This window comes from Peromyscus eremicus, chromosome 6, assembly GCF_949786415.1.
Source record: "Peromyscus eremicus chromosome 6, PerEre_H2_v1, whole genome shotgun sequence".
In the NCBI taxonomy this organism is placed as follows: Eukaryota; Metazoa; Chordata; class Mammalia; order Rodentia; family Cricetidae; genus Peromyscus; species Peromyscus eremicus.
Genome location: NC_081421.1, coordinates 123,546,523 through 124,588,131, shown reverse-complemented (window position 1 = coordinate 124,588,131; position 1,041,609 = coordinate 123,546,523). Strand labels below are relative to the sequence as shown.

Sequence of the window (1,041,609 nt, the reverse complement as noted above, 5' to 3'; positions counted from 1 at the left end):
AGCAGGGCTCCCTGCCAGGAAGTAACAAAAGACCAGCCTCTGTTGCCAGGGCAGCCAGGACTTAAGTAGCTCTGCAGGTTTTATAGATCTTTCAGTCTGGAGCAAGGGGGTAGGAGCACTTGCTGTTCTCCCAGAGGACCCAGCTTCAGTTCTCAGCATCCACAGCAGGTGGCTCAAAACAACCTGTAACTCCAGCTCCAAGGGACCAAAGACCCATCACATCTGTGCATACCCTCTGTGGTAGTTTGAATGTAATTGGCTTCCACAATCCCACAGGAAGTGTCACTATTAGGAAGTGTGGCTTTGTTGGAGTGGTTATGGCCTTTTGGGGGGAAGTGTGTCACTGTTGGGGTGGGCTTTGAGGTTTTTGCCCAGTGTCTCAGTCAACTTCCTGTTGCTTGCAAGATGTAGGACTCTCAGCTACTATTCCGGTACCACATCTGCCTGCATGCTGCCATGCTTCCCATCATGATGATGATGAACTGAACCTCCAAAACTGTAATCAAGCGACCCCAATTAAATGTTTCCTTTATAAGAGTTGCTGTGGTCATGGTGTCTTTTCACAGCAATAAAAACCCTGAGACACCCTCTTACATATACAGATAAATAAAAATAAATATTTTTAAACATAAAAACAATATCTCAAGATACATGACAAAGTGACTTTTTCCAAACTGAATGTTTTACTTTCCTGTTTATGACTTGAGGAACTCCAGGAAATGTTAGACTTCAGCTACCTTAGAATTAAATTTGCAAAGAACTGAAGACAAGTTGGTCAGCTTTGTCCCTCCCTCGTGGTGCCTACTCACATTTGTAACAGGGTTTCTGAACTTAACTGAAACTCAATTTTTGATTTTTTAAAATTTTTTTATTTTTATTTTGCAATACAATTCAGTTCTGCATATCAGCCACGAATTCCCTTGTTCTCCCCCCTCCCGCCCCCCTCACCTTCCCCCCCCAGCCCACCCCCCCATTCCCACCTCCTCCAGGGCAAAACCTCCCCCGCGGACTGAGATCAACCTGGTAGACTCAGTCCAGGTAGGTCCCGTCCCCTCCTCCCAGGCCGAGCCAAGGGACCCTGCATAGGCCCCAGGTTTCAAACAGCCAACTCATGCAATGAGCACAGGACCCAGTCCCACTGCCTGGATGCCTCCCAAACAGATCAAGCCAATCAACTGTCTCACGCATTCAGAGGGCCTGATCCAGTTGGTGACCCCTCAGCCATTGGTTCATAGTTCATGTGTTTCCATTCGTTTGGCTATTTGTCCCTGTGCTTTATCCAACCTTGGTCTCAACAATTCTCGCTCATATAAGCCCTCCTCATTCTCGCTAGTTGGACTCCCAGAGATCCACCTGGGGCCTAGCCATGGATCACTGCATCCAGATCCCTCAGTAGTTGGATGGGGTTTCTAGCATGACAATTAGGGTGTTTGGCCATCCCATTACCAGAGGAGGTCAGTTCGGGCTGTATCTTGACCATTGCCAGCAGTCTGTGGGGGTAAACAGAGAATTCTCAACAGAGGAAACTCAAATGGCTGAAAGACATTTAAGGAATTGCTCAACATCCCTAATCATCAGAGAAATGCAAATCAAAACAACTCTGAGATACCACCTTACGCCTGTCAGAGTGGCTAAGATCAAAAACACTGAAGACACCTTATGCTGGAGAGGATGTGGAGCTAGGGGAACTCTCCTCCACTGCTGGTGGGAATGCAAGCTTGTACAACCACTTTGGAAATCAATATGGCTCTTTCTTAGAAAATTGGGAATCCATCTCCCCCAAGATCCAGCTATACCACTCTTGGGCATATACCCAAGGAATGCTCAACCACACCACAAGAGCACTTGTTCAGTTATGTTCATATCAGCATTGTTTGTAATAGCCAGAACATGGAAACAACCTAGATGCCCTTCAACTGAAGAATGGATAAACAAAATGTGGTACATATACACAATGGAATACTACTCAGCAGAGAAAAACAATGACATCATGAGGTTTGCAGACAAATGGATGGATCTAGAAAAAATCATCCTGAGTGAGGTAACCCAGACTCAGAAAGACAAACATGGTATGTACTCACTCATAGGAGGATACTAGATGTGGAACAAGGATGACTGGACTGCTACTCACATCACCAGGGAGGCTACCTGGAAAACAGGACCCCAAGAAAGACATGGGGATCGCCCAATGACAGAGAAATGGAAGAGATCTATATGAACAGCCTGGACATGAGTGGGGGTAGTGAAGGGTGAGGGTCGAGGGAAAGAGAGCTTGGGGGAGTGGGAGATCCCAGCTGGATCAACAGCAGAGAGGGAGAACAAGGAACAGGAGACCATGGTAAATGAAGACCACATGAGAATAGGAAGAAGCAAAGTGCTAGAGAGGCCCACAGAAATCCACAAAGATACCCCCACAAGAGACTGAAACTAAATTTTTAAAAAACGATTTATTTTATGTTTTGCCTGTATGTGCCTGGTGCCCTCAGAGACTAGAAGAGGGTTTGGATCCCCTGGGATTGGAGTTAAACAATTGTGAATCACCATGTTGTGCTGGGAACCAAAACCAGGTCTTGGAAGAGCAACCAGTATTCTTAAGCACTGAGCCATCTTTCCAGCCCTTGCCTCAAAATTTTATATGTGAATTTTCCTTGGTCTCATATCTAACCCCAAGGCCTGTCATTTCTGGCAGGGAAGGCAGAGCATAGAATATATAGCATATCATTACACTTAAAAAATAAACACAGATGATTAGATTATAAGAATTTTAGACATATTTACAATTACTTCGATAATATAAGGACATGGATGAAGTTTTTTAATTTATTTTTTAAAAAGTTTCATTTTACATACCAATCCTAGTTCCCCCTCCTTCCCCTTCTCCTGCCACCCCCTTCCCTCATCCTATCCTCTATCCACTCCTCAGAGAGGGTAAGGCCTCCCTTGGGTAGTCAAACAAAGCCTGACATACTAAGTTGAGGCAGAACCAAGCCCCTTTCCCCTGTATGGTATGAATGTGTTCCAAAAAACCATTTCATGCACCTTAGATAAGTCTTGGTCCCACTGCCAGGGGCTCCCCAAAAAGATCTAGTTACATAACTTTCACCCACATTCAAAAGGCCTAATTCTGTCCCATGCATGTTCCCCAGCTAACAGGCCAGAGTCCATGAGCTCCCGCCACCTTGGGTCAGCTGTCTCTGTGGTTTTCCCCATCATGACCTTGACCTCACTTGCTCCTGTAATCCATCCTCCCTCTCTTCCACTGAAGCCTAGGAGCTCAGTCCAGTGCTTGGTTGTGGATTACTGCATCTGCTTCCATCAATTACTGGATGTAGGTTCTATGATGACAATTAGGGTAGTCACCAATCTGATTATAGGGAAAGGTAAGTTCAGGCACCCTCTCCATTATTGCTAGGAGTCTTAGCTGGTGTCATCCTTGTGGATTTCTGGGGATTTCCCTAGCACCAGGTTTCTCCCTAACCCCCAATGGTTCCCTCTATCAAGATGTCTCTTTCATTGCTCTCCTTCTCTGTCCCTCCCTCCACTGGGCCATCTCAGTCCCTCCTGTTCCCATCCCCCATCCCTTCTACCCCCTCTTCCCAGTTTACCCAGGAAATCTTAACTATTTTCCCTTCCTGGGGCCCTCCATGTGTGTCCCTCTTAGGGTCCTCCTTTTTACCTAGCTTCTCTGGGGTTGTGGATAGTAGCCTGGTTAATGGATGAAATTTTAGCCCTTTAAAAAGCAAAATCACCAGGTGGTGGTGGCACTCGCCTTTAATCCCAGGACTTGGGAGGCAGAGCCAGGGGCATCTCTGTGAATATGAGGCCAGCCTGGTCTACAAAGTGAGATCCAGGACAGACACCAAAACTACACAGAGAAACCCTGTCTCAAAAACAAAAAACAAAAAACAAAACAAAACAAAATCTAGGCTGGACATGTAGTTTCAAAGGAAAACATTGATTTCTGTATTTTAGAGAACAGAATTGGTCTATTGTTAATCTGGTGTCTTTATGGGAGAATGAAGACTTGGGGCTTCCTGTTTTGTTACTTTGCTGACATCATACCTCATTTCTATATCTTAGGTGAAGCCTATAACACAATAAATTAACAACTCACTGAGCTTTCTCAGTGAGTGAGGGTGAGTGCTGCCAAGTCTGGCAGCCTGAGTTTGATCCCCCAGAACCCATATGGTGGAAGGAGAGAATTGATTTCTGCAAATTATCCTCTGACCACACACACACACACACACACACACACACACACACACACACGCACGCACATGCACACACGACAAAGTAAAAACATACATACATCCAAAAATAAAATACAAATCAGCATCTCAGGGGACAAAAAGATGAGGTTATTGGAAATTACCACTTAAAGGTCTTAGTATGACACTGACTTCTGAGAGGAAAATCCATGGGGTGGATTCATTGGTACTTCTTTAGTTTGGTTTATTTCTGCAAAGCTTCCTAATATTTTGTTAAACCACGGTCATGTGGCTCCTTTTATTGTTACTTTTATGCCATGATGAAATGCTTCACATTCATCAGTAACCATACTTGATGTATAAACATCTTTTAAAAGATGTTTAAGATGGGCATTCATTTATTTTTAATTAAGAATTTTTTTATTCATTTTACCTACCAATCACAGATGCCCCTCTTCCCTCTTCCTGCCCCTCCAGCCTTCCCCAACCCACTCCCCATTCCCTCCTCCAACAAGGTATGGCTTCCCAAGGGGAGCCAGCAGAGCCTGGTAGATTCAGTAGAGGCAGGTCCAAGCCCCTCCCCCTGCCTCCAAGCTGTGCATGGTGTCCCACCGTAGGTACTGGGCTCCAAAAAGCCAGCTCATGCACCAGGGATGGATCCTGATCCTACTGCCAGGGGCCTCTTAAGCAGATCAAGCTACACAACTGTCTCATTTAGGACATTCATTTATTTAAGCCTCTCTTTTAGATCAGCCAATTAGGACTTCTTTCTTTTTCTAAAGAGATTTATTTTCTTATTTATCTGTGTGTACATACATGCAAAGTCCAGAAGAAGGCATCCAGTGTCCTCGTCTATCACACTGAGCTGATTCCTTTGAGGCACAGTCTTCTCCTGAGCCCCAGTGATCCTCCTGTCTCTGGGATCTGGGCTCCAGTCCTCATGATTGTGTAGCCAATACTCTCACCTGTTGAACCATCTCTCCAGCCCCAAGTTTTCATTGTTATCCTCATTGACAGCTTTGATGCAAATCTCAATGCCTTTGTTTGTGTCTGTGTATTTTATATTGACTGTTTATATTTGACCTTTATGCATTTCTCAATACGTTTAAGTGTTTTATATTGTTTGTATTTGGAATAGAACTTTACCAATATATTTTATATCTAATTATTTATTTTTGAAATGTTAGAAAATCCTTGAATTCTTCATATGGATTTTATTACCAGAAGTCTTATATCTTACTAGACTTTCTTGATAGCCGTGTTATTTTCTAGTTTCTTCTTTATCATTTTCTCCAGAAATAGTGTCATCTGAAAATAAAAATAATTTGGCATTTTGAGTACAGTGAAGCTTTAGATCCAGTTTTGTTTCCTGCTTTGCTTTCTGGGTAGAAATTTCAAGTCAGTGTTAACCAGCTGTTGCTAGACATTCCTTGCTTTTCCCTTGGCTTTCAAAAGAAATGCCAGTGTGTTGTGGAATATTACTTTAGCTGTGGAAAGGTGTAGTACATTTGTTTATGTTGCATTTGTTTAACTATATAAGGATGTGTATTTAATTATGTAAAGATGTGTTACATTTGTTTATGATGCATTTGTTTAATTATGTAAAGATGTGTTGCATTGGTTTCATCTTACTTGCCTAAGGCACCTGATTGGTCTAATAAAATCTGAACAGCCAATAGCTAGGCAGGAGAGGGATAGGCAAGGCTGTTGAGCAGAGAGAATAAATAGGAGGAGAAATCTAGCCTCAAAAGAATGAGAAGAGAAGAAGAGAGAGGAGCAAGAGAGAAATAGAGAGATGTGCCTGGGGCCAGGAGCCAGGCAGCCGCCAGGCTCACATGAGAAGCTGTGAAAGTGAGATGTACAGAAGGAAAAAAGGTAAAAAGCCCTGAGGCCAAACGTAGATGAAGAGAAACAGGTTAAGTTAAAAGAGCTAGTGGGACAAGCATAAGATAAGGCTGAGCATTCAAAACTAATATTAAGTCTCTATGTCATGATGTGGGAGCTGGTTGGTGGTCCCCCCCTCCCCCCGCCCCAAAAAAGCCTAGTATACCAGTGGCCATTTCCTTCTGAAGTCATCTTCCTCTCCTGTGGCACATGTTGGTCTTGGCACCATCTCCTGCTGACCTGGAAGAAGTTTAAGTCCTTCACTTGGTGCTGCAGGTAGCCATGGCCTGTCAGTGGGGAGAGGCAAGGATGGGAGGCCCTGTATGCTGACCTCTGCTAACGCTCTATTTCCTTATTGAGTGAGATCGTGGCTAGATCTACTTAATGAAGGATTTGCATCAGGAATGTGTACTAACTTCAATCAATCAATCTAATATTTATATATTGATTATGATTTATTTATAAATGTATAATATGTATATATTTAAATATAAATTTAATCTATTGATTACATTCAGTGAGTTTTTACCCAGTGGCCCGCTGATGTGATATGATGGTCCTATTGCAGGATATTTGTTCATACCATGAACCACGAGATTGAGTTATTTACTGGAAAAACCTGTTTCTAGTTGTGGTGTGGCTCAGCCCTAGCACACACCTTTAATCCAAGAGCTTTCTCCTTGAATATTGTAAACAGGATTAAATAAATTCAACCATAGGTTAAGAGGTGGAGCAAGCAACTGGTTGACAGGAAGTGAACAAGAAAAGAGAGAGAGAGAGAGAGTAAGAGGGAGTCAGGAGGATGGAGAGAGACACACACAGAAGAAGTAGAAGGGAGGGACAACTGGTTGGAGTTTTGGTTGAGATGGTGTAGGAGAACGTTCTTTTTCTGAGATGATGGTGAGGGAGGAAGTAGCTGGGTGCTTTCTCTGCCTCTCTGATCAGCAGGTTTCCACCCAGCATCTGGCTCCGAGTCTTTATTGCTAACATGGACCGATAGAGACTTAGTTAAAAACCTCCTGTGTGTGCTGTATGTATGTGTCCGTGTGTGCACCCACCTGTCTGTGCATGTGTGTCCAGCCAAAGGTTGGCATCAGCATCTTCCTCTACCACTTCCCACCTTAGTTTTCAAGGCAGGTTCTCTGTTGCTGAACCTGGAACTCACCTGCCTCCAGATGGCATGTCCTCAGCCCTGGTAATGTTACAAAGAATGTGTAACAAGAAGGTATGATTCACCTAGCCAGAGAATTTTAGCTGGACCCACACGAAGTGGGAGAGAACTCTTTCACTTTTTAACTTTTTATTGATTTGGGGATTTCACATCATGCATCTGAACCCACTTATCTCCCTATCTTCTCACCTCCACCCTCTGCCCCTGTGATTCCCCCCCCAAAAAAACCCAACAAAACTTAAAAGTATAGCCAAAAAACAAACAAAACAAAACCAAAACCCCCAAAACTAAACAAACTAAAATCTCAGTGTGAAAGCTGTGGTATGGCCCAGTGTGTCACACAGTACACTCCTAGTCCATACATCTTTACTTGCAAGTGTTCTTTGCAATGGATCATTGGTCTGGCTCGAGGCCCCTGGTTTCTGCTACACTATTGATACTGGGCCCTCACTGGGACTTCTCTTGGGTATCCTGTTGTCTTGTGTCATGGGGATCCTGTAGCTTTGGATCTATAGATCCAGCCCCTTCACATGCTCCAGCAGTTCTTAGATGAGGTGGATGCTGTGGTGGAGTATCTCACAGTCCTGTTTCTGGGCCTGGGTGGTAGCTGGGTTGTTAGCTCACCAGCTTTCCCTCATTGTTAGCACCAGGGTGAGCGCTCCAGCACTGCCTCACTAGCTCACCCAGTGCAGCAGGCAGCAAGGGGCAAGGCCAGTGCTTCTGCTCTTGTGCCCCCGGTGCTCCTGCTCTCGTGCCCTCAGGTGCAGCTCTCCCATACTCAAGCCACCAGGACCAGCTCTACTGCTTTGTCCATTCTCCCAGTTGCTACAGTTGGTGAAGGACAGGGCCAGTTGTTCCGTTCTCATGCCCCCAAGACCTGCTCTCCCAACTGCCACAGTTGGCAAGGGGGGCATATTTCCCCCACCCATGCCACCACATGGCGTACAAAGGAGGGAGTAGGTGCCATTCTCCTCCTCTCGTGTACAACAGGACGAGCTTCTGCGCCCCTGCCAACAAGATCAGCTCTAGTGTGCTCCCCAGGTGAAATGCAGGATCTGTTCTCCCATGCGCTACAGCCTGTGAAGGGCAGGACCAGCCCTCCTGCCTGCCAAGGGGCAAGGGAGGAAGGGCATCTGTTGTTCGAATCTTAGATGGTCTTAATAAAAAAAAAACCCAGAGGCAAATATCAGGATGAAAGCTGAAAGATCAGAGAAGTAAACCAGCCACTAGTTCTTACCTCTATGAAATTCTCAGCCTAAAGAAAGTGAGTTCCTGTTTCTTCATGCCTTATATACCTTTCTCTGCCCTGCCATATTACTTCCTGGGATTAAAGGCGTGTGTGCTTCCCAAGCAAAGGCATGAGATCTCAAGTGCTAGGATTAAAGGTGTGTGCCACCACTGCCTGGCTCTGTGTCTAATCTAGTGGCTGGCTCTGTCCTGTGATCCTCAGGCAAGTTTAATTGGGTACACAGTATATCACCACAGGCATCTTTCCCTCACCTATGCCACTACAAGACTGTCGGGGGGGGGGCATCAGCTCTCTGGCTCTCACACCTTCCAGGCCTGCTCACCTGTGCCTCTGCTGAGAGGGTCAGCTCTACTGTGCTGCCCAGGCAAGGTGCTGTGCCCATTCTCCCACTCTTATGACCCCAGGGCCAACTCTTTCACCACCATAGGTAGTGAGTGTTGGGGGAAGGGGAGGCCTTCTCTCCTTTGCCCACCCCACCATATGGCAGATGAGGAGTGGGCCCAGATCTCCCATGAACTTTCATGGGGTCAGATCACCTGCACCCCCAGTCAACAGGGTCAGCTCTACTGTGTTGCCTGTGCGGGGTACAGGGCCACTCTTCCAAGTGCTGCAGCCAGTGAGGGGCAGGGTCAGCTCTCCTACTCTTGTGACCCAAGGACCAGCTTTTTCTCCTTGCCATAGGTGGCAAAGGACGATGGGCGAGGGATGAGGGGGATGTCCCTCCCTCATCCCTGCCACCACATGACAGACAGTAGGCCTGGCATTCCCACTCTCATGACTTCAGGGCCAGCTCACCTGCATCCACACCAACAGAGAGGTGCAGAGCCTGCTCTCCTGAGTGCTGCAGCCGGTGAGGGGCAGGACCACTTCTCCTTAGTGCTACAGCCAGTGAGGGGCAGGTCTAACTTTGTGCAGACTTATCCTAACTGTTTTTGGTGGCAACAGGAGCCATGGACCTTACCACAGACCTCTGTTGTGGCACGGCCATGGACCCAGACATGATCCCTGGCAGCAGCCCAGGCCAGGCAACACCATGGCCCCAGGTGGTAGTGCAGCCCACTCAGATCTATATGGCCCAGAAGATGCTCAGCTCTTGGGCACTAAGATGGCCCTAGGTGGTGACCCAGACCCCTGATGTCCACATGGCCCTTGGTGGCAATACAGGCCATGAATATCCACATAGACCCTGCAAGAATTCTTTGAAAATGATTTTTTTGGATGTCTTTCTTGTTAGCACACTTGATACTTTCCAGCACAAAAGCTTTTATATTATTTCTTTTAGATAATTATTAACTAAAAATCATCATTGCCAACCACAATAACTAGATATTTTAAAATTCTTATTCTTATCACATTAACTTATTCTTATATAAAAAGTATACCATATTGTATTAGTCATCGGAAAACTTTAGGTTTTTAATTCTCCAGGGGAAAGCTGTTACGTAAAGGTAAAAGGAGTAGACTGTTAATTTCTCCAGGGTTTGCAGAGCTGAAGCTCTTCTCCCTTTGTAGTGTGGATGGGGTGACTTCTGTGACTTTTCCATTATAATTCAGTGTGAAGCTATCTTTAAATACAACTTGATGTGATGTGCCTGCCCCAGGCAAATGACATTTCAAATTGTGATTCTTTTCACCCTCTAAGCAAGAAGGTCTGCTCTTTCTTGTCGTTAAGAGTTATTTAAAGGAAGTTAATTTACCAGGTCAGAATCTGAGTTGTGACTTCTCAGACTCTTTCATTTCCATTACAAATTAGGTGAGGCAGAGGCGCCTCAGACTAAAAGACTCTGAAGAAAGACTGGAGTAAACATTATTAATTTGAACTCTCTTGTTTTTGAATTGCTGGTCATGTAGGCAAAGGACTTAATTCTTCTGGGCAAAATAATCTGCAGTGGAAATCAATGAATGTCCATGAGGGAGGCACTAGAATGGCCTTTCCCACCAGTGTGTCACCCCAGAGAGTCCAGGCCACCACAGCTTGACAGGCAGCTTTCTGTTTTCCACACAGGGATGGAAAAGTGGAGCCAACACGTGCTGATCATTGCCCGCCCCCAGCCCTTCAGAGTGTTTCCCCTGCTTTCCAATGAACTCTGCCTCTCTGTGTGTCTCTCCTGAATTTAGAGATTACAAGGGCTCTAGAAACAGTGAAGGCCAGAGCAGCATCCCAATGACATAGCTCTCATTATTTATTTATTTATTTATTTATTTATTTATTTATTTATTTATTTATTTATTTTTTGGTTTTTCGAGACAGGGTTTCTCTGTGTAGCTTTGCGCCTTTCCTGGATCTCGCTCTGTAGACCAGGCTGGCCTCGAACTCACAAAGATCCGCCTGCCTCTGCCTCCCGAGTGCTGGGATTAAAGGCGTGCGCCACCACCGCCCGGCATTATTTATTTTTAAACTGATACATAGAAACATATTTATTTGTAAGATGCTATGTGATATTTCCATATATTTGTGCATTGCATAAGTTTAAATCAGATTAAGTACCCGAGGGCTGTAGCAGGCCCAAGCACGGCAAACATGGCTCTGGCAGGCCCTGCCCTTCCCCCATTCCCTCTGCTTTGCCAAAATCCATTAGATTACACTCCTAAAGCCAGCCACCAAGGCCTAATCCCTTATTTGGAAACTTCCTCCTCCTGAGGCTGACAACCAAGGTCCAGCTGTCAAAGTATTGAAGTCCAGCAATCAAAAGCCCCTTTTTGGATAACCTAATTAACATGCCTAATTTAAACAAACCAACTCATCCTAACCCAGGATTATTATAAACTGCTATTCACCTATGGCTCACTCTGTCTCCTCTCTGTACAGAGGCAGTCCTTCATCCCTCTGGGGTAAATATCACCCCTTCCCCCCCCCCCCCCCCCCCCCGTTCCTTTCCCCTTCTCTCTCATCCTCTGTCTCCCGTCTTTGTCTCTTATTCCCTGCCCTTTGTTCCTCTGGGGCAAACAAATCTCCTTTGTGTTGAGAACATGGTCTTGATGATGTCCTCTGCTGCTCTGGTCCTTTCAGTGTCTCTCTCTTGAAGTATTTATCTTTTTGTTGTTCCCAAGATGTCTTAAATACATTGAAACCAGATCCAAATCTCTGGTCTACCTGATGTGTATCTAGATATCAAATTAGCAGCATAATTGTGAAATCAGATGTTTCAAAAAGTGAATGTGTCTTATTTTTCTGTTGATGAGTTGGCAACTGTGGTGTCTGAATAGGAATGGTTCCCATAGACTCATGTGGTTGAATGCTTGGCCATAGGCACTGCTAGGATATGTGGCCTTGTTGAGTAAGTGTGTCACCGTGGGGGAGGGCTTTGAGGTCTCCTCTGCTCAAGCTATGCTCAGTATGGCACAGTCTCCTTCTGCTGATCCAGATGCAGAACTCTCAGCTACCTCTCCAGCACCATGTCTGTCTACATGTTGACATGCTTCTGACCATGGTGATAATGGACTGAACCTCTGAACTGTAAGCCAGGCCTAATTAAATGTTTTCCTTTCTAAGAGTTGCCGTGGTCATGTTGTCTCCTCACAGCAATAGAACCATAACTTAGACAGCAGCTAATGGGCTTGGGTAGGAGAGCATCACCTCTTGGAGCTCCACAGTTTCACATTCAGATTTTCCTGTGTTTCAGAGTGCTCAGCAATCTTGGAAGGCATTTCATGCTTCATAAATTAGGGTATCTATCTAGAACTAATACATCTTACTCTTACCACTCTATAGACTTCTTTTAACCTTGAGCTAATTTCATGTCTTTCACATAACACCCCAAAATCTGTGTATCCAAGCCCACATTTCTCTCTGAAGCTCAGTCTCCACAAACGTCCACTACCCGTGGCTCCTCCGTTCTCCTCACCCCCATAGTGAGTTTCCTATACAATATACTCCTTAATGTTTTCCAAATCAGTCCCCTTTTCTCCAGCATCTCAGGGACTGATTTGAATAAGGCCCCTGTATCTTCTTCCTGGATTCTTCAGTTACACCTTTTCTGATGCATTTTTTCTTTTGCAATTAAGGCAAAACCAGATTAGTTTGCTTTTGAAATCGTCATTAATTTTCTGGTTACTCTGTAGTATATAATCAGAATTGTTTGAAGTGTTTCACAGTGGTGTCTGGGCCAGAGTGGATGAAGAGAAGTCAGGAAAGCACCAAACAGGCAAAGATGATGTTGTTTCCCCCAAAGACGACTAGATGAAGCAGATGCAAAGATCCAGGAGAACTTCCACAGTAGTGGGCCGGGGTCAGACATGAAAGTGGGATGGGCTACTACAGAAAGGAAGGGGACCAGAGGTGTGTCGAGGAGGAGCGGAGTATGAGGACCAGCAAGCACCACATATGTCTGAAACTGTCATGGTGGAGGCTATCGCTTTGTGTAGAGATCACTCCCCGGAACTGGTCAAGTTCTTCTGAAGACAAGGCACGTGACACACGCTAGCGTAAAGATGGCGGCAATGAAAGAACGCATGTGTTTTTCAGTTGACTCCTCGTGGGCTGTACATGTTGGTGTTGGTACAGAGTGCAGAGGTTTTGGCAGATAGAGTGTGAATAAATCCCCAAGATCTTTATCAGTGTGTGTGGGGTTTAGGAGGACCAGCTATGACAGTATGAGGAGGGCTAGAAGACATTGTAGTGGGATAGCTGAAGTTTTAGATGACTGAATTGTCTATTCATATACATACACATTTAAAGTAATTGATTTAGCACTATATTTTCATATAAAATTGTATTTATTAAATCTCATTTTAGTTATCCATCTTGTTTGTGTGTCGACTTATAACATAAAGTATAGAAATAAATTAACTCTGACAAATTCTTAGAGAAAATAAGGGTGATTTTTTTTTTTAAAAAAAAGCTAAACCAACCTATTAGAAGTACTGCAAAATATCTTTATTTTTATTTTTAAATTTTTAAATTATATCAGAGAATAATTTACTTTATTTGACTGTTTCTTGATCTCTGGATCAATACATATTTTAACAGTTTTAACAAAGAAATATAGATGACATATTAAAAGGTAAGTCTTAGGAGAAGCACATGGCAGTAATATATATGGCTGGAAGTCCCCAGGGTTTTGGTGAATCTGGGTAACATGAGCAGTGAGGGCTTGTGTAAGGCCCGGCTTCCCACCAAGGTCATCAGCCTGTGCTTCCTACACACAATTCCATGCTTACTCAGTCTTCAGTAATCAGTCCTGTTACAAGGCTCACTTTGAAAAGCTGGGCTTGTCTCAGCATCATTGATATAATAGGAGACAGTTTGAGCAACAGGATTGTGACTTTCAGCTTTACCCCTGTGTGATTTCTTCCGTATGACACCCAGCCACTGTCTAGATACCTTCCTGTCAGAACCACATTCCTCTTCAGCTGTAGCACTCACTCATCCCCTCCCTAAGGGGCACCCTCCTGCCCACCATATCCTGAATCCGGTCCAGATGATCTGCACCTTGTGGGAGGCTCCTTGGGAATGCACTGTTTCCCTCTCCCTAAAGACCCATGAACTGTATTCATCTCCCTTCAGCAGAAGATGAATACACAGCACACAATGGCAGGGCAAACGTAGGAGACTCCCATAGAGAAAAAGCAGGCAGAGTTCTGAAATCCAGTCAGTCACGTGTTGCCTTGATGAGGACTCTGACTTCCTGAAGCTGTCCTCTACGATTCTTGGCTCTGTCCCTGGATTCATGGTTCCATTCTTCATGCTGTTTGTAATTGAGGGAACCCAGAAGGCACCTGACTTTAGTGCATGCACACCACACACACACACACACACACACACACACACACACACACACACACGCACGCACGCACGCGCGCACACACACACTATACAATTAGTTCAATGCTCAGTTCGAGTTTTTTTAGTGTTTTTATTTTGATTCTTTTATTTGAATTTTCCTTTTAATTCCTTGAGTAAACTCTCAAGTATTTTAGGAAGTCAGCTTCAAGTTTATGTACTGAATCTTAACATCACAGAGACCATCTTTCTGTTTGTACAGTCACCTGACTGGATATCCCATAATCTCCCCCCTTGCAGTTTGCTCAAGACTGAACCATTTGTTTATTTTCTTCCCCCTCTCTTTCCCTTCCTCCCTCCCTCCCTCCTTCCCTCTATTTTCCTTCTCTTTTTTTAGAATTCTTGCAATATGAGCCCAGTGTTGTAGAATATTATTTTAAGGTGTGTTACTTTTGTTTATGTTGCATTTGTTTAACTCTGTGAAGCTGTGTTACTGTGCCTGTCTAAAACATCTGATGGTCTAGTAAAGAGCTGAATGGCCAATAGTGAGGCAGGAGAGAGAAATAGGCAGGTATGGAAGGCAGAGAAGATAAATAAGAGAAATGTGAGAATAGGGAATTGAAAAGGAGGAGCCAGAGGAGGAGGACTCCAGGGGCCAGCCACCCAGCTATACAACCAGCAAGCCACAGAGTAAGAGCAAGATTTACAGAAGTAAGAGAACAGGAAAAGCCCAGAGGCAAATGGTAGATGGGATAAGTTAAGTTAAGCAAAGCTGGCAAGAAACTAAGTCAAGCTAAGGCCGGGCATTCATAATTAAGAATAAGCCTCTGTGTGTTATTTATTTGGGAGCTGGGTGGTGGGCTCCCCAAAAGAGCAAGAACAAATAACAGCTCAGTTAAACATTGTTGGCTTGCATTTAATGGTTTGTCTCTTCAGGCTTTTGAACAGTTCTGGACTCCGCTGTGCTGACATCACATCTGAAACGTTTCTGTCATCACCAAGTTGTTTCCTCTTACCCATACTTAAGTCCTTCTTCTTCTTGGGCTTTCTTAAGCTTGCTCCTTTGGATCAGGGTAAGTGTCCTTATGAGCTTTCTTCCGGTTGGCATTAGAGTACGTTTCACATCAAACCAGAAATCTGCTTCTGACCAGCCAACTCAAGTGATGTAATGTGCTCCCCCACCATTCCATCCCTTTCTTGTCCTGATTTCTTATTTTATTTTAATGCTATTCTCTTCTACCTTTACATTAGCACACAAAGTAGTGTATGTCACTATGGCTTGATACTGTACTGTTTGGTTTCCAAAATGTACGTCCATCTTATTGAAAGATGCAGTTAGTTTTCTAGTCATTTTGATCATGTACCTGGAGCAGGACCCATGATGATGATCATTTTCTAAGGTCCTTGACCTATTGTGATCACTCCAAATAGTTAATATTTTATCTTCCATAGAAAGGCCTTTCCTGTCCCAACTGCCTGGCATGCTGGTTTCCCATCCACCCCCTCTTAAAAATACTCTGCACCCTCCCTCTAGGTTTTCTCTCACAATCACCTGATTTTATCATCTTTGTGACTTGGCCCATGCTTCTAAAATCATCCTTTATTTGTTGTTAGTAGTATAATGTCCAGCTTATGGCATATACTTCTGTAATTTTCAATACAGTGTTTCTTTTGACTTCAACTAACAGTTTTTCAATATGGGAATTTATTGATTCAAAGTTGTCATCTGTTGGGGGCACAAAGGTCACTGTGCCCAGGAGCACTAGGGAACCAGGAATGTTAAACATGCAGGAGCCTCTTCTCAATAGGGGAGATAAAATTCCTGTTTTCCAGTCTGGAAGGCTGGAAGTTGATATTGTTAATGACCTTGTGACCTTTTTGTTATCTGTAGACTTCACCCACCTTTTGCTGTAGAGGCAGACTCACTCAAGTCCCCAGAATGTTTATCCCAGACACTCCTTCCCTAGACCTTTATCTTTAGCTATAGAACCCACCCTCATGGTCACATATACTCCGTAAAGGAGTTTCTGATCAGTCACACCTTAAACATTATTGTGTTACTGGAATTAAAATGACTGTTGCCTGGAAACTTCCCCCCAGATTGTACTGTGTTTTAAATATGCTGACAATGAACTACCTGGTAACAGACTCCTAGAAATCTGATCCAGGTTGACAAAGTCCATCTGAACTGAATTTTTGTTCTCATCTCTCAACAGGTATGCTTCCCTGCCTGAACACCTGCAGAGTCCCCTCAGTCATCATAAAAAAAAGTTGAAATAAGCTTGAGACATGTGATGAAATTACCATAGGGTCCGTCTTTTGATGTGCATGGTGCTTGTCTGTCAGGTGAGGTGACCACATGGTTATGATCCGTGTGTAGGGCTTTGCAAGTCAGGAAGCTCCTCTGCAAAGCTTGACTGCCGCTCAGTGGGGTTGTACAAGAGTTTCCCTTCCAAATCTCAGGTTAGGTGTGATTTTTATTTGCCTATATTTCTGGAATTAGGCAGTTTGTTCCAGACGGAGCTTTTATGGCCAGAGTATGGTGGGAAATCTTGCTGTGCCTGCAGGTCAGTCAGTGACTTTCCCATGCACTTAACTAAGCTTGTCGTGTGACAGAGACTCTGGGCTTGGAGTCAGCAGCCCTGGGTTTAAGAATGGGCTCTGCCACTTACCTGTAGAGTGACCTTGAGCAAATCCTTTTAGTCTAACCTTACCCTATTTGACAAAGAATCCAGAGCTGGGTGGTGGTGCAGGCTTAGAACCTCAATCTTGCCACTAGAGAGATGAAGGTGTGATTGTCTGGAGGTGAAGGCCATCAAGGGATTCAAAACACAGGCTTGTCCCAGATGACTAGTTCATAGTGTTGTTGTAAGATGAACTGAGATAATGTGGAAACTTTCCTATGGCTTCTAAAACACTATTTAAATTAAGCATTCCCCCTTGAGGCCAGCCTGAGCTTTAGACTGAGTTTTAGGCCAATCAGAGCTACAGTGTGGGACCTTGTCTCAGTAAAACCAAATAGGTTTTCAGGAGCTGAAGAATTGCTCAGAAGGTAAAGGTCCTTGTCACACAAGCCTTTTGACTTGAGTTTGATCCTCAGAACCCAATGGAAAGAGTACCAATGCCACCAAGTCCTCTGAATTCCACATTTGTTACAGCACACCTATGCTGCCTCACATATCTTATGCACAAACATACTACAAATAAATGAAAACCAAAGAGACTCTAGGGCCCAGCTTCAGATAAGTAAAATCTGTTTGTTTTGTTTTTTTTTTCTTCAAGACAGGGTTTCTCCGTGTAGTTTTGGTGCCTTTCCTGGAACTTGCTCTGTAGACCAGGTTGGCCTCAAACTCAGAGATCTGCCTGCCTCTGCCTCCCGAGTGCTGGGATTAAAGGTGTGCGCCACCACCGCCCAGCCTATTAACCTTTTCTAATTTCTAAGGAAATTTATAGCCACTTTTTTTTTTTTTGTAAAAATTTCTACTTCAAAAGCACAGGAAATTTTAAATAAAATATATTTAGTTGACCACTTTTTTCTTTTTATAGATCAATAAGGTTGGAAGCAAAGGAAAGACATTTTTGTTATTTGTTCCTTTTCGTCATATATTTAATTGGCTTTCCGTCTGACCTTCAGGCTTTCTCCATCGTGGCTTTGGAAAGGTTTAATAACATCTTGATTGTTTGTTTGTTTATTTATTTATTTATTTATTTGTTTATTTATTTTGGTTTTTCGAGACAGGGTTTCTCTGTGTAGCTTTGCGCCTTTCCTGGAACTCACTTGGTAGCCCAGGCTGGCCTCGAACTCATAGAGATCCACCTGGCTCTGCCTCTCGAGTGCTGGGATTAAAGGCGTGTGCCACCACTGCCCGGCGATTGTTTATTTTTTACAGTGATCTAATCTCAGATTTCAGTACTAGCTTTACTCACTCCTGACCGCCCTGTCCTGATGTCTTTTCTCTCACTGTGCTGCTGTAGTCATCCAGCCAGTTAAAACACAAGACTTGTGGGAAACCTGCTCTGTAGAAGTAATCCTTGCCAATGCAAAAACCAAAGTTTTGTTTTGTTTTAACTCTTTGGGGGCCACCACCAAGCTCCCAAATAAATACTCAGAGACTTATTCTTACTTATGAATGCCCGGCCTTAGCTTGGCTTGTTTCTAGCCAGCTTTTTTAACTTAAATTATCTCATTTCTCTTTAACTACTTTTTGCCTCTGGTCTTTTCAACCTTTCTTTATTCTATGTATCTTTCTTTCCTTCTTATTCTGCGCCTGGCTGTGTGAATGGGTGACTGGCCCCTGGTGTCCTCCTCTCTCTTCTCTCAAGACTAGATTTCTCCTATTTATTCTCTTTACCTTGCAGCCCCTGTTAGTCCTCTCCTGCCTAACTATTGGCCGTTCAGCTCTTTATTAGACCATCAGGTGTTTTTGACAGGCAAAGTAACACAGCTTAACAGAGTTAAACAAGTGCAACATAAAAGAATGCAACACATCTTTTTTTTTTTTTTTTTTTTTTTTAATGGATACTGTATTTCTTTCTTTCTTTTTTTTTTTTTTTTTTTTTTTTGGTTTTTCGAGACAGGGTTTCTCTGTGTAGCTTTGCGCCTCTCCTGGAACTCACTTGGTAGCCCAGGCTGGCCTCGAACTCACAGAGATCCGCCTGGCTCTGCCTCCCGAGTGCTGGAATTACAGGCGTGCGCCACCACCGCCCGGCTGCAACACATCTTTGTATCATTAATATTCCACAGCATAAACACATCTTAAACTAATATTCCACATTTCCCCCTTTTTGTCTAAGAGAAAAAATTTTAACTTAAACACAGTAAGACTATATACAACAAAAATAGTTATCAAGTAAGAGTTACATTTACAGTATTCAATCCATTTGTATTTGGCAAATTCAGAGAAAATACTCCATTATCTATCTTATCTTAGTGATTCTGAAGTTTTATATCTAATATACTTTCTATCATAACTAAGGAAAACTATAACTCTGTTTAGTCTTTAACTCCATCAAAGACCCAGAAAGATATATTACCTATCAACAGAGACATCTGGTTGCCTAGACAGTCACCCAAAGTTCCTCTGCAGTGTTGGGGCATCCATCTTCAGCCTACAGGCCTAGAATACCTGACAGACTTTTCTATGAAGCAGGACTTTTGAAAGACTGTCCTGCCTTGTCTTGGCAAAGTTTAACAGTCCTTTTCCTGTGTCTCGCTTGTCCAGTCTGTACAGCATACTGTCAGCAGGCAAGGCAAGGCATTTTCTTGCCCAAATGGCTAGCCTTGCCACATTGAAAGCAAACTCCTTATGGAGTTTCTTTGATGCCCATCATCCTTTTATGAAGTAAATTGGTGCTGCCAGAAACAGATGTGTCTCACTGTCAAGAAAAAAAACTTAGGTTATTAAACATCTTAAATGCCATTCTGTAGGTCTTTGAAGTGTTTGAAAATCATCTATCTATCTAAAACATACCTGTTTAACCTTGAAAACATATCTAATGTGACAAGTTTGATTATTGTAGATTAACTACTAGCCTCATTTCTTGATTTTACATTGCATTTTTAAACGAGCTGAATAAGCACAATACCCCAAACAAGAGTAGAAACATGCATTCAGTATAACAAAAATAACTTTAAATTTGTATCAATATGCTAAAATACATGCCAATGCAAAATATCTGAGATTAATAGTTGTCTTTTTACCCTATATTCCTGTATCCCCCTAAATGATAACAAACATTCATAACCCACTAAATAATCAACAACTACCCACCCCATCTCTTGGGAATGTGGACAGAGTCTTCTCTAGACTGCTTCCTGTTGTCTGTGGGTAAAGGCATCTTTAGCAGTCTCTGAGAAAATTGAGATAATGGACAAGTCCTAGCAAGACCAGCAGTAACCTTTGGTGATATATATCACCTGTCAAAATTCATGAGGTCTCCCCAAATCAAACCTAATCCATATCAACTCTGAAGGAATCCACAGCCTCTCATTTCCTGTGGGAACAAAAGCATAACCTCTTCCCCAAAGCAATGCATTTTTGAGTTCCATTTTAAAGTTAAGGCATTCTTAAAATATCTAGGCTAGTTTATTTTATCAGTCCCTCTTTCAACCCCATGTCTCTTAGCAGCTATTGTTTGCTTATTAACAATCAAAAACTTCAAAGATAACACAATACCATACAGGATTAGACTCCCTGCATATTTTTCATCTTTATGTGGCTTCTATTTATATTACTTTACTTCTCTCTTTAAAGACTTTATTATCTTTAAAAATATTTTTTTCTATAACTGTCTATATCCTTTCTCTTTTCTTTCCTAAGCCTTTGCATATTTTTAAACACATTGGAAACTGTTTAGAGCTTTTTTTCCCCATCTGGACCTTTTTTTTTTTACTGTATATCTCTAGTCTTTTTTCTTTTTTTTCCCACCACACAAGCCTTTAAACTGCCAAGTGGTATGGCTAGGGCTTCTGCTGTGGCTTTGGTGACTGGCTCCACCTGTTTCTCAGATCTTTGAGAGTCAAGCCAAGCCAAGGCCAGTCAGATGTAGGTGACTGAGAACCACATCCAACCCCCAGCTCTAGAATGCCAGTGCCCTGCACTGTGGTAGGCGGTTTTTGTTTTTTTGTTGTTTTGTTTTTTTTTGTTTCTACTTAGCAAAAAAAGTTGTTTAAGTGCTCTGCTGTACAACAGAGTTTTTTTAGAGGAGCCATATCTTTCTTTCTTTCTTTCTTTTTAATTTATTTTTTAGCTTTCTCAGGCTCTATGTGGAAATTCAGGCCTCATATTGGAGCTTACTCTTTGGGGGTCCAGCATCCAACCCCCGAATAAATACATAAAGACTTATTCATACTTATGAATGCCTGGCCTTGCTTGGCTTCTTTCTAGCCAGCTTTTTTTTTTTCCAGACAAGGTTTCTCTGTGTAGTTTTGGTGCCTGTCCTGGATTGCTCTGTAGACCAGGCTGGCCTTGAACTCACAGAAATCCACCTGGCTCTGCCTCCACAGTGCTGGGATTAAAGGCATGCGCCACCACCACCTGGCTCTAGCCAGCTATTTTAACTTAAATTATCCTGTTTCTCTTTAACTACATTTTACCTCTGGTTTTATTTTCTTTCCTTCTTATTCCATAGCTGGCTGTGTGGATAGGTGGCTGGCCCCTGTGTCCTCCTTTTCTTCTCCTTTCTCGTTCCTCTTTTTTCTCTTGAGCCTAGATTTCTCTTCCTACTTACTCTCTCTGCCTGGCAGCCCTGCCTATCCCTCTTCTGCCTCACTATTGGCTGTTCAGTTCTTTATTAGACCATCAGGTGTTTCAGACAGGCAAAGTAACACAGCTTTACAGAGTTAAACAAATGCAACATAAAAGAATGTAACACATCTTTACCCAGTTAAAATAATATTCCCCAACAAAAGGCATGATACATGCTGTGGTTTACTGGGCAATGAGCCATCCCAATCACTACTTCCCATGAGCATATAAGATGGCTGTTATTCCAGGAAGTCTTGGTGCTGCTCTGGGAGAGACACAGAAAAGACTGTCATGATGCAACTGGATATGAAGAGGAGAAATGAAGAGTTCAGAGAAATGGGTTCATTCAGGAGCAACTTCCAGGGAAGGGAAAGACTTCATTGTAGATGAATTACTAAAAGATCTTATTAATAAAAACACTCGGGAGCCAGGTTTGGGGTGAACGCTGAAAGATCAGAGAAACAGAACAAGCCACATCCAACCTCACCTTGCCAACTTCTCAGTTCATCTTGTTTCCTAAAACTGGAAGCATTTGAGTCCTCATCTGAGTGGATCTCAGCTGAACTGCTGCTAAAAGCCTCAAAGCTTAGAAAGCTAAAGTTCCTGGTCCTCACGCATTATATACCTTTCTGCTTCCTGCCATCACTTCCTGGGATTAAAGGCATGTGTCTTTCCCAAGCAAAACATGAGATCTCAAGTTCTGGGATTAAAGGTGTGTGCCACCATGCCTGGCTTCTATGTCTGTCTAGTGGCTGTTCTGCTCTCTAACCCCAGATAAGTTTATTAGGGTGCACGATATATTGGGGAACACAATATCACCACAATTTATTGTAAAATGCAGTGCTTTCCCTACTAGTGAGTTTTATTTAACCAGTGTTTAGAAGGGGGGCAGGATTAATGACCTGCTGTGGAGTAATCACCCTAACTTGAAGTAAATGTTGGACTCTTTGTTTCACAGTATTCTATTGATAGAAACCACTTACAAAGGGAGGGGACTAGACTCTAAAGTGCAAGGACTATTACAGAATGTCCGTCTTGTTTTAAAATTATCACACTGCCCTCTAGACTGAGTGTGAAACTGGGATACCTTCCCCAACCTTCTTGTTCTCTGCTACATCTCACTCTCTTTATGGAAGTATTAAAGGAAGAATTGCTATCAAATAATCTCTGCTGGAAGATTACAGTGTATCAGAGCATATGGAGGAGAGATTACAGTGTAACAAGGTATATGGAGGAGAGATCACAATGTAACAAGGTACGTGGAGGAGAGATTACAATGTAACCAAGTATATGGCAGAGCGGCTAGCACAACAGAGTAAGGAGCTTTAAAACATTTTTTATTCTTAGCAAGAAGACATAGCTGAAATCCATCACACTGTCATGCTGGATTAATGCTATGCTGGTTTTAACTGTCAACTTGACACAAAGTAGAATCACCTGAGAAGAGGGTCTTAAAAAGGTATCATCTAGATCAGGCTGGCTTGTAGGCTTGTCTGTGAGAATTGCCTTGTGAACTTTGACCTAAGTGTGTGCAGCACCTCTGGTAGTGGGCCAAGTAAAAGACACAGAGGAAAGCGTTGCTTTTGTGCTCATCTGAACTTGACTCTTCCTGGTGAGTTCACCTGCCCTGCCGCTGCCGCTGCTGCCATCGGTGCTGTTGGAATCGGCTTCTTCTGGTTTCCAACATGGACTGAAGACCAGGGGCTCTCCAGGAATCCTGCAGGACTTATAGTGCCAGATTGGGGTGCTTAAGCACCCAGCCTCATGGGCTGAGCAACAGGGTCCATTGCCTTTCTGATATGAGACAACCATTGTTGGACTACTCTGACCTAGCCATACCATATAAGCCAATCCAATAACCCCCCTTTGAATACATATTCATTGTTTCAGTTCTGTACCCCTAGAGAGCCCTGATGAATACAGACACAAATGGTTTGTATTAGCCACCTACATCTCTGTGCATGATGACACTGGACACCTTTGACATCTGAGCATACCTCTCTTGTTCTGTGCCTTGCCTATGCTCTGCCTGCTAGGGAAAAGCACTGTCCATCTTGACACAATCACGCTGTGCTCTGGAACCTTCTGCTGCCCTGCTCCTCAGCCTTCCTTCTCCCTGTCTGATTGAGTTATCTGCTACATACTGTCTTCTGGGATGAACTGTCCCCCTTTTCTCCATTCCTTCATTAAACCCTGGACTCTACACTGAGTGGAATGTAGAATGTGGTCTCAAGGGCAGAGAAAGTGTTTCATTCACTTTTACATACTTGGCACCAACCACAGTGCCTGATACAAAATAGCTTTCCGATACCACTGGGCTGAGTCATGGATCAGAGAGCCACGTACAGTAACCCCATTCTTTACCTCTCCTGTAGGCACCCCTACACCTGCTTTCTTGGTTCTGCTTGGAACACTCATTTTGTGAACAGGTCCTTTAAGGCGTTTGCACCATACTCTGCCTGCTTGTTCTCACTGTGTACTTTTCACAAGAACGTTGTGTAGAGAGTGACCCTCCCCTTCCTACGATGCAGGCCGGTGTGGCCACATTGACTGGATAGCTTATTTACTGAGCTGCTATTTTTCTCACAGATGCTTTCTTCTAGAAAATAGTTTTTAAAAATGAATGACCTAAAATATCTGTAAGAAAAGAGAAATATGCAGTTGACCTCCAAATTCCTGACACTGTAATAAGGCAACTTGAGTACCATTGCTGTAATAACTAACAACCCAAGATAGATCTGAAGTTCATCCATTCTGTAGTTTCATCAAAACAAATAACCCAGACAACAAAGGCACATGAAATGAATGACAAGCAGGTTAGATCAATACTGTGATATTTATTCTGTGTCTTAAACCCAAGAGAACAATGTTGTCATATTTTTATTTCAAAGTGGCTAAAATGATTTATGTATTATGACTATCACAAGAAAGACAATGTGTAGTGTTTGTATTAGTGTGGGCCAGGCATTGCACTCAATAAATATTTAATTGCCTCATTTAAAGTTGTTATTTTAATTATGTGTATGTCTGTGTGTCTGTACATGGGAATGGTCACCTGAGTGCAGAACACAGACATCAGACACCCCTGGAACTGGAGTTAGACAGTTATGAGTGCCCTGAGATGGGTACTGGGAACCAAACTTGGGTCCTCTGCAGATCAGTTTACGCTCTTAACCACTGAGCCCTGTCACTAATCCCCTTTGCCTCATTTAGAACTTAGTACTGTGTTGTATTAGTCGGGGTTCTTCAGAGACTAGAGCTAACATATATGCATAACACATGCACACATGCACACATGCCTACATAAATGCATGCATTACAGAGGCTAATAACCTCGTGCTGTAGGGTCAAGACCATCCCTGCTTTCTAGATGGGGAAAAAGAGATTTCAGAGCTTTCGTGGTAAACACCTCTTATAAATGGCAGGTGACTACCCCCAAACTTAGTCTACCAAATCACTTTGTTTTGAATTCACAATCCTGACTTTTTGTTTGGTTGGTGATGAGAATGAAATTTCAAACACAAACATCAAAGTATGTGTAGAATATAGACTCATTGTGTCTAACATTTTTAGTGGAATTAATATTAAAAGTATTGTTAGGGATCAGGAAATGGCTCAGTCATTAAAGTGCTTGCCACACAAACATGGGGAGCTGAGTCAGGATCCTATGCTTGTGTAACATCTGGGTTAGTGATGTATGTCTGCAATCCAGTGCTGGAAATAGAGACAGGGCGAGTCCCAAGGCTCGCTTATCACAGAACTCCACGCCATGGTCAGCGAAAGAACCTACCTCAAAGAATAAGCTGGAGAGTGATTGAGAAACACACCTGATTGTGACGTCCGGCCTCCACACATGTGTGCACACATATGCACATGCACCTTCACACACACGTACACCTACACACAAATACATGCACATGCAAAGTAGGACAAGATGAAATAAAATTATTAGTTTATTAGCATGAATCTTTGTCTTAGTATACTTGTTGGTGAAGATGCCAAGGTGTTCTTTCAATGAGACTATATTTGACCAACATTAATCTACACTCTTCCCCTTTGCTTTTCAGTGCGATGATAAAGTCGCCAGACAAGTAATCTCTCCAATATGTCCTCTTGCAAAGATAATATTACCTTTGGCACAGACATGCCTTATTTTTGCTGATGTTGTTAGAAAATGACAAGGTCAGCCAAAATGAGAAATTGACAGGGTCTCTGTCTCACCAGTTTTTAGTAAGTATTGTCAAAAGAAATAATAGTCAGATTTGAGCTTGTTTGTCCTTCAAGCACCCTTAAAATGCTTCCTAGCAAATCTAAGGGAGACCCAAGGCAGACAGGAAAAGGCAGACAATCCGAGTGCATTTCCTTACTGTAGTCTAGGTGGTCAAACTAAAATGCTTTGCTGTGGATCAGACACAGTGAGTTTTTTCCTGGGGTGATGGAAATGGTAGTACACATGTTCTAACAGGGAAACAAAACACAGCCCTTCGGGGGAGGAAGTGTCCTTTAAAGGCTTTATTCCAGACTCCCCCAGACTCAGGCAAGACTTCAGGCAAAATCGTGAACTGTTTGTGCATATGGAATTCTGGTCCTGCTGTTGAGTGTTGTGGTTTGGACAAGTGTCCCCAGAATGTCATATGCTAAAAGACTTGGTGTAGTGGTATTTATTCCACCCATGACCTTGGGCTAAACTGCCCGACAGAGGCAGTGCTTCTTGCCTGCTGATGTGACCCCTTAAAAGGAAAATTAGAGCCGGGCGGTGGTGGCACACGCCTTTAATCCCAGCACTCGGGAGGCAGAGCCAGGTGGATCTCTGTGAGTTCGAGGCCAGCCTGGGCTACCAAGTGAGTCCCAGGAAAGGTGCAAAGCTACACAGAGAAACCTTGTCTCGAAAAACCAAAAAAAAAAAAAAGGAAAGTTAGAGGGGTCACGGTCTCTTCTTGACGTGATGGGAGACGATGGCCAGGTGCATTAGCTCCCAGACGGAACAGAGGAAGATTTCAGCTGTTTACTTAATTTTGTATTTCGTGGGAAACATGGGAAAATAAATTCCCTGATACCCCTTAAGCAGACTCCTGTGGATTTCTCACATAAGCTTGGTTCCCAGCTTTCAGTGACATCAGGGCGAGGTGACCTTTGGGGGATAGGACTAGTGAGAACAGTCATTGTGTGAGCATTCCTTGTTCTTTTCTCTTCACAGCTGCCTTGGAGTGAGCATCTTTCTCTTTCATGACATGAAGTATAACCATCATCAGGCCCTAAAGGCAACAGGACCAAGTAACCATAGACTGAAGCCGTGAACCAAAATAATCCTTTCCACTTTGTAAGTTGATCCATCTCAGGTGTTTACAGTGGTGCAGAACTGACTAACACTGCTCTTCTGTCTTCCATCCTTCTTGCACTTCCAAACCCTCCTGTCCTTTCATCTCTACAGTTCCCACTCTTAGCCAAGGGTGTGATACACCAGGCCCTGCCGATGGAGTGATGTATAAGGATTACTGTGTCTTTTCCACCAGCCCTTTTGTAAGGTAGCACACAGGACAGCTCAAAGAGCTCTACTTTTAGGCACCAATGACATGGAGGATGATATGCTGCAATCAGTGAGACCTTCCTTGGGTTGCTGGAATCACACCACTTTGAAAATAGGCTCATCCTCTCCACTCCCTGACATCCAAGTCAGGCTTGCTTATGTCTCATTTCTTCTCCTAGAGGCTCTTAATTTTAACTGTGCCACTGACAACACAAATCTGCTTCCCTTCATACAGACTAGTGCTTTGCAGACATAGTTTATCGTCGGGACCACCAGTCAGCTTTGTCCTGCCAGCTGCTCCCAAATAACCACACAGAGACTCAATATTAATTATAAACACTTGGCTGATAGCTTAGGCTTGTTACTAACTAGCTCTTACAACTTAAATTAACCCATATTTCTTATCTAAGTTCTATCATGTGGCTCATGGCTTGTTACCTCATTTTCTACACATCCTGTTTGCTCTGAGTCACTGTACAATACTCCAATGCTAATGTCGCTATTGAGAATGCTTTCTACTATCTTCACGGGTGATGCATGTAAATGCATGTGAAGGGCTCTCTAACAGGCCCAAGCATGGCAAACGTGCCAGCAAGGCTTGTCCTCTCTACTCCCCTCTCCCTTGCTAAACTGTTAGATTTCAATCTTAAAGCTAGCCACAAGGTCTATTCCGTTATTTGGCCACTTCCTTATGCCTGACTGAAACTCCAAAGTCCAGCTATCCAAATTCATTGTTTGGGTACATTTACTAACAGGTACAATCAAGACTTACTACAACTCATCCTAACACAGACGTCCTCCTTTTCTCCTTAAAAACCACTCCTGCAGACACCTGCTGCTCTTTTGCCTGATCCAGAGGCAGCCGCTCCTCCCCTGCTTGTCCCTCCAGGTTACCAAATCTCCTTTGTGCTGGGAATTTGGTGTCTGGCTGTGTCCTGTGCTGACTCCAGGTCCCTTTCACTATGCCCTTCACCTCACCTGAGCCTCGCTTAATCAATGTCCTCCTTTTCCAAGGTGTGTAGCTTAATCAGACATAGGAGGTGTCTTCCTAGGAAACACTTCAGGACCCTGTAAGATAATACACGGCCAATGGCCCTTGGTGCAGTTTGGGGAAGTTGCTGGAGGATATGAGGCCCTGGGATGGGCCTCGAGGGTCCTGGTCGGCCCCACTGTATTTCCTCTCTGCTTTCTAACTGCAAATAGAATGAGAGCGTATGCCTGCCACTCCTGCCACCGTGCTTCCTGCTGTGATGGGCTGTGCTCCTCCAGATGTGAGGTCAAGAAATCCTTGGTCAGGTAGTCACTCACAGTAATGAAAAAGGAAACAAACATGGAACAATAGAAATTCCCAAGTACGGGGAGAACAGAAGATGCACAAGAAGAGAAAGACCAGACGACCTGGAAAATCCACACCACGTTCTAGGAATAGCAAGGAGAAGAGGGTTGTTATCTAGGCTTGTCCTGGTAAAATGTCCAGCTCCGGATAAAGTGAAAACCTCGCCCCTCCCTCAGGCCTCTGTGAGCACTGCACTGTTGATGCCTGGTGAAAGCTGCTTTGCTCAGGAGGGAACAAGAGGAGCTGCGTCATGTCATCTCTACCCAAGCCAGTCATGAGAAAGGAGGGAGCCTCAGCTGAGAAAAGGCCTTCATAAGATCCGGCTGTCGACAGGCCTGTAGGACATTTTCTTAAGTAGTGATTGACGAGGAGGGCCCAGTCCATTGTAGGTGGGACCATCCCTGGGCTGGTGGTCCTGGGGTCTATAAGAATGAAGCCTGAGCAAGCCATGGGGAGCCAGCCAGTAAGTAGCACCCCTTCATGGCCCCCTGCATCAGCTCCTGACTCCAGTTCCTGCTGTGCGTGAGTTCCTGTCCTCACTGCTTTGTTGTTGTTGTTTGAAACAGGGTTCCTCTGCCTTGGCTGTGCTCGAACTCACTCTGTAGACCAGGCTGGCCTCCCATTCACACCTGCCTCCCAAATGCTGGGATTAAAGGTGTGCGCCACTACCACCCAGCAACGCCCACTGCTTTTGACAATGGACTGTCATACGAGCTGTGAGTGAAATAAATCTCCTCCACAAGTTGTCTTTGTTCCTGTGTTTCTTCCCAGCAATAGTCACCCTAACTAAGACAGTAGCCAAGAAGGGTCCTCACATGCCCAAACCCTGGAGCTGGCAGACAAGAACACGCCCAACCTTTCATGAAGGCCAGGAAGTCTCCAAGTCTTGAGGCTGCAAGAGGGAAACCTGCCTGGAGACACTTCTACTGGTACCTGACCAAGATGGGTGTCCAACATCTGCATATTGCGTCTACCTGCCTTCCCAGATGTGCTTGCTGCCCCATGCTTCAGCTGCCCATCCCGCAGGCCTTGCGTCAAAGGTCTGGACTTGGTGACCTCTGAGATTCATAGGCCCAGAAGCTGAGAGAAGGAGCACTTCGGCTCTTGGTGCTGGCCCAAAATCCAAGGCTGGGGCTGGACTAGAGACTGGATTTGGTCAGCCTGTGTTGTTTTGAAGAAATCTGTAGCTCCAAGGGTAAAACAGGAGGAGAAAAAAAGAAAACACACACATACACACACAGTCCCAGGCAAGAGGAAAAGGGATTCCAAACAACAAGTAGGCTGGCTTTGAACTTTAGCAGTCTTCAAATGGCAGAAAAAACCTCGTAGATGAACTAAAGAAAAGGATGGAGGGGCTGGAGAGATCTTCCAGAGGACCAGGGTTCAATTCCCAGCACCCACTTGGCGGCACACAACTGTCTGTAATTTCTGTTCCAGGAGATCTGACACCCCCCCATACAGACATATATGTAGGCAAACATCAATGTACCTAAAATACAAATAAATTATTTTAAAAAAAAAAGAAAAGAAAAGGACAGAAATGTAAGGATGCAACAGAGAACAAGAAAACTCATGTTCCTGATCAAAGGAGAGGAATCTTGGGCTGTCCTCCACCTTAAAAAAATCATCAAGAAGCAGAGGAGCTGGGACAGGACATCAGCACATGAAGACAGGAGGAGTCACAGAACGGACGAAGGAGGCTCCAGTAGGACAAAAGAAACGGAACTCAACAGAGACCATTAGGTGTGGACATCTGGGGAAACAGAGGTTTTCCCAGTAAAACACCAGTGACCAAGGCTAGCATAGGAAGAGGTACAAAACCTGATAATCCGAATACTTTGTCCAGCATTGGAAACAAAACAAAGATCAGCTGTTTGATAGGGACAGTAGGTGTCAGGAAGTTTCTCGGCTAAGTTTGGTGTAACTTTTAGGGAAGAAGTAGTTCTCATCATTAGGCTAGTGTTTGAAGACTCTAGTCTGGGGCTGAGATGATAACTCCACAAGGGTGAGAGCTGAGTTTGGTTTTCCAGAACCCATGTGTGAAGCTGGGAAGACATGGCAGCCTGCCTGCAATCCTAGTGTGAGAGGCAGAAAGGGGAGATGTCTGGAATCAGCTAGACAGACTAGCTGAATTGGCAAGCTCCAGGTTCACGTAGGAGATCTATCTTCACCTACAAGGTGGATAACGATCGAGAAAGACACCCAGTGTTAATGTCTGGCCTCCACATACACATATACATGTACATTACGGGCACGCACACCTGTGTCCACACACATGCACAGCACTACACAAGCATATACATGCACAAAAAACCCGAGTTGTATGGGCACAGGAAAGGATGGAAGCGGAACCTACTCTGGCTTCAAGCTTGCTATATAGTTGAGGATGACCTTGAACTTCCGATCCTCCTGCCCGTACCTACTGATTACAGGCATGCAACACAACACCCCATTTTATACAGTGCTGTAGATCAAATCTGGGGTTTGTGTATGTTAGACAATCACTCTACTAACCGAGCTATATCATCAGCCCCGAAAGTGGGTCCTTTTTTTTTTCTATTTGATACCTTCCAAAGTAAAATAGCAATTTTATTTCATCAGACAAATCAAGATAGTGTAAGTGTACACAAAACAAATCTAGTCACCTCCTTACCCACAATCCTCAGATAGCATGAAAGACAGAACAGAGCTTTGAAAAAGGCACATATAACGTGCATTAGTAGCCTGGGCTGTCTTTCCTTCACCCCTTTCCTTGAACATACAAACTATTACAATATAGATAAGCAGATAAATGGATTTTATTTATGTTTTATGAAAATAATAAAATGCTCACTTCTGGGCTTTGTTGTCTTTTATTGTTTTTATTTTTAATATGAATTGCATCACGTTTTAAGGATTCCTCTTTAAAATCCCTCAGTGACTTCCCATGGCATTTTTTTATATATATAATTTTTTATTAAATTTTTTTTATTTCCTTTTACATACCAACCCCTGTTCCCCCTCCCATGGCATTTAGTAAGTGTTTTTTAAAAAGAGTATAGAAAGAACATATATTCAATTTGACAAGTAAAGGATATGAGATACTTTTACCATATTGTGTGTCTGCATGTCAGTTCATTGTTTTAAGGAATATGTGTCCAGTTCTTACTCAGAGCTATTCATTGACCCAGTCACCATTCACACCCGGAGTTATCCGCTAAGGTTTACTCCATCATGCTCTTTGTTTCACAGAGAAGGAAACTGAGTTTCTCAAGTGAACCGTGGCTTGTACGGGTGTACAGACCGTGTGTGTTGACAGAAGCCAGGTCCTTTTAGACCAGCATCGCAGAGTGACTGCAGTGCTTGCCTTCACCAGATCAGAAGTTCCTTCGAGGAAGGAGTGTTCCCCCACGGTCCTTTGAACGCACCCAAGGACTGAACGTTTGTTGTGGACTGGATGGCACTTTGCTTTTTGTTTTAAGGAAGCAGAAGCTTGGACACATTTTCAAGTAATTAAGTTCGTGTTGATGTAGGTATCACAGATGCTACAGAGAAGGACATCATGGTTTCTAAGTTAATTGACCAGTAAGTCTACTGTCTCTTTCCTGCCCAGTACATAAAGGGACAAAGTAGAAAGAAAGCTCTTAGAAGGATGACTCCTAAGAAAGACAGCTCCCCGGAGACCGTGGGAGCAAAAGGCATACAGAGACAAAGCAGATATGCAGAGAACAAACATTGCCGAAGGAGCCCTGGACCTCCTGGCCTGACAGACAGCAGCTGCACTGGCCCTGGCTTTTCCCGTGAACTCCGTTAGATGCCCCTTCATGGGGACCCTGAACGTTCACCTCCGTCTCAGTCCTGCAGCAATGCTTGATGTCCTGGCACACCTCCATCTGTCTCCCATTTCAGGATCTGCAGGGGGGTGATGTTTTGTTTGTGATCTAACAACTAAAGCTTGCCTGAAGATCAGAGTGCAGAGCTGAGCCACAGTCAGCCATAGAGGCCAGGCAGTGGTGGTGCACATCTTTAATCCCAGCACTCAGGAGGCAGATGGATCTCTGTGAGTTCAAGGCCAACCTTGTGTACAAGATTGATCTGATCTATAAGAGAAACAGAGCCAGACAGTGGTGGCACACACCTTTGATCCCAGCCTTTGGGATCTCATGCCTTTAATCTCATCACTAGGGAGGTGGAGAGAGGAAATGGTATGGCTGGGCAGAAGAGGAATATAAGGTGGGAGGAGACAGGAACTCAGACTCCTTTTGGCTGAGGAGTTGGTGAGGTGAGAGGTGACTGTGGCTTGTTCCTTTGTCTCTCTGATCTTTCAGCCCTTACCCCGATATCTGGCTCTGGGTTTTTATTAAGATCAATTAGGATTCGTGCTACATTGCAGACATTAGCAAGTACCCCCTGCTCAATGTAGAAAAATTTAAGTGTGTGCCAGTGCAATAAAAAGTAAAATCTAGATATCAGTGTAAGGCTTAAGTGTTCTTCAAAGAGGAAACTACCAGTTTAAAAAAAAAAGTGTTATCCTAATGTCTTTATTTTCCAAACAGGCCAGTGGACTAGAACAGGAGGACCCACACAAATGCAGTGTTCCTTCCTGTGACAGTCTCCTGGAGGGAGAATTAAGGGAGAGAAACAGTACGGTTCTGGAATAAACTCCCCTCCCTACTCTCACTGACGCTCCCTCCATGATGCTATGCCCCCAGCTTCATTAGATACACAGCCTGACAGGTTTGTTTGATTGAGTTATAGTTACGTGAGAATTACACAGATACTGATTCATGTCATGCGCCACGTCTGGGTCCTCATCTAATCAAACACCATCAAATCACCATCTTCTAAACGTGAAATTACCCCTGAATAAATCATAACGTGAGGCTCTCAGGCAAGCCGTGTTTCGCAAATGAGATATAAGCAGGGGTAATTACAGAAGGGAGAGGAGAAGCAATCCCTGCTCTGAAGATGATCCCTGGCATGGCTCTGAGTCTGTAACCACCAGCCTGGCAGAAGTGGCGATATTCTCCCTCTGTCCCTGCAAAAATGACGAAATTGACGCGATGTTAATCTTTGCCAGCACCTTGGTGGGATTTAGAACCGTCAGGAAACACGTCTCTGGATGTGCCTGTGAGGGTGTTCAAATGAAGAAGGAGGACCCACCCTGGATGGTGGCACCCTCCCATGGACCGGGGCCATCTCTCTGTGCCCACTGACAGGATGACATGGGACCAGATGCCTCATGCCTCCGGCATTTGAGTCCACAGCGAGAGGCACTCTCTGCACCTTGCCTCCCACCATAATGAATTGTGCCCTCAAACTGTGAGCTAAAACAAAACAAAACAACCCCATCCTTTCTTTAGGAGATTTTGTTGGGCATTTTCTTACAAAAAAAGTAATTAGTAGAAAAGAGAACCCAAGGTCTTCATGAATCACCATGAACTAAAAACTCACCTACCCTTCCCTCTCTCAGCTGAGCAAAAGATAACAGCAATAACGGACTCACCCTGAGAGGAGCCACTCTGGGGTCATTCTGAGAACTCACGGGAAAGTGACAGCTTCCGTCACAGAGCTGGAGATTCGACCTGGTTGAACTCTCCCTGGTGGAACCAGCCCGCCTGTGTGGACCTCTGGGGCCTTCTCCAGCACCCTTGGACAGACACCTGAAGTGGGTTTTGATAAAGCCACCATCTCAATGCCGCTTTAGGTCTCAGTGTTGCAGGAGAAGTCGAGGCAAACGTTAGTGCAATGAAGTGCATGATGTCATTCATTGGCCAAAGCAGTACTTCAAAGAACAGTCAGTCATGCGAGCCTCTTGGGACAGAAAAGGCTGAGTACTCAGGTGAGGGCTGGCATTGTTCCAGCACTTAGCTTTTGGGGATCCATTTATTCAAAGCCGGGCTCCAGAAGACAATGCATGACTAAGTCTGACTTTGATGTTTCCTCTCCCTGTGATCTTAGCTAAATGGTGGGGGCTGTTTTGTAAGCACATCCTGATCTAAAGGCATTGCTGGTAAGAGTGCCTTCTGGGAGGTTCCAGGGAAGAGCGCTTATCAAGAACCTATCGAAACTCCCAGCCATGTTTGCTGCCTTCCTGCCTGGGACTTTCTCTACCAGAGCATCCTGTATATTTATTCTTTCCCTGAATAGACATTCTCTTGTCATGTGATATGGTGACCTTGTCACCGGATGCTTGCTGGTTGTGGTAGGGTGATGGGAAAGGCATTAAAGGCCCTTTGTTGGATAGGGCTTCTTCCAAGAGCCCCCATGGATGGAGAACCACAGCGTGTGCTGGACGCATCATCACAAGGCTTCTTGGCACAGGAATCGAGGACTTTCTCTGCTACCGTCACGGATTCCCTGTGAGCATCTATTTCATTTCTTGACTCACTGTTCTCAGAGTCGGTGAACTTGTGCACACCCCAGGGTGATGCTAAAATTCTTTGGGTCTCTAACACTGTAAGAGCAAGAGTTCTTTGAGGTGGTGCTCTGTGAGCCTTTCAGATCCTGCACCATCTCCTTCTTCACCTTCCAGAAACAACAGGTCCAAAAAACACAATGCTACCAGATTCCTAGGGCCATACAAGAGAATCCAACTGACTCCAGCAAGCGTTGTGGAAACTTAGGATATGTCAGGCTTATCACTGGGGACACAGAAATGTCAGATACAGTCCTACTCCAACTAGGGTAGAGCTGGGTAAATGAAATGAAAATTCTACACAACCCTATAGAAGAACAAACAAAATGAATTCTTTTTTTTTCTTTCTTTTTTTTTTTTTTTTTTTTTTTTTTTTTGATACAGGGTTTCTCTATGTAGCTCTGGCTGTCTGGAACTCACTTTGTAGACCAGGCTGGCCTTGACTCAGAGATCCACCTGCCTCTGTCTCCTGAGTGCTGAGATCAAAGATATACACCACCACCCCAAAACTAACTGCATTCTTAAGGAGAGGAGCAACTTGGTCATCCTTCCATCGTGCCATGAATGACAGGTTCAAGGCACAGGTGTAAAAGTATTTAACAGACCAGACTGATATAAAAGCATTAATGAGGAATATTCACTGCAGGGGCTGGGGAGACAGTTCAGCTGTTCCACACTTCCTGTGCTAACAGGAGAACATGCATTTGATACCCAAGCACCTGCTTGTAATCCCAGCTCTAGGGAAGTTGGAGACAAAGGATCCATGGGGCTCTATGGCCCACTCACCTAATAGTGAGCCTCAGCTCCTAGAGAGAGGAGATGCCATGAGTTCAGCCTGAGTTTTCCCATCTGGCAGCATCTGATGGCTTTGGGTGCTCTGTGATTCAGGGAGGGTGTGACAGTAGGAAGGTTTGTTTATTTCTAAGTTTTATGTGTTTACTTTATGTGTCTGGGTGTTTTTTCCTGCACATTCATCTGTCTGTGCACCACAGATGTGCCTGGTGCCCGCAGAGGGCAGAAGAGGACATCGGTTCTCCTGCACCTGGAGCTTCAGATGTTGTGAGCCCCCAGGTGGGTGCTGAGAATCCAGCTGTGGGTCCTCTGGAAGAGTAGCAGTGCTCTTGACCACTGAGATACCATCTCCAGTTGGAGATTATATTTCTTGAGGAATCCCTTCTTTTCCCCACCACATAAAACTTATTCTCTAGACCTCCCTGAAGAAGTCCAGTAGAGCAAAAGGAAGATGAACCTCATGGTACCACGAGAAACTAGAACAGGAAGGAGTTGAGACCTTGATAACCCCCGTGGGAAATGAACAGTGAAGTGCAAGTCCCCTGAGGTGGCAAGGCCATGCCAATTAGGTTTCTTCACTCTTCCAGCGGGCTGCTGTGGATATCCTTCCATATAAATAAAACACTGATTGGCCAGTGGCTAGGCAGGAAGTATAGGCAGGACAAGGAGAGAGGAGAATTCTGGGAAGTGGAAGGCTGAGTGGGAGAGACACTGCCAGCTGCTGCCATGACAAGCAGCATGTGAAGATGCCGGTAAGCCACAAACCACACGGCAAGGTATAGATTTATAGAAATGGATTAATTTAAGATATAAGAACAGTTAGCAGGAAGCCTGCCACGGCCATACAGTTTGTAACCAATATAAGTCTCTGTGTTTACTTGGTTGGGTCTGAGCGGCTGTGGGACTGGCGGTTGAGAGAGATTTGTTCTGACTGTGGGCCAGGCAGGAAAACTCTAGCTACAGAGGGCTTGTCACAGGCTCTGAGAAGGAGATCGCCAGCAGGGACATTGCGGCATGAGCTCCTAGAGTCAACATCTACAGGGAGCAAAGGGAGGGCAATGGCTGACAGGGAAGCAAACCGGCAGGCCCCCCAGCGTGAGTCTCCGCTGAACAGAAGGAGCTCTGGGCTGGGGGCCCCTAGGCCCCTCGCTCCACTAGCATCGGAAAGAAGGTGCCAAGCCTCCGCCCTCACTGGCATCAATCAATGCTGAATCATGACTGGGCGTTTCAAGGAGAGTGACCTTGAATGAGGTAGTTCTCTTTAGAGCGGTGGTTCTCAACCTTCCTAATGCGGTGACCCTATAATACAGTTCCTTGTGTTGTGGTGACCCCCAAGCATAAAATTATTTTAGTTGCTGTTCCATAACTGTAATTTTGCTACAGTTATGAATCATAATGTAAATATCTGATATGCAGGCTATCTGCTATGAGACCCCTGTGAAATGATCGTTTATCTCCAAAGGGCTCACGACCCACATGTTGAGAACCATTGCTCTAGAAAAACTTGATGAAACTGCTACCACATTAGAACATGGTATTTGGGGTAACTTGAATCTGTGTTCCTGGACCAGGGTTGCTTATACTTGGCTCCAGAATAAATTATCCCTTATTCTCTTTAAGATGTGAGTTATGTTTTTCCTTTGATACTGTTATAGGCCAGCTGTAGGCGGGACAATGGTCAGATCTGCTCATCTCAGTATATGTCAGGTTTGATATTGTTATAGACCAGCTGTGGGCAGGACAATGGGTCAGATCTGCTCATCTCAGTCTATGTCAGGTACCATCATGGATTCAGCAAAAGATCACTTTCTTTTCCCTTCCACAGCCCCATGCCACACCAGGGGCTTCTAGTCCTGCAGTGAAATCTGCAAAGCTCATGCTGTGGGATATCTGCCTTCTACAGAGGGCTATGAACACCTTGGAAATGATCATCTATGAAGTGGGCTCACCAGGCTGTTTGCAACAGTAGTCACTGTGGGCAGTCCTGCCTTTCAGATTAGGTTTCCAAGTGCCCTTTCACAATAGTGGTTTCCTATAGCTTTCTCCCCTCCCCTCTTGCTGGCTCTCCCTGCCTCTTCCTGCCTGTTCATCTTTACTGCCTGTGAGGGTTAACATCATCAACTTGACAGGGTCTAGAATCACCTAGGAAAACAACCTTTAGGTGTGCCTGTGAGGGGTGGTCTAGATTAGGTTAGTGTCTGGGCGTGTCTGTGAGGGGTGATCTAGATTAGGTGAGTGTCTAGGCGTATCTGTGAGGGGTGGTCTAGGTTAGGTTAGTGTCTGGGCATGCCTGGGAGGGGTGGTCTAGATTAGGTTAGTGTCTAGGCGTATCTGTGAGGGGTGGTCTAGGTTAGGTTAGTGTCTGGGCATGTTTGTGAGGGGTGATCTAGATTAGGTTAGTGTCTAGGCATATCTGTGAGGGGTGGTCTAGGTTAGGTTATCTAAAGCAGGAAGCCACCACAAGTGGACTTCACTATCCCATGTACTAGCTGAAAAGGAGGAAGTTGAGCTCCTGTCATCTCCCTCTGCCTCTGACTGTGGCCAGCAGCCCTCACCTCCTCAGCCCTCCCACATGAGGGACTATGTCCCGGAACTTCGAGCCAAAATAAACCCCTTCTCCCTTAGGATGCTTTTGTCACAGCACAAAGAGAAAAAACTGAGACACTTCCCTTTCACTTTCTTGTTGCTCTAGGTGCTTCCTGTCCCCCTTGCCAGCTTATATCTGCCTGCTGGCATCAGACACTGTCTCACACTGTGGCTCCCTTTCTTTGTTTTTATTCCCCTTAAGCCTGAGGACCTACAGAGACCCACAGTCTCCCCTGAGTCGAGGTCAGCTTGTCCATAGACTTCACCACTCCTTGGGTAATGGAGAACTCCCTCCCTTCTTGCTTTAATGGCAGGATATTTGGGACATCAGTCTATGGCTACCAAATTTGTTACATTTTGAGCCAATTTGGCTCATCATCATTAGGGAGTCTGTGGACCAGCCTCAGTCTCCTGCCAATAGGTGCAGCAAGGAAGTCTGTAAGGGGCCAGGGCTGGGCATCAAAGGTTGGCTCCACCCAGACGCCGAGAGGTGTCTACTTTGTACAAGAACGAACAAGAGAAGTAAAGGGGGCTTCCTGAAGAACTGTGAAATCAAGAACAACAAGAACAAAGACATTTTGCTTTGAGGATATTTTGTGTCCTTCTCAGCCCAAGGAGCTCCCATGCCCCTTCCATTTGAAAGCTTCAGGTAGCCTTGATAGAAGAGCACCTTCTCATCGGAACTGATCAAAGAAAGCTGTAATGCTCTGAGTGCAAAAGGGAGCTCAGCTGCGTGGGTGTTTGAACGGCACTGTATTACTACCGCTTCCCTGATCCTCCTGGCATCTCATCTGCCTGCAGCCGGCAGCCTGCAGCCGGCACGGTCTTCCCCCACTGTCTGCCAAATACATGCTGGATTTTCTAAGTCTCATGGAGGTCCAGGACCACAGATTAGCTTCCAGCTGCCGTCTAGAAGCTGAGCTTGGTGTTGGCAAAGTGGCAGATGCAGGTCTTCTGTCCTGGCCTCCTTCAGGAAGAAGTTCCTGCCCTCTACTCTGTGTGTGTGTGTGTGTGTGTGTGTGTGTGTGTGTGTGTGTGTGTGCTCATAAAGCAGCTTTGCTCAGATCCAAGAACATCGGAGAGCTAAGTGAACATACTTCTTCAATTCATGCACCAGAAACTGTGCACATAGGGAGTGAGCCAGCCAGGCGGAGGCCATACTTCTCAGGAATGCTCCTCTATTGTTTAGTGCTGGGTTAAACCAAACTCTTGGCATTGGGGAAACTCCTCTATGTAGCCCCATGTACTTGTGAGCATTTCCCCCTCAGGAGGGTTTTAAGCATCTTTTTCATAGAAACCTTTGAACCTATACATACTCAGTGGGTTAAAAAGACTTGAAGGGACCCAGTATACCCAGGGCTTGTTTCAGGCTCTGCCTCGAGCACAGGGCGAGCAACCCTTGTGCTCCACAGCCTCACAGAATGACTTGAGGCCCTCAGAGCATTCACCCCCAAATGCCCAGTCTCCTTGCCTTTGCCTCATTATCTGCTTTTACTTACATACCCAAGTCCCAGGAAAAGATATTTATTCCCATTTTCATCTCCTGAACTTTTTTAACTGGTAGGAAGGGAGAAGTGTGTTTTGACTATTAAATCCTTATTAGAATGATGGATCGCCAACATTTTCTTTCCATCGGTGGGCTGCGTCCTTATACTGTTGATAGTGTTGTTTTTGGTTCAAAAGCTTTTTATTTTATTATAGCCTCATTTTCTGCTTTTGAGAGGAAGGCAGAGCCACAGGATCTTAACTGGTTTCTCTGGATTTTGAGATCTGTGTGGAAACCAACTACCTTTTGATGACATTTTTTTGTCATCTGAAGTTCAAAATTTACAAGTGAACATAAACCTTTGATAAAATCAAAACAATTTCTTTTCTTTTTTACTTCCTTGTAAATTAAGCTTGTCTCTATTTGTGGGCTGTAGTGTAGCACTAAGATTAATGAATACAATGTGCAATAATTAAATCAGAGTAATTAGCACATTCTCTGCCTCAAATGCTTATGATTTTTAGAGTGAGAATCTGAGAAATTAACTCTGAGCGATTTTGAAATGTACAGAATTGTTGGCTCTATTCATCCTTTGTGTGACAGGCACCACAGAGTGCAACTTAGTCCTCCTGACTCTGACCTTTGACCTTCATCAGGTGACTTCATCACCTGAGTCCTTTGAACAAACAGCCACCATCTCCATGAGATCCACTGTGCCTGCATAATGTCAATCACTACCAATGGGTCTGGGGACTGTTGACATTCCCTCATAGAAGGAGCAGGTGGGAAGGGCCACTGGGCCTCACCTGAGACTCCAGCTGCTCTCCAGTCATTTGTGCACAATTCTGCCCTAATTACACGTGGGGGGGGGGGGATGGGAGCAGCTAGAGTATAAGCTGAGGACGACTAAGGCAAGGGCTCCATCTGTGTGACTACGGGGAAATCATCATTCGCACTGGGGGAAGACTTTCCAGTGTGGCTGCTTTAGGGTCACCCACATTCCTGCAGCAGTCCCTCATCCAAGTGCTCTAAGTAAGCCCACTAAACTCCTTGGCTCCCCAGGGTGAACCTGGGTGAAATCTTACTTTGCTTTATCCCTGAGACCTTATAAGGAAGGATAGGTGTTGTTTGTGTGTCCCCAGAGGAGGAATTCTCCCAACACTTGGCTCTTGTGACTGCAGTCAGCGTGGTGCACACACAACTACACACAACTCTTCATGAAACGGATTCCAAACTGGCTGGGTTTGTCCTCACACGGTAATTCTGTTTTCCTTTGTGCTTTTCAGTAATGGCTCTGCTAATTCCTATCCCCACAGTCCATGTCACACATCTTTTCTTACACCCTCTTTATCATGGGCTTTGCCTGAGAAATATCTGTCCAGATTCATGCTTGTGTTTCCTCTCTCTTCCCGAAGCTGAGGGTTGAACCCAGGGCCTCACACACCAGGCAGGCGAGCTCTCACTGAGCCCCAGCTGTAGCCCCTCCGCTCCGTAGTAAAACTGGATGCTTTGTTTCCTTCGGTCTAACGCTCTCCCAGCGGAGCTGTTTCCGCCCATTTGCTTTTGTTTTCTTGATCCTGAGTTATTTAGGTTCCTTGTGTGTTTTGACTATTAAATCCTTATTAGAATGATGGATTGCAAATATTTTCTTTCCATCGGTGGGCTGCGTCCTTATACTATTATAGTTTTGTTTTGGGTTCAAAAGCTTTTTGTCTTATAGCCTCATTTTCTGCTTTTGAGATCTGCCCTTTTGGTATATAAAAAAAATCATTCCCTTGATGTGGGGACCTGCCCCACCGGGAACTTAGGTCACCTGTGAAGATGTGGCCTGGAACCTTGGAAAGGTAAGACACAGCTGGGAGTCAAGTCAAGCAAGAACTCATTTAGTGATAGGTAGCAAGCCTCTTTTATACCAGAAAACCTCAGACCCCTAGGAGGGGGTGAAGGAAGCAACCAATCATTTTAAAGGTCACCCTATTTACAAGTTGTTTATGCCCTGACATCATCTCCTGTTTTTAGTATCTTATCTTAGCATAAATAACTTGAGCTAACTTTTTTTTCACTATTCGTCTTTAATCTCCATACAGACAACCCAACCTAACTTCCTCTCAGGCATCCTTTGTATCCATTCTCTGCACTAACAGTTTAAACTAACTTCCTCTGGTACCATTTGTATCCACTCTCTGCTTAAACAGCTTAAAGCTTAAGCTCTATTTGTCTAAATTTCTCTGAGCACCCTCATTGCAGCCCATGTATGCCCCACACCTGGACGAACAATAGGGAATGCTTCACCTGTGGGGGTTTTTGTTGTTTGTTTGATTTTTTTTAACTTTATAGTTTCTGTCTATATGTTTAGGTTTTTAGTTTCAACTTTGTTCATTGTGTGTGCTGGTTAGGTTAGTTTTCCCTGGTTTGTTTGGTCAGCTTGAAACTAGAGTCATTTGGAAGAAGAACCTAACACTGCAGACTCCCCAAGCGGCTTTTATCAGGCTACGTTATCTTCCTTTGTGTCCAATTTATTGAGGAGTTTTTTTTAAATCATGAAAGAATGTTGAATTTTATCAGAAAATTTTATTTTCTGTAGTTAATGAGTAGACCACATCGTTTTTGTTTTTAGTTTTCTTAATGTTATATAGTATATTTATTGACTTTTTATGAAGATACAATATTCATACAACTTTATGGGGTGTATTATGCTAACTCAATCTGTGCACACAGTGTAGAACAATTTCACCAGTGCACTCTGCCGTCCCACCTCTCTAAACATTAGTAATTTTTAACACATCTATTGACGTCTGTAAGTTATTTCCCTTGTATCCCAGGGATCTGTTCCACGTGGTCACAGCAAATGGTCCATTTAATGTGTGTGTGTTTGGAATTTAGTCTATTTGTCTAGCGTTTGAATATCGTATACCTCTATTTATTGAGAATATCAGCCTGTAGCTTCCTTTTCTCACCCTGTGCTTGTCTGGATTTGCCATCTGCTAAGGCTGATCTCCTAACAACAGTTTGAAATTATTTCTTCCTCTTTGGGGGCGGGGGTAGAGAATTAGTGTTAGTTCTTCTGTGCATTGATTGGTAGAATTCAATAATGTACCCATCATGACCTGACACTCCCCACCCCACCCTACAGGGAGATGTTTTATTATGATTAAATTGATTTGTACATGGTTGGTGTGTTCAGATTCTGTTTCTTCATGATTAGATCTTGGAAAGATATCTGTGCATAGGGATTTATCCACTTCTGCTAGTTTCCTGATGTGTTGATGTGTAATTATTTAATCTCACGATTGTTGGTATTTCTGTGGACTCCAATGAGATACATACTCTTTTTTTATGATTTTATTTGGACCTTCTCTTAGTCGAGCTAAGTAAGAGTTTGCCATTGAGACAATCTGAGACCAGCTCTTAGTGCTGTTGGATTTCGTGTACCCTTAACTTCTGCTTTGCTTCACCCTTCTTGGTGCTCACCAGCTTAGTTCCTTCGCTGAGTCACTGAAGAGCTGACACTAAGTAGATTGAGTCCTTTTTTCTTTTTGATGTGAACACTCATTTGTATAAACTTCTAGAACTTCTGCTGTTCCACATAAGTTTTGGTGTGTTGAATTTCTGTTGTTGCTTGTCTCAAGATAATTTTTAATTTCCTTTTCGATCACTTCATGGCCCCATTGCTTATTCAGGAGCCTGTTGCTTATTTTCCATGAACAGTCCCTCAGCACTACCTCGGACTCTGCTTCTGGGAACTCCTGTGGGCACCGAAACCCGTGGCTGCTCAAGATCTGTATATAAAATGGTGTCGTGTTTGCATCTGGCCAGTACGCATCCTCCGTGTCTGTAAACAACCAGAGAAGTGATGCTATAGTACGTCAGAGAGTGAAGAGCAGGATCAAAGTCTGCACATGCTCAGGGCTGACGAATATGTTCAATTCGTGACTTGCTGAATCCAGTGCACGGGAACAGAGGACGTAACTACTCCTGTAAAGTTCTGAAATCCCTCCAGCACTTGGCTTTTAATTCTATACCACTGGGTTTGGGAAGAGATCTTTCATATGGCTTCATTTTCTTAATTTTCAGAGGCGTCTTTTGTGCCTTAAGATATGATCTTCCCTAAAGAATGCCCCATGTGCATTTGAGAAGAATATATATTCTGTTGCTGATGTATGAAATGTGCTGTAGATATCTGCCAGGTTCACTCAGTTTAAAACACTGCTCAAGCTCAGTATTCTCTCATTAAGTTTTTAATCTTGATGATTCATCTACTGTTGAAAGTGAGTTACAAAGTCTCTTATTATAACAATCTGTCTCTCCCTCCAGAAATGTTTATGTTTGTTCTTCATTTATGTATACATACATTTTATATTCTCTTGGGTATGCTTACAACTTTTACATTCTCTGAATTGACTCCTTCATCCTTGTATAATATCTGTCTGTATCTCTCCTTGACTTTTATTTTTTTTTTACTTTAAATCCGTTTTGCTGATCTAAATACACTTAGCTCTGTTCACTTTTGGTTTCTATTTATGTGGAGCGTCTTTTACTGGCCCTCACTTTTGTCTGTGTGCTCTTACACATGAAGTAATGTCTTGCAGGAAGCCTATAACTGAATCTTATATTTTTAATCCATTGAGTAGTTCCATATGTTTTTACTAGAGAAGTTAATCCATGTCCACTCAATAGGCAAGGGCTTGGTTGCTGTTTTGTTACCATTCTCTGCTAACCTCTAGATATTTTGCTTTCTCTTCCTCAATTGCTGTTAACACTGTGGTTTTGTGGTTTTTTGTTGTCCCGGGATTGGAATCTCTGCTACTCAAAAGAAACGTGTGTTTGTATGTGCTTACACTAATGATTTTTCCTTTGTGGTCACTGAAAGCCTCAAGCAGGGCTCTTTGTACTTAAAGAAGCCTGCTTCAAGCTATTTAATATCCAGATTAACATCCATCACAACACAATAACCATCTTATCAATACATATTTTATGTTCTTAACAATAATTATTTTTATGTGCATGGCTGTTCTGCCTGCATGCATATATATGTACCATGTGTGTGCATGGTGTCCTTAGAATCCAGAAGAGAGTGTTCACATACTATGGAAGTGGAGTTACAGATGGTCCTGAACCACCATGTAGGTGATGGGAATTGAACTTGGGTCCTCTCAAAGATCAACAAGTGGTCTTAACTATTGAGCCATCTCTCCAGCCCCCATATGTTATATTTTTAATGTCTGAACTCACATACTGTTTCAACATCATCCTTTGGCTATTTTAGCTATAGTTGTTATTAATAGGTTGAATTTTGACTCTTGTACTAGGGTGGAATTGCTTTGCAGAGCATCATTACAGTCCTGGGGGATTTTGAATATGCTTGTTTTGCTTATACCATTGAGCTCTGCTCTTGAGCACAACGTATCTTTCCACTTTGTTGTATCCTCTATAAATATTTTCATCAGTGTTTTATATTTTTTATAATTCTTTGCAAAGGTCTTTCACTTCCTTGGTAAAATTTATTCCTAAATATTTTTGTGGTTATTATGACTAGCATCACTTTGTTGTCTTTTTCTAGTAAATTCAGTATTAATGTATAAACAGGCTGATGTTTTTGCATGTGTGTGTTCTGCAACTTTCCTCAAGTTTTTTGTAAGTTATAAACTTTGTGTTTAATTTTCAATGCATAAATGTGTGTCATTTGCAAACATAAATAATTTAACTTCTTTCTTTCCTATTTGGACATCCTTTATTTTTTCTCTTGCCTGATTGCTACTGATTGGATTTCTAGTTCTATGTGAAATAAAATCACTGAAAGTTGACATCTCTAGTTTGGTTCCCTCGACATGAAACTGGTTGTGTGGTTTCAATGTGTAATTCTTGGTATTTTGAGTTATATTCATTTTATACTTAATTTGTTGAAAGTTTTTATTGTGAAGGGCTTTGAATCTTTATAGAATATTTTTCTGTCTCTATTAATATGATCATTTGTTTGTATCCCTGTTGTATTTTGTGTGTGTTGAACCATCCTTTTGTCTTAGGCATGACTCTCACATGACTGTGATGTGTTTTCTGATGTGCTGTGACTGTGGGTTGCTAGCATTTGGGGAAGATATATGGATGTGGAAGATATCTGTGTCCATCATGATGTGGAGGTATAGTTATGTTTTGTTTATATTTGCTGGGCTTTGGTATCCATGTAAGGCTAATGTGGGAGTTTTCCACTGTTTTGCCATAGCTTAGGTTGTGTGTGCTCTTCAGCATTTTGGTAATAGCTTTTCATAGTAGTTTATGCTCCTTTGCATTTCTGTGGTTGTCAGTAGTAATTTCTCCTTTTTCTTCTCTAGTTTTGTTTAGGGGTCCCATCTTTTCTCTTGGTTAGTCTTCTTAAATGTCAATCTTGCTTCTTTAAAACCAACTCTGTTTCATTGATATTTTGTATCTTTTTACACTATGATCTCATTTATTTGTTTTGGTCTTTATTATTTCTTTACTTATATAAATTTCAGTTTAATTTGTTTTTATTTCTCTCAGTTGTTGAAGGAGCATTCTTATGCTGTGTGAGGAGGTTTTTTTATTTTTGATGTGTTTATTGCTGTAGACTCACAATACTGCTTTTCTGTGTTCTACGGGTTTTGGTACGTTGCACTATCATTTTCATTTATTTTTATTTTTTTTTCAAAGATTCTTTCTTTATTTCTTTCTTCCTTTCTTTCTTTTGTTTGTGTGTGTGTATCTTTGTGCATGTGTGCACATTTGTACAGGTATCCATGCAACCCAGAAAGAGGATATTAGGTCCCCAGAGCTGGTGTTACAGCAGTTGTAAGCCAACTAATATGGGGAGGAACTGAACTTGGGTCTTCAGGAAGAGCAGCAAACACTCCTGGTTGTTGAGCCATCTCTCAAGCCCCTTTCTGAAACTTGTAATTAAGTCCTAGAGGGATTACTGAACAAGTATCCTCTTCACAGTACTTTAAGTTTCCTTGAGGTTCTTTTCAACTGGCTTCCCAGTATGTCTTCCTCACCTTTCTTTTTCTCCGGGTGTTTTTCTTCTTCCACATTTTACATACAGAGTTCTTTAAAGGTGAAATGCTGGAGAGTAACACAGAGAGTACCTGTGCACTGGCCCCAGCACAAAAAAGAAAAAAGCTGTTACATCATGGTGGAAGCCTCCTGTGTGTATCTTGATTCTTTTATTTCTCTGCTGAAGAAGTAACCAGTTTCCTGAGCGCTGGGACTATTATTCTCATGCTTGCCTTTACACTGTTAAGGTTGTTTGTTACTCTGCTTCCTTGTCTGAGCTTATGCTTGCACGAACCTGGGGAGGCTCTGTTCACAGAGACTGTCATCCAGAGACAACTCTAATATACCATGCACAGCCTGCAGGACAAGATGCAGACTCTTCATCGTTTGCCTGTTTGGGGATCTTTATGAGTGGCCTTGCACTGCAGCATGCATGCATGTATGAGACTTCTTTTCTCGAGTGAAAACTATTTCAAAATAAGGAAGTATGCATAAAATACTTCACAGATAAGCCCAGATCTTGGTTTCCATGGTGATTCTAAGTCCTAGCAAGTCGACAATGGTGATTAACCATCACGGAGTCTCTTTCAGTCATCACCTGGCTCCCGGAGTGATAACCGCTGCAATTACCGAGTGCCTACATGTTCTGGACACTACTTGGTGCCATTGATTTGATTCTCACAGTAAGCTACAAGACACGTGATGTTATCATCCTTATTTTAAAAATGTGAGAGGAGCTGTAGAGAGCTGAAGCCAGGGATTCATCGCCACTAAACGGCAGGCCTAGGCTTCTGATGCCGCCACAGAACTTGTAGAGGAAAGTGAGCATTGGAATAGTAAAGTAATTGTTGTGGAATATTATTTTAACTGGGCAAACATGTGTTACTTTTGTTTATGCTGCATTTGTTTAATGATGTAGGGATGTGTGTTTAATTATGTAAAGATGTGTTGTATTTGTTTCACCTTGCCTGCCTAAGGCACCTGATTGGTCTAATAAAAAGCTGAGTGACCAATAGCTAGGCAGGCGAGGGATAGGCAGGGCTGCCAGGCAGAGAGAATAACTAGGAGGAGAAATCTAGGCTCAGGAGGAGAAGAATGAGAGGAAGGAGGAGGAGGAGAGAACAAGGGAGATAGATGCCCAGGGCAAGAAGCCAGGAGGCTGCCAGGCAAACATAGAGATAGCAAAATGTAAGAATCACTAAAAACCCCCGGGGCAAAATGTAGATGAAGAGCAACAGGTGAAGTTAAAGAGCTAGCTAGTAAAGTGTCTAAGCTAAGGCTGAACATTCAAAACTAATATGTCTCTGTGTCATGGTTTGGGAGCTGGTTGGTGGACTAAAAGAAAAAGCAGTACAGAGTAACTTGTCCACTCCTGCCTGTTCCCATGATTCTCTTCTCTCTTTCCAGACATTCACTTCTGGGCATCCTGTGATGGTCAGCATAATCAAATCCTACACCAAACTACTCTAATATGCTCACAATTCTTGCCAGTTTCTGCAGAGTGCCCACAAACGTGATCTAACTCAGTCAAAGCTTTGTTGGGACCCCGCTTATTATGCATGCCCCTGCACTGGACCCCAACATGCCCCTGCATTGAACCCCAACATGCCCCTGTGCTGAGCCCCTACATGCCCCTGCACTGAGCCCCAACATGCCCCTGTGCTGAGCCCCTACATGCCCCTGCACTGAGCCCCAACATGCCCCTGCACTGAACCCCAACATGCCCCTGCACTGAGCCCCAACATGCCCCTGCACTGAGCCCCAACATGCCCCTGCACTGAGCCCCAACCCTCCCAGCAGTGCAGGTGGTAGGTGGAGAAACGCTCTTGGTGTTCTTAGAAGTCTGATGGAGAGCTAGACCCCAAACAGAGGTGTCACAGCCCACGTACTTGCCAGCTGGAAGTAACTGCAGACCTTCAGTTGCATTTTCATGAAGGCAGAGGTCTGTGATTCAGGAGGGGAGCTCCTGGAGAGGGGAGATAAACTATGCCACTTTGGGGGAGAATCTTATTTCCTCCATATGTTTTTCTTGTGTTTGTGATTCGTCTCTGGCTCCAGCAATGTGCGGTGCTTCCGGCTGGCTGACTGGGATGCTGCAGAATGGATACACTGTCTCTGCTCTGGTTAAATAAAGTTCTTGGCCTTCTGTAGAAGTAACCATCTTATTCAATAAGAAACACAGAACCAATGCAAAGAGGAAAGCCAAGAGGTCAGAGCTAAGAGCTAAAAACCTTACCCTTCCTCTCCCGGTGGTCCTACCTCTCCGAAAGAGACCTACTTCCTGTGTGTCTGTCTTTATAAAGACTTTCTGTTCTGCCTTCTCATTGGTTGTAAACCCAACCACATGACTGCCTCATCACTGCCTGTCTGTACAGACCTCCAGGTCTTCTATGGTTGGTATTGAGATTAAAGGCGTGTGTCTCCATGCTGGCAGTATCCCTGAACACACAGAGATCTACCTAGCTCTGCCTACCAAGTGCTGGGATTAAAGGCGTGTACCACCACCGCCCAGCTTTCCTATGGCTTGCTAATAGCTCTGACCCCCAGGCAACTTTATTTATTAACATACAAATAAAATCACATTTCAGTACAAATAAAATATCACCATAGCCTTCAAACAAGGATGGGAATTCAGTCAGCCAATGTGGGGGGGGGGGCAGGTGGACATAACTCTGTCACCCTGACTTTTACTGGGAAATCAATTGGCTTTAGATGAGGCCTGGAGGATCGCAGGCTCACAAAAGATGGCAACCGAGCTTTCCCAGTTGTTCAGAGCAGCCCTGGGTGTGCAGGAACAGCCCTGCTCCCAGGAGCAGGGACAGTAGCCCCCCATCCGGATGTCCTCGCCTTTCTGCTGTCTTGTCTCCTGCCCTCTCCTGCCTCTGTGTCTAAGAAGATGACACCTTCTGTGGGCTAGACATCCTAAAATCTGCCCCCACTGCCACTTGCAGACATGGCACGGGTGACAGGAGAGACAGCCATCCTAAGTCATGGTGTGAATTATCTCAGGGTATGGCGGCAGCGGCATCGTGTGTGCTGTGTGTGGTGATGTGTGGTGGCTGTCACCACACAGATACAATTTTCACTATTAAACAAATGCTGACCGACAGCCAAGTGAACGGCAAGCCCAAGAGGGACATTTTTACTCCAGCTCTGACACATATAAGCTGTGTAGACTCGGGGAACTTATCCACCCTCCCCGAGCTCATTCCTAGTGTAATCTTAATATCTCAATCACAACGTAAGCCCCGTTGCTCGCATGTGCCCCTCAGGAGTTCTAGTTAATGTATCTGTGTGGGGAATAGACACGTCTCTGCCATGGAGCAACTGCCGATGAACAGCAGAGCGAACGTTAGAATGCCAGACTTCCATCCCCACGCCCTGTACACAGGAACTTTGTTTTCTAAGATAGTCAGTTATAGGCTGGGATGACACCTCTGCCGGGAAAGTGCTTGCTTTGGAAACATGATGATCAGAGTTCCATCCCCCAGAATCCACTAAAAACAAATCTGTGGTGACGTGCTCCTCGTAATCCTGGTGCTGCAGAGGTAGAGACGGGCTGAGCCCCAGGGCTCACTGACAAGCCACCCTAGCCTACCTAGCAAGCTCTAGACTGAAGAGACACCCTGCCTTCCTGTCTTAAAAAGAGCAAGGTGGACAGCACTTAGGAGTGGCAAAGGTTGTCTTCTGGCCCCCATGTGCATACATGTGCACATGCACACAGACACCTTCATGTGTGGAGGTCAGTTGTGTTACACTATGATCACTCACGGCACCCACTTATCCTATGTGGTCATGAAGACATGTGGGTAGTAACAGTTCATCCTGCTTTCAACCTTCCTGGTCCTGTTTACAACATCCTGGTCTGGGCATATCCTTCAAGCTTCCTCTGCCTCATGAGCCTGTAGCTCCCTTGGATTTCCTGCAGGATGCCTGCTTGTGGTGCTTGCTTAGTGTGGACAGCAGGTGGCGCCTGGTGCCAGATTTGAAGAGGTGGTTGTCAAGGAAACCTGGCTCTGTGCCAGCTCAGGAGGCCTACTGGCATTCCTCTCCCAAGTATGCTAATCCAGATGGAGAGGCTGGGCGTCGGGTACACTAACCTTCAGGAGTCCTTTCCCTCTTGTTTGTGACACAAAAAGAATGTGTGTGTGTGTGTATGTGTGTGTGTGTAACACATGCACACAAGTGCAATGTGCTGCAGAATGCTTGTGGAGGTCAGGGCATCTTTTGGGAAGTCAGTTCTCACCTCCTACCTTGTTTGAGGCAGGGTCTTTCTTGTTTGATGCTGCATACCATGCTCCAGTCTAGCTGGCCTTCAAGACTCCAGGCATTCTCCTGTCTCTGCATTTTCTCTCATGGTAGAAGTACCAGGATCACAGACGTGCACCACTGAATCTTCCATTTTCACTTGAGTTCTGGGAGTTGAATTCAGATCTTTAGGTTTATGTGACAAGTGCTTTTATATGTCAAGCTATCTTGCCTGCCTGGGAATTTTGTTTAAAACACAGAATCTCTCTCTCTCTCTCTCTCTCTCTCTCTCTCTCTCTCTCTCTCTCTCTCTACATATATATATATATATATATATATATATATATATATATATGTAGATGTATCCATTTCCATCAGATGCAGACACCTAAGGAGATCCTACAGTTATTAAAGTCTTGAATGACTTTAGAACTACTTGTGAATCATGTTATCCACTAGCACGTGTTCAATATGTGCAGGTAATTTTTGACATCAGAAGGGGTAGAATAACTTATCCTGCATAGGGCTTTTAAGCTATGTTTTGTTTTGACCTCAAATGATATTTAACCAAGTTTAAGTGCCATATTTAAATTCAAATGACTTTTAATGGATTTTAAAAATAAAAACACACTCAAAAGTTCAGAGATGTATTTTAAGCTAAAGACATTGATATGTTGCAACCTTCAAAGAGAATTGTAAAGAAATTTCCAAAATCTCTGCAGGATTGGTGTGACTGCACAGCCTCCCTATGTGGCTGGCATAGGTGTGACTAGGTGTGACTGCACAGCCTCCCTGTGTGGCTGGCATAGGTGTGACTAGGTGTGACCACACAGCCTCCCTGTGTGTCTGGCATAGGTGTGACTAGGTGTGACCGCACAGCCTCCCTGTGTGGCTGGCATAGGTGTGACTGCACAGCCTCCCTGTGTGGCTGGCATAGGTGTGACTGCACAGCCTCCCTGTGTGGCTGGCATAGGTGTGACTAGGTGTGACTGCACAGCCTCCCTGTGTGGCTGGCATAGGTGTGACTAGGTGTGACTGCACAGCCTCCCTGTGTGGCTGGCATAGGTGTGACTGCACAGCCTCCCTATGTGGCTGGCATAGGTGTGACTAGGTGTGACTGCACAGCCTCCCTGTGTGGCTGGCATAGGTGTGACTAGGTGTGACTACACAGTTTCCTGTGTGGCTGGCACAGGTGTGACTAGGTGTGACTTCACAGCCTCCCTGTGTGGCTGGCATAGGTGTGACTAGGTGTGACCGCACAGCCTCCCTGTGTGGCTGACATAGGTGTGACTAGGTGTGACCGCACAGCCTCCCTGTGTGGCTGGCATAGGTGTGACTAGGTATGACCACACAGCCTCCCTGTGTGGCTGGCATAGGTGTGACTAGGTATGACCACACAGCCTCCCTGTGTGGCTGTCATAGGTGTGACTAGGTGTGACTGCACAGCCTCCCTGTGTGGCTGGCATAGGTGTGACTAGGTGTGACTTCACAGCCTCCCTGTGTGGCTGGCATAGGTGTGACTGCACAGCCTCCCTGTGTGGCTGGCATAGGTGTGACTGCACAGCCTCCCTGTGTGGCTGGCACAGGTGTGACTAGGTATGACCACACAGCCTCCCTGTGTGGCTGGCATAGGTGTGACTAGGTGTGACTGCACAGCCTCCCTGTGTGTCTGGCATAGGTGTGACTAGGTGTGACCACACAGCCTCCCTGTGTGGCTGGCACAGGTGTGACTAGGTGTGACCACACAGCCTCCCTGTGTGGCTGTCATAGGTGTGACCGCACAGCCTCAGAAACATCCCCTAGGAACTTCAGCATATGCAGGGCTGACATTTCTGCTGAAAAGTTCATCCTGCTATTTTGATCACACTTCTCACATTATTTTTCCACGCCAGGCTGTGGCTTGGCAAGTAGCCAATTCCCTCCTCTGTTGGAAGAAGGGCTGGATATAAAGGAAAGGGGGGCTAGGGAAACAAAACATTGGTACTGATAGAGGGTCTCCTAAATATTTTCCATTTGGAACATCTTACCATCTCAGAATGAGTGGTCACATATTTCAAGACTCACTTTGAAACCTAGATTATAGCTGGTTTCCCTGCGGAGAATGGAATCTGATAGAGGCTGCCCAGGAGTCATTGAGTGGGTTAATTCTTTTTAATTCGGACCGTGTTTCTGAAATAGAGATTGGGAATATGAGAGAGGTGGTGACACACAGTGAAAGACACAGACTGGAGGGACAGAGATGGACTGGCAGGCAGGTCTAGAGTGGACTAGATACACTTGGGAGTCAGGGATGCGGCTCCAAGTTCAGCAGAGAAAAGCAGGAGGTTGTTCTGTTTGTCCTGTTCATGTACCCATGGATGTGACGACAATTCTTTGTGTGAAGATTTTACATATATATCTATTTTTTTACGTACTATAATGACCCAACTGGCTTTATTCTTTTCAGTAATCCCCTGTTATTAATTTCTTTCAAATCTGTGTCTCTGATCAGAGCAAGGGGCAATGCATATTCTCATTCACTGATATCAGTCAGTCAGGACCTTTTTTGAGAGATTTTTTTTTTTATGGTTTCGATTCCATCACAGTTTTTATAATTTAATTTTATTTACTTCATGTGCGTGTATGGTTTGCCTGCATGTATGTCTGCGCACAACATGCATGTCAGGTGCCCACAAAGGCCAGAATGAAGAGAGCACTGGAGCCCCTGGAACTGGAGTTAAAGCTGCCATGTGGGCGCTGGGAGTCAAACCCAGGTCTCCAGCCCCTTTCAGCAACTCTGAGTTGGTGTGAAATCAGCTTATACAGTGGTGTTCCTTTTGGCTTATTATCTCTGGTTTGACACATGAAGCCAGGGGTTATCAAGATTTTTCTTGGGGTTATTTCCATGAGAAATATCAGTATTTTTTTTTATTTTATCAAAATTTAAGATGTATAACTTTCTCAGGTTCAAAAAATAGCACTTGGTTTTATGTGTCTTTGAGAGTGTTTGTCTCAATCTTTTTTAAAAAACTCGGGTTTGAATTAGGTCTTTCCCTGCAGAAGGTGGTGTTAGCAGAGGAGTGAGGTTCAGGGAAAGGTGAGCTTCTAGACACAGTGGTCTCCCAGCCCTCCTCATATCCCCAGGACAGCAAGGCAAGATGGGAGGGGGTCTAGTTTTGCAGAGTCCATGCTGTCTACTCCACCCACATGGAAAGACCACTTTGATTTTGCTGGTATAGACGGACCTACGTGAAATGATATTTATAATAAGAAATGCCACAAACTTTTTTTTTTGCAGGTTTCCCCTCCTAAGTATATTCATTGTAGAGTACAAAACCTAGACCAGACTTAATCTGCAACAGATTCTAGGTCACATCAGCACCAGAGAAAGTTTTCAGTTGGGAAATGATGTCACATGCTATGTGCTTGACTTGTATGTAGAGTCTCCTATACGAACCGTCAGCCATTGTCTTTTAATGTTGGTCCAGAAGAGTCAACCCTTCCTCAACAGATGAAAGACTTCATACACCTTATGCATTGTTAATATTTGGGGGCTGGGGAGATGGTTCATTGGGTAAAGTGTTTGCTGTGTGAGTATGGTGCCTTGAAGTTGGATCTCCAGTACCCGAGTGAAAATGGGGCACAGGCCCACTTTTACCCTTTGCTCTCTTGGCTGCAGCACCTGGTTCCCCTCTCTTTCCTCTCTCCCCCTCCCCTCACATGGCTCAGGGTCATATCCTCTCTGGATATCCCTGTCTCTGTCTCCTCTCTCTCTTTAATCTACAGTAAACTTTCTTTTCCATTATGAAAAGCAAAACAAAACAAAACAAAATGAGGCAGGGCAGTGCTTGTCTTTGTCCTCAGTGCTCAGGGTGGGAGTGAGGACAGGTGGTCCCAAGGGCCAGCCAGTCTATGCCAATCTGTGAGCTCCAGGTTCAGTGACAGGAGTCTCAAAAATGTGAGGTGGAGAGTGACAGAGGAAGGCACTCAAAGTTGACCTCCGGCCTCCACACGTACACACACAGGTGAGCACAGCCATCTACAAGTGGGCACACACATATACAGAGATACATATACATGTATTACATTTTAATTATTGCAAGTGAAGAGAGCTGGCATACTTTAAGCAGATCTGGGTGCCCATCACATTTATTTTAACCTGACCAAGCCTCTGTGTGGACACTGTATGATGCATTATGCACCACGTGGTGGTGCAGGTTGACGGCGGTGCTTGAAGTGGGTGTCAGTAGAGATAACTAGACTCCACCATGAAGCTGCCCTGTCTAATGTGCTGAGGGAATTATTGATCTAATGGATTTGACACTTTCTAGCTAAGCTAGCTGTTCTGAAGTCAGCACACAAAAACTTCAGGTGACACCTGCTAAAGCTAACAGCTGTAGGAATTATAGAATCCAAAGCACAATGGTGATCGCGATTGCCAACGTGTGTGAGAAGCATGTGCTTTATTCTTTAATAAAGCTCTTTCACTTAACCCTGGTGCCAGTGGCTAGAAAGACAGCTTCATAGTGTCAATAGGTTTCTTCCTTACTCTTCTATGGAACATCAAAATGGCCATGTCCAGACTCACAACTATTATTAAGGTTATATATGTGTATAATCATAATATATATATCAGATATTGTCCTAAGTATATCCATGCATCAATTGTTTTTTAAAGCTTACTTATCTGTATGAGTATTTTGCCTGCATATATGTATGTGCACCACACACATGCCTGACGCCTATGGCGATCAGAAGACAGTGAAACTAGAGTTACAGATGGTGTGAGCCACCATGTGGTACTTGGAACTGAACCTGGGTCCTCTGAAAGAGCAACACATGCTCCTAACCATTGAGCCATCTCTTCAGTTCCCTGTATCAGTTATGGTAACTCTCACAACATATCCTGTTCAAAGGGAAAGCTACTAACATCTAAGCCACATGGTGGCTACACTAATAATCACTGGTCTATTCTTGCCATTTTTATTGATTTAATTTCCAGTGGGGCCGCTGTGGGTAGGAGGCTCTGTACTGTGAGAGGCCAGTGGAGGAGACACAGCAGATGGTTCTCCTGGCATGCCTGAAATTCCATGCTCTCTCCTGTCATTTCGGCCATACGCTCTGGCACGGTTGTTATTTCTTGGAAGACTATACAGAATAATGAGCCACGGCTAAAGCTTGGATCCAAGCATAGCATTTTGGTTCTGAGTGTTTTTGTCATATCACCTTTATAGAAATAAGTTTGATCTTAGAAAGATTGCCTGCTTTTCCGACATATTTTATGACTGATTGGAAGGGAGGGTTTGTAGAAGTAGGAAGTGTTGCCTTCTGAGGGCATGAACTGCACATTGTATTTGCCGAGGGTCAGTGCTAATGTTCTGTCTTGGGAAGTTAGCTATTATTAGGATGTCATTTAAATTTTTCTAAAGGCTAAAATAGTCTTAATGGAGACCTCATCTGCAACCAGGCATAAAAGGAAAAAGAAATCTCAATTCTTTGAGTTCTATTCACATATTTGAAAATTACATAGGTCAGATGTAAAAATCAATTTAGAGTATGATTGTTTGAATAGGACATGTATTGGATTTTTCAAAGGAAACATACAATCTTTCTTCTCAAACTCTTATTGAATAAATACCCCAATCTGACCAAGAGAAGGTGTGTCAAGATCACACAACTGCCAATTTAACGAGCTGCAATGGAAATCTGTACTCAGAAACAATTTTCCCAAACAGATTTATACATATGCAAGCCAATAAAGTGGTTTGATTCAAGGAACACAGTTTTAAGCATGATTAACCCCTGTGGTTGTTGAAAGTTGAGAGTTTGTCCTTTAGGAGAAGCTACAGCCTTGAAAGGGAACTGAAGGGAAGCCCTGTGCATATGAACTGAGTCAAACACTTTTAAATCCACTTTCTGTTTGGACCTTTGGTGTGATTCTCCCCTCCGAAGTTCCCCTCTCCCCTCCTGCCACGGCCCTTGGACAGACAGACACTGTGCCCCTTTCTGTTTTCAATGAGCTCTTGCTTTCTACAACATAGTAACCACCTGTGAGCAAGGCAAAGAAAGTGAAAATGTGTGTCCCCCTCATCCTTATGGATGTCAGCACTGATGGAATTTAATCAACGCAGTGTTTGGCTCGTTATTAAGAAGCACCACACTGAAGGAGTGCAGGTTTGCAGGATCTCAGCATCCTGAGGGATCTGCAGTGCTTTGCTAGTGTCCTGAGGGGTGGGTGATCTTGGAGACAGCTACCAGATGTCTGCTTTGAGCTTTTTTAATACCTTACATTTCCTGCCATCTTCCTGCCAGCTCTTTTCTGCATTATTTTGCCTGGACAAAATGTGCCCTTCAGTCAAGAAACATTTAAGGTAATAGTTGTTGTCAGGGAATCTGCTTGTTTCCAGAAGGTTCTTAAAGAATTTCAATGTCTTTTGTATAAATTGATGGGAAATGAAGGGTTTTCCCCTCACAGTGTAGCCCCATGTCTCAAACGGACTTTATTGAAGTGGTGTGAACGGCTTTGTCAGCCATGGCTCATTAGCTTTACCCAACCCTTGCTTACTGCACGAGCTGACTGAAGAGCCTCGGGAAACACTGTGTGTTTGTTCACTTGACTATTGTTCTGTTGGCTTGTGGGGACAAGGACTGTGTCTTATTCCTCTTCAGACCCAGAGCTAGAACAGGGCTTGGTACCAGTGGACACCCAAACATGAAAATCAATGAATAAATGAAATTAGTAAGAGGCAACCCGAGGTCATTTTTCTAACTCTGAGGAACTCTCCAAAGCACCTTAGAGACATGGCTGTGGTATGCCTATGCTTAAAGACACTTTGGAGGACAACAGTGAAAAAGCTTCCATGGAACATGTGTCTTCGTCACTCAGTGCACCTCCCAGAACACTGACATTATCACACTGGTCCTGGATGAATGAAGGAATAAAAACTTGGTGCATAAAGAAATTGTGTTTGTGTTGGGGGGGGGGTTGTTTCTATGACTAGGGCTCACTTTAAGTTACAAAGCAAGTTAGGATTGAATCAAACCCCAAGTCTCCTGACCTGGTCAATGCATCATACTGTCTCTTAGCATGGCTTTGACCATGCACAATCATGGGGGAATGTCTTCCAGATATTTGTCTTCTCCATCACTCATCAGTTTAATTTGGGGGATGCTCACCGTGCCTTCATACAGAATTGAAAGAACATGATACAGCTGTAGAAAATGTTCACAGCCTTCACTTGGTAACCAGGATGAAGCCTGTTGCTTTCTCTCCTGCCCTGGAGTTGAGCCTCTCTGTCTCTTACCGTGCTGGAGTAGTTCCTGGTTTGGCCCATCATCCTGTTTTCTTCTCTCTATATATTCTCTCTTTCTTTTTATTAAGAAATTTTTTAATTCGTTTTACACACCAATCAAAGATCCCCCTCTTCCCTCCTCCAATGCCTCCAGCCTCCCCCTCCCAACCTACCCCCCATTTCCCCCCACAAGAAGGCAAGGCCTCCCATGGAGAGGCACATCCAGTAGAGTCAAGTCCCAGCCCTTCCCCCTGCCTCAAGACTGCACAAGGTATCTCATCATAGGTAGTGGGCTCCAAAAAGCCTGCTCATGCACCAGGGATGGATTCTGATCCTACCCCCAGCGCCCCCCCCTCCCCCCCCGCCAAGCAGATCCAGCTACACAACTGTCTTGCCATGTAGAGGGCCTAGTCCAGTCCCATGCAGGCTCCACAGCCATTGATTCAACTTTCATGAGTTTCCACTAGTTTGATTTAGTCATCTCTTCAGGTTTCCCCATCATAATCCTCATGCACTTGCTCATAAAATCCCTCTTCTCTCTCTTTGACTGGACTCCTGAAACTCTGCCTGGTGTTTGGCTGTGGATCCCTGCATCTGCTTTCATCAGTCACTGGAGAAAAGCTCTGTGATGACAGTTAGGATATTCACTGATCTGATCACTGGGGTAAGTCAGTTCAGTTCAGGCACCCACTCCACTATTTCTAGTAGTCCAAGCTGGGGTCAACCTTGGGGATTCCTGGCAACTTCCCTACCACCAGGTTTCTCTCTATCCCCATGATGTCTCCCTCTATCATGGTATCTCTTTCATTGCTTTCCCACTCCATCCCTGTTCCAGCTTGACCATCTCATTCCCTTATGTTCTCAACCCTTATCCACTACCCTCTATTTCCCACCTCTCATTCCCAGTTTGCTCATGGAGATCTTATCTATTTCCCCTTCTTAGGGCAATCCATGTCTCCCTCTTTGGTTCTTCCTTGTTAGCTAGCTTCTCTGGAGTTGTGGATTGTTGTCTGGTTATCCTTTGCTTTACACCTAGTATCCACTTATGAGTGAGAATATACCATGTTAGTCCTTCTGAGTCTGGGTTGCCTTACTCAGGATGATATTTTCTAGTTCATTCATTGGCCTGCAAATTTCATGATATCATTGTTTTTCTCTGCTGAGTAGTATTCCATTGTGTATATGTACCACATTTTCTTTATCCATTCTTCAGTTGAGGGGCATCTAGGTTGTTTCCAGGTTCTGGTTATTATGAATAATGCTGATATGAACATAGTTGTGCATACACATTCTCTCTTGTGATCACACCAGACTAATTGCTTTAGTACTATCCTTCTGTAATGACTAGAATTTCCATCTCTCACCCATCCTTTCTCCCAAGCTGCAGACTTGAACAGGAATCTTAGATATTTGTGGACATCTTAAACTCAGCATACCCCAAACTGAGCTCCTGGCCACATTCAGCAAAGTGGTAGCAACTGAAGGACTTCCCCTTTCAAGGGCACTTCATCCTTTTCAGCTGTTTTTCCTAAATGCTTGGAGATCATCTTCCTTTTCATCTATCTCTCAAACTTAGGGAGTCTATACATTGATGGTGCAAAACAGGACACAACAGAGTGAAAAGAAAGGCTATTAGCAACCATTCCTGAGCAATATGCTGACTGGAGTTATCTAGAGCAAAGAAGGTGTGTGTGTGTGTGTGTGTGTGTGTGTGTGTGTGTGTGTGTGTGTGTGTACCACCTGAAGTCTAGTCCCACCTTCAGACCCATTCAACATCCAGTCTCTGATTCAAGCCACCTGAGTTGCCTCCCTCTGGATGACTTGAATAATTTCTTGATTCCACTTCTCCGTTGTCCAATGCAGGCTGAAACCCAGCAGTTGCCCAGCCTCTGTAGGCTCTGTGTGCACCTTGTAGGCCAATGGTTTTGCTGTCCTTTCTCAGTGGCTTGTGGGAGAAGTGCCAGGCAGGGGAATCCAGGCTAGGATCTTGTGTCCCTGAGGGAGCAGGTTAGCCCACAGAGCCTCAGCACCCAGTCCAGTACTCTCGAATCCTGTTTGCTGTCATCTTCCTTGTGGCAGATCTGGGGCACAGCCTGCTGAAAGCATAAACTCCCTTGTGTCTGGGATCCTGGAGACCTTTCCTGAAATTTCAGTTCATGTCTTAACTGTAAGGCAGCCGTTCCCTTCTCCCCACACTCTGGCAGGCAGCTCTACTCTCTGAAGAGGCTGCCACTTTCTTGGACTTGGTAACAGTTGCCTTCCTATCACAGCTCACTCTTAGGGTGGAACCCACACACCTCCTCATTCTTTACCCATGGGGGAAGACTCCTCTTACCTTAACTATGGACTTTTGAGCATGAGTTTTCCAGAGCCACCTTTGGAAAATTCCTTTGTATATTGTGCATATCAATATCCCTGATTTATAGCAATTTTTTAGTTTCTGGTAGCAAATTTATTTCTTTTTTAAAAATGTATTTTAAATGAAGATTGGCAAAACATAACCATGTGGAATACAATTACTTTGAGTACCCACAGACTCTCAGAGGCTGAGGCCCTAGAAAGAGCTGTGGGAGTGACTTCACTCTCAGAAGCTTACTTCCTCCGGGTGTACTTTGGCCTGATTCTGACAAGGCTACACCGGTGACTTTGAAGAAGCAGGAAACAATGTAAAGAGGAGGAATCTCCACTGCCTTCAACCACAATGACATCACAAATACTCATGAAACGACTACATCACTCTGACTTTGGTTTGTTGGGCACACGGGCCACCTCCCTCTCTAGAGGATGTTGTATAGAAAAAGAGTTTGCATTCTTTATTTAATTTACATTTTTGCAGTGTAGGGCATCAAACTCAAGGTCTTGCACATGTTACGTGAGCCTGTTATGACTAAGCTCTGTCTCCAGCCTTTGAACTTGAGCTGTAGGTCAACTCTACCACAGAAAGCTCTGCGACTTTCAGCATGTAACTCAACCATCCTCAGTTTAATTTTCCCTCTAAGATAAAGATAAGCCCACTCTTCTTAGGAGATTGCTGGGTGCGAGGGTGGGGGGAGGGGGAGTCTATCAAAGAAATATATGGGAAGTGCTTTGTAAGGCTTGATCAAATATTAGTTGCTTATATTGAAATTTTATTATTTTGTTCATGAGAGAACTATCACTATCATAATTATTGCCAATGATAAATGCCTATTGAGTACCTATTACAATAACCTATGGGGTTAATAAAATTATTTTAATGACTCTGCTCTGTGCTAAAAAGATTTGAAAAGAAAATGTCAGCTCATTCTTCAGTAGGATAGATCTGGGTTTTAAAAATGTCTCTACTTCCTCTTACTCCGTTAGTGATTTGTGGCATTAGTGTATAAAATCTGTACCAGATTCCTTATGCAATTTTCTGTGTTTTCTACAGTAGAAACCATTTATAGTCACTCTGTAATATTTATTTATTGTATATTTTGTAGAATTTTAGTCATATCTTCATTTGTCAGGTGATTTTTTTACTATACATCTTATTTACTTTATTATGTATAACATCTTGCTTATAAACCTTAAACACATACACATTATACATGGTGGAAAACATGTTTCATGCATACATGTAAATTGTTGAATAAAATTGTATGTGTTAATATTAAACAACAAGCGTTGTTCCTAAGCACATGTGTGAAGCAATTTGCCCTTCTGTGATGGATAGTGGTGTTCCTGTTTCACAGATGAGAAAACAGGCGTGGAGAGGTTACATGGACAGATACTCCAAGCCCATGGGAGGAGGCCAGCTTTGGAGCTGCCTGTGCCTCTGTGTCCCTGTCCAGCGGCTTCATGGCCCAGGGACAGGGATGTGACAGGGCAGCAGGGTTTCTCTGCACTCAAGCTGAAAGCAAGCACGCCTTGTTTTCTTCGCCTGTCTCTGGAATGGAGGACATGGTTGCTCTTCTTTCAGGTAGGTGTCTTCTTTGGCACATGCCACCAGCTCAAAAAACAGAGGTTAGGCCTTTGTGAACAAACCAGGGTAAAAGCTAGTTTGGGCGATACATGTTATCATTTTTCCTTCTACAAACCAGAACACAGGAGTTGATCTGACTGGCATCCTGAGGACAGTCCCTTCTGGTGCCGAGAGGGTGGTTAAGTGGGAGGTTGACTCCAGTAGCAAGCTTTGAGAAAAACTGAGTCTCCAAATCTTTCTTATGGAGGCATGCTCCCAACTGACAGACAGTGACAGAAGGGGCGGGGTGCTGGCACACATAAGAGATGTTCACTTTTCAGATCATTCTCTAAATCTGTTTGTAAAGCGTTGGCTTGTCCACTTTTAAGGCAGCTTGGATATCTGTCACAAACTGTCAATGCTGTGCTGTGTGAACATGCTGAGGGGGGTGTCTCACTCTGGTGTGACCATCCTGGGGGCCTTTTCTTACTCTGGTGTGACCAATGGGGGTGTCTCACTCTGGTGTGATCATGCTGAGGGGGTGTCCTCACTCTGGTGTGACCATCCTGGGGAGTTTTCCTCACTCTGGTGTGATCATGCTGAGGGGGTGTCCTCACTCTGGTGTGATTATGCTGAGGGGGTGTCTCACTCTGGTGTGACCATGGGGGGTGTCTCACTCTGGTGTGACCATCCTGGGGGATTTTCCTCACTCTGGTGTGACCATGCTGAGGGGGTGTCTCACTCTGGTGTGATCATGCTGAGGGGGTTTTCCTCACTCTGGTGTGATCATGCTGAGGGGGTGTCTCACTCTGGTGTGATCATGCTGAGGGGGTGTCTCACTCTGGTGTGATCATGCTGAGGGGGTGTCTCACTCTGGTGTGACCATGCTGAGGGGGTGTCTCACTCTGGTGTGACCATGCTGAGGGGGTGTCTCACTCTGGTGTGACCATGGGGGGTGTCTCACTCTGGTGTGACCATCCTGGGGGGTTTTCCTCACTCTGGTGTGACCATGCTGAGGGGGTGTCCTCACTCTTGGATTTACTGTTTCTTCTGTGACAATATCCTTGTTCTCATGCTGTCTTCGAATTCCCTCTTGGCAGTTTTACAGGATGCCGTGCAGAGCTTTGATGGTCTCATGTCTGTCAGTAGAAACATTCTCAAACATCTGCCATGATCTGGGGTCATCTTTTAAAGAAAGTTCTCTGAAGCCTCCAAGTGGTTCCTGAGGAAGCCTTTATTCTGATTTAATTAATGATTTTTTTCAGCTATAAAGAGGCAAGTGGCTGTATCCTGTGGAATTTGGCCTGTTAACTCTTATTAGTAGAGATCTGCGTGACGAACCAGGACCTTGCTCCGCCTGTGGCTGTGTATTGCACAGCTGTCACTCAGAACCTCCCCCAGGCCTGCATCACAGCTCACCCAGAGCCCTTCACTTTCTTTTTTTTTTCTCCTAAAACCCATTTTAATCAAATAATTAACATCAGAGACGTTTAGAGGAACCTTTTTTCATTTTCAAAAATACAACTAAGCATTTTTAAAATTTATGTTACAAATAACTTTTAACTTTCATAGATATTATAGAAATCCAAAATTATTGATGAGATATTTGAAATAAATGATGCATAACCCAATACTATGATTATTTGTTATTTCAAGATATCAGTTTTTTTTTTCAGAGTTAAAAGCCCAAGAGGTCAGAGCAGTAGCTAAGAGCTGATACTAAAAACCTTTCTTACATTTTGCTGCCGCTGTTGTCCTTCCCCTCAGAAAGAGACCTACTTCCTGTATATCTGTCTTTTTATTGACTTTCTGTTCTGCTTTCTCATTGGTTGTAAACCCAACCACATGACCTCCTCGTCACTGCCTGTCTATACAGACCTCCAGGTCTTCTATGGTTGGTATTGAGATTAAAGGCGTGTGTCGCCATGGAGAACATAAGTAGAGAAAACAACTCACTAAACAGAATGGGCAAAATCATCAGAGAGTCCTGGAAGGCTGATGTCCTGTCCCACACTGCTCCTGCTGCCTGGGTCAGTTTACAGCATCCAAGCCCACAAGGGAGCAATGACACCAGGCCTATGTGCCCCTCAGCTTAAGGTAGCCCCATGGCCACGCCCTAGGAGCTAGCACTTCAAGGCCATAAGTGAACAACAGGATCTGTACCCACTACAGATCCTGAGTGACATTCACCTGGAGGAGTGGAGTATCTGTCCAGGAAAACATTAAGAACCTACTATGGTGATATTTTATTTGTACTGAAATGTGATTTTATTTGTATGTTAATAAATAAAGTTGCCTGGGGGTCAGAGCTAGTAGCAAGCCATAGCAGAAGCCAGGCGGTGGTGGCACACACCTTTAATCCCGATCACATGACAGGCAGATCTCAGTGTGTTCAAGGATACAGCCAGCATGGAGCCCTTCACTTTTAAATTGCTAGTTGTGAGTTTGCACAGAGCTGTTCCCAGTGCTGACACACAGGAGGTTTAATGACATGGTCCTGTATTCAGTCCCATGACATATTTACTTGAATCTGAAACAAATATTTAAACAAAGAACTCCAGTCCTCTGTGACTTATATTGTTATGACCACAGAGGAAAAAAAAATCTAGAAGGAAGAACTTTTTGTATGATAGATGGGCCAGAGTGTAGGTCCATGAAAGGGTGAGCATCAGGGATGAGAATGAACCATTATCCTTTCCCAAGAGCACAGAGCAACATAGGTCCAAGTGGAACATTCCAGAAGGCATTCAGGAAGTCTGAAGGAGGCTAGAAGTTCACCGAGTCCCCTGCTGGATTGTGTATTTCCCTTTGAGGCATCAGTGTACATGATGCCCAGGTATGTCTGGAGTGCACCCTAATCAGCTCATTAGACGTCATCACCCTGGAGGCTTCTAGACCACCTCAAGCCTTCCAGATGATGATAGTGTGTCAGTTCTCCCTTAGCATCCCCTAAAAGGCACAGCAAACACACTCGAAGCACACATTTGTACAAGTAGGGTGGTGCCAATTTGTTGCAAACTGTTGTTTTAAAAGTTTCTGTGATAGAATAAAATTACCCCAGTGTCAGTATCAAAGTGACAAAATGCACAGGTCAGCTTTGCTCATCTAGAACGAGTGACGTGTCCCAAGGCACCACCCACAGGAAAGCACAGACATCCCTATGTCTGAAGACACACTAGGGTGCCAAAATGCCAGCACTTCACTTCTCTAGGAAACCGACTTTAACACCATCCCTGTCATAGGAGCATTGTGGGTAAATGTGGCCAACCACAAAATAACCTTCACCTCAGGTGCTTGGACCTGGAATGCTGAAATACGATTCGGCAAAAGCAGGAGAGGAGAGAAGATGAAACTCTCCTCCACTCTGTGAGCATACTAATGCCAGCTCTTCCTCCAGAAAATGTAACACCGCTTAAATGATACTCAAAAACTACATCAGTGCTGGGCTTTTGCTGAAAGATATCATGAGAATTATGACATCATTCCGTGGCCTTCAATTTCAAGGTGTTAGGAGAGACACCAAGGCAGGTGGGCTGAGCTCAGGCTGGCAGGGTGCTTCTGAGACCTCAGCCTGGCGGAACACTAGCCAACAGTTGCCAGGAGCACAAGGCTCGCATCCTCTCCTGGGTAGACAGAAGATAAGATTGTTATGTTCTTATGCTGGTCCAAAGTCTCCATGACCTGCTTGCTTCCCTCGCTGCCAAGGAGATTGGTACTCTGCCATGAACCTGATGTCATACTGAGAAGGATTATTTAAGCCCATTTGGGCTGGTGGCAAAAAATCTAAATGCCTTCCACTTGAAGCTAAAACATATGTACTCCTTTGAATTGTCATGGGATATAAAGAAGTAGTTTGTTATTTTTAACCAGACACATTCTCATTCTCTCCCTCCCCCTCCACCCACCCTCACTCTCTCACTCTCTCTTGTAGCCCAGACAAGCCTCAAACTTTATCCTTTTAGCTGCAACATCCCCATTGCAGGGGTCTGTACCACCCGAGGCATGCATGGTCCTGTGGATTAAATCCAGAGCTCCATGCATGTTAGGCAAGCGCCTGTCACTTGAGCCACAGCCCAGCCCCCTCTTCCCCTTTTAAAACTATAAATGGGAATGGCATTGCTGAGTAGTACTTTTGAAGGGAGAGACCACTTTTTAGACAGTGGGGCAGGCTTGGGGCAGACAAGAGGGGTTGAGAGTCATACATCCCCAGAACAAAGAAGGCTTAAGAAGCCTTGACTCATTTAAAGTGGCTTGTGCTATTTCAGTTCTAAAAGGTTTTAATGGAGAACAATGCAGAGATACTATTCTAGTTTGGAAAATATGCATGTCAGATTCTTGTAATAGTTAGCACTTCTTTTTGACTTGTGGTTCCAGGTTAGCACAAAATAAAACTTAAGCCATCTTTGTGCAAAGATTTTATGTCAGTGTGGTGATCAGATAAAATTCCATTCCACAGTGGAAGAGGCCGGCAGACAGCATTAGTCATTGCTAACATTGATAGACCTTGTTAGTCGCTGGCAACATTGCTTTGAGCCTTCTAGGTTTCTCTAACGGCACTGGAAACACCGATAGGTAAAGCCTATCTGCAGGTGCATTTGTATAGAAGGAAGAGATTCCATTGTATATTCCCTCCATCTTTGCAATCAGAGAGCTCTGTGACTGGATTCCATTGATTTGCTGCTGGTTTGACAAATATGAAATCCTTACTATGTGCTGGGCTCTGTTCTAACCATTAGGATGCTACTGTGGGGAAAGGATTTACTTCTGTGAGGGTTTCCCACTGGGACATGGAGACCAGGGAGCACAGACAGCAATGCCTCCTTGGAGCAACAGGGTAGGCTCTTGTCTCCAGCCTTTTGGGGAACTCTTAGGGCCAGCCTGGAGGACTCTGAATTTTGGGGAAGAGGTCATCCCACCCTCTGGCCATATATGAACTGCTCTTGCTGTTGAATGTGAAAGTGACTTTGGTGATTCCTTGTGTCCATTCAGCCCTCAATCACCTGGGAGACCAGTCCCCGTGGTAAAGTTATGTTACATGCTTTGAATAAGCAAGAGGCTAGAGAGGTGACTGACAGGTTAAGAGCATGTGCTGCTCTTGCAGAGGACCTGAGTTGGGTTCCCAATACTCATGTTGGGCAGTTCACAACCACTTGTAACTCTAGCCCCAGTGTCATCCAACACCCCTGGCCTCCACAGACACATACTTCCCACGTACAAATATACATAATTTAAAATAATAAAAATTAATCTTAAGAAAAAGAGCAAGTGAATACTTTCAGCTGCATATTTTACAAGAGTTCAAAGGAGAAAATAATCTGTTTACTTTGAACAAATTGCCATTTTATTCTTCTGAAGTGAAGCATGTGAAGGATAGTGCTTTAAGATTTATCTTTTTATGTGTCTATGTGTGTGTGTTATGTGTGTGCGAGTGCACTCCATGTGTATGTGCGTGCCCGAGGGGGCTGAACAAAGGTGTAGGATCTCCTGTAGCTAGAGTTACAGGCAGTTGTGCGCTGTCCCACCTAAGTGTTGGGACCTGAACTCAGGCCATCTGGAAGAGCAGGAAGTGCTCCTAATAGCTGAGCCATCTCCAGCTCCAAGGGAAGTTTTAAACAAATATTTATTTAGAACCAGAGACGCAATAATCACATGACTTTTTATTTAAAAAAATAGAATATTTTAAATTCAGATTTTTTATTTTTATGGGAATACTACATCTTCTTACTGCAATTTTACCTCTTTTCTACAAACAAATCCATCTTCTGCCATGTACCTATATAACAAGCAGGATTGAACACACTAATCACAGTGATGACTGGGTTAACATCTACTTCTGAGTCCTGTCTTTATTGCGTATCATCACTGTTAGTTTATGAAGATAGGATAAACATCCCCTAAGATGTAGACCTACAGGGTCATGTACTGGACTTAAAACCAACTTCATTCAGATAGGCTCAAGCGCTCTCTCTCTCTCTCTCTCTCTCTCTCTCTCTCTCTCTCTCTCTCTCTCTCTCTGTCTCTCATGTTTTGATAGATTAATAATTAACACTTGACAATTTCAACTATAAAGTGAAGATCATCTATCTCTGAATATCAAGTGTCTGCCTCACCTCCATACCATACCCTTTGAATATATCCTGACAGACGCAAGTTTGGAAAAAATGATAAAGTCTTTGTTTCACAGGGAAAAAGGATAAGAAAAACAAGTTCCAGTTTTACCTAACTTTAGAGGGGCATGCACAACACCAGAGTGAATTTAGTAACTAATAGTCATTTGATAGATCTCTGTGAAACGTTTGTGGCTCACCATAGTTCCCTGGAACTAAAATGACTCATTCTAATAACTTGATAATTCACCCTTTGCAGTTTGAGCTATTGAAAAGGATCTTTTGAAGGGCCATAAGCAAGATCACAGAAATGTAATTACTGATGAGAGGTTACTGTGTGATTTGGAGTAACTAGCTCTGGACATCAAGACTAGAAAAACTTTAACAACTGCACTTCATCCATTTCTGCTGAGTGATTCTCCAGCGCTTATGTGCATTAAAAGATAATTAGGATTGAGCTGATATGAATCCTCTTTCATTTCAGCATTGAATAATTTTTATCAAACTTATGTGAACTAAGAAAAAAATCCGCCGGGCGGTGGTGGCGCACGCCTTTAATCCCAGCACTCGGGAGGCAGAGCCAGGCGGATCTCTGTGAGTTCGAGGCCAGCCTGGGCTACCAAGTGAGTTCCAGGAAAGGCGCAAAACTACACAGAGAAACCCTGCCTCGAAAAACCGGAAAAAAAAAAAAAAAAGAAAGAAAAAAATCCACTGGATTAGTGTGTGGGGTCTCAGTCACATTTTACTTGTTGTGACCAATACATATATTTCAAATTTTGAGATATTATATTTCTTTAATAAAACAAGCTTTCACTAAAAGTCATTAAGAATAATACAGCAGGGTTGGAGAGATAGCTCAGCAGTGAAGAGCACTGGCTGTTCTTGCAGAGGACCAGAGGCTGATTCCCAGCACACACACGGTGGCTCACAACCATCAGTAACTCCAGCTCTAGAGGATCCAGCAACCCCTTTTGGCTCTGCAGGTCCCAGACATACACATGGTAAACAGACATATATGGAAATGCTCATATGCATGAAATGTAATATTAATAATAGTAATAAATAACAGAAAATAACAGTACTTAGAGCTCCATACTTGCAGAAGAAATAAATACTTATACGTTTCAGCTTCAAAATACATTTGTAGTAAAGAAGATAGGATGATCAATAAAACATTTTCAAAGCAGGAGCTTATATGACATTAGAGTAAAATTATGTGGTGGGAAATGGGATGGAAAAACCTCATAGAGGCAAAGCATTGTTAAAATGCTCTGTCATCAAAGAGCATGTTCATATATCTTTTAAACAGGTAACAGAGGGCATCGAGATCTGTGGAACTGACTCCATTATTTTACTTAGAAGCACAGCGCGACACTGATCTAGGGAGAAGTTTCAGTTGGTGAAATGGTCGCATGGCAGGCACCTCAGGGGACCTGAGTTCAATCCCAGAACTCACCTTGAAAAAGTCAGGCAGGGCAGCTTGCACTTGCTACTTCATTGCTGAGAAAGATAAGGTAGGTGGATCCTTGGGGCTCCTTGGCCAGACTCCCCAGCTGAATTGGCAAGCCTCGGTTCTGAGTGAGGTGAATGGCTCTTGAGGACCAAACCCAAAATTGACCTCTGACCCCTACATCACATATACACATGCATCTGTACAGCTGTGTACCCCTCATAAACATGAACACATGTATACACACAGCATGCCATGAAATGCTTGGCTTCTGTAAGAGTTAATATTCAAATATGACAAAAATTATGTCCTTGGGCCTCTTTGAGCTTGCATGGAGGCAATAGTCTAAAATAACATAGATGGGTATCTGGTTTCCTACTTAAGGAACATGTGAACAAGAAGGTGTAAAGACCACTGGCAGACCAGGAAGAAGTCGTTTGAGAATCACTCAATTATTTATTTTATGGTGAATGATGTCTGTGCATCCACAGGTGACATTGAATTCTACAGTGCACAGGGAGGGTCTTTCATCAGGCTCCCTGGTACTCTGGAGTACAAAACAAAATTTATTTTCCTACCATTCCTTCCTCCCTTCTCCTCTCTCCCCTCCTTTCTTTTCTCCCTCTCCCCCACCCTCTCTTTTCTTTCAATAGGGCCTTATTCTGTAGCTCAGGCTGGTCTGGAACTTGCTATGTGGCCCTGGCCGGGCTCCTGCCTCACTCTCCAGAATATTGTGATTACAGTCATTCGTTACCACACTTAATTTTCAGGATACCATTCCTTTATAAGGTTTATTTTTATTATTCTTAATTATATGTAGGTGTGTGCATGCGTGTGTGTGTGTGTGTGTGTGTGTGTGTGTGTGTGTGTGTTCGTGTTGCCTATAGAGGCCAGAGGTGTCAGATCCCTATGAGCTGGAGTTACAGATAGTTCTGAGCTACTGGACATGGGTGCTGAGACTGAACTCAGGTCCTCTGGTAGAGCAGCAAGTGCTCTTAATTGCTGAGCCATCTCTCCAGCCCCAGGACACCATTTCTTAAAGGTGGATTATCACACAGTAATAATATCAATAAACACAACACTTAATGTTTTCCTTAAATACACTAAAATGATTTTAATAGCTAAAATGATACTTATTTTAACAGTCTATTAATATTCCTTTCTCATCTTCTGCTAGTGTCCGATGGCCGTCACCTTGGCATGTTATTTTAGACTAATAGACAATCTTATACTTTGCTAGGCATGCAGAAAATTGGTGATAAATGTTGAGTTTAATTAATACAAAGTCCAATCAGCTTTTTATGTTTTAACAAGGTAGGCTTTCAACCTCAGGACATAAATTTAACTCTAAAGAGATATGGAAAGCTGGTGTTTCATTTCCTAATTGTCAAAGCCTAGCGACTATCTCCAGTCCAGCTAGGTTTGGGACTAAGGGAGACACACTCACTACCTGTAACATTCTGTTCTGTGTGGGGGATAGAGGAGCCACAGATGCTTAACTCTGAAGGGGCCTTTTTCTGTCTCCTGGGTTTATTAGGAACTTTTCTGTTGCTGTGACAAAGCACCCAGCAGAAGCCACCTGCAGAAGGAAGAGTTCGCTTCATAGTTTGAGGGTGTGGTCTGTCATGGTGGGGAAGTTCTGCTGGCAGGAAGTTGAAGCAGCTGGTCACATGGCTTCAACAGCCAGGAAGAGCAGAAAGATGGATGCTGGCATCGGCATGTCCTTTTTATTCAGTCCAGGCCCCCAGTCCATGGAATAGTACTGCCCTCATTTATGTTGAATCTTTCTACCTTCATTAACCTAATCTAGATAATCCCTCACAGACATACCCGGAGATTTATTTTCCTGGCAATTCTAAGTCCCTTCAAGTCACAATGAAGATTAACCATTATTCCACAGTTGTGCATTGCCGAGTCCTACAAACCCTGAACCCTGTAAATTAACGTCTGAATCCATGCATTAGACACAGCCATGGGTTGTAAACATCATAATTTTTCTGTGCATTCTATGTGCAATGTACCTAACAATGGGAAAAAAAATCAAAAATAATTTTGCAGTGTTGTTAAATGTAATTGTTAACCTCAATTGGGTACGGATACTCACAAGTTTTTTGTTTTGTTTTGTTTTGTTTTTAATTCGAAAAGCAAGACCTCAGCTCTAAAAAGTAACAGAAGAAATGAAAACAGCTTCAGATCTTTGTTTCCAAATCAGTTCATCATAGGTCTGGCCAGTCCCTCACAGAACCCAACTGGCATTACTTCCTGCTAATGTTATCTGTGTTCTTGTATTTTCCACCAAGAAGTGACTGTTCTCGAAAAAGTTATTCCACAGGATTTTCTCCATTTCCTGCCTCCAGCTTTATACACTTTTTTTTTTTTTTTTTTTTTTTTTTTTTTTTTTTTTTTGGTTTTTGAGACAGGGTTTCTCTGGGTAGCTTTTCACCTTTCCTGGATCTCGCTATGTAAACCAGGCTGACCTCGAACTCACAAAGATCTGCCTGCCCCTGCCTCCCAAGTGTTGTGATTAAAGGGGTACGCCACCACTGCCCGGCTTGCATTATACACTTTTACTCTAAAATTGATTCCAAAGCATAGTCAGCAAACACTCCCATGGGAAGTGTGTCACATGCCAAGACAGCCTTTCTAAAATTCACGCTTCAAGTCTGTGTGGCCACACTGTGTGTGAGAGCAGAGCCAGCCTTTCTAACATGAGCACTGGGGTCCCTGTGGCCACACTATGTGTGTGAGCAGAGCCAGCCTTTCTGACATGAGCACTGTGGTCCCTGTGGCCACACTGTGTGTGTGAGCAGAGCCAGCCTTTCTGACATGAGCACTGGGGTCCCTGTGGCCATACTGTGTGTGAGCAGAGCCAGCCTTTCTGACATGAGCACTGTGGTCCCTGTGGCCACACTGTGTGTGTGAGCAGAGCCAGCCTTTCTGACATGAGCACTGTGGTCCCTGTGGCCACACTGTGTGTGTGAGCAGAGCCAGCCTTTCTGACATGAGCACTGTGGTCCCTGTGGCCACACTGTGTGTGTGAGCAGAGCCAGCCTTTCTGACATGAGCACTGGGGTCCCTGTGGCCACACTGTGTGTAAGCAGAGCCAGCCTTTCTGACATGAGCACTGTGGTCCCTGTGGCCACACTGTGTGTGTGAGCAGAGCCAGCCTTTCTGACATGAGCACTGTGGTCCCTGTGGCCACACTGTGTGTGAGCAGAGCCAGCCTTTCTGACATGAGCACTGTGGTCCCTGTGGCCACACTGTGTGTGAGCAGAGCCAGCCTTTCTGACATGAGCACTGGGGTCCTTGTGGCCACACTGTGTGTGCGAGCAGAGCCAGCCTTTCTGACATGAGCACTGTGGTCCCTGTGGCCACACTGTGTGTGAGCAGAGCCAGCCTTTCTGACATGAGCACTGTGGTCCCTGTGGCCATACTGTGTGTGAGCAGAGCCAGCCTTTCTGACATGAGCACTGTGGTCCCTGTGGCCACACTGTGTGTGGCCTGCAGCCAGCAGCACTTCCCTTTCAGCCACACTCTCACAGTCATTCATTAGTGCATTCATTGGTGCCTGAAAGCAAGGCAAAGTGCCCTTAGCTGGGTATTTGATGGGTTTTTCACTCTCTGTGGTTGAGAGGGAATCTGAGCAGAGCCTTGGATATTCACATAGGTCTGGAGTTGAAATTTGGGGTATGTCTCATGCTCGTGTGCACTTTCTGGAGAGAATCTTCCTGCGGCACTGCCTTGGTTGGGTTGCTGTGCTCTCAGCCCTGTCAAGAACTTGCACATTTGAGTGCTGCATTTCAGGAGCCCAAGTGTGAGGAGACCATATAATGGCAGAATTTCCAATCCTATGAGGATATAAATCTGTGGCATTGTTTACAGATGTATGTCTTTGAATTCACACATATCCAAAGATAAAATTCCTCACGTAACTTATGTAGACTCTTGCTGTCTTCTGCAGGTTTCTCTCCCTCTAAATATTTATCTCCCTCTGAGCCACAACATTGCACAGGTCCTCAATAAGAATGGATTTTAAAGTCAGATATGCAGAGCTATTAGTGAGTCAGTCCTCAGTGTCACCACGTGAAGGGAATCCTAGAAACCCAGAGCTGCTTTGTTCAGCGAGGGGAGGCCAGATATGCTGAGCAGCCCCAGCTGTGGAACACTGTTGGATAGCAGTAAGATGTGGCCCCAGGGTTGTGTAACAGTCACACCTGGGCCTGTCAGAGGAATCAGGCTGCAGACCCTTGGCTCGCACTGTTATAAACACGTCAAGGCTCAAGAGTCCTTTAAATTGCTTATCCCCTTTGATGAGTTTCAAGGTGCTTGAAATGTCTCAGGAGAAGGCATTTCCTGGGTATTGATCAGCACATGACTTCAGAGGTCAGAACAGTTAATAGTGTGCTCTGTGGAGAGGGGCAGGGATAAGAAATTAGAGAGTACTTCATATTGGTATCACTGGAGGTAGAATGGGAATCACTGGCTTCAGGGTGAGGGACGATCTTGTGTCGCTGCTAACAAATGCCCTCAGTTCTTAAGCCCTCCACGTACTGCGGCCCTCCTTAGGTCTTGGCTGAACCTTGGCTTCAACCCTAACATACAATTGTCCCTTTAGACTCGTCCGTTGGGGTATTAGTTCCAATCATATGCACACTGCAGGTAGGATGCTGGGGGACAGTGGGTATAGGGGGTAGTGCTCCTAGACACCTGCTGCCATGTCTCTTAGCCATGTCCCAGCGGCTAAGAATCTCATATTGGGAGGCTGATACCCATGCACCATGCTGCAGGATGCTTGTATGCTGTTGCTTAGGGATCTCTGAAATCTCTTCTGGTCCACGAGAGTCTATGGCGTCCATCTTCGTCCTACTTCGACTCTGGCGATCACAGAGTACTTCAGTCTAACCTTATTAGAGCCTTGCCGGTTCCTTCAGCGTTTTAAACTTACTCTATCTCAACGCCCCCTGTTGAGGTCCATTGGACTCCATCAGTCGCTACAAAATCACCCCTGTGACCCTTCTGTCCTCACACCCACGGCCTGATATGGTCTCTCACAGCGATCCAACCCCTGCTCTGCCTAGCCCAGGGCGATTTTGTTCAAATACATTTGTGTCAGTTCTTTAATACTGGAATTGTGTTTCTACATCTTTCCTACCGGGTGGTTTTTGAGACCTTGACTGTTGTATAGTGCTGAGTCTCTATGAACTGGTTCCTGCTCATCTCTCCAGAAAATCTTTCCTTTTTACTATGGTCTGTCTTAGACTTCATGGGCAGCAGTGATAAAGATCTTGTATTCATCATGCATGAAGCCTGCATGCACCATTCTATCCTGTTTCTACCAATCTGTTTGCCTGGATTGCCCTCCTTCCTCACTTATCCTCTGTGACCTCCATGTGATAATCCCTGGGACATCTCCTACCACCTTCAAGTCAGATATTCTTCCTCCAGGTCCCACTACCACACTGCCTGTCCATCACTGCCCCAGTGCCTGTCCATCACTGCCCCAGTACCTGTCCATCACTGCCCCAGTACCTGTCCATCACTACCCCAGTGCCTGTCCATCACTGCCCCAGTACCTCTCCATCACTGCCCCAGTGCCTGTCCATCACTGTCCCAGTGCCTGTCCATCACTGCCCCAGTACCTGTCCATCATTACCCCAGTGCCTGTCCATCACTGCCCCAGTGCCTGTCCATCATTACCCCAGTACCTGTCCATCACTGCCCCAGTGCCTGTCCATCATTACCCCAGTACCTGTCCATCACTGTCTCAGTGCCTGTCCATCATTACCCCAGTACCTGTCCATCACTGTCCCAGTGCCTGTCCATCACTGCCCCAGTACCTGTCCATCATTACCCCAGTGCCTGTCCATCACTGCCCCAGTGCCTGTCCATCATTACCCCAGTACCTGTCCATCACTGCCCCAGTGCCTGTCCATCATTACCCCAGTACCTGTCCATCACTGTCTCAGTGCCTGTCCATCATTACCCCAGTACCTGTCCATCACTGCCCCAGTGCCTGTCCATCATTACCCCAGTGCCTGTCCATCACTGCCCCAGTGCCTGTCCATCATTACCCCAGTGCCTGTCCATCACTGCCCCAGTGCCTGTCCATCATTACCCCAGTGCCTGTCCATCACTGCCCCAGTACCTCTCCATCACTGCCCCAGTGCCTGTCCATCACTGCCCCAGTGCCTGTCCATCATACCCCAGTGCCTCTCCATCACTGCCCCAGTGCCTGTCCATCACTGCCCCCACTCCTTGCCATGTGTCCCATTGGTATTGTCTACTTGTTTTTCCTTCTCTCCACGTAGACTTGGACAATCCGTGCTAGCTCTGCATTCTTATCTAAATTCCTACTTTAATGCTGTGCACAGCGGGGGCTCTGACCGAGAGGTGATGATGGTAGCAGCAGTTACCAGGAGCACCCTAAGCAGGACGTGAGGCGTTTACACACCTTCCCCTTAGCCCTCACCTAGTCACAAGGCAGTGACTGTCATGGCCATTTTGTAACCACGAAACTCTCAAATTCAGAGTTGGGGGGACTGCTTGGATTTCCACACCTCACTGGCCACAGTCCATGGACTCTTGGAGCTATTCATTGGCTGGCTTACTCCAAAGGATGACTTGATTTCCTTCCTACAGAGATGGTGGAGCAAACAGGGCAACACATTCAGATCTGGACCATGTATGGAACATGAGATCACAGGGGAAGGTGCATCTGTGGACTCCTTGTCAGTTATTTTTCCCTGCAATTTGTGGATTTACTAATATGAAGAATCCTTAATATAAAACTAAAGCTATCAGAGCAGTTAAATAGCTACCAGCTTTATTTTTAAAAATAGAGATGTATAGATTCAGAACTATTCTAGACAAAGGAGAAAATGTGGATGATATGTGTGTGCATATATGAGCACGTATCTGTGTAGGTGAGGTGTGTGTGTGTGTGTGTGTGTGTGTGTGTGTGTGTATAGGTCAGAGTTTGATGAGCAGTGACTTTCTTCATTGGTCTCCACCTCATTTTTTGAGACAGAGTCTCTCACTGAGCCCTGAGCTCACTGTTTGGCTGGAATGGCTGACCAGGTAGCCCTGGAAATCTTTTTTTTTTTTTTTTTTTTTTTTGTTTTTTGAGACAGGTTTCTCTGTGTAGCTTTGTGCCTTTCCTGGATCTCGCTCTGTAGACCAGGCTGGCCTCGAACTCACAAAGATCTGCCTGCCTCTGACTCCCGAGTGCTGGGATTAAAGGCATGAGCCACCACCACCGCCTGGCCAAGCCCTGGGAATCTTCCTGTCTCTGATTCTTCAATGTTGGGATTACAGGAGTGTGTCGTCATGCATGACTTTTATTCTTTTTCATGAGTTCTGGGGGATCAAATTCAGGTCCTCATGCTTGTGAGGTAAGTATTTCACTGGCTGAAACATCTCTCTAGCCTTGAACAATGTATCTTAACGACTGCCACAGTATGGTCACAGCATTACACTGAATTTATGCATATTTACAAAAAGAACTTCTGTGACCTAAATTCACATCTGTCATTGTGGCAGCTGCAAGCATTCCCAAAGCGGCTCATTTTGATGTGGGGTCTGTACCAGCCTGTTAGCATCAGGTTGAAATCCCGTCCATGAAGCTAGCAAATAGACCTCATTAAACTGAGGGTATTCAACAAATATTTATTGAACATCTGTTTTAAGACATGAGCTAGGCATTTCAGATAATGTAAAGATAGCCTGTCTCTCCATTATGTCTCTTTCCAAACAGTCACAGATTGATGGTTAATTCAGGACATGAGAGAAAGATACCATATCAGAAGTGAGTGGTGCAGGCCATGGATAGAGTGGACAAATGCCCCTTGGCTGTGTGTTCCTTGAGGAGCTAATTTATGTAGTGATACTATATAAACCTAAGTCTATAGGTATGTACATAGGTGCAAGCTTACATCCCTATAACTCTCTAGTTATAGTGATTACGTTTAGCCCTCCCATTTGTATTATGTGTTTAACAAGGAACCTTGTGAGTCTTGAGCAATAGTACATACCCAGCACTGACATCAGTCCTTGACATATGTTTAGTGAATGCATAAGTAAATATGAAGAAGAAAGAAATTATGCAAAGGTAATTGTTGATAGAGCAGGAGTGTGCTGGGGTGGTAATTAAGTTAGTAATGTGCTTAACTTGGGAGCATGAAGACCTGAATTCTCTCTCCTAGAATCCATGCACACCTCCACACAGGAGCACACACATACTCACACACAGCATGCACTCACATGCAGGCATACACACACAAAGGAGAAACAGAGTAGAGCGGAGGATGTCTCATGCTGTTCTTGGTAAGTGAAGACGGTTGGGTAACCAGGACGAAGGTGACAGAGGTGTTGTGCTGCGATGACCTAACCTAGCTGGTGGTGTTTTTCCTGTTGTGGATGGTTTAGCTATGGGGTCAGCTGGGCTGAGTCACCTGAGGAGTTTCCTCTGAAGCCAGTTTTCAGTTTCATGGCACTGTGCATGTTTAGTGTGTATGTCATCATGGGTTGCTGCAGCTACCTAGGCTGACAGTTATTGTGACCAGTCTTCTCTGTCCTGCCTGCCAGCTCTCAAGTAACCATGTAGAGACTTCTTACTAATTATGAACGCTCAGCCTTAGTTTAGGCTTGTTCCTAACTAGTTCTCACAACTTACATTAACCCATATCTTTCCATCTACATTGTTTTGCATGGCTCCGTTACCTTTACTCTGTATTGCCCATCCTGCTGACTCTGCACCTGGCTGGTGACTCTGCATTTCTTCTTCCTGAGACCTCTCTGTCCCCAGAAGTCCTGCCTAGCCTCTTCCTGCCTAGCTACTAGCCATTTAGCTCTTTATTAAGCCAATCACAGTGACACACCTTCACACAGTGTAAAGGAATATCCCCAGCAAGTTATTGTCATAGCAAGCTGCTAACAAGACCATTGTTGAGCAGTTGTGATGATAGAAATGTTACATGCCACCAAAAGGACACTTCCCCACAAGTACATTCAAAAAGGACACTTTCCACAAATATATTTTACATAAAAGTTCTTCAGAGTAATAATTCTGGCTTTCTTGGTGTGTTTGTTTTTTTGTTATTTTTCTTTGAGATAGGGTCTCATGTGGCCTAGGTTTTGCCTCAAACTTGCCATGTAGCCAAGGCTGGCCTTGAACTCCTGATCCTCTCACCTCTATCTCCAAATCCTATAATCACAAAATGCCCAATGTTTTAATTCTTACAATTCCCACTCCCTCACTCCAGGCTAGAAGAACTGGCTGTGTTGATCTTTCTCCACACAAGGATTGGTAATGAGCAACTCATAGTTCAAGCCCGGACTGTCCTTTTGATCAGTGCCCTCTGGATGGTCATCAGGAAGACTTAGCCCATGCCATGACGATTTTGTCACTGAGGTCACTGGGTAGATTAAGATTGTGTACCTCCAGGAGAAATACTAACTTTGGGTGATCCACATGTCCTACAGTCTTGTAGAAGCTACAGATTTATCAATGTGTTTACTTCTTAATGTCTTTGCTTAGGATTGAATGAAATATGATATTACATTCTAGCCCCCAAGCTTTAAAAACAAACATCAGGAAACAACTTTGCTTATAAAGATATTAAAATTTCCTCAATTGTGGAGAGTTTTTGCTTAATTTTAATAAATAGACTTTATTGTTTGAACACAATCCTCTAAGTATCTCCAGCATATAACAGATCATGAGAGGAATAAGTTCTGGTTATAGGAGGGAGTCAGAGCATCCCCTGTGAGTCTGGCACTCTCCCCCCCCAATCCCACCCCTGCTCACCCCATGGCATGTACTATTCTTTAATGGTTTCTGTTGTTGTTGGTGGTGGTGGTCTTCTCTTCAGTTGGTTGGTTGTCTTTTTTGAGATACAGTCTTAATATAACTCACACTGACCTCCAACTCCAGATCTTCCTGCCTCCATCTCCTGAATGCTATGATTACAGGTCTGTACCACCGGACCTTATGGCAGCCTCCATTCTTGAACTCCATTAAGCACACTTTGATAACCACCATATTAAAATGGTATAAAGGGATGTCTAGTCGTGTCACCGGAGTGCAGCCCATCCAGGTTACCCTCTGCGGTATTTTCACCGGCTGTGCCCTTCCTCCCTGCGGCTCACACCACCAAGTACGTGCTCTTTCTGCTGCAAACTCTAGCTGAGCACAATTGGGAACTTACAGTGGCAGAGCGTGCAGCATGGGCTAAGGAAATAGTGTCCCAGCAACAACCCAGATGACTCATGGATAAAAGAACCGCTCACAGAATTCTTTAGAACTTTCCTGGACACCATTTTGGCCATTTATCTGAGTAATGAGTCTGAGTGAGTGTAGATAGAGTTTTCTCCAGTCCTGCCCAGCCCCAGGGACCCCACAACAGCTTATAAAATAATCACTCAGAAGCTTATATTAATTAAACTGCTGGGCCATTAGCTCAGGCCTACCGCTGGCTAGCTCTTACACTTAAACTCAGCCCATTTCTGTTAATCTATATGTTGGCATGTGTTCTGTGGCTTTACCTGCTTCCTTTACATGCTGCTCCCTGAACGGCAGGCTGGCGTCTCCTCTTCTCCACCTTCCACCTCCCAGAATTCTCTTCTCTCTTTGTTCCACCTATACTTCCTGCCTGGCTACTGGCCAATCAGCGTTTTATTTATCAATCAATCATCCACAGCAAGTGAGGGAATGTTACAGCACTGTGATGGCCACGGGAGCTCTGTGACTGAGTTTGATTATCTTCGGGTACCCCTGTGCACGCTGGTGAGAAGCACCATTGCTCATGCACAGGTGATGCATTAGGCTACAGAGGATGCTGTGTGGAAATGGAGCTGACACAGGCATGGGGCAGGAATACAATCAGGTTTGGATTTTACCCTCTGATCCTCCATATTCCTGACAGGGACATTAATTATATTTGAAGTGATAATTCCTTCTATAAGAACAGTAGTTCTACATAAGTTAATGATAATTTGCCAATACATATTGTTACCTGAAATTTTGGGGAGCCCCACATCTGGGGTACCACATGTTATCTGAGAATTAAGGTCCCTCCTGGGGTTAGTAGTGATGAATTTAAGAAGGAGATTGAGGACACGTTTATTAGAGAAATAACCACAAGGAAGACAAACTCTAAAATCTCTGTGGCTACCTGGAGACAGATGATGGAGAAGAGAAGGAGAGAATGCCACGCCATTTGGTAGAAGACAGCTTCAGAGACAAAAATGTCAAAAGCCCAAAGCACTAGAGAAAGCTCTGGCCAGCATCTGAAAGAAACAAAATGATAAGAAATGAAAAAATTATACCATTCTGAGTTAGGTCTTCCAGTGTTTCTGAAATCTAATAGACCCTCACAGCAATTCCCTAGGGCCTACACACACAGGGCAGTTTCTGGGAGGAAATGTACATTATCTCATTAAAGGGTTATTATAGCTCCCAACTCTTCAGCAAGGTTTTGGGTGATTCAGCCTGACTGATTAACTATGTTTTAGGTAGCTTGAAGTGTTAGGCTCCACCTAGGACCAGGAGGAAATAGAATACCCTTAGTGGGTATCAACCGAGCCCTGGTCCTTACCACTGTAGTACTCCTCACTCTGCAGGTAACATAATCTAGGAGATGGAGTGAAGTTGGGGAAGAGATAAAACCCAGTTCCACTGAAAATCCAGAACATTCCAACTCTGCTCAGCAGAAGGAAGTCTGTCCTGACTGGGGTTCTGGTCCTCCTCTCATGTACCTCCAGGCAAGGTGCTCACTCAGGAGATAAGCAGCCAGACCTTCCTTCCAGGTTCCTGGTCTCCAGTAAGGACACACCTGACATTGCTGCCTACTGGTGTTCCTGCCCCAAACTGCCTCGCCAGTTCCCGACCTCCCGTCCTCATCAGGTAGACAGACAGCAGCGTGGCTGGGAGAGTTCAGACCCACGAAGCCCTACCCTTTCCGATGGGTCTCAGCAGAGGGGAGGTTTGTGCACTCATCTCTGATCCCTGGCAAGAAAGGAGGGAACTGCAGAGAAGGACTGGAATGGAGGACCTGAGGATGTGGGAGCAGAAAAGACACCATTACTTCTGTGCACCTGTTCTAAGGATGGGGGCATGCCACCATTGGCAGCCCTCTGATGTTCTGGAGCCTGGCAACCTGGGATCTGTAAACTGACTGGGGGAGAGAGGGTGGTACCTTCATCCTGGATGCTGGGCACCTGGAGTTAGGGAGAACAGACAGGCTGTGTGTAAGGGGTTTGCTATTTCTTTCCCACTAACTGCTTTAAGAAAGAGGCTGCTGCAGGTGGGGATGGCCTGAGCTGCAATCTGGTTTTGATCTAACACATATGAGGCTCCTCTGTGTGGTTCTCACTCCAAAAAAAATTCAGTTTGCCATTTTGTTGTTGAGTAGTTCCAATGAACACACATCCAAAGAGGGAGGAATACAGTGAGGGTGAAGACGGATGGTCTGAGAGCATGGGTCAGAACACACTTGACCACTGCTTCCTTTTGGACATGGCTTGTCCCCAAGGATCCATGTGTTAGAGGACTGACCCTCATATGGTGAGGGCATGGAAGCTGTATGTTTCTTCTGTGTGTGCATGTGCCTGTGCTGTGCACATGTACATATTTGTATGTGTGCATAGCATATATGTGTGGTATGCATGTGTGTATGCATGAGGTGCAGGTGCTTGTGTGTGCACATGCATGTAGAGGCAACAGGTTGATGTCAAGTGTCTTTATTCCTCATTTTACAACTTACGTTTTGAGACAGATGCTCAACTAAAACTGGAAGGGACCAATTGGCTGTACTCGCTGGCCAGTCAGCTCTGAGAAGGCACGTGTTCCCACTTTCTCTGCCTCCCTGCAAAGTAAAGGGTTATAGACATGTGCCATCATTCCCAGCTTTTTATGTGGACGTTGGGAGTCTGAACTCAAGTCCTCATGCTTCCATGACAAACCCTTTACTGACATCTCTGTCTTCTCAGTGCTGGTTGTGGATGGGAAGTCCTCAGGTTACGTAGAAGCATGCTTTCATAAAGGATGGTGGAACCAGTTTTTCTCTGCCAATGTATTCTCTCTTTCTCTGGCCTCATGCAGCCCAGGCTGCCTTGATCGTCCTGCCTCCATCTCTTTGGTATACCACTATAATGCTGTTCATCCACTGTTCACTGTGATATGATGAAACCAAGAGGGTCTTGTAGCTAGAGTTTTCCTGCCTGGCCCACAGTCAGGACAAATCTCTATCACCTGCCAGTCCCACAGCCTCTCAGACCCGACCAAGTAAACACAGAGACTTATATTGGTTACAAACTGTATGGCCGTGGCAGGCTTCTTGCTAACTGTTCTTACAGCTTAAATTAATCCATTTCCATTAATCTATACCTTGCCACAGGGCTCGTGGCTTACCGGTATCTTCACATGCTGTTTGTCATCATGGTGGCGGCTGGCAGTGTCTCTCTGACTCAGCCTTCCACTTCCCAGCTTTATTCTCCTCCTTGCCCCGCCTACACTTCCTGCCTAGCCAATGGCCAATCAGTGTTTTATTGATTAATCAGTAACACATTTGCCATACATCACACAGCAGGGTCTTCCTCACCTTTGTCCTCAGGCCTTCAAAACTGAACTGAATAAGTCCCTTTATAAAGTAGTCTGCCTCAGGTCTTCCACTATAGCAATAAAAACTAGTTGACAACACATGCTTGGCCCTTGTGACGATTTTGAACAGGTGCGAGTGTCTCTGAATATTCAGCCTTTTTCTTGTGTGGTAAAGAGCAAAGGATCCCGTTGTTGAAATGGACTATTTGTGTAGTGTTTATAGTAGGAGGGGCACAATAAGTCATTGCTAGTATAAAGCTGTAAAACCCACTGAAGCCGGGTGGTGGTGGCGCACGCCTTTAATCCCAGCACTTGGGCGGCAGAGCCAGGCGGATCTCTGTGAGTTCGAGGCCAGCCTGGGCTACCAAGTGAGTTCCAGGAAAGGTGCAAAGCTACACAGAGAAACCCTGTCTCAAAAAAAAAAAAAAAACAAAAAAAACAAAAAAAAACCACTGAAGTTTCCAACCCATTTGTCAGACTTTTGATCGTGTCCATAATCGGCTTACATTAAACATAAAGAATGTCTAGTTCCTTAGCCTAGTGATACAGATTTTCTCGTCCTTTTCAACTTTTGGATGAAAAAGGCTACAACCTGCATTTATTAATTTGTGCACCAAGGGAGGAGGTCACCTGATTCATGTCTTCACTGGGCTCTGCTCTGCTTGACCCAGCCTTATTAATGCATATCCACAGCTTGTGAAAACTTCATTAAGGAAGGAAAAGCCAGCTTACACTGTGTGGTTAAAATAATGGAAATTTACTTATTAGAAGTCTTCCGGTGAGAAAATGTCTTAATTACTTGCTTTTCATTAAAATGAACGCAAACAGAAGCAGTTCTGAAGTGACTGTTTTGCTGGGTGCAGAGCAGGAGTCTGACAAATTACAAAGCAATTTCCTGCACTCCTCATACACCTGTCTAAGTTCCAGACAGTCTGCAGTCAACATAGTAAATAGTGGGCTGGCCTAATATTATAAAAAGGTGATATGGAAGTACAGAGTTTTGGTGGTGGTGAAATCACATTAAATATTGTGGTGATAAATTTGCAACCTAAAAAATAAAGCTTGCCTGAAAAACAGAGGACAGAACCAGCCACAGAGTTAGCTACAGATATCAGGCAGTGGTGGCACACACCTTTTTTTTTTTCTTTTGGTTGTTGTTGTTTTTCGAGACAGGGTTTCTCTAACTAGTTCTGGTGCCTATCATGGATCTCACTCTGTAGACCAGGCTGGCCTCCAACTCACAGAGCTCTGCCTGGCTCTGCCTCCCGAGTGCTGAGATTAAAGGCATGTGGGTGGCACACCCCTTTAATACTAGCACTCGGGAGGCAGAGGCAGAGATCCGTGTGGACTTCTGTAAATTCAAGGCCATACTGGGCTACATAAGATTAATTCAGTCTAAAAGAGAAACAGCCAGGCAGTTGTGGCACACACCTTTAATCCCAGCACTAGGAAGGTTGAGACAGGAAGTGATATGGCTGAGCAGAGAAAGGAATATAAGATGGGAGGAGACAGAAATTCACTCTCTTGCAGAGGCTCTGTCAGGCTGAGTTGGTGAGGTGAGAGGTGGTGGCTGTGGCTTGCTCTGCTTCTCTGATCTTTCAGCTTTCACCCTGATATCTGGCTCTGGGTTTTTATTATAAGACCATTTAAGATTCATGCAACAGATATAAAGCAGTGGTTCTCAACCTGTGGGCCATGACCCTTTCACAGAAGGTGCCTAAGACCATCTGTATATCAGATATTTACATTACAGGTCATAACAGTAGCAAAATTCCAGTTACGAAGTAGCAACAAAATAATTTTACAGTTGTTGGTCACTACAACATGAGGAACTGAATTAAAGGGTCGTAGCATTAGGAAGGTTGAGAACCACTGGTCTAAAGCTTTCTAAGTGTTGCTAGGTCAGTGTGCCAACACACAGCTAGAGACACATCTCATTTTAGCAGAGCACTGCCGCATATCCCGGAACAACTTCTGAGTCAACACAGGGCCACAGAGTAAGTACTGCTCACGTCTCCTCGGTCCCCTCGTTACTGTGACAGTGTCTCAGGCTTTCCTGAATATTCCTCACCTTCATTTTTATTATAATTCAATCATATTTTAGTTGGCTAATTTACCGATTCATCAATTATTAAGTCATAATACCCAGAGGGCATGCTCTAACAGATGAGTGTTATCCTACGACGAGAAACTTCCTGGGCATGCTCAGATGATCTATCACTGCTATGTCTCTTCAACCATTTTATTCATGACTAAGAGAAGAAAGCTGCTGTCGGCAGTTCTGTTGACAGGTGACAGTGATCTCGGAGTGCAGCACACAGGTTGGGTAATCATCCAGAGCTGTGAGACGATAGCACAGAAATCTAAAATTTTGCGGAATGAGTGTCGCCCAACATAATGTAATGGAGGGCTGAGACCATGAGCAGGACTCTCGGCCTGCCCTGCCCCTTTTGTGCACAGGTAGAGTGCCCTGGGCCCTGGTAAGAGTTCACTCAGCAGTGCGGGTTCAGATTAGGGGCCATCCCTTCATTGATAGAACAAAAAGAAGGGTATTTCCATGGACACCCCAGTCCAAAGCCAAGCTGTCCAAAGTGGAATGTGGTTAGAATAATCACTTCTCTGGGGAGAGTTCTGAAGACAGAGAGCTGCTGTGTAGGGAAGGGGAAGATGTGTGGAAAGGTGAGGCTGGCGGAGCTCTTCTCCGCTTGAGATCAGGTAGCCCAGGGCACAGGCCCCAGGTTCCTGTATCCCAGGGCAGGGTGAGCTCTGAGGGTGAGGAGATGCTGTTAACTCACGGCACACGTGACTGGAAGTACAACGTGAGCCAGTGATGTGCTGGGCTATGCCTACGGTTTGCTCTGTGTCCATACACCCGTGGTATCTAGTTCACTTGTGTCTACAGAGCGTCTCACTTGAATCTACATGTATCAGGCAAATCTGAAGCACAGTGGTCAGTAATTCTACACACCAATCCCCTGATTATCATGTTTTGGATACAGGGTCTCATGTTGCCCAGGCCAGCCACAAGCCCACTATGTAGCCATGCATAACCTTAAACTTCTGATCCCCCTGCCTCTTCCTGAGCACTGTTTTACAAGTGTGCACCACCACACCTGATTTATGTGGTGTTGGTGATCAAACCCAGGTCTTCCTGAATGCCAGGCAAGCACTCTCCAAATGGAACTGTACCCCTAGCCCCAAACCCTGGTTGTTTTGAAGGGACAGGGGAAATGGCTAAGGAGTGCTATATGCAGAGCATGGGAGAAATGGAGTGGGGGAGTTGGTCTGGTGGTAGGAGGTGTGCAGGGGAAGGTTACTGTCTCTGAATACTGGGAGAGGGAGAAGCTTTAGGTCAGCATACAGAAGTGCTATTAGTTATGAGAGTTCCCCAGAAGTGGACCAGGCTACCTGAGACTGAAGTGCTCCAGCCAAAGCAGAATTAACACCTGGAAGAAACTTCCCAGAAGATCCATTTAAGTCTGCTATTCTCTGACACACATTTCTAAACACAGTTAAGGTCCTAGGTATCTGGTGTTAGTGTAGCACAGACACCAGGCCAGACCATGCAGGACTCTCCTAGCCAGCTGGTATCTTGCAGCATCAAGCTACCATGGTTGAATGTAGCATGCCTTTGCACCGCTAAGCACAGCAGGCTGTGCAGAGCGGTGTGGGTCCTTTGTCCATGCAGCCCAGATTCCTCTCAGTGCAGCTGGACCATAGATTATAGGTTAGGGAACACGTCTGAGTCTTCCTAACTTTTGTGACTTCTGAAGCTTGGTGACCTCTCTCATAGTCCCGTCCATCAAAACCACTTCAGCTTTCCTTCAAAGTTAAGTCTTAATGTGCTATAGACCTTTAACATCTTAACGCCGCACTAGTATTATGTTGTCACTGCTCTTGAGAATGCCTCTGTGACCCAGTTGCGTGTATGTGTGCAGTGAGATATTCCTGTGTGCACTTTGCTCCCAAACCCAGGAAGATTGAGGGTGACACAGAGGCCAAGTGAACTACAACGGGATTGTCTGTGTCAGATGTGAGGCTGAACTCAGAGGGATGGCTCCTCGTCTTGACTATCCTAACCACTGAGGGAAACTTAAACCCCCCAGGCCCATCTCAGGCATCCCAGGCACAGCACCAGCAGCCTTGTGCATTCAAAGCTTTTTAGCAGCAGCCTAGAACCAACTTGAAAGCTACAACTTTGAATGTGTAGACGTGGTTTCTGGACCCACAATTCTACGATGCCGTCTGCCCCTCCATCATCCATTAAAGACAGGACATGACATCCTTGCAATAGGAAGGTTGAAAACAAGCACTTTGAAACAGACATGACTAGTGAATTCTACCACCACTCCTCTCTCTCTCTCTCTCTCTCTCTCTCTCTCTCTCTCTCTCTCTCTCTCTCTCTCTCTCTCTAAGTTTAGGTCACCACAGGGTCTGTGGCTATGCCATGAGCATTTTGCAGGAGAATCATCTCTGGTGCAATGGCCTCTAAATCACTAAGGTCTCCTACCCTAAATTTTAGATCTCAAGAAAGTTGTGCAAGTTTAAAAGGCAAGTTTATTTTCTGCCAGACAGAAGTTTCAAATAGATGAGGAACATCCTGAGGTCGGAATGCAAACAGAAACCAGGATGCCAGGCTATGGCTGTTTCCATGGTGGTGCCCACTGCCTTGGCACACACATCACGCCAGTGCCAGAAATCTTTTCCCATGAAAGCCTCATGAGAGCAGTGAGGGAGAAAGACCAGCGTGCAGGTGTGTTGAGTCCTGCTGGTCTTGGCCTGGGGACTCAAGTCGATTTTAAAACCATTCATTTCAATGCCCTGCTTATAAAATTGACTTCGAAGGCCATTTGGATGACATTCCCCACTTCCATCTTGTCTTTCTCCCTCTGTAAATGTAATTACCGTGGTGACGGTTTTAAGCAGTCAAATCTTGAGCTTCTCGTTAAACTGGGATCTGGCTCCTTAGGAAGTCGTCTGAAACAGGGAAAGGTTCCAGGGCATGTGCTGGGCTGGACAGCTGCTGCTGCTGCTGCTGCTGCTGCTGCTGCTGCTGCTGCTGCTGAATCTGGACAAGAGAAATGCCAGGAGCTTTGTAGAAGAGAAATTCAACAGAAGGCTGCACACGCATACTTTCAGCAAATGATAGGATATTTAGAACTTCCCCCTGAAGCCTGTGTGTAACAGGTACTGTAGCAGAACTCAGACAACTCCTTTCCTCCATACTTCAACATCTAGCAAGCGAATCTATTACAGGAACTGTAGAGACCCATACAGGTTTCCCAGTGAGAACTTACTCAGGGACTGAGAATCTGAGAATCTGAGCTGGTAAGGGGATGATTTGACCACGGTGTGGTTACCAGGTGTTTGGAAGGGTCTACACCTGACTGTATGATGTGCTTTGATCTAGCAAGGGGGAGGTCTTTGCCCCACCCCTTGGCGTTGTTATAAAAAGTCCTTTTGAAGAGACGGAAGGGGCTGGTGGATTTTGATCCAGCTCCTCCCAAAGCTGTCCTGTGTTTCTGTCTGTCTCCTCTCCACTGTCTTTCTATCTAAAAGTCTCTTATTCCTCTCTCCTCCTCATAGGAACCCTTTAAAAGGTGGGAGCTGGCCTCCCACAAGGAACCCTATCTCACAAGTCAAAGATGAAAACACAGCCCCTTTAAGCATTTCCTTTTAAGTGACCAGCCCACTAAATAATTGCCCTCAACCTCAAAGAATGAAAACCTCATTAGGGTGGTGAGTTGTGTGTCCGCAGCCAGGACCACTGTTCTTTGTGGCTGCTGGTCCCCACAGCTGTCAGCGGCTATTTTGATTTCTTGGATTTCAAGTTGCCATAGAAATTTATGACCGTGAGTCAGACCAGAACTGGAGACCTTCGGTCCTTTTCTGGAGTGCTATGTGGACAGTCGGGTTCACGGGATTCTTTCTGAGTCATAGGGCTGAAGCGAATCCAGATCATTAGAAGCAATAATAATGTGGTAAGGTAAAAGGACAGAAAGCAAATCCAGTACAAACTGGAAACCTGGCTGCCTTCACCCTCAGCAAGAGAGCAAGGGACTGTAGAACACTTTCACTGGACACTCAATACTGTTCAATGATCAAGAGTGAACGGGAGCTTTCCACCAGCTTCCAAACTCTCTTCTCTCTTCCCTTCCCCTTGCCTCTTGCCCAGGTTAAACTTCTACTTGAATTTCTGGGCTCAAACAAGTCTTCTGCCTCAGCCCACCCTCCCCACCCCTGCCTCAGAGCTGTGACTACAAGTGAACTGTGTCTAGCCTTCTAGGGTACTTCTTGAATGAGGAATGCTAATCAGGAGCAATTAACTTAATAATTTCACAGAAAAGTCATTGACTGACAATATGATTGAAAGACAAAAGAATTATAAAGGTAAAAAAGAAAGGAATTGAAGCAGATGATGATGAGGAGAATGTTTGGCATATCATATACAGCAAATTCTCAGAAACTTCTTAGAAAATGATATTTTCCAGGAAATTAAGTTAACTATCTATTGCTATTTTTGTTACTCCACTGTGAATTCCCCTTACTGATTCATTATTGAGAGCATGGCTACAACCTAGCACATAGTAGGTACTCAATAAGCTGTGAGGCTGTGGGTAACATTTATTTTTGAATTTTGAACTATTTTTTCTTTATTGTTTGAGGATTTCATACATGCATGCATTTTGGTGGTTTGGCTGAGAGTAGCCCCTATATAGGCTCATATATTTTTATGCTTAATCTCCCGTTGCTCATCTGTTTGAGAAGGATTAGAAGGGATAGCCTTGTTGGAGTAGGTTTAGCCTCGCTTGAGGAAGTGTGTCACTGGGGGTGTGTTTTGAGGTTTCAAAAGCCCACGCCAGGCCTGTCTGTCTGTCTGTCTGTCTGTCTCTCTCTCTCTTAGCTCCTTCTCCAGCATCATGCCTGCCTGTGTGCTGCCATGCTCCCTCCATACTGACAACAGACTAACTCTCTGAAACTGTAAGCAAGCCTCCAATTAAATGCTTCTTTATACGAGTTGCCTTGGTCATGGTGTCTCTTCACAGCAATAGAACACTGACTAAAACATATGTATAATGTGTCTTAATCTAATTCATTCCCCATCCCCTCTCCTACAATTCCTTTAACCCCAAATTCATCTGCTCCATTTAAAAAGTTATTTACAAAAGATTTGATTTTAATTTTGTATGAGTATATGTATGTATCTGTACATGCATGTGAGTACAGGCGCCTGTGGAGGTTAAAAGTGTCAGATCCGCTGGAGCTAGAGTTATAGGTGGTTGTGAGATGCTGGTGTGTGTGTTGGGAACTGAACCTGGGTCCTCTGTAAGAGCAGCAAGTGCTCTTAACCACTGAGCCATCTCTGCAGCCCATGTTCTGCTTTTTCAAGCCCCCTGAGTCAGCATGAGCTTTGTTCACCATTTTGTGGAGCATGGCTGGCCTCTCCTGGCTCCCAGCAGCCATCTGTTGTCAGAACTCCTGAGGTTGGATAGGACGTCATGATCACCTCCCTAATCCATGCTGGCATTTAAGTATTATATCCATATGGATTAGGGACTGAATTGTGTCCCCCCAAATCTACATGGTGGAGACTTAATTCCCAGTGTGACTATAACTGGAGATGGGGGCTTAAAGAAGAAAATCAAGGTTACTTGAATGTTGCCTAGGCAGCCCAGGTCCACCACGACATCCTGGATCTAAGATTAAAACCCAGCTGTAGAGTCTGTCTCCCACTCTCACGTCTTTCTCACATGACTACATACTGCTCTTTCTAAAAAACGGTAGTTGGAGTCTTGTTGGACGATTTAGTATAGATGACTCTTCAGTTGATAATTTGATGACAGTCAACAAGCTTCAGTACAGTGGTATCCCCATGAACCACAAGACACATAGGGCTCTGAACCCTCATTTACTTATTAAAATGTTTTACGTTTGTAAACATCTGTATTTACTTGTTTATTGTGTGTGCACATGCACATGAGTGACATTTGCACACTTCTGTATTTACTTGTTTATTGTGTGTACACATGCACATGAGTGACATTTGCACACTTCTGTATTTACTTGTTTATTGTGTGTGCACATGCACATGAGTGACATTTGCACACTTCTGTATTTACTTGTTCATTATGTGTACACATGCACATGAGTGACATTTGCACACTTCTGTATTTACTTGTTCATTATGTGTGCACATGCACATGAGTGGCATTTGCACACTTCTGTATTTACTTGTTCATTATGTGTGCACATGCACATGAGTGACATTTGCACACTTCTGTATTTACTTGTTTATTGTGTGTGCTTGTGCACAGGTATGACACAGAGCACATGGGAAAGTCAGCTGCGGTACCCACTGATCTATCTTGCCAGAGCCCCTCATTTATTTTTACTCCCACACTGTGATGGTGTTCAGTTTTTGCATTTTAAAAAAGTTGCATTTTTTTCTAGCAGCTTATTATCCATTACTGAGCCAATTAACATGCTTCCTGTACAGGTCTAATTCAGTTTTCTTTACATCCTCATAAAATTCCATGTGTATATGACTACATTTTCTTTGTCTACACATCTGTCAATGAACCCATTGACAGATAATCCTGGTTATTGTGAGTAGTGTAGCTATCAATGCACATGTGCTACAAGTATCTCTGTGGTATACACATAGATTCCTTTAAGTGTGTACCCAAGTGACATAACTAGGTCAAATGATTGATCTATTTTTAGCTTTTTGGTAAAACTTCGCTGTGTTACACTATTTCTGGGGAGACATGGACAAATGTCTATTTATACCAGATGTTGGAACTGACCACAGACTAAAGCAATGATACCACTCAAGTCCACCTTGGTGAACCAATGGATTTATTTTGGTTATTTACAGGGGTGTAGGTGAGGGGTTACTTACAGGTGCAGGAATGATTCAACAACAGCCACATTATGAAAAAAAAATCCCAAACCAGCATGGGTGGTGACTCATGAAATCTAGAGCCCTGGAGCTCTCTACATGACTTCATAGGTAGCTTCTACAAGTTACATTCTCCTCAGCAGTCCTCACTGTTTACATAATTATCCAATTATCGTGGGAGTAGAGAAGCCTTGTGAATCTAATAAGTTTCAGGGACTTCCTGAGACTTGTGACTTAACTTCCTGAGTCTTTAAAAGCCTTTTAGAACTTCCTGAGTCTCTGTGAGCCTTTCTCCAGGATGGGCTGTTCTTGCTATAGGCAACCCCCATACTGATTTCCATAGTGGCTACACCATTTACACTTCCACCAGCCATGAATTAAGGGTTCTTCTTCCCTGCATCCTTAGCAGCATATATTTTTTATTAAGAAATTTTTTAATCATTTTACATACCAATCACAGATCCCCCTCTTTCCTCCTCCCACCTCTCCAACCTTCCCTCACCCCACCCCATTCCCTCTTACAAGAAGGCAAGGACTCCCATGGGGAGTCAGCAGAGCCTGGTCCATTCCGTAGAGGCTGGTCAAAGCCCCTACCCCCTGCCCCAAGGCTGTGCAAGGTGTCCCACCATAGGTAGTGGGCTCCAAAAAGCCAGCTCATTCAACAGCATATTTTGTCATTTGTTTTTCAGGAAGACAGCTATGCTGACTGGTGTGAGATAGAATTTCAGACTAGTCTTAGTTTGTGTTTTTCTGATGGCTAATGCATTGAATGCTTTCCCAAGGGTTTGCAGGCTATTTGTTTTTCTTCTTTTGAGAACAGTCTCTTTAGTTCACTAGTTCATTTGTTGACTGGATGATTGATTCAGGGCATTTAATTTTTGTAGTTCCTTATACATCTTACATATTAACCCCATGTCTGACATGTAGTTGGTGAAGATGCTCCTCCCACTTCTAGGCTGTCTCCTCACTGAGGTTGTTGTCCCTATGTGCAGAAGCTCCTTAACTTCATGCATCTGTCAGTCCTGGGGACTGTTTCTTGTGCTCTTTGAATCTCCCCTGAAAGGCGTTCCTTATGCCCGAGTCTTGAAGTATTTTACCTGTGTCTTCCTCTAGCAGTTCTCAAGTTTCAGGTCTTAGCCTAAGGTCTTTAATCTGTTTTGAATTGATTGTGTGAAGACGCCAGCCAGCAAACTCTCAGTTGAGATCTGTTCCTGGCACCAAGTGGGGGGACTGTTCCTGTTCATGCATTTCCCATCCTGGCCAGCCTCCTGCCCCCTTCAGCGTGACAATGTCCAGGCTTCATTGTCTCCACAGCTGCCTCTCTGGGATTTCCCTTCCTCACACAGGGGTTGCTGGAGGCCAACTTGTGGCTCTCTGACCTGTGGGTATTTCTTGATCTCATCATGTGCCTGAGGTAGCTCCGGTTTTTCATAAAAGCTTTTCTGTCAGCCGATGTCTGCCACTGCCCTCTGAGTCACAGAGCATGGTAAGTAGGATTCCTCTCCACTGCTGACCCTGACAGTCCTCCAGAGAACAATGCCAGTAGGCTTGAGGCTGCCGAGGGTGGAGCGCTGGTCCTGGGGGTGGGGGCTGCACTCTCCCTCTGCTTTACTTTTTAGGAACCATTTCTGTTTCCCTCCATCCGCCAGGGGACGAGAGGAACTGTGTAGCCAAGGCTGCTTCTCCATACCACTGTCTTTTTTTCTCTTCCTTTCCTGAATCCTTTTACTTTGTGGATTTCAAAGTTCCTCTGATTCTGTCTTTGGGATGAAGTCTGTTGTTTTAAATTTGCATGTATGGCTGTTTTGCCTGCATATATGTCTGTTCACTACTTACACATCCGGTGCTCCCAGAGGCTCCCAGAACTGGAATATACACAGCAGTAAGCTATTATATTGGTGTCAGAAATTAAACACGGATCCTCTGGAGGAAGAGTTGAGTTTTAACTGTTGAGCCACCTGCCCAGCACCTGAAATCTGTTCTTGAGTCTGAGTTTCTCATCACCAGCTCTCAGAGGCACCCTCTGGTCCACTATGTCGAAACTGGTGTGCTTCTCGACATCTGCTCTATGCAATGCCGATTGTCAACGCCAGTCTTGTATATGATAAGGATGCAGAGGCTCGGGTTTGAGCTCTGGGGAAGAGTGCTTGTCTAGCATGTGCAAGGCCCTGAGTTTGAGCACACTAGCCAGTAAGATCCAAGCAACAGACACGCTTTATTGTGGAAGGCGAGCACACAGGCTTTGATTTTCCTTTGCACTTTAGGGTATCTTCAGCCTTTGTTTTCTGAGTGCAGACTGTTCTGGGAGTTGGAGCTGGCAGAGATGTAACATCCAATTTGCATTTTGTGTTGATAATGAACTCCCTTCATCATTTTCCTGGTCTAAAATGTACTGGTTTTGCCAGGAGATGGTGTTGGCTCTACACTGTTTGTCTTTGAGTCTCAAGTGAAGGTGTGTTCATTTTCAACTTACAGACTCTGTGTTGACTCTCAGAGGAGTTGACAGCTGAGCAGAAATCCACTCGGAGCAAATGTTATCAATTAGGCTAGGAGTCCCCTTTCCCTCAGGTGAGTTTCTGTTAGAGGAACATGTGACAACCTCTGCCTAGCATCCTGGTGGACAGTGCTCAGGGTGGGGACTCAGTCCAGGGACTAGATGCTGAACTGCTGCCTGTTAAACACTGTCACCGATGGGAGGAGAAGAGAAAATTGCCTGCCCAGAAAGACAGAATGACCTATGACCTTCTGCTCCAAAGTTGTGGAGGGAGGGTCAAACCACCTTTAAACAGAAGTTTATTTTATTTTTTATGTGTATTTATTTGTGTATGTGTGTATGTACAGATGTGAATGTGTGTATATGTGTGTGTATGTATGTGTATGTGTGTGTACGTATGTATGTGTGTGTATGTGAATGTGTGTATATGTGTGTGTATGTGTGTGGGTGTGTGTATGTGTGTGTATGTGAATGTGTGTATATGTGTATGTATGTGTGTGTATGTATGTGTGTATGTATGTATGTGAATGTGTGTATATGTGTGTGTGTATGTATGTGTGTGTATATGTATGTGTGTGCATATGTGTGTGTACGTATGTATGTGTGTGTATGTGAATGTGTGTATATGTGTGTGTATGTGTGTGGGTGTGTGTATGTGTGTGTATGTGAATGTGTGTATATGTGTGTGTATATGTATGTGTATATATGTGTGTATGTGTGTGTATATGTATGTCTGTGTATGTATGTGTGTGTATATGTGCATGTATGTGTGTGTATGTGAATGTGTGTATATGTATGTGTGTGTATATGTATGTGTGTGTATGTGTGTGTGTATATGTATGCGTGTATGTGTGTGTATATATGTGTGTGCGTGCATGTAAGTACCCACAGATGTTTGAAGGAAGCATTAGATCCCCTGGAACTGGAGTTATAGGTGGTTGTGAGCTGCCTGACGTGGACAGTGGGAACTGAATTTAAGTCTTCTGGAAGAACAGGAAGCTCTGCTAACTGTTGAGGCATCATTGAAGCCCCCAGGATACCTTGTAAAAAGCTGTATATAGGTCAGGCACTGTGTGGTGACACATGCCTTTAACTCCAGCCCTCAGGAGGCAGAGGCAGGCAGATCTCTGTGAGTTCAAGGCTAGTATGATCTGCATAGAAAGTTACAGGCCAGTCAGAGCAACATACTGAGACCCAATCTAAAAAAAAAAAATGCTTATGGTAGACTATTTGACACTTGCAGTAAAATATATGGAACATTCAAAATCAATCTAGAAATTTCAAGTTTGCAAAAATTTTCTTACTATTTCAAGATGTGAATAAGTAAATTACATTCTTGGTGCTAGGTTAAGTTAGATTAAAGAACACTTAGAGTGTCTTGGTGCAATAATGTGTATTTGGGGTGATCTACAACCCCATCTCCATTGCTGTGGCCTTAGAGAGGAACACCCTGCCACCCTGGGCCATCCACCACTGAAATCACTCCAACTGGCTCATTTTTTTTTTAAGTTAGGTGACTTGTCTTCTCTGAAGCTCTAGGATGTTACGAAAACACCAGTCAGCTGGGCATGGTGTTACACACCTGGAGTCCCAGCTCTCAGGAGGTTGAGGCAGGAGGGTCATGGGTTCAAAACCAATCTGGGCTACATAATGAGAACTTGTCTGACAAAAAGATCATCACTGTGTTGGTGCCTATCTTCAGGGACGTGTGTACAGGGACAAAGAAGATTTCTTCAAGATTTTTATGAAGGTGGGGTGCTTTCAAAATTACCTGGGGCTCAAAACTCAACTTCAAATAGAGAGAGGGTTTCCCTTCTGTAAGAGGAAAATTCAAACATTCAATGAATGCCAGTTCTCAAAGAAAAACAGATCAAATTCCATTCTTATCATATATGTGAAGGAAACTGTAATTGGACATTTCTCTCCCATCCGCCAGTTCCCAAATAAACATTCAGAGGCTTAATATTACTTATAAATGCTCGGCTGGTAGCTCAGGCTTATTACTGACTAGCTCTTACACTTAAATTAACCCATAATTCTTATCTATGTTTAGCCACATGGCTTGGTGCCTTTTCTCAGTATAGCATTCTCATATTGCTTCCTCTGTATCTGGCTAGCCACTTCTACTCAACCCTTGCTCTTCCCAGAATTCTTTCTGTGTCAGGCTGTCTTGCCCAATCTCTTCCTGCCCAGCAATCAGCCAATCAGCTTTTTATTAATAATGAGAACAATGCACATTTACTGTGTACAAAGGCTGTTCCACAGAAGGAAAAACTTATTTTGGTACCCTGACACAGTAGGGTAAAGGCCAGACACAGAAGTAATGATACAATGTCTCAGTTGCCACACACAGGCCCTGAGAGCTTTATTTGGCTGGAGAGTATTGTCATGCTTGGAAGTCACTCACCAGAAGACCCTCTTTTCCCCCACACCCCAGATATTTTTATGTTTTGTTTTGTTTCATTTTCCACAGGGTGGTGCATGGAAGACCTGAGAGTCCAGGAGGAAGGTCTCTTCATGCGTGTCCCAGCTCCAGGGTAGTGTGGTTGTTTGATTTCCGTGTATTCAAGTCAGCATTTCTTTGTATGTTTGTTTAGTTTTGTTTTTTTCAACTTCATTTTTTTCCTTTGCTTCACACTGGCAAAGTTCCTGGGAGATGGAGTATTGTAAGCACTTGACTGTCTCTCTCCCCACTCCCCCTGTGCCTTTCCAAAGCAGGAAAGGAGCCTCACACTTCGATGACCCCCAGTCTCTTCATGCCATTTGATCTAAGAGATGCACACAAATTCAAGGCAGTCTCAGAATAGTTTTCATGCATATTTAGGAAGGAGCTGAGAGGGGCAGGGAGATATGTGACCCAAAATAATAGAAGTAGAAACCAAATGTTACCTCCAGCCTCGTCAGGCAGCCATGACTGAAAGGGAGGTTACATTTGCCATTTGTGAAGTTTTGTTTATGATCTATTGTGGAGATTTCTATTGGCCACAGTTTGAGATGTCCCAGGAGATCATTTATACTTCGTTTAAACACTCGGATGCTGCCTTTAAAGCTACTGTGAAGGGAAGAATTGTTCGTCAGATTTTATAAAATACAGTCATGAATTTAAAGAGCACAAGTTCACACACAACCAAGAAGTGCAGGAACCTTTCCCCACATAGACTGGGAATCTTTACCAGGGTGCTCGGTCTCACGGTGCTTCAGACTCATTTCTGAGTTCCCCAGTGACGTCACAGCACTTCTCTGACTTCTGTTTTGTTTTGAGACGGTGCCCCACTCTGGAGCTCAGGCTGATCTGGAACCCACTGTTTGGCCCAGGCTGGCCTTGAATTCACGGCAATCATCCTGCCTCAACCTCCCAAGTGCTGGGATGGCAGGTGAGGCACCTTTCTTGACTCCAACCTCTCTGATTATTGTCTATACAGAGAATTTAGCCCTGTATAATGTCTGGTTAATGTGTCCAGCTGATAACCCAAGACACTTGGAAAACAGACATTTCAGAGAAGGCTAACTACCTCTGAAGTGTCCTTTCTTCCTCTTTTATTCTCATGTAAGAAAATAATTTTCACATGCTGGGCAGTGGTGGTGCACATCTTTAATCCCAGCACTTGGGAGGCAGAGACAAGTGGATCTCTGTGAGTTCAAGGCCAGCCTGGGCTACAAAGCAAGTTCCAAGACAGCCAGGGCTACACAGAGAAACACTCTCAAAAAAAAGAAAAGAATTTTACAGTCACTCTATAAGGAGGTGACATACATTCTCTACTAGGATCTGTGTGTGTGCCAAGTTAATTCTGCTGACTGTCGTCTGGGTACTTCCTGCGTTCACTCAGCAAGGCTGTAATGCTGCCCATCTGACCGAGGAATGCACCTAGACCTCAGCTAGCTGGCTGTGCTCCACCAGGCTCGTGTGCACTTCTCAGTCCTGGCTTCCTCTAATCTGAGCAGCCGCTTTGCAGCATGCTACCTTAGCTACCTCGTCTGACAGGAGAGCAGCTTTCCATAGGAGGCGTCGGAACCACAGCCCTAGAGCGGTGACCCAAAATCGCTAAACTAATGTGTAGAAAACTTGGAGCCAGATGATTTGATTGGTTTCCAAAGTCTGTTTTCTCTGTAATGTTTTTATTAGTAAGTATTAATCACACATATAATGGGTTTTATTGTGGCATATTAAGTGCTTCCATAAAACAGTTCTTCAGTTTAGCTAAGACCCTGGCTTATTTACGTAAAACACTCTAAACTTGGTAAGTATGTAAGTTCCAAACATTTTCGTTAGTGATAAAAATAAAGACTCATCTTAAACCAGCTTCATAAGTAATGGGAAATTGTTTGTTCTGTTGTCCATAGGACAAGGCAGAGAAAGGGAGCAGCTAGGAGATGATCAGAAGACCAATGGCCTCATGTCCTGCCAGGCCTCTCCGTCCCTCCATCTCTTGCATTCTCTCTCTCTCTCTCTCTCTCTCTCTCTCTCTCTCTCTCTTTCTCTCCCCCCTCTCCCCCGCCGAGTTTCATCATTAATTTTTCCAGAGAAAGTTCTGCACCTGGTTGAAAACAAAACTTGCAGAGCTTCCTTGCCCGGTTTGCATGAATTGTGTCCCAGAGAACACAGTCCTGTCATGTGTGGCGTTCATCAGAATTTCCATTTCAGGGAGAGAAGCTCCCAAAAGAAAGGGGTCAGCACTTCTAGAGAGACAAAGGACTAACCTCTATCTGCCATGCTGAAAGATTAGAGTGAGCGACATTGAAGTACCGGCCATGCTGTCCCTGACTGAGTGATGCCTTCCATAAAGGAAGACACACACTTACTGCCCCTCCCTTAAAGGGAACGGCCACCCCTGCCATTCCCTAACCACATTTCCTATGTCACTGCATCCAGCTTGACCCCTGAGTACACAGACGCCAACCAACCCACTGACCCGACTAGTGTGACTGCCTCTCCCGGGCGTTCCCCTGCTTCAGTGCTCCCCACATTCCATCTGAAGTCCGGACCTTAGCTCTGGATCCGCCGAAGATGAGTACTTGACTCGAAAAGAGCACAGCGAAGGCGCCAGAGCACTGCTGTGTTCTTGGGGAGACTTTTCATACACACACAGCATGTCTATTATGGAAATGTTCATCCTGAGCAGTCACAAGCCTGGTCCTAACCCAGCACTTCAGGGAACAGGTCTGGAACGCCAAGGTTTCTCACAGCCCAGTAAGTGAAATAAATAAAAATAAGTCAAATCTTCATTGGACTAAAAAAAAAAAAAATTCAATTAGATCTAATTTACAGACCTCAGCTGGGCGTGGTGGTGTACATCTTTAATCCCAGCACTCAGGAGGTAGAGACACGTGGATCTCTGTGAATTTGAGGCCAACCTGGTCTACATAGTGAGTTCCAGGACAGCCAGGGCTGTTACACAGAGAAACCCTGTCTCGGAAAAAAAAACAAGGAAAAAGTAGTTATCTCTATATTTAGGTTTTTCTCTGCCGCTCATTTTATCCATAATTAAGCAATAAATATCTCCTTTGTGTCTGGCATGATTCTAGATATGATAGGATGTGGTGATATTTTATTTGTTCTCTAACAAATAAAACTTATCTGGGGATCAGAGGTCAGAGCCAGCCACTAGATTAGACATAGAGGCCAGACAGTGGTGGCATACACCCTTAATCCTACAACTCAGGAGGCAGAGATTCATCTGGATCTCTGTGAGTTCAAGGCCACACTGGGAACAGAGCCAAGCATGGAGGCATATACCTTTAATCCCAGTACTTGAGATCTCATGTCTTTGCTTGGAAAGACACACGCCTTTAATCCCAGGAAGTGATGGCAGGAAACGGAAAAGTATATAATGCATGAGGACCAGGAACTAGAGGCTTTTAGGCAGTTCAGCTAAGACTCTTTTGGGTGAGGACTCAGAGGCTTCCAGTCTGAAGAAACAGGATCAGCTGAGGAATTGGCGAGGTGAGGTGGCTGTGGCTTGTTCTGCCTCTCTGATCTTTCCGCTTTAACCACAGTGTCTGGCTCTGGGTTTTCTATTAATAAGACCTTTTAAGATTCGTGTTACAATAGGGTCCTGTTGAGATTGCACAATACACATCCTTTCACTGGACTTTCAACGTCGAGCTGACGCCCAATCAGGGTCTCCTGGCCCCACAGCTGCCTCCTCTTCAAGACAGCCCTTTATTCTTTCTATGTCTTTGGTTCCTTCTCATATGAACCATATTTATCTTTATGTGAAAATCTAGCAATTTGCTGGCAGCTAACTCCTCCTGGGCTGGTGTTTGCAGGAGGGGTAGGGAGGGAGAGAAGGGCGGGGTATTTGTTAGTGAGTGAGAAGTGTGCTGTGGAGGTGGCAGACAGCCGCCAGCCAGCTCGCCACTGGATACATTCATCTTGTCTTTACCTGAAGCACTTTCTCAAAAGGAGTGTGTGTGTGTGTGTGTGTGCGTGCGTGTCTGTGTCTGTGAGTGTGGGCACACATATGTGTATAGATGCATATGCCTGTGTACTTACACAAGCCAGAAGGGACACTGGATTCCTCAGAGCTTGGGTTTCAGGACCTTTTCTGGCCTGTTATGTGGGTGCTGGTCCCCATGATTGCGTAGCAATTGCTCCTAACTGCTGTGCCATCTCTCCATCCCTATGAAGGAGGGGCTTTCAAAGTATTTTTCTGTGTTTCAGAGTTTGAATATGGAAAGGGGCAGGGGGGTAAGAAGGCAGGAGAAATAAATATGACCTTCACTGAGTGAGAAGAGGCCAAATTCCAAGTGACCTCTCTTGGTCTCCTGCTTTCTCTCCTTTAACCACCACCTGTATGGTATTGGTAACTTTTCCGGTCACCGTGACAGGGCATCTGGAGAAGGGAAGGGCTCATTGGTCACAGTCTGAGGGGAACTGGTCCATCAGGGTGGGAGGGCAGGATGGCTGGAGCATGAACCAGCTGGTCACATGATATCTGCAGCCAGGAAGCAGTGATGGATGCTAGTGTTCGGCTCACTTTCTCCTGTTAGTCTGAGATCCCAGCCTGCTGAAGGGAGTCTTTCTGCCACAGTCAACCCCGTTCGGGAACTCCCATCAGATGTTCGTGTCCTAGGTGACTCCGCCACTTTGACAGCACTGGCCACGTGTTCCTTCTTCTGCTGTCTGCTGCTGAAGGTACAGAATGGTCGTCTTAGGAAGGTGTGAGGTAGGGAAACCTTTGGCGGAGTGCTGAGGGAGTCATAATTAACCAATGATCAGCCTGGAATCCCATCTCAGCTAGTGGAAATTTTCTCCTAATGGACTAACTTCATTTGGTTTTCCTTAGCCAGAACTCTTTTCTGTGCATAGTTCAGGGAGAAGAAGATGAACAACTTGCAAATAGCTGATTGCCAAGTGGAGTGGGAAGTTCTAAAGATTTCAGTTGAAGTCCAGGGGCATTTCTATGTACATCCAAGATACCTTGGATTTTTTTTTTTCAGTGCTGTGGGTTGAACCCTGTGTGTTTCATGCATTCTAGGCAAGTGTTCTGTCAGTGAGCTACTAGTACATCCTCAGCCTTGCTTTTAGACTTTTTAAAAGTTAATTAAATTGCCTTATTGAGACAGGGTCTCGCTGTGTAGCCCAAGCTGGTCTCAAACTCTCAATCTCCCGCCTCTGCCTCGTGAGCGCTGGGTGTATGCAGTCACAGCTGGCTCTGCTTTTGGATCCTTGAGTACACATTTATTGGAAAGAAATATATATTGAAATTATTTAAGGGTGGAAACAGAATGTCATAGTGTAGCTAGAGTTTTCCTGCCTGGCCCACAGTCAGGACAAATCTCTGTCACCCGCCAGTCCCACAGCCGCTCAGACCCAACCAAGTAAACACAGAGACTTATATTGCTTACAAACTGTATGGCCATGGCAGGCTTCTTGCTAACTGTTCTTACAGCTTAAATTAATCCATTTCCATTAATCTATACCTTGCCACATGGCTCGTGGCTTACCGGCATCTTCACATGCTGTTTGTCATGGTGGCGGCTGGCAGTGTCTCTCTGACTCAGCCTTCCACTTCCCAGCTTTATTCTCCTCCTTGTCCCACCTATACTTCCTGCCTGGCCACCGGCCAATCAGTGATTTATTTATTGACCAATCAGCAACACACTTGACATACAGACCATCCCACAGCATCATAGAGCTTATGGTAAAGCAGTGTGAGGCCACATGAATTTGCAAACAAGCTTTAAACTCTGTGCGTCTTGGGCTGTAGTTTTGTGAGCTATCTTGGATTTCTGTCTCAAGTGAACTGACACTTTCAGGTATACTGGCATCCTTTTAAAATCCATTTCTTTTTCATATCATTTGAATGTGAAAAGTAGTGTGCATGCAAACATTGGGATCAGGCAAACTTCCTGCAGGATGTCAGATGCCTCTATCGATAGCATTTGACAAACACCTACCGGCCACTTGGGGAAAATGGCTAATGTTCAAGCTAATCTAAATGACCCACTTGAAGGTGGAGTTACATTTTCTAAGCTGGCCTGGAAATGAAGTGTTTTATACTTGGAACCTGGGAAGGAAGGACACTGGTTTGGGAGACCTGCCCCCGTCCCCATAGCCTCCTGTGTTGGAACACCTGTCTCCCAGCTGGCAGGGCAGTTTGAGGAGGTTATGGAACCCTTAGAAGGTGGGATGTTGTAAGTTTGTAAGAAGTGGGTTCCTGGGGGTAGAGTCTGAGGTTTTATAAACTGGGTCCACTTCCTGTCCACACTCACTTACCTGATCTGTGAAGACATGAACAGGAGCCCCACACTCCTGCAGCCTCCCACAATGAGCTGTACCCCTAAACCCCAGCAAGAGGAAACCCTTCCTCCCCGGCAGGCATGTGGGCCCCGAGGAGAAGAAATGTGATTACTGCACAGGGGAAACATGAGGAAGTGGCTGCTGTTACCTAACCTCATACACTTTAAATTCTCATTGAACATTAGGGAATTCTTCCAGCAAATGTTGAAAAGCAGTCTGTCACTTAACCGTGGAGGGAATGTGCTGAAGTCCACAAACCAGACTATGACTAGACCGAGTATAAAGATGTCATTCTTAACAAGAGTCAGCTCCAATATCTTGGCCCAAATTTTTGTTTTAGGCCACAAGCCACCAAATATTGATGTTTTGCTGACTTATGAGTTCTGTGGATCAGAAGTCCACAGACATTGGGAGACTGAAGTAGAGTTGTTATTGATTGTTGGAGATTGTGACAGTTATTTCCATGAACAACTTGACTGGACTGAGAAATACCCAGGGCAGTTATACGGACAAACCGTGGGAAGAAATACCCAGGGCAGTTATACAAACCATAGGGAAGAAATACCCAGGGCAGTTATACAGACAAACCGTGGGAAGAAAAACCCAGGGCAGTTATATGGACAACCCGTGGATGGACTTTTGAGGTCTTTTAGAAAGGCCTACTGAGGGAAGGTGTCCCAACTGTCACACCAACTTAGCTTAGAGAAGCCATATTGCATCACACCTGCTCCCTAATGGCAGTTAGGGTTCCCTCTTTAGGAGGTGATGCTGAGAACAGGAGGTAGACACCAGACAGGCAGGGGTCCCCAAAGCAGACATTCCAGAAGCATCTTAGGTTCTCTGGCCAGAAACAGCAGGAGGGAGCCTTGTCCCCTAATAAGCTTCCTGCCTAAAGGCTGCTCATGAGGTGGGGGACTAGAACTCCAGCCCTAAACTACTAAACCCTTCAGGCAGATAGCTTGGGAACTGGATTTTCACGGTGGAAATGGGTTGCATCAACCCATCTCCTGATTAGGGTCACCTCTTCAGAGCGGGGATGGCACAGATGCAGTAAAGGCCTACTAAGGGGAAATCAGTTCCTTCCAGTCAAGAGGATGAAACCCTGGCCCGAGTAGAGATCTCGCATTGCAGTTGGGCTGACCAATGACCAGGCTAAGGGACCACCCTGAGGACAGTGGGCTCATCCTAAGTTCCGCTAATGTGATAGAGAGACAGAGGCCTAGGGCATCAGTGAGGCACACCCTTAGAGTCTGTGAAGGCTTTTCTAGAAAAGACTAACTGAGGAAGACCACACTAAAACAGGTGAGCTAGAGTTCCAGACTGAGTAAAGACAGAAAGAGGAGAAAGCCAGTTGAGATCCAGCATCGCTTCCTCTGCTTCCTGGTCTTCCTCCGTCACAAACGGGCACTGACCCACCTGCCATGCCTTCCGGCTCTGACGGACCCTTAAAGTAAACCAGAACAAACACGTCATTCCCTAACATGCTTCTTTTCAGTATTCAGTCACAGCAATGAGAAAAAACGATGTGGATCTGGAGCTTGCACACTCTCATATGGGCTGAGTCAGAGCAGGAATTCACTCCCTTCTCTTTGAACAACGCCCTTGTTGCAAGCCTGAGGTTTGAAGAGGACTGACCGGCACTCACACAGAACCCTGTCTACTTTTCCTTTTCTGTCAAAACCCTGTTTTATCTAGGTATCTCCTTCTCCCCCACATAAGCATGTGTCTCAGAGGGTAGCTGCTCCCATCCCAGGCCTGTGGATTGGCTTGATTGACAGAAACATACTAGCCCTCACTCATGCTTGGGTCAGTGATGGTCACATGATACAGCTCTGGCTGGTGATCTAGACACAGAGCAGGGTGCTAAGGCAGGAAGGAGTTTCCAGGGGGCATTTCTGAGGTAGAACTGTGAGGTTGGGTCCTCTTCTTGCTCTCAGGGCTTCTGTAATCTGGATGTAGAGCCTGGACCCACTGCACCCAAGGAGCGAGCTGGCAGAAGAGGAGGTACAGCGGTGTTCAGAAGATCCCAGGTCTCCATGACCACAGCGAGGCACGGAATCAGCTCGCTCCCGCTAGACTTCCTTTGCAAGATAATAAATTTCCCTATTGTTAACACCATTGGGGTTCCTCTACTGCCAGCCAAATGGACCATAACTGATCAAGCTGTCTCAAGGGATGTAGAGCCTTGGTCCACTCAGTTGCTGAAATAGCTTTTTAGTGCCAGAACTTACAATGATGTAGCCTTTAACTATTCTATCAAAGACAAAAGCTCCACAAGGCAGCTGAGTTAGGTTTATGCCTTTTGTGAGTGGGAATCAAAGCCAATCTATGTAATCAGACAGGAAAGATCCAAGCAACTTTGGTGACTCTTACTTGACCGGGGTTAAACGGACCTTGGTTTCTTAGACAGGCTTTCTGGATAAACTCATTTCTACAGTACTTTTAGAAGAAAGGTATGTCATGGATTTAAACAATGATATCCCTTTCTCACCCATCTTTCTATCCACAGAGGCTTCTGGCATTTCCTTTCACCTGAGACTACAGAGAAATCATGTTTGGATTCTATTGCAAGCTCACTGATAGCAAAGAGAAATATTTACAGATGTCATAAAGAAAACCATTGTGGAGCCTTGCCATTACACTCAGAACAAAGAACCACGTGTAAGCAACACTTGACGCTTACTCAGGGCCATTCTTAGAATGCCCCAGCTCAGCCTTTCTGCAACATTGTGCAAAAATCAACAGACTGTTTTTAAGGAACATTTTGAGGAAATACATTGTTTGTTTGTTTGCTTTTGTGGGAAGAAAACTTCAGATAGGAATGTGCTAAGTTTTAATGAATGAGAGATGTGGAAATAAAATGAAAAATTATGTAGCAGTGAACACTAACCAACTTGATCCTTGCATATATAACAGTGGACAGAACATACACTGGAGAAGAACACACCTGTTTGACTGTGTTAGTGCACAGCACAGTCATGTAAAACAGGAATTCTTCCGGACATTCTCACTTATAGAAGCCCAAGGACCAGGAGGAGCATGAGTGCTGTTCTCTAACTTACAGGAAAGGGCATGAGATCGAAGAGAGGCATGTGAGTGTTGTAACCTTAAAGAAGGATGGGTGCATTTCATTTCCCAAGCCAAGGATGAGCATATGAGTCTGCATTCTGTTATTTTCTGTGTTTGTGACACACACACACACACACACACACACACACACACACACACACACACACACGTATGTTTCTGCGTGTGTGTCTGTGTGTGTGTGTGTGTGTGTGTGTGTGTGTGTGTGTGTGTATAGAGGCCAGAGGTTGATGTGATCATGTGTCTTCCCCTCTGCCTCTCGTAATTTTTCTTGTTGTTATTGGGACAGGATAATAGTTTTGTCTACTTGAAACAGTCTAGAATGACTTGGGAAAGGAGTCTCAATGAGGAATTCTCATATTAAGTTGGTCTGTGGGCGTGTCTGCTAGGGATTTTCGTAATTGTGTTAACTGAGGTGGGAAGACCTGCCCTGAATGTGGATAGCACTGTTTCATGAGCAGGACCTGGACTGATGAGAAGGAGTGAGCTCGGCACTAGCACACTGCATGACGTCATTTGCAATCTGCTTTAGACTGTGGGTGTGCTGTGGCTGTTTGCTTCAAGTTCCTGCTGCCTTGATTTCCCCAGACAGACTGTAGCCTGGAACTCTGAGCCAAGCAAACACTTTCTCCTTCAAGTTGTTTTTGTCAGGGCGTTTATCACAGATGGGACAGGAGACAGAGGGGCTCACTGAACCTGAAACTCACTGATGGGCTAGGCTGCTGGCCAGTGAGCTCCAGCGACCCACCTGTCTCCTCCTTCCTGCTTGTTGCTGTGTCCCTGGTAAGCCCCCACTGATGGTTATAATTGATCCTGCAGCATTCTCCCTATACACGCAGAGGGAATGCTTTCCAATATATTCTCTCCCTAAGCCTTGCTTTTCTAGGAGCACGGACCTCCAAATCCCTCGCCTGTGTAAATGTGTAATTATCTGGGAAAGCACATTCTTCTCTTTCTGTTTTCTTTGTCTTGTTTTTATGAGTCAAGGAGCAGAACTTGGTCCCCACCACCAGAGGCTGATTAGCAGCCTTTGCAGCCTCATTTGGCTGTTTTCTTAGACATCAACGTCTGTTATGTAGAACAAATAAGAAATTCTGGGCCTGAAAACATCCCCTTGAACCATGGTGAAACAGCAGCAGCACCCACAGTGTTGTGATTAAACACTAATAGTGAGGTGGGCCTGGGAATTAATTATGAGCCGTGAAACTGTGTCTGATATGATGAAGGCAAAAGAAGAACCAGGACTCCTCAAAACAGACTATTCCGACACACCTCGGACACTCCCGCCACGAAAGAGCTGACTGGTTTAAGTGGCTTTTTCTTCTCTTTGTATTAACTCAAAGCACTAACTACTTGTTCTTGTTTTCTTCAATGATTAAAAGAAAAAAAAAAAAACTTCAAAGAGCATTCCACTATTTCTTTCTGAATAATTCCCTCTTCTCCCGAAGTTTGGGGACTGGAGGGTTAGAACAACAGCCATGGGACCAGAAGAGGCCAGGTTTTTTTTTTTTTTTTTTTTTTTTTTTCATTCTTTTTTTTTTTTTTTTTTTTTTTAAATTTTTATTTTGCAATACAATTCAGTTCTACATATCAGCCACAGATTCCCTTGTTCTCCCCCCTCCCGCCCCCCTCACCTTCCCCCCAGCCCGCCCCCCATTCCCATCTCCTCCAGGGCAAAGCCTTCCCCACAGACTGAGATCAACCTGGTGGACTCAGTCCAGGTAGGTCCAGTCCCCTCCTCCCATGCTGAGCCAAGGGACCCTGCATAGGCCCCAGGTTTCAAACAGCCAACTCATGCAATGAGCACAGGACCCGGTCCCACTGCCTGGATGCCTCCCAAACAGATCAGGCCAATCAACTGTCTCACCCATTCAGAGGGCCTGATCCAGTTGGTGACCCCTCAGCCATTGGTTCATATTTCATGTGTTTCCGTTTGTTTGGCTATTTGTCTCTGTGCTTTATCCGACCTTGGTCTCAACAATTCTCTCTCATATAAACCCTCCTCATTCTCGCTAATTGGACTCCCAGAGATCCACCTGGGGCCTAGTCATGGATCTCTGCCTCCAGGTCCATCAGTAGTTGGATGAGGTTTCTAGCACGACAATTAGGGTGTTTGGCCATCCCAACACCAGAGTAGGTCAGTTCGGATTGTCGCTCGACCATTGCCAGCAGTCTGTTGTGGGGGTATCTTTGTGGATTTCTGTGGGCCTCTCTAGCACTTTGTTTCTTCCTATTCTCATGTGGTCTTCATTTACCATGGTCTCCTATTCCTTGTTCTCCCTCTCTGTTTTTGATCCAGCTGGGATCTCCCACTCACCCAAGCTCTCTTTCCCTCGACCCTCGCCCTTCACTACCCCCACTCCTGTCCGGGCTGTTCATGTAGATCTCATTCCATTTCTCTGTCGTTGGGCGATCCCTGTGTCTTTCTTGGGGTCCTGTTTTCCAGGTAGCCTGATACATATTCTTTTTTTTTTTTTTTTTTTTTTAAGATTTATTTATTATGAATACAGCATGTATGACTGCAGACCAGAAGAGGGCACCAGATCTCATTACAGGTGGTTGTGAGCCACCATGTGGTTGCTGGGAATTGAACTCAGGACCTCTGGAAGAGCAGTCAGTGCTCTTAACCTCTGAGCCATCTCTCCAGCCCCAAGAGGCCAGGTATTACTGCTCCAGTTGCTTGTTTAATGTATTCTTTGTTCTGGTGTTGAAAACCAGGAGCTGACACAGAGATGTTGTGAAGTAACAATTTAATAACGGCTGGGCTATATTTTCAGTCCCCCATAGTAGGAGACTGAAAACGGCCCAGATTAAAGGCAGAGCAGTCTCCTTATACCAAGCGAGCAAGTGACTAAAAGTGGAATTTTGTTATTTTTGTCATTATGTGAAAGGTATATGTAGTGAGTTTATGGTCAGACAGTTAACATACAATGAAACATCTTATGGCGGGTCAATTCTCTGAACAATGGAAACAATTTATAATGTGTAATTCACAAGAATATTGAGGAAGAATCAGTCAAAACAGTTGACCTCCAGCTAAGGACATGATCAAAGTCTAACATGGTTTAATTAAAAGGAAGTCAGCTGTCCCTTAACTGCTTCTGTTAATTATTTCAATTTCATGAAGCGTGTTTCGAATTTTTGTGCTGCAGGAGTAGACGCTGGGGGGAAAGGAAAGTAATCTTTTTGCTCTGGGAAGTTTTCCCCCCATTTTTTGGGATTTGGTGTTTGGTGTTCTTCCACAGTGTTCTGGACGCCTAACCAGGTCTGGTGAGGGTAAGGTGACAGGCTGTAGAAAGTGCTAACTTTTACAAGTGGCTTTTTTGGGGGGCACTGTACCTTAAGATTTCAGTGCTCTATTTTATTTTTTAAAGATTTATTTACTTTTTTATTTATGTATGTGCCTTCATGTGTACCACATAAATGCAGGAGCCTTAGGAAGGCAGAAGAGACCTGGAACTGGAGTTACAGGGAGTTGTGAGCCACAAGGTGGTTGCTGGGAATCGAACCAGGGTCCTCAGGAAGAGCAGCCAGTGCTCTTAACCTTTAAGCCATTTCTCCAGCGCCCCATCCCCAGCCTCCTCTATTGTCCACTCATTCAGCTGTTGACACCACCTTCCCGCCTCCCCGCTGACTATTGCAGGTACGCACTGCTCCCATTTCTCTGGAGGAAGAGAAAATAGAGCCCTTAGCTTGTGCTGAATCCTAACAGTGGCCTGAGGTTGTTATCATTTCCATTGAGACATCGGTCTTGTTTGCTGACTTATCCAGTCAGTGATAAACCAGAACTCTGTTTTCTCTTGGCCTCCTTGGAGCAACCCCTATACAGCTTCACAGATAGTTCTGAATACAGACGTGCTGTGTCTCAGGACACAAAAGCGGGTACCCTAGTAGTATTCTGTAGTCATACATGCAGACAGGAAAACCACGAGGAAGACGCAGCATTATTTAAATAGATTCATCTGAAGTTGAGGTGAGTTCTTGGATGATACCCCTTTCAGGAAACTGGTATCGCTGATTGATTGCTTTGATATCAAGGCAGTACTTACCAGTGCTGGTTCCTGCCGTGATCTTGTGAGAGTTGTCCCTCCACGGAAGCTGTGGCGGAGCTTTGATGATCACGGGGCTAATGAGACAGAGGAGGGAGTGGAAGCCTTTGAATTAGGTGGTTTCCATCTTTGGGGGTGAAGCCATAGACAACAATTTGGTGCAGCAGAGAGAAGCCAGCCAAGTATTCTTTTGAGGTGGGGAGTTTGGGATGTCACTGAGTTCAGTGGGGGCCTTCTCTGCTGTCTGTGAGTTTAGCTCAGGGATCTGGGGTCCCAGAGAACTTAATGGCACCAGAGCGGCTCTAGCTTGTGGGATTTTGTCTTATGAGTTCAAAGAATGAAATTTTCAGATTACAAACTGTGAATCTTAGAGAGCTTTATTATAGACTCCTGGGGAGCCCAAGTCGGGGAGGGTAGTGTTCCTCTATAACAGGAAGGGCCCCCAGGAATGGGGTCCCCTTGGGCGGTTAGTCTGAGGCTTTTAAAAGGACTGTGGAAGAGGAAAGTGGTGTCTACAGATTGGAGCTGCAGTGCTGTGGAGGGACTGAGATGGTACAGGTCCAAAGGCTAGTTATTTTATCTCGGGCTACTTGTCACTTCTGAGTTGGAACTAACATTCTGCAACTAATAGATTAAAACCTTTGAGATCCATTAACTGAGCAGACCACTAGCTTTTACCAACCCCAAAGCTTAAGAACGTCATCGATAGCATCTTAAGCCTGTAGAAATGTGCCTTCCGTCTTGCCGTAACCACCTCTCTGGTATACCCACCAATGTATTTTAAATTTGCTTTGCGTTGTGGCTTTCTGTGTTCTGTAATCTACAAAACTTCATGAAACTGCTTCCACTTCATGGGTCGGGGTAACCTAAATCTGTGTTTCCATGGTCACTGAAAACGCCTCCGGAATAAACTATCTCTTATTCCTTTTAAGAGGAGAGCCGAGTTTTCTGCATCAACAGAACTTATGGCAGAAGCTGGGGTGATATGCAGAGAGGAAAATGGACTGGTCAGTTCATTTGACCCAATCATAGCATGTCCAGATGCCGCCGTTCCGTTCTAGTCACGTCCTCACATACAGCTTCCCGGCGAGGGTCAAACACTAGGAATTGGGGAGCAGAGCTCTTCAGGCCTTTGTACCTCTGACACGGACATTCTCAGCACAGCTGCTCCGAGGTCCCCGCCCTCCCTGAGCAGTTTCTACCTCCCATCCATCACTTTCATCGACTCTTACTGAAGGCTCCGCACATGCCAGGGGCTACCTACACCTGACCTGCAGTGATGGCGGGCTACCTACACCTGACCTGCAGTGATGGCGGGCTACCTACACCTGACCTGCAGTGATGGCGGGCTACCTACACCTGACCTGCAGTGATGGCGGGCTACCTACACCTGACCTGCAGTGATGGCGGGCTACCTACACCTGACCTGCAGTGATGGCGGGCTACCTACACCTGACCTGCAGTGATGCCAGGGGCTACCTACACCTGACCTGCAGTGATGCCAGGGGCTACCTACACCTGACCTGCAGTGATGGCGGGGGACATGTCTTCCCTCTGTTGTCTTCTGACTTTGAAGCTGAGACTGTTTTTGGCTTGCTGTCTGAGGATGCTTCTCACACATGTATCTGTTTTTATTGGAAAGGGTATAGAATAGGATCGTGTCTTGAAAATGCTAATTAGACCTGGGTTCTGTTTTGAGTAAGGACAAGTGATTTCTTCAGGGAAGAATGAAATAGAAATGTCCAGTGGGACACTTGGCTGCTCTCAATGTCGTCACTCATAGGAGGAGAGTCGGATTTGGGTCTGAAATGAGGAGTTTTAAGTGTTTAGAGTCGTCTTATTAAAAAAAAAAAAGCCAATATCCTTGAGGTTGCTATGGTTATATCTTATTCACAGAGGTAAAACGGCTGAGACAATGACCTGGGGAAATAGTAGAGACGGAAGCCAGTTTGCCAGGTGCCCACTGCACCCTAGGTGCCGTGTCTGCTGCTGACCTGTCCTTTAACGAGCACCTCTTAGCTGCCCTAGCAGCTAATCGTGTACTTCTCATCTTACAGAGAAAAGGACTGGAGCCCAGAACTCAAGGCAAGAGCTGAGCGGATGGACAGAAGGGAGATTCGAAGCTGGGTTGTTTATGATTCTGAGGGGTCTGCTGTGTTTTAACAACTGCCCATTGTCCCATTGCATACACAGCAGAGACCTCACTTCCCTCAGCCCGACAGACAGTTTTGTCTAAGCCTTCCAAAGTGTCATCATTACTCACTGTTGTCACAGAACAGTTAATGTCAACCACATGCCTGGCCTCACATGAAGCAGCTGACACACTGGGTCTGGCAAATGCTAAAATAATGTTTGTCTTTTGAGGTTTTATATCCAGGGCCTACGATAGTGTATCCCGTAATCTCCTGGAGATAGCTGCAAGGTGGCTGCCGAAAACCAATGAGTCGTTCATTTCTGCCCTTTTGTCTAAAACATAGTTCAGGTTATGGGAAGAGTGGATTCTATGATGTGAGTTTTGTTGAGGTAATACGCAAATGTGCTATTTAGATTTTTACAGGTTCTCAGGTTTAGCTTTTATAGCTTTTAAAAACCCAAACAAACTGGGCGGTGGTGGCACACACCTTTAATCCCAGCACTCGGGAAGCAGAGGCAGGCGGATCTCTGTGAGGCCAGCCTGGTCTACAGAGTGAGTTCCAGGATAGACACCAAAACTACACAGAGAAATGCTGTCTCAAATAAAGTAAAAAATTAAAAACAAACAAACAAACAAGGGCTACACACACACACACACACACACACACACACACACACACACACACACACTTTTCTTGCAAGATCATTTATAGGTAAGAGGAGAATCGAGAAGACAGCAAGAAGCATCCACGAGAATTTAGCTCATTGTCGTAGTGGGGTGAGGACCAGGTAGGGCAGAGGAAGACCCTTGGTCTCCGGCCTCCTTCTAGAGCTGGGGTCACATCGAGCCATCTCTGCTCAGGGTTCTCCTCCTGGCTTTGGTGTGCTGCCCTGCACCTCACTCTGCAGCTCTGATCTCCAATGTTTCATTGTCATATGTGGCCATGGACCCCTGATGCTTCTCCTGTCTGTCACAAGGCCAGCCTCAGGCAGACTGTTACTGTTTTTTCTTTTAAATCTTGTTTCTCTGCAGACAAGATGTTTTGCCTGAGAAATAAACCAGCTGAGTCTGTTCCACGGTGTGAATAAGAATGAATCCACGTGTGGTTTAGGAGGGACTGGGTCTCGGGAGTGCCCTACGGCTGTGGGAAGCCTGTGAAGCTAATGGCCAGATCTGTGATAGGGCCAACCTTATGATCTCATCCTGACAAGTACCGCAGCTAGAGCTAGAGTCGGGTTTAGATCCTGATGTTAGCTTACCTCTGCACTTCTTTTGAGCCTCGGTGTCCTCTTACTAACTAAAAAAGTAGATACGAAAAATCATGAGTGGAATGTGCTTACCCAGAGTGTTACTGAGTTCATGCTGAGTACTCAGTTCAGACCCTTTGTTATTTTTGTCGTTTTGGTTTTGTAGCATGAAAAAGGGAAAGGCAGCCTGCTTCTGTTTTAATATCTACCACTATCAACAAAACAGCTAACAGTGTTAGTGTCACACTGTGTTTCTCTCTGACAGTGTCTCCAGTGCTGCTAGCGATAGGGCTGCATCACCACGCAGGACTGCGAGAGGTCCCCATCCCACCCCGGGCTTTCTCCAAGCATCCTCTTGTTGCACACCTCTGTGTCCCTCTGCCCATCTTCTGTTCCATTCTCACACTCACATACATTACCTGTCGCTTCTCTGAGTACCCGTAAAACACCGTACTGTGAAGGTAGACTCATATTTGATTTACCATAACTTGCTTCTGATCGTTGTGTGTGGTCCCCTCAACCCCCAGAAGTACTTTCTGACTTAAATGTCCTTTCATGTGAAATTACTAGGCACACACTGGTTTTCATTTCTGTACAATGAATTGCTTCTCAGCCACAGAAAGGAATGAGCTGACATACATGTGGCATGGACAGACTTCAAAGCCAGGAAGCATGGTGAGAGAAAACAGGCAGAGATTACATGCAGTATAATTTCACCAAAAAACTCTAGAAAAGTAAATGTAATGCACAGTGACAGAGAACAGACCAGTGATTGCTTGAGGTCCTGGGTGGGGTGGGAACTGACTCAGAGGCACACAGGGAACCTCATGGTGATGGTGGTGGGGTTACATGTTGTATTTATTTGTCAAAACTCATCAAACCATATTACATGAAAGTCTTTGTGTACAAAACAAGTTTCAACAGAGCTGAGCAACAACAAACTACTTTTGATCTGCTTGTTTATTTTCCGTGTGTGTGATATGTTTGCATGTATGCAGGTGCATGTACATGTGCGGGTATGTGCGTGTGGAGGCCTGAGTTGTCTTCCTCCCTGGCTCTCCACTTTATAGATGAAGGTTGGAGCTTTCACCGACCCTCAGAGTTGCTGTCTCAGGGAGTCTTGCTGCTTGCTGGGGATTCTCTGCTTCTGTCACTCACAGTCTGTGATGATGGGAGGCCTTCACACCCAGCTGGCTTTTGCATGGGTTCTGGAGATGTGGGGTCTTGCTTGCACACACGCGCTTTCCCTGTGGCGCCATCTCACAGCGTTGCTTCCTGGCTTTTACAGCGCAAGTTCTTTTTGTCCTCTTGTAAATAACGATTGGGTATTGCCCACATTTTAGTTAGTGAATGTATTCTGTTATTTACTTGTTACCGCAGAGAAGTCAGGCCTGTTGTTTATGTGTCTTAAGAGTAATTTATGTTGAGTATATTATACATTTTCCCTAGGCTGTGCCTACTTGCCGATTTGATTTATCCTGCTTAATACAGGTATGACTCATTTATCTAGTGACCTTCTTCTGGAAGGTTCCCAGCTACTACCCTTTTGGTATGGCTCTTCACCCTTTCTTCTCCTGCTTTAGGGATTCTGTTAGAAGTGTGCTAGTCGGTCTTGGTTTGACCTTCACTTTGATCTGTTTACTACTTCATATTGTCAGTAACTATTCCTTTCACTGAAATTATTTCCTTAGGTCTTCCTTACATTTTCTTCTCTTTTGGCTATGTTACATGTCTCTTATGACATGTTTATGACAGTTAATATTATTTTTACCATTTCTTACTAAACGGACATGTTTCTTTCATGTTTGTTTGTGAGCAGATCTCCTGTGTCCCAGGCTGGCTTTAAACCCCCAACCCTCCCGCCTCCATCTCCTGAGTGTTGGAATTACAGGCATGGTCTATCAGTCAGTTTTTGTGGTGCTGGAGACTGAAGACAGCACTTCAGGCACACTAGGTGAGCACCCTACCAAGTGAGCAACACCCTCAGGGCCTCGGAATTTTATCCTGTACAGCTCTTGTATTGTGCCTTCTGCTTCCAATTTTAGCCCTTCACACGTTTTCTGCATGTTTGCTCCTAAGGCTCCTTCTCTGCTGTCGTTTCAGGTCACAGAGGCCTGTGTGACATGTTGTGCCTACATCCTGCTTTGCTCTGTGGTTTGTAATTTTTGATCCCAAGTCCATTCGCTACAGTCTTTGTTTACTCTGCGATTCCCATAGGCCTGGGCTTCGGAAGTGGTTTTTGGTTTTTCTCTGCCCGTCCCTAGATGTTCCACTGGCTGTAGCTTATGCTTTACGCTGAACTGCTGTGTTAGCTATGCATCTGGAGAAGACAACACAGTCCTTTGCTTCTAGAAGGCTCTTCAGCAGTGGGCCTTGCCCCTTCTCCATCAGGAGGTGGAGTTATTTTCCTGTTTCTCCGTTGGAGATGCCTTGGTCTGGCTGGGACCAGTGAGATGAGGCAGAAGTGGTGTGGTGTGTCTTCCATGCCTGACCTCACGAGTTTCCCCAACCTTCTCTCTCCCACTGGCCATGCTCCCTCTCTGGGGCCGGTCATCATGCTGAAGTCTGGGAACACCTGGCCATGAGGAAGCCGCCTGCCTACTTACGGAGAACCCATCCCTAAATGAACAGAAGCATCTAACCAATCTTGCCCAGAACTCCTGAATAGCAGATCATGAGCAAAAAAAAATGAGATCTACCGTACAGTCCCAGGAGTATGATGTTTACAGCTGGTGATTCTTTACCACCATGTAATCTGGTGGTAGGTTGTGTTTACTCCTCCTCAGTTCAGGGGTCCACCTTTTCCTCAGCTCGTCTACATTGGAACACTGCAGTCACCGGACAAGAATGCTCACTCATTATGATTCAGCGTTTTGGCCTTCATGGTGCTGCTTCCTGTGGTCATCGTATGGAAGAATAAATAATTATGCCTGTTCTCAGGTCGCCTTCTGCCCACAAAGCACGTAATCTTTTCTAATTTCTGTGAAATCCAGGTTTGATCAAAGATGCTTTGATGAAAGGAAGCCCCCCCCCCTTCCTGTTATTCTGACACATCAGCACCTCTCCTGAGTGGAACAACCTCTTCCTCTGCTTTTAGGCTCCACTAATAGACTTCCTCTCCCACAGACTTTTATACTTTTGGACAGGTCTCATATATCCCAGTCTGGCCTAGAATTTACTATGTAGCTGAGAATGACCTTGAATTTGATCCACCTGCATCTACTTCCCAAGTGCTGGAATTATAGGTGTGTACCACCGCATTTGGCATAAGCAGAGGTAGGGATTGAAGTCAAGGCTTTGTGCATTCTAGGTAACTGCTCTACCAACTCAGCTGTGTGTGTGTGTGTGTCTAAGTAAAAGAATACTTATAGAAGTTGTTTCTCTCCTTCTTCTACATGGGTCCTGAGGATTGAATTCAGAATTAAACTAAGCCAATGGCAGGTGCCTTTTACTATGGAGCTGATCCTATTAATACTTCTTTTCTCTTTGGAAAAGTTATAACTGTCTTTTGTCTCTTACCTTATGAAATGTATGGTGATTTCGAGCAGAAGTTTACTGGTAAGAGTCCACCAGACAGACCCAGCACATTGTCTTAATGAGGAATAAGGCCTGACTGGAAATCCAGTCATTAACACGTTTTCTGTGGTTGCTTTCCCATTACCGTGGTGGAGGTCATTGTTTATGACAGAGACCACATGGCCTGCAGAGCCTAAACTATTTACTGTCTGGCCCCTTTCAGAGAGAGTTTGCTGGCCCTTGGTTAGGCCACGAGGAGCAGACTTGCGTCATGCTTTAACACTTAACAGCTGTGTGATGAACAGCTTGCTGTGAAGGCTGAGTGACAGAACACAGATGGGATATTCCAGTGTTTGAGGGAGGATGGTCATGGCCGTTCCTTTTGCCCTAGTTTAACCTGGGATGTGTTGCCTCTGGTTGAACAAGCAGAATACACCAAAAAATGGAAAGAAATTAGAGAAGGTGTGGAAGGCTGCTAACTATTGTTGTGTGGTGTAGGTACACGTGACTATGAAATGATCTAGACACGAGGTTCATTACCAAATACCCAGGATGAACTTAGGGAAACAGAAAATGTCCTCTCTGTGAGCCCTGCAGGGGCACTGTGACCCCAACAGAATATGGTAGGTTCCTGTGCGCCACCCCACTTCTGCTGGCCTGTGTGAAATGTCCACCTGAAGTAGATTCAGAAGCGAAGACATTGGCGCTGCTGTGCCTACCGTGAAATGATCTCTCAGCTCTCATCGGAGCCCAGCCAGATTTTTGAAAATGGAATGTCAGAGATGGTTTACCAGTATGGACAAAATTAATGAGGGGCCACCTGTAAAAGATAGCGTGCTGGGGTGCAGAGGTGGTGGGTGAAGGGAGCCTTCTTCCCACCCCTTTCCCTCATAGGCGGCATTTAAAAGGAAGAAAGTCATGCGTCTTCAATCAGGAAATTTTTATCCCTTTTAGGATGTTATTAAATTTTCTTCTACCACAGAGACCAAAGCAAGCTAGACATGGTGTTTTCTCCTGTCTGTGCAGCGAGCACGACGTGGCGGCGAAAAGAGAGTGGGAAGAGGGTGTGTAAGGCGCCTGCTTTCTTCAGAGCAGGGCCACGTTAATTAGCAAGGACAATGCCCCTTTGTCAGGGCGGCACACTGTCCTGTTTGTTTTTACCCTTGGTGCCTCTGTACACAACCGGGGTTCGCTGATGCCTGGGAGTCTGGATAGGAGAGGCTTGCTTTGAAAAGCGTAAGAAATGATGACGCGGCCCCCGAAAGCCCAGAGAGGCGATGAGGGTGCTGGGGAGAGCTCCTTCTAGTGCTGAAATTTGCTGGGAAATGAGTTAGGCAGGCTTGAGGGGGTCGTCACACACACAGATACTCTGGGTATGAGAGCAGAATGGAAAATGTTCTCCTCTGACAGAAGTCAACTTTATGACAGTAGATTCCAAGTTGCTTTTCTTTTTCTTAGGCATTTTTTTTTCTTTTTTGCTAGGTATCTTCAGTTCTACACATACCTATCTATACAACAGTAAAATGATATAAAATTTGGAAATTCATGGACTTGAGCAAAGTGTTAAAAGCGGTTGCTGTCTCCCAATGGCCTCCTGATGGATGCCACACCATCTGAAGAATCCCTCCAGGGCCGGTGGTCTGCACAGCTGCTCAATCACACGCTGCTTTGCATTCACCTTTTTATCTGAGGCAGGGGTCACAATGTAGCCTGTCCTGGATCTGCACTTGTGACCCACCTGCCTCAGCATCTCGCGTGATCGTGACCATGAGCTTCCATGCTGAGCTAGACGACGCCTTAATAAAGCGTTCCCGTTCAAGAGCAGCAGCCCATGTGTCTAAATAGGACAACCGTGTCAGCATCACCACCCTCGCCAGGACCCAGTAAGGGGTTGAAAAACTGTAAAAATCAGAGGATGGAAAGGAATCTATGAAATGCTCGCTTTCAGCACCTACTGCTGAATTCAGGAGTTCACAGTAGCCAGGGTTACCCGCGTAAGACCAGCGAAAGGTCAGGCACGCACACACCCAGCACGGAGGAGGCGGGGCCTATGAAGCCCCCACCCCAAGCTGAGGTGCTGTTGGCAGGTGATGGAGCCTGGTGGAGAGGCGGTAATCTTTCTTTGAGAGTGTGGCAAACGGTAGGTTGCCCATGCTCTGTGGACGGTCCCACACCCACGCCCATGTAAGCAACCCTAATGAAACTCAGTAAGATCTGTATCTGTACCTGTATCATCTATGAAAGCAGAAGGGGGACAGGGGAAGAAGCAGCTTCCACAAGGCGTGAGAGGGGAAGGGTAGGAGTGATCAAAACTTATTACATGTACGTGAACTGTCTCAGAATAAACAACAAAAAGTATTAGACACATTCTTTCTTCCCCCTACCCCCTGGCCAAAACTAGTAGTTGAGTTGCATCCCTAGTGACTGTACACTTAAAATTAATGGCTTTTGTGTTTGTTTATTTTTGATTATTGAAATGATACATTAACCATTAGGAAAAATGTACTGTTCTAAAGCATTAACATAACAGGGACATGGAAAACAGAATAAATAGGGCAACTGAGATACTGATTTTGTGTGTGTTAATATGCAACAGTATTTCCTAGCTTAAGGCCTTCCTGAGTCCCATCAGATCTGAAGACACGTGGTGCATTACACTAGGCATTCCTGCTTCCTTCCCACAAAGAACCCATGACCTACATAAGCATGAGACTCTCATGGAACGCAATCGGGCATCTAACCAGTATATAATTTACTTTTGCTGTCCTGGTCTGATGTGCTATTTGGTTGACCATGTTACTAACTCTCATGTTGACACAGCACTTTGTGGAACTGCTCAGCACCCATGTGTTAGACGTGCAGTAATTTGCATGCACTGAGGGTGTGCTGGCAGAGACGCCCAGCACACCCGGGAGTGTGACCAGAGTCAGTCAAATGGATGTGATGGTGGTGAGGACCCAGGTAACCGAAACCTTAAAAGAGCTGGATGTCTGTTTGGTGATGGAGAAGGTGGTGTTAAGGCAGTAACCAAAGAGGGGCTAGAGAGGCATCGGGGGTTCACATTCTAGTTCTTCTGTATGTTCTCTGCCACACCCCTCCCATTGTAGATGAAGAGATAGATAGGTTATTGCCCTAGGCAGCTTTGGTTTTGGAGTGTCTTGAGCACAATGGGATCCGGGCACATCTTTCTGAAGGACAGAGCTGAAAGGAAGCTCTGTGAGGGTCCAGGGCATCTCACTGAACAGTATGCCATTGCGTTCATTCAAGACAAACCCTTCTCTGAGTCTCATTTCTTCCCTCTCAATTTCCAGTTCATAATGGCAGCACTTGAAGGAATACCAGCGTGCCTGTGATTTAGATGCTCCAGTGGGTGCATGAAGTCTGTGGCACTGAGTACCCTGTGGAAATGCCATCTCAGATGCATTTTCAGAGTGTCCCTGCTCAATGCCAACACTGACCTGTCTTTTGAATAGACCTGCTTCCTAGAAATTGCCCTTCAGCTGACCCCACAGCACATAATACATGACATGTTCAGTGAAATCACTCTGATCCCCAGCCGAGAAAAGGAGGAAGCTCACTCCCGAAGGGGATGGAGTGTGACTATTGTGTGACTCACATCAGCAGCTCAGTGCCAGACACACACATCCAGAGCCCAGTGCACTCAACACGTAGGTTTAATAGGGGCTGTGCCGAGAGAGGGTAGCAAAATCAAGTGGCTCGTGGGGCCGATGAGAGAGTGGAAAATGACTTATGTGTAACAGAAAGGCTTTAATTTGTGCAAGAGAAATTTCAGGCTAGTCATCAGGGCTATGCTAGCATGATCAGACACTCTGGAGCTGGGTTCTAAGGAAGCCACAACATTCCTCCTCCAATAAGAAGGGTTTCTTCATTCCAAGATGGACCTGGCCAGTCCCATCCTGTCTCAAACAGAAGAATCCAGGGGGCCAGTTAGGATGGGCTGAACATTCCTGTAGCAGCTAAGGGTATTAGCTTTGTGCCCTTTGAGAAGAGAACAAGCTGGAGGGTGAGGGCCAATTGCTTTTCACATTCTGTGGTCCCCTCCTGGGAAAGGTGATTGAGTTTTTTAATGTTCTGAAAATAAGAAGGATGCTTTTTTTTTTTTTTTTTTTTTAAGTGTAACTAAGAAGGAAAAAATGCTATTTGGGAAATATGAGCACCCATAATGTGAAAAAGAGAGTTGACTGTTTATCAGTCTTTCAATCACCATTGTCCATACAGCCACATGGTACTAATTTACGTAGTCTCTGAGCATGAGAATAGCAGTGCAGGTCGGAGAGGGCCACAGGAAAAAACGGAGAGAAAATAAGGGATACTTATGGTCAGTGGGTAAATATTTCATTTTAATGCACAGAGCATTTTAGTGGAGTATAATGCCTAGGGCTGAGGGAGAAATAATATCAAATTTGGAAATAGTTTAAAATTACTTATTATTTTAAAAGATTTGAGTTAATGAAAAATTGATGCAGCTTGTATTCATTCAGCATGTATTTGCAAATGTCTTTTATGTGATTTTCCACTTGACTAAGTTTATTAAGTGTGTGAACAAAACAGTACATTAGTCACAATTTCTAATGGTGTGTACAAGGAGTGTGGCTCAGTGAGAGACAGAACCAGGTCAGTTTCCAGTGTCTCCACATGTCTGTAGACAGAGGGACAGAATGCCTCTGTTCTGCATTTATGTTTTGAAGGATGTTTATACAGTTGCCAGCCTTGGGAGAGGGGCAGCTGCCTGTGAAGAAAGGTCTGGCTTCCCTAGTCAGTCTTTTCACATTACTTTGTGGTGACGGAGTCTCAGGAGAGAGGTGTGAGTGCTGACTGTGCCTATGAGGACCTGCTTTAGGATACGATTTCACACTCGTAAGTCTTGTCAATCACTTGAGTATTTGCATTTTGTTCAGACAAATATGTGAGCCACATGAGTACTTTCTCAAGGTAAAATATCCCCCATGGCTTTTATTTTTCTTGTTAAATTTAAAGTGGAATGGGGGAAAGATTGTTATAAAAAATGAAAGGGTAAATGAAGTGATAACACCAAAAATAGTGGGAAAGCAGGTGAGATATGTCACACCTTCTGCTTTGCGGAGACAAATGAGAGTTTTTCATAACTTAACGTTTTCATCCAGAGGCCATATTAATGAGCACATTTCCCTTGAAAATACAGACAAACTGGCTTGGAGGGTAAGAGGCGATTCACTGTCTGTCACCTGCTTCTATACAAGATTTTATTATGATTCACAAACAGAGTCAGATGTAAGTAGCTATTTTACTGTGTAAGCTTGTGAAAAAGAATAAAACAGACTTTGTCTAATGCTATTCAGATCCAACGCTTGCTCTAGATACTGCTGAACTCACCACTTGGAGGGCAAAGTAATCTGTTAGAACACGCCATTATTTAGTATGTGACTTCTCCCTATTTCTTAATTATAAAGGTGTCAGCAAAAGCTGCAAGTTCAGTAATTTAAATGTTTAATTCTTTTGAAAATCTGGGTCTCTTTGTCTATCAGACAAAATAGATTTATACACAAGATTCTCTTCATTTTACATTAATGAAGATAAAACATGGACAGTGAAAAATGGAGATCACAGCTTAAATCAGGAGGCATTTATTTTTAAGCTGGGATGAGGATCAGATAAACTCATTGCACTGTACTGATAAAACCTGCTGTGGGTGCTTTAAACAGTCATGATAGGGCTGGAGAGATGGCTCAGGCTAAGAGCAGTTACTGCTCTTCCAGAGGACCTGGGTTCCATTCCCAGCACCCATGCTGCATCACACATCCACAACCATCTGCATGTGCTGCATCACACATCCACAACCATCTGCATGCCCAGCAGTCTGCAGCACACACCCACAACCATCTGCATGTACAGCAGCAGTCTACAGCACACATCCACAAACATCTGCATGTGCAGCAGCACACACCCACAACCATCTGCATGTGCAGCAGCACACACCCACAACCATCTGCATGTACAGCAGCAGTCTACAGCACACATCCACAAACATCTGCATGTGCAGCAGCACACACCCACAACCATCTGCATGTACAGCAGCAGTCTGCAGCACACATCCACAACCATCTGCATGTACAGCAGCACACATCCACAACCATCTGCATGTGCAGCAGCACACACCCACAACCATCTGCATGCCCAGCAGTCTGCAGCACACACCCACAACCATCTGCATGTACAGCAGCACACATCCACAACCATCTGCATGTGCAGCAGTCTGCAGCACACACCCGCAACCATCTGCATGTGCAGCAGTCTGCAGCACACACCCGCAAACATCTGCATGTGCAGCAGTCTGCAGCACACATCCACAACCATCTGCATGCCCAGCAGCACACACCCACAACCATCTGCATGTGCAGCAGTCTGCAGCATACATCCACAACCATCTGCATGTGCAGCAGTCTGCAGCACACACCCGCAAACATCTGCATGTGCAGCAGTCTGCAGCACACATCCACAACCATCTGCATGCCCAGCAGCACACACCCACAACCATCTGCATGTGCAGCAGTCTGCAGCATACATCCACAACCATCTGCATGTGCAGCAGTCTGCAGTACACACTCGCAACCATCTGCATGTGCAGCAGCACACACCCACAACCACCTGCATGTGCAGCAGTCTGCAGCACACATCCACAACCATCTGCATGTGCAGCAGTCTGCAGCACACATCTACAACCATCTGCATGTGCAGCAGCACACATCCACAACCATCTGCATGTGCAGCAGTTTGCAGCAGACATCCACAACCATCTGCATGTGCAGCAGCACACACCCACAACCATCTGCATGTGCAGCAGTCTGCAGCAGACATTCACAACCATCTGCATGTGCAGCTGTCTGCAGCACACATCCACAACCATCTGCATGTACAGCAGTCTGCAGCAGACATCCACAACCATCTGCATGTGCAGCTGTCTGCAGCACACATCTACAACCATCTGCATGTATAGCAGTCTGCAGCAGACATCCACAACCATCTGCATGTGCAGCAGTAGGGGATCTTCAGCCTTACTGGTGCCTGCACACATGTGTTCATAAGTCCACACAGGCACACATGCAAACATCATGATAGAAATAAGCAGTGGCCACTCAGAAGAAAAGCCCTACTGATTTCTCAATCAAGTGCAGAGACCACAGGGGGAATTACAGCCTATGCCTGTCATAAATACAAGACTGCATACTCCATCTAATCCAACTCATCACCTTGCTGATTAAAAAATAAAAACTGAAGATGATCCAGCGTATAGCTTCCAGAGCTATTCCTAGATGACCTGATAGCACAGTGTGCAGGAGAAGAACTGGCCCCACCTGCAGACTCCTCCTTTGAAACCATCAGTGGCCTCCAGAATGGCGGGTGATCCACTTCTCAGTTTTAAGGTTTATGTATACTAACATCTTGTCGTTTGGCGTTCTTTGTGCTCTCCCCAGAGCTGAATGAATCAGCTCGACATTATGAACATATAAGGAACAATGTCTCCTCCCTGGGGACTCAGAGAGCTCAAGAATGCATAATAATAGTAATAGTAATAATAAAAACAGGAAGTTTGCAATCTGCTTGAGAAATTAAGGCCACAAACTCAAACTAAACTAAAGACATAGAAAATGGATCATTACCTAAAGAGATGCTAGCAGATAGGATGTGATTAGCTGAAGGAGGAGCGAGTGTCTGAGGAGGGAGGCTTAAGTAGACATCAGTAGCCAAATTGGAGAGGCTCTGCCCCCAAAGGATGGTGAGATAGACCTCAAACCAGATGTCAAAGACGATGAGCAGATACACAATGGTCCACAAGCTGAGTTAGGTCTGCAGATTGCACTCGAAGACTTAAGAATAGACTGAACATTTTTAAAGTGAAAAAAACTTAAAGAAGGAGAGTGTCATGGAATGCACACTGTAGTGTGCTTAAATTTAGTTTTGTTGGCACACAGCCTTCAGCCATTTGTTTATGTCTTTGACTGCTTTCCTGTAGCAATGGCAGAGCCAGGGAGTTGTGACAGAGACCAAATGGCTTGCAAAGTCTAATATTTACTGTCTGGCTCTTTCCTGGGAAAGCCTGCCAATCCTCAACGTAAGAGAATAATGGGCAAAAATGGGGGAAAGGAATGCGTCAGGCCTGCCAATATGCCATGCTTCGGCCGTGAAGGACGCACTGAAGGCTTTGGAGATAGGAACCAACTCAAGTAACCAAGTTCCTCCACGGGCTTCTCCAAGTGCCTCCCTGGCCCTTCCTTCTGTGGGCTGTGTGTTGCTCTTGTTCATACAGTAGCACAGACCCACACATAACCTGAGAGTTGAAGGTAATTCCCCAGACATGAAGAATTACCAAAACTCTTTGTCCTTTCCAGAGGGTTTGTGACACCAAGTCATTTCAGAAAGACAAAGAAAAAAATAATGGTTTCAGCAAGACACAGACTGCACGACTAGCCTAGCTGTGAGACCCTCTCCTGCAGATGGCTCCATCCGCCCCACCATGAACACATTTTCAATATCAAATTCCCCCCCTAATATTTTCAGGGAAGTATGTCAGAGGGGACTTCCTGAAGAGAAGTGTAGCTGAACACACTGGGGAGTACCTCGAAATAAAGGAGAATACTTTCGGGAAACATGGTGAGGACCACTAGACACGGTTAATAATGGAGCTTTGGAGAAATCCGATATAAACCACTTCAAATGGCAGGCCAGGGCTGCCAGCCACATTTACTTTAAATTGATTATATTTAAAAAAGAATTTTAGGGAGGAATTCTTCAAGAAAAACAAATCTGGCTAAAAGCTACATTCTTCTATGTAATGAAAATTAGGTAAAGAATATTCATTCTAGACTTTCATCTTTTAATGCAAAACAGATTTCTTTTTTTCCTCTTTAATTCATATGAAAACATATTTTTTGTTTTTGTTATTTGAGAAAAGATGAGAATGTCTATTAGGAAGAGTAGAGTATGGGCTGGAGAAATGGTTCAGAAGTTAAGGGCACTTGCTGCTCGTACAAAGGACTGGGGTTCAGTTCTCAGTGTCCACATGGTGGCTTACCACTGCCTGGAATTCCAGGATTAGGGCATCTGAGGCCCTCTTCTGGCCTCTGTGGGCACTGCACATGCATGGTGTGCATGCGCACATGCAGGCCCAACACCTCATACACATGAAATAAAAACAAATGCCAGTATTTTACCATAAACAGGTGGCTGAAAGACACAGCCACATGTCCTTGGACACAGGTCCACAAATGGACACATGTCAGGGTATAGACATATAGGAAGTACCCACTTTAGGATGGGAAAAGGTGAGGGCGTAATAGTTTCTAGAAAAAAAGTCGTTTCCTATGCTGACCTGGAATGTAAGAGAATGATTTTCCCATAACACTTTCTAATGGATCTTCCAGTCAGTCCTGATGGAAGTATGATTTATGTAGTGGATGACAAGGAAAATTTTTATTATAGCTGGAATTCATTTAGCATCTTTAGATGGGAAAGTTTGAAACCCAATTAAAACCTTAATAAATGACTCTGTTGAATATAAATATATTAAATTAATATGTGTGCAGGGTTAAATTGGAAAAGTTATGAGAGTCTGCATTTTAATTCTATCAGGGAACTGTATTTCATAACCCTGAGAATTACTTGGTAATGGAGCTGTTTATAATGAAACAAAAATGAATTTGAATAGCAGAATTTAGCTCATGACTTCTGATATCTCATGAGTCCTAGGTGTGCTGATATCTCACTGGTGACGGGCCAGGTTGAGAGGGAAGATGAAACAATGGAAGCCAAGAGGAGACTCCAGGATGCCAGTGTCTGGTGTCCTGAGAGTAGCCATCCCCAGGCTCTCATCAGGAGGGGAAGCAAGTATGGTAGGCCCCTTGGAGAAGTCAGATAAAGCAATGAGAGTCTTTGGTGGGAGGTAATTTTCATGGCTGCAGGTGGGAATGGCTTGGCTGTGGGGCGTGCTGGTTAGTTTTTGGTCAACCTGACACAGCTAGAGTAATCTGGGAAGAGGAGTGCTAATGGAGGAACTGGCTCCATTGTATGCTGGCCTGTAGCCAAGTGTGTAGGGCTCTTTTTTGACCAATGATTGATATGGGAGGACCTAGCCCTGTGTGGGTTGGTGCCACCTCGGTGCCTGTGGTCCTGGGTTGAGTAAGAAGGCAAGCTCCCTGAAGAGCAAGCCAGTAGGCAGCATGCTCCCGTTCCTCCCACTCATAGTCTTAGCTTTGAGTTCCTGTACTGACTTCTCTCAATGACAGGTTGTGATGGGGATGTGGAAGCCAAATAAACTCTTTCTTCCCTGAGTTGATTTTGGTCATGGTGTTGATCACAGCAAACTAAGGCATGATGTGGATCACACCTAGCTGGGACATGAAGCGCTATGATAATGTGTTTCCCAAGGGTTGGGGGTTGGAAAGCAAGATGATGCATCTGATGTGCACCTCAGTTGCTAGAATCCATTCACTCCCGTGCTCACCTAAGGCTTTGCTGCCTCATGTGGATCTTGTGGACCTGTTGTAGTTGCTTAGTTTCTGTGACAAAACATCTGTGGAAAAACATAGTTTAGGGAAGAAAGGGTTCAATTTGGCCCTTGGTTTAGGGTAGAGTCCATATGGTGTGGAAGCCAAGGCAGCAGTGGCATGAAGCAGCTGGTCACATGGTGTCCCTAGTCAAGAAGCAGAGATGCCTGCCAGTATCCAAACCTACCTTTTCATTGTCGTTCATTCTGGAACCTTCCCCACAGGATGATGCTGTCTAACTCATGGTGGCTCTTCCTTGCTAGCTTCAACCTGCCTGGAAATTCCCTCTAGACATACCCAGAAGTGCGTTTTCATGAAGATTCCAAATCCAGTCACGTTGACAACGAAGATTAACCATCCCAGCATTTTAGAAGATGTAGACACTAATCCAAGATTTTCTCATGATCAAACCCAAGATGATATTCTAAACCCAAAGAGTGCCAAACTCCTCACACTGGCCAACTGGCTGTGGTAGGTAAGATAGCTGACTTCTAAGGTCAACACCCTGTCTGTGGGTGTCTCAGGGTCGAATTAGGTAGAACATCTGACTGAAAGGGACTTTTGTTTTATTATTAACTTTGGAAACAGACAATCTTGGATTTAAGTTACATAACTTAAATAGTTAGAAAATCAGATTATACCTATAGACTAGCCCAAGCTATTCTTGATGTTTGGCCCAGTTTAAAACAAAAATAACCTGGCTACACTCTCCTACCCACCCGCCCCCTACAAATCTGGCAGCACCTCCATCCCCTGGTAGATTCAGAACCTTTTCTTATTTCTAACCAAAAGCTTTTCTAGGGTAGTTCCTCCCAAAGCAGCAGTTGTTAATCCTGTTTCATAAAATTCTAGTTTAGGTTTTTCCTAGCATTTCTTGCTTTTAGATTATAGTTAAGTGAACTCCTACTCCTTGCTGCACTTCTTGGTTATAACTTACGAATGTTGATAAAAACTTAACATTTGGAGGCTGGGGGAGGGATAGCAAGGTCAAATGCTTGCTATGCAAACACAAAGACATGAGTTTGGAACCCCAGAACCACCATAAAAATCCAGGCATGGTGGTGCCTGCCTGTACTCCCACTCTGGGAGCATAGAGACAGGATGTTGCTGACTGCCATCCTCACTGAATTGGTGAGCTCCACATTCAGTGAGAGATCTTGCCTCAAAATATAAGGCATGGAGTGAAGAAGACACTTTGCATCAACATGCATACATACATGGACATTACACAAATGTACATACACACAGAGAAAAGTAACACTTTGGCAAGCATGGATGTGGTGGTTGGGTGTTCAGTTGAAAAAGCCTTGTCAGGGTAGGTGGATGGAGTTAGGAAAAACCTCACCATGTGTGGTAGTTTGACTGTAATCTCATAGGGAGTGGCACTATTAGGAGGTATGCCTTTGCTGGATTGGGTATGGCCTTTTTGGGGGAAGTGTGTCACTGTAGAGGCAGGCTTTGAGGTTTCCTATGCTCAGGATACCACCCAGTGAGTCAGTCGACTTCCTGTTGCCTACAAGCCAAGATGTAGTCAGCACCATGTCTGCCTGCATGCTGCCATGCTCCCCACCATGATGATAATGGACTAAACCTCTGAAACTGTAAGCAGGCCCCAATTAAATGTTTTCTTTATAAGAGTTGCAGTGGTCCCATGAGCTCAGGTCAGCTGTCTCTGTGGGTTCTGCATGGGACCAACCTAGGCCCTCTGCATGTGTTTGACAGTTGTGTAGCATGGTCTGTTTGTAAGGCTCCTAGCAGTGAGATCAGGACCTGTCCCTGGCACTTAGCTGGCTTTTAGGAACCTGTTCCCATGCTGGATTACCTTGTCCAGCCTTGATGCAGGGGGAGGAGCTGGAACCTACCTCAACTTGATGTGCCATGCTTTGTTCAAGTCCATGGGAGGCCTGCCCCTTTCTGAATGGAGATGGAGGAGGAGTGGATGGGGAGGGGGGAGGGTAGATGGGAGTGGGGGGAGGAAATGAGAGGAGAGGAGGGAGGGTAAACTGTGGTTGGTATGTAAAATAAATGAAAAAAAATTAATGAAATAAAAAAGAGTTGCAGTGGTCATGGCGTCTCTTCACAGCAATAGAAACCCCGACTAAGACACCATGTCTTTGCCAATCATGTGAGCTAACTGCTCTATCAGCAGCACCCTTCTGAGACACCCAAGGACAACCAAAGCCATTCTCTGCTCCGACTGTGATCTATCTTCAGTGAATGTTTTCGCCTTTAAATAACTTGTAACCATTTAAAAGTGGCCATTGTGCCAGGAACTGAGGTGAATGAGCTCACGTTTGTTAGTTCATTTAACTCTGCCAAGGCTATGTGTACTATCATATAAAGTCTGAAGAGAAGAGGCTTGGTCGAAGTCACCAAGCAAGGGTCACCAGTCTGCTGACCCTTCCTGGATGTCCTGCGGATTTTCTGGAGGGGGAGGTGCTCAAATCATCTTTGCCTCTCTCTTTTTTTGGGGGGGTACTTTTTTATTTTTGAGATTATAATTACAAAATTTCTCCCTTCTCTTCCCTCACTCTAAACCATCCTATGTACCTCCCCCGGCTGTCCTTCAGATTCATGGCTTCTTTTTTAATTAATTGTTATTATATGAATATATGTATATATTATATATATTTTCCCCTAAATATAACCTGTTCAAATCCATATGCTGTTACTTGTGTTTCCCTGGACTGATGTCTTAGTTAGGGTTACTATTGCTGTCATGAAACACCATGACCAAAAACAACTGGGAAAGGGCAGGAACCTGGGGGCAGGAGCTGATGCAGAGGCCATGGAGGAGTTACTGCTTCCTGGATTGCTCATCATGGCTTGCTCAGCCTGTTTTCTTATAAAACCCAGGACCACCAGCTCAGGGATGGTCCCACATCAATCGCTAATTAAGAAAATGCCTTACAGGCTTGCCTACAGCCTGATCTTAGGGAGTTATTTTCCCAGTTGAGGCTTCCTCCTCTCCAGTGACTCCAGCTTATGTGAAGCCGATGTGACATTAGCCAGCACACCTGCTAAGACCATTTGTTAAAGCAGTAGCTTAAAGTATGTGATCTTCATCAAACTTCCTTATAAAGTACATGTGTCCTCCAAGGCAGAGGAAGGGGTGGAGTGGTAGCAGACAGAGTGTCTCCCTGGAGACAGACAGAGCTTGCCTGCAAGCAGGCAGTTTGAACAGGGCTCTGGCTTTCCAGCCTCTTTCCTGTGGTTCCTCCCAGGTACAACATGGCCAACTCCTGTGAACACTTGGTTCCTGTGTGATGGTGTGAGAGCCATCTCATGACCCCCAGTCACTTCTCAGCCCATGTGCTTTGCCTGACTCCACGTGGACCAGCTAGCGAGGGCATTCTTTACAGTACATGTTTCGGGTGGTAATTTCAAGACCCCTTTCACTACTGGGATGCAGAAATCTGTGCCCTCTGGGCATATCCTTGTAGAAATGAGTGTTCTGTTAGCAGTGTTGGTTTGGGAAGGCAGCCTTTCCTTGCTGTCTGTCACATACAGAGGGCCCACTTAGGACCCAGAGAGGACCAGAGACCTGTTTGCCTCTTGGGTAAATCTGCCACAGTGCCCTTTGTTTTAACATGTGACAGTTCCGGCTGGATGGTTGAAAAGGACCTTCTTAGATTTCAAAACCTAAGAGGAAAACTAATATATAACTTGGCTGTTGAAATTCTAACCAAGTTCTCCTAAATTCTAAGACTTTAGCAGTGAGTAGCAAAGTCCGGTGTATGTCTCACACTCTGTACATATGTAGGTAATCAGTGTACACTGTTTCTTTATGTATATAGACATTTTACTAACACCCTTGCAACAGGATACAACATTCACAACTGCATCATGTTTATGTGCGCGTATGGGACACATGCTGTGCACACGCCACACCGTGTGAGGACTGTGGCTTCTTTCCTGTAGACCAGAAGTGTCCAGTCTTTCAGCTTCTCTAGCTGTCCGCGCTTTCCGACGGACAGCCAATCAGTCATGGCAAGAGAAGCCCTCCACAGAATTCTGCAGTGCCAAAGGCTAGCCCGGGGCACTTCCAGCTGCTTTCGAAGAATCCTTTTAGGGGCCGCACGCCTCTAGCGGGACGTTGCCAAACGCAGCAGCCGCTAACTTTTTGGGAAGCGGCACATCTGCAGGTTCTCTGGTGGACTAGCGCAGCTGGAAGGGCCACCTTCTATCCTCGGGGTGCGAAGATCCGGGTCTGCTCCAGGCCGGGCTTTGCAAACCTTCATCTGCAGAAGGGGTTTAAAAAAAAAAAAAAAAAGCAAAAAAAAAAAAAAAAGCCAAGTAGTAGCAGCAGCAGCGGAGTAGCAGGCAGTTGCGGGCCTCACGGAGGGCACGTGACTCGGGGCGGGGCCTCGTGCGGCGCCAGCCAGTGGCGGGGCTCGGGGGTGGGGCCTGGGCGCGCAGCTCCCGCGGGCCCGGCTCGCTCTGCGGGAATGTGGGCTGGAGTGGTCCCGCTGCGGGGCCGAGGTGCAGCGAGCCACAGGGTCGATCCGTAGCGCCATGGCCTGCATCCTCAAGGTAACCGCTCGGCTGCGGGCCGCTTGCGAGCTCCGCCCGCCGGGTACGCAGAGGCGTGGAGCCTGCCGCGGTCCCGCCGCATCCTTAGCCCGCTCGTCTCTTCCTGGCGTCGGCTTCCTTTTTGTTCCTTTGGCCAAGGCGTCGGGGTGGGAGACTATGCAACGTGCATTGGGCACAGCCTCCTTGCCTACACTGCTGCTGGCGGGCGCCCGCCTGGAAGGAGCTGGGCAGGGAGCGCGCGGCGGTGTGCCGAATGATGGGGATGGCAGGCGGAGCAGGGTGCTCCGGAGCCTTGGGTCAGGGCAGCCCGCGGCCTGTGGGGGGCCACGGGCTGAAAAGGAGTGGCCTGGCATGGGTGAGGGGCACAGTGTTTGGGAAGAGGAGGAGGTGCGGAGAGCTCGCAGCCTTTGGTCCTGGAAACACAAAAACTTCTGGGTCCACAGGTAGCCCTCTAGGAATGAGTTTTTCTGGGGAGCTAGTTCTAGGTGGCAGTGACTACAGTTGGAAAAGTTCATTGGACCTCCTTATGCTCTCATGTGAACTCATACTTAGGCTCACGTGTGAACACGTACTCACAGTCCACCGCTGTTTTGGTGCGTTCTTTCACCAAGTCCTGGTTCATTAAGTGTTCTGAATACCTGCCTTAGTTAGCCACAGGGTTGAGGACTTTGGGTAGACCTACTTGGTGAGGACCTTCTGTGGGAAGACTGTTTCCAACCCACTGGGAAAGTTCACCTCCCACCCCTACCTTTTTCTGTTTTTTCCTTCTGCTGTTCTTCCACTGCCCAGCCTGATACATGGATCAAAATGTGAGCAGCGTGAAGGTTCCCCATCCCCGAGAGAACACAAAAGTGTGTGGTTTCCAGACAGGACAAAGTGCTGTGTGACCAAGGACAACATCCTAGCTCCCTCTCTCTCTCTCTCTCTCTCTCTCTCTCTCTCTCTCTCTCTCTCTCTCTCTCTCTCTCTCTCTGTGTGTGTGTGTGTGTGTGTGTGTGTGTGTGTGTGTTGTGCCACAACAGAACTTGATGTAACATCTTGGACCACCGCTCTGGTTAGCCCAAATCTCCCAGCATGCCTTCCCATCATGAAGCAAGACAATCAAACACTTCCCATGACTTTCCTGAGTTTGCTGTTTGTTTTGGAGCACTTTCCAGGACTTGGCCAAAGGTGGCAAAGTCAGGGGGACGTCATCTGCTGATACCACAGCATGAAACTCGAAGCTGTGGGCTCAGCACAGGGTCTGGAACTAGGTCACAGTGCCACCTCTATTTATTTGCTAAGGGAAATTGAGGAGCCTGACATACTGTTGGTCATCTCTCCCCTACAGGTTTCTCCCCTGCCTTGTATCATCTATCTTCCTTTGTATGTATGTGTGTTGGCGTGTGATTGAACCCAGGGCCTCACATATGCTAAGCACATGTCTGGTCACTGAGATATATCCCCAGACTCCTTGACACATCTTTAGTGCTCATCCAGGGTCACACACAGACCTGGTCCAGTTTTGTACTGGTCACTTCCTACACGGAGAGGTCCTACCTGAAGCGCCTCCTCATTGGTCTTCATCCCCTAACCAGAACGAAGAAGAGCAAAGACAGTCTTCTCCGTTCTGGCTCTGCCTCCTCACCTATGTAGCTTTGGACAACTACTTACACTTCCCTGAATACTGATTTCCTCAACATGAGATCAAAGTAATCACACACTTTGTCATGTTGCTGTGGAGATGACAGAGTAGGAATGAGAAGGACTTTGTACCAACAGGTGTGTGACGTCACTTTTTCCTGATGTTCAGTCATGGCGAATTAGTTAAGATGTTCTGAACTCTCAGTCTCTTCCACAGGATATGGCTTTTATTCTTTCATAAGTCCTGAAAGGCCAGTGTTCTTGTTTGCAACTCCACTTTCTAGGGAAAGAAACTGAGGGTCTTGAGTTAGGGGCAGAGACCTGCATTCAGACCCAGATCTGAAATAGTACTCACGGGTTAAAACTGTTCCCAGGGGGTGACACTGTAAGTGTTTCTTACACCCATCAGTCCTTGCCACCTTTCAGCAACAGAGTGCCTTTTTCTGTGTGTGTGATATTTTGACTCTGCGACATGGGCCACATTCATGGCTATTCTGGGTTGTTAGTAGTCTGCTGGGTGAGGCTGGACCTGCTTGGTCTTAGATGGTCTCTGAGGATCCTCTTACCTGTGCTGTGCTGTCTTTGAAAAGTGGGGAGTGCTGGTTCCGAACAGGGACTGTGCCAGCTTGGCCTTTTGCGTTTGATTTTGGACTCCCTTCTCCTAAAGCAAAGAAAAAAAAGGGTAGTGTTTATAATAAATTTTTAACAGTGTTGTAGTGAACAGAAAATTATTGTTGTGTTTAATGAAATATTTTCTGCAACATTCTGCACCTAAGTAGGTGTTGGAAACTGAGCCTGGGCCTGATGGTCAAGCAGGGCAGGTTAATAGGGGAACAGCATATGTATTTTATTAGATGTTCATATTCTTCTGTGTGTATATATGTACATCTTCTCCTGTGAACGTATGCATGTGTGTAAATATATAATTTATGCCTTCCCTGTGTATGTGTGTGTGTGTGTGTGTGTGTGTGTGTGTGTGTGAAATACATACTCAAAGAAGGGGTGCACTTGTTAGTTGGGTTTTTTTTTTCTCTTTCAACTTGACACAAGCCAGGGTCATCTGGGAAGAGGAATCGAGATTGAGAAAAAGCCTCCATCAGATTGACCTATAGGCAACTTTGTGAGTCATTTTCTCAGCTGGTGATTAAGGTGCCACCCTGGGCAGATGATCTGAGGTTGGACAAGGAAGCAGGCCAAGCGAGCCACAGGTGAGCAAGCCAGTGAGCAGCATTTCCAGTGACCCCTTCCTCAGTTCCTGGCTCCAGCTTCTTGCTTTAGTTCTTACTCTGACTTCTCTCAGGGATGAAATGAAATAAACCTTTTCCTCCTCCAGCTGCTTTTGGTCATGGTGTTTTATCACTGCAATAGAAAGAAAACACAGATAAGGGGATAGGTCTGAGGGTTAATGTCCCATCTTAACAAAGAGTGATATATTATGAAGACATGGGAAAGAAGAAGCAGCAGGGCTTGGGCTCTATGCTAGGGTGCCGGCAAACCACATGGGAAAACAGTGAAAATGTTTGTTTGGACATACTTATCTTGGTCTTGACCCTTGATGATAAGAATGTTCTATTCCTGGTGTAAGGAAGGTACATTTTTCAAGTGAGTGCTTTTCAGAAGAATATTTGAAAGAGTGAAATAGCCAGGGTTTCTGAAAAGCAAAATGAAACTTGGAGGGAGTCCGTAACAAGCCCTGTCAGAGCATAGCCAAGGCTGGCTTCCCACCGGCTGCTGGAGCCGGATAGGATCTATTGACCTGGAGCTTGTGTTTTAGAAACATTTCTTTTGTGGACAAAGCCTTTAAAATATTATCCAAGAAGATTGTGTCATCCTTTCTACCCATGAGAACCCAAAGGAGAGATGGGGGTTGTTCTCTCATGGTTACCATACAACAAGAACAGGAGTCTCCGAGAGGTAAAGCTGGTACGTGGCAGTTGACGTTGACCTGTAGGGACACTGGACTGTCCTGCGGAGGCACTGTGTGCTGAGGGCCCATCTGCCCCTGAGTAGGACCCACTCTCACAGAACTGGGATCCTGAGTCATTTACACTGTGGAATATGTGCCCATCCCTCACTGCAAAGACACTGACCACGTGGGGTTTAATCACGCCTCTACCTTTTACCGACTGAACCACAGAAAGTTGTTTTTTTTTTTAATTTTTAATTTACAGTACTGCCCCAGTTTCCAAAATGGGGGTGACCCTGCATCCCTCAAAGGGCCACTGTAGGGGAAGTGAGAATATCTATGTACTGGTTATTCTGCAGGAAATGACAACCTCCGTCCCACTGGGTTCATTTCCTGCTGGCCTTAGGCTGCTCTTCAGTGAGCCCTCAACTCAGCAGCCGCTGCTTTCCCACACAGTGAAGTCTGCAAGGGCTCCCTACGAATCCCCAGCCTCTAAAGAGAGCGCAGAGGGGATTCATGGGGTGTTTAAGAGTCTTTGGAATTTACTGGACAAGAAAACTAGTTATTTTGCAGTTAATTTGTACTTATCAGTGAAGCTAAACTTTACATTCATACTAGCCATTTATCTTCCTGCCTGAGCTATTTTTTCCTTCTGCAGTGATTTGTCCTTATAAATATATACAGTTGATAAACTGCATCACTGTGCTGCAAAGTTACCAACTTAGTATGTTCTGGTTTAGTCTTCTGTCTCCGCCCCAGACCGAATCCCGAGCCATGCTGCTTCAGTCTTAGTGCAGGAGAAGCTCTGAGTTCTGCCCGTCACTCTCATTCATTCCAAAGCTAGCATTTGGTCTGCCTTTGGGTGAGTCTCCTTTCCGTTTTCTTCTTCGTTCTACAGAGTGGAGCTAAGGTGTGGGCCCACCAAACCTTTGGGGCTTTGGATGCTTATCTTGGCTCTCTGAACCCTGGGGTGATAATTGGGCTTAGCATGACCTGCAGGTTCCTTTAGGATCTGGTTCCTGTCTCCATAGCTTGTTCCTCTACTGTCCATTCACTTCTGGTCTCCACACCTGTCTGCGTGAACCTCTCACTCTGGGCAGTGTGGGAGTTATTAGTGTATTGAGCTCTGGGGTCAGACAGTCTGTCCCTGCTGTGAGGACCGAAGCCTCAGTGTCCTTATCTCTGAAGTGGGTATGAAAAAAGTGGCCACAAAGACTGGAAAAGTGACTTTTTAATGAAACAGGAAGGTAGCATCTATAAGTCCTTGTGACCACAGCTGTTAGCTGTGGTTTTCATGTTTCTCTGTAGGAAATCCTTTGTCTGACCTTCCTATCTACAAGAGTTATGCTTCTCAGTCAGCATGCTCTCAGGGTCACATCTGGGAAAGGTATCCTCTAGATTCCTGTGGCTTTAGCGCCTGTCTGTTAGCTGCAGGGTTATTCTGTCCTGTCATCAGCTGACTGATCTCACGGGGCAGGGTGGGGCCTTCAGGGGGCCAGCAGCCAGCCAGGACTCACCCAGCATCTTTAGAGGACCATGACTTTCAGTCTACAGGATCACGTGCTGTCAGGGATGTAAATGGTTAAACTAGTAACCAAAGTGTGCAGCGTACTTTGTAAGGTAAACCTGGCGGGTGGCGTGTACAGCGGGTGGGTGGTGGGAGTTACTGAGAGGAGGCCTTGTCTTACTCAACTTGGCATGCCTGATAACTGACCTGGTTTTTGCTAAGTGATCTCTGAATGCCTGGTGGACACATAAAATGGTGTCACTGGATTTGTTTGAGACTCAGATTATAGACATGAGCATAATGTGCCAGAAGGCAGCTTGCTGTGACATGGACGTTGTGGCCTGGTGGACAGCAAACAGCAGTCTGTCACTCACTTGGCTTCTCAGATGTTGTCAGTGTCTTTCTTACTGTCCTGTGACTCTTTGTAGAAAATTCAGGGTGACTTGAAGTCTGGAGCTGAAGGGGAGAACAGGAGAGCAAGGAAGAGAGCCGAGGGTTCATAGGAGCTACCTAGCTTTGTCAGGATCATCATCATCAGAAACAAGCAAATAACAGACCAACCCTCCAAACCAAACACCGAGGCTAAGAGATAGTGTGGTTCTCAAGTGAGGTTTGGGGCCTCTGCAAAGTGTGAGGTTTCACTGAGCTTGGGATGTCACAGAGGCTACAAAGAACCAGGTATGAGGAGCCCTAGGAAACCCCACTATGTAAGCAAGAAAGGCACTTCGTCTAATCCATTTGTGATGGCACTTCTGACCACTGCCCAGGCAAAGCCCAGGTCCAGGGGCTGCCTGACTGGGGGGATGGTTTTGCTGTGTGTGTTGGTATGCTGTGGGGGATGAGTGTGCTCTAGGTGTGAGGGTGTTCTGAAGGCGAGCATGCTCTGGGGTATGTACGTGCTCTGGGTGTGAGTGTGCTCTGGGTGTGAGCATGTTCTGGTTGTGAGTGTGCCCTGGGCGTGAATGTATTCTGAAGGCGAACATGCTCTGGGGTATGTACGTGCTCTGGGTGTGAGCATGCCCTGGGTGTGAGTGTGCTCTGGGTGTGAGTGTATTCTGAAGGCGAACATGCTCTGGGGTATGTGAGTGTGCTCTGGGTGTGAGCGTGCTCTGGGTGTGAGTGTGCCCTGGGTGTGAGCGTGCTCTGGGTGTGAGCATGCTCTGGGGTATGTGAGTGCTCTGGGTGTGAGTGAGCGGCAGGTGTAGGCAGTACTCGTTGGATTGGTGATGACAATAGTGGTTGTCAGTTATTGAACAGCTGAGGTACTCGGCTGGTGCTTAAGCTAAGAACATTGTAACAAATAGTCACCACAGTCCAGGAAAGCCAAGTAACTTGTCCTGGGTCCCCAACGTGGCAGAGTGAAGTTGACCCCTGGCCTATGTGGCTGTCAGAAGTCCGTATGACCTTTATTGGCAATAAAGAGGATGGCCTTATTCGCCACCTTCTGTCCCGGGTCACTTGGTGTGATGACTTTGCACGTGTCTGTATTCGGGTCTTCCTCAACGTTTCCTTTGTGATTTTGGAGCCAGAGGAGGGGGAGGGGCAGAGACTGGGGAGGCAGAGGAGGCTGTAATTCTGTGTCTAAGAGTGAACAGCCTCTTGACTTACCCCAATTCAACCAAAGTTCAGCCGCATGTGCTAGCAATTTGAGGGGAAGGGGGGAGGGGCTTGTGGGAGACAGGAAGGGGGTGAGAGGGCGAGGGATGTAACTGAGGGAGGGAGCAGGGGTGAGAGAGAGGGGTGGTATAGAATTAGAGTAACTCAGGGCCCCTCCAGGGCTCTGAGAAGAGGCCCCAGAGTTTAATTTATATATTATGTTCGTGTTTAAAAGGCTCACAAACTGTGTGATCCTCAGGTTCTGTCACTCCATTCTGCCTGAGGTCATGCTGGAAAACCCACAGAGAATTGTGCATTCTCTGTGCAGCTCTCAGGGTGCTGTGGAAGTGGGGAGCAGAGCTGCCGACCCCACCCACTGCTACTAAATGCTGATATCATGTTTCCGGGGCCTGTGCTTTTTTTGGTGGGAGGGGTTTAGATCTGAGGGTAGCCAAAGCCACTGTTTGAAAGTTACTAAACTCCCCAGAAGGAAAATCTCTAGCTGTTGGTGAACATTTAAGACAGGCTGGACCTGAGGGTGGACATGCATCATTCTTTTGTGTTTCCTGCTTTAGGTAAAGTGCAGAGAGGCCTTTCGCTAAGTGGAAAGAGTAGATTTACAAATGCTATGCGCATCCCAGGAGGCCCATTATTCAGGTTGTGGATAACCCAGCTGTTAATCGCCGGCCATTCCGATGTACACCTTTTATGCGCATTACTGCCAATTAGTGCCTCAGTGAGCCAGGGGAGGAAGGAGGGCTGAGTCTCAAGGGTTAGTTATGCGCCTTGGTAGCAGCTCATCACAGGGCCAGTAGGAAGAGGGGATGTCAGGAGGGCCAGGGTGCCTTCACTGTTGCTGCCCGGCCCTTGAGTAAACAGGTCGTTGTGATTTTGAGCAGAGTGAAAGTGTCTAAGCTGGAAACCTTGGCCTAGGGCCACAAGAGACTTTAATAAACAGCAGCCTCCGGGTAGGTGACATTCTGTAAGATCTCCAGCCACCATTTCATTTCCGGCAAGATGTGGAGGGTAGGTTCTACAACATCTGGTCCTTGAGAAAGATGGGGGGAGGGAACCCCCAAAAAGAGTTACTGGAGAGAGGGCAGGAAAAGAGGCATCTTATTCCTGGAGCGTTTACAGTGCGATGTAAAAGCCATGTATGCACCTAGTAAATACAGTCTGCACTCACCCATTGTCTTGTGACAAGACTTTTCCTGGGGTGTGTGTGTGTGTGTGTGTGTGTGTGTGTGTGTGTGTGAAATCAACACACACACATCTACTCACTTCAGATAAGGACCCCATGACAGACCAAAGTATGGATGCCACTGAAGTCCGACTTGGTGACCCATGAGTTTTATTGGGGTTACTCACAGGAATATGGGTGAGGGGTCACTTACAGGAGTAGGAATGACTCAAGGACAGCCACATCACCAAGGTCCACCCTAGCACGGGTGACAGCTCGCACAGCTGGGGACCTGGAGCCCACTGCACAGCCTGCAGGCAGCTCAACAGGTTGGACACTGTCCTTCCCCGTGGCTCAGTTGATCAGACATCTTCCTGGCAGGCTGCTTGGCTGGTCTGAAGAGCCTCTCAGCAGTCATTATTGTTTACTCTTGGGAAGGAGGGGCCTAGTGATTCTGGTTCGTTTCAGGGACTTCCTGAAGCTATTTTGAGTTGCTTACTTCCTGTCTTAATACTTTATCTTAAGGAGGTTGCTTCCCTGGGATGGGATGTTTCGTTCCTGGAGGACACTACTTTATAATACCCTTTCTCCTGCTCAGATTTTAGTCTGCTCAGCTTGGAAACTGTTGCATTTCAAATCTTTTCTGGAATAGACTTACTTTAATTTTAAAGGCTGTTTTATGTCTTAGTGAAGATTGTCTTCTGTCCATTTCAAAAACTGTGTTTGAGCCCTGCTCTGAGAAGGTTAGGACCGCAGGGGAAATGGAAATGAAGTGTGAGCTGGGGATGAGGACCCGGGACTGAAATCTGGTCGGCCAGTCACTGTAGATTTAAGAACTGGAATACACAAATGGCCGTTTCGGAGGCTGCCCCTCTTTGGGGGACAGGCTGGGTTTGAGATTGTGCCAAGCAGGGCAGTGAGTGTCAGGCACTCAGGTGCCTCTGTGGAGTGTGGTGACAGGAGGAGTATGGGGTATAGTTGCGGCTCTCCTGCCTCTGAGCCCCGCTGCAGTGTGGTAGTTGTGAACAGCACCGTGCCCTTGCACAGCTCTCTCTGTTAGAAACCACGCAGCCAACAGGCCCTTTCCTTCTTCCTGTCCCTCTCTCCTTCCCTCCATCTCCCCTCACCTTTATCTCTTTCTCTTTTCTTCTGTCTCTCCACACACTCTTATTTTCTTTCACTGTGTAGCCTCAAGGCAGTGATCCTCCTGCCTCTGCCTCTGAATGCTGAGAGTACAAGCCATGCCATGTACATATTTCTGAAGAGACATATTAAAAATAAAAAGTGAAACATGTAGAAATTTATGTAATATATTTTATTTAACCCAAATTATCAGAAATGCCTTCAATATATGACCAGTATATAATAGTGAAATATTTATGTACCTTTGGCATATTCCAAATTCATTGTATATTTTTCAATAACAGTATGCCTCCATTCAGGTGCTAAATTTTTCTTCAATATTTTTTTGATCAATATTTAATGGTTTAAAGAAGCAGATTCATTTATTTTTCAATAACTAAATGGAGCACCTCATTTTTGATTATACATTGATTAAAATGAAATTGAATAAACAATGTAGTTTCTTAGCTGTACCTGCTAGGGTTCAATGCCCAAAAGCCATATGTGGTTACCAACTATTCCTTTTTCCAACACAGCCCCATCGGGAGGGGCTGCAGAGCTTAGACATTGAGCGTAGTGTAAGGGACTATGAAAAGATGCCCCTTGGATTGGAACCAGAGGCCACAGCTCATATGATGGCGACATTCTCAGAAAGGGAAGGAAGGCAGACTAGAGGCAGATCATGAATGCCTGACCCAGGGATACATGTGAACCTTTGTGCGGCCCTTGAAACCTCATCTGGGTTTCTCCATGTCCTGATCCAAATCTCTCCCAGATGTTGTGCAGCTGTGAATTCTCCCCAGGGCTGCTGCCCTGTGGGTTGTGCGAGCTAGCTGTTTGGTCTCAGTGTGGTGTGAGCTCCTGCGGGGTTTGAGGTCAGAGGCAGACGTTATGTACTTGGTTTCACTGCTGCACGAGGCTGATGCACATATGGGAACAATTTGGATATACAGAATAAACTGTGTCTTCTTTGGAAGTTCCTTTGTGTGTTTGTGTGCACACACATTCAGCTCCACTCAGAGACGGTGTGTAGAGCACATTTGTTCCTACGCGTGTGGCTGTTTCGTGTCCACCTTTGCAGAGTCTTCCTTCTCTCAGGTTACAGAATGAGAAGTTGTTCGTGAGTGAGCATGTAGTAAGGACAGTCCCTGCTGTTTGCTGAATCTCATCTGGTGCCAGTGCCAGGAGACCTTCTGGATCCTTCCAGATGCTTATCTTACAGCAGACCATCGGAGCGGCTGGCGTTTGCTCTCATCTGACAGATCAGGAGGCTGTAGCTCAGGCAGCTAGCTCACCTTCACTAACGTGAGCCTGCCAGGGCAGGGCCAGTAGGTCCTGAGATCCTGTAAGAATGACTTCTGCATTTTTAAGGGGTTTAAAAAATCAAAAGATTTTTTGACACCAGAATAAGATTTTATGACACCAGAAATAATGTGATATTCCCATCCAGTGTCCTGAACTCGTTTTATTAGAACATTATTAGAACATTGCTACATTTCTGTTTATTGGTGTCCCGTCCGCCGCATGTCAGTGGCCGAGTTGAGCCGCGTGGGGGTGGTATCACTCACAACACCAAGGACCCCCCGATCTGATTACAGATAAACTTTGCCAGCTCTGTTCTGAACTGTTTCCCCTTCTTTCAGCACTGTAGCCCAAGGCAAGGGCTTGTGGTTCTCCTCATTAGTTCAGCCCTTGCATGGTAAATGTTGGGGACATTCACTGAACAAGTGTTAGATCAGCCCTTACACCATAAATATTGGGGACATTTCACTGCACAAGAGCCAAGCATTCCAGAGGGAGGGGGACTGAAGCTTAGCAAGGAAGTAACTCTTCGGATTCGTGTATAGGGGCTGGATCTAATGACAAAGTAGTCTTCCTGAGATCTGTAGACTGCAGTGCATTCCTGTCAGGACCCATTAAAGGGTCCCCTAAAGGGCTCAGAACACAAATCGTGGTGAGGACCACCCCAGAATTTCTCGATCTGTCTGTCTGTGTGGTAGAGCCTGAAAACGTATATGTTCGGTGAGCCTAAGGTGTACTGATGTTGTCTATCCCTGGTGGGTTTCTGGGGATACTGATGTTCATTCCTGGTGAGCCACTGAGGTACTGATGTTCATCTGTGGTGAGCTCCTGGGGTACTGATGTTGTCCATCTCTGATGAGCTCCTGAGGTGTTGATGTTGTCCATCTCTGATGAGCTCCCTGGAGATTGATGTTGCCCACTGTACTTTGTGAAGCCTTGCCTTGCTACATCCAGCTCAAGCCAATAAGAGCTGCAAACCAGGGATTTGAATCCACAAATCCTTGAGAGGGAATTTATGAGATATTTACATCTGTTTAGCAATTTAAGTCCAACTTGTTCTAAATGTTTTAGACATTGCCTTGTTTGATTTTGCTCTGCCAAGGTCTCTCATGCTGTGGAGCTCTGGTCACATGCATGTTGAAACCCCGTGCTCTTGTGCCCAGCATGTGGAGCTGGGACAGAAATCCACCCTTCTCTGGTGCCGTTCCTCACTCACCCTTCTCAGGAAAACCAGTCTATGGTGACTATAAACCATGGGATTTCATTTCTGCTGTTTGTCGACTCCCTTCTTGTCTTGCCCCTCCACCCCATTCCTCTGTTTACCAGCTTCCGTAGTGAGATGTGCTGGCTCTGGTGATAAAAGTTAGTGTTCTGCCGGAGTTTGCTGTTGTAATTATGACCCAGTCAGTTTCATGTTTAAATATTCATTATCTAGGGATTAGGAATAGGGAGAGCGAAGACTGGGGAGAGGTGATAACTTTGAACTTTCCAAGTTGGCTATTCGCAGCCTCATTTGAGATTTTCAATAAGTAACAGAAAGCCTTGGGAACCACTGTGCTGGTCTCTCAGGCTTTTCTTGGTGTAGAGCAAGAAACAGCTCTCCAGACTTTTCCATCCACTGTCTCCTGACTCCTGGGCCTTCTGTTTCGTGGCTCATTTTTCTCCTGAGCCCCATTGCATCTCTGGCCTCCCTGCCCAGGTGTTGTAGGGGTCATTAGGTAAAGGTTGAAGGGAGCATCGTCTCTACCCTAGGGCAGAGAAGCTTGTAGAACTCCATTAACAGGGAGATAAAACAGTCTTGCAAAGTCCAAGGGTCTCATTTGAGGTTATCTGGGAAGTGTGAGTCATTCTCATGCCCCAAATGATTGGTCTTGTGTGTGTGACCACCAGATGTCACCTCTCAGAGCTGTTCCATGTAGGTGGCTGACCTTCTCAGGCCTGCAGCCTCCCTTGAGGTAGAGTCCTGAAGCGTCGTTGCTGTGTTACTTTTCCTTACAGTTCTCCCAGCTGTGGTGAGGAACATCCCTCCCTGGTCTGTGGTTTATGTGGCTTCATTGTGGTTCTTTGGCTGGTTTAATGCCAGTTTAGTTCTGCCAAGCTGTTTAGCCTCAGCGGCCTGGTCGCTGGCCTGATCTGAGCCAAGATTTCTGCATGTGATGTCTACATGTGATGTCTACATGTGATGTCTGCATGTGATGTCTGCATGTGATGTCTACATGTGATGTCTACATGTGATGTCTAACATGTGATGTCTACATGTGATGTCTACATGTGATGTCTGCGTGTGATGTCTACATGTGATGTCTGTATGTGATGTCTAACATGTGATGTCTACAAGTGATGTCTAACATGTGATGTCTACATGTGATGTCTAACATGTGATGTCTAACATTTTAATGATTTGAAGTTTGCTTTTTTTCTCTTCCATTTTTGACCAAGGGCATTAAAAGTTATTAAAAGAAAGAGCCTCCACTTTGTATGCTAAACTAAAAAGTTAATTTTAAAAAGAAATGGTATCCAAAGGCTACCACTTTAGGTTCCTCTATTAGAGTTGACAATTGAGATTCACTGTATGTCATTCCATTTTTGTGTGTGTGTACATATGCTTGTGCACACGTGGTGTTAAAAGGGTCTGTGTATGACTTTTTCCCCCCCACATAGTTTTAGCAAGTAGAGGTGTGTGACAAGAAAATGTACTTTTCATGAACTCAGTCTCCATGTACTGTGGATGGGAGGAGGAAGGTGGATGGTAGGGGATGAAGGAGCAGTAAAAAGCCTGATTCTGTTCTGAGGGAGCTTGGGGTCTTTGCTGATCATGCTAATGAAATACGGTCTTCCTGACACTCCCTATCACGCCTCCCCATCTAGGAATGCCCACAGCATTTGCTTTTACTTGTGTATTTCTCAGCCTGACCACAGGAAGGTCAAAGTTCATAGTGGTTTAGTTCATCGCTTAGCACCTGGTGAAATGGAGCCTGCCAACGTGGGAGTGATGCGAAGAGTGGATTTCAGGCAGAATAGAAGGTACGGTGGGTTGAAGGAACAGGACGTTTGGGGAGACAGTGGAGAGTGTGGTTGTCTGGTGCTGAGCTTGTTTGGAGAGCTGGAAGAGATGAAGCACTTGGTGCCAGTTTCTGCTCTCATGTTCTGTGGAGTGTAGACATGGGCACTCAGCAGTGGTGGAGAGATTACTAGATCCAGGCAGTCCTGAATGGGAGAATACTGTCTCACTGCCTTCTCTAGCTCTTGGTCTGTGGGACGAGCTGGGTTCTTCCCTCGGGGAGTGACTTATCCCAACTGTGATTTCACCACAGCAAGGACACAAGAGCACCACTTATGTTAAACTTCAAAACACCAAAACTAACCTAGGCCAAGCACAGAGGTGTGCTCGTGTGTGCAGAGCATGGAACTGTGTGTTACGGCCAATGAGCTGAGCCTGAGCACTTCCTGCAAGCGTGGCCCTACGTCTGCCTCACATTGTTGGATTTCCCATTCACTGCAGGGAGTCTTAGTGTTGGGCATTGTTGTCCAAGTCAGTGGGGTCAGTCTTTGTGGACTCTTAGCTGTTTGGTAGCTCTGACTCCGTTTGCTTTTAAGGAGGGTGCTGGGCAACTGTCTTCGAGCCCTGCTGGGAAGGATAATATTATTGTCCTCCAAGTAGCTAGTGCTTATTGTTCACCTTCTATGTGGATTCCTGGAGACATGCAGCATGGCTCCACTTTTCCCTGGACTCTTTCCATCCGGGCAGGTGCAGGAAGGTGCAGATGACTCTGCAGGAGGGTCTTCTCCCTTTAGCTATTCCTTCTGGGAAATAATCTTGCAAACTGCCCAGAGTCAAGTCTCTTAATTGATTCCCGATCCAATTAAGTTGACATTCTGGGCTAACCACTGCAGTAGGTGAACTGAGATGGAGGTGAAATGCCACAGCCTCAGTTTGAGGAAAATACACTTCCCTCTCTACAGTCAGAGGCCAGTGTTCAGGAAGCTCAGCCATTCTCTGCAGTGGGTAACAGAGATCGGTGACAGTCACTCAGTCTCATATCTCTGACTCAGAACACCCTGCTTTTAACCTTTTGTTCTTCACGTTGTTGTGAGGTGTCCACCAGAGAAGAGCACTTGGACACAGGCTCAAGCCAATAGAAAGTCTTTATTAGCCGTCTGGTGACTACACTGGTTGTGTGGTACCTGAGTGCAGTCTCAAGCCTTTCTAGGGTGGGCATTTAAACACACACACGAAACACATCCTGGGTTGACACCCTTCAGAAACCAGAACAGTTAGCCAGAAGTGGAACTACAGAAGTGGAAAAGCAAGTTAGTACATTTAGGGATTTTCCCAGAACTGTGGATTTCGATTGATTCGGTTTTTCTGGCAGCAGTCTCTGCCTGCATGCTGGGTTCCAGGGTCTGAATGACAGACACTTCTGCAGTGGTGGCAGCTGTTCTCAAGGCGGAGGGCCACTAAGGTCTGGAGGCCTGTTACAGTGTTTGTAGAGAGGAGAATGACATGGGGCTACTGAGATGGACTACATGTTGATAGACATTGAAAAAACTTGGGGAGATAATCTGGATCTGAGTAAACTGAGTGTTAAAAACATTGAGGAACTCTGATTTGGTGTGAGGAGCTTCCAGTCCGTGCTCCTTAAGAAGGTAGTTTATTTAAAATGCTTGGCTCAGCTCAGCCTCCTGATGGCTTAGCTTCTCACATGGCTCAGTTCGGCCTATGGGATGGCTTAGCTCGGCCTATGGATAGCTCAGCTCAGCCTATGGGGTGGCTCAGCTCAGCCTATGGATGGCTCAGCTCAGCCTATGGATGGCTCAGCTCGGCCTATGGATGGCTCAGCTCGGCCTATGGATGGCTCAGCTCGGCCTATGGATGGCTCAGCTCGGCCTATGGGGTGGCTCAGCTCGGCCTATGGATGGCTCAGCTCGGCCTATGGATGGCTCAGCTCGGCCTATGGATGGCTCAGCTCGGCCTATGGATGGCTCAGCTCGGCCTATGGGATGGCTCAGCTCCGCCTATGGGATGGCTCAGCTCCACCTATGGGGTGGCTCAGCTTGGTCAGTGGGGTGGCTCAGCCCTACCTATGGATGGCTCAGGCTGAGAACTTGAACAAGATCTTGGTGGACAGGCATGAGCATTCTCAGACCAACTCACTGGGATGAATGTGCCGGGGTTGCCAACCCCTTTCCCCATCACGCTTTCCTCTTCTTCCTCCACCACCCTGTGTCAGTTCTAACAGTTCTTAGCATAGGGCCAGGAGGAACTTTAAAAGATGCCAGTAGAAGTATCTCATTCCCACTCGTGACTGGTCAATGGCTCTCTCCTTGGGGTGAACGGTAGTCTTTTTTATCATAGCTTCGCTGCCCTATATGACCCCCATTTTTCTCTCCATGCTCTTAAAGGCACCCAGTTTCATAATCCCTTTGAGCCAGCTACTGTGGGAATCTTTCAAGTCATGGACCTAAAACGTCATTTTTGTAAAATAATAGGTAAGTCTAGAAGGCTGTTTAGTCTGGATTTTAGGGCTGGTGGGAGGGTGGGTGGATTAAATAGTTTGAACTTGACCTCATAGGTAATAGAACACCTTTGAGTCATCTTAAACACAAGACTGGCTTGTGTGTGAGCCTTTGCACTAGCGGATAGAATAACCCTGCTGTCTTACTGTCATTTACAGTGGGGAAGCATTTCCACCCACTCTGCTCCTTGGCACTCAGAAGTACTAAAGGACTATGGCAGCTTTAGTGATTGCCAGGCTGATTTCCACCAGAAGGGTGTGGGTGAGAACATGATACTGGCACCCTTGCCTTGGGTGTGCCGCATCCTGGCCGTACATACACATTTATATGTGTTTATATAATATGTATGGGTGTTTCCTGTATGTGTGTCTGTGTACCACTTGCATGCAGTGCCCCTTGGAGTCCAGAAGGGAACACTGAGTCCCCTGGCACTGGAGTTCTAGATTTTTGTTAGCCGCTGTGTGGGTGCTGGGAATCAAGCTCCCACTTATCTCTGCCAGTCAGTGCTCTTAAGCCCCAAGGCGTCTCTCTAGCCTGCAGCCCGACACATTTAAGGTACATGCTCTTTGAAATGAAGGAGCTAGGATGGGCTTTGTATTGTCTCCAGCCCTCATCCTGTGTAGCCCCACTTAAGTGGGAAGGTGCTGTCTCTGAAATAGTAATAAGCAACACACCCATCTGCTTGACACTGCTAATAAAAGCAAAATATTCTTAGCAACGAAAGCTATTAATGCACATGGTGAGAATTTCATTTAGTGAGGGCAAATCCAGATTTGGATGTTGTATTTTATATCATTGGATGCTTAGTGGCTCAGGTGAGTTCTTTTTGATGGCGTGGAGTAGTCAATGCTTGTAATCTGAAGGTGTGATTTCTGTGGAGTGAGGGCCTGCTGGCCCCATGTGTACTCACTGTCTACTCTTTGTTAACCAGCACTGAGCTGGAGTGTAGTTCCATATTGTTGCCCACAATGTAGCTATTTATTGAACAGTAAGATGGACAAGTGTCCATCTAAACACTGTTGTCACACACACACACACACACACACACACACACACACACACACGTCCCTCCAGTAAAAGTCATGAGAAGAACTCTGGATCTAACACCCCATCCCCATGACTTTGGACTGTTAATGAGGAAAATGTAGGCTTAGAGAGGGTAATTGTTTGGAAGTCAAAGAGTTGAGGCATCTAGAGCCAGAGATCCTCACTTAATTCTGACTACAAAACCCAGGTTCCAAATACAGCAGCACCCCCTCCCCCAGTCTAAGGCAGAGGACCCTCTCAAGCCAGCTAGAGTGACAGGTATCAGTGAGAGAGAGCCTTTCCTTTACAGACCTTAATTAAAATGCTCAGTCCATTCATTTGAAGTGCATCTTCCATTTATTGATTTATTATTAGAGATACAATCTATTTCACCCAATATATTTTTAGTGAGAAGCAGGACACTGATGTTTTATAAACACAGTCAGAATTAAGTAAGGAAATTTACTACCTAAAAGATAATGTAGCTGATCCCTTGGCAGAATGAAGAATGATTTTGTAATTGGATATTAATGCTTAGTTATTTGATTTCATGGCTTGACTTAAAAAAATAATAATGGCCATAGCTAACATACTTTGACATGGAGTGGATGCTTGGTTGTGTTTTCCTCCTTGAGTTGGGGAGCAAACCTAGGGTAGCATGCATGCTGGGAAGTGCTCCACTACCACACTGTGCCTGTCTCCTGTACTCTGATAAGCAGTTTGCTTGGCGAGACAATCTCTTCTCCTCACAGAAGTCCTGCCTGTAAATTCTTCATAATTTTGAGCAAGATGATTTCAATTTTTATTTCCTGCTGAAAGACATAAATAATGATGCTGGTCTTGCTTCTCTGTAAGCTCTCCCAAGTGGCCCAGCCTAACCTCGGGGTCTGCTTCCCACCTCTCTGTGCATCCAACCTTCAGGGCTGGATGGTTTGAACTTGAAAGTTTCTGGAAAAAAACAGAACCTTCCACTGATCTTCTGCAGGTGGATTAACTCGTTAGAACTAAAGTGATTGTGGAGAGGTTGGGGTGTACCTGGGGCCACGTGAGCCCACTTCCTAGCCATTTGTTGCCCCCCTGTGTGAGGAGGAGGATGTGAGATAACAACTTTTTGTTCATTAGGTCAATCTTTGGAGATGCACAGACAGCCAGTTCCCACCAACCAAAACGCTTGCCATCAGATAGCCCATAGCGGAGATCTACCCAGCGTTCCCACCAGCTAAAACGCTTGCCGTCAGATAGCCCATAGTGGAGATCTACCCAGCGTTCCCACCAGTGTACTTGAAACGTGTTTTGATTTGTGACCCTTTGTTCTGTCAGTAGAAAAGCTTCATTAAACTGTTACCATGTTGGAGCATGAAATTTGGGATAACCTAAATCTGTGGTCCCAGGCCACAGTCACTCATATTTGGCTCTAAAACCAGCTGTCTCTTCTCCGCTGTGAGATGAGAGTTGTGCTTTCGTCTTGACGGCTTTTGAATTTGAGCATCGTTGAGCCGGCACGTGGGATTCCCAGTCACGTTTGTAAGCACGCAAAAGTAAAGATCCGAGCGAGGGTCGGAGGCCATGGCTGTGGTAGATGACAACAGCCTGGGAATAGATGGGAATAAAGCACGATTGTAGGGGATTTGTTTTGTGCTTTGGTGGTGGGAGAGGAGGGAGAAAGTGAGCTCCAGTCGCTGTAAGGAGAAGGCAGCCCCCAAGCCAGTGCCACTGAGCTGCCGTGTGCTGAGGACGGTGCCACTTAACTACCACATGCAGCTTTATGGACAGTTTTATGAGAAACTGCTTTTTAGCTTTTCATGGTTTGCAGTAAAGTGAGATCCAGAAAGACAGGAGAGGGTTTTCATCGTGTAGGCAAGAGCCGTTCTTCCATGGTCTGTGGTGAGCGCCCGATGCTGCCCAGTTCTCAGCATCGACTGAGGACTGAAGACTTTATTTCCTTTTTCCTCCCCCCTGCTTTTTTTTTTCAAGGTCTCATGTATCCCAAAATGGCCTTGACTTTTCTGTATAGCCAAGGATGACCTTGAACATCGGATTCTTCTGCCTTCACCTCTGGAGAGCTGGGGTTACAAGCATAAACCACTGCATTTGGTGCATGTGGTGATGGGGCTTGAACCTAAGGCTTCATGCATGTTAGGCAACCCAGTTTCCTGAGAGCATTCTGTGGAGAGGCAGAGGCCAGCAAGACCTGAGAATTCCCAAGGTGGAAGGCAGAGCAAGGAAACAGGCATAATCTGAAGAAAACCATAACCATCACTCCAAAATGTACCTCTTTGGTATAAATATTATCTTTGAGCTGGAGATAAGTAGGAAGCAGCAGATGCAGAAATTGTCTGTGCCTGCTCCTCCTCTCCTCTGGCCAAAGTCAGTGTTTAACTCCTCACCTATAGGGGAAGAGTCTATAGTCTTAGTCCAGCCGCCCCAGTGGCAGCCGGAGGATTCCCGATTCCACCAGAGTCCACTGGTTTCCTCCACAGATTATCTTCCAAGGTCTCCCTCTTGGAGACTACAGCTGCAGTGCTTTGTGGTGACTCTTCTCGTGAGTTTATCAGTGTTTGTGGATGGTGCCGTGGAAGCTAGACCGAAACTTGCTTTGAGTTTCTTCCCTTGGAGGCTCCTCTTTGGGGTGGACTTTGTTTTTCTGGGATCCATCCCTACATGGAACTCATAGGAGTTGAGGGACAAAAATTATTTTTCTTCATGGCCCGTCTCCTTAGGGCCACAGAGAGTCTGAGGAAGGCAGATCGGGTCACAGAACACCAAGGACACAGCTCATAAGAAGGGTCTAGGGAGTGTCATGGACTTCCAAGGCAGAGAGATGGGAAAGCATGTTCTAGAAGGAGGGACCAGTGAGGAGAAAAGCCTGGAAGTGAGAGGTCATGGCCATGGTGAGTACTGCAAGTATTCATCCTAGGGGAAGTATTGGGATGGTAGTCCAGTGTTGGCAGAAACCAAATACTGTGTGTTAAGTCGCACATTCTGAATTAAATCCGAAGGTATCAGGGACCATAGTGAACTTGGGAGCTAACTATAGTAAAGTCTTCCCAGGTGCCAGGTGCTGTAGATAGAGCCTTGTAGCATGTCCATCCTCCACCCTCCCTCTGGACTTAGCAAAGAAGGTAATCAAGGCAGAGACCATTGCTTAGTTGCCCAAGATGACATGACTAGTATGTTTCAGAGCCAGGACTGTGAACCTGGGAAGTCTGGCTCTAAAGTCTGTATTCCTTTTGGCCATATTATAATTACTCCTTGGACCAAGGTATTTAATTAGGTAACAACTGTCCATCCTTGCTTTCTTCCATGTCTTATGTGGCCTAAGATCCAACTCTTCATGTAGCCAAAGATGACCTTGAACTTGTGGCTCCTTGTGCTTCCGCCTTCCAAGAGCTATGATTGCCAGCATGCACCACCACACTCAGTTTATAAAGAGCTGGGGATTGAACCCATATCCTCACACATGCTCTGTAGACGTTTTACTGCCAGGGCTTCACTCCCAGCCCCGTATTTCACACAGAAGTGGAGCCAGTTAGATCTGCCACCTCCCAAGGCTTCAAGAGTGGCATCCCTCCTCCCCTCCCTTGAGTGCTGTCCTGGGCAGATGCGGTAGCTTTCTCTTTTCTTCTGAACAGACTCCTGCAGTCTTCCCTCTCCTTACCCACCGGAACTCACCCCTGGCTACTGAAGATGTAGCTCACCAAACCAACCTCTTTGGATTCTAATCCTAAAATGATGCATGCCTGTGAGCTCCCTGATCACTCAGTCATCCACCGGGTAGTGTCATTATCAGTGGACGGGATGGTGAGAGACTGCAATCAGGCTGTGAGCCGCAGTCGTGGATGCTCAGCGTAGGCACCCTTAGGATCTGGAGTGGACAGCTCAGAGTCCTTCAAACCTCAGAGGTGGTTTGGGCATGGTAATCCGGTCTGCTCCACCGTGGCTGCCAGAGACAGTAGCAGTAAGATGATCTAGTTTGTGTAGTTGTGTATCACAATTCAGTTGTCTTCAGTGAAAAGATCCGGATTTCCCACAGCACTTAATTGGTTTCTTTATATGGCTCCTGCAGCTTGCCATATTGTATCACTTCAAGGCTGGGGAAGTCTAGGAAACTTGTGACTAATTAGATATTTTAGGAAAATTGCCAACTTGTTGCCAAGGTGGATACAGTGTGGGCTGGAGGAAAATGGGTTTGCTTGTGGCAGCCCACCTGAGACTCCTGAGCTTGGAGCTTGGGGCATGCCATCCACTTTCCCTCCTTCCTTCCTGTTTTTCCTTTGGACTTTTTGAGACAGTCTCTCTCCATAGTAGCCCCAGCTGGCCCGGGACTCACCGGGTAGCCCCAGCTGGCCCGGGACTCACTGGGTAGCCCCAGCTGGCTTCAGACTCTTGGCCGTCCTCCTGCCCTAGCTTGGCAATCCTGCCTAGTGGGACTTTGAGATGTGAGTCAGCGCTCTTGACTCAGTTAACATTCCTGAACCCGGTTCCTCCTGGGAAATGACGACAGAGCTGTCTATTTGCAAGGACAATTCTGATGAAGATTGAGATGCTTGAAATAAAGCACCTGTTATGTGGTAAATATGTAGTGACTGCTGTCACTCTTTATTCCAGACAGGAAGGAGTTGATCTTCCAGTGTTGAGTGGAAGAGGGGCCGGGGAGGGAGCTTAAGAGGCATGTACACGTTTTGTCTCTCTCAGTTTCTCCTCTCCATTTCCCCCACCTCCGATCTTTCATCCTCTTCCAGGCTGAATGAAATTGGATGTATGGTTAATGTGCCAGCCTTTGCCACATGCCCTGGCATGTGCCCTGGTGACACCCTGGCATAAAAAAACCACGAATGGCCTTGGTTGAGTTGTCTGACTTTTTCACTTGCTCTCATGGGGTAGTGATGAGCGCTCTGCCGGGTCAGTGAGCCAGATCAGAGTTGCTGGTACTGCTGATGGAGGGCTTGGTTCCTTAGGTAACCTTCACCTGGGCTGGTGACATCCGTCACCTCTGCCTGATGCATGCATGATGATGGAAAGCAGCAGTTTTCTCTGGAAGGGAAACAGATGCAGTCATTAATGTTTGTGGAGGGGCAACCCGTTTTCTGTTCTCTGGGAGGTGGGGTGAAGCTGACCCACAGTTTTCCAGCTGAAAAATAGTTTTTATGAACCTGGCAAGCCTCATAGGGGAGAGAAAATGCCTTGGCTTCAGGATTGTTAGTCTTCCTGTCTTCTCGGCTGCCTGTTGCATTTATCTCCCTGCTTTAGGGGATTAGAAAGCAGTCCCTGAAGGCTGTTCTGTGATGACTTAGAATATTAATGTGGAAACATACAGTGCATACTTAGCATTAGTGTCTGATTGGCCATTGGGCCCTTCACTCCCTGAAGCCTTTTGCTTACTTAATTTTATTTATTTATTTATTAAAAGTGCATGGACATTGATATAGCCAGTGACTTGCCACAAGTGACCCTGTCTGTGACCCACTGCCATCTCTCCAGGTGAGGGCGGGACATTACTGATGGCCCAGAAGGGCACCTCTTGTTCCTGTTGAAGTCTCCCCCTTTCTTACACCCCATTACCATATACACCCTAAACCCAGAGAAGCAAGATCTCTGTAACCAACAGTCCTGACCAGAATGGCACATCTGGGACATTTGATGGCACCACGTGTCCCGATCCCCTGCTCGTGGTTGCCTCTTGTTGCTCCACATTCTGTAGGGTGGTGACGTAACTCCCGCTACAGTTTCCTAGAGAGTAGCTGCCCAGCCCGAGCTTGTCTGCGCTCTGTCCCTTCACCCCCTTTTCTCTTAATCCCTGGAAAATCCACATTCCAGTTCCCCTTTCTCGCTCTCTTTTTGGGGTTTGTTGTTGTGACGGGTATTACTTTACTCTTTTGCTCTCCATGAGCTCAGGGATTTACTTTGTTATTATTTTGGTGCTTGTGGTAAGAGATGTGCACTTTGACTTAGGTCTTAGAATATAATAGCATTTTTCTCCCTTGGTTCACATGTCCAGTTACCTGTTTGATTTTGAATGCTTTCCAAGTGCCCCAGACAGCACATATTGCTGTTCTTAAGCATGATGCATTTTGATTTAGTGATACCCTCAGCCTTGTCTCTGTTCTTCATTCTATCCCGAAGGATGTCCTCTTCTGCTCACAGAGCATCCTTTGGCATCTGTCTTGGTGAAGGTCTGCTGGCTGTGAGTCTTTTTGGTTCTTGTTTGTCTGAACTGCTTTAACTCTCCATCATTCCTACATTTTCTCTGGGCATGGAGCTTGAGGCCGTTGATGAAATTTTTTCAACACTTTCAGGATTCTTTTCTTGCTTCTGGCTTCCTTGATTTCTGTTGGTAAGTCAGCTGAAATGCAATTTTTGATCCCCTTGGGCTGATTTCAGGAGTTTCTCTTTATTGTTTTAGCAGTTTTATTATAATGTGCTAGATGAAGTTTGCTTATTATAGATCCTGCTTAAGGATTTGGGACTCTGTGTCTCAATGCCTCGGTCCGAGGCTCAATGGCTTTCTTTGACTACGGGAAGTTCTGAGCTATTATCTTGTCAAGCTTTGCTTTGCCTGTTCACACCTCTCCTTTCCTGGGGCTGTAATTATGTGTGTCAAGCCTTCTCACTGTGGCTTTCCTAGTCCCCATCCTTTTGTATTCCTGTGTTTTTTTATTTCTTCCCAGTTTCCGATTCCTGTCTCTACTACGTCTGTTCTGTTACAGTTAAATGCGTTTATGAAGTTGCTCATTTTAGTTAGCATAGTTTAGTTCTAAAGCTTGCATTTGGCTGATTTTACGTTCCTCATCTATGTTGTTTTCATAGAAATGGTGGATAGCTTAACCAGCAGAAATGTATCTTCTCATAATTGTGGAGGCTGCATGTCAGAGCATTAGCCGCCATGCTCCTCTGGAGGCTTAAGGGAATGCCCCGTACTTTATCTTGACCAGCTTCTGCTGGTTACATGGCACAAAAATGGTGGTATGATGTGGATTAAGGCCCAGCAAGGCAAGATATCCTGTCTCCTCTCTGCCTTTTCCTCCACATCCATCTCAAACTCTGTCTCTCTCTTATTAGTCCTTTAGACTTTATTTTGCTTTTACTTATGTGCATGCCTGTGTACCTCATGTGCCTGTGTTTGCAGGTGCTTGTAGCATTGTATCCTCTGGAGCTGGAGTTACAGATGGTTGTGAACCACCCAGTATGGATGTTGGGAACCAAACTTGGGTCCTCTGCAAGAGTAGTAAGCATTCTTAATCGCTTACTTATATCTTACAGGATGCATGTAACTATATTCAGGGTTACCTTGATAACGCAAGATAAACTCCCCTTAGTGCATGATCTCTCTCTTTCTCTGTGTCTCTGTCTTTCTCTTTTTCTGTCTGTCTGTCTGTCTCTGTCTGTCTTTCTCTGTCTCTCTGTCTCTGTCTCTCTCTGTTTCTCTCTGTCACATACACACATACACACACACACACACACACACACACACACACACACACACACACACACGGCATTAGCCGTTAGCCATTATTTACTTCTTTGCTACATAAGGTATTGGTTGGTCATAGATCTCAAAACACTAGAATGTTAACAAACTTTTTTTTTTGTCAAAATTCTGCCCGCTAAACCATTCTGTGTTGATATTCTAACACTACCATTTTTGTCTTCCTCTGGATAGAAAGACTTTAAACAAAATGCCTGTTTCTGATGACTTCAGTGTCTGAGGCCTGTGAGCGTCTTTCCATCCCATTATCTCTGGCATTTGATACATCTTCTCACCTTTTCATGAGCTTGCTTATGCTCTAGTATAGTTCTCAACCTTCCTAATGCTGTGGCCCTTTAATACAGGTCCTTATTGTTGTGGTGACCCCCAAAATTATTTCATTAATTTTCATTATTCATTATTTCATTTCATAAAATTATTTCATTGCTACTTCATAATTGTAATTTTGCTACTGTTATGAATCATAATGTTAGTATTTGTGTTTTCTGATGATCTTAGGTGACCCCTGTGAAAGGGTCATTCGACCCTCAAAGGGGTCATGACCCACAGGTTGAGAAGCACTGCTCTATTGTGTGTGAGGTATAGCTGCATGGTGTTCACCAAATATAATCTGAGGTAAGATTTGAAGTTCTTTAGTTTCGGAGCTCTGTATTAGCTTCAAGTGCTACTTGGTTCGTGACAAAGTGGGACAGTGCCTCAGCTCCCACCCCGTGTCCTCCTGGAGCCCAGCATCACATATGGAGGCTGCTTCTGTATCCTCCGGTACCCCTGCTCCCGGGTTGTGTTTCTTGAACAGCTACAGAGTGAACGTGAATTCTCAGAAACAGCTTAGCCTCTTGGAGCTTGCAAGAAGAGTGTGACCCCAAGAGCTGAAGTGTGCCGTGGGTTGCGCTGGTATCTAGCAGGCCTGAGCAGAGTCCCAGCCCATGGCTCTCTACACCCCTCCGCCCTCCTCTTCACTTGGCTGATCAGCTTGCCTACCGTTCCCCTTCTCTTCTGACAGCACTCATTCCATTAGCAGAGTTCTGATATAATGTGGCATTAAGACGTGACAAGGCAAGCTTTATCGGCCATTAGTACTTGCCTTGAGTGAAAGGCACAGCCTTTGACCACTCCAGGCATGTATTAATGGGTCCATAAAGGACATCCTGGATTGCTGGTACCATTATCTCCTGCTATTACATTCCTAAAATTATTGTACAAATACCTCCTCAAATTACTTTCTTTTGTTCTTTTTTTTTCTTTCTCAAAAGATTAGCTCTCTTTTATGAGAGGCAATACTTCACATGATTTAGAAAATTTAGTCCTTAGGCCAGGAACTTAGAACCGGTGTGTGCTTTGGAGTCAGCCCCATCAGTGTGAAGAGTTCGATTTGCTGCTTGCTGGTACTTCTTGTGGTATCAGGCAAGTTTCTAAAGTCAGCTTCAGTCTTCTCCACAGTCAAATGACAGCCGTGATGTGTCCTTAGGAATTCACATCTACAGGGGGCTGGAGAGATGTCCCAGTGGCTAGGAGCACACACTTGGGGCTGGAGAGATGCCCCAGAGGTTAGGAGCACACACTCGGGGCTGGAGAGATGCCCCAGAGGTTAGGAGCACACACTCGGGGCTGGAGAGATGCCCCAGAGGTTAGGAGCACACACTCGGGGCTGGAGAGATGCCCCAGCAGCTAGGAGCACACACTCAGGGCTGGAGAGATGCCCCAGAGGTTAGGAGCACACACTCGGGGCTGGAGAGATGCCCCAGCAGTTAGGAGCACACACTCAGGGCTGGAGAGATGCCCCAGAGGTTAGGAGCACACACTCAGGGGGCTGGAGAGATGCCCTAGCGGCTAGGAGCACACACTTGGGGCTGGAGAGATGCCCCAGCAGTTCGGAGCACACACTCAGGGCTGGAGAGATGCTCCAGAGGTTAGGAGCACACACTTGGGGCTGGAGAGATGCTCCAGAGGTTAGGAGCACACACTTGGGGCTGGAGAGATGCCCCAGCGGTTAGGAGCACACACTCAGGGGGCTGGAGAGATGCTCCAGCGTCTAGGAGCACACACTCAGGGGGCTGGAGAGATGCCCCAGCGGTTAGGAGCACACACTCAGGGGGCTGGAGAGATGCCCCAGAGGTTAGGAGCACACACTCGGGGGGCTGGAGAGATGCTCCAGCGTCTAGGAGCACACACTCAGGGGGCTGGAGAGATGCCCCAGCGGTTAGGAGCACACACTCAGGGGGCTGGAGAGATGCCCCAGAGGTTAGGAGCACACACTCAGAGGGGCTGGAGAGATGCCCCAGCGGTTAGGAGCACACACTCAGGGGGCTGGAGAGATGCCCCAGAGGTTAGGAGCACACACTCAGGGCTGGAGAGATGCCCCAGCGGTTAGGAGCACACACTCAGGGGGCTGGAGAGATGCCCCAGAGGTTAGGAGCACACACTCAGAGGGGCTGGAGAGATGCCCCAGCGGTTAGGAGCACACACTCAGGGGGCTGGAGAGATGCCCCAGAGGTTAGGAACACACACTCAGGGCTGGAGAGATGCCCCAGAGGTTAGGAGCACACACTCAGGGGGCTGGAGAGATGCCCCAGAGGTTAGGAGCACACACTCAGGGGGCTGGAGAGATGCCCCAGAGGTTAGGAACACACACTCAGGGCTGGAGAGATGCCCCAGCGGTTAGGAGCACACACTCAGGGGGCTGGAGAGATGCCCCAGAGGTTAGGAACACACACTCAGGGGGCTGGAGAGATGCCCCAGAGGTTAGGAACACACACTCAGGGCTGGAGAGATGCCCCAGAGGTTAGGAGCACACACTCAGGGGGCTGGAGAGATGCCCCAGAGGTTAGGAGCACACACTCAGAGGGGCTGGAGAGATGCCCCAGAGGTTAGGAACACACACTCAGGGGGCTGGAGAGATGCCCCAGAGGTTAGGAACACACACTCAGGGCTGGAGAGATGCCCCAGAGGTTAGGAGCACACACTCAGGGGGCTGGAGAGATGCCCCAGCAGTTAGGAGCACACACTGCTTTTGCAGAGGACCTGGGTTTGGTTCCCAGCACTCATCCGGAACGGTTCACATCACATGCTTGTAACTGCAGCTCCAGGAGATTGACACCCTTTTCTGGACCCTTGGGCACCTGTACCCACATGCTTATTTCCACACACATTCCCCATGTATGCACACATGGTTAAAAAATAAAATTTTTTAATAAGAATTAATATACACAAAATAGTTCTGAACATAACAGGCAGTCAGTGAAATCACGGATACTTACTAGTTACTACAAGGAGATGAGAATGAAACCAAATTGGAATTTCGTTTTAACCAATCCATTTATTTGTAAGATGAAAATTATGTTGTTGTTATTAGCAGATCATTTTTTGTGAAGTTGGTTGTTGTCAGAGGGACGGACATCTGTGCTCTGAGAAGTCTGTGACGAGATCCAGGGAGGTCTTTGCTACCTCCCTTCCGTCTGTGCTTTGTAGACTCTGCTTTGAGTGTAGTGTGCCGCCTCCTGCCCAGGGTCTGTGCTTCCTCCCTGCAGCTCTGTTGACTTCAAGTGCGAAGCCAACTTCCTCAAGAGCTGAAGTAGTTATGTCACTGGGTGGCGTAGGGCAGAGAAACAGCCACTAAACACCTTCTTTTCTTCTCAAATTAAGCAAACAGAAAAACCCATAATGCAAGTGGGAGGAAGGTTAAGTTTTGCAGAGGGCACAGCTGTATTTCAACACCAGGCTGGGGACTGAGACAGTGATGTACGCAAATGAACTTGCTGAAGTGGATCAACAGGATGGTGGCACTTCCTACGTGTCTGTGTTCCTGGGGCTCACTGCTGTGAAGGGAAGTGTGTGTGGGGCATTCACTCTGCAGGGCAAGCAGACACGACCTTTCCTGCCCAAGACGTCCATCCTCAGAAGACTGAAGGGTTTCCTGCTGTGTCCCAAGAACTTAGCTTCTCTTTTCCCTTCTTGTGACAAATTGTCACATGCTGTCCAGTTATTAGTTTTTGGAAAGAAACCCTTCAGGGTCTTCTTGGATTGGGCTGGTTTAAGGTTATGAAGGGAATTTTCCTTGATGGTCTGTAACAGGAGGAGCCAGGTCTTAATTCTGAATCAGCCCAGTCACTTTCCTGACTAACTTCTTCCTTGACTAACCCACCCAGCACCAGGGTGATGGGAACACCCGGGCCACTGCCAACTGGTGCTGGTCAGGCACACTGTGGTGAGACCTGGCCTCACGTCTGCCGTGAAGTCGGTACTTCAGAGAGGTGTCCCGTGTCCACCCTCATCTCAGAGACATGGACCGTGGCTCTGAAATGTAGGAAACTCACCCACATTCGTAAGGTTAAGAGGCTCAGTGTGGACTGAATCCCAAACTTGCCTGCCCAGAGAGACCTGCCCAGTGTTCTTAACCACTGTCCGCTCTCTGGGGAGCCCTGCCTGGAGTTCTAATCGCCGTCTGTGCTATAGATACCACGATTGCCTTTTTTTCTTGTAAAATTCTTACTCTTGGTTATCTTTTTTGTTGTTGTTATTCTTTAATTTAAAAAATTAATTAGTTGTGTGTGAGGGTGTGTGTGGGTGTTGGTGCACTTGTGGGTATCGGAGAACAGCTTGTGGGAGTCAGCTCTCTCCTGCCACCCTGTCGGGCTCAGGGATCAAACTCAGTCATCAGGCTTGGTGGAAAGTACCTTGAGTCACCTCGCCAGACTTGTTGTTATTAAGATACAGCAGCTAACATAAGGCATAACTTACGAGACACAGCCTTATGGGGAACTTGTAAGGATTCACCGGCCCTGTGAAGCCCCGCTGAGGCCACCAGCTAGGATCCCAGCCCTGGCTGCTACAGCCGAATGAGCAGTGGGGCTCACAGACCCCGTGAAGCCCCATAAGGTCCACAGGCCATTTCTGCCCTGTGACCCCTTTCTGGGTTAATCACACGCTGAGTGTGTCAGGGTTTCCTGCTGTGACTGGCTTAACCGAACCTGTGCTCAGCTGGGCTCAGTGAGCTCTGCCTGCTCCTTGCAGATGAGACAGACAGCCGTGGAAGGAGCTACTCTGGGGCTGCTCAGGGTGAAAAACAGCCCGTCTTTGCACTGCTGTGTCCTGACACTCGGTGGGAAGGGAAGGGGGTCTAAAGTGCGTTATAGTAAATTTAAATCCCCCACTGAAACAAACCAGGGCAGAGGGAGAGGGAACCCTCAGTCATTGTTAAGCTTAGCCTTTGGATGTTTGCAGCAGTTCCTGTCATTGTGGAAAAGGCAGTACAAGCACAGTGCATTCTTAGAACTGCAGGGTGTGTGTGTACATATATGTGCATGTGTTTATGTGTATGGTATGTATGTGTGAGTGTGTGTGTGTGTATGTGCATGAGCACAGGTATATGTGCATAGTGTGTGTATGTGCATATATAGGTGTATGTATGTATGTATGTAGATGGTGTATATATATGTGTGTGTGTGTGGATGGTGAATGCATGTGTGTGTATATGTGTATGCTGTGTAAATACATGAGTGTGTGTGTACGTATGCATGTATACATATGTGTATATGGTGTGTATGTATGTATTGTGTGAGTTTGTGTGTGTGCATGTATGGATGGTGTATGTGTGCATGGATGTGTGTTTATCTGAAGACAATGAAAATTGTGCATCTGAAATTCAAGAGCATTCCCTGTGGAACACCTTGCTTGAAGCCGAGGGACAGCTAATCAGAAAGCTACTGCACTAGGCCCCTGTTCTCCTATCGTTCGGTTAGATGAGTTGCAGTTTCTCTGGCAGATCTGGTGCAGCCTTGTGTTCCTGGGAGAACAGTGTGGATAACTTGTGGTCACAGAGGACAGTGCTCCTCAGCCTCACACGCAGCTTTCTGGGTCCGACTTCTGTCAACATAAATGGGAGTTGCTGATTGCTAACGAGTGGGTCCTTCTCTGTTTTTCCGACTTGCCTTCTCGTCACACTGAGGACGAGGAGCCCACTGCTCCCTCCCTGTGGTCGAGGGTAACTGGAGACTCCTTGAAGTAGAAGGGCATCGTGTTTCCATCAAGAAAACCAAAGCCTGCAGTAAGCTGAGCTGAGGAGGCTAGATCTGACCGCTGGGTCTTAAGAGCTGGGATGTAAGGGTCTAAAGGGAGGCATTGCTTCCAGAGCTGTCCATAGCTACTCTAGAATGTTTTAGAACATTCCTGAATATAGAGAAGTAGCCACGTTCTGTCTTCCTAGGGTCGTGGATGTCTTCTGTTCATTTGGCTGTGTGTCCTTATGTGTTCCATCTTATCTTGAGGTGGTGCATTCAGAATTGGCCTCCCCTGACCTGGTGGGTCAGTTCTCAGGCCAGACAGAGAGAGACTGAAGCCAGCTTGACCTCCCTTGCTCCTGGCACCCTCTGCCTGCCTGGGCGCCTGCCTGCAGAGCTCAGGCTTTCAAGCACACGCAGGGGCATCTCGCCTGAGTCTGGTAGGAGCTGCTGGAGAGAGTGAAGGGCAGCTGCCTTGTACTCATAAGGGCTGGGAGTGGAGCGGACAGGGCAGGGCTGGGGATTTGATCTTTGCAGCATGGGTTTAGGAAGGGATCATGTTGATTGTTCTTCTACTGTTTCCTCTGCTAACTAATTATTAAGATAAATTTCCACTGGGGGAATGGTCAGTCACTGAGCATGTACCAGATTGCACATTCATTTTGAAAATTCTGAGGCCACATGTGGGAAGACCAGGCAGTGAGCCGAGAATTTTCATGCTAATTTAATTTGCTCCCTTGTCTGTTGGATGTCTGGATGGACTCTGCTGGGCTGACCACACCTAGCTCTTTGTTTGGTGTTTATCTTCCAGGAGTTTATTCTAATTCCTTTTCATTTTCTTCATTTTTTTTCATATGCTCCATGTCCCTCTATTCTCTGGAATTATGTCCCAAGGAAAGAAAGAGATGTTTGATCTGTCTTATGTGCCTTAGTATGAAGGACATTGTGAAACTTAGGTATTGATACTCCCTGGGGGCTTATTACTCACTGTTGAAATAGAAGACCTAGCCTCCTTTGCATGGAGGTGGAAACCAGTACCCGAATGTACTCCAAAGGCATCGCCCTGTTGCTTTGCCTGTTTTGGATCACTGTGAATCCGAGCACAGAACGGTGGGTATACAAACATCCTAAACACTGCTGTCCTGGGAGAGACGGGTCCTGCCCAATCCACCCTGCTACTTGCTCACACTCTGGCTTTGGGGAGCCAGCTCACTGGGTTTTTTAAAACGAGAAAGCTGTGTTAGATGATCCTTAGTTTCTGTGTAGACAGGAGAATCCAAGGATCAAGTTGAGCCCTACTGGAACAGGCTGTGTAAACAGGAAACAGATGCCCACCCGTGGGCCGCCTTAGAGCACCAAGGCTGTCTCCCAAAGGCCTTTGAGAGCCCAGCACACAAAGAAGGAAAGGGTTTTACATTGTATATACATTGTATATATGTTTTATATACATTTTACGTGGGTGCCAGACTTTCCCCTTGTTTGGGACTATACTGTGATGAGGAATGTGGGCTGAGCTTGTGTGGATGGACCCATGCCACAGAAGTAGGGGGATGATCTTTTTGTTTACAAGGAGTGAAGATGTCTTATTCAACTCTAGGCAGGTGTGGAAGAGAAGATGCCAGCTTCCTTAGGCCTGGCAAGCCAATTCTCAGGCCAGGCAGAGAAGATCTCCCTCAGAGAAAGACTGACAGAATCTCTGGCTCTGGGTTCTGAAAGGCCAGGGAGAAGCCCTACATCGGCGATTCTCAACCTGTGGGCTGTGACCCCTTCCACAGGGATTGCATATCAGATATCTTACACATCAGATATTTACATGACTACTCAGAACAATAGCAAAGTTGCAGTTATGAAGTAGCAAAGAAATAATCTTACGGTTGGGGGGTCACCAGGACATGAGGAACTGTACTAAAGGGTCGCAGCATCAGGAAGGTTGAGAACCATGGCCCTAGACACACTGGGAGCTGTGCTGCCTATGAGGGTTTGAGTTTAGTGGGAGCTGTGCCACCTGACTTTGTGACTTAGCATTTCTTGGTATAAATTTTATTCACTCTTAGTTTTTGAGTAGATTGTGTGTGTGTGTGTGTGTGTGTGTGTGTGTGTGTGTAAATGGGAAAGGATTGAGATTTTACACCTAGGTTAAAGAGGGTATAATGAGCAGAGACAGCAAACTTGGACAGTCTTACAGGAAGAGTTGGACATGGCCACCTCACCCACAGCACTGCTGAAGCCTCAGTGACTTCGGGGGATCTAGCTAGTCCTACTACATCCCCAGGGCCAGGCCAGGTAGAGACCCCATGTGACACTACTAGGGGTCTTATTTGCACACCAGAACTCTGTGGTAAAGCAACAGTGATGAGCTTTTCCCCCAAGGTTTGCAAGGTTCTTGGAGAAAATGAAGGATCTGGAATGTGACTTGGAACAATGCAGTGACCTCACTGAGTGCTCAGCAGCGACCCCTTCTGGCCAGTGTTAGTTTGATTGTTTCAGGGAGACCGCAAGTGCCTATCTCCCCCTCCCCCCTGCCCTGGGTTTCATCTGTGTCCATGTAACTCAGTGACAGCTCTCTTGCTCGCCATTGTTCTAGTGATTTCTGAGGGACAGTCCGAGACAAAGACCTCTCTTGTTTGTGGACATGGGCTTTGGAAATGACAAGCAAACTCTGTTGCAAAACAGTATAATACATTGTCTGACGTAATGTGGGAAGAAAATAAAAATACTGCTCTGAAAGAAGTAGGAAGTTAGAGTTGGAGGTCCTAGCGTGGCTTTCGGGGCATCTGGTCCTGTACTTTTATACTGCGGTAGTTACACAGATGAAAAATTATACTTGTGTGATCTGTCCCAGGATGGGGACAGCATGTCCTTCACCGTGCCCAGGGGTGTGTGTCTGGGAAGCATGTGACTCCTTCTGCCTTCTCTCTCATTTTAGGTTGTTCAGTGGGCGTATTTCCCACAAACACAGAGCAGACATTTTACTACAAGGAAGAGTGCATAATTAAGCACCTCATTGCTTTTATGGGAATATGTTTCTAGAGCTGAAGAGGAGGCCTTTAGGGAAAAACAGCAAACCAGGGACAGACTAGGGTTGCCTGTAAAGGTGGGTTTCTGCCTTTAGGTCTGCCTGGGATTAACAGAGGAGACCCAGTGGGTCCAGGCTGTGCTGAGTGAGATGGGGCCACACCTCTGGGAGCCCGCGATCGACAGGAAGCTCTGTCTTGTCCTTGTTGAAAATAATGACCCTGGTTGTCTTTTGCCCTCTGTCCTTTAAAATTAGATTTTGTTTTTGTCAGGAAAACAGTAAGTGTGACCACAGTGATAGGATTGCTTGTGAGGCACATTGCACATTAGGATGTGTTCCTGTCACTGGGGCAGGGGCGGGACTCCTGCAGCCTTGGCTTGGTCTAGTATCTTTGCTGCTGCTGCTTTTCTAAATTAATTAAACATTTCAGCAGGGTGTGTTGATGCACACCTTTAATCCCAGCATTCAGGAGTCAGAGGCAGGCAATGTATGAGTTCAAGGCCAGCCTGGTCTACAGATCAAGTTCCAAGATAGCCAGGGCTACACAGGGCTACCCTGTCTCAAAAACAACAACAACAAAAGTGTGTGTGTGTGTGTGTGTGTGTGTGTGTGTGTGTGTGTGTGTGTGTGTGTGTGAAGCATGTGTATACATGGGTACGCTTGCCTGTGTGTAGCTAGAGTTTTCTCTAGTCCTGCCTGGCCCACAGTCAGAACAAATCTCTCTCACCTGCCAGTCCCGCAGCCACTCAGACCCAACCAAGTAAACACACAGAAACTTATTTTGCTTACAAACTGTATGGCCGTGGCAGGCTTCTTGTTATCTAGTTCTTATATCTTAAATTAACCCATTTCTGTTCATCTGTACTTTGCCATGTGGCTCATGGCTTACCGGTACTTTACATCCTGCTCCTCATCTTGGTGGCTGGCAGCATCTCTCTGCCTCAGCCTTCCACTTCCCAGAATTCTCGCTGTAAGTTGCCACGTGGCTTGTGGCTTACCAGTAATTTTACATCTCGCTTCCTCTATGTCTGGCTCGAGACTCCTGAGTCAGCCTTTCTGTTCCCAGAATTCTGTTCTCTGTTTATCCCACCTATACTTCCTGCCTGGCTACTGGCCAATCAGCATTTTATTTATACAGAGTGATATCCACAGCACCTGTGTGGAGACCACAGGTCAACTTTGGACAGTCTTCTTCTATCATTCTCCACCTTTTTTTTTTTTTTTTTAAATTAAATTTACTCATCTATCTCTCTGTCTGTCTGTCTGTCTGTGCACATGTGTGAAGGTCAGAGGACAACTTGTGGCAGTTGGCTCTCTCCTACCAGGTGCGTTCTGGGATTGAACTCACGGGTGTCAGGCTCACAGCAGGTGCCCTCACCGACTGATCTTACTGGCTCTCTGTCTTATTTCCTGACATAGGGTTTCTCTTTGAACTTAGACCTTGCCATTTGTCTAGACGGGCTGTGCAGAGTGCCCTGGGGACCAGTGTGTCCCTGTCTCCCTCTGCTTGGGTGTGCAGGCATGCACCACCACACCTGGCTATTTATATGGACTCTGGGGGCCCTGGTGCTTGTACGGGGCAAACACTCTACCCATTGAGCCACCCCACCCATTCAGGTTCAGTATATTTTTACTTGTCAATATATTTTGGTATGTCCCTGTATAAAGTAGGACAATCCCCACCCCCACCGCTTTCCCATTTAGCATGTTTCATGAAATGAGATGGATATTATTATTGTTTTTTAATGTCACCTCAAGAGAAAGAATTTAAACTTGCCACATGCCATGTCCTGAAGCCACCCATACATTAATGCCCAGCAGTCATTGACATGTAGCAGGGGCAGTGGGCCTTGAGTAGTGACTGGTGAAATTGCTTTTGCTTTGGTGAAAACCTGGATGTTCTGGGAGCTCTGGTCTTCAGATGAGTGGCGAAGAGCCTATTTTAGAAAAACAGTTGTGGGAGGAACATGAACTTGGCTTCTTTGAGCCCATGAATTCTGCTGCTTGAGGGACCACAGTTAACTTTGTTTTTAGGTTGCCTTGGTGTAACAAAGTGTCCCTTATGCCTTTGGAGTGGCGATGCCAGCCATCACCTGCCAAGTGGTTCCTGTCTGGGTCAGTGTTCTGAGTTGGAAAATGAGGTATGAGAAGTGGTTTATTTGCCTCCCAGACATGCCTCCCTCAGTGTTCTGGGACACTGGAAAGTTAAGGACTTGGCCTAGTTCTCTTGTTTATTTATTTATTTTTCACTTGAAAATGCATATTAAATGGTTTTTAACTATTTCTTGTTGCTCGAGACTTTGCTGGGGAGGTTCTGTAGAGTTGAATGCACACTAGAAAGACAGACTCTGCCTCTGTTAAGCTTTCTGTGTGAGAGCAGAAGAACGCAAGTTGGCTCAGGCCCTCTCAGACCTCCAGTGGTCACGTGATCCTGGTCAGCCTGGAACAGTGGCTGGAGGGAGGCTCTGTGGAAGAGAGGCTAAGGGAGATGGTGAGATCTGGGGACACAGAGAATGGATGGCCCTGTGTGGGGGCCTTGGTGTGTCACCAAGGGAATGGAGAAGAGCTGTACCTGGAGCTGAGTGGCATGTAGAGGCAGGAAGGGGCAGCTCCTGAGGCTCCTGGGTCCCAGAGAAGACTTTGAGCTCATAAACAAATAATTTCCTCCCTATTTAGGAAGTGCCAACTTGGGAAAATGTATTGGGGACACACATTAGTACATTCTCTTTAATCCTGACCATTGCTCCTTCTTTCTGGAAATTCATGAAATTTCTCCTGTATTGTTTCATCTACATGGTTGGCGGGAAGCAGACATGGCAGGCACTTCAGGCTGTGTGGTTCCCATCCATAGCTGATTGATCCAGGGACTCTTCCTGTGTGGTTCCCATCCATAGCTGATTGATCCAGGGACTTTTCCTGTGTGGTTCCCATCCATAGCTGATTGATCCAGGGACTTTTCCTGTTCGGTTCCCATCCATAGCTGATTGATCCAGGGACTTTTCCTGTGTGGTTCCCATCCATAGCTGATTGAAACAGGGACTCTTCCTGTTCGGTTCCCATCCATAGCTGATTGATCCAGGGACTTTTCATACTCCATTCCTTGGAGTGTCAGAACTGGATTGAGAACAGAGCACAGCTTCTTGTCTGATAGTAGAAGCAGAGGGCGGTAGGGAAGAGCTCTTGGGGGCATGTCCTGTCAGTGTGAATAGCAGAGACAAGAGCACATGGGTTAGATCAGAGGTAGAGGGTATTTTCTGTGACCCCTAGGAGCTCCAGGCTCTTCTAGATCTCCCTGGAACCCGTGGAAGTCTTTGATTCTATAGCGTGGCAACATTCCTTTCACTTCCTGCTTACACCAGCACTGTTAGTGTCTACTGCCAGTAAAATGATTTCCCTGTGTGTGCAGATATTTCAGCCATTTATTATAATTCTACCTCAGGTCTGTCTTCTGATTTAGAGGTTCACGAAGCTTGTTAATTTCATAGCAAGTCCGTTGTTGTCTAGTTTAGATTGAAGATACCAGGGGTCAGGAAAAGTCAAGCTCATCTCATTTCCTGAGAATGGAAACATAATGGGAGGAACTTCGCTGTGTAAGCAGGAACACCCAGGCAACACAGACCCTGGCTTTGCATGTGAAAACAGAGTTAGATCCTGACCTCCGGTGCCCACTCGGCTCTGTGTCTTTATAGCCCACAAAAGTCTGAACCTTCCAGAAGGCGATGCAAGCCACAGTGGTGTTATCATCAACCTGAAGTGGTTACTTTTACGGCGTTGGGCTGTTTGCTTTTCCTAATGCTTCCAGCTCAGAGCCAGCAGCTTTCCATTGCCAGGTCCCCTCAGCCTCTAATTTGTATGGATGTTCTTTGAGTGATAGCTGAACTTTGAGACAGTCTGGCCTACAGATGGGCAAATTAAAGACCAGACCACACTACAGTATGGCTACCTAATAACGAGAGCCAGTTCTGTGGGTTCAGAACTATATTTAGACTTGATTTCAAGTGAGTTATCTGACCCTTCTGGTTTTGCTTGCTTGTTTATTTTGAAGCAGCAGCCCAGGCTGGCCCCAGACTCACTATGTAGCCTAGGATGTCCCTAACTGTATATCCTCCTCCTTCTATCTCCCCCGTGTTGTGTTTACAGGCACGCACCACAGTGCCTATGCAGTGCTGAGGACAGAACCCAGGGTTTTGGACATGAGGAAAGTACTCTGCCACCACCGCTGCCTCACGGGCATTGTCTGATCCTCCTGAGTCACAACTTCCCAGTGGTGGAAAGTGTTAAGAGTACACGTGAGCACGGCTCAGTGCGGCCTTAGTCACGTGGTGAGCTTCTAGGCCGTAGCACTTGTTATGGATATTATTATGTGTAGGAGTTATTACAGCACCTAGAATTTGGTAAAGGCTGTGCTACAGCTTTTTCAATGCCTTGCCTCCACAGTGTGTGTCCATATCTTGAGAACGTTGGTGGGGAAACATCTTCCCTGACTTACATCCCTAGACAGCAGGTTTTATAGACAGGATGCAAACCCACATGAAGGGCAGTTTGTCCAGGTCTGGACCTGTCTGGTGGAGCTGAGGTACAAGCCCACGCGCTGCCTTCTGCCTTGGTGGCGTATTGACTTCACTACCCTAGCCACGTGCAGAGGACCTGCAGCTCCCTGGGTTTGCATGCAGGGGACACATGGAATTTGCAGAAGGTACAGTTAGAGGTTATCACCAACCTTTATACTTGTGACTATAGGAGGATTGATAGGGCTCCATATTCTCCCCAAATCATTTTTTTTTTTAATTCACGCTTCCTGTCCAAATCTCCTTGTGACCAGAATGCAGTTTACTGTTTCCTCTTGCTCAGTGGTGAATTTCTGCAAGGAAGCTGAATTTGTAATCACCTTATGGACATTCTATTCCATCCAAAGGCAAGGGTGTGTGTGTGTGTGTGTGTGTGTGTGTGTGTGTGTGTGTGTGTGTGTGTAGTGGTCTCAGTTTTGTTACCAGAAAGACGCTGACTGGGCCCTGGAGATCACTGAGAATCATTTCAGACCCTGCTGTGCCAACTGTGTTTTAGGACAACAGTGGTCAAATGTAAGGATGTATAAGAACAAGTTCTGAGGGCTGAGGCGTGTGAGGGATGGTGTAATGGTTATTATTGGCAGTTTGACTGGATCTAGAGTCACTTAGGAGAAACCTCTGGGCATGTCTGTAAGATAATTTGTAGATTGGGTTAACTGAGGTAGGAAGACCCAGCGGGAATGTATGTGACCATTCAGTGAATGGGGTCCTAAACGTAATCTAAAGGAGAAAGGAGCTGAACACCAGGAGTCATCTCTCTCTGCTTCGGGACTTATGGATACAATGTGACCAGCTGCCTCAAGCTCCTGCCGGGCCTTCCTCACATGACTAGACCACCGTGGTAGCACTCTGGAACTGTGAGCAACCATGAACTCCTGCCCCCAGAAGCTGTGTCTGTCAGAGGCTTCCTCACAACAGTAGGAAAAGTAACGAATACTGATGGTGTGGTGGTCTGAACGAAAATGGCCCAGGAGGCCATAGGGAGCGGACTATTAGGAGGGGTGGCCTTGTTGGAGGAGGTGTGTCACTGGGGGTGGGCTTTGAGGTTTCAAATGGGCAAGCCAAGCCCAGTGTAGCTGAAGTTTTCCTGTGTCCGGCCTGGTCCCAAGTAAACACACAGAGGCTTATATTAATTACAAACTGTATGGCCTATGGCTCAGGGTCATTATTAACTAGCTATTATAACTTAATTCAACCCATTCCTTTTAATCTGTGTTTTGCCACGTGGCCTGTGGCCTTGCGGTTACCGGTCTGCTGACATCTTGTTGCTCCTTGGGCAGTGGGCTCTCATCTCTCCTATCCCGTCTTTCTCTTTCCTGTCTCTCTGCTTGGATTTCCCATCTGCCTGTAAGCTGCCTTGCCATAGGCCAAAGCAGCTTATTTATTAACCAATGGGAACAACATATATTTACAGTGTACGGAAAGCCATCCCACAGCACTAGCGTCTCTCTGCTGCCTGCTGACCCAGATGTAGACTCTCAGCTCCTCTCCAGCACTATGTCTGCCTGCATGCCACCATGCTTCCTGCCATGGCAGTGGACTAAACCTCTGAACTGTAATCGAGCCCCAGTTAAGTTTCCCTTTAGAAGAGTTGATGGTAAGATAACAGGATGCATCTGTCCTGGAAGAGAGAGGAAATGAAAGCTTTCTTTAGGATTTAAAAGCTATTGGGGAAAAAATGAGTTTTACTGACTTTTTCAAAGTGTAGACATGGAAGGTCATATTTTAGGCTGCTTATGTAAATCATTTGGGTGAAGAATAACTGATTATGGACATTAAGGTGGTCAGTTAGGGAGCCCTTGGTTAGCCCACAGGACCAGGCACTGAGCTAACTGTGTCTAGTGACTGAGCCTATGTTTTATAGATGACGAGCATGGGATTCAAACAAGTTTGGAATTGATGCATGGGCACTGCTTAAGCAGGTGACCAGGACTCTAGCCTTGAGGAGAAGATGTCACCATCCTTTGCAAATGAGAACATGAAGAGGAGTAGCTTCTGTGTACTCTGGCCGACTTTGTGTCCCAGTCTACCCAGTGTGCCCTGACAGGTGCTGCTAACACATGACGGGATACAGGGGGCCTACACCGGGCTTCTGCAGCTAGACATAATTCATGGGCCTCTCCCTTGGCTGTTGGTCACAGATAACGTCTAGGAAGGCTGGATGGAGGAGAACGGCAGCCTGAGCAGAGGGCCGGAGTCTCCGTGTGGTTCAATTAACTGGATGTGTCTGGAGTGATCTGATGTTTCCCTGAAAATAGTAGCTGTTTTTTGTCCTGAGTGCTGCTCTCTGCAACCCATGGAGCCTGGTGGGATATAATGAGTTTTGTGGCAACAGGGGTCTCGAAAGGATCTCTGTGAGAAATAGCTGCCATTGCCTTGGGTTAGAGGCTGAGTTACTGCAGTAACAAATGCCTTACATCAGCGGCTCACCGTGAACACTTGTGTGGAGTGTCAGTCTCCTTGGATCCTTGAGGAATACAAGATTTAACCTCATTGGCAGAAGATACTGAAGCTTGAGGAAACCGGAGGACATGCTCAAGGTCACGGGAAGTTCTGCTCTCCCTGTGAGTTCTAGGGCTGGATAGTGTTGGCTCTACCTGGGCCTCTCAGGTACAGCAGACCCTCAGCAGGTCTTCAGGGCTCTCTGGCTCAGTCAGGGACATCATAGACAAGTGGGTGTATTCCTCCTCCATGTAACAAATGGCCATCAGCTTCGAGCAGCAAGCTGTGTAGCTCCACAGGAGAGGAAGGGGACTGCAGGCCCAGGGCACTGGGTTCCTTTTGGAGACCGTGGGGACTTTGCCTTACTGTCCTAGACCTGCATCGCTCTGACCTCCGTATCATCATCACTTCTGTTTCTTTTATGATGAACCTGTGACTGCATTGCTGCCCCCTCTTATCCCAGTAACACCCCAGGTCAAGATCCTTATGGTCACCCCTCTGCAACTTGTGTTTAGCCATGGAGTGTAGCAACTTCCAGGCTTTGGGGACTAGGACTCGGGCATCTGTGGGGCCACTGTGTGCTACAGCAGGTTCTAGGTCTAAATCCAAGAGCAGTCTTTTGATTCTTCATCAGTCCACCAGCATCTTCCACTGGGATCTCCCCAGCACCGCCTGGCCCTCTGCTCCCTTTGAAAATGTGGCTAGGATCTCCCCTACTCAGCACCCAGGCTCTTCACGAATGTTTTGCCTTGCTCGGAGGAAAAAAACCAACCAAACAAACATAAACAACCCAGATTCCTTCTGCAGGCTCCAGGCCTCACCAAGCCCCACACCTCAGCTGGCAGTCTGGTCCCAGCTTGTCACAGTTCCGTCCTTCCCGCTGCTGCAGCCACACCAGCCCTCCTGCTCATTGTTGTGTGTCTGTGTGTGGGTCTCTCTGTGTGTGTTTGTATGTGTAGACATCAGAGGACCACCTCAGGTGTCAGTTCTCAGGGACCTTCTTCTACCTTTTGCTTGAGGTAGGTCTCGTTGGTCTGTCTAGCTGGCCAGTGAGCATCTAGGGATCTGCCTGCCTCTGCCTCTCTCCTCGGGTCACTGAGATTACAGGCATATTGGACCATACCACTTTTCACATGGATTCTGAACTCAGTTCCTCACTCGTGAGACCAGTGTTTTACCAACTGAGTTCTCTCCTCAGTCCTTCTTGTTGTTTTTCTCTGTGACTGGAACAGTCTTACTTGAGATACTGGCATGGCTCTGTCCTTTTTTCATGCCTCTGGTCAGACTTTACCCCTCATAGCCCCCTTCCCTGTCACTCTCTCTGCCCTGATACTGTCACTTTGCCCTACTTTCTTTTCATAGCCAAGCATGTCATGTGACACACAGTGTGCTACATACATACATATGCACTGTCCGTCTTCCTCTGGGAAAGGCTAGCTCACAGGGTCGGGGCAGCTGTGTCTTCCAGCCTGGGACAATGCTCTGCAAGGTAAGAGCTCAGGAAAGGGGTGAAGGAAGCCTTGTCTTTTAGGCTTTGAGTCTTGGCCTTTAGGTCTCCTCTCTGCTATATGTCCTCTTCATAGGCAGGTAAGAAAAGGTGTGATTTTGTAACATCAGCCAATTCTTTCTATTTTTGACTCCCTTATAAGTATTGGGGAGAATGGGGCAAATACAGCCTGGATCTTCTGGACAGGGAATAGGCAAATGGTTCCTTCCCTCCTTCGCTAGGAAAGGCCTTTCCACACCCAGCAAGGCCCCAATCTATTTACCAACCCTTTCCACCCTCCATGTCACCCTCTCACAAGAGGGAGTGACTGCATACAGTGTTTGCATAACTCAGAGAGGCTCCCCAACTAAGCACAGGTTTGAGATGCATTTAATGTGGAACTGATTATATTCCTTAACCCCAAAGCAGCTCTCAAGCTCTGGATGGGCTTGCCAGTCACCAAAGAGGAGCCGGAAGTCCAGGAGCAGAGTAGGAAGTATTGTCTCCATCAGCTCAGCTTGAATGTGCTGAGCAGCCTCTGTGTGCCAGAGACAGGTGACTGGAGGATGCAGAGTATGCACAGCTCTGGTCCCTGCCTTGGAGTAGCTGTGCGCTACATCAGTGCCCTGCAGAGTGTTCGTGGACCAGCGCAGTGGACCTCACCTGGAGACTTCTTAGACTTGCAGGATTCTAGGCTTAGATCTTGTGAATCCCATTCTGCATTTTGAATGGGTGCCTGGGAGATTGACATGCACGTTAATATTTAAGAAGCATTGCTGTAGGGAGAGTGACCAGTGCATGAACAGTTGATGTGTGTGGTTGGATGGGGTTGAGAGGGAAGGGACAGGAAGCCAGAGCTATCCAAGGAGCATTGGCAGCTCTTAGTGTATGAGTGCTGTGTTGGGGATAGGAGGTAGGGACTTGGCACGGGCATTGGTCAGGAAGAGCCAGAGCGGTGAGCTTGGGAGGAAGGCGTAACTATTTCATGCAACTGGGTACAGAATAATGGTGTAGTAAGTGATAGCAGCCATGTGTGTGGTTCTCGGCGTGCTCCAGGCCTGTTTCTACTAATTTCTATTTCTGATTTTGCTATATTAACTCGTTTTAAATCTCTGGGAAGTACTGACAGTTATTTTCCAAGTTCTTTTTTTTTTTTTAGGAAAGGAGACTCACACCCAGAGGTCAAGTAATTTGCTTGAGGTCACATGGCTAGCAAATGTTAATTTCTCATCAAAGTCTGGTCCATTAACCCCATAGCTATTATGTTCTCTCTCTCTCTCTCTCTCTCTCTCTCTCTCTCTCTCTCTCTCTCTCACGTTCTTTCTCTCTCTCTCTCTCTCTCTCTCTCTCTCTCTCTCTCTCTCTCTCTGTACATGTGTGTAGATGTGCACTCACATGCATGGGAGAGATCAAGCACCTATAGTCCATGAGTATTGCTAGAGTATAAAATAGGTGCGTAGAGTGGCCAGGGCCTGCTTCCAATCCACAGCTTCAGAGTCAAGGTTTTCTTTATTTGCTCTCATGCTCTCTCAGGGCAAAGTTTCTAGCAACTTTAGGTTTTCTCCAAAAAGCCAAAGAATATTTTTGGCATCTCCCAGAGCAGTGAGAGGCTCAGAAGCTGGAGCAAGGAGGAAGCCAACACTAACTGGACTTCTGCTGATAGCTGGAGGACAAGGTGACCCTCGGTGCGGCATTCCCCTCACCCCTCCTTCCTCCATGGGGAGCAGCTTTCTTGATGGGAAGTCTGGGAAGGCTAGGAAGCCATGTTAGCATCCTTGATGAAGTCATGCCCCATTCTGTCGAGGAGACTAAAAGGTTTTGAGCAGTTATGGACAGAGGTATTAGATGGCCTTGACCAGGCCAGGAGAGGCCTGTCTCCGTGGTCAGTTGCAGCCTTGCCCGCCTGATCTTGCATGGTGTAGCATGTCCCTTGATGCCCTGCGGTGTTCCACCTACCGACCCTGCAAAGCTGTACTGACCTTTCCTGACAGGGACCGTCTGATTTCCATTTCAAAGAAGCTGCCATTTGCTGTAGTGTTCAGCACGGAACATAGTCTGCCTACCTCAACTTCCCCATCCCTCTTTTGTGACTGTGTTTATAAAAGCACCTCCGTGAAGTCAGGAGGGGGTGGAGAAGTGGGAGTGCATCTGGGGGTGCATCCAGGAGGAGTTAACGGTGGGGAGTGAGTGTGGTAAAAATACATTGTAAGAAATTCTCAAAAAAATTAATTAAAAATGTAGCTTTTAAAAGCTCCTCAGTTGTCCTTGTTCTTCTTCATCTGGATTTGTAATTCTTCCTACTTTCTGTGCCTTGCAGAGATCCCTTGTTTACTGCAAAAAAGAACAAAGATAAAATATTCCGTTAATTGTTTTTGTGTTGATTACTTACTGAATATTTTATATGTATGGATTAAGTGAGATATGATATAAAGTTAATTTTACTTGTTTCTCTCTTACTTTTTGTTAAAGCTATTACTAGAAAATTACAAATTATGCATGTGGCTTGCAAGGTACTTCTGCGTGCACTTCACCAGGCACAGCCAACAAGCCTTGCGCCTCCTGGATTCTGTATTTACAGTGAGAGGGCTGACACATTGGTTTCCTGGCTCCTCTCCTCCAGGGCTGCCAATCAGGTTTCAGCTCCCCAGGTTTCAGCACGGTGTGGACTGCTCACCACTGGCATCTCCTTGGCTCTTTGCCTCTTTTCTCTGGGACTCCTTGGCCGGCTCCTCATGCTCCACCAGCTGGAAGTGACAGTGGTCCTCAGGGTGCTGACCCTTCACCCTGCCTAGCTTTGGGACTTGGTTCTTACTAAATCGTTTTTCAGTGGGCTGTGTGAGGTCCCGGGGCCCATCTGGAAAGAGTCACAAAACCCCCTTTGTCATCTTATTTTAGTACCTAGAATACATTGAGGAGATTGGAGCGGGTCTGTACAGCCGGCCATGTGTTTCCCATCCGTGGACAGCAGACCCTTTTGTTAATGGCTCAGAGCCTCTTCTGCTGGCCGCTGCTGGCATCTTCTCAACCTCGTGGATCTGGAGATGATGCCTCACTTCTCTGTCTCTTCTTTAATACCAAGACTGACATCTTCCTGACGATACCTGTCGGCATGTGCCATGGCTAGGTGTTCGCTGGCACTCAGCACACCAACCTCCCGCTTTCATCCCCAGCCTCGGAGTGAGTGAGTGGGGCCCTGTGGAAAGCTGTGTTCAGTTAGTGCAAACCTTCCTCCTGCTGGTGGAGACAGGAGCGCCCCAGGGTTTCTGTCTGGAACTGGATTTGCAAGACGTAAGTTAATATAGATCTGCCCCACCACACATGTACACACACACACACACACACACAGGGCCTCGGCGCTGTGCCTTGAGCTGTGTTTTTAGAAGTCTGTCTCAAGAGTCTTGCTGATAAGAAAGTTGAGGAAAAACTAAAGCAGGGAAGCCTGTTTTCTCAATGCCCCTCCTTCCTCCCCTTCCTCGTCTTCCTCTCCTTTCCCTGTGCACAGGCCCTTGGGCCCTGTTTCAGATGGAGCTAAGGACTAATGGCAGAAGTCTTTCTCTGTCCCTCCCCTCCCTCCCCAGTCAGGTGAGAAGCCTTCGGACACACGTACAAGGCCCCGTGGCTGTTGCCCCGAGGCACAACATCTAACGGGGGACAAGGTGTGGATCAGGCCCCGGTCTGAGTCTGTGTCAGTGACTGTCTCAATGATGTGGTCCAGTGCCTGACAACAGCACCTTGGAGGAGGGAAGGGTTTATTTTGCGTCACAGTTGGAGGACACAGTCCATCATGGAAGGAGCAGGAGGCAGCTGGTAACCCTACCCAGAGGGGAGTGCTGATACTCAGCTCTCTCCTCTCCCTCTTTTTAAATTCATTCCATAAGGATGATGCCACTCAAACTGAGTGAGTGAGTCTTTGCACCTCAGCTCCCTCTCACAGACATGCTCAGAGCTTTGTTTCTAGGTGATTCTAGGTCCTGTAAAATTGACAGTGTTAGCCATCACACAGTCCCAGCTCTCTGCTTATACTGGACAGATGACGCCATGCTCCATATTCATGGATCTGTCTGATGTACAGGGATGATGCCCTCTGCCCTGTTTGTGTGTGAGGAATGAAGGAAGAGTGGGCATTCTGAGGGTGCTTGTTCACAGCAGCGCCCACCTGGGAGATTGATAGATGCGGGTCCGCCTTGAGTCCAAGGAGCCCGACTCATTCACACCTTCAGTCACTCTGACTCGGCACTTCTAAAACCTCTCATGAGGACAGCAGCACACTCCAGGGTCCCCGCTTCCACAGAGGTGCTTTGCAAACACAAGTTTCAAGGTGAGGAGGGAGACTCCGGAATCATCTTTTATGTGTGTTTACTGCAATGCTTTGTGTGAACTGTGTGTCCTCTGGGATGTGGATGGCCCTCTGGGTGTGAGAATGCTATTAGGGGACCTAAGAGCCATGGGGTGGCCAACAGCTTGCTGTGGTAAAGATTGACTGCCCCTGGGACTCCCAGTCAATGTTAACATTTGGCCATTGGCAATATTTATTGGCAGGAGGGGACCTGTGTCTGCTTTGACTGAGCACCAGACTCGTGCTCTCTGTGGAGGTGCTCCGGGGCTTTGTGGTAACTCAAGGATACAGGAGCTCTGTTACTCAAAGTGTAGATTTTCTCAAATGGAAATAAAGTCAAGGCTTTGTCTTTAATTCCAGTAAGTCTTATGTGTTACATGGATGTGTCTGTCCTTAATGTCTTACCACATGTGAAATAACACACCCGTGCGTTTGTGTCATTCATTGTGTTTAATATTTTACAGGGAATATGTTATTTCTTCCTCATTTGTATTATTTTTGGTGGCATCCAAAGGCTGGAATAAATATACAAGCAGTCTGTGTAATGTATCACTGAAGGCTGTATTCTGAGGTGGCACACTGAGGAAGGGGCTCTTTGCTTGATATGGAGGCAGTCATGTCTTATGTAGGTCCAGGAACTATGTAATGTGTGCCCCAAACTTACCTTAGGTAACCTTACTCATGCCCTTCAGTGGTACTCATGGCCTTAGAGGGGCACCTATGGTTTCTGCTTACCTTTATGGCTGTACAGGACCCGAGTTCATCCTTTAAATCTCTCTCTGCCTTTCTCAAGCCTACTTCAGTTTTCCATATAACAGTTACAACTACCTGTCATATCATTGAAGCGTTTGTCTAATTATTCTTTATCAATAAAAACTCAGGAGTCAGATAGTGGGGTAAGAACCTGAATGATCAGAGAAGTGGCAGAGAAGCAACCAGTAACCTCCTCTCTCTTTCTCCTTCCTCGATCCAAAAGGGCAGAGAATCTTCCTAAGCCCCACCCTACTACTTCCTGTGTCTCTCTATATGTCCATGGTCCTCCAAAACCTCTATGGCTAATTTTGGTCAGCTAGTAGCTAGTGCTGCCCTCTGATTCAAAGGAAACTTTATTGGCAGTCTTGGGAGTATCAGCGTCTGGAGAGGGAAGGTCCAGCTACTGATCCTAGCTGAGGAGCCACAGTCCATGGAGGATACATGAGCAAGTATGCCATCTAGTCACTGTATCCCCTAGAGTGGCAGCCCCTGCCCCCCACCCCCGGGAGTCATAGATGCTCATGGGAATTGTGCCGTATTCAAGGGGAAAGAGCAAGAACAGCTCTGAGATGTGTTCACAGTCCTGTGTGGAGTGGGTCCCTTGGGATAGCTGTCACAGGATGCAGGACTGCCTAGCCTACCCTGACCCTGCCATGACGGGGGAGATAAACAAGATGGGTCGGTCAGTTACCATGATATACACACAAAAAGGGAAATGGCATATCCAAAATAAAGATTTCTCCTAATTAGGAAGAGAAACCTGGGGGCCAGGGGTAGCTCCAGATGAGGGAATGTCCTAGGTAACAATTGGGAGGACATGTTAGGCAACACTTGCTTCATTATAATACCAGGGGGGAAGAAATTAGGCAAAGAGAAGCAGAAATTCCATACCCAGCAGGACCAGTGGCCACTGAAGGGGCAGTGCTTCCATCTGTATGCTGAAGTCATGAGTGATGGACATGCTTCACGGTGTGTCCCTGCACAGTCATGGTAGCACTCGGGGAGGCCACTACTCGGGTCAGTGACAGAAGTCAAGGGATGAGGCCAGTAGTGATTGGATTTGCAGATGGCAGCCATCTTGAGCGTGCTTCCTCTTTCCTACACAGAGATGCTCACACACCAGGATCTTTCCTACACAGTAGATGATGCTCACACACCAGGATCTTTCCTACACAGTAGATGATGCTCACACACCAGGATCTTTCCTACACAGTAGATGATGCTCACACACCAGGATCTTTCCTACACAGTAGATGATGCTCACACACCAGGATCTTTCCTACACAGTAGATGATGCTCACACACCAGGATCTTTCCTACACAGTAGATGATGCTCACACACAGGATCTTTCCTACACAGTAGATGATGCTCACACACCAGGATCTTTCCGACACAGTAGATGATGCTCACACACCAGGATCTTTCCTACACAGTAGATGATGCTCACACACCAGGATCTTTCCGACACAGTAGATGATGCTCACACACCAGGAGGTGTTGGTAAAGACCCAGACTGTTCTGGCGGCAGGTGCTCAAGGAGGTGCTGGTTCTCCGTCAGCATGTTTGCCAGCAAGGGTAGTGAGCTCTGACAGTCCTGCTGGCCAGGGATACAGTGTTAGCTACTCACACCATGGCCACTGAGATGTTTTCTATCTTACCGTTTTATTCTAGTGTGTCTGTATGCTTGGATACCCAAATGCAACCAGCCATTCCTTTGGCCCCAGCAACAGAACAGCAGAATGGGATCCCTTTGTTCTTCTGTCCCATATGATCAGTGCTCCAAGCAAGACACCTCTCCAGGAGGAAGGCAGAATACTACCCATAGAGATCTACAAGAAGACATATACCCTGGGGGCCAAGGTGACCCCAGCAGGCTGTGATTGTTCTATTAATCAGCCCAGCTATGCTATCTCTGCCAGTTAACAGCCTGTGACTTGAGAAAAATTGCACATCCATCCCTGTCCAAAGTGCTGGTGTGAGTCAGGAAATAAACCGATGGAGCCCCTTCCCATCCATACTGTAGACAGCTTTATAGCTGGGCATGGCTGTACATGCCTGTAACCCTGGGTGTGGAGACAGGTGGACTGACAGGTGGCACTGGCCTGCCAGCCTGGCTGAAATAGCTGTATGTTCACGAGAGACCTTACCTCAGAAGGAAGGGGCGAGCGATAGAGAAAGACAAACCAGACGTCTTCCTCTGGCTTCCACGTGTGTGTGCATCTGCGTGCATACATACACTCACAAAACAAACCAACAAAGAAACAGCCCCAGGTGCCAGAGGGAAAGAGGAAAAAGTGTGGTTGAACACACTGAGACAGGAGATGCTTGGGTGTAGCCTAATGGGGCGAATGACTGATCTGTCCCCCGAAGCTCGTGTTTACCAGCGTACATCTGAGTGCTGCTGCCTCTGGCTGGCATGCCCAGCGACCACAGCGAGGTCGCAGCACCACCTTGCTGACCGCGCTTCTCGATGCCCATTGGTTATGGTTTACTCTTCCGTCCTGTCATGACTGTGGTGCCCCGTTGCCTTGTGATGTGCTGGGACGATGCCTGGTCTGACTGATGGGGTGGAGCACCCAAACTCACAGAAGAACTTTCTTCTGACAGCCAGGACAGTACTGGGGTTCCTCTCTGTGTGAGAGTAGGTATCATGTGCTGTGGCGTACCGGAGGACTGCAGCTGTGTGGTCCGTCTGCCACACCCAGGACTGCCGATACTCCTTGACAATACATTCTAATTCTTGTCATGTTTGGATTTGCCGGCAGGAGTCTCAGATTGTATCACATTCTTGGTTTCTGCGTTTTCAGTGACCGCTTCTTTGCGTGTGGCCCTGCCTGCATGGGCAGTGGGCACCCACGACGGGTTCCGATGCCCCTGCACAGTGTGGCCATTGCCACTTGTTTTGCTCAGGATATGCCACCTCAGGAACTCTGTCCGATGGCCTTTTGCCATGAGAACTGCATGAGTGACTGAGATTGTGTATTCCACACAACAAGCTGTCATCCTGTCCTGTCCCTCACACAAAATTCTGGTCATTTGTTGTCAGTTGCCTGTCTATTGGTATTCTATATATTGACATCACACCTAGATTTTAAAGTTTTTATTTATTTATTTTATGTGTATAGATGTTTTGCTTATATGAATGCCTATCACTTGAACATGGAGGCCAGAAGAAGGGGTCATGGCCTGTGGAACTGGAGTCACAGACAGTTGTGAGCTGCCATGTGGGATCTGGGAATTGAATCTGGGTCCTCTGCAAGATCAGTATTGGCTCTTAGCTACTGAGGTATCTGTTTAGCTCCAACCCAGCTTTTTTATTTTTTTTTCATGTGGGTACAAGGGTTCAAATTCAGGTTTCATGCTTCTGTGGCAAATGCTTGCTGACTAGGCCAATTCTCAGCATGTTCTTTTGGCTATGCATTTTAATTTCTATCAACTATTCCCATCTAATTAGGCCGTATTCTAAACTGAACATCCAGGGAGGGACTTGACTCAGCGGACTGTCACCCAAACAGAACTCCTCTTCCTGAGAGCTTCTGTCTAGCAAGTGCCAGCAGCACAGACACATAGCTGCGACATGGCAGCTGCTTTCTCTTGGGGCATCTGTTTCTACCCCTGGGCCTCTACTCTGGACCTTGGGATTGTGTAACTGGTTTCCAGTGTCACACGTGCCCCTCTATGGTGCAGAGTGCACAGAGGTGATCTTAGGAGGCGTGCTCTGTTCGAGTTGTGCCCTTGAGTCTGATTCAGCAGCAAAGCCCGGGCTTTTGGCATCGGCTCACTTAAGATCTGACCTTGCTGCTTGCTCCTGGGTGAGCTTGAGGAGTCGGCTGTGGCAGGCCTGGACAGTGGCACCGCCCCCCACTAACAGGCTTATGTAACTTTTACCTCGGCTCCTGTGCTGTGGAAGTCTATCCTGTTCCTTGCAAATAGCGGGTGAAGAGACAGCCGCAGGCCTTAATGAGCGTGCTTCTAGAGACCCACCTCCAGGGTGTCGTCCAGGGTGCGAGCCTCGTCAGGAGCTGTTTAAAATGTGTTTACTTCTGTCGAGAGACAAACTTTCTCCAGAATGGTTTCGTTGTCAGTGGATGCTTTGTTCATTGATGTACAGCTTACAAATAAAAGCATTTCCAGGGCTTGCTAACGTGTGAGGGTTTTGACAAACTCAATTTTAATCTTATTATGTGGTATTTTCTATGACTCAGTGGAGCGATCCCAAGCCAATTCTACTGTGATTCTTTTGGAGAGAAAATAAAAAAGCACCAATGGCAGTGTCAGCCGTTTGTGGGGTTTGTGTGCATCCGAAATCCCTTTCAGATGAGCAAACCCAAGAAAATCCTACCATAAGTAGCTTTCACAGTTGGCCAAATGGTGGAGCTTGGAAGGCCCCTGGTCCTGGGCTCTGCAGCACCTTTGGCCTGCTCTTGTTCTAGGAACCAGTTGCTGCTTAGAAACGGGTTAAAGATTCAGAAAGTGGCTTCTTTTCCACTCCCTTGGTTAGGAAGAATTTGAATTATAGTCTTTGTCTCTTAGTTCTTCCTAAGAATTTTTTATTCAAACTAACAAATCTGTAGGCCTCAGAAATGGCATTTTTCATTCAAATCACCAGAGTGACGCTGGTGTCTTTTTACAGGAGAGTGATCTTGTGTCATTCACGGGGGTCAGAGCCAATTCCAGTGCTTGGGAAGCAGTGTCTTCAATTTACAATGGATTGTAGTGTCAGTACTTTGCAAGAAAGGAAAACTCAGATTGTCTTGGTGACAGGTTCAGATTCTAGAGTTAGGAAATGGGAACTGGAAGCCAGATCTGCCAGAAGTCACCTTTACAGCCTCCTGCTCTACCTGTGTGTGGAGGAGAGCACCACTAGGCTAAATGACCACCTGGTGAAACCCACCGTGTTCTTGGTCCTATCTGTCTGTCTCTCCAGGATACCTGGATGTCCCCTTGTAGACTTCTCCCATTGTTCGCTGCTCATACACCTCAAGTCTGGGGAGTTCTGGGGATCTGGTGGCCAGTCGTATACCGATGAGTCTTGCTCTCAGCACCATGTTCCAAGGTCCATGTGTGTTGGTGGGTCCATGTTTCTGAGAGTTAGATGTCTGAGTGACTGTGATAGTGATGTGTATGACATAGGCAGAGGTGTGGAGGTCTAAGCAAATGCTAGGGAAGTGCAGGACAGAGTCCCTCCCCACACCCTTTCTCATCCCAGAGGAGGTTGGGATTCAGCAGTCCTTAGTCTATCTGTGGTGATCATTATTTGCATGAAAGCCAACTGCCTTCCTTCCCCATGAAGAGAACTGGCCTATGTGTGGGACATGGGCTCAAGATGGCGATTCTCTGTGGTAAAAGTCTTTTCAAGGGTTTTAACCCCCTTCTCAAAGCCAGGAGGCTTGTCAGTTCTAGAGGAAATGTTTATTTGAACTGGCTAATTTGCTTCCTCTCCCTGCCTGCTTCCTTCAATCACACTCTCTCTTACATAAACTTCTTTTGAGGTTGGCATGATCTGTGTATGAAACTCCTTTATAAACCCCCCCCCCACTGCAAAAAAAAAAAAAAAAGAGCCGGGGGAGACAGCACAGGGGATGAGGTGCTTACGGTGCGCATGTGAGGACCCAAGTTCCAATCCCAGAAACCTTGTAAGAATGGGTGTGTTAGCGTGGGTCTATATCCCAGTGCCCTGGTGGGGAAATGGAAGGTAGAGATGGAAGCTTCCAGGCCTGCCAGTGTGGTGTTCACAGTGCATCAGAAATGACAAGGTGCAAGTGGGGACGGACCCCCGAGGCTGTCCTTTGGCCTCCACAGGCATACCACAGCATGCACGCAAGTGCCCCCCCCCCCACGGTCATGTCATGCAAAATAAAACATAAGTACGGCAGCATGGAGGCAGGCTTGGTGGTATATGCCTGGGGCCGTGTCTTTTGGGAGGTAGATGCAGAAGGATCATGAATTCAGGGCCATTTTGGCTACAAAGTGAGTTCAGTGCCAACCTAGGCTACATGGGACCCAATCTCACAAAGCAGAAGGCTGGAGGGATGGCTTAGTGGTTAAGAACTCATGCTGCTCTTGCAGAGGACCAGAGTTCTGTTCCCAGCAGCTACATCACGAAGCACCTGAACACTAAGCTCCAGGGGATCTGACACCTCTTCTGACTCTGTGGCACCTGCCCTCATGTGCACATAACCTTTGTGAGACACGTTTGTATGCGTATGACTGAAAACAGCACATCTTTAAAACGTCAAGCACAGCAGAGGCAGCGTGAGCTTAAGGGATGCAGGATGCTGCGGCTCAGCTTCTCGCCTGGTCCTTCAGGCTTCCATTTGTTGCTTGTCAGTACAGTGGCCTCTGACCTCTCACTGCAGGGAGAAGGCCTGCCGTGGAGGAGACTCCTGTCAGCTGTACGGGCATCACTCTGTAAGGGCGGCAGAGAGTAGTCCATCTCCTTTCATTACCCCACCCTCATGAAGTTTTTAAACATCTATACTTACAGTCACACGAACATGAGTCCACTAATGCATTTGCACATATGTAAACATACACACCCATAGACCCCTCACACATCCACAGTCCCTAGACATTCATATATACACATGTATGCTCTTACAGATGTAGGCACATGCAGGCCCATGTAAACCCATACATTATCTCATGTATGCGTGTACCTTTTTCTGGGAAGAGCGGCCCATTCGAGTGGATTCCTATTGGTTAAAATTTTAAGGCAACTCCATGTAGTGAAAAGAGAGGTTTATTTTGTGGGGTAACTTACAAGTGAAGGGATAGGTTACAGGGTCCGGGAGAGGTGAAGCGCAGTCCAGCAGTGTTCTCTGGAGAACTCTGCTCGGTCTACCTCCAGTGTCCAGGATCCAGGAACCAAGAGAGCCAGCACATCCGGATCTCAGGTCTTTAGGGCTCCTGTCTCGGCCCGTCTAGTAGGCGTGACAGTTACTGGAAGCCTCAGTGGGGGTAGTACTTCCAAGTCAAACCTGGAACAGCTACCCTCTACAGATTCCTCCTTGGGCTTTCCTGCTGTAGGAAGGCAGCGAGAACCATTAAACCAGTCTATATTTCCCCTTGTAGAAACTCTACAGGCCCGGAAGAGCTACTCAAAGAAAAAGATCTAAGGAAATGAATGTGTTTTCCACATATGTCCTCGTCTAGTGGCCGGACCTGGCGTCTGGGGTGGATGAGAGGAACATGTGTCCATGGAGAATTCAGAGCCCGAGTTCTAGTTCTGGTTTGAACACAGACAAGCTGACAATCTGAACTCCAGACTCCTCACCTGTAAACGACACTGTCTGCAGCTGTGGCTCTGAAATCCTGTTCTTGTCTTTGCTGGTGGCTGAGGGAGTCAGAACAGAGCACAGTGAGAGGGATGGATGACTGATCTGAAGCCTCCCAGGTCTGGAGGGGTAAGGACAGAACAGAGCACAGTGAGAGGGATGAAGGTCAGAACAGACCACAGGGCTGCTTCTCTTCCTTCAGCCCTGCTAAGTGCTCCTGTTAGCTGTACCTGTCAATCATGGGGTGATGCACAGGGTGCTTCTTCCTGCAGTCCAGCCTCTGGAACAATATAATTGGCTTAATTTGGTTTTCTGATTCCAGAAGTGCGTGTGTCCCCTGCCTGTCTCTTGTTGATGGTGAGAGAGATTAATCTGGTGCTCCATGGAGGTAGACATCAAGATCTTTTGAGCAAGGATAAGTTGAGCCCTCAGCCTGCCTGGTGTTCATAGATATTTCTCATCAACAGTGTGGGTAACTCACGCCCCTTTGGCTCAGGACTGTCCTTGCAGTGCCTTGGAAGGAAGGCCAGCCTTTCTTTAGCCAGAGAAAACTACATGGAACCCGATGGGATTGGTGTGGTCCCTGCTACTCGGTCTACAGGAGGCCCCTGCTTATCTTTCACTGGTTTTAGCTGTGTCCATGGCTCCTTGGGCTTGCTTTAGCACATAAATACCAGGTTACGTTGGAATCACCTATGTATTTCTGTTTCTTACTTCACAATAAAACCCTGAAATATGGGGTTTAGTCTTGTTTCTTACTTGGTAACTTGAATATAGCAAGTATTCAAGACATTTTTCCTTAAGTAGTTAATGACTTGAGCTAATAGGGATGGAGGACATTTTGTGGGGTGAGCCTGAAAACATGGGTTGCAGGTGGACAGTGGGTACTTAATAGCATCCGTGGGGCATGTCCACAGCATGGTTGTTAGCTGGCACCTCGTATTTGATGCCACAGAATTGTCTAACCAGGGATTTCTTTGGTAGAGGAAGTTCCAAGGCCATTGCCACTACTGGATTGCAGAGATGTTCTCTTATCTGTGACCCATGGAAGAGATGAGCCTATCTGTGCCATGCTGAAGTGGCAGATGCCTCCCCAAACTGGCACACTGCACTTAGAGTCTAGTACAGTTCTTCAGACAGTGCCTCAAGCCGACTGTGTGTGCATCCCAGGTCCCACAGAGGGCCTAGTGCCTTGTGCTTTTAGTCATCCGGACTCGTAGAGGATCACAGTCAGAGGAGGGAAGTCAAGACGTAGCAAGAGATAGAATGCACTTTTTACAAAAAGAGAAAGGTTTTAAAGACTAAAGCTTGCTTTCTGTATGGATTGTTGGCATCAGGCTTAGTGGCAGACCACAAACAAACAAACAACAACAAAAACCACTTGGAGATTTCTTCCCACCTAAACATTTATTAGGCACAACAGCACAAGCTGATAATCCTGTTATGATCATCTCCTCCTGCATGAAGGAGGGCAAGGGAGAGGGGTGGGAGTTAAAGGCCATCCTGGGCTATGTACAGGACTTTGTCTAAGAAACACACAAACAGAAGCAAGCAAACAAAACCCCAAACAACAAGAAGAAATAAAATAAAACTCTCTTGGTTTTTGCTCAGATTTATCTTAAATAATTTACCTGGGTACCTGTAGTCATTGTAAAGACATGGCGGGGGTGATTTTGGGCTAGCCTCAGCTATGTGGTGCACAGCATGAGCAGAGCTTGCTGGCGAGGCCTCCTGTCCTGGCCAAGTGCCTCACTCCCTTTCTTTTCCCGGTTTACAGCAGCTTCAGGACCCGGTGGATTCGGGTCCCTTCACAGGGAGGATCAGGTCCGTGAACATCCATCGATCTGCCGTGGCCTCCTTCAGTCTGAAAGTGCTGGCCTGTAGTCAGTGTGGGAGAGGGACTACTTCCTTATCACAAGGAAGTCAGATGCCCACGCTAGTGATAAAGTGATTTCTTTGAAAACAGTTTTTAGGGAAATGGAACTCACCCTGGGACTCATGGCAGGCTTTGGGGCCCTGGGAAAGAACCTGTTTTTGCAGTTAATGGATCTTGGCAGGAAAGGGTTTTAAACCAGCTGTAGATTTCTTTAAAGAGTGATTCCCTGTCACCAGCTTGTCTCCTGTCCTGAAAGAGAAGAGGATTTTTATAGCGCTTGTGGAACATGCAATTTCTCTCCAGTTGATTCGCAGTCCCATTAGCAAACTTATTTTTCAAAGTCATACTAAGTGATAGCAATGGCATTTGTCTAGCAGAATCCAGTGCAGGCTTCCCACCAAGGTGGGTGTGTGTGCATGTGTGCACGTGCATGTGTGCGTGCATGTGTGCGTGCACACAGTCGCGCACAAATTTTCCTGCAGCATATTTGAAATGGGCCTTCAAGGGACACAGCATCATAGGCAAGCTCACTGCACCTGTTTTCCTTACAGGATTCCCTTAGGGATGTCCCAGCAGAATACTTTAAAACATTAAAAATGAAAAGCTATGGATCTGTTCTCTCAGAATATAATAGCAAGCACTGCCCTGTTTCTTGCTCTGTATTGTTCACAAACAATTTCAAACAGTTCAGTAAATTTCAGCCCAGTCCATGCTCTGATAAAAACTTTTGGGAAGAAAAATTGCTTCCTAGTATCAGTGTGTAGGTTTTGTCTGAAAGGAAGTAGTTCATCTTTCCTGCAAGTGAGTAACCTCAGCTTGTCAGGGCGTGGAACCTCTCATTCCTGAAGTGCCCACAGAGGTGGCCTGGGTGACTGGGGCAGCTCGTTGCCTGGGCAGCCTGGAGTAGTGCTGAGGAGATGAGCTGTGATACCAGGCTGGCTGGCTTCTCAGACTCCTTGGCCTCTTCCTGATAGCTGACTTTGGGGTCTGTGGTGGTTTGAGTGTAACTGGCCCCCATAAGCTCATAGGAAGTGGCACTGTTAGGAGGTGTGGCTTGGCAGGATGGTTATGGCCTTGTTGGAGGAAGTGTGTCACTGTGGAATTGGACTTTGAGGTTTCCTCTGCTCAGGATACCGTCCAGTGTCTCAGTCGACTTCCTGTTGCCTGCAAGATGTAGGACTCCAGCTACTTCTCCAGCACCATGTCTGTCTGTACATCGATGTCTCACCATGATGATAATGAACTGAACCTCTGAACTGTAAGTCAGCCACCCCAATTAAATAGTTTCCTTTATAAGAGTTGCTGTGGTCATGGTGTCTCTTCACACCCTAACTAAGACAGGGTCACTGTTTCTCTGAGGCTCTCTCTTGGAGGTGTCATGTTGAAACTCCACCTTGTGTCATTAGACTAGGGCTGCACCTCCGTGGTATTGTCTGACATGCATAGCATGCATGCATAGGGCCTGGACTCTCCATCCTCAGCACCCTCCTTGCCTCAGTACATTTAGTTGCTGTGAGAACTCAGTGGGTCTCTTTAAAGCACTCAGGGCAGTACACAACATCTTCAGTGCTCAACAAGTTTTCAACCCCCTGAACCCACATTTGTCATCTCTCACCCCCAACAAACTGCCCTAAGAGACACTGTGGAGCAGAGCGAGAGGCCAGGCCCAGAGTGGGCAGGTGGAGAGGGGGCTCCTTGCCCTCCGAGAGGGAGGAAAGTCAGAGCCGTGTCAGGATGGCTGCTCACAGGCCAGGGAAGGAGCATCTGCTTACTGCACACCGCATCAGCAAGGACCCGTGACTCCTTTTCCAGACTCGGCATTTAGAACCAGATGCTAGCCACTCGGGCATGGTATCATTTATTCCTTACGTCCACAGCCCCTCTTGGAGCTCCATAAAGTTTAGAAGGTTCTGCTCTGTTCCTTGCCCATTCATTCACTCACTCATTCAACAAATATTTTTTAAAATCGTTGGTGTGGGGTAGATACCCCTTAAGAGCTCATGAGCAGCAGAGAATGCTCTATCCCTGTTCTTTCTGGAAGAGGCGTCTGGCAGTGAGCCAGGATAGGTCCTGATGCTTGCCCCTGCTTTTAATAAATATACCTCCTATTCTCTTATGCAAACTAGTCTAAAGGTCTTGGTACCTTTCTTTCTTGAGAATTTGACCTTGCTGCGAATTGTGTCCCAGAACCCGGCAGGTTCTGTGAATTTCTCAAGTGCTGGTTAGCAGCACTGGCTTGCGAGTCACGTTGACAAGTTGTGACATTTAGAGGAAACAACTGGCTCTTTTCCTGGCATCAGAAGACTCCCAGCTCCGTGTCAAGGTGGGTGGACATGGCGTCTTTGTATTTCCAGTTCATTTACTGCAAAATAAGGTGAATGCTCATCCATCTCACAGTGGCTGGTTCATGACCTGTTAGGTGGAAAGAGCAGCCCAGCAGTGGTCAAATCCAAACCCTCAGCCCAGATCACTCAGGACTCCCTTTCTTAGTGCCCAGCAGTGCGGAGCAGAAACCGACCCCATGCTGCCAACACTTTCCTGTATTTCCTTTGAGTTCTCCTGGCCTGCAGGGGGTGATGGTGCATCCCCAGAGAGGCCACGGGGGACCCTGGTCAAACCAACTTACTTAGCTGTTGTCATCAGGCTCCACTTACTAACCATGGGACCCCGCACTAGGCCTTGGAAGGTGGCTCTTTGTCTTGCTTCCCCAAATTTGTGGCTTGTAGCAGCTACCAGCAGCAAGGCACCTCCAGGAACCTGTATACAAATGTGGGGCCCAGGCCAACCTGCAGGGTTCCAGGTCAGATCTGCTGGCTCAAAACTCATTGCTGGGCACTAAGAAGGTGAGTCCTGAGTGATCTGGGCTGAGGGTTAGGGTTTGGGTTTCACCACTGCCCGATTGGTCCTTCCTACCTAACAGGTCATGAACTAGCTGCTGGGAGATGAGCACTCATCCTGTTCTGCAGCCCTCACTCAGGACTGCATGGCTGTGGAAGCTGACATTCGTGCCTCCAGGCTGTGATGACATGAGAGAACTGGCTGAATCTGAGCTAGAGAGCAAATTCTGTATGTGTAGTGAAAACTAGATAAATGTGAAGTTCCATAAAAGTTCAACATAGACATCAAAGTTTTAACATGCTGAAGTTATCAACTTCTCCTTCGATGGATTTTCCTGAGTCGTGGGATCAGAAAAGATTTTTCTTTTGGCACTTAGGCTATTTAGAGTTCCTTTATCAATTAATTTATTTAGGAGAGACTGTCTCATGTAGGCCAGGCTTGTCTTGAATTGACTCTGTAGTCAAGGATGACGTTGAATGTCTGATCTTCCTGCCTCTACCCACCGAATGCTGGGATTTCCACCATGCACCACCCCACTTGGCTCTAAGGATTTTTCTTTCTCTTTTTTAACCTCTCCCTCCTCTCCTCATGTTCCCTCCCCCTACCTCCCATCTATCTCCAACCCATATACTCCTCCTCTGTCTCCATTCAGAAAGGGGCAAGCCTCTCATGGGAGTCAACACAGCAGCACTTCAGGTGGAGGCAGGACCAAGATCCTCCTCTTGCATTAAGGCTGGACAAGGCAACCCAGTTTGGGGATTGGGTTCCCAAAAGCCAGCTCAAGTGCCAGGGAGAGGTCCTGATCCCACTGCTAGGAGCCCCACAAACAGACCAAGCTTCACAACTATCACAGACATGCAGAGGACTCAGATCTGTCTCATCCAGGCTCCCTAACTGTTGGTCCAGAGTTGGTAAGCTCCCAGGAGCTCAGGTCAGCTGTCTCTGTGGTTCCTCTGCCATGATCTTGAGCCTCCTGGATTGTACAACCCTTCGTCTCTCTCTTCAATAGGACTACCGGAGCTCAGCTCAGTGCTTGGCTATGGATCTCTGCATCTGCTTCCATCCGTTACTGGATGAATGCTCTCTGATAACAATTAGGGTAGTTATCAATCTGATTATAGTAGATGGCCAGTTCAGGCACACTCTCCACTATTGCTAGGAGCCTTTCCATAGCACTAGGTTTCTCCTTAACCCCCATATGTGTCCCTCCCCCATCAAGATATCTTTTTCATTATTCTCCCAGTCTGTCCCATCCCCAACCTGCACAACCTGATCCCTCATGTTCCCATACCTGCACCCTCCCGGTTCCCAGTTTACCCAGAAGATTTCTTCTGTTTCCCCTTCCCAGGGATATCCATGAGTCTCTCTTTGGGCCTTCCTTGTTACCTAGCTTTTCTTGGGCTGTCAATTGTAGCCTGGTTTTCTGTTACAGCTAATATCCACATATGAGTGAGTACATACCACATTTGTCTTTCTGGGTCTAGGTTACCTCACTCAGTATGATTCTTTTTTCTAGTTCCATATATTTGCCTGCAAACTTCATGATGACATTGTTTTTCTCTGCTGAGTAATACTCCATTGTGTAAATGTACCACATTTTCTTTATTCATTCTTCAGTTGAGGGGCATCTAGGTTGTTTTTAGGTTCTGGCTATTATGAATAATGCTGCTGTGAAGATATTTGAGCAAGTGTCTTTGTGGTATGATTGAGCATCCTTTGGGTATATGCCCAAAATTGGTATAGCTGGGTCTTATTGGATCAGTGGAATTGAATTGAAGACCCTGACATAAATCCATACACCTATGAACACCTGATTTTTTTTTTTTTACAAAGAAGCCAAAATTATACAATGGAAAAAAGAAAGCCTCTTGAACAAATGGTGCTGGCATAACTGGATATTGGCATGTAGAAAAATGCAAATAGATCCATATCTGTCACCCTGTACAAAACTCAAGTCAAAGCGGATCAAAGACCTCAACATAAATCTAGTTATACTGAAGCTGATAGAAGAGAAAGTGGGATGTAGCCTTGAACACATTGGCACAGGAAACTACTTCCTGAATATAACACCAGTATTACAGACACTGAGAGCAACAATTAATAAATGGGACCTCCTAAAACTGAAAAGCTTCTCTAAGGCAGAGGACACTGTCAATAAGACAAAATGGCAGCCTACAGAATGGGAAAAGATCTTCACCAACCCCATATCTGATAGAGGGCTGATCTCCAAAATATATAAATAACTCAAGAAATTAGACCTCAGAATACCAAATAATCCAATTAAGAAATGGGGTACAAATTTAAACAGAGAATTCTCAACAGAAGAATCTCAAATGGCTGAGATACACTTAAAGAACTGTTCAACATTCTTGGCCATCAGGGAAATGCAAATCAAAATGACTCTGAGATACTATCTTACACCTGTCAGAATCTTTAAGATCAAAAACATTAATGTCAGCCCATGTTGGAGAGGATATGCAGTAAGGGGAACACTCCTCCACTGCTAGTGGAAGTGTAAACTTGTACAGCCACTATGGAAATCTGTATGGTGGTTTTTCAGAAAATAAGGTGGCTAGAAAATGAGACACATCTTCTCCTGGCAGCACTGATTTACTTCAAAGAGGAAGATGGGCATTGAAGACACTCCCTATGGAGTTTATCTTTTTCTTGGCAAAATTGGCCATTTGTGCAAGAAACTGCTCGCGCCTGGACTGCTTGACAGTATGTTATATAGACTGGACACACAAGACCCATGGAAAAATGACCACTAAATTTTGCCAAAACAAGATGAGATGGTCTTTCAGGTTCCTGCTTTGCAGAGGAGACTGCCAGATATTCTACAGGACACAATGAGAAGTGACTAAAAAACTCTAGGCCTGTAGGTTGAATATGGATGCCCCAACATTGCAGAGGAACTTTGGGTGACTGTCCAGGCAGCTAGCTGACTCTGTCATTCTAGATTTTTGGAAGTTGCTTACAATGCACTTCCTGTTTACTTAGGTAATATTACATTCTCCTGGGGTCTTTGATGTAGTTGAAGACTAAATAGTTATAATTATAGCTTTCCTTAGTCATGATAAAATATAAATTAGATATAAAACTTTAGACTCACAAAATAGGATATATGGTAGAATATTTTCTAATTTTGCCAAATATAAATAAACTAGATATTGTAACTAATTCTTGCTTGATAACTGATTTGTTATATATAATTTTACTATGTTGAAATTAAAACCTTCCTTTTTGATGAGACAGAAAAGGGGATGTGCTATGGGATATCTTTCTGTATGCTGTGAATATATGCTGTTCCCATTGGTTAGTAAATTAAGCTGTTTTGGTCTATGGCAAGAAAGTTTACAGATAGATAGGAAATCCAAGTGGAGGGACAGAGAGAAGGGTGGAGTCTGAGGAGACTCCAGCTGCCGCCCAAGGAGCAAGCAGCAAGATGCCAGCAGACCGATAATGCCGTGGCCACGTGGCAGCTTACAGGTTTATAGAAATGGGTTGTTATAAGAGCTAACTAGCAAGAAGCCTGCCATAGGCCATACAATTGGTAATTAATATAAGCCTCTGAATGATTATTTTATAAAGGGCTGCAGGACCGCAGGCCAGGCAGGATCAGAGAAACACGGAGTGTGGGGCCGGGTGGGACCAGAGACAATTCTGGCTACAATAAGGTGTTTCCTTTAAACTGTCTGCTTGCATAGTGATTAATTTGTGAGTCTGCTATCTGATTGGGAAATGGCACTGATAACCCTGGTCTGTACTTAACACAAGCTGGCAAATAAGTAAGATATGGTTTTCTAGTTCTTTGCTGTTTTTAAATGTATGGATATCTAAAAGCTGTCAAGGTGATTTAATAAATACAAAGTGCTAAGCAGTGGGGCAAAGAGATGCCTGAATTTTGTGTGTCTGTGTGCATGGGCACAGGTGCTTTTGGAGATCAATGATTGGAGATGTTTTTCCTGCTTCCAGCCTGATTAAACAAGGCTCAATCCCCCCACAGAAGTCATTCTCTTTGCTTCTGTGGAATTCACCTTCCTTCTCCATCCCGTCAGGATTGATTGCAGGGCTGATCTGGGATGGAGCCTGTCCAAAGTCTTAGCTTCTCTCTTTTTATCAAAGGAAGATTGGCCTCCTCTTAATGCCTGTGCTCATTGCTGTCAGGTGGGAGGCACTGAGAAGTGAGTTAGCATTCATTGTGCTTTCCCTGAAGGTGGCTCAACTTCTGATTGAGATGTTCTTGAGGAGTCTTAGTGGACTGATGGCTCCTTCGCTCCTGCCGCCCTCCTCCTGTCCTAGTGAAGTTCTTGCTGAGCCCCCAGTCCCTCCCCTCTACTCCCCCCTTCTCTTTCCCCATCCATCTTTTCTTCCAGGTTTATAAGATTTTTTTTTCTTTTCTCTTCAACAGCATTTCAGAATCCATCCTGGTGAGTTTTAGTATTCTGCCTCATCCCACCCCCCACCTCCCCAATGAATTAGTTGGTCAGAAAAGAGCCGAAAATGCAGGTCCAGGCAGAATTAAACATGGTTTTGTTTGTTTGTTTATCTACGGGACAAATCAGAAATGTGAAAATGTTTCCAGAGAGGGCTTGTGTGGTTGTCCCGTTCCTAAACTCATTTCCAGTGGAGCCCCTCAGGAAGTGCACATGCAGAGCAGGTTTCATCAAGATGCACACTCCGCCTCCTCCTCAGACTCCTCGCTATACCCCTTTCTGTCCCTTACAGGATCTCAGGATGCATCCTGAGATGAATCACCCCAGAGGCAGCTCACTCAATCGCCCACTTTTTCTGCCTTTGGCTCATTGATGTGACATCAAGGTCATCGTGTCCTTCAGCTCCCACTGAGGACCACGTGTGTCCCTGGAGCAGCCAGTTGGCCAGCATCTTTCCCAGTTCCCAGTTCTCAGTGTTAAACTGCCCCTACTTCTACGTCCTGGACCACAGGCCTGGCCTGCCGGTCTTGTCCACTGTCTCCCAAGCCTGCACCGAATGTTTAACTTGTCCTACTGTCCATGTATCTGTGGTGTTCAGGAGTGGTTCAGATGTAGGACGAATGAATGGATGGGCTCCTCTGCTGCCTCTGTTCCGTCTCATTCCTTCCTCTGCCCTGCCATGGCCCCTCATTCGTTCCCTCCTCACTGGGGACCTGCCACCATCCCTCCACCCATCAGAGTCCCACTCTCTAAGAAGCAACTCTCCCAGAAATGCTCTGATCAGGACCTTCCTTGCCTGTTCTTTGGACCCACTTTCTCAGTGAGTGCATTCTGTGGCTAGACTTCTTTTAAGCTGAGAGAGATAACGGAAGATTCCTGTTTGCCTCTTTGCTCACCATGGGAACCTGTTCAAAAAACTACAGCAAATAGAACAAACCCAGCATGGTCCTTTAGTGGCCGGCTAGTGTCTCAGTCTGACAGAGGACCATGGTGGGGCCTTTGCTTCGCTTCTTCGTGTAAGCCTTGCTATGGGGCCTCCTACCCTCCAGAGGGTGTTCCTGGGGTTTTTATTTCTCTGAAGTTCCCTTTTTTTTTCTAAGAACATTGCTTTAGTGACAAAGCTCCATTGCACCAGTAATGTGTTCTGGGATCGAACTCAGGTCCTTGTGCTTGCCAGGTAAGCACTTTACCAACTGAGCCATCACCCCAGGCTGGTTTCCATTGTCTCTGCTGTCCGTTTATATTCTGTGGCTACGTGCAGGATTTTCTGTCTTGGCTCTAGTGAATGGTGCTGGAGTAAGCAGGTAAGTGTCTCCCACATCTTATGTCCTTTTTTTTTTTTTTTCCCTGAATTATACTTTCAGAAGCGGGTGACTGGGTCATAGGGATCTCTTGGAATCGTCTGGTGTGCTGGGTGACATTTGCTGAGGGACACAGCAGGATTCTAAGGGAGAAGGGTCTCTCTGAAGGCTGCAGTTAGCCTGAGAGCCTGGCTTGTGAGAGGGGGATGTGTGGTGAGGAGGTCCTGACCCAGCCCTGCAGCTGCCTTGACAGGGCAGTGAGACACACTGCCTATGGACTCCATTATCTCTCAGATCCGATAGCTTCACTGAGCCAACACTTTCTCCCACAGTGTCCCTTTAAGAGCCTTTTTGTGGTTCCAGGAAGGACATTTCCATCTGTCACCTGCCTGGTGAGCTGCTTTTATGCCCAGTACCTAGTGTGATGGCCGTAATTCTTTCAAGTTAACTTCAACTTTCCTCTTTAACCCTGCCCCTTTGTCCTGCTCACATTACTCTTTAATGGTGTCAAGCAGGCCAACAACAGAAATTGGGCTCCCCGTTCTTACCCCAGAGCAGGGCTGGCCATGAGGACTCTTCGTCCTCAGGCTGGATTGGGTCTTCCATCCTAACTGCTGTTTCCTTCAGCCCATTCCCACCTGCCCCAGTATTCCCTGCACTTTGAACCTGCTCTCTCTTTACCACATCCTTGTCTTGGTGACTTTGGCTATGGTGGGGATTTCTCCTAGCTTCCTGCTGCTTGGTGGCTTTGCCCCCAGCTCAGCGTGTGCATTGGCAGGACACGCTGACATTGCCTTGTGTGTGGATCTGGATATCTGTGAACAGCATACCCTTGCACTTTGAGCTCCACCTCTGGATATCAGGACAATGACCATGTAAAGGGCCCCATCAGGTGCAGAGCTCCGCCGACGGCCTCTGTGACTTCTGAGTGCAGCAGCCTGGGAGCCAGTAGCTGTGTGGTTGTTTGAGAGGATCCTGGCTACACTTCAGCTTCTTCTACCGGAGATGATCAAGGTTGGTTGAGCCCAGCCCTTAGCACCTCTGTCAGGGAACACGGACATTTGAAGTCCCTGGACTGTGAAAAAGGCATGATCAAGGCCCACATCAGGCAAGGCCCACCCAGCCTGCTTTCCAACCTGGCATTCCCAGCCTTTGGGCCCTTTCTAAGAGTGAGGTGGTACTTGTGGTCACTAGCGCCCAGAGCGGAACGGTGACTCGCCTTTTCATCGGGGAGAGCAGGCATCAGGAGGAGCTTCCAGAGGCCGACGGACATGAAAACGAGGCTTTCTCTTTTCTAAGTTTGCTTTGGGGTCAGCCCTGGAAAAGTCAACCTCTGTCAAAGGGTGGAATGCTAGAAAGCCATGCTGTCCCTGGTTTAGTCTGGATGTCTTCCGAAAGATTCTGGTGCCAGAGGCTTCTGTGGAAGATGGTACCGGGAAACTGCACAGAGAGGAGTGGGGCTAGGGATGGAAGCCCAGAGAGAGTGTGTTCCAAACCAGCAGTCCCTGCAGCAGCAGACCCTGATGAGGGAGGTGGGAGGGGCCTCGGTGTCACCCTGCTTTGTGGGAGAGCCGCCGAGGCAGGCAGAGGCTGGCCGTGGCCATCAGGCCAGTGGTACCAACATAATGACCGTCAGGGAAGTGAGAGTGGGATACCTAGAGCTCTCTCGTGTTCATGAGGCCACGGGAGCTACCAAGAGTCCTGGACGGGAGCCCAGATATGGATGACCAGTGAGTCCAAACCGTAGAAAGGCAACCAGGGCCACACCACATAGCAGTTCTTGAGCTGAGGTGAGAACCCAGGCCTCCTGACTCCAGCTGCAGCATTCTGTCCAATCGTTACTCAAATAGAAATTTAAATCCCCCACGATTCATGAGACATACTGGATTTGATTCATGGAGCAGTGTTTTCCTTCCCACCATGGACGCCTTTGTCTTTCTGTGAGTGAAAAATTGTCAGAGGATTAAATCCTCTTTGAGAGCCACAGAAAGAGAAAAAAGTGATGGAGTGTGTAAATAATATCTCCTGGGAAGTTCTTATTCTTGAAGGTGTTTGCTATTCCTGTCTGTTTGGCATTGGTGTGTATTAAATGTTTACTTGGGCTTCTGGCATTTTCTTTTCCAAGGACACTGTTGATCCATGCCAGAGGAGCCTGGCAGCCACGGGCTTGAGCCACGGGCTTGAGCCACGGGCTCATTAAGGTCAAAGTTACTTAAGATGCTGGGGTCTGGGCAGGAGGTGCGCAAGCCATCAGAGACACGCCTCCTAAACACATCCTTCAGATGCAGGTCAAGGTTGTTTGTAGAGCATGGTGTGATGCGGAGAGGCCCACAGCCTTCACAGTGCTCAGGGTGGAGCCTCCTTATAACCCCCAAGGCTGAGCATGAGGCTTCTGTGGGGTTTGCATTAACGTGGACACACAGGAGGGTGTTGATCATGGAAGAAACAATGAGTCCTGTCTGCGATTGTTAATTCTGAACTTGTGAGACTGGGAACCTGGCAGGGTTTTCTGGTATACCATGTCTGCTGGAAGCTCTGGACAGTCCACTGATGCTGGTTTGATACTTTGATAGTTTCTGCATTTTCAATTCTATCTCCTTTCTCTTATGCATCTGGAGCCCAAAGGTGAAATTCTGTTGAGTCATCCTAAACTCCTGGGAAAGGGAAAAGGTTGTCTAAACGTTACTTTAGAGTTCTCAGGAGGAGTGGCTGGGTCTCGGGATACGCACATTCTGAAGACACTGGTGCTGCTTCTGTGCAGGAGTGGGAGAACTTCCAGACGTTCCTCAGAGCTGCTTCTGTGCAGGAGTGGGAGAGCGTCCAGACGTTCCTCAGCAGCTTCTGTGCCTCTTTCCTCAGACCTTCAGTAACCGATGTGCCGATGTCCAGTCTTTCCATTTTCTCCTTCTGATTGGTGGAAAGTGATACTGCATCCGTTCTTTCCAGAGAGAGAAAAAATTACCATTTATATTGTGTGTAGGGATACACATGCATGCTTGCTCTGGGAGTGTGTGAGGGTCAGAGGACAACTTTTGGGTATCGGTTTTCTCCTTCTTTCACGTGAGTTCCAGGGATGGAACTGGGGTCATCAAGCCACCTTGCTAGCACTGACACCCTTCCTTTAACCTGTGTTACTTTGGATGTCTTTGGGGTGTCTTTTCTACTCACTATTTGGCTGTCATCTGAAATGTCCACTCCTGACAGACACTGATAGTGTCTTCTAGAACAGCTTAAGTAAGTTGCATCTCCATACCTCTCCTTCTCCAGGGCTTAAAAACACACAGGCTTGCCAGAGAGCATCTGTGAGATGGCTGACTCCTGTAAGCTGTTTCTGGCTTCCATCTGTGGACGCCAGTTAGAATCACAGCATCCGAAGAGCGTGCTTGGGGAGGGATTGGGGGGAGTCACTCTCCATCCATTTAAATACAACCTGGAGTGGGGTTCACTTCCTAACCCCTTGTCATAGAGCTCTCTGGTTTTGCTGTTCTTACAGCTACTGTCATGTTGCTTGCTTGAGTAAATGGCTGTATTTTACACAAGAGAAACGTGGCTTTGTTTGGCTTTTAAAAAAATCTTGTCTTGTGGTGGCTTAGGGAGTCGTGTTCCATGTCTGGCCCTTTGCTCTTCGTTTTCCTGTTCTGATGTGGGAGGCTGGCTTTCAGGAATTTTTTTATTTTTGTCATCCAAATATGGAGTCCCCCAGAAATGGGCAACTTTTTCCATCTCGGTGTGGTCTGTGAGAACTTTCCTCCTGGTTTAGAGTGAGGTCTGGGTGGGTGTTGGTGGGGTGGCCGCTTGTGATCTTAAGGGAAGCAGAACCCGGTCCTGTACGCCTGAGGATGGATTTGTTCCCTTGCCACGGGGATTTCCTCTACTTAAGTGGGTGGGTTCTCTGTCAGACCACCGAGGAGAAAACTCAGACTAGGAACCAAGTGAGGGCCGAGCCTGTTGAGGGCCTTGCACTTCCCAGTCAGTACCACAAGAGGGCACTCTCGTCACTCTGAAAATAATACTTTTGGGAAAAACTTGGATTTTTCAGCCGAAGTTCCCAAAGTGGGATGCATTTTAAGATCCTACTCTGTGCCCTAGCTTCTGCTCTGAAGGAGTGCCATGGACATAAGGACACTCTCCAGCCCACCCACTCAGGCTGGGGGCGGTGATGCCCAGGACTGTTTAAAGTTATGCACATTTTTTTGTTTGAGCGTCCCCTATGAAAGGTGCGTGTATTCCTGGAGTTCTCCACTCTCAAAGCTCCCCCTTGGACAAGCTGTCCATCCAGCCTGCTCCCTTCCACTCCCTGTGTTCCTGGCTTATGCGTGGCAGAGAGAACTCACCCTGTGGTGTGACAGGAGGGAAGACATTTTCTTTCTTCTCTGGTTCATTTGGGAGCCTGAAGCATGGGGTTGGTGTGGGTCACCTGACAGAGTTTCCAGTAGTCAAGATTTAGGACTGAATGCATGAGGAGAGACAGTTTAATAAACCACCGCTTGACTTTGAGGGATTTGAGGTCACCTGCTGCTCTGTGGGGTCCAGCAGTTGGCCTTTGCTAAGCCGAAGTTCCTTCTGGTTTCACAGTCTCCTTAGTGAAACCTGCAGGTTTCCACCCCGCCCCCCGCGTCCCCTCCCTTTGCTCTGTCTGTGTTAGCCCACGAGGCTGTTGGCAATGCCATTGCCGTGCAGCGTTGGGCACTGGTTGCCGTGAGGCGACCTGCAGGTGGCCACTCCTCTCCTGCACCGGTGAACCCAGAGTCTCACAGAAGAACACAGTGGACTTGCTTGTGAACATCTGCAACCCCACTGCTTGGAGTCACAACTGTTACCCCCACCACTACTTGGTAATGATTTATAGACTTATGATGGTCACACGTTTCCCCTCCCACACAATTTATTTTTTTTTAATAAGTTTTATATTTTAGGTCCATTGTAGATTTACAGACGAATTGTAGAAATAATATGTCGTTTCCCAGTGACCTCCACTTCTAAAGTCCCATATTTGTACAGCACATTTATATATCGCTATAAATATAGCTATGCATTTACTGGTTCATTATTGACGTTATTTGCAGTACGTTGACTGCAATTTCCAGACTTCATTCAGATTTCCTTGGTTTCTGCCCCAGGACCACTCGGTGCCGTGCGTCATCAGCGCTCACGCCCCTCTGGGGTCCTCCTGCGGCGGTGGCGGCGGCGGCGGCGGCGGCGGCGGCGGGAGTTTCCTGAACGTGGCCTGCTTCAGGTGGCCCTGACAGTTCTGGGTAGCACTGTCAGGCTTGTTGAAGACTGTTTCTCTGTGGGAGTTTGTCTGAGATTTTTCCCACGCGTAGACTGGGGAAATGGATTTTGAGAGGAAGAATGTGTAGATAAAATGCCCTCTGACCACATCCTATCGGGGTCCTGTAATTTCTCACTGCGGAGTCACCCTTGTGACCTGGCCGAGGTGGCATGTGTCTGCCACCCCCCTGGAAAGCTCCTGCCTGCCACTTGGTGCCCTTTGGGCTGTTACCGGGGAGTGAGGAGCTGCCACGTTTCCAGGGCGCAGTGTCTGCACAGACGTTTGGCATTTCCCTTCATGGCGGATGTCTTCTCCCGCATCTCTTAGTTTACTGTTTGATTAGTGTGGATTCACAGAGATACTTGCTCTGGCCACTGGGAGGTGGGTCCCTGGGCTCTCATGCCCCTGTGGTTGTTGTTCCCGAGCGCCTGCTCTCTAGGGAACTGCTGGCTTGTGCAGTGTTTCCTGCCCTGGCCCTGGACTTGGCCATTTCTCCAGGGAGCCCTGGAGCCTTCTACTGGAGGCTAACACTGGGAAGCAAGAGCTGTCTGTACTTGATGCTTCCCTGCTGACAGAGCAAGGCACTGTATGTGTGTACCGATCTAAACACATGTGCACAGTAACCAGTAGACGTGTTTGCACAAATCTGTCGGCATTTGTAGGAAACACAATCTGGGCTCCTACTGACATCTCCCACTCCAGTCTAGCAGCACTCGGGTCCCCTGTCTGCTGTCCTCGCTTACCTGTGACCTCCCATTCTGGGAACTCCCCCTGGCCTTTGTCACACACTTTGGGGTTCCCTGTCCACTGTCCTCGCTTACCTGTGACCTCCTGTTCTGGGAACTCCCCCTGGCCTTTGTCACACACTTTAGGGTCACCGGTCTGCTGTCCTTGCTTACCTGTGACCTCCTGTTCTGGGAACTCCCCCTGGCCTCTGTCACACACTTCGGGGTCACGTGTTTAGCGGCATCCAGACCGAGAACATGCCCTCGTGGAGCAACTTCACCCCCTGGTACACGGTGTTCCCTGCAGCTCATGCTGCCTCTGGCGTGGCCGACTTCCGGTACATGTCCTTTGGGGAGCACGTTTTCCTGTTAGCCACTTCAGTGGAGCGCCCTCATCCACAGCAATACATTTGGATTATTTTGTTACATTCTACACTTGGTTCTTCAGTTCACTGGGCTGCTGAAATTCTTTTTTAAAATTTGACATTGTATTTTGAAACTTATATAGATTTCAAGCTCATTCTTTGTGATTATTATTATTATTATTGTTGTTGTTGTTGTTATTATTATTTTGACAAAACTCTACCTTTATAGCCTTGGTTGTCCTGGCACATGCTACGTAGCCCAGGCTGGCCTTCAACTCACTGCAATCCTCCTGCCTCAGTCTGTCTACGGCTGGGATTGCAGTGCTGGTATGACTGACTTGTGCTATAAGTATCAGTGGGTTTGACAAGTGGACAATGCCTTGCGTCTCCCTTTATTCCTGTAAAGCATGTGGAGAAGTTCCACCACTCAGCACGTTCCCTGTGCCTCACACTGTTGTGGCCTCCCCGTGCCTCAGCAGTCACGGTTGTTAACCATCTCCAGTTTTGCCTCTTCTAGAATGTTGTATTGTTGGGTTAGTGGCATCCATACCTTTTAGACTGACTTCTTTTCTGGACAATAGGCATCTAAGATTTACCTGTGTCTTTTCATGCCTCGATAGTTCATTTCCCTTTATTGCTGACAAGTGTCCCATTTCCTGTCTCCTGCAGTCTGTTTACCTAGTGGCCCACTTCGGGGCACCGGACCTTCTTCCGATTCCAGCACTTTAGAAGGCAGGTGCACCATCCGTCAGCTGCAGGCAGGCTCTCCAGTAGGCGGGCCAGACATCCAGAGGGGAGGTGGCCTTGGAAGAAGCTGCCCGCCGTCCTACCTGCTGGCTCACCCACCTTCCATCTGCACCAGCGGTGAACTTCACTTCCTGTTGCCCCCTTTCTGGAAGCCACGGTGTTTTCAGGCTTCCGGGTATCCGAGCACTCCAAAGCTGTGGAAGTAGAATCCCATTTGCTTTCATTTGGGGGCCTAATGACTGATGATTCCAAGCTCTTTCGGCACTTTGCCCACCATCTTCAGGACCACCTCTGCTTAGGTCTAGCCCGTTTTTTTTGTGACTTTTTAATGGCTGATCTTTACAAGCTGTTTGCACACAACCCTTCCTCCCATACTCACTGTAAATTTCCTCCCTGTCCCTGGCTGGTCTCCTTGTTCTTTTCTTTGGAGACGGACTCTCACTATGTAGCCCTGGCTAGAGCTTGCTGTGTAGACCAGGCCAACCTTGAGCTCAGAGATCTGCTGCCACTGCCTCCCCAGCACGCTGAGGGTCAGAGACCTGAGTCCACCTGGCTGGTCTTTTCATTCTTCTGATATTATCTCTCAGAACATGAAAGGCTTGAGCTGGGAAGTGTTGCCTGTGGAAGAACTGCATGGCACACTTACAGAAAGCTGACATTTTAAGAATGTCCAGCCCGACCGTCTTTCCCTTCATGGGTCACCCTGTTTATGACGACGTGACTGTTGTCTAGAAAAATTCATTTCCAAACAAGCCCACCCCTCCCCTCCCCCTTTTCTCCTAAAATTTGTCATTGTGTTATGCATTTGGGCTTACGATCCCATTTGAATTCATTTCTGTGACATGTAAGTTCTGTGTTTCATTCTCTTCACTCACTTTTTTTATTGTGTACAAATGTCCAATCATTGATGTACCTTTTGAAAAATGCTATTATTTCTTCACAAATCGCCATGAGTCCTCCACCAAAAGTCAGTTGACTGTGTGACTCTGTTCCCACAGGCTCTTTGGTTCCACTGGTCTGTGTATATTCTTTTCTCAGTACCATGCAGTTTTGAGAACTGTAGCTTCTTTGCAAGTTTTAAAATTGAGCATGGGGTGGTGGGGTGTGGTGGTGGGTATAAGTGGTGGGTGGTGGCGGGTGGTGGGGTAGTGGGTTTAATGGTGTGTAGTGGTGGGTGATGGTGGTGGTGGTGGTGTGGTGGTGGTGGTGGGGTGTGTGGTGGTGGTGAGGTGTGGTGGTGGTGATGAGGTGTGGTGGTGGTGGTGAGGTGTGTGGTGGTGATGTGGTGGTGTTGGTAGTGGTGGGTGGTGGTGATGAGGTGTGGTGGTGGTGGTGAGGTGTGGTGGTGGTGGTGAGATGTGGTGGTGTGAGATGTGGTGGTGGTGGTGAGGTGTGGTGGTGTGGTGAGATGTGGTGGTGTGATGAGGTGTGGTGGTGGTGGTGAGGTGTGGTGGTGGTGGTGAGGTGTGGTGGTGGTGGTGAGGTGTGGTGGGGGTGAGGTGTGGTGGTGGTGATGAGGTGTAGTGGTGGTGGGTGGTGGTGGTGAGGTGTGGTGGTGTGGTGAGGTGTGGTGGTGTGGTGAGGTGTGGTGGTGGTGGGTGGTGGTAGCGGGTGATGGTGATGTGGTGGTGGTGAGGTGTGGTGGTGGTGGGTGATGTGGTGGGTTCTTTTCTACTTTTACTTTGTTTCCCCTGAAGACTCTGTCGGCTCCTCTGGGTCTTTGCCACAGCCAGGGTTTTAAGTTCTTTAACTACATAGAAACAAGGGGGCCCCAGGCAGTTACAGACCTGCTGAAATCTCTGTCAGTGAGAGGAGGTGGCCCACAGCCAGCCCGCACATGGCCTCTGGCAGGAGTAAACAAGGGATGCTTGTCACTTTTTGACAACTTGGAGGAAATATCCACAGGGTGACTTTCACTGGACTGGTTCAGGTGTGTGGGAGTGGTGGGGTGGGGACGATGATATCAGAAACTCCCCGTGATCCCTGGCCTCTCTAGTCAGGACACACAGAACCTTGGGTTGAAGCTGGTGGTGGTTCTCCGGCCTCCATCTGCCAGTGGGAGTGTGACGGATGCTCTTCATGGCATCTTGGTGGCTTGCTGTCTGACCACTCCACTCTCATCTTCAGCTTCTCTAGTCCAGGAGTTTGAGACCCATAGACACAGCCTCCCTGACTTGACCTCTGTGTCTGCCGTGTGCAGGGCAGGCCCAAGGTTGCCTGCACCCTGTCCAGCTTGGACTGGATGATTAGGGATTGGGGATCTTAAAAATGCTCGCTTGCTCTCCTTGCTGGGTTTTGCTGCTCCTCCTGCTCTTCCTCTTTTCCTCTTCTTCCTCATCTCTTCCTCTTCCTCCCCCAAGCCCATCCCCTTCTCTTCTTTCTTAACTTGTCAGGTGGAACCATCTCTTGGATACAGTTCCCTTAATTACTGTGGAAGATGATTATAGCTACCTCGTTGGTCATGAGTATTGAAAAACACTTCCCACGGTGCTGGGCAGTGAGGAAGTACCTAGTGACCGATGTTCACTAACATCTGAAGGTCAGTCTTGCTGTACACTGAGTGCTGTGTGAGACACACTCTTTTATTGCTTAATCTCCTGATGGACTGGTAGGAAGCAGTCCTCACATTCTACAGAGGAGGGAGTGTTGATGTTCAGGGGTACTCCCAGAGGTGAAGCTGTCAGGGGCCGGATTCTTTGCCACTGTGGCGGCTGCTGTAGTGGTAACAGGGTCTAAGTGATGATGGAGGGGGAGGCAGCTCCCCGTTCCCACCTCGGGGAGCAGAGTGTAGGAGCAGGAACAGCACAGACGCTCTCCACAGATAGAGTATGGAATAGCCTGAGATGATGGTTCAGGCTTGTTAGCAACGGTAACAGAGGCTGAACTGCCTAGGAGCTACGGCAGTGCCGGGAGTGCATCTGCCCGACTTCGTTCGTCCAAATCCTTGTGCATCTGTTGTGCAAACACTCTGTTTACACCTTTCTGCATATCAGACAATACACTGGGCATAGAAGTGACCAGATTGCCAGGATTCACTGAAGGTCTGCTGTAGCTGGAGTTTTTCTGTGTCCACTTGGCTCCTGCAGCCGCTCAGACCCAAGTAAACACACAGAGACTTATATTACTTATAAACTGTATGGCCGTGGCAGGCTTCTTGCTATCTAGTTCTTATATCTTAAATCAACCCATTTCTATTCATCTATAAGTTGCCACATGGCTCGTGGCTTACCGGTACTTTACATCTTGCTTCTCATGGTGGCGGCTGGTAGCATCTCCTGACTCAGCCTTCCACTTCCCAGAATTCTCCTCTTTGCTTATCCTGCCTATACTTCCTGCCTGGCTACTGGTCAATCAGCGCTTTATTTATCAGTCAGAGCAGCACATTCACAGCATACAGAAAGGCATCCCCAGCAGTCTGCTTCCAGAAGTGCACATGAGATGGTAGTTGAGCACAGCACAGGCAGTGGCAGAACTCAAGCCCTCTGGGAGCCCCACACATGCTGAGTGCCGAGCATAGATGAACTAGTTTGGCCCTCACTTGAGCTCCCTGAAGGATGCACCATCATGCCTGGGTTTACACAGAGAGAAACTGGAGCATGGAGGTATTGGGGGAACCTGCCCAAGGCCAAACAGGTATGACTTCCAAGCCCAGTCCAAGCCCAGTCCATCCTGATTAAGGACAGTGCCTTGGAGAAGATCTGGAGGTGAAGTTCCTTCTGGAATGGCTGCCAGATTTTTGGAGCAGCCGTTGTGGGAACTGGTGTAAAGGATGCACTCTGTGGATGAAAGGGAGTATTTGGGTAAAGAGCAATATGAGTGGAGTGCAGGTGGGTGAAGGTATGGCCTGTGTTTAGGGGATGATTGACAGCCTCGGGCTGAATACCAGGAAACAGTTGGTGACTAAACTCAGAAGGTGACCTTGCAAACCCTGGAGGACACTCAGAATTTTACACAGGGGTGCGATTGTTTGGATTAGCTTTCAGAAGGAACCTATGGCAGCGTGGTGGAGGCTGGCTTGGGTGTGTGCAAGAATTGAGGCCAAGGAGACTGTAAGAAGTTTCTGCTGTAGTGTAGGTGGGTCAGCATATCAGTTTCTGAATATCACAGGGGACAGGCCTGTCCTGGGTGGTTCGAGGGTTCGGCATTTTCCCCACTGCAGAGAGACCCTTCCTGGGGTCGCCTGAATGCCACCACAGTGTATTCTGATGGAGGAACACTCTCACCTGCCAGAGCTCCACACAGTGGCTGGTGTGTAAACTGCTTGTTACTCTTTGGGCCTAGCTAGAGGCTTCACAGGGAGGTAAAGTGACACTCTCCTTCAAAGCTCCAGGGAGAACATCTCAAGTGTGTGTGCAGACAAGTGTAGACACATATACAGGCACACAGACACCGGACATGTACGTACATATATATACATACATATATATATATCCACATACACACACATATAAACATGCACAGGCACAGGACACATACATATACACACGTGCACGCACACACACAGGCACATACATGGACAGACAGTCACACAAGGACACACAGTCTCCTGAAATAGTATGCTCAGTGACAGTGTGGATTTAGGTCCTGTGTAAGCTGCTGCCCCCTTGTACCTGATAACAGTGAGTGTCCTTCACATCTTCAGCCACATTCCCAGGACTCCTTCCTGCACTTGACCCAGGCTACTTACCACACATGGGTCACACAAGACAACATAGTTCAAATCTTCTTCTCTATGTCTGAGTCTAGCATTTGGCAAACATCATTTTAGAGTGTCTGCATTTTAAGGGTTTTCTTTTCCCTCCACAGGCAACCCTCCCTCCCCATTTCTTTTTGGGATAGATCTCATGTAGCTCAGTTTGGCCTTGAGTCTTTATGTAGCCATGGATAACCTTGAATGTCTAGCCCTCCAGAGCCCTTGGCTTACAGGCACACACCCCTGTACCTGATTTCTGTAGTGCTGGTGATTAGCCCAGGACCCTGTGCATGTAAGGATGCAAGGCAGGACTCTAGAAGCTGAGCCATACCCCATCCCTAGGCACTTTTGTCTAGGGAATACCCTTTGATTTTTACCTGGAACCTTGGTGTAACTACTTAATCAGTAACTCTTTAACAGGTCTGTGATCTCTCTCCTCACTAATATTGTTGAGCGTGTCTGTCCTTCGGGCTCCAGGCTCTTCTGCCTCATCCCATGAGCCAGAAGGATCCCTTCTCCAGGCTTCTCCACAGTGCTAGTGCCCTGGACAGGTGGGAGTGCCCTCTCAAGGCATAAGTACCCAATTGCAGGAAAGTGTCTGGATCCACAGAGACCTTAGAGACCTTTGTGACCCCGAGACTCTCCAGTTTACCTGAGGTCCCAGGGCTAGGATGCCCAGGTGGAGTCAGCATCTAGGTTTCCTGACCTGCTGTCACTATGACTTCACAGCTGTGCCCCTCAGCCCTTCCTCGGCAGAGCACGAGGCGGATGCCTGTCTCCCTTAACCTTCCCGGGCCCTGGGCCCCCTCCGCTCTGCTCACCCTAGCCGCCTTTGCTGGAGTGTTGAGGTCTGAACTGGCGGTGCACATGGCTTTGCTGTTCCTCTCAAGTACATGCTGGAGTGAGGAGCTCATCTGTAATTTGGCTCTTAGAACTCCAGCTCACCCTAGCCGTGAGCCGCAGTCGCCTTGGGGGATCCCTTCATTTGGACGCACAGTGCTGAAGGCTGGTTCTGTGCATTTCTGTTGGTTTGCCTTTTCTCCATGTTATTCAATCCTAGCGTGTTCATCAGTGTCTCAGGTAAATAGTGCAAGGCTTTGGCTAAACTGACAAACCAATGACAAACTAGTTTGTGAAGACTGGAGGTGGCTTGGGAACGCCGTTGGAATTGACAGTTGTCCGTTGGCTGAGGACAGCCGGCTCTCTAAGTGCAGGAGATACTCTTCAGAGGACGAGCTCCGCTCTTCTGAATCTGTCCGTGGGGTTGCAGGTTCGCAGCTCACACGCTGGCTTTGCTATCTGCTTGCTGTGTGAGCGTTCTAGGCACTCTGGCTGTTTCTCCATCACAAGGAAGAAGCTAATAAACCTGATTCAGGGCTAGGAGATGGCTCAGTCAGTGTCTGAGTGTCTTCTCTGTTGCTGTGATAAAGCGCTTTGACTAAAGGCAGCTTGACAGGGAAAGGCTTTACTTGGCTTACACTGCCGGATCACAGTCCATCACTGAGGGGATCCAGGGCAGGAACTCATGACAAGGAACCTGAAGGCAGGAACCGTGGAGGAATGCTGCTTGCTGAGAGGCTGCACTCACTAAATCCCAACATCGTGGTTGTTTACACAAGACCGGGACAATGATAACATCTGTGGACATTCCAGTATGTGGGGGGAATTCTTGTAAGTCCCTACTATAGGTAATTAATGACCCCTCGTATGTTATCCAATCGCGCGCGCGCTAAATGGAATCAACAGATTGTGTTGTATTATTATTGCATTGTATTGCATGTAAACTGTGTGTGTGTGCGTGTGTGTGTGTGTGTGTGTGTGTGTGTAACAAAAATAAAGAGGTCATGAATTTGAGAAGGATTGGGGGACATGGGAAGAGGGAGTGGACATAGAATAGAAGTGATGTGATATAGTATTCATGTCTGAAATTCTCAAAAAATAAGTGTGAAAAATTAAGTAAATGCATATTAGTACATTGAAAAATGTAGACATTTGCATTGGAGAGAGATCTCAGTCAGTGAAGGATGACATAGGACCCACACACCAACACCAGGCATGGTGTTGTACCCTTGTAATCCAGTACTACGAGGTAGAGACTGGCAGATCTCTGGGGCTCACGCATACCTGCACATAGATGAACACATGTACATGCACACACAGAATGTGGATATCAGACGTCAATGCTTTGTTTAAAAAATGTATAAAAACCTTGGGGTTGTGCAAGTCCCGTTCATGGCTGGCTTTTTATTCTTTTCTCTGGCCTGGGAGAGGCAGGTTCCGAGAATGCGGTTTGCACTGCGCATGGGTTCACTTGTCCCATGCCAGACAAGCTAGTTTAATTTACAAATGGAGTTTTGATCCACTCAGGACCATGAATACGATGGAGGGGAAGTGGAGGGGGGAGGGGGAACCACAGTAGCTTATTTCCTCTTATTGATCCGAACACAAAGCAGGGTTGTTGCATCTCAGAAATTAAAACTCCCCAATTCACAGAACAGTCTGGTGCAGTCTGGAAAGATGTTGCTGTGGCCTCTCAGGAGTAAATAACATGAATTTTTAAACATTCCCCAGGAATAATTTACATGATTTCAAGTGTTCTGAAGCAACAGGATGTAGAGTGTTTCTTATAGCGCAGCACACAGCTGAATATTCTGGAAAATTGTAAAGCGGGGGAGCTGATAGCAGGAGGAGGGACTCCCGAGGACTACTTCCTTTGTTCCTTAGCATCATTATTACTGTGTTTGGTTTTGTTTTTGAGATAGGTTTTTACTGTAGTCAAGACTGGCTTGGAACTCACTGTGTAACTCAGGCTAGTGTTTAACCACGGTGATCCTCCTGCCTCACCTACTGCAGCACTACATCTGTCTCTTTTGTTTGTTCTTAACCAACATTTGTTAGTTAAGGGATGTGTGCCTGTGTGTGCGTGTGTATGTGTGCGCACACTTTGGGTGAGAGTTTTGTTAATGTTATACAGAGGGAAACTGTAGTCCGGACAGACACTACCCATGTTTGCGGGTAGCTGCTTCCATCCCTGACCTAATCTTAGAATTCCTATAATAGTACTGTTAATGTTTTCAGTAGTCTACATTCAACTTCAAACAGCTTCTGTGTGACTACAGCATGCTCTGGTTAAGTTAGTGGTTAGAAAAGCACTTGGGAAGTGGGTCAGTAAAGTGGTGGAGGACTTGAACTCAGGCCCCACATTGAACAGAAGCCGGTGTGGTGGCTCCCCTGTTATCCCGGTGCTAGGGAGGCAGAGACGAGCAGATGCCTGGTGGTTGATGGCATGCAGTCCATCTTACCTTTGTTCCATGCTGTGGAGAGATGCTGCCTCAAAAAACAAGATGGTAGCTTCTGAGGAACTGCACTGTCTTCCGGGATCCTCGTGTGCTCATACACGCACACATGCTTACTTGATACACAAATGTGCACATATACAAACTTGTACACACAAACAATCATAGATGAGCACAAAAGAAAAAAATATCAGAGATAAGCACTGTTTATATTTTTGTGACTTTTAAAAGCATTTATAAATCTGTAATATGATGGTGCAAGTCTTCCTTTCTTTCTAACAGCACAAACCACAAAGATTTTTCACATATCAATAAGTATTTTTCTATGATAAATCATTTAATATCTGTGTATTCCATTACATGGAAACTCTATTATATTGAACAGTCTCCCCTGGCTTGACAATTACATTCCTTGATTTTTCTTTGTGATTATAAAAACTGAAATCAAATATTGTTTTTACAAAAACTTAAATGACGTTACCTATTCATCTTTATGCATACCCTGGACGACTTCCTTTGTGTAGTTCTTAGAAGTCAGTGGGTCATTGTCATGCTTACAGAAATGTATTTGAAGACGTTGGGTGTACAAGGACCTGCTGGAGAGGTGGTAGCTGGCTGCTGCTGCTTCCAGGAGACTTTGGGGGAAAGGTACTGTTTCCAGCTCCCTCTCACACTGGCTAATCTTACTATTTGGGAACATTGGATAGTAATATATTTTAATGTTTTTTACTTAAAATTATTTTGAGTTTTTGAGACCTAATATTACAAAACCTTTTTTTTTTTTTTCTTTTTCAATATGGAGAATGTGAGAGGTCTTATTTCACCCATGTGCTGGCTTGACCCATTTACCTTGGTCCCAGTGTGATCAGCTTCCTGAAGATCAAGTCATTGGCTGTGAGTCTGGCCACACAGTCTGTTGGGAGAGGAGTGAATTAAGGCAATTTAGGCTTTCATGTCCTTAGGAGAGAAGATCCAAAATTCTAGGAAGAAAAACAAAATAGGATAAACAAATCCAAAGACTTAAAAAAAAAAAAAAAAAAGAAAAGAAAAGAAAATCCCCTAAGTGAGCGTGTTGCCCTGAGAAGGAAGAAGACACCGTCCCCTCCCCCTCGGTCACTTGGTCCAGAGCTCAGGAGAGGCTGTGTTCTACTTGTTGCTACATATGATCAAAATTTGTATGTCTTTTATAGAACAAATCATACAGTTTTTATATCACTGTCTTAGGAAAAAATATTTTTAAGGTTTCTGACTTTAGGAACTTAAGTTATTGATCATTTGAGAGAACTACATGCCCTTTTTTTTCTGAATTAAACATTAAGCAAAGCAGTCTGAGTTTTGCCCACCCCACCCCCTCTTTTGGGTAACTTGATTCTCCAATTATAAATAATGATTATTTAATGTCTGTTAATTCTCTCACAGTTAAGGGTGAATTCTAATTAGCTATCTCCCTGAGATATGTGGTTTGTGGCTTGAAAGGTTTTCCTAATTCCTTCCCTCCCTAGAACTAATGACTCAGAACCAAGAAAGACTGACACAGAGCTTCCTCTTGTGTGGGCTGCCCATGCTCCCTTGGGTGCCCACACCCTCTTGGTCCCTGGTGACAGGCATGCCTGCCACGCTGCTCTGGGTCTCGCTGCTGCACCTGTTAGCTTCTTATGCAAACAGAGCTTCAGTCTGCTCACAGTGTGCTCATTTCTGGGGCATTTCTTGATGGAATTCTGGGCAGTTGTTCTTTCTAAGGCTTTAAAGACATGAACGCGTGGTTTTGTGTGCACTCATCTTCCGGACCCTTGTGAAATCAGCTCCAGTCCTAACTGATGCTGCACACCGACTGCAGAGCTAGTCAAGACCTTTTGTCTGCAGCTCCTAATTTTTTTTTTAAAGATTTATTTCTTTATTATGTATACAATGTTCTGCCTGCATGTATCCCTGCACACCAGAAGAGGGCACCAGATCTCATTACAGATGTTTGGGAGCCACCATGTGGTTGCTGGGAATTGAACTCAGGACCTCTGGAAGAGCAGCCAGTGGCCAGCCAGCCCTCCTCCGTGGCGTCTGCTGCAGTTCCTGCCTTCAGCCAGGTTCCTGCTCTGGCTTCCTGTTAAGCACAATGAACCCTTTCTCTCCCATTGGCTTTGGTCAGTGTTTTATCACAGCGCTAAATGGACAGTAGGTTTAACCAGGGGCGAAACCATTGAGAAATGGGAGTTCCTGATTTTTAACTGCTGTAAGAAGCAAACCTCAGTCAAATGTGTGGACAGGATGTTTCCCGTTGGTGAACTTTTCTCCTGAGCAGGTGGAGAGGAGGAATGGCACCTTAGTGTGTAATGGAAACATCATTTCAGAATTGCAAGTTGAAAATAGTCTGAGATTAGATAGATGTCATGATGGTGTCCAGTGATGTGCATGCATTTGTACCACTGAGCCGTGCGCTTACAGAATGCTGAAGATAACGACTTTTGCATCATGCGTGTTCTACCCAAGTTTAGTTTGAAAAGGCTGAAGGAAAGCCTCTCTGGGAGAGCCGTCGGGTCTGGGCTCTGACTTGGGGAATGTAGATATTAAATGTCATTGTACATTGTGGATGTTTAAGGGTTGTTATTTTGGACTCCAGTGCTCATGTTAGGTGAAGATAAAATGTGTCTGAGACTCAGGACATGCTTGGCGAAGAGCTAGCAATAACTTTATGTTGTTCTACATTTCTATGAACCATTCCTCTTGGAAATATACGGGGGCAAAAGTAATTTGAGCCTCCATTAATTGGGTTCTAATTTTCTAGCTATCTAATTTAGGCTCCCCATTAAAGGACCAGCTACCTAATGTAGTATTTCACTTTAACCGATTCCACGTGCAGTCATGCAGGAGAAGCTGATCACAGGGGGCTCTCCTCTCATTTCTGCCTCCCCCACCACGGGCTTCGTGTTCTTGACACTCAGTAAATGTTTTTGAAGGTCAGCTATGGTGCAGAGGGGAATTAATATGAAAATGCATTTAATAAATAAGCTGTCAGATGGTTCCCTAAGATACCGTGAGTGGCACAAAGGCGTCTCGCCTTTTCTGTCCGCTGTGTGCCGAGGGAGGGATGGTTAATACAGGTCCTCCGAGGCACACGCTCACAGGCCTTCTGTAATCACTTCAGCCCCCGCCTTCTTCACTCACTTCGTCCCTCTTGAGTGACAGAGCCATTTTCTCCCAGAATCCAGTCCCTCCCCAGGAAAGGTGGAACAGAAATAGACACCCACTATTGGCAGGATAAAAAGAGAGTGGTGGGTTCTCACACAGGAGGCTTGTGCTGGATGACCCTTGTGCACCATGCGTTGGGGTGGAGGCTTTGGTTGGTCTTTTGAGTTGCGGTTATTTAATGTTAAACCTGGAGAGTTGTCTGAGGCTGTGATTGGGAACTCTGCCCTTCACAGGCTTTGCCTCCAGGCACAAACACAGGAAGATTAAACATTAATTAAAATATCTGCACGGGAGCATACACTGTGCAAAGAAGTAGAAAACTCTCTGGGCTCTCAGTGGGGAGTATTTTACAGAGCAAGGCCTTGTTTGGGGCTCTGGAGATGCTGGACTTTACTTCCTTAGACCTGGAGGCATTTCTCAGGGGAAGTATGTTGCCTGTGCTTCTCAGCAAAAGCACGGAGGCTCAGGGGGCTCTGGCTATGCTCAGGGGCCCCAGATGTTCCTACCCAAACTTAAGAGTCCTCAGTGCTCACTCCCAAGTCGTGGGGTCTGGAAGGAGGTTGGTTCCTGTCTTCTCAGATGCTTCTCTGTTTAGGCCTCAGATCTCTTTCTGCAAACCTCTTAGCAAGTATATCTAGCCCTCCATCTGCTGAGGTAAAAATCCTGAGTGTCCCTCATCTTCCTCTCTCCACCCTGAATTACAGAGCAAACCTTTGAAAATACTTCGGAAGGCCTCTGTTTTCAGGCCTCTGTTATTGACTTCTGAACCACAGACCTAGCTGCCTGCATTACAGTGTGGTGCTTTCCTTGCTTCTTAGTCTTTGCCCAGCAAGGTGCTCATGGTGGCCATTTTTCAACATACCTGGGTCCTTTGCTGGGGACACTGGTCTGAAAGAGTCTACAGGCTGTGTAGACACCTACCATGTTGCCCCTCATCCTGAGCACTGATATTGCATCTGTCCAATTTGTCCTTGAGCCTTTCTCTCTGGCTGAAATTTTCTGCTGCTTCTGCCTGGGCTAAATCCCCTTGTTCCTCCTTGGTAACTTCCCTGTTTCTTTGGTTTAGCATCTCTTTCTAAAACTACATATATATTCATGGCTCCTGCAATTTTCTTCAAGTACAACCAATTTGGCATTACTGGAGAATCAAGTCCAGGCTAGCTTAAATGAAATTGGTTTGACCTCTGTTAGCCCCTTACTTCCTGTTTCTCTTTCTGTTTTATTTTTCTTCGCAGTGATACATTTATTTCCTCTTTGGACTTTCTCTTCATTTGTTTCACTGGTTTGTTGTTTATAAAATGCTAAGTTCCTTTAGGGTAAGCTCTGGGAAGACAGGGTCACTGTCTTGTTCATGGTCTTGTCCAGAATAGCGCTGTGCACATGGTAGGTGTTCAGAAAGGATTTGTACAGTGAGTGAGTTATGGAACTGTCTAGATTTTAAATTCACTTTTAACATTTAATAACTCCGTGGCATTCAGCAAGTTGCTTCGTAGAGGTCAGATTTCCTCATCTACGTAACGCAGCAACCTCTGCTTCATGGAGTTGTTTTGCCGAGTAGAATCAGTCTCGTTCCCTCCTGACATCCTGCACTAAGTCTGATGTACAAATACAAAAGCTGTTGTCATCTTGTCATTGTTAGTGCTGATCTGGCTTCACTGAGTTAGGAGTGAGTTTATTCAGGCCTGAGTCTAGCTTCCCAGCAAGTGGAATTCAGGAGCTAGCTGTAATCCTGTGCAGCTGTTTGGGAAGGAAATCTTTGGTTGATTCTGTTTCATTGGTAGAAGCGTGGGGGCTGCCTGTTAGTGGAGTCAGGGTTCCTGACTGAATGGTTGTTGATTGGGTAAGGGCTTCGAGAATGTCAAATGTCTCATTCTTCCTAAGACATTGAAATGTAATAGAACCACAGAATGGAGGCCATTCTTGTCTTTTAATCACATAGACATCATTAAGTTATCCCTTGTTGTCTTATATTTAATCGACATGCAATGTTTTATGTGTTTCCATCTCTGTTGTGTGAGGAAGGTAACACCCACATCAGCTAACAAATTTTCACATTAGCCATAAAAAATATGGTTAATGCTCAGTTCTGTGAAGAAGGCACACAGGTAGTTTGCATCTTAAAATGCTGGTAACCGCTGTCTATTAATACTGTGAATTCAGTTCAAAGTTTTACATGTCTCCTCTTTCAAGACTGAGTGTTAAGATTAGAATTTAGAGTTGAGACAAGTCTGCACAAGTCATTTCTAACAGGAAAAAGATAATAAATGTGAGTCAGAGCACAGCTGGAGGCAGGCCTGCATGATTATTCCAAGGCTGGATGGACATGAACACTCGGAAATTCAAATTAGAATCCTTATTTGTCATGCCAGCTAGGGTCACCGCCTCTCTCTTCTGATGTGGCCAGTATCACCCCGTGTCATCAGTAGACTCTGATGATAATATGAGAGTCCAGTTTCGGATTTAGTCTACCAATCTTTTTCCTCCGCATCCCAGATTTGAAGACTGGGGAAGGTTTTCACTACTGAGCCATGATTACCTTCACATGACCAGTGGTCCTTAGAGATTATTCCATGCTGTTTCAAAAGATAAACCATGTCATCTGGTTTTCAACAATTATTTGTGCCATTAGAACTCAACTGTACTGGCCAGCCACTCTGAAGAGATAGATATTCAAAGAGTAGCAAACAGCCGGGGTGTGTGTGTGTGTGTGTGTGTGTGTGTGTGTGTGTGTGTGTGTGTTTTCATCACGTGGGCGTATGTGTGCCCACACAGGTGTATGTGTGTGCACATGTACTGGTGTATGTACAGAGAGGCTAGAGAGAAGTCAGCATCAGGCATTGTTCCTCAGACGCTGTCTGCTTATTTCTTTTAGACAGTCTCTCACTGGCTTGACCTCACCCTGTAGACTCCGCTGGTTTCTCAGGGAGCCTCAGGGTCCACCAGTTTCTGCCTTCTGCGAGCTGAGGTTACAAGAGCTTGCTGCTCTGTGCAGATTTTTGTCTTATGTTCTGGGGATCAAAATCAGACCCCCTTGCTCTCAAGGCAAGCACTTTCCCAGCAGCCGTCTCCTCAGCCCCACAACTGACCATTGACACATGATTTTAGATTAGTCCTTACTGTGGAATAAAAGAACTACTTGACTGAATCTTGTGTGATCATTTTTTCACGTATATGCTAAATTAGGGCTCTTCATAAAACTGCTTATGATGACTTTTCTTTTTAGAGATATGATTATGTGAGTTCAGTTTACCTGGTTGTACTCAAGTGTGTGTGTATTTGTGTGTGTGTGTGTGTGTGTGTGCGCGCGTGCGCGTGCACTCATGACTGTGTCTATATGACTTTGTGGTACGTTCCAATCTTTTGCAATTCTTTTAGTTACTCCAATGAATTGCTGATTAAAAATAAACTTTGTTTGCTTTACATTTAGTATCCACTTATAAGTGAATACACACCATGTTTGTCCTTCTGAGTCTGGGTTACCTCACTCAGGATGATATTTTCTAGTTCCATCCATTTGCCTGCAAACCTCATGATGTCATTGTTTTCTCTGCTAAGTAGTACTCCATTGTGTATATGTACCACATTTTCTTTATCCATTTTTCGGTTGAGGGACATCTAGGTTGTTTCCAGGTTCTGGCTATTATAAATAATGCTGCTATGAACATAGCTGAGCATGTGTCCTTGTGGTATGATTGAGCATTTCTTGGGTATATGCCTAAGAGTAGTATAGCTGGGTCTTGAGGAAGGTTGATTCTCAATTTTCTGAGAAACAACCATACTGATTTCCAGAGTGGCTGTACAAGTTTGCACTCCCACCAACAGTGGAGGAGTGTTCCTCTTGCTCCACATCCTCTCCAACATAAGCTGTCATCAGTGTTTTTGATCATAGCCATTCTAACAGGTGTAAGATGGTATCTTGGAGTCATTTTGATTTGCATTTCCCTGATGACTAAGGATGTTGACCAATTCCTTAAATGTCTTTTGGCCATTTGAGATTCTTCTGTTGAGAATTCTCTGTTTAGCTCTGTAGCCCATTTTTTAATGGTATTGTTTGGTATTTTGATGTCTGGTTTCTTGAATTCTTTATATAGTTTGGAGATCAGCCCTCTGTCAGATGTGGGGTTGGTGAAGATCTTTTCCATTCTGTAGGGGGTCATTTTGTCTTATTGACCGTGTCCTTTGCCCTACAAAAGCTTCTCAGTTTCAGAAGGTCCCATTTATTAATTGTTCTCAGTGTCTGTGCTACTGGTGTTATATTTAGGAAGTGGTATCCTGTGCCTACAACCTACAGCTCCAGAGAAGCTAACTAACAAGGAGAACCCTAAGAGGGACACATGGATTGCCCTGGGAAGGGGAAATAGATGAGATCTCCTGAGTAAACTGAGGGTGAGAAGGGGCAGTGGAGGGTAGAGGATGGGGGACGAGAACATAAGGGAACAAGATAGTCGAGCTGGAACAGGGATGGAGTGGGACAGCAATGAAAGAGATACCATAATAGAGAGAGACACCAAGAGAACAGAGAGAAACCTGGTGCTAGGGAAGTTCCCAGGAATCCACAAGGATTATCCCACCTTAGTCTACTGGCAATAGTGGAGAAGGTACCTGAACTGGCCTACTCTGGTAATCAGATTGGTGAATACCCTGTCATCATAGAGCCTTCATTCAGTAACTAATGGAAGCAGATGCAAAGATCCACAGCCAAGCACCAGGCTGAGCTCCAGGAGTCTGGTCAAAGAGAGAGAAGAGGGATTCTATGAGCAAGGGGCATCAAGACCATGATGGGAAAACATACAGAGACAACCAAACCGAACTAGTGGGAACTCATGAACTGTGGACCAATAGCTGTGGAGCCTCCATGGGACTGGATTAGGCCCTCTGCATAGGTGAGACAGTTGTGTAGCTTGACCTGCTTAAGAGGCTCCTGGCAGTAGGATAAGGATCCATCCCTGATACATGAGTGGGCTTTTTGGAGCCCACTACCTATGGTGGGACACCTTAACAGCCTTGGTTCAGGGGGAGGGGCTTGAACCTGCCTCAACTGAATGTACTGGGCTCTGCTGACTCTCCATGGGAGACCTTTCCTTGGAGGAGGTGGGAATGGGGGGTGGATTTGGGGGGAAGGCTGGGGGTGGGAGGAGGGAGAAGAGGGGCACCTGTGGTTGGTATGTAAAGTGAAAAGAAAATTTCTTCATAATAATAAAAAATAAAAATAAAAATAAACTTCGATAGTCATGAAAACTGGAGATGACTACGGTTTAAAGAATATGTAGGTAACTATTTCTGAAAATTAATGAAGTGGGTTTTTTATTTTATTTTTTGAACAGAGCATTTGATATATTGCTTGATGCTTCATTCTGGACTGGTACTTGAAGAATGTGAAGTTGTAGTATAGATTTTCATTTTAATGGGAGTGTTGTAATACCCTCATATTTTTTTCACTTCTCATTAGTTTTTATAACCTATGAATTACCTAAAACAACCTCAGTCATTTGAATCTTGACTTACACTTATTTTACTGTGTGCAGAGGTGTCATCTGAGAAATGGCGTCTGTATTTATGGTGCTGGTGTCTCCGGGTAGACGCTAGGACTGTTGCAGGACATGCAGACGCTGCCAGGAATGCTGTGCTTTTTGTGCTGTTGGGGTTCCGTGCAGCAGCGACGGGGGAAACCAGGAAAGACGATGCCGGTGCAGTGGTGGTCGCAGCTCATGGGAATGTAATGCGACTGTAGACTTTTCTCTGCATGGCTTTAGCACCATCTTCATAGACTGGTCTAGTGAGGATTTCGTGCAGTTTATTCTGAGCTTATTGCTTCAGTTCATTTGCTCACTGATAAATCATTACATTATTGCTTAAGAAAATGGTCTATCCCGAGGCTCCAGGCCTCAGTGCTCTCTTTTAGGTCATGGTTGATTTTTGCACTAAACTTTTTATAGTAGGTAGAGACAAGTAGCGGCTACCTTGTTAGTCCTCTATGTCTGTGTGTCCTGCTGTTGTGAATTCAGCCAGCTGTGGGTCAAAAATATTTTAAAAGATGATTTCTGAGGCTGGGATGATGGCTCCGTGGGTAAGAATGCTTGCTGTGCATGCTTGAGGACCTGGGTTTGATTCACAGTACCCATGTGTACCTGTCACCCCAGCTATGTAGGGGACAGAGACAAAAGAAGAAGGCTGAATTCGCTCCAGGATCGTGAGTAACCCTGTCTCAAGGGAGAGTGACAGAGCATGGCAAACAGGACATCCTTGAGGCATGACTACTCACAGTAAACATAGGACGGAGTGGATGGAGATAATCAGTGGCTGTATGTACATATGTTGCTGGGTAAGCTGTATCATGTTGTGGAAACCTTGGATTGTTGTAATATGCGCACCAGTACACAGCTCCATGGGCTCTTGCATATTCATGTGAAATGACGATTTGTGTGTCAGCCTCTTCATGTTTGATGTCTCTCCTCTCTCCACCCTGAGCCTGTTGACGTAATTCCCTTTAATAACTACGGGCTTGTTAAGTTCTTTTGTAACGTTCTTCCTTTAGCTTATCTCCAAACTGTGGTTTGGGTCCTTATGTAGGACACAGGTGTCTACATGCATATTGCTCTGAGAGAATCACCCCCCAAGCACTGAGTTAGGAGACACACAGGACTCGTAGCGGATTCTCACACTTTAGACTTTTCTTGGTGAGGATTTGATCTAGTTTTCTACTCATGTGTCCTCCCGCGTGTGGCTGTCTCTGTGTCTCTCTCTGATGAGGAACAGGAGTGAGAGTGACCATGAGCTGATGATTCCACTTACTGACCACAAGTGCTGCCTTTGTGCTCTGACATGGAAGGTGCTCCTCTTAACCCTAGACATGAACTCAAATTCGGTCTCCACTTCACAGATAAGGACACTGAGGCTCAGAGGGAAGTAACTTGGCCAAAGCCACCAGGCTGGTTGGTGTAAGATCTGAGACTCAGATCTAGAACTACAGTGATTCTCGTTCAAAGCCAGTGATGTTCTGTACCTGGTGGCTTTTTAGTTCAGTTCAAAATTCCTGATTGTGCCCTCTGTCCCCCACCAGGATCGACTCAAAAACCAGCAAGGGAGATAGATACACGTCCCTCATTTTAATGTAACTGAATGCCACTAGGTTGTAAGCTCCAGGTGGCATGTGTCTGGTTCTGAAGCACCTGTAGGGTTTCTCTTAGGTACCCAGTGAATGTCTTCAGAGCGGATGTACGAGCAGGACTCACAGGGGTCACTTTTCGCTCTTTCTGTGGTTTCTGTTTGTGTGTCTGTTCTGAGTCGTGCTTCTGCTTCCTTCCTAGGTGGCTTTGTTCACAGCTCCCTGCGTGCTCAGCTGTCACTGCCACAAGTACGTTCCAGAGCACACGCAACATTCCAGGAAGTGTTGGCACAGGACACATGGGTGGATCAGACCAGATCCAGCCAGTACTCTCCTAGAGAGATGCTTTCATACTCAGCTTTTTCTCAGGCCTGTCTGCCTGATTTAGTTTTCATGGCAGTGAATAGTGTGTGAGGGTGAAGACAGAATCCAGTCAAGAATGCCTATGCACCCAGTCCTTAGTTATTTGTATGTGTTCTTGTGAATGTGAGTGTGCATATGTGTGCACACATGTGGAGGCCAGAAGTTGAGTTGATAACATGTTCCTACCTCAACCAATCTGTTTAAAGATTTATTTTTATATATATTGTTAGTATTTGCCTCTGTGTGTGTGTGTGTGTGTGTGTGTGTGTGTGTGTGTGTGTGTGTATGTACCATGAGTATGCCTGGTGCCTGTGGAGGCCAGAAAAGGGTACTTGATCCCCCAGAACTGGAATTGTAGGCAGTCGTGAGCCACCATGTGGATGCTGTGAATGCGACCTGGGACCTCTGTAAGAGCAGCCAGTGCTCTTAACCTCTCAGCCATCTCTGCAGCTCCGCTTCACCATAAGTTTTGAGACAACATCTCTCACTGAATCCTGAGCTGGTCAATTTTGCACTCTGGCTGGCTGTTGAGCTCCTAGGATCCACCATTCCCCAGCTTCCCAGAGCTAGAATTATAGGTGCTCACTGCCATGCCATGCCTGTCTTTTCTCTTTTGTGTTGGGATCCAACTCAGGTCCTCATGCTTGTGTGAGAAGGGCATTATAAATTGGGCCATTTCTCCAGTTCCCAGGTTTCTGATCAAGTGTGAGCATGACAGGGAGGCACACCACACACTTGGATTCTGATCCCACCTGATATAGCAGCTGTGACTGTCTAAAAAGGATTTCAAGTTGACTTCTTTGATCTCATGCAATGTTCCATGATGTACAGAGGGAGATGGGTCAAGATCCATCCACTGGCCATGGGGAGGAAAGAGCATCCTCCACAAGAGCCTTCTTCTGTCACTCCTAAGTGTACAATGGGGCTCCCCCTTCTTCCTTCAGCTCTTGAAGTAGTTCTGCAAGGAAAGTGGGGTCATCCTTGTTCTTGTAGGTGAGGTTCAGTGAGGTGAGGAGAGATGCAGGGCGATCTCCCTGTAAACTCACTTATCTAGGACTGTGCTGTGTGCTCAGGGCTGTGAGAAGGGACCATGGGAGGGTGGGAGAGCCAGCACCTATTTATATCCGTGTCCTGGGAATTGTATGTATAACTCACTATGGTAGCCTGCTTGTTTCTGTGACCTCGTGGGGGCTTTGCTGTATTCCTTTGCAGATTTATGAGCATGCATATACCACCTCCGCTGGAGTTCCCTGTGGAATCTCAGAGATCACGATTATTTGGGTTCTAAATTATTCTTGTCCAGTTTTAAGCAGATGAATAGAATTTTCACCCTCTGAGCAGTGATTCATCAGGAGCATTACTTCAGTAATACCACATTTGGTTTCCAAGGAAACTGCATCGTCCATCCTTCCTTCCTCTTCCTCAAGCCTCGTTTTTTAAAATTAAATTTATCTATTTGCATATGTGTGTGTACATGCATCTGTGCATGCTGAGGCTCACATTAAAGGTCAAAGGTCAGCTTGTGGGAGTTCTGTCCTTCTGCCTTGTGGGTCCCAGGGACTGGACTCAGGCCTTCAAGCAGGTGAACTTGCTGGCCCCAGGTCTGAGTTCTTGAAAACTAAAATGAACTGTTGAACCTCTTGTTAAGGCTCTGGTTCTGCCAGCCGTGCTGGGAATTGAAGTTTTTCTCCTGGCCGTCCTAATACTGCAGATGGTATTCTGCAGAGCACCTGTGCATCCTGAGTGGCCGGAATCAATTACTGCCTTGATTATGACACGCAGTTGATGACTGCATCATGCTGCAGAGTCACAGTTCTTGATCCAAAGTCTCAAGTTGTTTTCCATCCTGCAGTCCTGTAATGACTAACTTGGGATTCATTGTGTCCCGTGAAAGTACAGGCTATGGGGTGTGTGCATATTTCACCTGAGCCATGTGTTTGCATTCTGGCTAACTGGATGGATCCAGTCAATTTGTCATTTCCAGATAAGTTCATTACTGCATCTAAGCATCACTTATGCAGATTGTACCACTGGTGACTAAAATATTCACGGATGTTGTCTAGACTACTTAACTCTGTTCAACTCTGTTCAACGCAACGAAGTATTTACTAACACCAAAGTACTCTGCAGTAGTTTATAGCCCTGCAGGCAGCCAGTGGGCAGTGTTGATGGAAGGCTCTTTCATCCTTCAGTATCGCCAATGCTGCACACATATACCTATAAACAAATGTGCACAGTCACGTGTACACATACATACATACACAGCATTGTTTATGTGCATTTGTTGAACTCTGTGAAGCTGTGTTACTGTGCCTGATGGTCTAATAAAGAACTGAATGACCAATAACAAGGCAGGAGAAAGGGTAGGCAGGGCTGGCAGGCAGACAGAATATATAGAAGGAGAAATCTGGGAGAAGAGAAGAAGGACCGAGAGAAGGGGAGGACACCAGGAGCCAGCCAGCCACGGGAAAGCCCAGAGGCAAAAGTTAGATGGGATAATTTAAGAAAAGCTGGCAAGAAACTAAGCCAAGCTAAGGCTGGGCATTCATAATTAAGAATAAACTTGTGTGTGTGTGTGTGTGTGTGTGTGTGTGTGTGTGAGAGAGAGAGAGAGAGAGAGAGAGAGAGAGAGAGAGAGATTGATTGATTGATTGATTTGGGAGCTGGGTGGTGGGCCCCCCAAAAGAGCAAAGAGCAAAAACAGCCAACACCAACACACACATATACATACAAACAAATGTACACACAGTCATGCATACAGACATATATACACAGACATACAGACTCCTACAAACACAGACACACAGTTACACAAACAAATATAGACAAAGATATACAAACATACACAGAGACTCATACAAGTACCCACACACACCCACACACACCCACACACACACACACACACACACACACACACACACCCCAAGTCTACCCTTTCAGACTAGCACCATCCTGCTGTTTTGAAGTGGTTAAATTTTTCTCCTTTGAGGAATTTAGCATAGCCTGGTTGCTGGCGGGATTTGGTTTACATTACAGTGAAAAACAGAACAAGACCAGCAAGGCAAAATAAAACACTAACAGCCAAACCCATAATCAGACACAAATAAAATGATTCAATGAGGTTGTTTCCCAGAAATTCTAGAATTTTCTGTAAAGTTACAGAAATGGCTCCTGCTGGTAGGAGGGCTTTAAGAGTTTAACCTCTCCTTGATGATCAGATTCGTAAAAAGATAATGGTTCTGTCATTTGTTGAAAATTCTTCACGTGTTTGTGTCATTTGTTTACACATAGCTTTTTCCTCTTGGTGACAGAATACCCGTGATGGGCCACCACCACCTTACAGACAGGAGACCAGGGAGGCTGTGCTGTATTTGTTTGCGTTTCATACTTCTTTCCCCAGAAACCTGCTTAGAAGGTTTTAGAAGCAGAAGCCAGGGAAGGAGCTGAGAGTTAGCATCCCCTGCAAGTGTGTGGTGCAGGCTGGTGGCAATGGTGTCTCCGGGGAGACTGTATGAAGTCCACAGTCAATGCTGCAGTCTGAAGGAGGCGGACCCTGTTCTTGACTGAGCTCCAGACTGTCTGTCTGCACACTGAGAAGCACAGTTGTGGACCGTCCTGTCAAGAAGACTGACTGCACAGAAAGTGGGCTGGTGTGAAGCTGTAGCCAGAGGTGGGGCGGGAAGGAGGAGACTTACCATGTCACACTCTTAGAGGACACCTAATGTGACAGGAGTCCTCTAAGACAGTTAAGAAAGGTTGGCTGAGGTCTCTGAGGAGGGAGAGGGCTGTGGATATGGGTGGGATTCAACCCAACTGGATGACGTACTTTCTCCAGCTAAGTCTTACATCCTGAAGTTGCAGATTCTTCCAAAATGGCCCCTCAGCTGTGGACCAACCACTCAACACAGGAAGGTTTTTGAAGGACATTTCTTTTCCAAACCATAAATGCAACCTCTTTACTGTCTTAAAAAAAAATCAAAGCATTGAGAAAAGCTTTTACTTGTGGGAGTTGTATCCACTGAAGTTTATAGTATCAGAAATTCAAGTTGGCAAGATTTAAACATGTTAATTCATTTAAAGCAATAAGAACAAACCCATTTCATGTTAGCATAAATTACATATATTTATAAGAAATAATTAGCACTAATCCCAAAATAATAGAAATGGTAGCATTTAAAACACATTTACACATCTCTTAGAAGAAGACAGCTGGACGCTCCTGTTGTCTCTGTCCAGTCTGCTGTGATATGATGTGTCGATTGAAGTAGATAAAGAAAAACATAACTTCAGGCAGATATGGCATTGGAAAAAGGTGTTTGGATGGCTGCTTTAGTTTACGGTAGATGTTCTGCCCTGCCACTGCAGAACCCCATTTGATAGTGTTTTTTAAATTTAAAGGTTAGATGCAATGTGGAGTCTGAAACCGAATCAATGAACTTTTCACATTCCATCTCTGTAAATCTCATTGCTTGAGAGTACACTTTAGATTTTTTACTCATGTATGACTTGGTAAGATTTTGTGTTGGTTATTTGAAAAGATTGGTTCGCTGAGTTGATGTCAATCTTTCAAATTTTGACACATTTTATTATGTGATAACTAAAGGAAGTCACATGACCTAATCACCATCCATGGATCACATTAAAAAGCATCAAAAAGACTAAGGGCTGAGAAGCTGCCAACAAGTTCTATAGAGATCCAGATTTTCACTTGAAAAGTTGTTTTTTTTATCATCACATCAAATACTCTTAGTTGTTATTCTTAAAGTGGTCGAATTGCTTCTTGCGTTTTCAAAACGACATCTGTCGACTGCCCAAGTCTCAAGAATTGACTGCTAGTTTTCCTTTCAAGTAAAAATTGGGTTCAGTCAGGAAGCCACCAACTGAATTCATGGCTCACAGTTTCCCAGGAGCATTCCCTTTATAACAACTGTCACATCCATGTCTGCAGGAGAAATGCTTTGTGTTTCTCCCATGCATCACACAGAACAGAAAACAGATCTACTCAAGGTCTAATGAAGTTAGTGATTCTTACAGCGCCATCAAGAGCATTCTAGTTAAAGCTAGTGTTCTGTTGAGAGCACATGGCCATGGCGGACACATGGATAGTCTTTCAGTCTAATTCATGCTAAGGTGCTGATTTAGCCATGCATACTTGGTGCAGATCTTAGCATAGTAAACAGGACTAACTATTGTTTAAAAACAGGCTTTGTTCTTGTTTTTTGCTTTGCAGTACTAAGACTTGAACCTAGGGCCTCCAGTGCTCTAAGCAAGCATTGTACAGCTGAGCTGTAGCCCTCATTATTATTATTATTATTATTATTTAATTTATTTATTTATTCTGTGTGTCTTTTACATCCTATATCTTGATACCATTCATTTTCCCATCCCTTTGCATCTGCCCCTTGGCCCTGCACACCCTCCAAATAAAACAAAATTTAATAGGAAAAAAATACAAAAAAAGAAAAACTTAAAAAATTCCATCATGTAAGCTGCAGTGTGACACAGTGATTCATACCGTGAACTCCTTTGTCTCTATATCTTTACTTGCAAGTGTACATTGCAAAGAGTCGTTAGTTTGGCTTGAGGCCTCTGATTCTACCCCATCCATGCTGGGCCCTTGCTAGGGCTCCTCGTGGATATCCTGTTGTTGTCCTGTGTTGTGGAGATCCTGCAGCTTTGGGTCTGTGGGTCAGGTCCCTTCACATGCTCCAGCAGATCACAGATGGGGTGGACGATGGGATGGGCCAAGTCAATCTCCTTGGGTCTCATCCTGGGCAGCCGTAGGGTTGGCCCACCAGATGTGAAATGGGAACAGGTCTCCCATGTTTACCACTTGTGGCCTGGCTCACCCACACCTGGACTAACAGAGTTGGTTCTCTCTGATGAGCTCTCCTACCTGCCCCAGATGTTGATGGACGGTGGAGGAGGGCAACTTTCCCCCACCCATGCCACTACAGGACAGATGGGTAATGAAGATGACTCTCTCATGCTCACAATTTTGGGCCTTGCTCACCCAGACCTGCACCAACATGGTTGGCTCTATTTTGCTGTCCTGGTGAGGTGCAGGGCCTGCTCTCCTGAGTATTTCAGCTAGTGGGGGCCCCGAAGTTGTGAGTGTGAAAGAGTTCTCCCCATGCCTCATCTGTCTTGTGGCGGCATGGTCTGTGGCAGGTGGGAGAGCTGCCCCTGTTGTCATAAGAGGAGAAGAACTATCCCTGACCCCCACCGGCCCTCCCACCATCAGTGCCTGAGGCAGGTGAGAGAGCTGGCCCTGTGGTCTTTAGGTTTCCTGGTGGCCTTGTTCTCTGTGTCTGGTGCATGCTGGGTGTGCACAGGTGAGGTAGGGAAGAAGACTGGGATGTTGTGAGTCTCTCGAAGCTCAGAAGGTAGACTCTCAGTAGACGGGTCTGTTGAAATGGAGTGCTCATTTTCCTCATTTGTAAGGTGGCATGTGACAACATTGCTGTGTGAATTACCACTCGGAGAAGGTTTGCGATTTGCTCCAAGTCAGATGAATTAGAGCAGGTGTGCTTGTACCTCATTTGGCAAGGAATGCTCAGGAAGACTGTGAAAACTTCAGTTGCTGACTCAGACAGTCCAGGCAGGGGAAGCTGTATTGTCCTGTGTGGTCTGAAGCTGCTTTTCTGGGTAGCAAAGTATGAGAAACTGAATAGGGAGCTTCATACCTTTTCCCATGAAGACATTCAGCAAGTTCATGTCAGTTCTTCATGTCCATGCTGGGAGCTGAGAGCCCTCGGTCTTCCCATCTAACTTGACTTCACTTAATTTTACCTGAGGATTGAAATACTCCCTAAGCTTTATTTATTTTTTTTACCTCTATGAACAATAAGTTGGACAGTCTCTGATTCACTACATGGTTTCTAACATTTTGATTTCCCTGTACCGAATTTCTATGAAAGCCAGATGACTGGGTTCCTAAAGACAAGGTGACCACCACCCATAGTTAGCTCACCGGCACCAAGCTCCTTCACAGGCCAGCTTTGCCGCTTCTGTGAAGTTTCCCAAGCTTATCTTCTTTTGGTACTTTGAATTGTGATTCATTTTCAGTACTGCTGCCAACAGTGTGCCAAATGACGTATTGGTAGTTTGAATAATTATCAACAATGTTAGCTTAGAATCATACAGTCATATAACAAACATTGCAAGTGTTACTTCTGCAGGGCTTCAGGCTGAGTGCTAGGAACCATGCGAGACAAGATGGCATGGCTGTTTGTTTCAGTCTGGGAGATGCGGATAAGTCAGCAAATAATTATAAACCAGTATGATGATGAAGGAAGGGCTAGAGAGGTTGGAGTATCTAATCCATGGGAGGCAGGTTCCCCAAGGCAGTGGGGTCTGAAAATTTGAGAGGGTAATTGAATTGTGTACCCAGAGGCCAGACTGAATGATGTGTGTATGGTGAGCCCTGAAGACAAAGTGTCTTTGAGAAGGATGATGGGGCAGACTCATTGAGTGTAGGTCAAGGTGGAGCTGTAGATGATAGGGAGTGATCATGTGGGAGAAGGTTTGAGTTGAAGTTTCTGTGATATTCGGGTTTTACAACCTCAGTGTTCTTCACACTGTGGGCTGGGTGCTTTTTCATGGAAGGTGGAGAGGGGCTGTACTGTGCACTGAGAAGTCTCCATGGTCTCTGTCTTAGATGTTGGCCCTACTTCCCAAGTTTTAATAACTCAAAATATCTTCAGAAATTGTGAGGTACCCCTTAGTGAAGTCAAACGTGCCCTTGGTTGAGAACCACTAGTACAGAGATGCTCATTTGCAAACAGTGAAGCATGATAATAGGATTCTACCCAGGAAGATAACACAACCTCTTTGGACAGTTACTATGATAGCAGCAGTGTGGAGAACAGGTTGGGAAGGGGCAGCATTTGAGGTTGGGAAATGTTAGGAGTCTATGGTTGCAACTAGGGTAGGAAACAATTCTAAAATGTGGCTACAAGAATGGAAATATCTCCTGGAGGCAGGGCAGATTTGGAAGAGAGCTTCAACAGGGCGTGATGACTATTTGGACTAAATGTAGTGAGGAAGAGAGGACTGAAGGACTCAAGGGTTCTGTCTTGGCTTCTGGGGAAGATAGTGACATGATTTGTGGATGAAGGAGGCACAGGAGAAAGAACAGATTTATTTGGGGACTAGGGGAAGATGCTCTGATTTTTGATGTGCTGACCTTGTTGTACCTAAGCGAGTCAAGCAGAGATGCATGCAGTGGGAAGAGTGGGGAACTTGGGGCAAGTCCTGCCTGGTCCAGATAGAGCACAGAGGAGGAGGAGAGGCTGACAGTGGGAGCTGGAGGTAGCTTTGCTGAGAGGTAAACTCTTAGTTCAGGCTCCTCCCTCTCTTCAAAGGATGGAGGTTTTTCTGTGGTCCTGGATGTTGACTGGTTATTCTGAAGTGATTGGATCTTTCTGGCTCTGGAGATTGCCCCATCTGTCCTCATGTAACCAAAGCAGAAGCTCTGAGTGGTAGCATCTAGAGTGGAAAGACAGATGCTCTCTTACCACAGGACCGATGCTGGTCCAGACTGCTGAATTATGTAGGGACTTTGTAATGGGAATGTATTCCCTGAGCCAAGATCGCTTGCTGAGCTTGAGGACAATTCCTTTGAGTTGGTATGTAGTAGAACTGCTTTGCTACATTAGAAAAGCCAGTCCTAGTGACTTCCAGACTGTGTAGCTGTTGCTAAGTGGGATGATGTCATACATCCAAGCCTTAGATAGCATCACTGCACATGTAGTATAATTTTTCTCTGAGTGGTATGAGCTCCAGATACCTGACCTTTGAAGGTTCTAATGTATTATTTACATGAAGCTAAGAGCCACTGCATTCTAAATGGCTGTGATTTATCATGACCATTTCAGAATTGAGTCCTGTGGCCATATGCTAATTTGACTCAAAGGAAATTCTGTGCTGTGTGCTAGAATTTCATGCTTAAAATTTTCAGCAGTGGTTTCTATGCTCTATTAATTAAAACAAGACGCTTCATAACTTTTCCACACAATAGAGGAGGCACTCAGCAGCATATACTTGAATTAAAACCCTTGGAAGCCTTACATTTTCTGGTCTGGCAACCTTAGATTTCTAATTTATGTGTCCCATCTGTCCTGAAGGAGAAGGCAAGTTGAAATTTATAGCCATCCCAACTGAGAGTGTTAAAGTTCTTCATTAAATGAGAGCTTATTTGTATATTCAAGTAGGAAAAAAATCTATGTGATTGTACAAAATGAAATTTGCACTGAATCTAAGGTAGGTTATCCCCTGAACTTCATGCATTCTGCTTTCCTGATAACCCTACCCAGTTAGTCATGGGATGGACATAGGGAGAAGCAATCTCATATGATACAACGTCTTTAACACTGACAGGTGCACCTGGGATTTTGTAATTGTATACCCCTCTGGGGGGACAGTAAGAAGCTGAGCGATGCATTCAGGAGAGGAAGCATGAACAGAGAGAAGCAGAGACAGGCAACGGTGACATGAGTGAGGGCTCCCAGGTGTTTAGAGCCTTTCAGTCCTCATTTTCAAGGAGATTCCCAAGGCCAGCTCTGCTCACCCTGCCTCTGAGGTGTGCAAGAGACTTCCAAAGCCATCTAATAATGTCCTGGGTTCTACAACCAGACCAAATGTTTTCTGGCACATCGGAGCCCCAACATGAGCCATAATTCTGTTTTTTGACAAGATGGATGGTAACTTCTGTGCTTCATGTGTAACTTTAAAATACAGTCTTTCCTGAGGTGAGTAATAATTGATGGCTTCTGGTGATGCTAGACGTTGGGTAGTTTCTAAAAGCACGACAGTAAATGCGGAGAATGTAAAGACTCGTGTAAATTTGAAATTAGTTCCTTAAAGGAAAGATGGCGTGTATGCGTGTGTTTCTTGGTTCCAGATTTGGCAAGTTCAGGCCTTTAAATGTTTGATGCAGGGACAGAGAGAAGAGACTGTAAGCTCTCAGGGGTAGGAAGCAGGTAGTGTTTTATCAACAATTAATAAATGGGACCTTCTGAAACTGAAAAGCTTCTGTAAGGCAAAGGACACAGTCAATAAGACAAAATGGCAGCCTACAGAATGGGAAAAGATCTTCACCAACCCCACATCTGACAGAGAGCTGATCTCCAAAATATATAAAGAATTTAAGACTAGACATCAAAATACTAAGTAATCCAATTGAAAAATTGGGTACAGATTTAAACAGAGAATTCTCAACAGAAGAATCTCAAATGGCTGAAAGACTTAAAGGAATTGTTTAGCATCCTTAGTCATCAGGGGAATGCAAATCAAAATGACTCTAAGATACCATCTTACACCTGTCAGAATGGCTAAGATCAAAAACACTGATGACAGCTTATCTTAGAGAGGATATGTAAGGAGAACACGCCTCCACTGTTAGTGGGAGTGCAAACTTGTACAGCCACTCTGGAAATCAGTATGACGGTTTCTCAGAAAATTGAGAATCAATCTTCCTCAAGACCCAGCTATACCAGTCTTGGATGCTCAATCATACCACAAGGACACTTGCTTAACTATGTTCATAGAAGTATTACTCATAATAGCCAGAACATGGAAACAACCTAGATGTCCCTCAACCGAAGAATGGATAAAGAAAATGTGGTACATTTACACAGTGGAGTATTACTCAGCTGTAAAAAACAATGACCTCATGAAATTTGTAGGCAAATGGATGGAACTAGAAAATATCATCCTGAGTGAGGTAACCCAGACTCAGAAGGACAAACGTGGTATGTACTCACTCATAAGTGGATATTAGATGTAAAGCAAAGGATAACCAGACTACAATCCACAGTCCTAGAGAAACTAGATAAGAAGGAGGACCCTAAGAGGGAGGCATGGATCGCCCTGGGAAGGGGAAATAGAGGAGATCTCCTGGGTAAACTGAGGGATGGGGGATAGTGGAGAGGGGATGGGGGATGTGAACACGAGGGATTGGGATGGCTGAGTTGGTAGAGGGATGGAGAGGGAGAGCAACAAAAGAGATCTCTTGATAGAGGGGGCCATTATGGGGTTAGGGAGAAACCTGGTGCCAGGGAAACTCCCAGGAATCCGTAAGGATGACCCGAGCTAAGACTCCTAGCAATAGTAAGAGAGGGTGCCTGAACTGGCCTCCTCCTGTAATCAGATTGATGACTACCCTAATTGTCATCATAGAATCTTCATCAATAACTGATGGAAGCAGATGCAGAGACCCACAGCCAAGCACTGGGTCGAGCTCTGGGAGTCCAGATGAAGAGAGGGAGAGGAATTACATAAGCAAGAGGGGTCAAGATCATGATGGGGAAACCCACAGAGACAGCTGACCTGAGCTTGTGGGAGCCCACGGACTCTAGACCGACAGCTGGGGAGCCTGCATGGGACCAACCTAGGCCCTCTGCATCTGGGGGACAGTTGTGTAGCTTGGTCTGTTTGTGGGGCCCCTGGCTGTGGGACCAAGATCTGTCCTTGGCACATGAGCTGGCATTTTGGAACCTATTCCCTATGGTGGGATGTCTCACTCAGCCTTGATGCAGGAGGGAGGAGCTTGGTCCTACCTCTACTTGATATGACATGCTTTGTTGTCTCCCATGGGAGGCCTTCCCCTTTATGAGGAGTGGATGGGGTGGGGTAGAAAGGAGGTGGAGGGAGGGAATGGGAGGAGAGGAGAGAGGGGGAAACTGTCCATGGTTTGTATGTAAAATAAATAAGTAAAATTTAATAATAAAAAGAATTCATTATTGAGTTAGAAATTGAATTGATAATTGGCCCCATGGCTGCTGGGCCCTAAGGGACAAATGTTTGTGCTTATTTGCTAAAGATGATGGTTTCTCACTTAGGAAGCCAGGCTGTGGGGATAGGGAAGAAACAGCTTTTCTAAAAGCAAAAGATCACAAAGAAAAGGATAAACTATCCTTATATACTACTAGTACTACTTAAAAACATAATAGAGGAGAGGAAGGGGAGAGGAAGAAGCTGGAGTGTCTGCAGAGGGGAGTTAGTGCACGGCTGTTGGATGGTGGAGGTCAGGATTCTATGAGGAAGTCAGGTAAGCAGGCAGAAGTAGCAAGTATGTCACAGTTGTTGAATGTTGCCCACTGAGCAAAACAGCCACCACCTGCATCAGATCAGTGGTGCCTGTGTGCAGGCGTCAATCACTGTTGGTGTTGGGTCATAGAGGGAAGGGTGGGGAGGGCCATTGGCCCTCATCTGAGTCTCCAGCCAGGCAGTTGTTCACACTTCTGCCCTAACTGCACGTGGCCTTGGGTTCTAGGGTGGTGTGCTAGAGTACATAGGCTGGGGCAGGTTAACAGAAGGGTGTTTCCATCTGTAAGGCTATGGAGAAGCCATTATCTGTGCTGGGTAAAGACTTCTCAGCATGAGTGCCTTGGAGTCACTCCTGCCCGTAACACTTCACTCATAAACATCATTGGTTTCCCAGAGTGAACTTGGGACCATAGGAGGAGGGGGTAGATGCTGTTTGTGTTTCCCCAGGGAAGGGATTCTTGCAGCACTAGCAACATCATTCACACAGTACTTGGCATGTACAAACACACTGGTGATTGCATTTGTAAAATCCAGCTCTCCTAAAGCCTTGGAGAGCATTGACTGGGTAAAACAATGGGATCTGCATTAAAGTCAGGGTATTGAACTGGCTGGGCAGTCCTGGGTAAAGGGATGTCAGATCCTTCTTATCACAGAGGCAAACTTTGGGCTTTAGTGCAAAGGCATTGGCCTTAAACAGCACAGAAAATCTCTGATGTTGCTGGGGGATCTAGGGAGAGTGTATGTGTCTGGCCTGTGTGTGTGTGTGTGTGCACATATGCATGCATGTATATGACTCGTTTTAAGGCATTAAAGATATTCAGTGCAGCTACCTTAAAGCACCTTTGGGCCCTTGGCATTAGATATGGAGGTCTGAGTGTTGTGCACTTAATATGTTTTGTGAACTTTTGTTGTGAAAAAACTCTACAAGGTCCTAAGAGGATACAACATGAATGAAGGCTTGCTTTGAAAAGCTGAGGGTCAGGTGAGAGTGAAGTTTGCCCTCCTGTCCTTTCCAGACCCTTCCAGTCCTGACTGGAAAGGACATGCTCAAGTCAGAAGTGATAAAGGAGCATGGTGAACTGTGAGAACAGGAAAGATAGACAGCATCAAATAAGGGGGGTGAAGGGTATGAGGTCAGACTCCACATTCTAGGTGGATCCTGTTCTACGCTAATAAAATTAAGTCTTGGATGTTGAGATGAATTTAGTTTTTCAGTGAAAAACTTGTCTGTCATCCAGAAACACAGGCAAGTCATCCATATGTGGCCTCTGAGCTTCGTGTTTCCAATATGCTGATTTATTATGTACACTGATGTGGCCTTTGGGCCCTTAGTGTTAAATATGGATGTCTGAGTGTTCTGTACTTCATCTTAATTGTGAAGAAATTACCTGTCAAGGAAGGGAGTCCTTCCTGAAGCAATCAGTCTGCAGCTTTATGGGGTCTGAGTACACTAACTTAACATTCAATTAAGCGTTATTGGTTCTGATTAATTTGTGGGAAGTTGCAGAATGGGAGTTTAGAATATTTAAAATGAAATTGTTTTACTAGTTATCAGAGGACACTTAATGAAATCCAGTTGTGTGCACGTGCTGGGGTGAGTCCTAGGGTGCATGTTTAGGAAATGTAAGGCTACTTTTACTGGCTGGTGAATGCCTAGAACATTTCAGAAGGATCTTGAGATGCAGGTTGACACTCAGGCCAATGGAGATGGCATGCAGGTCAATAAAGGCCACATTCAGGTCAATCTAAGTAGAGTCTCTGAGAGGGAAGCCATGTATCACTCTGTGGAAAACCCTTGCCCCCAAGGTGATCCCAACGTGCAAGCCGCCCTGACTGAGAGAACTAGATAAAAGCTCAGGGAAGCTTCATGAACCACCCAATGCCAATTTAAACGAAATTAATGGATCAAGATGGTTGGCACTTAGTGTAATTCAGATGAAATTTGTGCTTCTCACCCTCTGAGAACTGTTTGGAGGTTCTTGCAGGGGAGATCAGCCATTTGTGTGTTCTCGGCCGAACGCCAGCCCTCCTGTGTCCTCTTCCGCTGACTGTGCAGCTTCAGGAGGGACGTGCACACAGTGGTGAGTGAGGAGGGAGCACCTGCCTGGCCGTCCAGATCAGCCGAACCAACCTTGGCAATCAGTAGGGTGTCAGATGACGTCTTCCTTTTTGTGACGGAGCCTTGCTCTGCAGCCCAGGCTACTCCTGTCCCTGTGTCCTGATTGCTGTGGTTGCAGATGCAAGCCATTATACCTGGCAGATATGTCCTTAAGTTGTAGGGATTCTTAGAAATGTTTTTTTTTTTGGAGTATGCATTTTGCATGTTTTCCTTATTACAGATTTATTATTGATTCTTTTACCTATTAAAATTATTAGCCCTTCTAAAGTAGAGAAATTGAAAACGAGAGCTGGATCTTTAGTCTACTCTTAAGTCTGCAGAGGAAAGCTCCATGGGAGTACTGAGTGTTGTTCAAACCTTAGATGGTCTTTTAATAGAAAACCCAGAGGCAGATATCAGGGTGAAAGCTGAAAGATTGGAGAAGTAGAACAGCCAGCCACTAGTTCTTACCTCTATGAAATCCTCAGCCTAAAGAGAGTGAGTTCCTGTTTCTTCCAGCCTTATATACCCTTCTCTGCCCTGCCATATCACTTCCTAGAATTAAAGGCGTGTGTGCTTCCCAAACAAAGGCATGAGATCTCAAGTACTGGGATTAAAGGTGTGTGCCACCACTGCCTGGCTTTGTTTCTCTCCTAGACTGGATCAATCTCATGTAGCCCAGTGTGCCCTTGAATTCACAGAGATCCAGGCAGATCTCTGCCTCCTGAGTGATAGGATTAAAGGTGTGTGCCACCACTGCCTCACCTCTGTGTCTAATCTAGTCGCTGGCTCTGTCCTCTGATCCTCGAGCAAGTTGATTAGGGTACACAATATATCACCACAACTGAGGTGGTGGGAATCCTGTCTCTTCAGCCATGGTGATATAGAGGGATAACCCTGGGACAAACTGTCAGTCTGGGTGCCCAGGCAAGGTATTTCTTGGAGGCCACTAGTCTGAGCATTTCCTGCTGCAGGGATATAGTGTTAAACTGGGGAACCACCTATGGGCTCTTTCTAAGGGGTGTGTGGAGATCTGTAGGAACCTTGGAAGAACTTTCTCATCTTCTCATAGCCATTTGGTACCCACAACCAGTACATTTCTAAGGACAAGTGAGAGATGATGTGGGGGATTGCATTGGTACATCATCTGTGTCCAGATGGCCTGTGCAATGACAGTGCTTTGCATCATAGGGTTCCTCTGCAGATGCTGATTAACTGATTGTGTGGACCTGATGAGGACACTGCAGGGCACACAGTGAACATACAGCACTTGTGAGCAATTTGATAACGTCCCTCCTTTGCTACGCCTCTGCCATCATCGTTCCTGGACTGTGGGGTCCTCGAGGGCAGTCCAGACACTGTCTTTATCTTTACTTTTCCAGTTTCTTAACTCGGAGTGTGACCTGGAGTCAGCATGTCTCAGTGTGCTGAGTGAAGGGCTGGCAAGCTTAGATCTGATGTACTTCCAACACCCTGTGTTTTCAGGATATTATCTCTCAGTGTTTCAGTATTATTCTGCCTGAGTGAAGAGAGCGTGTCTTCCCAATGCTCTGCCTACAGACACTGTGGACAGTGACTGCTTTAGAAGGGCATCACTCAGGGGTCCACAGCTCCCCCTTTACTCTCTTGATACACACACGCCACCCCATCTCCCATCTAAATGCCAGCCTGCTCAGGGTTCCTCCAAAGCACAGGTCAACCCCTGATTCCTTGTGACCTGTAGAAGACACTGACCTCCAGGGCAGAAGGGTGGTGGCTGTGACAGAGGAGATGTGGAGAGGGAGAGAGCCTGGGGGCGTGCCAGCCACACACCTGAGCCCTCTTTTCAGAGCGTCTTGTGTCATCCCACTAGGCAGCCTGGGAATGAAAGTGTGTGTGCATTTATGAATGGGCCCCTTGCTGTTGCTTTTAGGCCATAAAGGAGGAGGGAATCTATAGTGGCATTGAGAAATAATAGAAGTGCATACTTTTTTTCCTCCCAAAGAAACCCAAAGCATTTGCACAGCTATATTATCTGAAGCTGCTGGGTTTATGCTTCAAAGAATCGAGAATGAATACCTGGCAGTCAGTACTAAATCTGCGTGTGCTGACTGACAGATTAAGCACCAGGGACGTTAAAGGAGATTAGACTGTGGATTCCCCCAACAGTGAATGTCAGTATTATTTTCCATCTTGGAATTGGATGAAATTGCCTTCATGTTTCTCACCATGCCCAGCACCATTATAGCCTCCCAAGGCGGGTCTTGCATTACGTCCCTCTTTAGAAATCCTTCATTTATTCTAACAGTATGTCTTGAGCTCTTTCATGTTATAGCTTGGTGCTAGCCACAGAGGCAGCCGTAAGAGAATGTAAGACATAAGAGAATGCAAGGCATGGTTCTTTGGAACCTAGAAGCTTGTATTGCAAGAAACTGAAAAAGGAGGTCATGAACGAATCCTGCAAGGCCTTCTGCGATGACATTCCATGACACCTCGGTGGCACCTGGGGAGCCCCACAGAAAATAGCACTACCATTAACATGAGTCATGTTTCCTCTGCTGTCAGCCAGAGAGCCGTGACTGGTGTCTTTCCGAGTCAGCGGGAGTGGTGGAGGCAGTCTGATGCATTGTGTCTGAGTTCAAGTCCGGCTGAGGTGGCTTGTATCTACAATCCTAGCACCTGAGAAGTTGAAGCAGGAGAACTGTTGTCAATCTGAGGCCAACCTGGGATACAGAGAAAGTTCCAGGCCAGCTTGGGCTGCAGAGTGTTGGCCCTGTTTCAAAACAAAATAAAACATCCAATCCTGCCCTGCTGTGTGATCTTGGTAGGGTATTTGTGCTGGTTGGTTTTTATCAACTTGACACACACACCTAGAATTATCTAGAAAGAGAGAGCATCGCCTGAGAAGATGATCCATCAGATTAGCCTGTGGTCTCGTCTGTGGACCATTTTCCTTGGTTAAGGATTGATGTGGGAGGGCCTAGTGTAGTGTGGGTGGTGCCTCTTCTGGGCAGGTGATACTGGATTGTATAAGAAAGCAAACCCAGCAGACCAGGGGAAGCCAGCCAGTAGGCGGCACTCACCATGGTCTGTGCTTCAGCTCCTGCCTCCGGCTTCCTGCCTGGAGTTCCTGTCCTGACTTCCTTAGTAATAGAGTGGGGCCCAAGAGGTGTAGGATGCAGGAAACCGTTTCCTCACCAAGTCGCTTGTGGTCATGATGTTTTGTCACAGCATAGTTTTTTAAGACAGCATTAGATGACTTCATATTTTGCAGAAACATTAAATCTGTACATTTCAAAATTTGGAAAGGGATCTCATTTAAAAGGCTCTCAGTAGGTGACAAGTATAATTAATAAAAACAAGACATATGTGTCAACGTGCCTGACATGGAACATGACCTTGGAACTTGCTTCATGAGGACACTATGCCATCCTTGGGACAGAGCAGGAACCAGGTACACTGTGCCATCCTTAGGACAGAGCAGGAGGAACCAGATGCACTGTACCATCCTTAGGACAGAGCAGGAGGAACCAGGTGCACTGTGCCATCCTTAGGACAGAGCAGGAACCAGGTGCACTGTGCCATCCTTAGGACAGAGCAGGAAGAGCCAGGTGCACTATGCCATCCTTAGGACAGAGCAGGAGGAACCAGGTGCACTGTGCCATCCTTAGGACAGAGCAGGAGGAACCAGGTGCACTGTGCCATCCTTAGGACAGAGCAGGAGGAACCAGGTGCACTGTGCCACCTTAGGACAGAGCAGGAGGAACCAGGTGCACTGTGCCATCCTTAGGACAGAGCAGGAGGAACCAGGTGCACTGTGCCACCTTAGGACAGAGCAGGAGGAACCAGGTGCACTGTGCCATCCTTAGGACAGAGCAGGAGGAACCAGGTGCACTGTGCCACCTTAGGACAGAGCAGGAGGAACCAGGTGTGATGCCTGTGACTGAGTGTTAGAGTCCTGCTCTGGCCCTCATAGCTGCTTCACTCATTTCTGGCCCTCCTCCTAGGGCGAAGGGAGCAGTGTACCAGACTCATTCCATCCCCCATGTCAACAAGAAGCAGAATCTCAGAACTCCCTAATTTACAGTCCTGAGCCCAGCTCTGTCTTCCTGAGGGCTATCTGACTTCCCTGAGCCTGAGGGATACAGGTGCCTGCCTGCCTTTGGGATGGTTCCACAGCTAGCAAGCTGTACTGATGAGCAGGGAGACAGGAGTTCTACAGGGGTGTTTTGCCAAGGCAGTCCTTCATGCACACTAGCCATGGTTTGGCCGCTCCCACTCTGTTTGGCATACATTGGGGAAGGGCTAGTGTTTATGATTGAGTAGAGTCTAGTTCACTAGAGGCAGGATAGAGACCGAGTCTTAACGTGAACTGGCTGCTTTGATGGAACCTGATGGCATTCAGTGTATCTTTCTGAAACCGATATTCAGTGGGCATTTTGGTGTCAAGCCATTGGTCCCACCTCAGCAGCTGAGAGCCCAGGCACCCCATGCACTGTGTATGTGACGGGAGCAGCAGGTGGAGTTCTGTGTCTTTTCTTAGTCTCCTGGGATCCGGGAGCCCAGGTTCCCAGAACAGTCTGTCTTTCTGTTAAAACATTGTTTTTTAACACTACCCCTACACCCCTTGAACCAGCCTCAGTGTGGCATCTTTACAGGGGCCCTTTGCCTAATGGCCACAATAGTGCCACGTGGTGAGCAGCTTTCCTGCCACAAGTAGCTCACTGTCCTTAGGGGGTAGGCAGAGGAAGAGGTGGTTGTTTCTTCTCTGGTCTAAGCATTGTTTCCTTACCCAGAATCCCAGAGATTTCCGAGATGAAGTCATGGGAGTGGGGAGAAAGAAAGCGAGTTTAAAAGTAGTTACACAAAGGTGGGGACATGGCTCGGTTGGTGACGTGCATACCAGGCAGTTGTGAGGGCCTGTGCTCAGATCCCATACCCCATGTAAAAGCTTGGCATGATGGTACATGTCTTTTTTTCCATTGGAGTTTGGAGGCAGAGGGATCCCTGGAGCTTGCTAGTCAGGAAATCTAGCAGAATTGGTGAGTTCAGAGCTCAGTGAGAGACTCTGTCTCAAAAAATAAGATGACTAGCAACTGAGGAGGCCACTGGTGGTTGATCTCTGGCCTCCACATGTACATATGAACATGTGTACACAAATACTACACACACGTGCAAACGTGTTTAAGGAGCCACGTGGCATTTTGCTTTGCTCCAAGGATTCCTCTAGCTGCACTTGACTTTTAGGGGACACGTGTTCAGAACTCCAGCTGTGAATCCAGCTCATGTGGCTCCTGCCTCTCCTTTACAGCATCCCTCTTTCCCCAGAGAATTACCCTAGGCCTTGTTTTGGCTTCCAACTTTTGAGTCAGACTTGCTGCCCCTCAAGTTAAACACAAACATATATAACTATGTCCCAGGAATATCTGACCAGCCAGCCTCTAGTTTCCAATTTGTATGGCAGGTCAGAGCAGGAACAATTGGAATAAGACTGAGTTTTTAGGAGGTCAATGACATCATGGCTTGACAGCCTCCTTTCCCACACTGTGGTATGTGTTAGATATGTGGTCTTCATTTTTTTAGTTAGAATGCCCTTCCTCTCACAAATAAGGCAAAGGAGGAGCACAGTCCCTCTGCAGCGTTTTCTGATGCCCTCTTTCCTTCAGAGGTCCCTGGCCTTCCCTACATTGAACTGAGTGTGTTGTTTGCCTGGACACCTTTACTAGCATTGTCTAAGCCTGTGTGTTCGTTCACTCTTCTTTGAACCTTGTAGGCATGTCATAACAAAAGTGGATTGGTGTAACTGGTTTCTTAAACTGTGGGTGGCAATGCTGTTTGGCATTGGTAAAATGTTTCTTAATGTAAAATGACCAATAAATAATGAAAAATCAAGTGTGCCATGGTTTCAGTGTGTTTTAGGCAGTTCTTGCCCATGTTGCATTGCTGGATTCCATTACAGCCTTGGTTCTGAGCACACAGTGTGCACATTTTGCCCCACACGGGTCGTTACACCAACGGACAGCGCCTGATACCTCGGCTTACGTTTAAGATTCCCCCGCAGCATGAACTGCAGTGTTTTTACTGTATGTGCAAACTTGTCTGCTTTTGGAGAAATGCATTGGTTTAATTATGGTTAAAAAAAAAAAAAGACTTTACATTTTCCTTCCATCATTTTTTAGTGTATCTTTGAGTTGTATTGTCTTAGAATGTTTATGCTAAAAAAAAAACAACTGTATTACTGACTTGATCTGAGTGCATTTTGGACTGGGATTAGGATTGAATTTCCAGCAGTGTTTGAACTGGCCCTAAACATACTTCTCCATTTTGTGCTGTATCTATGTGAAGCAGTGATCTCAACATTGGGGATTATAAATTCAAAGTCTCTGTGAACTCTGAAAACTGTTGAAATGCTTTGTATCCAAAGTGTTCAGTACTTAGCCAAACTTAACTCTTCATGTAAAAAAATAAACAAGTGCATCTTTATTGTTGTTTGTTTAAGCTCATTCGGGGGGTGCTACCCAGCTCCCTAATAAGTCACACACAGAGGCTTATTCTTAATTATAAATGCCCAGCATTAGCTTGGCTTCTTTCTTGCCAGCTTTCCTTAACTAAATTATCTCATCTACCTTTTGCCTCTGGGCTTTTTTCTTTTCTTACTTCTGTAAATCTTACTTTCCCTCTTACTCTGTGACTGGCTGACTGGCTGGGTGTCTGGGTGTCTGGGTGGCTGGCCCCTAGCATCCTCCTCTCCTTGTGTTCTCTTGCTCTTTCTCTTTTCCTCCCAGATTTCTCCTTCTATTTATTCTCTCTCCCTGCCAGCCCCACCTATCCCTCCTCCTGCCTTGCTATTGGCTGTTCAGCTCTTTATTAGACCATCAGGTGTTTTAGATAGGCACAGTTAGCACAGCTTCACAGACTTAAACAAATGCAACATAAAAGAATGCAACAATCTTTGCATCATTAAACAAATGTTCCACAGCCTAAACAAATGTAATACATCTTAACCTAATATTATACAACATATCTTAATGCTATGCAGATGCTTCCATCCTCAATAAATGTCAAAATTACACACACACATACATACCACATGCATACACACAGCACCCATACACACATACACACACACACCCATACACACACACACACACACACCCATACACACATCCACTTACACACACACACACATCCACATATCAACATGGACATGCACACATGTGCACCGACATGCACACCAGAATTACTATAAAATTTATTTGTTGTGATTTATTATCAAAGTTAGGTTCCTATACATACCTTATATGCATATATACCCAAGGTTAGTTATTTTTTTTTTTTATGAGATAGGGTTTCCTCTGTGTAAAAGTCCTGGCACTCACTTTGTAGACCAGGCTGACCTCAAACTCACTGAGATTCACCTGCCTCTGCTTCCTAAATGCTGGGATTAAAGGCATGCACTACTACTGCCTGGCCTACATAAAAATTTTAAGGCAAATAGGGCCATAAATGAAGAAGTTTAAGAAGCTCTATTCAAAGGGTGGACATTCCTTTCTCACGTGTCTGGAGACTAGAAGTTATAGAAAAGGTATGACCAAATGTTCCCTCTCTCTTCCTTTCTGTCTGTTCTTTGTGTGTCCTCCCATGGCCTCGCTCTGCCTGAGATGCCCTCACGTCTCCTCCTGTGAAGTCACTGATCCTTGTGGGTTGCGCCCACATTTATGAGTTCATTTAGTCTTAATTTACATCTTTCAAGGCCCAAGTTCCAAATGTAGTCACATTGGAAAGTAGTGTTTCAGCAGGGAGTTTGGAGCGGGTAGGGGTGGGCAGACAAGGTTTATGCCACCCTCCCTGGCTGGACTGTCACTCTTAAAGTTACCCAGTGAGGGTCAGGGAAACCTTCTCTTCATAGAGCTTATGCAGCATTATGAAAAACTCCCCTCCCACCCTCAGAGAAACACTCCATTTAGCAGTGATTATATTTTGGATCTTGCCCCTTAGACGGCCTCCTAATTGATATATCCAGAAGTCTCGGTCTCATTTTGGGAAACTGCTCCCCTATGTTAAATATAGTGAAATGCTTCCAGGCAATCCCATTTCGTGAAAATGAAATTGGTGTTTTCTGGACCGTGCTTCTGCCCTGCGCATTCTCAACAGGAGCAGAGGGCCAGTGTCCCAAGCCCTGCCCTGCTGTCCTCGGATCAAGTTTTAGTCAGACGCCTCCTTTTGGCAATCTCTCTCTCTCTCTCTCTCTCTCTCTCTCTCTCTCTCTCTCTCTCTCTCTCTCTCTCTCTCTCTGTCTCTCTCTTTTTCTGTCTCTGTCTCCCTCTCCCTCTCTCTGTCTCTCTCTGTCTCTCTGTCTCTCTCTGTCTCTCTGTCTCTCTGTCTCTCTCTGACACACACACACACACACACACACACACACACACACACACACACACCATTTGGAAAATGCTTCTTCAGGGGTTGGAGTTTGGATTCTGTGTGTTGGATGAGGAAGAGAAACTTGAGGTCTTAGTTTTTTAGGGAAGAAAGCACCTTATTTGTGCATACACTGAGTAGGCAATTCTGGCAGTGATGATGAGCATGTATAGGTTATAAAACCCAATCCTAAAAATTTAGGGAACATCAGAACTTATTTCTACTTATACCTTACAGCATTGAAGAAATTCAGCTTTACTTCGGTTGAGAGTACAGCAGGGTTTTCAGGCCATTTTGAAATGTAGGTGTGATCTACAACTGTGAGTCTTTGGGGATTAATCATTAAGTGTTGTAGCTAGAGTTTTCCTGCCTGGCCCACATTCAGGACAAATCTCTGTTACCCGCCAGTCCCACAGCCGCTCAGACCCAACCAAGTAAACACAGAGACTTATATTGCTTACAAACTGTATGGCCGTGGCAGGCTTCTTGCTAACTGTTCTTATATCTTAAATTAACCCATTTCTATAAATCTATACCTTGCCACGTGGCTCATGGCTTGCTGGTGTCTTCACATGCTGCTTGTCATGGCGGCAGCTGGCAGTGACTCCCTCTGCCTTCCTGTTCTCTCCTTTCTCCTCTCTGTTAGTCCTGCCTATACTTCCTGCCTGACCACTGGCCAGTCAGTGTTTTATTTATTGACCAATCAGAGCATTTGACATACAGACCATACCACAAAGTGTTCCAAGGAATTTGTCAGGAAGCTGCTCAGACACAAAGACTGACAGGGAAAGCAGACTGGCTTGTGGAGCACTATTCTAGTCTGTTCGATTGGGTAGAGATAGTGAGTATTTGTGGGCACTGGTGGATCTAAGACAAGGCAGAAGGAAGACAGTGGAGAGGCATGACAAAGAGATGTGTCCCGTGCTGGAGATGCTTGACAAGTAGGGAGATTCACTGCACATGCTCTCAAGGTATAGTGGAATGAGTACATGTATGACTTCAGGGATGAAGGTTGGCCTGGGTTCCATGGATTGTCAGTCTGTGACAGTGGCCAAGACAATGCACTTTGTTCTTTTCCTCTGGGCACACGGCTGGAATTGGGTAGAGTCGTGGATGCTGACTGTTGGGGTTTGAATGACATGCCACATATTAAAACTGAAAACTCGTACCACACTGTCCTCCACATGTTCTCCTCATCTTCTGACCAGTAACAGAGGGCATGGTGGGCATGCTAGGGGCTGTGAGAGCGCTCTCAGGACACAATGATTTCCCATGACACTGTATGGACATTCCTGTCCAAGTCCACACACACAGGACTGTGAGGAGATTTTAGTAAGATACAAACCTTTATTATGATTAAACCAATTTGATTTGGGTGCTGTTAGCTATGGTTTGTTTTTCCAGGATCATTGTTTAGTGAAGTATTTGACCCCAAAGCAACAAATGATACATCACATGGCCTGTGCCAGTTCCTGTCCCTTCGAAGCCATGCTTCTTCACTCTGTAGTGAGCCTGTTTTGTCAGACTTTCTTTGGGGACTGCCAGTTCCCCAATAACAACACTGAGACTTATTATTAGTCATGAAAGCATGGCCTTTAGCTTAGGCTTGTTTACAACTAGCTTTTATAATTTAAATTAACCAGTTTCTATTAATCCATGTTCTACCACATGGCTTTTTCCTCTCTTCCATTCTGTACGTCTGACTTCCTCAGTGTCTTGCTGGCATGTCCTCTCTTCCTTCCAGAGTTCCTGTCTCTGCCCAGAAGTCCCACCCATTCCCTCCTGCCTAGCTATTGGCTGTTCAGCTCTTTGTTAAACCAATCACAGTGACACATCTTCACACAGTGTACAAATGTCCGGCAACATCACCCCGCTTCTTTCTCCTGGAACCTCAAAGACGTGCTGAATTATAGGCTAGTGGATCACTGGTCACCTGTGCCGTCACACTAGCAACCACTGTAGAGAGCTGAGAAACTGCTGAAATCTGCTGGGAGCCTACCGCCTTCCCTGGCATGTCCCAGCTGATGACGTCATCTGCCTCCACCAGCCATCACCGTCTCCTGAGAAGATGGGCCCAGGTGTGCCTGGCTTCTGAAGCTCTTATGGAAGGGGGTGCTGCAGAAACAGAGTTCAAGGATCCCACCATGTGACCCTCTCCTAGAGCACTGTGAGTTCCGTGAGTGCCTACATCTGTGAATGTGTTAATGGACCATCTGCCTCTGGTGTGTCTGAAATCCTGTGCCAGTTCCTGTTTGAAAGAAATCCTACAGGGAACCGTGGCCAAAGGCCATCAGGGGTCGCTCTGTAAGCATTTGCTGTCCCCACTCTGAGTGACCGTTTTTGCCATGTTTTTTCGGGTGCACACACTTCTACGTCTCTGCACAATCGACTCTCATCTCCTTTCCAATTTTTACTCACATTGCCACAGCTCTCTCACATCTCTTACTTTCTTTTGTACTTTACTTGAGGATACACACACACATACATGTGTATATATGTTTGTCTATTTTTCTCTAATAACATTTAAGCCATGCACAGCCAGGATATTTGTCTGATATGATGACTAATATATCCCGAAGGATGCTGGGAGTTTGGAGGCCCTCACAGAGTATTTGGAGCATGTGGGTGAAAACATCTGGGCATATCTGAGGTCTTCCTTCCTGGAACCCCACCCCTGTAGATTCAATGACCTGCTCTAGTGTCTGTGAAGACCAGACTTCACTACCCAAGCAGGTTGGCATTGACCTGGGGCCATCATCCTGCCATAATCCATGGTGATGGGGTCACAGGAGTGTGCCACCGCTCCTGGCTTGGGTTTGCATCTGACAGATGAGTAATCTGTGGGCATGCCTGTCTCAGATCTTTTCTTTCTCCTTTGCTTCCCCCACATTCAGTAGGAACAGTTCCGCTTAAGGCAGGACTTTCCTCCCTGTTTCCTCCCAGTTTCCAGCGCTCCCTGAATGAAATTCAATGTGTTCGGAGATCTGCAGCTTGGCTGCAGTGTGATTCTTGTTCCTTCAGAGCCATTTCGTAGCTGGGAAAGGTCAGTGACACAACAGAAAGGTAGGTGTAATTTCTCTGATGTGTACAAATTAGCGCTCTGCCATCAGTCACATGTGGGAGGACAAGCCGGTGCCACTGCGGGTTGTCCCTGCTGCATAAATTAGGGATCTTGTTAGGCCAGAAATATTAGCATCATCCTTTGTTATTTTTAAAATGCCACCTCTGATGAACAGTCAGCCTTGGGCATATATTAAAATCCTTGAATTGTACTAAAATAAATTTAGCTTTTTAAGATAACACCTCATTTTAATTTCATGCACGGTTAAATCCATCAATTCAAAGGTCTTCTAGGATAGACGCTTTGAAATCTTCCTGGCACTTTCAGTACCTTGTGGGAAAAATTTGAACCGCTCTACCTCTTTAATAAGACTTCCTTATTGGCAGAAATTTAAAAGAAACCCTCAGTTACTTTGTTTTGTGTTCATGTGTGTTTTTCCCAGGGAAGAGAGGAAATTGAACTGGGATCTTGAGTCCCTTTTCCTTTCAGAAGTAGATTTTCCCTTTAGTTGTAGTCCAGAAAGGAGGTTGAAAGGCGTCATGAATCAAATATTTCATCTGTGTGGCACAATGTGGTGGTCTAAATTATTGTCTAATAAACATCAATGTCATCACTCCTATGTCGCGGGACTTCTGGATTTTTCAGCATTAATGTGAATAGTGTCTGCTTTCCTTGCCCCCGAGTGGGTTACCCCAGATCTCTGGGTACCAGAGGCCATACTTTGAGAATACATTTACAACTGGCTTCACGGTTGTAGCTGGGCGTGGTTTTGAGTGTTCGTCCTGAAGACCACCTTCAGGCAGAACAGCCCTTCCAGAAGTCTTGAGAGCATCTCTGCTGCGTGGCAAAGATCTTGCACACTTGAGTAGCTGTGCTCACCGAGCATCAGAACCTCCCGCTGAAACTCAGTCGATAGCTCTTTATATTGAGTACCTGCTGCACATCAGAGTCTGTGCTTGTGGCTGGAGCTACAGTGGTGTGGAAAACAGTATCCTCAATAAAGCTCTGACCCGAGGAACCCAGGAACACACGCCTTACCACTTGTAGATGGAGAGAGGCTTCTCAGCATTTTCTGCAAGGAAGTTCTTATGCAATGTAGCTTTTATGTGTTTATAGCCGCATATATCAGTATTTATCAAATATTTAACTTTTAATTTCCCTGCTTCATCTTTTTCTTCCATCCCTTCAGCCCCCCTCCTTTCTTCTTTCTTCCCTTCCCCGAACCCATCCCCTCCTACATCTCAATTCTGATTAGCTACAGAGTACATCACGAATGTCTGAGCTAGGAGTAAGGCCTTTAGAACAGACTTGCCTATGGTTGAATCTTAGCTTTGTCATTTTAAAATAATAATGTGGTGTTTGTTTTGAGCACAATCATCTCATTGCTGTTATTTTAATTATGACGAACATTTAACTTCTGTTATACGTGGTGTGTAGTGTCTCAGGCATGGAGGCATTTGCATGCACTCGGTGCTTAATCCTTACAGAAATCATAGGACACAGGTAATATCACTAGACTCCCTTTTGGTGAGGGAAACTGTGCCTTGAGTTTTAATGTGATATGTTGCCTAAAGCTGCATGGCTCTAAGTAAGGAAAGGCACAGAGACAAGCTCCGGGCTGCCATCGTTCTGCGAGTTGCTTCCTCCTCGGTGAAATGGAGATGCTGATTTCTGCCTCAGGACTTGTTTGGGCTGATTCAACGAGACACAGCATTTGGTTTTTGTGGTTTGGTTCCTGGCACATGACACACGTTCACACAGCGCAGGACAGATCTGGCTTTGCTTCAGCTGAATGCTCCACAGTGGAATAATCTTCCCATCTTCTCTTGCTCCTCACAGTTCTGAGGTTGTAGACAGCGAGGTGAAACAGGAAACACTGATGTGTGTAGTCTGTGTGTGCGTATGTATGTGTGTGTTTGTGTTCATGTGTGTGAGTTGTATGCAGGTGTGCACGTTCAGGTTGGAGGACAGCCTTGGGCATTAGTTTTCACCATTCACCTTGTGTGAGAGTGGATCTCTTGTTCCGTCCTGTGTATACCAGGCTAGCTGGCCCATGAGCCTCCAAGGATTCCCTGGTGTCTACCTCCTATCTCACCAAAGATACATGCTACCTCATCTAGCTTTACATGGTGCCTCAAGTGTTCTACCCACTGAGTCTTCTCTCCAACCTCCTGGGATGCTTTTCAGGTGATCACTGGGATGGTGCTCTGAATTCCAGGATGAGAAGTCCCTGCCTGCTCCTTTCTCCAGGCTGTCTCTACAGCACAGAAAATGCTAGATAAATTTCCTTCAGGAGACATTCCCCCATGCACAAAAACAAACTCACTCTCTGTCCACTGCTGGGTTTTTCTGGTGTAAGAGGTTCTGAAGAGGTGAAGTCTTACCATATGTTGCCAAGTGCATGCTGGTAAGTACCCTGGGGAAGCTGTGGGCTAGATACAGTGACGTTTCCCATGACACATGGAGTGTCATGATTTGATAGAATGTCATTTTCCGTCTCTAATGGACTCAGACCCTATGGTTGGAGGTGTCCTATCCATGTATGTCTAACATGGGTTCCTGAAGCCTCGGCATCCCGGGAGAAATGTGTGTGGCCCAGTATATTTGTATATGACAACGTCACATCACAATGTCAACAGGTGGGATGCCTCTGAGTTTGTACACAGGCTTGGTCTCTGCTAACCTGATTAAAATTCAGGCTGCGTTTAGAGAGTGGGACTCTAAACACAGGAGCGTGGCTCTGAATCTTGCTGTGACTTTCTGAGCTGCTGTTGTATCCTTTCCCAAAGATGCTCATGTAACTTGTCGTGGTTGACACGAGCTTTGATTGTGTTGACAGACTGACTGTTGTTCCTGGCCCCGTGACTGGTCGTGGTCATTGCTGGGGTTTCCTCCTGACCCAGTGTAAGTGGGGATTTTCCATTTCTATTCTGGCTGTCTTGTAAGTTCTCTCTCTTGAGTGTTCTGTGGGGCATTTATCCAACCACCCCCACAGTTCCCCAGAGTTTTCTTGAGTGCGAGCAGCAGGAAATATTAGATAGAAGGATTTATTGCGGAGAATATCGTGGAGATAAACAGATAGAAAATAAAGGATAGCCTTGAGAGGGCCTGGAACCTATTCCAACGGGCCCCGACTGCCTCTGCCCCAGGGTTTTTATAGAGACGCCAAGGGGTGGAGCAAAAGACCTCCTCCCCCAGCACAGCCAAGTGCAGACCATCTCAGACACCTGCACTCAGGCCCGTGGTCTAATCATCCTCTATGAGGACCTGCTGGGTAAAGCCACGAGGAACCCGAGAACGGGCTCCCACAGTGTTCATATGTGTCAGTATCATCCAGGCAGGGCCAGGGTGTGTATAAATTCACATGGCTACCCTGCCATTGTCCATCTAGTTAAGAATCTGTGCTTTGCTGGAAGATTATAACTTTCTGTCCACCAGTTCCTAACAACCAGTGCAACTTCCTTCTCTGGAGTATTTAGCAAATTCGTGTCTTTCTGAATTGACTAACTCATCCTTCCACTCCTGGTTATTAATAGTGATATCATTTTTCCCTTAGTAATTTGATCACACAGACTTTTCTGGACAATATCTCTTGCTTCACTCTTCTGTAGGGACATTTCCTAAACCTGGGTCCATACATTACTGTGAAGATATTGATAAACTTTTTAGGTTTGTATGTAGAATTTTATGAGAAGATGAGCCAGGGTTATGGTTAGTGTTGAAAGCATCCTTGATTCACTCTGAGTTATCTTAACTCGAGGCTGGAGAGATTGCTCAGCAGTTAAGAGTGCTCTCTGCTCTTGTGGAAGACAGAAGTTCAGTTCCCACCACTCACAGTTGGATGGCTCGCAACCATTTCTAATTCTAACTTCGAGATATCCAATGTCTTTTTCTGGACTTCATGGATAGCTGCATTCACATGCACATATCTCCCCAATATGTACACATAAGAAGAAAGAATTAAGATAAACTATTTTAAAAATCTTTAAAAACCTCAGCCCTACTAACCCAGCTTTCTCTTCTACCAGCAGTCATCATAGTTCACCCCACCCCACTTGATCCCGAAAGCCACTGTCCTCAGGAGTGGCTCACTCTCCTCATGACGTCCTTCCTCACCCTAGACTTTGCCTGTTGAGCTTTTGTTTGACCACAGAGATCTCACTCCAGGCCATCTCTAGAGAGATCGTACTTTCTGGGTCAGGAATGACTGCTGTGATCTCATCCTTGTGTTTGCCTCAAAGCACTCCTCAGTCTGTCCACTGCAGTGGAGAGCAGCAAGTAGGTTTTATTGAACATTATTCCTGGTCCAGGTGACCGTGCTGATCCAGAGTTAATGCTCATTAGTTGTTTGTTGAAGAACTTGGGGAAAGGCTGGAAACTACATCCTTTACATAGATGAGTTAAGGTAAATGTGCAGAGCCAGAGTGCCAGAATCAGCTTTGTCTTTTTGGGATGAGTTTTTTATGTAAGCTGGGCATCAAGTTGCCTGTCCCCTGGTTGAAATATTTCTGTCTCTTACATTAAATAATGGTGCATCGATTCTCTGCTCAACACAAACAGATTATAACAAATACCTCTACATTTTATGAAACAAAAGATTTCTGGTGCTGGAGATCGATTTTGGTTGTTAAAAGGGTCTTAGTAAATCTCTAAAGGGACAAAGGACTTATACGGGCAGAAAGATTTCCCCGAAATCAGCCCAATAAAAAGTTCTACTTGGCAGGGTAGCTCTAGCTTCCTGTTAAAACTAGCTAGACCTGCTTTCTCCATCTTTCTCTGGAAGACAGCAGATTCTGTACAACAGAGAGACCTCTGGCTGTAGTCCAGATGTGGTCCTCTAGAGATGTAGCTGATGGTAGCCTGGACATCAGATGAAGTTGAAGACTCAGGATGGTGGGCACAGCTTATGTCAGGCAGTGTGGATGCCAACCTGGTACTGTGGAATAGGGAGGCACCACCAGGACAGACAGTTGCTTGCTCATTTGTGGATTAGGACACAAGCCAAGGAGCAGCCACCTTAGTGACACTGTGTTCTTCTGTGGGCCTCTATTTTTGCTTTTTTAATTCACATTTTTGTCTTCTAATAGATAGTACACACCTGTTTATTCAAAACAAAGTCATCCTATTTCAAACTCCATCAACATTTGTCACAATGGGAGACAAAAAGGAGGCCAACTTCCTTGAAACCAGATTTAATCAGATACTTGAATCTTACACCCCCTTCCCAGGGAGCATGTATGTGGGTGAACACTACACATTTCCCAGTTAGAACCATGTGACTTCAGGTTCCATCTTGATCTCCTGTGAGGGGGTTGGGGGCTCGGCTATGTGTTTTGACTGACGATCTATGAGAGTCTACCAGGAATTTCTTTTCTGGAGTTAGCTATTGATAGGAGTAACCAATGAGCGGGAACAAACATGAAGAGGAAAACAAAACCATTAAGGAAGGGAAAGATCCCCGCTGTCGTCCACTACCCTTCGCAGTGACACTAGAGGCCACAGAAGGCGGCTCAGCTGTGTCGCTGTTGATTCTGCCCTCCGTGCCTCTAGGTTTAAAGAGCCTGGTTTATGTTTGCTCGTTTTGTGAGGGAATCGTATTACTTAGATAATAGCTTGCGGGAAAGTGGGGCAATTGTCTGCTAATAAGTTGCATGTGTCTAGGGAACGATGACAGATTGAACTAAGGGTGGAGAGGCTCCATGAAAAGAGGTTTACGATCTGATGGGGGCCGTTTCACTTTGAGCCGCTTTCTTCCTCATCCACTGTAGAGCCCTGGTAGAGCCCCGTATCCCTACCTGACTCTTCCCCCACCCACACACCAGCCACAGGGAATGCCACGGGTGTGTTTCTTTAGTGTTATTTGTGTTTAATGCTCACGACGGCTGATAAAGTCTCCCCTCTCACCGTGGTATGGAGGCATAACTAATGACTTTATTGGTGCACATATATTATGGACTCCCTGACATTTATGTTTTCAGCCCTGAGAGATGAATGCTCCCAATGAAAGTAAATCATTTGCACCCAGACTGTGGGAATAAAACACTGCAATTGGGGTTTTTCTTCTTGTCTAGCTGAGAGCAGAGGGTGTGGCATATTGAGACTTGTCTGAATGCTGTGTGTTTCTTCTGAAAAGGAGAATTCACTGTGTCTCTAAAGTGTGTCTGTGACTTATGTGTAGCCTTTTGTGGAAACTCAGAGACAAGATCACTGTCCTGTGGGGGTTGTGTTCTTTTTCAGGACCCCACCCCACCCCCCGTCTCCTGGTTGCAATTAATTATGTTTTCTTCAGAAGAGTGCTTTCAGTTAAAAATGAACACAGGCACAATCAATAGTTATCCTGGAAATGGAAAGTGGAATTTTATAGGATACCAATAATTCGGAAACATCAGTGACAAATTCCAGTTCTGGAGCTGAACTTAACTGATGCTTAAGATGAAGGAAAAGTATTTCTTGATCATGCCGAAAAAGTATTTGGTGTAAATGCTGCTGCTTTGTTTCAAAAGGAAAAGAAAGAAATGGTTTGTGTTTATGGCCAAAGTCAGATGCGATTATACATATCAAGTCATGGTTCGGACTGACAGGTAACTTTAGAACTGTCCCCTTACTTTCAAAAAAATTCTACCTCCTTGGAGTGCTCTGCCGCTTCTCCTGCTTTCTGCCTCTGCCTTCAGGAGTGGAAGGCCTGGAGCCACTGAGAGGGACACTGGCTGTAGATGTCCTGTGTGGTGGGGACACCATGGCTGAGTGTTCACTGTCCCTGTCCATTCCATGAGGAATCAGTCACTCTGACTCTGGGGATGCCCAGGAACTTGTAGCTCCATCTGCCTGTTCTGTTACAGCTGCCCGTGGGAGAGGCTTGTTTCTCTGTCCAGTGCAGCACCCGAGGACAGCGCTGCCTTTACCCCTCAGCACTGGGGCCACTCAGGAGACGTTTGGAGACTGTGTTTTGGAATTTAATCCTGAGGTGTGTGACTGTGTCACTGTGTCGTGCACAGACTTGCATTTAACACTCACCTGCTGCAAAGGGCTTTAGCAGCAGTGGAGCCGTTATCCTGACATTGATTGGGTGAGTGTCCAGCTTATGTGTTAGGAATCACTAGGGAAAAATCCCAAAACACCTTTGTCACTATTTAGTTTGTGTGTGTGTGCTCATGCATGTGTGCACCTGTGTATGTGTGTGGATGCATGTGTATATGAAAGGGACATGTGCGTGTCATGATATGTGTGGAGTTCTGAGGACAACTTGTAGGAACATGTTCTCTCTTGATACCAGGAATCAAACTCATGTCATCAGGCTTGGCTGCAAGCACCTTTACTCTCTGAGAAGTCTTGGCTGACCTCATCACTGCTTTTTAAAATGTTAAGTGGTGTTGATAATCAGCAACATCAACTAACTCACTAGTGTGTTTCCAGGAGTATTTGTTGTCATGATTCCATGTAATATTGTGTATACAAAGTATCTATCTATCTATCTATCTATCTATGTATCTATCTATGTATCTATCATCTGTCTGTCTATCTATCTATCTATCCATCCATCATCTATCTATCTACCTACCTACCCACCTACCTACCGTCTGTTTGCAGCTGGTTTACAGCTCTGACTATATGTAAAACTTGGGAAATACTGTGCTTAGCCCATTGCAAGGGGTGTGCTTTCTAGAATCTGTGTTGAGAAGTGGGAAATAATCTAAGCTTGCAGTGCTAATGCTCACGTGTGGGGCATTTAATTTCATGATCTTGTTAGCAAAGTGTGTATCTGAAGATAAACACCAGTCAGCTGCAATTATGCTCAGGCCCCATAGCACTGAGGTTAGTAGTCAAGGAAGAAAGATGTCTATTGTAGCAAAATGCATTTGCCCTAGCCTGGGATGGATTTTCTTTTGGGAATGCAGAAATAGACCATTTTATAGAACCTTGCTTACCTCTTAGGGATGTTAAAGAACATCATGCTTCAGAGGTGCCAGGTTTAAAGCAAAGCCTGTACCCTCGGTGACTATGAATCAAATCATGGTGCCTGTAAGAATAGCCCATCCCACTGCACAGACACCTTCTCCTCACATGCATTCTCACATCCCAGATCTTCTGTTAATCTGGCAAGCTCATGGCACAGTCCAAGTTTTTCTCAAATGTTTGTATCCATTGGACTAACCCATTGTTGTTCTAGTAACCCTGTAAAAGAAGGTCTGCAGGGGAAGCGGAACCACAACTGAGAAAATGCCTCCATCAGATTGGCCTGTAGGCAGGTCTGTGGGCTTGTTCTTGATTAATGGTTCCTGTAGGAGGGCCTCGCCCACTGTGGGCAGTTCCACTTGGGCTGGTAGTCCTGAGTTTTATAAGAAAGATGGGTGAGCAAGCCAGTAAGCAGACTTCCTCCATGGTCTCTGCTTTAGTTTTGCTGCCTCCAGGTTCCTGCCTTGAGTTCTCATGTGACATCCCTCAGTGATAGAGTGTGATTGAGATGTATCAGCCAAATTAACCTTTTCTTCCCAAACTTGACTTTGATCATGGGCGTTATCATAGAGTAGAATGCAAAGTAAGGGGTGCGTGTGTGTGTGTGTGTGTGTGTGTGTGTGTGTGTGTGTGTGTACACAAGTGCGTGAATGGGCGTGCATGCCTGTGGAGGCTGGAGGTTGTGATTCAGCACCTTCTTCAATTGCTTTTCACTGCAGTTTGTGAGACACAGTCTCATCAAACTCCATGCTCATCATTTCAGCAGGACTGGCTGGCGTGCAGGCCTCTGCCTTGACCTGGAGTTGCAGGTGCAAACCATTGTGACCGGCTTTTTGGTCAGCACTGGGAATCCTGTCCTCATGCTTGCACGACTAGGACTTTACAGAGTTATCTCTCAAGCCCCCAGATTTATTTTTGCTCTACTTTCTGTCTGACTTGATTTACTATTTTTTCCACTTCTGCTCTATTCTCTGGGTCAGTCCACAGCAGCACATTTTGAAACTCCATAGGATGTGGGTCTCAAGAGCTCTGGCTGAGCTGTATGCCATCTTACAAATGATTTTTAATTATCAATTCCACAGATATTCTACTGGTTCACATTTGGGAAAAGTGTTCTCTCTGTAAATATGAGGCGCTTTCTCTGGTCACAACACAAACAGGTGACTATCCTTGTTATTTTAGCTGACAGTAAGTTTTGATCCAGTATTTGCCAAGAATTGTGTGATGTTTTGTTTGTGTTCTGACAAATAAAGCTTGCCTGGAGATCAGAAGGCGGAGCCAGCCACTAGTTAACCATAGAGGCCAGGCAGTGGTGGCACACACCTTTAATCCCAGCACTTGGGAGGAGGAAGCAGGAAGATCAGGAGTTCAAGGCCACCCTGGGCTACAGGAGATTGAACCAGTCTAAAAGAGAAACAGGGGCAGGAGGTTGTGACCGCCACCTTTGATCTCAGTACTTGGGAACTCAGGCTTTTGATCCCAGGACATGGGAGGCTCACGACTTTAATCCCAGCACAATTGAGAGGTAGAGACAGGAATATAAGGCGGGTGGAGACAGGATCCACCTCATTCAGTCTGAGGATTCATAGAGACAGGATGTCCCATTCGGTCGAGGTTTTGTAGAGGTAAGAAGTTTCTAGTGGCTGTTGCTCTGCTTCTCTGATCTTTCAGCTTTCACCCTGATATCTGACTCCAGGCTTTTATTGTTAAGACTTATTAGGATCGAGCTATGAGGACTAGTTTGAAAGTTTGAAATGCAGCAGCGTTAAGTGATGATTTTGCCTGGAGGGGCTCTTGCCTGTCAGAGAAGAGTTTCTTAAACATTGATGATGATTGTGGTGTAATAAATGCTGATCAATCCCTGAACAGAGAAAGGGTGGGGTGGAAGGTGTTACCCCATGACCGCCAGACCCAGCAGGCTTGCATACTGCACGTAGGAGGTTTCCTAGAGGGTGGAATGGTTAAATAGAACAGCAAATAATGGTCATACCATGGATGAAAACAGAATCTTGCAGCATGCAATACATAGTTCAAGACCAGGCTGGAGGACATAGTGAGAGCTGACACAGCTGGCAGCTTCCTGCCCTGAATCAGCCCCTCCCCCGTGTCATGAGACCCCAGGAGCCCCTCCCCCGTGACATGATACCCCAGGAGCCCCTCCCCCGTGACATGATACCCCAGGGGCACCTCCCCCGTGACATGATACCCCAGGGGCACCTCCCCCGTGACATAATACCCCAGGAGCCCCTCCCCCGTGACATGATACCCCAGGAGCCCCTCCCCCGTGACATAATACCCCGGGAGCCCCTCCCCCGTGACATGAGACCCCAGGAGCCCCTCCCCCGTGACATGATACCCCAGGAGCACCTCCCCCGTGACATGATACCCCAGGAGCCCCTCCCCCGTGACATGATACCCCAGGAGCACCTCCCCCGTGACATGATACCCCAGGAGCAGTTGTGCATTAGGCTTAGAGGAATTCAGGTTGCTTTGCCTAGTAAGGATAGCCAAACAATAACTTGAATAATTGGCCCTGGATGGCCAGGTCTTGATTAACAAGTAGCAGCTCTCTTTAAAGAAAATCTGGCCAATCACAAAGTAGCTACAGTCTCCTTCACCAGCTTCCTCCTGCCATCAGCCTCCAGTCTGAGCACCTCTGAAGTTATTCTTATTTTAGGATAAAACTTTCCAGCTTCCATGCCAGCCAGTGAGTCTCTGTCAAAACAAGTGACCATGTGGCTGTCACCCTGGCTAGATGAAGTGCTCAGAAACCCTCCCTCATTCGCTGGTTGGTATGTCCTTCCGCAGAGCCTGGTTAAGGAGGAAGAGTGCTACCTTTAGTTTCACACTTGAGTTTTGCAATCTCTGTTGTGCACAGTCCCATGTGGCTGTTGTTTCTTGGTTGCAGGAGCGCTCCTTAGGTCTGGAGGGGCTACAGCCCTCACTTCCCTGCCTTGTATGGAAAGGTCAGGTGAGCTGTTAAATGTCAACCTACGCATTAGGCATTATCATGTGACTATGAACCCATTCTCAAGCACTGAGAAGAGAGGAGCCGAGGGGCCTCTGCAGCAGTGACCAGAGGCCAGAAGCTTTAAAAAAAAAAAAAAAAAAAAGGAGTAGAAAGAAAAATTCTTCCCAAGGTCACCCAGGGAAGGAGGAGAGCTGAGCTGAGCGGTCACCCAAGGGCTCAGTCTTGCTTATAGATGAGTGGGTTCAGAAGCCCCAGCCTCGAAGCTTCTGTTTGTTCTGATAATAGGACCCAGAAGACAGCAGTGAGGAACAAAGCCACTTGTTCCTTTATCTTTTTCTAATGAAAATTCAATGACATTTCAGCAATGAGTCCTCTGCAACCTTAAAGAGTAGGTCTAAATGTTAGGATGAGAAGTGGAAGCAATTGCCTACAAACCGTTTGCGATCATATCGTGCCTTATTTTAATATCACACTTCCTTCCTCCTACACTAAGTTTATTGTCTATGTTCACCCTGTTGTTGCTATATTCAAAACCACAATTATGGAGCTTGAATAGGATGAAGGCAAGAAGGATGCAAAAAATACCTAAACATTGTTCATGGGGAAAGATCTACATTATTTTTCAATTACCTTTTATTTTATTAGTTGAGCTTCTGGGATCCTCTGGCAATACACTGGAAGTCCAAGTACCTTTGCAAAATAGTTTAATTTTGTGTAGTTACGATTAGGTGACCCTCCTGAATTGAATCAGTTGATGGGAAAAGCATGAGGTTGGCATTATTAAATTTTGCAATTTGCACTTATTTATTTAGACTTTGGTTGTGAAATAGAGTGCTGATGACTTCTCTCTGATCAGAAGGGATGCATGGTGGGGGTGGGGTGAGAACTGTCTTGGTGTTGTCTTAGTCCATGTTCTGTTGCTGCAGAGAGACACCATGACCACGGCAACTATTATAAAGCCCCATTTAATTGGGGCTGGCTTACACTTTCAGAGATTCAGTCCATTATCGTCATGGCAGCATGCAGGCAGACGTGATACTGGAGAGGTAGCTGAGAGTTGTACATCTAGATCCCCCGGAAGAATGAAGAGAGGAACTCTGGGCTTGGGATGGGCTTTGTGAATCGTCAAAGCCCAACCCCAGTGACACACTTCCTCCAATGAAACCATACTTCCCAATCGTTTCAAATAATGCCACTCCCTGGTGACCAAGTAGTCAAAGCATATGGCAGGCACCCTTATTCAAACCACTAGAATGATAAAATCCTCACAAACGCACCTTTACTTCAAGGGACAGCCATCATGGCAGAGAAGTAAGGCAGAAGGAGCTTGATGTAGTTGTTCACGTCAGTCCCACAGCCACGCAGAGAGTGATGAATTCTAACGTTCAGTTTGCTTTTTATACCACAGTGAAGGTGAATCTCACCTATCCCTAGGTGAGTCTGTAGTCTGTCAAGTTAACTTACCACCACAGGAATCAACTCCAGTTTGTTAATTGGCAAACATTTTGGGATCCTACTGCACTTCCTTGTCAGACAGAGTCTAGGACCTTGTTCATGTTCGGCAGGTACTCTCCACCTCTGACGCATCCCAGTCTATGGAATCCTAAGGATGATAACAGCTACAAAACAGAACAGTGGCTGCATCAGTGCCCACCACATGCCAGACTCTTTAGTCCTGTTATTTACGTGGTCCTACATTGGTAAGAACCCTGGCGTGCCTCCCTGGTTTATGCATGCCCATTTGCAGAGTGAACTTGAAATCTGCCCCTCTCTCCATGAGACGAATCTCTCTGACTTTCTTCTCAAGTCTGGGCTGGACTTGTGACTTTTTTGACCAACAATGTGACATTTTGTCATTTGCAAGGGAAGGAAAAGGTCTCAAGGAACTTCGTTGCTTCATCTCCCCCATTTCTGGAATGAAAGGCTCTCTAGAAGGGGAGCCCTAGCCTTGAGCTACAGCCAAGCCACTGCTAGGCAACAGTGGCCATCTTGAATAGTTCAGGCTCAGCTGAGCTACCAGATGGCCATGGGCAAGGCGCTGTCCAAATTGCTGTTCCATGGGCTGATGAGCCAAGATAACGGTTGATTTTTAATTTAATTTTTTATTGTTATTTTATTTTTGATTGTGGTAAAACATACATAATGTAGAATTTACCATGTTAATCATTTTTAAGCATATAATTCAGTACTGCTACACATATTCACAGTGTAGTGCAGCCAATCCCAAAAGCTTTTTTTGTCTTGTAAAATGAAACTCTAAACCTGCCAATGACTCCCAGATTCTCCCATCGACACAGAAACACAGCTCTTACCTCAAAGGGGACAAGGAATAGTTTATACAGGAACCAGAAATGAGTGACCATGGCCCAGAAAACAGGTTCAGGTCCCCTATAGCATGAATCTTAAAAGGTCTTATTAATAAAAACAAACCCGTAGCCAGGTATTGGGGTGAACACTGAAAGATCAGAGAAACAGAACCAGCCACAGCCACCTCACCTTGCCATTTCCTCAGTTGATCCTGTTTCCTCAGACTGGAAGCCTTTGAGTCCTCATCCAAATGAATCTCAGCTGAACTGCTGTTAAAAGCCTAAAAGCTTAACCAGGATCTGGTTCCTGCTCCTCATGCCTTATATACCTTTCTGCCTCCTACTATCACTTCCTGGGATTAAAGGCGTGTGTCACCATGCCTGGCTGTTTCCAGTGTGGCTTTGAACTCACAGAGATCCAGATGGATTTCTGTCTCTGGAATGCTAGGATTAAAAGTGTGTGTGCCGAGCCGGGCGGTGGTGGCGCACGCCTTTAATCCCAGCACTCGGGAGGCAGAGCCAGGCGGATCTCTGTGAGTTCGAGGCCAGCCTGGGCTACCAAGTGAGTTCCAGGAGAGGCGCAAAGCTACACAGAGAAACCCTGTCTCGAAAAACCAAAAAAAAAAAAAAAAAAAAAAAAGTGTGTGTGCCACCATTTTCGGGCCTCTATATCTAGTGGCTGTTCTGTTCTCTGACTCCAGATAAGTTTATTACGGTGCACGATATATTGGTGAACACAAAATCACCACAGTCCCCAAATACCATGCTTCACTGTGGAAGTGGTTTCTTAAGATCTTATTAGTTTACAGAACAAAGAAGTAAAATATCGAAGTGTTTACCGAATATGTCTGTGAGCATCATAGGTAGACAATTGACAGCAAAGGTTGTGTGTGAGGATTTCAGATACCATTTGATGATGTCCTTAGCTTTCAGATTGGTGGAAGCTGTGGTCTGTTAAGAATATAGTTTAGAGATATTGGTAGTCACCAGGATGGTAAAGAGACAGTTTGAGCCCTGAATGGCTTTCAGTGGAACTCAAGACTTAAGTCTCCATAATCTCTGGGATCAGACATTTGGCCTTGTAGAATCTAACACAGATGTGGCTCCCACCTCCAAACCTCAGTTCCCGTCTGCTCCTGCAGCAGACATTGCACTTCCTGTTTTTGTGGATCTTACTACTCAGGCAAGAGAGCTTGTGCAGTCCCTGTCTCCTGGTGACAGGCTTATCTCACTCAGTGTCCCGTACCTCAGCATTCATCCAAGTTGCAGCATTGAACAACAAGTCCTTTGTGTTTAAGACTGAACCACACATTACTGTGTACTTCTGTACTGGGTCCATCGGTCCATCGGTTCATCTGCTGAAGGACATTTGGATTGTGTCCACCAGAAGGCTTGCTGGGACTAATGTGGCATGTGCATGAATGTGTAAATATCTCTGAGATGTTTACAGTTCTTTTAGATTTGTACCTAGAAACCAGACTGATAATTGAATTTTAATTTTCTGAAATGGTTGTTATTTTGAGCCATTAATAATTGAGGTGATTTGCTATATATGAGAAATACTTGAAACACTTAATTGTGCCTTGACATGGTTAGTAGTAGACCCCATTATTCCCATTCTACAAAGGGAGGTCTGACTTTTCCTAAGCCATGTGGTCTGTGCAGACCGGGACCAGACTTGGATAACGTGAAGTCTGATACCATACTCTAGTTCTGTCTCTCTCTGTGTGTATGCTGGAGGTTGATATCCTGTGTCTTCAGTTGCTTATCTTTTGAGACCTGGGGACTTGCACTGAACCTGGATCTCATCTGTAGTGGGTAGCCATTCCAGCTTTGATCTGGAAGTTCCAACCCCCACTGAGGCTTCGGTAACTGTCACACCTACAAGACGGGGCCAAGAGAGGACCCTGAAGACCCGAGATCCGGATGCGCCACCTCTCTTGGTTCCTGGACCCTGGATGGTGGAGGTAGAATGAGCAGAGTTCTACAGAGAACACCGCCGGACTGCGACACATCTTCCCCAGACCCTGCAAACTACCTATCCCTTCATTTATAAGTTACGCCACTAAATCAACCTCCATTTTAACTACGTGGAGTGGCCTTAATAATTTCACCAATACTCATCCTTCCACTCGACTGGCTGGCCAGTAAGCTGTGGGGATCCTCCTCACTAGCACTGGAGCTACAGGATTTTGCTCCCACAGCCGGGTTACACATGGGTGTTGGGGATCCCAGCTCGGGTCCTCCTGCCTGTGGTCCTCACTTTACCTCACTGAGCCGGCTCCCCAGCCTCCAACTCCAGTTTCTTTAGCACACTGTGTTACTTTATAAAAAAGGCCCTGTCAGCTCTATTTTAGACTGCAGTTCACAATGTAGGTTCGATGACTAGGAATCTGCGTGGAGGGGTTTCCAGCGACATCTGTTGGCACTTGGTGCATGGCTGCATGCACAGTACAAAGTGCAGGTGCTGTGCGCTCAGAACCAAAGCTGCAGTGACGTCACTGGATACAACACAGGCAGGTACCACCCCAGATGACTCAGGTTCAGTACATGCTTGGTTTTGACTTAATTTTTTACTGTTTTATGTTCAGAAACCCTTTCCTGTTGCCAGAATTTTCATGTCCCCATACAAATCACAGCCCAAAGATTAAGACGTTTTGAGAACTTATTGGGGGCAGTGTTTTCCCCAAGGGCAAGAACAGCTCCAGATAGCAAATGATCTTAACCTTTATATGCATAGGATGTGAGTAGACACAGCCAGCAGTACAGACTGAATGAGGGACGACTAAAAACATGTCTGAAAAGGCTCCTTAGGAGTTGTAACAGACGGAGATACACTGCCAGCCGGTATTTCTGTTTTGTTCAGGTAGATGGTAAGAGGTTAACTTGTTTGTCCAGGAACATAAATTCCTCCTTTTGGACCCTGTGATTCACGTGTGGCTGGCCTTGTCCACTGCACCTCCCTGCTTGCTGCACCTTTGGCCCCTACCTTCTGTGTTCCCCACAGGTGGGAGTCTGCCTCCCTTCCTTCCACATCTGTCTTCCCCCTCTCCTCGTGGCAGCCTGGGGCCTCTTCCTACACTGCCCTGCCTCCGAATTATGAGAAGAGACCCAGTCTTTTTACTCCGATATTTTCTGAGGAATGCTTAGCATGGATGAGGCCCTGGGTTAGACCTGTAGGGCTGAAAAGTACCCCAGACCAAAAACAACCAAACAACTGGTGGTGGGCACACCCAAGCACAGGATCACACCCAAGCACAGGAGCACACCCAAGCATAGGAACACACCCAAGCACAGGAGCACACCCAAGCACAGGAGCACACCCAAGCACAGGAGCACACCCAAGCATAGGAACACACCCAAGCACAGGAGCACACCCAAACACAGGAGCACACCCAAGCACAGGAACACACCCAAGCACAGGAGCACACCCAAGCACAGGAGCACACACCAGCACAGGAACACACTCAAGCACAGGAGCACACCCAAGCACAGGAGCACACCCAAGCACAGGAACACACACCAGCACAGGAGCACACCCAAGCACATGAACATACCCAAGCACTGGGCCACACCCAGGCATAGGAACACACCCAGGCACAGGGCTGCTCCTTCCCAGGGAGATTTCAGGGGTCTCCCGGGAGCAGAAAGCTATTCAGGATGCAGTGCTGTGCATAGCAGGATGTCAGAGGCCCATCTGCTGAGCCCTCTGCACTCTGCCTCTTCGCCTGACTTCCCAGAATCCCTGCTGTTAGTCTATAAACTGGCGCCACACCTGAGTTTCCCCGTGTAGCAATTCCAAGAAAATTCAATCTTCGAAGTACATTTTGTAGTAAACAGAGGCAGCCGTGAGAAACACTTCGTTGCTTTCAAAGATTGTTGTGAAGGAATTGAGTAGCCCATCTTGTTTTAAACTGGAGTGTCTGGGGCCAATTTATTAGGATTCTGGGTGCTGTTGCCATTATCTTCTTCCCAAAAGACCAGTGGAAGATGAAGTATGTAAACAATAGCAAGTCAATCAAATTTACATTGGAAAGCCTCCTTGTCTGAGTACTCTGCAGGGTGCCACCTGGACCATCAGATGCTAACACTACCTCATAATTAGGCTCAGCTTCTTATCTGGATGCTGGTGGGTAAATCTGTGTTCTCAGGGCCTGGGCCTGGACTTGTCCTAAAGGAGGTGCCAAGGTCACGCCGCTGATGGCTGCTCACCTTCAAGGGAAGGGCAAGCCTGTTTGCGTTATTGTTCTAGAGGGGAAAGGCTCACTCCTAGCTTCAATGCCCAGATGCACATTAGTGATTGTGATTGTCCAGTGAGTAAATACGCTCTCCCCAAGATGCCTGCAAAAGCTGGAGTTGAGTAGCTACCTGCTGATTGGTCAAAAAGGATAAATAAGTTCCTTGCTTCAGGTTCGCCATTAAAAAAAAAAAAAAAGATTTATTTATATCTGTTTTATGTGTATGGGTGTTTTCCTTGCATGTGTGTCTGTGCGACACATGTGTGTTTGTGTACTGCATGAGTATGTCCCTGGTGCTTGAGGAGGCTAGGAGAGGGCACCAAATCTCCTGGGATGGAAATTATAGATGCTTGTGAGCTGCCATGTGGGTGCTGAGAATCAGACCCTTGTCCACTGGGAAAGCAGCCAAGGCTCTTAACCCAGCCCAGGTTACCCATTTTAAAAATGGGGATCCTAAGAACACCTCCTGCTTTGTTTAGAGCTGTTTTAACAGTCTTGCAAATTGGTGAATTATGCCTGCATAGTCTCATGTGTTTCTCCATGTATGTGCAATATGTCTCAACTTTCCCCTTCTATGAGGACCCCAGATGTCCTGGATTAGAGGATTGTTCTACTTCAGAATTAAGTGATCCCACTGTCAAATGAGGCCATGTTCTGCAGTGCCCAGTTTCACTATATACATTTGGAGAGAGTACAACTCAATGCAGATCACCAGCTTCTAGGGGGAGATTTAGAATAACTTAGTACATCATGTGTGTTTGATGTTGTGATAGTTAGTTTAACTGTCAACATGACACAAGCTAGAATCACTTGGGAAGAGATGTTCAATGAGGGCTTATTTAGATCAGGTTAGCATGTCTATGGGGAATTGTCTTGATGACATTAATTGAGGTAGGAAGACCACACCCACTGTTGGTGGCACCATTCCCCAGGCAGGAAAACCTGAACATTTTAAGAGCAGAGTAATGGAGCCGAGCACTAGTGTGGCTGTGTTCATTCTCTGCTCCGTGCTCTGGACTGTGGGTACAATGTGACTTGTTCTCTCGCTCCTGCTGCTGGGACCTCTCTGCTGTGACTGGCAGCTGGAATTGTGAGCTAATGTGCACCCTTGCACTTGCCTTGTCCAGTGTGTTTCATCACAGCAAAAGGAATGGGGACTGTGAAAGAGGGTTCTCTGATCTCCCTTGGCGAGTCTTAGGGAAACAGAACGATTGCATCATCACTGTCTGAGCATGTTCAGGTAGTACGCTGTCTTACCAACCCTCTAATCCTCCAGATGCCTCCAGAGTTCTTTCTTTATTTTTAGTACCCAAAGTTTGCAAATCCATAAACCAAAGCATAAGGGTTGGAATGATTTTGGTCTGGCTGAGCCTTCAAAACTTGTTTATGAATGTAAACAAGGCTTTAATCTCAACCTGATTGTGGAACTCTTTGAATAATGAAAGAATCTTTAAAAATTCATAACTCTTTACTTTAGCCTCTGTATGTAAATGCGGTTTTCTGTATAAAGTATTAAGTTTGTGTAATCAAGTTTCTACCATAATTTTTTCAATAAGGAAGCTCGGTTGTTGCATAAGAATTGTTAATTAAACAGACACAAAACAGTCATTTTGATCCTGACAAAAACTCCTTTAAAATAGTGGCAGTTTCCAATTGAGTTACCATCTAGTGATTAGTCCATGATCCCTGTAGGGTCCCCAGACTAATGAAACCCAGCTGCTGCCTCAGAACCCACCCTTACATTTGGGCAGAGGATGGGGGCTGTAGTTTGAGAGGGTGGGGTCTGGGCCAGGAAAATGTCTAGGGTGGCCAGCAGGGTATTGCATTGACTGGGTGTGGTGGGGCTGGAGCCTGGAGGGAGAGTCGGTTAGTGTCCTCTGGGAGGCTGTGAGAGGTGCCCTTGTATCCTGAGGAAGCTCTTCCTTTTCATGCAGGAGGAAGACTAGGAAGCCATAGGCCTGTGTCCTCACCATTCAACAGAGCCACTGCTGTGCAGTGTGCCTGGTTTTCTAGAAATACTGTAGAACTTAGATGTGTATGATAGACTCAGAACTTGCAAGGTGATTGCTTTTCGTGGAAGAAAACCAGTGATTTCTAAGGCCAGAAAGTAGGGGGAGGAAGTCCACCAGGCCAGTACAAAAGCTGCCAGATTATCATAAAAGGAAAGCCAGTTGTCAAAGGAAGGCTGGGACTCTTGCCTGCGCTGGCAGAAGTGACCAGACCAGCCTGTGGCTCATCTTGTTAGGTGAGAGTGCACCTGTGGGTGGGGATTTAAGATGCTAATGAGATGCTGTGCCTCAAGTTTTATGAGAACCAAGTGTAACAGATCATGTTCAAGGAAGCCGGTCCCATGTAAACGACAAAGTAACAAAAAACAAATCAGAATGTGCACTCAGCATTCCTACCCTCTGTACAAGGGTCCTCCTGTACAAAGCCTTTTTTTCAGCTCAGGCCTTTTCCTCCCCTGGAATAATAACTTTTTCCAAAAAAAAAAAAAAAAAAAAAAAAAAAAAAAAATTCTCTGCTTCTCTTACTATCTTTGAGTCTCTAATTCCTTGATTCAGGACCCAAGAACCTGGAACCCCTCCAGAGGCTCCCAATGAACCCCGAATCCACCAATATCAGTTTCTTCTGAAACTCTCAGGGTAGTATTGAAGGAGATTTGGAGGATTGAATTCCCATTCACCTGCTAGGAATCAAGATGGAATGGATGTGTTTCATTCTGTGTGGGAATTCAGTTTGTAGTCTTTTGGGAAATCTATTCAGAACCTATCCCGTGCAAAAATGGAATGTGGACAAGTCTGTGCTTTAGAGGACACTATCGTGAGTAGAGGGGGGTTGACACAGTGAATGCTGCATCCCCATCCCTGGATGTTAGAGACTTTGAATGAATCACTTCCATACTAATTATGATAATGGAGGTATACTGTTTAGCTTCTCAGAGTGTTTTCCCTGGTGGTTTTCCTGTCAGGGGTCAGACAAGCCCAGGAGCCAGGAACTTACCTGTTGTCACAGGCTCCTGCAGCTGGACTTGGCTGCCTCTCTCTGAGGCAGTGACCTTCCATCTCTCTGAGGCAGTGACCTTCCATCTCTCTGAGGCAGTGACCTTCCATCTCTCTGAGGCAGTGACCTTCCATCTCTCTGAGGCAATGACCTTCCTTGCAGTTTTTTCCCCAGCATTCACTACAGACCCCTGGTCTCCATTCACTACAGACCCCTGGTGGTCTCCATTCACTACAGACCCCTGGTCTCCATTCACTGCAGACCCCTGGTCTCCATTCACTGCAGACCCCTGGTCTCCATTCACTACAGACCCCTGGTGGTCTCCATTCACTACAGACCCCTGGTCTCCATTCACTGCAGACCCCTGGTCTCCATTCACTGCAGACCCCTGGTCTCCATTCACTGCAGACCCCTGGTCTCCATTCACTGCAGACCCCTGGTCTCCATTCACTGCAGACCCCTGGTCTCCATTCACTGCAGACCCCTGGTCTCCATTCACTACAGACCCCTGGTCTCCATTCACTGCAGACCCCTGGTCTCCATTCACTGCAGACCCCTGGTCTCCATTCACTGCAGACCCCTGGTCTCCATTCACTGCAGACCCCTGGTCTCCATTCACTGCAGACCCCTGGTCTCCATTCACTGCAGACCCCTGGTCTCCATTCACTGCAGACCCCTGGTCTCCATTCACTGCAGACCCCTGGTCTCCATTCACTGCAGACCCCTGGTCTCCATTCACTGCAGACCCCTGGTCTCCATTCACTGCAGACCCCTGGTCTCCATTCACTGCAGACCCCTGGTCTCCATTCACTGCAGACCCCTGGTCTCCATTCACTGCAGACCCCTGGTCTCCATCACCTCTGAGTTTCCTTGGTTCTGTTCTTTCCTTGTGTTGCCTTGGAGTCTCTGCATATCCCACTTTGCTCTTTGGAGCAAAGCTATTACAGAAATCTAATAAATAATAAATTTCATTGCTCAGACAGATCAATAAAATGCATGATAAGAAGAAGCCATTATGGAGAATGAAGAATGTACGAGAGGATGCCCACGGCACAGCATGCGGCAGCCTTCAGCCAGGAGGCTCAGCCTCTTGAAATGGGCTGCGGGCCTCCAGCAACTAAGGAGGCCAACTGGGACTGCTCGGAAGCCTTCCTTTGCTGGCACTCTGCAGATTTTTGTGGAAGGTCTGTTCCATGCCAGGCCTGGGGCTGATGATCTGTGCCCAGGAGCTTGGCAAGTGAGCTCAGGAGATGGTGGGAGAGCAAGGCCAGCTGTAAGGCTGTGTCAAGTCATTGTATTTACAGATTGTAAACTGAGTTCAAGGGCTCAGAGGGGGAGGAGCCTACTATGGAGAATAACTCTGGACATCAGCTCTGAAGGAGCTGGAGTGTTTTCAGGTCAGAGAGTTGAAGCAGGGTGAGAGAGGAGATTTTCAAGTGCAGGAAATAGCCCTTGTAGATGTGCCTGACTGTATAGTAGCAACCATCACCCATGGGTTTGTTGGTCTGGACTCTGTATTTGGGTGTGAAGGTCTTTTGGTTGGCGGTGCTATAGATAATGAGCCTTACTTTGCCACTAAGTGTACTCCTGTATCACACATTGTCCCAGTTTAGAAAGTCATTAGCAAGAAGGTACATGAACAAGGGCACTCTGGGCCCCAGAGGGATGGGCGGGGCTGTCACAGCAGCCCCTACAGTATCCTGGGTCCTCACACCTGGAGCCCATTAGCAGTTCTTTATGCTTCCTAGGAGGAAGACTCTGAAAGACTAGCTGACCATGCAGGAGAGCAGATTGGAGAAGGGTCCTTCCCCTGGTACACCCTTTCCGAGGGGCTCTGGGACTAGACATGATAGAGACGCCTTGATTGTCCTCTAGGAAACATCCTCCAGACACAACAGTTTTATAAAATTAGATGCAGGGTGGGGATGGAGTTTAAGAGAAAGGTCTTCTATGGTCTCCCTCCTCTAATTTTTTTCTTCTGTATTTTCTTCCTTCCCTTAAGAATCATTTCTACTTCTTAGCCACAAGTTTTTGTATTCTGGCTCATTTCTGTGGAAAGCATTGGCACTTCGTATTCCCATGGGCGTTGAACTCCAGGAACTGTCTCTGCATGACATGACATTGGCAAGGTTACTTCAACCTTTTATGTCATAGGTTCCTTAAATGCAAACTGAGAACTAAGTTTGTGTGCATAGATTTGTTGGGAATATTAAATAAAATCACAGAGTACACATGACCTGCTGCAGTCCTGTCCATCAGTAAATGGTAGCTAGATTTTCCTCCCCATTTTCCTCCAATTTTTTTTTTTTAATTGAGAAAGTGGTACCCACTGCAGCCGTCTTAGGAGTAATTGTGAGAACACATGGAAAACGGATCGTGGTTTATAGTACCCCAAGTACTGACGGCGCGAGCACCTCTCCACCCTCTGGTCTGTGCAGTCTCTCACCAGTTTTACATCTTCGCCACTGGCTCCCTCTCAGCCTCTCCAGATCATCGTTAGTTCATCGCGAGAACAAACAGCTGGCTGTCCTCTCAGGTTCCTTCTCCCCTGTCTAGTCCGATTGTCTTCATTCCTCAGCGTCCCTTCTCACTCAGTCCGTTATGAAGAGGCATGATGCATGCCTCACCCAGGCCTGGTCTGTAGCTTCTCATGGCTTTCTGAGCCCTCAGCCTGCTCTTGGCAGCTGGATGGGGATGTGATAGGAATGGGGATGAGGAGCTCAATGGCTGAAATAGCTTTGGCTTCCAGTCAGCTGAAGCGTCCCACCTGCCTAAGTCTCTAAATGATCTGTGAGGCAAGTCCTCTTCCCTCCCAATAACATGAACTTGTTTTTGTATTTTTGTTTTTGTTTTGGGGTGGGGGCTGAAGAGGGAGGAGTGGAGGGAGGGATGAGGATGGCGTGATGCACACATATACTCAGAAATGAAAATGAGATATTTTTAAACAAACTCCTGTGAACCACGTCAGCCACAAAACCCTGGGTCTTTTTGTTCTGGTCTCTGCTCTTCCCCAACACTCTGACTTTCTCTCTTATCTCCAAGTCTGACTGTACCTAAGTACAAAGTGCTTTTGAGTTTAGAGGCACGACTGCATTTAAGAGTTTAAGATGATTTTGTACGTAATGGCTACATGATCTTTTTGATTATTCGCTCACCCTTCTCCTGATCAAAAAGGGAAACATGATATTCTGTGTGATTTTGTTTGACTCTTCAACTCAGTGGGTCAAGAACCCCACCAGCACTTGATGTCTAGGAAGAGCTGTGAAGGTTAGTTAGCAGAGTGGGCACTAGAATTTGAATTTGTGAGTCCTTCAGAATTCACTATCCACAGAGGTGCTTCTGTTGAGGACCTGAACTAGGGCTGGTCTGTGCCAACGTCCTCTGGGAGCAGACACTGTACAGACGCTACAGGCTCACTACATGTAGAGGAATTTCTAAGCAGTCTTATTAAATAAAGAACATGGAGCCAAATGTAGGGGTGAAAGCCTTAGAGATCAGGGAAATAGTGAGAGCCACCAACCACCTTACCTCACCAGCTCTGTAGCTTCCAAAATGTGAGCTACTTCCTGTTTACCCGTGCCTTTATATGCCTTGATGTTCTGCCCTCTCATTGGCTCTTACCCCAGCTACCTCACTTCCTTGTCACTGCTTGTCTGTACAGACTTCCAGGTCTCTATGGTTGGTACTGGGATTAAAGGCAATTGTCACCACGCTTGGCTCTGTTCCCTAGTATGACCTTGAATACACAGAGACCCTGCCTGCCAAGTGATTGGATTAAGGGCGTGTGCTACCACTGCCTAACTTTTGTGTTAGTGGCTTGCTATTTCCTCTGATCTCCAGGCAAACTTTATTTATTAACATACAAATAAAATATCACCACATTTCCCCTTTTTTGTCTAATAAAAATAAAAAATAATAAAGTTATAACTAATATAATAAAAACTATATACAATAAGTATAATAACTATATACAGTATATACAAGTAATAAATAAACATATCAACAATGTCTAGTCCATTTGCATTGACAAATTCAGAGAAAATATTCCATTACCTATTCTATTTTGATGAGTCCAAAATGTACCTAATTTACTTTCTATCCTAACTGGTATTACCAACAGAAAACTATCTTATGATGTTACTACAAATATCTAATCTTCAACTCCCTCAGAGACCCAAGAGGGAAATAATATTACCTAGTAAAACAATAAGTGCAAAGAAGTGACTTCCAAAAAACGTGAATTGACAGAAACAGCCAGCTGCCTGGGCAGTCACCTGAGGTTTCTCTGCACCATCTTCGGCCTACAGGCTTAGCGTGTCTGACAGACTCATTTGTGAAGTAGATGTACACAAGGCCTACAGCTTGTTGACTTCATGCCATAATGAAAATATTTTAGCTCTAGTCGGTGAAATAAAGTGTATTATTGAAATTCCTCCTTTTAACTTTTTAAACTTCAATGATTCCCATCTTCTGTATGCGTGGGTGCGGCACGCCATTGCACACAGGGCAGCTGAAAACAACTTGTAGACGGCCGTTCCTTTTCTCCGTCTTCTTCTACCACGTGGGGCCTGGGAACTGACCTCGTGGTGTCAGGTTTGCTGGCAAACAGCTCCTTCTACTGAGCCATTTCCCCAGCCCCTCCTTTTCATCTTTACACAGGACCTTGGAAAAATTAAAATTTATCTGTCTCACATTCCTGTGGGACACCCTCCCGTGAACATTAAAGTGTTAGTTTGTAGTGTACGCAGACGTCTTTTAGTTCTTGCGGATGTGGGTCAGCCTGGGTAGTAGGAATTGAGAGGCCAGATTTCTTGAAATAGAAATGTTTTTTACTGGGTTAAAGATCTGAGATGTAGTTGTTCAGCGAATAGCAGCCATTGCTCTTCACCCACCGTTCCCTTTCATCCGGAAGCAGCTTGCATAATCACTAGCCACACCGGCTTTGAATTTTCTCATTTAGAAATCAATTCTTTTGTTTCACCTTCAGGAAAAAGAATATCAGCCTTCTGAGGTGTACTTGCTCCGTGAAAGCTGAGGCTTTCCTTCTGCCTTCCAGCCTTCCTGATGCCTCCACCTCCCTGAGCAAGTGTGTATGACAAGCAGCCCCTGCCTGATGGCGGGTCCCTGGCTCAGCTCCTGGTGTTCGGGAGGTGCCTTCAAGCCCTGTAGCTGCTGTTTTCTTCTAACCAAGGCACTAGCCTGTGGGCCTGAAGGAGCTGAGGGCTCTACCCGTTGTTTGTGGCTGAAGCTTGGTTTTGACTGCTTGCAAGAAGCATGTTTCCCAGCTCTGTTCCCTCAGCTGCCTGGACCCCTTTCCTTCCCTCCCTCCCCCCCCATCCCGCACCTCCACTCCCCTCAGTGCCCTCTTCTCTCTCCCTCTCTTCCTGCCTGCCCCTGTTTGTTCATGAACACAAAGAGGGAAAGAGGAGGGCAGGTCCGGAAGATGAGAAGCTGCCTCCTGTGAGGCCACTTAGGAGCCGGAAGTTGCTGAGACACAGGGCTTTTATCTCTTCTTCTCAAGGGCTGGCTTCCCTCTCCATGTGGGTCTCAAGACTCTTTAGGAACCACTGTTCCCTCTCATGTTCTGGAAGGAGGCTGCTAAGTTCTCATGTGATCCTCGCTTTCTCTTAAAAGAAGACATTGAGATTCAACTCGCCCTGCCTTAAAATCTATCAGTTTAAACCATGTAGTTCACGACTAATTTCTATATTCCTTGATCATTTAAACACTAAAAACCTGTTATCTATCTTTCCCAGCCCCTGAGAACTTGTGCTGTCTGTGACCATAGAGCTGCTAGCTGGGGACAGTTCCACAGATGAAATCATGTGGCTTTTTGTGAATAGATTCTTGCAACATATCTGCTTAATGCATATTATAGCTTATATTGACGCCTCAGTCTTTGCTTTTTAAAACATTAGTGTTTATTGTGTGTTGATGTGTAGATGTGTGCGTGTGAGGGCCAGTTGCCCAGGGAAGCAGGAGAGACTTGTTTAATTATGTGTTGATGTGTAGATATGTGCGTGTGAGGGCCAGTTGCTGAAAGGTTTACAACATGCTCCCACGGTCGGGTGTGTTCGCATATGCCTGGCAGACACTTCCACCTAGCCAGGTCCAGGTCAGGATAGCCATTTCCGGGTCAGGGCATCTCGCGTGACCAAGATCCGTGACGTTCCATTGGTTACGTAGGCGCGCAACGTGGCCATGTGATCTACACACTTGCGTGTAGTAGTGACGTTGATCTGTCCACGCCCAGCTTTTAAAATCTGGCACCATGTTCCCGGTTTCTTCTTCTTCTCCACACACGTGCTTCCCGCAGGCCTGTTCACTCTCTGTCCCTTTACCTTTAATAAAACTCTTGTTAGTGGATTCTGTCATGTTTCATGACATTTCCTTGCAGGGTAAGAACACAACGCAGCCGAAAAAACTAACAGTTGCCCAGGGAGGCAGGAGAGGGGGTCAGATTCCCTGGAGTTGGAGTTCCAGGGGGTTGTGAGCTGCCCAGCATGGGTGTTGGGAACTGAACTTGGGTACTTTGCAAAAGAAGCATGTGCTTTTGACTGTCTCCAGTCCCTGCTTCATTGATTTATTGTCACTTATGGTCCATATATGACTTTATCATCTGTTATTCACTCACGTCTTGGCACCACGTAGTGATAATGTCCCTCTAACACTGGTGCAGGTTGTATGCGGATGTTTTCGGTTCTCTTGGGTGTATAGTTGGGATCAGAGCATGATATTGTGTGGCAACTCTTGTTGAACTACCAAAATGTTTTCAAAGTGGCAGCATCACTTGACAATCCTACACAGAGTATATGAGATATGCCAGTTCTTCACATTTGTGTCCAAACTCTTTACTGTCCATTCTTCTAAGCTTAGCCATGCTGTGGTATCCTGTGGGGTTTATTTACATTTCTCTGCTGATTAATAGTGTTAAACACCTTTTCATGTGTTTCCTAATCATCTTATATCTTTAAATAAATGTCTATTCAATTTTTTCATTTTCCAGAATGCTTGTTTATTTTCCTTTTTTCCATTTTAAAAACATCTATATATCTTCTGTATTCGCCCAGAAGACTTGCAGAAGTTTATTACTCTGCCCTGTGTCTCGTCTTTTTGCCTCCTTGGGGTGATGTGAACAAACTTTACTTGTGCGGAACTCCACTCTGCTTCCCTTGATGGTCCTGCTTTGGGGGCTGCCACCAGGGAAGCTCAGGCGAATGCAGAGCTGTTTCTCTCTGGGTTCCCATAATGGAAACACACAGAGCTGGTGCCTTGTCATTTTTCTCCACTCTTCTCAGGCCTCAGTGGCTTCAGACCAAGTTTTGGTGGTGCTCTCCATGAAGTAGTAAAATCATGTTTTTGTAGCTCGCTGGTGGTGTGAGGATGGCACAGCTGCTAGGCATTTGGATGCGGCAGCGATTGCTTTAATTGGACATCCTTTACCCCTCTAGTCTGACTTGTTAATGGATTTCTAAGTGAGACACACCAGCCAAGTGAATTAGACTACTTGGCAAGTCAATTCTCACTCACTTGGAAGCGTTAATCCATGGAAAATAAGCAGAGGCCTTCAGCCAGGAGAAAAACCCGAGAGCTCCCCCACAGCCCCAGGTTAAGAGAAAGAGCTGTTGTGTTTCCAGCAGCTTCTAAGTGACTTCCAAGGACATGGGGACAGCTCTCTGTCTGGCAAGGCTTTCTCTCAACCTTGCAGTTTTAGTGCAGCACCCGCTTGCCTGGTCGCACCTGCCACCTGGCCCTGAGGCTTAGTGTCGCATTCTTGTCCTGGGCAGCTTCAGCCCATTGAAAGGAATTGAAAACTCACCCACGGGAGAGCTAGAAACCACTCACTAGTAATGTGGGACACTTGCCCTTCATGCCTCGGCCTAGCATACCTTGGCGTCTGTCAACCGCCTTCTCAAATCTCTCTCCAAGAGTAATGGTGGCCACTGACACCCTACTGGTTGCAAATTCTTGGGATTTCCCATCAGCCCCGCCCTGCACTTCCACCTGCTTGTCACACATCTCTGACCTCCTCGTGGACACACAAGTTTCACACATCTGAAATAGAATTTCCTCCCTTAGTTCTCTCATCCTCTCCTTCTCCAGACCAGTTCTCCTCCTCGGGTGGAGTGTGTCCTCCCATGCGTCCTCATCACTGTTTCAGTCCCATGGTCTTCCCTCCTTTCACTCACACTGCCATTGTTCTGACTTCCTTCTTTCCTGCCACTTACCATGTAAGGTGCTTCCTGTGTTCAGTCTCCCCTCATCCTTTGTCCTGTTGCTGACAAAATGTTTTCAAAGCCAAAAACTGCGTCCTGCAGGTCCTTGCTCGGGTATCTTCTGTTACTCCTCAGGCCTGGGAAAGATGTGGATCTCAGTGTGGCTCTGTGACCCTGTGATCGCTGCCTCATCCTGCCTCCCTGCACCTTCTATCCCCTGCTTTATAATTTTTCCTACTCTTTCATTACACGGGAGGTCCTCCAGCATCGCTTTTCTCAGTTAGCTCTTTGCCCTGCCTGTCCCTTTGCTCTGCTCAGGAAATTCTCAAGTTCCTGGTCCCACAGTGTGCTGGGGAGTCATTCTGAGATTCTTGTGTAGACTTCTGCCATTTTTTTTAATTAAAAAAGTTTAACATGTCTGTGTGTGTGTGTGTGTGTGTGTGTGTGTGTGTGTGTGTGTGTGTGTTTGCATGTACGCAGTGTCAGTATCAGTCAGGAAAAGGCACCGATTCCCTGGAGCTGAAGTTGTAGGCAGTGATGAGTTGCCTGACATGGGTGCTAGGAACTCAGTTCTGGTCCTCTGCAGGAGCAGCATGTACAGTTTGCTGAGCCCTCTCTCCAGCCCCACAGTTCTTATCCTTTGTGAGTGTGTACAGGTATCCCCCTCCCCTACATTGCATTTCCCAGCTCTCTCAGTCTCTACCTAAAACCTCCCTCCTGCAGACCTCCACTCTTAAACGCATGAGGCAGGTCTCCTGTGACTGACTAGCGTGGTGCATTACCCAGAAGAGATGTTTCTTGAAAAGCCAATGGCCTGGACTCACTGAACCCAAGATAGTCAATACTTCTCAGCTACCTAGAAGCCAACACATCCCCATTTCCAGCTAGGGTAGGGTATGGCTTGAGTGTTCTTCATGAGATAATTTGTTACAGCTGCTCGAGGGTGGATGTTTAATGATGTTATTATAAAAGGAACAAAACTCAGAAGAGTTAAATATGAAGAATTTAGTGATGCTGAGTTGGGCCCAGAGGGGTTCATCTGGTCTTAAGCAATAGTGGTGCCCATCAGGATAGATGGCTTACAGTATGGTTGTTACATGGATGTTGGCTTTAGTCACAAGGGATTTAAATGTGAGTTTGGGGGTCCCAGCTGATGTCATCTGCTCAGCTTACCAAAACCATGGTATCTACCACTGTGACAGGAACAAAACCCACCCTGGAGGCCCTTGTAAGCATAAAAAAATAAGCCAAATAACACATGCTGTGTTTGGCTTCATCAGACAAGTGTCTGTCAAATGGGAGCTGTTTCTTGTTCATGCTTAGCGTACGGCAGGCACATATATGTACCTGTATTTTCACTTATGCTATACATATATTTAACAGGGTTAGAAAAAACACCAGTGATATTTCTAATATATCTGACTGGTTCTCCCAAGGATAATCTTTTTTCTTCACTTCTTGGGCTGGGGACCAACCCAGGCTTTCATTCCTGCACACTATTCATGCTGAGAAAAATGTGTTGTTCAAGAAGTGAATTGAAATTGTGCAAAGTGAAACTCTTCCTAGAATATCTCCTTAGGGGTACTTAACTAGCAATGTCCAAGGCTGTAAACACAGCTGAGAAATGCTGTTATTGCATTTAAGAATCTCTCTTCTGTAATATTGAGACATCTTGATTTGATTGGTAAGCTTCTCCGTGATAGTGTTCAATTGAAATGAGGTTTGTGAAGAGGAGGATGAGAAGACAAGCTCTCCTGGAGCTGAGATTGCTGAGGAAATCTGCCTTATTGCCGAGTGTCAGAAATTAAGTCCCTGTCCCTTGTCATGAACTGATCGATCAGAGTCTCTTTTTGATGGTTTCACACAAGTTGGAGGAATGTCAGAAGATGAGAGGCTGTAAAATAGAGTAAGCCATCCTGTCTCAGGCTGCTTGCTTCACGGTATTGGACATACTTGGGGCTCACTGTACTGGGATATCTATCTGTCAGTGTTTTTGTAGGAAACAGAAACGCAGCTGCCGATCTACACCCCGGACTAGCAGGATGTGAAGGACAGTAGGGGAGAGGATAGTCTTTGTCTTTTAGAAAGAAGTAGGATTCCTGCGATCCTGTCTAGAGTCAAAGACTTTCCTGTGTCATTCTTTCCTTTAGGAAGTAGGGAACAAAGTGTATACCAAATCTTTTTTTTTTTTCCTTTCCTAAAAAAGGGAGTGGAAATGTTTGCTGAGTTCCCTGAAGTCCCAGATAAGCTCTGGTCATCTTGCCCAAAGATGGAGCTCATTTACATACGGAGGGACTCATTTACATATGAAGCCTTTGCGATTACAGAGCCCCAGGAACTGATGCAGAATCAACGCTTTTGAGAGTGTGATAGAGTGATTGTGGCAGCATGCTAGATCTCAAAAAATGCTCCCTGACCCTGGTTGAATTCACCTTGTCTGTGTGTGCGCGGCGTATGTGCGTGCACACATGTATGTGAGGGTATATGTGTTTGATGAAGGCCAGAAGTCAATTTCAGTGTGTTTATCAGGCACTGTTCACCTTGATTTTTGAGACAGGGTTTCTCACTGGCCTGGTATTTACAGAATAGGCTAGGCTGCTTGGCCAGGGAGCCCCAGGGATTCACTTCTATTGGCTGTCCCAGTACTGGGATTACAAGAACACCTCACTTTTTACATGGTTGCTGGGGGTCCTCAAGTCATTGGTATAATTACATTAGTCCCAGCCATCATAGTGCCATACAGTTTAGCTCTACCCATGGCTACAAAGACTGTAAGGATAGAAGCTGAGCACACTCAACCAAGGCTCAGGCAATTTGATCTTGTTTTGCAGAGTCCTCTGACTTCATAGTTGATAGTGCTCTGGCATGGGCTGTTGATTCCAACCAGTTTCCTATGCACTGGCTCATGTCTTCAGTGGAATTCTGGAAGAATGGTGTGCAATGTGCAGATCTTAGGATCCTTTAAATAATTATCAAACCCCTCCATGACCAGTCAGTGGTTGAGGGAAATGACGGTGAATGAACTAGGAGCTCTCTGTGAATGAAGCATTGGTCTAGATGGAGCCCTTCCTCATGACCTTGGCAACTGCTTCTGCAGGTGGAAGGGATCCTGAGAGTGTCCCCAGGAGATCTGGCAGCCAGGAAGTGCTACTGAGATACTAGGGGCAGGATTTGGTATGTGTCTTTGCTGTGCTCTTAGGACAGTTGCTATTTCTAGACCTGAGTGGATCACGGAACAGTGCTGTGAGGCTCCCAGGAGAGGAATGTAAAGCTGGATAGTGCTGTGTTTAGCTGTAATTAAGGAACCATTGGGGGATTAGGACTAACCCTTCATCAGAAGGCCAGAACTGACCCCCACCCCCACCCCGTTCACTTTGCTAGAAGTCTCTTCTGTGAGAGGAGAAAATGACAATTATCTTTCTCTTGTGTTGTTTCCATTTTTGGTAAGCAGTGGGCAGAGTTTGCATTGGGTAGAATTTCAAAAGCTGTTTTGTGAGAAATCGCTCCCCCGACAATGGCGCAGCGTGGGAGGAGAGAGACAACAGCTAGCTTTTATTTTACCAGGTTCAGCTTTCTGCAAAAGCCAAATTCAAGGCTGTCCACAGACCTTGGGAAGCTGGTTATTGCTTCCATGTGCCTGTGAGATTTGGGGCCTTAGCATGCTCCTGTGTTTCTCATTCAGCTGCATTTGCCCTGTGATATATCAGAAAATAAAATTTCAACATATTGAGTTTAGAGATACGATTGGCTTTTATTAGCAATTCACAGATGAATCCAAAAACCTCCCACATATGAGACAGAGAGATGCTCCCCAGGGCATGGCAGGAGGGCCTGCTTTTGTGAGGTAATTGAGCCCAAACAAAGAGAGCAACAATGGAAGAAGCAGCAGCAACTTGGAGTTACTGGTAAAGGGGTGAGGGAGGTGAGGGGGGGGAGGGGGAGGGGTCGTCTTCCTTGCTATAGTAGCTCAGGGAAACCAGCCTGTTTGGACTGCTGTGAATCTGTATTTTTGAAAACTGCCCACTGGTGTAGGCTGCATGGCAGCTGACACTATGGGTGGGTCTGTTCCGTTGGAGTCTATTGCAGAAGTTTAGTCGGTCCAAAACCAGGGGCCCCTGTAAATGTGACGTAGCAGATGTCACCTGTGCCCCTGTACCTGTTACCCTGTCAGTTCCACCTGTTACTCCCCTCCCCCAACTTCAGGGTTGTTTGTGTCTTAGGAGAAACAGAAAGTATTTTCAGTGCAAGGTTAGTGTGAAAAAATGGTAGTGGAATGGCAAATTCATAGAGAAAGCGATGCACTCAGGCCATCTGCATGCAAATTTTGGATTATCTGCTCTTTTTACGTTATCTGTGCAGTAGAACTTTTCTATAAGCACAAATCAAAATGAATCAATTGGACGCATTATTTGGAAAAAGACATAAAATGCCGTTGGGAATAAAATGTTGCCGAGTTGCAAACCGGCCCTGCAAAGCTGAGTGTGCCCTTCTGTGCATTTGTTCCTGGGGTACAAATTTAAATGTAAATGCATTTAGGAGATTTTCAGATCAAATGTGCTGCAGTCTCCATTGCTCCTCAGTGTTACTGCCTTCTCAGGTCACTGCTTTGTTTCCTGCATGGCACTCTAGGACACTGAGCTTACCACACCTGGGTTAAGGTCCATGCCGGCTACACAACTGTGACTGTTCACACTAAGAACCTGCATGACTGCTACTGTTCTGCACCAGGACGCTAATTAGAAATGAAGACTGGGGCTGGAAGACAGCTTGCTTGGTAAAGTCTTGCCTCACCATCATGAGGACCAGAGTTCAATCCCCAGAACCCACATGAAACAAGCTGGGTATTGTAGCATGCTTGTATTCCAGAGCTGGGGAGAGAGAGATAAGGGGACCCCTTGGTCTAGCTATTGGTAGAGTTCCAGGCCAGTGAGAGATCTGAGAAAACCAAGGTGGATGATGTCTAAATGAGGAGTGACAAGTTGTCCTTTGGTCTGCACACACACTTGTGTGGACACACACACACACACACACACACACACACACACACACACCAGAGGGAGACAGAATAGTAGTAGGATGGAAAGAAGGACAAAAGTGAATGGCTGTAGAAGAACAGGAAATAAATAATATAAAGTGTCTTGGTCAGTGTTCTATTACTGTGAAGGGACACAATGACCATGACAGCTTGTAGCTGGAAGTTTCTGTCCTGCCCAGTCCCAAATAAACACACAGAGGCTTATATTAATTATAAACTGTTTGGCCTGTTGCTCAGGCTTATAACTAACTAGTTTTTATGCTTAAATTAACCCATAATTCTTGTCCATGTTTAGCCACGTGGCTTGGTCCCTTTTCTCAGTTCCTCATTCTCATCTCACTTCCTCTGCTTCTGGCTGGTGACTCCCTCTCTCCTTTCCTCTTCCTAGCTTTCTCCTAGTCTGGTCACCTGGCCAGCACTTCCTGCCTGGCTACTGGCCAATCAGCGTTTTATTAAACCTATAAGAGTAACAAATCTTTACAGTGTATGAGAGCATTATCCCACAGAAGCAACTCTTATAAAAGAAAGTATTTATTTGGGGCTTGCTTACAGTTTTGGAGGTTTAGTCCATTATTATTTTGGTGTGAGCATGGTGGCATGCAGGCAGACATGGTGCTGGAGAAGGAGCTGAGAGCTCTACATTTGTATCTGAAGGCAGCAGGAAGAGACTTTGAACTTGGAATGGACTTATTGAACCCTCAAAGCTCACCCCCAGTGACATACTTCCTCAAATGAGCCATACTTCCTAATCCTTTCATATAGTGCCACTCCTTGTAATTCAAATCCATGAGCCTATGGAGGTCATTCTCATTCAAATGACCACATTTCACTCCCTGGCCTCCATAGGCTTGTCCCCATATCATAATACAAAATGCATTCAGTCCAACTTCAAAAATCCTCATAGTCAGGTTGGAGAGCTGGCTCAGGGGGTAAGAGCACTGGCTGTTCTTTCAGAGGTCCTGAGATCGATTCCCAGCAACCACATAGTGGCTCACAACCATCTATAATGAGATCTGATGCCCTCTTCTGGCCTGCAGGGATATATGCAGGTAAAACCCTGTATACATAATAAATATTTTTTTAAAAAAATCCTCATCGTCTATCATAGCCTCAACGCTGCTTAAAAGTGCAAATTTCAAAGTCTCTTCTGAGATTCATACAATTTCTTAACTGTAATCCTCTGTAAAACCAAAATGAAAAAGCAGATCACATAATTTCAACATATCAAGGCACAGAATACACAGGATTACCATTCCAAAAGGAAGGAAAGGTAGCGTAAGTAAGGAAATCCTAGACCATCTGAGCAAACTCCAAACTCTGCGTCTCCATGTCTGATGTCAAAGCGCTCATCAGGTCTTGAACTCCTTTCATCTCTGTTGACTGCAGCACACTCTGTCTCTTGGGCGGGTTCCACATCCTGTTAGCAGCTCTCCTCAGTTTTCCCTCTCCCGCAACTCTGGCATCTCCTAAATCACAGGGTCTTCAGTGAAATCCAGGCTTCACTTTCACAGCTTCACACAACGGCCTCCTGGACCTCCACACAGGGACACCCTGGACACACATCTGGCCTCAGCAGCTTTCCTTAGCTGAAGAGAGGCTCCACAACCCCTTTCCCATTTCCTTGACTCTAAGCCAGAACCACATGGCTGGCTAAAGCTGCCAAGTTATGCTGCTTGCTGGGGTTGGAACGTGGCCCCCTCATTCAGTTCACATCTGCATCAGCTTTCTGGTTTGGATGGTTTCCTTTACTATATAAGCTTTTCTCTAATTACTTTTCACAAGTTGGAAGCTTAGCTGGATGAGGCCTTGCCTTGAGGTCACCACTCCCTTTATTCCATTTAGCATGAGGCTTTTCTTTAAACATTTTGTCCTTGAACACTGGACTTAACTTAATTACACTTCCTGGTGCTCCTTTTCTCCTCAATCTGTATTTTGTAGTTTTCCTTGCTCAGTTTGCTCCTTTTCACTATAGAGTAACCACTAATAACCACCCAACAGGGTCAATACTAGGATGTCTTGGAATCTCTTCTGTCAACACCATCAATCTAAAATTCTTCAATTTAGCCTTAGGAAGATTTTTGGACAAGGGCAGAAAGCAGCCACATTCTTCACCAAAATGTCACAAGAATAGTTTCTAACCCACTTACTGATATTCTTCCCCTCTGAAACCTCTTGAGCAGGGCCCCTACATTCCACATCACCCTCAGCACCACTGTCTTTCATGCTCCTGCTAAGATGGCCCATTAACCCCCGCTTAAAGCATCCAATTGCTTTTCTAGTCCAGAGTTCCACAGTCTTCCATATTCCTCCAAACAAAAGAATGGTCAGGTCTATCATACCCCACTGCTGGTACCAACTTCTGTCTTGGTCAGTGTTCTATTGCTGTGAAGAGACACCGTGACCATGGCATCTCTTATAAAAGAAAACATTTAACTAGAGTTTGTTTATTGTTTTAGAGGGCTATTCCATTATTATAATGACAGGGCTTGGTGGCAGGCTGGCAGACATGGTGCTGGAGAAGTTCTACATCCAGCTCTGCAGGCAGCAGTAAGAGAGAGACTCTGGGCTTGGAATGGGCCTTTTGAAACCTCGAAGCCCAACCCCAAGACACACTTCTTCCAACAAGGTCACATCTCATAATCCTTTCAAATAGTGCTACGCCCTGGTGACCAAATATTCCAATCTATGAGTTCTCATCCAAACTACCACATATGAGAAATACAATAAAGATCACATTTACTTTGAGGAAGAGAAAGTCTGTAAACAAATACAAGGTAACAACAAAGTTGTAATTTTTAAAAAAGACCAGCAATGGCAATAGATGCAGTTGGGAGAAGTTCCGAAGGAGTGCTGAGTCTCAATCAGCACAGCTGGAAGTAGGTAGTATTTCAACTGTAGAAATTAGTCATCTTCGAACATATTCCCCCACCTTGTGGATATCTGGACTGGTGACTTGTTGTGACAATTGATAAATTGCCCTTATAATTTGAAATAGGAAAGGGAAAAAGGTAATGGCCCTCTCTTCTGTTTCTTAGGAAGAGCCATGACCAAATAGATTGAAAATCTTGGCACTTTTCAAAATTGTAGTAATTTTAAGAGACAATCCTTATGCAAGAGAAGCCCAGGTATATGGAATATTTCTTGTTCATAAGAAAATGCTGCTGAAATTCAGAGCCAGCAAGAGGCTGCATTATGGGCACAAGGGTAGCAAGGGAAGTAAAAAGGAATTGCTGAACAAGTAGCTTCCCAGCAGGGTTGGTGTGTGTGAACGCAGTATCCTGAGTGGCTTCCAGTTGCTTCTATGAGTTTAAGTTGTATTAACCAAGTATGAAATAGAAACCAATGTGTGTGTGTACATACACACACATATACGACAGTTTGTAGAATGCATATGCTTAGAGTAGAATGGTTTTGAAATCCTTTAGTATTTTAGTATGGATTTATAGGAGGGTGGCCGGCAGGTATCTCCAAGGAAGTAGTGTGTGTTCAGAGTGCATACAGTCAGTACACACACAATTACTTGAGAATGTGTCTCCAGGAGTTTTGAAAACAAATGCACATGAGTTATAAACAGACACACCAAACGGTCTTCACAGATGTGGGTTCTGGTTGCAGATGTTGAGGTTGGTAACTCTAAGGCACCCACCAGTATTGAACTTCCGTCCATGTCCAGGTTCACTTCCTTGGGATCTTAGGCAACCTGATGTCTGCCTGGCGACTGGCTTTGTTGAATCTCTAAATCTAAGCAATGAGAACATTTGACAGTTGTCAGAAAGCAGCTATTTATTATGAGAAAGCCAGGGATTTTCTTATCTGTTGTGAATGGAGAACCATGCAGGGGAGTGGCTGCATGGCCGTGTCATGTTTATAAAGGTTTCAGAGAGTGTGGTTTAATCCTCAAGTTGAAAAAAAATGACACCTCATTTCCTTGGATGTCAGAGGTACTTTAATATGGTTATAGTGTATGTCTTGACATTTTTTCATTTAAAGAAATCCGTTTTACAAGAATTATATAACTGAGAATTCACACCATGACACCAAGGTGGCTGAGGATCATAGTTCTAAAACCTGGATGGGCATTGTGGGTCCCTTCCAATCTGGGGTGAAAACAAAAGAGCTATACTTTTAACCACACTGTGACTTGTTCTGGAGAATATCTAGGTTGGAAAAACTGTAGTGTGGGCAGAAATGGTTTAATTAAAAACACGTCAAGTGTCTGTGGCGTGCTTTTCAGGCTGGGTAGCCTCTGGCATTTCTGTTGTACCTCAGGCATCTCCCCACCATCATTCTTTCACTGCCAGGCTTTGGTTATTTTCTCCGTCCTCATCTCTTTGGTCGGTACTCACTATTTATTAAGGAAAGCCAGGAGCTTCTATGTGAACCCTGGTTTCCCAGGTGATACGTACTGAGCCAGGTGTGGAGGCCCACGCCTGCAGTCACAGCACTTGGGAGGCGGAGGCAGAAGGATTGCAAGTCAGAGGTAGCATGACAGGACCCTGTTTGAACAAAACCGCAAAGCAAAGCAGAACACCAACCTGGGGAAGAGTGGCAGACTTTCTGCTGAATTACCCGGGGACAGAGTGTGCTAGAGTCCGAGCACTGTTCCCTTGTTTTGTCTTTACACCCTCTGCTGCCTTCTTCTCACCAGGTGCCGTCCTGTGCAGACAGACAGGACACACATGTGCTCTGACCCACCTTCCCCTCAGGCTGGTCTATTTCACATGACCCAAAAGCTACTGTGACTTCCCACTCCCAGTATTGCATCTGTGGCCTAACGTGTGGACAAACATGCACATGTGTTGGGCCATGTGGAGGTTGATGTCAGAATCATCCTGCATTGCTCTTCCACCTTATCATTGAGGCACAGTCTCTCAGACAAACCCAGAGTGCATCAACTTGGACAGTCTGTCTAGCTGGCTTGCTCTGGGATCCCCGTCTCTGCCTTCTGATGCTGGAGTTGCAGGTGGGTTGCCATGCCTACTTGGCATTTAGGTTTCTGGGGATCCAAACTCCAGGATTTATGTTTGCAGTAAATGCCTTAACCACTGAGCCGTCTTCTCAGCCCAACTGGTGTGACTTTTAACTATGCTTCTGTATCCTGTGTGTATCAGGAGACTTGTCAGGACGAAGGGCAACAGGTGCTCTCCACTGGCTCTTCCTCTTAAAAGATTGCTCTCATCTGAAGTATTTTACACACACACACACACACACACACACACACACACACACACACACACAAACACACACTCCTATCTCCAGTTATTTCAATTGTAGTGTGTGTATGTGTGTGTGTGTGTGTGTGCGTGTGTGTGTGTGTGTGTGTGTGTGTATGTATGTGTGTGTGTGCGTGTGGTTGCCTACTGAGGTCAACACTGAGTACTAGATCCCTGGAGTAGTGGGGATCATGAGCTGCATGCTGGGAACTGAACCCTGGCCCTCTGAAAGAGCAGTAATTTCTCTGAATGGCTTAGCTGTCTTTCCAGCCCCACCTCCACCTCGTCTTTTTAGGGAATGCCCTTAAAATGAGGTAAGGTTTATTTCATTCTGGGGAAGGGGCCTTTGTTTGGCAGCTGTTCTCAGCATTCTAGGGACAACACCATTGTGCTTACACAACACACTCACCTTCCAATATCATCATCAAAATCCTGCTCCTTCAGGCCCTTGCGTCATTAGCTTATAAGGAGATGGGCACCTCAAACAGGGGTGCTTGTGTCCAGAAGACTATTCTAGAGGCATTCATCAGGGACTCTTTACCAGCTTGGCTGGGTAAAGAAATCAATTCTGTAGTGACATGAAGGCCCCTCTGGAGTGACAGAGCCAGGAAAAGAAGGTCCTGTACCCTAGAATGCCAGTGCTAGTGCAGTTCTGGAATTTGCCAGAACAAGAGATGATCTTTGACTTAATTGACCCGCATGACATGGGTAGGGTGTGGCGTGGAATGGGTAGGTAGTGTGGCGTGGAATGGGTAGGTAGTGTGGCGTGGAATGGGTAGGTAGTGTGGCGTGGGTAGGGTGTCACTGGGTCTTCAAGGTATTTGAACTTTGACTGGAAAAGAAGAATATGAAAACAGTGAGTGAGATCATATAGGAGATTCTAACATCCCGTATCCCACCAGATACGTGGTGGAACTGAAGAAATTGGAATAAACAGACTACATGGCAACTTTAAAAACCAGGAAAGTTTTTTTTTTTTTTTGTGTGTGTGTGTGTGTGTGTGTGTGTGTGTGTGTGTGTGTGTGAGAGAGAGAGAGAGAGAGAGAGAGAGAGAGAGAGAGAGAGAGAGAGAGAGAGAGCGCCTCAGACTTTACTTCCTCCAAAATTCTCTAGTGAATGAGGGTGTCAAAGAACTCTGAAGTCTTTAAAATGTTTTGAGAGCATTTTGTTTCCAGGGGAAGATTTATATTCTCCCGGCCTTTTCAATCCTGTTTTCCTATCTTATATGCTATAAACCAAGCCTCATTCAGGAAAATAAAAGATGAATGCATGCTCTGAAAGAATACGGAATTAGGACACTCAGCTGAGATGGCCGTAATTTCTTTTAGGAGATGAAAAAAATTAAACAGGTGGGTGAGAAGCATAAGAATGGGATTCTCTGGGTTGCCACAAGCTCTCAAACCGGCAGCGGCAGCTGCAGTAATGCTAACTCCTAGGGAAGAAGCCAGATGCTGTGGTCAGAGGCTGAGTACTTTAGAGGTCCACATGGACAGTGATGCATCGGTAAGAGGGAGGGCGGCTTCCCGAGTGTAAGTCCTGACTCCACAGCTGACCAGAAGTGGTTCCGTGATCCCTCTGTGTCTGTTCCTCCTGACCGTATCATCATTGGTGCTGATGAGTAAAGCACTTAGCAAAATTCCTGGTGACTGGACACTGCTCAGGAAGCACTCACTCTCATCAACCCCCACCGTTGTTATTCTCCGATGGAAATGCAGCTCTTCTGTCGTGAGTAAGCCCCTAAGTTAGTACCAGTGCTTGTTTAAAGCACTAGCACTTTATAGATTGCAATGAGGAAGACCACAAAGAGGAATGAGAAAGACAGGTAGATGTCCTACTGAAAACAGCACAAAGCTGCTGAATGTCAGTGCTGAGCACTGTGCAGTCTGCCATAGAACTGAATTGAATTTGAGGTGTGGCCCCTCACGGTTAATAAGCTTGTGTTCTTTGTTCTGCTTCACAGAGCAGCTGAGGCTATTTCAAAGTCCAAGAACCCCTTCCCAAATGTCAGACGATCTCCTTCCTTGCAGAGTTGGTCCTCCCTGGGGAGAGAGATTGCATGAAATAACTGGGCTGTGATCTTCATGCAGATGGCCTCACCTGCTTCAGGACCTTACAGCACAAAAACCCGTGCGTGAGCTGTGACGGTGACAAGTGAGAAGTTTTGGGGACCAGGCTTTCCTATTCAGAATAATCCCACTTTGAAAACGTGGGAGGGGAGCTGGGCCGATTGAGCACCATGTGTCTGCCTCATCAGAAAATGCTGAAATGGAAGGATGTTGGAAGAGAAAATCACTTGTCATTTATTCACCAGCCCACGCTTTCACAAGTACCTTCCTGGAAGCCTGTGCTGTGTTCTTTGTGGCGGTGGCCTTTTAAATGTCAGCCTGCAGAAGGGTTTCTGTTTCTAGTTAAGACTGATCTCTGAGGCGATCAGAAAATAGTTACAAGTCATAGCCACCACTGACTGAGCTTGCTGTGTGTTGGCGCTGGGCTATCTGTTCTCTTTCTGTTGGTTCTTCTCACTAGTACAAAGGCCCAGTCTGAAAGGATATAGTTACCAGCGAACGGAAGGACACAAGTCACCGGGAGTTGCAAAGAGGAAGTACGAATTTGAGTCCGTGTGATATAAGGGCTTATGCTCTGAACCACATTGTAGAACTCCATGTGTGTATCATGGGGCGCAATTTTTATTGAAAGGTCTTTTAGTTTGAAGATAAATCAGCCAGGCCTTTAATTATGTTCAGATTCAGATTAAATTTAATGTATCCATCCCTCTTATTCCCCTTGGCTTACTTTAAAAAAAAACAGGTTTTAAAAAGAATTTTTGTTTTTGGTTCTTTAATTTAGCAATATACCACGTACATGCATCCGTGTTGGTGTCTTGGAGGGGTAAGAAGTGGGAAGGCAAAAAGTATGGTGGTAGGGTGTACTCAACATGTATTCAACAGTGTGCACTGTGTGCAGATGTTTATATAATACAGTACCTGCAGGACTGGAATTGAGGGACGAATTTGAAGGGTTTTTCAATTGGCAGTAAAATTGTATGTGTTAATGGGTACAACCTATTGTTTTAGGTAATATCTTTGTCAACTTAATTGTCAACATGATTCAACCAAGAGTCACCTGGAAGGAGGACCTCGGCTGAGGAACTGACTCCATCAGATTCGTCTGTAGGCACATCTATGGGACGTTGTCTTGATTATTCATTGATGTAGAAGGGCCCAGTCCACTGAGGGCAGGACCATTCCCGAGGGCAGGACCATTCCTAGGTACAAAAAGCCAGCTAAAGATGAGGCTGTGAAAGACCGAGCCAGAGGTCAAGCCGGCAAAGCAACATTCCTGCATGGTTTATGATTCCTGTTCGTGTCCCGAGCCCTGCTGTGAGTTCCCTCAGTGATGGACTGTGACCAGAAGTGTGAATGAGTTAAACCTTTCCTCCCTGAGTTGTTTTTGGTCAGTGTTTCCTTACGGTAACGGGACGAAGCTGGGACAGGTAATGGGGCAGTTGATGGCACTCACACAGATGTCACTGCACTTACTGATTGTGGTTTGTAAGGAGAGCTCCAATTGCTTGGAAACCTCTGTGTCTGATGTATTATCCTCTTGACATCCCATGGATCTCTTCAACTATTCTGTGTCCTTTGTCCAGCACACCCCCCACCCCCATGTATCATGTTTCTGCCCTACCCCTGAGTTAGGAATCAAACCCAGAGCTTTGTGCATGATATGTGAACACTCTACTAGTGGACTTCATCCAGAGTCCTGCATATCATCAGCCTTTTAAAAATCTTGTGTGTGTATGATGTATGTATATGTTCCTATGTGTGAATACAGATATGCCTGTGTGCCATGGCTTGTGGCAGTTACAGAACAACCTGGAATTGATATAAGGATTTTTATTATTTGCTAATATATGTCAGATTAGCCAGGGATTCTCTTGCCTCTGCTTCCCATCTCCTTGTCAGATGCTGGGGTCACAGACATGTGCTTCCACACACTGATTTATGTGTGTTCTGGGAATACAGACTCTGGGTCTTACGTTCATGCAGTAAGCGGTTTACCCAACTGAGCCATCTGTCCAGCCCACCATGGGTCAGTCTTTGAATGGTTATACAATGTGGCTTGGTTATACCATAGTTTGCCCAGGCATTCTTACTTGAGTTTGGGTACTTGAATTAGTTGTGTTTTTAATTTTATTGTTACTATTTTACCAGTGGATATTGGTTCTTTTCCTAGTATAGTGTGTGACACTGACACTCTGGGAAGGGGACAAAATACCTGACCTCCAAAAATACCAGAGGCCTCTGTGCCCATGGAATCAGTTCAGCTCTGGCATTGTGTTCTTTTAGCAGTGCTGGTAAGTGTGTTTGCTCGCCCGAACACCACGTTTCCCTGTGTTTGGCCCTGGCAGTTGATGCTATTTCTGTTGATGAGTTAGAATCACCCAGCACTCATGATCTAAGTGAAGTCATTCTTCTGATGGACCTGGGCAGTATGTTTCTTCCACAACGTCCTTTATCTGTTGATATGGCCAGATGGGGTCTTGGAATGAGTCAGATGTGATATTACAGTAGGAAGAGCATTGAGCAAAAACAGCCACCGAGGGTCACTGGACTGACAGATCGGGTCAGTGTAGTGACTGCCACCAGGGAGCTGAAGCCTAGAGATAACAGTGGGCTGTATGGGTTGGATATGACACTCACAGTTGTTGTTTTGTTCAAACTACAAAGGCCACCATACACTCCTAAGGCTGGAGAGAGCCGTAGAGATTGGTGGCAGTTCCCTCATTTTACAGATGGGGAAACATCTTAGCAAGTCAGTAACATTCTGAAACCCGATTACTTAGAGCAAGCCAAGAAGGTGTCAGGAAGGAGATGGGGTTAGCTCTAGGCATAATAGTAGTGGTTTCAGTCTCTCTGGTACTGCTCTGGCTTCCTTTGTAGTAAGGAACCCATCTGTCTCTCTGTATTATAGCCATCACATTGTCTTCAGGATCCATATAGGTGTTGTGAGCTTAAAGCTGTAAGACCCATGGAAGCACTTCAGTTTGCCAGGCACGTCTGCTGTGTGCTTTTAAGATTCTTCACTGAATAGTAATTGTAGTAACTGCTTCCTTGCTCTTGTGATACCTATAAAGATAATAATTTGTGCTTCAAATGTCGCTTTCTGTGAGTTGCTCAAATACCTTGCAAGAATCACTTACTAACCCATCCTTTGAGATGGTAGATGGGATAGCTTCCAGTGGAGCGGCTTGGCAGGAGGTGGGGACACATGCCAGGAGCTCCATGTTCAAAACCTGCTCCATCTAGACTAGAGCCTTGTCCATCATGTTAGGGTAACCGCCTGTGCCCTTGCAGCTCCTTTTGTGTTTATTGATGTAATAGAAGTTCACTGAGCCCCTCTGATGCAGGAGCTGTAGAGATTGTGAAAGGTGATTAATGCAAGATGGGGAAGCCTTCTGTTGGCCTTAAAGCACTCATCTAATTGGGATAGGATCACACCCATGACTGTTGACCGCAACTCACTAGGTGATGCGTCCCCCACTAGGGGATATTACCTAGAGAACTGTCTTCCTTCATTTAGGGATGTGTTTAAGAAACAGCCTCCATCTCTCTAGTTTCTGAAATGCCTGAGAAAGCAATGAACTCTTTAAGGAACATCAAGACACCATTCACAGACGCAACAGTAAGACTCAGTGCCATCTTGCTCCAGAGTTACTTACACTGGAGATATTGACAGTGACGGCTGCCTTGGCGGGGTGGGAAGCCATGTCGACTAGAGTGACTGCAGCACAAACTGGCAGGACAGCTTTACCAGGTCATTTCCTGTGTGAGGTGGGGTGTGGCTTTGTGGCTTTGCCATATTTGGACCTTGGATTCCCTTTGGCAGTGGTCTTGTGGGATGCAGGAGGGCACTACTGGCCGGCTGTCATGGCTCAAGCATGTTATGCAGTCAGCACTGCTGACTATTCCAAAGTTAGTCTGCAGATCTCGGTTGTCATGCTTTCCTTCAGTGCCCAAACATGGTTGGCACTAACTCCATCCTGATTTCCCTACCCTCCTCATGTGATAGGATGCTGCCCTCCTCCTCCTCATGTGATAGGATGCTGCCCTACCCTCCTCATGCTGATAGGATGCTGCCCTGCCCTCTTCATGCTGATAGGATGCTGCCCTACCCTCCTCATGTGATAGGATGCTGCCCTCCTCCTCCTCATGTGATAGGATGCTGCCCTACCCTCCTCATGCTGATAGGATGCTACCCTACCCTCCTCATGCTGATAGGATGCTGCCCTGCCCTCCTCATGTGATAGGATGCTGCCCTGCCCTCCTCATGTGATAGGATGCTGCCCTCCTCCTCCTCATGCTGATAGGATGCTACCCTACCCTCCTCATGCTGATAGGATGCTGCCCTGCCCTCCTCATGCTGATAGGACAGCAATGACCACCGATTGGAAGCCGAGCCCCCCTGAGTTCCTCATCACAGCATACACTTCAATTAAAACTGAAGTAAAATAAGATTAACAATGAGATGTTTGTACTTTGTAGGGTTTTATAGGTAACATTTGCTGATGCATTCTAGTTTGAAAGTCTAGGGACTAGGGATTTAGGCCTATTGAAAAGGATCCTGGCTCTGCCTCTGCCAGGCTGTTTGGCCTTGGATATGTCATTTCTTTGCTTATAGAATAAGGAGGTTAGTTGCCTCATGGGTTATTTTATGGATTAAATGAGAGTGTCTACAAATGTCAGGCTCAGGGCTAAATGGAGTACTTTTTGATGTGTGTATTGGTGTCCTCGTTGTTCTGTGTGTGGATGTAACCGGCCCTGCTTGTGGGAACTGATTCTTACGCTCATCCCTCACTCTGTCCTGTGATTTGGGTGAAGTAGGTCTAGTTACCGCTGAGCAGTCTTCGGTGTGTCAGGTATTGGCTGAGGATTGCAGTTGGAAATCTTGTGCTTTGGGCCCTCAGATAATGGATTAGAGTTCTTCAGGCTCATACAGAGGTGGACATTTTGTAGGAGACATGTGGACTAGGTGTCCCTGTGTCCAGTACACATAGGTCGCAGTGGGGAATGGGTATTGCAGGAACCGTTTACTCATCCCTGAGTGTCTCTGGGCACCTTCTCTCTGGCCAGCTGTCTCCTAGCTGCAGGCAACATGGCGATGAACAGAGCAAGCAGGAAGGTAGAGAGCTAACATTGCTTCTGTGGGATCTCAGGCACACTGTCTCCTTCAGCAAAGCTTCCCTGCCTTGTCCACAGACACTGTTTCCTTGTGTTCATTCACACTTCTGGTTCTTATGCTTTTTCTGCCCCCTTTTCCAAAAAGACCCCTGAGTCATAGAAGGCGGAGGTGTGACATAGATGTCTCATTCTTGAAGGAAAGATTGGTCAGAGGCCGAAGATCCTGATTTTCATGGTCTTTACATTTGAACAAGTACTGTGTGTGTGTGTGTGTGTGTGTGTGTGTATGTGTGTGTGTGTGTATTTTTTCCTTCCTTCCTTCCTTCCTCTCTCCCTCCCTTCCTTCCTTCCCTTATAAATTGGGCACTGTGGCTCACACCTGAAATGACTGCTTTCTTAATTGTCACCCCTGTAAAATTGCTTGTGGTCAGAAGCTAAGAAATGGCTTTGCTGCCTGAGCAAGATGCAAATGAGATGATCTTGGCAGCCAAGACTCCAGACTTAAGATCAGCTCTTTGAAAATCAAAAGCCGCCAATACTGTGTAAGTCGTCCCCAGACAGGATTCCTCGAAAAAAGAAATACCAGCTGATGCTAATGGCCATGGCTGCTTTGATATGAAGATGAAGTCAATATCTCATGAAAAAAGATTCACTGTCTACCTTCTGCGGTACAGAGAAGATGGAGGATGAGATGTTCTCATGTCCACCGACTCGGCAACCAAAATGCTTTATAATTTTTTAATTGATTCGTCCGGAAAGAGTCTATTCCCCACAGAACTCACAGATCTCCATTTATGTAGGAGAGAAAATTGTAGTCCTGTCCCCAAGGCTGCTTGAAATTCCATTATTGATGTGAAGAGCCCTACGTTCCTCATTTTGATACACATAAGATATTGAGCTGAGCAAATGCACAAACTCTATCTTTTTTCCTCCCATAAACCTTGAAGTGGCAGCAGAGCCGTTCGTTAGTTCAAGATTTGTTTTGTTTTGCCAAATGGATTTGGCCGTTAATTTCGCTCAGGCCACATGAAACACCACAGCAGAGACATGTAGAAATGAAGGTGGGATGGTCTGAGTGCTGGCTAGAATTTGTCTTAATGACGCTTGATGCAGGTTTAGGAGAGAGCTATGGAAAGCCACCCCTGCACGGGGCTGGAACGTGCGGGGGGACAGATGTCACAATGAGAGGGACCCTTTCCTTTCTGAGCCTTGTCTAGTAGCCTACCTTTCCCTTACTACCTCAAGAAGCAGCTGGAGTCTGGAGCCATGTGTGAGTGATCTTGAAGAGAGAAAGAGAAATTGGATCCCAGAGTCTCAATGCCGCGGTCCCTGTGCACTGTGCTCTAGCCTTCCATTTTTAACGAACTTAGTGTTCCCATGGTATTTGGACAGCGACCAAAATAAATTGAATAATTTTGGAAGTGTGATGATTAATCTTCATTTTGAGTTGATCTGGAGACACACCTCTGGGAGTATCTGTGAAGGTTTTACAGAGTAGGAAGACCCACTCTAAATGTGGGCAGCATTTTCCCGTGGGCTGAAAAAGGAGAAAGGGAGATGGCAAGTTCTCTGTTCTGTTCCCCGGGTCCCAGCCTCACACGCACTCCTACCCCAAACTCTGCCACGCCTTCCCACCATAACGGATTCTTTCCCTCTAAACCACGAGCCTCCTCCTTTAAGTTGCTTCTGTCTCAGCAAAGAGAAAAGTAACTGAGCAGGAAGCAAACTAGATTGGCTAGAAGTTCTGGTGTCACCTGATGGAATAACATACTCCTGTCCCTTCCAGCTTCTGTTCTGACACCCTTGCATTGTCCTCCCCAGCCTGCCACCACACCCAGCTTAGAAAAAGGAAGCCTGGGTTCTGGGTTCAAACGCTCATGGTAGTGCTTGTAAGGCAAGCACTTTGCTAGCCTGACGTCTCTCCAGCTCCGCATTCTTCTTCCTCGGGGCCCCCACCCCCAGCCTGACACTGGCATCGTCCACAGACTCTGCTGCCATGACCTTCTGCTTTCAGGCTTTGTGTGGGAACCACCCACTTATCACAGAGTAGCCTGTTCTACATGGCTCTTTTTGGATAAAACCAGAAATACATTGTCACTTGCCAGGTGCCATTTATGATCAGCAAAAGCTGTGAAAGGATTCTGGAAGTTAAAAACCCCATGGCCCCTTTCTCTAAAGGTGCCCATAGGGGCCCAGCCACTGTGCAGGGGCACTCTAGAATCCCTGAGTGTGTCTAGAACACAATGTAGAAGGCCTTGCTGGTGAGTCTCCTTCCTTCCCAGCCTCTGGAGGAGGGATTGGGGTGCTCATGTGTCCGGCACTTCACGAGAGTGCTGTCCTTTTCTGTCCCTCTACACTCGAACCTGCACTCCCCAAGAAGTCTCACACCTAGACTGGATCCTTCTAGATGGGGACTTTGAAATCAACACCCCCTAAGGATTACTCCCGAGAAAATATCTCTGACATACAAAGAACCAAGAATTTTGTGAAATTAAAATGAATTTGTTGAGATTATGTGCCTGTATATTTTCCCCTGTGTGTTAAATCCTGCTGTTGGGTATATTTATTTAACAAAATGGAAAGTAGCCAATCTTATACTGGGCCCTCCTATCTCTTTCCATCCCTTTATTTTAAGAACTGAGCCACTCCTCAGTTGATACCTGGTTGGGAGTTGGGTATGTGGGGTAGGGAATGAGGATGGCCCAGGACTCAGGTGTAGCTGAGCAGGTCCACTCTTGAAAGGGACTCATTTAAAAGCTGTTGTGAGTAGTTCTGGGTTTGGGTACTTTGACCTTTTCTTCTCTTTGAGAGAAAATGTATTAATCTTGAGAAATGAAAGACCTTGTTGGTGGGTCTGGGATTAGCAAACAGGCCCAGGGATGGCCCATGGGGTGGAGGACTTAGAGAAGGTAGACTGAGTCATGACCTCTGACGTGGTTTATGAGAGTGTGGCCTTTGGGGCCTGGCTACTGCATATGTTTTAGAGATTGACCCTCTTGTGTCTTCCTGGATGGCCAGAGCAAGGGAGCCTCTAGCCATGGAAAGTGTGTCTGTAGGCTGCCTCTCTGCTTATCACATACATCTCCTCTACTCTTTTGGGGGTTTTGCAACGCTGGGAGGGTGTGGAGAGTATGCTGGGGTGAGATGCTTCTAGAAGAACGTCCCATGTCCATTTGAAATGTCACGTTTCAGTGATGTAAGTTCTGAGAACCAGGAAAGTTATTGTAGACAGAGATGCCAGCGATTCCTGAATTCATAGTTCCCTCTGGTTATTTACTGGGGGTTTGTCTACCAGGCTGATCTCCAAGCCATTGTAACCAAGGACGTTGACAGGAAGGCCCGTCCTGTGAGATCTTACTCTTTGCCCTCAAATCAGAACGCAACAAAATGAGGCAACAGAACGTGACCCCAAGTGTGTGAATGGGACAATTCTATTTGTAAGTGAAACTGTGTGTGTGTGTGTGTGTGTGTGTGTGTGTGTGTGTGTGTGTGAGAGAGAGAGAGAGAGAGAGAGAGAGAGAGAGAGAGAGAGAGAGAGAGAGAGAGAGATGGGAGTGTAGGGAAAGGTACTGCAGTTTAAAATGGGAGGTCAGAGCAGGTATCTCTGAAGTGACACCAAGTGACAGCTTTATGTGTGACTGTAGACCACCTTTCTGCTGCTTCTTCTAGGAAAGGCTGCAGAATGGCAGAGTGGAAGGGCAGTGATCACTAAAAAACCCATTGCAGGAGCCCCCCGGACATCAGGAGCAGGGTGGGAGCAGTGGAGTGCCCGTTTGGGGTGTATTTTGAAAATTGGGATAATGCAGTTCCTGTTAGATGTTAGATATAGCCATTAAGTTGAGAGGGACTTTAGAAGTCACTTGACTCCCTTGGAGGCCGTGAGACTCACTTAGGTGTGTGGTGATAATTTGTTGTACTCTAATAAAGCTTGCCTGAAGATCAGAGGACAGAACTAGCCACAGAATTAGACATAGAGGTCAGGCAGTGGTGGCACACACCTTTAATCCTAGCACTCGGGAGGCAGAGACCTGTGTGGATCTCTGTGAGTTCAAGGGCACACTGGGCTACATGAGATTGATCCAGTCTAGGAGAGAAAGAGAGCCAGGCAGTGGTGGCACACACCTTTAACCTTAGTATTTGGGAGGCGCACACACCTTTAATCCCAGCACTAGGAAGGTTGAGATAGGAAGTGAAATGGCTGGGCAGAGAAAGGTGTATAAGGCGCGAGGAGACAGGAACTAGAGCCCTTTCGGCTGAGGACTCAGAGGCATTCAGTCAGAGGATTTGTGGAGTTGGCGAGGTGAGGAGTGGCTGTGGCTTGTTCCTGTGTCTCTCTGATCCTTCAGCAGTTACCCCAATATCTGGCTCCAGGTTTTTATTATAAGACCACTTAGGATTTGTGCAACAAAGGTGGTCTGGTTACAGGAAGGGACAGTGTACACGGTCCTGTTACAGTGAAAGATCAAAATACAATTTAAGCCAAACTAACTATGTCTGCACAGTTGGCTTAGAACTTCCGAACTGTATCCTTGAACAGTCAGGCTCATTGATTTTAAAGATGGGTGGCTCAAGAGCGCGCTATGAAGTTCACTGACTTCTCCAAGGTCATTCACGGCAGAGCAGGATGAGAGCCCCAGGCTTCCTCCTTTGTGACTAGTGTTCTTTCACTGTCTGCACTTGAACCATGAGTAACTTTCCTACCTTAATGCCACCGAATACCAGCAAGTGGCAGGTTCTCCCCACACCAGCCCTAGGGCAGCATGGCGTCCATTCTGCTGCTTCGTCACTGTCATCAGACACCATCTTCTTAAATTCCTGAGCCTCAACTGACCCCGCCACACTACAGACCGCTCTTGAGATTGGCTGTCTCTGCCCGAGAGCTTGTGAGCAGTAAGGAGGGTGGGGGGAGTGTGGCCTCCTTGCTAGTTTGCCATGCTACCACAGTGAAAGGAAGAATAACAGAGAACACATAGAAGAAATGGGAACAGCCAGGGCTATGTTTTACTTTAAGCTCCTGGCTGGTTGGATTCGTCCCCACAGAGCATGACAAAGGTGTATGTGAGGGGAGGAGAGAGCACTTAGGATGCCCACAGCCTTCTCTTTATGGTCCATTCAGTGGTGAGACGTTCATTGTGTTTCTAAACTCGAAGATGGCATTTTCCTGTCCTCATAAAGAAATAGAACCTGGTCTATGGAATAATTTAATATATTAGATAACTAAGATATTGCCAGAAAAAAGAATGTTGAGAAAATTAGATATCTGGGGAAACATCAAGCTTTATTTCCATCTCATATCACTGACAAAAATAAAAGTCTACATGGATTAGAATTTAAATAGAAATAGTCATAAAAAAAGGCTCTGAGGAAATTTAGTGAATATTTATTTGATCTCAGAGCAGGGAAGAACTTTGAAAGTTTAAAGCAAAGAATAAACAGGGAAAAATTTCAGGGGACATTTATTACATGTAAAATTAACACATGAACCAGAACAGTGTTTCTAATAAATGTTGGACAAAAGCTTAGTAACCTTAATGACATGTATGCACATGTATGTAACACATATTGTATGCAACATATATGTATATAGAATACATGTATATGCAATAGACATGTAATATGTATAGGTATGTAATACATATGGAAGCCATCTCCCAAAGCATCAATAGAACATGGAATTGAGAGAAATAAAACCTGAAATCATAAATACAAATATAGTAATAACTTGCCAGGAAAGGTGAAACCATCTTTTTTTTTTTTTTTTTTTTTTGTGGTTTTTCGAGACAGGGTTTCTCTGTGTAGCTTTGCGCCTTTCCTGGAACTCGCTTTGGAGACCAGGCTGGCCTTGAACTCACAGAGATCCGCCTGGCTCTGCCTCCCGAGTGCTGGGATTAAAGGCGTGCGCCACCACCGCCCGGCGAAACCATCTTAGTAATAACAAAAATCAGATAAAATTGATGACTTTTTTTTTTTTATCAAATTAATGAAAGTTAATGGAATGGGAATGTAGTTCAGTGGTCGATCCCCAACGCCATAAGAAACAAAACAGAAAGGAAATGGTAAAGGTTAAATATATTTTTAGTACTTACAGCCAACAAGATCATCACATATTTTTACATGCTCCTGGGATAAACTTTAGATGACATATTGATGTGAAAGATGATATTGAAACGGGCTTAGGAGGCTGAGGATATTGATAGACATTAAGCGATTTATCAAATTTTGGGGCAATCTAAAACATGGAATGTTAAGATCTGAGCACAACTTGCATCGTGGAGAAGGATGGGAAAAGATTGACTATCCAGTCTCGATGCGTGTGGGTCGATTTTGCGGGACGCCCGTTGGGATGATGTGTCTGGTGGTCCCAGACATCTGCGTGTGCTCCCTGCCACCCATGTCCTGTGGACCTTCTGGAAGCCTGTTGCTAAGTCTCTGGCTCTTTCCTCTCTGATTTGTTCAGTGGCAGTCTGTGACACGGCCCAGAGGTGAGAGCCCAATTTATCACAGAAATCGTGGAGTGTGCATGAAAGTTAAAAGGAGGAAAAAGGCCAGCTATACATCCTAACACCCAAAGTAGACATAGCCCATATTTCACTATCTTCTGATTACTGGAAAATGAAGCCAACTCAAGGAGTATTGCTCAGCTGTTATCTCTGAATAATGAAAACTTTCAAACAAATAGATTATGCCCATATACGTGTCCAAGTATGATTTGTGTGTGCACATGTGTGTATATGTGTGTATGCTCATGTGTGTATGTGTGCACACATATATTAACAAGTTTTATATCATATATTAGTCTCTGAATTTATTCTAATTCATCTTAAAATTTTAAAATTAAAAAATTCCAATTTTCCTACTTACAAACACATTTCTGTGCCAAGGACTTGAGTGCCTGCCTGTGGTCTCTGTCAGTAAGGGGTGCAAGCAGCCTGAGCAGGCTTCCCTGGGTTACCCCCAAGCTTCCCCAGTCTCCGGTTGCTCAGTGGAGTTGGCCCTGCATCAGCATCCTCTCTGATGAGCCTTCTCTCCCACTTCTCATCATTCCCCATCAGGAATCCACAAGTCAGCAACTCACAGCCTTGAGTGGGCCATGAGAGAGCGCCATTCTGCAGCTCAGGCCTCTTCAATCAGTAGAAGAATGTCAGCCAGTCTCTAGTCTGAACTTATTTCCTTTTCCTATTATTTTGACATTATTGTTAAAAAGCCAGCCCCTGTCCTCTCCACCTAATTTCCAATCTTGGGAGGAAACAGTAAATGCAAACACAGGTGTTTTAAAGGGATGTCGGAGGGGGAGGCTCCTCTCCCAGGCACTTTGTGAGCAGTTTCTGACAAACTCTTGTGATTTGAGTTTCCAGGAAAGCAGTTCACCCACAGTTTGCTACTGTGATAACAGAAGCACTCAAATTCAGGGAATGTCAAACTTCATCTTGCAATGATGTAGACATGGCAGAAGGCTATCCCTTCACTGAAAACCTCTCTGAGGCCACAACGGTAGAGCCCATAGCTCTATAGCGTGAAGTAGGGAATGGGATGGTGGCATCTTTCAAGACTGTGTATGCTGCGTGGAGACTGCTTTTCCAAACCTGTTGAGGGCAGTTCTCACTTCTCAGCTTGTGACAGGTGTCCCTTTCTAGAATGTTCCTTGCTCAAAGGCACCCAGGGAAAGAGTCATGTAGCTTCAATATACTAAGATACATTTTGAATCAAAAGGACAGGCTGTAGCAAGCTGTATCTTAGCCTCCATGTTCATGAAAGTTTTCTTCATAGAGGTGGCCTAGTTTGGAAAGTTCTTTTGGAAAGTTCTTTGGTAGAGGCTTTTTCTGTGCAGCAGGTTGGAATCATGCATCTGCTTGTTCAGATTTGCAGGTACTCGAAGCTGCACTCTGTGTGTGTGTGTGTGTGTGTGTGTGTGTGTGTGTGTGTGTGTGTGTATACCTATGGAAGCAAGAGCTCAACAGGTGCCATTTCTTTCTCTGGCTGTCTTCCACCTCAGTTTTCTGTCTTCACTCTGCTCGATGAGTCATCAAGGCTGGCAGGTCCATGAACCCTAGGGACCTGCGGGTTTCCACCTCCCCAGCCCTGCCTGGTGCTGCAGCACATCCAACTTTTAAAAGTGGTCTCTAGGGATCTAACTCAAGTCTTCATGCAAGCACTTTATGTCTGAGCTTTCTCTCCAGCCTCAGGAAATAGCCTGTTTCATTGTTTTGAACTATTTATTCTTATTTTATTGCCACCAGGCTTCCCAAATGGTAGGAAATTCAACCCTAGTCTTTTGTGGCACACTGATCCCTTCTGTTAGCAATGCATAGACTTGTGGTCATTGCTTATTTATCCCTATGCCTGATCCATCGTGATGTCCTGCCTTAGGGTGCTTTATGGATAACACTTGCTTATTTTTCCTCATTCTTGATTTTTACCATAAAAATGTTTTTCTGCTTTTGTTTTGAATATAGCTGGCACTCAGTTTTACTGTTGTTTTCCTCTTTTTTTAAAAAAAGATTTATTATGTATACAGTGTTCTGCCTGCATATTATGCCTACATACCAGAAGGGGGCACCAGATCTCATTATAGATGGTTGTGAGCCACCATGTGGTTACTGGGAATTGAACTCAGGACCTTTGTAAGAGCTGCCAGTGATCTCAACCTCTGAGCCATCTCTCCAGCCCCTGAATTTTCCTCTTAATTAATTACTTTCTTTGTTTCTAAGCAACTTGCTTTCAGCACTTATGCATATGAGATAGTGAAGAGATTATCTGTGCGTGTGAGTGGTAGTGGGAGCTTGGCATTGGCTCCATTCAACAGTTACACAGTTTCCATCCTCCGTGTTTGTTGGCTGTCTCATGACACTGAAATCTCTTTCCCCGTGAAGGGCTGTGGCTGTGGCCGACATTTCCAGGCTTTAGATTCATATAGCACATCCTCCCGAAGAGACCAGCTCCAGCTGAACCACTTCTAATATTTATTTCCTTCATTGTTCAGCAAAGCCCATTAAAATTATCCTTAAGACTTACTTCTTATGAAAGAGAGTGCAAAGCTAATTGTTTTTTTAGTTCTAATTCTGTCGTGGATTTTTGTTTTGTGTTGTTTTGTGTTGTTTTGGGTGGTGGATAAGCGCATAGAATATATTTGATATTGAAAGTGTAAAACTGTGTGAAGCATCACAGCTTCCATTTCAAATGCCAATCTAACTGTTCATTACATTGGGTCTGGTTAATACCGGTCTATGATGTTTTTTTTTTTTTTTATTTACAAGTTTTTAAATAATGAAGCTTATTAATAAAAACTCTTTGAAAATTTTGACATATAAAAGAACATTTAGCCGGGCGGTGGTGGCGCACGCCTTTAATCCCAGCACTCGGGAGGCAGAGCCAGGCGGATCTCTGTGAGTTCGAGGCCAGCCTGGGCTACCAAGTGAGTTCCAGGAAAGGCGCAAAGCTACACAGGGAAACCCTGTCTCAAAAAACCAAAAAAAAAAAAAAAAAAGAACATTTATAACAAACAACTTATATGAAAAATGATATCCAAAACCCTTGGGGCTGCCACTAGCTGAAGAAAAAGTTTGGCTGTTTTTGGAAACGCCATCAGGCATCTAGCTATGCTTCCTCTGTTCTCTGCCAGGGATAGGGATTGTTTGTGTGTGTGTGCTTGTCTATGTCCTGCTTTTCTGTATAACTTCACCCTAATATCTATGAATTCTGTAACAGAATAATATTAGAGTTGTGCTATTTTTGTTTAAAATTCTTTTATGTTTTTGTTTGTGTTTTTATCCTCCCCCAGCTCTTCCCAGACCCTCCCCCCCATTTCCCTACCCACCTAACTTCATGTTCTTTCTCGCTCTGTCTCTCTGCTTATCTCTTTCTAAAAACAAAACACAAAAAAATGGAAGTCAAAACAGAGGCCCACAAACAAACATGGAGTCTGTTTTGTATCGGCCAATTACTCCTGGCTGTGGGGCCTGATCTGGAGTGTGGTTGATATACCCAGTGACACCCCACAAACAAATATGGAGTTTGTTTTGTGTTGGCCAACTCCTCCTGGCCATGGGGCCTGCTCTGGAGTGTGGTTTGATATACCAATGACACCTCAGTGGAGAAAACTGATTTTCCTTTTGCTAGCAGGTATCAATTGCAAATAACTTCTTGATTAGGGGTTGGAACCCGTGCCCACTCCCCTATCTCAGTGATGAGACCCCAAAGGGCTTTCACCTGTGGTCTTGTGTGTGCTGCCACAGTCTCTGTGAGTTCCTGTTTGCATTAGTCCTGTTGTGTCTGGAAGACACTGTTTCCTTGGAGTCACCTACCACCTCCGACTCTTAAACTATTTCTGCATTCTCTTTCCCATAGATGCTTGAATCCTGAGGGGAGGGCTTTGATGGAGACATCCCAGTTAGTACTGAGTGCTCCATAGTCTCTCAGTCTCTGCACACTGTCCATTTGTGGGTCTCTGTGTTAGTTCCTCTCTACTGCAAAAAGAAGCTTCTCTGGTGAAGGCTGAGCCGTGCACTGATCTGCAGGTATAGCAGTATGTCATTAAGAGTCCTTTTATTACTATATTCCTTTATCAGAATAACAGTAGTAGGTTCTCCCCCGATAACTGCACAGTCTTAAATTTTGTATTGATTTGCCATTTCTGTGCATCCATCTGCAACTGGTTTTCTTCATATTCCCTGGGTTGTGAGATGTGTACACACAGATAGATTAGTCTGTTTATTCATTTTTACTGTGATATAGTAGTCTGTGTATGAGTTAGCCAGAGTTGGTTTATCTGTTTACTATTGATAGATCTTTAGGTTAGTTCCAATGTGGATAAATATGAAAACTTCTGCCAAATAGCTCTTATAACTCTGGAGTCTGCATGGAAGAGGAGCCATAAAGTTCATGCATTTATTTTAATTTTTAAATTTTTTATTATGTGCATGGGTGTTTTGGCTGAATATATGACTGTACACCCTGTGCATGCAGAAGCCAGAAAAGGACATTGGATCCCCTGGAACTGGAGTTGCAGACATCTGTGAGCTGTTATGATTATGCCTGGAATTGAACTCAAGTCTTCAGGAAGAGCAGCCAGTAGTACTTTTAACTGCTGAGAATCTCTCCAGCCCCAAGTACATATATGTTTAAGAATTACATTTCTGTGGGATTATGCAAACTCTGTTTTTATTTTATTATTTTGTGTGTATGGGTTTTTTGTCTAAATGTACGTTTATGCACCATGTAAGTGCAGTCCCCAAGGGGGCCAATAGGGGGCATTGGATTTCTTTGGGGCTGGAGTTACAAACAGTTATGAGCTGCTATGTGGGTGCTGGCATAGAACCTGGATTCTCTGGAAAAGCAGCCAGTGCTTTTGACAACTGAGCAGTCTCTCTTGTCCATATACACAATTTTTCAATCTTTCCAGGTAAGAACAAAGTAAAGTGATGGGTGTGTGTGAATGAAAATTCCATAACGAAGCCTATGGATTTATGTTAGCTAAAAAAGCTAAAAGCACAGGAAAACAAAACAAAACAAAACAAAACAAAACAAAACCCAAAGCATTACCACACAATGCCAAATTATTTCCTAAAATAGAATAACATTATTAGTAGTGTAAATACAATGTGTGAGCCCCATTCCACACCTTCATGAACACTTGTTTTTTGGCTCTAAGAAGTCAACTAATGGGTGTATATGCAATTAAGCTCTATGCTTCAATTTGCATCCAAGGCAAATTAACTAGGCTAAGAAGGTTTTCATTGTGGGTTTTTTTTTTTTTTTTTTTTTTTGTTTTTTTTTTTTTTTTTTACCATTCTTTGTGAATTTCATCTTCTTGGCTTTTACTCATTGCTTATAGATGTTTTGATGTTTATTAGAAAATTATTTTCTTCTGCATGTGCTGACACATGACTATAATTCCAGCATTTAGGAGACTGAGATAGAAGGGTTGCTGTGAGTTTGAAGCCAGCCTGTGCTACATAGTGGCTTCCAAGTCAGAAGTCCGGGAGATAGATTGAGATTCTATCTCAAAGAAGAAGAACAGAGCTCATGATATGTATGTATGTTTGTGTGTGCAAATATGTATATTGGCAGTGTGGCACTGACAGACAGGGAGACCCAACAGAGGGCCCATGAATGAGCCTGGGCACATATAGAAACTTGGCAAATGACAGAGATGTCTTTGGATCACTGAGAAAACATCAACAATGCTTCGACAATTTATCATACTATTAAAAATATAGTAGGGCCCTCCCCTTATCATAGGTCACTTAAGATACACATGCATAGATGTTTATAAGCACATATGTCCACACATACGTATACATCATGCACATATGTACATATTTTTAGCTGATGTGCCATTAAGGAGGGCCCTATTCCATTTATTTATTTATTTATTTATTTATTTATTTATTTATTTATTTTAAATTTTTATTTTGCAATACAATTCAGTTCTACATACAGGCACAGATTCCCTTGTTCTCCCCCCTCCCGCCCCCCTCACCTTCCCCCCAGCCCGCCCCCCATTCCCATCTTCTCCAGGGCAAAGCCTTCCCCACAGACTGAGATCAACCTGGTGGACTCAGTCCAGGTAGGTCCAGTCCCCTCCTCCCAGGCCGAGCCAAGGGACCCTGCATAGGCCCCAGGTTTCAAACAGCCAACTCATGCAATGAGCACAGGACCCGGTGCCACTGCCTGGATGCCTCCCAAACAGATCAGGCCAATCAACTGTCTCACCCACTCAGAGGGCCTGATCCAGTTGGTGACCCCTCAGCCATTGGTTCATATTTCATGTGTTTCCGTTTGTTTGGCTATTTGTCTCTGTGCTTTATCCGACCTTGGTCTCAACAATTCTCGCTCATATAAACCCTCCTCATTCTCGCTAATTGGACTCCCAGAGATCCACCTGGGGCCTAGTCATGGATCTCTGCATCCAGATCCCTCAGTAGTTGGATGAGGTTTCTAGCACGACAATTAGGGTGTTTGGCCATCCCATCACCAGAGTAGGTCAGTTCGGACTGTCTCTCGACCATTGCCAGCAGTCTGTTGTGGGGGTATCTTTGTGGATTTCTGTGGGCCTCTGTCTCAGCATTGAATAATGGCATCTCCGTCACCTCCCAAGCACAGTCTCTCCCACATCACATTGGTCTCCGCCTTTGTGTCGGCATCACAAATCCCTTAGCTTCTTTGTTGTTCTTAAGAACGCATTGGCCATTTCTGGCTCTTGTTGGTTCTTATATATAACTTTGTAACTGGTTTGAAAAAGTCTAATATTTCGTGGAATTACATTAAATTTATAGGTTTGTGGAAGAACTGACATATTCATAACATGGGATTGAGGTTGTCTGTGTGCATCAACATCTACTCACATGGGCCTTTAATATTGTTATTATAGACGGAATACTTCAGCAACAGCTCAGCTCCTGTCTGGTATCTCCAGCATTCATTTAAAATGGACATTAGTGTTTACAGGATCAAGAACCTATGACTTTCTGAGGAGGTGGGAATCCTTGAGACAAAGAATAATAGAGTTATATACCCATTTGAAAGGGAAAGAGCAAAAGGCCAAAGCAATCTTAAATTGTTTAAATTTAGTTTAAGTGGTTTTAATAATATCCCTGCATGATGTTGATGAACAGCCTTTTGAGTTAGCTCTTAATTTTCCTGTGTTTTTATTTTGTTTTTTGAGATAGGGTTTCTCTGTGTAGCTCTGGCTGTCCTAGAACTTACTATGTAGGCCATGCTGGCCTTGGACTCAGATCCACCTGCCTCTGCCTCCTGAGTGCTGGGATAAAAGGTGCGCACCACCACCACCCGGCTTATTTTTCCTGTTCTAATGACAGGAAGCCAAGGGTTAGTAAAGCCTAAATATGTACTCAGAGTCACAAAGCTAATGTATATGGTGAACCAGGATTCAGGGCCAGCCATGTTTCCCTGCAGCAAGGGTCTGCCCCTCACGCTGACCTTGCCTCAGGTGAGAGGTGCTTGGCAGTTTTGATGGCTAAGATACAGGGATGGAGGACATTCTGTTCTGGGCCCCTGTACCTCTCTCTTCCAGCCTCTGCAGTTAGCAGAGGTTTGTTAACTACTTCATTCTTTCTTGTCACTGCTGCTGCCTGAGGAGGACATCTAGTCCCCAGGGAGGGGTTTTGCGTACCAGGGGCACAGGTAGTCCACATAACCACCATGCATCTCCTAGGCTGAATTTTGGTACACACAGCTCTTCAGGGAATGGAAATGTAAGGCAGCAGCCTGTGTGGCATCCATTTAATGTTTCCTTAAGCAGGCAGCGATGGAGAACTCTGATAATAACACAAGTTGAAGCTCATGGCTGTGCATGGTCTCCTCTGTGAGTTCAGCTGGGAAGGAGTCTGTGCTGGATGCAGCCTGGAAGCTTGAACCCAGTGTTGCTCCACGAGAGAATGACTGCGAGGCATTCGCCATCTGTGATCCTCAAGGGTGGAACCTGCTGGAATGCGCTTTCCAGCAGGCCTGTGGAGCCTGGGGGTGGCAGTGGATGGAGACTGTTTTAGAGGAAGCAGGAAAGAGGAACCTTTGGGGAAAGAGATGATTGGCATTCTTAAAGGCTTGTCGGAGCAGTGGCTGTGAGGAAGTGAGCCCAGCATGTGAGAGTCCGTGTCCAGAGCGCGTCTGCGGTGGCCATGGGCAGAGTTTGTTTGCTCCCCCCCTTCTCCGCTTTGTCCCTCCCCTCCCCTCCTCCATCTTCCCCATCGCTGTGTTTCACTTGAGGACCGGATAGGTTGGCAGCTGAAAACAGGTCGGTGAGCTGGCTCACTGTGTACAGGTTCTCACCCCTGATCATCTGAATTTAATCTCCATGACTCACGTGGTGGAAGAAGAGGACAGACTCATGAAGGCGACTTCTGTCCTCCACACACACCTTGTGACAAGAGCACACCTGTTTATTTACACTTGTAACCATGTGTGTATTTGCATGTACTAGCAGATCGGAAACAGTTTTAGACTCCTCTTTATACTTATTTCATTAGCCAAGAATCTATTGCTAATGAAGTAAAGGAATCCTGGAGACAGCTGCCCACATCTGTCTCCAGTTTCACCGTGGAGCCCCAGTTCGGAACAATGGGTTATGTTCCTTGCACAGTCATGTCAGATTTTCATTCTTAGGGTAAACAAACACCTACTGCAACGTTTAGAGAGCTGAATCTGTCCCTGTCATGGTCCAGGGTGAGGACCACGGCCTTTGGTTATGTCCTGTTGTGATATCCACAGATAGAACTTTGAGCAGGCTGCCCATGAGCGTGGCAGGGGCTGGTTGTAGCCATTTCTATGGTTACTAATGTTATGTGCATGGTGTGGTATGAACATTCAAGCTTTCCTCACAGCCCAGCTTTATCATTGGTCACTTAATTGTGCCCAAGCCTCATGTTTCTGTAACATGGGTTCGGTGACACCTCTGTGCATGTTGATGGCAGAGGTGGGTGAGGGTATCTGCTCACTGAGAACGCCTTGCTCCTCGACAGGGGACTCCATCACCAATGACGACGTGTCTGCATGTATTTACCAACTGCGCATTTATTTAATGCTGACTTATGATGACGTGTCTGCATGTATTTACCAACTGCGCATTTATTTAATGCTGACCTTGTGTCAGGGACTCATCTAAGCACTTCATAAATTTGATGCATTAGTACCACATAAACCTCTGAGAATTGACTGTCAGTATCCGACTCTGCAGAGACCTGGAGCAAAACTGGTTAAATATCATGTTTAAAGCCATGTGGGTCAGAAGTGGAACAGGTAGGTTCTTCAGAACGAGAGGCGTTTTCTTCATTTCATGGGCAACATCTTTACCCTCAGATACTGCCTAGATATCAATATAGATTTTTCCCTTGAGTCTGCAAATTTCTGGTCTTCGAAGTAGAGGTTGCAGGACCAAACAATCTTATACAAAAGCACACTTAATTATGAGTTCATTTTCTGCGTTAATGTGTAAAGTGGTGAGTAAATGACAGAGAGTTTATTCTCCTCTGGTTTCAGGATGCATTATGTATTGGGTTGTGGTTCTGGTTGCTTGTCAATAGTGAGGCTGGCCAGAGATGCCTGCAGCCTGCAGGGACAGGCCGTGGCCGGTACATCCAGCAGTCTGCCCGTGTTCCTCCTGGGTGCAGACCACACATGGTGTTCAGAAACACACAGATGGGAATCCAAGTGGGACCAAGAGCCCCAGCGAAAGAGTTGAAAAGTGAAACATGGGGACAGACAGTGCTGTTCTGTTTAATGGGAATGCTTGAGGCAGGTCCAGAGAGCGTGTCTACCAAGCTGGCTATGGCCATGGTTTAAGCCGTGTCTTGGCCTGGCTTTCAGATATTTGGTCCTTGGAAAGGTCCTCACCTTACTTTACTGCACAGTCTACTGCCTAGTTAGGAGTTTTCAAGGGAAAGCTGATGCGTATGGGCTGGATTTGTTGACTTTTTGGAACACTGTTAGGCATAACTGGCAGAAAAGAGAGGAAGGGACTGTGTAATGAGGTGACCCACACCACAGTGCCCCGTGGAGGTCGAAGGGCACCTCAGGAACCAGCTGTGCCTCTTTTCTGCCACCAGTCAGGCCCTGAAGGTTCAGCTCAAGTCGTCAGATGTGGTGGAAGCTCCCACTGAGTCCTTTTATTGGCCTTAGTCATTATTTTTGCTGCCACCTAAGACACTGTATTCAACATCTTGGCTGTTGTTATTTTCCAGTGTTTGGCTGTCTAGATGGTGTTGGGATGACAGAACAAACTTTGTTGGAATAGCACAAATTCCTGCTTCTCAAGAATCGCTTTATTGCAGTCTGGAAGACTACAGAAAGTAGAGAAGTTACCTGTATGTTTAACCTGACTAATCTGGCCTCATTCTTGTGGGGGTGTCTTATGGAGAAGCTAGTGTATAAAGTCCCTAGGATGGGCGCTTCACTCCTTGAGTCTCTCTTCTTTCCCTGGTGACTTTGAGTGCCCTCAGCACCTGAGAATTTCTAGAACACTCAGGTGAGAACTATTAAGCATTCTCTTACTATTTGCTGGTGATACCAAATAATAAAAATTTGATTTTTAAATAAACTACATTTCTTCCACCTAGTTTATATTGAGAGTCAATGTACTGCTAGTGAGATGGATCGTTAAGATCTCCTATCTGATGGTATAAGTATGATATCATTCAATGGTATATTAAAGCTAGCTCAGCCACACTCAGGCAGCTTGTGAGCAGACCCAGCTCGCCTCTCTAGGCCCTTCAGTTTAGGGAAAAAGTGCTGGGTCAGGACTGACCACATACTTATCTAGACTTAGGAATAAAGGGGAAATATGGCCTGTTGGGTGGAACTGTCCCTCTCTATGTACAATGTCTCACCCTATGCATTTTCCACATAAGTTTAGGGGTGAGAGATTATGACTCGTAATTATTTTAAGTGTCTGGATTCTTTCCCCTGGAACAAATCTCCACTTCCTCCAAGGTTTCTGTGTTTTCCTGGATTCCAGAGTGGAAAGAGGCGGGAAACAGAACAGCAACATCAGTGTTTGTGTGTGTGTGCAATAAATGGACACGTGGGTGTCTCCTCCTCAGATCCTGGGATATTCCGATGTCTGGAAATCGCATAGGTTGTACGCAGCTTACAGACTTTCATGACCTAGTGCAAGTCCTTCATGAATATCCTATTAGGCAGCTAATGTCTTTGTTGTCCATCCCTTCTGTGCCCTTGGTGGGTGGAAGATGGGAGTTTTATGCCTGGTTCAGACCAAGGGAAGGCAGGGGAACTGAGTTCCGTATGCAGGGATGCTGAAAGGATGTGGCAGCATTATTCAATCTATGGTTTTAGCTTTTCCTCTGGATTTGGATAAGGTGAGTTGTCCACAGATGTCTGAGACCAGAAAGACATGAGAAGACATTTGTCCATAGGTAACAGCACTGATCAGAGAAGGAAATCCATTAGCAAATAAGAGCAGGCAGGAAGAGTCTGTGGCTGCAAGAAAACCCGCAGAAGGAAGCGTGGCCAGACACTGTCAAATATCTTCCCAAACAAGAAGTCATTTTTCAAGGTCCCATTGCGAGTTTTTTTCTATTCTACTGGGACCAAAGGAAAGAGATAAAAAAGCTACAGAACAGGTGGAATTTACTTGTTTTTCAAAGTGTTAATAAGAAACAAATAACATTTTTGGTTCAATTAACAACATTAAGATAAATTTAATATACAGTCTTCCTGGGATTTGTATAGTTTACAAGCATTGCTGATAGAGAGGAAAATCAATTTTGTTTCATTCTCTTTCCTAGGGAGATAACAAAAGCTTTGGGACTTGGGGGGGAGAGAGCTTTTAATTAGGACTATTCTAGAAACAAGTTAAAGAACCAAGTTTCAAACCTAGAGTCATCTTTTGAGGTTACAGTCTGGATGATGGTTGGAGCCATTGTTAAAGATGCTCATGTGAGGTGTCTGAGTGCTTATAGTTACAGGTGATCATGTTTAATTGCTTCCGACTCATGCCGTTTGTTATCATTCTGACTGTCCTCCAAGCAGACACATCAGCTTTATCACCTATGCGACACCAGTGCCTCCCCAGAGAATTGATGGTGGTATACCTCATGTCCTGTTGGTCAGCTAGTGTACGTTTGTTGCTAGGCAGGTAGATGGCCATACAATTTTGCTACCTTTTCCAGGAAGTTTTCTAGGAATACAGAGAGAACACAGGGAAAGATCATGAGAGTCTGTTCTGGCTCTCCACCTGCATCCTGGATCAGTTGTCATATGGACCAGACCTGGTCACAGGGAGAATTCTTTTCACCTTATCCAGATTTAAAATACCCAGAGCACACACTTACCTTGTTTCTGTCATGACCACAAGCGGGTGGGTGGGGGAGAGGGAGAGGGAGAGAGAGAGGGGAGAGAGAAAGAGAGAGAGAGAGAGAGAGAGAGAGAGAGAGAGAGAGAGAGAGAGAGAGAGAGAGAAAACACAATAGGCCAGTGCCTTGGATTCATAACCATTTTAAGGTTCCACAAAAAATTTTTAATTTAAAATATTTTTAAGTGAAGAGAAATAAATGAACTAATTATCAGTATAATACTAAATATACAACAATGGAATTAGCCTGGGTTATTCTTGCCTTATACCAAACCTGAGTATGCTTTAACATTTTTAAATTCGGTAGTAGAAAGGGCCCATGAGGGCAGAAGTACCCAGGTCCCGTACAGTATTCATGTGCCTCTGCTTGGATGAATGGCAGCCAGAAGTGCACAGGCAAACTCAGAGAGACTCCATGCTGCGTTGAGAGAGCCATGACAGGAACGTGCCTGCAGAGTGAAAGGGAGAGCTGTCAGGTGACCAAGTCATGTGCACACCCTAGAGAACCAGGCCCATACCACCTCACAGGCATCCCTGAGCATATACCCGGACAGAGCAGAGTGGCAGAGACAGCCGAACAGAGGCCGGATGGACAGGTAGAACTAGACAGACAGAAGACTTCTTAGGGGCTTTTCTGCTGGAAGAGCAGCTACCCGCTTCCCCTAGATTCTGCCCCAGATCACTTGCATCTCAAAGCCTCTGTGTCTGTTCTCTGTGCCAGCCTTGGAGGGAAGTGTGAGGAGAGAGAGAGTGAGGCGTCCAAGCTTCCAGACGGTGGGAGTCTGAGAGGGAGGTGCCGTAACTGTAGCATTCTTCTCTGGTGAGTGAGATGCCGTGAGGTAACCTCTGCCATTGAACACCTCACCCACTGTTCTGAGCTCATGGCCATACTTTAAGTAGCTGGGGGTTATAAAGTCAAAGCTGCTTTTGGGGAAGGTAGATGTGGTGGCTCAGACCTGTTGCCCCAGCGTTCAGAAGCCTGAGGCGGGAGGATAACAATGAGTTTGAGACCATTTTAGAGTTATTTCCTGTCTCAAACCAACTTTCTAAAAGAATGGAGGAAATAACACTTTTGTGGAACCATAAAATGGTTCTGAGTCACTTGTTCTAGAGCAGCCTGGGTTACACAGTGAGACCCTGTCTCAACAAACAAGCTAACTAACTACTAACCAACTAACCCACCCATTCACCCAGACAAGAACAGCAAAAGGGTTACATAGTGAGACTCCGTCCTAACAGGCAAACAAACCCAACTGTGCTCTGTGGTCTCTCTGCTCTTGAGAGGACCAGGTTCAGTTCCCAGCACCCATATGGTGAGTCACAACCATCTGTAACTCCACCTCAGGGGATCCAATGTACTCTGTAAATACCAAGCATACTTGGGTGCGTAGACATATATACAGGCAAAACACTCACAAAATAAAAAGAAATCTTTTAAAAAGTTGGTTTGTTGAAGTTATAATTTTAATAGGAAAATAAATTAATCTTGGGTAAGTTTTCTATAGCAATATTGAGTTTAGGTGAATACTTTAATTAATTTTATAAAAGCCAGTTTGGGGACAGGAAGCGAATGAACGGGAACCCTAGGACAGGTATATTGAGTTTGGGTTCAGCAGCGTGCTGGGACCAGTGGATCCCAAACATTTTGTTAATTAAGTGGACGTCACCCAGTTCCTTTTCACCTTTATTGTCTCCAGAGAGTTGTGGATGGGGTAGAACAGGCATGGTTTGTAAGAGTCCTGGTAAGATACATTCTGTTCAAAATGCCCTACGAGAGACTCGGAGAAATGAAATAATTCACACTTGAAAGCATATGTACTTCAATATACTCTGAATTCTGCTCTTCAATTCTTGCCAGAGATGGTTGTAGGAAGAAATCAATAATAATTTTGAAAGCAGAAATCATTAACCTAGCGTTGGCTCGGCCTTGCTGGAGTTCAAGGCTGGAGAAAAAGCTGCAGATGGTGGGCTCTTGTGAACAGGCTGCCGGCCTCCGGGCCCCACTCTGCTCACACATCCTGTCCATGGCTGTGGGAAGTGTTTTTTAGGCAAAGTGAGTTTTCATGTTGCACAAGCCGTCACGGTGTGCAAGCCTGTGAAATCAGCCGTAGCTGCTGCCGCCGCCGGCATCGTTGTGGGGGTGCCCAGCGCAATTAGAACAGAAGAGCGGTTGAAGCTGTCGATAATTCTGCTCTACAGCCATTGCAAGGCGCAGTTCCTCGGCCGACGCCAGAGAAGTGTGGGCTGGTGTGTACTTCCTGTCATGACTAGAGCCGTGTTCCCTGTGAACTGGGGCTTTACCCATCACACTCCACACCAGCAATGATTTCGGAGTGGTTCTAGAAGGTTCAAGGCACTCATATGTTTGGAAGGTGCATAGCTCACTTAGCATTTTCTGGTAGCCACAGGGAGAGAGTGACTCCCCCATTGTTAGCCCAAGGTATAGATATTATCAGAGCATATCTCAATGACTCCTGTGCTCAGGGACTGCCATGTGGGAATAACCTGGCAATCGTTGTCTTCACTTGGTATATGACGGTGTGAGACTTAAAACCGATCTGAGTGCGGCATGTGGAACCAGCCTTCTCTCTTTAAAGTATGTCCCATGCTGTTGATAGCTAAGGAATTTAGGCATGATTGAAAGTCAGTCCTTTGGGTTGGAATGTTCTTCCATGCAGCACACACAGGAAAAGCGTCTGCTAACCCTTTCTTTCCCGACTTCATGTATTTCTGCAAAGCGCAGCATAGCCAACAGCTCTGTTCACTAAACCATATTCAATCATACAGTCTTTGTGGGAGAATACTTCTAGTAATCCCATTTTATAGATGGACAAATAGAGGCAGAAAACTAGGAAGCTGTCTAAGCTGAGACTTTTCTGGCCTTTTGCTGCCTCAGAGAGAAGCAGCCTGTTTGCCCTGGGATCAGTTACCATGATTTCCTGGTGAACTGATGGTGGACTCTCAATTATCAGTATTTTGATCTGCTGTGTTTGTAACTTAAGTTATCACTGTCTAGAACAGTGGTTCTCAACCTTCTTAATGCTGTGACCCTTCCCTCATTTTGTGGTAACCCCCAACCATAAAGTTATTTCATTACTACTTCATAACTATAATTTTGCTACTGTTATGAATTATGATGTAAATATCTGACATGCAGGATATCTGATATATGACCCCTGTGAAAGGGGGTCATGACCCACATGTTGAAAAATACCAGTCAAAAGATTGGAGGAGGTAAATCACAGTGTGAAGATTGTTGTGGAAATTTGGCACAGAAATATTGATGATTTTACTGATTCTGACATTATAGCTATGATGATCCTTTGTTTTGAAATCCAGTGAGCCAAATCATGTCTGTAAGGAGATCAAAATGGTGCCTATGCCCTCAGCATATGCATGTCCTAAACAGCAAACCACATTGGATACCATTCCCTCAATCATGGCATCAATATGGGGAGTCATTAAATGTTGGACTCTGAGAAAAGTACCTAGATTTAAACAGCTACTGATGGTCCCCTCCAAGGGACTTGTAGTTTACATATGGGAACAGTGTCTCTACATGGCATGGACATAGCATCATCTATACACAGGCATAACATCTCTATGTAGGAATGGCTTCTTGTGTGCTGCAAGGAGGTTCTGAAGAGAGGTGCTTGTAGTCAGTGTTGCAGAAGCTCAGAGGAGGGAGGAAGGTCTGGCTGGGAGCTTGGCTTCTCTAAGAGACAGGCAGGATATAGTCTTGCCTCAGGTTGAGGGTGAGATTCAATTTGAGAGGTCTCACTTGGGGGACAAGGGCATTCCATGTGGAGAAGTGAGCAAGCAAGATCCAGGGGATGTGAGGAAAGACGTCGAGAGTCAGGGAGGAGAGTAAAATTTTCAGAGTGCAGGCCGTGAGCTGGTAAAGGGAATAGGTGGCCCAGGCTTGCTGTAGGGATCAGAAAAGCAAACACACATTGGGCTCACGCGGATTATGACGGTGTGTGACTTAAAGCCAACCTGAGTGCGGCGTGGACCCAGCCTTCTCTCTAAAGTACGTCGCATGCTGTTGTATGTTTTCACCTTGTCTAAGAAGCTAAATTTTTCAGTGCCACAAACTCAAACAAAAGCAGGTTTGTTCTTTCTCCTGCTCATGTTCCTGAAATGTGTGTTTACAGGACCCATGCTGCTTGCACTCTGGTATGTTACGTCTACTCTCACCTGCCTTTGTTAGAAGCACTACCGAAAGCTGACACTTCCATTTGGTGTAGAGTCCATTGATCTCTCTCTGTGAGGCCAGATATTTCTCTCAAGCATTTTCGACACATTTTTTTCTGAGGGGCAGCAGAGCGCACTGGTCATGAACACAGGGGGAAGTCAGAGTTTTTGTTGGGCCCCCTGCTCTGACTTTACTCACTGAGCCACTGAGGCTCATCTCCTTTTGAAGTATAAATATGTTCATTCAAGTGGAACCCTTTAAACAGACCCTGGTTACGAGTTTTAAATGTTCTGGGGTGGGGCCATAACACCCCAAAGACCATAAGACTTTATCATACATACGGTATGACTAGGAAAAACATTAGCTAAAAAGGCTGTTTCTTTACTTATCACTGAGGAGAGGAAGACAAAGGAGTCTGGGAAATGATGGAACAGAACTAACTGTATTAAATGACAGTCAACGAAGCAATGATGGGCTCCCTACAGAGATATAGAGCTTGTATATTAAATCCCAATAATCGCCTGGGAACTTAATAGGTATTTACCAAAGGCATGCTGGGGGGCTGTCCTAGCTAGCTTTCATTATCACTTCATATAGACTCGGGTCACCTGAGAGGGCACACTCAATTGAGAGATTGCCCAGATCCCACTGGTCTCTGGGTATGTCTATGGAGGACTCTCTTGGTTACTAATTGATGAAGAGGAGCCTAATCACCTAATCACCTGAGCAGGTGGTCCTGGGCCATATACCAAGTCTGGATAAGCACCAGTCTTTAAGTGAAACAACAAGTCTCATTCCTCCATGGTTTCTGCTTCAAGTTCCTGTTCATTTGAGCTCCTGTGACCCGGAAGTGTAATCCAAAGGAACCTTTTCCGTCCCTAAGTTTCTTTTGGTCCAAGTTTTCCATCACAGCAGCAGTATGAAACGAAGATGGAGAGGTAGCGTGGAGCCCAGCACATCCAGTTCTTGTTCTTGTGAATAGTGGAGGAGGAGCAGGAGGAGGAGGAGGAGGAGGCGGAGGAGGAGGAGGAGGAGGAGGAGGAGGAGGAGGAGGAGGATGATGGACATCTTTTCTTGATGTCCATGGTGGTGGCTGAGTAGAGCTGAGGCAAGCATGAGTGACTTGGCCGTCTTGTCCAAAGGGATGTGTCATTTGAGGTATAGATGCCCATGTCTACCACATGATCTGTTGTTCAGGGTTCCCTCACACTGTGTTCATTGTCAAATCATGATAGTTAGGAAAGTTAGGGAGGACAGAGATCTAGGAAAGATACGTTAGTGGGATGAGTTATTGCAAACCTGCAATCCTGGGGGCCTGGTGGGTGAAGTGGGGGTACCAGGAGTGGCCAGCGTCAGCTATGAGTTCATGGTCAGCCTAGACTACACGAGACCCTGTTTCAAAGAAACAAAACTGAAAACTAAAATAAACAAAACCCCAAAGCTCACCAAATGGAGAAAATTCATTATTTACAAGGAAATTGTAATACGAATGATAAACATAAAATTTCTCTTTGAATAGCACTTCCAGGCATCATTCCTATTGTCCATTCTTCCTTAGGGTTAACCACAATTTATGTCCAAAACTCTTTCCTACTTATTTGTATACAGGTGAATCTGGAAAAAAGAAAAAAGTCAGACAAAAAATATCCAATATTATTTGGTAGATTTTTTTGATAACTAACAATAATGTACTGTGTATAACTTAGTACCACCGGGGCTCCCCTCCCTCCCTTTCTTCTTTTTCATCTAATATGATGTCTTAAAGATGGTTCTGTAATAACACATGGGCCTGCATTGTTCTAGTAGACTGCTTCAGCCATGTGGCGTGCATATCCTGCTATGTGTGTCTTTTTCTGGTAGAATTTTGTGTGTTTCCATTCTGTGTTCTTTTACTACCACAGTTGGCCTGCCTCTTCGGGGTGCAATGTTTCTACAGCTGCTGTGTCTGTGAACCACAGGTCTCGGAGCAAAGGAAACTGAGACCCAAAGGTGTGAAACTGGCTGTGGTGCCAGGGTCAGGGTCAGAACCCAGGTCATCTTGGCCCCATCGTGTTTGTGGACTTTTCCCCTCTCCTTCCACAGCCACCTTCCCACTTAGGGTTGGGTTGCTGGTGACTGACAATGTATTTCCCTCCTAGTCTTAACATCCCAGGGCAGCGAGGCATGGCGACTTCTTGATCACTTCCAGTGCTTTCATTAGTGAGTATGTATGTCCAGAAGGGAGGGAGGGAGGGGGAGGAGGAAGTGAAGGAAACAGGCATCTTTCATGAGGTAGAGAATTCTGAGTGGCAGTGATGTGGAGAGGATGGAGTCACAGGGCGTCTGACCCAACCTGTTTACCACCCAGCTGTGGCCTAGCAGCACTGTTTTCCTTCCATGGCTGCAATGCGGAAGGTCAGGCTGAGAGTATCAGCAGGACACTGCTTGAATTATTAAGAGAAGCCTAAGGGGAGTGGACTGATCACCTGGTTTGTCTGGAGCAGGGAAGGTAGAACATGGTCTAAGGGATCACCATCTTTGAAAATAAAAGCAGTTCCTGGAGCCTACCAAAACTTTAAACTTTCAAAGCTTTCATTTTTGATGAGCCTTCTTGAATATTTTACGATGGTGTATTGAAATAGTTTCTTAATTAAAACCCCCAGCTCATCAGAACTCTAGGTTGATTTGGGCTTGCAGTGCTCCAGCCAGAGGGCACACTGGGCCCTGCTGAGGGGATCTTGACAGAGCTGATGCTGGCCAGGGGATGAAGCCTAGCTAACTTTTGCTCTCAGTGCCCCAGCCCAGCCCGGGTGCTCCCCAGGAACCAATTAGCAGCTTGGAAATAGCGTCTGAGTGTGTTGCAAGCAGTGAGTTAAAGAGGACTGACAGACATGAAAGGACCAAGTGGGGAGAGTGGCTTGCATCCTGAAGGAGCAGGCTGCTCATCGGAGATCTAAGGATCTGAAGCAGAGTCAGTGGCTGCTCCTCACGCGCTTGCTACTGCTGCCGCCATGGCTGAGCTTTGCAAGAGCACAGAGCTGCGAAGGGAAAGCAGGAGGGTGTACTTGCTATTCCCATGTTCTCCTTTTCATTTAATACAGCGTTGTAAAAAGAACTTCATGAAAAGGAAGGGCATCATTAATTTTCAAGTCTGCAGGAAAATGAAAGACGATCTGCTGATTAGTGGAATGCAGTCTGTGCCTGGAACGCCTTCAGTAATGTGTGAATGTCACATAGTGTAGCACTGTAGTGATGAGACTGGAGGTGGAGTGAGAGAAGGTGGAGCTTGTGTTCTTCCCTGCCCTGGTGGACACCTCGTCTCATTAGTAATCTCGGGGGGGGGGGGGGGGGGGGAGAGGTGTTGCAGCCTTACAATGAACAATCTCTGTTGTTGGTTGATACTTGTCACCAAAAGAGTTAGCGTTTTCATGGAAGAAACCGCACAGTGCTATTTTGAGATCCCTGCACAGCAGTTCTTCACATTGTTATTCATTATAGCTAGTCATCAAGTATTGTCTGGTTCAGTCCTGAGCTGTCTCAGGAACTTGATATTCTGAAGGAAGCGTAACAAGTGGATATTGGGCCAGTGGGATGGCTCAGCGGGTGAAGATGATTGCTGCTAAGTCCCGAAAGCTTGGGCTTCACAGCCAGAGCCCGCACAGTGGAGAAGACAGACTCCTCTGATTTCACACATGTACTGTGGTGCGTACATGCATGTGCATGCACACATAAAATAAGCTGGGTGTGGTGGTGCACGGTTTCATCACACAGGTACTGTGGCACTTATATGCAAGTGCATGCACACCTTTAATCCCAGCACTTGGGAGGCAGAGGCGGTGGATCTCTGTGAGTTCAAGGCCAGCCTGGTCTACAGAATGGGTTCTAGGACAGCAGGGCTGCACAGAGAAACCCTGTCTCAAGAAACAAAACAGAAACGAGTCAATGTTTTAAGAAGTGGGTAGTGTTCATTTTCCACCTCACATGAAGTTCCAACGTTCTCAAATCTGTTTTAGATTATTTGTTAGCAATGCTGTCATGGTATAGCAAGAGTGATCAGTGACAGAAACGGTGCTTCCCACAGCACCAGGGCACACTTGCAGGCAGCAGGTCTGAAAAAGCTCTTGTCAGAGGTTAGCTGCATGAGTCAGGGAACTAGTAACCCCAGCTCTCCCTGCGACCGAATCCTGAAATCTGGCCCTACTAGTTAGTAGTGGGCTCCTTTAAGGAAGATTGGCTTCCTGTGCAGTTTTTAAAGGAAGTTCTCTGCCACACCTTGAGCTTACAGCATAGAATTAAAGTTCAAATGAGATGATCAACTCACCCCAAACAAATTAGACCATCAGTCCACATTCTGCAGTTTGTCCTAATACCCACAGATAAGTGTACTCCTCGCCTCATCATGGAAACTTCTCTTTGCAACAGACAGAGAGCACTACAGAAAACCACAACCAAGCAAGTGCAGCCTTGTGGAGCCCAGTCCCTAGTGATGCATCTACAACACACTCCTGCTTCTAAGGCTCAGGGATCACTGTGGAAGAGAAGGTGGAAGGATCGTAAGAGCCAGAGGGTAAGGGAGTTCACTGTGAGAGTGTCTCCTAGGAGTGTCAGAAGCCACACCCATAAGTAAAGTCTCACCAGCATGAATGCCCAAATGTTGGCTGAACAAGGATAACATCAATAGACAAGCCTAATGCTTTCTCAATGGACAGTGCACTTTCCACTGGGCTGTACCTTTTGCAACTTTGCTCAACAGTTGAGTAGCAGGAAAATGTGGATACTTTGGTAGATGCCATGAAGACATCTCCCATAGTAGGACAACAGTGATTTGTCATAGCATATAACCAGGAGGCTTAGGCAAATTCCCAGATGGGGCTGGAAGTGACTCCAAAAACCATCAGATACTTTTAACATCTCTACTGATTGTATACACATAGAAACTGAGTCCAAAAAGGCTATGGCCATACTGCTACTTATTGAAGATCCCAGACTAGATCCAAGGCCGAATGGCATGAGAGACAAAGTCTTTCCTCTTTGTCACCATGCTACTCTTCAGTCATTGGCCAGGCCAGTGAAGAATCTCGTAAACATTTTGTGGAAACTCCACTTTACCCTGCTAGGTTCTTTTTCTTACATTTTCGACACATATGCATCAGGTATAATGATAGGTTACAATTCTGCCAAGTGCGTCATGTACGTTGACAATACTTATGAAGGTTGTCATCTGAAGAGAAAGCAAGCACAGTAGCCTTGATTTTCTCTAACTTCTTCTAAGACCTTCAGTAAAATACCATTTGTGTCTAAACCGGAAGCTTTCACACACAGTAGGGCGCCATTTCTCAGGAGGTGCACAATGTGCTGGTGAGTCAGTGCCTATGTCTGAGCTGAGAGGGTGTTCACAAGAAAGGTAGCTAGACATTTACTTTATACCATCCGTGAGCAGTGGGAGGAACAGGATGCCTTCTTGGTCAGTGAACACTTCCTACAGGAAGGCAGATTGGCTCCTCATGCAAACTGGTCAGTGAACACTTCCTACAGGAAGGCAGATTGGCTCCTCATGCAAACTGGTCAGTGAACACTTCCTACAGGAAGGCAGATTGGTTCCTCATGCAAACTGGTCAGTGAACACTTCCTACAGGAAGGCAGATTGGCTCCTCATGCAAACTGGTCAGTGAACACTTCGTACAGGAAGGCAGATTGGCTCCTCATGCAAACTGGTCAGTGAACACTTCGTACAGGAAGGCAGATTGGTTCCTCATGTAAACTGGTCTGGAGGCTTGTGTGTAGTCTTGCTATGTGCTCACTAAAGCTCTGTTTTGATGAAGGACTGTAGGCTTGTTCAATGGAAAGAAAATAGTTCTTTTGCTAACCACCCTTCAGTCACAAAGTTCCTGTGTTCCCATTATTGAGTATTTAAGAACACATAAAGCCCCCTCTTTACTGCTTCTAACCAGTATTTTCAAAAAGTTCTTTTTTCTCAAATTTCTGAAACCCAGAGCCAGGGCTTTCTCTCCAGTGTTCATAATTATTTGTTGGGATAGAAACAGTCAGTTTGTTTTCGGAGTCAGACGGTACTGAGGGGATGTCTCCCTTGGCAACGTCTTCTACTTACCTTTAGTAAGAGTCTGTTCTTGTTGCTCCTTGTTTTTTTTTTATTATTATTTTTTAATCTTTAAAAGCTAATGTTTTATATGAATTGTTCGTAGGGAAAATGCAAACCTCAGTATCATTTCGTTTAACTGTGGTCCAACAGAGGACTATCATCTTGTACTTCTAATCAAAAAATAAATTGAACGTAGTAGTAGGCTTCCAGAGAAGGAGAGCATTAGATTTGATTAGATTGGCTCTAACCTGCCTGGAATAAAACTGCTGCCTCTCCTGTGATTTCAGTGTTTACAGCGGTTCTGTACATGCTTCCTTCCGCTATTGTTCTGGGCAGTAAAAGGCAGCCATGCAGAAAAAAAACCAAACACTCATAAATGTCAGAAAAGAGGACTTTTCTTTTCTGTATTTCAAGGGCTTTGAAGGTCAAGTTCAGCCCACTTAAGGGAAACTGTTTGGTGGCATGTGGGAGCAGGTTGGGGCCGGTGTACTTAGGCATCTAATTTATGTGAAGTTAATGTACCTGTCTGTCATTCTAGGAGGGCAAAATGTCCTGGGAAGGGAGTCCACTCACTTCATATCCTTTGTTCACTTTGTAGACGATAAAATAATCCAGATTTCTATAACTTGTGCTGAGCACCTTGAACTTGCCCAGAACTGATGCAGTTACAGCACTGTTCTCTCCTGGCTGCTCCTGCTGTGTTTGGGTCCCCTCTCTGTCAGTGACCCTAGTCCCAGCTACAAAAGAGTTTTGTTGAGTCTTCTGCAGTGAGAGCTTTCTCCCTCTTCTGGAGGTCTCTGTTGAGGTGTTTTTCTTTGTGATAGATTTTATTTCTTTCATGCCAGGGAGCATGAGCAATTATAGTTTAAGACTACCCAAAATAGGTGCATTCTCTGATATCAAGGAGCTTCTTGAAGATATTTCAAACCAGAGAGACTTGCGCTGCATTTCAGGGTGCTACAAGCATGGCCCTCTGTAGTTAGAAAGCTCTGGATATTCTTCTAAGTGCATTATTCTTTGTTTGGAGACACTGGCCTTCAGCGCTCCTACATTCAGGAAAAGGTAGGTAAAGGGCGGTGTTTGTGCCTCCCGCCCTCTGTGTTGCCCAACCTCAGCGCTGCTCAGCCAAGTCTTGGTGGAAATAAATTGTGTGCACCCAGATGAAGGGATAGCAGGCAGCGCTGAAAGGAATATTGTTAATTGAGTCCACCGTGTGCTAGATAATACAGACATGCACACTTACACACGCTCACATTCAAACACAAGAGCATGCATACACACACACACACATTTATCTCTACCTTTCTTCTGAGCTTTCTCCCCTACTGGGTCTGAGAATTAAATTATCATAAGATAGATCAACAGGGGAAAACATATAAATTGATTTAATTCAAGTTTTATGTGGCCCAAGAGCCTTCATGAGGCTGTGGCCTGGAGACAGAGTCTAGGCTTATGTACTAATTGGGCAGAGATCAGTAAATTGTGAGCGGGCAAACAATTCCAGAGGGAAGCCAGAAGATCTGAGCAACTTTAAAAAGATATGTGCAGAGTCCTCTCCGTCTCCACTTTTCATTCCTGATAAAAATGTTACTTTTTTTTTTAAGTTAAGGAAGGAATTCTTTATATGGCCCTTGTGTAAGAATTTCTTCTCCTGCTTCTTAAAAACTGTTAGAAGGTCATTTGATTTTCTGGTGGGCACTGGTCTTGGGTGCCTTCATCATCCTGTTATTCTGATGGTGAAGTAGCAAGTTTGGTGTTGCTCTCTTCCAGACCCTTCCTTGTGTGGTGTTTCACCCTTCTTTGCAGGAGTTGTGGGGTGCTGCTCTCACTCTCCACCCAGGAGCTTCAGAGGACAGTGTGTTTGCCCAGGGGATGAACCCTGCCCTCTCTAACACCTGTGGCAAGTTACCAGGGTCATCTTCAGACAGATAGGATTCAATAAAGAAGATAAAAGCCTGTAAAATCTTTGGGAAAGTGTTTGTGTGTGGCGGGGGCAGGAGTGGGGGAGTTCATGCAGTGACATGTTTTGAGACTGCTTTACTCCTACATGGCACAGTTGAGAATTCTTTTTCTTTCTAAGGACATTGCTAGCCGGTGAGGCCTGGCTCTGTAACGCTTTCCTGGATTTATATCTTCTAAATTGTCTCCTGTTGGTTTTGCCATTTGAAGTTTGGCTTTCAGGTGTAGACACTTTCATTCTACATTCATTCTTCCTGCCCTCTATTTCCACAGCGTGTCTTATCTCAAAAACCCAAAGTGTCCATGACAGCATTCTCAGGAATGACAGACTGTGACTGTGCAGTAAGTGCCTTGGGGGGTTCTGGGGACAGGGTTGTTCAACACAATGTCTGCTTGTGTGAGGCTCCAGTTTGGATTCTCCAGCATTCATATAAAAAGCCAGGCCAGGAGGTGCGTCCCAGTGCTTGGGAGGAAGAGACAGAAGGGTCCAACATGGTGCTGCTCATTGGCCAGCTAGCATTGCTGAATTTGTGAGCTCCAGACTCAGTGAGAGATTTCGTCTCAGGAAATAAGGTGGAGAGTGTTGAAGGAAACACCTGATGTTGACCGCTGGCCTTCACATTCGAGCCTGCACACAAATGTCTACACACATACAACTGAACATGTACGTACATACCACGCACATATACACACAGAGAGATGCCTGTAGAGTACTAGCAAGGCATGATGGGAGTTCAGACACATACAGCCACAGCCTGTGTAGAATCTTCCACTTCCATCAACTTCCTTATTTTGGAAAAATAAATTGAACTTAGACTCTCTGTCTTTTGTGGTGGGCATTCATGAAATGTGTGCATTGGTGGGGAATACCAGATCTCTTCATCCTCAAGTTTTGTTGTAAAATTGCAGTAATTGCATTATTTACTGTCCTTATCACTGTGAGCAGATATCTAACAGAGTCAACCTGAAGGAAAGGTTTACTGACTCCCAGTGTGTGGGGGAGTTCTTTGTGCTGGGAGGTCATGGTGACAGGACCACGAGGCAGGTGGTCACATGGGGAGATGGATACTGGAGCTCTGTCCCTTTGTATTCAGTGTGGGCCCCCAGCTGTGGGACACAGCTGCCTGTCCAGGGAGGAGCGTCCCTTCTCAGCTAAATCTTTCAGACACACCTGGAGATATGTTGTGACTCTAAATCCAGGCAAGTTGACATTAAAGATTGACTATCTAAGTGACATTTTGAGGCCAGTGGGCTCTGGGGGAAACCATTAGGTGTAGTGGGCTGTGGCCATCAGTTGGCATTTATATGGAAATTAAGAGTAGATAAGCTACAGACTTCTGAGAGGTTTTGTCACAGTCAGTGAGACAGGATGAGGGCTCTCCTTATCTCCAAGTTTATAGTTGAGAAGTGTGTAGATAGGAGCATGGGATTAGTCCAGTGTGAAGCTGGTATTAGAGTCCAATTTCTCTTCCGAATGTTCTTTTCTTCCAACTGTAGTGCCTCTTGAAAATGAGGAGACTGTAACATCCACTATGCAGTATGTCTCAATTTCTTCTCATAGTGACCACAAAGGGAAAATTATTATCTTCATTTGATCTATTGATTTACCCACAATTCTTCCAAACATAATAATATGTACCAAAAATGAATTTACTGGGACAGGGGTACAGGATACAGTCTCTTTCTTCAAAGCATTATTTAGACACGTTAGTTGATAGGGCTAGGCAGATTTGTGACCAAATATAGGGTAACTTGTCCTCGAACAATACTGTGAGGATGGCTCTTTAGCATCTGGTTGGACTCAGATGCCTCAGTGGTATAAGCAAAGGGCCTAGTCTCCCTGCAGAAACATGGTAAGTGTTCAGTGAATGCTGGCCAATGACATGGTACGAGACTAGAACCATTTTAAAGGAAGAAATGAAGTTTTAAGTCTAAAAAAAAATTTTTTAGCTTTCAAGAAGCCGAGGCAGGAAGATTGATATGTGTTTGAGGCCACTATGGGCTACATAGTGAGTTCCAGGCCAGCCTAGACCACAGAGTAAGATCCTGGCTCAAAATAAAAGTGAATGAATGAGTGAGTGAGCAAAAATAAACAAACAATGAACTCCTCTGAAACAGACCTTCTTTATAGAAAAAGAAAATGAAAACTACAAACTCTAAGGTGGTATATTTTTGATGTATACATTTTAAATGCAACTGCTCTAAAATGTAAACATTTTTCAGCAGCAGCATGATGCTTAAAATTCCAAATTTAAGGAGCATTTACAATTTCAGATTACCGGATTTGAATATTTGACTGAGAAAAACAGTCTATGTACATAAGAAAATTCCTCCAAAATCTGAAACCTTTCTGGGTCCGGCAGGTCCAATAAGGAGTACCCACACCGTGGCCAGGCCGTGGCACAGGCAGGGCCGCAGCAGGATTTCTGTGCCTGAAGAACTGTCCATTTGGGAAGACAGAGATGATGTTGGAGAAACTGTCAGAGGTCAGGCCGCACAGGGGGCTCTTGTGTTATGCTCAGACACTCCGCTGTGCCGTGTAGAGTCTCCTTTCATTTGAAGAGAAAGTGACAGGCTGAGAATTGAAGGGCTTGAGATACTATATCATGATTTGTCAAATTCCTTTTTACACAGAAAGATGGGCTTTATTAAAATCTTTTCACCCAGAATTCCAAGAAATGATATATATAAAACAAAAATTCTCAGAATTGGCGGAAGGCGTGATTTCTAGTGAAATATTCCATTAGGAGGTGTCCTAAGCTAAACCTCGAGAGGAGCATGAGAGAGTGGAACGGCCCAGGCCGCTAGACTGAGCCACGCTGGGTTAAATCTCTTTGACGACAGGGCTAGTCCCAAAGCCACAGGGAAAGAGTTCCTGAACCCCAGATGGAACACTAGAGGCTCTTCTTGAAAGTTGGCATAAATATTTGATGAGGTCTGCCTCCCTGTGGTGGGGCGCTCTCGGCAGGAAGCCGCGTCTGGGGACCCTGGGCAGAACTGTTTGCTTCTAGAGCTTTGCTTTATAGCCTGGAGGTATAGTCTAAATGCTCTTAAACTGTTTTGATTTTGAGTCCTCACAAAAGTCTTCTTTCTTTCACAGTAATTCAATGTAAAAGGCAATAAAAATGATATATTCAGAAGTATTCAGGACCGGCTCTCAGTGCCACACGGGAATAAACTATCTCGCTGCTTGCTCATCCCACGGGACGGAGCTGTGCTGCTCACATCTGGGAAATGCTGTGTATGTTTACCTCCAGTTTGCTGTGTTGTCTGCTGAAAGGCAGACTTCTTTTCTTTCTCCTTTTTCTTTTTTTTTCCAGATAAAAGCTGCCCCATCTTGCTGAACTGCTCATCTGTTTTACTCAGGGAGAAAAAGGCTTTGTCAAAACAGGAGCAAAACCTGATTTGCAGAATATCACCTAAAAATAAAATACACGAAAATGTCAAAATATGCTAAGAATATGGGCCAACTTAGTGCTTTGGGAAAATTACCTAACGAGTGTGGGGAAGGATGCTTCTAAGGAATCAAGAGATAGCTGTTGTCTAATGTCGATGTGGGAATTGGTGTTTAGGTGCTGAAGAAGCATGGAAGTGTGCAGTGGCACTTCTCTTCTGGTGCCAGAGGAAGACTGTGGGTAACGTAGACACACCCTGCATGCAGCTCACACTCAGATCTACAAACATGCTCCTGGACTTTCGGTGTTTTTGTCAGGCTGTGTACACAGAGCTCTGGCTGGGCTGCCTTCACCAATGGAGAGGCTCTGGTAGGCAAATCGTACTTTTTGACAGGTTCTACAGTAGTGAGGAGAGGTGGGCGTGAGTCCTGGGTGCCGGTGCCTAGTCACCCTCTTAGAAGTTGTCAAGGTTTAGTTACACAGAACACCCACCAAGGTTGGGGGTGAGCACAGGCACACACACACACACACACACACACACACACACACATAGGCATACATACACAGACACACACATGCATACACAGACACACACATGCATACACATACACACATACACAGATACACACACACACACACACATGCATACACATATACACACACAGGCATGCATACACAGATACACACATGCATACACAGACACACACATGCATACACAGACACACACATGCATACACAGATACACACATGCATACACAGACACACACATGCATACACAGACACACACATGCATACACAGACACACACATGCATACACAGACACACATACACAGATACACACACACACACACACACAGGCATGCATACACAGACACACACATGCATACACATACACACACACACACAAACACACACAGGCATACACATACACACACACAGGCATGCATACACAGACACACACATGCATACACAGACACACACATGCATACATAGACACACACATGCATACACAGACACACACATGCATACGCAGACACACACACATGCATACACACACACACACACACACACACACACACACACACACTGGCACACTCGTGGGTGGAGTGAAGATCCAGCACAGCTTTGCTTGTGCTTGGCTGAGTCCTCTTTCTAAATGAGGAGAAATGGTCATAGTTTCTTCAGAACTGTTTGTCACTTTTTTCCCTGGGAACCAACTCCATGTGTATGTTCATGATAATGTGTACTGAATAAATCTGAATATTTGGCTTATAAAATTGACAAAATAATCTCCAGAGAAATTTTCATCTTTATGCAGTCCTGTGTAAGATCTGAAAAGAGATTTTCCCCTTATTTTAAAAAATATGCATCCAGTGAACTTTCCCAGGCGCTCTCTCTTCTGCAGCATCTTTTCTTATCAAATCACACCTTTCTGACAAACTAGCTCCACAGACACTTCAAATCCCCACTGTGATGGCCAGGGCTTCGTGCAGATGCTTGGCAGTGTGTGTTGACCCATCCCCGTCTGTCTGCAGATGAGAGACAACCCAGTCTGCACCCTACAACCAGGTAGAAAACATATGGAAGTTTGTTCTCATTCAAGGGTTGAAAGGGCGAATTACCTCCTAGATCAAACTTTGTCTCAACAGGCGCAGATAGCTGTGTTCAGGTAGGCTCCGGGGAGTGGTGGCAACTCTCAGCCAAGGTGGAAGGTCACAAATTCTCACCCCATTTCTGGTTTAAGTATGTAGTCTCCAGCTTCAGTTGGTGAGTGTGTCTGTACAAAAGCCTAACTCTGTGGTAAGTCCCGGGCCTGGGCCCTGAGGGAAAGCCCTGTACGGTGGTGTACTCGGATCTGTCCTTGTTAGTAAGGTCAGCATTGGAGTCACTAATCTTGGGAAGCACCAGATTCTGCAAAAGTGAATATATAAATGAAGAAATCAAGGCCTAGAAAAGAACAGTGTGGCTTGTGGTCACGGTTGTGTAAGTTGTGTTAAGGTCTAGCCTCTGACCTTAAATTGTTCAACACTCAGTGGTAAACTGACTGCTGTCACTCCTGCCGACACTACTGTGTTGAAAGGGTTCTGAATCTGTATTCTGTTTGGGGGGAATGGTGCTGTGGTTGATTAATGATGTCTGTCTGAGAAGGAGAAGAGGAAAGCTATGGGGTAGCGTGTGCTGAATTTGGGGATGATGCTGGTGTGTTGGTAGTCATTGCTGTCAGATGTGAAACAGGCTTTAGCCATAACTGAGTGCTGTAGAGCCCTCTGGGGCAGGGGACACAGGCCACCTTCACTGAGCAGATGACATTGGGTTTATTCCTGAGGATAAGGAACAACTTTCCCAAGAGAGAGAAAGATAGGAAGAGAAAAAGCTGGCCCATGAGGACCAGCACTTGTGGGAACTGAGTATGGATTTAAGGTAGTACATTAGTGATGATGAACTGCCTGCCATGTGTGGTGTGTCAAGTCCAGCCTTCTCTGTGTTCCCTTGTCAGATTTGTGTAACAGCTCCTTGATTTTACAAATGAGGAACCAGATTCCCATTCAGATGCCCAGGCTCACGTAGCCATTCCATCGGGCTGAAGTTTTAACTCTTAGGTAGGGCTCACCACGAGCTACACAGAGGGATGATGTGGGCGAGGAGGGAGAATGGATAGGGTGGGAATTTGGACAGCTGAATTTGAGTTGACCTTAGACACCCAGCCTGAGATGACAAGAGAGCTTTGTAAATAGTACATGGTCTGACCAATGGTGATAACCATTACCGAGCACTGGCTGATTGCAGCCCTTGTGCAGGAAACTTACCAAGCAGTGGATATCTTTCTGCCTTCCTGCTGGAGCGTAGACGTGCCGTAAGTAATACACCAACATGTTTTCAGTTGCACAAGCAATTCAACTTAATGTCAGCACAGCATTATATCCGCAACTGATAACCAAACTGTCCTACTTAGAAATTTCAACTATTCTAGACCAATATGACTTACCATGGGACCCATGCTTGACTAAACTCTGCTTGTGTTTTGGTGAAAGACCATTTAATATGTATGTGTCAAAGGTAACTTTGACTTGCAAGAGGGTGGTGCATATTCTCCCAGGGAGGTGCCAACATTTACTTCTGTATACAGGGACATGTGGGACATATCTGCATGCCATGTTCAAAGGGGAGGGGACTTTCCAGATTTGTTTTTACATACTGTGTTTATGGCTTTTCTGTTTCTGTGATGAAATCCCTGAGCAAAGCAGGATCCTGAAGACAGGGTTTATTGTGGCTCACAGTTTGAGGGTACATCCATCATGGTGGGGAAGACATGCATGAGGCACATGGTCACCTTGCTTCTACAGTCAGGAAGTGCAGGTTAGTGAATGCTGTGCTCAGCTCCCCTGTAGCACGAATCTTAAACAGGTCTCATTAATAAAAATCAAACCTGAGGCCAGTTATTGGAGTGAATGCTGGAAGATCAGAGAGACAGAACAAGCCACAGCCACCTCACCTCGCCAATTCCTCAGCTGATCCTGTTTCCTCAGACTGGATGCCTCTCAGCTGAACTGTGTTGCTCAAAAGCCTAAAAGCTTAACCAGGCAGTTCCTGGTTTTCACGCCTTATATACCTTTCTGCTTCCTGCCGTCACTTCCTGGGATTAAAGGCGTGAGTCACCATGCCTGGCTGTTTCCAGTGTGGCCTTGAACTCACAGAGATCCAGGCAGATCTCTGCCTCTGGAATGCTAGGATTAAAGGCGTGTGCTATCACTGCCTTTAATAAACCTTTAATAAACTGCCATAAACCTTTATGTTTAATATTGTGGCTGTTCTGTTCTCTGACCCCAGATAAGTTTATTAGCGTGCACAATATTTTGGGGAATACAATACCACCACACTCACCTTCTACTTCTTATTTAGTCTGGGACCTGGTCCATGGGATAATGCAGTGCAATGTTGGGGTGAGTCTTCCCACCTCAGTTTGTCTATAAGCTCCTTCACAGACATGCCCAGTGATTTGTCTTCTGGGTGACTCTAGATCCTGTAAGTTGATGAGAACACCTAACATCTCATGGTGCAGTTTCAAAATGAAGAAATTCTCGAGCTACCAAAGGCTGGTTTACATCTGCAAATTCCAGAGTCCTGGGAAACTCCAGGAGTCCTGTCTTCCTTTCCTCATGAGGCTGTGGTGTGTCTCCTCTGGGTGTGGGATGAAGAATATTTAAAATAGCGCAGCTCCCGTCCCTGATCCTCTGTTCTTGTGGAGCAGCGTGGTGGTGGTGGTGGTGGTAGTGGGGGACTACAGCTCCCATGTGGTATTGCATAGTTCATTGATTTCTAAGATGATTCTCATTTTTGCATATCTGTGGTTTAATATTCAATACCGTGTTGCCGTGTTTCAGCTGGGAGCCAAGTTACAGTCTTTCAGAGTTGAAAGGGGTGATAGATGGGGTGACACTTGTTCACCTGGGGCCCTTTGAAAAGCCTTGGTCATTGAAATTATGCAAGAGTCTTCATGAGAATCTGCTGTGGTTCATCTTGACAGGAAGGCTGATTTTTCCTCCTTTTCTTTTTGGTCTTTCCAAAAGGCAGATTTACTTCTGGACTGTTTCAACTCTGAGGGAGAGACCGCCTAGTGTGCCAGCCCTTTGTGGAGGTCTCTCCTCAGACTTCATCATGGCTTCTCTTTCTTATTGTGCTCAGAGTAACCATGTCATAATAAAAGCCTACCTTTGATTAGCACTGTCTTGTTGCTAGGAAGCATTTGAAACACTCTTTGTATTTAGCCACTCATTCAAACTTTGAAGTAATCATTTTGGGTAGGTGCTGTTGTGGAATATTATTTTAACTAGGCAAAGATGTGTTACATTTGTTTATGCTGCAGAGCATTTTTTTAACTGTGTGAATGTTTGTTACATTTGTTTATGCTGTGGAATATTACTTTAACTGTGTAAAGGTGTGTTACTTTTGTTTATGCTGCATTTGTTTAATGCTGTAAGGATGTATGTTTAATTACGTAAACATGTATTGCATCTGTTTCACCTTGCCTGCCTGAGGCACATGATTGGTCTAATAAAGAGCTGCATGGCCAATAGCTAGGAAGAGAAAGGATAGGCAGGGCTGGCAGGCAGAGAGAATAAATAGGAGCAGAAATCTAGACTCAAGGAGAAGGAGAGAGAGAGAAGAAGGAGAGAATGGGAGACACCCAGGGAAAGAAGCCAGGCAGCCACGGCCACCAGCCAGCGGACATAGAGAAGCAGTGAAAGTAAGATACACAGAAGGAAGAAAGGTGATGAGCCCCGAGGCAAGAGGTAGGGAGAAACAGGTTAATTTAAGTTAAAAGAGCTAGCCAGAAATGAGCCTGAGCTAGGCCGGGCATTCATAACTAATAGCTCTCTGTATCATGATTTGGGAGCTGGTTGGTGGCCTAAAGAAAGAGCCTGGTACAAGGTCCTTTTATTTGCTGCAATTTCAGGTGGGAAAACAGGCACAAGGAGTCTAAGCAAGGTGACCAAGGTGACCAAGGCTCTATAATGTATCTCCACCATCCTGAGTATGTAACTAGGTTCCCTCTGAAAAACTGTCTTCGTCATGAAAAGCACTGGCTGTATTGCCTGATGCTCACTGGGCACAGGGCAAACTGCACCGTCCCCTCCCCCGAGAGAGTGGACAATTGTCCTTGTTTGTACAGTGTTCTGTGTAGCCGCCCGTCACGCCTCCTGTGGTAGAAGATTTTAGCTTCAAGTGCTTCCCCCAGAGCTGAGTTTTGAAAAAGCACAAATTCCTGTGAGCCTTTTAGTGTGCACCACATAGGGGATGTTGCTCTGAGCAGTCTGCTAGCAACAAGTCTCACTTAACACACCGACACTGTCTTGCTGTACTTTCTATTCACGGAAATGCACCAGTGTCCTCCTGCACCTGCACAGCAAGCTCCCGGTGAGGCGGAAACGGAAGGAACCGCCTGTGAGTTTTCCCTCTGCGGGAAATACACATTTCTCCTCATAATATAATCTGAATATTTTCAGATAATTTAGCTTTCTGTTGAGAAGACCGTAGAATTCCTCCCTCTCTCCTTCCTTCTGTCCTTCATTCTTCCGCTTGTTTTTTTAGATGCTTTCTGCTCAGTTGGGGGCACTGTGCTTGGTGCTGCCCTGTGAGAGCCATTCATTGTTCAGACTTCATGTACGTCCTACATGAATGCTCAAGGGCAGAGTTGAAGGGAAATCTTTCCTTAGGCCTCTTACCCACCCCACCCCACCCCGACTCATTCACATACCAGGAGCCCAGGGTGGAACAAGAGGGCTTTACAGTGGAAACATCTGAACCAAGTTATGTCTGAACTTGAGATGGGGATGGTGCTACAGGTGTGATCGAGGCAGCAAGACCGGAAACATGGTAGACAGGAAGAATTAGCACTGTCTTGTTGCTAGGAAGCATTCCAAACGCTCTTTGTATTTAGCTACTCAAACTTTTAAGTAATCATCTTGGGTAGGTGCTGTTGTGGAATATTATTTTAACTGTGTAAAGGTGTGTTACATTTGTTTATGCTGCAGAGTATTTTAACTGTGTAAAGGTGTGTTACATTTGTTTATGCTGCAGAGTATTTTTTTTAACTGTGTAAATGTGTGTTGTATTTGTTTATGTAGAATAGACAGTGTCCATCCTTCTTCTGGATGACAGAGAGTCATATGAAGTAATGTATGCTTGAGAAGATAAATTCTGCACAATGTGAGGTTGTGTGGATTCAGAAAAAGAGGAGGTCCGGTTGGTGATGACATCATTGTCAGATACTGTAGCATGAATCTTAAAAGTTCTTATTAATAAAGTCAAACCTGAGGCCAGTTATTGGGGTGATGCTGGATGGTCAGAGAGAGAGAACTAGCCACAGCTAACCTCACCTGGCCAACTTCTCAGCTGATCTTGTTTCCTCAGACTGGAAGCCTCTGTGTCCTCATCCCAATGGCTCTCAGCTGAACTGTGCTCGAAACCTAAAAGCTTAACCAGCCAAATGCCTAGCCAGCCAAATGCCTAACCAGCTAAATGCTTCTAGTTTCTGGTCCTCACGCCTTATAAACCTTTCTGTTTTCAACCACCACTCCCTGGGATTAAAGGCGTGAGTCACCATGCCTGGCTGTTTCCAATGCGTCCTTGAACTCAGAGATCCAGAGGGATTTCTGTCTCTGGAATGCTAGGATTAAAGGCATGTGCTAACATTTTCTAGCCTAAGTATCTTGTGGCTTTTCTGTTCTCTGACCCCAGATAAGTTTATTAAGGTACACAATATTTTGGGGAATACAATACCACAAGATACACACATTATTGGATCATTTTGATGGTTCTCAGCAGGACTTCTACCGTAATGATCCGTGAACCACCAGAATTTGGGTGGCTTCTCCACTGGTGTGCTCTGACCACCTAGAAAGTGTGAGTTGGATCCTAGTGACATCATCTCATGTGGTAAAAAAGATGAGCAGATGTCTCTAGAAGACAGATGCAGACAAATGTGAGGTGCTGAGAAGGAAGCAGAGGTCCTTCAATGGTTGCTCAATCACCTTCCTGGGCCCTGGTCTGGTAGCTCCTCTCCGCCCTCCGTCAGTGCCAGGGACACACAGAGGGCCTTAGTCAGGGCTGAAGAATGTTCTTCCTGTGTGTACAAGAGTTCAGTGTAAAGAAAGAACTCCATGGCCATCTGCCTCAGCTTCTGCTCTTCTGTTAGAACTAACCCCTCTGGTTGAATTTCTGTATCTCTCTGCCCAGCCACACTAGCCTTTGCTCTAGACAATCTTCTCACTCCCACTCAAAATGTGCACCATGCTAACACACACTAATAGGATCAAGCAGGAGGACCATGAGTTCAAGACCAACCTGGGCTGTTCTTTGCTTGGGATTTAGCTCAGTTGGTAGGGTGTTTGCCTAGTGAGCAGGAAGCCTTGAGTTTCAGTCCCCAGTACTTTATAAGACTAAGTATGGAAGTGTACGCCTGTCATCTCCTCACGCAGGAAGTAGGGGTGGAAGTGTCAACAGGAATTTAGGGCTGTCCTCAGCTATGGAGTGACAGATAATTGAAATAGTGTCTTGTGAACAGGACACTGTGGCAGCCTATACGAGATCGAGGCAGTAAGCATTCTGATTTGGATGATGGGGGCCTCACAGGGCCCTGCCCCTGGCTGAGAGCTGTTAAGAAGCTGAAGGTTTTCAGGGACAGACAATGGTTTTCTTTAGGGATGTGGCCTCGCGTGGTTTGTCCGTGCTCCAGTGGATGGGGCTGTATCCATGTGCATGTGCACAGCGTCAGCTGTATTCTGTGGGCTATAGAGAAAAAGAAGAGGCTATGAAGTTGGGCAGAGTTAGAGTGGAGTAGTGGATAGATATGATAAAAATACATTGTATATACACAAAATTGAAGAATTGTTAAAAAAAAAAAACAAACCCTAAAGATGTTTTCCTCCAAAGGGGAAGGAAATGAAAGAAAATGTGCTTGCATATTAATGCTGTGGGGATGTTTCATTGAGGCTTGACCAGGTAAGAAGGCTGTGCCCGCAGTGCCTTTAACTCCTCAGTTTGGTACATTCCAGCCATAAGACGCCTCCTTTGGAGTAAAACCACACAAAACCAGACTTCCCGGGAAAGCTGCAGCCATGTATGTTTGTCCTCTAGGGCTTGGTGTCTGCACAGAACAGTTAATGGCGGTGATGCCCTTGAACTCCCTGTATCCCTGGATTTTGCCTTCTGTATTTGGAGTTCCTGTTGACTGTGACAAGCATCCCAACTCCTTAAAGGGGTTTACTGGGTTGAATGAATGTGTTATTTCTTTTACCCCCATCCCCTTTTGTCTTAGTAGAGATGTGAAGTAACAGATTTTCACTGGACGCTCTCATGGAGACTCTTGGTTGATCATTTTCCATCTTCCTCCTCATCTTCCTGTTACCCCGTGTCTCCTCTGTCCCCATCACTTCCGGCTCCCGAATTCCTCTTTCCATTCTCCCATGGAGTATGCTTTCTCCCTCCTCACCTGCATTCCCTGGAGCCTCTTCCTCTGTCTCATGGACTGTTTCCAGTTCCCCAGCTTATACCCTCGCTCGCTGCACCCCCTCACCCACACAAATAACCTTTGGAAGCTGGGATCTGCATAGGAGAGAATATGCAACGTTTGTCTTTCAGAGCCTGGCTTATTCAGTGTGATGTAATATTTTCAGTTCCACTCATTTTCCTGCAAATTTCATAATTTTGTTTTCTTTATGGCTGAATAAAATTCCAGTCTGTATATGTACCACATTTTCATTATCCATTCATGTGCTCAAGTATATTTTATTTGTATGTAACCACCAAGCCATTTGCCTTCTAGCAGGGTCCTAAATAAGTAAAAGAGATATAGGATTGTGGAGCTGAGGCGAGGAGCCATACCCATCCCATCACATGGTGCCTACAGTAAGACAAAGGGAGCCCAGTATCTGGTAGAACAAGAGGATGACTTTATTTTCCCTTCCTGCTACCCAAGGCTCCCTTGTAGCTGTCTTTCTAATGCTGGGAATAAAGCCAGATTTAGGAAAATGAATTAAATTTGTCCACAATTACTGATTTCAAAGTAAGTATAATTACTACGCTTCATGTCAGTCTCTTAATTTTCCATATGAATTAGATATTTGGTTTGTTGATACTATGTTTCAAAACCTGCTTAGGGCTGGTACCAGTTCTTAATGTTTGAACCAGTTCTCTGAGAGCATTCCTGTTGGCATGAATTGTGTGGTGGTTTGAATAGGAATGGCCCCCAGAGGGTCATGTATTTGAATGCTTGGTCATTAGAGTGGCACCATTTGAGAGGGATTAGGAGGTGTGGCCTTGTTGGAGTGGGTGTGGCTTTTTTGGAGGAAGTATGTCACTGGGGATGGGCGTTGATTTTCAAAAGCCCACGTCAGGCCCAGTGGCTCTCTCTTCACAATGCCTTCAGATTCCAATGTAGACTGCTACCATGCCTACCTGCATGCCATCATGTTTCCTGCCATGTTGCTAATAGACTAACCCTCTGAAACTGTAAGCAAGCACCAATTAAATGCTTTCTTTTGTAAGAGTTGCCATGGTTGTAGTCTCTTCACAGCAATAAAACACTTAAGACAAATGGTAATTAAAGACTTGGTTAATCTACACACTGAACTTGGGATCTGACATTAGAATAGGATCTCAATTCCTGTGTTTGCCAACCTCTTCATCTGTGACTCTGGGTGGGCCACTCAGCCTCAGATCTTTGTTTTTTGTCTGGGAAACAGATTGCATAAGCAACCTATATCGATAACATTAAGAACATTAAGTGTCTGTCGTTAACATACTGTGAAGACTCAAGGAGTTGGGCGTCATGATGCACTCCTTTAATCCCAGCTCTCTGGAGGCAGAGGCAGGTGGATCCCTGTGAGTTCAAGGCCAGCTTAGTCCAGGACAGCCAGGGCTGTTACACAGAGAAACCCTGTCTCAAAAAACCAAAACCAAAATGAATTTAAAAAAAAACTGTGGGGCTCAGCCCTGCATTTGTCCTGGACTTAAGTGCCCCACTGGGTGCTCTGTGGGTGAAGAAAGGATGGTCACAGGAGTGACTGCTGCTGCTTTCCACTAGAAACTTAGTGTCCATTAGGGACACCTGATGAGGTAGCCCATTCTCCCTCTTGATTATCCTGTCTGCTTCCCATCCATCAGCTGCACTACCTATAGAGGGAGCAGCACTCTAGGACCAAGCCTGACCCTGCGGACTCCTTAGCATGCTGCATGAAACTCTTGCTCACGTCCTTTCTGACTCCAGCTCCTCTCCTTCCACAATCCTTCAAATTGTTCTCAAGAGCTATTTCTTTTTTCTTAAATTGCTTTCGTGGGAGCTGGAGAGATGGCTCAGTGGTTAAGAGCACTTACTGCCAATGCAGAAGACCCACATTTGATTCCCAGTACCCACATGGCTCACAACTGCCCATAACTTCAGTTCCAGAAAGTCTAACACCCTCTTCTGGCCTCTGTGAGTGGCTCCTGCACATATTTGGTCCACATAAACTTCATGCATGCACACACATATATAAATAAAAAATCAAATTTTTGTGTAGGTATGGTTGTGTGTGCATATTCACATAGGTGTAGGTCCATGTGTGTACCCAAACATGAATGTAAAGGCCAAAGATCAACTTTGGGTATCCTTCCTCTAGAGCTATTACCATATTGCTATCTGTGTGGGAGTGTACACATGTGTAGGTGGTGTGTGTGTGTGTGTTTGTGGTCCTGTGAGTATATGTACAGAGGTCAACATCTGATGTGTTCCTTTACAGCTTTTGTCTTATTTTTTGAGACAGAATCTTTCTCTGAGCCTGGGTCTCATCAATCAATGAGCTCCTGTGATATGGCTGTCTCTACCCTGCCCCCACCCCCACCTAAGCTGGGGATGGTCTGGTGCCACTAGGTCCAGCTTTTTCCGTGGGTTCTGGGGATCTGATCTCAGATCTCCATGCTTGTACAACATGCGCTTTACCAACTGAGATCTCTCTCCAACACCTTCCTCCCTTCCTTCTGAGACTAGTTCCATCACTGGGACCTCAGGTGATGATTTGGCTCTCTCTCAGTCTCAGTAGAGCTTGGATTACAGAGCAAATGTCCCTACATTCAACTTTTCACGCATGTGCAGGGGATCAAGCTCAGGCCCCCAAGCTTGCAAAGCAAACAGTGAACCTCTCTCAGGTCTTTACCATGTCAAGGATTTTACATCCGCCTCCTGCTTTCTCACTCTTCTAATTTCCCTGTGCTGATCTTGTTTGCCCTTCACGACTCTCTTATGGATAACGTCAGTGATTCCATCAGCAGCTCTGCAGCCTCGGGCTGCCCTTTGTGTGGTACTGCCTGTTCTATGATTTGAAGTTTGTTGAGCATCATGTCTCGCCAGGACATTCCACCCTTTTTATTACCACTTTCCTGACCGCTACCCAACAGAAACTGAGTGAGATTTTTCCCTCAGAGGTCATTGTCACTTAGTAAGTGGGATCCAAACAGACTGTTGACTCAACAGATAAAGTAAATGAAGGTTTTGTTCACACACTCTGAGCTTTGCTAGGTCATCTTCCTGCAAATGGCCTGAAGCTTTATTATATTCATCAAGAAGCCGATTTGGAGCTGGACAGTGGTGACAAACTGAACCACACTGATGACGTGCTTCAGCTGAGAGAAGAAATGGCATTCACTGTGATCACGGATAAGCAATAGCCAGGGATGTACAAGGCTGTGAAGTGACCAAACACTCACAAATAATCCAATTGGCATTTCATTTTAAATTTATGATTAGTTGAATTTCAGCATATGAAGAAAAAACGATGCTCCTCCTGAGATGTGGCCACTTTGAATCATCATGTAGTACTGTTTAAATAGAAAAACACACCTTCTCTCAGGTTGTCATTTATGAAGAAGTGGACCTGAAAAGGGAGCATCTGACTAGGTTAATAAAGTCTGTATTATACTGTGAATGATTAGTTCTATGAAGGAAGGATAAAAGCATCACTCAGTATGGCTTGTGAGTTGAGTAGGAGCACAGACCTCTGGGACTGTGTTCTTTCCCTCCGCATCATGAACTCTCTGTGGAGTCTGTTTTGAAATAGGCATTTCTGCTGTAAAGTCTGATAAATTATATGAGAGAGAGAGAGAGAGAGAGAGAGAGAGAGAGAGAGAGAGAGAGAGAGAGAGCGAGCGAGAGCGCGCAACTGCAATGTCACATTTTCTGATGTAGATTTTTGAAGTACACAGGGGATTAAATTCTAAATGTCTCAGCTGCTTTGGGCCCCTTCAGACTTCCCCCAAATGAGGAACAAAGAAGGAATGAACTTTCCCTAAAGCAATTCATCAGATCTACTTGGGCACAGTGGCATCCTCTTGAGCTTGTAAGGATAAGTTGCCCCAAGTAATTCAAGGGTTTGCAGCTGCTTGGAATATTGGAGAAAGCTTTCTCTAGTCTTTATCATGCATTTCACATGGCCTAATGAGTGCTTACCCACTAGCTAATTCATATCCATCGAGAGAATCCAGTAGGAGCTGGTAGATTCAGTCTGTTCGTAAAGTGCTTGCTTCAAGCATGGACACCTGACTTTGGTCCCCAGAAGCCATGTAAAAAGCAAAGTGGCTCAGCATGAACCTCTAACACCAGTACTGGGGAGAGTCTGCAGAGATGGGAGGACTCTGGGGCTTGTGGCTAGCAAGCTGAGCTGAATCAGTAAGCTCTGCATTCAGTGAGAGTGGAGAGTGATTAGGTAAGATGTCCTGTGTGACCTCTGGCTTCCTCCTTCCTCGTGCATGTGCACATACACAAACACTGTGTGACCTCTGGCTTCCTCATGCATGTGCACATACACAGTCACACTGTGACCTCTGGCTTCCTCCTTCCTCATGCATGTGCACATACACAAACACTGTGACCTCTGGCTTCCTCCTTCCTCATGCATGTGCACATACACAGTCACACTGTGACCTCTGGCTTCTTCCTTGTGTATGTGCACATACACAGTCACACTGTGTGATCTCTGGCTTCTGAGTGCATGTGCACACAATCACACTGTGTGACCTCTGGCTTCTGAGTGTATTACCATACACAATCATACTATATGACCTCTGGCTTCTGTGTGTATGTGCCTATGAGTGTGTGGGCACGCACACACACAATCACATTGTGTGACCTCTGGCTTCTGAGTGCATGCACACATACACAGTCACATACACACATAAAAGATTTTAACAACTGACAGTTACAACCTAATAAGACCTTTCACTTTTAAAGAGTTCATGTTGCCTGACTGTGCTCGAGTTCTCCACGCACTGTATCATTTAATGTCCGTGTACCCGGCCTTAGAGGAATGGTAGTTTTTGTTTGTTTTGTGCCTCATGAAACATCTGTTGAACCAAGCCTTTCACACCATTGACAAGTACTCACTTTTGTTTTCTCAGCTCTAATTGGCAGTTGTTTTATCTTAAGGTTGTTCTGGCGGCTTCTGCCGCACCTGTCTGTGAAACCGACCTTCTGAGTGTGGCTTGACTCAACATAGTGACCAGCACATGGCAATCGCAGAATAAATTGGTTTCTGATCTGTTTAGCATAATCTACTGATCATGGCATACATAGCAGTCTTCTTAGCAAATGTCCTGAAGATTTCTGATAAAACAAAGGCCTGTCCAATTGCCCTTCCTGTGACGGGAATGCCCTTAGTGTTGCCCACTCTCCCACAGCCATAGGGACCCTATTTGAATGTTGTCTGTCCCTCTTAAGAGCAGTAGATGTCCCTTCCTCTGGGCTCCCAGTCACCCATGCATCCTCCCTACACCTCATTTGACACGTTTCATTATCCCCTTTTCTTGCTGGCTCTTGTGACTGTTTGGAGCCTGTTCTGTCTGGTTGGTTTCCTTTTCTTTCTCAGAACCTTTCCTAGTCTACACTGGGTCTGAACTCCAAGGCGTGGCTACATTTATGTGCCTCGTGTGTATTGGTGCTCAGTCCACTTCTCCATAACCCTTGTATTTCCTGCAGATATACGTGTGTGCTCGCTGCACATAGCTGTGTGTGTGCCGGAGTGCCTAAGCCATGGTCTTCACTGGCCATGGTGTGACAGAGGTGACTGCTAGGGAACACACGTTTGTGTCAGGTCCTGTTGTCCTTGCTTGCAGAGCTTGAAGTTAGACCTTCTCTAGTGAAGTTTCAGGGTGCTTTGTGTCGACACTGTGAGTTACTTTCATGCCAAACAAGAATAGCATTCCATTAGACAGGGAAGAAGAATCTGGTCACCCACCGTAACGTGACAGAGTGGGGCTGGAGGTCTGAGCTATGAAAAGAATACCCCTGGCCCCTGTGAATACAGTTCCAGGAGCAGGACAGAGGGGAGGTGCCTGCTTCCCACCCAGTCGCCCCCCCCCCTTTGCTATTATAGCTTTCCTTTGATAATCCCAGGAGACAGACATGACTTCCAGGGGCACAGGCTTTTGCTGCTGTGACTTCCCTCTGTTTTGAAGTTTCTCTCAAAAGTGGTTGGTTTACTTTTGTCCCTGTGTGCATTAAGTATATGTTGCTAGTGGTGGGTTAGGAGGGGCCCTCTATGCCTTTGTCCCAAGACCCCCAGTGATGCAAGTTCAGCAGCTGGGAGGAGCAGAGAGCCTTGCTGGGTTCAGGAGTAGACAAGAGCACAGATCATATCTGGGGGGCCCTTCGGAGCAGCTGCTGGTTCTTCCCTCTTACTTATGGGTGCCTGGTCTCTGGTTTTATTTAGCTGTCTCTTCTGGTTCATGCCCCTTTAAACTTGTTAAGATCCATCACCTCATTTTCGCTGTTACCTTGACACATTGCAGGGTTGTGGACATAATGATTCCACAGAAGAGCAAATTAAAACGTTTCTTCATGATTAGAAGGTTAAATGAGGTAAGGCTGTGGTGGTTAGTGGGGAGATAAAGGGTTCTGAGGAGGCAGAGCTCAGGGGACTCTCGGGTGATTAGAAAATTAGGCTGGCTAGACAGAGGAATGTGGGTTTTACAAATTACAGGAGCTGAGCAGGAATTTGGAAGTGACGGCGGCTCTGGATGCTGGCTCTGCTGCCTGGCTTACTCTGGGACCCAGGACATAGCATGGCTGTTTTGAGGTTTCTTTTCTCCCTTTAGAAGTTCTGGAGGCAATTACACCAGGAAGTAACAGGCCCCACACCCATCAGTGAGGGCAGTGGAAGACCATTCATTCTCAGCAACTCAGAGGTCAAGCCCAGTCTGGGGTCAGCAGGGGCGCGTCACAGTAGCTGTTCCTAAGGTCTGTCCTCAGTTCTGTTCTCTGTTCCTGCTCTAGCTTTGACTTTCTTTCTGACCCCATGACTGCTGAACTTCTGGTCACTAGAAAGGAGCACCTAGAGAGCCAAGGTGCTTTACCATCTGGCTCCCTGGATAAATTATTGCGAGGGTGACTTCTACAGGATTCCCTGTAGCGCTGCTGCTGTCTAGGCCCAAGGTCAGCTCTGAGTTTTGTGTCTGCCACTAATGTCCTATCTAATAGGTTTCAGTCTCTTCCACCTAAACTGAGGAACTTAAGTCTCACTCACTACTTGTCCCCACTGCTCCAGTTTCCATCCTTGGTTTACAAGACCCGTACCAAAAGACCAGCCTCCTACCCATTTCTAACCACCTTACTCCTCCCTATTCCAAAGTACCATTCACTATGTTGGGTTATGACATAGCTTTCATCTTTAGAAAAATCCAACAATTGAACAACAACAAAAAGTCCACTTTGGCCTTCTGCCGTCTCCCAGACTCAGGGCACACATCTTAGCGTGGTACCCGGGGCAGCCCACTGTGGTTATCATGTGTGCTTGCGACTTTCCTTCTGCATTCTGCACACGCTAGGAGAGACTGATTGGTTCCTACAGATAACCCATGCTTTCTTGTTTCCTTGCCTGTTTCTTCCATGTAGAAAGATCTGCTCACACGTCCCTACCAGTCAAAACATGCATTTTATCAAGCTCCGTTTCTAGTATGCATCACTGCTTTCTCTCATCCCAACCCGATGCGGTGGCTCCGCTTTCTTCCCTCGCAGGACATTCGTGGGAATGTTCTTAGGCTGTTTGCTGTGCAACGGTCCCTCTTCTGGTGCTTAACATTTCAACTTCGCATTGTGTGCACAGGTGAAGTTTTCTGTTGATAGAAACTGCTGGATACAGACTCAGAAGTGTGAGGTGGGGATGAAGCAGGGTCAGTGAAAGAGTCGTGCATTCCCCTCAAGCATTTGCTGGATGGCCTGTGTGGTTTAAGCTACAGTTCTATGCAGTGGGCATGGACACAGAGAAAACCCTGTGACAAGCAGATCCAATGGCCTCAGGATCTGAGAAGCATGTTCTAGAAAAAGAAATTGCCATAATTGCACTGTGGGAAAAGTACAGTAAAGATGCCTTTAGGGCAACAGTTCTCAACCTGTGGGTCATGACCCCTTTGAGGGTCAACCGACCCCTCTGGGGGTCGCATATCAGATATTTACATTATGATTCAGAATAGTAGCAAAATTACAGTTATGAAGCAGTGATAAAAATAATGTTATGGTTGGAGGTCACCACAACATGAGGAACTGTACTAAAAGACTGCGGCATTAGGAAGGTTGAGAACCACTGCTTTAGTAAAAGGGGGCGGTGAGACTTCACCTTTGCTGGGGGGCTGCTCTTGGAAGGATGGTGGTGGGAGGGAGCTGAGGACTCAAGAAAGGTCTCCTGTGGTTGGAAATGTCGGGTTTGAGTTCTTCAAATAAAAGGAGTGGACAAAGATAACCGTAAGGAAGGGGAAAGCAGGCTAGGAGAGGGTAAGAAAGGTTTCTGCCACCTGCTTGCCAAGTGATGGCTTTTTCTCTGCTCCAACTGAAATATCCTAAAAGAGAATCCTTTGATTCCTCGGAGAGAGAAAGGGATACCCACCTCCACCCACCCTGCCCTCACCACCTCTATCCCACCTCCCTCCCCTTCCCACCCCTGTGACTGTTGCTGGTTGAAGGTCATTCATTATTCTTTTCCTTTCTTCTCCACTGTTTTGCAGAGGAAGTCTGTGCTTGTGGTGAGCTTCATAGCCCTGTGCCTCTTGCTGCTAGCCATGCGCCTTGTCAATGACATGAATTTCCCTTTGCTACTGAACTGCTTTGGACAACCTGAAACAAAATGGATCCCATTGTCCTACACATTCAGGCAGCCTCTTCGAACTCACTATGGATACATAAATGTGAGGACCCAAGAGGTAAGACCTGAGAGAGTTACCTGGGAGAGTATCCATGGCAACTGTTTTCCAGTAGGAGCAAGATGGCTTCCGAGTCATTCCATTTACCCGTTATGTCCCACTGAGATCTTTTGGGTCCCTGACAACATTTTCTGTTTTTCTATTCTTAGATACTTCTGACACATGTCTAAACTCTTTTACTCCCTCCCACATCAAACCATCAAATGGCTGGCTTCCTATGGAGTCGAAGAAGCAATTACCTGTTTTCCTGGTGGTTTGAAGCTTAACATACATATCTTTCCGTTCAGATGCTCTGATCAGTGGCCACCAGCTGGAGAAATGACCGGCTTTATTTCCTGTAGGTCATCTGGTTGGGGACAGCTCTTTATAGAACTTGAGAAAAGCATTTGTCTCTTTATAACTGTCATCCTTAGACCTAGAACTAAGAAAAAAAAAAAGGCCAAGTTGAATTTCAACATTTGTGGTGGCTGCAGAGATAATGGAGTTTAACATGCTTCCACATTTAAAGGGGTTAAAACTATTTAAATCCTGCAATCACTGAATTTTTAAATCTTTGTAGCCTGTTAGTGTCTCAGGTGAGGGTGGCTAAATATTGACAGCTAGGAAGAGTACACTAGGCTAGAAGGTGTGTGCGTGCATGTGTGTGTGTGTGTGTGTGTGTGTGTGTGTGTGTGTCTCTGTGTGTGTATGTGTATGTGTGTGTGTGTGTCTGTGTGTGTGTGTGTGTGTGTGTGTGTGTGTGTGTGTGTGTGTGTAAGCCAGGAGACAAACTTGGACAATTTTTCTTTGATTGTGAGATGAAGTCTCTCACTGATCTAGAGCTCACCATGTACAGTAGGCTGACTGACCAGGAGTCCCAGGATCCACTTATTTCTGCCTCTCCAGTGCTGGGATCACAAGCACATGCCACCAAACTGACTTATGTATTTGAGAATTTCCTACACGTATATGTTTTGACTGGATCCACTCTAACTTCATGTACTCCTTTTGAAGCCCCACTGAGCACCATGGCTTGATCATGTGCAGGCCACAGCTTCTGTGAATGCTCATGTACCACGGTCCTGTTGTGTTCATAAAACACCTTTCACAGCCGGGCAGCAGTGGCGCACGCCTTTAATCCCAGCACTCGGGAGGCAGAGCCAGGCGGATCTCTGTGAGTTCAAGGCCAGCCTGGTCTATAGACTGAGATCTAGGACAGGCACCAAAACTATACAGAGGAACCCTGCCTCAAAAAAAAAAAAAAAACCAAAACAAACAAACAAACAAAAGCACCTTTCACACAGTCCATCTGCCTTCAGACATGGAGATTCTCAGGACTCTAACTTAGGTGCTCATGTTCCCACGGAGACTGTGGTCTGATCCAAATCCCCAGAGTTATCTTCAGTTTTGCTTCCTGAGGTACAGAAGGGGGAAAGCCCCTCAATAAGGTGAAGCCGAGGTAGTGAAACTGTTTTCAGTCATTTCCATGGGATGGGGCAAGCGTGAGGCACATCAGTGTTGGTGCAGAGTCCACTCCTGTTTGAAGTTGTTGGTGACAGAGGTACAGTCCACCAGAGTGTCACATCACTGAGGAGCATTTGGGAACAAGACCTGTTGGAGAACTGTTTGTGACTGTCCTGGAGAGGGGCACCAGGCAGGTCCTCTGGGCCCGTGGCATGCCTGAGCTGCTGCTTCTGTACACTTCACTCTCTGAACATTGTTTTTGTAGCTCCTGGATTTATAGACTGTTTATTAGGCCTTTATAGTTGAGGGGAGGCACCATTAATAATAGATAAATTCCTCAGAGTCCTGCTTGATGTGTATCCTCTAATTGGTTTTAAATTAACTTTGGAAAGTCTCTTGCTGGAATTTGTCGAGTGTCCTGATAAATTGATTACCTGTATAAAAATGTGTCTTTTAGAGAAGAGCGCGTCTCACTCTCGTCTCTCGTTACTTTATGTCTGGCTGTCACTTAATATTCTATATCTCTGCAGTATGGGTTAATCATTTCACAAGTGCCTGTCACAGGCTGAAAATGGAACATATGGATAAAGTATCTTATAAATTGTGCTCATGAGGAATATACCAATGGATAGCAAAGCCCTTATATTTGTCTAAATATTTGTGAATTGGATTTTGGAGTAACCCCACCTCCCCTTCCTGTTGCTGTAAACTCTGCCCTGCCTCCACATGATGGACTGAACTCTCTCAAGCCAATAACCCTCCCTTAAGTTCCATACTTCCAGCTATTTGGTCACAGCTATGAGAACAGTAACTAAGACAGTCCTCCATGTAAAATTACAATTAAGTATATTTATTATGCTTTCCTTAGGTTAGTCTGTACATTGATGAGAGGAAGCTGCTTCCCTTTCTGCACCCTCAGGGGTCATGACTTGAGAGTCTCAGAGCATTGATTCAAGTACCTATCACTTAGTTCTATGACTTTGGTTCCTGAAGGCCTTCTCATCCAATCTCGTACTTAATGCACTCATCCCAGTGAAAGACCATGCAGAGGATATTATTTAGAAAGAACTGGTGCACAACCTTCTGGAGTTGAGAGGGGATCGCATAATGGGGTATGTACTGTGTTGGAGATCAAGTAAGTGTGGAGGCAGATGGGAAGCACATTTTGATGTCTTCCTATTTAGCCAAGAGCTTTGCTTCTTGCTCTCTGAAGAACTGATTGAAGGAGGTAACACAGCCCTCCCAGCATGGCTGTGAAAGATGGAAGAGAATGCAGCAGGTATCCTCTCACTTCCCCTTCCTCTCCAGACCAGTGCGAGCTCAAGTTCCTATTACTGAGTGAGAGGAAATCTTGAGACACGAAATCAATGCCACTAATTGGATGAGGGCTGAATTCTGATGTCTCTGCTGGTCACTGAACCTGGAGTCCTTACCAATAAATACTAGGATTGAGTTGGCTGCTATCACTCTGAGGTAGCGCCAAGCTGCAAGAGGAACTGAAGGACATGGACTTTGCAGCACCTGCTGTATCCCCTGTACCTCATAGCTGACCCATAACTTCTCAGGATCCCCTTACTATCTCATAATTATCCATAATGCAATTGCATTAAGAATGTTTTTAGTGACGGATGGGTTTATTTCAGCTTAAACTTTAAGATAATAGTCCATTATTGAGACAGGACAGGAACTCAAGCAAGAACTGAAGCAGAAACCATTGAGGAACACTGCCTACTGGCTTGCTTTCCAGCTTGCTCAGCCAGCCTTCTTTACAACTCAGCCAGGCTCTGCCCTCCCTAGGAAGGGTGCTGCCCATGCCCTTCCTATTAGTCATTAATCAGGCATCTTCTAAAGACATTGTCATAGGCCAATCTGATCTGAGCCATTCTCGAGTTAGGTTCCCTCTTCCCAGGGAGTAGTGTCAAGTTGACAATCAAAACTAATCAGCACAACCCACTTCTTGTTAACTTGACACACATATATATCACTGTTAAGTCATAACCTTTCCTTTTTTTTGTCCCTAAGATCTCATGGTAATATCATAATGTAAAATACAATAGAACTTTAAAAGCCCCACAGTATTTTAAAAATTCTAACATGTAAATATTTTTATCAAGAGTAACTGTAGAGAACCATTTCGTGGTATTAAGACAGGGTGACCATATTATCAACTCACATTGAACATGATTTTAAAAAGCATGTCATCCATGGGGGTTTAAAAAATGACATATGTATTTACATATTGGCATTATCCTGTAAATGCTGCTGTTTTCTAAGCATTTTAAATTATGAATTGTAGCAGATAGGGCAGGGACAAAGGATCTAGACACTTGCATGATTTGTTTCAAGGCGTCATTTTTCCTTCTATTGAGGTCATGACAAGTGAGGGGGAAAGAGAAATTCACTTTGGCTGGGTTCCAATCTTAGTTTGCTACCATAGGCTCAGTCACTGTGTTGGGCTTTTCTGTGATGTGACACGGTATGAGGACATTGCCTTCAGCAAGCCACCTATAGAGCATTTGCATTGGCTACTGGAGAATCAGTCACTGATGATCAAGGAGGCTGCAGCCAGAAGTGTCTGGTGACCAATTTCATGGCAGACATCTCCTCCAGATCTGATAAGAGAACCAGATGTGTTAGAACTGAGAGGAAGGCTGGTATTTGGAAAAGAGTACCCTTTCCCATGATGCTCAGGGAGAAGTCTGGGCATCCAGAACACAGCAATCAAAGACTGTATTTTCACTCTCTTAATTTAACTAGGCTGAAGTGCATCTCTTTAAAAACTGAGAATCCTAGAAAGCCTGGAGTAGACAAAATACGAATACTTTGCATCAGTTCCTATGATAGACAGGCCATGCTAGTCTAATTATAGATGCACATAACATATTGATGTTGCAATAGAATTTCCTAAATGGTGGTTATTGTAACAATTAAGGAACAAAGCTGACTTTCTTGGCAATAAAAGAACATGCTCACCACAGTCAAATAAATGTGCACTTGTAACTAATGCTGGCGTGAATGGGTTTTTTATGTTTGGGTGTATAGGCTTTAGATTTTACAGAAGTATATGGAGAGCAATTATATGCAGATGTATGCTCTCAAAATTTTAAACTGATCAACTTAATTGTTAATTAAATTTTGGATATTCCCATTTGTGTAATTATAAAGAAAAGAACATTTCAACTTTCAAGTTACTTTACAGAAAGAAACAATTAATGTATAATAAAGATTACGTATTTGACACATGCACATTGGATTTGTCATTTTAAACAACACTTATCATTTTTCTGAGGGCTTGAGGGCATCTATCTGTTGAGTGGAGGAGGGATGATTTTATTTCTCAGGCAGGCTGTGAGATAGCAATTCTCAGTCAAAAAGCACATCTCAAGACAGTAAAACTAAATGCAAAGGAGAGGGTTGACATCACCAAGGGCTGAGACAATTCCAGGGTGATTTTGTGGCATGTGAGACAGGTAACATGGTGCTTAGCTTTGATTGTCAACTTGACAAAATTTAGACTCACCTGTGAAGAGGGTCTTAATGAGGAACTGTCAAGACTATGTTGGTGGGTGGGCATGATTATTTTCCTGTTTGTGTTAGTTCAGATGGGAAGACCCAGCCGGTATGTGGACAGCACCATTTCACTGGCTGGGCCAGCTGAAGGGTGGTGAGGACGCCTTCCTCCTCTGCTCTGGACTGCGATGCAGTGCCTAATCATTTCAAGCTCTTGCAGCCTTGCCTTTTCTGCCATTATAAAGCCCTTTCTCCCAAGTTGCCTTTTGTCAGGGTGCTTTTATCACAGAAATGGAAAAGGATCTAGGGCAGGTACTCAGGAGAACGATGGAGCAGGTGGAGAGCATGGAGGATCCAGGAACAGAGCAAGCGTCAAAGAATCTGCATTGTCTGCCATCCTCCCACTCTGTACCCTGTGAGCAAGGTGCTACTCCCAGAACGCCAATGAACTCTGATGTCTGTATTGACAATCAAGTTGCCTTATATTCTATAGCCCTGGCTTGCTTCCATTGATCCACTCCCTTCCCTTCTAATATTGTCGCCATTGATTGGCTGCTGCTCTGGCTTGGAGTGCCTTCACCTTAACCCTGCAAACCACACAGGTTGTCACTTTTAATCATGCTCCATTTTGTTGCCTAAACATGGACACAGCACCCTATGTTGAGGGATTCAGAAGGCATGATTGATGCTCTGATATTCCAGAGATGGAAATTAAACACACATTGGGTAATTTCAGGGCTGATTTGGCTAGAGTCAAACATACTCTGTATAGTTGTAGAAATATAGACTATGTTATATGGTCATACAGACTACAGAAAATGAAAGATGCACACACTTGTTATGATGATCTAGGATGTGGACAAGATCCTTGGAAAGGAAAAGGCCACACTTGTACTTGTGAGCAGTGATACATACAGAGGAAAAACCCATAACAGAGGAAAAAAATATATTTGCATCCATACTCACAAAACTATATATTAATGTGCATTACATAAATGTATGCAATATATACATGAACCTGTCTTTACATAATGATTTCTACTTTCCTAAATACAAACATGCATTAGAGTGTGCCCATACATTTTATATTATCTAAGAAAATGGTTAATTCTTGTGTTAGCCTGTTGGGTATAGATAGTGCCTCATGAGCCTATCTACTCTCTACTTACCTTTTATTGTGGTCAACTCTCCCTTACTGACCATAGGGCTGACCACAAAGTCAGATTAGTATTAGATAATGAAGTGATTGGGCAAGATACAAGGCCCAAGAAGAGCCATTTTGAACCATTCCCAGATTTTCATTATATTTTTCTTGTAACACTGTTGACAAGAACTCCTTTTTCTTGGTGTGATAGAGTATTTGGTATATGATTCTCTGGGTGTCTTGTCATATCCCCAGAGAGAATGAGACCAAGACACTGAGAGAAGAAATGAGTTGTAGGGGAGACTTGAAGCCTGAGATGATATTCCAGGTCCAGAGCCCCAGCCATGTTGGAGTCAGCCTTCCAGATCTGTGATTTATGTATAGAAATCAGTAAACTCTATTTTCCACTTCGGCTGATTTTAACTTTTTTTGTCACTTGCAGCCAAGAGACATAGCAAATACATTGTTTTCTAGCCACCCCCAGAACCCTGTGGCTTATCTTTGAATAAGTTGTCCTCTGGAGGAGAACAGCAGCCATCTTTCAAAGTCTGAACTCTCAAACCTGTTGGGAGGCCAGACACCATAAGCCATCCATCAGTCAGCTGTGGTGCCATGAGGCTGTGCACTGAAGGCCTTTGTCAACATCTTTGTCAAAGACCATGTGCCCAGGAGCATGTTGCTTAGTAAACCCACTGATTCTTGGAGGGAGGAGAATGAAGTCCTCAAATGCAGACACTGTCTGGACAAACCTGACCACTTACTGAATCTCTGGCCATGCATACCCAGCTGATAAATCATGCAGTCATAATATAATTATCAGGTAAAATTGTCTGTATTGCTGAGGCATCAAAAACCCCAAGAGATTGATGCTCACTTTACATATCACATCTGTTATGGATGAAAGATCCATTAGTACCACAGTTTTTAATAAAGTAATTGTTTCTCCAGGAAGATAGAAGGGGATTTTATTCATTACTGATCCTTAGGTAGAAAAATTGTGCATTTGCCAACTGTCATGTTACCGTGCTTGAAAGGGGCCTATTAGAAATTCAAATATTGTATTATTTCATTTGTGACGAGCAAAGGAAAACAAAACAGTTCACCTTGATTAAAGGGTTGAAAAAGTGATAGAACTGGGGTCCTGGTGTTAAAAAATTTTTTTCATTTAGTTTTTCTTGAGCTGATAGGCTGGCAAAGTGACTAACCCAGACTGGATTGATCAATTGGCAGTTATCCTAACCACAAGTGCTAGTCAATCAACACATATTAATGAGTGCTCACTGTGTTCCAACCCCAAAGTGCCAAAGATGTTAAAGAAGTTTTGAAGGTGAAGTTCACCGAGGAAGAGACTCATGTTCTAGAGCAATAACATCTGGAGATGATTGTATTTGTAAAGGACGGCTGAGTCTCTCTTATATAACCGGATCTGGAAGATAATTTGTCACTAAGTAGATCACATTAAATTATGATTATTCATTTTTCAGAGTAAGCCATATGAAAGAAAACATCCAATTTTAAATATTTTGTTGCAAAAGTAACCACACAGTTCCCATGTCAAGACCTAGCTGACAAAGCTAGGGAAATGTCACATGCGATTAATTGAGCTCTTTGCCTAGTAGATAGTTCCTCCTGCCCCCCTCCCCCCCCCCCCCGTCCCCCGCAAGGACTGTAATTTGAGTGGTGTCCATCAAAGGCCCTCCTGCTAAAGGCTTATTCCCCAGGGTATCATATTGGACCTTTGGGAGGTGGAGCCTCATGACAAGTGTTTAGGTCACTGGGGTTCTGCACTTGATGGGAATTGTGAGCCAAGTGTCTTCCCTGTTCCTCCTCTTGGTGGGAGGTGAGCAGTTTGCTCTGTTGTGATGCATTGTTTGGGGCCTGAGATGTGGCAACACATCACAACAGAACCCACACATCTTAGATGGAAACCTCCAAAATTGTGAGCCAAAGTAAATGTTTCTTCCTGTAAGTTAGTTATTTCAGATGTTATAGTAATATGAAGCTAATACACCAAGTATTTAATACATATATTATTGACTTCAGAGGAAAATGAAATTAAGAATTCTGGTCTGGTCATACATAGGTGAAGATAACCTGACAGCCTCCTGCTATAAGCCAGAACATGATGAATTAAACAAGAACATATTAGCTAATGCCCAGCAGCCCTTCCCTGAGAGTAGGGGGTTCTTCAGACCCAGCAGCTGCGAGAGGGAAGAGAGAGGAGGGTGAACACAGGAGACATGGTTTCCTGGTGCTTTGTAGAATTGAGATACAGGACAGAAAGTGAGGCCCTAAGATCCACCCCCACCCCACACACTAACCTAATGCTGGGCATTTAGAGTCTGGAGTTGGTACTCTGCAGGGAGGGAGATAATGGAAAATAGCACAAGAACAGACAAATAAACATATGTCTATATTTGCTTTTTGGATAAGAAAGAATTATCTGTGGAGATTCGACATACTAGACCCTACCCGTCTCCAAGTTGGAACCTGACTACTTTCGTTTTTCTAGCATCCCAGAAAACTGAGAAATTGACCCAGACTTGGCCCCCAGCCAGAGAACACTGAAAAGTTCACTGGGGAGGTGCTCACATGACCTGGACACAAAGGACCCTCCAACGCATTCACCATCAAGACTCATGAGATGCATGAGAAATGGTGTGCTGATTGTGCTGTTTGCTGCAGAAGCTGCTGTTGTCTGATTCAGTGTTTCCTCGTCCTTGCTGTGGGCTTCCATAATTCACTAAGTTCCTGCTCTGGTGCCTTCTTCAGATCTGAGACATTCTGAATTCTACATGCCCCTGGTGCCAATGACAGAATGAAATGGTTATGGACTTACGCCCAAACTCGAGAGTGATGCATCGAAGCCTGGAAGCAGGAGTCCAGCAAAAAATTCCATAGCTGTGCAACATTTTTAAATACCTAGAAATTACATGAATGGACTTTTAAACAACCCCCGAGGTCACATCAGTGACCCCATCTGTGCCCACCAGTCCTTATCTAGGACTGGTTTAACTAAGTCTGCACCACTCAAAGTTACTACAGTGACACTGTGTGGGCAAAAGAAGAGACTGAGTTTACACTGGTCCACTTCTTGGGGGGAATCCTCAGTTCATGAAGTCCCTAAGTGCACAGTGTGGCTGGATGTGCTATGTGTAAGTCCTGGGTTTGTAAAGAATAAAATGCTTCCCGCCTAAAAGCCCATAGCAGTTTATGTAATGTTAACTGATAATAAGTGATTGAGTAACATATAATATGTAGAGAATTATTTCAACTTTTCAAATATATACCTAGATTTTGAAACAGTATCTCAGAATATTAACTGGCAATTTATGTCTGTGTTCTAAATCTGTGGTGATATTTTTCATAAACATTAAAAATTTTCCCACTGTAAAAATGTAACTCATTTATTACTAGGAAATATTTTAAAGCAATATCTATCCATGAAAACATTCTTGGAGGTATTTCTAACATAAAAAATGTTGAGTCTATCTGTCTAGACAAATATATTGTTTATAGTACCTTAAAGTGAGTATTCTCCAATTCATAATGACCTCATTCCAAAAATATATGGAAAGGGGGAAAAGTATAACTTCATAGTTTATACTACATCACCTGTGAGACTGAAGTTATCACCGTAGTGACAGATTTTGTTAGTAGGAATGTACCTCCAACAGATGTAATGAAATAGCACTTTACTCGGCCTTTTTCTCAATTCCTGCATCCCTGACAAATCATGGGGAAAACACCACAAGTAACAAATGAGGGACATTCTACTAAACATGTAACTGCGTCTTCCAGGTGCCTTAGAGTTATCAGGAACAAGGAGAGCCTGTGACCCTGTGGGGCCAGGAGGGTCCTAAAGAAAGCTACAAACAGAAACCATACTGGCTGAGTGGGCTCTGGGAACCACAGCAGTATGTCAGGACTAAGCACCCTGGAATCAGGCTTTACTTAAGGATAGATACTCAGTGCTGCATCATCATTGTGACAGATGTCTTAAAAAAATCACCCCTGAGAGGCTGAGTGTGGAGCTTATGTTAACTCTCTGTACTGTTCATTGTTAACCAAAAATTGCTAAAACAGGCTTAGGTAGTTTGTGTGTGTGTGTGTGTGTGTGTGTGTGTGTGTGCGCACATGCACGCATTTAATAACATGAACTAACAGTTAAATACTATGCTAAAAGACTTATATGTGGTGATATTGTGTTCCCCAAAATATTGTGTACCCTTATAAACTTACCTGGGGTCAGAGAACAGAAAAGCCACTAGATATAGAGGCCAGAAAATGGAGACACACACACCTTTAATCCTATCACTTGGGAGGCAGAGATCCATCCGGATCTCTGTGAGTTCAAAGCCACACTAGAAACAGACAGGCATGGTGACTCATGCCTTTAATCCCAGGAAGTGATGACAGGAAGCAGAAAGGTATATAAGGTGTGAAAACCAGGAACAAGAGCCTAGTTAAGCTTTTAGGCTTTTGAACAGCAGTTCAGCTGAGTGCCATTCAGATGAGGACACAGAGGCTTCCAGTCTGAGGAAACAAGATCAGCTGAGGAACTGGCGAGGTGAGGTAGCTGTGGCTTGTTCTGCTTCTCTGATCTTCCAGTGTTCACCCCAATACCTGGCTCCAGGTTTGTTTTTATTAATAAGACCTTCTAAGATTAGTGCTACACCTATGTATAATGGAGTTGACTTTAAGCTTTTAGTTAGCATACAGAATAATGGATTTCATTCTGATTGGACATTTTCATGTGTCACGTGTTTCATTTGTATTTGCCCTCTCTCCTTTTAGCCTTCCCGAGCTCTTCTTTCCTCTCCCACTGGACCCTTGCCTCCTCCAAAATAGTTCTCTTTTGCCTCTCTCTCTCTCTCTCTCTCTCTCTCTCTCTCTCTCTCTCTCTCTCTCTCACACACACACACACACACACACACACACTCTTACTTACACGTAAATCTATACTCTACAATTAAGAGAAAATATGAGGTTTTTATCTCCCTCTTATTGTCCTCTCTTACGACCACCTCCTTCTTCCACTGTCTTAGGACCACTTCCGTTTTCATATCTTCATTCTTTACTGATAAACAAAATTCCACTGTGTGTGTTTTCCTTATCTGTTCACATGCTGCTGGGCACGTCGGCTGGGTCCACATCTTGACTGTTACAGTGAGGCAGTGAATGGATGTGGAATCCCCTGTGGTAGGCTGACTTAGAACCCTTTGGGCACATACCCAGGAATGATTCAGAAGTTCTGTGTAGCATTTGAAGAACCTCCATAGCGATTTCCATGGTGGCTGTGCCGGGTTACACTCCAGCCAGCAGTCTGTAAGATTCCTTGTTTCTCACATCCTCATGTCTTATCATTTGTCTTCTTGATGCAGATTGGGATAAGATGGAATCTTACTGTAGTTTTAATTTGCATTTTTATGATGGCTAAGGATATTAAACACTCTATATTTATTGGCCATTTGTATTCTATTTTTATTTGTTGTGATTTAATACACATGTGTAGTGTTTTTAGATTATATGTATACCACATTGCTCCCTTCCAAATCTTCCTGGGCTCCCTTCATTTGCCTGTTTATTGGCATTTAATTTTTGGAGTCCTTCATAGAGTCTAGAATTCCTAACCTCACTGTCTCTTCACATGGCCATGCAGAAGCCTTCTGATGTTATACAGGGTGGATTGTCACTCTTGCTGTTAGGTCTTGAGCTGCCAGAGTCCTTTCCAGAAAGCCCTAGTCTATGACATCTTTCCTGTAGCCATTTCAGCTCTCAGTTTTTACACTTAGGTCTTTGATTGATTGTCCTGCAGCATGAAAGATAGGGACCTGCTTCTCTTCCTGAACACGTGGGGGTGCAGTGTTCCCAACACCATCTCTTCTCCAGTGCATGTGTTTGGCACCTGACTGAAAACCATGTGTTTACAGCTCTGGGAATGTACTTCTGGGTCCTCTATTCGATTCTGTTTGTGTGTGGATCTGTTCCTGAGCCAGCACCGTGCTGGTTTTGACCTCCATCATTGTCCTTTCTGTTCAGGATTGCTCGGACAATTTGGGGGTCTTTATGAGTTTTGGGAATGGTCTTTTAGTTCTGTGAGGAGTGTCATGGGATTTTGAGGGGGATTGCATTGAATCTGGAGATCACTTTTTGGTTCTATAGCCATCTTCACAGTATTAACTCTAATCTATGAGCATGGGAGGACTTTGGGTTTTTTAGTACCTTCTTCCATTTATTTCTTCAGTGTTTTTAAGTTTTCACTGCAGAGATCTTTTTTTTTTTTTTTTTAATAGTTTTGCTGTTGTGAATGGGATTTTTTTACCTGTACTTTTTCACTGTAAGACTCTTCTTGGCACACGGAAAAGCTACTGTTTCTGTTGTCACATGTTGATATTGTATTTTCAGTTTTTATGAAAATGTTTATTTTATCCAAGGTATTTCTGGTAGAACCTTCAGGGTCTTTTAAGCATAGGATTGTATTGTCAGCAAAGATAGATAATTCCATGTGTTTGCTTCCTGTTTGTATCAGTTCCGTTGCTCCTTCTCCCCTTATGAAAGCACTGTGCTGAATGAAAGTGGAGTGATGGGGCACCTTTGTCTCATTCCTGTTTTTATAGGAAATGATGTCACTTTTTCTTGTTTAGTATGGTGTTGGCTATTTGTATATGCTTTTATTATGTGAGGTATGTTTCCATGTTTCTTCTATTCTTAGTTTCTGCCTGGCTTTTATCATGAAGCCATGCTGAACTTTGCCAAGGGATTTTTGATCATGCGATGTCTGTCTCTGAATCTATGTATGTATGTGCTATGTTATATATATTGATTTGCATACATTAGATTATCTTTTTACCCTATAATGAAACAAATTCCTTCATGGTTATGATGTTTTTAAAAGTGTTGCTAAATTCTGTTTGCAGGTATTTTATTTAGAAATTTTGTATCTAAGTTGATGAGGAAAATTGGTCCATGATTTTCATGTGCGTGTGTGTTTGTGTTCTGGCTTTGGTATCAGGGTACTACTGTACTCATAGAATGAGGTGAGAGTATGCTAGATTCTTTCATCATAGCTTGTTGCTATGATAAAATATTCTGACAAAAGCCACTTAAGGAAGAATGGTTTTTTAGAACCCACAGTTGAAGGTCTAACACACCTCGGTGGGGAAGTCAAGGCAAGGGAGCTTGAAGCTGTTGGCTCCTCTGTGACCACAGTCCAGAGAAGAGAGAGCAGGGCATACAAGCACATTAGTGTTTAGCTCTCTTTCACCGTTTTATAGAGTTCAGGATCCCTTGCCCAGGGAATAGTCCTGCCCACAATTAAAATGGGTCTTCCTACATTAATTAACATAATCAAGATAATCCCTGACAAGCATACTCAGAGGCCCACATCTCAGGGGAGTCTATACCCCGCTAATAAAACAACTGCAGGCAGCATCCTTCCTTTTGGATTTTGTGGAATAATTTGCAGAGCCTTGGTGCATTTCTTTAAATATCTAGTAGAATCTGCAGGGAATCTATCATTGCTGGTCACATCTACTTTTATTCTACTATGAGCTGAGAAACTACAAGAAATTATTTTGATTCTCTTCTATACTTATTAAAATTTCCTTTATGCCCTAAAGCTTGGTCTGTTTTAAAGAGGCTTCCATGGACAGCTGAGAAAAAATTTTTCAAATGTAGTGTTTATCTGTTAGATCAATATTCTGTAGATATCTGTTAAGTCCACTTGATCTGTGATATAGTTTAATGTTGAAGTTTCTGTGTCAAAATTTTTCTGTATAATTTATTGATGAGAGTGGGCTATTGAAGTCATCCACTATTGCTGTATATAAACTTACTTGTCTCTTATATTCAATAATGTTATTTTATTAGGTGCTTCAACCTTTTTATACATGTCTTTTTAAACTGTTGTGTCTTGTTATAGATTTGCAACTTTGGATTGGTTAGGTATACATACAATCCTGGTTTTCAAAAGTGATCTTTTTCTTGTTCCTTTTCAACATTTGTTGCATTGATGACAGCTCCCTAAGCATCAGTAAACACCAACAGGAGGTTTTACAGAGAGTACTTCTCATGTTTGGTCACTCAGTAGAAAGCAGACTGACCTTGTTGTAGTTACTATTTTAAGCAACAATCTACATGTTTAAAGTTATTTTTCTATAGCTATATGCATTAATTAATTTTTATCAAATGTATTTGATTTTCCTCTCAACTTAATCAAGGTGTTACTCCTTATTTTTCTAATTAATTTATTTAGTTTTCACATATTGTATAGTATTCAGAATGCTCCAGAGAAACATGCCAACAAGATGTATGGTTGAATTATGTATGTATATCATATACAAGTGTGTAGGTATGTGTACTTGGAGAGAAAGAGATAATTCGAGATCATTTAGGGTTGATGGCCAGTTTCTGATGAGGTAGACCAGCAAGCTGGGGGCTTAGTAAACTTTCTGCTTTGAGTTCAAAGTCTGCTGAACTTCCTTCTTGCTAAAAGAGCTCAGTCTTAGCTCTCTCAGGTCTTCAACTCACTGGACATGGACGCCAACATAGTGTGGTCTAATTTACTCAAAGCCTGTCAACTTAAATATTCATTTTATCCCCAAACTGCATGAACAAAAGCTAAAAAACACCAGAGTAGCATTTGGCCAAAAACTTCACACCGTGCTTTACTTAAACTGACATGTGAGCTTAACTGCCACAGCCCACAGTTCTTAAATCGAGTCACTGAATTTGAAACTCCATCACACTTTCTTTTTGGGCTATATAAAATCATAATTTCATTTGTAGATGAGAAAATAGGCTACATTATAGAACTCCCAAGTCACACATGCTCAGAGAGCAGACCTGAGTTTTGAACCAGTCAGAGCTGGTTAGGAAGAGAGGCGAGGTGGGAGGATGGGAAAGAGGAAGAGCCAACACCTTACTCTGTTCTGGTTCCCCTCTGCTACGGATTCAGATGCCTGTCACTCTCCTGTAATGCAATCTCACTTGCTTATGTTGAATTCAGGAGCTTCATGAGTCCTGGACACAGGAGAGCATTTTGCTTTCTCATTAGGAGCTTGGGTTAAGTCTGTTGTCTTAATGGAGACCGTAGCTAGGGCCCCTATGCTGCTCTCCGGTTCCTTCACGTTCTTCTGCTGGTAGGACCCTACAACAACCTCATTCTTGCCATCCTGGTGGTGAATTGACCACCTGTATCTCTCCCTACATTTTTCAAAAGCAGTGGTGCTATTTGAGTTACTTAAGTTCTGTTTAAAAAGCAATGTGGTTGTTAATTGTGTTCCTTCCCAGGTTGTACCAAACCTTTAACCCTGAATTCCCTGAATCATTTGGCTTTCAGATGGGGCAGCATTTTATAGGGAAAATATCAGACTTACTAATTAAAGAGCTGGTAGGGTATGGCAATATGTGCTCCTGATTTTAAATTAGGTTGAAATTGCCATTCTGTGACAGAAATCTACTGAGGATCAAAATGAGGCAAATATTTAGGTGTTGAGCTCTGAGCCAAATGGCCATGCTGCTGATTTTTGAATGCCTGCTACCTCAGAGGGGCTGGTGTGTCTTTGATATTCCTGGGAGCCACACAATGTCAGCTGACTTGATTACCTTCAGCATCCCCCAACTTATTTTCTAGTGAAGCCTGTGGTCAATTGGCTGTCCAAACCAGAGTGAGCATTCTAACTCTCCTTTTCATTAAATAGCGACACTCAAACTATTGTTACCACCCCCACTTAGAGGCTGGCAATGAAGTCACCTTACAGTGAGTGTTAAGCACTGTGGTATTGACAGACAGGCAGGAATCATGGCAACAGAATAATACCCACCATCAGATCTGCCTTAGCATATTCCTGCCAGTGGGCAGCATTCTTTCCTTTCATTCTTCCTTTATTATTATTGTTATTATTTTTTTGCTTGTAGCATGGAAGAAAGCATCTTAAATTCTGTAGGCTACATAATTGTGCCCAAGAGGCTTCTCTTGAAATGCGTCCTGCCCCCATAACCATTTTTCTCTGTAAGTGAAGTTAACTATGCAGAAAGCCAATTAGAAGAATTCGCTTAGGATTCTTTCCCTAACCGTCTCTCACAGTGCATTTGGCATCATTGCCAGACAAAGATGTTCAAAAAATAGCAATATGGTCTGTATCAGCCATCCCACTTCCTACCTTCATGACTTAGTTGCAAATTACAGTTTTCTATGTGCTCCATCTTTACATTTAGGAAACAAATTCAGTTCTCAAAGACTAGTTCAAGGGTCATTTCTGCTGTGGTGTTTGTTTGTGCCTGTTGAGCAGTGGTAGAAACTGTTTGGGCACTTTTTATAATAACTGACGATTATATACACTCACTTGTTTAGCTTTAGTAGTTCTGTATAGCTGTACCACACTTAGTACATAACCCTGTGGTCTGTATCATGCCTCCATTTTCAATGAAGAATATTAAATAAATGAAGCACAAAGAGGACAACTGGCTTCTATGCCACATAGCTGCCTTCTGTTCTCAAGTCCACTCTCTCTGTCACCAGGCATTATCTGTTGTTCCCAAATGATCGTGATCTTAGCTCAGGCTGCCTGAGTGTCTCCTTGTGCCAAGTGCTTGAAGTGGAATCATAGTCATAGCCAACGTTTTCTTGCCAGTGGCTCAATCTTATTTACAAATGAGTAACCCCAGGGTCAAGAACATTTAGTAACTTCCTTCAAGGTTAGATACAGCAGGAGGCTTCCAGGAAGCGTGTCATTCTTTTCCATATCTTAAATCTGGTATCTAGTTAATGAAAATGTTGCAAAATCTTACTATTGCCCAAGGCCACCTTTCAGCCACCAGTGATATGGAAGATTGACTCCATCCCCTGCATTTCAGACCATGCTGGATTGCAGCCTGTTGGCAGCATCTCATCGACTGCCAAGATCCTAGTGCAAAGACAATCTGGGAAATGTGGCTCTCAGATTCCCAGCCCCTCCTATGCATGGTGGAGCAGAAGCTGATGGTGGAAATTCTTGTTAGCCAGTGATCTCTTGAATAGCTGTGGTAATCCTGTGAGAGAAGACTGGTGTTGTAAATGAGACCCTTGTGAATCTGACCATTGAACTCTGTCACTCAGGTATGCAGTGGTCTTACCTAACCACTAGGGGGAGACGAGCAACCATACAGGTTGACATCTTGAAGGCTTGCTTCCTGTGAAGAAGACTGGAAAGAAGTGGATGTTTTTTCTCTGGTGATGAGATGTTTCTGCTATGGAATATTAATGGGAAAGTCATCAGGCAAACAGATGCCCAGAGAGCCATTTCCAGATGTGTTCCCATTTACAGTCACTCTGTGGACATGCAGCCATCCCAGCACCTCCTTCATCGACACTCTAAGCAGTGAGCAGTGGAGTCTTTCCTGCTCTCCAGCTCCATCACTGAGTTCCCTTTTAACCACGACCATCATCTCCTAAGTTCTTTGCAGTGTACTCACTTAAATTCTGGCTAGATGGCCATTCACTTCTTCCTCTGCTCAGTTGTTCAGTTTGTCCATTGCCTGCAGGTTCCCCTCGTAGTAACAGTTCTAGCATGACAGTGTTTCATCTCCATGTTTTCCTTCCATCTTTGATGATTAGGGCAGAACTCATGCTTGTGAGCTATGGGCTATTGCTCGTAAAGGTGTCAGGACTTATGGGTAAGAGATAAATGGAAAGGTGGACATTTATTTATAGAAAAGGCTGGCTAGTGAAGCGATGTGCTAATAATCACCCCACTTGCCATTGTGACATGCCTTTTCTGATTTTTCCTCTGCTTTTATGGAGATGCTTGTTTAGAATACCACATGGAATTTTATCCCTTAGGTGCATGTTCATGAAGTTTCCTAAAAGAATGATTGGAACGCAAGGATTTCAGCTCGTGGCCTCCTGTTAATCGGCTTAGATTTGTTGCAGTCATTAATGCTATAAATTCCCTTGCACTCTTAGTTCCTCTCCTCGGGGTTAATTCAGTTGGGTGTGGGCAGAATGTCTTCCACCAAGTAAGTGTTTTTAATGGAGCTTACCCTGGTCCATGACGATGGGGACACCCAAAGGACAGGCACTTGGTTCAGAGCTCCTGTGGGAGACAAATCTGCTAGAGTGCTCTCCTGGGGGACTGTGCCGGCAACTGGAGTCAGCACTGAACTCATTTCTCTTCCCTGAAGTCCCAAGATGGGCTGCACCCTCTTCATACCATTCCTCTTTTCTCATGTTCTGATTCAGGAAAGGGACTCGGGAACGTTAGGAAAGTCGGGGCAAATGGTGAGGTTGGTGGCCCTGTGTGTAGCCCACCATGTTCAGACCTGAGGCACTTCACTACATGTACTCTGCAGTTATTTTTATGGAAGAGAGTCAGTAACACTTTCCTGGATAGAAGCAAGGCTGGCATGAGTCAGGCTTTCAGCTGGGGCAGGGTGAGCTGAGTGCTTCAGGCTGATGGCTCAGTTGGGCAAAGGATGAGAAGGTTTCAAGGTGAGAGTCTGTGTTGTGAATCGATACACACATAGTCCTTGAGACCAGTCAGTTATAGATGCTGTTGTCTGCCCACCTGTTCAGGCTTATCTATTCTTAAATCCGCTCCCTGTGTTCTTCAAGGCTTAAACCATGCTAAGTCACTCTGAGTTCAAAAACAGAATCCTCTAGCATGTCCTGTTCTTCCTCTTACTTAACGAGGCACACTGGCACTACTGGTCTCTCAGGCCCCTGGATGCCCCTTGTTCTGTGCTCATCAGCTGTGGTGTTGTTTCTACTTCTTGCCTACAGAACCGTCTCCCCATGTCAGATCCCCAAGCTTGTGACAGGTTGATCATTTGGGCACCCAAGTCCCTTCTCCCATTTCCTTCTGCCTTTCCTGTCAGTGAGTGGTGGTACCTGCACCCTGGGATGTGCATTTTGTCACTGTGTTTCCCTCTCTCCCCTGCTCTTTGTTCCTCTCTTATCCCTGGCCCTTCCTCAGGTCACCCCCATAGCTTGTCTCCAAATACTGCTGATGCTACTAAGCCTATCCCGTGAGAACCACAAATTTACAGGCCAACCTGGGTCTCAGGGGTGGGACACTTAGAAAGCTTGGCTTCATCCTAGTGTGTGGCCAGTAGTTATACAGAGTCATGAGATGACTCCAGGTCTGTCAGTATGCTTCGGTAGATGATATCCAGCTCTCTGCCAGCTTAATTAGTTTATCCAGGACATTCTACATGATTTTTACTATTTGATAAAATGCCTGTATTTACTTGCTTCAACTGATCATTAGAGTGTAGAACTCTTCCCCAAATCTCTCTCAATGAAGCCCAAAGAATCAGATGGTTAAGGGTTGTAACATTTTTTTCAATGGTGCTTTCAAGGAATCAGACACTGCCCAAAACACAGTAGATGCTCCAGAAATATTTATCAAGTGAACAAGTATCTCTTATAGTAATAAAAAAAATTCACAAGGCTGCACTGGTGTCCCCATGTCTCCAACCATGCTGCAAGGAGAATGATTTATTCTTAATCAAAAAATATTAATTTTATTGATCCAAAGGAGCCATATAAAATTGTTTTCCTCTTGCGTGCTATTTCCATTTTTTTCCAATTTGGGCCAGCCAGCCCAGAACAGATCCCATGGATTTTAATAAGGACTTGTGCTTCCAGGAAAGATAATAAGCAAGTATGGAGGGCAGGGTCACATTCCCAAAGCCTCTCTGACAGGAGGCCAAGATTAAAATGCGTGAGCCAGCCCAGAAGGCCAGAAGGAGGCTGCAGTTTCTCACTGTGGATTTCCTCAGAGTACCATTAGCTTACAGGAGGAGCACAGCACAGATTGCATTTACACGAGGAAAGCAAGGAAGAGCTGGTAACACTGAACTTTTCGCTGTTGTTTTGGTTATACATCGCAATGATAGAACCTTGATCCCAAGCATACCTCTTTGTATCATTTAGATTTGCAGGACAGAATATTTCCAGTGCTTGGGAACGCCCTCACATTTTCTCCATAGCTGAGCCCAAGGCAGCCTAGAAGCCTCTAATTCTAAACTGTATTTTTTGTTTTAGCCAAAGTACTTACTATTCCATTTGGTCCCTTGTCATTGATGGAATCTCAGCACATTGGGCAACTTATAATTTTCACATCCTTTGATCATTAGAATGTCCTGAAATAATCATTGAGTTGTTATGTCCATTACGTTGATAAGGAGAATGACTCATTAAAAGTTTAAGTAGTCCAAAATAAAAAGAGCAAATGCCGAAACACCTCCACCGCCTCCCTTGGTAAATACCTGTGTGAAGCAGCGTACCTACTATGAGGATGAACTCAGTTGTCAACAGTTGTTGACGGGAGCAATGTGAAGCAGGGGAAAATGAGCCCCTTGGCCCAGGTCCAAAAGGAAAGCAGCCAGAGAACTGACTTCAGGACCACACCTCCTGAAGCTGAGCGGCAGTCCAACCTTGCTTGTCCTACCCTGGGACTCCACGGCCACCTTCCACCTCTGCTGGGTGATTGAAGGAAGTGCCAGGGCTCCTGGCTGAGCTGGTGCTACCAGAGCACAGACCAGGAAGGCTCACTTCTCAGCACCACAGGGGCATCTGCTGTGGCCTCTCAGCCCCAGCAATTCACATCTGCTCACAGATGGAGGGCTGAAAGGTCCCCATGCAGAGCCTAGTTTCTAACCTCCAAACTCACCTGCTGGTCTCCTGGATCTATCCCTTCTTGTTGCTTAATCCAAGGTTAGGCTGAGCCAGCTTGAAGTGTTGCCCATCATCCTGCTGGGTCAGTAGCCAGATACTGGTCCAAGCAGCCGTGAAGGATCTAGAGTTAGAGCGTCCAGCCTGTCCCTGCTGACAGCTGTCAGCAGTTTCCTTCCACCAGTGGCCGCCTCTGCGGACCTCTGTGAACTGTCTTAAGGCTAAGGTGTTTAAAAGCAGGCTCTTATGCTTGATAACCTTTGAGCCATCATCACCTGGTACTGGTTAGAAATGTGACTTCCAGGCCTGTCTAATTAAAGCCTGCATTTTAACAAGAGTTCCCAGGAATGTGTACATTTGCAGAACCTTGCCCCAAGCAATGTTGATGAGTCTGCCAGAACCTCAGAGGCTTGAGAGACATTGGGGCTTTGACCCTTGTCTTTGTGTACTTGTGTGTGTAAGTTCCTTTGGATTCATGTGTGTTGGGGTGCACGGGCATATATGTGTGCATACATATAGACCACACAGGTAAATCTTGTGTATTCTTCCTCAGGTGCTGTCCATCTTGTGGTTGAGACAGGGTCTTTCACTGGCCTGGAGCTCACCAAGTAGTCTAGGCTGACTGGCAGTGACCTCCAGAGATCCTCCCATTTCTGTCTCCCCAGGACAGGAATTAGAAGCATGCATCTCCATTTCTCACTTTTTTGTGTGGGCTCTGGGAATTGAACTTGAGTCCTTACACTGTATGCAAACACTTTACCAACTCTGTGATTCCCCCAGCTCCCTTTTGTGTACTTTGCAATCTAAGTTAAATATAGGCAGTGGGGATATTAAATACGGGCAGTTCTTTCTTGAACTGGAGGTGGAGTGATACCCTTCTGTCATTTCCACAGGGCTTGCAAGGCGGTTCGTGTCTGGACCATTACAGCAGCACTGGAAGTCTTTCCTCCTAGAAAGGGCCAAGCCACATGTTCCTCAGTGGACCAGCTTCTGACTACACTGTGCCTAATAGTCAGCAAAACCAATAACTGCCCTGTGTAGGGCATTAACACAGGAGTCACCAGTGATGCTTTGGCCATTAACACGTTTATGGGTGGATTGCTATGCAAAGCTGAGGGAAAGTATTACTCTTCTAGGATTAATATATTTGACAAAATGTCTGCCAGGAGAGGAGGCTTTTGCTGATGAATAGAATGCTGCTGTTGATTTATCTAGTAATGGAGACTGGAAATTAGAGGAATCCGTGTGCATGTGAAAGCCATTGTCATCTGGTTAATTATGTTTTGCCAGCAGAATGGGGAAACACTTTATGCTCTGTGCAGCCAAATGCTTTCAGCCAGAGTCCTGTATTGTAAATGACAGGCACCTAAATGGGGATAAAGACAAGACTCCCAGAATGCCACATTCCTGGATAGTGATGCCTCTGAGACTTGACATCCTTGTCCCCTGCTGTGGGCCAAGTCTGTTTACTCTGTGACAGTGGGCTTTTTCAATGCCATGGTTTTTCCCCTCATGAGACATCTGTAAATATCTGGAGACAGTTGTTGTAATTGGTGAGAGAAGAGGAATAGTAAGGAGGGGCCAAGCATGACCTGCTGTCTCAGTCAGTGTTCTATCGCTGTGAAGAGACACCATGACCACAACAGTTCTTATGAAGGAAAACATTTAATTGTGTCTTGTTTACAGTTTCAGAGGTTTAGTTCATTTTCAGCATGGCAGGAAGCATGGCAGCATGCGGGACATGGTACTGGAGAAGGAGCTAAGACTTCTCTATCTGGATCCACAAGCAGCAGGAAGAGGAAGCCAGTGGGCCGGACATGGGCTTTTGAACCCTATAAGCCCACCACAGTGACACACTTCCTTCAAGAAGGCCACACCTACACCAATAAGGCCACACCTCCTAATCCTTTCAAATAGTGTCACTCCCTCATATTCAAACATATGTGCCTCTGAGGCACCAAACCACCACACGGGGATACTTGTGATTGCTCTTCTGTAACCAGGGACCTTCCTTTGTGTTTTGGTGGATCATTGAGGAGTTGGGGGACATATCTGTGATAGATCTCTCTAATCAGCTCTGTGTGCGTGCGCGTGCGCGTGCGTGTGTGTGTGTGTGTGTGTGTGTGTGTGTGTGTGTGTGTGTGTGTAGAATGGCACACAGAATTACCCTCTTCAAAGACTTTCAAGTTTGATCCCTGGAACCAGTGAACATGTTCCCTTTCATGGCAAATGGGGTCTTTCAGGACTGATGATACCAAGAGCATTGCCACAGGAAGGTTGTTCTCAATTTGCTGAGCAGGTCTGTGTAAGTGGAGATTAGAGCCAGGAGGGTCCAATAGGCACTGCTGCCAGTTTTGAGGATGGATGAATAGGTCTTTAGCTAATGAATTCTGGAAGTTTCTAGAAACTGGAAAAGGCAAACAAACAAACAAAAGTCCCCCTCCCCCCCCAATAAATCACACCAGTTCTTACCAGCAGTGTCCAGAAAGGCACAGTCGACAGTTCTGTGGATCAGTGTAACATCATCACCCACTTCGTGTCTCTGCCCTCCATAGCTCTGGGGTAAAGACTCGAACTGCTTCACACCATCATGTTTGCAGCAAATGGAAACTGTACATGGAGCAAAGCATTTTCCCTCCATGGTGTCCTGCTGTAAAGTAAGGCTTGATCCACTATGAAACCAGCTCAGTTACTCACTGGCAATCATTTATTATAAATAGGTGTCCTCTGAGTGTCTATTAGAGGCATTTGAGGTAGAGTGTGGACAACGGGGAATAAATTCCTCTTCTAACTCAGTGTCAAGAGATTGAAAAACTCCCAGGAGATTCATGATTGGTAAGAGATGAGCATGGAGCCGGCTGGAGCCACGATGTTCAGGGGTTCTGCACTAACATGCTTGTTAGCAGGTTCCTGAAAGAGGGAAGTGATGAATGCTAGCTGTGCAGATAGAGTGTTCTAGGTAGAGAAAACAACAAGGACTGAGATCTCCACGGGAACAAGGGCGGAGTCAACAGGCAGGGACTGTGCGGGTGTTGAGAAGCACTTTGCAGCTGGTCTGAGACTTTAAGACTGGGATGAACTTCAAAGCATGGAACAAACATTAGTCATCATGTCTGTGGTGATTCTGTGTGCATCTGTGGGCTGGCTATGTGATCGTACTTTAGTATACACTGAGTGAAGAAAAAATAGCTGTTGTCGGAAGATTCTGGAGTATAGAGGCCAAATGGGAGTATTTTCCCAGAAAGGATGGCTCTGTGTTTGACAGTGATGGGAGAGCATTGTCTCTGTAGTCCTTATACCTCTGTGGTCCAAGGGGGCGTCCCTACAATACCAATAGGGTGTATGTCCCCTTTCATGGTAAAGAGGACATTTAGGGGTGATAAAGTCAAGGGCACTCATGAAGGACACACGACTGTTCTAGGGAAGAACTCATCAATGATTCAAAGACCTTGGCCCCTGCCTGGCCAGGAGGACCATTGGTTCTGCATTTAGTTCTCTGGTGGACCATGCTCTGCCAAAGAAGCGGTGAGGATATTTGGAATCTCATCTCTGCAATGCTTTTCTAAGGTACAAAAGGAAATGGGCTAGTTTTTAATAAAGGATACTGAAATATTGACCCTGGCAAGGTCATGGATGAAGTGTCTCAACTGTCTTTGTGCCAAAGAGTTGTGATAGACTATTTTTTTCTCACTAATTAAGGTTATATTTCTAAGACACATACTACCTCAAAACGGTGGGACTAGGGCAGCTTTCTCTTTACAGCCTGAGTAACAAAAGGGAAATGGACATCTCCAGCCATGCCCCTCTCCCAGGGCAAGTGTCTGCCTGGCCTGCTTTGTACCTCCTGCCACTTCACGGCTGCCATCTCTCAGCATGGAGGGGCTGTGTAGGGAAAGTAAAGGATCACTAGCAGGAGGGGAAACTCCAGATGTAGAGAAATGAGAAGAAAAAGAGGGTCATGTTGGTGTGTGCTATGAGTTGCATGGAAGCGTGAATCCTAGACAACTCTGGAAAGTAGTCCAAGCCAGAAATAACCAGGCACACATCCAGGATGGAGAGCAAGAGGTGGTCTTTGGACCCTGCTGTGCATGCCACTCCTCTGTCCTCAAGGTCAGAAAAAATGTCTGTCCTGCTCCTTTCGGCTCCAGATCTACAGCAAAAGCCCACAGAGTACAAAGTGGAGATGTGGATGGACCACACGAGTGCTTCTGTCTCCAAGCACTTTGATAGCTTTGCCTTTTATTTTCATAAAACGCTAAAAGTGTGCTAATGCCTTGGAATGTAGGATTCCTGGTATTCTGCCATGAAGGTGATCATAAAAAGTGGGGTCTTTACACAGGATTTTAAGGCATCTTTGATAACTGGCTTCATGTGGTGCATCATCCATCCATCAGTCCATCCGTCCATCCGTCCGTCCATCCATCCATCCATCCATCCATCCATCCATCCATCCATCCATCCATCCGAGTTGTGATGCCAGACATTGAACTAAGCAATGGGCAGGAGCCAGGCATGGGATGAAACCTGCCCTGGGCCTCCTAGAACTCATAATGTTGATGCAAGAGAAGACAGTAAAAATGAGTGGATCACGAATGTTGAAGTGTTGTGAAGGAAGTGGGCATGTGCTGTGGTAGAGAAGCACTTACAAGTAGCAGTAAAGGATGAGGGAACCAATGAGACGGAGGAGCCAGGGGAGACCTTCCTGCATCTCACAGGTCAGACATGGAAAGTTTGCCCTCTGGCTGTTCTGGGAATGCATGAAAGCAAGTGTTGCCTAGAGAAGCCTTTCACATTACACTTCTGAATACAGCTCTCCTGTCTCCTTGTCTCCCTGCTTATATTCCACATCCTTTTGGCCTACATTACTCTATTCCCCCATTACTGACAGCCGACAGTTTTTGATTTACTTGTTCATCGGGTTTATTCTTCATCTACCTGCATTAGTCTATTTGTGTTTCTGTAATGAGATAATTGAGGATGGGTAGCAAACCATGAAGTTCATTTGCTTCCTTTTCTGATGACTGTGGGGTCCAAATAGTACAATGCAGACACCTGCAACAATACAGCAGATAGGCAGAAAGGGCATCTGCTGAGTGCAGATGGCCAACCTCATGGGGTATGGCTGCTTCCCATGACCTCACAACCTCACCTCCTTCTCTGCATTCCCTCCACTCCTTCCTAAAGCTCTCACTGTCTTAGGATGGTTGGTCATTCTTGAGCATTGTCTAACAAGCCCACTTAAAGATTACCTGACTCTGTCAGACAATGGGATTTAATTTGGCTTAATATTTGCCATTGATTATAGTCCAGAACCTGTGAAATGCAGATGTTAACATGCAGAAAACTAAGATGCAAATGACTGTTGTCCAATCAGAAGTAAAGGGCTTTTAACTGTACCAAGGAAACCACAGGCATGGGGTTGACTGTCTTCTGGACCATTAAGCCTTCTGGATATGTAACTTGAAAGATGTTTCCCGAAGTCTCTCCTGCCCCATTGATCTACCCTTTTCATTTGTCCATCTATCTATCTGCCCAGCTGTGGGAACCCATTCATCTACCCTTCCCATTTGTCTGTCTGTTCATCTGCTCACCTGTGGCAGCTTCTTCCATCATCTATTAAATTAACTTTATTGTCTTATTGATTCCTTTAAAATGGTTCTAATGTATCTTTGGCATATGTCCCTATACATTTGTTTAAGACTAATTTTAAGAATATGTATGGAGATGTATATATACTCCCTCATACCCTATGTATGGATAGTGAGGGAGGAAAAGAAAGAAAACAGAACAAGTTTAGCTTAGCCTTCCTTAAATGTGCTTAGACTACTCATAGTTGCCGAGAGTTGCTAAAAATAATCTAACTCAAAGCCTGTTTTATAATATATTATTGACTATCTCATAGAATTTGTAGAGTACTACACAAAAATGAAAAGGGCCAGGGAGATGGCTTTGTTGGTCAAGTGTTTGTCTATACAATCATGAGGAACTACATTTCTTTTTTTCCCAACATAATATTTTTATTGATTATTTGGAAATTTCACATCATCTACCCCAATTACACTCACTTGCCAGCCCTCCAAGGTCCACCCTTGAAACCCCCACCCCCTCCAAACAAAAGACGAAGAAGAAGAAGAGAAGGAAGAGGAAGAGGAAGAAGAGGAGGAGGAAGAAAGAAGAGGAGGAGGAAGGAGGAGAAGAAAAAAAGAAAAGAAGAGGAAGAAGAAAGAAGAGGAGGAAGAAGAGGAGGAGGAGGAGGAGAAGAAGAGGAAGAGGAAGAAGAAGAAGAAGAGGAGGAGGAGGAGGAGGAGGAGGAGGAGGAAGAAATTGGTCCAATTTGTGTTACTCATATACTCACTGTAGCATGGTCAAACTCTGGTGGCCAACCCCTTAAAGAAACCTGAGTCCTTCCCCACCTGCACCCTGCCTGAAGCCATCGGTTGTGGAGAGCTACACTTCAGCATTCTAACCATAATTTGTAAGAGTTCTCTTGGATAGCTGTCTAGGCAATTTCTATCCCCAGCACCCACTCAGAAAGCCAGGCATGGTGGCAACCGCCTGTAACCCTGGCACTGGGTAGTGCAGAGACAGGAGGATCCTGAGGGCTCCATGGCCGGATGTATGGATGACTCCATGTTCAGTGAGAGACCTTGTTTCAAAAAAGGAGAGGGGTGTTTGGGCAATCCATAGAGGACAACTCCCAACCTCAACCTCTGGTCTCCATGCATGCCCTAACACACATGTACACACACACACACACACACACACACACACACACACACACACACTGTGAAGGAGGATGGCTATATGGGTCTGCTTTCACACTGTTGTAACTTTCAGTGACCTTAAATCACATGATCTTGATTTGGAGGCTTTCTTTGAGGTGCTCAGCATGGTGCACATCCACAGTGCTTAGTGGATTGTAATTTTTGCTTGATTTTTGAGAAGCTTGAGCTTTGAGAAGCAAACTTAGAGATCTGTTAATACTGGATATGAATACACCCTGAAAACTCTGCCAGTAGCTGTACGATGGGAGGATTCTCTCTCCATGCTCAGAATCTATGTTGTAGAAACTCAGACAGCCAGAGTTACCACAAGGGAAATTTTGTTCCTAGAGCACCCCCACACATTAGAATATCCTATGCAGAATACACTCGGAAAATGGCCTCCATTATTTATTTTATAAGTTTCTACATTGGCAGAGATAACTTATTATTAGCCATGACTGGTCTAGTCTAGTTTTATTGCCTCATGCACTTGCTGACCCTATTGATTTATCCTGAAAGTCTAATTTAGTCTGCGAGACCACCTGTGATTTTCGTACATTTCAAATGCGGAAGCATCGTTCTCAGCAACTTGTTCACTCTGATTTCCTTTGCACATGAGAGTTGATGTAGAAAAGACAGCTGAGCAGAAGTCGGCAGCCTTCCACACGCACAATGCCAAGTCTCCATTTATTCCCTCTAATTTGAGGTTCTCTGTGCCAGGATGAGCCTCCCCTCTTCCAAATCACCGGAGACTGAGATCTCCCAAGACACAGCAAGGCTGCAGAAATTGAAATTACCTTTGTGTAATAGATTTTTCTATTCTTTTTTCTTTCCTGAAAACCAAGAATTTTGAAAATACTGGTGCCAGTTTTATGCAATGCAAGCAGAGTGAGCACATATGTGGAAGATGGCTGGCGGGGGAGATTCTGAAGTCTCTAGAAGCTTTGTGTGCAAAAACTTTCTGTCCACTCATGCTTCCATGGAATGTGCCTGTGTTGAGCCTTTGTGTGTTAACCCACTCATTAAACTGACCATGTGCCTTCCACTCGGTTATACAATAGGTCTTCTGAAGAGTGTGCTGTACCATATAGTTGTTGCGGCCGTCAGAATGGCTAGTTTGAAGCAGGAGTTTAGTAGTCAAAGGCATTAGTTCTAAGCTTCTCTTTAAATCCTTACAAAAGAAACCAACGTGTGTGGCAAAGAACCGGAGTGAAGAGGAAGCGAAGGAAAAGCATTTTCTCACTTACGCTGTTTTCTAATAGCGTTCTCCAGGCCTCTAACGTGCTTTTAAAGAAGAGAAGCCACTCCGTGGCAGCTGCTCATGTTTCATTCAGTAAGTCAAATGCCACCGGGGAACCTTTTACTGGAGACTCACAGGGAGACTCCACCCTGGTCTAACCTAATTTTGCCTTGGGGAAGGGTAGAATTCCCTCTCACTCTTTTCCATGTGGCATTCTCACAACATGACTGTTGAAGGCCAGACCCTTGTCAAAAGATGGGGTCCCACAGCAGAACACGACTCATTTGAGACTTCCTTCTACAGTGATGCGTGTGGGTTTTCTGTGGTGTCCCTTTGGGATGTCTTCACATCTGTTTTTGCTTGGTCCCTTTTGCCCTCTCTGAGACTGCTTTGAGATGCTTGAGGAAGAAAAGCCCCGCAGGGGAGGAGAGTGGTTGTCAGGGTACACATGGCATAGAAGACCTGCAGGGAGCTGCACAGAGAAGACCCGGATTAATGTCTGGAGAGGAGAGCCTCCAGTAAAGAGCAGTCTCCTCCTGTGCGTGGGGATACATGGCAAGATCCACAGGGAGGTCTGAAGCGGACGACAGCCTGAATGCCGATACACACTGTGGCTTTTCTGTATGTCGGGCACCATGGCCACGTAGACCCGAGTTCACCTGCCCTTCCGTGCTTGCTTCGCTGTGTCTCCCTCCATCTCTGCTCTTTTACTTTGGGACTACTGAACAGAGAGCCGAGGGAAACGTGAAGCCCAAGACCGGATCTTAGCTTCTTCAGCCGTTGCTATGACAGCAGCTTGGCAATGTTGCTAGAGGGAGGGTTTGCTCTGGACCACAGTTTGAGGCCATAGTTGTCATGACACAGGCATCGTGGTGGGGCCAGCAGCTCTAGCTGTGGTGGCAGGAGTATGAGGCAGCTGGGCACATTGCACGCAGACTCAGGAAGCAGAGAGATGAAGGGTGATGTCATGTTGGCTTCCTCTTTTCCTTTTGATTCAGTCCTAGACCCAGTCCATGGGATGATATAACCCACAGTTAGGGTGAGCCTTCCATGTTCTGCTAAACTTCTCTAGAAACACCTTCATAGATGCTCTCAGAGGTATGTCTCCTGGGTGATTCCAAATCTAGTCAGGTTGATAATGAAGATTAACTAACTATCATACACTACAATACCTTGAGAGTTGATCTGATCATGGAGACAGCTGCTGAGTGACTAGTAGAGAGGTAACGTATACAACATGGATAGATTGACAAGTTATGACCCAGATCCTGGGTGTGACAGAGCCAGGTAAAGCAAGATTTCTCTGTTGTTTAGATCTGCATAGCATTTAGAAAATGAGAATTGTTTATGGTATTTGTAATTTAATGATTTTCTACATGTTTGGCTGCACGTAACGGAAACCATGGAATGCTACAATAAGATATAGGAGGAAGTCTCTATTTCCTTGTTTTGCTATTCATTGGTTTATCAGTTTTCAGTGTTGTTGATGCCCCTCTGTAACAACAGGAAGACTCAGCGCATAGCCTGACCTTCCTTTTCCTTCTCAAAGCCACATAATTATACTATAGCTTTGGTTTTTCTGCTGTTTCTATTTATCAATTTTAGTGATAGACTTAGTTGTCTGTTTCTATCCATCACTTCTGAGCGGCTCTCCTGGTCCCACAGCTGAGGACATTTGCCTGCTTTCCTCTCCTTCACTGCTAATGTTCTGGCCTAAAATCATATTCAGTGTTTACAGGTTTTATATGTAGCTTGATTATATAAGCTGAAAAATGGTGAATTGGATTTATGTAGTTTTGATAAGCAGGATTTAAAAGTGCACTAAATATTATACAGTATTTTTAAAGAATTTTGTTTTATTTTTAATTATGTGTGTCTATATGTCTGTGTGGGGTGTATGTATGCATGTATGAGTGAAGGTGTCTGCAGGTACAGAAGAGATCATTAGATCCCCTGAAGCTGGAGTTACAGGTGGTGTGGATATCAGGAACTGAACCTGGGTCCTCAGGAAGAGTAACAATACTCTTAACTGCTGAGTTTTTCTCTAGCCCCATAAAAATACTGTTTTACTCTTAGTTTTCTCTGTTTATGATATATACTATGAAAGATCATGGATTCTGCAATGTGTATTGAAATACTTAGCAAATACACATATATAGAAATATTAAGAGATAAAGTAGCTATATAAAAATGTTAAGTTACATTATAATAGTGTAGGTATAAGGGATACATAATGTGTATCCTATCCATCTCATTTTGATAAAAATAAAAACTAACAATAAAAAAATCCATGCCTATAATTCCAGCTCTTGAGAGGAGGAGGCAGGAGGATCAGAAGTTTAGGATCATCTTAGGCTATATAATGAGTTCCAAATCAGCCTGGGTTCCACAGATCCTGTCTCAAAACAAAAGAGAAGTAAAGATTACAAAAAAAAAGCCTGAGAATAAAACCTAACTCATTTCAAAATTTAGATTTTTAAAACAAGGCTAAAATAGTGAATCATGCTTATAACTTATGTGCAAGATTTATTAAGTACTAGGTTCAAAAGATATGTTTAAGCCTTCATTGTTTTAAAGCTATAGCTAAAAATAGTGAAGATTATGAATACGGATGTGGGAGTGCTCCCTGAGTAACACATTTGAAAGCAGTCACCGGACAGAATTCTTTAGCTCTAGCACAGTAGCTTGTCCAGTAAGATAATCATCAACATTGGGTGTGGTGCCCCACTCTTGTGAGTAATCTCAACACTTGGGGGCAGAGGTAGAAGGATCAGAAGTTCCAGGATAGCCTGGGCTACAATGTGAGATGCCTGCTCAAAGGGGAATTATCCTAAGATGGGTAAACGTGAAGCCTGTCTTATATTTATAACAAGGAAGGCAGGAAATAAGCATGCTTTTGTTTCTTATTACCCATTGATTGATCAACTGTAGACATGCTCTTCAGTACCTCTATTGAAAATATATAGATGTTGCTTTATTGATGCCTCTTGATTAAAAGGGGATCTAGCTTAACTTTTCATTATTCCAACTCTAACATGGGTTAAAATTATGACCATGTATTAAATTTATTGTTTTATCTCATCTGAAACATGAAATCTAGTGTTTTCATGTTCTGTTGTATGGATGGATGGGGCCAACATCAAGCAGATACTCCTGAGTGTTATTGTTCTAATAAATGGGTCTGCTGTTTTCAACGCATCTTGGGTTTCTGACACATTTTTCACTTTCATAACCTGAAGAATTTGCAGCATCCTATTCTTCTCTGACTCTTGGCTCAGTGACTGAGGAAAGTACTAGACTAAGCAAAAAGTTGGGAGTACCACTGGCTGTGGAGTAGCAAGGCCATTTTTGTCCTGCATCTCACAACTCACCGTACAGCTTTATTGTGGTTGATGCTCAGGAGGTGCATGTTTGTATTCCTATGTGAACACGGGCTACAGATGTTGTGCATGGGCATCTTTTCAGGGGCAGCATCAGGCTTATGCTGGCTTGACACACTGAGGTGAATGTCTTTCTTTTGTTCATCTTGGAAACACCATGATATATAGCTATCTTTTTTATTGCTGCTGATGACAGAAAATATTATTTATTTTTTAAGTTTTTTTCATTTTACATACCAAACTCAGTTCCCCCTCCCCCATCTTCCGCCCCCCCTCCTCCCGCATCCCACCCTCCATCCCCCCCCATGCATTCCTCAGAGATGGTAAGGCCTCCCTTGGGAAGTCAACACATCCTTGACACTGGGGGAGGGGCTTGGCCCTGCCTCGACTTAGTATAACAGAAAATATTTTTGAAAGAACTGTGTTGATTTGATTTCCTTTGGAGATGTTTTGTTGATAACATCATCAGTTTCATGATTCTCCTGCTACTACTGTTTCCTTGTTATTGAGTATGTTTTCAAATCTACAAATACCCAGGAAATAACCTTCTAATGTAGATTTTCTTGGTATAGAGTATCTCATGTTCTATAAGGTGCACTTTAGATCCATTATTGATTATGTTTTTATATTAGCTTATAACTTTGATTTGTTTCTCTTTTGCTTCATATATTTATATATTTATGTATTCCTTTTTCCCACTTTTAACAATTTTTCTGCAAATCAGGTTTCAGATTTATTTGTCTAATAGAATCCTGTTTGGACAATTTTATGTTTAATATTGGCTGTTTCTTTTCAGACTTTGGGATGAGTAGAAAGACCGTAGATCTCAGTTTGCCTGGGATCTTCTGTTGTACTCCTAAAGAACATATCAGCTGTACAATAAATTAGATGGCTGCTGTAATGATGAGCGAGCCATACAGTTTTATCTAAATGCAGCAACGGCATATAATTATAATGCATGAGTTCCCAACCATGGGAATGTCCTATCCAGAGGGTGGGAAAATTGATTTTCAGGAGGCTGGAAATGGGGGGAGGCAAAAGATCTTAAGTGTTATGATTTGCAGTCATCCAAAAACAATAGTACATAAACAGAAATTAGCCAACTGTGGTTTGAACATATTTGACAAAAACAGAAAGTTGTGTCTAACCCATATAGTCTGACAGTGTTTACATAGAATTTCTGTTGAGCTTGGTACTATAGTGACTGTTGAAAGCCTGCAGCAGGGTCACATAGGTTATACACAAACATTATGTTATTTTAGTCAAGGGATTTGAGCATTTATAGCTTTTGACATCCATGAGACATCTTGGAACTGATCCTCTGTGGGTGTCAAAGCTCAGCTGAGCAATTTTATCTGTGGCATTAGGATTTCACAGGGGTGGAGGAACAACTAGGGGACCAGTCAGTGTAAACTGACTCTGAGAGGGTCACAGATAGAAAGGGCATGTGGAGAAACATGGATCTCACGGTGATTGAATAGTACCATTGGTGACCTTCCCCCACTTTCTTTCTTTCTTTCTTCTTGTTATTTAGGTGTTTTCCTATTTAATTTCTATTTCGTCAGTGGACTTGTTTCTTGGTGCTAAGGATTGAATCCATAGCCTGTGTGTGCAAGGCATTTGTCCTACCAATGAGCTTCACCCACAGCCCCACGTCACCAACGTAACACTGAAGAGTCCTTGTTTGCTTCATCGGCGACATTGGTGTTGCCAAGACCGTTGTCCCTCCTATGTCCTTGGATGACATTACCTTTCACCATCTGACCACACTGACTGTCTGGTCCTTTCAGAGGTGGATGTCACCTGCTTCACAGGATAAGATGAAGAAGGTGAACTGCTGCCCCTATCTGTGGTGTTCGCTCTCCTGACTGGCTTCTCCCGGGCCTGTTGGCTTGCTGCTTCACCTCTGCCCAATATCTAATTGCTGAACTGCTAAGGAGCTTGGGCCCCTTTTATATTTTATTCCTAGGTGACCTCATCCAATTCAATCATTTTAAATCCTTCTGTACAATTTTACACCTCGAGCCATGATGGAACCCAGGGAAAACCTGACTAAACCCTCCAGACTTAACCTACTTCACCTGCGCTCCGCTGCTGACGAGCTCTCTCGACCCACTTCACTTGTCTGCTCCAAGCTAATCTTCAGTCTCCTTGCGTCGCACTTCAGCCTGTGACTATCCTTAGGCTCTGAGCCTGGCAGAAGGTGGATCTAAGGCTTGCTCTCCCTTTTTCACAGGCTTGCTGGCCTTGTATTTATGTGTGTATAGGGGCGTGGCTTTTGAGAGGCTCATCTCTACCCGCCATGGTAGAACAGGCCCTGGCTGTGCTGGAGAGACCTACCCTGAGTTCTGATGCATGTCTCCCATTGCCTGCTGACATTCCTGTTTGGATGCGTAGTACTGACCTTAATTAGCTATATGCTCAAAATGGTTTTCTCTCCACTCTGTTGTTGTCCAGGCTTTTCTTTGCCTAGAAGCTCTACTGTCATCTTCACAAGCCAGAGAACTCATATGTTCCTAGAGATATCTCTGTAAGCCATCATCCATGTACCTTGGAGCATGCCAACCGATTCCACCTCTTCACCTTTCTGGATTCTTCCTGTCTCTCTGCAGTTCCCCACACCATTACTTTTCAGGCAGATTCCAGACTGATCTCCTGCTCATCCTTGTCTCTCAGCCCATGTCCTTGTTATCCCTACCATGTGCTCAAAGATCTTTTTAAAACATAAATCAGAACCCTTTATCCCTGCTGTAACATATGCCTTTGGCTTTCCACTGCAGCGAGAACTGTGATCAGTAAGGTGTAGTTGTAAGTTTCTCTGGTCCTGCCCAGCCCCGTGGTCCCGCAGCTGCTTATAAAATGATCACACAGAGGCTTAATATTAATTGCAAATTACATGGCCTATGGCTCAGGCTTCTTTCTAGCTAGCTCTTATCACTCAACCCATAACTATTAATCTATGTATCACCACGTGTTCTGTGGCTTTACCTGCGTCCCATTACATGTTGCTCCATGGATGGTGGTTGGCATCTCCCCTACTCTCCTTTCTCATTTCACTGTCTCTCTTGGATTTCCCGCCTGGCTCCACCCTGCCCTGCCATAGGCCAGTGCAGCTTTATTTATTAGCCAATGGAATAACACATACTCATAGCTTTCAGAAAGACATCCCACAACAATAAGGAGCCCTGTCCGCATCGCATCTTCACCCCAGTGTCACTGGCCTGTAGACCCAGAATATGGTGGCCGGTTCCTGTCACAGAGTTACTGGTGTTTCTCCCACCCAGACACTTCAGGTTCATCTTCATGTGTTTGGCTGTTCTTTCTGAGAAGCCTTAGCTCATTCCCTCACAGAGGCTCCACTCAGTACCACAAGTAAGAATGCTGCTCCCCTCTGGTGGCCACGTTACTTCTGTGTGCTCCAGTCATTTGTTCTGAGGCAGAATATTTATTGTAGAAATTTGTTTACAGTTCCAATCTCGAGGCCTTAGCTCAGTTTGGATTTGGGAGGGAGTCAAGATGGAGGGCATCTGGCTGTGGGCCTCGACAGTATTGTGAGGTGTGGCCCATATAGGAGCTTCACAGAGCTGTGGCCTCTGGGAACCCTTGAGAGCCATCGTCTCCAAAGAGTGTAAATATTGAGGACAACAAAACCTTGTCTTTCTCAAAGGCCACAGGTGGAGTTAGCCATAAGAAGAGATTTGCTGTATCACTTCTGGCAAGTCTCAAAGACGATGGTGCTCAGATTCCTTTGTCCTTCTGAGCCCCAGCCTGTATCACCAACCCAGCAGATGGGTCTTGAGTGTCGGTGGAGAATGCTCTGAGACTTCATTGCCTTGGTGTTGTCTTGTTGGTCTTACCTTCTTCTCAGCCTCCCTTCAGACGGCACCAGTACCAGAGTAGTTTCCCTCCCATGACTGATTATAAGGACCATGGATGCAGAGGTGATGTGAAATGGAGGGTCTCAGACACCTCTCCTCCTCTTTCCTCTTCTCCCTCAGTGTCCTGCTCCCACCAGGACCTGGGCTGACTCAGTGATTGTGTCTCATTGAGGGCCAAGCCACTTTCACATCCTGGGGCAGGAGTCTGTCTAGCTCTAGTCCCTCAAGGTGCTATGGATGCCCACCTTTCCTCCCTGGCTAGGTGCATCTTCCATTGTGAAGTCTACTTAGACACTTTAGCTGCTGGCATGGCTCCATCTCTTGTCTTTGTCTCCCATGGTGTTCTGTCAGTGCATGGACACAGGAGTCCGCTCCTTCCTTTACAGCGGACCTACTCTTAGTCCTTCAACCTGAGCCTGTCCAGTGCAGGCATCATAGTGTGTACTTTGCCTTGTGGACTGTGTTCTCATATAGATAATTGATGGCTGTGTAACCATTCAGTGCTGGTGAATTGCTGTAGGCAGAGGGCTTTGTTGATTGATAGGTTGGTTGGTTTTAAAATCATGTATTCATCAGTGAAATCTTTACATGTGTGAAATCTTGTGGAGCACAGAGGTGTGTTCCTGTGTGGAAGGTACCCATGCCTTGCTGATCCAAGAAGTTTAATTTTTATTTGCTATTTGGTGATTAGTTATTTTTTCACAGTATTACCCAGAACTCATAGGAATTTTGGTTTGGGGAATGTATCCAGTACAGACAATTCTTAATTTGGCTTCTCTCAGCTGCCTGGATGGCCATTGACTCCATGCCTGTCTGCTGTTTCTCTAGTTTGTTACCATCCTTGAAAACAAAGCAAGGAAGCACAGCTGCCATTATAGACACACATAAAGACAAGAAGGAGAATTTAAGATATTAAGAGATACCAGATAATTCCAAGTGATTCTTATATATGGAATTTGACTTTGTTGACTCGACTTTAAAATGTATCTACTGGGCTGGCGAGCGGGGATTGTCCCTCATAGTTGGATTGGGTATGAGGATGAAAATGGAAAGGGTAGATCTGGGAGAGGAGTTATGGGATGGATATGATCAAATTATGTTGTATGAAATTCTTAAAGAATTAATAAATGTAGAGGGAGAGTACTGAAGGAGAGTACTGGAAAGGGGGCATTCTGGGGTCAGGGTGCAAGGGAATCTCCCAGGAATCTACAAGGATGACCCTAGCTAAGACTCCTAGGAATAAGCAGATACAGAGCCTGAACTGGCCATCTCCTGTGACCAGATTGGTTCCTAGCCCAATTGTCATCAGAGAGGCATCATCCAGCAACTGATGGAAACAGATGCAGACCCACAGCCAATCATTAGGTGGAGTTCGGGTAGTCCTGTAGAAGAGAGAAAGAAAGGATTGTAGAAACTAGAGGGATCAAGACCACCACAAGAAAACTCACAGAATCAACTAACCTGGGCTCATAGGGGCTCACAGAGATTGAACTGACAACCAGGGAGCCTCCCTGGGACTGACCTATGCACTCTGCAAATATGTTACAGTTGTGTAGCTCGATCTTCTTGTGGGACTCCTAACAGTGGGGACAGGTACTATCTCTGACTCCTTTACTGATGTTTGGGACCCTACTCCTCATACTGGGTCACTCTGCCCAGCATAAAATACACGGGGAGGTGCTTAGTCTTAGTGCAACTTGGTATACCATGTTCTGTTGATACTTGCCCTTTGATACCTGCTCTTTCCTAGACAGAAATGGAGGAAGAGTGGGTTGGGGGATGGGGACAGAGGGGAGCGGGGCTGGGAGGGGAGGAGGAAGGGGAAACTGCAGCCAGGATATAAAATAAATAAGTTTATTTAAAAATAATTGAAGTTGATATGGCATCTTGTCTGGTCGATGATGATTGCCTGGACTTTAGCTGTTTCCAAAGTAATCATATTGAGTCGTTTTTTGCTTACATTCAAAATGATTTGGGATGAAATAAAAATACCCCCCATGGATGAATTTCTCTCAGTAAAGATGATGTACTGTTAAATTTTCTTAAAACAACCCACAAGCTTATCTCAAAGTAGCTTTGGACCAGTGAGCATTCTTTGAAAGAAAGCCTTTTTACTTTTTTCTAGTTGGAGAATAATACATATCAATTTTGGAGAAATTTGATAGAAATTATGTGTATTCCTATGAAAGATAATTTCCACTTAATGCCTTTCCTTTTAGCTACTCTATGATGTGCAGCGGCTTTCTCTTCCGCTGGGAGGTTTGCAGTGTGATTTCCCTGTGTGATAGAGTCTAAATCTGCTGGCTCAGATCTTTCATAGACTGCCACCTTCTCTACCAACCAAGAAACAGTGTATTTGGGAATTTGCTTGGTTTGAAACAATTTATGCTGGAAGAATTATAAAATGTAGAATCCATAATATGACTTTGGCTCACTCTGTATCAGAGAAAATATAACTCTCACCACAGCCAGAGAGGAAATTTCACATGTCAGCCACCCAGTCAATGCTTCTGATGCTTCTGATACATATTTCATGATCGCAGCTAAGGGCTTTCCAAACTCAGGGCTGTATCATTCATTCACTCTTAAACTATGAGATTATTCTTGGCTCTTCTTGTTGGCACGTAGGCCTTCCTGCTGCTGATCTGCATGAACCATTTATCAAGTCAAGGGTTTAATCTGTCAAAGTCAGCATTCCTTTGTTCTGCCTCACTCTCTCTTGCCTCTCCATATGGCGTTGTCTCTGGCATCTGCATGGTTGGCTTTCCAACAGTGACTTGGAGTGCCACAGTTTACCAAGCTTCTTCACTGTTTTTCAAAGTAACACATTATGGAGTGAAGTCATATTTCATGGGAAATGGTGATTATAAAGTTGACTGGTTTCTAGGCCATTGCTTTTATGATGTTCCAAGCCTGCTTCTTGATAGTGTCCCTGGCTGTTTCTGCCTGTAGCGCCCACCTTTCCAGCTCACTCATTCCGAAAACCAGACTCATCTATCCACCTTTGGCTTCTTTCTCTCCTCTCCTGGATATCAATTGGCTTATTACATCCTTTTGGGTTCTATACCCCAGATATTTCTCGGTTCTTCCCACTATCATTTTTATTTCCTAGACTCACACTCTTCTTCTGTCTTTATAGAAGCAAAAATGCTATGCTTCGGTGGTTTTTGGTGGGATCCAGATGTGGAAGCCAAAACCAATTAAGTAATTATTAACACTGCCTGCCAGGAGCCAACCATACCTAAGCGCTGGGGACATAGCAATGCACAGGAATAAAAGGGGAAAAAAATCTAAAAATGAACTTACAGTGTAGTGCTGGAGTGGAGAAGGGGGAAATCAAACAAAAATGCTGTTGGTCAGTCAAATATATTAGATGCAGAAGAGAGGATGTGAAGGACCGCAGGGAGAGCAAGGCTGGTAGTACAGCTGTGGTTCTAAAGAATGTCATGTGGAAAATGAAAGTTAGTGGGGCACCATGAGCAAAAATTCATCAAAAGGCACCCCAGTTCCACCACCCAATTTCCAGAACATTACAGCCTCCATGCCAAACCACAGTGATCATCTAAACCTGTGCAGAATGCAATAAGAGCCCAGATTCTCCTCCATCTCCAACACGATCACATCCAGTACACTTGTTGAAGATTTTAATCATCCTCATCAAAATACTAAATGTGGACTGCTTTCACAGCATCGTCAAGGTGAACACTGATGAGAACCACTGAATTGCAGGGGCTCAGGTGCTGTGGGATGTCTTTCTGTGTGCTGTGAATATATGTTGCTCTGATTGGTTGGTAAATAAAGCTGCATTGGCCTATGGCAAGGCAGCTTAGAGGCAGGTGGAAATCCAAGCAGATAGATAAGACAGGAAGAAGAAAGGCAGAGGCAGGGGAGACACCATCTCGCCATCCAGGGAGCAGCATGTAATGGCACACAGGTGACATATAGATTAATAGAAATGGGCTAAGTTTAGTTATAAGAGCTAGCTAGCAAGAAAGTTGAGCCATAGGCCATGGCCATGAGTTTGTAAATAATATTAAGCCTCTGAGTGATTATTCTATAAGCAGCTGCAGGACGTGGGTGGGAGATTCGTCCTGACTGCAATGCCCAGCAGGACCAGAGAAAACTTCCAGCTACATGCAGGAGCTGGCCTCCTTCAGAGCCGTGCCCTTCTGCTGACCAGTACTTTGGAGGTGGAGAGTCTCCAAAGGCACAGGCACTGCCACTTGGTTTCTAGCCTGTGCCGCTCTGGGGTGGGGGAACCTTTGGGAGGGAGGACGTGAGGTCACTGTAGGCATGCCCTCTGAGGGGATGATGGGACACTAGCCCCTCCCTGCTCCTTTCCTGGTTCCCTCTCGGCTTCTCCTGATCTTTCTCAGTCATTGCGATGGACGTTTCATTACTACTGTGATGACTAAGGGTCACCAAGCAGATGAGAGGCAGAGACTTGCTCCATTACTTCTCCCTCTTCTTACACATTCGAGGGAGGCACACATTCATTCTACCTAAGAATGAGTTTGGTCAACCAGAGGGACTCCATACCCATGATGTCAGACTCCAGTGATGGTTGCTTATGCCTCGTCTGTATTCCTTCAGCTCTTGGTCAATGAGTCTCCTTCTGTTTCCACTCTGATTCTGTGAAGGCCCAATGATCTTCTGCCCAGTAATTTTATTTTTCTATTTGTGTGTGTGTGTGTGTGTGTGTGTGTGTGTGTGTGTGTGTGTATGTGTGCACGTGTGCGTGTGCGCGTGCATATGGGTGCACATGTATGTAGAGGCCTGAAGTTGACATCAGGAATCCACCTTATCCAATGAAGCAGGTTGTCTCAGTCAAACCCAGAGCCCACTGATACCTGTAATCCTGTTACCTAGCTTACTCTGGGGATCCCATCTCTACGTTGTTCAAAGAGTAGCTCTGTGAGTTCTGGGGATCTGAACTTGGGTCCTTACACTTATGGGCAAGCTCTTTAACCACTGAGACATCCCCACAGCCCCCTTATGGTAACATTAACAATGGTTTGTCAGAGCCTGCCCCCCACCTGTCAGATGTGTACATTGTCACTTCCTGAGGTCTATAGTGTTGAAAATGAGCAAGTTCAGGCCTCAATTTCAAGTATCACCCACTTCAGCTATTTCATTCAATAATTTAGTCATATATATGCCTGTTTCCTTGCTTAATAATGGAAATACAAAGTGTTGAAATAACATATTTCTGCTAGCTAGTCAATATTCTGTTATCAATTATCCATGTGAGACTACATTATGCATTAACTTGATGGGTGCTCTGCAGTGGATGGTCTCTGTGTTGCACAGGACATAATTGCACACACTCATGCATAGTAAGCAGATGAGGGAATTTGTCTGCTGTGTGTATCTGAGTTATTAACACTGATCGTCATGTGAGCGTTTCAGGTTTAGAACCTCATTGGCCTTCTGGGAGTTAGCGTCTCAATTTTAAGGAAAATTTAAACCCTTCCTCTCCTGTACTCCTGTTCACTTAATCCTGTCAAAGTAGAAGATTTCACTTCTCCCCCAAAAAAGAGCCAGAGGCTGATTAGAGGAGGCAAGGTGAAGGTTCCATGGCACTCTGATTTCTTGCCAAATGAGTGACAAATTAAGTGTAAATGAACCAGAAATATGCTATACATCTGTTTTTAATGGTGGTTTTAAAAAAGCATAACAAAATCTGTCAAACTAACCATACTTTATGTATATCTCTGTAATGTTGAGTTTGTTCACATTGTTACTCCTGCAGAACTTCTCCTGTACGGCACACCCGCAGCTTCGCCCTTTAAATGACACCTCCCATTCCTCATCCCTCACCTGTGGCAACTGCCATTCTCTCTACTGCTGTGACTACTTGAGCAGCCTCACTGTGTGGAGGCTGCAGCATGTGGGAAGTGATGGGCTGGCTTTATTCACCCTCAGGCCCTCGCGGTTCACATTGTATCATGTGACAGGAACTCTCAATGCTTAGCAACAGTTCCTTGTGTTTGTATATCATCATTCACACACCTGCCTGTGGATACCTGAGTTTCTCACCCCTCTTGGTTATTGTGACTTTATTTTTATCTAGGTTCAATCTGAAAATATACAGTGCTTAGCTAAGATCTGTTTTCAGTTGTTCTTTTTATTTTCTGAAAATACTGAAACCTGAAACTAGTTATCATTTGTATTAGTTAGGGTTTCTATTGCTGAGCTAAAGCACCATGACCAAAAGCAACCCAGAGGGAGAAAAGACTTATTTCTTCTTACAACTTGCAGGTCACACTCTGTCTCTGTAGGAAGTCCGGACAGGAACTCAAGGCAGGAGCCTAGAAGTAGGAACTGAAATACAGGACATGGAGGAGTGATACTTACTGGCTTGTTCCATGGCTTGCTCAGTTTGTTTTCTTATAGAACCCAGGACCCCCGCACCCATGGATGGCTCTGTGCACAGTGGGCTGGGTCTTCCCAGGTCAATCATTAGTCAAGAAGATGCCCTACAGATGTGACCACAAGTCAACTTGATGGAGGCGTTTTCTCAATTTAGGTTCCTCCTTCCACATGACTTTAGCTTGCCAAGTTAACGTCATTTACAGCTCCTATTCTAGACTGTTATTTCCTGGGGGAAATGGTAGTGAAGATTTCTTTAGACTGAAAAAAGTAGTTAAAGGGTGTTGGAAAAACATTTACAATTCTAACAACAGATGCTGAATGTGTTTGGCAAGTGGGTTAAATAAACCATAGAAATAAATGACTCATAACTGTTAAAGTCTTAGGGAGAGTTAAGAAAGAATTGTTAAGACAACCTGTACCTTTAAGAACTCTGTGATTAGATTCCTTAGATTCCTTTCTGGACACATTGAGGGTAGAGTGCACATCTTTGCTTTTACAGCATAGTAAGGGCTGCTTTCTGTGATGCTTTATACTTGTATGAGCTAAATGGCATGGCTCAGAGGTCTCTCTCTCTCTCTCTCTCTCTCTCTCTCTCATTCTCACTCTCTTACACACACACACACACACACACACACACACACACACACACACACAAACAATCATACCTGCTCATAATTGTGATCTTTTCTAAGAATGCATGAAGGCTGTGGATGTGGATGTAAAAATGTACCCTAGAACTCTTTTATAGTAATGGCAATCATAGTCTTTCCATTTTTCTGCATTCTGAAAATTGATAAACAGAGCTATTTATTTTGCCTCCAGCTTTCTGAAGATTAGGTTCATTAATTTAATTCGTGATTATAGTTCTCGTGTCAACTATATTGATGTATGCATTGATAAATACAATCTAGTTTCTGTAGCTCCTTGTCCTTTATTCTCTCCACACAGCCTCTCTGTGTCCTCATCCTTGGCAGTGTGTATGTGGTCACGGACAGTGTATGTAGCGCGCATTAGTTGGCAGTGTGTATGTGGTCACGGACAGTGTATGTACTTACAACATGTTATTGCCCCACTGCTTCAAACCCAGTCCCTGGTTCTTCTTTTGATACCAAATGCCCATTTCATTGAAACCTAATTTATTGAATTACTTTTCCACAGAGTTCGGTTCAGAATTCCTTACCCCTTATGTCATTATTAAGTATTTGGTTTGTGAAATACTCTGTTTTCAACTGTGCTTAAGGACCAGAAGTTCGAGATCATTCTCCACTGCAGAGGGAGCTTGAGTCCAGCCTGGGGAACATCAGAGCTGGAAGGGGAAGAGCACAATAAACAGGCCACTCCATCCTCTGTAGGAAAGAAATCCAAGCAGCATCAGAAACGCGTGGCTTATCCTTCCTGCCCTGTTATGTCTGATAGTTGTAAACCGCATGCAGAATTCTGAGCCCAGCAGGGAGATGCACAATCCCAGCACCCGGGCAGCATCTAGATGATGCCTTTAAGGGCAGCTTGGGCTACATAACATGCTCAAGGCTGACAAGAGCTACGTCGTGAGACTCCTTTTAAAAGAACAACATAAAACATGAACAATAAAAAATACCAACAAGACAGCAAAAACCCAGTCATTATTCAATCATTTTTCCTTATATACACTATACACGTGAAGCCTGCAAACGTGTCAGGAAGGGACCTACAAGTTCGCAGTGGACAAAAGTCCCCCCAAGGATCATCTGGCTGTGGGGCCAGTGGTGGGAAAGAAGAGGGGCTGTGTTTTAAGTATAAGGCTCTTGGCAGCAGGGAAGAGATGGTTACCAACATCCTTGTGGGCAAAGCAAGTGAATGCCAACTATGAACAAAGGAGGACAGGATTCCAGGCAGGAAAAGAAGGTTCCAGAGAGAATCTTGTACTAAATTTTGAATGGCGCAAAAGCTCGGAAAGGTTTTGCTGTTATAAAGCAAAGCATACTTACACATTTCAGAGTGCTGTCTGAACAGAGTGAATGCCAACCATGCTTTCAGTCAAGAAGGGATGCTGCGGCCAGATGGAGCATGCCTTCTCTTTCAGCATTCAGCCTTAAGCGGTCTTGCCATGCAGCTTATCATGGAGTGTGTTTATTCTACATGCTGCAGGAAATGCAGAGTTACAGATGAAAACCACAGTCCTTGGTCTCTGTGGCAGACTGCATGAGTGCTCCCCAATACCACGGATATAAACCTGTCCTGTTAACAGGCGCCAGGAAGGTGACGCAGGCGACAAGGCGCACCTTCCTTTCATGCTGCCGCAGGGACAGTTGCCGCACACCTGACGTGTGAAGAGCTCAGTACAGCGACCCTGTCCACATGTTCTGTTTCACTTTCTGCGACTGTCAACCAGCACCTGAGTCCTGCATGTGGGGCCCACACGGAGGACCTTCACGTTGCGGCTGCACTCCGTGGTCTAGCTTAGGCTTGGCATTTTCCCCAGAAATGACCAGCAAGTAAGTATTGTCTGCATCTGTCACAACTACACAACTCTGCTGTGTAGAGATGGAATGCACACACGTGATTGCAGCTGTGTTTCCACAAAATTAAATTGGCAAAGTCAGCCAGATTCCCCTGGACTGTCCCTGCTCCCCACAGTCTTCTAAGGCTCTGTGTTAGGACGCTGACAGGTCAGTGTCCCTGGCTTGGAGGGTCCTCTTCCCTCTTCGTTATGCTGCCCCTCCCTGGCTGACGGAAGCAGCTAAGGGAGGGGTTGTTTGGGCTCACAGGTCGAGGGTACGGTGGGTGCGTCATGGCTGGAGGCAGTGGGAGCCGGAGGCAGCAGATCATGCGCAGTCACAGCCAAACAGCTCGGCGGATGCTTGTGCCCAGCCCCTTCTTCCCTCAGCGATCCATCTCTGCACTCTTTGCACTCTCTCTACGTGGCCTCCTCACAGTGCTGCTGTGATTGGAGGGTGTACAGAGTTGTTAGTGACTTCTCCTTCTGTGTTAGTGACTTCTCTCACTGCTGTGACATAATGTCAGGGAAAAGCAACTGAAAGAAATAATGATTTGTTTGGACTCCAAGTGTAAGAGGGTGTACAGCCAGCATAGCGGAGGGGCATCGCCGCAGAGTGTGGGCTGGTGGTCACACCGTGGCCACAGTTAGGGAGCAAAGCGGCGAATGCTGATACAGGATGTGGCGCCACCCACATCCGGGGGATCTTCCTCCTCAGTTAACCCGCCCCCCGGAAACCCTCACAGCCACTCCAGGATTGTGTCTGGATAATTCCAAATCAGACAGTTTGACAACGGAGACTGACCACACAGTAGTTCACCATCCCCCCTTTACGTATAGCTCACTGATTAGCCTGCATCAGAACCAAATGTAAGCAAGCTGATTTCCCTTCTACTGGGACCCAGTGATTTGTTGCTGGTTCAGATTGTAGGTTCATCCCTTGGGAAGACTACAGGCTTTGGATACACATTTTCTCCCCATTATCATCGTGCTGAAAGAAACATTGCTCTAAACTAGCCTGAGCAAGTCCAGGACTTGGCCATTCTCTTCTCTTTCCCCATCTTTCACTTCTGATTAGAACAACCACCAATAACAAATACATGTATGTGCCAGCTGTTTGCTACCAATGAGTTGTAGATAGTAAATCATTCGATACTTGTGGGAATTCTCTTGCAGTCTGTTTCAACAAAGACAACAGACACAAGGGACAGAGAGGCCAGTCACTCAGCCTAGGTTACAGAGCAAGTAGCTATGGAGCTGGGAACAGACCCTGAGTTGGTATGCACGCTATGGCACTCTGCTAGCATTGTGATTACTGACTTCTGCTCACCTCTGCCTCTCCGCACAAACAGCCTGTGGTCTACACCAGTCTCTACAAATCTCAGAAGACACAAACTAAGTGTGGCCATGGGTAGTGTACATTAGAGGCTGGGTCCTAAGTGGAAGTGTTGAGAGAGCACGCCAGATCATGTCATCAGGCAGTGTCATTGCTAACAGGCAGGGGGTTCCAGTTCTGGGATATTCCAGCTTTGGAAGTCACGAGGGAGAGGAGAATGGCCTGGAGTGCCTGTGCTGCTTTCTGTTTTCCGAGCACAAGCTCAGACATCTTAGCCACAATGTATTCTCTGTTGGAGCCATAAGCAAGTGGTTTCCCTAAAACTGAAGTTAATTTGTGAAGTAATATGGAATGAATGATGCTGACCTCCTTAGCAATGAGGCAGCCCTCCTCCCCCAGTACCCTAAAAAAGCCCACAACTAGCCACTCCCCTTGTGGCTGGAATGTACAGTCACAGGAAGTGATCTCCACTGGAACATGTTACAAACAAAATAGTAGTAAGAGGCATAGCACCCTGAGTTGTGTCGTGGGGTGGCTGCAGTGGGCCCACGACACTCCTTACCTGTTGTTTTATGAAACCCTCTCTCTTCCAAACCTGACCGGAAGGACACAGCTTATCCATCCTGTCTCCATCTTCCTTTCCCTTCCGTGCTTTGTCTTCTTTTTATAAATGCTCTTTTTAATATATCTCTTTTTATTTTATCGTTTTAACTTTTTATTGATTCTGCGTGGATTTCACATTATGCATCCCAATCCCATTCAACTCCCCATCTCTTTATATCTGCCCTCTGCCCTTGCAACCCTTTCATATAAAATAAAATAAAATTTAAAAGAAAGAAACATCTCTTTGTGGAAGCTGTAGTGTGTCACAGTGAGTTATACAGTGTGCCCTTTGGTCCATACATTTTTTACATTTTTTGCAAGTTCATTGTAAGGAGTCGTTGGTCTGGTTCGAGGCCTCTGGCTTCTGCTACACTATCAATCTTGGGCCCTCACTGGGACTCCTCTCAGATATCCTGTTGTTGCCCTGTGTCATGGAGATCCTACAGCTTTGGGTGACCTCTTCACATGTTCCAGCAGTTCATAGATGGGTGGATGTTGGGGTGGTGTTAGCTCTTGTTCTTGGCCTGGGTGGTAGTCAGCCCATCAGCTCTCCCTCATTCTCACCACCAGGGCGAGCTCTCCAGCACTGCCCTGGCTAGTTCATTTAATACAGCAGGCAGCAAGTGCAGGGTCAGCTCTCCCAAGTGCTGCAGCCAGTGAGGGGCAGGGCCACCTCTGTGTAGCCCTTGAATATCAACATGATCCCAGGAGGCAGTCTAGACTAGGGACATCTACAGGACCTTTGGTAGTGACATGGGCCATGAACATCAACACAGACCCCTGCTGCTGCATGGCCACATGGCCCAGACATTGCCCTTAGTGGTAGTACCGGCCAGGACTTCACCAATGGTCTCGGGTGGCTTCATAGGCTGCTCCCATCAGGCTGTTCTCTCCACCTTCATGGCTTCAGATCCACCTCTCTCCATAGTGCTCAAATCATCACTTCTTGTTCTCTCCCAGCTCTCCACCTTATACTTGCATATCGTGGTTGATAGAGTTGCAGGAAGGCCATGCATTGGATGGGGTCTAGGGGCCTTCCTGCCCATTCTGTGTGGCAGTGGGTAGGGCTTCTGGGTGTCTTCAATGTTCATCCAATCCAAAGCTTCCAAAGGGAATAAATCTCTAGCCAAAGTTAGACACAGCACAATAAAACTGTAATACAACCTAAAGTTGTCCAGTCTCATGGCTGAACTGCCACCACCACCACCAACTAGAGAGATTAGCAGATAGGTCAGTGATGAGGCGTAAACAAGGCAGGGCATGTCTAGTCAGTTTTGGGTCTCCATTCTGCAGGCAATGCTCTTCCTGGGCTAGGATGCAGCTCTAGAGTCACAACAACTCATACAGCAGTCGGGTTCTTAAAGGAAGAAGCCTAGGCTGACTAGCCCTTGTGTTTGTCACTGGCTCTATTGAAAGGCAGTGGGATTCACATTTTCCCAAGGAGCAAGACCAGCAACAGCCTTCACGTCTCCTGTCCCACCTTACTTCATAGCGCACAAACTGCCGTCATCCATTTCTCCACCATCTACTCACTTCCCACAGCGCCCAGGTGGGTGCTGGACCACGCGGTTGCCTTTGCCCTTACTGAAGTGCCCAGGCTGCGTGGCTGGCTTCCACCTGCCCAGGCGGGATCCATGCGGCATCCATGCACTGCCTTCTAATGTTTCCATCTTCGATGATTCAGTCTTACTTTTGGGGATCTCCAAGCTCTGGTCTCGCTCCTCCCGTTCCAAACCCTGCACCTGAGAAAGCCAAGCAGCAGCCTCTCCCCTAGAGCTGGTCTCCCATTCCAGCCCCCAGCCCTGGGAAAGCCCGCCAAAAGACAGCGCCTCCCTGGGGCTGCTCAAGACCACACCTACAGGCTATATAAGACCTGGTAGCCATATGTGCCATGTGATTCCTCTCCTGCCCTCCTGAGGGTTACCCAGGAGTTGCTTTGCTCTGTTCATTAAACCTGGATTTATTAATTTGGTTTGATTGGCTTACTACAACAGCAGCAGGGGCTATTCAATAACGAGGGATTCAGAATTTCTCACTTAGTCTCTCTGCAGGAGTATTTCCAAACTAAAACATGATCTCCCCACCCCAAGATAGTATTTGATCACAGACTCCCAAATACTAATCTATATGGGACCACCGGCCATGGCTTATTTAGTGACATTTAAAGTTGGTGTCTAACGAAAGGTACATATATTAGATGCTTTGTTCCTTGGTTTTCTAAGATTATTATCAATGGGATTATAGTGTTTACATGAGAAATGTCTCCCACAGGCACAGGTGTCTGACACTCAGTCCTTAGTTGGTGGCACTGTTTTCAGGGAAGTTACAGAACTTTTAGGAGGTTCAGCCTTGCTGGAGAAAATAAGTCACCGGTATGGCTTTGATAGGTTACAGCCTCCCCACCGCCCAGGCTCTTGAATAAGGTTGAGATGGGATCTCAGCTTCCTGCTCTGGCCACCTGATGCCATGCCTTATTGACATTATGGACTGCTCCACCCCCAACCATAGGCTATAAATAAAGGACTCCTTCTGTAAGTCACTTTTGGTCAGGACATTTTATGACACAAACAGAAAGGTAACCAATACAGTAACAAACATCACTTTTTTGGGTCCAAAAGCTGATTATGTTAAGAATACAGAGTGTTTTTGAAAGGTTTATTTTCCTACAAATCTAGCCAGTTCTAGTACAGTAGACCCTTTGGTGGCATTGAGATACACCAGAGTTGTTTGCGTTTGAGAAATGAAGTAGAATTTACACTTCTGTTTCTTTCTTCCTTTCTTCTTTATTTTTTAGACAGGGTTTCTCTATAGCCCTGGCTGTCCTGGAGCTCACAATGTAGACCAGGCTGGCCTTGAACTCACAGAGCTCTGCCTGCCTCTGCATCCCAAGTACTAGGATTAAAGGCGTGCACCACCATGTGCAGCCTTGATGCTTCTATTTTTACCTGAAAGACTTCTCTGAGGAAGCTGCATGAGACAGACATTGAATTGAGCTAGAGAAAAGGAAACAGCTTGTCCACAGCACCCAAAGAGCAGGTGTGGGGAATGCAGGGCTGTGGGAGGCCTGTATTAGTTGAGTTCACAGAAGCCTGGGTGTGCTAATAGTGCATCTGCTCGGAGAGAGGTGTTAGGTCAGGTTATGGCAGATCTGCTGTTACCAGTTGGCATTGCGGAATCCATGATTCCCTTTCTCTGCTACCTGAGCTCCTCTGCATCCCTAAATGACAACTTCTGAGTGACAGTATTTTCTGCTTCCCGTTTTGGTTTTCAAAGCAGCCACTTGGGCAGCCCAGTGTGCTGGAGCCTGGGAGGAATCTTGTCTGAAATGCAGATTTGGTTTTTGATCTGCATTTTGTAGGTCAACAGGCTCAGTTACTTGGCAGTAATTACAGGGCTCACAAGGCTGTTGCTCTTGAATAATTTATCTTATGTTAGCTGCAAACAAACTTTCCTAAGGAACAGCTCCCTCTCTGGCCACCATTTTTCCAGGGGAACTAGGCAGTTCACCCCTCCTTAGAGCTGTCTTGAGTACAGAGTCTCCCTTCACAGATGTGTAACCTCAAGCCCCATGTCGGTAGCAGATAGCATTTCTCTTCCTGGCCTCATCTAGGGAGGACCCCAAAGATGCACTTTTATAGTGGCATGTGAGACTGTGGAGTGTGTCCTTGTTCCGTGTGTGTCCTTTGGCAGCAGGAAGCAGAGGCAGCAGCTTCTGGTGACCGGCAAAGCAAGCTGATAAGGCCATGCATGGACAGACGGATCTAAAGCTGTTCCCAAGACCTTCCAAACCATTTCAATTTGGGTTTTAAATTATTTCTGTATTCCTTATTTGTTTGTTTGTTTGTCTGTTTGTTTTGAGACACTTGTGGTAAAGCCCAGGCTGACCTCAGACTTGCTGGGATCCTCTGTCTGAACTAAGGCACTAAGCAGGCCTCCCCCTTTCGTTTTTTAAAGAAAGTAGGTTCTAATACTAAATCCATGTCCACCTGTTTGCAAGATAAACACTTTATGAACCGCATCATCTCCTTAGCCCCTAAACCTTTTATTTTTAATTGTCAAGAAATTGTTGTTTGCGTGTTACCCCGAGGCACAGTGTGATTTTTTTTTTAATACGTGTATGCATTGTGTTGCAGTGCCACTCACATGGCCAAGACAGTTTGCACAGACAGAACTGTGGTGAGAGGCACGTAGAGGGCAGCTCCCTGTCTCTTCTGTTGCTGTCATGAAATCTCTGACAAAGCAACTCTTTGGAGAAAGGGTTTACTCTGGTTCACAGTGCAAGGGTATGGTCTGCCATGATGGGGGGGGGGCGTCAAGGAGGTATCTGGTCACATGGTGTTCCTATTAGAAATCAAAGAGTGGCCAATGTGCAGTGCTCTGCACAGCAATTTCCCCTCCCCCGTTATGCCATCTAGAACCCAACCCAGAAAATGGTGCCACCTATGATAAGCATGGATACATCTTCCCACCACAATTAATGTCATCAGGATAATGCCACACAGGCATGCTCAGAGACTTATCTTCCCTGGAGGAAGGGGATGTCTCCTCCAGGGCAGAGGCTGGATGCTGTTTATCTTAAAGAACAGGAGTGTGTGTATTAGTTACTGGTCTGTTGCTGTGATAAAAAGCCACGACCTAAAGTAGCTTATAGTAGGAAGAATTTATTTTGGCTGATGGTTCCAGAGGGAGAATGCATAGTGGTGTGTGAGTGTGTGTGTGTGTGTGTGTGTGTGTGTGTGTGTGTGTGTACGAGTGTGGGAGGGGTTGCATAGCAACAGGAGGCCAGAGCAGGATCTGAGAGATCACATCTTCAATCATAAGCACTGAACGGAGAGCAGACTGTAAGTGGGTCTGGCTATGAACACTTGCAGCATGCTTTCAGTGATGTACTTACTCCAGTAAGCCTGCAACTCCTCAGACCTCCCTAAACAGCACTGCCAAGTAGGGACCAAATATTCAAATTCCTGATCCTGTGGGAGAACCTGACTCATCCGGACCACCACAGTGTGTGAGGTAGTGCAACCACTGGCCTGTAGGTGCTTGCTTAGTGTCTGTCTTAATTTGTAGTAGGTTTTCCCTGGAAATAAAGAAAGGAAACACAACTATCTGGTGAATTTGGTTGAGGTGAATCATTTTTCATGTCTAGACTATGGTTATCTATGTCCAAGGAAACAATCTGTCTGTGATTCCTAGATATTTGCATGGTTTTCCAGATCCCACCTAAAGCAGCCAGTATGGCTTTGACATTCAGAAAGTCCTTGTGCAGAAAGGAGGATGCAGTGTTCTCATTTCCCTTTAAAGCATCCTAGAGCCCGAAACTGTGCTTCCTAATCACCTCCCAGCCTGGCTTTCTCTCCTTTGGTACAGATGATGATTACATCTGGGCTGGAAGGAACACCCCAGGATGCCCGATTGCCTGGTTCAGGGGCCAGAACTGAATCTCCCAGTTCTTTCTCTGTGATTTATGCAGCCTGTCCTCTGACTATTGCTGGTAAGAGAGGAAGCAGTCTCACACATTTCCGGGGAGCCAAGGTAAAAAGAGAGCTCTTTTGTCAGAGTAATAATAACACTTAGCACTTCTATAGGCCTTTTTATCTTCAAAGGGCTTTCCAAACATTAGCTAATTAAGAAGTCTGCTCAATATACAGCAGCTGTTGAAAAAATAAATGTGATGCTTGGGTGTATTAAAGAATGCGAGGAGAAACAGGAGAGCATCCTCTACCAGCATCTGTGGTGTTCCTGCTAGTGGGCTTGCTTCACCTAGCAGACCCAGCAGACATTAAATTAGTCCTGCCTGCAGAGTAAGGGTGGTTGGGGATAAGGTAGAGGTGGCATGTAATGGGAATCTGCAAAGACTATATCACATGATATGCAGAAGGGAAGCCGAAGAGAAGCTTCATAGCCTGATTTCTGCTCAAGTTCTGTAATCCCAGGCACACACAGTCCTAATGAAACAGGCACCAGGCACATCAACACTGAAATCCTTCCAAGAAGAGGTATTATTATTAGTTAACCCGGCTCACTATACACATTATACTCAACACTCACTAGACACCGAAGAAAGAAGTTAAAATGTTATGAGTGGGGCTGGGGTGATGGCTCAGTAGAGTATGGCTGCTCTCCTGAAGGACCTGGGTTTGATTCCCAGCGCCCACATGGCAGCTCACAACCAAGGGTAACACCAGTTACTGGGGATCAGATGCTTTCTTCTGGCGTCTAGAGGCACCAGGCTACACACATTGTGCACAGACACGCATGTAGGCAAAACACCCACACATAAAGTACATGGCTAAAAACTTATGAGGGCTAAGGACGCTGCGCGTTTGGTAAAGTATGAGCTTGAAAGCAAGAGAATGTGAGTTCTGGTTATTAGAACCATATTAAAAACATGGGTATGGTATCTCATGCTTTCAATCTTGGGCCTGGGAAGGTAAAGACAGGAGGATCCCTGCACCTATCTGCTCAACAAGCCTAATTGTTGAGCCCTAGGCCAATAGAGAGCCTGTTTCAAGATAAGATGGATGGAGTCCCTGAACAACAGCAAGGTGTCCATACATGTGCACATACATTTGCACCAACATACTGAAAATTACATAGAAGTCTTTTAGAAAATATTCTGGATCTCTCATGGTCCACGGAGTTACTTATTGTACTTTAATTGTAGTGTTGGCATACATGGGCATAGGCTTGTACACACACACACACACACACACACACACACACACACACACAGAGTTCAGCCAGATTTTTCTTATAATTTTGAGATTATAACATAATTATATCATTTCTCCCTTCCAGTTCCTCCCTCTAAACCCTCCCATATACCCCCTCCTCACCCTTTTTCAAATTCACGGCTTTGTTTGTCATTGTTGTTATATGCACATATATATTCCTAAATCTGAAATACCCAGTCTATAGAATATGACTCATATTTGTGTTTTCAGGCCTGGATATTTGGTATTAGATCACCAGTTGCTGTGCTCTTCCCTGACAAGACTATTTCTCCCACTCTCGGCCTTCCTGAGCTGCTTGTAGTTCTCTGTGTAGTGTTGAGGCATGGAGGGCTTTCTTGTTGATGCTTTTGTAGAAATGTGCCAAAATGTCAGTGTAAGAACTGAGGGGGCTTTGATAATGGAGACAACATAAACCACCCAGAGCTGGTCTGTTGTTTGTTCCTTGTTTTTGCATGGAGAAGTGGACAGCTTTCTCCTCCCCTCTTTCTTGTTTTTTATAGTGCTGTCCATTGATCTACACCCGATACTCTGTTTAAAGTGTAAATCTACAGGGTTGACCAGAAGTCATACATGAAGAGGAGGATCAGAGGATGCCTGTGCACTGTTAGGGTGCCCGGCGTGCCTTCCTTCCATTGGCTGAAGAAGACTCACTTCTGACTGAGTTGTCTGTCCTTCTGGGAGGACAGGAGTCAACAGGGAAGTGACTGGAGAACAGGAGGTAATCTAGGAACTGGGAGAGAATGCAGAGGCAAGTGTCGCTAGACTGGAGAGAAACTGAAGGAAGTTATAAATGGGCTCACTTTTGCTAAGGAGAGTTGCAGGCCTGAAAAATAGAACAAAGGAACAATGACAAGCCAGGTGATCTACAGCCCCAACCCAGAGTCATGAAAACAAATGATCGTCTACTCAGCGTCTCCTGCTGTCATGGCGGGCTGTGATGCCTGCAGCATCTGGAGCAGGCCGTCGAGAGCCCAGTGCCAGGACCTGGGGTATCTGTGAGACGCAGACAGGGTACACTGGGCCTGACAAGGTTAGAGAGAGAAAAAGAATTTTCTGTTCATTGGCTCCTTTGGAGCATCAGTTAAAATAGGAAATAATTGAGAGCAAACAAAACATGTGGTTTTCATCAGGTCATGGTTCTTGGTGGAGAAAGGATTGATTTTTAAGTAAAACAAGACCTGGCTGTATAATGGAATATTATGCAGCTAGTTGAAACAAGGAGCCTTACCTTCTCACCATGCACTGCTCGAGTGAATTGATCGAGCCCTGGAAGAGAAGTATGGAGGCATGTGTTAGTGGTATGTGTATGTAGTCACTGACGTGTAAGTGGTGTGAGTATGTCATCACTGACGTGTAAGTGGTGTGTGTACATAGTCACTGATGTGTAAGTGGTTTGTGTATGTCATCACTGACGTGTAAGTGGTATGTGTATGTAGTCACTGATGTGTAAGTGGTGTGTGTATGTCATCACTGACGTGTAAGTGGTATGTGTATGTAGTCACTGATGTGTAAGTGGTGTGTGTATGTCATCACTGACGTGTAAGTGGCATGTGTATGTAGTCACTGATGTGTAAGTGGTGTGTGTATGTCATCACTGACGTGTAAGTGGTATGTGTATGTCGTCACTGACATTCACGTGGGAAGAGATTGCCGACTCTGGAAGGATAATGGAGTTACTCTTTAAGAGGAGAATGAAAGAATTGGGAGACATAGGAGACACCCCTTTTCCTATATGTCCTCCTTTCCACATGTCCCCCTTTCCATATGTCCCCCTTTCCACATGTCCCCCTTTCCATATAATGTCCCTCCTTTTCCCTCCTCCATCCTCTAAGGACTCCCTTCTTATTTTTAGGTGGCTGTGGCTTCATGTGCAGCAGAGAGGACTGGGAGTGAGGCTCAGTAGAGGATAACATCCACAGTACACACAACATCCCATGTCCAGTCTCCAGAATGGGAGGCAGAGGGGGTGGGGTGGAGAACACATGAAGAGATCCCCTGTACCGTTCATCAAACTTCCAATGAAGGTCACATCTTGCAATGATATAGTTTAATATCACTGGTAGAAAGTTGACAGGGGCCACAGTTCATTTTGCCAGTGTTATGTACAGTGCACATGTGTGTTCAGGACCACACATCTTTATCACGTGCATACAGTTGTGTAAACAACTCCACAGTGAAGACACTACACCCGTACCCAAGTCTGTCTCATCTTCCAAGCCCCAGCCAGCTCTCTCCTCCCCAGCCTTAACTTTGACAAACACAAATCTATTCTGCATCATCGTAATTTTGTCATTTCAGAATTGCTATCTAAGTGGAATTATATAGTATGTAACCTTTGGAAATTGGCTTTTTAACGCTGTGTTATTACCTTGCAATTCATCTATGGTATTGGATATGTCAGTTCTCCTAGACAAAATACTGTTGGGATCATGTTACCGTTTCTACAAATATGACTTTTAACTTAAGGGTAGACGTCTGTCCATGGGCTGATGTGTTAGGGCATCTCCACCACTTCATTATTTATTTTCTCTTTGTTTCCATGTTGTGTAAGAGTTTCCTCCAAGACTGAAGCATTCCATCCTGCGGGAAGCTCTTCAGAGGAGGATAAAGAACTCAAAATAGCTGCAAGAAGTCCTGAGCAGGAAAGGGTTGTCACACAGCACACCTCCCTTCCTTGGCCACCCGCCCTTTCCCTAGTTACTGGAAGGTTACTTGAACATCTTTTAGAACTCTGCATTTATTTGTTTGTTTATTTGTAGTAACTTTGAGTTTATCAGTGAATGATTTCCTTGGTGGCTTCGTTATGTACAATATTCATATGTAAATCAGTGAAGTCTATCGGTAGTGTATTCCTTTCTTTCCTTTTGAATTATTTTAAAAAATATCTATAAGTTAAATTAAAAAAAATGAAGTAAACTGAATGAGATTGGGCTCATTCAGGACAGCTTCCTGTAGCTAGAGTTTTCCTGCCTGGCCCACACCACAGTCAGGGCAAATCTCTTTCACCTGCCAGTCCCACAGCCTCTCAGACCCGACCAAGTAAACACAGAGACTTATGTTGCTTTCAAACTGTATGGCCGTGGCAGGCTTCTTGCTAACTGTTCCTATAGCTTAAATTAATCCATTTCCATTAATCTATGCCTTGCCACATGGCTCGTGGCTTACCGGCATCTTCACAAGCTGTTCCTCATCGTGGTGGCTGGCAGTGTCTCTCTGACTCAGCCTTCCACTTCCCAGCTTTATTCTCTTCCTTGCCCCGCCTATACTTCCTGCCTAGCCAACGGCCAATCAGTGTTTTATTGATTAATTAGCAACACATTTGCCATACATCCCACAGCAGCTTCCCATGCTCAAGTAGATGGCACTCTACCACACATTGATGGCTCTGAGGACATTCAGTGGGTTAAAACAAATAAAAAGGACATGGAGAGTTGTGAGGGAATAGTGGTGGGGGGTGGGAGGTGGGGGTTGGGGGGGAGTGAATCAGAGGGGATGGGGGTGGACTTGATCAAATCACATTGTATGCTGCATGTATGAAAGTCTCGAACAACAGCAATAACAAACTAAAGTACTCCCAAATGCTTGCTCACTCTAAACAAATGAAAGAAACCAAATCTCGCCTGTACCCAGTCCTGCTATAGGCAGGAAAAGAAGTAAACATCGAAGAACTTCAGAAGGAAGAGCTCATATTGGCTAAGAAAGCATTCCTGCAGAAACTCCTATGACCAGCACTATTCATAACAGCCAGAACCTGGAAACAACCTAGATACCCCTCAACTGAAGAATGGATAAAGAAAATGTGGTACATTTACACAATGGAGTACTACTCAGCTGTAAAAAACAATGACCTCATGAAATTTTCAGGCAAATGGATGCAACTTGAAAAAAATCATACTGAGTGAGGTAACCCAGACTCAGAAAGACAAACATGGTATGTACTCACTCATAAGTGGATACTAGATGTATAGAAAGCAAAGGATAACCAGACTACAACCCACAACTCTAGAGAAACTAGGTAACAAGGAGGACCCTATGAGGAATGCATGGATCGCCTGGGGAGGGGAAATAGATGAGCTCTCCTGAGTAAACTGGGGGTCGGGAGGGGGGGCAACGGAGGGTGGGGATGGGGGATGAGAACATGAGGGAACAGGATGGTCGAGCTGGAACAGGGATGGAGTGGGAAAGCATGAAAGAGATATCTTGATAAAGGGAGACATCATGGGGATAGAGAGAAACCTGGTGCTAGGGAAGTTCCCAGGAATCCACAAGGATGACCCCAGCTTAGACTACTAGCAATAGTGGAGAGGGTGCCTGAGCTGACCTACCCTGGTAATCAGATTGGTGAATACCCTAACTGTCATCCTAGAGCCTTCATCCAGTAACTGATGGAAGCAGATGCAGAGATCCACAGCCAAGCACCAGGCTGAGCTCCAGAAGTCTAGTTGAAGAGAGAGAAGAGAGATTCTATAAGCTAGGGGCATCAAGATCATGATGGGGAAACCTGCAGAGACAACCAAACCAAACCAGTGGAAACTCAAGAACTTTAGACCAACAGCTATGGAGCCTCCATGGGACTGGACTAGGCCCTCTACATAAGTGAGACAGTCGTGTAGCTTGGTCTGTTTAAGGGCCCCTGGCAGTGGGATCAGGATCCATCCCTGGTGCATGAGTCGGCTTTTTGGAGCCCTTTACCTGTGGTCGGACGCCTTGCACAGCCTTGTTGCAGGGGAGGGCCTTGGACCTGCCTCAGCTGAATGCACCAGGCTTTGCTGACTCCCATGGGAGGCCCTACTTTACCAGAGAAGGGGATAGGGGGTGGGTCAAGCGAGAAGCCTTTGGGGGAGTGGGAGGAGGATGAGAGGGGGATCTGTGGTTGGTATGTAAAATGAATAAAAACTTCCTTAATAAAGAAAAAAAATTTCTTATGGCATGCCCCAGAAGCTGAAAATCCAGGACTGCCCAGGTATGGTGGTTTGAAAGAAAATGGCCCCCAAAGGGAGTGGTGCTATTAGGAGGTGTGGCCTTGTTGGAAGAAGTGTGGAGGCAGGCTTTGAGGTCTCATATTTGCTTAAGCCACACCCAGTTCCTGTTGCCTGTGAGTCAAGACGTAAGAGCTCTCAGCTCCTTCTCTACTATGCTGCCTTTCTTCCCGCCGTGACAATAATGGACTAAACCTCTGAACTGTAAGTGAGCCACCATAATTAAATGTTTTCCTTTATAAGAGTTGCTATGGTTATGGTGTCTTTTCACAGCAATAGAAACCCTAACTAAGAGAAAAGTTGGTGCCAGAGTCTCAGGTATTGCTGTGATAGGAATGACCATGTGTTTGCTTGGGACTGTGGATTAGAAAAGCAGTTGAATAAGTGCTGCTTAATAGGCCATACTTGTGGTGGTATTGTGTTCCCCAAAATATTGTGCACCCTAATAAACTTATCTGGGGTCAGAGACAGAACAGCCACTAGATACAAAGGCTAGAAAATGGTGGCACTCACACCTTTAATCCTAGCATTCCAGAGGCAGAAATCCCTCTGGATCTCTGTGAGTTCAAGGCCACATTGGAAACAGCCAGGCATGGTGACACACTCCTTTAATCCCAGGGAGTGGTGGTAGAAAGCAGAAAGGTATATAAGGCGTGAGGACCAGAAACTAGAAGCTTTTACCTGGTTAAGCTTCAGGCTTTCGAGCAGCAGTTCAGCTGAGAGCCATTGGGATGAGGACATAGAAGCCTCCAGTCTGAGGAAACAAGACCAGCTGAGGATCTGGCAAGGTGAGGTAGCTGTGGCTTGTTCTGGTTCTCTGATTTTCCAGTTCACCCCAATACCTGGCTCAGGTTTGATTTTATTAATAAGAACTTTTAAGATTCATGCTACACATACTAGTAGGAGCATGGAAGACAAGAGTATTGAATGTGATTGATGAACTGTGTGGGGCTGGCTCAAGAGGTTTCAGAAGAGAAGACTATTAATATATGCCCTAGAGATTGTTCTTGTGATATTTTGGTAAAGAAGGTGGTTGCCTTTTGCCCTTGTCCGAAGAGTCTGCCTAAGGCTAGTGTGATAAGTTTTTTTGGATTAATTCTTTTGGCAGAAGAAATCTCAAAACAGCCTCGTATAGATTGTGATTATTAGTGGTAACTATGAAGATTTATACTGAAAAGGAGCAAGCTGAGCAGGGTAAACTACAAAATTTAAAACTTGAGGAAAAAAAGCAGGAGGAAGTTTAATGTAGCTAAGTCCAGTGTTCAAGGAGATAAACAGATTAAGAAATGGAATAAAGGGAGTAGTGACCTCAGGGCAAGATCCCACCCAGCTAAGTTTCCAACTTGTGAAAAGGAATTAAAGAAAAGCTTAGACAAGGCAGTGGTGACACATGATTTTAATCCCAGCACTAGAAAGGCAGAGGCTGGCAGATCTCTTGAGTTTGAGGCCAACCTGGTCTACAGAGTAAATTCCAGAACAGCCACGCGGTGAAGAAACCCATCAAAACCAGAAATCTGGTGAAGATGTATTTGAATGAGAGGGCCATGTTCCAGCCCCAGCAAGCTGCAGAACTTGGCAGCTTCAGCCATGTGGTTCTGGCTTAGAGTCAAGGAGTGACTAAGGAAAGCCACTGAGGACAGGCATGTGTGAGGGGTGTCCCTGAATGGAGACCTAAAGAAGCCATTGTGTGAAGCTGTGAAGTTGAAGCCTGGATTGCCTTGGAGAGTCCAAGATGTTGGAGATGCCAGAGCCATGGGATACCTGCTGAGGAAAGCTGCTAACAGGGACTAGAGCTAGCTCACGAGAAAACTAAGTACATTGCAGCAACAAAGCTCAAAGGAGCCAGAGATCTGAAGAGTGTTTTGACTTCAGACATCCACATGCACAGTGTTTGGTCATGCTTTGGTCCAGCACTCCCTCACTATGCTCCCTTCCCTGTGTTTTGGAATGGTATTGTATATCACTGTGCCAATATATGTTGGAAGTATGTGATCTGCTCTTTGATTTTAATTTTATAGGGGTTACAGTTAAGAATTTGCATGAATCTCAGAAGAGACTTTGAACTTTAGACTTTTAAATAAGTTTGAGAATGTTGTAGACTATGGACTTTTGAAGTTGGACTGAATGTGTTTTTGCATTATGATTTGTCTACAAGCCTTTAAGGACCAAAGTGGAATGTGGTGGCTTGAAAGAAAATGGCCCCCAAAGGAATTGGCACTATTAGGAGGTGTGGCCTTGTTGGAGGAAGTGTGTCACTATGTAGGAGGGCTTTGCTTAAGCCATGCCCAGTGTCTCAGACCACTTCCTGTTGCCTGTGAGTAAAGATGTAAGAACTCTCAGCTCCGTCTCTAGTACCAAATCTGCCTGCATGCTGCCTTTCTTCCTGCCATGAGAGTAATGGACCAAACCTCTGAAACTGTAAGTGAGCCAGCACAATTAAATGTTTTCCTTTATAAAAGTTGCTGTGGTCATGGGCTCTTCACAGCAATAGAAACCCTAATTAAGACCCTGGGCCTCCTAAGCACAGATCAGAGAAAGCCATGTTGCCCTGTACCCAGATCGTGTGGTAAAACCACCACTTGCCACTTACAGAAGAAAACAGGGAACTGCATTCTACTCCTTATAGTCTCTAAATATTATTAAAAGAGAAATTAATATTGGAACCTGTCTCATGGAATTGTCATGACAAGTCATGAAAAAATATAGGCAATGTTCTCTGTGTCAGATCTGATTCATAGAAAATCTCACACAAACTGTGTCTGGTATGTAATGGAACTGTCCCTGGAGCATCTACCAAGTCCAGATGGTGCACCATGACCTGGTCATTCTCCAGCGTGAAAAGGCGATGTCACAGACATGCATGCAGACCCTTCAGACTCCCTGCTTCTACTGTGTAGACAATACCCTGGCTTCATGCTTCCCATTATAGCCAGATCCTACACATTCCCATGCTTGCTGAAGGGCTCACTCACTGCTTCTTGGCTTGTTTCTGTACACTGAGGTTGATGGCCTTGGTACTTGCTATGTGACATAGTTGTTTGAATGTTTAAAAAAAATGAAAACTCATTGCTAAGAATTGATAAGCTTTTACTTTAGCAAGATGAACAGAAGTTGTCAGAACTGAAGACATTGGAACAATCTGCTCAACCTTTTCCATCCTTCTCTATATCCTTGTTAATAAATGTTTCTATGAACTAGCTTTCAGGGGATGTATCATTTGTATATTTTGTACAGGACCTGTGGTATGTGACACCTGGGGGAGCATCTTGTGTCACTTTTTTGTTGTATGAAAGATCATCCAGACCTTCGGATGTTTCTTGCTATCAGAATGGCTGTCGTAGGCCATTCTGACCACATAGCAGGTTGATTCTTGGAGAAGTCTTCCTGGATACTTGCTTGCCATGTAACTTTTATAGTGTGAAGTCCTGGCTCTATTTCAGATGAGCAGAAAATAAATCAGAGCAAAGAATATGTTGCTCCCCTCAGGCCTCTTCTCCTTATAGGTTCTTACCCTGTCTTTAAGTCTGAGCTCCTTTTGACTACATGCACGGTTCCTTTCCAGGACTTTTGCTCTTCCTCTCTCTTGCTGACTTAATTTTATTCCCAGCTTGGGTTTGGCCATAGTGTCCTTTCTATTGAGCAAACTACAGAAGGTTAACACTAAGGGCAGCTAGAGCCACAAGAACTCACTGCTGCGGGTGCCATCTGTGCCTGTCACACTGAAGCCAAGCGGCTTTCCGTGAGGGGACAGAATCGGAGCATGGCTTCTGCTTCTGTGGGTGACAGAAATGTGCCCTCGGAGGAGGAGTGGAGAGGGAGGAGGGAGGGGGAGGGGGCTGGAAGGTTGTGTGGCTCAAGGGAAAATAGTTTCTGGAACCTGGTCAGCGTTGTCATCTGGGAACTGAGAGCGGCCTTGTGGATGTGTCTTTCCTCTTCTAGCTCATCTGCAGAAGTCAGTTTGTACCAGGTGTCTAACTAGGTACAGGGGAAGGTGGGGTTGTGAAAGTGAATTGTGAGAATAAAAGGGAATGAGGAGAACAGGGCTGTCCCAAGGGAAGGGCCCAGGGTTTGCTGATTTAGAACAGGAGGGTAGCAGTGAGGGGGGCATGGGGGACACCTATCCAGCTGCATGCTTCCTTAGCTGTTCTGTTTGGAGAAACCGAGTGTTAGGAGAAGCGAAGACATGAAGAGGCAGGTGTGGCAGCTGGGAAAATGCATCTGCACTGAGAAGAGAGAGTGAAAGGAACGGAGCCGAGGGTCTTCTGGGAATAGGAGAAAAGCCACAGAGAACTTTTAATTTTCTTAGAATAGACAAGACCAGGCACTTCACAAAACAGGAGAGCAACATGAACAATAAATAAACAAAGGGTTATTCAGCCTTGTAACTCATTAAGGAAATATAAATTAAAACTGCAATAGCACACAGATACTTAATAACAAACAAAAATGATTGCCCGAACCAAATGTTCCTATGGATATCTAACAGGCAGAACTCTTTCATATGTGGGAATAATTAGTACAGTGACTATGCAAAGTTTTTATTCCCATAATCTATTAAAATTGATTGTATACATACCTCATACCCTTAGCATTACTGACCCTAGGGGCATATGCAAACTCGTGAGCATCATGCATGCATGCTGTGGACGTTTTATTTGTAGTAACCATATTTTAGAAATAAAAAAACAAACTGTCCATCTAAAGGAAAGGTTGAATTACTGGCTATTATATCATAGAGCATTATGTACCATGAAATGTGGACCATTCTCACAATGGTAAGAGCAGAAAAACCTCAATTGTCAAGGTGTACATGCTGCATGATTTCTTTTAAGTAGAATTCAAAAAGTAATGTATGTTTGTGAAAGCATTTGTCTTTAGGGGACAGACAGAAGGTTGTGTTTGGTAAAAGGTATATGAGGTTTCTGGGGACCTCATATTGTCCTATTTTAAAGTGTTTGATTATAGTTTCATATGCATGATCGATCTGCAATACTCCATCTCTATGATTTCTTCCCTTTTGGTGAACTGTATATTGGCATATGGTTATTTTTTCACTAGGGAGATGCAATCAAGTGTCTGTGCACCCCAGGTAGGAATCTGACAGAGACCGAAAGCCAGCCTGGTGAACAGATGGGCGTATTGTGTTACTTACAAGACCATGGGTGTGGGTTTCCTTAAAGGAGCAGAAATGACTCCCAGGCAGCTGCAACCCCAGAAAGCCTACCCAGCATGGGGGACGGCTCATGAAAGCTGCATCCCTGAAGCTCTCCTCCTGGAATCAGTGTCTCCTCTTCCCAGTAGTCCTCAGTGTGTATATAACCCTCCCAAGTTGTCTTTAAAGAATAGAGTGTGCTATTGCAGCAACAGTATCACACAGGACCTAGTCATCTACTACCCATGCCCTTCCTCACACTTCCTGGGTTGTGCTGGCAGTAAAGAATCGGATGGGTTCTCAAAGCATCCCAAGCCAGAATTGACTATGCTGCTTCTCTGGTGTGCATGTCAGTCAGCGAGAGGCTTAGTGCTGGGACAGTCTGTGAATTCTTCACATTGTGGGTGGAAATACAATGACTATGCAGATAATGGTGGGCATGAGAGAAACGCAGAGATTAAGTCATACTGGGCCTTTCTATATTGGGACCTAAATGGGCTAGAATACTAGGCAATGCTGAGCGGGAAAGACTCTTCTGTGATTCACAAAAGAACCAAAAATTTCTGAACAGAGGATTAGCTTGAATAACACAAGGGCTTTAGTGGACGTGACAGAAAAAAAAATTCATGGCGCAATGTAAGGGACCAAAACAAAGTCAAGGGACCCCTGGGATCTGAGCCCGCATTCTGCACGTGCCGTCTCCGAGGACCCTGCTGTCTTCTGTACTGTGCATAAGCCGAGGGAGACACAAAGGAGCCAAGAAGGAGAAACGGGCGTCTGTGGGCTCACAGCAGAGACGAGAATGGAAAGAGCCACTTAGGTGAGAGGAAGAGCCAGAGAGAAGGACAGAAGGACAGGAGGATGGGAGGACAGGAGGATGGGAGAGCAGGTGACCAGTTTGGTAAGAATGAAAGTATAGATGACCGCTGGGCCAGACAAAGCTACGATGCCTGATGAGATTAAAATACAGCGCACTGTGGCCAGAGTGTGGGAGAGGAGAAAGAGCTAACGTGTTATTAGTCATTGCAAGCCCAGAGAGTTGGGAAAAGGTCAAGGCTGAATAATGAAATTTCTAGGGTTGTCACTAAAATGGCTTTTAAAAAAAGAATGTAGAAGTAAACTGATAGGAAAAAGGGGCAAGTTTTTTTTTTAATCATTCAACTTTTTTTTATCAATAGAAAGTGAGAAAAATATAAAAACAAACAGAAATAAGAAACAGCTTGGAATATGTCAGATTCCAGTCTGGCTATATCCATGTTTCCATTAAATATAAACACCCTAGATTTTTCAGTCTTACATATCAAGACCTAGAAGGGAAAAGGAAGTGGTGTGAGAACTCTCATCTAAAGGCAGGGGAAGGGCCTGCTGGTATTGGACATTGTAGGCTTGTGGGCTGTAAGGCAGGAAGCTATCCAAGAGAGAGAGGCTGTCATAGTTAACAAATGGGTGATTGCCAGCCAAACTGAAAAGCTAACAAGGTAGGTGTGCATCTCATAGCATGAAATCCTTAAAGCAGAACCTAACAAAATGAAAAATCCAGGGAGATACGTCCACGTATTGGAGTTACGGTTCTAATGATCTGCCCTTGAACTTGGAGCGTGAGCTGACAGCGTCTGAATTGGAATGCTGGGGTGTGAATGTGAAGTGTTCCTGCAGGCTCGTTTGTTTAGATGTTTAGTACCCAGCTTGTAGTGCAGCTTTGGGGGGAGAGGGAGGCTCCCTGGAGGAAATGGGTCACTGGGAGTGGGCCTTCAGGTTTTATAGGCTGTAGCATGAATCCTAAAAGGTCTTATTAATAAAAACAAACCCGGAGCCAGATATTGGGGTGAACAAGCCACAGCTAACCTCACCTCCCTAATTCCTCAGTGGATCCTTTTTCCTCAAACTGGAAGCCTCTGAGTCCTCATCCGAATGGATCTCAGCTGAACTTCTGCTAAAAGCCTAAGAGCTTAACAGACTCTAGTTCCTGGTTTTCATGCCTTATATACCTTTCTGCTTCCTGCCGTTACTTCCTGGGATTAAAGGCGTGTGTTACCATGCCTGGCTGTTTCCAGTGTGGCTTTGAACTCATGGAGATCCGGATGAATCTCTGCCTCTGGAATGCTAGGATTAAAGGTGTGTGTGTCACCATTTTCTGGCCTCTATATCTAGTGGCTCTGACCTCAGATAAGTTTATTAGGGTGCACAATATATTGGGGGACACAATACCACCATAGTAGACTGGCCTCACCTCCTGTCCGTGTCCAGCTGTGCATGCGATGTGAGCAGCAGCCTTGCTGTCCTGTCGCCGTGCCCTCACCCCTTGACAGATCACGTCCCCTCTGACTTTGAGCCAAATCAGTTCTCTTGTAAGTCACTTCTTGTCAGGCATTGGTCGCAGCAGCAATAAAAATCCTATTGTTGATTCAGGGGATAGGGGATGTCTCGGGATAGTAGTTATATGCAGCACAAACATGAGGACCCGTGTTCAGATCCCCAACATGCAGGAAAAGCTGGGTGTGCATGTGATATCCAAACACTGGGTTGGGAGATGGAGACATGAGGAATTCTGGGGCTTGTTGGCCACTAGTCTTGCTCCAGGTTTAGCAAGTCCCCCTCTCAAGGGAATATGGTGGAAAGTGATTAAGCAGGACACCAATGCTCTTCTCAGCATGTACACATGGGCATATATACCCACACATATGTACACATGGGCATGTCCACCCCACCCATATGTACACATGGGCATATATGTAACAGGAATCTTAAAAGTTCTTATTAATAAAAAACAAATCCGGGCCAGTTATTGGGGTGAATGCTGGATGGTCAGAGAGACAAAACAAGCCACAGCTAACCTCACCTGGTCAACTTCTCAGCTGGTCTTGTTTCCTCAGACTGGAAGCTTCTGTGTCCTCATCCCAATGGCTCTCAGCTGAACTGTGCTGCTAGAAGCCTGAAAGCTTAACCAGCCAAATGCTTCTAGTTTCTGGTCCTCACGCCTTATATACCTTTCTGCTTTCTACCACCACTCCCTGGGATTAAAGGCTCGCTTTCTGGGATTAAAGGCTGTGTCACCATGCCTGGCCGCTTCCAATGTGGCCTTGAACTCACAGAGATCCAGAGGGATTTCTACCTCTGGAGTGCTAGGATTAAAGGTGTGAGTGCCACCATTTTCTAGCCTTTGTATCTAGTGGCTGTTCTGTATCTGACCCAAGATAAGTTTATTAGGATGCACAATATTTTGGGGAACACAATACCACCACACATATATACCCACACATATGTATACATGGGCATGTCCACCCCACACATATGTACACATGGGCATATATACCCACAAATATGTACACATGGGCATGTCCACCCCACACACATACACACCATATTCACAAACACACACACACACACACACACACAGAGTAAACAAACATAAATAAAAGGATTGATTTGAATGATACAATTAACAAACCAGATCTGCGTGACATATTGGCACCACATATAGCAGCTACACAGTCTCTTCAAGGAAACATATTATTTAACAGAGTTGATGAGTACTAGTCCATAACGTAAGGTTTTAGAAAAATTCAGTGATTGGAACCACATAGAAGATTTCTTCTGATCACAATGAATTAAGCTATAAATCAACAACAGAAAGGTAATAGGAGCAAACCCATATCCTGTGACCAGGAATCCTATCCCTACATTTCTAACACATGTATGTACATTTGGCATGAGAGGAAATGCCCAGTCATATTTCATAAAAGCTGGAAATAATACTATGCTCATCAACAGAATGGGAAAAATAAAATCACGTAATTATAGCCACATAAAGAGATACGGTGGTGAGCAAAGCCAGATGCAGAGAGCAGCCCATGAGATTCCATTGGAAGATTCTGAGGTGGGCAATGCTTAACTATGAGGTTGTGACTCACAGTAGCATGTTTACATTTTATTCACATCTTTAAAATACATATGTAAAATAACATACTCCATAGGAAACACCTCAAGATGGGAAGCAGCAGAAGTGTTTTTGAAAAGCAGAAAGACAGTAAACATTACCAACGGAGAGGATTCTGCAGAGTTCATCCTTCCCCACCCTTCCACTCAGCAAGCACGTGCTTTGTACTCGGTTGGTTATGATTCTTTTCCATTTATTACAAACAGACATATAGACACGCAGTCTCTTAAACTCTCTTAAACATCTTTTCTTACCTCTATACTCCAAATGAGAGTAGCCTGATGTGGCAGCTAAGGATGGGACCCCAGAGAAAGTCTGCTGGGTTGTCCCAGCTGTGACTTAAGGCAGGTCTCTTCAACTCTGTTTCTTAGCTTAAAATGGAAGTAAACGGAAGCTGTCGTACTACCTAGTGCGGGAGTGCTGCTTTGAGAGTGAAATGGCTCACAAATTACTTAAAACAGCATCTGGCACAAAAGGAAGCCCTCTATAAATGTTTGTGATTGTGGCTATAATTACCTTGAAGGTTTGGATCATTCCTTATATTTGTTTTAAATCTCTAATCCCTAGGACTGTGCTGAGCAATCAGGAAGATGGGGGAATTCTGGAAGGATGGAGGCAAAGCTATTTTGGGAAGTGTTTTCTCTCTGTGGGTGAGGATGAGCGTACACTATGACAGGTTTGGCTCATGCACCGGGAACTTGCATATAGCTACATACATTAGTCTGTTGGGAATGAGATGCAAAGAATGTTGTCTAACCTCCAGTGGCATCTACGGACCCCAGAAAGGCTCCTCAAGTGGCTTGGTGATCTGTTAAGGTAGCCAAGCAATGGGTGCCAGTGACATGTGGCCCTAGTCCTGTTCCTGTGTGCTCACCTGCTTCCATTGCTAAGGAAGATAAGGACTTCTAGCAAGGACATGTGCCAGTCATTTTCCAGAAGCATAATAAGCTTCCAGAGCACTGCAAGCCAGTGTACGGATAGCGTGGAACTGAACTGTACTGACAAGTAGTGAATCTTGAGGGATGAGTTGGATCTGGGAAAGCTTAGTAGTTTAATTTGTAGACTTTAAAGTCCAGATTTGAGTTTGGTTTACCAGATAGGTGAAATTTCACACAATCTTTAACTTGTTAAGACCTTGGACTTCTCATTTATATTTTCAGTTAATAGGAACTCCACGGGGGTTTTCTAAGAATTAAATGTGCCTGGCTTGTGGGCCAAGCAGTCAGGAAATCAAGCCAGTACCTCCATTGTGGGTGCTGCCTTTTTATTTCAGCCAAGACAGTCTGACAAGATTGAGCTGGATGGTGAATGTAGCTATGTGAGCTTACCAAATGAGCTCCTTTCTAATTTTAGAAAATTCATTTGTTCTTGTTCCCCTGACAAATATGAGCGTTTGGGCAGGATGTATGCCATGATCCAGATTTGGCATGGGAGATGATGTAAAACAATGATGTAAACCTTCCTGATGCTGAGACCCTTTAATACAGTTCCTCATGTTGTGGTGACCCCCCCAACCATAAAGTTATTTTCATTGCTACTTCATAACTAAAATTTTGCTGCTGTTACAAATCTTGATATAAATATCTGTGGTTTCCAATGGTCTTAGGCAACCCTTGTGTCTTAGTCAAGGTTTCCTTTACTGTGAAGAGACACCATGACCACAGCAACTCTTATAAAGAAAACATTTGATTGGGGCTCACTTACAGTTTCAGAGGTTCAGTCTCTTATCATCATGGCAGGGAACATGGCAGCGTGCAGGCAGACATGGTGCTGGAGCTGAGAGTGCTATAGCTTACAGGCAACAGGAAGTCAACTGAGACACTGGGTGTACCCTGAGCATAGGAAACCTCAAAGTCCACCCCCGTAGTGACACACTTCCTCCAACATGGCTACTCAACAAAACCACACCTCCTAATGCCACTCCCTATGAGATTATGGGGGCCAATTACATTCAGACTACCACACCTTGTAAAATGGTTGTTCCACCCCCAGAGGGGTCACTAGCCACAGGTTGAGAACCACCAATACAGAGCTGTAGGGATTGTCTTAACCAGCTGGTAACTATGGTGGTCACTAGCCACAGGTTGAGAACCACCGATGCAGAGCTGCAGGGATTGTCTTAACCAGCTGGTAACTATAGGGGTCACTAGCCACAGGTTGAGAACCACTGATGCAGAGCTGTAGGGATTTGTCCTAACCAGCTGGTAACTATAGGGGTCACTAGCCACAGGTTGAGAACCACCAATGTAGAGCTGTAGGGATTGTCCTAACCAGCTGGTAACTATGGGGGTCACTAGCCACAGGTTGAGAACCACCGATGCAGAGCTGTAGGGATTGTCCTAACCAGCTGGTAACCGTTGGTGTTTGAGGTGGATCTAGAACCTCAGCTTCCTCAGTGTCAACTGTGCACTTCTCATTCCTCCCTGGTCTGTGTGTATTCTTTTACACTTCAAAAAATCATGTGCATGTGTGCCTGTGCGATGTGTGAATGTATGTGTCAACATTCTTTTGTGTTGGCGTGGGTGCACACATGCCACATTGCATGTATGGAGGTCAGAGGACAGCCTTTGGGTGTTGGCCCTTGCCTTTTCCACTTTGAGATAGACTCGTTGCCATTGAGTAAGCCATACTGGCCCTGGAGCTTCTGATGAATCCCTGTCCCCAGCCCAGCTCTCTAGTAGGTGCTGGGATTCCACATGCATGCGATGTTATTTCTAAGTGGGTTCTGGGGAGCTCAACTTGGGTCATCAGGATTGTTGGACAAGTGCCTTTACCCGGTGAGCCTTCTCTCCAGCCATGTTTACATTCTTGCCTCCTGATAAAATCAAGGAGAGAACATTCATCCCCTCCTGGTGATTCCTACAGAATACCAGGATGGTACAGTGCCTAGTCCCTAGTGAGTGCTAGATAGAGACCACACTGAAGGGTAGCTAGGGAGAGGATTCAGTTAGAAGAGTGATTGCTACACAAGAGTTGAGTTCGTCCTCTTCACCATGTAAACGTTAGGTGCAGTGGAGCTTGCTTATAATCCTGATGTTAGGAAGCAGAGACTAGAGACTCCCTGGGGCTCACTGGTCAGCAAGCTCAACTGCATCAGAAAGCCCCAGTTCCCTGTGAGAGACCCTATCTCAGAATACAAGGTTGGGGGCTAGAGAGATGGCTCATCAGTTAAGAGCACTGGCTGCTCTTCCAGAGGATCTGGGCTTGCTTTTCAGCATGCACACAGCCATCTCTAACTTTAGTTCCAAGGGATCTAATGCCCTTCTCTGGCCTCCATGAGCAATAGACACACACCTATGTAAAACGAGGTAAGCAAGTAAAACACTTATACACACAAAATAAAGTTTAAAAAACTTTAAAAACTCCACAAAATGGTGGCAGCTGAAAAACAGCTCATGAGGTCATCCTCTTGCCTCTATGTGTGAGTACACACAGGGCACCCGCATCCACACAAACACACATACCTGCACACCTGCACATAAATAATAAATAAACGGACTATGTTGGAGGGATGAGTGATGTGCTGACTCAGGAGCTTCTCACATTTCGATCTGATACATTCCTTGCCCTGCTCCTGTGTATGGCAGACTTCCAGTGGTTAGCCTGTGTAAGTGGCTCATGTTTTGGTTTTTGTTCCTGGAGGTTTGGGAAGTCAACAGAATGACTTTTGTGTCTACTTGGATTTTAAAGTTCCCAGCTTCTCAGTGTACATTCTTGCCTGTCCCTGGATCTAGTGACTATAGCCGCACAGTTTCCTGCTTTGAACAACAGAACTGTGGTGAAAGTAAACTAAACAGAACTGTATGTCATCTTAGCTGTAACTGGGAAATCTCAGGCAGCAATGGAATGAGGAACGGTCTTACTCCATTTTTGTCAATAGCATCTGGGCCCTGCATTCTTCTTATTACATCATGGCTACTGTGGGTCATGTGTGCTTTTCCATAACAGGACCATGGACGGCAAAGCCTCTTCCTAGGAAGTACATAACTTGCAGATAAACCCAACAACAAAGCAGTCGTAGGCCAGGATGCCCTGGGTCTCCAGGTGAGTCCCAGATGGACTCTGAACCAGTAATTTTCAGCCTCATTTACCATCTCGCCTCTTCTAGAGTCCTCAGATGAGGACAGGGATGGGTTTCTCTGCTTTCATACCGGGTCAAGCCAGCTGCAGAAGCTTTTCGTCCACTCCATTTTAAGCAGTTCCACGTAAGAAAAAAATGTCATGGGAATATCTAGACTTGGGCAGATAACAGCCCTACTCTACATCCTAGTTATTAACCCATAGGAAAGGGAGGGTGGTCTTTGCATAGCTTGCTATCCGTGCTCAGGGGCTGGATGCTGAGCCCTTTTCAAATATAGTCTGAATAAAAATGGGGCCCCATGCCTTGTTTTGCCCATTAGATAGCATTATCTCCATGGAACACCAATTCGTATCTCTTTGTGCCATGTGTGGTTCTCACATACGGGATTTTAATAACCTCCATGCTGCGCTATGAATTTATAAGCAGAGCTGATGGAGGAACGGCTCCACGGGACTTTATTTTTTCATTATTACTCTTTTGAAAAATGGGCTGTCTCATTTCTGTGAGGCTCTCTGACAGCACTGGCAGTGCTGTGGGAGTGGTGTGCTTCTCACTACAGAAGGAGTCAGCACTTTGTTTCCACTGTCTCTCCCCCTGTTCCCTCGCATGCCCCCATCCTACCCTTAGCAGCCTGCACAATGCCCTGCAACACTGGACTCCAGGCTGCAGAGAATGATCGCAGAAAAACAGGCTTCCCACCCCAAGCTGTAGTCCATCTTATGCTCGGATTCCTTTTTCTGTGCATCCTTTTAAACATGATCATGCTTCCTCCATATGATTCCGCATGTTCAAGGAGCCCCTTTGGTAGCTCTCAAGTCACCCAGTCCTGGAGGGGAAGGATGGCTTTGTTATCCCATCCTGAAGAAATTGTCTAGATTTTGTCAACTCGAATTTCTAATGATATCAATAAACCTGCCTGCCATGCTGGTGGGCTTGTTCACTGATACATTTTCTGTAGTGTTTGGTATCGTAGCCTTTGTGGTGAATCATTCAACAAATGTCTCTCAGATGTTAGACATCATGCTGAAGTTGCAAGGGGAATAAAATGATTTCATTGTTTTTATAAAGCATCATATGACTATTATTGTCACTAATCATTGTTTGGTTTTGAGACAAAGTCTCTCTCTGTTGAACCAGCTAGCTTGTACTCTCTTGCAAACAAGCAATCATTCTTTCTCAGTTTTCTGAGTGCTGTGCTCACAGGCATGAGCCACCACACACAACTGTAATTAGTATTGTGGTTAACATTTCAGTTGAAAGTTACATCTTAGACATCTTTCTAATAGCACTTAAATCTCCACTTTTCATTTCTCTAGTAAACATTCCTATAAAACAGTCTTACAATCTTGTCTGTAAACAAACAAGCCAACTCTATCTTTACCTCATACATTTGATCTTCAGACCCGTCTCTCCTTTTCATGGTACCCATTTGAAGGGACCAGCTCAAAGAAGGAAAAGCCTACGAACCTGTCCTTGCCAGCTGTCATAGCCTTTTTTTTTTTTTTTTACAAATCCAAGCCTGTTATAGACTGAATCCTTCTGACTCAATGTAGTTCTTTATCTGAAATTTCATATTAGCCCTTTTGGATGTTAAAGCAAAATGCAGGTTACAAAAGCAATTTTTGGAAAGTTCAGCATAGAAAAGGTGCCAGGGGCAAAGTCCTTGAATACCCAGTTCCAGACTGTCTAGATGCCTGGTAGGAATCTCTTGTTAGGTGTTTTTAAATGTGGGCATGCCTACTTGCATATATTCAGACATGTTTGTGTGGTGTGGGCGCCAACTACTGAGAGTATATTTGATAATGTCTCTCAGTTCAGTAGGAAGTTGGTAATCTGTGTGACCTGGTGGCTCCACACTCTTGAAGATGCCTCACAATTCAGTGCACTTAAAATTTAAGACATATGCTCTGAAAATTACCACAGGCTGTGCAAGTGAAGTGGGTCTGACTCAACAGTGGTGCTGGTGACACACGAAATCACTCTGTTGGTAAATACACCTGGCCCAGTGCATCTGCCTGGACGTTCTGAATTCCAGACTGCTGACTGAACACCTGCTCTGTGCATGGTGTTGGTAAGTGGGAAAACAGGCATGTTCTCAGGAGAGCCTTACAGATGAGCCAGTGGAGTAGTGATTGTGCTTAAGAAGTACCTCTGAGGTAAAAATGTGGGTTTCTTTGAAGGGCCTGATGGGGTAGGGTTTGACCTGAGCTTCATAGATGGTGAGGCAAAGACGTCTTGAGGAAGCTGAAGGGAAGTACCTGGAAAATGGGAAGGAATGGAAGAGAGGACTAGTAGGGAACAGAACAAATGTCCCCAGTCCCTAGACTGAGGCCAGAATATGGCATGATTGCTTGAGGAAGCTGAAGGGAAGTACCTGGAAAATGGGAGGGAATGGAAGAGAGGACTAGTAGGGAACAGAACAAATGTCCCCAGTCCCTAGACTGAGGCCAGAATATGGCATGATTGAAAACCCTCAAGAAGTTAAGAGTACTTCTTATGTACTGAACTTGACCAGAGGGTCTGGATCTAAGGGGAATGAAGCCACTTGAAAGGGGCACTGCCTCTACAAGCACTCACACTCACACATACACACTTACACACACTCACATACTCACACACTCACATAAATAACCCGGAAAATTTAAAAATTATTTACATTCACTCATTTGTGGGAGGCGGTTCCTGCCCCCAACTCATATAAAGGCCTCTGACTTGAACTTGCTGGAGTTGGTTGGCTGTCTTCTCCCACTGTCTGGGTTCTCGGGTGGTGACATCACCTTTACCCACCGAGCTGCATTTCTGGCCTCGTTTGTCTGTCCTTACACAACTTACTTGATGTGGAGAGAGAGCAAAGGAGCCTCCATGCTCTGGGGAATTACACAAAGGAGGGCCGACCGCCAGCCGCCTCAGGGCGTCTCTGTCGGGGGTGATTTAGTTCTCTGCTTCTGCAGAGTTTGCACACTCAGCCTCAGCTTTTTGTACCATTTATTAAGAATGTACATAACTTAATTTCTCCTAATACCAAATGATTTAAAGCAGCTGGGTAGTTGCTTTCTCCACCATGAATAATCTGCTAGCACTCTGCATCAGTGTAGCTCAGCAACCTTTAACCCCATTTCCAAGTGCAAACTCAATTATGCATATGATTCTTATGGTAAGGGGCTTTGATAGATTTCCCCAGCTCATTTATTTATAGAAACAATTTGTTATTTATTGTGGTTCCATGGTCTTTTATTTATGTGTTTATTTTGCTTTGGGGGAACCAAATTTTATTCTAATAAGTATTTCTTGAGTATACATGGGCTGTGGGTATATATGTTGCTCCATATAAATAAATGTGCATGATTCCATAATTTTGCAGCTATTATTATCTTTTCTTTTCAAGATAACTTTTGAAAAAAAAATGTGTTGATCTAGTGAGAGGGACTTTGAAGTTAACTAATAGAGATTGTTGACCCATCTACATCATTGATATGTTATCGGTGACCAAACACTTTAACACCAGGATCCTTTAAATTCCCAAGCTTGACTAACACCATGACAACCTCTGTTGTAGGTATCTACTTTTAATAATAAGCAATGGAGCACAAAGGAATGTCTGCTGAGAAGATGGGTGCCTCCCAAGGGCTCTTGGCTCCCAAGACTAAATGTTGTTGGTGGCTTTGGCAGGGCTCAGGGGGCCCGTCTGCCGGGATCTGAAATGCTGATACTTGCCAGCTCTGATTGTGTGCTTCACAGCTCCCCAGTGCCAGGGATCTGTGTGCCAGGAAACAGAAACTGGTCTAGAAAATAAACTGGATTCTCTTGCCTCATTCTCTAGTAGAAGAAGCTAAGCCTACATATCTTAGGGTTTCTGTTGCTGTGATAAAGACCAACAGCAGCTTGGAGAGGAAAGGGCTATTTTATCTGGCCCTTTCAGGTCACCCTCCATCACCGAGGGGATTCAGGGCAGGAACTCAGGACAGAAGTGTGCAGGGCCATGGGAGAGCACTGCTTGTTGGCTTGCTCCCCGTGGCTGCTCTGTCTGCTTTCTCATCCAACCCAAGACCACCTGCCCAGGTGTAGCATACTGCCCATGGTGACCTGGGTCCTCCCACATCAATCATTAATCAAGAAAATGCCCCAAAGATGTTCTCACAGGCCGATTTGATGGAGACATTTTCTCAATTGAAGTTCTTCTCCTCAGATGACTCTGACTTGTGTCAAGTTGCCAAAAAACGAATCTAAGCAGGTCACTATAATCATCAAAATACCCATTACATCTAAAAAGGGCCAAGGACTGGTGCTGACAGTCTCTTCAGACCTGTGTAAAGGATTCTCAGGTGAACAAGAGACTTGTCATGTGAGATAGCATATTGGACACTTAATGCTATGACCTCACACACAGCCAGATGGTTCTTTTTTGTCCCTTAATCCTTTTACCTCATGCATTAGTGAAGTAATGACTTCTCATTGTTGTGACGTCATACCAGCAAACACCTGAAGGAGCGGGTTTCTTTTGACTCACGGTTTCAGGGCATACAGCCTGCCTTAGCTATAATCTTCTTTCTCTACCCTGTATGTTTCTCTTGACTGTCATGTATTTTTCCCCATCTAATTTTCAACAATGAAATACTTTGTTTTGAATATAAAAGTGAGGCATAAATATGTAATCATTTAATTCAAGAACAACCGACATTTAATACCATCCTTACTGCTCTGAAATGATAAATTCTTGTGAAAAACACAAGAAAAACCCAAAACACAGAAAACAAAACAAAATAGAAAACCCAACATAACATCATACCTCATACATAGCTTCAACTCATTAAATCTGCTGCTTAGATGTTTATTGAGATTCCTTTCTTTTTAAAAATGTTATGTGTATATGCGTGTGCCTGAGTATATGTATGTACACATGTGCACGAAATGCCTGAGGAAGCCAGAGGAAGGCCTCACAACAATCCCCTAGAACTGGGGTTGTGGGCGGTTGTGACATTGGTGCTAGGAACTGAACCCAGGTCCTCTCAAGAGCAGCTTTTTGCTGTTTAACCCTCTCTCTAGCCTTCTTTATTTCTTTTGGAAATGGGTTCCTCAGCCAGTTTGACTGGATAACTCTGTTGGGGGAATGGTATAGGGACTTTAGAAGCACCCTTGGCATCTGCTCACAAAATTCAGTTAGTGTTCACCAGTTTTAATAATCAAAGTCTCAGAGCTGATAGATTGCTCAGTGGGTAAAGGCACTTGCCACAAAGCCTGATTATCTAAGTTTGACCTCCAGGACCCACATGTTGGAGAGAAGGACTCTGCTTGTCTTCTGACCTCCACATGTATGCTGTGATAGTACACACACGTGTACACATACATACTCACTCACACACAAACGAATAAATACAATAATTCTTTTGAGGTCTGCAGACTTTGCTGAGTGTGTCCCAGGAGTAGGAGCGTCCCTGGTGATAACGGCGGTTTTAGACTCACACACCTGAAAGCACCTGATTATGTGGTAAGCGTTCATGTCTTCCTCTTTGTAGCTTTGCAAGACTCAGCTTCTCCCATCTTGTCTCATTATCGCCATGAGCGCTCACATTTCAAAGCTAATGTCCAACGCTGGTAAAGTCTGAAGGGTTGGAAAGTAAACATCTCCCTCTTTCTTTGCTCGGTTGTCCAGCAGTGAATATCTCCCAGTTAGAGAGCTTGTTAAGATGTATTCTGTCAGATGAAAAGGGCTATTTTAATAACTCATTATCATTCTTAGCGTGGACCTTTTATTTTAGAAAAAAATGGATAATTAGCATTTTGGCTTATCACTTTTTTTCATGAATACAAATAATTTGATAGACAACCAAGAGAGGCTTCATTAAATAATGGGTCCAATCAGCTGGGGACGGGAGTAAATCAGAGGATAGACTTCAGCCTGGGAGTTGGAACTTGGGGCTTGGTGACTATGTCATTCATTTATCCAGTGTATTTTTGTTGATTGACCTGAGGCTGCAGTTCAAAAACTGAGAGCACTCATCAGCTGGTGAGAAACAGAAGAGTCGAGCTCAGCTCGGGGAGCTGTTGGCCACACTGTGTTGAGTCTGCAGCTGAGGCAGTACTCCGAGGCTTGCGGCTGCTGACTCCCGGCTGACGGCCCGTGACTAATGTGGACACGCTGGAACTTCTTCCAGGGAAGGATCCTGGTCCAGACTCGTTTTCTCACATTCATTATACACCTCACTGCTGTGTTCCCTGAAATGTCCTGATTTCCAAAAGGACACGTTACATTCAGAATATATTTATATTCCAAAAAAAAGACCAGCTAATACCCAATCAAGATTCTGCTGTGGGATGGTCTGTATGTCAAGTGTGTTGCTGATTGGTCAATAAATAAATCACTGATTGGCCAGTGGCTAGGCAGGAAGTATAGGCGGGACAAGGAGGAGAATAAAGCTGGGAAGTGGAAGGCTGAGAGAGAGACACTGCCAGCCGCCACGATGACAAACAGCATGTGAAGATGCCGGTAAGCCACGAGCCACGTGGCAAGGTATAGATTTATAGAAATGGATTAATTTAAGCTGCAAAGAACAGTTAGCAAGAAGCCTGCCACGGCCATACAGTTTGTAAGCAATATAAGTCTCTGTGTTTACTTGGTCGGTCTGAGCAGCTGTGGGACTGGCAGGTGAAAGAGATTCGTCCTGACTGTGGGCCAGGCAGGAAAACTCTAGCTACAAGATTCTATCCTGAAATTATTTTCCTTTGGGACATTTTAGGGTAGTTTATCCTTTGGTTTCTGTTGGACGCCTAATGCTGTGTTGGGAAACAACTTAGAAGTACCTTACTCAGGGAGAAAACAGGTCTGTGGTAGAATATTATTTTAAGGTGTGTTACTTTTGTTTATGTTGCATTTATTTAACTCTGTGAAGCTGTGTTACTGTGCCTGTCTAAAACAGCTGATGGTCTGATAAAGAGCTGGTCAATAGCAAGGCAGGAGAAGGAATAGGCAGGGCTGGCAGGGAGAGAGACTAAATAGAAGGAGAAATCTGGAAAGAGGGAGCTGAGATCGAGGAACCAGAGGAGGAGAAGGACTCCAGGGGCCAGCCACACAACTACACAGCAAGCCACGGAATAAGAGATTTACAGAAGTAAGAGAATAGGAAAAGCCCAGAGGCAAAAGGTAGTCGGAATAAGTTAAGGAAAGCTGGTAAGAAACTAAGCCAAGCTAAGGCTGGGCATTAGTAATTAAGAATCAGCCTCCATGTATGATTTAATTTGGAGCTGTGTGGTGCCCCCCCCAAAAGAGTAAAAAACCCCAACAACACAGGTCATCATTGGAAGACCATCCCTGGCCATGGTGACTGTCTTTTAAAGCTTGTCAGGCAGACCTGAGAACAGTCCCCAGTGTTTTCTTTGTGTGTCTTCTGTAGGGGAGTGTTGAGAACTAGATCTGAGGAATTATTCCCACCATGAGTTGGGAGAAAAATTCAATTCACAGTTCCTACTCTACATTCTTTATCCTGCTCTGTGTATCCTCAAGTGGCCTCTGACGTCTTCCCTCCTGTTATTTTGTGAGTAGCGTCTCCCTATGAAGCAGACTCGTGCCAGAAAGACAAATGAAGGTATCAAGTGCATGATGTGTTCAGAAACACATTTGGCTTTATTACTAACATCTCCTAAGAAAAATGACTAAGACCTGAACTCGAAACAGAGCAATTTAGTTCGCTGTGTTGATACCGTGCTGGAGATAGAAAAGACTCTGTTTGCCCTTGTAAAAATGTTATGAGTGCTTATGTTCATAATAGGGCAATTCATTATTGATCAATACCTTACAACTGAGAAGTGGAGACCCTGGTTACCGTAGAGCTTTTGTGTGTGCAGTAACAGTGGTGGGAGCCCAAATGAGGAGAGATACACAAATGCAGAGGTAGAGCCTGGGGTGTGTGCCTTAGAGGAACCATCATTCTGAGAGGAGAGCCCTGGGTCCAGGTGCTAAGCCATCCTCATGAGGCTTACTATGTATTCAGTTTTATTCTAGGATGTCATGCTCAGAAAAAGACTACTCATAGATAACTGAAAAATAGGTGTCGGTGGTTAAAAATACTTAGGAAACCTATATCAAAATGCATGCCTAGGTAGTGGCAGGGTGGTATTTGAGTAAGTCTGATGACAGACAATGCTTGGTTTTATTCCCATGCACTCCTTGAAGCTGGTCATGAGCTCTGCATCACCATAACACATGCTGGAGATAAGCAGCTTTTCAAAGATCGACTTTGTGCTCACAGTCATGGGTCCAGACTGCCCTAGTTAGTTCTCTGTTGCGGTGATAAAACACCACGACAGAAAGCAACCTAGGGAGGAGAGGGTTCATATGGCTGACATATAAAGCCCACAGCTGAAGGACAACAGGGCGGGAACCTGAAGGCAGGACAGGAAGCAGAAGCAGGAACACTTACTAGCTTGCTCCTTGTGCCTTACTCAGCCTGCCTTCTTATACAACGCAGGACTACCCACTGGGAGGTGGCCCTGCCCACAGTGAGCTGGGCCCTTCCACATCAGTCATTAACCAAGAAAAATGCCCCACAGACCTCTAATGGAGGCTGTTTTTCAGCCGAGGTTCTTCTTCCCAGATAACTATAGCTTGTGTCAAGGTGACAAAAAAATCTAACCAGGACACAGCCCATGACAAGGTGGCTTCCATATTGGGCCTATAGCAGCACATCATATCTGTAGGGTTTTCCCTCCTCTTTTGGCTCTTTGCTCTTTGGGGGGCCTGCCACCCAGGTCCCAAAGAAATATACTCAGAGGCTTATCCTTCCTTATGAATGCCAGACCTTGGCTTGGTTTGTTTCTAGCCAGCTTTCCTTAAGTTAAATTATCCTGTCTGCCTTTTGCCTCTGGACTTTTACCTTTCTCTATTTCTGAACACCCTTCTTTACTTCTTTCTCTGTGGGTTGCTGTGTAGCTGGTTGACTGACCCCTGGAGTCTCCCCTTTCTCCTCTTTCTCTCATTCCTAGATCTTTTTCCCCTCTTTTTATCCTTCTATTTATTCTCTCTGCCTGCCAGCCCTGCCTATCCTTTCTCCTGCCTTGCTATTGGCCATTCAGCTCTTTATTAGACCATCAGGCACAGTAACACAGCTTCACAGACTTAAACAAATGCAACCTAAAAGAATGAAACACATCTTTGCATCATTAAACAAATGTTCCACAACCTAAACAAATGTCACACATCTTAAAATAATATTCTACAACACATTTCAGGAACAGACAGAACGGGAAGAGCATCATGGGGGTGGGGTGTCATGGAAGGGGAAGAATGACATGAAGAGGGAGAGACTTGTAGAGAGAGAACACTCTGGGTGGGGAGATGATCGTGGAGGTAGAAGAGCATCGTGGACAGGGGTAGCATCACGACTGGAACCCATGGTAGAGCAGTATTTGGCCAGGAAGTAGTGAGGAAGAAACTGGGGTGCCCTTCAGTTACCTGAAGACCTAACTAGTTCCCACTTTAGAGTTCCCTCCACTGACACACTTGGAAACTAACACTTTAGCACTTTGATCTTGTGGGGATGGATACTGGTCATAAGATTACTGTACTGATTTTGTGAAACTCTTGTCCAGTCGTTTAAGATGAGCTGGGAGTGAGTGTGGCCAAGTGCAAAGGATTTTGATATCCAAATTTATTCTATATAATTCACATTTTCATGTTAAAGTGTCAACATCACAGTATTAATTGCTTCTATATTAAAGTCACATCTTCATAACTTAACATTGGGTAATACTTACTTATGGATAAGTATATGCACTTGGTCCCAAAAGATAAATGATATAGTTATACCATGCTGAACTTCTTGTCCTCTGTACTAGGTGAACATGTAGTGGAAATAATGCCAAAGTTGGAGCTGTTACTGTACTCTACCTAAACCTCTGGGCTTCAGAATTAGTGATAATTATATATTAGCAATAGACAACAGAGAAGTACTTGTTTATAGTAGACACACACACACATACTGCACACACATGCACACATATACATGTGCACCCATTTTAATAAAAAGTAGGTTTCTTTTTCCAGAAATTGTTTTGGCCTTTTGTGGTCCTCCTCTCCAACTTTCCCTAAGGTTTCATACCACTGCTGTGAGGACCAGCCTCCATCAGTGCAGGGCTTGGTGGGATCCAATGGAGTCAGCAAACTACGGCTTTTCTATCTGAGGGAGTAAGGGAAAACACACACTCTCTCGATGGTTTTCTTCTGATTTTTTCTTTATTCTTCTTTCTCCTTATTTTTCCTCTACATCTTTCCTGGTGTTTTCCTTCTCTCATTCTTGATCTTTTCCTTCTAACTCACTTTATTTTTTCCCTTACAACTTACATACCCCAGCAAAATCTTTCAACCAATATAAAAATTACAATGTGGTTACATTCTATTTTTCAAGTGAATGATTACAATGGATACAAGTAAAAAACAGCACATTTTGCATATCCCCTACATGTTTAAACATTTTATGTATTACAGGTGAAAAACAAGTTGTCCCAAGAACCCACATACAGTCATGCCCAAGCAACTTGTTAGAGATTAACAGAGTGTGAGCAAGCAAGGTATTGTTCTCAGTCAGTTCTTCTGCTGGCAGGCTGCATTTTCAGGTTACAAAGAAAGGACCAATCATTTTATTATTTATCTCAAAAGGTAATCTTATAAGAACTCTTAGAAGAATCACAAATCTAAACTCTTATACATGAGGAAGAACCAGTCAACTCTGTTTTAAATCCTCAGGGTGCATACCCATTCATCAACAGTTTTTTTATCCAGAAGCCGAGGGCAGAAATGGGCACAAGGAATTAATCATCGCCCCATCTTAGCAAGAAAGGCACGTCAACTAATGATAACTGGACTGCTTTGTTTTTGTTTCCTGACCTTAATGAATCTATCACTCAGCTCTGTGTCCTTGTGAACATTAGACTTTTTCCTAAGGTTTTGTACCGGGAAGCTATTATCAAAACAACCTAACCTGAAGTCATTTTAAGGCTTTGTTTTTGTATGGTGCACACCGAAACCTGTGAATGCACCTTTCACCATCAAGATTAAAAGAACTTGAGCCGACCTGGCTTGTTTTCCTTAATCACTAACCTAAACTGCAGTCTATGCAGCTCCTTAAGTGAAACTCCTGGGCCCTGGCTGTGCAAGGCTTCCTTGTGTTTATTTTCAATCATCAAAATTCTATTTAAACCAACATCATCATCATCATCATCATCATCATCATCATCATTATTATTATTAAACAGTACAGCTTAAGACGAAATCATCTTCATAATAATCCACAGGTAAAAATGCCCAGTAGAATGGGACATTTCCAAGAGATGATCACACTGCACTCAGGGCAGTGGGGATTCCCCACACCATTCACACCATGCCAGATACCAGGGGAAATGGCAGCAGCAAACCTGCAAAGACACAGCAGTAGCAAGAACCCTTCTGGGGCCGAGGCTCTCCGGGGCCTTGCCTGTCTGAGATTCACCCATCAGGGTTTTGTTTCCTGGTGGGCAGATCCCCTGAAGTCAGTTGCAGCCTGCTGCTCCTCAGACGTGGCCACTGGCGGTTTCCCACTTCTCTTGGGGGTGGTCTTATTTGTCAGTAAATACATTTTGTAAAATGAAACAAAAATAAAGACATTTGGTCAAGCCAGACAACCTGAGTTTGTTCCCTGGAACCTACATGGTTGAAGGAGTGAGCCAACTCCCTCAAGTTGTCTTTGGACCTCCATATACTCTGGGGACATGGAGCAACGTGCACAAAGAAAATATGATTTTAAAAATGGATGAGACCTGCTTGCATGTTGTATTGGCTTGGCTTTAGCATGTTATAACCTCTGGTCAGGCTTAAATAAAGGACACTCCCACTTCTCCATCTGTTCTTTTTCCTCCTCTTCCTCCTTCTCTTCCTTTTTCTCTTTCTCTTCTCCTCCTCCTTTTCTCCTTCCTCTCCTTCTCTCCCTCTTCCGTCTGAAGTCACATGGTATTCAAAACTTGAGACATCACACTGTTGCTTCTTATCAACATCATCCCATGTGAGCCTTAAACTTAAGTCCTGTAACTTTAGGAGAACATCTGTTGTTTTGGTCCAAGCTTCTACCCTGGGCCCCACAGTCCAGACCAAGCTAAGTTGATGTTGTGTTAGGTGTCTTAGTAAAACTGAAGTCAGAAAATGACCACCCCCCCCCCAAAAAAAAAAGATAGTTTCACGCAGCCAATCAAGGGGGCAAGTTAGCGTGAGCAGACATGGGAGGGAGTCCCTTTGGCTTTCATGGGGGAAGGAAAGTAAATGATTGAAGTTTTCTTTAGTTTTTTGAGACAGAGTTTCACGTATCCCAGGATAGCCTTAAACTTACTATGTAGCCAAAGATAAACTTCTGAATCCTCTTCCTCTGCCTCCTTTCCTGAGGCCTGGACTTACAAGTGAATTGCACTTGGTTAACAAGGTGATAGGTGTGGATCCAAGGCTTTGTGCACACTGGGCAAGCATCCTGCCAATTGAGTTGCATCCTTAGTACTGGTACTTTAACTTTCGTTCCTTGTTTCTGCTTTCACCCTGTCTTCCTAGCTCTGTGGAGCACAATACTGCTTTAAGGTGCAATGGCATTGGCTCTTGAATTGCTAATGTATTGCTAATAATCAGGTCCTCGGCAACTGAGTGTTTGCATTTAATTCTTTAATTCCTCTGTTGTGCATCAAAATAATCTCATGACAAGTCATAAATTTGAGTTCCTAAGATTTTGGAGAACAAAGAAAGCCCCTGCTGTGAATTGGAATGTGTCCCACAATGTTGGGAACTTATCCATGCAAGATATTGAGGAACTTTAAGGATGACTATGCATGACAACTGCTTCCTGAATGATTAGTGCCAGTGTTCTGGGAGTTAGCTGTGGGTAGAACTGATGTATGGTAAATGGATGAGTTTGTCCCCTAACTCTGACCTGTGGCTTCAGGGGGTACAAGCTTTTCTGCCCCTTTACCTCTGTAAAGGTCAAGCAATAAAGGCTAACTAGTCAGGAGTGGGTCCCTCAACCTTGGACGCCACAGGGGACAGTGAAAGGCATTGTAACTTGGGTAGAGGATGGAGATGCTCTGTAACTACAACTGTTCTCAAGATTGAGTGTGTATACTGTGTTCAGCACAGTGCATGACTCAGTCACCCTGTGCATAACCAGCTTGTAGTTTTGTTTTGGAGCCCCTGAGCTCTGAGTGGAACCTTCAGTTAGTCTAGTTTCTGGCGGTAGTCGGTTTTAGCTAATTGCTATGCTTTCCATGGTTACAGAGGCTGAGCATTTAAGAACGCCACTTCATTAAAGCATTAAAAATACTGTGGGCTCAGTAATTTCATTTACTGGGTCAATAACCCGTGATATCTAGAAGAAGATTTAACATAGTTTAAAAATAATTATTCAAACAAGATAAGGATTTCAAACTATAATTACCATAGCAGTAAAGGAACAGGGGACTCCAAAGCCAGATAAATATTATATCTAAATCTTAGTTCTCATTCTTATAACTCACAGGGCTTACACTTATCTGATGGTAAAGATCACAGAAATCTTCACACTTTTAAAAGCATGTATCCTGGACCTAAAAATGAAAGGTTTTACTTAAAAAGCACAGAAGCACTTACAAGGAAATATGCAGAGCAAATACCCTGCGGCAGCTTTTCCTCTTCATGGTACTCCATTTCCTCAGAGCATCTTCAGAGTTCTTACTAGGTTTTTCTTTCTAGGAATTTATATTTACGTTGCTACTGTACATTAGATTTCTTTTCTTTTTCCTGATGTACTGTTAGTGAGTTTGTATAACCACATCACAGCCAGCTACCATTTTACCACCTCTTATTAATTCTAAAGTTTTCTCCTGATGTATTGGCAAGAAAGATCATCATATCAACTCTGGATGTTGAGGATAACGTTCTTCCTTCCTTGATTCTGCATCAATACCTTTTTCCCCCGCTGAAGTGCCAGGCTTCCCATCTACATTGAGCAGAACTTCCAGAACAACGTTAAATGGTGTCACTGGACATTGAAGTCTTTCTTTCTTTCTTTCTTTCTTTCTTTCTTTCTTTCTTTCTTTCTTTCTTTCTTTCTTTCTTTCTTTCTCTTTCTTTCTTCCTCTCTTTCTTTCCTTTCTTTCTTTTTTTTAAAAGATTTATTTATTTATTATGTATACAGTGCTGTCTACATGGCCAGAAGAGGGCACCAGATCTCATTACAGATGGTTGTGAGCCACCATGTGGTTGCTGGGAATTGAACTCAGAACCTCTGGAAGAACAGCCAGTGCTCTTAACCTCTGAGCCATCTCTCCAGCCCCTGAAGTCTTCTTTCTTGTCCTAATAGCAATGTGTGTGCGTCAGAATGTCATAGTCATGATCCAAACCATTGTCTCATTGTAGCTAGAGTTTTTCTGGTCCTGCCTGGCCCGCGGTCAGGACAAATCTCTCTCAGCCGCTAGTCCTGCAGCCGCTCAGACCCAACCAAGTAAATACACAGAGACTTATATTGCTTACAAACTGTATGGCCATGGCAGACTTCTTGCTAACTGTTCTTATATCTTAAATTAACCCATTTCTATTAGTCTATAAGTTGCCACGTGGCTTGTGGCTTACCGGTACCTTACATCTTGCTTGTCATGGCAGTGGCTGGCAGTGTCTTTCTCCTCAGCCTTCCACTTCCCAGAATTCTCCTCTCTCCTTGTCCCACCTATACTTCCTGCCTGGTTACTGGCCAATCAGTGTTTTATTTATTAACCAATCAGAGCAACACATTTAACATACAGAAGATCCCACAGCATCTCATGATTTCCTATGGAGTGGGGAGGGAGAGTTTCCAAATCCATTCCTGATGTTTGTTAATCAACACATGTAACCAACTTCACATTGGATGAACTTTCATCCTGGTGCCCAAGGAGGCTAGAGGAGAATATCAGATACCTTGGAATTGGAGTTACAGATGGTTGTAAGCTGCCATGTGGGTGCTGGGAACTGAATCCCAGTCATGTGCATGAGTAGACAGTGCACTTAACTGCTGGCGTCTCTCCAGCCCTCACTGTATTTCGTGTATTTATATACAGGCTGTAGGAATTTACCCTCTCACAGCAGTGAGCAAGGATTCCTCTTTCCCAAATCCTTACCGCAATTGTTATTTGTTTCTCATTGATGAGTGATTTCCTAGACGTTATACTCAGCTGCAGTTGAGTGCAACATGTTGTAGCACTGTGGCCACTGCATGCACCAGTTTCCTTATTTTCTGTGAAAAGCTTGGGTTGTATATTAGCAGCACATCCTGAGTTATCTTCCTGGAGGGAGAGGAGAATAATCCATGGAGAAGTTACCTCTAAAGCTGGAGAATGTTCAGTGTTTCCCAGTCATAATAGTAGAATATGAATTACGTCCATCATCCAGGGCCTCAGTGGAAATCTTGTTGGGGTTTGAGAAGACTCTTATGTTGCCTCCCATGGTGGAGATAGCAAGCTGCCTTCTTTTGCAGCACGCCTCAGGATTAAACAAGTCTGTACCTTTGAGGACCTTCAATTAAAGGGAAATGTGTCATCTATGGCAACCGAGAGCAAGCTTTGTGTTGGCTGTTGTAGAATTATTTCTTGACATTAACGTTTTTTTATGCAGCCCCATATTAAGTTTTATGCTTGGATATAATGCCACCAGGTAGAAACCAAAGCAAATGCCATATCCCAAATCCAGAGAGAGTCAGAGCCAAACAGTGGGTTATCAAATCTGTATTTTTATGTGCCATTCCTTGTCGTGTGTGATTTAAACACACAGCTCCTGGAAGCTGCAAAGCACAGCTTGGTGGAGGGACGAAGGAGGATGCCTGGCAGCCTGGCTTGGCTGAATAGTGTGGATTTCTCTCTAGAACCATCTTCCCGGTTCTTGGCACACAGAGGTGACTCCACGAAGATGGAAACCACTTGCTTAATCACTCTTGAAACAAGGGAAAAATTAAGATACATACTTTTCTTTGTCAAGCAATAAAAACAATGCCAGGTTGTTAATGTGTCTTTTGTACCTTTCACTTGAAAGACCTCAGAGAGCATGCAGGAGAGTAAAGGCAGTCTCTATTCCCCGATGGCGTCATTATACATGGAGAGGCTGCTAAAGCTAAACTCTAAAGACACTGGGGAGACGTGGAGGAGTAAATGACAGCAAAGTGAAGAGTGTACCTCTGGGGCTTTGTCCAATGTGCTTTGTTCTGATTCATTCAAATTGGGTGATGAAAAGCAAGGATCTCATTTGTTTCAACATTAAAGTGGTAAATTAGCAATCATCGAGTCACTAATTGTCCTGTGAGGCATTGAAGGTGCAGGAGGCTCTGGCTCCCCGTTTTTAGATCACACTGTTCTGGCTAAAATGAAGCAACCATTAGAGTAGTGTAAGACAATGCTTTTAATAACTTAGGCTGGTTAGATTCAAACATGAGGGTTTTTTTCTCCTGAAGTATTTGTTGAAGCGCCTGTCATGGACAAGTTTCATTTTAGGTTCCAAGCTGTAAGTGGAAATTCATATCAAGAATGGGGCTGAAACAGAGAGAGGGGCGAGACTCCTCACCGTGTCTTCTTCCCGGCCATCTCTGCTGGCTGCTGGGGTTTGGATTAGCAGGGTTGGTCAAATTTCCCTTAGTTTTTGGGTGACCTTTTCTAATCCCGACTGTTTCATAATTTAATGTTTTGACCTTTGTTTTCCACAGAGTGATGTTAGTGATGAATGCAAAGATTTAATGACTGGAAGTAGCTGACAGGTGACCTTTCGTCCGTGACCATTCCTTTTTGCTGGGGAAACCACACTGTTTTGTAGATTTTATTTCACAGATTTTAATTGTCTATAAGCTTGTTCGGAGGGAAGAGAGTAAAGGTTAAATATTTCATTCTTCTTACTGATTAAAATGTAAAAGTGTTGGCAGTTGTCCCAAGAGATCATTCAAAAAAGGGTAGAGCGATACATCAGGTTCACACTGGGAGAGAAGTGAAGGAACTTTCCAGAAGGGCTGCTGAGGAAGTAGATGAAAGGTGACCAGGAAAGTGAGCCAGCCCACCCTCCTGCCTGAAGTGAGCAGGTGTGTCCTGTGTGTGCACACTCATGTGCAGGCAGGTGGGGACAGGCAGGGGCAGGAAGGGGCAGGATGGAGAAGGGAGAAGACATAAACCACCACCCTGTCTCGCTATCAGGAAATTCTTGGCCAACAACGTGCTTAAAAATATTAATTTTTGTGTTTGTGTACATGGATATCTATGTGTGCACATGGGTGCATGTTCCTACATGTATATGTTGGGGAAGTATGCGTTCATTTGTGTGTGTATGCATGTGGACACCAAAGGTCAGCCTTGGGTGTTGTTCTCAGGAACTGTCCAAATTGTGTTTTTGAGGCAGAATCTCCCAGTCTCTGATTGGCTTGAAACTTGCCAAGTATTCCAGACCCACTCTAGAGCCCTGGGTCCCTGCTCAGTCCACTTCTCTGGCATTGGCGTTAGAACACAGCTCTCCATGCCTGCTTTGCTGTTGTCCGTGTGAGTCTGGGAACCAACTCAGTTCCTCCTGTTCTCATGGCAAGCACTTCACCAGCTGTTAGTGCCCCAGCCCTGCAGGTGCGGAGCATGATGCTAAGTAACATTTCAAGTGTTTGCATATAAGTATGTGACGGTTATTGCATACAATAGTTATTGTAGTGATTATATTAACATATCCCATATATTAATGCCCTATTTCTTCATGCAGTTGTGAGCCTATCTCATGACACATAACATATGCTTCTCTTTTCAGTCTGATAGTGCCCATTGGACATCAATTTCCTCATAATTTATTCAGCTGTACAATGGAAAATGAAAATAAACTAAATAAAATCTATTTTGAGGGCACATGTCTTGAATCCCAGCCCTTAGAAGGCAGAGGCAGGAGGATATCTCTGAGTTTGAGGTAACCTGGTCTACATAGAGAGAGAGTTTTGGATCAGCCAGGGCTACATAGCAAGTCTGTCTCAAAACAAAATGTCTCTATTGAAATCCAGGCATAGTGACTCAGGTCTGTCTTACAAGACTCCAGACAGAGGTAAGATGTGCACTGTAAGTTCCAGGCCAGCTGGGTCAGCACAGTGAGTTCCAGGTTAGGCAGGCTACATAGGAAGACGCTGCCTGAGAAAGAAACAAGCAGACAAATAAAAACACCTATTCTGAACATCAAGTTTGATAACATAATAAATATTGAAGAGAAGACCTGAACTGTGACAGGTGTCAGTCATAGCCAAGATGGGCAGCTGGAATTCATGTTCGTTCCTCTCTCAGGTTTATTTCTCTCTTTTGGCTGCCTCCTCCTTCTGTGCCCCAGCCAACAATCCAGAAACTCTTCTTCCTCTTAGGAGATGAAATGTCAGGAATCATTTTGGTGGGTGATGTCTTACTTTTTGAGGCCAGCCCTTAGGCTTCTGATATCGCCTGGGATGGATGCTAGCTGACCATAGGACTTCCCCTCACATATCAGAGCTGGGTACAGAGACTAAAGTTTACCCTGATTAGAACTTCAAAACAACCTGTCATTCAGTGCCTTGTGCAGGATCGCTACTATATGGAAAAATTGTTCGGTTGTCCAATAGATGTCACCAAATTTTTAACTGTTCCCCAACTGAGTATTTATTAGTAAGTATAATGGCTTCAAGTTGGTGTAATTTTGAAAAGGAGGAAATACTCAAAACAAATATAGAGTTGTTGCCATTTTATAAGTCAGTATTTTAGATCTCAACTAAAGTGAAGTGTGTGGCATGTGTGGTCTGTTGTAAGAATTTTGATCACACTGTGATACTCCATGGCTGTTAAATCAAGTTTACCTTGAATCAGGAGGCAGAGCTAGGGACTAGCTGACCAGAACTGGCCACAGAGAAGTCAACAGTTTGGGTAGAGAAGACGCATATGAAGGAAAGGGCGGGGACTTGAGTTGGGGCACTTCTTTTTCTGGTTTTGGGACCAGTGAAGACACACTGGTGGGTCTCTGGCCAAAAAGCAAAGTCAGCTGGTTGCTTCTCAGCTTCTCTGATGTAGCAAGTTTTCACCCCCACACCTGACTTCTGAGTCTTTGTTGGTAAATAGAACAATAGAGAGTTTAAACCTACATATCAAGGTATGGCAGAGCTGGGGCTGTGGGACCAGAAGGCCCTCTAGGCTGTGGCCTGAGTGGCCAGTGAGATGTTGATGTGGGACCATGGGGCCACAATCAATAATTAAAATATCAGGAGATTAATGTACAGTTGCTAAGCCGGCAGGAAAACATCAGTGGTTTTCTTCGTATGCGTGTGCATGCGTGTATGTGTGTGTGTGTGTGTGCGTGTGTGCGTGCGATATGCACATGGATACACATAGAGGTCAAACAACAACTTCCAATGTCATTTCTCAGACACATTCTACCTTCTTATCTGAGACACAGGGTCCCTCACTTGCCTGGAGCTTACCAGGTGTGCTGAGCCGTCTGGCCAGTGAGCTCTGTGGATCTGCCTGCTTTTGTGTCCGCAGTGCTGGGGTTACAGGCACACATCACCATGCCCAGCATTTGTTATCTCTTATGTTGGTCCAAGACTATCAGACTCTATGCAGGCACTTTACTTTACCCTTCCCCCGTTTGTGGGTTTTCCTTAGCAGTGGCATAACTGCCAGAAAGGGATTAGTTAAATATATCTGTGTTCTTCATCCAAGCAAAGGATTTGAAAAGATGTAGTGATACAGGAGACAAGATCCAAGGGGCATATTATTTTTAATGAAAATAAAAATATAGGGACAATTCAACTGAAAAGAATTTGAAATTAAGATGGAGATTGATGGATTGGACCAAATAAGTAGTAACTGAGATCTTAAGAAATCCAGACCCTCAGTCTAGGAAGATAGAGTCACCGTTTACTGCAGAATGAAGCCGTGGAGACATATGTAATACATTTGTGTTCAAGGCTCCCAAATCAAATATAAATGAGCACAAGAAACAACAATTCACTTAACAAAGAAAGCTGAGATCAAAAGACATGAAGACAGAGGTAATAAAAGAAATGGGGATAACTAGGTGAGACAGGTCTTGGCCAGATCAACCTTATGTACCTAGTCTCTTTCCTTTGATCATGGCTCCTCATAGTTTGATGGTTCCTTCACACACAGGGATGCATCCCTGGGAACATGGCCAAGTCCTCTGACAGCGTCCCACTCTGATTTGGAAGGTTTTGTCTATCAGCCTTTGCTTTCCTACCATAGTTAAAAATGGTTCCCAAAGCTTTTGGTCAGTAGAGCTCTGAGCATGTCCACTCGTGTGTTCCTGTGCCTTGCCCAGGAAGTCAGGGCTAGGCAGGGTTGGGGTCAGTGATGCACCTGTGAGAGCCCCGAAGACCCCGCTATTCAGTGAACAGTGAAAAGAAGTGATCAGTTCAAAGGTCACCTACAGCCAAAGCCATTGCACTGAAAGCCCTCTTCTCCATTACATATTTTTCACACAAACAACAAACTGTTGTCCCCACTGTTGGCCTTTGAGTTGTTAGTCAGCTGCTGACCTCATAATCTGCACAGCTGTGGCTTCCCCGCGTTGTCATGGAACAGATTGGAATGTCTTAATGGATCACTTTCAGAGGTTACAGTTGTCAAGTGAGACCAGCCTGCTGATTCTTATTAGCTAAATTAAGCTGTGTTACAGCAGAACTGGCTAATTCATTATAATGGCTGGGAAATCCAATGCAAATTGCCACATTTTATAGAACACATCCAAGGCTGTGCTTTCTGATTTTTCCTTCTGTGAATGCTGTACCCCAAATATGGTTTTATTACCTACTTAAGGACTTTTTTGGAATGGTCAGTGGAATGTAATCTTGCTGCCCTTATGCATGATGGTGGTGAGTCAGAGCAAGCCATGCAATACATGGTTTCTAATAGGCACTGATGTGCATGGTTCAGATGAGCTTGGAGGACTCAGTTGTGGGTAATGGAAGTTAAGCCCTACCCAAAATTACAAGAAGATTTCACTCTTCCACGTTGTCTGAAAGAGTATAGGCTTCTAAATGACAAGGTAATGCATTAGACAACGCCTGACCCTAAGTCACTCCATTGTGCCTTCATTTAAAGTCTTTGTGATGGAACTGGCCTAGAAACCCCGTGTTCAAGTGTCTTAATAGACTCATCCACTTTGGGCAGACCTCTTCTACCCTGGGGTCTAGTCTATCAGCTGCTTACTGCAGTTGATCAAAATGATACACAATTTCTTCATTATAGAGTTGTTTTTGTTTAATTGTGCCACAGGTAGCCCAGACTAACCTCAAATTCTCTAGATTATTAAGGATGACCTTGAACTCTTGATCCTCCTGCCTCTACTTCTCAAGCACATGAATTGCAGGCATCCATCACCATGCCTGTTGATCACAGGGGTATTTATTTTAAAGGTTTGTTTATTTTTATTGTATATGTGTATGCATGTATTTTGGAAGTATACTGTATGCATGCTGAGTGCTCACAGGCCAGAATCAGGTACAGGATCCCCTAGAATCACAGATGGTTGTAAGCCACCATGTGGGTACTGGGCACTGAGTCACTGCTCTGTGCAAGAGCAGGAAGTACTTGGAACCATGGAGCCATTTCTCCAAGCCTGATTGCAATGTTCTAGGCATATCACAAATGGGCCTGTGTGGGTCCAGTAGGTTGTGTTTTCTCTAATTCTTAGTATTGACCACTCACACAGACGCCTTGCCTGATGTGTACGTGTTACAGGAGTAAAGAGAAAAGAAAGCAAACAAGGTTAAGCCAACACCGTAAGTGTTGGCTGCAGATACTCCAGAAAGTACAAAGACATTTATCCAAGTATTTTTTATAGTAGAAAATAAATCAGATAATAGCTGGATGCCCAGCAGTAGGCAAATAGATACATTATGGCATATCTACATAATTGAACAATGAACAGGCATTAAAATTTTCTCCAATGATTATTTACTGGTATGGGAAGAGTCAACACAAAATTAAAAGAAAAACCAAAGGCACTCAATTGTGTAATTGGCATCTCTCAACCTGCCTACAATAGCCTACGTAGAAAGAGGAAAATATTTGTTATCATTGTTGAGTGATGGATATATGAATGACTTTAGTTGTATTCTTTTTTACCATTGCAAGTTCTTCATAGTGAGCCCATGTTGCTTTTATCCTCAGAGCAAGACAAACAAACAGTTTGAGTAGATTTGATATGAGATGTATTGTAGTAGTCTTTACTCCAGGCATCTCCCACCTGCCTCCTCTGGAAACAAGCTGCTGGTTTCCCTTCCGGTTTTATTTCCAAACACCTTCCTTTCATCTTAGTTCAAGGCTGCTGTCGTCTCGCATGGCTGTGGCAGAAAGCCTGTCATTACTATTGACTCCTCTCTCTTTCATGTCTACCTTCCCATATTCTATGTCTGGACCCATCTGGAATATACCCAGAGGCTGTCAGCATCTCGCCCTCATCATCACTCTGGGTGGCCTCCCATCACTTCCTCTTTCGGGGTGGGAGCAGTGGCTTGCTCTCCCTGTTTCAACCCTTTTATCTTGTGGTCCCACTTTACATGTAGCAGCCAACATTGTTAAAACACAGCTCAGGTCATGTGCTCCCTTGTCAAAGCTCTCCATTGCACAGGAAGTCATAGGACCCATGATTCATGGCTGCCACCTTTCTGACCCTAATACCCACCCACTGTGTGCATGGCTCTCTAGAGCACATTGTTCTTCCTCACCATCTTCTGCCTCAAAGTATTTGCAGTGGCTTTCTCTTAGGTATCTCCATGGCCAGACCCTTTACTCCACTCACCTATGTCAGCAGTGCCTCCTGGTGGCTCTCCACTGCTCCCAGGTGTGCCCACACAGACACACATGCACCAGCACACCTCCACGTGTATGAATTTCCACAGTGCATAAACTTCTCTATTATGAACCGATCACCTTTGAATGTATTATACAGGATGGTGATACATGATGTGTTCATGTACAGAAGCACAACTTCAGTGTAAGTTTCATGCCGTCAGGAATTCTAGTGTATAAATTCTTAGCTCAGTTGTACCTCTTGGAACTGTATCTGCTGTATGGGAGGCACCCAGAAACTGCTGTAGGGAGCACCATCGACAGGAAAGGTGACCAGTCGCAACTGTGCGGTCATTGTCCAGGTGGTTTTCTGAGCTGTGTTACCTAGCGTTTCTCTAGATTGCCACAGCTCGACTGAGCCTGCTGATTAGCTGATGTGTTTCCTCTTAATTGATTCTTTCTTTCCCTCTAAACTAATTGGGAAACTCCATTTCTTCCCTAGTATTTAGCTCAGTGTTCAGATGTTTTTTAATTAGTTCTTAGAGATATTCATACCTGTTTTGACTGTATTCTTCCTAGGTCCACTTCTGTTCCTACCCACTCCTAGCAACAGAGCTATCAACAGTTGTTAGTTGCTAGGGAGAGAAAGACTGTTCTCTCTTAGCTTTTTTCACTCTTGGTTTCTCTAAGAGTGTAGACTGGCAAGTCAAGTGGAAGACCACACATCTGAGAATATTTAGGTGCCATAAACTTGTCTTGAAGTATTAAAAAAAAAAGATAACAAGACATAAAGTGTTCAGACTCTTAATAGATTATTTTAAATCCATTTCTTTCATTTTCTAATTTAAAAAACTGAGCAACCAATCTATCCCAGGGACGTCTGTTGAAGCCAGAGGCAAAAGCATTATTCTTACAAGACTTCACTGTCTAGATGGAAGATTTGGCAGGGGGAAAGTTAGGACAGGACCCTGTTTGAGAGAAGCTATTCTTCAGTAGGCACAAAATACATTTGGGTTCAAATTTAGGATCAAAAGGTGCAGTCTTATAAGAGGTGGATGAGAAAGATGCACATTGCCAAAATGTTTTCCTCTTGCTGTTTTGAAGATGGAGTAATTTCTTCCTGTGAGAAAGAAACAGCAGCTGGGTGATGGTGGTGCACGCCTTTAATCCCAGCAGAGGCAGGTGGATCTCTGTGAGTTCAAGGCTAGCCTGGGTAACCAACTGTCCTATTAAATAAGAAACACAGAACCAATGCAAAGAAGAAAGCCAAGAGGTCAGAGCTAAGAGCTAAAAACCTTACCATTCCTCTTGAAGTGCTCCTACCTCTCCAAAAGAGACCTACTTCCTTTGTCTTTTTTTTTTATAGAGTTTCTGTTCTGTCTTCTCATTGGTTGTAAACCCAACCACATGACTTCCTAGTCACTGCCTGTCTGTACAGACCTCCAGGTCTTCTATGGTTGGTACCGAGATTAAAGGCATGTGTCTCCAATGCTGGCTGTATCCTTGAACACACAGAGATCTACCTAGCTTTGCCTACCAAGTGCTGGGATTAAAGGTGTGCACCACCACCTCCCAGCTTTCCTATGGCTTACTAATAGCTCTGACCCCTGGGCAACTTTATTTATTAACATACAAATAACATTTTAGTACAAATAAAATATCACCATAGGCACCAAAGCTACATAGAGAAACTCTGTCTTGAAAAACAAAAAACAAAACAAAACAAAAGTGAAAGAAACAGCAAAAGTAATGTGTGTGATTATTTTATTTTATGGTTTTTTGAGACAGGGTTTCTCTGTGTAGCTTCGGAGCCTGTCCTGGAACTCACTCTGTAGCCCAGGCTGGCTTCAAACTCACAGAGATCAGCCTGTCTCTGCCTCCCAAGTGATTAAAGGCGTGTGTCACCACCACCCAGTGATTATTTTATTATTTAGAAAACAGAATAATGCAAAGAGCAGGGAGTCCTGCAGGTGAGTTAGAAGATGCAGCTTTAGTGGGCCTGAGAGATGGCTTAGAGGTTAAGAACATGCACTGCTCTTGCAGAAGACCTTAGTTTGATTCCCAGCATCCACGTCAGGTGGTTCACGGTGGCCTGTGGTTCTATCTTAGAAGATCTGATTCCCTCTCTTGGTCTCCATAGGTGTTTGTGTGAATATGCTCACACATAGAGAGATACACAAATATACATACATAAATAATAAAATAAATGTAAAGGCAAGGAGATCCAGACTTTGAAGATATAGGCTTAGAAGCTCTAATTTAGAGGATCTGGATTTAGAAGGTGTGGGCTTGGCTCCTCCCCTGGAATTTGTATTAACTGCTAGCTGTGAACATCAGTGTTTTGCTTCTGAGTCTTGTTAGTTCCACTGGGGAGCTTTTGAGGCTTTCAAGATGTGTGCATTCCTCTCCATGTTCTCAAGAGAGGCCTTTCCTTGTCCACCTAAAACCAATTTAAGCTCAAAGGGCCATTAATATGACAACTTGGGGGTTTAAACCTCTGTGTAGTATTTTTGCTGTCTTAAGGGGGTCTGGGTTGTGTATGTCTCCTTCAGGCCTGCCTCATCTTCTGTCTTCTTCACGCGTTTATCAACTGCCACCTGCTCATGCACACATATCACCGTAGCACGTCACACATGCCAGGACACGTGGCGCTGGAGTTTCTTTCATAGCCACCATCCTTATTGCAGAAATCAAATAGTTTCATATTTTCTTACTTCATTTGAAATTACAGGTCTAAACTTATAAAACGCATCATTTAGAGTGAAAACGAATGACTGTTTTTCCACATAATTTTAAACTAGCACGGGGATGCAGAAAGTAATCATTTTTCAACAGTACGTATTATTTTTCTAACAGAAGCCCACTGGCAACTTGCTAACCTGTAGCAGAGCCTGCAGCATAGATGTGTGTCAGAGGTAATTCCGTACACACTAATTGTGCAGTAAGCGGCACTTCGGTCGCTCGAGAACTCGTTTGACCACGGTCTTCCCTTTCCTCTCTTTCAGCCTCTGCAGCTGGACTGTGGCCATTGTGCCATCGTGTCGAACTCGGGTCAGATGGTTGGACAGAAGGTAGGAGAGGAGATAGACCAGTCCTCCTGCATCTGGAGAATGAACAACGCCCCCACCAAGGGTTTTGAGGAAGATGTTGGCCACGTGACGATGGTTCGAGTTGTATCACATACCAGTGTTCCTCTTTTGCTAAAAAACCCTGACTATTTTTTCAAGGAGGCAAGTGCCACCATTTATGTTATTTGGGGCCCTTTCCGCAACATGAGGAAGGATGGAAATGGCATTGTGTACAACATGTTAAAAAAGGCAGTTGATAACTATCCAAATGCACAGATTTATGTGACCACAGAGCAGCGGATGAGTTACTGCGATGGAGTTTTTAAGGAGGAAACTGGGAAAGACAGGTGAGTCCTCTCTGAAAGAGCCTCGTTGACTTTTATTGTCTTTTATGGTGACTCTTTGCTGAGTCCCTTTGCCAGCTATCAAATGAACAGAGTTATTTTTTAAACCAATTGCTACGTGGTTTTGATTATTATGATTACTGCATGATCTGACAATGAGGTCCCATTAATTCCGCCCACACTGCCTTCTGTTCACTCCGTTTTAACAGGTTTGAAGCTCTGAAAATGGTGGATAGTTCTCCAAAATGTCTTTAGATCTCTTCCTATGTAGCTCAATTTGTTATTGATTAAATTGGATTTTTTACTAAAAGAGGACATCTTTACATTCTGTTTCAAAGCACAAATACTCGGGAATTTCAGGATTTTAATCCATCTTAACTGGGAATTGTGGCTCCTTCCACCTCCTTGAAACCAGACAGAGAGTAGACTATTGATCCTCTAATATGATTGTGCAGATTCGTGCATAGTAATAGCCCTGTGATCTTGAACACTACACTGAATAAAATACTGTATTGACATTATGTATTCCTTAACATCCTTAGCACTTGGATTCTTAAAGAGAAATGAAGTATAAATATCCTTTGCTCAATTATTCAAAACCATCCTACGTTTTTGTTGCATGCACTTCTCTGCCCCATTCCATCAATCACTGTCCCCACCTTCTCTGCTCCAGGCTCGTTCTCCTCTTCCTCATCTTCTGCTTCCTCTCCTGGCTCCCTCATGGCCCTCACTTCTCAGGCAACTCTACCATCTGCTGGTTTTCTCTCTTGAGAAAGAACCAGAAAAGTGAGGGAAGCAAAATTACAAACCGATCAATCTTGGCTGATATTCAGCACTAATAAAGAATTGCTGAAGAAGATTCAGAAACCTGTGCCTGAAGTTTTAGATTATATGTGAATTTTGCTTATTTGTGCAATACTATGAATAAATTGAGCTTCGACTGTAATTGCAGTGCTAACATTCCGATTTCCTTAAAATGCATGCCTGTCTTTTACTGCTCAATATTATCGAATAGAAAGTTGTAACTATTGGGCAACTGGTTGTGGAGAGTTGGGATTTGCTATTTCCAGGTGTAATTTCAATGCTTATCATACACTGACAATCTTGGCTGGGGACTTTTTGTGGTCTGTTTTTTCAGCTCACTCTCCCCTACATGCACCCCCAAGAGTGCCTTTTTTAGGTTCTTAATAAATGACATATATTGTATTTTATCACATACATGCATGGACACGCACATATACACATGCACATACAGGGACACATATACACACACACAGTCATATGCACGTGCACACATGTACACACTCAGGTAGACCAATGGACCTATTGATAGTGTGGGGTGATTTTCACTTAGCATTTCTACTTCTGAGCCCCTGAAACAGTTTCACCTGAAATGCAAGACAGAACAACACTTTAACATGAGTCCCTCTTCTGCAGGAAGAACCTCAAAGGTTAGATCCAAACCAGTATAGCTTAATCCATCCAAGCAGAAAGGCAGATCTTGTGTTTGCAAGAACTGCACTCACGTGTAGCTCCATTCTGTATGAGTATGACCATTCTCCTGGGGCTCAGAAACCTCTGGTCTCTCACTAGCCCCGAGCAATGCAATTAATTAGATGTATTTGGTTTTTCATTAGAGCTATCCCTTAGGGTACCCCCTCAGTTACAATGATAAGCCTGAGGATCATTTGGGGGGTATCAGAGAAGAGCTTATTGTGGTATTTGTTCCTGGTGCTTGAATCACGTTGGCTTTTTACTGTGAGCTTTCATTGAGACAGCTCTGTCACAGAAGCACGGCTGTAGAATGACTAGAGAATAGCATTGGGAGGTTGTTTTTTGTGTCTGTGATGAGTAAAGCTGCTTATAGTGTGTCGGTTTTGCTGTCTTGGTAAAGTTAGTTTTCAGATATCTATCAATGGGGTTACCAAAGCTAAAGTTCTTTTAGAGGTCAGAAGACTTGATAGGTACACATTTGCTTCTTTTGTTTTCTTTTTCCACGGTGTTAGCCTTTCCATTGTTATTTCACTGTGTTGCAGACTGGAGAATTAAAGTCTCTAAGTTCTTTAGAACTCAGTAGAAGGGATGACAAGTAGAATTTGGCTGGTCAGCATGCTGTTGACAAAATGACCTCAAAGGCTTCTGTCTCCATTATGATTAAAATCCAGCCCTGCTTGTGCTGAATATGATGATTTTCTGTGGTTCTCTGGCACACGATGACAAACTTCAGACAATATCTCTGAGTACGTAGATGTTTGTTGTGTACACATGTGTACTCACGTGGAAACTGGAAGCAGAGGTCTGGTGTTCTCCTCTCACTGTCCACCTTACTGTTCCAGACAGGATCTCCCATTGAGCCTGAAGCTTCCCATTGCAGCCAAGCTGCCTGGGCAGTGAGCTGCCAGTTCTGGACGTACGGATGCTCAGGGCTCTGCCAGGCTTTCACACGTGTTTTGGAGATTTAAACTGAGTTCGGTTTTACATCAAGGGTTCATACACATTGAGCTGTATTCACAGCCTCAACAATATCTTCACAAAACTTGTTATAAGGAAAATGTCAAACGCACGCAGCAGAGCCTGCTAGTCTCATCGTCTCTGTAAAGCCAGCCCTCAGCTTGAGGATTTACTAACTCGTGACCAGTCTTAGTTCAACAGTATCCCACACACTTTCTCCTTCCCCAAACATTATTTTGAAGGGAGCCACAGACATCATTGTAGTCCATCTTTAAATAGTTTACTGTGTATTTTAAAAGACAAAAGCAAAGCTCTACATCCTACCTGGAAATACAAACACTTCCTTTATACCATTTTATGTATTCCTGGCTTGCAATGGTCAACAGCTGTCTTATACATATATTTTAAGTCTTAGTTTGAATCAGGATTAACATATGGTTGATGCATTATAATTGAGTGATGTATTTCCTGTGTGTGTACTTACCCATATTGCTGTTTGCCTACACCAATTATCATTGAAGAAACCTAGCCACTGGGTTTTCTAGCATGTAGTTAGTTTTATTAACTTCTTCTCATATTATTTCTTCTACGTTTGTTTTTATGTATTGAGATTGACTGGATTCAGATCTAATTAGTATTTATTTCTTTACCAAGAGCATCCTGTGATGCTTGTAAAGGAAGAATATCCTGTGATTGTCTCTTTTTATGGTAGAAATCACTAATGCTAACTGTCTGGAGGCAAGCATTTACTAGGTTTGCCCAAAGGTAGGGTTTTATCTTACCTTTTGACTGCTGGTCTACTCTGTAGAGAGAAGCTTGCCCTCCTTTGGTTACCATCAGACAGAAGACTGACTGGTTCTTATGCGTTAGTTTCTTGGCATCCTCTGAACTGACCTGCGTGTTCATAACTTCTAATATTTACGTATTGACTAACAGTTAAGTGTATCTGTATTTTTGTAGTTCATTTTATTATAAAGCACAATGTATGCTATGAATGTGTTTTTTAGCCCATGGGAACCTCTTCAAATTGGTTTTACATGCTTTTGATGTTCAATAGAGGTCATGGATAGCTTTCCTCCTTCCTCGTATTGTAGGTACTTCAGCACTTACCTACATCCTCCTGTATTCAGACACTCTCTAAAGAGCCTTGGTTCTTCTAGTTGTTAAAAAAACATAAACCATGGCACTGTGGCATTCATGATTACAAAGTTGAATTTTTTTTCTTGGCCTTTAGAGTGGGCAGAGATAGACTATAAACAATATATGCTGTGTGTATTGTTTATAAATAAGATCACCATGTGTCTTTCCATTCTAACTCAGGCCTACCAGGCTTTTACCTTAACATGCATGTCTTATGTCTGTGTCGTCTTTCTGGCAAGCTACCAATCAAAGGTCCCAGGAACAACATTGCAATTAATCATTTCCTTTATCTTGCAAAACATAGTAAACTTTGAGTAATGGCAAATCAGCTACGTAATCATTGCAAGCCTGTTAGGAGTACTGTGCACCAAAGATGTTTAAATGGCAGGCATTCGTGCCAGACATGTAAGGCTGCACTCACAGGACGTATGCTGGGTGTGTCTCCCCCGAAGGTCATGATGCTTTCCTCTTAAGTAACTAGAGGGGATGCTGTGGTGTGCACACTTGATTGCAGACAGAAAGGAATAGGGAACAAGGGGTCTCCATTTCAGTTTGCCTTTGTTGTAAAGCTGTTTCATTCACTTTGACTTCCAGAATTCATCAGCAAGTTCTCATTTTTGTCCTTATGTGTATTTGGTGGGGCTTAAACTTATGGCCTTAGACCTGCCAGACAAATACTGTACTGCTGAAATAACGTCCCCAATCATCAGATTCTAGTGGAGAGATCATGTCACTGTCAATTTACAGGCTTACAATGTTGATGTTACTGATATTTAAAATAATTTTTGATAGAAACATTAGGTTTAGTTCCTCAAAAGAAAATACTTCTTAACCTTCCTTCCTTCCTTCCTTTTTGTCTTTCTATCTTTTGTCTTCCTTTTTTTTTTTCAGTCATCAAAGTTCTTTTTGAAAAACACAGCCTTGGGTTGATGAGATGGCTCAGTGGATAAAGGTGCCTGTCTTCAAACCAAAGACACAAGTGTGATCTCTGGGATCCAAATTGTGGAAGGAGAGAACTGATTCTTAGAAATTGTTCTCTGATCTGCACACATACTCTATGGTGCATGCATGAGCATGCACCCCTAACACACAGATAAGCATGTTGGCTAGGCATGGTATTTTCATTTTCCCAGAGCTTGCTTGCTTTATTTTTTCCAGTGTGTAGTGGTGGCAACAATGTCAGACCCTTACATTTCTTGGACCGATCCTAGACTAACCCTTACATATACTGGAATACTTTTCAAACCAAATTCGAATCAATTTGTTCTGGTATTAGTTACTGCCTAAAGCTCTGGCTTGGGAGTCAGTATGGCCTGTGGGGAGCCTGGGAGCCTGGGAGCCGGACAGAGGACATTCATCCATTCTCTAGAGTTACCTGATTGTTGGACAGTGGCCACCCTCATGGCTTTGCTTATCAAATGTGATCCTAATAAACAAGAATTATGAATTCTGTAGATCTTCCCTGCCTCCCAGAAACCTTTGGAATGAAAGGTTTTTATATTCAAAACATTCTGACCAAAATGTCTTTTTGCTTCCCCTTTGAATGATTGGTATGCATAAATAACTTTATCATGCTAGCGGCCAACGTTTACCCTAATACATCTTAAGATAGAATCCCCCTGGAGGTGGTACCAGGCTGACAGCAGCACATAGTCCCCCTCCCCTGGAAGGATGAGAGTATGTGCCTGGCATGCATAGACATGGGGCGTATTAGCTTCCCGAAGGCCACGGGCAGACTGTGAGTGCTATACTGTAACCTCTGGCAGGTGGGCAATTGCAGATTGCTTCCCACTTCAGAAACGTGTTGGCAGATGTAGGCACATTATTTAATTAACTAATAATTGAGAAAGCTATAGTCACTATTAAAAGAGCAAAGCTAATTCTAGGCTGATAAAGGACTCTGAGCTGCCCTAAATAGGTCGTAATTAGCTGGAGCAGTGTGGCTCCGCCTTTAGGGATGGGTGAAATTAATGAAAGTTAGCAGCAAATGGAACTGTGTTTCAGCATGCTCCTGCCTCAGGTGAAGAGGGTGAGAAAAGAGGGAGTCACTTGTAAAGATCGTTTAGGAAGCCATGACAACCACTGTCAGGAAGTACAGAGAGCATGGGACGTTGATTTGTACATCTCAAGTTCCCTGCCTGACTCCTTTCTGCCAGAGAGCTCCATCATTTGCACTCAGTCTCTGGGAGAGAAAGGGAGACCAGGGACGTGTCAGCCCTGTTGTCGTATTTCCTTATTTAGCCAGGGTCTTAAGGGCAGCTTGGGTTTCACCCTTTCAGCTGGGTCATTTCTAGAAGTTTCTGGTAGCTTGTATCATTTTGAAAGATTCTTCTGTCATTGCTGTAAGGATCAAATTGGCTCACATCCCTGAGGTTTGCAAACTCGGTAGGTTCTAGGTTGAGGGGTTTCATGTCTCCTTTGAGGATCTGGGGTCTTCATGAGCCCCTGCCACTGCACGAGACAGACAGCTTCAAAGAACACAGTGTGGCGGGGAGGAGAGCAAAAACAAAGCACAAATGGCCCGAGGAATGTGCCACACTCGCCCAAAGATGTGTTATCCTTGTGTGCCAACCCCAAAGACAAAGATACCTGGCTGTTCCCAACTCCCCAAAAAAGCTGCTAACCTCAGAAGAACCTGGACTAAGGGAAGCCAGGCAGCGTGGGGCAAGCCTCGGAGTGAACATGGGAATCAGAAATGGCGCTTCCTCTTTTCGTCCTTCTGAGGACTGTCACTGAAAACGCACTCTTCGCACTTTTTCCTCTGCAAGTGGAATTAATGGTTCTTCCCCAGCTGACTTATTGGCAGGAAGCCGGAATTCATACCACAGTTGTGGGCAAACCCCTTGGACTCCCGGGTCACAAAAGTATAATAAGGCTCCCAAGACGCTGGCTTCATGCTAACAAGCATCCAGACACAGAACTTCCATTTTCCCATTATTAAGTGGCCTGTGTTAGGCTCCTCTGTAATGTGCAAAAGCTGGAAATGGAAAATCCCATAAAAAGAAGCCATCTCTTCAGAATGGCAGATGAAGAAGGATGCTTATGATACATCAAAATGACAGTACCAACTTCTGTGTATTTAAATCGCGTGCACGCGCACACACCCAAACATACACATGTGCACACACACAAGCACACATATGCACACACATACATACACACACACACACACACACACACACACACTCTACATACTACATGAGAGGATGAAGAGAGACAGAAGTGTGTTGATGGGAGAGATTATACTATCTGGAAAGTCCTGGGGACAGTTGCCCTCAACAGTCTTTTGAACATAATGGCTGCTACACGGCGAGATGCCTTCAGTGAGAAGCCATGCAAGCCATGTGTAGAATCAAATGTTCCTACTGACCTTCAAGGTTGATTTGTGATAAGCTTCATCTCCCGTTACCTCCCTCTTCTGTACTTTGGGTTTTCCTGGCCATGTGTTTATTTATTTGCTTCTTTAATTACTTAGACTGTCTTTCTCTCATCAACACTAGTTCACCATTAAGAAAATTAAGGTTTGTGAGCTGGAAGCACACTCCTCCTCTGTATTCTTCTAAAAATGGAGCTGAGGACTGAAGAGATGGCTCAGTAGCTAAGATCACGTACTGCTGCTGCAGAGAACCTGAGTTCAGTTCCCAGCACTCATATCAGAAGCTTCTCAACCGTGGAATGTCTGCTCCAGGGGGGTCTGATGCCTCTGACCTCCAAGGTCACCTGCACTCCGTGCATATAGCCCCACACAGACACACACATGTATACATACTTTAAAGTAAAATAAATCTTTAAAACATATAGAGTCAGGTTTTCTGTTTGTTTTGTTTTGATTTTTCTGCACTTAATCTTGTTAAGCTCATCTGTGCTTCTCAAGTTGAGCTGCTTGAACAGATGCTTCAGAACACCTTGCCACATGCCCAGGATGCTGGAGCACTCAGTCATTTCTGTGTCAAATGCTTCCTTCCAGAAATGCCTTTCGTCCTAGTTATAGAAATGCTGTCCCTTGAATTAGACGTCCTGGTGCAGCTTTTTTTTTTCCTGAATAAAGAGTAGATTGTCTAGATCAGCGTATCACTTTACCAGCTTGAGTGTACATCCTGTTGACTGTTGATTTGGGCAATCTGGAGCCAGGCTGTAGTTTGCATTTCAGTGAGAACCCGGGCCAGCCCAATGTTGCTCATCCAAGGAGGCCACTTTACATTGTGATATTTTGGTTGCTTTGGATGGAAGGACAGACAACATCTCATTCATAGAGAAAGAATAACTGTTTCCCAAATAACGTTGGTAATCTGTAGTCAGAGCCCAATTCTGTGATCCTGTCCTATTGTAAGCCAGTCACAAGGTCTCTCGTGAGTGTTAGGGCTTCTTGAGTTCACCTCATTGGCAGCTCACTTCCCCTTCTCCATTGTTTCCACAGCCAGGGCTATAGTGTGCTACTGTCTGCCTCTCACACAGGTCCTCTCACTCACCTGTCCTGCCTCTGTGCTTGCAGAGGTGCCTCTTCTGCTAATGGCCCTCCACATCATGATGCACAGAGACAGGCCATACATCATTACTAAGTCAAGTGCTGCCCCATTCACGGAGCCTTTGCAACATGCCCGCATAGAGCGTATGTTTCCTCGGAAACCCCATAGCGTTATAGCTTGTGTTTTTATAGAAACCATCACTTTCTATCATGCACCATTGCTGCTGTGTCTAAGCTCATCAGGTGGTCCCCAAACACCTGGGGAGGGCCCAGCTCTACATGTTTGTGTCCTCAAGCACCACGATAGACTGCTTGGCTCTGATAGTCATCCAGTAAATATTAAACAGATGAATGAATAAGTAAATGAAAAATCCTACCCAGTCCTTTTGCGGGCTAGAGATAGCCTAGTGGTAGAGAGCTTACCTGGTGTGTTCAAGGTGCTGTGTTCAGTGCCCATTACTGAAGAAAACAACCTCAAAATCCCTTTGTTGTTTATGAAATACTAGTGAATTTCAAAGCAGTTTTATTCTGTATAGATGGCTCACAGCAATGCTGAACGGATAAATTGTAGGGCTGGATTCTGATAGAAAAGTTTCCCCAGGTCTATTCAGAGAGACCACCCATGCTCTGTCTTAGCCAAAGGTTGGCAAATCTGTTACCTTTTCCAGGGTTTTCATGGCTGGGTGCTGGGTTTGTAATAAGTCACTGACAGATCCATTCTTCAAAGGCAGGTTTCTATTTTAGTTTCTCATCAGTGGAAAAGCAGCTTCCAGAATTTCACTCACAATTCTCTTAGCTGCCAGTTGCTTCATGAACAGACCCAGTCAGAGAACCTGAACCCACCAACACCCTTGATCCTTAGGTGACAAACGTAACTTCCACCCCAGAGCAGAAACAAAAGACCCAAGCAGAGGACTAAAACCTCTAGCAAAACTGTCTGGCTTTCATTTTCCAACAGTACACTTTAGTTGTCTTAAAACTCACACACACACACACACACACACACACACACACACACACACACACATTTTCTTCTTTGATAGGAAAACTGTAAATTATTATAGTGGAAATATTTTAAATAACTTCCTGATGAGCCTAAAGAAAAGAAAAATGGCAGCCATATCTTCCAGCCCTCTGCATAAATGTTTGATGGGTTTGTGCCCCATGGTTGAAGAGAAATTACTGAAAACATTTTTTCATATGTAATTCTGACATGCCCCTCTTTGGTCAGACCCTGTGATATCCTTCAGCCTTCATATTTTTAAAATTTTGTTCATATTTTCATACCCCATTTTACTTTTAATTTAGATTTTTTTGTTTGTTTTGTTTTGTTTTTGAGACCAGTCTAAGCAGGCATAGATCTTGGCCAGGTAGCTAAGATGCTTTGGAACTCTTCATCCTCCTGTCTCTATGTCCTTGGTGCACAGATCACAGGTGTCACCTCTACACTTGGTACATGTTGTACTAAGATCAAGCCCAGGACATTGTGCATGCTAGACACGTGTTCCACCAATGGGGACACATCCTCACCCAAGGCTGCGTTTTCCTGATGACTTGCAGTGTTTCCGGTAGGGACCAGTCCCCTTTTTCCTCTCTGAGCTTTGCATGTTTAACTTAACACCTTGTTCATTTTGCTTCATCACCCTAGACACCTGACATGCTTTTTTGGGGTACCTTTGCTCTAGGAGGCTGCCAGGATACTCTTCCTCTCACGCAGTACATAGCCAGCTGTTTGTCACCAACTCAGTGAGTTGATCACAACCTTTCAAACAGAAATGTGTACTGCATAGTCCAGTATGCTCAACTCTTGCCTTGTTCTACTTTTCCTAATTTTACCTCAGGGGCTTTTCAAATCGACTGTGTTCTATAATATATTTATTTACTTGATTGCTTATTTCTTTTGTGTATACCTCCCAGCAGGATATGTGTTCCTTAGGGGAAGGGAAGGGTTCATTATTTTGTTCACTGATACAGACCAAGGACCTCAAACAGTGCCAGTTATATAATAGATAATATTTTTCTGGTGATAAATGACCTAGAGATGCACAAACAAAAAAGAGACTCAGGTGATCTTGTAAAACTTGTTTTACAGGGTCCTTCAAAGTAGCTGGACAGCAAAGCAAGAGTTTCCTGCTTTCAGGAAGAGCATCAATCACATGCACAGAGCAGTGTTCTCATCTAGCAGAGCCTGCTAGTTCGGGAATACTAGGACTGGAGTTGTGTTATTCGCCTAAGCAACTGCCCTGACTGCTTTTCATTCGCTAGTATATGGTCTTGTAGTCAAACTGTAATTGTCTAGGTTGGCTTAATTGACCTGCTGTCCAGTGAGGACAGCAAAACTCTCTTTCTTACCTGAATTGGGAGAACAATGGTCTCAAGCATGGAACCTGCATCAGGGTCAACTGGGGAGCTGCTGGAATGCCCTACTTGGTGTTTCTGGGCTGTACCTCATCTCAAAAGCTCTGCCTTTCTAGGAAATGTCAGGTAGTGCTGTGCAGGTCCTAGATCTGCACTTTGAGAGGGTCCGTGTTGGAGAAGGATCAAGTCATATTCAATTATCTTGGCTATATTTTGCCCCTTATCGTTGGTGTAGTGTTCTGTAAATATCTAGAATTCTTTTCTGTGATAGTTTAATGGAAGGGAATCTTCATCTCAGTGTTGAAGGCCCCGCAGCACTGCATTTTATTTGTCACTGTCTTAAGCTCTTGCCCCTCTGCAATCCTGCCAGATGTTGTTGCTCATTAGTGTGTGAGGGTATAGCACTTCATCATTTTAGATAGACTAATCACCCTGTGTTGGCTCCTGAGCGAAGCATCTACAGTGGATATGTGTTTACATGACTATAGCTTTCCAGTTTTGCTCATTATGTATTTATTTCCCTAACAGTGCATGAGCTCATCACTTTCTCTCCGTCCTACATTCCCATCAGATTATATCTCTTTGAAGTTCAGTTTGGCACTGTTCAATAGCTGTGACTATCACAGCCTTACCTCTGGTAGTATGTAATTCCTCTGTTGCTTGAATCATCCACATGAGGTAGTTACTTGAAAGTATATCCATGAATTTAAGATACTGATTAGTACTTCATTGTCTGATTCATTCAAGCAGATGAGGAGGGCCATCCCAGTATGACAGCAAAGCCAAGTACTATTTCTCATTTATCATATTTTTCCTTATGGAGAAGGTAGACTAAGGAAGCACAGCCAATAAAAAACATTTTTAAAGCTTGAAAAAGTGGGACATTGGCACAAAGATGGGTGACCTCTTCTAGAAACCATGAAACTGTGTGATGGAGAGAACTGGTTGAAATTTAGGGTCTGAGCCAGGCAGTGGTGGCATACACCTTTTATCCCAGCACTCAGGAGGCAAAAGTAGGCGGATCTCTGTGAGTTTGAGAATAGCCTGATCTACAAAGCAAGTTCCAGGACAGCTAGAGCTGTTAAACAGAGAAACCCTGTCTCAAAAAACAATAACATCAGGTCTGGGGAAAATTTATATATTAAATATTCAATAAGTAGAATAAAGAAGGACAGTTTTCATTAAGAAGAAAAACTTTATTGGATAACTCATACAGAGGTTCGGTTGTGTGTGCAATGCTATCTCCTGTTATGAACAGGTCATTTAGTGTCCCCAGAATGCTTTTCTACATAGCTGAATATTGAACTTGTGGGATTTTGTTGAGTTTTATTGACTGGAGTTATGAGAAGATACAGTTAGGGTTTTCTAGCAAGGCTGACAGTCTATGAGGCAGGACTTGTTGGGAATAGTTCTTTGCCCATTAACTGTTATGAACCAGGTTGTTCATATCATTGTTCTGAGCCGAGTGTCCCAGCCTAGCCGTGTGTGGCAGGAGAGCACACAGAAACTCTCCAGGTAAGCGCACCATGAGGCGTGGCCCCAGTTCCCAGGTCATTTCCCCACCACGTTTATCTTAGTTTTCATTTTCCTTTTGCCAAAGCTTATGAGGGGAAGAGTTTATTTCAGCTCACAGTTCAAGCCGTAGTCCAGGGTGGCTGCAGGAACCTGAAGCCTCCGCTCACATTACAACCACAGTCAGAAGGAAAAAAAGAAAAAGAAAAACCACGAATGTCACAGCCTCATGCTTACCTTGCTCTCTCCACTTTCATACAGTTCAGGATCCCAGCCAGGGACTGGGACTGGTGCCACCCGTGTGTGAGCGGCTTCCTACCTCAATTAGTATAATCAAGACAATCCCCCCAAGGTATGCTCAGAGGCTCATCTCCCAGGTGATCCTAGATTTACTCAAGTGGACCACCATGTTCTGTATTTCTGCTGTGTTTCTGGAGTGATCTGCCAGGTTGTAACAGATACAGTCAGTTTTATTTAGGGTGCATTAATTGTTCATCTGTCTATGCTTGTTTGTTCTTCATAGAAATTGTGATGAATCTGCCCTTTTTCTTCTCTTTGCCTTCATCATGACTCCTCATGACCATCTCACCTGAATTAGTGGGAAAGATCTTCAAAGAACGAACCATTTGCAGCTCTGTCACCTGGAAAGAAATGTATAAAATATAAGAAAAGTAGAAACTGCTGTAAAACTGGCACATCCTACTTCCTTAGCAGGTGGATGCTTGGTGGGCAGAGAGTTTCTGGTGTTTTTGCTGCCAAGCACATTGTGGGTGTTCAATAAATATTAAATAATAAGAAGAATTTCCTAATTATGACGAACATTTTTCTCCATTAGGCAGATGGTGCTCCATAGGAGCAGACCATTATTTATAAGTGTGACACAAGGTTCTGGCAATTGTGTGGGAAATGTGGCTTTCACTTCGGTTACTGATTATGTGCTACAGCAAAGTCTTGTGTCAAACAGCTTGATCAATATTAGTTAATGTTTGCTATTTAAAAAAAGAACTGTGAATAGAGAGATGGACTTTTTGTGTCCATGTCTGTAATCCTGCCATTTTGGTGATTAATAATGGCTTCAGCTATAAAATCATCCCTTGTAATGTGATATAAAAGACATCTTGGAAGCTGGTCCCATGTGATTACAAGTCTCATCTGCCCTGCTTTCTACCAGCATTTTCCTTTCAAGTCCTTGGACTGTCTGTCTGTGGTTACTAAGACTAGATGTGCAGACCTATGATATGCTCATGGCTCAGAGCCAGAGCTGAAACCTCAGTGGAACTAAGGAGAGTTAATTAGGTGTTCCCAAAATACACATCATTTTATGATTTTGCACATCACCACGATGAAAATAACAGTCTAATTCCGTCAAGTCATGTAAATTACAGAGAGAGGGATGATGAGCGGCAGCAATTCTCCCTCCTTTGGAGAAGTTAATTTTGTTGTCAGCTCTTCCACATGTCCAGAAGTCACAAACCAGAGGCATGACGAACCAGAGGTTTGGTGATCAGATATGGCTTCCATTTCTAAAGTCTGCTTTCTATAAAGGGTCTATGCAAATGGAAGCATTCAAGAATATAAATCAAATAGCAGCGTCTGTGAGGAGCTGAGGCAGCTGCGTGCCTTCTCATCAAAGATAGAAAACATCCTGTTTACTAACACACCCAGACGCCCTCACCCACACACACTCCTGCCAAGCTCTCCCGCTTAGGAGGGGCATTCGTTTGGGTGCGAGATAGGCAGCTCGGCATCTAGCCTCATTCATGCCGTCTGCAAACATCTTCTGAGCACATAGTCCCTGGGTGGTAAGTAGCTGTCATACATTGTCCAAATGAAGAGAAGCCGCTGAGGTTTGAGACATATTCTCTCCCTTATCAGGAACTCTAGAGGCTCTGGCATGTGTTGGCAGGCTCTCTGCATCCAGTCTCACCTCCTTGTTTTTAATATTTATAAATAACACTCATCAGGATGTCAGTAGGTAGGAAATGAAAGTAGCTGAGAAACCCAGCCAAGACCAAGCAAATCCCAGTGTGAGTTAGTTAAAGCAATGCTGACCCCAAGGCTGTGCAGTGAACCGAGATGTGTTCTAGGGGCAAGAAAATAAGTCTCATGCTGAAGTCCGGGTTCGGTCTCACTGATCCACAATCAATGGGCTAGAGATTGCATCTGAATTCCCCAAAGACCCGTTAGGAAATCAAGACCATGTCCTACTAAAGCCTGGAGTCTGCCCAGAATATGAGCTCATAAATATGTTAGCTTAAGTAAAGCTTATGATAATGCACATGAATCATGTCCTATTTTGAAAAGCATAAACCCCATAATTCAGTACTTCTGGAGCACCTCCAGATAGCTGCAAGATTTTACTCCTTCATTTCTCTTAGGTCTGGATTCAAATGTCATCTTGTCAGAGAGCATTCCCTGGCAACACCCTTTACCACCCCTCCGTAACCTGTGTACCAAACTCCATTTTCCTTGTCACTTACTGCAGTGTGACACGTTAAAATTTGCTCTTACCAATCTCCTGTGAGATTTTTCAGCAGGACTTGAGGCTGCCCCTTCAAAGTGCCCCTGACCCACAGTACCGCCCAGCTGTGGAGTGGATGTGTGTGGCTTTGGGGGATGCTACCTCATTAACAGAAGAGGCAGCACTAGCTGGCATCTCTTAGGATTGGAGTAGAGCTGTGCCCTAACCTTTTCCCCTCCAGTATGCCTCAGTATAATTTTACTGTGGTGAACTTCATGCTTTGAAAGGTGTGATCTGTGAGAAATGACAGATCTGTTAATTAGCATTTAATTTGTTTCTCTGTTTTCATAAATCTGAGACAAATATAATTGCTATCCGAAATTCTGGTAACCAGGGAACCCATACTGAAGTGATATAGTTCTGTTAAAAAAAAAAAAAAACCTGGAAAGCAAATGTTTCAGTAAGGTTCTGTATTGAGAAAAAAAAAGATTCCTGCATAACTTTCTAAGATTTCATATATAACCCAAGAATCTCCATTAACAACTCTAGTGGGCGAGGAGGAAGGGAGTTAGCTGGGGAGCTAAAAATGAGTTCAGCACATTTATTTTGTGGGCAAGAAAACCTAAGATTAAAGCAAATTTAGTGACTTTCCCAAGGTTCCCTGCATTTCTGTGAGGCTTCCTTCCCAGCATCCTCTGAAGGCCCTGCTGGAGCCATGCTGGCTGGCTGCTGTGGCTCCCTGCCAGTGAGTGTTCTGTGGATCGCCACCGCTGTCTTGTGAAGGATATCCCATTTTCTCAGCCAGAAGAATGTCAAGAACTAGAACCTGGCCTTCTGTGGTGTGCCTTACATGTCAATTTTTGAGACCCAGTAGTCTACTATGTGCAGGGATCCTTGAATCTGCTGTTCTGGGATGGAAAAACAAAAACTTTAAGTCATATTATCAACTAATTTCAAGTCATACTTACTGAGCACTTTGATCAGTGGCTTTTCTCAGAGAAGGACACTGGCCATTTAAAAATCTACTTAGATGTGTGTGCTGGTTAGTTTTTTTGTCAACGACACAAACTGGGTTATCTGAAAAGAGGGAGCCTCAAATGAGGAATTACCTCCATCAGATTGGCCTGTGGGGCACTTATTTGATTAATAGTTGATGGGGGAGGGAGCAGCCCATTATGGGAAGTGCCATCTCTGGGCAAATGTTAAGAAAACAGCCTGAGCAAGCCATGGGAGCAAGCCATGAGCAGCATCCCTCTGTGGTTCCTGTCTCTGCTCTGTTTGAGTTCCTACCCTGGCTTCCCTCAATGATTAACTGTTATTGGGACATATATATCCAATAAACCGTCTTCTTCCCAAGTTGCTTTTGGTTATAATGAGAAAGCTAACTAGGGCAGTTGGCCATAGGGTAGATAAGATATGCTTATTTGAAAACTTGAATTTAAACCTTTACAATTTATTAATTTCTCCCAGAAACTTTGTAGAGTACAAGGTACCAGGATATCGCCTGTGGTAGTTTCAGTGAGAAGCATCGCCAAAGACTTATGTGTGAACACTTAGTCCCCCATTCATGGTACTGAATGTGGATGTTGTGGAGCCTTTAGGAGGCACAGATTTTCTGAAGGCCTTGAGCATTTGTACCCTCTTCCTATGCCCTGCCTTCTGTCTGCTTCCTATATGTGGATGGAAATGTGATCAGCTGCTGTAGCATGAATCTTAAAAGTTTTTATTAATAAAAACAAACCCAGAGCCAGGTATTGGGGTTAAAGCTGGAAGATCAGAGAAGCAGAACAAGCCACAGCTACCTCACCTTGCCAATTCCTCAGCTGATCCTGTTTCCTCAGACTGGAAGCCTCTGAGTCCTCATCCAAATGGATCTCAGCTGAACTGCTGCTCAAAAGCCTAAAAACTTAACAAGTCAAAAGCTTAACCAGGCTGTAGTTCCTGGTCCTCACACCTTATATACCTTTCTGCTTCCTGCCATCACTTCCTGGGTTTAAAGGCGTGAGTCACCATGCTTGGCTGTTTCCAGTGTGGCTTTGAACTCACAGAGATCCAGACAGATCTCTGCCTCTGGAATGCTAGGATTAAAGGTGTGTGTGCCACCATTGTCTGGCCTCTATATCTAGTGGCTGTTTTGTTCTCTGACCCCAGATAAGTTTATTAGGGTGCACAATATTTTGGAGAACACAATATCACCACAAGCTGCTTCCTGTTTCTGCTGCTGTCTGTACCTTCCTGATGTTAATGGACACCATCCCTCTGGAACTGTAAGCAAAAATAAACCCTTCTTCCATAGCTTGCCTTAGTCATGGTATATTGTCACAACAATAGAAAAATAACTAATATGGCATCCTGTTGTTTTGGAGAGACAGACACAGGGACACGGTGGACCTCACAACCAAGTAATGCTGCTACCAAAGACTGGGTGTCCTCAGGCCTGACTCCAAAACCTCTGATATGTCTCCCAAACACAAACAGTGCAATTCTTTACTCAGAGAACATGGAGGAGGCTCCTTCACAGAGAGGCTCTGCTCCTGTTTTTGTTGGGACCTGCATCAGTTATTAGCTTTGAGAGCTGTTCCCTGTCCCCACTGCCACCATACAGTCGCTCTCCCCCACGCCCTTGACTTTGAGAAGTTTGACTTACTCTTCACCGTCTTCAGGGATGAATCACTGTCGATCAGCATTTTGCTTCTTCTTACACAACCCTGAAATTGAATCATTCAAAAAATTTCCCAGAAATGGCTTTGTGAGGTTTTAATTTAATTCTCTGCATGGTGAAAACTGTTTAAGACATATTTCAAAGCCCAGGCTATTGAATATTTTATATCATGGAAACTGTCTTAGGAAAAAGTTGAGGACTTAAGGCCACAAAAGAAAAAATGAGGGAAAATAGACTTGAGGAACCCTTGTGACTCAGGATTTCTCCTAGGAATGTTCGTATCTTGCTCCTCCGTCTTGCACCCTCCTCAGGTGCATGCTGTGGCATGGCTGCTGTTCTCTGTTCATTCCATGTCTCTGCAATGTGCCCTGTGGCCATCGTATTGATTTCAACACTGTGGTCCTCATCATCATAGGAAATGGGGGCATTAATAATATGGTCTCTGTGGACAGATCATAATAGGAAACCTTATAAGTAACTGCCCACTAATGGGAAAACTGAGAATATGCACTGAATTATAATGGTCATAGTGCAACCATTAAAATTACAATTATGGCACAATGGAAGAACTCATTTTGTATTAGTTTATCTTTGCATAATGTTAATAGCTAATGAAAGTGTGACAATGACATCTAATTAAGCTTAACAACATGTCTGCACTTCTTATAAACGGGCTGTATTTTGCTTGCAGTCATGTGTTGGAGACATTAGTGAAGTCGAGGTCTACCTCTAATAGGAAGTTTGCAAGGTAAGACTCAGTCTTGTGAAAAATTGGTCTTCTGATGAATGGGATGACTGCCTGAGCTGGACCTGATGGAGAATTCTGTACTGAGAGGAGCACTGAAGGAGACTTTCCTTCCTAAAGCTAATATGGAAATGTCACCTCCAGCCTTGGCGGTGGAGCTGGAGGCACAGTATCTATGTTGGCCTCATTTCTCTGCAGAAATGCTCTTCCAGGTAGACTCCTGGCCAACTCTCTCATGTGGCTGTCTCTAACAGCCCCATTTATCTCTCCTCCTCAAGCATTCGTTTTTCCTGCCCTGACGCTTGATCTTGTATAGACTTGGTTCAGCTGTCTATATTTTATGGATGATTCTGGCCATCCACCTCCACCACTGTTCTGCAAAGTACCAAGTACCCAATGTACACTAGAATGCCAGTTTTGCAAGCACTTGGAAGCAATAATCAAAAGCCTCCTTGTGACTCCTGGAATGTGCCTGAAGCTGTTCTTATACTAAGAAATAATGTTTTCTGAGCTGCTTCTTATAGGGGTCATGTAAAGTCTCTTGGCAGGATCAGACACTGTCCCCTCTGCCCTGACCTCAAAGACTTCCTCCTCGGGGAAGTGTCACGTGAGCAGGCAGTTTGTGGGTGAGGACAGACAAGCAGGGGTCAGGAACAGTCCTGACAGTTCCTCTCCTGCTGATGACTCAATCCTCCCATAGGCAGGACCTTTTCCTTGCCTTCTTTCTATAACTCATGCTACTTAGTGAACTCCAGAAATAAAAGCTGGTGAACACCAACTGTTAGCCTCCACCTGCCACTAACACAGGAGCCGGGGCAGGTGGCTGCCCACAGGCCCAAAGCTTTCATCCATTGCAATGTATGTGAAGAGCTCCAGATGCAATATTTGGTGATGCTTTTTAAAGCAAATTGCAGACTGTATAGATACAATTAAAATAAAAATTACACTTTGGTTAAGAAAGAACAAGTGGAATGTCAGGCAAATTCAACTGATTTGTGTAAGTTCTTCACATAGAGACAAATTGGTCACAGATTCTCCCACGGTCTGTCTCTGTATGTTTTTCTGGTTTTCTTTCTCAAAGACAACACACAATTTTCTATTTAACCCATTTTTTTCCTGGAAATCTATTGCACATCACATTCTCATCTGTGCAGAAAGAGCTACAAAAAATAGGACCTAGGGATAGACTAAGAAGCTGATTGTCTGTAGCATGTTTTGTTTATCTGTTTATTAGGGGGCCTGCTTTTATATTTTAAAGATTTCCAAGATTCACCTCAAAATTCAGCATATGATAAAGAAGGATTCCGTGCACTCCCTGCCCTCACACATGCTCGGCCTCCCAGACTCTGCACAACCCCTGATGTGGCCTTGCACGGGTTACGATGACTGAGCCTACAGCAACGTGCTGGGATCTCCCAGTCTGTCATTTATGTTAGGTTTATTCTGGAATTGTTCATTCTGTAGGTTTGGACAAATCTGCAGCAACCCACTCTGGATTCTAGCACCGCCCAGCACTTCTAGCTTTGGAAGGACCCCTGTGGTCCTTCTCTCTCCTTATCCTCAGCCACTCCTTTAGCAATGTCGGTGGCTTTGACATTTTTTTGTAGCATGAATCTTAAAAGTTTTTATTAATAAAATCAAACCTGAGCCAGGTATTGAGGTGAACACTGGAAGATCAGAGAGACAGAACAAGCCACAGCTAACCTCACCTGGCCAACTTCTCAGCTGATCTTGTTTCCTCAGACTGGAAGCTTCTGTGTCCTCATCCCAATGGCTCTCAGCTAAACTGTGCTGCTCAAAACCTAAAAGCTTAACCAGCCAAATGCTTAACCAGCCAAATGCTTCTAGTTTCTGGTCTTCACGCCTTATATACCTTTCTGCTTTCTGCCACCACTCCCTGGGATTAAATGCTCGCTTTCTGGGATTAAAGGCGGGAGTCATCATGCTTGGCTTTATCCTTGAACAGATGGATTTCTGCCTCTGGAATGCTAGGATTAAAGGCATGTACTACCACTGTCTATCCTAAGTATCTAGTGGCTTTTCTGTTCTCTGACCTCAGATAAGTTTATTAGGGTACACAATATTTTGGGGAACACAATACCACCACATTTTTTAGCTGTCAGGGAGTTGGAATTCGATAGTAGTCCGGATTTTCAGATGATTATCTTTCACTTGTAACGTGCACTTAAAATTCCTCCATGTCTGTTCATGGTTGGAGAGCTCATTTTTTCGTGGTCCTACTGTGTTTTTCTACTTACCTAATAAAGGGCGTCTTGGTTGCTTCCACGTTTAGTCAGTGGAGAATGGTCATCCTATATTCCTTTATCATTTCCACCATCAACATATCTACCAGAAAGAACTTGGGAGGAAAAACTTCTTTTGCTCATGGATTCAGAGGCTCAGCACATCAGGGAGGGAGGGGGAGCAGAGGGAGCCTCCGGCAACATGGCGGCCAAGTATTTGACAAAGGAGGATGCTGGAGCTTTGCTGAGCCATCTCTCCACACCGATACACCTTTTGCAGCACCTCCGCTCCGCTTCCGCCTCTTGGGCTGTGTTTTTCTCTCCTCCTTTCTGTACCTGCTCTCTGTCCTGTGCTCTGGGTGCTTTTGCTCTTCCCCAGAGCCTTCCCTCCGCCACCCAAGCATTCTGTTGTCATCACTGGACCCATCAGAGCATCAAAGACTGCTCTGATCGCTGTCTTCCCTCTCCCCTCCCAGAAGCGTTTCCCTTCCTGTTTGTCTTTTATATTTCTGGTGATGCTTGTCACTCTTGTTAGATTTTGTTCTTGTTTGATTTCATTTTTCCTGCTTCCCCATTTTGTGTTTGCTTGCTCAGTTGGTTCATTTAGTTTAAGGGAGACAAAGAGCTTTCATCCCCAATCTTACTTCAGGTTTTTCTCTTTGCTGTATTTTATATTATGGGTATATAATTCATTTTAAAGTCCAGAGGGGTATTTAGCTCTGTGGGTGGCGGGCTAATGTAAGATTTCTGTTTTCTTTGTGTATTTTATAGAATTGTTGATGGCACAGATGTGCAAATATTTGTAGTTTGTAGCTAAAAACAACCACACTGTTTCTTAGGCGTCCCCGGCTCTGGTCTGGCTTCTAGCTCTCCCTCCACCCTCCTTCTCCATCAGACGTAACTGCCATGGCTGGCTGAGCCGAGACAGACAGCAGTCCATTCGGATTGTGGAAGTGAGCCAAAAGTTAGTGAGAACCTACAAAACAGAAACTTGCTAGGTCCATCTGCTGACTCCCAAGCCGCGGCTCTCTGTCAGTTGCTCGTAAGTGGCAGAAACACAGGGCCAAACATTGCTGCCTTCAGAGACCCAGTGCCAACGTGACAGTCATGCTCAGCTGCTGCTGGTGGCTGGTGGAGGTCATGCCCGATGCAGCCGTGCACCACCCTCAGACAGGGGTCTGATTCATTCACTTACTTTTTTTAGCATTGACGACCACACGCTCATGTAAGTTGTGTGCCAGGTTACTTGGCTTGTGGGCCTGTGTGCCAGATATTCCTCACAGACAACCTCCAAGAAGAAAACCATGTATAAGCTGCAGTAGCTCAGTCACTTCCACGGGCACAGTCACTCACACAGGCTGCTCTTCTCCAAAGCGCTGGAAACCAGTGGGGGAGGAGGCAGATAATTAACTTTGGCCAGAGAGAGAAGCCAGGCATCAACAGATTGGTAAAGTTCCTGCTTCAGAATTCGATCCCCTCCATTGCAAAGCAGGCCTGGTATTCCCTAATCACCACCAGCCATATCCTAAGCATGTTGGTCAGTCAGAATGTTAACCGAACATTTGGTCAGAGCGTTAACTGAACTTAGCCGAAGGAAACAACACCCTTTCATTTCTTTATTTAACCTGTGCTTAAACTCCTGTGACAATAAGCAGTGTGGAGATGTCCTGGAGGAGGTCCCTCTGGTGAGGCATGCAGACACACCCGCAGGTGAACACGTGAGACGCTGGGCATGTGGGCATGTGGGCATGTGGGCATGTGGGCATGTGGGCATGTGCCCGTAAACCCCATACTGGGAGGTCAAGGCAGGAAGATTGTGTTGAGCTTGAGGTGAGCCCAGGCTTTAGATAGCAAGACTCTGTCTGTCAAAAAGTTATTTTTAAAAAGCAGGTATTTATAGGGTAGAGGAGAAACTGAGGTTAAGGTAAGAAGCTCTCGTTGAGCCTTTCTTACCATCACATGGAATTCACTAGAACGGGCTAGTGTGTGTTTACAAATGGCATACTGCAAGCTATCCCTGGGAAATGGCTTTCTACTGCCATGTATAGTCTGGTTCACATTTAATACTCTGTCATTTTCTTTCTCAATTGCACAGTTTCTTTGTCTTTAAAGTTGATAGTTCATTTACTCAATAATCAAAACAAAACTGTAGGTTAGGAAATATTTAAGATATGTATAGCAAAGAGCTGACTGAAAATATCCAAGGAAACTGAATCTAGAAACAATTTAAGCAAATATATGAATGACAAGCACCTAATAAGGACAATTAGATTATATGTGAGGGAAACAAATGATGAAATAAAAGGAACATATTACAAGAGATAAAGGTGTGCAGCAAGTCCAGGGTAGGTCAAAGGTAAGGTGCTTCAAGGGGTGCCTCTCTCAGTGTGGTGGTTTGAATGAAAATGGCCCCCAAAGGCAGTGGCACTCATGGGAGGTGTGGCTTCGTTGGAGTAGGTGTGGCATTGCTAAAGGAAGTGTATCACCATGGACATGGGCTGTGCGGTCTCATATATGCTCAAGCCATGCCCAGTGAGACAGTTCACCTCCTGTTGTCTTCTGTTCAAGGTGTAGCCAGCACCATGTCTGCCTGCACGTTGCCATGCTCCCTGCCGTGATGATCATGGACTAAACCTTTGAAACTGTGAGCCATCACCTCAATTAAATGTTTTCTTTATAAGAGTTGCCATGGTCGTGGTGTCTCTTCACAGCAATAGAAACCTCAACTACGATACTTCACAGTGAGGAAGATGTGCGTACACGTGCCAGAGCAAAAGTCAAGGGAGGTTTGGAGCACACTATAGTCCTGTGTTCTGATGCCCAGCATTGGTGACAACAGTCCCAGTTCCAGTAAATACTTGAATAAAGCTAAAGGTGTTGATGTGCCTGATCTTTGAGGCCTTGCTGACCCTCTCCTCAAATAATATTCTTTAGCTAAAGCAGAAAAGACCTAACTGCAATTGTCCTGGGATGAATGATTTTCTTCTTGGAAAAAAAAAGTTTCCATACCCTTGAGGCTACTACTTCAGCATCACCTCACAGTCAGAGCAGAGCAGTGCTGATGTATCCATGGTTGTATTGGTCAGTAAGTTTTAGTTGATAAATTCCTGTGGAACACAGAGGCTATTAATAACAGACCCGCTACTTTCTTTTGCATCTCCCTTGTCCTAAAGTCCTCAACCTGGAATTAAAACTAAGAGGATGCCTTTCATTTTAAAAACTCCCTTGAATGAAATCTGAAATCTAATCTCATTTGCATGAAAGCATTTAGATGGTAAAACATACATTTTCTCTTTGTCAATATGTAATTTTCCAAACTCACTTAAGCTCCCACTGCTAGTAATGAAATGGGACCCAGCTCAAAGGTAGATTAAAGGACAGCCAATTGAAGATGGCAGTAATTTCTGAAGACCCAAAGCTCATCAGAGCATCACATTTACGGAACTGCTTGCCGTTAAGGCTTGGGTCACAGATTAAAGCCTAAAGGGCCGTCGCTTTCTTATAGAATGAATTAGCCCGTAATATTATTGAAGTATCTAGTCACAGATTTTTGATATAATGAGGACCATGGAATGCTTAACAAATCAAGTTTAATACTTCTATATTTTTCCTGTCTGTGGGGCACTAGTCATTATTTAACGTGCTAACTATTGGGGAAAGCTGTTCATGGAAAGTGCAGTAGTCACATATATATTAGATTGTCTTTACAAAAGCATTTGATGAATCCTCAGCTTGTACCATGGATAGTACCAATTAGTTCTCTTATATTTTTCCATTCAATTCTTGCAATGAGTCACATGGAAAAAAAATCTTTCCCCATAGATGACACATAATGACATTGTCCTGGCTGCTGGGCAAATAACTGAATAAAATAATGTTACAGTCTTATCTTTGTGTATGACAAACACAGTAACCAAGGGGTCCCTCCCCTCTCCCTCCCTGCCTCCCTCCCTCCTTCCTTCCTTCCTTTCTTCCTTCCTTCCTTCCTTCCTTCCTTCCTTCCTTCCTTCCTTCCACCTCTCCACCTCCCCCTTCCTTCTCCTCCTTCCCCTCCTTTATTTTCCTTGCCTTGCCTTTCCTCTCCCCATCTTCTTTCCTTTTTTTATTTTTTGGTAACACTAGAGCTCAAACCCAGAGCTTTTCTCATGGTAGGGAAGCACTCGATCAGCAAGGTACATTCCCCAGCCTCTGGAATCCTTTTATTGTTTAAAGCTATCCGCATTTTGAAAATTGAAATGATGCTGAATGTCATCGTACTTTTTGAAGGAACCAAATCCTTCCAAATGGTAGGAATTTTGTCCCCCATCCAGGTGACATGATAGGAAGAAGATGGCCACACTGATCAGTCCTCAGCCTAGGAGACCTTGCTGGATGCACCTGTCCACGCGGAGGTCTTTCTGTAACTCCAAGTGAGTCCCACCCTAGGCCATCTCTGTGTATACTACCGTAGAGAAGGGAAGTTTCGTTGTGGTTCCTTTCTTTGCCTGCACACAATTAGCCCCAGAAGAAATGGAATGCAATGCATGACATGGCATCTGGATGAGCTAGCAGAGTCGCCTGGGTGCAGACACGGGTCCTGGTCTTAGGAGGATGACTTCTTCAGTCCAGTTCCCATACCTGCCAGGAGATTCATTCGTCACCTGTCTACTGACAGTACTCTCCTCAGCAGCTCCATCGGGTCTCAAAGGTGCTGCCTCCCAGGAAGAGCGTACTGCTTTGCTTAGTAAGATTCTGTCCTCTGATTGTTCTCACACATTCACGTTTCTGATTTCCTCAGTGAGTATGTTCTGTGAGGAGGACCCTTCAGTATCCAGTGAAGTCTTTTATTTCATTTTTTTCACTTGCCAAATTATTCATTGCAGAAAATAAATTTAATTCTTCATAAATAAGAACACAAGGTTTGTTGTTCCCCCCGCCCCCAAACTGGAACAGTCATTTTTGCATTTCTTTTCAGTTTTTTTAATTACTTGTAAGAATTTACTTAGTAAACAACATGTTTTCAGTTCTTTATTTTAAAAATGTCAAAATAAAAGACCTCAGTAATCTAGACTTCGCAATGGTGTTATTTAAACTTTTTTTTAAAATCTGAGATCCATCTTCTAAAGATTTTAATAAAATGTGACACTAGTTTTTGAAATGCTGATGACTTGTGGTCCATTTGGGAAGGTCTTCCAATATTCCTTACATAGGTGCAACCTCACCAGCTCTTACCTCTCACCATAGCCACACCTGTGGTTTCCTCCATGCTCCGAAATGTTCTCCCTGTACAGACTCACTGCGATGCCTGTGACTAGGCAGTCCTTCTTTGCTCTAAGCTGCCATATTTTACCAGCACTGGACAGACAGAAACAGGGGAGTTCTTTGAATAGCCATCCTTTTGTCTAGCTGCATGCTGAGCTTTCTTGAGGTCAAGGGATGGTCTTCCTTCTGATTCTGTAACACTGGGCTGAGAAACACATCAGCTTGGACATAAGAAGAGTGAGGCCATGCCAAGCAGAAGGTCCCATGTTTCACTTTTTCGTCTTGGAAATAAAGACCCAATCGCTCACTGCTGCGTGCCTTTCTTGGAGGCTGACACGGATCTTGAGATGAAGTCTTTGGAGGCATGATGATTTTCCATAGTAACATAGACTTTTCCCCCAAATCATTGATCAAGATAAGTGCTTTTCAAGGAGGCCAGCAGGACCATCTGTCACTGGTTTCCCCATGACAGCCAGGGGGGGAAGCAGTCCTCAAGGGGTGGTTCAGTGAAGACTTTGTTCAAGAGTTACTGTCTAACGGAGCTAGGCTGTGTCAAGAGGCCCTTCAGTCCCTAGTATGGAGGGCTTAAAATAAGGCGTAATGTATAGGAAGGGGAAAGGAAGTTTATTTTTTAAAGTTTGTGTCTTTCAAAAGCTACATTTTATGATTCTATTTTATATTTATGTAACTCTTTGAGATTTAGAAGTATAGATGGCATTTAGTCATGGCTGTGGTTTAAAACACACACTTTTTTACCACTGCATGCTCTCTCTGAAGCCAGTTATATCCCTCATCAACCCACTCGCTTCTGAGTGCCACTAAACCCACTTTTGTAACTGACTAAAGATATAAGAGCATGGAAGATGTGAGGGGAATCTGTAGGGAATGTAAAAATTAGTCAAGTCAAAGCTAAGTGCATGGTATACTGGTGTGCGTGGAGGTATTCAAAGAGAGGTTATCACATATGAAACAAGCACTAAAACACCAGCATAAGCAAGATTCTGTCAGAAAAACTGACTCCGATTGCCTACCAGTTATTTCCAGCTACACTTGCTGTGACATTGGTTGTGTGTCTTAACATGTCTTTGTGGCACACCTCTCTCTTTTATAACTAGAGGTGATGCTGATCCAACCCCACTAGACTGAAGTAGATCATTGAATCTACTCTGAGAAAAAAGATAAAGAAATGATAGGATAAAATGCCCAGCTCCAGGTTTGTTCTTATTAATAAAACCTGTTAAGATTCATGCTACACTAGATTATAATGGAAATTAAAATTAGTTTATATGTTGTAAGTGTTCAGAACAGTCCTGACCTGTTAGTGTATTCTCAATAAAATGGGCCCATGGTTTGTCCAGAAAGCCTTTGCAGAGGATGTAGGAAGAAACTGTGAACTTCCTGGAAAATACCAACAGCTCAAGAAAAATCAGGGGAGCAGGAAAGTGGGACACATGTTGGAGGAGTCGGGTTGTTGCTGTGGGATGTATGGCAAATGTGTTGCTGATTAATCAATAAAACACTGATTGGCCGTTGGCTAGGCAGGAAGTATAGGCGGGGCAAGGAGGAGAATAAAGCTGGGAAGTGGAAGGCTGAGTGAGAGAGACACTGCAAGCCGCCATGATGAGGAAACAGCTTGTGAAGATGCCGGTAAGCCACGAGCCATGTGGCAAGGTATAAATTAATGGAAATGGATTAATTTAAGCTATAAGAACAGTTAGCAAGAAGCCTGCCACGGCCATACAGTTTGAAAGCAACATAAGTCTCTGTGTTTACTTGGTAGGGTCTGAGAGGCTGTGGGACTGGCAGGTGAAAGAGATATATCCTGACTGTGGGCCAGGCAGGAAAACTTAAGCTACAGGTTGTTGAGAATTTCTCAACAGAAAAAACTGGGGAGACGAATTGAGCAACAGAACATCTAAGGCAATGTATGGATCATGAGTCTGTGGCTCTGTTGAATCTATTTTAAAAGAATAGACTTGAAACCAGTGTGGTAGCACACACACACACACACACACACACACACACACACACACACACACACACACCTCAGGGCTTGAAAGGTGGAGACAGGAGGGTTAATAGTCCAGTCTTGTCTTTGTTTATATAGGGAAGGTCTAGGGAGCCTGGACATGTGAGAGCCTGTTCCCCTAAAACATCAACACTAGTGATGACAAAATCAAAATATGAACCTTGTGGCAAAGGGTGTGTGTGTGTGTGTGTGTGTGTGTGTGGTGTGACACCATGTTGCCCAGTCAGTACCTGAGTTGACTGGGCCAGGACAGAGACATTGCTTCATCAGCAGGACAAACATGGACAAGAATTTCAAAGCAGAGACTATTCTACGCCAAAGCCAAGATGCTTATGGCACACATACCCTTCTTTTGTAGAAAACATAACTTTGTTGGATAGAATCTTATTTTCTTTTGTCACTTTCAGTTTTAAACTTTTACCTTCAAGCCACCTAGGAATGTAATAGCCTCATAAACTAAAATTGATTAATTTTACTACTCTCTATTTTAAGAAAATGGAAAATTTAAACTTATTTTTGTTATGAGAGTCCCTGTCTGGAAGTAAGTAGACCAAGAAAACAAGACAATTTTTATATTTTACAAGTTATGCAAGTAGAAGGGAAAAGAGGAAGCACTGTGTTATCATAGCTCAAGAAAATGTGGGAGAATTGTTTCAGCCTGAACTACTGAAAGCTGTGAGCACCTGTAATTGTAATTATCCTTATGACTGTAATGTCACTTGTCAAGCCCACTGATGACAAACACTGGGCAGTGTGCTGTATACTGTGGTGGTTTGAATAATAATGGCTCCAGAGGCTCCTATGTTTGAATTCTTAGTCATCAGGAATGGACACTACTTGAGAAGCATTAGGAGGTATAGTCCTGTCGGAGTAGATGTGGCCTGGTTGGAGCAAGTGTGTCACTGGGGGAAGGGTTTGAGGGTTCAAAAGATCAAGCCAACCCCAGTGTCTTTCTCTTCCTGCTGCCTGTGGATCTGGGTGTAGGACTCTCAGCTCCTTCTCCAGCACCATGTCTGCCTGCATGTCACCATGCTCCAGCCATGATGATAATGGACTGAACATGAGCTCTTTGGTCATCTGTGTAACCCAATGAGTCAAGTAGGTCTGCTCTCTTCATTTAGCAGTTAGAGAAGTGAGCCTCAGAAAACTTACATTATTTGCCCAAGTCAGCAAGAAAGGTATTATTGGGAATGAAATGGGTTCAAAGAAAGATCTGAACCTAATGTGATTATAGAGTCTGCAGACCTACCCCTCCTGTGCTGACAGCACCCCAAAACCTAAGCATCAAATCTTGTTCTTTTCCGGGCCAAATTGCTGAAAACTAAGGTTCTCTGGATGTCAGTCATCAGAGTGTTTGCGTTCACTACACAGTCCTTGGCTGCTGTCTTACTCACGGGGTTTTATAGGCTTATCTAAGTTCCTTCAGCCCAGACAAGCACTGGTAGAGAGTTCCACAGGACAGGCATGTGACTGATGAGACAAGATTTCAAGATGGTGAGAGCCTGAGACCCTTGCTGTGTGTCTTGGGCTGGGTAAATTAACAGCGTCCCTTGCCGAAGCCTCCCTCCACAAACTGAGTTCATGTTTGTCCCGTTACCAGTCCATGACGGACCAACTGCACTTCTCCTTCCTGGGAACAATTTCCCAGGAAGGAAACATGCTCCACACAATGGCTTTTTCCTCCCATCCCTGTTTTCTCCTCTATGTAGAGGGAATCTTAGAAGGTCTTATTAATAAAATCAAACCCAGGCAGGTATTGGGGTGAACGCTGGAAAATCAGAGAAGCAGAACAAGCCACAGCTAACCTCACCTGGCCAACTTCTCAGCTGATCTTGTTTCCTCAGACTGGAAGCTTCTGTGTCCTCATCCCAATGGCTCTCAGCTGAACTGCTGCTCGAAAGCCTGAAGCTTAACCAGCTAAAAGCTTCTAATTTCTGGTCTTCATGCCTTAAATACCTTTCTGCTTTCTACCACCACTCACTGGGATTAAAGGCTCACTTTCTGGAATTAAAGGCGTGTGTCACCATGCCTGGCCATTTCCAATGTGGCCTTGAACTCACAGAGATCCAGAGGAATTTCTACCTCTGGAGTGCTAGGATTAAAGGTGTGAGTGCCACCATTTTCTAGCCTTTGTATCTAGTGGCTGTTCTGTCTCTGACCCCAGATAAGTTTATTAGGGTGCACAATATTTTGGGGAACACAATATCACCACACCTCTATCCATGTAGAGACACACACTTAATTTTCATATTAAAAGTTATATCATTTATGTGTCTGTGTAGGTGTGGGTGTCCACAGAAGCCAAAGACCATCAGATCCCCTGGGGCTGAAGTCACAGACAGTTGTGAGATGTCAAATTAGGGTGCTAGGAATTGAACTCGGTCCCCTGGGAGATCATGGGTACTAGGAATTGAATTCAGTCCCCTGGGAGAACAATGGGTATTAGGAATTGAACTTGGTCCCTTGGGAGAACAATGGGTGCTAGGAATTGAACTCAGTCCCCTGGGAGAACAAGCTAGGAATTGAACTGAGTCCTGGGGGAGAACAATGGGTGCTAGGAATTGAACTGGGTCCTGGGGGAGAACAATGGGTGCTCTTATCTCTGAGTCATCTCCACTCCACCAAGATTTTCACTTTCCAACAACCAAAACACAAAGATAGGCTCACAGCTCAAATGCTGGATCATAGTTTACAACAAAAGCAGTGATTTTCTGATCTGACTCTTTGAGATATCTGCAGTATCATTGGCCTTCTTCACTGGACAGAAGTTTCATTAGTCTTGCTCCACAGCCGTCTGAGTGGCATCTGTCTGCGCTGTAAAACAGAGCTCATCTAGGGGTTTAACATGGTTTGGGGAAACGACATCGAATGTGGATGTCTCTCTGTGCAGCCAACTGAAAGCCCATCCGACCCTTTCCCTCTGTTCCTATCAACAGATCTGCTCTTTACTGGGAATCCTTAGATTTGCACACAGTCCAGCATCGGTCTCATACCACCAAGCAATGTGTCTGACTCAGGGTCACCTTGACACTGTCCTTTCTGTGACCTCCCTTTGGAATTTTACCTGCACGAACTGACTGGCAATCAGAATCTGTAGTTCTTCAACTGAATTTAAGATTCAGAAATCAGTCAGAACAACTTGGCTGTTCCTCCTCCATCAGACTCCTGCTGAATTCAGCCTTCATTTTCTTCACACCTATGACTGATAAGGGAGATCAAAATGTTCTCCTACTGTGTGGACTTTTACTATTTCTCTTCAAATTACTGGCTTTCTGTGGCTGCCTTCTGCGATCGCTGACATGTATACTATCATAATTATGATTACTCAAAATTTCTCTTTCTTGATGTTCCCCACTTGGAAGACAGAATGAGATGATGCCACTGGCTTTGGCTTCATTCTGGCACATTTACTGAAAAACACTTTAATGATAAGATCCAAGTATCTTGGCCAAACCCAAGCCAATGGCATACCTGTCCTTGTTCATCCATACGGTTGCTGGGACAAAGAATGGCAGTGGCCTCCAGCTTGACTGAGATGGGAAGCCTTATCAGATCATCGGGCCTATGGTTGGGAGGTGTCTGCCTCCAACTTATGGAATCCTGTGGGGCATGTGGCAGGGTTTCCAGAAGTGTTCAAAGACACAGAGGGACCGCAGCCCCCATAATTCCTACGCACCTTTCCCACTCCTTTCAGGAATCCACACACCAAAAGGATTGGGTTTGCTTTCAGTAGCTTCGGCTATAAAGCGAGTGGAGAATGGAATTTTATTTCCTTGAACTTTTTAATTATTTGCCTTTAAGTTACTTTATACTTTCTTTTTTTTTTTTTTTAAGCCAGGGTAGTATAGTAGAAACTAGCCATCTAGGAGGCTGGGGGATGGCTCAGAGGGTAGAGAACATACTGAGGGCAAGCACTTCAAGCCCTGGTACCCATGTAAGTGCTGGCAGGGTGTCATAGCCAACCTTTGGTCCTAGTGCTCAGGGGACTGTGACAGGAGTCACAGGAGAGAGCTGATAGCAAGACTAGTTGACTTGTTGTCCTCTGGGATCAAGCAAGAGACCTCGGCTCAGTGTTTGGAGTGGAGAACAATCAAAGGAGACGCCAAACATCCACATATACTTCCACACATATGTACACACCTGTGACCCGTCCATGCACTGGAAAACACACTCACACACAACCTATTCTTGCTGTGTGTATCATAAAGGTCCCACATTCCCACCCCAGGGAGGTGGGAGAGCACGTCTTACAAAGCTAGTGTTTATTTTGCTCTCTAGGGACTCTGGATGGCATCAAAGGCAGCTTGGTATCTTATGCATATAGAAGTGCAGAGAATGTCATTTTCAACTATTTTGAACACAGACTTTCATCAGTTGTGGGGACCAGCAGTTTGGGTGGGGACCAGCAGTTTGGGTAACTGGGACCGAACTACCTCTTGCAGAATCAGAGAAAAGGGGGTTGGCACTTCCCAGAGGAGAGTCATCCCCACAGATCTTCCTCTGGAGTCAACAGACAGCTACTGGCATGGTATCCTAGCTTCAGAATTGATCTCTCCAAAACTGGACCCAGTTATAGACTATTGAGTTAGGTTATAAGACATTTTGAGATTTTTAAATTTTCTGCAGTCAATGTCTAGGAGGAGGGTTGTATGTTGTAAACATGGTCCTGAATCCTTCTGGAGGAGTGCCTCACTTGTTTCCCTGTCTTGACAGTTTTCACATGCTGCTCACTCTGGACCCAGCACTATGGGTAGCTACAGGCCTGCTAGGGGGCAAGTTCATGAGACACTGTGAAGACATGAGTACAACTTGGTTTACTTTTGTCCTCGAGGACAGTTTCCAGGTGAGAACTAAGCGTGGAGACACTAGCTCACCAGAAGGCAAACTGATGTTCCCTTAGCATCCTCAGTGCCTGGGATGCCCTCAGATGGCACACGGTCCTGAGCATCCTCAGTGCCTGGGGTGTGCTCCAATGACACACAGTCCTGAGCGTCCTCGGTGCCTGGGATGCCCTCAGATGGCACACAGTCCTGAGTGTCATCGGTGCCTGGGGTGTGCTCCAATGACACACGGTCCTGAGCGTCCTCAGTGCCTGGGGTGTGCTCCAATGACACACGGTCCTGAGCGTCCTCGGTGCCTGGGGTGTGCTCCAATGACACACGGTCCTGAGCATCCTCGGTGCCTGGGATGCCCTCAGATGGCACACAGTCCTGAGCATCCTCAGTGCCTGGGGTGTGCTCCAATGACACACGGTCCTGAGCATCCTCAGTGCCTGGGATGCCCTCAGATGGCACACAGTCCTTACCATCCTCAGTGCCTGGGATGCCCTCAGATGGCACACGGTCCTGAGCATCCTCAGTGCCTGGGGTGTGCTCCAATGACACATGATCCTGAGCGTCCTCGGTGCCTGGGATGCCCTCAGATGGCACACGGTCCTGAGCGTCCTCGGTGCCTGGGGTGCCCTCAGATTGCACACAGTCCTGAGCGTCCTCGGTGCCTGGGGTGTGCTCCGATGACACACGGTCCTGAGCATCCTCGGTGCCTGGGGTGTGCTCCGATGGCACACGGTCCTGAGCATCATCAGTGCCTGGGGTGTGCTCCGATGACACATGGTCCTGAGCGTCCTTGGTGTCTGGGGTGTGCTCCGATGGCACACGGTCCTGAGCATCATCAGTGCCTGGGGTGTGCTCCGATGACACACGGTCCTGAGGGTCCTCAGTGCCTGGGGTGTGCTCCGATGGCACAGACTGTTGACACATGGACCAGTGTCAGGACTCTGGTCAAGAGCCTCGTTGTTGTTCTCTGCTTCCCACCCTTGCTTTCCTCTGGAGAAGTGAACCAGTGAACATCACATGGACAACAGAGCACCTTCCAGCTGTCTTATACACAGCTCACAAATTGGACCCAGAAAAGACAAGCTTCTTGTCATTATCGGGACCCAAAACTCACTCTGGACTCTCTGTCCCCTCTAACTTGGAAGACTCTGGTCATCAAACTTTGGATTTTAAAATGTTCTTGTGTGTGTGTGTGTGTGTGTGTGTGTGTGTGTGTACACGCGCACACGCGTATGTGTGTATGAGTGTTTTGCATACACACACATACTCACACACCCTGTATATACAATGCCCAATGGGATGAAAGGAGAACATTGGATCCCCTCTCCCCATAACTGGAGTACTAGAGTCATAGACACTTGTGAGCTGCCATGTGGCTTCCAGGAACTAAAACACAGGTCCTCTGCAAGAACAGCAAGTGCTCTTAACTGCTAAGCCATCTCTCCAGCCCCTCAAGAAATTCTTAAGGAAGGATCTTGTCATTTGTCTACTGTGTTCATCCTAAGCCTATGAAAGTATGAGTCTTGAGTCCTGATTCATCTTGAACACTCACTGTTGACTCGGAACCTAGAGAGTACGGAGCTGTGAGGTAGATCTGTTAGTGAAAGACTTGCCATGTGATCAAACATGAGGACCTATGTTCCATCCCTAGAACACCCCTTTACAAGAGAGCTGGGCATGGTGACCCACATTTAAATCTCAGGGCTGATGAGGCAGAGATAGGTAGATCTCCTCAAGTCAGTGATAGACCTTTCCTTGAAAAGAAATTAAAAATGGAAGGAAGGAAGGGGGAGGAAGGGAGGCTTGGGTGATACAGTTGAGATAATCTTCTGGCTTCCACATACATGCACATACCTGTGCACATGCATGCACACACAGGGAATTCTCATCCACTGTGTATGAGTATAATAAGAAAATGACACCACATGCTGTATCTTGATGGCTGCTTTGATCTTCTTCCCTTTAGATACAGAAAGTTCTGATATGCTATTTGATGTCTGCGATATCATATTGTATTGGTTATATCAAACCTTCTCTAGTCCTGTATTACAGGACACCATGAAGTTCCTTATTAAATCAACTTCCACTTTTTAAAGTGAAAACCATGCATAAGCCTTCAGCTTTGTTTATAAATAGCAGCCTCCTGCAGCTTCTGCCACTCGCTGCCTTTCCAGACACTTCTCAGGTCTTTGACTTTGGTGTCTCAATTTTAGATTTTATCTGTGAGATTTCTTGGATGGCATTTGAGAATTTATCTCTTTCATGCCTTTGCATACACCTCCCATCTCTCCAGCATAGCTTTATCACAGTTTTTTGGTAAAGCACATGGTCAGTGTTTAACTATATAAATATAGTTCACTGAAAAGATAAACAACAGGCTGTGGTTATCCTCATTTCTCTGAAGACCTTAAGGGTGAATTTATTTTTTTTTAATATACTGCATTCTTTTATATCAGATCTAGGTTCACAGACATACTGAGAGGTGGGAAGAGGCTGGGCTGGGATTAATCCTGAGCATTGAAGAAAAAGAGAGAAGGGGAGGGAGGGAGGGAGAGAGAGATCCCCCATATGCACTGTGATGGTTGGCTTTAACTATCAACTTGACACAGTCTGAAATCCCCTGAGAGTCTCAGTGAGGGACTGGGACTGTCTAGGGTAGCGGTTCTCAACCTTCCTAGTGCTGTGACCCTTTAATGTAGTTCCTCATGTTGTGGTGACCTCAGCATAACATTATTTTTATTACTACTTCATAACTGTGATTTGTTCTTGTTATGAGTGTAATATAAATATCGGTGCTTTCCTATGGTCTTAGGTAACCCTGTGAGAGGGTTGTTCAACCCCCAAAGGCGTTGCGGCCCATTGGTCTAGAGCACGTTGGCCTGTGGGCATGTCTGTGGGGTTTTATCTTGGTTGTATTGTTTGGTGGTGAAGAACCAGCCTGACTGTGGGTGGCAGGATTTCCTTGTTTTGGGTCCTCAGTTGTGCAAGTAGAGAGAAAGCAAGCTGAGTGGTAAGCACACATGTTTTCATTCTCTGTCTGCTCTTGACCATGGATGTGAGCAGCTGCTCAGGTTCCTGCCTTGACTTCCCTGCAATGATGGACTGTAACCTGGATTTCTGAGCCAAAGAAACACTTTCTCCCCTAGAATTGCTTTTGTCAGGGTGTTTTATCACAGCAACAGAAGTGAGATTTGGGCACGTCCCCTATATCCACCCTTCTGTAGAATGACTCTCTAGCTTGAGGCCTTGGTTACAACCAATGAACCCACACTGACACCATTATTACACAAAGTCCAGAGAAGACATTAGTGTTCATACAACTCTAGTGAGGTTGTGCATTCTGTGGGTTCAGGCAAAGGCATCTTGGCGTATGTCCCTCATTACGCCATCATGAAGCATAGGCTCACTGCTCTATAATCTTCCCTATAGTTATGGATTATAGTCTATAGTCCATGCTCATCCAGCCCTCCTTAAAAAGTGTTTGCAACCACAGATCAATAATGTCTCTGTAGTTTTGCCTTTTCTATAAAGTCATGTTGGAATCATGCACGGTGAAGCCTTTTCAGCCTGGCTCCCTCCACTTCCACTGTGAGTTTCGAGTTCCTCCACATTCTCCTCGGTGGTGAGTAATATTCCATGGCCTGGCTGGAGTCCACATTGTGCCCATCTGCCTGCCTGCTGAAGGCCTCTCGTTTGTTTCAGGGTTGCTGCAGCTGTGAACTTCATAGCAGTTGTCCATGGCTGGAGCACTGTGTGGTCACTTTGTGTGGCTCATAAGCCCCGCTGGTCCCCAGCCCACCAGCGCGTGCAGCTCCTGTTGGGCTGTCAGTCATTCTCACCATCCCTGTGCAGTGATGCCTCGTGGTGTTTTCATTTGCAGTTCCCCAGGGATTGACTGTGAGTGCTTTTCATATGCTTATACACCATCTGGGTAACTGCTTTGTTGTACATTTCCAGTGAACTCCTTTGCCCATTTTAAACGTTTTTTCCTTTCCTCATTATTGAATTTTAAAAGTTCTTTGAATATTTTAGATAATAGTCTTTGATCGGGTGTCTCTAAAAAACTTGTGTTGTTAAGGTATGATTGACATACATGGATAAACCTTTCGTAAATATTGTATCGTAAAATTACAGTCTCTGGCTTATCCCCCTTGTTTCCTTTTTTGGTAACGTCTATTGTAGAACAGCAGTTTTTTTTTTTTTAATAGTTATTAACCCCACAAGGGCCACAGCTTTGGTGTTGCAGGGCCATCCCGAATCATCTGGACCTTTCTCTTAACTTCTCAGACTTTGGTTATTTTCAGTTCAGATTTAAATCTGTGGTCCATGTTGAGTTAATTTTGGGAAAGACTTTTTTGGTTTAGTTTTTATGTGAGTGTCCACTTGTTCCAGAGATGTTTTCTGGAAAGACCCTTCTTGTTCCACTGTAGTGCTGGTGTTTTTTCACAGATCAGCTGACTGTATTTATCTGTCTCTGAGCTCTCTGTTCTGTTCCACCGATGCCTTCATCATCCCTTTATCAGGGTCAGAAGTTAGGAAATGGCTGTGGGTTCTGTCAGCTCAATAGCTGAATTGGCTTCCTGGGTTTTTGACTCTGCAGTTGATGTTAGAATCAATGCTGTGGGTGTAGCTCAGTGATAGAGCACTTGTCTGTAACATATATAAGGCTTTGGGTTTGGTCTCCATCACTGGAAATTAATTAACTAATTATAAATCTATTTGTTAGTATCTATAAAATAGGGATTACATGGATGAAAGGTCTAAGCACAGGACTTACTTAGTTCTTTCTCTCTTGTCAGAGTTCTGTGACAAGAACTGTTTCCTCTGACAGCTTTTTAGTGATGTGTTGATGTCCCCACAGTCTCTAGCATTTGAATATTTGGTCCCCAGTTGGTGGAACTGTTTGGAAGGTTTAGGGGGTGTGGCCTTGTGGGAGGAGCCGTATGGCGGCAGATGTGCTTTGAGAGTGTAAAGCCTGGTGCATTTCAAGTCTGCTCTGTTTATGCTGCTGTTCAAGCTGTAAGTATCCAGCTTCCCGCTCCTGCTGCCAGGCCTTGACTCCCGTCGTCATGGACTCTCACCCTCTGGAACCCTAAGCCCAAGTAAACTCTTTCATCTGTAAGTTGCCTTGGTCATGGTGTTTTATCACAATTAGAAAGTAACCAACAAGACACCAATCTGTTAGATTTATGCTTAAGGATTCCCTTTCCTGGGTTGTAACAGCAAACATTTAAGAAAGCTGTAGTGTATTTTTTATTTTAAATTCAGTTTGCTTCTGAAGTAGAGAAATGGCAGGTTTTAGCACACTGACTCTATCCTGAACCATTGCTGTAACCTTTTGTTAATTCCCGGATTTTTTTTTTTTCAACAATTCAGTTTTCTACATAGACAATCATGGCCTCTGTGAACAAAGGCAATTCTCATTTTTTCTTGTTTCTTATTGTCATGCATATGTGGTGTGTGCATGTGTGTATATGCAGGTTTGCATGCATGTGGACACTTGTGTGTGGGTGCCTGTGCACACACATGCACATGTGGAGGCCTGAGGTTGACATCCAGAATCATTTTCCACTGATTTTCCAACTTATTCATTGGGGCAGGGTGGTTCTTCCAGTTCAACTCAGATCTCACTGATGACAGCTTGCTCTGGAGATGGGCTTCAGGGCTGGAATCACAGGCAGGCTGCCACGCCCACCCAGCATTTACATGGGTTCTGGGGATCCTAACTCTGGTCAAGTCTCTAGACTGAGCAGTTGGTTCTGTTTTCTCCTCTTTGATCTTTAATACCTTTATTTTCTTGACTTTTAGGTAGGAATTCCAACTTGGTATTCAACAGCAGACAGTAAACAGCCTTGCCTTGTTATTGATCGCAGCTGGAAAGCTGTTTTCTCACCATTAAGTTTGATTCTAGCTTTGTTTTCTTTGGGTGGATTCTCTGTATCACACTGAGGAAGTTCCCTGCTAGTTGTAGTTTGTTGAGGGTTCAGCTTTACCTGAGTCGTTTTTCTTAGTAGTCCGTCAACAGGACAGGCTTTCTAGCATCTTCCCCTCACATTCAAGCATGTCAGACCTGCCTGGCCACGCGGATCCTTAGTCCTTAGACATTCTCATCACCTGCTTGTTAGGGGTTTGTAACTCATGGGGTCTTGTCTTCCTTTTTCTTGGTTTTCATGCATTCTGTCAGGCGGCATCGTCCAGAGGAGGTCTAAGACTCAGTAAGCAAGAAGGTTAAGGTTTTTGAGATTTTGTCTGGAAAAAAAAAATCTCCACACTTTACCTTCATAAGAATGGTTTGCCACAGAACTGGGGATGTAGCTCCATGGGTAGAGTGCTTGCCTTTCATGCTCAAAGGGCCATAAAACTGAGCATAGTAGCACACACCTCCTAGCTCCTAGAATGTGGAGACAGGAGGACATCCTTGGCTACATAGTGAATTTAAGGTCAGCCTGGGCTACATGAGATCCTGTCTGAATTTTTTAAAAATTATTTTTAAAAGAATGGTTCACTATAGAGTGTAAATGAAAAACCATTTGCCACAGAATTCTGTCAATGTTTATTGTTTTCTAGTAGTATGATTTGATATATTCTTTATTGCTTTGTATCTGACATGCTTTTCTTCTTTTTGAGTCTTTGGAAACTTTGGGAAATTTATGTCCCTAGAGATACGATATTTAAATGCAGTCTTCTCAAGAGTGGCTTTTTAATTTGTTGTAGCAAGCTTTGATGAGTGGTCTGAATGTAGAAACTCCAACTTGTTTGTAAGTCTAGAGAAGTTTTCGTGAATGGTTTCTCCAATAACTTCTCTCCTGACCACCCTCCATTTTCTTCTGGAATGTCTGTTGAGTCTCTGTGGTTTTATTCAATATTGATTTCTTCTATACATTTCTGTTCTTTCTTCTCTTTCCCTTATTATCCTATTTTTCTGGTGATTTACTTAAATGTATCTTGTAGTTACTACATTCCTGCCATTCAGCTGTTAATCTTTTCAAGGGTCCTTTTGTAGCATCCTCTGCTTCTGACTCACACCATTCTGTGGTGCTGTCTCCTGTACACATTATGCACATAGATCATTACCTGTGCTTTTCTTGTTTTGTGTGTATTCTGATTTGGTGTCTTCTGATGTTGTTCATATTTAGGAATAAAACCAAAGCTGACTCAGTTGTGTGCTTTGGGGGGTGGGGCTCACTGCTTCTGGGTTTTGCTGGCTCAGCTGTTTCAGAGAACTCGTGATTTACTTTACCTAGAACTTACTCTAGGGAGACATTGGATTTCCTCAGACATTACCTGGTCTCTTCCTGAGGAGCTAACCCCTGATAGTAAGAACAAAGGACCTTGCTCGCCAGTTGCAGACGTGAGGGGCTGGGCTGCAAACTGTCCCCTCCATTTGTTGCTCTTGTGCTCAGAGCCCCGCCCCCTCCTGTCTCTTGGGAAGGAGTGCACCTGTAGGGCTCTTCTAGTCCGACCAGCTTTGGTGCCCCACCCCCTTTCTGCTCAGAATCTTGTGTTGCCTTTTAGGGTAACTTAGCCTTTTGTCTGGTTATTGCTACACCATAAGAGAAACCCCCAAATTTCCCAAGTCTCATTGTCCTGGCCTGTGACATCCCAGCATGCACAGGAGCCCTGTAAGTGTGGAGTGAAATGCTCGTTACCTCTCTGGGACAGCCTGAAGCACACTGCTCTCTAGTCTGTGGTTTTAGGTGAGACATTTGTGCTTCTCTACCTGTGTGTCCAGTGCCACGGGTCCCTGTACTCTTCTGCAGTGTATGACCCACATCATGTCTAGTTACTTTGCCTCTAGGCAGAGGAAACTGAACTTGTCTCTAAGGAGTCTGAAGTCTAAGAGGAAATATTTTAAGCTGTGTATAAATCACATGACCTTACATCTTGCTCCATAATTTGTCTGTTTTAATAATCTTTCCATCTCTTATCATGGAACACAGATGGCGGTTCAAGATAACATACTTTATTTTTTTCCCTGAAACTTTAAGACCTCCCAGCAAGTTTGTGAATATGCCTGTGGGGTCATGTACTCTGCTTACATAACCCAAAGGTTGATGTCTGAGAGGTTTGGCTCCTGCTTTTAAACTTGGGTCCAGAATGGTCTTGCAAATTAGAAGTATCTTTGGGCAATAAGGTATCGTGGCTTAAAATACAGAGGAATATGGGGAGAGAATGCAGGCAATTGTGGCTGCGGAGAGGAGGAGCTCAGTACGGGTGTGAAAATGCTCACTTCCTACTCTTGTACAGAATAGGAGTCGGGAGGCAGTGGGGAAGAGGTGATGCTCCTCTCCATAACACTGTGGAGCAGAAGACACAGGTGCGGCCACTCAGACCTCAGGTCTGACATCTGTGGTACACCAATGTCGATTTCGCCTTCTGTGGCCTCGCTGTAAGGAGCAGGGTTCCAGGTTCATCACCAGGAAAACTGTCCATTTCTCTCATACTTTAGCACTGTGGGAAAGGCTGATTTCCTTGTTCTTCCTCTTTCTCATTCTCTCTGTTCTTGCTTAGCAAAGAGTTTGAAACATGTCTCTAGAGCACTTTCATACATGCTACTACCCATGTGCTTTCCTCAGATCCGTATGGAATGGCAGGAGCTGCTGTCTTGTGTGTGTATATGTGTGCACACCCGTGTGTGCTAAAATATAAATGACATACAGTTTGCCACTTCAGAATGTGCTATTTGATGCTCTGTAGTACATTTACAACATTGGGTAGTCTTTACTGTCATCTGATTTCAGAGTATTTTTATCACCCAAAAGATTATGCTACACCCATTAAATGACAATTCCCCAATTTATCTTCCCTCAAGGCCCTTTCATAGTGCACTTTCTGTCTCTACATAGTTGTCTATTGTGAATATTTCAGATAAGTGAACTTAAACAGTGTGTGAACTTTCTGTTCTCATTTTCCTCAGCATCCTGTTTACAAAACTGAGGCATGTTTGTGCACACATCAGTACTTCATTCCTTTTCACAGCTGGATAGTACTCCACGGTATAGATATACCACAGTGTCTTCACGCATCAGTTGCATAGTGTTTGAGGCTTGTTTTGGGCTGTTGTGAAGGGTGCTGCTATAAGCACCCTTCTACCCCTTTATGCTGGAACAGCTGCGTTCAGTTCATCTGTCTGTACATCCAGGAGCAGGAACAGTGGGTCCTCTTAATTCTCCGTGTGATTGACTGAAAAAGCATCAGTCTGTTTCCTACCATGATTAAAACATTTAAAAGTCCTACCAGCAAGGTGTGGAGGTTGCGTTTTCCCACATCCTTGCACCATATGGTATTTTTCAGTTTTGCTAATTTTTAACAGCTACCTTATACAGGATCTCACTGTGGTTTTCTTCCTCCTTCCCTTAATTACTAGTGATAGCAAGGTTTGTTTTTTCATCCAATTATTTACCAGTTACATGTCTTCTGTGGAGAAGGTGTCAGGCCATTTGCTCATTTTAATATTTGGTTAGTTGTGTCATAGTGTTTTAAACATAAAACTTTGGGTGAAAAAGAAGTGACCGGTGGCTGCTTTGTTAGAACTCACGCAACCTGGAGAGTCCCAAGGGCAGGCTTTGCTGGGTTCTCCTCTCACAGAGAGGCCCTTCCTCATTTCATTCCCTTTGATCATCGGTCCTCTGGCTTCACACGTCAGGAGACAAGGCAGCCTTTGAGTCAGCGTAGAGCTGAGCCTCGTTATTGCATCTGAGAATCCTCTTCTCTGTGGGTTTCTAGAAGTCAGCGGTGCCATCAAAGACCATTGCCAACCTGCCCTGACTTCATTATTCCCCATTTGCATCAGCAATTGCTTTAAGCAGGAAGGCGATTATAAGCCAAACTGGCAGCCAGTTATCTATCATTTATTTGATTTAATGCATAGAAATGGATGTCTTTTAAAGAGCCTTTCCTTTTCTCCTCCACATCCCCTTCCAAAAGCATTCTCAACGGAAACATTTAGTTGATAATGGGGATGGATCTTTTCATGGCCGATGGCTAGGTGGAGAGCTTGGGATGTCTGCATTTGTTCAAACCTTTTGAGTAAGCGTGCAGGAGGGAAATGGTGGAGGGCGTGCGGTGGCTGAGTTAGGCTTCTCTAAACTGTAGGAGAGGTGAGTGGGGATAATATTTGTGATAGTCTTATTTTATTAATGGAAGTCCATAGTATGAAAAATATCTGACGTGGGAGAACTGGAGGCAGAAATCCTGGGAGTTGAGATCAGGCATCATTTAATCTAACTCTGCTTTATTCTCTTCAGCAGAAAATGGTTCTTTACGGTGCCCCACATCTAAGAGCAGTTCATAACCTCTAGCGAGTCCTCTCCCTAGTCAGAACCCATGGTGATGGGCATCAGTTATCTTTTGTATCTTGGTACAACTTTAGTAAGCTGTGCTTCAGATTGAAGTAGTTTTTCCCTTCGTGCTTGCCCTTGGCAGACTTGGGAACTCTGCAGGCCTCCCCCCTTGTATTATATTTCATCTCTAATTAATCATGCCCTCAAGCCTCAAAAACATCACAATATTTAAGAACACAATTAAGTATTTCCAAAGTCAGCATTGATACTTCAGAGAAGACTGTTCAGAACACAGGAACTTCATGCTGGGCCATGAACACTGCTTTCGTCTCTGAAGATCCCAAGCTGAGGTTTCCATCTCCATGGGGACATCAGCAGGGCTTGTGTGCAGAGCTCAGGGTGACTAGCCTCAAAGAGGCTTGTAATCTTGGGTGTTAGTTTGCAAGAGAGTGCTTGCTACCGACTCAGCAGGTAAGGGCAGAACTGCATCCTGGGAGCCCTCCTACCACACACACCTATTTTACCTCAGCACCCTGTGCACACCTCTGCAGCAGCTGCGCCTTCAGTACAGGGACCTCTCCATAGCTGTCCGTATCCCCCAGAGTGCAGCTTCTATGAACCCCAGTGTCTTCAAGACACAACACGGGGCAGAGCCCCAACATCTGTGGACTGGGGAGAGGGAAAGAATGCCAGTGTGTTCGTGAGGAAATGACAGGCACCAGTGTTCCCCTTTCCCGGCTCTTACTGTGAAGGGGTCCAACCTCGGAGGACTGACCTCATTGCTCATCCAGACTTCATCGAGTTCCCAGTGTCCCGCGGACTACCTTGCACTTACCTTCCTACAGTTGGCTCTCACATGTGAGCTATGCAGAAGCAGACCCTTTAAAGCTATGGGAACCTACTCATTAGTGGGCCTTGAAACTCATTTAGTATGTGGCAATCAGAATATTTTTCCCTTAAAAGGACGCTCAGAGAAGAATGCAGCTTTCAGCAGGCACATAGAAAGACACAGCATTTGTTTCAGATGGATAATTAAATAGAGGTCTGTGTGCCACTGACTGAATACCACCCATCAAGTTCAACTGAGCCATCTCCCAGCCTTAGTGACACAGTGGGGTGTTCACTTAAGGATGTGCATTTGAAAACGTCTGACCACTGTGCACACTGAGCAAACATTTCACATGGAAAGGCTGGGGTGCAGCTCAGCTTAGCATGCCGCACATCACCCAGTCATATCTCTGTGTGTGCTAGATAGCTATGCAAAATATATTACCTTTTGGACACACACTGTTTAAGTGACATCCCGATCTGTGACTTGTGTTCAAATATCCCTTGCCCTGCTTAAAGTCAAGGCTGTTGTAAAAATTACCGCCAGTGTTTATATAGTTTAACCCCAGTGCAATCATTTTAAAATATAAATACTGCAGAGAAATTAATATTAGGGAAAAAACAGATTTCTAAAAATTTTAATGGGAGCTTAACTGCAATTTGCAGAATAATGTCATTTCATATTCTTCTTTGAATTTGTCCTTTAAATGTTAACACACAGCCCAGCCCTGTGTGTTAGGTAAATTGTGGGGCTCCATTTATACCATCCAACGGTATTAAGGGAGGTTTTAAACACCAGCCTGCAGTGCAGGAGCCAGCCTTTGCTGGGGAATGCATTCATGTGCACAGCAGCCTTGCACAGCTCATTGGAGATAAGACAGCTTTGACTCCACGTGCCAAACTTTTGTCACTTTGTCTGTTTTCATATTTCTCTATGACTCTGTGGAGACAAGCGTTTGATCGGCTGAGCAGCAAATTGAAAATGCTCCTCTTAAGAAATCGAATGCTGGAGTGAACAGGGAACAGAGCTTCCTCTCCTGCACTGGTAGCCGCTTCCTCTGAGCTAGACAGTTGCTGGACACGGGCCTACAGAAGTGAGCAGGGGAAGTTGCTCAAATGTGTATTTTGACCCGGATGCTTTCGCGTCCCGAGGCTGGAATTCCCTATGCCTAGGTCTATGGTAGGCTAGAGGTTCTCCATTTACGTTCTTCAAAGGCCCTCTGAGCCTTTCCACCATCCTCGCACCTGACAGGCTGACCACTTGAACCGAAGCCCAGGGCTGTCTTTTGTCTGGCTTGAGGTTGGGCTTAGATGATAGGATCAGCTTAGTTCATTTGCTGATACTGTCACAGGCCACCCGGGACCAGACAGTTATAGAGCTAATAAGCTTCTATTGGAACACAGTTCTGGAATTCTAAGAACATGCCATCAGTGTCCACTCAGCTGGGTGAGGATCTCACTGGCTTCAATTCATGGCCGGACCGAAGGTCAAGAAGGAACCTGAAGAAGACATAAATGACACAGACAACCTTGCTTTAGTTTCATTATTTGAGATTGTGTGTGTGCATGCATGCCTTTATATGTGGGTGTATGTTTATAGTTGAGAATGACATGTGTGCAGGTGTGCCTATACAGATGTGTGCATGAGTGTAGAAGACAGAGGTCAGCTTCCCATGTTGTTCCCCAGAAGCCACTTACTTTGTTTATTTTTTTTTTTTTTGGAGCAAGGTCTCTCGGTAGCACGGCACTAGTGAAGTAGGCTAGGTTGGCAGGCAGTGAGCCCCAGCAATGACTGCCTTTGTGGCCACTCCCTGTTGTTTATTTTTTAACATGGGTTCTGAGGAGAGAAGTCAGATCATCATCCTCACAAGGCAAGCGCTTTATCAACCAAGCCATCTCCGTAGCCCCACCCACAACTGTGCTTTATAACAGCACGCACTCGTGGGACCAAGCCAGCCCAAGTGAGGGAGAGCTCAGTCCTTTGAGACAGCATGAAACTCCTCACAAGGAACTCTGTCCTATGGTCCAGACACCTCTCACTGCCCACCTCCAAATACTGCCGTGCAGAGGAAATGAAGCTTTAATGTGGGGTTTAGTGGGGACTGTTGGGATAGAGAAGACTGAGGCTCTGGAACCCCACACTGGCCCTACCCCTCCACTGAACTCTCCCTCAGGCATCCTGTCCACACAGTTGCCTCCATTTGTCCCAGTGACGTACATTTCCCCTTCTCGTCCTCCTGCCTCCCACTGTGACCAGGTTTGGAGCGTGGCCCTGTGGCTTCGTTCCTCCTGCCTGCGTCTTCTCCGTCATCCTTCTGACTGATGAGACGTCACTGAGTGCACTTGAACTTCTCCCTCCGGGACCTCTCAGCGCTCCTGAGTTATAGCTTAGCTCATTTTCTGCCATACAGAGTCGAGGCAATTTCAAAAGGCATATTTATGTTTATGTGTCTCCAGGAAGCACCTGTTAATCAATATGCAAAGGTATTTAAAACCGTAACCCCTGGGTCCTCCGAATCTTTGTCCAGCTGATATGTGAAAAGCTCAATAGCCATTTGCCACTGCGGGTGATGCTGATCATGACCCACAACTAGGCCAGAGCCTTCACTGTTAATTTCCTGGTTCACTGGGCTTCCAGACATGCTAGAGGTAAATATCCTGGAGTCAGGAGACTTGTAGCAGAGTAAGAGAACTTAATCCTTCCTGACAAAGTGATTGCCAGCTCCTGCTTTGCATCCTTAGTGGCAGAGAGAGAGAGAGAGAGAGAGAGAGAGAGAGAGAGAGAGAGAGAATGAGAATATGAGGTAATGATTTCCACTCCTGGAAACAGCAATCACAGAGTTCATGGCCACCCATTCACTGCCCCTGTGTGCCAGGCTCTGTATGTGATGTGACAGGGTCACATTGGAACCTTGAGGTAATCATTTAATCACAAACATTCTGTGGAATGGCCCTGACTTCTGTTTTGTACAGAAAAGCGAGTGCCAAGGAGAATGAGTAACTTTTCTAAGATGCACAACAGTAATTTTTAGAACTAAGATCTGAGTCTGGCACCTTCTAACTCACAAGGGTCTTGCCCCTGTCAGCTCCCGGAAGCCTCTATTTTTGCTGTCGACTTTGCCAAAAGGAGCATTTGACATAACAGTTGAGCTTATCATTCATATATATATATGAAATATATGAATATGTATGTATTTTAAAGACAGGGTCTCTCTACATAATCCTGGCTTCCCTGTGACTCACTACATAGATTGGGCTGGCTTTGAACTTACAGAGATCCACCTGCCTCTGCCTCCTGAGTGCTGAGATTAGAGGTGTGTACCACCATGCCTGGCCCTCAAATAAATTCTTAAGTCAGATATTGATTAAACTAAAAAAATAATTGTGATTTATCTCTCATTGTTCAGATGGAAAAGGAATAGGCAGTGTGGTGTGTGGAAGGAGGGAGAATAAATGAAGTACCCATTATTTTAAAGTCCAGAAGCCACACAATCCAGACCTGGATTTCTGCTTTTTAGAAATAGACTATGTTCTATTTGCTCTATGACCCCAGGAGCCTTTCTTCTGATTTTGGATTTTGAATTGGGACTTTGGGGAATGCAAGTCTTTGCCTTTGCTTGCCTTAGCCTCTCTGTGTGGTTTTAAACTCTCTTTGTACCCTGTTCCCCAGGATACCAGTGTTTCCTAGAATTTCTGCACTTGGTATCAGACCTGGGAGGAAAAAAGAGAGGAAAGCAAGGTACTGTCTACAGGCTGTCACTGCCGTGTAAGGGGCGGGGGGAGCAGTGATGTTTGACTTCTCTGAAAAAGCAAGAGAACAATCAGTCTGTTATAAATTTAATTTATGAAAACAATACCACAGGCATAAAGCATCCGACAGTACAGCCATCGATCCCGTCTCCTGGTCCCAGGGGAGCAGTTGCTGCGTTTGATATGCTGGACTTCAAATTGTCTTCCTTTATCACTGAAATGTCATGTTAGCCAAACACCGAGAGCAGCTGAAAGGCTGCAAGCGTACTGGGAGAGACAGAAGAGTATTTTTCACTCTTGTAGAGGTGGGGGAAAAAGCCTGACTTGGTTGACAGATTTTCCCTGGTGGTGCAGATTGATCCTTTTCTCTCCTAATTCTCTTCCTTTTCTTTGTTTTCTTGGCTGCATTGCATTTCCATGGTTTTGTTTGAGGCATGTGAAAAGGATCAACCATGATGTTCTGGGTCTGCGGTTTTTCTTAACCTCTGGGGTGATTTTCTTTAACAGAGTTGTCGAGAAGTCACTGTTACTTGCCAGAAAATAAAACAACCAACTTTTCATTACAAGTTAAATAAACATTGAAAGATTAGCATTCTATAAGGACCATTAGCTTATGTATCACAGCGAATGTTTTTATGACTCTTGGTGTAAAGAATGCTCATATAAAAATAAATTGTGTCTTAGCGAATATTTCTCCCTGTTGTGGCTTGTAATAGTCCTAATCCCAAATCTAGTTGGAATATCATTCATCTACAGAATACCCGACCTTGAGTTGCAAATAGCTAGGTTAAATCATTGTTATGATGGCACAGTTTCAGATATGAGGAGACACGAGCTCAGGTGAACTCCCTACATCATCTGTCATGGAGAACAGGAGAGATGTCTCAATGAACCGTGAGTGCTCTTGAGTGACCCATTGTACTTACTTATCTGCTTATTCTGACCACCAGGTCATGCACAATACCAAGGAGAATTCTGCCCACAGCTCCCGAGGGCTTTTCAGAGAGCACGTTCCCGAAATACATAGATTGAAAACCATAAGCAATTACCATTTTACATCTGTTTAATTAGCAAACATTTGTAGAATGGACTGCTTCAAGCTGGTGCAATACTGGGGAAGCTCTGGACTCGGAAGCTCTTGGAAGCCATAGAATTGCTTGGTGACCACTGTGGCTTTCCAGATGTTCAAACATGTCTAGTGCCTTTGATATAGTGTGCATGTGTTTAAGTATTCCACATTTGGAGAGCACTTAGAATAAGAAAAATGTAGAAATGTTCATTGCAGAATTTTGTTGTTGTTGTTGTTGTTTTAATCATCAAACAATTAGAAAAGATTTTTGTATCAACAAGGAGACCCTTTGATCAATGTTGGAAAATCTGTCATTTCGTGTGCATGAGGTCTAATGGTATGTAAAATGTTAGGACATAGAGATAAGTGAACGAGTGCTGGTTACAGATCTATGTCATTATATATGTGAAGGGTGGAATTTGCCAACATGTCCTCACATTAGCATTTGATTGTAACAATTTCATTTTCATTTAACAATAATTAGAATCTAAAAATGCTTGACTATGAAGATTACTATCAATGAAAATTTGATATTTAACTTTTCTTACAATAAAGGAGTTGTTCAAGTAAGAAAAAATTAAAAGTAACATGTAAGTGATTAAATTTGTGGAAGAAGCAGACACTCAAGTAGATGAATGGAAAGGGTACCTTATGAAATGATGAACCCCATTGTCCTTGCTCTCTTGGGGACTTCAGTGTTGACAGTGGAGTAAGAAGATCTCCTCAGATCATTTAGACACAGGTTGTCTCTAACACAAGGACACAGTGTACTTGAGTCATGAACGCTGAACTGTCTGAATATGGATGGGATCAAAAGGTTTTGTGGAAGGACTCTATCCGCCATAGACCTGGAAGGAAGGATGAATAACAGTCAGTGTAGCTTGAATTTTCCTGCCTGGCCCACAGTCAGGGCAAATCTCTCTCACCTTCCAGTCCCACAGCCGTCAGACCCAACCAAGTAAACACAGAGACTTATATTGCTTACAAACTGTATGGCTGTGGCAGGCTTCTTGCTAACTTCTTACAGCTTAAATTAATCCATTTCTATAAATCTATACCTTGCCACATGGCTCGTGGCTTACCGGCATCTTCACGTGCTGTTTGTCATCGCGGCTGGCAGTGTCTCTGACTCAGCCTTCCACTTCCCAGCTTTATTCTCCTCCTTGTCCCGCCCACAATTCCTCCTGCCTGACTACCGGCCAATCAGTGTTTTATTTACCAACCAATCAGAGCAACACATTTGCCATACAGAACATCCTACAGCAAGTCAGCTTTCTGCCAGGCTTCATTGAGGTTTGTAAACATTTCAGTGGGTAGGAGGGCTTTCAGAAATAACCTAAATAGCCAATGATAGCCAGTTGGTCAGTAAAGCATAAAAGGTCCGATGGAGACCAATTCAGTAGACACTGGAAGTAATGGAGAAAAATATGTGTTAAGTGGAGTAAATATCTGGTGTAGAGTTATGTATAAAAGGGAGATAGGAAGCTATAGAATATGATTCTGAGTCTGTGCAGTTATTTTCAGGAAAACGGCAATTAAAGATCTCTGAGCTTATCAATAATGCCACTTGGATGTAGGTTAACAGGCCATGGAATCTCTATCCTTGTCTCTATTCTTTGTTTTTCTTCAACATATATGTGTCATTACCACAATAATCAGGAAAAATGGCATGTAATAATGTTTCTTAAATGGAAATTAATATCCTTCCCCAAATGTGCAGCAAGAGAGCTGTTGCCTGAAATGACTCTAGAAAGAAGCAACACAAGACTACAGAAAGAATTCAGTTTTGATCCCATCATGTAAATAAGTCTGTGGCCACGTCCAGATGGAGAGGTGTCCCTTTACCCTGACTCCATTGGAGAGCAGCTTCCACTGAAATGCCAGTGCGGGGCTTGGGCAGATCCAGGTCTTCCTGACACAGTCTCAGTATCCTGCCTCCTTGTCATTACTGAAGCTCATTCTGTTCTTTTTTTTTTTTTTCTAAAAATATGGGATCACACAAACACCCAAGTCCTCCTCTTTCTACCCTCCCCTCCTTTCTCATGTGTTCTGCGTCCCTCCCTCCCCCTTCTATCTTTTCCAGCTTCACAAGAGTAGGCAGACTGAGTGAAGGTAGATGCTTCTCTATGTTTCTCTACTTATAAAACCCCTTAGGTTTACATAATGCTGAAAACATTAAAGTGACAGACAGCAGAGACCCCCCTGGAAGTACTGGTTATGAGTTCTATACAGACTCTGCCTTAAATATCCAAATATAGTGCCTGTGATTTAAATAGCTCTCCAGGGCCAACAGTAGAATCTGATGTTAGCTTTCAGGATGATTATTGATTGTGATAAGAAAACAACAGAAATCTTCCGGAGCATCAACTTAGTTTTTGGTTTATGCAACCCAAAAATTTGTTAGAGGAGGCTGGCCCCAAGTTTGTCCTCATGACCAAATGTGTCTGCCCTGAACTTAATGCGATGTAAACAGACTCAAGGCTACCTTCACTCTCTGCTGTGGTTTGATAAGTAGTCCCCCATAGGCTCACATGTTGGAAAACTCAGTTCCCAGCTGCCGGCCCTGTCTAGGGAACTTGTGGAACATTTAGCGGGTGGAGCCAGGCTGTGGGAAGTGAGTCACTGTGGACAGGCCTTGAGGTGTTATGCCTCACCTCTGCTTTCCTGCCCACCTTCTGCTTTCTGACTGGTATATGATGTATGGAGCCGCCCACCTCTGGTCTGGCCACCACAGCTTCCCTGTCCTCTGCCACCACATCCTCCTGGAGCAGTGACCTGAATAAACATCCCCTCCCTGAAGTTACCTCCCATCATGTGTCTGGTCATAGAAAATGAGAAAAGGAACTCATTCACCCTCTCTATCCACAGCTACATGGAGATGCAGCTACAGCTCCGTGCCTTGTGGTGATATATTGTATACCCTAATAAACTATGCCTGAGGATCAGAGGACAGAGCCAGCCACTAGATTAGACATAGAGGCTAGACAGCAGTGGCACACACCCTTAATCCCGGTACTGGGAAGCACACACGCCTTTAATCCCAGGAAGTGATGTCTGGGCAGAGAAAGGTATATAAGGGGGCTGGAGAGATGGCTCAGAGGTTAAGAGCACCGACTGCTCTTTCAGAGGTCCTGAGTTCAATTCCCAGCACCCACATGGTGGCTCACAACCATCTGTAATAAGATCTGGCACCCTCTTCCGTATACATAATAAATAAATAAATCTTTAAAAAAAGAAAGATATATAAGGAGTGAGGAAACAGGAACTAAAGAAGTTCAGCTGAGACTCATTTGGGTGAGGATTCAGAGGCTTTCATTAAGAGGGTTTGTGGAGTTGGCGAGGTAAGATTGGCTGTGGCTTGCTCTGCTTCTCTTATCTTTCAGCTTTCACCCCAATATCTGGCTCTGGGTTTTTTTAATTATAACACCATTTAAGATTCAAACAACACTGTCTGGTCTTTACTTAGTTCAGAAAAGGAATTTTGTCTTTTAAAAAAAAATAATATTAGAGATTATCCTATGATCTCAGTTGATGTGAAAGAGCATTGGGATTTCTCATTTCAGTGTGTGATGGACTAATATTATTGTCAGAAGGAATTCCCATCCAATATGATTTGATGATAGAAAACCTACTGGAAATGTCTCCTATATGCTTTTGAATATTGGTAACTATTTATGAACTGGAGGAGAGAAGAGAAAAGGGAAGAAGGGAGGGGTCAGGGAAGGGAGGAGGGCAATATTCTGGACTAGTCTCCTTACACTTGTATCTGCTGTGGACTCATTTTCTTTTTCTGCCTTGGTGGTATAAAAGTGGGAGCCCTACAGCAGGGCAGCCTGTCAGTGATTCCCAGTTAGTGGCTAGATAGGAGAAGAGCATCTTTTAGATGGAAAAAAATTATTCCATGACCTCTTCTAAATCCTCCAGTTATGTATCATCACGGCTTAGCTAGGAGTCAGCTACATAGAAGACTCGCTGCAGGACCCCCTTTCCCTGTTGTATATTGATGCCTAACATTCCTGCCTCCTGCTCTTTGCTTCTTCCTGCCCTGAGCATTTACAGTTTTATTACTGTCTTGTGGGGTTGAAGAATGATATCTAATAGCACAAACCTGGAACTGCCCCAGGACTTGGCACAGCATCCTGCATGGTATAGGTGTTGGTAAATAGAGAATGACTGTAAGCCTAAACCCTGAAAAGAATGTTGCACATTTATCAGGTGGTTCATAGAAAGATATATCCTTGATTGTTGGGGAATATTATTTTAAGTTGTATTACTTTGTTTATGCTGCATTTGTTTAACTCTGTGAAGCTGTGATACTGTGCCTATCTAAAACACCTGATGGTCTAATAAAAAGCTGAATGGCCAAGAGCCAAGGAAGGAGAAAGGATAGGTGAGGCTGGTAGGCAGAGAGTATAAACAGAAGAGAAATCTGGGAGGAGAGAAGAAATAGCCAGAAAAGGAGGAGGACATCAGGGTCCAGCCATCCAGCTACACAGCAAGCCATGGAGTAAGAAATAATGAAAGGTATACAGAAATAGAGAAAGGCAAGAGGTAGATGGGTAATTTAAGCTAAGTAAAACTGGTTAGCATCAAGCCAAGCTAAGGCCACACATTTATAATTAACAATAAGCCTCCATGTGTGATTTATTTGGGATCTGGGTGGTGCCCTCCTCAAAAGAGCAAAAACAACCAACAACACTTGATAGCTAATCCAGTTAACTGAATCCAGAATGGGTTTCAAGCACGTCTTCTTTATAGAAGAGTTCTGATGAGTGGTTAGAACGTTTGTTCCTCTGCATGTTGATTAAATGTGTTGTGTCAGAAAGATTCATGATAAATAATACCAGGTGGCTTAGGAATGTAGAATACACACTTACTTAACAACAACAATTCAGTGATGTGCAGTTCTCCAGTTCAGAACAGCGAGAGCCCTGGCAGTGTGGTGCTACCATGACATGGCTGTGACTATAGTGTCCTGAGTTCCTGAATGAAACACGTTCAAAGTGTTTCCTGTCAATGGAAGCATTGCTTGAGGTGCACAGGACGTTCACTGTGTAGAAGCTATTTGGGTCTCCTCAGTCATGGCTACCACACTGACCACTTCCAATTTACAGTGAAGTTCAACTTTCTTTTGCTAAATTAACATTCAAAACAGGATAATACTAGGTACCAACACCACTGTCCTTATTGTTGTTAATAGTATTTTATGGCTATTGTTTAAGGCCAAGATAGTGTCACCATGAAGAAAAGGCCTAAGGTTTGCTTTCCATTCCATGTGGCTATGTCAGGGCCTCAGCTGATGGCGTCTTCTGGAGCCCTGTGCAGTCTCCCATATCTAATGTCTGCAGCTCTTATGGGGAGCCGTCCTTGAACACTGACTGTTTAGCAAGCATTCATTCACCAGATGCTTACTGTGTGCTTGTTGCTGTTCTAAGAGCTTAAAGATACTTCCCTCTTCTGTACTATGCCCCTGGCATTCTTGTCTTTTTCTCTGTAATGTTCCACAAGCTCACTGAAGGAAGGTCCTTAGAAGCTATGGCTTACCTACTTGTGGTGTGTACTCAACATCCAGAACAGGGACCAGTGAGTAGATTCTCATCTGGCTTGCACTCTGTCATGCCCTTGTGTTAAAGCCTGAGAGAACAGGAGTCTCTTTGTACCCAGTGTGCCAGCATACAATAAGTACCTAGTGTGCCAGCATACAATAAGTACCTAGTGTGTCAGCATACAGTAAGCACCCAGTGTGCCAGCATACAATAAGTACCTAGGGTGTCAGCATACAATAAGCACCCAGTGTGTCAGCATACAATAAGTACCTAGGGTGCCAGCATACAGTAAGCACCCAGTGTGTCAGCATACAGTTTCAGGATTTGGGGGATGTGGTGAAGGCAGATAGTTGACTCTGATGGACTGAAAGGCATCAACTTGGCTGCCCATGCTAAAGCTCCAAAGCTCCAACCCAGGTGTGTATTTCTGTGTAAGTCTGTCCGTCTATCCTCTTCTGCATCAATCTCTTCCATAAATATAGAAATAGAAGCAAAACTATGTCATTGTTTTTGTGAGGCATGAGATCAACTGAGTCCATTAGATGTGAATTTGGTGAGTGTGCCAAGGCAGCATGTTGGGACTCCTGCAGAGGTTTAGCTGGGAAGCCTGGAGATGAAGGAAGGCAAGGTCCTGTGGGGAGGTGGGATTTGGAATGGACAAAAGGTGAATGTTGTATTTGCCAGAAGACAGGAAGTAGTTCCCAGAATGAGAGTGGTGGTATAGAAGGAGGGGGATTCCTTGAATGAGCACATTGCTGAGCAGTGATGGAGGACAGCACTCAAATCCAAGTAGTGATAGATGGATGCACCTTCAGTAAGGTTTCCTTTTTATGGCCGAGGCTGGGGTGAGGGGAGTGTCGGGAGGCTGCTGCAGTTGAGAGTAGGAAGCCTCGAGTTGAACATGTTCAGAAGCAAGGACATGTGCTGGGAAGGAAGAGGCGTCAGGCATGGGTTAGGGTCTGACTGAGAAGTGAAGCCGCACGTCAGTGCCTCCTGCAGACAGACAGATGACACTAGCCAGAACGTAGTCTAACAAGAGGACTCAGAGCTGTGGTGTTGAGCAACTGTCACGAGGTGAGAGTCTCCATGGGTGGCACATTGCTGCAGATAACAAGTCTCAAATCGTGAGAAGTGTTTGTAGTCTGTCGTGTGAAGTTAGAATTTATGGAAGTCTCTATAACCACGAATGAATATTGTTATAGTCATAGTTTTCTTGATATTTCAAATTTCCCATGTCCTTCAAATTTGCAGATTTTAGAGTTGAATTAAACCTGATATCCATCCTGTCCAGTTCACCCTTGAGAACACTCAGAGATGGGAATTCACCGTCTAGACTACTTTGTTCTTGAGTGGAATCAAGTCCATTCCTGTGGGAGCCGTGCAGTGTGGTGTGGATTTTACCCTGTAATGATCACATACTCTACCCATTGTGGTGTGGGTTTTACCCTGTAATGATCACATACTCTTCCCATTGTGGTGTGGGTTTTACCTTGTAATGATCACATACTCTTCCCATTGTGGTGTGGGTTTTACCTTGTAATGATCACATACTCTTCCCATTGAGGTGTGGATTTTACTTTGAAATGACCAGTCTTCACACTAAGAAGTGCAGTCTGCCCTTGCTTGCCCCTTCAATCCGAGCTGTGCTGATGACCTGCCTTGATGTGGAGGTGGCAAAAGTGACTCCTGTGCCTAATACGACTCTGTGACTTATTTGAAGACACATGGCAGTTTCTACCCTTGTCCTCCTGAAATCCACAACTGCTGTATAAAAAAGTAAAACTCCTTGGACTGACTGCAGGATGCAAAGACGAGGTGTCAGAAACCCCACATGGGCTGAGCCCCAGGGGATTCAGCCACCTGGTGGGGATCCAGACATGGTAGTAGCACCCACTTGATTCCTGATGGGAACAGCTGGAAGCTCAGGCCAAAGCAGAGGGTGAGTCAGCACTGGAGTCGCTGGAGGCTTCGAATGAAAAGATGCAAAACTCTTCCCTGGGGTCCAGCCCAGCATACAGTTTCTAGCTCTTCCTAAACACTAAAACTTTGTTTTTAGAAATACAAGTGGAGATATCAAGGTAAGGTGGTTGGAAGGGAGAAAGAGAGGAGAGGAGCAGTTGTGTGCAGAGAAAGCCAACCTTGGGGTTGTGCCTTATTTTAGTTACCCCTTTCAGAAGTCTCTGCATGAGCAAAAGTGAAGAAAACCACATGCAACTAATGTGACCTCCACTCTTTATATAGTGCCAGATTAAATGAAAAAAACACCTCAAACTCAGCTTTTTAAGTCACAGTGGATGGATAAGGGCCACCTTCCTCTTATAGGTTCCCCAAACCCTCTGCAAGGTAGACAGGCTCCTTACATTGTTGCTCCTTGTGGAGAAAGTGGCTGGGAGCCCTGAGATGGGGTATTTCACCAACTTGTGTGATATTTGCAAAAAGCAAGAGCGGAACCGTGCATAGCTCCAACTGCAGCTCAACACACACTGTGGATGTTATTTGTGATGATGTGTAACTCAGATGCATTGTTCTCAAGCACAGATACGTAGATGACTTCATCAAATTCCAAGGTCAAAGGTTAGAGACACCGAAGTGTGGGGCAGCCATTCCTGTCCTCTGGTCACCTAGAACTGAGCTAGGTCCTTGTCTCTTGACTCATACCCTCATCTGAGGTTGGGGGGAAGGGTGGTATGTCTCCAGCCCAGGGCTGTTCTGATGAGTGAGAGACACAGTGTGAGTATCTCTTTGTCTGCTGAGGGGACAGCATATAGTGTCAGTCACTGAGGGACCACTCACATCCTGAGCCTTTCATGTGTCTGGGTTGTCATTGACACTATTTTTTAAGACTGTTTATCAGGAAATAAAACAACACATTTTGGTCAATGATTTAAATGTGATAAACATTTAATATATCAGGAACAGATTATTATATGGGGCCATTTTACAGTTTACCTATATCTTTAAGATTTTCTGCCTCCAACCCTGAAGAATACATTTTCAAGTTTCAAACAATTTTTGTAAATTTTCAGGCAAACCAAAATAAAATTCTGGGCCCTTCTTGTTGGTTTTGTTTTGTCTTTGCTGATTTTAGACATAAGAAAATAAGCGCCGCAGTGAGTTCAGGAACGAGGGGACTGCCATGTCGGAAGACTTCTTTTTTACTGCATATCTCCCATCCTCTGACTCTTACATTCACTGCCGCTGTGGTTTTGGGTACAAGACCTGCTTAAGATTGGGCCCCTCCCACTTTATCATGGATGGGAGAGAGGCCATGAGGACTCGCTTGTCTCTGAGCGAATACTGAGCGAATAACTCATGGTTATTGGGGGAGGGGGAGATGTCACTGTCTCCAGTGGTGGAGCCACTGGTAAGCTGGCCTTGCTAAGTAAATGACATCCCACCTCACCCACACTCAAGCAAGAAACAAATGAAGGGGGCATGCTATGTGCAAAAAGACTACATGAGACAGGAGACTGGCTGAGATGAAGGGTTCCAACAGGAGAGGGAGGGGGAATGTGAAAATCAAACAAAAATCATTTTATTAATGTATGAAACTATGAAACAACTTTTAAAAATGTAAGGAAAACTAATGTGGGAGGCAGCAAACTGTCTACGAGGAACAGAATAGTAAATAACTTAGCCTTATAGGCTACAGAGGACCTCCATCACATATCTGTCTTTATTAGTTTAGAAAGCCCTTTTTAAAAGCAAAACTCTGCAGTTCTTATGGAAGCTACCGGTAGAATCTGACCCCTGGGTCACACAGTTAGCAAGCCCTGGCTGGATCATGAATTTGTCTTTTTTGTTTCTAGGGTGCTATGGCTGTGGGTTTTTTTCTTTTTTCAGAGAATGAAAAATGCATTAGGCAAATCACATATAAGAGATTGTCTTCTGCTTCAGATGTATGCAGGGCTTAAATGAAACCACTGATCATTTTTGCAGGGATGAGATGGGAATGTGTGTAGAAACAGTGAGATGAGTGTGGTTGCAGAAGTGAGGAACCATTCCTCACATCAATTTTAAGCAGTATCTTGTACATCGTACATATTTCTTCCTCTTCCTCCGAGGAGCAGTTTGGACACAGGGCTTGATGGCATTGGGCCCACGCTTCCTTGGCAACCCTAGTGACAGCCCTGGTGCCCTTTGTGAAAAAGAGCAGCTGGTCCAGCCGTCCAGTGTCCACCCTCTCTGCGGTATCTTACAGGGAGCTTGGAAGTCTCTTCCTGGCTAGAATTGTCAGGATGAATCCCATGGCCTGTTGGGAGGAGACCCTACAGCAGCCAGCATCTCTGACGGCCTGTCTGCCACTGTCTCTCTGTGACCCTGAGAGGAAAATGAGTGTTGGGATTTGTCTTGACCTTTTTTTTTGAGATCCTCTGATGCATACCCAGGTGGCTCTCTCCAGAAACCCATACAGCCATTTCCCCTTTACTTGGTCTTTCTGCCTTTCCCTCCTTTTCCCACCAACTATAAAAAGGTATAAAAAGAAGAAACAATTTGAAGACAATCAGACACTCCAAAATACTTACCCAAAATACTCTTGACAAATCAGAGTGCACATGTGCACACATCCTTATCTTTTAATCCAGATTGGGTTTGGTGAACACTGAATTAAGGGTTAAAAAGACAGATAGATCATGAGTTCAATTCTGAATTCCTTACTCTTGTTCTGGGCTGTGCCCTTTCTGCCCTGGGAACACAGATTGGTTAAAGAGGCACCTGGCTGGTAGACTGGCCCCTAGCCAGTCTGTACCAATCAGGACCAGCATAATCTTTTCACTTGATTGGCCAGAAGGTCTAGAACACATTCAATGAAACACGTACTTTCCTCTTTTTCATCCCAAGCCTTTTCTGGAGCATGCCTTGTCATCACTCCCATTCAGGAGTAAAGAAAACTGATCAGGAAGTACACACTGACCAACAGGAGGAACAGGTCAACACCAAGAAAGTCCATGCACATTTGTCCTTGTGCTAAGATAGAGCTGGCCTGGCTGCCTCTCCCAGCTTCTGCGGGCTCTTCACCATAGGCATCCTTGGGTGAAGATTTTACCCTCTGGCTTCTACCCAGTGCTTCATACAGATTCAGAGAGCATGTGTCATGTGCTAGACATCATTCTCAAGAGTCAGTAACCAGGCGATGAGCAAGGCCTCTGGTCATTGTATTCCATACCTTGTCCCAACCATTTGTCCAAAAGTGTAACTCTTGATTACTGTTACTCAGCTTTGGGAAATAAGGATTTGGGGTGAGCTGTAATTACCCATAGCACGGTCATCTTTGGAAGAGTCAATAGTGAGCAGAGCTTAAGAGGAAGTTGAGTGGCCTCTGCATAAGATCTCTCATTCCTGCTTTCCTCCAAGTCCCAAAATAAATACTCCTGTTTTGTGTAACCTCATCTTTTCTGTTCCCCCGTGTCAGACTAATGCCTTTTCATCTGTATCTTTAAATTGGGTCTCAGCCTCCTTAGCCCAGGCTACCTAACTGTGTTCTAGCTGTCCAACACTATTTAATCTGAGACAGGGAGCTGACTCTTTTTGGGTGGTAGACCACTTTTCTTGAGCTTTTGCAAACATGTACTTTTCTAGGTTTTGTAATCCCTGTGGCTTACTTTCTCATGAAATCCCATTAATTGCCTCAACTGACCAAGTGCTTATCCTCTGCTGGGAGTTAGTTACTTTTCTGATGCTGTGATAAAACACCATGATCAAGAAAGCTCCTGGAAGGAAGGATTTATTTGGTTTGTGGTTCCAGAGAAGTAAGAGCCTTGTGGTGGGAAAGTATGGCAGTTGGAGCAGCAAGCCAAGAGCTTACAATTTAAACCACAAACAAGCTGCAGAAGAGGTGAGTGGAGAGTGGCCTGAGGCTTTCAACTCTCAAAACCTTTGCCCAGTGACGTATTTCCTAAGCTTCCCCAAACAGCACCCCCAACTAGAGACCAAGTGTCCAGACACACGCCTGTGGGAGACAGTCTCCCCTAGCCACCACAGGTGTGCCCAGGGGCTTCTGACTGATTCACTGTCGATACTTCTTGGGAGCCTTTAAGTCTTCAGTGAAGCCAGGTCCTTGTGTACAGACTTGGTATTCTAACTCCTGTTCTAAAGAAAAATGTTTGGTTTTCCAGTGTGGAATTCCAGACACCCCCAGGATTGTCCTCGTCTCTAGTCCGGTGTTTCTAGATATCTGTCACCGACTGAGCTTTCTCGTGGCCATGTTTGCAGCTGTGGCCTATGCCCAGTTCATCCATTCCTGACATCTTCCTCAGAACAGCATCAGCACATTTCAAGAGTGTTCAGGAGCCACAGCAGCATTAAAATACTGTCCATCCCTCACCAGAAATGACTTTTTCTTTCTTTATAAAGATTATTTTATTTTAAAGTGTGTGTGTGTGTGTGTGTGTGTCTGTCTGTCTGTCTGTCTGTCTTTATGTGGGTATGCAGGTCCTGGCAGAGACCAGAAGAGGGCATTGGATTCCCCTGGAATTGGAATTACAGGCAGTTGGGAGTCTCCTGGCGTGGGCAGGACCTAAACTCTGGTGCTCTTTAAAGGTAGTACACACTCTCAATGGCTGAGCCACACCTCCTCAGCCTCTTTTTTTCTTTTGATATGGAGTCTCACTACATAATCTCAAACTTGCAATCATCTTACGTGTTTCCTGGATGCTGGGTACAGTTCTATGGCATCATGGCCAGCTAAGACTGTCATGTATCTGGAAAGATTACTTCAGGAAGTAAGTTGGCAGGGGCATCATTGAAATGCAGAAAGTGACAAAATCTCAGCATTCTCCTTTTCCTGAGCTTCACAAGGCCTCTGTAGTTCAAGGGATCTCAGTGGCCTCTGGGCTAGAGTTTCCCTGAGTCGGTTTGTAAACCCCTCACTCCCTAAGTTTATTCCTTTTGTGAGTCAATCACACATAAACTTTTTACTTTTTAAAATATACCATGCTGCCCTGAAAGTAGTGAAGTTGACAGAGGCAGCAGAATTGTGAGCTCTCACACTTACTATTTAATGTGTGAAATTAACAAATGGAAATAATGGAGTTTTTTCCTTCTTTACCAGTCTCAAGTGATAGTGTCAGTTGTATGAAGTGAGAGAATTGGAATTTAGAGGATTTTCTTTTCATTATAGTGGAGATTAGTATTCACCACTCAACTGGGAATGGATTTGCATAAAGATCCCAATATCAATAATCATTTGGAATCTATTTCACCCAGATAAATTGGAATCTCTAGCAAAAATAGCAAGACTTACCTGCTGCGTTTCTAAACAAGAAGATTAAAGCAATATGAATTTCTTGTTATTGGATCTTGAGTCTGGGCCCACTTGGGTCTCTCTTTCTTTCCTTGGTCGTCAGTTTCTCTTCAGCGTGGACATGAGTTGATGAAACAAAGAGAGAAGATGGAGCGTTAAGGGTGATGTTGGGTTGACCCAGTGGGGAGGTCATAGGTTTGAACTGTCTGGACATGCCATCCACGCCACCCCCCAGAGGGGACACACCATTGCCTCAAGCAGTGGTCGCCAGGAAGAAAGAAGAAGAAATCCTACATAATGTTAATCCTGAAGACACTCATCACCCTTGCCAGAAAGTAGTCTTCCAAATTCCCTTTGTCATAGACTTTTATGTGTGTTTCTGGCTTAAGATACTTGTTAGGAGGGTGCTTGGAGAGGGTCCAGTGCTTCAAGTGTTTGCTGTGTAAACATGGAGACTTCAGCTCCCCAGAACCCATGTCAATGCTAGGCAGGTGTGGCAGCTCACTTAAAACCCTAGCACTTGGTAGGGGCTGAGTTAGAAGAGGCCCCAGGCAAGCTAGCTGGCTAATAGCAGGATTGTGAGCTGTGGATTACATGAGACACCTTACCCTAATAGGTAAAGTGGAGAGTGATTGAAGAACACATACACACACATTTATACATGTGTATACACACATGTGTACATACGTGCATGCTACATGCATACATAGACAGTCTTATTAGAGATGATAATATCAAGCAATCATTGTTTTTTATTTTCCATCCAATACAAAGATTATAACAGGAATATCAGCCACAATCAAAATGCCATATATGGAGTGGTTAAATGGACTAGGCAATTTTCTGTCTTTTTAATTATTACTCTGTTAATATTCATTGCTGTTATCCACTTCCTATGACAAAATAGTGACTTATGGAACATAAATAATTTGCTCAGTTCCTATTTGTAGTACAGAACGGAAGTTGTGACCCATAAAGCAGGCCAAGGAGCCTCCAAACACTCTATCCCTGTAGGACAGCAGAGTCTATCAAAGCTCTAGTGAGGTCCCATGAGCTTTCTGCTGTGGGAGTTAATTATTTCCCATCCTAATGTCTTGACATAGTGTCAGTTTCTAGCATTAGTCATTTATAGAGATGTGTGGTGATCTATTTTAAATTTGCACACATCAAGAAAGTAGGACTAATGGGTGGAAATTAAGGCAGTCTGAATCCCTGTTGCGTTAGCACCAACGTGTTGCTGGGGGAAGCTGTCCCTAAGGTTTTGGTGAGCTCTGACTTGGACTCTGGTCTCGTTATTTGTGGGATGAAGGTTTGCAGTGGGCGTCTGCTCTGGGACCTCCCTAACCCAGCAGCTCTCTGGACTGAACCTCAGGTGGGGTTGGTTCCTGGAACCTTTCAAGGTCTTTTTAGACTTCTATTTTTAGAACTGAACATTTCTTGTCTTCCATTGGTTAGGCTTCCAATTCTTAGTTTCTTTCAAATGGAGATCTTGTAAGAGCTATTACTTAGCACTATCCCAAATGTACCATGTGCAGAATTAAATACAACCTGCATTTAGGACTTCAATAATCGTATTTCATCAGTATTCGGCATTCACTCTCCTGTGCGATTAAGGTTAAACAACAGAACAGTATTTCTCCATCAGGTGGCATTTTAAACTACATTGTGTGTGTGACAGATGGGATCTTACAAATGCATTAGGCTTGCTTATTTTAATATCTAAGCATATGCAAAAGTTCTAGAAATATTTTACATGCAAATGTCTGGGGCTCCACCAGGGCCTATAAAAGAAATCTGTGCTCTGTGACTTCAAAGCCTCGGTCTCAACAACTAATCACTCCACTATTTCCAAATCAAATTCCTTCAAACAAATCAAAGGCATTTGTCCTCCCCAAGAACCAAGTTCAGTGGCAAGTTTGACATTTGAAAATTGGGCTGCTTATTGAGATATTCATGCACCAAAAAAATCACCCAGAATTCTTTCAGGGAAAGAGAATCACCTTTCTTCATGCTCCAGTGACTCAGAAATTTGTCAAAAAGAACTTTATCAAATTTTACACACACACACACACACACACACACACACACACACACACACACACGACCTCACCTTTGCTGTAATTTCAGCCCAAGAGATTTCTGTTTTCTGGAAGGCTGTGACCCCTGAGACTTCAGCCCTCCACAGCTGTGATCACCCCGTGGCTGGTGAGATACTAACAATAGCACTGATTGAGAGAAGGAAAAGGGGGAGGTATGCCACATACCAAAATGAAACGACCTCCCCAAGCAGAAATATTTTAAACACTGTGGCACTTGTAGTGAGTAGAATGAAGTGCCCAATCTGCTGGGTAGCTGAGCGGAACCAAAGAGAAGGGAGCTGTAATGACAAATAACTAACCTTTCCCCAGGCCTTGTGCACACAAGGCGCTGGGCGCTGTTCTTCGCATGTGTTCCTTCATTTAGTGTGCCCAGCAGCCTTGCGGCAGCGTGCACTCTTGCTCCTGAGGAAACTGAAGTTGGCAGACATTGAATAACTTAGCTACAGTTTTCTGCTAAGAAACCCAGATAGGGCTGATATCTTATTTGTTCAACTATGGTACTGCCTCTCCTCTATGGGGACAGAAAACTCACAGCCCTGCGAGGAACAGGGTGACAGACAATTCATGAGACTAGAGCTACCCTCTGCTTGCAAGGACCAGCTGCCAGGCAAAACTTTGTAAGTCAAAGAATGACTGCAGAGGAAAGACGATGTAAGACCTAGAGACACGCTGGTCTCACAGCCTCCAGTGCCCACCCATTCTAGCCTGCCTTGCCACTGTCTCCCATCCTTGATTCTCCAGCACCATGTGTTTTCCATCCCTTGAACCATTTCTGCACGAAGCTGCTTAGAGCACGAGGCCATTCTAACAGCCTCTCCCACCCTTCGCTGGCACTGTTACTTCTGAGACCAAGCTGTCCTCCACACTGGCCAGAATTCAGACTCCAGAATTCAGCAGGCCTGGGACAAACCTGACTTGTGAAAGGATGTGGTCACCTTTCTTCTCTACCAGTCAAAACATTAGCTTCTCTAGAGGCGGCTGCCAGCTAGTCTGTCACTGCGGTGCTGTGTCTTCCCCGCCCAGTGGCATCTGGGACACGGTTGGTGTTTAGTCAACATTTGCACTTAAATTAGTTAATGGTAGTATGGTAGATGAAAGCTATGGAATTTCTTATGAAGATTGTCAATAATTGGATACTACTGCCATTAATAAGTTTATAACAATGTACTATTTGGAAATACTTCTATTTAGAAACGTCATATTATGGATTCCAGAGTTGAAGGTGTGCCAGCATATGTGTACACCTGTGTCTAATGTACTCTGCTTGTTCAGTAAATCTTTACCGTGTACTCAGTGACCCTTCTAGGTATTGGAGCATATGGTCATTGACCTTTATAAGTTGACTTGTTTTCCACCTCCTTTGAAATATTTTGGTGAATGTTCTCATGCCCTGTTCCTGGGCAACTCTACTAAGGTTCTATAATCTCTCTGCTCAGTGGTACACAATTGGTAGCTTAAGATGCCTTGAAGTCACAAGCTTATTCTCAATTCGGTAAATTGTTCTTATCCTTAGCTAATCAAAGCCCTAACTTGAGATGATGCTCCATCTTCCTCCCTCGCAGTGGTGGAACATTACGTGTGGGTAGGAGACATGGTACCTCACTTAGCTCTTTCTCTGCCTCCCAACCTCTTTTCTCACCAGAGAGCTGCTGTTTCAGCAAGAGGCAGGATAAGGAAACAGTCATCCTTCAACCAGTACACAGTTATTCCTCTGATCTAGTGGGTGATTCCAGGTGATGTACCTGGTTCTGATCTGTTGGGTGGTTCCAGGTGATGTACCTGGTTCTGATCTGGTGGGTGCCTGCAGGTGATATACGTGGCTGAGGAAGCTTTCATGGGTTTCTTAGATTTTCCCCAATTGGGCCACTCTTCAATGATGCTGATTCTGGCATCTTTTTTATTCTAAATAGTCTGTGGTGGCTCTTCTCTCACCCCATAGGAGATGAAGGGTACAGTGTCAGCCACAGCACGAGTCCACAGAGCCCATTTACACATGTGATATAATGGCACATCCTCACCTTTTCACTGTTTCTCTGGCTCCTACATGATCCACTTCTGCTCTGTAGGCGACTTCATGACTCCCCCACAGGCTCTGGAAACACTCCTGCCCAGTCAGAGGTTAGCTGAGCATTGATCCTTGTAGCTGGAGAATTTCTCTCCAGCTCTCGCCAAGGCCCGCCAGTCCTGGAGCCCATTTATAAAATAAACACCAACTCTTATATTATTTAAACTGCTTGGCCATTAGCTCAGGCCTACCATTGTCTAGCTCTTACTCTTATACTCAGCCCATTTCTGTTAATCTGTATGTTGCCACGTGTTCCGTGCTTTACCTGTTGTCTCTACACGATGCTCCCTGGACGGCAGCTGGTGTCTCCTCCTCCTGCCTTCCTCTCCTCTTCCTCTCTCCTCTCTGTTAGTCCTGCCTATACCTCCTGTCTGGCTACTGGCCAATCAGGGTTTTATTTATACAGAGTGATATCCACAGCAGATCCTCTCTGTCCTCTGACCAGGAAACAGAGTCCACGGGTCTTTTATGATTCTAGTGAAGATGCCTTCGCCAGACTTGGGCTGTAAGTGGGGCCTTTGCAGTGAAGTTCTCCACCTGACCCCTTCACATTCTGCACCGTCTGTGTCTCGAAGTGGAGAAGGTAGTTTCCAGATCCAAATTCCTCAGAATCCGCATATGGTAGGCAGTACTTGGAAATTCTAATCTCGTTTTATTTGTGGTCTTTGTAGACACTTCAATTATTTAGGATACTTTTGTGTAGTGTCCTGTTACACACATGAATCTATATAATATGTGGATGTATATTTCTCAAATGTGTTGAACACAACTTGTAGATATAATGACTAAATTTTGTCCCCTTTCCAATTAAACATATTCAGGTTTTGCTCAGTGTGGTAGCACATTTCAGTAATCTCAGCATTTGGGAAAATGAAGCAGGAGAATGAACAGCTTGAGGCCAGAGTGGACTACGTAGTGACATAGAATACAGCCTGGGCTACATAGTGAGTTGGAGGCCAGCCTGGGCTACATAGTGTCACTCTCTGTTAGAAATAAATAAAAATGAAATTAAAATTAATTCAGTTCTTTATCTGCTCCTAGGTATGGGTTTTTTCATGGCTTTCTGATACATTTTACATAATATAAAGTGTCCTGGGCACTTTAAATAACAAAATGCCCCCACAGTCTAAATGCACAGCCCCATATAGCAAGAGGACATTCCCTCCTCCCCAACTGCACTCAAAGCTGCAGCTGATCTTTCTGTTTTCTTTGGACCCGGGATTGTTCCAACTGTTTTTTCCTGGGCCTGCTCCTCTTTATACTAGCCAGCTACTGTTTATAGGCTGTTTGGAGTTGGAGCAATAGGTAAGGATGAGGGGGGAATTCACGTGATACAGTTCTCCTGTCAGCCGGCCTCATGTACTCTGAGTCCAGCCAGTATTTAAAGCCTGCCTGCCATGATTCACTTTCCTGGATCCTCCGAATGCCCCCAAGGCTGGAAGCATCTTGACTGCACATTGTCTTGGTGCAGATAATGTACTTCCCTCCCTCTCTTTCCTTTCTCATTCCTTGCACACTCATTCCACAGCAGTGAGTGTGATGCTCAGCGGTGTGACACACAGCAGTGTAAGGCACAGCAGTGAGTGACACACAGCAGTGGGACACATATCCTACTGTTTCCATTCAGGATGCTCAGGCTCAGAAAAGGCAGGTAACCTGCTCACACTTAGGAGTCCCTCCCTCTCCCTTTCCCTCTAAGTTAGCACATTGCCGTCCCAGGACTGGAGGTCCTGTGAGCAGATGAAAAGAGAGGTCCCTATTGGCATTTTATAGGCCTAAATAGTGATTGGGAAATCCAGACATTGAATAAACTGAACTCATAAGTGTTGGAGAGTAAATAAAATGCATTTAATTACAGTTTAGAATTATTAAGCTTATTTGAAAAACAAATCAGGCTTACATTGAAAAGAAATAAAAAAACTAAACTAAAGACGAGCATAGAAATAATCAAAATGAAAAAAAGTTCATCTATTACAGAAAACAAAATTGTTGATTATTATAACAAAACTTAATGTGGCTTGCCCACATCTGAAAGAAAACTGATTAGCAATTATCTGATCAGCTAATCACTAGTGACAAACTGCCTATGCCATACCTAGTGTCTTGGGATGCCAACCCCCTCCCATATTGTAACTCTGCAATGACAGAGGAAGTGGATGTATGTGGCAGCCAGGTTTATGCCACTCAACAAACACCTGAGATGCTCAGCTTAGAGGAATATCTACACTGGTCACAGCTTTAGAGGTTTCTTCTGGGATCTGCTAACATGTTGTGGGAAAGTACCTTGTGGCAGGAATGGGTGCTGTAGTGAAACCTGCAATGCCCAGGAAGAGGAAAGGACTAAAGTCTGCTATCCCTTTAAAAGAGATGGTTCTAAATGACCTGACAGCCTTCAGGAAGGCCCTGCATCTTCCTGTCTGTCTGTCTGTCTGTCTGTTTGTCTGTCTGTCTATCTATCTATCTATCTGTCTGTTTATTTTATATCCTGGCTGCAGTTTGAGTTTGTCTCCGTCCTCTCCTTACAGGTCCCCCCCCCCCTCCTCAAAACCCTCTCCATTTCTGTTTAGGAAAGGGCAACTCTCCCATGAGTGTCAACAAAACATGGCCTATCAAGTTGCAGTAAGACTGAGCACCTCCCCATGTGTTAAGGCTGAGGCCCTACTTCTTAAGATTTACTCCACCTGTAATTGTGCATAAGATGGGACCTAAACCTTGAGCACATGGGCCACTGGGAGGCATTTCTGATCCAAACCACAGCAGTATGCAAACCTAATTTGACTGTAGAGTAAGGCCATAGTAGAGGCCTGCCCAGCACACATATAACGACCTGGAGAAGAGTGCCCAGCAAAAATCTATGAAACTCAAAATAAGATTGGACAATGGCCGGCGAGAGTTAAGTGTGTAAGACTAAGCATGTGGTTGAAGAGATTCGGGGGTCCTGCCAATCTCTCATAGGGCAATGTCATTCGTGTTTCTTCAACATTTCTACTGACTAGCCAATTTTCTTGAATAGGGAGAGGTCATCTTTGGGTGCCCTGGTATTAGGGCAGTTTTCTTCACCCTGTCCTGTTTCTGCACCTCCAGGGCTAGGCCACTGACCTGGGATGAGATGGTGCATCTTCTAATTGGTGCCGAATCGTTTGTAATTTCTCTCTAGACTTACTTTACACGTCATTTCATTCTCCATCAAGTTTGTTTTTGGATTTGTCTCCCCATTCACTTACTACTCCACTGACCTTTCAATACTGAAGGCTGTCTTTGGAAGTTAAGAATGTCTGCTACAAAGCTGCTTATGCTGGAGGTTTTTCAAGTAGCTTAAGAGGCAGATGCTGCTGCGTGGAGTTGGCAGAGTCCAAAAGGCATGACCTACAGGCACACTAAATTGAGAAAAACTGACGGGAGTAGGCACAGCAAGATGATCTCTGGAGGAAGAGCTGCAGGCGAAGATGGCGAAGTGACCATGTGATCCCGGTGTGAAAGCCCTGTTCTTTGGTGACTCTCCTTGGTCTGCCATTTGCTTTAGATTTTATACTGTAGTCTCAAAGCAACAATTCTTGATTTGGGTTAGTCACATATTAAATATTTTCCTTTTTTTTGTATTCTAAAAAGTGATCCTTTCTAGGCTGCTGAAGAGAACTCTCATCTCTGCTTTAAGTGTGGTGACATAGATCGATGTTTTCAGCTATTTAGAATAAATCCAGTATAGATACCAAATGTGCTTCTATGTTTTTATTCAGTCTGTTCTGATTTTTAATACACATAATGTGTTCTCCTAGTCAGGCTTTGTTACAGTGACAAATATCTAAAAGAAAAATATTAAAAGGAAGAAAGATAGTTTTGATATCATATTTTGAAAGTATCAGTCCATAGTCAGATGGCTTCATTCAAGGAAAAACTTTATGGGGGAAGGGCATGGCAGAGGAATATTACTCACCTCATGGCACCCAGAAAGCAAAGAGACTTTACATCAAGATACATCCTTCAAAGGCATGCTTCTAGGAAGCCCCTTTCTCCAAGGAGGTCCCAACTTCCACAGTTCTAGCACCTCTAAGCAATCTATTCAGATACTGAATTAATCAGTGAATTAAACTACTGATTAGGTCAGAGCCCCCATATTTCTAATCTTCTCTGGGATCCTCTCATTGATACACCCAGAGGTAAGCTTTATTGACATAATAGGCATATCTCAATCCAATCAAGTTCATAGTCTTGATTATCAGTCACACGGGGATTGACTATTTATTCCCCTCCCCGTTGTTATGACTAGCTTGAATGCAATATTGAGCTCACTCATGGTTCCAAATTGGTCAACAACCACCTGAGGTCTTCACACTTTGATAGCAGGACCACTTCCTCAGAGAAGTGGAGCAGGGCTGTGTCAATACCCCATGCTTTTCCCCACCAGAACATCTTCGTCATCTCTGCCTAGCCACTTAGCAGGCTTTCTGCTGTCTTAATATCTCCATAAATCCTGCAGCACTGTGAAATTTCTCAAGGACTAGAACATGTTGTCAAAATGTCCTGGTGTCTTATCACAACCTTACCTCAGTCTCAACAGCACAATCTTTGAACTCATTCCTGGTGTGTTTCTATCTGTTTGAGGGCGCTAACTGGTGTCTTGGCTACAACACCCTGTACTTTCTCAAACATGCCTCACTCTGAGCATCTAGCAGACATATCTGACATCCTGTCAGGGCAATCCTATTTTAAAGCATGGTTGCCTTTCCATCTGGGGGTGGTTTGGTGTCGACGCCACAGAATTGTGGCCTAGGAACCAGGTGTTCAGGGTTTCTTTGATTGAGAGACACACCGTGCTTGCCTTTGTGATCTTGAACAACGGTGTGAAAACTGTTATTAAGTCAAGATAATGTTATGTGCTGTTGGGATCACCCCTGGAATGGTGAATCTTAGATGTCAACTTGACAAGATCTAGAGTCACCTTGGAATGGGCCCTGCATGTGTTGTGGGAGATTATCTGTATTAGACTAATGAGGTGTGAAGACTCACCCACTGTGGGTGAACTATTCCTTTCTGTAGGTCCCTAGACTGTATGAAAAAGAGAAAGTGAGCTATACATAAGCGTTCAGGACTCTGCTTCTTGACCGTGGATACAGTGAGGGCAGCTGCCTCTAACTCCTGCTGTCGTGACTTCTTGCCATGTTGGATTGTAATCTTGAACTCTGCACCAGCTCTCTTTAAAGTACTTTTGACAGGGATTTATCACAGAAAATTTAACTAATAAAACCCTATTGGTGAAATTATTAAGGCCACTCCACATAGTTAAAAGGGAGGTTTATTTTGTGGGATAACTTACAAGTGAAGGGATAGGCTACAGGGTCTGGGAAAGGTGTGGCGCAGTCCGGCGGTGTTCTCTGGAGAACTCTGCTCAGTCTAGCTCCAGCGTCCAGGGTCCAGGAACCAAGAGAGCCCATGCATCCGGATCTCAGGTCTTCATCGTCCCCTCTCAGCCCCACCTTGTAGGCATGACAGTTACCGAAGCCTCAGTGGGGGTTGGAACTTCCAGGTCAAAGCTGGAATGGCTACCCACTACAAAATCCCCTTGTTAATAAATGTGAGTTACTTCTTACCTTCAGCACAATGGGATCCAGGCCCTTCTGTAGGTTAAACATAGGCTTTTAAGCCGGTAGACATCTCACAGAACTTCATGAAGGTTGCAGTTACAGTAAGAATGGATTCCAGCTTGTATGTTTTATAGATAACTGGTTTTTAGCATTAAAAAGCTGATTGTTGTTGGACAAATCATTTTACTTCTTCATTGATGATCTCTAGGGAACACAGTGCGAAGGGACTACAAGATGAAATAGTAAGTTAAACATCCACAGTGTTTGTCCTTTGAGAAGTTATCATCGGTGAATGTGTTGGATCATTTTATGTCAACTTGACACAAGCTAAAGCTATCTGAGAAGGGGGAACCTCAATTAAGAAAATGCCTCCATAAGATTGGACTGCAGGCAAATGTGAAGGACATTTTCTTAATTAGCTATTGATAGAGGAGAACCCAGCCTATTGTGGTGATGCCATCCCTGTCCTGGTGGTCCTGAGATCTATAAGAAATCAGGCTGAGCAAGTCAGTAAGCAGCACTCCTCCATGGCCTCTGCGTTAGCTCCTGCCTCCAGGATCCTGCCCTGTTTGAGTTCCTGTCCTGACTTCCTTCAGTGGTGAACGGCAATGTGGAAGTGTAAGTAGAGTACACCCTTTCTCCCCAAGCTGCTTTCGTCATGGTGTTTCGGAGCAGCAATAAAAACCCTGGCTTAGACAGTGAAGAACTTCAGAAATACATGCTGATAGAGAGGAAACCCTTCAATTATGTGTTCCAATTGTCCATCATCAGGTGTGGCAACCTGGGCAAATCAATTAGCACTTCTAGGACCCAGATTCCTTGTGGAACATAGGGTGGTACCCACTTGGTGATGATGATGATGATTATGATGCTTCTTCCTTCCTCCTCCTCCTTTTTTTTTTTGACTGCTTAATCTTTAATACTTAAGATCACTTCCAAATTAAAATTGCAATTATTCTAATTCGACAGCTAGTCCATTAGATCTGTTTTGTACCTGAAGTCTAAAGAAAAGTAAACGAAGAGGTGGGAATGGTCCCAGCCACTCATACAAAATAATCTATATAAGACACTGACAAAGCCGGACGGTGGTGGCACACGCCTTTAATCCCAGCACTCGGGAGGTAGAGCCAGGAGGATCTCTGTGAGTTCAAGGCCAGCCTGGGCTACCAAGTGAGTTCCAGGAAAGGCACAAAGCTACACAGAGAAACCCTGTTTCGAAAAAACCAAAAACAAACAAACAAACAAAAAAGAGACACCAACAAGGCTAATGTGGGACCCAAGTCCACTGAGAAAAACAAAATTCAAGTAGGATTCTCCCAGCAGAATGTCAGAAATGGTTCTTTACATTCAAGAGGATACAGCTTCTGGGCATTGCTTTTATGAGTTATGTTAAATTTCCAGGTCCCATTTACGGAACTAGTTGCTTGTTAGTAATGATGTGTCAGAGGTTTTGGCTGGAAGGCTGAGGTTGAAGGTGACCCTGTCAGGGGCACAGGTTGGTCTGAGGCAGCATCCAAACCCTCTCCAGGCAGTGTTACTTCTGGTTAGGTTTAAATGCAGGGTTAGGCATCATTTTAATCTTTATTCATTGTTTCAATCTGTCGGGATTATTAAATTTCTGATCTCTATACAGAATGCAGGTTTACTCAGAGGACTTCCCAGGGCTTTGTGGCAAGGGCAGGAAGGTCATCGAGAACAGCCCCTTGCTGTTACTCACACATGCACAGGGCTTTCAGTGAGTCTATAGACACTATCTGGATACCTCCTAGCCACCCATTACCACTTTGTGACAACCACAAGAGAAGCCACAATTCCTGTGGAGGGAGAGGTGTCATTAAGTTGGGTCTCAGCAGTGACTGTTTCTTAATGATGACGAGCCAAACTAATTGTATTGATTTGTTTATCACTGGCTTAGGAGGCCCATCAAACAAATGGGCTGAGACTGTTTCCATATTCTTATCTGTCGAGTAAATGAGAAACAAATGACCCTTCCATATGTCTGTACCCGGAAGTCGCTGCCCTCTAAGGCTGGCTGATCTGCGGCCGAGGTGGGACCTTCCTCATGCTGGAGCCATGCTGTCAGGTAATACTTCACATGGATAAAGAAACGGGCAAGTTCAGTAGTCATTATTTTATTTCTCATTTATTTGGGGTGGGGATTCATTTTTAAAATGTACAAGTTGGATCACTGCCAAAAGTGCCAGATGGTCTGCCTTCTTCAGGAGACCTGGCCATGAGTGTTAATAAGCCTAATTTGGGATTCTCTGAGGAGTCGTCTCTGGAATGGTTGGAAATGAGAATTGAATTCAAATGAAGGGGTTCTGCATTCTTGAGTAGGACTGATGTCCAACTCTGGGCTGCCTGTGTGGTGGGGAGCTGTTGGTCTTGGGGAGCCATTCTAGCCTGTAATTCCACAAACCGAGAGGGAAGGAGATGCCCAGAAGAAGGTATGATGAAGGAGGAAGGACATAGGGAAGTGCAGGCTTAGAAACAGCTAAAGAACGGGTGTTACAGTAGTCCCTTATCTGAGGGGAAAGGTTCAAAACCCTCAGTCAACACGAGGCTGAGATCACTGCACAGCTTCCTTCAGTAGCTGTGGGGTTCTAGGATCTGGGTATAAACACTGCAGAACTTGGATGTAGCCTCTGCGTGTCCTCTTACATACTACGGATCATCTCTTCAATGTCAACTTTTGATGTGCCGTTCTCAGGGAAAGATGAAAAGTACTCGGTACATGTCCCAGGAAGATGCCTGTTCTCAATTTTTAAAAATATTTGAGATCAGTGTTGGTTAAATTCACCAATGTAGAGTTCACAGCTAAGGGCCAGGTGTCTAGAAAACAGCTTTGCCTATTCTGTGCAGAACTATAATGATTAATTTATGAATTTGACCCAAGGAGATATAAACAATAGCAACAGAGGAGAACAAGGATGACAATTACTATAATGAAGGTTGTTTAAAACTTAATGTTATCTCTGGAACTTTCTGTTTATTATTTTTGGGGCATGATGCTATGAGTGACTGAAACCATGGCAGTGGAGCTGCAGATAGGGGAGAGCACTGAGCAGTGGATGGAGGGTTGACCTGGGTCGTAGTAGGGCTTCTATTGCTGGGAAGAGGCACTGTGGCCACAGCAACTCTTATATAGGAAAGCATTTAATTGGGGGTACCTTACAGTTCAGAGGTTTAGTCCATCATCATCATGACAGGACATGTCGGCATTCAGGCAGACATGGTGCTGGAGAAGGAGGTGAGAGTTCTACATCTGCATTTGATCTGCAGACAGCAGTAAGTAGGCTGAATGTCACACTGAGTGTAGCTTGAGCAAAAGAGACCTCAAAACCCACCCCCCCAGTGACACACTTCCTCCAACAAGGCCACACCTACTCCAACAAAGCTACACCTCCCACAAAGCTATAACTTCTAATAGTGCCACTCCCTATGAGCTTATGGGGGCCAGTTACATTCAAACTACCACAGTCTGTGACTGCTCACCCTCACTAGGGTTGAGGAACAAAATGAGGGTGGTCCTCAGAGGAGATGTAGGGAGAGACAGGAGCCAGATTCTTTGGTAAGGGCTCACATATGTTGGCTCTCCCATTGTCTCCCCTGATCCAGCATGTAGACTATTCATATTCCACTGTAGGCAGAAGCAGCGGAGGCCGTTCCTTTGCCTTAACCCACACAGGGAGGGCCTCATCCGAAAGGGACTGTGGGTCAGGACTGGGCTAGCACTGCTGAAGTGCACCCGGGGAGGTGGGGGTGGTGGCAGGGGTTGGGGGGTGCTCTTGCTGGTGGCTGTTAAGAGTCCTGATTTCTGCATTTAAAAAACAAAATCTTTTACTCTGTGTAGCTACTGAATTCCCCTAGTGGGTTCCTGCTGTGTTATTTGGGGCCCAGGCTTTAGTGGGAGGAAAAATCCCTGTGGACTTTGGAGAATATTAAATAACAGACTCTTCCCTTGGTGATTTTGACCACCATTTAAAGTCCTCCCTGCTGGTGGGTTAGAAGAAGATGAAGGGGAGACTTTGAATCACTTACAGTAAGAATTGTACCACACAAAACTCTTGGATGAGTTATTCGTATACAGGCTTGCAAGAGTACCCAAATTATAAGAAGAAAGAAATTAAAATCTAATTTGTAATTATAAAACAAATTGTAGAAGGCCACCAGTAAACCAACAGAGTGAAAAGTGGTGTATCTGTATTATGAAATACTACACAACCTTTCAGAAGAACAGTGTAGAGTTCCCAATCTGCTCCAAACAATATAAAAAAAGTATTATATTCTCCAATGTGGGGTTTCATGATGAACACTTCTAGCCAACTGAGTGATACATATTAGAGTTGTAAATGAAATTACCAAATGACTAACTCAAACTTAATTTATCACATTTACATTTAAGATTACAAGTTATATACCATTGTATAAAAATATGAGAGGAGGAAAACCTATAACCACTACTTTACTAAACCAGTATAATCCCTAGCAACAACCTAAACATGTGTCCCTATGCCCACAGATAAATACAGTCCTCAGGCCTGATCAGGTAAAGTTCTCTGTAGCTGGAGTTTTTCTGGTCCTGCCTGGGCCACGATCAGGACAAATCTCTCTCACCCGCCAGTCCCGTAGCCGCTTAGACCCAACAAAGTAAACACATAGAGACTTATATTACTTATAAACTGTATGGCCATGGCAGGCTTCTTGCTAGCTGTTCATATATCTTAAATTAACCCATTTCTATTAGTCTATACTTTGCCACGTGGCTCGTGGCTTAATGGTATCTTAACATCTTCTCATGGCGGTGGCTGGCAGCATCTCTCTCCCTCAGCCTTCCACTTTCCAGCATTCTCCTCTCTCCTTGTCCCATCTATATTTCCTGCCTGGCTACTGGCCAATCAGTGTTTTATTTATTAACCAATAAGAGCAACACATTTAACATACAGAACATCCCACAGCAGTTCTCCTTGTTACAGATGGAGATTGTAACAGAAAACCACAACCAAATTGCCAAGTTGTGGAGCCTAGTCCAAATGGATACATCTACAAAACATTCTCACACACTAAGGCTCAGGAGACATTGTAGAGGAGGGAGTGGAAAGATTATAAGCGCCAGAGGATCAGCGAGTTCGTTGTGAGAGTGCATCTCATAGTAATGTCAGAAGCTACGCCGGTAAAATCTCACCAACATGGCTGCCTAACATGAGCTGAATAAGGACAGCAATAGACATGACAAAGTAGACGGGAGAAATGTACAAGGATTCAGTCTTATAAGAAGAACTAACTATAGGCAACTAAGGAATGCTGAGAACCAGAGAAATAGTCTTCCCCAGGGAAGAGCACACCAATTGGTTTTGCCATACCTAATGGTCAGTTCTGAAACATACTGTAGACTGAATCTTAAAAAGTCTTATTAATAAAATCAAACCTGGAGCCAGGTACTGGGGTCAATGCTGGAAGATCAGAGAAACAGAACAAGCCACAGCTTCCTCATCTTGCCAAATCCTCAGCTGATTCTGTTTCCTCAGACTGGAAGCCTCTGAGTCCTCATGCAAATGGATCTCAGCTGAACTGCTGCTCAAAAGGAGTAAAAGACCATGATAAATGAAGACTACATGAGAATAGGAAGAAGCAAAGTGCTAGAGAGGCCCACAGAAGTCCACAAAGATACCCCCACAACAGACTGCTGGCAATGGTTGAGAGACAGCCCGAACTGACCTACTCTGGTGATAGGATGGCCAAACACCCTAATTGTCATGCTAGAAACCCCATCCAATGACTGAGGGAACCGGATGCAGAGAGCCATGGCCAGGCTCCAGGTGGAGCTCCAGGAGTCCAATTGGCAAGAAAGAGGAGGGTTTGTAAGATTGAGAACTGTTGAGACCAAGATTGGAAAAAGCACAGGGACAAATAGCCAAACTAATGGAAACACATGAACTGTGAACCAATAGCTTAGGAGCCCCCAACTGAATCAGGCCCTCTGGATAAGTGAGACAGTTGATTAGCTTGATCTGTTTGGGAGGCATCCAGGCAGTGGGACTGGGTCCTGTACTCAGTGCATGAGTTGGCTGTTTGAAACCTGGGGCTTATACAGGGACACTTGGCTCAGCCTGGGAGGAGGGGACTGGACCTGCCTAGACTGAATCTACCAGGTTGAACTCAATCCTCAGGGGAGTCTTTACCCTGGAGGAGATGGGAATGGGGGGAGAGGCGGGGGGGGGGGGGGGGGGAGGCGCGGCGGGAGGGGGGAGAACAAGGGAATCCATGGCTGATATGTAAAATTAAATTAAATTATAAAATTAAAAAAAAAAAGCCTAAAAGCTTTATGAGCCCTAGTTCCTGGTCCTCATGCCTTATATACCTTTCTACTTTCTGCCATCACTTCCTGGGATTAAAGGCATGAGTCACCATGCTTGGCTGTTTCCAGTGTGGCTTTAAACTCGCAGAGATCCAGATGGATCTCCGCCCTCCAAGTGATAGGATTAAAGGTATGTGTGCCACCATTTTTCTAGCCTCTATATCTAGTGGCTGTTCTGTTTTCTGACACCAGATAGGTTTATTAGGGTGCACAATATTTTGGAGAACACAATATCACCACAACATATATACAAGTAACATCATACAAACTATGCAGGCTAAATTTATTAATATTTATGTATACACATATGCATACATGCATGCAATAACAATGGAAAGAGAGGTCATGAATTTGAAAGTAGGGGCATAGGGGAGGGCTTGGAGGGTGGAAACAGAAGGGAGAATTCATGTGATATTACTTCAAAAAGAAAAGAAAAAATTTTAAAAAATCAGTGTACCTCAAAAAATAAGTATCTGCATTTGGCATTTTTTGAATCAGTATTCCTTAGACAGTTGGTAATGTCCTAACATGAGTCTGCCACACACTGGAGCTGCTTTTTGGGTTGTCTGACAGGTTGTCAGGGTCCACTGCTCTTACTTCCATCTATTATTTGAGCTGATTATTGTGGGCTGATTTAGGATGGTTTTACTAGAATTTCACCCTAAATTGCAAGGACCTAGTTTCATTCCATTGCTATGACAAATACCTTCATAAAGGAAGCAACAAAGGATAATAAAAGGTTTCACTGAGCTTACAGTTATGGATTACAGTCCATTATTGAGGGGAAGTCAAGGCCTGAACTTAGACAGCCTGCCCTTGCTGCCTGCCTAGGGCAGGCTGGCTTGTTCTCTGCTAGCCTTCTGTCTTGCATAGTTCAGGACCCCTCTGCCTAGATAACAATGCTACCTAGTGGGCTAGGTCTCCCCACATCAGCTCACAATCAAGACAGTCCCCCACAGATCTGTCCACAGGCCACCGTGGTCGAAGCAATCTTTGTTCATGCTCTCCTCCCAGGTGATCTAAGTTGTGGCAAGTTAATAGTTAAAACTGGCCCATTTACATACCGAGAAATTATTTGATTATCAATCATTCTGAAGCATGTATGTAGAATTTTGTAGAATAGCTGCTAATTCTGTTGCATACTAAGTGGTCTCTGAAAGGCTTATTTATGCAATTACAAGCTTGGAAGTTTTTGTTTCTCACTCTCAGGAGTAAAGGCTAATTTCTGATCAATTCCCCCTTTTTAATGAAAGTCGTCAAAGACTCTAATAAGAACAGCGAATCTCTGTGATTGAGACTGTTTTTTTCAGACTAATGTGTCTTTCCCAAACAACAAGGTTTGTTAAAAAATAAGCAAAGAAGAAAGCTTTCTGTACCCGAAGTGACTTTGAAATGACCCAAACACAATTATCTTTTTTCCCCCAAAGAACAGTTTAAGGGAAGTAACTTTGTCTTTCACTTAGGCACTTCTGGAAGTGGGAAAGGATACAGGATATATTTTTTAGTGAAAGAACAGACTGAAGAATAGTGTTCACAAGATAAAAAAAAAAAAAAGGCTGTACCAGTAACTATTACATACAATTATGTGTGGCCATGTTCATAAGCTTGTTCTAGAAAAAGGAAAAAGAAGGCATCATGATTCCTGGACTCCAAGGCTGTGCAAGTAAGACCCCAAGAGGAGAAAGGAGGAGGAGGGAGAGGAGGAGGAGGAGGAAGGGAAAGGAGGGGGCGGAGGAGGCATGTGTTTCCTTTTTTACCCTTTTTGAACATTTCAGTGAAATATTAAATGGAAGTTAGTTTGAAATGCTTTCCTCTGTGTCCTCTCTCCCCCATATGCCAGTTTTCTTTTCAGAGTTTTGTTGCTATTACCTTGAGTCAATTTAAACTATCAGCCTCCTTATGGGATAGTGAGAGCCTATTCAGCTGTTCTCGGTCCCCTTCACCTAAGCCCTGTCCTGCTCTGTCTGTGATGTCTATATTGTGGTTTCCCAAATGATTCAAAAGTGGAGATAAACCCCTGTCTCAGGAGCTCATACTCTTTAGTCTTACAAAAGCAAAAATGGGTAAGAAATGGTTGGGTTGAGCCAAACCAGGAAGCAGCCAGTTTGTGGGAAATGGCTAAAGAAAGCAAATTCCATGAGTTAGGTCAAAGAGAGAACAGCAAACCCAATGAACAAGACGACTAGAATTCTCCCAAATACATAAAATGAAAGAGGAACAGACAGGAGTTGAGGACCACTATCATAAGTAGGCCTCTAAAGGAGATGAAGAGCCAGGCTTCAGAAATCTCAACATCAGAGCAGGCAGAGGAATGAGCGTGTGATGAGTGCTACTTGTGATGGGAACTTCTGGTCTCCCAGCATCCCTCAGCACTCAAAACAATGGCACGAACAGTCTGGATGGATGAAGTCAGTGGAAGTGGTTCAACCAGCCAACCATCTTTGTGTGGCCTTGCCTGTGCATCCTCTTTAATGTCCCTTCCTCTATACTATGTCACTGGACTGAGTGTTTGCCTTCACCCATGAAGATATCCCTGGAAGATCCCTACGTTCGTTACCCGTGAAAAGACCTTCATGCTGTGTGGTTGCATTCTGAGGCAGACATATTATGGGCAGAGAAGGGCTGACTGTTAGCTCACTGTAGTACTTAATAAACATCTGAGATGAGAATGGACAGCCAGGATAGCTAGGATAATTGATGTGAAGGACAGTGTACACATGAAATTCCACTGAGATACCTATAGTATGGGAAGCACATGGACTCTTGAGGAACATCTGGATGCTTCTACAGAGGTGACACTGCCATCTGAGTCTTTTAACTATGCAGTCCTAGAATGAAAAGAGCCCTGGTACTACCTTTGTTGCTCTGTCACATGACTGTGACATTGGACTGTTAGTTTTACAGTATTTGTTATTTGAATGTTTATAAGCTGCTGTGTAGTGTTATTAGATAGCATTACTAGATGTTTGATTATTTGAAAGGATTATAGATAGGTGTTCTGATGCATAGAAGCTTTTTGGTAGGATTCTGCCCACCATTGTGTCTTAAACAATCTCAGGTATGATGATGTTGCAGATGGAGATGCAGAGTCCACCTCTCCTAGAACAGTTTCCACAAAGGAAACTCGACATACCAGCCAAGGCACAGATCCACATCAGAACCCAAATGGGCACAGTGCTGTGTCAAATGTGCCCAAACACTCTCAAGGATAAGAGTTTACATGCTCAGAAGTGGTGGACCAAATAGGATACTTAGGTAAGAAATGGGGAGCCAGGGCTAGTATTGGAAAACTCAGGCAAATATGTCATGCCATGTTTAGACATTTAATCAAACCAGAGCCTCTTCATCTGGTGCTGAGCATTGTGGGTTTAGCTTTTCATACTGTTCAATTCTTGATGTCATCACATCCTTATTTAAAAACAGTAGGAAAGTGAAGTGTGTTCAGCTCCTAGCTAGAAATATAACACTTTTTAACTTAAAAAATATAATTGCATCATTTCCCCCTTCTCTTTCCTCCTTACCATTCCTCTCAAATACTCACCCCCTTGCTCCCTCTTGAATTCATGGCCTCTTTTTAATTGTTACTGTCACACACACACACACACACACACACACACACACACACACACCATGCACACACACCTAAATATATAACTTCATTTAGAATATCGCCACCTAAATAAGACCAGAACAATTAAACCGCCAATAGACAGACTAAGATGGAAGGGGAAAACCTCACAGGCCCCAACCCTCCACAAATAACTACAGGCAACTAAGGAATAGTGAGAGTGGGAGAATGATCTTCTCTAGGGATGAGCCACATAATCGGCTATCCAACACCAAGCTGTCAGCCCTAAAATAACATATATAATATATATACATACATACATATACATATATATGTCATACTAAACAAAATCATTAATTAATGAAGGGCTACATATGAATGTAAGCTTTGTTTCACACAATACATGCTAACTGACTCCAGGATGTGGTAGAGGCTCTTAGAATTGGAGCCTCTGAGACCGTGCATGCTCATCTTCTGGCATTCCACACAGCAGCCTTAACACCATAGTCTTTGGGCTCCTGGACCTCTATTAGCTATTGCACTGAAATGTGATGGAGGCTCAAGAGTAGTAGTGACTCCTCATGCTGTGGGATGTCTTTCTGTAAGCATACAGAAAGTGAATAGCTGTTGCTGTTGCTTAGTTAATAAATAAAGCTGCATTGGCCTGTGGCAGGACAGGATGTAGCCAGATGGGAAATCACTAGAGAGAGAGAGAAGAATGGCGGGGTCAGAGGAGACTCTCTGAGCCACTGCCAGGAGAAGCAAGATGTGAGAGAACAGGTAATGCCGTGAAGGCACGTGGCAAAACATAGATTAATAGGAATGGGTTCAATTAAGTTGTAAGAGCTAGTTAGTGATAAGCCTGAGCCATAGGCCAAATAGTTTGTAATTAATATTAAGGCTCTGAGTGATTATTTTATAAGCTTCTATGGACCAGGCAGGACACAAGAAAACTTCAGCCTACAGATTCATGTCCTAGGAAGAAGAATCTGGACCCATCACAGATATCTTACCCCTAAACCTTCTCTCTCTTTAATAATCTCTCCTTCTCTTTTAGAGAATCACTCATGTAAATTTGCATTATAGTGGGGCTTCCCTTAGCTCTGTATATTTATCTTCTCACTTTCTTTGATATGGTTGTTAATGTAGTAAAACCTGCCTGAAATTGGGCAGCATATATCTGATGTTCCAAACTTAAAAACAGTATTGAGAAATATTATTGTGAAAGAGATCTAGGGTATGTAAGTATGCTTTCCTTCTGACAGAACGTTTATAGCTCAAAGAAAATGCCAGTATCTTACTATAAAGATGTCGGTGATGCACACCTTTAGTCTGAGCATTGAGGAGGCAGAGGCATTCAGATCTCTGTGAATTTGAGGACAATTTGATATACACAATGAGTTCCAGGGCAGCAGAGTTATGTAGTGAGAGTCTGCTCAAAATAAATAAATGAGAGACTAGTAATGGGGGTTCCAGGTCTTGGGAAGGTACCTTAGTAAAAAGACAAGGCTGGGTCAGATGAAAACAATCAGATCATGTCATGAAGGCAATTGGCTGTCTCCTCTCCCTGTAGGACAGCCCATGGAGAAATTACTAGAAGTCAGCTGTAGATAGATATGAATGTTCGCACAGTGGAGTGAGCCTTGGATCATGACTGCAAGGGAGCAGAAATAAATATTTAAGGTGAATGTTTCTAGGGAAATAAAGAAAAATGACACACAATTGGACTCCGACAGTTTTCAGGAAGGAGCAAATGGAATCAAGCAAATGCCACTTTCATTATTTCAGAAAATAACAAAAATGTAAGATTCTGACCACAGCAGGACTGTGTCTCCAGATCTGCTGCTTGTTTTGACCTTGTCAGTCCTAAGGAAAAAGAAAGTGGCACTAGCAGTAGAGGTGCTTAGAGGCAGCAACCTGGGTGGTGATGGTTACAGCTGGTACCATAGGCTGTTAACCTGTCAAGGGGGTGGGTAGCCAGAAAGAGGGGGTGAAAAGCAGCGACACAGATGGGTGACTAGGGATGATGGGTAGATGTGGTGGCGGGAGTGGGTAACTACCAGGGAGGGTAGGCAGTGAAGTAGCTCAGATAATGAGCTTTGTGGAGACAGTCTCCTTCCTCTTAAGTGTAGCGTCTTTTTTAGGATCTAGCTCACACTCCTGTGTGTATGGGTCAGTGGCTCATAGCCTGTTCAGAGCTGTGGAGTCACCATGATCAACACTCTAGCACTTGCATCCACAGTAAAATGCTGCATCCCTGGGCACCCTAGTGCCCTCTAGACCTAGGCAGTTATTAACCCTGGTTCTGTTTCTGGAGGTCTGCTCAGAGATAGAGTAAGTGGTCCTTTTTAATAAATTCTTTTACTTAGCACAGTGGTTTCAAGGCTCAGCTGCGTTATAACATCTACCAGTCTTTATTCATTTTTTTTTTTGTAACAGAATAGTATCTCAAGACTTGGGGGGATTTAATTCAGCACAGTGGGGATGTAAGAACAGGAAAACTTCAATAACCAAGTCTCTATGGTCAGAACAGCCTTGAGGATATCAGAAAGACCTTGGAAACTGGGTGCGGTGCACACACACACACACACACACACACACACACACACACACACACACACACTGGACTGAAGCAGGAAATTGTAAATTCAAGGCCACCTGGGCAATATAATGAATTCTAAGCCAGTCAGAGCTACAGTGAAAGACCCTTAAAAACAAGACACAGGAAGGAAGGCCGCCTTGTATTCTTGCATCCTGTTTTAAGCTCCCACCTGTGTCCCATGCAGCATGACCTCCAGAAGCCTGCCTGGCCCTCACGGTTATCGAGGGAGCATCTAAAAGAAACTCTAGGGAGGTGGGTGGGTGGTGAGAGCTTGGCAACCAGCACCAGCCAGAGCCCAGTGGGACCCCAGATTGCTCAGTGAACATCAGGTGATATGTACGCCACCATCTCCTTTCATCCACACACTTCATGATCTAAGAGTTAAGGCTTAGAAGGCAAACTGTTGCTTTGGTGTTATGAACATTCTCAGCAGATCTCTGAGATGCTGGACATTTCTCATTTAAGAACCAACAAGAAAGTATTTTTGTCACATGAAAATCTATGTAAATCACCGGGATAACCAGATGGTGAGCTTGGAGTGTCAACATAGTGAGGACAATATATATTTAGAATGGATACCTTAATTAGGACCAGATTTTCTAGGTCTAGGATGCTTCTAAGAGTTGAACAGCTTTCCATCGTTAAACTCAGTCAAGAAATGGGAGTGGAATTGTTTTTTACTAGAAAAACCAACAGTTGTGTAATTTTTTTATATGGAGTGAATAGATATGAAAACTGATGTCTAGGAAAGTGCCTTTTATTCCTTGGTACAGATAAAACCAAAGAACAGACCAACAAATGGGGATGTGAGGGATGGAGAGCAGGTCTGCAGCCTGCTAAGCTGCTACCCAGTTTACACTTACAGACGATTTTCAAGAACGCAGACTAGCATGACTGACCTCTGAGTAGAAACAGATACGGCTGTAGAGATGGCTCAGCAGTTAAGAACACTCCCTGCTCTTGTAGAGGACTCAAGTTTGGTTGCCAGCACCCACGTCTGACTATTCACTATTGCCAGTAATTCTAGCCCCAGAGCATCCAACACCATCTAATGTCCTTAGGGACACCCACACATGTTGCATACACTCACACAGACACACATAAGTCAAAGTAAAATAAATCTTCAAAAGGAGATAGGGAAGATAGGAAGAGGTGCCTAGTATTGGAGTTCTTTGTTTATATTCCAGCAATTTCTTAGAAAATGGAAGAACTATGATGATTCCAACACTAAGATGTGAAGATGCTTCCCAAGGCATTAGATGCTTGGGGAGTGTCAGTTTCTCCGTACCTCTCTAAGGTGATCACAAACAGTGCTGAAGAGTGACCTGGATTTATCCTCTTACAGCCCTGAAGGGGATGTTCAAGAAGGGTTGGCAGGACTGGATGCCCCCAGTCTGTCTCCTCTCCTTTCTCTGGAAGAGGGGGTTTTCCTCCTCCCCTGCTCACACTCACTTCTCTGACCTCTGCTTCTACCTACTGGATCCTTTTTTGATTTTCCTTCCCGCATCCTTCACTTTCAAGGACCCTTGGTTCTGAAGAACCCAGTCTACTTTCTCCAAGGTAAGACCCTTAATTTAGTTGTAAGTGTAAAACCTTTTTAGCCATGGAAGGGAACATATTTCCAGGCTTTACAGTTAATCTGGGAACATCTTCAGGACCATCATCCTGTCTTTCTTGGTCCTTCAAACCCATGTTTGTGCATTTAGAAAAGATGCCTTTTGAAGTCTGGACCAAACTATACAGAGCATAATTAAATTGTAGTAGACTCTCCTCAGATGTCTGCTGCTGTTGGTGCTGATTTTGAAGGATGGTACAGCATGGACTTTCCACATTTGAGTCAGACATCTCCATGAAACTATGAAGAGCGTGATTTAATCACGGTGAAGTGATCCTCTGGACAGGAACTTTAGAGTGGATGTTCACACTGAATTTGATTTCTTTACATTTCTAAGGCATAATTATGAACCCAAAATAGTGTGTGTGAAATACTGTATGCTTTAGACCCCACTCAAACAAAAATATCTCCAGGCCTGTGTGCCAGGTGGTGTGGGGGATGCCGGAAGGAGCATACCAATAAGATGCAGAGTCTGCAGTCTGGGAGCCCACAGCCAGAGACTACACTACACTTGGAGGAGATGTGATGGTAGGAGCAGGGAATGAGCTGAGGGACCAAGGAGTGGGCGTCTGGAGGTGAGGGTGAGGCTAGAAAAAAAGAAAGAAAGGAAGAAAAAGCTGGAAGTAGAAAGGATAAACATAAAAGTGGAGAGAGAGAGGCAGGGTGGTGAACCCGACAGGAGCAAGGTCACGTGATGCTTCCTGCATGCTGCCTGCTGTCCAGGGCCTTCATATAAACAGCCCATTGTTCTCCTTGTCGCTGTGACCAGATAACCTGGTAAGAAGCAACTGAAGAGCAGGAGCATGTATTTGGCCTCGCAGCTTGAGGAATACAGCCCACTGCAGCGCCCTCACGGTGGCAAGAGCACGCGCGAGGCGGCTGGCCACACCGTCCACCACCGTCAGGAGGCGGAAGAAGCCGGTGTCAGCTTCTTCCCACTCTTCCTTGTTAGCACCCCAGCCCATGGGGAGGGGGCGGCGGCAGTGTTCTCTACATTGATGGCAGGTCTTCCCTCACTTTCTGGAAGCATCCTCACAGACATACCCAGAGGTGCGTGTGTGTCTACAGTGATTCCAAATTAAGGCAAGATGAAAATTAAGATTAAGCACCACATCACAATCCTCTGGGCCCGAAGCTCGCAAACTGACTTCGTTTCTCAGAGGCATCTCCCCTTCCCCATCCAGTGTTGTGGCTGTGGCTCAGGGCACGGGGGTCTTTTCCAGTTCCCAGTCCTCTTGTCCTGTCTCTTTTATTTTACCAGAATGATCCATCTGCAAAGTAAACCTGACTCTGCAACTTAAAGCTCCTCAGATCCTGTCAAACGGGGCTGCAATCCCTAACTCTTCACAGCTCTGCCCGCTTACGACCTCCCCAGCCCTCTCTCTTTCCACGAACTTTAGCCCCTTACACTCCAGTAAGAATGGGCTTCCGCCCTTGCAGACAACCTGCCGCTCCCTGCCCAGCTCCCTGCCAGCTCCCTGCCAGCTCCCTGCCCAGCTCCCTGCCATCCACCTTTGATTTTTCCTTCCAGCCACATCCTGCTGCTGTTCTCGCTCATGGTGGAATGTCCCTCAGCCTCCTGTCTTCCCAGGAAGACTAACTGTTGATTTCCCAAGTGAGGATGTGGAAGTTTTGTCTAGTTTCAGCCTTTGCACAGGACTGCACACAAAAAGCCAAACAGCCAATGTTCGCTGCGTTTAACCAAACCGAGCAGGAAGGTGTTGCCTGCAGTAGGACTGCCTTTTCGCCATTTGAGTGGCAGTACAATCACGTGTGACTCGAGGACACTTAAAAGTGGAGAGAGCTACACATCAAAGCCTCTTGAATATCATGAAATGAATATCCAAATCCAAGGGCTGCTCAGATTGAGGATGTGAATAAATGATTTCAGATGGATTAAATTTTCCTCTCAACATTAAGTACTAGAATAAAATGAATTTTGGTGACATGTATGAGGTAATGGTACTCCTGACTTTTGTAGAAAATGTTTCCTTCCTTCTCAGCTCTCTGTACTGCATGTCATGGAAGTCTGAGAGGTTCGTGTCCCCTGGCCAGTCCCCTGCGAGTCAGGGACTGGACCGTGGACTCTCTTCTTCCTCTGTGCTCCTATAAAACAACTTCTGTTTTGAATGCTTGTTTTACACGGGCAGTCTCGTACTTGACTAATTTGTGGGGCAGTTTACTGTAGAATAGGATAGAGCATGTGAAAGTCTTTCTTGGCCCTCAGCTCCCCTCTACACAGGCAGCCCCTTGCAGTCCCAGGCTGCTTCCCCAAGCAGGTGTGCCACACTCACATGTGGTGTTTTTAGTTTCTGCCTCCTGTACTCTGATGAGTGGGTTATTTTTAAGGACTGCTTAGGGGGTGGGAAGATGGATCAGTGAGTAAAACATTTGTGGTGCTAGTGTGAAGAGCAGAATCCAGGTTCCCAAACCCCACAGGAGTGCTGGGTGGCTGTAGCAGCTGTCCTGGGATCCCAGGCCATGGGGAGGCAGAACAGGAGATCCCTGAATCGAGCTAGCCAGCTAGACCAGCTTCATCAATGAGCTCTTGGTTCAGGTGAGAGATCCTGACTCAGTATATAAAGTGGAGAGCAATCAAGGACGACCTTTGACATCAAACTCTGGTCTCCACATGTGTACCCAGAGGTGTGCGCACCCATATACACACACCTACATACATGCACACAAAATGTACTACACACATACATATCAATAAGTCTTGTGGTTATGTGTAGAAGAAGATGCCACATGCATGGATGCGTGTGTGCGTGTGTGTGTGTGTGTGTGTGTGTGTGTGTGTGTGTGTGTGTGTGTTGACAAGTACACACATTCACACACATGTTCCTATTATTTGCTTTTAATGAGTATTTTTTGCTCTTTGCTCTTGCTAAAACCATTTGAGTTAGTTTTCTAAAACCAGCAATTGAAAAAGAAAAACCCTTTCTACACTCTCTGCTGCTGCTGAGTAGGTGTGCCTTCTGTATAAACGCACGACTTTGGAGGGAAGCTTCTAGAACTACGATTTTCATCTTGACTTTTAGAAGTATGTGCACTTTATATTTTGATAGCTACTAGCTGACAGATTTCTAAAAAGGGGTACTTGAATGGCATCTAATCTTCTTCTTGTTCCTTTTTCATATATTCAAAATTTTTATGAATCCTTTTCACATTCTTAATCTAAAGAGCATAATTTTAATTTTTATTCTCCTAAACTAAGGAATTGACAAATGTTGCCTATATTTTTAAGCCCATATATTGTTCTTTGAATGGCTCAGGTTTGTGAGTGAGTGTGTGTGTGAGAGAGAGGGGGGAGGTCAGTTTAGAAGTTGTGTGTGTGTGTGTGTGTGTGTGAAGGCCAGAGGTCAACTTCTAGTGTGTTCCTCAAGTACTTCCCATCTTGAATTTTGAGACAGGGTCTCTCATTGGCCTGAAGCTTGCCATTTATGTGAGGCTGGCCAACCAGCAACCCCCAGGACCTGGCTGCTGGGCTGCCAGCACAGGTGTTAATTACCCCTGCACACCAGACCTGCCTTTTAAGGTTGGATTTGGGGACTGAACTCAGACACCCATGTGGCCTGGCATGCAGTGTACCCATATAGCCATTGCCCCAGCTTCTCTGGTTTGTTTCCTTGTTCTTGTGCAGGAGTCTGTCTGGCAGAGGGGTTAGGCCATGCTGGGTGCACTCCCCGCCACTGAGCGCTGCCCACATTGTTCAGGCTGTTACTAGAACATCTTAAGACTTTTTATAGCACAAATATTAAGCCTTTATATGTTAGATATGCTATAGTGAATCTTCCTGGTTATATCTTGACTTTATCAAGTATATTTTCTAACATAGAAGTTTTAATATGTATATTAAAGACTTTTCTGGCCTTTTTTCCCCCTAAATGCTCTTATCATTTCATTTTTATAATTCAAGTCTAGTAATATAGATCCTTGAGGTTCCTAGAGATTTTATTGTTTGATAGAAACTAAAAAGTATCTTTTAATTGACCAATAATTGTGAGATTTTAATTGCTATTCTATTAATATGATAACTTTATTTAAAATATGGACTCCCCTACTCCATGAACACCCTAGACTGCTTCATTTATTCAAACCTGCTTTTATGTATTCTAGTAAAACTTCATCATTTTCTTCAGAGGTATCTTACATGCATTTGGTATTTTTATCTGTGTGTTTTATAGCTTTATTACTACTGTGAATATGATGGTTTAAGCATGTTTTATTGCTTTATTTTTGGCATGTCGAAAACTATTTTTACTTTACTTCATTTATTTGGTTTTTCATTAAACTTATCGTTTTATGGACTCTATTTTTGGAAGGAGTACCTTTTTCTGTGATTTATTAGACTACATTTTAAGGTTCATGGTAACATGGAACAGCATATTGATATGTTCAGTTTCCAATTTTATTAACTGTTGACCTTGTTTTCTTTTTTATTATTAAGTCATATGTTTCAAGACTGTATTTCACCTTGATTTTCTTTGTGGTAACCCATTTTGATATGTCTTCACTGCTAGTCACTTCTGAACAGACTGAGATTTTAATTTTGATTTTTCTCTTAAAATCATGGGTTAACTTTAGCCACTGTAACTGACCCCTGGGGTGAATCAATTAAAGTGACATGTTAGTTACATTGCTGTGACCAAAATACCTGACTAGAATCAACTTAGGGGAGGATGGTGATTTTTGGAGGTGGCTTATAGTTTGAGGTGATATGGTCCATCCTGGCAGGGAAGGCATGAGGCCGCTGGGCACACTGCATTCACAGAGACGAATCAGGAGGTCAATCCTCAGCCCACTGTTCCCTTTTCAGTCAGTCTGGGCCCAGTCCATGGGGTGCTGTTCACAGTAAGCGGGTCTCCCCACCTCAGCTAACCAACTACAGACACCCCTTCAGAGGCACTGCCAGAGATGTCTCCGTGGTGATTCTGGGTCCTTCCTGCCAGGGCTGCTGTTTCATGGAAGTACATCAGGGCAGGAGCACATGGTGGGCAAACATGCAAGCTGGCAGCAGATCAGGGAGAAGAGTGGCCCGCAGCTCCTTCAAGATCACATTCACAGGGATCCCATCCTTCTCCAGGCCTTGCTGCCTACAGGTGTCCTTGTCAACCGATCATACTACACACTAGGAACAACACCTTCAACACAGGGCCTCCAACAGACACTGTGGGCACATAATATGGCAAGTCTAGACCTATGGAAATGTATTTTTAACTTACAATTGATGCTTTCATTTTGTAATTTGGTTTTGGGGGAAGAGAGCACAGTTTTTTTTTACTTTTGAACCATTCGTTAGAAAATACAGGCTTTAATTTGTTTTAAATTATTTCTAATTCTTTCAGCAATTTTTATTCAGTTTTTGTAAGTATTCTTTGGATTTTTATAAATAAGTAAATTATTTTTATCTCATATAATTTAATGTGCATTACTGAAGTGTGTGTGTGTGTGTGGGGGGGTCTCTGCAGGTAATGATTCATTTCCCTGCCTAATGATGAAGAGGACACACACATCTACAGTTATTTTCCTGAATCTGCTATTTTGTTTAATTCACATCATTCTGATAAATAAAATATTTACTATCATTCTAATTCTTCTCCTCTTGTAGATTGTTGCTTTCAGTGGGTTCCTTTTGCTCTTCGTCTCTCCTTTGGTAATTATACCTGCATTTTTTCATGCAGTGTATGACTGAACACAGTTTCCAACCCCATGTTGAAATGAAGTGCCATCTTCTGTTCTTGTGAACTAGGCCCCTCACACTCTTTCAATACCCTCTTCCTCCCTGGCTCTTCCTGTGTTTTGTTGAAATGACCAGCAGGTTTATGTTCAGTTTGTTCTTGTTTTGGTTTCTTTGCTTTTATGGTTTTAAAAGGTTTATTGTATTTGTGTGCATGTGTGTGCAGGTGCACATGGCTGCCAGAGTCACAAACAGTTGTGAGCTACCAGATGTGAGTGCTAGGACCCAAACTTGACCCTACTGAACTCGCAGCAAATAAAACCTCCAATAACTAGAACCTTTGCTTCCTGGATGAGGGAGAGAAGAAGAGAGACACATGCCTAAAAAGATCTCCCTTTGGAGGAGAGTCCACAGCCTCACTTCTGGGTGCTGGAGACCAGAATTTGTCAGAGGAACTTTGTTGGCATCTGTATAAAATGTACGAACTCCAGATATGGGTTTTTTCCTCACAATTCGAGGCAAGATCCAATCAGCTCTCTTTATAAGATCAATTCTATTGCTTTTGGGATATTTGTTGTTAATTTCTCCCAAAAAATTACTACAAGCTTTTTGCCAAGCTTCATTTTCTATCCATAATTTTTCAATATCCTCCTTAGTTAAAGGTACAACAATTTCTGCTGGGTCTATTCCTGCTAACTGACGAAGTCTCAATTTTCCTTTCCAAATCAAGTCAGAGATTTTTTCCACATAAGTTTTTAATTTTTTATTTGGTTTATTTGGTAAAAATATCCATTCTAATATAATATCTTCCCTTTGCATTAATATTCCTGTTGGAGAATGCCTAGAAGGTAAAATAACCAAAATGCAATCCAGCTTTGGATCAATACGATCTACGTGCCCTTCATGTACTTTCTTTTCTACCAAGGCCAATTCTTTCTCAGCTTCAGGTGATAATTCTCTTGGACTGTTCAAGTCCTTATCACCTTCTAAGGTTTTAAACAAATTATTCAGTTCATCATTTTTTACCCCAACAATAGTTCTTAGATGAGAAATGTCTCCAAATAATCTTTGAAAGTCATTAAGAGTCTGTAGTCTATCTCTCCTAATTTGCACCTTTTGAGGTCTAATTTTTTGAAGTTCTATTTTATATCCTAAATAATTAATAGAATCTCCTCTTTGTATCTTTTCAGGAGCAATTTGTAATCCCCAGCAAGGCAAAATTTTCTTTACTTCTTCAAACATTCTTTCTAAAGTATCTGCATTTGAGTCAGCTAATAAAATATCATCCATATAATGATAAATTATAGATTTAGGAAATTTTTTACGTACCACTTCTAATGGCTGTTTTACAAAATATTGGCACAAAGTTGGGCTATTCAACATTCCCTGTGGGAGAACCCTCCATTGAAATCTTTTAACCGGTTGAGAATTATTATAAGTAGGCACTGTGAAAGCAAATCTTTCTCTGTCTTTTTCTTGCAACGGTATTGAAAAGAAACAGTCTTTTAAATCAATAACTATGAGAGGCCATCCTTTTGGTAACAGAGTAGGCAAAGGAATTCCAGATTGTAAAGAGCCCATTGGCTGAATTACTTTGTTAATTGCTCTAAGGTCTGTTACCATTCTCCATTTACCAGATTTCTTTTTAACAACAAATACAGGAGAATTCCAAGGGCTGGTTGATTCTTCAATATGATAAGCATTTAACTGTTCTTCCACCAGCTCTTGTAAAGCCTGGAGTTTCTCTGTTGTTAAAGGCCATTGCTGAACCCATACAGGCTTATCTGTTGACCATTTTAAAGGTAGAGCTGTTGGTGTTTTTGGAAAATTATCAGTTGTGCCCTATTCTTGTATGACATGGATGGCTGGTGAGCACTCATTAAAATAATATCTTTTAATATTTCTCTCAGAAACATGTACTAATTTATGATTTGTTTCTGAGATTGGAGGGATATTAATCTGAGTATTCCATTGTTGTAACAAATCTCGACCCCACAGGTTCATAGCTATGTTAGCCATATATGGTTTTAATTTTCCTTTCTGTCCTTCTGGACCTATACATTCAAGCCATCTTGCACTTTGTTTCACTCGAGATAATGTCCCAATTCCTAACAGTTGAACGTTTACCTCCTGAAGAGGCCAAGTTGGATGCCAAAATTCTGGTGCAAGTATGGTAATGTCAGCGCCTGTGTCTACCAGACCAGACAACAAAACACCATTTATTTTTATTGTTAGTTTTGGTCTTTGTTCATTAATAGAAGTTTGCCAAAAAATTTTCTTTATGTTTTTTCCTGAATTCCCTATTTTCTCTGTTTCATCATCTCGACTAACATGATTTATTCTTATAGACATTTGGTTATTTAGTTGCTTTGAGTAGGGGTTTCCTCTACAACTGCAGGAAAGGTTTGAACTGGATTTACTGTGGGGGCCTGCCTGAGGCCCCTCTGGGAATTTCCCGAAGCTCGAGGCAGAGGATTACCCTGTCTGTCCCTTGTTGATCTACATTCGTTGGTCCAGTGTTTTCCCTTACCACACCTTCTGCATACTCCAGAAGGAAGGGGCATTCTGTTGCCAGTGTTCCTTGAAGAAACATTATTTCTAGGAATGAGCTGTTTACAATCCCTTTTCAAATGTCCTTGCTTTCCACATCCAAAACATCTAACATTGCTCAAACCTTTTGAAATTGCTTTTCCTACCCACATATCATCATGGTCATAAGCCTCAACATTAACTGTATCTTTAATCCAATATTCCAAAGGTGCAGATCTTGCCTTTAACGGCCTGATTATTCTTTTGCATGCTGCATTTGCATTCTCAAAGGCCAAAGATTCAATTATTATCTGACTAGCCTCTGAATTCGGGACCATTTTCTGTACTGCTGAAGTCAATCTTTGTAAGAAATCTGTGAAAGATTCTTTTGGGCCCTGTATAACCATTGTAAATGACGCAGTTTTTTTTCCTGGTTCTTCAACACTGTCCCATGCATTCAAAGCTGCTGTTCGACATAGAACTAGGGTTTGGACATCATATAAACATTGTGTTTCTACTGAAGCATATTGGCCTTCTCCAATAAGCTGATCCTGACAGACTTGTATTCCGCTATCCCTCCATTGTTTTTCTATATTTTTAGCCTCATTATTGAACCACATTTTCCACTGGAGATGTTGTCCGGGTTCAAGAACAGCCTGTGCCAATTCCCGCCAGTCCTTTGGTATAATCCTATTACAAGTTGACCAGTTGTTTAACATTTGCTTTACATATGGGGAGTGCATGCCATAAGATGCTATTGCCTCCTTAAATCTTCGTAAGTCTAACATTTTAACTGGAGCCCAAGTATTTTGTTCATTCTCTTCATCAGGTAGCTGCTGTACCGCTACCGGATAAATTAAGGGTGATTGTGTGAAAACTGGCTTTCTTTCTGTAACCTTATGATCCAATTTTGAAACAACTTCACTGTTTATTTCTTCTGAGTTTGAATTTCTCTATAATTCATTTTTACCAGTTTAATAGGTTTTTCTAAGACTGTTATCCTGGCACTTAAATTGACTATCTTTTTAAATAGTAAAATGAGGATAAGAAAAGTAATAAACTGAATAATTCGATCAATATTAACCTTTTCATATAGTTGTTCCATTGTCAGTGCCTAAAATTTCAAACAAAGTCCAATTTTCTTCCAATGTACACATAAAGCCCATTTTTTTTTAATGTAGAAAAAAAAATTCTCTTTTAAATAGATATGTTAATTGACTTACCAAGTCTGGGTAGAACAGTAGAATCCCAGGGAATTTCAAAACAGCCACCTGGTGTTCGAGGTATGAATCCAAAGAGAGAGAGAAAGAGAGAGAGAGAGAGAGAGAGAGAGAGAGAGAGAGAGAGAAAGAGAAAGCGCCGCTTGAGCTGAGTCAAGCCTTGCTTTATAGGCAGGGGCCCTATTCGGCAGGGCAGACCTGAGTTGTTTGTAGCAGTTGCAAGTAGCTCCAGCTGCGGGTCAGTCAGGCCTGGGCCTGAGCTAGGCAGCCGGGCCGCCCAGGCCGGAAACCGGACCTGCCACCAAGCCAAGCCAAGCAGTTTTTAATGGATTCTTGTCACGTTGGGCACCAAATGTAGATGTAACCAACCTTCTTATTAAATAAGAAACATAGAACCAATGCAAAGAAGAAAGCCAAGAGGTCAGAGCTAAGAGCTAAAACCTTACCCTTCCTCCTGCAGTGGTCCTACCTCTCTGAACTCACTACCCCTGTGTTAATGTCTTTATATAGTGTTCCTGTTCTGCCTTCTCATTGGTTGTAAACCCAACCACATGACCGCCTCGTCACGGCCTGTCTGTATAGGCCTCCAGGTTTTCCTTGCTTGGTATTGAGATTAAAGGCATGTGTGTCCAATAATGGCTGTATCCCTGAACACACAGAGACTTACCTAGCTCTGCCTACCAAGTGCTGGGATTACAAGTGTACGCCACCACTGCCCTGCTTTCCTATGGCTTGCTAATAGCTCTGACCCCCGGGCAACTTTATTAACATACAAATAACATTTTAATACAAATAAAATATCACCATAGAACTTCCAAGAATTCCAACTTTAAAAAGCCATATTTTACAGCATAATTCTGGAATTATATATTTGAGTCAGTCCCTCTAAGAGCAGAGGTTGGCACAATATACAAACATACCATCGCTCACACATGATACACACAGGCAATAATAAAGTTTACATATCCAATAACCCACACTACACCATATGTCTAGCCTTTGCTACTATTTCTGATCTTATTAGTTGTGGCTGTGCGTGTGTGTGTGTGTGTGTGTGTGTGTGTGTGTGTGTGTGTGCTGACAAAAGTCCTTTATTTTTATTTTCATGATTTAATAACTCCAGAGCCCTGCTAAGTTTCATTTGATTGTGTGCTTGAGAGTTGGCCTACTCCGTGGTATTCTGGTATTAGTCACTGATATTCCTAGCAATGTTTTACCTCATGGACATTTTTGCTGATACTAGTGTAGTTTCACCTGTTTTCTCTGCTCAGTTACTATGTGATGCCTTTTTAATGTTGTAAGCATGTAATTAGAAAATACTCATCTCTTGCTCTGACTCCATGCCCATCAAATGTGTGTCAGTGTATGATCAATGTCTGATACCTAATGAAACATCTGAAACCACAGACAGTAAGGACTGGAATTTGTTTCATTGGTCCTCATGTGTTTTAGAATATTCTCACAGAATCTAACATAACCCTCTATACATATTTTTTTCCCAACTGCCTGACTTGAAATATGAAACTCTATTGTTAAACAAAACCATCCAAACTTCAAGTGTCTGTTCAACTAGAGAGAAAGGCAGATACATAAATTAGATAATAACTGATTCTGATTTTCATTGTCTGATAAGACTATCCACATTTCATTCTGGTCTCTCCTGTTCCTCCTTTGTCTGTAGTAAGCAGGTGTCTTATGGTCCGCATCTCAGTGTCAGTATCACCGGGAATCTCTTTCTATTCCCATGCATTCCTCTTGGTTTTCCAGCATACAGTCTTCTCTCTTCCTGTGCCCAAAATGATTTTCGTAGGTGTAGAGTGACTACAGTATTGAAAAGGCTCCACCTGCTGCAGCCTCTCACTGGCCAAGGAATACCCTTTTCTCTGCTGCACAGATAGGGTAAAGGGCTTAATTCAAGCAGGAGCAAGCTGATTTTGACTACACGGAAATTTTGGCTATGGCTCCTCCTTGTTCTGGTTTTGCAGCTCAGATCCCTGCACTACTTGACTTCCTCACTAACATTCACAAAGAAGCTTTGTTTTCTTAGGCCTAAAAAAGTGCAAGCATTGGCCAGGAGGTGGTGGTGCACACCTTTAATCCCAGCACTCAGGAGGCAGAGGCAGGTGGAGTTCAAGGCCAGCCTGGTCAGAGTGAGTTCCAGGACAGCCAGGGGCTGTTAGACAGAAAATCCCTGTCTGGGAAGATAGACAGACAGACAGACAAAACTTTTACAATTGCAAATGTTTACTCTTCCCATAGTTCAGTGCTCACATCGTCTGTTCTCCATGGGCACCTTTAGAATGTGGTAAATACATCCAGGGGTGAATCAGAGATATCCTCGTTCCTCTCAGGGATTGGATTTTGTGACTCTTACATTGAGGTACCAAAGTATCTCTTCTCCCTCCAGTAGTTTGTAGGGATGGCTGATTTCCCTGCCTGCTCCTGCCAAGTATCAGCCTGAGGCCACAGACCAAAGACAGGAAATGCCCCTGAAGATCATTAAGTTTTTATTCAAGATCTTCCCAGCATGTAAGGTTCACACCCTTATTTCTTTGTCTTCTCATTGTGGTCCTCAAAACAGTTGACCTCCTTGTCTTTTCTTTTTAAAATTCTTCTCAGCAGGTAAATTGGCCTGTTGAAAACCACTTTGATCTTCATGGAACAAACAGACCTGCCAATCCGTTCTCATCCTGTGAGTCTTCCCCAAGTTTCTGCTGATGTTAGGATGAGAAGTCCCCATGTTGTGTGCTCATATGTGCATTCTCTCTCTCTCTCTCTCTCTCTCTCTCTCTCTCTCTCTCTCTCTCTCTCTCTCTCTCTCTCTGTGTGTGTGTTTTAATAGTTTGTTAGGTTATATCAGTAGTAATGTGAGAGGGGAGACAGGTGTATGTGCCTTCAGTAAACTGTTCTAAACTGGCACTTGGGCCTCTTTGCCTTATATTATGGTGTCTGATTATATCCGTTCCCACTATCACATTGTGCATTTCTTCAGGTTAAAGATGTTTCATTCATGTTCATGCTTAGCATGGGTAATCGCACACCATTTACTTATTACATAGTTATGAAATAAATTATGTTAATATCATAGTCAACAACCTGGTATATTCTGTGCCTCTAACAAAACTTAAACAATAATAAAAATATTGTTTTTCTCTTACTTCTGGAATTCCCAAAGGAAATTTTTTTAAAGATGAAATACTTTACTCATGGGGCCCCTGCAGACTTTGTAGTTGTTCAGGAGACATTCATGGGTATCTGTGCCCTCCTTTGTTTCCCACCATAGAAAAGAAAAAAATCATCCACTGAAAAGAGAAATTGAAATAAAATGTATCTGCTGTGGGATGTCTTTCTTTTTGTACGCTGTGAATATGTGTTGCTGTGATTGATTGATAAATAAAATGCTGATTGGCCAGTAGCCAGGCAGGAAGTATAGGTGGGGTGAGCAGACGAGCAGAATTCTGGGAAGAGGAAGGGCTGAGTCAGGAGTCACCAGCCAGACACAGAGGAAGCAAGATGTGAAGGCAGAACTGAGAAAAGGTACCAAGCCACATGGATAAACATAGATAAGAATTATGGGTTAATTTAAGTGTAAGAGCTAGTCAGTAATAAGCCTGAGCTAATGGCCAAGTTATAATTAATATAAGCTTCTGAGTGATTATTTTATAAGTGGGCCACGGGACTGCTGGGGGGCCTGGCAGGACCAGAGAAACCTTCTGACCACATGTACCAACCACATAGAAGCCTTACCCTTCAAAAATATGTTCCCATTTTGACATAATCTGCTCTCATTATGGAACTATCAGCGCAGTTTTAGTCATAAACAAGATGCCGAAAAGAAAAGAAATAGCCATTTAAGTTACAATCTATTCTAGTTTCAGGAAAAGTTAACCCTCTAAAATGCTAATTGACCAAAACAGGAGGAAGGCAAACTTGAGATGCACAGACCAGCAACTTGATGCAGAGGCCTCTATGGACACTGGCTTTGAGGTTAAATTTGCAAAGTAAATAAATAAAGCAAGGTCAGGGGACCATCCTGGCAAGGCAAAGGATGTTAAGAGAGAATGCTCTGCTTCTGGTCTGCACTTCAAGCAGAGAACCAGAAGAGAGATGATGTATGAGGAACTAAATTGCCATTGTTCCTAGCTGCGAAAGAGCGGTTCCAGGTGGTCAGCCTCTGCACCTCTCTTCCTAATTTAGAAGTGAATTCTGGCTCGGTGTCATCCCAGGAACCGAAGAGCAAATGACCATTGCTTTGGCAGCATTCTAACCATGAGGGAGAATCTCAATGTGATATCTTTTTCATAGCTGTTCCAAGAACATCACTACTGCCAGATATGGAGGCTCGTGTGCAATCCCAGCTCTTGGGGGGTTGAAGCAGGAGGATTAACACAAGTTCTAGGCAAGCCTGGGTTACATAGTAAATTCGAGGCCATCCTGAGCTATCCAGAGTAAGACTCTGTTTCAAAAATAGACAATTAACTCAAAGTACCACCATTATCTACAAACTTCCCAGCCCTTTTAATCCTCACATTCTAGACTTTTCTTTGGTTCTTTCACTTCTTCACATTTTTCAATTGAGTTATTTATCTAACTTGTTTGAAAGGACAAAGATAATTCATTCAGCACAGTTCCACCAAACACTAAACTTTTATCATCAAAGCTTCATTTGAACTCATTTCTCTGGTCATCCCAGTTGTGAAGGTGGTTGATGGAGCAAGCAGAGTCCCAGAATATGCTTCCAAGCGACTGAAGATCGTGACTGTTCTTGCCTTTGAGTTGGCTTCTGAATAGCCATCCCCATGTTTCCACTCCCTGGGTGGAACAGAGACCCCCCTGCCCCTCCCAGCGCCTGCCTCTCTAAAGGGACAGTCTCTTCTCCCCACTCTCTGAAGGGGCAGTTGCCTTTTCTCCCTCCGCTAATGCTCACCACGTGGTTCATGGCTCTGCTACATCAGTGGATGGGGATCATGCAGCTCTGTTCATCAAGCAGTGATCACACAACCAAAGTGGAGTGAATGTTCTTTAGATTCTGGTCCAAAAATGCATCGAACCTCTATGGCTAGAGCTTCAGATAGTTTTATGTTTTAAAAAATGAGCTGCACATCTCCCCAAATATTCATGCATGAGGCTCATTAATAATTTTCTTCTCTCAGTGACTGAAGATGAGTCCTTTAATTTGAAGTGGCCTGAACACTAATGAGTCATGTCATTACTCCAGGATCCTTTAAGTTGGCTTTTATTTTTTTTCTCCTGGACTCAGTGAGGTAGAAATTAAGGACAGCTCTCATTAGCTTTTATATTTCCTGAAGCATCTGTTCATGGCTGCAAATTGATCCATCCTAAATATTTATTTGTCTATAAATGCCATGGAGTCAATACTTCACTTTATAGCTCTTTCTTTTGATTCCCAAATACAACATCTCCTTTGAAAGTTCCATCAATGCCATCATTTGCAATTTAAATGCTTTGAAATATTATCCTCCCTGCTGTGTTTTTTAATACTTCCTTCATATTTAATTGGTGCAGACACTTTAATTCCTAATTAAACTTTATTGTTTATGAGGTTGTTCTCATTAATAGACATAATAGAAGGAAAAGGGAAGGAAAGAAAGAAAAGAAGGGAAAGGCTAGTTTCAGCAAATTTTCTGACCTCTGATTCCACTCTTAATACTTCTCATGGGCATGAATTCATAGAACAAGAGACTGGGCAGAGAGGAAGATGCAACGCAACTGCACAGCTCATGCTCTTGAGAATTTACTGGATGTTCTGGAAGACAAGTGCTCAGCTTAGAAATAGCATCTGAAGTGCATTCGAGATGGATCTCCTTATCTCAGGCTCTTCCCCTCCGCACATCCCCAGTTTTGCATTGGTGACAAAGAGAAGCATACATTGCACACACAATGCTTGCTTTATGCTCAGAGCCTTAAAATACTTTTATTGTGAGGGAATGGACACTTGAAGGATCTAATGGTGTCTGGTCCCGAGAAGATTTGCTGTATTGCATCAAGGTTGAAATGCCCAAGAGGCTGACAAGCTTATTGCCCATTTCTGAGATTAAATAGTTTTGGAGAAATGTTCTCTCCTGGCAGTTGTAATTGTGTCTGTGAAGTCAGAGCTCATTCCTCCTGAACACTGGGAACTCAGTGTTGCTGTCTATGTTTTCCATTTTTGTGACTAATTCTAACAAACACACAGACAAACAAAATACATTTTAAAGCATGACCAATTAACCAGATAACTTAGTAGGAGCCCATCAGCTCCTAACATCCTTACAGTGTCCACCACTGATAGGCAGTCATAGACATTGTCCAGTCTCTGTTATCACAGACCATCTTTTTAGATGGTTGATGAGAGGGAAAGACACTAAAAACAAAAAAAAAATCACTCTTCCTGCTTAATAGTATATATATGGAAATGGGCCAAGACTAACACCAGCAACCTCAAGAGCCTTACATGTGCGCAGGCAGCACTCATGAGTGACTAAGCTGATTATTTAGTTGCTAGGATTTCCGAGGCATCTAAAGGAAGCAGCATACCACCCCAAGAAAAGTGAGAAAGCACAAGCAAAAAAATAAATACTATGTAGACTCTTCGTAGACAGAGCAGCTGCCCCACCCTGACCTTGCCCAGGATGACACATGCTGTGTATCATTCCACTGACCCCTGACAAGCACCTGACCTCTTGTGTGGTTGAGAGCATTTCTGACTCTACACTGGCTGGAGAACAATCATTGTGTGTTAACATAGACCACAGTGTATTCCTTTTTCACAGGCAATCATCTAGAATCCGAGGGTTTATCATTTTAAGGTAGTTTCAATATTATACCTTAGAATTGAAAGTGAGAATATCAAAGAAGCCTAGAGACAGTTAATAACGTTTACTTTCTGAGCATTTACTGTACGTCTCGAGTTGCCCTGAGCCTGTGGTTATTAGTTAATCTCATAAAACTTACTGAGGTAGGTTCGACAGCCTCTGACCCCAGTGGAAACAGACTAGGAGAGACTGAGCTCCTCTCAGGTGAGGAGGAATGTCAACTAGTTTGAACCAAGGTCTTCCTCATCTTATCACTGGTGTCCTGCATGGCTTCCTCTTTATTCTCCAGTTCCTGAGTAAGCAACAAGGGCTGGTGTGAGCAAAAGATGATTCTTTACTAAGCAGACATGTGCCCTGCATGTCAATCTAAGGTCCAGTTTTTATGTCATTTGATGAGTGGTAATGCCTTCAAATGACAAGGAAACATAAAGCATCTGTAACTAGACATGATAGCTATGCTGAATACTAATGCTATGAATTTAACCTGAGATAGAAAACAGGAGTTGGAATGTAAGCATGCAAGTATCATTAAGATGCATAACTCTGAGCATTTCTTAATCAGCGGACATGACCTTAGGGAGGACCAAGTGATTGGAGAACGGACATTTGATGTTGAAGATGCTGTATGATTGCTGCTTTCTTACAGTTTAACCAAGCGGAAGTGAATAATTCATATCATACAACTCTTGCGTATTGAAGTTTGCTTCAAGGGCAAGCTCCCACAGACTTGGGGGCCGTTTCTCTCAGACTCACCACCTCCAGCTCACTGTGATTTTTGGCTGCTGGTCTCCCCTTACTCGGTTATGCAGTTCTTTATCTCCCTTCTTTTTTCCACTAAGTATTTTGATCAGAGGCAGGGGCAGGCCCCTTCTGCTTCTAACATGGACATGGTAGGAATTAATGAACTAACATATTCTGAAATGTTTTAGAGAGGGAAGTGCTGCCTGGGTGTCAGGAGTGATTACCTAGCAGCCGAGTTATTAGGCACCTGAACATTATGCATCTTTCACATATTTCAGGAAATGGATGTGCATATTCCTCTAGCAGCACTGTTATTTGAATGATGTTCAGACACTTAAGTGAAAGTCTAGCCTGATCCTAATCATCTCCACTCTTCCCTGACTGGCCATGCAGGCTCTCATGTCGCCTATTTATACCAGTGTGAGTAAGACAGACACAATTACTAATCTTGGGGAATTTTCAGTGTATCTAAGAAAAGATCCACAGTCAAAATATGAGTTTCTCACTCTTCTGGTAGAGGATGATGGGAGGAATTCATGCCTGGGATCAGAACGTGAAGTCTAGCTCAGGCTCCCAGGTTCTACACTCTGGCCCCCCACTGGTGATATGACACTGGGCAGGGTCAGGTCACTTCTTTGAGAACTGGAGACAGTGGGACACCTGTCTATCCTATATATCCATCTTTGATCTCTTTCACATTCATGGCCTCCTTTTTCATTAATTATTATCACACACACACACACACACACACACACACAGATACAAAAGTGCAACCTGCTCAGTTTGTATAATGTTACCTAGGGCCGAGCATTGAGTATTGGATAACCGATCGGTGTGCTCTTCCCTGGAGAAGACTATTTCTCCCACTCTCAGCATTCTTTAGGTATCTGTAGTTATAGGGTGGAGGATGTCTGGGCTTTTCCCCATCCACATTGGCATCTATTGGTGTCATCCTTGTTCAGCTCATGTTTAGACAATCATGCTGGTGAGACTTGACGTGTATAACTTCTGACATTGGGTCTCCTAGGAATATCTCTCTTCTTTTAGCATCTCTTTTGAGCCTCCTGTGCAGGGGTGGACACAACCTCCTCATACCTGGCCACTCACAGTATAATATCTCATCCTAAGGTAACTATGTGAACCACCAGACCATGAAGTCTCCTAAAACACTGAACATGGATTGGAAAGGAAAGACTAAAACACCCTTCCCTCTGGTTTCCAAACACTAGAAGAATGTGGGGTTGGAGCTGGCAGAGATCAAGATTTTTGCTGAGTCAAGAAAGTACAGTGGTAGCCAAAAGGAATGATGCCTAGCTGAGATGAAAGATGGAGGAAGGAATGGGCTCTGAGGTCATTAATTTGATCCAGGCATTTGAGGCCCTGGACCCATGCTTTGATCTGTGCACATAGCCCTGCATCCCTTTCAGCCAGGAGGGCCAATAAGCAGATTCCTTTTGTTTCTCTTAAAATAATTTGCAGTGGGTTTCTGTCTCTTGCTGCTTGAATCCTTATCAATACCAATACTCAATTATTAATACCAATACCAATAATTAACCCATTTTCTGGATGAGGGAATTGAGGCCTACAGAGGTTAGATGACTGTAATAGTGTTACTCATGGCATCATTGTCAGTGATTTGCAGAGTTGGAAATGCATATCCTACTTCATGACCACTCAAATATAAATTCTACTTGAAAGACAAGGCTTGAGAGACAGAAGGGGGGGGGTAGATATTAATGAAAAGGGAAGAAAAGTCACATGGTGCCATTCTGGCCATGTATGTAGTTATTTCATTTACCGGTTTATTGAATATTTCTTCAGATGATGAGAAAAAAATATAAGGCCATTGTTGGGAAAAGAGTGTTCTGATTGATTCGCCAGCCCTGGAGTGGGCACCTGCCCCAGGGTGGAGGTGGGCAGGGCTGCCAGACCATCCTGTGTCTTTGGAGGTACTAGAATCACCAGCCCTAGAGTGGTCACCTGCTCTAGGTGGGCAGTACTGCCAGGCCACTGTGTCTTTGTGGGATGCAATATATGCAGAACGTGTCTCCCACTCGAGCCTCTTGGAAAATTAATTAAGGAACTTGCTCCTTCCTCAGAAGGCAAGCTTTCCTTTTTATTAGCACATGTAAACACGGAATTATTTTTGAATGCAAATGTGGGTGACATTTTATTGTTCTGTCAAGTTTAGAAGCTGCCCAGAGCAGGGTGGCAGTGAACCCGTAAACATCATTGGTGCTGCCCTGGGAATCTGTCACCTCTGCACACGGCTGATGGCGGGAGCCATATGCTCCACAGCAGCATGTTAGCGGACATGGTTTGGGCAGGGCGGTGCTACAGCAAAGCTTCCACACGAGCTTCTGGCCATCCAAAAATAGCCTGTGCCAGCCAGATGTAGAGTTCTAGCAAGGTCACTTTAGGAGTGATTTCCATTGTGTGTGCTTTTTTCCCCCTCATTGACTGTAAGAGAATGTGATCTGCCTCATTACAATGGGATTCAGGTGCAGACCACCATAATGACCTTTATGTCCAAGACTGAAGTTCACAAAATTGATAACGTAGACTCAACTCAGCAGTGGGGGGGAGTAACTAGAGGTCGGAACCACGCTAACTTCCTAACACAGGAGGTCAAAGGTCAAGGTGGGGGCACCAGCTGCAGACAGCTGAGGAAGAGTAAAGCTGAGCTGCTGAGCAGCCTGGCAGCATTGGGGTTGGCAGCTCTCCCCGGGGACAGCAGAGTCATCCCAGGGCATGTTAAGGGATATCATTATCAAGATGGAGAGCCAGTAAGAGAGCAGCGAATCCCTGGTCCTCAGTGAAAGCTGGAGTGATGGGCAGGCGTCTGCCATCAGGGCCTGTGTGGACATCGCCTCTGATTCCATTCACAGATCTTCCTCACGTTGCTGTGGTTTGAATATGAAATGTCTGCCGTAGGCTCGTGTGTCTGAACACATGGTCTCCCAATGCCAGAGCTGTTGGAATGTCATGGGACCGTTGAGAGGTGGAGCCTCGCTGAAGAAGTGGGCCCCTGGGGGTGGGCCTTGAGAGTTTGTCCCGGGTGCCAGTTCTTGTCGTCTTGGCCCTTCCTGCCTGTTGACACAGTGTTGTCAGCCATGGCACATGCTGCCACCGTGCCTTCCATGTCATGGCAGACTTTGTCCCTTCTTAAACTGTGAGCCTGTGTGTGCCCTTCCACTGCTTCGCTTAGCTCTGCAATAGGTCTTATGTAGGCAGCTATATAACTCGCTATATAGCCGAAGATGACCCTCAACTTCTAATCCTCCTGCCTCACTGACCTAAGTGCTAGGATTATAGATAGGGCTGCAATGACTAACCTATTTCCAACCCCCCTTCCTCCTCTGAGTTGCTTCTTATTAAGTACTTGGTCACAAGAATGGCAGCTAAAACAGTATCTGATCCCAACTCCACTGCTGATGTTAACGCACTGCCCCCTCTTCCTCTCATGGGTTGGGATATTTTAGCACTGAAGCAGGAAATCAGAGGTTTGTTCAGAAGTCTCCAAAACAACAGGAAGCTTGAGCATTCTGTTTTCACTATTAGGGAAGGGCTTCCTCCAACACTGTCCGGCATTGAAAGTAACCAACCAAACAAATCATGGCCTTCAAGCAGAGGCCATGACAGAAGATTGGCCACTGTTGTGTTAAGTACGCATTTACAGATGGCGCCTAGATGTCGAGTAATGCTTCAGACCAAAGGGCCTGTCCCAACAAAGCTTTGTCAGAGCTGCTTGTTCCAGCCCTGGCATCCCCTTTGCTATGTGGACAGTCCGCCTCCAAACCCAGGGCTCCATCTCCCCTAGAAATTATCGGGGACCAAACCTAGCATAAAATGGGGAGGGAAAGGAAAAGTTAAAACCTCTGTTAACGGAGAACAGGAACTTGTAAATAAAAGAGGATGTCAGAATGTAATGTACTTGACCAGAAGAAGCATGGATTTGAGGGTCTGAGGCCCTCAAATGATTAAATGGTTGGTTTGTTGATGTCCCTGGAGCATGCCTCCTGACCTTGGGTTTATAGAACTGAAGGGGAACCCTGCTGGGCATGATTATCAGTGTTGGGCTTCCAACTTCTCTCCCAACCAAGGACAAAGACTCTGTTCTTCATGTGCTCATAGAAGAATACCCTTCAAAATGTATGTTGATTCTGCCATCACTTCAGGACCCCAGGGACTCTGATTATTAGGATGTGGTCACAGAGGTGGCAGGGGTTAATTTCCTATTTATCATGAGATCTTACATGATTTCCCTAAAAGATATTTAATTTCCACTGGGCATAATAACTTGCAGCTGTTGGATTGTGCTGTGTACCAGTGGTGAGTTCTTGTCTTCAGAGATTTATGCAAGTCATTATTTAAAAATAGAGATCCGGGAGTTACAGCTGGCTAATTAATCTACCACCAAGGAAAGCTAAGCAAGTGACCCACTTAACTGCTTTCAGGAGCCACCACTATGCGAAAGCAAACTTTCAAAAACGCCCTGTACAACGAATCGAGAGACTCAGTCCCCCATGGCATTGCTGTAGCCTCCTCAGGGAGCATGCCTGCATTAATCTGATTTCTGTTGCCATCACTGAATACTCTAGACTGGGTCACTTGAAAGGAAGGCAGTTTATTTAGCTTGTAGTTCTGAGACTGGGACGTGCAAGACATAGCAATGGCATTGTGAGTGCTTCCCTACTATCCCACAGCAGGACAGAAGGCAACTTCACCTTCTCTCCGCGGGGACACCAGGACCACATCCACACACAGCAGAGTGTCTCTGGGGTCCTCCTTCCTGAAGGTGCTGCCAGAATCACCGCATTCTCTCGTTGCTTGGTGTGGACACCTGTTAAGGAACAGCACTTGAGCAGTTTGCTACGTCACCCCCGCAGCTCTGCCTGGCATCTGAGTGCTCCCTGCGATGGCTCCTGTCACACCAGCTGGGTGCCCTCCCTCTCTGTCCTGCAGCTTCTCCCGGTTCATCCCCTCTCTTGTCTTCCTGTCCTCATCCAGATTGGCTTTCCCAGTTTTCCATCATCTCACAGAAGGCCACCATGCTCATCCTTGGCCATCTCTAGATTTTTCCCTTGGATTTAACAGAAGAAAGTTGACATCATCAGACCATAATGTTGTCATTGTTGATCTTAGGGCTGTGATCTAAGTTCCTACGTGTGGGTCAGTGATGGCGTTTGCTGTATTTATTCCTATTCACTCCCCCCCCACACACACACAGTCAGGCATTCTGTTCTGTGTGTCCCTTTGTTGGAGTGCTGAAGGCTGGACTGGGGACTTCACTCCCTTGTGCTTTGTGTGTGTGTTAACTGCGTACGTCATTGCCAAAGTGTTGTTCTATTTGCTCATGTGTTTTAAGTTAGTGAACAACGCTGAACTCTCACTGTGACTTACTTTCTTCCCTCAGTTCTAGACTTTTGCAATGCATCCCATCCCTCTAACTGTGTCTCCCACATTCCATGGAAGGTGCTTTAAATGTCTGCTGTGTCCCCAGCTGACACACTCAGGGCTCTTATACTCTGATTCCCAATATTAGTCCATCCATTGTTGCTTCCGTAACAATACCACAGAGTAGGCCCTTTATAAAGAGAAGAGCTGTATTTGGCTAGAAAGTCCAAGCAGATGGTGCTAGACTGTGGTGAGGGCCTCTATAAGGGGACCTAACATCACAGCAGAGCACGTATATGTGTATGAGCCAGGCCTAACACACCCAGATGGAATTTACTCACTAACAAAGCCAGTCTGTTCTGTAGAAATACTCACGTGAGGACAGAACCCTGATATACCTGCTAGTACTCCTACAGTGGCAGTTAAATGTCACCATGATTTTTAGAGGGGGCATTAAAACTAAAGTACCCCCCTCCATCTCTAGCCATCCCCTTGATATTCATTCATCTGGACTTGGGATTATTAGTGTGTGCTGTTTTACACTTTCCTCTGAACCTTCCGTGGGTTTCCTCTGTATATTATGTATCTCCTCTCAGATAAGGATCATTTCTAAAGCTCTTCCCTCCCCTGACTTCACCCATCACTACCTCCACAGACCTTCTTTGAAGCTCTCTGTGTAATTGGTGCTCAATGAATCTCCAATTATTTTGTGACTTGAATCATATAACTGTACAAGGATAGGCATTCCTGTTCATAACTGTCTCTATAGTGTCTGAGATGGTCTCTGGCATGTTGATGGTAGTTATGAAATAGATATGAATTAAGTGCAGTCTCTCGTCACATAAGGAAAGGGTTTGGTAATATTTGAGATCAGAATGCCTATGCTCCGTTTTCTAGTCTACCACCAGTCAGGCATTCGACACTGTGTAACTCCTCTCAGTCCTGGGTACACCAAATGACACATCAGATTCCCCTCCTCTCTGACATCCTAAGACTGTTATTAGCAGGTTTCCAGATGGAGCCAGGCCATCTGCAGTGGAGATTATTGACGGAGTCACCGTCTTCGGAAGTGAGCGTGAGAAAGGCAGTGCTGGGTGAAGGTGCCAGCCTGTCCTGTGCCTCTGACCTTAGGCTCTCACGAAGGTCCACCTGTAAAGTGTTTAGGAAAGCGTGTGGCAAATAGTAAGTGCTACATACGTGTTCGCTATTGTTTTTACAAATGAAAGGGGTTCTGTAAGCCTTAAGATACTCCAGCATTTAGACTGATCATCATGGGTGGCTGTGTGTAAACCAGGGTTCCAGGAATCCCAGCATCATTGTTAAGATGAGGTGTCTTTTACAGGAAACAATCTCCAGGCCACACTATGATTTCTTTTAGGGCCAGACTATTTTCTTTCTGGAAATTGACAAGGACTAATTTTTACTGCTTTTGCAAGGTGAAGCAAAGGAAACAATCAATATTGTCTTACACGATCATACAGCTAACAAGAAAGATGCTGAGACCAGAATCCCAAGTTTGCTATCTACCAAAACATGGCTAGTCGTTCTACAGAGCAACCACATAGACATGGAAACAAAACTGTGAGTTTGTGGATATTCTATGCAGGTACTATTCTGTCTTTAGTAAGGAAGTATTAAGTAATCTAATTTGGTTTTCCCTATCCTAAGGGGAAAAAGTCCTTGTATAGAAAAAAATCATGACTAAAATCCTGAGCAGCAGCATTTAAAGCATGGGCTTTCTTGTTGCTAGATGGTTCTTTTTCTCTAGGTCAGAAGGCAGCACTATTTATCTTAAAGAAAAAAATGTTAAATGGTGTTGGCAATAGGCTGCAGATGTTATAACAACTTGGTTTGAACAAAATAACTTTTGATGACCATTGTTCTACCACGCAAAAGAAGTCTTCATCAGGCTTTAGTTCAGCTTAATGTTTTTATATGCACAATCCAATGTGTAAATTCATCTGCTACCTAAAAACTAATCAAAAGGAATTATATGAAAATACAAACGATGACCTGGCAAATCCACTGGGTCTAGAAATGTGTGTTACAAAAGATAATAAATTTAAAAAGCAGCTTGAGAACTACACACATTTATTTCATTAAATAAAAATTAAAAGAGTATGCCAGAAACCAGTCCATACCCTCGGAGATTCTCAAAGAAACAGCAAAAAGGATGTTTGCCCCAAGGGTTTCACACTCATGCTAGGGAGACAGACACACAAGCAGGGACCTCACTGTAACACAGTGACTGAAGTAGTAGGCAGTAGGTGCCTGGCTAAGGTTTTAGAGTCAAGGTGCTCAGAAGTTAGCGAGAAAGGGGTGTCAGAGGAGGGCTTGGCATGAATGTCTCTTTAAGACAGGAAATGCTGTGGTATATTCTGAGTCAGCAGGTGTGTGTTACCGGGGCTTAAACCACCAAGCAGAGGAGGCTGAGAGGTCAGAGTTGGGGTGGGAGAGCTGTGACAGGGTTGGAATTCATCAAAGCAGGGATTGTAGGTGGGAGATTACGTAGTCAGGTATTTCTGTTATCCAGGCAAAGAGCCTCAACGTAGGCAGTAATAGATGAGTGGGCTAGAGACAATGACTTGAAAAGTACCTAAGAAAGGCCAACGTGGTGAATGATGGTAAAGTGGGGATTTCCCTCAAGTTTATAGATGACTGATGAAATAGTTTGTATTACAAAATATACATGGGGTTCTAAAGAAGAATCTATCGTGTAGATAAAGGGCATGCTTATTTTCATTGTGTTTATTTTAAAGTTTCTGTGTGACGCTTGAGCAACAGTGTCCAGCAGTCATTGGACATAATGCCATGAGCTGCAAAGAACAGGTCCGGCAGGAAATTCTGATCTGTAGCATATGGACATGAAAGTGATAGTTAAAACTGCAGGGGAGAAAAAGAAGTAGGACCCAGGGACCCAGCTCTGGAGAGTATGCCAAAATGGAGCCACAGATGCATCCTGGGAAGCAATGACCAGAGACAGCATCACTTCACAGAGTCCAGATTAAAAAAAAAAAAAAAGCTTCAGAGAGATCTCATGATCCAAAATGAAGTGGAAGTAGTCAGGTCCAGGACAAGGACCTAAAGAGACTCCCCAAGGTTAAAAATCCATGACTTGGTGTTTTTCTTGGAGCTCTGTCTGCAGTGGTGGCTGTAGTCAGTCAAGACATGACTGTGGAGAGCATGCAGAGAGCCCTTCCTTGAGGAGAACTTCAGATGGGAGGGAGCACAGGAGAGACAATAGTGGTTTAAGGAGTTCGGGACTAGAATGGGCTGTTTAAAGAGTAGAGAAGTTTAAGAAAGGCTGGAGGCTGGAGGGAAGGAGCCGCTAATAGGTCAATATAGAAATGTCTGATGAAAGAGAAAAAATTATGCAGCATGCTCCCAGGAGAATGGAAGGGACAGAGGATGGGGTCCAGAAGAAAGGATGGCCTTAAGCAGAAAGGACTTAACTTCTACCCCCGTCAGGCTCAGAGGGTGATGAGAAGGCAGCAGTCAGTCAGCAATGAGAGGAAGCTCACAAAAGGTAGGCCCTACCCTTCCAGACAAAGGCCATCAGTGCTGACTCACTCTCCCAATGCTGGCTGCAAGATTAAACAGGTGGATTCTGGGAGCACCTCACACTCCCCTCCTGGGTTCCCTCTCAGTGGCTACCAGTGCTTTCTCCTTTATTTCCCCGTATTGCCACATTGGTTCTCAGAGCCCCAGCCAAACATCGGGTCCATTCTCCCACCTGCACACCAAAGCTGTGGTCCAGAAGTGCTGGACTTGCTGCCAACAGTCTTCTCCTCAAAGTGCCCATCAGTTGTCTTCATCCATACTTACTTTTTTATTTCAGGTTAGACTATGAATGTCTGTTGTCTAGCCAACTGGTCAGCCTTTGTCAGGGTTGTGTACCCTTTCCACTGTCACTGGCTTTCAAAACCTTCCCTTTACCACACCACACCCCACTACTCGATCTGTCTTCTGACACTATAAATAGATAACCCCAGCTCTAGCCACATGCAACTCTTCAGTCTTCCAAAAATGAACCGCATTGTGTGAAAACCACATGACTAAATGAATTATCAGGCCACTAAATACCTCCAGGGGCATCTCTGTTGTCATGTAGGATGGGGAGCATCAGTCTTTCTGTGCCAGAGAGGTGGCACATTTCAGGACACACTACCCCGATGCATCTCAAGTCTTCTGATAAAGGATAGGGGTACTGACCATGCCTTTTATCATAACAGAAACATAAGAAAATTAGAAAAGAACACTATTTTTTAAAATCACCCTTAGTGGCTATTTACTGATTACTGCTATGAAAACAGAAGTAACGACAAGGCCATTTTCCCTAACAGACAAACACCATTTCTCACAATGCCCAAAGTCTCCAAATTAATAGAAGTAAAAACCCTGAAGAAGGTCTTGACCTCACTCTTACACATGGACACTTTCCTTTTGGCTACCTTGAAGTTAGTGTTCTAATTTACTTTTTGTTGCTGTGATAAAGCGGTAACAGAAGCATCTTAGGGTAGGAAAGGATTTATTTGGCTTGTGTTTCCACATCACGATCCATCACAAGCCAGGGCAGGAGCTCAAGGCAGGAACTGAAGCACTGGCAGGCCATGGAGGAAAGTTGTTTACTGGTTTTCTTTCCATGGCTTGCTCAGCTACCTTTTTTATATAAGCCAGAACCACCTGCCCCAGGGTGGCAGCATCCACAGTGGCCTGGGCCGCCCTCCATCAAGTAACAAGAAAGAAAATGCTCCACATTCATGCCAGTCCAATGGAAGCACTTCCTCGGTTGCGCTTCCTCTTCTTGGGTGTCTTTAGTTTGTCAGATTGGTAAAAACTAACCAACATGCCCAGGCTGGTAGGATGGCTGGGCTCTGTTCTCTGTTGAGTGTGAATCTAGAACATACAGTATTATGACAAAGGGTGTGGTCTCAGAGGCAAGTGAATATCTTCCTCCATCATCACATGCAAGCTGTGAGCTGACCCAGAAGGCTGTTGTCAGGTTCCAGTGTGGCTCTGGAGTTTGAGGAACTTAGGTTCTTTGCTAGTACACAGCAAGTGCTCAATATATGGACCCTGCTATGAAAATATTACTTCTACTATTTTATGTCATAATTTAAGGAATTGCCTGGTTTAACCAGTGGCAGGCAGAGGTTGGGGCCACTTTTTCATCCAACCTGAGCTGTACAAATATAATACACACACACACACACACACACACACACACACACACACACACACACACATTTTCTCCAATGGCTGATATCTACTGTCAGTAGTCAATTGAAATGATCAGCCCCTTAGCATAATCATGTCCCTAAGAACTGAATGTGCTCACACTCAGTGATAACCAAGGAATAGAATTAATTTTTCCCCATAATATCCATTTAATAGACAGACAGGTTATACATGAGAGGTGTGGTGATAAGCTACCTCCTGTTTGCTCATTGCGAAGACACTCATTAGGGATAGTGGTCCTCGATGTTAATGGAAGGCCACAATCCAGTTAGAGGGCTGCAGTTGCACATACCGGTGCTGCCATGAGAGGCACTGCTGTCTGACAGGAAAGGTCACCATCTGGGCCTTGCCCCTCCTTTCCACGCTTCCATTGTGATCTGCCTATCTTCTTCTCCATGGGCCTGTCTGGAATGCCTCCATTTGCCAAATGCTGATAGTCAGCTTGATGCTCTACAGAACTCATCCCTAGAAAAGTAGATAATGATTTCAAAAGTTCTTTGAGTTTTTAGTCACAACACAGATAGCACATGCCCCATTTGTGTGTGATTGTGACAGAGACGACCAGCAGTTTTGGATCAGTGGAGAACATTCAACAGCTGGGGAAGCCTCCAGTGGAGTCCGGCTGTGTTGTCTTCAGACAGGAGTGCCTGCTTTAGAGGGCCACTCACTTAGGGAAGGTCAGGAGCAGGGGCAGCTGGCCTCAGTGAATGGTTTGATGTAATAATCCAAGTGCTGAGATGCAAGGTGCTGCTGGGGACGAGAGTCTGGTGGGCTGGCCTAGCCCTTTTTTCTAATCGGTAGCCCACTGTGATGAACTTAGGTACCACAGAGCCCACTGGACCATGGTCTCAGTTTTACTTCTAATAATTTCTCTCTCTGTAGCTTAGTATCAAGTCAGACACCAACATGCAACTAAGTTCTCCCAGAATGCAAAGCTTAAACTTGAGGTGGACATTGTAGCTCTGTTGTTTCACTTGTCCATCACTCACTTAAGGGTTCTAGAGCTGTCACTAGAGTCTGGGGCTCCATAATCTCTGGAGCTAGGGGTAGACCAAAGAAACTGCTCCACCCCAGGGAGATCTCTGAAAGGTCATTTGCATAACCCTGCCCTCCTGGTCACACCTTGAGACATACGCTGATTTATGTTTTGCAGATACGAAGGAGTCATTCTCAGACCTTTAGTTTCAGAGATCAGAAAATGAAAATTCTCCTAATTAGTGTCTTACAAAGGTTGGTAAAGCTATGTACATGTGTGCATCTCTGTCCTTCACTGTTTACTGAGTGTATCTGTCTGTGCTTGCAGAATGTGATGAAACAAAGCTAGAAGGGTGGAGAGAATCAGCCAGTTACTTATTAACTGATCCTGTGTGTCAGCGTGCGTGCGTGCGTGTGTGCGTGCGTGCGTGCGTGTGTGTGCGTGTGTGTGCGCGCGTGCGTGAGTGTGCGTGCGTGTGCGTGTGTGCGTGCGTGCGTGCGTGCGTGTGTGTGTGTGTGTTCCACACTGCAGTGGTGCTCTGATAAACATGATCTCTGTAAGTACTTGACATGTTAATTTTAGAGGGCCAAAGCCTGTTAGGGAAATCATCTCTTCTGAGATCGGTGCTTGCATTTAATGGGCCCGAGCCTGTGCCGCTCCCTTCAGGCCACCATAAGGACTTTGAATGTCATTGTAAGAGGAATAGAGTGTCATTAAACAATTCTAAGCGGGATTGGTGCTTCGAAAGGTTTTTCTGGACGCTGCTGAGGAGTGACTTGGAGGGACAAAAGCATGGAAGGGTGGGAGCATTGGGATGCGACGTGGGTGGCCTAGATAGGACAGGTGTTCCCCACCGCTACAAACCAGTTGAAGTTGAAGCCTGTTTTGCACTCATATTTCTGAACTCACCCATAGATGAGGAGAGTGAGGAGAAAAGCTTATTAAAGATGATTCTTCTATTTGGGGCCAGATCAAGTTGCCATTTAAAACATGTGACTGAGAGAGGCATAAGGCAGGAGGATATGTGTTATCAGAGGCTTGGAGCAGTGTTTTGCTACTGGACATACATGTAGCTGTGCTTGTCTACATAATCAGTATACGTATGTATACATAATCAGTAGTATTTAAAACCACGGGTGGAGGTAAGTTTTGATGGGTATAAACACTATGGAACTTGTGACATTTGAAGTCCAATCTACAGTGGACCTGCTAAACACCTATGAAGGGACTACAAACTAGAAAGAACATGGTATCATTCCTTTAAGTTAAGGACATGAAGCCCTTTCTCTGGTGTCCTTATTTTGCTGCAGACCCTAGTGTTTCTCTAAACACCTTAGGCAGGGATGACTTCCTTTGAGAAACAGAAAATCTTGCCTAAACCCACTCAGACTCTAAGCTTAAGATATACCTGCAGTTTCTGAATTGATGAGAAGTCTCAGCTTTCCATAGCTCCTCTGCAGGACATCAGACACCTGCTATTCTACAATCAGTTACCTCTCTGAGTCAGGCGACCGTTAGCATAGCCTAGTCATCAGGAGATGTTCCTGCCTATCCTAAGGTTGGCAAAATCTGGCTTTCTTATCTACTGTACTGTACAAGTTTCTGAATTCTGCATCACTGTCCAAGACAGAGCCCATCAATCAGCATCAGTATGGGTGATGAGATCATAATAATGCCAAATTCAATGGTCAAGAGACAGCCCGAACTGACCTACTCTGGTGATGGGATGGCCAAACACCCTAATTGTCATGCTAGAAACCTCATCCAACTACTGAGGGATCTGGATGCAGAGATCCATGACTAGGCCCCGGGTGGATCTCTGGGAGTCCAATTAGCGAGAATGAGGAGGGTTTATATGAGCGAGAATTGTTGAGACCAAGGTTGGATAAAGCACAGAGACAAATAGCCAAACGAACGGAAACACATGAAATATGAACCAATGGCTGAGGGGTCACCAACTGGATCAGGCCCTGTGAGTGGGTGAGACAGTTGATTGGCCTGATCTGTTTGGGAGGCATCCAGGCAGTGGCACCGGGTCCTGTGCTCAGTGCATGAGTCGGCTGTTTGAAACCTGGGGCCTATGCAGGGTCGCTTGGCTCGGCCTGGGAGGAGGGGACTGGACCTACCTGGACTGAGTCTACCAGGTTGATCTCAGTCTGCGGGGAAGGCTTTGCCCTGGAGGAGATGGGAATGGGGGGCTGGCTGGGGGGGCGGAAGGTGAGGGGGGCGGGAGGAGGGAGAACAAGGGAATCAGTAGCTGATATGTAGAACTGAATTGTATTGCTAAATAAAAATTAAAAAAAATAAAATTAAAAATAATAATAATAATAATAATGCCAAATAGTAATAATGATGATAATAATAATCACATTATTACACTTGCAGCTGTGACTAGTAACAATATTATTAGCATTTTGTAGCATGAACTTTGGTCTTAGCCGCAACAAACTGTAACTGTAAGTTAGAAATCAGCACCATGTTGCAGATAGGAAAACCTGAAGTTGAAATCCCAATATCTGTGGTTTCCATTTAATTTTTTTTCTTTCTTTTTTTTCATTTTTGTGTGCATGTGGTCATGTGGAGACCTGATGTGATGTCAGGAATCACTCTTGAATTAGATTACTCGGCCACATTATTTATTGAGGCAGGTCTCTCAATAAAACCCTGAGCTCCAATGTGACTGTTTTTGCTATTTGCTAGCCAGCTTGCTCTGGGAATCTTCCGAGGCTGGGATTGTAGGCAGGTAGCCATGTTGGCACTTGCATGGTTTCTACATGGATCTGAACTACGACAGCCCCGTTTACTATTCTTCTATGTTGTATTTTAATCCCTGCTCATGATCTGCCACAGGAGACATTGACTCCTGAAGACTGGGGCTATACCCTTTCTCTGTTAGTAATCCCAGTACCTGACAGTGGTAGTGCTTGTTTATTAATATGGAATAATGGAAGACCTCACATCTGCGTCAGTAAGAGAACTTGGGGAAAGCATTTGCTGTGTCTTAAATGACTGGAGCCCATACAGGACCTGAGGGAGCCAACGGGAAGAGAACGGACACTGGTAACAAAGAGCCACATCCGTTTTAAAACAGCCAAGTGGGAACCTGCAGACTATTCAAAAGTGAAGATTTTTTTTTTTTTCAGGTGGCAGTGGACTCTTTCTTCCAAGGCATGGGCTGCTTGCCTGACCTGGCACCCCACCTATCCAGGTGCTTGGTAAACAGGATTTTATAAAATCACCTCCACTTGCCAAACGACAGAATCTGGGAAGCCTACCAACCACACACACATTAAAACATCAGCCAGCTCTTTGCTTGGAGCCCAGTAAGGATGGGATTAAAGGGACTGGATTTGTGTTGTGTTGTTCAAGTCAGACTCTTCCGTGGCGAGGTCGCCCCTTCCCATTCAGACCACAGAGAACTAAATAGAAACCTTTTCAGTCCAGGATTGCCTGGGACACGCTTGGCTACGCTCCGGTTAAATCCCATCAGTGCAATTTACTTTATGTCAAAGAGAGAAAGACACAAATTTCTCACCACACCCAACCCTGGCCAGTGACTGGGTGTGGGTGCACGAGGCTGTTCCTGGGGACTGAAAGGAGGCTCCACTTTCAGATTATCCGTGGTATCTAAGCAGATGAACCGTAGCCTGCCTTCATTCACCAAGTGAGCACTCTCTGTTTAGAGACCATTAACTGCGCATTCTCACCATTACTGAGAGTTCAGGATCCGCTTCCTGCCTGTGCACTTGTTTAGGATGGTAGTGTCTCAGGATGGTAGTGTCTCAGGATGGTAGATATCAATTCACGTGACCAAAACTTTCAGTGTAGACACCGTGGCCCAGTGGCGTCTCGGGCACTGTGACTCGGCAGTGTCACTTAGCCTGTCTGTGACTGTTGTGTTGAAGGTGTTTGAAAAGCCCTAATTAGCTTTCCAGCCTCCTTAGTAAAGAGGACATAGGACAAGGGATTTAAATACCCTCTGGACAGCCCAACCCCAGTGTCTGCCTGAGAGCATATACCTCTCCCACCCCAGAACCTATGTGCTATGGTATGTGAGTGCCTTGTGAAGGTTCATGTCTTAAAAGATTATTCCTTGGGTTAGTGGTACAAAAAGGTGTGATGGACCCATAAGATGTAATGCCAACAGGGAAGTCCTTAGACCATGAGTAGCATGCCCTTGTAGGGGTTTGAGGGTTCTAGCCCCTTCCTATTTCTCTGCTTCCTACTTCCTGACGTATGCAGTTCATTCCTGACAAAGTGTGTCATCCTTACTAATGGTCGAAAGTGAAGAGGCCACAACATCTTGAGCTAAAAATGCCAGAGCTATAAGCTGAAATTAATTTTTTCTCTTTATAAGTCAATTTCTTCAGGTATTTGTTATAGTAATGCAATGCTAACTAATATACTAGCTTTATCTTAATGAGAGGTAGATACTTCAACATTGCTTAATTTGTCGATTGGTTGATTTCTAGATGTAGAAAAGGAAGAAACTGTCCCTGGAATCATCATACAACTAAAATGCCTTCAGAAAGCAGAATTCTGGCTAACAAGAGTGAATAAGATCCTCTTTGCATGTGTTGTAGAAGATCTCAAATATCTCAGGATTATATAAAACAAAATAATGATCATTTCGATATCCACCCTTTAGCTCCATTGAATCCATAAAATCCTTGGCTCCTGTGGCCTATTGATGTTGTATTTTAAGAAACAAACATTTCAAATACGCTAGAACCCCTTGTCCCTTTCCCTGGCTCTGTGTTTCCATCTCATTCTTTTTCTAAGAGTAACAACTGTTCTGATATCTAATCTATTGCTCTACTGTGTGTGTACTTTCATATGATGACTTTCTATAAAAATATCCATCGTGTTTTGCATGCTTTAAATTGTATGTTTATTTTAGCTGTTAATAAAAACACTCTGAGTTATATAAATTCTAAAAAGTATCTTATCTTTTCAGTGTATTTTGTTACTTATGTTTAATGATGGTTGTTCATGTCTCCATGTCATGTTTCAAAAAATGAGCACTGTGCATTCATTCTTCCATGTTTGAATTGATAATAACTTTTATTTTTAGTATTTTTCTATTGCAAATAATGTTTCATATAGTTATCTTCTTTACATGTTTTTTGCCATGCCCTTGAGGGTTTCTTGGTCTAAGTTATACATGCTGATAAACTTTGTAGAAGGGGAGTCTCAGTGAGGGAATGTCTACACTGGATTGGCCTATGGGTATGCCTGTGGGGGATTGTCACACTTGATATGGGAAGACCCAACCTATTGTGGGTGGCACCATTCCCAAGGCATGGAGTCCTGAACTGTAAGATTAGGGAAACTGAGCTGAGCACAGTCAAGCAAGCCGAGCGTGTATACATGCATTTATCCCTGTTCTTGAGTATGGATGTGCTATGACTAGCTGTATGAAGTTCCTTCCCTGACTTTCCCACAGTGATGAACTGGGACCTGGAAGTATAAGCTGCACTAAACCTCTTCATCCCTAATGAAGATACAACACAGTGCACAGGAGATAAATTTCTTCCGTTCTCGGCTTTGCAGATAGCATTTTGCAAAATAGTTGTTTGAGTGTGTTGATAAATAGTTGATAATTCCAAAAGCACTGACTGAGTGTGACCTGGTGATACAGGTCTGTAATTCCAGCCTCTGGAAAGATAAGGTATGAGGATAGCAACTTTGAGACCTGGCATAGAGTGAGATGAGTTCAAGACTAGCTTAGTCAACTTAATGAAACCCTATCTCAAAATTAAAAGTCAAAAGAGACCTGGGAATTTAGCTCAGTGATAAGGCATTTGCCTAGCACCAGTATGGCCCAAACTGTAAAAATAGATAAAGGAAATAAATGAGACAATAAACAAGAGGATGCCTCTCCATACTTAATAGATGGAAGCATAATACTCTGGACTTTGTCAATGTTTTGGTTGGTGTAAATGATAAATTTTGATTTCATTTTATATTTTATATGTTCTAGACAGTAGAGGAGGCTGGGGATCTCTCAGCAGCCATGTTGGTCAGCTCTCGGTTCCTAAAAGCCATCAATATGCTCCCATGCCTTTATGAGTGGATGGGGAATTGTTTTTCTTATTGAATCATAAAGTTCTTTATATATTCTGGATAACAATCTTTATTGTTCACACGCGTTGAAAATATGTTTTCCCAGATGGTTGCTGGATTTTTCACATCATTTATGACTTTCCTTTATGAATAGTATTGAATTTTAATATAGTGACATTTATCAACCCATTAGTCTGTGACATGTGTATAATGTGTAATGATTAGATCAGGATACCTGTCATATCTGTAACCTCAGACATTTATCATATCTTTGTTGTGCAAGTATTCAAGCCCTCTCTCCTGGCTATTCAAAGCAATTCCTTATTGTTAAACCACAGCCATCCTGCTACACCATAGAGTGTTGGAAGTTACTCCTCCTATCCCATGTGTTTGCCAATCATGGTCCTTTGTTCCTCCCACACACCCAGACGCTGCCTGCCATCTTCTCCTTTAAGATAAAGTTTTCAGCTTCTATATTTTATATATAGAAATAAAAACATGCCCTATCTTCTTTCTGTGTGTCACATTTTACTCACTATATTAATATATCCACTAGTACCATCCATATTGTGACATTGAAATTCCATGATAGCATCTCACCATTTTATATTGGTGTGTATATATTTTTTCAGTATAAATATATATTGTGTATATCGCCATATAAAAATGCAACACATATGTATCTTAGTTCATTTATGTGTTAGTGGACTCCGAGGTGGTTTCTACATCGTGGTGACCATTAATAGTGCTCAATAAAGATTCTCCTTACTAGATGTATTTCAGTCTCTTTGGATGTACAACTAGTATTGAAGTTAAAGGACCACTTTTCTGAGGCACTTCCACAATGTCTTCTGTAATGCAAAACCAGTTTACATTCCCATGGATAGTGTGTAAAGTCCCCCTTTCTCCACACCCTTGCAAGCACTTGTTAACCTTTCAAATTTATTGATAATAGAAATTCTGAAGTGAGATGGTGTTTTGTCTCATGGCAGAATGTATTTGCATCTCTTGCATAAATGCTATGTTGAGTATTTCATTGTATGTCTGTTGGAGATTTGCGTATCATTTTCTTTTTTTAATTAAGGAATTTTTTATTTATTTTACATACCAACCATAGATTCCCCTTCTCTTCCCTCCTCCCACCCCTCCAGCTTTCCCACTCCCTATTCCCTCTTCCAACAAGGTATGGCCTCCCATGGAGAGTCAACAGAGCCTGGTACATTCAGTAGAGGCAGGTCCAACCCCTTCTTCCTGCATCAAGGCTGTAGGGGGTGTTCCATCATAGGTAGTAGGCTCCAAAAAGCCAGCTCATGTACCGGGGATATCTCCCAATCAATGGAGGGTAGAGGATGGGGGATGAGAACATAAGTGAATGGGATGGTTGAGCTGGAACAGGGACACAGGGATGGAGAGGGAGAACAATGAAAGAGATACCATGATAGAGGGAGACATCATGGGGACAGGGAGAAACTGGGTGCTAGGGAAGTTCCCAGGAATCCACAAGGATGACCCCAGCTTAGACTACTAGCAATAGTTGAGAGGGTGCCTGAACTGATCTACCTTGGTAATCAGATTGATGAGTACCCTAACTGTCACCATAGAGCCTTCATCCAGTAACTAATGGAAGCAGATGCAGAGATCCACAGCCAAGCACCAGGCAGAGCTCCAGGAGTCCAGTCAAAGAGAGAAAAGAGGGATTCTATGAGCAAGAGGCATCAAGACCATGATGGGGACAACCAAACCAGTGGGAACTCATGAACTTTAGACAGACAGCTGTGGAGCCGTCATGGGACTGGACTGGGCTTTCTTCATAAGCTTGAGTAGCTTGATCTGCTTAAGGGGCCCCTGGTGTATCTTTTTCTGAGAAGTATTTCTGCAGGCTGTTTACCCATTGTTAATTGGATCATTTCAAGTGTTTGTTGTTGAATTGCTTGAGCTCATTACATATTCTGGGGATTAATCCCTTGTCAGGTAAGTTGCAGATATTCTCTCCCATCTGAACATCTCCTTTGCTGCAGAGAGGAAGGTTTGAGGTTTGATGTAATCCCATCTGTACATTTGTTTTCCCTTCATGGCCTCTGCATTTGAAATCATATCCAAAATAACTTTGCCCAAACCAATGTTATGAAGCATTTTCCTATGTATTCTTTTAGTTGTTTCATAGTTCTGGGTCTTATGCTTGAGCATTATACAAATGATGATTTATTTTGCATATGGTGAGAGAGAGAGACTTATTTCATTTCCTCGGCACCTGAATATTCAGTTTTTCCAGCACCCTTTGTTGACAGAAGTTTTCCTTTCTCCAATAACTTCCTGCCTTTCTAAGGGGTTAGTTGGTTGGCTATAGATATGTAGGTTGGTTCTGTCTTGTCTGTGTTGCTCCATGTTGTCTTCTGTGTGTTCTGATGCTCCGACCATGTGATGTTGAAGTACGCTTTAGTGTTAGATATTCTCTTGCATTAGTTTGTTCCTTTGCTCAGGGGTGGTGTGTGGCTCCATAAATGTCACGAGTGCTTTTTTCCTACATCTGTGAAGAAGGCCATTGATAATTTGATAGGAATTGCATAGACTATTTAGATTCCTTTGGGCATTATGAACATTATAGCAATTTTAATTCTTCCAGTCCATGAACATAGTATATCCTCCCATTTTGTGTGACTATCTGTATGTACGTGTGTCTTTTTCAGTTTCTTTTAACAATGTTGGCTGTCAGTCGATGGCCTAGAATCACCTGAAAGGGGGAGGGGGGCTTCTATTGAGTAATGTCTTGCTCAAGTTGATCTGTGGATGTATACATTAAGGATTGTGTTGATTGTCTTTGAGGTAAGAGGGCATAGGCCATGGTGGCTGATACCATTTTCTGGGCAAGTTGTCCTGAGTTGTACAAGGAAACTGGTTCGAATGAGCCTTTGAGAAAATCTGAGAGCAAGCCAACACTTAGCACTCTTCCTTAGTTCCAGCCTTGAGTTGTTGCTCCTGAATTCCTTCAGGAATAGACTATGACCTGGGATGGTAAGCCAAATAAACCCTTTTTTTCCCTGAATTGCTTTTGGTCGTGGTATTTATCAGAGCAACATAAAAGAAACTAAAACAACTATTTTATAACTTTTATTGTAGAGATTATTCACTTTATTGGTAAAATTTGTTCTTAGGTGCTGTGGGATGTTCTGTATGGCAAATGTGTTGCTGATTAGTCAATAAATAAAACACTGATTGGCCATTGGCTAGGCAGGAAGTGTAGGCAGGACAAGGAGGAGAATAAAGCTGGGAAGTGGAAGGCTGAGTCAGAGAGACACTGTCAGCCGCCACGATGAGAAACAGCATGTGAAGATGCCGGTAAGCCACGAGCCATGTGGCAAGGTATAGATTTATAAAAATGGATTAATTTAAGCTGTAAGAACAGTTAGCAAGAAGCCTGCCATGGCCATACAGTTTGTAACCAATATAAGTCTCTGTGTTTACTTGGTCGGGTCTGAGAGGCTGTGGGACTAGCAGGTGAGAGAGATTTGTCCTGAGACTGTGGGCCAGGCAGGAAAACTCGAGCTACACTTAGGTGTTTGGCTGGTTGGTTGTTCTATGTACTGTTTTGGTGGTGCCTGTTGCTGGTTTGAGTTTCTGTTTGTTTGGAGATATTCTGAATACGATTGTTTCTTTATTGTTTTCTTTCTATATTTTAAAAAGATAGTTGTATTTTATATTGATTTTGTATCCCTAAACCTTATTTAGCTTATCAATTTTAATAGTTAGTGGTAGATTAGGGTTTTTTTAACATATAGAGTCATGCCACATTCAATTAAGGGTTATTTATTCTTCTATTTTCCTACTTGATGCACTTTCTTGTTTTCTGCTCACTTACTGTGAAGGCTTTGACTTCCAATACAACAGTGAGGTGTTGAGTGTGGGCATCCTTGCCATGTATGTGCCCTCAGAGAATCCAGTTCAGCCTTCTCCATTCAGTATGGCATTAGCCATGTGTCTGTCATACATAACCTCTATTGTGTAGTTCTCTCTCTCTCTCTCTCTCTCTCTCTCTCTCTCTCTCTCTCTCTCTCTCTCACTCTGTGTGTGTGTGTGTATGTGTGTGTGTGTGTGTGTGTGTATGTGTATGTGTGTGTGTGTGTATGTGTGTGTGTGTGTATGTGTATGTGTGTGTGTGTGTGTGTGTGTGTGTGTGTGTGCTATAGAGCACATCTGAAGGTCAAAGGACAGCCTAAGAGAGTCTGCTTTTTTTTTTTTTTTTTGCCATGAGGGTCCCCAAGACAGAAGTTAGTTTCTAAGGCTCTACTGTAAGTGCCCTTACCGATAACTCACTGACTCAGTATATCCTTTCTATACCCAACTTTTTGAATTTCTTAATCATAAAACACAGTCAAACTTTATAAAATATTTTTGCTGCCTGTAGGTTTTTTGTCTTACTGAATTTAAAGACCTTCTGGTAAGGCTTGAGAGGATCTGTGACAACCAGCATCCTTGCTAACTGACTCCTGTGGTAGTGCTGTTACGTTTTATTATTAACTTTGATAATTTTGCTTAGAATAGGTTTATTTAGATAGTAAATAATATTTGCAAATCTTAGAAGTTCTCTGTAGATGTAACCGACCGTCTTATTAAATAAGAAACACAGAACCAATGTAAAGAAGAAAGCCAAGAGATCAGAGCTAAGAGCCTTACCCGCCTGCTGCAGCTAGCCTCTTCAGCCAAGAGACCTCTCCGAAAGAGACCTACTTTCTGTCTGTCTTTTTTTTTTTTTTTTTTTTTTTTTTTGGTTTTTCGAGACAGGGTTTCTCTGTGTAGCTTTGCGCCTTTCCTGGATCTTGCTCTGTAGACCAGGCTGGCCTCGAACTCACAGAGATCTGCCTGGCTCTGCCTCCCGAGTGCTGGGATTAAAGGCGTGTGCCACCACCCAGCTGTTTGTCTTTATATAGACTTTCTGTTCTGCCTTCTCATTGGTTGTAAACCCAACCACGTGACTGCCTCATCACTGCCTGTCTGTACAGACCTCCAGACACACATTGGAGCATGTGTCTGCAATGCTGGCTGTATCCTTGAACACACAGAGATCTACCTAGCTCTGCCTACCAAGTGCTGGGATTAAAGGCGTGTGCCACGAACGCCCAGCTCTGCTATGGCTTGCTATTAGCTCTGACCCCCCAGGCAACTTTATTTATTAACATACAAATAAAATCACATTTCAGTACAAATAAAATATCACCATAGTTCTCTTGATTTCTAATTTACTAATATTTTAAATATAAGTGAATGTTAAAGTTCTTAAGTGTCTTTTGGCACATCTATAGAATTTATCATAGATTATTTTTCACTTGTTAGTATCAGGAAATGCCTCAGTAGATTTTGGTAAAACATCTTTCCATTTCTAAGACATCCTCCCATAAACACTTGATTCTTGGTTCAAAGGCTGCATAGCCTGAAGACTTTGAGCAATTATTTTTTACTTTTAAACCTTTACCTGCTTAATCTACTGTTTCTTTCATTTTGTTTCCTGTCGTTTCTTTATTTTAAAACTGGATTGTGTTCAGCTCATACCATGGTAACAAAGGATATGAACAGAAGCACTCAGCACCGAGCCTAACAACTTAATTTTCACCCCTGGGACCATAGTATAAAGAGAGCAGCAACTGCTGCCAGCTGCCCTCTGACCTCCCCATGCACACCGTGAATAAATAACGTCATATAAAAATCTTGTAAGGTATGAACAGAGAGAGATGGGGAGGGCAGAGCTGTTCACTCTCCTCATTGTGGACTGTGAAAGATTAGTAAATCTCTCAGAGAAACCTCAGAGGTGTGAAAAGTATCTTTCTAGGGAAACTCTGTCCAATGCCATATCTGCTGAGGATGTGATTCATGTTGCCCATTTATCTACAGACTTAGTGACTCCTCTATCCGGAATCATTTATAACATGTCTTTAACTGCTTAAGGCAACTAAGTGCCATTCTTGAACCTGGAGGGCCTGTCTTCTTGGAAGTTGTCCTGAGTTCAGGGATGATACCTGGTGGTGATGAATGCTAATTGGGTGAGAGCCACTTGTGTTTTTCTTCATTGTTGGTAATTATGTCACTTTGAGACTTAAATACATTTCATGTTTTGTGGTTCTGATGCTCGGCAAAGGAAGTATGTTCTGAGTCACAATCAGAACTCTGATATTACAAAATAATTCCAACATAATTGCCCATGGTGGTAAAGTGCCAAGCTAGTGTAGAAATATGGGTTTGATGGGTGCTGAGCAGTTCTGTTTCTGAATATCTGTACTAATCACATGTGCCTATGCATGCAATTACCGAGAAATTACCGTACAAAGGGATTGTGTGCACTTAGATATAATAGCATGAAGACCTGCTCTGTGGACTTGAAGGAATTTCAGAAATTGATTAGAAAGCTTAGTGTTGTTCTTCACTCAGGGATTTGTGAACCAAATACCTTATTCCAATTAGAAACACAAAGAGAAGTCTTCTTGCGCCCCCTCCCCTCACTGTGTAGAATATAAGGAGAAAGACGCAGAGCTCCTGGGAGTTTTCTTGGGATTAACTGTGGAGTGATAAACAGAGGGAGCAGTAACAGTTCAGCAAGCAGGCCCTAAGTCTCCACCTTCATGGCCCATGTTTGCCAACTGCCTCCCTGTTTGACAGACAAGAGCATCTGTGATTTGAAGCGTCTCAGGTTATAGTTAAGGTATGTAATGAGATTTCCAGATATACATCTCCACCCAAAACTTCTGCTAACAGTGGGGGAAAGCCAATTAAGGAAGCTTTACTCAGCTTAAAAAAAAATCAACCTAAACCTGATGGAAGAGCTTCTCTGTGGGGAGGCTCCTCCTTGATGGAGGCAATGAGCAGGTCTGAACTCTTCCTGCTCAGAAGGCTAGAGCCAGGAGGTTCCTGCAGTTTAATAAAACTCATTTTTTTTTCTTTTTTGTAAGATGTGTGGCTTGACACAGGAGTGGCAGAAGCTAGTGCTTTTTAAAACTTACACTTCTGGGTGCATTTAGACTTGTTAGAAGAAAGCTAGCAACCCAGGGAAAAACTATTTAACTCAAAACAGGCTAATGAGAATCTACTTTAGTACCCTGAAGCAAAACCACATTGGAATCATTGGTACACTGAGAACTAATAGAAACACTCCCATTGCTCAGAGTGACTGTGGGAGAAGTGTGGAGTTTCCCAGGCAGATACTGTGTACAACCGTTCACAAAATAATCAAGAGCTGTTATATTATTTAATACCCAGAAAAGACCAGGAGAGGCATTAGATCATTTTACAGTTAGAAACTGGGGCTCAAAAAAGTTGCATAAATAGCCCAAGGAAACACAAATTTGATCTTTAGCAAAGTAAATCTTGTCTGTTCTCCAAAATGAAAACAGACCAGCTCATAGATCATAAAATAGCCTACATATTAGTTTTTATTAATTTTTTTTGAGGCAGGGGCACAGTTAGCTCAAGTTGGTCTCCAGCCCACTATGAAACCCAGGGTGACCTTTAATTTCTCATCCTCCTGCCTCTGTTTCCATGTGCTGTGATCACAGGTGTACACCAGCACACCTTGGAAAAGCCTCCTTGAGTAACACAAAGAGAAGACGCTGGAAACGTCAGCTTCTTAGAGTGCGTGTTTTATTAACAGGCACAAAAAGGAGATGAAGGTGCTGTAAACCCTCAAGAAGATCATAATCCAATCAGAGAAGCAAATACATGCTATTTGAAATAATTAAAGAACAAAATGTGAACAAATGCAAAGTAGGCAGCTCCAGAGTGCTGGAAGGCAGCCTCTCCAGACTTTCTCATATGTCCTGAGTTGGGCGGGACAGACAACCACTTCCCTGGAGGGACTCTTCCTGCCAAAGGCAAGCTGGTACTCCATGACTGGAACAAAGTCATGAAGCCCAAGTTCAACAGTCATGGCCACAGACAGAGGCTCATTGTGAAAGAATTATGAATGTGAGAGCCACTGAACCCCAACATTTGTGTGTAAGAAAAAAATCACCCTCCCAGTGAGTGATGTTAGAATGCCATAAACACATGAAGAGCAAGAGAAATTGGATCCCTACCTCACACCATGCACAAAATAGCAAAGCAAATTACAGAAGCCGAAACAAAAAACAGCTAGCAAGTACAGAGGTAAAAGTTTATGCATGTTATTTAGACATTGGCTTCTGACGTGAAACGAGAAGTGTAAGCAGCAGCAGAAAAATAAAATAGACAAAAGGACTTCATTGAAATCACAAGGATTAGTACATCACAGATGATAACAAGAAAGTTTGCAAAATGAGCAAAACAATTGCAAATTATTATCATATTAGAATCTTGCATATAACACACAAAAGATTATTACAACTCTGTGTGTGTGTGTGTGTGTGTGTGTGTGTGTATGTGTATGTATGTGTGTGTGTAATCATGTTCCCGTGTATGTGGGTGCATGTATGTGGCCAGGTACTCTCACATGTGTGTGTCAGGTGGAATCCTGATGTTGATACTGTCATCTTTCATCACTCATAAATTGAAGCAGTCAAACCCATAGCTTGTCTATCCACCTGTCAAGCTGTCCTCAGGCTGTCATGACATGTTATCTATCCACTGGACCTTCTCTCCATCCCCCACAGTATTAGTTTTGTTGTTGTTGCTGCTGCTGTTGTTTTGTGACTATCTATCTATGTAGTCTATCTGTGTAGTCCTGGCTGTCCTAGAACTCAACCAGGCTTGATATGAACTCACAGAGTTCCTCCTGCCTCTGCCTCTGGCATGTTGGGATTAAAAGCATATGGCACTGTGCCCAGCTCACAATGTTATTTTTTAATTCCTTAGGACATATAATAGTAATTTTACCATAGATGATATATAAATAAAATAGTCATCATTATTAGTCACCTAGGAAATGCACATCAAACCACAATGAAGACACCCCTTTATACCCATGGTATCTGTAGTAGGTATTGGCAAGGATGGAGAAATCCAAGCTCCCCGTGCTGCTAGTTGGGATGCAGAATGTGTTACTGCTTTGAAGAAGTCTGGCCATTCTTCAAATTATTATGCAGAAGGTTTCTATATAATTTAGTAATTCTGATTCAAGAAAAATAAAAACACATCCACACAAAAATTTATACCTGGATGTTCATGGCAGAAATATTCTTGGAGCCAAAGAATGTAAACCACCTACATGTCTACTCTCTATTGAAATTATATATGCAAAAACTAGGATGCATCTTGAATACATTGTGCTGAGCAGAAGAAGTCACACATTATGACTCTGTTTATATAACATGTCTAGAATATAGACAGAAGGTTAGCTTTTTCCTGGGACTGGGGTGAAAGAGCGGGAGTACAAATGAGAAGTGAGCCCAAATGGTTCATGAACAATTTGAGCTGAAGAAAATTCTCTAAAATTGGATTATTGTGATTCTTCCACAATGTAATTATGCTGGTTAATTTTAACTATCAATTTAACACATCCTAGAATCACTTTGGGAGAGAGCCTTGGTGAGAAATTGTCTATATCAGGTTAGCTTGTGGCTTAATCTGTAGGGGATTGTCCTGATTGTGCATTGATGTAGGAAGACACAGCCCGCTCTGGGTGACACTATTCCCTAGGCAGGGGGTCCTGAGCTACATAAAACTGAAGCGAGCTGCTGGCATGAGCAAACTGGCAGCATTTGTTTATCTCTGCTTTTGACTAGATGGGATGTGACTAGCTGCCTGAGTCCCAGCCTTGACTTCCCCTCACTGATGGACTGTAATTTGAAACTGTAAGCCAAACAAACCCTTTATCTGCTAAGGTGCTTTTTGTTGGCTTTTTAAAAATCACACACAGCAACAGAAGTAAAACTAGCTCAGTGATAAATACACTAGCAGAACCCATGTCAGCGGGTGAGTTACACGGTGAAGTACATTACATTAAGCTGTTTAAATCCTTAAGATAGTGGAAGATAAGAAATAAGAGGCATGGAAATGTGCAGACAGTGTTGGCACAGGGAGACCAGGCAGGGAGTCAGCAGATGCAGTGGAGACGCAGAATTATGTGGAGGTACCAAGGGGAGACATGTTTCTGTTCTATTAAAACACCCAGGATTCCACACCTGTAATGGTGGTGCATACCTGTAATTCCAATGCAGGAAGTGTAGGCAAGAGGATCAGGAGTTCAAGGGTATCCTCACCTGCATGACTAGCCTGAGGCCCACCTAGCTCTGTGAGACTTTACCTCAAAAAATAAAGTCCAAACAAACAAAATAAAATTCATAGATAGAGTCCATTCACCACCCTCTGATTAAGCTTGAGTAGCTGGAGAATCATTTTTAAAAATTTTACTGTTTGAAGCAATATTCACATGTCTGTAACATGTACCTGTGGTCTTTAGTTCTGCCTAGTCAAGATAGACATGTTATTATGACATTTGAAAACTTTCATTTGCTTAATAAATGATCAAGATCTGTTGTGCATTATAGAATGAATAAATATTTCTACAAACAGGGTCAGAAAGATAATTCTCAAGTTAGCATTGTGTTTTTAAAACTATAAGCATTTAGCCTGATGTACGGAAGAACCAGACACCGTGTAGCTGGCCCCGCTCTTCCCCTGCGGAACTGTGGGGACATGGCAGCTGTATACAGAAGGCAGGCTGCTTTGGTGTTGTGTGGAGTGTTTACAGATGACATGTTTCTGGGATACTAAGAAGGGATTGTTGATGCTCCTGACATTCAGCTTAATCAAGATATGACCCTTCAGCCAACCTAACAATGTTTACATTACACAGACAGAAATGTTCTCTTAATATTCCATTAAATATTTAGCTAACACCACTAAAGCACAGTACAGCAGTAATGTGGCTGTATCAGAATGGGAAATCCATCAGGTTTCTGTCTTGTTTGACAGCCGTGCAGTACACCAGGCAAGAGCAGACCTGCAAAAGGGGGAGAAGGGATGCTTGGCCATGAGCCAGGGGTGAACTAAACCTTTTTTGGTGGTACCACATCCCACACACTGACAACGGTTTGAGCTTGGAGAGGCAGATGCCTGCTACCTGTTTTTTATAGAGATGTCTCAAGGAGCCCCCTGACCATCTCAGGCACTCTCTTTAACTGTTGCTCTCCTCACCCATGCAGTTTCACCCAGTGTGTCCCAAAGCAAGGTAACACTCGGATTTGCATGTCTGGCAATGCCCTTGTAGCAACAGCAGGCATTCTTAAAAAACCTACTTAACTTTTCTGTCCCTAACAAAACAGAAGTACCAACAGCCATAACAGTAATAATGATAGTTCATGTTTATTTAGAATAATGTAGTAAGAGAAAACATTACATATATTGCTTTATTTAATTTACCTGCTGTAGACAGCCATGTTGTTTAGCCCTTCAATATGGGATTTCATTTTCTTACAAATATATGAAACAAAAAACTTACTCCATAGAAAAATAATGTCCATAGAATGGTTATTTATTATTATAGTTTCTAAAAGCATGTTCAACAAAAGTAATTTTTTAATTACTTGCAATCTTTGTAAACAATGACAAATTATTTCAAACTCAAAAACTTCACACCAGAAAAAAAAAGTTACTCTGGATAGTAGAGATAAGTGTTTTTCTTACATTCTGTGCAAAAGGATCCATTAAGCCCCCCATCTTAGTTACTTTTCTGTTGCTGTGGTAAAATACCCACGACAAAAGCAACTTCTAGATGAAGGAGTTGGTTTCGGCTTGTGGGTCCAGAGTCCATGGTGGTGGGAAAGCATGGCACCCAGAACAGGAAGCTGAGAGATCACATCATCGAGCTCAGGCCAGGAGCAGGGAAAACAAACTTGAAGCAGTGGGCGACTGTCAATCAAAGCCTACCTCTAGGGACATCCTTCCTCCAGTAAGGCCACACCGCCTAATCTCCCCAAACAGTGCCACCAAGCAAAGACACATACCCAGGCCTCTGGGGACAGTTCTCATTCAAACCACCATACATCCCAATCCAAGAAGGATAACTGGGTGCCGGATGAGGGAGGGGGCAGCAGTGAGCCATGGTAGACTAGAGTACTTCCGGGTCTCCAGCCAGGATGGTTCTGGGGACACAGCGGGCGGTTCTCTTCTGGACTTCATCTTGCCATCCTGGTTCTCACAGAGAACAGAATGCCTTGTTGAGGTAAACCCCTGGCATGGATTTATCATGAAGCTGAGGAAGTGTTGCCATCCATACCCCTCACTCACATGGACCCCTGTGTAAGGAAGAAGATCACAGAAGATCCTAAATCTCTGTCTCTAATAACTGCTTGGGAATTTTTTTCCTTTACTTTGAACATTTACTTTTGTATCTAGTTTTGTTTTGTTTTGTATTTTTGGTCCTTAACCCTAGGACCCACACAGCCTGAATCCGCCCATGTAGAGAACTTTATTCATAGAAAACATAGGCAGTAATGTCACCATTCACTGAATCCACTGTGGATGGCGCACTGGTCATGGTGGTGGTGCCCAGTCAGTGCGGCAGCTCTACAGTGCTGAAGCATATCCTGTCTTCATAGTCCTTCACCTTTGTCCTATGAACCCACTGCTGACTTTATTTCTTGTGGGAGCCCGTTTTCGGGTTCCTCGTGGCTTTACCCAGCAGGTCTGCATAGAGGATGATTAGGACCACGGGCCTGAGTGCAGGTGTCTGAGATGGTCTGCACTTGGCTGTGCTGGGGGTGGGGGATGGGGGGTGGGGTAGGGGGGTAGGGAGGTGTCTTTTGCTCCACCCCTTGCCGTCTCTATAAATACCCTGGGACAGAGACAGTGGTTGGAATAGGTTCCAGGCCCTCTAGAGGCTATCCTTTATTTTCTATCTGTTTATCTCCGCCATATAAATCCTTCTAATATTTCCTGATGCTCGCACTTAAGAAAACTCTGGGGAACTGTGGGGTTGGTGGTTAAACGCCCCACAATTTCTCTGTCTTCTTTCCACTGTGAATTACTCCCTTTTAAGAAAACTCACACACTTCACAACTCTTCCTAGCCTTGCTGGTCCCCAAACAGTGCCAGGGTGTATGGGAAGAGGATCAGTCAGTGCCCTCCTCGTGTGTGTGTGTGTGTGTGTGTGTGTGTGTGTGTGTGTGTGTGCGTGTGCGTGGGAAGGGGTCAGCGCCCTCCTGGTGTGCGTGGGAAGGGGTCAGCGCCCTCCTGGTGTGCGTGGGAAGGGGTCAGCGCCCTCCTCGTGTGCGTGGGAAGGGGTCAGCGCCCTCCTCGTGTGCGTGGGAAGGGGTCAGGACCCTCCTCGTGTGCGTGGGAAGGGGTCAGCACCCTCCTGGTGTGCGTGGGAAGGGGTCGGTGCCCTCCTCCTGTGCGTGGGAAGGGGTCAGGACCCTCCTCGTGTGCGTGGGAAGGGGTCGGTACCCTCGTGTGCGTGGGAAGGGGTCGGCGCCCTCCTCGTGTGCGTGGGAAGGGGTCAGGACCCTCCTCGTGTGCGTGGGAAGGGGTCGGCGCCCTCCTCGTGTCCTACAGGAAGCCACCAAAAGCTTGTGATGAAGACAGAACCAGAAAAGAGACTAGAAGCAGGGAGACTAGGGAGGAATGGTTAGAAGAGGAAAAGCTGGGCTGGAGGGGTGGCCCAGCAGGTAAGAGCACTGGCTGCTCTTCCACAGGACCTGGATTCACTTCCCGCACCCACATGCTGGTTCACAACCATCGGTAACTCCAGTCCAAGGGGATCAGATGCCCTCTTATATTCTCAAAAGATAAATAAAAACATTACAAGTGTTTTTTAATAAGATAGGAAATAGAAGAAAAGATAGTGAAAGCCGTTCATATTTGAAGCATCCATAATAAAAGGCCTATGACAGAAACCTCCAAGACTGGAAGATACTGTAAGGGATGTTGGATACAGCAGAGTCAAACCCCAGCCTGCAAGTGTCCCCCATTATTGACATAGTGAAGTAACCTGCCAAGGGACGGGGCTTCGCAACTAAAAGATAAAGGGCCATATACACTAGGTCCAGTTTCTTTCTTCAGCCCTCCAGCCTCAGGGCCCTTCCTGTGACTGGAGGACTCCTCTGGGCGCCATCCCATAGCGTTGTCCCTCAGATGTTACCGGAGCACAAAGGGCTCTCCAGGACAGACGCCTGCTGATGACGCCACAGCTTCCCCTTACCCTACTGCAGCCTCCGTCTGGCACTTGCGTTTGTCATCATCAGAAGGCTTGTTTGCCTCCTCCAGGGAAAGTGTACTGAAGGTCTGATCTAGTGGCTGCTGAATATCCAACACGGAGAATAACACCAGGTACAAATTAGTGCCTCAGTGACAGTGACCCACGGGGTCCTCAGTTTCAGCGAAGGAGGTTCCACACTGCAGCATCCGACTGTTTCAGGCAATCCCAGGCGGATGCCACTCTGTGCTCAACAAATGGGCTTTGAAAGAAAGGAAGCAACGGAATGGCAGTGAAGGTAAAGGGACAGTGTAGGAGAAAGGATATTAATAAATCCTTAATTCTCCTTGTGGAGAGCAAAGAGATGCACTGCCTTTAGGGGCTGTCTGGACCAAATTGAGTATGTTGTTTAGAGCCCTCTTATTTGGGGACTTTAACGTTTCACAGCACCATAATACATTAAGTTGGAATTTCAATAGCAGGTTTAATATACCATGCAAGCTAGTGTAGACACTCAGATTATACATATTCATGGGATCAAACACAGCCTCACTTCTGAGATGACGGGCAAAGTAGAGTATCAACAAGAGAACAACAATCAAAGAAACAGGGGGTACTTCAATTGCTATTTACTTACGACATCTTACTAGGGAAAATAAGCAAAATGAAAGATCATTTCTAATGATAACCTAGAACTAACAAAACAATGTTCCAAGCTGTCATATTTTTCCTTCTTATACAATAAAGCATTTTAAAGCAGCACCATGAGGCAGCATTTCCGCCAGATGCAGTGATATCTAAATTCAAAGTTGGTTAATAATACTGCAGCTTTAATTCCTTCCCAAAGATATCCCTTGAACAGCTCAAATCAAATCAAGCCAGTACTTGTGGGACATAGGTATCTCTATTGGATCTTTGTATTTTCATTTCCAAGAACCTCCTGCAGATTGCAGTTATTTACCTTGACAGTCCTTCAGTCCAGAGTGGATGTGGAACTTCATAATCAGTCTGTAGGCTATGGTAAGTTGAGCCCAGCCTTCCCACACACTCTAGCATGCGAGTGTCAACTCATGTCAGGACCACAGGCTCGCTAAGGAATTTGTGTTATGTTTCCCCTGACAAATAATTTTGCGCCGTTGTGGCTTAGTACTTCTTTTCTATGGTGAAAATAAGATGATTGTGGCCTTGAGTTCTTAGGACGGTGGGAAGAGGGGCTTTGTAAATCAAAGATGAAGAAAACACTTTGAACTCAGGGCCGGCCAGAATTCTTTCTGGATTCCCTGTCGGCCTGCTACCTGTAGGATGCCCAGCTCACTTGCTGTGAGCACGAGGGATGCTGCATCTATTATACCACTTCATCTTGAAGGCCACCTTGTGGAGCCAATGTCTTTACATTCTATTTGCAAAACTGAAAGTTCTCTAGTGGCTTACACAAGGCACTCAGGGCACGTTGGTCCTTCATGGACATCCACACATCTCTCCTGAACATTCAACTGATTTGTATGAGAAGCAGTTCATGTTGTTTTAACACACCATCGTCGTCTCCACCTGTAGAAACTCTGTGAAAGGCCTGTGGCCAAGCCTGCTTCTGTTCACATACCTAGTTTCCACCAGGTGCTCTCTTTGCACACAGTCTCTCAGCATGAGGGCTTTCCGCAGAGCCAGGGCTTTCTCCTTGTAATTTAGAATGTCAACAGGAGCTCAGCTATATTGAACCAGTGTGTAGACTAACGCCCACTGTAGCACATATGTAACCATTCCATGCACACTGGCATTGTGTACCCCCCAGTGACAGCAGACTGAGGTTCCTCCTTCCAGAGAAGAGGCCATGGGCAGGGGCTGTGGAAACCTTGACACACAATACATTCCTCAGCATGCAGGTGCATTAATGAGCCCAAATCCCAGGTTTGCGGATGCCACTGTCCATGCATCAAAGCAGAGGCATCTGGAGTGCGGGTGGAAATGCGAGTCACATCGACACCTGCATTAAATGTTTCCTGAAACCCACCGCAAAAGGTTCATTTTCCAAATGGGTTTTGTTAATTTAATTTATTTTGTTCTTTTTGTGGCTAGAAAGTTAGAGGAAAATTGAGATGAAGAAACGGGGTTAAGCTGCCCCAGGGGATGGCTTGTCTGAAGACCACTTTCCAGGCAGGGGACTGCAGATAGAGCACACCGTAATGACTACTGCTTGTCAAAGGATCTGATGTGTGTTTTGCAGAATAAAACAGCTCGTATTTTCAGCACTTGATAAACCGTTCTCCAGGGAAATGAATGAAGGCTGCACACCGCTGTCTCTGCCGCCTAAACACACACTTGTTTGAAGCAAAGGCAGCAAAAACACAAGGCAGAACAAACCCCCTGCTGCCGCTGCTTGCCGCTTACATTTTCTTTCTGTAGCATGTTTTCTTGTCTCGGCAGAAAACAAGTTCAGGAAATACAGAGGAGGAAATATTCCAGCCTGAAAATGGATTTGGGCTTGGCGAAACTGAATGAGGCGAAACGTGGAAGGTCACCCGTTTAGTCAAGTTTAGGGGTTCCGCCAGATGAGCCTGGTCAGATTCCAGATGGCTCAAGAGAAGCCTGTGTCGGTCCCACTGAGGAATTAGCCCAGACAAATCCAAAGAAGATCCACAGGCAAATAAAAACTGGCACACATTCTAAATTAATTCACAATACTGTTGGGTACAGATGTGACTTTATTATCAAGGCAACTTTAGATGTAGTGGATACTTGATTGCTTGAGGGACAGGGAAACACAACCTCCCCCTACATAATTACTCTCTTAGGAGCACAATACAATTAAAACCACTTGGGCTGGTGTGTAGGGATCACCTTCTATTTCCTTCTGCCCTGCATATTATTTATGGTTGTGGGTTGGGTTATACCCTGAATATCACATTTCTCACAAGAAACAACACTGAGTAATTGGCTGCTGCCGGGCTCACTGCTCAACACTGAGTCATTTTGATTAGAGCCATATTTTATCACTTGAGCTACTTTAGGTTTTTCAAGCTGTGAAAACCCTGTTCTTGCATTTGATCTTCATAAAATCGAGGAAAGCCCTCTCTGCTGCCTGCTTGAGATGCTTAGTCTTACTGCAACCTGATGTGCCGTGTTTTATTGACACTCATGGGAGACCCGCCCTTTCCTGGATGGAGATGGAAGAGGAGGGGATTGGGGGAGTGAGAGGGGAGGGAATGGGGGAGGGAATGGAGGAGTGAGAGGGGAGGGAATGGGGGAGGGAATGGGGGAGGGAATGGAGGAGTGAGAGGGGAGGGAATGGGGGAGGGAATGGGGGAGGGAATGGAGGAGTGAGAGGGGAGGGAATGGGGGAGGGAATGGGGGAGGGAATGGGGGAGGGAATGGGGGAGGGTGGGGGCTGGGATGTAAAATAAACAGATGAATAATAAAAAAATCAAGTGTCCTGGTTAGCTCTTCCAGATCAAGGCAATCTAAGTCACTGGATGTTTTCTGTGTGGGCCTGGGTGGAAACCCGAGCCATTCTCTGTATAAAGCGCCAGAAGTAATCAGTCTAATTCAGATAGCCAATCCCGCCACACATGAGCAGCCTGGATGGAAACCTGAGCCATTCTCTGTATAAAGCACTAGAGAAGGGCTGGGCCATGCTCTCAGCTCCAGAAGTAATCAGTCTAATTCAGATAGCCAATCCCGCCACACATGAGCAGCCTGGGTGGAAACCTGAGCCATTCTCTGTATAAAGCACTAGAGAAGGGCTGGGCCGTGCCCTGAGCTCCAGAACTAATCAGTCTAATTCAGATAGCCAATCCCGCCACGCGTGAGCAGGCCTGCACTTGTGTTAGTAGAGCTAGCAATGCCCATCTTAAATCAATAAGGACTTTAAACTTTAATGAAATACCTTTATAAAAATATCTTTATGAAATATAAATCTTTATGGAATATCATTAAAATAGTAGCAGGCAGTTCTTCACCTTCACTTCAGGTACTCAGTCCTCAAACAAAAGGCTTGATCTCATCTCCTTTCCTATCTTTATCTTCCTTTGTTACTGATTTTTTTAATGCTACATGGGAAGTTTTGTAGTCCCGTCATTTGTTAATCCCCTATCCCCGATACCACTTCATACTCTAATACCAGAGAAGAAGCATGGGCCTGCAGGAGCTCCTTCCCTAGTTTCTTCAGGGATTTTCTTATGAATGGATTTGGGGTTTGTCAAAGGCCATTTGTAAATCCACTGAGATAATTGTACAATTTCTGCCTTAACACTTACAATTTTACATGTGCAGAAACATCCCTGAATCCCTGGGATGAAGCCCACTTGGTCATGGCAAGTGGCCTTTCTGATGTGCAGCTGAATTCTGTTTGCAAGTATTTTACTGAGAAGTTTTGCATCCGTGTTCAACAGGGAGATAATGATTTTCCTTTTCGTTTTGTTTACTTTATTTATTTATTTATCTATTTATCTATTTATCTATTTATTTATTTATTTATTTATTTATTTATTTATTTATTTATTTATTTATTTTACTGCATCTGTATCCAGTTTGGGTATCAGAGTAACACTGATTTTTATAAGGTGAATTGGTAGTGTCTCCTTCCTGTCTGTTTTATGGGATAGTTGAAGGAGCATTGGTGTCAGCTGCACTCTGAATCTCTGGTAGGGTCAGCAGTGCAGCCGTGTGTGCTGGGACATTTTCAGGTGGGTGGCTTCCTGCCATTGCAGGTCATTGTCTACTGTGTTTAAGTCGCTAAGTCCTTGGTTAATCTTAGGAGGGCCAATGAGCTTAGAAATTACTGCTAGACTCTTTGGTTCTTTCGGAATGTAGTTTTTCAAAATATGCCTAATTATCTCTTGAATTTCATTGGTTTCTGCTGTTACATCTCCCATTTATCACTAATTTTATTCACTTGAATCTTCTCTTTCCTCTTGTTTGGCCAACAATTTGTTAATCCTGTTTATATTTTCAGATAACCAACTCTTAGTTTCTTTTGTTCTTTGTATTATTTTTTCATTTTCATTTCATTGATTTATGTCCTGATTTTTATTACTTCTTTCCACCTGTTGACTGAAGGTTTGTCTGTGTCTTTTTTCTGAGTCCTAAAGTAATCATTAAGTTATTTATTTGAGAGTGCTCTGATTTGCTAATGTGCATCCTTATAAACTTCCCTCTCAGAACTGCTTTTATTGTATCCCACAAGTTCTACTGTGTTTTGTTGTCATTTTTATTTGATTCTAGAAAGTTTTAAATTTTCCTCCTGACTTAAGGACACTATAGTCAGTAATATGTTATTTGGTCTTTATGAGTTTGTCTGTGTGTAGCCTCTCTTGCTTTTGATTTATTTGATTGTGATCATATGTAATACAAATTATTTCAATTTTCTTATATTTATTACTACTTTGTATTCTAAAATGTGATCTATTTTAGAGAAAGTGTCATGGCCTTCTGAGAGTGTTTATTCTTCACTGTTTGGCTAGAATGTTCTGTAGACGTCTGTTAAGTACATTTAATCTGAATGTCACTGAATTCCGATGTTCCTTGTTGATTGTTTTTCATCTGTTGGTGAGAGTGGAGTACTGAGGTCACCCACTGCTATGTTAGGTTGATCTGTTCCTTTGCTGCTGGCAGTGTGTGTTTCATGAAATAGACTGTATTAATGTTTGGAGTGTGCAATTGTTAGCTGTAATTGTCAGATTGGTCCAACCTAAACTCACCCAGGCAAAGAGTCTCCATGGCCTGTGGCATGTATAGGGGGGACTGTCATAAATTAATTGAAGTGGAAAGATCCAGCACACTGTGGGTGGCACCATTCCCTAGGCAAGGACTCCTGAACTCCAAGAGTGGAGAAATCAGGCTGAGCACAAGCATGGGAGCACACGTGCATTCATTCTCTCTGCTCTCGGCTGTGGATGTGATGTAGCTGGCATGTGTGCAGGGGTCAGAAGACAATTTTGTGGAGTCATCCTCTCTTTTCACCATGTGGTGAATCAAACTCAGTTCAGGAGGCTTGCACAGCAAGCACCCTTTTCTCTTGAGCCATCTTGCTGGCCCCAAGCTTGATGAGCATTTCCCTTTATCAATATAATATCTTTTTTATTTCTTCTGACTAATTTTAGTTTAAAGCCTGTTTTGTCAGATAGTGGTATAGTTTCATCTGTTTGTTTTCTAATTCCATCTGTTTGGAATGCCCTTTCCCACATTTTCAACCTAAAACTGTGTCTTTGCTAATGAGGTATGTTTCTTGCAGGTGACAAACAAATAGATCCTATGGTTTTCTTTTTTGTGATAAGAATAAGCTAGCTGGGCTCAAGAGATGGCTCAGTGGTTAGGAATGTGCACTACTCTTTCAGAAGAGCTGAGTTCAGTTCCAAGCATCCTTATTGGTGGCTTACAAGCCTGTAACTCCTAGCTCCAGGGAGATCTGATGGCTCTGGCTTCTGTAGTCTCCTATAGTCATGAGCATATAGCATGTATGTATTATTTTATTAAAAATAAAAGCATCTTAATAAAAAGATATGCTGGTCCATGTTTGATTGCATGATTGAGATCACTGATGTTTAGAGTTATTATTGAAAGATCTATATTCAAATGACACTTGATACTTTGCTTTATTTGCTTATATTTGCTTTAGTGCCCTAATATGTTTTGTTTTTTCCTGTGGCCTCATAAATGTGTTTTTTTTTTTTTTTCTCTTAGTGTGTAGGATTTTGCCGAGTATCTTTTGTAGTGTTGGCTTGGTGGTCTAATCTTCTTTTCATTTTTTCCATAGTGTTTATGATGGAACATTTTCTTCCTTCTTCAGTTATGAAGGATAGTGTTGCTGAATATAGTACTATGAGTTGGCAGTTATGTGGTTCCGTGCCCAGCCCTCCCAGGCTATGGAGCTTCTGCTTAGAGATCTTGTGTTATTCTCGTGGGTTTGCTTTTCATTGTGACTTGGTTCAGCTCTCCTATTCCTGCTTTGTCCTCTGTACTTAGTGCTTTGACTTTAGGATGATATGACAAGGTTGTTTGATGGACCCTTGTATCTGTGGTTCTAAACACCTCCTTTATCTTGATGACCGCCTTTCCTTAGATTTGGAAACTTTTCTGTATGATCTTGCTGAATATATTTTCTGTGTATTTAATTTGCACTTCTCATTCTTCTCTGCTCATGATTCATAAATCCAGTTTTTAATAGTGTCCCATAGATCTTGCATGTTGTTTGTACCTTCTGATTAATTAGTTATTGTCTAAATGTGTTAATTCATCTCTCCTGTCTTTAAACACTGATGTTCTGTCTTCTACTTTATCCTTTCTGTTGCTAAGGAATTTTAAATTTCATTTATTAAAGTTTTACTTTCAAAATTTCAATTTGATATTTTTCAGCATTTCTATCTCTTTATTGAATTCCTCTTTAATGTCCTGTATTGATGTCCTTCTTTTTCTTTGGGGAGGGGGAGTTTCAAAACAGAGTGTAGCACAAATCTTAAATGGTCTTATTAATAAAAACAACTCAGGATCCAGATATAGGGGTAATAGTTGAGACATTAAAGAGACAGAACAAGCCATAGCTAACCTCACCTCGACAACTCCTCATTGGATCCCCTTTCCATGAATCTTCAGACTGAAAGCTTCTGAGTCCTCACTGGAATGAATCTCAGCTGAACTGCTGCTAAAAAGTCTAAAAGCTTAAAAAGCCTCTAGTTCCTGGTCCTCACACCTTATATACCTTTCTACTTCTTGCTATCACTTCCTGGGATTAAAGGCATGTGTCTTTCCCAAGCAAGACACGAGATCTCAAGTGCTGGGGATTAAAGGTGTGTATCACCATGCCTGGCTGTTTCCAGTGTGGCTTTGAACTCACAGAGATGCAGATGGATCTCTGCCTCTGGAATGCTAGGATTAAAGGCGTGTGCTACCACTGCCTAACCTCTATGTTTAATATAGTGGCTGTTCTGTTCTCTGACCCCCAGGTAAGTTTTTTGGGGTGCACAATATATCAAGCACAACAGGGTTTCTCTGTATAGTCCTGACTGCCCTGGAAACTCACTCTGTAGACCAGGCTGGCCTCAAATTCACAGAGATCCACCTGCCTCTGCCTCCCTGGGATTAAAGGTGTGCATCACCACAACCACCATCTGGCTGACTTCCTTTTTAAAAATTCAACTATTTGCTTATATTTTTTAATTAATTTAGGAGTTTGTGTCCTCTTTTGTTTTATTGAACATACTTATAATCATTCTTTTGAACTCTTTGTCCAGGATTTCACCTAATTCATTCTCATTTGAATCCATTACTGTGGAATTTTCTTCCAGACCTTCCTAGATACCTGCTTCTCAGGGATCTTTTAAAAATGGCTTTTTGCCAGTGTTCCAGTTTAGTGCCAAGAAGAAAGGATTTTCTCAGCCCACAAGTAGTATGCAGACCTCAAGGATCCTGTCCAGCTGAGTACAAATCTGCTGAGCAATGGATGCATTTAGTGCTGACAGAGGTTTTGAGCCTCTGATTTTGCCTCCACTCTGATCTCTTTGTTTCTTAACATACTTGTTACTGGAAGAACAGTGCTATGTGATATTTTATTTGTGCTAAAATGTGATTTTATTTGTATGTTAATAAATAAAGTTGCCTGGGGATCAGAGCTAAGAGCAAGCCATTTAGCAGAAGTCCAGTGGTGGTGGCACACGCCCTTAATCTGATCACATGGCAGGCATCTGTGTGTTCAAGGACACAGCCAAGCGGTGACTCAAACCTTTCATCTCAGTATGAACAATAGAGACCATACACAGGCAGTGATGAGGAGGTCATGTGGTTGGGTTTAGAACCAATGAGAAGGCAGAACAGAAAGGCAATAAAAAAACAGAACATAGGAAGAAGGTCTCTAGGACAGCAGCGAGTGGTAAGATAAGGTGGTCTTAGCTCTTGGCTACTGCTCTGATCTTTGGGCTTTTAACTCTTTATTTGGCTCTGTGTTTCTTGTTTAATAAGACCGTTTAGAATTTCATCTACACAGTGAATTTTTTTTTTTTTTTAGCCTTTTTCTTTGTCGTAAGCAGAGGTCCTGAGCTTTGTAGTTTCCTAAACTCTGCATGTTAGCAGAGCATTCCCAAGTCAGGGCTGAGCCTTTACAGCTTGACTCTGCACTCCCCATCCTCCTGTTATTCTTTATAAAGTTTCTGTCACCCTCCACTATTGGAACTAATGTATTTTCACCGTTACATAAAGAAACTGCTTTCTCACTATCCCCAGTTTATTATCAAGCTGTCTGTATGTGGGTGTCTTCCACCATCTTAAGTCCTTCACCTCAGTAATTGGATCATTGTATGGAATTTTTAAACGACTCATATACTTTAGGAATGTGTAATGTTCAAGTGGGACTATTATAATAGAGTTGAGATTTTTTCTATCCCCACTGCACTGAAGATGTAGCTGAGTAACTGAACCTCCAATCACATGCTCTAGGTGCTGGGCCTGCTCTTCAACACTACTCTGGGTATAGAATCCTACCTGCATGAGCACCCACAACTGGTGGATAGGCCTGCTGTGACATACAGGAATATTCAGTTTAAAACAATTGCCCTTTCAACTCCAGTCATTTTGGGGAAAGTAGAGGAGCAGCGGTAGTGTAGTGTATACTCAGAAATTAGTAATTAAGGGTAAGAATGTAAAGAATATAAACAGAGTAGGACTAAAAATTAGCATGAGAGAAATGGAGAAAAAAAGAAGTGGGTACCAATAAAAACAAGAGGAGGAGACACGGTAGCTCCAGCTAAAGGCAGAGTGCAAAGAGAAGGAGGCCAACAAGTGCAGTTGGAAAGCCTGATACAATCCAGCGCTCAGAAGGCTAAGAGACCTCCCTTCCACAGCTCAGGCCAACTTGTGTTCTTAAAAAAAAAAAAAAAGAAGAAGAAGAAGGTCTCAAAATGAGAGAGGAGGACTAGCTAACCAGGGACCCTTCCCCTGGTTCTTTCTCTTTCCATTCACCACCCTAAAAGCAGATGACTCTATCTAGATCATGGCTTTAGTTACTACTTTTTCGTTCATATCATCAGTTCATTGCAGATTCTGACCCAAGTATCAGCCATCTAGACATCTATCCTTCAGTATCCTTGTAGGTAGCAGAAACTCCCAGTGCCCATGACTAAGCACACACTCCAGAGCTGCTGCTTGGTTTATATCCTAACCTTGATGATGGTAGGGCCTTCTATCTCACTAAAGTCAGAATCTCGAATATGGAAGTGTCTTCTACCATCCCCTGTGTTCGCTTTCATAGCACATCTTACCTATTCTGCTCAGACCTCTACCTTCTTTTTACCTGACATTTCCCACTTAATTACTACTAGATCTTCTAAAACATTATTGCTTCCAGAATAGACAAAACAACCAAACCAAAACAAAACAAATCCAATCCACATTGCATCCTTAATTTAAATCATTCACTGGTTCTTTCCTGTTTCTAGACCTTAGCTTAACCTAAGAAACTTGTGAATAATTGGGCCTCAATGTATCCACTCTTCTCCATGGCTCACTCTTCTTACCCAAACATCTACATCAGACTACTTTGATTTTTAGAGGTTTATCAAACCTTTTTTAGACTACTTTGTGTTTTCCTTTGCCATGGGGTATACACCAAACTCTTTATTGTATATCTTCATCTCAGACCAGTTATTACCTCTATTGAGAAGCCTTGCTTAGAAACCCCTCTGAGGGTCACATACCCTCTCTCATACCTGCACACACTGCTGGACTCTTGAATGGCAATTCCCTACTCACTTTCATTTGAGCATCTTGTGTTGAGATGCTCTACTCTGAGTTACTCCATGCTGTGTAAAACAGTGGTTTTTGATTGCATTACCCTAAGAGACTCCACAAGCAGAATTTGAATCCCATTTAAGGGAGGATGACTGCAGTGTCTGGGTGGACTCAGAAACTGTACCATCTGTTAGGTATCATGTATCTATTACAAACTAATAAATGATTTTTCTGGGACTACATATGCCAGAAACATAGACAAACAGGCTCATGTCTTTCCACAGTTCTCAGAATTTATTGAATAACAATCAGTTCAAAAGATTTAGAAATTTCAGTGACAGACATTTATCATAAAGTGAGCTCTGCTGCAACCTTATAACTTGTATTCATTCTGTAACCTATATATATGTATAGAGATATGTAGGTAAATTTACTGTGTGATGTGTGATGTAGGAGTTAATATTAGTAATTAAGATAAGAACAAATAACCTGCATTTACTCCTGGAGCTAGGCCTGGTGCTTGACTGTGGATCTCTGCATCTACTTCCATCAGTTACTGGATGGAGGCTCTATGATGACAGTTAGGGTATTCACTGATCTGATTACTGGAGTAGGCCATGTCAGGCACCTTCTCCACTGTTGCTAGTAGTCTAAGGTGGGGTCATCCTTGTGGATTCCTGGAAACTTCCCTAGCACCGGGTTTCTCCCTGTTCCCTTAATGTCTCTCTCTATCATGGTATCTCTTTGCTTGCTCTTCCACTCTATCCCTGTTCCAGCTCGACCATCCCATTCCCTTATGTTCTCATCCTCCATCCCCTACCCTCCATTGCCCACCTCTTACCCCCAGTTTGTTCATGGAGATCTCATCTATTTCCCCTTCCCAGGGTAATTCATGCATCCCTCTTAGGGTCCTCCTTGTTAGCTAGCTTCTCTGGAGCTGTGGGTTATAGTCTGGTTATCCTTTGCTTTACATCTAGTATCCACTTACGAGTGCGTACATAACACGTTTATCTTTCTGAGTCTGGGTTACCTCACTCAGGATGATATTTTCTAGTCCCATCCATTTGCCTGCAAATTTCATGATGTCATTGTTTTTTCTCTGCTGAGTAGTACTCCATTGTGTATATGTACCACATTTTCTTTATCCATTCTTCAGTTGAGGGGCATCTAGGTTGTTTCCAGGTTCTGGCTATTATGAATAGTGCTGCTATGAACATAGTTGGGCATGTGTCCTTGTGGTAAGATTGAGCATTCCTTTGGTATATGCCCAAGAGTGGTATAGCTGGGTCTTAATGAAGATTGATTCCCAATTTTTTGAGAAACCACTATACTGATTTCCAAAGTGGCTGTACAAGTTTGCACTCCCACCAACAGTGGAGGAGTGTTCCTCTGGCTCCACATCCTCTCCAACACAAGCTGTTATCAGTGTTTTTTATCTTAGCCATTCTGACAGGTGTAAGATGGTATCTCACAGTCATTTTGATTTGCATTTTCCTGATGACTAAGGATGTTGAGCAATTCCTTAAATGTCTTTTGGGCATTTGAGATTCTTCTATTGAGAATTCTCTATTCAGCTCTGTAGCCCATTTTTAAATTGGATTGTTCAGTAATTTGATGTCTAGTTTCTTGAATTCTTTATATGTTTTGGAGATCAAATCTCTGTCAGATGTGGGGTTGGTGAAGATCTTTTCCCATTCTGTAGGCTGTCATTTTGTCTTATTGACAACATCCTTTGCCCTACAAAAGGTTCTCTGTTTCAGGAGGTCCCATTTATTAATTGTCAATCTCAGTGTCTGTGCTACTGGTGTTATATAAGTGGTCTCCTGTGCCAATGTATTTAAGACTACTTTCTCTTCTATCAAGTTCAGTGTAACTGGATTTATGTTGAGGTCTTTGATCCACTTGGACTTGAGTTTTGTGCATGGCGATAGATATGGATATCTATGTTGACATCCAGTTATGCCAGCACCATTTGTTGAAGATCCTTTCTTTTTTCCATTGTACAGTTTTGGCTTCTTTGTCAAAAATCAGGTGTTCATTGGTGTGTGGATTAATGTCAGGGTCTTCAATTCGATTCCATTGGTCCACGTGTTGGTTTTTATGCCAATAACAAGCTGTTTTTATTACTGTAGCTCTATAATAGAGCTTGAGGTCAGGGATCGTGATGCCTCCAGAGGTGGCTTTATTGTACAGGATTGTTTTAGCTATCCTGAGTTTTTTGTTTTTCCATATGAAGTTGAATATTGTTCTTTCCAGGTCTGTGAAGAATTGTGTTGTGATTTTGATGGGGATTGCATTGAATCTGTAGATTGCTTTTGGTAAAATTGCCATTTTTACTATGTTAATCCTACCTATCCATGAGCATGAGAGATCTTTCAATTTTCTGACATCTTCTTCAATTTCTTTCTTCAGAGACTTAAAGTTCTTGTCATACAGGTCTTTCAGTTGCTTGGAGTAACCCTAAGGCTGTTGTAAAGGGTGATGTTTCTCAGATTTCTTTCTCAGCCTGTTCATCATTTCTGGCATAGTGTGCTCATGACACATGGCACACTCACAAAGTGTTTAGAACCAATGAACCAAAGACTGAATATACAGGTGAACCCCTCTTGAACTCAGGACCCCCAAAGAGCTGTTGACCAGTATTGATGTACTGTTAAAGGAGAAAAATTTTATTTTCTGAAGGCTACAGGGATTCACGTGCCCATAGGAGGTCTTCACAGCCTTGATGTTCTCACCAGCTACATCACCTCTCTTTAGCAATGATGTTTTCATAGAGAAGTGTGTTGAGTTCTTCACCTCCATGAACCCTGTTCCCATGCTTCTGCACACCACAAGTATTTACACTCTTACACATGCAAACATTTGTTTTTCCTACATAAAGAGACAGAGAGTAGCTAGGGTTATAAATGTCCATGGCATCTGTGGGAGCTGATGTGCTTTGCTTGCTGTATATAAAGAATGGCTGAATTTGTTGTCGCCCTGTTATTGTTGTGTTAATTTGAAACTGTTGTAGTACTCATTATACTTTGTACTGTTTTATAGTTTTTAGGATAATGATTTGTGCAACACATAGACACATTTACTAATTCTTTACTAGGAAAAAAGATGATTTCTGTAGGGATGTGTGAGATGTTCTGTGTTGTCTTACAGAGACTCTCTTTAAAATAATTGCCCTTCTAAACAAAACTCTTAATGTTAGTATCCCTCCCTATTCTCTCTCTCTCTCTCTCTCTCTCTCTCTCTCTCTCTCTCTCTCTCTCTCTCTGTGTGTGTGTGTGTGTGTGTGTGTGTGTGTGTGTGTGTGTGTGTATGTTTGGCATATTTTGTTAAGCAAATTTCATTTCATGATGAGAAAATAATTTCTTAAATTCAACAAAAACATCAGTCAGGATTGACTGATTGTTTTCTCCCTCCCTCCTTCCCTTCCTTTCTTCCTTCCTTCTGTCCTTCCTTCCTGTCTTTCATGTTTCATTTTATTTGAAATTTATATCCAAGCCCCTGGTAGAATGATTGCATTTATAATTTTCATGAACTTTCTTTTTTCTTACCTATCTCAATTAAGTCTCAGCCTCCAATTTAGTTTATAAACAATATATGAAATTGTCTTAGCCATACAACATTCCCTTTCCTTTCTTTATAATACATGAAGACAATTGACCTCGTTGACTGAATTAGTGCCCACACATATTTACTACTGTTTAGTGCATGAATTAGTGAACTTTCAAGGCCAGATAAAGATAAGAAACAAGACTGAAACTGTAATTAGCAGTTTTTGATTGTTAAATATCTGGTAGTTTTCCCAAGAATTCTTAATCGTCCACATGACTAAGACTTTATATCCTTATGTCACCTGCCTCTGCCCCCCCCATCACCAATTTTGGAAAGAATTCTGTCAGATCACCAGATGTACACTGTTAGCTACTGAAGAATCTCTGGGCTGTCTCTTTAGCTGCTCTGTGAATACACTCATTTATCTCCTCATTTGTTTTTAAGGCAATGCTGTCTGGGTAATCATGTGTGAATCTTTATTGAACACTTATGGATGAGCCACCTGTTCTTACAAATTAGCTGAGTTCTCGAGAAGGCCCAAATTAGTGAATTAGTTGATGAAGGAAATTTGTTGCAGAGACAGCAGGCAGCTAAGGACTTTTTCAGCTTGTCAAAGGTATTGTTAGTCTCTGAGACTGGTGAGGAATCACAAAGATACCAAATGAACAATTCTAGGCAGTGACCCAATACCTTAAGCTCCCTAGAAGAAAGTGAAATTGCCAGTCACATCACTTGAAGAGATCTTTGCTGATCTCAGGCCATCATCTAGAAAGTTGGCTAACTTTTGTAGAAGTAAAAAATTTTCCCCACTGATCAATGTGAAGATCAGGAGAGAATCACAGAGAAACTTGTGGGGAAGTAGGCTTTCTCATCCACTTGTGCATCTGGCCACTTTAGACATCGACCAAACCTTAGAAATCACTCTGCCCTCTTATACCCAGGATGGTGTGAAGCCTTTGCTTCCCACAGTCACTTAAGTGATGAACAATTCCAGTGGGTGGAGCTGCCCTCTTGAACATTGCATTGGCTTCTAGTTAGGCTTCTAGAAGTTAGGACGAATGTAATACTACAAACCCAGAGCATTTGAGTCACTTTCCTGCACATTAGAAGTCCCCTAGTTGTCTCCCTGCAGCTTCACATTCTGTGTCAACACTCAAGTAGTGCTCTTACTTCTGAGGGAGCAGGGCTCTGTGTACACAGCGCTGTAAAAGGAGCAACCCGGGTGGGTACCTTAAATGTCTTCTCTCCCAAGTCCTGTAGGTGACACTGTGACTTGTATCATATTGCCTTGGTTTCATTCACTCAGGAAAGAGGAAAGATACATCTTTGATTCAAGTTTTCTGGAGATACTGGGCTAAACTGTGTGCAGATGTTGCCAGTGAGATATCCTGTCTCCTTTTATTTTTGTATCATGGAGGTTATAAAATTTCATTTTAGAAACTAGAAACAGTTTTTACAGTGTGTGTGTGTGTATGTGTGTGTGTGTGTGTGTGTGTGTGTGTGTCCGTGTCCGTCTGTCCATCCGCATGCACATGTGGTGGTCAGAGCACAGCTAACAGGAGTCTGTTTTCTCCTTCCATCATCTTCCACTTGCACTCTGGAGGTTGAACTCAGGCCGCAGAAATTGAACTAGGGTCATCAGAGTGACAGCACAGAGTCAGAGTCCTTACTGACCAAGCCATTTCACTGGCCCATAGAAACAGCTGTAAAAATGGAAAAGTCTAAAGAAGAAAGTCTAAACATGTCTCTGAGTTTCATATGTGTGTGCGTTTTACTGCTAACAATTTGAATTGGTCCTTTGACCTATGTTTTTGTATAGTTACGAATACTATAGGTATACCCCTGGGATCCCTACAGTGTTGTTGTGAGTGGGTAAGTGGGAAAGACAGTAGAGAAGACCCAAGGAAAGCATATTCTCTGGATAGAGAGACATCTTTGTCTTTTTCATGCATTCTTGGGGTAAGAAAATGATTATTATTCAATAACTATCCACTGAACATATTCTATATCCCAAACATTGTGCAGGTACTTATAATGTAACCTATGGAAAGTGGGAGAGAGCTTGGAAATGCAAAGTTTGACAAGATGATAGAATTTGTAGCCACATTGTTTTAGATCAGCCCATCCAGCACTGTCTGGCATGGCTTTAGTGCTGCTGTGATGAATTCACATGTAGGAATTTTCATCTGGATTGTCTCTAAAGTGGTAGGCTGCATGAAACTGAGACAGATCAGTCTTGTTTCTGCAAAGACTGTAGAGTCTTTTGAAAATTATATAAGTCAGGGTTGACTTTACCACCAGTGAATGGAACCTCTTAGGGTCATCAGATCTTAGGTGTGAACTTGTCCTAATGGCTTCCCATTTCGACCCTCTGCAGCTCCTCTCCATGGTAGAATCTTCTACCTGACATATTTGATGTTAATTATCAACTGCTTTTTGAAGCTTTTAGAACAGGAAAGCCACTTCTGCATGATGTTGCCTATTCTAACTAGCCATAGTTAGAATTAATTACTTACATTAATTACTTACATTAATCTGATATCTGTAGTTTCTTGTGTTGAAATAAAGATCATGTTCCTGGGAACTTTGTTGAGCAGTAGAATTAAGGAAGTTATTGTTTTTGTATGATTCAAAGACCAAACAACCAAGAAAAACCCTTAAAGAGTCAAAGTGCTCAGTTCTCCCAGGAACTAATGAAGGAAATCATGATGTGTGTCCCAGAACACCAGAGGTATGCTGTAGTGAGGGCCCTGCTTTGACAGCTGTCATGTAGAAAGTTGATTGATGTACTAGACGAGTTGAGAGGTGGTCATCCTTCCTCACTGAGTTACAACTATAACTCTTCGGTTGTAGGGAGAGGCAAACTTGGCCTTCTCAGCACTGTGTGGAGTCTTTCAGGGTACAAGGCTATTTGAAGAGCTGAGCTGTTTTAGTAGAAACTGTGACTATGGAGTAACAGTTTGAAACAATCTACCTGTTTTTGTAGTTGTAAAGTACTCTGCTGTACACAGGATGACATCATAAGAAGGCCAAGAATGGAATATCTTGATCTGAGCCAAAGCAAAAGCTGTCCTTCTGTACCAAGGAAATGAAAATCAATTTTAATTGCCAATTTGTAGGTTCCTGCTCTGTATCCATCCCAACATCACAAACAGTTTTATTGTTAAAATAAAAGCAGGTGCTTGTGACTTGCAGCAGCATCTAGCAGCAAACACTAGTATCGAATCTAGCCACACCTTCAGTGGCCAAGCGGAATGACAGACTTTGTTCACAAATTACACCCTTGGTTTATTTGTCACCAAACACACACACACACACACACACACACACACACACACACACACACACACACCTTCCAAAGGACCTTATAAGAAGAGCAGAGTTTTGAGTTAGAAGTAGCACAAGGTTAGAAAGACATTCCCGAGGACAAATCAGAATTACTTACAGGAAGTTACTTCGTTCCTGGCATCCCTATCAAAAGGTCTATGTGACTTCTAAAGGCAAAGGAAAGAAGTAGTGGGCTCATAGTTTGACAGTACATTACATTAGGGTGGGAAGTCATGGTGGCATGAGATTGGGGCAGCTGGTCACATTGGGCCAGGAAGCAGAGAGAGGGGTGGATGATAGTTCTCAGATTGTTTTTTCTTTTATTCAGTCTTGAACTGCAGCCACATTTAAGGTGGGTTTTCCCACCACAGTTCACCCTATCTAGAAAGTCTTTAATAGATATTCCAGAGGTTTGTGTCCTGGGTAACTATAGGTCCTGTCTCAAGTTGATGGTGTTAATCATCACAGCACTAGGGCAGACATTCAGAAGGGAGAGTGTAGAGATAAATGAAGAATTAGGGTAAAGTGGGAGGGCAGCTGCAGCTAGGAATGAGCTGCAACCAACTCTACACTCCAAGTGAGACATCCATCACAGGAGCCTAAGTTAAAGTTGTGGAGTGGATGGATTGATGTGGATTGAGACAGAAGGTGTCAGTGAGAGAGATTTGATGGAAATAAGGGAGCAGAGGAGACATCATGAGCAACTCTGTTTTCTCACATCGAGATGGAGGATGGAAGTGACCCCATAAACACAGGTTTGGGTTCCCATTATGAAGGAGCATAAAACGAAAGGAAATCTGCAGGGAAGTGGCAGTGTTTGATGGTGTGGTTTCCGGTAGAGCAATGGTGCCTCAGGGATTGTTGACTCCTCAGCTATGGGGGCTCCAGCTTGACTGGGAGGAAGTTCCAGCTTGGTGGGGAGGCGGGATGCAGAGTGGAGAATGGCATCTGTGGAGAATCACTTTTCCTTTTTTAAATAAGAGCTCCTGGTTAAAAGCTGTGTGTCAGATCCCATATGGGGGCTCTAAGATCTAATTTTACTTAAGGGCCCCAAGGCACAGAGGCTAGCCAAGATTCTGAGAAGATATCGAATAAAAATCTTGGAACCAATGGAAAGCTATTTTCATAATTAGGAGGAACACATCACCCCATACATCATCGTTAGTCTGAGACAAGGAACAGAAGGCTGGTGGAGGAGGATGGTTTCTCTAAACAGGAAACAGGTGGTCAGGGTGAGCAGGGCCAGTGTGGGAGACCTTAGGTCACTCTGCTAAAAGAATTGTCTGCTCCTCTCCCGGAGCCTCTCAGATAAGATGGAGAAAGAGGGGGTTAGCTGTTTGACAGACACGGACCTTGGTGGGGTTTTTACATAGAGATAGTGAAAGGCCAAGGAAAGGATTTAATGGTGCCCAGAGACGCTGTGGAGAATGAAGTGGTCTCACATCTCCTGGCAGAGCAAAGTTTTGATATTACAGGATATCCAAAAACAAATTTAGCTTTCATTTGAGTTGCTTCTTGTGGGTTGATTGTTTATTTTCTAGCTGTAATTGACGATAGTTATTCCCCCGAGGCTGTTAGAGCAGGAGTTCTGGCAGTCTTGTACTTAGCAGACACAGACCGCTAATAACACCCCCGAAGTGTCAAAATATTAGTCCCCTGAGACACAGGGCTGAAGCTTTCACTGGTTTATGAGAAAAGCACCAATTGCAATTGCATCTTCAAGTCACCTGGTGCAGTTTCTTAAAGGTTGTGCAACAGGAGACCTGTCAGAAGGAAAGAGTAGACTCCAGGGAGCCCGATTAGCCTTCTTCACAGTGGCTGGAGGAATATGGCTTCTCATAGCTAAAGAAGTCAATTTGCATATATAACACGATCTCTTTTGGAACCACTAATCACGCCTGTTGTCCAGTCCCCAGGGACCATAATCCCTTCCGGGGAGCACTCTTCCTCCTGCTGAAGCTGTCAGATATCTATGATCTCCAGGCACCCATTCAAGGCTCCAGCCTCTGTCGCTTCATGGGGTTTATTCTTGATGTCCAGGGAGGCCCTTGGTTTTCCTTCTCCCTGAACTGTGAGAGTCTAGGACCTCAGACAAATGGAATCACTCACCTGTGTTCTTTGATACTTTCCCCTCCCTCCTTCCCCAAACTGGGAGATCCCTGGATGCAGCATACACACACAATGAGTACAGGAGCAGCAGTAACTCTATCCCCCACCTCCTAAACTGAAAGGAAGGAGAATAAAACAATAAAACAGAGGAAAGCAAACAAAGTATTTCTGTCATTCAAAGACTAAATTGTGGCTTCATGCTGCATTCTTTTCCTTTGTGTGTTTACTGCATAGCTCATCGGGTGGACTGACACAAAATGAGGAACTGTTATATGTAAAGAACTTTGTGTCTTCACTCTTTTTTGTCTCCTTTGTTTTTCCTAATTTTCCCTCATTAAATTCAAGTACAGTGATTCATCTTCCCATTGCTTGGATTTTGATTACATGGCTGAAATGCAAGTTGTTTCAGTTCCTGCAACTGAGCTGTTTTGTAGCAGAGTCCCGGCTGGTTGTGGTTGCCTGTGCCTCTGCTGGGAAAGTGACCTTCAACAGGAGTGATGACCCCTTCATCTTCTCATGGAAATGGCTCCTGTGAAAATGATGCCTGATAGCATCTTGGCTTCCTAATTCATGCCATGTGGGCCAAAATTAAAACGTTAAAATTTCATAGATATAATATAATTTATAAATCGTATCATAAAAACATCCATCTTCCCTGTAGCGCTTGAAAACTGGCATGCCTTCACCCCCCACCCCCAGCTGTTGCCTGAGTATTTTCAAAGAACAAGGACATGATGAAGTGGGGAGAAACTTAGCGTCAACACCCCTAAACCATCAAGGGGTGTGTAGAGTGTTCAGTAGAACTGCAAAGTACAGTGAGAGCTCCCTTACCCCCTGACAGAATCATATTAACAGACCCTGCAGATTGGGGAGGGCACTGTCTCATGTTTTATGCCTATTCTGTTCCATTCTATTCTGGAGAAAAAGAATATTTACCGTTGTCCCCAAGTTTCCTTCTCATAAAGTTTCAATATGTTTAGCTGTGGGTAAGTACAGCCAACTAATTAAGTAGACAGACATTTGCCACATCTCAAAAATGACAAGTACAGACAACTCTTTCCTAGTATCCTTAGACAGCATGGATTGTGAACAATTGTTTAATTGATAGAATTAGTCTTGTTTATTACCCATATTTTTAAATTTAGATTTAAAAAATTTTTACCTATGTATTTTGCCTACAAGTATGTATGCATGTGCACCACATGTGTGCCCATTGCCTGCAGAGGTCAGAAACAGATATTGGAACTCCTGGAGCTAGTGTTATGGAGGATGGTTGTAAGCCACCAGGTGAGTACTAGGAATTGAACCCAGGTCCTCTATAAGAACAGTAAGTGTTCTTAACTGCTGAGCCATTTCTCAGCTCCCCAGATTTTTTTTTTAAATTATCATCAACTGGATGAAAGTCCTTTTGTCTGTTTGCAGTAGCGGAAGTTTGAAAACTTCCGTGTTTCCTATGGGTACATGGCGCTTTGCTGGGCTTGCAGATGCTACTGGGTACACTGTCACAGTTCCAACAAGCAAATCCCTGCTGGTAAAACATTTCATCTGCAAGAATCCATGATTTTCAGGCAAATCTGACCTTTATAATATTCATTATCATCTGAAGTACTTGTTCAGCGTGGGAGCATCTCTCATCAGATGTAAGTTCCCGGGAAGTCAAGACCACTTGTCTCAGTGTGGTTTTTGTTTCTAGTACTGACTGCAGTGTCTGGCTCATACCTGGTGCTCCAAAAATGATCATTAAATAAACTAATAAACAGCACAGGTGTTGCAAATATTTAAAAGAAAGAAAGAGCCCACCACTTTTGTGCAATCTGTGCTAGTGTGTGCTAGTAACAGAGGGACTCATTAGGCTCCTGTGCGGCTGTATGGCGTAGGCAGCTGGATGTGGTCAGCCTGCAGGGCACATAGCCTGTTCTCTTGCACTGCAGAGTTCCACCAGGGCGGCTGGAGGCTTTTCTGTTTGCCTGTGTTGTCTTGCTTTCATTTCACTGCACTCACATCTCATGTTGTTCTTATGAAGATGGATGTTCTGACCTTTAATAAGAAAAATAGGAGAACCGTCCTTTATTGCTTAATTAGTTGGATGGTAGAAGATTTGATAGATTCAGCATGAAAAGATTAACCCCAGGAAACTTGCAGTGATTCTCAAGCAGGCAAGTGCATTTTCCCCAGGCTGACCACAACCTGAACACAGACGTTTGATTGGGTTCCTGAGTTCTCAAGTCCCAGTGTCTTCATGTTCACCCACGTGGACACGGTTTAGAAGTGTTACCTGAGCATGCCACCAAGACCGTTTGCCTTGTGTTCAGTCTGAAATGAATTTAATGCTATTTGAGATACTGGCTCATTTTGTGAGATGCTTTCTCTAACAATGCTACCAAAGGCTGCAGGCAAATATCAGTTAGACACAGATATAAATCTGTGTGAATGGATGTACATGTATTCTGTACAAATGCAGAGAGAGAGAGAGAGAGAGAGAGAGAGAGAGAGAGAGAGAGATCATGCTCCCACATTTTCAAGTCCTTACATGTCAATTTCAGCTTTGAAGCCAGACCATTAAATCTATGGTGACTTCACCAGAAAACACAAAAGAGACTAAACTGAACAGACAGTCCCTGCTGGTCTTTTGGTTATAAGTTTATGTGTGTGCCCAAAACACCATGTTCTGGTATAGTTATAGTTCCATTATATTTTTATAGTAACAGAAAAAATAAAGTCATAAATTAGATTTTTTTAAAAAATGCATTGGAGAAATATGAGATATGTGGGTTAGCACTGCTATATCCTAATATACTCTCGGATCCCACTTTTAGCCTTTGGGTCAGTGAAAGCTGGGCTATTGTTTATATATTCCAAAAGGATTTACTTTATAAGCTCTAAGACAGATGTGAGGTCAAACAAGAGCTGGCTGATGACTGGCTGTAAGAGGCTGAGCAGCCCCAGGCAGTTGACACCAGACCTGTAACATCCCAGCATTCCACACCCACAGAAGTGCCAAGTGCCACACAGTCAGTTAGCCTTGTAGAATCCTTGCACAGGTACATATGTTTTTCACAGCAGAATTATAAATTTAAATTTATAAAATAATGCATTATCAGACAGCCTCAATCAGTTCTCAATGATATTTTCATATAATGGCATGCTTACAGATTTGAAAATTATTAGAGAATCTATTGTGACTGTTATGTCTAATGATTCTAGAATTGTCCCATCTTCACCCAGCAGCAGTTTTTGACTTAGCCCCAGGTCCATCTAGTGTAGTCATGGCCACTCTGAACCTGGATTATTACATCCTAGAGGACTCCACGTCTGTCTGACATAGTCATGTTGACTCTGAACCTGGAATATTACATCCCAGAGGTCCCCAGGTCTATCTGACTTAGTCATGTTGACTCTGAACCTGGAATATTATATCCCAGAGGTTGTAGGAAGGACTGCTGCTTCCTCCCTTAGACTTGACTCCTCCTTCTGTCTCTGGCTTTTTCCAGGTGTTCTGTGACAGGACTTAAATTCGGGGATCACTGAAGGAGCTAGTTTAAATGGTAGATTACAGAGATACACAAATGTGCCAGCACACACTGGTTTTCAGCAACCTACTTTATTCTTCTCATGTTGCATATTATCTTGGGAACCCAAAATCACTTGACTTGGGCACTTAGCCTTTGTTGGTCCTTAGCCCTGGGTGGTACATTGCAAAGGTCTTCTGTGCCTCCATCACCCTGACATACAGTAGTCACTTAGCGTACCTGCTGGAAGGATCAATGGCTGGAGGAACAAATAAATATGCAGATGCCCATTTCATTGGAGACATAAATCTGGTTTTTGATACTGTGCTGTGAAAATGAGAATTAGCCTAGCTGATAAGCAAAACTGGCTATTACAAAAGTAAGCTGAGCTCACATTTCTCAGAGACATTGAAGGGGGCCTCACAGCAAACAATCCCTTGAATGGAAAGCCTTCCCTGGGAGGTCTTCAGACACTAATTTTGACAAGCACCAAATTAAGACACATGCTTTGGAGTATTAGGGAATTTCCAGCTAAAAGATTAAAATAATGTGAACCAGAAGATGCTGGAAGCTGAAAAGAATTACAGTTGCTTTATCATTTTTTTCTCTTATTTGTTTGGATGATTTATTTATTTTGGTTTTTCTGAATTATTTAATGCAGAGACTTCATGGAGATAGGCATTCTAAAAGCCACTAAATGATGTTTTTTAAATTACTTTGTGGCCTCAAAGGAACAAGTAACCCTCACCGTCTGTTTGTTGACTCTAAAATTCTCTAAAACCACGCCATAAAGATAGCTCCTTGAAAGCTTTTTTCTTTTCAAAAGGAATGTTGGTTTCCTAGATGGATCACTGAAGAATGAAGTCAAGGAAAGAAACATGTTGTCATTCATGTCAGTGTCTCTCGGTCCATCAAGACACTGAGACCTACTTTATATAACACTGTTATTTGTCTCCTAGACAGGGGCCAATGATTTATAACATACCATGCAGCAGTTTTCACATGTGCCCAGTAGGCATGCACAATGATATCACAGTTTCGTATGTACTCTCCCAAATCCATGCTTCTTTACTCTCCTATTCTTCAAACCGTCAGTCTACATATTATTTTTTCTCATACACCCCAAAGCTAAAAAAGTGTATGTAAACATTTCACCTCAATAAATGAGGCTCAACATACGAATATCTTATAAAATTGACATTTTGTGGATCTAAAATAGTTGACTATTGGCAAAGTCATATCTCTGCAAACTACTTGCATGTATTCATATATTCCCTCTCATTACCAGGTAATAGTCTAAGACACATTAAGTTTCAGGTGAGGATCAGTTAGTCTGAAGGTGCATGTAACCCATATCTCAGCCTCCTGGATAATCTCAAAGTTGTTTAGACCTCATCAGGACAAATCATTAGTTTTTACCTTGGCACCAAGAGCTGGAAGATCTAGAACATGTTCCTCCAGTTGCTTGTTATGTCCATGGATTGGCACGGTCACTCTTTTGTGGTCAGTCTATGGGATATTTGCTAAAACCTCTTTCAACCCCATTGTTGATTCTGAGAGGACTAATTAATAAGCCCAGACAGAATAATATAATAAGTATGTAAGCCAAGTCAACTAGAACACAACTTCAGGATATGTTGGTAGCAGTGTGCTTATAGGGAGCGCTTAACATACTGACCTGCTGTGATGCTAAGTGATGATGTCATCATCAAATACTATACTATATTTTAGTAAAGATCATTTTTATTTTTTTTCAAATAGCCAAATGGATATAAATGGACATTTACATTTTAATTTCCTTTGTGCTTGTAACATGTGATCTCTCCATGAAGCTCCAATTTCTGTTGTATGGCGGCTGAACTCCGAGACGGAGCCTCTCATCACACAAGCATTCAGACATGGGGAAATGGTATCAGATAGTAATGCCCTAGCTTTGTAAGTCGTAAGTAGGTGGCCTAGTTCCTTCTCTGTTGCTGTGGTAAGATGCCCTGACAAAAGCCATTTACAGTAGAAAGGGTTCGTTCTCGCTCACAATCCCAGCTTTACAATCCATCGTCGTGGGGAAGCTAGTCCCCTTCCTAAGGAACTGCTACCACTCACAGTGGGCAAGTCTCCCACCCCAGTGAACTCGGAATCAACCTAATTTCCCCACAGACGTGCCCCAGGACAACTTGATCTAGATAATCCCTCCTTAAGACTCTCTTCCCAAGCCACTCTAGACCATAGCAGGTGAACAATTAAAACTATCCTGTGAGTGATTTAAGCAATGACAAGATCACCCAGATAAAAGAAGAAAGACACAGACATCCCTATGGAAGGGATGTCAGAGAATTTCTGGTCATCATTTATTAACCTTGAGACGACTCAGATATACAAATTGCCACCTACATTTGTCATTCTGGAGATTCAGAGCTCATTGTGACAGGGCAAACTACTCCTTTGCCAGGCAAAATTCAATATTACAAAAACCTTTACTCAGGCTGCACAAGTCAACTTTCTTACCATTTCTGGAGTTTGTGCTTCTGTTTCCCTGAACAGGACAAAGCGAGTAAGTTCTGCCCTTCATTTTAGAAGAAACTTTGATGGAAGCTGTGTTTTCTTCTGGAGGTTCACACTGTAAGATTATTTGATCAGATTTCTTATATCCTTCATTAACTGGCTATCAACTAAGCAAATAATAGATTACTATTATCTTTTTTAAAGTACAACTGAATTTGAACATGTTCCATCTAGTACTGGCCCATGCTACCTGTAATTTTATGTGAAATAATTTCCCTAAGAAATACCTAATTATTAGTAGAACAGTTCATTAGAACACACTGCTAGTACTTTTTGGATCCCCAGAGTGCCTGCACATTCTCAGCCAATGAGAACTCATGTGGCTGTCTATACCAGCATCTTCCAGGCAGCAGACATTTGGGCCCCATATGGCAAATGTGCTCAGCCAGTGAACACTCCCCTGCGCCATACTGAGTTGAAAGTGTTCAGCAGTGTGTTTTATATACCCTCAGGAGCCTCTCTTTCTGCCGTATATTTTTTGTGATCTGGTGAACTGTTTGAAGCCGTAATGGCAGACAAAATGTACATAAGTGGTAACAACGAGAGGGAGGCAGAGACAGACAGGAAGGATATCACCCTGGTGTCAACACACAGGGTTCCCAGCAGCTCAGGAGCCCTTTGAAGAAAAGGTCAGGGTAACAGATGGAGTAGATCAGCAGGAAATTAGGGATTGGTCTAAGTCCTTCTGACATTCTGAAGGGCGTCACAAACCATCCCTGTAGGATCACCCAACATTTATCAGAGAAATTCTTAGAAGAAGCTAAGGCTAGTGTGTGTTGTGGCTTCTAGTGATTTAATAAAGCAGAAGAAAGCATGGCACTGCCATGCCAGGGATGCATCTTCATGGAGACAGATGTGATGGAAAGGGTGTCTCACACCACAAGGCATATTTCTATTTTCCAAATGAGTTTCCATCAAGGAAGACTGGGATGGCATTACTTTTATCTCGATGTAGCATTTTCTCCCTATTATTTGAGTGTTAGCTTTTTAAAAGTCTACGTTACACTGTTGACTCACCTCAAGCTTCTGAGGTGAAGACATCCAGGTATTTTGTGGATGAGATTGTACAAGCCAGAGTCGCTAACATATAATCTGGCCACAGTGGTGCAGAGGACCATGACTTATGTTTATTGGGCTCTTACTATGCTGCAGGCACAATAAAGTGCTTTTCATTATCTCCAGACATCTTTATAACAAACCTATGAGGTAGTTACTTATATTGTCTCTGCTTTAAGTATTTGGAAAATTACGGGAGCTGAAGAACTTGTCTCAGAGGCAGTAAATGGGAGAGCCAGGATCTCTGTGGCTGTGGAGTAATGTCAGATACTGAATACACAACTGACATGTTCCCAGGATGGGCTGTATTCATAAAAGTTATTGGGAATGAGTGAAGAAATGAATGAATGAATGAATGAATGAATGGTGTATTTGTCAGTTTGTGAAGTCACCAATAAGCAAGCATTGGAGATGCAAAACCCAATTTTTGATGTAAATCATCATCAATCTTGCTGTGCAGTGAAAAGTATTTTTTAAATTATGATTTCTCAATTTTAGGATTCCATAAACTCTCCTTGGAGATTCTCCAAACTAAGGCATAACAGTCCTTTTGTTCAGTACATGTTAGTCATGTCTACTTTTCAAATACCAAAATGCTAACAACAGCCTCAAATTTTAAATTATTTGGTGGCCATCCCTAAAAAGAGAATCAAGCTTTAAATAAGAACATATAAGAAATTATACATGTACCTCTCCATGGAAATTGGCCCGAGTAAGGATAGCCCTGAGGATTGTGATCTCCATCCGTGACATCCTAAGACAAGAGAAACCGAGCCCATATAATTGGATTGAACTTTGTTTTTTCCTGTTCTAGGGATTGAACCTAGGGAATTATGCATGCTGAGCAAGCACCTTCCCATTGAGCCATACCCCAGATTCCTTTCAGATGTGATATATAATATACTTCCAGTGCTTTTTTCCCTCTCCGTTGTGAGGTTGGTACTATGCCAAATATGAATGTTCCATTAGCCTGGATGCCAGAAACAAGCAGATATCTATCTAGACAAACCATTATCCTGAGGACATAACCAGAAATAAGTTGTTATAAGTCACCCAGGATGTGGGTTATTCGTTAACCCAGCATGCTTAACCTGAGCTGACTAATAACCTAGGAATGTTTGAGGAACCCCTGGCTACTGCTAGAGCAACGCAGGCACAAGAGCACTTCCCAGCCACTTCCAGCAGAGGGAGAGCTTGAGCACTGACACCGTGTCTGAGACAGGCAGATACACAGAGATTCTAGCCCGAGCAGGCCTCCATTGAGGATGCTGTTTTCCTCCTGTAGCAGGAAAATTGTCTGCCACTTCTGGTATTATTGTTTATTCTCTATCATGCTCAAGTCTGTAAGACCTTCATTGAAATGCATGACTTTTCACCACTCTGTCTTCAAATGGATGAAGTCCCAAGTGGATCATTAGTGTACTTAAGGGTTGAAGTACTTTTAGGTCCAGTCTGCTGTGGCATTGGGAGATCAGAGATCTGTCTCACCGTGTCTCTGCTCAAAACCAGTTCACCTACTCTAGTCTGTTTTTAAACACTTACTTGCCTTCCAATTGGATTCCATTTGTAGGAAAGGTTCTCCATCAAAAATGCTTGAAGATCCCCACCTCAGAAGAGGTCCTGAAATAATTTCAGATATTTAGTAATATTTACTGTCAAGTCCTTGGACCATGTTTGGGTCTGTCCTTAGCACAACCCTTGCTTTCTGGGCATGTGGCAAAAGAGTCTTGGCTCCTGAGAAAAAAATACTCATGTGGGCTGTGTTTTGCTCACAGGTACTGTATAAACTATATTTAGAGCTCTGGATGTAGAGATGTACTGTGTCAACATAGAAATTTAATTACCGCTGTGGACTTGAAATCCATCTACCTCCTTCCGTCGCAGAGTGAATATTACCTCCTGTGTTTGCTCATTTTCCTGTCTGCGTCTCCAGAAGTGGGTGGGAATCTGTGTGAGCAGTGTGTTCCCCTGCCTCTCTCCTGTAAGTGAATGGTGTTCCATTCACCATAAACCCCGAGTTTCACAGCTGCTTTATCTTTGTATTGTGAAGAAGAAGCATCATCTCCCTCAGCTCTCCGGACATGTCCCAGTAGGTGCTGTCCCTGCACTGCACCTGTGGTCGCCCGCTCCGTAAGTGATGACGCTCACTAGGATTTGTAAAGCATTGTCAGATGAGCCCATTACTTTAAACTCCAGTTAAGGTAAGAGCTTAAGATTTATAGAAGCCCACTACAGTTTCATTAAGCACAGACGACATTTAATTCTTCTCTCTCTTTAGGCAAGGGACTTCGTATTTTGTAATGTTCCATTAATCCGTATTTTAATATTTCTTCGAAATGTGTCTGTTCTCTATGTGCTGTTTACTGTCTTTGTCAAAGTCAATGAACAGGAATAAAAAATAGCCACATGATATAGAGACTCCCGCCTTCCAGGCCCTGTGGAGGAAGTAAGTAGATGCTGTTAAAAATGAATCTATCTATAGTGGGGTTTACTTTTCCTATTTCTGTGTAGGATTTTGATTTCATTTTAAATGAATGGCATAAATCCCACATCTGGGAGCTAATAGAATTTCTGCATTTACCTACTGATCCATAACCTTTAGGTTAGATGATGTATCAGTTTGCAGTCAGTGAGGCGCATGAAGAAAGGCTTTAAAACTGAATGAAAACATTTCTGTTCTACTCCAGACACCAGATATGGAGGCCCGTTTGGACTGCTTATTATTGGATGATTTTGGATTAGTCCTGATAACTGATGCACAATAGCTCTAGGAGGTAGATACAGCCCCCTAAACAAGAAGAGACAAGTGAACAGATATGTCTGATCACAGTTGGAAGGCTAATGTTAGGGGTTCAGGGATGGTGCCTCAGGAACCCTGCCCAGCACACAGTTAGACATAAATGGTTGCCAGATTCCCGGAGATATAAATGATCACCTAGTCCTCAGGTCCTGGGGTCCAGAGCTCTGACTGTGGTCCTGAGATACCAGGCCCAATGCCAGAGCCTTCCAGCGCTGAGAGCCTGGTATGAGTGAGGAGGTGCCCACAGACCCACAGCTCTGTTCTGGCCCTGGGCTGTCTGAGGCAGTAGAGTGCACTCTATACTTTCATGCACAGAACAAGGTCAAGCCCATTCCTGGGTGTACTGGCCGAGGGGCTCTGGCCCGATCATTTAATCCCTAAGTCTATCTCTGTGCCTGTGAACTAATGGTTGGGAAAGGATTATATCACACCATCTGGATCAGAATCTGGGCTCTAGTGGGCAGAGGTGGATCCTGCTTCCTCACCAGCTTCCTGGAACTGTCCCAGAGAACTGTCCCTGGAACTATCTACTGGGTCCTGGAGCAATCTGCATAGGTCCCCAGGGGAGCACCAGCAAGGAAACCCAGCAGAGGCCAGAGTGATGAGGATAGTGGATGACTGTGGCACACTTCTCCTCTGTCCTCTGTTTTATCCACATCTGCTCTGCTCCTTGCCAGGTGAGACCCCAGTCCAGAACCCACCTCTCTTTGTACTCTGTAAGCCCCCAAAGGCACCCTTAAAAAACAAGTGAGGGCATCCACAGGTTGGGGTGTTTTTCTTTTCCTTCTTCCTTTCCTTTCTTTGATTTTTTTTTGAACAATGAGCTTGTCAAAAGAAATACTGGTTTAGAAAGATATAAAGCACTCCAGTGAGAACCTTTTGGATGGAGTTATCTGCAAATCAAGTGTGCAAGGCCTCCCTGGCCCTCTTCCCTTCACTGTCCTGCAGATCTCTGCCTAGCTCCCAGTTCAAACTGCAGCATGACGGAAACACTACTAAGAAACAGACACAAAGTGGGGGGAAAAGTAGACTGAGTTCCCATGCTAACCCACGTAGAGTTCTTAGGATTTGGAATGGAATATTATGGTCAGCACATACTTTTTACAAGGCATTTACTCCTGTCTTTGGGGCCATTTCCTCCTCTCATTCAGCTACCAATCTTGGAACCCTTGACATTCAATTTCTAGGTTTGGGTACTTAGGACAATGACATGGTATGACTGAGTATATATGCGGCTATTCCAGAACACCTGCGGCTAGTTGCTTCATTACAGAGAAAAGGTATTTGACTCCAGAGCCTGGCTCTGGTGAGGGCCTCGTGATGGATGGATGGATGGATGGATGGATGGATGGATGGATGGATGGATGGCAAGACCACTGTGAGAGCCTGTGCACAGATCCAGCCTGTAGACTTTCGGGAACAAAGCTTTTGTGGCTTACTGGCTCTTTCCAGGACTGGCTTCTTGGGTTTTCTGTCATCTCCATAACTAATTCCAGGTATTGAATTACTTACAGTAGTTTTCTTTGGTCTTGCCCCTGACTGATATACTCACTAGACTTGCCCATCTGAATTTATGTCTTTTTTAAAAGGTTTATTTTATTATTGATTTAAATGCGTGTGTGTCCATGTGGGGTTATGTGTACGTGCATTAGAATGCCTCACAAGACTAGAGAGAACACTGGATCCTGTAGAGCTGGAGTTACAGGTTGTGAGCTGCCTGACCTGGGTGCTGGAAGACCAGCTCCAGTCCTCTGGAAGAGCAGCAAGTACCCTTAACCCCTGATCAACCTCTCCAGCCCCAGATCTGAGGCTGTGTCTTCCATTGAGTCAGAAGATTGAGAAAGTCAATGTGTGCTTACCCAGCTTTGTGTACTAACAAACACAGGTCTGTACCGGGATAATAGACTCCTTTTTGTGCTGCATTGCATTTGAGGTGAGCTCTCTTTTTGTTATTGTTAAGATTTCTCTTTAGGATTAAACAGTGTCACAGGACAACCAAATGCTTTGAAGTTTAAAATGCTTTCCTGAGTAAAGAAATGGGTTCTGGTTGTTCTTCACACTGTGCTTCCTGACACATGGGCCATTCTGATGCCCCTGGTAGAGAGACATTTGCCTAATCCCAGGACTAATGTGCCTTGACCTGTTTGCCACACTGCTTTTTCAAGAAAGAAAACCTGAGAGAGTTTTATTAAGTAGAGAATGAAACTAGAGAATTCTGGTTAGAATCCCAATGATGAATAGCTTAAAAAATAATTCACATCTACAATTCAATGTTAATATCACATAACATGTCAGGTGGAGGAACTGAATCCTTGGATTACTCCTAACTGCTGGGTTGCATGTGAGTCTATTAAAAGAACACATGTGTTTAGGGCAGGGAGAAACATTGATTTAGTCTTAAGAGTATCTTAAATTAACTTTCAAAAGAGTAAGATTCCACCAGAATTAGATGAATTGTGTATTCACATTCCTAAATGAGTTAAAAGCTAGGTCATTGGGCTGAGATGTAGCTCACCTGGTCATGTGATCACCAAGCTGTGAAAGGTCTGGGTTCAACTCCCAGCCTCACATAAAACCATGATGGTGCATGCCTGTAATCCCAGCCTGTGGGAGGAGGAGGTGGGGGGATCAGAAATTAAAGGTCATCCTTGCCTATGTAATGAGTCATGGCCATCATGGTTTTCAGGAGACCTTGTCTCAAAAAGAAGTAGAAAGGAGTTAATTCTTGACAGCCAGAACTCTTCATATACATTGCTCTTTCTCCATAGTAGCCGTGGGAAGCAGAGAACAATAGTTCTTATTTTGTCTCTGAGAAGTAGGAGGTGGGCTGAAGGCACTGTTCACATGGTCTGTTTTGTGTTTGGTGCATCCTTCTTTTTTGTCCACATAATGGAACGCATTTTAATCATCTTTGATTCCAGTGACAGTTATGAGCCAGACCAGCAAGGCCTTGAGGAATATGCTTTCTGTAGCCACTCTGTACCCCTGTGTCCCTCTGTATGTGTGCTTCTGCTCCATGTTAACTACAGTCTATAGAACTTTGTGCGACTTGGCTGGAGATGCTCCTTCATGGGAGAGCACTTGTCCACAGTGTGGAAGAGGCTGGGTTCCAGCCGCAGTAGCACAAAAACTAACAATGAACAAGGCCCATGTCATCAAGATTCATGCTCTACTGATGCTCTAAGCAGCTGCTCAATGTAGCTCCATTTCATCTGCCGTTAATTTTCAGTGCCTTTTAATAGAAAAGAATATATCTCTTCTGTAGGAGAAATGGGATTAGGATTTTAAGAAGGCTATATGATAATGCAACAGTGAGTTCTTCAATACCCAGTTGTCAGATATGTTTCATTAAATTGCAAATATCAGATTACTTTTTTAATTATTTCAGACGCACACAGGGAATTATTCCACAATTGCATGTTAGAGAAAAAGCAAGGCATGGGTTTTCTATTGTCTGACTCCAGGCATCCCCACAGATCTTTATAGGAGATATTTTAGCTATACAGTTAATACTGACTTATTTCCAATCAGAGCAGAAAGATCAAAAAAGACAAACCCTCTACAGACCCACTCATAGTTTTTAAACCCATGTTTAAAATTAATAATTTTCATAGGCATTCAACAGTGAATAATAATGTTGAACTCGTTTATTTAAAGTTTCAGACTAGCTGTAGATTGATTCTCTGTGATCCCAGAAGCCTATACACAGAAGTGCAGCGCTTGCCCCAGGGTTCCGTGCTTCATTGGAACTTGTGTGAGTAGCAGAGTAACAATATACAGTTGTGCTTTCTCTGGGGCACACACCACACACACACACACACACACACACACACACACACACACACACACACACACAGCGCTTACCTTAGATAGGAAGTATGAGGGCAAAAGATTATCTGTGACTCAATAAGCATTGGTTCTACGTCTCCTGTGTAGCTGACACAGACCCATTCTGCTGCATGGATGGTTTGGAAGGGAAACAATCATACAGTTGTGTGAGTCGATGTAATTGTTGGTGGATAAAGGCTATTAAAGGAAGATGCTCTGTGCTAATGGAACACATTACAGGTGACTTAGTTTGATCTGCTGTCCTAGGGTACTTTCTGTTGCCATGATAAGTACCATAACCAAAAGCCACTGGATGAGGAAATGTTCATTTCATCTTACAGCTTACCATCCATCAGGTAGAGAAGTCAGAGCAGGAACCTGGAGGCAGGAACAGAAGCAGAGGCTGTGGAGCAACACTGCTTACTGCCTTTCTTTCCCTGGCTTGATCAGTTGACTTTTTTATAGAAGTGTGTGTGTGTGTGTGTGTGTGTGTGTGTGTGTGTGTGCACATGCACGCGCGCACCAGCATATGCATGAGTATTAGTGATTGTATGTGCACTTATATATTCCCAGGTTCCCTCTGGAAGGCCATCATCCTGAGGCATCATAATTAGTGTCCCTTTCCATTTTCCAGTTATATTTATTTTAATCTTTCAGCAAAATCAATTTTATGAAGCAGATTTCTTCTGAATGTACGTGGTGGCACCTGTTGTCATTAACTGAGGAAATGTGTCTGCACTGCATTCCAGGCAATTCTCTAATCACGGGGGCAAAGAGGCCAGTGACACGTCTTTAAGGTCTTCAGCCCTCAGTTTTCAGTGTCCTGTCAGAGCTGTGTACATGAGATCCATCAATTCTGGTTTTATGGAAAACAACCTGGTGGCCTCTCACTGAGAAAATCAGTCAAAACTGCATAGAAGAGGTAATGTGTGAGCAGAATCTTAAAGGCAGCTAGGAAGAGCACCCGTAAGTCTGTATGAGGAATCTGTGGATCTAGGGGAGCCTGCCCAAAATATCTAGAAAACAAATGTCTCTTTTGGTAGACAGATCTCACAGAAAGGGCGCTTTATATTCTTTCAAGTGAATAAAGGAGGCCATGTATATTAGTTGTTTTTCTCATCTCTGAGTTAAACACCCAGTAAAAAGCAGTTTAATGAAGGAGAGGTTTGTTTGGACACATGGTTTGAGGCTTCACTCCATCATGATGTCAGACAGCTCCATGGCAATGGGATCTGGGCAGCTGCTGGCTGATAGCTCTATGAATGGATAGATATATGGATGGATGGATGGATGGATGGATGGATGGATGGATGGATGGATGGACAGACGGATGGACAGACGGATGGACAGACAGACAGAGAAGAAACTGAAACAGAGACAGACTAGGGCAGGAAGTAGCGCCAGGTTATAATCTTCAAGACTCACCCAACCCCACCCCCCAGCTACCAGTTTTCTCCAGTGATGCCCCACCTCCTAAAGGATCTGCAGCCTTCCAAAACAATGTTCTGGTCAAGAATCCGGTATTCAGACACATGAGCCTGTGCAGGACATTTACATCCACACTACAACACCACTCTCAGGGAAGCTCAACCAGGATATAGGAGGACAGACTATAGATGGATAAAATTGGGACACTTTCTCATGCACAGTGGGAAAAGCTTTACTCCCCTGCATGGCAGAAGGTAGTGGAAGCATTTGGAATCAGAAATGGCATCCTCAGCTCTTTGCTACTGCAAGCTCACAGCAGTTCAGGAGATTTACTGCTAAGTGGGGAGAGACTGGAAGCAGTGAGACCTCGAGATGAAGGTTGTCTAGAATGGAGACACCAGGGCTCTGTGTGAAGGGAGGTAGGAGAAGAATGGTTCAGGAGATGACAGTGAAATTGAACAGTAAGAGGTGGCTTTGTGCAGACCTCCTGGGGCTGGTAAGGACAGGAGTTCGGTCTCCAGGGGTGATGATGATGTCACTGAGTGAGATGGGGATACAGAGATAGGGAAAGAGTTGAGAAAACAGACCAAGCTCACCTGGGGCATGCGACGGATGGCACATGTGTGTACACACAAGGAACGCATCCAGATGGAGAGCTCTCTGGACCTCTTGCACAGACTGGCTTAGTGCTGTCCTGATTACTTCCCTACTGCCTGGTGACCTGGATAGGAGCCACTTGAGGAACGAAGAGTTTGGGTTCACAGTTCGAGGGGACAGCTCATCACCGCAGGGTGAGTCATGGAGACAGCTAGGAAGCAGAGATATGAGGGCTGCTTTTCAGAGCACTTTCTCCTTTTCATTCAGTCTGCGTCCCTAAGCAATGGATGGTGACACCATATCCAGGGTGGATCTTTCCTCCTCAGTTAAATCTTTCTGAAAACATGCATGCAGACACACCCAGAAGTGTGTTTCCATGGTGATTCCAAATCCAGTGCCCTTGATGAAGATGAGCCATCACACACAGAGAGACGGGACAGTTAGATAATAAGGTACATCAGGACAGCATGCCATCCCCACTCTGGCTGTGGCCCAGGCTCCTCCTCCCTCCTTCCTACCCCCTGAAGACTTTATAAACAGGTTCTGCCTGTGCCTGCCTGAAGCCCAGCCATTCTCCTTGGACAAATTAGCTTTCATTCGCTGACCTTTTCACATAAGGAAAGGTGCTTGGCAACATCCTACCTCTCTGACACTGCCATCAGGGCCTGCAGGGGAGAGTGCCCTGCACCCTCTAACGTGGATTGTCAGGGATTGGAGCTGCTAACAAAGGAACAAAAAGCAAATGGTAGCAGCAATCTGTTTTTAACAAGACAGTTCTGCACACAGAAACACAGAATATTTGTTCTGTCTTCCTCTATTTCCTAAATGCATATCCACTCACAGTTGCTTAGAATTAAAACTGTCAATGTGATTTCTCCTAAATAATTCCCCAAGAAAACACTTAAGCCCTCCATTCATTATCTAAATGTAACTCGAGGACGGGGACAGAAGAGTTATTTCAGGGGAAAATAATCAAGGAATCATTTATCAGTTTCCCTGCCCTTTGTCTAACAAATGGTAATGAGCACAATGTCCCTGTTGGCGAGCGCTTCAGGCCGAGCGCAGAGAACCATAGGAAGACTACAGATCTGATTGGGATGCTCTCTGGAATGGTGCTGGTTGCACTGTTAATTTTTAGTTTGTATTCTCAGCAGAAGCAGGGTTATGCCTGCCTGGCTAGAGATCCAAGTGCCCACGTAGGAGAACAAAATCTTGGTCTGGTGAGCACTTAGAAATACACATTTGTCCCAGCTAGGAAAGGGGCCCCCATTGCTCTGGTGACTGTTGATGGTGCGTCATGTTGTAATTAGAACTTGAAAGACTCAACCGTTTATCAAACAGGTCTTCCTGCATTTTATACTTTTTATTTACTTAATCATCTGTTTGTTCTGTGGAGAGGAGGGTGGTACAGTGGACCATGTGGAGGTGGGGACAATTTACGGGAGTCTGGTCTTTCCTTCCGCCATGTTGGTCTTTGGAATCAAACTGGGTCCTCAGTCCTGATGGCCAGCACCGCCATGCCCTGAGCCATCTCACTGTCCTTTATTGAGCATCTTTCTACACAGCTTTCCTGTTTCCCTCCTTAGTAAAGCTTGCACCCATGTCCACAGTTTTAAATTTGCCACCCAGGTACTTCCTTGCAGACTGTTCGCTGACTCCCTCCAAAGTTCATTTTCCTGCCAGTAATCAACCATTGAGTCTTTACTGATTGTGATGTGTGTTAGGGAATCAAGGTTAGGTAGGAGCCTGGGTCTGCTCTCAAAGCGCTCACGCCATAGTCTGGTGGGAAACTCCAGCCTAGTGAAATGCAGTAAGCATGCCCATGGGGTGGGTGTCAGCAACCGGGATGGCAAAGGTTGGGGGGCGGGTTATTCATTTGGAAAAAGCCACTTACTCAGCAGGAAAACAAAATCTGTGAGGATTGCTTAGAATCATGCAGGGCCCAGGACCAGTAGCACAAGCCAGACCCCAGGTAGGGGGGCTCCCTGTGACCCCTTCCCCCTTTGATTCACCCCCAAGAAGCTTGGCCTTAAAGATTGGCCTTGAACGTGGCTCTCAGAATGGGCTGGCAGGGAAAACTAAAGTGGCTGCTGGCATCCTGTCACGTGGCCACCTGGTTTTAGTTGTAGCACTTGGGGAGCAAATATACTCTTCTGAGAAACACAGAGAATGAAAAAAATCTAACATGAAAATTAAGCTATTTAAAAATGAAGCTATTTCTATGCATGTGGAACTTTTTTTTTTTTCAATTAAAGGTTGGCAGTCACATCTCTCAGTGTTACAAGTGTGACATTCTGTGGTTCCTCTCAATAGTATTATTCATGGTGAGGAGAGAACAGACCCCATCTCTTAAAGCGTTATGCCACCCTGTTAGAGAGAATGAGTTTGTCACTGACCTCAACAGGAGGACCTTTGAAAGTACCAAAGACTGTGAATACTTTCTCATAATCTCTGGCCTTTCAGAGGACCCGTGTTACTGATTTGAACGCAGTCAGAAATGTTTATATTTTACTCCTTATTCTTTGAGATTGTGATGTAGCTCCAGATGAAACTGTGATTTTAGTATCTTTGTTTATTTCTTTGTGTGCATGTGTGCACACATGTGCTCACACACTTGGGAAAATGTTTTCAGTGCTAGCTTCTGAGGCTCACTCCAGGGAATCTTATTTCCCTGAAGGGTGGAGTCTCCTCCCCAGTTGCTAAGAGCTCCCAGGTGATGGTAATGAGAAACCAAACTGAGAACTACCACATTGCAAAGTGCCCAGTTTATCGACTCAGCTCAGATGAGCATGTGAGCTCTGGAGCTTGTTTATCATCAGGAGCCTGGCAGACTTCTGGAATGTTCTTTGAGGACCTCTGTTTGGGTTTTTGTTTCCCCTTTGCTGCCCAAGCAGAGTTAATTATTCCTTCTGTAATAACTTACTCAAGCCACTTTGATTTCACTTATGTAGAATTATTATTTTTTCAATGCTGTCTGCCTGCTTGGACAATTGTTTCTGAGGTGGAGACTGCATGCCGAGTATATGAGAGAATCTCCGACCTGGGGACAAGGCAGACTCTTAGGACTGGTTCTGTCGGTGTCCTGGGCTAGCGAGGTGGACACAACACTGAAAAAATACTAAACAGGATACTAAAAAAGGTATGAAATACAGTTTAGTATTGGATTAAAAAATTCTTAGACACTCACTTCTTGACCTAAGGTATGCAGACAAACCTGTGCTTTCTGTATTACCGTTGGTGTTTGTCAGAAACTTGGCAGCTTTCGATCAGTTTTTGATTAAAGAATTTAGACAAGTCTGCTCATCCTTTGCTTTATATCTAGTATCCACTTAGGAGTGAGTACATACCATGTTTGTCTTTCTGAGTCTGGGTTACCTCACTCAGGATGATAATTTCTTGTTCCATCCATTTGCCTGCAAACCTCATGATGTCGTTGTTTTTCTCTGCTGAGTAGTACTCCATTGTGTATATGTACCACATTTTATTTATCCATTCTTCGGTTGAGGGTCATCTAGGTTGTTTCCAGGTTCTGGCTATTACGAATAGTGCTGCTATGAACATAGTTGAGCATGTGTCCTTGTGGTAAGATTGAGCTGGGTCTTGAGGAAGACTTCTTCCCAATTTTCTGAGAAACTGCCATACTGATTTCCAGAGACGGTATGCATTCCCACCAACAGTGGAGGGTACCAGGACTGAGCTCCAGGAATCCAACCAATGAAAGAGAGAGGAGGGATTCTGTGGGCAGGGGACATGGAGATCATGATGGGAAAATGTGCGGAGATGACCAGCCACACTAGTGGAAACCCATGAACTATGGACTAATAGCTGTGGAGCCCCCATAGGACTAGACTAGGCCCTCTGGATAGGCAAGACAGTTGTTTAGCTCAAACTGTTTGGGGGCCCCCAGGCAGGGGGATTGGGATCCATCCTTGGTGCAGGGGCAGGCTTTTTGGAGCCCAGTGCCTAGGGTGTGACACCTTGCACAGCCTTGGTTCAGAGGGGAGGCTTGGACCTGCCTCAGCTGAGTGTGCCAGGCTCTGCTGACTCCTCATGGTAGACCTTGATTTGGAAAATATGGGAATGGGCTGGGTTTGGGGGGGAAGGCTGGGGGATGGGAAGAGGGGGATCTGTGGTTGGTATGTAAAGTGAATAGAAATTTTCTTAATAAAAAATTTAAAAAAAGAATTTAGACCAGTAAACTATGTCTTCAATAAAAGCAACATATAGAGATAGGGGCTGCTGAGGATGAGCGAGTAGTCCCACTAAGCTATAACCAAGTTGGAATCCCTCCAGCTCAGGAACAGACTCCTGTAAGGACATTCCTTAGGCCTTTGCTATGGGTAGATGGTATATGTCTGGCTGGGCTTGTCCTTGCTCCACAGACAAGACTGGATGCAGACACATCTATTTTGAATGGCCATGTTTATCCTGTGAGGCCATGGTATCACTTCAAAGGCAGTTTTAACAGTTGTTTTCCTTTCCAACTTCTGTTGGGAGTTGAGAGATTTGCTAGCCTCACTGATTTCTGGGCCGAGTAATAAAAAGTAAGAAAATCTGTGGTTTCCTCTGAGGCAAGCAGCATAAAGTGAGAGGTTCCAGGAAGCTTTCCTCTGACCAGTTTTCCCACATGGCTGATGAGGAAGCCTTCCAGGAGCTCTTGCCCAGTGCCATGGGAGCAAGAACTCCAACAGAGTCAAAGAGAGCTTGGACCAAGCAGTCATTTTGGACCATCTTACAATGATTATTTAGTAAATAACCTGTTGCTTGTTTGCCAGGAGCTGTGCTGTGCTTGGGGATGGTAATGGCATTTCTTCCCTTTCTAGTGGAAGCTCTGGCCACTGAGGAATCAAAGATGCTACTCCCAAGAAGTCTAGACAAGCCTACAATGCCCCCATGGTCATCCTCTCTCCATGTCTATAAATTGAAGTCCCATGCCCCCAAGGTGATAGTAGTTAGAGCTGGGACACAGAAAACAGTTAGGTCAGAGGAAAGAACTCTTCTTGTAAGTAGGGTAAGTGCACCCTCATGAAGAAGGCTCAAGGGAAAACCTCAACACGTTCTGTCATGGAGAGGATCATTTAAGAGGCCCATTAAGAGGTACCTGCTGATACCTGTGTCAGGATTCCCATCCTCCAGAACAGTGAGACATAAGATGGGTGTGGTAGGCTACACCTATAATCCCAGCCAAGGGAGATAGAGGCAGGAGAATCCAGAGTTCAAGGTCACTGTTGGCTACAAAGTGAGTTCAAGGCCAGTCTGAGCTACATGAAATCCTTGACAAACAAATGAGCCAGAATGATGAGAAATAGTGTCTGTCTTTTATGACCCACCCAGGCTGAAGTATTTTGTTAATGGAGCCTAAACACATTAACACAGCACAGGCGTGTGTGTGTGTGTGTGTGTGTGTGTGTGTGTGTGTGTGTGCGCGCGCGCGCGCACATATGCACATGTGTATACACACATGCACATACACACATTTCTTCACCTCACTTTTCACAAACAGTGCACTGATAACCAATTTTTTCTAAACCATATAGTTTGTTCCCAGAGGAGAAAGGCAGAGGAACCATAGTCTTCGTCTTTTCCTGGCTCTTTGTCTTCCACACTCTCCTGCCTGCTTTCTATCCCTGCACAGACACTGGGCTCTTATGGTATCCAGAGTGACATCCACCCCTCCCACACACTGGTCCTCTCACTTACTGCATTTAGGGTTTTATGCTCAGATCAATGTGTCTGCTCCGATCTCACCTCCCATGCAAGCTGCTTCGTCCTCTCTACCATTTCCTTAGAGTTTTTCTTAGCCTGTGAGTCATCTAATGATCGCCAAAAGATAAAAATAAATGCCGAGAAGCATATGCTGTTTTGTAGGTACTGTTCTAAGAGCTCTAGATAAATTAATTCCATTTGTCTTCATGATAGCTTTTATGCCACTGGTGTTGCTATTATTGCTATAGTATCTATTTACAGGTGAAGAAAGCGAGGACAGAGAGGCCATTGCCACACCAGTAGTAAAGGGTGTCACTGGGTCCTGAGTTCACCCACTCTGGTCCACATTCAGCCCCAAGCAAGGTAACTCTCCAGGAAAGCGAGTTAACAGGGGCTTTTGAAATGCGACATTGGTCCTATTAAAGGGGACCAGAGAAGAGAGTGAGCTGCTGAGTGAGTGAAGAATGCAGGTCCTCTCTAGGACATCAGCCTCTAGTCATCAACTTATGTCTGCCATATATGAGTCATGATAGTCCAGCAGGGCTCTGGAGACTGTTCCTATGCTGTACCTTCCCAAGCAGGTTAGCAAGAGAATGTGGACAAGGAAAGTCAGTCCCTTTGCAGGAAGTGTTCTGATGTCGACTTGAGTATGTAACTCCAAAAGGAGTGAAATGTAGTGAAGGTAAGATCTGCTCACAGCTCTGCACCCGGTGTGGTCTGAGTAGTAGCTACTGGCTTATGTGAATCCAGGAGGGCTCAAGAGTGGGCATGAAAGAGTTGAATGCTGAGCACAATGCCACGAGTTGTATGATGGATGACTAGACACACTCAATTACAGCAGTGATGCCTGGTTTGATGCCAAGTAAGCATGATGATGGCCAGGGACTAGACCCTACTTTGTTATCACCAAAAACAAATATTCAGCCCTGGAATGAGGGAGAGGTGACCCTGATTTTAGGGTCAGGAAAGACCCTAAACCAAAAGCAATTGCATTTGGGACATTTGGATGAGTGGTAATTCACAATAAAAATTATGGAGCCTATGTTTTAAGTTGTCCTGGGATTCAGACATACTGTACATTAACCACAAATAGTCAAGCCCAGTTTGAGAAATCTCCTACCAATGATGGTTCTGTGGGTCTGTAGACTGTCCCTACCCTGTACCGTGGGAAGAAGCAAGCTGGGCGTGGATCCCTGGTATCAAGTCTCCCTCGGGTCATCTTGGGCTTGGGGTGTGGCAGGAGGGCAGAGGTAGACTCTGTTTTGAAGAAATGTATACTAGTTGCTTTTCTTGTTGCTATGACCAAAAACTTGGTAGAAGCAGCATGTGTGGTTGGGGGGAGTTACTGTAGTTCACAATGAGCAGATCCAACCCATCATAATGTGGAAGGCATGGTGGTAGCAGCAACCTCTGTACAGGTAGGAAGTTGCAGCTGCTCTTTGCTCACATCCAGGTGGCTGAGAAAGCAAAGAAATGGGAATTCTGGCTTCTTCTCTCCATTTGATTTCTCTGCTTCCTCTGTCCCGCCTCCACTTTTCTCCCGTGCTGTATATTAAACACAGGGTCCTGCACTTACTAGGTAAGAACTCCACAGAGCCACGCCCTCTGCCTGTCTAGTCTTTTCTATAAATACACTAGTTCCACTTATGGAGCCTCTACTTTTAGGATTGGATCACGAGGGCTGCCCCCTCCAAATACTGTGAGGTTGAGGATTACATTTTAGCATATCAGTCTTCCAGGACAGAAGCCTTCAGTTTAGGGTCTTTATCAAGTGTGTTCTCAATCAAGATGACAGGTTCTTCACAAGCAGTTGGTTTCTGAGAGGGCAGGGATCCCAAGTACTTCTACACCTGCCCCCCATGGCACCCACAGCTTTCAGAATGCCGAGGTGTGCCCAGGACAAAGGAAGGACTGCAGGGCAGGGGGCACAGAGAAATGTTTTGCAAAATGTTGCTCACAGGTTCAGAATGGAAAATGATGGTGAGGTCTTGGGAAAGAAATATGAATTCTAATCTTATTGCAATCTTCCTGGATCAAAAACTGGTTTTGTATCTATTCTAGTCTGTTCAATGCTGGGGGAAAGTGATACACCTTATCAAACCTCCACTAATCCTTCTACTGATTTCGGCTACACTCAGGCTCAGCTTCACTGATGAGCACAGTCTCCACTGCCCATCCCTACCCTCACTGCTTCACAAATTAAAGAATAAGTACTCCATCTGCCTTAGACCCCCCGAAAAGGCCTCTTTCACCATGTGTTTACGTGGGGATCTGGTGGGAGATTTCTCCAACAGTGTCAATACCTCCATGTGCCTCTTCCACACTCAGATAAACATTAATTTCTGGCAAGAAGTGTAAGCTACACACATATGTAGTTCACTCCCCTGCATTTCTGTTTTTTCATAGGAAGAAAAACAACTCGATAGGACTGAACTATTTCCTTTCAAAAGTAATCTAGTTTAATCCGCTTCCTGCCTCTACTCTCTTCCTCAGGGCTGTGGGTTCACTGCACGTTTTCCCCTCGTGGATATTTTATGGTTGTTTATTTCCAGAAATTTAACAGAAGAAATACTATTAATACTTTTCATTTATATTTCATTAGCTGTTCACATTAAAATTAATTCTTTTGTAATTCTCTTATGCATGCGAAGAATTGAAAGGTTTCTACAAGATTTCTTGAATTTTTTTAAGCTTTAATGTTTCTGCCAATTGTAAAGGAACTATTCTCAACATTTCATGTTGAGAAGGAGCTAAGTGTTTTGTGAAAAAATAAAATATACTCATTCTAAAAGGAGGAATTACCTGGAATATCCAAGCAATTACAATAGAATAGGTTGCTTGATTATTTTATTACTCCCATCATAGCTCATCATTTCAGGTATTGCATGTCAATGAGATTATGATCGTTAGCACAGTTTGCAGAATTTACAATTTTATATCCTATATATTCTGTTTATTCTCTAATACTGAAAAACTAATCCAGTGGTAACAGAAATAACTTGGCATTAAAATGTATTCTGGAACAAGAGTCAAATTTTAAGGCATATGTTATAGACTTAATGTCATGATAAGACTTCAAAATTCTTATCATGAAATCTACTACATGTACCCACGTGATGTTATGATGGTGTCAGACTTTGGGATGAATTTAGGATTAGGATTAGATGTACTTCAAGGGAAGACCCTTGTGAGTGAGATTAATGTCTTTGGAATGAAGAGAGAACTTGCTTTCTTTTTTTCCTTGCCAGCATGCAAGGGCACTACGAGAAGTCAGCAGTATACACACTGAAGAAAGCCCTCACTAACACACAGAGATCAGGCCTATAGACTTCCAGCCACAGATCTGTGAGAAATAAGTAGCTGTTGTTCATAAGACATGTAGTTACAGCAACCCAGACATCTGACTGAGAGAAAACAGTCTAGAAAGAGTATCAGCTGACTCTGTCTCCAGTGATGTCGTGTGCCAGCCTCATCCCCATATTCATCCTAGCCATCTCCGGGTGCATGTATCCTGCCAGGAAGTGGAAGCGTAAGAACTGGTAAGATGGAATGGTTGGTCACTGCCCCCTGCTCCTTCCTCTCCACTGTCTTGGATCTGAGGCCTGTGCTGCCTTCTCAAGTGTGTGTCCGTTGGTCCTGACCCTGTGGGTGCTTTACTGTGCTGACTGGACTGGACTGCGCCTTGAAGATGTCAGTCAGGTACATTGTAGAACTCATCAAGGTTATTAGGAAATGAATGCACCAAAGCAATATTTTTGCCAGCCTTTAACTTATGCATATGGATTGGCTTTAATAATTAGATTAGAACACTGCTTCAGAAGCCATTTATCTAATGTATTTTTCCAAATGCCATTTTGCTAAACACTTTCTTGAAAACAGCCATCTACAAACTGCTCACAATGCACAAAGGCCAAGACACCCCTACAAAGTCTTCTCTGTCAGATAAGTAGAATGCTTAAGTTTACTCCTTTTGACCCTTTTTCCTTCTTATTTCTAGTGTTCTTTAGGACATTACTGGATCACTAGTAAGAATTCAATGAGATGAGCAAGGTAATTTAGAGGAAGTGTGTGATTATTTTCAGATTAATAAAGAAATTAGGACATTGGGTCTTGGTTCAAAAGATAGCATTAAAGGGTAAAAATATTCAAACTATTGCCAGAGGAAACAATAGATTTTTTTCAGAGTTTAAAGAGAATATTAAAAGAGAAGTTGTTAAATTAGAAGTAAAGAAAGCACATTTACATGTGCAGTATTCCTACTATGTGCTAGTATGAAACTCAAACACTGTTGTGTTGACCCTTAAGACCGTTTAACATGGGAGAGCTGTTCCTGTCTGCAAAGACACTGGATGAGATGGATTCTTAGTCTTTCCTCTCAAGATTGCAGCAGCCAGTCGATGACCCAACTAGGATCCAAGTCTAGTCCCGAGGAAGAACAATTGAAGCCCATCTTTCAAGACTAGGAAGCAGAGAAGCCTGGGGTAGGGGGAGAGGACATTTCAGAGACTAGCTAAGTGGTAGCATCCCTTTGCAAAGAGGGACTGTGTGATGAGGGGCTTCAGAAAAGAGAAAAATGAGAAGAGGACCCTAGCTACCTACAGACAACAGGAGACAAGCTGGCAGGGAAAGGCTGTCAAGGCCAAGTGGATAGACCTGGGAGCGAACACTCCAGTGGGGCAGCAGGAACAGAATTGAGTTCAAGAGCAGAGAGGGCTCACCGACGTGTGTGTGTGTGTGTGTGTGTGTGTGTGTGTGTGTGTGTGTGTGCAAGTATGAGCGCATACAGAGAGAAATCACAACTGTCCAAGGGTGAAACACATCCAAGCAGATGAATTGGAGGGGCCAGGAAGGAGGAAAAACACAAAAGTGAACTTGAGATCTCCCCAGAGTGAACCTGAGATTCCACACCATTTTGCTTGTGAATTGTTAGCTACAGGAAATTGCTAAAGTAGAAGATTTGAGTTGGAAGAAAAGCAAAAGGCAACAGTCTTAAAATAAAAGACAACGTACATAATGTATATGTGTATATATGGAAACTGCATCACACATTGATTTGGACAGTGATTACATGCCAGTTAAAAACAACACCATTTTAAAAACCTTTAATTCAGTATCAGATTATAGGTGCATCTCTGAAAAGCAAACCCCTATGCACTCACTGTAAAGGAATATGTTGCTGTGTATGCTTCCTTTTAGTTGTTTTATTAATAACAATATCTTGATTTTTAATTTTATTTAATCAATTTGATTAATCGACTAAATCTTAGTTAAAATGTGTAATCTCAGAGGAAAAAAAGTAAAAAAAAAAAAGACAAAGTCACAGCAAGAGAAAATACTTATAATGCACAGAGAGGGAGATGGTAAAGGTGCTCCTGCCGAAGACCGTTAATAAGGAAAGGACTAACAATCCATCGGAAAAAATAAGCTGAACTGGCATTCAGAGAAGGGAAGGCATAGCTAATAAACATGTAGAAGATTCTCAACCTCATTTGCATTGCCAATGCGAATCCAATCCAAAATTAAAGATCATTTTATACCCAGCAGACTGGCAAAAAGTCTCAAATCTGAAAATATTACACATATTACTGAAGGTGGAGAGCAGCAGGAGTTTGCATATGCTGCTGATCAGAGTGCAAATTGGTCCCCATCTCTCAGAAACAATTATCTCACCTCTCTGCCTAACACTTCTACTTCTAGACATTTCTCTAGAGGAAGCTTGCACAGGTGTGTGAATGTTCGTAGCTGTACTGTTTACAAGAGCAAACAGAACTGGAAACCTCAGATCCTGAGTGATAAGAGGACAGGCAGAGACATTGTTAAGCGTTCGTGTGGAGCTTCTGCTAGGGTGGGGGAACAAGAATGGGAAGAGTGCAATGACCATCCACCAGGGATGAATCTCACAAGCAAGATGTTGAATGAAAAAGACAGATCCTGGGAACAATAGGAAAAGATACCATTTAGGTAAAGATGAAAAACTTAAAAAGCCAGATAGCGGATTGGTTGTGAACTCATTTGTGGATAGTAAGATTAAACTAAAAAAAGGACAAATCTAAAGTAGGAATCACTTCTGCCAGAGAGTCTGGAAAGGAGTGTCAGTGTCCGGATGGACCTGTGGACACACTGTCCTTCATGTGTGTGAAACATCTTACAATAACAGGTGTGACTCTGAGCACAGATCAAATACGACGTGAAGAGCCAAGTGTTAGTTTTCTGATGCTGTGATAAAACACCACGATCTAAAGCAACTAGAGCAGCCAAAGGTCTGTTTCATCTTTTAACTCTGAGGTCCCATTCCATCTATCACTCAGAGAAGATGGCAGGAACTCGAGGCAGGAACCTGGAGGCAGGAGCTGAAGAGGAAGCCATGGAGGAGTGCTGCTCACTGACTAGTGTATCACAGCTTGCTCATACAACCCAGGACCACCTGCTCATTGTTGGCACCTCCCACAAATGACTGGTCCTCCCACATCAATAGTTAATCAAGAAAATACCCTACAGGCTTGCCTACATCATTTCAAAATCCTTGTTTCCTGCAGCTCAGTCCTCCATGTGTAGTGGTACATCACTATGAGACTCCTTATTGTCCTCTGAATGGACCAGAGTTTAATTCCTCATTCTTTTTTACATATGTGTGCAGGACCAGCATACTGTCTTGTCGCTTTACGTAAATGTTATCCTTTCTGATTTGTCCAGGATCTGTCTTTTTCACTCAACATCTTGTTCTGCTGGGAATAATCTATTTTTCTTCACACAACAGGCAAGCTCCTATGTACCCTTAAATATCCAGAAATACCACAGTCTGCTAAACACCTTCTCCAACATTCCCAAAGAAGGACAGACATATCTTTTTCTTAACTGCTGGTTACCTGTCAGCCCTGTACGAATTGCCTGGCACACTGTACAGCCTTATCCTTCTTACTTATAATTCACTGGCTTTTGGAAGAATCTCATTGTGTCAGTAAAAATAATTAGCATGTGAATTAATGCATTAATGTATTTCTCTGACATTTTTGTCATCAGTCTTAGTGACCTTGATTTGTGACTCGGATTATTCAGTTTTTCTCACAGCCGTGTTCCCAAGGTTGATCTCACCTTGGGATCCTTAGGCAAACCATGTTTTAGTGAGCTTCTGGTGTATTCTAATGAGACGTTGTCTTCTTCTAACTGCTAATTAGGAGTAACTACCCAGGACTTTCCTTGCTCTGTCCTCAGACAATCCATGTTCTACCTGTGGAATCTCAGATGGTTTCTTCTTCCCTCTACCCTCTGGACTAGAGATTAATTTGTGAGCAAAGCCCCAATTATGATCAGGACCTAAGCTGTCATCCCCCTTGTTTTGTGTACAGTTGAAAGAGGGGCTTGCTCCAGGTGACAGACTGCTAAGAGGCATCTACAGGGAAAAGCTTGTATCTCTGAACTTACAACAATGTTTCAAATGTATGAACGTTCCCACACAAAACTGCCAGTTCTCTGGTAGAAGCAGACTATCCCATCATTCAATCCAATCCAATCCAAACACTGCCCAGAGTTAATGCAGCCCCTACTGCAAGGCCTCATCCCGAGCCTCCATTGCCAACTGCAGGTCAGAGCCTTGTGTGCCTCTGGCCAGGCGGCTCTGTGATGTTAGAAACCCCGCAAATCCCCTGGCTGTTGAAGCTCTGCATCAGGACCCAGGGAAGAATAGAATTCCTGGATTGAGAGTGTTCTTGAATAGCTCTGAAAACATTTCACTACCAGATCATTATAAAGAAGACAATTCAGAGGTGCCCAAAAGGCAGTGATGCAGAAAGCCAGGGACATGGAAGCTGGCTCCTCCTCCTCCTTCCTGGAACTTCTGCAAAGCTCTCAGAACTCTTTGTATGCCTTAGTGTTCATTCTACTGTGGGCAGATGATGGATTGAATTCCTGGACACTAGTGACTAAACTCAGTCTCCTTTCCCTGAGATGGGAATTCCAACCCTTTTAAATCATAGGGTTCCTTCTGCAAGGACCCAGTGAGATGACTAGTGCCATCTCATTGACACACACATACTAGGAACACTCTGGAATTCACCAGGGTTTGAAGCTTTTATATCAGGAACCAAGGAAGAAAATCAAATGCTTTGACAGACATAGACCCAGGTAGTTGACTAATTGCATCCTGGTACCACAGCTTTTGTCTTCCTTGGGCCAACGCATCCAGAATCAAGGAGAAGAGCAGGCACAATTTTAGGATACATGTGTTGCCCACCTCCCTCCTGTCCCAGTCCCTCTGTGCAGGGAAAGGCTGCCCAACTTAGCTCAGGTCTGTTCCTGATCCAGTAGTTCTGCAGACAGTATGACCCTGTGAGAGCTTCAAACCAACTGTATAACATTGTTCTCTTTGTCCCTGGCAGCTTGCTTGCTTAGGGGTGAGGACTCTTCTCAACGCACTGAGATGAACCAAACAAGGGACAGTTTCCACGAGCCAGGGATGGACTCTGAATAAAATACAGCATTTGAGCCAAAATTTTGAAGACGCTGCTTCCTATAAAGTGCCATTTCATTACAAAAACACCAAGTCCAGCCCGAGACAAATGAGGCATTGCTAAGTGCAGAAGTGAGGTGTGAAGGTAGCACCGAGAGGGGAAGCAGCCACACATGAAATGAGCAGGTCACAGTGTCGCACAAGTTTAGGAAATGCTTAGAATAAATAGATGCAACAATGAGACTGTATTTACTCAGTCGACAAATATTTATTTATTGAGCCTCTATTATGTGACAAGTATCCCTCCAGCTCCTAAGAGTACACAGATTAGCTGAACAAATGAGTCTCACAGAGTCTGCATTTATGGGAGGAGAGAGAGAGTACATTTCAAAAATCAGTGTGAGTGTGAGTGTGTGTGTGTGTCTGTGTGAGTGTGTGAGAGTGTGTGTGACTATACACACATGTAAATGGAGGCCAGAGGACAAAGTCAGTTGTTATTCCTCAGTACAAAGGCAGTTGTTATTCCTCAGTACAGTCTTTTTGTTTAAGACAGGGTGTCTCATTGGCCCAGAACTTAGCTACATAGGCTAGGCTAGCTGATCAGGGAGACCTAGAGTTCCTGCTGAATGTCTCCTATCTTATCCTCACTTGGATTACAAGTGCATACCACTCATCATGCCTGGCTTTCTTTTTTTCTGTTTTTTTTTTTTATTTTATTAATATTTTTTTTCATTTATTTTACGCACCACACACAGTTTCCCCTCTCTTCTCTTCTCTTGTTCCTTCCTCCTTCCTCCCCCTGACTCCCATCTACCCTCCTCCCCATCCACTCCTCCTCCCCATCCACTCTTCCTCCACCTCCATTCAGAAAGGGGCAGGCCTCCCATGGGCTTGAACAAAGCATGGCACATCAAGTTGAAGTAGGACCAAGCTTTCCTACTGCATCAAGGCTGGGTAAGGTAATCCAGCATGGGAACAGGTTCCCAAGAGCCAGCTAAGTGCCAAGGACAGGTCCTGATCCCACTTCTAGGAGCCCCACAAACAGACCAAGCTACACAACTGTCACATACATGCAGAAGGCCTAGGTTAGTCCCATGCAGGCTCCCTAACTGCTGATCCAGAGTCCATGTGCTCCCATGAGCTCAGGTCAGCTGTCTCTGTGGGTTCCCCTGTCATAACCTTGACCCCCTTGGCTCATACAATCCCTCCTCCCTTTCTTCAGGAGGACTCCAGGAGCTCATCTCAGTATTTTGCTGTGGGTGTCTGCATCTTCTTCCATCAGTTACTGAATGAAGGCTCTCTGATAACAATTAGGGTAGTCACCAATCTGATTACAGTAGGTGGCCAGTTCAGGCACCCTCTCCTCTATTTCTAGGAGACTTAGCTGAGATCATCCTTGTGGATTCCTGGGAGTTTCCCTGACACAAGGTTTCTCCTTAACCCCAAAATGCCCCCCCCCATCAAGCTGGTCTCTTTCTTTACTCTCCCACTCTGTCCCATCCCTGCCCACTGCCCACATCCAGCCCACCCAACCCACTGCCTCAAGTTCCCATTCCCCCACTCCTCCCTTCCTGCCCCCAGTTTACCCAGGAAATCTCTTCTATTTCACCTTGCCAGGGAAATCCATGTATCCCTCTTTGGACTTTCTTTGTTATCTAGCCTCTCTGGGGCTATAGATTGTAGGTTAATTATCCTGTACTTTACTCCTAATGTCCTCTTATGAGTGAGTACATACCATGTTTGTCTTTCTGGGTCTAGGTTACCTCATTTAGAATGATTTTTTACTAATGCCATCCATTTGCCTGCAAATTTCATGAGGTGGTTGGTTTTTTTACAGCTGAGTAATACTCTATTGTGTAAATGTACCACATTTTCCTTATCCATTCTTCAGTTGAGGGACATCTAGGTTGTTTCTAGGTTCTGGCTGTTATGAATAATGCTGCTGGGAACATAGTTGAGCAAGTGTCCTTGTGGTATCATTGAGCATCCTTTGGGTATATGCCCAAGATTGATATAGCTGGATTTGAAGTAGATTGATTCCCACTTTTTTTGAGAAACTGCCATATTGATTTCCAAAGTGGCTATACAAGATTGCACTCCCACCAGCAGTGGAGGAGTGTTCCCCTTATTCCACATCCTTTCCAACGTAAGCTGTCATCAGTGTTTTTGATCTTAACCATTCTGACAGGTGTAAGATGGTATCTCAGAACTGTTTTGATTTGCATTTCCCTAATGACTAAGGATATTGAGCAATTCTTTAAGTGTATTTTGGTCATTTGAGATTCTTTTGTTGAGAATTCTCTGTTTAAATCTGTACCTCATTTTTAATTGGGTTACTTAGTATTTTGATGTCTAGTTTCTTGAGTTCTTTATGTATTTTGGAGATCAGCCCTCTGTCAGATGTGGGGCTGGTGAAGGTCTTTTCCCATTCTGTAGGCTGCCATTTTGTCTTATTGACAGTGTTCTTTGCCTTACAGAAGCTTCTCAGTTTCAGGAGGTCCCATTAATTAATTGTCAATCTCAGTGTCTGTGATACTGGTGTTCTATTCAGGAGTTGTCTTCTATACCAGTGTGTTAAAGGCTACTTCCCACTTTCTCTTTTAACAAGTTCAGTGTAACTAGATTTATGTTGAAGTCTTTGATTCACTTGAACTTGAGTTTTATGCAGCATGATAGATATGAATCTATTTGCATTCTTTACATGTGAACATCCAGTTATGCCAGCACTGTTTATTGAAGATACTTTCTTTTTTCCATTGTATAATTTTGGCTGAAAAAGCCTTTGATCAAACATCCCTTCATGATGAAGTTCTTGGAGAGATCAGGGATACAAGGAACATACCTAAACACAATAAAAGCAATATACAGCAAGCTGACAGCCAAAATCAAATTAAATAAAGAAAAACTCAAAGCTATTCCACTAAAATCTGGAACAAGACAAGGCTGGAACCTAATTATTTTGGCCACTGTTTAGTCATTTGAACAGTCATTTGTGGCCCATCTCTTTGTCTGGTCTGCCACCATCCTTTCAACTATAAAGTAAAATCTTTGGGGTGTATGAACAGACTTCCAGCTTCCATCAACCCAGAGTTAATGTCATCAGAAAGCATCTGAGGCCTAAACAGACACTTCTCCACTTTGCTACAACCTGCCCACCCCCGTTCGCAACAATTCATGCAGCTAATGGTTTAATTTATGGCTTCCTTTTAATATTTGACTATGAAAGTTCATGAAACCACTTCTCCACTGGAACATGTTATTTGTGGGAACCTGAACCTGTACTCCCAGGCCCTAGTCACTCATACTTGGCTCAGAATAAATTCTTAGAAGTGAGAGTTATTTTTCACTTTGGCATCAATTTTTTTTTATTGATTCTTTGTGGGTTTCACACCATGCATACCTATCTCATCCATCTCCCCATCCCTTCATTTCTACCCTCCACCCTTGTAACCTCTCCCCAAAACAAAACAAAATTCGAAAGAAAAACAAATGAACAAAAATAAAAAGAACTAACACACACACACACACACACACACACACACACACACACACACACACACCACGTCTCAGCATGGAAGCTATAGTGTGATAGAGTGAGTCACATGCACAGTATACTCTTCAGTCCATACATCTTTACTTGTAAGTGTTTGTTGCAATGAATCATTGGTCTGTTTGAGACCTCTGGCTTCTGCTACACCCTTAATACCGAGATTCCTCTTGGATATCCTGTGGTTGCCTTGTGTAAAGGAGATCCTGCAACTTTGAATCTGTAGGTCCAGCCCTGTCATATGCTCTAGTGGTTTATAGATGAGATGGATGTTAGGTTATACCAACTCATATCCCTGGTTCTAGGCCTGGGTGGTAGCTGGGTTGGTCAACCTGAACATTGGCATCATTTTAAAAGTATATTTTTGCATCCAATCAATTTTTGTAAATATGTTTTAGAAATATTTTTGCTTTCAACCATTTTATCAAATTTTCTTGTTCTAATAATTTTCATATCCTTCTATACTATTTTAATGTTACTCATATATTTTTATGTGGGTATTTTGTCTGTATGTCTGTCTGTGGACAAGTATGTCTGTTGCCTGTGGAGGCCAATAGAAGACGTCAGATCCCCCAGGACTGGGGTTACAGAAGGATGTGAGCTGCTGTGTGGGTGTTGGGAATCAAACCCAAGTCCTCTGTGAGAGCAGCCAGTGTTCTTCACTGCTGAGCCAGCTCTCCTGACTCTTCTTGTTGTGTTTCTAGACAATTATTTCATTTGTCAGTCATATGTAACCCTCTTGACATTGTGACACAATATTGTCATCTACAAAGTTCATGCTCAGTTAAATTTTAGAAAGAAAACAAATTGCAAAGGAAAAATCTCATCATTTTTTAAGTAAGTTTACAATTTTATTTTGGGCCATGTTCATCGTTGTCCTCAGCCACATGTGACCATGGACCATGAGTTGGACATGTCTGATTTCACACAAGGAAGGCTGTTAGCATACCACTTCATAAGTGCCTTAGGTAGGACCCCAAGCCAATGGCATGCTGATACATGTTATGTAAGAAGGAAAAACAGGCAGTGTTGAGAAATAAGTTTAATAAAGATGAATTTCTCAACTTATGGGCTTCCCAGCATCTTTTTCTACACTGATGAACAAGTGGCTCAATGAAGAGGACACATTCCATGACACCTCCTTCTGCTGTTAGATCAGGGAATTTACCCTTTTCCCCAGTGTTTTCACAGGTCAGCCTTGGAAGACATGTTCTCTGGCAGACTGTGCTGTTATCATTTTTCTTTTTTATTATTCTGGATATTTTAGTAAATAATTAAGATATGAAGGGTGATGAGAAGGCTCAGTGGGTAAAAGTACTTGCTGCCAAGCCTGATGTCCTAAGTTTGATCCCTAGAACCCATATGGTAAGAGGCAAGAACAGACTCCAGCAAGTTATCCTAGGACATCCACACACTCACAATGGCATGTGCATACATGCACGCACACACACACACACACACACACCGACATTCTTGCAGAAGCAAACAAAATAAATAATAATAAAGAACTAAGACATGAAATATTTTAACAATGAGAGGAAAATCAAGTGAGCATAACAAGCACACACACACACATACACACACACATACACACACACGTGTATATGCATTTAAGTAGTAAATATTTGAATTTTATCCATTTTAGTTGGGTATCTTAACACAAACCTTACTTTTATTTCTCCTTATCCCATCACTCAAAAAGGTATAATAATGACCTTGACATTTTATGATATGTAAATGTGAACACTAACATATTTGGATTCAAAGGGATCACAAGGAACAAGTTATTAAAGTGCTCTTTATTTCTGCATTTGCTGGGCAGACTGAAATTAAGGGTAATGTACTTGTGTCTGAAATACAAGCTGCATACAAAGCAATTCTCTGGTCAGATACTAGATGCATTTCTTTCAAGACAACAGGAAAAAGCTGTTGGCATTCCACGTCCCCCAGTTACTCACTGTAGTGTGATGATGCCAAAAATAAGAAGCTGGTATAGTCTCGTTGATGATGTAACAGACACTCTGCTGTGTCTAAAGATATACATAGATATTCCAAGGACACAATTCAGACCAGAACTCCACATTCTGTCAGACTTCTGTGTGGCCCCTGTAATCAGTCACCTAAGGAATCAAGTTTTCAGTTCTCTTTTCTTCTGACTACTTGACATCAGGAGTCTCTTCTCTTTGTGGAAGCTGATTCATCTCACTCTGTCCATCCATCCATCTATTCACCCATCCATCCATCACCCATACACACACCCATCCATCCATCCATCCGTTCACCCCTCCACGCACCCATCTATCCACCCATCTACTCATCCACCCATTTATTCACCCACCTGTCCATCTACCCCTACCCTCCATCCATTGACTCCCAACCCCATGTATATACCCATCCACCCACCCATCCAGCCACACATCCATCCATCCATCCATCCACCCTCCACACACTCATTTACCCACCCCATAACACATCCATCCATCCACTTACCCATTTACCCATCCATCCATCCTTTTACCCATCCACCCCACACCCACCCATGCAATCCCACCCCAAACACACATCCAACCACCTATCAATCTGTCCACTCACCCATCCATCAATCCACTCACCCATCTACCCATCCATCCATCTATACACCCATCTACATACCCACCCATCTACCCCCCCACACATCCAACCACCCATCCATCTATCCATCTATCCACCCACTCACCCACCCACCCATCCATCCACCCATCCACCCATCCATCCATCTACTCACCCATTTGTCCATCTATCAATTCACCCTTCCACACACATCTACCCACCCAGCCACCCATCCTTCCATCCATTCACCTGTCTACCCATCCATCCATCCATCCATCCATCCATCCATCCATCCATCCATCCATTCACCTGTTCACCCACTCATCTAACCACCCACCATCCACACATCCAACCACACATCTATCCATCCATCTATCCACCCACTCATCCATCCATTTACAGATCCTTCTGCTTAACAAATCTAAACCTATGTTTAGCATACTTATTAAACACTGATGTCTTTTTGATGTGTACCAAGTAGAAAAAATTAAATTAAGTTCTTTCATGTGAGTCTATAATATGAAATTAAGTTTTGCATGACTTCAGTATTTTAACCATCTTAGAGTTCTTTTGAGTTTCTTGATGATTGCAAAGCTAAAAGTCATTCCTTTACCTTGATTAGAGAAAAATTTTATTTTCTTGTGTCCTTTCTTGAAAGTCTTGATGCAGGAGAGAGCTGGGACATGCTGTGGAGGCTGAATCGCATAGTATTGATTTTGTGTCTAACACAGCATGTAGTTTCTCAGTTCTAGCACCTCACCTGGAAACACATGGAGTCTGTTTCCACAATAGTCAACTGTGACTACAGACAAGCATTCACTGGAGAAATCAGAAAACATCTATTTCCTCAGAACAATGCTTGAATGTTCCTCAATCCTTAAAAAAATTTCACTTCATTCCCACGTGTGTGTGTGTGTGTGTGGGGGGGTGATTGGGTAGGTGGGTGGATGTGTGGGTGTGTGTATGTGTATATGCATATGTATGCACAATGCACATGGGCATGCAGGCACATGTGCACACGTGTGTGTCTGTGCATAACCCAGAGGACAATCTCAAATATTATTCTTCAGGTGATCTCTACCTTTGTTCTTACTATCTTTTTGAGACAAGTTTCCTCACTGGCCTGGAAGTCAGCAAGGCTGGCTAACCTGCAGGCCTTGGGGATCTGCCTGCCTCTGCCTCCCAGAACTGGGATTACAAGCGTATACCACAACACCAGAGTTTTGCTTCCATGGATTATGGGGATCAAATTCAGGTCTGACTGAGCTATCAGCCCTGCCTCACTCTTTTGATTTTTAAAGAGCAAAGCAAGACTGCAAGGAGATGTCTTGGGGACTGATGATGGGTCCTGGGTCCTGTTACTTTTGTCCCCTGTCCAGCAGCTACCTCATCCCCCTCATTAAAGTGACCCTAGACGTTTTTTATGTGTGTACCACAGTGATGTACCACAGTGGGTGAGGTGCTGCTCTGAGGCCAGACTGGCTTCCTTGTCACCAAGATGTTAAAATCCATAGTGAGAAGCAAGTAAGAAAAGAAGGGGCAGAATAATATGTAACACCTGAGAAGAACTGGAGTGGATCATTGTAGAACGAGGCACGGAAGGCTTGGGAGCAGGCTGAGTCAAGGGCATATCGTATTCTGAAGAACACGATACATTCCATCAAAGAGATTAATGAATTGAGAAGGTAAAATAACGTGCCCCAGGTGGAGCATCACCATACTGGGCCATACTGCTGTTTCAATTCATTCTTTAGCCAGGGGCAGGAGGAAGCGGCACTCACACCCCAGGGTGAGCGCTCAGTACTTTTTCTCCTTCAGTAAGCCTCTGGATAAATTCACCCTGAATGTATCAGTCCTGCTATGGGCGTGCTAGTCAGAGAAGTATACTCCCTAGGAGTACAGCCTGGCTGGCTGGGCTCTGCTCTTATAGTCAGGGTTACTCACAGTGACACATTTAAAAGCATAAAGTGGCCTTCTGATGAGTGAAATGGCCATCTGTGAGGGACCTGTCTGAGAGCATGTGAGACTGAGAGCAAAGCAGGAGGGGCTTTTCTTGGGAAGTTAGCATGCAAATGTCATGCCTGACCTTGAGTGTAAAACTGGAGGTCACAGGAGTGAGTGTGTATGGTGGCAGCAGAGGCCGGAAGCCCTAGAAAGACCTGAACCCTTAGCTGTGTGCTTCCCAAGCCTGAGACGCTACAAACGGCACCTCTCATTTTCTGAGATGAAGGTCCGAGACACTGAAGTTCACTCAGTTCAACGGACATTTGCCTCGTGATGTCACAGATTCGGCAGCCTCTTGCTGCTGTAGCTGTGTGGTCCAGCACAACATGGGACCATGACTTCCCAGTCCGGGCACCTCGTGTTTATCTGTTCGTCTGTCACATCACACACTGTGTGCAATCAGCCCATCGCTGCAGATTCTTTTCCATAGAAAGTGGGGAGCAGATGCCAATCCTGATAGATAACATCTGAATTATGCCTGAGGTGTGGGTCGAATGGCCAGCAGGGGAGTTGAAAACTTGATCCTAGAGGTTAGAGAGGCTACATGGGAAGTTGTCAGGACTTAGGGTTCTGGCTTGGCTTGTGTCCCTGAAACATCCCTGAATGTCCTTAGACACAAGGGAGAGCCTCTGCTACATCATCAATGAGAAAACATCATCAAAATGTTTAAAATTCCTTCAGTAGAGGTATGACAGTTTCCTACTTGCAAGAGGCTGTCTTCCAAAAATGATTCCATTTGGCAAATTGAGTCCCCAAAGAGACCATCTGAGTCACAACTGACTCAGATGATGGCACCTTTGCTCACCTGTGCCCCCTCACTGAGGAGCATTTCTAATCCATTTGAAAGTCAGCTCGGTGCATTGGGCTGCATTTTCCTAATGATACAAGTTTTAATGTAGTAACTAGGTTCTCGGGCCAGTCCTCAGAAGCTGATTTAACTAGCAGTACTGTGGAACCTGATGTCTAATAGAACCATCAAGTGTAATGACCAGTGAGGCAGCGGTAAGGCCATGGCGGCTGTGTCTCACACCTCAGTCCCCAAAGAAGGTGGTTGTTGTTATTGTTGTTGTTTAAGAACATTTTCAAAAGCATGAACACTCAGACTCCGTCTCCAGGACAGTAAAATGTGACTTAGCTCGGATACCAGTAGCAGTGGTGGGAAGTAGCGATTGGGAATGGGTAGAGTGGTCACAGTAACAGGGCCCCTGGGGAGATGAAGGCTACCACTGGAAGGTAAAGGCCAGGGCTCCAGCAGGTACAGGTTAGGGACTTGGAGCAGAGAGGGCTGGAGGATTGAAGCCCAGTGGGAAGCGAGGACTGTGTCTCGGGGAGCAAGGACAGTCTCAGAGAGTGAGGATTGTGTGTCTGGAGGCAAGGACTGTGTCTTGGGAAGTGAGGACAGTGTCTCTGGAGGCAACGACAGTGTCTCGGGGAGCAAGGACTGTGTGGGCTGGCAACCTCTAGTTTTGGTTTCTTATTAGGAAAGGAATTTTCAGGAAAGGAATAGAGTGGCGGGAACTGGACTGTTTGCCTGTGAGAACAGAAGGATTTGTGAGGCAGTGATGTAGAGGGAGCTGTCCAAACCCTTGTGATCAGTGTCACTGCCCAGTTCCCTCTATCTGGCCCATGGTGAGTGGGAGAAACAAGCTTCAACATACAGAATTTTGTGCCTTGCATCTCACCTCTAAATATGTCGTTTCTGTTCATTCTCAGGACATAGTCACAGGATCTTACATGAGCAGCCGAGCATGGGCTCCAAAAGCCTTCAGGGTTCATAGTTCCTCTGTCACTTTCCTGTAACCCAGTAGTGAGAATTTCCAGGTCTAAAACAGGCTTCAAGTGTTTCCAGCAGCTGGTGCATTTGGCTATACAGGATGGAGGATCTCCTGTGCTGTTCATTGAGCCATGGAGGCTGGGCATGGAGGCTGGCCTGGAGGCTGGCCTGGAGGTTCTTGCCCTGGCATTCTGTGGCAGATACAATGAAGGAATTCCGTGAAGAGATAGCAAATGCTTGCATGTCAAGGGGCTCCTAGCAGGTAAAGGGCGTTTTCTAAGCTCTGCTCTGTTTTCCCAGCGCTATCCCAGGATTCTCTGCTGTGGCTCTGCGTTCCAGTTCTTTCATGGTACTTTGGCTACTCTTGATCAAGAAAAGTACCACACAAGGGAACCCAGAGATGCATGGACAGTATATCTTCTATTGGAAGGAGAGGATCACTGGTTCTTTCCTCCTCTGACCAGCCATTAGATGCCAGGATGTAACCCTCCATGATATGTTGGACGTTTCTTTCTCTGTGATGTGGCAGAAGATGGTAGGAAAGAGGTGTGTACTGAAGGATTCTGGATGTTGTAGTGTGGACAGGGTATGCACAGAAGGACTTCTTCCCAGTATAGTTTTACTTTAGACACCAAACTTACAGGGCTTTCTCCTACTCACAGAGGCTGAGCTTGCTAGCAAACGCTAAGCCAGGCTATCACCCCATCCCTACCCTCACACCCTCAGAGACAGCCATTAAACATGGAACCCACTTCAACTGGAACACTGAAAAGACCTCCTAGGAAGAATTTTCTCCTCTAAACTCTGGCCCAACAGGCATCTCAAGAGTGGAAAGAGGTGTGGGGCTTTTTAAAGAACTGACTCCCCTAAGCTATTGTGGTCTAACATAGTGGACAAGTGGCTTTGTTTTCTTTCCCTTGCTTGCTTGTGCGTTTTGAGAAGTCTCGTGCAGTCCAGGCTCGTCTGAATTCACTGTGTAGTAGGAGCTAACTTTGAACCTCTCATTCTCCTGCCTCCACCTCTGGATTGCTGGGATTATGGGTACAGAACATTGTGTCCAGCTCAAGGAGCTTAGTGAATGCAAATCCATTAACTTTGACTAAACTCAGGCTGGCTTCTGGTCCCCTGAACTAGAAGCCTGGACCATGGCACATGCTTTATGATGCTAATGACACTCTGTTGTTTGGATGGAAGTTACTCATGATAGTAGTAGTGTCAGGCATGGTGGACATAGAGCTTCTTTTTTAGGTCATAGACACAAATTCTAAATGCCCAAATTCCCAGGGGTCACCTGTTCCTCTAACAACCTCTGCGTGAATTCCCTTCCTATAGTGAACCCCTCAAACAAGTTTAAAAGATGAAGAAAATTAGGGGATAGCCTAGCTTTTGCTATTAAAAAAATAATGCTTTCAAATAACCTACTTTGCGGTGCTACTGGGTCATGCTTGTAGTCCAGGAACGCTACAGTGCCTTAGGCTTTGGCTCAGAGGGAAGTGGCTGGAATTTTAGTCCATTTGAAGTAGAGAGAGGGAAAACCTGCTTTGTCTTTTTAAATTTCCCTCTCCTGTCGGCTGATCACTTTAGTCTAGCCTGGGCCACTCAAGGAGGAGTTCAGTAGTACCACCGTATCAGGAGTGAGGCTTCTCTCCCCACCCCGATTCCTAGGTGCAAAGACTGTGCCTCATCCCCTTAAACCCTGCTTCAAGTTTGAGTGATTTAAAAGTTATTTTTAACTGTAGTTTTCATCTGGAAGGAACACTAGAACTTGGGAAACACTATGTCAAGTGCAGAGTCAAGTCTGATTCCTTCTTGTGACCAAAGGGAAAGAAAGCTTGGCTCCCTCCAGTTCTGGTGCTGACAGAAGCTGGGAGAAGGCAAAGCTTTGCATTTCTCCTCTGGGTGGGGGGGAGCTGCAGGAGAGGCTCTTTGATCTCTTTAGATACACACTGACATGATTACAGTCTTCCCTTCTACTTTTCAACAGTCATACAGAAGAACACGTATTGATGAGGACTGTCTGAAGGGAGGGCCAGAGGAGAAAGTCAAGTCCATCTATTAATTACCTTATCAGGTTAGCAGGGAGCAGAAGCCTGTGCCCGGGGTAGAGACAGGTGATTAGCATTCAGAACACTGAAGCCCCTGTCAATTTAGGAAGGCCGTGATTTTAAGATAAGTTGAAGGGTAAGTTGGAGAAAAGCAATGTTTTTAAGTCCAAACATAAAAGTGAGATCAGATCAAAGAGCAACTGGCAGTAAGCTGTGGGTTTGTTGGGAGGAAAGTCCCCATCGCTCCTGGGCTCCTGGAGTGTTTGGTGCTCTTCGGTATTAGACAAGAGCTTAGCGGTCAAGCAGGCCAGCTCAGTTTTTCACACATTTTCTTCAGTTGACACAAGCCAGAGATGGGGATTTATTAAACGGCTATAAAATCAAATGGCTGGGAGGAAGCCCGACCTAGGGAGAGCAGTGAATCTGGGAAGCTCACCTTTATGTGAGAATTTACCTTTCTTTCTTTTGCAGTTGAAGTATGAATCCGTGAGGCAGTTGTTTGAACACAACCAAGGCTGAAATTCTAAAGCATTTAGAACGAAGTCACAAATACAGCTGCACACTTACAACTCTCTGACACCAACTCTTAGGAGTTGCCATTAGTGAAGACCCAGTTGTAACTACTTTTCTCCTTACCAGGACCGGACACCTGACAAGAAGCAACTAAAGGTTGGGCTACTGGTATATTCCAGTTCACAGTGTGAGGGGATATGGCCCAGGACAGAGAGGACATGGTGGTGGCCATGGCAGGAGCTTGACACTGCTTCTTGCTCGTGTCTCAAGGAACCAGAAAGCAGAGATGGGAGAGGAAGTGAAGCCAGGCTGTGAGCCACCAAGCCTCGTCCCCAAAGACCTACAACCTTCAGCAAGGCCCTAGCTCCCAAGGGCTCCACAATGACACAAGACAGCTTCAGCTAACCGGGAACCAAGAATTCGAACACATGAGTATGCACAGGACATTTTACATCCAAGCCAAACCTTTAGACTACCCAAGTCAGTCTTCATTTTTAAATTAATGTATTAGTGTGTTTAGGGGGGGGGCATCATGGTACATGTGCAGAAATCATAGGATGGCTTTGTGGACCCAGTTCTCTCCTTCCACCTTTATGTTGGTTCTGGGGATTGAACTCGGTTCCTTAGGCTTGTGTGGCAAGCACCTCTCTCCTGTGACCTATCTTACTGATTGACTCTGAAGTCACATTGTGTCATCCCTTGTCCCAGAAGAAACAAAGGTGATAATGATCCATATTTCCAGGCCCAGAGGGTATTTCAGAGTGTGCCTACCCTTAAGGTGGTAGTGATATCCGTTTTTATTTCAATCAGGACAAAAACCCTTTAGTAAATTAAGTGTTTTTGTCTGAACCGTTTCTCTGATAAACGGCACAGGTCGAGAGCCTGCAGGTGTATACCAAGGGAGCCTGCCTGGAGATGCGTGGAGATCAGATGAAGCTGCTTGTGATTTGTAACACAGTTTATAACACAGTTGAACGCTACAAAGTGCATCCATCATTGCACAGTTTTAATTATTTTTATTCTTAGTCATATGTTGTTTACACTTGTTCTCAATTCTGAATTAATGAGGAATTTAATGAGGAAGAAAAAACATAATTCTGCCAATTTTCTTCTGGATATTTTCTCAAGATCCATAAATTTCATTCCTTTGGGAAAAATAGCAATACAAAACATTAAGATATCACTAATATTTCAAAAGAGAATGTAAGGAAGAAAAATAAATCATTGCTTCTTGTGAATCTAGTTCCTAGCCAGCAGTCTGTAATGGGAATGTACCCTGTTGGTGCTTTGAGGTCCACATCACATAGATGACAGAACCCCAATATGTAGTCCCATCATTTTTACACCTGGGTATAGCCATGCAAGTCCCCATTGTCCTGAAACACTCCCTCTTTCTTCCTGGTGTTTGCAGTGAACTCTGAAACTATAGCTCGGCTCTTACTTCCTGTGGGAGGAGAAATCAGCATCCACATTTTTCCCACTAGTGTTTCCTGCTGTTCGGCATCCCTACAGCACCCGGAGGGGATGTCCTCTTTGATAGTCGTCACTTTGAAGGCAGTCTTCACATCTGTCTCCCTGGTGTGAACCTGACCTGAGATCAGAGGAACTTGCGATTTCCAGAGACAATGCAGCACCCCGCACGTACCAGATACTTCATACAATTTTCCTAAATGGGTGGGAGAAGCAGAGTGGAACTTAACAGATTAGAAACAGATGAGGTCATTTCAGGAGTGGACATGCATACTAGTAAAGAATTAAAAGACAGATGCTGGCATACGAAGATGTGTACAAACAGCAAAAAGTGGATCCAAATGACTATGGCCAAGAGTTCAGGGAAAGAAAAACATACTGGTGAGTTCCTTTTGTAAGAGGATGGCTTGAAGGGACACCCATTGTCCATGGCTGCTCTCATTCCCATAGGTCAAATACCACAGACCTTCTGGCTTGAAGAACGCCTTCATTTTCTCACACTTTTGGTGGCTGAAAACCCAGGGTCTACACAGCAGTTCTGTCATCATCTGGTGATGCTGTCTTCCTGACTTGTAGAGGCTGTCTTTTGACTGTGTCCTCCTGTCGTAGAAGGGGAAAGAACTCTAATTTCTCTTTTTACAAGGAGAGTAATGCCATTAGGAGGTACCTATCTTTAAAATTCACCTAAATCTAATTATCTCTCAAAGAATATATTCTCTTCATCATCACACACAACACTGGGGTTGAGGGTTCAACAGATGAGTGTTGGGGCTGTAGTTTATCCTTTGTTTCAGTCCACAGTGAGCGCTTTGGAAACTGGTCAGTGGTAAAGAAGTATACCAGATAGATCACCACCATCCATTCCCATCATTTCTGGGGTTTGACATTCATTTAAAAGTGAATGTGTTGTGAGGTAATTCCACAAAAGAATATACAGACACTCTTAAATACTAGTAGAACATCAGTGACTGCATGGGGATCTTCCCTAAATCATTCAGCCCCAAGCCTCACTGTTCTGTTCATTGCCTTCTATGCACAAAAATCCACATCCAGGTTGACACACTTTGGTTAGCAAGAAGCCAAACTAAAGAAACCAAAAAGCCAGGTTAGTACATTTAAAGACTTTCTAGATCCTGGAACTATGGATTTGGTCTTTGATGGATTAGGTGTTGGGGCCTATTTGCTGGGTTCTAAGGTCAGAATGGTGCCTCTAACATGGCATCAGTTGTGCTAAGGACTCAAGGCCTGTTACATTCCCCACTGGTTCCATGGGCATGAGTGAAATCATGGACTCATCTTGGGGCAGGGAGTTATATTGTCCCTTCAGGACTAAGAATTTAAAAGAATTCACTCGCTGTTTCACATAGTTAAGTAGGCAGTTGAGCAAGCAGAGTCCTTTAGTGAGGGCTAGGAGCAAAAGGATTAATGAATCAGCCCTGGCTGTAAGTAGAGCAGTTCACCAAGTGGACCAGGAAAACAAGGGTTAGTACCAGTTTTCAGATTCTTGGCATCTCTTTTTCTATTCTTACCTTAATTTTCTGACCATGGCTAAAGTTTTTCTCATTACCCCTGACTGGCTGTCACAGAAACAGCAAGTTTCTCCCAGTGCCACGCAAGCTCCAGTACTCTGATATTCCTAAGACTAGCCTCCACTAAGGAGTCTACATGAACTTCCAGGCAGGAAATAGAATCTTCCAGACGGCCCAGGTCTATGTCTACTTAAGCAGTGAGTTCCTTGGAGTTCATCCCCCACAGTTAGGGCTGAAGTTCCAATGACAGCTGGGTCTGAGCTGTCTGCTCCCATCAACAGAGGAGGAGTAAGAGTGGGGACAGCTGGCTGTGTGTGGGGAAGCCCAGAATCTAGGGTTAGGTGAGCCCTGCCCTCTTCTCCATTATAGATCAACACCTATGGTATAACATACAAAAGGACACAAAGGGGCGGGGTCTCCTCTGTGGAAAAACATTCCGAAGATGCACAAACAAGCCAGGGAGTTTCTGAGGCCTACAAATACAGTTAACCACTGTTCTGGAGGTTAACCTGCTGTGCCTGGCTACAGGAATCCGCATGGGGGAACTCTCTAGGGTGTACTGTAATGACATTCAGCAGAGAGCCTTTCCTTGGAGGCTCCCCAGGGGGAGCTTGGATTATTCCCACTTAGGATTGTCAGGATTGGAAGTGAAACTTACTGTTTGATTTGTTCTGATCCAAACATGATATGAGGTTTGTGGGGGGGAGGGGTCTAGGCACAGCCAGTAGTCTTTACCAATGTCTGCTTGAGAATGGTTCAGGAACTGATACACTTCTAGCATCCTGAACACCAAGGGGCTGGCTTCTGTTGCCTTCTGGACTTTTACCCTTGTAGTTACCAAAGAAAATTCTGGAGAAATTGGGATTGCATTGTCCAAGATTAGCAAAAGAAAGGTAGATTTTGGTGGTTTTTTCTCTAGGACTATGAAGGAGTCAGTGTGACCCCAGGAGGACCCAGTTTTACAACACCACTGAGCACAATGGTATTCACCTGGCTCCTGGAAGTTCCTGAGGCTGCCAGCGGTATTGAGTAGATTGGGGCCCCATTTCAATAGTGGACCCATAACCCCAGAGGCATGCTCCTTTGCAGCCTCTTCTCACAGTAGCCTATAGGTGTAGCATTTTGTTGCAGAGTCAACCTGGAAGGTGGGTTGGGACTCAGTAGAAAAATTCACTTATATGCTCCCTGAAAGTGGCCTTTCTTAATTCCTATACTGAGGGTCTTGGCTTATGGGGGTTGTGGGCTTTTCCCATGGGGAGACAAAGTTAGGAAGGCAGGATAACCAGTCCTAGGAGCCAGTCAGTCTTATCCTTAGTGAGTTGGAGGACCTGGTGACAAACTGTCTGTCCTTGTCCTCAGTTGCCAATTTCATCTGGGTACAGTTGGTCCACAGGGGGACACTGGTTATGACCCTCACTGTAGGGGTGGAAAGGATCACAGAATATGGGCCTTTCCACATTGGCTCCAGGATCTGGGCCAGGACCCTCTTTACACACATAAGATTGCTGGGCTAGAACTTTTGGGCAGGCTCTGACACAGATAAAGGCACAGCCTCTCAAAAACTCTGATGAATAGCCCTCTGAGCATGTTGTAGGGCCTGCAAGAAATTCAAGAAGGAATGGTTGGTAATTTCTGCCATATGAGTATCTCTTAGCTTAGGGAGGAGAGAGGAAGTCCTTCCACTCACAAGTTTAAATGAGGTGAAATCCTCTTGATAAGGGGTGCATTTGGTCCTTAGAAGGGCAAATGGTAGGAGGTTGATCCAATTTTTATTGGTCCGAAGTGTATATTTTAAGTCTCCTTACAGGTCCTATTCATCCCTTTTATCCACCCTGAGCTCTTCAACCTATCGGCACAATGCAGTCTCCAATCAATGTTTAGGACCTTTGCCAGAAATTAATCATAGAAAAGATGGAGAAGCCAGGAATATGGGTAGAGAGACACACATGAAGAAGTAGGGAGGCACTTAGAAATTCATGGTCTTTTTTGGTTTAGGATGAGTGGAGAGATGCTTCTCTTGCTGGGTCTCTGGCCAAAAAGAAAGGTCAGCTGGTTGCTTCTCGTCTTCTCTGAGCTAGCAGGTTTTCACCCCAACATCTGACTCCTGAGTCCTTATTGGTAAACAGAACACTAGAGACTTAGAATCTGTATTTGGCTGCCGTGGCTGAGCCAGTGGCAGCAGGGCTGGAAGTCCTGCCAGGCTGCGGCCTGAGTGGCAGAGAGCTGACTGTAGGGCTGCAGTGTTGTAGAATATTATTTTAAGGTATGTTTCTTTGTTTATCTTGCATTTGTTTAACTCTGTGAAGCTGTGTTACTGTGCCCGTCTAAAACACCTGATGGTCTAATAAAGAGCTGAACGGTCAATAGCAAGACAGGAGAAAGGATAGGCGGGGCTGGCAGCCAGAGAGAATAAACAGAAGAAATCTGGGAGGAGGAACAGGAAAGAAGTAGCCAAAGAAGGAGGAGGACCCAGGGGCCAGTCACACAGCCACTCAGCAAGCCACATAGTAAGAAACAAAGAAAGGTATACAGGAAAAGGAAAAACTCAGAGGCAAAAGATAGATTCGGCAAGTTAAGGAAAGCTGGCAGGAAACAAGCCAGCTAAGCCTCCATGTGTGATTTATTTGGGAGCTGGGTGGCAGCTCCCCAAAAGAGCAAAAACAACCAACAATACTGCAGGGTGCAGACAGTAGTTAAAATATCATTAGATTTAGGTGTGGCTGCTAAGCTGACAGAAAAAACAACAGACAGTAGCCATGAAAACTAACAAATGCTTATAGCCAAAAGCCATGAGTTTTACCTCTGTAAAGTCCACTTTCCAGTTCTCCAGGGGTGCTTCCTCTGGCACAGATTCCTTCTGGGGCTCTTCTTCCTCCTTTGGGGTTCATTGTGCACGGATGGTACATTTGGACACAATGTCTTTGACAAAATTGTCTAATTGAGTGATATAATATCTGGACCTGAGTTACTCAGCAGTTTTGTATGCCCTCAAGTGGGAGCCTGGTGGAGTTTGGTGACCGTCTGTCTTCTAGTAGCAGCAGGGAGTACAGATATCCCATCCAGAAAGAGCCACCACCCATTTGTCTCCTGTTTGGCATCTTCTTTTTCTGCCTGTTTTCTTCCTAATGTGTAGTTTTGGCATTGGAGAAATTCAGGTTTAGGCAGGGTGACCAAGATCTGGAGAGGCCCCACTGGTTCGTGCTAGGGCCGTCTTCCAGGTGGCTAAGTCTACTGCCCTGTTTCCTTGGGTCTCCTCTTTTATGCCCTTTGTAGTGGACAATCGCTATTACTTTTGGCAGCTGTATGGCCTCTAACAGGGCCAGGATTTATTCTTTGTTTTTAATTTCCTTTCTGGCTGAGGTGAGGAGCCCCCTGTTCCTATAAATGGACCCATGGACATAGGCCATGGCAAATGCAGACCAGATGTTTGTGTACACAATGATGACTTTGCCCTTTGCCCAGCAAAGCAACTGGGTTAATGCCAGAAGCTCAACCCTTTGTGTTGACATTCCTTTGCTGAGGTACTGGGCCCTTAATGTCCTGCCCAAGGTGACAGTTGCAGTCCCAGCATACCTGATTCCATCTTGAACCAACTGTCCCCATCAGTGCACAGTACCTCTTCTACTTTTTGCCGCAGGACATTTGTTAGGTCGGGTCTGACAGATTGGATCACACCGGTCACCTTCAGGCAATCACAGAGGAGCTCTGCTGGCTTAGTGTCTGGCAGTAGCATGGTTAGGTTGATGGCTGCAGCTTTACGGAATTGGACATGGTGTTGGTATAGGAGAAGTGCTTGATAATGAGTTACTTAGTGTTGGCCATACATCCCTTAGGAGTGCCTCTACAGATTGTGGGCAAGTGTTGGGTAGTTAGGAACAGTTCCTGGCTGGAAGTGAGTGGTGTTTTTTCTCACTAGCATGGCTATAGCAGCAATTGCATACAAGCAAGCTGACCAACCAGCAGAAACAGGATCAAGCTTTGTGGATAGGTAGGCCACTGTCCTCTTTCAGGGTCCCAGTGACTGGGCAAGGACTCCTTTGTGATACTCTGGGATTCAATCACATACAACTACAAGGGCTTAGAGATGTCTGGGCGGGCTAGGACCGGTGCAGATATAAGGGACTTCTTCAGGGCCTCAGGAGCTCTCTGTTTGGAGTCAGAGTTTAGAGCTGGGTGCTACTGGTAACTAGTATACAATGCCTTAGCCTTAGATACACAAATCTGGGTATCCATAATGGCAATTACTCAACCACCCCCAGAAATTCCCATACCTATTTCTTTGTCTTGGGCACAGGGATACATAGGGTCCCCAAGATCAGCTCTGTGATAGCTTTTGTTTACCTCCTTCTAAGTTGTATCCCAGGTAGGTAGCATGGGGTACACAGAGGCCTTCCTTGCTGAGACCCGATATCCTAGAGCTTGTAGTGCCTCTAACTTGGTGGCCTTCTTACATTCCTCCTCTGTTACTGAAGCTGTAAGGAAGTCATCCCTGTATTGCAATAGGGTGCTCTCTGGATGCTTTTGTGGAAAGTCAGGAGGTCAGCCCCCAAGGCCTCATCAAAGAGTACAGGAGAGTTTTTGAACCCCTGTGGTAACCTAGTACAGGTCAGTTGGCCCTTAAATCCTCCCTTGGGATCTGTCCATTCAAAGGCAAAAATGGGTTTGCTTATAGATGTTAGAGGGAGGCAAAAGAAGGCCTCTTTTAAGTCTAGAACTGTGTACACTCATTTCTTTGGTAGCAGGAGACTGGGGAGGGGTTAGGAACCATGGGATGGATGATGTCTACTCTTTTGTGGACCTTTCTGAGATCCTGCACTGATTGATAATCCTGGGAGCCCAATTTTGGGGAACAAGGAGGCTTTCCAGAGGAAATGGCAAGGGAAAAGGATCCCTACTTTCCATAGCTGGTTAGTGTGTTTAACAATCTCTTGCTTAGCTTCCAAGCTCATAGGATACTGTTTGACCCATACTGAAGTAGCAGTATTTAGTAACTGATGACAATTGGTTCTCAACAGGTGGACATTCTGGTGGGTTGTTCTCAGCCCAGACCCCAGGATACCACTGTGGCAAATCCTGCAGGTGTCCTGAAGTTTGAGCATCATTTTCTGGTGCTAGACTTGATTGGAGGAGGTGTTCCTCCAACAGGGGGCAGGTCACAAGAACATGGGTTGGGGGTTGAGAAGGATTCACATTAAGATGGGCAGTAGCCTCCCCAAAGTATGACTGCCCAAAGTTTTTGTAATCAATCTCCTAATTGGGGAATAGGGACACTCTGGCATATTTACAAAGGATTGGGTCACAGTATCTTGTCATCCAGGGAAAGAGGGCAGTCTGTCTTGTAGCCCCTTGGAACCTATCCATTGAGACATTAGTGCTCCAAAAAGCATTGTTAGTACTTAATTGGCTGCTTTTGTGTCAGCCAGGAACCTAGCAGATTTTGTCCCTTTACTGTTACCCTGGGCACTTGGGGACTCAGTGAAATGGAGCTCTGGCCTTGTCAGGTCACCGAAATGAAGGATGGGGTATCATCCTCCTTCCCTCTTCTGATGTGGTCATTCATTATTCCTGTGTCCTTCTTGCTTGTCAATGCAGTGGTCCATCTCTAGCCTCTTCTTTGCCTGGCATTTGTGGCATCCCCCTCTGGGATCTCTCTTATTGGCCTCCCTAAGAGCTGCAGCCATTACTGCTCAGATCCATCTTTTACTCTGTGTTTCTTCTACAGAGTCCTGGTTATTATAAACCTGAAAAATCACCAATAATTGGAACCTGTTCATAGCCTGTAGTGATGTATTATGTACCCTAATATACTTATCTGGGGATCAGAGGACAGAGCCAGCCACTGGATTAGACATAGAGGCCAGACAGTGGTGGCACACACTCTTAATTCTATCACTTGGGAGGCAGAGATCTGTCTGGATCTCTGTGAGTTCAAGGCCACACTGGGAACAGAGCCAGGCATGGTGGCACAGGCCTTTAATCCCAGCACTTGAGATCTCATGTCTTTGTTTGGCAAACACACAAGCCTTAATCCCAGGAAGTGACATGGCTGGGTGGAGAAAGGTCTATAAGGCATGAGGAGACAGGAACTGAGCAGCAGTTCAACTGAGACCCTCAGGGGTGAGGACTTGGGGCTTTCAATCTGAGGATTTGTGGAAACAAGGTCAGCTGAGGAGTTGGCAAGGTGAGGCTGGTTGTGGATTATTCTGCTTCTCTGATCTTTCAGCTTCGCCCCAATGTCTGGCTCTGGGTTTTTTCTATTAATAAGACCTTCTGAGATTCATGTTACAATGGCCTCAAACCCTTCTAACTTGAAGTCTCTCTAATATCTGGGGCCAACTGCGTAACAAAGCAATAGTGGTTGCTTGCTGGCTTTCCAGCATGTCTGGATCTGTGGGATGAACACCTAGGAAGCCGTGCAGAGGGGCCAAGAACCCAGGGCTGATTCTTAGGGCTTTTGTATTATCTTGCTCGCCTTAGACAGACTGGTTTTCTGGCAGCTGCCTTCTTTCCTCCTAAAAGGGCTTGGTGAAAATTGTCTAGAGCCTCCTTACCTTGATTGGTGTTAGGGTACCAGTCAGGCTGGGCAGAGGGGAAAATCCACTGTACCTGAGCTGTATTGTACAGGAGATCCCCTTCCCACTTGAGAGTGCCTTTCCTACTCAAGCCAGACTGTGTCCTGTTATTTAGTCATGAAGAGGGTAGCTAGGAGCTGTTGACAGCAATCCCAGGTTGGCTGGTAAGTACTAAAGACTGTCTGGAGAAGGCTAATGAAAGCCCAGGGGTTTTCAGAGTGTGGTGGGTTCTGAGTTTTCCAGTGATTCAGAAGGAGATGTAAGCCATGAAAGGGAAGGGTGAGAACCCCTGGATTGTGGGCCTGCTGGAGGTACCTCCTTTAAGGGGCAGATGGGGGCTACTCTGCCTCAGGGAAGTTCCTTTCAGGGATCCTATAGCCAAAGCTATTCTTTGTATGTGGAGGGGAGAGGGTGACTGAGGTATAAAAAACTACTTCTTCCCCTACCCTCCCAGCATAGCCAGGGGAACTATTTCCCCCAGCAGGTGTGCCGAGAGGTCCCACTGGTACATACACAAGGGAAAGGTTAGCTTCCTCCAGCAGTGCAAAGAGAACAGGTGGAAGTTTGGGTTTCTCTGGGCCACCTGGCAAACCAAGAAGACTTGGGTCCCCATTGAAGGTACACAAGTCTTAAGCCAAGGTGCTGGGTCTTGCACCAGAGAAGTTGTTGGTCAATGTAGGGAAATTGGTCAGGGTGGCCCAGGTATCCAGTCATGACATTCTAGAGAGCCTGAACTGCCTGGAGTCCAGAGATCTATCACTGGGCCATCTGACTCCAAAAGAGGACCAATCTACTTCACAGAAGGTCTAGTTTTCCAGACAAAAGTCAGAGACCCATTCTTCTCCATAAAACCTTCCTTGAAGTGTTTTAACATATGCTTCAGTGGTGTATTGGAACTGCCCCCTTTCTTCTAGTCAACAGAATTGACAAAAACACACAGATACTCAAAGAACAGCAATAATAAAGAACTGAGGGTGGCCACCACACAGACCCAAACCAGCGGATCTGGTGATATCTTGCACAGATCCCAAACACTGGAATTGGGGCAACATCCAGCCTTTCCTAAGTGTCCTATATAGAATCCTTCATAAACAAAGTCACCTTCTGAGGGGACAAATCCAGGTGACTTTTGGTAGATTCCTATTTAGGGTAGAGGTGTTGGGAGCCACTGGATCAACAGGAGCAGAGGCATGAGAAGTTCCCTGGGCCCTGGGACATCTCAGGGTGCACACCTCCTAGGAACTGTCTGTTCCTCACATTGTTGGCCAAGGGAATCTGAGGTCCCTCACATTTCAGTCTCTGAGAATTTTGCTGGGGCTTCTAGAATGTTGCAAGGTAATTCCACCAGAGAACACATGGACACTCTTAAAACCTAATAGGAAGTCTGTATTGCTGGTTGGCAGATGCATGGGGAACTTACCCAATTCATGCAGACCCAAGCCTCACTGTTCTTTGCCTTTTATGCACAAGAACACATCCAGGTTGATGTACTTCCATTAGCAAGAACAGTTAGCAGGAAACAAAACTGCAGAAGCCAAAAAAGCAAGGTTAGTACATTTAAGGACTTTCCTGGATCCTGGAACTACGGACGAGGTCTTTGATAGATTAGGTGTTTGTTCCCATTTGGGCAGGTGTTGCAGCCTACATGCTAGGCTCTAAGGCCAGATACCTCTAACATGGCATCAGTTGTGCTGAGGTCTTAGGGCCTGTTACAAATGGAATCCCAGAAATTGGCATTTCCAACTGAAAGGACATTAAAGCCCAAGTAAAAACAAAATAAACTTTTAATTTCTGATTCTGATGAATGAACAGAGTCATTTTTGTGAGAGGTATCTTCTGTTTCCCCAGCAGCCATAAATCATACTTTTGAGCTGTACCATTTTACTTTTAAATGTACATTTAGAGAAGAACACGGCATTCCTTACTATGCTTCATTTGTACAGTGTTACTGCAGTCTCTGCTACTCAGCAGACCCCTCCGGCTGTCTTCCCATTCCACGTGTCTATTGATGAGTATGGGCATATGAGAAATCAGATGGGGTGGGAGTATAGTCCTCTTCCGAAGTTTATCTCTGCTTTCTTCATTTACTTATGGCCAATCTGTCATCATTTTCCATCCTTGTCTTTTCTTGACTTGGTATTCAGTTAAGAATTACCATCTAGAAGGTGATGCTTTTATCCGGTTGAAAGTTTGATGTCCATTTGCAAAAGATTCAACTCTTATACCTGATTTGTAGAAAATGCTCCCTACCTAAGAATTTGCTGGGCCTGTCCCATTGGTGGAGGCACAGATGTTCAGTGTGAACAGCAAACTCCTTGCCACTTCCATGATCCTGACTGTGGAACAGTGTACAGGATTATACAAGTTGCAGATGGCTGAGATCTTCTTGGAGGAGGATGGCTCCATGATATTAGATCGGATCCTAAGGTGCTGCTGATGGAAATCTGCTATTTTTCTTATCAAGGTTCTTTGTCTGTAGATGATTTCATTTCCCATGTTATTTTGAAAGGAATAGAGGAAAAAATACTTTTAATTAAATAATCTGTATTCTGCCAGCTATTCTTTCTTCCTAGGAAGGTATCTGGAACATTCCTGTTATTTAGCCTGTCAGTATTGTATATTGATGAGAGAACTGAGTTCAATAATGTTAAAACAAGACATGGACTATTGATTCTTTTTAAAAATTCTGCCTTTACTCCCAAGTATAACAGATGGCCAATAGTGTGCTCACCAATAAACCTCCATTATAGGGAGGGCCTTGAGCCTTTTCAGGTTTGATAAATGCCTCGAATGCCTTTGAAGTGTTAACTTTGAGTGCCCCCAGCTTGGCTCTCATTGGTTCATGGAAGAAACAGGAAGAAGTAGAATTGAGGCCAAAGGTTTGAGTCTAAGACTCCCTAGGAACCATCTCATCAGAAAGCAGCTCATCAACAGTCTTCCAACCCCTCAGCTCTACTTGACTCTCTTCCATTCCTCCAACACAGTCCCCGTTGCAGACCAAGACATTCTCTGCAGCTCCAGCTAACTGAATTTGATGGCTCCTAGGGTTATGTTCAAAGCTCAGACTGAACACGAATGGCTTCAGATAGCCTTGTGTAGAAAGGAGAATAAAGGAGAATGCTTGGCTGGGATCTAAAAGGTGGCGGAGGGACAGGAGTCAGGCAGGATGGGAATGCTTATCAAGGAGAACCAGTCTGTTAGAGTTAGAGATTATCCTAAACCAGAGGTGTGTGTGTGTGTGTGTGTGTGTGTGTGTGTGTGTGAAGGAATCTACTGTTTTCTTAAGAAAGCCTTGACAAGGAGATGTGAAACAATACAGGGCTGCCCAGCCCACTGCCACACAAAGAACTCTGTCATCCACAATGCCAACAGCACCAAGAATGGCCTCGAGAAAGTGATTTGGCGCAGCAAAACATAGCCTTCTCCTATTCAAATCCTAAGTCATTGAAGCAGTGGTGTCAGATGACCAGGAAACCAGGTGTGAATAAATAATAATTCAACATTACCCAATTTTCTGTTGAAGCATCACCATGTTGGAGTTCTCAGTCCCTCCCCTTGATCATATCTAGAAGAAAAGAATAGAGGAAAGAACATCACAACATGTTTCCAAAAATGAAAAGACAAACCAGAGTAGCAGACAAGGAAAGACACTATGGCCAAAAATATTGAAATTGGTGAAAATGAATAAGTAAATAATAGCTTGACAGACAACAAGTCTGTGTATTTATGCCATGGCCTTTAGATAACAAGTAATGGGGGAGACATGGAAGGGTGAAATGGCTTATGTATTTATCAGTAATAAATTAGAGGAGAGATGTTTCAAATGATATGCCTTCAAGCATGTGCTAGATCAGTGTGTTGACAGTATCATTTTTCTAAGAGATGAGTAAGTCCATTTAGTGGTTTCCAGGTTGTAAGTATCTTGATTACTAAGGAGCAGAGGGATGCTGAGTCTGACCAGTGGAAACAAGTGATTGATAGTTTCCTGGTAACAGCCCTACCTTCCTTTTCTCCTGCATGGCTCATTATCCCACGGCATTAATTTAAGCTTTCCAGTTGCACTGAATCAGGGGCTTCAGGTCTCTTGCCATCCCTGTGGGAAACTTGATGGTTTATTTGTAGATGGTGATAATTGTTTTTATTGATCCCAAAATATGAGAGTTGTATACTCTGCTATGGCTGAAGGCCAGCTGGTCCATAGTGCTACATGCATGAGTGACAAGTTACAACATCATATGTGTCCCAGAAGAGACTTAAGAATTTCTAAGGCAATTGATGCCTATCCCAGATCTCTGCGCATTGAGATATATGAACAGGTCCACGTACACCAGTACTGTGGTTTTTGTAGTTGTCATTATTGAACCTTAAAAGGTCTACATAGGTTTGATTTACACTCACTTCTGAACACAGGGGCCTGCAAGTGGCACCCTTATATGAATTACCAGAGCTAGCCCCACAAAGGCCAGTGAGTGCCTCCAAGGCAGTGATTCTTAACCTGTGGGTCACATCCCCCATAGCAGATATCCTGGATATCAGATATTTACATTATAATTTATAACAATAGCAAAATTACAATTATGAAGTAGCAATGGAATAATTTTATGGTTAGGTTGCAACATGAGGAACTGTATTAAAGGGTCACAACATTAGGAAGGTTGAGAGCCACTGCTCTAAGGCCTCAGATCCCCAGGCTGTTGTTTTGGAAGTGTTCCTGGGTTTAGCTAGCACCTGTATTTTTTCAGGTTGAACATCTTAGAGGAACAGTAACTCACAGTATTTGAGAAGAAGCCCCTGTGAAAACCCTAGCGTATTCTGTAGATAGGAAACTTCATGACATTTCAAGTCTCAAAATGCCAGAGATGTTGAGGGAAAATAGTGTCACTGTCTAATTAAGCCCCGTTTTTAGGACAGGGCACTAGGGCAGTAGGCCTCTCCCCATGTAAATCAAACACAACACATAATGTTGGGGAAGCTTTAGGGCTAATTAGTGTGGGCTGTCTACCTGGAAATGAATCAGGTCAGGCCTGAAAGGAACTGAGTATCATAAATGTGGTTTTTCAAGTCCTTATTATTTGGTAAAGTGGGAAGGTCTTTGGACAGATGCTAAACTTTAAAACTCCTGACCCTCTTCTCCTGGATAATATACATACATGATGGCTGTGCCCTGCATCCCCGTGAGGACTCACTTTTGAATGCTTATAGTCACAGTCTCAGAAATGACTGGGCTGGACCAGAAGAAGGCAGGACAGCTCACTGGCTTTCGAGTTCCAGATATTGCACAAAGGACCCTCCTTTATCCTGAGCTAGGCTGTCTTCCGGGTCCCCCATTTATCCTGAGATACAGTGGAAGGAACTCGTCGAAAGAAGGACTGTATGTTTCAATTTCTATTTATTCTCATGGAGATTAAAGTTTGCTCTCAATGCCCTGGTCTCATAATACTCTTTCTTTTTTATTTTATTTTTTTAAATTTTATAATTTAATTTAATTTTACATATCAGCCACAGATTCCCTTGTCATCCCTCCCCCCGCCCCGCCTTCCCCCCAGTCCACCCCACATTCCTATCTCCCTGGGGATTGAGTTCAACCTCATAGATTCAGTCCAGGCAGGTCCAGTCCCCTCCTCCCAGGCTGAGCCAAGTGTCCCTGTATAAGTCCCAGGTTTCAAACAGTTAGCTCATGCACTGAGGACAGGTCCCGGTCCCACTGCCTGGCCCCCCCCCCAAACAGCTTAAGCTAATCAACTGTCTCACTTATCCACAGGGCCTGATCCAGTTGGGGGCTCCTCAGCTATTGGTTCATAGTTCATGTGTTTCCATTTGTTTGGCTATTTGTCCCTGTGCTTTTTTCAGTCTTGGTCTCAACAGTTCTCGCTCATACATATTTTCTTGCATCTTCTGTGACCAGTTTTTGTTAAAATGCAGACACAGAGCACCTCTTCTAAAAGCCTTAGTCATGGTGTCTACCCCCACCACAAAGTTGAGTTCTTTGTTTAGTTCTCTCTTCTCACTTACACCCCAGACATTGATACCATACCCATTGTGCCAGTGAGCCTAACTGATCATGGAATTCATATGCTTGCTAACTGTATTCATCAACATACATGCAGCATGGTGCAGAGCTCACTGGTGAAGGCTTGAAAATAGAAAAAAATGCTCTCTGGTGACCCAGAATCACTTGATTTTAAAGTTGGAAGTAACTTCAGATAGGACTGAGTTCAATCATCTCACTTAGAAACAAGGACACTGACTCAAAGAGGCTATGTGAACTGTCTATAGCATTCCATTTCAATCAGTGGTCAAGTTGGCTTGTGAGACCAAGTATGTTTAAGTCAGCCTACACTCTACTGTGTTCTGACTGTAACACTGTAACCTGACAGGGTTTTGGTGTGTTGATTTAGATGGTAACCAATTGTGTTAATATAGTGTCTCTCCCTATCAGATCATACCAGCTTGTAGCACAGTCAGTGAAGGATTTTCCCCCCCAAAATATAAACAAATGCTATGTTTGAGTCTAACAAATATAAGCATCCAAACAAATACAACCAATTCTAACAAAAGCTGTGATTTTAGGTTTCCCTATCTGTGCCTGGTTGAGCTACTAATGAAGAAGTATGGAAAGGATATAAAATAGGCAAAAATGGAAGAATCAAGAAAAATGGCAAGCATATAACCCAGTAAGAACAATGGCCATGCAAATTCAGTACACCAACAGAATATAAAATTTTTTGGAAACATTAGGTTATAACACTCATATCTTCTGATCCTGCTTTCAAATAAATGGGTTTCTTCCTTGATGCTCCTGAGACCCTGGAATACAGATCATCTTCTGGCTAAACCATGTACTAAGAACATTGTCTATAGTCTTTCTGTCCTTCAGGTGACCCCTTCCCACTCATGGAGCACACATTCCACACTTCTACATCACTACTAGTTCTATCCCATAGAAAAGTAGAGACAACTCAATGGTCCAGTCTCTGGAATACATGGCCCTCAGTGTCCATAGGTTCTGGATCCCTGGGTTCTATCAACTGTAGATCCAAATACTGTCCTCCACTATGTGGAGGGAATTGCATCAGTATAAACCATTAACAGACTGTTCCTAAATAAGACCGTATTTCAACTATATAGTGACTATATTAGTTATAATTACCCTAGAGGAGGCCTGAAGCATTTGCGAGAATGTGTGTAGGTACTATTCAAATGCTTCCCCATTATACCAGAGGTTGATCACCTGAAGATTTGGATAGGTATGGGGATCCTGGTTCCAATCTCCCACAGGCATAGAGGTCCAACTGTATTCTTCACATGGAAAACACGCAGACACACACACACACACACACACACACACACACACACACACACACACACACACCGATTATTAAGTAGAAGCAGTTCTAACTCAGAGACAAGATAGCTGAGAGGCTACGGGTGGGTTTTATTGGCCTCTCCTTGAGAATCACACACAGGTTTAAAAAATAATTTAAAAAAATGAATCATCACCTCCCTCTGGGAGTGCATGTAATTCCTGAAATGTTGGCATATTCTAGGTTGGCACTAGTCGGGAAGGAAGGAGGGGTTCTATTTCAGACCTGTGGATGGCATCGTGTTAAGGGCTTAGATCCGTAGTAGTGGGTTGTGGACATCAGCGGGTACTGACCTGTGGCTGGAGGCCGCAGCTGGAGTGGTGATGGGGGTGTTCGCTGGTGGATGGACAGGCTGCAGTCCTACCAGCCCCGAGTCCAGAGGGGAGGCTGTGCCACACAGCTGCCAGATGACTTGGGGCAATCTGAGACAGCCTAGCCTTTTGAATGAATTAGCTCGGCTTGGCTGAGGACAGATACAGAGATCCATCCTGAACCATTTGCCTTTGGCAGACCCCCGCAGTCTGCACTGTCTCTGATTAAATCATCCCCAGCCCCATTGCTGCACTACACACACACACACACACACACACACACGGCTTTGGCTCGCTTCCATGTTTGGGATAGACCTGTGCTATTTGGTCTTCCTAATGTATTTTCCCTGCCACGGTCCACATGGCCTTGTCCTCTCTCCCAACCCCTGACTCACGTCACCATCATCACAGAGGCAATCCCCGAGAAACTTTACAGAGCACCTGGATGTAAATCTAATCTTCCAGTCAGCATACATGAGTTGTAACTCCTGTGTTTATAGCATCTGTACAAGTGATTGGCACATTATAGGTGTCCAGTAATCTGTGTCCATGGGGCTGAAGCCATGTCTTAAGAAGCAGCTTGTCTCCTGATGCCTGCAAGTCTGTTTAGGAAAACATTTGGATACTTTCATGGACCAGGTTCACCTACACTGTATCTACTTTACATGTAGAAGCCAAGGTTGGGCTGCAGATCAGCACACATCCACATATGCACACAGTCACATACCCACACATCTACATATGCACACAGTCACATGCCCACACATCCACATATGCACACAATCACATACACACACCCACACATCCACATACCCACACAAATATAATTTTAAAATATGTAATAGAACCTAAGGAGACTCTGAGAAAGTGCTGTGTCCAGGAAAGCAAGACACCATTATCATTCAGTGCTCATCAGAGCTTTAAGCAACTTTCAGAAAACCTGTCTTCTGATATACACCCCTAATTTGTGTCTTATGGAAAACCAAATAAATTATTTTTCACCTGCAGGGAGCAGGATTATTTGACTTAGGATATTTGCCATATGGCTTCTCTTCCACCCAGCATAGCTTTGAGGCTTAAGGTAGAAAGAATAAGAGTGTGCCTATAAATTATTCAGAGATAATTCAGAATAAGTGTGTATCCTTGACAGATTGTCAGGTTTCTCAGTGCTCCCCCTGATAACGGGTACTGTGTTCTTGATAATGTATGGCTTGTTTCTAACTGCACTTCCTCGTCACTCTGCATTTTGTTTTATCCGTTTCTGTCCCTCCAGGGTGCAGTCTGGCTCCTATCTCAGCACCGGGTGGTTTACCTTCATCCTGGCCATGGATGCCTGTTACAGTATCCACGTCTATGGGATGATAAACGACACCTACTGCAAGTAAGATCACAGGAAATTACTTCCATGCAGCCCCAATTCTGATATCGTGTCAAAATATCACAATTCATTGAAATGCCATAAATCTGAGAAATAGATCAGATGACAATTACTTCCGGGTGTTCTTTGCCAACATGACATATTCTTGTCAGTGCATCATGTTCTGACTTTTAAGAGTAATAGAAAGAAAACAATGTGTTCTGCAGCCTAATGTCACACGTGAGAAGGAACACTTTTCCCTTAATCAGTCGCAGTCCAGGACTCGGGGCTTGAAAATCTAGAGCAAGTTTAGTGATGATTTGATTTGCAAAATCAAGGCTGCCACGTCTCTTTTCTCCGAGGGCTTGATGGACAGCTGTCAGCCAATGGTTCTGTTTGTTCATAGAGAAGAAAATGCTCTGATGCCTCAGAGAAGCATTAGGCTCAACAGAGTTCCCAAGAATTTTATTTCACTAATGTGTGACTAATCTGCCAGATTCTTAAATGTGTGTGTGGTTGCTGGCAGGATTGATTCTGATCAGATTGCCAGACTTGTGCTTCATCTTGGTGGTGAAATACAGTTCCTCTACCAACCATTCCCACAATGTGATTCAGAACATTTAATCATACTGTTAAAATGTAACCCTGGGCCACAGTCTTCATGAATACACATTTGTACTATGACTGCTAAGTCTAAAGATCACAGATGAACCCCAAACTTCACCGTGAAAGTTCAGTTTCATTACCTCTCCAGGAGCATCGGCCTTTGTACGGTTTGTTGTGTCCTATACCATCTCCTCTGAAAGTGGACTGTGGGTTTGAATGTAATTAGTGTGATATGTAAATTGTATTTGATCTATTAGGGCACTAAAACTGGTCCTGCTTCTTAAAAGCTTTCATCTGTAATAGCTTTTAACTGAGTCCATTGATGAGGGTTTGTAAGTAAATGCATTTACTGGGCACATAATGGATTCTTGTAAATGCCTGTCTCATCCTTGGCTCAGTCTTCCCTCTCCTGTCTTGTTTCTTTTCCAGGACAGAAGGGTATAGAAAAGTCCCCTATCATTACTATGAGCAAGGGAAGGATGAATGCAACGAGTATCTTCTCCACGAACACGCCCCACACGGGGGACACAGGTTCATCACCGAGAAGAAAGTGTTTGCCAAGTGGGCTGAGAAGCACAGAATAATATTTACACACCCGAACTGGACAGTGTCCTGATGCCGTGTTTCCCGATGCTGACACTGCGGCTGGGAAGATGAAGGGGCGGGCAAGGATGATCGTGACCATCATGGTCCTGGACATCCTCTGATGTGGATGCTGACTCTGCTAGGCATCTGAACTTGGCGTTCTGTGGGAGGGGGTCCTGTTCATTCTGTTCTTTCTGGTGGTTCAGCCCTACATATTGCACTTTACAACTCACCTAGAATCGAAGGCCAGTGGCTCGACAGCTGTGACTAAAGAAAACAGGAAGATTGTCTTTCAAGATAGCTGCTCAGAATTCCTTAACAGAAGCTTCCAGAAGAGACCGATTTGGCCTTGTCAGGCAAGGTTACTGAGTGCTTGGGCAGCTCCACCATCTTGGAAAATGGTTGGCTACCAAACACTGTCCCAAGTCATTCTACCAGGGTATAGATATCTTGCCACGGTTTCTAGTTAGTCTGAGAGAGGGTAGGCATCTTTTTCTGATGCACCACCTTCCTTCCAGATGTCTCGAAGCTAACGCCTCAGGCCATCTACTTAATGTAGCAATGAAGGCATCATGTAATTCCTGTCTATCAGGGTTACTGGACTATCGCAGACACTTGACTCAAAAAGTGTCAAGTAGCAAATACTGAGAAGTTTTCACTCTGACAGCTGTGCTCTCCCTGCTCCAAACAACATAACTAAACATGTTAGTACAATTACCTATGTTAGTGTTTAGTTATTTTTGGTTGAGTACTAAATATTAACGTGTTAGATATACAACTTCAACACTGTAATAACATATACTGTGAAAGCATTTCTGGAACATAACCAAAGGGTTTCCTCACTCCGCTTCAACACCCAATACCACAAAATGATATGCTTTGTAAAATCATGAAACAGGGAAAGCAAAACATATTTTTGCATTAATTTGTATCCTACCATATTCATAATATATATTTTTAAATTCAAATTTCTATTTTGTAAGCCCAAGGTGTGTCTATCCATATACATTATCAATGCCAAGTGCCAAACATTAGACATGAAAGATTCTTCATATCATTGAATCCAACCCGAGCTTTTGCCTTCGTGCGGTAGCTTGTCCCTTAGCACGTCCTATGTTCTGCTGTAACAGTGAAATGGTGATGGAACAGGGAAACAGTTCCCAAGGTGCTTTGTCATCTGAGTCCCTTCACACATGCTGTACCACGTAACACCCATGACCACCTCGCTGGACATTCTGCCATCTCCAGCAGCTGATCCGCACTCTGTTAGCCATGCTCATGTGTCCCGGGTTGCTCCACTTTAGACTGTCTATATAGAATAGCATTTATGTAAATGAGTAAGTGATTGAGTTCTGTGCCAAATATGGCATAGCATACCAAGATTATGGAAAATGGCCACAAGGATAGCTGTGTCATAGATCAGTAGCCCTATAAGCTTAGATTTTTTTTTTTCCGGTCATTGGCTTCAAGGTCCAGGTGGTGGGAAGACGAGGGCTCAGGAACAATGGAAGCAGAGAAATATAGTTTCCCGTCCCAGGACCGAGGCAGCTTCATCTCTGTAGACTCGGTGAGAGACAGTACTAAGCATCCACAAATGTCCTTGAATCCTTGGCACAAGAATTCAAAAGCCAGGCTGAGCTTAGTGTTTCAGAAGCTAGGAATAACAATACACCTCGTCTGTAGAACCGTGGCAAATCTTTCCTAGGACTGAGGATCCTGTCCTGCCCTCTTCTGCGGTTTTAAAACCTCACCTTCACCACTGGAGAGAGGCTGATGATTCTTCTGTCATTTGCGTATGTGAATTTCAGTTCTGTGAATGTTAGTTTTTAGAGCGGATAGTGGATTGAAATGCCCACTTAAAGAAAAATAAATAATACCCATGCTAAAAATATGAACTGTTGTTTTTCCTCTATTGTGATACAGAAGTTCTGCTTTTATATAAAAACAAACCCTCAGTTAATCAGAATGCTTCTGGGAATGGCATGACTGATTTACGTCATTGTCTGGTTAGTGGAGGGCCCACTCTACACTTGGTGCTTACCGATGAGAAACTCCAGGGCTTCCTCTCCTTCTTCCTATAGCTTTTTCTCACGGGGACTTCGGCAAGATCCCCCTTCCCTCACTGTGTGGCAAAGGCAGGCTTTGATAGAATGGGAACGGCCCTCCCCTTTTCCTCCCCCCTTCCTTTCCCCACACTCCTCCTATCTTTATTCTCTCTTCTCCTCTCCCACACCCCCTCCTCCCGCTTCCTTCCTTCTTGTTTTCTCTCTGTAGGAAACAAAAAGCATTTTATGGAGACCCCATTGAATTCCTTTGCAATCAGGGCTTTGACAGACTCCGGATTTGCTTTTCTCTGTAATAATAATTTTCTCTGCTTCCATTTCCTGTTCCTTTCTTCCAGCCTCAGTTCTGATAGAAATGCAAACTCTAATCTCTCCCATGTGGAGAAGTTTTCTGTCTTGGACTTGCTGAGAGAGGCAAAGGGGTGATTCAAGGAGAGCATCTGTCATGCACAGTTCCAGTCAGTTCTGCGGGTTCCAGTCCACTGAAAGGTCATCCACATCCAAACACCGGGAAAGTTAAAGGACCTCACTGAGCACTGGTGCACAGCTATCCTATATATTAATATTTGTGAAGATATGTTTTGGTATCATCTAAGGCACCAGGCAGATGGACTATGGAAAATGACCATAGATGTCTGCAATCAGCATACACGCCTGCAGTTCACAATCACAGGCCAGGTCTGGAGGGGTTCGGCAGGTCAGAGCACTTCCTGTGCTTCCAAGACACCCAGCTTTGGTTCCCAGCGATTCCCAGCACCCACATTAGGGAGTCACAACTGCCTGTAACTCCAGTTCCAGGTGACCCAGTGATCTCTTCTGGCCTCTGTGGCCACCCACATACACGAGATATACACACACATACACACATATGCATACACATAAATAAAAGTAATAAAAATAAATCTTTAAACCATATCAATAAAATGACTCCTAATGACATATTACCATGTCCATAGAGCATTAGTTCCTGAACCTTCCGCAGAGCTTTTCTTTCAGCTAATGGGAATTAACACAAAGACCCACAACAGGACAGTGTGTGGAGAGTGAGACTTTGGAGTACTCAGTCCTAAGACATATTTTTAAATAAAGTCATAGAATAGTATTTCTAACTTTTTGGAAATCTTGAAAAACCAAGGGAAAAGTTAGAGGATTTTAAAATCCTTTTGAAGTTAGCCTATCTATGTCATACTGATGTGTATTTGTATGATGAAAAATGATTTTGTATTGGTAACAAAACTATCAAAGAAAAAATGAGTAGTTTGAGGGTATGTTTGTATATAGGAACATGCGGTCCATTTGTGAATGTGATATATGAACAGGTATATGCATACATATATACTTATAACTATATGTGAAAGCATACATATGATTCTGTATTCTTTGCCTATGTATGAATCACAGAAAACTCTATTTTTGACTTCAGCTGAAATTTGTTGGGTTTCATTTTGAATCCTGATAAGAAAAAAAACCCCAAACTAACATCCAAGGTAAATGGACTGATTGCTAAACATATATAAGCCATTCTCGATGGCTGACCAGAGCAGCAAACCAGAGAAGATGCTAACTCTAGAACCAGGGATACAGTCAGTGGACAGTGTCACCAAGTAGACATGTAAGTATAGCAGTCTGTGTCAGCAGACTCTGCCATCCGCAGCTCAGCGAAAGCCACACTGAAAAACAGTGCAGCCCGCTTCATGCGGGCCAACATGGACACTGGTCCTCCTGTTCAAACGAGGCAGGAGGCAGCGCTTGGGTTTGCATGACTTCTGGTGCACAGCCATAGTGCTGTGACTGCTGTGGGGAAGGAGTCACTGTGCAAGAAGACTGCTCTCTGAGGTCTTGGTGTGGACCGGGAACCTGCTGACCTCCACGGGAGGATACAGCCCTCAGAAAGACTCACTCATGGCCTTCCTGGAAAAAGAGACAGCACTTTTACTTCACCTGGTAGGATTAATTGGACATTAACTGTGAGATCAGTTTAATTTTGAGAAGCAAGAAGATGTAAATGTATGGTTTACATTTTTTGTCTCACACAAGCACTGAATATGTCCTGTCAAATTAAAGGCTTGACCACACTGTCCAGGGGCAGTTGGCATACCGTAGGACATATGAATCGCAATCCCAAGACAAGGAAGAGGACTCATCCTTAACTGCATTTCTAACTGGTGAGAGTTCATCATTTGATTCTGTTTGTGAAGGGATCCCATGACTTCAGGAGCCAGTGATCAGCTTTCTAAGCAGACTGGAATGCAGAGACAAAAGCACCTCAGAAAGCAGCCAACCCCACCCCTGTAGCCTGCAGTCCAGGAACCAGATTTATGGAAGTGACGACAGCTCAACCTTGACTGTAAAGCAGTCTGATAACAGTCCTGACACCCCGAATCTTATCACATGTCTCTCTAATGCACTTTCCATTGTGTTCTTAGAAACACTGAGTAGTTACTGGGGGAATGCATATGTGGCTTTCTGAAAGAATCTGCCCAAGGAAACCAAGGCTCCACTGGAATGGAGCCGCTCCCTGTCCTGAACTATACAGTTGTCTTGTACACCTGGGGGCAGACCTCCAGGGCTGGCCTGTCTGCTCCAGTCTCCACATGTGTTGTTAACACCAGTAGTGTTCTAGTGTCCTGAGATGTTGAGACTCATATGGAGAACACAAAGGTGCATTTCTTACTTCCTGTTTGTCACTGAGGGTGATCAGGCCTTGGTATCTGAGGGGCTGCTTGGTGATGGAGACTACTTGCTAACCTGGAAGGCCCTCCCTGCTCTTGGCTTGGACTCAGAGCAGAACAGTCCTCATCCTCAAACCAGTTCATCTGCGTGGGTTAGTACATGTTTGAGGCCATATATACCAATGTATATAAACACCCGATGTGCCACAAGATCCGATCAATATGCACAATTTGAAAGTCCACTTATATGGTACTGTTACAAGTGGAGAATTTTGAAACTATGTGCATCAAGTGCTATTCAAATGGTTCCCATGGCTCAGAAGTAGTGTTCTGTTTTGCTGTTGCCTTTGCTGACCATAGAGACACCACCAGAATAAAATTGCATGTAAATTGCAAAGGCATTGAAACAGAGCTCTCCTTGGGCATTGTAACAGCACAGAAAACCTCATTTCGTTGTTTTTAAGTCCTTTACTTTTTTTTCTTTTCTTTTCAGAATAGGCACAAAATTGTTTTTGAGGTAGGAAAGTGCCTCTTTCTCTACAAATAAGTCTCTTCTTGTTCATGCTGTACAGACTGCGGTAAAACAGGAGCTCATCTCTATGAAGGTGAAGAGCGTTCGATGAATAAATAGCCAAGTGCCAGATCCTTGTATTTGCTGACATATTGAGCAGTTTCTTCTAAGAAACTTCAAAGGGATCGAAACCTGGGCATTGATAGACCCTTGTTTCCCAGCCTGCCGCAAAGTGCTCATTTCCTTGTGTTTAACGTCACTGTCACTGAATAAATACCAGTTCTGTTATGCATAGTGTATTTATGCTTCACTCATGCTTCTGCGAGGGTCACACGATCTTTGCTGTTGATGCTTATTCGTTTTTGAGACCTGTAATCTTCATGTATCTAGAGAAGAGGCGGGATGCACAATGGTGTGCTGGTAAGGGACTTTGTCTCCTGGAGTCATGTTGCATTTTTATACACATCTTAGAATGAAGCTTACAGGTTAGCAAAGGACAATGAGCAGGTTTTAGTTGGTTTTTACAACAGGAAAAAATGGGGATGGGTTAGCAAAGCTGAAAGAAACAGCGACTGGGGTACTTGATACACTCTATATTTAAGGCAGAAAGACATCCAGGGTAGGATGGCCCACATAACAAGAGAAGGCTTTGCCAGCCTGTGGAATTTCTGGAGTTCACTTGAACTACGTTTGTTACTTTTCCTATCACTGTGTTTAAATAGCGGATGAAGCCTTAGGAGGAAGGGTTGGGGGGCTCAAAGAGGAGTGCAGTCTATCCTGGCAGCCAAGGTATCACATCAAGAGCAGCTTGGTCCATGATGGTGAGTGTAAAGCAGAGAAGAGGAATTCAGGCACAGCCCTGCTTTCTTCTCCTCAGCCCATGCAGTGGTGCCACCATGTTCAGGCTGGTGCTGTGGAATGTCTTTCTGTATGCTGTGAATATGTGTGGCTCCCACTGGATAATAAGTAAAGCTGTTTTGGCCTATGGCAAGAAAGCTTACTGCCAGGTGGGAAATCCAAGTAGAGATACAGAGAGAAGAAGGGCAGAGTCAGGAGAGACACCAGCCCGCTGCCAAAGGAGCAACAAGATGCCAGCAGACCAGTAACGCCATGGCAACGTGGCAACATACAGATGTGTAGGAATGGGTCAATTTAAGGTGAAAGAGCTAGCTAGCAAGAAGCTGAAGCCATAGGCCATACAGTCTGTAATTGATATAAGCCTCTGTGTAATTATTTTATAAGTGGCTGCAGGACTGCAGGTGGGAGAGATTCATCCCGACCATAGGGCCAGCCGGGACACAGAGTAATTTCCCTTTACAGGTTGGGTCTTTCCTCCTAAGGACAGCTGTCTGGAAACACACTTGCCATCATGCAGAGAGGTGTGACTCATTAATGCCTTTGGTGTTCCTTAAGCCAATCCAGCTGGCAGTCGGAATTTGTGATCACACTGTGAGATGCTAAGCTACAGTTCCTTTCTTGCTCTGCCAGGCTTATTAACAGTCAGTTTAGTGCAAAGCTGCTTACAGTGGAGACCTTCTTCTGTCTTCCTCACCCCGCCCTTCCATCCCTCCTGTCTCTCTTGTTGCCCCTTATTTTCTTTTATTCAAACTCTACATATGTGCCGCTGAGTATCATGTTTAGATAGTTGTTCATTTTACACGTCAGCTTACTTGATCAACTCTGTGGGAGACCATGTTTGGATGGTATCTCAGAATAAGAGTCTACTTTGGGAATCAATAACTTATGCACATCAGCTGGTCAAAGGGCTGAGTATTTGAGCCAAGTCCGCCCCCCACTATTCTGTGAGGCATACAGTTATTGTCATTTTACAGGAAAAGTTGAAGCATAGAGAGGTATTGCAGTTTGCCCAAGTTCAGACAAGCAGTGATGACATGAGGTCTGAAAAAAAGCAGTTCTGCACATATTATATGTCCACTACAGTAGTCTAAAAGATGTGACAAGAATCCCAACATTCCAGTGGCCTAACAGAATAAGTTGGTTTCCATCTAAATTATGAATTCTGTACATATGGTGCTCTACAACCAGTTTGCCTCCATGGGACTCACACTTCCATCCTGTGTATTTGTCCCTCTCCAAATCCTTGGAGTCCCTTCTGCCTGACCCATTAGTGCAGAAAAAGTAAGAGAGATCTGTAGCAGGAGTTTCTATGGGAAGGTTTGAAAGCCCCAGATCTCACTCCATCCCACCGGCTGGGTTCAGCCAGGGCCCGCTACTAAGCTGGACAAGACAGTCTATTTATGGCTAGTATGAATACTTGTAAAACATTCAAAAATTCTAAAAAAAAAATTATCTGCATAGAAAGAGAATAAACTGTGTGTGGGTGGCAGTGGAGTAGTCTTGATCTAGTTTCAATTAAGCCAAGAAGAAAGGATAAGGCTTTCATCTGAGGAAGCCAAGAGAGCAATTGCTGAGCTAGAAATGCTAAAGTAACTTAGGTCTACCAACAGTAGATAATGCCTGAGTGATATTACCAGTAAGATGCTGGCACCTGCCTCTGATCAAACCTCCTTCTTGCCTATGGCTTTGTAAGAGTCACAAAGATGAGCATCCTGTTTGCTCTTTGGAAATATGCAGTAAGTACTGTGAGTTTATTTTTTAACTGAAAAATGTAATGTTTGGTTCTTAAACCTTAAACTTGACAATCTCTCCCCCTTTGTCTTTGCTTTTCTTATTATCTGAAGTTGTATAAAAGGAATGCTAATCTGCCATAAGTAGTCTTGTCGTCTTCAAAACCAGATCTATTTCTAAGAAGAGAAGACATTTTTCTTTCTCTCTCAATTATTTACTTCCTTTCCCAACCCTTTTTCTTTTTTGTTAACCGGCCAACCTTATTTTCTTGAATCTGCCTGGACATGCTTTCCCTTAACATAAAGAGCATCTTGCATCTCAATGTTCTTTCTCGCCTAACAGGAAGTCTGTCATCTTGGGGGGAAAGTGCTTTGAGTGTTAGCATATAAATAATCTTAGTTTGCCCAGGAGAGATTAACTGAAAGTCTAAAAGCAAAATGAGAGAAAAGAGTCTTCAGATGTTTGCCTTCTTTCAGAACAGAGTGGAATTCTTTGGATGGGAACCGGCAGTGCCTGATGTTGCCTAGTATGAATGGAGGACATGAGAGGGAAGCCTCTTCCAGGAGCTGTAACCTTGATGAGGGCAAGCTATGGTTGCTCAGTTTAATGAGGATGGGAACATCATTGGTGGGAACATCGCTCTCTACGTGTCCTCAGCTGTGATTCTTGAATATACCAGCATTTGATGTAGAGAAGCAGCACCTCCCACTAGGTATTACGTGTTCTCCTACTTATAATTGAGAACTTTCCCCTGTAAGGTACCGATAAGCCACAAGCCACGTGGCAAAGTATAGATTAATAGAAATGGGTTAATTTAAGATAGAAGAAATAGATAGCAAGAAGCCTGCCACGGCCATACAGTTTGTAAGCAATATAAGTCTCTCTGTGTTTACTTGGTTGGGTCTGAGCGGCTGTGGGACTGGCAGGTGAGAGAGATTTGTCCTGACTGTGAGCTAGGCAGGACCAGAAAAACTCAAGCTACAAATGGCGCCCAACAGCTCGAGTTTCACCTTAAACCTGAGAATATTTAATAAGCAATTCAAAATGGAGCTAAAAACAGCTTCCTAGTTGTCTCTCTCAAGTTGGCGGGTTCCTGGTGTGGGCATTTGACCAGCAGTATGGCAAGAATGAGGCATCTGCAAGAGGCACATCATACTGCATGGTGGATTTAGCCCTTGCTAGTAAAAAAAAAAAAAAAAAAAAAAAGGTTTCTGGACTACACACTGCTTTGATAAAAGCATAGACCCACTGTTTCTAAGAGTTCATGGCTCCCAGAGCTGGTGATAAATGTACCACCACCATGTTGGGAAGCTGAGATGGGCGGAGCCAGCAGCCACAGCAGCCATTTTGGTTGCACAAATGCTGTAGTTTAAAGCAATAGTTATACAATAAGGCAGACTCAGATGAAACAAGACTTTAAATGCTTTACAATGTATGTGAAAATGTACATAGCCTTGGAAGAGAGAGAGAAAAAGAAATATATACTGTTATATAAAGAAATATATAGTTTTAAAAAATAAAGTCTTTAAAGAGACAGTAAAATTAATATAAAAAATAAGCCACGTAAAGATGAATATTACACAGAGAATCTGGATTGTGTTGTCTTTGGGATTTTTAACTGCAGAAAAACATTTGATTGTAAAAGCTGTTGAGTTTAACAAATACGTATATTTTAAAGGTACCTTGATTTCAAAATTGGATCTAAAGATATGTTACTTTGGAAAGGAGGCTCTGCTTTTGTTTCCGCAGAAAGCCAGAGGCTATGGATTTGTTCCAGATTAAGATACATCAGGTTTGACCAGCCAAGACCCCCTGAAAGGTCTCCAATGACACCATGGCCCAGATGATCCAACATCCAGAAAGGTTTCAGGCAACTGGCTCAGACAATACACCCTCATGGACTACTACTCCATAATCCTAAAAATTTCTTTGTGTCCCATAAGATACAGTACCCCCCTCCAGCAAGAAGTAGTAAGAGAAGCTACGCCCAAATTCCCAACTATACCAAGCTGGCTTTGGAGATGGAATTGGCTCTCTTCTTCTCTAAACCCAAACATATTACTTAAAAAAAACAAAAAACGTTGAGAGAGATTCTTTTGTCCCATATCAGAAGAGCTGTCTGGTGTGGGACAGAGAAAAACCAATATTTTTGTTTAAAGCAGGTTGATTATAAAGGCGATCTCTTTCTAAAAAAAAAGGAGGGGGGAAGTTAGTATAGATATGATAGGATAAAAGGATAGATTAATGAACCTACTTTTAAAGAGCAACTTGTTTAAAATGTTTTACATTGCTATGGATTTTAGTTTATTGATACAAGTTTGAACTTAATTTTGTTATATATATATATATATATATATATATATATATATATATATATATATATACTCTTGTTTGAGTTATTATGTTTATGTATATCATTTAGATTGTAATGGATAATTAAGAAATACAGATTAATAATTAGTCTTCTATGATAATCATACTTGTAGCCATGTTAGTTAAGTTTTCTAGGTATACATAGATATATTTCAGATAGATAGGTAATCTTCAAACACTTCAAAGACCTATAGAATATGGCATTTAAAATGTTTTAAAAATTTAGACTTTCTGGACAATGAGACATGTCTGCTCCTGGCAACACTGATTTACTTCAGAGAGAAGAATGGGCATCAAAGACACTCCATATGGAGTTTATCTTCACCTTGGCAAAAATAACCATTTGGGCAAGAAACTGTTCTTGCCTGGAGTGCTTGATTGACTGGACATACAGGACCCATAGGAAGGTGACCACTGAACTTTGCTTGGTGAAATGGTCTTTCAGGTTCCTACTTTGCAGAGGAAACTGCCAGACATTCTACAGGACACAGAGAGAAATGACTGAGAGACTCTAGGCCTGTGGGCTGAAGATAGATGCCCCAAGTTTACAAAGGAACATTAGGTGACTGTCCAGGCTGCCAGCTGTCTTTGTCTACTCTCACAAGACTCCTGAAAGTTGTTTGTGTCCTTGTCCCATTTCTCAGGTAATATTATATCCTTCTGGGGTCTTTGATGTAGTTGAAGACTAGAGATAGTTATAATTTTCCTTAGTTATGATAAAAGATAAGTGATATGATATGATAAAAGATAAAATGAAACCTTAGACTCACACATATAAGATAGATAGGATATCTTCTTTAATTTGCCAAATAGACTAGTTATTATAAATAGACTAGATATTATAACTGTAATTCTTGATTGATAATTGTTTTGTTATCTATAATTTTACTATGTGAAAGTTAAAACTTTCCTTTTTGAAAAAAAGAAAAGCTGTGGGATGCTCTGTATGTCAAATGTGTTGCTCTGATTGGTTAATAAATAAAACACTGATTGGCCAGTATCCAGGCAGGAAGTATAGGCAGGCAAACAGAGAAGAGAATTCTGGGAAGTGGAAGGCTGAGGCAGGGAGACAATGCCAGGCGCCGCCATGACAAGGGAGATGCAAGGTACCAGTAAGCCACGAGCCACATGGCAAAGCATAGATTTATAGAAATGGGTTAATTCAAATAGAAGAAGTAGATAACAAGAAGCCTGCCACAGCCATACAGTTTGTAAGCAATGTAAGTCTCTGTGTGTTTACTTGGTTAGGTCTGAGCAGCTGTGGGACTGGCAGGTGAGAGAGATTTGTCCTGACTGTGAGCCAGGCAGGACCAGAAAAACTCCAGCTACATTCCCCTAATGCCATTTTCCATGTCTGGAAAAGCACTTGATAATCTGTATAATCTTCTTCTAAAACTTTTCACAAAATGCTTACATTTCCCCCAGAACTATGACACCTATCAAGAAATTTGCATAATATGGTCTTTCACCTTGAGTGATAGCTTTACTTCAAATTCCAGCAGTTTGACCAAAACATCTTTGTGGAAGCTGATTGTGACGGCTCTACTCCCTCCCAAAGAGAGGGGAAAATGTCACATTCTGTTGGAGTAAAGGGTATTAATGTCAGGAAATGATTTAATGTATTATAAATATATCTGTAATCATGCAGAGCTATGAATGGCTGCTGAGTATGGAAAAAAAAGATAAAAATATTCAAAAGTGCAATATGAATTCAATGAGACCGAGTGACATTTGATAGTAATAAAAACAAAACTAAGGTACTTAGGTTCAAAAGAGACAAGAACCTGATAATATTAGTGTTCATCAGAAGTATCTGGAAACTTTAGACTATTCTAATAGGAGACACCTATTAGAGGCACCTTGGAGGCCACCAACACTCCAAGATCCAGAAAAAGAATCTATGAGCAAACAGAAAGGAGAACCATGAGGTATGAGGGGTCATTCCATGAAAGGTTAAACTATTGGATATATTTTTGACATATTTTTGTTCATTTTTCAGTAATATATTTTCATTATTGGATACAATATAAAAGACAGGAAAAGATGATGGCCACTACTACACTGTCCTGTATGTGTGTATGTGTGTATGTGTGTGTATGAGGGGGGTGGTCTATAACCCACTTTGTCTTGTTAGTAAGAAATTGCAAGTGTTTCTCCTGATGTCATTAAATTCCCCTAAAACATCTTCGGCAACATTGCTTGGTCATAGATTTCGCCGTCTCTCCCTTCTCATTCTCTGTATGTGGCAAACAGCACTGTTGAGGAATCTTTGAACATCTCTCCTGTACCATATACTGTGGTGCCCGCTGTCCCAAACCTTCTCAAGGAATGGCACTTTTTTTTAAATTTTTATTTAGCAATACAATTCAGTTCTACATATCAGCCACAGATTCCCTTGTTCTCCCCCCTCCCCCCCTCACCTTCCCCCCAGCCCGCCCCCCATTCCAATCTCCTCCAGGGCAAAGCCTTCCCCACAGACTGAGATCAACCTGGTGGACTCAGTCCAGGTAGGTCCAGTCCCCTCCTCCCAGGCCGAGCCAAGCGATCCTGCATAGGCCCCAGGTTTCAAACAGCCAACTCATGCACTGAGCACAGGACCCGGTGCCACTGCCTGGATGCCTCCCAAACAGATCAGGCCAATCAACTGTCTCACCCACTCAGAGGGCCTGATCCAGTTGGTGACCCCTCAGCCATTGGTTCATATTTCATGTGTTTCGGTTCGTTTGGCTATTTGTCTCTGTGCTTTATCCAACCTTGGTCTCAACAATTCTCGCTCATATAAACCCTCCTCATTCTCGCTAATTGGACTCCCAGAGATCCACCCGGGGCCTAGTCATGGATCTCTGCATCCAGATCCCTCAGTAGTTGGATGAGGTTTCTAGCACGACAATTAGGGTGTTTGGCCATCCCATCACCAGAGTAGGTCAGTTCGGACTGTCTCTCGACCATTGCCAGCAGTCTGTTGTGGGGGTATCTTTGTGGATTTCTGTGGGCCTCTCTGGCACTTTGTTTCTTCCTATTCTCATGTGGTCTTCATTTACCATGGTCTCCTATTCCTTGTTCTCCCTCTCTGTTGTTGATCCAGCTGGGATCTCCCGATCCCCCAAGCTCTCTTTCCCTCGACCCTCGCCCTTCACTACCCCCACTCATGTCCAGGCTGTTCATGTAGATCTCATTCCATTTCTCTGTCATTGGGCGATCCCTGTGTCTTTCTTGGGGTCCTGTTTTCCAGGTAACCTCCCTGGTGATGTGAGTAGCAGTCCAGTCATCCTTGTTCCACATCTAGTATCCTGCTATGAGTGAGTACATACCATGTTTGTCTTTCTGAGTCTGGGATACCTCACTCAGGATGATTTTTTCTAGATCCATCCATTTGTCTGCAAACCTCATGATGTTATTGTTTTTCTCTGCTGAGTAGTATTCCATTGTGTATATGTACCACATTTTGTTTATCCATTCTTCAGTTGAAGGGCATCTAGGTTGTTTCCATGTTCTGGCTATTACAAACAATGCTGATATGAACATAGCTGAACAAGTGCTCTTGTGGTGTGGTTGAGCATTCCTTGGGTATATGCTCAAGAGTGGTATAGCTGGATCTTGGGGGAGATGGATTCCCAATTTTCTAAGAAAGCGCCATATTGATTTCCAAAGTGGTTGTACAAGCTTGCATTCCCACCAGCAGTGGAGGAGAGTTCCCCTAGCTCCACATCCTCTCCAGCATAAGGTGTCTTCAGTGTTTTTGATCTTAGCCATTCTGTCAGGCGTAAGGTGGTATCTCAGAGTTGCTTTGATTTGCATTTCCCTGATGATTAGGGATGTTGAGCAATTCCTTAAATGTCTTTCAGCCATTTGAGTTTCCTCTGTTGAGAATTCTCTGTTTAGTTCTATAGCCCATTTCTTAATTGGACTGTTGGGCATTTTGATGTCTAATTTCTTGAGTTCCTTATATATTCTGGATATCAGTCCTCTGTCAGATGTGGGGTTGGTGAAGATCTTTTCCCATTCTGTAGGCTGTCGCTTTGCTTTGTTGACCGTATCCTTTGCCCTACAAAAGCTTCTCAGTTTCAAGAGGTCCCATTGATTGATTGTTTCTCTCAGTGTCTGTGCTACTGGTGTTCTATTTAGGAAGTGGTCTCCTATGCCAATGTGTTCAAGACTACTTCCTACTTTCTCTTCTAGTAGGTTCAGAGTAGCTGGATTTATGTTGAGGTCCTTGATCCACTTGGACTTAAGTTTTGTGCACGGTGATAGATATGGATCTATTTGCAGCCTTCTACATGTTGATATCCAGTTTTGCCAGCACCATTTGTTGAAGATGCTTTCTTTTTTCCATTGTGCACTTTTGGCTTCTTTGTCAAAAATTATTTGTTCATAGGTGTGCAGATTAATGTCAGGGTCTTCAATTCGATTCCATTGGTCCACATGTCGGTTTTTATGAGAATGGCACTTTTTTATCCTTGCCAACTTCGTATATGCAAAGAAGTTGTCTTTTAATTAGCATCTAATTTATTACTATGGAAATTACATGTTTGCATATATATTGGTAATTTACATTTCTTCTTTCATGAATCTGCCCTTCTTGTTTTTTGTTTGTTTGTTTGTTTGTTTGTTTTTTCTTAATTTTTCTACTACAAGTAGTGGGAGTCACTGCAATTTAAAGCCACACACAAATGAAAATTTACTCAAAAGCAAAGGTACAGGTTCATATTGGCCATGGTCATGAGGGAAGAAAAAATTATATTGCATCACAAGTTGGAAACACTAGACGTGTAAGAGACATTGTACCGGTCCAGCATTGGTTTTCAATTCTGTGACTAGACTAGGCAGAACCAGAGCCAATGAGTGAAGTTCCAGACCTCATCTCGGACTCATTTGAAGAGTCCAAAAACAGTGTGGACTTTTAGAAGGGTGAAACTGTGTGAAATATTCTTCAGTAACTCCTGTAACTAGATGCTCGGACTTAGGCCCCTGAGCCTTCTTCTAGAAGCCTCCCTGGTTCTCTGAAATAAACTGTCAGCCTCTGAGGAAAGGCAAGATTCAGAAGCTCTGCAAAGCTCAAGCCTGAGAGGGTTAGGTGCTTGGAGAGTTGTATCAGCAACAGCAGAGTCTGGCATTGTCTCTGCTGATGGCCTAGTTCACTCTGCTTGTGTTCAGAGCTCAGTCCTGGATTTCTGACACTTGACAGATGGTTAGTGGACACATTCACACACCACAACCACCAAGCACTAACATCATCCCCCCAGCTCTTTCACTGCCTGGCCCTGACTATATTCCCATTATGCTCCATACAGTGTACATTCTTGGCGTCTCAGTGAAGGAAATTTATCCACATTTCATACATCTGTATTTTTATATACTTGCTATTGTGATATGTCTTTAAATGTAATGGCTCAGGAAAATTACCCCTAGTTCTCTAGTATTCTTCATTTTGGAAACTTATGATAATGGATGCCACTGTAGATTTAGGAGTCATTTATATTGTCCACCTTTTTCCTATTTCTGCTAGATTAAATAAATTCTTCATTTTGGGTTTTGTGCATTTTTCAGTTTTCCAGTCTACACCACTCACTTTTCTTATATTTATAATGCTTTTATCTGGTCTTTGTAGTTCCAAAAACGATGCTTTGGATATTTTAAGTCTTAAGCTAGCAATGCCCTTTTCAAATTACTCTCTTAAGGTTTTTGTAGAATAATATTCACCATAATACAACTTTAAATTACTTGCCAGTGCCTTGACTAGACATAATCCAAGAAGGCTAATTGAACACTAAGCATTTTAATCATCTCATGCTGTCAAACCTGTCTTCTCAGCATTGAGAAGTGGATAGGCCATGAGCTTAATTGTATTCCTGGCAGTGCAACCAGAGTGAAAGCTTGATAATATGATTAGTACATTACTAGGGAACTAGTCCCAGTCACTCTGAATATCTAAGCAAAGTATCATCGCAACAAATATCCCATCGGCACACACTGAAATTCTTGGCACTGCGTTGGGGTTTTAGAGAATACATGAGTGGGTAGGTTGTAATTTGTCTTTATGGAGTCTGCCAAAGAGCTACCAAATGAAGTAAAGTTCTAAATAAGCACAAGAGTACGACAGTAAACAGAAGAGTAATGCAAACACAAAAGGTTGTGTACAGCACAGAAGCCCTAAGGACATAAGGAGTCATGGGTCAGATATGGACATTGCCCTTGCATTATGTTTCTGCAGAAGTGATGTTCCACTGCAGCTGCAGAGTGACTGGGGCACTAAAGATGACTCAAGGCACACTGGACACCAGGAAGAGCGTCCTGAGCATCAGCTGGCATTGCCTCTTTAGCATGCTAGCCCAGCAGATAATCACTAAAATGCCGGGTACTTTCATCTGCACAATGAGGCTTTCTGGCTGCAGCATCTTGCACACAGTGTTTATTTGAAGCTGTAGAGCAAAGGTTTCTCAATCTGGAGGTTGTGACCCTTTGGGGGGGTTAAGTGATCCTTTCACAGGGGCCATATATCAGATACTCTGCATATCAGATGTTTACATTATGATTCATAACAGCAGCAAAATTACAGTTACAAAGTAGCAACAAAATAATTTTATGGTTGGGAGTCACCACAACATGAGGAACTATATATATATTGTGAGGGTCACAGCATTAGGATGGTTGAGAACCACTAATATAGAGGGTATTTTTGAAAAATGAAATGAAAAATATCCATAATGCAGAAAATGCTAAGACTTCTTCTCCTATCTTCTCTAGAATTGGCTGCAGGACCAGAAGCAAGGTGATGGAGGAGCAGGGTTCACCCACAACTCTGATACTATTTTTAAATGTAGTCTCTGAACAAACACCACTTTCAAAGATATTTCAAAGTAAGCTATGAATTCACACATTGGAGGTGGACCCAGATAGGTGTAAATGTGCATCCTTTTTATCACTTTTATCCATGCAAATCAATTAATCTTGTCTTATTATTCTTGATGTACATTCATTCTTAGCTTTAGAAGTTAAAGTGTCTGTGAATTATTCTGATAATGCTTTTCTTATGAAGGTCTCATGTACATGTGTCTACAGAGCCTGAATGAAATTTTTCTAATATAATGATAGCTATATGGATCTAATTGCTGTCTTCAGCAGGGCTAGGAAAGTAAAAGTCACAATGTATCTCTGTCCCAATATTCACCTGTCATGCTGGTTAGTTTCTTGGCAATGACATTATCTAGAGTCATCTGGGAAGATGCCTTCTTCAACTTGGCCTATAGGGAAGTGGAGCATTTTATTGATTAAGGACTGATGTGGGAGGGCCCATCTGGCAATGAGTGGCACCATCCCTGGGCAAGAGGTTCTGAGTCCCATACAAAAGTAAAACTGAGTAAGTCAAGGAGACAAGCTAGTAAGCAGCATCCTTCAATGGTCTCTATTTCAATTCCTGCCTTTAGGTTCCTGACTTGAGTTCATGCCATGCCTTCCATCAGTAATTGACTGTCTTCCAGATGTATAAGCCAAACAAATCCTTTCTTCCAATTATTTATTTTTGCTCATGATGTTTATCATAGCAATAGAAAGAGAACTAGGCACCTGTTGTCCAGAGAAAATCTAATAGGGGGTTCACCTCTTTTATTTGGGCAAATGAATCGCATGCTATAAATAAATTGCTTTTGTCTTCCTGCAAATGACTCCCTGGGCCCCAGGAAAATATCATAATTTACTCTGAGTGGGGAAGAAGGGTCAAGGAAGAAGAGAAAGCTAGTTGAAAAATCAGAAATCAATACACTAGCACATCTCTTCTAAATTTCTGCTGAAATCTTTCATTATGTCCTAATGAGTTTTCTCTATTATGAATCAGCTAAAAGAACAAACCCAGGGGAGCTCATGAGCTCTGATTCAGGTGTTGAAGGGCCTTCCTGGCTCTTTCTGTTCTTCCCGGCTGCCCTAAGGTAGGAGCTTTGTCCTGTTCTGCCTTCTGCCGTGATGTTCTGCCTTACCACAGGCCCATGAGCAATGGAACAAGCTAACTATGGGTTTAAACCATGAATCAAATACATCTTCCTTCTTAGATTGTGCTCTCAGGCATTTTGTCACAGAAACAGAAAGAGAGAATGAGAGACAGAGAGAGAGACAGAGAGACAGAGACAGAGAGACAGACAGAGAGAGAGAGAGAGAGAGAGAGAGAGAGAGAGAGAGAGAGAGAGAGAGAATGAACAAAGAAAAAGCACAGGTAACCCAGAGGATGTTGCTCAGTGTGGGGTAGTTCAACATGGAAAAGAGGTTGGGTTGACAAACACACCAAGATGGTCTAAACAGGTTTCCTAGAGAAATAGAATTTGAACTTGCAACCAGGATGACTGAAGGTACACTGAGTAAAGAGGATATGAAGGAGGCAAGCATGGGTAAAAGTCAGTGTCATGTGAGAAGTCTTGGAGAAGAGCGAAAAGTGTGTCACATTCCAGAATATGGAAGAAGCTGAGTACAGCTGATTGGAAGAAAAGTGTAGAAGCAAGAGGTGGAGGATTGGAGGGTGGTCATTTAGAACAAAAGGAGAACAATGTAGTCTGGTCAGATTGTGCACAGCCTACAAACGGTAAGAAGGAATTTTAACTACCATAAGTTTAATGGTATTGTATTAAGGTGAAAGGTGTATTGAGGATTTAGGTAGAAATGCTACATTTGACTTTTTGTTTAAGGGTATCACAGAAAGGACAGATCAATCCAGGATATTCACAAGTGTAGGGTTTAAACAATTAAATGTTGATCTAATTGCCCAAACCAGGAAACAGAATAGAAGGAGCTGATGGAGTTTTAAGTTTTAGACACAGTTACCTTGAGGAACATATGGGATGATAGAGCGAAGTTTTATCAGGAAACTCAGAAGATCAGTCTACAGATATAAATTTAGTCACCTGCACAATGTGGACTAGGCAATGAGAAGATGACAGATGCACATAGAGACATGTCATAAGAGCACAGAGACCAGGTGGTCACTTCTACCTACTATCTATTGTTCTCTGTATAACAAATTACCACATATATTTATTACATGGTGCTTTAATGGACCAGCTAAACAACAATGACATGTTATGGCTCCTATAAAGCTGCAAGCAAGGTGCTAACCAGGGCTAACATGGCGTTTAGCGGGGCTAACAACATGTCTCCGGAAGCTCATCCATGGAAAGAAACACCTCCAGTCACATATCATTGGCTGTATTCAGCTCTTTGATGGGTCTTAGCTGGAGGCTGTCTCCACAGAATAGCTTTAAATATGGAAGCTGGCTTTATGAAAATCATCACAGGAGAGTCAGCTAGCAAGTGAACCTCACTTCCAGTCTGATCCCAGACATTACATCCTCTGCAGTGTTGAAGGAAGTCCTGTAAAAGCAGAAGACAGGATCCTTCTCGATCCATTATAAGGGGCTACTACTCTGCCAATACCCAGAAGAGGCAAAGGACAAGCCTCCAGTATTAAAATGGCATTTGTGCATATTCTAAATAATAACAGCCAGGGAGAGAGGAACAGATCCTTTCTTCACTTTTCTTGATGTTGGTGTGCAAGTTTTCCATATTTCCTTTTGCCAAGAATGATTATGAACCAGATTTATCAAAATAAACAAAATGGTAATAAATATAGCATATATCTTGGTAGATTACATCTAGTTAGAAGTAATTCTTTGGAGTTGGATTCGCAGAGACTGGGGGCAAGGGAGGGAGAGAAAGGTGTGAAGTTGCCCTGTTAAGTAACACAGAGAATATTACATGGTTAAGGGGGAGCTTTTGGTGATAAGCAGAGGCATGGCAGGGGTGGGTATGAAGGAGGTATGTGGAGAGTAGGTGAGACCTCAGCATTCAGCAGGCGCTAAAGCAGCCACACCTGATAGTAAGCATGAACCCCTTGTGATTTTGTTTTCAAGTAGGAAAATCACATTGTTAATTGAAGGTTGCAGAGACCTTGGCAGTGGGTAGGTTATGAGATGACGGAAGGACCAGAAAGAAAAGAAGATAAAATGACGGTAAAAAGAGGAGTGTGTGAAACACACACACACACACACACACACACACACACATGGAAATGTCAAGATCATGAAAGAGGACAAAATATATTTGATAATAAGTAATATTTTTTCAGGCACTAACCATTCAATGATTTGTTTCACAAGTATTTACTAGGAGATAGATAAAAGTTAAGTAAATGTAGTTTGACATTTTGTAAAAGTAAGAAGCCATAACATTCCAAATTAATATTCAAGTTTAGTGCAGAGTAATCTGTATCACAGCTGAAACAAAGAAAAGGATAAGATGGTAGCTCTCTCATCTACAGGGATGGAGGTAGCTCTCACATCCACAGGGATGGAGATGAGATAAGATGGTAGCTCTCTCATCCACAGGGATGGAGATGAGATAACATGGTAGCTCTCTCATCCACAGGGATAGAGACGAGATAAGATGGTAGCTCTCTCATCTACAGGGATGGAGATGAGATAAGATGGTAGCTCTCTCATCCCAGGGATGGAGACGAGATAACATGGTAGCTCTCTCATCCACAGGGATGGAGATGAGATAAGATGGTAGCTCTCACATCCATAGGGATGGAGACGAGATAAGATGGTAGCTCTCTCATCCCAGGGATGGAGATGAGATAACATGGTAGCTCTCTCATCCACAGGGATAGAGATGAGATAAGATGGTAGCTCTCACATCCATAGGGATGGAGACGAGATAAGATGGTAGCTCTCTCATCCCAGGGATGGAGATGAGATAACATGGTAGCTCTCTCATCCACAGGGATAGAGATGAGATAAGATGGTAGCTCTCACATCCATAGGGATGGAGACGAGATAAGATGGTAGCTCTCTCATCCCAGGGATGGAGATGAGATAAGATGGTAGCTCTCTCATCCACAGGGATAGAGATGAGATAAGATGGTAGCTCTCTCATCCCAGGGATGGAGACGAGATAACATGGTAGCTCTCTCATCCACAGGGATGGAAATGAGATAAGATGGTAGCTCTCTCATCCACAGGGATGGAGACGAGATGAGATGGTAGCTCTCTCATCTACAGGGATGGAGACGAGATAAGATGGTAGCTCTCTCATCCACAGGGATGGAGACGAGATAAGATGGTAGCTCTCTCATCTACAGGGATGGAGACGAGATAAGATGGTAGCTCTCTCATCTACACCACCTGTCTACAGTGAAACTGAGAATTCCTTTCTGGCTCGAAGGATGGAAAGTAATCGCAACTTGAGAATATGAAGTGACCACTTGGAACCCCCGATGAAAAAGAAGTATAGATTACATTGTTAGTAATGATTCAGAAACGTCTCTGAATTGGGTCAGTATAAAATAAAAAGTTGGTGGATGATACATATATGGAACTGAATTATTTTAAAAAATTAAAAGACACACCATGTTTTGATTACAAAAAAAAATCTGCCATAAACTCTGGCATTTAAACATTGGTTCCTATGGAGTTGGAGGAATGGCTCAGAGGTTAAGAGTGTTGGTTGTTCTTGCAGAGGATGAGGGTTCAATTCCCAGGACCCACATGGCAAACCACAAGCAATTCCAATTCCAAGGAACTTGACACCCTCTTCTGACCTCTGTAGGTACAAGGTATGCATGTGGTGCATAAATATACACATATGAACAAAATATTCATTTGCATAAAGTAAATAAATCTAAAAAAAATTAAACACCTCATTCCTTAGTTGCTGATGCTGTTTGGGAAGGCTCAGGAGGTGTGGCCTTGCTGGAGAAATTATGTCACTGGGGAGGGGTTTGTGGTGTTATAGCCTCACTCACTTCCAGTTTGCTCTACCTGCTTTGTGCTCACAGTTAAGGTCGGATTCGGCTTCCTGTTATTGCCTGCCTGCAGCCACGCCTCCCTGCCACTGTGGACTCTTATCACTCTGGAACTGGAAATCCAAATAAACTCTTCCCTCTATAAGCTGCATTTGGTCATGGTGCTTTATCATAGCAACAGAAAAGTGACTGATAGAAACCATGAAGAGAAAGGATTGCAGAGTAACCACATCCATCACGTGCATTGCCCTCTGTATTAATAGTGGGTATCATTCAGTTAGTTTTCACTCTCTTTATCTGCTAACAAGTGATGTTCACAAGGGAGAGCCTATAATCCAGGATGGGCCAACCTGTGTACTGTATTAGTTAGCAGTTGCCTCTGGATGGGCATTCAGTCCCAGCATGAACAACCCTTTCCAGGAACTGGTGTGTATGTTGACGCCTGCCTTCCAATGGCATCTTTGCTACAGTGAGAGTGATATCCATGCTACACCTGGGTGAAGAGACATGGAGCCAGCTGGTGAAAACTTTGAGTCCCGCCAGGCTTCAGATTCCTCCATGGTGCCAATTACAATATGTTTTCTTGGTCATAAAAACCAATAAATGTCCCCTTTTGGAAATGATCTAACCTGAGTCAGATTTTTGATTTTTTTTTTGTATTTTCTATTAAAAGAAACTAAACTAACCAAAAACCTACTGACAACATGATGACAGTGTTTCAAAAGCTATTATCTGTCCTATTGCATTTATTAATAGGTAATTATTTTACATTTAATAACTTGCAGATTTTATATCTAATATAAACTTCTAATAATGAGAAACCTAGAATTACTGATTAGACAGAACTTCAGCTGAAAGGAAAGATACAATACTTCAAAAATGATGAAATAATAAAAGATAAACACATAGCATTGATGAGGTTTCCTAGGTATAAGCAAAATTTTGGAGCCTATTCAACTCCCTATAGGGCACCCACCATCCCAGAGTCCCTGGTGTAGAAACTGTGCTCACTGATGCAAATCTCTTACACACTGCACACAAGATAATGATGAAGACTATGGATTATCTACCTACATTCTCCAGAAGACCCTGTGATTTGGGGAGCTCTGTGTTCTTGGCTAGGTCTATGGTAGTGCATCCTTGTAGATGGGTGGAAGAGGAGAACCTGTGCTATTTAGTTCTGTAGGGTATTGTAAGGCTGTTTCAATCAAAGCTGTGCTATTAGTGAAATGATAGAAGCAGAGATCACGGGAGCAGAACTGCAAGTCTAGATTCAAGCCCACACAAACGTACTCAATTGAGATGCAGAGGCAAGTTGAGAAAGCAAGGAGAGTCTCTGCAGTAAGTGGTGTCAGAATAGTTTTACATTAGTTGTACAAAAGCAAAGCACAGAACAGATCGATTCCCCATGTGACATGCAGACCTCGCTGCTCAGTGAATCCTGAACATAAACATACAAAACTCAGGAGAGCTTCATGTCTTTGGCTTGAAATAAATATGCATGACATCCAAATCATGATCCGTGAAAGAAAAAACTGAAAATGTGAACCTCATAAAAATGGAAACATTTTACAAAAAAGACACCCCTAAGATAATTTTAACATGAGCCACATTTTGGGGAAAATATGGGTATATCACACATCTAACAAAGTAATTTTTATCCAGAGTCCCAAAAAGAGTTTTGAAAATAATCACACCCACCCACCCCAACACACACACAGGATGTAAATATAGGCAAAAAGAAATCTGTATAGCATGTTAGCAAGGGGCTCCAGACAAACACAACCAACAAGAGCTTTCTCTTGAAAGAGATACTTTAATCAAAGAACTGCTCATGCAGATGTGCAAAACTGCAGTTCCAAAGCCAGCAGGGTAGTGACACAGAGAAGAGCTGATGTCAAGGCGACCTGCTGCAGACCTCTCCCTCCTCACAAAAGGCCAGGATTTCCTCTCAATGCCTTCGAGTAAGGAGGTGGGCCCATTGGCATGATGGATGGAATCTGCTTCCCAGAGTCTATTCGATCTCAGTGGTAAATGCACCTAATGGATACCCTGACAGTACAATATGTTCTTCCAAGTAACTGGGTGTCATAACCTAGCCAAATTGGTGCAAAGCATTAAATGAACACTTAAAAGGTGCCCGATGTCATTAGATGTTGGAAAATGTAAACAAAACTCCAAACAAAATTCTACCATACACATACCTTGGGACGGCCAAGGATAATTGTCCAATAAACAAAACCTCAATAGAACTGCAACAAAACTAACAAAATGCCACAGTTTTAACTTCTAAAGAATCTATGCAATAAACTGATCCATGGTATGAGATAGAAAAGAATGCAAACCAGGACAGCTATGATGAAAACTGTTTTGACATCTTACAATTTTAAGGTATAATTAGTATATCCTACAGCATAACAATACAATGTCTATGCATTAAGGAAATAATTTATGTTCAGAACAAAACCTGTACATGAACATTTATATCAACATTATTCATAATCATACCAAACAAGAAACTACCAAGTGTCCTTTACCAGGTGAGTAGATGAATGATGGTGCCTCTTGATGAGAAATAATACTCATCAATAAAGAGAAATGAACTATCATTTCCTCAACATGGAATGTCAGCTGCTTTATATTGTGGCAAAAGAGTTAGTCCTACAATGGTACACACTCATGAATCCATTTGATGCCATCTGTGTGGCGTTCTTGAGAAGGCAAAGATTTAAGGAAAGGGGACAGTGAGTGTCCAAGGTTGAGTGGGTTGGATTGTAACAATACAGATGAGCTGGAAGGAACATGAGGAATGATGGGCTTCTCTGTATCTTATTTATGGTGAGGATTATACAAAATATCTGTCTACATTGAAACTCAAAACTATGTAAAATAAATTTTGAGTATAAAATAAATACTAATTAAGAATTAAAACTAGACAGCCACCGTCTATCTTTGTCCTTTCTACTGTGTTCTCCAGATGTGAATCCAGCTTGGACCACAAAAATATAGACAGTAGAAATGGCCTGGCAATAAGGAGCATAATATCTCTGAGCTAGTTATTATTTGGGATGTTCTAGTGCTATTCACGAGGCTACACACTACTCAAAGTCAACAACTTCTATTTCAGACAAGACAAACCTTCATAATATAGAGGCAGATAACACTGCATGTGTTCAGGAAACAGTACCAGACAAGGAGAACTGTTCTTACTCAGTACAAGTATTTTCTTACAGTTTTCCTGTGAGGAACACTAAAAATATTTAAGTGACTAACAATTATAAAAGTTGTAATCCCAGAAACATAATTCTTTATGAAGAATGAAGAAGAACTAAATATCCTAACAAGCAATCAATGTGCGGGAACTGGAAGTGGACCAGCACTTTGGGCAATACTCCTAGCGGTGGAGTGCCCATCACGGAGCCCAGGGTCTGTGCAGCCATGCCCCATAGGCGCTACTACCTCTTCCTCCCATGGCAGCGACTGCCTCTCCTTCCCATGGCTGCCGCCGCCTCTGGAGACAAGGCCTTACTCTTGAAAGAGATCAAAACCTCATTATGGTTTTGGATCCAAATCAGAGCAGCATTTGCGGCCTTCAGGTTTCTGTGCTCTGACAGCACAAGAACACTGGATCAAAGTGCCACACAATGAACACCTATCCTGTGCAGGATGAATTAATCCCAAGCAGTTAGAGGCTCTCTATGTCTGACTCCACTGACATCATTTTAAAACTTTTATGGAGTTTAGCTGGCTCACTTTTCTGAGTTCATATTCATTTATCACAATGACTCTTCAATAGGATTTTTATGTGAAATTTTAACTCCTGAATAAAATGAGTTTAGTGTTCATTTTTTCATTGGGAGACTCCCAATAAAAATTATGAATACTGTCAGTAACTATGAATATATATGCAGTATTAGGACAAGGTGTTACAAGTAAAAAGGATACTGGTCTCCTAGAAATTTACCACCTACTTGTAAACTCTCTCCATCGAAAGCTTTGATTTGTGGCTGGGGAGATAGATAGCTTGGTGGGAAAGCTTGGTACACAAGCACGAGGACCTGAGTTTGAATCCCAAGACGTCTGTAAAGCTGGCCATAGTAGTGCATGTCTGTAACTCCAGCTTACATATTAGCATTCCGATGCTGAGATGAGAGGTGGAGACAGGAAGCTCACTGGCCAGCTAGCCTGGCACATGCATGTATGCAGCAGCAAACAGCGGCGAAAAGAGACTCTGTCTCAAACAAGTTGGAAGGTGAAGACTGATGCCCGAAACTGTCCTCAGACTTTCACACACACATACCTATCCCCCCCCCACATCATACATACATATACACACCATGCACACACACACACACACACACACACACACACACACACACACACACACACACACCATGCATACACAAATTGCTAATGTATTTAGAATCCATGATTTGAAAAGCACAGAGATGTTGATGCTGGTGAATGTGGTGTGCTGACTTGTACAGACCAGCATTTACTGCTAAGAACAACTGGTAAGATGGTAAAATATGAACAGAAAAATCTTTGGGGAGACACCAGGGAACTGTCGAGGAACAAGGGTGTTAGGAGCCAAGATTCTCAGAGATGAAAAATGCAAAGAGGGAGGTGTGACATTTAGCTCAACTTATTCCTTGAGAGTGTCTCCTGATTCACAAGCTAAAGAGAATCCCCGGCAGCCTCAGAGCTTGGACATTCTCAAGTTCAGGTCCTCACAAAGGGGGGCCTCCACGAAGAGCTACTGCTTAGATGGTAGGCTAACAAGGAACAAGGCAAACACCATGAAGAAATTCTAGTCTTCTCAACACAGGTTTAAAGTGGCCAAGAAAAAAATATGACCTTTCTGAAGGAAAATAATAATGTTTAGAGGCAAATTATTTCTATATATTTTCACATGCAACAAAAAACTTTTAACTGAGCATCTGTCAAGAAAACCACTAGGACGTGCAATAAGCATATTAGGAAAAAATGGGAATGACCTTAGGAGGGATAAACAGGAGAGTCACAAACCAAACAAGGCGGACTGTGCTTAACATATTCAAGAAATTTTTAGGATTATGAATGATTCAGCAGATAATTAAAATTCAAATAGAAATTCTGCAGCAGAAATCTTCAGAAATTAAAATTAGAGACTCACTAGATGGATTCCATGGCATACTAGCTGAAAAGCTGACTGGTAACCTAGGAGACAGGTCAGTGGGAACACCCAGACTGAAGCACAAGAGATGAGGACGCCTGCCATTAAGTTCTTTTTTAATTTCAAATGAATATTGTTTGGAAATTTCAACATAATGACATCATTTCCTGCTTTCCCTTTCTGCCCTCAGCCCGTCTTATGTACCTCCCTCTCTCTGTCTCATAGCTTCTTTAATTGCTCTTTCTCTATCTTCCTCAGTGTGTGTGTGTCTTTCTGTCCTTTCCTCTGTGTGTGTGTGTGTCTGTTTTTCTTTTTCTCTTTCTATTCTCTCTCTCTCTATGTGTATGTTTGTCTGTCTGTCTCTCTGTCTTTCTGTTTCTTTGTGTGTATGTGTCTGTTTTTCTGTCCTTTTCTCTCTGTGTTTGTGTGTGTCTGTCTGTTTCTGTGTGTGTCTGTCTATCTGTCTCTATTTTCCTGTTTCTCTGTGTGTCAGTCTGTCTTTCTGTCTGTTTCTCTCTCTCTTTCTCTGAAATATATAAATACAACCTGCTCATATAGTATTACTTAAACATACATGCACACACACACATATATTTACATTCACATATATTCACATTTATACACACACACACACACACACACACACACACACACACACATGATTGCAGGGCTGACCACCTGGCTGACCAATTCGTGTGCAGTGTGATTTTCCCTGGGGAAGACTGTTTCTCCCATTCTCAGCATCCTGCATTGTCTGTAGTTCTTTGTCTAGGTTGAACATCCTTGCTCAGGTCTTCTTAGGCAGCCATGTTGGTGAGACGTTATGGGTATAGCTTCTCTGACATTTCTAGAAGATGCAACATCATAGCAGACATCCTATTCTTCTGATTCTTGCAGTCTTCCTACCCCTCTCCTGCAATTTTCCCTGAGCCTTTCCATGTAAGAATTGTGGAGCTGATGTATCAGATGGGGCTGGACACCGCTTCTTCTCTATATTTGGATCAGTTTGGGCTTTTTTGTGTGTCTGTTTGTTCTTGTCAATAGGTCTGTGTAGGTTTCCAATAGTGTCTACTGTAAGGAGAAGTTTCTTTAGAGAGGGTGAGATCACACCTATCTGTGTGTCTAAGGATACATGTCTGGAATGCAGTTAGGACTCACACTGCTTTAGTAAATAGCAGCTGCAGATTCTCTCCAGGACCCGTGGTGGGTCTCACTAGCCAGGGGACTCACCTGGATTCCAGAACCAGGCATAGTCTCTCTTGTTGAGTGGTTCGTTGAATTCTTAAATGTGGAAGATGCAGAGCCAATTTTTTTTTTTTCTAAAATAAGAGACACTCGAGTGAAGAATGGTAGTATAATCCCAGCACTAGGGAGGCTGAGACGGGAGGATGGTTAAATTTGACACCAGCTTAAGCTACAAAGCCAGTCAGGACTACATACCCAGACCCTGTCTAAAGAAAGCTCAAGAAGATTAAAAAGAAAAGTATCATGTCACAGATTCAAGAAACATTCTTAACCTCAGAAAAGTGAATGCATATTAATAGGTGAAAGAGATACACACCATTCTGGAAATAATAACACTTTAGAGATAGTCCCCAGAGGACTCTCAGGCCAGAAACATTATTCTGTGGAATAAATGTTATGATAGGGTATACACATCTGTCTACATTGCTCCGAATCTGCGTATGTGACACTGAGAGATCTTCAATCCTAGCTCAGGACTCTGGGTAATAATGATGTCACAATTACCAAATTTGGTGGGAGAGGATGATAAGAGGTGTTCTGCATATGTAGGGAGACAGGAGGCCTATGGGAAGTCTCTGAACCTTCAATTTAATTTGCTACAGAACTTTTAAAACAATACTCTTAAAAAGTAAAGAGCAGAAGAAAGACGGAGGAAGGAAAGGGGCAGGAAACGGAAGGGGAAGAGGGTAAGGAGGAAGAGTAGGAGGAAGAAGACACATATCAGGTTGACCAGGTGAGTGGGAGGGAGCCTCGGGTGGTTCCAGAAGTGGCAGCCATCATGGTTTCTGGCACACAGCCCAGGCCTAGTTCTGCTTAGGGAACCAGGTTAGAGGCACAGTCAGCGCTGGCCTCTGCACATTTTCCTGACACATCTCACTGCTTGGTGCTTTATATTTTCAGGGTTGTGGTTTCCACTTTTGCCCCTGTGGTCCTTGATGCCCCAGGAAGCTTCCAGAAAACCCCCTGACTCATGGCATGGTCCATGACCTTTCTCGTCACATCTGTCTGACTCACAGGATGGTCCATGACCTTTCTCATCACATCTGTCTTGCTGATCTTGCTCACCATGTTGTCTATTCCCTGAACTGTTTGGTTAACAGTCATAGAAGACAATCATCCATATTCTAGGCATTATGTATTTTTTCCAACTCACCTACAGATGTTTCTGATGGCATTCCATGCCACACTCTGTAGCACAAATCCTAATTGGTCTTAATAAAAACCCTGAGGCAGATATCGGGGTAAATGCTGAGAGATCAGAGAGACAAAGGAACAAGCCACATCCACTACAACCCTCGGCCGGCTGTCATCAATGGTTGCTCTCAGCACACAGAGTCTGAGGTAGGAAAAAAGGCTTCTCAGGAACCTGCCATAAAGAATTGCCCCAGTGGAAACTATGGTGATATTTTATTTGTGCTGAAATGTGATTTTATTTGTATGTTAATTAAGTTGCCTGGAGATCAGAAGTCACAGCGAGCCATAAGTGGGAGTCAGGCAGTGGTGGCACACGCCCTTAATCCAATCACATGGCAGGCAGAGTCTCTGTGGTCAAGGACACATCCAAAGCAAGGTGACCTGAACTTTTAATCCTAGTATCAACCATAGAGACCTGGAGGTCTGTATAGACAGGCAGTGATGAGGAAATCATGTGGTTGGGTTTAGAGCCTATGAGAAGGCAGAACAGAAAGGCAATAAAAAGACAGGACACAGGAAGAAGGTCTCTCTCTCAGGAGAAGGACAGCAGTAAGTGGTAAGATAAGGTGGTCTTAGCTCTTGGCTCTGCTCTGATCTCTGGACTTTTAACTCTGCATTTGGCTCTGTGTTTCTTATTTAATAAGACCGTTTAGAATTTCGTCTACAGGAAAGCAAGCAACTCCCTTTCTGTGTTTATCTCTTTTCTTTAAACATTCCTATTTGTTAGGTCTTTCAGGTAGGAGGTGAAGCCATGCCTCTAATCACATCAAAGCTGGTATGAAGCAGGTAACACTTGAACATGCTGTATGACATAGACAACAGATTTAACTCTGTTTAAATTATAAGCTGGACACCAGTAGTTAAAAAAACGAGTCAGGAGACATGCTCTGTAAGCCCCGGCTCCAATTCACTGTGTAACCTTGGCAAAGCACTGAGGGTAATATGTAATGAGGGCGGTGCCTATCGATCATGTGTTGGGTGCTTACTCCAGACTCAGCACCATCACTGTGAACTTTTCACCCACTTTCTCATTTAGTGCTAATAATCAAAGGGAACCCAGAAAGCATCCATGCTTCAGCTGAGAAATCTAAAGCTTTCAGATCACTGCTCCTCAAATGTGCGACTCTGAGTGATGAATCTCCATCCCTCAAGCCCACATACAGACGCTCTGCTATCTCATGGCTGTAGCTATTGACGTGATTAAGTGGGGTGATCAATGCGAGAACTTAGCCCTACTGAGCTCAATAAGCTTATCTGACAAGCCTGCAATCATTGCCTTCCACAAGTCCATGTGTGAATTGTGTTTATATGGTGGGAAGACACAAAAAAGTTAAATGGTCAGTTAGATCCAAGAGGTACAACCAAACTGACCATTTAGACTAAAATATGCATTTTGCTGACAGTTGGAAATAGTTATTTCAATTTGTAATATAAAATCAGAAGGCAGGTTTTCAAAATAGGTGCTAGTTAAAAATGAGCAAATAATCTAGATCTCTTTAAAATACCTTTATATTACCCATTAATAGTCAACTAGACACATATTCCCACTGCTTCCTGCTGCCACTAGCACACCTGTTCAGTGAGATTCCAGGTGCCATGGCCTCCAGTCACATCTATGCATCAGGCGTGTCTAGTTGCTGTCATGGGCAGCATGAGCCCATGATACCTATAAATATAGCCCATCATAAGCCTGAGAACTTGCTTAAAACATCTTGAGATTTTTTGCTATTTTTTGTGACCGAATTTACACAGTTATCAAGGTTGAACTTTGTAGATGACAAGGTCATGTCACAATGTCAAAAGTCAGCCTACCTGTACGACACCAAGCAACTCCTGCTCTGCTTCCCACGCAGGCTCACACAAACACAGCTGCCAGAGCTGTCTCATAAGCATGCTCTGGAAGAAAGAATCAGTGTAGACACCATTCATTTTCAGGACAAAATGACACCTCAAAGAGACGCCCTTCACAGTGACTCTATCTTATTTCAATGCTTGATATACTGTATTCTTGTCTCATCAATATTTTTACTGACGATGATAAAGGGTATCCTGAAATTCTCCTTGCTTGTCTATGGCCTGCATTCTGGTGATTCCAATTATAAACAGATGTTTTCTTGCCCTCTCTCACCCCAGACACTCACAGGGGAGCAGAAACATTCTTGATTTTCCTCCTTGATGCTGATGGAATTCAGCCCAACACACCAGGTAGAGGAGACCCACAAATATTGAAGATCGTAAAAGTATCACACAGCCGTGGAAAGGTTGTATACGTCGGCTGGCCATGGTCACATGTGAGCAGAAGAGCCATAGAAAAATCCTGTTCACAGAAAAGATGATTTTTACCCATGTTTTTATAACATGTTTCATAGCCCTGGTTCTAAATTTTAATTAGCACTTTAAAAATCAAATAGTATTACAAGCACACATGACAAAATATGGTTTTTAATTAGTAAATAACAAAAATAAAACAAATTCCAACCTAGGAGATGACTCAGTGAATAATGCTTGCTATGTACACTTTCAGACCTGAGTTATCATCCTCAGAACTCAAGTAAAAACCTAGATGTGGTTGCACACATTTATAACCCTAGCACTACACAGTTGTACAAGGGGAGTCCTGGGCCTTTCTGGCCAGCCAGTCCGTCTGAAATAACAAGCTTCAGGCTCACTGTGAGACCCTGTCTCTAAAAATAAGGTGGAGAGGAATAGATGAAGGGATCCAACACCAATCTCTGGCCTCTATACACAAAACTAAGTAACTAAGTAAGTGTAATGAAAAGACAAAAAGCTTTCAGGGCGAACCCTTCAAAATGTAACCTGTGATTCAACCTGATGTAGGAGTACTTGATACCTCTAGAGTAGGCAGGCAGTAATGACTTTCTTCTTTCTTTCTATTATTTTTATTTATTTATTTTTGAGACAGAGTCTCACCATGTAGCCCCGGCTGGCCTAGCACTCTCTATCTAGACCAAGATGACCATGAACTCACAGAGATCCACTGCCTTGGCCTCATCAGTGCAGGATTAATGGCGTTCACCAAAATGCCTGGCAATGTTTTCTTTTCTAATTATATAAGAATGATACAAAATCATAAAAATATTCAAGCTTCACAGAAATATAAGAGAGGAAAAATATTGAAATATCCACAAAATTGCCATTATGCCATTTTATGTGTATTTTTCCAGCAGTAATTCTTATGATGATGATCAATAGTTACTAATTTGAAAATAAAAGGACTTCAACCAGTATTTCACAAAAGGAGACATAGAAATGGACAATCAGCACATGAGGGGACCCTCAGTGTCACTAGTCATCAGACACACATGAACTAAACCTCAGCCAGGAATCATTTCATATCCACAGAGAAGATTGTCATTTAAAAAAATAAAGATTTCATTTTAATTTGTGTGTGTGTGTGTGTTAGTGTGTCTCTGTGTGTGTGCATGTGAATATAGGTGTCTGTAGAGTACAGAGGTGCTGCATTCCTCTGAAACAAGTTATAGACCTTGGTGAATCATCCTGAGTGGGTGCTGGGAACTGAACTCAGGTCCTCTGCAATAGCAGTATGTGCTCTTAACGGCTGAGCCATTATCTCTTCAGTCCCAATGACCGCTATTTAAAAACAAAAAAGATAAAGAAACAAGAAAATGCCATGTTTTGAATAGAATACAGAGATACTGGAGACCTCATGCATTACTGATGAGAATGTAAAATGGGCTAGCCACAATGGAAAACAGTATGATAGTTCCTTTAAAAATTAAGCATAAAATTATCATACACTCCTAGAATTACGTTCCTGAGTATATATTCAACAGAGGAGAAAGTGGGGACTAAAACAGAGACGTGTATGCTCTTCGTAGCACGGTCATCATAACAGCCTATAGGTGAAAGGAATCCAAGCATCCACCAAGACACATGGAAAAGCCGACAGACCACATTCACACAACACACAGGACGGACAGCTGTTTAGCCTTCAAAATAAGAGATTCTGAACCATGCTACAGCAGAGGCGAACCTTGGAGATATTACAATATTTGAAATAAGCCAGCCACCAGAAGGACAAATACTATAATTCCCCTTATATGAGGCTCCCGGAAAAATCAAATTCATAGGAGAAAGTCAACTGGTGATTGACAGGGACTGGAGAAGTAGAAATAGGAAGTTAGTGTGTAATGAGTGCAAAGTTTCAGATATAGAAGACATAGATGATTGGGGGCTACCAGTGGTTCTCAACAGCGTCAGCATGTTGAACGACACAACACTACATACTAGAAGGGATTACACTGGCAGTTTGAGGTTTGTGCATATTTACATCAAATAAACACACACACACACACACACACACACGCACACTCACACACACATGCACAAGCACACATACATACACACACACACACACACACACACACACATGCTTACTCCCAAACAGGTGACCTAACTCTTAAGTTCAACCCCACAGGTCTTCAGGTAGGTTGGACTTGTCTAAGTGCAGGTGATCTGCACTTGGCTTGGGACCTGGACTCGGGTCTGTTCCAGGGGTTTTCGCACACTGCATACAGTACCCCTGAAGCTGGAGACTGCTGCTCGTGATGAGTGACAGAGGCCTAAGAGAGTGAGTACAAGCACCGGCCTTCTTTTGGCACCTGGGCTTTGAGCCGAAAGGCCTTCGCTTTAGTAAACACTTAATCGGCTGAAACAAATCAGCCCTCATCAGTGGCACACAAGCACAAACACTTGCCACTCTTGCAGGAAATACTGCAAAATCCATGTGTCTTGAGCTATGACTGCAAGACTACCCAATATAGATAGGAGAAGAATTAGGAAACAAAATTCCATCTACCCCCAGAAGGCAGACACATTTATATTGTTCTATGCTAATGGCATCATGGACATCTAATTCTCTTTTTACATATATTTATGTATTCATCCATTCATTTATCGTGGGTGGGAAGGTGTGCATGTGCATGCATGTTCAGGCATGCGTGTGTCACAGCTCACATGTGGAAGTCAGACAACAACTTGAGGGAGTTGGTTCACTTCCTCCACCCTGTGGGCTTTGGGGATTGAACCCAGGTCATCAAGCTTGTACAGCAGTGCCCTTCCCTACTGATCCATCTCTCTGGCCCAGTATTCTAACTCTTGACAAGCTAAAAATGGGAAGAATCCATTGTCTGCCTTTAAAACTTTGGAACATCACAAAGTCTGCATTCAGAAAAACACAAGAGTCAGACCTTCCTTGTTTTTGGTAGAAGCACGAACTTTTGATTTGCTCCTCTGCACTTGCAGGTTTATTTGGGCTCTACAATAGCTGAATAAAAGGGAAGGTCCATCATGTAACCTAGAGAATAAACAAGGAGCGCTGTGATGGAGGCCTTTTCCTTCCCAGAGCCTGCAAAAACACACTAGCCATTTCAGGAAGGAACTAATTGTCAGATTTTATACGGCTTTAGATAAGATGGGCCATGAAGAGAAAATGGACCATGTTTTCAAAGATTCTAAACCCGAAGGCTCTACCCCCAAAATAAAAGGACTAAGCTTAGGGGGGATGGAGTAAGAGGCTCAAAAAGTAAAAATACGACATTTTTCTGCTTACAAGGGAGAATTTTATAACGTATTTCCATTTGCCCAAGGTCACAAGCAAACAAAAGGGTATTTCAGGTCTAGGATATTTTAGCCAAGCAGGAGTCTCTTCAGACCCAGCTTATTCCCCACATAGATATCAGACGGCAGAAGCTGAAACAATAAAACTAGAGCCGTGCCAAAGTCATGTTCCCAAGAACCTCCAATATGAAATACTGGCAAAACGAAGCTCACTGGGGTCAGGGGTGCGCCTAACCTTTGTTCTCAGGAGTATTTGGGGGGCTGCTATCAGTTTACAGCTGTGATGGCCAATCTTTGCCGTCTCAATGCTCTGGACTCAAAGACCATGGCATTAATTACATACTGTGAGCAACAACTCATGAATATTTAACATACTCATCTATACTTAATGAATAAATTTGCATTTTGACACTATTATTTAATGTGCTTTAAGGAAATACTGCTCATTACCTTTCAATTTTGTAGATTAGTTGAATGTAATCAGAATGATAAGGCAGAAGAAATATAGTATTATTTAAATAACATTGTTTTTTACGACTCTTGCTTCTGTGAGCTTTTTCTTCTTATTCTTAAAAGCAAGTATGTTTATTCCATTCTGCTCTAGCCATTCTGTCTTCATTGGGTGGCCCCACGCTCCTTTCAGAAGGGAGATTCTTTAGATTCATGGAAAAACAATACAAATTAAATAATCAGTGTTTTGCCTCCCTCTGTGTGTTCTATAACAGGCCATTCTCTCACACAAAACTCCCGATGCAATTGGCAGTAATTGCATCCTGGCCTGGCAGGCTCAGCAAAGTTGCCATGACCCTCACAGCAAGCAGAGGGAGCTGCATAATTAGTGGCCACGAGCAAAGGTCTCTGACTTGTCCCTTAAAAGCTGGAACCCCAGGAATGGGCTGGCTGAGCAAACTGATAAGGGTGCTCCTGAAGCTACGCCTTTGGCTTGTCTTTGAATCCATGGCTCTTTGTGATGAGCTTCTTTTCGTATCAGTTAGGCTTGTTTATGAAATGGGCATATGATCTTGACATTCTTGCAGGGCTCTGAGTGTGAGGAAGACTGTAGGAATCCTATTTGCATGAAGGTCCCATGCTGTGTCCAAAGAATCAGAATTAGGGATTGGAGAGATGGCTTAAGACCTGAGTTCAAGCCTCAGGTCCTACATAACAGAAGATGAAAACCAACTACTGCAAGTTATTCTCTGACCACTACACATGCACCCACACACATACACACGCTAAGCAAACAAATGCACATGTGTTTAAAAAGGGTACGAAGGAAGAGTACTCAACAGAGTTGAAGGACTACAGGGACCAAGAGTGAGAGAGTGGTAAATGGAAGTAAAACTAAAGCTGGTCAGCACTCTGCTAAAGGCTGGCACATGTCACCTAATTTAACCCTCACCTCTGAGGCCCTTCACTTTCCATCACCACCTTCACTGTCATCCTCATACAAACGCAGAAAATGAATCCAGTTTGAAGAGGAGAATGAGCCCTCTGTGCTCCTTTATAAGGACCATCATCCCATTCACAAGGGTTTTTCTACTATGACCTTGCCACTAACCAGAGGCCTCATCTCCAAATGCCATCACATCAGGAATGGTGTTCCAACTCATGAATTTGATAGACCCACAAATGTTCAGTGCACCGCTAAAATGTCACTCTCTCAGAGATGCTCTGCCCTCTGTCCAGAGTCAGGTTCTGCAGTGGTCTTTCTGTGCAGTAATGAAGGTAGTTATGTGACACCACTACTCCTCCCTCCATATACTTGGTTGTCAACTCCAAGAGGGAAGGCATTGCTGTTTTGCTCACTCTTCTATTCCTGGCCCTCAGCAGTGTGTACCTAACATGATGTAGGTGGGGGGGATTGCTTAGTGCCTCCATCACTGAAAATGTGGTGATGATATACAAGCACAGCTCCCTCTCCAGAGACATAACAGCAAGATTGCTATTTTATAAATGGTTCTCAGAGAAGAAAATATAATGACTTGCATGGAGTTTTGTACTTATTCTCCCATGTCTGGCTGGGACTCAAGTTGTATAGCCTGCTTAGATCTACCCCCTACTCAGTGTCAGCTAGTTTCCTGCTTCCTATATCCAGGGACCCCCACATGGAACTGCCTTTGTCCTGTTCTGTGAGCATGCCTCCGGTGCTCATTCGCTACCACCCCCACCTTAGCGCTCTCCACCACACTACCAGAGCTGCTTCTAAGTGAACCTGCAGGTGCCAGTTGCAACAGATGCGTTAAGTTACACAGAAAACTGCTGGTGATGAAAAGGAATACCGCATCCCGCTGGAGCACAAAGCGCTATGCTTTTGTTTGCAGTGGTTTTAATGTCACCTGTAAACATTTTTATTTCTTTCTGAACAGATTCCTTTAGTAAAATTCAGTGAGTAAAGGGGTAGTAAGCCTAGGCTGATGATTCGACATTCCAAGAGAAGGTTCTTCAAATCTTTTGTCAGTATTGTGTGTAGACCAGGTCTACAGATAAGACAAGGTTTCATATGGAAGCAGCTGGCCGCAAACTTCTTGTGCAGCTAAGGATGATCGACCCTAAACTCTTAATCCTCCTGTGTCTCCACTACAAGTGCCGAGATGACAAATGTGTACCATCAAGCCCAGCTTTGCTCGTAATTTCTTAGCAGGGACATTTCCCCAGGTAGGCTCTCTCCCCCAGAGTCAGGAATGCTTAGAGAGCCACTCTGTGTCCTAGCATCCATTCTGTGTATCCTTTTGATAGTTCTGAAAGCGTCATAGCCTCTACTTTAACCACCCCCTTGCTTGGTGTTTTTGCTGGTTTGCTCGCTGGATGGTCTCTGCCTGGCTCACATGGCCCTTCCTTCTCTCTTAGGCTCCTCCATCTCTCCTAAGCTCCTCTTCCTCTTCCTCCTCTTTTACTTTTAGAACTCGTGCTTAGCTCTCTTATCATCCAGGTTCTCTGAGAGCTGTGGGCTGTGGCATTTCAGACACTCGCAGCCTGTCCTGGTGGACCTGGAGGGCTTCACTTCAAAGCAAGAGTGTAGCTGGTTCCCATTGCACTAGCAAACAGCACCTTCCCCACATGCAAACTGACCCATAAAGAATCACCCATTCTTCAGGGAACGTCTATCACAGGTTGTTAAACAAAAACAAAAAAAACAAAACCTAAGTAGACGTATCATGTTCACAGGGGCTAGAAGGTAAAAATAGTCTGTCACGCTGGAGAAATAAAATGTGGTCTAAGGACACAATGAGTGTATTATCTACTTATAAAAATGAAGAATTATAGTAGATGAAGTAAACTATATTTAAGGGACAACAGATCATGTATAATTCTGCTTGTAAGAAACATCCAGCATAGACAAATTCACAGGACAGATAGAAACTACACCAGGACCAAGGGTAGGAAGCTGGTAGCCTGGAGTTCAATAGTCACAAGACATGGTGATTCTTTTAAGGGTGTTGAGGAATTTTGGAAATGAATAGCAATGGAATTTATATTTTGATGTCAATGATACTTAATTGAATTAGATATTTTAATGATAAAAATGACAAATTTTGTTTTATACGTATATATCACCAGTAGCACAATAAAACATTTATTAGATGGAGGGTTGTAGGCATGGCTATGATGAAATATCACTTGAGTTCAATCCCCAGAATCCATGTGAATATGCTGAGTGTTGGAGCACACACTTTTAATTCTAGTGCTGGAGAAGTGGAGACAGGAGGGTCCTGGAACCACTGGCCAGTTGCTGAGTTCCAGGCCACTTTGTAGCTAGAGTTTTCCTGCCTTGCCCACAGTCAGGACAAATCTCTGTCACCCGCCAGACCCACAGCCGCTCAGACCCAACCAAGTAAACACAGAGACGTATATTGGTTACAAACTGTATGGCCATGGCAGGCTTCTTGCTAACTGTTCTTATATCTTAAATTAATCCATTTTCATAAATCTATACCTTGCCACATGGCTTGTGGCTTACCGGGATCTTCACATGCGGCTTGTCATGGCGGCGGCTGGCAGTGTCTCCCTCCCCCAGCTTCCTGTTCTCTCAATTCTCCTCTCTGTTAGTCCCACCTATACTTCCTGCCTGGCCACTGGCCAATCAGTGATTTATTTATTGACCAATCAGCAACACATTTGACATACAGACCATCCCACAGCACTTCCCCTTTTCTTTTCTTAAAAAGGAAGGTTTTAACCTTTACACGCGTGCACGCGCACGCACGCACGCACGCACGCACACACACACACACTCACAAATACACACCCTTAACTAATTAGGAAATTATTTTACACTCCTTTGGTAGAGCTCAGTGTTTCTGTATGATGGAATGGCCATTTAAATCCATCCACACATATGGATATAAATCAATCAATCAATCTATCTATCATAACAGTGTCTGGAGTAAACCAGCTCTTGCAACATCTCAGGATTTATATTCTCTGGTCCCCTTTCTACGCAGTTAAAGCCAGTTTACTTTTCTTGAAGGTCATCAACACTGATCTCATTAGTCTATTTTCTTATAAGATTCCTGACAAAGGCAGTCTGAAGAGGAGAGGGCCGTCTAAGTGAGTCATATGTCAGCCCTCACTACAGAAGCTGCCACAGTGAGGGAGGCATGGTGGAAGGAGTGTGAGGCAGGTAGTCACATGCATCCACAGTCAGGAAGCAGATGGTCACATGCATCCTCAATCAGGAAGCAGATGGACACATGCATCACAGTCAGGAAGCAGGTGGTCACATGGCATCCTCAGTCAGGAAGCAGATGGTCACATGTATCCTCAATCAGGAAGCAGATGGTCACATGCATCCACAGTCAGGAAGCAGGTGGTCACATGGCATCCTCAGTCAGGAAGCAGGTGGTCACGTGCATCCTCAATCAGGAAGCAGATGGTCACATGCATCCACAGTCAGGAAGCAGGTGGTCACATGGCATCCTCAGTCAGGAAGCAGATGGTCACATGCATCCACAGTCAGGAAGCAGATGGTCACATGCATCCACAGTCAGGAAGCAAATGGTCACATGCATCAACAATCAGGAAGCAGATGGACACATGCATCCTCAATCAGGAAGCAGATGGTCACATGCATCTACAGTCAGGAAGCAGATGGTCACATGCATCTACAGTCAGGAAGCAGATGGTCACATGCATCCACAGTCAGGAAGAAGAGGGTCACATACATCCTCAGTCAGGAAGCAGATGGTCACATGCATCCTCAGTCAGGAAGCAGATGGTCACATGCATCCACAGTCAGGAAGCAGAGAGAGATGGAATCTGGTGCTCAGCTCACTTACTCCTTTGATGCAGTCTAGGACCCCAGCCCTGGGGATGCTCCTCTCATTTAGGGTGGGTCTTTCTTCCTCAGTTAACCTGACCTAGAAATATCAGACAATCCCTCAGACATGTCTAGAGATTGATCTTCAAGGTGGTTCTAGGTCCTGCCATGTTGAAGTGACAATATTAACCTTCATACTGATATGAATTGTGTTAGATTGGTGGCACATACTCCCTCTCCTGAGTTAAGAATCATTTGAAACGCCTGTGTCACTAATGTCCTCCTAGGGAACTTACCCAGTTCTTAGTCTCTGACAGAGGACCCACTTTTACTCTGTACCGCGTGACCTCACACTCCCAAGCTAACTGACCAGAAGGGCAGTCCGACATAGAGAGACAAGTGACCAAAGGCCCATGTTCCAAAGAAATGGTGCCCAAGGAGGAGAGAAAGTAACAGACGGCCCTGAGCTGTCCCTTCAGCCCTGCTGTCCGGACGTGCACATCCTCCTCTCTTCTTGCAATAAAGACAAATGCTGCACTGTAATCGCCACCTCCGGTCACCCCAGAGACAGGCTGTCAGCTGCGCAGTGGTGCATCCAGGAGATCCTCTACAGGCGTGTGTCTCAGTGGCCGGCCAGGACTGTCAGTCCCCCCACTCCGTGGTTCTATTTCCTACTCTTCACAGGGAGAAACTGCTTACGCCTGCACACTCTAGACAGTAAATAGATGCTACAGGCTTCCAGGTCGCTCGGTGGAAAGTGGTGGCCTCTGTCCCAGAAACTGATTGTTTGATCACAGACTTATTAGAGTTGGAAATATGACTGTTGAAACGATTCTTTATGGAAGCCTGGACAACAGTCTCATTTTTCTTCCCAGGGGGCATATTTTAAAGTGCCAGGCACCACACAGGCTGTAGCAGAACTGTGCTCTCTCTCTCTCCCTTCCCCATGGGTTACCCGTACTTTCTTTTGATCCAAAAATATGTATGTGCATTTGCTCAGCATTATCTGAAATATCTCACTCAGTCCTTGTACAATGATGTGACTGAAGTAAGTTAAAGAGTTTATTCCTGGAAGCCAGGGAGCCACAACCCAGAGACATGTAGTGACTCATAGAAAGCCACGGAGACCAGCAATAGTAGGACACACTTGGCCCAGGGCCTCAGATGTCCAAAGCCCATCACACTGTGGCAGAAAATGTCTCTGCTTTTATTGTCTACCACTATTTCATTATTGAATTAAAACCCCTAAAGGTTAGACTGATCTGCAGGCCCTCTTCCTTCTGAAAGTGCAGCTTCTGATCGTAGGTGAAGGAGGCTGTGAGCACTCCTCTCTGCTTCATCCCCAGAGGCCACACTAACCCCAAACCCATGACCCTTGCCTGTGTTATTCTAGATGGTATTTATAGATTTAATGTGTTAATGGTAGTATCATTTCAATTATTCATATATTCATTGATTTGAAATACATGCTTTGAGTAACTCTGTGTATCAGACATGATTGTGCAGGCCAGGGATCAACATGGAAAGTGAGATAAAGCAGGTGTCTCCAGAAACTACATTGTCTGGGGAAGACAGATCGAAGAAAATGCATTCAGTCAGGCATTCATTCAGTATTATGATGCATTCATTCAGTAGTATGATAAAGAATGATGCATGGAGATGACCCAGGGAGTATGGTGATATTTTATTTGTATTAAAATGTTATTTGTATGTTAATAAATAAAGTTGCCTGGGGTCAGAGCTATTAGCAAGCCATAGGAAAGCAGGGCAGTGGTGGCGTATGCTTGTAATCCCAGCACTTGGTAGGCAGAGCTAGGTAAGTCTCTGTGTGTTCAGGGATACAGCCAGTATTGGATACACATGCCTTTAATCTCAATACCAATCATAGAAAACCTGGAGGTCTATACAGACAGGCTGTGACGAGGCGGTCATGTGGTTGGGTTTACAACCAATGAGAAGGCAAAACAGAAATTCTATATAAGGACTTTAACACAGAAAGTAGCTCTGGTTCGGAGAGGTAGGACCACTACAGGAGGAAGGGTAAGGTTTTAGCTCTTAGCTCTGACCTCTTGGCTTTCTTCTTTGCATTGGTTCTGTGTTTCTTATTTAATAAGAAGGTTGGTTACATCTACAAAGGAGTGACAGGGAGATTGTAAAGTGGTTAGAAAGGTAGACACCCGAGTGATGTGAGGAAGTGACACATGAGGAAGTCTGACTGCAGAGAAGAGAGTGTGGGAGCTCCAGAACAGGGAAGGTCAAGTGAGAAGCCCTGGGTTGGGAGAATACATAGTGTGTGGGAGGGAGAACTGGGGACCCCTGAGGCTGCAGCTCCTTGTTGGAGAGAACCAGTGGTGGGAAGTTGGAAGGGCGTTCACCGGGACGGATCTTACAGCTCCACATGAGGACCTTGGATATATTTTAAATGTTATGAGATCATGAAGTTTTGTGATTTGTATTTTGGGAAAGTCACATTCAGCAAACATTGGAGGGAAGCCTGTAGGATGCAGGGTGACGGTAAGGAGGCAATAGCCAGGGTCACTGGTCCAGACAAGAGACAAGGGTATAGCTTGTTACCATCCTTATGAAAATAACCCATCATCAAGACTGCACAACACCTGTCAGCTATTGCCTTGTTTCCTTTCTCTTCGAAGAAAATCTCCTCCAAAGAGTTGTTGATATTCTCGGTCTCCAATTTTGCTCTCAGTTCTTCTTAGACTCTTAATGCTGCCTGGGTTCTTGTTAGCACCATCTACCAAAAACTTCCAGCTAAGTTCATTACTGGTGTCCATATTGATAAATTCAATGATTATTCTTTGGTCCTTATCATACTCATTAGCCAATGGCTACCATGTGTAATGCAAGGTGTTGTGTATGGTATTATGCATACTGTATCTACACAAGGGCTCCTGGGAAGGGGACCTGGGGGAGGACATCTGGCCAGGAGGCACTTGCTGGATTACAGGTGACTAATCTTTTCTTGTGAGAGCATGTTTTTATGTCCCTGCATAAAGTGTCCAAGCAGTAGTGATCCCAGTACTAGCCAATGAGCTGGGTTACATGCTTGCCTCCTTAGGCTTGATACCTGGCTTCAAGAGCCCTGTGTCTTCGGGATGCCTCCAAACTCACCGATCACTCCTCTTGGTGCCTTGCACTGCTTCCCCATCCTTTCCTGTGGAGGTGTAGGAATGAATCAGCATTGATTCTCCTTTCTTATATGTTCACACTTAAATTACTGTGATCTCAGTCTTATGCTATCTTCATATCTACTGCTCCAAAAAGTCTGCCTTTTGTCCAGACAATCACTCAGGCTCTTGAATCTATGTCAACCCCACACCATCCGAAGATCCACTTAGATATTGGCCAGAGATCTCAGATGTGTAATGACGTGAACTGAATCCAGACACTGGCTTCCTGAAATCATAGCTAGTCTTCTCATTTACCCAAGAAGCTGTCATTCAGTTTAAACACCTTGAAGTGCCTTCACTTCCACATCCCCACGCTGCATCCTTCCCACCAGTACATGTCCTTGGGACTACATTCAAAGCCATCTAAATTTGATTGTCTGGTCCCCTCCACCACCTTACTTTGATTCAAGCCACATTCACTATTGCCTGCCTCCCTTCAATCCCCATCTCTCTGCTCCTATGTTTCATGCTTACACTGTGTTCTTGGCATTACGTGAAAACAGGTCCTGTGTGAATGGCAGTTGGACCACGTTCCTTCTCTGCTCAGAACACCATGATTTCCCTCTGACAAAATACCAAACATCTTTAGCATGTCTCAAGTCCCCTGATCTTCCCACTCTGCTCCTCTCCTCCTCCATTACCATCACGCTATGTGTGCGGTCGGGCTGCGACCACCATGCTATGTGTGCGGTTGGGCTGCCTGTCTTCCTTGAACTTGGCTTGACACTCTAGTGCTAGCAGCAAGCTATTCCACTGTCAAGGCATCCTTTCTCTGAGATCCCCACGTGGCTGTGCCCACTCTGCAGGAACTTATTCAGCCATCACTGCTGTGCACTCCACTCCCTGTTACATTCTCTCCCCTTCATCCAACCTCACTCTGCCATGGTGCTGCCATTGTCAAATATTTTGTTATACTTCATTTTGTCTTTTCCTTTCTCTGACAAATGAAGCTCCATGAAGGCAAGAATGTTGTGTCTTTACAGAGTTGAAGTATTTAGGATGGAATCTAGCACTTGGTGATTGTTGAGAAATATTTATTGAGTGGACAGAAGAATGAGAATATGCTACTAAAAGTTATCAAATTTCCTTTCACATGTGGCCCAAACTGGAATGCCAAGACGCTTTGCTGCACGAATATTAATGACCTGGGAAACTATTTATCATATAGTGCTAAAGTTTCCTGTGGTGGTATTGTGTTCCTCAAAATATTGTGCACCCTAATAAACTTATCTGGGGTCAGAGAACAGACAGCCACTAGATACAAAAGTTAGAAAATGGTGGCACTCACACCTTTAATCCTAGCATTCCAGAGACAGAAATCCCTCTGGATCTCTGTGAGTTCAAGGCCACATTGGAAACAGCCAAGCATGGTGACTCACACCTTTAATCCCAGAAAGTGAGCCTTTAATCCCAGGGAGTGGTGGTAGAAGGCAGAAAGATATATAAGGCGTGAGGACCAGGAACTAGAAACATTTTTGGCCTGGTTAAGCTTTTAGCTGGTTAAGCTTCAGGCTTTTGAGCAGCAGTTCAGCTGAGAGCCATTGGGATGAGGACACAGAAGCTTCCAGTCTGAGGAAACAAGATCAGCTGAGAAGTTGGCCAGGTGAGGTTAGCTGTGGCTTGTTCTGTCTCTCTGATCTTCCAGAATTCACCCCAATACCTGGCTCAAGTTTGATTTTATTAATAAGACTCTCTAAGATTCCTGCTACAGTTTCCTATAATCAAGTTTCAGAAAAGTAGCTGCAATGTGACCCGAACTTTATTTAAACAATGCTTGTACCTCCAGCTAAAATATGAATGAAAATATCTAAAAAGCACTCCCTTTTTAAGAACATAAATGTTTTCTGGGCAGCCAACATGACTGTGTGTGTAGATATATACTAACGTCAGTAACAATATGCAGAAATCAGAGAAAGAATGGAGACAGAACGTATTTTTTGCAGTACTGGCTAGCAAACGTAAGGCCCTGACCACGTTAAGGGTTAACAGGCCTTTCCTAAAGGCTTCTAATCCATCAGGAAGTATGCCAGCTAATTCTCTCTGACATGAAATTATAAATAATTTTTATTTCTTCTTCTTGTTATGTACTTTTTGTATTGTAGGCAAACCATCTGTTAATCTTATAAGGAAATAATTACATCAGATATTCATATCTTATGTGTTTTTGAGTGGTCTGTCTCCAGAAAGCAGAATACATGAGCGGTCCTAGTAGTGGTTTCTATTAGTGTCCATGGAGGAGGCATCGAGTGGAGCTCTCTATTAAATCCCACTAGCTAGAAATAGCCTTGCCTCTCGCTGCTGTCCACGCCAATGCAGAGACAACCATAACAACCAACACTCCCCAGCAAGCGCAGATACAGCCTGGGCGATTTAGAGCACACTAGAATTAGAAGAGACGTGCCCCTGTGGCCCACGCATATCTATTCTCTCAGCAGTTTAATTGCTTGTTAGTAAGAATGAAGGAAAGCCTTGGAGCCGATTCCAGTACAGTGCCTTTGTTTGCATGAGACTACTGCCACCTGCAACAGGCTTCCGGTGTCCAGAGGCTCGGTCATTTCCAAGAACTGTAGTTTCTATGCGCAGGTTTGAATAGCAAACTTTACCTGGAGTTTATTCCCTGGTGGTATTTTCATAATATGCTATTTGAAGATTCCTCTATTCCAACTTTTTCAGACCTCCCTCTGCAGAAGCTCTCCTGCCTGTGGAATTCTCAGCGTTAGAGTGGGACAGATGTTTCTCGACTCTGATGTTCTTCCTCCTGTCACTATGTTGTATCAGTCAGATAATGAAATGCTTAATTAGCTCTTTTTTCTTGCCACAAGATCGTTATATAAAATAGTAAATTAAGAGCTTTGAAAACGAGACATCTCATTTGGCGCTCCGCTATCTATGTCCAGGTGTGTTCCCTGGGCATTTGCATTCGTTAAAGTGCTCACTGAGGGTCTTCTCTGCTCAGGCATCAGGCACAGACCTCAGAACCAGCGTCAGTTGCTCTTCCTGAGCAGCTTTATCTGCAAACAACCCACAGGCAATGGGTACGACTGGTCCTGGCAGGAGAGAATTCTTCCAGCAAAGCCTACTCATGCCACTTTCCCTAGAACTTGTCTCTCTGATGACAACTGAAAGGAGAACCTTCACCCAAATGAGAAGCTGCATTGAACACACCAATGGAAGTTGATAGCATTTTTCCTGAGGGACCATGTGCTCCTCTGCAATTCACATTGCAAGAGATAACTCAGTCTCTCAGCTTCTCTTAATTAAAAACAAATTGCTCTTCTCTTTTTCTCCAACCCATCCAAAGGGTCACCCCATGGCCCACCCTCTTCACCATGCCCATTACACAGTGCTGTTCTGGGGGCCACCCCATGGCCCACCCTCCTCACCATGCCCATTATATGTGCTGTTCTGGGGGTCACCCCATGGCCCACCCTCCTCACATGCTCATTACACAGTGCTGTGCTAGGGGTCACCCCATGCCCACCCTCCCCACCATGCTCATTACACAGTGCTGTTCTGGGGGTCACCCCATGGCCCACCCTCCTCACATGCCCCTTACACAGTGCTGTTCTGGGGGTCACCCCATGCCCACCCTCCTCACATGCCCCTTACACAGTGCTGTTCTGGGGGTCACCCCATGCCCACCCTCCCCACCATGTTCATTACACAGTGCTGTTCTGGGGGTCACCCCATGCCCACCCTCCTCACACACTCATTACACAGTGCTGTGCTGGGGGTCACCCCATGCCCACCCTCCTTACATGCTCATTACACAGTGCTGTTCTGGGGGTCACCCCATGCCCACCCTCCCCACCATGCTCATTACACAGTGCTGTTCTGGGGGTCACCCCATACCCACCCTCCTCACCATGCTCATTACACAGTGCTGTGCTGGGGGTCACCCCATGCCCACCCTCCTCACCATGCCCATTACACAGTGCTGTTCTGGGGGTCACCCCATGCCCACCCTCCTCACATGCTCATTACATGTACTGTGCTGGGGGTCACCCCATGCCCACCCTCCTCACATGCTCATTACATGTACTATGCTGGGGGTCACCCCATGGCCCACCCTCCTCACATGCTCATTACATGTACTGTTCTGGGGGTCACCCCATGCCCACCCTCCTCACATGCTCATTACACAGTGCTGTTCTGGGGGTCACCCCATGCCCACCCTCCTCACACGCTCATTACACAGTGCTGTTCTGGGGGTCACCCCATGCCCACCCTCCTCACATGCTCATTACACAGTGCTGTTCTGGGGGTCACCCCATGCCCACCCTCCTCACATGCTCATTACACAGTGCTGTTCTGGGGGTCACCCCATGCCCACCCTCCTCACACGCTCATTACACAGTGCTGTTCTGGGAGCAGCCGCTTGCCTGGGTTTCCTTTCCTTTTGAGCCTCTTTGACCCTGGGAAGGAACAAGGACATCTTCCGAACAGGTTATTTTCTCTGCAGTCAAACTGGGATTTCCAGTGTAGGCCTTTTCATCCTTGCTCAGGGAAAAGCTAGGAGGTAAATCAGCTGACTTCCTACCTGAGGTGACTGACTGACACACAGAACCTCCTCAGGATGTTGCTATGGCTACTGTTTTGGCTAGAGGAGATGTTATTTCTGCTATTAAATAGTGATTCGGCTGGGTTAGATAGCCCCACAGGAAAGAGGGTAGAAGCCTTCCTGATCACTGTTCAAAGACGTGGGATGACGGTGCAGGCCTTGATCACCTGATTGCATTAATGTGTCTATACATCCATTTAATGCAGTCAAGGTCAAGGAGGGCTCTGTCTTAGAGGCACAAGGTATGGAACTAAAATATTATGCATGCCAGCAACAAGTGCTGTGATTGATTTCTGTTGGGAAATTAATTTGTCAAGAACCGCACCTTCAGGAACACAGCTGTGACTTACATTTCTGGTTTAGCCAGATAATACAATGCCAGAAAAAAGGGCTAAGTGATCTTGCATTGTTTGCCTTGGTTACAGCTTTGTTGCGTGCTGCAGGAGTGGGGGTGGGGTGTGAAGCTTGGGCCATACATACGGTCCTTAAATAAATGGCAGTGAGCAAAAGAACCCTCCCCCAATCAGGCAAGTATGGAGGCCATCGCAGGGCTGAGGTTTTCATTTCTGATCCCATTTTCAGAATTCAGCTGCATTTTAGCCAGTGTCCCTGGGTGGCCAGCAGCCTCTCTTGGAAACAGGCTTAAAGTGATGGGCTCGCCCTGGCCAGTGTGGACTTTTCAGCAGAGGAATCCACTGTCATCCTGAGGACTTGTTGGAGCTCTTGGATGCTGAGGATACATGAATGGGCATTCTAGAAGGAGACTCAGACAGGAATGTGCTAGAGAATTAGATGGTGACTGGAACAATAAGGAAGCTTTTACAACCGAGAATTATCATCTTACCCACCACAAAGAGACCCCTGGAGGCTGTCCTCCTGAGGAGGCTCAGCATTCAGAGCAGAGGAAACTTCCCCATGGCCCAGGCAGCCATCTTTCATTTTGTACACTAAACTCATTGTACACATTTTGACTTGCTTCCTTCTCTTCCTTCCATCTGCATTGCGGCTGCTCCTAGGTACCCAACGCTGAGTTGGGGTAGTTAGGTCTTCAGAGAGTAATTGTTCCAATGGTTGTTGAAACATGTTGCTTATTGCTGTTCAAAAAAGGTGAAGAGATTTTAGAGAACTATGAACTGTGGTCTGTTACTGTTTCATTTTTTAAAAATACCTTATTCAGTGTTACAGTGGCACTTTTTTAATCCTTTCAGAAATGGCATGTAGAAATGTAGGGTCATGGGATTTCAAAGGAGGAAGACCCTGTATTGATCATCCAACCAAAACAGCAAAGCGTGCATTTCTTCTACCACAGTGGCTGCAAATGAACTGTCATGAGTACAATGTCTGAGTCTATGAACAATGTCCAAAGTCTCCAGAGACTAATATGCTTTACCCTTGTTGATGATTTAGTCCTTGCAACAACTATTTGAAGTAGGTACTGCTTGTACCTCACTTTACAGGTGGGGAAACCAAGGCACCAAAAACTTGCCTCGTGAGGGACAGATTTCATTGCAGGTAGTTTATCTCCACACTGTGTACTTTGAAGAATCAAGCTAACTGGCCGCCAATGCAGGCTCTTCTCCAATGGGCTCCATATCAGTGTGGTATGCCTCTGGTTAACTCCTGTTAACTAGTCCTGGAAATAGCTCATCACATTCTGGCCAGTTTCACCAGTTGGCCATGTTTCCCAGGAACCTGTAAGTTTCTACCCAGTTAGTCATTGAGAGCAATATATGCAAATTAAAACCAAAAATATTTTCTTTGGACATCACATTTGTGTTCTTTCCTTTATGAAGCTTGGGTGGTAACAAAAACGGGTAAATTTTTGCTTCTAAAGAATTTCTATTGGTTCTACTCTGGATGTGGCTATAATTACTACTAGATTTGTATATTTGATGAAACACATTTCTTTATCCCAAGAAGAGAAGTTCACAGGTTTCCTTATTGAATTGCGTTAAAGATGGAAACCATATGCACCATCCGCTGAGGTCTCTTTGGATACTGTCTCTCTTGTGACCCTTAGTTATGGTTTATTGATAGCCAAAACTGTAGTGAAACGTCAAGAAATCGATGCTCAGAGAAGCAAGCTGCCCAAGGTCTCAGGAAGAAGTCTTCCTGATTCTCTCAGACTTAAAATCACATGCAAATTTATTTACATGCATTTGTTAAGGCGCTGCTTTCTTGACCTCTGTTTCTGGCTCACCTTCCAGCCCAGCACTTCCCCCTCCAGTTTGAAAGAGGCATGGTTTCTCAGCGTCCACAGCACCTCATTCATTTTCATTTGGCTTGAGTTGTGAGGGGGTGTTGTCCTGAGATACTGCCTAACCATCGTGTAGCTCTGGGCATAATGCTGACTTTTTCAGCTATGTTATCTGTGATTACATTTAAAGAACACAAAATGGGGGCTCTGTGATTATAATAGAAAAATAGCAACAACAAAAACCGAGGAGCTGAGGGATGTTTCAGTCAGAAAAGTCTTTGCCATGTAAACATGAACACCTGAATTCAAATGCTAGCACCATGTTAAAAAGCTGAACATGGTGGCACATGCCTGTAATTCTAGTGCTGGGGTGCCAGGACAGAAGGATCTCTGAGCTTGTGGGACGGCCAGCCTAGCCTAATCAGTGAGCTCCAGGTCACTGAGACCCTGTCTCTAACAGTAAGGTAGAGAGAGGTAGAGGAAGGTAACTGCTGCTGACCTCTGGCCTCCACATATGTGAATACATATGTACATGTGCACACATGAAAGAACACACACACATATGTGTGCACATGAACATATGTACATACATTTTAAAAGCCCGTTAAGGTCATAATGAGATTAATTTACTGTTCTAGTGATAATAGTCAGAAAAGTTATCCCAGTAAGCAATTCCTATTCGCAGGGGGTCATTTGCTGTACTGTGGTTCTAGGGGCAACACAGTCAGATGACTGGCATTCTTTTCCAAGGCAGTGGAGAGAGATATTTGAAAGTTGCATGAAGTAGATATAAATATGCACTGACAGGCAGTGGGGCGGTTGTACGGAGGGGAGGGCCTAGAGTGACAGTGGAGGGCACGCAAGATCACCTTGAGTTCTGAAAATAAGGACCTAGGTAGGGAGGAAAAGATGAACCCAGAATTCCCATTGCATGTCTTGAGAGAATCTCCCCTCCGCACATTTTCTCCACTTCCGGTCGTCACTGTGGCGCCCCTCCAGGCTCCTCGGCCTCCTTTACCGTGCTGGTTTCCGCTTTCATCTGGAGCTCGTCTCCATCTGTTTCCTCTCTCTCATCAGGTTAGCAAGTTTCAATCAGAACCAACTGTGATCTCACATCTATGCTAGTATCTCTGAAAGATTTATGACAAGATCACTCTGATACCTTTCTTAGAATTTTAAATCAGTCAGGGAGACAGAATACAAAGAAGGGAGCCAGCACCTACTTATATTCGGTACGCCATCCATGGCTAAAACCATCACACGCCAGACACGTACGCTGTGAGAATCGGAGCCCAGTTCACTGTTCCCTAAGGCACTCAGTGATGGTGCCTGTGCTCTCCGAAGCAGGAGAGGTGGGACACGGTGTACCAGAGATGGCCGGGAATCAGGCTTTGTGGTGGGGTTTTGCTGCTGGAGGAGCAGAAAGGAGCTGGCAAAGTGGAAGATTCCAGCTCATCATGAGGACAAGAGGAATGCGGTAAGTGACGGAAGAATCCCAGCCAGGTAGCGGGGACGCTCGGCAGAAAAGGAAGCTGGGGGTCGCCAGCCGGGTTAGCAGATCTGCACTGTGTGGCTAAAAACGACAGCTAAAACATTTATGCTTCTTAGTAACATGGACTCTAGATTCATATGCATTGATTTATAATGTTATTTATGTACACGCCAGCCTTACTAGAGCGTCCTCACAACTCCTATATCCACATTCCTAGTATCCACGAGGCCCAGAGTGTGCCAAACAACATGGTTAAATATTTACAGTCTGTGAATCAATCTAATAAAATGTTAATTAAAAACCATTCTAACTTCTTACCCTGATCAAGACAGCAGCTTTCAGCCTGAGTTCTTGAAAGTCTCCATGCTGGAATAAGGTTTGATGAAATTTCATTCATAGTCCACTGCCCACTCTTCCTGTCCTGATCCCAGCACACCCAACATGCCATGCGACTGCGTCTGAACTCTAATTCACCTGCACAGCCCCACTGCAGCCCACTCACGGGCCAGCCCTAGGGCTCACTTAGCAGGAGTTTCGTTCTGAGGTTTACACTTGGGAAGATAGAGTTGGGAAAGAGTTCTGCTTGATTCCTTCTTATAGGCTTTTAACCACAGCCAGGGGTGCCCAGAATGCGGTAGAGAAGCCGGAGTTGGGAAAGAAAATACAGGTTCTTGTGTCCTAGTCCTTATCCTGTGGCTGTGTTACCCAGGAAATGGAGACAGACAAAGAAGGGACCCAGTGCAAGTTCAGGCTACAAAGCAGGGCCACTGCCCTTGCAGGTAAGAGAGCAATACTTTCCCACAACCCTGTACCATTGCAGCTGAACACATCCTTCCCTCCTGAAGGTTTCACTAGCGGTGAGGACCAAAGACTCTGTATGGATGCTTCCAAAGCTTCCTGTGCCATTGATACACAGGCACCTCCTCCCATGAGCTGAAGACCTTTGTTTCTGTTCCTCCTTGTCTCTCCAGCTCATACATTCTAGATTGTTTAACTGTTGTGTTTTATGCTCCCTGCAGACACAGCTCCTGGATCTGTTTTTCTCCAAAGCACAGCCAAAGGGCCAGCTGGTGCATGTGTAGCAGGGACGGATAAGAAACTCACTCTATAAGCTAAACATTACAAACTATTTATTGTCAACGGTGAACTCCCTAAACTCCTGTAGCTCCTGTTTCTCCACACGCTTTTCCACCAGTATGGCATGTGGTGCTAGGATACAGACCCTGGTCCTTGAGCTAAGTGTTTTCTCACTGCATTACATCCATGGTCCCGAGAATAATGAGCACATTTTGCTCTTGAAGCTAGAAAAGGAGTAAAATAACACAGAATGAGAAATTCAAAAGAAAACTAAGCTTGCCATTTCCAGCTGTAAGGAAATGTCAGGAAATGCCCCCGAGAGATGTTGGAAGATGTCCACTAAGGGGAAGATGAGGAGAGCTGCCCACCAGCGGAAGGAAAACATGGGGAGATGCCACTAGAGAAATAAGATGAGGGGAGATGCCCAGCAGAGGACAGGAGGGGTGGTGGTGAGGACGCTGTTCGTGACACTCCGCCTGAGGAGAAGGGGGTCTTTGAATTCTGGACCATAAATGTTGGAGCCAAGGATCTTGCTCCCCTCTCTCTCTCCAGTCTTCTGGAAGATGTTGCCGCACAGGTTTTACAGTGAGGACAATGCATCACTGGGAGGGCGGGGTGGGACAAAACGTGTGGAAAGAAGGTCCACTGCGATGATCAGGCCCCTTTCTCCTCAGCCCTTCACAGCAAATACCAGCCTCCAGCATCCTGGATTCCTGACGCTGGTGGGAGCTACTTCCTGTACCATTGATACACAGGCACCTCCCTCCATCAGCTGAAGAGCTGTTTCTGTGCCTCTGCGTTGTCTCTCCAGTTCTTACGTTCTGTATCATCCGAGGTTGGTGCCTTACACTTGCATGCTTGCTCTGCACTCCCCCAGTCTCCTCACCTGAGAGGCTGTCAAATGCAAAGACTCCTACACCTGTGTTTGACCTTGCTTCTAACCCCCAGAGTCATAGGTTCATCTGCTTACTAAGGAGTATGTGGAAGTCAGATGGCAGGCTAAAACTGACCTTGGCTTCCATAATGGTGTACTTAAATGTAAAGTTACCAATAACTGATAGATTAGTCAGTCAGACTGAAGGAAGAGTTTCGAAGCTGCATAACAAACTTAGTAATGACAAGGTATTGTAATCCAATATTCTGGCATATCTGGAATATTTCTAACAATTTGTGATGTATAAAGAGAGCCTCAATACAGTTTAAAGGACTAATAGTGACCATAACTGATCTTTTGCTCAGAATGCATATATTAGTCAGAAATCAATTTTTTATAAAAGATTTATTCATTTTATGTATGTGAGTGCCTTCAAGAGCATTGTGTACCAGATGTATGCAGGTGCCGGTGGAGGGCAGCAGAGGGCATCAGATCTCCTGGAACTGGAGTGACAGGCAGTTGTGTGCTGAAAATCACACCAGGGTCCTCCACAAGAGTTGCAGGCACTTCGTCTTCATTCAGTTCCTCTGCATGGCAAGATGCTGACCAACAAGAACTCGGGGGGGAGAAGGTTTATTTGGATACATACTGTGATCACAGCCTGTCATTGAGGAAATTCAAGGCAGGAACTTGGAGGAAGGAATTGAAGCACTGGAGGAACACTGCTTACTGGCTTTCTCCCCCTGCCTTCCTTAGCTACCTTTCTCGGATAACCCAGGACCACTTGCCAAGGGATGGCACTACCAGTGGGCTTGGCCCTCCCACATCACTCATTAATTGAGAAAATGTCCCCACAGACTTGCCTATAGGCCAGCCAATTCCAGGTGGTGACTATGTATGGTTTTCAAAACAAGTTACATTTATTTTTTTTTAAAAAAAAATCAAGATTTGACTTAACATTTATACTGGTTAGTTTTTTTTGTCAACTTGACACAAGCTAGAGGCATCAGAGAGGAGGAAACTCAGTTGAGAAAATGTCTCCATTATACTGGCCTGTGGGCAAATCTGTGAGGTGTTTTCTTGATTAACGATTACCGTGGGTGATGCCATCCCTGGGCAGATGGTCCTGGATTGAGGAAGCAGGCAAGCAAGCCATGGGGAGCAAGCTAGGAAACAACATCCCTCCATGGCCTCTGCATCTCCTGCCTCCAGGGTCCTGCTTAAGTTCCTGCCCTGACTCCCAAATAAACGGACTCCCTCTCAGTGTACTCTTGGCTATAGCCTTTATTGTGACAACAGAAAGCTAACCAGGACAAAATTGGGAAAGGTAACCAATGCAATCCACTGTTTACAAACAGAAGAAAGTGCATTATAATCATCTGACTGGCGCTGAAAAGCAACAAAAACAATTTTGTGATTCTCTGTACAGATTACTGAAATATTTTATGAAGTTATTAGAATAAATGTACTTAGCATTTCTACACGTCAGTAAAATAAAACTTAAATTTGCATACATTTAATATAAAAGGTATATTAATATAAAGAATATATACATGCTAAGTGGTAAGGAATTAAGAAAATATACAAAAAGACTTTCAAGGATTAAATTACAAAGCTTTGTTGAAAGACTTCAACATATAAGAAGCAAACGGAAAGCTATACCATGTTCATGGGTAGAACTCAGTGTCATCCAGTTGCCTGTTTTCTCTGCACTCACATTTGAGAAAGTTTCATACCACAGATCGAAAATGACTGTAAAGCTGTAGCAGATAATTGTGGACTGACTCGGGAGTACATCATCCGGGAGAGCGGGAAGAGAGTCTAAGCAAACACATTTTCCATAGAAGCTGAGAGTGTCAGTGAGTGCCGCCATGATGGATGGTGGGTAATAAAGGCCCTGGGACAACTGGGTATTCATGGTAAATAGTGAAGTGGAACATGTAACTCATGTCAGACATAAAAATCAGTCCCAGATAATATGAATATTTATATATGAAAGGAAATTTTATGTTGTGAATGCAGAATGTAGGGAAATTCTTGTATAATCTTTGCACAAGTGATGTTTTCTTAAATAAGAGAGAAATTTAATATTCAAACTAAAAGGAGTCATTTGATAGTATGGAAACTTTAAAAATTACTGTTTGGTTTGAGATATAATAAGAGAGTAAAATAAGAATCTAGAAGCTGTCCTATAGGTACTTATGCCATGTGATCTAACAGAGGTAGTATTACCCCCACCAAAAGAAATGACAAGATATTTCATGCTGATAATTGTAGGAACAAAGAAAATTCTCATGTATCAACTGATAAGATTTTAAGTTGGTAAACCTCTTTGGAAAATTATCATTGCATAGTGAATTTGAACGTGCCATTACCTATGACCCCATATTATAATATACCACTTCTAGATAACAGAATGACATGTAGGTTTAGATATAAAGAATAAGCAAGGTTCTCACAGTAGTAACCTAGAAACAACCGGGAGCAGAATGGATGGATTGTGACATATTCAGGGTATGGAATAATACAAATCACCTATATGAGTGGTCACCGGAAGTCACTATGAGAAAGAACAAGGAACTGCAGAGGAACAGGACTGTAGATCTGAAAAGAGCGAGGGCAGGCAGGAGGGAAATGAGGAGAGTCACATCTGCACCGAACAGGCACATTTTTCTTGTCCTTATTTCTTCAATACTTTGTTCACATAGCATTTGCATTGTATTAGATATGAGACATTAAAACATGATCACTGGGAAAGTTATTTTGGGAAAAGATAGTTGGTATGAGTGAATTTGCACAAAATAAAAAAATAGCAAAAGAGAAAATATTATTTTTAGAAGTAAATGTACCTCTAGTAAAACATTGCAAGAATAAAAAGAAAGGATTGACATGAGCTTGGAAACAGAGGGGCCGGAGAGATGGTTCAGCTATTAGAGTTCCTGCTGCCCAGTCATGAGGCCTGGAGTACAATTCCAGCATTTACAACAGACAGCTCACAACCACCTGCAATTCCAGCTCCAACATATCCAGTGCCCTCTCCTGGCCTCTGCGGGTACCTTCACATACGTGTGCACACACTCACACAGATAGATACATACATATATATAACTTAAAAAAGTATTTTTTTTTATTTACAAAAAAAAAGTTACTTCAAGAGATGAGGTAATATTGGTAGTATGATAAACAGTGGGACTTACTGAGGCTTCTTGTACAAAAGCAATATAGTGTTTTCAAAATTTAGTAGTATATACACACTGCTTATTTATAAATATACAAATAGGTTTTATTTATTTCATCATTAAAAAGACATATCAATGTCTTAGAAAATCTTCATCAAAATAAGTAATTTTTTATCTGCAACATCCACCGTAGCGTGATTCATAATGACTGATATGTAGACTGTGTCCATGGTGTGTCCATCAATGATAAATAATAAAGAAAATTATATATATATATATATATATATATATATATATATATATATATATATATATATATATCCTAGCACTCAGGAGCCCGGGCAGAAGGATCATGATTCTAATTCTAATTCCAGCCTATGGGAGACTATGAAGCCATGAATTATATGTACCCTAAACAGCTGGGCCATCTCTCCAGCCCCCTCTTTTTTGAAGTTTATATCAATCTTTTCTTTTTATTCTTGTGTTACTTTAATATATATAACAAATGTTATTCGGCCTAAGAAGGAAATTGCTTAATATGTGACAACATGGATGAACCTAAACATTTTAGGTGAAATTAGTAATGCTCAGGAAACCAAATATCACACAATATTACTCATATATAGAGTTCAAAAGATTTAATTCTTAGACATAGGGCAGAATGGTGGGGTGAGAAGCTGGGGAGATGCCAGTCAAAGAGTACAAAGTACAAAGTGACTAGGAATAAGCCGCAGGGATCCAGTGCAGGGCATGATGACAGCAGCAGTTAGGAGGATGAAGCACAGTGTTGAAGATGTTCAGTGTTCTTCTCAAAAAGTGTTAGCGTGAGGTAAGACATCCGTTACCTAATTCATAGCCATTCCGTAGTACATACATACTTCAAAACATCATGTTGTAAGTGGTAAATATGTTTCATTTGTTAGTTAAATGATAGATTTTGAAAGAGACAAGAATCAGAGAAAGAAAAAGACAACATAACCAAACAAAAACAGAAACTGTAATTATATGATCTGAGAGACTGTTGGCAACAATGAAACTGTAGAAACTACACAGACATTCAGTGTTAGAGATTTGCATCAAAAGACTGCAGAATAGGTAAATCCATGGGAGCAAAGTGGACGTGTCGCTACCAGGAGCCAGGGGCAGGAGGCAGAGACAGTGGCTGCTAATGCGTGCAGGGTTTCTTCAGGGAGTGATGGGATTTCTAAAATTGGGTTGTAGAGTTGAACAATGCATGGATGTATTAGAGCCACTGAATTGCATACTTTTAAGAAATGACTGTCAAATTATATGTCAAAGTAGATGTAGGAGAGACAATCTTAAAAGACAGAGTTTGAAATTTGCTGCTTTATTTTAAGGAAAAACTAACTGGAAAGATTGTAAAAAGCACATAGATTAGGGGGTTTATGTCAGAAAGACAAGCTGTGTTTCAACCAATGTGTCCATATGAGTGAATGTCTGATTTACGTTAAAAATTTAGGCAGAATGATGTGTATTTTTGTGTTAACCAAAATCCTCAATGTATAATATTTAGGATTTCTTGCCTTACTAAAAATTTTAGGTAAACAATACAATATTGCTGGCAACCATATCAAATTTAATATATTAATCAATTTTCATTGTTATAATGAAGTACTTATTTGGCTGGATTTCATCATTCAGTGATGCTGGCTCAGCTCATTCTGGTAAAGGCTGTCTTATCTGTTTCGAGCCATGGTAGATGGGAATGACATATGCCAAGGAAGGGGAAGAAAGGAAGGACGTGGGCAGAGAAGAAAGAGTGAGGGCCTAGGGGTGGGGAGAGGTGTGGGTGCCACGGAGGCTTTTACAACAGTTCTCTGAGGAGAAGTAGCCACAGGAAGTATCTGAACAACTGAGGCCATGTCCCTAGTTGATGACAATCTCTCACCATACCTTGCCTCTTCAAGATCCCATCCCCTTCCAGTATTGCCATTGTGCTGGCTGTTCTTGGTGGTCAACTTGACTATATCTGGAATGAACTACAACAACATGGAGGCACACTTGTGATCTGGATCTTGAGGCAAGAAGACAGCATGCCTTTGATCCCCATCTTGAGGCTGAAGACACAGGCCCTTAATCCAGACCTGGCTTGAAGGCACACTTTAATCTTGGGACACACCATCTGCTGGAAGCCTATAGAAGGACAATGGAAGGAGGAAGTGTTGATTCTTTGCCTGCTTGCTCTTGCCTGGCCAGCACATTCATTCCTTTACTGGCATTGGAGCCCACTTCTTTGGGACTCCAGCATATGCAGAAGATCAGCTGAGATACCCAGCATTGTGGGACTGAGCAGCTACTAGATTCCTGGACTATTCACAACTAGCCATTGTTAGACTGCAGCCTGTAAGTCATTCCAATAAATTCCAATAGATAGATAGATAGATAGATAGATAGATAGATAGATAGATAGACAGATAGATAGATAGATGATAGATAGACAGGATAGATAGGATAGATGATAGAGAAAGATTCATTCCGTAGGTTCTGAGACTCTAGAGAACCCCCTGACTAACAGAGCTATCCACAGGCCAAGCCCCAAGAGATGAAGTTTTGGAAGGAGAAAACCAACTCACGATAGAAGCCAACTGGAGGACTGCAACATTCAGATGAACAAAATTGTACTTCTTTTCTGTCCCTATCACCCCATGTGTGGAAGCTTTTAGGAAAGAATCAACAGCTATAAATAAAATATATGTCTGTATAGAAAGAATAAAAGTTTCAAGTTCCCCTTGATGTGTTATGTGTTCTGGGAATGCCTGTCTAATGTTTAAATACTGTGTCTATTTATTCAGTATGGCTGTGGTGACCAGACACCACCTGGTCTGTCTGCCTTTGTTTTTGTAGGTTGTTTTTCCTGCTAGAGAACATTTCCACTTTCCCTGCAACTGGATCTGGTCATATCACCTGGTTCTGCCAGTAAGAAACAGGTTGGAAATGAGGCACATGCTCCAGACCCACAGACATCCCAGTGAGATCTTTTCAGACACAGCTCCTGTCGGGATGATCTGCATGGAGCTGACCCTACACTGTAACCTGGGCTCCCCACGCTGAAAGCACTGGAGTCCTAAGAACACCCAGAGGCTGCCTCAGCAGAACTCCTGCACTGAATGAGTGTGGGAAAGGAATAAACCTCAAACATGGGGCATTAGAATTTACCTTCACCCAAACCAGAAAGCTGTTTTTGGCTCTTTGTTCTGCTTCTTGAGGAAGAGAGAGGTTATTTCCTCCAGAGACAACAGATCTAGGACTAGTTCTTCCACACCAGCTGCCTGGGCACAGCGAATCAAGGAAGAGTTCTGCACTGCCTGCTGCCGCCTGGTGATATCTGTGTGCTGTAGCAAAGTCCCCTGTGGCAAAATAATATTGTCTCCAGGAGCCCTGTCAGCCAACCAGTGAGGGATAGGGGCTGTTGCAGGCTCCTGAACTGACATGTCTCCATTAGGTCAACAAAGGATTTGAGGGAGCAAAAACAGTTGGTTAGAAACTTAGAAAGATTCTGAGTATTTGCTATTGTAAAGGTGAAAGTTTGGTAACATCAGAAATGTTTGTAGCATGAGTCTTAACAGTTCTTATTAATAAGATCAAACCCGAGGCCAGTTATTGGAGTAAATGCTGGAAGATCAGAGAGACAGAACAAGCCACAGCTAACCTCACCTGGCCAACTTCTCAGCTGGTCTTGTTTCCTCAGACTGGAAGCTTCTGTGTCCTCATATCCGAATGGCTCTCAGCTCAACTGCTGCTAGAAGCCTGAAAGCTTAACCAGCCAAATGCTTAACCAGCCAAATGCTTCTAGTTTCTGGTTCTCACGCCTTATAAACCTTTCTGCTTTCTACCACCACTCCCTGGGATTAAAGGCTGCTTTCTGGGATTAAAAGTGTGAGTCACCATGGCTGGCTGTTTCCAATGTGGCCTTGAACTCACAGAGATCCAGAGGGATTTCTGTCTCTGGAATGCTAGGATTAAAGGTGTGAGTGCCACCATTTTCTAGCTTTTGTATCTAGTGGCTGTCTGTTCTCTGACCCCAGATAAGTTTATTAGGGTGCACAATATTTTGGGGAACACAATACCACCACAAATGTTGCTCTGTTTTATTTTTGTGTTATTGAGATTCCCCTCCCCTGACTAAACCCACATTGCTCCATTTTTCTTAAGCTAAGTTGAGAACGTAAGTACTCCCAAAGTCCATGAGCTCTGCTAGGGTTGTTCTGCCCTCTCAGAGCTTGGTGGAGTCATGTGACTAATTCCTGCACTTGCATAAGTAGAGAGCCACCTCCTAAGCTGACAGAACAACTCTCCTCCATGTCTGCCGCTGCTCTCTTCCAGCCAGAGCCTAGAAGTCAAGGATTCTGAGAGTCCTGGGTTGCAAAATGTAAAGCTAGTGGCCAAGTCACACTTTGAAGGACTCCTTCACAAATAGGCAGTGTGCATTTTGTTTACTATATTGGGATCTTGATAAACACAGAGACAATGCTTTATATAGGCCCAAAGAAAAGCTAGAAACACAGGCCAGAATTATCCAAATACTAGACAGGAAACATCAAGACGTGTGGCTGCTGAATGCTACCGGAGAAGCTTTTTGTTGAACTTGTCCAGTGAAGAGTCAAACCCTTAGCCCTGCTAAGCTTATGACTAAGATCAAAGAACACTGTCTGTAGGAACTGAGAGAGGACAGCCTGTTTGTCACATTCAGAGGCCTTATTTATTTACTGTGTCTCTGTGGAAGTATGAAAAGTCTGTACTGAAATAATTGGAAAATTTTGTGAGTCAATGTGCAATTACAAATAATTTCTTTTTTGCACAAGGGAATTGATTTAGCTGCAAAAAGAATTAAAATCCATTATTAATGTTGCTAATATAATCATCATTAAATATTATTGATTACCAGTCGTGATATGCACAGTGATATTCTATAGGGAGAATAAGTGAGAAAAAATAAAGGGCCTGATTAATTCTTTAGATCTGAAAGACTACAGCTAGTCCCTGGTGCAGGAATTTTTGTGTCATATTTATAAAAGAAGTATGCTGTCTTCTCCCAGCTTGCTAATGAGAAAGAAAACCAAACCAAGAGTACGGTGTATTGGATGCAAACAGCTTCTCTTGTCTCTGTGAACAGTGAATACTGGCCAAGAAAATGTTAAAAAGATTATGTAGAATATTAATAAATATAGTTATTCTGTTTCCCTCTTCAATAAGACATAGTTTGCTTAAAGTGGATCAGATTTCTTCTGAACAAATTTCCTTTACCCTTTTTTAAAGGTTTCTGTTGGTAATCAACACATTTTCATCATTCATTCAGAAGAAACTACCTTTGTCTTTTAAATACGTGCATTCTTTAAGAATCATGCTGTAATCACCCTCTTGATAGCTGCATTCATGAGCCAATTCAACATCCAAAATATTTGCCTTGGATATTACTATGGGCAGCACACATTCACAGAGATATGTAGCTACAATACAATTTCCTATTTCTTATTAATCACTGTTCCGAGTGACTCCTCTGCCAGATTTGGTCTTATTTTTATGTCTTCTAGTCAACAAAATCTGCTTCTCCAGGAGTATAGCTTGAGCCATTCTGACTAGAGTCACATTCTAGTGCAAAGATGCACAGCTGGTCAGTGCTTCCAAGCAAGCCTCAGTGCGATATGACCAAGTGTGTCCAAGCAAGCACTCCTAATCCCCAGAGAGAGGCCAGGGCCACCTTCAGACTTGCAAAACTCTCATCATGATAACCTAGAGAAGGGTTGGGTTCTGATGAGAAATTTGTATAGGTTTTGTAATACTCACAAATTTGTATATATTCTTCAATTCTCCCACAGACCTATGTAGCTAGAGTTTTCCTGCCTGGCCCACAGTCAGGACAAATCTTTGTCACCCGCCAGTCCCACAGCTGCTCAGACCCAACCAAGTAAACACAGAGACTTATATTGGTTACAAACTGTATGGCCGTGGCAGGCTTCTTGCTAACTGTTCTTACAGCTTAAATTAATCCATTTCCATTAATCTATACCTTGCCACATGGCTCGTGGCTTACCGGCATCTTCACATGCTGTTTGTCATCGTGGCGGCTGGCAGTGTCTCTCTGACTCAGCCTTCCACTTCCCAGCTTTATTCTCCTCCTTGTCCCACCTATACTTTCTGCCTGGCCACTGGCCAATCAGTGATTTATTGACCAATCAGAGCAACACATTTGATATACAGACCATCCCACAGCAGACCTACTTCCTCTGTACTGACATACCAAGTGTAAGCAGGCTTCTGATGTATTCAGAAAAACAAGGAGTCTACATTTGTCTAGATGTGAGTTTGCCTCAGAAATGTTGACACAGGATACTCACACATCAGAACACCTAGGATCAGGCTTTTGCATCTGTGAGGATTAGTTCGGATGGTCAACCTGATTGGATGTGGACTCAGTTAAGAGAAGTGCATCTATCTGTTGGGTTCTTTTCGTGAAGGATTAGTAGAGTGAAAGGACCCTCCCCTGGAGTGTGTGGCACCTTCACGCTGGTCTATGGAGGGCGCGGCTGTGGGGATTTGTTTCCTTCCCACTGGTTTTTGGGGAATGTCAGTCTCCGCTGCTGTTATTCACTCTCAGCTGATGTTAGAGAGCTTGATTGGGTTTCAACATGAACTGAAGACTAAGGGGGAACTAGGAACTCTCCAGGAAGCTTCTAGACTCTAGATTTGGATTCCTGAGGCATCTAGTCCCATGGACTGAGCAGCCAGCAGTTCCCAACCTTCCCAGCATGCAGACAGGCATTGCTGGGCTACCTAGTCCCTATGGTATAAGCCTGCTTAAGGGTATGTGTCCATTAGACGGGTTGTGTTCCTCCAGACAACCCTGACTCACGTAGCATCTTTAGGTATGAATACCGGCAGAGTAGATGATGAAAACCACAGGACCATAATGTTTAGATCCACAGAACATCTTTTAGACTGTCTAACTGAATCCTTATATTTGCAGAGGGGGAAAAAAAAAAACAGCGACTCAGCTGGTGCACAGCAGAGCTGGGATTAGAAGCTCGAGTTTCTCGACTAGTCAAGCGTTTCTATGAAACATTTAGGACAGAAGAGTCAATGGGAACAGCGCCAGTTCATCATCCAAATGGTCTCTGGGGAAAGTCGTGGGCAGAGCTGTTTGTTGAATAGCTGTGCATATCTGGAGGGGAACGTCAACGTGCTCTATCCTTCAGAACTTAAAGAGCCTTTGGAACCGCTGTGGAATCAAGTTCCTCTGCACACGGTAATCCACGTAAGCTAACCGGGGCAGAGCTGGGCAACGGGAAGTGAGGAGCACTTTATTTGTTGCAGGGAGAAACAAAGAGAGCAAAAAGACCATGAAGGAACACAGACCACTTCTCCTCAGTCCACACGAAAGAAACACCTATTCTGTTCTCACTTTATCAGTTCTTGCCCCTTGCTCTCCTCTCTTTCCTCAGGGCTTCTCTCAGACAGAGACCTGGAATTTTTTCTATTTTTTACTTTCCTTTATTTTGAGCCTCCAGGTATATGCACATAAAGTGACAAATCAGGATACATATATTAAATATTGTCATTTAACAAGTTGGCAAATTTAATATACACATAAAGCAATGTAATTATATTCCTCATAAAATAATTGAGGAGTTTTCAAAGAACTTCCAGGTTTCACTTCACAATAGGCTCCATCTGAAGCAGCGCACACACGTACAGTCGTGGGATGGTGCCCTCTCTCTGACCTGCCTTCCTCAACTCTTGCTGAACCACCTGTATGATAAAAGAAGCCAGAAGTTCACTTTTCAGTACCTTTGTGCTCCTGCTGAGCAAGCACCGCCTCTGTCTACCCTCCCCCACTGGAGTCTCTCCCTGCTGCCACCAGGATGCTGAGCTGCAAGAGTTTAGATGGGGCAGGAGATTGCTGGGACAACTGCTAAGCAAGAGAAGAGTCCCTGGAAGATACATGAAAGGCTGCTTCAAGGGATCCGAGTCTAAAAGCAGACTGGATCAGAAAGTAGAAGAGATACATTGTATTTCCATGTTGAGTGGACCACAGTTCCCATAGAAACCTAGAGGAAGAGCCAAGGAGTGTGTGCAGTAGTGGGGTAACCACCCAACCGAGCAGGTGGGAGGCAGCCCTGGGAGGCAGCCCTGGGAGGCAGCCCTGGGAGGCAGCCTTAGGACAAACGCACCTGGAAACTCCACCCAGGGACAAGCAATCACCACCCACTTTTATTACCTCCTCTGGAGGACTGAGTTCTCATTACTGTCTATCATTTTGAACTTGATGGAGAGAAGGTTGGGTTAGCAGTCAGACCAGAGTCAATAGAAAACAGTGGACAAACCGTTCTCCAATCCTCTCCCCCTCTCAAGACTGAGTCAAGCTTTCCTGACTAAGAGCTGTTCCTGTGCAAGCCCCTCTTTGCCCACCTGCTGGGTGTCCTTTACTATTTCTCTTGCCACCAGCGTAAGCATGAGATGAGAGAGAGAGGAGGAATCCAAACCAACTGGAAACTCTCTTGGTAGGGTAATTACTTATTTGCAGTCATTTTTAACCAAATGAACTCAATTTCCCCATTTCAGCTGGCCTTATTAAATGAAATGCTTGAGAATTGACAGTTACATAAACTTTATTCAGATAAAGGCCATAAAAGCTAATACTAGCCTCCTCTAAGAATCTCAGTCTAGAAATGCAGACTTTCTGCTAGATACAGGGCTCTGACAGTTCATTGGAATAGTATGTATGTTGGGGGTGACAATTAAGAGACTCCACAGTTCTCCAGAACAGGTCTGTGACCTCCAAACTACAAAAGTGTCTTCTTATTTTATGGCCTTCTGTTCAGTCCCTGTCTCCAAGCAGCTTCCTTCTGGGTTTGAAGATAATTGACTTTGCTCTTGTTATATGTTAGACATAAAAATGGCCTGAACTAAACAGAAGATAATATCCCAAAGTCCCTTCCCACCTTCACTAGATATCCAGGGTCCACGAGAACAACCTACTTAAAGTTCTAGAGCACTGGTTCTCCACCTCTTTGGGGTTGCCTAGCAGAAATCCTGCACATCAGATATTTACATTATGATTTGTAACAGTAGCAAAATTACAGTTACAAAGTAGCAACGAAAATAATCTTACGGTTGGGAGTCACTCTAGCATGAGGAACTGTATTAAAGGGTCACAGCATTAGGAAGGGTGAGATCCGCTGCTCTGGATAGTGACTGACTTGCCGCCCAAAGCAGGTGGGAGCAGCAGGACATTTGTTCACCAGACTTCTCCAGGCAAATTGAGGTTCAAAGCCTCATCAGTCACAATACTTTAATTACACCTCATAAGACGGCTGGACAGTGGAAGGATAGGGGACAGTGCTAGAGTTTTCTCACAGAGAAGATTGTCCCTAATCATGACATTTCCCTAAATCATAGGCCTTCCTTGTGTAAAGACTCAAAATGAAGCCATCTCCCTCTGCTGTGGATGGCTGGAGTCGGTCCTGCAGAGAGTAGAGGAGTGGGCAGATGACCTCTCATAGACTATGAACTTCAAGCATTCTGAATATTTAGACTTTTATGTTCTGCCAATTTACCTTGAAAATGGCCAGAAATCGACATCACATTAAGAATGTATGTTCTTTGAAACCAATCTGGCAGGTGTCAAGGTCTTGACGAGGTTCTGCCTCCATCTGTCTAGACTGTTGGTAGAGTCCTTTCCTACCCTTCAGTGGTCCTCCAGGACTCTGCTGGACACTGGCTGGATGATCATTTCCAGACAGCCCCCAGTCTGTCTGTTTGACTCTTTGGGTTCTGAAAGCTACATGTGTAAGGATGTTTCTATGGGTGAATTTGGCCACATAAATTGTGCTTACAAGTATTTCCATTTGAAGATTTAATGGGACACACCCATCATTCCTGAACACTAAAACAGTGATGTCATAGAGGGCTCCAGTATTCAGAACACCTCTTGACAGGTCCTATTGTTGAACTTGTGGAGGCTTTATTTATCCCAGGCATTTGAATCAGTTAAAATTAGCCTGCCTCTCTCCAGGTGATTTATTTAGTGTTTATAAGTCCGTTTTTGACATCTTCTTCCATTTCTTCCACTAAAATGATCTCACCCTTATGGTCTTATGGAGACATCATTTATAGCTAGAACAGCAGATCTGAAAATGCATTACCTTTAAATAGTGGGATTCATCATATCTGAGTTCATATGTCTGATAGCCAAAAAGTGCCATTTCATTTCAGAAGAAAAATTGCTTCTGTCGGTGTAAACAGAATGCATTATCCCCTTTTAATAACCATTCTTAAGTGTGTGGCTGTATTACTTTCTCACAGCTGTATTCCAATAAGCTGCAGAGTAATTGCCAGCTCTCCTGTCTAATAGGTTCATTATTCTTTTGCCATAATTGCAGCCATTAAATGTTCAATTGTTAAATTTCCACTCCTCCGTTTTTTTAGTGTTACATTTTATAATGGGGCATGTCATTACAGCACCCCAGTGGCCATGGCTGTTGCTCAAAGTATTTCTCAATGTTAGTGGGAACCCTGTGAAACAGATCTTCATTTATTTTATTTGTTCAGAAATCCAACTGTTCCCCCACCTCGCCCTGTCCTTTTGTACGATGTCCTGAAACATACTGGTTCTCACAAGTTGGTGGGTGCTTTACCTAGAAATCTGAAGAAATGATCCCGTCTGGGTCCTCCCGTGTGTCTGAGCATGCTTTCTCAGGCCAGTGCCATGATTCGGTTATGACAAGATGACAGAGTGAAGATTCCACTAAGAAATTAATGCTTAAGATTTAACGCTTTCTTCAGGAACACTGATTTGTCTTTGAGCTTTTAAATTGTGTGGCTTTTTCATCAAATGAGAACTCCATCAGCGAGTGGTGATGGTGTGGTGGCCTGTGGCACTCCTGATCATAAATGAGAGCCTCCTGTTCATGGCTTCTCATCTCTATGTGTGTCTCTTCCTGCAGTCGGGGTCACCTCGTCTGATGCAGTGGACTGAACTGCTTTAGGAGGGTATGTGGACGGAGGTGGGAGGGGGAACCAAGGCGTGTGTGTGTGTGTGTGTGTGTGTGTGTGTGTGTGTGTGTGTGATGACAATTTGCAAGAACCGTTTTCCCTATATACAATGTTGATTTCAGGGACTGAAAGCAGGTCATCAGGCTTGGAGGTGGATACCTCTGCCTCCTATGTGCTCTCTTCTCCCAGTCTTCTCCCTCTTCCTCTCCCTCTTCCCCTGTTCATCCCCCATCTCCCTCCCTCCCTCTTGTTCCTTAGCTTGTATGTGTGTGTGCGCGCGCGCGCGCACGTGCACATGAACATGTGTGATCATGTGTCTAGAGGCTGGAAGACAACTTTGGATAGTCTTCCTCACCACCCACTTTTATTTTTGTAAGATAACCTCTGACTTGCCAAGTAGACTAAGCTGTTGGCCAGGAAGCCACGGGACCTGCTTGTCTCTGCTTCTCCAGCACTGGGATGACAAGTGTGTGTCACTATGCCCAGGTTTGGTTGTTGCTTTATGTGGGTACTAGAGCTCAAACCCAGGTCCTTGTGACTGCAAGGTGAGCACTTTACAGACCAAAGTGCCTCCTACTCCTTTCTCTTTCCCTTTCTCCCAGTGCCAGGGTGTGGGCCAGGCCAACGTCACCACCGACCCCAGTCTTAAAGACCTTTAGTGTCCTTCAGTACTCAAGCACTACCCAAGGCTTTGATCTAGTTCCCAAGCCATTTTAAAGGAGTTTACTAATCACTCCCTTGTCAGTTAATAGGGACTTTCAAGGTTGTTTCATTTCCCCACCACTCATTGCATTAACTTTTATTTCCCTCTGAAGATGAAAATAACTTACAGTCAGTGGATTAGCAGTGTAATTTTGTCCAACTCATCTTAGCTCTGTGTTCTTTGGGAAATCCTCTCTATTTTAAAGCAGATCCCCTTTTCTCTTTTTTGGTGAGAACTATAGAAGACTTTCCCTAACATGGTTCATGGCTTCAAATGTACCAGTCCTCCTCCTCCTCCTCCTCCTCCTCCTCCTCCTCCTCCTCCTCCTTCTCTTCCTCCTCCTCCTCCTCCTCCTCCTCTTCCTCCTCCTCTTCCTCCTCCTCCTTCTCTTCCTCCTCCTCTTCCTCCTCCTCCTCCTTCTCTTCCTCCTCCTCTTCCTCCTTCTCTTCCTCCTCCTCCTCTTCCTCCTCCTCCTCCTCATCATCATCATCCTCCTCCTCCTCTTCCCTTCCTTATATTCTTGCATACACATCACTGTTCTCATGTTATTAAAAATAGTCACTAAATTTATTGAGTGTTTGCTGTCTTTCTGTGTCTGGACTATGTGATTAGACACATTTTTCTCCATTGATCCTGTCAGTCCCGCCATACAGATGAGGCATCTGAAGCCACAGGAGATAATAACTAATGCAGACTCATAGCTCACCACAGCTGAGTCCAGAAACCACCCCCCCCCAGTGTCTCCTCAGCATATCTGTCATGGAAGCATTGCTCCAAACTGTGAAAAGAGTTAGCCATGTCTATAAAACAGCAGCTGACAGACAACTCTTTCGAATCTACATGTTTCCATGGGCAGACAGGTAGAGAAAACCATTTGCCACAAGGTAAGACTGTGACCCAGGAAATAATTCCTCTTCTGTCAGCCTTCCTTCCCAGTGAGCTGTCTACAAAAGACAAAGGGGACAATTGCTAAGGTGACTTGACAGTGACTTAGAGTTTATCAAAATCCACAACTTTCCTATAAAGAAGAAAACGGACAAACATATTGTATGTGCCATACCCCAAGTATCAAAATGTCCCATTTCCCAATCTCTATCACATTAAAAAAAAAACTCATAAAAAGTGTCTGAGTATTTCTTTTACATTTTGATAATACAAATTTGATGGCAAGACTTCAGATATAATTGGATGGCTGCTGACGAGAGCTAAGTAATGTTTCTTGTCTGCCTTGCTTAAATCAGCGTTGCAGCCTTAGCAAGAACAACCATTTGCTGCTGTCAGTGAAGTGGTTCAGAAAGGGGTACAGAGCGCTGTTACTTTGACAACTATTCTCTTTCAAGGCAACACAGTAAATACATCTTATTTTGCTCATCTCCCCATAACACAATAGCCAAGCTGGGAAAAGAGAAAGCACAGGGTAGGTAGGGTCGATAAGAAAGCCATATTGTGTGATTAACAGAGAGAGCCGCATTACCTGATGAAGTCAAAGGAACCACCCGGGGAGACTTGACTAGCTGGCTGGGGAACTCTCTGGTGGAAGACTGAGAAGATAAGTGCCTGCCTCTCTGAAAACAGGCTTCCTACCTGTCTCGTTAGGCAGCTGATCTCTTGATGGCAACGTATTTCAGAAAATGGTCTGCTACCAAAAAAGCAGCAGCTGAAAGATTTGTGGATCAGAGAGCGGCTGTCATTAGACTCCGTTCAGTGAATAAGATTAGCTACTACCCCTGGAAGTTTCCAGAAAGGATTTGGTATAAAGTAGTTAGAGACGAGGATAAGCTTTCTGCTCGCGTTCCCTTTAGGTTTGGGGTGTCAGAGAGGATTGACACAACTAAAGAAAATGCACGTCAGACTCCTCACGCTAGAGTGCTTGGTAAGTTGCAAACTTTCGTGGGTGTTTGAGAGAACTCCAGCTCCTGGGGTGTCTTTAAACAACCCACCCTGAGTGGCAGAACTTGGTCTAACCTCTTGTTTTAGATAGGAACCCATGAGGAGCACAAGCCATGAGTCTGTACAAAATAGACAGTGAATGGCTTCAATCACCCTCGTGTCCTTGTTTCTTAAAAGAAAAAAAGTGCACATTTATAAAATATGAAAGATTTGGCAGCTTAGACAACTCTAAAATAATTTTTCTGTTAGAAGAAACACTGTGTCCGGAGTGGTCCACTCTGCAGTCAATATTGGAGAGAAGCAGGAAGCCATAGAAAGAATTGTGTTCCTCGGATGTTACAGAAGCAACGTGAGAAATGCCTGGAGGGACAGAAGGTGTTTGGTGTCCAGTGTGCATGCTGGCGGAAGGTGGTGGCAAAGGGCCCAGGGGAGAGAGGGAAGTGGGGAGAACTTGGTGGTCTTTGTCACCCATTTTATATCGTATTAATAGGGCAGAAAACCCGTGACTGCATCCCATAATGCTCTGACTAATGTTGATAACGAAATACAGTCTTTTTTCTCTCTTGTGTGTGTATGTGTGTACACATTTGTGTGTAGGAATATGAGTGTATTGTTGAGTGCTTGTGAAGGCCAAAAGATGGGCTTGAGTGTCGTTCCTCAAGAACTGTCCACCTTGTGTTTTGAGACAGGGTCTCTCACTGGCCTGGCGTTCACTGATTAGGGTAGGCTGGCTGGCCAGTGAGTCCCCAAGGATCCACCTGCATCTGCTTATCTGGTGGTGGGATTGCAGGTGCAGTGTGCGCCACCACACTCAGCTTTCTTGTGGGGTTACATCTCAGATTTTGCTGACATCACAAGCATTGTACCTAGGGAGATACCCCCAACTTTGAGACCTAATTTTTATACCCCAAAACTTGCTTTAAGCTGTTCAGAGAATCCTTCTACATGTTCCACACTTTAATGTATTTGACACTGAAATGAATCCTAGAATATAGTTTGTAATTATCAGTTTCTTTGGCCGAAGCTATATGTGCCAAGAGTAACTATTGATTAAAAAGTCTTTTATAACAATTATACTATTATAAGGTTTTGAGGTAAAGTTATTGAGCATAAAAAGATACATAAACAGAGCAACAGAGCATAAAATAAATATTAATAACCATTAAGGGAAGAAAAATCAAAGTATATCTATTTATAAAACATTAACCAAGTGATTTACAAAATGATCATGAACAAGTAGATGAAATTTGTTCTGTGTGTTATTACTATAATGAGTCTATTCTCTGCTACAGGTACAGTAATAAGGAGGGGAAGAGGATGTGTCAGAACCTACAGTGTCCGGGACACTGACATGTCCCCCATTGCAGGTAGAGCCCTCCGAGCATGGGGACAACTCTTAACTCTTTCAGAACTTAGCTGACAGTGACGAGCTTTAACAACTGATGAGAAATTATAGAATCAAGGGACCTTATGAATTCTGAGAGTGCTCAGCTCCACACGGGAGGAGGGACGGTCACGTTTCCTTCTAATCTCTTCACTTCTCTTTCCTGCCTGATGGCAACAGCTGAGGTCTCCCAGTGCTGAAAGATGGAAAATGGGAGCCTGTTCTATACTGCTGATTGCAAAGTTTGTAACATGCCACTCTAAACACAGCATCTGGTAAAAAATTATTATCTATTTATTGTAGTTTCTCTTTATTTATTTTTTTTTTAAGTCTGGTTCTCTCTCTGTAGCCTGGGCTGCTGTGCCAGTATCTCAAATGCTAGGATTACAGAGGAGTGCTGTGGGATGTTCTGTATGGCAAATGTGTTGCTGATTAGTCAATAAATAAAACACTGATTGGCCATTGGCTAGGCAGGAAGTGTAGGCGGGACAAGGAGGAGAATAAAGCTGGGAAGTGGAAGGCTGAGTCAGAGAGACACTGCCAGCTGCCACGATGACAAACAGCATGTGAAGATGCCGGTAAGCCACGAGCCATGTGGCAAGGTATAGATTAATGGAAATGGATTAATTTAAGCTATAAGAACAGTTAGCAAGAAGCCTGCCACGGCCATACAGTTTGTAAACAATATAAGTCTCTGTGTTTACTTGGTTGGGTCTGAATGGCTGTGGGACTGGCGGGTGACAAAGATTTGTCCTGACTGTGGGCCAGGCAGGAAAACTTTAGCTACAGAGGAGGAATCACCAAATCTGTTTTTATTTAAGTACTTAAAATTAGTTTTCGTAAATACTTTATGGGTTAAGAGATGTCCCTCATTTGCTTGAATACTTTAAAACTTTTAATTCTAGAAATCAAGATGTTTCATTATGATATTTCTATAGATATATTTAATATTTTGGTCACATTCCCTCTGTGCTCCTCCTTATGCTCCCTTCCACCTCTACCTTTTTCTTACACATCTCTAATAATCTCCCTTTTATTTACTTTTTGTTTTCCCCCACATATATATTACATTGTGAGAAAAAAACCACAAGAATCCTGTTTTTGTGAGACTGGCTTATTTCATTTAACAGAGTGGACTCCATTTCATGTTCCTACAAATAACATAATTTCATTTCTTTATGGCTAAGAATTGAAATAAAGAATAAAAGTTAAAAATTTGTATCCATTTATAGAAATAATCATGCAGATTTTTCCGTTTAATCTAGAGTGAAAATTACACTAAATTTTCTAATTTTGAATTCTTGGATCAACCAGTCTAGCTGTGAGAGCACTGTCCTTATATTCTGCTATATTCAACCTTTATAGTTCTTTGCTCCTTGTGTGTTCCTTTCCTGAACAGTCCTTCGCCATCCTTAGTGTGAAGATTAGCCTAGTCTCATAAGGTAAGTCTCGGTACATTCATCCTTCTTCTTGTTCCTTGCATAGTTTGTGCATGCTGGGGGAAGGCAGTCATTGTCTTCACTTACGCACCTGCAGGCGAGCTCATCAGGCTCTGATGGGGAGTTTCAAGTCATATGGACTGCCATGACCAGACTCAGTGAGACCCAGAATGAAAGAAGGAGCAAGTGCCCTCTTCATGAATGCTTGGTGGAACTGAGTACTGAGATGACCGGTAATTGAGTTTTCATGGTCATTACAGAGCCCAGGACCATTAGACAGAAAGGGAGGAGGAACAGTGGGCGAGGGCATTCCTGTTACAGAATACAGTAGCTTCCCTGTGGTACCAGCAGCAGGGGTCACCTGAGCCTCACTCAAAGCACCTCTTGTAATAATGCAATATGGCAGCCACAGTGCCACCAAATGACTGAAGAGAGCCAACAGTTCTGCAAAATGCTGCCATTTTAATTGCTTGAAATGTGATCACTTAAATTTTAATAGTTCAGTTGTGATCATTACTTTATATTTTAATGGAAAATTCCAGATTTTATTAGTATAGAACAGAACTGATTGTTTTGTAATGTCATTTGTGTGGGAGTACAACTTCTAGCTGCATACTGAATTTAAAATCCTGCCAAAATGTATGTTTGATGTGTCTCCAGAATGCAACCTAGAGAAATTCTTCTGTGCATACATTGAGACATATTCAAATTTGCTTCAGACAGAACTGCTAAGAATTCAAAAAACTAGAAACACAAATGCCAATCAACATGCAATTGAATAAATAAGTTGTTGTATATTCATATAATCAAATATCGCTTTCACAAACTATTTGGAGGTGCAAATAAACAAGCTGTAGATACACGCATCAAGGGAATGAGGCTTAAGAATGTAATCTTATTGAAAAATCAAGTTACCAGAGAGTACCTGTATGTAGTTCCAGGCACATAAATTCATAACCAGGTAAAATTAGGCACACACACACACACACACACACACACACACACACACACACAATTTTGTTAAACTATTTTTAGAAAGAGCAAAGAGAGAATATCACACAACTCAACTTCTAAATACTCCATATCTCAGAAGACCTCAGTTAAGAAGGACTATAGCCAGATAACCGAGGCCATAGACAGTGTCAAATCAGCAACGGTCTCCTTCCCACAGTAGACGACAGATAGTGAGTTTCATCATGCCATTATGAGACTAAATAAAACAGGGGCCTCTCCACCTGCGCTGTCCTGACCCCACTGTCGAATGTTTTTATCTCCTTTGACCAATTCTGTTTCCAGTGTATTTTGCTAAGAATATAGTTACGATTTACTAAGCACAATTTGAAAAAGGAAAAGCTCACCAAAAACCTTCCAAGCAAACATAACAATGTAAAGTTCTGCACATTTTCTTTCTACTCACATGCACATCTTTAAACAGATGTGATCATAATGTACATAATATTTTAATTCCAGTTTCCTTTTAACATTATAGTGTAAACATTTTTCTTTATCTTTTGTGATTTTCATAATTATAATTTTAATGGCTGAATAATATTCCTCAAACTAAATGTTCCATAATTTACTAAACAGTTTCACGACTGTTATACATACGTTGTTTCCCTGTGACTTTTGTTGTTGATATTATAAAGCTGCTCTAATGAACACTTTCCTGCATATAGATTTCCTGCTTCTGTGAAATTATTTTCTTAGGATACATTCCTCAGGGTGATAATCCTGAGTTAAAGCCTAGGACCATCTCTGCTGTTCTTGCCTTGAGTTGCCTTATTGCTTTCAGGAGGATTATAGATGTTTATGGTTGTTATAGCAATGCACAGAAGTAGCAATTTAAACATAACCAGGGCTGGGGGATGGCTCATTTTTTAATGTTAGGACCTGAGTTTGGTCCTCAAACCCAGGTAAAATAAGCCGGGATGGTGGTGTGCTTTTGTAGTCCCCATTCAGGGGTGGCAGAGACAGGTGGATCCCTGGAGCTTGCTGGGCAGCCATTCTAGCCTACTGGGTAAGTTCCAGATCAGTGACATCTTGTCTTAATTGATCAGTCCATCCAGCAACAACTAAAACCAGGACAGCACCTGAGGAATAACAGCTGATTCTGTCCTCTGGCCCACACATACATACACACATACACACACCCCTACACATACACACACACACACACATACACACACACATACATACACACATACACACACCCCTACACATACACAAACACATACACACACCCCTACACATACACAAGCACATACATACACCCCTACACATACACACACATACATACACACACCTGCACATGCATATACAACTGCTTACACATGAACATAAATACATAATAAATACCTATAAATAAATGTCACCACATGGCACTTGTGGGTGCTAATCATCTCCACTCTCCTATAGTGTTTCTCCCAAGACAGTGTTTTGTGGTCCTGTGTGAGTACTTCTTCCATCAAGTGGAAATCTCCCTGGATCTGCTCACCCAGACTGTCTTCAGCACTAGCTTGACTGAAGATGCTGTACCACCAGGCACTGTTTTTCTGTGGGAGGAGCACACTCTGACTGCACAGAGGTGTCTGTGCTGAGGGATGCAGGATGCATGGACTCCTTGTCTAGCTCATCACAGTGTGTTCTTAGATGGCTAAGAACTTCCCTTCCATTTGGATTCCATCACTGAGTGCAGGTATGTTTCTCTATTTTATACCTTGGTTGTTCATCTTCTTTCCACAAAACCTTCATGTGTTCCCTTAAAACCCTTTTCTTTTGGGGGCAGGGGCTTGAGAATCTAATAGCCTGGCTACTGTCACTTCCTGCCATTCTCCTTTTGAAGCATCAGCGCAGCAGAGGTCAGGAAACTGAGTGATTGAGCACAAGCAGCCGTGGGGCCTGGGCTCCACTGGGTCCCACTCACCAGCATCTGTGGGCACTGACTGCATGTCACTTCCTACACAAAGTAACTCAATCAAACTCTCCTCATGGAGCTGGACACACACAAGCTACAGATGTTTGGTGAAGCAGCATGCGGACACCACAGATTTGGGGCAATCTATCCTCTTTCCCAATACTAATTCGTAACCGTGCATCCTCTCATGCTCTAGTCTACTCTTCCAACCTGCTTTTTACATTTCTCCTTTGCACTGGATGAACTTTCCTCTGTGTTCACAGCTGTGCAAAGCATGTCCCTAATAAAGACTGTTCACTGAAAGCAGGTTGTGTTGCAGCCACAGAGGGGACATTGATAAGTCTTGCTGATCACAATGTGAATTGAATGACTCATAGGCATTAAATTCCAAAGGATGCCGAGTTCTCCCCTCACAGCTCATGTGTCAGGTCTGACATGCATGACATTGACCAGAAGAGAAGGAGAAGGAACTCATACTTGAGAAGCTTGCGCTCTGACAGAAGCATCCTTGTTTTCTTCTGAGTGTTTGGAAAGAGAATGGCTGTCTTTTTGTGCTGCGTGACAGCAGGCACACTAACTTAAACCACCATGGTGTAGCAGTTTCCTCTAAGATGAAAACCTTCCAGATTTGAGGGAATCTCTTTAAGATGCTAAGGGGAGGTGAAAAAACCGGATGTTCTAAGGAAGGAAGAGGAAATGACAGGTGTTCTAAGGAAGGAAGAGGAAATGACAGGTGTTCTAAGGAAGGAAGAGGAAATGACAGATGTTCTAAGGAAGGAAGAGGAAATGACAGGTGTTCTAAGGAGTGGCGCAACAACCTATTCTGTAGGGAAGCTTGTTAAGCTCAGGGAGTTAACTACTCTGTGGCTTCAGGAAGTCCCTGAAACCAACCAGATTCATAATTCCCTTCCCCAAGTATTTATAAGCAGCAAGGACTCCTGAGAGACACTCTCAGACAAGCCGAGCTTTCTGGAAGAAGCAGACACCAGACAAACTGCCTAGAAGGGCCTCAGAACAACCGAGCTTCTTGAAAAGCACATTCTCCAACATGTTGAGCTGCCTACAGGTTGCGCAGTGTGATCCAGGCGTCTAGTTCATTTTTTTTATTTTTTAGCTGTCACCTATGCTGGGGTGACCTTTGATGAGGCAGCTGTCCTTGAGTCATTTCTATTTCTGTAAGTAGCTTCTCACCCACACCCCCATAAGGAACTCCAATAAAAATCATTGGTTCACCAGTTTAGATTTTGGTGGCATCTGTATTTTTGTTCAGCCTCAGCTCCATAGCTAGAGTGAGTAGGCATGGTTCACAGCTCCTAAGGAACAGTGACATAACACACACACACACACACACACACACACACACACACACACACACACACGGGGGGGGGGGATGATGCTTTGACTGGTTGTAATCAGCTGTGGCCCTCCAGAAGATGTCTGCAGTTTGGATGATTACATAATCTGAGAACAGTTTACACAGTGTAAAGGATCACCAGAATGCTCCTTTTGACCTGTTATCAGCGCTAACTTCCCTCACCAGTGCCCACTGAAAACCTGAGTGAACTTGTACAGACAACGACATTTTCCTGTAGGTCTATGTCATCCTCACTTTGGAACTTCATGACCTAACTATAAATTGATATCCAATTTCAGAACATTTGTATGCTGAATTATGAAAATCTATGACTGTCTGACAAGCAGAGTTATTTTATGAAGAAAATAAAACTTTGAGCCAGTTTCTGTGGAGAGCAGAAATGTCTGCTAACGAGTAACACAGGCTTACACCCCGAGGCTTCACATCTCACAACCTTAGACAAAGCTGTCTGAAGAAGTTCGAGATGATACAGTGGAAATAACAGCAATCAAAGCGAGCCCAAGGCATGGGGAATGAACTGGGAGGGGTATCTGCCATCCATGACTTTTCTTCTTAGTGCTGGATTTTAAAATGAATGTCTCCATTCTCCTCCTATTAATACAATTGGGTTTGCTTTGTGTAATATATGCATTCCTCAGTTCTGAAATAAACAAAAATTCTAAATGCTTCTAAGGAGGTGAAACAGATTGTCAATACATGGCTATTAATAAAATTACATAAAATACAAGATTCAGGAAAGAATTAGGGGAACTCCTCAAGCCATATCTATTTTAAAGGTAGATTTTTTTTTTTTTTTTTTTTTGGCCAGGCCAAAGAAAAGGAAAGAAATATGGGGTCATTTTTGACATGCAGAGATTTCAAAAGCATACCTCCCAGGACCACATCTACCAGAAAACACTCTAGCAAAATTAAAATGCATCCATGCAGAAGGAAGGTGTGAGATGAGAGAAAGTGCTGACCGAGGGACCACAGAACCAGAGCAGCCTCGTGTGTGTGTGTGTGTGTGTGTGTGTGTGTGTGTGTGTGTGTGTGTGTTAGTGAGGGATCGTACAACCAGAGCAGCCTGGGATCAGCAATCAGATAACTACACAGCTGGGAAGTGTTAACCAGAGCGACAGGAAGGGAGTCTGAAGTTCACTCCATCATAAAAACAACACCAAACAGGAAAGAAAAAAGACCCGGACATTTCACAACTAACTCTTTCCGAACATTTTCTGTGTCTGGACGTCAGACTAAGGCTTGCAAGGATTTGTCGACTGTCTTAGTTTCGTTTCTGCCGCTGTATAAACACTCTAACAAAGCGACTTAAGGGGGAAAACACTCCTTTTGGATCACGGTTCCAGACAGGGTAGAGTTCCCCGTGACCAGGAAGACAAGGGTCAGGAGCAGGAGGCCCACCTGCCGAGGAGGAAGCAGAGCAGGAACAGAAGTGGGGGCCGGGCCACGAAACCTCAAAACCATGTACATGCATGGGCGTGCACGCACGCACACACGCACACACACGCACACGCACACACGCACACACGCGCACACACACACGCACACACACGCACACACGCACACACACGCACACACATGCACACACACACGCACGCACACACGCACGCACACGCACACACACACGCACACACACACGCACACACACGCGCACACGCGCACACGCGCACACACGCACACACACGCGCACGCACACACGCACACGCACACGCACACACACACACACACGCACACACGCGCACACACGCGTGCACATGCACACAGCCATATATCAGCAAGCTTCCTAATGGCTCTGTGACTTCCAAAACAGCACCATCTGCTGGAGGCCAAGTGTTCAAACACCCCAGCCTGTGCGGGATTCTCATTCAAATGTCAGCAGGGGTTAAGCTATTTCTGACTCCACTTCTAGACAATCTCGTAACTGGTTGAGTCAGCAATAGCTGTGCACACCCCTGGTGCTCCTCCTCTTTACCTGTGACTGGAAGCGTACCTTCCTTCCCTCCGTACTGTCAGGGAGGAGGGCAAGACAGCGCAGCACAGCCAGTGACGCTGACGTAGCTCTTGGTGCGTCTCCATCCACAAAGGTCAAAAGTGAAGCACAGAAGTCAAGAGGAGCTATGTAAGAGAGTCTAAGAGGTATGATTATTTACATATTACACCGCCCTCCACCAGCCTGGCAGCTCCAGACCGTAGCCAGGGAGTTCCCAGCTTGAACTGCTAGTCCCACCGACGGATGTCCACAGCGTTTTGTGGACATCAGGGAGGTGACGAGAGCCAGAAGAGCCGTGGAGCATTCGGGTCTCAGTACATAAGGACTAGACTTCAGTCCAAGAGTGTTGCACTGGACATGCAGACCAACCACAAAAAGCAAGAGGGAGAAGAAAAGGAGTGTTTGCTGGGCCGAAGGCACTTCATTATTATTTAAACTCATTCAAGTATAGACTTACATTGAGCATGCGCTTCATATAGCCCCTCCCATGCCTTTCCTGTCCCTTTTGTTGCCCTGGTTACTTCCACTTCCCCTGTCACACACATGCTTTCATGTCTCTCATCTATTGCTCATGGTGGCTCTGCAGGAGGTGACCCCACCTCACGTCCTCAGATGGCAAAGCTGGGGTGTGCCCACTGACAAGATGGCAGGGGGAGTTCAGATCCAGAGTTCAAATCAGGTCTCGGTCTTTCTCCATCAAGTACTTCCTCCAAAAATGTAAGTTTTTCCCAGTTTCTACATAGATAATTCAGGTAAAAAACGCATTTGTGTTTATTCCTCACTAGAAGGCACTTGGCTGACATTCTGAACTATACCCCCCAATACAGGAAGACAGATAAAGAGAATAATTAAGAGGAAAGATATGAAAATAAGCCATGAGATAGCAGCAAACTCAGATTCCCTACTTATAATTGGCTTCAGTTGAGGGTTAAGTATCTGCAAGAAAGCCTAGACCAGGTCCTTCACATGTGATCACCAAGAACGGGTCGGTTCTGAGATGGCATCTTGTTACTTTGTGTAACAACGCTTGCCAGAGACCCTGGGCTGCTAATTTTCATATTTTAATAAGACCTCACTACAGCTGAGCCGATACAGCGCTTACATGGGAAGAAAACACTCATCTTTTTCACAACCCTAACAATTAGCTAATTCTTACTTATGACAAAGTGCTGATACATGAAGTGAATGGGGGTGGTCTTAGGTAGCATTCCACAGAAATCCTTCCCGGCAAAATCATATACATGAACCACACGACAGCTGATTTTCTGCTTTCTTCTGTGACATTTTCTTGTTCCCCTTAACTTCCTTGTCCTCTGCTCACATTTTTGTTGTTACTTCTATCCTCCTTCCCAAAGTTAATCTTCTTGCTAGTATCCAAAGGCGTGAGTTACCTCACACCTGACTCCAACACCCAAGCTCCTTCCAGGAGCCTGTTTTTCCCTAGGTTCTCCCTCCAGGTCAGTTACCTATGGAGTAAGAAAGGACTCCTAGGTGAGGCGAATAAACTTGCAGGGGCAATGGCCTGAATCCCAGGTTCAAGTCAAAGCTATCTTTCTCAGGGACTGTTTAAAAGATGAACTCTTGAGTGGCATCCCTAGACATACCTCTTGCCCCACAATCCATTGTCACGGGACAGTCAGACTTTTTTGTTTGTTTTGTTTTTTGAGACAGGGTTTCTCTGTGTAGCCCTAGCTATGGAACTTGCTCTGCAGACCAGGCTGGCCCTGAACTCAGAGATCTGCTCGCCTCTGCCTCCCAAGTGCAGGGATTAAAGGCATGTTTCCACCATGCCTGGCAGACAGCCCAAGTTTGGGGTTTCAAAATACAAGTCCATTTTTGTTATTCCTCCTACTTAAAACTTTACAATGGCTTTGACCATACATATTAAAGATTTTGTAGAAAAACAGCTGCTTCTTCTGATCCCTCTAAAATCTCATCCGACACCTCCCTTCCCCTCCCCAAATCCTGTAGCTAACACTTTCTTGATCTCCCAATGTGCTTGTCTGATCCCCTCTTTACTTTTAAGTTGACTTAATTTGCTTATGAGACAGGACATCATGTAGTCCAGGCTGGCCTCAAACTCTTTATGTACTCAAAGTACAACAGTGAATGTAGCCATGGCTCTGGTACTGCCAGAATACCTGCTGTTCACCTCATAAGGAGCTGCAAAATGCTTCACCTGGAAAGAATGAGACATCTTGAAGGTCCCCTTTCTTAGCAGTTCTTTAAGGGTCTGTGCCAATAAACTGCAACCACAGCCATGCCCCTTTCTTATTAATCACATCCAAATCAGCTTAGGTCACGTGGTTATGTAAAATCAATTGCTCAATACCATAATTATCAGCCATACTGAAGGAATTGAATTCAACAATGAGAGTCTGTGAGCCCACTGAGTGTGATTGACTGGAGAGAAATGCATGGGTTGTTAGCTGCTCACTGAACATACTTGAGCCTCTGCAATTTCCATCATGATGAATTGTTGACCCAGGAGAGATTTTCTGGCCTGTCCACTATCATCTCGTTCTGCTAGGGCAATTCCGGAGTAGGCAACATGGCTGTTACTGAGATTTGAAGTGGGGGAAATGAAGCTAACATACCAGGCCAAAGCACAGGCTGTTTGCAGATCAATAATCAACACTTGGACAAGTGCTGTTGGAATATATAGAATGAGTCTCTCTGGTTCATTTTTATTAAGGTGAAGTGGATTTGATTGCAGCTGTTATGATCAATTGGTGGCGAATAAGGAGAGGGAAACCTACACAGACCTAAAGGGCCTGTCTCCGGGGGAGGGGCCTGCTTCTAGGGGAGGGGCTTGTCTCTGGGGGAGGGGGTCTGTCCCCGGAGGAGGGGCCTGTTTCTGGGGGGAGGGGCCTGTCTCCAGGGGAGGTGCCTGTCTCTGGGGGAGGGGGTCTGTCTCCGGGGGAGGTGCCTGTCTCTGGGGAAAGGGTCTGTCTCTAGGGGAGGGGCCTGTCTGCAGGGCAGCACAGCTAGAAATCTATCAGCCTAGAAGCTCCCAACTCCCAGAGCTCCAGAGGACTCTTGCTCCAAAGGGTTTCCATGCACACAGGAGCGAAGGGACCAGAGAAAGTTCCCTGTAACTTCCCTCATTCCACAGCCCGGCTAGCTAATCTTGACTACCAACTTGATGGGATTTACAATCACCATGGAAAGAAACCCCTAGACAGGTCTGTGAGCGAATACTTACATAGGTTAATTCAGGTGGGAAGACCCATCCTATATATGAGTGGTGCCATTCCACCGGATCGCGTCTCAGACTACATAAAAATTAGAAGCCGGCTGGCACCAGCTTCCCTTTCTCTGCGCTCCCTGACTGTGGATGCCTTGTGACCAGCTACCTGGAGCTCCCGCCTCGTCTTCACTGTCTTCACTGCCGCAGTGGACCCGACCCTGAACCTTTCCTCCCGTTGTGAGCCGGTTAGTCAGGCATTCTGTCCCAGCTGCCTGACAAGTAACCAGCACATCAGCTTTGCTTGAAAGTGTATGCGGAATGACAAAATGGATGTTCTGAAGGCTGAAGTTGGAGTTTTGACTGTTTTCTACTCAAGTGCATTATAATTATACACAGCTCTGCTCGACGGAGGGGGAGGGGGTCTGGAAACAAAGCGATCCTGATTCACAGAAGGAAATTGAAAAGCAGATGGGAAATGTTTGTTTGATTCCACAAACATGTCAGTGAGGTATCAAGAAGACATGTGACCTAAATTCTCCAGCAACATTTGTGCCACCTCAGCTTTGACTTGTGTGCTGAGGGAGTAATTGACAGCTGTAGTCAACTGAGTGAAGCCTCATTAACTCCATCCTCCTGTAGTCAACGTTTTCCGAGTCTGAGAACACTTTGCTTTCTGCTGTCTCTCCTGAGAATGCCTGGTTCTGTCTCTGCACCCAGACACTGTGTGAACTCCCCACCCTTTTCCACCCGCTGTGGTTCTGCCTCACCTGTGGCCCACATCTCTTATCTGCCCCAGTCTGGCTCTGCCTAGGCCCCTCCATTGGAACCTTTCTCCCATCCCTCTGTCCCCACAGTGCACTTGGTCTTTGTACACTATTCCACTCTGTCTCTCACAAGCCACCGAAGACTATGCCATGACTGTGATGGTTAACCTGGATGGGATTTAGAATAAACATGGAAACAGGCCTCCGGGCACATCTGTGCAGGAGTTTCTATATTAGCTTAGTTTACACAGGAAGACCAAACCTAAATGTGGGTAGCACCATTCCCCAGGCTGGAGTCTCCGACTGAAGCAAACGGAGAAAGCCAGCTGAGCATCAGCATTCACCTCCCTCTGCTTCCCAAGAGTAGACACAGGGTGACCAGATGCCATGCCTGTCCTACCACGACAGCCTGTACCCTCAGACAGTGAGCCACAGTGAACCCCCTTCCTTCAGCTGCTTCTTCCAGACATGTTATCACAGCCATGAGGAAAGAAATGAATGCAATGACTTGGACAAATTCCCAGAGCCTGAGCAAAGTAGAAACAACAATAATAATATTCTCATCAGTCTTTGTGAAGATTAAATTAGATACCACATACTACATATAAAGGCTTAGCCTCCTGGCTTATGGACATTTTTTATTCCGTTAACAAGAGTATTCTTATCATTTTAAACCACAGACTACCATTTTCCTTTAGGAAAGGAGTTTACTTTGCTTTTGGTCCAGGAGGGCTGAAAAAGACCCCACGTGCCTTCCCCAACGCACACAGCAGATAGGTCAGATGGTGTCGCTGCTGCAATTCCTGAGGATGCTTGAGAAAGGGAGGGTTCTCTTTACTCTGTTCCCGGAGTGATGGAAGGTAAGCACGGGCCTGTTGACTACCACCAGAAGGAGAATTTTCTGGAATTGAAGCCAGCACAGCTGAGAAAGAAAAGCCCTGTGAGAGGGAGCCCAGATGACTGATGGGGATGGAGCACCTAGCTCCATCTGTGTCTGGAAACCATCCACTGCAAATGATTGACAGGACAAAGTGCCCTGGTTAATCAAGCACCCTTCCTCCCCACACCTCCAGGATCCTGATAGGCAAAGCCTGGCCTGGCGCCACAGTGCCCACCACTATCAATGCATGCAAAGAGGTGCTCAGAGCCTTTGGAACAAATTCATTTTTAGTTTGCTCCAAACCCAGGCTGCATGTCCTCAACTTCGGGATGCGTTTCAGCATGTTAGTTCAGTGCAGAGGCAGCCCCTCTTTGTAAGGGGAGGTTGACTGGATGCCCTTTCCCCAGTTTTGGTAATTTCCTCCCCAGCCTGTGCACTCAGAGGGGAGAGCCAGTGCTGCCCTGAGCTTTAGGCTTCCGTACCTTTGCAAGAGACAGAAGAGAAGAGCTGCCCGTGATGCGCCATCACTCAGCAAGTACCACGGTGCTGACTATCCGTGCCAGGCCCCATCTCCAGCCAAAGCTCCGTGTCTCCTGCTCAGGATCACACTCTAGTCTGACTGAGTGGTTTTCCTCCTTCCCTGTGTTGTCTCCCCAGATGCTCTCGATGCTGACGGTTCACCACTCACCCACCGCTCCTGCGGGCTTCATCCCCACCCCTGTGGGCTTCATCCCCACCCCTGCAGGCTTCATCCCCACCCCTGCGGGCTTCATCCCCACCCCTGCAGGCTTCATCCCCACCCCTGCGCCACGCCACTGGCCTCAAGGTCTTTGCACATGCTAGTCTCTCCACCTAGAGACCCCATCCCCAACTAATAGCTTGACTGTCTTTCTGTCACTCTTTGGATCCTAGATCAGATAGCGCTGATTTGGAGAGGGCTCACCCTCTACTCTCATTGAAGAACTGTTCCTCCAGCCACATCCCATCCTAACTCCTTAGGTGGTAGGATTAAGGTAGCCGGAAACTGTGATACTTAATTGGGTCTTGAATTAACTTAAAGACACAGGTCCACCTCTGGTTGGGATAATAGGGCATTTCCTGGAAGAATTAACTGATAAAGACCCTCCCCTAGAGCAAGTCACACCTTATAGTGGCCCAGATATTAAAGAATGATGCCTTTGCCTCCCTGGCTTTGTGCCTTCCTGGTAAGGGCATCTACTGTGCTGCTGCTGCTGCTGCTGCTGCTGCTGTTGCTGCTGCTGCTGCTGCCGCCTTTCCAGCATGCAGATGACCATTGTTGAATTACCCATCCAACAGTGTGTAAGATAATCTAATAAAGACCCTTTGTAATATACATCCATTCTTTTAGTTTTGTTCCTCTAGAGCAGTGGTTCTCAACCAATTCTGATGTTGTAGTGACCCTCAGCCATAAAATTATTTTATTGTGACTTCATAACTGTAATTTTGCTACTGTTATGAATAATAACATAAATGTCTGATATACAGGATATCTAATATGTGATCCCCAAAGGGGTCACAACACAGGTTGAGAACCATTGCTCTAGGAAGCCTCTATGACCGCAGTGAAATAAAAAAGTGTTTTCACTCTGAATCTTCTACCTCACAATCTCCACACAGCAAAACAAATGAACCTCTCCCCTCCCCTGAGGTTAGGTTAGAATAACTAGGCTAGGCTATGTCTTAGAACACAACAAAGCAGACCCGCAAGATGTATTTGTTGAAAACAAAACCACTAAAATTAGCTTGCAAACATGGCCTGGAATTACACAAGGTTCTAGCAGACAGGGGGCTTGCTTCCAGAAGAATGATCTGCACAAACTAAATTTCAGGGTCGACATTTGGCCTCATCACAGAGCAAACTTTGGAACTCTGGATGGATGAACCATCTTCAAACAAACTTTGTGATCATCCAAATTTGTATGTTGATGCTTCAATCTATGAGTTATAAATAATTTTAGCTTTATGCAACTACAACTCTGTGTAGGGTAGGCCAGCTCTTCAGCCCTGTGTTGATTAGTGTGATTTCTGTATAAGCAGAGTGATGCTTGAGACTGTTGCAATGGATCCCTGAGTTCATGCGTCTTACTAATCACCCTCAATTGGAACCAATTTATACATGATCTTTGCCCTGTTTATCATTGTGATGAGGTTTATGTTACATACCCAACACCAAGACAGTTAATCATTCAAAGCTGCACATAGCACCCAGGTAGTCAAGAACATTGTGTCAAACATTGGCTGGTGGCCTTCGTGCTTTTAATCCACCATTTTCTTTTTAACACAGGTTTGTAGAGATATAAAACATGACTACTGAGTTGGTGGAAATCATTAGCTAACCATTGGAAGAGTTTGTCTGGACTATAACAGACTGCAATTGTACTGAGATTGCAACCCATTTGAATTTCCCCTGTCCCAAGAGTGCCTAGATAGTTTTAGAACATGTTTGGCAGTATTGATCCTGTTTAGAACCTGAAGAAAATAGGAAAATACCAACCACAAGACATTTCTTTTTATCTTCAGAAAAAAGGGCTACTTCTTTAAATTTATATACCATAAAAGTAGGATAAACCACCCATTGCGATCTGTCCTCACCCTTCCATGACTCAGTAGCCCTTAATACAAAGTCCTCAGGTCACCCATGCCAAAGGCTTGCCATCTAAATTCCCATCTCTCTCTCTCCTTCTAGGTGCCTCCTAGGCTAAGATTACTTCTACTCTCCTTGGTAGGAACTCTCCTTGTGTTTTCTCTGGCTTTGTAGGGATCACCTAATTAAATTCCCTCTTTGCTTGGTGGACGAAATTTTCAATACTTAGGCATTAAGGTTTAGGGAGTAGGTGTGATGAACTGAGCTATTAATGATCAGCATAATACTCCCATGGCCCCATGAATTAGACAGGTCAGACTACCCCAATCCAAAGGCGGATGCTCTGGCCCTGTGAGATTCCTCACTGAACAATGAGATCATCTGTGTTAGACAGTCTCCATTCTATAAAAGACTTCACAGAGGGCTTCATTCCTACATGTTTGCCACTGGAGGACATGACCACTGAATTCTTGACTCACGGCTGCTGTCCCTGCTTCAGAGCTCAGGGGGTAGATCTCTGTGTTTTAAACCAAGTGGCTTTAAAAGTTCGAGACTTTCTAATGACTCGGCACTCTCACTGCTTACACCACGGGCTATTTCTGAAACACACATCTTACTCATAATCCATTCATTCATTACAAGGTAAGACAATGCCACTTTTCTTGTAAGCTTCTCTTTCACTGACCAGTGAAACCCCAATATCTGTTAATTCAGAATTTCTCCCAGCAGTTTACTTCATTTCTTGTGGTAAGAATCCTCAGCATGAGATCCATCTCCTTACCATGATTTTAAGTGTCTGCCACATTGCCATTGACTACAGAACAGTGCTATGTAGGAGTTTCTGAAGAGCATTTATCTAGCCTGACATAAACTTTATGTCCACTGGTTAGCAAGTCTCCATGATCCGCTTTCACTATAATTATATGAATCTCACTACTGTAGATACCCCAAATGACAACGTGCTTAATTTGTCTTTCTGTACCTGGCTTATGTCCCCTTATACAATGCCTTCAAAGTTAAGCTATGCTGTTACATATTACAGCATTTCATTCTCTCTTTTAAAGGCTGAATAGTAGTTCATTACAGAGAGAGACAGACAGACAGACAGACAGAGTGTATACACACACACACACACACACACACACACACACACATATCATACAGATTACTTTTTCCTTTTTGGGTTTTGTTGGTTTGTTTTGTTTGCAACAAGGTATCACTATGTAGCCTGCTCTGTCCTAAAATTCATGGCACTCCTCCCTCAGTCTCCTGAGTGCTGGGATGACATCTCCATACTGCCATCTATGCATTACACTCTGCCTATTATCAGCTATGAACAATAAGTTATTTGCTCATCCTCAAGATTCCACAAGAGCTTACCATTTTTCACCCCCACAACCAGTATAAAAAACCACTTATCTTTTCTTCTATAACCACGCTGAGGACACAATTCACTGTGACTTGATCTGCATTTACCCTGTCACTCTTGACCCTGAGAGCTTCCATAAGCCTATTGGCCATTTGTGGTCTTTGTATTTGTGGTTGAATTTTTAGCTCATTTTAATCAGGATTTTTAAAGTTTCTATAGGTTTTGATAGTTATTTTCACTACTGAGTTACGGGGGCTCCTTATACATTCTGAAGATTAGTTTATCATCAGATGCATGATGGGAAACTTCCTTCCAATCCTATTGGTCACTCCCATTTCCCCCCTCTTATCCCCTTTGCCGGCTGAAAGCTCTTTAGTTTCACCAGTCCCTCTTGTTTTATGTCACCTCTGACTTTTATTTCACTTCCTCTGTTTTTGATGTCACATCCATGAGGTCATCAGCAAGACCGGCGTCACTAAGTTCCCCTAAGTCTCATGGCCTCTGTCCTATGTTTTCATTTTCACTCCGTTTCAGCTGACTTTTGTGTACGCTGTAAAGTAAGGGAGTGTACTGGCAGCTTTTCTGTGTCAACCTGATATTGGCTGGAGGCATCAGTGAGAGAGGAGCCTCAACTGGGGAGCTGCTGCCATGAAATCCAGCTCTAAGGCATTTTCTCAATTGGTAATCAATGGGGAAGGGCCCAGCCCATGGTGGGTGGTGCCATCCCTGGGCTGGTGGCCCTGGGTTCTATAAGAAAGCAGGCTGAGCAAGCCATGTAAAGCAAGCCAGTAAGCAGCTCCCCTCCATGGCTTCTGCATCAGCTCCTGCCTCCAGGTTCCTGCCTTGTTTGAGTTCCTGTCCTGACTTCCTTCTGCGATGAACAGCAATGTGGAAGTGTAAGCCAAATAAACCCTTTCCTCCCCAACTTGCTTTTTGGTAGCGGTGTTTTGTTGCAGCAACAGAAACCCTAAGACACCCTAACTAACCCGAGCTTCTACACTGCAGTTTGTTGACAAGCTCTTCCTTGGTCCACACATATTCTTAGACCTTCTGCCACAGGGCACTTGAGCTCTCCCCGGGGTTATCTCTGGGCTCTCTATTCTGTTTTGCTGATCCCCGTGGATGCCTTCATGCAGGGACCACACTTTTTGGCTTACCATAGCTTCAAAATTATTTTGAGATTAGTGATTATGTTCTTATTAAGACTGGCTTGCTTGTTCATGGCTTCTTGAGGTTCTGCATAAATCTTAGAATCATCTCTCCTTTTTAAACTCTTATAAAACTGGACAGACTAAAAATTGTCCTGAATTTATAAGTTTGGGGGTATTATCTCAGTCTATTAGAACAGCCTTAAGACAATACTATAAACAACAGGGATTTCGTGCACATGTGCATTGCATGTCTGGGGGGCATATATGTGTGCATTGCATGTCTGGGCATATATGTGTGCATGTTTACATGTCTGGGTGTATATATGTGTGCATGTTTGCATGTCTGGGGGCATATATGTGTGCATGTTTGCATCTCTGGAGGCATATATGTGTGCATTGCATGTCTGGGGTATATATGTGTGCATTGCATGTCTGGAGGCATATATGTGTGCATTGCATGTCTGGGGCATATATGTGTGCATTGCATGTCTGGAGGCATATACGTGTGCATTGCATGTCTGGAGGCATATATGTGTGCATTGCATGTCTGGAGGCATGTATGTGTGCACGTGTGCACATGGAGGTCAGAGGTTGACATTAGGTGCCTCTCTCAATCGCTCTTCATTTCATGTCTTGAGGCAGGTTCTCTCAGCTGAACCAGGGGTCAATGACTCTGACCAGCCAGCTGGTCCTGGGGTCCCCGTCTCTGTCTCCCAGAGGGTAGACTGGCGTGTGGGCCACCACGCCTGCCGGGTTTACAAGGGTGCTGGGATCCAAACTCCAGTCCTTCTCCCTGGCATGGCGAGCACTTGGACTTGCTGTCTCTCGGCCCCAGACAGGAATGTATTTCTCGCAGCTCTGGAGGTCAAGCGTGAGTGAGTTCCAGGTCTGCAGAGTCCTCATGACAGCCGTCTTCGCAGCATAACTTGACTTGGCAGAAAGGTGAGGGGTCCCCACAGGCCTGCTATAAAAACACTGATAGTCAACCGTGGCTCATCACAATGGTCTGAACACCTCCCCAAACTCCTCGCTCCAGTTCTATCAACTCAGGAGCTAGGGTTGCAGCATGTGAGCTGGGGCGGCACATAAACATTAGGTCCCAGGCAAGTCATCCAGAGGTTTTAAAATATCTTACAATTCATTAACGTAAGATCGTTTCCTTCCATTTGTTCCTTCCTTGATTCCTTTCATCTATGTTTTGCAGTTTTCACTACACAAGCCTTTGTTTCTCCCTAGGTGGTTTATTCTTTTTGATGCCATCATAGATGGGAGTGTTACCCTAATTTCCCTTTCAGACAGCTAATAGCTAGTGCACAGCCTTGTTTTAGATGGGTTTTCTACACTCTGGTTGTACTAACTACAAATGGGCAGGTTTAGAGTTACGCCATGGTATTGCTAAGCCAGGCCCTCAGCAGCATGGTACCCTGTGCTACAAGGAAGGGGAAAAGATTTGGAAATGAAAGGAGAATTGCTCCATACGTTACAAAAAACCAACAAACAAAAATCAAAAATAAACAAAACAGTCAAAGTTGGACATTGCTGTTCTGGAAAGTGCATGACTGGGAAAATCAGACTCCTGTGTGGTTAGAATCCTCACGAGGCTCCAAGAATGGTTCTCTGCTGTAGTCTGGAGCTGGGAAAGGCTTCCTGAAGTACTACATAGGAGTTAGATAGAAGAAGAGAACTAATACAGGGCGTCTAAGCCTCAAGAACATGAGGTGCAAATCCTCTAAGGCTTAGAGTCACATGGTGTGTACAAAAACCTGGAAATACACGAGAATTTCTCAAGGCCTTGAAGTGGTAACAGAGAGTGAGCAGACACACAGGAGGACTGGATGTCTGGGTGGTTCTGAAATGGTGGTTTTGCATCTGTTGGTCCTGTACCGGCAACACACTCACTCCACACATGAAAGTGTCTTTGTTTACGCTGTAAATTATACAACCAGCCTTTAGTCCACCTAAAGACAGGAGCACATGGTAGAATACAGTCCAAAATACAAAGGCATTTCTGTCATGGAAAGGTGCTTACAAAAGCATACCGGATTTACCTTTGGTATAGTAGTAGTACACAAGCTTTTCACAGTAATAATCACTTATATTCTAAAATATATGTTCTGGAGAAGCATGGCTAGTATATCTAATTCAGGATTTCATCAACTTTTTTCCTTTAGATAAACTAGTTGTTTTTCATATAATACATCTTACCTAGACCCATAAATCTCAGACCCAGACTCTACCAAGAATTTTCCAAATTTTGAACCAAAATTTCTCTCCCAAGTCTTTGGAAGACTTAAGGAACACAGCGTGTGCAGTGGCTGTATGAATGCCCCACATCCACATCTACAGGTGTCAGTGTGCTGTTTGTAAAAGGGCTCCGGGCACCCCTCTTGGTGTAGGAGATGACAGTAACAGAGTGAGAGGACCATGGAAATGGTGAAGTCTTGGTGTCACTGCTGTGGGGGACGGGTGCATGGGGGACAGGAGGGTGTGAGGGACAGGGGGGTGTGGAACGCTCCAGGCTAGGGATTTCCCTCTCTCCACTCTGGTCCGACGATGTCAGAGTTAGGGAAGGAAAAGGAAAAGGAGAGGATGGGGGAAATACGAATGGGAATGTGGCTCAGTTAACAGAGTGCTTGCTTACCAGCAAGCATGTAGCCCAGGTTCCGTCCCTAGCACCTCAGACCACAGGGTGTGGTGCTGTACAGCTGCAATCCCAGGACCCAGGAGATAGAGGTTGAGGGTTGAGAAGTTCACGATCACCCTCTGCTGCCTTGTAAGTCTGGGGCAGCTTGAGACCTTGTCTCAGAAGAACACGATCCATAGTAATTCAGATAAATGCTAAAGGCTCTAAACTGAAAAGGTGATGAGATGGAACCAAGAACAACTTAGATTTGAAAGTGAAAATCAACAACCTTTGAGGCTTGTGCATAGATGGGTAACAAAGGGAGAAGCAGTATTCACTGAGTTCTAAGTCTGACTTTAGAAACCAAGTACAAAGCGCTCCAGAATAAGACACAGCTCTCCATCCACAACCCACCACATAACACAGGGGAAGTTGTGTGAAAAACACCCTGCTACCTAATTCCTCTCAGAAAATGTGCATACGATATTAGCCACTTGTTGTGAGAAATAAATGAAAGCCTGTGTGTGAAAGTACTTGTGAATTTTAGAGTGTCAGTTGTTATTTTTAAATAAATAAGCAGACGTGAAAACAAATTCAGAGTTTAGAGAAGTTTTAGCACAAAGGCACAGTCAGTGGGGCAGCCACGTGGTCTGGTCTCTCCGTGGACCACCAGGACTAGCTGCTACCAAAGAGAACTGTTAAAAAGAAGACCTCAAGAAAGCCATTTGGTTAACCCATTTGAGAAAAATTTTAAATAATGATTTCATTATTTGTATGTATGTGTCTATGTGTGAGTCTATGTACATGAGTGTGCGAATATGTCTGGGGTGAGTATGTGTACATGAGTGTGTGTATATGTCTATGTGTGAGAATGTGTACATGAGTGCATTATGTCAGGGTTGAGTTTGTGTACATGAGAATATGGATCTGTATGTCTAGGGGTGAGTATATGCACAAGTGTGTATAAATGTCAAGGGTGAGTATGTGTATGTGAGTGTGTGTGTTTATATTTAATGATGAGTATATATACATGAGTGTGTGTGTATGTGTGTATATGTGAGTATATGTACATGAGTAAGTATGTATGTCTATAGGTGAGTATGTGTACATGAGTGTGTGTGTATGTCAAGTGTGAGTATATGTATATGACTTAGTATATATATCTATATGTGAATATATGTACAGGAATGTGTTTGTATATGTCAAAGGGTGAGTATATATAGAATAGTGTGTATAAGTCTATGTATAGATATATGTATATGAGTGTATGTACATGTCTTGGTTGAGTATATAGATATGAGTGTGTGTACATACCTATGTGTGAGTATATATACATGAGCGTGTATATAAGTCTATGGGTGAGTATGTATACATGAGTGTGTGTATATGTCTAAGGGTGAGTGTGTGTACGTGAGTGTGTTTGTATGTCTATGTGTAAGTATGTACACATGAGTGTGTGTAGAAGTCTAAGGGTAACTATATGTGTATGAGTGTGTGTATATGTCGAGGGGTGTGTATTTATACATTAGTGTGTATGTCTATGTGTAATGTGTATATGAGTGTGTGCATATGTCTAAGGGTGAATATATGGACATAAATGTGTGTGTACATCTGTAGGGGTGAATATATATGTGCATGTGTGTGTGTATCTATGTGTGAGTGTATACATATGAGTGTTTATGTATGTCAGGGGTTACTGTGTATATGACTGTGTGTATATGTCTAGGGTTGAGTATATATATGATTGTGAGTATATGTCAATGATTTAGCATATGTTAATGTGTGTTTCTGCATATCTAGTGTTGAGTATATGTACATGAGTGTGTGTGTATATCTAGGGGTGAGTATATATTCATGAGGAAGTATCTGTCTAGGAATAAGAATGTGTATATGAGTATGTATGTAGATGTCTACAGGTGAGTATGTGTACATGAGTGGGAATGTATATATCTATGGTTCAGTATATGTACATTATTGCATGTATGTCTAGGGGTCAGTACAAATACATGCCTGTGTATAAGTCAAGGGGTGAATTTGTGTACATGAGTGCATGTGTATAATTCTAGAGGCATGTGTACATGATTTTGTGTTTATATATATATGGGTGTGACTGTGTGACTATATTACAAGAGTATACATATTCTATATGTGAGTATACATACATGAGAGTGTGTATGTGTCTAGGGTTGAGCATATGTACATGAGTAATTGTATATGTCTAGGAGTGAGTATGTTTAAATGAGTGTGTGAATAAAAATAGAGGAATATATACTTGAGTATGTGTTTATATATCTGGGTGTGAGTATGTGTACCTGTGTGTATATGTCTATGCTTTAGCACATGTACATAAGTGTGCATATGTGTCTAGGCATGAGTATGTGTACATGATTTTTGTAAGTCTATGTGTATTTATATATGAGTGTGTGTATATATCTAGGGGTGAGTTTGTTTAAATGAGTGTGTGTGTATAATTCTAGAAAGGTATGTGTACATGAGAGTGTATTTTTATGTATGGGCTGAGTATACATATGGGTGTGTTAACATGTCTATGTGTTAACATGTCAATGTACATGAGTGTGTGTATGAGTCTAGGGGTGAGTATGTGTACATGAGTGTAAATATATGTCTATGGATGAGTATATGTAAATGAGTATATGTCAAGGGGTGAGTATATGTACATGGGAGTGTATATGCCTAGGAGACTGAGTACATGAGCATGTGCATATGTCTATGGGTGAGTATGTGTACATGTGTTTGTGTATATGTCAAGGGGTGAGCATATGTACATGGGTGTGTGGATTTGTCTATGTGTGAGGATGCGTACCTGAGTGTGTGTATATGTCTAGGGGTTAGTATGTGTACATGAGTATGTGTGTGTGTGTGTGTGTGAATATATGTACATGAGTATATATAAGAGAGAGTATATGGATTTGAGTGTGTATATATATGTCTATGTGTAAGTAAATGCATAAGTATGTGTGTAAGTCTATGTGTATGTGTATGAGTATATATTTCAAGGTTGAGTATATGTACATCAGTTTATATATGTGTGTGTATGTATGTGAATAGGCATATATGAGTGTGTGTGTATATGTCTAGGGGTGATCATGTGTATATGAGTTGTTTATGTCTAGGCTTGAATATGTATACAGGAATTTGTTTATGTCTATGGGTGATTATATGAACATGAGTGTGTGTATATGCTGAGGGGTGTGTATTTATACATTAGTGTGTATGTCTATGTGTAAGTATGTGTACATAAGTGTGTGTAGCTGAAGTTTTCCTGTGTCTTGCCTGGTCCACAGCTGCAAGGCAACTGGCTCAGACAATGCAGCCTCACAGAATACTCCAGTCAGGACTTGACTATAATGCTAAAATTTTCTTGTGTACCCATAAGATTACCAGTGCCCTCCATCAGCAAGAAGTAGCCTAGAACACTATGCCCACATTCCTAAAAAATGGATTATAGATGTTTGTCTTTGTTTAGGAGGTTGGTTTAAATTGTTATTGGTCATAGACAATATCTTTCTAAAGAAAAAAAGAGGACAGGGTATAGATATGATAGGATAAAAGGGTAGGTTATTGAATCTACTTTTAAAGAATAACAACTTATTTGACATATTTTACATTGCTATGGATTTTAGTTTCTTAACACAAATTTAAAGTTAATTTTGTTATACTATATATTTATACTCTTGTTTAAGGTATTATGTTTGTACAGCTCATTTGAAAATGTGATGTATAATTAAGGAATACAGATTAATAATTAGTCATCTATGATAATTAAACTTATAGCCATGTTAGTTAAGTTTTCTAGGTATACATAGATATATTTCAATTAGGTAGGTAATCTTCAAACACTTCAAAGACCTACAGAATATGACATTTTAAATGTTTTAAAAACTTAGATTTTTCTGGACAATGAGATGCATGTGCTCCTGGAAGCATCAATTACTTCAAGGAAGATGATGGAAATCAATCATATGGAGTTTATCTTCTTCTTAGCAAAAATAGCCATTTGGGCAAGAAACTGTTCTTGTCTGGACTGCTTGACAAAATGATGTATTGACTGGACTTGTATGACTCATGGAAAAGTGACCACTGAATTTGCCAAAACAAGGCAAAATGGTCCTTCAGGTTTCTGCATCACAGAGGAGACTGCCAGACATTCTACAGGGCACAGAGAGAAGTGACTGAGAGACTCTAGGCCTATAGGCTGAAGATGGATGCCCCAATGTTACAGAGGTCTGAGTGGCTGCGGGACTGTGGGGCTGTGGGAGCTGGACAGGACCAAGAAAACTTCAGCCACAAGTGTGTATATGTCTAGGGGTGAGTATATGTACATGAGTGTGTTTATATGTCTAGGTTTGAGTATGTTTACATGAGTGTGTATATGTCTAGGTTTGAGTATGTATACATGAGTGTGTATATGTCTAGGGGTGATATATGCACATGAGTGTGTTTATATGTCTAGGTTTGAGTATGTTTACATGAGTGTTTATATGTCTAGGTTTGAGTATGTACACATGAGTGCGTATATGTCTAGAGGTGATATATGCACATGAGTGTGTTTATATGTCTAGGGTTGAGTATGTGTATATGAGTGTGTATAAATATTATGGTGGTTTCAAAGAAAGTGGACCCCAAATGGCATTGCACTATTGTGAGGTGAGTCCTTGTTGGAGGAAGTATGTCAATGTGGGTGGGTTGTGATGTCTCTTTTTCTCAAGCTTCCCTCCATGTGCCTGTCAGCCAACTTCCTGTTGCTTGGAAGACATAGCATCATGTCTGCCAGCAGACCGCCATACTTCCTGTAATCATGATAACAGACTAAACCTCTGAAACTGAATGTTCCCTTTGTAAGGGTTGCCATGGTCACAGTGTCTCCTCACTGCAATAGAAACCCTCACGAAGACAGAAGTTGGTACCAGGAGACTAGTTATTGCTGTGATGAGCTGGACTATGCTTTTGTTTGGAGTAATATGGACTTTGGGACCGTGGATTAGAAAAGCAATTGAATGTTTTAACTGCTGCTTACTGGGCCATCCTAATAGGAGCATGAAAGACAGTGGTGCTGATGTGATTTGATAAACTGTGAGTTTCTCATTCAAGAGTTTTAGAGGTTTCAATATTTTAGTATGTTGCCTAGATATTGTTCTTGTGATATTTTGGATGAAGAAAGTGGCTGATTTTTGCCCTTGTCCGAAGAGTCTGCCTGAGATTAGACTGAAGAATTGAGTATTAATTTCATTGGCAGAGAAAAAAATCTCAAAACAGCATAGTATAGACTCTGGCATGTGGTTTTTAATGGTAACTCTAACAAATACAATGAAAAGGAGCAAGTTGAGTAGGGTAAATTACAAAATGTAAATTTTGTGGAGAAAAAGAGCATCAGGAAGTAGAATAGAGCTAAATTCTGTATTCAAGGAGATAAATGGATTAAAAAAGGGAATAAAGGAAGTGGTGACCTCAGGGCAAGATCCCACCCAGCTAGGTTTCCAGTTTTTGAAAAGGAATTAAAGAAAAGCTTAGAGCTGGGGGGGGGGGACATGTTGCACACCTTTAATCCCAGGACTCAGAAGGCAGAGACCGGTGGATCTCTGAGTTTGAGGGTAGCCTAGTCTACAGAGCAAATTTCAGGACAGCCAAGCTTAGGCAGTGAAAGACAGAAAGCTGACAAAGATGTAATTGAATTAGGGGTCATGTTCCAGCTCCAGCAAGCAGCAGAACTTGGCAGCTTTGGCCGTGTGGTTCTTGTTCTAGAATAAAGGATAGAAGAAAGAAGTTATGGAATAAATCCACTGAGGCCAGGCATGTGTCAGGGATGTCCTGAATGGAGTTCTAGTAGAGAGGCCATTGTGTGAGGCTGTGAAGTTGAAGCCTGGATTGCCTTGGAGAACCCAGGATGTTGGAGATGCCAGAGCCGAGGGATAACTGCTGAGGAGAGCCACTAACAGGATGTGGAACCAGCCCAAGAGAGAGAGTGTGCTGCAGTCAACAAAGCTGAATGGAGTTGGACATGTGTGGAGAGTGTTTTAACAACAGACATGAGGATGCAGAGTTTAGAGTTATCCCAGCTGGTTTTTGGTCTTGCTTTGGTCCAGTATTTCCTCACTATGCTCCTTTCCCTATGTTTTGGAATGGTAATATATATCCATTATATGTTGGAAGTATTCTGTTTTTTATTTTGATTTTTACAGGGGGATTACAGTTAAGATTTGCCATGCATCTCAAAAGAGACTTTGGACTTGGAAAAAAAATTCAAGACTGTAATAGACTATGGGGACTTTTGAACTTGGACTGAAGGCATTTTTGCATTATGATGTGGCTATAAGCCTTTGGGGGCCAGGAAGTGGAATGTGGTGGTTTAAAAGAAAATGACCCCCAAAAGGAGTGGCACTTTTAGGAGGTGTGGCCTTGTTGGAGGAAGTGTGTCACTGTGGGGGCGGGCTTTGAGGTCTCTTTTACTCAAGCTTCCCTCAGTGTGACTGTCAGTCAACTTCCTGTTGCCTGCAAGCTGTAGCAGTCTATCTGCCTGCACACCACCATGCTTCGATTCATGATTATAATACACTGAACCTCTGAAACTGTAAGCGAGTCACCACAACTGAATGTTCTCTTTATAAGAGTTGCCAAGGTCATGGTGTCTTTTCACAGAAATAGAAACCTTAACTAAGACAGAAGTCTAGGGGGGTGGGAATATGTACATGAGTGTGTGTGTGTGTGTGTGTGTGTGTGTGTGTGTGTGTCTAGGGGTGAGAATGTGTACACGAGTGTGTGTGTGTGTATGTCTAGGAATGAGAATGTGTAAATGAGTGTGTGTGTGTGTGTGTGTGTGTGTGTGTGCATGTGTGTGTCTAGGGGTCATTATGTGTACTTGGGAGGCTGTCATATCCCCGGGAGCTGAAGTTATAGGCAGCTGTGGGCCTTCCTATGTGAGTGCTGGGAATAGTACTCTGGTCCTCTGCAGAAGCAGCAGTTGCTTGTTAAGCACTAAGCCATATCCCCCAGACCCTCCATTTTAGAGTTTAAAACCTTCACTTGTTTAAAAAAAATTACCGACTTTACATTATTTCAATTACTTTTGCTTCACATTCTTTAAAACCCTTCAGAGAGCTCACACACATTCTCTCAGGGGATCAAAACACATTTATCTTTAAACTGTCTATAACTATTTTGAGTATGTGTTTCTCAAAGTATCTGTATTAAAACAATGCTGATTGCTCACCTCCTTAAACACCTTTTTGGGAAGAAAGTGGGTTATAAATAAAGAAGACTTGTGTACCTGTTCTTTACAGAGCCATCGAGCTTTACCACACATCGTTTGTGTGAGCTCAGGTCAATTATGAACCATTGAGCTTCCATTTATCCATCTAGTAGGGGTGGTTTAATGATGTCTGCCATCACTGAGGCAGAGGTCAGTGGTGGGGCTGCAGAGATGGGAACTGGAGTAGAGAAGATAATGAAACTGAAAATCACATGTACATTGTAAATGTCTCCACTGGGCCAGAAACATTTATCATACATCTTCTTACTCAGCTTCATGGAGACTCATGAAGCACATTTGCACATCTACTGCCATGCCACCTCTTTAGAGAAAGGAACGAACAAACAGGAATGGGTCAAATCCTAAGATCAGAACACTGCCGGAGTCCCAGCCTGCCAAGCTTGGCTCATGCGCTCACTCACAGTTAAAGATCTGCTTTGGGATCTTACTGTAGAGTGTGATTTGGGGGCGGGGGTGAGGGTAAAGTAAAGTCCGCCCCCTCCTTCTGATCTTCCTGTCACTCACCACATTCATAGTCTGATAGAAAACAAAGCTAAACAAGACGTCTCAAATCAAGAACTATTTTCCACACAACGGCCACATCATCAAAAGTCGCCCCGAATCTGGTGATCTCTGTTGTATGTATCGGGAATTTGAAATAACCTCTGATGAATCACTGAAGAAGCAAAAGATTTAATGAATTTAGAAGGAGATTGTATCATATATGTTATAGCGGGGGGTGGGGGCAGAAATACCAGTTGTCTAACCCAAAACAAATGCCCCACATTTCTCACTGATAATCAGAACCAATAGAATGGCCATTGTCTCCTATCCTGGCAAAAGACATGAAAATAGAAACACGCTCAACTCAGATTTTAGGAAAACTAGTCAGGTATGGTGGTAACACTGCCTATATCCAGGAACTGAAAAATTAAGGGAAGACAGTCATATGCTCCAGGCTACCCCAGTCTATCTAGCAAATCCTATCTCAATAAAAATAAAGAAAAATCTGAAAATGTTCAGGAAAAATCATTTGTTGTCTGATGGGGAAGGGTGGGTCCAGCCAACATAACTCCTTTGCACTGCATTTGCTTCCACTGGCCCACCGCGGTCCCCTTTCTTCTCGGATGGAGGTGATGCCCAGAGGAAATGCCACTGTCTTGTAGCCTAAGAAAACGAAGCACTAGGGTGAGGAAGCAGATGATCCAGGGAGTCTGGGTCCAACGTGACATCTTGGAGCCACCCTACAGCACAAGCAGATCAATCTCCAAACTTCGCTGCACACCAAGAAAAAGCCATTCTATAAACCACCAAGGTCAAATCTCAGTTATAGCAATGAAATACACTTACCCACACAAATGACGCTTCATCAGCAATGAACAATACCAGCCAGCTCACTGACATGAGAGGTCAGTGACAATGTCGTAGAGCTACACGAACTTAAGGTTCCTCTCTGTGTTATGTTTCCAACTTTAAAGCCAACAATGAGAAAATTCAATGACAATGAGCAGTCTCACTGAGAACTTTGCAATTTCTCCTGATCACAATGTTCATTATGGTGTGGTATCTCAAAGACAACTGGGTGGTGTTTGTACACAACTTTTTCTGGATACCTTCACTCCATTGCATGATGCTCTGCCAATATTATGGAGCTCACACTTCCTTCTCGATGCCCATGAGATCTTAGAGATGCAGACTTTAGAATGGATCAGGAGTCAGGTGCTCACCAAGACCACTCTATATGCTTGGAGCTGTGGATGCAAAACATCCACACACAAACCCCAGGAGGCTTTAATGCCCCAGTCTTATCAAGACCCAGTGAAAACAGAATGGATGATGTCTGTCCAGGAGGAAGATAAGGATGCAAGTCTCCCCATGCCAGGCAGAATGTGGAACCACCACAGGGCCTCTGAGATCTGGATCCCCTTGTCACTGCACATGAGAGAGGGTTAGGGTGGGCTGACAGTACCCCACTATCCCAAGCCTGCACAGGGATGGTAGCTACAGCACCCACCACTAACCAGGCTCCCCTAGGGTAGTCGAGAACCGTGTCAGAAAACACAGAGCCAGTGGAACTGGTTTACTGCATTCCAGCTGAACCTCAGCATGCCCTGTTATACTGACCTGTGTCGAGGGCAGGAGATTCCAGAATGAAGCAGCTCACTCTCCAGGCCTAATAGCCAAGCCACACTGCTTCTGATAGCATTGCAGCCAAAGTTCAAACTGAGGTAGAGGGAGTTTTATGTCCAAGGCCTGAAAGTACTCTTTATAACCTTTTGGAGGTTAATCTCATGAGGAGAAGAAAATAGGAAAAGAGTCCGTGGTTCCTTTCCACGACAGTACCCAAGAAAAAGGCAATGCCAGCCAAGGGAACTTCTATGGACTTTTGGCCAAACCAAGAGTACTTACAGAAAAATGCAGAGAAAAGTATTTTTATTCATTCAACAAATATTTATTGAATGCTGAATTGATTGGGTAGAATGCATTGTTTTTCCTAGCATTTTCTTTTTGTCAGCTTCTGTAGCTCATTCTCCAGCACAGAGAGTTCTCTGCTGTCCAGGTTTTACAAGGCAAATTCTCCCTCTGGCCTGAGCCTCCCAACCAGCCAAATGTGATTCGAGGTTACTTCTTTCCTTCTGGACCTCCCTTCCCCTCTTTCCTATTCTTCTTCCATCAGGTCCACCTGCTGGTAAATGTCTTTCAAAGGCAGAAGGAATTCATACTAATTTTGCTATTAAGTTAAGCAAAGCAAATAAGATGTAAATCTTTTGGCCACGGGGCCATCTGGTGCTTTTCAAAGCCCACTTTATATGCAGTTTTAAAACAATCGTCCCCTTGGTGTGTGACTCATGATGCCTTCTTCCTTCCATGAAATCTGAGGTAATTATGTGACCTCTCCTTTCCCGTACAATTCTAGAATTGTACACTCCTTGTCCAGGTTAGCAGCCCCCATCACCGTACCGAAGCACATGAGAGGTCGGCTCAGATTATCACACCTCCAGCCCCAGCCACACAAGTATTTCACCTGATACTTACATGTGACCTTCAAATACGACCTTCAAGGGCTAAGTAGAATTTGAGGGGCCAGGCAACTCCTGTGTCACTAACTCCATGCACACATTATTTATTGCTTAGTGAATGGATGTTGATGGGGGATTCTGAGAGGAAAGTTTGCTGACGTCATTCTGGCCATTACTGACCAGTAACCTGGACCCAAGAGGTAGAACCTCATGGAAAATGTCTCACTGACAAAGTCCTAGCTCTGACAGCAGAGCTTTGGAGCATTCTCTGGGCATTATTTAGAGTTCTCTAGTCAGTCCACTATGGTGATATTTTATTTGTATTAAAATGTTATTTGTATGTTAATAAATAAAGTTGCCCAGGGGTCAGAGCTATTAGCAAGCCATAGGAAAGCAGGGCAGTGGTGGCGTATGCTTGTAATCCCAGCACTTGGTATGCAGAGCTGGGTAAGTCTCTGTGTGTTCAGGGATACAGCCATTATTGGACACACATGCCTTTAATCTCAATACCAAGCATGGAAAACCTGGAGGTCTATACAGACAGGCTGTGACGAGGCGGTCATGTGGTTGGGTTTACAACCAATGAGAAAGCAGAATAGGAACTCTATATAAAGACTTTAACACAGGGGTAGTGAGTTCGGAGAGGTAGGACCACTGCAGGAGGAAGGGTAAGGTTTTAGCTCTTAGCTCTGACCTCTTGGCTTTCTTCTTTGCATTGGTTCTGTGTTTCTTATTTAATAAGAAGGTTGGTTACATCTACAGTCCACTATCAGGGTAGCTTGGCTGGTATTGTTCTACAGAAGCTTCAAAAGGCTATTTGTCTACTTTCAGCCTACTCAAGTCAACTTTATCATTTTTGGCAATATCCAGAGCACTGACAGAGGGATACAAAGATTAATGAGATATGGTGCATGCTCTCAAAAACTGATTTAAAGCTTTTAAAATATAATACAAGACAAAGTGAAATCTATTCCAGTGGCACTCCCAGGGAGCAGCCAGGGGAGGACAGAGTGTGACGATCCCGAGCTAGTGAGTCACGGAACTAGGATGCATGACTCCACCACAAATAACAGATAATTACGGCTTGCTGGAGGGGATGGATTCAATAACAGGATACACAGTACCTTACGAAATCTCTGGGAGGGCCAGCCTTGGTGGCTCCACAGACAATAGCATGTCCAAAATCACACATTGCAAAGATGTTCTGATGAAGCCACCAGTGCCACTAGAGCGGGCCCAGATTCTGCCGTGGCCTTCCAGCCAGCCCAGAACAACTTTCTGTTGTCTGACATCTGGCACCTGCCTCTGCCTCTCTCCAGAGAAGAGTGGGCACAGCCTCTGCTCTGTCCCTTGCCAGCAGGCAGCTGCAAGCATGCGCTGGCTAGCACTCTTTGCCAGAGACCAGATCATGTGTCTATACCTTGGCTTCCAAATTTTGGGAAACAGTCATGATGTTTTCAGCTTCTTTAATTAAAAGATATCTTTTTACAGTCAAATGGACACATACATGCACACAAGCACACAAACACACACACACACACACACACACACACACACACACACACACACACACGTTTCCAGATACTAGGGGGCCAGCATTCATTGAACTAGTCTGCTCCATTGATCAAGTTATACTGGCAACCCAGCTACAGGGGAGACCTGTGATGTGATCAGCCCATTGGCTCCTGTGTCCACTTCCATTTGTTCCATGAGATAACGGTTTCCATCACTTGTTCCCATCCTGTGGTCTCTTTTATCTCAGACCATTTTGCAGTTTCTCTTAGTGAACTGATCTAAACCTGGATGTTCAGATTTACTTAATCATGAAAATTTCATTTGTTCCCAGGACTATAAACAAAGCTTTATTAAAAGAGCCAAATCTAACTAAAAGGGAAAAGACTAATTCTTTTAAATTAGAAGATAGTGTGGGAGAAAAGTAGGTTTTATAACTTGTGTTTTCAAAAGGACAACTGAGTATAAATTTTAGAGGTGTGGTTTGTCTCATAAGCAGAATTCATTCGAAACTATTGATGTAGAGGCAGTACAATCAGCCATTTTTTTCAGACAACAAGCAATAGAAAGACAATAAATACAACAATATAGAATTATTTGGGGTCAAGGGAATTTAGAAGTTTTCCCCATTCATTTAGCAAGCTGCCATGGACCAGGACTGCCCCCACAGTCCAACTGTTCCCCATCTCAACTTCCATTCACTCCAACTGCCCCCTACCCCAACTTCATCCCTCCCACCCCAACTGCCCCCCACCCCAACTGCCCCTCACCCCAACTGCCCCCTCACCCCAACTCCCCCCTCACCCCAACTGTCCCTCACCCCAACTGCCCCCACCCCAACTGCCCCCCACTCCAACTGTCCCACACCCCAACTAACCCACACTCCAACTGCCCCCCCAAGAGGTTCTGATTAATTAACAGACATGCCCTTAATTTTTTTCTGACAACCAAGTAAGAAGCTTTGACTAATTAAACAAAAATTTTAAACCAAATAGTCAAAAAGCACAGATAGTGATCTGAAAGAGTCTCCATGCTTGCTCTGGGCTCCAGACTCCTACAGGTTTGTCTACCTGACGTGGTAACAGGACCCTGTAGAATACAAAGCATTGGACATCTGCCCACCAATCCTTGCTCCCATTCAAATAACCCTGCTATAGCCACAGGCACACAGGCAACTAGCCAGGGGCTACTGATTTACCAGCAAGCCACCACCTAATCTGTCACAAATTTTATGTCAGGCCAGGTTCAGCAGGTAAAGCTCTTGCCACCGAGCCTGATGAGCTGAGTTGAATTCCCAAGACCCATGTGGTTAAAGATGAGAACCAATTCCTGTAAGTCATCCTCTGACCTCCATATGCCTGTGGGGGCACACATGCACACATGCACACATGCACACAAGCATACACTCACACACACATACACAATTTATATACATGAAGTTTTCATTTTAAAGAATGTATGTCATGAATGTGGTTTCAACCTGCCCATCTCTCTGCCCACTCACCTCCCATCCTTCCTCACAGACCCCAAGCTTGAGCTCACACTTGCCTCTCTAGTTCTGGACCACTTGCCCACACTCAGAGTAATCCCACCCAGAAATCAAAAGAGTCTTCTGAAATACTGGTCGTCTCCCAGACCCTCTTTGTGTGATTATTTGGATTCAGACTAACCTGGTCTTAAGCTTTGTCTTCCTCACCTAGTAAGAAAGTCTTGAGAACATTACCCAACCCCTCTATGCCTCAGCATCTACATTTTAAAATGAAAAATAATGGTTCTTAACGTGGAGATTACAGATTAAATGAGAAAATGTGTTATAAGTGCCTAGAGCACTCCCCAGCATAGAGTAAATCACTGAGCGGATTTTTCATAATCATTACCAAGAATTAAAGTCTTTTGAGTGGATCCTCAATAAAAAGAGAATTCCAATATGGAGGAGTTTTCATTCATTCTTTAAAAAAATGAAATAAGAGCAGACAATGTGTGAAGGATTATTCGCACACCAGAGGTGTACCTTGTAATGAATGACATCCTTGGCATCTCCTACAGAAACAAAAGGGTTCTTCACTCCTCAGAGAGAACCTTCTGCTAGTGCAAAGTGAGAGAAGAACCCACTGGGATGCAGGAGGAGACAGCAACAGCTGTAGCACCGGAAACACTGTGCAGGCTCCATCTATGCATGTCTACTTGGCAACTACTAAGTGCTGCATGCCTCTGGCTGGGAACACTGGGAAGAGAATTAAGCTCTGCACTTAGTTTTGTGAGAATGATACAATGTGTTTCATAGGATAATAGAAATTTTCCTCACATCCTTTAAGACCTGCAAGACATTCAGGAAGATAGTAAGGGTAGGTGGAAGATGGAGAGGGAAGGACAGTCATCCCAAGGTCAGGTCAGTGATGGTCTCAGGTGTGGGAGAAGTCCTAACTGATGAGATGATGGAAGGTGAGTCTCTGATATGGCTCGGGCGTGAGGTAGCTCTGTGCCTTGTGTGGTGGTCTGAATGAGAATGGCCCTCATAGGCTCATATGTTTGAGTATTTGGTTACCAGTTGGTGGAACTGTTTGAGAAGGCTTGGAAGTGTGGCCTTGCTGGAAAAGGCACATCACTGTGGATGGGCTTTGAGATTTCAAGACTTTTGACATTCCCAGTGTGCTCTCTGCCTACCAGTTGTGGATCAAGATGTGAGCTCTCAGCTGTTCCTGCAGCCATGCCTTGGCTCTGCCATCATGGACTCTACCCCTTTGAAATGGTAAGCCCAATTAAAACACTCTCTTTTATAAGTTGCTTTGGTCATGATATTTTGGCACAGCAATAAAAAAGTAACTAATACACCTTGTATTGAAGACATTGGTGTAGGTCAATAAATAGCAAGGCTAGCACTATTGCTATGGAGCCTGTGTTCATCTCAGGTGCCACCTGCATTGTGGGTCTTTCCAGGGTTCAAGTTTAATTCATTCATAAGGTCAGGAAACTTTATGCCCAATCATGATATAAATGCACAGGAGGGTTTATGTTGGTCCTGCAGGACTCCTCTATGAATTCCCTTCCACTTGATCAAACTCCACAAAAGATACATGAGGCTTGTTGGAAGGATAGCAGAGGTCAGGAAGTGGGGGATTTATAAAGGGCTATGTTCCAATGATCTCAATCAATTGTGTATATACATCCTTGCATCCAATAACTGAAGGGTTTTCTAGACACTTAGTGCCTCACGGGAGCAAAGCCACAGTGAACTTCCATTTGCCTTTGAGATTCATCCCCCTGTCTTTCCCTCCGCTTCTCTCCTTACCCTGCCATCTCATCACCACAATATTCTATTCCTTGGATCTGTGTTCAGTCACACAAACTACTCTTCAGGAAGATAACTCTTCCATGAATTCTCCCCTGTATTTTCTTAACTTCCCTCATGCATGGGACCATTTTCAGGCCAACCAGTTACTAAGAAACCAGACATTAAGGAAAAAAAGGGAGAGGTTAAAACTCCTCCCATTCCAGCTCCCCCCATGAGATGTTCAGATTTTCCAATGTTTTCTTTTCTTTTTTTTTTTTTTAATGGTTTTTCGAGACAGGGTTTCTCTGTGTAGCTTTGCGCCTTTCCTGGAACTCACTTGGTAGCCCAGGCCGGCCTTGAACTCACAGAGATCCGCCTGGCTCTGCCTCCCGAGTGCTGGGATTAAAGGCGTGCGCCACCACCGCCCGGCTCCAATGTTTTCTTATTAACATTGAAATCATATTACACAAACCATAACCCCTGATTCCCCCTTTCCTGTAAGACCTACAGAGACTTACATAACCTCATTGTGCCTCAGTTTCTCCAGGTGTGAAATTAATGTATAAGGTGCCTAGAATTGCAACTTGTATTTAGTGAATGGCAAGTGTTACCATTATTTCCTGTGAAGTAGACACATGTCAAAGAAAAATATTTCCTAATATTCCTCAGGAGAGAGTCCCTGTCTTTGAAGGAAAGGTCATTTTGTCAGTTGTCATAGCGCTGGATTGACACCGTCTGTCCCCTAATCCTGCCTACCCTGCAACGCACTGAAAACTCTCAGCTGTTCCTTCCTCACCTGATCTTGACTGAGATACAAGATCCATCAGCATCTGGATGCTCATCTTACTATCTTCAGGGAAAGAACACAAGTCTCTGGTTCTCCTAGAGCCAGTGGAAAGTTCCTTAAGATCGTCATGAGCACCTGTGGGTCACACCAAAGACTTCAGAGTTTAGTCCACAGCAAGAGGACATGATGGTCAAATTTCCATTTTAGAAAAGAATTCTGGCATCATTTTACGCAGGCACATGGAATTGGAGAGAAGAGTAAGTGGAATACACACACCATACTGTTAAGTAGTCCAGGCAAGCAATGTGGAGAGTTGGCCCCAAGCACAGAAAGATAACCCCGGTTTCCTCTGAAGTAGACATTCTAGAACTCACACATGTGAAGGAGGTGGAAGCTCTGAACTGAGACAGCTGGGTGGGGCAAAGTCACACAGAGGAAGGAAGAAAAGGGCAGGAAGAGAAATGAGCCAAGAGTGAAAAAAGTCAAGAACTCCTGTGTCCCAGACATTGACGCATGTCAGAACGGGCAAGGGAAGGCAAGAAGGTGCGAGCAGAGGGGTGCTTGTATCCGCTCATGTAACCCAGTATTTATGCAGCAAGTACCATGTTCCAGGTTCAATGATAGCTACAAAATATACACCCTGGAGTGAAGAGAAAGACCCTCCCTCACAGAAATGCTTTATAGGGAGACAAATTGGGGTGGTGATGAGTGACACACATAAAGCAGGTAAGGGGGCTGAGAGTATAAGAAATGTGGGTACCATTTTATAGCAGTGTTTCAAGAGGGCAGTTTTTTAGAAGAGAGATTCGGGGGCTGGAGAGATGGCCCAGTGACTAAAAGCACTGGCTGCTCTTCAGAGGACCCAGATTCCACTCCCAGCACCACATGGTGGCTCAGAACCACCTATTGTTCCAGTTCCAAGTGATCTAACACCCTCTTCTGGCCTGCCTCTGTAGGCCCCAGGTACGTGAGGTACACAGGCAAGCAAAACACCAATGTACACAACAAAAAAGAGGAAGAGGAAGAGGAGGAGAAGATCCTTGCCCAGGGAAAGGCATGAAGATTTCCAGGAGAGTGATGTTCTTGGGTAATGGTATGAACGTGTTTAGAAGCTGAGAGCAGTGAGGCTGTTTGCAGGAGAGACATGGTCACTGAGGCAGAGGGCAGAAGAAATCAGGCAAGAGCTGGCCTTGGGCCACAGCAAAGTCCTGCTGAGAAGTCAAAAGTGATGCTTGCAGAGATGCTGTTGTCTTCAACAATTAAATAGGGCCTTGATGACTGGAGAGCCACTCTGTCCAGCATGGAGGGAGAAAGTCCAATACCATATAAAAGTTAAGAAGTGGATGGCACCAGAGAAAGGAGGGACCTCACTGGGTTCTCTGAAAGGTGTGCAGTCCCCAGGAAAAAAAGGTGGGGACAAGGAGGATTATGGGTTTGAGCCAGGACACTTGGTAAAGTTAGAATAAAAGAGAGGGACAAGCTGGGCAGTAGTAGCACATGCCTTTAATCCCAGCACTCGGGAGGCAGAGCCAGGGGGATCTCTGTGAGTTCGAGGCCATCCTGGTCTACAGAGTGAGATCCAGGACAGGAACCAAAACTACATAGAGAAACCCTGTCTCGAAAAACAAATAAACACAGAGAGAGAGGAGAGAGAGAGAGAGAGAGAGAGAGAGAGAGAGAGAGAGAGAGAGAAGAAGAAGAAGAAGAAGAAGAAGAAGAAGAAGAAGAAGAAGAAGAAGAAGAAGAAGAAGAAGCGGCCTGGAACCAGGGGAATGGCTGAGAGAAGAGCAGCCCACACCTGAGACACAGCCAGAAAAAAGGACTGAGAGAACATTTAAGAGCATGTCAGTCAGGAAGGGTGGAGAGAGAATACTGGGAGCTGCTGGAGGGGGGACTGGGCAAGCCAGAGAGGACACAGCCAGCAACCGAGAAGATGAGAGAGGAGCAAGTGGGTCTGCAGAGCTGAGCCAGTGTCTAGTGGGAGAAATGAGTAGTTAGCAAGAAAATCCACAGTCTCTGACTTTCGACTGTGTGCGTTCATGGCCTAGCAATCTATTAAAAAGGTCCAAATCTACTTTTCCAATCTCATCATCTGGCAAGGACTCTTTTATTGTGTGTGGTGGCCGATAAATATTTCGGTTTCAGCTAGAGCACCTCGCAGAATGGTGAGAACACACTTTCTGGCACCACAGCCTGGGCTTGAACCCCTGTAACATTTACCAGCTCTATGAACTTGAGCAAGCTACTTAACCTCTCCATGCCAATTTCCTTGCTGCAGAACAGAAACACTAATTCTATCTGCCCTCAGAGTTATTACAAATATTTATAAATCACCCAGGAAAGGGCCTGGTGATAAGGGCACTGGAGGAATATTAGAGATAAAAGCCCTGTGAGGGAGGCCTTATCATTCCCGTTTTAATGAAATGAGCTCTGGAGAGTTAGGCCAGGGTGGCTTCGACCTACGCTTGTGCTTCCCACATTTCCTTGAAACCTGATCCTCGGTTTGATCCGTTCAAGAGGTGGGCTTTGTGTTCTGACCGATCAGAAGGCAGGGCCCTGGGGAATGAGATTACCCTCTTGTAAGATGACCAAGGAGCCCATTTGTCTCTCCCACCACATGAAGAGCCAGAGATGAGGCTTGCTTGGGATGAACAGCTGCTCACCAGACTCCAAGTTTGACAGTGCCTTCATGGTGGACTTCCCAAGTCGCAGAACCATGGATGTAAGTCCTGGCTGTGTATAAGCACACAGTTCATGGTATTTTGTTACCGTCACCAGAATGGACTAAGACATTTTTATTATCCTACAGCAAAGGGAGACAGGAGCTGAGATCTGCAGCTTCATGAACATGCTCTGGGAGCATATTCTCCATGCTCTGATCCATGCAGCACTATAAAGAAGAGGGGCTGGCTAAAGAAACCCACCCTGACCCTGGAGCCCAGAACTAGGGAAAGATGGCTCAGATAAGGCCAGTGAAAGAAACACAGTTTGGCTCAGATCAGAGCCATCTCTGCCCCTGGGCAACTAACTTGTGAAACCAACCAGTCACAGAGTAGCACCCAGGCCCTGGGTTCAGTGAGATCAGAGCCATCTCTGCCTCTGGCCAACTGACTTGTGAAACCAACCAATCACAGAGCAGGACAGTAGCACCCTGGCCCTGGGGCCCAGGACCAGGGAAAGATACACAGCCTGGGTTTGGGACCTGAGCCAGAGAAACGAGCACTTTATCTACAAACCCAGAACCAAGGAAATATGCCCTGACTCTGAAACTAGTGCCAAAGAAACACTCCTGGTCCCTAGAATCAGAGTCAGTGAAAGAAATGTGCCCTGGCCTTAGAGACAGTGTCAAAAAGCCAAGAAAGGCCAGTGAAAGAAACTCAGTTTGGCTCTGAAATCAGGGCCATCTCTGTTCCTAGCCCACAAAACTGGCCAATATCTGGGCAGAAAAAAAAACTATCCAATCACTGGTTGACTCCGCCCCCAAGACATCCTATATAAACCACCCTGTCTGGTTAGTTGTGGGCTGTTCTCTCCACCCTGGTAGATGCAGCTACTCTCCTGAACTCCTCCTTCCCAAATAAATCTCTTTCTCAAAAGAGTTTTCGGTGTGAAGATCTTCATTTACTCGGGCAGAGAAGAACCTTGCTGAGATGTCCCTCAGTGGACAGAGCAAGGAGGAGCTGAAAAAGTAACACTTTGTCCGGAGCCAGAGGAGATTGCTACATTTCTGTAGGGGTTTCCCCTTTTGCAGAGTGAAGCAAAAGAAGCAACATCTTAGGCTGGAGAAGCAGAGCTCTGCTAGGAGGCCCCCTTAAGTGGGGGCTGAGCAAAGCTCAGCTGTAGCAGCTCTGCGAGAGAGGAGCAAGATTGCTATTTCCTACAGGAAGACCATGCCCCACCACACCAGGTATAGCCTGACTCCTGAACAGTCAGGATACCCTTCCCTGCAGAGCTGTCCTGGCAGCTCCAGGCCTGGCTTTCCAGAACAGTCAGGATACCCTTCCCTGTTGAAGCAGTTCCAGGCTTGACTCTCCTGAGCAGTCAGCAAAACTTCCCTTCCAGTGCTAAGCTGTCGTTTTGCAGCTCCAGCTGTCAGAGCTGTCCTAAGCAGCTCAAGGTGTTGCCTGACTCCCCAGGTAGTCAGGATACCTTTCTCCAGAGTTGCAAAACTCACATTTTGGTGCCAAAACCTGGGACCAAACTCACAGAGTTGCAACCAATTTACTTCCAAGCACCTTGAAAGTTCTTCTTTGCCAAGGCTACATCTTTGTGGTTGTTTCCACATAGAGATGGTCATTCATGCCATTGATGCTCTTCACTTCTGACAAATGTGTGTCCTATACCTCTGCTGTTGTACCCAAATCATATCATACACACACACATACATACACACACATACACACATATACACATATACATGCTCACATATATACACACACTCACATATATGCACAAATGTACATATACACACATACACAAATAAACACATACACAAACACACACATATGAAGTACACATATACATATACACACATATACAAATACATAGACACATACATATATACAGACACACATATATACAAATAAACATACATGCATATGCATGCACGCACCCCAAGCTTACTACTGAATCCTAGCCTAGGGTTTGAGGCTAAGCTTAATGAGATTTGGTTTTGGTTTGCATGTTTAAGCCTTTAATGGTATTTGATACATTAACCTCCTGCCTCCTGCAGTATTTTGAAATGTCAGCTGAAGTGATTGATTTGTTCTCACCTGGCAAAGAGTTGCTGGCGAATCACCACAGAACACACACAGCTGAAGGGAAAAGCAAGCCATTCCCTCTGCAAGCAGTGTACTGTCACCATCCTATGTCCCTGCCTGGCATGCAACCTCAGCTGTAGTCTGGGGCTTTCTAAATACAGTCCAGATCACAGAGTGATGCCATTGCAGACCTACAGCAGCTAGAGAAAAGAGGAAAATGCATCCACATGCAGCCATCCCCAATACGTGTGAGTGGGCTTGCTGAGGTTTGGGCTTGGAGTCATCTTACTAGGAATCTAAGACTGCACAGAGCTTAGGTTCACAGTACCACACGAATGAGCTGTGGAGACCTAACTGGCCGACCCAACTCCCAGCCTTACCACCTACCAGCAGATGATCCTGGTTCACTTTTTTATTAGTAAATTCTGCTCTTTCACACATTTATACTATGTAATTTGATCACACTCCGCCCATCCTCTCCCATTTCCCTCCTGTACCTACCAGCAACAACCCCCTCAATAAATCTTTCTCATTTACTAGTTTGGGTTTTTGTTTAGTATCCCACAGAGTTTAATCAGGGACATATGCGTGACCCCGAGTTTGGAACTAACCATCAGAGCCTGGTGAACTTAACAAGGGGTACACAACTGGACACCATGCTTCACCCTCTCCAACAGATCAGTAACATGTGGTATGGTCCTGGAGTCCCTTGCCCCTCCCTAGCCCAACTTCTGTGAACCCAGTGCCAGTCTGCACAGCTGCTGTGAGTTCCTGGTTACCACATCTGTGTCCTGCCTAGAAGATGGTACCTTGAAGACTTTCTCTCCATCCCTGCATCTTACATTCCTCCTACCTCTCTTCCAAAATGTTCCATGAGCCTTTAGGGGTGGTGAAGACGTTCTGTCTAGGACTAAGCCCTCAGCCACCCATTACTCTCAGCCTCTTGTACAGCTGTGTGCCTTTGCACTTAGCCCTGCTTATTGTGGGGAGAGGTTTCTCAGTGTGGTGCAGGGTGGCCTCTGTCTGTACAAACGATATTTACATGGTGGCTTGATGCTGTATCCACTTAGCTAAGCAGCCATCTTAAGCTCCCACCTCTTCAGTTCCCCAGTTTACTCACTTAGTCTAACTTCATAGATATTTAGGGGTTAATTGACCTTGCACAATCAAGTATCACAACAGGCCTGGCATGTAGCATTTAGAGCACTGCTGTGTAAACCGGAGCAGCCACTGCAGAAATCAGCATGGAGGGTCTGTTTTAAAATTTAAAATATGAGGTTGGGGAGCACATAAGTCACTCTCTTCAGAGGACCTGAGTTCAATTCCCAGCACCCATAGTAGGCTGCTCGCAACCACCTGTTACTCCAGCTCCGAAGGATCAGATACCTCTGATCTCTATGGGTACCGGCACTCACGTGTACATACCCACACACAGACACACACACAGACACAAAATTTAGATACTTAATAAAAATACCTTTAAGAATTAAAAACTGGGCCAGGCAGCAGTGGTGCACACCTTAATCCCAGCACTCGGGGGGCAGAGGTAGGCAATCTCTATGAGTTCAAGGTCAGCTTGAACAGAGAGAGTTCCAGGACAGGCTCCAAAGCTACAGAGAAACCCTGTCTCAAAAAACAAAATTAAAAATTGGACTGCCTTAGGCTCTACCTGTACTACTTGAAGGAATCCACGTCAGCACTTCATGGAGGCACTTATACATCTATGTTTACTGCAGCATTGCTCATGATAGTCAAGATGTGGCCTCAGACAAGTTGTCCATCTACATATAAATAAATAGTGAAAACATGGTATTTGCATATAATGGAGTATTTACTCAGACATTAAGAACAACAAAATTATGACATTTGAAAGTAAATAGATAGAACTAGAGATGGCCATGCTAAGCCAAGTAAGCCAGACTCAGGGGAAAAAAAAAAAACAATGTTTCTCTCATGTGGGGAATCTAGATTTAAAAGAAAGACACAAAAGCAGAAGGGAGACTCTTTGGGGAAAGGAAGTGGCTGGAGGGGAGCTGGGAAGACAGTAATGGGGGTGAATATAGTCAAAGTACCTACACCTGTTTGCAAACGTCATAATGAAACCCGTTGTTTTATACAATTAATACACGCCAATAACAAAGGTAGACACCCCTGACAATCTGCCTTTTTGACACCTTTGGCTTGAGAAACATTCTTTATAAATAATGTCATTAGGGTACAGTTATGGGAAGAAATGACTCCTGCTTTCCTCTTGTGACTAGGCAAATTCAAAAATTCAAAGCATGCCCTTGGCCCAAGGCAGCTGCGGATTCTTGTTCAATTTGCCAGCTGCTGCTGCTTGCATATCTTTACCGAACAAAAGCAAAAGTTCTAAAACTAAGTTTTAATATGTATTAGCCTAGGAAATCCTCACATGTGAGTAATCACTATTATGCCCCAGAAACCACTCCATGAAAGAGCCGCCTCACCCACTCATGTGCATCCAGGAGCAGCAGGTGATTCCATTTTAACTGAAGCCAGTGAGACACGAATACACAGTACAGGCAGATTAGGGTCACTCCTGGGACACTTTTGCCAGCTCATGTAATTAAAAGCTGTGGCAGTTACTCGGGGAAGGCAGAAGGATTCTCCTCAGCATCAGAATGAAGCAAGTTTCAGAATTTGAGTAGGGAGAGTGGGAGAAAGCCGTGTACCCATTTGATTTACAAAATACATGGCTGACTGGCTTAATCTCTTTTCCCGTTGCTATAGTAAAATAAATACTCCGACAAAAGCAACTCGGGGGGGGGGGGGGGAAGGTTCATTCACGATCATAGTTCTGTGTACAGTCCATCACGGCATGGGAATCACGGAGGCAGGAGCATGAAGCAGTTGGCCACATGGCATCCACAGCCAGGAAGCAGAAAATGATGAATGGGTACTATGACTCAGTTCCTTTTCTCTGTTTATGAAGTTGGGAATCCCAGACAGGGGATGGTGCCACCCAGAGTGGACAGATTTTTCCAACTTCAATTCATACAATCAAGTCAACCCTGACAGGCACTCCCAGGGTGATCACTAAGGTGATTCTAGATTCTGTCCAAGTTGACAGGGAACCCTAACCATCGCTGTTGGCCTGAGTTTTCTTTTATATGTAAAATGTCATGGATGTAAGCAGAGTTGACTCTCCCAGAAACACACAGGCGCTTCACTGTCAACTCCCACCCTTCGGTGTGGCCTGTGCTTCTGTGGCTGCCACTACTAAGCAGCACTGGTTCCACAAAAGAGCTGCATGGAATTCTGTTACTGTGTCAAGTTCCTGAGAAGGTCCAGGGCTAAGCTCCCTCATCCCTGTTCCAGAACTCCCTCCAAGAATCTGCCGGTGCCCTGGCAGAATGATTCCAGTCTTTACAGGCATTCTCCCCATTTCCTGGTGCTCAGTTTTATATGGGCACAGCTGCATTACTGTGGAGATTCAGCTGGCCTCAGCCTGACCCGATCTTAGCTGGCTGGACATACTAGTTTTCATATCCACATGCCACAGCGCCAAGAGTTAGGGCTTCAGTCTGTCTGTTGCAAGATACAATTCAATTCATGTCAAGTAACCTTGCAGAAAAGAGCACTGAGTCCAAAACATGACCCAGGGAGATTTGCATATTCTATCCACTAACCACCTCCAAAGACATCCTGGCATCTTCCAAACATTGGACCTCTTTATAGTATTAAAATAGGAAACTGTTTGTTTGCTCACTGTAGGTCACTTGGGAATTTATTTTCATAGGTGACCCCTTCTCATTCACTAGTGTGCCCCGAATACCTCTCTGAAAATACAAGTAAGATGCCAAGCCGCCCGACTGAGAAGAGCCAAAGACATTTAAATCATGGCCATTTGTCTGCTAACAACCGAGAATAAATTCCAGTCAGGCCACAGTGCCTCTCTGACTGTCCGTCGGCCCTGTTGTCTCCTGATCTCTGGGAGCTCTCAGTGGCAGCAATGCTGATGGACTCAGAACCTGGAGCAAACGAGCCAGAGCCATCCTTATTAACACAAGAGAGCAAAGCAGGACGCTGGCCTCCTGCCCAAGCTGTTTGAAGAAGGTTGTGCACTCCTGTGCAGGCTCTGGTTGATTCCTGGCAGCGCGGGTCGAATTGGGAGGCAACAACAGCCGGGCAGTGGCTGATTCGTGTGTGGAAGGAAAGAGAGAGCGAGCCTGGCTCCAGAGCTACCCACGCTGCTGTAGTTAATCAGAGCCACAGCTGGCTGCAGCAGGCCCCTGCATCAGTGGTCACAGGCCCTGGCGCCTCCTGTGGCCTGCAGCGCTGTGGTTTGTCGCCCTGCTAATCCACCTGGGCACATCCCCCTGCATGATGGAGCAGGAGCAAAGCCACTGTGGTGGCTGTATGCTTCCTTTCCAACAGATGCTGCTTTCGTGAACGCCTGACTTTGTGATTAACTCTGGCTTATTTTTTGCCATATGCCTTTTCCAAAGCCGCTTTAGCTCCTGGTGCAAGCTGAGCACGGGCGATTTCATTAATCCCGCGCTGTGGGCTCCCGGCTGCTTGCTTCGCAGCAGCATCTGCACTTGGCTCTTGGCCCGCCTCCTTTGGCCTGGCTAGAACAATCGCAGGACTATTTGTCCGGACAGGCTCATTATCGGTTTAACCCGTGGACTCACAGTAGATACCACAGAGCCACCATCTCCATTTAGAACTGAAGCTGATCAGAAAATATCCTTAAAAAGACCACCGCTGTGGAGTCTTCTTCAGGCCTTGTGTGGAAAGAAGGGAAAGGCACAGAGGCGACCCAGGGCAGGGTACTAAAATAGAATGGGAGCTAGCCTCAGGTACATAGTTAGAAGAGGTGAAAGTTGTTATATGAATTTTGGTGGGAGACACGTGTTAAATTATCTGAGACCAGATGGGAGATCAAGTCTGTTTGTTCCTTTGCTTGGTTTTTCAAACATCTACTTAACCCTCAACCAGCTCTACCGGGTACATAGCATAAGATCATAGAAGTCAATGAGGATTTGCAAGGAAACTTCCTGAGCATTGGATTCTACATTCCTAAGGCCCAAACACATCCACGAGAAACAGCTACTTATCAGGGTGGAAGATTAACTGAGCTGAAGGATGAAGAAGCCAGTGTGCTGTGCTGCAGAACTCCAGCAAGCAGTCTGCAAGACCAGCCTGAGGGCCTTCCTGGCTGTTCTTTGAAGCCCTAAAAGGAAGTCCACCGTTCGGCTGGGGAGATGGCAGGTGGTCCAAAAGGGTTTGCCCTACAAGCCTGGGGACCTGAGTTCACTCCCCAGAATTCATACTTTAAAAATCTTAGTTGACTGGCCAACCAGCCTAGCTAAATTGCCAAGTTCCAGGCCAATGAGCAGGGTCTCAAAAAACACAGTAAGGCTACCCAAGGTTGACCACTGGCCTCTGTTTGTGCACATACACATATACACACCACTAAAGGAAGAAAGAAAGAAAGAAAGAAAGAAAGAAAGAAAGAAAGAAAGAAAGAAAGAAAGAAAGAAAGAAACAAAGAAAGAAACAAAGAAAGAAACAAAGAAAGAAATAAAGAAACAAAGAAAGAAAGATCCACTTTCTTCTGCATTTCCACAACAAAAGAACTCAAGCACAGAGACACACATGCATGCACACACACGCATAGACACACACAGAAATACAGTTAGAATTGTTATGATTTATTGTGTGGGGGACCCCTCAGGGTCACCTGTGCACGCAGGGAAACATGCTGGCATGCTGGGCGCATGCATTAGTGGACTGGCTGGAGACCCACTCCATGCAGGCATGGCGGGGGTGTAGCCGGTGGACATTCACAACCCAGTTGCTACATCCACACTCGGAAATGGTTTATTATAATAGAGAGACGAATAGAAGAGAGAAAGAGAGAGGGTCGAGGGCTGCACACCTTGTGGGAGGAAAAGCTGAAAGAGAGGGAAGGGGCAGAGCTTTTCCTTAAGGAGAGGCTTCTACCTCAGGATGCAGGGCGGCCCCAAGGGGCAGGTCAGAATATTAACAAGAGCTTCTGCTGCATTTAGAAAATAATAAAACCCGCAACAAAAGCCTTGTCTGTCTGTCTCCCCACCCACATAGAACTTGGGGAAAGCTACTGAAATGGGACTTGGTCTTCCTGGTGACACTGAAACCCTAGAAGCCTTCTGTAGAAAATGGAACTGTTTGTTCTTCGCTCAGCAACACGGTGTATGTTCTGCCAAGAGACCACACCAAAGGAGACCCGGAGAGAAAGGAGCCACAGGAGAGAGTTTGGTGGGTCCCTCCAGGAGGGCTGAGGTGCTGCAGATCTGTGTGGCTCTGACAGGCCCCCTGCAGGGCTTTGCTGAGCAATCCTTTCTAACTGCCCTCCCCAAGTGGAATCGTGCTGTAAGCTCAAGGGAGCATGAATTTCTGAGGAAATCCGCAGCTGCTCTGGGGTCTGTGAACCAGGCAGCGGTTGTAGTGAGAGAAAATAGGATGGAAATACAACAATGTTTTGGCAAAGTTCTCACAAGCAAAGAGAAAATAAAACCAAAACATCTTATTGTAAGCATCACACTCTCCTACCCTAAAGGTGCCTATTTTTGTTGTTTCTGCTAACAAGCCACTTTACAACAGCCTACAAGCCCTGAGATGGTGAATCTCTATTCAGACACTGTTTGTGAGTGGGACTGCACACTGGTAAAGCTCATTGCTGAGGCCTCTGATCCTTTCCTGAAGACAGCCCTCTCTTGTCTCAGGGTTGAAATTTCTGCAGAGCACTGGTATCCCCTGGAACATCTCATAAACATATTGTTGCTGGGTCTGCTCTCCACACAGTCTGATGTGTGATGGGTCTGTGCAGTTGCATGTACCCATGGGCTTTTAAGTTCCCAAGTTGACTGTAGTACGTGCTTGTCATACTTATACTTCAGTGGCAACCTGATTGTATCTGGATCAACTAACAGACATGATCTGGGGGTGGGGAACTTTTCCTGGGAGGGTTAACAGGGAGAGGAGGCTCTCACCCAGGGTAGGTGACACCTGCCAGGCAGCCCAGAAATACAGAGCTGAGAGAAAACCAATGCTACCTTTGTGTGCCCACCTCCACTCCATGCTGGTCAAGACATCTGTCCTGCTGCTACCTCTTCTGTGGCCACCACCCTTCCTGACAGAGTCCAGCTTCCTTGGCCTTCCAATGTAAACTGAAGACTGGCTGTTACTGTTGAACTGTCCAGCCCATATTGTGTTAGCCTATCTAAAGTCCTCATTGTAATGGGTGCCCATTCCATCAGCTCTGGTCTCCACGGCAGCCTGACTAATACAGCACTCAAAGCTGAGGGTCATTGGGAGACCATCTGACACCAGGTGTGTAAGCATCAAATGCCCAGGATGAGCCAAGGCACACCCTCTCCCCCGCTGTGCGAACACAGCGCAGCAGCCTCTGGGCCACACAGACAGAAACTAAACGCGGTGGTGGGGCGACATCAGGAAGGAGTGCTCAGACAGAGCAGAAGGCTCCCCCAGGTGAAATCGGTGGGACCTCCAAAGAAGGGCATCCCCCACAATGTCTCCCCCACAGCTGCGCTCTTGACCTTCTTATAGCAAGCTCCTCCCACAAGTTTGCTTTGAATGTCAGCAGCAATTTCTAACTGGTCCAGGGAAACACCCATTTCCTATCCCAGATCTGTCCAGTATTTTGTCACGGTGACACAAAGTTGGACCAATGCCGGGCACGTGAATCACGGGCAAGCTTTGCCAACTATTCTGTGCTTTCTACTCACTTGCTCCCAACCCTTCTCCCCTCACCCTGTGCCTACTTACAACTTCTGTCCAAGTAGGTGCTGCTTCCTCTACTGCATATTCTCTCCTGCTCTCCCCTCCACAGCTTGAACATCTTGTGAATTCCCATGGCGTCTTGTATTTATTTGTTCATGGAAGCAAATCCTTTAGGATTGCAAATATCTGCATGTATTAGTTACTTCCTTATTGCTGGGATAAAACACCATAACCAAGGCAACTTATAAAAGTAAGGTCTTATTTGAGCTTATAGTTCCGGAGAGTAAGAGTCAATCACGGCAGGGAATCCTAGCAGCAAGTAACAGATGTGGTGGTAGGAATGGCTGAAAGCTCACATCTCAAACCACAAACAGGAAGCCAAGAGTATAGTGGGAATGGCATGAAGCTTTGAAACCGTAGAAGTCTACCTCCAATGGCACACTTCCTCCAACAAGATTTACTAAACTTCCCCAAAGCACCACCAACTGGAGACCAAGTATTCTAATGCCAGAGCCTGTAGGGTCATTCTCTTTCAAAGCACCACAGAGCCTCGCTAGGCTGATCTGGAGGTCCTCAAATGTCAGATGATAGTGTCTGCTACTGTGGTCACACAGCATGGTGGCACAATAACAATGCTGGCAGCAGTGGGAATTTGCATATGTGAGAACAGAGTATGCCTATGTGTTGACATGAAAGGTATTGGTCAGAATGTACATAGCTGTTTTGTAGCATCCTTTGTTGGAAATTAGACATTTAAAATGTGTTCAATAACCTCTATTCATAAGATGGGCCACTAGGCAACAATAAAAAGGAAGACATGAACTTCACAAATGCAACTCCAAGAGGAAAGGTCATGTCACAGGAGATGACTTGAAGAATGCCGTAATTCATACACAACATATTAAAATGATAGCTTTGGGGGCACACACATGTATCACATGCTCTGTTGGTTTGTGGGGGCTACTGAAACCAAGTCCCACAACTGGCTGGCTTACACCACAGGAACCGATTGCTTCATAGCACTATCAACTGAGGTGTCAGTGGGGTTAGTTCTCTTAGGCTGCAAGGAGAAGGGACTGAGGAAACCAAGAGCCAGATGATGAAACAGGCCGTGCTCACAGTATCTGTCAACGGGCTGTTGGCCTGGCTCAAGTACTCAGACCTTCAATTATCACCGTACGCTTTCCTGGTTTGTAGGAGGAAAACAGGGGGGCTGGGAAATTCAAAGAGCAATTGTTCTTGTATTCTTGTGGTTAAGTACTATGTTACCCTCAGCACCCTCAGCTGGGAACTAGGGTTCAGAGTGTGAGCCTGGAGGGGACATTCCAGATTCAAACCGTACAAGGTACTGAGATAATTGAGTAGAAGTACTCATATGTTCACAGCCCTCAATATCTTATTGACAAAATCATTATTTGAATAATTTAGAGACCAAGCGTGAACATATTAGAGATTCATAAGTACTAGAATTGCGGTGCCCATCATTAGAGGGATTTGGCCCAGGTGCAGCTAAGTGCTTCTGTAAGACCTGAATTTAGGTGCTGGAGGTAAGCACACTGCACTTCTTGGATAAGAAATATAGACACAGAAAGGGGTAGATAGATATAGAAAAGGATAAAAATAGAGAGATAAACATAGAGATGATAGACAGACAGACAGACAGACAGACAGACAGATATAGATAGATGGTAGAGAGAGAGAATATGAATGAATGAGACAGTAACAGTTGACCAAAAGAAAAATCTTTCCAGGTACTTGATCTAGGTCCTTCCTGAGGTCTACCTGTGTTCATATCCATGGTGGGTTTCTGAAAAGGTCCTATATCCTCAGTCATACCTTGTCCTTGTGTGAGGTCAAGTTAGTCCCTGTGTGTGTAACCACAGGGACCTGATGAGTATAGCTTAGCAGATGGCAGGAACGAAGCCTTCACAAAGGAGAAAGGAGATGGAGTTCTCAGCTAACAGGTGGCAGGGAGCGTACACCCGGTCCCATCCTTTCAGCCTTGCCTACACGCTTACCTCTACATCCCACTCAGCAGACACATTTCCACTTTTCTTTTTTTTCCAACACAGAATGAGAAACAAATGAAAGAAACAAAACATTCTGAATTATTAGTCTCTGCCAAATGGAGCTGGAGAGCCTCCAGCTTCCCACTCAGCCACCTTCAAGCAGCTGTCCCCAAGGCAAAGTGGGAGCTGCTAAGCCAGTAAGAATTTTGCTTTGGGAGCAAACACAACCTGGTCCTGGAGACAGAGCGGTGGGACAGCCAAGGGCGTAGAGAGGGGTTTTATGGCTAAGACGTCTGAGAACCAAGATTAAACAGGCCAGCATGGGGCAGAGCCACCAAAATCCATTAATCCCAAGAAGACTGAATTACTATTAAATGAGCTGATATAATTTACAGCTGAGAAAGAAGAAAATCTAAATTCATTTATTGGCATGTCTCCATGTCTACCAGGTGCCCTGCACTGACAGCATCTCTCCATTAAATAGACAGCGCCATTTTGTAAGAATTTCATTGAACCCAGCTAGGGCCCAACCACAGCCATGTCTTCCCTAACTTTCTTCTACAGTAACTAGCCTGACAGCTGGTTCAGAGTTAGCTGTAGATACATGCTGGGTCGATGGATTACATTGAGTCAGACATCCTGTGGAGCTGATCAGAATTGGAACTGCAGTTTGGGAACATCCTCATGACTGTTGAACCCAGGTGCAGACATTTCACATGTAAGACATGTTTCTCTCCAAGAGGAGAAAAAACTGAAAAGCTACTTTTCCACCCCAAACTTCAGAAGAGACTCTCCTCTACCATGGCGTGACTAGGGTAGCAACACAAGGAAAGGGGCAAAAGCATCCAGACAGGAAAGAGAGCTTCAACTCCCGGAGATGTAGGACTAGAGGGCACCCCCTTTCCTTTGTGCAGCCCAGAGGCTCATGTAGTGGTATTTGCTCTCCCCATGATCTTGGGCTACACGGCCCAAAGGAGGGGGTGCTTCCTGCTTCCTTCCTCTTATATTTGGAGAGAGAAGGGAGGAAAGATAGCTCAGTGACTGATGTTCCAGAGGACCGGGGTTCAATTCCCAGGCTGTCTGATGTCCGATCATGCCAGGAAACAGGCAGCGGGGAGAAGGAAACACATGGCACCTCTCTCCTCTCTTTATAAGAGGTCATGTACAACAGCAGGAAGCATCACCTCTTTGGGGCCATATAGCCCAAGGTCATGGGTGGAGCAAATACCACTACAGGCTCGCACTTCCACCCTGCTCATAGGCATACCAGCATCAAATGTGTCATCGCTTCATGAAGAAGACCTGTGAGCACCAGGGTGAGCTCAGTGGCAGAGTCATGTCTAGTATTCATGAGACTTGAGGTTCAACAGCCTCCAGCACCACAAAAACAGGAGCATAGGAGCAGTATGGGGCTTGGAAACCGAGGAACGGCTATTTGCAACAGTCTGATAGACACAGAGACACATTTCTGATGGACAGAAAAGGGCCCCCAATAAGCATGAAAGACATCAAGAGGGCTAATATGGTTTCTAAGAATGGTACTGTGCATGGTTGATCTGGCTTCCAGGAGGCCCTCCCATGGCAGGGATGTGAGTAGTGTTGTGCTGCTGTCTCCTTTCCCTGTCAGCAATTCCCCTAACCCAAGCTCCTGTGTCACTTTCAACCCCTCTTCAGGTCTCAGTGAGCCTCGTTTCAATCTTGCGGGAGCAGAGACTTCTTGGTCTTACTGCTTCCCTTTTGCAGCATAATCCTGCCACAATCTTCACATACTCATGCATACCTCAGGCCTACCTAACTCCATTCCATGTCTCTCTGAAGTATTGAGCTCAGGGCCATGCACATGCTAGGCAAGTACTCTAGCACTGAGCTTTACCCTAAACCTCTTCTCTTTAAAAATTTCTCATTTCAAAAATTTTGCCTTCGATTTTTATTTCTGCTGTGGACTTTAGCTTCTGGAAGGTAGAGACTGTCAGCTGACCTTTCTCCTCTTTGCGGCTCTCCCTGCTGAAATTCTGACTCTGATGCAGTAAGGATGCCTCCGACAGCCTAAAGAACATGTCGTCATTTCAAGGAAAGGCTGAAGGGGAAAGTGCCCATTGCGTGGTGTTGTCATCACACATCATCATAACAGGAATCAGGAGACCAGCATTTTGCAAAAGCTTTTTTGAGCAATATTATTTCTAAGGATTAAACCTAAAGGGAATTCAAAGCCAGCCATAAACAAGAAAGTTAAAAGGCTTGTTAAGTCTCTGCTGATCTTTCATAATCAAGATCTGAAGTGCCTGCATCCTAGCTAGCAAGGAAGCTTCTGATGTATAAAGAGGCACAGGAGGGATCCCAGAAAATGCAAACTTCTAGTCACACCATGGGCTCCAATTGCTATTTATCAGATTTTCTACCCTGGTGAACTGAATTACTTAGTATGTATGGGAATTGCAAGGATATGCCAATCTTTCAAGCTAAAATCAAAGTTGGAATTTAGGGCACTAAACCTTCCTGCCTTCATTGTCTCCTGTGACTGCTCAGCCTTCCAAATGGATGTCATCCTATCGGAGGAGGGAAGACAGAAGGAGCCACAGTGAAAAGGAAGGAAAGGAGAGAGGAGAGATCTAGCTCCCCGACCCTGCTCTCCTTTCGAACTCAGCTACAGCCTTGTCAGAAATATCCCATTATGTGTGATTTTGAAGTTCCACCAGGGCTGGGGAGGGGGCTCTGTGAGCAACGTACTTGCCACATGAGCAAGAAGACTTGAGTTAGAATCCCCAGAATCCACACAAAGACGGATGTGGTACCTCACACCTGTAATCTCGGCTGTCCTACAGGGGAATGGGAGGCAGAGACAGGCGAGCCCTGGCAAGCATCCAGGCCAGCAAGCCTAGCAGACTCAGTGGCAACAAAAAAGCAAAAGATCGTTTCTCAAAAATGTAGAAGACAATGAGTGACACTCAAGCTACCTAGGAAGCCAAACACTAAATTGATCATAACTAAAATATTGAGGCAAGCCACAGGCCTTCACATAGGGAACCTGAGGGGGCACCTGGACCACAGTTTGACAAGCTAGTCTTTTTTTTTTATATCACCGTCATTAAGCCTTACCCTTATACATTATTATTTCGCAATACCTTTGCAAGAGAGCAAGACATAAGAGCCCTGGGATATGCCCAACGGAGATGGCGCCAACACCACCAGTGACCAAGAATGTTTACAGGTTTAGAGTCCAGAGACTGTGAACATCAGGCAGCACATGTAGGTAACATCACTATGTTTCTTCAAGTCATCTCAATGAATGTTTGCAAAGAACACCCACTGAATACAAAGTCACCCAGCAAAGTTTACTAAGGCACCCATGTTGGAAGAGAAGAGGCATATTACAGCATTTAAATTTGCCCATGTATTAGTCCATCTTCCAATGCTGTAACAAAATGCCTAGGTCTGGGTAAGGTATAAAGGAAAGACATTGTTTAGCTCACAGCTTTAGAGATTGACAGTCTAAGTCTGGACAGCCCCATCTGCTCTGCCTCTGGTAACTGGCTCAAGGTAGACAGCATCAAGGGGACAGCATGTGTGAGAAGAGTCACATGGTAAAACAAGAAGCTGTAGGGAGGGGACAGGCCTGTCCGTCTTGCTCTCTTATCACAACTTCTCCAGGGAGAACTAAGGCCTCAGCTCACAAGAACTGTTAGGCCTTCCGCGAGACGCCCCCAGTGACTAATCACCTCCTGCTGAGCTGTGCCTCTTGAAGGTTCTAGTACTTTCCAATACTACCTCACTGGTGGCCAAGCTTCCCTACATGGACTCTGGAGGGACACACTGAAGCTAAAGCAGTCAGGGTCACCCCAAATTAAACGAGTCCTCAGTATAGTGCCACCTCCGTGAGTAAACAGTCTCACCTCAGCCGTTGGTCATAGATCAGCATCACAAGACTGATCTATCCTTCCACGGGTACGGCTTCCAGGATGGACATTTCAGAATGAAACTTCAAGAGAAAGAAGGGAGACATTCGCATTCCCAATAGAACAATGGATTAGCTTCAAAGGAATTTCTAAACAGGAGAGCGCGCTCTGTGAGACAGAAACCCCAGCATTTGATTCCGTCTGGAGGTGAAGCTGAAACATGTTCACTGTGACCTGGAATCTACTCAAGATTGACAGGAACTGCCCTTTGTGAAGACTCATGAAACAGAAGTTCTATGCGTGACTAGAGCCATTGAGGGTGTATGAATGCATGGGCAAAAGAACCCATGTGTCATTTGGCCTGGATTCCACGTCATTCCAGCATTGGAGACAAAATGAAGACAGTTTGACAAGTTCTTACTGAAATAATATTTCTGTCTAAAAGAAAAAAAGACACCCAGTGTTTCTTTCACGTATTCCGCACAGGCACTGTTCTGTGTAGGAGGCTATAGCTGTGGAGAAGACTCACTGCACACGTCCGTCTAGTTCACGGAGGCATCCGCCAGCCAGCTAACGGCCATGCTGGCTAGGCACGGGCTCGGGTGCCTGAACTGCCCTGAGGCTGCAAAGCTAAAAGACAATCAGACCGGGAGCCTTGTTCCTAACTACCATCCTCCCTGGGTCGACCCATGCAGCGCCAGCCTCGTGGAGGTTTCCGTTCTATCGAGGAGGATGATCTGGAACAGACGGTAAGGGCTAAGAGGAAGCTGATGTTCAGTGTGGGATGACAATAAACCAAGGGAGGTAACCCTCTCTCACGCTCTGCTCCCTGCAGCTAGCCCCCTCTCCATCACCAGTACCCCTTGCTTTCATGTTCTTGTTTTGTTTATTTGGGTGTTGTTTCTCATTGGCTGTACCAAACATGGAGTCAGGACTCATGTTGTGCAAGATCCAGATCATCTTCAGCATCATCCAAGTGGAAAATGATCCCTGGCTCATAGTAAACAGCAAAACTGCCTAGAAATCACACATCAGTTTTCTGTCTGCTTCTTGGGGCCATTTAAAATACTCTCAGTATTTTTTATTTGTTGCTTCTGATATCTTCCCAGAAAACAATTTGATTACTCTGAGAATTCAAAAGGACAGTGTGAATGGAGAATTAAGTAACTTTTTCATAATATGAAAGACCTTCTTGTAGGAAGTGATGGAGAGAGCCAGTCTTCCGCCATTACATCCCGCACGCCTAATTAACACTGGCTTGCAATCAAGGCTATTCTTTGGGTGGCCACTTCCTCCCTGAGCCTGCAACACAGCCCTTCTGACCCCTGCTTCGTATTTTCAACTTCACACAATAAGTCCTTCCTAAAATGTCTCTTTCTCCCTTCGGAGAAGGAAACTCGTGGCATTAGCTCTCTCCCCCGCTGCTTTTCTTTGCAAGGTTTTCTTTTTATTCTTCGAGCTCTCTCTGGAATGAAAGTTCCTTTTCTAGTTTGCAAAGACCTCCTTTCACGCTGGAAAAATTGGAGTTTGGGACTATGTAAAGTGGAGGCCCCGTGACAGCACAATGATTAGAGAGCACTTTGTGCAGAATTCTACTCCCCCCACCCCACTGTGAGCCTGGGATTATCCCCAGAGCAGGTTCTGAGGGGCCCTGTGGGGAACAGCAAGGACACAGGACACAGAGTACACTGGATTTTATGTTCAGTCCCAAATCTATCACTTCCGTTGTGTAACCTTGAACAAGTTAGCTGAACCTTCTCAGCCTCTATTTCCCCATTTGGAAGATAGAGATTCTGGTGTCTAATTTGCAGAGTCATTTTTGAAGGTTCCGTGAGGTAAAAACAGTGACTACTGCAAAAGGTACCATTTTCTTTGAGGGTTTCGGGAAGAAAGGTCAAGGTAAGAGTACAGGGCATGGGGTAGAGATGCAGAGGGGAGACAGAATGACTTTGCAGAGCCTAGGGCCTGGAAGGCCAGAAGTCAGTGACCATGAGGAATGGAGGACCAGAGTCAAGATGTCCAGGCAAGGGCTGCACAATGAGGCTCCATGGTGATACCTGCGGCTGGACTCTGCGGTCAGCCCCAGGCTCTGATGCATCCTGATTAGATGGCCTTTCTTTCCCGTGCAGTTAGAGTTTTTTCTGCTCTGAAAGGTCATTAGGAAGATTAAATTAGACAACAGCTGAAGCACTTCACCCAGGGTGTGGCACGGTAAGCTTTAGTAACTGGCCAGGCTTTGTGTTACGTTTGGTACCAATTCAGATACCAATTTCACCTTCAGCCCTAGGTTCTTTCACCTGGAAACAGCTGTGGGCGACGCTGTCTTGGCTCCGGTAAGAACTGAGACAACGCATCCCCCCCCCCCCCCCCGCTCCCCTCCCTCCTTTTCTCTTTCACGTGTTTCATCCATTTAGAACACTATATCTGTTGCCTCCTTCTCTGTGCAGAGTGGCTGGAGCTCTCTTCAGTCCCCTCTTGCTTTCCTTAGGTACCATTTTTATTGCCATCTGCATCCCCTGTGCTGACACAGCACCGTTCCCCTCTCCCCTTCCCTCTTATATCAAATACTGTGCAGAAAATTCATCCTGCTCAGTGTCAAGTGCCTGGTCCACTTTGGATATGCATTATTTTTGCTCAGAGTGGATTTAGCTGCTCTTTTCCATCATAGCCTCTCATTCCCCCACCAACACACACTCCCCATCACCTGACTAGTAACTCAGGTATCTGTCTAGTCTTCACGCCCTGTAGAGACATGTAGAGATATTAGATGCTGAAGGCTGGGTCTGTGCAGAGCAAGTTAGTACCCCAAACTAGAAAGAATGGAAGCCTATCTGATCCTCACTCCCTCACTCCACCCCTCCCTCTCTTCCTAAAATGTATCCCAGGTTTTGAATTTGTAAAGTGAATGAATAATGTGGCGAGAAACAGATCTCTCAGATTTGCACAGCCCCAGCTTCTCTGTGGGCTGAATTTTCACCTAAGAGCTGAGCTTCCTTCTAGCAGATGGGGAAGCTCAGGTCCAAGAAAACAGAATGGACTCATGGCGGAAGACCTAGATCACGAGAAAGCGCCTGTGCCTGTGGGCGTGTTAAATGAGTGTGCAGCCACTCCCATGTGAGTCCAGTGCAAGCTGAGCACAGGGACTAGTGTCCACTGTCCCATGGACTCAGGAGCTCAGACCTGTGAAAACTCAGGCCCAATCTACAGTCCCAGCATTCCTAGAGTGGGATTCGGGAAGAGGTGACAGGGGACTCTTCGGAAGCTTGTGGCCAACTCTCATGATGACCTACACAAGCAGCTGTCCTCTGAGCTCTACACATGTACCATGGGATAAGAGTCCCCACACTTACACACATATATCATACCATTCCACTCCCCCAAAACAGATTACGTTTTTTTTTAATTGTTGGAGAAATCCACTGTAAACATACTGCATTCTTCAAAGAAGTCTTTTGTGCATGGGTAGTGACTTACTGTGTCCCCTCTGTGTGTGTTCTCATATAACTTAGTCACTGAGGAAGGATGTTTCATCATGAGATCCCCAGTCTGTGGGTGCTCACAGCTCAGTACACACAACGTGGCTCTGACTGAGGTTGCTACACATCAGTGTTGTCCCAAGCCTCAAGCAGAGGCCAAGAAAAACCGGTTTTGAATAAAAACAGTATTCTGTCTATAGTGCCCATATAAATATTTTAAGTAAGGTGTGTAGTTCAGAAATACAACTAGGTAGGCAAGGAGGGAGGAAACTTGGTCTTAAGAGGAAGACAGGCAGAAGGAAAAAAGAACTGATCATAGAACCAGGCTCAGCACCTCATGTGAGGTTTGCTGCATGGAGGATTTGGTGGATGCCTACTGCAGGGAGGGAGGGAAGTGACACATGGCAGGGAAGTCACCTAGCAAACACTGCTGTCTGTCAGTTACCACTGTGAGAGACTGGACCTCTATCCTGCTGAGGAACCTTGGGATCTGGGAAGAAGGAAGCCTCAGTGGGTCGAAGCTACTCTGGGGATTGCTAGCTACCCAGCATTTCTGGTCTGTGGGTTAAGGTCAATGGGAAAAACTCTCAGAATGATGCAATTGTAGACAGTATGAGGCCCATGTCCATGTATTAATATGGTGAGGTCTGAAGGAATAGAGGCAAGATGAAATTAGCATCCTGTTTCCACAGACTGGACTCTCACACTGCCCGGCACCCATGCACAGATCATAAGCAATGCAGTCTGCTTACCGTGTGTATCAATTACTTTTGTATTTCTGTAACAAAACACAGTGAAGTTGGCAACTTAGAGAATTTGTTTGGGATTTATTTGGGGCTACAATTCCAGAGGGACAGGAGTCCATCACCATCATGATAGGGAGCAGGCCAGTAGGCAAGCATGGCTCCAGAGCAGCAGCTGAGAGCTCACATCCCAATATACAAAAAGGAAGAAGGGCGGAGCTAGGAATGGTGCCTCCAACAAGCCCAGACTCCTAATCCTTCCCAAACAGTTGCACCTACTGGAGACCAAGTATTCAAACACATGATCCTATTGGGGTCACATTCAAAGGGCCACACTGTGTTTAAATAAATAAAAGGCATGATATTAAATATCTACCAAAAGTAAGAAACCTGGAAAAGTTACATGGCGGCCTTGAACGTTGTGTAGCTGGTTTAGAAAGAGCCAAATAGAGTGACAGGGACTCAGCTGCTGGGTTAAGAGCTAAGCTGCTGTATTTACAACGTGTTAGACCCGGTGAGTTGAAAACAGTTCAGAAACTATTATACAGAATGTGCACAAAGAGTAGAGAAAAGGTAAAATATGCAGCAGATGCTATAAGGCAATCTTGCAAATATTTACATCAGATTCCAAAATGGAGAAGAGAGAGAAATTAGGATGGGATCAATATTTGCAGACAATGAGGTCTGACTTTTCAGAAACCAGGAATGACTCTCAGGGCTTATGTAACAGGGGTGTCAGTGGTTGTTTAGGGGGTTGCTGAGTTTGTTCCCTGGCACAAAGAAAGAAATGAATGACCAGGAAAGAGACTAAACTGTTATAAAGAAAAACAACGCCTTTATACGCTCTGGATGGGAGAAGCCTAAGGCTAGAAGTCCCTTAAACAGACTCTGGCTTGGGTATTTTATAGGACCCCTGGGTCTTCCCCTGTCTCCTACTGGTCTGATTCAGATACCGAGCTCATGCCTTCCCACCATTTCTCCCTGCAATGTTTTCTGGGAACAAGAAGCAGCCATCTCAAGAGAACAGCTTTCATTGCCCTAATCTACCCGTATCCCTTTAACGTCCCACGGCTTATAGCTGCAAACTACCTGTCCTCCTTGTGCTGTGATAGGCTGACGTCTCCTCATCAGTCACCCTCAGCACTTGAACTTCATTTTCTCTTCATCTTACTTTACCTCCTGTATTTACCCTATGAAAAGTCTATGACATCTGTGGTCCTCAGAAGAAAGATGAAGATGCGGCTCCTGAATCTTTGATAGAAAGAAAGGAGATGGAGTGCTTAGTGACTGACTCCACACTGGAGGATTGATGCCACAATAAAATTATTTCTGATATAGCTCTGGAGAGCACAAAGCAGAAAGCAAACTAATTCTGCTATGAGAAGTTTGACAAGCCTTCACTTAGTGTACACTTCATCCACATCAAAAGAGACTAGAGTAGAAGTTTGTCAGCCTAGGCAAAAGGAAGAACCCGGTAATGGTGCCAAGACCTTATCAGTGGCTGGATTTGAGGAAGAAGAAGAATTCCACGGCTGGAAGACAGAGTGTACGACAGGTGAAGAAGATGTACGACAGAAGAACATATGGCAGGTGAGGGTGGGTCTTCTGAAAACTCAATAGCATTTAAGTACAATGAACCCTCTTCAAAGAATTAAAGGGTGGAACCAAGCAGCGCTCACCTGAAGTCTGTGGATGGATGGTCAACACTGACAACTTTCTGGGGTCTATACTGACCTAGGACACGAACACATTTGTGAGGGCAGCACCATTCTATAGGCCTGTGTTCTGACCTGTATAAAAAAGGGAGAGCAAGCCAGGCCAGAGGACTCATGGTTCTCTGCTTCTTGACTCTGGATACAACATGGCCAACAGCTCTACTCCCCACTGTGAGAGTTCCCCAGAACTGTGAACAAAATGAACGCCTCCTTCCTGATGTTTACTTTCATCAGGATATTTTTACCATAGCAACAGAAAATCAACTAAGACAACAGACCCTCAAAGCAGAGAAAGTAAGGGAACTTGCTTGGGACACAAAACCTCTTTAAAAAAAACTTGAGTTTCTTTCCCCCATTTTGATGAGACCCAAAACAAAAGCAAACAAAACCAAACAGACAAGAACCATAAAGGGAAGAGACATATGTTCTGAATCATTTCATTACCACCACATTTGTTGTTCATGGTTACATTATGGCCACTTGGACGCAGTGGGGGAGTTGAATATTCAGTAAGTTCCATTTTGTAAATAAATGATTATGCCAGCTAACTGTAAAACAGTCCAGAGTGGTAAAATCCACAGGACTCTAGAAATTATGTGCCTCATTTTAAAGAGTATTCAAATCTGCTTTCAATAGAAATAACTGTGTAGTCAAAAGCTGCAATAACAATTCGCTAACGACCTCAACTGACAGGTTTTGACTTTTAATTGGTTGGTAAGTACATTTAATAGTGTGGGATTAGAGCAACACAACAAAATTACAGCTGCCATACACTGAATTCATATAGAATCCACGTAAGATTATTTTAGCAATGAGAGCAACGAAAGTCCTTCTTTCTTGTGGAAACCTGAAACAAAACACATTTTCCTACAATGTGATTTTTGTTTCTTAAGGTAGGCAGTAAATTGAGAATCTGGTGTGGAATTAAGATAACATGGCCTTTTAAATGTTTCTGGCTTGTGACAAACAGCAGAGATCAATTCATTAAGGGCTTTATTTATGCCAAGTGAAGGCCGAACACTATCATGGGACGGTGCAGAAGGAAGGCATTGCTGGAGTTAAGAAGCAGGCTTGCTTCTAAGTTTCACACATAGTGGAAACCAGGACAGAGAGCCCAGTTTATGGTCAAACCATCTCAAAATGGTTGGAATGGCTTGGTTCATATCTTCCCTCTGGTTCTGTGCTGTGATCCTGAATATATTTTCAAAAAAATAAAATAACTTGACATGTCATTTTCCTGTTCCAGTCCAGGAACAACTGGATTGAGTAAGCATTTAATACAGATTTAAATATGCCATGATGATAACCTTATCTTCAACTCAACGAGAAAGCCTCCTGGGGAACAAGGGGCTGTTTATGAAAATTGGCAGACAATGGTTACTCCACAGGCACAATCGGGAGAAGTAAGTGCCTGTATATTCTGAAATAATTAACAAATCTGGTGGTACTGGATACCATCAAGAACAGCATTCTTAAATAAACAGCATTGCTTTGTTAACTAATTTGAACTTAAAATACAAGAGCAGATAAAAGAACATAGAAATGCACAAAGTTTATCTTTCTGCTATGACTGCTTACTAGTTAGAACTTGACTGGTTTTGTTGTTTGGTTTATATGTGGTTGTTTACAGGCACGTTCTACATAATGTCACTTCAGCCAACATCTGGCCTGTATACCATCGTGGCCTCATAGATGACAGCGCCTATACGTGCATAGTCTATGTTCTATGATGTTCCCACAATGATGAGGTGACTTAATGGTACATTTCTCAAACTAAACACTCATCATTAAACAATGCATGCTTGCATTTACTTTTATTTTAGATCTGAATTTTATCTATAACAAATAAAATTTGGGGATTCAGAGGTATAGATCACTTGCTGCTCTTGCAGAGGACTGGACTTCAGTTCCCAGCATCCACACTGGGGGACTCATAACTGCATATAACTCCAGCTCCAGGGAATCTGCTATCCTCCTCTGGCCTCACACAAACACATACATAGACAGACAGACAGACAGACAGATACACACACACACACACACACACACACACACACACATAAAAATAAAATCTTTTTGAGAAAGAAATAAAAGTTTTACACCTAATCTTATGTATGTTTTTAGATAAATATTTATATCTATGTAATATTTAATATATTATATATAATATACATATTCGATATGTGATATATAACAAAAATAATTTTGTGCTTTAAAAAAAGAGACCATTATACATCCATGTTGCTACTGAGAGATTTAAAGGTGGAGAAGGTGGCCTGATTTTTATATTAAATTTGTCTTCAGGGTGCTTGTGAGGAGGATGAAGGTGCTGGAGTGTCCCAGTCAAGAGGTGATGAACTGCTAGAAAAGATGCTGCTTGTCAAAAATAAGGAGGTCCCCTGGTTAGTCTTTGTCAACTCAACACAAGCTAAAGTCATTTGCAAAGAGGAAACCTCAATTGATAAATTCCCCCACCAGACTGGCGGGTGAGTAAGCCTGTCAGGCACTGCCTCGATTCATTGATGTGGGAAGGCTCAGCCCACTGTGGGCAGTGACCCCGGCAGGTCCTTCATATCAGCTGAAATAAACCTTTTCTTTCCTAAGTTGTTTTTGGTTGTAGTGTTCTATCACAGCAATAGAAACCCTAAGACAATAGGGTCTTAGAATGCACCACGCTCCTGGGTCCCTTGCATCCCATCTCCTACTATATCCAATGAACTGAAATGTACTTTGTGGGGATGCTTTGACAGATGATAAAGACCAAGCTTTGTGGTAGAAGAAGATAACTTAAAACATAGGTTAGAAAGTCAAGAAAGGCAAGGATCTGAGGAGTTTAAAATAAGCCAGAGTCTATACAGGAGGCCAAGGTGCCAGGTGTATTTTATATCTGTGTGCCAGTGAAAGTCCCTCTCAGGCAGATGTGAGTCAAAGTCATATCTTTATAGGTCAAGCCTGAGAAAACAGGGCTGGGAGATGACTGTCAGCAGAGGGTTTGCCATTTGAGTATGAAGACATGAGCCTGGTCCCCAGAATCCAGATTTTAAAAACATCCAAGTGATAAGGTATGCACTTGAAATCTTACTCCTGGGGAGGCGGAGACAGGAGGATTCCCTGGGCTTGATGGCCAGTCAGCCTAGCCTGCTTGGTGAGTTCCACGCCAAGGAGAGATGTCTCAAAATTAAGCTCCAGTGCCTGAAGAACAGTACTCAAGGCTGGCCCTTGGCCTCCATAAGCATACATACAAATAAACACACGCAACCACATGCACACAGGCATACCCACATACATGTGTGCTTGCTTGTGTACAGACACCACACACACACACACACACACGGAAACAGCCATGACATTGCAGGAAGACACAAGATTTCTGGTACAAGATGGTCTGAATTGGAAGCACCAAGAGTTTTGGGAAGCGACCAGGAATGCTGGCTCCTAGAACATAGAAAGCTTGGGTACAGCAGATGGTATAGTTGACCTAACTGGAAGGAAAAAACAAATCTCTTGACCCATGGAAAGCAAGCTTGGGTACTGCCCCTCCCTTTGGAAGCAGAAAAAACCCTGGTTCCATCTAGCACACTGTTCTAGCAGCAAGGGTTCCAGACTTAGTGATGATGAACAATTCTGCTCACTAAAACACAATTCAAACACTATTATAGAGGGTCTGGGGAGATGCGTCAACAGTTAAGAGCATTGCTGCTCTTGCAGAGCACCTGATTCAGCACCCACATGGCAGCTCACAGTTGCAGGGGATCCTTTTCTGACCTCTAGCACAAGATACGTGTGTGGTGCACATACAAAGTGCAGCCAAAACACTCATCCACATCAAATAAACTAAAACTAATAATACATTATTATAATATCGAACTAAGCCAACTCGACCACTAATTGGGTCTGAGGGTGCTCTGAAACAAGGAGAAGCCTAACCACTTACTCTGGGAATTCCAGTTTGGCTCACTAAATGGGTGATGGCTTCCCTAGTGGAGAGCAAGGGCACAGACACACAGGTCTGATGGGGGAGAGAGATGATGCATTCCCTTTTTGCTACACTGAGTTTGAATGATTTAGGAGACATTTCTTTGGGAGAAATGGAAGCCAAAGAAAGGTTAGAAAGTCCGATATCTTGGTGGTTGTGGCTGAAGCTTGGAACTGATTGACTGACATTGTTCTAGGGGGCTTAGAAGCAAAGTGAGGGTGAGTTCTAACATTCAAAAGGCAGTTCTAGTCTAGTGGATCAACTGTTGAGTGGGGATGAGGCTGGGCGTGAAAAGATGAAGAAGTGTGTTAAGATTTTAGGGAGGAAAAAACACCATGATTTCAGAAGCCAAAGAGCTGTCAACAAAATGAGCCATTTAGACAATGTGAGAATTTTCAGGAAAGTAGTGAAAGCATCTTGTGCAGTTGTTTGAGAGAATTGGCTGGATTGGAAAGGAGACTTCAAGTGGTAAGAAGGAGAGAGAGAGAGAGAGAGAGAGAGAGAGAGAGAGAGAGAGAGAGAGAGAGAGAGAAGAGGAGAGGAGAGGAGAGTAAGGGAGGGAGGGAGGATGGGTAAAGAAGAGGGAGATTAATTAAAGAGTATCATTAAATTCCTATAAATGTTCAATATGTGCTTCATGAAGATTTGGGGTTCACCATATATAAGAAATATGGGCAAAGTTGGGTCATATTTACCTTCTGCAAAGTTTTTTTCTAGTGATCATTATTTTTAAGATGTATATCAAAAGACTTTTTAAGTATAAAGTGGGTCTTCAAAGTACTTTATCTTTCCTTTAATGCCCATCTACTGCTCTTCCTGCCCCTTTAAGTCAGTTCTCTCCTCAATTCCCAAGACTGCAGTAATCTATTGGAACTAAAGATCTGTTCACATCACTCAGATGTTTGTGCCTTATGCACAACAATCTGGTCCCTGCTTGGTTTCTGACACCCCCTTAGCATGTGATCTTCTGTGTACAGTGGAGTGGGAGTGGGAGAGGAGAGGTGCTGTGGGATGTATGGCAAATGTGTTGCTAATTAATCAATAAAACACTGATTGGCCGTTGGCTAGGCAGGAAGTATAGGCGGGGCAAGGAGGAGAATAAAGCTGGGAAGTGGAAGGCTGAGTCAGAGAGACACTGCCAGCCGCCACCATGATGACAAACAGCATGTGAAGATCCTGGTAAGCCACGAGCCATGTGGCAAGGGATAGATTTATGGAAATGAATTAATTTAAACTGTAAGAACAGTTAGCAAGAAGCCTGCCACGGCCATACAGTTTGTAAGCAATATAAGTCTCTGTGTTTACTTGGTCGGGTTTGAGCGGCTGTGGGACTGGCAGGTGAAAGAGATTTGTCCTGACTGTGGGCCAAGCAGGAAAACTCCAGCTACAGAGAGGAGGGAGGGGGAGGGGGTAAACATGCGTTCATGAAGTCGTGTGGCATGTATTCTAAGAGGACAGAGTTGAAACTGGTATTTGACAGGAGAGCTAGAAAATTCGGTCTACAGAGTCCTCATCACGGGGACAGTTGATGCAAGTAGCAGGAGTGTGTCAGGGCTTGCCCATGGCTCTCAGCAATGCTGCGCCCGCCGTAGACTTCCTCCTCTACATGGCCATGTCTTTGTGTCCTACTTTACTTCCCACCACTGTGGTAAACCTGGGGAGGAAGGGGTTCATTTCAGCCTACAGTGGTAGTCCATCACTGAGGGAAGTCAGGGAAGGAACCCAGGGAAGGAATCTGGAGGAGGAACTGAGACAGTTTGCTTTCTTATACATCCAGGGCCACCTTTCCAAGGATGGAGTATTTCCATATCAGTTATCAATCAGGAAAGTATTCCACAGGCTTTCCTACAAGGCAGTTTGATGGGAGCATTTCCTCAGTTGAAGTTCTTTTTTCTCAGATGACTATGGTTTGTGTCAAATTGACAAAATCAAAAACCTAACCAAAACACTTTGTATGTGCTATTCTGACTAAATCCCGCCCCTTTCCACATCAGCCTGTGTATTCTCTGTCACCACACTCCAAGTGTTCCTTGAAACTTTCTCTTACCCCTAGGCTTCTGAGCTGAGGTAAGTCCTCAGCTTGTAAACCCAGAGAATATTGCAACTCCTTCTACAGAAGCATTGTTATACTGCTATTGGTTGGCTAGCTTCCAAAGAAGCATTATTTCATTGTTATTGGTTGGTTGGCTTGTATGGTGGATAGTTCGATTCAGTTTTGAGACAGGCTGTCACTCTGTAATCCAAGTGTGGTGGTTTGAATGAGAATGGCTTCTGTAAGCCCATATGTGTGAATATTTGGTCCCCAGTTGGTGGAACTGTTTGGGAAGGATTAGAAAGTGTGGCCTTGCTGGAGGAGGTGTGTCACTGGGGGTGGGTTTTGAGGTTTCAAAGGCCCCCGTTATCCCAGTTAGCACTCTCTCTACTTCCTGCTTTTGAGTCAGATATAAGCTCTCAGCTACTCTCCTGCATCGTGCCTGTCCACCTGCTGAATACTTCCTGCAATGATGGTAATGGACTCACCCTCTGAAATGGTGAGCCCCAGGAAATTCTTCTATAATTACCTTGGTCATGGTGTTTCTTCACAGCAATCGAAAGGTAGCTGAAATACCAAGCTAAGCTTAAACTCACAATCTTCATGTCTCAGCCTCCCAAGTGCTGGGATCACAGGCATGCATCACCACACCCTGCTCTACCTGGACAGAATTCCCATGCATTTCTGTGCACGTGCCCTTCAAGAACAGGACATTTCTAAAGACTCCCTTCAAGCTACATGCCTGCCAGGAGGATAGCAAATGTCCGATAAATTAATAAATGAGTACAAGTCACCTGACGTGATAAATTGATTCTAGAACGTTTTACAAGTTGGGATAAAAGGATGATACAGCCTTTATCTCCCTGGTCTTCTGCTCTGATGTTGATGACTACACTCCATGTCCACAGCAAAGTCCCACAGCTGTTCACTCTCCTTGTGAACACATATATGATCTGATTGTGCCCCACTAACCCCCAAAACACGCACATTTGAAAAACCTAATATTTTGTGTGCTAATAAAAGTATTCGAGCTCCTGGAATATGTGTATTATGACAGAAACTGATGAATTGCTTGTTTAACATTAAGTCAATATTTATTACACGTGTACTCTCTACAAGGGAGTTTGCTGGGTATAAGTATCAGCATGAAGGTTAAAGCCTCAGCCTCATGGAGTCTATCGAAGGAGGAAGTGGTGAAGATAGAAGCTTATATGTGTTGTAACTTGGTGTAAATGCTATAGAAACTGTAGCTAGAGAGATGACCATGAGAGTCCTGATTTTGATTAAGGGGTCAGAGTAGGCGTGTATGGTAACGTGACGAAAGCTATGTCTAGGAACATTTAGGAAAGAAAGAAGAAAGCGAGGTTATTGCCTGCTAAGGGGAAGCACTCAAGAAGACCCTTGATGTGTCTAGAGCCTGACGAGGGGGACCAAGGCCCACAGAATGGGCTGTAAGAGGAACCCAGAGGCTGCTATACCAGGCTGAAGACTGTGGGATTATTTCTACAAAAAAGGCAAATCACTGAAAAATTCCGAATAAGAGCATCATCTGCATTTTCATGTAGAAGATGTAAAAAATGATTATGGAGGGGCAAGAGGGAACACAAGAGTCCAGAGAAAAGATCTGTTAGCTGAGAACTGGGTTTGCTTAGGTGTAGTGGCTCATTCCTGTGATCCCAGCACATGGGTGGCTAGAGCAGAGTTCCAGTGAGTTTGAGGCCAGGGTGGACTACAGAGTGAGACCGACCAACCAACCAAACAACCAACCAACCAATCAGCATAACAAAGGAAGAGAGATGCAGTGATAGACAAGAGGGGATAAGGGAAGGGAAAGGAAAATAAAACGAAATAATAGAGAGCTAGGAGCTGGCTCCCTGTCCGTGTAAGTGGAAGCCTAGAAGAGAGAACCTTGGTGAGGTCAGAGCTGCAGCTTCTTCTTCTGAACCATCCACAGGTGGTGGCCATAGGATAACACCTGCACTAACTGTCCCTGGTCTAGGTTTCAGGAAGGAACAAGGGGGAAGCACTAAGGCCAAAATCAGAATATGTCAGCATCCATCCTGATCGACTTCATTTGAAAGACTTTCCCAGAATCCCACCAAACCATTTTTACTTATATTTCACTATTCAGAACTGCATAACATAGCCACCTCTATTCATAACAGAACCTGGAAAGTGTGAATTAAAAACAAAATACCTATTGGGTCTTTTCTGTTCCAGTCCAGACAAAATCAGGCTTAGTAAGGAAGAATCTTAGATACTTGAATGCAGCAGACTGACTTTCTCCTTCCACCTCTTGGAAGGGTGGATGAGCATGGTTTACTGGTCAGGGGAGGTTGTACTGTGTTAACTGAAGCATACTGCTGTATCTGAGTTCAAGTGTGGGATGGGAATGTGCTTGAGTGTATACCATTAAGCAAGAGGCCCAACAGACACTGAAAATCATCTCATCAAAAACCCACCAAGCCCATTTCTAACGTGCTTCCTTGAGATAGATTCCTTTGCAGCTATGATAATGATTGATCATCTGGTCACATGATATGTCTGTCATCCAAAGCTACTCATATTTGGGACACAGAAGTGGTTAATGTGCAGTGGCGTCTCTGGACTCAGAGGATAGAGGGGGATTTATTAGTTGCAATCTGGTCCATGGAGCTATGCCAGCCTTGTTCTAAGCTCAATAAGTAGGAAATGGGATGGGTGGGGGAGTGGGGGGGCATGCTATGGATCTCTTTTCCTGTTTGTTAATCTAACTGTGGTGTTCATGATTATGAGGCACTCAAAGCTATTCTTCTAGCTCTCCTATAGAGTCAGGTCTGCTCTTTCTTTAATATTCCACACAGCTAGGGTGGATTCACTGTGTAAAATTTGACCAGCACTGGGAGTACGAACCTACGGCACTGCACTATATGCAGATGCTGACACTGAATACAGATGTTTGTAATACATTGAACACATTCACTTTCACTCAGAGCTGAGTACCAACTACCTATTTAAATCACCTCTTATTATCTCAGAGTCTTCAAACTTGATACACCCATACCAGACACTCCTGATATTTACCTTTCAATATTGAATTTCTGTGATATAAAAATTTGAGAGGCTTTATAGACATTCCGTTCAACACATACTGCCATTCTATAATCATACCTGCCTTTCCGAACATCTTTGTCCCTTGCGCTCTGTCAATCCACTGACTCGCCACCTTCAAGTAGGCATTCCATTCTCCTTATGTATTTCCTCACCTTCTTCTAAAATGTCCTTCCTCACCCTCTTTCCTGGGGAGCCTGTGTGTCTCCCTCAGATCTCACCTTAAACACAATTCCCTACTTGACTAGGGTCAGAAAAGCATGTATTATAGCTTTTATTACATTGGCAGCTTTTAACTTACTGGTTATTATTAGTTAATACTTAGCTAAGCCACCTAGCCTACCCATTCCACATGAAAAGGAACAATGTTTTATTTGGTTTCCTCTCTACTATATATTGATATAATTCATATTCCTCTGATTACTGAGGTTGAATAAACATAAAACCTTTTGAATAGTGAAGAAAAGCATGAATGAGCCAGGTAGTTTCCCACACAATTGATAATCTTTGTGTGAAATTCACAAAGCTGGATGATTTCTGAATGTACAGATTGCTCCCACAAATGATACATGGCTCAAGTAGATTGTGTTTGAATCCAAGGACTGGATTCCTCCATCTTCAGCATGCTGACTATCTCTCTCAGATGAGACACTTCATATATAATAGTGCTTTAGAAGTTCTATGTGGTGTATTTTTTAATCATTATCATCTGGTCTGGGAGAATGAGCAAAGAATAGTTGTGAACAAAGGACCCACTACAGATACAAAATCCCAAGTAATAAAGAGAAATCCCTGGCATCCTCCTGTCTGCCCTACACCACACTACCCAGTATTCTCCTCCTATAGATCAGCTGGCAGTCTCAAGAACTGAAGGTTTTATTAGGTGTCCTGTGATAGCAACTACTCAGACCACAACTCATTCTGATTATTAATATATCTTGAGTATTTCTATAATGAAGAGTGTTCTGATCCAAAACAGATAGTAATTGTGGTAGTTTCAATGTAATTGGCCCCCATAAGCTCATAGGGAGTGGCACTATTAGGAGGTATGGTCTTGTTGGAGGAAGTGTGTCACTGTGGGGCCAGGCTTTAGGTTTCCTATGCTCAAGATACAGCCTAGTGTCACAGTTTACTTCCTGCTGCCTTCTAATCTAGATGTAGCTAGCACCATGTCTGTCTGCATGCCACCATGATCCCAGCCATGATGATAATGGACTAAATCTCTGATAATGTAAGCCACCTCAATTAAATGTTTTCTTTTGTAAGAGTTGTCGTGGTCATGGTGTCTCTTCACAGCAATAGAAACCCTAAGATAGAAGTAAAGCTTGATTATTGTCATCTCAGGAATCCATAAGTCATCAAAGACACATTGTTAGTGATCAAGAACCAAGAGGTAGGAAGATGACTGCAAAAGGAAGCTACCTGTCCCTTTCTTATCTCCGAGGGATGTGTCCTCCTAGATTTCTGACCTACTCCAGCCAATTGCTTTGATTTGGAGCTGAGAGTGGGCAGGCTCCAGGTTAGCACATGGTCCACCCCTCTCCTTGGCAGAAAGAGAAAATGTGAAGTTCTTTGGGGTCTCAAAAAGATCCTCCTCTTGAAGACAGTTACAAGTAGACTGGGTTCTGAGATGCGCTGTGACAGCCAAGGGAAGCAAGGACTCTGGGGACTGAGGGACATGGCTTCCTGGAGGCAGCACCTCAAGTCTTCCATTTCAAATGAAGACAGGCCAGAAACAAAATCAGGACAAAATCTCCAGGATACAAACCAAATTTGTTTATTTTATTTTATTTATTTTATTTTATTTTTTTGAGATAGGATTTCTCTGCATAATAACCCTGGCTGTCCTGGAACTCACTCTGTAGACCAAGCTGACCTCAAACTCTCAGAGCCCCAGCTGCTTCTGCCTCCTAAGTGCTGGGATTAAAGGTGTACACCACCACTGCCCGGCTGATACAAAGCAATTTGTAAGTAGTGACAGGTGGAAAGCACACTCTGCTTCAGTGCTTAATTTTTTTAAATATTACTTTTCTTCTGGGGGTTCAAATGAAATGACAGTATTAAGAAGCAGAAAGACACTCGGTGAAAACTAGCCACTACTGATGAGTAATCTTTATTTGGTTTTGAGCAGGTAGATTTACTCCCTTTGTTTTATGTGACTACTTCAGTACAGCTGTTAACAATCTAAAACCGACAATTCTGTGGTTTTCTCAGATGTAATGCTGTTACTTTATCATACTGCAGAGTCTTCAAAAATAGCCTGGTGTTTCATTACATGACTGTTCCTATTCCACGTATCCCTACCTTAATCGGCGTATCCTCATTTTATTAACCAGTTTCTTGATAAGTGTGCTTGTCGCTTTTGTTGGTGTGTGTCCTTATTTCCCTGGGCTAGACTTGGGGAGGTGGCTTTGCACCAAAGGATTGGAAACTAAGGTTTGCAGCACAAGCTCCGAAACTGCCTTCTACTGACAGCATGGGTTCGTCTCTAACACGAGAAATTAAAAGTCCTAATCACACTCATGTTAATTCACTTTTTCTTTGATTATTCAAGATGATTGATTTGAATATTGTATTTGTTGTTTGTATTTCTTCTTCTGTAGTTTTATATGCCTTTGGTCCATTTTTCTATATTTGATAATATTGATTTTCTTAAAAACTGATGTGAATCCCTTATTTTAGCTGTATGCACATAGATTATATTGATATACATACATGTTCTTGGTTTTTAAGACAAACTTTCTATGTGAAACTCACATTTCCCCTGAACTCATAATCTCCCTCGCTCAGCCCCCAAGAGCTGAGATTACAGGCACATGCTGTCACACTGAGTTACTTCAATAACACTCATTGAATAAACAAAGATGAATACAGTTTAGAGAATGCCACTAAATCTGCTACAAACCAGGTGCTCCTGGTTTCTCCTGATGTGTTTCTGAGTTTCTCTTTGATACGCTACAATCTTTCTCTTGACGAATTTCCACTTATATCGAAAATACTCAGCTCCAACCCGTGGCCCTTATATGCATGGGGTATGATTGCTCATGAGACCAAGGAGCATGAATAGTTGTGCTCTTGTGTGGTGGTATTGTGTTCCCCAAATATTGTGCACCCTAATAAACTTATCTGGGGTCAGAGAACAGAACAGCCACTAGATACAGAGGCTAGAAAATGGTGGCACTCATGCCTTTAATCCTAGCATTCCAGGGGCAGAGATCTACCTGGATCTCTGTGTGTTCAAGGATACAGCCAAGCATGGTGGCTCACACCTTTAATCCAAGAAAATGAGCCTTTAATTCCAGGGGGTGATGGCAGAAAGCAGAAAGGTATATAAGGTGTGAAGACTAGGAATTAGAAGCTTTTGGCTGGTTAAGCTTTTAGACTTTTGAGAAGCAGTTCAGCTGAGATCCATTTGGATGAGGACACAGAGGCTTCCAGTCTGAGGAAATAGGATCAGCTGAGGAATTGGCAAGGTGAAGTGGCTGTGACCTGTTCTGCTTCTCTGATCTTCCAGCGTTCACCCCAATACCTGGCTCTGGGTTTGTTTTTATTAATAAGAACTTTTAAGATTCATGCTCACTCTTGACATCAACAGAGTTAGGTAATTTATGCTGGTTCTAATCCAGAAAAATTATCATCACTAACTTTAAAATACGGACAAAGGCCAAACTTTGGACTTGAAAGGAACAACCAAGAAAACACCAATATATTTTAACCAATGGTCTATATTAAACCAGCACTCCAACAATGCAGGATATAAAGGATAGATGATAGATATATCGGTAGATAGATGATAGATAAATGATAGATAGAGATAAATAGAAAATAGACAGATAGAGGAATAGAAGACTGGATAGATAGATGGATCCTAGAAGAAAAGCAGAGTTCCAAGGACCCTCCAGGTTCAAAGGGAATTATAGTATTCACCTTCATAGTAAGAATTCCACTTAACTTCTCATGAAGGTGTTAGATAGTTATATGTTAAAATGAAAACATACCAGCAGGTATGCAAATTAAGGTGAGAAGACTTTAGGAATATTTTCTGTGTTATCTTATAATGCTCAGGTGATGGGTTCCTAGAAAAATTGCCCAAGACCTAGAAAATAAAAAAAATATTCCCAAGGTATGAAAAGGAATAAAAATCAAATATTAAGAATATCCTGGAAGGTGAGAGTTGGATGTTTTATTTCCAGCCTTAGGCTACTATATTTTTTCAGTGAATAACTACTTCTTATAATCAGATAAATTATAAAGCTATAAAAAGTGGTAATTGACAAGTTCAACAAATCTAAGGAAATTAAAGCAAGGAGAAAATAATATAAAGAAATAATGTTTTATGAGGGGGAGCCTTGTAAGCCTGTACTCTACTGACATCAAAGAAGCAAGATATGCATTTAGTCATGAGGTAAGTTCTCCTTCGTTGTCTATAAGGAACAGCTACGGGTGTGGAATGTTGAGTATGACACCTTCTGGCTGAGCACTTTTAGAAAATTCCCTAAGGTGCTGGGAAGCTGGCTCAGTGGGTAGTGTTTGCTGCGCAAGCATGAAGACGTGACATACTGACATGATGGTGTGCCCCTATCATCCCACAGGTAGGGAGGCAGAGGCAGGTATAACCTAGAGGCTCACTGGCCAGCCAATCTAGTTGAAATGGCAGGCTCCAGATTCAGTGAGAGATCCTGTCTCAAAAACTAAAGTGGAAAGCTATAGAGGCAAGCACCCAATGTTTACTCTTTAACAACTGTGTGCACAGGTGAGAACACACACATCCATACACAAATGCACACACACACATACACACACACATATCCATAACATACACACACAAATAATAAAATAATTTTAAAAAGCTATAGTCTCTAATTCTTTAGCCTCCTCATATATAAAATACAATAATAACATACATTTATAGAAAACCCAAATTAGTAATAAGATATAAATGTATTTAGCAGTTAACATAAAGTGCCCAGTAAATGGAGAAGTATCATTTTTGTTATCATCATTGTGTCATGGAAATGGCACAGTTTGCCGGGCCTGGTGAGTCTGCAGAACACTCAGACTTCCTAGAGAGGAAATCCATGAGACAAGCCTTGCAGCTAGCACATAGGCAAGGATGCCTTTCTTTCTACAGTGGCTGGAGAGATGTCTTGGTGATTAAGAGTTCTCTTGGGCTTTTGATCCCAAAGGGTTCGAGTCCATGATGGCAGAGTGGAGGTCCCATGCATGGTGGAGGTCCCATGCATGGTGGAGGTCCCATGCGTGATGGAGGTCCCATGCATGGTGGCTGCATCAACAAGCTGAGAGCTCACATCTTGACTCTCAAACAGGAAACAGACATGGCTCTGAGAATGGTCCAGTCTTTCAACTCCCAAAGCCCAACATACTTCCTCCAGTAAGGCCACCCTTCCTAAACTGCCTGAACAATGCCAACTGGGGACCAAGTATTCCAATCATCCCATCACGGCTGCCAACCACTGACCAACAGAAGATAGCAAATCTGATGAAGGCAGACACTGTGCCACATGGAGGGAACAGCCCAACTCCTCAAGGACAACACTGGGGCCTGGAGGGAAAGAGTCCCAAGGCCCCAGCACCTGATGTGGGTGTCCCACAGGGAGGTGAGGCCACATTCCAGGAAAGACGTCACCGTGTACAGAGGGAGGAACATGAACGGTGAAGGGCACGGCTAACAAGGACACAGTGATTCAACACGGCTGAGAGGCGGCATGTGCTCAACCACTGTGAGAAGAATCTGTAAAGATGAGCAAGAGCCAAGCTAGGCCAGCAGGCACGCTGCTCTGAGGGGTTTCAGGTTATCTTGAAAACGGACAGGAGGACCTGTAGGGCCTGAAGGGGAAGGAGATGGGAAGTTTTGTATGTGTTGCTGCCGGCTGGCTGGGGACGTCTTTTAGGTAGCCACCATAGTGGTGAGGGCACACGAAGCAGTCACGGTGAGGAAGTGCAAATGACCTCAATGCAGGGTTGCAGAACTGCAGGAAGGAGGCTGATTCCTGAGCTGTCTGGGAAACAAGCCCGGGAAGGTGCTGCATCGCACACGACTCAGCAAACTGAAAACAACTACACTCTCTCCTAGTCTCCGTGCCTAGCTTAAAAGTCATTTCCAGAGAACTAGTCAATGATAACCTTATTGAGAACCAGGGCTCCCTGCGTCCTGACTGTGGATACAACATGACCATCCGCCTCCTGCTCCTGACACCGTACCATGTGGACTGTATCTCCCAGGCTGTAGGCCAAAGTAAACTCTTCCTTCCTTAAAAATTAGTCAATTAACAACAATGACAGGTACGAGTGAACAGCACTGAAGAGGCTGAGGCAAGAGGACTCCACATTTCAGGCCAGCTTGGGCTACATAGAGAACCTGTCTCAGAGGGAAACTTAAAAAAATAAAGATACAAACAAACAAACAACTTCCCCCTCTGTTCCTGACTCATCTTCCTCTCGGTCTTTTTCACAATAGCGAACTGCAGTGGGAGTTGTTCACATATTTGTCCGCTGGTCACTGTTTCCCTCATGTCACATTCAGTGAGTGTCGGGGGCACACGTGGGACTGGATTCGGAGGCTGACCTCACACTTCACTACAGGGCCCAGAACTCCTGAATAATAACATCCACATTTTCACACGGGCAGCGAGAAGATGAGGGTGCCAATGACCAAATTAGAAAATACAAAAGAAGTGACAGATTCTTGTGAAGACAGAAGAGAATTGCTTTGGAAGGGGACAATTTTAGCTGGAGTCTGTAGAAATTACAACTGGGAATATCTAGTGGCCAATAGATTAAACAGGTACAAGACGCAGGGCACAGATGAGGGCTGGACACGGGGACATAAAAGCCTGAATGTTAGACAGTAGCATTGAATCCAGTCACCTGACAGCCACTGCTCCAAGGGGAGGAGATGCTAAAGTCCTTGTGTAGCTCAGCAGGCTTATGCTCTAACGAGAGGGACAATTAGCTGGGCAAGTATCATGCCCAAGCCTCCATAGTGCCTCCCAGACAAAGGGAGCACCCTTAAGTATCTGTGATGCCTCCCAGACAAAGGGAGCACCTTTAAGTATCTGTGATGCCTCCCAGACAAAGGGAGCACCTTTAAGTATCTGTGATGCCTCCCAGACAAAGGGAGCACCTTTAAGTATCTGTGATGCCTCCCGGACAAAGGGAGCACCTTTAAGTATCTGTGGTACCTCCCGGACAAAGGGAGCACCTTTAAGTATCTGTGGTACCTCCCTGACAAAGGGAGCATCTCTTCTGACCCAAGAGCAGTGTCAGCTACAGAGCTTGTCAAATATGAGTGAAGAGCACCCCAGACTAAAAGCATGGAGCCTTACTTAGCATACACAAAGCCCAACATTCAATCCCCACCACTGTGGCAAAATGAAACAAGTAGAAACATCCAGTAAGGTAAGAATTTTCAAGAAAAAAGAATAGAAAAGGCAGCCAGAGACAGCCTGGCTCTCCCGCAGCTGGGCTGCAGGGCCCTGCACTGAGTGTGACTTCAGCTGAGAACCTGAGGAAGGCTGCGTGTGGACTCCAGGGTACACCTTCAAGTCCCAGTTCTTACGTTTGCTTACTACCTGTCATCCCCAGAAAAGTTTAACTCTGCAGGCCTGATGGTTTCCGCTTTTAAAATGGAGGAAATCACAGTAGCTTCTCCACAGGTTTCTAGAGATTAGATGAAATGATATAACTAATGCTTGGCACAGCCTCAGTGCAGACCAAACCCCAGGAAACACCATCTTCGTAACAGCCAAGCGGGACCCTCATGTGCCACCACGAGACTCTTCACATGGAGTGTGCATTGTCCCTAGTGGAGCATGCTGACAGCAGAGAGTGTTAGCTGTCAGCTTCCACAGCCCCAGTGTCTATATTCACAAAGCCACCTCTCTTAGGTGACAATCCTTTCTGAGAGCATGCCAGGTTTCCTCAACCCTTTAAGCATTCAGAAGTCCCCGCTTTAAAAACCATCCATCCATCCTGCTTTGTTTAACTGTGAGGAAGAGGACGTTCTCCAACACAAAATGTGTTTCTTTCTAGCAGGGCCCAATCTCTCTAAGTCACTAGGCAAGTAACTGTATACATACAACATCATGAGACATGACGTACCTGTTAAGGAGGGCAGGAAGCCTGCCATAGAGGCACTGAGAGACATCGTCAACATGGAACACACAGGAACTGATTCTGAGGATGTCTGATCAAAGAAGCGTACTGTGTGACAAGGAAGAGCTTATGGATTTAGGAGCACTTTCCCAGGATATAAGATTTAACACTCTGGCGAGGATCTGGGGGTATGATGTGAATATCTTCCTAGGATAACACCTAGAGGATGGTGAAGATGCTGATCCATTCAAAGAGCTGAAATAACCGTGGCAGATGGTAACATACAGGATTGAGACTGGAGGAAGTGAGCCAAAGTAAAGCAGATACACCACATGAGGCTGAGCATGCTTTGTGACTGAAGTCCGTGGCGCCAGAGCAGTAAGGACTGCACTGTGAGATGATGGCCAGTGTCACAGCCCAGTGGTGGCTGTTCTACAGCTCAGCAAGGACAGTGGACAGCTATTACAATGCTAACCTCACAAAGTGTGGGAATGATAGGACCACGAAATGTCAAGCCTGGATGGGTTCAATTATGACAAATGTTGGGTCTGCAGCCTCAACTACAGAGGTCATGGAGGTACTTAATTGTGTGTTTCATGCCAGAGGGGGGAACAGATGAGTCAAAGAAAAAAATGATACTCTTCATATACATAATCAAAATCAAAGGATGCCAAGGATAGATGAAGTAGTATCTTGAAGAGAAGAGAATCGAAGAGTTATCTCAGGAGAAGGTTGGGCTTCTCTGCCCAGTGTCCGGGCATGATCCAGGTTTTAGACCTAGATCTACTGGCTCAAAGAGGAAGAAAGCCCTATGATGCCATTCACATGCACGCCGTGACCTTCTTCCACAACTGCCTTCACTGAAAACTCTTCTGACTCCAAGTGTGTGGAGTCTTCTCACATATCAATTTATTCTGTCCTAACAGTGAGAGGTCCTACTCAACTCTGACTATCTGGCACAACTCTCAAATCTCACTTATTGAAGTCTCAGGGTCATAAGCCATGTGCACTTCATCTGCTAAGCCCAGGATCTCCCATCCTTCTCACCAACCAGCTATAAATTGAGAGTTCCCATGACCTCTTTCTTAGGGTGAACAATTTGCTATAATGGTTCACAGAACTCAGAAAGACAATTCACTTATTACCTATTAATTAGAAAGAACACAACTGGGGAATAGTCAATGGAAGAGCAACATGGGGCCAAGTATGGCACAGCTGGGTACAGAGCCTCCACTCAGACCCCACGGTGTGTAACAACTGACGCACACTCTCTGCACTCTCTGGCTTAGCTTTACTACGGAGAATCTATCACATAGACAAGGCCAATTAATCATTCAGCACTGATGACTGAACTCAAACTCTGACCCCTCTCCCCTCCCTGCAGTTAAGATGAAAGTTCCAGACCTCTGATCACATGGTTGGTAGCTCTGACAACCTTAGCTTGACATACTGAAACTATCCAGGGATACACCAAGAATCACCTCACTAACAAACCCAGGCATGGCTGAAAATGATTATTAATAACAGAGATCATCCTTTCACTTGGGAAATCAAGGGCATTTTAATAGATCTAAGCCAAGAATTAGAAATGAAAAATATGTGTGTATGATATATAAAACATATATATGACATTTTATCATAATAGTTCATTCTCAAAATGGCATCCGTTTACTTTAGCAACTGTACAGTAAAGAAAGGATATTACCCAAACATTTGGAGAATTCTTAGACAAGAAGTCTTTGTTGACATTGATATTCAGAGACATAATGTGGCATTATGATCCTCTACTAGCATGAAGATAAAGAACCACCAGGCAGTAAATCTAGCCCTAGTCCAGGGTCCATGAAGTCTATGAATTACTTAGCACTCATTCTTTAGTCCCTATGATAGCTAATCTTGATTGTCAACTTGATGGAATTAGAATCACCATGGAAACAAATCTTCGGGTATACCTGTAAGGGGGTCTTATAGATTGAGTTACTGAGGTAAAATGATCCATCTGAAATATGGAGTCCTGAATTGGATAAAAAGGAAAAATCTAGATAAGTATGAGCATCCATGACCCTTTGCTTCCTGACTATAGATGCAGTGTGACCAGTCATTTCAAGTTTCTGACACCAAGTCTTCCTTACCACGATGGACTATACTCTAAGTGTGAGCCAGGGTAAACCCTTAAGGCACTTTTGTCAGGAATTTTGTTACAGCAACGAGAAACACAACTAATTCAGTTCCTGAGGTGCGAGCGCGCGCGAGCGCGTGTGCACACGCGCACACACACACACACACATACACACACACACACACACACACACACACACACACACACACACACGATATAGGTATGACCATATCCAATAGTTGGCATAATTAATATTATCAAGAGCTAGCATATGGGGAAAAGCCAAATAGAAGCCTCTGAAACTGTCCCACACTCTAAGCACAAGATAAAGAACTAAAAATATCATGTCTCAGGCAGAATGGCAGGAACTGGTGCCACTTCCAGACCTAAAGGATGTGGTGTTAGCCATCCTGTCACCACCTTATTTAATTCACAAGTCTGGCCTCTATAATGAAGCAGATGGATCCTGGAGGAGGAGTAGACACTGGTGAAAAGCTGAAAAGCAGGAGCCTCGATTGCAGCTGCTGTGCTGATACGTTATCTATGGTAGCGCAGATTAGCACAAGCTCAGATAGAGGCTGCACAGCTATTGATCTGGCAAACAAATTCTTTCCCGTCCCTATCAGAAAAGAGGATCGGAAATAGCTGCACTAACTTGAACAGACATGTGTTTGCAGTCTTACCTAGGGCTTTGTGGAGGAGACAGCCCACAGTGCAACAAGTGACCACATGGTCGGATTTGCTCATCATGACCTGGATGCTCTCAGACTCACCAGCTCATAGAATCGAATGGGCTCAGCAGCGATCCACCTTAAATTAGAAGTGGTTCAAGAAGTCGAAAGGCCTGTGGCTTCCCACCCACTCTTTTGCACCAGCATGTGTCCTTTACCAGTCACTCTGCAGCAGCTTCTGCCCCATGGGAGACCACTCATGGCCCATTTGAGATGTGGAACAGACTCTGAGCTCTGGTTCACAGAGAGGGCAGTGTGGTACAGGAGTGAAGGCTAACAGTGAAGGTGGTGGCCTACAGCGTCACTTGGAGATAACCCAGGTAAACAGTGGTAGTTGGGATTCCTCTCTCTGAGCAAAGGTTTAGATAGTGTCACAGTGAGTTTTCTCATTTCTGTGACCAAGCACTTGACAAGAAACAATTTAAGAAAGAATGGTTTACTGGTGCTCCCAATGTGAGGGTGCAGTGCTCCGTGCTGGGAAGGCCAAGTGATAGCAGCGGCTCTTGGCCATAATGGAAGGAGCATGAAGCTGACTGCTCACGTCCTGGGAGACCAGGAGACAGAGATGAGACAAAAGTGGTCACATATAAACCTCGAGGCTGGTCCACAGGAGAATATACACCCCAGATGTTCTCGGATGATCACCTGCAGGGGAGTGGGTGATGAGGCGCCACAGGCACCCACTTCTACCCCCTAGGCTTCACCTCCCAAAGCTGCTGCAATTTCCCCAAATAGCATCACCAGCTGGGGACCACATATTCAAACACATGAGCCTGTGGGAGACACTGCACAGCTACCCCTGAACAGGCAGGTTACTGGTGCATCCAGTTTGTGTTAAAGAGAACCAGCTCCAGGTGAGAACGTGAGTGAAGTCCCGGAAAGGGCAGATGGCTCGGCTTAGCTGAGGAGAGAAAGGACAAAAACGAGGACATGAGGAGAAGAATCTCCAAAGCATCGAGTGTGGAGGCTGAGGCCCAGTGGATGATAATCCACCCAGGTTGTATCAAATCTTGCTTCCACACACAATCTCTCAACCTGCCTGTTATGTCCCCACATGTTGAGTCCAAGAAAACAGCCCAGTAAACATGCAGGTCACGCACAGAAACACCTGAAATACTGAAGTCACCTCACTGCACTGGACTGTGCCCCTGTGCCTGGTACTGCCATACAGTAATAGGTAAGATGGTTTTCATGAACACCCGAGGGGTAATGACTGGACACCAAGCAAGTGGTTTGGACAGAGGTCTCCAATGAGTGATTTCTGAGCTCTGTACCCCAGTGCCAATTCTTGCTTTCTTGGCTATACTACAGGTCCAAGAGCCTAAGAAGGGCCTAGAACAAAGAGGATTGTTTATGCACATTTTGTTACAACTATACACACACACACACACACACACACACACACACACACACACACTGAAACAGGCATGCCAAACACACAGATGCTGGAGTTTGGACAACTACACTGCCTACTAATAATCTACAAATCAATCACTATCGTAACAGTAAAACTAAGAAAGACTAGCTTTTGGAAGGGCCGGGTGGTGGTGGCACGTGCCTTTAATCCCAGCACTTGGGAGGCCAGCCAAGTTTGAGGCCAGCCTGATCTACAAAGTGAGTCCAGGACAGCAAGGACTAAACAGAGAAACACTGTCTTGAAAAACCAATAAATAAGTAAATAAGTAAATGAATGAATGAGTGAGTGAATGAATGAACAAACAAATAAATAGAAAGAGTAGCTACTGGACTTAGAGAAACACATCATCTTAGAGAAAAATGGTACGTCACAAGTAAACTTCTTTTCTTGAAAATTAATCCTACTTCATAAGCAGAACTCCCGGCTTCAGATGGCTATTCCAGATGTACAGATGTCCACCAGGTTGTGCAGAGCTTGGAATTGGGCAAGCATTGGAATGGCTTCCTTAAATTAACTCTGTGATATTTTTATTTGTAAGTTAATTAAAATAGAGTGATTTTATTTTAAAAATTAGTATTACTTGGTTGTCACAATATCCCTGGCCTAAAATTCTTTCACAAATGCTCACATGCAATGCTTCAGGACAGTTGAAAATGTCTTACATATTATAAAAGCCTTTTTTTCAAACACTTAAGATAACAGAATAAATTTTATTAAAATATATGCAGTGTTAGCTGCAAAAGAAATGAAGCAAAGGTGGGCAGCCTGAACAGTGTCCTTGGTGAGAGGCTGGAGGTCCAATGTCACCCTTCTGATATAGCAGGCCTGGAAGCTGCCTGCTGGGGTCCAGCTCCCTTCCTACCCTGCCCTCACTCTGCACCTGCCTGAACAGGAGAAGAGCTGGAGAGCCTCCTGGCAACTGGTGGGACAACGTGAAGCTAGTTTTCACCAAGATCACTTTTTTCATAGATGAGCCAAAGTAACCAGATTCGGGTCCTTAAATGATTCACAGAACTCAGATAACTCTGATGCGTCCAGCAGCAGCAGCTGCACCTTGCCTTGGTGATTTAACATGTGACAGTTGTCTGTGCCCTTAGGAACACAACACTTTAATAGCTAATAGCCCCCTCCTAATTCAAATGCCCCAATACTACTGCCTAAATAATATTTCCTAAAGTTTTAAATAGTCCCTATTCTTGATCCATTTGTTATTTGTTTAATGTTTAACTATAATGGTTATGTTTACTGGTTATAAAAGTTATTTCTTCACTCTAACAATGCAGGAATAAGAAGTCCTGGTTTTCCCCTTCATATTCCATCCACATGGCATCAGCAGTAGGCAACGTTGGGAAAGTGTACACACATTTACATGCATTAATCTTTATGCAGACAGGAGCAGAAGGGCACCCAATTTTCACACTTTCCCTCTTTTTCCACATGGGCCTTGTTTTTGGTGTGCTGTGTTTTACAGATTTTTTCTTCCTGTTCCCCTGATCCAATCCTCTCTGGTTCCCCCGATGATGTGTTTGTAGCTGTACAAAATTTGAATACACCTGTGCCTTGGATTGATGGTGCTGGAAGGAATCCTCCCCTCTCTCCTCCCCAGCCCCCACCTCCTCACCTCTGCACCTTTCCCCCAACCAATTCTTCTTACTTTCAGGTATTTACACTTTAATCTGAGCCTCACCCCACCCCCATCCCCCCACTTTCCTGATTCTTTCTTTCTGTGACTTCAGATGCCAGCCAGAGCTCATTATTTTGATTCTCATAACTGGCTTGATTTCTCCACCAATTACATATCAAATGTTTGAGAATAGCTTCCTTCTGTCTTTATTCATAAATAACTTAGCTAGATACGAATTCTTGGGTTACTCTCCATTCTCTCTTTTCAGACCTCTAAAAATATTGCTTCGACGTCTCCAAAATTTGAGGCACATTTGGTATTTTCCTTCCTGAATATCATTTGCTTTCTCCTGTAAGGGACCAGAGAGCTACTTTCTATTTTCTTAATGTTCACTGTTTCAGCAGACACGGCATTATTTGTTAGTCTAATTTGGGGGCTGGGGGAGGGGGGAGTGGTTGCCAGGTTACAACAACCTGACCTGGGGAAGTAACATTCTCTTTTGAAAGTTAGAAGATGGGTTCTAGAACTTAAAATGTTAGGCTTTACATAAGTCTTTGAAATTCCCCGAGACTTAATTTTCATAGAGAAATGCAGAGTGATGCACATTATTTCCGAGAAAACTTCTCCATCTCACAGCCAATGATACCCATTCGGATGTGTGACATGTGCAATGTTTATTGGATACCACAGTCTGAAACACCGATAATACAGTGTTTATTTGAATTTAAGTTCATCATAATGAAAAGGAGGGATAGAAATAGGTACGCCACTAGCTCTTCCTCCTACATATATGTTCAATGAGTTAAAAATTAGTGAACGTTCACATGTAGGATGCTGCAGAGAATGTGGAAGAGTATTAGAAGAAAACAGGAGAAGCTTTTGAGGCCTCAAGTCTCATTCTCAGGTCAAGGGCCTACTTGTTTAAAGGCATCAGCATAGGTATGAGTAGTGCTGATCTGTGAGGTAAAGACACTACTAGTCTTATAAACAGAGATGGCGGGGGGCAGAATCCCAGCTCTGAAAGTACCAAGCTAGGATGTACCCTCAATTCCAATCAGAGAATGAGTAATGGTGGTCAGGAGACAAGCGAAAGGGGAACGAAGGGGGTCCAGAGACCTCCTCATCTGAGGTTTGAGGTTTAGGTTAAAATGGAGGAAGACTCGGGGCAGAGGGTAAAAGATATGCACAGTTGCTAAGTCCTGGTTAACGTTTGGTCCCAATTGTCATTGATTCAGCTATGACCTTATAAGGTGTTCCAATAAGCTCTCATCAGATGAGAAGACCAACCTAGTCCCTACAAGATGATTACCACTCCACCCTTGTGCCTTCTACAGGATGGTAAGGCCTCCAGGCTCAGCTCTTCTCAGAATCCAAGGTGAATATAGGTTTAGGTCAATGACTTGTCCGTCTCTGCATCTTCAGCCTTGAAACAGGATGAGATAGGTTAGGTAGGCAGCCTCATGAGTGAGTCACCGGACAATGCCGAGTCAAGCAGGAGTCTGAGCCCAGATACAGGATACACAAGTAAACTGTTACACAATAAAGACAGAGAAAAGCAGGTTCAAGTGCCCTGCTTTCCATCACCTAGTGGTACCAGGTGAGGAGTCAACACTTTTTGGCAAGAGCAGCTGCATGCCTGTTGTGTTATTAATGTAACTGAACCATGGGTATGAGTTTGGGCAAACCAGAATGGCCCTGGTTGGAATTCTGCTCTTGCGTTACCCATCTGTGATGCTGGGCAATTATAAAGTCTCCCCTCACCCCAACTTTCTTATATGTAAAATAGTTATTCCAACTTTCTACTGATATTGTGGGTATTAAATGAAGCATATTTATTCAAATGGATATTTAGTTCTCTACCTCCCAGCTGCTTTCTCTCTGAGCTTTCTTCCCATTTTAACATTCTATGAGTCTAATTAAAATTGGAATAATATAGCATATTATTCATTTCCCCCAATTTCTCTGTAATATTTTTGTAAAGCACTTGCCATTAGAGCTTGGGTGCAATATTTTTCTATTACTTGAAATCTAATTTTAATGAAATATTTGCTGAAGACCCATTTATAGTCCCTAATTAAGCATGACAGATGGGTGTCCCTGAGATCACCATTTAGTAATTGCCAAATAGATACCATAAAAAACACATAAAGAAGAAGAAACCCGCCTGGTAGCAGCCGATGTTTCTCATCTCCCCACCTAGTCATTTCATCAGATTTGAGGAATTCTCTGAGGTCAAAAAGAAATTAGATGTGTGAATAAGCAACTTGACATTTCATTTCTATACAATCCATCTGCAGAACCTGAATTTGACGTGAATGCTTGCTCCATGAAAGAACAAGTTAAACACTGCATTTCACAAACAACGAACAGGTGTTCGTGAACACACTCTATGCTGGTTCTATAAAAATAAAAAATAAAAAAAATTGAAAGAGAAATAAAATATATGTTTAACTGCTTTAACTATTTTAATTTTGTTTCCTGGAGTTATACTTTATCTGGCTAGGTGATTGATGATATTATTTAAATTCAATTCTAAAAAAAAATCAGACCATTAGGTTGCAAATAAAATTGTCATTGTTTCCATTCACAAAAAGACGAGGTAGAAGATGTGTCCATTAGCAGTCTAGCTTCCCTTCTGGGGACCTGACGTAGAGCCTTAATGAAGCATATGCAACATTATAGGACCAATGCTGGGATCAGAACTGTACAGTCACAGGGTGACCTCAAGGCAGATTGTTTTATTTGGGGGCCTCATTTTCCTTACCTGCAAAGTAGGGACAAAGACCCAAGTAAATAATGGTGCCCCCAAGTGTCAAAGGACTGTTTTAAAAACTAAGACAACAGCCTTAAAATCATGCCATTAATGATTTCAGAGGGGAAAACAAAATCTTGGCATCCTCTTTTGCTTTTTATTTGATTTCCTGCTGCTCCAAAATCTAAAATACTTTTATACCTTCTCCTTCTATCAATTTCTAGGGTATAATATAAATTTTGAGAAATTGTTCTATTCTGCTTCATTCTAGTTTTAAATTTAAAGCCTTAATAACCATCCATCTAATCAAATGGACACATCTTTATGTGTTAGTATCTCACAGGTACAGTATGTTCCCTTCAGAGCTATAAGTACAGAGGGATTGCAGAACCCATTATGAGATAGAATTGATGAAGCGAGTCCTGCCTTTGGTATTGCTGGGTCTAAGGATGTGAGTCACCCTCTTAAAAGGACTTCATTTATAAAGACTTTATAGGAGATCACAGGCCCTAGGGGGAACTCACTGTTGTTACGTTAAAGACTCATGCTATCACACTGCCTTCTAAATGTTTACATCCATACTCACAGATTTATGTTGCTCTTATCTTTGGTCAGAGAAGTCTCTGTTCTCAGTGGGGAGTGGTTAATGCTGATACTCATAACTGGTTAAAGTGCTGAGTATAAGTAACCATGATAACTCAGCTGTGGCTTCATCATCTGTATTAACCTCGCCCCCCCCCCCCCCGCCACGTCACAGGAAATAACACAAAACAGTGTGCAGAGAGAATGTAAGCGCTGAAAGATGGGGGGGGGGGTGTAAAATGCTGACTTCTGGGTGTGGTGTGGCATCTGTAGAGACCTACACAAAATCCAGCCAGTCAAAATTCTGACCAGAAGGTAGGTCCACTCTTGGGGGAGGAGCTGGTGACCATGGATGGTTACTGAGAGAGAGAGACACTCTCCTTTGGGGCCATGGCTACTAGTAGGTTACCCATGCTTCGGTGAACGGTCCCATACCCATGCACATATGGGCAGCACCGACTAGACTCGGGAGATTATCAACAAGATATAAATGGAGGCCATGAAGTTGGGAGGAAATATGGCAGGACACTAGGGAGAGTTGAAGGATGGTAATGATGATGAATATGATCAAAATACATTGTATAAATACATAGAACTTTCAATGAATAAGTAGTTAAAAAAACTCTCGTTTTAAAAAATCTAATCTCCACACAGGACACCTTCTTCCTGCCATCTGCAGAGCCTTCTTCTGGCTCTACCATCCTTTGCTCTGTCCACTGGAGGCTGGCATGTCTTCACAGACTGGCACTCTCTTGCCCTGGATAAATCACGTCACTGAGCCTGGAAGGGAGCAGGAGGAGAAAGTGGGAATGTCCCCAGATGAAAGTCTCCAACTTTCAGAGTGCTAATGTGACACTTTGGGAATGTCCTTCCTGTTTTCCAAGGGCTAGTACTCCAGAAGATTCAAAATGCCAGAGGCATAGCTGCTTTTTCATACTGTTTGGTTCATTTTCTTTGCACCCAGGTTTCTCATACTTACAAACTTGCCATTGTCTGAGAATGCATTTAGGCCTCTCAGGAGGCTATGGTTACCACTTTAAAACCATTAGTTTGTCCTGCATTCCGTATGCATAAGAGCCCTCCAGATTAACTCTTTCCATGACAGGGCCTGGTGAGACAGGCACATAATCCTAGCTAATTGAGAGACTAAGTCAGGAGGATGTCACATTCAAGGCCTGTCTGAGCAATTTAGTAAGACTGTTTTAGAAGAAAATAGAAAGAAATTGCCAGATATTGCTCAGGGGTAGAATGCCCATCTAGAAGGTAGAAGCCTGGGGTTAAATCAATAGGCACACATATGCAATGCATGCACCCACCACCACCACCACCACCACCACCAACAACAACAACACCAACATGGCCAGGGCCTGAAGAGATGGGCTCAGCGGTTAGGAGCACTTGCTGTTCTTTCAGAGGACCTTGGTTCAGTTACCAACACTCATATGGGTGGATCATAATTGTCTGTAACTCCAGTTCCAGAAAATCTGATACCCTCTTCTGGTCCTTGGGGGGGCAGGGTACACACATGGTATACATTCATACACGCAGGCAAGTAATCTTAAGTAAAAAATGACCTGACTGGAGCAACTATGTATTTCATATACATAAAATCACAATTGCTCGTGAGACCTTTAGGGCTCATGAGAAACAAAGTTTATCTCAGTGTTTCCATGTTCTCAGTGTCACACAGCTCCTACTAACTAAAGCGGAAGCTAACTCAGGCCAATTCAGCACCATATCCAGCATGCATCCCCTTATACAGAAAACAGTGAGATGTCTGCCTAGTAGGAAGAGGTTCCTAAGAATCTGTTCCCGAAGCAGTGGCAAAATTACAGATTTAGGAACTATTAGGCTAGCAGGTATTTTCAGAGTTTACAGACAGGGAATCTGAGCCCCAAGAAAGATCAATAACTGTACCATCTGCCCCATATTTCCTGAAACATTGACAGAGCATGCTCTCCATCACTCACAGAACCTCTAAGGGACCTCTAAATAATTTCATAATTGGAGTGCTCCCGTAATCGATCACTTCTCCTGATAGTAGCCTTTTGCAGACACAAAGAGGTGCAGTTGTAAGGTAGCAGATGAAAAAGCAAACTCTGCCACCTAACAGAAAGCATCCACAGAAGTGATGTGAAAACAGAACAGCGGCTTAGGTAGTGGTTCCCTTTCTAGAAGCTTCCTGGTGGCCAGTGAAGGCTTTTGAAGCAGGACGTCTTTGGCCCGGGAGCCGCAAAGTCGAGGCACCTGTGGTAACACGTGCTGTGGTGCTAACATTTGTGACACCGTCCCCAGTGCAGAACTCTCAAGATAAACTTTTCAGTCTCCACCTACAGAAGGAACAAGTGCCATTCAATCCATGGGGACATTTTCTCAGCGTCAAGAGACGCTATTAATGTCAAGCTGCCGTCACATTTCATCTTAAAGGGGCATTCAATAAGCACAGTGAATTCATACAGGTGAGCCATGTGGACTGGCCATAAAACAGCACATTGTTCAGGTTGAATTATTTCATTAATGCTTATTCTTTGAGTAAATTGGGTGATAACTTTGCCCAATTGTTATGGTCTATACGGAGGAAGGCTATGAAATTGAAGTCTTTGGTCTCCACTGTGTTTATATTTAGCTCCATTTTTTTTTTCTGCCACAATCAGTGGGTTCATGGGAATTTAGACAGAGAATCTTGAGGGTTTTTGTTCCTTGTCCTTTTCAGACAAGGCTCCTTTTCCCTAGGATCTGGCCACCACCTACCTTGGTTTCTTCTCCTGTTGCTGTAATAAAATACCTGATAATAATCAGCTTAAGGAAGGGTTGACTTTAGCTCACAACTCAAGGCCCATTCCACAGCAGTGGGAAAGTCTGGGCAGCAGGCAGATAAAAAACTGGTCCTGACATATCACACCACAATCAGAAGATAAGAGCAATGGAAACAAGCACTCAGCAATGTCCTCCATGTATTTATCCCAGGTCCCACCCACAGGAAAGTGGGTCTGGACACCCCCACCCTGATAGGTATGTCCAGAAGCCCATCTCTCTGGTGATTTTATATGCTATCAAGATGACAGTTGGCAGCAATCACCAGGATACCCTCTGTTCACCTCTACAACAAAAATAGCTTTTTGCTCAGTTGGGTTGGGGATTTTTTACTAAAACAAGGGAGGATGGAGGGAAATGGAGAAGAAACTCCCTGTCAGAGACTGATTGAGGAAATTCATAGATTATGAAGGTGGTTGGCTAGTATGACACCCAAGATCTCTTCCGATTCTCTAGCCCACTGGTTGAAAACCTCTGCCTGCTTCTGGCACTAAGTGGGCTATAGCTAATAGAATCCACAGCATCTTGCCACAGACCAACACGGATTTGTGTAAGACATGGTTCAGGGATAAATGTTCTAGCCCACCACTCCACCTCCGCCCTCAAGCGGGAAGCTATGACTCAGAGACTCATCTGGCCAGCTGAGCAGAGTTCCCTGTGCTGGGGAGGATTGTGAAGGTCTGTGCTACTCTGAGAAAACCCTAAACTCTCTGCAAAGCAAGAGAAAAGTCCAAGGGTGTGGCCATGAACACTGGCAGAAAGCTTGACCCCTTAAGTGCAAAGTGTGGCCCTTGGAGTCACAATTCTGTGTTTGAATCCTGAGATGTCCTTGGTCCAGTTAACCTCTCAAGGGATTAGTGTTCTCCATGACCACAGTGGAACATCACACGCGCTGTCACAGTGTACTCCATGACCACACTGGTACATCACATGCCCTGTCACAGTGTTCTCCATGACCACACTGGGTACATCACACGCCCTGTCACAGTGTTCTCCATGACCACACTGGTACATCACACGCCCTGTGACAGTGTTCTCCATGACCACACTGGTACATCATATGCCCTGTGACAGTGTTCTCCATGACCACACTGGGTACATCATACACCCTGTGACAGTGTTCTCCATGACCACACTGGTACATCACACACCCTGTGAAAGTGTTCTCCATGACCACACTGGTACATCGCACACCCTGTGACAGTGTTCTCCATGACCACACTGGTACATCACATGCCCTGTCACAGTGTTCTCCATGACCACACTGGTACATCGCACACCCTGTGACAGTGTTCTCCATGACCACACTGGTACATCACATGCCCTGTCACAGTGTTCTCCATGACCACACTGGTACATCGCACACCCTGTGACAGTGTTCTCCATGACCACACTGGTACATCACATGCCCTGTCACAGTGTTCCTCATGACCACACTGGGTACATCACATGCCCCGTGACAGTGTTCTCCATGTCCACACTGGGTACATCACATGCCCTGGAGGAGAGTGGGAGGGCTAAAGTGAGGAGTATGAGGTGAGCTAAAGTTCAGCTCCAGCCTGGGAATAGCTATTACTTAGCTTCAACTCTGACCTTGATCTTGGGAAAATGTAAAGCACAACTCATTGCTTCATCTTTTCTAGCCCTTGGGCCTTGAACATGATCAGTGACACATGCCTCCCCTCAGTTACCCAAAACTAACAGAATACGTGCAATTAGTAACATGAGCAAAGGGGTCTGTTCAGATTCACTGTTAATGTGTGGGCATGTTAGTCCTGGCTCTCCTTGATTATTCTACCTCATCCGTAACACTAATAACATAATAATGTTTATGTTTTCTGCATTTTCCTATCTTCCTAACCATACTAAATTAATAGGCTGCACCATGGCAGCAATTTCATCTGCTTTGTTTATTCTAGAATAGTCCCAGCCACTTCACAGGCACTCAGTAAATTGTTGTTAATGAGCAAAGGATGAAGGAACCAACCACACACCCTGAGCTGTAGCCTGATACCAGGTGTGCAAGAGCAATCTGCTTTTCTCTGCTACACCTGGGCCAACCTGCTATGCTCCAGCAGACTGACAGTGTGGAACTCCACCCCTTTCCTGGGATTGACAGTGGGAGGCTCCATCCTTTCCTGAGATTGACAGTGTGGAACTCCACCCCTTTCCTGAGACTGACAGTGTGAAACTCTACCCCCTTTCTGAGATTGACAATGTCAGACTCCCACTTTCTTGTGCTGAGAATACAGAGGTCATACAAGACACCTGAGTACCCTATCCAGTGCTAAGGTGTCAGATAACACCAAGTCTGCCTTTGGTTAATGTTTTCATGTTGACAACTGTAGAAATATCCTTTCTGGCTACTATCAGATAATTCTTCTCTACCAGACCTCTGAATTACCCAGAATTCCTAATCTGCTGTTTCTAGGCCATTTCTGGATACTCAGAACCATTTTAGACTTCCAAACCACACTATGATTTTGGGGGAGATTCTGTGCACCTGAGGTCCTGTTAGCTTAGACTCTGCAACTGTATCTCTCTTCTGGAACCTGTCTCTTACCCAGGAAGATCTCAGAGATGCTTTGGGTCCAGATTTTTCAGCCTCAGCCACTGTAGCCTGAGCCAGGCTCAGAGAGCAGGCACAATATTCCTTCCTTAGGGGCACATCCTGCAATCTCCGCATTTCCTGCCCCTCGGAGAGAATGCTTCTTACTCATCAAGGCAGCCTGGCGCCTTCTCCAAGTCTGTGCTTCTGAAACCCAAAAGGCAGGAAAGCAACTCTCCTTTCTCTTTTGTGTACGGCCACTTTTTTCTTCTGACTATAGCCAGTCAAATGTAACAAAGGGGTCAAGGATTAAAAGGAAATAGGAAGAGAAACTGATCATCAGTGTTTGGAAAACATCACGCATGTACACACACATGTACACACGCTCGCATGAGTCCAGCTGTTTCCAGCTCTCGATGACATCTCCCACCCTCTCTTGTCTGTGAAATGGCAGATCAACTTGTGCCCACAAGCTATCCTTTTAAAGAGCCAGAGTGGGCCATGTGCCATCTATGAACAGATACAAGCATGCTCGGTGCCAGGCCCTCCACTCAGCTGCTCCCTGCTCAATCACCACATCCCATAAGAAGTTTCTGTTTGGTAGGAAGGCCACCAGCCTCTGCTTGCTGACCCTGACCAAATCCCATTGTATTCATTCAATGAGTGTTTTCTACAAGCTACACAGTGTTCTAAAGAACAAGAGGTTAGCCCAAAAGTGCTTAATGCAAAATTAAGAGACTCTCAGGCTAGAGATCTGCCTCTCAATCACTAACAACCCAGATTTGGTGGCAACTGTCTGTGCTGCTGTAACTTTCTTTATGTCTACACATTCAAGGCACCACAAAAGAAGGCGAAGAAACTCATTTCTGTGTGCAGAGAGCACCCCAGGTGTTACACATAGAACTTATTGTTTATATATTACAAATGGACTTGACAGAATAATATTTGAGCCAAAAGATAATGTTCTCAACAAAACTGGGGTTCCTGTGGGTAAGTAAAAAGTAAATATGGATACTATAGAGCAACTAGCACTTTCTACCAATCTTTCATATATTACTGTTTTATTGTTGTAAATATATCTATTAATACATTGAATGTCTTATTAGCATATATTATAATGCACAATTGTAAGCTTTGTTAGGTTTTCATATGTGTCTATAATACATTTATATCACATCCGGGTAAGCTACCCTCTTGTGTCCCCTTTCATGTCTCCTGATGTCCTTCCTCTTCTATGTCTGTTTGTTTCTGACAAACCAATCTGTTTCCTCTTAATAAATCAGCTGCCATATTTATTATACTTTTCAACCAGACAGTGAGTTCTCCAACAAAACAAACCTCTCTAGCCTTCGCTTTCCAGATTCCAGCATAGGACGTGAGCAACACTCGGTATTTAATAGTGGAAGAGAATTTGAAATGCCTGCAACGTACCAGACACTCAACACACATACTCTCTAGTTAGTAATTAGTACACAACACAAAAGCGAAGCACTAAAAGAACCTGTTTCCGTCTATTTCATAAAGGAATGGAATAAAGTCTCAGAAGTATTAAGTCACTCATGCAAGCTTTAAGTCCTGTGGGTGGCTGCTGTTGGACTTAAAGAGAATGTCAACTGGCTCCACAGTCACACGCTTTCTGCTCTTGGCCTCCTCTCCCCACTGCGTCCAGGGTTCCCTCCCTGCCTGACAGTGACAGTCCAGGGAAGGAGAACAGAGTTTTACACATTGGTGTGTGGAGTGGTGTCACGGCCATGCCAGTGAGCAAAGTGACTGATGAGTGCACCAGCTACTTCCCAGGCTTTTGAAAGGGAAAGCTTTGTCTATCCCTTTTATTTGCCACAAAAATCCTCCCCCTTCCACTGGCCTACCTCACCATCTCTCTACTCACCCCTCCCAACTCCGTCTGAGCCATATTCTTTCCTAGGGCCAGTGAGAAATGGCTCTTCCCTGACTTGAGGACTTCATTCACATGCACATTTGCTCATCCTATTAGCACAAGACAAGGCAGGATCTGCACCCAGGCCAGCAAGAGTGATGTGTGCAGAATCCATTCTTACCTAAGATCCCAGCCCATTTAATGAGATTCCAATGTGTATATTTGGCTTTGATCATTACTGGGACATGAAAGTATAGACCTTTGTAATCCTCCTATCCACTGTGATGGTACTTTAATGTCTGCTCAATATCAAAACAAATTTCAACAAACCTACTTCCAGTGGTTAATGTTCATTGTCAACTTGACTTGATTTACTATCACCTAGGAGACACACCCTGGATGTGAGTGGTCACATCCCATCTCTTTGCTTCCTGATTGTGGATGCGATATGCCCAGCTGCCTCACATTCCTGCCACCACACCAAGGGCCACTTTGTCTGGTATTTTGCCACAGTGATGAGAAAAGTAACACCAGATCTTTATTATATTTTATTTCTATTAATGTAACACCGATTATTTGCAAGAATATAATTATATCCTAAAAACACTCTAATCAAATATATTTTTTGCTTAAGTAGGCAAACCAATAAAATTCCCAATAAACTTTCATGCTGATTTAAATCACATCGTATCACACTGCATTGCCTCTCAAATAGAGAAATTTGTAAACATATGTCACCTATGACTACATAACTATGAATCAGTCACAGATCTAGATGAGAAGGTAGAGCCTTAGGGGCTGGGCCAACTGCACATTGATTTTCTCCTTTCTCTGCCCTGCTTCCTGCCAGGCATCATGTCGGCCATCACATTTCTCCGGTTGACACATAGAATAACAACATCTATAGCCAGTGACCAGGCCCAATAAATGGAAGCTCTCTTTGACTTGTCTCCAAAACATCTCTTCAAGAAACTAATCACATTTGGGGAAAGAAGAGCTGGCCAGTTGGCCATGCAGAGGAGAAATTTTTTACCAGAACTACAAACTGCCCAATCAAGGCTAGACTTTTTTCATTTCCCTCAGAGAGTATTTCTGAATTCCCTGCCATCATTTTTAAATAGAAATTATTACAGATCATTATTTTGGACTAAGTTCCTGCATTAGGCTCCAGAAGACACGGTCAAACTATGAAAATAAGTTCTCAGGTATTCAAGTTCCATGTCACTAACACAAAACTAAGTTGCTATCTGGTTTTCTGAGAAAACAGGAAATGAGAAATAGCCAAATTTCTCAAACCAGCCAGTTTGAGTGAGCATGATGATAAAGTTGGGTCATGTTTAAAGACGAAATGTCCCCACAGACTTCAGGTTTTAATGCTTTTGCTGACAATACTATTTGGAGAGAGTTCTGGAAACCTTAGTAGGTGGGGCCCAGCAAAAGGAAGTGGGTGACAGGGGGTGGAAATTTGGGCTTATATTATCCCTGCCACCTTACTGTTTGGATGCCTTATGATCTCACTGCCGTGGTGTTCCACCAAATACCCTACGCAGGGCCAAGAACCCATGGATTGTGCCCTCTGAAACCTTGAGCCCTTTCTTCCTTAGGCTGTTTATGTCAACATTTGTTGCAGCTTCCAGAGAAGCTACCAATGTGAGTTCCTTCTGTTTTAATCCTTCCAAAAGCCAAAGTGGCCTGAAGTTCCCTGAGCCTCCCTCACCAGGCAGTTATCTTCCTACTGTGTTCTGCCTTTGTTCCTGTCACAGCTGGGAAGCAACTGTGACATGACCAGTCCACTCTTCGCTCTGCTCTTCAGGCCCTTCCTAGTAAACCAAGCTTGTCTGCTCAGCTCACTGAAACACTCACACTTTCTGTCTCATGGAATCAAACATTGCCGGATTCTAGAATTGACAGCTCAGGCCATTAAGATCCTTAGGCTAAATCACCATTTTGTCTTTAGACTTCTCTTCACCTTCATATCAAAAGACGGTGATGAGCACTAATAACCCAGGTCTTCATTTCTTTGCCACAGAGGTGACTCCAAGGAGATTTCTAAAACATTAAATAGATGTGAAAAACACTAAAATTTAAAAGAACATAAACATTCTCTTCAACCAAATTAAAAATACATACCAGTGGAGGACATGATAGTGCATGCCCTTAGTTTTAGAACTCAAGAGGCAAGAAGATCTGTGAGTAACAGGCCAGCCTAGTCTATTATAGCAAGTTTCAGACTAGTCAGAGCTAGTATGTTTCACTGTGTGTGAAACCCTATCTCAAACAAAAAAACCAAACCGAACAAACAACTACAGCAAAACTCAAATATATGCTGTAGATGTAACAGTCTTATTAAAAAAGAAACACAGAGCCAAACACAGAGTTAAAAGCCCAAGAGGTCAGAGCAGTAGCTAAGAGCTGAGACTAAAAACCCTTTCTTACCCTTCCTGCCGCTGCCGTCCTTCCCCTGAGAAAGAGACCTACTTCGTGTGTATCTGTCTTTTTATTGACTTTCTGTTCTGCCTTCTCATTGGTTATAAACCCAACCACATGACCTCCTCATCACTGCCTGTCTCTACAGACCTCCAGGTCTTCTATGGCTGGTATTGGGATTAAAGGCATGTGTCTCCATGCTGGTGGTGTCCTTGAACACACAAGAGATCTGCCTGTCATGTGATCAGGATTAAGGGTGTATGCTACCACTGCCAGACTTCTGCTATGGCTTGCTATTAGCTCTGATCCCCAGGCAACTTTATTTATTAACATACAAATAAAATCACATTTCAGCACAAATAAAATATCACCATATTATACCATGTATCTAATATATATTAGGAAGATTAGTATGTGCCAGGGATACACACACGCATAAGTACATGTACAATAGGCTTCCCACCCTCCTCTAGTTTACAAACACAGGAAGGAAACAGTGGCACAGGCCATTAACTGGTACACGTCACACACTGGCACAGACCCTAAGAGGCACAAGAGGAGGAGCAGAAACAAGAACACTTTGAACACAAACATGAGATGGCTTGATGTTTGTGAGTAGTTCTCATGAGCTCTCAACACATTACCCATTTTCTTCCTCATGACAACCTGTGAGGCAGATGCCAGAACTCTTCGTTTTGTGCTAGACACCAGGAAATGCTGGTGAGGTGAGCAGAAGGAAGTCATAATACATTATGCCTTCCATAGTGAGAAAGGGTCCACACCAACCAAGTAGTGTTTGTGAGGATCATTGTTTCTGGTACAGCCCCCAGCAGTCTGTGCTGGAATCCATAATAAAACCACTAATAGAGATTACATACTGGGGTATTTCCAATGAGACTGTTAATGGGGAAACTGCCTATATTGGATGACTAAATATGCTGTTCTGGGTCATTAAGACTGTATTATGCATATGCTGAGGTTGGGATTGGCTGGAAGCACACAGAGAGTTACTAATCTGATCACTAGACTGTGTTCGGTAAATTTGATCAGGGATGAGCCAAAGTTAAAAGTATAAATCCCGCTGTAAATAGGGAAATAATTAGACTGCCCCATCAGTTCATGGCAGTCTGCAGCCAGCTGGAAACCTCTAAACATTTTATTTTGTGTATGTGTGTGGAATATTTCATACATTCACAAAGGTCTGCCTAGTGCATAAGGTCCAAAAGACTATCTAGGCAGACGCTCATGGCCCCACAATGAGCTTTAAAAAAAAAAAAAAAAAAAAAAAAAAGGAAGTTACTAATTCTGTAAGACTTTTGATATATTGCTCCTTGGCTTTACTTGTCTCTCTCTTCACAATGAAGCTCTTACAAATAGTTTTGTCTCGTATGTATGCAGTCTTCAAATACACATCACTCGGTTCTGTCCATGTGAACTCTATTGAAACAGAATCATGCCTGTGTATTCTTTCACGATTAGCTTTCTTCACTCCATGATACATTTTCGATTCTCATCCCTGTGGAAGCATTTCCCCACATTCAGTCATCTCTGCTGCTGCTGAGCATGCAGTTTATCGATCAGCTCTCCTGTCAATGGGCATTTAGCTGAGTATCTGAGTCAACAGAGTCTGATATTCTCCACATGCCCACCAACGAACAACCTCCTAGATATCAAGATATGCTTTCTTCACATTTAAAACAGATGTTAGGGTTAAAACAATGAGTCTGGGAATACCGAGAAAGGTTAATGAACAGGTTTATAACTGGATATGAGATACCCAAGGTGACCAGAGAGGTGGACAGATAGGACTGATTAATGTGTGACTATACTTCCAGTTGCCTGGGGCTAGGTAACAGAAAACTGGGCTTGTTTTCCTGCCCTGCTCCTGTTGGTGGTGACAAGGACTGGGACAAGGTTTACCCGAAACATTCTCCACTTAAGGCCTAAAGGGCCTGGATATGCTAACATCCAGTCATAAATATTCATGAACCTTCTTTAAACTCCAAAAGCACACTTACTGGGCTGCCCCCAGGCTTGGGGCAGCCCTGCTGAAGTATTCATGGGAACATTCACATTGCTTTGCTGATGTAAACATTGCTTTCCTAAATAACTTTTGCTTAATTCTCTTGACTGAATTCATGCTTTTGAAAATAAGAACCAAGAGACCCCAACATCTACCATGGTAATGCCATCTGAGTGTGGCATCATGTCATGATAGTTAGATGTTGGGGAAGGCATGTGAAGAGGTGATAATGGGCACCAAAACACAATTAGATAGAAATAAGAACTTGCAGTGTGCTGCAGTACAGTCAGGTGAACTGTAACACAGAATAACAACATGCATTTTCAGAATGACTAGAAGACACAAGCTCGAAGGTAGAGAGATCACCTCACCAGAGAGGGGATCAGAAACAGACCCAGGCCTGAAGATGTCAGCCATATACAGAGCTTACATCATACACCAAGGTTATGTATACATCATACATCATAAGTTATGATGGAGAGATGGAAGGGTCATATGTCCTGATTTGCTCAGTACATATTGCATTCGTGTATTGTTACACTATGCTTTATAGCTATGTGTAAATATCATGTGCTATAAAAAACTTTTTCAAAATGTTTACAGATGGGAATGTTAGCTTTGCTGCTCTGATTATCACACATTGTATACACTAGACTTCATAAATGTATACAACTGAAATAATATTTTTCCCAAGTGATTGAACAGTTTATGCTCCCACAAAGTCTGTGTCACATTCTCACCAATTCTAGAGCTGTCCAGTGTTGATGATTTAATGAAAAGAAACAGTAATGCGTTGCCTTTTAATCTGTGTTGTCTTGACCGCTAATGAGTTTGAATGCTGCTACATGTTTATAAGTATTCCAGTGTCTCAGTAAAATATTATACCCTTTTCTCTCTTAATGTATCTCCATCTTTTGATAAACACATAATTTAGATAATGCAATCCCACTTACTACTTTCCGAATGGTGGCTTATGATTGGTGAGAACTGTTTAAAAACACATCTCTGTCCCAAAGTAGGTAGTTATTTTGTCCTATATTCTCTTTTAAAAGCTCACTTTGAAACTTCTGAAGTTCTTTTTTTTCTTTTTTTCTTTTTTTTTTTTTTTGCTTTTTAAACTTTCAATTCATCTGAAGCATAGTTGAAGAATGTGAGCAGGTCCAGTTCTGCTGTTTTCATAGCGATAGCCATTGGCCTGACCACTGACCATGTCTATCTCACACCTTGGTATATGATGCAAGCTCTGTATATGGCTGACATCTTCAGGCCTAGGTCTGTTTCTGATCCCCTCTCTGGCGAGGTGATCTCTCTACCTAACTGTCAGGCTAATACAGAGCTTTCTATGTTGTAAGTCTCAGCAGCTGGAAGGACAGGCTCTTCCACATCGTTCTTTGGGACGATCTTAGCTGCTGTCTATCCTTTCCTCCTCTATATACACTTTGGGTACCATATATCAAGATTCACAAGGGATTCAGTTGATACATAACACCTCAATAATGGAAGACCTGATCATCACATCAAAAAAAACACGTCATGTCTCCATTTACTTGGGTAATCTGTTAGAACATAATTACTTAAAATTGACAATTTGTGTCTACCTGTTGTCATTATATGACTGTGGGATTGACTTTTTTAAAAAATTGGCCAGATGCCTTACAATCTAATTAAACTCGTCAGATGTGTGTGCGTGTGTTGTGTGTGTGTGAGAGAGAGGGGCGGGGTGGGGGCTCTAAAATATTAGGACTTCTATCCATATGTGTTTGTCATCTCTAAAAACTCAGTTTGATTTTCATTTATGGAAAACTATTTTCTTTTTCTTACTTTATACCAATGGCTAGAGTCTTTAGCATCATGTTGAACAAAACAATAATGAGTTCAATGCTGATGCACATGTCTGCAATCCCAATGCTCAAGATGGTGAGGCACCAAGATTGTAAGCTTTAGGCCAGCCTGGGCTATGTAAGATGAGGAGAGGAGCAATATCATTGAGTTTGATAAACTGACTGTTGGCATTATTCTGTAGAGCACTGCGACTGTTCTTGAACTTGTCCTGTTGTTTGAGTCATGTGTGTGCTGCCTAAGAAAGACAGAGCTCTAGTTTTCTTCCCTAAATGCAGTTGGCACCTCTCAGACTGACATTCAAGACTATAAGGAAAGACTGTACAGGTAAGGCTTGAGATTGTTTCCAAGGAAACAAATCCCAGCCTTTGAATTACAGCCATGTCCTAATTATATAGACCTATAGAACATCCCCTTGAACAAACTCTGTCTTATAGGTAACCACAAGATTTATCTTATGACTTCTGTTTCAAAGAGGTGCTAACATTTATATTACAAGAAGAGCATAGGTAAATTCACAGACTCGGTTATCTTGCAGATGTCCTAGCGATACCACCTTTATTGGCTGAGTCACCAGACAAATGGACGTGAAGGGACCTGAGCACTCAGGATGCAGAACCTCTTTCCTTCTAAATTTCTGTTAGGAACCCAGAATTTCAGAACCCAGTGGCAGGTTTTGGTCCATGCTACTTTTAACTGACATCTGAAAGCAAAACTGAGCATTTCCAGCTTAACTCCAGCAACCATACAATTCACTCCACATACCAGAATATGGTTGAGAGTGGAAGGAAGCACTGAGTAGGTAAGAGGCCCAAACCCAGGCGTAAACGGACATTCTCCAGAAAAAGAAAGAGTAGAGAACCACTCTAGCTAAATCACAAATGCTGTTTCTTTCTCTGGGTCCTGTCCCTGTGGCCTTCCTTCACGTCATGATTCATCCCTGGCTCAAACATGTTTTGGGTCTACTTTGTAAGGAATTCACCTGACCATCATCTAGCCTCGCACTTGGAAACTAAAAGTACTCGGAAGACTTAGCTTAGGATCCTCGTGTAAAATGATCTCACAGCACCCTTGATGTCCTCAGTGTTGCTTCTCCCACTCTGTGGAGTTCCATGAGAAAAAGCCTGACCTATTCTCATCCATTGCAGTGAATGACATGTCACACACACACACACACACACACACACACACACACACACACACATGTAAACATGCACACACACACAGGCTTTGTCCCCAGACAGGGGAATTGGCTGCAAACAGCGTCACATCAGTATTCTACTCAGCGATGCATTCTGTGCTTTCTTGGTGACACTCGGAGGAAAGTATTCTAGTTGTTTTCAAAGACATTTAAGTCAGTCTCCAGCACACACTGGCAGCATGACAGACCTGCTGAGCTGCCATCTCCAAATGCCTCTTCCACAAGCCAGTATCACTCCACTCTGGAGTTATCACTTATTAATTGCATTTTAATTGGTCTCAACTACTGCCAGAAAATAAGAGGAGATGACCATCAAGTGTGGAAAATGTGAACCTGAATAAGAGTGGTGTAGGAACTGTAGAGCAGCCAGATACGAAGCAGATAATTCATTAATCTAAACCAGCTAATATTATTTTCACAGGCCACATTTCCTGATACTCCAAATGATCTCCAGTTTTACATTTGCATAAAATTGCAATGTTCATCTGCCAAGAGTGGATCCAAAGAGCTAGATTTAAAACTCGCACTGGATCTTCTTTCTTACGAGTATATGAAGAATTCAAGGCTTAGAACATACAATGTTAAGAGCTAACATTTAACGATTTCCTTCCATGTAACCAGTACTTGTCAAGAGCCTCATATCTATTTCCCCACTTAACACTCAGGATAGTTCAGGTACTATTTCTATTTCCAATTTCCAATTTAAAAAAAAAAAATGAGTCACTTGCCTGAAGTCATGCAACAGAATAGCAAAACTGGAGTCTGATGCCAGAGCCAGTACTAGAGTATACAGTAGGGTTTACACTATGTATGTATACAGTAGGTATCAAGCAATGGAAGCCACTTTACTCTGAAGATCCACCCAACAAGTCTAAGTTATACCTTTTTTAAATTTGTTTTTATTATTTATCTGTATGTGTATATGTGTGTCCAGGTGCCTAAAGAGGCCCGAAGATGACATCAGATCCCATGGAGCTGGAGTTACAACCTATTGTGAGCTATCCAACATGGGTGCTGCGAGCTGAACTTTGGTCCTGCAAGTACAGCATGTACTCTCAACCACCAAAGCATCTTTCTGGCCCCTCAGTACATACTCTTAACCAGGCCCTGTGTCTACAGTAAGATAAAAAACCTACTTAATCATACCTCTATTATTCATCAAGAAGATACCTGCTGATTCTATGAAAAGGAGTAGAGGATTGCTTTCAGGAAGGTCCCAACAAGAGTTCATGAGGGCCGCTACAGCTAACCCTAATTCTTCCAAAAGCAAGCATGGGAGTCTTTCCGAATAGAAAAGACAGAATGCACACAACACAGAGTTAGGAGAACACATGGATTACATGGGAAACAGTGGTTTTCTGTGTGTGGAGAATATGAGACCACAATGTGAATTCATGTGGAAACGTGTTTCCAGCCAGATCTGATCAGGGAAAGCCAGCAACCACACACACTTCTGAACAACTCACAGTTCCAGGGTCCTGCACCAGAGCAATTGTTCCTGTTATTCCCTCTCCTTAGAGGGACACTGCATGGTACACGGCTCTTCACAGACACTTATAAATAGACTAAACACAGAAAGGAAGAAGTGCTATTCTTTCCAAGCCAATATAGATTTTAAAACCTGGATCAGAACCATAAAGGAAATGTATCCACTGGTCTATCCACATTATGAGAGGAAAACAGAGATGGAGTTAAGACTCAGCTAGAATCCATAAAGCTACATGAATTAATGATAAATAGTATTTTTCTGGATTGTGCTCCTAGCAGCCAACATCACCAGGGTCACATTCACATCGTACTAAATCTCCACAAACCCTGTGACATATAATCTTTATGCCCCATGTCCATTTGCAGATACTAGTGACCCATTCGTAATCTTTGTCACATTAGCTGAAATTATCATGTAACTAGAATTTATACAAGCTTTTAATTTAGGATTCTACCAGACCTCACTACTTCTCAGGGGTTGGCATCAGTGGAAACATTCTGCTGAGATGTCCCACAGTGGCCATCATGCTCTGCAGGAAGCAAGCTTCTCCCTGGACTTTTCCTGCTGTGGTCCAGGTTGGTCCTGGTGACCACAAGTGTCACCTTAGACTTTACACTCTGCTACTTTAGTCTTGATGTTTTTACTTCAATTTTAATGAGCTAATTAAGTCTAAGTTGGTAATGACATTTTGGCTTAGATTTTTCTGCTTACTATCCTGAAAGAATTCAATATGGTTTTCATTATTTTGTTCTCCAACTTTCCGTAATCCTTGAGTGATTTTTTTCACATTGAAAAGTTGAGAAGAATGTGATAAATGAACCAAAGAATCTTTTGATCTACCTAACTCAAGGAAGGGAGGAAGAGTGGATGGACGGTGGGGGAGAGGATAAGAGGAAAAGGGGGGAGGAAGTGACCTGGAAGAAGGCCACTAATGAGCTGCTACCCATAATCATTTCCTGTTCTCATCTGACAGCTCTATTTAGTCAAAGCATTCTTTCCCTTTGATCCATGATGGAGCCTTCGGAGTCTTTCTTTTTTTTTTTTTTTTTTAATTTTTATTTTGCAATACAATTAAGTTCTACATACAGGCACAGATTCCCTTGTTCTCCCCCCTCACGCCCCCTCACCTTCCCCCCAGCCCGCCTCCCATTCCAATCTCCTCCAGGGCAAAGCCTTCCCCACAGACTGAGATCAACCTGGTGGACTCAGTCCAGGTAGGTCCAGTCCCCTCCTCCCAGGCCGAGCCAAGCGACCCTGCATAGGCCCCAGGTTTCAAACAGCCGACCTTCGGAGTCTTTCTTAACCCAGATTTCCAGATAGCCCATGAGTGGGACAGTAAACACCTATCCCACTCTATTCTGCACCTACCTTTGATCTTTAGGAATAAAATCTGCACACACCACTAACAGTTAATGTTTTCCTGGAGCCTTGGGAACCAGCTGGCAGACTCAGCATCACTCACCTTGCCATGTTCAGACATGGTGCACTCCCTCTTCACATCCACCAAGAAAGACGGGACAACCAGCCTCCAAACTGTGATATTCTCAGAGGTGAATCTTACCTCCAAGCTACTAACTTCACCAAAGTCTCCAGACTCTGACACCTAAAAGGAAGAAAAGGAATCCTGAATATTCTAGAAAAGCTCCAGTTAGCAAATGCCCTAATGGTTCTGAAGCAATGTGCATACAAATGCATCAACATAGGACATTAGGAAGTGGTGAGGAGGCTCCAGAGTGACAGTTACTAAGGCAGGCAAGGTTGGAGATAAATTGAGCTCCTAGATGCAATGTAGTTAAGGACAGGAATATTCTGCATCTGTATGCATGAGGTCAGCATGCTTGATCTCCACAACTACCTCAGAGTATAATTAGCTGCTTTACAAAGTTGCAAAACACAATACAATCAACCTCTGAAGTTCAGTATGGAGGACGGAACGAGAGTAATTCACACATCTGAATACTGCCTTAGTCCTGTCTTTTGTTTTAATCAAACCATTTCTCCCTCCACCATAGCAAATGTTTGTCCTTTCTCACACCAAGTGTAGGTGCCAAGAGCCCCCATCATGCATTTCCCCTCATTGTACTGACGTCAGACAAATACTGTCACTGATGATTTCTGCTCACGTCTGGCCACTGAAAATGCATCAGGAAATGACAGCCCTTCACATCTCATCTGAAAGACAACATTAAGTAAGAGCAGGAGATTCCCAGAGCTGAACCAACTGTACTATCCACAAAGCCACATGGTCTTCAGGAAGAGTCAAACATTTCACCATGGGCACTTTTGAGTCCGATGGCCATCTTTGCCAAATTATTAATGGGTGGAATGTTTGCATCTTTTGTTGAGAAGGCACTGAATTTAGAAGAAAGTTCTCACACCCCCTTAGAATCTGAAAGTAAAATGTGGGCTTTGAGTGATTCCAAGTTTCCTGACATTTTAGAAGCAGTATGGGCTGGTAAGTCTGTCTGCACGGTGTTTTCATGGTCTTCATCTGCAGGGTGTTTTCATGGTCTTCATCTGCAGGGTGTTTTCATGGTCTTCATTGCCAGGTGGCTTCATGGTCTTCATCTGCAGGGCATCTTCATGGTCTTCATCTGCAGGGCGTCTTCATGGTCTTCATCTGCAGGGCATCTTCATGGTCTTCATCTGCAGGGTGTCTTCATGGTCTTCATCTGCAGGGCGTCTTCATGGTCTTCATCTGCAGGGCATCTTCATGGTCTTCATCTGCAGGGCATCTTCATGGTCTTCATCTGCAGGGCGTCTTCATTGGGCCTCCCACCAGGCACCAGCCGGCAGCTCCAGAGCCTTACAGGCTGCCTCTTCTTCATCCACCCCAAGGGAACACCTTCAGTCAAACTTGGCCAAAACCTCATCCAGGTGACATTGTAGGCTTTAGAAAAGAAGTATGGGGTACCGTGGAGTCACAGTAACACTCTGTTCCTTCTCCCTATGGCTCATTTTGTTTTAATTTTTTTAAGTTGAAAGCAAATATCTTTTCCTTAATAAAACATTTCTCTAAATAGAATATGACTTATACGTCAGTAAAAGCCTGCACAATCCTCCCCCAGAAGGCAAATTAAAATGTGATTACTTCTATGCTTATTTAAGGAGTAAATTGCTCCATTTTCATTTTAGCATCATAGTCAAAACAGAAGGCTAGTCATAAAGACCAGTCTTTTCAGAATTATTTGCTTTTGTTAAGAGTTGGAGTTTATTAAGAAAAGGTTTTATCATAAAAGACAGAGAGACAAATAAGAAAAGGACAGTCATACATGCCCTAAAGTGGGGGCTGGCTTCTGGAGAGAGAGCTTCAATGATTTTTTAGCATCCTTTCTATTTGTTTATTTTGTCTCCTTTTTATTTGTGGTTTTACAGCAGTAGAGACTGGACCCCAGGCTTTATGCACAGTAGGCGAGCGCTTTACCAAACTCCAAACAGGCACCTTTCTTCACGTATGTATCTCAAGGGTTCCTATTGCCGTGATGAACACTATGACTAAAAGCAACTTGGGGAGGAAAAGGTTTATTTTATCTTACAGTAGTAGTCCATCATGAAGCAAAGTCATGGCAGGAATTCAAGGCAGGAACCACGAGACAATAACTAAAGCAGAGGCCATAGAGGAGCATTGCTTGGTGGCTTGCTCACCACAGCTGTCTCGGTCTACTTTTTATACAACCCAGGGGTTGTACACACACCCTAACCTGAGCTGAGCCCACCCACATCGATATTAATCAAGAAAATGAACTACAGACCTGCCTACAGGCTCTCTGATGAAGGCATTTTCTCAATTGAGATTCCTTTTCCCAGGTAACTTGAACTTGTGTCAAGTTGATAAAAAAACAACCAACCTACCCAGGACAGACTCTAAATTAAGCTCTTACAAACATTCAGTTCAAGTGTTCTTACCTAACTTTTAATTCCATAAGGAAATACTTTCATTGGTCTTTTTGTTTCTTATCAGAAGAACAATGCATGCTTCTTGGGAAAGTTTTGCTAAAAACAAAAATAAAAAAATAAAATTCACCAGCCTGCCATCCAAAGCTCAGCTCAGCTGATATTTTAATGAGGCTGCCCTCTCTTTCATCAGTCTCTACAAATTAATGTACAGATAATGAATTCACTGGATGTGGGCAGAGGGAGTCTAATTGAAGCGATTCAAGCAAAAGAAAATTCATAATAAGGAGAGTGACTGTCTCCCTGAACTCCACCAGAGATGCACCAGGTCTTTGAAACCAACTAGAACACCTCAGGACATTAGGAAAACCTGTTCACTGAATGCTTCACCTCTGTCTCCTCATCTCATGACAGGAAATGGGACCACCACCTTGTGACTTTGAACCTCCTCTCTTCAAGGTGACCAGACCGACACTGTAAGTACTTGGCTATGATCTCAAAGCTCTCTGGAAAGGAATCCATCCAAAATCCCATTCCTAATCCAAACATCTACAGCACAGAGCATGCTGCGGATGGTCTAGAAACAGAGCTCTCTCCCAATGTAGCTGCTTCCTGGGGCTGGAGGGAGACAAGAGCCAGAAGAGAGGAGTCACTGTTTGCTGGGGACGCAGCCACACACACTGGTGGTAGATTTACATTGTTATTCTGCAATAAGAGAAAGACATACACATTGTTTTGTTCTCACTTACACTATAACAGGTCCTATTCAAATGAGCTTCCTTTAATCCCCTTCATCTTTGTAATGGACAAGACTCTCAGGACATTTATGTTCCCAACACCATGCTTCCTATCGTTTATTACTTTGTGACACAAATACACACAAACTAGTACATGGGTCATGTCCTCCCCACCCCGTGAGTGGGGGTAAGATGAGGGCATGCTCAGCGCTTAGTACTAAAAACATTTCATTATATTATAAAATCACAATTGAAAATGTAAAATAGTAAAAAAGTAAATTTGAGGAACATAATATTGAATTGATGCAGAGTTTCCAATTAAACATCCTCAAGGTGTTTAATGAAAATCTTGAGCTTGCTTCCAAAGCTCTAGCTTTTATTTATACTAGGTTTTATGTTTGAAATAGCTATACAAAATTCCTGATGAAGAATTTTTTTGTAATAATCTTTTCAGAGTCTTCATAGAAGACTCAGAAATTTTGTTTGCACAGGTAGATGATAAAATATGTGACATATTCTCCTAATAATTCAAAAATTGCACATGTTCAAATTATATTTAAAGAAACTAACAGATCTTCCTTTTATCTATTAATGCTAAAATTCCTTGTGATTTTGTGAATGAATTTTTCCATCCATTTAAATTCTCTTGTATCACGTAGTTAAAAATAATGCTGATGCCCTCATTTTCAGGATGAGCATATTTTCATAGAAAACCCAACCTGAAGCCAGCTAAATTGCCATACAAAGGCATCCTGCCAGAAATGGACAGGGGTTTGATATACACGTGAATTCAGAGACTGTGTTGATCACTAAGAGCTGTGATCTTCTGGAAGTCCCAGTTACATTGCCAACTGGGTCTAGGCTGAGCACGCACATACACACACACACACACACACACACACACACACACACACACACATACACTTTATTGACAACTATTGATAAAACAGGAGCCCAGATAATATGTCAGCCTCCTGGCTTGTAGTCTATACAACACAGTGGAACAGAATAGAAAGGAAGGAAGACACACTACCAGCCAGTAGGGACCACACACAATTCAACCTACAAAACCATCCCGTCCTTCAAGGACCCCCGTCTAACCTAGCCCCAAGCCAGAGGCTCTGAACTCCAGCAGCCAACCCACTACTAAGGCCCAGTAGCTCCTAGAGTACCAGGTTCAGCTGCACTTAGGTGCCAGAAGTTGTACATAATGCGACAGGAGGTTTTATTCCTGCTAAGAAGTCACTGCTAAGTTTGTTCTGTGAGGTTCAAGATTTTGTTAAAAGCCTCAGAGTTATCCTGTGGGTGAAGAGGATGCCTAGGGGCTAGCCTGGGATACTCTGCTCTCTGTCTCTGTCCCCTCCCTCCCCCGCTCTCTGCCAAGGCTGTCACTTCTATATCTGAGCATATGGGCAGATAAATGGAATGAGGAAAGAATTTCAATTGCCAAAACCACAGACGGTTTGAACCTTTGACATTGGTGTTCACTGTAAAGCTTTCCAGACACAGAGGTGGAAACACGAATGTCAAGTATGACATGCAAACTTCAGTCTTCAAGTCGTATTTACGTGACCTGGGATTTTCTCACTTCTTTTCACTGCCTTCTGTACCTTACTCCCTCCCTTTGTTTTTTGACTTTTGCAGTGTGTTTCCTAATGCATTAGCAACAGCAATCTAAATTTAATGCAATTCCACTGGCTTCATCTTTCAGGAAGTTTTCTCTGATAAACCTTCCTGATTTCTAAATTCTTTATTATGATTAATTTCTTGGCTCACTGAAGCTCTTAGTCAAGCAGTTTTTTCAGGAAGGCCACACTAATGGCCCGGCTCATGAAGCCCCGTACACCGGGGTTGTTTTCTCCACCTTCCAGATGAAGGAACGGGTGGGTATGGTGAAAAGTCTGGGAGTATGATGACTTGCCTCTCAAAACTCTGTAGACAATGTTCCCATTATTTACGTGTGTGGGGGGGGGGAGAGGGGGAGAGAGAGAGAGAGAGAGAGAGAGAGAGAGAGAGAGAGAGAGAGAGAGAGAGATGTGCATGCACGACAAGCATGCAAAAGTCAGATGGCAACTTACAGGAATCAGTTCTTCCCTTCTGAGTAGGTCACAGGGATTGAACTCAGGTTGTCAGGCTTGGCCACAGGTGCCCTTACCCACTGAGCCATGCTGCTGGCCCTTCCCCATTATTTTAAATAGAAGAGCTCTGATGTCAACTACATTGTTTTTCTTACAAATGAATCCATTTGTTTCCATTGAACTGCATGATTTATAGGGCTGAGAAGTCTCTAAAATTTAGAAACTCTGTCTTAAATGTCTTTCTTCATTTAAAGAAGTTCAAATCTAAGATTTTCCCAGGCACATCATGATATTCGGCTTTTACTGCTTCTCTGATAGTTGTGTCCGGACACTGATGACTTCTCCCGAAAGAGTCTCAGTTGTGGAGCCCAGGCCCCCCCCACTCCATGGTCCCTCTGTGTCTCCAGACTTATTCCTCATCGTGTCTTCCATCATGTTCCATTAGCGTCCACTTCCTCCATTGTGGAATTCTTTCAGAATTAAGATTTGTCACATCCAGGAAGTATTTTTTGACTCTCAGACCCTTTCCAGGACTGCCCACACCTGCACGTAAACGCACACTCTCCTCTTACACAAACGACAGACAAGAGGCGGTCTGAGAGCCCTCCCTCCCCACCCCCATCGCCCGGAAGGTAAATGTGCCCTGGACTTTTGAGTCACTGCTTCTTCTGACATCTCCAGTGGGATTTCTGTTTGTCACTTTGCAAAGCTCAGTTGTTTGCCCGGCATCAAGAGTTCAGGCAGATTCTACAGTTGAGAATATAAGTCCCTGGTCAAATATTTCAGACTCAAGACAAACAGAGAAGATTTAAAATTACTGTAGCTCCTTTTTATAAGATGAGACATTCAGCTGTCCCTGGGACATCAGGAAGCTGTAGGCCCAGGGCTGACCCCTTCAAAATGTTTCTTCTCCGTGTGGTGGCTCTAGTCCTTTGTTGGCAGCAAGGGTATGGATGAGGCTCTTGCTTTTCCCCTCCGCCTGGCACATAACTGCTGGGCCTACTAAGAGCCCAAGCAACAGAACAACTGAGCTGATTATAACACCGTAGGGAATCCATGGGAAGGGGCCATCTTCTTCACCTGTACTCAGTCAAACCGGCTGATGGGATGTGTGAGTACATACCAGACCCCTGTGCGTGGAGGGAGTTCCATGTCTGAGTTTCCTGGATACATACTGATCTCATCTGGGAAATCTGATACTAGCTGCCTTCTTGAAGATGTTCCTGAATAAGGAACACATACATACACACACCTGCCAGCCAGAATACCCCACTGACACACATACTCATCACGTGCACAGAAACTCATCTTACAGAATGACCCATTGACATATATACTCTGTCTCTATGTCTGTCTCTCCCCACTCCCTCTCTCTCTTCCTGCGCCCCCCAGAACCTGTCTTTCAGAATGCCTCACTGACACACGCCTCACATTCACACATACCCCCAGACACCTCTGTTGCAGAGACTGTCCCAGCAAGCATGCTAGTGACGACTACTGGGGACTTGAACTATGCCTCCTTCCCACCCACACGTGGCTCTTTTCCTTCACACACCTCCATTTCAAGACAGGGCATCATGCCCCCGGTTTCCTTTCTTACCTTTTCAAAGTTTATTTGCTCTTTCCAGTGGCAGTTTGGAAAAGGGGAATAGTTTTTGCCCGACTCTGACAGGACCCAGTTCTTAATTCAGGTCTATTGGCTGAGAGTCTACCCATTGCATTTACTCTACTCTTAATTCTAAAACTTTTCTGTTTATGTGGGGAGTGACCTGCTGTCACCTCTAGAATGTCAAGGCTTACTGAAAACAGTTTTATCACAGTTGGCAGCAGCTGACACCAATCAAAGTCCAATTAGTCAATGAGAATGTCAGAGAAATGATTGTAGACTCCTTCAGGGCTGGGAGTTAGAAAGGCGATCGGTCAGTTGTGTTAGACAAGAGGCTGGGACATTTATTTCGAAGCTTTGGTTTTTGTGGGTTCTTTTTTTTTTTTTTTTTTTTTTTGCTTGCTTGCTTGCTTGATTTTGTTGTTGTTGACAGCTGGATGGAATCCACGAACACACGCTGACTAAGTTCATCTTTTGACAGCTGGATGGAGTACACGAACACACCCTGACTAAGTTCGTCGGGGCTGTTCCCAGGTTTTGCCAGCTTCAGCACTAAGCTCATGTTAGTCGCCATCTTTAGACAAGAGAGAAATGAGGAGGCCATTGTAAACGGTTTAGAAATGCCAGATGAGGTCTAAGACTGAGAGTAAAGGGCAAAACACCAGATCTATGCCTTCGCCCACACTCCAGAAGGGCAGCGGCTCAAATAGCTATCCACACACAAGGCCGGTCCTCCAACATAGTTTCCAGTTCCAGCTCAAAAGAACATCGTATTTGGAAAATGAAACTGAATCTATTTTCAAGCGACTAGCATCACCCTTCTTTAATTATTAAGAATGTTGCAAATCCACCCAAAAACTTCCCAGATGACAACAGCTAGGCTATATAAATAAGTCTCTTGTGGGACCGAGGAGTGGGGAAGGGCAGACGATGATGTGAAGTACAAGGAAATAAGAAACAGCAGCCCAGACCTTCACGCGGACCCATCTGTGGATCTGGTTAAAGGTAGCAGGAGCCAGTTGGGTGAGTTCAAGGCCACAGCTGTCCACACAGCTGATGAGCACAGCCTGAGGTGAGGAACGGCTGTCCTAAAGAGGTGGATCTCAGTGCACAGCGCCCACGCAAGAGCATTGAGCTTTGGCCTAAGCCACTGACACTGGTGTTCAGTACGCAGCAGAGTGGTCTGTGCTGGCACCAAGGTTTCACTAAGTTATGTTGTGAACACAAAATGTTAGTGGGGCTCAGCAGTTACGGGTTGCCTGTGTCTATGTCATACATACACACACATCAGTATGCGTATACACATATACATAAATGTGTACGTCTACACACTGTTAGATTTATTTTCCTCCCGGCAGACATGGCTGCGTCTCCCTGATGTGCCTTGTGTCCATTCCAGGTTTCAGGGTGGAGAAGCGTCTCCTACCTGGTTGTAGCTGTTCTGTTGAGAGTTGAGGAGGCTGCTGGGCCCTTGGGACAGTTGCTAACCCCCATGAGAAGTGGTGCGCACACTTCTGTCTCCATTTCACTGGCCCAGGCTGCTACAGTAGGGCAGAGAATTGTAACTCTATGATGGGAAAGGGTAGCAAGTAGAAGCAACAACACACGGAACCACCACGTGCTCTCACCTTGACCAACGCATACATTTACAGCAGGATTGGCGAGCTAACACCAAATAATCATTTTAAAAAACTCAAAACACCATAACGATTTTATGTGGCACAGCAAACAGATGGGGAAATTGCTAAACGAAGCCGGTGAGGTGGAAATCTGCACATTTGGTAACAACATTGGAGGTGTCTACTAAGCATCTTAGAGGGGCTGAAAAACTGACGTCTCTCTTGACTGGGTGGCGACACTTCTGCATGTAGATCATGCACTTTGCTCGTGTTCACCCTTCACTGCCCTCCTTCGCCTCCCTCCCTCCCAGTGTCCCATGGGGCTCCTTATAGCCCCCAGTACTTTCATGTCTGTCTGTCTGTCTCTCTCTCCATATGTGTGTGTATATTATGTGTGTATTATGATATATCTATATATATGTGCATATTGACAAACATGTCATATATGTTCGCACACATGAATATGTGTATATGGATGTATTGAATCTAGATTCCACACATGAGAGGAAATGTGACATTTGACTTTGGGACGCCAGCTTATTGCACTTAACACGATTATGTCACTCCCGTTCTGTTCATTTTCCTGCAAACAGCTTAATTTCCATCTGCCTAGCTAAATCTTCAAGGAAAACCAGGTGGAGTGATTGGCCTGGAAGCAAGCAGGAAGTGCTGTGTAGTCAGAGGTCTCTGACAATGAGGCTGCAAGGGAGACTCCTCACTTGAACTCCCGCCCAGGGTCTCCAGCTGAATGCTCATCCAGATCCTTCACGCTTGCCTTCTTGGCTGGGGAACTAGCCCTAGAGGCAAGCCTCAGAGATGGTGCCCTGAGACACCCTTCCTCACATGTGCCCATAAGTCGCCGAACTTTACAACCTTTCTCTATTTTGTTGATTGACAGGTCTCTGTAACATTTCTTCATGTCTTCCATCAACCTTTGCAATGATGTTTGTTAATGGAACAGCCTTGGCATGACAGGTGGTACTCTAGCTACTGCCCAGCCTGCGGCCCCTACAGTGTAGTACATAAGCCTGTTCTTCTTTAAAAAATAAAAATAAAAAGGCCTTGGAAGAGAGCAATAGTGTTTCCTTCCATGACAGAAAGCACACTTGTTTCCCGACCCAGGATAATAGCATTAGAAGATAACGTCTTCCTCCAGGGCAGAGGTCCAGCAGGTTTATAGAAACCACCCTTTGAAGGATAGGCTTTTCCTCATCTGTGATGCAAAGCCCACTGCGTGCACAGCATCACCTTGCCTGCCTTCACGTCTCCTCTGCGGGCCTCCGAAGCACGTGAGAACACAACGTTCCTGCTCCTAGCTGCGTATCATCATGAAGTCCTTCAGTTCTGACCCAGAGGCCTTGTGCCTCCTGCCCCTCTCTGTGAAATGGTGCCAAGCTCATTTGTTAGCCTTCAAGTGACTGAAAGTGAAAGTACAGAATCTCCTGGTCTTGGAATCACAGAGGTCATTCCAGGATAGAAAACATTCCCATCAATCAGGGGGTGGGTTTCTAATGGAGAACTTTAAACATCAGCTGTAGATGAAGAAATCTTTTTATCAATGAAAGTTTTGCACAGCCTCACCATCTTGCCTGCCATGTGTTTGGACTGGCTGTGTGGACATCACTGACCCTCTGAAGTGAAGTGCCGGGAAAGCTAAGGTGAGTGAAACTTAATGAGGTTATCACTGCCTCTCAATTTTTGAAAAAGGATGTCCTGAAAGCCTGATGACACTCTGATGTGCTCTAAGTTGTCCCTACTGCTGAATCTATCATATTCTAGAATTGTTAGGTCACTGTCAAACGCTGCCTCCTGAGCTACCAGGGCTCATAATTTCGGAAGAAGTGGCCCTGGAGTATAAATAACCACAGTTATCTCAGAAGCATTTGCATCCTGTGGGAAGACAGAAAGGAACACACAGAAGACAAGCAAATCTAAGGAAATTCATGTTTCCCCTCAGCTCATGCTCCTTTAAAAAACCTGGCCATAGCTGGTTGCCAGGGCACCTCAGGGATGTTGGCTTTCACAAGGTTGCCTGTAGTCACATGACACGCTACAATCTCGGAGGATGGAAAGAAGGCCTTCTGAGCACAGAAAGGAGAGGACCAGGAACTAGGCAGCAATCAGCTTTCTCTTCCCCAACTGAAACCACACCAGGCCACTCTGCTGTGCATCCTTGAGATCAACCCAAGATCAAAGGCAGTATGGATGAGTTCACACCTTCAAAAGCCCAAAGGTGTTTATAAATATGGGTAACAGATGCCTAGTTCTCTTTCTATGTGAAGTGACTGGACAGCCTCTGTGTATGCCTACAGAAGGCCCAGGACAAAGTCCCGATCAGTGAAATTCCCTGCTGTGCCTAGCTGGCGTGACCCCCCCAATTGGGGCAAAGTCAGTGTCACTTGTGTTGGAGAGTAGGAGACACCTTGGTCTCACAGTGTCCCATGTGATGGAGTGTTAATCCTCTTTTAAGGCTCCGTGAACCTGCTTGGGGGAAGTGTAACATGAATTTCTAAATGGTCTTATTAGATAAAAAACACAGAGCCAAATATAGGGATGAAAGCCTTAGAGAGATCAGGGAAATAGGGAAAGCCACCAGCCAACCTTACCTCACCAACTCTGCAGCTTCCAAATGCGAGCTACTTCCTGTCTACCCATGCCTATATGCCTTGCTGTTCTGCCATCTCATTGGCTCTCTTAGCCCAGCTACCTCACTTCCTCTTCCTACACAGCTCTGTCACTGTCTGTCTGTCTGTCCGGACCTCCAGGTCTCTATTGGTACTGGGATTCAAGGTGTGTGTCACCACACTTGGCTCTGTTCCCTAGTGTGGCCTTGAACACACAGAGATCCTGCCTGCTAAGAGATAGGATTAAGGGCGTGTGCTACCATTGCCTGACTTGTTCACTTAAAATGGCTTGCACAAATAAATATCACCACAGGGAAGAGCCATGAGAACAGGTAGGGGTGTCAGAAATCTTCCTTCCCTAGACACAGGAAGTTCCCGAAAGGAGAGACTGAGAGACAGAATGGAGGGAGGGGAACTGGTACATTTTCTCTCTTAGAAAATTTCTAGATAATTCATTGACATATATTTTCTTACTTGACACAGAGGATGCATTCAAGAGGTGCCAAACTGCCTTTTATTCAATATCTGTAAGAATTTGGAAATGAGTTACTAAATTGCTTTAGATCTCAAGAGTGATTCAAATCTAAGACAACAACAAAAAAAATAAAAGTAAAAGTAAGAACCACCAAGCCCAGCCTTCCAGTATCTACACCTGCTAAGTGGAAACACTCAGCTAAATGAAAACTAAATTGAGAGATGTGTCACCAGCATCCTCTCTATTAGCAGTTCACAACCTCTGGGAACAACACTCCAGCAAGTTGAGCTTCTAGAATCTGCCATGTGCCTCCCCGATGCCGACTGGCTGAGTGTGGTGCAGGCGGCCTCAGCTGGCAGGGTTGGCTTTGTGCGCTGGGTTCTAACGCAGGTATAATCCTGAAATAAGACTCTCTTTATGTACCTCCCCTACTTGATACTCCCCAATGGCTTCTCATGGCCAAGAACAATGGCTGCCAGTGTTTTTCTCACTGTGCCATACAAACGAATGCCATCTAGATACAAGAACCCACCCACTGCGGACCTCTGACAACTCTGTTTTGTAGAAAAGACAGACAGTATCACACGTTTATCTCGGACATCTTTATGTATATGGAAAGGGGAAGGGGAGTGAAGCCTAGTGGGAAGCTCCCTACAGGGGCTGGTGGAGGCAGAGATGCAGGAGAGGGTCAGGAAGGTCAAAAGGCAGCAACGGCCATGATCCAAAGATAGGTGACATGTAGGAAGACCTAAAAATTACTGCAAGTAAATATATTAAAATAATGGAAAGAAGGTTCTCACAATCAGAGAAAGGCTTTAAAATATGAAGAAGCAGAAGGCTATAAAAACCTCCAGAGATTCAGACTGGAACTGGACATTTCTGTGTGAATTCATGACATTTGAATGGCTATGAAATAGATCATGGTGTGTATATAGATAATAAATAGACATGTACATGCATGCACATAATAAAATGTAAAAGGTAATTGTAGTTGTATATGTTACATATTTCATATCATGTATCACATGTATGGCATATACCTTAGATATGACTTGTGAAAGGAGATGGGATAAGTGTAGTGAAATGTGCACAACGGGGAAATCTGTCTGGAGAGAATTTGGAAAAATTTGTATTAAAAAATAAGTAACAAATGATCCCAAATGAAAACTAAACAGAAATGGTAAAACTACGACTGAAGAGCCCCGTAACGAGAAGGTCAGCTCCTCTGCTGCTGGAGTTACAGGTGTGTGTCACCGTGCTCTCGCTGAGAACTAAACCTGGGTTCTCTACAAGAGCATCCAGTGCGTGCCGAGTCATCTCTCCAACCCCACACCTACTTTATTGATATTTTTAATCATGAATAAAAGTTCAACTTTGTCAAATCCCTTTTCTGTGTCTACTATGCTGTGGGATGTCTTTCTGAATGCTGTGAATATGTGTTGCTCTCATTGATTGATAAATAAAGCTGTTTGACCAATGACGAGGCAGAATAAGGTTAGGTGGTACATTCAAACTGAAGAGAGAGGAAGAAAAAGGTCGGGGAGACACTGTGTGCGGCCGCCAGGACAAGCAAGATGTGAAAGTACCGGTAAGCCACGAAGCCACGTGGCAAGACATAAAATAATAGGGATGGGTTGAATTAAGTTATAAGAGCTAGTTAATAATGTGCCAGAGCCATAGGCCATACAGTTTGTAATTAACATTAAGCCTCTGAGTGATTATTTTATAAGCAGCTGCGGGACCACGGGGCAGAGTGGGACTGGAGAAATTTCTGTCTACACTATTGAGATAATTGTGTGGATTTTTATTTCACCTTTCAAAAAGATATTTATTTATAGTTATGTGTATACGCGTGTCTATGGGGTTCGTGCACACATGAGTACGATTTCTTTGATTCTTAGGTTGGCCTGGCCTGTGACATTAGTCAGTCAGTACTGCTGGTTCCTAATTGGTTAGCTCCACTGATGGTCACCCATTGCAGAGAGTCTCCTCGGTCTACACCAATGTCCATTTGCTCTTCTGATTTGTGTTTCTTTTGTATACATTGGTACTCTGATACTGACTGCATGTGCCTTTATAAACATCTCATTGAATTAGCTCTTTACCACATGATGATATTCATGTTCGTGTCTTATGGTCCTGATCATATTCATCTTCGTGTCTTATGGTCCTGATGATGTTCATCTTCGTGTTTTATGGTAGTGTTGAATTAAACTCTATCTGATATAAGACAGTTATCTCTGCCCCCTTTGGTTACCATGTGCAAAGAATAGTCTTGTCCATTCCTAGTAGGAAGCGTACCGCTGTCTCCTTAAACGTTCAGTAACTCTGTGTCCTTTGTTTAAAAAACTACTGACAGGTAAGAACTGGCTCTCACCCGTTGGCCACTGATTTCTGATGTGCTGGTCTCCTGTTTCCTCGTCTCCTGTTTTCCTTTTAAACTGGTTATTTTTACAGTAGTGTGATGTAATTTCTTCCCTTTCATCCTCTTGTACCCACACGGGCTTCTTTCCTTGTGCCTTCCATGAAAATACATAAAGCTCCATTTAGTTACCTTACTCTATTAAAAGTTGATTAAAGCTTAACCTTCATTACATATGAAAGCTCTGTGGGTTCACTTTTTCTTTTCCTCACAGTTTTAGGATACTGGTGTCACACTTCATATACTCTGAAATCATTCTACATTTAAAAAATATTTTATCTTTAGTTATTTTAAACTTGTGCTGAATGTAAAGTAGTTTATGTGGCACTTCTACAATGTTAACATATTTTAAATTCAACCGTATACTTCCCTCACCAGTAAGGTTTCTACTTCTAATGATTTTCCTGTTACTAATTAGCAGGCTTTTGTTTCAATGTGAGACACTCTTTCAGCATTTCTTATCAGGCAGGTTTCCTGGAGGCACCCCTCAGCTTTTGTTTAACTGGGAAAATCTTTATCTCACCTTTCTGTTTGAAGGACAGCTTTGTGGAACATGGCATTTTGGTTAGAGATTGTTCCTTTGTTTTTATTCCAATATTTTAAATATAGCATTTTGCATATTTTCCACTGAGAAGTCTGTTAATAGCTTTATGGAGGTACCTTATGTACTAATTATGTTTTGAAATCATCCCTTTTTTAATTTAAAGTTTTTATTTGTTGAGAATTTGTTACATGGGCACTTCATTTAGATCACTTGAACTTCTTCTCCCTTCTCCAACTCTTTCTGTATCCTCTCCACTACATCTCAAATTCATGGCCTCTTCTTGGATTATTATTGCTACATATATAGCTGTGTGTGTGTTGTGTGTGTGTGTGTGTGTGTGTGTGTGTGTGTGTGTGTGTGTGTGCACATGTTGGGGGAGAGAGACTTGCTGAGTCCATTTATTGTTGCTTGTATGTACATGTGTTTAGGGCTGACCCCAGGGTTGGATATGGAGAAGACAGATTCTCCCTCTTTTAGATTGAGCCCTTAGCTCTTAATCTAGGGGTGTGGCCCTGTGAGATTTTCTCATTCACATAGGCATATTACCTGGCATCATCATTACACAGGACCTGTTAAGGCAACGATAGTGTTGAGAATTAATGGTGCGGCTTCCCTGTCATATCAGAAAACACAAATCTAGCAGCAGGTATCCTGATCCTGTGGCTCTTACGATCTTTCTGCTCCTCTACATCCATCGAGCCTGAGCCCAGGGTCTAGGGGCTGTGATGCAGGCATATTACTTAGGAACCTCGCCACCACCTAGTCACTGCATTTTGACCAGTTGTGGGTTGAAGGGAGCACATTTTACGTGTAATGGCTTAAACACCATTCCTATTAATTTCACCTGATTCTTTTTGCAATGTAGCTAGAAAATTGTTCACATTTTAAGCAGAGCTGTCCTAAAGAGCGAAAGATCTAAACCATTGACAACTATCATAAAAGATAGGCCAAAGAATTGTTGCAGAGTAAAGGAGACCAAGACACTAGACTGAAAGACAGACCCACGATCTGGACTTATTTAATCTCCCTATGACCAGACTCAAGCACACATGCCTCACAAGAATAGAAACAATTATACACGGGACCATTGGGATGGCTCAGCAGATAAAGGTGCTTGCTGCTAAAGCTGGTGACCTGAGTTGGATTCCTGAAACTCACAAGGTAGAAGGAGAGAGTCAACGCCCACGAGCTGTCCTCTGACCTCCAAATCTAGGTGGCAGCATGTGCAAAGCTATAAATAAATAAATGTGAAAAGAAGTAATTATATGTGTCTACATCATATATTCAATGCTATGCATCACATATCGTTTATGCTATATATTTTAGACATGACTTAGGAAAGGAGGTGGGATAAATGTGGTAAGATGTTCACAAACGAGGAGTCTTTATGAATGTAATTTGTAAACGTTTTTAGAATTCTTCTGTTAGCTATTGTGTAAATTTGTATTAAATATATGTTTAACAAATGTACCAAAATGAAAATTAAATAGGAATGATGGCACTATGACTGGGGAGCCCCATAGCGATGACACACTGTCACTATTGCCCTCAGAGTCCCATAGACACCAGGCCTCACCAGGCCCTGGGCACCCTGACACGGGATGTTTTGTGTACAACTCTTCTAGCAGCTGTTAGTTTCCTATTCCATTCCATTCACAAAAGCAACCCAGGATGTGAGCAGACAAGACAGCTTGTGGAAAAACAGCTTGATCTGCTCTCATTTACAAAAGCGGCACCATGCCTATAAGCCTTGACATCTCACTAATATTCATAACAAGCTGCACCCTGATAGGTAAGAGTATTCCCCACGTGACCTCTGGGAACCCGCTGACTTAGCCCGGTGCCTCCAACACCACATGACAACAATTGCAGGAGTCTTACTCAATCTACAATTCAGATTCTTAGAGACTACTTTTAGACTGCACGATGCACTGGGGATTTGCAGGCTACATGCTGGGAACCGCCAAACACAGGTGAAAGCTCATTCACGGTTAATCTTATAAGGCGTTCCTCTGACCCAATTGAGGTAAACACAGCCATCACCTTACCGATGCCTTCCATGTTTCAGGAGGGCCTGGATCTCTTAGTTAAGGTTGTCAGCCTCTAGGGCTCTGACTAACACTGCACAAATCAAAGAGTTGTGAACGGACGTAAGAGGGTTGACAAGGTCAAAAAGGCAGGAGTGGCCCCTCCCAAGGTCCAGGCCAAACGCTGCAGTGAGACTGTGTCTCCATCTTTGCCTCCCTCTTTGCCAGCTCTCAGGGCCAGGCAGAGGAGAACACAGCTGCAGGTTGCGAACCCACGAGTTGTCTAGAGGAGGGTGGCGTCCCTGGGTTGACAGTGATGGCTGAGGGACATGAACGGGGAAGTCCCTGATGCTGACAAGTCTTGACTGTCAGTGGAGCCATGGGGCTCCCGTCATAGTGCCCCCATTCCCACTTAATTTCTGTTTGTTCTGTGGCTGCACTCATCATTTAAACAATTCTGCAGAAGAACACCAAGGAGAAAGCATCTGAGCAGCATGGACAGCCTCAAAGCCTAATCGTGTAAGCTCCAAAATTTAGTGCAAGCTCTACACTGTTATCAGGTAAAATAATAAAACTATATGAAGCCAGAGAATGAGCACCCCCCCCCCCCCGCCCCAAAGAAAGTATAAACCACACAACACAGGCTTTATTGATCCCTGTCCTGAAGCTCAGCTGGACCAAATATCCTCCTGCTGTGAGAGCAGCTGGAATGAAGGTCAGTCTGGGATCCTACTGCTCCACAAGCACATGGCTCTGTGTATAGGACCTGCCAGGGCTCCGTACATAGGACACGCTATGTTTGTACTGATGGTGTGTTTTCTTGTGTGTGTTCATGGGCATGTATATATGTGAATCCATGCATGTAGAGGTCAGAGGTCAATCATGAGCATTGCTTCTCAAAGGCCTTCTGCATTTTGCTTGAAGCGGGGTCTCCACTTCACCCGATGGGCAGGAGAACCCTTGTGTTTTCTCTCCTCTCCGGCATTGCAAACACAAACATGTGACACCGTGCCAGGCTTTTGTGGACTCTAGGAATCAATCTGTGTCCTCATACGTGCAGGGCAAGCGACTGGCTGACCCAGCCGCCCTCCACTACCCATCAGGTGTATTTTCTACATAACTAATAATCAAAGCATTTCCTTTCTTCATAGTGGCTAAAAGATTAAGGAATAAAATACTGTTCACCAACCTCAAAACAATTCTGTTTTTTTAAGATTGGGCTCCACTGTTTATATTGTGGTGGTGTTTTACAATGTATATAGGCACATACGTATGCTCTGTACCTGTATATATGTATAGATGCATGTATATATGTATGTGTATATGGATGTATGCACATATTTATGTATATGTAAGTATGTGTGCATATGTACATGTATACACAGATGCATGTATATGTGTATATAGACATGGATGCATGTGTGTAAGTATGTATACACATGTGTATGCACATATATGCATATGTATATTTATGTATGTGTACACATATAAGGAAACATAAGTAAGAGCTATGTATTGGTGTTCCCTTGCTTGGACACATGATCCCAGACATTGGGGCCGAGCTACATTCTCTAGGCATTGGACCATTTGGTGGCTCTACCTATGAAGGGATGTAGCGGTGAGGATTCTATGCAGCAGCCACTGTCTCCACTCTTCCCTCTCTCTATTATGACTGTCTTGCCTCATGACTGGAGAAACTTACAGCTGAGATACAAACTCCTATGTGGTGACTGAACACTGTGAAGAGTCTGGGAGGGCGCGGTGGCAGTTTCCAAAGGTCCCAGCTTCCTGGGGCAGGCGGAACGGGGTTGGGGAGATACCCCAGTCAAATAAGCACTGCTATGCAAACATGAGAACATGGGGTGATTCCCCAGGAACCACGTTATCAAAAAAAACGGCAAATGGTTACACACTCATAATATTAATACCAAAACCAGGGAAGCAGACATACATGGATTCCCAGGCCTCACTGGCACCAAACAAGCTAAAATGGACAGATTCAGGCCAATGAGAAGACACTGTTTAAAAATATCTATAAAACACGAGGTGGAGGAATACCCATGCTTGCCTTCTGGCCTCTGCACAGGAACACACAATGAACACGTGAAACAAACTAAGACAGAGAAACAAAAACTGTTGAAATCTATCGTATGTAATCGTTCAAGGCGCCATCTCTGCTCCTTTGGTTCCCAGATGTCTGCATCTTACTCATGCAGCTGAGCAGGGAGGACACGCTGTATCTATCACTGACACCTAGTGACGTACAGGACAGACCGCCAGCACAGAGGATGGCGGTCTACAAGAACAGGCGTCTTCATTGTCCTGACTCCGCTACAGAAGAGGCTTTGCTCCTCGCGTTGAGGTAATAGCAACGCCAGTGATTTCCCTCAGCATCCCCCCGCTGTCCTTTATTTTACTGTGATGTCACCTTCCGGTCAGTGTTCATACCATCGCAATAATGCTGCATAAAGCACCCGTGTACCCAGAGTTACTGCTGCAGGAAGCAACACTGTGACAGACAATGTTCTTGTGAAACCTGTTCGTGTGAGTATAGGTTTGTGTGTGTACATGTGTGTGCACGAGGAGGCCAGAGGTCAATGTCCATGTCCTCTCATTACTGCCCACCTTATTTTTTGAGAAAGGGTCTCCTACTGAATCCAAAGCTCATCAATTCAACAATACTAGCTGATCAGAGGGCTTCAAGAACCCGTCTCCACCTGCCAGGGAGAGGGTTAGAAGTGTGCACCACATTCACGAGTGCGCAGCACACCCAGCTGGTTCACCCCCCTGCATGTGCCAGGGGTCCATATCCATACCCTGGTCCTCATGCCTGCAGGCCACTTCACTGCCTGAGCCGTCTCCCCAGCCCTAATTCCATTTTCCGTACGAGGAAGCGGGCATTAAATAGCTTGTCTCTGGTTGTGCGGTGTCCGAGTGAGGATTTGCAGCCACTGTCTGGCCCAGAGCACTCGTGGGTGCATCTCCAGGGTGGAGCTGCGTGACTCACTCGTGTGATGCTGGGGCACTGGGTTTATGGAGACCGCCTCTTCCCTCTGTGCTAGCTGCTGGGGCGGCAAAGAGAGCAGCAAGGGTCTGTAATCCCTAGGAAAGAAAGAGTAAACATGTTTCACACAACCACTGAAAGTCCTGCGCGTGTCAACTGTTTACCTTACAAAGACGAAACGTGAAACCTCATTAAACTTTAAGTAGTGCAGATTTAGAGGATGGATTCTTCACCAAACAGAAGTAAACAAAAGTCACTGTTACCCTCCTTCCCGCCCCATCCCCACCCCCCAGCCTTAAAATGAAGTCTCTGTCCATCTTCCAGGGGCTTCACTTCTCCCTGGTCACTGAGGAAATGTCTCAAGGCAGATTCCTAACATACTGAAGTCTGGTCAGTTTCTTCCCTCAGCCTCGTCCACCAAGGGCAGCCCTCTCTCTGCCCCAAGGATCTCTCCCTCCTGCCGCTCTGGCCTCACACATATGTATAAACTGTATTCTTTTTATTTTGTGTATTTTGATGCTTTGACATTACAGGCCTTGCTGTTCCAGCAGTTGGCCACTTCCTGGAGACAGTGAGCAGCTATTGTAGGGACATACACACATGATCAACAACCTCCGCTTCTTCTGTTATTTCTATTTATGTCCATTTGCTGATATTTCTCTTTGTTTTGGGCACCGCTTTGATTATGTTTGAGATAGGACCTGTCTATACAGCCATGAGTGTCCTGGAACTCCAGATCCTCTCCACTCACCCGTCTGAGTGCTAGGATTACAGTTTTTCTCTGAGCACTAACTTTATCAGCTTTCATCTTCCCCCAGTCACCCCATGACTGGGCACCAAACAGCCAGGGACACCAGCTCTGGTGTCTGCTCTGATCGCCGAAACTAGCCAATCCTAAGCCTGCTTATCCTCCCCATAAAGTCACAGAAAAGGAAGGCTGACCTATGCCATCCCTCCCAATGTCTCGTGACCTGCTCATCCTTCTCCCTGTCACCTGCGGCACGGTGTGTTCTCTCCTCTCCTCTTGGAGTTTCTAAGCACTGCGCATGAGCTACCTTTGAATGTCCATCATCCAGTCTGCTGGCCTCTTCATACCTCAGTCTCAGACCTGTACTTTCAAATGTGTATCCGCTGTTCCTGTTTAGCGCTGTGGCCACAGCACAAGCATTGCTGCTAGTCAGGCTTCCACACTCCATGCCACAGCCCACACAGCTGTCTCTGCCCGTCCTCACCTGAGAAACTCGAACCTTGACGTTATTGCGCAGGGCATGCTATTATCACCCAGCAGAACCTCAGAGAACACTTAGTATGAAATAACTGATGAACCGAATCTCATCACTTGCCACTTGGTCTTTTCACATACCACACATGTGCATCCTGGCGCCATGTTTATACACACAAAACTTCTCCTCTGCAATACGTAGAGCTAGTTGAAGTGTGAAACAGTATCAACCACAGTAGCAAATGTCCACAGTGGAAATAAGTTTTACAACTGCAAAATATTATTAGGTTACAAAAATTTGGCTGAAAGAAGTTGAACAAAGCTATGGAATGGAGTTTTATTGCCTCAGTTTTATAGGCTTCATTCCAACCCCATGAATCAGAAGGTTCGTAAATTCTATTTGATAACTTACAAAAGGGAAGAAATGGCCTCCATATATTTGAGTCTTTGATGTGTAACAATGTGTAGATGGTGAGTCATCTGTAGTATTTATTTCGGCTACCCCACCCTTAGGAAAGAGTGATATCACAGGAAGCTGAGACCCATTGTATGCTGGGGCCTATGTCAGGAGGCAGCTCACCTACTGAGTTAAGCCTCATGAGCTAGCAAACTGGCCAGGAGTGCTGCGGCAGCCTGGTCCCCTCAGAGACACTCTGCTGGAAGAGACTTCAGCCTTCTCTCCTGACTGCAAAGAGAACCAAATGTACACAGGAAGTTAGCCTTGGAAAAAGCAGCAGTTCCCAGGGAGATGGTCGTGTACACTGCACACAGTGGGACCCAGCACATGGGGGCTCCTGTAGATGTCCAGTGAAGTGACTGAGAAAAAGGGGGCATCAGGATGGGTGACTGGGCTTCTGCTCTGGTATCTTCAGCCCATCCTGGCATGATGTCGGATTCATCTAACAATATTTGTTGAAGGAGTGAACAAATGAGTCAACATTTTCCAAACACTTTAAGTTGGTAAGTAAGTATAAACGTTAACGTGAAAACATCTGGCTGTACCAATGATGCACCCATGATTGTATCTCATAAAAACAGGTCCAACAAAACAAGTTACCGCGGCCCTGGTCTTGTCTGTCAGTTGGAAGATCTCTGCTTATTGGTTATTTGTGGGTGGCATTGGGGGTGGAGTTCCTTCCCAAGCAGCTGATGAGACACATGAGGCCCTGCCTAGAGAGTGCTGTGCGGGGCTCCACCAGCACAGTGTCTGCTTCCTCCACCTGCCTTAGGGAGGACACGGTTTCTGTGCTGTTTGGTTTCTAGGGCTCTGCCTCAGGGTCCTCCTCAAGATAGTGGAAGAGATCTGAGCTTCTTCATCCCAAAACAGGACTGTCTCCAATTTTAATTTGAGTAGTGAGCCTCTGGGCAAGTGATTTTTATCATGACAAGAATAATTGCAAAAGTTTTTTGTAATGGTTTATTATGCATTGACTCATAAACACTAGCACTGTCACATAAAGTGTATGTACTCGGACAACATGCGGTGCTAACCTGTGCCTCAGTTTCCCTGTATGCACAAAGGAGCTCATGAAAGTGATAAGTGAAAGAGTTGTTATAGGATGAGTGCTTGCTGTGATGTAGGTTGAATTTCTCTCGAAGGTTCCTGTATTGAATACTTGGTTTCTGACACGGTGTATCAGGAGAGGGTCTGGCCCTTTAAGAACTAGAAGTTGAAGGGATGAGAGATGGTTGAGAGGTTCTGGGAGGTCCAATGCCCTCTTCTGGAATCTATGGGCACTGCATGAACATGGCACACGTGTGTGTGTGTGTGTGTGTGTGTGTGTGTGTGTGTGCGCGCGTGCACACATACACACAAATAAAAACAAACAAACAAATCACTTTTAAAAGGAGGGTGGGGGTGTTGAGATCACTGGACACCCATCCTTGGAGAGAAGGGGGAGGGGTCAAGATCATTGGCACCCCGTCCTTGGAGAGGGATGCTGAAAGTTCTCTCTCCCTAGAGCAAGCTGTAATGAGTTCAATCTCTCTCAGGATCCCTCTTCTGAGACATAATCTCTTCCTCCCACCTGCCTCCCACCACAGGCTCTTAGCCCAGCCAGGCCTTGCCCTTCAATCCTCAAAACTGAGAGTGAAATGTACCTCTTTACTTTGTAAAGCCTGCCTGCCTTGGCTTTTTTGTTATAGTAACTAATATTGACTAATACAACTAAATATATCAGAAATTCTGCTTACATATTAGGTTCTCGTTGCTGTCTCACTTGGTTCTTGACATTCCTCCTCTGAGGGATTGCCACCTTTGCACAGGTGACACAAACGGATGGTACAAAGCTTTGGTGTCTTATTCGGGGTCCTGGTTTATATGTGCTTGCAAGGATGGGATTGCATCCCAGATCACATTGCCAGGGGAGCAGAGAATTGGAAGGTCCAGGCATGAAAAAAGAAATCTGAAAAATGACTTGTGAAATACTGATCTTGGGAGTTGCGGAGATGGCTCGGTAGGTAATGTGCTTATGGTGCAAGCTTAGTGCCTGAATTTGGAACCCCAGAATCTACATAAAAACTAAGCACCTTTGTGCATGCCTCTACCCCCAGCATTGGAGCATGCAGAGACAAACAGATCTCTGGAGTCCGTTCATCAGCTAGCTCAGCTGAATCGATAAGTTTCAGGTTGGAGAGCCTGTCCCCCAAAAATATGATCAAGTCAATGGTTGAAAGACATCCAAGATCTGCCTCTGGCTTACACACACACACACACACACACACACACACACACACACACACACTATTATGGCTTTTTAAATTTTAACATTGCACTACTGTTTAAATAAAATCACCTATTTTAAGTAGAATATGTGATATTTCTAAACAAAAGTAAGATGTATACAAGTGACATAAATCGGTGTGGGAAGATGGGCAGGAAGTCACATCTGGATCAGTCGCACCTTGTACATTGCCAGACACGTGGAGAACTCTAACAGGAGTCCCTCTTGCAGCCAGCCACTCCTCTCAGGTTACAGGCTGGGGAAAAACACAGCCGTCCCCATTCCTCAGGGTGACCACACCCATGACACCCGCTCCAGTCAGAGCACAGGGACCCACACAGCTGCCAGCCATCACCCTTGAGGGCTAGTCCTTAATTTCCAGACAAAGCTGGTCGTGGTGGCATATGTCTGTGTCCCAGCATCTGGGAGGTGGATGCAGGAGACTCCAGCTCATCCTCAGCTATACACAAGTTCAAGACCAGGCTGCAAAACATGAGACTTTCAAAAAAACTTCAAAAAAGGGCCAGCAAGATGGCATAGCAGATACAGGCACTTTCCACCAAGCCCACAAACTGAGTTCAATCCCGGGGACCCACGTGGTAGAAGGAAAGAACCAAATCCCGCAAGTGGTCCTTGGACCTCCACAGGAGCATTTGTATTCATGTATGTATGAACATACACACAGATAGAAGATAGACAGAGATAGAAATAGAGATAGAGATAGAGACAGAGATAGATAGATAGATAGATAGATAGATAGATAGATAGATAGATAGACAGACAGACAGACAGACAGACAGACAGACAGACAGACAGATAGATAGATAGATAGATAGATAGATAGATATAGACAGATAGATGATTGATGATAGATAGATAATAATAGATAGATGATGGATGGATACATAGATAGATACATACATATATACATAGATAGATACATAGATAGGTGATAGATGATAGATTATAGATAGATTATGGATGGATGGATGGATGGGTAGGTAGGTAGGTAGATATTTTAAAGTTTGAAAAATGTTTAGATGAAAAAGTTGTATTTGTTTATGGGGCTCATGGTATTGGTCTTTATTCATTTTGAAACATGTGTGTGTGTGTGTGTGTGTGTGTGTGTGTGTATGTGTGTGTGTGTTGTATGGAAATCAGTTCTTAAAATTCAAAACTCTTCTACTGAATCCTCATGTTTTTTCTTCATGTGGATATATTTACAGAAGTTAACTAATGTCCTTCCCCTTCCTCTCATTCCCCCATTCCTATCGGTATAGTATTCCTGTAGAACCATAATAGAACTAAAATACACAGTGTTCAGTGGCCCTGGGCTTCACGTTAGACTAGCTAGGGAGACTTCCAGTTGTTTTCCTTAGTGAAGTAGATGCATTCCTTTCCAGACATTCACAAACACTTCACACACTCCATGTGCATCAAGTTTAGACACCTCCAGCAAAGGTTAGCCATGCCACCTTGCTGGGCTGTGTCTTGGTTCAGGAGTCCTCAAGAGGAAGACAGGAGAGCTGAGTTCAAGTTGTGCCATAACTAACTGGGTGTGTGACATGACTCTCCCAGTCCTGATCTTAAAAGTTAAAGTGGTAACTTCTTCCACAAACCTATAGATTAAGTACCTTCTGTTTGTTAAGCTGGAAACAAATGTAAATAACAGGAAGCTTCTAAATTCAACTGTTCACAATGGAGATCAGGAGACAGACATCTGAACGCATGAGCAGGGGGAAAAGGAAGGACCCGGAGAAGGGTTGGTCTGAATGGGAACTTCCCAGCCTTGTGTCTCTCCTTTTGCCACAAGAGGCAATTTTTGCCATGAGGGAGGTTCCAAGACGTGAGGAACTCTGATGCTCAAATGCCCCGGGGAGTAAGTACCATGCACGGATGCCATTACTCTGCCCATGTCCCCATGTCACTGCTTAGTGAAGCCTCCTACATCTGCAGGTCTGCAGGAGGGATTTATCCCCAGCCCTGCAGCCTGCCTGCCTCACCACAGGTGCTGCTGCTGTGCACGCCTCTGCCTCACCCCAGAGCAGCCCTCTCCCAGAGAGAGTGGCTGAGGCCCAGGTTCTGCATGCACTGCCATAGTCCCCCCAGAGTGTAGAGCTCCCATTGCTTACAGCAGGAACTTGCTTGATCACTGGGTACTGGCTACCTTCCCTGCCAAGGCTACTCCCCTACCAAATGCATGCATACCCATAGACCCTAATCCAGGCTGTGCTTCTGAAAGACTCACACTGAGACAAGATGTCAGCCATTTTTTTTTAATTATCACATATCATTCTGAAATGTGCCTAAGATGCTCACACCAAAAAGCAATGTTTTGTATTTTAAAGTCTGCTTAGAAAAGTTAGAGTTTGATCCACTCTAGTATAAGCGTTTGCCTAAATGTGTGTGTGTGTGTGTGTGTGTGTGTGTGTGTGTGTGTGTGTGTGTATTTTTGTGTGTCTGGCACATGATATGTCCAAGTATGTGGAGGGGGTTTGTAAATGCAGGGAAGATCCACTTCACTCCTCTGAGACAGGGTTTCTCATGAACTTGGAGCTCCTGCTTTGTTTTGCACTGTGTTTTGCTTGGCTGGTATCCGTGACCCTTGAGTCTCTGGTCTCTGCCTCCGCCCAGCGCTGGGGTTCTCACACCTATAGAACCAGCACTCTTACCCACTGGACTATTGCTCCAGTCCAAGGATGTTCTAAAACCATCCTGACAAACCTTTCTCTGGCCGGATTCTTTACCTCTCACTTGAACTTTGGCAACTTTTAGCCCTATCTTTTCCTACAAACATGCCCTTCTCAACTTCTACCTCCACCTCCCACCCAGAAAGTCACGGCACCAGCTTCTGCACAAACTAATAAAGGCCAATGCTACTTGAAATGGCTTCCTTCTAGCTACTGGAAAACTCTCAAAATATTCCGATATCTATAAACAAACTACTTGCAGGTCATTTTCAGGGATGTTGCAAATATCAGTCTCGAACCTGTGGTCCCACTTCAGTGTGGATCCCAAGAGAAAACACAGGCTGCCCAACGGTACAGACCCCTCTTGGGTTCGACAACCCCCACCTCACTACAGCTGGTCTGCTCACAGCCCCTGGGATGAGGTTCTACATTCCATGACTTGTCCATGTTCCTCCTGCGCCTGGAAACATTGGCATTGTTTCCTTCTGCCTCTGGAAATCCTTGACAGACAACCAAGCATTCTCTTCTGCAGATCCTGTCTGATCACTGCCCACAGCTATGTGTGCATCTGTGACCCTTCTACATCCCCTGCTGTTACTCAGCTTTTACCCCGCATGCTGGGCGGCAGGTCCTCTGTAGCAGCACCATCTGACTCCTCTGTGCATCTCCAGGGGGCCGGACTGAGACAGAGTATTTTGAAAACAGTGAACTGAGGTGGTGGGAGGGCTCAGCTGACGAACCAACCTGGCCAAACCTTGGCTTGTCACTTTCTAGTCTCATGACTTTGGAGAAATCCAACCGTGCACAACCCTCCTTCTTGTCTCCTATTGGTGAAATAGAGATGCAGCTCTCTCTTACCTCGCTGGGAGGATTAAATAAGCTGCCGTCTGCCGCAAGCACAGGGCCCGACAGCAGGCAGAGATACGCATTAACTATTATTTTTATTACAAGCTCAATAAGCATTTGAAGAATGACTATGCCTCCCTTTCTGCAACACAGGCAGTCCTCTGTGAAAAATGTGCCTGTAGATTGATCCATCTGTGTACCCAGAAGAGTGATGGGCACTTTATGTAATTAGTGTATTTTGTCTGTGCGGCCACCCTGCTAGAACAGTTTGACTATCCACCTGCTACAAATGAGAAAATTGAGAATAGTCATCAATGGCTTCTCTTAGTTGCATGACAGTTAAGTGTCAGAGACTGGGACATTCCTGGTCTGTGCTATTCCAAGATTGAAGTAGCCATGAGGAGCCTTACAGTCTAGCATGAGTGCAGCCCTGAAATACCAGAAGTAAGGAAGCTGCGGCAGGGGGATCACAGAGTCAAGGCCAGCCTGGACTACATAGGGAGGTTTTGTCTTAAAAGAACAACAACAAAAAAAGACAAAAACAAAAAACATAAGCATCAAAAATGAGGCTGTCTTAGTTAGGGTTTCTATTGCTGTGAAGAGACACCATGACCACAGCAACTCTTATAAGGAAAACATTTAATTGAAGTGACTTGCTTACAGTTCAGAGTTTTAGTCCATTGTCACAGCAGGGAGCGTGGCAATGTGCAGGTAGACATGGTGCTGGCTACATCTTGATCAAAAGGCAACCAGAAGAGGACTGTGACACTGGGCACTATCTTGAGCATAGGAAACCTCCAAGCCCACACCCACCATGACACACTTCCTCCAACAAAGCCACACCTCCTAATAGTGCTGCTCTCTATGATCTTATGAGGCCCTCCCTCTATCTACAAGTCATGAGGCAAGGCTGCTAATGGAGGGATCCGGGCTGAGGTGTGAAAGACTGGAGGCTGAGGGCTTCTCCAGACTCGGTCAGTGACTGGAAATACTGCCAGTTCCAAGAATAATTCCCCATCTTGTTCCAGGGGTTCTTATGCTGTGGCATTGTGGCCACACTGTCAAGAAGGATCTGGGTGGTAGGCAAAGATGCCCTCTTCTACATCTTCTCAAAAGATACAGAAGTCATTGGAAAGGGAACAGACATTAAAAAGCCTGGCTGCACTAAGAGCCGACAAGAATGAGCAGCAACTCAAACTCTCATTCACTGTTCAAAGGGGTTTATATCCCTTTGAACAACCACTCATCAATGCCTTCTAGATTAACCATGTGTCTATCTATTCTGTGGCCCAAGAATTGCATTTCTCGGGAGTGACACCAAAAAAATGCAAACACAAACCCACAAAAGGACCTATGCAAGAATATTCTTAATAGCTTTATTCATAACAATCAGGCAACAGTCCAAAGGTACACTAACAGGAAACAGATTTAAAAACTGTACTGTATTTACATAATAATGACAAGGAATAAAGAAGAGAAAGCTCTTAGTATATTCAACGTGAATAGACCATGAAATATGACCCTAGCCGAAAGAAGTCAGATGAAAATGTAGGCATGCTGTGGCATCATCTATACTGCTATAGAGCAGGGGAGTCTAATATCTATTTACAAAAATCAAAACAGGGTTTCCTTGCATGTTTGTGGGATGGTGGGCAATAGGGTTGCTGGGCAGCATCATGGTGATGTCTAGGGTGATGGACATGGTCTGTACTTTGACAATGATTCTGCCAGTACTCACCCAACCATACAGTGAATGTCTACATATCTCTTAAGTATATATACTTCTTTTTGTGTATATGTGTGCATGGTATGTACATGTGTGTGGAGGTGGAGGTGCATGGGTACACGCAAGTGCACATGTATGGAGACCTGAGGTTGGCTGTGGTGTCTTTCTCCATCACTCTCAGCCTTATATACTCAGGCAGAGTTTCTCATGGGGCCTGAAGCTCACCATTTAAGCTGGCTTGGTTAACCAGCCTGCTCTGGAGATCCCCCATCTCTGCCTCCCTTGCATTTGGGGTTAGAGGTGGGTACTAGGATCTGAACTCTGGTCCTCGAGCTTGCAGGATGGACACCTGATCTACAGATCCATCACCCCAGTACGTACAGATCTTGAAAGATAAAATTAGCATAGATACATCATAAAATGAGAATTGCCTTTAGTTATGTTATCTACAGATTACATGTTAAATAAATTCTCCCAAATTAGTCCAAGTTAGAGGTTAATACAAGAACCTGCGTGTGGGAACTTTCATCAAATTCCTATTCATTTGTTTTTAACAAATGTTTTTAACAACTATATACAAATCCAGTCACCTCGCTATCCAGTGATAGGGCATTGAGTCTGACTTTTGGTTCATTCATTTGCAACACAGAGACAGTTAAAATTTCCCTCAGGTGGCTGTTTTGGGGTCTTGTGATGGCTAAACTGAAATATCAACCTTTAGAATCAACAATCCATCACCATGTTCTGTGACCAAATGTCCCCCATAGGCTCATTTATTTAAACACTGGATTGCTGGCTCCTGACTGTTTGAGAAGGTCATGAACCTTTAGTAGGAGGAGCTTTACTAGAGGAAATGGGTCACTAGGGGTTTCCTAGCCTGGCCTACTTCCTGTTTCCTCTCTGCTTCCTGGTTCTATGACTGTAATAGTGTCAGCTTTCTGCCCCCACAGCCATGTCCCCCAACAGCAATGCATGGTATCCCCCGGGAACTACCAGGAAAGGAAATGCTTCCTTCCTTGAACTGCTTGTTGAGTATTTGGTAACAGCAAAGAAAAGGAAACCAGTATAGCATTGGAACACACCTCTGGGAGTGTCTGCAAGGTATTTGCAGAAAAGTTTAACTAAAGAGTGAAGAAGAGCAATCCTGAATGTGGGAGACACTAGTCCATGGAGCTGCAATCCTGGACTGAGTAAACAGCAGGAGTGGGCTGAGAGGTGATTGTTGGTCTGCTTCCTGGCTGTGGATGTAATGCCAACAGCTTCCTGCTTCTGCCAGCATGCCTCTCCTGCTGTGATGAATGGCATGCATCCTCTGAACTGTGAGCGGAAATAACCCCTCCCCTTCTTAAGTTACTTCTGCCGGGTGTTTTAATCACAGCAGTTAAAAAAATAATAGGAGTCTAAATGAGTTAATATATGCAAAGTTCTCAGAATAATAGTGGAACGAAGTAAGGGACAGATAGATGTCAGTGATTAATATTACCATTCTCAGTTTTGTGGTAGGCTTGGTAGATATAATGGCAATGAAACATTGCCCCAGTTCTAAAAAAATTTATAGTTTGGAAGGGAGGCTCAGCGATAACTACAGAAATAAATATGATTAAATATGTTTGGTATGATAATAGAATTTGAAAAGTATTTTGAGAACATAAATGACTAACTGCTTTAGCATGGAGAATCTATCCAAATTGAAAATAATCAGCCACCTAAATCACAGTGTTGTGGTTGATACACACAAGTCCTTTTCTTGTCACATGAAATTTGAGGCCCTCAGAGCTCAGGTTTGGGATTCTTCTCTATGATGGCTCATTCCCAGTTGATCACATACATCCACATTCACAGTGCCCAGCTCTTGCACCTCAGCCCGACAGAGCTCATGAACTGTAAGTGCCTAGACATCTCACACAGACGACATCTAAATCCACACTCCCCATCTCTGCCCCCTTCACACCAGCCTCAAGCCCCAGCACGTGTTGTTCCTGTCCTTTTCAAAAGCCCTGTACTGGGGCTGGGGAGATGGCTCGGTGGGTAAAGTACTCGCTGTGCATCTCTAAAAACCTGACCTAGAATCTGCAGCACCCATGTGGAAGCCAAGTGTGCCTGTGGTCCCCGTGTTCCTACAAACAGGGGAGGTGGAGACAGGAAGCACTCATGTCAGTCATGGGGAGCAAGAGACCCTGTTGTAAACAAGGTAGAAAGTGAGGATCAAGACCCAAGGTTGCCCTCTGACCTCCATATGTGTGCTGTGGCACGAAAACGCTCTTTCTCTCTCTCTCTCTCTCTCTCTCTCTCTCTCTCTCTCTCTCTCTCTCTCTCTCTCTCTCTCTCTCTCTCTCTCTCTCTCTCTCTCTCTCTCTCTCTCTCACACACACACACACACAGTTAAAGTACAGCTGAGCAAGGTGCCATGTTCTCAGAGCTAGTAAGTGCTAAGAGCCAGAGCCAGAGTTCTGACCCCCAGAAGAAAGTTGGTAAAGTTTACAGCACAGATGAATGAATGTCAACCGTGCTCTAGGACTTCCTACCATTATTGAAAACTTTTCTTGCACCTTGCAGAAATGTCTTTCTTTTTTCTGAGACCATAAAATAAAGAGCAGTCCTAACTCCAATTCAACTCATGTTACATGAACTTACATTTTTCATCTGTCTTAGAAATGTATGATGAGCTGGAAAAGATGCCTCAGTCAGCCAAGGATTTGACTCTGAAGTGTGAGAGCCTGAGTTTAGATCCCAGAACAGCAGGGCATACCCGATCCCAGTGACAGCAAGATTGGAGGTCAAGACAGTTGGATCCTTGGACATTCCCAGGACCAGCTAGCCTGGCCTGCATGGAAAAACTCCAAGCCAATGAAAGATGCCATCTCAAAGAAAAGGTGCAGTTATCAGAGACTCAACACTCAAGGCTGTCCTCTGACCTCTGTATGTGTGGTGTACACACTCACACCACATATGAACATACATGCATGTACACACACACACACACACACACACACACACACACACACACACACAGAAAGAACCTTTTTCTGAACAAGAAATCACTTAGGAACCGCAGTGGACCTCGTGGGCAGTGTGCCATGTCCGTCCCCTCCTTGGCAGCTCTCGGCTCTTTAGGTTCCAGTGCAAGGCCAATACTCCCTCCAAACTTCAGATCCCGCCTGCTCTCTCACCCCTGGATATGCCTTCTTTCATAAATTCTCAGCTTATTTTTATCACATAAACTACATTGTGCAACACTCAATATCTTTTCCATTCTCCTTTTTTCAAAAATAGGAACCAATTTGATTGGATGTGATAGCAGGAGAGGCAGAAATGTGGCAAAATTTTAAGTGGTGAGAAATCTGTCTCAGCTACCTGGGTTTTGAGAGGTAAATTGTGACTCCCCTTCTCACTCTGTATTGAACTGCCAAAGCTAGGTGAACCAAAAGTCTTCATTGACTTGTCTACCTGTCTGCTTGCCACCAAGTAAATCTAGTATTCATTAATTTGTGTATTTTATGTTTGTTCTGGCTGTTCAGATTAGTAACTGAAAGGTTTATATTAAGGTACATAAGTACAGATGGATACCCTTGAAATTGCAAACTTCTTGGGGTATTTTTTTTAAGACAGGGTATAGGCAGAGTTTCTCAGTGTCCTGAAACTCACTACCAAAATAACCACACAGAGGCTTAATATTAATTATAAATGCTTGGCTGATAGCTCAGACTTATTAACTAGCTCTTTCAACTTAAAATTAACCCATTTCCATTAATCTATGTGCTGCCTTGAGGCCTGTGACCTTTACCTCTCCTGCCTGTCCTGCTTCCTTTCCGTCTGGCTGGCAACTCCTCTGACTCCTCCTTTCTTCTTCCCAGCCTCCTCTGTGTCTGGCTGTCTGGTCTATACTTCCTGTCTAGGTACCAGATAGTCAGATTTTTATTAAACCAATCTGAGTGACAAATCTTCACAGTGTACAAAAGGATTGTTCTGCAGCAACAGGGTCTCACTATGTAGTCCTTACTTGACTCGATATATAAACTACTCTGGCCTCAGACTCAGAGATCCACTTGACTGAGCATCCCAAGTGCTGAGATTAAAGGTGTACCCCTCAGATCTTAATGTAGCAGGGAGGCAAAGCTGAGAAACAAACCTGTACATTGATTGTCCCCTATTCTGTAGCGTTTACCTGGATATAGACTGCAAGTTCCTGAGAATAGCAGACTCAGGTCCCACCAAGGACCAGGAACACAGTAGGTGCTTAACAATATACATACTTGATAAACATATGTTGAATCTGTCCATCTCTTCCATAGTCTGTTCATTAAGTTTTCTAGACACACACACACACACACACACACACACACACACACACACACACAGAGTTCTGACCCCTTAGATGAAAAATGTGCTTGATTCACCTCTGTGTTTCCTAATAGATCAGGTAACAGGTGATCATTAAACAATCATCAAGTTGAGTTAACTGCCATTCCTTATCTTTTGCGCCCTCCTCTGGCCCTACCTTGTCCATTTGCCTCCCAAGCCAGAATCCCTCCAAGAGTTTTGCCCTCCTAATCAAATATTGGAAAGCCATATACCTTGAAGTCCTTTAAATCAAGCTCAAAATTAAAATTTTAAATGTACTCTACTTATTTTGTAAGTAATTTTGTGACCAGCTAACTGCAATTCCAGGAGGAGGGAAAAAACGTAAACTTAATGAGTCTGGTCAGACACACCATGTAACAGATGTCCAACGTGCCGCCATGAGCTTAAGTCATAAATATGATGTCTCTGTTTGGCAGGGCAAAATATATGAGAAGTGTTTTATCGGTCACTGGGCAACTTGCTAGATGGAGGGAGAACAGTCTGAGGAAGGCAGGAGCTTCGTCTAGCTGCATCTCCAAAGCAGCATTGGAGAGGCACAGATAACCTGCTTGCAGTGATTCATCAAGTTGGTCCTTTGTTTCATTAATTTGAGTGTCAAGTGCAGCCATACAACAAAGAATTGCCAAGACCCGATAAGATTCTCCTCCAGCTGCTGCTTTGCCTGCCCAGACAACGGGCACTATTCATGCCCGCAGCACAAACTGAATGGACAGCTAACTGCATGGCTGGCATGCTGCACAGCACTTGGAGTTTTTTTGTGTTTTCCTTGAAAGGCTCCATAGCATGTGTTTCTGTCTCCTGAATGTTCATTACTGAACCAATCATTTTAACTTTGTTAATAGAGTTTGGAAGTAGGCCTCTCAGGTTAAAAATAGTCCCTGTTGTATCATCTGTCCAGCGGTAGATTAAAGAAGATTAAAAAAGGGCTGCAATGCCTCTGCTGGTCCCCAAAAAACTCTCACTGTGCCCATGGTCCAGGTGGCCTGCTGATCATCCCTGTCTTAATGTGATCTTTAGCCCCATACTGTTACAGATCCAATGTGAAGAGAGACACTGAGACCACTGTGTTCACGGAACAATTTCACAAGAAATATGTTTTCAGCTAAATTGGATGCTTAGCACATGTTCTAATTGGATGTAGGGATGAGAATGCCTTAGAACAGGCCACTGATGTGAACTCAACACTGCAGGATTTTCATTTTAATCCAAGTTCCGAATGTGAAATTGTGTACATCAGTGCATTGCACAACACGGGTGAAACATCAGGTTCTTAGGATGCGAGATCTTTTTATCTCCAACAGCTGGCATTTCTTCACTGAAATTAGGAAGACTCTGTATCCTGGTGAACCACATGGATGGGGTGCACTGACTGTTTCAACAACTTTAAAATCATTTAAATGAGCACTGGGGACCTCAAAGGTGGAGTAGAAACATAAATTGTGTTCTTGGAAGCAAATGATGAATGAAGTCATTTACATGAAAGAGTGCAGTCCAAAGGAAGCATGAGACTAACGATTTGTCAAAACAAAATTAAGGAGGATAAGGACATTTGAAAACAGCTAGAAATTGCAGTGACATGACTTTTCAGGAAAACAGTTCCATGATAACATTTGCCAAACTGTAAACAGAAAATGCAAATATAAATAAATCTATTGACATTTGGGAGGTTAACTTGTTTTTATTAAAATCACAAAACTGAAAATTTGGTTAGTAAATTTTCAGATGGCCACCGTGTTCAGGATCAAATTGGGTTCTGAGTCCTTTTAGCTTGATGGCTCCATAAAAAGATAATAAATCTCCGAACCAAGAGATGGGTACACCCTTGCGGTTAACTGTCTCGCCCCAGAAATTCCACTTCACTGAAAAGATGGTTTGGGGGCTGGGAGGGGGGGGACTGCAGAGGACTCTAGGACCCAGCAGGCGGCGGCAGGCGGCGGTGTGTGGATCGCTGAGAGACTCGGAGGGTCCGGCTCAGTTTTAATTCTCCTCTAATCTCTGCAACAGCAGCGCTTCCTGGGTCCCGAGGCTTCTGCTCCAGCTCAGCCGCCCGCCCGCCAGCCGCCAGGCGAGCATCCGAGCCGCCTCCGCCCCATCACCCACCATGGACAGCCTCCAAGAAAAAGTGGCTCCGGACGCGCTTGCCTGAGAATTCCGCACAAAAGAGGCGCTCAAAATGAAGACCCTGATGGTGAGTCTGTTGTTCCAACTCCGCTAGGCAGAGGCAAGGACTCCCGGGGCTCTGTGTCCGGGGAATGCCCATAGAAGGCTTCCCGGGTGCCTAGCCCTGTGGCAAGAGGTCACCTGTCATGGGTGACAACTTTCCACCTGGCTTGGAACCCGGGATGAGCACTGGAGATGCCTGAGCTCCTGGATCTTTAGCGAGCGATCCAAGGGGCGACTGGAGAGCAGAAGAGCAGGCTGACCTCTCCAGAAAGGAGGGTGCCCCGCCGCGACTGCTGGGCACAAACTCGGAGGGGCGGGGAGGAGGGACCATCATCGACTTTCTTGGTTTCCTTGTCGGATTTCAAACTTAGCGGGGATCGCTGCGGGAAGCCCCAGGGACCCAGAAGAGCTGGTGTGCAGAGGGTTGGGATCCCAGCTGCTTAGGTAGGGACCAGACCCTCCTCCCCAAAATGCCCTCAGTGGGCGCGCTCACCCTCACCGCGGGTCACTGCGCGCCACCTGCCCTCGAGAGGCGGGCTGTGAGCAGCGACACAGGGACGTCCCCGGCAGGTGTGCTGGACCGTGTCACCTCTGCTCCCTGGCTGCGGGAGTCTGGGGCGGCTGCCCGGGACCTGCGCGGTGTCAATAGGAGCGGCCAGCTTCCCGGCTGCACGCTCAGTCGCTCTTTCTCCTTCTTTCTCTCGCCCGCCCGCCCGCAGCACCATGGTCTGGCAGTGTGTTTAGTGCTCACTACCATGTGCACCAGCTTGTTGCTCGTGTACAGCAGCCTCGGCAGCCAGAAGGAGCGGCCCCCGCAGCAGCAGCAACAGCAGCAGCAGCAACAGCAGTCGACTGCTGGCAGCGCGCAGCCAGTGGAGAGCAGTCCCCAGCCACGTAGAACCGCCCCCGCTGGACACCGGCAGTTGGATGGATACCTCGGCGTAACCGACCACAAGGTGACAGCTTGTGCGCCATCCTGCCCGCCGCAGCTCGGCCTGGGCACCCTGTACACCTGACCGTTCGTTCCTCTTTCCTGGGGCGGTGAGGCACGGGAGAAGGTGTTAGTTCGGAGGCTGGAAGGTAGTGTGCACTAGTTGGGGCAGGGAGGGCTGTGTGCTAGTTGTGAATTGCTATTCCGAGAAGGATGCAAAGTTCATCAGGGAATAGGAACGAGGTGAGTGGACCCCAAACACCAATGATCCTGGACTAGAATCCGGAGTCCTGGTAATAGCAGCTGCAGATGGATGTCCAGTTGCTGGAGCCTAGGGTTTTCCAGGCAAGCCCTAAGCGGGTGAGAGGAATCCGAATGGTGCAGGGACCAGCCCCATGGTTCCTCCTACACAGCCAGAGGGGAGAAGAAAGAGCCCCGACAGCTCAGTCCGAAGATGCCCCTCTGATCTCTGCTGGGGACTGCTCTGGGCCGAAAGGCCCCAGTCCCTGGGGAGCCCAGTTCTGCCGGGCACAGAGGGCTGGAGGCATACTCTACTCCCGCTGGCTTGAAAGCCTGTTTTCCTTTGCCTTCCCGGAAGCTACTGCATGGCTTGGCTAATAATTAATAAGCTGGGGTTTTTCCCTTTAAATTGAGCCTCCTTTCCTTAGACTAATAAATCTCTGGTTTCAGTGCAGGAAGCCTCTGGGAGAAACCAAATCAAGTTTCCTGATTCCAAAAATATTTTAATACAGTTTAAATGTATCTGTGATTATGTGAAATGGCTAGTGTGTTTTTATTAAAAACACATTTCCACTCCATGTCTATAAACCTAGAAGATGGCCTGAAATCTCTCAACTCTTTTTACTTTGTATTTTACTGCACTTTATGATTGTGAACCAAAGTAATATTTGCATATGTTCCCTCTGTGTGAGAAGATTGCTCTTGTCATACATGAGTAAGTCAGACTTTAAGTGACAATCAAAATATTGCCACTCACCTGTGCTATGTAGAATGCTAGAGGAGAAGAACCCAAAGGGATGTCACGCAAGACTCAGCTTTCCTGTCCCTGAATGCCCGGTGAAAACAAGGCTATCCTGGGATGTGAATAGCAAGATACCCTGATAGACAAAGTTGGTGCTAGCTACAAACGGTGCTGTGGGGTGTACCAAGGAGGGAGCTCACATCCTCTGGAAGAAGCAAGGAATATTTCTTTGAAAATATGAAAGTTGTTCTAGAGAGACTTGAGAGAAATGAACAGGAAGAGGCTGAGGAAGAGGCCATTTGGGGTAGGCTTAAAACTCCAGAGCGGAGGCTTAACAATTACAGCTTCAGTTTGCCTTGGTTGTTGATTGATTACATACTCAGGGTCTGCATGTGCACGCTGCTGATAAGGGCTGTAGTTGTGGGGATGTTTAGCCCCGGCTTCTGGCTGGGGATGGATATGACATTTGGGGGGGGGGGCGGTCACTGGCATGTGATGAACAAAGTGTGGTGGTGGATTTTCACACTTGTTGTTTAGTGGGAACCTATCTCAAATTTTGGAAATGTTCATGATCAGGAAATTTCTAAGAATCAACACCCTGCAAGCTCTGGTGGACATGGGAAGATACTCCAAATAATTCGTTCCTTCTGTAACCTAGTGTTCAACTGTCCCCAACTAGAAGGACTGCGAGTTTAATAGTCATCTTCAAAAAACGCTTATGTAAACAGGTGTGCTGATTACAGTTTCAGTGTGTAGAGCCTTATGTGACTAGATGAACAACAGCCTTTCCATGTTTTAAGAAATGCTACATGTAAGTGGAAATTCTTGGCAGAAGGTGGTCTTCTTTATCTAAATTATCAATATCTATGCAATTCATTCATAGAAAAGCATCATCTCCTAGGGCATGGTGGTATGTACACATCAGTAAACCCAACACCATAGGCTGAGGCAGGAGAATGGCAAGTATGAGGTCAGTCTGAGTTACACAGGGTATTTTGTGTCAGAAATTCAAGAGGCAGGAGAGGGAGGAAAGGGGAAAGAGAAGGAAGGAAATAAGGAAGGGAGGGAGGGAGGGAGGAGGATAAATGCAAGGAAACCCATCTCACAAGTCCCGCTCCGAGGTTGCACCAGAGCACCCACAACACCAAGAGCACCCACAACACCAAGAGCACCCACAACACCAAGAGCACCCACAACACCAAGAGCACCCACAACACCAAGAGCACCCACAACACCAAGAGCACCCACACCAAGAGCACCCACAACACCAAGAGCACCCACAACACCAAGAGCACCCACAACACCAAGAGCACCCACACCAAGAGCACCCACAACACCAAGAGCACCCACAACACCAAGAGCACCCACAACACCAAGAGCACCCACACCAAGAGCACCCACAACACCAAGCAAGGCAAGAAGTGCAAACCCAGGCCCTATACACCAGGGGGTCACGTCCTGTACACCAGGGGGTCATGTCTATACACCAGGGAATCATGTTCTGTACACCAGGGGGTCATGTCCTGTACACCAGGGGGTCATGTCTATACACCAGGGGGTCATGTCTATACACCAGGGGGTCATGTCTATACACCAGGGGGTCATGTCTATACACCAGGGGGTCACATCCTGTACACCAGGGGGTCATGTCTATACACCAGGGAATCATGTTCTGTACACCAGGGGGTCATGTCTATACACCAGGGAATCACGTCCTGTACACCAGGGGGTCAAGTCCTGTACACCAGGGGGTCATGTCTATACACCAATGGGTCATGTTCTGTACACCAGGGGGTCATGTTCTGTACACCAGGGGGTCATGTCCCTTTGTCCCAAGAAGCTAAAGCAAACCTGCTCAAACCTGCTCAAAAGGCCTTTGGTGATCCTCTTTACTGCTCCTCTGGCTCTGACCAGCAAGTGGATAGAGCTCCCACTGCCAGTGGCCATCTGAGGTGCACCTCCCTATAAACACCGAGAAGCTGCTGGTGCATTCAGTTTTGCTTGAGATCTTCCACAGTCTCCCTCAGGCGGGGCTTCCTGTCCTCACCACACTGCCACATGACACTATGACACTTTTTTTTCTTCACTCTCTCATCAGTCCTCAGAAAAATTAGATGCGCTGAGGGGGACGACCACAAAGCATATGCTCCTGCATATTGAATCAGAATTCCAGCAGACACTGGATTTGCTATTGATTCATAGAGCCTAGAGAGAGCTGCAGGTACTATCTAGGAAATCATTCACATCTCCACAGCTTGAGGTCCCAAAGACTGATAAATGCGTAGTGTTTATGTTCGGTTACATGATGGAATTAACATTATAACTTCAAGATTAACATCAACAGGTGGCCCTAATCCCTAGCACCTGAATTTTACAAATCTGTCTACATTGGTAGTCTTGTCTCCTATGACTGTGGACTAAATTACTATTGAGATTAAATCATTGTGTGCTTTTGTTAAATGATAGGCTGAGTCAAGCCAGTGCATGTTAAGATTAAAATATCCTTTTGCCTGGCCATAGGCCCTTCTCGCTCTACTCTCTTGTTCACAGACAAGATGATAAGAATTATAATACTGGCATGACTATACACACAGAAGGCCACTCAGTTGCTCACGGTCATAAAGAAAGTTGCTTCTCTGTTGAGTAGTCACCCCCTTTCCCAGTCTCTCTTCCCTCCAACTCATTTCATTGGGTGACACAGCAGCCCCTGCATCTGTAGTTAGAGATTACTCTCTGGGTTGTCAGTTTTGGGAGCCATTGATGGCTAACACAACTGGCCAGGGACAAGAGAAGAAACCAATTTTCATATCCGTGGGAAACTCCCTTATGTAGTATCGTAGCATAATGTAACCAAACAAAACATACAGATGCACGTAGATGCACACACACACACACACACACACACACACACACACGTGCACGCTCTCTCTTGCGCTCTCTTGTGCTCTCTCTCTTGTGCTCTCTCTCTCTCTTGCACTCTCTCGCTCTCATTCTCTCTCTCTTGCTCTCTCTCTCTCTCTCTCTCTCTCTCTCTCTCTCTCTCTCTCTCTCTCTCTCTCTCTCCCACATTCAATCAAGCCGCTTTCAGAGGAAAGACTCAAGTCTTCCAACACCAAGAATGGAGACAGAGAACTCAATTCTGTTTCTAGTCCAGATCTTACTGGATAGATAAAGTCATTTCCCATCTGGTAGGCCTTCTGAATTACAACTGAGCTGATTCCCATTTCCAGGGCACAGGCTCTTACCACAGAAGGCCCACCTGTCACCTGCCCTGCCCTTTTCTGCAAAGGCTCAGGAAAGGACAGTGAATGACAGCCAGAGCTGAGGTCCTGCAGCGGTCTCGGCACTTCACAAGCCCCTCAGGGATGGAAATGCCACATGCCAACCACATGATTGTACCTTGTGCTCCTTCCTCGGGCCCTGGGTTATTTGATACTTTTTGGTAATTTGCTGTTACTATTCATATGCAGATGTCCCCTGGAAATATGGACAAGTCAATTCAGCAACTAAAAAGTAATCCAGAGAAAAAGATGTCATATAACTCATTTCAAAGTTGTGGGTGAAAGTCTTTAGAAAGTCTATAAATGCTTAGCAACAAGATGACACCATTTATTAAGCTCTATTTGATGACATTTGAGTAATCCAATCAGTGATAAAGCATTTCAGTGTCCAGAAAATTCAGAGTGAGCTAATTTTCAGTGTTCAGGTATTAGCACACGCGGTCTGCCAACACGGATGAAATTACAGAGCAAAGGGAGTCCTGAGGTCAACCAGCTTTTGTGAGGAAAGAGTTTTGACAACGGGGGCTGGTGAGCTGGCTCAGCAGGGAAAGGCACTTGCTGACATGACCTGAGTTCCATCCTCAGGACCCATGTGGTAAAAGGAGAGAGCTGACTCCCACAAGCTGCCCCCTGACTTCTAGATGTGAACCACAGTGCACGTGTGTGTGCATACACGTGCGCACGCGCGCGCACACACACACACACACACACACACATAAAAATAGAAACTTTTTAATTTAAAAGTTCTAACAATATGGCTACTTTTAACAGGAGAAATTTTTGTCTGACAATAATTAAAATGCTAACCCCTACATTGCTGTGACAGGTAGCAATTTTTCCTTGGAGGTAATGCCAGCATCCCTCCAACTTCCTGTCCTTGGTGAGGGACTTCAGTCTGCTCCTTTTGAAGTTTCTTCCTTCAGGACCTGCCCTCCTTCCCATGGGAAGCTCCCTGAAGTCTTTCTTGCCACCCAGTCCTCAGATCATATGTCATCTTTTAGTGAGGCCCATTTTGTTTGGCTTTCCTTGTATAAAGTAGGCTTAAAGCTGCCTATTAGGTCCACTCTAAGTAGAACCTAGAGTTGTGGCAATAAAGTCTGTGTACACCTTATTAACCAATGAATTCCAGGAACTGGAGGGAGCAGAGCCTGCACTGGTGGGTGCACAATAAATATGCAATGAGAGAAATCAGAATGTGGGGCAGAGCTGAGCACCCCACTTTACATCAGTGCTTTCCCCACAGGAGCCATCAAGTGTGGGCCCAAGGCCCTTGTAGGTCTTGTTTTTCTAAATTTGTCTTGCAAGGAAAAAAAATAACAACTGTAAGTATATCTGTGGAGAAGAAAAAGAACAAAAAAAAAAAGATTCAAAACAAGAATCTTTGGGAACAAGATGTGGGAATCCACTTCACACGCTTCCTTGTGATTCTTGTACATATTAAAGTTGGGGAACTGCTGTTAGAAGTATCTTAGCATCACAGTGTCCTGTAGCAGTTCATTCTGAAGGTTTGGAACTAATTGCAGGCCCTAGCAAATGCTCACTGAAGGCCTAACAGTTTCAGAACTGGGCACTGAAGAATACAATCCCTACCCTCAAAGGGCCTTCGATCTCCTTGGAGAGGAAAGACAAAGGAGAAAGAGGAGTTAAGTAATAAAGCCAGGGCTGAATAATTCGAGAGCAGGAGACAGCCGAGGAGCACGGACTCAGAGAAGGCAGCTCCTGTGCTCTTGCTCCAACAAGAAACTGGACCAAACACTGTTGTTACAGTTGAAGCATATAAAGCCTTCTCTCCAGTATAAAGCATATAAAAACACCATTCTATTATTTAACCCCATCTATGGACTGGGGTGGGTGCAGGCTCCGACAACTAGTCAGTAAACAAGGTGGGTATCAGAACTGCTGTGAAGGGGACTGATTTTTACATTCAAGAATGTGAGACAGTCTCGTGCATGGCTTAACTTCCTCTGTAGCATGTACTTAGCATCACATCCAAGCTAAACCCCATACCTTCTGTTTAGGGAGTGTGGATACAATTTCATTGGCCAGCAGCCAGCACTTGCTGTTTATTGTAGAATTACCACACCTGTTAGAAAGGTGCAGGTCCGTGACCCTTAGGCCAGGCAGCAGCCTGAAAATATTGGTATGGAGGGAGATTAAAGGGGTCAGGAGTTATTCAACGTGTCTCCATACTATGTGCTCTTCCAGCAGCTGCGTAGCTGTAGAGAGATAATAAATGATTATTTCTTAGGTAATAGTGTTACCCCTGCCCTTGAACTTGATGCAAGGAAAGAATTCCCTTGGAAGTCAGTGCACTTATGATCAGGCAAAATGTGGGTGGTGATGACATTTATGGACTGTGTTCAGAATCTCTTCCACATAGTCCTCTGTCTTAAATGTTTAGGCCAGCATAGGACAAATGAATATTTTTACTGTGTATTCTAATCAATATAACTTCCCAGATAAAAATCACAGGATGTGTGTCCCCAGCTTAGACAGCCCACACACAGGCAAGCCTTCCCTGCCATGTAGCCCAGGTTAGATCAAGGCTGTATGTTTTGACTTCATAGCTAGAATTCCATGGAAATGTTTATTCTGTTTGACTCGTAGCTGGGCAGCTCGCTTTTGGAAACCAGGGTGTTTTCTTTGTGTGTGCCATTATATTTTCAGGTTTTTAACATGATGCCTGGGGCTTCAATAAATATTTGTCAAATAAACACTGTCTATATAAATATTTTTAATTTCTTCTAAAATAGGCCTGTGTGGAGTGTCTGACCATTGGAGGTACTGTAGAGGACTAGCTTCATGTCATAAATACCAACTGCTCCCACAACAACTTGTACTTCTGTAGTTAATTCATTTCTACCTTCGTGAACTAATCAGATCTCTTAAGATATACTCAGGATTTTTGAGTTACACAGGCAACTTTAAAAAATTATCAAAAGGCATTCCTGAGTAGTTGTGTGATTTGCCCAAGGTCATGGCTAGTGGCAGCTGGGGATAAAGTGTGAGGCTGATGTGTGCTTCATTATCATGAGGAGATTCAGGGCCAATATCTTCTAAGCAGTGACTCACCATTATTTGGAGAGAATTTATTAAAATGAAGAGCCTAGGCCAACCCAGTTATTGGAAAGAAATAAATATTTAAACAGCTCATTATTCTGAAATGAATATGAGAATATGCCTCCAGATAGTTGAAAAGGGTCTTCCACCAATGACTGTGTTTGCCATGACTTTTCTAAAGGGGCACAGGATACAAGGCACCAACGTAATTGGAACAATTTGCAGCTCAGAGTAGATTTCACTGTGAAGAGTCACTGAGGTGAGCTGGGGAGATGGCTTGGTGTGCTGCTTGCTACACAAGCCTGAAGACCTGAAGTTGATCCCCTAAACCCCCACAAAACCTGGGAGCGTGCATCTGTGATCCCAAATGGAGGGAGAAGGCAGGAGAATTTCCCGGAAGATCCTGGGACCAGCCAGCCTGCCATGTGTGTACAACCACAAAGACAAAAGGGACACCCAAACAAGGTAGAAAGGGTGAGACCAATTCCTGAAAACTGATCTCTGACTCTCTATGTGCACTGTACTATATACATGCCCACACTCATACACACACCACACACTCACACACACACATGACACACTCACACACACTCGTACAACCATCACACTCACATAACATGCCACACACACATCACACACTCACATACATACCATACACTCACACACACCATACACTCACACACACCACACACTCATACACACATCACACACCCCACACACTCACACATCACACACTCATATATCACACTCTCACACACATATACACACACATCACACATTCACACAGATATCACACACACATCACACACTCACACACACACACCACACACTCACACACACCACACATTCACACATATCACATATACACACACATCACACACATCACACACAGACAAACACTCATACACATATCACACTCACACACACCACACACTCACATACAAATCACACACATGTACACACACATCACACAGACACACACACTCATACACACATCACACACTTGTGTACACATACACACACACACACACACACAGAGCCATTATTGAGAAGCCAGGCCTCCAGCACCTGCATTTCTCTGCCGGCTCCAACAGAACATTAGGCCATTAAGCACTGAACACCCAGTGTCTTCCAGCTCAAAGTTACAAACATTTCCACAATCATCCCCAAATCATCACAGTCAGGTCTGTCACACCGATAGTCCACTCACTGATATTAATTTCTGTCCTAGTTAGCTTCTTGTTTCTGAGATAAAACACTGACCAAAACCAAGTTGGTTGGGGGAAGGAAAGGGTTAATTCTACTTAAGTGGCTCTGATCACATGTAGTCACTGAGGGAAGTCAGGCAGGAACTCAAGCAGGTGCAGCAGGAAGAACTATGGAGGAGTGCTGCTCACTAGTTTACTCTCCATGACTCAGACTCACTCAGATTGCTTTCTTAGACAACCAGGACCACCTGCCCGGGGAGGCCCCGGCCACAGCAGTGTGGGCCCTCCCACATCAATCATTAACGAAGAAAAGATGTCTCACATTCACAAGCCAATCTGATGGAGGCTTTTTCTCAGTTGAGGTTCCCTTGCCTCAGATTTGTCTAGGTTTGTGTCTAGTTGACAAAAATTAACCAGCATACAAGGTAATCAAGCCAAGGGAGGTCATGTTTAATTACACGCAGACATTTCACGGCCTGGACACTCATTTAGTGAAATTACCTTTCCCCCAGTAGGGAAGATGGTGTCATCTAGAGACTAAGTGGACCAAGAGTTTGAAGGACAGCATTCTGCAAAGCCCACGGCGTCCCCTAACCTCTGAGATGGAATACCTACTCAGAAGTATTCCAGGCGGCAAAGAAACCTTTTAAAAACTATGAGGGAGAAAATTAACCTTGACAGTTTTTGTAGCTCGGCATGAAAAGAAAACTTTATTATTATTATTTTCTCTCTTTGTGGCTATGGAGTTAATCTGCAGTGTCTGAGAACCAGGCAGATGCTGAGAGGTCTCAGTCTGAAGTGCAGAGTTAAACAATTATTTCTTATAAGAAGCATATTCTGAAAATTAATTGCACATACGGGACATCTCAACTGACTGTGTTACTGCATTTCTACTTACAGATTGACGTATGCTCCTTGCAGGCTCCCATTGCAGTGCCTGCCCATTGCTTAGAGGGCCTAGCTCACATACCTTAGGAAGACACAACACAAAGTCCCCCGCCTTGGCCCCCACAGCTCTCCTGGGTCCAGGCTTCACACACTCTGGGAGCACAGCTTGCTCATTCACATGTCCCTGCTGTTCCTTCAGCAGAAAATACCCTTCCAGGGGCAGGAGATGACTCAGAAGTTAAAAGCAGCCACTGCTCTTGCAAAAGACTCAAGTTCAGTTCCCCGCACCCATACCAGGTGACTCACAACAGCCTGTATCTCCAGCTCCAGAGGATATGACACCCTCTTCCTGTCTCTGTGGGCAACTGCACTCAGGTGCACATGACCCCATACAGACATACAGGCACATACACATAATTCAAATAAAAACACATCTTAAAAAGAAATATTCTTCTCTTTGCCAGACAGAGACCTATTTCTTCATTAAGATCCAGGCTCAGCCTCCATCTCTAAAGTTACCCCAGATATAACCTACATGCAGAGGAAGGAGATGTTCCTTCACACTGCCCATATCAGTCACCTCATCTCATCCACAAAGACCCAGCCCCCGCCCAGAAGAGGAGTAAGTACAGTCAGACAGCACTTGACCCTGAGAATTCTGTTGTTCTGCATACATCACAGAGTGTACTTGTCAAAACAAGACAGTGCCCTGGCCATTTTCTCTTATGGAACCACCATAGTATACATACCTTGTTGTTGGTGGTAATGTCATTCCACTGCGCATGGCTATATTATCGTTATACCCTAGTGAGTGCTAAGCTATTCTTTGTAGCTGTGTATACCTTTGGTCACAAAGTATCTCCATTGATTTTCATTACATTTCCCAGCTTCATCTACCTTCTTGAATGTAATTTAGTCACATATGTATCAAAGCTCAGGAAATCCTTGTAGAGTACTAGGTAGGCAGAGTCTGGCTGTGATTATATATATTATGAAGATATTTGAATAAATTTGGCTAATAGATTCATTAATCACACAAATGGACAAAGATGATAAGTGGGACCAGAAAGACTTCACATACCTAGCCTTAATTTGTGAGTCTTTTGAAAACACAGACCAGTAGTAATGAACCTTCCAGAATGGTAGACCAGATGTCAAAGCAAGAGGTCATGTCCAGGCTCTCTAGTAGCGAGCTCTTGTATCTTCTAGGCTTAAGTCTGATGAGTGGTTAAACAATATGCGTTCATTCCTTAGTTTGCTGTATGCATGCGCCTACCTTGGACCACACTGTGTGGGGCCCAGGAGGCAGCACATGACAAGTAAAGCACAATCCCTCAATTCTGTGAAATTTACATCCAGTGGGAAAGGCAGAGAAATAGATATCAAGTAGCTGTGGAGGTTTGGATAGGAAATTGAGCGTGCTTCAGCAGTTGGATTTATCCTGAAAGCATTTGTGAAGCAGACACAACTTACCTCAGATGTGTATTTCGGCTGGATCATTCTGGAATTGGTATAATGTGATTAAAGTAGTTCTTGGTTACAGGGTAGGGGACTGCTGCTCAAACTAGCAAACTAGTGCTATGGTCAGAGTCAGTGACATTGGCAGTCTGAGGACAAAGATGACTCAGATCTCTGCCTGTGCCAAGATTCTAAGCTTGCCACCGGAATGCTCAGTAAGAGCACAGCTTCTTCAACAGCAGAAGGTTTGTGGTTCAATGGCTGCCGAGAGTCTTGGGATGATCCCAGATGGTAGTTCAACTTTGTCTAATTCTGAACCTCACTGTGCATCTTCATGCCACATGCCGACTTGAGCAGAACAGGAAGCAGTGATGCTCTGGTTAGGGCTGAAGCAAGCTGTTCGCAGAGACACCACAATGCACGCTGGTGACGATGGGCCTGAAACTGTCCACCTGCAGCAGAACCAGCAAGATCTGGGATAAAGATCCTCTGGGGCACTTCCCGTTCTCCAGTGGGGTAGGCAGACTTCGCTCTTGTCGAGGGAGATTTTCGTCTCATAGTAAATTTTAGCAGGCGTAGGTATCACAGAGTCAAGGGCGGTTTCCCTTCCCCTCGTTCCCCATTTAGCTACAGAGAAAACAATTACCATTCTTTGAAATCACCTTTGTTAACAACATCTAAGGAAAGGGAAGAGGGTTCCATTCCCATCGCATCCAAAGGAAATTGGCCATAAAGTAACGTAAAATTTGTCAAGAGCAAGCCTGGATCTTAATTCCTCCAACAGCATCTGATTGGAACCAGAAACGCATACTGTACATCTAAATGAATGGCAGGTTTATGGGACCCATATTTGGAGTGTCTCAGCAATTTGCACCTGCCAGACTGCTGGCAGGAATATATGCAAGGTGTCTCGAGGCACCTGAAGCTCCCACTCCACACCGAAACTCATAATGCCCGTCGTTTCGTTCTTCTTCCACTTGTACAAGTTTTGAACAAGGAATGCAGGAAAAGTGGTAATGGTCTGCATGTGTTCTCGAACACAGAAAGGGGGACGGGGATTATGGGAACTTGTGGGAACCCCCACTCCCATGGCTCCAGCCACAGCCATACTGAGGGAAGCTTCACCCTGGTGCTGTATCGGTCACAAATCTACACCCCATGAGTCATGCCCCTGCCCCAGAGCTGTGCGTAGTGTGGTGTAGGCTTACCGTGGGGTGAATTTCTAGTTCCAAAATTCAGAAATGATGCCAGAGAAAGAGACGTAGAAAAACAGGGTGCTCTGACCCAGCAAACCTGTAGCAATGGCAGGATGGTGCTGGCTGTGCTGCTCTAACAGAGCCCCAGATCCTGGGAAAGTAGTAAAGAACACGCCTCACAATTGTTTAGGGAGAGAGTTCAAGACGGGCATCGGGGTCTGCTGAAAGCTGCGTCCTGAAAGGGGACGAGTGAGAGCCGTGCCCTCCTACAGCTGAGCAGAGAAGACATGTGGAACAACCCCGTGTAAGGCACGGACCTGTGCGGGGGCGGCGGGGGCTCTGTATTAGGGTGTCTCATACCTTAGGGGAGCAGTGGTTACTTTTGTCCTCAGTGACCGAACAACCTGACATAGCAGCCTGAAGAAGCATTTGTTTTGGCTCTGGCTTTTGACACAGGTCATCATGGCTAGGAAGACGGCACCAAGGGGCTCCCAGGGAGTGGGAGCTGGGCCTGGGACTCACGACCTCTCCCACACCTCAGCAGAACTGGGAGGCAGAACCCCAAGAAAACAGGGCTGGGCTATGAGCCTCCAGGCCTGCCCCCTCAGTGGCCCACCTCCTAAGGTAGCATAACATTCAAACACATGAGCCTGTGGGGAGCCCTTGGCATTCAAACCATAGCAGGCGGGAAGTCTATATGGCCTACCCCCTCGGAAAATCCGCTTCTTAAAGGACGACACTGGCAAAGTTATTATAATTAGATACAGGATCAAAAATAAGGAAGGTGCGAAAGAGCACTGGCTCCTTTCCTGTTAGCTGAGAGGCTCTGCAGTCATACAGATAGAAAATGCTAATCGGTCTCTAGAAATGCCAATAAGGGTGTCTTGGCGTAAGCTCTGAATCATCGGTGAGGGGTCACAGCTCCTGGCCATGATTACATTTGAATATGATCTGACATCCTGTTTGATAATAGAGTATTAACAAGCTAGAGAATCAATGAGTGACCAAACCCCACAAAGTACCAAGGAGGCTCTGCTTTGGAATGAGCCGCACGGTGACTGTGGTCTACAGTGAGACCCCAGGTCCCTAGGTGGGGCAGGGCGGGGCCGGGGGTAGGGGGTGGGGGTGTTACAACCTCAGCACCGGATGGTCTGCAAGTCAAAGACCACTTGTAACTATGGAGAGGGGCTCTGTATGTTACCCAGATGCTTACCACACCCCCAATCTTGTTCATGACCTGCTTCGCTCATCTTTTCTTTTGAAAGACAAAAGTCTTACCAGGTAGCCTAGGCTAGCCTTGAACTTGCAATCTTCCAGTCTCCACCTTCAAAGCGCTGAGATTGCAAGTGTGCAACACCATGTCCAGTATAAAAGACCTTTTATTTGTTTATTTACTAATTTATTTTTATGAGCATGGTGTTTTGCCTGCATGTGTGTCTGTGCACCACATGCATGCCTGGAGCCCATGGAGGCCAGAAGAGGGTGTTGGATGCCCTGCAACTGGAGTGATTGGCAGTTTTGAGGTACCATGTGGGTGCTGGTCACCAAACCTGGGTGGTCTGGAAGAGCAAGCAGTGCTATTAACTGCTGAACCATCTCTCCAGCCCCTAAAGGACCTTTCTTAAGGAGTCCACAGAACTTTAAAAGCTCTGGAAGGTCTCGAGGGTGGAATGGAGCCAGGTGCTCCTCCATGCATCTTCTGGCTTTCTGTGCCGACTTATTGGATACCCAAACGCAGCAGCAGCTCCCTCCAATCTTTACTGTGGACTATGTTTGCATTCAGAGCGCCTTCTGTTGGAAAGTATGAATAAGGAAAAAGAGGCAGGGTGCTCACTTTGAAGAAATGAACATCATGCCCTTCCCGGTCGGAAATGTGGGTGTGCTCGGCAACATGACAGAAGATAAAGGAGAAACCAAACCTTATCCACAAATTTCTCACTAAAACATAATTACTCTTGATATGTTAATGCATGTCCTTCTGGAAGTCTTCATACCTGTCAAATGTGTGTAGATGGTGTTTACAGGTATTTCAATTTTTTTACTCAACTTTGCAGACTATACAGGGTCATCATGTGTGATGCTTTCCCAGCATGAAGTGATCCTGGTACTAGGGAGGGTATTCAATGGACACAATTCATTCGATGGCTTTACACTAAAGTATATGTCAGTTAGGGTTGGTCTACAGTGGCTGAGCCTTGATGATTGAGTTGAAGATCCCACTTTGCTGCCCCTGAAGGTGTCCCATCCTTGGCCACTCCTCTCTCCCTGCACCTGTCAGCCCTCAGACACTTCAGTGGAGGCTCCGTTTCCTGCTTGCCTCTCACCCCACCCATTTTCCCAACTGAAGAAAAATTTAAATTTCATAAATCATTCCCAGGAATCTTTTCATCCCTCTTGGCATTTTTCTTTAAATTTCACTGGGTAATGAGTAACTGCTTTGGGGGTGTAGCCAGAGGTAGCATCATGTGGCACTTCCAGAACACTGCTAAAGATGACAGTGGGCTGAGGGAGTAGGTGAGTGGCTTTTCACACGCAGAGCCTCCTGTTTGTTTCCTGGACTTCATCTTTCCAGTCCCATCCATTCCACAAACAATACAACTCAAAACAGCCATCCATAGACAGGGCAGAGTACTTGATGCTACCTTCTTTCCTAGACAGAAATTTCACAGAACAATAATTTGTGATTTCATCTTCCTAATGAGTGACCTTTCTGTGTTGCTTACAGTCTATGTGGTCATATCTTTATGTGACACAGTCTCAGAAGGCATGTACTTCCAGTCCATGGGCAGAGTAAGTCTGACATTAGAGCCACTGGGGCCACCTCTCCCACACAGTAGAATGGCCGAGGACTGCTAGGCCGAGCTGGGACTTGCAGAATGCCTCTTCAGTGCAGCAGCCCTTCTGTTTGTCCCAGCCCTCTTTTATCCACTTGATTAAAGAGTTACTTATCCTTACCATTTCTCCTTTAGGAGGGCTTTTATTGTGATGATATATGTAATAACATCTGCAGATTCCGTCATTTTACCTGTAGCATTCTCTGGCGTTATCTGCATGTACTGTGTTGAGCAGTGAGCACAGTTACTTATTTCCAAAATTTTCCTCACCCTAACACAGACCCTGTAGATAATGAAGCAATAGAGCCAGCCCATCCCTTCCCTCCCCTAATCCCTGGAAACCTCAATTCTGCTTTCTATCTCCATGAATTTGCCTAGTCTCAATATTCCATATAAGTGGAACCTTCCAATACGTGTCATGTAGGGAGGTTCTGCCTTTACGTGGCCACAGGTGGGAGAGCAAAAGAGTGCCACTCCTCTTCCATGAAGCCTTTGAGAGACACCTCTCCTTGCAGAGTGCTCAGGAAAATGTTTCCAAGGTTTATCTATGTTGTAGAATATATCACACCTTTGTGTGGTCTTGAGACTAATAGCCTGCTGGAGCATACTTGTCCAGCCCTTTTGTGATGGGCACTGGGATCGTGTCCACCTTTTGAGAATGATGTTGCAGTAGAAGTCAGTGTTCCCACCCCACTTTTTCCTTCCTTCCTTTCTTCCTTCCTTCCTTCCTTTCTTCCTTCCTTCCTTTCTTCCTTCCTTCCTTCCTTTCTTCCTTCCTTCCTTCCTTCCTTCCTTCCTTTCTGCCTTCCTTCCTTCCTTCCTTCCTTCCTTTCTGCCTTCCTTCCTTCCTTCCTTCCTTCCTTCCTTCCTTCCTTTCTGCCTTCCTTCCTTCCTTCCTTCCTTCCTTCCTTCCTTTCTCCCTTCCCTCTTCCCTTCTCTCCCTCTCAATGCCACAGTGGCACCTCAGTCTCTGATCTTCATAACTGAGGACATGCACAACAAGAAGAGAAATAAGAAAATCCAAGAGAAACTAATTATTGCACTATTTTTCTTCATCTGAATATCATATTAAAATGTAAGAAAAAAATTTTTAAATGTAAGAAAAAAACAGAAAGAAAAATTTCTCCAAATCCCACCACTTTGAGATAAATAATGGCACCATCTTGATTTATTTTTGCATTATTTTGCATTGAATTCATTTCTGAGCACTGATACAAGTATACAATTTTTTTTCTTCTATTGTCTGGTTTTGAGATAAGTCTCTCTGTGTAGCCCACTCTGGTCTCAGATGAATAATTCTTGTAAATCATGGTACTGGGGTGGGAAAGAACTCATAGCCATCTTCCCTTGGCCTCCCAAGTGCTGAGATCAGAGTGTTGACACACTGCATATGATGTGATTTCCTAAGGTGGGAAATCCTAAGGTGTGCTCTGTTTTACAGATATTAAATTAGCCATTGAGGGTTCCTTTAGTTGGTGGCTGTATTCTTCCCCTTTCAGTACCGGTGATCAAACCCAAGGCCTGTGAACATGAAGCAAGCATCTACCAGTTCACTATGTCTTCAGCCCCCAGCTGGCGGTTTTGGGTTGTTTTTTGTGTGACTTCTTTATACTTACTCCCTGTACGTGTCCAGGCTTGCCCCTGTGATTTGAAAAGCCCACACAAAAGTATAAGTGGAGAGCCACAAACATTCTAATTGCTTTCATTCCCCAGTAATTATATCTTTGTTCAAGAAAGGTTTTCAACCTTTAAAGGTTTCATCTGGCCTATCCAACTTCTGGCTTTGATCAGAATATCTCTCCCACCCTTTTCTTTTTGATTAATAATCAAAGTATCATGAGATAAAAATGGGTAACGTGCTGCTTGAATTTGGGGGTGTCTCTTATCAAAAGTTGTCTGTTTTCATCATTTTCAGTTTTTGTGCATTAAACAGCCACTTTAGCTGTTTTTGTTGTTGTTCTGGCAACACACCTGTCAAAGGCAACTTAAAAGAGAAAGGGCTGAGGGCCTGGGAGGTGGCTCAGTGGGTAGAGAGCTGAGAGCCGGGGAGCTGGCTCAGTGGGTAGAGAGCTGAGGGCCGGGGAGGTGGCTCAGTGGGTAGAGAGCTGAGAGCCGGGGAGCTGGCTCAGTGGGTAGAGAGCTTGATGCACATGCACCAGGACCCGCAGTCAGATCTCCAGCATCCACATTTTTAAAAGGCCAGGTGCAATGGTGCACAGTTGTAACCCCAGAGCTGTGGGGGTACAGACAGGCAGACCCAGGGGTTCACTGGCTAGCCAGTCTTTCACAAACAGTGAGCATCAGGTTCAGAGAGAGACGTGGGCAATAGAACCAGACATCTGGCATCAACCTCTGGCCACCACACTTACCTGTTTCTAAATAACATTCTTGAAATTTGAATGTGTATACTCAACAATCTCTTAGCATTTTTATTTTTTAAATCATGAAATAAAAGTTGTATATATTGATCATAAACACCACAGTGTTTTGACATCTGTGTATGATATAGAATGGCTAAATTAGGTTAATTCATCCGTATATTACCTCACATAGTTACTTTTGAGGTCAGAACACATAAAATCAACTCTGAAATCAATTTTCAAGTTTGCAATGTCACTTTTAGCCATCACCACCAGGTTCAGCAGCAGATCTCTTGAACATATTCTTCCTAGTGGGTGGTGTGCATCCTTGTGTGCATCTTGACAATAAGGTCTCTTATGTAGCTCATGCTGTCTTGGAACTCATGGTATAGCTGAGGATGACCTTCAACTACTCCTCATCCTCCAGCTCTCTACCTCCCCAGTGCTTAATTATAGGGGTGCCCAGCAGAAATTGTGCAACTTTTACCAACACATCTCCCTCCTCCCTTCTCCCAATCACCTCAGCCTTTGCTGAATGCGCCCACACACACACACACACATGCTTCAATGTTTCAGATTCCATAATGTGAGCCTCACACCTCGTGGCAACCAAGGAGCAAAGGAGGGGAGGGGAAGGAGGAACTTGGGAAAAGGATATAGTTCTGCAAGGCATGACTCCGATGTCATATTTCCTCCTACTAGGCTCTGCCTCCTCCTTTCTCACCATTTCATTCTACTCCAATTATGAGCCCACCATGGATTAATCCATGCATGAGGTCAGAGCCTACATTACCAGCTGCTGTCCTGAAAGTCCCCTGGGCATTCCTGTGCTCAAGGCTAGTCCTCTGAGCATAATGTACTCAAGACTAATCCTCTGAGCATTACTGTGCTCAAGGCTAGTCCTCTGAGCATAATGTACTCAAGACTAATCCTCTGAGCATTACTGTGCTCAAGGCTAGTCCTCTGAGTATAATGTATTCAAGGCTAGTCCTCTGAGCATAATGTACTCAAGGCTAGTCCTCTGGGCATTAATGCATTTCAGGTTAGTCCTCTGAGCATTCCTGTGCTCAAGGCTAGTCTTCTGAGCATAATGTACTTCAGGCTAGTCCTCTGAGCATTCCTGTGCTCAAGCCTAGTCCACTGAGCATTACTTTCCTTTAGGCTAGTCTTCTGGGCATTACTGTACTCAAAGCTAGTCCTCTGAGCATAATATACTCAAGACTAGTTCTCTGAGCATTACTGTGCTCAAGGCTAATCCTCTGAGCATAATGTACTTCAGGCTAGTTCTCTGGGCATTACTGTGTGCAAGGCTAGGCTTTTGCAACATGAGTTTTTGGCACATTTTTAGATCTGAACCATGACATACAAACCAGTTAATAAATGGCTCTGTCTTCCTTCCGGTTAATTCAGACCTTAGCAGTTTAACTCTGGTGAACTTGAACATTGATCTGACAGGAATTTGGTGCGCTAACTGCTGAGCCATCTCTGCATTACTTTATTTTTGTTGTTGAGTTATGAGTTCGAGGAAGCCTAGCAGATGTCTCAGACCTCACTCAGGCAGCACCTGCTGGATTTGCACCCATTACCACAGTACCCAGTTCTCCTTTGTTCTCGATTTACAGTGCTTTGACTCACTGTGCTGCATTCCGAGCACTTTCTTCTGATGGTTCCTTCAGTTGGCTCTTCAGCTGTGTCTGGTCTGCTGAACACATTCATCCTGAAGTATTTTAATAATCCTATTTATCATTTCTAGATCTTAATTCAAATTGATGGTTTTTCCACAGTGTCTCTTGATGTATATAAATTTTATTTTTGTATCTGGGGACTTTATTTTCTTAAGTCTTTGTAAGGTTAAAGATGGATTTTGTTTCTGTGCAGAGACCAGAGGAGGATGCCCGGTGTCGAGCTCTATCACTCTCCACATTATTCCCTTGAGACAAGGTCTCTCACTGAACCTGGAGCTCTCTATTTTTCAGCTAGGCCAGCAGCCAGAAAACCCCTGGAGACCCTCCTGTCTCTGCTCCCTGCATCACATCACGGGGTTCATGTGGCCACACCTAGCTTTTTATGTAAGTGCTGGGGATTTGAACACTGAGCCATCTTCCAACCCTTATTCTGACTCGATTTGAGTTTCTATGGTGCACAATGTTACTGAGCATCTGTTATGTGCACACTGGCCATTTCTGCGTCTTTCCTGGAGAAATATTTATTCAGATTCTTTGCACATTTTTCCATTGAATTACTCGCATTTTAAAAATGTACTTATTTATGTGTTTGTGTGTGTATGTGATCATATTCACATGTCTGCGTTCACAGAGGCCAGAAATGGGCATCTGGTGTCTTGCCTTTATTACTCTCCACCTGTTCCTCCAAGGCAGGGTCTCTCCCTGAACCTAGGACTCTTGTTTTCTCCTCTAAGCTGAAAGCCAGCAAGTTCCACATATCCTCCTGAAGCTGGGAAGTCAGGCATGTGCCAGACAGCACAAGTGCTAGGTGTGGGTGCTGGGACCCACACGCAGGCCTCACAATTGTACAACAAGCACACTCTTAGCTGCTGGTCATCTCTGCAGCCCCAGAGTTACTCGCATTCTTATTGTTGAATTATACATCTTTATATATTCTGGATACATGTCCCATATGAAGTCATATGAATTGCAAATTATTTTATCTTATCTATGAATTGTACTTTTCACTTCTTGATTTCTTTTGGATCACAAAGCTTTTGATTGTAATGATAATTGATTATGTTTTCATTTCTCACTGATACTTTTAGTGCTAGATTTAAGAACTATCACATAATACCAATATTATGAAGAAAACTCCTATATTTTATTGCTTTATGGTTTCAGCCTCTTAAGAGTTAAGACCCATGATCTGTTTTGAGTTAGTTGTATATATGATATGCAGGGAGTTTCCATGTAGTCTCCTGTGTGCAACTCTCCAATTTTCCCGCATCATTTGTTGAGAAGCTACCCCTTCCTTTATCCCAGTCTCAGCACTTTCATCAAAGTAACTTAGAGATAGAACGGTAAGGAGGTAGGAATGAGGGTGACAGGGAGAGACACACATCTCATCACCAGCTCTACCAGAGGGCATAAGGCTGATGTGCATCCTGGTTATCATGAAAAATAACAACCAGCTGCCATTTCCAAAGATCCTGTGCAGACAGACGCTTTACCATCAAGAATGAGAAGTGTTTTGTTTTGTTTTACACAGACTAAGAACAGTTTGTGCACTGTTGCGTAAGTAGTGGGAAGGTTGTAAAATCCCTCAGGTCTCTCTGAGATCACGTTTGTAAGAACCTTGATCTCACAACCAATGTGTGACAGTTTCACAAACAACAGCTCCCGAGAGAGTGCTACTATGGACAGAAACAGACTGTCACTTCCGCTGACGCCGGGTTGTTCAGGGCTGCTTTGGTTTTTGATGTGGTTGTTCAAAGATAGCATTTTGCAGTAAGGAGCAACACCTTGAGGTAGATGTTAGGCAGAAAGAGCCATATTTGGGACTGTTTCACACCTTAGTCACAGAGACGTTCCATTTACTTGGGAAGACATTCTCTGTTTCCTGAAGACAGTGAGGATAAATCTGGTGTCTGGTGCCATCTCTGTGTGTTTTGAATAGGAATGGAACAAAAGTGCATCTCAAACTTTTGATCTGGGGTGATAGACAATGTGAGTATGCATGTCTGTGGATGCATGAGTGTGTGTGTGTCCATGGCTTTTACATCAGTTATGAGGACTCAACTCATGTCCTCATGATTGTGCAGCAAGCACGTTATGGATCCAGCTATCTCCCTAGCCCTAACATGATTTGGATATATTCTACCCAAATTAATCTCACTCTTCAGTTAAGCTTGCAAGCATGGGCTGGAGCACAGAGGCTGTGATGAGGAGCATACACTGTCTGCGTTTCTTAAGAAGGAATGTCACTTGTGGCTCACACTGAGTAAATGTAGGAAGGAGTTCTTTAGGCAACATCAAGTAAACATGGTGAGCATGCACACATAATCAAATCATTCTTGTTAAGTTTTTTGCACCTCAGTCTGTACAGTTTTGCAAATAAAGGAGAGAGGATTATATGTGCAATTTGGTGGTGAGTGCCGCTAGCTGCTTCATAGGCAGTTCCCCAGAATGAATTAGCGTGTGTCCCTTGCTCACCATAACCTGTTTGTTCTCTATAGCAAACATCCTGTGCTGGAGCGCTCAGATTTATCACCATAGCCCCAAGCATGTGAGGTTCCTAGACAGCAGGGGCTGCATTCTAAATATCATTGATGCATTCACTCTTTAATTTATACCTAGACTTTTGGCAGGCATAAGAAATCTCACAATGGAAAAGAAAATGTAGTCCCCCCTCGGGATCACGTTTCTTTAGAGACCCAGTGCTCAGAAGACAGCTTAGCCTGGAGGAAGAGTTTAGCGAACGTTTGCTGAAGGAAGGGAAGCCAAGGAAGAGAAAGAAAAGGGAGGGAAGAGATTCCAGCTTCACACAGAAGAAAGACAAGGCAGTGTGCTGAGACACAGAAGTACAAAAGGCCGGAAGAGATGAATTGAAAAGGGTAGGGCTGGGGAGATGGCTCCGTGGGGAAACTGCTTTAGCTGTGTGAGCCCAGGGACATGAGTTCAGATTCCCAGACCCACAGAAAAAACAAATCCAAGCCTGCAGATACACATCTATAAAACCAGTGCTGAGTGGGCAAAGACAGGTGGATCTCTGGGAAAGCTGTCCAGCCAGCCCCCAGCTAGCCTTTCCAACTCTGCAAGCTATAGGTTCAATGAGAGACCCTGCCTCAAAAAATAAGACGGGAGGAGGCAAAGTTCAGTGTTGACCTTTGGCCTTCATCACACACACACACACACACACACACACACACACACACACACACAAATAAATAAATGAATAAAATTTTAATTAAATCTAGCAACAGAAGGCTCTGGGGAAACCCCTGATGCACATCTGTAACCGGCATTTGGGAGGCTGAGGCTAGAACATTTAGTCAAAGCCAGACCTGAGCGGCATCATGAGGTGCTGTCTCAGAACTGAAGGATTGAAACCAGATGAGGAGGATTTGGGGGTGATCTCCAAGTGGATTTGGGGGTGATCTCCAAGTGCACTGGCTTGGAGACAGATCAGACTGAATCAGACCTTCACCCACTGCCCATAGCTTTAGCCAATATGCATAGCTGGTTTTGACACTCAGTTTCCCTTACATCCTTTGGGAAGTAACAGTACCCAGCCCACAGGAGTGTTGAAGTGCTGGGAGTGTGTAATCAGAAGGTGTTACAAAACCGAGCACACCAAAGCTTAGGAAGTGCCAGCCACACACAGAAGATGCAACTCACATCCAGCTTTTCCTCAAACCCTAAACTATGGCCATCATCCAGAAATGTGTACATTTTCAAATCCACCCCAGACAGTAGGCCTTTAAATTCTCCTTTACCGCTGAAATGAGTTCCAGTCAATGCTATTGGACAGACCTCGGTAGGAGAGGCCAGATCTTTGATGTTCTGCTCATCGCTTTCCCAGAAGCTTAAACAGAAACTGAACTGTTGTTATAAAACATTCTGCCCTTTGCTGAGTCAGTTTGGAGATGACTGGATGAAACTTCTTGGTCTGACCTGAACGCCCCCTTGTGGCTCCACCCCTGCGGCAGCAGTGTTCAGGCTCCTGAGGAGCTTCCTGTGTTGGGTTGTGACAAAAGTCAGCCGAGTGTGGGTAATGCCATCTGGTACCACGGGAGCTCAGGGCACGCAGAAGTGGGGACCGGGGGCTTGAGCAAGGGGACTTTGTGTGCGGCTGTGCCCAGTGGCCTCCTCGTGAAATCCATAGGCTCCCTGTTGCACTAATGGAGGTCATGATGCTCAAGGAGAAATAATACTTTCTTGATGATGTCATCTTTCAACAGCTCGTTTTCATGAGTGACATTCTAACAATTAGTCCAAATTTTTTTAAATGTTACAAAGTATCTTCCAGGGTTACCAGCAGCAGATTGGGCTGGGGTGAGTACAGAGACCTGTTGGAGCTGTTTTGGTATCTCTAAGTGTTGCCAAGACTTTAGGTCCCTAATAGCGTCTATTAATGGTCATGCAGGTCACAACATGATAGAAACGCTTATTTCTCAGTCAACCCAGAATTAAAATGTACTTTTGCAAAAGAAAACATTTACCAAGTCTGCCACAAAAAGGACACAATTATTCGTTTCTTTCTAAAACTTTGCTAATTTCCATGATTTCTCGTCAAAGCATTTGAGCAGACTCAAAGTGAAGGAAATAAAGCAGGAAAATGGCCACTGACTTCCAGAGTGAGCAAACCAGAAAATGATCGTTCCAAAGCCCTTTCACACTTTGAGAATTACAATAACTTTGCTTAAATGGCTGTTTCTTACTCAACAATAAAAATCACATAGGTATATTTGTCAATGAATTTTTCATGACTTAATATGTGATTTGTTGAGAGTTGTCTGAGTATGTAACTCAGATAATGAATTGTGACGAGTCCCATGGATTACTGTTCACTCAGAACACCAGCATTCCAGCAAACAAGATGATTATAATTAATGGGTGCTTAGCCTCTTTAGATGTCTGTGTAGCTCTCAAGTAAGTAGATGTTTTGTCCTTCAGTAGTCTCAAATAAGAAAAAGTTATGGTTTAGAATGCAAAGTCTGAGGAGAGGGATTAGTTGGAATGAGTGTTCATGGTATATTAATCATCTACATCTGATGAAAATATGGTGAATTGCATATCCCGTCAACAGAGCCACAAACTATCCCCAGTCACAAAGAGTCGTGAGTGTACATGACACTTCTTGCTTCTTCCGTGCTCAGCATCATAAAAGCTGTCAGTTGAATATCATGACACCCTGGTCAGCATCTCAGGACTTTTCCCAAACAAAACTGAAGGGCATATTTCTGCCATCTGCCTATGCCCGCTCCCAACACCTACCACCAGAGGACAGCACTGAGACCGTCTTCAGCCCAGAGTTCTACATGATGATTATATTAAGTGTTGGGTAAAGCTCCCTTTGGGGTAGAAGAATTCGAGTCTGTCTATGATGATGTGCCTTTCATAGTCACCATGTATTATTTTATTAGTTTCGTTACAAGTTATCACCAAATCCAAGGAACCTGAAGATTAAATTATGGCACATTTCAGAAACTGCTGATAAAAATAACATAAACCAAGAGAGAAGGGTATGGGAATGAGAGGCCTGTGGATGAGCTGGCTGTGAGTGAGTTTTCTATTCACAAGAGCTCTGTTGCCTTGGTCATATAGCTCACATGTTTCTTGATCCTTTGTGACTGTAGCAACTGAAATCCCATTTAAAAGTCTTTTTAGAACTTTGAATACTGTCTCCGGATGTGAATTCCTTCGCTTTCTTGCCTTACTTGGGATGATTGGTTTGGCTTGAGTGTGTTCACAGAGAGTGAGCACCCAAGCGGAGCCTGCATCTGAACAGCAGCTGTTACACGTGTTGCTTTGTTTTGCTGGGTCAGAGGTGCAGCGAGCTGAGGCTGCTGACCAACCTCTGTCCTGGTCACTCTACAGATATTCCCCAGGTATCAGAGTTACCGTCATCCTCTCCTAGGAAGCTAACATCATATAAGGTGCCAAGATAACCAGGATCTTTTGAAACTGTTTTTCTTAAAACTAAAGGGAAGGGCACATACCCTTCCCACATAGCCTCCAGGAACACACTAAATTCTACGGAAGCAGAACCTGAGACCAGTGAGGTTGCTGGATCCAAGACCACATTTGCAGCAATCAATCTGAATACAAAATGGAGGGAGGGAGTCCACTTACAATACACTGAAAAAATAGGAACATTTAGGAATGAGTGAAAGCAACAAAGAATGAAACTTATACAATAAAAACTTCAGACTACCACAGAGGAACTGAAGACCCCAGTAGGTGAAGAGCAGCAATTTTCACAGCTTACAAGATTTCACATAGGAAGGCAGAACACCCCAACGTCACAGATCAACCCAATATCTACTGGATGGCCTCTGGCTTCTCCATAGAAATCGACAGATTGATATCAAAGCTCATGTGGGAGGCAAGAGATTAGGCCTCACTAAAATGGGCTTGAAAAACAATAAACTTGGAGGGTTTCAAATGTTCAAACTTCCCAATTTCAAAACCAGTGTCAGTGTCAAAGTGTCGGTAGTCAAGACATGTTTCTCAAATAAGACAGAGATGGTATTGAGCCTGCTGTATCGGTAGTCATGTGACTTTAGAAAGGGTATCAAGACTATCCAGTGAAGAATGAGTCATCTTGTCAGCAAATGGTGCCGAGATGACTGGAGAGCAGATGTAAAATCATGTAACTGGACCCTCTGTCATGCCTTATACCAAGATTAACTCAAAATAGAGCAAAGTTATAAGTGTAAAATGTATGTAAATATGAATATATAAAGCAGTCTCTTCTAGAAGACAATCTGTGTGAAGTTGGCAATGGAGTCCTAGATATGACAACAGTCCAAAGAATGAGGAACAAAGGGGAAAAAATGAAGTAACCTTTGTCCAAATTAAAAATGTTTGTACCTCAAATGACACCATCGAGTGAAGAGACAGCCTGGAAAGTAAGAGAACACCTGCACATCACTCATCTTGTGTGTGATTTGCATCAAGATGGTGTAAAGGACGCTTGGAAATGGTATGGCTTGAAAATGGCTTGAAAATGGCGAAGGAGGATACTATTTCTCCATGGAGATCCACAGGTGAGCTACCAATGCCAGGAGAGATTCCTGACATCCTTCATGTCAGAAAGGTGCAAATCACCACCACAGCATGATATCATCTCGCATCCCCCAGATGGGGGCCAGCAAGGATGTATAGAAACTGTATCCTTTACTCACAGCCAAGGGGAAGGCAGAGATGGTACTATGGCCTTAAAATCTGGGGCTTCCTCAAATGGTTATACATGCAGTTACCAAATGTCCCAGCAGCTCTGATCCAGGCATCAATGGGAAGAAAGTATCTCATCAGAAAAAAATACTGCTGTACCCACGCCCTCGTGCCTCACTCAGCCCTCCTCAGAAGTGTCTTCTTGCAGTAGATGTTAACTGGAGAACATGCAGAGAGTGAGAGACTTGAGAGTACTCAGTCCTGAATGGGATGGCTTCATTCAACTCCTCCCCTCAAAGCTCGGAGATCTGTGCAGAAGAGGAGGCAGAAAGACTGGAAGGGCCAGAGGTGAAGGACGGCTTCAAGGAAACGGTATCTTCCAGACACAACAGGACGGATGCTCACGTGAACTCACAGAAACAGTGAGCACACACTACTCCGTGAATTCAACTCGAAAGTCTCGGCACCAAGGAGGGGAAGCAGACCCAAAGTGCCACCCTAACCAAGAGGTTGTGTCCAAATGACACTGCTGGGAATGGGAAAATGTATTTCCTCCAGTGGGTGACACTGGGGATATTAACCTCATTCCAAGGCAGGCCCTAGGCCCAGGAGTAGTTGGCCAACACGATCAGACCTCATGTTTCTATGTGCTTTTTTCTTTTGCTTTTGTTTCTTTTCATTTTGGTATTTTTTGTCTTAATGATGTTTTAATTTCATTTTTTGTTTTCTGTTAGAGGGAGAGAGAGAGAGAGAGGAACAGAAAGAGATAAAGAACGTGAAAGTGAGTAGGTAGGTAGGTGGGGAACATTTGGGAGGAGACGGGAGAAAGGAAAGAATGTAATACATGAAAAAATTAATAAATATATATATAAAGAAAAACCATTGCAGCATTTAGAGCTCTATTATGTTCATCCGCTGTTGAATGGATGTAATCATACAACTGAATGATATTTGGTGGGAAAATGGACTGAAATACTAATAGATGTCATGAACCCATGAAACCATTCTTCTGAATTTAAAAGATAATTATGGGCTGGAGACAGATGGCACAGTGGTTAAGAGAAAGCACCGTTCTTGCAGGGTTCCCAAGTTCAACTCCCAGAGTCCACATTAGGTGGCCCACAACTGCCTGTAACTCAAGCTTCCGGGTGACCCGACCTGCTGGCCTTTTCAGGCACCTGCACTTACGTGCACATCCCCCCACATGTACATATAGATAATTAAAATTTTTAAGGTAAATTTAAAAAATATAGTCAGAAAGATTATATGTTATATAATGCCATTTGTCTAGAATTTTTTCTTCATGCATCCAGTGGTGAGTGCTTACTCAAGGCTGGTCAGAGCGGCCAGATGGGCTAGTCACAGCTAAAAGACAAGTGATTCTTTCTGATGTGTTAAAAACATTCCAGAATTACTATGGTGTCATTTTTATCTACCACTGAATTTGCTTAAAACCAAACCAAACCAAACCCTACTCGGCAGTAGACTTTAATGAGCTGCACCCAGTAGGAATTAGGTATCAATACAACAGCTGTGAGAACTAACAAGCCTGTGAGACTCTAGCTGGCTAAGGCGCGGGCTGGCTCTTGCAGGGAAGAGTCTCACCTGAGCATGTGGGAAGTCTATTGAGCAGGCCCCTGAGTCATTTCATATTTGCAAAGAGAATGCAGTTTAGAGACTCTGGAGACGTGGGAGAAGGCAGTCTGATTGACAGCTGCAGGTGCCCCGTCGGCTCCATCCTTCCCTTAAAGGGATTGTACGAGAATGTCTTAGCAGTCCCTGGATTAGCCCCTAAATCCTCCAGTGCTTGAGCAAACAAACTGTGGTATACTCAAGATGGAATTCCAGAAGGCAGCAAGAATGAATGGACTCTGAAAAGCATCTGGTATGAATGCTGAATGAAGAGAGCTGGGAAAAGAAGCTTTTGGGTCCGCTTATGTCAAATTCAGAGTAGTCTAAACGAATTTGTAGCGAGCTGCTAGTGACTACCCCACATGAGGCTGTGGGTACCAGTGAAAGAGAGGAGCACAGTACTGTGTGTGCTGGCAGTGTCGTAGCCTTTGATCTGGGGCTGTTTACACAGAGCACTCAGTCTGTGATAATCCAAGGAGCTGTAGTCTTACATGTGCACATTTCTCCATGTTATACTCTGGAAATGAGTTAACAATAATAATGAAGAGCCCTGTTCGTTTTCTGTAGAGTTGATAGCTGACAGGTGCCCATAGAGACCAGTTGTGGGTGCCTCCTGAGCCTCCCCCACAGTCCTTCCATCCCAACAGTTCCTCTTAGCATCAGGTTTGTGACTCTGTGCTCATTCTTTGCCTCAGGGGCCAGTCCGCTCCGTCACCCACTGTCTTTACCAGACTGGCCTAAGGATGAAAGGTTTGGAGAAGGAAGGGCCCAAATGAGGTGTGGAATCTGCCAGTGTTACAGTTCTGGAGAGAAAGGTATTCCAACTTGTGGGGAAGTCAGGCTACACCTGAAGCGCGCGTGAGCGGGGGGGTGGGGGGGGTGGGGGGGGTGGGGTGGGGGGGGTGTCTCCCCTCAGGATGTGGCAGTCCTGCTCCTCTCCTAGAAGAGCCCTTACAGCTGAGCTTTGCTTCCCCTCCCCCCGAAGGGGGCTTCCCAGCAGAGCTATGCTGCTTCTCTCTGGCCCCAAAATGCTGCTTCTTCAGCTTCTGCTAAAGGGGAACCCCTGCAGAAATGTAGCAATCTCCTCCAGCAAAAAGTTGTTACTTTTTTTCTGCTGAGCCCCCCTAAGAGAACATCTCAACAAGGTTTTTTTCTCCTCAGCCTCCCTAAGGGAACGTCTGAACAAAGGTTCCTCTGTTCTGTGCTGGCGAAAGATCTTCACCCAAAAGTCTTTCAAGAGATTTATTTGGGAAGGAGGAGTCCAGGAGAGTGGCGGCCTCTGCCAGGGTGGGAAAGAACAGTCCACAACTGAACAGGCAGAGGGGCTTATATAGGGCTTCTCAGGGGCAGAGTTTCTCCATAGAGAAGATTTTCCGTCCAGGGATTGGTTAGTTTTCCAGCTCTGGGACTGGTTGGTTTCCTTGCTCACGGCAGAGTTGGATCTGGTTTCAGGGCCAAGCTGTGTTTCTTTAGTGATCCTTTTTTTTTTTTTTGCTCTAATTTCAGGGCCAGGGTGTGTTTCTTTGGTTGTGGTTTCAGGGCTAAAGTGTTTCTTTCACTGGCTCTGGGTTCAGGGTCAGGGTGCTAGAATTCATGCTCGGGGGTTGGTTGGTTTCATCCTCAGTTGGCCAAGGGCAGATTTGGCTTTGGTTTCAAGACCAGAGTGTGTTTCTTTCACTGGCTCTTTTTAACCTTTTGCTTCTACTTTTAGGGCCAGGGCATATTTCTTTCTCTGATTCTAGGACCAAAGTGTGTTTCTTTGACTCTGGTTTTAGGGTCAGGATGTGGTTCTTAGGTTCTGGGTTCAGGGTCAGGGTGGGTTTCTTTGGCTGGCCCTTTTTCCATACAGAATCGAGTCCATTTCTCTGTTGTGTACCCATATCTAAATCAGAAACTATCCTCTTTCTTGTTTAACCATTGAAAAATAGAATTGTTGGGATTGGAGAGTTCAAGCAGAGTTCTTGCCTTGCAAGTACAAGGACCTGAGTTCCACTCCCAGGTGATAAGCCGTGGTTATGCATACTTACAACTCTGTAATGGGGAGGCAGAGACTTGCTCTGGCCAGCAGGCTTCGCCTATTTGGCAAGCTCCAGGCCAGTGAGAGACATTGTCTTGAAAAAAATAAAAAAGAAAAAACCAAAAACCCAAGACTGAGGAACAATAGCTAAGACCACACTCTGGCCTTCACAAGCATGTGCACACACATGAACATATACCCACATGCACACACATACAAAACACACACATAAAAGAAAAATAGAATGGTTAACTCCCACTTCTTTAATAGAGCCTGGGGAAACGGTTCTTTCACAGAACTGAAAACTACATGCTTCCATAATAGGTAAGCCATGACTTTACTCATGAAGACACAATTTCTGCTCTGTTTGCTAAACTGTTTTCATAAAATGAACCCTGTTTATCGTACCAATCATTTGCAAACTGGGGTCCGTGTATGGATTGTCCAGAAAGCAAAAATCATCGCAGGGTATGCTCCACGTGTTTGAGGAATAAAAACAGGGAGCGTGAGTGACACTCATCTTTTGCTCTGGTGGCAGCCTTCAGCAGACAGTGAGTGGGGTTTGAGCTGGGGGAGGTGGCTCAGAAAGGAGGTATCCACCATGTCCTTGCCTGATCACCTTGTTTTCCGGGGCATGCAGAAAGTTAGCATGACCCGCTCCTTAGAAGCTGGCAAAATGCCCTGATTTTAAACGTATTCATCATCTCATCTTGGAGCTAGAAAAAGCCACAAGTCCTCCTTTGCTATTTCCTAACTGCAGAGCAGGAAGTCATTTCAAGCCTTCATCTAACTACAAAAATTCCCAAGCTAATGTAAAAAAGAAATGTTTGATAAAGTTTGTATCTACTGGGTAGTTAATCCAGGCAAGTGAAAGCACTCTCAAGATGGAGAATGTGGCATGGAATTCGGCACACCTCTCCCCAAAGTGGGACTTCCAAGAGTGCCTAGAAGAAAGCCCCTCTCTGGGTCCTCCCAGTGGAGCCTGATGGAAGCCTCTCAGGAGCCATTCCCCAGTGGAGGAAACGCAGTGATAACGTCTTTCATGGAGTGAAGTAAGAATTTGAATTAAGAAAGGCAGTTAAAAGAATAGCTGAACTTTTGAACTTCCTGATCAGATAATTATTCTGGAAAGTCTGTCTAAGATGTGAGAAGCAAATGAATGGCACTCAGTGTTGACTTTTAGAGGAATACCTCCATTAAATAGAGTGCTGTCCCATCGGGTTTGATTGTTGAGTGCAGGCGCAGTAAAAATTATAAGGCACCACTTCTGATTGGCAAGTGGAATGGGAATAGCTCTCTCAAGTAGAAAGTGTCTATATTTGGAAAGTGAGTGTATCTCATTTTTCGTAGATGTTTACATGGTTCATGCAAGGAATTTGTCTTTATCTTGACCATGGTGTCTCTCCTGAACCACATATCTATACATCCAAGCATTTACTAGACAAATAACTTTGAATGTCCCACAAATACCATGATATTCAAAGTGAAACTCAGCCTTCTCTACAACCCAACTGACCCTTTGTCATGCTCTCCTGTATCTATTTTCTACCAATCAAGGTGGTTGGTCTTGTCACCTTGACAGAATCTAGTATCACCTGGGAGATGGGCCTCTACATATGTCTATGGGGGATTGTCTCAATTATGCTAAATTACATGGATAGACCCTTATTAATTTGCTGCAAGCCACAAAAAAATATGAAATGGGATTTCAGCTGACGTTGACAAGCTAATACCTGGAAGAAGCCAAGGGCCTTCCAGAGGTCAAGCAAAAGTTAAAGGAGTCCTGGGGATACCGGCTTTTGATTATCAGCCATTTCCTGCTGTGAGTTTCTCGTGTGCTATTGTAGCTTTTCCATCATTCACTGGGCACAGTTTCCCCTCTACTAAAGGAATATTTAGATAACCTTCTGTGTAGTAACGCAGCCAGGATCCCTAATTTCAGGCCTTTCTGTCATTATCATCATTAGCAGCATCCTGCCAGGACCATTTCTGGATGGATGAAAGTATCTTACCTGAGATACTTCACAGATTCTCTAAGAGCAGACTTAAGCATCCAGACTATCTGTTTGAGAAGGCCTGGTGGATGTGCTAATTAAGCTTAACTTTCTCCCTTTCCAAAGTCTTGTCTCTAGTTTTAGATCTACCCTTAACAGTTCCCTTAAAGGGTTCCAACTTACAGGTACATCTAGCTGTGATGGAAGTTGCCTAGCCAAGTTGCGTAGCGACCGAGCACACTTGCCAGAAACAGCAAGAGCAGAGATAGCTTGGAGAGATAAGGGCCAAAGGGATTAAATGGAGTTTCATTTTCAGATGGGGAGACAGAGAAGAGAAAAGAGAATGGAAGAACTAGATGGGTAAGAACTGGAGAGGAACAAACTGAGATGGGGAAGAACTAGACTGAAGGGCTAGAAGAGAGTACTAGAGGAATGAGATGGAAGATGAGGAAGAGCCAGATGGGGAAGAACAAGATGAGAAAGAAGGAGATGGGAGAGGAGCTGAGATGGGAAAAAACTAGATGGACAAGAACCTAGATGGGGCAGAACTAAGATGAGAGACTCAAGATAGAACTTAGAGGGGACAGCAGATAAAGGTAGAGAGAAATCAGACAAGAAAGGAGCTAGGCAAGAGAGCAGAACAGAAGCTGTGTAGAGAGAGAACTGACACAGAAGGATAAATTGTATGGACTAAGGAGTTTCGTGTACGTAGATTCATTTCCTATCATCAAAGATTAAATTATCAGCTGGCTGTAGATTCTTCCCGGACCCTGGGAGAGGACTGTCCAGGGGCTGGACCCCAATAGTCCCCGTTATTAATTATAGATGAGACCAGTTCTTGGGCATGGAATCCTGGTCTGTATAAAGTGGAAAAGCAGGGCTGGAGAGATGAGATGACCCAGCTGATAAGAATAGTTCCTGTTCTTCCAGGTAACCATGGTTTCGTTCCCAGTACCCACATTAAGTTACTCCAATGCCCTCTTCTGGCCACCACGGGCACCTACACGTACATGGCGTACACATATACAGCTATATAAAATAAATACTTGTGGTAGGGCAGCAAGCTGAGTATAAGCGTTCATTCACCCTCTGTTTCCTCATTGTGGATGTGAGAGGAGATGATGGGCCCCGACTTCCCAACCACGATGTGTTGAGCTGGGAGCAAAAATAAACCCTTCCTCCCTTATACTGCTCTTGGCAGAGTAATTGATCACAGCAACAGGAAAAAAAATAGACAATGACTATGTGAGTTTCCAAAACCATCTGTCTGGGTATCTCTCCTGGTTACCCTGTATGTTGGTTAGTGGGTATCTCTTCTCCAGGTCACCCTGTATGATGGTTAAGTTTTTTTCCTCTCGACACAAGCTAGAGTCATTTGAGAAGAAGGACTCTAAGTTGAGAAAATGCCTCCATAAGGTCGGCTTATAGGGAAGTCTGTAGGGCATTTTCTTGATTAATGAGTAGTGTGGGAGGGCCCAGCCGACTGTGAGTGGTGCCCCTGTGGGTGGTCCTGGATGATATAAGAAATCAAACTGAGCAGGCCAGGAGAAGCAAGCCAGTAAGCAGCAATTTTCCGTGGCCTCCGATTCAGGCCTTGCCTCCCGGTTCCTGCCCTAACTTCCTTCAGCGATGGAGTTGACCTGAGGGTTTAAATCAAATACGCCCTTTCCCCTCAAGTTGCTTCGGACCATATTTTTTGTTTGTTTGGTTGGTTGGTTGGTTTAGTTTCTAGTTTTATGAGACAGGGTTTCTCTGTGTTGCTCTGGCTGTGCTGGAACTCCCTCTGTAGACCAGGCTGGCCTTGAACTCACAGAGATCTGCCTGCCTCTGCCTCCCGAGTGCTGGGATTAAAGGTGTGCACCCCCCCCCCCTTGGGCCACAGTCTTTAACACAGCAGTAGAGGAGTGCCTCCTGCACCCAGTGCTCCCCGTGTGTGCAGAGGCTCCTCCTCAGGGCAGCACGAGTGGCCTCATCAGAATGAGTGGAAGAGCTCGAGTTTGTTTTTTCTGCTCTAGTTGGTGTCCTTCAGATGTCCCTGCCTCACTTTAGTTTTACTCCAAGGTCACCTCAGTCCCTGTTCTGTGTGTTTGTTCTGTATTTACATAGCTCATCTAGTATTACTTAACTTTAATTTAGCACACTGCACGGCATTTTTGACAGCTACATATGACATATTTCTGGCATACGAGTCCAGCTTCAGTACCTCTATATGGCTTTGTTTCCTGTGCACACAAAGGCTTACTCTCTGTAGTAAACCTGTTCAGAGCAGTGGCTTTTTTCTCTGATGATAGTATCATCACTCACCAGTTTCTCTTACTACTTACAGCTCCACACCTACTAAATTTCTCTCAAGTTCTTATTTTTAACCTGTTTTCTGTCTTGGTTTGTTTGCTCTGTGTCTTAGTTTAATGGAGGTTGACTTTGGCTTATGGATTCTGGTATTCCAAGGTCAAAACTGTGCCTGTGTTTCTCTTACTGGCACAGTCCTGAGGAAGCCCAGAACAGCACGAGGTCTGAAGACAGAGAACATACATGTGTCGTGGTCTCTCTCCCGTCTTATTAAGCCAATGATGGGGTCTTCACTCAGAAGATATCATGTAATTTTATTTAACTCACTGGGTCTTATTAGGGCTGCCCATATGCATATGAATGTGATACCACTAACTGGAGTGTGAGGAACCTACTGGTGGTCACTCTCTATAGAATAGTGACTCTATCCCTTAGCAGCTATCAATTCCAGTTCTATAGCTAGGGGTGGGGCCTCTGAAGCCCCTCCCCAGTCCATGCTGGAACTTCTAACTGGCTCGATCTCGCACAGATCTTGTGTAGGTTACCACAGCTGCTGTGGGTTCGTGTGTATGACACCATGTTATGTCCAGAGGACAGTGTTTCTCAGCACGCCTCCTCATCTTCCAGCTCTTACATTCTTCATCACTCTGTGCAATGTTCCCCAAGCCTTGGGGGGGGGGGACGGTGATATTGAGGTCCTCTCTATGGCTGTTCACTGGGAGCGGCACAGGTCTGTGGCTGTTCACTGGGAGCGGCACAGGTCTGTGGCTGTTCACTGGGAGTGACACAGGTCTGTGGCTGTTCACTTAGACACTTTGCAGGCAGTTTGATGATCAATGTCACTTAATGCTGATCACTTCTCAAAGGCCTCACTTCTTAGCATCATAATTTGATGCCATTTCTAGCCTCACAATGGAGGCTTAACTTCAACAGGATGTTGTTACAAACCACCACTGAGTGGGTAGCTCACAAACAACAGAAATGTATTTTTCTCAAGTCTAAACCATGAGAATTCCAAGATCAGAGCACCTGCGTGGGGGGGGGGGGCACTTCCAGGAGATGGTTTTCTTGTCACTATATTTCTTCATGGCAGAAGGTTGAGGCTCTCAAACCTCTTCATAAAGGCAGCAATCCTGCACACAGACTCTGCAGGCCCCACTCCCCAACTCCATTAGATTGCTAGTAAGGTTCTGACACATAAACTCAAGGAGGGATCAAGGTCAGCCTTGATCATAGCCCACTCTTTCCTCTCAAGCCGTCTGCAGAGTAGGCTACCTCCAGACTCGAGCTTCTTGTCCTTCCTCTTTACCTGACTATTTCTCAGCATCCACTTAGGTCTGCCTTTCTCTGGGACACCCTGGCTAGAGATTTTTCTCTGTATGTGCCTTCCCTTCCGCCTTCACAATACAACATACACTCCATTGGGTTGTTTTGAGGCATAGGAGCTACATAAAGTCAGATCCTTGTCCCCTTCATTTATTCTCACACCCTCAAAGCCCTGTCTAGTGACTGACTGACCCAGAGCCAATGCTTAGTGACTGTTTGCTCTATTTGCTCATGAATGAACAAATGATTTTACTCCTGGTCATATAATCAGTGACTCAATGAAGGTGTGGCTGCATGCACCATCACTGCCCTGGGAACCTGAAGGTTCAGTATCAATTATGTATTAGTCCATCTCTCAAGGAATCTGATTTGTCCCGCCTTTAGAGGATCCAGGCAATAAAATACACAGGGCATCTTGGGCCACCCAGGAAGCTTCTGGTGTTGGCTGCCCTGCTTTCATGGTCAGGACCTTCAGGCTCTCAGAATGTCGATGTCTCTGTCACTGTCGTTTGTAAGACATCTCAGCTCTGGCCATGCTACATCCATCCTTGCACCCTCACGGCCTCATAACCTGTGTACTTCTGGAAGCCAGCTTAGTGTCAACCCGTTCACATCTTGACTCAAACACATTGGAACCTCTGGCACCTCTCTCTGCACACAGCTTGCAGAGTCAGTTTCCATATCTGTAAAATGGGCATTATGTTGATGAAAAGCCCCAGCACACTGGTATATCATAGAATGTTAAATACATAGTAAATAAGAAACTCAGCTCAGTGGTTAGAATAGGCAGGGATTCTGAAAATGCCAGAGAGAAAATGAATCTAAGTTTCTTTGTGAAGAATTCTAGTGTGTCAGGATGTTAATTTGTCAATGTCACGGTCTGCCAAGATGTGGCTGTAGATTCAATAAAATAACTGTACAAGAAACCAAAGAGACAAACTCCCCAATTTTTATATTAATGACATTTGTCTGATATATAAAGCAAACTGAGAAATTGGGATGTAAATAAAATACACGACAATTTATAGATGACTCCAATGTTTGAGCCATGTCATTTGTCTTATGGCTATGATTTTCCTAAGAAGAAAATGATTAGACAAATATTCTCAGATTATATATTCTTGAAAGTGATATGCATTTGGAGACATTGCTTATAGGAAAAAGACAAGAAAATCACAGTGGAGTCAGCTCCTCCTCCTTAAAGTTCCACAGAGTTATCTGTGCTTTATGACTGTAGTAATTATCCTTCCTCTTCTCTTTGAAATAACAATAAGAGATCAGCAAGGAGAGGGGTCTCTGGTCATAATATGTTTTGGAAAGTCGAGATGTTAAGCATTCCCACTCCAATAAACAGAGTTTCTCCCTGAAACGGTTGTGTCCTGCTGTAGCACGCGAGCTTCAGTTTGCTCAGTAAAGGTATTCTCACGGGAATGTTGGTTGTTTTACAGCTGGATTCATCTTAAAACACTTTCTTTTCATGTATTGGTTTGTCTGATGATTTTCTTATCATTTAGTGTTATTTTAGGGGCAATTTGTAATTTTTTCAATTGTTGCCTATTCCTCTGTAATTATCGTAATTGCATCTTATTATATAATTTGTGCAAATATATGCAATCATGGAATTAGAACATGCAGGCAGTGATATGCACTGTCACAATTGCTGTGGTTAAAGATGCATGATTTTTTTTGATCATTGAAAAAATGCAAGGCCCATAAATACAGTAATTCCAGAGGACAGCATCCTAGTTGTCCACATTGATTGCCCAAAGAAATCAACCTAACACTTCTGTGTAGATGAAGATAAGGGGTTTTGTTTTTGTCTAGTCTTTTAAATAATCAGTTTGGTAGCTCATGAAAAACATACAATTTTTACTAACTTAAACATAAAACCTTCACTATACAATCATGAGGACCTGTGTTCTACCCCCACAACCTATACAAAAATGTACAATGCAGTGGTAAGCACTGTAACCCAGGTGGGGGATGCAGAGACTGGAGGACCCCTGGAGCTCGGGCTAGCCAGTTTAGCATGATTTGTGAGTTCCAAGCCAACAAGAGACCCTATCTCAAAAAACAATATGGATGGCACAAGAGCAACAACAGTTGAGGTTATCTCTTAACTCCATGTGCATGCTTGCACGTGCGTACACGTACACACACACACACACACACACACACACACACACACACACACGCACACGCACACACCAAGAAAACAAAAGTGTTAAATTACAATGACCATATTACCTCGATTATATTTTTACTAGAGAATGTTCTCAATTTGGGTTTAAAGACATTTTTTCACTGGACTGTATATAACCAATGGTGACACCTATTTTCATTAGGTTAGTAGTATATATGCTGGTAGGTAAAGATATAGACGGTGATGACTTTTAAGATTTTTCTTTTCAAAAGCCCTGTGTTTATAAAATTCTGTTCCTTAAGACAACACATTAGGAAAACACTACAGGCAAATAAGTGGTCACAGCCCCAACAGGGAGCATAATGCATGTTCCGCACTGTCTTGGTTACTTCTGCATTGCTGTGACTAGAGAGAGAGAGGTGAGGGAGGAACACCCTCATGGACCCATTCCCCAGTGACCAACCTACTTCTGCCAGCTAGGATCCATCTTCTAAAGTTTCTAGAACCTCTCAAATTAGTGCCACCCCCTAGGCACAACCCGGGGGTCTGTGAAAAGCACTTCAGATCACCACATGCACCAAGGAAACTTGTACCTGGTCTCTTAACAAGCTAATTGCACATGTTCCAGAAGTCCACTGCTGTTAAGAGAACTCTAGAGGTCTACTGCTGTAAAGAGACTCCATCACCAAGGCAACTCTTAATAAAGAAAGCATTTAACTGGAGGCTTGCTTACAGTTTCAGGGGGTTAGTCCATGGTTATCATGACGGGAAACAGAAATGCATGGTGATGGAGCAGTGGCTGAGAACTTTACATCCTGATCCACAGGCAGTAGGCAAAGAGAGAAAGAGAAAGAGACCCTGGGCTTGGCATGGGCTTTTAAAACCTCAAGCCCACCCTCAGTGACACAACACCTCCAACAAAGCCACACCTCCTAATCCTTCCTAAACAGTTCACTAGCTGGGAACTAAGCATTCAAACACAAGCCTTTGGGGGCCATTCTCATTCAAATCACAATATCCTCCTATACCAGAAGAATAGCCTGTGGATCTCTGTCCCTCTCTAAGACTGCTCTTACCCTTGGGGCCCTCACATGCTCATTGTGATGGATAATTTCCATCATCAACCTGATTGTATTAGGAAACACCTGGGGCATTTGTGAGGCACACCTGAGTGTGTCTGCCAGGGAATTTCAAGATGTTTAACTGAGGAAGAAAGGCCTACCCTGAATGTGGGTGGTACCACCCATGTCTGGGTGTCCCAGACTGAATAAAAGAGGGAATAGAGAAAGAAAGTTAGCTAAGCACTGGAATTCCCCTTTCTCTACTTCCTGTTTAGTACCAAGCCCTCCTGTCACCAGCCTGTCCTCTTCCAATCTGTGAGCCTCATTGCTTAGTATCAAGTGTGTGACTACAACGAGAAAGTGAACTAATACTCTCACGCAGGGAAGCCGAGGCTAGTGTGGATCCTGGGATTTTAACATGTGCATAGCAATCGCTGTGTGCCTTTGAGAATTTGGAAAGTGAAGAGAAAGCCTGTTTTCAGCCAGAGTCAAGGGAGGTTACTAGAGCCATCCGCGTGGAAACCAAAGTCAACTGACACTGTCTGTGGAGTGGCTCTGCCTCCTGCCAGTGTCTGTGTGCAGAGTGTCGGGGGGGAAAGTGTCTTCCAGCTTTGCGTCAGGAGGGAACTCCACCCTGACTGAAAGCGTGCCTTGCCTGTGCTCTCAGTGCCGGTGAGACAGTGTGCAGGTGAGTGGCTGAGGCGCCAGCACAGTAAGGACTGGCAGCACCCGCCACACAGCGGCTCAGCGGCTCAGCACTGTCTCCAGCCGCTCATGTTAAACAACTGCACGTTACCAGAGACTCTTCCCCACTCTGGTCTTCATTTTGGGTCTCTTTAATTGGAAAAGAAAAACCAGGACTGCAACAGCTCCCCACTGTTCGCCTCCTCAGATGCCATGCGTCAGCCTCGGGGACGGGAGACAGAGACTTACATGATCAGGACGTTTCTCTTCCCGTTCCCAGGCAGGTCTAAACCTGATGTCTGACCTTTTGGCACTGTGATACCTTAGCATCATCTACACAGACGTTGACTGCATTCCCAGCTGTCCTGGGATTCATGTGGACCACAGCTCACAAGTCAGCCATGTCTAGGTTTACTTCTCAGTGAATGGAAGGCTTCCTAACAACATCATGATTTTGGTGTCTGCTAGAAAGTACACGATAGGTTGATCCATCGTGGTGAATTGCTGTGTGTAGTTGTGGAGTGGAGTCCTCAGTGGGGCAAGCTAGAGATTCAGGAAGATGTCAGTTCTATTCTATAAGCTACCAGGTGAAAGACCCAAGAAAAGCCAGGGTTTGGATTTGAGGCTTTTAGTCCAAGGCATCACATCACTAATTCACTTCAGTCCAAGGCATCTCCATCACTAATTCCCTCTCTTTGGGCTCTTAGTCCCAGCCAGGTGTTTGGTTATTTGGAGGAGGCCCACCCTCCCACACTAGCAATGCCAATCTGCCTTTCCCAGTCTATTGGTTCACATGTGAATCCCATCCAGACCACCTCAGAATCCTGCCCAGAACACATTCAACCAAATAGCAGTCACTTCATACCTAGTCAGATGCCATATAACCTAACCATCACACTAAATAGCATGTTTAAAACAAAACAAACTCTTCTGAAAAGCTAACCCATTGACTAGCTAACCCTTTTCAGAGAGTGGAGCCATGGGTAAGAGCCAAGCGGTTAGTATATATGAAATCTCTTCCCTGGCCTCTATGACAACTAAGAAAAGAAGCAATCTTGAACAAAATCTTTCCACTTTGAAAGTTATTTTTACCAAAGTATCATGGCTGAAAAGTGGAATCAGAAGAGCGGAGCCCCGAGTAGACCCCAGATGTTCTACACTCTTCTTTCTGCTTATGACTTAGCAAAGCTTGACATGCAAAGACAAATACACTTCTTAGCTGGACAGTAATAGAAAGAACTCTGAAAAATAAGCTGTGTCTATTACACACACACACACACACACACAGAGAGAGAGAGAGAGAGAGAGAGAGGGAGGGAGAGAGAGAGAGAGAGAGAGAGAGAGAGAGAGAGAGAGAGAATGAGAGAGAGAGGGGAGAGGGGAGGAGAGGGGAGAGGGGAGAGGGGAGGTGGGGGGAGAGAGAGACAGAGAGAAAGGGACAAAGATTTAAAAAGTTGACATGAAATTGTGTAACTGAAGAATCAGGAGGATTTTATTCTATTTCCTGTTTTCTTTTACTTTGCATCTGTAGGTAGACTTATTAGAATGCCATCAGAATGTTTTAAAATTCCATTAAAATGCTTTTAATTTTCTTCTATTTGTCAAGCTTTCAGAGGTTTCTCCTAATTGCCTGTGTAGAGCAGCCTCTAGCTTTCCCCTTTCCTACCCTCTGTGCAGTTGGGAGTGATCCTGCTGAGGAACCAAAATGCTCAAGGCTCTCTTCACGTAAATGGCTCCCCCACTTCCTCAAGAATGTCAGGACTGACTGAAGCTCCCCAGCGGGACCAGACAGGCCCCTTCAATCTGGCCTGGCTCACCTCTGGGCCTTCTCACAAACATTGTTACTAAAGGCAACAAACACAGCTTTTCAAACGCACAGAGAATGTTTGTGGCATCATTCCCCAACGGCTGGTCTCACTGTGGGTTTTTCCTGAAATCCCTCTAGACTGGCTGTAACACGAATCTTAAGTTGGTCTTTTAATAAAAACCCAGTGTCAGATATTGGGGTAAATACTGAAAGATCGGAGAGACAAAGGAACAAGCCACTGCCACGTCTTATCTCTAGGACTCCTCAGGCAGGAAAAAAACCTTCAGTTCTGTCTCACACCTTTCTCTGCCAAGCTATTACTTCCTTCCTAGTGCTGGGATTAATGGTGTGTGTGCTTCCCAAATACTGGGATTGAAGGTGTGTGACTCCCAAGTACTAGAATTAAAGGTGTGTGCCACCACTGCCTGGTTCTGTTTCTCTCCTAGACTGAGTCCATCAAGTAGTCCAGGGTGGCTTTGAACTCATAGAGATCCAGATGGATCTCTGCCTCCTGAGTGCTAAGATTAAAAGTGTGTGCCACCACTGCCTGGTCTCTATGTTTAATCTAGTGGCTGGCTCTGTTCTCTGATCTTCAGGCAAGCTTTATTTGATACACAATGTATCACCACAACTGGTAGCATCTCCCCTAGTGATTTTTATCTGTTGGTCCTGGGGTGGCTCAGGAGTCTTGTCTGGAGTCTTTTCTGACACACACACTTCTCCCTCAATAACACAAGGTGGCCATTCAAAGGAAATTTAGTGTTTGTAGCCACAGAGGGCATGAGCTTGGCTGTCTGGTTGTCTAGAGTATATAGTCTTTGATTTAAGAATGTGTATTAATTCACCCCACATCCCTAGTGCCTCACAGGGTATAATACTGAGTAAATGTGGGCCGAGCTAAGCCAAATTCCCAAAGACGAAGTCAAGCATTCTTAGCCGCTTAATAAACTTCTGACCTTTCTTTGTTACGCTCTCAGCAAATTCAGACACCTTTCCCTAAGATAAGCTTCAATCAGGGCATGGAGGCTGAAGCAAGGCCAAGGGTCCCTCTGCCTGGACGCTGTGTGAGCACTGTACGAGGAATAATAGAAAGGCCAGTGACCTGTCACACAGAGGACCCATAAATAATCAGAGAAAACACCATAAATACAACATTCCGTATGGTGGACATCTGTGTGGAAGCTTGGAGATAGAGATGTGTTGGAGGAGGGGGCAATAAGGTCCTGTATCATGCTTTGATGTCCTGTATTCATCTTTGAGATGTTTATTTGACACATAAATTAGTTTTAAAAACACACACTATTGAGCTAGAATAGGAGGGGAGGGGCAAGGAGGGACACATCTGGATTCCTACACAGGAAAGGAGAGCAAATCTCTCAGAACCAATTCTTTCCTGGAGGGACAAAGTCATCTTGTGTCCCAGCTGTCCTGGAACTCACTCAGCATCATAGAGACCCACCTGCCTCTGCCTCCCGAGTGCTGGGATTAAAGGCATGCGCCACCACACCTGATAACTCAGGCAATGCTTGAGCAGGTTCTACATACCTGGGCTTGTGAAATGCCAGCAAAATTTTGAATGTTACTTCCCACAAAGAAATAACAGAATTTCAAAATTTAAAAAGCCAACTACTATAAATCCAGTAATCCTCTATGAATCAATCTTCTCATTCTCTGACATCTTAAAGAAAGGCATCTGACTGATAATCCTTGGTGAATTTTAGATGAATGTAACTCAGAAACTGAGAAGAAACTTCGACCTAAATGTATTAATAGGCTTTAAAAAAATGACACTTCAGATATAATATCAATCATTCAACAATCTACTTAGTTCCTTTTAATAAAAACAGTGCAAATCATAACTCATGCCAGAAGTATACCCAGCCAGGAATTTTAAGTTGTGCTATACTCTAACATGTATCTTGGGCACAGCATTCTGCGTATCCACACTATCTTCCTGCACTGGTCACAGCTGGGCCAGAAAACAGCAGCTGGCCCAGAGTCAGCCTGTCAGTTCTAACAAATGGATGTGACCCGTCAGGCATTTGTTTGATGAGTACCTGGACAAGCAATCCAATACTCTTTAGTGTGGAAACACCAATCACAAGGTGATGCCAAAGAGCAGAGACTCACAGGTAACAGGCAGGCTACAAGCCAGGAGCAGAAGGCAGAAAGAAAAATAGGGAGGTTACTGTGGGTGGTGAGTGGGAGCAGTTAGTGTCAGGAGAGGTAGGAGCTGGGAAACAGAATCAGAAGTGAACCGAGTCATGAGAAGAGATAGTAACCCAATGAGTAGGAAGAGGGTAGAGGCAGGCATGGTTGTTGGTGACAAAGAAAACAGTGAATAATTGAGTAGTAGTATGCCTGGGGTGGGGTGAGCTTTGATTAGTGTTTACAGCTAACGTGTAAAGAACAGTTAGAGGTGAAAGAGAAAGCCAAAGTCATCAGATGTGATGCGATTCCAGAGGAGACCACCGAAGCAAACAGGGGAGGGAGGGTTTCACCTTGAAAAGAAGAAAAATGAGCCCTCCACCAACACAGAAGGCAGGAAGAAAAGACAGAGTGTCCTTTGCTCCGATAGACACCAGGACCAAAAGCACCAGGACCTTCCCTGCTTCAGTAGGTAAAGGAATGACGTCATCTCACAGGCTACAAGGTGGTCATCAGGGAAAGGAAGGGCAAGAAGTCAAACACAAACTGAACCAGAAAGTATGTAGGAATGTTGCTTCCTATTTCACACTCTGGTTCATCTTCCGCTAGATTTCTTATACAGCCCATGTTCACCCTCCTAGGGATGGTTCCACCCACAATGGTCTGGGCCTTCTTACACTAATCAATAATCAAGACAATTCCCCACAGACGTGCCCACAGGCCAGTGTGATCTGGGAAGTTCTTCAACCTCTTCTGAGGTGTGTCAAGTGAACAACAGAAGGTAACCAGCATAAGAAGAAACCAATCAAATTAAGAGGAAAAGAGTTCTCATTCCCTTGTCTTGGGGATGTGGTCCTCAATATAAAGAGGAGTAAGAAACAGTGTAAGAAGACAACAGGAAAAAATATCAATGAAACACAAAGCTTATCACTCAACAAAAAATGCATAAGATTGGTAATCTCGCATCAAGGCTGCAGAAAATCTAAACGAGGAGATAGGCATTATCAGTACCCAGAATAAAATACGGACATCAGTGCAAGTTCTGTGGCTGCTGGGAGGAAGCTTCACCCTCACGCACTTGACAACCTGGAAGAACAGACCAATTCCATAAAAGCCACCAGATCTCAAGGACCATCTTCAATCATCCTGTGTCCACTAACGAATTGGATTAGGATTGTAAAAGCTCCACGGGGTGCAAAGCAGATCCACAGCAAGAGTCAATAGGTCCCATTAACAGGATGCAGAGGGAATCAGCACAGTGAATAGTTGACAGAAAACAATACTCACAACAGAAGCTCTCAGCAAACTCAGGATAGGAATAGCTGATAAAAGATACCCACAGACAGCAGCACCCTAGGCCACCAGGATTCTTACAAAAGACGACTGAACACTCCCTGCTTCGGGACCAGAATAAGGAAGTAATGCAGGGCACCACTACCACTCTTAGCAAGCTTAGTACTGAAAGCTCCAGAGAGGGAGGGAGGGATGAGGAAGGAAGAGAAAGAAGAAGAAATAAGAAGAGGAGGAGGAGGTGAAGGAGGAAGAGGAGAAAAAAAAGAAGATAAAAAATTTTTAAGGTTAAGAAAAAGATGCTGTATTGGTTTGAACACAAAATGTCCACACAGGCTCAGGTATTAAAGGAGTGGTCTAGTCTACTGAGCTAGCCTTTAAGAAGTGATTAGAATATGAGGACTCTTACTTCCTCAACAGATTCACCCTCAGATGGGTTCATGGAGTATAATGGAGACCTGGTAGAAACTTCTAGAATTGGAACCTGGAAGAAGTAGGGTTCTGGGCATGTTCTTGGGAACTCTATCTTGTCCTAGGACCCCTTGCCCGGCTCCTTCTGCTTCACAGTTGTCAAGAACCAAGCAACTTTGCTCACCTGCCCCTTCCACTATGACGTTCTGTCTCATCAGGACCCAGAAACAATGGACCAACGGGCCCAGCCTCCTGTCGACTGAAGCCAGGGGACAAATCCTGCTTTAAATTGTTCCTCTCAGATCTAGTCACAGTGACATAAAAATAAGGTTTGACTAGTACACACATGTACGCTCAAAAGGAAGAAATTAAGTTGTCCTTGTTTCTACATGATGTGATTATCAGTGTAGGAAATTACGAGGAATGTTCTTTAAAAGCAAAAAGAGGGGCTAGGGACTTGGCACTGTTGGTGAAGTGCTCGCCTAGCAAACACAATGTCTCTAGTTCTGTGAGCTCACTGCTGGGGACGCAGAGACAGGCAGAGCCCCAGGCTTGCTAGCCAGCCAGCCGAACTTACTTGGTGAGTTCCAGGACAATGAGAGACTCTGTCTCACAAAAAACAACTGGACAGTGCCTGGAGAATGACACACTCATATGTACCCTGCTCTGTACATGCATGTGCATCCACACACTCATGGCCACACACATACAAATAAATAAATAAATAAATAAATAAATAAATAAATAAATAAATAAATAAATAGGAGCTGCTTGGAACAGTAGGTTATGCATGGTCACAGGAAAGAAGATGAACAGGCACAAGAAACTGTAGTTCTGTTTATTCACAATGGCAATAAAATTTGAAACTTGGGGCTGGAGGGATGGCTCAGTGGTTAAGAGCACTTGACTGCTCTTCCAGAGGTCCTGAGTTCAATTCCCAGCAACCACATGATGACTCACCATCATCTGCAATGGGATCTGATCCCTTCTTCTAGTGTATATGTAAAATACATGAATTCATAAAACTTTAAAAAAAAAACTAAAAAAATTTGAAACTCAAAACCATTTATAATCACTTCAAAGAAAATGGATACTTAGATATAAACTTAATATGAATAGGAACTTTTTGCTAAAACCCACAAAATACAACAAAAAAAACATATAAAGTATCTAAATAAATGGAAAGGCATGCTGTACTTACAGAAAAGTCAACACAGTAAATGTGAACTGTCCCCAATCCATTGGCTGAATGCCATTCTTATCAAAACAAAGCAAGACTTCTGCAGCCATGCAGAAGCAAATCCTAAAATCTACAGGGGAAGGCAGAGTCCTAAAATACCTAAAACCTCCTCCGAAAAGAACCAAGTGAGAACATTTACCCTGTGCAACAGAGCTACAGTAACCAAATGATATGATGTCACAAGAGGTGTGGGCATAGTGGGACAGAACAGAGAACCCAGAAATAGAGCCACACAAACATGCAGAACAGTCTTATTCAATTTGGAAAACAGCACAGACCATAAATAGTGTTGGAGCAATCAGAATCCATAGACAGTAAAGGGGTGTGATCCTGTGAAAGTGCCACCCTGAGGAATCCGGAATGCTGTGAATCTAGCCTGGGTCTAGGTTGTTACTCTGGTTATGACACTGTAGAATGTGTTTGCAAGGTGTTACAACCAGGAATGTTAGTGTTATATGGGTCTCTGTATTCTTTCTTATAACTGCATGTGAGTCTATAATTAATGCAAGCTTATTTTTAAAGTTTTGAACTTTGTATGATGCCAAGAAAATAATGGAACAGGAGGGTCAGGGAAGGGGGATTTGAAGCAGTCCAGGTGGGAGGCACCAGTTGCCAACAATGGACGCATAGTGGGACCACCCTCTTTGGTTATAGTGGGACTACCTTCTTTGGTCTCTAGTCCTACTGAGAACCAAGTTTCCAGGCTGGTCATAGAACAATGGGAAAAGCATGATTCCAAGATACCACCATCTAGTGTCACATCTAGTGACACAATACAGATATTCACAGAACCTGTAATTCATCAGCTTTAAAAATTAACATGTCATTCTAAGGTGAAGTTATACGTGCTGCACTCCAGGACCTTAACCAATGCGTCAAGTAGAAGTCTTTCTGAAAAACAACGGTCAGATAAACCCAGCATGAAGAATGAACATTAAAGCTGAGTGAGGGAGATCAGCCCCGCCATGATACTGAAGGAGGAGAGACAGGGGGCTGCTGGGTTGTCTCAACTCACGTGTGTGCTGGGCCCAGAGATATATGTGTGAGTATACACCCAGATATATGTGTGAGTATACACCCAGATATATGTGTGCCCATACACGCAGGCCTGAACCGAATGCCTTTTCTTCTCAAAGAGGCGCTGCTTGTATCTCCACGGTGCACAAACTAGGTCCATTCTCCCCCTTCTCTCATTGTATAGGCCTTTCACTCAAAGTCAAAATCTGAGACGCCCACAGCAGAACACTGAAGGCATGCTGAGCGTGTTCCCGGAGCATGTGGGGACAATGTCCCTAATAGGAAGGTTCATTCAAGTCAGGTTTCCTGAGGGCAGTTCCTCCCATTCATTTTGCTGTATCAGTCACCAGGACTTAGTGTGGAAGCATGCGAGTACTTGCTGAGTGGAAGGTGGATGCACAGGTCCATGGGATCAATTTTTGTGTCTAACATTTATTGTACTTTCTGGAGGCATCAAGACATTCTATTTATTGTCTCTTTCCTAAGACGTTCAGAACTAGAATTCTGTGTCTCCTTTTCTCTGCTGACAACTTCAGGGAAAGACTAGTTTAAACATATTTCTTTGGCTCCTCAAGGACTTCCATACACATGCCAAGGTCCCCTGTGCCCCGTCATTGGGGGGCACCAATAGCTAGAGTGTCTAGAGTTCCAGGAGGTCAAATGCCCACCGTTTCAGGTTGAGGATGATCTCAGCTAATGGAAACAGGACAGCCCAATGCATCTTCAAAAATGAAGGAATGTGCAGTCTTTGAGTCCACACATTTCTACCTAGTGTAGATCTGTGAGCAGTCAACATAGATTTTATTCACTTTTGTTTGAAACTAAAAAGGGTAAGAATTGGATAACCTTATTTCTTTAATGATTCTGACAATTTACTTGGATTTACTAATTCATAACCAAATACAGCTTTACGTTTTCCACAAGAGTCGCTCATGTTTGAAGATCACAGCGTGGACTGGGCCAGGAAAAAGGCCCGTGTTCTGCTGTCAATTACGAATGTCCTCAAACCAATGCCAGGTTCATCTGTGTACTGCTGTGAGATTTCAAGCAACAGGTTCTCACTGCATTGTGCCAAGTTTCAAAGCCTGCATTATTATGTATAATCATCTAAGTGAAATATTTTATGCCTGGAAATAAAAAGCAAAGACACTTACTGACAAGTCTGATGTTCTGATGAACTGAGTTAGATTCCAAGGACCTCCACACATTCACTGTAGTTTGCATATGCTTATTCTTACACTTACACATGTGTGTGCATGCACACACACACATGCGCACATTACAAAAGAAAGGTGGATAGGCAGAAAGAAATAAGGAAGGAAAAAAGGGAGGAAAGGAGGAAGGGAGGAAGGAAGGAAGGAAGAAGGAAGGAAGGAAGAAGGATGGAGGGAAGGAGGAAGGAAGGAAGAAGGATGGAGGGAAGGAGGAAGGCAGGAAGAAGGATGGAGGGAAGGAGGAAGGCAGGAAGAAGGATGGAGGGAAGGAGGAAGGCAGGCAGGCAGGCAATCGACATGGCACATGCGTGTGTCCTGTGATGCGCACTCCACCGTTACTTGAGTATACAAACGTACACAGAGGTTGTAATGCCTCCTGTGGCTCAGGTAACACAGATGGGAATTTATTCCTTTCTGAAGCCCATGGGAAACAAAAAATGCCTATATCAAAAATGTGCTTGTTTTGTATTTGAAAAATAATATTTCAAGATGACAAGAAACAAACTTCTCTGGAAGAGATGGCTGTGACAAAGACAGACGCATCGTAGCCCATGACCTTGATGATACTAGGACTTGCGGCCTGCACATAGCTCTTTAGGGCACTAATGCAGGACTCTTGGGCTCGGTTCCTCATGCTTGACCAAGTCAACTGGACTTTAGTGCCACAGGTGCATGTGTGCAGAGGACAAGCATGACTGGTACTGCTCGGGGAAAATCTAAATTGTGTTTGTTTTGTTTGTTTTTTGAGACAGGGTCTCTGACTAGTGAAATAGACTCGGCTGTCTGGTCAGTGGGCTCCAGGGATGACCTGTGACTTGCTTCCACCTGCTTCCCCAGCGCTGGGAGTATAAGCATGTCCACTACACTCAGCTTCTTAAACGTGGGTTCTGGCGATTCACCCCATGTCTTTGTGCTTCTACAGTGAGCACTTTACTGAGACACCTCCCCAACCCCTCAAACATGATCTCATATATTCACTGCTCGCTTCTTTTGAAAACATCCCACTTTAAGTTGAGATTTTTCATCTAGCTTAAAACTGTCTCATGAAAGTTTATTTCATATTAAAAATTCACGCTTTTTTGCCTGTCACGTACTGCAAATATTGTCCAGTTTGTTGATTGTCTTTTTAGTTATGATGTTCTGAGTGGTGGTGGGGGGTCTTAGGGATAGAGCACGTCACCTCAAGCATGCTAGGCAAGTGCTCTGCCACTGTCCCCAAGCTGGAATGTCCTTACTCCACAAATGTCTTTACACTACATATACATTTTTCTTTATTTTTGAGAAAGAATCTTTAACCTAGACTGACCTCAAAATCTCTGTGTTACCGAAGGTGATGCTAGTCTGCTCATCCACCTGCTTCTGTGTGAGGACTAGTGGGCATGTGCCCGTCACACCTGGATTCTGCAGTACTGGGGAGGGAACCCAGGACTCTGTGCATGTAAAGCAAACTCTCTCCCACCTGGGCCACATCTCCAGACCCTGTGCAGAGCATAACATCTTCATATAATACCTAATAATTTCATTTTAGGCTTTGTACTTTTAACACTGCCTCTAGTTTCCCATGTTCTTAAAATTCTAAGGTAATATTTTAATGGACACACAAAATGCATTTTAGAAACATCCCACTGCTTCGCTGTTGTTACTTACAGGCACTTATATTTTTCCCGCCTCTGGGCACTATACATAGTGCTATATTAGGGAGCACAGAGGAGATGAACTGAGGGGGAAGATAAAGTAGCTGTGATCCCCAAGAATGTAAAAATAAGTTGAAAGCAAGTGAGACCACTTTCCCTTGTCAGTGTTGGGAAAGGCATCAAGACTGACTGAGGACCAGGTCCGACAACTTAAAAACATGACACGCACATTAACAAAAATAGCCCCGGAGGGAAGAATTTCTCCTTGTGACTGAACTATGGTGCATTCTATTTGTGGTTCCGTAGATTTATGATTGTAATGGGACCCCCATGCTCTTCTTATATGCCTTTTGTTTGCATGGGATAAGAGGTCTTTCCTTTTCACCGTAACTGTGGGGTCTCTAATTGTCTCCATTGTGTTTTGTTACTCTTGGCAACAATAAAATGTCGCTGTTCTCCTTATGCCTGTCTAATAAATGCCATTATCGTGTTCTCCAAGCATTTACATTTGATTGATGAGTTATCCATAGAGGTTTTTCATAAATCTATTAAAGTCGCTTATTTGTGATTCTGATATAATTGTGCATGCCGGTGTCACACTGCATTTTAGATCAACTGCATACTGTAAGGACCAAGTTGGGGTTCAGTTTGGCAAGTGGTGTTCTTTTCAATGTGTAAAGCTTGGTGGAGATACCCTGAGCGAGCACTGGTGGAGCGAGCCCCTAGACAGGCTTTCTGTTCATTGCTTTGCCGTCGCTCAGGTTTATCCTGTGGAGTGTCCACTACCAAGCAAGGAGAGAGAATAGCTTCAGGTTTCACCAGAGCTAAGCTGCTTCTTCCCTTCTCCCCTCAGACTGGGGAGTAGAACATAGAGGTCAACTGCTTTATCCTAATGGGAATTGTTGTGAAGGGCACGTTGCATTTCCATCCTTCAATGACTGTCAGCCTGATGTAATGTGTTATAGCCATTCTCATTATAGCATGCAACTCCAAAACCATGCTGCTGCAAATGTTACTAGAAGGAAATTCTTGGCGTTATTTGAGCCACAGCTAATATGTCATGCTGAATCCACCGTGTACCTAATTCAGTTGTGGTGTTTTCTCTGATTCTGTAGTAATAAAGACAGCTCATTGATCCCACTGCTTTGCCTGGGCCTTGGGGTTATTTTGAAACACCAGGGTTGTACTAGCAGCTTCTCTGTATCTCACCTACACCCCCACTAGCAAGGATCAGCAGGCTAGTCGGTTAACTACAGTAAATGAGGACGGTGCTTTAGCTCGTCACGTTCCCATCCTTCCTGTACCACCTTTCTTACACACATTCCCAAAGCCTCTGCTGGAGACACCGACCACTCCCAAAGCTGTCCAGGCCCTGCTGCACGTCCACACTGTATTGGTAAAGAGTCCAGCTTCCTTGTGTGCTTCCTAAGGGCAAGGTCTGGGTTTGTCATGATTGTCCTAGGGTCTGGTGTCTACCACAGGCCTTAGCACAAAGTGACATTTGATAAGTTCAATAATTGACACCAATCTGGACATATTAACATATGAAGCTATTAATGTGAAAATGCAAAATTCCTTGCTTTTTTTTTCCACTTGAGTACTTGCTATTTTGTGAACGTTGTTCTCCACAATGAGACATAGAGATTGAAAAGGGTAGAAAAAATCCCTGCCATCAGGCAGCTAAAATTGGATGGGATAAACTCAATAGCTATCTGTCCAACCCATATGTTTTCCAGCTTCAGAATGAATGAATAAAGCAAGTATCCTCTCATATTAAAAAAAAAAGAAGTTAAAAACTTGGGCTTTGCTACTGACAGGACAAGGTACTAGCAAAATGGTGTAGAGCTGAGTGGTCCATTATGGCAGCCAGTGTTACAGACTTGTTGGAAAGTCAGGCTATACCTACAGCTATGAAGGGAAGGTATCCTAGATACCTACAGCTGTGAGGAGAAAGGTATCCTGATTTGTAGGGAAGTCAGGCTATACCTGAAGCTGAGGTCTGATGGGGTATGGTCTCCCCACAGGATGTGACAATTCTTCTCCTCTCTGAGAAAGCCCTTACAGCCGAGCTCTGTTCTACCCACCTAAGGGAGTTTCCCAGCAGAGGTATCTCTTTCTTCTCAGCTCCAGCCCAAGATGTTACTTCTGCTTCCCTCTGCTAAGGGGGAAACCCCTGCAGAAATGTAGCAATCTGCTCAGGCAAAGAAAAGTGGTTACCCCTGCCCTGCTCCCATGGGAGCTTCCCAGAAGAGATTCTGCTCTGTGCCTGGTGAAAGATCTTCACCTAAAACTCATTCAAGAAATTTATTTGGGAAGGAGTCTGGGAGAGCAGCCGCCTCTGCCAGGGTGGAGGAGGACAGCAGCCAACTGACCAGGCAGAGGGGCTTGTATAGGGCTTCTCAGAGGCGGAGGTTTTCCAGGGAGAAGATTTTCAGGGAGGGAATTGGTCAGATTTCCATCCCCTTGAGCTTGGGGATGGAAATCTAGCTCAGATAGACTAGATTTCATTCTCAAGGATTGGTTGGTTTTCCTGCTCAGGGACTGGTTGGTTTCATGCTCAGTTGGTCAGGGACAGATTTGGCTCTGGTTTCAGGGTCAAAATGTATTTCTTTCCCCGGCCCTTTTTAGCCTTTGGCGCTAGTTTTAGGGCCAGGGTGTGTTTCTTTCAGGGGCTCTGGGTTCAGGGCCAGGGTGTGTTTCTTTCAGGGGCTCTGTTTTCAGGGCCAGGGTGTGTTTCTTTGGCTGGCTCTGGGTTCAGGGCCAGGGTGTGTTTCTTTGGCTCTGGTTTTAGGGCCAGGGTGTGTTTCTTTCACTGGCTCTGGTTTCAGGGCCAAGGTGTGTTTCTTTGGCTGGCTCTGGTTTCAGGACCAGGGTGTGTTTCTTTTACTGGCTCTGAGTTCAGGGCTAGGGTGAATGTCTTTGACTGGCTCTTTTACCTTACAGTCACCAGCCACATGCAGCTGTTACCACTATGTGCGAGCTGAAATCGTAAACATTATACCAGTTTTGAAGATGTAGTTAAACTCTCTTAATATGTGGATTGATTACAGGAAAAAATAAAACCATGTCAATGTCACATTGAGGAACAAAACCGAAAGTTCCCCTTGGGGTTGGCCAAGAGTGAGCCCAAATTTAGATTACTCTTTCTCTGTGTGTCTTCCTGTCAGTGGTTACCGGCATGCCTATAGGATGTCTGCTCTGTGTGTGTGTGATGGGAGAGGCCAGCTCCCACCTTTAAAAGGGTTCCTATGAGGAGGAGAGAGGGAAAAGAAACTTTTAGATAGAAAGATAGTGACGAGGAGAAAGACAGGAACACAGGATAGCTTCGGGAGGACCTGGATCAAAACCCAACAGCCCCTTCTGTCTCTTCAAAAGGGCCTTTTATAACAACACCAAGGGGTGGAGCAAAAGACATTCCCTTTGCTAGATCAAAGCACACTGCACAGCCAAGTGCAGACCCTTCCAAACACCTGATAGCCACGCCTGTGGTCAAATCATTCCCCTTACGCAGCCCTGCTGGGTAAAGCAAGCTCAGATTCTCAGACCCTGAGTAAGGTCTCACTAGGAAACCTCTCAGGGTCTCTACATTGTCACCTGTGCGTTGAGCCTGTGCCCAACAAAGGGCTTTGAAATGTATTTATTGAACAGCACAGAAACCATGGCCTGGAGAAGGAGCAAGGGATTCTTTGCAGAGCTCTGTAACAGTTTTACAAGAGAAGAAGTTACTTTACTTTACCCAGAATGGCACTCCAACCACAAACAGACATGATCTATAATCCAACACTTGTGGTGGTATTTGTTTTGTTTGAGGTTGCTTCCAACCTGTTGGACATTTTCAGCAAATGATCACCACCATACACATATACCCACATGCATTATTCTGGGTCTGCAGCATGGAGGAGCACATAGCTAATATTAATGCTAAGCATTAGTTTAGGTTGTAAATTGCATGAGAAATTCAAGGAAAAGTAAGGTTGACCGTCACATCATTCTCTCAAAAGCAAGCTAAACTTGCATAGGCTGAGCACACAGTAGGACATCAGGTTAAGTTCATAGTCTTAAATGATCTCAAGGCATGCTATTAACTTGGTGCATGATCTGATAAAAGTTTAGTCCCTTTGAAGACAGATGGTGTTTTCAGAAAATATATTACGACATATTTTTTTTTACATTTGAACTTTAATAAATATGTTACTAAAAATAATTTCATCAGGTTCTTTAAAGTTTTAATATAGTTACTGGATGACTCATAATTATGGGCACACACCTGCCATTCCAGCATATGGGAGACGGAGGCAGGGGGATCAGGAGTTTAAGCTCATTCTCTGCTACATATTGAGTTCAAGGCCAGCCTGGGCTACATAAAACTTCTGCCTCAAAAACTGACCAAAAAAAAAAAAAAAAAGATAGCTCGTTTCATTGTGCAACTGGGAGGGGCAAATAGAAAGAGAGAGGCAGGGGCGGGGGGCAGGGGCGGGGGACAGGGGTGGGGGGCAGGATGCTCCTTTAAGTCTGACCTCCCCACTGGTTCTCAGGCGTCAGCAATTCTCTTCCTCTGTCTTTACCTCTTTGGCTCTATTATCTAGCAGAAGCAAGACAGCCGTCATAGGGCCTAGTAGATAGTGTAGCTGTGAGGCTGCTTGTATAAATCACTTCGAACTCCGTCTGGGTCAAAATGCAGGTCAAGCATTCTCTGAGTCGGTAAATCTCCTGGTTACCTGGTCTTCCACCCCGTGAAGTCCTTAGACGGCACCTTTCTATATAATCTGTTTTCGGGACTAGCAGTAGCAGTCCGCTGTGGACTCACATGGTCAGTTTTTTATGGCTCATTAGTGCATTTCCTCTTTCCTCAGCCTCATCTTCCCCGAGAACAGATGGAGGGAAGGGTGAAACTCAGATGAATTAATTACATTACTGTCTGGCAGGCTCGTTGGGAAAAGGATGGAAAATGAATGATAAACATGCAAGACTTCCATCCACATTATCGAAGCTCCTGTTCCTTTGTGTAGGCACCTTGGAAGACATGATTTTAAAACTAAAACTCAAGCAGCTATCTTAGGGAGGGATTAGTAATTTTAGCAAGATAGATTGGCAGCTGGATTTCAGAGTTCACTGAGGGAGCCATGAATGAGGAGGCAGGGGTGACATGTGACAGAGAACAGAGTCCAGAACGGAGGTTTCCTGAATGAGAGACACTTGTGCTTGCTGGCCTGGAAGAGTCGCAAGAAGAATAGCTGTCCCTCTGTGACAGAAATGGAGCCGTCATCATAAGGAGGGGATGAGGGCTAGATGCAGAGCGGAAGACACTTCTCTTTCTCTGATCTGAGGGCAGGAAAGGAACATGGGTGACTCGAAGGAGCAACTTCACTGGAAAGTCCCCCCAGCACCAGTGACAAGGAGAGAAAGCAGCGAGTTCCTCCCGAGAGGCTTTTCTCCATCAGCAATTTCTCACAGCTTATAAATCAGCAGGACGGTAGGAAATCCGTGAACCTGCCACCTTCTACCTTCCTAAGCCAGGGGATGTTCGTGAGCTCTTTGAGCCTTGCAAGTTGTGTGGACTTCCTGAGTTATAGGCGTCTCTCCACTCCCCCTCCAGGAGGGAGAGTTTCGATGTAGGAAATGGCACCACCACAATGCCTAAAACTGCTGTTAGGAACTGGGGGGGGGGGGCGCAGAGGGGGGTGGCCGGGTTGTACTGAACACAAGGAGGAACTCTGCTGGATGAACAGAACCTAGCTTTAAAGGAGCTAAGAATCTCATAAACATGAACATAATAAGCATCACTGTGAGAGTTCTCTAAGTCAAAGATGAAGGGCTTGGCTTTGTTTCTAGGAAACAGAGAAATCTGAACTTGGACAATTCCTACTGCGTAGCTTCCTAGGCTTTCTTGGTAAGGCTACCCTCCAGCAGCTTCACTGGTAACTTGCATTGGCTCTTGGTTTCACCATGACCGAGTCTGGGCCCACAGTGAGGCAGACACCATGGCTGCAGAAGCATGTGGTAAATGTTCTCATTTCATGGATCATACAAAGCAGAGAATACAGGAAGAGATCAGGGTAAGATATAGTTCTACATAAATAGGTTAATATAAGAAAATCTGTCAGAGGGCCTGGAGTAGTAAGGGTGAGGAAATCGGCAGAGAGAGGCAGTGGCCAGAAACTGCAGAGGCTGGCTTCCTCGGCAAAGTCTGCAGAGCTCAGGGTACTTGCAGGTGCAAGCTGACAGCTTGTGACCGACTAGAAAAGGGAGCCTGTGGCATCGTATCTGTGGATCATGGCTTTGGGAAGCTGAACCTAAACCTAAGGAAGTAACTTGGAACCTAGGCACAGAGCTGCAACCGTGACAGCCACTAAGGGTAGCATGGCTGCTCCATCATTCCCTCTGCCACCGGGAAGGAGGGAGGGAAGGAGGAAGAGAGGGAGGGAGGGAGGGAGGGAGGGAGGGAGGGAGGGAGGGAGGGAGGGAGGCTTAGAATAGAAAAGATGGGGCAAGAAGCCTTGCAGATGAGGGAAGTGGGGTGTGTGTGTGTGTGTGTGTGTGTGTGTGTGTGTGTGTGTGTGTGTATGAGGGTCAGAGGACAGCCTTAGCAGTCATTCCTCAGATACCATGCATCTTTTTGTTTTTTGAAACAGGGTTTCTCGCTGGCCTTGAACAGGGTGATTAATCCTTAAACCCCAGTGATCCACCTGTCCACCTGCCTCTGCATCCCCAGTGCTGGGATTGCAAGCACATGTCACCCACACTCTACCTTTCACATACATTGTGGGATCTAACACATGTCCTGGTCCTTACAAAGCAGGCACTTTTCCTCATGAGCCATCTCCCCAGTGGGATGTCACCTCTTTGACACTCTTGTCTCGGTGACCAGTCCTCTGGCTTAGAGCATCCTGGTGCTGGACCTGTACAGCTCAGACTTGGTCCCAGTTTTAATGGCCATCATGCAACCATCGTAAAAGCGACACCTGTTCTTTTCTGAGCCTCACAGAGGCATCAACCTCCCATGTCTTCTTTGGTTTAGGCTTTAGGTTCTGAACCTTGAGTTCCCTAGCTGCATCCAGACTCTGGAAAATGAAAGTTTCTGAGGCTACCTTTGAAAGATCTTTGAGTGGCAGGTTCCCTTTGGCCACACAGAATTTTAAGAGAAAAAAAAAGTAGATTTAGTTCATCTGCAGCAGCATTTTTTTTTTTTCTCAAAAATAGAACCTGGCAGTGGCTAGCCTCTGAGAATGTAAATACAACCTTACCTGTAATTAATCCGGGGCTCTCTTGCTCTTGATGCAAATGGAGTTTTAATTGTTTCCTTTAGGAGACTAGGAAGCCTACATTTCAGGGGAGGGTCAGCATTTACACCAAGAACCAGCCTTCTGTGGCAACCCTCTCCCATCTCCTTCTAGAAAGCCCGAACAATAATCCAACTGGAGCCGCATTTGATATGAGCCATATGGTAACTACTGTAATAGTATTATCACCCAGCTTCTTCAACGGCTTTGTCAGCCAGGTGCAATTCCACGTACTGTCTGAGAGAAGACTCCCCCCACACACACACACTTTCTATTATTGATAGCAATGCCTTCCTAAAAAACAATGTAAGTTTTGAGACATCTGCGAAGTTCCGGCTTCATATGCAAGTAATTAGGTTGAGAATAAGGACTGCATGCTAACACCTGACCATGTGAGAAGTGGGGGAAACCCAGGGAATACTGTGAATATTTCTGATTGTTATTAACAGGCTGAGCGGGAAGCCTTTGCTAGCTAGTTCTTCTTCTGAAGACTCTTGACGAGGGAAAAGAAGAAAGCGAAGCAAAAAAGAAAGGAGAGACGCTGTGCCCTTTAGAAAGCCTCTGTGGGGTCTTCAGTTATGATTTTGACATTTCAAGCTAATCAGATACATTATAAATTTGTAGGTAACATTTAAAAGCTATACACAGCACTCAAGAATTCGATCGTCATCACATTCAGCTCATTGTGCTCTGGGTTGTTCTGTAAGTCAAGCTTTACTTTGCTTAATTGCTAATTTAATAGGAGTTATTTCGGCATAGCAGGCCAGCGGGCATGCGATAAACACTGTCTGTTTGTTGCACGAGGAGCTGGCTCTGCAGCGGCCTGTTCTGGGCTTAGTTCTGTATATTCAGTCTCACAGCTGTTTCCAGGGAACAGACTCTGAAGACTCTAACAGCATGTTAAAATAGACCACTCTAAACCTTTTTTTTAAAGGAAGATGTGAAAAATAAATAATAAATAATGACAGCACGTCACAGTGATTTTTACTGCTTGGATTAATAAAAGGAAACTAATGCAGTGTCTACATAGGAGGAAAATCACATTATATTCTTTTTTTCCCTTTTAATGCCATCCCTTGTGCAGAATTTATTTTTTAAAGATCCCACCAAAGACCCATAAAGCAGTGAGTTCTATTCAGAAGTTATTATATAGGCACAAATCATGGGTAGCCAATGTGCAGAGCATACTCTTGTTGAATTGAATAAATATGTATATGCAAAGTGTGGGTTGGCAAGTTATTCTGCTATGAAGTGCTAAATAATTTGAAGTAATACCATTAACTTTGGAATGAAATTGATATTTTATTACTTTGTTGTTAGATTTAAATTATTTGGTTAATTTCCCCCCCCCCCCGCCCCATAAGGGGGAAACTGCCCAGATGTCAAAGAATTGGGTTGCAAAGTTATCACAAAACTACAGACCCCTTGTTTTAGCATCTGTAGAAGGAAACTCAGGGTTTATATAAAGGGCAAAGCATGTAGATAGCCTTAAAGTCAAGTTACAGAGATTGTTGGATGCCTGGGAAGCCCAAACCCCCTCCAGCCCCTGCTAGTGCAGCCATGGATTAAATTAAGCGCTGCTTCTATTAATGTGTGTGTGTTAGGCTGGACTTCCCGCCACACCAGCATACAACATCTCAAGCATGCTTCACAATGATCATTCCCAAATGAACCCTACCACTTCTCACCAGAGAAACTGAAATGCTGAGCTGAGCCGTCACGTGTTAGTAAGAGAAAGAGGCAGAAGTCACCTCCTGTCTGGTTCCTCAAATGCTCTTAACTTTCTTCTCAAGTAGCCAAAAGGTAATCTTCTGGCAAAACCAAAGTAATTCACCGTGCACTAACCCTTCAACCCCTTCAGAGCTAGAAAGCATCGTTGTAGAAACAGAAGTATTAGAAGAAAAGTTAGAGATGAGAAAGTGATGTCAGCACCTCATATTTTCAAGGACCCGTCCCACACTCCATTCTCAGGTCCCTGGGCTGCTCCTAGGTGTCAGAGACTCCCCTAGATTCAGTCCACCATATGTTTCTCAGAGGAGAAAAACCATCTAAGCAAACACCACCCAGCTCTCCATCCTTTATTAGCAGAAGGACTTTAAAATGAGAAGTATACCAGAGGTTGTCAGGGAGTCTCCCTGTTTCATAAGAAACTCACGGTGTGAGTTCCATCCTTCATTCAACAAATGCATACCAACCTATGAGTTCCATTCTTCATTCAACAAATGCATACCAACCTATGAGTTCCATCCTTCATTCAACAAATGCATACCAACCTATGAGTTCCATCCTTCATTCAACAAATGCATACCAACCTATGAGTTCCATCCTTCATTCAACAAGTGCATACCAACCTATTCATGAAGAGTGCCACGTGCTCAGATAATCAGCCTCGTCTACAATTAACAGCTGTTAGATGGGGAGAGGGGGGATTTAGATAGTTCTCAAAATAGTCTGGAGTGTTTGTTCTGATCCACCTGACCAGTGACATTTATCTCGGTAAGAACCTAGGGAACGAAGGCCGATTCTGACCAAAACTGAGTGTTAAGAACAGCCAATTTCTTTGCATTCCATCTGTCCACCTGTTTGAAACCTCGTTGTAGAAGATGCGCTGAGGGAAAAATAGTCAAAGGCACAGCTGGTGAGCTTCTTTAGGCAGAAGATGAGGTCTCAGTGAGGGCAGTGACTGCAGAGTTAGACACAAAGAGTTGGAATGAGAAACGGACCACACAGGCTCCTGTGTTCGAACACCTGTCCCCAGGTGGTAGCGGTTGTAGGAGGTTGTCTGACAGGGCAGGAGGAATGGCTGGAGGAAGTGGGTCACTGGAGGCAGGCCTTTGAAGGTTAGCATCAAAATTGTGTGACAAGCAGCTGTCATAAACACTCTCACCATGGACTGACCATGTCATCGTGCTTTCCCAGCCGTGAGAGAACAATGGCCTCTGAACCCGGAGCCAGAACAATCCTTCCTCTCTTAAGTCGCTTCCATTGAGTCACAGCAACAATAAAATGCTGGATGTGAATGTTACCTCAGAGGGAGAATGGCTGGGCCTTTGTGGGTCAATTGAGGTAGAAAGTGAGAGACAAAAGACTGGCTGAGGTGAGAAGTCAGGGGCCAGAGAACCAGGGTGTGGAAAAGTGTGGTCATATGTGTGCTTATGTACAGATATAGGAGAAAAGACAGAAGAGACTCATTTAGGACCTGTTCCTTAGAGATGCTCAATTGAGAATTTTATAGGTGATGAATGTCTTCAGCTTTGTAAGACCCTGAGCTGAGCTGGAAGATTCAGGTCTTGGTGGGAAGCATAGCCAAAGTCATATAATTCAAGCAAAAAAAAAATTTGTTTTTCAATGCACTCAGAGAGGAATGGAACAAAGGCCAAACCCAGGCCTGCAGGGAGAGGACCAGAGGGTGGTCATTTCTCTTTGGTTTTTATTTTTTTATTTTTTTATTTTTTGTTACGGGCTTTTATAACAACTAGTTTTACAAAACCAAATACCAACATAATAGAACAGCTCAAAATGCAGAGGTTTGTTACTGTAAAATTAGAATAACAACATCATTAAGTGATAAGCACAGTCAACATATCTGTGGAAAGATGGCTCAACAGATGTTAGTTTCAGTTGTCAACTCAGCACAGTCTAGAATCACCTGGAACGAGGGTCTCAATGAAGGTCTAGATTAGGTTGGGCAGTGGGCACATCATGTCTTGGTTGGTACAAAGACCCACTCTCTGTGGGCAACACCATTCCCTAGGCAGAGGACCCTGGATTGTGCCAGAGACATTGAGCTGAGTGCTAGCAGGCATGTGCTAATACGGCGCTCTCTGCTCTTGACTGTGGGTGTAATGTGACTAGCTCTTCGGCCCCCTTGGTCTTCCTGCAGTGATGGGCTGCAACCCAGAACTGGGAACCAAGTAAGCACTAAAGTCCTTGGTCAAGGTATTTCCCACAGTAACAAGAAAAGAAACAGAGAGCTGTAGAGGGTTTGCCATTCAAGCCTCATAACCTCAGGTGAATCCCTGGGACCCACTGTACAAAGGAGAGAACCGATTCCTGAGAATTGTCCTCTGACCACCATACACATGCCATGGTGTGCACACACACACACAAACACACACACACACACACACACACACACACACACAGAAAAATATATAATATTAATATATATATTAAATATATAATATATTTAAATATAATTTAAATTTATATTTAAATATAATTTAAAAATATATAAACAAGTTAAAATGCTGTCACTGCTTCCCTATTGTTTCCCACCCTTTCCTGCTCTCCTACCCATTTCATACATAGGTTTGCTATCCTGCCTCCATTGACTTTCATTTGTGGGGTCCTGTGTAAAGAAGTTGAGAACTGAGGGTGGTGTTCTCAGGCCAGAACCTAAAAGCTGCTCATGAGAGGCCAAAAGAGCAGTGTACAGAAATGTGCAGGCTGAAATCGAAGGGGAGAATTCCTGAAGAATGGCCTATAGTCCTGCAGGGTGGACCAGGGAAGTCACGCCTCAACTGTGGGACAGCACAGGTGACTTTATAAGAGCCGGGGGTGGGGGGTGGGGAGGGTGCATGTCAGGGGAGCCTGCAGCAGAGCATGGCTGCCACATGAGGGAATGAGACTCGGGGAGGCTGAAGGCAGAAATGGGCTGCACTCTTCCAAAGGAGAGAGGAAGGCTGGCCGCTTTTGTAGGGAGACATGTTAAGAGAATTCTCTTTGTGCAATGAAGGACCCTTGAACATATTATTTTTAGACTGAAGAGAAGCAGCTTCTGGGGAGGAAAAGGGAAATGATTGAAGATGAGAGCCCACAAGCAAAGGAAAAGAATAAATGGAACGACTCTCCAGAGAGCCCTTCTGCATTACATGATTCACTAAATAAACGTGGACTCGTCCCTGCCCCGTTCCCATCGCCTTTGATTGGAAGTGTGCATTCCAGCGATGTGTTTAAACAGCCTCTTGTGTCCTGCTTCCAAGACACCCCAACAAGTTTTCTGTGCTGGCCATGTGTAAAGAAGCCTGCACTGTGGCAGCCTCTGCCAGTAGATGTCTGCAGACATAACACTCTGACAACTCAGTATACAGGGCTGGATTCTAGAACAATCCCTAAGAGTTGTTTTAGGTCGTTTCTCTTGTAGCACAGCCCAGAAGGTAGATGGAAGATATTCACCATGAGTGGAACCCCCTCATTACTGATACACTGCCTGCCTAATTATGCTTAACATTTCAAACACTATTAATTTTTTATTGTTTACATTTCATTATCTGCATTACTTAAGCATCCAAACTCCACAGCTAATGTTCTTGATGAAATATTTACTAAACAATCAGCCCTCTTGGATTCTACAGAGCTAAATGCTTCCTCTATGAGGGTTTCTTTCCCTGCTGGTGTGCTGGAAGTGACAGGAGGCTGGGCAGCATCCCTGTCATCTCAGGGACATCCTGTCAACTCTAATGAGATAGATCACACTGCCCGACATTAGCATGAGCAGGTCCAGTACCATTGGGACATTGATGCCTGCCCTCCTTCCGTTTCTTTCCTGTTGGGTTCAGCAAACACATGGACAGGGAGCTAGCTCTGGTGACCAGAAAGAAAAACCTTATTGGAGATGAAAAGGCAGAGGCATCATGAGAACTAATCATAGCTCCCACAAGTGACAGTCAAGCTACAAAAGCAAGATCAGTTCAGCCAATACCTTTTCCAGAACAGAAGCCAAAGAAACCAGAGTATCCATCCCTGTATCACAGACCAGTAACTTACAAGTGAACTTCCTTTATGCGTGAGAAAGCCAAGGGTCGACAGAATGTGAGCTAATGTCAGCTGACTTCCAGGAGTGGAGATAGAGTAATGCTCATCTACACACCCAGTAGAGCCATCCTCTTGTCGTGAATCACGTGATTAATGAAAGGCTGACTATGTGGTCCATACGTCACATAGCAGTCTCAAGTGAGGGTTCTGAATTAGACTCTTGGTCATTCTACAGTATTTACCAATCACCTCCTGTATCGCACGAGCTGGGCTGAGGCATGGGAGACCGAAGCTAACCTGAGGGCAGTGGTTGCTACCTGTATGGAACTTACAGTCTAGTTACCGCGACTCCCTAGAAACTGAGTCACATCAGACATTAATTGAAGGACTGTGTAGAGTTGCTTAACCACTATAGCACTGAATTTCCATATCTGTAAAATGGTATGACTCACAGGACCATTCTTACAAGGTGGTTATGTTTACTTCCTCATTTACATATGGATCTATGTGAAATCCTGAAATCATAAGGCCGACACTGATCCCTGGTTTCACCCAGTGGTTGTAGGTTAGTTACAGGTGTACAGTTTCACTAACACTTGATTTGAATATTAATGAGATGGGCATCTCGAGCATTAAATAAAAGCATCCTTACTGTATACCACTCTAGTTTATGTGGCTGTAGGCAGGAAGATACAGCCAGAGCGGCCAGGTGCTAGAGAATACAGCTTTCAGAACTCATCACTGTTGGGTTGGTGTGCAGTGAACTGTAAGGCTTGGGGACTAACCTAACGGGTGATGGAGAATCAAGAAATAACAGATGACACACATACAGAAAAGCTGGAATCAGGTAGGCTGTGCTCTCTGATGGAGACATATCAATCCTGGGAACTCATTTATTATGTACCACTGAGAAAGGAGTCATGTTTACCATGTACAGCCAAACAAGGAGGAGGCAGGCTAGCTAATCTTGGCAGGAGGTCTCTGTAGGGAGCAATTTAAGGTCACAGTCATATAGGAAGAAGAGCCTGTGGTTCACAGTTTCTGCATACACTGGTTTTAGCTAAAGGTCAATCATTTGTAATATCTATTCATGGACCAAGGAAGGCTTTGCCATTCCCGTGGGTCTGATGCACTGGGATCCTGGACATGGCTGTGCTCGTGGCAACAATACACATTTACTTGGGACTTCATTTGTTCCCCACACTGATGCAAAATAAGTGTTCAGTAAATACTAGTTGTTTGGGATATCATTGTTATCATTGTGCCTGCGGGCATTGTATTAATGTGAAACTCATGACTTATGCCTGGTAAGTAAACCCAGCCTGGCTCGTATATGTTGCATAATTAATAAGCACCAGCTGGTACATATGTGCATATTCAGTCTCACAGCCCACATACTCCAGTGTGCATTTTTTTTTTTTTTTAGTGAGCAATTAAAAGTGTGTGCTAAAGGGGCTGGAGAGATGGATGGGTCAGTAAAGTGTTTACTGAGAAAGTACAAGGACCTAAGATCAGGTCTCAAGTGGACATGGCGGCCTGTGCCCACAACACAAGGGAGTAAGATCCCTCAATCTCATTGGCCAGTCTGCCTAGCTAAATCTATGTGCTTAAGGTTCAGGCAGAGAACTCGTGTCAAAAATAAAAACAAAGGAAAGACACTGGACATCACTGAGCTTCCACCCTAACGCATACATACGTGCACACAAGTATATCCCACGCACACATCACAATGCTCACCCACAAACAATTGAATGAATGAATAAATAAATAAATAGCATGTGTCAAATGGAAGGGCCCTTAGACATGATATGGTGTTTATCTTTCCTACGTCAAACTTGAGCCATAGAGAAAGGAGGTCACCTACCAGCTTGGGTAGTGAGTGGTAAACTCATTGCCCAGGGAGAGCCGATCTGCTCTGCCCCAGCCCTGTCTCTCACTTGCTGTGGCAACGGTGCAGAATGCAGACACTCTTCTTCATACCAGGCTCAGTTAGTAGCTTTGGAACACACCAGTTTGCTTTCCCTGGTTCCTCGCTCTTCCGTCACCTTCCACCTGGGTCTCTAATGGAAGTGGAAACACAGAAACTGTAGGCCTGACCCTGCCAGTGTTTCCAGGATCTCTGTGGCTTACTTATTCCTGCATAACAGCTTTTGTATGGGCCCTTGACAAACTGGCTCAATGGGAGTATTAAATAAAAAGTTACTGCCGTGGAGTCATTGAGTCCAGATGGACTTCAGTCAGTGTTGGAGACAAGACAGACATGTGATCATGCTGACACATGTCAACACAGCAGCTCTGTGAACCAGAGTGGGGGTCAGATGCTATAGAATTCCTTGCCCACATAGGCCTCTTAAACATTTCCCATGAACTTTCTCAAACAGTCTGTGTTATGCTCTGCAGTTAGTACTGAACATGACATCATTCAGGGAGGCTCAGGCAGCAGCTTCTAAATGGACCAGAGTCCATCTTTCCATCGTGTGCTTTCCCATGCTGGGCAGACATTACACTCAATACCACAGGCATGTCACCCATATAACACACAGAGTTCTGCTGGAACCCCACAATGCAGCTTCAGAATCTGGTTGTCATTCTTACTAGCTAGAGAGAGTTGAGAAAGAAAGACATTCTAATTTCTAATCCCCCAGGACCTGTAAATGTGACCTTATTTGGTCAAAGGATCCTTTCAGATCTAACGAAGTTAAGCACCTTGAAAATAGCTCACCCTAGATTGCCTAGGTACAATCTAAATCCAGTAGCAAATGCCCTGACAAAGGATGGAAGAGAAAAAACAGGCTCGAAAGAGCAGACCTTGTAAAGACCAAGGCAGAGATGCTGGGGGACCAGGATCTCCTGGAACTACCAGAAACAGAAAGAGGCCAGGAAGGGCTGACCCTCGACACCTTAGGAGGAAGTGTGGTGTTGGCAGGAACTTCCTCTCTGACTTCTGGCCTCTGGGACAATGAGAGAAGCACATTCCTCTTGTTTTAAGCCACCACAATAATGATGATTTGCCCAACAGCCCAGGAAACGTACCCCCTTGCTATTCATAAAGCAGCTGTCTTCTGCATAAGCACTAACAATGGTAATAAGGTGTCTCAGGGTAGGTGTTGAGGAATGCTTGTGAGGCAAAAGGAGACATGCTTGACAATGTAGAAGGAGTGAGCAAGATGGAGATGTGGGTACCAAACAGCCCGACACTGGGGTGAGAGGCAGATGTTTACATCTCCTTCCATGCAGGTGCTTTGAGAACGATCTCTCTCTCTCTCTCTCTCTCTCTCTCTCTCTCTCTCTCTCTCTCTCTCTCTCTCTCTCTCTCTCTCCATACCTCTGCAAACATCTAGCATAGCTGCCCCATGCCCAGATCTAGACAGAGAATGACTTGAGATCCATAGCAAATGACTTGCCCCAGGTCTGCTGCAGTCTGATGAACCACCATTTTTAAAGTTCAGGTGGATCTACCTTCAATACTATGAAAAATTTCTCTCAAAAGCTGTAACAGTGAGCAATGCCCTCACAGAACTTGACTGCCTATGCCTGGTGGTTTTACATGTATCTCTATCCATGACAGTGCTTATTGAGGTCTACTGCTCTTAACATGTTCCGAGTATGGTTCTTTACATAAGCCTGAAAACGGTATGTCTATTTCCATTTTATAGATGAGAAAAGGTAAACTAAAGACAGGCTAAATAACTTGCCCCATTTTCAGGGCCCTTTAATGATAGAGGTGGGATTCAGACTCAGTTCAAATCTGAAGTCTGTAGTCATATTTTTTTAAAGTGTGTGATTTTTTTAAATTTACTTAACTTTTCTTTATGTGCATTGGTATAAAGGTATCAGCTCCCCTAGAACTGGAGTTACAGATGGTTGTGAGCTGCCATGTGGGTGCTGGGAATTGAACCCCGGTCCTTTACAAGAAGAGCCAGTGCTCTTAACCACTGAGCCATCTCTCCAGCCCCTGAAGTCTGTAGTTTTGTAACTCATGTGCTAAATCATGTCCATAGAGCCACACCCACACGTGTTACCATACCTGTGATGGAAGGGTCCCCGCCCAGTGGCCAATCTGCAAGCAGCCAGGTTACTTGACCATAGGTTCTAACCTCTCTACTACCCAGGTCTGTATTTTAAAAATTGTTGAGAGAGGGGACCGGACTATTAAAATAGTAAGGCACGGCATTGCAAAGGTACGTTTGACTGAGTTCAATGTGCAGCTGACTAGGAAGTCATTTAGCCAAACTTTATGCCTTTCCATACCCCGTAGGATGAGGCCAAACCACACTCACTTCTTCCACAGAGTCTGCACTCCTGAAACATTTTAAAAGTGATCTGGATTCCCCCCTACCAGTCCTTGGGTAAAATCTGGAGAGGAATCAAGCTAATTTCTCCATATCAGCAGTCAGAGATAAAGGCATCACAAGCTTTGGACTGGAATATTTTTTTTCCTGATATTCCAATATGTCATTTGGGCTCTATATTGTGACAAGGTAATATGTCTAATTCATGGAAAGTTCTGATAAAATAGAAATGCCTCTTAGTAACCAAGGTTCAGTGAGCTCATATCTTAGCCACATGGAGTTTCTCTGGAGTGAAAAAATACCTGAATGTCACATTCTTTAAGAGTGAGGTTTGCACACTTCTTGTAAAGGAGAGCTGTAGGCCCAGCAGGTGATTTATTTATTGGTCATGTGCTGAGCAGCACAAGGCCCCAAAGGTGGGCAGATCAAAAGAAGCGGGGAGAGTGTGTTCCTGGTACTGATCCTGTCACCCTAAGGCCGCCCAAGGCAATGGTTTTTATCCTGGTAGGACGCAGAAGCGCTTCCCCTGATATACAATGCCCGAATCTTGAGCACACGGTGCCTGGGTTCTGTCTGAGAACACTAGCAACAGCTCCTTAGCAAATGTTTTCCTCTTCTAAAGACAGAGGAGAAGACTATTGTATCATGTCTGTGGCAAATGGTTTATAAGGCGAGAGGGTCTGGAGCTAAAATGTGATAAGCCTAATGATGCAGTATGAAAGAGAGAAAGTTTTGGTGAAGGATTTGTGCTTAATCACAGGAGGGGGTGAGATCAGAAGTGTTTATGGTACTGGAAAATACAGGAGCTTGCTCTTCCAGCTCCCATTCTTATGCCAATAATTACTGACCTGTAACTCCTCCTCAGTCCGAGCATTAAAAGTACCCAGGAGCAAAGAGCTGAGTCCATTTGTTCATGGTACTGTCCTCAGTGTCTGAGCAGGAATCTATGCTGTACTCCACATGTATGTGTTGATTGGGGAATGAATGAAGGAATTGAAATCTGGAGAATGAATTCATTTGGTAAGGTAGGCCAGTACATTCTATAAAGCAGCTTCCTTGATTATGGGTAGATCTGAAGGTTAACATTTGACAGACTTTCCAGTTTGGCATCTGATCTGAGGACATTGCTTCCCCATAGACATGTCTCTTTGTAAGTGTCTTGATAGTGGCGACCATTTGGGGGTAAGGGAGAAACCTGGTGCCAGGGAAACTCCCAGGAATCCACAAGGATGACCCCAGCTAAGACTCCTAGCAATTAGAGGGTGCCTGAACTGGCCATCTTCTGTAATCAGATTGGTGACCACCCTAATTGTCATCGGCGATACTCCATCCAGTAACTGATGGAAGCAGATGCAGAGATCCACAGCCATGTATTGGGCCGAGCTCCCAGAGTCCTCCTGAAGAAAGGGAGGAGAAATTGTGTGAGCCGGGGGTTGGGGGGGTCAAGGTCATGACAAGGGAACCCACAGAAAACCTACAGCTGACCTGAGTTTGTGGAAGCACATGGACTCTGGACCAACAGCTAGGGAGCCAGTATGGGACCTACCAAGCAGGCCCTCTGCATGTGTGTGACAGTTGTAGAGCTTGGTCTGTTTGTAAGGCTCCTAGCAATGAGATCAGGACCTGTCCCTGGTGCTTAGCTGGCTTTTGGGAACCTGTTCCCATGCTGGATTACCTTGTCCAGCCTTGATGCAGGGGGAGGAGCTCAGTCCTGCCTCAACTTGACCTGCCATGCTTTGTTCAAGCCCATGGGAGGCCTGCCCCTTTCTGAATGGAGACAGGGGAGGAGTGGGTGGGGAGGAGGGTAGATGGGAGTGTAAGGGGACAGGACAGGAGGAGACAAGAGAGGGGAAACTGTAGTCAGTATGTAAAATAAATGAAAAAAGTTAATTAAATAAAATTAAATTAAAAAAGAAAATTGTCCGTCTGTGTCCCTCCACCAGGTTTTCTTCCCAGGTATACATTTTAGATCCACAGTTACAGCATTGTGTGGCCAGAATTCACTGGAGGAATTTGAAGTTTAGCAAGCAAGTAGCAGCAAGTTAGGCAAAACCCCTACCGTTGTTTGAGATATGAAATCTTTTGAGACTGAAATTCAAGACAACCCCACTTGTGTCTTGGGGACAGTGGGCAGCTTGGGGTCCAGCTAGAGGAGTTTCTTAGAAAGCTGATGGTGACTCTGGATTCTGTCCTGACACAGCAGAGCTGCTGTGACAATAGCAAGGTCCCTGGGGAACCCCGTGCAGTGGTTGGTGCATTGGCTATCTGTGGCATCTCCCTTGGGTACAGGCCTGGCCTGACCCTCGAAGACACTGGGACTCATCTGCTCTTCAGGGGGTGCCTGAGATGACGCTTGTGGGGCAAAGGGGAGACGATCTGTAAGCTGTGCGGAGGCGAGAGATGTAGCTTAGCTCGTCGAGTGCTTGTCTTGTGTGTATAAGGCCCTGAGTCTGATTCCTTGCAACACATAAGCAGAGCATGGTGTTTCACAAGGTGTCTCAAAGGCTGCATCCCCACCTCCCTGATTAGACACGAAAGTGGACATTATTGTTGATTCATTCTTCATTGTAATCGCAGCACTCTGGAGGTGGAAGCAGGAGGGCCAGAAGTTAAATCATCCTGGACCACATAGAAAGTTCAAGGCCAGCCTGGGCTACACAAGAGTCCCCCAAAACAAGGCTGCATGGAAGTAGTGTTTTGATTAGACCGGAAACTGGAAAGAGAAAGGCCATAGAAGAAAGCACAGTGGTCTGCCCTGCAGATGAGAACCGAGGTTCTCAATCACTCTCTGCTCCCTGATATTTGTTGAGTATGATGTTTCTATACTTTGTAGACTTTAACTTTCTACACCGTGAAAAATAACTAATGCCCAGTCCCACATGTTTAGTCTTGATTTACTATCTTGCTATCTTTCTAGTTTATAGAAGATATTTAGTTTCTCTTTCCAGGAAATACAATGCTCCTGGACTCTGCTCACCATGGACAGAGAGTTAAGCAGCGCACACTCTAACCTGACTTAGGAAGAACTGATTGGTGAATTTCCCTGAAGTTCTCCAGCCCTGTGGCAAATAGCTTTCTTCCTGACAGCTGAACTCTGCACCGAGCTCCATCAGTCCTAACAGAAGCCATGCACTCTCTCCCTCTTGCTGTGATAGAAAAATAACCTTTCCTCTGAGTGGAATGATGCTTGTGAAGCCATTTAGGTATTCATGAAAAAAAAATAGCCTTTTACTGTTGATTTTTATTGATTCCTGGAATGAGGCTGAGAGAAACCATGCTCCATTTTTACTGTAAATACTATTAATCTAGAGATGAGCTCTTAGTGCACTGAAATGATTGATTTGAATATAAATGAGTTAATAAGCAGAGTTTCCATGCAGACGTAGATCAACAACAAAATTACCCAGGTTCTATTTAGAATGCCTTAAACAAAAGCTTGTGTTTTCAAAGCACATTATAAAGAGGGTAAAAGATACATTCCCACCTCCCTGATTAGACACTAAAGTGGACATTATTATTGATTCATTCTTCAGATGGCTCACCCATTTCTTCCATGAGCCCCAGAACCAGTGTTATTGTAAGTAAAAGCTTCGCCCCTCCAGTGAAAAATCAGGTCAACTTTCCTATTTGATAAAGTAGACAAAAGAGTTGTGGTGAGAGAGGAACTGAGGTCTGGTTTCCAATCTACATAATAATTCGACTGAATTTAAGGGTGTCTTTTGCATTTTGCATTAGCAGCAAGTAATTACCTCCAACTGGAATGAAATGGGGGTCAAGAATGGCTCGGAGTAATCCAGTGAGCATGTTACTTGGTTTATTGAACATGCTAATACAAAGCTGTGTTTGGAAGAGTCAGACAAGAAAAATACCTCCAACCCAAATTGCCTTATGAGCCTTTTCTGCAAGAGTGGTCCAGAGTGGCTGCTAGAGGATAAACATTTAAGTCATAGTTGTTAGTTTTAGCATTTTAAGTAACTCACCTGGGAATTTAAAAGACCGTGGGTATGTGCTTATGTCTCTAGATGTTCAAGTGATAGGCATATACATTTCTTCCTACATGTAACTTATTTCCTTCCAAATGCATTTGCCTAATGCAGAGTAGACAGGCTATCATACTAGAATATTACAAAATTACTAGATATTAGATATCAATTGCATTATTTTTATATGTGAAAATATTAACAAGTTCAGTTTTATGAAATGTTAAGCTTATGAAACATATTTACCAACCAGTTTTTATTGACAAAGCCTCATAGGTAGTTCTAGTCTTCATGGGCAATGATTCAAGCACAGAACAATGATTCACTCGTTAGCAAGTTAATGTAGAGAATGAAATGTAGCTAAGTTTATAATTCATGAAATTTAAAAAAAAAATATTTTATCTGTAGGGGTGTTCTGTCTTCATCTATGGCTGTGCACCATATGCATGTGCCTGATACCTACACAGGCCAGAAGAGGGCATTAGAATCTCTGGAGCTTGAGTCACTGATGGTTGTGCCCAAATATAATAGAGAAATTTTTACAAGCTATATCAGGCCAGTGTTTTTTATATTATTATTAATCTGGAAGTATAAAATGTATTCATTCTAAACTTGGGGTAATTTATAATGGAAACAAGTTCTGGGGCTGGAGAGATGGCTCAGTGGTTAAAAAGCACTTGTTGCTCTTACAGAGGACCTGGGTTTGGTTCCCATCACCTCACTTGCCTTTCCCTCCCACGCAAGTGTGAAAAAGCAGATGTCTGGGCACTCATCACAGACCTAATCGTCATGTCTTAAAGGGTTCCAACCGCTGAGCCATTTCATATTCTTCTGTGTCTTCTGTGATATGTCACCAGCATGAGTGACACCTTCTGGGCTCATCCAGCCAGCTGTCTGAATGCCTCCCAAGTGCCAAGCCTCATGCCAACCTGTTCCAAGGATGTCCTCTCACAGAGCTCGAGTGGAGCCAAGGACTTCTGAGTCGTGACAGGGACATTTCAGAAAGTACAACCATGCTCTTCGTATGCCATGTCCTGAGTATGCCATGCCCTGAGGTGCGCTACTGGGTTTGTCCTTAACCGGCTTCAAAGCTCTAGCTGCTTGTGATCTAGGATTCAGCAGCATACGCCTCAAAGACAGTGGCTCGGCTGTTCACACGGGGTAGAGAATTAGAAAACGGGTTCTCTTCCCAAGCCCTCCTCAACTTTTTCACTCACAGTCCTGATCACTCAGCTCTTATTGAGAACTGGGGGCCAGAAGAAGGGCAATGCTCTCTACGCTGCCTGTTTAGGACTCTCTTTTGTCCTTGCTCCTGGTGGTGGGGCTGTAGAGGGGGATGAGCATCCTGCCGGGATTCCAGAGCATGAACCACCCAGAGCAAATTCTGCTTCTAACTGTGACCTTGTAGGTGTCCTCTGGCCTCTCTGAGATGAAGTTCCCTCATGTGTAAAATCAAATGTTTAGACTAGACAAGGGCTCTTCCAACTGTGACACTCTGTGATTCTGGGCATCTATGTCCCTGCCTCTATAATTGGGGCCACCAGTCCCATGACCCAAGGTGTCTGCAGGGAGGATGAATTGAAGCGGTGTCACCAGGTGGGCCAATGGAAGACACATCCCTCTCACAGAATCAGTCAGGAGAGAATCCACCAGGTGTGTCCCCTCTGCAACTCTCTGGAATTGCATTTTGCTCCCGCAACTTCCAAATGGTCCTTGTGATCATAAACTGAAGAGGACAGTCGTTCTCTAGGCAGCCTTCACCAAGTGCAGTAGCCCTGTGTCTGCGCACTCACTAACACATCTCCAAGATGGCCTTAGGCCATGCTGAGCCAGAGCCCATGGGCTTAGAAAGGTTACCTCCCTGCCTGTCACTGAGAGCCCAGCTCTGACGGAGGGGACGTGACTAAATACAGAATTGTGCAATCATAGACCACTGGGGCTGCAGAGAGACTCAGCCGTGTCCCCAAGTCCACATCCATCTTGCAGACCTAGACAGTCTGACTAACCCAAGGTCATGCACACAGGGCCAAGGTCATGAGCATGGGCTTTTCGAGGGCGATCTTGCACCTTCTGACTCTCATGCCAGCTCCTCCAACAGGCCACACCGGGTAGACACTCACGGGCGTACTCACAGGAACCCCAAAGTCTAATATCGGTATAGTGGCATGCTCATGGCAGAGCTGGAAACTGTCATTATATGTACAGTGCAGCTATACTGATCATATGTAGACATATGGTGTGCATATCATACAGATTGTAGTTCACAGATTCCATTGATAACTTTTTAGTATTATTCACAACTTACGGACAAGAGAACAGATGAACTAACTTTCTTTGATGAAAGATTATTGGGCTATTCCACTAAGCCAGACCTTTAAAACTTTTTACTATGCACAAGCAATAAATTAGTGATTGTGATAAAATTTAGAGTTAAATCCCCAAAAGAAACGACAGTGGCGTATAACATAAGCCATAGAGACATGTGTGATAGTGTGATATAATATGGTGAGGGAGAATCAGGACTGATGTTAGGAGAGATTTATCTCAATTCTGGGGGAACTTGAAGATGAGCTACATTGGGAAGTTCAGGGAAGGAGCACCACAGGAGAGCAAAACTAGGCTGGACCTCACAATAGTGGGCTCAGGGGTTACTTACAAGGAGGGGTAGAAAGTCAAACTGAGCCAGGAGATCTCAGGCCACACAGGAGGTCAAGTCAGCTGGGCAGGCTGATCTGGCGGATGAGGGGGCGAGGAAAACAAGTTAGGAAGATGGACGTGGTCATATCAGGAAGCATCTGCCATAAAGAAATATCTTGTTCCGATTGTGTCATACGAAAGGGCCAGGAGCCCCTCAGCACACTTGGTAGAAGCATGGATCTTTCCTAGGTCACTGTCAGAGCCAGGAGATGCCAGGGCATTTCCCTGTGCAGTCGCTGGGGTTAAAACACTGACAGGTCATGGGTCCGGATTACACCGCTCTGAGAGGTCAAAGCGGCCTGCCTCAATGCAGCATTTGCAAATGGTAAAATGCTGAGTGGACACAACTGTTGCTACCTTAGAGAGCGCTGAGCTCTGATTGGCTCCAGTGAAGTAAAAATGAAAAGAGGCTCCGGCCTGAAGCCAGTGTGACACTGGGGACTCTCAGTAATTGCTGTCTTTAAAATGTGCATTTAGCCGGGCAGTGGTGGCGCACGCCTTTAATCCCAGCACTCGGGAGGCAGAGCCAGGAGGATCTCTGTGAGTTTGAGGCCAGCCTGGGCTACCAAGTGAGTTCCAGGAAAGGCGCAAAGCTACACAGAGAAACCCTGTCTCGAAAAACCAAAAAAAAAAAAAAAAAAAAAAAAGAAAAAAAGAAAAAAAGAAAAAGAAAAAGAAAAATGTGCATTTATATATTTCTTTCAAATCTTACTAAAACCTGCCTATAATTTACAATGAACAATATATGTTCAATATTCATGGTAAAGTGTATCAATGCCGGAAGTGTTTTCTCTTTTTTCATTTTGTTTGTGTCTGTGTGTTCATCCTCAATCACTCTTCTACCTTAATTATTCACTTTTTAAAACTGAGCCAGATACCCGAAGACAGCCTATGGGTTCACCTGACGAATGGAGGAGACTCTAACAGGAATATGGTTGGGATTCTTGTTATCTCAGAGAGCAGGAGAGAGTTAAACAAAACTACTCAAGTTAGAACTTCCTTCGTGATTTGAGGAACTCCTCAGAGAATCAAATCAGAAACTCTCCTTCCAGGTAAATCTGTAGTCTCCCCAGGGTCAAGGCTGCCGCCCTGACACACTTCAGAATCTAACCTTCACTGCTTATGCTTCATGCATCAGTTTATTTTTGCCTGATTTAGTTTTTAATCTTATTTTACTTTTTGGTCAGGGGGATTATTTCACAAATTCATGGATGCAAGGTGCTATTTTAGTAACATGCACATCATGTGTGATGATCCAAGGAGGTAATTAACAACAACAAAAATCACTTAAGCATTTACCACTCTCCCATTTCAAAATACATAATCACGAGGACTAACTATAGTGAGTCTACTGTGCAAAACACTAGAGTGTGTGTATCCCTCTGTCCACGGCAGCACTTGCACACTGACTTCCCTTCAGGTCCTTCACACCCAGCAGTGAAACATTCCCAGTCCTGACTGGTGGCGCTTGCTTGTTCCTGTGTAAACGTTCTGTGTGGCTGGTTTCCGGCACCAGTGAGATATCATTAAATCCAGATATTAATAAATGTGGATGTGGCGGAACATAAATAGCAGGACCCTATGACTATTTCCTCTATCATGGCCTAAGTATTAGTGTTTGTGCACTCTCCAAAGTCACGTGGTGAAGCCCCGACCAATAATGTGATAGAACTGGTAGATAATGAAATCCTGACTGTGGAGCCCCATGGTAAGATTAACGGCTTTATAAGAAAGAAACCAGGATTTCTATTTCTTCCTCCCTCCCCCTCCCTTCCCCTCCCCTCCCTCCCTCCTTCCCTCTTTTATAACATGTTAAGGTACAATGACCACAATCCACAAAGAGGGCTATCCTTAGAAACGGCAGCTACTGTCCTCTTGATCTTGGATTCCCAGACAGACTCCAGCTCTGTGAAGAACACACTGTTGTTTAAGGCATACTGTCTGTGGTTTTTGTTAAAACAGTCTGAAGTTGACTAATTAATACATCCACTGCACAGACAACATAAATAATTTCATGGCATAGTTAACAGGAAAGGATCTATCAATTAGAAAGTGATGAGTTTTTAAGTATTTATTTTCTGCATTTGTTTTGTTTGGCTTTTTATTTTGTAGCAATTACAGATACATAAGAAATTGAAAAAAAAAAAAAAGTACAAAGTTTGCCCTGCCTTCCATGCGTTTCCCAGGGCTAACAATTACACAGCCTGGAAACCAAGCCTGTTACACCTCTAAGAGACTGTAGATTTTGTTTGTTTGTTTTGTTTTTGTTTTTCGGGACAAGGTTTCTCTGTGTAGCGTTGCGCCTTTCCTGGAACTCGCTTTATAGACCAGGCTGGCCTTGAACTCACAGAGATCCGCCTGGCTCTGCCTCCTGAGTGCTGGGATTAAAGGCGTGCGCCACCACCGCCCAGCTGAGACTGTAGAATTTTAATTGCTTGTTACTGTTTTATATGCACTCATTTTTGTAGTGGTGGCCGTGATGGTGGCTGTGGTGGTGACAGCAGCGGTGGCCTGTGATTCTGTGTGTAGATAAAAGTGACTACAAGGATATAGAGCTGTTCGATCACCACAGAGGGCGTCCCTCGTGTCTTCTTTATATTGTCACCATCCGATGACAGGAAACACGATCTCTGACATCCTGTCATTTCCAAGCTTTTATAAACATTGTCCTGATTCGCCTGAGTTTTCAGCTTACACAGCCTACAGTCATCTGAGAGGCAGAGTTACAACTGAGAGATTGCCCAGCTCAGATTGGTCCGCTGGGGATCGTCTGCATTATTAAAGCAGGAGAGCCCAGCCCACCGTGGGCAGCACCATCCCCAGGCTTGTGGACCTGGATCTTTTAAGAACGTTAGCTAAGCATGAGACAGCAAGCAAGCCAGACAGCCTGCCGGCAAGCAAGGTTCCTCCATGACTTCCGTTTCCTGCTCTGCTTTAGCTCCTGCCCTGACTTCCCTCAGTGATGCTGGCTGTGCCCTGAATATGTAACCTAGATATATACAACCTATACACAAGCCTGTCCCTCCCCTAAGCAGCTTTTGGTCAAAGTGTTTTATCACAGCAACAAACAGAACTATAACAAACAGAACCAAACATCACGTAAACTTGAGATTCCCCGCCCCCCATTTTAGCCACTTTCTTTCCACTCTGACAAAATGCCAGAAATAAAACAATTAAAGGAAGAAGGGTTTGCTCTGGCTGGCAGCTTCCGAGGCTGGCTGCCTTGACTCCCAGCCCGTGGTCTGCGGAGACACTGGATAGTGTGTGGCTGGTCATTCCTCTGAATGGCTCTCTCCTTTCTTCCTTTTATTCCTTTGGGTTGGTACCCACATGCAGGACAGATCTTTAGCCTTCATTAATCCTCCCTGCAAACATGGAGTTGCCGAGCGATGAGCTTTACTAATCTCATGTGCTTCTCAATCCCATCAGGTTGAATTCAGCCATCACATTCACCCAGGACAGCCCTCTAAGGCTTCATCCACATCACTGTGTGATGTGTGGTGTGCATCACTGTATCAAACTGTCTTGCCTTCTCCTAATATTGGATATTTGAGTTATTTCCATATTTTGCTATGATTAGAGCCACAATAAAACATCAGCATACAAGTTTTATACAGATGAAATTTTTTATTTTTCTGGCATGGTGCCCAAGAGTGGTTGGTGGGGTTGTAGGATTAGTGTGCAGAACCTCCCACACTTTCCTTTGTGACTGGACCATCTTCCTCCTGTGTGCGAGAGCTCCGACCTTCACACACCCTTGCAGAACCTCCTGTTGCTCCATGGTTGGCGCTGGTATCTTGTGGTTTGGGCCTGTGGCTAATGAGGTTGGACATCTTTCCTCATCCCCATTTGCCACCCCAGGCGCCTCCATCATGAAGCATCTTGCTTATCATCAGCCATTTCTCTAAGTGGATAGTTTGTTTCTTTACCTTAGGTTTCAAGAGCTCTTTATATTTTCTGCATAAAAGGAATTTTCAGGTACATTGTTTATACGTTTTCCAGCCCGGTCTGTACCCCTTCATCCTCCTCTTAGAAGGATCTTGCTTCCACTCCATGGGAGTTCTTGATTTTGGTGAGTATGACTCCTCGGGTTTTTCCTTTTATGCCTAAGAACACTTCCCCTAACTTTAGATGTGGAACGTCTTAGCCCATCATTTCTCATGCAAGTTTTACATTTCTATTTAGATCCATGGTCTATTTTTTGGTTAACTTTTTATTAAGTGGAGAGTAAATGGTATCTTTTAACTTAAAATTTTCAAAGATTTATTCAATATATTTTGTCATGCCCATTTGTCCCTACCTTCCTCTAATGCTAAGGTGGGAAGTTTGAAATTATGGTTTTTGAGAGATCGGGCTGGATGTTCAACTGTCTAAAATAGTTAAAAAGATTATCACTATATTTTATTTCCCTGTAAATTTCACTTTAAATTAAACAACTGCCTCAAAATTGCTAAAACTTAGTTCAAGGGGTCCAGCCTGGCTCCCAATACTGTGATGTGTTGTGGGTGAGGAGGGGAAGGGTATTCAAAGTGTTCCTGGCAGGTGGTGCTTACAAATCTTGAAACATACAATCTTACATTATTAGAAGCACGAAGGCCTAGAAGTGACTTTCCTACAGTCTTAGAGAAGACCAGAACCCAGATCTGAATTCAAACCTCACTCATCTCAGGGTGAGGGCTGAGTAGGAACTGGATGTGATTGATATTTTTTCCCCTTTTATCCATATGTTTTTAGTTGCAAGTATTAATTGCAGGACCAGCCCCTTCACATGCTCAGCAGATCACAGATGGGGTAGATGTTGGGGTGGGCCAACTCATAACCCTGGTTCTGGGCCTGGGTAGCTGCAGGGTTAGTCAGCCTGCCAGCTCTCTCTTGTTCTCACCACCAGGGTGAGCTCTCCTGCATTGCCCTGGCTAGTTCACCCCTTGCAGCAATGGTCAAGGAGTGGAGTCAGTTCTCCTGCTTTTACCTTTGGGAGGGGCTCTCCCACACCTACACCATCAGGGCCAGCTCTTCTGTATTGCCAGGGTGACGTGCAGGGGTCACTCTCCTGAGTGCTGCAGCTGGTGATCTCGTCTGATCTTGGAAGTGATTGACATTATCAATTTGAAATTGACTCATTAATAAATGCCCTCTATTAGTTGGTTGGCCAGGGAAGTTGGTAGAATCACCATGTCCTCTGTGGTCCAATGAAAGAAAGTCTAATAAATCTTGTCTCCAACACTTACTAGCTCTGAAGAAAAGCCTCATTTGCCATTAATTAACCCTTAGTGAGTTCTAGGCTCCTTGGTAAGGGGTCAGGGATGCAGTGAGCACAGTAGTCATGAGGTATGCTCTCAGAGAACCTTCATTCCTGTGGAGAGGTAGACGCTGGCGAGATGGCCTTGCCACCGTGACAGGAGGGGAAGGGAAGAGCCGGGCACTAAGATCGAAAGAGACAACAACAATGAAAATAAACCCAGCACTGTCCCTAGCACTCAGAGTGCTAGCTACTCTCACAGACAGAGTAGGGGAGATCAACGTGACACAGACAGAGACCTGCAGGCTCCCTCGGAGACCTGACACCTGTCGTCATATACATGATACACTGCCATGCCCACTTCGTACACAACGCTGGTTTGAATAGGCTTTAAGGTCCACCCCCGACTCTAAGAGTGTAGCTAAACTTTTCTATAGCTCCTGCCAAGCCCTGGTAGTCCCACAACCCACTTATAAAATAAACATACAGACACTTATATTATTTAAACTGTATGGCCATGGCAGGCTTCTTGCTAGCTGTTCTTATATCTTAAATTAACCCATTTCTATTAATCTATAAGTTGCCACGTGCCTCGTGGCTTACCAGTATCTTAACATCTTCTCATGGTGGCAGCTGGAAGCATCTCTCTGCCTCAGCCTTCCACTTCCCAGAATTCTCCTCTCTGCTTGTCCTGCCTATACTTCCTGCCTGGCTACTGGCTAATCAGCATTTTATTTACACAGAGAGATATCCACAGCACTTCCCCTTTTCTTTTTTTTCAAAACTTTCATATAGTAAAATTACATATAACAAAACAATTATCAAGCAAGAATTACAGTTACAATATTAAAGAAGATATCCTATCTATCCTATATTTGTGAGTCTAAGGTTTCATATCTAACTTATCTTTTATCATAATTGAGGAAATTATATCTATTTAGTCTTCAAAGACCTCTACATCAAAGACCGCAGAAGGATATAATATTACCTGAGAAATGGGAGAAGGATGCAAGCAACTTTCAGGAGTCTTGTAGGGCAGACAGAGACAGCTGACAGTCTGGACAGTCATCCAATGTTCCTCTGCAATGTTAGGGCATCTGTCTTCAGCCCACAGGGCTAGAGTCTCTCAGTCACTTCTCTCTGTGTCCTGTAGAAAGTCTGGCAGTTTCCTTTGCAAAGCAGGAACCTGAAGGACCATTTTGCCAAGCAAAGTACAGTGGTCACCTTCCTATGGGTCCTGCATGTCCAGTCGATACATTTTTTTCAAGCAGTCCAGGCAAGAACAGTTTCTTGCCCAAATGGCTATTTTTTCCAAGGTGAAGATAAACTCCATATAGAGTGTCTTTGACGCCCATCCTCCTCTCTGAAATAAATTCGTGCTGCCAGGAGCAGACATGTCTCACTGTCCAGAAAGTCTAAATTTTTAAAACATTTTAAATGCCATATTCTGTAGGTCTTTGAAGTGTTTGAAGATTACCTATCTATCTGAAATATATCTATGTATACCTAGAAAACTTAACTAACATGACTACAAGTATGATTATCATAGATGACTATTTATTAATCTATTTCTTAATTATCCATTATAATTTTAAATGAGCTGTACAAACATAATATCTTAAAAGAGAATAGAAATATATATACAGTATAACAAAATTAACTTTAAATTTGTATCAATAAACTAAAATCCATAGCAATGCAAAACATTTCTAAACAAGTTGTTGTTCTCTAAAAGTAGGTTCATTAATCTACCCTTTCATCCTATCATATCACATACCCTTTTTTTCTTTAGAAAGAGATCACATTTATAATCAACCTGATTTAAATAAAAATATTGATTTTTCTCTGTCCCACACCAGAGGGCTCTTCTGATATGGGAATCAGAATCTCTTAACCTTTTCTTTTAGTAATATACTTTGGTTTAGAGAAGGAGTGAGCCAATTCCATCTCCAAAGCCAGCTTGGTATATTTGGGAATTTGGGTGTAGCTTCTCTTACTACTTCCTGCTGGATGGGGGTACTGTATCTTATAGAGACACAAAGAAAATTTTAGGATTATGGAGTAGTCCATGAGGGTGTATCATCTGAGCCAGTTGCCTTGAAACCATTCTGGATGTTGGATCAGCTGGGCCATGGTGTCATCGGAGACCTTTCCAGGGGTCTTGGCTGGTCAAACCTGATGTATCTTAATCTGGAACAAATCCATAGCCTCTGGCTTTCTGTGGAAATAAAAGCAGAGCCTCCTTTCCAAAGCAACATATCCTTAGATCCAAATTTGAAGTCAAGGTATCTTTAAAATATACATATTGGTTTAACTCAACAGCTTTTACAATCAAATGTTTTTATGCAGTTAAAAATCCCAAAGACAACACAATCCAGATTCTATGTGTAGTATCCATCTTTATTTGGCTTATTTTTTGTATTACCTTTACTGTCTCTTTAAAGACTTTATTTTTAAAAACCATCTTTTTTTATGTAACTGTATATATTTCTTTTTTTCTCTCTTTTAAGCCTTCGTACATTTTTTACACACATTGTAAAGCATTTAAAGTCTTGTTCCATCTGAATCTGTCTTATTGTGAATCTATTGTTTTAAACTGCAGCATTACTAGGGCTAAAATAGCAGCTTTGGCTGGTCACTCCACCCACCTCAGTTTCCCAACATGGTGGTGGTACATTTACCACCAGCTCTGGGAGCCATCAACTCTTAGAAACAGTGGTTCTATGCTTCTGTCAAAGCAGCATGTAGCCCAGAAACCTTTTTTTTCCTCTCGTACTAGTAAAGGCTAAATCCACCACATAGCAGCAGCATAATGTGTGGCTTGGAGACACCTCCTTCGCACCATACTGCAGGTCAAGCTAGCATGCCAGGAACCCGCCATAGAGTAGCTCAAGACCGCAGGTTGCCGCTAACTTGAGAGAGACAACTAGGAAGTTGTTTTTAGTTCTGTTTTAGAATCTTTTTTCTCGGGTTTTAGGTGGAAACTCTTGCCCACCCATTGGGCGCCATTTGTAGCTGGAGTTTTCTCCAGTCCTGCCTGGCCCACAGTCAGGACAAATCTCTCCCACCTGCCAGTCCTGTAGCCACTCAGACCCAACCACAGAGACTTATATTACTTATAAACTATATAGCCATGGCAGGCTTCTTGCTAGCTGTTCTTATATCTAAAATTAACCCATTTCTATTAATCTATAAGTTGCCACATGGCTCGTGGCTTACTGGTATCTTAACATCTTCTCATGGTGGTGGCTGGCAGCGTCTCTCTGCCTCAGCCTTCCACTTCCCAGAATTCTCCTCTCTGCTTGTCCCACCTATACTTCCTGCCTGGCTACTGGCCAATCAGCATTTTATTTACACAGAGTGATATCCACAGCACTAAGAGTCCATCATCTTCATCTATGACTTGAAAATGATGGTGGTTTGATAAAGATCCCAGCAAGTTTGGTTGTCACTGGGTAGATGCTAAGCAGATTTTAATAGTTGTTTCACTAGGTTTCCTGCTCACCCTGACTTTTCTTAGATGGATAAAACTGTGATAAAGTACTCAGAGAGCTTCAGTCCTGGTGCTGAGGGCTGCGACGTTAGAGCTGAAGTGCCTGATTTTCAACTGTTGCTGTACACTGAGTTTTATTTGAGAAAAAGTCATTATTAATCAATGCTTTGTGTAATGAATTCCATAAATCAGCATTAAATAAACATCCAAATCCATCAATGCCCTTTTGCTTTGCTGCGTGACTCTGCATTTCCATCAGAATAACTCAAAGAGTAGTCTTTATCCTAGTCTATGTTTACAAAAGCCGGGAAAAAAAGAATAGGTAACACCTGTGTGATGTTGTCTAGATGCACTGTAAACGTGCGTGTGTGTGTGTATGTGTGCATGCATGCGTGTGCTCAGCCTAGGCCCAGTTGGCAATGTAACTGGGACTTCCAGAAGATCACAGCTCTTAGTGATCAACACAGTCTCTGAATTCACATATATATCAAACCCCTGTCCATTTCTGGCAGGATGCCTTTGTAGTGGCAATTTAGCTGGCTTCGGATTGGGTTTTCTATGAAAATAAGCTCATCCTGAAAATGAGGGCATCAGCATTATTTTTAACTACATGATACAAGAGTATTTCAATGGATTGAAAAATCCATTCACAAAATCACAAGGAATTTTAGCATTATATTAGTAGATAAAAGGAAGATCTGTTAGTTTCTTTAAATATAATTTGAACATGTTCAATTTTTGAATTATTAGGAGAATATTTCACATCTTCTATAAAGACTCTGAAAAGATCATTACAAAAAATTCTTTATCAGGAATTTTGTATAGCTATTTCATACATAAAACCTAGTATAAATAAAAGCTAGAGCTTTGGAAGTAAGCTCAAGATTTTCATTAAACACCTTGAGGATGTTTAATTGGAAACTCTGCACCAATTCAATATTATGTTCCTCAAATTTACTTTTTTACTATTTTACATTTTCAATTGTGATTTTATAATACAATGAAATGTTTTTAGTACTAAGCACTGAGCATGCCCTCATCTTACCCCCACTCATGAGGTGGGGAGGACACGACCCATGTACTAGTTGGTGTGTGTTTGTGTCACAAAGTAATAAACGATAGGAAGCATGGTGTTGGGAACATAAATGTCTGTCGGTTACAAAGATAAAGGGGAAGAAAGGCAGCTCATTTGATCAGGACCCATTACAGTGTAAGTGAGAACAAAACAAAACAACGTGTATGTGAGCAGTGTGCCTACATGTGTAGAGGCCGGAGATCAGTACTGGGTATCTTCCTGTCGCTTCCCATCTTTGGGACAGCGTCTCACTGAACCTGAGGCTCTTTGATTGAGCTCCTCTGGCTGGCCCCTGAGTTTCAGGATCCCTGTCTACAGATGTGGTTTGCCACTGTCCCAGGCTTTGGTGTGGGTACAGGGACAGCATTCAGTTAATAAAGTGTGAGTTACATACTTATTAACTGAGCGTTTCCTTCCTTCCTTCCTTCTCTCTCTCTCTTTTTTTTGTTGTTGGTTTTGTTTTGTTTTGTTTTGGTTTGGTTTTGGTTTTCTGAGACAGGGTTTTTCTGTTTAAGAGCCCTGGCTGTCCTGGAACTTTCTATGTAGAACAGGCTGACCTCAAACTTACAGAGATCCACCTGCCTCTGCCTCCAAAGTGCTGGTATTAAAGGCATTCACCACTATGCCTGGCTCATTTTGGATATTTTAAAGAGACTGAATTAGTTTTATTTTAGTTTTTTATTTTATTTTATTTATTTAGTTAGTTAGTTAGTTAGTTAGTTAGTTAGTTAGTTGTGGTGGTTTTTTGAGGCAGAGTTTCTCTGGGTGGCCCTAGCTGCCCTGGAACTTGCTCTGTAGACCAGGCTGGCTCAAACTTACAGAGATTCACCTGCCTCTGCCTCTCAAGTGCTGGGGTTAGAAGCATGTACCACCACCAGCAACAGCTAACTGAGCCATTTCTTAAGAAAGCAAATACATTCCTTACAACCACCCTGTGTGGAAATTGTTTCTACTCATTTTTTTTTAACATCAAAAAGGCTGTAAGAGACAGAACCTGAATTCAGACCCAGTGAGATTTGTCCAAGAGTCCAGTCTAGCAGACAGTCCTCTGTGTAATGAGCCCCAGAACCTATCCTCCTTTGTAGCCACTGACGTGGAAGTCAACACCTCTCTCCCTTGTCTCAAGCTGGGTCCAACACTGTTTCTATTTCACCTTCCACGATACTGCTCAGCACTCCTGTGAATGGAAGATCTGCTTTGTCCTTCTGTTGCCCTTCCAGAACCTTCCTTTCACTCACTCTATTGAAGACCTAATGCATTTCCACCCCTGACCAGACATCTCCCCAGTTCACTGGAAATATCACACAGTAATCAGACATCTCTTTGAAGCAGTCTCGGGGGGATGGGAGGAAAATGACGAAGTAACTGCTATCATGGTGCTGAGAAAGTCTTCTGAGGTCAAAGGAGGACCTTCAGACCAGCAGAGACGTCTCCAGATTAGTAGGGTTCCTAAGTATTTTACTACACATTTTACATTTTAAAACTATGTATTTTTGTGAACTCATAATTCTGAACTAACTCAAACCTATCCACCTAAAGGTGTTTCACTGAGAGTTTTTCATCTTCAACTACTATATCAGTTTCTTTGGGTGTCTATATCCACCGCCCAACATCAGGTGGCAGAAGACAAACCAACACTCTGCAGCTGAGGTGTGGCATGGCCCTACCCTCTGGGAACTCCTTCCCAGAAGCGAAATCATCCTCTCCTGTTCTCATGTTCAGATGGTGGCCACAGGCTGCTTGCTCCTAGGCTTGTGTCTGCAGCACACCAGTCTCTGCCTCTCCATCATCTCATGCCCTTCCCCTCAATTCTTCTTTCAGTGTCTCCTCTTGTTTTAAGGGAATCAACCAGCCTGGACTTTAGACTCACCCTAGCCACACCCAGCCTTATTTTAATTTGGTTACATCTGCACAAGACCTTAGTTTTCAAATAAGGTTACATTCTGCAATTCTGAGTGGGCACGGCATTTTTGTGAGACACACTGTTCAATCCAGTGTATCTACGATTCTAGACAATCATTGACATTTTTGACATTTGTTCAATATACTCATCCACCCACCCACATATCCATCCATCTATCCACCCATCTATCTACCCACCCATCTATCTATCTATCCACCCATCCACCCATCTATCTACCCACCCATCTATCTACCCACCCATCTATCTACCTACCCATCCACCCATCCACCCATCCACTCATCCACCTATCCATCGCTTTGATTGTTACATCTGAAAGTACTAGACCTAAAATCTCGTCCTTGGACAATTTCATTTGCTGTATCTCCTAAGGGAAAAGATACTTTTCTGCAGACCCATAGAACATTCATCACAACAGAACACTAACTGTGACACCATAATATTATCTAATGCAGACTATTCAGAGTTCTCCATTTGAATACTTCTTAGCTGGCATCTTCCCCCAAATGAGGATCAAATAAAGGATCAGCTATTGTAGCCATAGCCCATGTCTCCTTGCTCTAGCATCTAGCTGAACGAATAACTGCCTTTCTGTTTTCCCATTTTAGTGCTACTTTTAAAGTTCAAGCCAGTTGTTGATTCTTAACCTGTATGGTTTTTATTTCGTCATTATATTCAGGATTAACTGTTTGAGGGGGCACTGTGTGCCCTGCCTCTTCCCGTGAGTCTCCAACCACCTCTTTGATTTTCTCTCACTGAGGCTGTATGTGACTGCTTGGTGCAGACGCTGATGGCCATGTCTCTCTGCCATAATGTACAGTGTTTCCTGGTTCTTTCTGCTCAGACTTCAACTTCCCGTCTACCTCTTATTTGCTTTCTTTTGTATTCTGAACTTTTTAACTTCTGGTTAGAAGTATTTAGAAATATTTGTGATTGCTTTTGTCTAGACATTTGACTGTGGCAAACCTTCCATGTAGGAGAATACTGTCCCCTGCTGAAATGGTTCACTCTCTATATGACAGTCTCATCCTGGTTTTGTGGGGGTGTCATGTGCTCTTTAGCTCCTTACATTTCCCAGACCAGCAGAAACACACAATGTCACAGGCGTGTGTGGTGGTATTGTGTTCCCCAAAATATTGTGCACCCTAATAAACTTATCTGGGGTCAGAGACAGAACAGCCACTAGATACAAAGGCTAGAAAATGGTGGCACTCACACCTTTAATCCTAGCATTCCAGAGGCAGAAATCCATCTGTTCAAGGATACAGCCAAGCATGGTGACTCACGCCTTTAATCCCAGAAAGCGAGGCTTTAATTCCAGGGAGTGATGGCAGAAAGCAGAAAGGTATATAAGACGTGAGGACCAGAAACTAGAAGCATTTGACTGGTTAAGCTTTTAGGCTTTTGAGCAGCAGTTCAGCTGAGACTCATTCTGAATGAGTACTCAGAGGCTTCCAGTCTGAGGAAACAGGACCAGCTGAGAAACTGTCAAGGTGAGTGGACTGTGGCTTGTTCTGCTTCTCTGATCTTCCAGCATTCACCCCAATACCTGGCCCAGGTTTGATTTTATTAATAAGACCTGTTAAGATTCATGCTACAGGCGTGCTCAGTTTTCTAGTTCAGAAGCATTGTGTCCTATGGACAAAGTAAAGTTCACTTTCTTTAAAAGGGATGGCACTGGGGCTGAGAGATGGATCAGCTGCTGAGAGCATTGCCTGTTCTTCCAGAGGACCTGGGTTCAATTCCCAGCACCCACATGGTGGCTCACAACCGTCTGTTAACTCCAGTTCCAGGGGATCTAATGCCCTCTTCTGGTCTCTGTGAGCACTGCAGGCAGTTGGTATACAGATAAACATTCAGGCAAAACATCCACACATAAAATAAAAATTAACAAACATTTTTTAATTTAAATGGATGGCACCATTTGGGCAGGGAGTAGCACAGCCCTGGGCCTGTGTTGGGGTGTGGTAGCTTTTCCTTTTCTGATAGATCTGTGGTTTCAAACACTTCCGTCCTCTGTACCCATGAAGAGTTTCTCTTTTCCCCAAATAGCTGCCTCTCCCAGTCTCCCATTGTGGGGCCTCTGCACTCTCCAGACCCCCTACTTGTCTCTCACAAGCAGTTTTGTGATCCATTAGTCTGTGGACCTTGTGATTTTTCCTGAGTGTGGCATTTTCCCATGGTGTGACTTTTCTCAGTCCTCTGCCATCTCGGGGTCTCTCCTTCCTGAGCACTCTCCAGCCAATTCTCATCTCCAGAAAGGGCTTCAGTGCTGCCTCTGGAGGTTTCAAACCATTCCCTACAAGTGGGTAGTAAAAAGAGATGGTACCTCTGTCTGTCTTCCAGCTATACAGGCAACAGAGATCATGGGTAGTCTTATTTGCTGTCCTTGTTCATCCTTGTAGGGTTTGTAGAACACATGAAAAAATAACCATTTTAGTTAATGAATAGAAACTCTAAACCCATATGTCTTTATGTATTTATTGGAACTTTTTGATAATATTAATGTTAATATAATTGTGTATTTCTCATTTTAAATGATAGTAAGATGCCATTTTATTTTTTCTGGCTTGCTTTTTATTTTTAAGTCTTTAATTCTCCTACAGTTATTCGTTGGTTTTGGCTTGTTTATCTAGACCTTCTGTTCTTTCCTATGGGCACAGGAGAACATAAGGAATCATGGCCTAGTTTACCCAGAAAATGACAGATACTTTAAAAAAATGAGATGGGAAGCTAGGGCTTTGTCCAAATGTAGTCCAAACATGGCTGATGGTTTTGAAGTTAATGGCCTGGGGAAGAGGAAAGCTTCATTGCAAACGTCTTAGAAGAGGAGAAAGGCAGCCTCCTGGCACATAAGGCCCTCCCTCCTCCTAAAACTTTTCAGTACCAACTGCACGTCAACCTGGATGCTGATCCTATCCCTCAGGGCAGCTCTCAAGGTCATCATAGTCAGTTCCTTGCCTATTGCCCCAGATTCTCTATGAATTCCCAATTACACCCTTGTCCCCAAGGGCTTCCAACAGAGTCACCCCCCAAGGGCTTCGAGAGACAGCTCATCCCCCTTTGAAAGCCCCACCCTGAGATTATGAGAAGCGTTACCTCAAGAGTAGTTTACGGTCCTGGGGAGATGCTCAGTCAGTTCAGTGCTCCTCATACAAGCATGAGGATCTGAGTTCAGCTGCTCAGCACTCGTGAAGAGCAGGTGTGGTGGCTCACACCCATGACCTTAGCCTCTAGGAGGCAGAGACAGGAGATGAAAGGCCTGGCTAGCCAGCTAGTCTGATGGAATAGGTGAACTGAACTCTAGGTTCAGTGAGAGACCCTGTCTCAAAAAACAGGGAAAGCAATTGAGGAAGAATGTCAGCCTCTTACCTCCACACTCATGTACACAGCTGTGTAGTGCACAAGCATGTACACACACACACACACACACACACACACACACACACACGCAACTACAGTTGAATTTTTCTGAGAGACTGATATTTGAAAGAGAGAGCATCTGAGCCAGGTGGAACATAGAGGTGCCCTGAAGTCTGAAGCTGTGACATGTTTGGACAATTCAACTTCCAGAAGTGGAGACAATGGAAAATCAATCAATAATCTTTTTCAATATATACTTTCTGGGTATATCCACAAATTACCCACCTCAACTGCCTCAGCATCGCTCACTAAGCTATTTGGGCTGAAGTTGACTATGAATCAAATTAAAAATTTTTACATTGCAAATTCAAAAGGTGTTATCCAAATTCTATGAGTAATCTCTCTGTTTACAATTATTCACAGCGTGCACATGTCCCCAGAATGCAAAGGAAGAAAAACAAAGATGGGGCCATGGATGGTGTCTCCCTCACTTGGGTGAAGCATCCATGATCTTCCTTGTCATGGGAAGAGAGAGAATTTGTAGCAGACCCTGTAAGATCTTATAGAAGATCCCCACTCCCTAGAGTACACCTGTGCATCACTTTCCATTGTTTAGGTGTGGACATCACTCAGATACAGATCGAATTGTCTTCAAATACAGAGCAAATTGTCTTCAAATATCCGGGTTACAAATCCAAACAACAACTGGAACTCTGAAAGCATTCCTTACCACCATGGTTTTCCTCTCTTACAGGGTCCTTTCACTAAAAATGTCCTCCTCTCTAACCAGTGGTGTGTGATTTTTTCCTGAGGAAATGGGAACAAACATCTTTTTACCCCAAAAAGACACCAAGGAAACTACTTCACCCAATGTAGTGAGTTTATTGGGGTCACTTACAGGAGCATGGATGGCTCAGAGGCAGCACCATCACAGAAAAGCACACCCCAGCATGAGTGACCACCCCAGATTCCCTCACAACTTAGACAGCTTCACCAAAAGCCTGCCATTCCTCCCCTCCCCAGTAATTGTTTTCCACATGTACAGCCTGCAGGGAGGGACCTTGTGAGTGCTGGAACTTTCTGAGCTTCCTGGGACTTGTATGTTGTGAGAGCTTCTCAAGCTCACCCCCCTTCTCCCTCCAGGAGGGGATGCTCCCAGGCAGAGGGAATAGCTACAAGTCATTCCATGAAGGAACAAGTTCTCTCCAGGTGCCTAGAACAAAGACTGACCCACAGGAGACACTGAATAAAGATCTGTTGTTGCTTAAGTGAGATAATTAATGCGAAACCACTGATGACTGGTAAGTGGGGCTCTAAAATCAAGCCAATGGTAACCAGCCACTAAGGCAGATCAACAGCTGCCTGCTTTTTTAAAAGTCAGTTGTCTGGTAAGTTCTGACAAAGATGCGGGAGCAACTGAATAAATACACAGGCTGAGAGACAGGTAGAATAGCAAAGAGGGAGAGCTGAGGAAGGTTTAAGAAAACATGATAAAAAATTCAGAGCTCCTGGCTGGCTGGCTGAAAGCAGCGCTCCCCCTCAGTCACAGCGCTGTGGTTGGCGCTGGAAGACGCAGTGGGGAAGAGCATGGGAAGAGCAGCCGGCACTCCAAATGGAAGGCCAGGCAGCCCCCGGAAGGTCACACACCTACTGCCTACCGACCATCAAGAGGACTTGAAGAAATGTAATGACGTACTCAGTGCTCAGTGGCTGCATGTGATACAGTCACCTCCTTCAGTTTAACAAACACTTGTTTACATAACATAGATGCTAAAGGAGAATTTGGGGATAAAAGCAAATCTATCCAGCGTTGTTATTTTCAACAGCAACTGCAAGTCCTAAAGGCAAAAAGGGGTATAGTGCATTACAGTTGCTATTTAAAGAGAAAGTATAGTTGAGTCTGTTAGTGAATTTCTCCCTGTCTGCCTCACACAGGCAGGCGCGCGCGCGCACACGCACACACACACACATACACACATACCCTCGAATGTTAAGAAAAGCAATTTGTTAAGAGCATAATAAAATAAGCTTTAACATGAATCCTTTAAACCACAACACCACACTATTCTTTTAACAGCCTTACTGCATGGTTCAGTCTCTGTTAGAACACTTTTATTTAACGTTTTTAATTTTTATGTTTTTCAACCAGTAAACCATCAAATCCAACCCCTGCCCCAACACTTGATCTCTACTCTACCCAACACTCCCATCTCTGCTCTAGGTGCTGGGATTGTGTGTTTGTACCAACACACCTGGCTAAGAGTGTCATGCATCACCTTCCATTGCAATCAACCTCTTTCCTTTCAAAGAAACAGAAACATAGCTGCTTTTCCCCATTTGTTAGCAGATTCTATTGACTCCAAATGTGAACAGAGATTCACAATTCCTTACTGTCAACCAAGAGCTCTGAAGAAAATAGCTGAACCTTGGCTTTTTAATGGAGTTCTGTGTGTTACATATCATTCAGAGACGGGGTAGGCTTGGTTCTCTAAAATACATCTCATCCTCAGGTGGAAGTTTTGTGCATGGAATGATGGGAACACTTACGGAAGAGAAAGGGTTCGGTGGGAGGCCTTGGAACAGAGATGGGCGGGCTGCTGAAGTAGGACTCTGGCAGTAGAGGTGAGCCATGCTGGTGGCTTAGAATCGTGGTTTGCAGTAGCTTCTGTTGGTGCTTCAGTCAGTTATCACAACCAAAGGAACTTAAAGCAACACAACTTACTATTTTATACTTTCAGGTATCCTCAGTGCGACATAGGCTCCTGATCTAAGAGTCACCATGTTGACAGAGCCATGCTCCTTCTTGAGACTCTAAAGAAGATTCCATCTCCTGGCCGTATTGGTCAGGTTCTGTTTTCCCTGCATCCAGTTCTGTTCTTCCCCAGTCCACAAGCACCCACAAGCACCCGGAGGTGTCTTCTCCAGGAAACACAAGCTGATGGTATTTGCTGGCTTAAGGCTGTCCACTGCCCTCAGGAAAAACTCAGAATCCTTAGTGGCTCCCACCTTCTGTCACCTCCAAACTCCATACACTGCTCCTGTACCCCACGGGCCCAGAAGTTCCTGGGGTGACTTTTCCAGAACCATTCCCTTACTGGCCTCTAAAGTGTAGCCACCTTCCCCCACCTCCCCCCCCCCCAGACAGGGTTTCTCTGTGTAGCTTTGCACCTGTCCTGGAACTCACTTGGTAGCCCAGGCTGGCCTCGAACTCACAGAGATCCGCCTGGCTCTGCCTCCCGAGTGCTGGGATTAAAAGCATGCGCCACCATTGCCTGGCTACATAGCCACCTTTTTAACTTAGCTTTGTCATTTCTTTGTCAAGACCTCCGCTTCCCTTTGAGCACAGTCATGGAGACTCTTGCTTTACATGCAGCCAGAACTCTTCGTCTTCATTCTGCAAATCCACCTTAAATTCTCTTGGATTTGCAGCATAAACAATCGCATTGGTAAATAAGGAAAATGTTGGTTCTTGCTGTTATTCTTTGAATATATTCCCCATTTACAGGTTAGGAACTTGACCCCCAAATTTGTGTTAGATGTTGTTTGGAGGTGGAATGTTTGAGAAAAAACTATAATGTGCTGAGGGCATGAGAGGTCCCTATTGATGGCAACATGGCTTTATAAGAACAAAGACCTGCTGGTCATGGTGGAGGATGGCTTTCATTCCAGCACTCGGGAGGCAGAGGCAGGCAGAGTTTGAGGCCAGCTTTGTCTGCATAGCATGTTCCAGGACAGCCAGGGTTATGTAATGAAACTATCTCAAAAACAAAAGAGGACGCTGGGCAGTGGTAGTGCATGCCTTTAATCCCAGCACTCAGCTTGAGTGAGAGCCAGCCTGGTCTACAGAGTAAGAGCCAAGACAGGCACCAAAACTACACAGAGAGACCCTGTCTCAAAAAATTAAAAAAAAAAAAGAGGAGGAGGAGGAGGAAGAGAAGGATGAAGCAGAGACCACCCGCCCTGTCCGACCACACTACGATGAAGCAGAAAAGCCCTCACCACATACTGAGCTATGAGGGCCTCATCTCCCTGGTTTCCCAGACCTCAGAACCATAAGTCAAAAAAGCTTAATTTGTCTATAAAGTACTCAGCCTTCGACAGTTTGTTGTAGTAATGAAAGTTAAATGTGGGCACTCTCCAGAGCTACTTTGGGTTTTTTTGTTGTCTTTCCTTCTGGATTAGCTGACTTGCTGAACATGTTTTCCCTGGAGGGACATTGAAATGCACTGTGCCATCATCCTTCCTTTTCACACCGTGAAAACACCAGTTGAACCTGGCTTTGTCTGCCCAGCAAAGCCTAACGCCAGACGGCACCTAAACTTCCTTTGGTTGTTAGAATACTTTAACTCTGCTGCTCTGGTCCAGAGTCACCTGACTGCTGGGACTGGAAAGTCCCAGAAATACTGTGGCCTTTTATGCTGGTACTCGCTTCAATTACGTGAGCGTCTTGACTGAGCCTTTTCAGTCTTCCTTGTTCCACATTACCAGCTTTTCCAAGACCGGTCCCGTCAGCCTCTAACATCTTCTCATATTTTCGTGTCTCTGGCCAGTGACAATTATCTTTTCACTTTCACTCTTTGAGACATGGTTTCTCTGTGTAGTCCTGGCTGTCCTGGAACTTGCTCTGTAGACCAGGCTGGCCTCGAACTCAGAGATCCGCCTGGCTCTGCTTCCCGAGTGCTGGGATTAAAGGTGTGCGCCACCACCTCACAGCAATTCCCAATGTTTTTAAATGATCAGTTCACTTTTGATGCCTTATTTAGTCATGCTTATGTAAGAGCATTCCGTCACTGCTCTTCTGCTTTGGGCTTTTAGGAATTTTGTGCAGCATGATGTTCTTGTTCCTTGGTAAGGCAGCCATGAGCTGGCTCCCGCCCTCTTCTCATCCGGAAAGCCACTTGATGAGTTCAACATTTCCAGTGGCTTCCGATCTTTCACTTTCCCTCTGAGTCTTCAACCCTGCCCTCCTCTTCCGGCTTCCCCCCGAGTATTGTCTTCTATTCTAACCCATACTTGACTGCTGGTCTGTTGCTATACCAAATAACTCACTTTCTAAATCATCTTCTTGTCATTTTTTGATTCTATGGTGTCCAGCTTACTTCTACTTAATTTTCCAGTTTCTAAACCTAAGTTCTCAGCCTTGTCTTTCTCACTCGTAAAGTGACAATAGTTATTTCAGATCGTGTATCAGAAGGGGAGAGTATCTGAGGTCTCCTGAGGTCCATTCCTATTGTGGCTTTGTGCTAGAGCATCTCGGTGGTTACTCTGAACTGTAAAAATTCTCCAGAGAAAAATAATCCCCAAATCCAGTATCCCTCTGTGTCCTTGATCCCGAGCTCACCTTGTTGAGTTTCATTATTTTGTTAGCCTTGTAATGCCTCCAAGAGACTTTAAAAATAATTTTTAGCTTTTCTAATTGTTTTTGGTAAATAAGCTGGTATAAACTATCTACTTCTCATTAGCAGGACTTATGAAGCAATCCTCTATTGTTTTATTGACATCACAACTAGGTTACATGTGCATATCAGAAATTACAAAAGATTGTACAGTTAAGAGTCCTTCCTAACAAAGACCTCCATCTACCCAGTTCACATGCCTGCTTCCATAAATCTCATCTATTTTAAGGTTAGTATTGATCAAGAAATATTTTATGTAGAACCCAAGAGATAGTTCAGTGTTTAAGAGAATGTACTGCTCATGCAGAGGCAGTTTTGTTCCCAGCACCCACCTCAGGTGGCTCAGAATGGTTACAGGCTCAAGCTGCCTGTAACTCCAGCTCCAGGAGACCCTCCCTGACCTCTGTGGGCACTGCACTCACAGGAGCAGACACGCACTCAAACATACATAATTATGAATATATATATATATGTGTGTGTGTGTATACATATACATATATATCTATACACACACACATATCTCAATAAAATAACATTTACTATCCTTCCAGCTTTACAAGAGTGATGGCATGTTTTATAAGTGACTGGGCCTCTCATTTCCAGATCTTGAATCTTGGCTTTTCATCTCTATACATAAAAGTCCTCATTACTTTATAAAAATCATGTAAGTTTCTCTCAGATACATATGCCATATTTCATCCATCTGGTTCCTTATTTGTGAAATTTGGGGTGTTTCTAATTACTTCTTTGTATAAACCTGAAAGCATAGCACATATATCACTTAGCATAGGACAATATATTATCTATACAATACGTTTCTGGAAAGTGAGGTGTTGAAGATACAAGGGGATGCATTTGTCATCTTGATGAATACTGCCAATTATCCGCCATATGCATTGCTATAGTCTGTATTTCCATTATCAATATTTCACACACCTACTCCCACCAATAACAGCTAATACTTTTAGATTTCTGCCACTCTGAAACCAAGAACAATAATGCTCTGTGACTTTAGTTTTTATTTCTAGTCATAAGTGCTAATGACTATTTGTCTAAGTGTAGGAGCTATATAAGGCTGTGGGTCCTCATGACATGTAGGAGCCATGTAAGACCATGTGAGTCCTTACTGAAGTGTAGGAGTCATGTGAGGCTATGGGTCCTCACTGAAGTGTAGGAGTTTATGTAAGAGGGTCCCTGGAATTACTGTTAAAATGCATAGAGATTGAGTTACAGTGCCTATGACAACCACCTAGCATCTGTGGTTAACTTGAGTGACCAGGTTCTAGCACATCTATTTCATGTCAATTACATTTACTTTTGTTCTGCTTCATTATTTATTTATGTAAAATCAATAATATATTAATGTAAATACTTGTTTCAATTTCTTTTTTATTTTTTTCTCTTTTTTTGGTTTTTCAAGACAGGGTTTCTCTGTGTAGCTTTGGAGCCCTTCCTGGAACTCACTCTGTAGCTCAGGCTAGCCAAGAAACTCACAGAGATCTGCCTGCCTCTGCTTCCCGAGTGCTAGGACTAAAGGCATGCACCACCACCACCACCACCACCACCACCACCACCACCACCCAGCTTGTATTGATTTCTATGTGAAGTTCTCCAGTAGTATTTAGTGATTTTTAACATGTGATTTTTTTATATTTTTGCTGTTTTTAATGAATATTTGGATTTTTCAGCACTTATAATCTCTCTGTTATGAGGGAGAAGTTTTGAACACTTGATTGGTACTGACTTTTGTTTTCTGAACTTTAATAATGCATCTCTTGTTTATAATAGAGTTTGTCATTTGTTAAATTTACTGAGGCTTTGTATGTCATTAATTTTTGTGACAGTTATAACAAAGGATACATTCTTCATTTCAGAGTGGCCCATCAACTTGACCACAACTATGACGTATGGCACTCTTATCCCTTGCTTAATTTTTCCCTCCAGTGTGTTATGAGCAAAAAGAAGAAGTCAGAGCCTTCTTTAAATTGAGAAAAAATAGGGTTTTTTTCCAGCAAGTGATGTGGGGACAAGTAGATGTCTACATAAGAATAAGAAAATTAAAGCCCTATCCTACACCATGCACAAATATCAACTAAATGAATCAAATATTAGGTCTTTTATAAAAAGATAAAACTAAGATTCTTTGAAGAAAATAAAGACATAATCATGACTTTAATTGCCTAATATGTTCTTACATGTGATGTGAGAAATGCATACTTTTTTAAAAATATGGATAAAATGGAAATTATCACAATTTAAACCAGTTATGCTCCATCGGAACATCAGCAAAAAGACAACTCAAAGATTGAAAGAACATGCTAGCTAAGAATGCAGTCAATACAGGATTTATATCTAGAATATATGAAAAGCTATTATAATTCAAATAAGATAAACAACTCAGTTTAAACGTGGGCAAAGGACTTTCTCCAAAGAGGATATGTAAATAGCCAAGAAATATTTGGAAAGGTGCTCACTGTCATCTGTCACCAAAGAAATGAAAACCCAAAGCACAGTGAGATGCCACTGGACAACTGTTGGGATGGCTACATTAAGAAAGATGCACACCAACACATGCTGGCTAGGATGTGGGAAACAGGAGCTCCTGTATTGTACTGATGGAATGCAAATTGCTACATCCACTTGGGAAGCTCTCTGGCAGTTAATCATAAGCATGAGTTACGAAGTGATTGAATTAATCCACCCAAGAGAAATTACGCGTTCACATAGAATTTTCTAAATGCATACTTACTGTTAGAATTGTATGTAAGAACCCAAACAGGGAGACACATCAAATGATCAACAGATGAATGAATAAAAATGTGGTTATGTCCACACAATGATGTATTACTCAAAAATCAGTACAAATGAATCACCATTACCTGCTCAATATAGATAACTCTCAACATACAATGGAAAGATAAAGAATTAGTCAAGTTTACTACAAAGTAAAGTAACTGCACTGACAGGGCTGGAGAGGAGGCTCAGTGGTCAAGTGCATTGCTGCTCTCGTAGAGGACCTAGGTTCGGTTCCCAGCACCCACGCTGCAGCTCACAACCTTCTGCAACCCCAGTTCTAGGGCATTTCCTTTTGGCTTTCGCAGGCACTGCATGCATGTGGTGCACAAAAACTCATATACATAAAACTTTTTAAAAAATAACACCATTTCCATGCAGTGCCCAGGATAGTCAAATGTACCACGACAGAAGTTAGATTAATGGTTGCTAATGAGGGCTGGCACAGACCCATGGGAACATGTAGGCGTGAAGTTGTGGGGGGAACATAAGGAAAAAATGTTCTAAAATTCATTATACCTATGGATACACAGCTCCATGAACATAACAAAGGCCATTGGGTTGTTCACATTAAGGAGGTGAAATGTGTGTTATGTGAATTATGGTTGTTTAAATTAATGACATTTTCACTAGTCTACTTATTTTTCCTTTTAAATATTCTTTTTAATTCTTGCTCTGTCAATCATGATACTCTCTTCTTGATGGATACCACCTAGTACATGGCTGTTATAGTCTGCATCATGAATTACATCATTAACATTCATTTTCTCTCATTTCATGCTTTTTGCCTCGATATGCAAGGAATATAGTCACTAATCACAGCGTGTAAATGGACTGGGTTTAATTCTCACATTACTATTTACTGCCCATGTGTCTTTTTGCCACATTTCATTCATCTAGGGGGAAAAAATGACATTGCTAGCAACTCTTGTCACTGAACTGGTGAAATGTTTAGAAGTTTGTATCTATGAAGGGCTTATGGTAATCCCTGAATGTAGACTGTGTTTTATAAATGTTAGGGTAGATAACATTAGCTACAACACTCTATCACAATAAAGACTTCTGCTATATTTTATTTACAGTTGCCTGACATTTTTATTCTTCGACTTTTCTTTTTACTCTCCTGAATCACTTTGATTGTCCACCCCCACTCACACTAAATATCCCATCTGAGGTTCACTTTAGCTGGTCAGATAATTGATCTGGAGTTAGATACTCCATAGCACTTTTATGATTTCCTCTTATGCCGTGCATTTCCCCTAACCCTTTAAAACTAAATTGCTCACTTTATGGTCTGTTTTCTTCCCTTCATTTTCTTTGTGAAGTTATGCATTCTCCTCATGTTGGAATGTGGATGTTTATTCTCTATTGGTTACCTTGTGTGTGTTCATGTGTGTGTGTGTGTGCACCGCGTATGCAGATGCACACAGATATGTGTGTGTTTGTTTGCAAGTGTGGCCAGTTTAAGCATCAAACTGTACAATAGGCTGGACACCTGGCCAGTAAGCTTCCAGGCACTATGTTTCTCTGTCTTGTGTCTCACCATTGCTGGAATCTCAGGTCCACTGTGCCTGGCTTCTACGTGGTCCTCATGCTTATGAGGCAAGTGTTTTACGGACTGAGCCACTTCCTCAGCCCTTGTACGTTATCTAATTATAAACTACTCTTGGTCTTCTACTTAGTGATTATCTATTCTTATAGTCATGATCTGAACAACTAAGCAGTGAGTGCATGTCTTCCTGCACTTCCTGTGATGTCGTGATTTTAGTCTGCCTTACTTTCCTTGGTGTTTGCCAAGTTATGATTAAGAGTGTCTGTCTGTGTGTTTTTATGTAGCATTAGCTTCAAGCTCTTGACAACAAGACAGAAGCAAGCTCTCCTTCCAAGTGATTTCCCTCTGCCTGCGTTTTTAATTAGGCTATGCCTTAGTTTCTTTTCTTGTCGGTGTGATGGAGCATCTTGGAAAAAAAAAAAAAGGACTCAAGAGAGAAAGTTTACTTCAGCTCACAGTTCAAGGTTATAGTCCACCATCACAGAGAAGTTGAGGCAGCAGAAGCCTCAGGCAGCTGGTCACAGGACGTCCATAATCAGAAGCAGAGAAGAGTATGTGCTGTGCTCAGCCCATTTCCTCCTTTATACAGGTTGTCCACAATCCCAGTCCAGGGAATGGTGCCATCCACAGTGTTACATCTTCCTACTCAACTACCCTAATCAAGATAATGCCCGCATGGTGTGCCCAGAGGCTCCCCTCCCAAGGGTTGACAACTGAAGCTAACCATCACATGCTGTGTCTATTTTTCTCCCCCATGTTTCTTGTAGTTTTAATAGAATTATTAAATCTATAATTTCCTTCAAACTTTGCCTAAAGCTTTGGTTGACAGTTTTGTCCACTATTAGTTTCAACAAAAAGAAATTGTCTTAGTCACTGTTCTATTGCTGTGAAGAGACACCATGACCAAGTCAATTCTTATGAAAGAAGGCATTTAACTGGGGCTTGCTTACAGTTTCAGAGGGTTAGTCCATGATCCTCATGGTGGGAAGCATGGCGGCATGCAGGCAGATGTGGTGCTGGAGATGTAGCTCAGAGTTCTGCATCCTGATCTGATCTGGAGGCAGACTGACAGACAGACAGGCTGACAGACAGACAGACACATACACACCTTAAAGCCCATCCTCAGTGACACACTTCCTCCAATAAGGTCACATCTCTTAATCCTTCTATTCCTTCCAAATAGTGCCACTTCCTGGTGACTAAGCATTCAAATATATGAGCCTGTGGGGGCCATCCTTATTCAAACCACCACAGAAACCATTAAAATGTGTCCCGTTTGTAGTCTTGAAGAAAAAATTTTAGTATAAATACAATTCTTATATCCTACATCCTTCTCAGGGCTCTCATAGCATTTTGTCTAGTTTTTGTTATTGTTAAACACATTTATATTATTTTTATTTGTGTCTTTGTAGGAGTATGTGTGCATAAGTGCAGGTGCCCCTGGAGGCCAGAGGAGTCAGATCTCCTGAAGCTGGAGTTAGAGACAATTGTGAGCTGCCCACCACAGGTGCTGGGAACCAAACTCAAGTCCTTTGCAAGAACAGCAAGTGCTTTTAGCTGAACTGACCATCCAGCCCTGCATCAAATATTTCATGTTAGCTGTAAAATCATGAGGCATGTTTGGGTTTGATGCTGCCATTCTTTCCTCTCCTTCTCCTTCAACAACTGACTCATTTACCCGGCTGCCCCAGGGACTCTTCCCTGTGTGAGGAGCCCAGTGACAGCCTCAGTCGGTCACTCTGGGTCCTTCTGACTGCTGTTTCGTTAACCGTCCTTCCTCTCCTCTGTGAATCGTGTGGGCTCCGTGCTGTCTGTTCTGGTGACCCTTGCTCTCATTTGCTCGGTGCTGTTCTTCTCTCCGGGTACAGCTTCTCTGTAACGGACCTGCCAGCCCCGCAGCCCCGCGGCCCCGTGGCCCCGCGGCCCCGCGGCCCCGCAGCCCCGCAGCCCCGCGGCCCCGCAGCCCCGCCACACTGCCTTCGTCCATCACTGGCGTACTACTTTCATTTGGTTCTATTTTGCCATCAAGCTCATGGCAAAACCTTTTTTCACATCCCTCTTCTCCCCTGTGCTGATATCTTATAGAAAACTATAATTTGTTAATCAGTTTTAGCCCCTTTTCTTCAGTCTGAGTATTCTTGCATAGATGATATATGACCAGTAATTTTTATTGCCCTGCCCTGCCCTGGGAATTCACAGGGTAAGATTTTGTTCGAGGCATGGTCAGGTTGCCATTTCTGCCTAGCATCGTCAACATGGTCACAAAATGCAGAGCTGTTCTTCTGAGTCTTCCTTGATCTTCTTCTTCCTCTTCCTCCCTCTTCCTCCTTCTTCTTCCTCTTCTCTGAACTCACATGTGGTCTTGATGCGGTAGAAAGTGGACAGTTTCTGCCACAATGGTAGACACAGCCATCCCCTCTCAGGAAGTACATTTCTTGCCTTCAGAAAGTGGCAGTTTGTGGCATATGAACTCTGGTCTTCTACCACTCAGATCCCGAGCCCTCTCTACTTCATCTCAAATATCTCAATTGCTTTTAGAAAAATCTTGAAAATCTATTAGAACTCTCTTGAAGTTCTATCATTTATGTTTAGACTTATTTTCCACCCCCTTTCATGGTTTCTGGGTGGAGAAGCCTCAGAAGGCTGTGTTTCCAGGAGCTTCTTGTCCTCTCTCTCTTATGCTCTTGGACATTCTTCCTCCTGACACTGTAGCTTCTCTCTACGGTGTCCCAAGATAGTGTAGGAATATCCTCCTTGTAGCACAGGCATTGCTCACAGAGTGACAAGTAGATTTGCGGAACTCCTGCACCACAGAATTGATGGTTCTGGGCATGAACTCGTATAGCACTTACCTGGGAATCCAGACACATGAGGTTCTGTCCCTTCATCTGTCAGTTCTGTCAGGAAAATGTACAGCTCCTCAGCATCCTGCTGTCTGTTGTTCTAGGCTAAGTGGTTGAGGAGATGCCCAGGGGAAGGACATGGTGCTGGCTCCGAGGTTCCATGCGGATAGCAGACTCCAAAACAAAGCAACCTGTGCCCTGGCTGACATATCCCTGCTCTTCTCTCATCAGGCCCCTCAATCCCTCTCCTCATTGGTGCCAGCCGGTGGAAAATGGGTCACTGGCAGCAAATTATTGTGTGAACTAATCTCTTCCTGGCAGTGAACCAGCCTGACAGCACACTCAATTTAGATGATTAGAGAGTTTAATAAAGGGGCTACTGGGCATAAGAACCCGCTTTCAGGGCTCAGAGAAAGAAACCAAGGCATATTGCAGTGTTTAAGTTTATAAATAGCGGGGAGCTTTTACCCTCTTTAGGACTGAAAGAGGCAAAGAGCAGGAATGGCACCGGGCACCCACACAAGGTTATTATCTAGACCTCAGCTTGTTAAACTATGGGTCACAGTCCCAAAGTCACATGACTGAATGTGGAGGTTGTGAAAAAAATGGCAACAGCAGAAGGTTTCTGAAGATGCAAAGACTAAAAATAAATCCAAAGTGCAATGCATAAAGAACCCCAGAGGTTTCTGGCAGGGCTCTCCTGTATTTGTCCCCAGCACCGCGGTGGCCATGATTCTGAACACACAGCATGCATTTGCACTGGTCACCTGTCGTACCACACAACACCAGCAAATACTGCTCAAATTCCAGGATACGTCAGCGTCTCGTTGTACCTACGAAGAGTTCTGCTCTGCTAGAAACATAACGGCTAAACCACAAAACCAAAGATGTTGAATGTTTTCTGACTCTCACTTCTCAGCATGTGCCAAATTAGTATGTCTTCAGATTGTATTGTGTTAGAATATTTGATTTTAAAATTGATGTTTGAGTTGCTGACTTGAGTTTCATAAAAAATTATTCAGTAAATTTTGGCTTGGGATTAGAACAGAATTTCTGAAATGGCTCTAAACATTCTTCTGTGTATTCCATATCTATGCAAAGCAACATTCTCAGCATTGATGATTATGAAATCAAAATATTGATCCACTCTGAAAAACATGGAATATGTTCTATATTCTTCAAGATAAAATATTCAGCCAAGGTTTAATTCTTTATATAAAAATAAATAAGCAAATCCATCTGATCAATATGCAAATTTGCTTTCATCTTAGTAAATGGAAAATTATATCTATGCCAAGAGCTGTTTTAAGATAAACTCCTTTATGATTTATCATCAGTAGATTTTAATATACATATTTTATATATCTACGTACCACCCAGGGCCACATAAATATCTCTTAGGTGAGACAGAGTCATCAATGAGAACCTTTAAAGCAGCCTTGGTCTAGACAATGCTTCCAGAGGACAGCTACGCCCTTTAGAGGGTCAGGGATAAAGCAGAGGCAATCCCTTCCCGTGCTCAGCTCTTGTTTCCCAGCTCTAGCCAGTGCGTCCCTTGGCCCAGCCATTTGAAAGCCAGATGGCAAGCAGACACTGGATCCATCCCTGAAAGTCTGCCTCCAGAACAGCAGGGGAGAGGACAAAGTGAGGACCTGTGGGGCAGTCCAAAGGTGAGCCCAACAACACAGCATGTGAAAGGCGGCTCCTGAAATGTGCGTGCGTGCGTGCGTGCGTGCGTGCGTGCGAAATGGTATGTTTGCTGAAGTCAGAGGACAACTTCAGATGACAGTCCTCAACTTCTGCTGTCTCGTTTGCTGTCTCTGGATGCCAGACTTGCCAGTCCTCAGGTTTCTTGGGATTCTCCTGTCCCCATCTTGCTGTGGGAATGTTGGTATCACCAATGATCATGTTATGTGTCCTACTTCATAAGGGTTCTGGGGATTTGAACTCGGGTTCTCACTTGTGGCTCAGGTCTTAGACTTACACAGCCAGTGCCTTGCCCACTAAGGCATCATTCCAGCCCCATAAAATGGATTTCATTCATAGAAAACAGGTTGCTGACTTGTGGGACACAAATATAAGTGTATTCTAAGGGCCTGTCTGAGCCATATGTGACAAGGTGAATTCAGGGGAGGGGTCGCTGACGATAGCCATATATCACAATGCTAAAATAGCGAAGGCCTAGGTATACAAGCTAGGTCCTTGGGTTATTTAAATGCACCCACTGAGCATTATCCCAAAATCGTCAAGTGCTCTGTTCTTCACACTCTGCTGACAGTTCCCTTCCCATATTTATTTTCTACTTTGCATTTTCCAGCTCAATCTTCTCTGGTATTCCAATCTTTCTCCTGAGGAGATCTTTCTTTTTCATTTCTTTAGCAATAATTTTCACATCTTCTCTAGTAAGAGTCCGAACCAGCTCATGGACACCTGGGTTGCAGTCCTAGCTGCCTGCTGGACACATTTAGATGGAACTTTATGGAGAACTTAAATTTACATGTTGAAAGTTCATTTTCTCTTCTCAGCCTCCCCTACCCCAGTACCACACCGTGCATGTTTCCTTAACCCTCAACTTTTTTTTTAAAGATTTATTTATTTTATGTATATGAGTGCTCTATATGCATGTACGCCTGCACGCCAGAAGAGGGCATTAGATCCAACTATAGATGGCTGTGAGCCACCATGTGGTTGCTGGGAATTGACTCCAAGACCACTGGAAGAGCAGCCAGTGTTCTTAACCTCTGAGCCATCTCTCCAACCCTTAAGGTTGAAATTTTGTTTTGTTTTGTTTTTTGTTTGTTTTTCAAGACAGAGTTTCTCTGTGTAGTTTTAGTGCCTGTCCTGGAGCTCACTCTGTAGACCAGGATGGCCTCAGACGCACAGAGATCCATCTGCCTCTGCCTCCCAAGTGCTGGGATTAGAGGCCGCCACCACCACCACCCAGCTTGTTTTTAAAAGATTTATTTATTATGTACACAATGTTCTGCCTGCATATATGCCTGCATGCCAGAAGAGGGCACCAGATCTTATTATAGATGATTGTGAGCCACCATGTGGTTGTTGGGAATTGAATTCATGACCTTTGGGAAAGTAGCCAGTGCTCTTAACCTCTGAGCCATCTCTCCAGCCCAACCCTCGACATTTTTATTCAATATCCTGTGGGCTCAGTTATCGCTTTCTAACAAAAATGGCTAGTAGGAATTTTTTGTGAAGAGATAATAAAGCATTCACAGTTTTCCTCTAATGTTCCATGGAGAGAAAGTAACTGGCAATGTCTATAGTCCGTGTCAGGGCCAGTCTCCTTGGGGCATCCAGGAGTACTTCACAATCCCTTCTCCCCTGTGAACTCTATGCAGGTGACCTCAAGTACACAGTGAGAATACGCCATTTCTGCCTTCCTTCCCTGATACTCTGTCCAATGTCTGGACTTAAAATGACCATGTTTTTGAAATAAATTATTGTGCCTTTCAACTCTGCCTGACATTTCTCTACTTCTCCTCCATCCCATCAGTACCATCATTTTATCACCATCTTCCAAGAACACTGAAGAGTCTTCCAGGGTCCATCCCACTTCAAATATTCGCCCTCTGACTTTTTCTCCTGCGGCCAAGTAACCCTTCCGGGGTGCAGATCTGGCTTTCTCATCCTCTTTTGTAAGCAACAAAATAAAACTCTTGACATCTTTCTTTTGTTTACTGCCCCCACCTGTGAAATCTCCATGTGTCGGCCTGGCCTTGCAGAGTTCTTGGTGTTTACATGCCAGTGCTTTGAAGTGAGCATGCCTTTCCTTTTCCTGGTATCCGCCACCTCTGAGCCACTTATAGGTCTGCGGCCTCCCTGGGATCCTGTTGCTTGGCTTGGCAATCCGCTTGCATGAACACATCTCTTTCCTTATCCACCCACAGGCATTAGACACCTCAGCCTGTCACAGTCCCTGTTACAGCCTCATGCCATGCCATCCATTATCACTGTCCCATGATGGCCCTCGTGAACTCTAGCTGCTCTTTGCTGCTTTCGAAGCACCTTATCTGCCTCTCTGCCACTGTTGTGACATCTTCATATTTCTGTCTGGCTAACTTAAGACCCAACTTAAGGCGTGGACCATGCTGAAGTTTTTCTTCACCATCCCACCTTCACACAGAACTGGAAACATAACAAGAGCTCTGTTGATGGTTGCTAATGAGCACTCTATCAGCCTACACTTACACTGCCTTCTCAGGACCCACTCAACAGTACCACGTGTCCCTTACTTCCAAATTACATTTCTCTGCACTTTTCTCTAATTAATTTGTGAGAAATATGGACTATTGCTACACTAATCTTTGGTCACATGAGGGTCGAATACTATACATATTTTTCTTGTATTACTCACAATGATGATGGTAACTACTTATTTGGCAAATCTCCGAGATTTCCACTTAAGGAATTTGTTAAAGGTTATAGAAACTTGTAAAGCCTAATCCTGTTAGGGTCCTTTTTCCTCATGGCTAAGTGGTTGTTTCCCTAGTGTGTTATGTTTTAGCTTTGGTTCTAGAAGATGCTCTTCGCACACCTCCTTTGTGCAGATATATCCTACAGTCTCCTCTTCCTGTCACACGGCGTTCTCCAGAAAGCTACATCCCTCCTCCATTTCTGACTGGGACTTTCCCTCCCCTGGAAGCTTCCTGACTCAGAAGCTATTTGAGGAAGGTTTTGTCAAAAAAGAGAGTGAGGGAAAGGAACTATTTTTAAGTTTCCCCTTTCACCTAGGCCCGGTATCAGAGAGAATCTCTTTATGATTAAAGTAACTCGGTGTGGAATACACACTGTGAAATACATATGCAGCCACAGTGTGGTTATAAATATACTTTTCTTATCAGAGAAGAGAACAGGCAAATCAGCCTTTCTTGCAAGGTCATATTTCATGCAGACAGCAGAATTCACCCAGTACTGAATTATGTTACGAAGCCAGTGATTTAGCGTTGTCATCTATTTTGATTGACACCAAAGCCTTCCAGGACAGTAAATATAAAGACATTACAAAAAAAAATCCACTTACAAAATGGCTTGATAGACCCTGTTAATGAGTTTTAAAATGTAGTATAACAACTTAATCAAATCCGACAGCTCCATAAAAGAATTAATTTGGTCACTGGCTCTCTTTCCAAAATGACTTTGCTGCTCTGTTTGTGAAGGTGAGAATTTCTCTGTGGCCAAACATTCACAAAGTAAATTCAGATTGACATGACCTAGGGTGGGTCATGGCTTTCCCAAAGCCCTTAGGAGCTGGTGGGATTGTAACCATTAGAAGAGATGGATACCTTTCCCTACATTTTTATGTCAGTGTGAGAGATGTATGGACTGTGTCACAAACTATGACCTGTGTGTTGAAATTTAGGAATCGAAATAATACCACAGTTCTCTTTGGGGCCACAGGCAGGAGGAAATTTGATTCTATCTGGAACCTCCCAAGACCATGGTAGCCGTTTTGTACAGTGTTTAAAGAAAAATGTACTTGGAACTACTACCAGCAAAGTCCCCTTTTTTTCCTGCTAGCCTTTAGGCCCAAACTCTAGAGATTATTAGAATGTTGACCTTGTTCCCAGTATGTTTGGTCTCAAGGCCAGGCAAGTAGCCTATGGGACACATGTCCTTCTTACCCAAGTTCAAACCCCAAATGTCAGCTACCTCAACCCTGTGGTTAGTTTTAAAGTCAGTTTTAAGGGAAGTACATGTGTTCAGAACAAACCACCAAGTTTATGAATCACCCACCATTGGTACAGATCATGGGTGCTTGGATTGAGACCCGTCATGCTTGGGAGGCAGCTTGCTTATAAGTTCATGGTCTGTAAAGCTTTGCATCCTCTAGCATCATGCCTCACCTTCAGAAAGTCACTGAGAAGCACAGACTGGCAGAGGGTAACAGAAGAGAAAATCCAGTCACAACCTGTCTTACTGAGGGACAAGGATCCTACACTGTTAAAATTATTTCCTCTTCCCTTCTCCTCTCCTTCCCTCCCCTCCACTACGCTCTGGTCTTTCCTCCCCATGTCTCAATGCAAGAGAATATGAATTATATTCATTAAGAACTGAGTATGCACATACAGACTCCACTTTGGGTGTGTGGTGCTTGCTACCATTGCTGTGTTTATTAAATTCCTATCTGTGTCATCTGGGAGTCTGTTGGCCCTGTGAGCTAAGGATAGTATCTCTTTGGTTCATCATTTCATTATCAGCAGCTAGCACAGAGCCCAGGAAGAGCTGAATCTATGGTGAGTGGGCAAACAGAGCGACATGCACTCCTTGAAAGTTCATGGCCATATTTCAAAGTCAACAGGCACGACTGTCCCCCACCCAGCACTACAGAGCAACGAGGCTTGGAAATGCTAAACAATTTGTTTGAAGTTGCACAGCTAACTGTTAGGGCCAGGTTTTGAATCTCTGTCTGGGAACCCCAGTCTAGACTGATTGAAGTTCCCCATGTCAGGTGGTTTCTGCTTTGGGGGCTCCTCTGTGCCATGGTTTGTGGACTACAGGTTCAAATGAGGTAGAGTTCCATCTCATTCCTCATAAAGAAGTGTGTGTTAGGTTCCCATTCGGCACCCGACATTGCACAAAGCTTTCCAAGGCAAACATAAGGGAGTCATGGTCTCTGCCCTCCCAAAGCATTCCCCAGTTAACTCTGACAGAGTGCTTGAACACATGAACGTCAAACACATCAGCGTATGTTTTGTGATTAAAAGGCAGCTAAATAATCAGGTTACGTGGAAGAACAGCAAAGCAGGTGGCTCTTCCATCCGCTGACTCTTGCTTCAGGTTTACAATAAGATTTTAACCGTTTTCACATATGCTTGGAAGTGTCTTCCTGATGGACCGACAGGGATACGTCAGGTGGCTGAAGTTCCAGATATAGCTGTGTGCGTTGGAGGCAGGCTAGCATTGTTACAGCTGGGAGGCAGCAAGCCCATTCTCTCTTCCCTCGCTCCAGCATTAATGTCTCCACAGAATTCCAAGTGAGAAGAGAGCCTGCCAAGGTGTTAGGGCGAACTCCTGTCACAGCCCTCCATCAGGCGAGACAGATGAAAACAGCACCTCTGGCAGGAGACTTGTCTTCCAGGATTTGTACCAGGACGTGAGCGTTCTCAGGGGGTGTGTGCCAAGGAAGTCACATGAATATCCAGAGATGGAAGCATGGCCGATTGGCTGTCACCCTTACAGCCTGCGAAGTCTGGTGAGCAGGACTAAGGGAGAGGCAAAGCCCACTAAGTACAGATTACAAAGTGAAGGGATTTTTTTTGTTGTTGTTGTTGTTTCATGATAGATTACTCTGAAACAAAGAGAGACATAACCTTGGACCTGACTAGAAAATCAGGTAGAAAAACCGAGGGATGGAAGTTGGTTTTTACTGTAGGATGTGTGTTTGTGGAAGGTTTCTCAGTCTGGTGGAAAGATGGAAGACTGCTTGGGAAGATCAGTTATTTCAAAAAGTGGCACAAAAGCTCAGGGACATGAGACTGTGAGGGGACTGTGGAGAGGACTGTGCCTGCATGGAGTCTGTCTAGCTTTGGTCCCAAACACCTAACCTGGGATGTGGAGTCCCCAGTTGGTCAGCACTATGGCATGGAAGACTCACTATGTGAACTGAGCCCTTCTGTGACGATGAGTGGCAGATCCCTCAGAAGTAGGACCCAGCCAGCTGAATTACCACCCTTTGAATCCTGCAGCAAGCATCATGCCAAGAGTTCTATGTCACCTTGCCATTTTACACTAAAGAAGTAAAATTAATCATCTATGATGCAAATTATATTTAGAGCTAACAAGTTTAGGTTGTCTCTAGCATCACTCTCTCTGTGAATGACATTTGAAATGAAACCTCATGATAATTATGATTGTGTACTTCTTACAGTAGATCTCATGACAATACAAAATGACAGTGGCCAAAGAGGTAAGTTGTACTCTGTGCCGGCACAGTTAAGGGTGGAAAGGGAAAAGCAAACCTGGTCCCTTACATCCCCACTGCATACTGGGCTTTGCTCACTACTACAAGTTAGATTTTTAAGTTTAGAGTTTTGGAATGTTCCCAGAGACATATTCAAACCCTGCACTCTCACAGAGTGATCCATCAGCAATCCAGAGGCGGAAAGTTCTGTGACTAATACGTGTGAAATGTGTGAAGATGAAACTCTCTTTTGTAATTATACACTGCAGAATATGGAATATTCTCGGTCGTGTGAATTACCTACCTGGGGACAGTATTTGAAAGTTCTGCCTTGCATAAGTAACAGCCATCGTCTTACAGGAGGGAGGCGGTGTTTTCACATGTGGAATGGAAATTATTTTAGAATCATTTCCATGCAACATTTTCTCGTAACTACTTGGATCTAGTGGCTATGAAAGGGAAGTAAATGCGCACAGCTGGCTCTTTTCAGACAGCAATTCAATTTACTCTTGCTCCAACGTGGTAGGAGAACACAAGGTTAGAATTACCTCTTGGATTCCATATGGTATTGTTCTGGATGCCTAAACAAATGGAAGCCAGGCAGTGTTCCCAGCTTTGAACTTGAGCCGAGCAAGAGATGATTCCCTTACAGTGTGTTTTATCTGGCCTCCAGTGATTGCTTATCATTAAATAAGGAATTTACAGAGGGAATTTAATCCTTTAAACACAGACATTGTCTTGTGACTTTTCCAAATATCGCCCTGATTCTTAAAAAGACAAGACTTCATTTAATATTGACCTAGTGTACACATCCCTTTGAATTACACACAAATACAGTCGGGGGGCTTGCTCCTCTTGGGGAAATGGTGATTTACTTAGTCTGGAGTCCAGGCTGTGGAGACACGGAACACACACACACACACACACACACACACACACACACACACACACACACCATAAGGGGCTGCATTGTTGGCTCAGTCAGCAGGCCACTTGTTACTACACAAGAATGAGAATGTAGGATGGATCCTCAGAACCCACATGGAAAGCTTTGGGGGTGGTATAATGAACGTGAAATTTCAGACTGGAGAGGCAGAAGCAGAAGCTGCCCAGGACTCACTGGCCATCCAGCCCAGTCTAATGGGCCACTTCAGGCCAATGACAGATCCTGTCCCCAAAAATAAGGTAGATGGACAGGGCAGTGGTGGTGCACACCTTTAATCCCAGCACTCGAGAGACAGAGGCAGGCGGGTCTCTGTGAGTTCAAGGCCAGCCTGGGCTATAGAGTGAGTTCCAGAAAAGGCACAAAGCTACACAGAGAAATCCTGTCTTGAAAAACAAAAATAAGGTAGATGGGACCTAAGGAACAACATCTAAAGTTGACCTCTGACCTCCAGTGCATGTTCACAGATGTGCATATGCAACCCCACACACATACACCCAGGATCATGCAAATACACACACACTATATATGTATACACAACACAAAATGGATCTCTCTCCTCGTCCTTACAGATACAATTCAGAGGCATCAGTACCTCCAACTCTGTGCACCAGGCACCAGTACCCCACCCGAATGTCACCGCCATCCTGAGCGGAAGCCCTGTGGTCACTGAAGGACAGTGGTCCCTCCCCTCTTCCCCAGCCCCCACAGACCACAATTCTCCTTTGTGTCCTTGTAAATTTGACTGTGCTGGTCCCTCAGCAGGTTCTATATAAATAACATATATAAATTTTATATATAGTTTATTATTATTATTATTATAAATGCAGTATTTGTGTTTCTGCATCAAGATGACTTTGTGTGGCTTCAGAGCTCACCCACGCAACAGGTGATATCTGAGCTTCACTCCTTTCTAAGCCCAGACACACACCACTGCCAGAACATGCACATTCCGTTCCTTCACCCACCAAGGACATTGGAGTTGTTCTCACCATTTGGATACTGGAGAAAATGTGGCCATTGCCACTGCTTTGCAAATGTCTCCTTAAGCCCCCACTGTCAGTTATGTGGGACATATGTCTACAAGTGGGATTTCTAGATCATATTGTGAGCCAGTGTTCAAATCCTTAAGAACTCACCAGACTACAACAATGTACAGTTTTAACTTAGAATGAGTTAACTTGGAAAAACACTTATCGGTTACCTGTGACATGAAAGAGCATCTCAAGCCATCGGTGATGTAAGATCACATCTGTTTATTTGGCTCAGGGCTATTCTAGGCTGTTCTTTTGGCCTGGATTGTAGATAAGTAGCTGGTCAGCTGGGTACGAAGTGTCTGGTGGATATTAGGCTACGGCAAGAACAATGGAGTGACTGGGCCTGTCGTCTGTGAGGTCTAACCTGGGCTTGCTCACGTGGCCACAAGGGGCTGAGAGCAGTCATGCACAAGTGCCTTGCTATTCCTGGCTTGTATATATGTTTGCCCCATTGACCATAGAAAATCGACTGCCAAGTCCAGAGTCTAAGGAGGACAAAAAGAATAGGGTACGGGGAGATAGAGAAGGACCCAAAACCATCACACTGTGATTACTGCACTGTGTGTCTCACCTAAGTCCAAGTTCTGATGAGCTCCAGGTTATCTGGGAAGTGCTGTGGGATGTCTTTCTGTGTGCTGTGAATATGTATGGCTCCCATTGGATAATAAAGCTGCATTGGCCTATGGCAGGGCAGGATGGACCAGGCGGGAAAATCCAAGAGCGACAATGAGAGAAGAAAGGAGGAGTCGAGGGGGACAGAGCCGCAGCCCAAGATGTCAGCAGACCAGTAATTCCACGGCCATGTGGCAGCATACAGACTTATAGAAATGGGTTAATTTAAGATGAAAGAGCTAGCTAGCAAGAAGCTGAAGCCACAGGCCATACAGTTTGTAAATAATATAAGCCTCTGAGTATTTTATAAGTAACTGCAGGACCACGAGTGGGAGAGATTCATTCTGACCTTGGGGCCAGGCGGGACTGAGAAAATTTTGCTACAGGAGACCTGGATGGTTGGAAACAGGAGTCTAAACAGGCTTCAGAACCACATACAGCCTGTGCGATGTCACCATCAGCATGAGACAGGAGGAGAGGGTTACTTGTTCCCTCCAGGTGACCAGGGAAACTTGGGTGGACTTGGGACTGGGACAGGAGGGACACAGAGAAATTGGGGTAGTGGGGAGAATAGTGTGTGTGGAAGGGCAGCGTTCAGCTGAGTTCTGTGAGCAACATCATCTTTTTATTCTTCCTGTGTGACAGGAAGTTGGCCTACCTGCCTGATTTATTTCCTTCCAGGGCTGTCTTTCCATCCTTGATTCTGATCTAACCCCCCTGCCTTGTTGTTGAAGCTTCCTCCTGAGCAAATACATCCAATCATTGAAAGCTTTCTTCCTAGTCAGAGTATTATCTTAGGACAAATTGCCAATTTCCTTTTTGATGGAAAATACTAAAATGTGGTTTTTAATAGAATGGCCTGATCCCTTCCCATTTACTGTTCTTTCTAATTTCTAGTCAGGACCTCGAAGAAGGGAATGGAGTAGCTGTTAGCCAAGTGATAATGACTCATTGAGAGCATTGAAATACTCTCTCCAGACTCTCTGGACCTCAGTCTTTCCACATCATGAGTGACTGCTGGGGCATGAGCTTGTTGACCAAGAGTTCACGTGTCTTTCTTATTCAGTGCCTAAGCCAGGGTCCAGGGCAATTCTGTACTCAGTATTTACCCAGGAATTGGACAGATGGCCCATGGCTCAGACCTCAGCAGCTCTGAGCACGCTTCCCTCCTCCCTCAAAGCAGGATGCTGAGACAGTGTCCATCAAGCCCACAGCGTGTGGTCTCTGTTGGGAGGCTCCATGTGAACAATCATTTGAACTTTGGGTCTAGGACACCTCGACATCTGGACTGAACACTCCTCAGCTCCTATCCTTAAAGATGTTCAAAATCACAGTCTAATTAGCCCACACACGGGATTTCCTGGGCTCTTCCTCCGAGCATTGCAGCCTGGAGATCTTAGGACTCTCAGGAGGTAGAAAGCCCTTTGTGCCTCAGGCTCCTTGGCTGATGAGAGTCTTGATAATTTTCCTTCAAGTCTGAGCTGCAGCTTGTGGCCTTTAAAAAGCAGGAAATAGACTACCACAGAACTTTCTGGCAGGTGGAAGGTGCCTTCCTGGGAGCAAGCTTTGGCCTTTGATCTGCCAGTCATCTGTGAGTGGCATTCAGTAAGACAATTACAATCTGTTGCTGTGAGGAGGAAGGACGCTGAGGGCAGAATTAAGAGACACGGATACAGTCTTTTGTTTATGTGCCTTGTTCCTTCTGGTTCACACAAGGGCGTCCATGCTCTCAAACTGGAGATGTGGGAACAAAAAAAAGTGTTACTGGTGGAGACAACACCAGGAGGCCCTCGAATAACACAGTGCTCCTTTGCTGCTGGGGCAGAGGAGCCATTACTGATGTCCCCTGGGCATGCAGCTGACGTATTTCTATTTTATGACAAACTCTAAGTGACTCTAGAGCATTGGAAACTTAGGAAGCACAGATCTTGAGTGCAATCTCCTAGTCTCAATTTGCATAACTCTATCTTAGGCTAATTGAGCTTGTTTTTATTTTATTTGGTATGTGAACATAATATTTTATTTCCACTTGGCACATGAAGTCATTTTTATATTTCCTATATGTAGCAGATAATACTAAATGTCGCCAGCCCTCTATGTCTGCCAGCTCCACATCTGCAATCACCTGTGGTGCAAAAGTATTTCAGGAGGAAATACAATCTGTACTGGACATTTACGGACTGTTTTACACAGATTTTTAAAATTATGTATATGCCGTGTGTGTGTATGTGTGTGTGTGTGTGTTTGTGTTCACATGAATGCAGCTGCCTACAGAGGCCAGGAGAGGGCATCAAAGCCCCTAGAGATGGAGTCACAGGCAGTTGGGAGCCGTCTAAAGTGGGTGCTGGGAACTCAACCCAGGTCCTCTGCAAAAGCTGTGTAAATTTTTAACTATTCCTTAGATAATATAATGGTATTTGTACGTAATATAATCTAAAGTCATTTATGTATCATTTACATTGCTTTAGGTATTATGTAGAGAAAACTTAGAGATACCTAGAATTATGGGAATAGACCTTATGCAAATTCTCTAGTATTTTACTAACAAACAAGCATCTGTGGGTTTTGGCATCTTAAGAAGTCTTGGAATTAATTTCACTGTTCATCCCAAGGGATGATCCTTGCACTTTTGTCTGTAATTTTCATATTTTATAATATAGTGATGATGGGAAGTACATTTTACCTCATATATAATAAATATTACTTACATACAAGGTAGCAACTTAAGCACTTTATATACATTAGTCTTCACAGTGACTTTTTTCCATTTTTCATTTATGCATGTAGGAATATGTGTGTGTATTTGTACATGAGTATATATGTGTGTATATACATGTATAAGATTATATAAGAGTATATGTGCATATGTGTATGTGTGCATATGTATACAAATGTGTTTGCATGTGTGTTAGCATATGTATATGAATGTATGTGTGCACACGTGTGTTTGTGTATGTGTGCATAGATAACAGTGTGCGCTCATGTGTGTGCATGCATGAATGTGTGCCTGCATGTGAATGTCAGTGTATGCATATGTGTCTCTGTACATGTGCATATTTGCATTTGTATAGGCACATGTGCATGAGTAAGAGAATCATCCTCAGTTTCCCTTACGACCTTATTCATTGAGTCAAGTTCTCTCAGTCAAACCCAGAGCTCATCAATGAGGCTGGTCTCACAAGGCAACTTCCTCTGTAGATCTCATGTCTTCACCTTCTGAAGCAGGAATTACAAGTAAGCCACTATAACCTCTTAGCATTTACATGTGCTCTGGGCATCTGAAGCCAGTTCTCACGCTTGGGAAGCAAACACTTAGCCAGTGACTTAACCAGCCCCCTCTTTCAGTGACTTTCGGCAAAAGTGATCGTATCACTGCTATTTAACAGAATAGAAGAAGAGAGGGACAGAGTAGTAAGGCTAAGGCCCCACAGAGCAACTGAGAAGCCGAAGCTGCCACTCAAACCACATGATTCTGATGATAGACGCTTGACTACCATGCTGGACTTGAGCCCGGTGACCAGGCACTTCAGGAAATTTGACTCGACAGATCATGGGAGGTCTCTTAAGAGTTTCTATTGCTGTTAAGAGACACCACGACCACAGAAGCTCTTATAAAATTGGGGCTGGCTTCAGGCAGACATGGTGCTGGAGAAGAAGCTGAGAGTTCTACATCTTGATCCTCAGGCAGCAGGAAGTACTGGCTTGAGCTTCAGAGACCTCAAAGCCCACCCCCAGTGACACACTTCCTCTAACAAAACCACACCTACTCCAGCAAGGCCACACCTTCTAACAGTGCCTCTCCCTACGGCCTATGGGGCCGATTATATCTAAACTACCACAGGAGGTATAAAGTATCTATGGAAAGGGGGAAATGTTTTACGTATGCTGAGGGTTTGAGCCTCCTGTTAATCAGGCCATCTATCTATAGCCAGCAGTGTACCTGATTAACATCAAGTCTGTAGAAAAACGGACTTTGAAGAACCTCAGCGGGCAGTTGCTACGGGCAGAGAAGAATCCGTGGGAATTTCAGGTCAGCCCTTGCACTGGAAATGAAGCTGGGAGGAAAGCTTACATGAGTGCCCCCTAGACAAGAGGCAGTAGAGGAAGAGGGCAGGACCCAAGGGATCTTCATGTCTCCCACCAGAGCCATATAGTGCTGTCTGGTTTCCTGTCCTCCAAGCAGAAGCTGGAACACCAGTCCTAACTGGTCTTTCTTAGATGTGTGGCCATGGTGAGCAGGTACAAAGCATGTGAGAATCTAACCCCGATGGGCTTTAGTGGAAGTTCCAGTTATGAGTGAATACAGAGTTTTATAGTGGCTTTTAAGCCTAAATGGTTTATTCACAAACATCCACAATTGCTTTTGATGACCCAGAGAGTATTCCAGATGATACATGAAGGAAAACAGTGTGGAAGAATACAGGAAAAATAAAAAGGTGAACGCTCTTTCCCAAGGATCTCAGAATATGGTGATAAAGACAGAGTGTAAGGCATGGCAGTTCAGCAGAATGCTCTGCAGACATCTCAGCTTGCTGTGCTATCTGGGAAGCAAGGGCACTTAAAACATCTGAGGGCTAGAGTACCTAGGTGGCTGTGGGAGGGGCTGCCAGCAGGGAGCATGTGTACACACAAAGTCAAAGGGCAAAATCATCCGGCAGCACTGCCTGTGCGCTGAGAATACACAGCGCTAGCCCGAGCTCTAGCAGCCCAGCTCACAGCCCCAAGTAACCTGGGCCAGGTCTACGTGTGGAAACCAAGTCTCTGCTTCTAGAGCCTTCTGAAAGATGCTGATTGTTGGCGTGCCAAGGAAGAGACAGTTCATGTCTCCTGACTAGTCACTAAGCTTCAGGCACAGTTTCTGCTTGAGGACTTTGCTTTTGTTTAGTTAGGGCTGCTGGTTCCTTTGTTACAGAGTTTCCTTTAACTGTTCTTTCTTACCCACTCCAGCCCTAATCATACCCTCTCCTCACCTATAGCTAACTGGGTCTTTATTTTGAGAGTGTTTTGTTGTGTTGGAAATGCATCTCATGATGTAGCCCAAGCTGGCCTTGAACCCACGATCCATCCTGCTTCGTTCAGCCTTTTTCTGCAATTACAGAGCTGGGCTGCTGTCAGACAGACAGGGCTTGCTTTCTCATTGCATTGGAATACAATTTCCTTCTCAGTCAGGACAAGCCATCCCTAAAGCCCAAGGCTGTGTCATACTCCTCTAAGTGGCTCAGGTCACTCCCAGCTGCCCTTCATCCCACAGGGACTGTTAACGTTATTTACATTGACTGTCTGACTCACCCTCACAAGTGAAAGGATGGCAGCAGGCTGGCTTCTCTGGGATGCCCTCAAGAGTCGTCTTTAGACTGAACTTTAACTAATTATTCAATCAACAATTTGGCAGGTCAGTCAATAGGAAACGATGTACAGTGAATGAAATTGATCACACTTCATTTCCCATCAATTGTCAAGGCAAATTGTGGATGAAGTCATAAGCAAAGGACCATTACTTGTTATTCTTGGGGCTGTTTTTCCCTATCCCCTTTGCTCACTTACACCCCAGGATGACTCATAAAAGCAAGAGTCTTTAGCTCACACAGAAGAAAGCAGGATAAAATGTTTACCACCTTCCGAGATGGAAGGCAAGGACGAGTATTTTCTATTTCATAATTGATGTGGATGCAGCCGTATAATCCCCTAACCTTTTCAGCGGCTCGGATGTGGATGCTGGATTTTAAATCCCATGATCCATTATGCATCACTCACTTCCACATCTATTACTGTTCCATCGGCCGAATGACAGGTTTCCTATCAGTGCCTTTTGCGGTATGAAACTCTGCAACTTTAGGCTGGTGGATAAACGTGTAGAACTTCACACATGGCTGATTTACAGGCAATTAGCAGGAAGCAATGGCAGATTTAATGTCACTTTTTTTTTTAAGTAATGAATAAAGGATGCAGGGAGAAAGATTCCCCCACCGCTGTGAAAGGCTTAGAGTGATCTAAGCAATGAATTTGGTGACAGGAACTACTGCCCTCTCCAAAGATGCTGTAGAAATGGAATATATCCATGATTGTTGTGACTGGCAGTTTCTAAGCCCACTCCCAGGCCAGGCTGGTAGATCTCTGAAGGATGTGCCAATAGACCATGAAGAAGGCTGGGCCACACTCAGAGTCACACACCAGCTTCCTCTTTCCCTCTTTTCTTGCATCCTGGGACCTGACATATCCTTACATAAAGGTCTCTGGGATCTGACCATATGCTGCCTGGGACCTTCTAGGAAACACATCCATATGTATAATGACCATGTATTTTCTCCCAGTGATCTGTGAAGCAGAAAGTGTATAGTTCACCACTTAGGAAACTCAGATTTGTAAATTTGACTGGTCTCCCTCTGATTGCATGGCTACACAATGGTAAAGCTAGGTTTAAACTCGAGATCTGCAGGGCCAGATAAGTTTTTCCCCAAAGGCCACGTCTATACAATTAGTACAGTGAGGCTGACTGATTTGCTTGTGTGCATGCACACCCTTTACTCTCTAACAGACATTTACTTGGAACCTTCTACGTGCCAGTCTCAGTCTTAGGCACTTGAACTGATGGTGTTAGAGTCTCATGCCTTGTATAAGGAATTGGTTCCCCCGGATGTAGAGCCTGAGAAGTGTGATCTACAATTCACAGATGAGAGACAAGAAAACAGATGGTGTAAGTCATCCCAAGGGCTGAGGACCAGAGGAGCTGTTGGTGAAAGAAAATGAGATGAGAGGTCCCCGACGACACCATGAGTCAGGAAAGAGTTGGATGGAGAGCTGTGGGCTAACTGACTACACTGAGACCACCAATTCAAACACTAGCCTCATCCGGAAACACCCTCTGAGATTCCCAGGATTGACTGGGACGTTGATTGACATTCCTCTGCAATGTCTGGTGGCTCAGGCATCCACCAGGAGCCCAGAGTCCGGTGGGAAATGACTAATTGGGTTGGAGTGACAGTGCTTTCCGAATACAGAGAAGGTATCTACTTCACTCTGGGAGAAGGGAGAGCATCTCCAGGTCTTTTCTAAAGACATAACGTAAGGCCTCAAGGGCAAGCAGGGAGTGAGCCAGATGGGAGAACTTCTTAGCAGAGGGAACAGCACACAGAAAGCTGAGAGGTGGCAGTTTAGCAGACAGCTGGTGAGCTTAGCGTGCAGGATGGGAAGGCAAGAGTTAGGTAGACAGCCCCGGAGACAGGTTCACGGAGGGGCTCACAAGATGCCTCATCCCAAGCATGGTCTACTGTTCCTAAAGGCATGTGGATGTGCTTCATCCAAGCTAAGTTCAGCCTCCTCCTTCCCTCCTTCCCTCCTTGCAGGCTGGAGGGTTTACTTCGGGGTATCACTTCTCAAGGCAACACCTACAACACACACAGTAATGACTGCTCACCCGCTGTCCCCTGCCTGCCATAAAAAGTCATGTATGGCTTTACCATGGTCACTGGATGTCCTCAGAGACAGAGCTGGAATTGGAGTCCAGGCTTCCTGGACCAGCTGTTTTTGTCCAGAAATTAAATACTAGCTCTTTTTTGTGTGTCCTTCTGCCCCACTCAAAATGTTCACTGGGATGGCATGTCCCTTGAAATTACATCTATTTCTTCCCTATATTATTTCACAGTGCAGAAAATAGTATGGTTCTCAAGCCTTTGAACTGGCTACATCCACAGAAAGGAGAAGGGACATAATGCTGAAATTAGGGTCTTCAACGTCTTATAAGTTTCCTGTCTGAATGGCTGAAAGGAATGTACTGGTGATTGTTTCTAAAACAATGAGCAAGCCTGGTTATTAAAGCCTCTTGTTTCTGAACGGCACAACGATTTGAAAGGATGAGGAGCCAGCGCCACACAAGTGGTATATGATGTGCTACAAAGAGAGGGGGAGATACGCTGGGCCCCCGAAATGTCACAGAATCAATTGGCAAGCATGAAGGGAACAAGAAGCTCCATCTACGCATCCACATGAACTGTCATTAGGAAACACTACAGGACAAGAGAGGCAAGACCAAGTCTCTAGCCTTTTTCCAGGAAGGAAGCACTGGGGGACACTGGACAAAACAGGAAGTCGGCCACTGTTTCCTTCAGTGTCAGAACGCCTGCCGAGTGGAGCAGAAAGTGTCTCCACAAGCTGTGAAAACGACAATCTTATTCTCCAATCAGTGTGGGTTGAGGGGTAAAAAAAACCAATGCCTCTCAAAGCTATGAAGGCGGGACAGGTGTGTGAGTCGGGTCAGGAGAAGGTCCAGGACATAGGGACAAATGCCTGCTCCATACGTCCGCCCTGCTGCTGAGTCCCACAGGCTGAGAGCACTAGGGACGATCAACCTGGGGGCCCTGAGGTTTTGAGAGAAACTGGATGCTTGTGTAAGTTGCTTGATCCATGCTTGTCCTTACATAGCATAAAGGAAGGTCCTTCGCCACAGACTTAGTAAATCTCCACAGTGTGGGGAGCTGCAAAGACCCCTGTGTGGGGAGGCCCTGCAGTCTGGTGGGAGGAACATGTGGCTTCCTAACCCACAGTGTCCATGGCAAGGACTCACTAAGCCTTTACTCCAGCCTTCAGTTGTAAAGCAAAAGGCTTGACTCAGATTCTAAACTCATTTCTAACCTTAACCCTGGTCATAGATCTACACACAAAATCCTCGTGACACCTCGTCAGAGACATCCCATCAGCAGGGCGCAGTACTAGTTTTCCCTTCCCTTAGGCAACTTGAGACTGGAAGAAGATTCTATCAGACCGCCTTCGCTCTTTTCTGTTACTGTCAGAAAACAGCTGAAACAGTTGACTTAAGAAAATTAAAAAAAAAAATGCTCACAGTTTTGAAGGCTTTGGTGTGAATGCTCACAGTGTCTTGTTCTTGGGCCTGTAGTGAGGAAGTCCATTGTGGCATTACATGTAACAGAAGAAGCTGCCCGTCTCCTGCCAGCTGAAAATCAAAGAACAGAAGGGGTCAGATGCCCAGGATTCTCAAGAGTGTGCAACCAAGGGCCCCGTTCCAGTAGATCCCCTTCCTCAGGCAGCCACCAGCTCCTAGCAGGTCCATGAACTTGGGACCAAGCTTTCAGAACTTGTCCAAGACATTCAAGATCCGAACTACAGCACAGAACTTCATGAATAAAAAAGAAAACAGAAAAGAGGAAGGTTCTAGAAAGAGCCAAAGTTCTGGTGCACTTTTCCTCTCAAAATCCTTGTCCTGTATTTTCGCCGTGGGTGCCACCTTATGGATAACTCACTCTGCTATCAACAGTTATAAATCCTAACAGGAGTTCTGAGTCTTGGAAACGGCAGCTAGCTATGGAGTGCTCACCACACCCAGTGCACAGCGGGACTCACGGGTGTACCCTCCCAGCAACCTGAAGCCGTGGGTTTTGAGAAAGTCAATGCTATGTACATTTTGCAGACTGGAGATCTGGGGCTTAGAGTCATTGAGCCACTTGGACCAAGTGCTAGGCTGGGCAGGGGGCTGTTCTTCCACCGCAACGCCTTTGATCTTAACCAGCGTGAAAAGGCCTAACTGTGGGCCAGGTGGTTCATTGTAGCCAGGCCTCAGTTTCAGCACGAATCCCTCCCCACCTCCCCCCCACCCCCACCCCCACCGCGAGATGGCTCAGCTGGTGAAGGCACTGGCCACCAAGCTTGACTACCTGAGCTCTATGTGACGGAAGGAAAGAACTGAGAATTGTGATCTGACCTCTATAGGCAATCTGTGATATGGGTATGTGTACATACACACACACACACACACACACACACACACCTAATCAAAGTGTCCTGTATCGCTCATGTGCCAAATATCCTTGAAGGTCATTTGACTTCTTGTCTTGTTCCATGAGGGAGAAGAACATGCCTACCACAGGTGTTGAGGATTGGTGAACACTAGTCGAGGTGTGGCAGCAGGTCCTTCCCCATCACCTGGTGTGGCGATCACAGTTAGTCCCTGAACACTTCCTAAGGTCTGTTCTTCCTGGCTGCCAGAAGAAAGAGATGGCAAAGCCAGCCAGACTTACAGAACAGCCAAGAAATCACTTGACAGATGAACACTACATTTCACAAGGGAGCCAGGATAGAGGCTGAGAGAGAACTTGGGCGGCCCTGGCCCTGCCAACTGGACAGATGGCTTCCTCAAAGCCCCAGGGAAACAGTGAAGCCACATTAATTCCCTGCACTTCTGGGAGGGGAGCATGCCACCCCTGCTCAAACTGTTCCATTGTGTAGAAGCTGCATCCTCTGGATGACAGGCCAGGCCAGATCCACCCAGACATTCCCAATGTCATTTATTTGGGGGCAATCGTGGTGTCAGAACTTGAAAGGCAGGTTATTTTCTCCACATAGGACCCATAAATGGAGAGAAGTTTGCCAGCTGAGTGGAGAGAGTGGGGACATCGGTTTTGCTGTCACCACAGAAGTGCTTGGTGACACTAGACAGGAGTAACCTTTGTTCTCACGTCTCCATTCTTACCACACTGTGATGAAGGCTGCTTCCAAAGTGTGCATTATGGAAGCCCGCCCCTTCTAGCTAAGGGGTGGAGAGTCAGGGCAGGTTGGGCAGACCATCTGGAACATCATCCAACTCCACATTGGTGGAACTTTCGCACAGTTTGCAATTGGCCCGACTCTGTGAAAAAGCCAGGCCTTGTTCTCCATCGTCTAGGTAGCTAAAGGTTTCCTGAAGGCTCCGTCCTGATCGCAATTACAACCTTTAGGATGTGCATTCTCCGGTGCTAGAAACTACTTTGGACATCCTACTGCCCCAGTCCATGGTTTTTAAGTGTGCATTGATCCAAGCAGGTGGTTTGTAACCAGAATCCCAACTATGTGGGAAGCCGAGGCAGAGGGATCACCAGACCCCATGAGTGTGAGACCAGCCTAGACAACAAAGTGGTGTTTTGCCACACCAGCAGAGGACACTTGGCTTTTAGTCACTGGGATTGAGGGCTGTCTGGTGTGTCATTTCTTCAGTCCAAAATCTTATCATCCCATCCATGTAACTGGAAAGACCTGGACTCAAGCTATGGATATTCATACACACTGCTCAGCACAACACTTTAGCAAAACATATCGGCTATATCGTGCAGGAAAAGGCCTTAGACTGAGTTTATATCTAAAACAACACAAGGAAAACCTGTGTTGACCTAAATACCTGAGTTCTGCCAATGATAAACTCACAGACGAGATAAGATCAAGTGAGGGGTATGGCAACAACCGTAGGCGGGGCGTGGTCTTCAGCGGCCCTGTCTGCACCAAGCTTTTTTCTTTTAGGCCACCAACCTGCTCCCAAATCAAGGCACAGAGACTTACTAGTTTAAATGCTCAGCCCAGCTCAGGCACGTTTCTGGCTAGCTCTTTAACTTAAATTAACCTGTTTCTCTCATCCACCTCTTGCCTCGGGGCTCCTCTCCTTTCTTCCTTCTGTGTATTTTACCTTCACTGCTTCTCTACGTTATCTGGCTGGCAGCATCTCCCTCGTCCTCTCGTTCCTCTTTCGAGCCTAGATTTCTCCTCCTAGTTATTCTCTCTGCATGCCAGCCCCGCCTATCCTTTCTCCTGCCCAGCTATTGGCCATTTAGCTTTTTATTAGATCAATCAGGTGTCTTAAGCAGGCAAGGTGAAACAAATGCAACACATCTTTACATAATACACATCCTTCCATCATTAAACAAATGCAGCACAAACACATGTAACACACGTTTACACAGTTAAAGTCATATTCCACAGCATGAACACATGTAACACGTCTTTGCCTAGTTAAAATAATATTCCATAACACTTGTCTCCATTGAAGATAATGTGTTTGGGGGATTCTCCTGTTCTCACTTTTAAAATGGCTTTAATGTGGTTCTGAGAGACCCTGGAGTGTGTGTGTAGTTTCACACTCATGAGGCAGTTCCATTTTTTCTTGTTTATTTTTCCATCTTCCTTTCAGTAGCAGACCTGTAGTTTGTTTTTTTTTTTTTTGGGGGGGGGGTTGTCCTGATGGGGGGAATTGCCAGATCATTTACTTTAGGCAGCATTCAAACTATCCCAAACCTGATGTAAAAACGTAAGAACTCCAAGTTCTGAAAGCGAACTAGACCCAGCAAGGCAAGGCAGGTCTCCACAGGGTCCCTCATACACTGCACACTGGTGCTGCCACACCTCAGCATCTCAGGTGCTGTTGCATCTCTGTCTTTCTTGATCCTGAGTGTCCGTGCTGGCTGAGAGCAGGGACTTCAGATGTGCTGTGGGTAGGGTATCTCCAGTGGCCTCTTCGTGTTAGATGAGCTTTCTTACAGCATCACTGCTGGGCACCGAGTTGAGGAACTCAGGACAGGGAGGTGACAAAAGCCACATTTCACCAGCTCCAAGGTCACCCGTGCCATTCCCACTGCCTTCTGTTGGCTGGGACAGGCACTTGGTCACCTTAAGTCTGGCCAAGGAGAAGGAAGAGCTCCCTCCTGGGAGAAGGGCTAGGAAAATTGTGCAAGATATGGACACCTTCAGATCAGACTAAAGACAGAGTGTGGTCCACGCTGTCTCCTTTTAAGTGGCAGTCAAACATTTGCTCCATCCCTGCTCCACACCCTGGACAGAACCCAGAATCTAGATGGCTGAGGAGTCTGGGGTCTATTGTTTTTATTGTCTCCACATGAAGATCTGTACAAACGGCTCCTCCTCCCGTAAGCAGCTCCTGGAACCAGCAAGTATTCTCGGGTTGGTAATGACTTCATTGCATTTTAGTAGCACTGTGTGCAGCTGGGCCTCTGGATGTGGCAGGTCTGTTTCCGGAGGCATCCTGAAGATCAGTGGTTGGCCGTATCCATTGTGCACAGAACTGCATCGCTCACGCCCGCCTTTGTGCTGGCTAACAGCGCCTGTTCATCAGCGTGATCCATTATACTCCGGCTTTCTACTTCTGTCTCTCTGTGCAGATTCCACTCTCCTCTCTGATTGCTTTTGCTTCTTAGACCATTACTCTAGTTGATGGTGCCAGGTTATCATTGGACCCCATCTCTCTCTCCAATAAGCCTGTGATTGATACTAATCTTCCTCATGGGACACATTTTACAGGGTGCACAGCGGAAGCTGCTCTCTAAATCTTAGCTTTCTATGTGCTGACAATTTACAGGGTTGCGCCTCACACCCATGTCAGGAGACTTCAGGGAAATTTGGGAACCGTGTAATCAGACCTCCTATAAGAATAGCAATGCCTTTTATATACAGACAGTCGCTCCCTTCAGACTGAGCTACACCCCATTGGTACTTTGTCCCTCCAGCCAATAAAACGCATGCCTGGCCGGGTAAATGCTGTCTGGACACGGCCAGTTCCTAGAAACTCAGCATGCAGCATTCTCTCTTCCAAGGAGAGTGGTATTTTAATTACTCTAATGAAAGCTTTCCCGTGCCGTTATGTCCATAAAAACAGAAAATTAAGGTGGCTGCAAACATCTCACTGGAACATCAGCCTTACTTTCTGGTACCCCTGCCCTTTCTCTGGAAGCTAAGCTCCTGAGACATTTACAGCCACATGCTTTAACCCTCAGAGTAACACAGGCTTTAGAGTTCAAACTTTTCAGACAACATTTTATGAAAAGTTTTTATTTCTCTGGAGAAGTTTGTGTCTTAAAGACAGGAAGCAAATGTCATGCACTGTTTACTTGTGCAAGTGTTAGGGTCCCTGTCCTTTAAGGGGTAGCATCCAGAAAATGGACTTCCCAGACTCTGAACCTTCAAACAGGGAGCCCCAGTGATAGGCACCAGCTAGATTACCCAGCACTAAGGGAGCTTCACTTGTGCTGTGGACCAGGAAGACTTCCACAAACTGGCTTTGCTCCATATTTTAATTTAAAGATTCCATCCAGTTATATACTGTGGAAAATAAATGCACAAAAACTATTTTTTCAGCGCCAGGGGAGGGCACACACTTGTAATCCCAGTCTAAGTGGAGGGAGACAGATATCCCAGGGGCTGGAGGGCCAGCCATTCTAACCTACTTGATGAGATCCAGGCCAGTGAGAGACCCTGCCTCAAAAAATAAGGAGGATGGCACCCAAAGAACAACAGCTGAGATTATCTTCTGGCCTTTACCACACATATATGTACAAGGGTACCTATACACACACATGTGTATGCATGCATATGCACATACATATACACATTTTTTTTTTAATGGCTGGACTTCACAGGCATCCTTATTCTGTCTCTGAAAGTGTGTCCTCCTCTGGGCTGGCCTTTAGGAGGTGAGATCTCAGAGACTGCTTGTTTTCTTCATCTGATTTTGGGAATTTCAGAAAGGTCTTTGCCATATGAGACCCAGAAAATCCACAAGGAAGACAAGGGCTAAGGTATAAGTATGCAGGAGTGTCATGCACACAGCTAATCACCAGGCTCTGTGCCAGAGCAAACCAAGACCTGACCATCCGCAGAACACCAGAACCCCCAGCCTGTCTGGATCTGTCCAGGGATGCCTCCCATCTCCAAAGTCCATGTGCCGTGGCCCACCTTCCTGCGTCTTCTCAGCAATGGTCAGGTCCCCTGATCCTCTTCCTTCTACCTCTTTTCTCTTCACTGGCCCCTGCCCTATGGATTCCATTTGCCCTATGTGTAAATGTGGCAGGTACTGAAAGGTGCGGGGAAAACACCATTGACGTCAGCGTCTCTAACATTACTCCATGTCCCGGTGTGAAGCCAAGATACCTCATGCCCCATACAGTCCCCTTGGCTTAAGGAACTAGATTCTTGTACGTATGTCCAATTCGCTAAGTAAGAATCAACTGTCCCTGGGTACCCAAGTCTTTTCAAATTGGGTCATGGAGGACCAGTTTTGACCTGGAAATGCCCGAAATGCAGGGCACATTTGTAGCCAGGAGTATTGTGGTCCTCAGAAGGAGAGGAGAGGAATGAGAAGAGACTGATGGGAAGCTAGGGGTCACCTGCCTCACAGCTCTACCTATGGGGGCAAAGCCTCCCAGTCCCACCTCAACCCTGCCCCAGCCCCGCCCCAGCCCCGTCTCAGCCCCGCCCCACTCCGCCCCAGCCCCCCCTCAGCTCCGCCCCAGCCCCACCTCAGCCCCGCCCCAGCCCCGCCCCAGCCCCACCTCAGCCCCGCCCCAGCCCCGTCTCAGCCCCACCTCAGCCCCGTCCCAGCCCCCCCTCAGCTCCGCCCCAGCCCCACCTCAGCCCCTCTTCCCATGCAGCCTGCCCTTTCTAACCTTGAACCCCTGCCTGCAGAGCCAGGGGCTTAACCACTCTCAGAAGGGAGGAAACAAATATGGGCGGGTCAGCAGGAGACTCAGACTTGTCCAGAACTGATTTCAGGAAAGGACATCGCCCCCACCCTCCGACCCCCTGGCCCCGTTTTCTGTTAGGAGACAATATCTTACAGTGAGGAGGAAACTGGTTGGTCATTTGAACACAAAGCCCACAGGCTTAGCTTTGGTCCCGACTATGTGATGTGGGTAAGTTCCTTCACATCCCAGGACTGCTCTCTCTTCCATGGTTCCAAACGTGGGTAATTTTAAATGTTATGTACCATCTTTGATACATTTTCTGTCATTTTCATCGAAAACAAAGACTCTGGGGCCAGTCATTAGCGAGAGGCTCCCAGCTCCTCAGCCAGGGAAGGGGCCTGCCTGCTCCCGTCTGTGAGCACTTGAAGCAACCTCCAACCCTCTCCAGCTCGCTTCCTCTCTCCTCCTACCCTGCTGTCTCCCCAGAGAGCACAGCATGGGCATATTATTTGAGGTTGTTTTCTAGAAGGCACAGGCATGTCTGTCTTTGCATGGAGCCGGGATTGATTTGTCTCAAGGGCCTCATTCCAGCCTTGGCATTGGCTTGTAGAGGTGTCATTGAGAGGGGTTCAGCAGCCTAACCTTAATGTCTCCCTAGAGGATGGGAAATATAGCCTCATGTCCAGGTTCCTGGGATTGGTGCCATGTGCAGGGCTTTGTAAAGCCAGAACATAGCACAGTGGTCATCAACCCCAAGGCAGGTCTCACTCTCCATCTTTCCAGTACATATGTAGGCTCAGTTATGGGGAGGATCTATTTGGTTGAGTCATTTTATCCCTAGCATGAAGAATGGTGCCTGGCACACAGCAACTACTAAAGAGTACTTGTTTGAATGAATGAATACACAAATGGGAATGTGTCAGGTGCAGGTATAGTGCTGGAAACACAGCTCCGTTACACCACCCCCATAGGTCTGCTCCTAAGTAGGGGGCTCAGGAACAGGCAGAGTGTTGGGGCCATGAGGTACCAGCACCCTAGATATAGGGTGTGCATCTAGCCATTCATAAAGGAGCCTGGGAAGGATGGGGGTGACCCAAGTACTAGAGTGATGATGGTTAGTGACATAGAGACCGGAGCCAGGGCCACAGCGAGCTCGCTATGCACAGGCTGCCCATTCTCAGCTCTAGAAGGTAATTACCTCAAAAGATATGCAGCCTGTGCCCAAATCCCTTACAGCGATGCTGTGTTGTCTTTCCCACTAAAGATGGATTGACTGTGCCCAGGTTCCTTTATTCTTGACTCTGGGGATCATGACCCCTTCTCAGAGGGCATCTGCCTGAGAACAGGGTGAAGGGTACTTTACCATTTACTGGAAGCCAGAGATTGATATAGGTGACAATATATTGAGTATATATTGTGTGTCAGGCACTGTGGATAAAATAATGTCTCCAGGGTTCTGTGTATGTGGGGGTGGGGAGCATAAAGCGGGTGGCACATGCCTGTAATTCCAGAGCTTGGGAGGAGAGGCAGAAGAGAAGTTCAAGTTCATAGTGAGTTAGAGGCTAGCTCTGGGATACAGGAGGTCTTCTCTCAATAGAAATTTTAAAATGTCTAGCACCCAGCAAGAGATGTTGGCTAAAAAGCAGACTCTAGAGTGAAGTTCACTGAACTTAGGAAGAGAAGGCAAGAGGCCAGCAGATGGAAGAGAGGTGTGTGGACCAAGCTGAGAGAGCTGGGGCTGAAGGATAACAAAGACTGGGCCAGAGTGGAGAAAGAGAGTCAGGGCTGAGCATGCCTAACCCGTGAGCTCTGGCTGGAGCAACTGGCTGGGATTGTCACCTTCCTGTGGGGAGGGAAGAAGGGCTGATCTAGGGAGGCTGGAGGTAAGCTCAACTTGTAGAGAACCACTGGTGAGCATCTGTGCTGTCCAAAGAGGAAAGTCCAGAAGGAAGGACTGAAGAGCAGATATAGGCTAGGAGACTGCCACTATTTTAGAGATGACAATGTCTTCTCCGGGCTGGAAGATACGGCTTGGTCAGGAAAGTGCTCGCCACATCAGCCTTAGCATGGAAACCTGAGCTGGATGCCAGAACACAAGTGATAAAAGCCAGGCATGGTAGCTCATGTAACCCAGACACTGGGGAAGCAAAGACAGGCTAGCCTACTCAGTGAATTCCAGGGCAGTGAGATACTTTATCTATAAAGGGGCAGGGGAGGTAGAAGGCATTGGAGGAATGGCACCTGAGGTTATCCCCTGTCTCCATGTGCATATAAATATGTGGGTGCACGTGCGTGTGCAAGCACACACACATACACACATACACACACACATACACACACATATACCTGCATACACACACACATACACACATACACACACATACATACACACACACACATACACACACACACATACATACACACACACATACATACACACACATACATACACACACATACACACACATACACACACATACATACATACACACACATACATACACACACATACACACACACATACACACACATACATACATACACACACATACACACATACACACACATACACACACACACATATACACATACACACACACATACACATACACACACATACATACACACACAGACACACACACATACACACACACATACACACACACACACACACACACACACACACACACGCGAATGTTTTCCTATGTCTGATGAAACAATGTCCTATACTTCTGATGTCCATCCTAGGCCTTATTTTTGAAATAAACATCACAGCATCCCTGAGTGCGACTGAAAGTGAGCCGGGCCAGCCCATGGGGACGGTGGCTGTCAGGCTCTGTGTTTAACAGTGCCCTGCGTTGCACCTCCCACACCGCCAACTCCAAAGGACGTGCAGTCCTTGAAGCCTCAAATTACTTAACCCCTCTCTGGCTTTCTTCTGAAACCTCAGGCGTGTCCAGGAGTAAGCACAGAAATGAAGGGCCCGCCACTGCTCTGCCTGACCTGGCCACAGTGACCAAGTCCTTTGCCTTTGACACCCAAGTACTGTGGGAACCCTCAGACTAGGGACACACAGCTTCACCCACATGTGATCAAAGCCCTTTCAAGGCATCAGAGTGTTAAAAGGGTCTTAGCATGTCAGGTTAGAATTTAAGTAGGATCAGAAAAAAAAGTCATAATTCTCTGAACAATGGGGAATAGACAGATGAAACCCACTTTCTGACGCCTCAGAAATCCATATATTCATTCATTCAGCCTACATTTATTGGCCCTGCTCTGTAATTCAACCACTTTGTGAAGCAGTATGGACATGAAGATTAGAAAATAAATCAAATCACCATCCCTCCAAAGGAGGTGGCATGTGACTGGCTGCCCCTGGGAAAGAAATGATCGTAGTGGGAAGTGCTGGAGGCAGACAAGCAGAATCCCCTCCCTGAAACCACACATCCTCCACCGTTTGACAGACGGGGAAACTAAGAAATAGGAAAACTGAACAATTTCCCCAAGCTCAAAAGCTGGTAAGCCATTGAATTTTAACCCAGGCAATCTTTATGACCCAAAGCTCTGTTGGACAGGTGGCCTTGGCCCAGGGTCTGAAGCGGTAGGTAGGTAGAGGGTGTGCCAGACCTAGCAAGCCAGGCAGTGTGCTCTAGTGGAGGCTGGTCTCAGGACAGATGCAAGGACAGGGCCCATTTAGAGCAGTGAACGGTGGCCCGGGGCGGGGAGTTGAAAGTGATCAGTAAGAAGCAAGCTGTGAAGCAAGCTTCCTTTTAGAAATGTAGACTTCCCCTAGTGGGGAAGGGGGTAAAGTCCTAGAAGATAACCGAGTTTGAGAGCTGTGGTCAGAACCCATGCTCTAGCCTTGTGCTACAGTGTCAAAGATCAAGTTCCCTGTTTCCCTGATAGAAGAATCATGCTTCAACTACAAGCTGTGCCACACAGATTGCCCAAAAGGTGCAACAGCTCAAGATGAGTTTCTCTGTCACAGAGTCAAAAGGAAGTAAGACTTTTTAGAGACTAAGGTAGTGAGCCTCCATCTTTTCCCTCTCTCTCAACATCCATGTTTCCAGTTCATGAGGCCAAGCAGATGAGGGCATTGGAGGGCAAAGAGTTATGGGAGTGTCTTCTTCCTAAGTGTCCAAGGGATGTCTGCTCAGGTCCATCAGGAGGCCCTTGGCTCACCCTAAAGACACAGTAACTGGAGATATGGTATGGGGCCAAAAGGCCAAATCCACCCAACACTTCGTGGATGGAAGCTCAAGTTTGGAGGAAGTTAGTCTTGCTATCATACCTGAGGGCGGTAATGGTCATTTTCCCTCCAGCGATAACTTCTCAGTCTAACACCGAGTGGCTGGGAAATAAATTTTACAAGTAAATGAAGTTTAAAATACCATAAGCATGGTCCCTCTTAGCACCAAATCCTATTTGTCTAGATTATTTTTGAGGGTTCCAAATTGATTTTGTACTTTCCTGAGTGGACAAAGCTTGATTCCAGCTCTTTTGATGACTGGAGACGACAGGTACATGTGTCAGCTGTGAGATGCAGTGTGTCGCCTCTACCATGACTTTCGGTATGGGACATTGTTCCCACTGCACACCTCCTGACTTCTAGACTGTTCTGTTGAGGTTCTTCTCCCAGCCCCATCTCTCAGAATCTGTGCTGTCACTGTCTTCTCGGATCTTTGAATTTCTACATTTCTCCAGGATTTCTCATTTCTGCTGCCATTTTTGTTCCCTCCCTTGCTCAGGCTTCCTCTCCTTTTCCTCCTTTTTTGACACTTTCTTCTCTTCTTCCTTTCTCCTCTTCCCCTACTTCCTTCTCTCTCTTCCTGCTCTCCTCTTTTTCCTCATCTACATCCTCCTTTGGCCTCCTCTTCCTCTCTTCTTCTTCTTATGTGTTTTAAGACACAGTCTCACAGTGTATCCCAGGCTGGCCTAGAACCCAAGGCTCTCTCCTGAGCCTCTTGAGTTCTGGGATTGCAGGCATACATGATCACACCCAACTCTTCATCTAATTCTGCCAACAATGATGGGCCTAAGGTTTGTCCTCATGCCTGCCTCCCAAGCTGAGGTCCCTCCAGTTCAATGCTGCACATTCACTGTTCTGGCCATGTGGGTTTGCTCTTAATTCATTGACTGAGTGAGATATGCTCATCTCTTCTTGCCAGGAGTCTGTGTCATTATGTTGTACAATCCTCCCATGTCTGAGCAGGGTATAGCCAGAGGGGTGAAGACAGTAGCGTCCTGGGTAACTACCCAAGAGATTCAGTCACACAAACAGGTGGTGCCTAAGAGCTGTGTGTAAGCAAGTTAAAGGAGGGAGGCAGAAGCTTTCATTTCATTAACAGAACAAGTTGCTGCCTGGCCTAGAGGATGCACCATGGTTACAGGATGCCCATCAGCTTTTCCCCACTCTTTACTCAGCCATATGTAGAACTCTTGGTTCTCATGGTCATCAGCTCAGTTACCTTCCCAGGCTTGGGATCCTGCTCACTTCTGTCTTAGATTTCTTTCAAAGCTGGCAGGTGCCAATCAAGCCAGCTTTATAGAATCATCCTTGTCCAGCAACACTCCAGATCACCTTAGGCTGAAAAGCAGCCTTTGAACTTTTCTAATGAGCACATGGGGTCTTCATGTGGCCTATCCTCCAAGGAGTACCTGCATGTGTATGTGTGAGGGAAGTTGTATCATGGAGTTATATGAAGATGGCAGAGCAACCCATGTAAACTACCAACCACTGTGCCAGCATCCCAGGCAAGAAGCAGCATCCAGAATGTGACCCACCCCTCAAACCACTGTGCACGCTCATGGGAAACAAAGAAAATTATCTATGGCTTACCAGGAACATAAGGGACCAAGAAAGCAATAAATTACTTCAAGTACCTCCTGCTGTGAGCTGTGTACCAAGCACCAAAATTAAAAATGAAAACTTCCAGTCATTCAAGCTTGTGACAAGGACTGTGAAGAAAATTAGCAGGACTATATTAACTCCTTTCTGGTCACCAGCAAAAATACCTTAAGGAAAAAGAGTCTATCTGGGCTCATAGCTCTGGAGGGTTGGATTCAGAGCTTTTTGGCCCCATGTGCTTGGGCAGATCATCACAGAAACAGGAGTCCATGGCAGAGGAGAGTCTTCATGACAGAGGGCAGAACAAGGAATGCCAACCCTCAGCCGGCCTTCTCCCTCCAGTTTGACTCTCTCTGGGACCTTAGCCAGCAGATGGCACCACTCAGAGTCAGAGCAAGTCTTCCCCATTCAGTTAACCTCACTGGAGACACCCTCATAGACACCCTGGTGTGCCCCACTGATCTCTTAGGGGACTCTTTGTCCAGTCAAGTTGACGTTGAAGATCAACCAGCGCATTGGCTCAACACATACAAGAAGTCAACTGAATGTTGACTCTGAGTTCAATAGTCACCTACTTTGGGTGACTTGTTTAGTGTGGAATGTATAGTGCAATACATAGAATCAGAAACTCAAAGTATGGCAAAAGAATTCCCCCCCCCAAAAAAAGATGTGTACTCCATTAGTCATTAGAAGCATGCAAATCACATGCATTTCCTCCCACCCATCAGAATGGCTATCATCAGAGACGTCATGACACATGGGCAATGATGCAGAGAACTGGAGCCCTGTGCTCTGCAGGTGGGAATGGAACAATCTGGCAATCTTTAAGATATTAAACAAGATTATCATAGGACCCAGAAATGTCATTCCTAGGCTCCTCAAGGGACAGGAAGATGTAAGTCCACATAAAGGCTTGTATTTGAGTGTTCACAACACCAGTCATAATAAACAAGAGATAGAACCCAAATAAACTAGTGAATGGAAAAACAAACTGTAAAATGTGTGACAACAGACAGTGATTCCTTTTACAACAAACAGCTTAAGAATGGCGATCTGGAGATTAAAAGTAGCCCAGTGGTCAAATAGGGTGGACAGGAAACAGACAGGGGCTGTAAAGGTGCTTGGAGTTTCTTTTCAGAAAGATGGAAATATTGTAAAATTAGATTACAGTGATACCCACCTAACTTGAATTTAAATCAGTGAATCTGTCACCAGGAGTTATATTTCACATCACTTAAGAGGTGGAGACAGGATCAGAGGTTCAAAGTCATCTTTAGTTACATAGTGAGTTTGAGGCCAGCCTGGGCTACAGGAGATCCCATATAAAAATGGTAATAAAATAAAATGGATAAATTTTATAGCATACAAATTATATCTTAATAAGACTGAATGTTAAAAGCTCATTAAAATGCAATTAAATTAAAAAGGAATTATGGGCTTTCCCAGGCCTCCCCTTGAAGTTAATTCAGTACTACTTATGGTTATGAAACATACACAAAACTCCAACATTGCACTTTAGAAAATAAAACCAACTTCCCAAGTCAGAGAGTCTCTGGGACTGGTTACCTGCTGAATGGTCACACGTAAACACAGCAAGCATACCCATGTGGCAGTGGTCTTTGTGCCATGCCCCACGTAAGTGCTCTACATGCCTATTGCTCAATTATTTGTTCAAAAGCATTTGAGCACCTCTGTGCTGGACATCTTTTGTGGTGCTAGAGAAAGTGTGTAAAGAGACAGTGTCTCTCCTTTCACATCCCAGAATATGAGAAAGACAGTAACACATAGGCACACAAACCAAAATCAGGATACTTTAGAGTGACACACGCGTTTACAAAAATAAACCCTGGGTCATGGCAGGGAGTGACAAGAGGTGGGAAAGGTGGCTGGTGAGATGGGAAAGTGGGAGGATTTCTTGACAAGTGTAGTTACTTCTGAAGGACTTGAAAAGGGGTCACACAGAGAGGGGGAGCTGCTGACACGATGCACATCAGACAGACAGCAACGGGGAAATGGCAGTGGAATGTCTGTACAGAAGACTGCTGGAGGGACAGACGAAGAGAAAGCTATGGATGCTGGGGCTACGGCAGAGCGTGAAGGGAGTTGTAGCTAGAGTTTTCCTGCCTGACCCACAGTCAGGACAAATCTCTCTCACCTGCCAGTCCCACAGCCGCTCAGACCCAACCAAGTAAACACAGAGACTTATATTGCTTACAAACTGTATGGCCATGGCAGGCTTCTTGCTAACTGTTCTTATACCTTAAAGTAATCCATTTCTATAAATCTGTACCTTGCCACGTGGCTTACTGGCATCTTCACATGCTGCTTGCTTGTCATGGCAGTGGCTGGCAGTGTCTTCCTTCCGCCTTCCTGTTCTCTCAATTCTCCTCTCTGTTAGTCCTGCCTATACTTCCTGCCTGGCCACTGGCCAATCAGTGATTTATTTATTGACCAATCAGCAACACATTTGACATTCAGACCATTCCACAGCAGGTAGTCTGGGGTTTTATTAGCTCAACAGGAAGCCCCTGGAAGGTTCATCAGACACATGACAGAACTTGATTTGCATATTGAAGATGACTCCAGGAACTTCTAGGTGAAGAGTGAGGAAGAGATATCAACTCAGAGCTAAGAGTACTATTGGCACAAAGGTGAGAGGGGGTGGCTTGATGAGATGGGAAGGGATGAGATGGAGGAAGACAGACCCAATAGTGGACAAGTATCAAGAATGAGCCCAGAGTTAGGGGGTAAGCAGCAAGGGGCAAGTTGCATTGTGGGTTGAGGTGGCAAGCCTCTCCTTTGAGATCAGCTTTCCCATGTTCATGTTATGGATGAAAATGGACCTTGAAAAGCTAAGCAACTTACTCAGTGATATCCATATCTGGGAAGTACAAGAAGCAGGTTTGAGGCCAACAACACTAAAAACCCAATTTTTGGACATGGCTCAGTGCCACCCTCCTTCTGCCACAGAGCTTGACTGTCCTCATGCAGGCAAGGGGTGGGAACAATACAGGTAGCTCTGGGTGGAGAGAGATGCTGCATGAGAGATTGCTGATGCTTGTGGCCCCAGAGAGTAGCAGGTGAGCCTGTCACTGAACAGCAGGAAGGGCATCTTCTTGAGAGAGTAACATTTTCCTGGCGACTCACATTAAATAATCCTTGTGGCTTTCACCAAGGCTGCTGGACTGAGATTGACAGCTAATAACAGCCTGGTAATTACAGGAAAACATCAGATTGCAAGGCCAGAGTGTCTCAAAACACCTGAAGCCATTTAATATATCTGTTTGCTCCAGACCAATGGGCTGCACTACGACCCCCCCCCCCAACTCCCCAGAGCAAGGCCAGTATCATTACTGAGCTAATGGGCATCACATTCCGAGATACCTTTCCCCTGCCAAATAAATCAGAGTTTTAAGAAGTGAAGCCACGGTGTTGCTGGCTGCAAATGTGTACAAGGACATCTCCGGTATTTTAGGTGTCGGCTCGAATTTGACTTGGCTTGGCTTGTTCTCTTAAGAAAGGCTCCAGAGGCATCAGCCAGGTCACAAGAGAGAATTCTTGCTCCTCAGGCTGTGGCAAAAATCAGACCTTGATTTCTTAGCTTGCTTCCTTAAGTAGGAGTTGTTCCTGTCACCACAGAGTGAAGGAGTTAGCCATGATAGAAGCTGTCATGTTCCCCTATCCCCTGGGGGGGGGTCATGCATTGTATGGGCTGTTTTAGGTTAAGAAAGGGGCGAGGAATGTGATAGAAGGATTAATCTACACATTCCAAAATGATCTGGAGCCCACTGAAGGGTGCATACCCTGTTCTGGGTTCTAGGATGATAAAAAAAAAATGCTTGCAAATTGCCAGAATTCAGAGGGGACAGCAAAAGTAAAATTAGAGCTCCACATGTATGTACACACAATGTTCCCCAGTTCTACATGTATGTACACACACATGCTCCCCTGTTCCACATGCATGTACACACACATGTTCCCCTGTTCCACATGCATGTACACACACATGTTCCCCTGTTCCACATGCATGTACACACTCATGTTCCCCTGTTCCACATGTATGTACACACTCATGTTCCCCTGTTTCACGTGTATGGACACATGCATGTTCCCCTGGACATCCTGCTGCCCACTTGCCTCCCACAAGCTCCCAGGAGCCTTGCTTACCCCTTGTATGGGGTCGTGGGAGAGGTTGTCTGCAGCTTCGGGCCCCTGAGGACACCTCATGACTCCTAACGTGCTGTGGATTTTTCTGGGCATCTTTCACCCAATACCAGCTCTAATGACCTTGGCATCAAGCTCTTACTGGGGACTAATAACTGGCTGGGCTTAATGACCCTTACTGTGTCCTGGGACATTATCCCAGCCAGCCATTAATTTCAGGCAGTGCCCTGAGCTCTAGCCATAATGACTCACTGTCTTTTCCCGTGAAGACAGGTGTCTTCACCAGTTCCCTCCCTGCTGTACATCAGAGCCAAGAGACTTACTGGCGAGTTGCTGGCTGGGCCATCTTATACCTTCTGCCCATGTGTTCTCAGAGGACAGAAACAGCAAGAAGCTGGGAATCACTGATGTAGCCATCACCTTCTCTGGTCAGCATTAAATGTCGGAAACAAAATAAGGTCTCACATAGCCCAGGTTGATCTAGACTCACTATGTAGCCGAGGATCTTCGTGCCTCTACAAAGTAAGTGATGACATTATTGGCATTCACAACCACGGTGAGTGCTTTATGTGGTGCTGGAGACTTAACCAGGGCTGTGTGCATGCTGGACAATCACCTCATCTGAGCTACATTTCCAGACCCATTAGATGCTTTTTATACATCAGGACAGGAGACAGCCAAGATTGGAGTGACCTGATGTGGGTGGCCATATTTTCTACCAGCTACACAGCTGCTGAGCAAATGGACTATAAAGAGAGAGAATCTGGGAGGCTGAGTACTGTGAGGAAGAAGCCAGACAAGCTGCCTTTCTAGGTAAAAACTCCCTTTGGAGCTCTCCCACGCCCTCGTCTACAGCATTTTGTCTCCCAAGCAGAACCCAAAGTTGGTCTTCTTATGCTCTCCTTAGCAACCTGTCTACCCTACATCTCATCACTCAGGAGCAGCACACAGACACTGTGCCAGGAACCAACCCAGCACCTAGGAATGCTTCACCAGCTCAGTAAGACACTAGGAGTTTATCGGTGCTGAGACGTGGGAGGACACATCTCCCTTGGAGGACTGCAATACATCCTAAGAAACAAGGTCACACAATTTGTGTGATTTCTAGTCGTTCTGCTTCCAAGATATCATTAGTCCTTCTGAATGCAGGAACCAGACTCCATTCCTCTTTGGAAGTGGTCCACCTTCCGAACACTGTCTTCCCAGCTGCCGGCAGTGTGGTATCATGTGTAGAAGAGCAGACACGCTCTTGCTGGCACCCCTTAGCCATGGGCACCTGAAGCAGAATTCGGACTTCACTCTTTGCACCTTGTAGCACATGAACTCAGCTTGAAGAGTGGGTGTTAGTGCCAGCAGAGCGCTGGCAGAGCAGAGCTTGAGTGGGTGGGCATGGAAGAGACAGGACGGCTATCTGGGTTTGGTCAACTCCTGGTGGGTTCTGGTTGTGTCCGGTGATCACAGAGGATATGTATGGCAGATACAGAAGCCTTCTCCTTCCCTGAAAGGATCTTCTGGAGGGAAAGATGAGGAAAAAAAAAGGTCCTTGGAGTACCCCTGGCATGATCAGTGTTTCATCTGTCAGTTAGCCTCAGCTGTGAGAAGTTAAAATAATGACAGGGGAAATGAGCTGCTGGGACCCTCTTCAGAGTCCCCAGTCACAATCAATAAAGTGACTGAAAATTCAAAACTAACCTGGAAAGTTCAGCTTGCATGGACTTGGGGTCCACTGAAGTGAACTTATGGCATAACGTGATGGAGTGTCGGGGTGGCCCATGACATAACGTGATGGAGTGTCGGGGTGGCCCATGACATAACGTGATGGAGTGTCGGGGTGGCCCATGACATAACGTGATGGAGTGTCGGGTGGCCTATGACATAACGTGATGGAGTGTCGGGGTGGGCTATGACATAACCTGATGGAGTGTCGGGGTGGCCCATGACATAACGTGATGGAGTGTCGGGGTGGGCTATGACATAACGTGATGGAGTGTCGGGGTGGCCCATGACATAACGTGATGGAGTGTCGGGGTGGCCCATGACATAACGTGATGGAGTGTCAGGGGTGGGATATGACATAACCTGATGGAGTGTCGGGGTGGCCATGACATAACCTGATGGAGTGTCGGGGTGGGATATGACATAACATGATGGAGTATCGGGGTGGCCATGACATAACATGATGGAGTGTCAGGGGTGGCCATGACATAACCTGATGGAGTGTCAGGGTGGGATATGACATAACCTGATGGAGTGTCGGGGTGGCCCATGACATAACGTGATGGAGTGTCAGGGCAGCCCATGACATAACCTGATGGAGTGTCGGGGTGGGCCATGACATAACCTGATGGAGTGTCGGGGTGGGATATGACATAACCTGATGGAGTGTCGGGGTGGGCCATGACATAACCTGATGGAGTGTCGGGGGTGGCCCCTCTCAACAAGTTGTCAGGGAGACCCTTGAAGCCCCTGAAGCAAGATGGCCAAGTGACACTGAGGTTGATTGACCCCTAGAACCAGATGGTTTCATCACAGGATCTAGAAAAGTCAGTCTGGAACTGGGCCGGAAGCATCTGCTCTGCTGTCTAGCCCTCTTAGGCCCAGGAGGTTCAGGCTACCAGGGAGAACGGTCAATAGTCTCACTTAGCTGTAGTCCCTAAGGCTATGCAGTAGTGGCAGGACTGTTATGGGGGACAACCAACTGCTTTCTGATTGGATCCACAGCACAGAGCCCGAGGAAGGGGTGAAGTGTTGTGCATCCCTGTGTACCATCTATGATATGGGGCTGTTATACTCCTGAGCTAACAGCAGCTCTGACAAGATGGACAGTCATCACCCAGTCACGGAGAGAGGGGAAGCTCATGAGGCCCCTGTTCTCTTGAGGAACTATGAGTAGTTAATTATTGATGGGGGAAGAAAAGACATTTTCTCAGCAGTGTAGCTACCTGGTAAAGTGCCCAGGCTCCTGTAAGCATCTCTCTCTCTCTCTCTCTCTCTCTCTCTCTCTCTCTCTCTCTCTCTCTCTCTGTCTCTCTCTGTCTCTCTCTCTCTCTCTCTCTCTCTCTCACACACACACACACACACACACATAGGAAGGTTAGGAAGAGTAAAGAATCAGTGGAAAGGGAACAAAAGAAGCTAATTTAGGATTGATATTATTAAAAATACATTATATACAAGAACGAAAATTTCATAATGAAAACTACTATCATGTATGATTAATATGTGCTAATAAAAACATAAAAAGTAGCTGGGCGGTGGTGGCGCACGCCTTTAATCCCAGCACTCGGGAGGCAGAGCCAGGCGGATCTCTGTGAGTTCGAGGCCAGCCTGGGCTACCAAGTGAGTTCTAGGAAAGGCACAAAGCTACACAGAGAAACCCTGTCTCGAAAAACCAAAAAAAAAAAAAAAAAAACCATAAAAAGTAAAGAAAACAATAAGTAACCTAATAACGAAAACGTTCTGAGTTACAAGGTACCTCAGGGCATGTGAAGTAGCCATTGAAGGTCTTCAGATGAATGTCAGGATGAATAAACGGGTGAAGAATCAGCATCGATGGGCTACAACTATCTAGCTCATCCCTTTTGGTTTTTTTTTTAAATGTAGGAGGTTAGTGAACTTGTTCTGAAATCAGCCATAGACTCTGTCTCCTGACACACTCCCCCCAGTAGTCCACTATCTGCAGAAGCTCCTCACTGCCACAGGACATTTCACCTCCCTATGGGTGGTGAAACTGTGACTCAGGATTCCAGTTTTCCCAGGACTGAAGGGTGTCCCAGGATGCAGGATTTTCAACTCTAACACCCAGACAACCTGATGCTGGGTCCGTCACTGAAGAAAGTGTTAAGGTGGTCCATTCCGTGAGTCTGTTCTCCAGTGTCAGCCCTCCATTAGCCCTTAGAAATCGAGTTTCTTTGGCCTCTGCTTGTGCACACCTGCTGCGGGGGGGGGGGGGGGGGGGCAGGGGCAGTGGTCCTAGTCATCAACATCGAAGAACACTCTCCACGTCGATGACTTCCTCTCTCTGTTTTCCCCTACTGCTCTCTTGCCGATTGTCTCCCTGCTTCTATGGCTTTTCTTTCAAGCACAACTGGCCCTTATCTTGGGTCCCAGAGGTCCTTGTGCCAGCTTAGTTCAACATTTACTGTGGATCCTTTCTGAGAGCGTCCTCTCCCTGGACTGCAAGCTTCTTGAGGGAATATCATCTTGCTTTATCTACAGCACCAAGTTCAGTGTCTGATACACAAAAGGACTCTGTGACACCGCCGAGCTGTAGGAGCCTCGAGACGCCTGTTTGGACACTTAGTCCTCTGCTGCTGGTGGTTTCGGAAGCCTGTGGGAACCTTGGGGTGGGATCCAGCTGAAGAGACAGAGCTCTGGAGGTTTATAGCCCTGTCCTACTTCATGTTCCTTCTCTGCTTCCTGATTGGCCCAGATGAGAGAAAGCAAGCGCCTGCCTCACTCTACTGCCACATCTCAATGACAAATAATATAACATTATGGCATTGAATGTTCAGCTCTGAATAGCTTACATACAGAATGTGACAGTAAAATGTGGAGCATTCTCCCCAGAGTTTACACAGAGGATTCAGCGGTCTCCTTCCTCTAGATTCCCAAAACTTGGTGAGGTGAACAGGAATGATGCTCTTCCTCAGGAAGTTCAGGTCTTGACCATAGGTTACCCTGGTGCACTCAAGGTCCTGAGTGAGTTCTACTCCGAATGATCCTCACAGGAATTGGGGTACTGGCTGGAAACCTTGTTATTTTATTGCATCTGCCCACATCAGAGTCCTAAGAGTTGGAACATTGACAACTAAGAAGTATCTTCCGGGGCTTGGGTGGCGGCAGTGAACACAGCTGATAGTCCCAGCACTCTAGTTACTCTACAGCCCTCTGCTAGCCTAGTGGTTAATCCCATCAGCTCTGGAGCCAGATACCCTGCCTTCCGAGCCCACCTCTCCCTTTCTTAACTTCATGATCTTGAGCAAATTACTTTTTCTAATCCTTCAAATTTCTAATTTGTAAAGTAGTAGCAATAATACCTTACAGTAATATTTGAAAGACAAATATGATTACATAATAAGCTTAGAGAAGTTCCTGCCCCATGCAGAGCACTCAAATAAATATTAGCTACTTGACCACTCTTTTTTATACTCCCCGCCTTGCAGTGTCCTAATTAATCCCCATCAATCAGATTCCAGCCCAGAGCTCCTCCATAAATACCGTCATACCTTGATGTATTCCTTCAGCCACAGTCCCTCACCCAAGTTCAAGCCTGTGAGGCGGGAGCTCTGTTTGCCTCTTTTTTGCATCTGGCTGCCTAACTCCATGCTCTAGTTTGCTTCACTTCGCTATGTTAAAACACATACAGATACATAAATACAAGTAACATTATATGGACTCAGTTGTATTTATTTAGGAACACACACACACACACACACACACACACACACACACACACACTCAATGAAAAGGAGGCCATGAATTTGAAAGAAGGCAGGAAGGAATATATGGGAAGACTGAAGGAAGGAAAGAGACGGGAAAGTAAGTCATCTCAAGCCACAACAGCTTAAAACCAACTTGCAAGGGTTTACTTGACTTACAGGCCACACTCCATCATCGAGAGAAGCCAGGGCAGGACCTAAAGGCCAAAACACAAAGACAGGAACCGAAACAAAGACTACAGGAGAACGATGATTACTGACTTCTGCTCAGTCAGCTTCCTTAGACAGCCCAGCACCACCTGCCCAGGAGTGGCATCATCCACAGTGGGGTGGCTCCCACTAATGCACAAGCAAGAAAATGCCCCACAGGCATGCCCTACAGCCAATCTGATGGAGGAATTCCCTCAGTTGAGTTCCTTCTTCCCAGATGGGTCAAGTTGACAAGGACAGCCATCACACCCACTTACTGTCACCAAAGAGCAACCAAATAATTGCATGCCTGGTGATAAGTTACAGTGGTTAAGTCTCTGATTTCCCAAGCCCATGCGTCAGTCATTAGCTCAAAGTGCTCAGTCCTGATTTCCTGAGTACTTACAACATGCACCATATTAAATGATAATTGTTTTGGAGACACAGTATCAATGTGTAGCCCTAGCTCAGCTGGAACTGGCTATGTAGACTTGCTGGCCTCAAAACCACAGAGATTCACCTGCCTCTACCTCCACAGTGCTGGGATTACAGGTGCACACCACCACGTAAGTGATAGACTCGAGAACACCTGTGCTTCATTGACTAACTCTTGTGATGAGTCCCATGCTTCAGCTGGGCTTTGCAACAACCATTTTCACAGGTCAGATAGTACTGATTTTTATGACTTAATCAAAACTACCATTAACTTAGGATTTTCCCCTTCTACCAAGGCAGAAAGGGCCATTTTCCTCCGCTAGAGTTGAAGGAACAGAGGCTTCTGGAGATCAGCGACTTAGCAACTTCCCATAGTAACAGATGTTGCAAATGAAGCTGGACCCACCTTGCCATGAGAGAAGGTCTTGGGGAGTGCTAAGTAAGACTATGACATACACCCATGGCTCAGGAAACTCTCACAGTAAACACAAGGCTGAGTATTTGCAGTGCTGAGATGGATCCCGTTTCCTAAGACCAGGGAGCCAGCTGCCCAGTTCACAGTTGACAGAGACGGGCAGAGCTCTGGGAGAAATCAGTGAGGCAACTTTCCTTCCTTGTTTTGACTGGGCTAGACATCAGGCTCAGTCAGAGTGCCTTCTGAGAATGCATGGAGGCCTGGGTTCTCCAGCACTGCATAATTGTGTGTGTGGTGGTGTGTGCCTATAACCCCACCAGTTGGGAGGTGGAGGCAGGAGGAACAAAAGTTCAAAGTTATTCTTGGCTGCATAGTGAATTGATTGAAGTCATCCTGGGCTAAGTGAAACCCTGTCTCCAAACAAATATCCCGATTGTCATTTTCTTTTGAACTTCCTGGCTTTGGGCTCAGGCTCTAATTTCATTATCTTCTTAGAACAGGGAGAAGATATTTCCCATTAAACATGAACAGGAGGTGTTTAATTTGTTAGCTCTTATGTGTCCCTGGTTGGCTTTCCATGCACGCTGTCATGAGGTGTGTTTTCAGAAAAGGACCGGAACTCTGCAGTTCCAGAATGGGGTCTGAGGTTTTGAGCCTGGGGCTTTATTTACATCGATGAAAATGGGGTACTGCGATTTCTGCCCTTCCCCAAATCTTAGGAAAGAACACTCAGTTCTTCATTTCACAATCACAGCATTGACTGCATGTCATTGCTCTTGTGACTCTTGAATGGTGTTTTATTGAGGGACAACACACTCCCAGACCTTCCAAGAGCCGCGATAAATGCTTGGCTTTTCAACAAGGGGAATAAGAGCCAAACCTGAGTTACAGCAATTTGCAGAAGATACTTTGCTTTGACTCAGGGCCAACTTTGGATTCAGAAAGACCTAGTTCTGAAAGTCTGACTTCTTCCCATCTCTAAGCTAACTAAGCCTGGCAACAGTGACCTTGCTGGGTCACATGCTCACACAGGGATCTAAGCCCTGAGCCAGTGACAGACAGATCAACACCAGCTTTGTGCCTAGCCTAACAGCCTCTGCAGTTTAGAAGGAAGTGCAAGGATTCATGCAGCTGCGAAGGACCAGATATAATCGGGCATGCGGCTGGGGTAGGGGGATGGGGGATGGATAAAAGGGAGGAGACACCCTTGTCTAAAGACAGGGATATAACTTGGTAGTGCCAAGGGAGGCCTGACACCATCTTTCTCCTCCTTCTGCCTTGCAGCCCCTGAAAATGCATTGCAAGGACTGCGCCCTGGTGACCAGCTCAGGGCATCTGCTGCATAGTCAGCAGGGCGCCCAGATCGATCAGACAGAGTGTGTTATCCGCATGAATGACGCCCCCACCCGAGGCTATGGGCTTGATGTGGGCAACCGCACGAGCCTGCGGGTCATCGCACATTCCAGCATCCAGAGGATCCTCCGCAACCGCCATGACCTGCTCAACGTGAGCCAGGGCACTGTGTTCATCTTCTGGGGCCCCAGCAGCTACATGCGGCGAGATGGCAAGGGCCAGGTGTACAACAACCTACAGCTTCTCAGCCAGGTGCTGCCCCGGCTGAAGGCCTTCATGATCACACGCCACAAGATGCTGCAGTTTGATGAGCTCTTCAAGCAGGAGACTGGCAAAGACAGGTACGGGCCATAGCGCAGTGGGGAGGATGTGTGATGGGGGCAGAGTCGCTAAAAGCAAAGCTTTGGCTGAGGGTCTGTGTTGTGAGCCCCATGGTCCACGTCATCAACATCAATGGGGTTCACATGTTGGGTTGCCCTGGTAATGGATTTTTGAGTGTATCGGGCAAAGTGACATGACGCACAGTGACCATTACTAAGTAATTCATGACTAAGTCCTTATTTTAGAAAAAAAAAAAAAAAGGCTAGATGGTGACTGGCCTACATTAGGAAACTGTGGGACACTGTAGCTTCATTTATGGAGGAGAGAAGTGTGGGGAGATGGCTCGCTTTACAAAGTGCTTGCTGCACTAGAAGGAGGGCCTGAGTTTGATCCCAGTAATCATGAAAATGGTGGGGGCACGGTGGCACATGCGTAGAATCCCAGCGCTGGGAGGCAGGTGAATGACTACGGCCTGCTGTTAGCAACCCTAGCCTACTTGATGAATTCCAGGCCAGGGAGAGGCACTGTCTCGTAAGACAAAGTGAACAGCCCTGAAGAGTGATAGGTTGACCTCTGGAATTCACAAACGTTCACATGCACCCACATTCACACACACACACACACACACACACACACACACACACACACACAGAGAGAGAGAGAGAGAGAGAGAGAGAGAGAGAGAGAGAGAGAGAGAGAGGTGAGATTTTTCCCTTTCAAAGATACACAGCCATGCAGTCAACTGCTACTCATTGAAAACCTACTGCTTGCTCAACACTGCATCTTGCATCTGCCTCTGAACATAGTAAAAAAACAAGATGGCACCCTCCGAACTCATCGCCTTAGACAGTCACCAAGTAGTGACAGGAAGAAAATGGGGCTGTAACTTGTATGGCAGGAGACAAACCATGGTCCAGGGCAATGTTTTCCAAAGTGCTCATTAAGACCAGATAACAGGGGTTGGAGAGATGGCTCAGTGGTTAAGAGCACTGGCTGCTCTTGCAGAGGACCTGGGTTCAGGTCCCTGCCACTCACATCATGACTCCAGTCCAAGGGACTCTTACACTCTTTGCTGCCTCTTTGGGCACCAGGCACACACATGTTATATACACATACATGTAAGCAAAACATACATGCACATAAAGTAAACATTTTTAAAATTTGTATTTATGTATATATTTTATGTATGAATGCTCTCTCTGCATGTATGTCTGCATGACAGAAGAGGACATCACACCCCATTATAGATGGCTGTGATCTGCCATGTGTATGGGAGCCCATTTTCAGGTTCCTTGTAGCTTTACCCAGCAGGTCCACATAGAGAGGATGATTAGGACCACGGGCATGAGTGCAGGTGTCTAAGATGGTCTGCACTCAGCTGTGCTGGGGGGAGGTCTTTTGCTCCACCCCTTGGCATTTCTATAAATACCCTGAGGCAGAGATAGTCAGGGCCCATTGGAATAGGTTCCAGGCCATCTTGAGGCTATCCTTTATTTTCTATCTGTTTATCTCCACAATCTAAATCCTTCTATCTAATATTTCCTGCTGCTCACACTCAAGAAAACTCTGGGGAGCTGTGGGGTTGGTGGGTAAATGCCCCGCAGAATGGCGCCTGAACAGGGACACATGTGGGTGCCAATTCAAAACCTATTTCAGATGGCACATGATGATAATGATGGTGCATGTGTCAGATAGATGGTAGGTAGCTTTTTAGATATGAAAATGTTCTAAACTTAATGGTGATCATTCTATCTGTGAATACACTAAAATCAATTAAATCGCGCACTTTAAAAGTGAAATGAAAACCAATCACATGTATACCCACATCTCAATGTACTTAGAGTCCTGGTATCAAACTTATTTCTCATTCTAAGTTGCAGATTTTTGAAAAAAATGAGTGGTGTAGGTAATCGAAAGGCTATCTCAAAAAGATGCTTCAAGCTGAAGACAAAGACAGTGTTTCTACAAGTATGGAAAGAGCTAGTCGGGAAGAGAACTCCCCCCAGGAGACCAAGGGGCCAGGGAGAGAACATGCAGGGGAACTGCAGAAAAGGCACCCACATGGATGTATCCAGGATGTCAGGGCAAATGGCACAAGATAAGGAAAAGAGTCATGAGCTGCACAGGTCCAGAGAGAATGGGACACAGGACACTGAGCTACTCCTGAGCTACTCAGGGAAGCCTCAAAGGGTGGCTAGACACAAAGCTCTGGGTGGAACTTCAGCTGTCTACCTTCTAGAGACTTGATGACCTACCTCACTTCCCTGTGAAAATAAGGACAGTGACCACCAGTCATCAGACTGAACTAATAATTAATTTCTGTGGGGTTTTTCTAGTTCTGAAACATATACTACTTTAGTTGATGTACACTTAGTGGCCTAATACCCTTCTTATAAAAACTGACTTATAAAAAAATTTGGTCAGTTTCTTATCTTAAATTTAAAGAGATTTGTTAAGTCGAATAAAGACCAGAAAGTACAGAATCCACTATTTGGCTAGCTTAGGAACATATGATTGGAAAACAAAGCCCACTATCCCCAAATTCTTTGGACAAAAGAGCTGTGTTCTTAAACCTTAGGCGTGTTAGGCAGTTTGAGAACTGGCCCTGACGGTAGGGACCAGAGGAGAGCATTATGCTGTCCACACTACAGCCTCTTTCCTGGCAAGACACAACAGACCTGTGGTTACCACAGTCCAGACCCATGGCTGGCTTAACATGTCTATAGCTTGATCAGGAGAGCTGCAGTTAGATGAACACACCTGTGACCTGTCCATTAGACCCTTGGCTAGCAAAATCCAAGCCTGTAGCTAACCTAGTCCATTTCTAACCCAGCCATGGATCACACTGGTGCTCCTGATCAAAGTTAGGAGCTGATAAAATCCGCACTGTGGTCAGCCCTGTGACCCAGCAACAAGAGAGGCAGCCTTACATGTTAAACAGTTCTCTAACCAAGAGCATGTTTTATAAGGACTAAGACAAGCAATGAAGTTTACAATTAAATGTTGCTGCTCCGAAATTTCAAAGTAAGTTTCAACTGTCTCTTCCATAGAAAACACATTCTCTCCTTTCTTATTTGATGATTATTCATTAAATGTAAGTCTTCCCACAACCCTGGTGAAGGATTCATGAAGATAACTGTACATGGCTGGTCTCAGTAAGGGATCACATGATGTGGGTAGCCTAGAGACTGGATCATCCCATCCTTTGGCCACTTGAGATCCCTAAGAAACATATCCTACCCTTCCCTAAAGCCTGACATGGAACACCTGCTCAGTAAGTACATCTTTGTTAGTCCCTGCTGTAAGAAGTCTTTGCAGCTGAGCTCTGGGGCCTCTTTCTGCAGATATACCTCAATTAGCACCCACCCTGCCCCTGCTCGGAGAATCTCACCTATGACCTTATAGCACACCAAAGCATACCAGTCTTTCCAAAGGAGTTCTGTCTCTTACCTTAGGAGACTGTCTTTAAATAGATAGCATTATATTGACTCAGTGTTCTTATATGTCCCCATTCTTAAGCTGAGAGAGAGAAAGAACCTTCCAGAATAGATTTCCATTCAACTGAAACCCAGAACATTTGGGCTGAAACCATTCTTTCTATGTAAGCTAAGAAACCCAACAAAAAAGGAGCACATGTTGAAGATACATAAAGAGTTTAGTTTCTAACCAAACCAAACTCATCACTGGGACATCAGTCCAGACTAATATTTTTTTAAGAAATAGATTTTGTCAGTAGATTTTGATTTATAGGAAATTTTACCCTTAAAAGTGGAGATGAAAATGACTCATGAACAATCTGCAATTAAGAAGCATGGCAGAGGACAGAGATGGCCGAATCATGCTCTTTGATATTAGAAAGTAACTACACTTGAAAATAACTTTTTTTAATTGAATAAGGGCACATTAGGAAAATATGATTCAGAACCAATATTATAGTAATTACATAAAGGAAGTATAAATGAATTAACTGCAGGAAGAATATTTCCGTTGAGATTATAAATGAGATTCTGGTGGAGCAGAAAGGCCTTTAATTGTAATTTAGTGTGCACTATAGCATTATCAGCTCAGTGTGTTACTTCATCACATAAAAGAATATCTGCTAATTTCCACTAATAAGCACATGACAGCTCTTCATATTCTTTCATTACAGCTGATTAACTGTAAAAACAGTAGATATTCCTTTGTTGGAGAAAAAAAAGTTCAGATCCTTTCAGGAAGACAGTACAAAGCAGTTGCGTTTCTACAGCACATGATCCCAAGCTATTATTTAGGAAGCGTGGGGAATTTTAAGCAGCACTTAAAAGAATGCCTCACTTCAGTTCCTCTAGGCCCCCACTTTGACTTCTTCCCATGTCCTGTGGCCCCACATCCTCCTGCACTGGAGGCTATGGCTTGTGATCCATCCAGAATCACAGGAAAACATCCTGGGCTTCTGCTCCTGGGAAATCCACAGTTGATGTTTCCTGGGGACATAACAGCAGGAGATAGGATAGTGATTATTTTGTTCCAGATCTCTCAGGGATCTTGGGAGATGAGTGAGGGTCGTTCTCTTCCTGGGCTCCACATTTCCTGGTTAGTAATCCCTCAGACTAGTCCAGGAAGAACTAACTGTCCAGTACATTGACACAGCATGGATGAGAAGAATTTTCCCCCTCTTCCCTCTCCCTCTGGCTCCACTCCTTCCCACAGCCTTATGAAGGCAGATATCTCCCTGGTGAGAGGGAAGGGATATACTCATGCCTACAAAAGCTGGAAGCATCTGTTCTTTATAAATGCCATCCTAGCTTCTGATGCAGCTCCTGGATACCCAACGGCAGAGGGTTGGAGGGGCTTTCTTCGTGGGTACTAAACAGCACTGAAGGAATGCTGAGTTACTTTGTTCACTCACCCCAGCAGCCAGAAGAAAAGAGAGGGATCTCCGCATGTCAGCACACCCTGCTTGGACCCTTTTACAGACACTTTCTAATTTAGTTCTCAAATGGCCAGAGGACAGAGCACCCCATCCTGCTTTGTAGATAAGACACCAAGGCTCAGAGATCAGCAGCAACTGCCTCAGGTCATCCAGCTGCACATGAGAGAAACAGGAGACAGTAAAGTTCCCATTATCCTCATCTGTAGGGGCTGTAACAAGCTTGGGCAGGAAGCAGTAGAGTGCAGGAAAACATGGTCAAGGCTTAAGAACTGGAAATGGAAACTGTAAACCACCCACGTCTTAAGGCTTAAGAACTTGAAATTGAAACTGTAACCTACCCATGTCTGTCAGGCACTTTACAAGGCACACGCCTCCTTAAAAGTATTTTCCTATCCCTGCATGAAGGGACATAAAGCAAGCTGTTTAACAGTCTTCCTCTCAATATGCGGAGCTTTACAGCACATCTGGAAAGCCCTTTCTGCAGATCTGTTATTCCCCTCACATACAGCTGTGCGGCTGGGCAAAGTCAGACAGTCTGACCTTGGGGATAAGGTGTTTGGAGCTGGCTAATGAGGCATGCCAGGGCACTGCAAAAGGAAAGGCAGCAATCCCCAAAGAACTGAAATTAACCTCCACAGCAGTGTAGCATGGAGACCAGTGTGGCATTCTCAGGACTCAAATTAGACCTTGGTGCTGTGTCTCCACAGGTCTCCTTAGGCCGAGCATGTTGTTCAGCCTCCACACAGACATCTGAATAGACATGTTAATGAAGGGCAAAATGCACAGATTTATTTCCTTAAGCTTGTTGATTTGGGACTCAGACATTTTCAGAAGGCCCTGAGTGCCCTTAGGTAAAGTTAAAGTAGATGCTCTGTTAGATGTAAATGTACCCCTGGCTTTCTTCCTCTACCTTTCCCAAATGCATGTGCTCCTCCTAAGAAAAGACATTCAGTTAGGATGCTGGTGCACTTATTGTGCTTGGGGACAACCTCTTACAGATGGGTGGATGGGTGGACATATACATACATACATACTTGATAAATGGGTAGATGGGTGAATAGACAGGTGATAGATAACAAGTGATAGATAAATGATAGATGATAGACAGATGACAGAATGAAAGATAGATTGATGTTATATAGTAATAAATGATGGTGATAAATATTAATAGAAAATAGATAAACGTTAGTTAAACACTTACATAGATGATAGATAATTGGCTGGATGAACAGATAGAGAAATAGCAGGATCTTACATGTTAAACAATTTCTATTGTTCATTATCTAGCTTATTTAGCAGTGCAGGGAGAGTTCCTAGTCAAGTATTCTAACTAATAACAAATAGCCACATGGATATTGTCATCTTACAACTGAGTTATGACAGCACACACCTAAACATTCAAACAATGATCATATCTTTAATGATGTAGAAATCCCTCAAACATCAACATCAGTTATGGTTCTACTATACGAGATTTCAGTTTAGCAAAATTCCAGATGTTTATCCAATGGGAGAGAGGGAAAGTGTGTAAAGAGTATGTGCATGTGTGTGTGTGTGTGTGCATGTGTGTGTGTGTGTGTGTGTTAGGGTTGGGGTATCTTTTTATAGTCTTTTTATAGTCAGCCATACTCCAGAAGACTTCACTGTTGTTCCTTCCAGGAAGATCTCCAACACTTGGCTGAGCACTGGCTGGTTCACGATGACAATTGCACTAGAGCTCTGTGACAGGATCGATGTTTATGGCATGGTGCCCCCAGACTTCTGCAGGTAGGACTGATCTGCAAGCATTCTTCATTAGCAGTGCTGTGCAGGGCTTAGAAAGAATCTGATTCTGAACATCAAGCTCAAAAGACATCTAAGCGTCTTCTAGGGCAACGGATTAGCAAGTCCCAAGTTCTGGTTCTGGAAACTGCACTTAATTATGTGATATAAAATACTGAGAGTTTTTGTTTGTGCTCCTGGAGAATTAATCCATCTTATGCCCTTCACTTGTCCTCCACCAAAAGCAACGCGATAGTTGGCATAATATTAATGATGAACAGGCATTGAGAAATATGAGTTTCCTTCTCATTTGGAACAGACACAGTCATTTGTAAATGAATTCATGGGGGGCAGTTCCTTGGATGGAGAGGCTTGTTTCCTGACATTAAAATATCCCTTTGACTCTCTTTCTCTTACCACATTCTAGCCTTGGCTCACACTCCTAGAGCCAAAATCACAGGCAGGATTATTCGGATCTATCCCTTTCAGGGTGGTGTGCACACATCTCTGCTGCTTGATGCCTGAAGTCCCCTCCTGACCTGTGCCCAGGCAAAGTGTGCCCAGGCAAAGTGCACCCAAAAAGAAGCACCGAGCACTATTCAAGGGCTCGGGTTGTGGAAGGTAACCCACTTGAAAACACAGGTGTAGTGTGAGTGCTGAGGCTAAGAAATTCTGAAGGCCCTTTAATTTTCAGGAAAGCCCGTGACCTCCTCACGACTTCACCCATAACCTTGAAATGGTCAGACCCGTGCAGGAGTGATTGACATACATTAAGCAAATAGATGCTTGCCTATCCTTTCATGATCTCCAACCTAACAATGCCTCAAGGTCATGGGTCTTCAGGTAAAATTATCCTTTGACTATATTCAGCAAGAATGAGGAATAAGGAAAATGACTTGATCATGTCTGTTAGTCACCTCTCTGTTACTAGAGCATGCCACACACTGGGTTACTTATGAAGAATAAGAGTTTCTTCAACTCACGGTTCTAGAGGCTGGCCTGTTTGAGATGGAAGGGTTGTGATGGATGAAGGCCAGACCATGACGCAGTGTGAAGGTCGATCTCTGCCAAGTTGACCTAGGTGACTGAGGATATCTCTGAGTGTGTCTTTGAGGGTATTTTCCTGAGAGGATTAACTGAAGGGGCAGTACAGTCCCACAGGCTGCAGGTAGATAAAAAGAAGGCACCTGAGTCCGAGGGTTCCCTTCTCTCTGTTTCCTGACCCACAGACTGTGAGCTGTTCTTGTCTGTCACATCTTCCATGTCATGATGGCTGAACCTTCTGAATCCAGGAGCTGAAATCAATCTTTCCTCACTTAGGTTGTTTCAATCAGATGCTGTGGTCATGGTAATGCAAAACCAGATAGTAATCATTATAAGAGGGGCATAGACACGAGACAGAGAATGGCTTATGTAAAAGACCCACCTTTGAGACCACCCATGGATCCACAAATCCATTAATCTGTTCAGAAGGACAGAGCCCTTGTGACCAGACCCAGCCTTCTCTTAAATATCCTACCTGATCTTCCCTCCTGTTTTCTAGGAGAAGGCACAGGGTCTCCCTTTGTAGCCCAGACTGGTCTCAAACTCAACATACTCCTGCCTCAGCCTCCTGAGTGCTGGGATTATAGTTGTATACCCTCATGCCTTGCTGGCCTTCCCCCTAGACCCTCAGACATGACAATTAAATTTCAAGGTTGACTCCAGCAGGTGCATTCAAGCCACAGCATGTCTGTTACCACTGTGTCACATTCTTCTTATTAACACAGAGATCCGGCACAATAGGATTCCTTGTTGGTATATAAGAGTCTGTCACAGAAGAGAGGAAAAAGCATGAATAGAGAAACCTTCGGCACAAAGGCATCCCACACCAGGGCCATATTGCAAGGCCCAAGCCCAGCATGGGTGAGCCTAAAGCAACTTTGAGTTGAGTTATCTCCTTGTCCTCAAGAGGAGAAGCAGGTGTGTTGATAATAGAATCCGCCACAGGGTGTCATGGGTGGATTAAGTAAGCCAATGCATGCAAAGTGTTTGGAACGATGCCTTGTGAGGCATGCTAGATTTGGTCCTTATCCAGTTCCCGATCACTTACATCACCAGCATTGTTTCCCTGTTTAACAATTAAGGTGCAAGAAGTAGGTAGAATGGCAAAGCAAAGGGAGCTGCCCCCTCCAATCAACAGTCTAACAAAAGATACACAAGGTGCCACCATCAAAGCTGATATAATCATGTAATATTGCCATTAGGATGCCAGGAAGAAAAAGCATGAATAAATTGAAATGTTAATGGCTTCAAGTGTTCAAGAAAATATATCATTTATTATGGAAAACAAATTAAAGGCAAGTTAACATGTCATTTCTCTTATTCACAGCTAGTTCCTCATGACTTCATGTACAGTAGGATGGTGACAATCTAGGGAATGATACCAACAAGGAAATTAAGATAATGTCAACATGCCATGTGTGGCCTCCAGCTCTGACTTTGGCTCCTCAGCTGCTACTGAGAAGGAGCAGCAGTTACCTGTCAAGATGCTCTGAGCAGAAGGGTCCTGCCAAGGTTGTGTCTCAGACAGTGTCAGGTGGCACGGGGGGCAGGGGGGCAGGCTTGGGCACTCCTGGGAGCATCTTCTCTTAGCCATAGCTGTTCAGGGAAGGGTAGGAAGGTGTGTCTATAGACTTACCATTGCTGTGGTAAAATATCCAATGACAGCAACCTCAACAAGGAAGAGACGATTTCAGCTCACAGTTTGGAGGTACAGTGCATGCTGGCAGGGGTCGAGGAGACAGGCGCCTGAGGCATCTGGTCGCATTGTACCCACCGGAAGTAGAGATGGGTACAGGTGCTCAGCTCGTTCTCATCATTTTTCAGTTCAAGGACCAAGTCATAGGATGACACCATCCACATTAGGGTGTGTCTTCCCATCTCAATGAACCAATCCCAAAACTCTCTCACAGATATACCAAGAAGTCTATCTGCTAGCTTAGTCTAGATCCTGTCAAGTTAATCATCAATATTAACCACCACAGACGAGAAGACAAAGAGAGACACATACTCATACCTATACCCACTTTTTATTTTCAAGATATGCTGATGAGTGACAAGGACCCAGTTCCCAACTATGTGACCTTGAGCCTGGCTTCCCTTCTGAGAAAATAAAAATAAAAACAAGCTGGCTATGGGGAGTATGAAGAGATAGTGGGTACAGTGCCCTGCATACAGCGCTCAAGAAAGACTATTGTATATGATTAATCTTACTGATAAGATTATAATGTAAGATATACAAGTAGTTAATGTTCTCCCAAGCATTATTTCGCAGTTATTTTGAAAGATGTCAAGATTTTTGGCAGAAGATTTAAAGAATAGGACTCACCTCTGTCATCTGAGATTCTCACCAGCCTAACGCACATCAGACTAACAATGAGCACGGTGACGTCACTCACCACGTGGCTATTAAATGGCATTTTTGACAGTCCTCGTCTAAGTATCAAATGACCTTTGAAAATAATATCTCCCTCAGAGAATGAAAAACCAACTTACAAGTCTGTCTTTCTCTAACTGGACCATTCTACCTTTGGCTTCATGTTGAAAGTAGCTGAGGAGTAGTAGGGACCCCAACACCACACACACCCCCTAAGCTGTAGGAGGTAAGATGGGTTATATCACAAGGGTAGTAATGGCTTGGCCTGGTTCGTGTGGTGATGGCCCCTGGGTTGGTTGAATGCCCCAGAAGGTGACCTCTATATGGTCAGTCTTGTGTGTTTGGTTCTGTGTTTAGAGTCGCAGGGTACCAGGCAGTGGATATTCACTCTCCATCATACAGCAGGTGCTTTTTAAATATTGGGGAGGTGACTCTGTCCCCCACTCTCTCTTTAGTGGTCTAGGAAGTTTCCTGTGGGTAAAACAAGCCATGTCTGCCTGTAAGAGAGTTGTGGCCTTAAGAAAGTTATTTGACTTTCACTGGTCCTTGGTCACCTTGGTCAGGCTACTCGGTGACCATATCTCAGAAGTTTCAGCTCTCTGGTCTATAAAATGCTAGGGGCATCAGCAGTGGTCTTGAGATTTTATGATGAGTCCACTAGTAATTGGGAGCTCAGCACCGCCTTGAGGTTACAGGAGGGAAATACTCCCTAGTCTGGAAACGGGGGACCCATGGGCACACTCTGTAAAGGTGCCCCAAGGCACAATAGTGCTCAGTTGCAGAGGGCGCTGGGTCCTGGGAAGGAAGGACAGAAATGATCTTCAGTATGAGCTGGGTCTCTTTTCTGCCCCAGTGGCAGTTGCACATGAAAGGCTGCCAGCTACATGGGGACTGTCACAAGGCTACCTTCAGAGAACTAACCATTCTCTGGCTTCTCGGGGTTTCCCCAATTCTCACCATGGCAACAGACCTCAGCCACTGATCTATTTTACAAATTAACTGCTTTAGATGAAGATACAATTGGTATCTTCAAGAGAAGCCATCCATGAACCTAGGCACAGAGACTTCTGTTCATTTCACTAGCCCATGTGGGGTGCTGGGGAAGACGAATGAGACAGGGTCTGACCTCAGGGCCTGAATCCCACTTGATCAGAGTTTAGTCACAATGGTCAGAAGGTTACGCGAGTGGTACCTGTGGAGAAAATGCTCATCTGCCTGTCAGGGCATCCGACCCCCGGACGTTTTCTGAAATACCCATCCTTAGTTTTTCAAGTGAACTTGGAGGAGTCTTTGCATGCCTGGGGTAAGGACCTCCCTCCTCACTCGACCAAAGGACACCCCTCCCAGACCTATATAAATGGGCTCTTGTGTAAGATTCCTCTGCAACCGGAGATCCCCTGGCAGATAAGAAGTCCGATAGCCTCTCTGGTCTGAGATAGGATCCTGCTGCTTTCTAGTCTGAACACAATGTCCACGAGCTTCGTGGGACACTGTAATTGTCACTTCCTTATCACCAGAAAAATGGAGGGACAGAGGCAAAGGCTTGCACTGACTGTCAGAGTTAGACCAGAGCCTGACTGCAGCGACCCTGACTGGATCAGCAGCCTTCTGCGTGGTGTCAGAGGGGAATGTGGGGCTGGCGGTGGGCTGAATTCTTTGAGAGGCAAGCGGTTGAGGAATCCATGAATCCCGAGCTGCAGTGTGAAGTGTAGGGTGGTGTAGGAAGCCCTCTTCCACCGGCCTTCCTGGAGGTCTGGCTGTCTCCACCCCATGAACCTCACTTACCTTAAGTAGTCATTCAGTAACAAGAAAATTCCTAGGAGGCCCTAAAAATACTGAGTAAATAGGCCTTTTGGGAAGAAGATTAGTCTCATGTTCATATTCAAAAACCACTAAGGGAAGTGGTGGATGTAGAAATGGCCATGGTGGCAGATAAGAAGAATATGCAAGACCTGGGGACTTAACTCCTGGCTGAAAGCCATGGGAGCAACAAGCAGCTCCTCCTGATGGAGACTCATGGCCATTGCCTCACACTGCTCTTACCAACCCTGGTTGTTTTCCTCCTCAGCTATCCCTGAGATGGTAGATCTCACCACAGTCTTGACCCTTGTCGTTTGGCACAGCTCACGGGCTTCCCAGAGCTTGTAAAACAGAGTCCATACTCTCTAGCTTAGTCCGGCCGCCACCTTTTGCACACTATTCTGGTCCTGTCTTCTCCACCCACACAAATTTATTTCAGCCATGCAGAAAATCTTGTCAGAGAGCTGAACCTACAGACATCCCCCACCCCCTGCCCTCAGCATGGAGTTCCATTTTTTCCTTCCTTCGCTTACCTGGAAACTGCTGGCCCTCTCCTAAGTAATGGCTTCTATTTCCTGTGCACACATTCCAAGCCAGCCCTGAGCTTAGAATAAACACATGGATTAATTCATCAACTCTTGTGATAATCTGAAGTGTAATGCTGGTTCCAATATTTTACTAATGAGGCCACAGACCTGAAACAACTGGCCAGTCAAAGTCTTAGAGCTGATAAGGGACAGAGGCAGGATTTGAACAGAGATCTGCAGACCTGAAGAACACGCTTTGTTAACCCTTCACCTTCCTGTTTAGCCCTCATAGCTCAAATTCCACTCGTGCATGAGTCAGCCCTGCAGGCTCACTGGCCTTACTGCACCTCCACTCTGCCCACCTCACCAATGGCTTCTCTAGCTCCTTCATTTACCCATCCATTCATTAAGAGGAGGCAGTGATGTCTCGGTCCCCATTTTTATCTTTAGATCTTGCCAGCATGTCCAGAACATGGTGTATATTCAGTATAATCAGTTCCTTGACAAACCAAAAGACTCTCCCTTGGCAGTTTAAGAATTTGATTTGGAGGCTAAGAGATGGCTCAGTGGTGAGGAATGCATACTGTTCTTTCAGAGGATCTGAGTTTGGTTCCCAGGACCCACAGCAGGTGGCCTCCAACCTCCTGTAACTCCAGCTCTAGGTTTCTGACATCTGGGCCTCCACAGGCACCATCACACATGACACATACATTCAGACACACATACATTAAAAATCAATCTAGAGAAAAAAGAATTTGATTCAAAACATTAATTGCAAGTCAAATAAAAGGACATGATGAATGGAAGGCGTAATTAGCAAATGGTAACTTCATATTTTGTCAGTTGAGGCTAGTATTGGATCCCTAGAGAGGGGCTTGCATGCCAGCCTCCACCAATCCTCCTTTACCAGACTTCATATCCATCGGTGTTCAGAAAGCTGGAGAGAATTAATGGTGTGCTGCCCCCGTGACAGCATCAAAATGTATTATTCTGTATATGGTAGCCCCTTAAATCATGCTGTCTCCAGATAGGGAGCCTAATCCATCCCTTGAATGGACTATAAATTGCAGGAAAGCTCTGTTATCATTGCTTTCTAAACTAAGTTATGGTGAGTATTTTTAATATCATTTCCTTTGTAAATTATTTGCGATAATAATGGACCAAGCATTTAAATTCTACCTAATAACCTTATTTCCGGTCATACTTAGCACATTACCAAGTTTACAATTCTCTGCTAACCATCATTTCTTATTAATTAGTGGAGTAATGATTCAGAGTGATCACTGTCATGGAACTAAATTAATATCTCATCCATAATGTGAAGGACATCTCAAAGGTATCATGAATACCAGAGAGTTGATTCTGCTAGAATTATTAGCTAGTGAGCATTAATAAAGCTGCCAGCAGAAGCGGCAGGGACAGTTCCTACTTGGCAATGGTCCCCTGAGCAGAATCGGACACTTAGGGTGAGCAGGTACAGAATGGCGGTGCCACCTGTGTGGCTCACATTTAGTGAAGCATGACACTGCAGTGCACTTCTTCCTGGCGGCTCACCACTTCCTCCAGCTTTGCCACAGCATGGCTAACGCGTACCTGAGACTGACGGCCTCCATGAGCTGCTGTCTCCCAGGGTGGATCTCTCTGAAACATCATGGTGCCACCTAGGAGTCAGGATGGGGGCTCAGGAGAGCACTGTGGCTTGCTCTCCTGTGAAGGATAAACAGCTGGGGTTGGGTGCTCCGTGCTCCCCAGATGTGGTGGTAAGCCACAGGCTTCCAAGGTGACCAGCTAATTTCTTGCTGAAGAGGCTACTCAGTAGGAAATCCAGGTGGCTCATGAGTCCCACGGGCAGAGGCAGGGCTGGTTTGTGACAGTGGTTTTTCTCTAAAGGGCTCTGGTGTGGGCCAAGTGCAGAGTAATCCAGGCACACAGCCACTGTTCATTCCACTCTGCTCTCCAAGCATTTCCTGAGTTTCAGACACTCTGGGTACTATGCCAAACACAGAAGTGTGTCTAGAAAGTTCCCGGGCTCTAGGGAATAGGGAAATGTGTTTTCAGGCTAGTTTTGAGGAAGCAGACCATTGTGAAGCAGTATTAGACAAGAAGTATGGCCTAGTGATGATAATTCAGGCCGAGTTCCTGCGACTTTCTTCAGCCTTTCTGGTCATCTCTGCCCTGAGGTAAGGCTGTTTCTTTCCTCTGGGCTGAAGGCTCTATGGTCTACTTTACAGGAAGGTCAAGAATTCTCTAAAGGTCCCTTCATGGGGCGAGGGCAGGGAAAAAAAGACTTTGCATCTGTTGTCTCTTCAACGTGAAGACATCATATTTTGAGGTGGAATGTTCTGAACCCTTGAATTGAAGTATCCCTTCCCTGCATTTCCATAATATAATACCCCCATGACTATTCAGATTACCTGCGAAGTATTTTTAGAAAATGGAACATTGCAAACTCCTGATGACATTTATATTGGTGAACAGAACGTGCATGAACCTGTCACCTGCTTAACACTCAGACAAAGCACACAGAGTGAACACCACTCAGAAGGTCCTTCAGAGAGGTCCTTGGAAGAATGTAACAGGAAGCAAGCTGTCTCTTACTGCCTGTGGCTGGGGCAGGCAGAAACATGGGGACCATTAATACAGAGACTTCACCTGGGAGGCCCAAGTTTAGCCAAGATATAAACATCCCTTAAGAGCAGTGTGTCCTCAGTGAGCTGATGGTGGTCCCCATCTTGGCTCTGAAACTTCTTTAGTTTTTCTATGCCTAAGTTTAGCATGTTCCTTACAGGGCCATTGGGAAGATTAAATGTGTTAGTATATGGAGAGTGCTGAGGCCTCTGGACTGATATGGTCAAGTCTGGCAACTTGGGTGGTCCCTGAGCAGATGTTGTGCCTAAATCCAGGCACTGAGCTCTACCTGGGGGACACACACTAATCTGTACAGTGGAAGCTTCATGATTACCTGAGAGGGCTGATGGAGATGGAAACAGAGCATGTAAGTTAAGACCTGAGGTACTTGCAATGTCAATACTGGCTGAGGTGTCCCCTTGGGCTGGGCTGGGTACCTCAGCCAGTGTCCCCTTGGGATAGGGTGGATACCTCAGCCAGTATCCCCTTGAGTTGGGGTGGATACCTCAGCCAGTATCCCCTTGGGCTGGGGTGGATGGATCAGCCAGTGTCCCCTGGAGCTGGGCTGGGTACCTCAGCCAGTGTCCCCTGGGGCTGGGATGGATACCTCAGCCATGTCCCCTGGGGCTGGGATGGATACCTCAGCCATGTCCCCTGGGGCTGGGGTGGATGGCTCAGCCAGTAAGTACTTACTTGTAATCATGAGGACCAGAGTTGGCGTCTCAGAACCCATGGGGGAAATAGATGTGCTGACACAAGCTTGCAATTCCAGGACTGAAGAGCAGAGACAGTAGATGTCTAGGGCTTCCTGACCATCCAGCCTCACTGGCTCGGTGTGCTCCAGGCCAATGAGAGACTGCATCTCAAAAAAATAAAGTGGAAAGCACCCGAAGAACAACAGCTTAGTTTGTCCTCTGTCCTCCACAAACATGGCAGCACTTGTGTGAACATGTAACATACACACATGGACACAAACACACACACACACACACACACACACACACACGGACACGGACACGGACACGGACATGGACACACACAGATGTGGTTGATATTTTGTGCACCCCAATAAATTTATCTGGGGTCAGAGAACAGAACAGCCACTAAATATACATAGAAGCCAGAAAATAGTGGCACATATGCCTTTAATCCCAGCACTTGAAATCTCATGTCTTGCTTGGAAAAGACACACACCTTTAATCTCAGGAAGTGATGGCAGGAAGCAGAAAGGAATATAAGCTGTGAGGACCAGGAACTAGGTCTGTTAAGCTTTTAGGATTTTAGCAGCAGTTCAGCTGAGATTCATTCTGGATGAGGACACAGAGGCTTCCAGTCTGAGGAAACAGGATTGGCTGAGAAATTGGTGAGGTGAGGTAGCTGTGGCTTGTTCTGATTCTCTGATCTTTCAGCATTCACCCTAATACCTGGCTCCAGGTTTGTTTTCATTAATAAGACCATTTAAGATTCGTGTTACACAGACACACACACACACACACACACACACACACACACACACACACACACACACCTTCTCTACCCTGCCTGTATGGGTAGAATAGAAAAGAATATCCTAAGGCATTTGTTTTGTTTGTTTTGAAATACATATAAAAATAAAATATACAGCCTTTATATGTGTTTAAAATAATTTTAGATTCACATAAAAGCTGCTAAAGTAGTGCATAAAGAGTCTATTTGCCCTTCCTCTGACTATTTTGTGCTGAGATTTTGCATAACTGTGGTCTGATTACCAAAACTGAGACATTAACATCAGTGTGCTACTCAATTAAATTCCAGACTTCAGTGAAACCTTATGTGGCTCTGCTAATAGCCCTTATCTCCTCCAAGCCCTCTTTCAGGATATCAGCACCTTCCCCAGCCAGCGTCAGTCCCTGCAGACCTCTCCTATCTTCCATGACCTTGTCACCTCTGAAGAGTACTGGTCAGTGCTCAGGCACTAGAATTCCCCATGCATCTGATTTATCTGATATTTCCCTGTAATTAGCCTGTTATTCATTCCTGGGGAGGGGACCACAGATGTGATGAGCATCTCCTACCAAACTGTACATGGCGGTACTATAGTTTATTACTAGTGATGCTAAGGCAGGATCTTTGGGGACATAAGAAGGGAGAAATGTCATCTGCCTGGGAATCTGGTTGAAGGTCTGAGTCTTTGCCAGCATCATGGAGCCATCTCATGTGTCTCATCAGGAGAGAAAGGAAAGAAAGGGCTTCTTAAGGGCCTTTTGGGAGACAACTTGAGAGCCACTAAAATGGTACAAATGGCTCATTCTGGGATAATTAATTGCTTATCTCCCTTGAGGAGCCTGTATCCATGCTTGGGTATGTCTGACTTTCCTGCGCTCTCTTCAGAGCACACACCTCTACTTGAGCATGTGTTACTCTCTTCTGAGTGCCTCTCCTTCCTTTAATCCTCATACTTAAGCCTGCATTAAAATATCATTAATAATATCACCAACTTTGCTTCACTAAACTGATGGGTCCTAGAGTTCCTTCAGCACCACAGTCACAAATCCTAATTTGGCTGGAGCTGAGGTCCCTTTAAGTTACCAAGGAAACGCCTCAAACTAGAGAGGGTGGAATGTGAACATGTGTCTCTGTCCTCTAGCTGCTGATAATCATTTGATTGGCAGAATTCCTGCTGAATTTACTCATTGTACAGTGACTATTTTTCACAAGGTCATTAACACATATCTTGAGGGAGATACATTAAGACCATGCAGATAACATATTTCTCCCATCTCTTCCCTACCAATGGTTGGTTGGCACACTTTGTTTTCAATAATTACTACACTGTCCTAGGAGTAATTTTGAATCTCCTCTTTTTTTCTATATTTATTAATTGGAATTCTTTTGAAATGGTAGGCTACTTCTCCATTTGTTAACTATCTATTCAGTTCTTTATTGCAATCCTCATGGGGCTGTAGATATTTATTTTGCCTCATGAGTTAGATTATCCAATATTGCTGATATTTATTTTGATGTACAACCTTAAAGACACTTCAAAAACCACTTGTGCTGGGACCTCTCTGTATGACTTAAACCAGAATCCATGGCAGCAGCATGCTGGTGGTGATAGTTCCTTAAAGCTTCCATATGTATTACATGCTAATTCCTTCACCCTCCTCATCTGCTCTCTCTAAAAAGAAAGAGCAAACCAGCCCTCCTTTGGTTGAGACTGTGGAACTTGACTTTAGGAAGTTAAGACAGGCAGGGGAACTTACTCTGGGCCAATCTGCGCCAGCCCAGCCCCAGACATGAAGTCCAGTGCCAAATCCCTTTGAACACATCTTTGGCATATGGAAATTCACAGACATTGATGGTTTTCATGGGATGAGGAATATGAAGAGGGAAAGACATGTTGGAGATGCAAAAAAAGGGCTTATGACCTGAAGCAAAGGAAGACTTTCTGAATGGAAAAGTGGATTGCAGCTGAGGGCAGATTCCCACCCTAGAGGGCAGTTCCTACCCTGTCTCAGCTCTGCATTCCCAAGCCCAGCAAAGGGCTTTTCAATTCTTTGGACTAAGCGTTAAAAGCTGAAAATAACTTTCACTTCCATGAATGGCCACTTGGACACCTCTGAAACCCTGGTACCCAAATACATAAATCTAATCTTCCTGTAGGTGATCAATATGGAACCCAATAAGCTTTCACTCAAGAGATGGCCCTTTTGGATAAGGAAATTGATCTCTAGCATCCTTTAGCTGACTTCCAATTACCCTCTATTCCTAGATGCTGCATCAATCACATGATATTTTTAGAAAGCTAATTGTTTCTTTAGTAGATTGATGCCAATAAGATGCCTAAAACCTGGGTGAATCACATTGAAAAGCCAAATTGATATGAAAGGAAAGATAACCCCTGTAATAGCATGGCAGATGAGTTTGGCAGCCTTCCCCAGTCATGCTATATGAACCTGCAGAGAAGGATTTCACCCACAGAGATGGATTTTACATGCATATGCCTTGTTTTTTTGCTTGTTTGTTTGAGTCTTGATTTTTTTACGCATTGCTGTTGTTTTATATTTGCTTTAGAGAAGGTCCCACTCTATGACCCAGGCCAGCCTGGAACTCACAGCGATCCTCTTGCCTCAGCCTCTTACATGCTCTGACGACAGGCAGGGTTCACCGTGAAGCTCCTCTGCCCCTTCTTGTTTGTTGTTTATAAGTAGTGGCCAGTTCTGACCTGAATTTTCTCCAAAATGAGTCTGCTGTACTGGAAATGCTTTCTACTGAACTTTACGGTATTCCGAGTCTAGGGTAGGCAGTCAGTGAAATCTGCAGTGACTGACTGGGCAGGGGAACAGTCCCTGATCCAAGACAGGCTTAAATTAGAGATGCAGAGGGTTAACCCAGCATAGCACCTGGGCTGGCATGACGGAAATAAATCTCTCTTCCTGGAACAACTTTAACCTAAGAGGAGATGCTGCCCAGAGGTTTACTGTTGTCAGAGCCACAGACTTGACACCTCTCCTGATAAAAGACTTCGATCTCTGACCCCAGGAAGGCTGCTACTCTAAAACTCGTCTGAGTATTGATCGCCTTCAAAGGCAAAGAGTAGGAGCGTAGCTAGCAGGAGGAGCATCTTGGGGATAGCTCCTGTCTCAGAGGAGGGCCTTCAGACATCGGGTTTTGAAAGGCCACTGCAAGAGTCTTACTCAACAGCCTGCTCCTTTCCCTAGCAGGAGTGTCCGACCTTGTGACCTCATGACATGCTGTTATGGTCTACACACATGTCAGGCTGCGTTCCCAGCTATCTTGAGGCACACATGGCAGCAGACTGGACATGCCTAGTGGCTCAAAACAGCAAAGATTGTCTGGTAGGAGTCTTGATGAAGCTGTCCACTGGTCAAGCTCAGAGGAAGTGGGAGCACTATTCTATAATGGATAATAGTCTAAAACCAGAGCACAGAGCACATTTGTCTCTTTATAACAAGTCTACCACACACACACACACACACATACACACACACACACACACACACACACACACATACATACATACATATGTCAGAACTGGATCTACTACCTTGAAGAAATTGATCAAGTATTCTTATCTGAGGCAGAGATGGGGGATATAATGAAAACATACTAGGACTGTCAGTCTCTCCTGAAGGGATGGAGGAGGGGAGTTGAGAATTTCTGGACCAAGGGACACTAGACAAGGGACATATGGTCCACCTACAACAATGGCACTAAAACAGAGTCTGCCTGCTGGCTGTCTTCTTTTTTACCCCATGAAATCAGACTTAGAACCATTAGAGGAGAAAATGTCTGTAGTAGTGTGGCATTCAGCTGCTCACTCCATCCAAGGACAGAAATTCAAACATTGTTTATTACTTCCATACTAGGCAGAGTCCCAGAAATGAGATAAATCCCTGTCCTCACAGCAGACAATAAATAGGTAAACAACAGCAGTTCCGAGGAGATTAATACGCTAAGGAAACCAATGGGTGGAGTGAAGGGGATGGAAGGTGAGGTACTCCAAGAGTGTCTTAGTCACCGTCCTTTGCTGTGTTGAAACACCATGACCAAGGCAGCTTATAACAGAAAGCATTTAATTGAGGGTTTGCTTACAGTTTGGGGGTTAGTCCATGCATGACCATCATGGCAGGGAGTGGCAATAGGCAGGTAGACATAGTGCTGGAGCAATAGCTGAGAGCTTATATCCTGATCCACAAACAGGAGGCAGAGAGAGTGAGACTGGGCTGGGTGTGAGCTTTTGAAACCTTACCCCAGGCCCCACCCCCAGTGGCACACTCTCTCCAACAAGGCCATACCTCCTAATTCTGAACAGTCCACCAACTGGGAATCAAACATTCAAATATCTGAGCCCATGGGGGCATTCTCAGTCAAACCGTCACAAGGAGGATGCATTTGATTTCCAACAGAGAGAAGGACGAACTCATGAGGAAGATTCCAGACAGGTGGTCATCCTCAAGTGCAAAGACTCTGAGGCAGGGGAAAGGTTGGTTGTAAATGGAGGTGGAGCTTTTCTGTCCCATCCATGTGTTCTCAAATTCCCAGCAGCCACTTCCCAAATCACCACACAGAGGCCTATATTAATTACAAAATGTTTGGCTGTTAGCTCAGGTATATTATTAACTAGCTCTTACATTTAAATTAACCTATTTCTATTAATCTGTGTATTGCCACATGGCCGTGGCTTTACCTGTCCTCTGGCATCTTGCTTCTTGGGAGTCTCTCCCAACTCCACCCTTCTTCATCCCAGTCCTCAGTCTGATTGTCCCACCTAACTTCCTGCCTGGCTACTGGCTAATTAGTGCTTATTAAACCAATTCGAGTGACAAATCTTTACAGTGTACAAGAGGATTATTCTACAGCAGTTGGTACAGCTGACAGTCAGAAAGTTCAGTGTGCCTGAAGTAGAGTGAGCAAGGTTGGAGCGGCTTAGGGAATGACTCCAGAGGGGAGCCAAGTCAGGCACTGTCCTTTAAATCATGCCTCACTGGGAAGACCTGTGGAAACAGAGTGCTGCAGTGGGGAGGCAAACAGACTGGTTTGTTTTTGTTTCCAACGTTCTCAGGCTTTGGAGAGTTTAGTAACAAGTGTGGCAACTAGAAGCACTAGAATAACTGATGCACACGCACATAGTGCCAATCGCCTGTGGCCTATGCATCCAACAGCACATTTCTAAGCTCTCTGATGCTGCACTTGTTTCACAACCTCAAAACCCTCTTTGTTTTCTTACTGCTTCAGCACCAAAAAAAAAATCTGCTGAAGTTCATCTGATGAGAAAATATGATTTGTGTCTTTCAGCTTATAAGAATAACATCCTTCTTGAATTGGTCAATGAAAAAGCACATTTTATGTTGTGTATGGTTTGAGTTTTTTGTTTTGTTTTGCTCTGTTCTGCTTTAACAGTTATCTCACTTTCCTCCCACAGGGATCCTAAGCACCCTTCAGTACCTTATCATTACTACGAGCCTTCTGGACCCGATGAATGTACAATGTACCTCTCGCATGAGCGAGGAAGAAAGGGTAGTCACCACCGTTTCATCACAGAGAAGCGGGTGTTTAAGAACTGGGCACGGACATTCAACATTCACTTTTTTCAACCAGACTGGAAACCAGAATCACCCCCTGTGAATCATGCTGAGGATAAGCCTGTGTTCTGAGGGGTGCACATGCCAGAGAATAAGGTGTGGTGTCCACACCATCAGCCACGAGAGGAAGGACTTGAACTCCAGGCAGGGAATGGAAACTGGACAGTGGTGCCCTTCAGCACCATGGACAGAACCCCACAGCCTGAGACCATTTCAGAGTGAACACATCCTAACGAGTATTGTCTCTTTGAAAAGGAAACTGAACCCTCGCTTCAGTGACACTGCCATGGCTAGGAACACTCCAGGGTGGAAGTATTGCCTTCGAAACCGAAACAGGAGCAGCCCAACACTTTTAATTGAATTTCTTTACAGGCATCCATGTCGAAAGATTTTTTTTTTTTAAATTAGGTTATAACCTAACCTGACCTATATCTTCGTCATTTGTCAGACTCTGTGTTTTGTAAAAAGCCTGAGCATACGGACATGTTTCTGAAGAGCACATCTCCAATGATTTTCATAAAGCAAATGTCTGCTATTTATTTATTGAAAGTTTTTTAGTGTACCCTAGGCAGTATTTTTATAGATTATGATTATGTGGCAATTTATTCTTCCTGACTCTTTAATCCTGAATGGTGGTTGGAATGGCCTAGAATCAGGCTGATGAGTTACTGCATTCACAATGCTCATTATTAGCTTGAAATCTATATTTGACAGGGAAATGTGTAGCATTGTTTGAACCCCCTCGGCTCAGGCAAATTGCTCTTTCATAACAAGAACAGCTATAACATTTTCTAATATACATAAATGTTCAAAAGAATAAAGTTGAAAACCAAAAACTATGTTATTAAAACAAAGAAGATGCTAATGAGAGGAATTTAAAGATACAACAGCTTTATTCAGTAGCAACTGATATAAGTAATTTCTCTTGAAGTTCTGCTTTCCTCTTCTTTAGAATATACCAGAAGATCCCTAGAGTTCCTCTTGCAAATCTAAGGGTATGTGAGCCTCTCGCTGACCTTTATGAGGATTAGACACTTGGATTGACGTGACTCTGACAGTAGCTGG

General features: G+C 44.5%; 2 protein-coding genes and 1 long non-coding RNA gene across 7 annotated transcripts; all 3 read left to right on the top strand.

The window, feature by feature from the left end:
* Positions 1-132,343: 132,343 nt before the first annotated feature.
* On the top strand, positions 132,344-661,527 carry St6galnac3 (ST6 N-acetylgalactosaminide alpha-2,6-sialyltransferase 3). Of its 2 annotated transcripts, XM_059266479.1 has the most exons (5): positions 132,344-132,451; positions 346,492-346,686; positions 444,162-444,571; positions 658,688-658,795; positions 659,807-661,527. In XM_059266479.1, exons 1-5 carry the CDS (start codon positions 132,434-132,436, stop codon positions 659,991-659,993), a joined length of 918 nt encoding a protein of 305 aa, XP_059122462.1. In that variant the 5' UTR covers positions 132,344-132,433; the 3' UTR covers positions 659,994-661,527. The 2 variants fall into 2 exon arrangements, with proteins under 2 accessions (XP_059122462.1, XP_059122463.1); XM_059266480.1 differs by lacking the exons at positions 132,344-132,451; positions 346,492-346,686 and adding an exon at positions 424,827-424,861.
* On the top strand, positions 578,025-580,746 carry LOC131913676 (uncharacterized). Of its 3 annotated transcripts, none has more exons than XR_009379952.1 (3): positions 578,061-578,370; positions 579,007-579,092; positions 580,494-580,746. It is a non-coding gene; the product is annotated as an uncharacterized LOC131913676 (long non-coding RNA). The 3 variants fall into 3 exon arrangements; XR_009379951.1 differs by having other exon boundaries at positions 580,146-580,746; XR_009379950.1 differs by lacking the exon at positions 579,007-579,092 and having other exon boundaries at positions 578,025-578,370.
* A 210,361-nt stretch (positions 661,528-871,888) lies between the features above and the next one.
* On the top strand, positions 871,889-1,040,616 carry St6galnac5 (ST6 N-acetylgalactosaminide alpha-2,6-sialyltransferase 5). Of its 2 annotated transcripts, XM_059265052.1 has the most exons (5): positions 871,889-871,903; positions 872,598-872,834; positions 1,018,024-1,018,433; positions 1,024,985-1,025,092; positions 1,040,385-1,040,616. In XM_059265052.1, exons 1-5 carry the CDS (start codon positions 871,889-871,891, stop codon positions 1,040,614-1,040,616), a joined length of 1,002 nt encoding a protein of 333 aa, XP_059121035.1. The 2 variants fall into 2 exon arrangements, with proteins under 2 accessions (XP_059121035.1, XP_059121037.1); XM_059265054.1 differs by lacking the exons at positions 1,018,024-1,018,433; positions 1,040,385-1,040,616 and having other exon boundaries at positions 1,024,985-1,025,050.
* The last annotated feature ends 993 nt before the right edge of the window (positions 1,040,617-1,041,609 follow it).

Coding starts and splice junctions, on each gene's coding strand:
- St6galnac3 (XM_059266479.1), top strand. Junction 444,572..658,687: donor GAGGAAACTGGGAAAGACAG/GTGAGTCCTCTC, acceptor CTGTCCCTCCAG/GGTGCAGTCTGGCTCCTATC. Junction 658,796..659,806: donor ATAAACGACACCTACTGCAA/GTAAGATCACAG, acceptor TTTCTTTTCCAG/GACAGAAGGGTATAGAAAAG.
- St6galnac5 (XM_059265052.1), top strand. Junction 1,018,434..1,024,984: donor CAGGAGACTGGCAAAGACAG/GTACGGGCCATA, acceptor TGTTCCTTCCAG/GAAGATCTCCAACACTTGGC. Junction 1,025,093..1,040,384: donor GTGCCCCCAGACTTCTGCAG/GTAGGACTGATC, acceptor TTCCTCCCACAG/GGATCCTAAGCACCCTTCAG.